This window comes from Cervus elaphus, chromosome 20, assembly GCF_910594005.1.
Source record: "Cervus elaphus chromosome 20, mCerEla1.1, whole genome shotgun sequence".
Classification (NCBI taxonomy): domain Eukaryota; kingdom Metazoa; phylum Chordata; class Mammalia; order Artiodactyla; family Cervidae; genus Cervus; species Cervus elaphus.
Genome location: NC_057834.1, coordinates 123994331 through 125080562, shown reverse-complemented (window position 1 = coordinate 125080562; position 1086232 = coordinate 123994331). Strand labels below are relative to the sequence as shown.

Genomic DNA, 1086232 nt, shown 5'->3' with positions numbered 1-1086232 from the left:
AATCAAAATGATGCAGTGTTTAGAAGAGATTGTTTCATAGAGAAGGAGGAGTTGAATGATGGTTAGGGGAAGTTGGAGGTGGTGGAGGGAGTATTAGGGGAATGGGGCATTGTATGGACAAGGTATAACAAGCTAGGACAGAACACACTGAAGAAATGGCAAGTAGTTTCATATGGCTAGAGCCAAGGGTTCTTATTAGGGAGACACAGTCAAAAAGCTGGACAGCGAGAATGAGGCTTAGCTACAGAGAATCTCAGCTGTCAACTAAGAATCTTGAGAGTGGGTTGGGTAGGGTGAGCAGAGGATAGAGGGGTGGATGGGGCTTGAGGGGTGGTAGGGGCAGATGGGGAGAGCAAAAGTACAGGTTTTGGTTGCTTTTGTCAGGCTCTTGCATTTCTTTGCCCGGAATGCTTCTGCTCAGCCTCTTCTCTGATGTTCTGCGCACCCTATGTCCATAACAAAGCCATCTCTTCCAAAAAGCCTTGCTTTGACCCTCCAAGATGACTATGACCTCTCCCAGTTCTGAGCTCCCCACAGCTTATCATCTGACTCTTTCTGCTGACCTTTGTCACAGCACACCTGCCAGATAGCTATTTTAAACCTATATATATTTTATATCCTACACATATTATATACTTGGTAAACATTTCTAAGTCTGATAGAATTCACTTCCCCTTGAGTGTTTGGCATATAACTTGGGGAAGCAGGATCATGAAACTTGATAAACCTAATATTTCTATAAACATGGTGGACAGACCATAGATTAGAATGCATTTCTGCTAAGGCCAGAGGCTGAGATTCGACAGGACCTCGGAATTCACATTCACCTCATTTTATTAGTGACGCCCAGAGAGGTACAATAACTTGCTCAAAGTTACACAGTGAGTTAATGATCTGAAACAGTGTATGTGAGGGTTTTATCACAGTGCCTAACACAACAACGGGCATTCAGTACTTCCTCTCTAGCCTCTTGAACTTTAATCAAACACCAAGCTACTTGTAATTTTTTTCCATCCTTTATGGAAACTTTATGCTGTTTCTTGCATTTGAGGTTCTGCTTGTACCTGGAGTGAGTGAAAGTTGCTCAGTCATGTCCAACTCTTTGCGACCCTATGGACTATACAGTCCATGGAATTCTCCAGGCCAGAATACTGAAGTGGGTAGCAGTTCCCTTCTCCAGGGGATCTTCCCAAGTCAAGGATCGAACCCAGGTCTCCCACACTGCAGGCGGATTCTTTACCAGCTGAGCATTTCCCTCGCTCCGTTGCATACGTATCCTTTGCATCTGTGTCTGCCTGCCACCTGAAGATCAACTCAGAAGGTTGGAGCTCTCTGTGTATTCTTTGGTACACACTCAGCACCTCACACCATCCCTGGAACATAGCTGTGCTCAGTAGATCTTTAGAGAATGAAAGTGCAGAGAGGGGCCATTCCGGGCCCAGGCCCCAGACTGGAGAGGCAGCCTCCTTATCGTTCTCAGTAACTCACAGGGCCCAGACTGGCTGCTCAGATTCAAATGGTGCAACGGCTTTGCAGAGGAGTGCTGAGCCTCAAACCTCACTGTTTATCTAAGACACTTCTGCTCTTGTTCCTCTTGTAAAATACCAAATAAAAATAGTTCCAGGAAGCTATGTGGCTGAGAAATTCCAGGCTCTGTCTGAGCTCCTAGATAAAGGCTGTTATTGTTAGGAAGTTGGTCATTAATCCAACCTGCATTCTCTCTGTGCTTTAGTTCCACATCCTTCTAAAGGCACTGAATCTTTTTGTCCTCATTTGCCCTTAAGCCTGGTAACTGGAAAAAAACTTAACTTGACAGCAGTTGATGTAAAAATGATCTAAAGGTATCAGTTGGCTACAGGCACACTTTGTGCTCTGGGCTTATGACTTTAACTTACTCTCAAAGTACTTTACCAGATGGCTAGTATCCTCATGTAAAAGATGAGAGAAATAACACCTACCTTGTCAGATTAGTGCAAGAGTGAAAGCAAATAAGATAGGCAGAGGTTCCTGGCACGTGTGCTCAATTGCTTCAGTTGTGTCCGACTCTTTGCGACCCCGTGGACTGTAGCCCACCAGGCTCCTCTGTACATGGATTTCCCAGGCAAGAGTACTGTAGCGGGTTGCTATTTCCTTCTCCAGGGGATCTTCCCAACCTAGGGATCGGACCTGCATCTCTTGCATCTCCTGCATTGGCAGGTGGATTCTTTACCACTAGCGCCACCTGGGTACAATAGCAATGGTTAAAGAAATGTTACATCTTAATCAAAGGTTGTGACCCCCTTACTATGTTATGCTGTGGTCAGACTTCATCTGGGCTATTAAGTTTTGTCGGTGGGGCTCATATTTTTGAAGAGTTTTTTTGACAAATTATCACCCAGAAGCAAACAACCAAGATGATAAGAATCTGGAAATCAGACTTTATGTAAGAAACAGTTGAAGAAGTTGGGAATGTTTAGCCTAGGAAAGAAATAACTAGGGCTAGAATGGCATGGGGCAAGGCTGTAGATGGGTCTTCAAATAATGGAAGAATTAACATTTGGAAACATGAGACAAGGGTTTGATCCCTGGGTTGGGAAGATCCCCTGGATAAGGAAATGGCAACACACTCTAGTATTCTTGCCTGGAGAATCCCACAGACAGAGGGGTCTCACTAACTGCTGTCCATAGGTCACAAAGGGTCGAACACAACTGAAGCGACTTAGCATGCAGGTAACATTTGGAAAAGGGTTATACCTCATTTCTATTCCATAAATATTTATGGAACACCTGTTACATTCCAGGATCTGGGACTGCAAAGAAATGCCATGCCTGCCTCAAGGATCTGGGACTACAAAGGACCATGACAGTGCAAAAGAGGCTGTTTTAAGAGGTGTTCAAGGTGCTGAGAGAAAGTAGAGAAGAACTGATTCTGCAGAGAGGCAAGGGAAGGATTCGCCAAGGAGGTGACACTGGAATGAACGGTAAAAGCAAACTAGGATTTCTTCAGGCAGAGAAAGAGGGGAAGGGCATGCAGGCAGCAAGTGCAGCGTGTGCAAAGACAGGAAGGTTTCCTCCAGGAGAAGCTGGGATGAGCAGGAAGAGGAGAGAGAAGTGGGCCTGTGAAGTCCTCTCAGGGCCAGATTGTCAAGGGCCTTGGATATTAATCTAAAGAGTTTGGACTATTTACCTTAAGTGGGTATTGAAGAACCATCAAAGGCATTTAAGCAGGGGATTTTTAAAAGGAAAGCTCCAGAGTAGTGTGCTGAAAGGGCTTTGCGGAAGAGAGAAGGCAGGGAGATGGGGCATCTCCGCATTCCGGAGAGTTACACACTGGCTTGACTCTTCCACTTATTGTGGGTGAACTTGGGCACTTTTTTTTTCTTATATTGGGATGATCGTATCAATAAGTGCCTTCTCTTTCCCTTAAAGGACAGAGTAGACAGAGAAACAGAATTCTGCTCAATGAACCTTGAAATCATGGCCAAACAATGGAATAAATTCCCTCGGGAGAAATAGATATGTTCCCTGGATATGTCCAGAGGCTATTTCTTTGGTGGAAGGGGAGTTGAACCAGATAAAACTCTAAAATCCCTTTCTACTCTAAGATTCTGTCACCGTCAGAGCTGATGTACTAAGGACTTGGTCCAGAACCTGAGTTTTGACATAACCTTTTAGTATGGAAAGCAGAACGTTGGACCCAAAGGAAACGCGTTTTTGTTGTTGTTGTTGTTGTTGTTTTTTGGCTGTGCTGGGTCTTTGTTCGGTCCCTCTCTAGTTGCGGAGAGGGGGTCTACTCTAGTTGGGGTGCGCGGACTTATTGCGGTGGCTTCTCCTGTTGCAGAGCTCTAGACCGCGCGGACTTCAGTAGTTGAGGCATATGGGCTCAGTAGTTGCAGCTCCCAGGCTCTTGAGCACAGGCTTAGTGCATGGGCTTAGTTGCTCCTCGGTGGTGGGAATCCTCCAGAGCAAGGATCAAACCTGTGTCTCCTTCATTGGCAGGCGGATGTGTCTCCTTCATTTACCACTGAGAGACCAGGGAAGCACCGGAAATGAGTCTTCGAAATGAACATCTATTAACTGAAGTGTGCAGTTTGAAAAGACCCAACCTCAACTGACAACAAAAGGAGTAGGTAGCCATAGGAGAAAGAGAAAGACAAAGTAGGAGAAAGCGCACGGGATATGAACCTTAGAGGTCTAGGTTCCAATATCAGAAATTAAGGCTTTTGCTCTATGGTCCTTAGCAGCTCATTCCCTATGTCTTGGCCTCAGCTTCTTCACCAGGAAGATGTAGAGGTTGAACCTCTTTAGGGGTCTTCTACTACTAACATTCTAGGATTCTTGGAGTCTGAGTTATTAAGGCCGTGAAAATTATGGATATAAAAATATTAAGGGAGTCTAAGGATTCCCACAGCAGCTGTATCACTCACAGGTTATACACATGTCTCAATTTAACAGCATCAAACTCCATAAAAATCTATTCAAAAAAATGTCACATGCACTGGGAGTGAGACTCATTTAACATTCTCCTTGGAATAAGAACTTTGGAATTCAGTGCATTTTAATGCTCGGCATTAACTTAGCTGCAAATTGGATTATTTCATATTTCTGGTTGAGAGAGAAGGCGCATTCACCAGTATGGCACAGAAATATAAACGTCAGTCATCTGTCACAGAAGGAAGAGATTGTTTGATCTCTGTGTTAACTTCAGAGCTCTGACGCAGCCTCATCTGGCAACAGACAAAAATGAAGATCAGGTGCTTGTGTATGTGCCCTTCCCTGACCAGCATATCCTCCTGACCAACCCCTGCTCATCCTGTTTGAAGCTTCCCCTTCCTCCTATTCTGGTCAATAGAACAGGTCCCCTCCCCTCACTATGCTTCCTCCCCCAGCTCCTGGTGTCTGCCGCAGAGGGCATTCATCTCAGCGTATGCTAAGTGTTGCCTGCATGACAGTAGTTGTCTAGGCATGGGGACCAGCCACGTGCCAGTTGTGTACATCCTCTCACATTCCACACAGCAACGTTTATGGAGCAGGCACCGTTATCCCCAGTGTAACTGAGGAAGCGGGGGTCAGAGAAGTTAAATCAGTTTCTCAAGTTCATGCGACTAGGAAGTAACCAAGTCTGGCTTTGAATCGTGCCTTTTTGACTCCAAAGCCCAGGTGCTTTAGATTTGCCGTGCCCTTCCTTGTCTTACTCATCACTGTAGTCTGAACTCTGAGTAGAGGCCCAGCCTTGGGTATACATCAATTGCAATTGTCAAATGACTATCCATCCAATTCTGGTCAATCAGTTGGTAACTATTTACTGAATGGAGCAAAGTGCTGGGGGGCGGGTTTGGGAAGCGGGGGATGGAGCTACAGAGGAGAATGTAATTGGGTGGAACTGAGCTGGCCTTTCCTTGACTTGCTGTGAGCTTCTGGAGACATCTGCTTTGAAATAAATACTCTCATTAGCCTTCGAGGTGTCTCAGCTCAGCAGGAGAGGCCGTGGCAGTCTCTTGACAAGGCCAGCTGGCAGGATAGACCTGTTTAAACCAAATTAGTTTCACATCTTTCTAACAACGCTGCCTTAAGGTCCTAGTGTCATAGGAGAAACAGAACTCAAAAACAACTATTAATATAAGGCATACAAAAAGGGCTTTATGAAAGGCTGTCCAAGATTCTGAGAGAGCAGAATGGAGAACGTGATTAATTCTGCCTGTAAGAATCAAGGGGGCAATGAAAAAACTTCAAAAGAAAGAATGGAGGGTTTTACAGAGAAGATGGCATTTGAGCTGGGACTCAAGGGATAAGTAGCTGTATTTGTTGGTTTATTTATTTTCTAGACACAGAAAGAGAAAGGCATTCTTGATGGAGATTATGCAAAGGAAGGGAGGGACCCCACAGGAAGCTGCAGATGGTTCTCTGGGAGCCGGGTGGGAGTGGCAAGAGGTGAGACAAAAACCTCACCAGGTAGGCAAAGGGTCTTGTTGAGTACCGTGCTAAGGACTTGGATTTATTCTGTATGTATTCTAAGACATTCTAGTGTTCAATGAGCTACATCTTCAGAGTCTCCTTACCTTTTGTCTTTTGACCCCAAAGTTCTGACAATAAGCAGGAAAGCAGAAGTAGAGTATGGTGAAAATTAGGAGTCAGAGGACTTGGAATCTAGTCTGATTCTGCTGTATTCTTACTGGTGACTCAGTCTCTCTGGGCTTCAGTTTTCTCATATATTAAGTAAAATGGCTACAAGATTTTTCAGGGCTCTACTATTCTATGAGTCTGTCAGCCAGTTTCACAAGGAAACTCCTTCACAAAGTTCAAATCAGGTCCTGTGGTGGACAGACGCTTGAGGCCACCTATCATCCTGCTGGTATTCATGGCTTCACATAGCTCTCACCACTTTACTGTGGGCAGGGCCTGTGACTTGCTTCTAACCAACAGAATATATCAAAGATGATCAGATGGATGGAGGCATGTTGTTTCATAAGTGATTACATAGTTACACATGACAAAATGATAGCACCCATCTTCCTGGAGTCTCTCTCTTACTCCCTGATTGGCTTTGAAGAAGTAAGCTGCCCTGATGGGGGATGCCTATCTTGGGGGGCCCACATGACAAAAGGAACTGCAGGCAACTTTTGACAGCTGACAGGCAGCAAGAAAGTGACAGTCCTAGAACTGCAAGGAACTGAATTCTGCTAACAACCTGAGTGAGTGTGGAAACATCCTTTCCCAATTGAACCTCAGATAGGACTCCAGCCCCGGCCAACACTTTGACTGCAATTTTGTGGAACTCTAGGCAGAGGACCTAGCTAAGCTGGGCTTGGGTTCCTGACCCATAGAGTCCATGGGATAATAAATATGTGTTGTTTTCAGCCTCTAAGTTTGTAGTAATTTACTGTGCAGCAGTAGATACAGTTTCCCATTCTTAATGCTTAAAACTCCTGACCTCAGGCCCTGTGATCTATTCACAACTGCATGCCACCTGTCTGTGAGTAATCCCATACCAATATCTATGTGTATTTATGTGTCGGTGGTTTTACCTACCTGTCAATCATACATTCATTTTCAATCACAGACCTTCAGGAAATACTTATTATGTATGAAGCACACACAGAGATGGGTAAGTCCAGGGTTTGCTCTGAGTTGCCCACAGCCTGGTTAGGGAGAACAGTCCATGGTTCTAGAGCTGAGGAGAGTCCACCTGCAAGGGGGTTGGGGGAGGGGTAGAGAGCTCAGAAAATAAATGTGCATCTAGTACTGTATAAATGAATTTGCTTTCCCAGTGTCATCTCATTTGAGTCTTGTAAACTTCTAGGGTAGGTGCCGATTTTACAGAGGAGGCAACTGAACCCCAGAGAAGTTAAAGGACTTACCTTAGGTCACATACGTAATACGGGTCAGACTCAGGACTCTAACCCAGTTCTTCTGACTTCAAATCGTTTGGATAATTAAGCATTAACTACACATTTCCTGGGCCTCCCTCGTGGCTCAGCCGTAAAGATTCCTGTCTGCCCTGCAGGAAACTCAGAGACTCAAGTTTGGCTCAATCCCAGGGCTGGGAAGTTCCCCTGGAAGATGAAATGGTGACCCACTCCAGTATTCTTGCCTGGAGAATTCCATGGACAGAGGAACCTGGCAGGCCACAGTCTATAGGGTCTCAAAGAGTCAGACAGGCCTGAGCACACACACACACATACATTTCCTGTGTGTTACTATATTCCACTGGGATGTCTAGTGGGGGGACTTCCCTAGAACTCTCTGGGAGGTGACATGGTAGAATTCTGTCTGATTCCAATGTTGATAGAGTAGTGAGCTTTCTACCACGGCCTCAGGGATGGAGAAGGAGAACAGAAGCACGCCCAGGCCTGTCACCCACCCCCAGTGAGCACTCAGAGCATTTTCTATAAAGACCTAAATTTGAAAAAAAAAAAAAGACCTAAATTTGGCCTTCTCTGTCTGGAGTCCTTTTGTGGTGATGAGGATGCAGAGCAGTGATGCTCAGGAACCAAAAGAATCTGCGACTTGGTAAAATGCAGATTCTACAGTCCTGCCTCCAGGGATTCTGATTCAGTGGGGCCCAGGAAATATCTTCAACAAGATCCTCCCTGGTGCTGACACAGACACATCACAGAGCACATGGACCTTGACGATAAAATCGCAGCTAAGCCAGAGGGTCTGTTCGCCTGGACTCTGATGGGAGCTGGTCCTGATCATCACCCCACTAATGTTTATAATTTCCTTACAGCAGAGGGGAAGCCCGCGGTGTGCTGGTAAATGTCTTAACCACTAGCTCTCTGGGGAAAAATTTAAATCAAACACACAAAAATTATAGCATTTGCCAATATCTGTGGTGTAAATATTTACGCCGTGGCCGATCTCAAGGACCAAACTGGCAGCACTGGACCCTGAACTGGGAGGAGATACACCCCGCTGGAGATACACACCGCTGACCCTCGCAAAACGGGAGGAGCCCGCTCCAGCAATCACTGGAGGAGGCCCAGAGAGGAGAGGGGACTTGCCTCCGGGGCCCTCAGTTTCCCTACTTAGAAACTGACAACTCATGAAGCTTTTCTGGTCTCTGATGGATTATGCTTTACTCATGACTCAGTTATTAGGCCTTACCTGGAATGCTGGGGCTAGACATGATGAATTCAGGTGGCCAGGTTGCTAAGGCGTGCAAGGATGGAGGGCCGAGAGCAGGCCCAGCTCTGTTCATCCCTTCTTTCCTGGGAGAGTACAAGAGCTCATGGACTGGTGGAAGGAGCATGGGCTTTGGAGTCAGTACTGCTTCAAATACTGGCCCAGACATTTACCCTACCTGTCAGCTGGGGGTAATAATGTTACCTTTACCCCACAGAATGGTGGTGAGGATTAAATGAGGTGAAGTCTGGCACGTGGTTAGATTTCTGTAAACATTCATCCTTTCTCCATTTCTTCCTTGCCCGTGACATTAATTTCTCAAATTTTTCTTGAGCCTAGTTAGACCAAACGGCCAGTTTTGTTCATAAGCAGAATAGTAAGTCACTCATACTATATAATTGAGGGAACGATGCTTCAGACAAAAATTAATATGTAATGATGTAAATGCATGTACATACACATACATATGTGTGCATTCCTCTGTTATTCATTCTGTCTATCATGGGGCTGAAATTTTGTACCATTTAAATCTTGGTCAATGCACCACAGCAGAAGACTGCCAGGAACATACCCGTAGTCAACAGAGTTGGGTTTATTACTTGCTGCACCAAGGCCATGGCCCTCCTTGTGGAAGCCCACGGTGTCTCAGAAAGAGGCCAGCGGGGGGAGGGGCTTGTTATAAACAGGAGTTTGCTCTGGGTTAGGTGCTGTCAGACAGCAGAGGCAATGGGCTGATTGGGTATCTTCACTTTCAATCTGAGAGAGGGCCCGGCCAAGGGCAAAGGCTGTGATTGGTGCAGAGACTCGTCACTCGTGTTGCCCGGGGAGAGGGGGATGTCAGTCGCTTTTATGATTCTGTTTTTGCCTATATTTGAAGGTGGTGGTGTACTTCTTGTCTCACTACATCACTATTATGGCGACCTCATCTGGTGTTGGTGTTCTATGAATTTTATGTTTGTAGGAGGACACGCAGTCTAGCTGTAATGGCCAGGCTAGCTGACAGTTCCCAGGGCTGCTGTTGACTTTATTTATTCACAAAACATTTACTGTTGTCTTTTAGGCACAGTCACAATACTATCTCATTGAAACCTTATAATCCTGTGAGGGATAACGATCTCCATTTTATAAGTAAGAAAACCAAAAAGTGAGTGAGTTTCCAAATTCACCCATTAAAAAAATATATACACAGATGTTTCTGGAGACTTGAATCCAGAACTCTGAACTCTGAATCCAGGAGCTATTAAGCCACTCTGCCAGGAGTGAGTCTCTGGGGAGGCCAAGGTTACCGCAAGACTCCCTTTGCTATCTGGAAGTGGCTGCTGTTCCTGGCAGGACTGGCCTGCCCAGCCCGAGGCCTTGACCACTCAAAGTGAGTGCTGGGCACAGCAGCGGGGCACATGCCTGGATTTCGTAGAGTGGAGAAGGTGGGCACCTGGACTCTTTCCCCCGTGTGACCTCGGATAAGTAACTTCCCCACTCAGGTCCTCGGTTGCCTTATCTAGTAATCTAGATAACAGCCCCGGAGCTCAGGAAGTCTATGAATAAGTGTTTTTGAGTGAACGTGTGGATGAATGAATGAATGAATGAGAGTCTAACCAGAAATGGATCTTCTGCAGTCAGTATTTTGTTGTGTTTTCCCAACTTTCTCCTTTGGTTGGTTCTGTCCCCTGCTTGGTTTCTACCTCTGTTGCTCTCCCAGACCTCCCTCCACTGTTGACGCTCCTTTCCTGCTGGCCCAGCAGTAGCTGCTGACACGACTGCATTTCCCAGCAGCCCCTCAGCCTCAGCGACCTCAGGCCTCAGGTCCAGCTGCTCCAGCCATGGGTCTGTGGCCAACTCCAACCACCATTCCCTGCAGCCCCCTCCAACCCTGCCCAAGTTGCTTAGCCAAGAGTCTAAAGGAGTTGTGGTACCTACACACAATGGAATATTACTCAGCCATAAAAAGGAACACATTTGAGTCAGTTCTAATGAGGTAGATGAACCTAGATCCTATTATATAGAGTGAAGTAAGTCAGAAAGAGAAAGATAAATATCATATACTAATGCAGATATTCAGAATCTAGAAAGATAGTACTGAAGAATTTATTTGCAGGGCAGCAATGGAGAAAACGGACATAGAGAACAGACTTCTGGATACGGAGAGAGAGGGGAGGAGAGGGTGGGATATACGGAGAGAGTAACATGGAAACTTACATTACCATGTGTAAAATAGATAGCCAACGGGAGTGTGCTGTATGTCTCAGGGAACTCAGATAGGGGCTCTGTATCAGTTTAGAGGGGTAGGATGGGGAGGGAGATAGGAGAGAGGTTCAAGAGAGAGGGGACATATGTATGACATACCTATGGCTGATTCATGTTGAGGTTTGATAGAAAACAACAAAATTCTGTAAAGCAATTATCCTTCAATTAAAAAATAACTTAAAAAAGAGAGAGAGTCCTGAGGAGGCTGGGGCCTGCCTTAGATTTGACCCCCTCCAACCCCCTCAGGCCCAGAGAGGGCACACAATTTACCCATAGTCACAGAGCAGCTGAGCATGAGTCCACAGATAGAACCTAGGCATCCTGATCACTAGTTACAGCCCCTTGTCTTCTGGGGCAGTCCTTTTCAATTAAAACATGCAGATCATTGTACATTCAGTACGTTGATTCCACACACCTTTGTTGACTCGTCTCCTGTCGTGGGTTCTGGAGATGGGAAGAAGAAGAAAACACTGTCTGTGCTTCCAAGGAGATCCTAGTCAAGTGGGGAGACAAATAAATAGATAACTGCATCGTAAGCGCTCTGGTAGCTAAGAAGACAGAATGCTGCAGGAAGATGGGGAAGTAACAAGGAACTGTCGGGGATGGACAGAAGCTCACGACATCTGAGTCGGGTCTTGAAGTATATGTAGAAGTTTACCAAGCAGAGAGGGTGAGTGTGGAGTAGAACAGCATGGCAGTCAAGAGCCACCTAACCTGAAGAAAGCATGGGGCCATTGAAGAGCATGGCAGAAGTTACCAAGCATGACTTGGGGGGGAAATGGTCTAGAATAAGAAAGATTTAGGTTCTGGTTTCAGCCCTCCACAGAGTCACTGGATGCCTTTAGGCAGGGATCATTTAGTCTCAGTGTCTCAATCACCTCCTCATTTTGCCAGAACGACACCCATCAAGCCTTGCAGCTGTTGAGCTGCTCTACCCAATATGGTAGCCACTAGCCACAAGACACTATTTAAGCTTTAATTCATTTAAATGAAATGTGATTTAAAATTCAGCACCATGGAGCAGGAAATGGCAACCCACTCCAGTATTCTTGCCTGGAAAAGTCCATGGACAGAGGAGCCTGGCAGGCTGCAGTCCATGGGGTTACATGGCTGAGGAAAAAAAAAAAAAGAAAATTCAGCACCTCAGTTGTACTAGGCACACATCAAGGGCCCAAAAGCTACTGATAAAGTGGCCACCCTGTTGGCTAGCACAGATGTCAAATCCTTCCATTATCTCAGGAAGTTCTTTGGGCCATGGTGCTCCAGCGCCCTGGGGATTCTGACAGGGGAAGGGAAATTATCCTGATCTCTCACACAGCAAGCTCTCGAGCCTCCCCACCAGTCTGTTCAGGAGCTCCCTGAGAAGATGATGGAGAGGACACACCATTCCACTGCCCAGCCCTGGTTCCTGCCTCACAGTGACCTAGTGGGAAAAGATAGGGTCCTTGGTCCCTCTGTCAATACCTGCTATTTTCTTTTTTTAAAATATTGATTTATTTATTTTTCAGTGCTGGATCTTAGTTGTGGCATATGGTATCTTTAGCTGCAGCAATACATGCTATTTTTCTGATTTAGCTACAGGAAAACATATTGCAGCACCTGACTTGTAACTTTGTATATGATCAGCTAGTCTATCCCCACCACCATTCCCTCACAAGGAAACAAGTCCAGAGTAGCCCAGTTTAGGACCCAGGCTATCTGGAATGATGGAACTTACGGTATAATAATGGTCTTTGGGCCTCAGTTCGTCTGAAGCAGTTCAGATTTTAAGTTGTAGCCCACACAATCCTACTAGAAACCAGTGTGTGAGACAAATGACCATTAGTATTGTCTGAATGGTGGCCGCATGTATGATTGTGTCCTGGAGCTCGCAGGAACTAAACAATGGAAAATCTTGTTTGTGATGCACAAGACTGTCATGTGATCTGGTTTAATGGTTTAGCAAAAAACAATTAGGTAGTGGATAGAATGGATAGTGGTTTTAAAAGAACAAGATAATATTAAGTATCCTGTACTAAGCAGTGTTTTGAGAGAGCCTAACAAATAATAACGCTTCGAGGTCGGGAGGTGAGCAGTCTCTTTATCTTCGCTTTACAGACACAGAAACGGGGGCCAGGGTAAGTGGCTCACCCGAGACCCCACGGCTATTGTGTGGCAGAGCTGGGACTCACCTGTACAGTGACTTCAGAGCCTAGAATGTTAGCCCTCACCTAGAGCCCTCTCAGCTTGGCAGCTGTTGAACATCAGGACTCGAGGGAGGCTTTGGGACCATGTCGTCTTATCCTTGTCTTTAATTATGGGGATAACAAAGACCACAGAGGGGCGCTCATCTGCCCAAGGCGACTTGACAAACTTTTCATGGCAGATCTAGAGCCCGCGTGTGGGTCTCCGGACTCCTGTTCAGTGTTCCCTTTGCTTCAGTACTTTAAAAGAGCCTAATAAGTAAAATGACCCCCTGAGCATCTTGTGTGCTGGATGCTGTTGTGGAAAACATTTGCTCTTGCAAAGAGAGGTCCTGGAATCAAATCTTACCCTGATTGTTTACCCTGTGAATTTACGTAAGTCACCTTTAATGTCTTGGCCTCGGGTTCCTCAGATAAAGAATAAGGGTGTAATTGTCTTAAGGATTAAAGCAGAGTGCCTGGCACAAAGTAATTGCTCAAGAAAGAGGAATGGATTCTGAAGACCTAGGTCCTGCCTTCTACCATCTGAATATGGAGGCAGGATTGTCATGCCAGGAGGGATTCAGAGATAACAAAGAGCAGGCTTTGTTGGCCGGTCAGACAATGAATGTTAGGACACTTAATGTGCTGTTGGCTCCATCTGGCAAAGGAGTGTTTAACCTTGAGGTGACTTGATTCACAATCAAGACACCACCCAGGAAAGGCAGGCCTGCAGGAACCAGACTGGACACTAGGTGGCGCTGGCAGCCCGCCTGGGAAACAGCCTGGGGACCTGGGTGAAAAGTAGTTTCATTCTTCTTGCTTCAGTCCTGGGCCCTACAGAGGGAAGACCCTGGGGGACAGAGGGTCAGGGCGCTGTGCGCCAGAAATAAGGGTAAACAGGAATTTCACACTCTGTGCCTCATTACTCATCCTAGCCACCCTTTCAGGTGTTATGTCAGTTCCTCGCACAAGGCATCTTGACTCAGGTTAAATAATTTCCCTGAGGGATGCTATTAAAAAGTGGATCTAAGGGACTTCCCTGGTGATACAGTGAATAAGAATCCACCTACCAATGCAGGGGACACAGGTTCTACCCCTGGTCCAGGAAAATTCCACATGCTGTGGAGCAAGTAAAGCCTGTGCACCACAACTACTGAGGCCTATGCGCCAAGAGCCTGCGCTTCGCAACAAGAGAAGCCACTGCAATGAGAAGTCTGCTCTCTGCAACTAGAGAAAGCCCACACATAGCAACAAAGACCCAGTGTAACAAAAAAAAAAAAAAAAAAATTGTGAATCTAGGATTTAAATGGAGCCCACTGATTCCAAAAGCCCACTGTCTTTCTAGGAAAATCAGTTTCTCCCAGCCAGTGGATTCACTCTATCAACAGAGGTTAACCAGGATGTTAAGGGAGATCACACCAGAAAAATAGAAGAAGAAATTAAAACTGCTTCCTACCGGTGACCTGCAGACCAGCTCCCATCCCCTTTTCACCTCGTCACAGCAATTTCTTCCTAATCTATTTCCCTCCTTCCCTTCTTGCACTGCTAAGGGCTCTTCTCCACACTGATCTTGTTTCAGTGAAACCACATCGCGTTGTTTCCTAGTTCAAAACCCTCTGATGGCTTCCCATTCCAATTAGGGCAAATTTCTCACCATACCGACAAGCTGCGGTGTGCTGGTAAATGCTCGACAATGGGCTCTCAGGGATGTGGACCCCTGATTTGCAACATTTGCTAACTGTGATATATGTTCTCCTTCCATGGCCAATTTCAAGCTTCTAACATGGCATCACTGAACAACAAGCACTCCAGGGCCAGTCTGAGCTGGCTCCACCCAACACTGCACCAAGGCCTCTCTGCCTTGCCTGACTCTGCTGGATCCCTGGCCTTTTCTTGGTTTCTTGAACATAACAAGCACACTTCTACCTCAGGGCCTTTGCACTTGCTCTTTCCTGTTCAGGATGCTCTTCCCCCAGATCTATGCATAACTTGCTATATCTCCTCATTCAATGCTCTGCTCAAATGTTACACAGAAGCCTTCCCTCATCAACTTGCCTAAGATATACAAACCCCACCTATGCAGAGTCCCCCACTTTGACTCCCTTGCTCTGCTTTAGTTTTCTCTAAGGTCACCAACCACTGTCTGATAATAAATGATAGACTTATTTATACTTTAGGAGAAAAGGGCGGCAGGGGGTGAGATGGTTAGATAGCATCGCTGAATCAATGGACACGAACTTGAGCAAACTCCAGGAGGTAGTGGAGGACAGGGAAGCCTGGCCTGTTGCAATCCATGGGGTTGTAAAGAATCAGACACGACTTAGCAACTGAACGGTAACAACAATGTATATGTGGTTGTCTAGGTCATCAGTGTAACCCGTAGGGCAGGCCTGGCTCAAAGAAGGCACTCAATAAATATTTGTTAGATTAGTAAATGAATAGCTATTTATATATATGAGCTCCTCTGTATATGATGAGCCCCATGTGAGGCCAGGGCCAAGCCTCATACGGTTCAGTGAAGGGACATGTGAAACTCCCACCAACATCACAGGATGAGAGCCTTGAGTTATGAGCATCAAACCAGTTCTGGATGGGGTCCCAGGAGTCCAGAGAGGAACCAGCCATCCACTAGGCAGGGTGAGTAGGCAGAGAAAAATTGATCCCACATGAGAAAAGACTACAAGCTAAAATTCTGAAATGCAGGGGAAAACTAGTGAATAAAGTTGAGAGTAACATCCATCTATGAAAAGAGAATAATAAATTACAAATTAAAATAGGCAGAAATGAAACAAAACCATTTAGAAATACTGGCAATGAGAAATAAAGTTATTGAAATAAATTAAAGAGACAGACTACATCTAGACTGGATATGATAGAAGATAGGATGAATTATTTGGAGGAGGGAACTGGGGATTTCACCCAGGATGCAGCAAGAGATAAAGAGATAAATTATGGGAACAAACAGTACAGAAGTTAGAAGGGTTTAACACAACAGACATGTTGCAGACACTGTTGGTGCCTGACCAACACCAGCAGTCACCTGAAAACAGACCTGTGCAAAATAACAGCTCCCTGCATCTCCATTTGAGTGCATTTTCTGGCTGCAGGGGCATGCTGGCACAGGGGCAGGAAGAATTAGCCCTAGAAAAGACCCTCAACCAGAAGGAGACAGTAGTTCAAGGATAAATGCTCCGGCTTCCTTGTTCCTTGGTTGGGTAATTATACAGACTGCTTCACGTAGTTTCCCATAGGTCCCACAGCAGGACAGAGTCTGTAGCTAAAAGGAAGACTGAGAAGTGTAGCTTTCATTCCAAGTGGTCATTGCCTAATTAAAAGCCAGAGATTCTATTACTAGGGAAAAAGGGGAAAACGGACACTGAGAGATAACTGATATTCTATGCCCCAAGCAGTTAAGAGACATGGAATATCAGTTGGCAGACTGCTACACAGGAGTTCCAGGAGCACAGAGGGGATGCGAAAGAAGCAAGATGAAAGAGTAAAAGCTGAGGATTTTCCAGAATTAAAGAGAGATATGAGAGCTCAGATTCAGAGTGCATACTCCATGCTGAACAGAACAAATAAAAGTAAATTCACACCTAGTCATGCTGTAGTGAAACTATAGCATATCAAGGGTAAAGGAAAAAACACAAAAGCTGCTACAAAGGAGCCCCAGACTCCTGGGACCCCATCCAGAACCAGGTTTCATGCTGATGAGTCTGGCTCTCATCCTCGATGCTGATGGGGGTGGTCACACCCAGTCACTGAGTCAGCGTGAACCTTGGTCCTGGCCTCACACAGGCCTCATTTAGCCTGTTCTCTCTGAGGGAGCCAAAGTCCTGACTCCTGACTGCTCCCCCTGCTTCCGTGCCCAGCTTTCATGCTACAGAGGCCTTTGTGTGCCTGTTGCATTTCTTGTCCATAAAGATGTTTATCCTGGTTTGGACATGGTTATTTCTGCCTTGAATCTTTTTATGTCATTTCTCTGGCTTCACAGCAGTGCTTCCCCAGCGGCTCAGTGGTTAAGAACCTGCCTGCAATGTAGGAGCTGCAGGAGACGTGGGTTTGATCCCTGGGTCGGGAAGATTATCTGGAGGAGGGCATGGCAACTCACTCCAGTATCCTTGCCTGGAAAATCCCATGGACAGAGGAGCCTGGCAGACTCCATGGGGTTGCAAAGAGCCGGACATGATTGAAGTGGCTTAGCACGCATGCTCTGAGTTTAGTGCGTGTAGGTGGGATTCAGAACAAAAACCTACTGTACCATCTTGACGAGAAGCTTCTGGGCCCTTTGAGTCCCCGTAGCATGGAGACAGTCTGCTTGTGATAGGAACGTTTTCAGCAGCCAGAAATGCAGATATGGGAAAGGAAGGAACCTGCCTTTCTAGATGCTTCTTTTTTCTTTTCCAAGGAGACACAGGCCCTGGAGGACCCCAAACACCCCTGACTAAGGCACACTGGGCCTCCTGGCCTCCCTGCCTCCTGGTTCACTGCGTCCTGACTCTCCCAAGTCATTCCATCATGGGGCTTCCTGCCAACACTCCACCTCAAAGGTCTCCACTGACGTGGGGCGTGAGGTGTTCACAGCTATATTTGAATTTCAACAAGGGACTCATAAAGATGTTTTCATCTTTGAAACGTACAGGAATGGAATTCAAACGGCGGAATGACAGGCTGTGTGTGGGGTCGATTGGCTGGGTCAGAGACATCACACCTGGCTGGCGGGGAGAGCTTTCTGGCGACAGGAGCTGTCCAACAAGGAGTGGACTGCTGTCACTGAGGGAAGTCAAGCGGGGGACGGCTGACCTTCCACTGGGCACCAGGTGGGGCCCTGGCTGTGGGGAGGATTCTGGGAGAAGCAAAGGCAACAGCTCCACAAACCTCCCCGTGCACTGAGAGGCATCTCTAAAACGTTCTTACTGTTCTAAGCCACACTGCTGCTCAGAAAGCCAGCCTCCCTCCTCATCCTCATGAATTTCCAAAAGCACACCTTCCACCGCCACCTGTGTGCCCTGAGAAGTGGGTGTCTCATTCCCCTTTTGGGGGTCTCATCTGTGGAGGAAAGGGTTGGACTCAACCCTCGCGATTCTTAGAGGCTCCACCAGCAGAGAGAGCTCAGAGTCCAGGCGATGTGGGGCATCCACACGGCTCCCGAGACCTTGGCCTCCTCCTCAGCCTCCTCCTCAGTCACCCCATGCACCCCTCAGGTCTACCCACCTGTGTGACCCATTTTGAACAGGTGACCCCACCTGCCAAAACGACTGCGCTTCAAAACCTGTGCTAACATTAGTGTCTTACAGTTACCATAGCACTGAGATTTGCTTTCTCTTCTTTTATAATTTTAAAGTACTAACAGAATTGCTGTTTTGGTCTGTGTTTTAAAGTCACAGCATTTTCCTCAATGCTACCACACTTGTGATGCCTTTAAATTTTACTCTAAAAGGTAAACAGAATGCCGGAAAGACTTTCTTGGGGGAAGAAATACGCATCCCCCCCCCCCCAATTATGGTGGGGCTCAAAAACTTTTATAGCATGATTGGTAGCATATCAGAGATTTTATTGCATGATTGGTGGCATTTAAGGGACTTTTCTTAAGGGCCTTTTTAGCATTAATCTCCCTTACTGGCCCCAGCAGGTGAAGGCTGGGTTCCTTGCAGGCCAGTGTACTTATGGCTGTTTTGAGAAAGGAAGGGACTTCAAATTTATGGAGCACTATATGCTTCAGGGTGCTATCTTTTGTAATATGTATGGGACCCATTTTACAGATGAGAAATCTAGACCCAGAGAAGTAAAGTGACTTGCTCACAGCCACACAGCTGAAGGGCAGAGAGCACCACCTTCTCAGCCATAGTCTCTCCAAATTCTCTGGTTGGTTTCTATTCAAGCTTCTGTTCTCCAGGAGGATTTCTGCTTATGCAAGAATTTCTATGTGGATTGCAACCCCTAGGTAATTACATAAACTGTAGGTAATGACATATGATTTTCCAGTAGTCATATATGGATGTGAGATTTGGACCATAAAGAAAGCTGAACACTGAAGAATTGATACTTTTGAACTGTGGTGTTGGAGAAGACTCTTGAAAGTCCCTTGGACTGCAAGGAGATTCAACCAGTCAATCCTAAAGGAAATTGACTCTGAATATTCATTGGAAGGACTGATGCTGAAGCTGAAGCTCCAATACGTTGACCACCTGATGTGAAGAACTGACTGATTGGAAAAGACCCTGATGCTGGGAAAGATTGAAGACAGGAGAAGGGATCAACAGAGGATGAGATGGTTGGATGGCATCACCGACTCAATGGGCATGAGTTTGAGTAAACTCTGGGAGTTGGTGATGGACAGGGAAGCCTGGCATGTTGTCATCCATGGGGTCGCAAAGAGTCGGACACGACTGAGCAACTGAACTGACCGAATGACATATTAGGGTTTCCCAGGTGGCTCAGCAGTAAAGAATCCGCCTGCAATGCAGGACACACGGGTTTGATCCCTCGGTCAGAAAGATCCCCTGGAGGAGGGCGTGGCAACCCACTCTAGTATTCTTGCCTGGAGAATCCCATAGACAGAGGAGCCTAGCGGGTTACAGTTCATGGGGTTGTGGAGTCTGACACAACTGAAGTGACAGCATAATGACACTTACCACTTTGAGATAACTTTTCTGACTACAAGAATAATAATATGTGATCTGTTTCTTGCTAACTTTATTTGGGCAACTTTTTATGTCCAAATTATTACAGATTCATAGGAAGTTGCAAAAATCATACAAAGAGGTCACATGGCCCTTCGCCTAGCTTCCCGCAGTGTTGCCATATCAAAGTCAGGACACTAAGAGTGCATGTGTGTAGTCTGTGTCATTTTATCACAGGTCCAGATTTCTGTAAGCACTGCTGCTTTCGAGCCAGAGAACTATTCCAGCACCACAAAGAAATCTCTTCAGCTACTTGTAGAATCACTCCTATCCACTTTCCTCCCATGATCCCTCACCCCAGGCAATTATGACTCTTCTCCCCATTTCCACAACTTTGTCATTTCTAGGGTGTCATATAAATGGAATCATGCAGTATGTAACCTTTGCAGACTGATTTTTTTCACTCAGTGAAATGCCTTGAAATCCATCCAGTTGCTATATGTAGTGATAGTTGGTTCCTTTTTATTGTTAAGTAGTATTCCATCCGTGGTCAGTCTTTTAAAAAAAAAAATTGCAAGTACAGAAAATATGCAAATATTTATACACAAGATATACAAATATATATATAGAAAAAAAACCCCAAACACCCAGATTAGGGTGGGGGTGGGGGAGGTCTCCTGGCTTCCTTTTTGCGCAGGTAACAGCCCCAGAAACCCAGGGCCGACCGTCTGCAGACGCAGAGGCCAAGATGTGGAAGATGAGGCAGGGAGAAGACGAGCCGTCTACCCCGAGCCCTGCTGCTCCCTCTCCTCAGCTCTGTGGGACTCCATCTGGCTGCTGCTGACTCTCCCCTTGCATCTCTGTCTCTTTTCTTTTTTCCCCTCTCTTTCTCCTCGCCCCGTGTGTCTCCATCTGTCTCTGAGTCATTCTCCCTCTTTTTCTCAAACCACGAAACATAGCTAAATGCAATTTCCATTGAGTGCAGAATCTTGTGTCTGTATTTCATTATTCTGTCTGGATTTGTACATGTTTTCAATTGCATAATTCCCCTCCTTCCTCATTTTCTCCCCAAGACTTTCTCCCACATAATATGAGCATTTGGGGGCCAGCTTTTGACAGTTCTGCCTTTGAATGCTGTAAAAAGTAGAGTGAGTGCCTCTTTCAGTCCTGCACCACCAGGGAAGCTTGGTTGGCAAGTTCCCCCGGGGTTCCTGCTGGGCTTTGTCCCTTAGGCCAGTCCTGGGGGAGGGAGGCCCCTTTATCCACTCCTGAGAAGACCAAGGCTTCCGCTGTAGCACTCGCCTTGGAAGAGTTCAAAGAGCATCCTGATGGCCAGCTCCAGAGCTTCCACCTGCCGGCGACCACAACATCAGATTCAAACTCCCCTCTCTGCTCTTTAGAGCTTTTAACATTTGGACTGAACCTATTCATTTATTCTTTCAGCCAGAAAGGCTGGGCAGTATACTAGCTTCTTGTTCCAGTAGCCATCGCAGTTCTGAAACAGGTTGGTAAATAATAACCTAAATATCCAACAAGAAGAGAATAACTCAATATGTTGTAAGATATCCTAGAGGAACAATAATTACAAAATCATTAAAAGTCATAGCTTGGAGAGTTTTCAGAGTGGGACTATACTCATGATATGCTGTGACAGTCCTAATGATGTAAAGATACACAGGCATGGAAAAATGACTTCAAGAAAAGACACCAGAGTGTTAACAGCTCTTATTTCTGGATTGTGGGATTATAGATGACTTTTAAAATTTTTCTTAATGTTTGCAATAAGCACATTTTATCTTTATAATCAGAAACAAATATGCATTATTAATACTACATGAACTCTGTTGGATAAAAAGTCATTTCCACAGCTTTCTGCTCAAGTGTTGGAGGGCTTCCGTGTCTATCCTCCCCAAGAACTCCGAGGGGAGGGCAGACCCCTGTCCAGGCATCTTTTCTCCAGCTCACGCCTCCACTGCTGTGCCAGGGTTGGGGGCGGTGGGAGTGGAGGTGAAGCGCAGTCTGCATTGTAACTGTGTGGCTGCTCTGTCCCCACTCCCAGCTGTGGTTACAAATGGAGTTTGCAGAGTGGGCAGGTCCTGCCTGATGTCTCTGCATCTCTGCATCGCACTTCTGAAGTCAGCTGTTGCCCCACTCCCCGGAGGCAGTGTCCTTGGTCCTCCTCAGAGTGGATTAGACAATCCCCATGGCCCCTGTGTACCCAGCACACACCCTTCAGAAGAGCAGCCATGCAGTCTTGACCTGGCAGCTGGGAGCTGGCAGGGACATGAGTCTTCCAGACGTATATAGGTAGCCCAGAGGTTCCCTGGTTCTAGCTCATTGTACTGGAAAGAACACAGTTCTAGAAACCCATAACTCTGCCATGAACTCCTGCCTGAGAGAAGAGAACCCAAGAGGAGGCTGTCAGTCCTATTTGCCATATGGAAATTTACCTACAGTTGTGTGGGGCACAGTTTTTTGACCATGGGATTTTTGAGTCAGTTCTGAGGGCAAACAACTCTCACCTGTAGTCTGGCCGCCACAGGAATGGCTTGGGGCTGGGCTCCAGAGCCAGTCTGCCTTGGTTCCAATCCTCGCTCCACCACCTTGGGCAAGTTTCTTCCGTGCCTCAGTTTCCCCAACTGAAAAGCGGGGGTAGTGATAGTACCTACTTCCTAGAGTCACTGTCAAGGTTAAGAAGCTGATTCGTGCAAAGGCGGAGAACGGTGCCTGCCTCAGAGTAGGCTGCAGTGAATGTTAGCTATTATTCTTATTATCCCGCCATGCATTCACAGGGCATGGGAATATTTGACATCGGGGCTCTCCCAGGAAGACCCAGATGTAAGTCTCTGTGATGAATGCCAAATGAGGATTACCAACGAAAAGCTCTGCCTCCAATCCATTCCTGAGTGGGGTGGGGTATAAAGAAATACAGGCTGGGCAGGGAGAACGGACCAGGCTTCTTCAGAAATGGTGGAATCCCAGCCAGGGTAGGGAGTCCACGCATGGGGGTGGGACAAGAGATAATTTTCAATTCCTGTCCATTTACAGATGCTGTTTTCTTATACCACCCTGCAGGGCAGATTCCCATTAGGGGAGAAAACTGAGGAGGCTCAGATTGGGCCATGACTTGCTCTGTACCCTGTACCTGGGACGGCTGGAGCTGAGATTTGAATCCAGGGCAGTGCCAGTTTATGTGGACCTTTGCTGGCCCTTGCCTGGGTCAAGGAAGCCTCTGTTCCAGAGTGCGAGTGGGGAGAGCTGAGGTCTGAGAGGGGACACCTGGCGGGGGAAACCCGGCACCAGGAGTGGTGCTGGGCAGTCACAGGGGGAAAGAGCAGAAAGTAGGTCAGTCACACAGGAGACAGAGCGTGAAATTAACAAGCACATGGGGCTGGAGGAGTCACCTTCCAGGAGGGCAAGTAGGAGGAATGCAGTCCCTTGGAGGGCGGGGGGAGGGTCGCTGCAGGGCTGGAGCAGGTGGGGGAAGTAGGTTGCCCTACCAGTATTTTCCTTCCTTGGCCTGACATTGGGGGGCAGGATGGGAAAATGATGGGGGAGTAGGAGGGCAGAGAGTGGCGGGTGGGGTCGCCAGAGACAGGCTTCCTGAGGGCAGGACCATGTTTGCTTTCTTCATGGCTGAAGGATCTTTTTTTTTTTTTTTTGGCTGCACTGGGTCTTGGTTGCAGCACATGGGGTTTTTTTGTTGCATGTGCCAGTTTAGTTGCCCTGCGACATCCTCGACCAGGGATCGAACCTGCATCATCTGCACTGGAAGGTGAATTCTTAACCACTGGACCCCCCCAGGGAGGTCCCCATGGCTGACCAATTCTTGCTGCCTAGGACAGTAGCCACATACAGTGAGCATATCTGAATGAATATCTGTTCAGAAATAGCTCTGCTATGTATATTATCAGTGACTCGGGGAAGTAAGGCCTTTGTTCCTTGTTGGTACTGAGGAGCTTCACCGGAGTTTGGTAGCATTTGCTGAGTACCTGCCAAGTACTAACCCCAAGCTAGGTGTACCAGGAGGTACAAGATACATGTCTTCTCTTACCAACTTCACCATCCAATGGAAAGACAGGTTAGCAAACGATTGTAATACTATGTGCTAAACATGAAGATGCATAGTTGAGACACAGAGAAGAGACAGTTCTGTTGGGGGTGTGCTCAGAGTACAACTTCTTAGAGGAATGACTCAACAGGTGGATTGAAGGTTGAGGACAGGCCCATGTTATGACTTTCATGGGTCCTAGGCACTTTTGTCTTCATGTGCCTCTTCCTACACACACACACACACACACACACACACACTCACTCACTCACTCATGTGCGTGCATGAACAAATGCCAAGTAAACATTATTTTTTAAAACTATTTATTTATTTGGCTTCACAAGGTCTTAGTTGTGGCACACAGGATCTTTGATCTTAGTTGTGGCATGTAGGATCTAGTTCCCCTACCAGGGATTGAACCCAGGTCCCCCACATTGGGAGCACAGAGTCTTAACTAACGCATCACCAGGGAGGTCCCTATATTACTAAAATTAAATAATGCACAAATGATGCCCACACACACACAATTTAAGCAGTGCATTTTGTGACCTTGCCGGCGTAAACACAAATTATTAATGCTACATATTAAAGCATTTTCTTTAACCTAGAAGTTCATTTCTTTCCTTCTCATTTTAAGAGAAATGAAAACATTTCCGTGGATCCCTATAAGTGCTGTCCATATAAGACATGACGGTGCCTGCTGTGCCTAACAGACCAGCTGGTCCAGGTTGAGAAGGAATTGGCTCAGCTCACCAGATGGGCGACACACGCCCAGTAGAAGGAGCAGCTTGTGCTCACAGGGGCGTGAGGGTGCCAGCGCTTTCCAGCAGGGGCACATTGCCCTGTGAGGTGGGACACTGGGTGTTTGAAAAGACTGGCAGGAGCTGGAGTAGGATATGTTGGGTGGCAGCACACAGGCTTGGAGGCCCTGTTGTGTGCATGTTCAGTTCAGGCTTGAAACAGCTGCAGAGGTTCTGGAATAGGGTTCAGAGATCGCTGGTGAGATCGGGAGATTTCTCAACCTGGATTCCAGAATGCCCTGTTGGGAATGGTGATGGGTGCTGGCTGAGGTCTCTCCCAGCTCCAGGGACTCCCCACCTGCACTGGCTAGGGCAAGGCTGAGGGGCTGGGGTGGGACGGGGGGAACAGTGAGAATTCAGCTGGCTCCTAGTTTCTCTCCACAGGGCAATTTGGGGGGCCTTTGGGCTGGAGCGACTTTCTAGAACTGCTTCTGAACCCTGGACAGGAGGGACGCAGGGTGGTTTGGTGGAGAGGCCGTGGGCTCTGATAAGAGGTTGCTGCTGCTGCTGCTGCTAAGTTACTTCAGTCGTGTCCGACTCTTTGCGACCCCATAGACAGCAGCCCACCAGGCTCCCCTGTCCCTGGGATTCTCCAGGCAAGAGGACTGGTGTGGGGTGCCATTGCCTTCTCCGGATAAGAGGTTGACCAGAGCTCAAATCACAGAGATGCCACCTATGAGCCAGGTGATTCTGGACACACGGCTTCACATTGTGAGTCTCACTCGGCTCCTTTGTGAATAGAGGACGTTAACTCCTCGCTGTGGGGCTGTTACAGGGATCCCATGGGGTCTGTCAAGGCTAGGATGGGGCACAGACACAGAGGGGGCTCCTTCAGGAGAGTCAATGAGCACACACTTGTTCTGTCAGTGTTCACAGAAAGCTTCCGGGTGCCAGAGGTTATGGCGAGCACCAGGGATGCGGCAGAAACAGCACAGACGGGCACTGCTCTGCTCCTAAGGAGCTGCTTCTTCACCCTGCACATCTTCTCGAATCATCATGGCCTATTGCTCATCTGGGTCAGATCCTGCTCCTCCAGCATCCCACTGGCTGTAGCCCAACCGGGGCCATGGTTAACAGAGATTTTCCAGAAAGCCGTCCTCGCCAGCAGAGCCCCTGAAACTGAAGACTCTCCAACCAGCCAATCTGTCACCTTCAAGAGGAAGATTGTTCTATGTCTGTCCAGTACTTTACATGTGTTCACAAAAGCCCAGTAGGGGCTGGTCAGGGATTGTGCTCCTGGTTTACAGATGAGGAGAGGGGACATATCCCAGGGTACAAGGAGTGAGTAGAGAGCTAAGACTTGAACCCACGTTGGTCTGATTCTAAAGCCCAGGGCCAGCTCTGATACAGGTGTCATTGTGGTCTTTGGACCAAAGGGAAACGTGGCTCCACAGGTCACAGGTAAAGGTGGTTTGAGCCCCTTCTCCTGGGGCCTTCTGACCTCCAGCCCCATCAGCCCTGCCAGCGAGGAGGAGGGTGGGGCCTGCAGGGTGGAGTCAAGGGTTTTAAATGATACCCTCCCAGAGTCAGGGGGACCCAGAGGTTCCTGGTCTGGTCTTCATCCATCAGCAAACACTTCTGAATGGCCTTCCACGTGCACGGTGGGCCCTGGGTGTGCAGAGGAGAATCTGACACTTCTAACCCCTCCACGAGCTCACAGTTTCCTCACCATGGCACTCTTGACACTTGAGGCTGGATAATTCTCATGGGAGGCTGTGCATCATAGGGTGGGGAGAAGCATCTCTGGTCTCTACTCACTAAATGCCAGTACGTGAGCATGCTCAGCCACTTCAGTCGTGTCTGACTCTTAGTGACCCCACAGACTGTAGCCCACTAGACTCCTCAGTCCATGGGAGTCTCCAGGCAAGAATACTGCAGTGCGTTGCCACACCCTCCTCCAGGGGATCTTCCTGACCCAGGGATCAAACCCGTGTCTCCTGCATTGCAGGCAGATTTGTTACCACTGAGCCACTGGGGAAGCTTCTAACATCCTCCTCATTGTGACACCAAAAATGTCTCTAGGCACTGCCAAATGTCCCGTGGAGGCAAGTTCCCCCTGGTTGAGAACCACTGGCTCAAGGAGAGAGGGAGGCTGACATATCAAGACTGTGTGTTGGCTGCTATGCCAGAGGTGAGTATGAGTGCCTTCTGACCCAGAGATAGGAAAGGCTTCTGGGAAATGGGAGCTGACGGTGGCAAGGCCAAGGTCGTGCAGCAAGCGCCCAGGATCCCTGTGTCCTGCTCTGTGCTTCCCTCCCGCCTCCTCACAGCTCCTCTCCCTCGGGCTCCTCTGACACAAGTGCTTCGGCTCTGGGAAGCAGCCACACTGGTCTGAGCAGTCTGGCTTTCTCGATCCCCACTTGTTCTCATGGTCCTACTGTCGAGTGGGTGCCCCATAAGCTTTCACACATGTTAAGAAAGACTCAACTTGTCCCCTGGGATAGCCCTCCGCAAGCTGACTGGGTGGCCACTTAAGTACTGTGCTTATGCTAAGAACAACCCTTCAACAAGTGCTTCAGCATAAGGACTTCCAGGTCCCTGGCTCCCTGGGAATTGCTGAAACGTGGGAAGGAGAAAGCTCTGCGGCCTGCGAGCTAGCATGGCACATTGGGCTCGCCCAGTTCGTCCCTGGAAGCAGCTGTGTGACCACCCAGACGCAAGCCCTTCCTTCTGCGGAGCTTCTGCTTCTTCATCTACCAGAGCGGGCACAGCCACCTCCCCACCCAGGCTCCTCCCAGTGTTACCTTTGGGGGTAATATTGTTTCCTAGGAAAACCTTTAATAGGAAAGTCTTCTCCATGTTCATTGTTTTCTGAGTTTACCAGAGGCAAGGCAGGGTCAGTGTCCTGGTTTTGTTCTTTCTATTACAAATTGTGATTTGAATAGTCATCCACACATTTAACAGATTTATCGAGCCCTGACTATCCCAAGAACTCAGCAGCGGATGCGTGGAACAGCAGAAAGGCTGAGAGGAGTAAGTCAGGTGTGTTAGGTGGTAACAAAACGGGAGAGGAGAGAAAACAGAATCCTGTGGGGAAGGTGGGGTGGGAGTCGGGGGGGGGGTTGAAATTTTAGGTAGGGAAGACCCCTCTGGGAGGTGAGATTTGAGTAAAAACTCAAAGGCAGTGAGAGCGGGTTATGCCAATGTCATTCCAGACAGAGGGAACAACAGACCCCACACCCAGACGTTCGGAAACAGTGAGGAGACCATCGTGGTTGGGGTGGGGGGCGGGGGAGGGAGGCAGCTGTGTGGACTTTGGCTCTTCCTCCAGGCTGGAGGCCAGTGCTGGGTTCTGGTGCAGAAGCGTCAGGACTGCTCTGAAGGACTTGCTGAGACCAGACCCGCCTGGTATCAGGTGTTTCTCATCCTTTGTTGCTAATTCCCTAAGAACCCAGTTTAAATAGTTCATTCCACCTCACAGGTAGTTCAGAGCTTCTCTCAGACGGGGGGCTTGGGATGGTCCAGCTGAGCCCCTGAAAGAGCCAAGATTTGACCCCCCCCTCTGTCTGAGCCCCCAGGGTTCCTCCAGACCATTCCACAGCCCACGGCCAGACCCCCTCCATTCTAAGGGTCACAGCGATTTAAGACTATTCCTGCCCCACTAAAGAGGGGTTGTTGAAGACTTACTCCTCTCTTAGGTGCTAATGGTCAGGCCATCCAGACCTGCCCTTGGGGGGAAAAAAAGACAAGAAGAGCTCGCTAGAATCAGGAGGCTGGGCCAGAGCTCTGGTTTGGACTCTGCCATATGGTTGCTACTTGATCTTAGTTTCCTGGTCTTGAAAATCCCTGACCTGCCCTCCTCAAGGTAGCAGCGAGGACAGGGAAGACAGATAAGATCAGGAGCAGCTCTGATAGACACACAGGGAACCCCCACATCCGGTCTGCCTCCCTCCGCAAAGCTGCAGTGGAGGCCGAGTGCCCCTAGGTGGCGCAGTTTTCCTAATTTGAGCCTCAGCTGCTGCTGCCAAAGCGGGTAGGAAGATTTGGGGGAGACGGAGGGGCAAAGATGATATTGGAAATCAACGAGGTGGGAGTTGGAGGTAGGATTCTGCAGCTGGTGATCGCTGCTGTTCCTCCAAAAGGCGCCATGGGAGTTAGCGGGCAGGGAGGCCCAGCCAGCCACCCATCCTGCTATGAGAGCCTGGAGGCTGCAGCCCTTGGGGTCGTGGGTCGAAGAGCTAAGGGTGTATGCATCCTTTCTCTTGTCCAGATGAGGAAGCTGAAGGTGGAGAGGAGGGGGCTTGCTTGGTCACCCTGGGAGTCAGGGACAGAGCTGCTGCCAGCAGGCTCCTCTACTGATTAAATGCTCCCTGGTAGGACCTTTGATGAAAGCCTGTGGTGCCACCCTGTGGGGTGGCCTCCACTCCTCCCAGCATTTCTTCCTGGGCTGGCCCTCCTTCCTCTGCCTCCGTGGATGTTCTCAGGAAAGGCTGGGAGAGCAATCATTAGCTCCTCTTATAAAAAGTTTGGTCTCTGGGTAGTAGAAGAACACTGGCCAAGGGGCAGGAGTCTTGGGCAGTAGCTCTGTCGCTGCCTTGGGCGCATGGCTCTTCTCTCTGATTTCTATGCTCGTATCTGTAAAGCGGGGCGGGACGGAGAAAGAAGGCTGGGCTGAATGTGGCCAAGGTCACTCTCTAAGTTCTGCTGGAGGCTTCACTTCTGTCCATCAGGGAACAGTTCGGGGAGAGAAGGGCTCCATCTCTCTCATTTAAGAAATATAGGGGAGTGGACTGGGTGACGGGTCGTCTTGGCTCTGATGTCTGGCTTGGCAAAGTTGAAAGGTCACAGAGACCAGAAGCATGCCCTCAGAGATGCCAACACATACTGACCACCTCCATCCTGGGAAGCCATGCCTTCTTCCCTCAATGGCCTCCTGGAGTAACCCTGCAGACTGGGACTGTGGGCTCCCCAGCAGGACCGCCCTCCTTCAGAGATAGTTCTGGAGGCATGAGGGAGAGAAGCTCTTCCTCCCCTCCACGGGCTTGAAACCCATCTACATATCCAAAGGGTGTTCCTTCTGGAGCTTGATTACTAACTGCCTGGCTCCCTGGTCTGAGACAAGCCTCTCGGTGACCTTGGGCTCTTTCCAAAATCAAATCTTCCTTCAAAGGAAGCAGGAGGTTGGTCACCACTGAAGAAATTCAGAGAATGACAGCTGGAGGGAAGAGTTTGGGGGGAAGTCAAGAAGCACTGATTTATTGTCAGCCAGCCAGGTGAAGGCCTTTTCCCATATATTAGTTAATTTAACTCCGTCAACCACAATGTAAGTATGACAATTCCCTGTTTTCAGATGAAGAACGATTGAGGACATGAGTAATTTTTCCCACAGTTGCACCGTTAGTGAACAGAGGAGTGGGGGTCCGATCCAGGTCTCTGAGTCCACAGCCCACCCTGGTGTCACTCGATCATGTTGAGGGGTAACAGAGCCAGCGTCAGCAGGCTTGGACACTGGCCCCAACTTTTTACAGTTAAGTGACAGCTAACCTTGATAACATTTTATGGTTTCCAAGTGTTAACCATGCAGAGTCTTGTTTGATTCTCAGATCAGCTCACTGTGCAGATGAGGAGGCTGAGACTTGTGTAGGTCTAGTGGCGTACCCGACTGTGTTCACACAGTGGCTGGGCTGGCTTTGAATCAGGTCTTTTGCCCCTTTGGTGTCTGTGCAACTCATAAAGAAAGCTGATTCTTTGACAAGCCAAGCTTCTTCTCTTGGCTTCATTTTTCTAGTCTGTGACAATAAAGGATTGGATCAAATTATTAATAGTAGGCAATCAGTAGTTTCCAGACCCTGTTATTTTTTAAAAAATTGTGGATTCATAGAATTTTGCAACTTAAAATCTTGTCCAATAAGAGTGCTTTAAAAAAGAACATTTTATGTTCAAAAAGCTAAGAAGATATAATCTTACTAGCAGGAAGAGAAAAAATTCCTCTAAGTTAATTCCTCTAAGGAATTAACTAAGTTGTGTTTAGCCTCACACCTTGAGGAGCCACTGGAGTAAGACCCATTAGTTCTCCGGGCCTGCCTAGAGTAGGTTGAGAGGGAAATGGAACCAGAATAATTTACTACAAAAGAGTTGGTTTACAGTCAGCGGTTTGGAAGCCCCATGAGGAGAGGCTGAATGGAGAAGTCTAGACGCCAGAGCAGGGGACTCAAGTTCCAGAGACTACTGCTGACAGTTCCCTGCATGGAAACCAGAGACCGACCAGCGCTCACCAAGGAGGGAGATGTCTAGCACTTGATTTCAAGCAGCAGGTGTCTGGTCTCCTGTGCCAGTCATCCCGCTGATATCCCAGACCTCCCACCAAAGTGGCCTTGCTTAGTTCATGGAACCCTGGCAGTTGAAGGTTAGAGGTCCCCTGGTTAGGGGTCCTTGGAGTCTGGCAGACCTGAGTTTGAGGCCTAGCTCTATCACTTGGCAGTTACACAAATGCTCTCAGCTTCAATTTCCTTTTCTGTGAAATGGATATAATATTCCTGCCGTGGAGGTAGCCATGAGGAGTAAGTGGGACCATGAACTTGGCCTAGTACTTGCTACTCAAGTCCTCAGTAATTAGCCACTAGCTGCTTACTATCATTAACCATGGTTATTTGGATATTTCCAATTTTATTTACTGTTGGAGATTTTTGTTTGGGGAGGGGGTTAGCTTTTGCTGCTCTTCAGTCCAGCCAGGATTAGGCAGGAGTATCAGCTGGAAAAGGGGGGCGGGAGATGGGGTATCACCTTCCGCCCCAGTCCTTCCTGCTTTTTCAAGGCTGAGTGCTCCCTGTGTCTGAGAGTCCGCTCCCTTGGCAATGACAGCATCTCCTCCCAGGGCCGAGCCCAGAGGGCAGGGCTCCTGCCAAGGACAGGCTGAGGGCTGGGGGGGAGAGGCAGAGGAGAGGGGGAGTGAGCAGGAGGAGATACGAAGAGGAAGGAGAGGAGCTTCCAGGACTGACAGTTAATCACAGAGGCGGAGGGCGGGTGTGTGCTTGCACGCGTGCATGAATACGCGACCAGACTCGTGCATCAGGTAGCAGGTGCATGTGGTCGGCGTGTCTGGGCATGACTGTGTTTGAATGAGTGTGCGGACACGTCAAGGTATGAGCATATCATCGTGTGACTTTGCATGTGAGTGGCTGGCAATGTGTGTGTGTGTGTGTGTGTGTGTTGTGTATGAGTAGTTCACATGCACGTGTGCCTCAGGTCAGCGTGGGCAGGCTGGGATAGAGAGTGAGGCTGACTGCGTGACCCCCTTAGTGGGTGTGGGAGGAGGCTCTGTCCTGGAAAAGAACAGGGCTCGGTGTAGGAGGGGCCCTGACACATGGGGATGTCTAGAAGGAGGGACTCTCCTGCGGGAGCCCTGAACTCCCCACTCACCTCACCCCCACAACTGCCTGTGTTCCCCCCTGATCTATACCAGCACCCCCTCTACCCCCACCACACCTCCTGCTGGCTGCTGGCCTCCACGGTGGGGTGGGAGGAGAAAGGGAGGGAGGGAGGAGGAGAGGAGTGACCGGGCCTCCTAGCCCCAACCCTTGGTGCTGCCAGGGAAACATCCTCCTCCCGCCCCCACCCCCCAATCACCGTGAATCCTGCTGTGAGGGAGAGAGGAACCCTCCGTTTCCATGGCAACATAGCAGCCCTGCTTCTCAGCCTGAGCCCAGGCTCCTCTGAGCCATGGAAGAAGTGGGAAGAAAGCCCCTCCTTGGGCTTTTGAGCCCCCACCAAGTGCCTCAGCTCTACATTCCCCACCCGTATATCTGGTGCTCCTGACCCCACTGGGACTCCGGAAGCACCCACCTGCCCCCACCCCCCACCCCCCGCCGCTCTCAGGGTCTGGGGACCTGTCTTGTCTGCACAAACTGGATCTGAGCACCAGCTCTGGAGAGTGACAGGATGGGGCTGAATTCCAGTCTTCGCCTGTAAAATGGTACTCATGTTACTACCTCTCAGGGCTCTTGTGAGGAGCATTTAAAATAGTGCTTGTGGAAGTGCTTTGTGAATTCAGAGCGTGGGGTCAGAGTGGGCCACTGTGGAGTAGAGATTGGCCCAGCCTCTTCGAAGGGACGGCCTTCCCCCTTGCAACTCCACTCTAGTCCGCCTTCCTGTAGAAACGTATGTGCGTGGGCTCTTGGTGCACACGGGGTGGGAGGGGGCCCTGTAATAGTGAAAAATTGGCAACAACCCTTACGTCCATCAGTAGAGAAGTGGTGAAATAAATCGTGGGGTGTCCATGGTCTTACAGCTCTTCAGAAGGGCATCTATGAGTGCTGACGAGGCACAATCCAAAAAAAAAAAAAAATCAAGCTGAAGGATAGGTGTGCTCTGATCCCATCTATTTAGCGATGTTGTTAGTGTGTGAGCAAGTGCTGGTGTGTAAGTGCCTGGAAGGGGCTCCTGTGGTCAGGCCAGACTGTTGGCCATGATTACTTGGAAGACGAGTGGGGAGGGGAGGGGACAGGAAAGGGGAAGTTTGACTTTTGCTTCTTTATCTCTGATCTGTTTGCTGATATGGCAAATATAATTTTAAAAATAGTGTGTCTCTGCTGTTGGAGTTGAAGAGAGAAAACACATACAACATCAGAGCACAGACTCCAGTACTGGAGAAGCTCAGAGGAGAGGGAGAAAGTCAGGAGGGCTTCCAGAAGAAGGTGAGCTGGATTTCAGAGCAAGAGTAGGGCTGAGACTTAGAGCAGAGGGGAGGGCAGCCCAGGCACAGCTGAAAAGAGCAGGAAAGAGGGTGTGTGTTCAGGGGAGAGGTGTCTCAAAACAGGAGAAAGAGCAGGGGAGCTGTCCTCCCCTGATTTCGGGCAATTCCCATCTTGGCCACACCCTGAAGCTACAATCGTGGTTAGTAAGTCACTCTCACTGTTGGTGTCTGTATCGTCATCTGTAAATAGAGGTACTGGTATAGCCTTGCTGGATGGCTGTGAAGTCTGTTTGATCTCAGTATAGGGGAAACTGTAAAGTATTCTACAGATGGGAGTGTCTTGTTGCAGTTTCCTCCAGGGGACAGCGAGAAGGCAGACTAGGTTGTAGTCAGGCTGTTTGTCAGTTCTTGACAAACTCTGGTCGACCCTGAACCAGCCTAGCTTGGTGAAGGCTCACACTCAAGGTGGTAGGCAGTTTGGAGCCAGCACCGATTCTTAAGCAAGGTAAGAAAGGTGAATTCCAAAAATACTACATGTCTTTAGGATTCACATTATGCCAACCATGACTTATGTATTTTAATATATTTATTCAGTCTTCACAAGTACTTTATAAGGTGACCACACCTATTTCTATAGGTGGGGAAACAGAAGTTCTGAGAAGTTCATTCATTTGTTCAGCAAATACTGTTTGAGCAGCTCCTGTGGCTGACACCATTCTACTTACTGAGTAAATGAAAACTCAGTGTCCCTATGGAGCTTACAGCCTGGTAGGGGAGATAGACATTAAAACAAATACATCTATGACATAATGTCAGGTGATAATGAATGCTCTGCAGAAAACAAAGCTGAGTAGATACCAGGTTGCTCTGACTTTTAAGCAGAGATTGGAATGAAGCAATTTTACGAACATTCTGAGCAGACACAATGGCCTGTGTAAAGGCCCTGAGGTGGTAGCATGCTTGCCGTAATCAAGTCGGGGCAAGAAGGCTGATGAGGTCGTGATATGATGGGCAGGTAAGATGAGAGAGAGGATGAGGTTGGAGAGAAATGAGGGACGTGAAGGTGTAGATTGTATGGAGCTTTAGAGGTCAGGCAAGCACTAGGATTTAATTCTATGTGTGTTGCAAAGCCATTGGTTTGACCTGGAAAGTGACGTAACCTCAGATTCATGTTTTAAAAGGACTACTCTGGCCACTGAGTGTAGATGAGACTGTAGGGCCATATGTGGGAGTGACTGTATAAGTCCAGGTGAGAAGACAAAGCCAGTTTGGAACTCAGTGGCAAATGTGGAGGTGGTCAAGAGCAGTCAGATTTGAAATATATTTTAAAAATAGAACCAACTGAGTTTCTATGTTCATGATTGAACATGGGCTTGAAATAACAAGAGGAGCAGAGGCTGACTCCAGGGCTGTAGACCTAAGCAACTGGGTCAATGTTGGTGACATTCACTGGGATGGGGAAGATGGGAGAGGGGCAGGTTTGGGGATAATCAGGACTCATTTAATTTTGAGACGTCATGAGCATCTAATTGGAGATGTCAGGTAGGTAGCAGGATGTATGAGATGGGAGGGAGGATGTCAGGACTGAAGATGTAAATTGGGAAATTGCCAGCATAGAGATGTCTAAAGCTGGGGGATAGGATGAGATCACCCAGAGAGAGAGTGTGTAGATGGAGGAGAGCAAGTGTCCCCGGTTGCTGCAGCGTTTGCAGGGCTGGAAGAGCAGGAGGACTCAGAAGGCTCACCTGGCATCACCCTGGAAAAGCTTCTCCCTTGCCCAAGACGAGAGCACTGTACAGCACAGTGGCTCTCAGAGTCTTTCAGGATTGTTAGCAAGAGTGACCCCCACCCCCTGGGAAGGTGTGGAGTGGTGCCTAAGAATTGCAGTTCTAATAAATTGCCAGGTGACGATGCTGCCCCCACTGCTGCTGGCGTGGAGACCACACTGTGAGGTTCTGCTGGTTAAGGGGAAGGCAGACTTACAACTTACAGTGAAAGCATAGCTTCTGGAGCCAGGCAGAACTGATTTCAAATCCAGGTTCTACCTGTGTGATCTCGGTCAAGACAGTGTCTGTCCCTGAACTTCAGTGTCCTTTTCTGTAAAATGGGTACAATAATACCTATTACTCAGGATGATTGTGAAGGTCCAACAAATTAGCATATGCTCAGCTTCTAGATTTGAGCCTGGACAAGCTGAGGTCCAGGAAGTATTATCTCTACCCTGGGGAAGCCCTGGGACAGGCAGAGTGAGCCAGGCTTCTGGACTCAGACGGCTCCAGGTAGTCTGCTGGAACCAGGGGAGAGACAGCCGGGGTGACAGACTTCTGTGCTTCGATGCTTTGCCTCAGGACGGTCCTGAGATGTGGGTCTCTCGGAAGTGGGCAGTGCGTTGAAGGCCACCTCACCCCCGGACTCCATTGTCCCCCGGGCACTTCCACCATCCCTTCCTCCTGTGCCTCCGGGACACCACCGAGGGGCCCTCACTGCCCTGGTTCTTGGCGAGCTCTTCTTTCCCTTCACCTCCTCCTGTCTCTAGGGACAGTGACCTCTGCTCCTCACTCTCCGCCCTGCTCCCTGGACCTTGTCACTCAGCTTCCCCTGAAAGGGAGTGTGGCTGGCGGATGAAGGCACAGCCATCAGGTCTGGGAGCAAGCTGTCATCTCCACGGCCAGTGAACCGGGGGTGCTGACGCTGTCTGCCAAGGGCTCCTTGGGGACAACAGAAAAGAGCATGGGGAAAGCCCCAGATTCGCATTCTCCTCGCCCGTCCTTCTCTCCACGCTCTCCCCGCCTCGCTCCAAAGCCTCCCTCTTGGGTGGCTTCAGAGCCAGCCCAGGCCTGGCTGTGCTGAGAGGAGGCCGGCTCCCCCCTCGCCGCCCCCCATTGCTATTTAATGCTGTTAACAATGGATTCATTAACTGGGATTAATCTCATATACCAGCTCTCTATCCCCTTGGCTATTAATCACTCACTTCATTAACAGGACAGCATTAGCCAACCTGGCAGCGAGACATGGCGCCCATACCAAGTACCTGTGTCTGCACCTTCTCAGCTCCCCTCCTCACCCAGCTCCTCTCTTCTTGGTACCTTTCAGCTTCTGGCCAGTTTCTGTCTCAGTCAGGCAGAATGCATATGTCTCTGTCCCCCCTCTTATGCACTGTGGCCTTATCTCTGCCCCTGATACCTTCTAAGTGTCCATTTCTCTCTTTTTCCTCCCAATCTGGAGTCTAATGACTCATAGGTTCTCATTACAGGTTGGCTGAACGAAGTGTGGAGAGATACAAATAAGGATATGCCAATTCCAGGAGGCTCATTTTTGAAAATTGTCTTTTCTGTTTACAAAGATAATATATGCTCACTGTACAAAATCCAAACAACACAAGAAAGGAAGAAAGGAAAAGATAAAAATTCCCTGAAATCCCCACCATCTCAACATAATAACCTTTAACGTTTTGGTGAGCATCCTCTCAGATCTTGAGTGATATATATATAATTTTACCTAAATGGGATCCCACTATGCATGCTGTTTTGCAACCTGCTTTTCCACTCCACAATATGTTGTCGAAATCTTTCTGTATCAGTGAATATAAATATACATCATACTTTTTAATGGTTGCATAGCATTCTGTTTTATGGAAGGAACATAATCATCTATTCAACAGATCTCCTACTGATGGACATTTATATTATTCCCATTTTTTTCCTCTGATATGTTTGACAAAGAGAACCACATCCTTGTATATTCATCTTTGTGTACTTGCCTAATTAACTCCTTAAGATTGATTCCCAGGAGTGAAATTTCTGGGACAAATGATTTGTATGATTAGCATTTTTTATCTTGTGTGACAGAGTTTAGGTGCCTAGGATTTAATATCAACGTCAGTTTTGCCCTTCCCCAGTAAAGGTATCTTGGGTAAACTATTTAACCTTTCTGGGCTTCAGTTTCCTCATCTGTAAAATGGGGAGAATAATACAATTTACTTTGCAGGAGTGCTGTTTGGAGGAAATTAGTAATTAAATGCAAAGCACTTAGAATGATGCCTGGTGTGCTGCGCTGAGTCACTCAATCATGTCTGACTCTGTGACCCTATGGATTGTAGCCCACCAGGCTCCTCTGTCCATGGGGTTTTCCTGGCAAGATTACTGGAGTGGGTTGCCATTCCATTCTCCAAGGGATCTTCCCAACCCAGGGATCAAACCCAGGTCTCCTGCTTTCCAGGCAGAATCTTTACTGTCTGAGCCACCAGGAAAGCCCAATGCTTGGTCGTAAGGGCTGTATATATGAGCTACTGCTATGGGTGCATTGTCTCTCTGGCCTCCAGAAACTCTGAAATTGTTCACATCTCTCTTACCAGCAGTGTAGGGGGAACCTCCTTTTCTCACATCACTGCCAATGATAGACACTCTGGTAAGTTTTTTTTTTTTAGATTTTTCTCTCAATTTGAAAATTATGACAAATAGGTGAAATTTATCATCTTTATCATTTTAAGTGTATAGTTCTATGGCATTAAGTACATTCATATTGTTGTACAACCATTACCATCATCCATCTCCACAATGCTTTTGATCTTTAAAACTGAAACTCTATACCCTTTAAACAATAACTCCGACTCCCTCCTTCCCTCAGCTCCAGCAACTACCATTCTACCTTCAATTGTCATAATTTTGACTATTCTAAGTACCTCATATAAGTGCAATCATATAATATTTGTTTTTTTGTGACTGGTTATTTCACTTAGTAGAATGTCCTCACATAGCAGAATTTCCTTTTTTTCAGGCTGAATAATATATTCTGTATGTATATACAACTTTTTGCTTATCATTCATTGGTAAATGAACCCTTGGGTTGCTTCCACATTTTAGGTGGTGTAAATAATGCTGCTGTGAACATGAGTGTACAAATGTCTTTTTGAGATCTTGCTTTCAATTTTTTTGTGTATATACACAGAAGTAAAATTACTGGATCACATGGTAATTCTGTTTTTAGTTTTTTGAGGAACCACCTTACTGTTTTCCACAGTGACTCTACTAGTTTACATTTCTATCAGCTGTGCAAAAGGGTTTCAATTTAGCTACATCCTTGCCAACACTTGTCATTTTCTGCTTTCTTGATTGTGAGGATACTAAAGAGTGTGAGAAAGTATCTCACTGTAGTTTTGACTTGTATTTCCCTAGTGATTTGTGAGATTGAGCCTCTTTTCATGTGCTTATTGGCCATCTGTGTATGTTCCTTAGAGAAATGTCTATTCAAGTCCTTCGTCCATTTTTGAATTGGGCTGTTTGTTTTTCTGTTGTTGAGTTTTAGGAGTCCTCTACATATTCTGGATATTAATCTCTTATCAGATATACAATTGGAAAGTATTTTGTTTTGCATATTCTGTGGATTGCCTTTTTACTCTGTTGACATTGTCTGTTGATGTACAAAATTTTAAAATTTTCATGAAGTCTGAATTATCTATTTTTTCCTTTTTGGGCTATGCCTTTCATGTTATATCCAACAAACCATTGCAATGTCATGAAATGTTGCCCCATGCTTTCTTCTAAGAGTTTTAAAGGTTTTAGATTTTATATTAAGGCCTTTGACCCATGTTGAGTTAATTTTTGTGTATGGTGTTAGGTAAGGGTCTCCCTTCATTCTTCTGCATGTAGATATCCAGTTTTCCCAGCATGATTTGTTGAAAAGACTGTTCTTTCCCCATTAAATCATTTTGGCACCATGGTGGTCATTTGATCTTATCCATGAGGGTTTATTTCTGGTCTGTCTACTCTGTTCCATTGGTCTATCTGTCCGTCTTTATGCCAGTACCATTCTGTTTTCATTACTAAACCTTTGTAGTAACTTTCAAATTCAGGAAGTCTGAGTCCTCCAGTTATGTTCTTTTTTTCTGGATTGTTTTGGCCACTCAGGGTCCCATGAGATTATGATGGCTTTTTCTATTTCTTCAAAAACATCATTTGGAATCTGATTTGGATTACACTGAATCTGTAGATTACTTTGGCTGGTATTGACATCTTAACAATATTAGGTCTTCCAATCCATGAACACAGTGTAAGAGACGGCCTCTTTCCTTACACCCTCTTGTCAGTTCTAAACAAACAAACAAACAAACAAAAACAAATAGAAAACTTTTGCCCACCTTATAGGTGACAGTTCATACCTATTTTTCTTTGGAAAGTCTTTGATCAGTATTAAACTGGAACATATACTTAATTCTTAATGGGCATTCATATTTCTTTTGTGAGTTGTCATTATGTTCTTTGCTTATTTCTCTACTGGAATAGTTATCTTTTTTGTATTGTAGGAGTCTTTATATATATTAGAGATTATATCCCTAATGTTTTTCTACTTCATCGCGACTTTCAATCTTATTTATTTTTTGTCCTTCATAACTACTTGATTTTTATGTGGTTAAATCTACCAGGCTTTTCCTTTATAACTTTAGTATTTTATGTCATGCATAGAGAGGCCACCTTTTCTTTACATAATAAAAATATTCACTTTGCTTTAGTATTTGTGTCATTTCACTTTTTACACTTTATGTTTTTCTCCCTTCGAATTTATTTGTGTGTAAAGAGTGAAGTATGACTCCAACCTCTATTGTTTTCTAAATGGTTGATCAGCTATCCCAGCAAAATTTGATTATTTGATCTTTCTCCCAATAAGGACCCATAAGGGAACAAGGGTAAATAAATAATCTTCCAAGACAGAAAGGGATGCCACTAGGTCAAAAGAGCAGTTCTGACAGGATTCCCCAGAGTCTGCTAGCAGTTAATCCCTGGGGAATCCTCTTCACTGTGGTCCTTCTTGCTCCTTATGGGCAGAGGCAGGCAGGATGTTAGAGGGACAGAGCCAGAGCCTGCACTATTAGAAAGACCTCCTTCTAGAAGGCTCCACATGTGCAAGACAGCCTTGTTCCCAACTCTCAGCAATCAAGGAAGAAAAATCTTTCTTGTTTTGAAGTTAATAGTAAGTTGTCTTATAGCTTCAGATCATTGTCCGCCTCCCCTCCTGTTCCTCTCCCCTCATCATTACCCAGGTCCTCATCACTACCATGTTAATATAGAAGTAATTAATCTGTGTTCTTCATCTATACCGCCACTGCCCTGGCAGTGAGCATCAGCCTCAGGGGTGGCTTAGGAACTGCCTGTCCTCAGGAAGATCGCCCCAGAGCTGGGGCAGTCTGTGTGTATGTGTGTGTGTGTGTTTGTGTGTGTGTTTGGGGCTAGGGAGCAGGGAATGCCGGTGATGGGAGCAGTAGCTTCCAGGTTGCTGGTGTGGCAGGAAGCCTGGATTCTCACCACTGATGCCTATACCCCAGGTTCAGGCTGCTGGGGTCCTCTTTGCCAGTTTGTTAAGGCAGGTAAGATTTGACTCTGGTCTGGGTGAAGAGAGATGTTTGTCCGGGAGCCCCTGGCCAAGTGCTCAGCCTAGGGCATACTGGAAGACACAGAGGTGATAGAAACATCTTCTGGTCCGGGAGACAGAGTTTTTCTGTGACCTCCACTTTCCACACCTCATAGATGCAACTTGGCTCTGGGGCCAGGAGAACAGGCACAGGCAAGCCTGGAGTGTATCAGGCAAAATGCCAGGCTGGGCAGTCACGTTGTGGGCACTGAGGGTGAATTATGGCCCCAGGGCCCACGGAGCAGGCACAAATCATGAGGCTGTCAGGTCCGGGGAAAAGCAGCGGCTGCCCTCCTCCCCTGGCAGGATTGATGGGCACAGGGCCTGGGTCTGGGTTCAAGACGGTTAGACTTTACGATATTCCATTTCTCCAGAATGCTCCTGATGAAACGCTTGTCACCCGAGACCATGTCTGCGTAGTGTGTGCATGTCTTTATCATAACACATGACCTGATGTCACCTCCCAGGAGGGTTTGAGCTTCTGCATAACTCTGTGTGTTCTCTCTTTCTCTTTTTAAAAATATTTATTTATTTGGCTGCATTGGGTCTTAGTCGTGGCACACAGGATCTTGCATAGCAGTGCGGGCTTCTCTCTAGTGGTGTGGGCTCAGTAATTGCCACGCTTAGTCGCAACTAAGTAGGGCTCAGTTGCCCCGCCAAATGTGGGATCTGACTTTCCTGGCCAGGGATCGAACCTTGTCTCCTGCATTGGAAGATGGATTCTCAACCACTAGACCACCAGGGAAGTTCCCCTCTGGGTGTTCTGATTTTATTCTTGAGTGACTGACCGTGCCTCCGGATTTTGTGGGAGTTTTGTGTGATGTGGCTGAGGGACTCTTCACAAGGAGGCAGCTCTCATGGAGCTGTGGGATCTTCGAGTTTGTGTGTGGCTGTCGGATGGTGCTGCTGGGGGACAAGTCAGGGGTCTTGAGTCTCTGAGCCTGGGTGGCTCATGGGGCTGCAGTCCTAGAATGGGGAAACAGGAAGGAAAGTAGGTTGGAAAGGATGGTTTTGGGTGTGATGAGTCTGCGGTCTTGGCAAAACATCAAGGGGAAACCTCTAGAAAAGCAGGACTGAGGCTCAGGGGAGAGTAAAGGGCAGGAGGGCCTTGGCTCAGGCTGTCTTCCAAATATTTTCAGATGACAATGCTTTGGGAAATGTGGCTTTTGGCTAGAATGAGTTGAGTGCACATGCACACACACACACACACACGCACACACACACACACACACACACACATACACACACACCCCTACCTCTCAAGGCCGAAAGGATTAACTGTGTTAATTCCAGCTGGACAGAGTTTAATAGGAAATTTCCAAGGGTCATTGGAATGGCATAAAATGTGCCCAGTGGTGAAAGTCAGGGGAAACACCCTTGTGAAGGAGAATATTCAGTGAAATCATAAGGAAAAGAGAATGCAGATGGAAGAAGATGTTTTGTCTTTAGGGATGGGGCCTAGGGACACATTCTCCAAGACTAGGGGCTGGGACAGCAGACGATTTTGATAACAATGAGCTCCTGGATGGCAGGAGTTGCTGTATATTTATCATGGTATTTCTAGCACCCTGTGTAGGAGTAGGAATGTTGAGTTGACTTGGAGTCAAAGCCTCAACCACTGTATCTAGGGAAAGTCCAAGTAGTTTACTGCAGGGGAATCTACATAAGACACTGGTTGAGGACTGATCGGGCAAAGAGGAGGATGCTAAAGGGGGTGCCCAGCCCTGCCCAACTCTCAACTTGGCAGATCTGCTTACACACCTTGCACTGTTTTTTGTCCAAACAGGCCTCTGAACACCTGCTTCCTCAATGACCTGCCACCTATGCTCTTGATCCTAAGCCACCATCTTTCTTTCCCCTTTCTCACTGCTTCCTGATCATCCCAAGCTCTGACCTGGACTCAGTTTCTTGATTACAGCCTTGCCAGTCTCAACACCTCTAACAGTTTCTGCCTGATCTTTTGCTGAAATAGGCCAGGGGACCAGTTAAAGGGCAGCTCAGCTAGAGAATACCCAGAATATGGGAAGAGCCTTTTAAGCCTCAGTTATAAGGATGTGGATTTAATGCAAAAGGGTACAAGTTATATTTGAGGGGTTCAAGGTCTAGGACAGGGTATAAAGCCTAAAACTGGCTTCCTGGGGCTGGAAGAAAAGAGGGCTATAGTGCCATAACCAGGTTGCCAACAAAGGGGTGTCCTAGTAGGTAAGAAGGGAGCTGCACAGGTGCACATTGACAAGGGTCAGCGTCAGAGACAGAGGGGGTGCCTGTGACCCAAGGTTTAGCATGTTTTGGGGTACTAGTAACAGAAGACCTCAAAGTCAGCAATGATATGAAAACACATTATCTCACATAACAGGAACCCCCTCCAGAAATGGAGGATGAGCTCTTGTTCAGTGGTTCAAGGATTCGGGTTCTTTCTATCTTTTGCTGTTATCCTGAGCATGTTCATTTTGTCCTCAGAATGACTCCCTTCATGGTCACAAAAGGGCTGCCCCAGATCCAGGCCCTTCATCCAGACACCACAATGCCCAGTGGAAGAAGAGACATTCTTCTCCTGGGGGTCTCTGAGTGAGAAACCTTTCCCATCAGGCTCCTCCTTACACATCTGTGCCCAAGCTGATCACTAGCAGGGGAGTGGGATGGCCAAAACTGACTCAGGGCACTCAGGATTCTCCCCTGGGCCTGCGACCAACTTCTCTGAAGCACAGGCCCCATATAAGAAGGGGGATTCCTTGAACACACACAGACTTCTATTAGGAACAAGGGAGTGAATGTTGATCTCAGTTCCAACAGGCCTCCACCAATTCCAGAGGATAATGGGTACCAGATAGAGCTGCAAGTCAGTTGTCAAGGCAAGAGTTCCACATGAGAGGCCAATCTAGGGACCGATTATTTCAGATGACACCTTGTGTCCAAATGGAATTGGCAGACAGGTCAAGCTACTAATGAAAACCTCCTCATCACTATTTCTGCTCTAATACATTCCATGCCTACTTCAAACCCAAAATTCCTCATAAGGTCTGAAAAGTCCTACATGATCTAATCTCTGCCTTTTAAGCCTCATATGGAGTTCGTGTCCTCTTTTTGCATTTACAGTGTTCCTTTCTGCCTCAGGGCCTTTGCACATGCTGCTCTCCCTCCACTTTTCCCCTTCCACTGCCTGCGTCCTTCATCTTACTCTTAGCTTAGGTCATTTCCTTTTTTGTATATTCCCATAACTCCCTACAAACCTCTTTGGTGCCCTTGGGGAGCTTGTCCATCTACACTGCTAAGACTGCAGGCTCCTTATGGCCCAGGAAAGTGTCCATCATATTGTACACTGTGCTTTTTTCCCCAGCACAGTGCTTGGCCCACAAGTAGGTATTTGATAAATATTCATTGGATGTATGAACAAATGAATCCCTACAACTAAGTATTATCCTGAACTTTGGGCAGGGTGGGTGGGTGGAGTACTGATAAGAAGCCTGGTCTACTGGAAACTCCTGATGGTTTCAGAGCACAGAAACAGCAAGATCTCCATGGGCTCAAGGGCAGGGAGGACATTGATGTGCACAGGATGGGTAAGGAGGCCAGTCAGGGCCCTGAGCTCATCATCCTGACACAAGATTCTAGCCACAGTACCACTGTCCAGAGAATTGGTAATGACATTATAGACACAAGAAGGGCTGGAATTGGGGGTTACCGTTCTGAACCATGGTGCCAAAGACCTGGTGCAAAATGAGGAGGGAAATTGTATCTGCTTTACGGGGTTATTAGAAAGGGTGAACAAGATGAGGTGTATCAAGAACTTAGTCTACTGCCAGTCGTTGTTGTTCAGTCTCTAAGTTGTGTCTGACTCTTTGTGACCCCATGGACTGCAGCACACCAGGTTTCCCTGTCCCTTCCTGGAGTGCCAGTAGGTGCTCACTAGATAATTAAGCCTTAACTTTGCCTTTACCAGCTTCTTAAATAATCTATTATCCCCAGTCCCCATTCCAAACCAGTTCTGATTTAGTCCTAGTCCTCTTTCTCATCCCAGCAAGGGGTTCCGCATGAGATGAACCAGAGCTGCGCTCTCTACTACGCTGAACCTTCCTAAGCCTCTGTTTCTTCTTCCGGTTAAATAGGTGTTAATAATGCCCCCTTACCTAGCTATTGTGAGGGTCAAACAAGATAACACATTCAGGGTGCTTTCGAAACCGTAAAGAACTGTGAACATGTAAGGAATTACTATTCTTATTATTTTGTTGGAGTTGGGCTCGTTCCTGGTCCTGGCATCTGCTCTGACTTTCCCAGTTCCTGTTTCTTGCTCAGTCTCCGTTTTCTTGTAGCCACCCACGATTCTGGCACTGAACCTATGGAGATATAAGACGACATCCAGGGAGTTTGAATGTAGAAGGAAAAAGAAGAAAAGCAACAACAACCAGCAGCCCCCTCTCTTGTTTTCTGACTCAAGGATGACCTCACTGCCTTTATCAGACCCCTGTCCGAGCATCATCCATATTTTAGTTAGCTGTTGCTGTGTAACAAACCACTCTAATACTAAATGACTTAAAACAACAATTTACAATGATCTCTCATGGCTCCGAGAGTTGACTCAGGTAGGTAGCTCTAACTTGTGGACTTTGGGAGGATTGTAGTCAGAGGGCAGCAGGAGTGGGAGTCTTCCAAGGCCTGACCAGATGGCACATCTGAGATGGCTTCCTTCACTCACATGTCTGGTGTCTGGGTTGGAAGGGCTGGAATAGCTGGGAAATCAACAGGCCTATCTCTCTTCATGTAGCCTCTCTATCTTGGGCTTTCTCATAGCAGAGTGGTAAAGGTATAGGTAGATTTTTTACATGGCTTTTCCAAGAATGAGTGTTCTAAAGGACCCAGGTGAAGCTTTATGGCTTCTTCTGATCTAGCCACAGAAGTCAGGAGGCTTCACTTTTTGGTTATGGGGGCAGAATGGGTGTGGGAGGGGCATACACAAGGGCCAGGTACTGGGGCAGGGTGTCTTACTGGGGAGACATATTAGCAGGATCCCAGTCCAGGCGGGAACATTGCAACGTGGAGTCCTCTTGAAAGTCAGGGATTGGGAGAGGGGACAAGGGTGGCAGCAGTGAAGGAAACTGAGCCACTAGGATTCCAGGCCCTCAGCTTTAGTATTTCATCTTTATTTGTCATTTAATATTTTGGGATCCAACCAGTCCATCCTAAAGGAGATCAGTCCTGGATGTTCATTGGAAGGACTGATGTTGAAGCTGAAACTCCTATACTTTGGCCACCTGATGCGAAGAGCTGACTCATTTGAAAAGACCCCGATACTGGGAAAGATTGAGGGCAGGAGAAGAAGGGGACAACAGAGAATGAGATGACTGGATGGCATCACCGACTCAATGGACATGAGTTTGGGTGGACTCCATCAGTTGGTGATGGACAGGGAGGCCTGGCATGCTGAGGTTCATGGGGTCACAAAGAGTCGGACACGACTGAGTGACTGAACTGAACTGAATTTTTGCAACTGGACTTTTGCAAACAATTAAATGTAAATTTAAAGTTTTGAGACTCAGTTGCCAAAGAAGAGATATGGATGTTAAATAAGCATAGGGAAATGTGCTAAACAGCATCAATCATTAGGGAAATGCACAATAAAATCACATGAGATATTACGACACACCTATTAAAATGCCTTAAGTAATAATATTTCAAAAAATCTGATAATATCAAGTGCTAACAAGAATGAGACAAGCTGGAATTCACACACTGCTGGTGGGAAAGCAAAATGGTATAGACACTGTGGAAAACAGTTTGGTAGTTTCTTATGAAGTTAAAAGACATTGTTTTGAATCTAGCAGCTTCAATCTCAGGTATTTATCCTAGAAAAATGAAAGGATATATCCACACAAAGACCTGTACATAAATTTTCACAGAAGCTTTATTCATAATAGCCTCAAACCAGGGGAAAAACCCAAACCCAGGTGTCCATCAGCTAGTGATTGAATAAACTAATTGTGGTACATGTGTACAATGGATCTGATAAGACAGAGTGAACTACGGATACACACAACTTGATGGATGAATCTTTAAAAGCATTATGCTGAGTAAAAGAAACTAACCAGAGAGGCTATATACTGTGTGAGTCCACTGTGATAATCTGGAAAAGGCAAAACTAATAGTGACAGAAAGCAGATTAGTGTTGCCAGGGGCTGGCAGTGAGGGAAAGGGATGGAGTACAAAGGGGTACCAGGGAATTTGTTGGTTGATGGAAGTGTTCTAAGACTTGATTGTGGTGGTGGTTACACAACTGTACATATTAGTCAAAATTCATCAACTGCCAACGTAAAAAGTGAATTTTCCTGAACATAAATCTTGCAGGCTAGCAGTTTGAAAATGCAAGACTCCTCTTTCTCTTGCCATCAGTCCCAAGCACTTCCCTGAACCTGTTTTCAGTCACCTGTGCACTCCACCCCGGTCATATCTTCCACCTCTGTGTCTTTTTGTGAACGCTTTTTTCCCTTCTCATGGCCTGGATAACTCTGATGCTTCAGGATTCCCACTAAATCTCACTTTCCCAAAGAGGCTTTTCTCTCTCCCATCAAAATCAAGCATCCTTTTAACCTGCAGATAATGCACTTGCTCTTCTTTCTTTAATAGAAGTTACGCTCTATAAGGACAGGGACAATGTTTTTTTTCCTCTGATGCATAGTTAGAACTTTGTTTGTTTTAAGAATTAATAAACACGAGGAGAATGTGTTCACATCCTAGCTCTGTACTGCACAAATTTATTTTTTCTTTCTTTTTTTTAAAAAAACAATAAACCTTTTTTGTGTCCTCAAATTATTTATTTATTGTTCATTTGACTGTGTCAGGGCTTAGTTGCCGCATGTGGGAGGATGCTTTGTTGAGGGGCACAGGCTCTTCCTTGCCACACTGGCTTCTCTTTAGTTACAGTGTACTGCTTGACTGCCCTGCAGCATGTGGAATTTTAGTTCCCCCATCAGGGACTGAAACCACATCCTCTGCACTGGAAGGCATATTCATAACCCCTGGACCACCAGAGAAGTCCCGATAAATTTGTCTTTTCAAAAGTATGCCCTCCTTTTTTCAGTTTCATGTATTTTTAACCTACTTGTTAAGAATTAATAGAATTTGAAAGTACATAGACTAAAAGGTGGAAGTCTTCCATATACAAAGTTTTTAAAAATAAAAATAAGGTTCTGTTTTTTTCCCTCATTGGAGATGTAAATTGCACTTATTCTTTCTAGTAGCCATATAATACTCCACAATATGATTATACTATTTTAAATATTATTTAATCATCAATGGGCATGTAAAGATTTTCCCTTTTCATATTTCAGTGTTTTCTTATTTAAAACGCTGAATTATACAGCAACACATGTGTGTGAGTATTGCTGGAGGATGGATTCCTAGAAATTTGAGCCATTAGGAGAGAAGTTGTATGCATTTTAGATGTAGGGAATGTCTACCCTGTTCCAAAAAGATGCATGCAAACACGTATTGTCACTACAGTTTATGAGTGAGCCCTTGCCCACATCTGCAACCACCCTGGATAGCATCAACCATGCCAATTTCTACCAGTCAGGTGATAAAATAAATTTTCACATATTGAGGTATGGGGAAGTCATTCTGGCTTATATATGACTTAACTTGAATTTTATTCTCACTAAAACAGCCTGTTTGTGGCCTATCAAACACACATTATACATCTGCTTTAACTATTAAAGAAAAGGGCACATTGACCAGAAGTAATGAATGTCCATGTTAAAAACAAAGATTAGATGCCTCCCTGGGATGCCAGTACTGGTCCTCCTTTTAATGATAAGCCTCCCTTCCCAGGTGCCAAGGCCATAGTGACTCACTGTGTATGTATGTGCTGGTTTTTCTTTTTTTAAACCTTGAAGGAATGTATCCCTGATTTGTTTAATGTTCTTTGTCCTGACAAGATATAAAACTGTGCTGAAAACCAGGCTTCTCTAGAGCAGTTTCACAGAATAATTTGGGAAGCTGGCTTCTGGGCTAATGTCCTTACTTTGGCTCAGATAAAACTCTTCTTATTATTGACTATTTATTAATTATTATTGTCAACACAGATTAACATGCTCTCTCATCACTTAAATGTACATTTCCTGCATCAATACTGAGGTTGTGCATATTTTCATATAATTGTTAGCTATTTGTCTGTTTTGTACTGTGAATTCTTGGTTTCATCCTTTTCTCATTTTTATGGGCTCATATGTTTTTGTCTTATTGGTTTGTAGGAACTCCTTGTGTATGTATGATATGGAGATAATCCGTTTTGAAAGTTATAAATAACTTTGATGGTGATGGATATGTTCATTCTTGATTGTGGTGGTGGTTTCACAGGTGTATACTTATGTCAAAACTCATCAAATTGTACACTTTAAATATGTGCAGTTTATTGTATGTCAATCATACCTCAAAAAAGCTGTTTAAAAAAGAAAGTTATATAATTAGTAATATATTTTCTCCTAGTTGTCCTCTTCCTCTCAACTTTCTTTTCTTGATCATATGTAAGTTTTCAAAAAATATTTATTCATTTATTGGGCTGTGCTGGGTTTTAGTTGAGGCACATGGAATCTACAGTCTTCACTGTGGCATGTGGGATCTAGTTCCCTGACCAGGGATCGAACCTGGGCTCCCTGTAATGGGAACTCAGAGTCTTAGCCACTGGACCACCAGGGAAGTCCCTCTTGGTCATGCATAAGTTTTATGTGTCACTTATTTACATATGGGTCTGGAGTTATCTCAGCTGTGTGACTTAGGCAAATTACCTTGCCTTTCTATAACTTAATTTTCTCATATAAAATGAGGTTAAGAGTACCTACTGCATAAGGTTGTTGTGAGGATTAAATGAATTAACATGTATTAAAGGTTCTTAGAATGGTAACCATCACAGGATATCATGCAATAAATATTAATTATTACCATTGTTTGGAATCTCGTATCTTACTTAGAAAAGCCTTCTTCTTCCCATTATTATAGAAATACTCTATTTTCTTCTAGCAGTTATATAGTTTTTACTGTTAAGGCCTCTTAATCTTTAAAGTTACTTTCCTATATGGTTTAAAGTGAAAGTCGCTCAGTCATGCCCCACTTTCTGCAACTCCAGGGACTGTATGGAATTCTCCAGGCCAGAACACTAGAGTGGGTAGCCATTCCCTTCTCCAGGGGTTCTTCCTAACCCAGGGATCAAACCCAGGTCTCTCACATTGCAGGCGGATTCTTTACCAGCTGAGCCACTAGGGAAGCTAAGAATACTGGAGTGGGTAGACTATCCCTTCTTCAGTGGATCTTCCTGACCCAGGAATCAAACTGGGGTCTCCTGCATTGCAGGCAGATTCTTTACCAATGGAGCTACCAGATGGTAGCTCCTTGCCTCAAATGAAGCAAGGCTAAAATTTTATTTTTCCCCTTACTGGATAGATAGCTATCCCAATACTGCTTATGGCATAACCTATCTTTTCTGCACTAATTTGAAATATCACCTGACTTTAATAGTAAATTCTCATGTACAAACAATTCTGTTTCTCAATTCCAATCAGGCCCTTTGCACTGCAGTTTTATTCCTCTGCTAATACTTTCTACTGATAAATTCTAATAACTCCTCCCCAATTCTAATCCTTGGTGACTTCAACTTTAAATCATTTTTCCAATACATTGGTCTCTCAGTTCCTTGATTTCTGCTATGATCTAGTACTCCACCTACCTCACCCACTCCTGCCTCTGGTCATGCCATACACCTAATCATGATCAACAACTGACATCTCCATAACCCAGCTTAAGTCATTCACCTTTCTGATTACCATTTGTAATGTTTCTAGCTCATACTTCATGTTCTTCTACTTCAACAATTCTACGACTCATCAGGACCTACAATCTTCAGTGTCTTTACTTTCCACCCTGCCCAGCTTCAAGCCTATGGTTCATCATCATTACCCTCTCAACTTCTTGCTCCTCCCTAGGGCAACTCTCAACCCTGACAAACTCCAGTTCTCCTCATGCTCCCTGTTTTCCCTGTGCCACAGATGAGTCTGGAGAAAAACCAAACACATGCTGGCCATTCTCAGTTCAAATTCATGAACACTAAGCTCAAGTGGACTCTGGTGTTGCAGGTGAAAGTGAACATCCTACTCCATTCATTCTCTTTGTCTCCCATTTAACACCTTCTCATTTCTTTTCAAAAGACTTGAATAGCCACTTCATAAAAGAAAATGCCCAGATAACCATTAAATGTATGGAAAGGTGCTCAGTCATATAAGTCATCAAGAGAATGAAGATTACACCTTTGATGGGGCACCATGACATACCCATAAAAATGGCTAAAATTAAAAAGACACGTGACAGTACCAGGTATTGACAAGGATATGTGACAATTGGATTGCCCTACTGGTGGGAGTGAAAACTGATACAATCATTTTGGAAAACTACTTGGCAATATCTACTAAAGCCGCGCATACAGTTTACGCTATGATCCAGCAATTCTCTACCTACTGTGTATACCAGACAGAAATGCTCACACTTGTGCACCAAAAGACATGCCCAAGCATCTTCATAGTAGCATTAATATAATAACACAAACAGTAAACAATCCAAATGCCCACTCATCAAGAATAGAATGGATATAGAAATTGTGAAACTGTCATAAAAGGGCCTATTATATGTCAATAGAAATGAATAGACTGTTGCTACATTCAATATCTTGCAACCATTTGAGTGAAAGAAGTCATACTATGTGATTCTAGTAAATAAGATTCAAAAACAGCAGAACAAATTTATGGTTAGATTAGTGGTTATCTGAGAGAGGAAGGAGTGAGTAATCCCAGGGCATGAGGAACCTTCTGAGGTGCTGGCAGTGTTCTCTTTCCTAATCTGTGGATCAATGAACTTATGAATACCTACTGAGTTTTACACTCATGATTTGTACACCCCTTTTAATGTATGCTATACTTTCACAAAAAGTTGTTATGTATTGTGCATGTGTATGTGTGTGTGTGTGTGTGTGTGTGTGTCTATCTGTATGTGTACAAATGTATATGTATTCTTCCCTTGACCCCACTTTTATCTCCAACTTTTACACAATTTATCTCCTGTACTTCTAGCAAAACTAAAAAAAAAAAAAAAGTTTTTTTTTAATGTTTATTATCTCCAAGTTTTTAACCCCAACATTCTCCTGCAGTTGCACTTGGTAGAGTCACCAATGACATCATATAGCAAAATGCAATGGTCAGTCTTAGACCTCATTGTACTTGACCTGTAGGCAGAATTTGACATCTATGATCCTCCTCTTAGGCACATCTTCTTCAACTCACTTCCAGGACATTGCGCTTCCGGTTCTGTGACCTCTCTGAACACTCAGACTCCTTTGGCAGTCCCTCCTCATCTCCTTCTAAACATTGATGTGCTCCTGGATTTAGTTCATAGAACTCTTCTCTTCTGTATGTAGATTCACTCCACTGGTGTTCATTGATGGGTTTCTCAGCTTTTTCTGCCTATGCTTTGATGATTCCCACATTTATATCTGCCTCTTGTGTCTCTTTCCTGAAAGGCTTCATATATCTAACTGCCAATTTGATATAGTTGCTAGGATGTTTAATGGGCATCTCAAACTTAACACATCCCCCAAACTCCTGTCTCTTCCCATCCCCTCAATCTGCACATTCTAATGAAATGATAATCCTATTCTAGGTGTTCAGATCTAAGACCTCCCAGTAATCTTCAACTGCTCTTTTTCTCTTACTTCCAAATTCCATCTATAAGTAAATTATTTGTCTCTATCGCTTTCCATTTCCTCCAAAACTATTACTCTGGAGAAAGCCCCTTCATTTCTCAACTGAATGATTCCATTAGCCCCCAAACAAGTTTCCTTGTTTCTGTCCTTATCTCCTTCTTTCAGGCAAGATCTACTCAGAACAACAGAAACGACTCTATGAAGAAAGGTGATACTAGAAACTGGCTACACAGGTGATAAAAGAGCTGAGAAGACAGATAGGGCATTGGGAGGCAGCGTTGAGGCTATCAACAGCAGGAAGCTGTGATCACCCATAGACTGTAAGAGATAGCAGGAAATGGTGGTATCTGCACCCAGGGGCCAGAACTGCTCTGAAAGAAGATGCAGCCAAGGTAAGCTTGTTTGTCAGGCGATGGAGGTACAGAGCAGAGGCTAATGATGCCTCCAAAGGTGGGACGAGGACTTGGTTTCTCCCTTCTTCCAGCTCTTTAATCTCCCACCAGACCTCTCATCCCTTAGAAGAAATGGAATAGCCATCATAGTCAACAAAAGAGTCTGAAATGCAGTACTTGGATGCAATATCAAAAACGACAGAATGATCTTTGTTCATTTCCAAGGCAAACCTTTCAATGTCACAGTAATCCAAGTCTGTGCCCCGACCAGTAATGCTGAAGAAGCTGAAGTTGAACGGTTCTATGAAGACCTAGAGACCTTCTAGAGCTAACACCCCAAAATGATGTCCTTTTCATTATAAGGGACTGGAATGCAAAAATAGGAAGTTAAGAAATACCTGGAGTAACAGGCAAATTTGGCCTTGGAGTACAGAATGAAGCAGGGCAAAGGCTAATAGAGATTTGCCAAGAGAACACACGGGTCATAGCAAACACCCTCTTCCAACAACACAAGAGAAGACGCTATACCTGGACATCACCAGATGGTCAATACCAAAATCAGATTGATTATACTCTTTGGAGCCAAAGATGGAGAAGTTCTATGTAGTCAGCAAAAACAAGACTGGGAGCTGACTGTGGCTCAGATCATGAACTCCTTATTGCCAAATTCAGACTTATATTAAAGAAAGTAGGGAAAGCCACTAGACCATTCAGGTACGATCTAAATCAAATCCCTTATGATTATACAGTGGAAGTGAGAAATATGTTTAAGGGACTAGGTCTGATAGACAGAGTGCCTGATGAACTATGGATGGAAGTTCGTGACATTGTATAGGAGGCAGGGATCAAGACCATCCCCAAGGAAAAGAAATGCAGAGTGGCTGTCTGAGGAGGCCTTAAAAATAGCTGTGAACAGAAGAGAAGCGAAAGGTAAAGGAGAAAAGGAAAGATATACCCATTTGAATGCAGAGTTCCAAAGAATAGCAAGGAGAGATAAGAAAGTCTCCACAGCTATCAGTGCAAAGAAAAAGAGGAAAACAATAGAATGGGAAAGGCTAGAGATCTCTTCAAGAAAATTAGAGATAACCAAGGGAAAATTCCATGCAAAGATGGGCTCAATAAAGGACAGAAATGGTATGGACCTAAGAGAAGCAGAAGATATTAAGAAGAGGTGGCAAGAATACACAGAAGAACTATACAAAAAAGATCTTCACAACCCAGATAATCACAATGGTGTGATCAATCACCTAGAGCCAGACATCCTGGAATGTGAAGTCAGGTGGGCCTTAGGAAGCATTACTATGAACAAAGCTGGTGGAGGTGATGGAATTCCAGTTGAGCTATTTCAAATCCTAAAAGATGATGCTGTGGAAGTGCTGCACTCAATATGCCAGCAAATTTGGAAAACTCAGCAGTGGCCACAGGACTGGAAAAGGTCAGTCTTCATTCCAATCCCAAAGAATGCTCAAACTACTGCACAATTGCACTCATCTCACACGCTAGTAAAGTAATGCTCAAAATTCTCCAAGCCAGGCTTCAACAGTACGTGAACCGTGAACTTCCAGATGTTAAAGCTGGATTTAGAAAAGGCAGAGGAACTAGAGATCAAATTGCCAACATCCACTGGATCACGGAAAAAGCAAGAGAGTTCCAGAGAAGCATCTACTTCTGCCTTATTGACTATGCCAAAGCCTTTGACTGCATGGATCACAAGAAACTCTGGAAAATTCTTCAAGAGATGGGAATACTAGACCACCTGACCTGCCTCTTGAGAAATCTGTATGCAGGTCAGAAAGCAACAGTTAGAACTGGACATGGAACAACAGACTGGTTCCAAATAGAAAAAGGTGTACATCAAGGGTGTATATTATCACCCTGCTTATGTAACTTATATGCAGAGTACATCATGAGAAATGCTGGGCTGGATGAAGCACAAGCTGGTATCAAGATTGCCGGGAGAAATATCAATAACCTCAGATATGCATATGACATGACCCTTATGGTGGAAAGCAATGAAGAACTAAAGAACCTCTTGATGAAAGTGAAAGAGGAGAGTGAAAAAGTTGGCTTAAAGCTCAACATTCAGAAAACTAAGGTCATGGCATCCAGTCCCATCACTTCATGGCAAATAGATGGGGAAACAGTGGAAACAGTGGCTGACTTTCTTTTTTTGGGCTCCAAAATCACTGCAGATGGTGATTGCAGCCATGAAATAAAAGATGCTTATGCCTTGGAAGGAAAGTTATGACCAACCTAGACAGCCTGTTAAAAAGCAGAGACATTACTTTGCTAACAAAGGTCCATCTAGTCAAGGCTATGGTTTTTCCAGTAGACATGTATGGATGTGAGAGTTGGACTATAAAGAAAGCTGAGTGCAGAAGAATTGATGCTTTTGAACTGTGGTGTTGGAGAAGACTCTTGAGAGTCCCTTGGACTGCAAAGAGATCCAGCCAGTCCATCCTAAAGGAAATCAGTCCTGAATATTCATTGGAAGGACTGATGCTGAAGCAGAAACTCGAATACTTTGGCCACCTGATGTGAAGAACTGACTCATTTGAAAAGACCCTGATGCTGGGAAAGATTGAGGGCAGGAGGAGAGGGGGACAACAGGAGATGAATTGGTTGGATGGCATCTCCGACTCAATGGACATAAGTTTGAGTGAACTCCAGGAGTTGGTGGTGGACAGGGAGGCCTGGAGTGCTGTAGTCCATGGGGTCACAAAGAGTCGGACACGACTGAGCGACTGAACTGAACTGAACTGAAACCTCTCATAGGCTAGATCCTGCTAGAAGGCAGCTGATGCAGGATCCCTGGAAACAGCCTGTAGGGCTCTTCCTTGCAGAGCAGAGCAGTGGCAAGAAATGGATATAAGACAAAGATGCCAAGGACTAGCATAGGCCTGCCCCCTTTGCCTGCTCACCCCCAGGACAGATCCAGGTCCTGTGGGGCAAAAGGCATTTAGGGGTTTTCATTAAGAAGAAAATTAACAGATGAAATACACTAAATTAGAAATGAGAGTAAATCTTTATTTAAATGGAAAAATTACATTAAAGTATAAATTTTTAAAAGGCAGATAAATACCACAAATATCTGACATAATTCAGAAAACAATAGCAATATGTTTATTAACTAATTGCCTGGCATACTTCTATATTATCTTTTCTGCTATATGTTTTGGCTTCATATTCTTTGTCGTATCTTTTCACATGACAAGATGTTTTCTTTTTTTTTTTTAAGATGTTTTCATAGACAGAATACAGAAGTCTTCTCTACTAAAGTTGATTATTTTTTAAAGTTATCAATAGTTTAGTAAAGCTTCCTCCACTTTCCATAATTTGTTATTGGTAGAGTATATTTTTAGAATTGTTAAATTAGAGAAAGCTCTATAAAATGTCTTTTATATATGAACTCTAAGATTTCTGAGTCTTTCAAATTTTCTTTGTGCAGTGACTAATTTTTAAAAATTCTTTGAGCTGACAATACTCAGTTAGACCTCTAAAGTCAAGATCCTGGTAAGTCAACACAGTGGGTGGTAGTCTGATTCCCAGAAGCCATTTTCACCCCAGGACAGCTGGCAATAACTCCCAGTAATATGAAAAGAACTGTGAAACACACAAACGTATTCTGCTAAGCTCAAACTAAAGGTATTGCCAACACAACTTTCCCTAGCTGGCTCCCCCAAATTCCCATGGTCATTCAAGCACCGAGAATTGATATGTAAAATCAAGAAAGAGATCAAGTGGTCTTAACCATGATTGTGGTTACAGCATCTCACTTATGTAAATTTTGCAAAGCATATGACCCTGTGATGAATTGCTGGGGTCTTGGCAGGGGCCATTGCAAGTATAGAGTTCTAAAGTTTGAGTTTCATTTATGATAAAGCAGATCACCTTGACCACATTCCTGGTCACCAATAGCAGAGAGAGTGCTCATTTTGAACTGTAAGTTGAATCATGACCTCTCTGCTGGCTCAAAGAATAAGTGGTAAAGATGATGAAGAATCTGCCTGCAATGAAGGAGACATGGGTTTGATTCCTGGGTTGGGAAGATCCACTGGAGAAGAAAATGTCTACCCATTCCAGTATTCTTGCTTGGGAAATCCCATGTATCCTGGTGTATCCCATGTATCCTGGTGGGCTACAGCCCATGGCCAACAGTCAGACATGACTTCATGACTAAACAACTGCTCTAGGAACTCAAGAGGGTCTACACCTCAGTCAGAGTAAAAGCTAAAGTCCTTACGATACAAGGCCCAACCACTCCTCACTGACCCATCTCCTAGTCCCCAGCTCTGGTTTCTGCTGCCCAACACACTCTGGCTTTTTGCTGTTCCTTTAGCATTCTACCACAGGGTCTTGGCTCTTGCTTTCCCTCTATTAATTGCTCAGTTCTCAGTTCTCCCAGATCCATGCTTCTTTAACCGCCTCTCTTCCCTCAGATCTGTCAAGTTAAAAAATAGTCACAGCTGAAAGTTGAGAGTTCTGTCTTATTTGGTGGGAATTTTTAAGACTTCAAGCCCAGGAGACAGCATCTCAAGTGACCCCGAGAGAATTGCTCTGAGGAGGCAAGGGGAAGAACCAGGTTATATAGAAGTTTTACAACAAAGGGCAGGTAGTCTTAACAGCAAAAGATTATTGTTAATTCAAGAAAACCAGATATCCCAAGTTAAGGAATTAAGTGCTTTTCTACATATGGGAAGATGCAAGAGTCTGGGCTCACTGAAATCATTCCTTTTATATGTATCTCAGCTATCTGGGGCCAGTATCCTGTGTTGATCACATCCTGAGCTCCACTGGGGCTCACTGTAGGAAGTGGCTGCAGCCCTGATGGCTGCCGGACCACAGCTATTCTTCATCTTCCCAAGTTCCCTTAGGGCTCACCAGCTCACATTGGAGGGCTGGAATCACTGATGACTGTGACATCCTTGTTTACTGATATGGCAGGAAATATTCCAATTCTTACTTGTAAGCATCCTTCTAATTATATTGGACCCACTTGAATAATCCAGAATCATTCCTCCCTCAAGAACCTTAATATAATCACGAAGTCCCTTTTGCTATGTAACCTAACATATTCACAGGTTCAGTTGTTAGGACATGGATATCTTTATGGGAAAAGGGATACTGTTCTGCATATGGCACCATCCCACTAAGACCCTCTCTGATCATCCTTTTAAAATGTTGGACTTAGTGGGCATCTTGTCTTGTCCCTGTTTGAGAAGGAATGTTTCTTGTGGTCCACAGATATGTATGATGTTTGCTGAGGTTAGAAACCTGTATCAGTCAAAGTTCTACCAGAAAAGCAGAACTACCAGGAGATATATACATATGAAGAGATTTATTGCAAAAAATTGGTTTATGTGATTGTGGGAGCTGGCGAGGCAAGGCCAAAGACTAAAGGAAAGGCTGTCAGGAAGGGTAGGCTGGAACTCTTGGACATGATTTGAATGCACACCCGTATGCACAAGTGGAGTTTCTTCTGAAAAGTTTCAGTTCTGCTTTTAAAGACTTTTAAGTAATTGAATCAGTTCCATTCAGATTGTCTAGGACAATCTACCTTAAAGTCACTTTATTATGGACTTTAGTTATCCTGCAAAATACCTTTGCAGCAACACCTAGATTAGTATTGGAATGACCATAGCCTAGCCAATCAGACCAGTAAAACTGACCATTGCAGGATTCTTTATCTGATTAAGGCATCTTATGGTAGCTTACAACAAATTTTTATTATATTATGGAGATGATCATTTAGCTTTCTTTCTTTAATGTACCACTAAAGTGAATTAAAAACTAAAGTTTAATTTGTAATGTTAAAATCTGTGCTTGATTCTTGGGGTAAAACCTATTTGGTCATGATTTATTGCTCTTATAATATATCGGTCTGTAATATATAGCAAGATTAAATTTGTTCCCATTTTCTTTATGAGTTTTACATCATGTAATTGTGGTTGGGCTGGCACTAATACTTGCTTGGGTGGCACTAATGGTAAAGAACCCACCTGCCAATGCAGGAGGCATTGGATCCCTGGGTCAGGAAGATCCCTGCAGGAGGGCATGGCAACTCACTCCAGTATTCTTGCCTGGAGAATCTCATGGACAGAGGAGCCTGGTGGGCTACAGTCCATAGCGTTGCAAAGAGTTGTACAAAACTGTAGCAACTTAGGACTCAGGCACGCATACTTGCTTGGGTCTGTTGTCTTCCTTCACTTTTGGTATGTCAAGATTAATGAGTTCTGCAGAAAATGACAGAAAATTCAACTCTAGCTGATTGAAACACTGGTTCAAAGAGCTGACGGGTACAGGGGGAAGGTGTACCCAAAGGTGTGGCTGCACTCAGGGCTTAAATTTGATAATCAGTGCTTATTTTCTCTCCATCTCTTGGCTCCACTTTCTCCCTGTGTCAGCTTTAATCTCAGGGTCCACATGGCAGGCAAACAGTTGCTCTAGGATCTGCAGCCTTAGCGTCAAGGACAACCTCTTCCCAGAAGTGACTGAAAGTCTCCTGTGTTTCCTTGTCCTTGACTGGGTCACATGGCCATCCCCAAGTCATTCTCAGCCATTCAGTTCAGTTCAGCTCAGTCACTCAGTCGTGTCCGACTATTTGTGTCCCCATGGACTGCAGCACACCAGGCTTCCCTGTCCATCACCAACTCCTGGAGCTTACCCAAACTCATGTACATTGAGTCGGTGATACCATCCAACCATCTCATCCTCTGTCATCCCCTTTTCCTCCTGCCTTCAGTCTTTCCCAGCATCAGGGTCTTTTCCAATGAGTCAGTCTTTGCATCAGGTGGCCAAAGTATTGGAGTTTCAGCTTCAGCATCAGTCCTTCCAATGAATATTCAGGACTGATTTCCTTTAGGATGGACTGGTTGGGTCTCAGCCATTAGGGAGAAACAAAGCTTGATGACTTGTGGGCACAGACCTGGAACTAAGGATGATGTCACCTTCCCCGGAAATACATGGATTTAGAGTAGGGTGGAGAGGGCTCCCTCTGAGGAAAATCAGGATGTGGTTACTAGAAGGATGAATGAACTCTGAGGAGCAAAGTAACAGATGCCTCCTCTATTTGTTGTGCAAACCCAACAAAATGGATTGGGAAGTTTTCCTTCTTTGTTTCATGCTTTATAACCATTTAAATATCAGGAATTATTTGTTCCTTGAAGGTTGGATATAACTCACTGTTAAATCCATTCTGGGCCTGATGCCATTTTTAGAAGTATATCTTTGATGATCTGATTTCATCCATGGGTATTAGCATTTTTACCTCTTCTTGAGCCATTAAGGAAATAAATGAAAGAAGCAGCATTTGGTTTTATTTACTAAGTCTACATTTGTTTCTCATCTCATTAATTTCTGCTTTTATCTCTATTAATTCCTTATTTCTATAGAGGCTTATTTGTTCCTCCTAGTTTTCCTTTTCCCAGCCGCTTGGATTCAATTCTCTTTCCAGTTTTGTGATAAATGTGTTCAAGGCTATACATTTTTCTATTAATACTGCATTGGCCTTGAGAATTTGTTTCATTATATGATGCTCTCAGTGTCATTAATGACTAATCAGTCATTTCAATTTTGAGTTTCTCCTTAACCTAGGAATTATATATAACAGTGTTTTAAAATTTCCAAGTTGCTGAGCTGTTGCTATATTGTTTTGTTATCCTTTTGTCTGTTTCTTGTTTGTTTGTTTTTTTTAACATTGTAGTCAGAAAATGTAGCACAAATGATTTCTGCTTTGTGGAATTAAGATTTTGCTTCTAAGCTAATTTTAAGGGATGGTCGATTTTTGTAAATGTACCACGTGCCTGCGTGTGCACTAAACTGCTTCAGTTGTGTCAGACTCTGCGACCCTATGGACTGTAGCCCACCAGGCTCCTCTGTCCATGGGATTCTCCAGGAAAGAATACTGGAGTGGGTTGCCATGCCCTCCTCCAGGGGATCTGCCTGACTCAGGGATCGAACCAGCGTCTCATTATGTCTCTTGCATTAGCAGGTGGATTCTTTACCACTAGTGCCATCTGGGAAGCCCTAAATATACCACAGATACTAAAAAAGAATGTATAAATGTGTATTCTCAGTTCAGTAAAATTTCTTATATAGCTCTCAAATCAAAATCTCAGTTCAGTAAATTTTCTTATATAGCTCTCAAATCAAAATCTCAGTTCAGTAAATTTTCTTATATAACTCTTAAGCCAAAATTAAATTACAATCTTCAGATTCTCCTATAGCTTTTCTTATTTTTACTTGACCTATCAATTTTTGAACATGCATGTAAAAATCAATTATCATTACAAGTTTGTCAATTTCTCTTTGTAGTTATAAATCTTTTTCTTTTTATATTTTCAAACTCAGCTGTTTAGTACAAAATTTACTTGATTGTCATAGCTTCTTGGTAGATTATAGTTTTTATGAGTACTTTAAACTTCTATTTAATCAGATACTAGTAATTCTGTGGTTTCATTTTTTGTTTTATTAGCATATATTCATTTTCCATTATTTTATTTTTAGTCTTTTTTGCATCATATTTTAAAAATGTGACTCTTTAAAATAATTACATTGTGTGAACACGTGTGTATGTGTATTTATGTATGTTGTTGAGATTTCTTTCACCCGTTCTTAGAGTCTCTGTCATTTAATAGAGCAGTTTAACCCAATCACGTTTACTAATGTGAATTTTGATGTTTGGGTTTCTTCCCTGCTTTCTGTTTGATTGATCAAGTTTCCTTTATTTCTATTTTTTTTCTGTTTTTTTTTGCAAGCTATAAGTACTATTGCTATTATTCTAGTGTTCTAAATTTTTAATAAATTTATTTCAGGACTTTTTCTTCCAATAGTGTCTTAAACCTACTCTTAACTTTTATATTTTGTCAAAACTTTCGTTTCAAGTGTTATTAGTTTATTTCTATATTTTTAAAATAAATCATTTCTTAAAAATTGGATGATGTTTTATAAATTCATTTTCACTTATTCAGACTCTTAGATATTTACTGGTTTCTTTTCTTTAAAATTAAAAAAAAAATTAACTTTTCTTTTTTGAATTCCTTTTTTTGTTCTTTCATGGTATATAGTTATTTCTTCAGAAGGAGTGAATGGGTGGTAAATTCCCTTTGTCCTTTATTGTCAGAAAATATGTTAGGTTTACTTTAATGCTTGATAGTTTAGTTGGTATAGAATTGCAGGTTCTAGATAATCCAGAAGCATAGAGAATTTCTTTTTAATTTTGTAATATTTAGAAATGTCACTAGGATGTGTGTTTTCTTCTTACCACTTGCTGGGTCTTTTATAGTTTGAGGACTCAGCCCTCAATTTTCCTATAATTTAAAATATTTAAAAATCACATCTTTAATGATTAGATCACCTCTAGTCTTTTATCTCAGTCTTAAAATTCTTAGAAGATAAATATAAGGTTTAATATTGTCTCATATTTTTCTTTATCTCTTTGTGTTTTCACTCTAGTTTCTAGGAGATTTCCTTAACTTTATCTTCATGTTTTTAATTTTCAAGGATAATTTCTCTTTATTTGATTGCTTCTTTTCTATAAAATCTACTCTTATTTCATGAATGCAAATTCTTTTGGATATCTCTGAGGATACAATACCTAGAGCCAACAGAGATACAACACCTAGAGCCAGACATCCTGGAATACGAAGTCAAGTGGGTCTTAGGAAGCATCACTATGAACAAAGCTAGTGGAGGTGATGGAAATCCAGTTGAGCTATTTCAAATCCTAAAAGATGATGCTGTGAAAGTGTTGCACTCAATATGCCAGCAAATTTGGAAAACTCAGCAGTGGCTACAGGACTGGAAAAGGTCAGTTTTCATTCCAGTCCCAAAGAAAGGCAATGCCAACGAATGCTCAAACTACCACACAATTGCACTCATCTCACATGCTAGTAAAGTAACGCTCTAAATTCTCCAACCCAGGCTTCAACAGTACCCTAACCAGGAACTTCCAGATGTTCAAGCTGAATTTAGAAAAGGCAGAGGAACCAGAAATCAAATTGCCAACATCCCTTGGATCACTGAAAAAGCAAGAGAGTTTCAGAAAAACATCTACTTCTGCTTTATGGACTATGCCAAAGCCTTTGACTGTGTGCATCACAACAAACTGTGGAAAATTCTTCAAGAGATGGGGATACCAGACCACCTGACCTGCCTCCTGAGAAATCTGTATGCAGGTCAGGAAGCAACAGTTAGAACTGGACATGGAACAACAGACTGGTTCCAAATCAGGAACGGAGTATGTCAAGTCTGTATATTGTCACCCTGCTTATTTAATTTATATGCAGTATACACCATACAAAATGCCAAGTTGGATGAAACAAGCTGGAATCAAGATATCTGGGAGAGATATCAATAATCTCACGTATGCAGATGATACCATCCTTATGGCAGAAAGCGAAGAACTAAAGAGCCTCTGATGAAAGTGAAAGAGGAGAGGGAAAAGTTGGCTTAAAACTCAATATTCAGAAAATTAAGATCATGGCATCTGGTCCCATCACTTCATGGCAAATAGATGGGGAAACAATGGAAACAGTGACAGACATTATTTTGGGGGACTCCAAATTCACTGCAGATGGTGACTGCAGCCGTGAAATTAAAAGATGCTTGTTCCTTGGAAGAAAAGCTATGACCAACCTGGACAGCATATTAAAAAGCCGAGACATTACTTTGCCAACAGAAGTCTGTCTAGTCAAAGCTATGATTTTTCCAGAAGTCATGTATGGATGTGAGAATTGGACCATAAAGAAAGCTGAGTGCCAAAGAATTGATGCTTTTGATCTGTGGTATTGGGGAAGACTCTTGAGAGTCCCTTGGACTGCAAGGAGATCCAGCCAGTCCATCCTAAAGGAAATCAGTCCTGAATATTCATTGGAAGGGCTGATGCTGAAACTGAAGCTCCAATACTTTGGCCATCTGATGGGAAGAACTGACTCATTTGAAAAGATCCTGATGCTGGGAAAGATTGAAGGCCGGAGGAGAAGGGGATGACAGAGGATGAGATGGTTGGATGGCATCAGCTAAGAAATGAGGATACAAGTTGGAATTCTTTTAAAGTTCCCCTCTGTCTCCAACATTATCTCCAATTCCTCCAGGATGAATTATTTTGATTATTCATTTTGTTTCTTCCTCATGCTCTTGGTTTGCCTCAATGGTGATTCATGTTGGTCATTTCAGATTTGTAAATTTAAAATTAGGTTGTCTAATATATTCAGGAAACTGGTATGAATTTCTTTTGGCTGTGTAGTCTTGCTTCCAGGATAGGCCTTCCCTGGAAGGGAGACTCTCTGCAGCTCTGTGTAAGTGAGAGAGTGGGAGGGACTTGCATACTATTGAATTCCTTTTAGGGAGAGCAAGGAGACCATAGACAGGCTGGTGACCATGTGGTTACCAAAGTAAGGAAGACTTTATTCTCCGTGTAAAGTACTTTAACAGACTTTATTGCTGAGCATGGCTGCCTGATTGTCTTCTCTTTCCCCTTCCCATGTTCACTGCAGAGATTTGACTCTGTTCTTCTCTGGTCTCAATATCAACATAGTCATCCTTCCTGTATCAGTTATCTAGTGCCACATAACAAAACACCCCACAACTCAGTGCCTTAAAGCAACAATGATTTGTTAATCCTCATGACTCCATGAGTTGCTTTGGGTCATTCTTCTACTCACATGACATTAGTTGGATCCACTCACATTGCTGCCAGCAGCTAGGCTGTGTGTTGGAAGGCCCGAGAAAGCCTCCCTCTCATGTCTGGGGCCTTGGGGCTGTGTTGCCTGTCTGCTGAAGCACCTAGTTTCTCCACCAGGTGGCCTCTTTCTCTACATGGTTTTTAATTCTCCAGAGCCTCTTTCCAGGAGGATAGGATAGACTTCCTTACAGAATGGTGGCCAGGGTCCAAGAGGGAGCATTCTAAGCAGATGAGCCCCCAAAATTGCATCAGGCTTGCTGATATCCTACTGGTCAAAGCAAGTTATAGTGCCAAGTCCAAAATCGGTGTGTAGGGAACTCCACAAGGATATGACTACTGAGATGGATGCTTCACTGCCACCAAGGTAATAGTTTATCATGCCTCCTAAGGTAGATCTTTCACGTTGTTTCGAAAGCCGTCCACCAAACTTCCTATCAGGGGCAAAATCCACAGCCAATCATTCTATATATGTTGGGAGAGGAAGGGGCTGGCCAGCCATTTGTTAATTCAACAGTTCTTTATCTGATGTTTGCACCATGGCCTGCTCCCTGCCCCCTGTACTTGGAGTCTCTCCAAGGCTCTGCTGGAAAGAACAGTTTACATCTCTTTAGCCAATTTCTTCTCAGCTGATTTAACCACTCTGTTTTTCTCCATAAATCTGATTCTGTCTGCTTTTTATCTTCCAGAAAGTATTCCATTTTTTTTTTTTGATCTCCTGTGATGCCATAATTTCTAGTTTTCTTGCGTTGATATGGATGTATTCTTTTTGCATATCTTTCTACTATTTCAATGGAACTGGAAGAAGAAGGGGAGGATTTGTATGTGCTTCAAAAACCATCTTGGGTCACAAGAACAAGTAAAACCCTGCAAGGTGTATTCATTTTGTAAAAAGGGGAAGAAAGTAGTGAGATTCCTGTCACTATGGGTATGCATTCACATGATAGGAAGAGAAGTGGTGGTTGGAATAAATGACAATTTTGCCTTTTGACAGTTCTGAGATGCTGGAGATACTTCAGCTTTGTCTTCGTCAGGAATCGAGGTTGAAGAGTTAATGCTGATTGTTGTGATTCAAGGCCCTGTTGGGACTAGGACTGAGACCTTGCCACTGGCTTTTTAAATGATATAATTCAGACTGCTGTTTTCCTGTTACAGAAACAAGGCACAGAGATGGGAACAAAAGTCGCCCCACAGTTTAAAAGCAGAACTGGGATTCGAACTTGGGCCCCCAGGCACTTAACCTACAATCATTCCACCACACACTTCCCTGCATCTTGCCCCCATTTATACCTCTGAGCACCCCTAAGAGAAGCCCAGGAGGTCCCTCCACCCCAGAATACCCAGAGATGAAGGATTTGAGCCTAGAGGTGCCCCAAATGAGACAGATGTCTGTCTGACTCCTCCCCCGACCCCACCAAAAGGTGATTATTTGAGCTGGAGCTGACAGCATGTTCGGATCATACATTCTCCATCCCCCTCCAGCACCATCTCTCCCCAACTTGGTTATCTATTTACCTATCTATTTACGTGAGACTTTTTTTTTTTCCCAGTGAATTACGTCTGCAAGGCAGTAAAATGTTATGTATTTGCAAGGCCCATAATCTTTAAAAGCCCAGTGATGCCAGCTCCAGACAGCAGCGAGCTCCCTCCAGTATGTTAATAGATAGTATTAGGGCAATAATGAAAACACTTGAGACAAGTAAGCTCCTATCAAAAGCTGAGTAATAGGGCTTCGCCGAGTGAATCACAATGCAGAAGAGATTAAGACGTCTGCCGTTGTGCAGTGTCTATTCAGACTAACAGCTGCTCCGTTTCTGATTAAAATGGGGTTGGGGAGACCTTTTCGAGCAAGTCCCCTTTTTATCCTGCACTGTCCTCACCCTTCCCACCTTCACCTCATGCAGAGGCACCTTCATTTGCACTTAGCCACGGCCATTCAGACACACACAGGCTAGCAGAAGAGACTCACAGACACACACTGCAGTATCACACACACACACACAGAGCCACAGTCGCACACCAACACACAGCTCCACGGGGGCATCCAGGCACGTACGCACACAACCTCATCCTCACGCACAGGCGCACATGGGACAGTCTCACACACTCATGGCCCCAGTCAGTCTCTCACACACATTAAATTACAATCTGTCACAAACATAGTCTCACATATGCATTAAATTCCAATCTGTCACACACATGCTCTGCACACACACAGTCACAACTACACACTCAGAGACAATTTAACCAGAGCCACGGACCCACCCATACCCGGCTGGACACCTCCACACAGAGCCCTAGCAAGTTCTTCATGTGCAGAATCACACTTGTGATCAGAATCAGTCATACACACATGGGCAATGGCCATGAGCCTTCCTACCCGCATACAGCCGCAGTCAAAATACACGCATTCAGGGGCTTGCACACGACCCTACTCTGGGAACCTAGGAAAGGAGGCTTTTCCTTACCTGCAGATGCAGAGCTGGTCTGCACCCCCGCAAACCCCCAACTGCAAGTGTACAAAGTACAAGTCAAGTATACATCCAGGTACATACTCAGGTGCAGACACTGCTCTGCACGCTCCAGATACTGACCCAAGATGGAAGACTTGAAACAAGCCATGGGCTGCCTCCGGAGCTGGTTCAATGGCCTCCTGAGAAAGAAAGTCCTTAGGGGGCAGGCCCCAGGTTCTGCCTTCTCCAGTCCCTGCAAGGCCGAAGCATGAAGGGAGACATGGAATCATTTCTGTGGCACCTAAGATATAGAGCCCTGACCTTGAGTGGAACTGTGGATTTAGACGTAGGAAAACTCAGAGCTGTCCAAGGATAAATTGACTACTTCAGGAGGTGGTGAGTGCTCTGTCAGTGGAGGTGCCATGTGCAGGCAGGCAAGGATGAGGAGGAGGGACTCCTGCATTGTACCAGGATGAAAAGGATGCTCTGAAGGTCCTGCCCAATCCTGATTCTGTGCCCCAAATTTCTGTGGGTCTTCTTTTCCCAACCCCCGTCCCATCAGTGACTCCCTTCCTCTGCCCCAGCTCTCCAGACAGGACCATCTGCTTCTCTCTCTTGACACGGTTTCTCTTCCAAGATCACCTGTAAGTTGATGATTTCAACCTCTTTCTTTAAACCTCTGAGACCCTGACTTTAGGCTCCAGGAGAGATGCAGGTGCAGTAACGTGGGGAATTACTCAGATACTCAGCCTTCATCTTATCCCAAGGGACCCGGCAGGGCCTTTGAGCCTGACTTGAGTGTCTTTTGGATGGAAGGTGCTGAGTTCACAGAGCAAGGAACACCAGGCCTGGGCAGCTAGGAGGATCTTGGGCAGCTGACCAGCCTCAGGGCAGGCTTTAGAAAAATCAGAGGACTCTCTGCATAATACCGCACTTGGCAGGCTCCAGACTGTAGCTAGTGGCTATAGCCCACTCCCCTTCCCACCTCCTCTTTGGGCACCCATCTCTACCCTGGGTGGCATCTCACTACACCTTTCCCCCTGAGAAGACCTTTCCCTCATGTTGTGTGATTTTGCTCATGCTTAACCCTCTGTCTGGGATGCCTTCTCCCAGACCCTGCAGTGATATCTGCACTTGCCCCAGACCCACCCTCCCAGCCTGAATGTACTGTACTCAAGAAGAGGTCTCAGAAGCCCTGGGCTAGAATCTATTCTGCCACCACTCCATGCTCCTATAGCCACAGTTTTATTCTTGTACCATTTGTCGTCCACCCAAGGGGTGGGGTTAAGTAGAGTACGAATGCTGCTCAAAGAGGTGGGGGCCAGGAAGGCCTCAGAGCTGAGTGGACAGGAAGGAGAATCAGCTCCTCGGTGAACAGACTCAAAGGCCTAGTTAGGAAAACAATGGTCAAATTCAATTATGGTGTGATTGGGGCGGGGGGTGGGGGGGGAGGCTGGGAACTGAGCCTGAAGGGGCTTGGCTAGAGTGGGGTCCAGTAGCTGAAGCTGGCTGAAGTGGAGGAGCTTGTATGTGACCCAGAAAGCCAAGGTTCTGAGCTGCCCCACACAAAGGCAGTATGACTGAGATGGGACTCATGAGTGAGCAGATTCAGAACAAAGCCATTGTGACTGGGAGGCTGGCCAGGAGCTCTGCTGAGGCCTGCAGCCCACCTTTAGGAGCCTGTAGGCATGATGGCCTCAAAAGGTCATGGCTTACACAGACCCTATGGGTCGTATTCAGAGGGTGAGGTCAAAAGCAAGAGAATAAAGAAGTAAAGTTCATCCAAAATCAGAGACTCAAAACCTCGAGGGCTCAGAAAAGCCCTTCAGAAGGAAGATCTTCTTTTCATGGGGCCTGGGTTCTAGGAGCTTGTCTGTGCCCTTAAAGGAGTCATGAAAGATTGGCACTATCTATCATGCACCTGGGTCATCTGTCCACTTGTCTCCCCCATTAGATGGGGGGCATCTCCAGGAAAGACTGTGATTTATGGCTTTGGGTTCTTCCCTCTGTGCTTTGCACAGTGCTTGGCACAGAACACATGCTCAGCAGGGTTTTGTGACATTTGAATTCTGCCTCTGCCTCTGAAACTGTGGTCTAGACTTGACTCTCAGTCCCTGCCTGGCCTCTGAGTCCTCCTCCCTCCATAGCTTCCATCACCTGATTTACCTGCAGTGGTCTCCTCCTGTTTCCCAGAACCAATCCTGCCTGACCTGAGGCTGGAAGGGTTTAGGGCCTCCAGCCTGGATTTTGAAGGCTTGACCCCCAAGCCTCTTTGGCTACTGCTGAATGGCATCATCAACTCCTTCACTCTCCTTGAGGTCAGTCTCTACCTCAGAACCCCATCTAGCACTCTAGTTTATTCCTGATTTATTCATCCAACAAGTATTTATTCTACATCATCATTGGCCAGTTCTCAACCCTCGTCTTACCCTTAATGTAGATGATCACTTTCTCTTCCTTGACACTCTCCTCACTCATCTTCTTGGGCATCATGCGGGCCTGGCTTTCCTCCTTCTAGACTGAGCTCCCCTGCTCAGTCTGCAGTGTTGGTCCCCTTATTCCATCTCCTCAATTTCTTAACATTGCTGTGCTCCAAGTTTAGTCCCCACACCTCTTCTCTTTTCCAGGGGATCTCCTCCAAGAGGATAAATAAAAAGCCTCATGGCTTTATCTATCTTCTGACAGCTCTCAAGTCTCAAGTGTATTTCTTCAGCCCAGATCTCTGCCTTGAACTCCAGGCTTGTGTATCCACCTGCATTGCTCAACCTGGACATCTATTAGGCATCTTCAACTTTAAACAATCTACTCTTTACCACTTTCAACCTTCTCCCCTGACAGCTACTTGAACTTGACAAGTGATAACTCCATCAATGGTCACTTCCAGTTGCTCAGACCAAGGACCTTGGAGTCACCCCTCGACTCCCACTCAAACTCAGTCCAAGTCACCCTCATCTCTTGCCTGGATCACTGCAATGGCTTCAGACTTGCTTCCCTGCTTCTGTCTTTGCTGCCAACTCCCAAGGCTTTGGTCACTTGCTTGGTTACCTACCCCCTCTCCTGACATGCCAATCATACTGCTATGGCCTTGACCCGCCAGTACCTCTCTCTCTCCCTTGTGTCATCCCAACCCCTCATTCCCATCAGCCTGGCTCGGATTCCTCCTGTATCCAACTGCTGGATGGTGACGTCATCTAAGCTGACATGGAACCCTTCTATTCCCACCTGCTCCATCTTTTCTGTCTGCACTCTAGCACTGTGGTCCCAGCCTTTCTGTGCCACACTTAGCAGCCAGAGGAAAGAAAGACCAGGCCTAATCCAGTCCCTTGACCAATAGCTTGAATCCAAGAGCACAGGGGTGGGGGACCCTGAGAGGTTGAAACACTTCTTTTGTGTTAGGCCCTTACATTCCTCTCATTTAATCATCACAGCAATCCCGTGAGGCATGAGTAATTTCCGCTTCCTAGAGGTGAGGAGAGGAGGAAAGAGAACTCACTTGACCACAGCTACACAGCTGGCCCGGATCTAAACTTAAGCTAAACCTGAGTTATCTGACACCGGTGCTCCTTCTTCCTCCCCTCCACGATCCTTAGAGATCAAGTCACCCTTTCCCCTGTCCTTTCAGCCCAGCCCAGCCCATTTGCAGGAGAGGGCATGGAGATTCAGAGGTGGGGAATGTCTTTCCCAAAGTCACAAAGTGACTCAGTGACTGAGCCGGGAGGAGGTCCCAGGTCTCCAGGCTCTGCTGTCCCCAGCGGACCCACAGGAGGGACGGGCAAACACACCAGACTCTCTGCCCATGCGGCTCAGTCCCTGACTCCCAGCCTGAGGTCTAGAGCCCTAAATAGCACAAGCAATGCTATCTCCCTTCTTTGGGAGGGAAGACAGCTGTGGCAGTTGTGGCGGGTGGAAAAAAATTTCCCCTTTCTCTAGATTGGATCAGTCACTCTCAGAATTGATGGCAACGGCTTCATCACGAAGATCTAATGCTTTAATTATGTTGTGACATGACCTGACACGGGGGTGGCATTTGATGGATTCTCTGGTGTCATCAGCATGGCCCTGACATAGGGAAGTGGCAGAAGGCAGGGGATGGCGGGGGAGAGGAAGTGTTCCCAGTGGGAGATCTGTCCTCTCTGGCTGCCTTCACCTCTCCTTGCTCCTCATCGTCCAGGGCAGTTCTAGCCACAGTGGGTGGGGAATCGGGAGAGGAGGGGGAACAGTTTCTGTGCTGAAGACGGTTGATGCACCCTTCTGGGCTGAGCTATATCTGGGGTGGGGGGCCCAGTGGGAATGCATATATGTGAGTGCACACGTGAGCACGTGCCTAGATACAGAGCGACATGTCTGAGCAGGTGAGGGGATTCAGATCCCTGTTATAGAAGCAACAGCTGAATTGCTGTCTGGCCTGCAAAGAAGGTCCAGGAGGTGGGGGTAGGGGTGTGAGGAGGGGCACTGGGTTGGTCTGCAGGTCCTAGGACTGTCATGAGGCAAGAAAAGCAGAGGCATTCATGCAGCTTGGAGGGCAGAGCTGGAACCGAAAGAGGGAATCTCCAGGGAGGTAGGCTTAGCTCAGCATGTGCCAGGGCACAGAACAGGCAGCCTTGTTCTGGGATTCCCTGGAAGTCCAGTGGTTAAGACTCTACACTTTCCCTGTGCCTGTTCAATATCTGGTGGGGGAACTAAGATCCCACAAGCCTCATGGCATAGTCAAAAAGAAAATAAAAGAAGGAAGAAGCGAGCAGCCTGTTCTGGAGGAGGCTGCCAGGGCTGCTAGGGAAAGCATCCCTTTTCTTGGTGGATGCTTCATGGCTCATGAGCTCTGGGGCTTGGCTTCCCTGTTATCTGTGGGTGAGTCAGTGCATGTGTGTATCTCCCTCTCGTTTCCCCCAGCCCGACTGCTTGCTCAGGACTTCACTGCACCCTCAGTGTGGCAAGAATGGGGAGCAAGCTGCTCTGGTCAGCCCCAGTTCTGTTGGGATGCCGGTGTGCACGTCGCCCCCCTGACCACTCTCCCATCTAGTTCTGTGGCCAACCTTGCTCCGTAAGCCAGGCAGGCTCCAGGGAGTCCCACTCATAGTAGAGGCCAGAAAGGCAAAGGGGTGGGGATGCCTGTTGCTGGGGCTCCTCTGGGGCGAGTGCTGTCCCTTCTTATGCATGACCTTGCAGGGTCTTCATGAGTACCTGCAACCAGGAGCAAGCGGTTATCCCGGTCTTACAATGGAAGACAGGACTCAGAGACCCCAAGTTGCCTGCCCAAGGCTACACAGCTAAGAAGGGGTGGAGTGGATTGGTTTTCACAAATGTATGTTAAGTGACTCCTGTATGCCAGATCCTGCATGCTTCAGATCCAAATGGAAATCCCTGCCCTTGAACTTGGTGTGTGCCCACAGCTTTCTCTTTCTCATTCAAACATCACTGCTCTTTCTGCTCTGCCTTTGCCGAGGGCCTGGGGTCACCAGCCTGGAGTGGAGTAAGAACACTTAGAGCAGGTGGTAGGAGATTAGGGTTCTCAGCCACGAGCCCTGGCCCTGGGGCAAAGTAGAGTCCAAGAAACGTGAGACTAGAGGGGGGCTTTGAGCTCTCTTCAACACTTTCCTCCTCATCCCATCCCACCCCATCCACCCTCAGGGTGCAGTAGGAGAAACTGAGGCCTAGAGAGAAAAGACGGGCCCAAGGTGTCTTAGCGTAAGCACCAGAACAAGAATTAGGGACCGGGGGCTCCTGACTCTTGGGTCAAGCCTTGACCATTCCAGGAATGGTCCTAAAAGGCTTTCAGGGGCAGTCTTGAGTTTCTTCTAGAAAGATGAGTTAATTTCCAGCCAGTGAGGAAATTGTCAAAGCCTGCGAGGATTTTCACAGCCCAAAGAAAGCTCTGAAAGTCCATGCCAGCCCTAAACCCACCCAACCGCAGCCTCCATGAAGGATGTAGGAGGCCTGATTGGTTCAGCCTGTGGTTGGTTGCTGCCTGGCCTGTGTGTCAGAGATGTCAAGGTGGGAAAGAGGCAGGAGCCATGGTTTGCTTTTCTCGAAAATTCTGGATGCTCTGAAATTACGCTCGAGGAAGACATGAGAAGAGAAGGACCTCACAGAGAAAGGGGCTGCAGCAACGCATGTCTGGGCATGCGCAGAGATGGGCACTCGCCGTGTGGTCCGGAACCTGCTGTCTGGGGGTGGCGGTAAGACTTTCCAGCAGGCTCGTGGGTATAGGATTGGGGGTCTGCACAGGTAAGGGTTTTTGAATAAGAGCTGGGTCAGAGAGGAGCCATATGTTCTCCCAGAGAAGTCTGTGTCTAGATGTCACTGGTATTCTAGTATGACTGCAGTACCACTATATGCTTGGGTGTGCCCTGCTGGCTGACCACTACCCAGGACTTGGTTGTGGCCAGGTATTTTTAGGTGCCTCTAATAGTGTGTGAAGGTGTTACCTTGCCATATCTTCCTGTCTGAGCACTCATGCATGTAGCATGTAGCAGACACATAGTCAGGCTGTAATTATGTGTTACAAGACCCACCAGGCAGTGTCTTGGCATGCAATATAGAATTGTACCCAGTTGCAGCCTCATTTGCATGGAATTGTGTGCCCCAGTTTGACACTGTCTCTGGGGTAGCCTTAGCCCTGAGGCCTGGGGCTCTGGGCTGCTAGGGTCTGCAGCAGGTGGTCCCCCATCACAAGGGTACCATTCATCTTCCCAAACCTCACCGCCAGCAGGTTTCCACTGTGTGGGCAGGGGAGGCTGGGAACTGGCCCCAAGACTCCCTTGGGCAGGCCCAGCCACTTCTGCCTCTAGGTCCCTGGGAAGTCCCAAGGCTTCTCTTGGAGAGAGGGAAGGGAAAAGATGTCATTAAAATCCTCCCTCTTGAGTTTCATGGGAGGAGCCTATAGCAATATCTCTGCAACAGCTTCATTTGACAGATGGAGAAACTGAGGTTCAGCAGGAAGTAATCTGCCCTGGATCGAATACCAGAATTGCATGCCAATCCTGCAATAAAGTGTGCAAACTACATTTTGCAGTTTTCAATGCAGGCCTTAAAATGCCCATTTGACAGATGGGTATTAACAGTATGTGTTAGAACTGCCCTGGCCTGGGATTCTGGTCATGACTTCATCACTTACCTGATGTGTGACCTTGGGTCATTCACACTTTTCTCTGGGCCTCTTTTTCTCAATTGTAAACTGAGGGAGTTGATGTGTTTGCACTTCAAATGCCCTATTTCAGCATGAAACTTCTCACTGCTGGAGGTTGGAGGTCAGTGCAATCTGGGGGGATCGTGTGCACAAGCTGGGTGAACATTACTCAGGGCTTAATTATATTTGGGTATTAAGTATAGACCAGAGGGTAGAAATGGTGAATTTGAAATCACACAGGGAATTTATGGCAGAGCCAGGATGAGAAGGAAGGTAGGCCTCCTGACCCCTCCCCAGTGGTGTCCCACCCTCTGTCTGCGACTGTAGATGTTAGTGTCTCATGGATACAGCTGGCCCTCCCTGAAGTGGTCTTACCATTTCCTGAGGTTGTGTGCCTCTCATGTCCATGCCAGGCAGATACTATGCTAGAGACTGTCTTCCCCATTCCTTTATTTTGTTCTGCTAGGAGCCCCATTTTACAGATGAGGAAACTGAGTCTCAATGGAGTTAAGAAATAATAATTGCTACTATATTTGAGCTTTCTTTGATTCAATGCAAGATTCCACACTGGACACTCATTGAGGTGAGCAGAAGGTGACTGGTCCAGCCTCCAAAATATCCCCTCAAAGAGTGCCGAGACCTACCAGGGTTCTGCCAGCCTGATTTAGACAGCAATTTGCATACAATTTACCCAGAAAGCTGCACTGTGAAAAATATAATTACTTTTTTAATATTCTCACTCTGATGTGAATGCTTGCCGCCCGGTAATGAATTACTTGCTTAATGAAGATAAACCTGAATTGGAGATGCACTTCGGAGAGCTGCTGGGGCAGCCTAGTTGATGCCATCATTTGCAGCTGTTAATCTCTGAAATTGATGCCCTTGTTGGTAGGATCATAAATCGGTGGGGGGAGGAATCTATGAGCTTCAGCACCTGCAGGAACTTTCTCTGTGGTATGGTAGGACCACAGAGCCTCTCTGTGACTCAGTTTTCTCATCTGCAGCAAGGGCGTGGGCCAAGATAGAATCGTAGAAATGTAGGCATGGACTGGATAGTCGATATTCAGGAATGATTGAGCATCTCCAGTGTGTCAGGTGTAAGTTAGAGGGAGGAAGTGATATTTTCCAAAGACAAACTGAGGAGCTTCTTACCTAGAATGAGTAGACACTTCTTTGATACCAGGGCCTGGATCTGGATTACTTCTTCTAAGGTAGCTGACCCCTCAGCTACCTTCCAGCTGCTAGTGATAGAAGAGGGAGTTAGGCTGGAGTCAGACCTGGGTAGGAGAGAAAAAAAACCCATGGGCAAGAGTAGCCACTGGAAATTACCTGTTCTTATATTTGATGCTGGCCAATCCCAGGGACCAATCAGAGGAGAGGCCAAGATTCTCCAAACCCCCTTTCCAAAAATTTCTCAACACATACACTCAGGTCACGGCTAGGGATTCCAGGACAACAAATCAACAATTTAGTACATGTATTATCTATGACAAGGTGTTCTCTAAGGACACAGGTGTGAATAAGTCCAACAAGGTCACTGCCACAAAAGACCTGAAATTCTACATGGTAGCTATCAGGTAGAAATAATGAGTTAACTAATAATAAAGATAATGTCAGATTGTGATAAATGCTATACATTTTTAATGGATAATATAGAATGATTGAGATTATTTTGATTTGTTGTGCAAAAAGACCTCCCTAAGGAGGTGACCATAAGAGTAGTGTCATCTGCATATCTGAGGTTGTTGATATTTCTCCTGGCAATCTTGATTTTGGCTTGTGCTTCATCCAGACTGGCATTTTGCCTTATATGTACTCTGCATATAAGTTAAATAAGCACGGTGACAATATACATCCTTGACGTACTCCTTTCCCAATTTGGAACCGGTCTGTTGTTTCATGTCCAGTTCATGACCTGCATACAGATTTCTCAGGAGGCAGGTCAGGTGGTCTGGTATGCCCATTTCTTGAAGAATTTTCCACAGTTTGTTGTGATTCACACAATCAAAGGCTTTAGTGTAGTTGATAAAGCAGAAGTAGATGTTTTTCTGGAATTCTCTTGCTTTTTCTATGCCAGCAGATGTTGGTGATTTGATTTCTGGTTCCTCTACCTTTTCTAAATCCAGCTTGAACATCTGGAAGTTCTAGGTATACCACCCTTATGGTAGAAAGCGAAGAGGAACTAAAGAGCCTCTTGATGAAAGTGAAAGAGGAGAGTGAAAAAGCTGGCTTAAAGCTCAACATTCAGAAAATGAAGATCATGGCATCTGGGTCCTGTCACTACATGGCAGATAGATGGGGAACCAATAGAAATGGTGACAAACCTTATTTTCTTGGGCTCCAAAATCACTGCAGCGGTGGCTGCTGCCATGAAATTAAAAGATGCTTACTCCTTGGAAGAAAAGCTATGACCAATCTAGACAGCATATTAAAAAGCAGAGACATTACTTTGCTGACATAGGTCTGTCTAGTCAAAGCTATGTTTTTTTCAGTAGTCATGTATGGATGCGAGAGTTGGACCATAAAGAAACCTGAGTGCCAAAGAACTGATACTTTTGAACTGTGATGTTGGAGAAGACTCTTGAGAGTCCCTTGGACTCCAAGGAGATCAAACCAGTTAATCCTAAAGGAAATCAGTCCTGAATATTCATTGGAAGGACTGATGCTAAAGCTGAAACTCCAATACTTTGGCCACCTGATGTGAAGAGTTAACTCATTTGAAAAGACCCTGATGCTGTGAAGATTGAAGGCAGGAGGAGAAGGGGATGACAGAGGGTGAGATGGTTGGATGGCATCACCAACTCGATGGACATGAGGTTGAGCAAACTCTGGAAATTGGTGATGGACAGGGAGGCCTGGCATGCTGCAGTCCATGGGGTTGCAAAAAGTCAGACACGACCGAGCGACTGAACTACTACTACAAGGAGGTGACACCTGGGCTGAAATCTAAATGATGTTAAGGAATCATCCTAGTAAATATCAGGAATGTGGATCCAGGTGAGATCTGTAAAGCAGGCAGGAACCAGATCCTAAAGAGCCTTATAGATTATGAAAGTGACTTTGGATTTTCTTCTTAGTGCAAGGAGAAGTCATTGGAGGTTTCCATAAGGGAAGTAATATTATTTATTGACATTTAAAATGATCATTCTTTTTAAAGAAAAATCAGAAAACCTGGATACCTCTAAATCTATTAAAGAAATTGAATTCATAACATAAAAAATTTCATAACATAAAAACCTAGATGGTTTCACTGGTAAATTCAATCAAATATTTAAGGACTAAGGGATACCAATTGCACACAAACTCAGAAAATAGTCGGGAACACACTTCTATTCATTTATAAGCCCAGCATAAATGATTCTGCTAGTTATTTATTTCCTTTTTAAAAATATTTATTTTTAGTTATTTATTTGGCTAGTTGCCGCACGTGGTATCTTCAATCTCCAGTATGGCATACAGGATCTTCTGTGAGATCCTGTAGTTGCAGCACATGGAACATTTGGTTGTGGCATGTGAACTCTTTGTTGTGGCATGCAGGATCTAGTTCCCTGACCAGGGACAGGACCAGGGCCCTCTGCATTGGGAGTACAGAGTCTTAACCACTGGACTGCTGGAGAAGTCCCCATTCCTGTTTATTTCCATAGACTGTCTATCTGTCCCAGGCCTAGGGATCACTTGGCCCAAGGATCACAGTTCTTGCACATGACACTTGGAGGTAGAGATGGGAGGAGGGCAAAATCCTTGATTCCCTCCCCTCTCATCCTCCCAGGCCATTGTCAGCCTTGAGAGGGCTCAGGCATAGGGTCTTGGTTCTGGCCTGAGGCGGGAGAGGCCTTGTGAATCAAGGATGGCCCTTCCAAACCTGTGCATCCAGCTTGGGTTGGTCCTGTGGAGGCTCAGTATGCCTCGTGCCATCTCCTACAGCCCCCAGCCCCTGGGTTGCTGTCAGAGGCTGGTCTGGGGCTCCAGACTTCTCACCTGAAAAGCCTGAGGTGAGCCTGGCCCATCTTCCCCATCACCTGCCTCCTCTCCCTCCCCTCCTGCCAGCTTCGGGGCCCCTTCTCCAGGCTTCTCCAGACTCAGGCCTCTGTGATGGGACTGGGCCGTGGGAACAGGCTTCTCCCCAACGCCCTGCAGTGGCCACTTGGCCTCTTGGCTCACACCCAGCAGCCTGCTAGGCTCAGGACAAAAAGAAATTCTGGGTGGGGTGAGGCAGGAGGGTGTGTTTAGATGTGAGTGTGTGCTTGTGTGTGTGTGTGTGTGTGTGTGTGTAGTTGGAAGATGCGGGATGTATCAGAGAGTAAATGGCACACCGGTGTCAGAGCCCCTGAAAGTGCTGAGGGACGAAGTGTGTGCAGGGCAGACTGCGTGTGAAAGGGTGTGGGGAAGGGGTGTGACTACAGGCATTTATCAAGGGCGCAGTGTTAACCAGGCAGGATGCTAAGTGCTTTGCTCAGATTATCTCATTTAATAAGTGTGACAGCGTGTGAGAGAGGGTGAGGGAGGCAGGCACAGAAGGATGGGTGGTCGGGAGGCTGCTGCCTGGAAGCCCTGGTGGCATATCACCTCCCCCGACTCCAGCAGAGGGCCCCCCAGCTTCTCACCCTCCGGAGACTGTTGGAGGTAAGGGGTGTGAAGGTCGGGAGCTATTCCCCAGGTTCTCAGCCCACCTCCCTGCCCTACCCTCGGCACCCAAGAATGAGTAGTCTCCCCAGGTCTTCTCTTTTCTCTTGGCTGCGCTTAGTACAGGGCTGGGCATTCCACGGGTGCCTGATCAGTCCCTGTTCCCCAGAGGACAAGGCAGACCCTAGGAGCCTTTGCTGCATTGGCTCATCTGGTCCTTACTTTGTAAAGCTCCCATGGAGGAAATGAGAGCCCCTGACTTCTGGAGCAGAAGTCAGGCCCCAGAAATGAAGGATGCAGTGTCTGAAGGGGACCGAGCTAAGACTGAGTACATGTGCGGGAAGGGCTTCTGTGCCCCAACCAAGTTTTGGCGGCCCACCTCTGACACTCACTGCTCCCCATCACTGCAGCTTGTCATGGGGTTTCAGGAAAGCAGCTGTGCTTAGAAGTGAGGACTGGGGTTTCTTGTTACCCAGGTGATCACTTTGCAGGACCTGATGGCAAGGATGCCTTGGATTTCTAGAGGAAGAGTGACCAAGGAGGGACAGAAGAGCCAGAGGGAGAGAGGGAGACCGTGGACATGAATGGAGACTCTCTTGTCGCTTGTGTCAGTAACCAACCAGGGCAGAACAGTTACTTGGAGACAAGTTTTTGAAATGTCAGAGGGCCCTGAGCAGCAGCAGTGGGGAGGGCTTCCTAGAGGAGGGAGTGCTTCCTGGAGGAGGCAGGCCTGGGCCCTGAGGCACAGGATTGCCCCAGTGAGGGGGAGGGGAAGCAGCAAGTCTTCCTGGAGGTCAAATGCACATCCAAGAGAGCACATCACCTCCTACACCCTCTCTGTGGTTGTAATGGCAACAGTAGCTACAATTATTGTGAATTTTCAGAAAACACTAATGTTAGATATCATTTATAGAGTATTTTGAGATAAACATCACTGTGATTCCCACACTCCCCAGGTGGCACAGTGGTAAAGAATCCACTTGCCAATGCAGGAGATGCATGAGACTTGAGTTCGATCCCTGGGTCGGGAAGAACCCTGGAGAAGGAAATGGCAATCCACTCCAGTATATCTTGCCTGGAAAATTCCATGGATAGAGGAGCCTGGAGGGCTACAGTTCATGGGGTCACAAAGAGTCAGATATGACTGAGCATGCTTATGCTAGATGATTCCCACATGAGGAAATTGAGGTGCAGAAAGACTAAGGCACTTGCCCAAAGCCCCATGTAGAAGCAGCGCTGGGATTTGAACCCAGGGTTTTGGTTTTCCTCCTCTACCATCCACCACTTCAGGCAGGCACCAGATTCTAAATATCTTTGCTCCTTAGGGATGGAATCAGACCAACCTGGGTCCCAGTTACAGCTTCATCACTTGTTAGCTGTGTGATCTTGGGCAAGTCACTTAACCTCTCTGTGCCTTAGTTTTCTGTACTGTACCAAGGGGCTGATAATAGCTCTTAAAGGATTATAGGGAGAATTCAACTAGTGAATGCATGTAAAGAACTGAGCACAAAGTCTGGCAGAATAGACAGGAAACATGAGCCCTTTTTATTCCACTAAATATATGCTTCCCAGATCAAAGCTGTGTTTCTAACTTAACACTGGAAATTAATTTTCTCACAGTCCCAGAGGCTTGAGGTCCAAGATAAGCACTGGGTGTCAGCAGATTTGATTTCTCCTGAGGCCTCTCCCCTTGGCTTGCAGACGGTCGCCTTCTTTCTGTGTCCTCAAATGGTCTTTCCTCTATGTGTCCACCCATCCCTGCTGCTTCTTTGTGAGTCCAAATTTTCTCTTCTTATAAGAAACCAGTCAGGTCGGATTGGGGCCCATCCTGATGGCTTCATTTTAACTTAATTACTTCGTTAAAAGCCTTGTCTCCAAAATACAGCCACATTCTGAGGTTCTGAGTTTTAAGGCTTCAACATGTAAATTTGGGGGAAACACAATTCAGCTCATAATACTCTCCTCCTACGCTGGTCTTTGCTCATATTGCCTTTCCCTCTGCCTGGAACACTGTTCACATTCTTTCTTCCGCTCACTGAAGACATCCTACTCATCATCTAAAACTCGACCAGAGGATAACCACCTCCAAGAAGTCTTCCTGGTTAGACTGCCGCCTCCTCTGTGCTCCCATAACACACTCTGCCCGCCTACATCATGGCAAGGACCAGACTCTAAGAATTGTCCTTTTATATTGCTTGTCTCCCCTGCTCAGGTGGATGCCTGTTGCTTTGATCTTTACTGTGTCCCTTGCCTCATTTGATAAAAGCATCTTTGAAAAAATGACATTTCCACTGTAACTCCACTCGTTTTTCTGATGGGACATCAAATTGCAGTTCTTGCTTCTTGCCACCAGGATAAGCATGTGACTGAAGCCGAATCAAATAGCGTTCTTTGAGGTTTTTGGCTTTTTATCTAAAAATGCTAGGTGAGAACATGCTTCTATTTTTTCTAGAATCCAGAATGATATAAGCCAGGAACTTTGTGTGGCCATGCCTCACCCTCCTCCCATTTATAAAAGACGTCCATTTGTAGGGAACAGAATGAGGCCTACATCACAAGAAAACACCTGCTAAGGGCCAGATTCTATACTGAAATTTTTAACTTTTTGTATTTCAATCTTTACTGTTTTGTGTAAGCAGCACGTTTAAATGCTTCAAAAGTCAAAATAATTTAGAAAATATACAATAAGTATCAGTTTTATTCCTGTTCCTTTCAACCACATTACCCATCTACCACCATATTAGTAATCACTTAAAAAATTCCTAGTTGATCTTTCCAGTGGTTCTTTATTGCAGTATAAGCTAAGAATATATATATTCTTATTTCTTCCTTTTTCTTTTAAAAAAGAATATATATATATATATATATATATATATATAGTTTATTTTAATTTAACAATATATCCTAGGGTACCGTTCATGAATTACTCTGTGACCCTCTCTTTTTTATAGCTGCATAATATTCCATAATGTGGATGAACGACACTATTCCCCATGATGAATACTGAAGATTATTTCCAAACTGTTACAACAAACAGGTTTTGTATGCATCATTTCATATAAGAGTATCTGTAGGCTTAACAATAAAATGATAACCAAATTTTTAAAATGGGCAAAGTATTTGAATAGGCATTTTTCTAAAGAAGATATACAAATGGTGGATAAGCACATGAAAAGATGTTTACCACTACTAGCCATAAGAGAAATCAAATCAAAATACAATGAGCTATCACTTCACATTCACTAGGATAGTGTAATAAAAAAAAGACAGACAATAACAAGCATTGGTGTTTTAGTCCTTCTGGCTATTTTAACAAAATATCACAGACAAAATATCACAAAATATCATAGACATTATTTCTCAGGGTTCTCGAGGCTGTGAAGTCCAAGATCAAAGTGTTGGGCAATTTGATTTCTGGAGAGCCTCTCTTTCTGGCTTGTAGATAACTGCTGTCTTTTATGTGTGCTCCCATGGACTCTGTACATATGCATAGACATACACACAGAGAAAACGCTGCTGTCTCTTCTAAGAATACTTAGCAGTCTTAAATAATTAGTCTTCTACCCTCTGGCTTCCCTTGTGGCTCAGCTGGTAAAGAATCCGCCTGCAATGTTGAAGACCTGGGTTCAATCCCTGGGTTGAGAAGATCCCCTGGAGAAAGGAACAGCTACCCACTCCAATATCCTGACTTAGAGAATTTCATGGACTGTATAGTCCATGGGGTTGCAAAGAGTTGGACATGACTGACGACTTTCACTTTTTCACTATGACCACATTTAACCTTTCACCTCCTCATAGGACTGTCTCTAAATATAGCCATACTAGGGATGAGGGCCGGAGAAGGCAATGGCACCCCACTCCAGTACTCTTGCCTGGAGAATCCCATGGCCAGAGGAGCCTGGTAGGCTGCAGTCCATGGGATCTCTGAGAGTCGGGCACGACTGAATGACTTCACTTTCTGTTTTCACTTTCATGTGTTGGAGAGGGAAATGGCAACCCACTCCAGTGTTCTTGCCTGGAGAATGCCAGGGATGGCGGAGCCTGGTGGGCTGCTGTCTATGGGGTCGCACAGAGTTAGACACGACTGAAGCAACTTAGCAGCAGCAGCAGCAGCAGCAGGGATTAGGGCTTCAACATATGAACTTGGGAATTGGAGTTGGGCGGGGGTGGGAGACAAATATTCAATCCCTAACAGTTGGTGAAAACGTAGAGAAATTGGACCTCCCATACGTTGTTGGTGGGAAAGTAAAATGGTGCAACCACTTTGGAAAACAGTTTGGAAGGTCTTCAAAGTGCTAGACATGGAATTATCATTTGACGCAGAAATTCTGCTGCTATATGTACTCAGGAGAAATGAAAACATTATGTCCACACAAAAGCTTGTTACATAGACGTTTATAGCAGAATTGTTCTCTTTCTTTTGCTTTTACTTACTTTATTTTGAAATAGTTATTGGAGTAGAGTTGATTTATAGTGCTGAGTTAGTTTCAGGTATACAGCCAAGTGAATCAGTCATCCATATACATATAACCACTCCCTTTTAAGATGGCAAGAGTGAACATTGACATTTTAGGAATCAGTGAGTTAACATGGATGGGAATGGGTGAATTTAATTCAGATGACCATTATATCTACTACTGTGACTAAGACTCCCTTAGAAGAAATGGAGTAGCCTTCACAGTCAACAAAAGAGTCCAAAAGCAGTACTTGGGTGCAGTCTCAAAGATGACAGAATGGTATCAGTTCATTTCAAAGGCAATTCATTCAACATCACAGTAATCCAAGTCAATGCTCCAACCACTAATTTCAACCGAAGAAGCTGAAATTGAACCATTCTGTGAAGACCTACAGGACCTAGAACTAACACCAAAAAAGATGTCCTTTTCATCATAGGGGATTGGAATGCAAAAGTAGGAAGTCAAGAGCTACTTGGAGTAACAGGCAAGTTTGGCCTTGAAGTACAAAATTAAGCAGGGGCAAAGGCTAAGAGAGATTTGCCAAGAGAATGCACTAGTCATAGCAAACATCCTCTTCCAACAGCACAAGAGATGACTTTACACATAGACATCACCAGATGGTCTATACTGAAATCAGATGAATTATATTCTTTGGAGCTGAAGATGAAGAAGCTCTATACAGTCAGCAAAAACAAGACCTGGAGCTGACTGTGGCTCAGATCATCAGATCCTAAATGCAAAATTTAGGCTTAAATTGAAGAAAGTAAGGAAAACCACTAGGCCATTCAGGTATGACATAAATCAAATCCCTAATGATTTTACAGTGGAGGTGATGAGTAGATTGAAGGGATTATATCTGATAGACAGAGTGCCGGAAGAACTATGGATGGAGGTTTGTGACATTGTACAGGAGGCGGTGACCAAAAACATCCCCAAGAAAAAGAAATGCAAGAAGGCAAAGTGGTTGTCTGAGGAGGCCTTGCAAGTAGTTTAGAAAAGGATAGAAGAGAAAGGGAAAAGATACCCAACTGAATGCAGAGTTCCAGAGAACAGCAAGAAGAGAAAAGAAAGCCTTCCTCAGTGATCAGTGCAAAGAAATAGAGGAAAACAATAGAATGGGAAAGACTAGAGATCTCTTCAAGAAAATTGGAGATATGAAGGGGGTACTTCATGCAAAGATGGGCACAATAAAGGATCAAAATTGTAAGGACCTAACAGAGGCAGAAGAAATTAAGAAGTGGCAAGAATACACAGAACTACACAAAAAAGGTTTTAATGACCTAGATAACCATGATGGTGTGACCACTCCACTGGAGCCATACATCCTGGAGTGTGAAGTCAAGTGGGCCTTAGGAAACATTACTGCAAACAAAGGTAGTGGAGGTGATGGAATTCCAGCTGAGCTGTTTCAAATCCTAAAAGATGCTGCTTGTTAAGGTGCTACACTCAGTATGTCAACAAATTTGGAAAACTCCGCAGTGGCCACAAGACTGGTAAAGGTCAGTTTCCATTCCAATCCCAAAGAAGTGCAATGGCAAAGGATGTTCAAACTACCATACAATTGTGTTCATTTCACATACTAGCAAGGTTTTGTTCAAAATCCTTCAAGTTAGGCTTCAGCAGTATGTTAACCAAGAACTTCTAGATGTATAAGCCACATTTCAAAGAGGCAGAGGAACCAGATGTCAAATTGCCAACATTCGTTGGATCATGAAGAAGCAAGGAAATACCAGAAAAACATATACTTCTGCTTCAGTGACTATGCTAAAACCTTTGGCTGTGTAGATCACAACAAACTGTTGAAAGCTCTTGAACAGACCATCTCACCTGTCTCCTGAGAAACCTGTTTGAGGATCAAGAAGCAACATTTAGAACTGGACATATAACAACTGACTGGTTCAAACTTGGAAAGAAGTATGATGAGGCTGCATATTGTCACCCTGCTTATTTAACTTATATGCAGAATACATCATGCAAAATGCTGGGCTGGATGAAGCATAAGCTGGAATCAAGATTGCAGGGAGAAACATCAACAACCTCAGATATTCAGATTATACCACACTAATGGCAGAAAGTGAAGAAGAACTAAAGAGCCTCTTGATGAAGGTGAAAGAGAAGAGTGAAAAACTGGCTTGAAATTCAACATTCAAAAACCTAAGATCATGGCATCCATTCCTATCCCTTCATGGCAAATAGAAGGGGAAGCAGTGGAAACAGTGACAGATTTTACTTTCTTGGTCTCTAAAAGCACCTCGGATGGTGACTGTAGCCATGAAATTAAAAGACGCTTGCTCCTTGGAAGAAAAGCTACAACAAACCTAGACATTACATTAAAAAGCAGAGACATCACTTTGTTAACAAAGGTTCATATTAGTCAAAGCTATGGTTTTTCCAGTAGTCATGTACAGAAGTGAGAGTTAGGCCATAAAGAAGGCTGAGCACCAAAGAATTGATGCTTTTGAACTGTGGTGCTGGAGAAGACTCTTGAGAGTCCCTTGGACTGCAAGGAGATCAAACCAGTCAAACCCAAAGGAAATAAATCCTGAATATTCATTGGAAGGACTAATGCTAAAGCTGAAGCTCCAATACTTTGGCCACCTGATATGAAGAGCCAACTCATTGGAAAAGACCTTGATACTGAGAAAGATTGAAGGCAGGAGGAGAAGGGGATGACAGAGTATGAAATGGTTGAATGGTATCACCGACTCAATGGACATAAATTTGAGTAGGCTGTGGGAGTTGGTGATAGACAGGTAAGCCTGGCATGCTGCAGACCATGAGGTATCAAAGAGCCAGACACAACTTAGCAACTGAACAATAATTCTTTTTTTAAAAGATTTTTTTCCCCATATAGGCCATTACAGAGTAAACATTGTTCTTAATAGCCCCAAAAGAGAAAGAATCCAAATGTCCATCAAGTGATAATGGATAAACATATCATATAGCTACACAATGGAATATTATTCAGCAATAAATAGCAATAAAGTACTGATACATGCTACAACATAGATGAAACATGGAAGTATCATGGTAATTGAAAGAAGCCAGTCACAGAGGCTCACCTATTACATGATTCTACCTATGTGGAATGTCCAGAATAGGAAAATCTATGTATAGAGAAATTAGACTAGTGGTTATCTAGGGCTGAGGGAATTGGTAGGAAATGGGAGTGTCTACTAATAGGCATGGGCTTCCCAGGTGGCACTAGTGGTAAAAATCTGCCTGCCAGTGCAGGAGACCCAAGAGATGCAGGTTCAATCCCTGGCTCAGAAGGATCCCCTGGAGGAGGGCATGGAACCCAGTCCAGTATTCTTGCCTGGGAAATCCCATAGACAGAGGAACCTGGCAGGCCACAGTCCATGGGGTCACAAAGAGATGGACCTAACTGAGCACTGAACACCCTAAGAAGCATAGAGTTTTTTTGGGGGGAGGTAGAAATCTTTCAAAATAAATTGTGGTAATGGTTGCACAACTCTGTGAATAAACTAAGTCATTGAATTTTACATGTTAAATGGTGATTGTGGGATACAGGAATTACATCTCAAAAAACCCATTGAAAAACAGAGTTCCAGAACTGGAATTGTTGGGCAAAAGGATAAATGCATTTAAGTTTTTTATAAATACTGACTAATTTGGCTCTATGAGGTTACAGTTGTCCCTCGGTATCAGCAGGGAATTGATTCTAGGACCCACCTGGAAATCTGAGGATGCTCAAGTCCTATAGTTGGCCCTCCTATCTGCTGGTTCCACATCTGTGTATTCAACCAATCACAGACCATAAACATAAACAGGCTCTGCAGTTTGTTTCATCTGTGGATTGGAAGCTGTGAAGAGCCAACCATATTACATTTTTGACTACCACTAGCAATACAGGCGCACCTTGGAGATATTATGACTTTGGTTCCAGATCACCACAATAAAGTGAATATTGAAATAAAGTAAATCATATGAATTTTTTTTTTTTGGTTTCCCCAGTGCATATGAGTTATTTTTACATTTTACTGTAGTTTATTAAGTATGTAGTTTATTAGCATGTCACAACAATAATGTACATGCCTTAATTTAAAAATATTGCTAAGAAATGCTAACCATTATCTGTTGTTGTTGCTGTTTAGTCACTAAGTCTTATCTGACTCTTTGTGACCCCATGGACTGCAGCATACCAGGCTCCTTTGACCTCCACTCTCTCCTGGAGTTTGCTCGAATTCATGCCCATTGAGTAGGTGATGCTATCTAACCATCTCATTCTCTGCTGTCCCCTTCTCCTCTTGCCTTCAGTGTTTCCCAGCATTGGGTATTTTCCGATGAATTGACTCTTTGCACCATTATCTGAGCCCTCAGCTAATTATGACCTTTTTGTTGGTGGAGGCTTTGAAGTACTGTGAAAATTACCAAAATATGACAGAGACATGCAATGAACAAATGCTGTTGGAAAAATAGTGGCTATGGACTTGCTTGATACAGCACTGCCACAAACCTCGAATTGTAAAGAAAAGTGCAATAATGTAAAGCACAACAAATCAAGGTATACCTAGACATGAAAATGTAAGGCAAGTTCTATTATCTCTTTTATTTTACTCCTCAAGTATATAATACTGTGATATGGGCAATCCCAGATCACATAACTAATAATATCCTAACTGTAGGTGAAATCTGGATTATCAGACTCCAAAGCTTGTGCTCTGTTGTACCCTATTCATCTGGTATTTTTTCAACAATAATTTCAAAAAATGGTCTTCTAAAAACAACAGCTCTTGCTTGTATAGATTTTCTCTATTATTTTTCTGTCTTCTATTTCATTGATTTATGTCTATTCTTTGTTATCCTTTTCTTCTGTTGATTTGGGTTTAATTTACCCTTCTCTTTATCGTTCTTAAGGTAGAAGCTAATGACACTGATTTGAAATCTTTCTCTTTTTCTCATTATAGGTATTTAGTCCTGTAAATTTCCCCCTAACTACTGTTTAACTGTGATTTCACAAAATCTTATATATTGTATTTTCATTTTCATTCAACTCCTGATATGAATGTCCCTTCTAGTTTCCTCTTTGGCTAATGGGTTATTTAGGTATATCTTATGAAGTTTCTATATATTAGGGGGATTTTCTAGATATCACACTGTTGTGCGTGTGTGTGCTCAATTGTGTTTGGCTCTTTGACACCCCATGGCCTGTAGCCTACCAGACTCCTCTGTCCATGGAATTTTCCAGGCAAGAATACTGGAGCAGATTGCCATTTCCTACTCCAGCAGGTCTTCCTCACCCAGGGACTGAACCTGTGTCTCCTGCCTCTCCTATATTAGCAGGCAGATTCTTTACCGTTGCACCACCTGGGAAGCCCCCTTTAATTTCCTCTCTTTAAATGGTTGATGAGAGACATGAGATATTGTAGGAAGGCGCTTCAGAAGGAATCTGGTTAAGCGCTTTTTGCTGTTGTTTAGTCGCTAAGTTGGGTCCAATTCTTTTGCGACCTCATGGACCATAGCCCCCCAGGCTCCTCTGTCCATGGGATTTTCCTAGGCAAAAATACTGGAGTGTGTTGCCATTTCCTGCTCCAGGGAATCTTTCTGACTCAGGGATTGAACCTGTATCTCCTGCATTGGCAGGTGGACTCTTTACCACTGAGCCACCAGGGAAGCCTGATCTTTAAATTAATTCCACTGTGGTCAGAAAACATACTTTGACTAGTAGTAAATTTATTGAAACTTTTTTATGGTCAGAATATGACCTATCTTGATAAATATTTTATATGCACTTTAAAAATATGTATTCTACTATTGTTGGGTGAAGTTTCTATAAATGTCAATTAGGCTAAATTGGTTGTTCTAGTTTACTGTATCCTTACTGATTTTCTGTCTCCTTGTTCTATTGTTTATTGAGAAAGGGATATTGAAATATTCCCAAATATAATTGTGTATTTTCCCAATTTCCCTTGCAATTCTACCAGCTTTTACAGAATTTAAGTTTATATTTTACTTAAATTTATAAATGGGTTTCTGCAGGCAATATATGGTTGGATTTTGCTTTAGATAAAGTCTGATAATCTTGGCCTTTTAATTGTGGTTTTTAGACCACTTACATTTAGTGTGATTATTGATATGATGAATTTAAATCTGTCTTCTAGTATTTGTTTTCTATGTGTCTCAGTGTTCTTCAATCCCTTTTCCTTCTTTTTCTGATTGGGTATTTTTTTAAAAATTTCATTTCATTTCCCTTACTGGATTAATTAGCTGTATTTTTAAAGTGGTTACTTTGGGGTTTATAGTACACATCTTTAACTTATCCTACTCTACCTTCAGTTAATATTATATCACTTCATGTTTGGAATAGGAATCTTATGACAGTATGAGATTTCCCATCTCCCAGCCTTTATGCTATTTTTGTCACACACTTTATTTCTATGTATTTTGGGTTTACGATATAAAAATATCTTTGTTTTAACCATAAATTATATTTATGTATTGGTTTAAATTTAAACCAATAAATTATGTTTTCTTATTTTAAATAAGAAAAGTATTTGATATTTTCCCATATACTCACCATTTACAGAGGTCTTTATTCTTTTGTGTAGATTCATATTTCCATCTGGTATCATTTTCCCTTCTGTTTCAAGGGCTTCCTATAACATTTCTTACAGTGCAGATCTGCTAGTGATTAATTTTTTTCATTTTGTTAAGAGTAGTTTACCATTGTTTTTAGATAAATTTTCACTGGATATGGAATTCTAGATTAATGGATTTGGTTTGATTTTGTTTTTTTACATTCTGTATTATAAAGATATGTACCTCTGTCTTCTGACTCGAATTCTTTCCAATGGGAAGTCTGTTGTCATTCTTATCTTTATTCCCTGGTATATCATGTGTCTTTTTCTTTGACTGCTTTTCAGATTTTCTCTTTGTCATTCGTTTTAGGAAACTCTATTATTATAAAGTTATAATAATAAACTTTCATTAGCAAAGTTTTATTCATGTTTCTTGTGCTTGATTTTCACTGAGATTTTTGAATCCATGATTTATAGCTTTTATCAAATTTGGAAAAATTTAAATTATTTCCTTGGGTGTTCTCCTGCTCCCCTCCTCCTTTGAAAAATGAAAGTGAAAGTCACACAGTTGTGGTCGACTCTTTGTGACCCCGTGGACTATATAGTCCATGGAATTCTCCTGACCAGAATACTGGTGTGGGTAGCCTTTCCCTTTTCTAGGGGATCTTCCCAGCCCAGGGATTGAACCCAGGTCTCCTGCATTGCAGGCAGATTCTTTACCAGCTGAGCCACAAGGGACGCCCAAGAATACTGGAGTGGTAGCCTATCTCTTCTTCAGGGGATCTTCCTGACCCAGGGATTGACCTAGGGTCTCCTGCATTGCAGGCAGATTCTTTACCAAGTGAGCTATCAGGGAACATGTAATGTAACACCTCTTGTGTTACAAATGTGGAGTTGTTCCACAGTTCATTGATAATCTGTCCATTAAAAAGTTTTTTTTTCCTCTCTATGTTTCATTTTAGATACTTTCTATTGCTATATCTACGAATTTACTAATCTTTTTTTTTTTTCCTGTGTGATCAAATTTGCTGTTAATCCCATCCTGCGTATATATTTTTTCAAACATTGTATTTTTTCATCTCTAGAAGTTTGATTTGGGCTGTTCTTCCTAGTGTCTATTTAACATGATCAATCTCTAGCTTCTTGAGCATGTGGGATATAGTTATATTGTTTTAATGTCCTTGTATACTAATTCTATCTCCTGTTATTTGTGGATCTGTTTCTATTGATTAACTTTTCTCCTCATTATAGGTTGCATTTTCCTGCTTTTTGGCATGCATGGTAGTTTTCAGCTGGATGCCAGATGTTGTGAATTTTACCTTGTTGTGTGCTGGCCATTTTAGCATTGTATATTCAGTATTCTTGAGCTTTGTTCTAGGATACAGTGAAGTTACTAAAAAAGAGTTCAATTCTGCTGAGACTTGCTTTTCAACTTTATCAGGCAAGACAATTACCTTTTTTTCCACTACTGAAGCAATACTCTTCTGCGGAATCAACTTGATGCCCCACAATTTATGAGGCTTTCCACTCTGGTTGGTAGGAATACAAACCATTCCAGGTCTTGTGTGTACTTTGGAAATTGTTTGCTTTGCTTCTTTGAGATGTTCTTTCCTCAAACTCGGGTAGTTTCTTCACATACAAGTGCTATTAAGTATTCAGTTGAAGGCTTGAGGGGCACTCTCTTCAGATGGTTGAAGCTCTCTTCTCTGCAGTTCTCTGCCCTGTGGACTCTGGTTGCGTTGGCTTCCCCAGACTCCTTGCTCTGCCTCCTCAAAGCAAGGAGACAGCTGGGACCCTGCTCCCTGTGCTGCAGCCTGGAAACACTCCCCAGGCAGAAGCTGGCAATCGTAGGGCTCACCTCATTAGTTTCTCCTCTCTCAGGGATTGCTATTTTGTGCTGCCTGATGTTCAGTGTCTGAAAACTGTGGTTTTATTTACTTTATCTATCTTTTCAGTTGCTCGAGACAGAGGGTAAATCCACTCCCTGTTGTTTCATCTTCCCAGAAGCCCTATAATTACATTTTCACATTTAATTATCACTATAATGTTATATATTAAGTATGATTATCCCCATTTTACAGATTGAGGAGAATTGGGACTTAAAGAATGAGTTATGGTACAGCTGAGAGATAGAATAATATAATAGATAAAAAGATGGATTATGTAACCAAATTTCTGGCTTTGACTCTCAGATTACCCAGTTATTGGTTGTGTGATATTGGACAAATGATTTAATCTCTCTGTGCCTCAGTTTCCTCACCTGTAACAATGAAAGGATAATAATAAAAACTACCTTATAGCATTGTTATGAGAATTAAATGAGATAAAACTGGCTTATACTTACTATGTAAGTATTATAGCCATTGTTATCAAGTAGAATAGTTAAAAATCTAGAGCTGAGTGACAGACAAACGTTTTGAATTCCAGCTCTATTGCTATGTACTATGGAACCTTTGCCATGTGTATCAGTCAGGATTCAACTAAAGAAGCAGAACCATTAAAAGATTCTAAGCAGGACTGTAGGGGAAAGGGGATTCTGGGAAATGTAGTCCAGCTGAGCCAGGTCGATGCATTGCAAAGCCACCACCTCAAGCTGTTTATTTAACTTCTCTGAGAATCAAGTTCCTCACCTGTGAGATGGGATAATACGCATCATTGCATGAAATGAGAAAATGCACATGCAGCACTGGGCACATTGTCTTTCACAGGGTGGGGTTCAAGGAATGGTTCTTACCATAGCTGCTCAGGACCCCACAGCTATTAATAACTGCCTGAGGCATAATCTATCCCTAAAGACTGTTGCTGTTCAATTTCACCTGTGCTGGACCTGGGGGTGTGGAAATGAGCAGAGTAGTTCCTCCCCACAGTTCAGGAGGGAGTAGGCCAGGGACAGAAAGACGTATAATATGGAGTAGGACAAGGAAAGCAGTCACTATTATTGGGAACTTTCTGTGAGGTTATGTAAGTGCTTGTGGCTCAGATGGTAAAGAGGCTGCCTGCAGTGTGGGAGACCCGGGTTTAATCCCTGGGTTGGGAAGATCCCCTGGAGAAGGAAATGGCAACCCACTCCAGTATCCTTGCCTGGAAAATTCCATGGGCTGAGGAGCCTGGCAGGCTACAGTCCATGGGGTCACAGAGTCAGACATGACCAAGCAACTTAACATCTTAACTTCTGTGAGGTTGGCTCTGAGGTGGATTCCCTATACAGAGAAGAGAGAGGAAGGATCCAGGATTTACTGCGTACCTACTGGGTGCCAGGCAGTCCATGTGATGATCACACTGAAGCACCACAATTGGAAAATGAGCTGGATGTTATTATTACTCCCAAAATACAGATAAAGGAACTGAGACCAAGAGAGATTAGGTCCTCTGCCTTAGGTCACAGAGTGGGCCAATGACAGAGCCCCTGGTGCTTCTGGAGACGGGTAGAATGGTACTGGAAGCTGGGCCTGGGGGTGTGCCCTGGGACCATTCGGAGACGGGACTCCTCTGAGCTCAGAAGCCAGGGCGGGCTGGGAGCCCCTCCCAGGCCCGTCTCTGCGCCTGAGTCTGCCCGTGGGCGGCGGGCTCGGCGGTGGCTGCAGGGCCGGTGGTGGTGGCAGCGGCGGGCGGCAGCAGGGAGACAGTCACACCTCGCTGTTTTGTAAACTGTTTCTCACAGCTTGTTTGTTCCGGGTTAGGGCTGGAGCGGCACCGTATGGAAGTGTGACTCATTGTTTAATGTGGCAGCTCATTAGCAGAGCTTGTTGCTGCCTCCCGGTTTCTCTGCTCTCACTAATTGGAGAGCCCAGTGGGGCCCTGGCTTCCCGTGAACGAGGAGCCAGTCCCCCGGCTCCGCTGGCCCTTGCCCCTCTGGCTCCCCAGGGAGGCCACCCCATGCCTGTGGGCACTGCCGTCAGTCACACCAGGTTCAAATCCCAGCTCGCCCTGGCCGTGTAACCTTGGACAAGGCTCCTGTCCATTCCTCTTCTCTGAGCCTCAGCTTCCCTACCCTCCTAATGGGGCAAGTAGTAGCCACCTCATCAGGGTGGGTGAGAGGGAAAGTAATAACGTGTGTACAGTCCCCTGGTGCATAGTAGATGCTCAATAAGCCGTTATTGTAGTGCTATGTTTATTAGGCTGGAAGCCCAGGAACCCCCCTGTCCTGACTTCCCTGGCACAGCCACCCAGCCCAGAGGTGCTCCAGAGCCTCCAGTTATAAGGACACATTTCTTTGTAGGTCATTGAACATTTCTTCCTTGCATGCTAAATTGCTTCTAGGAAAATCCACCAGGCTCCCTTCATCCTCTGCATCCCTGGCAGAAGCCATCCAGCCCAGTTGAGGATGGTCCTGACCTGTTTGGGAGGAGAAGTCTGTGTTCCTGGAGCTCTTCCTGAGACCTCAGCTCTCCTCTTTCATGCCACACAGAACACATCTGCTCCCTTGGCCCCGTGACTGTCCTTTGCTATTTGGAGACAGGGATCAGGTCCCCTCTCTAAGTCTTCTCTCCAGGTGGAACCAGTCCAGGCCCTTCAACTGTCCCTTCTGTGACATACTTTGTGGGGTCACTGAATATAGCCGCACCAGACTGTGACGTCAACGATGCCCCTGGGGTTGTGCAAAGCTGTGGCCTCCTCCTGTGGCCCCTGCTCTCTCTGGATATGCCCCTCCCTGCCTTCGTGCCTCTTGAAATGTGCAGTCTAGAATTCTGCACAGAGAGAAGCAACCCCATCTCCTCCTACACTAAAGACCTGTGTGGTCCAACATCAGTATAAGGTAGGCAAATTTTCTAGTAGCCACCTTAAAAAAGGAGAGCGTGGGAATTCTCTGGAGGTCCCCTGGTTGTTAGGACTCTGCATCTCCTCACTTCCACTGCTAAAGGGTTCAATCCCTGTTTGGGGAACTAAGATGCCACAAGCCACAAGACCAAATAAAAAAGTAATGTGTATAGGTAACATGAACTTAAAACTATATTTTTTAACCTAATATATTCAAAGTGTTATTTCAACATAAACCATTCAGCATAAAAATCATTAGTGAGATATCTTCGAATTTTTCTTAAAATAAAGAAATCTTCAAAATTTGGTGTTTTCACACTTAGAGCACATCCCATTTGGGAAAAGCCAAGTTTCAAGTACTCAGTAACTGCCTGTGACTAGTGGCTGTGGTGTTAGACAGGTGTGAGGCAGGTCTAGACTTCACCTCTATTAATGTGGTTTGAATGGGTTGGGTGTTGTATCTAACGCATCACCCCCACCCAGGAGGAAAGAATGTCAAGGGCTAGGGCCTCTGGCTGTCAGGAGATCTGGGTTCCAGTCTTGGCTATATCGCCAGCTCACTTGATATGTGACTGTGGACAAGTCACTGCCCCTTTCTGAGCCTCAGTTTCCTCATCTGACAAGTATGAGGTAAGAGGAAGGAGAATCACATGCTCTATGCCAGGAAGTCTCCAGGTGCCTTTTATGTGTTCTCTTACATGGTTCTTGGGAAAACCTTGTGATGTGTGAGTTTTCTTACTTTTATTATTATTATTTTTAAAAGATTTTTTGACGTGGACCATTTTTAAAACCTTTATTGAATTTTTTACAACATTGTTTGTGTTTTGTGTCCTAATTTTTTGGCTGCGATGTGGGATCTCAACTCTCTGACCAGGGATCAAACCTGCACCCTCTGCACTGGAAGGAGAAGTCTTAACCACTGGAGCTCCTGGGAAGTCTCAATGTAGGTTTTCTTATCTCTGTTTCCCTAGTGAGGAAACTGAAGCTCAGAGAGCTCTGACCTCTTCTCCACTCTGGAGAGCTTGTGTATTCACCTGACTGGTGGGCTGGTTGCTCCTGGCTTCCTAGCCACCATAGATACCAGTAGGGCTCAGTCTCAGGCAGGCAGCTCCCAACCCTGCCTCCTTCCTTGTCATGACTCCCTCCCTAAGGAGCAGACGAAGGACAGGTGATGGCAGTGTTTGGAGGTGTGTTTGCAGGTGGCGGTCTGCTAGATGGAAAGCCTCCATCTGCTCTAATGTCTGGTCCGTTTCTGCAAAGCTGTCCCACCAACAGTAGGTTGCTGTGTGGTTGGGTCCCGGCCCCTCCCAGTGCTTATTCCTGCTCCGCCAGGATTTATTAGGGTAAAACCCAGACATCACATCGCCCATGGCTCCCTTCCTTCATCCACTGCCTTCCTAGCTTCTCAAATCCAGCTGGCTCCTCCTTCCTGTCTACAGACTCACCTTCCAATCCTAGAACCATTATCTGTCATTTGCGGAACTTTGAACAAATCACTTTTTTTGGACAGAATTTCGGTTTCCATGTCCCTTCCTCGCGAGTTGGTGGGAGTAATGGCTGAGATAACATATGTAATGTGTCTCTCTCAGTAATAGGTGTAAATGTTAATTGTGACCGAATCTTTACAGGTCATTTTAGGAATGACTTAACTTACTTTCACAAACTTGTCCTCACCTGAGTGCCTCTGTTATACTCTGCATGGCTTTCTTCCCTCTCCCTCAAGCCACTGGGCCTTTTGGCCTGGCCAGGCAGGCTCCCAACTCTTCTCTGAATGGAGAGGTCATATACGGATGGCCACTTCTCTTGGAAGAGCATGGGATGAGGGGGCTGAAGGGGATCTTGGAGGTCATGCCTGGGGTAGCCCATCACCAAGTCTTCAAAACTAAGACAGGTGTGACAGTGTGAATCTTTCTCAAGTATTCCCTGTGTTCTCTAAAAGAGGAGACTTGACTTGAATTTAACTTTTTCTTGATTTGGGATCATTATCAGGGACAGACATTTTTATATTAAAATAAAGAGTGAGAGTACGAACTTATGTTGAGTGGCCACGCTCTACCAAGTCTCTCGTAAAATGATGTCATCCAATTCTTACAACCCTGAATATAAAGTTTGCATATTATTCCCTTTATGCATATGAGGAAATGGAGGCTCATGGCTCTTTAGAGATGTGGTGGGGCCTCATGCAGAGGGATTCAGCCCTCCTATGTCTACACTGTCTCTAGAGGGCCTTTGGGCTCCACTTTGAGGTCCTTGAATGCCTAGGATTTCTTATGTGAGTTTTAGAGGTTAGCCTTGCTCTGGCTGTGGACTGGTGGTGAATGCTGGGAGTAGTTGCTGCCTCGCTTTCTGGCCTGCCCTGGTCTGAAAAAGTATATACTGCAGACATGCTTTAAGTTGGCTTTCTTGACCTGTGTGCTATATCTGCACTGTTTACCAGTTCCTTCTTCTTTAACCTCTCTTTTCTCTTGGTTTTCCAGAGTCCACCATTTCTTAACTCCCTGGCTGCTCCTTCCCAGACTCCTTTGAAGTTCCCGGAATCCTTTGCAGTCTGCCCATGCTCTGCTCCCTGTAATGTGCTAGTGTCCACCATCACCCCCTTGGACTCTCTGCTCTCTTCGCATCTTGCTCCACATCACCCATCACCTCAGGGTCTTAGCCGCTCCCAAAGTTTCTCCATCTTGGTGCCAAGGATTCAAGACCACATTTCCTGTCTACACCTCTTCTCAGAGCCTTTGACTTCATATCAATGTCTGCCAAGCAGATGTCCTCCCTGGCTGTCCTACAGACACCTCCAACTCAATGCCTCCGAACCAAAATCCATCCCTTCCTCTCAAGTGCCCACACCCTCTTGTGATCCCTGGCTCAGTGACCCTCCTCCCTGCTGTGCTATGCTTTATGAAAACATGGGCTTCTGTTTATCAGGGGCTTACAGAGTGTAGGCTCCATGCTAAGTGATTCCATGGCTCTCCTTGATCCTTCATCAACCGAGAGAGGTTGCCATTATTTTATCGTCATCCCCGTTTCACAGGTGAAGATGTAGTAACAGGAGTTTCTGGCACAAAGTAAACACTTGATAAGTGCTGGTTCCTTTTCACGGCTTTTGTTTCTTCAGTCACCTAACTTCATAAACTAAATCAGCTATGCTCAAGCCATGCTGGGGTACACAGCCATTGTTCCCACCTGGGACATCTTCACATGTCCAGCTTGCTCTGTGATTCCAGCTTGGCAAACTGCATGCCTGGGCTTCTTCCTTGTCCTGAAGTATCTCATCCACAGATCCTCCCAGCAAAGCCCCAGACCTTTCTTCAAGAGGAAGCTTTGGTCTGTGAAGAGACTGCATAAGGTTACCCAGGAACCCAATTTTAGCCAGGCAGACCCCAAGCCTGCTCCCTTTCTCACCTCAAGTTACAGCGAAGGCACAGGTGATGGCAATGTTTTCAGGTGTGTTTGCAGGTGATAGTCTGCTTGATGGAAGGGACTCCATTTGCCGGAGTATCTGGTCCACCCCTCCAGAGTGGGTCTATTTAGTGGGTGATTGTGGGGCCAGGTCCCTGTCCTCCCCTATGTCTGCTGTTACTATTGTTGTCATTATCATTCACATGATAACCCTGTGAAGTAGGTATTATTAATGCCTCTTTTGAAAAAACAGTATATAATTGACATATTAGTTTCAAGTGTACAATATAATGATTTGATATCTGTATGTATTGCAAAATGGTTACTGCAAGAAGTTTAGTTACCATCCATACCACTCTAGTTACAATTTTTCTCTTGTGATGAGAAATTTTAAGATCTACTCTCTGTTGTTGTTGTTCAGTTGCTCAGTCATTTTTAACTCTGCAACCTCCTGGACTGCAGCATGCCAGGCCTCGCTGTCCTTCACTATCTCCTGGATTTTGCTCAGACTCATGTCCACTGAGTCAGTGATACCATACAACCATCTCATCCTCTGTCACCCTCTTCTCCTCCTGCCCTCAGTCTTCCCCAGCATCAAGGTCTTTTCCAATCCAAGGTCTCTTCGCATCAGGTGGCCAAAGTATTGGAGCTTCAGCTTCAGCATAAATCCCTCCAATGAATATTCACGGTTGATTTCCTTTAGAGTTGACTGGTTTGATTGCCCTGCTGTCCAAGGGACTCTCAAGGGTCTTCTCCAGCGCTACAGTTTGAAAGCATCAGTTCTTTGGCACTCAGCCTTCTTTATGGTCCAACTCTCACACTTGTACATGACTACTGGAAAAATCATAGCTTTGACTCTATGGACCTTTGTCAGTGAAGTGACATCTCTTTGCTGACAGATTGACTCTTAGCAACTTGCTAAGATCTACTCCTGGCAACTTTAAAATATACAGCAGTAGTATTAGCTATAGTCACCACACTGTACATCACATGTACGGGACTTATTTATCTTATAACTGGAAGTTTGTACCTTTTGAACACCTTTATCCATTTTGCCTACCCTCACCTCCTCTAGCGAACCACCAGTTTGTTCTCTGTATCTGTGATAGGTTTTTTAGATTCCGCACATAAATGAGATCACACAGTATTTGTCTTTATCAGATTTATTTCATTTAGCATAATGCCCTCAAGATCCATCCATGTAGTCACAAATGGTAGGATTTCCTTCTTTTTATGGATAATATTCCACTCTATATGTGTATGTCTCATTTTTTCTTCATCCATTCATCAATCTATGGACACTAAGGTTGTTTCTATGTCTAGGCTACTGTAAATAATACTGCAGTGAACATGGGGGAGCAGAAGTGAAGTGAAGTGAAAGTCGCTCAGTCATGTCTGACTCTTTGCGACCCCATAGACTATAGAGTCCATGGAATTCTCCAGGCCAGAATACTGGAGTGGGTAGCCTTTCCCTTCTCCAGGGGATCTTCCCAACCCAGGGATTGAACCCAAGTCTCCTGCGCTGTAGGTGGATTCTTTACCAGCTGAGCCACAAGGGAAGCCCCGGGAGAGCAGATGTCTTTTCAAAACAGTGCTTTGGTTTCCCTCAGATAAATTCAATGCCTCTTTATAGCTAAGAGATCTGGGACTCAGGGAGATGAAGTGACCTGCCCAAGGCTACAGGGTTAGAGCTAAAATCTAAACCAGGTCCTGGACTCAACATATGTGCTCTTTCTATGTTCAGTTTCAAGGTGATTAGTTGGTTAAGGAGAGTAAGATTGACTTGTTCTTAAAAGGACTTGTTAAATGTAGGTATTAAAAAAGAAAAAGACTGTTAAGATTCAGTCAGTGAAATTTACTCAAAGTAGTGGATAAAGCTCCTTCACATATGTTCACATTTATTGCCTTAGTTGTTACTAAGTTGTCACAAAATTGCCTCAATCTTGTGAGGATGCAGGAATCTCCCCAACCCAAACATGGGAAGAGATTCTGCCAAGCACAGTGATTTGCTCAAAGTCCCACATGTGGGATGACCCAGGCAGGTGATGCTTTGGGTCTGGAAGGAAAGTCTTTGAGACTCCAAGTCCAGCGCTCTGTTCTGGAGACTGTGAGATGGTGGTCAGGAGCGAGGAGCTGGGGAGGAAGCAGATGGAGAGAGGGAGCTTTAGGCAAAGTAGTCTGGAGGTTTACTTTAATATGTTCTGGTAGAGCAGGAACAGGTATACCAATCCATTTGGGGGGATAAGGAAACTGAGGCTTGGAGAAATGCAATAACTTGTTTGAAGTTACACAGCTAAGGTAGTGATGCTGGTATTCAACTCAGATCTGTCTGACTTTTATGGCTTGGCCCTCTGCTCCACTCCACATTGTGGTTGCCAAAGCCACATACCTCCTCTTTCTGATGGTCTCTTCTCCTGGTGATAACCGTGAGGTCCATTAGGAACTCTGGATCCTTTTCTCACAGGTAAAAAGGCCTTGAATGCCTCTATCTTATAACTCCAAAGAGTGCCAGGCACTGTACTAGGTAATTTACCTGTATTATTTCATTGAAACCTGATGATAATCCTGAAAGGTTAGAATTACTGTTATCCTCATTTTTGTGATGAAGAATGTTAGGCCTAGAGAAGCCATATGATTAGAAATGAGGAAAATTGGAATTTGTATCTGCGACTTACTCCAGACCTGAGTTCTTAACTGCTACCTTCCTCCACCTTTTTTTGCCTGGACTGGTGTCAAGTTCACTCTCTGAGATATATAAAGCCACAAGCCCTAAAGACCAGGGTCCAAATCTGCAACTACCCTTGTCCCTATACATAAATTCCCATCTCTTCTTAAAGATACCACTCAGCCTGAATGCCACAGATAAAGTTCTACTAAACTTGGGGGCTAGTTTGTACCAAGTCTTCAATTCTCACAATCACCCTCAGCTTGGTAGTATTGTCTTCATTTTCCTGAGGAGGTGGTTGAGGCTCTAGGGTCTCAAGGGTGGGCATCTAGGTCTAGAACCAGGTTTGCGTGTCTTTCAGACCCATGTTCTTTCTACTCACCATGACCCTCCCACCCAGGAGACTCTGAGGGAGCCTGGAAAATCTCCCACTTCGCATCATGATGTCTGCATTCTGGCCAGCTCTGCCCCTACCCAGATGTCTCACTATGTCTCAGGGACTTGGTTCCCATCCAGTCCCAGACCAATAGGACGAGGCGGCAATGGGCTTGATGATTTCTAAGGCTCTTCCTGGTCTGAGAGCACGGGGTCTTGTCCACATGAGTCCATCTCAAGGCCCACAGAGAGAATGGGGCTCAGCTCCAGCACAGGGTCAGTCCCAATACTCAGGGATCAGAGATGACCCCTATGTCTCCAGAGGGGTCACCAGTCATCCCTCCTCAGTGGAGGCTAAGTCACCTGGTTTTCCTGGTTTCTAGAACCTTTGCCAAGGGTCTCCCCATCAGACTCTGTCTACCTAGGCTGTGCACTCATCAGGCCTATCCTGGGGTGATGGAGACAAAGAGACCAGGTCGCTGGACTGCTTTACTGAGTCACTGAGCTTGTCAGCTGAACTCTTCCCAGGGCACTCATTACTCATGACAGCATTTACCTCTTTTTTCCTTTATTGTTCTTCATTTGTTGTAAAGCTATTCAACAATACAAAATTGTATAAAGTAAAAGAGGAGGCTCTCCCTAACCTTCATTATTAGCTCTTGATTGGAACTAACTAATCTTAACAGTTTGGGGAAATCCTTCATACACACACACACACACGCATATATGTATAGGACTTCTATATACGTGGATCCATACATGCGAATATAATGCACATGTGTAGCATTGACAGAAACAGAATCATATATTATACACAATGCCCAGCATGCTGTAGGCACTACTACTTTTCTGTCACTTCTCTTTTCACTTAATGTTACATCATGGACACCTTTCTGTGTTAGCACACGGTCTATTTACTCTTTTTAAGAGCTGCGTAGTTTTCCTCTGCATGGTTGAGGCATAACATAATCTCCTCCAGGTGGCCTCCAGTGTTTCCCTATTAAAACCATGCCTGTCACTTCAGTGACTGTCACGTGCCTGTCTCTGTAGGAGGCCCTTTAGGTACATGTTTTCTGAATATGTCATTCTTGGAAACCTCGCTTGGCATCTAACAAATGCTCAGGAAGTTATCAGGAGACCCAGATCAAGCATTTCACCTTCGTGAAGCCTCTCTTGCTCTCTTTCCCTACCCCCTCCAGTCCCCCATTCAGGTCCTGTGCAGGATCTGAGATATGAGTGGGATAAAACCCAGTGCTTGAGGACCTCACAGACCAGTAAACAGATGTGGGAACAAATGTTCATAATTACAGCCCAGGGTGAATAGAACAAGAAACAGGCACCAGGAACAGAGAGGAAGGACTGATATGGCTTCAGGGGTCTGGGAGACTTCTCAGAGAAGGGATGCTGGAAGTTTGTCAGGTGTGTGTGTGGATGATGCTCCAGTGCTGTCTTTACCCTTCATGTGACTTACTTCCTGCATCTGTTCTTCTTTCATTCACCATTCATATCACCTTGATTCCAAAAAAGGGACTTGGGGGATATCCCCATATTTATAAAATGGCTCATATGCCAACAACAGCATGATTAATTGAAGAAAAGGAGTAAGAGTTTTGTTATAAAATGGGTGAAGAGATGAACCATAAACCTAGACTGAGGATAGTTAGTTACTGCAATAGAATACAAGGGGTAACTATGCTTCCTGGCAGGCAAAGAGGGCCGTACCTGCTGCAGTGTGGCAACAGGGGACCTGCCCAGCCCCATCAGTAGAGCCCATGTTCCCTCCTCTCCACACCTGACCCTTGGCTGGTTCCCTGTGTTTATGATTCTCTTGTATATTGGGCTGGTCAGGATTTGGGATTGATCTTTAACTCTGACTCATCCACATGACTAAACTGGATGGAGAGGTTGTGGACCAACAGTTTCAGAGTATCTACTATCTGCCACTCCTTTCCAACTACCCCCCTCTGAGACACAAACAAAGCAACTGAGGTGCAGAAAAGTTCAAAGAAACATTGGCAGGGCTGGCCCTGGGACCATGTCTCCTGATCCCAGCACACCCTCTTCACAGGTTCAGCTAAGCTGGCCTGAGAATGGTATACTTCAGAGCAAGACAGCAGCCTGGACATGAAGTTTGCTAAGCAGGAATCACACAGCAAGCTGGACACATATAGATATCCCAACTGGGAACAACGGCTGTGAACCCTGGTATGACTTGAGTGTAGCTGCTTCAGTTTATGAATTTCACCTGTTTAAAAAAAAACACAACGCTGTGAGACAGAGCTAGTACTTGTCAAATGCCTCCTATGTGCCAGAAACTTCTGTTATTACGTCTTCACCTGTGAGATAAGGATGACAATACAAGCAACCTCTCCAGTTGATGAAGGATCAAAGAGAGCCATGGAATCATTTAGCACGGAGCTAGCCCTTGTCAGACCCTTGATAAATATTATTATCTTTGTCATTATTATCACCATTCTCACAGTAGTTCTGTGAAGTAGATGTTGCCAAATTTGCCTTATCCCTGAGGAACTGAGGCTTAGGGAAAAGGACCTGAGGTCACCACGGGGACACTAACCCAGGACTGTGGGGCTCAGCTCTTGTGCTCTTTTCATGCTGAGCTATAAAGGAGAGGCCAGGAGATAAAAACGAAGGCTCAGAAGAAGCACAGAGAAGGCAAGCCAGGCCTGGGGCAAGTGTGTATGGCATTAGGTCCCTCTACTGAGCGAGGAGGCCTCTGAAAGGCAGGTGCAGAGAACATGGATACAGTCAGCTGGCCTGGGCCTATAGCCACAGTTACAGCCACTTCATGCAGGCCATGCTCAGGCCGTGCAGAGTACCCAGAGGACCAGTAGAGACAAAGTTGCAAGGCAGACTGGGGCTGAACCCAGGTCCCAGGGTGCTGGACACGGAACAGCCACGTCACCTGAAGGGCCCATCTCTTGGTACCTGGGTGATGAGAGCTTAGGAAAGCTTTATCATTTGCATGGATCACATTTTTTACTTGTTCTCGCTTACTCTTATCTAAGTATCACATTACAATGATTAAAAAGTAAAAATTAAAGAATTTCCCTGATGATCCAGTGGTTAAGATTTCTGCTACATGGGGCACAGGGTTTGACCCTTCAACAGGGAACTAAGATCCCACATGCTGCATGGAGCATGGCCAAAAAATAAGTAGAAATTAAGGGTGTGGACTGAACACGTTTCACAAAACATGGATGCAGATGATGGCTTATCCCATCTGCTGCCGTGTTAGCCACACTTGGCTTGGGCAGTCTGTACCACCCATGTGACATCACTCACCTATGCAGGCAGCAACCAGGTGAGAGAAAACAGTTGCAGTGGGGAAAGCATCAGCTTTGGGGTTGGAAAACTCTGGCTTAGCTCTTTCCTCTGTGACCTGGGGGAAGTTATTTGACTTCTCTGAGCCTCTGCTGCCCCCTCTAAAATAATGCCCACCTCTTAGGATTAAGTAAGGATCAAGAGAGAACCATGGAATCAATTAGCATAGAGGCTACACTTGATAAATAAGTAAGATAAGGAAGCACTTGATAATAATGATGGTGATGATGAGGGTGATGTTTATTAAATATTATTGTTGTTATCATACTCACAACAACCCCGTAAGTTTTCTCCAGCAGATACTGCCTCAATTTCCTCAGCAGATGCCCTCAGTGTCCCAATCTGTAAAATGGGAATAACACCAATGGCTCCAGAGTGTGGCCATCAGGATGAAATGAGCAGGTGCACATGGCCCAGTGCCTGGCACACAGGAGGCCTTCTGTTACTTAGCTTCCCCCCTCCTCCCATTAACTGGTTGGGACTGGTTGCTCTCACTATTCTAATTTGCTGGGAGTCCATGGCCTTTCTTCCCAGCATGCTTCATTCCAGAGGGGCCTCAGTCTGAGAGTAAGGCTGGGGAGGCAGTGATGGGCCCAGGGGCCCATGGGCCTAGGAGACGAAGGTAAGGCCATGATGAAGGCCAGAGAGACAGACTTCATTACAGTGCCCCAGAGGTTACACAGTTCCTCCTCCAGGTCATCTTCTTTCATTCTCCTGCCCACTCGGGGTAGGTGCATCTCCATTTTGCAGATGGTGAAACTGAGGTAAGGGACCAGGCCCAGGTCACATAGGGAGTCCATGATGGAGCTGGCATTCACTGCTTGTGACCACAGCTCCCTGTCCTCCAAGGCTGGGGCTGGGGCTGCAGCTTAGGTCAGAAGCAGCCAACCCAGGGGGCTCTGGGTGAATGTCTGGGGGCTCCTCACAGGCAGAGGCTCACTGGCTTGGGAACTCTGCTGCCTCCATGGCCTGGTAGGCCTCGGGGGACCTGGTGAGAGGGGGCAGCTGGAAGTTCCTAGAAACCTCATTCCTTTCCCTAGGACTCCTCTGACCAGCCATGGCTCTATAGAATTCCAGACTACTTTAGTATTTTGTGAGGAGATATCAGGGCACTGTGAACATCGGCTTCCAATGGAACCTTCGAGATCATCTGATCCAGGCCTCTCATTTGTTTGATTTGAGGAACAGAGCAGTGATTTAGCAGGGCCAGGAGCAGAACGCTGTCGCCCAGGGATCTGATCGGATCACTGGACCAGGAGGATGACAGGCCAGGTCAGGACAATCCCGGGGAAGGTCACGTGGGCAGGAGGGGCAGGCCCGGGCAGTGAGGCCACGTTAGATGCTGGGGTCTTCTGCTGGGCACTGCTGTCAAGTCCTCACTTCATCTTTTCCTTTCAACATCCCTGGGAGGTCAGAGTTGCTGTCCTCACCCTACATGGTAAGAAACAAGACTCAGAGGAGTCTACAGTCCAGCCTCCTGGTGAAAGAGGCAGAATCTGAAGCCGTTCCTGCAGGTCTCCGAACCCCCCACCTTTTCTAGTACACCTCTTGTAGTGGGTTGAATAGTGCTCCCCACCGCGAAGTTTACGCTCTTCCTGAAATCTTAGCTTTGGATCTTTTTCTTTTTTTTTGGAAACAAAGTCTTTGCAGATGTAATTAGTTAAGATTAGGTCATAGTGGAGTAGGGTGGACCCTAAATCCAGTATGGCTGGTGTCATCGTAAGGAGGAGACAGCCCCAGAGAGGACAACGCCATGTGAAGACGGGGGAGAAGGGACGGAAAAGACTGCTGTGTGAAGACAGAGGCAGAGACTGGAGTGATGTGTCTGTATGACAAGGACTGCCAGGATCACCAGCAAGCCCCGGAAACAGGAAGAGGCGAAGAAGGACTCAACCCCAGAGCATTCAGAGAGAGTGTGGCCCTGCCAGCATCTTGATTTCAGACTGCTAGTCTCCAGAACTGTGAGACAATAAATTCCTGTTCTTTTAAGCTGCTCCAGCACTTTGTTGCAGCATCCCCAGCAAACAAATACACCTCCTTCCTGTTGTACAGGAAGAGGGGAGACTTGCAATCATCATGGGTCCCAGGTGTGGTTGTGTGGAAGTTTAGAATATCAAGGCTAACCCAAGGAGGAGAGGATGAAAGGAGCATATATTTGTCTGACATTTGACTTTACACAGATGGACTTAATCATCCCCAACATGTAAATATAGTCCCATTTCACAGATGAGGAAAATGAGGCTCAGAGAAGGGAAACAATTTGCCTCAAAGCTCATTTTTCCCCTATTTCTAGTGCATGACGAGGAGCAAATCCAGGCTCCAGCTTGAGTTCCAAGGAAGCAGGCTACTCACCTCCCTTCTCTGATTCTCATTTTCTTCATCTAGAAAATGGGAATAACAGTGTCTGCCTCTCAGGTGCTTGTGAGAATAAAATGAGTTTATCCTGTCATTCAACAAATGTTTATTGAAAGCCTCTGTGCCAGCCCCTGCTTTGGGTCCTGGGGGTACAGCCGAGAACAAGATAGGCAGAGCTGTTGCCCTCAAGGATTATCATGCTTGGCAGGGTCTCTGCAGGGGCTGGCACAGAGGCTCATATATATATATACCTATGGATGATTCATGTTGAGGTTTGACAGAAAACAACAAAATTCTATAAAGCAATTATCCTTCAATAAAAAAATAAATTAAAAAAAATTGATGGGGATAAGGATACAGGATTGAAGGGGGACGGTGGGTGGGACAGGTTTGGCCTGTAAGAGTAATTCACTTCAGCACTACTTCTCTGCCACTGTTGGTGGTGGTCCAGCCCCCTGGTCCAGGAGGACACAAGGTCCTCTTGGTTGGAGGCTCATGTTTTGGGGCATTGAGCTGGTCTAAGTTGCCTCCCTAAAGTCAGCAGAACTCTCTGTCCCAGGCCGGCACCGTGGAGGCAACTGCAGGAGCCTCGGTCTTGTCACAAAGCCCCGCCCTGCTGCACTGTCCCCCTCAGCCACACAGCCTCGGCTCAGCCCCACCCACTCTCTGACGCCGTCCCTGGGCCAGGCCCGAGCCTGCCCTGGAGGCTCTCCCAGCTGTCCTGATGTCCCCTCTGGCTTCTGCAGACTCTCCCCCTTCCACCCCTGGAGGCTTCAGCTGGGCACCAGCCCCACCCCCTCTAGAGGCGTCCCCAGACATCACCCCTGTGCTATTCTCTTTTCCTGACAACTGTGGCATCAAATGTCAACCAGGCTCTGCTCAGCACCAGCAGGCGGGGACAGGGGGGCAGTTCTCGATAACTGTGTGGTTTAGGAGGGGGTCCCCCAGGAGGGGCTAGGAAGGGCTGGTTCTGGTCTGGCTCTGCTCCCAACTCCTTCCTCCCCAGACCTCAGCTTCTCTGAACCACGAAGGTGAGGCAGTCTTCTCTGGGCTTTTAAGGATAAAAGGGGACACAGGCAAAATCCTTCAGGGACTGGGAATGTGCTGGGTGAGTGGCAGTGGGTTCCAGAGAGCTGACTGTCTTCTGGGTGGGTTCTGGAAGAGGGTTTCCGGGGGCGCAGAGCAGCTATGCCTGTCAGACCTCAACGAAGCCTGTCCTTCTGTCCTCACTTGCCCCGAGTGAGCCAGGACAGCTGGCACTGCGCTAGGGAAGCAGGCTCCGGCGGGCCCTGACAGCTCAGCAGTGGCAGCGGTGGAGGTGGCGGTAGCCACAGACGCAGGGGCTATTCTGAGAGCTGGGAGGGCATGGGGAGCTGAGACTGGAGGAGGGGAAGCAGCTGGGAAGACACAGTCCTGTGGGGGTGACAGGAGTGTCACTGTGTGGCCTGAGAAGGGGTCTGCCAAGGGCAGTGTGCCTTGGGAGAGCTGGGTAGTACGTGTTCATCGCTGGGAGGGATGGACCCGCTAAGGTACGAGACATGCCCTGGGATTGTTTGGTGTATGTACACAAGTTTTGTGATCCAAGTACAAGCTGACCCGGTAAAGCAGGCGTCTGAGTGTGACTGTGTGTGCACTGGAATGCAAGTGAGTTAAGTCCAAGGGAAGCGGCAAACGTGCCTGTGTGTGGAAGGGGGAGGAGAGCGAGCGTGAGCAAGTGGGGGCTTGTCTGTGAGCAGAAATGAATGTGGGAGTGGTAGGGAAGGTAAATGGGAGCTTGAGAGCAGGTGTGGGGGAGGGGAGGGGAGTGGGAGAGACACCTGGGGTTGGGACCATAGGCACTTGAGGGTCTGTGTAATTTGGACACATGTGTGAGGGACAGAGACAGGTGTGCCTGTGAGCAAGCCCGAGTGTGTGAATGGACATGATCGTGTGTGTGATGACAGCAGGTGGGACAGTGTGACCTGGGACAACCAGGGAGGGAAGGTAACACCAAACAGTAATAAAAAAAATGCTAGGATTATTGAGCACTTACTATGAGCCTAATGCTAACATTCGTGATTTTACTGAATTCTCCAAATAGCCTTTGAAATTTGTGTTATGATGATACTCATTTATAGATTAGGAAATAATCTATTTGGATTTGGGCAGTTAAGGAACTTGTCCATACTTTAATCAGTAATGTTAGACGACCTCACGATGAACATGTGAGCAGGAACCAAGTCGTGAGTAGAGAAAAATGAGTGTCTGTGTGCATGGTGGGGATGTGTGTGTATCATGTGGAGTGGGGACTGAGTGTGCCAGTGTGGGACCCAGACTAGAGTCCAGGCAGAAGTTGTGGACACTGGGCAGGGCAGGGGCCAGAGCAGAGCCTGAGTCAGCCTCTAGGGCATCTCTGCCAACCTGGCTTCCCAGCCCCGCAGCAGCCTGTGCCAGGGCCCCCAGCTAAGGATCCTCCCTGCTCTGGTATGGCCCCCAGCAGGCCCCGTCTCACAGAGCAGGCTAAGCCAGAGCTGAAGACTAGCAGGAGGCCTGCCTGGCTTCCAGGGAACTTGAGGGGGCAGCCCCCAGCATGGGCTCGCCAGGCACGGAGGGCATATGAGAACTGTGGGAGGGAGTCCAGCAGTGATTTCAGGGCCCTTGTGTCTCTAAACTGAACCACCTGGAGGGTGTGTATACGTAAGCAGAAGGGGGGCAGCCAATGGTTCCCATGCCCACCCTTGCCTTCGGAATGTGACTCAGGCAAATGCCACGCCAGGCATTTGCAAGCTGGACCTGCTCCCACCCTGGGGGGGTTGGTGAGGAGGGGCCTCTCCAGTCCCACCCCCATCCTCACCCTTGGCCCTACTCCTTGGGACCTAGGCTGAAAGGAAGGAATTTTGGAGAGGGCTGTCTCCTGTGGCCTGGGCCCAGTCCTGCAGAGAGAACTTTCTGCAAGTTGCAGTGTCCAGCCTCTCCAGGAATGTGGTACTGGCTGGTGAGCCTGAGTCTAATCCTGGCCATTCCATCTGGGCAACTCACTTGCCCACTCTGGACCTCAGTTTCCTGATTGGCAAAAGAGAAATATTGTCCAAGAGGAACACAGAAATTACTGGCAGAGAAGAAAGTGATCTGCGCAAGCAAGGGACAAGGACAGTGCTGGGAGTTGGGTTAAAGAAGGAATCAGGGATGAGTTAAGCTGAGTTTTGAGGGATGCGAGGATCTCTGATGACAGCATCGGAGCAGGGGAAAGGGTGTTTTAGGCAGAGGGGATACACAAAGCAAAGGCTGGCAGGTGGAGTGTTGGCTGGAAACCTAGCCTAGGGCCCTGTGGGATGAGATCATAGGCTGCCCAACTGCTCAGCTGGCCTCTCTTCCTTCTGAGGCCATACAGTGATCTGACAACGTCTGACTTCTCCACAGCCTATGCTGTAGGGACCTCATCTGTCTCCTTTGCTGCTCTTGCCTTAGTATCCGAAACAGTGTACATGCATCAAAGGTGCTCAATAAATATGTTAAGTGAACGAGAAACTTCTCCCCAAACAGGATGAAATTTGAGGCAAGTGTTTGTTCCAACAACCCTGGCAACAGCCTCCAACAGACTCTAAAATAGTGGTTTGCAAAGTGTGGTCCAGGGTGCATCACCTGGGAACTTGTCAGAAATGCAAAGTCTCAAGCCGCAACCCTGACTAACCTGGCTGGGGCCCAGTAAAACGTTTTAACAACCTCTCCAGGTTGATTTTACTACACGTTAAACCAGGCATTCTGAATGCCTACGAAAAACAACTTGCAGATGGAGAAGCCAAAATTGTAGCCAAGCCTGACCCAGAATCCAGGTGTTCTTGACCCTCTCCTTTCCCCCAGCCCAGGGCAGAAAGAAGAGAACAACTCCATCATCCACCCCACCAGGTTTCTGGAACGAAGATTTGGAAATACCAAGGGTCTAGAAACAGAGGGCGGGGCATTCCTCCCGGGAATAGAAGGCGGGGCCATGTGCTCTGAGCCCCGCCTCATTTCTGTTGCCCCGGGAAACCCCGGGTTGTAACAATAACCCGCTGACGCGCTTAGGGGAGGGATCCTGCCGAGTCCGTGGGCGGGACAGCCCTGCTACGGACCAATGAGGGTGCTCGGGCCCCGCCCCCGCGCCCCCTCCCCTAGAGCAAAGCAGGGGGCGGGGTCGCGCCCGCCGCGTCTTCCCTGCTCCGTAGGCGGCGCTGTTGCATGCAGGGGCTGCGGCGGGGTCGCCCCCGGCCGGGAGCCCCGCGCCTCCGCCTCCAGCCCGCGGGCGGGGCACCCGGCCCGCCAGAGGATTCCGCGGCCGCGGGCGGGCACGCCCCGCCCTCTCCCGCGCCGGGCCCGCCCCCCTCCTTGTCCCCCGCCCATCTGAGGTGCAGCCGGCGCTGAGCGCGGCAGGCGCGGGAGCTGGCGCTGGAGCCGGAGCGGCGGCGGCGGCGGCGGCGGCATTCACGGGGCGGCGGCGGCGGCGCGGGCTCCGGCACGGGCTCGGGCTCCGGCATGGTGCAGTCCGGCTTCGTCCCGGGAGAGCGGGGCCCGCGTGCGGGGTCGGCGCCGGGGGAGCGGCGGCAGCGACGGTGGCGGTGGTGGCTGCAGGCACAAGCAGGCGGCAGGTGCTAGAAGCGGGGCTGGGCGAGGTGTGTGCCCGTTGGGCTCCGGGGCCGCCGCTCTCTCACTGCCCCCCTCTTTTCCTCCCTTCGGGCTTCCCAGCGCGTCCAGCCCCCTGTCTCCGCGACCTGGCCCATGGCGCCCCGCGGTTGAGCCGGCGCCGCCAGGGACCCCTCCCGCGGGCCTCCCAGGGGCGCGCAGATCCCGGAGCCGCCCGCCCACCCTCCGCGGAGCCCCCCTCCCCTCCTCGCCCGAGCCGGGCGGGACCATGGCTGCGAAGCTGCGAGCGCATCAGGTGGACGTGGACCCGGACTTCGCGCCGCAGAGCCGGCCGCGCTCGTGTACCTGGCCCCTGCCGCAGCCCGACTTGGTCGGCGACGAGGACGGAGCGCTGGGTTCTGGGGTGGCCGAGGGCGCCGAGGACTGCGGGCCGGAGCGCCGGGCCACGGCCCCGCCGATGGCCCCAGCGCCGCCGCTGGGCGCGGAGGTCGGACCGCTGCGGAAAGCGAAGAGCTCCCGGCGGAACGCGTGGGGGAACCTGTCCTACGCCGACCTCATCACCAAAGCCATCGAGAGCGCTCCGGACAAGCGGCTCACGCTCTCGCAGATCTACGACTGGATGGTCCGTTACGTGCCCTACTTCAAGGATAAAGGCGACAGCAACAGCTCGGCCGGCTGGAAGGTGGGGGCGTCGGGCTGGGGAGGGGTGCTGGAGCCGTCGGCTGGGGCTTCCAAGGGCTGCTAGATGCCTCTGGGCACCCGGTGGGCGGTCTGGAGGGAGACCCTGGGACACCCCCAGGGGTCACAAAGTGTGTGCCCAGGGCGTGGGGCCGGCCGGCAGACAGGCGGGGGCGTGCTGGGAGCAGCTGTGTGCATGCTCTGGATGCAGGGTGGGAGGTCTGGTGGGGTGACAAGGGACTGCCACTTTGAGGCACCCCTGAGGGATACCCTCACCCCATCCCTGGGGGCATAGCAGAAGAACCTGTCCTCAGGCCTCAGACATTGGGGACCCCTCTCTTACCCGCCCCGGTCTGCTTTGTGTTACCCTCTCCACCAGGGCACCCTCCTGAAAGAGCTGAAATAATGACTTGGGGCCAGTGGCTGCTTTCCTCCCAAATCTTTCCCACTGCCCTCCCTGAAGCTGGCCTCAGGGTGAGGAATGCGACCCTAGGCCACAGTTCTTTCTGTAGTGCCAGGAGTTCACCCTAGGGCACCAGCCAGTTTGAGGTGGGGAACTGGTCAGGTGATTTGAGTTCTCCATGGGGCAGCTGCTGTCCCCCCTGGCCTGGATCAGCACGGTAGGCTGGTGATGACCCCTGCTGGTGTGAAGGCAGGGTGTTGAGACCCCGGGATCTGTCTGTGCCCACCCCAGGCTGTTAGTCTCCCACTTCCCTGGTTTTCTGAGCCCAGATGCATTTGGGGGTGGGGGGAGGGGGAGGGGCACCCCAGGGAGGTCTCAGTACCAACCACTGGAAAGGGGGGAGCCATCTTGGGAGAGGACGGGGTCTTGACTGGATTGTGGCCTCCAGACCCTCCCCTGGCTAACTTGTTGGGGAATGGGGATAGTTGATGCCTTTGGAGGAGAGGAGGGGGATGGGGTGGTCGGGCCATGCCTAGGGCCTGTAAGCTTTCAGCAAGAGGGGGTCTTTATGAGGGAGACATGCCTAAATGGAGGTAAGGGGCTGCGATTGGTGGTGGTAGGCAGGGTCAGGGGAAGGAGGTGTGCCGGTGGAGGAGGGGAGGCTTGTGGACATGAACCGCACGAGGTGCCTGGCGGCTGCGTTGTAGGAGCCACAGTGCGTTGACCTGGGAGCCCATGGCTCTCAGGCTTTATGCTGGCAGCTCCTCTGTCTCTCTGGCCACTACTGGGTGGGGACGCAGGCTGGAGTAGCAGACCTGAGTCCTCCTCTGCATCCTTTAGCTGGTCCCCCTGGGCTCAGCCCTCAGCAGAACACTTGTTCCTCCTAAGTGGGTGCTGTGTCTTGCTCCCACCTCCCCCTGCTGAACTGTCCCACCCTTCACTTCTCCTTGTAGATTGTCCCTGCCCTCAAGGGCATAGTGTTCAGACACCTCTTCCGGGAAGCCTTCCCTAACCCCTTTTAGCTAGCTCAGGACTCCCTCATCTCTGGTCCTCTCCCTATCTGTCATAAGTCTTAGTCTTTTGTGTCCTGTCTCATTTCCCTTCCCCACCCCCTTTGGAAAACAGTGGCGGTGTTAGTTCAATCTCTGTGCCCATACCACCAAGCATAGCGCCTGGCACCAGGAGCTACCAGTGCATGTCTGGTAAAAGTAAAGAAGTGAGTGGATGGTGCAGAGGGTGCTGAGACCAGGGAGGATACTGTGAGTAAGAGCAAGCCAGGAGGGCTTCCTGCAGGAGATGGAGCTCCAAATGGGGTTGAAGGGTTAGGGATGATGGGGAAGATGGCAAGTGGGAACATAAGGCTTGAACCCAAGAGAAAACTACAGTGCACTGAGGGTCTCAGGGCCAAGCCCTCTGCCAGGCAGCTTCAGGCATCTGTGCCAGGTGTCACCTTTAATGCCCTCTGCACTGCCTGAGGTGGGTTTTACTGTCACCACTTACAGAACTGGGCACTGAGGCACAGAGTGGAGAAGCAAACTGCCCAAGGTCACAGTCAGTAGATGGGAAAGCTGGATTCCAATCTAGGTGTGTCTCCCTCCAGGGACCCAGAGCCTCTGGAATAGTGTCCTGCTTGCCCTGGGCGTGGGAGGGGGACACTGACAGCTTTCAAACAGGGATGGATCTAAATCCGAGAGTGGGATTGGGAAGGTACTTGGAGATAATATAGTCCCATGAGTTCATTTTGCAGACTGTGAGACTGAGGCCCTGGCAGGGAATGGGACTCTTCCCAGGTCATCAGTGAGCGGCAGGCCCTGGATGATGGCCCAGGCCTCCCGCCTGCCCTTTGGATGCGGTGTCCTCTGCACCACACTGCTGGGGACACACTGCTTCTCCCTGTCCCTGGGCTCAGGAAGGCTTGCCCTGGGCTGGGGCATTGGTGAGGGGTCCTCAGGCATGGGCTCCTCACCTAGACCTGGCAGAGACCCCTGCAGCAGCAGAGGAGGGCTGTTCAGAGAGACCTCTGGCCTTTCCCGTCTCATCCCCTCAATGGCTGTCCTCCTCCTATCCCACCCGCATCCAGCTCCCCGGGGAGCCTCCTCCCCCTCTCATTCCCACCCCTCCCACCACCTGTTCCCCCATTCCCAATCAGTCCCTCCAGGGGCTGGGTGGAGGGGCCATTCCCAACTCTCAGCCACCCTCTGGTTACAGAGCCTGTGGGACACCTCAGGTGCCAGGGTTGGGGCCAGGGACCCATTGTTCCTTCCTCTCTCCCCTCCCCCACATAAGTGTTGCCCTTCAGCCCCTGGGGTGTACTGAACCCTGTGACTGATGGAATGGGGGGACCAGTGGGGGAGGCGTTGGACCTACCTTCAGGATGCATCAGGGTTACCCAAGCCCTGTGTTTTACAGGCAGGAAGGGCTGGGTGGTGGGCAGTGGGGGGGATAGGGGTGTGGTGAAGGTGGGGAGATCCCCTGGGGAGCCAGGCAAGCCCTCCCAGAGAAGATGGCACAGGATCTGGTCTGTCTTCACTGGGTGGGGAGGGCGGGTAGAATTTGGGGGAAAGTCTTCCAAGGGATACTGACTGCGTATGCAAAGGCAGGGAGGTGGAATTCATACGCTGGGTTTGGGAGACTGTTGGGCGTGCCAGGCTGGAACTAAGAGCTCCTGGAGGTGGCGGGGCTGTGTCATGGGAAAGGCCGTGTGGGCCAGATCAGGAAGGGCTTGACCTTTGCCTTGTGGCCCCACCTGGACTGTGGGATGACAGTTCAGAGGTGTTGCAGAGAGGAAGTGGAGGAGGCAAGATCAACAGCAGACGCAGGGCACCCAGCAGGCTGAAGCCCGAAGACAGACTGGGCTTGGTGCCAGAGAGGCTGGAAGAGTTGCTGTCAGGGTGTAGGGTCTCCAGGTCTGGGGTGAGGGCTTGGACAGGAAGTCTCCCTCCCTCTGCAGGGTCCGGAAGTGTGGCTGTCCCACATCCAGGTTGTTACTGCTGCTCAGCCGCTAAGTCATGTTGACTCTTTGCTACCCCCGTGGACTGTAGCGTGCCAGGCCTCCCTGTCCTTCACCATCCAAGTAGGGTCTCCCACTTCCTCTCAGATACTCTTGTCCCTCCTTCCCTAGTGCTGGACTCCTCCAGGAAGCCTTCCAGGCTGCTCTGGATCCTGGTGCTCCTTCCACTTAGCACCCCTGGAGTTGTTCTGCCTGCTTTTGTGTTTCCTGGCTGCCAACTCCCCTGGGAGCTTTCAGGCCAGGCCTGGGTGCCTCCCATTCCTGTCCCCAGGACAGGTGGGGTTGGAGCCCAGTGGAGGGGGACTCCCCTTCTCCCTCAGTGCCTGGAGCAGCTTGGCTGTTGTGGGGTGGGATCAGGAGGGGTGGTGCCCCACCCCATACCACCCAGGCTGGCCAGTAGGTCCTCGGTGGGGTGGGGTCTAGAAGGGAGGGGCTGCTCCTTGAGGCCAGGAGGAGGGTCCTGAGACAGCCCGGCTGAGCAGTGGTTTGCTTGCAGGGCTCCCCCTTCTCTCCTCCCTGCAGCCCGTTCCAGCAGGGCTCCCTCCTCCTTCTTTGTCCTCCGGGGATCCCCAGCCCCGAGGGCTGGTGGGGGTGTGGGAGGAGGCGGTGTGAGCCCGGGTTGGGGGGTGTCCTCACCCCCCGCGCTGCACGAGCGGGGGGCTGGCAGCTGCCCGCCTCCTGGGCACGAGCCCGTGCCAGCCGCTCCTGGCACAGTTGCTGGCACGCCCGGCAGACTCCCACGGCCACCTGCTCACACCCACCCACGAGCGCTGGCGCGCGGCGGGCCCTTCCGGCTTCCCGGGCCTCCCGGCGCCCCTCCCCCGCTACCGCGCCCCCCCCCCCAATCCCCTCCCGGTCCTCTGCTCCACGAAGGCCCCTCACTTCTGCCAGCCGCGTGCGTGGCCCCCCGGCCGCCCCTCCCCAGCAACTTGGGGAGCTTGAGAGGCAGGGCCGCCAGGAGGCCCCGGGGGTAGCTGCACCTCTGCGGCGAGAAGGAGGGGCGGACCCGGAGGCAGACAGACAGACCGACAGACAGGGTGAGGGCCCCCGCCTGCCACCTGGCGCCGCTCCAGCGGGACGATGGCGGGCAGCGCCGTGCCAGGCGGTAATTGCAGACAGACTAATTTAAAGAGATGAGACGGTTATTTTTAACTCCTGTTAAGGTAATGAACGGCGCGGGGAGGGGGGTGTGCAGGTTCGAAAGTTCAGCGCCCCCCCAGCCCCCACTTTCTGCGGGTTGGGGCTCCCCTGTCTGCAGGCCCTGAGGACCCAGCTTCAGGACTGAGGCGTGGAGGGGCTCTGCCAGAGAAGGGGAAGGGCTCAGAGGGCTGGGGAGCAAGCGCCCACCGGTCCAGGCTGGTGTTAGCATCCCACTTTCCCAGCTGGAGAAGTGACTTGTCTTAGGATCACCTCCCTAAGAACTGGCAGACCTGGGAACTGAACCCCCTTATACACCCCAAACTCACGTGTTTCTTCCTGTGCCATTAGGGCTGGGGTGGGGAGGGATTTGGAAAGGGGGCAGGCTTGTTTCTAGCAGCCCACCTTCTCTCATCTTTGAGTGGCAGCTGGCGGTGGCCACTAAACGGGGTCCAAAGAGCTATGGAAGCCCCTCTGTGTCTTGTGAGGAGTGCAGGTGTGGTTGCGGGCTTCGGGCGGGGGTGCGGGCTTCTGGGGTATGGCTGTGGCAGGGAGCACCCCCCTAACTGTCTCCCTTACCTTGCAGCTGACTCCTCAGCACCCCTCCCCTATCTGAGCCTGTGGCCTGCCTGCCATCTTGTGGATGGGTCCCCGAGAAACAGGTTCACGTTGGTGCCTACTCCTTTCACATCCGAGTCTGACTTCCGTCTCCAGGAGAGGCGGGGAGTCATGGAGCCCATCACCTGCTGTCAAGCCTCCTTCCTAGATTACTCCCTTTCTCACACACTCCTAGGTGCCGGAGGCTGCAAGCTCCAGCACTGCCCATTCTGTTGCTAGACAGACCTTTGGGTTGTTAGGCCTTTCTTCCTTCTCTCTGGCCATGACCCATCTCTCTGGAGCATTGCTCCAGGTGTCCTAGTTCAGCCCGTCAGGGTCTGTTGGAGCTACGGAGTTGGGAGTGGGTGAGGGGTGGGGAGAGCCCCTGTAGGGGACCCTGATCTCGAGTGTGTTGAGCAAAGCTCTCCCCCGATCTGGTCCTCTGTGTTCTCCTCCATAGCCAAAGGGCCTTAACTCACCCACTCTCTGGCCCTTTTGGGGGCTGTAACTGGACGAACCCTCTGGTTCTAGGAGCCGTGATGGGTTAGATGGGCCTGGGAGCGCAGAGTGCTGATGGGACTTCTCATGGGTGGAAGTAGGTGAGTAGCAGTGTGGATGCGCTCGAACTGGGGACTCCTGCTTGGGGCTGCCTACCCAGCCCCTGGCGGTACCCAGGTGGCAGACATACTCTGAGCACAGTGAAGGGAGTGCTCATGGCATTCCCAGCTGTCCCCCCAGAGCAGGCAGATGGGGGGTCCAGGGTGTTAGGTGGGCATCAGCAGAGGCTCTGGGGCCTGGGTAGGGCGCTCAGGGGGGACAGCTGGATCTGGAGCGCCCCCCTTCCTCCTGGCACCCTGGTTACCATGGAAACCAACTCCTGTTTGGGAGGGTTTGGCTGTTTGCTGCCTCTCCCCACCCCCCCAACCCATATGTGGAGGTGGGAGGGGGGCCAGGTGGCATGTGGGGGAGGGGCCTCCCACACCCTCCCCCCCCCAGGGCCTCGTCTTTGCAGAGAAACCTTTCTGGTCTCTAAGAGGGTTGCCTCTCGTGGGAAGGGGAACAAGAATTTAGGGAATTAACTCCTGGGTGCTAAGCAGTCAGTTGGGCACTTCACATAAATCTTCCCATTTCTTCCTCTCTGGGTCCTGCCAGGTATGTGATAATAGCCCCATTTTGCAGCTGAGGAAATTGAGGAAAAGACGAAGTCACTTGGCCAAGGCAGCATAGCTAAACGAGGCTGAGCCTGGGTTTAGATGCAGACCTGTCTGTTTCTGCCATGTGTCACCATCTCCCAATGCCAGTGCAGCGTCAGCCCACATCCCAACTAGTCCTCCTGCCCCAGGGCACTCTCATGCTCACTCCAGAACCCTCCAGGGCTACTCAGTTCCCTTGGGAGCCAACCAAGCCCAAACTGCTCTGTTCAAACCCCTGGGCCCTCTGCTGGCCTTGTCCAGGCCCTGCCCTCTCTCCCGTTTTCCCTGCTGCCTCTGATCCCACGCTGCCCTCACGCTGCCATCTTTATGCCTAACACTGGAGTTGTCACCTGCTCGCCAAGACTGCTGTCGACTCTCAGGGGCTGATCCCTGGGGACACCCCTCAGAAACTAGGCGGGTGCTTGGGTAGTTTGAACAAAAACCTACCTACTAGGTGATTCTGAAACCCAATATGTCTTTCTGAGAAATCCTGCCTTAAGTCCTTAGTTGTTGGCAGAGCTGGCTGATGATCTGAGTCACCTAGAAGCTTTTAGGTAGTACGGTCTGCAGCCCCTCTCTCAGACCCTCTGTGTCAGACTGCCAGTGGGTGGGCTTTGAAATCTATATTTTAACAGGTCTGTCTGTTAAAGTTGGGATGTGGGCTGACAGGTCAGATTCTGAATTGATGCCTTAGACGGTATCTTCCTTGACTCCTGCTTGTCCCTCCCGTCTTTTGTTCCCAGGGTGGACCACCTTCTCCTCCAAGCAGGCTGCCCAGATTGAGCCCACACCTCTCTTCCTCACTCTTTCTGGGTCCTCCAGAGAATTGAGCCCCATGCAGTCAGCTTCAAGGGACTGAAACCACTCCCACCCGCCCACCCCGGAATACATTCACCCACCCTCCGTGTCTCACGTGCTCTGCCAACAGAGCGTTTGGCTGCAGGAGAGAGGGGAACGGTCATCGGCATGAATCCTCGGCAGGCCTCTTTGGCGCTGGCCCATGAGGAACTGGAAAGTCGCAGTCCCTGCTCTCTGCTAGCTCTCTGTCTGGTGGGGGAGGTGAGACCACGTGTGCTCTGCTTACAGGGACCAGTCCTGGGGCCTTAACCACTCCAGGTCTTGGCCTCCTGGCCCCAGTCAACCTCTCCAGCCACATCACTCACCCCTCTCGTCTTCTGAACTTTGCTTCCGCCACACACAGAACTCTTCCAGCTGGAGATTCAACCTCCATGTGCCATGACAGGCATGCTCCCATTTAATTTTCACAGCAAACTGTGAAGCTGGTACCGCTACTGTCCTCAATTTGCAAATGAGGAAAGTGAGGCCGAGAGACACCAAGTAGGCTCTCATAATATCCCACTGGCAGTAACAGAAATGAAACTCCCCTGGGCTGTTCCTCCCTAACCCAGTGCTCTGGCCAGGCTAGTGCAGGCTGGCCTCCACCGGCAACATTGTCTCTCTGATTTCCCTTGGAGTTTGGCCCTGAGGCTTCCAGTCTGGGGTGTTGGCTCTGGGATCCTGACTCCCTTTCTCCAACCCAGAGCTCCCAGAGGGAGGGAGCTGACATCGGCCCCCTCTCCATCTGCAGGCCCCAGGGCTGATGGCTACTTCTTCCACTCACTTTAATTCAGGCCTACACCCACTGGGCACCCACTGGGCAGTGCTGCTCAGAGGAACTGGACTGGCTCCCTGCCCTCGAAATGCCTGCAGGTCCAGCTGGGGAAAGAAGATGAGGATAAAAATGACCCAGGGTCATGATGGAGGGACAGATAATGCTCTGTGTGTATTTGGAGGTGAGGAAAGAGAATGAGGCAAAAAAGTTAAACCCTCAGGATTCTTTGGGAGCCTCACAGGGTCTGGCTATGTTAGCCAGAGCCCAGCAGGACTTGAGGCTGGAGAAGCGAGCAGGGGCCGGCTGGTGAGTGGCCTTGAATACCACACCAAGAAGTTGGCACTCCAAACTGTGGGGAATGAGGGATGACATGGGCAGAAAGGATGGTATGGAGGGTTGGGGTCGGAGAAGAGACTGGCTCAGGGGTCCACTGTGGGCCTCATACTGGGATCCAGGAGAGAAGATGAATCTGAGAAAGTAGAGGTTCCAAGACTCCAAGATGCCAGGCCTGAAGTGCCAGGCGGCATCCTTTGGTGCCTTGAGGATCTCAGAGGTGCAGGTAAGAGTCTCGAGGCAAGCAGGGAGGAGCAGTCCTAGTTTTGCCACTCACCCTCTGTGTAGCCTTGAGCATCCAAGCCTCAGTTTCCCTTTCTGCAAAATGGGATAATAATAAGACATGTCCAAGCTTTGCTGTGAGAATTACATCTGAGGAGAGTTACATGTAAAGTCCCCAGTGAAATCTGAGCAAATACCATTATTGTTGTTCATCACTCTGGCAAAGGAAAGGAGATAACTCTCCATGCCCTGTGTAGGGTGGGAGTCCTGGGCCCTGATCCCTGAAAGACATTGACTTGTATGTGTGTTGGGGCTGGGGGCAAGATTTCTAGTCCCTCCCTTTCTGTCCCTGGGGTGTGAGGGAATCAGGAGGTTCCATATGCTGCTCTCTAGCCTACACAGCTTTCCCTGAGGCCTTGAGGGCAAGCAGGTAGGTTTCAGGCCCTGTGTTTTTACAGATGAGGGCAGTGATTTACCCAAGGTCACCTTTGAACTCAGGGCTACCTGCCCCTAGATGCTGGCTCCTCTTTGCCCACTGGCAGGCTGTGTGACCTTGGACATGATACTTCCCTCTCTGGCTCTAAGTCCCATCTAGGGATCCGAGCTCCCCTCCCCCAACACTCTGGGAAGCTGGGAAGCCTCCTCCACCCCTCCTGTCCCCTCCCCCTGTCCTCAGCTGGCCTTGCCTCCTTTTGTAACCTGAGCTGGGGCTGTGGGGGAAGGGGCTTGCCCTCTGCCAGTGGCACCTGCCAGCTGAGCAGATGTGAGGGGATGGAGGCCCCCATCCCCCAGGGGATTGCCTGCTCTTGGCTTGGCAAGGCTGGGGCTGGGCGGGCAGTGCTCAGCACACCCAGCCCTGGCCTCTGGCCTCTGCCCTGAGAACTTACCCCGAGCACTTGTTCATTTTTCGGCAGACATTTGTGCTCCAACATGCCCTGCAAAGACCTCTCAGGCTCCGGGAGAAGACAGATGGCAGATGAGGGCTGGTGCCCCAGTCTGGGTGGGCTGCTCGGGCCTCCTGGAGCCCCTTGGCATGGGGACAGAGGGCCAAGGGCAGCCCCTGGGGGTAAGGCCAGTGTCTGTGCGGGTGGCCATGCCCCTTTGGAGAGCAGATGGTTCTCTTGGCACCATGCCCACTCTTCCTTTCCACCTCCCACCCCCTAGCCAGCCTGCAGGGCTGGGGCACAGCTGCTGAGCCCTCCCCAGAGCCGGGCCCAGGGCAGGGCTGGGTGAGGTCACTGCAGCTGCTCCCAAGGCCTGGGGCAGGGGTGTGGGAGGTGCTGCCAGCAGAGTGAGGGAGGGAATCAGAATGAGGAGGGGCTCAGAGAGGCCTGAATGGCTTGGCAATTGGGGATCCCCTTTAATCCTGGAAGAGAGAGGAGGTCTGTGCAGGGGTTGCTGAGCCAGCGTGGCAGTTCCTGGCGCCCTTTCCCCAGGAGAGTTTCTGTCTGGCCTAGGCTCCTGCCGAGAGGTGTCTTAGGGTAGGTGGAAGAGCACAGACCCTGGTGTGAATTCCTGCCTCAGCACTCACCATCTGGAGCAGGTCAGTTGTCTCCTGAAGCCTCAGTTTCTCCTCTGTAAAATGAGAATAATAAACCAACTCAGAGGTTTGTTACAGATACTCAGTAAGACTTAAACTGTTGAGTGCCAGCATGTGCATGAATGCTTAGCAAATCGTAGTGTCTTTCCTTCTCCACTTGTTGAAGTCTCCGGAGGAGTCAGCAGAGAGAGTAGGGAGGTGGCAGAGGCACCAGGAATTGGAGGAAAAACCAGGAGGAGGAGGAGCCAGTACCCGGAACTTCAGCCTGAGGTTTGGCGGAACAGAAATGGCACACAGTTGCCAGGCCTGAGTGGTTCATGGCTGCTGAAAGTTCCAACCTATGTGTTGACTTACTGTGAGCCAAGGATTGCCCACAAAGTTCAAGTTGGGAGGCAGACTCATCCACAATTACATTCTAGTGCACAGGTGGATTTTTGCAGTAGAAATGGGGAAGGAACAGTTATCTTTGGGGCTTGCAGAGGGGTAAGACGCCACAAAGCTCGCCTTGATGGATCGGGACCCAGTTGCACAGAGAGAGAGAGAAGGGCACAGGGAACAGAGTGTGCGAAGGCAGGAAATGTGAGATATCCAGGGTGGCTGGAGTTCCAGATAGGTGTAAGCAATGGAGGTGACGAGGCTGGAGACATCAGAGGCCCTTGATTGTCAGTCTGGAGCTGGACCCAAGCCCTGGGGGATAAGGAGCCATGGGTCTTTGAGTAGGGGTGAGCTGGGACTTCTGCTGTTGGCTCGTTTGCTGTCCAGGCTGGGTGTGTGGGCTCTGTTGTGTCTGGGGTGGTAGGGGTGGGGGATGCCAGGGTCTGTCTCTTGACCTCCTGCCTTGCTTTGGCTATGTGGTTCCTCCTGGCCCCAGGCTGCCCACTTCTGTTCCACTAATGACTCCAAGCCATTCACCTGTCAACACCTGTGGCTCTGATGCCCCTGCCTGCCCTTCCACCCCTCTTTCCTTGCAGACCCTAGTACCAAGGGTTTGCATGTGGCCTCAGGGCCCTGAGGTCATCTAGGTCACTCCTCCCAGGAAGTCTGTCTGGACTGAGTACTCCAGGCAGCAGAACAAGTGACCCCCCTCCTCGCCTAGGTTCCCCGCACCCGCCCCCCCATTTTGTGGCTCTGTCTGAGTCAGGTGTGTTCCTGGGCCAGAGGTGGGTGGGGGATTTAGGGTGGTACAAGGGTTGCTCCTGGGCCTGAGACAGGGACTCCACAAGCTGTGGGATGTCATGCAGTTCCTGGCCCCACCCCCTTTCCCATGGATGTTGGGATAGTTACTGTCTTTTACAGGAGATGCTCAAGGTCACATGGATGAGGTTGGGATTCCAAGTCTAGCCCTCAGTACTTCTTCATGCAGGAAGGGAGGGAAGGAAGGAAGGAGGGAGAGAGGAAACAGGAGTCACAGAGGGAATCAGAGCACTCCTGCAGCCCCACAGGTGATCTCTGCTCTGGGAGGCACTAAAGGGAGGAGCGGGGTCACCATCCCCATTGAGTAGGTGGGGTCAGCTTCCTGAGGGCGGGGCCAGGCTGAACCTTGGACAGCAATGAAACCTGGAGAGGCATCCATACCTGGTTTTAGGTTGGATGGATGGACACGAGATCCAGGACTGAACTGGGAGGGTCCTGGAATCCCCTCGGTGCTAGAGGCCAGGGGGTAGCACAGGGCTTGTTATGGGTGAGGAGCACAACACTTGGGTCTCCTGTCTTCAATGAAAGCCAGGAAACTTGGGCTTGAGAATCAAGGCAGGGATGGCCACTGAGGTGGGCAGCAGGGCAGCGTTCCCCACCTCATTAGGGATGTGGGTGAGAAGAACCTTGGCTTTGGAATACAGCAGCCCTGAGACCCAGACATAGCTCCATCACTTCCCAGCTTTGTGGTCTCAGGAGTTATTTAACCTACTTGAGCCTTAGTTTGCCCCCCACCCCCACTTTGTAAAATAGGATTACCTACCCACAGTCTGGATGGTTTTTAGAATTCACAGAAGAAATGTATCTAAAGAACCTAGCTTAGGTCTGGCTCGTGGTAGGTGCTGCCCTTCTCCCGCCTTGGTATGTGAGTGTGTGCCAGTGGTGTGCAAGAGTGGGCTTGCACTGGCTCGTGAGAGCTGATCAGGGAGAACTTTTTCCCAGTTCTGCTCTCAGTGACATCATGCTGCCAGCTTAAAATTGGCTACGATGGGAATATCCAGGCCACAGAAATCAGCAAATGCTACAAATCGAATCAGGTGGATTTTTTTCCTTGCTGGAGAGCTGGAAAAAAAAAATTCCATCCTGTGGGTTCTCTTTAGCCATCAAGGGGACCAAACAGGAGGTGGGGGCAATGGTGGAGCACTAGCTGGACCATGCAACCTAGAACTCAAAGTCCAGGGGCCTGGGAAGATTGGATACAGTCATAGTGACAGGCAGCCCTCCATAGGCTGGGAACAGCAAATGGTGGGACCCTTCTTCTTGCTCCAAAGCCCTCCTCTTTTCCCCCCACTCCCCATCCCTGAGATCTGTTGGGCTCTGGCTGGAGAAGTAAGATTGGATGAGGTTGAGCTATCAGGGAATGAAGCTGTGCTGGGAGGAGAAATGAGGCTGAGCTGGAAGATAAACGAGGTTGTACTGTCAGGGAATGAGGTGGTACTTGGAGGCAAGGTGAGGCTGCATTATTAGATAAATGAGGTTGTACTATCAGGGGATGAAGTGTACTTGTAGGAGCGATGACGTCCTGCTGGATCAGGCGGGTTGCACCATCAGAGAACACAGCCACACCACAGGAGGAAGGAGAGCCTCCGACTTGGAGGATAAATGAGGGTGTCCTGCTGGATAAATGAGGGGGCCCGTCAGGTGAATGGAGTGCTGTTAGCAAATGAGGTTGTACTTGCTGGATAAATGGGACTGGTGTGCTGGATAAATGGGGTTGTGTTGTCAGATGAATGCATTACTGCTCGTGGGCGAAGGGTATCCTCGGAATAGATGAGGGTGTCCTGTTGGATGGATGAGCTGCTGCCACCAAACAGCTCAGACCCTGTCCACGGGGGAGGCACCATCAGCAAGGACGAGGTTATTCAGTTCCCCTGGGGGCTCCTGGAGCATCTTCTGGCTCAGATGGTCCAGGCTGCGAGAGACCATGACCGCAGCAAGCCCTGGGTTACCCAAATCTGTCCGGGCAGCAGGAGCGAGCAGCATAGGGGGCCAGGGTGGACAGCTGCCTTGTTCACCCTGGGAGCCCTACTTTCCCTCTCACCGAAGCCCTTCCTCCTCTCTCTGCTTCCTTCTGTGGCCCAGGATGCTCCTGCCTTTCTCCACCCCCTGCTTGCCTCCCATTCTGTTCTGTGTTCTCTCAGTTTGGAGAAGCCCCTATTCTGTGCAAGCCACTCTGCCAATCTCATTCATTCTCCCTGCAAGACTGTGTTACCCTCCTTTGCTGTCTCTCGTTCATTCACTCAACAAACATTTATGAAATGCCCAGCATATACCAAACACATAGGGTCTGGTAAGAAAAAGAAAGGGACAGAAATGCTTCATGTAACTTAGTTTCTAATATAAGGGAACCCAGATAACAAATTAATGAACATAATATAAAGAAATTATACAGTACTTTAGAAAGCGCTAATTGTTTTAGAAAAGCTCAGAGCAGGGTTAGGGAGCCAAGAAATGGCAAGGCAGAGGAACATCTGTTAAGAGCGGGCAGGATAGGTCTCATTACATAGGTGACATCTGAACAGAGACTTGAGGGAGCTGAGAGATGGATGTGGGTATCTGGGCAAGGTGGGATGGTACGCGCAGGTTCCTGGAAGGTTTTGAAGAATGGGAGGGATCAAGCAGGACAGTATCAGGAGAGGAGCCTAGGAGGTCACAGAGGGCCTTGCGGGCTATGGTAAGGCCTTTGTTCTTTACTCTGAGTGAGATGGGGGCACCCGAGTGTCCTGGGCAGGACTGGACCATGATCCGGGTTATTTATAGGATCCCTTGGCTGCTGCCTGGTGGAAGGCTAGAGGGAAACAAGAGTGGAGGCAGGTAACCTGTTTGAGGAGGTGGAAGTTCAAAGCATTCGATTGTGGGTGTCGGCGCCAAGACTGGAATCTGGATCCAACACCAGAGCCCTTGCTCTTTGTCCTGCATCAGCCTCTTCGCCCTGGTGACTGAGGCCCCAGGAGGCTGGCCTCTCACCCAGGTTCTGAGGGACAGTAGGAGGGGCTGGGATGTAACCCCTGTCCCTTCCCCCTCTGCCCCCACCCCCGATGATCTGTCTGAGGCACCAAGTCAGGGAGGTCCCATCTTCCCTGGGAAACTGCCCCAGGCCCGCATGGAGGTGTAGGAGGTGTGAGGCCCCAGAAGCCCAGCTTGGGCACCAGGGGAGCCTGGGCATGCCGGGGCCTTGGCTGTGGTGGCGGGTTGCTAGGCAACTCTGAGAGGGAACCCTGGTTACTGCTACCTGGCAGAGGCGTCTCCCTGCCCTCCCTCCCTCACCTCCTCCGTGGCCTCTGGCCTCCCAGGAGGCCTTGTGGGTGAGATGTGATCAGTGCTTGCCACAGGATCTTGGCCGGGAGCTCTGATGGGTACCAGGTGGCTGGGCCCTGAGGAGCTGAGCTGCAGGGCCTGGCCTGGCCTCCTGGGGCACAGCCCTGGTGCACACCTGGTGAAGAGCCCTGCTCAGCAGACCGAGGCTTAAGTCCTCACCTAGCTCTGGGCCACCTCCCTGGGTGACCTTGGGCAAAGCATGGCACCGTTCTAAGCTTCAACCCCATCCAGGTGGCCTGCAGAATTCCTCGCCAAGGGCCATTTTCTGTGAGCGCCAAGGGAGGGTGCTGAGCAGAAAGGGTTCCAGGTTCACCCCCCCTAGCCCCAGTGGCTTGAGTGTGGAACACTCATGTTTTGTGTTAGATTCCATTTACTAAAAGAGTTCCACTACTTAAAAAAAAAAGTTTGAAACCCCTGGACTGAACAATTCCAAGAACTTTTTGTTGTCAACTGCAAAGGTGCCTAGAGTGCAGTGGCCCATCTTGTCAATTTCTGGGGCGGGAAACAGGCCAGAGAGGAAGAGGGACTGGCCCCAGGTCAGGCTTGCTGGAGGACAGGGAGGAGCATTGAGCTGCAGGTCAGGAGGCCTGGGCTCGAATCCCAGCTCTGCCACCAGGTCCTGGGTGACACAGGGCAAGTCCTTTTTTCTCTCTGGGTCCAACCAGCTGTGGTTTCAGGCTGGGGCTCGGGGGTACCTAGCTGGGCAAAGAACAGAGTGGGGAAAGATAGATAGGCCTGGAACGTGTGTTCTTGACCATGATCTAAAGCATTTTTATTGATATTCAGAAAACTTGGAAGTCTCGTGGAGTACAAGCCAAGATTCCCTTGAATTCTAAAAAGAAAGTGCAAGACTCTTAGGGAATTTTGACCTTTTAACATGCCCCCAGCTTCCCATGCTACCAGCTTCTAGGGTTGATTACATCATGGAAAGTTTGAGAATAAATGGAGGACTGGTTTCCTAAGATTTTTTGGAAATTCTCTGACTCGTTCTCTCTCCCATGGTGGAATATGAAGTCCTTTAGACTCAGAGTGAGTCTAACCTGAAATCAGTGCCTGGCTCTGCCACTTAAACTGTGTGATCTTGACAACTTGCTTAACCTCTCTGAGCCTCAGTCACCTCACCTTGAGATGGCTGGTGCTTTAGTTGTCAAGTTGTGTCTGACTCTTTGCGACCCCATGGACTGTAGCCCACCAGGCTCCTCTGTCCGTGGGATTCTCCAGGCAGGAATACGGGAGTGGGTTGCCATTTCCCTAGAACATCTTGAGATAGGGCTCACAATCCCTGAGTTGTATGAACACTGACAGAATGATCATAAAGTACTGAGAATGAGATCAAATACTCCCAGTGCCAAGGCTGACCTGGCAGGTACTCAGGAGGTGCCCTACTTGGTGATATCCTTCCTTCTTCCCCCGCCCTCCAGCGCTCAGAGCTGGGCTGGCACGTAGTGACTTGGATAAAGAGGTGAGGCCTGACTGACCTCCAGCAGAGGGGCTGGGAGGTGGAGCCTCTGGCTAGGCAGTCAGTCCCACAGGGGTTGAGAACTGAGGCCTCAGAGGCTCCAGAACACAGGTGTGGGGGTGGGGCTGGGGAGCCAGGTGCAGGGGCGGGAGCAGGAAAGGGGGTTTCTACTCCAGGGAGCACCACTCCCTGGGGGTCCGGCTCCCCTCCTCTCAGGGCCCCAGGAGGAGCCAGGTAGGGCAATGCTGGGAGGGGCCTTGGGGCCCCAGCTGTTGTCTCCCAAGACCAGAAAGTGCCAGAGATAAGGAACCTGGGGCCCTGAAGGAGTCAGGTGTGTACCTGGCGCTGGGGGTAAGGGGTGGGTGGGTGCCCTGGGCAGCAGAGAGGACACCTCCTTCTGGTGGGAAGGAGGCAGGAGGGAGAGCCCTCACGGATCAGAGGTTCTGGGGCTGGGGGGATGAGAGCAGGTCCCTATGCTGGGCAGACGTGGAGTGGAACCTGGCATGACTGCCTGTGGGACCATGGGCAAGTTACATCATGCCTCTGGGTCTCCATTCCCTGGTACAGGAGATGGGGTAATGCCAGCTCCCCAGAGTTGTTTGTGCCCAGCGCAGGTACACTCAGGGCCTGATATTAAGGATTGTAGAGAAGGAGTAAGTCTGTGGAGTGATCTAAGAAGTGAGGTCTCCTAGCCAGAGTGAGGGATTTAACCAACATTTATGAACACCTGGTGTGTTCACCAAACACTTAGCACAAACATTATCTCAGGTAATGATCTAATAGCCTTCCGAGGTGGTTACTGTATGTTGCCCATTTTTTTCAGAGCAGCTCACTGAGGCATGCGCTCCTAGAGATTGAGTCAACAGCCATGGTCACATAGCTAAGTGGCTGAAAAGAGCTAGGCATCCTGCCCAGCCCTTCAGATACCCAAACCCCTGCTATTTCCACAACAGTGCCAGAGCCAGGAAGTCCAGGCCACCAGCAGGGAGGCCCCAGAGGTGGGGCGTGGTAGGCTTTGCAGTAGTTCTGGTCCTCTACATTCTCTGTGAGGAGCCAGGTCAGTGGAGCTGTGGACTCCCCTGCCTCCCTCTGTCCCCAGGCCAGGCCTGGCAAAAGCAGGCAGTGATATGGAGCCCAACAGAAATTTACTAGAGGATATGTGTAGGCGTGGCTAAGGTGAAGCCTGTGGAAGGACCAGAGACAGCAGGAGAGCTTTGGGGCCTCAGGCAAGCCACTTCATCTCTCTGAGCCTCAGTCTTCTTGTCTGTAAATGGGCATGATGTCACCTGCTTTGTGAGGATTTTGTGCAGTTTCCACCAGGAAGGGGTTTGAGGGCAACGCTACTTTGCATCAGGTGGGTGGGGAGGGAAAGGAACTGGGCTGACCTGAAGGTGGGTACCGAGCAGCTGTGGGGTGTGAGGTCTCGACGGCCGATGGATGTGCTTTGAGGGGCTTACTGGGATCGGAGGCCTCTGTGGAGTTCGCAGAAGCTCAGAAAATTTGGGAGAAAATCTGGGCCTCTGCCCACCTTGGGGACCCCCAGCCGATTCTGCTTATCCTGGCCAGACCCTCCAAGCAAAGGGTTAACAGTCTTCTCTACCTGCAGTTGCATTTTAAAGACACGAAATTAAAGCAGGTAATTTATTCTCCCCACACACGAAAGAGCAATTAGTTCTAAACAGGGCTTAATCAGTCACCGCGAGATTGATTTCTGGAGCCCTGGGTTTTCGGGCTCCTGGCGCCACGCCAGGCTGGGGCGGGGGGGGGGGGGCGGACAAATGAGCCGCAGCGGCATGAGCCCTTACATAATCTGTTGGGGGGCCCTAGCAGCCTGGCTAGCCCCGGGCGGAGCTTGGCTGAGTTGGAGAGGGGGGATCTTGCTCCCCTGCTGCAGGCGGCTCCTCAAGAGTAGCCTCCCTGGCAAGGATAGACCCAAAGCTCCGGCCCCACCCTACAGACAGTGCCTGTGACGGCTGGGAGCAGGGAGGGTGGGGCGGTTCTGGGGTTGGGGATGGATATTCTGAGTTTGTCCTACCTGCTACTTACACCTGTTCCCCCTTCTTCCCCGCTCTACCCTTTCATCTTCCCTCTTTCCTCCCCTTCTGCTTTTTGGCGTTTCTTCTCGCCTTCTCCTCTCCTCGATTTTCTCCTACTCCTCCTCCCGTCACTTATCCCCTCACTGCCCACTCCCCCACCCCTGTCCTTGTCTCTGGCCACAGAACTCCATCCGGCACAACCTGTCTCTGCACACCCGGTTCATCCGCGTGCAGAACGAGGGCACAGGCAAGAGCTCCTGGTGGATGCTGAACCCCGAGGGCGGAAAGACGGGCAAGACCCCGCGGCGTAGGGCCGTGTCCATGGACAACGGGGCCAAATTCCTGCGCATTAAGGGCAAGGCCAGCAAGAAGAAGCAGCTGCAGGCACCCGAGCGAAGCCCCGACGACAGCCCCCCGGGCGCGCCAGCCCCAGGGCCCATGCCTGCCGCGGCCAAGTGGGCCACGAGCCCAGCCTCGCACGCCAGCGACGACTACGAGGCGTGGGCCGACTTCCGCGGCGGTGGGAGACCCCTGCTCGGGGAGGCAGCTGAACTGGAAGACGACGAGGCCCTGGAGGCCCTGGCGCCGTCGTCGCCGCTTATGTACCCAAGCCCGGCGAGCGCGCTATCGCCCGCGCTGGGTGCCCGCTGCCCGGGGGAGCTGCCCCGCCTGGCCGAGCTGGGGGGCCCGCTGGGCCTGCACGGTGGCGGCGGCGGCAGCGCAGGGCTGCCCGAGGCGCTGCTGGACGGCTCGCAGGACGCGTACGGGCCGCGGGCCCGCGCCGGGACGCCCGCCTACTTCGGCAGCTGCAAGGGCGGCGCTTACGGCGGGGGCGGGGGTTTCGGGCCGCCGGCGCTGGGCGCTCTGCGCCGCCTTCCCATGCAGACCATCCAAGAGAACAAGCAGGCCAGCTTCGCGCCGGCCGCTGCGCCCTACCGCCCGGGGGCGCTGCCCGCGCTGTTGCCGCCGCCGCCACCCGCGCCCAGGCCCGGCCCCTTGCTTGGTGCACCCGGGGAGCTGGCGCTGGCGGGCGCTGCCGCCACCTACCCTGGCAAAGGGGTGGCCCCGTACGCGCCGCCGGCGCCCTCGCGCAGTGCCTTAGCCCACCCCATCAGCCTTATGACGCTGCCCGGCGAGGCGGGCGCGACGGGCCTGGCGCCGCCGGGACACGCGGCCGTCTTCGGGGGCCCCCCCGGCGGCCTCCTGCTGGACGCGCTGCCCGGGCCGTACGCGGCCGCCGCCGCCGGGCCGCTGGGTGCCGCGCCCGACCGCTTCCCGGCCGACCTGGACCTAGATATGTTCAGCGGGAGCCTGGAGTGCGACGTCGAGTCCATCATCCTCAACGACTTCATGGACAGCGACGAAATGGACTTCAACTTCGACTCGGCCCTGCCGCCGCCGCCGCCCGGCCTGGCCGGGGCCCCGCCTCCCAACCAGAGCTGGGTGCCAGGCTGAGGGCCGCCTGCCGCGCGCCCCAGGTGCCCTGCCCCGCCCCCCAGGGGCCTCTGTCTTCCCATCCTGATCCCCGGGTCCCCACTCCCATTCCCGCTCCACGGGGGGATCCAGGAGGCAGCCCCAACCCAGCTAGAGACAGCCCTCAGAAGCTGACCGCTGAGGGAAGTGGTAGCGAGGCGCTGGAGCACCCCACTATTCCTGCCCACCCCCCAGAAGCCCGCTCTGCCTGCTCCCAAAGACGGGAAGCCTGGGGGGTGGAAGCTGGGTTCCCCGCTGGGTGGGAGTGGGGAGGAATGAGGTGGGACGCGCTGGTCTGGGAAGCCGACTGGGAGATGCGACAGGGGGGCGTCTCCGAATCCTCAGTTTCATTGGCAGGGCTCTCGCGTGGCTAATCGCCCACCCAAACTCGGAGCTGATTCCCTATTGACACTTTCCCACTGGTCTTTGCGTCACCCACCCCAAGCCAGGAACCCCTCTCCTGAAAACACACTCACACCTACCTATCGGCTATTCACCTTGAGCTGTCCTTCAAGTCTTGAACCACCCTCCGACCTCCACCCCCACGGTTCAGCCCCTCCCACCCATCCTGCCTGCCCTAGTTTCTCCCCTCCCAGGTGGAAGTCCTTCTCCCCTTCCACCCCTGCCCATCCCACAGTACTGGTTTCAGCCTCTCCAGCTAGCCTCAGCTCTGGATCCACCCCCCAACCCACCACCCCCTTCTCCGTGCCAGTCCTGGCTCCTCTCTCCCATATTTATAAGTGTCCGGTCGGGGCGGGCTGTGGGCGCGGTGTCCCCGGCGCATATCGTAGGCAGTGTACCGTGGCCGTGCCGTCAGCGTGTGCGTGTGCGTGTGTGCCGTGTCGAGGCCGTGTAGAGTGCATTGTACAGCATATTTTCATGAATAAAATTGTTTTAAATATTTCCCGCGCCTTGGGCTAGTAGGAGAGTGGCGGCGGAGGCAGATAATTGGCAAGGATCGCGGAGGCGGGGGTCCCTGTGCCTGAGCCTATTGTGACTGTGTCTGCATCTGTGTCAGCTTTCACGGATGCCTGTCTGCTCAACACACATTGGTTAAGTGCCTACTGAGTTCTGGATGCTGGAGATGCGCCTGTGTGGACTCTGCACCTGTTTCTGTGAACATGTGCCTTGCAGGAAGTTTCTGGTCTAGGGATATTCTGTCCCAAAAAAGCTAGAGTTGGAAGAGAAGGCACAGATATTAACTGAGAGCATGTCTGTGTCAGATCCTGGGTTAGGTGTAATTTTTGTTCCCATTGTACAGATGAGAAAACAGGGTCAGAGCAGGAAAATGGCCTGGCAAGGCAGGCTGGGATGGTGGAAAGGAGGCCCTTGAAGGCACACAGACTTCTGTTTGAATTTATCCCCTACCGTTTTCCAGTCGTGTGACCTTGGGCAAGTTTTCAACCTCTGTAACCTTGCTTTCCTGGCTGGCACACCTCGTGAGCAGTAAATGAGAAGAGATATGTAAAGTGGCAGCACAGATCCTGTGCCCACTCATCCATTCATTCATCCATGGGAGATTTAGTGAGCACCTGCTATGTGCCAGGTCTTATACCAATCACTGGGGCTGCCATAGAGAGCAGCATAGGCACAATCTCTGCTCTGAAGGAACTTAGAGGTTTGAGGGGGACAGAGATGAGTTAATGGGCAATTTTAGATCAGCGATGTAATGAATGGAGGAGAATCGAACGACACAGCTGCACGCATCTTGGGCTTGAGGACTCAGGGAAAGTGCCTGAAGGGGGTGCTGTCTCAGTCAGGCCTTAAAGGGTGAGTTGTCACTGGGAAAGGAAAGAATTCAGACAGAAGGAATGGCTTGATCAGAGATCCAGAGTCAAGAGATCATTTGGGTTCCAGAACAAAAAGCAATTTAGCATGGCCAGAGCTCAGAAACAGAAAGATGACCAAAGATGGGGAGGCAAGTGGACCAGAAGGGGCAACAATAGGAGAGGGCCAGTGGCCAGGCCAGAGGTGCTGGTGGTGACTCACACCAGGAGGAACCGGGGAGGGCAGTGGGGCTGGAGGGGAAAGGATAATTTCACACATGTATTTCGGCTCTCGAGTCATTGAGACTTGGTTGTGGGTTGGACATAGGGAATGAGGATCAAATGATGCCCGATTCTGGTTGGGCACTTGGGCAGACAGGGCTCTTCCCCTGAGAACTCTGACGCAGGAAGAGTCCTGGGGAAGACGGTGTGCTCAGCCTCGTGGGCTGACTTTTCAGTGCGTCCTATGGGACCCCTTGAGATTTGGGGGGGATGTTTGGGAATGTATGTACTGTGTGAATGGCATTCCCTGACATTGGGCAACATGGTGACCCCGTGATGTCCAGCTGGGAAGGTGTGGGCTGGACAGGCAGGTCAGAGAAGCAAGACCATGGAGGCTGTCACAGAGATGTTGGGAGTGGCTTGGGGGATGGTGCAGAGTGGGAGGAGCTCACTGCTCAGATGAACACCTCAGAACACCTTGGCACAGGGAGAGAAATGCACTGGCTGGGTAGGAGCAGCACAGGGAGAGAAGGGAGACCAGGACACTGTGGGCTCCTAGAGTGTGTGAAAGGGCGTGGTCTTAGAAAGGAATGCCCGATGCGCTTACTCTTGGAGCCTCAGTTTCTAGGTCTGGAAGATGGGGCAGTAGCACCTATCTTAGATTTGCTTTCAGGGGCATATGAAATTGGAATTATTCCCTGAGGTCAAACTCCTGGCAAGGGCAGAGCTGCCCAGGCTGTCCTGTGCCCCACCCCCACCCCCCACTGACTGTGGCGGTGGCTGTGAGCAGAGAGTAAAGGAGATCGGAGCCAGCAGAACCTGTACTGGTTCTGGTCTCAGTTCAGGGAGGCAGGACCTCCCTGTGGGGTGTGGTAGGTGTCATCCTTGCTGGGTGGGGACCACAGAGCTCTCTCCAGGGACTGATGCCCCAGCCCCACCCCACACCCAGACTCAGGGACAGCCCAGCTGGGTCTGGGCTCCATATGGGTTGCAAAACTGCCCCCACCCTAGGCTGATGGAGGGTGGGCGGCTGCTGTGGTGTGCAGGTCTGTGTGTGTTCGTGAAGCCCCATATGCATCTGTCGGTGTGGGCCCATGTGTGTGTGTGTGTAAGTGTGCTGGAGAGGGGGTGGGCTGAGTGATGGTTGGGGTCTCCCTATCTGAGTGTGCACATGTCTGAGCATTTGTATGTGTGTGGTAGGAATGAGAGTATTTCCATCTCCGAGTGTGCCCACATGTGTGCCCCGGGTGGTAGAGACCATGCCTGTGTGAGTGGTGTGCGCTGCCCACCTCCCTCTCTGGGTGTGTCTGCCTGTCTCGGCACACCCCTCTCTCCGGGTGGAGGAGAGCTGGTGTCCCCTGCCAGGAGCGTCTTCTGGGCGGCTCTGCGGTGGGAGGGGAGAGGAGCAGAGGGACACTCCCAGCCCTGGGATGGGTTGGACTCCTGCGCGGGGAGCAGCGAGACCACTTCAGAGGAAGGGCTGAGCTCCTCCTGGCTCAGGCCAGTGGTAATTCCAGAGACAGCTCTGTCCTGCTGGGCCCCATGAGGAGAAAGCGGGCAGTACCCCTGTAGCCAGGGGTCTGCAACCGGCCCTTCCCCACCAGCCTCGGAGCCCAGCAGACGCACCCCCCTCCATGCCCACTCCCTGGGAGGCGTCTGACACATGATTTATTCATAAAAAGCCATTATTTGTGCCAAAGAAGAACTGAGCTGCTCGCTTTTTAAGTGCTGATAATGCTCTCAGCCTCCTTGCCTCTCCTCCTCGCCCCTCCCCTCCTCTCTTCTCTCTCCTCTCTTCTCTCTCACCTCCTTGGGACTTCCCATCCTTTCTGCCCCCTTCCCCTTCTGTTCTCCATCCCTTTCTTAGTCTCCCCACACCTCTTCTTCCTCTTCCTCTTCTCATTCCCCTCCTCTTTCCCCACACTCACCTCTTCCCCAACCACCACTCCCCAGTTTGCTGAGGGAGGCAGGGTCACCAGAACCTCAGAATCAGTGGCTCCCAGATTAAGGAGAGCCTGATCCAGCCTTTGGACCCCAGTGTGACCTGCCTTCCCCCTCAGCCCCCACCTCTTCAGGGCCACAGAACGGTTGGGAGGAAGAAGAGCAGGCTGAGAGAGGCTGGGGGCTTTTGGAGGCTGTCAGGATAGCTCCCCATACTAAAGGATATGGCTTTAGCCCCCCATCTTTATTAATACCAGCCCCCCAAATGAACATTCAGTCTAAATAAAAATGGTGTACTGGCTATGCAAATTCAGGTTCAAGTTAAGCTCCCGAGGCCTGCTTTTCCTACCAAATGCCCCATGTAGAAATTATGGAGTCACCAGTATTTAGGTGGTGCCAAGGGAGGCTGCCTTCAAGGAGGCACGTGGGGCCTCATCACAGAGCACCTGCAGAGCAGAGGAGGCAGCAGCATGAGTATCACAGATGTGAGTGTGCACCCAGACACACACAAGGTTCTTAGAAGCAGACAGCACAGATCCACACATGTGTGCCCTTATGCCCACACAGGCGTGCGTGCATGCACTCAAACACACAGTCACGCGCACAACCACACATCTATGCCTACAAATGGAGAGTCATTCCTTCCTTGATCACCTGCAGTGGGGGCTGAAGCTCTTTTCCCATTCAGATGCTTCATTCATTCATTCATTCATTTGCTCCATCAACTTTGCTCTCACAGCCCCTTTGTGCTAACTCTGGTGCTGGCATCGTGGTGGCAGAAATGAACAGGAGTGAGGCACAAGGGGAGGGGACTGCAGCCTTGGACTGGGGGTTAGGCACCCAGCAGGCAAGGGGTTAAGTCATTTGGCATCCAGAGCTGGAGCCATTAGGCCTCCTAATTATGAAATTATCGAGGTCCTCAGGTGACTGCTAATTTCACACACACTGTTCCTCTCACGGCTAATGAACGCCCGCAGAACCCACGCCTTGTCTTTCCTGCTGAACGGTGACCTGCAGTTAATGAGCTCAGGAAGGCAGACAGGCCGCCGGCTGGGTGGGTGGGGCGCCAGGCCTGGGGAGCGGGCCGCTTGGCCCTCCTGCCCCTCCTGGCTCCCTTGTTGGCTGCCAGCCCCCAGTGAGGCCTTCCGGGCCAAAGCCCAGCCCGCAGTTTCTGCAGGACAGGCGAGGCCAGGGGCTCAGGGGAGCAGGGAGGGTTACAGATCTGGGAAAGGCTTCAGGTCAGATGATCCTGGAATAAGCCCCGAGGGTGGGAGGAGAAATGAAATGCAAAGGGTGGCAGAAGACCATTTCTGCTTGGTTTTGGGGCCAAGTCCGAGACACTAATGAAGGGCTGGGGGTAACCACAGCGTAAGGGGTGGGAATTGGTGGTGGGGGCACAGTCATTGATGCTGGAGATGGTGATGGCTCTGGGGGAAGGCAGCGTTAATGACAGAGGCAATGTTGACTGGCAAGGGAGGAGGGCTGCTGCTGCTACTGGTTGTGATTTTTTTTTTTTTTAAGTTTTCATGTTTTTAACATTTAAAAAGTAGCATAAAAAATCACCCTGCAAAATATGAGGGGGGGGAAGTAATACATAGTGGTTGCAGGAGCCCAGATCTAGAGGGCATGTTCCGCAAAATGGGGACACCGTGGACCCAGGGGCTGACCTCCAGGTGGGTTTGAAGGCCTTATGACCTGCCCATGGGAAGGACTTTGCCCCGACCCCTGATTCCCCAGCCTGGTGGGTGCCAGTGAAGGCCGTGTGGTGAAGGAGGAGAGCAAGAGATGGGAACTCTGGCCTGCCTGCTGGGGGCTTCTGTTCTTTTCTGCCCTGTGTCCTTGAGCAAGCTTCTTCCCCTCTCTGTGCCTCAGTGTCTCGGTGAGAAGATGACACAGATCAAACACAACTAGAGCTGGGTTTACATAAGGGACATGGCTGGGCACCTTGGGGGTGGCAGTACTCAGCCTGAGTCCCCAGCAGGGATGCTCCCCCAAGGCAGGCACCCCAGGCTGGGACAGGTAAGGAAACCCCTTTGCTCTGAGTCGTGTGTTGGTGCATAGCATGCACGGATGTGTGTGTTACTCCATCCTTCTGAAGCCACCTCCTCTCCCTTGGAAATGAGGGACGTTCCAGCTTCCTGCAGCTCAGCTGTAGGCTGTCTTCTGACAGCAAGTTCCTGCTCTGCCACCAACTCCCACCTACTTCTGCACCTCAGTTTCCCACCTGTCAAAGGTAGGTAATAGAAGTGTGAAATCACTTTGGATGTGATTAAGATCTCAGAGGTTGTAACTGTTACTATGTGGTCTGGGCCTGGCCATTTCTTTCCCCAAGTGCCCGCAGGGTCTCTCCTGGGCAGTCAACTCCATGTTGAGGCCAGACGGGGTTGTGTGTATGTCTATACACTGTGGGTATCCCCAGTAGTGAGGGAAGATCGGACTAGCCCTCTACGTGTGTTATCTCATTTGATTCTCAGAACAGCAATATGAGATAGATGCTTTTATCATCTCCATTTTGCAGATGAGCAGACTGGTGATTAGAGAGGTTCAGTGGTCATTGCAAAGTCACACAGCTAGAAAATGGCAGAGCTAGGTATCAAACCCAAAGCCTGTGGGCCCTTGACTATTGTATTACACCTTTCCTTCACACAGCGTATGCCCAAACACATGCATGCCCTGTAGACCACCCAACCAGAGATTCCCTCATCCCTGCATCCTACCTCCATACACACAGATGCACGTGTCTACCCTCCCCTGCACTTAGGCATGCAAACCCGTGCACCCATGGATATGTGAACATGTACCTTGTTAGTTAGTCAACTTGCAAAAATTCACATGTACCGGCCTGCCTGCAAGCAGATATCCACACACGAACATGCAAAGCATACGAGTGCATGCATAAACACATACAAGCTCTATTACGTGGGTACACAAACATGCCCAAGGAAATGTACACGCACACAGTCCATACTCCTACATGCACAGATGGTAGTGTTCACCCATGCACGTGCACTGACATACAAGCAAGAAGATACACAAGAGATATTCCAAACGAGTTTTTATACCCATGTGCCCATATATGTGCAGACATGTCCTCCACATATAAAATAAGGCACGCGGGCTCTTTCCCATGTGCACACGGGAGCAGGAGCACCCAGGCTGGGCACCTTGCTGCAGTGAGGTGAACCATCCTCTGTACCAAGGGTGTGATGGATGGACCCATGTCCTAAGTGACTATCAAAGTGTCATGGTGTGTGAGGTGCAAACACCAATTAGTGGGGCCTTTGAAAGCATCAGCTCGTTAGAGAGGAAGCAGGAGAGGCAGGAATTGGCATAAAACACGGAGCTATTTAACTGCTGTGGGGCGGGGGTATGTGTGCTGTGGAAAGGTCTTTGGGCACAGCTCCCCCCTCCACTCAGCTCTTGTTAGTGGAGAAGGACCCTCACGAGGGGCCTTGGCAGGCGGCTTTGATGCTCCTTGAAAGAGGGGGGTGGGGGGGCAGCCTCCTGCCAGCGCTGGGCTGGCACTGAGTGCGCGGGGGCCGCGCCAACTGGCGATCAATTTCATGCACATCGTAAACCTAAGTGCTTTCTGGAGAGTCAGGCAGATTGCACATAAAGTCCCCCTTCTGTCCCTAGCACACGGGTGGGCGGGTGAAAGCAGAGGCTCACCCTAGTAGATAGACCCCTGCCAGGCTGCAGGAGACCTGGATACCCTGGTTCCCAGCAGGAGGTATCCTTGGGGACATGGGGAATTCTCTCAAGAGGACTGGCACTTCTGGGGGCAGCTGGAGATGTGGACATTGTGTGAACCCTGGATCTGCCAGACTCTGCTACATAATGTCCGAATGACTCTGGGCATTCAAGTTCTCTGATGCTTGGTTTCTTCATCTGTGAAATGGGTTGATATAAGAATTAAATGAGTTCCTGTCTGTAGCATGATATGTCAAGCTGAAGGACCTTTGAGAATGTGAGAGGTCACATTTGCATTTATTATTATGCTCAAAGGATTCAGGCTCGGAACTGTCCTGCCCAAACTCCTATTTATGCTCATCTGCCACCCTTCAACATGTGTGGAGAATCTTCCTTTCTGCCCCTCCCATCAATGCCAGGCCAAAGGGGTGGCCTCTGAAAATTTCAGATGCCCTGCCCTTTGGATGCCACAGTGCTTCTGGGGTCTGTACCAAGGCCAAGGTAGCAGGAAGTGGGGGTTACAGGAATGGAAGTGGTGAAGGGGGCTGAGTTCCTTCTCTGCTCTGTGCCTTCTGCCCTGGGCCCCAGAGAACTGTGCAAATGTCTTCTCAAACACCCCCATAAAATCAGTTTCTTTACCGTTTGCCCTCATCCTAACCCTGGAAACTCAAATCCAGGCCAGGTCCTAGGTGGGAAAGGGATTGCACATTATCCTCATTTTAGGAGCCCAAACAGGAGAGGGCTTAAGAGCAATTCTGAAACCAAAATGCCCCAATTCAAATCCTGTGGATGTGTGTTAAGTCACTTAGCAGTCATGTCCAACTCTGTGACCCAATGGACTGCAGCCCACCAAGCTCCTCTGTCCATGGGATTCTCCAGGCAAGAATACTGGAGTGGGTTGCCATGCCCTCCTCCAGGGGATCTTCCCGACCCAGGGATTGAACCCACGTCTTTTATGTCTCCTGCATTGGCAGGCGGGTTCTTTACCACTAGCACCACTTTGGAAGCCCCAGTTCAAATCCTAGCTTTGCTATTTATAAGCCACATGCTGTTGGGTAATTTATCTCTGACTCAATTTCCTCATCTGTAAGATGGAGGATGATGATGTTTATCTCATAGGGCTGCTGTGAGAAATGAATGAATAAATGTAAATGAAAGGCTTGGAGTAGTACCTGGCACATAGCAGCATGATGTGAAATTTTCCTGACATTATTATTTTTTTTAATACTATGAAATTATAAGCATTGTTGCTGTTTCTCCGGTGCCTTTTTCAAGCCCCCTCCCCACCCCCAATTCTTCCTCTTTATAACTACAAAATTAGTGTCAATGTTTATCGGTGATTTAAAACAACACTGTAACTAGGAGTACAACAGGGTTACTACAGTTCACAGCTCCAGGGAGTGACTTCCACATTATCATCTTTGCCAGTGCCCCTCCCCGCTGGGATTGTTCAGTACCCAACCTGAGCAGCTGAATGTAGCTATCTTCTTTCTCTCTGATAAATGGAGCCCTGCTGTCTTAGTCTGCTTGGGCTGCTGTAACAAAATACCATAGACTGGGTGTCTCAAACAACAAACATTTATTTCTCACACATCTGGAGGCTGGGAAGTCCAAGATCAAGGTGCTTACAAATTTGATTTTTGGTGAGAACACTTCCTGGCTTTCAATGGCTTCCTTAAGGTTTCCTTTTCTCATGAGGACACTATCATGGAGGGTTCCACCCTTATGACCGCATATCAACCTAATTATCTCCCAAAAGCCCACCACCTTCAAACACCATAGTAGTGGGTCTCAATATATGAATTTGGGGGGCGGGGGCGGGGGCGGGACACAAACATTCAGTTCATAATGCTTTTCCAACTAGGAGATCTCATAGTCAGGTACTTACACTGAGTCTGACATGCAGCAGGCACTCAGAAGCTGAATGCGGATGTTTTAATCCTTTAATTCTCACTACCACCTTGTAAGGAGCAGAAGGTTATCCTCAGACAAGAGATGGGAAAATAACACTCCAAAAGGGCTATATTAGTCAGGATAGGAAAGGCTATGCTGCGGTAACCAACAACATCTCAATCACAGTGGATGAACACAACAGAAGTTTATTTCTTGCTTATACAAACTCTGCTGCAGGACCAGGTGTCTGAGGGCTGTTGTCCTTCATTAGGGGACTCAGCTGTCCATGCTGCTTTGATCTTGAGGCTCTACCATTTCAAAAGAGGTTGGTTGCTGTAGCAGCTAGAAGATTGCACACTAGCTCTTGTATGCTTTGGCCGGGAAGTGACCATTTCACCTTTATCTATAGCTCATTGGCCAGGAGCAGTCACATGGCCCACTTACCAAGGAGCCTGGGAAATGCAGGAGACCATGTATGTGGGAGGAAGAGCGGAGATGATCCTGTGTGTCCAGGCACCAGACAAGAAGGGTTCAGGAGCTTAGGGTGGGAGAAGCTTCTGCTAGCTGGGGCAGAGGAAAGAGACTTCCTTGCAGGGGGCTAGAGCTAGTCTGTTAAGAAGAGGGGCAAGATGGATTTGGCATGGGTTAAGCAAAGAAGAGAAAGTGGGCATTCCATGTGGGGATAAAGAGTAGTAAACACCTGCAGGTGGAAAAGCGTTAAGATGCCTCCAAGGGAACAATGAGAACATCTTGGCTTGAGCAGGTCTGCCTAGGGAGGATGGGGAAAGTGAGTGTGGACTTTCAGGGCCTTATAGAAGAGAAATATTTTGGAGGCAGACTCTGTCATCTGTTATCACCTGCTGTGTAGAAGTGGTGGGGGAAAAGGGCTCTGGTTTGCCCTCCAGGTTTCTCATTTGGGAAACTGGGAGATGAAAGTGCCAGTCATCCAATTGGGGAACCCAAAAGGAGAAACACGGTTGAAAGGTCAGGGTTTGGGCTGCTCTGGGTTCGGGAGGGCCATGGATCATGCAGGGAGGGGCCAGGAGGCAGTGAATAGTTGCGTCCTAAGCACAGGAGAAAGAGCTGGGCTAGAGCAGAAGGCTAGAGGTGCAGACACACACATGACTGAAGCCTGGGTCGGGGGAGCAGGGCATGGATTAAATTACTTAAGGGCTTGTGTGAAGGATGAACGGAGAAGAGGACCTGGGACAGCTCTGGAGGGCAGATGTGAGGCCAGGGCAGAGGTGGGATCCAAGAAGGGACAGGCCAAAGGGGTGGAGGCAAAGCTCGGAGGCATCTTGGGAATAAGGGAGAGTCAAGAAGAGAGGAGAAGTCAATTGTTCTGACACTGTCCGGGCATCCGATGATGAGAAGGTTGCTGGTGATCTTCCTGAGAACTGTTTCTAGGGCTTGAGGGGAGGTACCAAAGCCAGCTTGGAGGGGGTCAAGAAGCAAGAGTAGATTGCTCTCCCAGAAGCTTCCCTAGAGGGCGAGGAGAGAGAGGAGCTGTGGTAGAAGCAGTGGGGTCATCGGGAGAGTATCTCTTTAAAATGCATTTTATTATTATTATCATTTTTTAAAAGGGAGAGATTTGAATGTGTTGACAGCTAACATGAAGAAGCTAGTAGGGAGGGAGATGTTAGAGATTCAGGGATCCCTGAGGGTGGGGGGCAGTGGGGAGGAAGTCAGGCTGGGGCAGGGAGTTAGAATTTACCTACCAGGTCAGCCTCAGGTGGCCTGGTGGGGCAGGATCAGCCAGGGACAGGGATGAGGAATTACAGATGAGTAGCTGAGGCTAGAGGGTCCCAGGAGACCAAGGACACGATGGGGGTGGGTGGGTGTGGTATAAGATACAGAAAAGGAGAGGCTGGGAATAAAGGAATGAGACTAAGGAAAGAGGTAGAGAGAGGGAAGAGACACAAAAACAGCCAGAGAAAGAAAGACAGAAAGAGAGGAAGCAACACAGAGCAGGGAGGATAAAAGGCCAGGCTGAGGCTCAGGAGAGGACCGCTGGCTTGGAGCCAGCATGGGCGCGCCAGGCGGGGCCAGCGGAAAGAATGTATTCCCTTCTCAGGGGACTCTGAGCTAGCTCAGAGCTCGGACCCTCTACCAGACCTGATGAGGGCCCAGCCCAGGAGTCCACCTGACTGTAGCCACACAGCTACCTCCCTTTGGTGATGGGGAGGGGGTTCTGTCAAGTCCAGGAGCACCAGCCATGCCCCTCAGTTCCTCGGGGCTGCAGGTCCTGGGCAGAGAGAAGCTTGGTCCTCACAGAGGCTGTCCAGGCAGCTGGCCAGCCCGCAGATGTTGGGCCAAGTATGGACAGGCCCCGAGGGAGATGAAGGTGGCAGCCAGGCCCCAGCCCCTCACCCTTCATGGCCCCAGCCCCAGGCCCTGGTCACCCCGTGGGGCCTAGGCCACCCTGACATTCACCTAATTGTCTTCCCGCTTTGATGAGTGGCTCCGCAGAGGCGCCGCCACGGATCAAATTAAATGTGAGCCAAGCAGGCAGTCCTGCTGATGAGACACGGGAAATACCACATTTACATAGCCCAGCACCGGGGCGGGGAGACCCAGGCCCAGAGAGACAAAATCCAGGGACCCAGGGAGAGACAGAGGGAGTCAGAGAGACAGAGACAGAGAGACGGAAAGGGAGCGGGGAGAAGGCGCAGAAGGTGGGCGGGGTCCCAGGCATTGTTGCTGAATGAAGGGCAGGGGGAGGGGGAAAGATACAGGTAGAGGCTCTGGACACCTCCAGGCAGGTGACCTCCACCCTGCCCAGCTGTGCCAGCTGGCCCCAGAGGAAGGAAGGGGGCCTGAGCCAAGAGACAGCTGAGAAGCCCTCCTGCCCCACTCCCAGCTGGGTCTCCAAGCAGCTCCCCTCACCCACTCCAGACCCCACAGCTGGCCTGCAGCTGCCTCCCCAGCTCGGTTCACATGGGGACATTCTGGCCATACCAGGAAGGGTATATGTGTGTGTGTGAGCATGTGAGATGCCCGTACAAGCATGATGGCAAGAGTGTGATCAGGTGTGGCACCTGCATGGGCCCTTCTGTGCGCAGGTGTGTTGACTGTCACCTGGCCTGGGCCCTGAGGACATTAGTGAGCTGGGTGTTCCCTCTGCTCCATGGGGGGTAGGTCCTAAAGGCCCAGGGCAACCCAGAGGCTCCCGCCCTTGGTCCCTGATTCTGTGCAGGACAAGAGTGGGGGGTGGGGGATGGTGTTCTAGTCAGGGCGATTGTGCCTATAGCCCCTCCCGCTACTAAAGCACCTACCAGGAGCAAATTAATGTCACAGCCTCAGAACAACTCCTAGAGGAAGCCACTGCTGTCGTCCCACTTTACAGAAGAGAAAACTGAGGTTCAGAGAGGGGATGTAGACACTGCCTGACTAGCTAGAAAGGGCATAGCCCAGGCACAACCCAGAACTATCTGATCCGTAGGGTGTGTCCTTCTCCGCTTGGTTTTCTGTTCACTTCTCTAAGTGACTAGGCCCCAGAGGAAGGTTGGGTCTGGTGGGCCCAGAACACTCTGCACAGAGCACTGTGTCCAGCCCTGCAGGCCCGGGCTGGCCCCCTTGGATAGTACTTTCACTTTACTGAGCACCTGGCGTGGGGCCAGGTCTGAGGCTCGCCCCCAACGTGGGTGTCACTGAACCTTCATTTCAGCCCAGGCAGGAGGCACCATTTGTAACCTCATTTGAGAGATGTGGAGATGGAGGCTCACAGATCAGGGAGACACACGCTGTTGAGTGAGGCTCTACTTGGGTTCAGACCCCCTTTCCCTGAGTCCCCGCCCTGTATCACACTCAGACCCAGAGCAGCAGAGAGGGTGCAAGGAGAGACCTCTCCAGTGTGTGAGTGTGTGAGCTTGCAAGTCCACAGAGGCCTGTGTGAGTTGTGAGTTGTACTGGGGGCTGCTTCACCTCCTTGACTCCTCACAACAATTCTGCTACTTAGGAACGGTTATTCCCCCATTCTGGAATGAGAAAACTAAGGCTCAAAAAGCGAGAAGTGCCAGGAAGTCCCCTGGCGGCTGGTTCTGAGATCCAAGTGTCCGGAGTCTCTGCCCCTTCCAGCCCCTTCCTGCGTGCCCCGGGGAGCTCCCGTGAGGCTCCCCCACCCCAGGGAGTGGGGCCTACAAAAGAGCCTGTTGGCTCTACCGAGAAGCCCTTCCCCCTCACCCACGGGGTCCGGGGCGGCTTTTACTGGGAAAATAATTAGAAATCTAATTCTTATTTCTCCCACTCCGCTAATTGTCTGTGGACAATTTGATTGTAACAGTCGTCACTGAAGCAGAAAAAGCACCTTATTTCTGCCAGACATCCTCCCTGCAATTAACACCAGCAACTGCCCAGCTCCCCTCTCACCTGCAGAGATTCATGGCCTGAGGGGGCCTCACCTCTCTGCCGCCCTTCTCTGGCAGAGACACACCTGGGGGCCAGGCCCGCCACCAGGGGGTGGGGGACAGGGGCAGATGGGAGGAGCGGCAGGGGTGGGTGCTTAGAGACCTACAGGGCAAGGCAGAGAGAGAGACTGGGGGTGGGGAGAGAAGATGGATATTTGAGCATCTGGGGAAAAGGAGAGAGAGACAGAGACCTGGGCTCAGGGAGAGACAGAGGGGCAGGGAGCCAGACTCAGTGCCCAGAGCAATGTGGGGGAAGGGAAGGCAGAGGAAGGAGAAAATGCCCATTGGGAGCCAGGCTGAGGGGGCAGGAGCCAGGACCCCCAGCCCAGACCAGCTCTCTGCCAAGGCAGGGGACACACCTCTGAGACAAAACCAGACAGTGTTTCTAGGAGGCGGCTGCCAAGGGCTCCCCAGAGAGCTCAGCCTCCTGTGGGATGTGGCTGATTAAGAAAGGAAGGAGGGGATGGGGCAGGAGTGGTAGGGGGATGGGAGGGGTGAAGGACTGGGACCAGACAAGAATGTGGTAGGGGACAGACTGAGCAGGAGACAGCCGTGCAACCAGGACTGACCTGTTGATCAAAGCTGTGAGGGCTCCCATCTCCTACCCACCACCCCACCCAGCCTTCCTCCCCTGAGAGCACAGCCCTGGGGGGAGGAAGGCACCTTCCATGTGTACCCCGTCCCTCCACCCCCACATCTTATCTCCAGAGTCCTCATACCCATCCCTACCCGACACCCCTGCCCCGTCTTCCTCTCTCCCTTCCTGGGCAGGAGCTCTGATCTCACATGGACTGGCCCTTTTTCTGGGGGTGCAGGCAGAAGAGTTCATAGTGACCCCCTTGGTCACACTGAAGCTTGCTGGGGGTGGGGACAGGATGGGCGCCTGTTGGCTGTATTGGCATGGACCCACTCTCAGATGTCCCATCCCAGGGTATCTGCTCCTGGGTGGGTGCCTATGGGTGATTTGCTGGGTGCTCCCTGAGAGGCAGGGGTAGGCAACCCAGCCTCGCCTCCCAGGGAACCTTGGCAGCCTCCTCTGCCATTGCCCCGGGGGCCTTGCCCCAGCCCCTCTCCCTAGGCTGGGCCAGGAGGGAGAGTGCAGGGGGGCTGAGGGGCAGGCAGACACGTGGTAAGGCCTGGGGCCAGCACAGGGGTGGGAGAGAGAGAAAGGGAGAGAGAAAGGGAAGCTTCAGTGAGAGCCTCCTCCGCCTCTTCTTCCCTCCGCCGGTTCTCAGCCCTCCCCACTCCCCTCCTCCCAGGCCCGTCAGGGAAGGATGTGGGGGGGCGCTGGGGGCTCCTGTCAGTCTCGAGCTGGAGAGCTCCCGAGCTTCATTAACATGCAAATTAGCAAGTTCTGACTGGCTGTGGCAGCCACGGGCAGCCACCCCTCCCAGCCCCGTGAGCGGGGTGTGTGTGTGTGTGTGTGTGTGTGTGCCTGCGTGCGTGTCTTGTGCTGCCCGGCTGGAAGAAAGAGGAGCAGCTCTCATTGCCCTGGACTCCACAGACAGCAGTACACATATGTCTACACACACACACACACACACACACACACACACACATCTACACAAATGTAGATGCACACATGCAACTTACACGTAACTACCTATACATACCACACATGCAGATACTCCTGCTCACAGTCAGCCGCCTACTTATCTACAGCTTAGGGACACCCATGGACACACAAGTCACACACATACACCTTCAGCCACAGTGATCAACCCCTAAACCATCTCAGATAGGCATGCCGAGCTCCGCCCTCTTCAAAACACACTATTTCACACGGTCACACACGGTCCCTCACAGAAACAAATCCCCAAACACACCATCCACCACACAGCCACACACATACACACACAGCCCCAGTCAGTTACACGAAGTCACACCCAGACACACAGTCCTGCGGGAGGCAGGCCCTGCGGCTCTGCAGTCTGCAGACTCCTGGCCCGCCCTCATGGCTGAGTTTCTTATACAGTTGCCCCCTCTGCTTGGACCCCTACCCCGAACCCCCCTTCACCCAGCCCACTTGTACTAGCTTCCAGTTGTCACCTGCCCCAACAGCAGGCCTTGGTTTCCCTCCTTGGGTTGGGCCAATCCTGCGCACACTTCCCCTCCACCCCGGGCTTCCCTAGAGAGTGGCCCTGGTCTCCCTGAACTGAGATTGCCTGCTGATGTGTCTGCCTCCACCAGGTGGGGAACTCAAGGAGACAAGGGTGGCAGCAGTCAGTCTGGGGCACCCCTCTGTCCCCAGTGCTTGGCTCACTCTTACCATCCAAGCTACTTCCCAGTGGGGTGGTCCGGGAACCAGCAGAGATGAGAACCTGAATAGCAGATACTTATAGGGCTCTACGGGCTTCCCAGGTGATGCTAGCGGACATAAGAGACGCTGCTTTGATCCCTGGGTTGAGAAGATCCCTGGGTTGGGAAGATCCCTTGGAGGAGGGCATGGCAACCCACTCCAGTGATCTTGCCTGGAGAATTCCACGGATAGAGAAGCCTGGCAGGCTACGGTCCATAGGGTAGCAGAGTTGGACTTGACTGAAGCGACTTAGCACAAGTGCATAGGGCCGGACACAGAAGCAGCACCCCCACGGGGGAGCGCCTATTGTGATCAAGCCCTCTGTTCCAGATGAGGAAGCGGAGGCACTGAGGGGTGAAGGAGCATGACCAGGATCGCCCAGGCTTGAAGACAGCAGCGGAACTGGGATCTGAACTCTGGTTCAAGCTCTGCACAGCGGCACATCCTCTTCTCCAGGCAGAGACTCAGAGGGTTTGGGGGGAGTGGGGGGACAGTCACAGGGGCTAGGGGAAGTGGGGAAGGTGAAGAGCAGGCAGAGGATTTTCCCAGTCCTGAGGAACAGAAGGGGATCTTGACCTCTGAGAGGAGGGTCTGTGATCCCTCATGTCTGTCATGGAGGCTCGGGGCTGTGGGATCCTGGGACGTCAGGGCTGGGGAGATGAATCAGGACACTCACCCGTTTTAGAGAGGGGAGTGACCGAGGCCAGAGAATTGACTCGCATTCCTTCTCTACCTGTGTGCAAAGCACTCTTGCCTGAATGGGTTCCTTTAATCCTCAAGACAGCCCAGTGAGGCTGGCACTCTCAGTAGCTTCATTTTACAGGTCAGAAAAGTGAGGCTCAACCTATATGCACCTGCCCAACCAAGGTCAGCATTGTGGACTTCGGTGGTTTTGTCTTCAGGGAACCATTTCCCGCCCATGCTCACCCTGCTCTGGGAATGGGAGCTGCCATTGTTTATAGATCCCTACTTCTTCCTGGGCATCGCTGATTGGGTTAGTGATGGACTTCTGATTCACATGGGCCAATCGGAGTGCTGTCTGGAGTTTTGAACTTGGGCCCAAGGTAAGTTTTAGAAAGAAGGGAGGCTGACCAATGTGTTAGGGGCAGGGAGGTTGGCAGCCCTGTGGCTTCAGCATGACCTTGATTGCTGGCAGTCTCCTCTCAGGCCTCTCCTGCCTTCCTCCATCATCCCCTGCTTGTCTAGGGTCCACTCATCTTCACCCAGGGGGCTCACAAGTTGTCTAGGGTCCATCTCCACCCAGGTGGCTCACAAGTGTCCTGGGGATAGAAGGCAGGATGGTGCCTTGCCCATTGGTTGACCTAGGGGGCTGTTGAGGCAAAACTCAGGGCACCAACAGCCTCCCTTCTGCTGGACAGTTGCTGGATAAATGGCTGAGGGCCATCACTGAGTGACTCTCATGTCCTCAGCCTCACTCTGCCCAAGGCCAGGGTCCTTGTCACTCGTCCACTGTGCCCAGAACAGTGTCTGGCATACAGAAAGCAGTCACTGTCCATTTGTGAAAGGAATGAATGGATGGATGAATGTGTCTCAGGCCTTGCTGGGCCCAGAGCTCACTCTCCAGTGTCAGGGCTGGGTAGGCAGTCCTCCCTGCTGACTTGTCCTCTCTGGTCCCTTTCGCCACCCTCTTCCAGCCTTTAGAGTCTTTTGTCCAATCCAGGGGGTGGGTGTGGGTGGCTCTCTCCATGTGAGCCGCATCTGAGTTTTTTGGTCTGAACTTAGAACCTGAGTGTCTTTGAATATAAAAAAGGCCAGGAGCACACACCTGTTTCTCTGTGACCCCAGTGCCACCGCATGTGGTGGATCAGGCTATGCAGGGCAGTCCTGAATCGGGTAATGCAGCGGCTCAAACCAAAGCCTGACTGCTGAGGCGGGGCTGGCGGGTGAGGGTGGGGTGGGGAAGAGAGCAGTGGGAATGGTGAAAGACGAAAGACCCTCGGAGGATAAGTAAAGACATTTGGTGAGAGTGGGCGGGAGAAAAAGTGGCCTATTGATTAATCATTCAAAATATCATCAGACCCCATGTCAGCTGTTAAGCCGGAACTTGAACCCAGGAATCCTGACCACCAGGCTCCCAAGGTTGCCTATCCAAATTCCCTGGAGAGAATTCTTAGACTGACTTGCTTCTGATGTTCAAGATATCAGGGCTTCCTGAGTGTGGCCCAAGGCATCCTGCCCTGTCCCCTGGGCCCCTACCCTTTCCTAGATCCAGTGGGGGCCCCAGGGGAGGTTTGGCTGTGACTCACCCTCCCGGCCTGAACCTTCTTCTCAGTGGTGTTTGATTCAGGAGGGGGCCCCAGGTCTCTGGAGAGAAAAGGGCGGGCCAGGCCAGAAGCCCTGAGGATCCTTTGAGCCTGACCCCAGATTCCACCGAGGTTGAATGGAGGTGTCTGTGTTTCTGGCTCTGGTTGCTCAGCTTGGCAGCTGCTGCTAGCACTTGGCACAGACAAGGCAGGAGCCCGGCATCCAGCTGGGGGCCTCAGGGCTGAGTGCGGTCGGCCAGCCGGGGCAGCCCTTCCCGGCCCTGGCAGCGAAGGGTTAACAGGCTGGGGAAGGAGGGAGCAGCAGTCATTTGGCTAAGGAGCCTTGTTAATTGATTCCCTCATTCCCATTTGTTCCTGCTAAAGAGAGACAGATGAGAGGGAGCCCGCCAGGCCCGGCTTGGCACCCGGCGGCTTGGCTGGGCACAGCTGTGCTCCTGGCATGGGTTTCTCTGTGGGGGAGGGGCCGGTCACAGGGGAGGTGTTGGTGGGGGCGCCTCACGGCCAGCCCGGTGCCCCTCTGCTCGCCTCGGCACAGACACAGACCAGCTCCGAGTGCTCGGAGTGCTCCCAGGAGGACAGATCTCCGCTTTCACCTGTGACTCTTTTTTGATCTTCCGGCCGGCACTCTTACCACCCATGGTCTGGGACCTCGGTAGCACGCAGCAAAGGCAGCTCCCTCACCGCAGGCTCACCGCAGGGCACTGTCAGCATGAGGTGCGGGCAGGGTTTCTGCCTGGAAGAAGGTCAGCCCTGGCCTGGCCTGTCCAGTTCTGTGGCTTCAGGAGGCAGGCTGAAGTCCATGTTGCCAAGCTGGCATCCTTGTCATGGCCACAGGCTCTGTCTGAATCCCCTGCTCCTGTCCTTCTTCCAATTCAACTCTTTATTTTCTCCTGCCCCGCCTTCATCTCAGTCAAGTCCTCTGGTGCCTGTTAGATTGGGCCCTTGTGGACTGTGCCAGACAAGGGCCCTTCCCTTGAGAGAATGGAGTTTGCATGTCACAGTGCAGTTGAGTGTGGAGATTCCCCCCGCCCCAAGTTCAAATCCTGCTTCTGCCATGCTTACTAGCAGCATCACTGGGGCAAGACATTTTTACCCTTTTGAGTCTCAATTTTCTCACGTGTGAAATGGCAGTAATACCAGTGCCTATCTGGTATTATACCAGTGGTATACTGCAAAGGAAGGAAAGTGAAAGTTGCTCAGTTGTGTCGGCTCTTTGCGCCCCCATGGACTAAACAGTCCTTGGAATTCTTCAGGCCAGAATACTGGAGTGGGTAGCTTTTCCCTTCTCCAGGACATCTTCCCAACCCAGGGATTGAACTCAGGTCTCCTGCACTGCAGGTGGATTCTTTACCAGCTGAGTCACAAGGGAAGCCTGATACTGCAAGATCAGCCACATTTCTCCACCCCTTTCTGAGCCCACCCAATGCAATCTAACCTTGAAGCTTCTCCCCACCGGCTTGAATCTGGGATGTCCCTGTGACCTGCTCTGGTCAACTGAATGTGGTAGAAGCGCCAGTGCCAGTTTGGAGCCCAAGCCTCAAGAGATCTTGCACACTTTCATATGTCCTCTTGGAACCCTGCCCAGCTGCTCTGTGAAAAAGCTTGGTCTACTTTGCTGGATGAAGAAAGACACATGGCTCAATCATCCCCATCACCCAGATGACAGCCAGGCAACTCCCAGAAGTGGAGCCACTTAACTAGCAGCTGACTGCAGATGTATGAGCAGGCCCAGGCAAGACCATAAGAGCCCAGCTGAATGTCCCAACCATAGAATCATGACCTTTGTAAGGGGTTGCTGTTACAAGTTATGAGTGTGGGGGCGGTTTATTATGCAGCAAAAGCTAACTGATAACACTGTCTCAAGTCATTGCTGATAATGCTCAAAAATGAGATAATAGAGGTAAAGTACCTAGCTGAGTGCCTGGCACTTAGCAGGTAAATCAGAGAGTAAAGTTGCTATTACAATTGCATGGAGTGGAGTCAATGCCAGAAATGAAAGCCTCCTGCTTTGAAACTGTCCTCTAGGAGGCACTCAAAAGTTAATGGAGGGACTTCCCTGGTAATCTGTCTGCCAGTGCAGGGGACAGGGGTTCAATTCCTGGTCGGGGAAGATTCTATATGCCTTGAGGCAACTAAGCCTATGGGCCACAACTACTGAAGCCAGTGTACCCTAGGGTCCTTGATCTGCAATGAGAGAAGCCATTGCAATGAGAAGCCTGCACACCACAACTAGAGAGTAGCCCAGGCTCGTTTCAACTAGAGAAAGCTCACCCACAGCAATAAATAAATATTTTTGAAAAAGTTAACGGAAAGCTCTCAGACCTACCCACTTCACACACCACCTCTTAGCAGTGATGAAAGTATTAGATGATATTATTGAGCACATACTATGTGCCAGGCTCTGTAGCAGGTATTTTCCTTGCATTATATCATCATCTCTTCACTTGACCGTATGAGAGAGGCACTTTCCTTTATACATTATTTAATTTTACACTTTCACCACTTTCTTTATTTTAATTTTTGCACATTCACCATTGAAAATCAGAGCAAATTGAGGCTCAGAGATGTGAAATCTAACTTATCCAAGACTGCATGGCTAGTGAGGGGCTCGAGAGCCTCCCACTCACTAGAAGGCAACTGACTACCTTCCACTTTTGTCTGCTTTGCCAATGCAGGTTCCATCTGCAGGCTCTTTGACTGGCAACGCCAGTCTCTGGGGGGTAGATAAGGGTTTACCACACATTACAGTTGTGCATCATTAGAACCCTACCCAACCAGTTTGAGTCTGGACACTGCTCCTCTGGCTTCTCACACACACAGACAAACTCCATCAGGACAATGATTTTTATCCTCTGCTCTCAGTAGATAGCTTTGAGGGCGTGGGTATTTCTTTGGCTGTCCTTCCTGGAACTCCAAGTAACAACTGCTCAGTTCTCCAAAATTTGCAAATTTTTCCTTGTTCTCATGGTTCCCTTTCATCTCTCTGGCTTGGAATTCTGCTGACCCATACGATGTAAAAGACATTGAAAGCATCATCTACTCATCTCTGTCTCTTGGGCATCATAGCCCTTCCTTAGTGTGAGCTGTGGACATAGTGTGAGCTGTCCTGTGGACATAGTGTGAGCTCTCATGTTCTTATAGAAACCTCCCCCCTGCCCCAGCATAGCTGATTGGCCCAATAGTGGCATGTAATTCAACACTAGCCAATTAAAATTCTCTAAGTTTTTCAACTGGGAATGAGAGTCATTGGAAGTTACAGGATATAAAAATTGGGAGGATGCTTTTACAAATTTTTTCACATTATATTTTTCCTGTTTTAGACTAATTTTACTACTTTTGTATGTGAATCATTTTTAGAAGAGTGAAAGTTTTTACTAAATGTGCTTTTGGAGTAGTATACAAACTACTCCATTTGTGTTGTAGTTTCATTCACAAACTTCATTGTCATATTTCTTAATATTTTTAGACCAAAGGTGATCTATTGAAGAGAAAAACAATTTTTTAAAAAGTTGATTCCTCTTTGTTAAAAATCCTGAGGATTCAGTGCTTCCTGCCTTGGGGAAGAAGTTGGTTTGTGGTTGGGATGGAAGAGCTGGGATGTGGGGAGAGGCAGAGAAGAGGGCAGGCCCAGCTGCTCTCTGGTTCATTCCCATGGGTTAATTCCTTCCATTCTGCAAGCCACTAAATCCTCCTTTGTGCCTATGAAATTCAGAGTTATGTTTCTGTCACTTTCAAAACAGAGTTCTCACTGAGGGCCATGGCCATGTAGCCTCTCCAAACACTTCTTCCAGAAAGGCTGAGGCACTGCCTGGGAACAGTGGAGAGGAAAGTGGCTCATCCTGAAGGTTTCTGCCCTGGAAAGGGGACTTCAGCTCCTTGGACTTGTCTCATGAACATAAGCCCCGTCTTTACAGATGATCTACAAACTAATCAGTTCTCCTGATTTTGGAAATTGATACCGCTAACCACCCACTTTGGACACCTGATGCGAAGAGGCGACTCATTGGAAAAGACCCTGATGCTGGGAAAGATTGAGGGCAGGAGGAGAAGGGGGTGACAGAGAATGAGATGGTTAGATGACATCATTGACTCAATGGGCATGACTTTTAGCAAACTCCAGAAGATAGTGAAGGAGAAGGGAGGCCTGGTGTGCTGCAGTCCATGGGGTCGCAAAGAGTCAGACATAACTTAGCCATTGAACAACAGCAAACAACCCATAAACTCAAACCAGAGGCTCACATGTTATTTTTCTTTCTCTCCTTTCCATTACCTCTCTTATATGGACCAGAAACAAGTCCTGGAGTTTCTATCTCCTAAAATTTTCTTGAAGATGCCTATTTCTCTCCTTCTCTGTAATTACCCGTGGAGTCACAGCATCCTCTTCTGTGCTCTGGACTTCTGCGGTGGGCTTCTTCCTGGGCTGGCTGCAGAAGGCCCATTCTCCACTGGGAAGCTAGAGCTTTTGTAGCATGTACATGGAAATCAAATCACGGTGCTTCTTTACTCAAAGTTCTTTGACTTCACTGTTCGTTGCATTTGGGATAAAATCATCGTTCATACTTAACCTGTCTGCCCCACTGTCTTCACAGTGGTCCTCCTCCTGTACTTCAACCACATCTCAGGATTCTTCTTTTGCTGTCCCTGGCCTGGAACTTTTTCATTTAAGAGTTCAGCCCTTGCTCATCACTTAGGTCTCAGCTGAGATGTCACCTTCTCAGAAAATCCGTCCTGATCATCCTTCCTAAAATAAGCCCTTGGCCCAGTTGCTCTGCAGCCCAGTTCCTTGTCTGTGTTCATCAGAGCCCCATCACAACCTGAGGTATTTTGTTGGTCTGTGTACTTGTTTTGGGTCTGCTTCTCCCATTAGAACACAAGCTCAGTGAGGGCAGGAAATGGGTCTGCCTCATTTACTTTTGTGTCCCTAGGACCTAACTTGGTGCTTGGCACATAAATGGAGTTGATAAATATTAAATGGCTAAGTGAAGAGTTGAATTCAGTGGGGGAGGCACTATTATCCCCATTGTACAGAATAGAAAGTTGGTGCTGGAACGGAACCAGCAAATAGCAGAGGAGGGACTGGAGCTCAAGTCTGGGTGAGAACTGAGCCTTCAAGCTCTCCCAAACATCCATTTGTGTCAGGTTTGAATTTACAAAGCAAATCCCTGCTCATTATTTTATTTGATCTTTATCATCCAATCTATTCTCCCAGTTTTGTAAATGAGGCAATAGGGGCTTGGAGGCAACTCATGGCTGGTTCAAGGGCCAGCCTCACCTTCAGTGGGGACCTCTAGGGTCTCGTGAGCTTCTGGAGCCCCTAAACCTGTCACAGTTGGAGAGATTCTGCCTGAGCTGTCCCTGCCCACAGGGCACCACATCCCTCTGCCTCTGTGCAGGCCACCCGCCTGTGTCTGTCACATCAAGTTCAAGTGATTCATGTGGCAGCGACTCCTGGTCTGCCTGTCGGCACGTCAGCTAGTCCTGGTTACCATGACAACGGGATACAAGGCACCAGGGCATCAGTGGGCTGTGGCTCTTGGAGGGCAGTGCCATAGCGAGGGAGGGGGCTTTTGCTTCCTCCTCCTGTGGGAAACTTGGCAAGGGCTGGAGCCTCCGGGGGCTGGGCAGCCCCTCCCTACCTCCATGCCTTGGCATTTCCTTCCTGCCATCTGTGCTGGAGCTGGGGGAGGGGCTAGAATGCCATCTCTGGTGGGAGGGGTCTGGGAGCAGATGGGTGGGAGGAACAGCCCTTCCCATCTGAGCTGTGCCCCTACCACCCCTAATGCTAAAGACTCTCTTCCAGGGTCCCCTCCTTAACCCCTCAGACTCCCACCTCTGCCTCAGCACTCTGTGGCCTTTCTTTCCTGGACACAAATGGGAATTTCAAGACCCAGTTCTGCCAGAAAATTGGTCTCTGGGTTTGGAATAGAACCCTGGTGTCCTGACTGCAAGGGAGGAGTCCTAAGGGGACTAGCCTGCTTTGTGCCGGTGCTTGACTAGGACCTCATCTGCCTTACCCTTCCTGGCAACCCGCTGGGTTCAGTATTATCATAACCATTTTACAGGGTGGAAAACTGAGTTGCAGAAATATGAGGCAGCTTGCCTCTAATCAGCCAGCTGGAAAGTAGGAGCTCCAGGATTCAAACTCCCAACTTTGGTCTTGTAGGAACCACTGCTGCTGTCAAGGGGGAAAAGGACTCTTCCCTGCCCCAGCCGCTCCATCAGTCAGCTCATCCCTCCTGGAGGCCAAGGGTTGAGCTGGTGGAAGGAGCATTGGCCTGTGAGTCGGCACCCGGGTTTGAGGCCTGGCTCTGCAGCCAGCCTGCTTGGGGCCACAGTCTCCATCCAGGCACTGCAGGATGGCTGGAGCGAATGTGCTTCTCAACAGTGGACATGAGGCTGTAGGGTCCTGCCACAGGGAGAGGGTTGGGGCCAGACCTGGGGTAGGTGACAAGGACAGGGTTGTGGCCAAAGAAGGAGTCAGAACCAGTTGGACGAGCAGGGGCTTGCTTTCATAATAGGCTGTCCCAATGGGACATGACGTACTTGGAGTGCTTGGAGAGTAACTAGTGCCCAGAACTCCCACATTTTAAATGGGGATGTAGATCTCTTTGGGCCTTGCAATGTTGGTGCCCCTAAGTTGGTTCTGTGACCCTCAGTACCCACTTCCATGCTACATAAAGGGAAGTAAGAGTGAGGAGGGGGAGGCGGGGGGAGATGGGCAGTGAGGAGTGTGCCCCGCTACCCTCACCTTGATGGGGTGAGCAGTGGGAGCTTCAGGGGAAACATTTGGAAAAGGTGAGATGTATCCCTAAGCACTGGGTTGGCACAGTGGCCAAGGCCTGACTCTGGCTTGCAAAGAGTCTAGAAGGGGGTGGTGACTTGGAGCTGTCTAGGATGGCGGGGGAGAGTCTGGCAAGCCCAGGCTCTTCTGTGGGTCGGAGCGGCCACAGCAAGGCATGCTGCAGGAAGGGTCTGCCTGTCAAGGCCAGGTGACCTCTTGGAGACTGAGTGGGATGAGCTCCAGAAGCAGGAGCATCGTTGCACATGTTAGGGAATTACTAGCTGAAGGATCCCAGCAAGGGGGACTCCAAAGTCCCACCAAAAATGCTCCACAGAGAGGATCTGGAAGCCCCAATCTCCTGGAGGACCAGGCCTTCCATCCCTTTTGAATGCTTCTTAGCCTGGGTTGGGCCTGAGCTAGAGAGGGAAAGAGCAAATCTTTAGATTGAATGAGAAATTGAAGTTTTGATGCTAGATTAGATTGGAAATTTTAACTCATAAAAATGAGACTGATAGTGCATGAGAGTGTCCAGAAAAATTATGGGATATGCTCAGATATGGTCCAAGAGGAGGGAAACAACAAAGCAAGCTCTAAAAAGAACCTCAGCAATGCTGAGAATCAATTATCCTCTGCTTTAGGCCCTGCCAGGCCCAGCCATCCCAGGCAACCAGTCCCCTTGATTGGTGTCCTGAGGCAGGAATGGGGGGTAGTGGTCTAACTTCAATCCAGGCCCCTTTTCTCTCCTCCCACTCAGATCACTGTTCGCTCCTGCGATGGCTTCCCACTTACTGCCCCCTGCAGACCTCCTGGCTTCCTCCTGGTTCCTGTTAACCTAGCTCCAGAAGCTAGAACCCACAGTTACTCTTCTGCTGGCTCCTGAACTTCCCCTTGTCTGTTTCCTCCCCTTGCCCACTCTAGAGCCGATTCTGGCTTCTTGAAACTGAGCTGATGAAGGGCTGGATCTGGTACACTCAAATGGACCCATACATCCACTTATCTCGTATCCCCTATTATAGACATGAAAACTGGGGTCCAGGAAAGCAAGGGAACTTGCCCGAGGCCACATGGCAACCCCAGCAGGGCCAGATTGGAATCTAGGCCATCAGCGCCCTAGTGGAGCATCTGGGTCTCCCAGGAAGAGGCCAGATCCCACTTGCCACCCCTCCCTGGCTTCCAAAAGTATACCCAGGAGGGTCAGAGAGGATGAAGGGCTAGAACAGTCCCTTTCCAGGGGAGCTCAAGCCCAATTCTGATTGGCAGAGATGTCAACACGTGGCAGCCACTCTCCCTGCCACACCCATCCCTTCAGTGAGCCACCGAGACCCTCAGGGAGCGCGTGGTCACAGCCACTTCTGCCAAGGGCATCTGCAGTGGCTACTGCCGTAGACTCCAGCAGGTGGGGTCGAAAAAGCACCGGTTCTGGATTTAACCTAGGTTCACGGCCTGTCTCTACTAATTAGTAGTTCATCTTTGGACAAGTCACGTGCCCTTTCTGAGCCTCATTCTCTCCTATGTACAACGGGAATAAGGCACCAGGATTCAGAGTGAGGATAATTTGCTAATGCACCCAAGGCACGTATCCCAGTGTCTGGCCTGCCAGGCTGCTTGCCATCCCCCGCCGAGAGCTCTGTCACCTCAGACTTTCCCCTCGAACAATGTGGTCCAGGCCAGGGCAGTGACCCCTTCCATTGCCCCTGCTCACCCTGCAGGAGCCCCAGAGTCACCCCATCTATTTTTACACTTTTTTTCCTCCCTCCGGCCCACCATTTCAACCCTTTCTATCCCCCTCCCCCCTTTTTTAGAAATGACATAATTAGAGGGATTTAATGTTCTGCTGCTGAAATCTTCATTTTCTTGGGGTAATTTCCACTATTTCATCAAGGAATAATTAATTGCATTGTCTTTAATCAATTGTTTTACAAATCCAGCAGCGGGAGGAATTCTCCCACCATCTCCGCAGCTGTTCTCCCCTCCTGGGTGAGGTGCCAGCTCCTGCCCGAGAGAGAGCTTGGCTGCCAGAGCGAAGCTGGGGGCTGACTGTCAGGGAGGGGCCCAGAGTCTCCCCAGCCCCCCATCCTGGGATAGAGGGCAGAAGGTGCAGGCAATTAGGAATCTGTCCTGCAGTGTAGGAGCACCCACCTGCTGCGCGGGGCAGGTCGGGGGAGACTGTGCTCACCAGGGAGCTCCGGGCTCCATTGCCTAGACAGCTGGGGAGGGTTGGTCCTTCCTAGCAGATGTGGAGTCTGAGGAGAGGTGGGGAAAGACTCATGTCTGGCAGGCTCTGGGCCTCAAGAGAGGGAAGATGAAATCCCTGTTGGAGTTGGATCCTGGTGGGGGCCCTTTCCAAGTGGTGCTGTGCTAAAGAATCCACCTGCAAATGCAGAATTGGAGATGCGAGTTGGATCCCTGGGTTGGGAAGATCCCCTGGAGGAGGAAGTGGCAACCCACTCCAGGATTTTTGCCTGGAAAATTTAATGGAAGCCTGCTGGACTACATACAGTCCCTGGGGTAACAAAGAGTAGGACATGATTAAGTGACTACGCACAGCACTACACATGCACATGTTCCCTCCCTCTTGAACCTCCCTCCCGTTTCCCACCCCTCTAGATTGTCACAGAGCACCAGGTAGAGCTTCTTGTGTTATACACCAACTTTCCATTTTACCTAAAGTTCAGTCGTTCAATCATGTCAGACTCTTTGTGACCCCATAAACTGCAGCACACCAGGGTTCCCTGTCCTTCACCATCTCCCAGTGTTTGCTCAAACTCATATCCATCAAGTCAGTGATGCCATCCAACCATCTCATCCTCTGTCATCCCCTTCTCCTCCTGCCTTCAATCTTTCCCAGCAACAGGGTCTGTTCCAATGTGTTGGTTCCTCACATCAGGTGCCCAAAGTATTGGAGCTTCAGCTTCAGCATCAGTCCTCCCAATGAATATTCAGGACTGATTTCCTTTAGGATTGACTGGTTGGATCTCCTTATAGTTCAAGGTACTCTCAAGAGTCTTCTTCAATACTACAGTTCAAAAGCATCAATTCTCTGGCGCTCAGTTTTCTTTTTGGTACACTCTCACATCCGTACTTGACTACTGGAAAAACCATAGCTTTGACTAGATGGACTTATGTCGGCAAAGTAATGTCTCTGCTTCTTAATATGCTGTCTAGGTTGGTCATAGCTTTTCTTCTAAGGAGCAAGCATCTTTTAATTTCATGGCTGCAGTCATCATCTGCAGTGATTTTGGAGCCCAAGAAAATAAAGTCTGTCACTCTTTCCATTGTGTCCCCATCTATTTGCCATGAAGTGATGGGACCGTATGCCGTGATCTTAGTGTTCTGAATGTTGAGTTTTAAGCCAACTTTTCCCCTTTCCTCTTTCACTTTCATCAAGAAGCTCTTTAGTTCTTCCTTGATTTCTGCCATAAGGGTGGTGTCATCTGTGTATATGAGGTTATTGATATTTCTCCCAGCAATCTTGATTCCAGCTTGTGCTTCATCCAGCCTGGCATTTTGCATGATGTACTCTGCATGTAAGTTAAATAAGCAGGGTGAACGTACTTCTTTCCCAATTTGGAACCAGTCTATTGTTCCATGTCCAGTTCTAACTATTGCTTCTTGACCTGCATACAGATTTCTCAGGAGGCAGGTCAGGTGGTCTTATATTCCCATCTCTTGAAGAGTTTTCCACAATTTGTTGTGACCCACATAGACAAAGGCTTTGGAGTAGTTAATAAGGCAGAAGTAGATGTTTTCCTGGAATTCTCTTGCTTTTTCTATGATCCAACGGATGTTGGCAATTTGATCTCTGGTTCCTGTACGTTTTCTAAATCCAGCTTGAACATTTGGAAGTTCACAGTTCACATACTGTTGAAGCCTGGCTTGGAGAATTTTGAGCATTACTTTGCTAGCATGTGAGATGAGTGCAATTGTGTGGTGGTTTGAACATTCTTTGGCATTGCCCTTCCTTGGGATTGGAATGAAAACTGACCTTTTCCAGTGCTATGACCACTGCTGAGTTTTTCAATTGGCATATTGACTGCAGCACTTTCACAGCATCATCTTTTAGGATTTGAAATAACTCAGCTGGAATTCCATCACCTCCACTAGCTTTGTTCGTAGAGATGCTTCCTAAGGCCCACTTGACTTCGAATTCCAGCATGTCTGGCTCTAAGTGAATGATCACACGATGATTGTGGTTATCTGCATCATTAAAATCTTTATTTGTATAGTTCTTCTGTGTATTCTTGCCACCTCATCTTAATATCTTCTGCTTCTGTTAGGTCCGTACCATTTCTGTCCTTTATTGTGCCCATCTTTGCATGAAATATTCCCTTGGTATCTCTAATTTTCTTGAAGAGATCTCTAGCCTTTCCCATTCTATTGTTTTCCTCTATTTCTTTGCATTGATCACTGAGGAAGGCTTTCTTATCGCTCCTTGCTATTCTTTGGAACTCTGCACTGAAATGGGTATATCTGTCCTTTTCTCCTTTGCCTTTAGCTTCTCTTCTTTTCTCAGCTATTTGTAAGATCTCTTCAGACAACCATTTTTCCTTTTTGCAATTTCTTTTTCTTGGAGATGGTCTGGATCACCACTTCCTGTGCAATGTTACGAACCTCTGTCCATAGTTCTTCAGGCACTCTATCAGATCTAATCCCTTGAATCTATTTGTCACTTCTACTGTATAATCATAAGGAATTTGATTTAGATCATACACAAATGTTCTAGTGGTTTTCCCTACTTTCTTCAATTTAAGTGTGAATTTGGCAATAAGGAATTCATGATCTGAGCCACAGTCATTTTACCTATGGTAATGTATATATTTCAATGGTACTCTCTCAGTTCTGTGCCACCCCCCCAACCATGTCCATAAGTCTGCTCTCTGTGTCTGAGTCTCTGTTCCTGTCACTGGCCCTGTTTTAAGCATTTTACCATCACAATAACCCTGGGAGTAGGTCTTTGCATTAACCTCAGCTATTATGGAGAGGAAGCTGAACTTCAGAGAGATCAAGTAACTTGCCCAAGGTCTCGAGCTAGTAGGGGATGAAGCTGGGCTTTGGCCGCAGGCATTCTGGCACCAGGGACTGTTTGTCTTTTATCTACTAAAGGTACTGCTCATCTGCAGCCCCTGTAAGAACATCCCATCTCACTCAGGAAAGGCCAAGGCCTGGCTGACACAGTGGCCATATGGTCTGCTTCCTTCTCTGAATGCCTCTCTCTTTCCAACACTGCTCCTGGCTCATTGCCCCAGCCCCCTGGCCTCCTTGCTCTCCACCTGCCCCAGGACATTAGCTCCTCCCTTGTGTTCCTGGGCTCTTCCTCTGGGATTGGTCCAGATTTTGTTTACATATTTGTTTGAATGTGATCTCCTTGGGAGACCTTTCCCAGACTCCCTCATCCCCAACCACACATCTTTACACTATTTTTTTTTTTCATGGTACTTAGCCAAGACTCTATCCATAATGGGCATTAGTGCTTTCTATCAAATACACTTCACTTACATACATCTTCTGGGTACAGAGTAGGACTGCACTCCCCTACCCCTTGCAGAAGGTGAACGTAACCATGTGACTAGCTGGTGGGAAGTGAAATGGACAGTTGTGTCCTGTGTACTTTCAGGGCTAGGGTCGGGGCTTTTGGACTTTGGTGCTATTTGCCATGTGCCCTTTTGTGGAAGTTCGGGATGGAGCCTCCTTCAGCCTGGGTTCCCAGATGGGGACAGCTTGGAATGGGCTTACAGGGATTTTCTCTAAGAACATGCAGTGTGAGTGAGAAATGACTCTTAGCGGCTTTAAGAATCATTGATGGCAGCATAATTGTTCCCATTCTGACTGAGATACCGCTTAGTACATTATTATTCATTTATGTGTCTCCTGCCCCAGAAAGTCAGCTCCATGGGACCTGGCTTTGTCATGTTCATGGCCACAGCCCCAGTTCCTGGAAAAGCTGGCATGTAGTAGGTGAGCAGTAAGTGTTTGTGCAATGAGTGAATGAAGGCCATGTTTCCCTGGGCAGCACTTTAGAACTAAGTTCTTTTTTTACATTATTCTTTTTTACATTATTTTTGTTAATCCCACTATAACCCCATGATGTAGAGACTATCCACATTTCAGGGCTTCCCTAGTGGCTCAGATGGTAAAGAATCTGCCTGCAATGTGGGAGATGTGGGTATGATCCATGGGTCGGGAAGATCCCTGGAGAAGGGGATGGCTACCCACTGTAGTATTCTTGCCTGGAGAATTCCATGGACAGAGGAGCCTGGTGGGGTATAGTCCATGGGGTGGCATAGAGTTGGACCTGACTAAGCAACTAAAACTTTCACACACATCCCCATTTCACAGATTCTGAAACTGACACCTAGATTGACTAGTTGAGTTGCCCCTTGACATGCATCCAGTTAGTAGTGGAAGCTGGACCAGAATCCTCATCTCTTAGTTCATTGCTCTCCATTCCACCCTCATCTGTTTGCTCGCTGGATAAGGTAAACAGAGCTATTCCCACCTATCCAGTCCCCCTCTCCCCACCCCACCCCAGAGGTCCTGCTTCCTGTTGCGTCTTACACCATGCACTTTGTCTCTGACAGAGGAGTGTGGGAAGGGAGCTTACAGAGCCCAGGGTCCAGGAGCTGCGTCTTTGTCCTCCGCTGTGGATTCATCTGCCTGGGCATGAATTGCCTGCAGGATCTCTTGGTTATGCTGACATTTCCCTCCACCAGAACCACCCCAACCCTTCAGTCTCTCTTCACAACAACTGTCATATCTGGGACACAGCAGAGGCAGGAGGGCCACAGAGTCCCATCATCCCGCCCCACTCCCCCGGGGAGCAGTGCTCCCAGGTCTCAGGCCAGGGCTGTAACTCTTCCTTTCCATGTGATTCCATCAAGTTTGGTTACCTGATCCTCCTGCCTCCTGTGGACCAGAAGTAACAAACTAGAAGGGTGAACTGGGGGACAGGTACACTGGCCTAGTGCTGAAATGGGATGATTTTAAAACATACAGAAACCTCAAAGGACACTCAGTAAAGGGGCCATTGAGTGCCGTGGCAAGGCAAGGGCTTGAAATCCTTCAGCAAAGCAAGGAGGTCACCGTCTTGCAGCCCAGATGTTCATTAACGTTCGTCATGCAAAGTGCTTGGGCAAGTCACTTGATCTTTCCAGACCTGAGGTCCTTCCTCTATTGGATGACCTCCAAGGCTCCTTCTGAAAAACCCTGGGTCTGTATTGACACAAACCACACACTCAAGCAAGGTCCAATCATGTCCCATAAACTAGTTTAAAAAGGTAGGGGAGTCTGTAATACCTTTTAGAGATATTCCCATCCAAAGTGGGTTTTAAATGAGTTGACCTTAAAGTTCAATCTAAAGGTCTTCCATTTTAAGAACTTTATGGATTCTGTATGCTGGGAACTGAGCAAGGTACTAGGAATATAGAGATGAAAAAGACACATCCTGCTTTTGAGGTTGTCACTTTGTGGATGAGTAGACACGTAAATAATTTGTTGTAGTCCAATAAGATACAGTGAGAGACCAGCTCCTCACGGAGAATCAGATGGCTAGGGCTTGACAGATTAGTAGGAATTTTCCAGGTAAAGAAGGGGAGGGGAATCCAGGTGGAGAGAACAGTGTGAGCAAAGGTGTGGAAGCATGAAATTCTTGTGTTCCAAGAATTGCAGGTGGCTCAGTATCAGTGGAACATTGAGACAAAGAAAAACCAGAGATGAGGCTGGAGAGGTAAGGGGTAGGAGCAGATGATAAAAGGCCTTCAAAGACAGGCCAAGGAGTTTGGGCCTTAGGCAACAGGGGAGCCATGGAAGATTAATGAGCAGGTGAGCATCATGATCAGATCTATGTTTTAGGAAGTCCCTCCCTCTAGCGGCCAGTGTGGAGGATGGATGGGTGGTAGGAGCGGCAAGGATGGAGGCAGGGAAAACAGAGAGTGGCTGCTGAGCTGGCAAGAGAGGGTGTGGCCTGAGCTGGGGCAGGGCACCTGAGCTTGGTAAAGAGAGGGAGGATTCTAGAGATGGGCAGGAGATAAAAGAGGCCAGGTTTGTCAGTGGCTGGATGCTGGGGATAAGGAAGGCAATAATGCACACCACAAAGGTCTGTCTAGTCAAAGCTATGGTTTTCCCAGTAGTCATGTATGATTGTGAGAATTGGACCACAGAGAGGGCTGAACAGCGAAGAATTGATGCTTTTGAACTGTGGTGCTGGAGAAGACTCTTGAGAGTCACTTGGACAGCAAGGAGATCAAACCAGTCAATCCTAAAGGAAATCAACCCTGAATATTTATTGGAAGGACTGATGCTGAAGCTGAAGCTCCAATCGTTTGGCCACCTGAAGCAAAGAGCTGATTCGTTAGAAAAGACCTTAAGGCTGGGAAAGACTGAGGGCAAGAGGGGAAGGGGGTGACAGAGGATGAGACAGTTGGGTGGCATCACTGACTCAATGGACATGGGTTTGAGCAAACTCTGGGAGATGGTGAAGGACAGGGAACCGTGGCATGCCGCAGTTTATGGGGTTGCAGAGTCGAACATGACTTAGCGACTGAACAGCAATACACACCACGTGTCTGTCTTTGATTCTAGAGGAAGTCAGTTGGCAATGGCTAATTGTGGAAATAGATAGGGGCGATATGATGAGCTCCTCCCCGAATTTATGAGTTTGACATTGGTGACACCAATCTGGGGCTTTTCTGAAAGACCAGTGATTTAGACCAGAACTTTGGGGTAGGCAGCAGAAGGTGGAGGTATATTCATTACTTTATTCTGTGTAGCCAGTAACCTTAAAACTTTGTGGCTTTGAACAACCAGCATTTATCTCACAGAGCTTCTAGGGATCAGGAGTCTGGGATTGGCTTAGCGGAGTGGTTCAGGCTCAGGGTCTCTTATGTAGCCAAGATCTTGGCTGGGGCTGGGGTCAGGGGCTGGGGTCGGGGTCAGGGGCTGGGGTCATCTGCAGATTTGTCTGGGGATGAAGGATCTGCTTCTAAGGTGCCTAACTCCCTCACCTGGCTGGTTGGTACTGTCTGTTGGTGGGAAGACTCCATTTCTCTCCACTGGGCTGCCTGAGAGTCCTTCCCACATGGCGACTGGGTTCCCCAGATTCTGCCATCAGAGGAGAAGCAGTAGCCTCCCTGTCCTGTGCCTCAGGAGCCCTACTCTCATATTCATGCCGCTCCATCTTTTACACTGATTCTGTCTGTTCAGCAATTACAAAGGGGTGTGAATACCAGGAGGTGACAATTGGAGGCCTCCTTGGAAGCCAGCCAGCCAGAGATCATCCTTTTCAACTCCCCTGCAGTGCAGGTGAGGAAGCTGAGGTGGAGATGGACACGGACTTGCCTGGGGCCACACAGCAAGCAAGGACCCTGGCCTGGAATAGAATCAGAGTCTACATAGGCCCAGGGGAGAGGGGCCTTGTCCCCTGGGGGTGCCCAGAGGAAGGAGGAGAGCCCTCAGGAGGCAGATGCCAGGCATCCAGCCCAGAGCTGGGGGCAGAGGGTGGGGATGTGAGACCAAGCGACCTCTCTGAGAGCTGGTTGGGGGTGTGTGTGTGAACCCCCATCCCCCACCTCCCCCTGGAGGATGAGCAATAAACCAGGGCTGCTTCTGCCAGACTCGGCAGCTCTCCCGACTGCTCCCGAGCTCTACCCCATAGCTCTTCGTTCATGCAGGCATGTAGGAGGAACATCCTGCTCGTTCATCTCTCCACCCTTCATTTATTCACCAACAAGTTACCCTATGTGCCTACTATGTGCCTAGCATCTCTCTGACCCGTGTTGGACATACACGGACATATGGGTTCCCGTGACCTCAGGCAAGAAGCTTCTGCTCTAGTGGGAAGACTTATATGAGGCAAATAAAGACGTAAAGGGCTGTGTTCAGGCAAACTGGGAAATGTGCCTTGGAGATGAATAACAAGGATGCTTAGTTTAGACTGGGAGTCAGAGGAGGTTCTCTGGGGCAGGGACACTGAGATCCAGAACTGAGGGGTCAGGCAGCCTAGAGTTTCTGGAGCAGACATTGCAGGCCCAGGGATCTGGGAGTGATGAGAAGTCAGAAAGAAACCAAGAGCGGTCTGGGTGCCACGAGTGAAGAGAAGGCAGAAGGTGCTGACATGGACAGGGAGGGCGGGGGAGTGTGGGGTGTCGGGGTGATGCCGGCTCTCTGTGCTCCCACTGCAAGAGCAGATGGATGTAGGTCTGACTGCTGTGTAACAAACGAGCTCTGGGGCTCTGGAAAGGCAACACAGGGGACTGGCATGCAGGCTGCACTGATACCCAGGTGGTTCTGAGCAGCACCCGTGGCTCCGAGGGGTGGACGGAGGCAAGGTAGGCCTCCCAAGAGTCAGATTCCAGGAAACCGGGGATGGTGGGTGGAGGCAGGAGGCAAGGAACGGGGACCCCCTTGGGACATTGGGGCTCCAGGAGGAGCTTTCCGTGAGGCCTTAGGTGTGGGAGCGGCCTGAGTTGAGTGAATTCTGCCACTGACCTGCCGTGTGATCTCCAGAAAGGCCCCCCCTCTCTCCAAGGCCTCAATGCCCTTCACCATCAAATGTGCAATTCAAATCCCCACCTCAAAAGAGATTGTTGGGATCAAAAGGGAGCATAGCCAGGAAAGGGCCTTATTGATGGGGAAGTGTCCCTCTCAAGCCCCAGTGAGGATTTGGGGTTCATAGTTACTAATAAACCTGCTGAGGGCCGGCTTGGGAGCCCATGAGCCTTTGCTGTGGTGCCCCCAGGCCAGCTGAGTGTGGGCAGGGGCTGCCTCCACCCAGGGGCCAGGGGGTTCAGTGGGAGCTAAGAGGATTAGAGGGTCCTCGTGAGTGCACAGTGTGATCAGCTCCCACTCACTGCCGCCCAGGACGCTGTCTGGAGAACAGGCAGCTGGGCCTTCTGAGGAAGGAAGGAAGCAGGATGCGGTGGGGGCTGAGGAAGATGGAGGGAGGGAGGAGGCAAGGAATCAAAGCGGAGAAGGACACAGAGGAGCCAGGAAGACCCACCTGCGGTGTCCCCCAACATGTTCCTGCACGCGTACATGTATGTGCTTGCACACACACACGTGTGTACAGAACACACCCAGAGTGTACTCATATGATGTGGATATAAGCATATGTACACATGCGGTATGTCCACACACGTATGTGTGCACACACATGCGTGCAACACATGTGTGCACGTGCACACATGTAAGAGCACACGTGAGCAATGCACACGACACAAGCACACCACACACAAGTGTGCACAGAGACACGTGTGAGAACGTGCACTCACACTTGCATACTCACATCCCTCTTCCCCCAGCTGGCCTGCCCACGGCCTCCCACACTCTCCCACGGTCTCTCACAGACGACCTGAGACCTAGGACCACGCTGGTCTCCAGATCATACCTGCATCTCAGATGCCCCTTTGTCTTACATCAGCCCCAGGCACAGCCCTGTGACTTGCACAATGTCGAATAGCTAGAAGGAGCTGGAGCCAGGCTTTGAGCTCACTTTGGAGGGGGTGCCGGTCTGGGGGCCAGGGAGGCAAAGCAGTGGAAGGTGAATCAGGAGCCCCCTGAGGCCCACATACCAGGGAGCAGGAGGGTGAGCGATGCTGGTTGAAAGTTCACCCAGAAAAAAAAGAAAAAGAAAAAAGAAAGTTCACCCAGGAAGCCATCCAGACACATGGCTGACAACATGTGTCCCCCTACTCCAGGTGGTCCCCCTGTCCCCATCCCACCCAAGGTCCCCTCTGGTTCTCTTTCAGCTCCCAGGACCCATCTTCCGAGGCCCAGGCAAGGCACTTCTGGCCAAGGGCCCAGGGTCCCTGGAAAAGTATCCAGAAGGCTCCTGACCAGCCTGACTCTGTGCACAGTGCCCATGGGGGAGAGGGGGAATGGAAGGGAGCTGGCATCTGTGGATGAGTTCCTGCTGGCAGCCTGGCATGGTGCTGGCCTCTTTCATCTCATTACATTTTTAAGTGAAAGGTCAAGGAGTTTGCAGGGTTCAGGGGGCCAGGGTGGGAGAGGGCTAGCCTCGAATTCAATTGTCTATTTCCACAAAACCATAGGCCTGACTTGGGAGGCCTGAAGCCAGAAATGCTCCCACCCCCTCCAACCCACACACCACCTCAGACCGACACTGCTGAGGCCCGAGGCAATGAAGCAACACAGGCAGAGAACAGGCCCCGGGTCAGGGACTCTGGGCTGGATGCCCCGTGTGTGGGTCCTGGAATCCCAGAATATCCTGGTGAAGCCCCGCCTTAGCTGGGGGCCCAGTTCTTAGACCCCCCCCCCCCCAAGTGGGAGCTCCAGCTGGCTGGGGAAGGGACTCCTCCTGCTGATGTGCTCCAATGCTCCCCGGAGCTGCCCCTGCCGCCTGCCAGGGGCCTGGCCAGCACTGCAGCCTCAGATTTACGACTGAGGTGAGCCACAGCCTGGAGGCAGGCAGTAAATCAAAGCTGGGAGGCCCAAGCTGCAGCCTGGCCTTGAGCTGGCTCTGCCCGCAGCCTTCAGGGCTTCCTCACTGGCCTGGCCCTGGGGCTGGGATGGGGGCATCAGGGGTGAGCCCAAGCCTTCAGCCTTCCCTCTCTTTCCCTGTGGGAAGCCTGACACCAGGGCTGGAAGTTAAGAAATGGGTTCTGGAAGCCACCTACTTGCATCAGCTCCGTCAGACCTGTTGGTGAGAGCTTGGGCAGAAGCAAAACTCTTGCCTCTCTTTCTTCATATGTAAAATGGAGACAATGGTTGGACCTGCCCATGGGCCCTTGGGAGGGTCAATGGGTTTTCTAAGATGCCTGGAACTGGGCCTGGAAGCTAATTTGCTTTTACATGCATGCCTGTTAAGGCGCTTCAGTCATGTCTGACTCTTTGCGACCCTATGGACCGTAGCCTGCCAGGCTTCTCTGTCCATGGTATTCTCCAGGCAAGAATACTAGAGTGGGTTGCCGTGCCCTCCTCCAGGGGATCTTCCCAACCCAGGGATCAAACTCATGTCTCTTATGTCTCTTGCATTGGCAGGTGGGTTCTTTACCACCAGCACCACCTGGGAAGCCCTGAAGTTGCTTTAACCTAAGGCCCCAAAGCAGCACACAGGCCCGAACAACCATGTGGGTGTGGTTTTGCCTGGGCCCCTAGTGTTCATGTCTCCTGGTGTCTGAGTTCCCTGGGAGGACTCTGGGCAGCCCCTTCCCCTGAGGCTGCTGTGAATCAGACTCTAGACTGCTCAAGGAGGTGCAAAGGGGAGCCAGGGACTGCAGGGAGATGTGCCCAGCTGCAGCCCGGGTGGCTCAGGGATGGAGCGTAAAACCGGTCTCCTATCCCGGCCGCCGTGCCCTCATTATGGTGCTTCCTCCTCTAGGGGACCCTATGCAATGGATACTGTTATTATCCTTGTTTAAAGATGAGACTCAGAGGGGGAGAGTGACTTGCCCAGGGGCACACAGCTGGTAAAAGGCAGGCTGAGATTTGAACAACCTCCCTGCCACCTGCACCCAAGCCTGGGAATCCAGTGCATCTCAGGAACACAGCAGGCCCCGGGGCCTTGGGGCAGGAGCCAGGGAGGCCTGGCAACTGGCTGGGTCACCAGGTGTGCCTTCCCTCTGCCAAGAGGATGCAGGGCAGAGGCTGTCCAGGGCCAGGCGGGGTGAAACCTGGGGGGAATCCAGGTCCCAGGTGAGCCCCCAGGTGAGTGTTGAGCCTTGCCCTAGGAGAGGCTTAGGAGACAGGCTGGGGCCCTGGGCTGGATCTCTTAGCAACACGGCCCCAGGGACCCCACCTGTCTGCCTTATGTGCCCTAGGGAACCCGGCTCAACCACCACCCCCAAGAGAGGGTGTCTGTCTGGCAAGCCCTGCTGGGGTAGGGGGTGTAACAGAAATGCAAGGGCGAGAGCTCTGGCTGAGTGCCCTGGAGGAGGGGACGGGGGCTCCAGACCAGAGTGAAGCCGCTTCCGGTGGCCTTGGAGGAGGACGGCTGTCTGCTCCCCTGCCCGCTGTTCTTCCTTCCTGGGTCTCTCTCTCATCTCTCTCTGTCACCCCGACCCCATCCCCATCTCTCTTTTCCTCTATCGCTCTCTCTGCCTCTGCTTCTCTCTTTTCCTTCTCCCTCAGGATTCTGTCTCTGTGTCTCCTTCCCCTGTCTGCCTCTTTCCACCCCATTCACTTTCTCAAATGTCTCTCCTGCATCTCCTGTCTTCCGTGCCCGCCCCACCCTGTTTCACCTCATGTTTCTTTGTCTCTTTCTCTCACCTCCAGCACTTTCTCCAGGCCCCCCATCCTTGAGGTCTCCCCACCATTAGATGTGCTTCTTCCCCTGGTGTCCCTCCTCTGCCCAAGGAGTGTCAGATGGGCAGGGGTGCTGGCTCCCAGCCTTGGTTGTGGGGGTGGGCGTCACACCCGTGGGGTTTAGTGGGGTGTACTAGGAGGTCAGTCTGAGCAGGAAGGCCAGAGTTCATCTCATGACCTGGAGCTGGCCTCTCTCAGGCCTCAGTTTCCCCATCTTTTAAATGGGTCTGACGGCTCTGGAGGGAAGGATTAGGGACCATTTGGGTTGCTGTTGGTCACAGACTGTGCTAGGAATGGGCAGAATATCAAGCCAAGGTGGTGCGGGCATCTCCTGTAGGAAGAACTGCTTGGGTATCCGGGCCCCACCCTCGCCCTCCCAGCTGGCAGGCGTCTGGCTGGCACTGCGCTCAGGATGAATCAGGGAGCCCTCGGCTCGCTGGGCGGCTTTGGCTGCGTCATGGCGCCCTCTGGTGGCACTAGTCAGGCACTGCTGCTACGCTTGGCTCCACCCGCAGGTCGCCGATGTGGACTCTGGAGCCTTGCTGAGGGACAGTGGCGCTGGGGGTACCAACGGGAGCTAAGTTCTCCTGAGCGCTGGTTAAGTGCCAGGCACTCTTCCGGCTGCTTCTGTGCACTACCTCACTTCATCCTCACCCTGCCCTACTGTGATCTGCATCTTACAGATGAGGAAGTCGTGAACCAGGGATTCCAACTCAGGCAGTCTGAATCCAGCTTTCACCACCACTCTTGGAATTCTGCCTCTAAATGGCCTGTAGCTGATGTCTACCATTCCACCATCAATGATGACTCATTCTTTGGGGCTAGTTATTTGTCTAATAAATTTTTATTTACACTAACTGTGGGCAGTGATCTGCAGGAAACAGCAGAGCCAGAAGAGTCCACTGGATCCACATAGCCTGATGGGGCTGTCTTACAGCCGGAGGAGCTGAGGCTTGGAGAGGGGAGGGTGCCCATAGCAGGTCACATGGGGGAGCCTGTGGGCGTGAGGGAGAGCTGACCTCCTGCTAAGAGCTCAGCGCGGAGGCTCTGGGTTGCTGTGGGGGCTGAGGTGGTGCTGGGACAGGGACAGAAGACAGCCTTCTGGGACAAGTGAGGCCACAGTGGGTAGGGGCTGGAGGCACTGGGGAGAGAGTGCAGATCCGGGAATCCTGTGTGCCTGTGATTCCAGGATTCTGGGAGCTGAGGCTTGGGGGTGGGGCAGCAGCCCTGCGGGGAAGAGGTGTCTGAGCATTGACAGAGGCCTGGCCAGGGGAGGTGGGGGTGTTGCACCTGTGTGCCCACGTGTCAGGGGGCTGGAGGCTGAGGGTGTGGTAGACATTGGAGGAAGCTGGAATGGTGAGCCAAGGAGACTTATCACGGCAGCAGCTGGAGCAGGGCTGCAACCTCTAGCCACCTTGTCCTTCCTCCCACAGCCTTTCCCGAACATCTGCTCTGTGCCAACAGGACAGCCCAGCTGCTGTCCTCAAGGAGCTTTCAGTCCAACCGGATGAGCACAGAAGAGCCGCTTAGAAAGAGGCCTCTCCTTCTAATCTGTGGGGCTAGAGGTCTGCTGCGTGGGGCCGGGGAGATGCAGTGAGTGGGGGGGCTTGACTGGGGGCTCTTTGGGGTGAAGGAGATGTTGTGGAGCTTAACAGGGTGGTAGTTACACGGGGTCCACACAGGGCCTGTGCATAGAGCTGTTCACATAAATCCAGCTCTCTTTATGCAGACTTGAGAGGAAGAAAACAAAAAGCAGGCCCCTGCTTTGAGTTCGAGGGAAGCTGGAAGGGCCCGTAGTTGCGGCCTCTCCTGGGTGAAGAGGGCCAGGACGGGGAGAAGCTGGTGGAGAATTCCACGGAGGATTTGCTGATGGGAGCGAAGGCCGGATTCCAGCCCTGGGCAGGGGGAGGGAGTCTGAGGACACTCAAGGGATGAAGCAGTAAAGATTTGGGGAGGCTCAGGGATCCCTGGGCCCCTTGTCTCGAGAAGAACCTCCAGCCCCACCCTCCCATTCCTTCCCCCGCCACCCCTCAGAAGTCAGCAGTGGCAGGAAGACACAGACTTAGGGCACTTGCTAAATCTACAGAACACCCGGCTCCCCATCTGCTGATCTGCTGGGGGTGAAGGGGAGCCTGCGCTTGTACATGGTCACAGGACTCCCCGGGGACCCTGACTTTGTCAGGCTGCAGGCCAGTGTTAGGAAATCACAGCCCCAAGTTCTTTCCAACACTTGGCTTCTGGGATTCCAGATCCCGAGATCTTCTGGGTGGGAAGAGTTGTTTCAGCTCGCAGCTCACCCCTCCTCTGACCTGGAGAAACTGAGTCCCAGAGATGGGAATCACTTGCCCTGGCCTCACAGGCAGCTCGCGGCCTGAGTCATAACCGTGTCTGGATAGCTGGGCCAGGATCCCAGCCCTGAGAGGCTGGCTGGGTCACGCGGCAGGAATTACCAGCTGTCAGGGGCCTCGGGAGAGATGGGTGAGGTCTGTGAGTGGGCACACGGAGGCTGGCAGCTGTGGGTGGGGGCTCCCCCCACCCTCCAGGTGCCCTAGGTCTTGAGGTGGGTTGGAGGTCACCTCAGGTAGGTGGGCTGTTGGCTTCTCAGGGCTCCGGCTCACCTCCTGCCCCTGCAGCCCAGAATGGAGCCCCTGGGTGGGCGGGGTGCTCCTGAACTCCAGGGGAGGGGGCAGGACCCTTGCTCTGGCCCAAGGTGTGGGAGGCTGTCATGTAGATGGGCCACCCCCAAATGTCTGCCTTCAGGGCCTCACCAGGATGTGAGTGATGCAGGTTGAGCTGTCAAGGTCACCAGCCGCCAGAGAACACGATGAAGGTGAGAGTGCCCGCTGCCAGCCCGGGCACTGTGCCCACTGACCCCTGCTGGTTTGGGCCCTCTGCCCCCGGCAGTAGCTTGCTCCTGGTCCCGTCTCTGTCCTGGTAGCCTCCCCCTTTCTCTCCTCCTTCCCTTCTCGCCCTGTCCCTGCCCTGGGGGCTTTGGCTCAGTGACTCCTCTTCCGACTGGTCCCCATAGGGGCAAGGAGACCTGGTTTGAGCCTCAGCTTGTGCCCCCCTCACATCCTCCCCTAACATCACAGCTCCTAAGTTCTGTGACCTTGGACAAGCAGCCAAACCTCTCGGATTCTCTGTTTACCTACCTTCAGAGTGCAAGTCATAGATCCTATCTCCTGAATGGATTGAATGCTGATTGAGCACTTATCCTGTGCCAGGCACCGTGCGGGTGTTTTACACGAATTATCTTAACCATTTGGGGTAGCTACCGTCATCACCCTCATTTTGCTGAGGCTCAGAGGAGGAAACGGAGGCCCAGAGAGAGGGGACCTACTTGTTCCTGATCGTGTACCTACACGTGCAGAGCTGAGCTCTGGGGTTTCAAGATCTGTGTTCTTTGCCGGGCACTAGGGAATTGGGGGAAGGTGTAGGGCCATGGGCAGAGGTGTGACCTCACCAAGCCAGAGGTCAGAGAGACTGGGACCTGGGTCACATGCATACACACAAGTTAAGATACTGTGTTTTGGAGTCAGGCCTGAGTCTCCTAACCTGTGGAATGAGCAAGGGCCTCCCTTGGGGAGGCCGTGATTGGTTAAGGGCAGAGCTTGGGATCAGATCCAGCCTCCCACTCGCTCACCTGCCCCAACCAAGAAGGACTTTGGGGTTGCTTCCTTTGAGATGGGGCACAATCCTGCTTTATGGAACCGGTTGCGTACCCAAGCAAATATTGGCAAATTTAATCCCATTTTTCCTATAACACTATTACAAATCCTGAGATCTCTGCCCAAGGAATGAAACTGTCTGCACACATCATTGGAAGTCCCCACCCCAGGCCCTGAAGTTCCCTCTTCTGAGTCATGCTTCGGAACCCCATCGGAAGAAGCTGCAGCTCAGAGTGGGGCCCCAGCTTGGCCCAGATCACACGGCCCAGGGTGGCCGAGGTCCTGTCCTGTCTTACCCCACACGGCTTTCCCTCTCCCTGGGGCCTGAAGCGAGGGCAAGGCTGGCTCCCCCACCCTGAGCAGCTGCCTTCATTAGCATTCTGGGGTGTAACCACCCAGGTCGCCATGTGTGGCTGAGGAGTTCACCGCTGCAGGTTCTAACTCACCCTAATTGACCCTGCAGAGAATCCTCCCAACTCCAGGGCTTTTCCAGCTTATTGGAGCTTTATTTTGGCTTAAGAAAAATAGTGCATTTATGCCAAACGTGAAGTGTTAAAAATCGATGCTGCTTTGACTAACTGCAAAAAGGCTCTCATGCTGAGTGGCCACGGCTGTATCGCTCTCCTGTGTGGCCAGGCCCTGGGGCCGGACATTCCTCCAATAGTCCCATCTTCTAGAAGCAGCTGAGGTTTGGGCCATGGTGACAACAGCAGCTGGCCTGTACTGGCCACTTACTGTGATTGAGCTCTGGGTTAAGTACTTCGCAGACAGAAAGTAAAATTTCCCACGGTCTAGATGCTTGTTACTGTCCAGTCCAAAGGCCAGCTTGGCCAGGAAGAAGACATTCAGGGCAGAGCCCATGAGCTTGTTCTGTTTATGGTGAATTTGAGGCTCTTTTGGGATCTTCAGAAAGGAGATCTTGGCTCAGAGGCTGATCAGCTGTTCGCCTTGGGCAACTCCCTTATCCTCACTGTGTCTTGGTGCCCCATCTGCAAAATGGGGATAATAATAGTACTTCCCTCATGGGGTTACTGTGTCATGATTAAGTGACTTGGATGGGGTTGACCCACACTGAAGAAGCAGTTGGATCCCTGGGCATGGAGATTGGACTTGGTGAGTTGGGGAGCATTGTTACCTGGGGGTTGGGGTGGTGGGATGATCATTTGGGGCTAGGAGAGAGCTCTGAACTCTGTGGGACAGGATGGCAGAGGCACCTACTGGGGGGGGGGTAAGGAGCAGCCAGGAGGACCTTCACCAGGGCGTGGGGCCATGGACCGGAGCAGGGGGCAGGGAGGAGGGGGAGAGCAGGGCGCAGCTCCCTGGCCCCAGCCTGGGCTGGGAACCCAATGCTCTCAGGATGTAGCTTGAGTGACAGATGAGAAGTGTATTGGTGACTGTGGTGCAGAGGGCAGGGGGCGGAGGAGGCAGAGATGGGCACACACGTAATGACTGAAGAGCTCCATCAGGCTGGGGAGAAGGAATGGGGTCCACTTGGAGCCCTGTGCAGGCCTAAGAGAGTAGCTTGAAAGATCATTATCAAGAGGTGAGTTTGTTTGTTGATGGAAGGAAGAAGTGGGGAGAGACGAGGCAAGGGAGGGGGACCCTTGGGACTGGGGACAGCTGGGATCCTCTAGGAGGAGCGCTGTGGGTCTGCCCCAGGCTGGGCCTTTGCAGAGTGGGGTGGGAGATTTTTGAGGGCCGGTGTGCTCAAGACTCTGGGTGCAGAAAGGTCCCTCGGGGTGTAGGCTGGATAGGGAGGGAGTCCAGGAGGAGGAAAAGGGGGTGAGATGAGGTCAGAGAGCGGGGTCAGGAGAGTGAAGCTGGCCCTACCAGGAAGGGTGGAGGACAGTGGACAGAGAAGCCAGTCCTTGGTTGGAGGGGGGAAATATCAGGGGGCAGTTCTGGGGGCAGACAATGATCAGGGTGGGGATGGCTGGGAGAGTGTGGAGGAGGAGAGGGCTGTTGGTGCTGATGGACCCCAGAACTGAGGGGCAGGGGGTGGCTGGGTCACAGGGGTACGAAGAACGTCACCTGGGTGTCCTTGATCGGGGAGGTCTGATTCTCACCACTGCTGGCACGAATGGGGGGGAGAAGCCTCCTCCACGCCCCCAGGCCCCCTTTGCACCCCACTGTCAGTGGCTGCTGGTGGAGAGAGGCGGCTACCGTGGCCTGAGTCCTGCTTCTAGAACTGCACAAGGGGCCCTGAGAGGCCAGGAGGGTCAGGGGAGCACTGGAGCTGGCCTCTCACTGCCCCATTAGGGGAGGAGGTTCTCAGGGGGGCCCAGTCAGGTCCCCGAGGTGCCCCGAGACACAGGTGCCAGCCCTGCACTGGGCTCCAGGCTGGCGACGCAGAGGGCAGCAGGCTGGGACCCTGGCTGGTGCCCCCAGCCCCTCCACCCAGGCCCTGCTAAGTCTCTGAGCTCTGGGCTCCGGGTGCTGGGTGGGTGGCCCAACGGTCTGCGCCCGGTGTGCCCGGAGGGTGGTGCCCTCGGGACATCTGTCTCTTGTCCCCACAGAATTGAGGAAGTCCTAGGGGGTACCCATCCTGAGAAAAAGGGCGGGAAGGCTTGGCTCCACGAACCCCCATAACCCACCACAACCCAATGGCGATTCCTTGATGACCCCTCCATGACTTTGTGATGACCGGGTGCTGCAGGGTGCTGGGAACCGGCCTGGACTCACCCACAGGGCGCCCACTCCTCCTACCCACACGGGGCCAGTTTCTCCCAACTCACGAGCTCCCCCTGGACCCAGAATGGGAAGCCAGCAAGGGCCACTGTGCTGCATTCTTCCTTGGGACTCAGCTCAGTGGTTACCTCCCCCCAGAAGACCCTGAGGCCCCTGACTGGTTAGGGGCCCTCCTGCCCTGAATGAATCATGTGCATCTTGTCTGTCTCCCCTTGGGGAGGTCAGTCCATGGGGCTGGGCCTGGTGCTAAGTCACCTCTGCCCCAACTGAACAGGTGGGAAAGCTGTTGGGTGAACAGGAGAGGGAAGGAAGTGGCCAGAAGCTCCTTTGGGAAAAACAGTTTCCCCAGGACATAGCGTGGTGAGGGAAGGGTGGATTCTGGGGCCAAAATACTGGAACAAAGCTGTGCGACCTCTGGCAAGTTCTTAACCTCTCTCATGCCTTCCTCCTTCATCTGTAAGTCAGAAGAGGAGGATGCCCCATGGGTGTGCAAAGGGCTCATGGCTGGGCCCTCTTATTATTCACTATTGTGATTGCCCAGAGAAGGGTGGCAGAGGGCGACCTGGAGGAGCCAGAACCAGGCTTGGTCCCTGCCCTGGGGGCTTGAGTGCCGCTAACGCCCTGTGAGTTGATGCCAGGACTCTCCAAAGCTCTGCCAGCACCCAGCACCAGAGGGAATAACTTGCTCCATGCCTACTGCTGTGTGACTTAGGCAAATCACTGAACCTCTCTGAGTCATTCTCTTCATCAGTAAAATACATCATCATTATCATTCAATGAGTGTATTCGTGTGCTTACTCTGCAGACGTATACTGAAGCAGGTAGTGTTGTCGTCAGATGAAAAAAGAGCTAAAGTGTGGGTGGAGCCTTGCCTGGGGATGGACGCAGGGAGCTGCATCCCGCGCCCCGGGATTCAGTTCCAGCTCCCAGGCCCCCTCCCAGGCACAGCCCCGCCGCGGGCCTCAGGCCTTGGCTCCCTGCAAGGTGAAGCTCGGGCGCCCTCTTGTGGCCGCAGACCTCGGAGCGCCGCCCCTCCAGAGGGTCCAGAATCCCTGTTGCTGGGTGTTTTGAGCGGAGGGAGGAGCCCTGGGCACCATCCCCACCTCCCGCCCCGCGTGGACTGCCCAGAAGAGGCATCTGAGGCCCTGGAAGTGCTGCAGCCTGTTCCAGGCCACACTGTGAGCGGAGGGTGGCCCTGGCCTCCTCCAGCCTGGCATCCTCACCCTCCCCTGCCCCTCCCCTGCCCTCCCCTCTGCCCAGACCACCCTCCTAGAGGCTGCCTCTTCCTGGCAGGACACCCCAGGGCAGCCCGGGCCCAGCATACCCGCTAGCTGGTGGGCAGGCCCTGGAAACCAACAGCTGGTGCGAGTGGGTGATCGGCGGCACTGCCAGGCTCAGGCGCTTGCCAGCCGGCAGCCACCACACTCCACACCGCCCCCCACTTCAGGCAGCCCTGCCCGGGGGGTGCTGTGGCCCCCTGGGCTGCTCCCAGCAGTCCCAACTGTCTTAGGCTCAGATGCCTCGTGATGGAGGCAGGACACACACCCTCTTGGAAACTTAGAAAACAGGTCCTGAGCTTTCTTCTTAGGCTCAAGCTGAGCTGGGCTGCACCGAGGGGTGTGTAATGATGAACCAGCCTAGGGGCTCCCTTCTGACCCTCAGCCCATCTGAGCCACAGATGGCTAAGAGGGTGCCATGTGTGTGTCGCGTGCTTCTCCACGTGACCGTGTCCCTCTGTAGACCCTCGTACTGCACTCATTCATTCATCAAGTGTAAATCGAGTCGGTCCCAGGCTCTATTCCTGCTCACAGGTAGAGACAGGCCAGAGAGCAGACAGGTGGAGAGCAAGGTGTTACGGGGCTGTTGAAGCCAGAGGGAGGACCCACTGCCGGGTCAGGCAGCCTGCAGCATCTGAGGCGGGTGTTGAGAGGCGGTGGGAGCTGACCAGTGCCAGTCGGTGCCACATGTTGCGGCTGCTCTGAGCTGGGCGCTCAGCGTGGCCCCACCCTGGTGCCCCATGGGGTCTTCTTGATGAAGGTCATGGCAGCCTTGCTTCCTAGATGAAGAAAGAGCTCAGGGAGGCGGTGTGACTCATTCAAGATCACACAGTCACCAAATGGCCCACCCGGGATGCAGACCCAGACCTGGCTGATCTGGAGGCCAGGGTTTAAGTTGCTCTGTTCCAGCCTCAGTGAGGTGAGTGGGAAAATCCCCCCAGTCTCCAAGGCCAGGTTGGGGAGGGCAATGGGGCTGACCTGGTCAAACTTGAGTTTTGGAAAGATTCCCTTGACAATTCATGGGGCACATGCATATGTGTGTGTGTGAGAGTGGTGTGCAGACCAGGGAAATGGGTGACAAGGACTTGGCAGCGATCCAGAGGGGCAGTGGTGGCCTGGATTGGGGGGATGGAGGACAGGGTTACAGGACAGATAGGTTACAAAGGTTCCGGAGGTGACTTGGGCAGGACTAGGGGATGAGCAGGAGGGAGGCAGCCAGTGTCTGGCTTGGGAACCTGGGTGGTTGATGGAGCGTATTCTCTGAGGTGGGAGCAGCAAGCCGATGGGACCAGTGGTGAGCTCAGCCTTGGAGCAGACACAGGGGGCAGAGCTCCAGCTCACTGGGAGTCCCATGTCCCTCTCTGGGCTGCCGCACACACAGCCATCCCTCGTCTGTGTTCCTGGGGCGGTGCCCAGCCTGGCACTGACAGGGCAGCGTCAGGGTCTGGAGAGCAGTGGCTGTGTGCTGTCTCACCCTGACCGCCCCTGATCACCTCCATGCCTGGGTTCCCAGTGTCCTGGGGGCTGCGGGGAGCAGGGGGTCCTAGGTGCCACCCTATCAGAGACTTGGCTCTGGCCAAGCCCCTCTGCCAGAGGGGCAAGGACCCCCAGCGCTGGGACTCTCAAGGTGGATACCTCTATGCCTCATGCCACCTGCTCTTTCCTTCCAGATTAGGCTCAGGTCTTTTCCTGCAGCCTCAAGTCCCTTCTGATGTCATCTTGGAATCCCTCTGGCTAGACGGCAAGTTGCTGGCACCTTAATTTCTCTCCCTAGGAGACCCCACCAGCTTTTCAAGGGCTGAACTCTCCCCAACCCCAACTAGCATCACCCCACTTTCCAAGTGCCCATCTGCCATGAATACAGCAGAGCGCATCCTGGCCCCCTCTGAGCCTCAGTTTCCTCATCTGTCCAGTGGGCTCAGTTGGCCGGACCTGGCAGAGCCATGGAGGGTGGAGTCCCTGTGATGAGGAAGAGGTACAGTCCACAGAATCGGGGTGCTCTTGTCTTCCTGTCAAGGTCCCTCCCTGCAGTGTGGGGGGCCCTCCTCCTGCTACCCTTCCCCCATCCCATCCCGGCAGGCTGCCAGCAGCTCTTTCAGGCTAATTAAGTTATTTTGGACTGGCTTTGGAGGGTGGATTGACATCTCAGCCTTTGGCTGAGAGCTGTGACGGGTACCAACCCTTGGCCCCCACCCTGGTGCCCAGCAATTCCGGAAATGCCAGCGAGCCCAGGCCTTCCTGTTGGCACTGGGCTGGGACTGCCAGGCTGAGGCCATCCTGGACAGACCTGCTCATCAGGCCAGGTGGGTGTCTGCTGACCCATCCCATGTCCTAGAGGCCTCCCACACCAGCCCTCCTGGTTGAGAAGGGGCACATGGCTCTCCTTATGGGTGAGGTCAAAGCTGAGACATCCCAGTGGGGAAGACGCCAGGCCCCTCTGCAGCCATTCCCATCTCTCTGCTTCGACATTCCTGTGTGTCCGAAATGGCAATAAAAGCCCTGAGTCCTTACCTGCCACAGCCAGCTCCACTCCGAGAGGGATGTGCGCCTGGTGGGGGGGCGGTCTTGCTCCCGTTTGTTTAGTGGGAGCTGAGGCCGCCAGCCTGACAGGGCCAGTGGGGAGGGTGGGCTCACTGACCCACAGGCTGGCCCACAGCAGCGTCGTGGTGAGGGGCTGTGTGTGCCACACTCTGTGACACAGATGGGGCTCAGGGCTCAGCGCTGGCTTGGAAGAATGGTTCTGTCACTTTTGCAGGCCTCAGTTTCCTCTTCTGTAAAATGGGGGTGATGACAACACAGACCTTGGAAGGTGCTGTGAGGTTTCAGTCATAGTAGTTGCCAGGTCGGGAGGAGGTGCCCGTGAAGAGCTTTGCCTAGCAGCTGGGTCCTGGGGTTCCTGACTTTCACCCACACCTGCCTGCTTGGGTCTTGCCTGGGGTCTCCCTGTGGTCCCTGGCCCTGGGGTGTGGGGAGAGCTCCCTGACCACACTCCCAGGGCCCCCCCGGCTCTGGTAAGGTGATAGAGGTAGGGTCAGGAGGCAGGAACAGGCCAAGTCGGGCTCCTTGGGAGGGAGTCTAGGCTGCCTTAAGTCCTTCCGGTCAGTTTCCGGCTTCTGGAAGGGAGCTGTGCAGCCACCACCAAGGGAAGTGTCGGGAGGGGCTTCTCAGGGCCCAGGAAGACACCCGCTCCCATAGATAGGTATGCCCTCCTCCAGAAGCCCACCTCTGCCTCCGCACCCTGACCACACCTGTGCCACAGCCCCCCAGCACCCCTGAAACATTCCTGACTGCATCTGGTTTTATAATTGCACGTGGGTGACTCATTTGAAAAGACCCTGATGCTGGGAAAGATTGAAGGCGGGAGGAGAAGGGGATGACAGAGAACGAGATGGTTGGATGGCATCACCGACTCAATGGACATGAATTTGAGTAAACTCCGGGAGCTGGTGATGGACAGGGAGGCCTGGTGTGCTGCAGTCCATGGGGTCGCAAAGAGTCAGAGCGCTCATGACTGAGCGACTGAACTGGGTGCATATACGCTCACACACACACACACACGCACACACAGGCACACGCGCACACACCACAACTCTCCACTATGAGAGCTCTTGTACAGGGCAGGGCTGTGCGTCCCACCTCCTGCCCACCCCCCTGCGAGCTCTCACCCCAGGCTACACCTTCGTCTTGGGGAAGGGCCTGGACACACCGGCATACGTCTGGGTTCCCGTTTGCTCTCCCCGCTCTGTGGATCCCTAGCCCATCCACACCTCTGACCTTCACAGACCAGCCTGGCCCCCTACTCTGGTCACATCGGGCATGGTGGGCAGAGCACCAGGAAGGTGCCTGGTGAGTTTGGATGCACCCAGGCAGCTGGGAGAAGGGGCCCTCTGGGGAAAGGAAATTTACGTAGAATGAGCACCCACGGGTGCACCGTAGTGCATCTGCTCTGTCCAACAAGTCCACGAGGCAGAATGGGAGCCCCACTTTACAGAGAGGAGGCTGAGGGACAGAATGGCCAGTGGCCATTGGCCAGTGGGAGTGATGAATCCAGGGCTGGACCTCAGTGCTGTGTGAACCCAGATCCTGGGGGCTGGGATGGGAGGTTTCTGTGGAAGTCGGAGCCAGCTGGTTGTGTAGAGCTAGAGACAGGCTTTGTCTTCCTGGAGGAGGAGGCAGTATCACTCAGAGCTGCTCCTGGGGCCCCATCCATAGATAGTGAGTTCCCATCAGAAGATTCCAACAACATGCAAAGTAAATGACTGCCTTGCCCTCTGCAGTTGACAAGGAGTTCCTTCTCATCCCAGCGGGCTCATTTGCTCCCTGGCAACTCTGGGAGGCGGAAATCATCCTCAGTCCCATTTAGCCCTGGAGAAATGAAGACTCGGAGTAGTCAGAGGACCCCTTTCGGACTGAAAGGGCTATGCAGCTAAAGTAGCCATCTGTGGTTCCAACCAACACTTCGTGGGGTCACAAAGAGTCAGACATGACTTAGCGACTGAACAACAATGGTTCCAATGCGTTAACCACTTACAGTGCTGTAGCCAACTCTGGGCTGAAGGCCTTACATACCTCATTTCACTTCATGTGTATAGCCACTCTAGGAAAGTAGGTGCCATTATCATCTCCACTCTTCAGAAGAGAATACAGGCTCAGAGAGGGGAAGTAACTTGCCCAAAGTCACACAGCTAATCAGTGACAGAGACGACAAGACCCCATGTGTCTGACTGTGAACCCCAAGGAGAAATCTCCAGCCGATGGGCTGCTTTTTCATACATGAAGCAAATGTGAACCTGTCTCCTCAGGAGCCTCAGTCTTCTTTCCAGGTCCACTGGTGTGACACCCGCGTCCTTGTGGGCCTTGAGCAGAAGGGAAAGTCTCCCGGGTATGTCCTCTGGCCATTTTGGGGACAAAGAACGTGGAGGGCTCCCAGGTTGGGAGGCGTGGTCTCCTCTCACAGGCTCCAAGAATCGTCCTGTAAAGAGGATCTTTGGATGAAGAGCCTTCATCCAAAGGGGATAGTTCAGAACGTGGGAAGAGCTTCCGGCACACACACAGGCATTCATGGCAGGTGAATTTAGATAGCAGGAGATGGAAGCAACCTTAAGACTATGAACCAGGGCGCGGCCTTTGGGCAGAGGAAGGACTCAGAGCAAGAGGAAAATGCTCACGAAATCTTAACTGTGCTGAGGGAGACAGCAGAGAGTGTTCTAAAGCCCGAGGGCAAAAGAAAGTCACTAGAAGGCAGAAAGTGTTGGGGCAGACAGGGCTGTGTGGTTTCGCTTTGTAGTTGCATTTTCCAAATGTATTCTGTTAACCAGCAATAATTTTATACTGAGGGGGAAATACACCCTCACATACACACACACACCTTCCTGTTTATGCAACTAAAACTGCTCTGGATGCAAACAAGAACCCAGGGCACCACTCTGGCGATAGCACAGGTTTTCCAGCTGCCAAACCCCACTAGGCAGAGAGATATTTAGTCACTGATATTGTCCTTCTCTGAGGCACACTGGACGTCTTGGTGAAACATGAGGACACAGGCTTGCCAGAAATTCCTTCCCCGGCACTTGCGGTCTTACCTCAGGCTTGGCCGTGGGGCATCCTGGCAGTTCTCTTCTGCATCTGACTCTTCCTTGTTCTCTCCCCAAAGTCCTTTTTAATGACAGTACCTTCCCCCTGCTGGATCATCCTGCAGGCTGGAGAAGGAGAGCCGTGGGTCTGGCATTATAGCTGGCTGATTCTGTGCTTTTGTGAAGGCAATCCAGTTTATCTGGTGGCTGGATCGGGGAATTTAATTACAATCTGGGCATCTCAGGTCTGGGAGTCCCTTCCAATTTCAGCTGAGCCTCTGACCTCCCCTGTGGCCAGCGGAATCCAGCAGTGCCAGAGACCAAGACATAAGCCCAGAACAGGCCAGGGAAGACTTCAGCCCACTATGTCTGCCTGCCCAGACAGACGCAGGGTCTCTTGTGTTCCCAGATGCAGAGCTTCCTCAGCTGGAAGGTCTGCTTCAAGGACCTGCAGGAAATCCTGAGGGGAAACTCAAGATACATCAGGAGGGCATCTCAGCTGAGCTCCCGCAGCCTCAGCTCCGGGCAGGGACTATGTTTCTGAGAAGTTATAGCACCCTTCAGCATAGCAGCTTCTTGCCATGTTTGTGTGGGCTAGTCTCATGGATTCTGTGGAGAGGGAAGCGTGGGGGTCAGTCTTTGCGATGGAGCAGGTGGAGGTGAGAAGCAGAGAAAGGCCCAGAATGCTCTGTGTCCGATGCTTAACTCCCCCACCCCCATTTAAGAAGAGGGAACCTGGGGCTTGGTATGAGCCTTGGACCTTGACCTTGCCTGAGGTCATCCAGTCTGCAGCAGTGCCAGGGTTATTAACCAAGACATTAGGCTTCTGATGGAGGGGATCAGGACCCCAGAAGGGTCCTTCACCACTGACAGCTTTCTGTGAACTGAGGACTCTTTTGGTCTCAGATGAGCCCATTATCAAGGAGCAATCAATCTGCCCTGAGGGAGTATGTGCTCTAGAAAGAATATAGGCTTTGAAGTTTGATGGACCTGATTCATACTGTGTGATCTTGTGCAAGTCACTTAACCTCTCTGAGCCTTTCCTTTGCTGTAGCTGGGTACCAATACCAACCTCACAGGGTTAGTTTGTAGCAGAGGAGCTTTCTTTATGAAAGAGAGACAGAAATCATATAGCAAATCATTTAAAGTGTTTCCTGTATTCTACTAGCTGACCCAAGGGTCTATGAGTGAGGCATCTGGGGCTAAGAGGGTAGAAAGGACTCCCTCAGGGGCCCCAGGAATTAAGTAGAAAGCCTGGATGTAAACCAAGCCTTGTCAGCTCCAGAGTCTCTGTGAGCAGCGGCCTTTGCAGGGAAGAGAGCGTGAGAGCAGGAGATGCCCACCTCTGCCTTCAGGCCACTCCCTGACCTCCAGCCTTCAGGAGCCTTTAACCGCTGAGTCACAGGTCATCTTACCTGTGGTGGTAGTGGGGCCTTGTAGGTCAAGTGGCACCCGGATGTGTCCACCTAGTGCTAACCCAGGACAGGCAGAACCCGGCCCCACCTGCCTGGGGTGAGCAGGAGGTGTCACTGCCTGAGTCTGTGTGTCTTCTCTCCTGAAACTTCTGTGCCTGATACAGAGCCTACCAGTGGGCTTATAAATTTGTTGAGCAAATGAAGCAAACCTGGCGAGTGGCCAAGGTCCCAGCTCCATCCCTGGTGCTTTGCCTGGCATTCTGTCCCTGAGGCCCCTTCTTCCTGCACTGAACACCCTATGGCTCTGAAGGAAGTGAGTACCCACCCCAACCTGTATGGGAAGGTACAGGACTCCAGCGGCAAACAGGATTCCAACTCTTCTGTCCTTGCGGACTCCAAAGCCTGAGCTCTTATTCATGACACCATACTGGGCCCCCTGTGCTGTGGTCGTGCCTCAACAGCCAGGCCTGACGAGTGGGTGCCTCTTCATTCCCTGCTCTAGGGTCATGTTCTAGCCTTGGTGACCTCCAGACTGTGTCAAGGCCTGCAGGCTCCTTGCAAACCACCTGCTTGGATTTCTGTTGCATCGGCGCCCCCTGCTGGCCAGAACCCCTTCTGCTCTGTCCTTGTCCCCAGCATCCCCCACACAAATATTTGACCCTCTAAGCTCTGCCCCCTCCTTGCTATCCCTTGGGATCGGCAGGGAAGCAACCGCTTCTGTGCAGTTGGGCCTTCCCACCACATCCCCAAATCACAAGGTTCACAGGACAGGGTTGGCCTTCTCCAGGGCATGGTTTCTCCAGGCTGGGCCAGCAATCACCCTCCCATGGGCCACAGGATTCCTGTTCCCTCCCCACCTGAACTGGATGCTGCTTCTTGGTCTCCATCCCCTTTGTTCAGGTCTCTTCTGAACAAAGGGACCAGAGGGTTCAGCACCGGCTGGACTGCCCCCAAAGACAGGAGGATAACTGAATAGACAGGCGTGATGGAGGGTAGGAAAAGACTTCTGTTAGCTTTCTCCCTTCCACTGCTTGGGCTCAAGAGGCTGCCTGGCCTTGGGGGTAAGGGCAGGTGGAAGAGTGAAGAGATGCTAGTGGGGATGCTCAGATGGCCACAAAGGCTCTCAGAAGCTTCCTGGCAGACTCAATCCCATCCCTTCTCCCCATCCCCTCGGGTCTGCACCGCAGCGTCCCCAGGGCCCACTGAGGGGTTGATAGGGGATAGGAGGGACTGGGTAGCCCTTGAGCCGAGAGCCTCTCACTCTCTGCCTCCCCAAGCTGCTCACTAAACCCCTCCAGTCCTTGGAGAGAGTGAGCTGGGAACCTGGAGCCAGACATCTGTGGCTTATTTCTGCATTCTGCCACGAACTCACCTTGACTATCCTCTCTATGGGCCTCTCTTTCCCCAGCTGTAAAATGGGGGCAGTAGCAATACTTTGGCCATGTGATGCAAAGTGCTGACTCATTAGAAAAGACCTTGATGCTGGGAAAGACAGGAGGCAAAAGAAGAAGAGGGTGGCAGAGGATGAGATGGTTGGATAGCATCACTGATGCAATGGACCTGAACTTTAGCAAACTCTGGGAGATAGTGAAGGACAGGGAAGCCTGGCATACTGCAGTCCATGGGGTCTCAGTTCAGACTGAGCGACTGGACAGCAACAGCACTCCCTCTGGGGTATGAAGGGCCCAGCAGAGTAAGCTTGTGTAACGCACAGGAGGGCCGTGAGATCAGTGGCCTTGACCGTGGGGGGATGGGGCCCTTGCTCATCTCCAGGCTGCCTTCCTAGCCCTTGTCTCGTCTGCAGGGGAAGCTTCCCACCAAGTGCCTGTCAGATGCTTACAAGCTTCCTGTGGCCCCAGCTGCGTATGTGGGAGGCTCAGCTTTCTCCCCTGCGCCAGGTTCAAACCAGAGAGGCATGCTGGGGCAGCTTGAAGTGAGAAAAACTCAGGGAGGGCAGATCTTGGTTCTGCCAGGTCCTCACTGTGGAACTCTGTGTAAACAGTTTTCCAGTCTGAGCCTTAATTTCCTCTCCTGGAAAGTGGGAGCAATGGCACCTGTCATATTAAAGGAGCTACAGAGAAGGTGTGGCTCAGAGTAGCTGCTTCAGGCTTGCATTCACCGCACAATCCAGGGGGCGTCTCTAGTTCCAATGGACTCCAGTCTCTCAAAAGCATCTACAGCTCAGCCTTTTCCCCTCCTCCGACACTGCCCCCAGCTTGGTGGTTAACCCCCATCTCATTGCACAAACCTGAAGCCTGGAGGGGGTTACCTTGACCCCTTCCTCTCCCTCAACTCCTTCCCCAGCTTGTCCCCCATCCCTGTCCTAGCTCTGCCCTGGGAGAGTCCATCCTCAACACATTCCTTTCTCAACACTCCTTTCTTGACTGCCTGCTGGCACAGTGCTGGTCCCTGCCACCATCACCTGGACTATGGAGGAGACTCTTGGCAGGCCCCACTTTCACTGGCTCCCTTCTAACCCTTTCCTCATACTGCAGCTGGTGACATTCCCTATGTACACAGTTCCCTTGCTGAAAACTCTACAGTGGCTTTGCAGTGCTTTTAGGATAAAGATCAAATGCCCAAGCCAGAAGTCTTGCATCACTGGGGCCCTATGGCCTCCCTGCTGGATCTCAGGCTACCTCCTCACTCAGAGCTCCAGCCATTCTGGACTTCCTCCGCTGGACTGTGCCCATGCCAGACACCCTGTCTGGAATGTTCTACCCTGCTCCACTTCATCTAGTTGCTGTCTTCCACTCTCCAGATTGCAGCCCAGGCCCAGCATCTCCAGAGATGCCTGTCCTGGGCCCCAGGTTGGGTTAAAGGTCTTTGTCACAAGGTTTCACCAGCCTGGGGCCTCTTTTATGAACCTTCTTCTTGGCTTATCTTGGAACATACCTCTTGGTGATCCTGTGGAGGGTCCTTGGCTCACAGAGACTGTAAATTCCCTAAAGGCAGGGCCATGTCTGTGTCTGCTGGTCTCAGCATTCCTAGTCCTCAACCCTGAATCCAGAACAATGTAGATGCTGGATAAATGCGATGGGGCTCCTTGACCCTTCTGTGGCCCTCAGTCTGTGTCCTTGGTTTGGTATGTGATGATGCCTGGGTTGGTTATTGGTTAATGAGCTCACAGGGTGGTGTTAAAAAACCTAGTCCTCGATGCAGGGGTCTCAAGTTCTAGTCCTGATTCTGCTGTGTGACCCTGGACCAATCATTGCCCTTTCTGAGTCTGTTTCCTTACTGTAACACAAAGGTGCTGCGTTGTGCGAGCTCAGAGCAATCCCTTTCCATGTGACTGGTCCAGGAAGACTTTTTGGAGAGCAGTCCTTTGCAGGGGCCAATGGAAGGGCAGGATCGAGTGAACGGGAAAGACCTTCACGGTGGGAGGAACAGTTGTGCAAAGATGAGAATGAGTGAATCACATGTGGTTGGACAGAGGTAGGGATGGGACCCAGGGGAGACAGGAGTGGAAACGGAAGGAAGAGTGGGAGACAGAGTTGATACCCCCTGTCAGAGTCAGCTGGGGCCTCCGACTGAGCAGCATCTCCATCCCTTTCCTGAGAACTCTGGCCCAGATTGAAGGCACAGTAATTGCAGGGCCCCTTAATTACCTGCCCCGCCCAGCCCCCCTCCCCCTGTCTCTGGCTGGTGGGTTAATTTCCTGCTCCCTGGAGCTGTCCTGTGAACAGTCTTGCCTTCCTGTAACCGACAGCTCCCTCATCAGATAGCAGGGAGGACGAGTCCTCTGGGGGAACGGGAGGCTCCTGCCTGCCGCCCTCCACTCCCGGGGAGATGGCATCACCGCCCAGGAACGCCGAGCCCAGCCCCCCTCCTCGTTCCCAGCAGCTCTATCTAGTCTGGGATCTCGTGTCTGGCTCTGCCATCTCTGTGCCCTGTGCTGCTCCTGACACCCCCCGCCCCACACACTGTCCCCCCCAGAGCTGGCTTCTCGTTTGGTTTGGGTCTAAAGGGCTGTCCAGCTTGGTGACTGGAGCCCCTTTGGACCAGGCTAGAACCCTGGCTTCTGGGTTGAGGTTGGAGTGGGTGCTGGGGTCTTGACTGGGGGAGGAGGGGCTGAGAGGCTGGGCTGCTTATGCTGGATGCAGCAGGCTGAATTTGCAGAGCTGACTGAGATGGGCAGAGACTCACTGCCAGAATGAAGCAGGATCCTGAAGCAGTGGGGGCTGGGGGCAGGGAGTGAGGGTCTTGCTCTGAACACAGCTGGCCCTGGAGGCCCAGTGTCCAAGCAGAAGGGAGAGATTGGGGCAGGAGAGACCAGCAGAGTACCAGGTGCTCTCCCCCTACTCTTCAACCACACTGGCCTCCTGTGTTTCTTTGTAATTCCAAGTTTGTCCCTGCCTCAGGGCCTTTGCACTTGCTGTTCACTCTATCTAGGACCTTCTTCAGCCTGCTCTTTGCATGACTATCTCTTTGCCGCTTTCAGATCTCAGCTCACATGTCACTTGCTCAGAGAGGTGCTCCCCAACCACCAGTTATTCTCCACTGTGTCACCTGGTTTTTTTAAAGCATGTGGAACCACCTGTAAAGACTGCCCACACTTGTTTGTCTGTTTCTTCTCTGCTCCCCCACTAGATTATAAATTCCATGAAAGTGGGGATTGTGTTTGTCTTATTTGCAGTATCTCTCCAGGTCCTACCCCCGCGTCTGTGCAGAGTCTATGCTCAGTAAATATTGGGGCCCCACATTCTGGCCTTGAAAGTCAAGATGATTTGTCGTTTTGCAAACATGGGGGCTGTTTTCCATCTCTATGCTCCCATATGTGCCATTCCTTCTGTCTTGAATGCCCTTCCTTCAGCTTTTACCTGGAAAAATGGCTTCAAAACCCAGCGCAAATGGACAAGAGAGAAGGTTCGCCTCAAAGTTCTCGCCTAAGTGCAGCTGTGTTACAAAGACAGATCTTTTGTCAGGTCTGTGCCTGTTTCCACCATCGAGGAGTTGATTCCCTACTGAGTTAGCCTGCTCCACCGCCATTAGGAAGGTCTATCTTCTTTTGGGAGTGGTGGCAGGCTTCCTGACTGCCAGCTCTGTAAAATCACACCGTCCTGAGAGAGGGGATGGTGGGAGAGGTGAGGGGTGGGAGTCAGAAACATGAGGACTGAGTGGACTCTGGTTGCTGAAGGAAGTTGGTAACGGAGGAGGCCGTTTCAACAAGTAATGAGCTCCCTGTCAGTGGAGGTATACTTTCCCAAGGGTCTCACTTCCCCTCCCTAGCCCCTCGCTTCTCCCCAGGAGGAAGGAAAGCCTCCCGCCTCCCTCTGTCTCCCCCCTGTAGGACTTAGTAAATAACACTCCTGGGGAAGTTTCTGTTAGGGTCTAATTTTAGTGCATCTTTCTGTGGGTTTAGGTCATTTCTTCAGGCTCTGTCCTCAAGCAAAGACAGAGATTGGTTTTATGATTTTGAAAACAGATAGTCATTCATTCATCCGTTCGTTTCCTAAACCCCCACTGTAGGCTGGGTCTTGGGTCAGGTCCTGAGGTTCCAGACGAGGAGGTGTAACTGCTGCCCTGGAGTAAGTCCCGGAGTGGCTGGAGGGAGGGGTGGGCGGATGACTCCCAGACAGTCCGAGTGCAGTGGGCCCCTGCCGAGGCTGGTGTGCAGGTGATGGCGGGGACTCATGGGGACGCTGGGCAACTTCCCCCGAGTGTGGAGGAAAAGAAGACACAGAGCAGGGGGAGAGAAAGGGGGAGAGCGTCTCAGGCAGAGGGACAGAGAGAGATCGGTGCATTTACTGCACCAAAAAATTATTCTTTGTCCGAATATATATAATTCAAGGGTTATAACAACAGCAATAATAGTGATAATTAAGGTCTCCCTAGGGCTTCCCTGATAGCTCAGTTGGTAAAGAATCCACCTGCAATGCAATAGATATTGTTTCCAGTTCAATTCCTGGGTTGGGAAGATCCACTGGAGAAGGGATAGGCTACCCACTCCAGTATTCTTGGGCTTCCCTTGTGACTCAGCTGGTTAAGAATCCCACTGCAATGCAGGAGACCTGGGTTCTATCTCTGAGTTGGGAAGATCCCCTGGAGAAGGGAAAGGCTACCCACTCCAGCATTCTGGCCTGGATAATTCCATGAACTGTAGTCTATGGGGTCACAAAGAGTTGGACATGGCTGAGCGGCTTTCACTTTCACTTTCAAGGTCTGTCTGGCTCCAAAGCACCAGCACTTACACATGTCAGCCCTTGACGACTTACAAAGCCCCTTCCTGATCCCTTACCTTCTTTAGTCTTTCATTTAAATATTTCTTGGGCCCATGGTACATTTCATGCAATTTTCTAGGTGTTGGGGAAACAGCACTAAGCAGGTAGATGAAGTCTTTGACCTCACAGAGCCTACCGTCTCCTGGAGGAACATTAGCAGTACCTTCACAAATAAATGTCTCATTATACATTGAACTAAGTCCTATCCACGAGAAAAGGAGGGTGTGGGAGCACGACACTTCAGTGAGGCTGGAAGAATGGATATTGTTCCCATTTTTCAGATGATGAAACTGAGGCCCATCCAGAGATGGTCAGAGATTTGCTCAAGATCACACAACTGGGTCAAGTTGATGGTAGAGAAGGGATAGGCATAGGTCACATCTAATTTAGTGCTAATTACCCCACAAATCCCATAGGAGAGCTACTCGCTGGTCCTCCTCTGCTTCCTGCCTGCATGCATGAGCCTGCACACACACACACACACACACACAAACACTCGACTGTCCAACAGAAAGAGTGGCCTAAGGTGCAGCGTCCCTGGGGATCATTGTGGTGGGACAGGATGTTGGTGGCGACAGCCCTGGAGCAGCTCCTGTGGCATCATTCCTGTGGCAAGACCTCGTCTGTGTCTCTCTGGATCCTGCTGGTCTTCCGGCTTCTGCAGTCCTGATGCCTGTGTGATAAGTGTATTTTCAGTGTATGTCAAATAGAATTTCTCTCTGTTGTTTGCAAACAAGTACCCTGATTAGTACAAATCTTGGTGCCATAATTGGGGTGCAGGCAGAGACCCGAGGGAATCCTGCGAATCTGGGATTGGCTCCTGCCCTACTTAGGGCTGAAGGCTGGGAGATAACAGCTAGCACAAAGGGAGGAGACCCAGAAGCCCATGGTCCCCAGTGCTGAAACAGCTAATTAAAGTGTCCCTTGTGGTCATCTAAAATGAAGTGCCCATGGAAGGCAAGGCATCAGGGGTTTGGACGACCTGTGCCACAGAGAAGAATAAAGGGCAGGAGGAATTTGAGGACTGTGGGGCGGAATGTTTGTTTTTAATGACATCGGATAGCTTAAGGAAAGAAAATAATGAACTAAAGTCCCTAGAGCCGTGGTTGAAGGCATGGGCTGAAATTCAGGAACTTTCTATGACTGAGAAAGAGTCTCATCTTTTATTGAGGCAGGGCTGGTCTCTTCTGGTGAAAGTGAAAAGTGTTGGTTGCTCAGTCGTGTCCGACTCTTTGTGACCCCGAGGATTGGAGCCCGCCAGGCTCCGCTGTCCATGGAATTCTCCAGGCAATAATACTGGAGTGAGTGGCCATTCCCTTCTCCAAGGGATCTTCCCGACCTGCAACTTGGGTCTCCTGCATTACAGGCAGATTCTTTATCTTCTGAGCCACCAGGAGCTTCCCCAGTGGCTCAACAGGTAAAGAATCCACCTGCAATGCAGGAGACATAGGAGATGTGGGTTCGATCTCTGGGTAGGGAAGATAACCCTGGAGGAGGGCATGGGAACCCACTCTAGTATTCTTGCTTGGAGAATCCCATGGACAAAGGGGTCTGGTGGGCTATAGTCCATAGGGTTGCAAAGAGTCGGACATGTGTAAAGTGACTGAGAATACACACACCTGGAAAGGTTTGTTCTGGTAGATTCCTGAAGTCTAATGGTTGAATCCTCAACCTTTGCAGGATTCTTCCATAAAACTGAAAAAATTAATCCGAAAAAGGTGAGAATTGAGAATCAAAATGGAGCTAAGCCTGAGAATGACAGACTCAACATCCAGACTCCCAAACCCCGTGAAGTCCACCATGTTGGCCTAAATGGCCCTGCTCCCCAGTAGACAAAACTGTCTGGCCATAGTTAAAGACTCCTTGCCTAAGGGTGTTACTTTACAAAGGGAAACCAACATTCCTCACAGTCCCGCAGGCTTATGACTAGATCAGATTCCAGCATGTTCCTGGGGACAAATTATAAAGGTAAACCTTAGCGGAGAGAGTTTACTCGCTGACAGAATTATAAGACTTTGCTAATTTATCTTGGTAAGTTTCTAGGGAATATATGTGGGGATGAATTCTCAATCTGGATGAATTTCCTAATGTTGCTGAGCTCTGGATCCAATGTTCTGGTTTGAGGAGCAGAAAGAATTTCTTTTTTTTAAATTTATTTATTTATTTATTTATTTAATTTATTTTTTTTTTTCCAGTGGGTTTTGTCATACATTGATATGAATCAGCCATGGATTTACATGTATTCCCAATCCCGATCCCCCCTCCCACCTCCCTCTAAGAATTTCTTGATGTAAGAAATTCAGAAGAAAGAAGAGTCCTCCCACTCCAAACTTTGACTCCTAAGAAAGCCTAGGACTCCCTTTAGCAAGACCTTGGGGAAAAAACACTGATGAAGGAAGTGCCAACCCCTTTGAAAAACTCCTCCAATGACTGTGCTCTGTGAGCTAGGCATCCTGGCAGAGCCTGCCATAGCTGAATGGGTCCCTGGTGTCAATGGAAATGGGAGGATCGTAGTGTGGCAGAGGCCATGTGGTAGCACCTAGAGGTTAGAGGCTGGGTGTGTGGTGACCATCATAATAAGCAGAGCCTCGTGGTAATTAGAATGGTTCAAACAACCAGGCTTTTTTTGTTTTTTGGACATAGTTAATGATCATGGGTTTAAGGCCAGAAGAGGTGGAGAGCCCTAAAAGTCCTATACTGATTCATATAATAAAATAGATGTGCATCTTATGAGTAGAAAATAAGTTGAACTATCACAATGAAAAATTTTCAGAACCTCCCCTAGTCAATAAGCAGAAACAGTCTGTTGTATAAAAGAGGAGGGGACCCCCTTGAAGAAACACTCTGTAATAACATGTTGGATATTAATTTAATTCCTTAAAACTTCTCTTGTCCTTCCCCAAAGGGATATGTGGTCATGTTTCAAGGTAACAGAGTATGGGCAAAGACCCTAGATATTCTGAGAATTAGTAGATACTAGCAAGCAAATTTGGAAAACTCAGCAGTGGCCACAGGACTGGAAAAGGTCAGTTTTCATTCCAATCCAAAAGAATGCTCAAACTACAACACAATTGCACTCATCTCACACACTAGTAAAGTAATGCTCAAAATTCTCCAAGCCAGGCTTTAGCAGTATGTGAACCGAGAACTTCCAGATGTTCAAGCTGGTTTTAGAAAAGGCCGAGGAATCAGAGATCAAATTGCCAATATCTGCTGGATCATCGAAAAAGCAAGAGAGTCCCAGAAAAATATCTATTTCTGCTGTATTGACTATGCCAAAGCCTTCGACTGTGTGGATCACAATAAACTGTGGAAAATTCTGAAGGAGATGGGAATCCCAGACCACCAGACCTGCCTCTTGAGAAACCTATATGCAGGTCAGGAAGCAACAGTTAGAACTGGACATGGGACAACAGACTGGTTCCAAATAGGAAAAGGAGTATGTCAAGGCTGTATATTGTCACCCTACTTATTTAACTTATATGCAAAGTACATCATGAGAAACGCTGGGCTGGAAGAAGCATAAGCTGGATTCAAGATTGCTGGGAGAAATATCAATAACCTCAGATATGCAGATGACAGCACCATTATGGCAGAAAGTGAAGAGGAACTAAAAAGCCTTTTGATGAAAGTGAAAGAGGAGAGTGAAAAAGTTGGCTTAAAGCTCAACATTCAGAAAACTAAGATCATGGCATCTGGTCCCATCACCTCATGGGAAATAGATGGGGAGACAGTGGAAACTGTCAGACTTCATTTTTTTGGGCTCCAAAATCACTGCAGATGGTGACTGCAGCCATGAAATTAAAAGACTCTTACTCCTTGGAAGGAAAGTTATGACCAACCTAGATAGCATATTAAAAAGCAGAGACATTACTTTGCCAACAAAGGTCCGTTTGGTCAAGGCTATGGTTTTTCCAGTGGTCATGTATGGATGTGAGAGTTGGACTGTGAAGAAAGCTGAGCACCGAAAAATGGATGCTTTTGAACTGTGGTGTTGGAGAAGACTCTTGAGAGTCCCTTGAACTGCAAGGAGATCCAACCAGTCCATCCTGAAGGAGATAAGTCCTGGGTGTTCATTGGAAGGACTGATGCTGAAGCTGAAACTCCAATACTTTGGCCACTTCATGTGAAGAGTTGACTCATTGGAAAAGACCCTGATGCTGGGAGGGAATCAGGGGCAGGAGGAGAAGGGGACGACAGAGGATGAGATGGCTGGATGGCATCACCGACTCGATGGGCATGGGTTTGAGTAAACTCCGGGAGTTTGTGATGGACAGGGAGGCCTGTTGTGCTGCGATTCATGGGGTCGCAAAGAGTCAGACACGACTGAGCGACTGAACTGAACTGAACTGAGCCCTGAATGAGTGCTGATTTCTAAAGAAATCAGTTACGCCTGAGACTGACCTGATTAGATTAGGGATTTATTTGGATTAGATGATAAATGGAATGTTGATCTGAGTCTCTTCCATAGCACACAGCAGTACTATCTGTGGTTATTTACCCAGATTCTAAGTGTATTGTTAGAATAGATAACATCAGAATTGTCAGATTTACTACACTGGCTCCCTGACCCATGGAGCCTAAGAGAAAGTCACTGTAGGTTTTCAAACAACATCAAAATAGTAAGTCAGCACAATAACACTTCTTTGGTGGAACCACAAAGCTTAAAGCTAAGATCAAAGAAAGATGCATGGATGGTGATTCCAATTAATTTTCTTGTTTGACCAGTGCAAAAAATAGATATGTCTTAAAAATGAATGTGGAATTATTATCATTAATATATATTGGTAACTCCAATTATAGTTCCATGATGCTTCAAATATGGTTTTGTGGCTATAACGAATTAATGCATACCTAACACTCAGAGAATACTTTCACTCCTCTGTCCTAGTAACCAGAGGACATCAGAAGTCTGTAGACTTCTCACTGCAGGGACAGCAGTACACCTTCCACTTTGCCATGGTACTATGTCAACTCTCTAATTTCATGTCTGGTCCTCTAACAAGTTAGTTCATAGGGACATCGATCATTCGTCATTCCACAGGACATAACACTCATCTAGAACACTGGTGACTTTTTTGGCTGCACAGTGCATCATGTGGGATTTTAGTTCCCTAACCTGGGATGGAACCCATACCCTCTGCAGTGGAAGCATAGAGTCTTAACCACGGGACTGCCAGAGAAGTCCTGGTGATATCTTGTTCATAGGACATGGAGATTATAAGATTGCAAGTATCTTGAAATACAATTGTATTTGGAGGGGCATTGTGAAGGAAAAATAATCTGAGAAAATACAGGGAACTCAATTAAGCTTCTGGGAAAATATCAACCTGGGAGATTCAGAATATCCCCTTCAAATTGAAGAATAGGCTGTGACACTCTACATCTTGGATCACTAAGAAAGGGACTTGTCACTTGGTGGGCTACTTTGATTTTAGAGGCAACATCTACCACACTTGTGTCTACTACTTCAAGCCAGCTCCTGAGTGAGCAAAAAAGCTGTTGGCTTTACATGGGATGTGAGCTGATTAAGACTTCAAGCCAAGTTTTTATAATACACTAGATTCAAAGGTACTGAAAGTTTGTGGCAGATTGAGATGCTGCATGGAGTCTTTTGGCAAGACCAGAGAGCAACATCATGGTTGGAGATGCTTCATTTTTGGAGCAAGACTATGCCTTCTCTGGCAAACATTCACCTTTTGAGAAACAACTCTTGGCTTGCCCCTTGGCACTGACAGAGGCTAACCACCTGACCATGGACTATGATGCAATTGTTCAGTCCAAGAGAACTACCGTGTTATCAGGTCCACCTACCCGTTAAACTGAGCACACCCAACAGTACTCCCTCCTTCAGTGGAGATGGTAAAGTGGTCTGGGCCCAAGCAGGTCCTGAAAACACACGCATGTTGCCCAAGGGGTGGCTCACACTTACTGGATGCTCTATCTTAGCCGACACTTATGCTCTCACAGGAATTCCCTACAGCCAATGTATGGAGGAGAAGAGCATTCTGAGCCTGGCTAACAAATGGCTCTGCATGTTATGCTGGTGGAGTGTGATGCCGTGTGATTACAGCCCTGTTTAGAGGTATCCCTGGAGGACAGAAGAGAGAAATCCCTCCAGTGAGCAGCACTTTGGTGCATCTCACTGTCTTGGCCTGGAAGAACAGAGGTTTACATTCTACAGTGATTTATGGGAAGTGGCTAATGATTTGGTCAGAGGGACAGGGACTGGGAAGAGACAAGATTGAAGGGTCGGTGAAAGAGAAACTTGGGGAAAAGGCATGTGATTGGACCCTCAGAATGGATTCAACATCAAGAGTTTACTTGTGTCCTATAGGAACACTCACTGTAACGAAGCCTGAAGACCCTGGAAGAAAGGGCTTTAAGAAACAGGTGGTCAAGATGACCTCCTTGTGGATGTCTGTTAGTGTCTTTTCCTGGTCACCCCAGTGCTTGCTCAATGGACTCAGTGACAACGCAGCTGTGGATGTCATGTGGTGGTGGGGAGACATCAGATTCTTTCCTTCATGGGAGGAACAGCAATTTTTTTCATTGGAACAGCTACTTACTCTGGATTTGGATTTGCTTCCCCTGCCTGCCATAATTCTTCCAGCAGAACTATCTGCAGACTCTGTGAATACCTCATCCACTGTCTTGATATCCCGTACAGCATTGCTGTAGATCAAGAAATCCATTTTACAGCGAGAGGAGTAAGCCAATGGACTGAAGATAATTGGATCCATTGGTCATCCCGGGTACCCCATTACCAAGAAATCAATGGACCTATAAAATTATGAAATGACCTAATGAAAATCTTGGTTCCAGAGCCAAAGGGAATTAAAAGACACTGTGATGTTGGTGGTGGGGAGGGGGCAGCCTATAAGATGCTATATTCACTCTTAATCAGCTGGCTATCCGTGGTACCATTTCTTCCAGAGCTAGAGCACGTGGCCAGGGGCTGAGGAGCAGAAGCGTCAGTGTCAGTGCTTACAACTCCACTTAATGACCCCCCTGAAACGTGGACTTTAGAAGCTCTGGTACCCAAGGAAGGACTGTTTCCACTAGAGGATGCAAGAATATTTGCATTCAGGTGAAAGTTAAGAATGCCAGCTGGCCATTGAAAACTCCTTATGTTTTTGGGCAAGCAAGTAGAAAAGGGGGTTTCGGTGTGACTGGGGTTACTGATTCTGTCATGGGGAAATCAGCTTTCTGATTCTCAGTGGGGGCAGTGAGTAACAGAGGTGGAAAATGTCTTAGGCTAAAAGTTAACTGAAGACTGCATCACTGATTCAATGGACATGCGTTTGAGTGAACTCCAAGAGATAGTGAAAGACAGGGAAGCCTGACTTACTGAAGGCCATGGGATCACAAAGAGCTGGCCACGACTGAACAGCAACAACTGAAGACTGCAGTAGCCTTAGTTGGGTGGGGCCTCCAAGGTTTCAGATCCTTGGGTGATTTTCGTGGGTAAAGAATTCTGACCAGGGAAGAAGGAAACTGATCCCAACTGATCCCAACTATTATCTCGTGACAAGTAGCAGAAGGAGATCTGTGGCATTTGCCTCTATTCCCTTTGTCCCTCCTTGTCATGTGTATGTTAATGAGAGTTTCTTAATATCTGACGTCCATGCAGATCCTCTAAGGACCTTGTTAAAATGCAGATGCTGACTTAGGAGGTCTTGTTTGAGGCCTGAGTTTCTATATTTCCAAGCAGTCTTTCCTAACCTCTTTATGTAAAGTCAAGTCACTCTCTAATTATCTTGCTTTATTTCCCCTTCATGTAAGTGATCACAATCTGCGATTATTTATTCATTTGTTTATTCCCTCATTTATTGCTTATCTTTTATGCTGCAGGTAAACTACATGAGGAAAGAGACCTTGAATTTCTTACTCTGTATTCTCAGCCCAGAACAACACGTAGCATATAATAGGCAGTCTATAAATATCTGGAATGAATAAATGTGTATGTATAACTTACGTAATCACTTGGACTCCTGTGTATACCTAAAAACACACACACACAAGGGCACACACATATGCATGGGCACATAGAGTTGGAATTAAACCTAGTTAAAAGCAAACACACACAGAGGAGTATACAGATTCACATACACAAACACACAAGCATGTGATTTGCATATATATATATATATATATGTGTGTGTGTGTGTGTACATTGCAGCATAATACAAATGAACATAAATGTGCACTTCTCCTAGGAAACCCAGGCACCTGAGTCCCAGGTGCTGCTGGCCAGCTGTGGTTAGATCCTTCTTGGCCACATTCCAGTCTCTTCTGGGTGGTCAGAGCTTAGCTTAAAGCATGGATCCTCCACCTTCTTTCTGGAGTAGTCTGCTGACCCCTTAACCCCACTGTCTTTCCCTGACCCCAGGTCTGAACCAGTGTGTGTCAGTTGGCGCCCTCCTTCCTGGGTGTCTGGGAGGTGGTGTCAGTGCCTCCTTCTCCCCAGTGCTGGCCAGATACAGAGTGGATGTCCAGTGGGTTCTCAGCTTGCAAATGGGAAGCCTGCAGCCAGAGAAAGGCAAAGCCATCAGCATCATCACAGAGAAAGCTTCTGAGGCCAAAATCTTAGCTGCTCTGAGTGGGACTGGTTCCTTGTATGACTCAGGGCCCTGCTGCCTGCTCCTGCACGCCCCATCCCAGGCCTTTCTCTTATATAAGAGGGGTTTGTAGCTGCTGCCCAGTCCCCAGTCTATTTTGTTTGCAATTATCTGACCAGGAAGCCCAGAAGCTGCTCTGAGCAAGTTTCAGCAGACAGACCCATGTCTCTGCCCAGAGATCCTTGCTCCCGATAATCCCCCAGGAAGCCCTGCAGCTCACCTCCTCCTTGGAGCCCGCCCTCCTCCAACCTGCTTTGCTTTGAGTCCCTGAGCAGCCACCACTCAGGCCTGACAAGCCTGCTTTAGCTGTGGCTGGAGTCCTGCCCAGGTGGGGCAGGAAGGGATAGATGGTCAGGGTGTGCTTGTACAGGGCAGGGAGCGCGCCACCTTGCAAGGGGCTCCATCTCCCCAACCATGGAGAGTCCTGCTTTCCAGCAGCCCCAGTTTTGTGCCTCCCACCCCACCTGCTCCTATAGTTACAGGCCAGCCCTTTAGAATTTGGAGATGGGGTCTTGTGTCTCTCCTGGATTTTCTCCCCTTTCTTATGATCATCTCAACTTTTCATGCCATCCAAAGAGGACATGCTTTCAAGTACCTGTTAACCATCTACTCAATCACTCTTTCAAACAATATGTATTGGGGTCCGCTATGTGCTCGGCACTGTGCTGGGCCCTGGGTCTCAGTGGTGCACATTGCACATTATGTGCTGTCTCGTGGGGCCAATGTTCTCCAGAGAGAAGCAGATCAAGGGAATTTTAAAACTACAAGTAAAAATGAGGTTATGATCATTATGATAACATTCTAAGAAAGGAAAAAATATTGTCCAGATGTATAGATGTCATGGGGGGAAACACACTGTAGGTTCTGCAGCTCAGAGGCCTCTTTGAGGCGGAGATGGTTAAGCTGTAATCGGAAGGATAGGAAAGGTCTGCATGAGAAGGACTGACTCTGGTGTGTCAATCTCATAGGGCACTGAGTAGAGATCATTCCAGTCCCAGGTCCAACACTTCCCAGCTGCGTGAACTTGCATGTATTTTTGACTCCTTGGAACCTCAATTTCCTCATATATTTAATGTGTATAATTATGCCTACTTGTTGAGTTGTTAAAAGGAACCAACGAGATAGTCAAGGTCTATGCTGTAACCAGAACCATGCACTTCACTAGTTTGGGAGGACTGGTCACAAGTCTTTTAATTTTCCAGTTAATTGCTCAAATATCTACCTGTGCAACTTAGTGGACATTCAGTGTCTTCTGACTGAAGCAATTGCTGGCCCTTGTCTGAAAGGACCCAGAAGGTTTCTCTGTCCCAAGAGAAGACTCCTACTTCCAGTGTCAGGAAGAGAGAAACTAGTTCTCACCAGGCCACCAGTGCTAACTTCTGCTGCTAACACATGGGGGCGCTGCAGAAGACATGCTCTGCTCAGCTTCATGGACCCTTGTCCTCCTTTTCAGTGGAGCCTGTGCTCCTGAGATCTCCACACTTTGGGCCCAAGGTCAGAACCTTCTTAGCCATTGGCCTGAAAGCAAACCACCACGCCAGGCCAAGAGAGGCTTCTACTTCACCCACTCGGGAAGCCAGAACCAGCTATCCTACCAATATCCCAGACCTTGTGCCGAGTCAGGTCATCCTTTCAGACCCTCCCCTCCCTCATGGAGAAGGGGCCAGGTATTTGGAGTCTTTTCTAGACAGTGGGTTATCTCAGCTTTTAAGACACAGTACTGATAGTAGAAGGGCTTCCCTGATGGCTCATTGGTAAAGAATCTGCCTGCAAACAGGAGACCTGGGTTTGACCCCTGGGTCAGGAAGATCCCCTGGAGGAGGGCAGGGCAGCACACTCCAGTATTCTTGCCTGGAGAATCCCAAGGACACAGGGGCCTGGCGGGCTGCAGTCCATAGGGTCGCAAAGAGACATGACTGGGCTGCATGCAGGCCCTGATCATGGAAGCTTTTTGGGCCCTGTGCAGATTTGCCCACCGATGCTTCTGAGGCCAGCTCTGTGAGCCAATGGGAGTGGGAGAAGCCTTTGTCAGGCCACGGGGGCCTCCTGGCTTTGTGTTTGGGGAGTTAAGAGGAGCATGCTTCCTCCACCCTGGCCAAGGGACATGTACCTGAACAAGGAAGGTCTGTTCCAATGGGCACCTCTGTTTGTACTTCAGCAGAGAACTAGCTGGCAGTCTCTCTCACCGTGCACCCCTAACACAAGCGCCTTCTTTCCAGGTACTCTGGTGTGGATGTAGCTTCCCACTCCGTCCTCACAAACCACCCAGTGGAGAAGGAGATTTGCCAAGACTGACTGGAATGACGTGATTTGAGCCAAGGAGAGAGGGGCTGCCTACTGGATGGCAAGCCTTCCTGTTTTTGTTTTTCTCCCAGTGCTGTTGGGCCCCCCGTCAGCCCTGAGAGCACACCTCCCTTGAAGATTGCTGGAGACCTGCCTTCTCGCCCCGGTGCAGTGGCCCCTTCCACACCTCCCTGAGCCTCGCCCCCTGCCCAGTGTTCATCCTCCAGATGGACCAGCCAGGTCTTCCCCAGCCTCGGGGAGAGGGAGGGCAGCAGGGAAGAGGCATCTGGGACGGGTGGAAGCGGGCATTCCATCTGGCAGGCAGGTGGGCAGGCGGAGCCCCTGGGCGAGGCTAAGGAGAGGACAGAGTGCTGAACTCAGCTGGAGAAGGGGGAGCAGACAGTGCCTTGCCTCCCAGCTCCAGGCTGTGCCCATAGTGAACCCAGGCCACAGTCCCTTCCTCGAGGATGGATAGCAAGTAGAGGCCATGCTCCACCCTGTAGCACGGTGTCAGCAGTGGCTGGGCCACCCCCAACTGGAGAGGGCCCACTCGTGAAAAAAATGTCCATTTTTTGGGTCATTCTTGGCTTCAAGGCCCCCAGATCTGTGTTCTTCAAGTCAAGGTAGGGGACCATCTCCAAGGCCAGGGGTAAGTAAGCAAACTCCTCTTGGTTCTTTGAAAGATGTCAGGGAAAGTGATAAAGAAAAAAGCACTGATCTGCTGTATGTTTTAGCAAAGTCAGGCCACTTCTGCTGGCTGCAGTGTTCTCTCCTCCCAAATGACCTTTGAGGTTCCTTCTGGATCTTATTTTCAATGGTATTATAATAATAACAACAAAAATCATCGTAATCATAATGATAGCCAACCCTTTGATACCTTGTCTAATTAAATCCTCCTAGTACTAATACTTCCCCCCTCTGAAGGGTAAGTCAGTTGTGCAGCGTCACCCAGTGGGTTAGGGCCAAAGCCAGGAATAAACCTGAGATCCCTGAGTGCAGAGCCCGGCACACCTAACCCTTCTACTATGCCATCAGGTTTGCCTCTGGGACAGTGCTGAGAGGATCTGACCAAAGCTGGCCCATTGCTGGCCTTTTGCCGGGGAGAACTGACCCATCCCTTGCCCTGGTTTTCTGTCCTACGGCTTTAAGAAAACTTTTCCTCTCTTTCTGCTGCAGTTTCTGAAGAAACTGGCTGAGCTGGCTCAGAACCACCAGCCAAAAGAACTCCATGTGTGTAAGTCAAGCAGGCTCTTGCCTAAGAAAGCCGATGTGTGTGTGGAGGGGAGGGACCAGGGAGTAATTAGGGTGATATCTCGGAGGGGGAGACTTCCTTCTTCTTGGGGAATGTGACAGGCCCATCTGTCAACAAGGCCTTCATGACTCCCTGCTCCGGGTTGGGCACCATGGGGGGTACAGGGGTGTCAAGAGCTCAGAGATCCCTCCCAGTGCTGGATGCTCTCACATGAAGACACCTCACCACCTTCCCCCAGCACCACCTCCCCCATACCCTGAAGCTCAAACTCTGTTAGGAGAGATAAGATTTATACACATGAAAGTGAAGAACAATGAGATGATTTGTGCCAAGTGTGTGGTCTATCTATGCATTAATAAGCATTTATTGAGTTTTCTTGGGACCAGGCACTGAGCTAGGCAAAGGAGAAACAGAGATGAAAGGCACCCAGGCTCCCCTCTGAACACAGGACCCATGGGAAGGACAGGTTCTTAACCAATTAGGGCCATGATAGAGGAAAGGAGCTTGGAGCTTCTTGGTGCCAAGTGCTGGGCTAAATACTTCTTGTGGATTTCCTTCTTTAATCCCCACAAAATTCAATGAGGTGGAGACTCTTAATTGTTCCCATCTTACATGTGAGGGAATTGGGGTTTAGCAAAGTACTCGCTCAAGATCCTGAAGTTTGTAAGAAGTGCAAGCAGGGCTTGAATCCAGGAAGGCCAAGAATCCTTTAAAGGCTAAGTCCTCTTGTGCCAGATTCCTCTTGTGTGGCTGGTGGAGATCTGAGAGTGTAGGCTGAAGCCAGATTATGGAGAACCTCAAGCGCCTTGCAATTTCATCCTGAAGCTAGGGAGGATGCCTGTCAATCCAGAAGAAGATGGGCTGTGTGGTCAGGGAACAGAAGCATCATTGGAGAATGGTGAACTTGAGGTTATCACTGGATGAGTATCATTAGAGAAAGAAGGATGAGGGAAAAATGGGGGGAGCAAAGGGAGGAGAGGGTAGGCTCCCCAGTGTGGATGGGGAAGGTACATGTGAGGGGTTCAGGATGGGGAGTTTTGGAAGGGTGAAGCCTTGTATTCCAGCCTGGAGTTGGTCTCTGGGACAGTCAGTGCTGGCTTTGTGGACTGGGGGTAGCTTGGGCAGGTGGGGCTCTGGGATGCTGTGGGCCCGGCGCAGTGTGGCTTTAGGATAAGCAAGACAGACATGGCCCCTGGCCTTCATGATTTGCAGTCCAGGAGCCGAGACAGACATGAATCAAGCAACCACAAGCACCCATGGGTTAGCGCAAACAACCTGGCAGCTGCTGAAATCCTAGAGGCCCTGAGGGAAATGTGGGAAGCAACCCTTGGCCTCATCTCTTAAGGATGGGCTGGTGGGGTGCTGAAGGAAAAACATTCTGGACAGAGAAAACAGAAGAGCAAAGCCTCAGAGGTAGGAAGAAATACAGCAGTTTGAAAGAAAAGCTAAAAAGCCAGAGTGGTTTGTGCTCAGAGAGCTGGCGGAGGGTGGGGGTGGATGGGGATGGTGCGACCAGATGCCAAACATCTGGAGGTTTCACTGGAGAACACTTGGCAGACGGTGATGAGTTTTAAGCAGGGAAATGACATAAAAAGATCTGTGTTCAAGAAAGACCCTTCTGGCAGCTGTGAGAATTCAGTGCAGGGTACTCGTGGCTTTGAGAGACCCGCTAGGACTCTCCACTAGGGGAGAAGTGGGGTGTCTGGGTGGAGGTCGAGGTGGTGGACTCAGGAGGCCTGGAAAGGTTGCACAGACTTCTGGAAGATGGACTAAGCAGGACGTGGTGACAGACTGGGTGTGGGGGTGAGGAAGAGGACACAACAGGGACTCCCAGGTGTTCAACTTCAAAGACAGGGTGGGTGGTGGGGCTAGATGTAGAGATGGGGGCTCAGGAGGGGAGGTGGGTTTCACAAAAGAGGATCATGAGATGATTTGAGACGTGCTCTGTTGGCACTGCCTTAGAGACACCCCGTAGGGACTAAGACTCTGCACTCCCAATGGAGAGTTTGATCCCTGCATTGATCCCTGAATCAATCAATCAATCTAGGTTCGATCCCTGGTCAGGGAACTAGATCCCACATGCTGCAACTATGCGCTCACATGCCTCAACTAGGACCCAATGCAGTCAAATATACAAATAAGTAAACATTAAAAAGACAAGAGACATCCAGTAGAGGCAATAGGGTGCCCAGGCCTGGGGCTCAGGAGACAAGTTTGGGCTGGAGACGGACTCTAGCAATCATTGGCTAGAGATGGAAATTCAACCTATAGGAAGGCCAAGGGAAGGAGCATGGGAAGACAAGAGGACCCAAGACAGAACCTCAAGGTTTGGATGGAGGAGGAGCCAACAAAGGGCATTGAGAAGTTACTGGCAGGGCTGTGGGGAGACAGTGTCAGAAAACCCCCAGCAGAGAGCGCTCAGAGGGGAAACTGAGGCAGACAGATCAGGCAGATTGAAGGCTACCCTGAGCCCAGCAGACCTGGGGGAAATGGAGTCACTGCGGACCCGAACAGGAGACACAGCAGAGGCAGCCCCATGGGTTGGCGAGTGGGAGACGGAGTCAAGGAGATGGAGCCTGGAGATAACAGGTCACCACCAAGAAACGGGGCTAGAAGGAACGGGGCCAGATTGAAGAAGAGGGTGGAAGAAGGTTTGCTTTGTCTGCTCCTTGGTTGTTTTTTAAGATGGGAAGAACTGGGAATAGATAAAGGCTGCTGAGAGGGAGGTTCTGGTTTTCTCTTACAGAGTAGACCCTTGAGGCTAAGAACAACAACACAATCCAGAAAGCGAGAAAAGGCAGTCAGCTTTTTAGCTGAGCAGCAAAAAGGCAAGCCAGCATTTGCCCTTTGGCTCCGCCAGGGAAGGTCAGATAAAGGCCTCTCCAGGGCTGGAGAGGGAAAAGAGGTGGGGAGAAAGAGCAGCTGGAGGAGTGAGCTTTGCCCAGGAGGAGGCGGGGGTGCTCTCTGAAGGTATGTAGGAGTATTCAAGGGGGGACATTAAAAGTGAGAATAAATAATAAAGATTTTATATGGAGCGAAGATTTTTCTTCGTGTATACACTGAGACTATCACAATTAAAGTTTGGCATCTGAACTTGGCTTTTAGTAGTGGCAGCTTGTAGGGAAAGAGTTCTGACTTGGAAATCAGGAGATGTGGCTTCTGGTCTGTTCTGCTGTTAGCTGGGCTTTCGGCCCCTGGGCCTCAGTTTCCTATATGTGAGTTGAGATGGAGGCGAGTGTTTCTAATATTATCTTGTGAAGTTGGTTTGACAGACTTGTGGCCTGCCAGTGGCCTGGTGCTTAGGATGTTTGCTGTGTGGGACTGCATGAAGTAATAACAGCACTAATCCTGATAAGTAATAAAGTGAAAGTGAAAATGAAAGTCACTCAGTTGTGTCCAACTCTTTGCGACCCCATGGATTACATAGTCCATGGAATTCTCCATGGGATCTTCTCCAGGGATCAAACCCAGGTCTCCTGCATTGCAGGTGGATTCTTTACCAGCTGAGCCATAAGGGAAGCCCAAGAAAACTGGAGTGGGTAGTTTACCCCTTCTCCAGCAGATCTTCCTGATCCAGGAATTGAACTGGAGTCTCCTGCATTGCAGGCGGATTTTTTATCAACTGAGCTATCAGGGAATCCAATAATAGCTAAATAATAGCTAATAATAGCTCTGTGATCTGCACTGTGCCCAGATCTTTGAATCCCATGAAGGGATCACCATTCCCACTTTACAGATGAGAAAATCGAGACTCCCTTCCCCAAGGTCACACTTCCAGGAAGTGGTAGGTTTGAGATTCCCCTCTACCATGGCTCCACTGATTGGGGCAGACACATGGGTCACCTACCATTCAGAGGAAAAGCACGCCCACTACCTGGAACTCTTTCCTTGACCACATTGCTAAGGGCAATGACCAAACTGGGCTTTACAGACCAAATCCAGATTGGAATGAGCAGTTCCCATGGCAAGAACATCCCAAGACTGAGAGTCACGGTTGAGGCAGAGAGGAGCAGCAGGGTTTGAGGTCAGAGAGCAGATCACAGAGATGCTGAATGTCAAGTCAAGTAGTCTGAATGGCACCTTGTTGACATGGGGAGCCAGGGAGGGTTTGGGAGGAAGGGTGAGTACAACTGATGGGATGAGGCTGGAGTCCTGCAAGGAAGGAGGGAAGAAAATAAACCCAGAGGGGATTTGTTGATGCATTTGGATGGGGAGGGAATAGAAGAACTGGCCTGAGGAAGGCGTTGGCCTCTCTAGGTCCAAGGTTAAGGTGCCCCTTTCTTGGAAAGGGATGAGGAATCTGAGCAGGCCAGCTCCAGCTCTGAGCCCATCAGAGAGATGAGTTAGGACATGTCTGAGGGTGTTGTGGGATTTTGTTGTCTGTTTACAAACTGATCTCCTGTCTTTGGCTGTAGCTGAGTTTTTGAAAGCTCTTAACCTGCAGATGGCTGTGTCTCTCAGCTTCGCTGCCTCTGGGGTATCTCAGTGGGTCACTTGGCCTCTGCTCTTTCTGCCACACCAGGCCTCAATTCCAAGGATGCTGCGGGCCTCTGTGCCACTGACTCTGCAGAGCCTGAGGTCCCTCAGACCCTGGTGGAGGCTTATCCTGGGCTCAGGCTCCCTGGAGCCCCCAGATGCCACATCTGTATTCCCTGCCACCAGCCTCACCTGCTCAGGAGTCAAAGCTGTGCATCACTGAGGCCATTTAACGCTCTTCCAACCTGGGGAGACTGGCAGCTGAGCCCCAGGCCCTGAGCCCCGTCTTGGGGCTGGTTATTAAGCTGGAACCAGAGGCAGGGCTTCCTCCTGCTGCTCAGGGTGGAGGGACCCTCCAGGGCTGGGCTGGAGAAAGGCCCGAGACACGGGACACTGGGTTCCGATTCTGGCCCTGACATCCCCACCGTGGAACCCTGAGAAAGTCCTTCCTCCCGTGGTGGGGGTGGGGGTGGGGCGGCAGGTGAGGAAAGGTGGATTGGATGATGTTTACATTCTTCTCAGTGCAGAGCCTTTGGGAGAGTGAACCAAGGCCTTTGTCCCGCAAACATCCCTTGGCCCTTCTGTGTGGCCACCTATGGGGCTGGAGCCGTTGTGGCAGACCTGCCCTTAGGGCTGGCATGACCTCTGCGAAAGGCCTGGCCCCCAGTGTATCCAGTCACAGGCCACAAAGAGGGGGCACCCGAAGGTCACCAGGGTTGGTAAAGGGGACTCTGAAAAATGTCAGAGACCCCCTAAGCCCCTCTGTTGACCTCTTCTCCTTCCTCCCTACCCTGTCCCAAGCCTCGTTCTCATCACCTCCCCCCACCATCCACTATGTAAAACCATACTCTTCACCCCTCCTTCTTGGGGTGTGTTCTCCTCTTCTCCTGGTCCTCCCAGCCTTTCCTTCCTTTCCTTCCTCTGCTTTCTCTTCACCAAGGTTCAACATCTCCTTGAGGAGCTGGCAGGGAGGGGAGAGACTGAGGCCACGGGGCAGAGGCAGGCCCCACGCAGAGGTACAAGGGACCCAGAGCAGACGCTGCCTGAGTGACCCTTAGGCCAGGAGCAGGGGCTGTGGTGTTGGGGCTTCCTGACTGAACCTCTGTTTCCCTGCCCCAGGGCCTCTTGTCCTCCTCCAGTACATGAGTCCTCAAGCTCAGACCCACTGTGCCTCCCAGACCAGTATGTGATGAGGGGTCAGCAGGCAGAGCCCCAGCTTGCTTCCTGCACAGGGAAGAACCTGAGACAGCAGTGTTCCTGGCCTCAGAGACCACCAGAACTGGAAACGTCGTCAAGTGTGCCCTTCCCCCATTTTACAGATGGAGAAACTGAGGCCCCGAGAGAACTGAGATGTGTCCTAGCTGAGATTTGCAGCCAGTCCTTCTAACGTTCAGGTGAGGTTTCCTTTCACAGCAGAATGCTGTCCCAGTGGTATCAACTATTAGTAGTAGTATTACCAGTGTTGTCATTGTTATTATTGTTACCACTGCTTACGTGGTGACATCATGTGCAACAATCTTATTCTCATTTTACAGATGAGGAGCCCAGGAGGCTTGGGAATGGTAAATGACTCACCTGCAGTTTCCTAGTCAGTAGGTGGCAGTGTGGGGAAGTGGTCCCAGAGTGTGGAGTCCCCGTTCCTGTGGTCAAACTCCAGTTCTCTGCTTATCAGCTGTGTGGTGCTGGGTCACTTGCTTGCCTTAGCTTCCTTTCTTGTAGAACAGAGCCACCTGGGGTGTGGCTGTGAACAGGCCTGGCCACACCACTCACGCCCTGGCCCATCACTGGCTGTGAGCCCTCAGCCAATCCTTCACACTGAACTTAGAGGCCTCACTCAGGATGCAGAAAGCAACATCCACTTTGCAGGGTTAGGGTGGGGGTTACAGTGGAGTAACTGGCAAGAGCTGGTGCTCAGTAAGCCACAATCTATCTGAAGCTGCCTAATTTCTAAAGTGCCCTGTCGTTGGGCATGCAGATTTCTTCCCGTGATCCACCATATTGTAAATAGGCCCGCTGTGAACAGGTTTTCTGCTCTCTTGGATTATTGCCTATGAGTAAAGTCCTGGGGGTTGAGTGTTGCATGGGTCAAAGGGCAGGGCATTTATGCCTCTTATGAGCTTTTTGTTATGAGCAGAGCTCTGGCATCAGATGGACCTGGGTGTGAATCCCCCGGGGGAGCCATTTCCTAGTGTGTGGCCCTGGGCCAGTGACTTCACCTCCCTAAGCCTCTGATCTCTTATCTGTACATCAGGGATAATAAAATTGCCTGTCTCAAGGGATGACTGCCTGACAGGGAGAATGTGCTCATAAACCTCACCTTTTATTGTGCTACTGAATTGCTCTGATCACTGTTTCCCCAGTTAATCAATAGGAAGGCCAAGGCTGAGGGAGGGGACCGGCTGCCTGACCAAGATCAGAGGGTGCACAGCTGGTGGCACAGACATGTTTGGGGTCTGCTTCGGCCCCTCCCTGGGAGGCTCTCTGGGACTCAAGCCAGGGCTGGAATTGAGAGGAGGTGACGCCTCAGACCCTATGCAGGTGGCAGGTGGTAGGAATTCGGGAAAAGGAAGGGGACACTTAGATAAGAGTGACTCTCCATGTCCTAAACATGCCTGCTGAGTCCTTGCCATTTCCTTTCCCACCTCCACGCTGCTGCCTGCAATTTGTTCCACCCAGAATGGTCTGTGGTGGGTAGAGTCCCCTTCATCTTTTTCTCCATAGGCACCATGCTCCTCAAGGAATGTCAACTGAGTAGAATGAACTTGGGCATTTTGAAGCTGGTCTGGACCCTATCGTTTTCTCTAATGGAGAAATGGAAGCACTGAAAGGAGATGATGCCCAAGGCCCTATAGTCCACACATCCATCTGTTTCTTATTGGCCTACTAAGTGCTCAGTGCAGGTCAAGTGCTTGGCCAGGAAGGATGGAGCTGTGGCAGAGGGAACACAGGTTTGGGGATCAAAAGACTCAAGTTCAAGTCCCTTGTCTATCATTCCTTTGCAGGGCCCTGGGCTTGTGATGGCCCCCTCTGGGCCTCTTCTCCACCTGTAGGGTGGAGGTGATAACCCCACAAACTTCATGAGGCTGCCATGAGGAAGGGGTGGAGACACTGTGCCAGTGTGTGGCACGCATGTGGATGGTGGCCCGGGGGGTGGTGGTGGTGGCTTCTAGGAGACAGGTGCCCAGGTCAAGCCTGGAGGCAAGCAGGGCTGGGCCAAGCCCTAGCTCCTCCACTTTCCAGCTGTGCAACCTTGGAAAAGTCACCTCTCCTCTCTGAGCCCAAGTCCCTCCCCTGTGAGCTGTCACTTCCTTAGAGAGACCTTCCCTGATTCATTTATCCCCAGCCTCCTCCCATCAGCCCCTTCACTTCCTCCAAAGCACTGATCACAATTTGCAGTTACCTTTGTTTGTTTCTTCTTTTGTTGCCTGTCTTCCTCTTCCAGAACTTAAGGTCCACTAGAGCGGGGATTTTTGTCTGCTGTGTTGGCTGCTGCATCTCTGGGATCTAGCACAGCGCTGGCACATAGTAGGTACCCAATAAATAAATACCTGTTGAATGAATGGAGGGATGACTAAGTGGATGCAATGGAGTTAGTCATTCCAGCCTCCCAAGGTGGGGGGGTGGTGGTGGTTATAGATGAAAGAAGACAAGATGTGGAATGTGCCTAGCCCAGCATGTAGTAGGTTCAACCTGTAAGGATGGTTGGAGCTGCCATTATCAAACTGTACATAAACTTGGCAGCTGCCTCCCAGGGAGCTGGGCCCTGGTGGAGGGCAGGGAGGCTCAGCAGCTCTCACAGAGTGGCTTCCACTTCCTGGCTTCAGCCAAGCCCTCTAATTGCTCCCGTCTCCTTGGCAGCCTCGGCAGCTGTCTAATGAGTTTGCACCCAACTGGCCCCTGCCCATCTGCAGGCAGACAAAGGCCCTCTGTCCCTGGGATCTGCCTCCTGCCCGCCCACTGCATCCCTCACAAACCGAAGTCCCGGTTGCTAAGCTCCACGTCTGTGGTGGTGGAGGAGCCCATGACTTCTACATGGATCTGGGGCCCAGAGCAGAGTGGAAGGAGCATCTGCCTGAAGAGGGGGGCTCTGGGTCCAAGCCCAGCTCTGTCCCAGCCACTGGGTGATGTGGGAGACCATGGGATGTCGTGATCAAGAGCACAGCGCTTAAAGCCAGACAATCTGGGTGGAAATCCTGCCTTCACCACCCACCAGCTATGTGACCCTGGGAAAATCACATATGTCTTTAATCCTCATCCTCAAAGCAGGAAGAGATGATGTGAGTGAATGGGGGTAGGTTCTCAGAACAGCTCCTGGCACATATGAAGAGCTATTTGAATTATTGGAGACCACCTTTTGATCCAGCATCCTCACATTCTTAGTCCTCCCACCTGCAAAAGCAGGTTGCTTAACCTCGACACTGGGCTTTCCCAATGGCTCAGTGGTAAAGAGTCTGCCTGCAATGTAGGAGACCTGGTTTGATCCCTGAGTTGGGAAGATCCTTTGGAGGAAGGAATGGCAACCTGCTCCAGTATTCTTCCTTGGAGAATCCCATGGACAGAGGAGCCTGGAGGGTTACAATCCATGGGGTTGCAAAGAGTCGAACACTGTGGCACAATTGATCTTTTAGACCAGGTCATTCTTTGGCGTGAAGGGCTGTCCTGTGCAGTCTAGGATGCTCAGCATCTTTGAATTGGTGGCCTCCACCCATTTGGTTGGGAGGTTTCCTGTCAAATTCTGAAATTCCCTGATTTGCTTCAGAAACCCCAGGGTCTCCCCCATGATCTGAACCATTATAAAACAATCTTGGCTTAAAAACACCCACTTGGAAGTGTTCCCACCAAAGTAACCTCCCTAATTTGGGTGCTCCAAAACCTCACGCTGCTGGTGGTGAGTATTAGGGCTGGGAGGATGATGGTGACTTTGTGGAGAGAAGCCAGAAGCTCAATTACGCAACAGCTATAGCAGGACACAGCCCTGAGCACCCTAGAAACTCCCAGACATGTTCCCCGTAGCTTCCCATCTTTCCTTCTGAAACACACAGCACCGCCAGCCCATAGTCCTTGCCCCACTCTGCTTACAGCCTGCCGCGTCCCCATCCCCGGCTCTGCCAAGCCCAGCCCCTCAACTCCACCACCCAGGCCCTGCGTTCCCCATGGTCCCGGCTCCACCACGCCCTCCCCCTGCACTTCTGCATCTGTGCAGCCGCCGTGCCTTGGCTGGTGCTGGCCCTCCTGCCCTGGGGGCCCTTTCTCCTCCAGGCCTGGCCCTGAGGTCCCTCTTCCTGAGGCCCTCCCAGGCCCCTCCTTCAGGCTCTGCCCTGCTGGCCCAGGCTCCAGAGCCAACCCTGAGCTCACTGCACTGCTGGAACACATGTCTGCCCAGCATGGCATCGGGTTTATTTATGAGGCTGTCTGTCTGCCCTGGGTCCCGGGAGCCCTGGGGCAGTGCCCTGTCTGATTCACAGCCCAGCGCAGGGGCTGGCCAGCATCGGGAGCGTGTGCTGAGCGGTGCTGACGGCAGCTGGCTCTGGGAGGAGGCATCGGGAGGTCTGGTTGGCACGGAGCTCAGGCCCAGGGGTGGCGGGGGCTGGCTGCTGCCAGGGCTGTTGGAACGGACTGAAACCCTCATGGCTCTCTCTCCTTCACAGGCTCACTCCCCCCTCCCCCCAACCCCAAGTCACTGACTCATTCACTCGGTAGCGTCTTCCCTTGCTCATTCATGCATCCGCCTGCTCCTTCACGTATCCCTCACTAACAGCGAGCTCATCCATTCATTTCTCCACTCACTCCTTTGTTCATCTGACAGACGGTTCCCGAGCTCTGAAAGTATACCCAGCCCTGCTCTCTGTCGAAGCCCTGGACACAGAGGCCTGGGCCCCAGCCCAGCTCTGAAGACCTTCTGTTCAGCGGTGGAGGTGGTGGTGGGGGCAGGGGCCACAGACGTATAAACATGTGACTGCAGCGCCCAGTAAGATCATGTGATAGGCAATGTGCCCATGAAGGGATCTGAGCTGGCTTCACAGAGGAGGTGACATTTGAACTGGGCCTTAGAGATTAAGCGGAGAAGGTAATGGCAAGCCACTCCAGCACTCTTGCCTAGAGAATCCCATGGACGGAGGAGCCTGGTAGGCTGCAGTCCATGGGGTTGCTACGAGTCAGACAGGACTGAGTGACTTCACTTTCACTTTTCACTTTCATGCATTGGAGAAAGAAATGGCAACCCACTCCAGTGTTCTTGCCTGGAGAATCCCAGGGACGGGGGGCCTGGTGGGCTGCCATCTATGGGATCACACAGAGTCGGACATGAGTGAAGTGACTTAGCAGCAGCAGCAGTTAGAGATTAAGAAATACCAAGGAAGGTCTGGGGAGGCTGGGTTTAGAGTTTGGGGAGGGCGAGGATGAGAGATGACAGAACAGGAGAAGAGACACATTCTGCAGGCCTTGGAGGTGGTTTTGCTAGGTGACTGATAGGGTAGAAGGAGGGACAAGAATCCAACAACCACATTTAATGCACATCTAGTGAACCCACAAATACACTGTCAGTGCCCAGACAGCATTCCAGGGGCTGGGATGTACGAATGACACAGATACTGCCCTCAAAGAGCTTATACTCCAGTGCCGGGAGCAGATGACTGGAATAGCAAATTGAGCATGTAATGCTAGAGGGCGATAGGGCCGTGGAGCAGGGGTTGCTTGTTAAATCCTGTGAGCAAGGAGGACCTCTCTGAGCGATGCTGCACCTGGCGAGGGCATCTGTACAGACCACTGCTGGGAACTTGACCTGCTTGTTGGGGAAGGGGCTGGCGACCATTCAGTATCACATCCCCAGCTGGCATTGGGCCGAGCAGCTGTGCAACCCATGGCAGTTACTGTGGCCGCTTCCATCTGGGCATTCACCCACCCGCTGTCCTCTGCCCCCAACTGTCCCCAGCAGGGACCTGCCTCATCTCTGAACCTGATGCCCAGCACAGGGCCTGGGGCATAGGGGTCCGACTGGGCAAGAGACTCGGGGTACCTGCGGCCTATCCAGGCAGAGGTTGGAGTGGATACGGAGGATTGGGGCATTTGAGGGTTCTGGATACCCATGGGGAATAGGATGTCTTCTAGTGGGCGCCCAGCCCTTCATGGAGGAGGTGAGCATGGGGGAATCCCAGACCTACCCCAGGCACGTCTGGGCAGGGGAGTGCTGAGGTCCCCTATACTAGCCTTTCTGAGAGTTGAGATTCTAGATTTGAGGCTTGCACTGAGGCTTTTTCTGATCCTGGAGCCACAGGCTTTAGAGAGGGATGGAGTCCAGGGCCCAAGCACAGGGACAAGATCCAGGGAAGAGAGGGTGGTGGACAGGAGTGAGCAGGTGCTGGCAAACTGTCTCTTCTTCAGCTCTTTCATCTTTCTTCCTCCTCTCCCCAGGCTTTGAATCCAGAGCCCAGCCTCTCCAGCTCTTACTGGTGGGTATGGGGTTAGCCCTGGGGTTTCTCCTGGCCAGGGCAGAGGCTCTTTCCACTCACTCTGAGGTTCCTGGCTTCACCAGCTTGGGGGAAATGCCAGACAGGCCAGTTGAGCTTGGACGTTGCATTAGGACTAAGCCGAGAAAAGAACCCCTAGGGAGTGACAGGGACCCTGGGGCAGATCAGGGGGCTCTCGGGGCACTGGGGTCTGGGCTGTGGTCTCTGATCCCCAGAACCTGTAGACCCCTCTGGAGATACTGAAGGTCCTCATCTCTGTCCAAGCAGGATGCGGCATCCTTCTTGCAGGAGGAGCATAAGCCCAGGCTTGGAGTTTGCAAGGAGGCCCTTCAGACTTCAGAGAGGTATGGGCACTTTGTGCCAGAGATTCTGATGGAAGGGCAGGGCCAGGCCTTGGCTGACTCAGAGTTGCAGTCCCTCTCCTGACCCCCGGAGACACCAAAGTCCTGCTAGCTACCACTTGGCAAAGATTTGGCAAGGGTTTCCTGTGGTGGGGAACATTCACTCTGCTAGATCAGTGTAAGTTGTTGAAAACAAAAATTTAAATTGTAAAGAAATATTGTTACTATTCTTCTTAAGTCATTGCTTTGTTCTACAAATAAACTTTCTGCAGGATTGACAGTTGAGCCATAGAAGGCACCTGGGGAATTCTGGATGCCTTGGATGACTCTGATCCTCAGGATTTTAAATTACAAATGTAATACATGCTTACCCTAGAAATTCAAACATTACAGTGATACCAGCCTAGAAAGGGAGACCCATATCCCCCAAGTTCTCTTCAGCTACTCCTGCTCACAGTTTAGAGGTTCTTCCCCCAGGTTTTTTGTGTGAATGTTAGAGTAATGTGGATAATTTCTTTGAAATACAATAATGTGTATTTTTTCTCAAGCTTCCTTATGGGAGATTTTCCTCCTATTGAGCTGGAGGCATACATCTGCCTTAGGGAGGATTAAAAATTGCTAGAATAGTAATATAAGAGGAATAAAGAACAATGCTTAGTTAGCTTTTGACTCCCAAAATAGGATCTCAAAATCCATAACAGACAATAGCCTTAAAAGACTGGTTTTGGCAAGTGATATGTTGGTAAGATGCTTTGGGATGCAGATAACAGTAAGTCTAACACATAGTGGCTTCAACAATGAGATGTATTGGCTCAGGTAACTAGATTCCAGAGATAGGGTGGGCTTCAGGACTGGCTTAGCCCAGCAACTCTGGCCCAGTACTCAGCAATCCCTTGGCTATACTCTGTCTGATGGCTTCATCCATGGGTTGGCTTCCGTCAGAATTGCCAGATAGTTGAGGCACACATTCACCACCAGAACACCAAGGGAAAAGGAGAACATGTCCCTTCTGGTGGATCCTTCTAACAGCAATGAAATGCCTTTTTCCAGCAGCTCTCAGTATATTTCCCCTTGCACCGTGGCTGGTGTTGAATGCCTGTTCCTGTGGCCAGAGATGCGCCCTGCACTGGCACTCAGGCTTGGGTTTCTGGACCACATGGGAGAGATTCCATGACACCAGTTAGAGCAGCCTCCAGAGCTGAGGTTGGGGTTAGCCTCACCTGAAGCACATGGGTGATGTGAGGGCAAGATGGACTCCAGAATCAAAACTGGGACATTTTAAAGAGATGGAGCAGGGAAACAAGATGAGTAGAGAATCAGCAGCACCTACTATAAGAGAGAGAAAGCAGAGTTGTCTGTTCCCAGGACTTCCTGCAGCTGCCAGGAGCAAACTTAGAGTTTGCTTAGATCACAGAGTTTTACTGTAAGGCATGGGTAGAAAGAATTTATGGTGCAGTGCAGGGTGAAATGCCTTCCTGCTTCAGGATAATGTGGGCAGTGCTTCCATTTCTCAGAGGAGCCATTAGAGAACTGGAAAAACAGATTTGTAGGAGGAAAGAGTGATGCCAAGAGGCTGCCTGTGCCTCACCCTTCTTTCTGAAACTCAGCCTGGGAGAGGTTGTAGAAAAGCTAGAAACCCCAGAGGGGACTTCTGCCCACTTCTAGAACTCTGTAGGATGCTGTCTGGAGGGATGTTTGGTCCATGTCCACAGTAGAGTAGAAAGGAGAGCAGGAAATGTGTATGAGTTTCTTGGGTTGCTGTAACAAGTGGTTTGAAACAGTGGAAATTTATTCTTTCACAATTCTGGAGGCAGAAGCCTGAAATCTCAGTACTGGCAGGGCTATGCTCTGGCCCTAGGGGGCAGTCTGTTCCTTGTCTCTTCTGGCTTCTGGTAGTTGTTGGCATTTTGTGTGGCTCCATCACTCCAGTCTTTGCCTCTGTCTTCACATGGTCTTCTCCTCTGCTGAGTCATCTCTTCTATGTCACATCTTCCTTGGACTTTCTTTTGAAAGGCTACTTGCCATTGGGTTTAGAGGCCCCCCCCCCACTACCAATAATTCAGGATGATCTCATCTTGAAAACTAATTTAATTATATCTGCAAAGAAAGTGAAAGTGAAAGTTGCTAGTCCTGCATGACTATTTCCAACCCCGTGAACTATACAGTCCATGGAATTCTCCAGACCAGAATACTGGAGTGGGTAGCCTTGCCTTTCTCCAGGGATCTTCCCAACCAGGGATCGAACCCAGGTCTCCTGCATTGCAGGCGGATTCTTTACCAGCTGAGCCACAAGGGAAGCCCAAGATAGCCTATCCCATCTCCAGCGGATCTTCCCGACCCAAGAATCAAACCAGGATCTCCTGCATTGCAGGTGGATTCTTTACCAACTGAGCTTTCAGGGCAGCCTCATATCTGCAAAGACCCTTTGGCCAGTTCACATTCACAAGTTCTAGGGGTTCGGATGTGGAAGTATCTTCTGAGGGGTCAGCACTCCAGCCACTACAGAGTGTTCAGGCAGAGAGAAGACCAGGAGTGGTGCCTGCCAGTCTCATGCTTGTCTCCTGTGTGATGTGGAAGGGTTGCCTTGGTTTCCCAGCCCCTCAGGGGACACAGAAAGCCTCTTAGAGTTCTGGTGTGTCACTTGCCAGTCAGGACCCTGGACAGGGTCACGATGTCACCAAGTCCTAGCCAGACTGCAGGGATCCTGATCAACCCTCCTCTTCTGCAGCTTCTGCAGTCTTTGCTGGGTTAAAACCAGCCCTGGGCTCTGCATGCTGTACAGGTAATGGAATCTGGGATGAAAACTGAGACTCAGAACCAATAGGATGAGACACTGTTACAAGAGAGATGTGAGGCCAGGGAGGGGCTCTTCCCTGAGGTCCTGAAGACACCACAGCTTCTAGTTCTTAGACCCCAAGTTTGTAGTTCATACACTCCCAAGCTTATACTTCTTTCCTTCTTAGGAAAGAGCTTGTGAAGAGGAAATAGCTCTGATAGGGAATTAAAGTTTGCATGGATTGAATTGCCCAAGGAGAGTGAGTTACTTTAATTGCAAATAGTTTATTTTTCCCTTTCCTTCCTGCCCACCTCCCCCACCTAATCATATTAATGACAAACTTTTGCAAGTTATAGGACTGTCAGGTATTATGGGCATATGTTATACATATTATTCTGCAAATTGATTTTTAAAAAACATTATTGAGGTGTGATTGTGCAAAATGCATTTAACACTTCATACATTAGACATATTTTTATGATGGTATATTTTAGAGCTACCTTACTCCTTTTTAAATCCATGTATTATAATTTATTTAACCAAACCCCTATGGTTAAATACATGTGGGTGGATTGTTGAGCTTCATTGAATTAAACAGATCAAGTTGAGCAATGTGCAATATTGCCCATTCAGGTTGGAGTTGCAAAAATGCACTATTTTCTTCCCTCTCTCCTAAATCTATATAACTCTGACCCCCATATTTCAACAAATGAAAAAGTAATTAATACTGACTGTTGGTCAGCAAAATGCATCTTTTTTTCTGAAAAAAATGCAAAGAAGTGCTCTGGGGAGTCAGGCAGCGGGCAGCTTACCAGCACAGGTCTTCCAGGGGGAGTAGCATTCTGAACTCTTGAATGTAAGCTGCTGGGGGTGTTTACTCCACTTTGAGTCAGTCAGTTTTCATTTGGCAAAGAAGGGCAGCAGGACAGGGATCTTGGCCTCATTGCAACATTCCAATTGCAAAGGCCCTTTTTAAAGAAACTCCATGCATATCTCTGAGATATGAAGGTGCAGAAAGGGCTTGGTTGTGTTCTCACCCAGTATTTTCATTGGATCCTTTCAGACTGCAAGCATCAGAAACCCTGATGAAACATAAACACAGCAGGAAATGTGTTGGCTCATGCAAATAAGTCCAGGAACTTCTGACATGCTGCACCCAAGTGCTTAATTGACACCACAAAGACTCTCTCCATCTCCCAGCTAGGCCTACTTTTTTTTTTTCCTTTCTTTTTTTCTGGGCAGATTTTCTCTATCTTGCAAGCTGTCTACCAACTGTTCCCATCTCTTCTTTACAACTCAGGATCTCAGCAGATGAGAGCGTTTCCAGACATCTCTAGTAAAAGTCTCAGGGGAGACTCCTATTGGCCTGGCTTGGGTCATGTGTTTATCCTTGAGCCAATCACGGCACCTGGGGGTGGGGACATGGTTGGCCAGGCATGGTTCACAAGTACCCCCGCCCGGGGTGTGGGGAGACTGCCCCACCCAAGCCACACAGATTGGATTGGTAGGGGAGACCTGACTTGCCAAAGTATGGCTGGACTGACAAACAGATGCTCATGATGCCTGGCCCTTGTCAGCTTACACTTCTGTAGATGAAATGCCTATTATTTGGATACAGAACTGGATGTGGCTGGACCCCAAACTGACAGCTCTGCAGAGCAGTCAGAGCCTGCTCAGACCTGTCTTAGGTTCCCACTTCCCAGTTCCCCTCAGGTCAAAATGGTGGTTAGGGGGTTCTCATCCAAGCCCACACCCCTGGGCCCCACCTCTCCCTGACCCTCTGCCTTGCTGGTTTAGGCTCTGCAGACAGTGTAAACACTCACAGCTTTTCTGACCTGGGAGGACACTGCAGAGGAGCAGGACAGTCTGAATTCAGGAGGCATGAGGGTAAGTACAAGTGGGCCCTTCTCAGGGCTTCAGGACCCTATACCTTAGCTCAAGGTCCTTTGTTAATGTCAACCTTGAGATCTGCCTTGACTCCTCTGATTCCCATCCTGTGGCCTAGGTCTCTGTTGCCCTGGGAACGCTGGTCCCTTTGTCCTTGCTCCGGCCCTGACCTGGCTTGCAGCCTCTCTGCTGGGAACCTCATCTATGTTTCTGGCTATGGGAGGCATCCTGGCATTCAGTGGTGCTTGCAGTGCATAGTCAGGATTTGGGAGAGTCAGAGGACTGGGGGCCCTGGAAGACCGCATTCTGAGATGGTCTTCAGGACACGGCCCAGCTTGGGTGTCTGAGCAGATATGCATATGGATGGTGCCTCTTCTCACTGGACTTCCAGGGTACAGTCTCTGCTGACCCTGCCTCAGGCTCATCCTCCTCCGCTTCCCCGTAGAGCTGCAGACTAGACAGCAAGGTTTCTCTCTCCAGGCCTTTGTCCACACTGTTCCCTCTGCTGGAATGCCCTCTCCTGCCTGCTCCATCAGTACACATCCTTCAAAACTCAGCTTCAAAAGAGTAACCACTTCACTCAAGTGAGGATTCGACCGTTACTGGCATGTGAGGACGTGCTGTAGCCTGTGGACCCGCAGCTCTGAGCCTCAGGGCTTCTGTGAGCCTGGGAGGCAGCAGGGAGTTAACACCACCACCCCCCCAACCCATACCTTGAAATAGGCCTCCACCAATGACTGAAAGGGGTTGACATATAAATAGGCCTCCACCAATGACTGACAGGAGTCAATGTATGAAAGCCCACCTCCCCGGCACCCTGAGTGGGATAACTCTCGAGGCTGTGGTTCATGTGGTTTCTCAGAATCTCCCCGTGGGATGCCACTCGAGATGCCCAGGGTGGTGACTTGCCTGTGGACACACACTTCTAGAGCCTCCTCCCCTACGCTGTTACTTCTTCACTCCCTTATGAGTTTTCCTAGGATTGCCTGCCGTGATGGACCGAATTGTGTCTCCCTACCTTCCCAAGTGACTGTATTTGGCGATCAGGCCTTTAGGGAGATAATTAAGGTTTAAACCAAGTCATAAGCCTGAGGCCCTAATGGTGTCCTTACATTGAAGGGAAGAGGAAGACACACCAGTAATATTGCTCCCGCTCTCTACACATGCACAGAGAAGCAACCACGTGAGGACTCGGTTAGAAGGTAACCATCTGCAAGGCAGGAAGAGAGGCCTCACCAGAAAGGAACGTGGATGGCACCTTGACCTTGGACTTCCAGCCTCCAGAACCGTGAGAAAATAAAGGTCTGTTGTTTTGACACCAGTCTATGGTATTTTGTTACCGCAGCCTTAGGAGATGAACACACCTGCCAATGAAACTACTTGCTCTCAAAATCTTGTCTCAGGGTTGCCTCCTAGGGAACCCAAACTAAGACAGGTGCTCAACCTCACTAGGCAGCAGGGAAATGCAAATTATTCCACACCTGCCCTAATGGCTAAAAGACAAAGCATGCTTTTGCTGGTGCTAGTGAGAATATGAGGCCATCATATACAGCTGATGGAAGCCCCAAATGGTAAAACATTTTGGAAAATCATTAGGGTCTAATAAAGCTGAAGATGTGTATATCCTATGACTTAGCCATCCCACCCCTAGGTATACCCCCAGCAGAAACATGTACATACGTTCATCAAAACTCAGGTGCAAAAAATGGTCAAAGCAGCACTAATTTATAAGAGCTCCTAGACAGTAAACAACCCACCTTCCACTAACAGTAGAATGGATGAACACACTGTGGTCTATTCAGGTAATAGAATACTACACAGCAGTGAAAAAGAAGAAATCTTGTTACATGTCACAACATGGGTGAATGTCAGAAATGCAATGTTGCACAAAAGAGGCCATACACAGAAGAGGGCATATCACTAAGATCCCAACACAAGATTCAAGGGCATGATATTCATATAGAAAAGTGTACAGATCATAAATGTACTACTTGAAGAATTTTCCCAAAACAAGAACACCCATGCAGCCTGTAGTTAGATCAAGAAATGGAACATGATTGCTACTCCAGAGGCTCCCTCCCCTGTCCCCTCTCAGTCACTGCCTGCCCTCATTCCCCCAAGGGAAACCACCTTGCTGAATTCTGGCACCACTAAAACTGGAGATATATATGGATATAGATATAGACATACGGAAACTTAAAGGATGGAATCTTGTTTTGTACATTTTGTTTGTAAGATCATCCATATGATTTTATTAGTTGTAGTTCAATTTGAAGAAAGAAAGTGTTAGTTGCTCAGCTGTATCCAACTCTTTGTGACCCAAAGGACCCCACCAGGCTCCTCTGTCCATGGAATTCTCCAGGCAAAAAATACTAGTTCGTTGCCATTCCCCTCTCCAGGGGATCTGAACCCAAGTCTCCTGCACTGCAGGCAGATTCTTTACCATCTGAGCCCCCAGGGATCAATTTACTCATTCATTCTACTGTTGCTGCCCTTTTGCATAGTTTCCAGTTTGAGACTATTATAAACAGTGCTGCCATGGACATTCTAGTATATATTCAAATTTTTAAATTTTATATTGGAGTATAGCTAATTATACTTACTTCTAAATAGTTAATTAACTTGTAGTTAAGGGAAAATCCCCTGGAGAAGGGAAAGGCTACCCACTCCAGTATTCTGGCCTGGAGAATTTCATGGACTGTATAGTCCATGGGGTGGCAAACAGTCGGACATGACTGAGCGACTTTCACTTCACTCACTAATTATATTAACTATAGTTAATTATATTAACGAGTTTTCTTCCCTCATAGATAGTTGATAAAGAATCTGACTGCAGTGCAGGAGACTCGGATTCAATTCCTGGGTCGGGAAGATTCCCTGGAGAAGGAAATAGCAACCCACTCCAGTATTCTTGCCTGGAGAATCCAATGGACAGAGGAACCTGGCATGCAAGAGTCAGACACAACTTAGCAACTATATCTACCTACCTATAGTTAGTTAACAATGTTGTGTTAGTTTGAAGTATATAGCGAAGTGATTTAGTTGTCCACATACATGTATCTATTCTTTCTCAAATTCTTTTCTCATTTAGGTTATTACTGTATTGAGCAGAATTCCTTGTGCTATACACTAGGTCCCTGTTGGTTATCTATTTTAAATACAGCAGTGTGTACATGTTGATCTCAAATTCCCCCCACCAGTGACCCTAGTTTGTTCTCTAAGTCTGTGAGTCTGTTTCGGTTTTGCAAATAAGTTCATTTCTATATTTTTTTTCATCAAATAAGTTCATTTTTATCACTTGTATAAGCGATATATGGGGTATTGCTTATACCCTGTATAAGGAATATCATGTATTTGTCTTTCTGTTTGTGACTTACTTCACTTAGTTTGAGACAATTATAAATAGTGCTGCTATGAACAACCTTGTATGTATCTTTAGATGAGCATATCTAGGCATTACTTTGGGGTAAACACCCAGAAGTGCAATTGCCAGTCCATTGCTTGCTTTGAGTCCATTTTTCATCTTCTGCTGACCTGATTCTTATGGAGGATAACCAAGGAGGCCCCTGGTTTCTTTTCCTGGATGAAATCAGTGGCTCTCAGTTTCTCTTTGTGTCTGGGCCATGCCTGCCTTGCCCAGGTGCTATGAGGCTTTAAGAGCTTCCCAGGATAAAGTCCAGGCCCTTTGACTTCTTGGCCCAGTTCCCAGCATTCCTGAGGCCAAAGGTGTTTATCCCAGAGGAATGTTGATACTGAAGACCCAGCCCTGGCTAACCCGTGGGCCAGGTGCGGAAACCGGGCAGTGCGTGAGTCTCGGGTCAGGGCTGGGCCAAACAGGGGAAGGGTGAAATGGACAGGGCACAGCCCAGCCTCAGAGGCCCCTGGCAGGGGGCAGCAGGGTCCTGAATCACTCTGGACCCACCTGAGCAGGAGTTGGCCTCCTTAGTGCCCATTTCCTCATCTCTGGAGTTACTTCCTCACCAGACTGAGGACTGAAGGAGATTGAAGATGCGTACCTGGAGCCAGTGAAAGCGAAAGTTGCTCAGTCGTGTCCAACTCTTTGCAACCACATGAACTGTACAGTCCATGGAATTCTCCAGGTCAGAATACTGGAGTGGGTAGCCTTTCCCTTCTCCAAGGGATCTTCCCAACCCAGGGATTGAACCCAGGTCTCCTGCCAGTGGACCTTGTCAACATATTTCACAGCCAGTGAAGCCAAAGCTCAGGATGAGGGGCTTTTCTGTCTCCAAGGATTTGAGCCCAAGTCTGTCTGGCTCTACAGCCTGTGCTTTTTCTGCTTCCTGATGTCTGAGAGTTGACATGGTATGATTTGAGGGAGGGCCAACTCCTAAAATCAAGCCATGTCTTTTCCAATGCTTGAATTTCCACCATTAGAACCTGATTCCTCTGGTTTAAGTTGTGTGCGTGCATACTAAGTCACTTCAGTTGTGTACGACTCTTTGTGATCCCATGGACTATAGCCCACCAGGCTCCTCTGTCCATGGGATTCTCCAGGCAAGAATACTAGAGTGGGTTGCCATGTCCTCCTCTAGGGGATCTTCCCGACCCAGGGATTGAACCCACATCTCTTACATCTCCTGTATTGGCAGTCAGGTACTTTAACACTAGTTCCACTAGGGAAGCCCACCCTCTTCTGAAAGGCATGGGGAAGCAAGATATGTCACATCTAATGTTCTGTGTGCAAACAATTTCCTGGCAGAGTCAGAGAACAGGGGCCCTCTGAGGTGCTGGGATCCCTCCATTCACTTCCTCAGCCCTACCAGGGCCCAGTGCGTTTTCTTGAATGGGAAGGACGGAGAGGCACAGAGTTGCACAGATTTGCCGTCTAGGACGTCCCCCCGGCAGCCTCCCTGCTCTGCCAGGACCCAGGCCGGAGGTGCTGAGCAGGAGAAGTCCAGCTGGGGGCCCTGGGCTTTTCCAGCCGGGGTCTACCCTAGGGCTTGCCAGGGCACGGGTGTTCCAGGCCCACTTCTGCAGAAGGGAGGGAGGTGTGGGTGTGGTCTTGGGCCCTGAGATAAACCCTGCTCCCATCAGCTGCTATGCTCACACCTATGCCCTCTTTACGCTGCTGCTCCCGCGTCCTCACGCGCCAGCCTGACACCGTGCACCATGCTGGCACTGCAGTCAGGCTGGCCTCCCGCCGGCCCAGGCTCCTCCCACGGGTCTGGACCTGCACGTGTCTCAGGGCCTCTGTGGCCGAGGCCTCTTTGCAAGAAGGTCCTCTTGGCTTTCCAGGACTCACAGTCCCCGTGGCTGCTGCCCCTTGGTCTTGGATTGGGGTCCCCAGAGAAGACCTGAACTAAGATTTGAGGGCCTGGAGTTTATTTTCGAGGTGATTTTAGGAACCCATAAAAGATGTGGAAGGGAGACAGAAAGGGCAGCCAACACAGACAAGTTAATGAGCAGCAGGTGGGAACAGGGCTCAGCCCCTCCAGAGACCTCCGGGAGAGGGTGTGGAAGCAGCCTTGGAGTTGCCCCACCCATGGTGCAAGTGAGCTGGCGTATCTACCCACCACCCCAATCCTTTATGATGAAGGGCTGCTCCTGAGGGAGGCTCTGAGGGCATCTTCCAAGCCCTTGGGACAGAGCTACAGACTCCTAAGTGCCAAGAATGTGGGCAGGGCTTGTGACAGAGAGAAAGAGCTTGCGGGGAGGAGCCTGTAGGAAGTGCTGAGTCAGGAAGGCTGGAGTCCCAGCTCTGCTGCTGATTCACCTTCTCTGAGGGTAAGTTTCTGCATCTATAAAATGGGAATAAAAATACTGCTTACTTCTCAGGTGTGTGGTAGGGATCAAGTGCGTGGCTGATGCTGGCACCAGGTGGAGACTGATAAATGACGCTTTTCCTTCCTCCTCCAGGGCAAGGGTCAGGCTGACTCACCCAGCCTTGGGGCACCCAACGACCTGCCGTGTTTACCAAACATTGCTGCACCCAGGGGTTCTCCCTTCCTTCTCCTCTTATCTCAGCTTCTAAAATCAGATAGTGAGTGATATCTAAGCCGTGCCAGGCTGGGGTGGGCTCTGGGGACCCAAGAATGCCTGAGCCTTCCCTACCCCAGGAGTTCACAGTCCAGCTGGGATGACAATTGTATAGCTGGGTGGTGACACAGGCATGCTTTTCGACAAATGGGTAGAAGATTGTGCGTCAGGCCTGTGGCAAGGAGACAATTGTATAGCTGGGTGGTGACACAGGCATGCTTTTTGACAAATGGGTAGAAGATTGTGCGTCAGGCCTGTGGCAAGGAGGCAGTGCAGGCCAAGAGAGAAGGAGAGGAGCTGGGGGTGGGAGGTAGAAATCGTTCTGGGAGGAGAAGGAGGAAGCAGGTTATATTCTGAGGCTCTCTGAGAAACCCCAGGTAGGTATGACTATCCTAGAGTTATAGACCATGGAAGGGAGACTGAGAAGGGCCTTGCCTTGACTGGTTGCTGTCGGACCTGGTCTGACACCCTCACTCCCTGACTTCCACTCAGGCCAGAGTTGGGGGCCTCTGGGCCCAGAACGATATCTTTCTGGATGGAGGTAGGGATGGAGGTCAGGTGTGGACAGCCTTGGAAACGGAGGCAGGGGCTCTCTGCTCTGGCCTCTCCCTCCCCTGCCTTCCGGGGCCCTGTGCGTACTCGGGATTCAAGCCCTCCCACCCAGATTGGAGTGGAAAATCCTGCACTTTCATGCTTCTTGTTCAGATTCCATATGCATTTTGCATCTATGATATAGCCATTTTTTGTTCTTAAAAGCAGTAAGCTTTATAATGACTTACTAATTACTAAAATAATTAGTCTTCCTATAATTAAAGCAATGACACTGTCCCTCTGTTGGTTCCTCAGGGTGGGTTGAGGGGAAAGGTCCAGGCCAGGTGGGATGGGCCCCCTGGAGGAGAAGTCATGGTTTGCAGTCGCTGAGGTGGCCCCTCCTGGGTGCAAATGCACACACATGTGTATTCACTTCAACAGGGTTACACTGTAATAGTTCCATACATAGGTATGCCCATATGCACACTGAAGCCCTTCTAGACCCATACATGTGGATGCACCCCATCTTCACTAACTCTATGCACGTGTTTCGACAAGTGCACAGACACAAATGCACACATTAGCGTGTGTGCTTGTGTCACTGGTGCACCCACACACCTGTAATCTCTAATCATAGACCTGCGTGCACATCCTGCAGGCTCTCCTGCGCCCTCATGCATGCACACAGATTTAGGCACCTGTGTGCACACACGTCTGGGCTTCCCTGGTGGCTCAGACGGTAAAGAATCCACCTGCAATGCAGGAGACGAGGATTCGATCCCTGGCTCAGGAAGATCCCCTGGATAAGGAAATGGCAACCCACTCTAATATTCTTGCCTGGGAAATCCCATGGACAGAGGAGCCAGGCAGGCTACAGTCCATGGGGTTGCAAACAGTTGGACATGACTGAGCAACTAACACTTTCACACTTTCATGCAGACACATCTAGGCAGCCACAACCAGGTGAAGATTTACAAGCTCAGGGGCACTCAGGCACACGTGCTTGTCTGTGTCGACATGCACAGGAATGTGCACACACATGGATTGTGTACGGACGCTCATCACCTGAGATACAAACCTGAATGCCCGGACTTAAGCAGGAGGATCCCCAGTCAGTATACACGAACACACGTCACATGTCGATGTGCCCTGTGTTTTCACACAGCCTCACATTAGCCAGGCAGGACTCCACTGTGCCAGACTCACCATGTGGCATCAAAGTCGTCCGGAGGGAGCCTCCCTTCTCCTGCCTCCATGCCCCTCCCCTGCCTTCAGCCTGCCAACTTGGGGGTGACTCATGCGCATGGTGTGGCACGTGTGGAGTCTCCAGAGGGAGCAGATTCGGCATCTACCCTGTGAAGGGATTACCCCAGCCTGGCAGCCGGGAGCCCGGAGTCCTGAGAGGACAGTGACCTGCCTGGGTCTACATGGCTAGGCCTGGGCAGAGGCAAGATCAAGATCCAGTCTTTTCCAAAAGGTGAGTTTGGATGGCAGGCTGAGAGGGAACCAGGATGCCCCAGGCTCCCCCATTCAGAACATCTGCAGGTTCAGGTGCCCAGAGTCCCCCCGACAAATGCTTTCCCATGATGACACTGTCCCCAGGAGCGCCTACTCAAAGGCACATCTATTAGGGGAGGCTGGGGTCAACTGAGCAAGAAGACTGGCCAGCCCCTCCTCCATTCTCAGCTCCCTGAGGGCCAACCCCTGAGTAGGACTGAGAGACAGGGGCCTAGAGCCAAACAGAATACTGGAGAACAGTGCTGGAAGTCCCTAGAGGAGTTCTTTGCACCAGGGGACAGAGTGAGACATTGGAGCATCTCCAGGCCCCTCACCCTCCTCATCCTGGGTGACATCAAACATACCTCTTTTGCACATCGTATTCCTTATGAAGAAGTGGCTTTGCTATCAGAGCAGCAAACAATAAGAGACAGATAAAACCCAGTGCTGGAAGGCTTGTGACGAAAGCGGCACTCATACCCAGTGGGGACAGGAATGCGAACTGGAATCTCATTCTTGGCAGAATATTTAAAATGTGCTCATCCTTTGACCTAGAAATTTCACGTCTAAAAATCTGTCCTTTGCAGACAAAGATGTATAAACAAGGTGCTTACTGTAGTGTGCTTATGAAAACAAGAAATGGAAGCCATCCAAAAGGCTTCAGTGGGTGGATGGTCAAGTAACAACTGTCTGTCCATAAGAAGGACCACGTGGAGCTGTTAAAAGTAAGATGGGGGTAGAAGGTTTGTATTGGTCTGGAAAGATGCCTTTGGTGTGAGAAGAAAAGATTGTAAAATAGAGAGACTTACATTGTCATGCATTATTTTAAATACCTCTAAAACTTTAGATAGAAAACATATATCTGAACCCATAGAAAAAGGCTATTTACCCCACTCTCAGAGTAGTTGCTTTGGAGTGGGAGGCCCAGAGGAGACATTTTATTTCAGATGCCCCTATAGCCTTTTCATTATTTTAAAGCCACAAGCCTTTGTGTATATATTGTCCTATTTAAATTGTTTTGTAATTAAAAAAGGAAGTATTAAGGTTTCTTATCTAATTATTTAGTAGATGGAGGCCTGAGGAGGCAAAGACCCTTCAAAGTTCCATGCAGCCTCCACTGCAGCTCTGACCTTGACCTCACCCAAGAATGCTACCTCAGTCAGGGCCTTGGGGCCAGGAGGGGAGCCACGACTTTGTAGGTGGGAGTGGAAGGAGAGATGGGCTCTGGGGTGCAGGCCAGAGATGTGCAGCAGAGGGGTCAGTGCCCATGCCCCCCCTTCCAGGTGTGGAGAGATGTCCCCATTGCTGGAAGAACCACCCGTGTGCTGAGATAGTCACTCTATCACTGGGTGTCCAGACACTCTTGTTCCAGCTTCAGGCCCTGCCTGGCAGACCCTGGCTCTGCCACTGTCAGAAATGCTGCTGAGAAAAGCCACCCTCTGTTAGGTGCCCTGTGGGTGCCACCTTTGGCACAGTTGCTGTGGGTGCTGACCCACACTATCTTACTTTGACTGAAGAGGGAGTAATGCTCAGTGGTTGAGGCCATTGTCTCTGCACCCAGACTTTTGGGTCAAAGCCCACCACTGCCGCTCATTAGCTAAGTGACCTGGCATGGGTTACTTGACCTCTCTGGATGTCAGTCTTGTTGTTTATATGATGATAAGGCAGCACCTCCCCATAGGGTCACTGAAGGCTAAAGTAAAGGGCTTAAGCCAAAAAAGTGGAAACAATGCAGACAAATGTGGTCTGTGTGTGTGTGTGTGTGTGTGTGTGTGTGTGTGTGTGTTCAGTTGCTGAGTCATGTCCATCTCTTTGCAATCCCATGGACTGTAGCCTGCCAGGCTCCTCTGTTCATGAGATTTCCCAGGCAAGAATACTGGAATGGGTTGCCATTTCCTTCTCCAGGGGTCTTTCCCAACCGAGGGATCGAACCTGCATCTCCTGCATCTCCTGCATTGGCTGGTAGATTCTCAACCACTGAGCCTCCTGGGAAGCCTGATCTGTCTCTATAAGGGAATATTATTCAGTCACGGAAAAGCATGAAGTATCGACACCTGCTCCAACATAGACAAACCTTGAGAACACTGTGCTAAGTCAAAGAAGACAGACACAAAAGGCCACATATGTGTGATTCCATTAATATAAAATGTCCAGAACAGGCATATCCATAGTGACGGAAAGTAGATTCATGGTGTACAGAGGCCAGGAAATTGAGATCCGGGGAGCAACTGCTAAAGGGTGAGGTATTTCTTTTTGGGGTAATGGAAATGTTCTGGAATTAGATAGTGGTGACGGTTGTATAACTGTGAATATATTAAAAAAAAAAAAACCACTGAATTGCACAATTTAAAGGAGTGAATTTTATGGGGTGTAAATTATGTCTCAATAAAAAGTATGCAGCAAAAAAGAATTAGAAATGAATATAAAATTTGTGTATAAATGTAGCACAGTGTTTATTGCATTGGAGGGAAATGGGACAAACTAAAATACACACCTACAGAGTAACAGATGCTTATGCTACAGCCTTATGGTGATATGTTATAAAGCCATGAATAAAACCTTGCTTTGGAAAATTTTTAAAAATTAAATAAACTACTTCGGACAGTACCTGACACATGAAGTGGCCATAGTCAGAGCTGTTATTAATGAACTCCAGGACATGACTCTGGGGCTTCTCAGGCGGCACGAGTGGTGGAGAACCTGCCTTCCAATGCAGGAGACGTAAGAAACATATGTTCGATCCCTGGGTTGGGGAGACCCCCTGGAGAAGGAAATGGCAACCCACTCCAGTATTCTTGCCTGAAGTATCCCATGGACTGAAGAGCCTGGTGAGCTACAGTCCACAGGGTCACACAGAGTCAGGCACAACTGAAGCAACTTAGCGTGCGGGAATGCAGGATAAGACTATACAGTTAGTGCTCTTATCCCCACATAACAGATGAGAAACTGAGGCCCAGCGAGGGGATGGGATGTGGCTGCACTGCCCTTCTTCTGGTCTGCTGCTGAGGAAGGGCAGCGTCTGGGCTTCAGGCCAGTCTGAGTGCCCATCTTGTCCTGGGTCTGCCCTTTCTAGCTGGAAGGCCCTGGTACAGCCACCCCTGTACCATTCTGAGCCTCCCTTGGAGGGGATGTCCTCCCATGGAGAGGATGGATGGGGGGCTAGGCAGGAGGAAACTGTGAGAGCGTGTCACCCAGCTGGCTGTGCTATCACAACGCCACTGGGATGAAATGAGCAGAGATCCCAGGGAGACAGGATGTCTTCCTCCAGCCCCATCTGCCTGGAGTAGCGAGTCACATGTCTTTGAGGATGACCTGCGGGCTGAGAGAGGAAAAACCTCTCTCATGAAAAACCTCAGGAAGAGGCAGTTCAAGCAGAGGACAGGGGTGTGGTCTTTCTTCCTGCAGGTACCTACTCTAATCAATGTCCCAGGGCCTGTTTTCAGTCGGCTGTCCCCGGGAAAGGTATCACTCCGCCCTGAGCCTCCGTGTCCACGCTGGGCTGGCTCAGCAGTGCTTATGACAACATGCTTGTGGGGCCCAGGCTGCCTACATCCCAATCCTAGCTTCCCTGCTTATGTTTTTTGATTGCAGGATCCTGGCCAGGGAAATTCACCCATCTGAGCCTCAGTTTCCTCATCTGCAAAATGGAGATCGTAACAGTTCCCCTGTCACTGGTCCTTTGTAATGAATAGATGAGAAGTGAAGGCTTTGCACAGAGTCTGACACACGTTAAGCCCTCAAGGCCTGTTGGTTATTACTATTACTATTATCACACTATTTGTTGTGAAGGGGCTGGAGGACACGTGTGTACCTGGAGGCAAGGGGCTGGCCCCCTGGGCCCCTGTCTCCAGGCTTCCAGCCTGCTGTCCCCGAGCTCTGAGTGATAGACGGGTTGGGCCCGTGGCGTCCTGGCAGGCCTGTCCTGGCAGCTGCTCCCACAAGGCGAGGCCCTCTGAGCTTTGGAGAATTAATTAGGCCACATTCCTCTTCCAGGTTTCCTGGCGGGCCCGCACATGGCCCCCTTCCGAGCTGCTGAGGGCTCTTGGCTCCGATCCCTGGCAGGCGGAGGCAAGGCCCACACTCTGCTGTCTCCTGCGAGGGGCTGAGAGGGCCCCCTTGAGCTGGAAGCACTGGCTGGGGAGGCAGGAAGAGCTGAGGATAAGCCAGCTGCCCAAGGCCAGCTCCTGTCCTGGCTCTCTCCCCTGATCAGCCACCTTCACTGGCTCCCCATCACTCAAGTTCAAATTCCTGGCACTGGATGCTGTTCCCAGCCTGGCCCTTGCCAATCAGGCTTGCTGCCTCTTTTCAGATTCTTCTATGCGCCGGCCCTTTCCCTCATCCCAGCGTGTGCAAGCCCTACTCCTTCCTCAAGCCGTCCCTGTGAACCCACAACGCCATTGGGATGAAATGAGCAGAGATCCCAGGGAGATGGGAAGGGCACACAGCTGGAAGGGCAGCCCATAACCTACCCACCTCCTGTCCCTTCACTTTGCCTTGGCTGTCTTCCTTGCCAGCCTGGGTAAACCCCAAGGGGCGCAAGCATGGTTTGATCCAAAGGTATGTTTCAGGCATGGCAATATTCTCCAGGGGGACATTGTCTGAGGCTGTCTCAGGATTGGGGGAGGGGCGACAGCAGCTGTGGATTTCCCTGCTTGTAGCACCCCCCCCCCACCTCTGCTAGCAGCCCCTCTCCAGCCTTCCCCATGCCCCTCTGTCTTTTGTTCCCTGATAGGGGCTGAGAATGGGCTTCCTGGGTAGCTCAGCTGGTAAAGAATCCACTTGCAGTGCAGGAGACCTGGGTTCAATTGCTGGGTTGGGAAGATCCCCTGGAGGAGGGCATGGCTACCCACTCCAGTATTCTTGCCTGGAGAATCCCATGGACAGAGGAGCCTGACGGACTACAGACCACGAGGTCCCAAATGGTCAGACGGGATTGAATGACTAAGCACAGGGAATAGCCCCCTTCCTACACACTATTCATTCCCCCTGCCTGGACACTCTTGTCCACCCCCTCCTTCACTTGACTCACCGTCACTTCCTCCAGGAAGCCTCTCAGACTCCCCCACCCCAGGGGCTCAATCACACTGTGGATCTACCTGCTTAGAGCAGCAGGACAGCATGCAGACTGAGAGCCTGAGATTTAAATCCCAGCTCAGCCACATGCTAGCCATGAGACTTTGGGTGAGCTGCTTAACCTCTGTTATCTCTTCTCTAAAATGGGAACAGCAATGACACCACCTGCTGCATAAGCTTGCTGCAAGAATCCATGTGCAAGAAGAACTTGATGAGCACTCAATGAATGTCTGCTTTCACTTCTACCTTCATAGGAACAGTGCTTTCCTGAAGGGCTCTCCTCTTGGTCTGTGAGGGCAGGGGCTGTGTCTGTCTTATTTACAGGAGTCTCTGAACGGTGATTGTTCATAATTGTTGAATGCCTGGATGGCCACACTCCAATCATTCATTGCCCTGATAGGCAAATGACTTTTCTCAATTGAAATCCCTGAGGTTCAGAGAGAGAGTGAGACAGCAAGAGTGAAACTATTCCTTGGGGTTCTTTGTTGAGTGAGAGAGTGGAGGGAGAGGCAGTCCGGGGCAGGAAAGGGCCAGTCTGCAGCCTGGATATGCATCAGGCTGCCTAGTCCTGGACATGGGACCCCACTCCCCTCTGCCTCTGCTTCCATGCACGTACATGACCCGAATATATCTGGGTCACCCTGTGCCCCCTTCTGGCCTATCTCTGCCTGGTGTTCCAGTTAAAAGGAACACAAGTTTAACTCAGAAAGCCTTACCAAACCTGTAAGTATTTATGGAAAAGGCAGGAAAAAGGGACAATTTTGTCCCATAAAATCCAGACACGCCTTCTAAAATGTTGACGCCTTTCTTCCCAGGGTTCAGTTTGATTTGGCAACAGTTTTTCATAAATTTTCCTCTGCTTCTTCCAAACTCTATCCCACCTTCCCCCACACTTCTGAGGCCCCGGCTACCAGGAATGTGGTTTAGAAGCAGGCTCAGACTTTAGATTTTCATGACCCCTCACCCTGCAAACTTCACATCTGGGGAGAAAGATATGGCTGGCAGAGGGCTAGAGGGCTAGAGTGGCCCAAACCAGGGGCCCCCATTTCCTGAGAACAAGGATCCTGGGGGTTATGGTCTCACCTGGCCTTTACCTGCCTTCTGGGCCTCTCTCTAATCATCTCTTACTTAATCATTTGGTCGCTGATCTCTGAACTCTGACCGGGCAGTGAATGCCTAATTCCCTGGGCCTCTGACACACCTTCAACATACATTCCTCTACCTGGTCTTGATCACTCCTGCCGTGCTGGGGTTGCCCCACACCACTGCCTAGCCTGACCGTTGGCTGTTGCTTTGGGGGTTCCCTGGGGGCAGGGTTATTTTGAACAGGATGCTGGGGAGTGAGATTCATCTGGAGTCAGACTCAATGAGATTTGAGAGGTATGCCGGAATCCTGGGTAGGAAGTGACTGGGCGGCTCCATCACCAACCCCAGCCACCAGGCTGGATCCCTAAGGACCAGCAGTTGACTTGCTTCCCTGCCTTCTGTCTCCCCATTCAGGCTCCGCCTGTGTGGCCCTCTGGTGGCATTTTTTCAAAGTCTGGCTTTACCAGGTCCCTGCTGCCCACAGACCTTTCGAGGGTCCCCATGGCCCATGAGAGAAAGTCCAGGCTCCCTACTTTGGCCTCCATGGAGTCCTGGTTTCATCTCCTGCTGCTCTCCCTGCACCATGCTCCAGCCACACGGGGTCCTCCATGGGAAATGCCTTTGTTACTCCCATTGCCAATCTTTTACCCTTCCTGTCTGCTCTGTCTGGGGCTCCCTCTTCACTTTCTTTCTACTGATGTGAGTCTCACTCTTCTTTGAGGCCATGGAGTACACCTGAGTCATGCATCTTTCTCTGACCATGTCTCTGCACACGAGCTAGCTCCAGGCTCCCTGAAACTCAGGGCCTGCAGCTTTGTGGCTGTCCTCTTGTTACATCATCACTTCTAATGGCCTGACACTCGGCCTTTGCCTCTCATCAGGCCCAGGACTGAGCCCAGCACCATAACTCATCCATTTAGGGTTCACAACCAGCTCTACAAGGTGGAGACTATTGTTTCCCATTTTATACATTAAAAAAACCGAGGCTCAGACAGAGGAAGATTTGTTCAATGTCATACTACAATGGTGATCCATGAATTCAATCAACAAATACTTAGTGGTATATACAGACATGCGTACTATAGACTCCGAGTTCAAATCCTGATGCTGCCACTTACTTGCTGCGTGACCCCAGGAAAATTAGTTGCCTTCTCTGTGCGTTAGTTTCCTCATCTGTAAAATGGGGATAATAAAAGTACCTATATCATGGGATTGTCATGTCGTGAGGATGAAGGGAGTTTATCTGCGTAAAATGCCAGTAAACAGTAGGAGTCCAATATGCGTCAACACGTTCTTCTCCCAGGAGGGAGTCTGGCTCCACGGACAAGGCAGGCTTAGAGTAGTGTGTAAATAATTATTTTTCAATAACTGGCTCAGGCCACAGCGTACCATTCCCAGCAGAGGCCGGCCAGGGGAAAGGGAACAGCTTGTTCGCAGGGGGATTTGGCAGCAGTGGCGGCTGTCGGTCTCGGGAGCTGCCAGCGGGGGTAGCCCTGGCTTCTGGCTGTCCCTGGGACTCAAGTGAGCAGCTTCCTGGGGCCTTGGCAGGATCGGCCAAGCCAGTGCTAGAGCCCTGGGCTTCTTTAGTGAGAGGAGTGTTGAGCGCCCCCAGCAGGGTCTGTCCAAGTCCAGGGTGAGGGACAAGGACCAGCCTATGACTCCGTCACAACAGCCGTCCCCGGCCAGTAGGGCTGCACACAGCCTTGGGACAGCACACAGCCCTCAGTGGACAGGTTTGCTCTGAATCTCAGGGGTGGCAACTAGAGCAGAAGTGGGTCCTGGCTCCTATGAAACATGCTCTGGGGAAAGGCCTGGCCAACACTTACCGGCCTGATAGAAACTCAGGTCCTGGAACCCTGGATATCAAAGCTGCAAATGGCTGTCCATGCACATGATAGGCAAACGTCCAGAGAGGGTGGGTCAGCAGCCAGCGATGCCCAGCCGGGCACAGGGCTGTGGAGCTCAGGCCTCCACACCTGCCTCAGGCTCTCTTCCCCCCGTTCCTTTGTTCCCTTCACTTCTAAGCAGCCCCTTCCTGAAAAGCGCCTCCCACCTCCTGCTCAACCAAGACCAAATGCTAGAGCACCATTTTGTTGTTTATTACAAACACAAGTTCGCAGGTAAATAATTGAGAGTCTAAAAAAATACGTTAAAATAAATAATCAGAATCATCAAATTTCTTAGAGCAAATAAGTTATATACAGACAGGTGAAGCGGTGCAGGCCCTTCTCACCAAGAGTGTCCCGAGGGTATGAGTGGAGAATAAGGACACTGGAGAGGGAGGGCTGGAGGGGACAGACCGGGGGCGGGGGGTGGGAGGCGGCCGGGACTTCAACCCTGGGAGGGCTTGTTCGGCCTCTGGGGCTGGCTGAGGTGTGAGTGCCCACCACTGCACGCTGTTCCTGGTTCGCAGCCACCAGACAGGACACCTCCAGGTTAGCACATTCCGCATGCCATTCCGTTCAGCAGGGCCTTGGAACTGGAACCAGTGTGGGAGGCCACGCTGCAGCCCGAGGCCTGATAGCTTTCCTGGTGTCACAGAGCTGCCTTGAGGGAGGCCCCCTCCCCAGGGCAAGGAGGCCAGAGCTTGTGCCTGCTCCAGCAGCTGGGTTTTCTGGCCCAGGAAACAGGTCGGAAGGTCTCCCAGCTCTGGGATGCCCCTCTCCTCCTGTATCCACACAGGCTTCCTTCCCAAAGTTCTCCCAGAGTCGAGAGCTATCTCTTCCTCTGCCTGGAGTGTGTAGGTCTGGTCTCCCTCGTCGTCTTCTGCTGTTGCCTAGCAAAGTGGATCTTGGTTGCAGAAATAACCCTGGAATGAAAAGAGGTCAATTGAGCATCTCTGGAGATACAGATCACTTGAGAGTTGCCGTGAGAGGCATCGGTCATAGGGTCTGGATCCCTTATTCATGGCCAGGAGGTCAGAGGGTGGCCACAGCTGACCCTGAAAACAAGGTCTGAACATCAAGGAGAGGCTGGGGCAGTTTAGAAGCTTTTCTGCCCACAAGGAGCTTTGACAAAACTGATGTTCCACATCAAGAGCCACCAGGGTGACTGGACGGCCAAGGGCAGCCCAGTGGCCTTCCCCTGATTGCCCTCTCACTTCCACACCTCTGTCCCTGCAGCTCCTCAGGCTGTTGACCGTCCACTCACTCCATACTCCATGTCCTAATATTCCCATTCTTCAAGGTCCAGATCAAGGTGGTCCAATCCAGATATGTATGGATCCTAGCAGTCCTTTGAATCTGGCTGAGACCCTGGTGGGGACTCTGCCATCGTCTAGGTGGCCTCACTCTGGCTTAAGGCATTCTAGCCTGGGAACTGGGAGGCTGGTTCCCAGCTTTGGGAACTTGGGCAAAGGTCTCAACCTCTCTGAACCCCTTTCTTGGTCTGTAAAATAAACGCAGGCCTGAAATGGTGTGCGGCTGAGGACAGACTGGCAAAAACCCTCTTTGCTGATTATAGAATGTCAAGTACTTGCAAAACCTTACCTTGAATTTTTTCATCTTAAGACATTTCCTGGGCCCCCCTAGTGGCTCAGATGATAAAGAATCTGCCTGCAATGTGGGAGACCTCGGTTTGATCCCTGGGTCGGGAAGATTCCCTGGAGAAGGGATTGGCTACCCACTCCAGTCTTCTTGCCTGGAGAATCCCATGGACAGAGGAGTCTGGTGAGCTATAGTCCATGGGGTCGCAAAGAGTTGGATACAACTGAGTGACTAACACTTTCACTTTATTTATTTATGTTTTTAAGACAGTTCCTCAGTATATCCTGGGTGCTGCCCAGCCCATCATCCTGTCTTTTTGCCTATGTTTCCACCTCCTCACAGAGATGTGGACCTCTGAGGGGCTAGGCTGCACCCCGGCACTGGGCAGCCCTGAGGAACCTTCAGGGACAGAAGTTGGGGATGGCTAAAACCTTCAGAGCTCCCATAGGGCCTGGGCTTTCTTGAGGCTCTTCATGTATGTCAACTGCTCTAACCTATAAGAGCCCGTGAGATGGATAGCACCGTTGTTCCTGCCTCACAGACAGGAACCAGAAGCACAGAGAAGGTCAGTGAGCAGACCAAGGTCACAAAGCTTGCTCGTGGCAGGGCTGGGACTTTCTAGCTCAGACGCTGCCCCTTCAGCCACCCTGCCACATGACTGGCTGTGGGTTTCTGTTCTTAAGTCAGCTTGGCTGGACAAACATTCATGGGCACCTCCTGGGTGCCAAGCCTTGAGATGAGCCATGCTGTAGCTACCAGGGAGACAGTCCGGTCTGGGACCCGGGGAGAGAACAGTCTGGGTAGCATCTGTTTGGACCCCAGCATGTGGGAGATGCTTGATTCAGACACAGCTGGAATGAACACCTGGGGACCTTCCACAGTTGCAAACCCTGAAACCCTTAATAAAAGGCCACTTCCAGGCCTGGCGGTAACAAAGAGCCTAGTGGTTAAGAACACAGGCTCTTGAGTCAGCCAGATGCCGTAGCTTGCTTTGTGACCTTGGGTAAACACCTTCACCTCTCTGAGCTTCTATTGGTTGCCCCATAAGGACCCAAGGCATCATATGGAGAATAAGGGAAATGTGCAAGGCATACAGAAGGCACTCAATCGGTGTAGGCGCCCCTCACCTCAGCCGCTGGAGGAGCTCTCCCGCCGTGGCCCGAGTCTTGCCATCCTGGAACACAGCTGCAGGGGACCCGCTGACTGGGACTGCCACCGCCTCAGTCCTGAGTGAACATCATTAGGGCCCAAGTGAGGGGGCTGTCCAGGGCCCCAAGGCCACCTGGCTGCAGGCCCAACCCAGCCCCCGCCCTGCCCCGCCCTCAGGAGCAGATCCATTTCCACCCTGTGCATCTGGCATCCTTCTTTTCCCAGGTGGGGTGGGGCCTGAGGAAAACTGAGCTACTGGGAATGCGTTCTCAGCCTCAGAAAGAGGCAGCAGGGTGGCTGGCCTCCCAGAATCTAGCCACCTGCAGCCAAGCAGGGCCCTCGGCAGGGAAACTGAGGCAGGGCTGCAGCCACGGCTGGGGTCTCCAGGGAGGAGTTTCTCATACGCCATCATGGGAACGGGAGGTAGGGGAGCATGGCGTCACTGTTTGCCTTCCCAATGCTCCGTGTGGAGGGAGGAAGGTCCGGAGAGCTCAGAGACTGGCAAAGGCTTTGTGACATCTCGGGGATGGTGCCATGGCCTCCTAACTCCAGTTACTGCTTCTCCACTGAGAAAGCTCCAGAGTTCCCCGAGCCTCAGGTCGGAACCCAAAGCCCAGCGACTAAGGCAGAAGGCCCAGTTCTCTGTCTGACTAGCTGTGTAGCCTGATAGGACAAGTCCCGTTTCCTCTCTGGGCCTGTGCTGCCTCAGCCGTCACCTAGGGAGAATTCCTCTTGCTCAGGAATGGGGACACAATGCTTTCAGAAGCCCTCAGAGCTGGGGGTAGTGGCGGGGGGAATGTTCAAGGGTGACTGGCTCCCTGCAGGAAGGGATGCTGCCCCACAATCCAGGGCAGCCTCTGGACCCCCAAGACCCTGCTCCCCTCCCCCTCCTCCACCATTTAGCCACGCCTCTGCTGGCCTCCCAGACACCCTGGAGGAATGGCAATTCACTCCGGTATTCTTGCCTGGAGAATCCCATAGACAGAGGAGCCTGGCAGGCTACAGTCCGTGGGATCACAAAGAGTTGGACACGACCGCGTGACTAACACTACACTACTGCTGGCCTCCCAGACGCCCTGCCCTCCAGAGCAGGTCCAGGCCAGAAGTCACCTCTGGCCCCTTGCAGGCTGGGTGCCCACTTACCAGGGCCTTTGATGGCAGAAGGTGGCACAGGCGGGGTCCCTGGCACTGTAGCATTCACAGCGCCTTGGCAGAGAGCGGCGCCGGCGTCTTGGCGGGTTTCCCAGGCCGTAAGGAGCTGTCTGTCTGTGGGCGGGCCGCCAGCAAGGTAGTGGTGTAGGGTGGAGAGAGACAGAGAGAGGATTAGATAAACCAGGGGCATTGGCAAGCTGGGACTGTCCACACGGCACACTGGGACAGCCATCCATGTCGCCAGGGTGGCAGCAAAAGCAACCAGCTCCTGCCCTCAAGAATTCCCACTGCAGTTTCCTCCTTACGTGCCAGGGAGCCTTGGGCAAGACCCTTACCCTCTCTGGGCCTCTTTCCCTCCCAACCCCCCTAGTCCTGCTCAGTAAGACTCTCAGCATGGGGAGGAGGGGTGGGAGCTGTCCTCCCTGCCCCTCTCCACTCCCAGGCAGCAATTTGAGCTGATGGAGTCAGGCTGGTCCCCCTGTTCTCAAAGAAGACCCCCAGCTAGTCTGGAAGGAAGGGGGAGAGTGCCCTCTCATAGAAGAGAACACTCAGGCTCAGAGCTAAGCTGCCTCCATCCCATCACCGCTTGCCTGGAAGGGTGACACAAGTGTCTCTTGGAGTTTTGACTTTAAAATGGTGAGTGTGCCTGACCTGCACGTGTGCGTGTGTGTATACAGGCCTGTTAGATTGGCTGAGATCGATTTCAGTTTCAGTCTGTCCGAGGCGGGCCAGGCGAAGGGCAGGGCCCCGTGGCCGGTCGGACCAGCACCTCGGACGCCCGAGCTAATTTTAGCCGGTGTGGTTGGAGCTGCAGAGGCTCCAGGTAGACCCAGCACGCAGGGACTGGCAGGGTTCCCGCCCTGAGCCAGTGTTTGGATGCGGATTAGCTCCACACACGTTTACGTGCCGGGCTTCTCTTGTCTTTTGCAATTTGGAGAAGGAAAAAAAAAAATACAAACACACAGAGAAACTTCAACCTGAAGTATGCAGTGGCCCGGAGGCAGTGCGGGTGCAGACAGAACAGACAGCACTGGGACCCCACCCCAGCTCTGCCGGGTGACACGGGGCAGGTTTCTTGTCTGTCATTTGGGGACAGCAGCAGTCCCTGCTTCATCGGGGAGGATGGGGGGTGCGTTCACGAGGTGATAAGGCACCAGCAGTGCTTGGCATAGGGCCTGGCACAGTCAAGACATGGGTGCTGTCATTAATCATATTATTCTTGGGAGATTATGCAGAGGCAGCGTGGCAGAGCCGCTGTGCGCTCTGGCATCTGCAGACCTAGGCTGGATCCTCCTACCTACCACTTACTCCTTCCTGTGTGACCTTGGGAAAGGCACCTAACTTCTCTGAGCCTCAGTTCCCTGATCTGGAAAACGGAGCCAACACTTTCTGACCAGGCTTTTTGTCAGGATTCTCAGGAGACAGCCCTCTGTCTTGCTCAGGCAGCCCCCATGTGGGAACTGAAGCAATAGCTGACTGCTATTGTTATTAGCCCGACACTCCAAGGGAGAACTGCAGTGTGCCAGGGGTTCCTCAGCATGCCAGCATCCCCCATCCCTGCGCCCTGCAACCCCTCTTGGATCCCTCCAGTAGCTCACCCGGGAGTGTTCACCCAGATGATGTCCAGGTGGCAAAAGTAGACGCACTCCTTGTCGAGCCAGGAGCTGCAGGAGCAACGTCGAGTCCGCAGGTGGGAGCCTCGGGCCCGGGGCAAAGGCGCTGGTTGCTCTGGGGTGGGGGTGGTAGCGGCCTGGCTCTTGCCTGCATGCACAGGAGGGAGAGAAAAGTGGAGAGGTGGGTCAGGGCGCCTGGCACAGCTGGGATGGGGGACCCGCCGGGCTCCTCCTCTTGCATAATTGAGGAAGTTGGCATTCTCAGGGCTCAGGAGCCCTGGGCCAGTCTGGGGAAGCCCCAGCAGCTCTGGGTTGGAAGGACCCGTGGCTGCCCTGGGACGGCAGCACTTCTGATAGCACAGCCTCCTGCAGCCCCCAAGCTGCCTGACTCCTGCCCCTGAAGGCTGCCCGGCTGGCTTGGAGGGCACAGAGCCCCAGCAGGAGACACAGACAAACAGCCTCGGGGCTGCTGCAGCTGCTGAGGCCGGGGGGGCTCACCTTCGTGCAGGGCCACGAGCAGGGCTAGAGCGATGGAGCACAAGGCGGTGGGCATGGCGACCATGGCGGTGAGGGAGCGCGCAGGCTGGGCTGGAGTGCGGAGTGTGCCTGTTGCCAGCGTCCTGCTGCCAAGCTGAGCGATAGCTCATTGCCTCGGTGCCCTGGCTGCCTCTTATAACGCCAGGCATGGCTCCGCCCCCTGCCCGTCCAGCCCTGCACCGGTGGGCAGGGAGCCAGGGACACCGCCTCCTCCCAGGGCGCCCGGCCCGCCCCAGCCTCTGTGGTAGGGAGGAGGGCAGGATGAGGGCGGAAAAAGGGGGGAGGATGCTCCCTCTGAGCCTGGAGCACCTCCTGGAGTCCTGAGGCTCCCCTGCTGTCCCCAGGGACCCCTCCCCGTCCCACTGGACCCCCTCAAGTCATCCTCCAAATGCCCGAGCCCCTCCCCCACTCTCTGTGGGTCTTGCCCAGAACTCAGCGTTGGGATGGAGAGGTCCCATGGGCAAAACCCTCCCTTTCCTTGGAGGAGACCCTGCTTTGCTGCCTGCCTACTGCCAACCAGGTGGAGGGTGTCCCTTCTGCTGTGTGGAAGTAAATGACCTATTCAAGGTTGGGCTGACTTGGGAGAGTCAGAGCCTTCTCTGGGCCTGCTTTCCCCAGTGAAGGACACACTTTACCCCTGACCTCTGACCAGCCTGGAGCCTGGAGCCGCCTCCTCCCCCCTCCCCAGGAAGTGCCCTTCTTTCCTTCTTCTTAACCTATGTGGCCCACAGACTTCTTTGATGCTAAGAAGGGGCCTTCAGAGCCCTTTTCAGAAAGGTGGCTTGTGGCCATGTACACCAAAGGCCCCTGGGAAGACCTCCCATCTTGGCCAGGACAGGATGTCTTGGCTTACCTTCTGAAAAAAAGGCATAGTGATGGAGGGGCTCCCTGGGGGCCAGCATCCTGCTCCTCCCCCTCGGCTGGCTCAGAGTCCCTCCTTCTCAGGGACCCTGTCTCCAGGCACAAGAGGAAAGGCCCTCTCATTTCTCGGAACTCCCAGAACCCGTGCTCTCATGCCTGACTCATGACATTGGGCTTATCTCCCCAACAATCTCGAGGTCCAGAACTCCAGAGAAGGCCGGCCCTGGAGCCCATCCGGCACACAGTAGGAGACTCTGAGTGAGTGCTGTCCGAGGGAGGGGGTGGTGAAAGAATGAAGGCCTGGATTTGAACTGGAGAAATTCAGGAGCCCACTAAAGCCCAAGTTTTACCTCCTGTGTTCAGTTGGGATTTTATCATTAGACATTTAGGGAGGGAGGAATAGATGACTGTGAAGAAACAGCATTGTTTCTTCCCAGGGCATGTGTGTGTGTGTGTGTGATCCTTGTAGAGAAGAGAAGAACCAAGGAGGGAGATACTGGTTAGCACCCGCTTCCTTCCCTCTGACTGGCTCAGGCTGCAGTGGAAGCAGGAGAAACATTTCAGAGCATGTGTGTGCAGGGCACCACCATCCTCTCTCCTTCACAACCTCGCACGCAGCTGTTCTCATCTGGGTACCAGCTCCACGGCCCCCAGGAGAAAACAGAGACTCTGACCGGAGGCCAGCTGGGTCAAGGTCACACAGCTGGTGTACGCAAGAGTCCACAGCGGAACTTGGGTCTTGTTCTCTCCAGTAAACCACAGTGACTCCCCGTTCAGTGCTCCCACCCTCCCCCGTGTGGCGCCTCTCTAAGAATTTAGAAGAGTTATTTCTGGAATGAGGTGAGCAATGCTTTCAGTCATTTCTATGAGGCTCCAGGAGAATATAAATATGGAATTAAGCAAGGTTAGGGTTGTGGTGGCGGTGGTGGAGGGGGGAGAAAGAGGATTCAAACTACTGAACTGTGAAGAGATGACAGAGGAAAAGCAGGTCAGCGGGGAGAAGGAGGGGGTCGGGGAGGGGAAGAAAATAAACAGGGAGGCTGATAAAGACAGGTAGGGAGAGAGAGAATAAGGAAGCAGAGTGCAGCGAGAAAGAAAGAACTCGGATTTGAGAAAGTAAAAGAGAAAGACCATCGGAGTGAGAGCGAAGGTTCTAACCTGTCTAATCTTTACACAAATGTAAAGTGCCTGCTGAGGACAATAGGCAACCAGAGGCTCCAAGTCTGGGAAACATAATAGAAGAATTAAAGAGACCAGGAGACAGGATCCCTCTCTGCTGTGAAAGGAGGATGACGACAGGACAGGGGCCGCCGCCCGGCCTCGCAGGGTCAGCTCGGGAGGCTGTGCCCAACTCCAGTGTCCCTCCTTCCTGCCCTCTGCTCGAGCTGGGCAAGCAGGGCTCCTGTGAAATGGAGACGCCGGACCTGGGAACCTGAGCGAGCCCAGGTCTTAGCGGGTGAAAGTGTTCCGGGAACAGCACTACCTCACTGGCAAGATTGGTTTCCAGGTGGAGAAAATTAAGCTGAGTTAAAAACAGCAGTTTTCTTTATTCCCTCTTCCCTTGCCTTTGACATGAGCATGGTTTGTCTGCACAAGCCAACTGCTCCGATACACACATGGATTTCCTTTAGCTCCTGGCCCGTGGGCTTCCTAGATGGCTCAGTGGTAAAGAATCTGCCTGCCAATGCAGGAGACATGGGTTCGATCCCTGGTTTGGGAAGATCTCCTGGAGAAGGAAATGGCAACCCACTCCAGTATTCTTGCCTGGAGAATCCCATGGACAGAGGAGCCTGGCGGGCTTCAGTCCATGGGGTCACAAAAGAGTTGGACATGACTTAGCAACTAAGCAACAACAAGAACAAGAAGAATATCCAGCCCTAGCCTCCTAGGTCTCTTGGCCTGGGCGCCGACAGTCACCTCTATGCCTCCTGGCTGACTTGGCTGGACCCCTCAAGCCCATTGCTCGGGCTCCTACCGGCTGCCCCCGCCAGCTGCTCTGCTGCACTGCTCACCCCACCTGGCCCCGCTCCCTGTCTGGGCTGGTAAAGGCTGCAGACTGAGGGGCAGGGATTCATGGGAGGTCACCCTGTCAGAAGCTGGGGGAATTGTTTTGCACACAAAATAATTTGCTCCACTTATGCTTGGCACCAGCCTAATCCAAGAAGCAGAGATTTGTGGGGAGGGCGGGCTGGCAGAAGAGGACAGTTGGGGTGTATTTTTGGGTGAAGAAATACTCCATGCTAGGAAGTGCCTTCTAGAAATTCTCTCTGGTTTCCACTCCCATTGGGCAGATGAGGTAACTGAGGTCCAAGAGGAGGAGCAACTTGCTCAAGACAGAGCTGGGCTGGACATGCTCTCTGGGCTACTAATCCAGACCTACCCTTTCCTGCACACCAGTGTAGTCCCCAGGGGTCCAAGCTGAGCCCCCTTGGGTCCCTTTGAGAAGGGCTGTCAGGAAGGATCCCACTAGCAAGAAGGCAGGGACACTGGGATGGGCCTAGGCCACCTTCTTGGGGACCCCAAAGCTTCTTTGATCACCCCTGTACGAATGATAAATTTGGTCCCATCGAATAGTTGTCCAGTGGCATGGGATGGAGGAAGCACAAGAGTGAAGATTAAACATCCTTCTGATGACGTCCAACAGGGCAGGAATGGGCTAGAGTAGCTACCTGGTGTTGTAGCAGTGGGCAGCTTTGTCCCCAGCTTTGCTATTCATGTTGTGTGACCTTGGGCAAGGCCTGTCCCTTCCTTGGCTTCCCTGGACAGCTTTTCTCTCTTCCCATCGACTGTGAGGGGCCTGCTCAGCTCAGATAGCCTATGACAGACAGAATCAACCTGCCCTGGGTTTCCAGCTCCCAAAATGCAAGCTCTGCAGACTCTGTGAGTTCATTGCTATCATTCCTGCTCCCAGCCTGGAACCCTTTGCTCTTTCACTTTCCGGAAAACCAGTCACTTCCCTGTTGTCACCTGGCCCCACCGGGTTTCAGGAAGCTCTCTTGTTTGCAGCCCCAATGGAAGGGACACAGAGTCTCAGTTGCAGGCACATACCATGCAGGCAGCATAGCAGAGTGAGCAGCTGGGCAGATGGGGCTGGCCAGGGGGGATGTCTGGACCCTGCAAGGAATAGGGGTCTGGGGAGGGTTTGGCCCTGGAGCCAGCCTGAGTTGGGGATTTCAGGACTGAGGGAGCTTAGACATTCCCATAATGACCTGTTCCCAAGTTATGTCCTCAGGACTATGGGTCAGGACTGCCCCCCCTCAAGCCTAGGGCCACTCAGCCTCAGGGCCTCTTTCTGGTGGGTGGTCTGGGCCTCCTGCCATCGGCCACAGCTTACCCTGAGCCAGCAGGGCCTGCCACCACCCACGGCATCGTCCGCACACTGGGTCTCTGCAAGAGTAGCCTCGGTCCTGTGGGGCCAGCTCTCCTGATCTTCACGGCTTCCCTGGGAGGACACCCCCTTCTAAATTCTCCTCCTCCCTCCAGCTCAGCCCATTGGAAAGATTTGTAGCTCCCACATGAACTACTTTTAAAGGAATAATTCATGTGCCCAGTCTGCTATTAACCTAAGGGTAATCAGAACAGGGTCAGCAAGGCCCATGGAACTGCTGGAATTGCAGCCAAAACCAGACACTGTTCAGTCAAGGCACACTTGTCAAGAAGAATGTGAGTCCCACTGAACTTTTTGAAATAAGAAAACTAATCCAGGGACTGAGCTTTCAAGATGGAGGTCTCTAGACTTGAAGTTTTGGACTTTCCTTCAAAGTGCTAAGGGCCCAATTCTGCACTTGGGTACACATGGATTTAATATATTCTGAGCTCTATGTTAGGTGGTTACATACATTATGTCCATTAATTGTTATAACCTACCTAAGGGGTGGGTACTATAATTCATTCCTATTTTATAAATGGGGAAACTGAGGTTCATGCCTTGTCCAATGTCAGACAGCTAGGAAGTGGCAGAGCCAAGGCTGGAAGGCAGATCTGTGTAACTCCAAAGCCCTAATCCTGAGCCCCGGGTGTCCCCTTGCTGAGCCAGTTCTAATTACCCTAAGATGGATAACAAACAGGACACATCAATTACTCCTTGACAAGTACAGCGTCTGGAGAGCCTCCGCAGCAACGCTTCTGCAGAGGTCACCTCTTTTGCTCCTAACTAGGCAGAGAACTCTGTGCAGCCTGGAGGAAGTGGGAAGCCTAGGAACATACTGCATCCACAGAGGGGCGTCACTCCCACAGCAAAAACACCTCACATTGCCTGTGCCTGCGGGGCCACTGACTGAGGACTAGTCACAACTGTTATGTAGGCATGGGCAGTCCATACCACTTTCACCGGATACCCACAACAGACCTGGGATGCAGGCTGGGCTCATGACTCTCACTTGATTGGTGAGGTCTTTCCAGACAAGATTCTCACTCTACAGCTAAAGAAGTGAATTCTTCAGGGTCACACAATGAACAAGAGGCAGGACTGTAACTTTTCCCTTATACTCATCTGCTGTGGGACCAAGAACCTAAATCACACATTCAATGATTCCTGCCTCCCCCCACCATCTATTCACCTACTCATCCATTCATCCCTCCTTCCATCCATCCATTCAACCTCCCATGTCCACAGCCATCCATCCATCCTTCCATCCATCATTCCTACTATTGGTCCATCCATTTATCCACTATCTGACATTTTGTCCATCCTTCCATCCATACAACCAATCTCTCACCCATCCACCCTCCATCATGACAGATGTGGTTAGAGATATTGGAAAGGTCAAAGAGCTTTGAATGGCATGTTAAACTTGTCCTGGAAACATCTGGTTATTTCCGGTGGAGAGGGGTCTCTCCCCCAAAATGATGAAATCACTGAGATACAGTCTTCTTTGGAATCCCAACTCCAGGGCCTAGCACACAGGCCTGGGCACACGGTCCAGGCCCAAAGCTGGAATGAATGTACAAGATGACTTAATCTCATCAGACAAAACTGCCCTTGCAGGGACACCACTTACGACGAACATTTATGTCCCATTTTCTGCCTGATAACATCTTCATAATGCTCTATTGATGAAGGCTTGGACATAATTTCTAAAAGCAAAAGACAGGCAGCCAGAGAGGGAAAGTCCCTTGGCCTATACCTAGATGAGGAAACTGAGGTCCGGGGAGAAGGAACAGCCCACCAGAGATCCTGGAGATCCAGAATGCCTGCATTCTCCTCTCTGAGGCCCCTGCACTTGGAGGGGCTGGAACCCAAGCCTTCTCCTCCCTCCACTACCACCAGCCAAGACACGCAGCTGGTGATTTTGCAGTCACACCCACCCTGTTGCCTAGAACCCATACTTTCCAGGGCGCACCCAGGGCCCCACCAGGCGGCTGTCTTCCCTCTGGGAAGGGGTGAGCCACCCGGAGGCCGGGCCATGCAGAAATACAGTATTTCATTCTTCATTTAACAGCTAGCCCCAAGTGCCTAGCTGCCTCTGACATCAGGCTGGTGAGGTCCGGGGTTCCCACTGTGACTCTAGGCCTACATTCCTGAGCAGAGGTGTGCCTAGGATACCTCCTTGCCTCAAGGCTTTGGCCCTGCCCGCCCAGCTCCTGGGAATCCTGAGCCATGAAAGACCCAGGAGGGGCCTCGCTGGGCTCTGGCAGGCAGGAGGGCGGCCAGGAACTGAAGCCACTGCCTGGGGCAGGCTCAGGGTGTGGGGGTGAGTCAGGGGCCAGCCCACCCCTGGAATCTCTGAGGCTCCGCTGCTCTGGCTGCCAGCTTCAAAGCCCTGTGACTCAGACTCCAATCCCCCACTTACCCCCAGTGCCCAGCACTGTGTTGGGCCTGATGGAGCTCAGGGCTGGGGCTACCAGTCTGTGTTCTCATTTTGGGGCTCACCAACCATGTGACTAAGGGTATAGCACTGTTTAATTTTCCCGAGTGTCAGAGGTCACATCCCTCCGAGACTCCTAAGAAGAAAAATGCTACTTCATAGCTGCAAGGAGGCTTTGTGGCGGAGCCCATGGAAGGTTCAGCCCATTGCCTGGCATAGGGGTTTCTGTCAGCAAGCCTCTGCTATCCCTCCCTCCCTCACCTCTGGCTGCAGGGTGTGTGTGGGCATCTTGGTGTGGACACACTCCTGCAAAAGAGTGATGTGCGCATGTGTGTGTTGGAGGGATGTTAGTAGAAGCTGTGTGCATCCATACACCATGAGCCAGCTGCACCACGAGCATCCCTTCCACTGCCCTGGGTCACACAGTCCCTCCAAGTGCCCAAGGCCAGCCTGGCTTCTCCACTCACCCACGTTTGCCTTGGCACAGTGCCTGATGCCACAACAGACATGAGGGGTATTGAGACTTGGGTCAATGTTGCCTTCCTATGAAAACCAGGCTTCTGGAGCCAGGACCTGGCCTGGTGTCAGCGTGAAGCATCTCGTTCACTCCAAATGCCCACCCTGGCATCAGGCCTGCTTGGGACCTGACTTGGACCTATCTTTCCTTCCTTTTCCCACCAATGCTGACCAGGGTGCCCACAGCCTACCAGCCCAAGAGGCTTGTCACTTCCTGAATACACTGCACACCTTCTTGCCTCCCAGCTTCTGTGCAAGGCGGGCCTCTCCTCCTCCTCCCATTCTTAGTTGATTTATTTTGCCCAAACTCAAGGCCCATCACAAAGGTTGCCTCCCCCAGGTGCGTGCATGCATGCTCAGTCATGTCTGACTCTTTGCGACCCCGTGGACTGTAGCCAGCCTTCCCAACTCTATCCAAGACATGAACTCTAACTCATCTCTGAACACCCACAATATTCTCATCCATAGCTACCTTTGCAGATGGCACTAGTGGTAAAGAATTCGCCTGCCAATTCAGGAGACATAAGAGATGCAGGTTCGATTCCCTGGGTTGGGAAGATCCCCTAGAGGAGGGCATGGCAACCCACTCCAGTATTCTTGCCTGGAGAATCCCATGGACAGAGGAGTCCATGGTGTCACAAAGAATCGGACACGACTGAAGCAACTTAGCACACACGCACATAATCACCTCTGGCTATGCTTTATTTTATGTCTCTGAGGGTTGGCTAGTAGCTAAGGGCTCTGATTCTGGTGTCAGAATCCCTCTTCCCCATCACACATGCCCTTTCCTCCTTTTTTGAGCTCCAGTTCACTCACCTGTAAAATGGGTATAATCACAGTAACATGGCTGTGTAAGGATTAAATGAGGGAGAGCTCTATCAGTGGTAGCCATCATTATTACTGACTATAACTATTTACAGAGCCTGGGTACACTTTTGCTCTCACTTCATCTTTACAGCATAACCCTTTGAGGCATGTCAATGCGTCTGTTTTCAGATGCGACTTCAGACTCTGAGAAGTTAGAGAGCTTGCCATGTAATGGTTGGGGTTTGAATCCAGGTCTGTTTGACCCCAGGGTCGGGGCTATTTCTATCCCCTCACCCTTCACTTATTCGACCTCCCCCAGCCTCTGTTCCTTCATTCAGATCACATGCTCAACACATCACTGGTTGAAATGGAAATGAGGAGATCACAGAAGTTTTCTCCTGGGTCCACTCCTCATCCACTGGCCCCAGCCCAGGCTTGCTGGGTCCCCATGGCCCAAGGAGCTGCCTCTCAAGCATTACGGGGGAAGACAGAGACAAAGATAAAGAGTCTCCAGTACCCAGACAAGCTCTGAGAATCTCCCAGAGTGCTCTCTGAGACTGGGAGGTGAGGGCATCCCCAGTCCAGGAGGCAGCTCCCAGGCTGGGAAGAGGGGGACGCGGAGGTGCAGGCTTGGGCTCAGCTTCCAGCTGGGTGGCTGCAGACAAGCCCCTTCCCTGTCTGAGCATCAACTTTGTCCTCTGTAAAATGAAGTGCTTCTTGGGTGGCCTGGTAACTGTAAACTGTGAGGCCAGCCCCAGCCAGAAAGACCTCTTCAGAGAGCCTTCTGGACCCACTGAGGGAAGTGGGGTGGTCAGCCTGCAGAGGGGACCCCGGAACTTTCCAACCTGGGAAGCCCTTCCCTGATGCTACTCCATCATCCAACGAAGAGCCAGACCATTGCTCTCCATCGCCCCATCATTCATTAAAACCATCCTGGGATCATTTAACACCTGGCACACTCTTTTTTTTTTTTTTAATTGGGGTATAATTGCTTTACAATGTTGTGCTATTTCTGCTGTACAGTGAAGTGAATCAGCTATACGTATACATACATCCCCTCCTCCTTGGCTCTCCCTCTGCCTGCCCGCTCCATCCCACCATCTAGGTTACCCCAGAGCACTGAGCTGAGCTCCCCATGAGCTATCTGTTATACACAGGTCACTTTAAGATTTAATTACAGCTACTGTTTATCCACATAAACAAACAGTTGATCCATATGTCTTCCCTGGTGGCTCAGAGGTTAAAGTGTCTTCCTGCAATGCGGGACACCTGGGTTTGATCCCTGGGTTGGGAAGATCCCCTGGAGAAGGAAATGGCAACCCACTCCAGTATTATTGCCTGGAGAATCCCATGGACGGAGGAGCCTGGTGGGCTACAGTCCATGGGGTCGCAAAGAGTCAGACACAACTGAGTGACTTGACTTTCACTTTTCACTTTCACTGTTTATCCACATAAACATTTACCCATGTCTGGTCCCCAGGTGCCAGACACGGCTTGACCTTTTACATGTCTTATCACATTTAGTCACCACAGCAGGAAGGCTCTCTTCTTCTTGTTCCCATTTTGCAGGTAAGGAGCCTGAGGCTGAGAGAGGCAAAGTGGCTTATGTGAGGCCATACAACCATTTGAATCTAGAGCCACTTGCATTTTTAAGCAGGATCCTGGCCTCAGTGATGCTGTAGGAAATCTTCATGGGATGAAGCTGGTTTTACTGTTGTCCTCCTTCAGATGGGAAAACTGAGGTACCTTGTCCAAGGTCACCCATCTAACAAGGAAGGAGCTTGAATTGGAGCCCAGGTCAGTCTGAGCCCTTGGCCTGAGGCCTCAATCTCAATTCTAGATTTTCCTGTCAAGGCCAGAGAGTCCCTGAAAGCAAGTTCTGGAGCTCGACCTCAGGGCTTAAGTCTGGGGACAGCAGGAAAAGTGCCCCCATCCCTCAGCCTGGCTCCTGGGCCGTAGGGAGCGGAACCCTGGGAGCTTGGGGGAGGGGAATAGTCTGTTTACACAGTGAGCACTGTGTCAGGTAGTGAGGTGAGCGATGACTCAGGGTGGGAGGCCCTGAGAGGGTGGGCAGGTAGCGGGAGCAGCCCGGCCAGGTCAGACCGTCGCTGGAGTTCCCTGGAGGAGGAGGGTTGGGGAAGGCAAGGCTGAGTCACAGCAGCGAGAGCCGACAGGGAGCGGGGATGGTCCAATGACCTCACGCTTCCATCTGAGCCCGGTAAGGAGCGTCGCGCCCAGGTGGGCCTGGTAGGTCCATCTTGGCAGGATGGGTACCCTTCCTGTTTGGCCACCCATAGCCAGGGGGCGTCTGTGAAACCAGAGGGTTGCCGTACAGGTTCCCTGAGGCCTGGTGTTGCTGGAACCCCGAGCCCCTACCCTCCTGGGGAAGCAGCTGTTACACGGCACAAGGCAGAGGTATGGGAGACGCCACAACTGTGCTGTGGGACCAGGCCAAGCTATTCCAGCTCTCTGAGCTTTGACTTCCTCCTCTGTCTTACATTCATGTGAAGATCTCATAAGCTGGTGACTGTTGTCCAAGCCCTGGCACAGAGCTAGTGTCCTAGGGTATAGGGAAAGAGTGTTAGTAGCTCATTCGTGTCCAACTCTTGTTGTGTTCCATAGATTGTAGCTCACCAGGCTCCTCTGTCATGGAATTTTCCAGGCAAGAATACTGGAGTGGGTAGCCATTTCTGTCTCCAGGGGACCTTCCCCACCCAGGGATTGAACCCAGGTCTGCTGCGTTGCAGGCCGATTCTTTACCCTCTGAGCCACCAGGGAAGGAAAGAGAGAGACAGCCATCACCATCCAGGAGGCCACAGAAGAATGGAGGACTGTAGTAGGGGGGCCCTGAAGACCCTGGTGGCAGAGCTGCATGCCTGTGTCCTGGCTATTGACTGTGCTGCCTTAGTTGAGGGCCTTTTGATCTCTGGGCCTCAGTTTCCTCGTGTGTCAAATAAAAATAATAACTCTAGACTCTAGGGAGGATACTGGGAGTTCCACCACCTTAGGTCAGTATCAGGGAGGGAAAGAACAGGAACCATTCCTCTGGGGCCCAAAGCAGTGGGGGAGTCCCCCCACTAAGCACCTGGAAGACACAGCGGTAGCCTTGTGAGGTCACTGCCTGCCCCCCACCCCAGAACTCCCAAGGCTGGTCCGGAGTGGGTGAGGGTTGCCAAGGTCACACAGAAGCCATCTGAATGGTTCCACCATCCAAGGGGTGGGGGGCCTTTATCTCCCCAGATAAGAGGCCCTGAATGGGCCTGGAAGGCCTTGTGGCCTCAGATTTGGGTGACGCCTGGGGGTAGGAGGAGAGGGCCAGAGCTGGGCTGGCTCAGGCTGACCATAAAGCACCCACTTCTCCCAGTGCCTCCTCAGCCTGAGTCAGCCCAGGGCTGCGGCTGCTTCTGAGTTCATCGCCTGCCTGCCCGCCTGCTGCCCAGCCTTGGAGCCCAGGCCCCAGGCACAAGGCAGGTCCGTAATAATGACTCGGTGATAAGACAGCTGTGTGGGGAGCTGTGCCCACGCGCCAAGCATTCTCTCTGCCTTCATTCATTTGATCTTCCGAACAGGCCTGGGAAGCAGGCAAGGCAGGGCCTGGGAATGGAGAAGTTCAGAGAAGCTGCAGAAGTTGCCCAAGGCCACACAGCCAGAAGCAGAAGAGAAGGGTCTTCAGGCCCCAACGCTGTGTCTGTTGTTGTCATGCAGTGGACAGACTGAGGCTGCTCTGCAAGATTTGGGATGGGTCTGTGGGTCTCTGTCCCAGCTGGAATTTGAGGAGAGGGCCCTTGAAGGCATTTTCTTGGAATAGGGACCTGGGAGTGTCTGTGGGATAAGGGCCAGTGTGTGTTCTGTGTCAGGCTTTGCTTTGGCCAAAAGGGGAGGACAGACAGAGAGCTACAGGACCCCAGAGGAGTGAGTGCCTGCCTCTGCCTGAAAGGTCAGGATGGCTTTCCAGCAGAAGAGGCATCCAAAAGAGGCTATGAAGGTGGAGAAGGCATGCCAGGCCAGAGGTATGGCGTGGGGAAAGGCTGGGAGGCCTGAAAGAGCATGACATGTTCTAGAAGCTGGAGCGAAGCGTGTGAAGGATCCAGAGATGAAAGGAGCTTGGAGGCCAGGGTACAGGCCTTGCACACCCAGCCAGAGCTGACCTCTTCTGAGTTTAAAGTGGGGTCACCTCCTGGCTTCCCAGGTGGTGCAGTGGTAAAGAATCCTCCTGTTAATGCAGGAGATTCAGGAGCCATGGGTTCGATCTCTGGAATGGGAAGATACCCTGGTGTGGGAAATGGCATCCCACTCCAGTATTCTTACCTGGAAAGTTCTGTGGACAGAGGAGCCTGAATGGCTACATATAGTCCATGGGGTTGCAGAGTCGGACACAACTGAGCAACTTAGCACACAAAGGGGAGCCATTTGCATCTGTGCTGTGGTGGCCCCGACCTGCTGGGACTCAACCAGTCCTGGCTCGGGTGGGGGTGGGGGTGTTGAATTCCTTCTAGGGGCTTCTCTGGACTATCAGACAAGCCTCAGATGGCAGACACCACAACTCGGGGAAGAGCTGCCCAGTTTATTTTGGAACCTGAGAACAAAGCCACCTGGTGGCCACCTCATTCCTACACACTCAGGGCAAGCCTCTGACCCTGACACAGGACAGATCCCAAGAACTCCACCTTCCCTGAAATCAGGCTGTTGGGGGAGAGAGGCCAGGCTGGCAAAGGGAACACGGCAGGGACCCTCCTGCTCCCTCACTTTCCCAGGGAGCACAGGCAACTCCGTGCTCCCCAGACCCCTGGGGAGGCCCAGACGAGTGTGGCTAGGCCTGGCTGGTTACCCCAGGCTCTCTGTACTTTGGTAATGGCCTAGATGACCAAGGGTGGTTTGAAGGCTTGTTGAACCAAATCTGCCTTTTCTTCCACAGATCACACTTGAACCTTCAGTGTAATTTCCCTGACAATCCCTTGAGGGCGTCCTTCACAGTCACCCCACCTTACAGGTGAGAGATTAGAGGTTTAGTGAGGTGAAGTGAGGGACCTGGGCTCAACCACCAAGGGTCAGGGCACAGTGAGAACACCCGCTGGGCACCACACATTTCAATCCGCACTTTAGCATATAGGGGATACATGCAGATTCTGGGACCTTACAATTCATATTCATAGCTCTGCAGCTGGCTAGCACTTGTGCCTGGGTGCATGCTCGGTTGTGTCTGACTCTTTGCAACCCCCTGGACTGTAGCCCACCAGGCTCTCTGTCCATGGATTCTCCAGGTGAGAATACTGGAGCGGGTTGCCATGCCCTCCTCCAGAGGATCCTCCCCACCCAGAAACTGAACTCATGTCTCCTGCCTCTCCTGCACCGTGGGCAGATTCTTTACCACCGAGTCCCCAGGGAAGCCCACACCTGACCTCAAGCAAATCAGTGTCTGTGCCTTAGTTTCCCTGCCTGTAAAATGATGATGTATTTCCTCAGTATTTCCTCATAGGGTTGGTGTAAGAATGTGGGAAAAGAACTTATATCAAACGCTTAAAATGGTAACCGGCACATCCCCATTTTGCAGAGGGGGAAACTGAGGCTCAAAGACACGCAATGCCTGCATCTACGCCTTATCCCCAGCCTGCCACCCGTGCCCGATTACGCGCCCACCCCCATGCGGTGGCCCTGGCTATCGCGGGGACCGACGTGTCCCCCAGTGCCTCTTGCTTTCCTGCCTGTTTCGAGAAATCCTGGGACAGGGGGCCCCTGGAGAGCGCGGAGCAGGTGAGTGAGCAGAGGACTGGAGGCGGCCGTGCCTGGCCCGCCCCGCCTCCCGACCAATTTTGGGCAAAGCAGCGGCTGTGGCTGCGGCGCGCTACGTGCAGGCGATGAGTCAGCTCGCAGGAATGCGCAGGACGCTTTGTTCTCTGCTCTGCCGGCTCTGCTAAGGAACGTGCTGGGGCCCGGGTGCGGCGGGCCTGACATCACCGAGCGGGCAGCGCCGCCACGTGCCGCCGGGGACTCAGGTCTTAGCTGCCCGGCTGGGGACCCCAGGAGACCTCAGGGAGGCCAGCCCCCTTCCCAGGTCTCAGCGGCTCTGACTCTAAAAGGTCCTGGCGGCCGGAGCTCCCTATGTGGGGCACAGGGCAGCAACCCCTGGGGGCAGGGTCGGTGGATGGGAGGAGAGGTCGCTTAGCCACAGCGAGACCCCCCAGGGGCCCCTGGGGACGCTACTGGGGTCCAGGGCCTGTTCTCTACGTGAAGCTGGTATGGGAGAAGTCCTGCCTCCTTGTGTGCCTCCCCCAAGTCACTCCCCCTCTCTGGACCTGGGTCTGTCCAGCTGACAAGTGGGGTGATGCTGGCTTCTTGGTTTTTTTCCTCCCCTGAGTCCCGTGCTGGACAATGAGGTCTCAAGTCCAGATGTGCCTTGGGAAGGAGTGCAGAGGCCTTGAGAAATCTTTGGAAACTTCGGGGGGTGCCCGTGAGGCTTTTTGTGCCAGTCGATGCTTTGATCTAAGTGCAATGCCGTCGGATGATGAGAACAGCCTTGAGTGGAAGGAGCTGCTGTTTGAAGAACTGGAGGCGCAGAGAGGCGCAGGCACCTGCCCCAGGGGCAGTGTGACTGGGTCCCTCTTCTTCCTGAGAGTTGGAGGGCAGGCTCGGCTCCCCAGGCCTCTCAAGGTTTCTGACAGGGCAGCCCTGGTGAGTGTGGTGTGACACCTTGAAGGTGCACTTCTGGCTGTCCCAGAAGCAGCAGTGGTGACAGGTCAGAATCCTTCTGCCCTCTGTGACCTTGGGCATGCCACTTGCCTCCTGGTCCTCCCATGACGGCACTATCATCTTCCCATTTTCGCTCCCCAGCAAGTAAATGGCCAAGTCTGTAAACAGAACCTGCAGGGGACAGGCAGCGTGGCCACTGGAGTATAGGGAAGGCCCCCAGATGGATTTGTTTCAAGCTCTGACTCTCTTCTTCCTTCCCTCATCCATGAGGTCCTGAGCACCAGGGCCTAGCCTGCTCCTCCCCAGCAGTTCCACCCAGCAAATAGCTAGAGCTGGAGGGTGAGGGACCTAGTTGGCTCAGGGGCCTTTCACAGGAGGCCACCACTTGTCACCCTGGCCTCAGAGACTCAGGAACTGGAGGCAGGTCTCCGCTGGGGCCCCTGCCAGCCCCTCTTCCTGCTCGGTCTCTTCTGGAACACTTTGGTCTCTGTCCCTCTTAGGCCATGTTTTCTATATGAAGATGGAGAATGACCTCTCTCCACCCCAGGGCTGAACTTGCAGAGGCCGTGTCCCACCTTCATTCCTGCCATTTCTTGGAACCCTGACATGTTCCCCAGCTTCAGTTGGTTCCCCAGGGATGGGTGCTGCCAGAAGAGGCCAAAAGCCTGGATGGCTCTCAGCCTCCCCCTGCCGTCTCTATGTAGCTGTGACCTGGGAGAGCCCTCTCTGCAACCTGGGCTGGAGATCCCTGCATGTGGGACAGTGGTTTTCTTGTGCCAGCAGTGTTTCAGCCTCATTTGCAAACCTCTCCATCAGGGTGTGAGATATGCCCCTCGGCAGAGGCCGCATGGCCCACTGGTTAGGTACTGGTGTCTGGAGTCGGCCAGCTAGGGGACCTGGGTAGGTTACGCCGCTTCTGCTCCTCAGAGTCCCCATCTGTATGTGGGAGCAGGGGCCCTTTTGTAAGCACTCAGGGAGTTGCCAGATGCAAGCGCCTTCCCTAACATACACTGGCTGCTGAGTCAGTATGAGTCCTGCCTGAAGAGTTCTGGTGACTTCTACATTGTCTCCGTCATCTCTGACTTGAGCCAATGATGACACTATGGGCCTAGAGGCTGTCATACAGAGTGAAGTCAGAAAAACAAATATCGTATATTAACACATACGTGTGGAATCAAAAAAAAAAATGGTGTAGGTGATCTCATCTATAAAATAGAAATAGAGACACAGATGTAGAGAACAAAAGATGGACACCAAAAGGGGAAAGAATTGGGGGAAGAATTGGGTGATTGGGATTGACATATATACACTATTGATACTATGTATAAGATAGATAACTAATGCAGAGTACATCATGAGAAATGCTGGGCTGGAGGAAGCACAAGTTGGAATCAAGATTGCCGGGAGAAATATCAATAACCTCAGATATGCAGATGACCCTACCCTTATGGCAGAAAGTGAAGAAGAACTAAAGAGCCTCTTGAAGAAAGTGAAAGAGGAGAGTGAAAAAGTTGGCTTAAAGCTCAACATTCAGAAAACTAAGATCATGGCATCCGGTCCCATCACTTCATGGTAAACAGATGGGGAAACAGTAGAAACAGTGAGAGACTTCTTGGGCTCCAAAATCACTGCAGATGGTGACTGCAGCCATGAAATTAAAAGATGCTTACTCCTTGGAGGGAAAGTTATGACCAACCTAGATAGCATATTAAAAAGCAGAGACATTACTTTGCCAACAAAGGTCTGTCTAGTCAAGGCTATGGTTTTTCCAGTAGTCATGTATGGATGTGAGAGTTGGACTATAAAGAAAGCTGAGCACCGAAGAATTGATGCTTTTGAACTGTGCTGTTGGAGAAGACTCTTGGTAGTCCCTTGGACTGCAAGGAGATCCAATCAGTCCATCCTAAAGGAGATCAGTCTTGGGTGTTCATTGGAAGGACTGATGTTGAAGTTGAGACTCCAGTACTTTGGCCATCTGATGTGAAGAACTGACTCATTGGAAAAGACCCTGATGTTGGGAAAGATTGCAAGCAAGAGAAGAAGAGGACGACAGAGGGTGAGATGGCTGGATGGCATCACTGACTCAATGAACATGGGTTTGAGTAGGCTCTGGGAGTTGGTGACGGACAGGGAGGCCTGGCGTGCTGCAGTCCATGGGGTCGCAAAGAGGAGGACACTACTGAGCGACTGAACTGAACTGAACGGAATGGGAATCTACTCGTCAGTAGGAGGGAGTAGGGAGCCCTACTCAGTGCGCTGTGGTGACCTAAATTGGAAGGAAGTCCAAAAAAGAGGGGATATGTGAATACATATTGCTGATTCACTCTGCTGTACAGAAAAAGTAATACAACATTGTAAAGCAACTATATGTTAATAAAAATTAGGAAAAAAACAAAACAAAACAAAACTCCACTCCTCTCCTGTTGATCTCTGTGGTCATAGATTCCTCTGGGTCATAGATTCTCCTCATAGATTCTTCTGTGGTCATAGATTCTTCCCCAGTGAGGACGAAAGACCCCACGCCAAGAATGACCCCTTCCAGCTGAGACCAGGCCACTGCAGCCCAGAGACCCAGTGCCCTGCCAGGCAGCAAGGCCGTGCAGGTAGAGCCGGCTAGCTGCCTTGGATGGAGAACGGTGGTCTGTGCAACCCTTTGGCCTCTGGGTCCCCGAGGCTGAGGACGCGGGGTGATGAGAGAGGAGACTGGAGCATGTTAGTGTCTGCACGTGCCCCCCTGCACTTCCTGGCACCCTAGGGCTCCACCTCGGCCTGGAACGCCTGCCTGGATTCCTGCCCGTGTGGTTTCCCCTGGGCCTCTCCCTCACGTCTGCTGGCAGAGCATCCCCAGCTGTCTGCATTCCTCTGCTGTGAAGACGGCCACTTCAGGGCCAGGCCGGGCTAGGACACCACTGACTGTGGGAGCGTGCGTGCTGGTAGGTGTGCAAGGTCACACCTGTGGGCACCGGCCTCGCTGAGCTCGCGCATAGCTGTGCCCTGTGTGTCCATGTATGCATGCATGTGTGTGTGCAGGAATGTGGAGAAGGGGCACGGACACCTGTGTGGATATGCATGAGTGCATGAGGAGTTCAGGGGGAACTTGCGGATCCCCGTGGCCTCAGGGACCCATGGGCAGGGACATGAGCTCATGCATGATGTGGGAGTTGGTGTGTGTTTCCCATAAGTGAGAGCCCTTGCATGTGTGAGGGTCATGCACCCAGAAGTGGCCTCTCCTGGGCTCAGCTCATAGCCACTGAGAGAAACTGGAGGAAACAAGAGTAGGGGCTCAGGGTGAGCTCAAGCATAGAGTCCATTAGCCTGGCTGAGCTGAGAGTTCCCCTATTTAACCCACACACCAATCCCAGGAGGGATGAAAGTGGAGTCTGAGGCTTGGAGAGGGCCAGTTACTTGCCCAAGGTCACACAGTCTGTAAGTGGTGGAAAACTGAAAGTCACTCGGTTGTGTCCAACTCTTATAGCCCATGGAATTCTCCAGGCCAGAATGCTGGAGTGGGTAGCCTTTCCCTTCTCCAAGGGATCTCCCCAACCCAGGCTTCAAACCCAGGTCTCCCATATTGCAGGCAGATTCTTTACCACCTGAGCTACAAGGGAAGCCCGTAAGTGGTGGAGCCAACCTTCAAATCCATGTCTGCCTGACTCTTGACGCTTTCAGGCAGAGCAGGGAGGCCAGGGAACTGCTGCAGGGGTCATAGCACAGGAGAGACCAATGCACCGTACAGCTCAGGGCTGAACTCTTCCCTTGGAGGGCAGTAGACTTTGAGACGCCCACCCATGCCTCTTGTACCCAGGCCCCCACCTGCTCCAGTGGCTGAAACATAATAAATATGCACGTGAAGTCATTGCTCTGTGTCAGGCCCTGGGTAAATGCTTTGTACTAATCTCACCTAATCCGCCCCAACACTCTGAGAGGTTGGTATTATTATTAGGCTATTATTACTATAACTGTATGTAAATAATACGATGTGGCTGTGTGCTCAGTCACTAAGTCGTTTCCGACTCTTTGTGACCCTGTGGACTGTAGCTCGCCAGGCTCCACTGTCCATGGGATTATGCCTGGTAAGTCACTTCAGTCGTGTCTGATTCTTTATGACCCTATGGACTATAGCCCACCAGGCTCCTTTGTCCATTGGATTATCCAGCAAGAATACTGGAGTGGGTTGCCATTCCCTCCTCCAGAGCGTCTTCCCCACCCAGGGAACTGAACCTGCATCTCTTATGTCTCTTGCATTGGCAGACAGATTCTTTACCACTAGCGTCACCTGGGAAACCCAAATGTGGGTAGACACACATGTCTATATGTACATACATATAACATCACACTTGTGTTCAACTCTTTGTGACTCCATCGACTATAGTCCACTAGGCTCCTCTGTCCATGGGATTTTAGTATTATAAACAGTATTATTTGGGCTTCCCTGGTTGCTCAGTAGTGCTAAAGAACCCACCTGCCAATGCAGGAAACGCAAGAGACATGATACAATCTCTGGTTCAGGAAGATCCCCTGGAGGAGGAAATGGCAACCCACTCCAGTATTCTTGCCCCCAAAATTCCATGGACAGAGGAGCCTGGTGGACTATAGTCAAAAGGGTTGCAAAGAGTCGGACACAAATGAGCGCCTAAGCACAAGAATACTGGAGTGGGTTGCCATTTCCTTCTCCAGGTGATCTTCCTGACTCGGGGATCGAACTCATGTCTCATGTATTAGCAGGTGGATTCTTTACCATTGAGCCACCCAGGGAAGCTCAAATAATACTGTATATAATATTTATTATATAGAATAATAATTCTTATTATTCTCATACTAGAGGTGAGGAAATTGTGGTGCCAACATGTTAAGAAACTTGCCCCAAATCTCATGGCTGAAAATGGTGGAGGGGGATATTGAGCCCAGGCAATTTGGCTCCAGAGTCCCAGTGCTGAAGCCCTACATGTGTGGCTCGGGCCAGCATTTCCTAGTGTTTGAGCCGCCAGCTTCATCCCCTTTCTGCTGGGTGGTCTCCAACCCTACCCTACATGCAGGCTCAAGGGAGTTGAGGGCCGGGGGTACCAGGTCCCCGTCTCACAAATATGGAAACTGAGTCTGGGCTGGTGTAGTGCCTGGGCCTGATAAATTGACTCCCCCAGTGCCGCCCTAGCGTCACCAGCTCCTAACCTGCTGTGGGATGTGAGGCAGGTGCCCTGCTCTCTCTGGGCCTGTTTCTGCCCCGCCCCCAGAGGGCAGGCAGGAAGGGCTGTCCTGAAGTTTGCAGGCAGGGCGCCCTGGGAACAGGTGGGGCAGGCCTGGCAGCAGACACGGAGGGGGCAGGCGGGTGAAGGTGAGACCGGGCCAGGGCTGAAGTCGAGGTTCGGAGCCGGTTTTCCCAGGCTGTGTCTGAGTAATCCTGTGTCTATATTTATCTCTTCCTTTCTTGGGTGAGCAAACAGAGGCTGATGCCAGCCTGGCCTGCCACCCCCCAGGCCGGCACGTTTCTCTCACCTGCCGGGTGGCCCTGGGGAGTACCGCAGTCTTGGCGTTGAGCTTGGCTTGGCCCACGTAGGACACATAAAGATGTTGGAACCCAGTGACTTCCGTGATGAATCTAATTGACAATGGTGGCCTGGGAAGCTCTGCGGCAGCCACTGCATGCGTGGGCAACCCTGACCAGGGCCTGGGCAATGGCCGTGCACTGGGGGCCTGGGAAAGCCCTACCCAACTCAGGAACAAAGGGCCCCCTTGGACTTCCCTGGTGGTCCAGCGGTTGGGAATCTGCCTGCCAGTGCAGGGGGCACAGGTTGGACCCCTGGTCCGGGAAGATTCTGTATGCTGCAGGGCAACTGGGCCTGGGCACCACAACTACTGAAACTCGTGTGCTCTAGAGCCCATGCTCCACAACAAGAGAAGCCAGCGCAATGAGAAGCCCATGCCCCACAACGAAGAGCAGCCCCCACTCGTCACAACCAGAGAAATCCTGTGCACAGCAACGGAGACCCAATACAGCCAAAAATAAAGAAAGAATAAAAAGATACATATTTTAAAGAAAGGGTCCTCTTATCTCAGACAATGATGTTCTCTCCTCCATTCATACTTCAGTGTAAATGGCAGCCCCTGGTCCCTCCAGGATCTGAAATTTCTAGAGGTCTAGAGTCAGACCATTCTGGGGCTGAATCCTGGCACTCTGATTTCAGACAAATAACCTCTCTGGGACTTGATTTCCTTGCTTGCCAAACAGGGCCAATAGTTTCCACTCCTCAGGGGTCCTGTGAATTCATAACACTCAAGTGTTCTGCACTGGCAGATGGGAGGGGCTCCACGGGGCAGGGGTCACCGGTCCCCACCTGCTTCCATCATCCAAGGCCCAGGTCCATGGCAGTGACAGTGGACCCACAAAAGACCACAAGGGGGGCTGTATGTGCCTGACTCTCACAACATGCACTTGGTCATGGATGCCCCAATTCTGAGAGGTGCACGCAGCCTTAGACCCCAGATGGATTAAATGAGTTGGGACTTGGACCCTGAGAAGACCTCAGAAGGGACCAGATACTCACTGCGCTGAGCCCCGTCTCCACGGCAAATGGGGAAGGACAAGCAGTCAGTCAGGCCAAAGGGATGATGGGAACAGAAGAGCATCTTACGAAGAGATATAGCTCAGCCTGGACCAGACCTGGGCTCCATCCCCGACCCCAGCCAGGATGATGGCCGGCTAGGTCTTTGCCCCGATTCTGGCCTCTGCCCTGGCGGTGCTACCTTCCTGACCTTGGGGAACCCTGGGCCAGGTGCACGTGCACCGCAGCTCTGCCTGCTTCCAGGTTGGATTAGGCAGAGTCCGAGGACGTGCCGGGCTGGCAGGCTCCCGGGCGGGGCGGCTGCCGACGCTGGGGCTGCCCTGTGGTGGCTCGAGATAGGGCTGCAGCAAAGCCTTGTATGGCTCTGGCAGAGTAGCTCAGCGGCAGCACCGATTGGCTGGGCTGGCACTCCCAGCCAGGGCTGCCCGGGCCCCAAACCACGGTAACCAGAGCCGCCGGGAGCTAGTGGATTAGCATGGCCGCCTGCCCACCCGCCTGCCCACCACCAGGGCTGCTCTTTTCCTTTCCTAAAAAGGCAGAGCTGGGCAGGTGAACCTGGGCCTGGGGTAAGCAGGGGTGGGCGGAGTGGTCCAGGTGGCTCAGCTGAGGGTTCGGGAATCCTAGCTCTGGCCTTGGGCCAAGCTCTTCCCGGCTCTGGACATCAGCTTTCTCATTTATAAAAGGGGGAGGTTGGTAGCTGGGTCTCTGTAAAGTGGCTGAGGCTGTGATGGGATTAAAGGATATGTCTGCTGGGGTCCCTCAACCCAGGTTTTAGGATGACAAGGTAGCTGAGAGGCCCAGATACTCTTTCCATAGTACCAACCACTCCCTGAATGTGTGGGCCTGGTTTTAAGTCTCTGCTCTGCCCCTTACCACTGTGGCCTTATGAGCAGCATCACCTGCCTGAGCCCCAGCCTTCCTCCTCTACAAAGTGACGAGGTGATAGGTCTATCCCTGGACCAGATGGCAGTGATGAGCCCCACTCAGGGCGGCCCCGGGCTGCTTCCTTCTCAGTCACCCCCATCCTCGCCTGACTCTTCTTACTTCCTGTTTCTCCCTGCTCAAGCCCATCTCAGGCTGGCCTGCTTTCTGAGGCCATCCTGCCAGCCGTGGTTTGTCCCTGGGAATCTCTAGGAGTAAGCATGGTCCCTAGGTCCTAAGCCCAGAGAGGGTCTAGGCCTAGGGAGAGGGCCCAGCCCCGGATGGGGAGTGGCAAGGCTTGGCCCAAGCCTTCCTGAGGTTCAGCGTCAGTGGCCCTGCCACTTGCCAGGGTGCAGTCTTGGGCTCTACTCTGCTGTGAAGTGGAGGTAGGTGCCCTATCTCCCTCACTCTAAAAGGAAAATTGCCTTGTGAATTCCAGAGAGGCCATGGGAGGCCTGGTGTGAGTGACAGGTGGGCCTGGGCATCAGCAGCAGGCTAGGGAGTCAGTTTCTTCAGGGAATTTTCATGCACTTGGCATGCTCTCAAGCACTGGAATCCCAGCCCCTGTCTCTGACTGTCCATCCCTGTGCCTTCAGCCTCAGACATGGGGGACCCACGGGGCTACCCCAGATGGCTGCTGAGAAGCCAAGCAACTGCTGGAAAGAAGCCTTGGCCTGGGTCTACCTCCTCCCCTGGGTTCCTGGGCAGAAGGAGGTGGAGAGTCTGAGATTCAGGGCTCCCCTGGGGCCAGAGCGCAGGGCGGAGATGAGAGGGATGAACTTGGGGCTCCCAGAGGCGCTGGACTGGAGTCAGACTAGAGTCAGTCTCACATATCCTCTAACCAGCCCTGCATCTTGGGTTGGTGGGGGTCCTTTTGTTTTTAGTATTTCTTTCTTTATTTTTATTCATTTGGCTGCACCAAGTCTTTGTTGTAACTTGGAAAGTGGATCTTTCCAAGATCCACTCAGGATCTTGGATCTTCTTTGCAGCTTGTCGGATCCTTAGTTGTGCCATGTGGAATCTTTAGTTGCGGCATGGAGACTCTCAGCTGGGGCGTGTGGGATCTAGTTCCCTTAACAGGGATCAAATCTGAGACCCCTTGCATTGGGAGCGCAGAGTCTTAGCAACTGGACCACCAGGGACATCCTTGGTGGAGGCTGTTTGGAACTTCCACTTTCTTCTATAAAAATGGGGACCGTAACTCTCATCTCCCTGGGTTGTCGTTAGGGACTATAAATTGTTGTTGTTTAGTCAGTCATGTCTGACTCTTTTGAGACCCCATGGACTGTAGCCCTCCAGGCTCCTGTGTCCATGGGATTTCCCAGGCAAGAACACTGGAGCGGGTTGCCATTTCCTACTCCAAGTGTTCTTCCCAACCCAGGGATTGAACCTATCTCTCCTGCATTGGCAGGTGGCTTCTTTACCACTGAGCCACCAAGGAAGCCCAAGGATGATGAACAGGGCTTGTAAAATGCTGGAGGCAGGGCTTGGCTGCATTCTGTGCTCTTCTTCTTCTGGGCCTGTGTGGGATTCCATTTTCCCACTGGTCTCGACTGAAATTCAGAATCTCCCCAAGGACTCGCTCCTAGACAGCTGCTCCTTGCCTTCCACACCCAATGATCAAAATGCTAGGGGCCATCTTTCCTTCCAGGCCTCCTTCCACACCATTATTTTTTTCACTCCCTGTAAAAACCCAGCACCTTTGAGTCCGATGCCATGAGGCCCTGTCCCTCCCCCCATCCCATCTGCTCAGCCCTTAGGCGTTTCTGACACTGAGAAGTCATATCCTCGTGTGACTGTTACACATATTCCTCATCTCCGTCAGTAGGCACAGCCATATGACTGGCTTTGGCAGGTGAAATTTGAAAGGAGAGATGTCTTTTCCCATGTAGAGCAGTTAGTTGTCAATGCAACATTTCATAGCTCTCTCCTTTTTTCTGCCTCTGAGGTCACAGGAACAGGGGATAAAGCATCCATCAACCTAGGTCTCTAAATGACGAGGATGAGTACAATTCAGCTGCTGACCCACATCGGACATGTGGCAGAAGGGAAAAGTTCAACTTTCACTGTGTTCAGTTCCTGAGTTTCTGGGTTGCTTGTTTCTGCAGTGTGACAGCCCATATCCTGGGTTATAAAGCCTAGCTCACAGCCTGGGTCTCCAGTCCAGCCCTGCAGTCAGTAGAGATGAACATACAGGTCACTGGCTCCAAGGCTATTCACTTCCCAGCCTTTTCATCTCTTGTGCCCAGCACCCACGCCTGTGTGGTCCATGCTGCCTTCATCCACAGCTGTCCTGCCTCTAGAATAATGAACTAGGATAATTTCCGACCTTTTCTTCTCTGTTCTCATCCAAAATTCCCAGTCACTTGACCACTGGCCTTTTTCTGTGTCAGCCACCCCTGTTTGCATCCTTCCTAGCCTGTGAATTCAGGGCTTTCTGTAACCTCACCTCTTCTCTGGCCAGTTCTCTCACTTCCCACACTCCACGCTTCTGTCCCATGATTGGGTAAAACCTCCACCTGCAATGAACCTACATGGCTGCCCTCTTCCTGCCTTTGAGCACTGCTGAACAAACCACACCATTTCGCAGGAGCAGTGCCACGCTGGTGATTCTTTCCCTGGCCAGCTTTCTCCTGCTGGCCCTCTCAGGCCATTCACACTTTCTCAAGTCTTTGGTCCACACCCCTGCCGCCCCCACCCCCCCCCCCCCCCCCATAGTGGAGCTTCCTCTTCCCCTCTCAGCAGGTGACAGAGAAAATTCCTTGGCAGAAACGTTCTCAGCTTCCTGTCTCTGTTGTCACTTGCACCCCTTCCCTTGGGTCACACTGGGAGAAATTTCTGCATCTGGTACTTAACCTTTCCTCCTAATCAAGCAGGCTGGGGTCTCGCCACCTCATTCCCATCTCCCTTCTTCCTGGACTCCTTGCCGCCCTCCAGCTGCTGCCCCAGCTCTCCCCCGCCCTCCCCCCCGGTCCTGGGGAGGATGTCTGCCGTCCCCACTTCCCTCTTCTCCTTCCTCCCCAACCACCACACCCTGCCTCCACAATTCATTCAGCACTGGCAGTGTCTACGAAGGGCCCGCAGGCCAGGCGCTGAACTAGGCCGGCTTTGCCCCAAGTCAGCAATGATCCTCCTGTGGCTGAAACAAGCAGGCCCTCTTAGGTTTTTAGTGCTAAACTTGTGATAGCACTTTACCCCAGCATTTTACCCCGAAGACCTCTCTTGACTGTCCACGTACCTCTTCTTCTGTCTGCTCCTATCATGGTTTCTCCTCCATTCCACCTCCACCTGCACTCCTCCCCACAACCCACCCAGGCTCCAGAGCCCACAGGAGTTTTAGGACTTACTCTGTCCGAGAGCTTTGTTCTCTCCTGTAGCAACAACTATGGCTACTGAGACTGAGGAATTAATGATGCCATTATTTGTTTAAGGATGGCTTCTCCCATTAGAACGAAAGTTCTTTGAGGGCAGGGCTGTCTGTTTTGCTCACTGTTGTATCTGATGATTAGTCCCTCACTGGTGCAGAGCAAGTCATTGTTGCATACAAAAGGTGGGGACTATACCTGTTTTTTTCATCCTTGTAACCACAGCACCCTGTGTGAGGCCTGCTCAGAGAATATTTGTTGAAACCTTGCCATGTTCAAGATTCTGTTAACCATGCAGTATACACACTTCCCAGATGGTGCTAGTGGTAAAGAATCTGCCTGCCAACGCAGGAGACATAAGAGCCGCAGGTTTGATCCCTGGGTCAGGAATATCCCCTGGAGGAGGGCACAGCAACCCACTCCAGTATTCTTTCCTGGAGGATCCCCATGGATAGTGGAGCCTGGTGGGCTACAGTCCATAGGGTTGCACAGGGTTCAGTCATTGGAAACAACTGAAGTGACTTAGCACTTAGCACATAGACTCTCTCATTTAATCCTCACAGGAAACCTTTCACTTTACAGAATAGGAAACAGAAGCCCAGAGAGGTTGTGTAACTTGCCCAGTGTCACACAGGCAGTGAGTAACTGTCACGATCAGATTCCAGGTCTTACCTTGTAGTGAGCTCAGTGGTGGCCCCTCAAAGGTAAGTCCATGTGCTAACCCCTGGAACATGTAAGCGTGACCTCCTTTAGAAAAGGAGTGCTTACAGATATACTTAAGTTAAAGATCTAGAGATGAGATCATACTGAATGAGGGTGTTCCCCAAGTCCAGTGGCGAGGACCCTGAGATGGGACACACAGAGAAGGCAGCGAGAACGAAGGCAGAGGCAGAGATAAGAGTGATGCGACGACAAACCAAAGGCCAAGGATGGCCTGCAGCCACCAGAAGTGAGGACAGAGGTCTGGGACAGATCCTCCCTCAGAGCCTCCCAAGGAACCTTGCTTTCAGACTTCTGGCCTCCAAAAATGTGAGAGAACACATTTCTGCTGTTTTAAGCCATTTCATTTGTTCATTTGTTCCAGCAGCCCTAGGAAATGAATGTAGACCCCAAACCACATGGCCATGTACCCGTGCCTCCTGCCAAGCCTGGAAGGGAGGGGCCCTTGGAATCCCAGGCTGTGTGACTATGGCCTGGCCACTTGCCTTCCCTGGCCCTGATTTCTCTGTAGCAAAAGAAGCACTTGGGGCTCTGAGTGTCCTTCCAGCTCTTCCAACATTCTACAGCCCTAAGTAAAATCATGAGCTGGGCAAGCAGGCCTCTGTTGGGATTTTCAAATTTATTCCAACGTGCTGTTTTTTTTTTTTTTTTTAAAAATATCCTCAGGCTGAACACTCAGCCAGAGCTATAATAAAGGCAATTATTATACTTGTAAAAACTTCTCATTCACAGTACAGATGTAATTTACAACAAAGGTCACACATCAATACTGAGCAGTATTTTCTTTTTGTACATCAGACTCTGTGCTTTAGACCTGTGGGAGTTTGTGTTTTTTTGTTTTTCCTTTTGCACTGATATATATACCATACCGACATTGCAAGATGCAAGTAGAGAAACTGGAGTTTAAATAAAATTACAGGCAAAACTACCCCATCCCAGTGTGGTTGCTGTACATATCTACAGTACGATTTTTGGAATGTATTGCCATATAAGAACATAGAAACTCTCTACAGACAATTTCACATACGGAATACATACACCTTTTAGGGGAAAAAAAAAAAAGGCAAATTTGTATCTTACAGAGAGCATGTTATCTTACATTTGCCTATACATTTCTTTTTTTCTGTTTCTTTTCTCTTCCTTTTTAATCACTAGGCTTAGTAAAGTGATCATAAGTGCCGAAGCGGTTTTCCGATGGAAAGCAGACAGGAGTCGCGACTCAGGAGCAGAATTGGTGGAACAGGTCTTTGGGAACTTTCTCCCCTTGGTCAGTGCTGCAGATCTGTCTCCAAGGACGGCTGCCCAGACAGGACTTTTACTTTGAAGAAGTTTTGTCTGGAGAAAGGACTAGAAAGCAATTCAGCTCAGTTATCTTGCTTATTCTTATTCAAAAGGGTTGGATGAGGATGGAGCAGGGGCTACAGGGATCCAGAAATTAAATCTTTCAGACTTGTTAACACAGAGAGAGGTGGAGGGACTGCTGGGTCTGGAAGCTGGAGGTGATGGAGACGGGGGAGTGGGCAGTTCACTGCTGTTGGCTTCCTGGAGGGTCTTAGTGGTCGGGGCCTTGGGGGGGTGGTGGGGCAGGGGGAGTAGGCTTGTAAAAGGTGCCTTGGAGGGGAACAGGTTAGTTCCCAGAATGACCCTGAGCTTGTCCGGAGGGTGAAGGGCATCCTGGAGGGTAGACCTGGGGGCCGGCTGGCTTGGAATCCCCATGACAAGGGCTGGCTTGGAAACCCCAGCAAGTTGGTCTCTGGCCCACCCCCAAGCCTGCCGACACCCGAAGACCAGAGCCGGCCTGTTACCAGGAATGACTGTCCTGCACATTTCAGCAGAACAAGCGACAGGCATCTGTGCCAATAATTAGCACTGCTTTCTCCACTGTGTCCCTTGTCACAGGCAAGCTGGGAAGGTGCAAGTGGCTGGGAGCAGGGCGGGAGAAGAGGAGGGTGTGACATGAGAGCCTTTCCCTTATCATGCAGGTGTGTGTGCGGGCTGGGAGCTCTGTGTTTGGGGGAGCAGGAGTGGAGTGTGGCAGAGGGGGTGAGAGCCAGGCCCAGGGACACATAGCCCAGGCGGGTGGCATCAATTCCATTTCTCTGGGTGCCTGTGCAGGGCAACAACCTTTTGGCCAGCTTGCTTGGACATTGAGTCTGTCATTGAGAAATGGGTCTCTGGTGACTCCTGGCCCCCATCCCCTCTGCCTATACCTGACTTTTCCACCGGCCATGACTAGGGCTCCAGGAAGGAAACCTTAGTAGTTGGGCTGTCTTGAGTACCTGAGGAATGATGTCAGGGGAGAGCTGTGGGGCAGGGCTTGGAAGCGGGGCCTGGCTACCCCCAAGGTCAGGGGCTACTCTAGCAGAGCCCCCTGTGTGCTGCTCTGTAGGTCTGGAGCTGGAAGATCTTGCCCAGGAAGATTTCAAGCCTGGGCGGAAGCAATGCCCTTTATCCAGCTCCCAGGCCTCGGCCCTTGAAGTCTCCAGTCCTTAGGCAGCCACCTTCCCATGCCCCTCACCTCCGCCCTGGGGTGAGGTTGGAAAGCAAGGGTGAGGAGAAACCCAGCTTCTGGCTTACACTGTGACTGGGGCCCGGGGCTCCTTCCAGCTTTCTGCCAGGCCCCCCCAGTGCCAGCATTAGCCAAGGCTGGGCTTGTTAGCCTTCTTCTAGGGGGACCAAGAGCTTCAGACCCTGGGTCAGGCAGCCAGAAAGTGCTGGCTAACCCCGAGCCCCAGCACCCTGGAGCCCAGCCATCCCCTCTCCCAAAGAAGCCCTTCCCTATTGTTCCCTTTTTGTCTTAGCCAGAGGGAAATGAACCAGGTGGTCTGGCTGGAGGCTGACTGTGGCTAGTTTGTCCTGGCAGCAGAGTCCAAGGAGGGAAAAGTCCTGAACTGGTGGAAGAGGGAATTATGCCCAAGGGAGGAGCCCACAGAGGTGCCTCTGCATGGTGTAGCTCTCTGCACCTTATGGTGTCCTGTCTAAATAACTTCAATAGCCCAGGAGCCCCCTCTGGCCACAGGATTCAAACAGCCTGGCTGAGGAATGGGGACGGGCTAAGGAGGTCCCTGCTCTGCGGCATTAGCACCTAGCCTGGCTGGGCTATGACCATGGTCCTTGTGCTTTCTCCCCCTCGTAGAAACAAAATAAAATAATTTCTGGAGGTTGGGGGAAACCCCACCTATCCCAGGGCTGGGTAAACATGCTAGAGTTCAAGTTCCATATTTCAACTTGGGATTTTAATTTCTAGTCATGTTATTATTATTTATTATTATTTTTTACAAAGCAGGCTTTTGCCCCAGAAAATACAGGGCAGCTTCTTAAAGGAGGAGATGGGGATGAGGAATGAGGCACTAGTTATTCTTGATTGCTTTGGAGAAGAATTGAAATGACCTCGGACAATAGGAGGCTAGGGGAAATATCAAACACCATTCTCTTTCTACATATATATATATATATATATATATATATGTATATGTATATATATACATATATAATTTTATTTTTTAAAAGAGATTTAAGCCAACCAATAGGAGGCCTGGGCAGTTCCCACCAGTCATGGTTCTGGGAACTTCCTGGGGATAGTAGAGGCCTGACAGTGTGTGATACAGAAATAGGAGGACCGATCCTGCTGCAAAGAGGTCCAGAAATGAGTCCTTGGAAACTTCCAGTGCCAAGTACCGGAAAAGCCCAGTCATGGAGGAAATAGAGCCCTTTGTACCCCAGGGACCAAATGTGAAATGAAGCCCAAGCCTGGCCTAGGGAATGGCAAGGCAATGCACCTTGGATCTTGACCCCCAGGGGTTAGGCCTTGTCCCTTCAGCCTTGTGGGTAGTTTCTAGAACAAAGACGCAGCAATGGCTGGGGCCCTGATAGCAAGGCCGAGGTCAGGTGCTCAGGAACGGGGAGATGGGTGGTCAGGGCTCCTTCCCCAGTCCAAAGGTTGAGGGCGGGGTGTGGAGTAGAGGTGCTGGGGTGGAGGGACTTGTCTACGGGTCAGATGCCAGAATGGGATCACAATTCAGACCACCAGGGTGTCTGGGAGCCCTGGGGATCCAACCAGCAACCACCTTCTACCTGCTCCAAATAGTTTGTGTTGAATTCTTAGGAAAATTTACCTTTTTCTTTGGAAAAAGAAAGTTGGAGTTTTCTGGGCCTGCCCATGGAGTCTCCCAGCCTTGTCCCTCTGCCTTGGGCCGCTGACCCTTCTGCTAGCAGCCAGGGGAGGCCACTTAGCTGGGGTGGGATGAAGCAGCAATAAATAGGAACCATAAACATCTGTACATAGGAGTGCTTGCTTTTACATTTACTTATATATTTTTAAAAGTTTTTTTTTTCCTCTGTCTCTCCCTCAGTGCATCCCCTTTCTTTCAGCAACTGACTGCCTCTTGCCAGCTTTGCGGATGGCTGCTGATCGCAGTGGCCCAGGGTGAGGCCCCATCTAAATATCAGCCTCAGTCTCCTCGTGGGTTTTTTTTTTTATGTTTGTGTGTGTGTCGTTTGTTTCAAGCAACAAAAGGTCAAGAAAAAGGCACAGGTAACTGCATACGAGGTGGGAAGATAAGACAGACAGGGGCGCTGAGCAGAAGCTGCTTGGAAAGATCAACAGATGGGACACGGAGCCCGTGACAGCAAGATGATTCGAGGAAGTCGGCTGGAAATGTCTGTTGCCAAACACCAGAAGCCAGATGCTGAAGCGGTCAGGGAGAGGCTAAGTGCTCCGCGGCCCCCGGTCCTCGAGCTGGTGTGGAGGTGCCCCGGGCCCCCCACTTCCCAAGGGCTGGGGGGAGCCCTGACTGGTCCTGGGTTCCCCGGAGAGGTTCCTCCTCCGGGCTGGGAAGCGAGCAGAGGTCTCGGCCAGGCAGCCCACAGAACTGCTGCGGTCCAGTGGCGGGGTGGCGGAGGCCGCAGGGTTGGCCAGCACCCGTGGTGACTCCAGGTGGGGGCTCCGGGACTCTGCCCTGCGGCCCGGGGGTGCCCGGGGTGAGGCCTCGGGTGGGGTGCGGGGGCTGTGCGTCGGCACGGGCTCTGTGGGCACTTGGGCCACATGGGGCTCCCAGTCGGGAGGTCTGCCCAGGCCCCCTCTCGTCCTCCCCCTCTCCTTGGGGTAGTCCCTGGCCTCCAGCTCGGAGGAGAGTGTGAATTTGGAGACCTTGGCCACGGGGGACACAGAGGCCGACGAGCTCTCGGTGGGGCTCCAGCGGCCTCGCTCCTGGGCCTCCCGGGACCCCGTCAGGTCGCTTCCGCCCCCCGAGAAGCCGCTGATCCAGGCCTCGCGGGGCCCGGGCAGCAGGACGGGGTGGGCCCCCGGCCGGGCCTGCACCATCTGGATCCCGCCGATGGGAATCAGGGGGCACGGGGCGCGGGTCAAGCGCTGGGAGTGCAGAGGCAGGTGGCTGAAGATGTTTTCCGTCCGGGCCGGGCTGTGGCCGTGGAAGTCGTAGGGGGCCGAGAAGGGTCGGGAGAAGAGAGGAGGAGCGGGGGCAGGTGAACAGGATGGACTTGGCGACTCGGCCTTCTGCTAGGGTCAGAAAAGAAGACAGAGGAAGGCGACGGTTACCTGCTGGGCACCTGGAGATCCCGAGGACTAGAGTGAGGAGGGGACTCGGCGAGATCACAGAGCAGGTCCTGGCTGAACGAGGCCACCACTGAGTCCCAACCCTTGCCCATGGTGTCGCCCTGGGTGGGTGCCCTCTCTGGAATGGGCCGTCCCCAGCCCTGTAGTGACCACAGGCACACTCAGGAACCAAGGTCCCCACGCTTCCGGCCGGTCTTCAGAGAATGGGGATGCCCTGTCGGCGCTCATGCCTCTGTCGGTTCTGCTGCCTCTCCTGTTCCTCAGACAATACTGACCCAACTTTATTCTTGAACATGAGTTCCCACCCCAGGCTCTAAACCTCCTCCCACCACCAAGAATCCGCCTGCAATGCGGGAGACGTGGGCTTGATCCCTGGGTTGGGAAGATCCCCTGGAGAAGGGAAAGGCTACTCACTCCAGTATTCTGGCCTGGAGAATTCTATACAGTCCATGGGGTCACAAAGAGTCAGATACGACTGAGCGACTTTCACTTTTTCACCACCAGGAATTTTAACTTGAGCCCCAAATTAAAAACCAAGTTAAGAATCCTGGACGGTGCTACCCCTGGAGCTCGAATCTCTGAGTGATGGTGCTGTGCTGCTGGCAGTGAGCAGAGGTGTTGGGTGCCGACAATCCAGCGACAGAGAAGGTGTTGGGAGGGAAAGAGTAAGCCGACGATGATAACGGTGTCAGTGCTGGGGATCGTGACCGTGGTGGTGACAGTGATGTGACAACGGTGATCAAGCTTATGGGGTGGGGCTGGAGTGTACTGATGGCAGATGGCACTGGTGATGCGACAGTGATGGTGCTAATGGTAGGATGGGATGGAGTTGGCTGAAGTGACTCGGAGGGTGCTGGTGGCAGTCATGTTGGCGATGTGGAGATTTTGGTTGGGCTCTGCCATCTGCTCAAAGAATACGTGGACATGGGGTGGGAGGAAGCAGCATGAGTATTTATACCCACATCTAAGGCCACACTGCTCGTAAGTGACAGAACCTGGATTTAATTCTGGGTAGTCCAGAATTAAAAAACCACCGGTTGTCCCTGGTGGCTCAGATGGTAAAGAATCTGCCTGTGATGCCGGAGACCTGGATTCGATCCCAGGGTTGGGAAGATCCCCTGGAGAAGGGCACGGCAACCCATTTCAGTATTCTTGCCTGAAGAATTCCATGGACAGAGGAGCCTGGCCGGCTACAGTCCATAGAGTTGGACATGACTGTGCAACTAACACTTCCACTTGCACTTTCTTTCAGTCCAGCTCCATAGTCCATACTCTGCTGCTTCTGACACATAAGTAACTGGCTTCAGGCACCCAGCACAGTGCCTGGGGTAACACGTGCCCAATGCATGCCTTACTGGTAACTGCTGAACCGGCAGGGGTGCAGCTCCGGGTGTGATGCTCAGGGAGGTGTGAGCTCGCGGCCCCCCACCCATCAGCCACTTGGGGGACAGGAACTCACCCACGTGGAGGTGCAGGTCTCCGCTGGGCTTCTGCCGAGAAGCTTGTGAGGTAGAGGCGCGGGTGGGTAGAGAGCCCGGGGGGCCAGCCCTGAGCCTGGGCCACGCTCGGCCGCCGAGGGGCTGCCCGGCCCCGCCAAGGCCCACTTCCCCGGCAGCGCTGACCGTGGTGGTGACTCGGCCTGGCCTGGAGACCATCTCCTGGTGGGCGAGTGTCTGGGGGGGCCTGGGTCTGCAGCGCCTTTGCGTTCGGGGGGCAGGCGCGCTCGAGGAGGCAGTTCCCTTCCCAGGGGGTGGAGGGCAACAGGAGACAGCTCGAGTCTCGGGGACCCGCAGGGGAGAGGGCCCGCCTGGGGGCCAGGCGGGCTCGGGGCTGAGGCCAGTGGCTCTCGGGCCGGTGAATGTCGCTGGGGAGACGAGTCGCTTTTGGTTAGTGAGTGTTTGGGGATGAGTGGTAGGTGGCTGCCTGCTTCTTTGCTTGGGGACCACGGCCTCCTCGGGGACATGGCCTGGGAGCTCAGGGCCGAGCCTGTGTCCTTCTCCACGGGGCCCCGGGGGGCTGGTGCCAGCCGGGGGAGGCACAGGATGCTTTGGCTGGATGTGGAGCAGCTGCCGGGTGCCGAGAGCTCGGCTTCTGAGACCGAGCTGCCCCGGGTGGCCTCTGTGGGCTGAGGGCCCTGAACAGGTGAGGAGTCTGCCTGCAGCGTGGCTGGCGGGCCAGGCGGGGGCGCCTCCGAGGACGGGCCTGATGGCTCGTCCTGGCTCTCCTCCTCGTCCTCATCCTCGTCTTCGTCCAGGTCCGAGTCCGAGTCCGAGTCGTCCAGGTCTGAAAACTGGTGCTCTGCCACGGCTTCTGCGCCCTCTCGCCCTTCCGAGTCCTGGAATGGGTCATCACTGGTTCCTGAGGGACAGACACAGGAGAGCCGAGGTCATAGCCTCTCCCCCTGCTGCTCAGACCCCGCCGGACAGCCAAGATGGTTGAGGGTATGCGAGCACTTTGTAAATACAGCAAAGATGACCTTGTATCTACCATGTTCAGGTTCAGTTCTAGGGCCTGCCTGTGCGCTAATTCACCTAATCCGCAAGTAATCCTGCCAGGTAGCACTATTCCTATCTTCATGTTACAGACAGGGAACTAAGATGACAGAATTTACCTTACCTTGCCCAGGTAAAGTAAGTAGTAGGGTTGGTATCAAACCACAGCAAACAAGACAGCCCTTTTCTTTCTTTTTCTTTTTGGTTAGTATTCAGTGCTGGCTTCACCATGAGCAAGTTAAGTCACTCTGCTGGGCCTCTGTCTCCGTCTTTGTCAAATGAATATGGCAGTCTCATCTCATAGGGCTTACGGTGAGGAGGAGACACATGCCCGCACACAGCGAGGGCTCAGATATTAATAACTGGAGCCACTCCACGCGTTCATGGAGACATCTATTATTCTGGGACACAGCAGCCATGCTGGCGGGCCCAGCAGCACTGGGCACAGTCAGTTTTACATACACACCTGCCCCTGTGGCCAGGCTGCTGATACCTGATACAACAGCAGGTGTCAGGCCCTGTTCTCTGGGAAGGTTTGGCTAAGCTGACCTCAGCCCGCAGAGAGGGCCTCTTCCCAACCACTCATGTCCAGAGAAAGTGCTTGTAGAACTCCTGGTGCTCCCAGCTGGGGAGGAGAGTGGAGCTCTGAAATACCAGCCTCCTGGTCTGACTTCGGATGGGGCAGCCCCACCAGTGGGGTCAGCTCTAACAGGACACAGGCCTAGTTTGGGCATCTCTGAAGCTGTCAGCAATAAGAACTCTGGGGAGAGCTCTGCTAACATCTGGCCCACCTGGCAGGCTCCTGAGGGTTTGGGTCCTGCTGGCCCAACACTAAGTTCATGTCAGCCCCCCTTGACTACTAAGAGAGATGACTCAGGGCACTGGTACAACCACGCTTCTGGACCCCACTATGCCAAGCTGCACCGGGACCAGAAACCCCAGCATTTGTACTTTCAAACAGCTCAGCGCTCAGCAGTAAGATGCACACAATGGATGACAGTCGGCATTCAAGAAGATGTAGATCAAAAACTACGGGGTGGAGGAGCTGGAGCTGTCAGGTGAAGGGCGGCCAAGGGCATGACCTCCTGGCAGCTGGGAGCAGAATGACCAGAGCGGGGGAAGGGGCTGGGGACCAGAGAGCAGGGGTCGTGAGGGGGGAGCAAAACATACCTTCAAGCTTTCCCCTAAGACTTTAGCCCCAGGAGTTCACCTAGCCTCACCTCTTGTCAATTGTGGGGAAACCCACGCCCAGAGCAGGCAAATGCTTCCCCAAGGTCACCCAGAAAGTAATGGCTGAGTCAGGCCTAAGGTTTATAACCCCTGCATCATTACGCTGCCAGTTTAAAAATGTTTTTATGCACCGAGAAGCAGGAAATGGTCTGGGTTTGAATCTCAGTCCCACCCCTTCCTTACTGTGTAATGTTGAATAATTTACTTTTTCTTTCTGGGTTCAGTTTCCTCGTCTGTAAAATGGCGGGGGGGAGGGGTAAGAGGAATAAAAGCCACCTTATGAAGCTGTTGGGAGGATTGTGAGGGTCTGACACCTAGTAAGTATCCAATAAACCTCAGCTCTTCTCACCCCAAGTACCCCACAACCTCAACACACTGGCAGCACAGCCAGCATCTCATGCTGCAGTTGAAGGTCAGAAGGGTAGTGCTACTAGTCAGGGAGTCAGGATCAGCGGTTCCTCATATTCAGCAGGAAAGATCCTAAAGTCTCTTTGTAACAGACGAAGAAGCTGAGGGACAGAGAGGGCTGGTGCCCTGCCCTAGGCACCCAGCTCAGGAGTGATGGAAGCCAAGAATCCCCTGCCCAGCACAAGGTTCGCCAGGCCCCCCACATCTGGGCTCTTGCAGGGCTCTACGGGAGACCCCTGCCTATCGACCATTCCTAATGCCCCTCACTGTCAATCTCCACAAAGTCCCGCCTCTCTGGGGCCTGGGGCGGGTGGAACGAAGCGCTCCGGGGCGCTGGTGGGGTCTGGCCACACGGTGGCGCTGGTGCTCAACCTCCTCACCCTCAGGGGCGGGGCTGCGGCGCCGGCCTGGCCACCTCCCAACTTCGCGTCTAACAGACAAACTCCTCCCCGAATCTTCATCATCGCGGGAAATGGCAAGACCATCCTTCACGTTTCCTAGGCCATAAACCTCGGAAATCATCCTTGGCTCTTTTATTCTCATGCGTTCACCCTCCACCCTCCGCCCGCCCCCCGCCCTGATGTGTCAGCAAAATCTGACGGCACGTTTCTCCACCTCCCTCCGCCCACCCAGTCCAACACGTGCTCGCCTGCATCAGTGCCTCCAGCCGCGCCCCCTACCGGCCATGCTCTGCATACAGAGTCAGGGCAGTTGCTCCAGCACGCGGCTAAATCCATCCCTTGACCTTCACAGCCACAGCTCTCTCTGACTCTTGCCCTCAGGGGTTCTGCACCTGCTGTTCCACCTGCAGGGAGAGCCCTTCCCCGGGCTCCACATGGCTTCCTGACCCCTGCCTCATCCTCGCGGCTCACATCACCTGAACAGAGAGGCCGCTCCCCACACTTCCTTACCTGTCATGGGTGCTTTGGTTCACACTCAAGGCTCTTGCCCTATCCCACATTTGTTCACTACCCGGCTCCCCTCTAGAATGCAGGCTTCCGGAGGACAGGAACTATATTTCATTCATTGAAGAATCTCTAGCACCTAGAGTAGAACTTAGAATAGGGCTGGTGCTGGCAGGAATTATTTCTAGAACGATTGCACTGATTTCATGCGTTCTCAAATAAGGTCATCTTTTTTGGCCTCATTGGGAACATGAAGCTGAAAGAGGGGCAGAGACAGTTCAGGGTGCCCCAGGCAGGGCTCTGGGCTTGGGTGCAGCTCCCCTGTCCAGCCCACCAGGCACTGGAGTGGCATGGACCCAGGGTTTTTGTCTGACCTCAGGCAAATTCCATAACCTGTTTGAGCTTTACTAAATGTCTTCAATTTAAAAAGGAGTGACACAAGTTTCTACCACAGTTATGAGGACTTAATGAGACATCTGTAAATGGCTTGATGTACTTTCTTGATAAACTTGGTAACCCCACATTCTCATTTTGGAGCCCACAGCTCCGAGTTCACTGTATTCTGTTCAATAAAGCTGATTCATTTAACCTAAAAGGAAATATGATCTAACTTGTTTTTAAGATTGCACATACATTCCCAAATCAGATAAGCAGAAAGAAATAAGACACAGGAACACACACCTCTCTTTTTCACACTCTCTTGACTCTGATTTCAGGGGATCTGGTCAAAGGTTTGCTCACTGCAGAAGGAACATCTCTGGTTGCTTATCTACCCCCCAAAGCTGCTCTGGCCTCCTTCTTGGATGCTGGGGCCTGGCAGGGCCCAGCCAGACATGCTGACTTGGATTCGCCTTCCCCTCTGCCTTGTCTTCACAGAAACTGGCCCTAATATGGCTCTACTCTTGCTACTGGGGGACTGAGGCTGGAGTGCGGTGCTGGGACGTGGGATGGGATTGAGAGGTGACAGGGGGCTGTCAGGTCTGCCTGACTTCAGATCTTTTTAAAGCCCCTAGCTTTAAAAGACCTGGGCATCAAGCCCATGTCCATAGTGTGGAGGTGTGAGTGTGGGTGTGGAGCATATAAGAGTATGTACCTCACTGTGTCATTGTGAAGATTTGCCAAGATAACCACAGCACGTGTCCAGAGTATGCCTGACAGAGTGGGTGCTCAATCAATGTTGACTATAATTACTCATGTATTAATGTAACCACCATACATTCACTGAGTGCCCACTGGGTGCTGGGTGCTCCACTGCGTGACAGACAGCAATGCACAAGTGCTCTGGCTCCAGGCGCGTGCTGTAAGAAGGAGGGGCGTGGGTGCCATCGTTCTGTGAACTTAACCTTTGTCTCTTTGTATTTGGGAAAACTGGAGAAGAGGGTGAGGAAGGAGAGGAAGAGGGGAAGCAGAGGCAAGGAGGACAGAGATGAGGAGGAGGACCAGGGGGCTAGGAGAGGGAGGGGAAGATGGGGGAGGGAGAGGAGGGAGTTGGCAATTCATTACCTTCTTCGGCTTCCAGCTCCTCCAGCACCCCCGTCTCTTGGCACTTTTTGCTGTGGGCCTTCGACTTCATATGCTTAGTCAGATTCCCTGGAAAGGAATGAGAAGACTCAGGCATGGCTGGAGGGCAGGGGGCCAGGGTGGCGCCTGGCGGGGCAGGCGCCAGGGCATCCCTCTGCCCAGGAGCTCAGGTGGGGGGTGCAGCCATGGCCGCCGTGCACGATGGTACAGAGGAGCTGGGTAGGGTGGGTGAGGGGCTGTGAGGGGACAGAGAGTACAATGAGGAAGTGAGATGCTGGTTAAAAAAAACAAAAGGAGATTAAAAGACAAGTCATATGCAATAGTTTTTTCCTGCCTTTTGGACCCAGAAGCTGGTGACAGGATTGCTGACCATCTCAAATTCTGGGATGAGAGCAGGGAGCCAGCCCATGAACTAGCATGGGAGTGGGTGCTGAGGATGCCCTTCTGTCTGCTAGGCCAGCCCACAGGGAGGGATCTTAGGGTTTGGGAGGAGGAACCAGGACAAAGTTACTGCTATTAATAGACATGGAGAAAGGGCAGAAGGCATAGTGAAGTCTGCTAGACAGGGACCTGGGGGCCACAAGGCTGGGGTCCAAGTCCTGACTTTCTTAGAGAATCACGTCCCCTTCCTGGGCCTCCAAGGTCACTGCCATACAGACACGGCCAAGGGCGGTGCACACAGGGAAGGCTGAACAAAGGCGCCATCCTCCCCATGACTTTAGCCCTTGGGGGGTGGCTATTTGTGTCCGCAGTGGACTGAAGGGCAGAGGCAGCAGCTGTGTGGAATCAGGGGAAACACCATGACACTGATTCTCCCATGGCGCTTCACAGGTCACAAAGCCCTACGAGCAGGAGCGCTCACGAAGGACCAGCAGAGGAGCCCCCGCTCGCCGCAGGATGCAGGCCGGGGGCCTCAGGATGTTCCTTTGGGCTCAGCAATCGCCTCCAGCTATGATGTGCTCACTGTTGCTCTGGTGATTGCTATATTTCCATGTGGTCCTTCATATAATAAATCACAAGGCCCTTGAGTCAGGTACTCTGTCTCACTCCTCTTATTAGCAGGTTTGAACAGATGGATGAAAGACAGAAGAATGGACTCCAGGAACAGATGCGGAGAAAGATTGGTGGACAGATATATGGATGGATGGAGCAGTGGGTAAGAGGAAATATAGAGTGACAAACAGGATGAAGAGGAAGGATCCAGACAGATGGGTGGGATACTCAAGCAGATAAGCAGATGGACAGACAGATGGAGGATAAAAATAAATAGAAGGATAGATGGAAAATAGATCACTAAACATATGAGTAGATGAGAATGGGAGAGAAGGAGACCTGGGCAAGTGGGAGAAGGGCTGGTTGGATGGATGGATGGATGCAGCACACATAAATGGGAAGGCAGACAGACAGGAGGATAAAAGAATGGGCAGGTGGATGGAAGGATGGACTGGTGGGAGGACAAATGGGAGAGGGGGAGAAGCAGATGAGAGGGGAGGATGGGAAAACAAATGGATAGGAAGACAAACTCTTAGGATGAGAAGATAGCAGAAATGGATAAATGGGAGGATGGATGGGTGACTAGGGAGAGAGCACCCATGCATGAATGAAAGGGTTTTTCTTAATTATTCTGAGAATTATAAGGAACCTTAGAGTTTTGCTCAGAGGTATCAGGAGCCTTAAGCTGAGATTGCCTGAGGTGTGCAGGTCAAGGGCAGCAGAGATGGATAGAAGCTGTTTCTTTCCCCTTCCCTCCTGCTAGTCCTAGTCTGTGACTCCATCCTTCCCTTAGATTTTCTTCCTTTAACTGGACAGAAACCTGGATCTTCTGCTGCTGCTGCTGCTGCTAAGTCACTTCAGTCGTGTCTGACTCTGTGCGACCCCATAAACGTCAGCCCACCAGGCTCCCCCGTCCCTGGGATTCTCCAGGCAAGAACACTGGAGTGGGTTGCCATTTCCTTCTCCAATGCGTGAAAGTGAAAAGTGAAAACGAAGTCGCTCAGTCGTGTCCGACTCGTAGCGACCCCATGGACTGCAGCCTACCAGGCTCCTCTGTCCACGGGCTTTTGCAGGCAATGGTACTACTCCTGGCCAAATGGGGAGCAGAGTCATAACTTCGAGTCATCCCAGGGCCAGAGGATCCCTAACGTCCCTGTCTAACATCATGGGCCTCTGCCCCCACTGTTGTGAGCAGGCAAAGCCTGAGCAGGATGTCAAGGGGCGGTCAAGGCAGCGGGAGTGTTCCATAGGCCAGAGAGATCAAATGTCCCCTGAGGTTCTGAGACCAGCCTGCCATCCCCTGACTACCCCAGACCCCAGGGGACTAGCCACACTACTCATCTTGGCTATGACATTATTGCTGGACCTGTTCTGTCTGGAAGGGTTGGGTCTCTTACTTAACCAAGTCAGGTGCTGAGCACACTATGGGTGCATAATCACCGTAAGTGGGAAATGTTCTTCTCATCACAGAAGTAAAGTGTTGGGAGGAACCTCACAGACCATGTAACCCACCCCCTACCAGGCCCAGAGTCTTCCTGCTTCTGTTCGGACTCCTGGCCCTGGTGCTATGATGCCACTGGATGAGATAATCATTTGTCTCAGGAGACGGGATGCTCTGGGACAGCTCCTGTTCACCATCACGGAGAACCAAACAGCCAAAGCCACGCGGCCAGTTAGGGCAGAGCCTGTCTGGAGTCAGGTCTCAGGACTGAAGGTGCCTTGTGTGCTCCATACTGGTGAAACAGACCAAGGCATGGCGGAGCTTGGTGGCCTTGGGTCTTAGTCTGGGCTCTGTCGCTTGCTAGCTATGTGTTCTTGGGCAAGTGTCTTAACCTTTTGAGCCCCAGTTTCTGCAACTGTAAAGCTGTACCTACCTCGTGGGGATGCTGGGAGAAGCTGACAAACAAACACAGGTAGAGTGGCCGCAGAGCGTGCCTGGCAGAGAGCAGATGCCACTGCGTGGAACCTCCTTCCTTCCCATACTGTGTGCTCCCCCACCCCCCGCCTCCAACAATCAGTGTTTATTGAGCACCTGGGAGACTGCCACAGCCACACGCTGGTTGTGGAAGAGAGAGAGATGCTGAGATGATGGCTATGATGCAAATGTGTTCACCAGTCTGTCTGGGCTCAGTAACCCCAGGAGAGGGTGCCAGGCAGCCCCTGGATGCCAGCTTCTCCTCTGCCCCTGCCCCGGAGGCTGCAGAGAAGAGCTGGGAGTCTGAGTGGCTGCTGGGGTAGGCCATGGGGACACAGGGGTGGATGTGCAGCCCTGAGTGTTACCCAGAACCCTCCCTGAGTATCCCCTCTGTAGGCCTGCCTGCTCCTCTGTGAATTGAGGGAGGTGAACCAAATGGCCGCAGGTGTCTTTTTTGGTCTGGACACCATTTCCTTGTCAAGGGTCAGAGCTTCAGCTTTCCAAGCAGAGTTCACAGCTTTTTGCCATCATCCCAGCTCCCCCATCCCAAACCTGATAGTCCTGGAATGAAGGAGGAAAGGCAAGCGGATGGAAATGATGGGCGTCTGGAACACAGGTGGATCTTCCACCAAGAGCATCAGCTGAAGACCGTGTCTACCGCATTTGGCTTTGGGCTTTGACCAACCACCCTCCCTCAGCCACCGAGGGCTGCTCCAAACTGCCAGCTCGGTCCGCAGGCGATCGGCGCAAGGGCCTGTACCCAGCACAGCCCTTCTGCTGGCCTTGGGGAACCTTCTCAGAAGAGGACACAGGACCCCAGACCTCCACGGGGACATCCCAGTGGGCCTTCCCTGGCCTCACTCACTGAGACAAGCCGGTGCGAGCACCCAGGGACCGGAGCTGCTGTCACAACGTCTGACACAGAGACGGAGACACAGACAGGCAGACAGAGACGGACAGGAAGGCTCCCTAGCCGGTGCAGCCAGGCAGTGGTGACGGAGGGCCCTGAGGACCGCCGGGCCCAGCTTCATCTCTCGTGCAGCCTGAGCCCAAGGACGAGGGGAGGGAGGAGATGGAGGCAGCTGGATGGAGCCCTGAGAGAAGGCTATCTCCTTTGGTATCTGGGCTGATGGCTGAAGGGTCCGGGGAGTAAGGAGAGCTTCAGTGTCTCATGGCTTCCCTCACGCTCCTGCTTCGTGCAGAGACAGCCAAGAGTGAGCTGGCTCTGCTTCCATCTGTCACCGCCCATACTAGCCGCTCTCTACCTCCCAGAGTCTGAGATTCCACTATCTCAGATGCGCTCACTGCTCTGGCTCTGGAAGGTTTTGTCTTTCAGAAGGTTCTAGGAGCCTTGGCAGAGAGCTCAGCACATGCCCCATCACGGGGTGAGAGGGAATCCTCCTGGGCGGGGCCTTCAGGGCTCCGCCCCCAGGTTTCATCCCAGGCTCCGCCCTCTGGCACTCAGGGGGCCTGCTGACATTCCATGCAGGTTATGTGCTCTGGACCCTCCAAGGCTCAGGGGGACCCAGGAAGGGACTGCAGATAGCTTAGCTGTGTGGCTTCCAATGCAGGAGTCTCCTGGAAAAGGGGTGTTCCTGCCAGGGACCCAGACCTCTCTCAGACTTGGCGGAAAAAGACTAGGCCTTTGCTCTCAATAAAGCCAGAGAGAATTGAAAAGAGATTGCTCTGGGAGACTGCTCTGGCCAGGGACTCGGCTCAGTGGATCTTTCCAGTCTTACATGCAGGATGATGGCTCCCCGAGGTGGTGGGCAGCTCTGCGTGGCCCTGGGCTGGGGGGTGGGGGTGGGGAGGGGGCGCTCTCAGGACTGGGCTCCTAACGCTGAGGATAGGATGGTGTGGTCCCCTGGATGGCCTGGGAGTTGGACCAGCAGAGATCCACTCTGGAGGCCACCTGGTTGGCCACCTGATTTTGCCGGTCCTTCCAGACAAGAAGAAGGTGGTGGGGATTATGCCCCAGAGGCAGGGGTCCTAGCTGATAGCTATAGCTCCAGCTTTAACAGTCATTTCTGGCTTGCGGGGCAGGAAGGGGGGAGACTCATTTTCTTTACTTTCATGGGGGGGCTTGGACAAAAGGTTTTTGGCATTCAGAGTCAAAGACCATTATCTGAATTGTTGGTGAATGGCTATCCAATTATTGAATTTCCATCTCTCTCCTCCAGAAAGTCCCAAATGGCTCCCTAAGGCCAGAGGGGGGCATGTGGGGCATGGAGCCCAGGACTAGAGCCGAGGCCTGCTAGGTGAGTGTCCTGCACACGGCCGGGCTGCAGGCCTATCCGTCCTCTCTGGACCCTCTGGACTGTTGTTGATGAGACACCAAGAAAGAAGAGGGTCAGGGCAAGGAAGGAGGATGGTCGCCTGTATCTGAATCAAAACCTTGGCGGAAAAGTTCGAGCTCCATTTGGGAATGATGGCGCCGAGGACAGAGGAGGACAGGCTGACGGGGTCAGGAGACCAGAGACGAGCACCCAGTCAGAGAGGGGGCCGTGAGCGAGGGGGTGAGATAAACTGCCCCCAACCTAGCGCTGAGAGAAGGGAAGGGATCAGGAGGAGGAAGAAGACTCAAAGTCCAGAGCGGCCTCCTCAGAGCCACCCAGCCTCTCTCTTTGGGAGCAGCTATACCCGCAAGAGGAAGGCTAACGGGCACCAAAGCCGAACCCGCTCTCAAGTTGCATCCACTGAAAAAACATGTGGCCCTGGAGGGAGCTGTCGTGGAGGCCCCCAACTTGCCCGAAGGAGAAGGCAGGACCCTCGTGCCCAAACCCTGAGCCAGAAATCTGCCAAGCACAAGAGGTTGAAGCCACCAGGTTTGCTGAGAGCCCGGGCCTCCCTCTGAGGCACCTTGGTCTGCTCGGTTACCAGGAAAGAAGAAGTGGGTCACGATGCCTTTCCTGCCCTGTAGGAGCAGCCCGTGGAAGGAGCAGAGACTAGCTCGGTCCAAGTCTCGCGGACTCAGCCTCACTGGTTCACGCCTGGGTCCTGGGTGGCTGCAGTGGCCATGGCTGCCCGCATCATCCAACACAGCCCTTTGGATTCATACCCTCACTGGCCAGTCCGCCTTCCTCTCACAGGTGACTGCCAGAGCCTGAGCTGACCCTGAGGTGCTGCGTGGCCAGGGCAGGAATGACAGGGGCTGCCAGTCAGGGTGAGGGGAGAGCCCAGCCCAGTGCTGAGGGCTGCGGAGAAGCTGGGCAGAGCAGGAACACGGTCTGAGTGGTGAGGCGAGGTGGAGGCAAAGTCTGGCATGAGAAGTGACCATGCGAGTGTGTTAAGTGGCTCGGGGTGGAATGGATTTCCAAACTCAAGAGTGGCAGTGACCAGTGTGGATGCTGGAACTCATCAGGTCGGTGGATAAAGGGCTAAGGAGACATGCAAAAGGAAGCGGGGTGATGAGATCAAATACAAAACCAGGAGCTGTGCGCTAGAGTGCCACCGCCTGGCCGTGGTGGGAATCGCATGGGTGGAGGGTGGATGGGGCCAGTGTGGGATCTAAGAGGACAGGCTGGGCAGCCGACGGTGACACTGCCCCGTCTGCAGCGGGCTGCTCTGTAACTGGGGAGCCCGGAAATCAGGGCTGCTCAGGCCCCAGGCAGAGAGGTCCAGGCCCCGGGCTCTGTGCTGGAGCTCCCAGAGGGGAGCTCCCTGCAGCGGGCAGGGCCAGTGCTCCGCTGACCGTCTCTTACCTTTGGTTTTAAAAGCAAAGTGACAGTGCTTGCACACATAGGGCCGGACGTCAGTGTGGGTGCGGATGTGTTTCTTCAGCATGCTGGGCTTCTTGCAGCGAATTCCACACTCCTCACAAACATATTTCCCTCGGCCGCGGCCTCGCACATATACATACTCTTCGTTTGATTTGTACCTATGAGCAACAGGCGTCATGGTAAAGTAACAAAAAAGGAGGAGAGGAGGCAGGTTCCCACCTCAGAAGATGCACGCGCTTCCTGGCCTCATCCAGCTCTTAGGGGCGGGGGGAGAGGGGGACGCGGAGCAGAGAGAACCAGGGGTGGGGGATCCGCCATGGAGCCCGCACCTGCCCTGTCCTCAGACAGGGAGTGGGGGGCGCGCCCCCTCCTGTCCCTCAGAGGCAGCAGGCCCTGGTGTTCCTGGCCAGGAGGGAAGCCACAGGAGCACAGAGGGTCTCTGGCCCATATCCAGCCTCATCATCAGCTTCTGCTTCCAAAGAGCAGCCGCTCTGGGCCACCGTGTAACAGATAGACTATAACAGATGACAACCACAGCTCCGGCAGCCACCACTGAGCCAGTGCTCACCCTGTTGCCGGACACCTGCCCACGCCCAGTCACAACCGCCACGGAGAGCCCGAGGCTTCCACAGCTAGAAAGGGACAGAACTTCTGAATCTGCCTGCCCCAGAGCCTGTCCATCCCCCACGAGGGGCGACCAGCACCAAAACAGTCCGCTCGGAGGCCCGCCAGACGCGCACGTGACGGGAGAGCGGAGGGCGCTTTATTTCCTGGTCCTCAGAGTCAAGACAGCCGGGGCCCGAAGCACTCTCTCCAGTCTTTTCCGTCTTGAGCTGAGCAGGAAGCTCTCAGGACCCAGATTCCAGCCACCTGGCCTCTCTCCAGGGATCACCTGGGGTCCTAGCAGGAAGTACCGTCAGCCTGCAGGAGCCTCCTGGGGCGGCCGGCCTGCCTGCTGGGCCTCAGGGCCACTGCGCTCTTGGCCATGAATCAGAATGCTCTTATTTCCACTTAGAAGGAACACATGAGTTCCACAAGCTCACTCGATACCATCCTCCTCAGAACGCCGTGTTGGCCTAACTCTGTAGATGTGTGAGTGTCTTGACAGGGATGGGAAGGCTGTGGCAGGGCCCTTGGAGGAAATCCTGGCATAATTCCAGGAGAAGAGCTTTCTGATTGTGAGGCCCAGGGTCCAAGGGCATAGGCACCTTAGGAGAGGTGTGGCTTTCTCCTCCTGCAGAGTCTGCCGCCAATGCCCAGCAGAAGGCCTGCCTGTGTCCACACTCACCTGTACATCTCCCTCCCACCCAGGAGGTTTGGCAACTCAGATTCTGGGTGGGGGTTCAGAGAGGCAGGGAGGGGACTTGGGGTAGGGGAAGGTGTAGGAAGTGACAGTGGCTGGGATTCAGTTCTGCTCCACTGGGACCATCAGCTCACAGCTGAGAGAATGCCACCAGGATGGGCCCGCAGGAGGAGACTCTGAGGGAGGGAGCCAGTGGGCAGAGGCACAGTGATCACCAACACTCACGCTCAGATGCACGCACACACCACACCACTTCCACTCTGCCCTGCTCGGAGGTTCCATGACAGCCTCTCCCCTCTCACTTCCAACCACGATGGAGCCTTTGGGTCCCCTGTCTTTCACCCCCTCCCACCCAGGCCTACAGCTGCTCCAATTTCTACCACATTATGTGCCTCCCTCTGTACATAAGACAACTCAGAAGGAGGCAGACAGTCCATCAAACTTGGCTACCCTCAGCCCCTTTGTTCTCCCTCAATAGCGAGTTTAAACCACAGGTGGGTGCCCAAATGGAGACACACACGTACACAGAGAAAGGACTCTGCTCGAGCCTCCAAGGGTGGTGCCGTGATTCAGGGGGTGGGGTGAGAAGGCATATACGAAACCCCGGACACCGCTTTGTCACACTCCATGGAAGGTGCACAACCTGCTGGGGAGCACAAGGGAGGAGCCTGGGTTGAGAGGGGCTAGAGAGGATGCTGAGAGATGGAGGCAAGAACAGAGGACCCCAGGCAGGCACCCCAGCAGCAAAGGCACGAGTGTTAAGATGCCTGGAGAGTTTGGTGGGCAGGGCAGACTGGATCATCATCAGCCTTGAAGGCCATGCCAAAAAGCTGAGACTTGGTTAAAGCTGTCTTAAAGATAAACATAAAGTCTCAACAGAGGATACTTCCTTGGTGCCATGGGGAATGGTCTGCAAGAGGAGAAACAGAATCTGGGTACAAGACACACGTATTGTACGACAGGGATTCAAAGCCTTCTGGATGTAGAATCTATAGGTCCTGGCGGCTGTCTGGATGATACAGGGGGCACCATGCAGGAGTAACAAAGATTTCAACTTAGCTAGCTCAAGTGGTACCAGCCACGGGCTTAGAGAGAAACAGTACAGGATTCTAGTCCTTAACTACTGAATGTGAGATGCTCATGAGAGAACTGAAGAAATGTCCACACACAACCAGAATTCCATGGGACTCAGGATGGGACGTGTAGCTTTTTGAGGAGGCAGGTGACTACTCAAGAGAGTACGAAAACAGAAAAAGGACAGTGAGAGGGCCCAGGAAGCACCCAAAGGTAAGGGTGGGTAGAAAGATGGTGCCAAAAGCCACCCCCAAGCAGAGAGATCCTGATAAAGAACCAGGAAAGAATGTGATTTGGGAGCCAGAGAAAAGAGGTGAGAGGAGGAGGCAATCAGCAGGGTCCAGGTGATGGGGATCAGGGGAAGGGTGGCCCCTGGGGTCCCAGGACTGGGAGAGGGCAGTTCTGGTTGGCCAGCCTGGAGCCTCTGACTTCTCTGCTCCTCAGAGGCCAGTCCTAGGGTCATGCAGCTTGGTGGTTCCCAAAGGACCAAGTCCAGGGACAGGTGTGGGGCAGCTGTCTGGTGTGGGCTGGGCCCTCCTCCCCTTCCCAGCCCAGGCTGTCCCTCCAGTCTGTGCCGGAGGCTGGATGGTCCCTTAGAGGGATCTCCCTGTGAGATCCCACCCCTTCCCAGCAGCTTCAGGCCTCCACCTCTGGACACATCCCACCACTGTGCATGCGAGCTCAGCTCTCCTGGTACCCAGCAGCTGCAGCCCCCGCCCCCCAGACCTCAGCCGGCCCCAGCGACCGCTCCACCTGCTTCCCTCGTCCTGCTGGCAGTCACGCCTCCTCATCGGCCCAGCCCAGCTCCCCTGCCGACTGTTCCTGTCAATGTCACGGGCTGCTAAATCCGAGTGACAGTGGCTTTATCCCGTCAGCCCTGTTGCCTACCATCTGGAGATACCTGCTGGCTTGGTGACCGGGTCTCCTCGGCAAGTTCCTTCTCTGCACCCCCACCCTCCCCACCGGTACCAACCTGCACGCTTCTCCCCTCACACCTGCCTCCAGGTGAGCTCCTCCACACACACCTGACTTTCCCCCTGGATGCTCATGGCTCCTCTGTCTCTCCAGCCCTGACCGCTCTGCTGTACACCCAGCTGCCCTCTCGGCGTCTCCCCGGGGGTCTCCAAGCACCTCACGGCCCACATTCCCAGAACCCTGTTTCCACGCCCCGCACGTGGACCACACTGCCTCCTGGGTCCCTACGTCAGTAAACGGCATGCACACCCGGCAGTGGCCAGGCCAGCGTCCCTGGTGCCTCCACATGCTTCAGTCTTCTCGGTCAGTCCAGCACCACGCCTGTCAACGCCACATGCGACATGCGTTCCAGGGAGGCCCACCTCCCAGCAGCCACAGTCCTCTCTCCTGCACCACTGCATACTTTCTTCTCCAGACAGCCAGAGGGGACTCTCCCCAAACACCGCCCATCCTGCGGCTCCTCCCAGTCCAAGGGTCCACTCAGTGCTCCTCCCGCTGCGCTCCATAAAGCCCCGCCCCTCACTCAGCGGGTGCTGCAGGCTCCGGGCACCTCCGGGTCCAGCTACCCCTCCAACTCTTCCCTTCACGGCGCTTCTCCGCCAACCACACCAAATGTCATCCCTTGCCTCCGAGTCCCTTTCCTCTGGCCTTCCACCTCCCCCTACCCTCCCTCCCCCGCCCCCCGCCCCCACCTGCTACTGTCTGTCTGTCTCCTTCAGGGCTCTGCCAATAGGCCCCTTCCTTCAGAGCCCTCTCTCACACCCCCATGGGCCTGGGGGTCCCACCCACTCCCCCTTCACGGCACCTGTCAAGCTGTGTGTCCTGTCATGGACCCTCACAGGGTAGTCCCTGTTAGTTAGCCCCACAGGGGCGGGGGACACATCTGCCTCATCCACTGGTGCATCCCCCGGGCCTAGCACAGTACTGATGCTCGGTAGGCATTGCTGGACAGACGGGAGCCAAGCCAAGGCCTTCTTTCCTCGTGTCTACTAGAGACCCTCAGTCAAGAAGCTCCCACAACACGAGTCTCTGAGCACAAGTTCAGTCTGACACTGTGGGCTCCCCACGGACGCGGCACATGGGCAGTCCCTCCCAACTATGGTGGACTGGCTGGCAGAACACCCCCTACTTTCTGGTAGGAACCGCTCTGTGCATAGAGAAAGTGAAAGAAAGTGTAGTCGCTCAGTCGTGTCCGACTCTTTGCGACCCTGTGGATTGTAGCCCACCAGGCTCCTCTGTCCATGGGATTCTCCAAGCAAGAATACTGGAGTGGGTTGCCATTTCCGAGGTCAGCATGAGAGCTGAGTCTGAGTCCCGGCTCCCGTGTGAACGTGCTGGGCGACCTTGGTGAAATCACTTCCCTTCCAGCGAAAACAGTCAAACTTTGCCCTTAGATGCACCAGTCACTGCCACAGGCCTGAGGTCATTCAGTCCTCCCACCAGCCCTTGGCCACTGTTCCCATTTATACAAATGTGAACCAAGGCCCAGGGAGTTCAAGTGATGTGACCAAGATCACACCATCAGCATCTTTTCCACTTTGTCCCCTGTCCCTGCACAGACGCTGCCTGGATGATTTTAGGTGATACGGACCAAGGTTTCCTTAGCACCTTCCTTCTCTGGGGTGCCCAGGGGCCTGTAAGACTGCAGACAGAGGAGAACAGCACTGCTCTCCTGCAGCCTTCCTGAAAGGCTGCCAGCTCGGGGTGGGACTGAGGGTGTTGACAGCTGCAGAAAAATGCCCTGCAAAGAGCCAGGGAAGGAAGCCAGAAATGCATGGTGGGGCGCCCAGGGGCATGGTCCTGCTTCCCAGGTCTGCTGGCCTCTCCACCCTCCAGCTGAGGCAGCCCTTCAACCTCAGAGGAAGTGCCTGCCCGACCCCCTGCCTGTGCCTAGCCTGCAAGACAGTTCGCTGCCTGGGTACAGCTGACTCACGGCTGTCTGATCCCTACCACCTGCCTGTCTTCTGCTGCTCTGATGAGCCAGGGATGTCAGCCAGTCTGGAAAATGCTTGGTTTTGTCTTAAAAAAAAAAAAAAAAAAGCTGTTTCTGTGGATTCCAAAATGTCTTAGAGAGACCTTGAGCTTGACTGCCTGAGGCCCAGGGCTGTGGGGGCCTGGGGTCACTACTCAGCACCGGGGCTCCCGAACCCTCGCCTGGAAGCAGCTTTTCTGTTCCACTGCCCTGGGTCAGGAGGGGAGTGGAACTGCCAGAATCTTCTGGGTCTGTTTTCATTCTTATGCTATAGCTCTGAGACTCATGGATTCAAAGGAAAAGAAAGAGAATCTTGCACAGTCCCTTCATCAGGAGAGTCTTATTATTTTCATCTGACAGAGAAGGAAACAGAAACAGAGGCTGTGTGTCTTGCCCAAAGTCACAAAGGCAGCTGGAAAGTGGTGAAGCAGGAACCGGAACCCAGCTCTGACCCCCAGTGCTCTTACAGATGACAGTCTGACCCCCTGCCTTCAGCAGCTTCCCCTCCAGTCCTGCCACTGGAGATGCTGAGCTGCCTGACTCTGGCCATTCAGCATGTGACCCCTTGGGTTGTGGCTCCAGCCTTTTTGGAGGCATTTCTGAAACCTGAAGTTTTCCCCAAGCACTTGGGAACTCAGCGCACAGCTCTGAAAGGAGATGGCATATCCCTTCTGCTCTGGATTCCAGAAGAGGGGGTGTGGAGGAAATTAAATGGCATCTTGGGCAAGGTGATAGGTGAGTTGTTCTTAGACTCTGCATAAGATGAAGACTCAGCAGTGAAGCTGCCCTGTGAGGTGGTGAGGGCCCTGTGACTAGTGCTGTTCACTCAGAAGCCAGGCGGGGAGGCCCTGTAGCAGGAGAGAATGAGTGGTTATGGCAGCTCAGAGACAGAGGGGCTTTCAGGGCTGTAAAATGGGTATATTTACCCTCTGAAAAGAAGCGACAGTCCCTCCGTTGTGTCCAACTCTTTGTGATCCCATGTAGCCTGCCAGGCTCCTCTGTTCATGGGAGTCTCCAGGCAAAAATACTGGAGTGGGTTGCCATTCCCTACTCCAGGGGATCTTCCTGACCCACGGATCGAACCCGGGTCATATGCATTGCAGGCAGATTCGTCACCATCTAAGCCACCAGGGAAGCCCTGTTTATCCTCTAAATTTATCCAATAAACAGAAATACTGATTCCTGACCAAATGGGGGCTCAGGGCACTAGAAGGGTGGGAGTGTGTTGGGGAGGAGCGGTGAGCTGGCCACACGACTGAGTGAAACGGAGGAGGTACAAGGAGGAGGGAGAGGTTGGGGCTGAAGTGAGCTAGAAGGCAGGTCACAGTCTCTCTCTAAAGGGAGAGTGGCTACACCCTTCCAGCCAAGTGTTGTATGAGGCTGTCAGATCTTCTGGGTTTTCAAGAAAACCACAAATCCAGATTAAAAATAATAATAATAATATTAGCATACCCTTAGATAGCTCTTACTGGGTACCGAACACTATTTTAAATGCTTGGCATACCTTTCCTCATTTAAACCACAAGGTAGCCCCATGCCACAGGGAATTTAATCATCATCCATAAGAAAATAGAGTCACAGAGAGGTTCAGTAACCTGCCTGAGGTCACACAGACAGCAAGTTAACAGAATCAGAATTTGAACCAAGGTCACATGTTACAAAGCTCAGGCACTTAATTGCTATGAAATTCTAAGACTTAAAATCTCCTCTTTAAAAAAACAGTTTCAGGCAAGCAAAATAGGAGAGGCAGATTTAGCCCAGAGCTAAACTTGTGGCTCAGAGTAAATTCCCCAAGGTCATGTGGCTAGTAGATACCTGTCTTGACCTTTAAACTCATGACTTCTCTTTCCACCAAACTTCATTTTTCTCTTGAATGAGGGGGATAAACTCAATGACCTCGGTGTGACCTTCCTAATTTGAGCTCTGAGGAGGCTGTTCTGAATGTATATTATTGATGTTTTCATATATTGTTAATAGTTTATCCTAAAAATTCTCAACTCTCCTCCAGATTTGGACATTTTAAAGTCTTGTCAAAATTCTGATTTTATTATGATCTTGTAGCCAAATACACTTTCCCCCAGGGGCACACAGCCTGGGTATAATCATGCAAAAGGAGAGGAAGATGCGAACAGAAATGTGCACACTGTTCCTCTGAGGCAACCCACGCTTGCAGGCAGCCTGTGTCCCATGAAGCGAGGCTCAGGGTTGGTTCCCGGTGGTCACTGGCCCCCCGGAGGTCTGGCCACAGTAAGCCCACCAGCTTGTCTGCAGTGACTTGTTGCTCTCTGGGTGAGGCTCAGAAAGGAAGGGATGTCTGTGGAAAGAGAAGCAAGTGCCAGGTGGCACTGAGCTGTGTATCTGCTAAAAATATTCTGTTGCCAAGAGGTTGGGAACACACCCTTTGGTGACAAGTATACTGGGGAAGCTGAGCTGTGGGTCATGGGGGAAGTTCACATGGTTCTGGACACATTACAGACTCTCATTTTGTCAGGGTTCTGCAGAAATCATGTCACATCACTACATCTGGGGTGGTTGCTGTTTAGTTGCTAAGTCATGTCTGACTCTTCTGCGACCCCATGGACTATAAACTGCCAGGCTCCTCTGTCCATGGGGTTTCCCAGGCAAGAATACTGGAGTGGGTTGTCATTTCCTTCTCCAGGGGATCTTCCTAACCCAGGGATTGATTGAGGGTCTCCTGTATTGGCAGGCGGATCCTTTACCACTGAGCCAGTAGGAGTGGGGGCATTTAACGCAGGGTCTAGGGACAGACCTGCTGTGCCAAGAATTCCTCGGCACATGTGTAACACAAGCATAGGCTCAGAGCCTGACAGCGCAGCGTCTATTTTAAGCAGTATTCCATGTATTTACTCAATAATACTTACAAAGGCCTGGTCTGAGCCTGGCCCAGAAAGGCAAAGCTAAATAAGACTCTGACCTTGGTCTCCAGAATGAATAACAGGCACTTAAAAGACGGTAAAATAAAGACAGAGAACCCATGACACAGACAACTCACAAAGTGCCATGGAGGATCGGGTGGGTCTTAGGTGACTTTTGTGGGTGAATCAGATCTGACTGGGGAGACTCCTGTTTTGGGAGTCCCCATCTGGTGCAGGGTGGGGGATGGAGTGGCCTGGGAGGCCTGGAAGCTGGGGGATGGTTTTGTAATTATATGGAGCCCAAGACAGGGCAGAGGCAAGGGTAAGAGGAAAAAGGGCACAGACTCCAGGAGTCCAGGCTGCCTGACAGAGACAGGAGGGGAGGGCAGGTCAAGAAGCCTTCCTTTACACTTTTCAGAAGCACTCCCATCACGGAGGCCATGACTATTCTGCAGGCTTGCATCTGTGCCATTGGGGCTGTTTTCTCGATTTTTCTGGTGTGATTTCTCATTCTAGGGGGACATCAGCAAACAGCATCAGCTGCCCTGAAGACAGCAGCTCAGGGGTCTGACACACAGCACTCAGGTCTGAAGAGAGGAGGTGGCTTTTATTCTAAAGAAATTAATACGGTAACTTGAGACGCTGTGCGGTGAATGACTGAGTGCAGAAGCCTAAGAACTACCGAGAGCAGGCACCCAGCCCGGGCTGAAACCAGCTCAGGCCCAAAGAATGCAGCCAAGGCCCTGTTTCCGACCAGACGGTGACATTAAGGAAGGAGGCAGGATGCCAGAAGCTGGGCCTGTCGTGTTCAGAGAAGTGAAACTGCCAACAAGGAGTGGACCTCTTAAAGGTGCCCATTTACATGGGGGTGCCCCAGCCTTTAGCAGGCCCTGACTTGCAGGGCCTTTCACACTGTGCTCAGGATTTAAGGAAGGGGAGGCTGAGCAGCAGGGTTCTGGGCCCCCATGTCCCCCATCGCATTCAGCTGTTTTTCAGAATAGGAATCTATATAAACTGAACTTTGTAAAAAAGAGTGCCGTGAATTTAAAATCAATTTGAAAATCACTGTTAAAGCACATTCATGCTGGGAAGGACCTAAAAATCTTCAACTTCCTGGGTGGGAGGGGCCTAGTGCCCCCTCTGATGAGGTCATTCTTAGGGCGGCCCATCCACACCCCCTCTTGGGCATATCCACCTCTGGCACCTGGGGTCTCATGGTGTCCCAGGCAGCACCTTCAGCTCCGGGCAGATCTCCCCTTAATTAAGCTAAAGTTGACCTTGTGTAGTTTGAGCACATTTCAGTGCAAGCCCTCTTGCACATGATGGTCCCTAAAGGATGCTGCTCTGCCCAAGATTCCTCTGCTTCAAGCCTCAAACAGATGTGCTCAAGATGGATTCCAGATTCCTCCCTAGATCTTCCCAACCCTTCCAGGTTGTCCCTCTTAAAATGGGATGCCCCAGAGCACCCAGAGGCCCCCTGTTGTGACTGGAGCCAGTCCAGCCTGATGCAGGACTATGGTTGGCTAGTTCTCCCAGCTTCACTTCCTTGTTCCCCAGACAGGAAACAGGTCAAGAATGGGGAAGTGACCAGATCCTGGAGATTGGATCCATGTTTTACTCTTTACTAAAAAGCACAAAAAGAAAGTCAGCCAGGATCAGAGGTGTTTCTTTTGTCAGGGAAAAAGCAACAACTAGCATTTGTGGAGTGTTTCCTCTGTGGTAGGCATGTATTATAGGAATTATAATCAAGCCTTGGCATGGACAAACCTCAGGGGTCGGTACAGAAGCCTGGCCTGTGTCTTGCAGGCAGAGGGGATGGGGACGGTGTTCTGTTACAGCCGTGCTCTGGAAGCGCCCCCTGAGGCTGGCGTGCAAGGGTGAGTTGAGGGGAGCCTGACCAAGGCAAAGCCATCTGTGATAGCAGCTGATGAAATATGTGTAGACACTGGGTGCCTGATCAGTGCCTATAGGCCAGTGGCTATGAGGCGCTGTGCCACCATACCCTGGGGAACCTCAGGGTTTCCTCAATGCTCAGAGATTCGTATGCCTCAAGATGCAAATAAGAAAAGGCTGTGAACTATGTCAGATTCCCATAATGAATGCCGGGTGTCTCTGTGCTGGGGAACAGCTGTGAGGTAATGACAGCTGTCTATGGGGTCACACAGAGTTGGACACGACTAAAGTGACTTAGCAGCAGCAGCAGCAGCAATGACAGCAAGGTTTTCCCAAATACATGAAGGCACCAGGGTAGCTACTGATTCTTTTCATGAAGGGGCCGGCTGGCATTACTGGCTGCTTCAACCTGCAGAACCCACAAGGAGGCTGTGTGTTCGGGCCCCAGACTTATAGACTCAAATCTTACAGGGCAAGAGAAGAGAGTTCCATTCTAGTTGTCCCATGATGGCAGGCACCTTCTTGGCTCTTGCTCTGAGCAGATCTGCTCTCTACCAGCTGGGAGTAGAGGAGAAGCCAGGCTCATAGAAAATCTGTCCACAGATGCCTCGGGTCACAAGTATAATCAATGCCAGTCTCCTGGGAGGTGGCTCAGTCCACAGGCAAAACCAAGACAGGTAGGAAGATCTGGGCTCATTTTAAAAAAGAATGTTTTAACCGCAGAGCTACAAACTTGGAGCAAAGCAAGCTTGAGTGGTAATGAGCCCCCACCATGGATAGTGTGTAAGCACAGACTAAAAGTCAGGTTTGGGGCAAAATAGATTCCTATGGGAGAGAGGCTGGATTTGAGGTGGGTCTAGTTGGAATCTAAATGGACACAGTACCCAATCTGGTGCTCCAGCCGCAAACAGCCTGCAGGGGGATAGGGTGAGAAAACAGGAAGGAAGGATGTGGTCATGGCTCAGAGGGTGAAAGGACCTGTCTGAGGTTGCACAGTTACAGCGTGGTGAAGTTGGGATCCACTTGCTTAGTTTGGGATGCTGCAGAGTGCAATGGTGAGGCATGGGTTGGGGGGTTGGTAGGGTCAGACTGCTGGGGTTCAAATCCTGCCTCATTCCCACCAGTTGTGTGGCCCTGAGCATGCTCCTGCCCCATGGCAGGGTTGGTGTTGATGACTCAGAGCAGCTCGCTGTGGCTGTGGAATGGCTTTATTATGATACCTCTTGGCTGAACCCCTTAGCTGTGTGATCCTGGGCAGGTTGCTTAACCTCTCTGTGCCTCAGTTGCTTCATCTGTAAAATGAGGATCATGTACTGTTTCTTGACTTGGGGGTAACGGGACATAATTTGTGTAATTATACAAAATTATACATCATTTTGTAATAGCTCATAGACTGTACTTTTATGACTTGAACTGCTTTTGTGTGTATGGTCTGTTTCAATTTTAAAAACTACTGAAAGTAGTAGTATATACTCACAGGGTTATTGTGAGGTTAACTTTGTTAGTTTATGTTATGTGCTTAGAACTGTGCCTAGCACATAGCAGGGGATCAGCCTGTATCTGATCTGCTGTCTAGCACTCTGCCGTGAGAGCGATCATCACAATTAGGTTTAATTTTTAACAATGTAAGGAGGGACTTCCCTGGTGGTCCAGTGCTTAAGACTCTGTGCTGCCAATGCAGGGGGCCTGGGTTTGATCTCTGATCAGGAAACTAAGATCTCACATGCTGTGTGGCACGGACAAAAGATTTTAAAAAAATGTAAGGAAAACAAGTGTCCCCAGTTTTGATAGACTGCGAAGCATGGAGATGTCCTTCCCTCCCAACTCAAAGGGGAAGCCCTGGTTTGGGGCTAAGATGCCAGTGGAATGCCCATCCCTGGCGTATACCGACCAGCTGATACAGGAAGCAAGGGCTGAAGTTCCATCATCCCCTCCTCCTCCCCAGCCACAGGCAAATTTGCAAAGGAATTCAGAACATGCTGATGAGGATGCTGAAGCCCTTGGAAGCCCTCTGAGACCATGGGCAAGGGGATGATGGTGAGGACCAAATTCCAGTGATGAGGATGGAATTGCCGACTTGGAACATGAAGCATTCCAGCATCCACACTTGGATACTGAATACATGGCTGAAGCCATCATTTATTCCTCCTACAACACATGATCCACCAGACAGGGAGTCTGTACCACTTATACTCCAGCAGTCTGTGCAAGACAGCTTTTGAAATGGAAATCAGTGTGATGAAAGATCAAGACCCAATAAAGAAAATGCAGGGTCAATAAAAGCCTCAGTGGAGTTAACCAAACTGTCAGATTTATATCAGAATGATAGAGGTGCGAGATGGCGAACAGTTTTAGAAGAAATTCCGAGTTTAAAAATAAAGAGATTTGGTTATTTGCACTTGAAAAACAGAAAACAAGGCTTCCCTGGAGGCCTGGCAGACTGGACCATGTGAGCTTTATGTTTACAGGCGACCTTTCACCAACCCATCACCTTAAATGACTGACCGAAGCTGTAGCCAAATGAGGGTCCTCACTACTGGAGGATGGGGCTGAGGTCTTCACACAGCCACAAGCAGGAATGGTCCCTGGACGGCTTGAGCTCCTGCTGGCTGATCACATCTCATCCTCTCTTTGGTTAAAAGCTTTGAATGCTTTGGGTAGTTCTTAGCATGATAGAAGAGATGGGCACTTTGCATAGAGGGAGGCAGGGTGAGCGACGTGGCTGTTGAAATCTTCCAGAGCTCATACATTTAGTTCAGACTGTTACCACCACTGGCTCAGTTATCCTTCAGAAATACCATGTCTATGAAATCTTGTCAGAAATTAAAAGATGTGCTGACCAGATAGCAGAGGACATCTCATCTGCCTCCAGTCCAGTGAACCTGGTCATGATCAGGCACTGGACGTGAAAAAGCAAACCCTGAGAATGAACATGAGGTGCTGGCCTCCAGGGACACGGCTCTTTTGGAATCATCTAATGTAAAGGGGAGTAGAAGCTTCTGAACCTCCCTGAAGATATTTTTCAAGGACCGGGAACTACACCCCAAGCACACAATGGGCCATCTCCTTGTGGCCTTCATCATGTTCCACGCTTCTCGGCCCCTCCCAGCCCTCACCTTTGGGAGCCGGTTTCCTCTCTTCTGTTCATTCCAGTGCTCACCCTGGGGATGCAAGTCTCAAAAGATTACAGCTTCTGACACGGCCTCCAAAGAGTCTTCTTTATGAGAGGAGAGAGGATACCTCCCCCTGCCAACTCCACCCTTCACCACGGGCCCTGGGGTAGCACTACCAAGCACCAGCACCAGCATCACCATCATCTCTATCCGCAAACATTCAGTGGGGTCCACTCAGGGCCCAGCCAGGGGCATGTGGAGGGGCAGGGACAGGGTTCAACTGGGATTTGCCATGCAGGTGACTGAGAATCAGAAGATGCAGAAAGCAGGGTCCCCAGTGAGTGGCAGGGGCCTGTGAAGGGAAGAACCCAGGATCTGGAGACACAGAGGTTTGAATCTGAATTGCAGCTCTGTTCCTCACTACCCAAGTGACCACGTCAAGTTCCTTTGCCTCTCTGAGCCTCAACCCCCTCATCTGAAGAATGGGTGTGTGTGTGTGTGTGTGTGTGTACACTATTCAGCAAGGGGTGATGGGATTAGAAATTATATTTGTGAAGGGCTTAGTGCTGAGTTCTGTCCCTGGGGCACAGCAAGCCCTCAATAGGCCACGGGTGCTATTATTGCAGAGGGGGTGGGAGAAGTTGATGGGAGGGTAGGAGGGTGCAGGGGAGGGACAGGATTGCGAGGGGACTGTTGGAGGGGACAGGGCTCAGTCCAGGGGGTCACATGCTGCATTTCAATCAGAGGTCACCAGAGGTCAGTAAGTTGCCTGAGGTCCCCCCCTCAAATTCACACAGGCATTAACAGCAGAGGGCTTCCCAGGTGGCTCAGTGGTAAAGAATCTGCCTGCCAAGCAGGAGACTCAGGAGACAGAGGTTCTATCTCTGGGTCAGGAAGATCCCCCAGAGAAGGAAATGGCAATCCACTCCAGTATTCTTGCCTGGGAAATCCCATGATCAGAGGAACCAGGCAGACTTCAGTCCATGGGGTGGCAAAGAGTTGGACACAACTGAGTGACTAACATTGATGGCGGAGCCAGGACTATGTCGGCCAGAGACTCCCATCTCCAAAGTGGGGCTGGGGCTGACGAGACTGGGTGTGAGCTCCTCAGAAAAGGCTGCTCCATCCCCATGAGTCCACATCTCCCCGCACCAGGCCCTGCGCCGGTAGAGAGCTGAGTCAGCGCACAGCCTCTCCAGGAGGCCTGAGGACAGCTCTCCAGCACACTGGCCCTGGAGCGTCACTTACATCTGCCGTTCACAGCACGTGAAGTGCCTTCCAGAGCAACCGTCGCCAAGAAGGCAACCCTGTGGTTGGAATGACACCCAGATGAGATGTAGAATCAGCTCAGAGCGGCTGGATGAGAACAGAGCCTGCTGAGGTTTCCCACAGCTCTCCGCGGTGTCTGCTGAGCTCGGAGGCAGGCACCGCACGTGTCCTCCAGCATTCTGCTTCACAACAGCCTGGGAGGCAGAGACGGCTGTCTGTGCTCCAGAGATGGAGGAACTGAGCCCAGAGACGCAGAGACCTGCCCTCAGCATGCCAAAGATCATGCTGATCAGCCCACTGCCTACATTGTAAAATGTACAGTTGTGAACTCTAAGTGCATTTTCTGAAAAGGATTTCTCCTGCCCATGGGCTCTAAGGCTGGCCATGAAGGGGAACATGTATTTGTCTGAACCAAACAGAAAATAATGCAAGTCAAGATAAGGTGAGACAACAGGTCTGGGGGCTTCGGAAGAAGAGGTGAAGTATGGCAGGCAGCAGCAGGCTGGGGAAAGGTCTGGGAGGCTCCATGGAACAGGGCCATTTGACCCAAGCTTTGAGGACAGTCCACTGTGGGGATGTGGAGCTAAAGAAGAGGAGAGGTCCATGTGGAGGGAACAGCAAGTTTAAGAGCAGAGGCAGGGAAGCCTGGGATGTCTGGAAGGTTGGGCTGGGGCAGAGAGAGGCACCAAGGGAAGTGATCTGGGGCCACTGGAGTGCTCTCAAACATGGGGTGCTCTGGAGGGGACTGGGGAGCCAGTCAGGGCTCTTGCTGAGCCAGGCTCTCCGGCCAGTTGTCTGGTAGAGTTATAGGAATAACGGGATTTAAAAATAGCCCTAGTGCACGAAGCATCTATAAAATTTAGTTATTTTCATTTGTGTGTTCCCATAAGGAAAAAATTGGGATGAATAATATGGCCTTCTCCATTTAATGGAAAAGTGACAGAGGTCCTTCCCCACCCCCACTGACACCTGTGACCCCATGACCCCATCACAGGCCCCTCCACAGCCTATTCATCTCCCACTCGCTGCAACTCCTGTCCCCCCTCCAGCCTCACCAGCACCACAAGCCTCTAGCCTTGGGCCAGTTTGTTCATCTGGAAGAATCTTCCCTCTCCAGCCCTCTGCCTGTGTTACCTGCCCCTGGTCCTCGGCTCACCGCTGCACCCTCAGAGGTGCTTCCAGCGCACACCCAGCCTCCTGGTCAACAGCTGTGTGTGCAAAGCCAGCCAGGAGGCACCAGGAGCGGAGCAATGGGACTCACCAAGCTGCCATGTTTGTGTGTTCAGTCCTCAGAACAGCCCTTGCTTGTGTCAGCAGAGCTCTCCCCACTCAGCAGATGAGAAAGGGGGCACTGAGGGACTGAGCAACTGCGCCAGGTCACACACCCAGCAGTGATGCAGAAGGACCCGGCCTCAGAGGCCACACTCCTGATTCCTCCCCGCCGCCGCAACCCTGCCTCTCTCCTGCCTGACCAGGGTCCTTCCAGGCATGCCAGACTCCATCTCCAGACACACACTGGTTCTGTGCCACTGGGGCCACGTGATCGAGGCTTTCTCATTTAAGCCTCACCTCAACCCCAGGAAGCGGAGTTCCAGTCACCCCCCAGAAGAGGAGCAGTTGCACAGGTGGGCTAATAGCTGGTCCCAGATCAGACAGCTCATTGGGGCAGAGCCAGGGCTGGCCCTGGGTCTCTCAGACTCCAGGCACGGTGATCTTCCTCGAGACTGTAGACGACAACCCAGACCAGTGTGCCCAGCCTCCCTCCCAATTATGCCCCCACCCCACCCACCCACCGGAAGTGATCTTCCCATGAATTGCATAAAGGCCTGCAGTGATGCTTCTCCGAGCCAGGTGCCTCGGGCCCTCCAGGCATCTGAGCTCAGAAACAGGCTTGCCTGAGCAGAAGCCCAAGGTTCCTGCCCCAAGGGCTCACAGTCACAAAATCACAGGTTTCACATGCTGGTTACGTGGTTACGTCTTCCTAACACACATTAGCATAAAACATGACAAATGTAATAAGAAGCATTTGTGGGAGCCGCCTGACATCACCCCGACGGTTTGTACCACAGCCTGCAGGAGGTTCTCACCGGGTAGGTGCCATGCAGCGGGCCGGAGTGGGTGGGAGCCAAAGGCCCAAGAGTCCAGGGAGGGGACAAGACACATGAAGGATTCTTGGGAGGACAGAAGCAAACTTCCCAGCGTGGTGTGGGTGAAAGCACCCTGATTCTTTGAGAGGAGAGGGACGGCACCCAGGCCCACCCAGCAGGTGGGGTGTAGAGAGGGTTCCCCAAGGTGCATGGCCAGGCCTGTGTGCATAGCCTGCTGGAACCCCAACCTCCTCCTTACTACTTCCTGCAGGAACCCAGTGCTTGACCCCAGCCAGGAGTCTCGTGGTTGTACTAGGGAGAAGGTCCAACACCTGGGGAGCCCAGCTGGCTGCTTTTAGTGTGTTGTCTCCGCTGGGACGGCCCTTCCTGGCACACCGGGCAGAGGAGACCAAAGGAAGAGGGTGAAGGGTGAGGATTCTTTGGTGAGGATTTGAGCAAGCATGATGGATGCCCTGTCCTGCCGGACCCCAGGCGAGGCCCCAGTGCATTCACAATAGCCTCTCCCCCGCCTCAGGTAAGGGCTGGCTGACTAAAGGCACTCTGGCCCCTAGAAGGGGGAAGAAAAAGAGCCTGGACCAGCGTGGGGGCATCCGTGGATCACTGCTGGGCCCTTTCCTGCAGCAACAAGACCCCACGGGCACCCTGCTGGAGTCCAGATGGGGGACGGCCCAGCCTGTATGAATCCACAGCACGCTGGCTCCTTCAGCCTCAGCCGGAGCTCCTGGGTCACCTCTCAGCCTATGGCTGGCTCCCCAGGGACACTCCGTTCCCCTGGTGCAGACCCATCCAAGCCACCACCTCCTCTCAGCCCCTCCACTCCTCCCTCCCGACCCCTGACCACCGAGGAGGAGGAGGACACATGTCCTCGGCTGCCCTCCTCACGGGAAGGGTTTACCACTTGCCGGGGAAATCAAAACCGACAGAGGGCAGACGCTGGGAGGTGACAAAGCTCAGAAAAATCGTGGTTTGTAGAGTCTGGGCCTGAGCTCCTGAGCTAAGCAGTCTCAGACACTTCCGAGAGACAGCCTGACTGCTGCATCTGCTGATGTTTAGAAAGTTGATGGCAACTGGTCTCCTCCTCCCTGCTAGGGGGTGGCTCCCCTTCTTTCTGAATCAGCCTGGGCCCAACTGGACCCGCTGGGTGAAGACATTGTCCCCTTGGGCCCCTAAGGGTCCTGCCTCCCAGCTGAACAGCACAGCCGGCGGACCAGCCTCTCCACCCTCTGCCCTGCTGGCCGTCTCTACTCCTCACAGCCTTCCCCGGGGAAGTGCCCTGTCTGCTCCTGGCTCCAGTTCCCAGAAGCCTGGCCTGGCCCCTGGCTGGCCACCTCCTGGCCCCAGTCTGCCAGCTGCATTGCCAGTGGGTCATAAGGCCTTGCTCACAGCCTGGCTTCTCCCTGACTGCCTTACGTTTGTTTTGCCTCCTGTGTCCATTCTGTCTGCTCTCACCATGTTCCTGGGAACTGGCCTGCCCAACACGCCTGCCCCCTGGTACCCAGGCTCCAGACCAGTCTGCCTTCTGCTGGCTGCTATGCCTCGGGACACACCTCCCACCAGCTGGGCTATCCTTCTTTGGTCTGCAAGCCGCCCATGGTGACAGAGGACACCCATCCACAGCACAGATCCAACATTCTGCTTGGAGTTCAGGCCCTGCTCTTTCTCTGATCTGATGCCTTTAGCTTCCTTTCTTGGCCTTGGCTGATTCTGCTTGTTCGGAGATCTGCCCGGTGGCCCCTGACAGCCTCTGCCCTTTTAAACTCTTTCCTCAATTCCTGGCTTCCCTGGTCTCCTTTCTTCTGAGCCAAACTGGTTCGTTCTCTTTTTTAAGTTTTTATTTTGAAACAATCACAAACATGTTGAAAGTATAATTCTAAAAAAATTCTTTTTTTCCAGAACTATTTAAGAGCAAATTGCCAACCCCATGAACCATCAGCCCTGAATTCTCCAGGGTATGCTGCTTTTATCCAAGGCTACGTCAGGCCTCTCTGGTCGGGCTCTAACTCTCCATGTAGGGTCCACCCGATGGTGGGGGGAGGCCCTCCTTAAACCACTAGGGTGTGGCCCCCAACCAGGCCACCCTGTTAGCTCTTGAACACGAGGGATCCTCTGGAGTCAAACGTCTCTTTTCATGGGAGCTGGAAGTGCGTCAGAATCCCGGCCTGATTCACCACAATGCCACCTCCCTGCCATCAGCATGGCCATGGCAACATGGCACAGATCCTGTGCCCTCATACACACTCAACCACACAGCCTTCCTCCCTTCTTCCCGTCGGCATGTTCTGAGTGAAGCCCAAGAGGCTGGCTTCCATTATTCCTATGCTGCGTTAATGCCTCCCTGGGCTGTGGTTTCCTCATTGGCAAAGTCAGGAATTTGGATCAACTGATTTCTAGGGACCCTTTAGAAATAATGAGAACAGTGGACTTTGATTAAGTACTTACTATGCACCAAGCACTGTCAATTCTTTACATGTGGCATCTTAGTTAAGCCTCATACGAACTCTTTGAGACGTAATTGCTGTTACCGTCTTCATCCTGCAGATGAGGAAGCTGAGGCACAGAGCAATTACCTAACTCACTTATGATCAACTGCTCGCTGTGACAGAGCCAGGGGTCCCACGCAGGGGGTCTGGCTCCAGCGCTCACACTCTACCACAGCGTGCTTGCAGAAGGGGGAGACACCAGCTGACTCCTTACTGGAAGAGGCCGCCATGTAAGTAAACACTGATCATTCATGGCAGACTAAGAGGTCCAACACTATGCTGGGTACCTTATGTACAAACATCATTTCCTTTAAGTCGCAGCTTTGCTCAACAGGTACTATTATTACTCCCATTTTTCAGATGAGAAACCTGAGCCATAGAGATGTTATGTGATTTTCTAATCAGTGGCAGAACCAGGATTTGAACCCAGGTCTGGCTGATGCCAAAGTTATGCTTTTGTCACCATGTTCTGCTCAACTGAGATACAGGGCTCTGCTCAGAGGGTGGGACTGAAAGATGCCACTCATCCCCTTTGATTGGCAGTACAGTGGGAGGGGGTGGGCCAGACCCTGGACAGCTGATTCTATTTAACATTCACGGTGGCACAGAGAAGTACCTCCACTTCCAGGGAGGCACTGAAGAGCATGATTGAAGATACCCAGGTGGGCAGGCACAGGTGGCAGGATGTGGCCTCTGGAGGGTATCCCAGAGGCTGGGCCTTCCCCACTGTGGGTAGCAAGGAGCAGCTGATGCTTCTGGGGGACAGACCACAGCAGGGACCCCTCCTCCAAGAGACTCCGGACCAACTCTGTCTTAATTTTCCTAAGCTCCTCATTTTTCTGGCAGGTCCTAGAGATTTGATATGTCTATTGGCCCCCTCATCTCCTCACCTGTATGTGTCCAGGCAAGCACTATACAACACCCAACTCTGGGCTCCAAGAGGAAATTTTTCCCAACAGACATCTTATCTCAGGCTGGGGCACACTGTCAAGGGCTTCTGCCCAGGCAGGGGCACCCTGCAGATGAGCTCGGCTTAGATTTCCTGACCTTTAGAGAAGGCAGCTTCTCTGAGGGAGGGACAAGGACTTGCAGCAGCCTGCATAGGCCCTTCCCTCAGACCTCTCCCTGTAAACTGTCTCTGAGCAACATCTTCCTCAAGTATTGAGTGCAGAGCTGAAACAGCTCATTGACTGACAAGAGCTGGAAAGATCCCGCACATCACGTCACGAGAGCCAGAGATGGTTGACCCAAGCCACACGGCAACCATTCACGCTACAGATGAGAAAGCCAGGCTCACAAAGAGCAAAGGCCTACCCAAGGCCTCAGCGCTAGTAAAGGCAGAGTCAGGATGCAGCCCCCAGGCCCAGACTCAAGACCCCAGCCCTTTCCCACATCCTCCAATTACCAAGGGAAAGAGTGCAATCCAGAGAGAAAAGATGATTTGCCCAAAGTCTCCAGCTCCAGGACTCACCCCACTTACCTCCCTCCTTGTTGGAGGCCTCATTTCAAACAATGCCCAAAGATGGAAAAGGTAAAATTTCCTATGATTTGCAGATAATAAAATTCAGGTGGACCCATGCTCAACCCCAGTGTCAGACTTTCCATCTGCCCAACCCATGTGTCATTTTTCTTTTTTGATTTCATTTTCACTGTCCACAGATTAGTCTCCAACTCTCACCTTCCTGATATGCTGTTCACACACAGCCGTTAGAGATACCGCCTGGCTTACACCTTCAGCAGCTCTCTAGTGCCTCAGGAGAAAGGCCACTGGAGCCCAGGGAAGATCATAGCCATGCTGGAGAGGGAAGGAAGTGGGAGGAAAGGAAGATGGAAGGAAGGAAAGAACAGTGAAGGGGGAAGGAAGCAAGGAAGGCAGCAGCCCCTTTGCTAAGCACTTCCTACATGCCATAATAAAGAGCCCATAAAATCTTACATTTAGTTCTCACTAAGGAGCCTGCTTTAGGGACTAGCCAGTAATTGCCAGAGGTGGGCCTAGAATCTCATTGTGTCTTAGGCCAATGCCCAAAGATTTCTCAGACTTTCTGGAACACCAACACTTTCCACTGTGCTCCTCTGAGCCCAGAAGTTCAGGGAAGTGCCCTCGGAGCCCCAGGGACCTATGGGGGAGGCGGCAGGGTGACCTTCTCTGAAGAGTTATTTGGAAGAAAGACTTCTGTGCCTAAAACATACTTAAAAACAACCCTACTAGTCGTCTGTTATTAAAGATGGTAGGGAAACCGTCTTTATTTATGGTTCCCTTCCCTTTCCTTCTCTCTCTCGGCATAATAAACACACAAAGAAGAGAAGAGCAGGAGAGGAAACTGGCAATGCAGTTTTGGAGGCTGGAAAGAGATGGATGGCTGAACAAGACTTTGTAGACTCAACAGAACGGAATCTAAGTTGATAGAAGGTTATATGAGAATAAACTCGACTTATTCCACCGGGCCCCTCAAGGACTCTGGAGGTGCATACGGGGAGAACCAAGATAAGGAAAACTAGTGGAAAGCCCTGTTAGAAGCAGTCAGACCTCACCCCTTCCTCAACTCCAGCAGCCAGGAGATCACTCCTGAAAAAGCCTGGAGGTTTATTCTCTGCAAAGGGTGAGATGGACAGCCTTTGAGGGGGACTTCCAGGTGATGGCAGGACAGGGGAATCGCAAACAAATGAAGGGATGGGGTGAATGCATCACTGGAGGCTGAGATTCCCCTTCACCCTTCCTCCCAACTTTTTCCTTTCTGTGGCTCTCAGACTATGGGAAATGAACCCTGCCACCTTCAGGTGGGAGACTGGAGTCTTCACCCAAGAAGACACACATAGACTCTGCCACCGCAGCCTCCCCAGTAGAACAGCCTTGTCTCGGGGAAGCCTTGCTCTCCCACTCAGGTGCCCAGCCATCTTTGAGCCTCCGGCTCTTAACACGCGAAGACACCAGAGGTTATCAAATACCTGAGAGAAGAGACTAAACAAAGACAAGGGTGAAGGGAACATATTGGAAACAGAAATCAAGGGGAAAAGAGCACTAAAGACCAAACAACTAACATTAATAGCCTCCGAGAGGCCTGAAATCAGTCAAATAAGAATAGGATTCTTGGTGCAAATGAACTTATTTACACAATAGAGTCACAGATGTAGAAAACAAATGTATTGCTTCTAAGGTGGCAAAGAGGAAGAGGGATAAATTGGAAGACTGGGACAGACACATGCACATTCCTGTGTATAAAATAGATAACTAACAGGGACCTACTTATAGCACAGGGAACTCTTCTCCATACTCTGTAAAGACCTATATGGGAAACGAATCTAAAAAAGAGTGGATATATGTATACGTATAACTGATTCACTTTGCTGTATGGCAGAAACTAACACAACACTGCAAATCAATTATACTCCAATAAACATTAAAAAAAATAATTCAACTTAAAAAACAGGGAATATTTTAACTAACAAAAGTACATAAATGAAGATATTCTCAATAAAAAAGAATAGGATACTATTAATGTAAGCGGAACATGCAAGGAAAATTAAAAATGTGATAGCAGAAATGAGAACATGAATGGTTGGAAGACAAAATAGAGGTCCCCAGGAAGGAGAGCAAAAATATGAAGAGATGGGCATTCCGGCAGAGAGGTGTAGAAATTAGAGGAACGAGCCAGGATTTATTCAATGCCTGAATAACAGGAGTACCACAGAGAGGAGAGAGAAAACCAGAGGAGAGAAAATCCTCAAGGAAACCATTCAGGAAAGTTTCCTAAAGCAGAAGTCCCTGACTTGCCAGATTGAAAGCATCAGCGAGTGATGAAAACTGCTCCACACCGAGACCCATGCTTGAGAAGTCACCACTCTAAGGAGGAAGAGAAGACCCTTAGACAGTCGCAGAGGATGGAACAAGAATTAGGACCGATCTGGAATTCTTGAGAACAACCCAGAAGCTTGAGGATGAGGGAGCAACACTTTCAAAACTCTTAAGGAAAATGACTTCCAACACAGGAATTTGACACTTGAGTCAACTGAGGAACACAATAAAAACAATTCAGTCAATTCAATCATGCAAAGCATCGCAAAAGCTCACCTCTCACGGGCCCTTTCTCAAGAAGATTGGCTGAAGGATGGTCTCTGTGAAAATGAGGAAGTAAACCAGGAAAAAGGAAGATGTACAGCTATGAGGCGATCCAGCAAAGGAGGCAAGAGAATCTCTAGGGTGAGAGTTGAGGGAGCCCTGGGGTGGCAGCTGTGTTCCAGGCTGAGGGGGCAGCCTGTCCCGCAGGATCCCTCAGGGAGGGACTGTGTCCGCAAGATGATTTACAGAGGGCCCGATGCATCTGAACATCTTCAGGGGAGAGTTGTGAAGTGAGAATTTGGGGGTTGAATTAACAATAAATATATAGAAAACTGGGGCTCCCCTGGTAGTTCAGCTGGTGAAGAATCTGCCTACAATGCAGGAGACCTGGGTCTGATCCCCAGGTTGGCAATATCCCCTGGAGAAGGGCATGGCAACCCACTCCAGTATTCTTGCCTGGAGAATCCCCATGAACAGAGGAGCCCGGCAGGCTACAGGCCATAGGGTTTGCAAAAAGTTGGACATGTCTGAGCGACTAAGCACAGCACAGCATATGGAAAACTAATGAAGTTAACACACATACAACTTTTATTCCTAGAGAAAATAAAAGTTGTATAGGAAAGCAAAAGTACCATATAACATAGCTGTGAAGCATAAATGGTACGACTCTGATGAGAGGATAGGGGATGAGGGGTCACGTGTGGACTGGAGAAAGGCTCGTGAGTCACTAGCTAGCACCTAAAGCTGAAAAGCCCAAGAGTAGCAACCCAGGCACATTATTCAGAAATACAAAGGTCAACCAAGATAATCAACTAGAAGAGATGAAAGTTATTGCTTCTGGGGGTGGGGGTGGGGCAGGGCAGAAATTGTAGGGGAAAGAAGGGTACTATCGTCTTCCATAACAAAATTTATAGAGACGTTTGGCTTTTTCAACTCTGTGCATCTAAAATTTAGATAAAAATAAACACAGTGGCTAAGACTCAGCACTCCCAGTGCAGGGGGTCTGGGTTCGATCTCTGGTCAGGGAACTAGAACCCACATGCTCCAACTAACAGTTTATATGCCACGACAGAAGATCTCTCATGCCACAACTAAAACCTGGCACAGCCAAATAAATACATGAATAAAAATAAATTTTAAAAAATAAATTAAAAAAAAAAACTGAAAGAAAGAGGGAGAGGGTGTGCCACTGTTTGCTAAGAGGCTGCTTCCCCCACAGGAGAGAGGGGATCCCCCAGGACAGGGAGGAGGCAGGTGGAGACTCGGGCAGATGTGGTCCAGGCCCAGGGGATGCCGGGTTCTCAATGCAGCCGCCGGGGGCCATCGCATGCTGGGGTGGGGACTCCACTTCCCCACCCCCACCCCCTCAGCTGGGCCCCTTGCTGCCTTAGACCCTATAGCAACCAGAGGCCAAATCAGCTTGGATTCTCCTTTAAATTTTAATAGGATGCATTTAGGTCTTCCCTGACCATCCTCAAGACTCTGGGGACTCTGGCCTCAGCAGACTCAGACACTCAGTCTGCCCCTTGATCAATATGTCTTTTCTTTTCTATTTTTTTTTTTAAACTGTCAGTGACTTGGGTTTCACAGTGACATAATCAGTTTTGTCTAATGCCTGGAGTGAGTGTTCCCTGGGAAGTCCTTTGAGTGCTCAGTAGAAAGATGCTAGGCCAGCACGGAGAGTTGATCTAACTAGACTGCTTAACGTCTGAGATATCTATTTGGAGGATAATCTTTACAAAGGAATAACTTTCCCAAGAATCTAATTGGTTTCCTAGAAACAGACATTTCCTGTTTGTTTGTTTGTTTTTTCAAAACAGCCATTCCCAGATCTATTGTTGAGACTGTAGGTATCCAGGAACAGTGAGAAGAGGTCTGGATGGGGGCCGAGAGAACCCTCCCCTCTTCCCCCACCCAAACCATCAGTTCTGCCCGCAGTGCGCCAGCATCTGTCTCCCCCTGCCGGGCACCATTACTCTAGGAGAAGCACCCCCTTATCAGGACCCACGCCTTGCACCTCCTCTAGGACTCTGCCTGCACTCAGCCCCTTCTCTCTGGGCATCATCATCTGCCAAGCCCTCCCCCGCCCACCACTACTGTCAATCATTCCTAGCAGCACAAGCCTACTGAGGATCTCTCCTCGTAAATACCGCCTGCTCAGCTTCACACACGTGTCCAGGTCCCGCCCCTCACCTCCTTGTGTTTCCCTCCCTCCCTCCATAACCAGCCTCTTGGGCCAGGTTTACATGTGCCACCTTCAGAACTCCATCTCCCAAAAGAGCTCCCATCAAGGTCACCAGTGACCCTCATGTGGCTCTATCCCATGGACACTTGCCTGGCCTCCCTCTCCTTGGCCTTTAAATGGTCCTCAGCACAGCTGACCTTGAACTCCCTCTGCCCTTGTCTTCCAGGACTTCTCACTCTGCCGGGTCTCTTCTATTCTTTTGGCTTTTCCTTTTCAGACTCTTGAGCTTCATCTCTACCTGTCCTCTGGCATATCCCGGCTCCGTCCTGGATGCCTTATTCTTTTCTCTCCATCTCCCCAAGTGATCCGTCATCCGGTCACATCATCCTAAATAGCATCTATGCACTGAAAAATGTGCATATCTACATATATCTATGCATATCTCAAATGTATCTTTCCTGTCTTCTGAAGGCCAGGTTCAGATATCCAATTGCCACATGACTTCCTGAACACTTGGATGTCCGACTGCCATCTCAAAGTGAACACTGTCCACCAAGCTTTGGTCTCTCCTTCCCCAAACCTCATTCTTACTCTCCTTTCCACCCCTGCCCATCTCTGTAAATGGCAGCTTCAAATATCCTTGAGCCAGAAACCTGGCAGTCTTTCTCCATTCCAAGCTTCTCGTCCTCACCCTTTGTATTCAATTCACCAGACATCCTCTAGCTCCACCCCCATCTCCACCGCCATCTCCCTGGTCTGGGCCATTGAATGTCGCACCTGTACTTTGCAATATCCCACCCTCCTCTGCATCCACAAAAGCCCAGGTCATATTCCCTAGGAGAGATGGAACAACAGGGTTTGGGAGAAATAGAAAGAGAACAAAACCCAGTGTGGGCACATGTGATAGGAGCTGGACAACTTGCTCCTGGCCCACAGGGGCCACACTCAAAGCTGCATATCTACACTCCAGGGAGAAGCCTGAGAATTCAAGAGAGATCAAGGCACTGAGTCAGAAAGAAGACATGGCCCTGATAGCCTGGACTCACCCAGGAAGGACAGCAGCCTGTCTCCAGAGTTGGGTGCCCAGGACCACTCCTCTCTGGCCCCCAGGACACAAGGGATCTACTCAGATCAGGCACTGGCCAAAGAGCTGGTAACCCATGAGCCAGCCCTTTTTGGAATCCTGTTTCGTTTTTACCTGTAACACCTGCAGGGCAGGACAGCAAGCAGACAACCTTGGCTCCCAGCCCCAGGTACTTGCTCCATAGCCGAAGCCACCTGACTTCACCTTCCCAGGCCAAGTCTGACTTCAGGTTGGTGGGTTGGCCCTGACTCTGTCCTTCCTCCTTCCTGAGACCCAGAGCCTCCACTGCTCATGGATTCTAGGAGCTGCTGAGTTCAGGGACACAGCCCCTCACCTGAGGTCTCAGGTAAAGGGAGATTCCTTTAGTTAATAAACATTCACCAGCGCTGCCCTCATGCCAGTCACCATTTTCAGCACTGGGGATACAGCAATGAATAAAGCACGATTCCTGTCCTCTCACAGGATGCGTGTTCTGGAGGGGGAAACGGAAGAAACTAGTGACTGGGGAAAAATAAAGCGGGGAAGGGAAGCTGGATAAGAAATGCTGAAGGAGGGTACACAGGGGAGGATGACCTGGTAAGGCTTCTCTGAAGGGTGACTGAAGGAAGTGAGCGAGCTGTGGGATTCTGAAAAAAGTGTTCAAGGCAGAGGGCACAGCAAGTGCAAAGGCCCTAAGGTAGCAGCATGGCAGGCAGAGAGATCCTTGGCTGGAGCACAGGAAGCAAGGGGTAGGAACCTGCCAATGCAGGGGACACAGGTTCAGTCCCTGGTCTGGGAAGATTCCACATGCTCTGAGGCAACTCAGCCTGTTCGCCACAACTACTGAACCTGTACTCTAGAGCCCGTGAGCCGTAACAAGAGAGGCCACCACAGTGAGAAGCCTATGTACTGCAACTAGAGAGTAGCCCCTGCTTGCTATAACTAGTGAAAGCTCATGTGAAGACCAAGCTCAGTCAATAAATACATAAATAAAAAAATTTTTTAAAGACCTATTTAAAAGAAAAAGGAGAAGCAAGGGGTGGAGGGGCAGGCAGAGGTCAGGGAGGACCTGGGGCTAGCACACACAAGCTATTGGAGGGCTGTGGAGGGTGCGGAGTGGGAGTGGCAGGGTCTTGATGTTAAACGGGATCGCTCTGGCTGCTGGGTTAAGAATACATGATAGTGGGTGAGAATGGAAGGGAGATTCTAGCAGAAGACTGTGATGATCCAGATGAAACTCAGCAGTGGTCTGAGCTGGGACGTGGGAGAAATGGGCAGATTCTGGATACGGATTCACAGGGTGAGTTGACAGGATTTATTAATGGAGGTGAGACAGAGCTGTTTCGGGCCTAAGGATCTGGTTCCCAAGGTGGAAGGAGATGCTGTTGGTGGTAACTGTAGGGCTTGGTCAGCACATACTGAGTTTGAGGTGCCCTAGTCTTCCAGGCAGAGGTGCCCATGAGGCATCAGAAGCAAAGGTCTACAGTTCAGGAGTAAGGTCCTAGCTGGAGATTCAGATTTTGTGCTCTTGGTGCAGGGACGAAGTTTAGCCAAGGAGGCGGACAACACTGGCCAGGGAGACCACTCAAGGCCACAGGAAACTAGTCCGACTGACCAGGTGTATGAGTCACTAGGACACCCCAACTGCCGACTGACTCACCTTTCCTCTCTGCCTGTCCCGATCTCATATACCCTCTAGGCCTAGCCTACCTCCTCCAGGAAGCCCTCTCTGGCTACTCTGGGCCCAAGGGTCCCTGCCTGCTCTGAGCATCTGAACACTGACGGTCCACACCTCAGCACCAGGCCTTCTGCTACCCCTGAGCCAGCCTCCTTGAGAGCAGGATCACAGTTGACCCTCCTGGCTCTGGTTATCTTCTGGTACAGAGCACTCATAAGTTCTGTGACAACCCCAAACTTTCAAGTCCACATTTGCAAACTCTCCTGGAGGTGACACCAGCCCCCAAAGAACCGTAAATATTGAGGGGTCACCAGAAGCGAGGGTGGGAGGTACAGTGGGGGCCCAGATGGGACAGTGGGGCTGTGGGAGAAGGTGACCTGACTGGTGGCATTACATAACCCCATTCCCCCTACCAAAGTGCTGAAATTAGATGTGACAAGTGGAGAGAGTGTGGGTGATGTTCTTCACAGTGGACAGGGTAAGATTATCCTGGAGGGGATCAAAACGATGGACACAAAAATGAAAAAATACTCCAATACCCATTTGTGAGCACCATGAACTGTGCTAGTCTTTACACAGGGCAGCACAGGATCCCCCAGCAACCCACAAAGTATGTAATTATCCCCTTTTACAGATGGGAGGCAGAGCTGGAGAGGTGAGGGGATTGTCCCAGTGGAACTGGTTAGTGGGACAGCCACTCTGGGGCAGGGATGCCGGACCTGGCAAGACAGGGAGATTCTGAACAGAGCAGACAGGACTAACTGATGACCTGGATGGAATCGTGGGGGCGGGTTAGAGTGGAGACCCCTGGCCTGACTGCAGGAAGAGCAGAAGAGGACTCAGACGTGGCCTTCACCTCTCAGCTGAAGGTAGACCGTGTGGCAGAGACTCTGGGAGGCCACTGGAGCTGTGAACTAACTGGGCTGGGGACAGGCTCCTGCCAGCTGCCTTTTCGGGGCTCAGGCTTCCGGGGGAACAAGGGCAGCAGGGAGCTGCCTCGGGGAACCAGATTTCCAGTCTGGGGAATGTTGCCTCTCACGACAGAAGCAAACCCCTTTGTTCACACCAGCTGACATTCAGCCGCCTTTGGGACCCCACAGATGGTCCTTGAAGCTGCGGGGAGAAGGCTGTGACTGATCCACCAATCCTGGGGTGAAGTCTTACGTGGCCTTTGGAGGATCCGATGATGTGTGAACACAGAGACACACGGGGGCGCTCTAACCAAGTAGCAGAAGAGGAAACCCGCCAGTCCCCAGGTGGAAAGGCAGTGTTTTGAAAACCCGCTGGTCTAGTGTTTCTCAATTGGAGCAGTTACGGGAACTCTGGACAAGATATTTCTCCCCTCTGGGGACGCGTCCTTGCCACTGCAGGACGCTTGCCATCCCTGACTCCCCTCCCTATTGCTGTGACAACACAAGTCCCCAAGTTCAGTTTTCAAACACCCCTTCTCCTGGGAGACCCTGCAGGCCAGTACCGAAGGATGCCCTCCAGTGGCCTCGGGAGCTGGGCACTGCCTCCTCTCCCAGTGCTCCAGAGGAACCCGGCACCTCCCACTTTGGCCTTGTGAGTTGGGCACCTGCAAGTGCTGGAGGACTGTAGGCCCCAGTGACATTCCATACTCCTGGGGACACGGGTTCCTGGGGACCCTCCTCCCTGGGAGGCAGGTTTTCCTCCACGCCATTATCCCTCAGGACTGGGTAGGAAGAGGACTTCATTGGTTACACGGGGGACACAGACAAAGGACCCTGAGACAGACACCACGGGACCTGCGTACAGACGCCCACAGCCCAGGGAGTACACACGTGGTCACACAGGACACAGCTCGCACGACACGTCCACAGAGCCGGCCTGGAAGCAGGCACCCTGCTGGGAGCCCCGAGAGCCCCACAGCTGAGAGTTCTGAGACGTTTCAGTCATTAGGTTTACACACACAAAGCACCAAAAGTGAAAATCCAGGAGTGTTACTCTAAATGTTTACCAACTGGTGAGCCCTGGACCTGGCCAGTCCGAGAAGAGACCCAGAGACCGATGAGTGTGGTGCACAATCAACTCTGTAAACAGCCCAGCTGGCAGAGCCCATGGGACACCAGACCTGTCGCCGTGGCTGCTTAGGCAGGACAGAGGTGACTTCTGCAGAACATGCACCAAGGTAGATAGCAGTCTGCATAGGACCCAGGAGGGTCACTATCAACCCCAATGTGGGGTCTAGGAACCCAGCCAGCATCTGAGGCAAGAGGGGCTGGGGGAAAACCCAGACGGCTCCAGTCCCCAGCATACACCTGATGTCCCCCACCCCCCACCAAGGAGCCAATGTTCCTCAACAGAGGTGGACAGCAAGTCCCGCAACAATGGCACTTCCCGGAAGGCGGGAAGCCCAGGGCTCCTGTGGGCACAGCCTTGCCCGATGAGATGCTCACCACCTCTGAACACAGACCACCGTTCTGAACACAGAATGCAGGCACCACCCCCAGCCTGCGGGCAGGCGCGAGCGCTTACTGCATGGAGAGCAGACACTGCAAACCAAACATAATTCTTACCCTCCTTCGAAGATTTTGATCCTCGCCGGCTCCCCTCTCTTGGAGGCGGGAGCGTCCTCCTCCGGCTTCCCTCTCTTCTCCTCTTCTTTCTCCACTCTAGCTATCTCTTTCTGTCCTTCCGGGGAAACCAGCGAAGGGAGGCGAACCTGGCCCACCGCAGGAATGACAAAATCACGGCTGGTTAACACGTCGTCATGGAATGATGCCCACACTTCACCGTGGCTCACTTCATCCTCGCCCTACCCGGTGACAAGGTGCTACTAGCCCCACTTTACATAAGAAGAGAAACGAATCCTCAGAGGTGAAGTCAGAACCGGGACTCTCCCAGGCCTTTCTCAGGGGAAGACCAGGCCTTCCCACAAGAGCTGCGTTTCCTCTCTTTTTTCACACTAGTCTAGGGGCTTCTGGGTACAGGTCCTCATCGTGGTCTCCCGGGTCATGCCAACCTCAGAGGAGGCGTGTGAGGAATGCTGCATACAGAAATGAAGACTTCACCTTTGAAGATTAACTGGCCCAATTCTCCTTTATACATCAGAATGTCAAGGCCACACAGCAAGTCAAGGGCATTTCTAGGGGCAGAAAGCAGGTCTCCTGAAGGCCCTGACCCCACCCCACACTGTTGCCAGAGCTGGACATAGAGAGGCTGCGCTGTCCACTGATGAGCATGTGTCTGGGGGTGGTGAGCATTTTAGGGAACCCATTCTCTCCATGAGCTATAGGCCTTGGTGTTAAGAGCTGGCTGGATAACCTGTCCCCTAGATCCTCTGATGGTGGCAGGGGTGGGTGCACCTTTAATAGGGAGCAGTGATGCTGGGCTGGGGGCTGGAGGCTGGGGCAGGCAGTGATATTCTCATCCTACTTCATGCCATTTCATTAAGGTCAGGAGGAAATGCCCTGTTTATAGCCAGTAGGAGCAGCAACTGTGTCTCCTGGTGCTGGGACAACCTAAGGACTGAAGTCCCTGCTTCAGCCACTACACCTGATCCTACAAGGGGCTGAACAGAAAAGTAGCTGATTGGGAATCAAGGAATCTGAGTTCTAGCATCACGTAGGCCACTGCATGCTGAGCCAAACTTAGGTGGACTACTTCACCTCTCTGAGGCTCAGAGTCAAGATTAGACCATCTTAGAGATTCATTCTAGGGTCAATTTCAATGATTCAGTGACTCCTGACAATCTCTTCAGAATTGGAGATGGGGAGTGGAAACCAAGTGAGGGTATGGTCTGCCGCTTCGGCAGAAGATATCTGCTTTTATGCAATACTCATGGGTTTTCAGAGCATGCTGTTTTAACTTCAATCTCAGCCTGCCATCTGGGCCATCCATGGAATGACCAAGAGGCCTCCCTCAGGTTGATGGATGCCTTCTGTCTTACAACCAGCTGTGATGTCAGAGCCAAGCTGGAGGAGGCTGGTGTTGGTGGCATCAGACACTACCAGGAAACGTGGTTGGAATTGAGCAGGGGACCAGGGATCCACTTTAAGTTTTAAAGATAATAATGTGAGTAACTACAGATAGTGATTATCAAGTGCCAACGTGCCAACCACTGTTCTAAACACACCTTGCATATTTTAACTCATTTAATTATCTCTGCATTCCTATGAGCTAAGTATTTTCTATCTTATAGCTTATTATCTCTGTCTTACTGCTGAGGAAAGCAAGGCACAGAGAGGCTAAGTAACTGACCCAAAGTCAATTAGTAAGTGAGATCAGTTCAGTTCAGTCGCTCAGTCATGTCTGACTCTTTGTGACCCCATGAATCGCAGCACACCAGGCCTCCCTGTCCATCACCAACTCCCAGAGTTTACTCAAACTCATGTCCATCGAGTCGGTCATGCCATCCAAGTCATCTCATCCTCCGTCATTCCCTTCTCCTCCTGCCCCCAATCCCTCCCAGCATCAGGGTCTTTTCCAATGAGTCAACTCTTCGCATGAGGTGGCCAAAGTATTGGAGTTTCAGCTTCAGCATCAGTCCTTCCAATGAACACCCAGGACTGATCTCCTTTAGGATGGACTGGTTGGATTGGGGAACTCAAATTTGGGCAATCTGGCACTTAAGCCCTTGTTCTAAATCTATATTAAGTAGCAACAGTGCATGCAGTTGTCAAAATTTTCTCCAAGGAGAAAAAAGGAAGGAGAAACTTAGGGAATGAAATGTGGCTGCAACGTGAACTCTTGTATAAGCCTGGGATTTTCCATGGCTTAGACATGAAAAAAAAAAAATGTATGTGACCAAACTCAAACCTGATTGGGTGGCCTAGACCTGCATAAAGATGGTTAGGAAGAGCTTTGAAATGCTGATATTGCCCAAAGGGCTTTTCCAGAGCTACTAACAGTGAATGGAAGCTATGGGATGACAAATGTCAGGTCAGTATAATAGGGAACTTTCTTAAAGTACTTTCCAAAGATGGGTTGGGTTGTACTAAGGGGTGGTGAGCACCCCATCACTGGATATATGCAAGCAGAGATCAGAGAGAGGGATGATTGTAGAAAGGCATCAAGCAGTGAGCTATGCAGTTACAGTAATGTACCAGACTGGTGAGCTTCTGGTAGGAAACATGCTAAGTTTAAGTGTTTAAGTGAAAGTCTCCAGTCATGTCTGACTCTTTGTGACCCCATGGACTGTACAGTCTATGTAATTCTCTAGACCAGAATACTGGAGTAGGCTGCCATGCCCTTCTCCAGGGGATCTTCCCAACCCAGGGATCGAACCCAGGTCTCCTACATTGCAGGCGGATTCTTTACCAGCTGATCCAAGTGAACCAAATGATACATTCCAGGAAAAAGTTGCAGCTCATTTTAAGAAAGCAGCATTTTAAACAAATGGTTGTCAAACCCAGTTAAGCCAAATTAATTCTTTGTTTTTCTTACACTACCTTTCAGTGTTCAGTCATTAAAATAGAGGAGCAGTTCAGATCATCCAAAAGAACTTTAGAGTGAGATCTAGTTTTGAATCCAGGCCATTTACTATGTTTGGGACCTTGTGCAAGTTACCTGACTTCTTTATGCTTTGGTCTCTTTATCCATCAAATAATGATATAGAACCCTATCAATGTGGTTGTGAGGAAAAAAGTCATGTTGGGCATAGTACTTGGTACATAGTAGGTGCACTATAAGTTCTAAGTATGAATATAATTACCACAGCATCTTGGGAGTAGCCACAGCCAGTAAGAGACACAGGAGACTGATTAGTCATGATGTTTATAGCAAAAGTGGAAACCTCATTTAAGGATGTCTGTAGACTGACAAGCATATTTAGAGAATAAATTTGGGAAACAGTTTGGTGAAGAATATCCAGGCGAGCTAAGGAGAAAGTCAATGCACAAGCATCACTCAATAAAAGAGGAGGATGCAAATATAGAAGTTAATGAACATAGTTTGTTCATTTATCTACAATAAGGATTTAGTTTAGGGGGATTTATTTGGTCAAAGGATCTGTTCTAAAGACTTACTAACAGAGATCTTTAAATTTGTAGTCACTTTTACAGTCTTCTTTCCTCGAATAATTGAAAGAAGAAAATAGACTCTCTGGAGTCAGACACGTCTGGGTTCAAATTCTGGGTTTGCCAAATACTTGCCATGTGCCCTGGACCTCTCTCACCTTCTGACTCTCAGTTCCCTCATCTACAGAATGGAAATGGTACTGCTACCTCACAGGCGGTGATGAACATCAACTGGATTCAAGTGCCCAGAACAATGCCTGGCACAGTGAGGCTACTCAACCAATAAGACCAACTGTTATTCCACAAATATCAAGTCAGCATAGCACATCATGGCCTGAATCCTTATGCTGGCCTTGTCACCTGACAAGGTGACACCAGGATAGGGAGGTGTCACCAGTCTGAAGCAAACTTGGAATTATCAAATATCAATTTCCCTGAACTTACAGAGATCAAGATTTTATGCCTCATAATGCAGCCTCAAGTCAGAGGCAATGGAGGAGAAAACATGAGCATAGCCAGTGTTGTGCACTACCACCAGCATAGATGAGTCAAGCTGTGGAACTGTCACCTACTGGTAAAGAGGGATACTACAGTTAAGCTCTATTTGCTCTTCTACTCACATAAAAGAAAAGAAGAATATTTCAGGAGTCTTTTTTGTCAAACTCTAGACTCTCTGAGAAAGTCTCAAGTGGCACCAGAGAACAGAAATAGTAGATGTGGAGAATAAGAAAAGCGGGAAAAGACTAACACTATAAGGAAGAAACATGTGTTGGAGTAGCCTAAAATTCTCAAACTGTGGCAGGCATTCCCATCAGCAAGGTTTTTCAACTCAGTCTTTTGGATGAGATTGTTTCTTTGATATTTCAATGGAAGCTAATGGGAACGTGGGTCACTTTAAAGTTCATTTTATTGAAATGCATTTAGTCCAGTGATATGCGGGACACTGACAAAGAAATCCAATAAATAAGGTGGCCAGTCACAGCTGATAGAGAGGAAATCTGCCCACTCAGCTGGCTCTCGTTTTGTAAATGGACCTTGAGGAGAATGTGGCTTTAAAAGCTCAACAAAGGCTTTTACAATCAGTGAGTAGAGGAAAAACAAGACTGAACTCACCTCTGTCATGCGGGGCTTGCGGGAGCTGGATGGCACAAGCCTTCCTGTCTCAGGATGTGGAGCTGTGGCCATGGTGTATGTCTCTTTGCTCACCTTCTGCTTAGACCTCAGGAGGGACAAAGCAGCTTTAGTGGAAACCCCTGGAAGGTTGGGGTTGTACAAACTTATGCACCAACCAGCGTAAACAGAGGACCTCCTATCTGCATGCTGGATGTGATTTGGCTTAATGTAGTTTAAATAGCACCAACTGACATTAGTGGTTGTGTGGAGGCTGGGGAACTGCAGTACCTTCTTTGAGTCCGTACCTTCTTGCAACTTGGCTGGTCTGGGGGGTGTTTCTGACAGAGGTTGTGAGCTGGGAGGTGCCAGTGGAGGGAGGTCAGCTTGTTCCTTGGAATCTTCTTTCTTCACACTCGATGGGAGTAATCCTCTTCGGTGAGGTTTACCAGATGGTTGGGCATATTCCTTCAAAGCCTCTGAGCCTGAGGCTGTTACATGGGGCAATGAAGGCTGAGGAAGGGGAGGAATTTCCTTTGGGTCAGATGGATCTGAGGACAGGCTGGGGAGTGTTTCTAGTTCCCTCCTGCCCTGGCCCTGGCTGCCCAAGTGGGACTTCTCTGATCTCTTGCTATCCTCGGTGCTGCTAAGCACCACACTACATGGTTTCACAAGTTCAAATTTTTCATCTGCCTTAGAAGCCTCCTCTTCCTTCACTCTTTTTTGCTGCTGGGTTTCCATGGTAAGTTCAAGGCTGCCAGCTGGTGAAAGGACACGCTTGCTTCCTCCCACTGTTGATGAACTCCCCTCCAGGCTCAAGACACTTTCTGATGCCAGGGAAGTGCCTTTTCTTTCAGGTAATGTCACAGGCACTCTCAGGAATGGAGTCGGGAAACCTCTGCTCTGCTCTTCACTTACTCCCGCCAGTCTGGGCCCGACCTTGTACACATCTGCCCCACACACAGACGTCCCCTTGCATGACGGCTCCTCGAACTTGGGAAGAGCCACAGTTGCTGAGCTGCCTTGGGACTGGGTAACCAGGATCTGGGAGAGAGTGGTGTACATGGCACTCCCATAGGACGGCATGTTGGTCTGGATGCGGACGGGCACAACTAGAGACACCATGGTGTCTGGACAGGCAGGCAGGGCCAGCGGGGGTGCTGATGTGGGTGCTGAGCAGCTGGACGGGGGAGCCACAGTGGGCAGCTGGATGTCACTGCTGTACTCTGTGCTGGGGGAGAGGCCAGGGGTTCCTGTTGCCAGTGTGGCCAGGCTAGTTTTGATCTGGGGCACGTGGCTTTCCACTTCACCGGGAAGCTGAAGGGTGAACTGGGATTGCAGAGGCAGGAAAAACCCAGAAGAAAGTGCTGAGGAGGCAGGGTAAGGCATGGGGAGAAATGAAGGGGGTTGTCGGAATGGGATGTTGGCTGGGTGAGGCATGAGCTGGGGGACGTGGAGTTGGCCTGGGTGTAGAACAGTAGGTTGGAGAGGAAGTGGGGGGGCTTGAAATAAGGAGGGAGGAAGAGGGGGCATGGAGTATGGTGTGGAGAGCAGGCTGGACATGGCCTGGGTGGGGAAGAACTCTGAAGACTGTCCTGGCTCAGGCTGTAGGAGGTGCTGGAAGGAGAAAAGGGAGACAGGTGGGGGCAGGTAGGGTTTCTCCTGCAACGGGAGCTGAGCAATGGGGTGGGGGAACACCTGCAGTGCTTCTGTGTAGGGTGGAGTGGCCCCCAGCGCTGGTCTGTCCTGCACCTGGCTCTTGCCTCCCGGGTGCCCGCTGTGTGAGGCAGCTGCAGAGGAAACTAGGGGCAATGCGCCTTTGGCCAAAGATTTACTGGATGAGGGTTTTGCTTCCTCACTCTCCGGTCTTCCCTTGGGGGTGGCCTCTGGCTCGGTTTCAGGAGGCCTGCTCAGAGAAGCCTGTCTCACCAAAAAGCATTTTCTTCTCTCTGGTGGGGCTGCTGAGGCCACTGGAGCTGCTGGAGTTGGTGCTGAAGGGCCTGTCAAGGACAAGCTGCCATAGTCGAAGGATTTGCTGCGTGTCTCAGTCATATGGGTGGAGTGGGAGACATTGGGGCTTTGTTCTGAGGCTGACCTCCGCATCTCACGGGCATGCGGGTGGTGGCTGGGGACAGTCAGCATGTGGGTGCCCAAGGGTTTGGAGCGTGTGTCTGACGAGGGCCCGGCGGCTTCAGCTTTTCCATGGTCATCTCTCTCGAAGGAGGCAGAGCGGCTGGACCCGCTCAATGAGACACTGCTCTCCTGGCTCGGGCTGCGAGACAGAGGCACGGAGGACTCAAAACTGGACTCCCCCGATGACTGGGCCATCTCTGCCAGGCGCAGTCTCTTCTTCTTGGGTGGCAGCTTCTCAGCTGGGAGCTGGGCAAGCGTCTGGCTGCGCTGGGGCCACTGGAACTCCTCTGTCTTCTCCGGCTCCTTCGGGGGCGGCTCCGGCTCTGTGTCTGGCCGGTCAGGCTCCTCGGTCACCAGGATTTCGGGAACCTGAATGTTGGGCTGGCGGACCAACCTGGGCTGCAGGGAGTGGGCCGAGCGTCCGTGTGGGGCGGGCGGGGGTGATGAGAAGGGGGCCGCAGACTTGTCTTCCCCTTCCAAACCGCCAGGCTGCTCCAGAGAGTCAGATTTCTCAAAGGAGCTGGTGTGCTGGATGACAGAAATTTCTTTGGAGGTGGTTCTCCTCTCCTTCCCTGATTCTGAACTGGATCCTGGCTTAGGAGTCCTTGGCTGGAAGCCTGCGGATCCCTCCAGGGAGGGCACTGACTTACTCGGCTCTGCTGGTGACTTGCTGGACTCCAAGGGAAGGTTCCGCGCAGCCTCTGAAGGCCCAGGGCCGCCGAACTGACTCTTTGTGGACTCAAAGCCGGGCGGCTCCTCCTCATCCCCGAGGCTCTTCTCTTTCCTCCTTTTCCTCAGTGGAGTGAGTTCCAAGGTGGTCCCCAGTTTGTAATGCATCATCTGGGACCAGGGCTCATGCTCAGCCTGGCTCTTTTCGGCCTCCGGAGACACATGAGCACCCACGGTGACTGGCTTTGCCATCTGAAGCTCTGAGCAGTAGTACTTTTTATGGGCCTCATAGTTGTCCCTTTTCTTGTACCGAGCACCACATATGTTACATTCATAGATCACCCCTTTCGTTTTCAAACCCTTCTTGGTCTTTTTGGTGAGGTCACTTTCCCTGGGTTCCGGTTCATCTACAGGTTTGGAGGCTGTGTCTTTGCTGCTGGGCCCTGCCTCCTCAGAACTGTACTCTCCGCCCAAAGGTAGTTCGATGGCCGGCTGGCGCTTGAGCATCCGGGGGTGGGAGGTAAACAGTTGACTGCTGCGGCTCAGGGCTTCCGAGTCGGCGACGTGGTCGTCGAAGGAGTAGCTGCCTCGGAAGGTGTGGTGGGGGGTACTGAGGGTGCAGGTGGCAGAAGGCATTGAGTGGCTTCTCAGCAGAGGCACAGGGGGGGTGGTGCTGGGTGGGCGCTGGAGGCTCAGCAGTGATTGTTCGGGCTTCGCTTTCTCGCTGTGGGAGGACAGTGGCTCCCGGTAGAGGCTGGATTTGGGTGACTCCATGCTGCTCCGCCGCGACAGCGAGCTCCTCCTGGGCTTCACACTGTCTATCTCGCTGGTGTCCACCACGGCCTCATTGATGGTGATGAGTTTGGTGATATGCTCAATCACCTGCGTCCGGGGCACGGACAGAGGCACCAGGCTGGGCTTGTCTTCGGTGGACAGGGGCAGGAGGGGCTGGGTGGAGGTGGCCGTCAGCATGGCAGTCCGCTGCCCGATTCTCCCGCACTTGCCAAAGATGATCTCGGCGTAGGACCTGGCATTGGTGTTTGGGGGGCTGACCTGCTGTTCGGCACTCTCAGAGCGTGAGAAATACCCAGATTCGGTGCTGCCTTTGCTGCCCGGGCTCAGAAACGCCTGCTCGTCGATCACCTTCTTCCTCTCACTCAAGCGAAGGGCCAGCTTCTGCTTTATCGTGTGGGTGTCTTCAGGTTTATGGCTCAGGGGGTGTTCAGATGAGGGTTCCGCAAAGGGAGCGGGGTCCTCGAGCGATGGGGCCGAGCTGGACTGGGACAAGGAACAGCGTTCGTGGCTGGAGCCCTGGCTACTGGAGCTGTACAAACTGCTGGACAGGAGTGGGTGCTTGGGCCTCGGGGAGAGCTCTGTGGGGTGTGCGGACGTGGTGCCCGTCTCCTCTTCCGAATCGGTGCTTTCTCCCTCGGTGGGCTCCTCAAACTCTTCCCCAGGGATCCTCTCCATCTCCAGCCCTGGGGGATACATCTCACCACCCATTCCCGAGGCCAGGCCGGCTTTGATGCGGTGGGCGTGGGACTTCCTGTGCTTGTAGAGGTTACTCTTGGTCTTGAAGGAGAAGCCACAGGGGCCGCAGGGGTAGGGCCTCTCGCCTGTGTGTGAGCGGATGTGTTTCTGGAGCACGCTGGGCTTGGCACAGGGGCGGCTGCAGTACTGGCATATGTACTTGCCGGGCTTCTGTGGTTTCCTCTCCTTCTTGTGTGCCTCTTCCGTGGGCTTCAGGGAGACCTGGGAGGGACGGGGCACAAAGACTTTGGGGATGCCAGGCAGGTCCTCGGGAGGAATGATGGAAGCATGCGAAGGGAGGAGCTGGCTTTGAGGATGGAGCCCAGGGGTCACAAAAGAGCCTGAGGGTCCAGGTCTCATGGGGTCGACCAGCTGCCATGTGGACCCTTCTAGGAGATGCTCGGGTTTGCCGGGCGACATGAATGCTGGTGTCAGAGGGTGCTGCGGAAGCTGGGAGATGTGGACCGAGGCTTCGAGGGAGGACCTCTTGGGGGGTTTCTGCGGCTGGCCTGTTTTCTCCTGAGAGCCTTCCCTAAGAACCGACGAGGGGCCTGGGAAGGGCTGCGGGGCTAGTAGCTCTTGGAGGGGGCCCTCTTGAGTGGCGGCGGTGCTGCTGCCAGGGTACGGGGCGCTGGATGAGACACTGGTCTGAATGGCCTCTCCTTTGGTCAGCCGCTTCCGGGGACTTCCCTCAGCCTTCTTGGTGCCCTTGACACTTTGTTCAGGATCCATGACCTCCACAGGACTTCAGATGCTATTCAGGGAGGGTCGGAGCAGGCCACATTTATGAATAATCCAAACGTCCCAAGGAGGCGTCTGGCTTGGGTAACATTGGTCAAGAGCTACGGAAGTCAAACCCAAGGTGGTTTGGGGAGTTTTTTAAATTTTTTTTTCCAAGTGTCACTGGCTACAAGTGGACTCAGGTCAGGTCATCAGGGCCCAGACTATTCACATTGGTGAGGCATGGCCCTCTACTTCACAGACAGAAAATGCACCAGCACTTTCTGCCTGAATGTCTGTTGTGGAAACGTCATGAAGGATGTCAGAGTCGCCATCATATTGTTTCAGTTGGCAGTGGCAAGTGGCCCCCCACAAGTTCCCCGTGTGCTATGCGATCCGTGGACGGCTAGAGATGGCCGTGAGCATGGTCCAGGCATCCCTGGTCCCGGCACAAGAGAAGCCACGCTGGATGCCGTGGGCAGCTCCGTTCCAACTCTTCTGCCCTTTCGTCTGGTGTTGGAGATGAATGGTCACGGAGGGGAATTCACGCTCTTCTACTTGACCAAAGCACACACACAGAAATACACACACAAAGAGAAGAGAAGAGAGGGTTACTGCAACTCATCCACAGCTCATGCAGCTCCAGTGAGACCTGGTGTGATCCCTAAAGGTTAACCAGGGAGACGCAACCCAAGCCCACAGCCCCGGACCCTGTGCACCAGAGCACTCTTGGCACCTCCTCTGCCCACATTTCCAGAGGAGCCGGTGACTCTGAATGTCCACTGTGGTTCTGATGACTGTGGCTCTGTGGGGCGTCAGGAGCAGAATAGACTCTGGGAACCATGGGGGCACTTAGGGATGACAGGCTTGGATTCTAGTCTCTGCTCAGAGAGCGACTCTAAATGGGTTTCAGCTCCCTAAGCCTCAGTTGTGTCACCTATGAAATGAAATAATATCTATGAAATAATAGCAATTCCTGGCTCAACTCCATCTCGAGCTGCAGTGCATCCAACATGAAAATGGACATGGATGCCACTGGATGAATGCCAGCTGGTCCCGTGGCCAGTGCAAAAGTTGGAGCTGGTTGGTCATCTGGAGATGAGCTTTCTATGAGAGGGACTGTTCTCAGGTTAGTATTTCTCTCTCTGGCCCTGAGTTCTGAAGGTATCCAGGCTTATGGCTTTGCAAACTGTTGCTAACCTACCTCCCAAGCCTGGTGTTTAATGAAAAAGCTAAAACCACCATCCCTGCGGTGGTTCACAGTCTAACACAGGGTGACCTCCAGAGCCACTAAGCAATACCTGGAAGGTCATTCTGGAAGCTTCCTCCACTTTCCAGCCTTTTTCTGTCCAGTCAGTGGCCCAGGGATACCCTAGAAGGGGCTCAGAATAGAGGTCCTTGTCAAACTGAGGGGCAAAGCTGGTCAGAGGGGAGCCCCAAGTATGTCTGCCCTGCCAGGGTTAGCTGAAAGTTGGGCAGCCAAGGCTTCCTGGGCTCTGAGGGCATTGCAGGGCCCTTTTCCCCAAGAGCACAGACAGAACTTCAAAGCTGGACGTCACTGTGAACTTTGTCTCACCAGCCATCTTACTTTCCAGTGAGTGAAACTAAGGACTGCAGGGGGAGGGTGGCCTGTTAAGGTCCTATGTGCTTAAGAGATAGGGTCTGCACTTGAATCCTGGCTCCCTACTGCCAGATTTTATTCCCCAGCCACCTTGCAGGTATCCATACCCTGGGTGAGGGTCTGAGAGAGTGACCAGTGTCTCTGTAGCCTTCTTCCCTCTCCTGCAGGTGTGCTCTGCCCCTGGCATACTGATCGCAGGCACCCTTCATGACCTCACCTTAATTTTCATTGGGTGTTTGCTGATGCAGTCTTAAAAAGTTCCCACTTTCTACTTTCATAGAATACTCTGAAAGACTCAAATAATGATTGCTCAAATGGCAGGACCTCAGACATATTGACATGCCATGGAAGGGCAGGGAGTTCAACAGCTAGCTAAAAAGTATATTCTATAAAGTTATTCCTTTTTTGTTTCATTTTCATCTTGGTTCTATAAAAACTTCAGTATCACTATAATAAAATTTTATAAATATTTTTAAAAGAATGACAAGCTATAAATCCAGATTAAAAAATCTGTAAATAAGAATGACAAATCAGAACAAAGGAAAGTGTAGATAAGGCAGGAGGTCAGGACTGGTGAGATGGAAAGAGCACTGATACAACAATCACGAGGGCTTACAGTGCTTCCACAGTTCAGCTATACACTGATATCTGAGACTCTGGGCAGCCAAGGAGAAAAGGGAGATAGGGTCCATTGTAGAGTCATTATAACCAGAGAAGAAGAAAATATGTACGTTCCTTACAGGAGGCAAAGCATTACTTGAAAAGAACTTTTTCATGTGGTACTTCAGACAGGGGCAGCGAATGATGCATGAGATCACCTATGTCTTCCAATAACATCCCTCTAGCAAATGCTATGACCAACCTAGACAGCATATTGAAAAGCAGGGACATTACTTTGTCAACAAAGGTCCATCTAGTCAAAGCTATGGTTTTTCCAGTAGTCATGCATGGATGTGAGAGTTGGACTATAAAGAAAGCTGAGCGCTGAAGGATTGATGCTTTTTTTCTCTAACTGTGGTGTTGGAGAAGACTCTTGAGAGTCCCTTGGACTGCAAGGAGAGCAGACCAGTCAATTTTAAAGGAAATCAGTCCTGAATATTCATTGGAAGTACTGACACTGACGCTGAAACTACAATACTTTGGCCACCTGATGTGAAGAACTGGCTCACTGGAAAAGCCCTTGATGCTGGGAAAGATTAAAGGCAAGAGGAGAAGGGGACGACAGAGAATGAGATGGCTGGATGGGGGTCACTGACTTGATGGACATGAGTTTGGTAAGCTCCGGGAGTTGGTGATGGACAGGGAAGCCTGGCGTGCTGTAGTCCATAGGGTCGCAAAGAGTCAGACATGACTGAGCAACTGAACTGAACTGAGCAAATTCAGTGATTGAGTTTCTTCAGTGGAAGGTCACAACTCAGCACAGGCTATTCTTTGAACAGTCAAAGCCTCCTCTGACCTAGGCAGAGAGCATCTTCCCAAAGCAGGATGAAATTGGGAAAGGCAGGGAAACTTCATTTCATCATATTACTGTAAATAGGGTGGCCATGTAAGATGTCCAAACTAGGGCACTTTGGAGAGTGAAAGGGGTACAACTAACCATTCTGGAGGAGCAACATGAATAAACCACGTCATCTCAGGCAAACCAGAACGAATGGTTACTCTTACAATCAATATTTACCTTGTGATCCAAACCAGGCACAAGCACCATATCTGGGAGTCTGGCATAAACTTTGATCTCTGCTATGAGGACCAAACTGACACCGTAGTCTCCTATGGATCCTTAAAGACTGGGCATCTAGTCCCATCCCCTTACTTGACAAATGAGGAGACTGAGGCCTAGAGAAATAAGGTGATTTTCCCTAAAGATTGCAGAGTGATGGTGGCCAAGGCAGACCACCCCGTGCCGCCCGCTCGCTGGTCAGAGTTCATCCCCACCTCTGTGAATAACTGGGCACCACAGCCTATGGTTCTGTGGCACTGCGGGCACCATAGTCTATGGCTCCCTGTTCTGTGAAGGCTCCGGCTTGGCCCCATGGGAGGTGGCTATATCCCCGGCGAGGAGTGACTGTGGTGACCGGAGGCTTAACAGTCAGGGGGCCTTTCAACTTATGTCTTAACCTGGCTGTGGCTGCTGGATGGTAGAAATGGGGAGAAGACTGAGGTTGGGGAGTCCATCCTGGTGGCATTACCCCAGGCCTTGTTTATCCAAGCTAATGTGGGCAGAAGCTCCGAGTCATGGAAAAGTCAGATGAGGCAGCCAGCACCTGCAGTGTAGACAGAGAACTGTGCTCTGGGCTGGTCTGTGACTCCTGGGCTTGGCTGTACCTGTGTGAGGGGAGGAGGCCCCTGGGTGCTGTGGATGGATAATAAAGCATTGACTCTACTTACTATGTCTATTGACCCTTTTATGCAAGGGTCTCAATGTACCCCCAAAATACTAGCTAGTGGTGAGCTTTGCTTCTCCCGATGGACGAATGACTGAGTGGGGAATGATCAGTCTGAGTGACAGTTGGCCAAGGAGGACCCTACATTGTGTTTCTCTCTTCACTGAGCCACAAAGGCGGGTGGGGAAGCGCCCAGAGGCTGGGGCTTGGAGCAATTCCCTGGCCAGGCAGGAGGGCGGGGAGGATGAGGGAGACAGTCAGGTGACTGCTGTGTCATTAGGTGACTCACTGGGCCAGCACCACCTGCCTGGGGTCAGCATCCAGGTTGTACCTGTGAGCAGGGCCCGGCACTCTTCTGGAGAGGGCCCTCCTGCTGGGGCAGCCTCTGGGGCAGGAGCAGGCAGGACATATCAGCACCATCGGCCACCCAGATCATGGAGTCAGGGAGGCCTGAGAGCCGAAAGGCCCACCCCTTCACTCTGCACAGAGGGCCCCTGAGCTGCGGCAGACAATGATGGGCCCAGGCAACACAGGTCCTCGGACTCCTGGGCCAGTGCTCTCTGCTGCCTTGTTCCACACCCCGTGACACATCAGAGGTCCTTAATACAAGAGGCAGTAGGAGGGGGCAGCTGGGACTGGGTGCAGAACTGGGGAGAACCTACAAGAACTAAGAAGGCTTCAGCCTTGGAATAGGTTACAAATCACACTGGCATCAACATTCTTTTACTTAACTCTTTAACCCCTTTAGAAGGACCATTTCCAATCTCTGTGACCAAATGATGCTAAGAAAATGGCTCTTTTCTACATTCTGTACTTCTGAAGGTATGTGTAAAATTTTAATATTAGCTAGAAGTAACAAAAGGAAAAGTTGCCTCTGCAGAGAACTGGTGAGCATACCTGTAAAAATCACCAGTGACACGAGGTCAGAGGCAGGGGGCTTTCCTTACAGGCCCAGAAGCTGGGCCAACAGAAGTCTGAGCCTCAGGCCAGGGAAGAATGGATGTCCTCTGCTGATGGTGGCAGAATGGACCTGGGGTCCACCTTGCCTGCTACTAAAGTCACAGCCCTCAGAGCTCTGGCTTAGAAACCAGCTTTGGAACCATGAGAAGAACCTGAGTTTTAAGAGCCAGCTGGCTAACATATCAGACAACTTGACTCTCACTTCTGGAAGCTTCCATAGGTCTAGCTAGTAGGATATCCCAACACGGAAGAGAGTAGGGTGCTGGGGCTGGAGCCACGAAGGCCTCAGGGGAGGAGGATGAGGGGCAGGCAACAGGGCTGAGGCCTGAAGTTCTGCAACCAACTGGATACCTCTTCTGGATCCAAGGCGTGGGGACAACAAGGCCGTTGCCCAGAGTGGACCCCCACAGAGGGAAGATAGGAGGTGGGCTCTATCAGGTGGTCAGTTTCACTAGTCCTGGCCGGAGGCCAGCCTGAGTCTGCATGAACTCTAGACTAGGGAGCTTGAATCACCAGCCAAGATAGACGAGACTCAGGCAAGACAGGGACAAGGGCCTGGAGTTCCGAGGGCTATTAGGTCAATCCATCCCAGACCTGGAGCATAAAGTTCTTATAATTTAGTTACACGTACCCATGGATGCATGCACACCAATATGCCAAAATCTGGTAAAAATTTTACTGACCGTAAGTAATAAAACACACTGATGTTAAAAATACCAGGAAAGTAAGCCTTTTGCTTATTTCAGAAGCTGAAACCCAGCACAGAAGGCCACAGCCTAGATGGGAGGCAAGTAGTGTTTTCAATTAAGAACCCAGCATGAAACCAGTGGCCTTTCTGAGAATCTGTGTGTATGACACTGTGTCTGTGTGTGTATGATATGGGGCAGAAGTCTTATGCAGCAAACAAAAGTGAAAGTGACTGGGGGCTCAGATGGTGGCAAGAGAGAGTAAGTGTGAAGATGTGGGTCTGGAGCCTAACAGGAGAGGTTGTCAGAGAGCCAGTGAAGGAAGTCTGGACAGAGAGTGGCCAAAGCCACTGGTGGGGCTCTGGCTGGTAATCGGGAACAGGGCAGAGCCTGAAAATATCTCCCACTAGCCACTCCCCATTTTGTTTTAGCAACTGAAGCCGCTGGGCATCAGTTGAGTCTCTTGTCACCCATGTAGGTTGCATCTAGCAGCATCCTTTGCAGCTAGTTCTGGTCAACAGCTGTAGCTTGCAGGTCATGGCCAGAAAGAACAGTGTCTGCCCTCCATGTCCTCATTTGCTCAGGAAGGAACTTGGAGGCAGTAGTGGAGGTGAACCTGACTACATTTCATAAGGCTACAGCTTCCATAGTGATTCCTCTAATGGATCTGGGAAAAGTAAGTTGAAAACCTTCTGGAAAGGATTCACCATTCTAGATGCCATTAAGAACATGTGTGATTCATAGGAAGGGGTCAAAATATCAATAGGAGTTTGGAAGAAGTTAATTCCAATCCTCTTGGATGGCTTAGAGTTTATGGAGAAAGTAACTGCAGATGTGGTAGAAATAGCAAGAGAACTAGAATTAAAAGTGGAGTCTGAAGATGTGACTGAATTGTTGCAATCTCATGATAAAACTTTAATAGATGAGGAGTTGCTTCCTAGGGATGAGCAAAGAAAGTAGTTTCTTGAGATGGAATCTACTTTTGGTGAAGATTTTGTGAAGACTGCTGAAACAACAATAAAAAATTTAGAATATTATATAAACTTAGCTGATAAAGCAGCAGCAGGGTTTGAGGGGACTGACTCCAATTTTGAAATAAGCTCTGTTGAGGGTAAATTCCTTTCAAAGAGCACTGCATGTTACAGAGAAATCGTTTGTGAAAGGAAGCAGTAAATTAATGTGACAAACTGCATTGCTGTCTTACTTTAATAAACTGCCACAGACACCCTATCCTTCAGCAACCACTACCCTGATCAGTTGGCAGCCACCAACATTGAGGCAAGACCCTCCACCAGCAAAAGACTATGAATCACTCACTGAAGGCTCAGAAGAGGGTTGGCATTTTTTTAGCAATAAAGTATATTTTAATCAAGTTATATACATGGATTTTTTTTTTGGCATAATGCTATTGCATACTTAGTAGATTACACTATGTGGTGGTTTAGTCACTAAGTCGTGTCTCACTCTTGGGATCCCATGGACTATAGCCTGCCAGGCTCCTCTGTCCATGGGATTCTCCAGGCAAGAATACTGGAGTGGGTTACCATTTCCTTCTCCAGGGAATCTTTCTGATCCAGGAATCGAACCCAGGTCTCCTGCATTGCAGGAGGATTCTTTACCGACTGAGCTACAAGGGAAGCTACAGATTACACTGTAGTGTAAATATAACTTTTATATGCACTAAGAAACCAAAATATCTGTGACTCACTTTAATTGTGGTGATCTGGAACCAAACCCACATCTTCAAGGTATTCCTCTAACTGGCACATAGCTGATGCTCAAGAAATAAGAACAGATGTTGAATCTAGAGGTCAAAGCAGGGTCTCCAAAGAAGTCAATATGATGCTTCACCACCCAGCTAGTGGTACAGCCTTTCTAACTTCCCCAGACAAAAAATACATTGGTTCCCAATCTGGGCAGGGTAGTGGAGTCAAAAGAATAGTCGAGAGATGCTGCCACTGATGGTGGCAGATTTCAAGGACATGACGATCTGGGACACTTATCAGATTGAACCTTTCATATCAACCTAGGGCTCAAACTAGAACTGAAGACACTCATGAATTAAGTCATTACAATCTTGACACACAGATTGGCTGGTCTATCTCCCTGCTTCTATGCTGCACTAGATGGTTCTCCTGCTGAGGCTGGAGATTTTGGAGGCTCCAGTGTACCTCGTGGTCACTGGTTTCCTGTGAAATGATGACAGGTCAGTGAGGCCCAGGGCAGGGCAGCTCTCAAGGGGCCTGAACCTGGGCTTCCATTACAGTCAAAAGGATGAATTGCATAAGCACATTCTGTCTTCAGACTCACAGCACTTTGTACCCATCATCTTCATTTGCTTCTGGGAGGAAACTGAGGCCCAGAGGAAAGACATGACCTGCTCATGGAGAACCAGCTAGGTGTTCGGGCCAAACTGGAGAAAATTTCTGAACCCTCCAATTTTCCGTTTGGGGCCATGTACCCTGAATGGCAGGGACGGCCTGACACTGATTAAGCTTCCCTGGGAGTTCCGCAGGGGCAGACAGATCTGGGCTGCAGGGAGGATGGCAATTAGGGCACCTGAAGAGAACCAGGGGGCAGAACACCAGGACTCTTCACCATGGCTGGCTTGCTTCCCAAGATACTCCCCACCTGTCTCAGGGTCTGTGAATTCCCTCCAGCAAGGGCAGAAGAAGAGGCCTGAAGTCAATATGCCTGCCATGGAACCCCGTTACTCATAGGGGAAGCCCCTGACACAACTCTGCTGTATGACCCTCAGCATTTTCTTGCCTTGTCCACCTGCGAGAGGTTGCCTGCACTCCTTGGCACCTGGCCCCTTCCATCTTCAAAGTCAGCAGTGGCTGACTGCATCTTTTCACACTGAATAACACTGACTGCCCTGCCTCTCTTTCATCCAAAAGGGCTCTTGTGATTACGTTGGGCTCTGCCTAGATAATCTATAGGGCTTCCCTGATAGCTCAGTTGGTAAAGAATCTGCCTGCAATGCAGGAGACCCTGGTTTGACTCCTGGGTTGGGAAGATCCACTGGAGAAGGGATAGGTTACCCACTCCAGTATTCTTGGGCTTTCTTTGTGACTCAGCTTGTAAAGAATCCACCTGCAATGTGGGAGACCTGGGTTTGATCCCTGGGTTGGGAAGATCCCTTGGAGAAGGGAAAGGCTACCCACTCCAGGATTCTGGCCTGGAGAATTAGATAATCTATAAAAGTCTCACCACCTCCACATCCTTGATTTAATCACATCTACAACATGCCTTTTTTCAAGAAAGGGAACATGTTCATAGGTTCCAGTGGTTAGGATCTGGACATCTTTGGGAATCATTATTCTGCTTACCACAGTGATAGCTCAGTATTTTTAAAATCTGTATTTCTTGTTCTCTAGTGAGGCTTAGAACTTTGCATAAGCTTATTAAGCAATTATTTCATTCAGGGAATTATTTTTCATATCCTTTGCTTATGTTCCTAATGAATTATATATTTATTTCTTTATACAAACTCTTTCAATATTGGGGATATTAATCTTCTCGATATGAACTGCAAATACTTCTATCATTCGTCTTTAACTTTGCTGAACAGGAAAATTTTATTTCTATGTGGTCAAATGCATCATCAATCTTTCCTTTTATGACTTATAGGTTTTGTGTCCAAGATTATTTTTTTAGAATGTCGCCCACTTTTCTTCTAGTCCCTTTATGATTTATTTTTTCTTTCCTCTCTCTCTGTCCCTCCACCCCTCTGTTCCTCTGTTCCTCCCTCCATCCTTCCCTCCCTCCCTTCCTTTCCATTTCTATCGTGGCTCCATCTGGCATTTATTTTTGTGTAAGGAGTGAGTAGAGATAAAGCTTAGTATTTTTTTTTAACATAGCTAACCAGTTGTCCTAAGAGTATTATTGAATAGTCCACCCTCAGTCTGCTGAAATATCCTGGGGCATCTAAAAGCACAGGTTCTAGCCCCATTCAGATCCACTGAAACAGTAATTATGGGAAAAGGGCCCCAGAATCTATATTTTTACAAAACTCCCTATGTAAAAATCTGACATAAGCTTCTCTACAGTCTACTATTTGGGGAAACTGATGGAACTCCTCTAATTATCTCCTCTAACTAATCACCTTGCCTCTAGGTCCTCAATGTTCTTCCACTCCACCCCACCATTTATTGCAGAAAGCGAAATCTCTTTGATTGCCAACCTCACCAGGCCTCTCCCTCTGTCAAGAACTCTCAATAGCTCCCAACCACAGGGAGATGCAGCCAATGGTGTTTCAGCCTCATCACAATCAGGCCCCTCCCAGCCTCCTCTCTCCATCCTGCACTTTGACTTTGCATCACCTCAAACCCACATGCTCTGGACCTCTCTGCCTGATCACATTGTTGTTCCCCAGAGAACAGGCAGAGAAAGGAGCCTAGAAGGCTAATTCCACAGAGGAGTCAGGGAATACTTCCTGAAAGAATCTGTGCTTGAACTGGGCCTTGAAAGATAGGGACAGTGTTGATGGTTAGACTTGAAAGAAAAGGATTCTAGTCTCAGAGGGAGGTACAACACTTGCAGAGCTCAGGAGGCTGGGATGTGGTCACAGGGAATGTTGCATTTGCAGCCTTTCTTCCCTCCCAGGCTTGGGGCTCCATGTGCAGGCAGGGGCCCCACACTATGCTAGAGGTGGGGCTCAGGGTGTGGGCAGAAGTTTTCACAAGTTCCCTCCTAGGCCCTAGAATGACAAGAAAAAGCCTCAAACTCTGGCAGTTTGGTTCTGCCAAACAGATCTTCCAGCTGAGCTGGGGTGAGTGCTGACCCTCAGAAAGCAGGTAGAAGGCACAGTCTGGTCCTATGGGGTGGCCAGGAGCAGGTTGCTGGGCTGGATCAGGCTTCCTGATGACCAGTCCCTCACAATAACTCTCTGGCCTGGATTCACTCATGTAAAAACAGGCACTGCCTCGAGTCTGACGGATTGCCTGTGCTAGGAAGAGAAAGTTTTCCACTAATCCAACAGGTCAAATAGTGCTACTTCCCTGAGAAGCCTGAGACATCTGCCTTGGATCAGACCTGTGTCTAAACCAGTTCATCAGCATCTTCCTGGAAAATTTGTGTCTCTCTGGACTGGGCAAAGGCGGCCTTATTTACTTTTGTATTTCAGTGCTGGGCACTGGACCTGAATAAAATATTTAAAATACTTGAAAAATACTTAAGTGAGTATCTGCTACATGCCTAAGCTATACTAAACATAAACATATTGATCCTCATACAGGTTCCCTTTTGCAGAGGAGAGGCCTAAGGCTCATAGAGATGAAGCTATTTGCTTCAGATGATACAAGAAAGGGCAGAGGTAAGATATGAACCTTGAGTTTAGACCACAGCCTAGAAAACCCCCGAGAGCGCTGACCTTGGTCATAAGGGCCCAGGTGGGTTCTGCCTTCCTTCCCAGCACCCCAGTTCCTCCAGGAAGTCTTCCCAGTTAACCACAGCCATCTCCACTTGCGCCAAAGTCTCCTCCCTATGTGCAATCACTCTGCATGACCCTGTTAACCTCAGGGCTGAGTTTCTTGATACATGCTTTTTATCAGCTATGAGTGGTAGATTATTCACTGTCTGGGCAGCTCCTAAATCATTTCCCTTGGATGATTGTCTGTGTTTCTACTTTTCCTTCTCTTCCTCCCTTCCAACTCCAAGACCCAGACGAGATTTGAAATTTAAGCACACTGGTTGAGAAGCAAATTCTATTTATAGCAAACAGAAACCTAGGTAACTCCAGGTGAGTTACACCTGGCTAATGTTTGTCTTCCTGTTAGAAAGCCCAGGGATTGAGGGGGAATTAACATCATGGGGGAGGCACTGGTCTCCAGAGACATCCCCAGGAGAGGAGAAACAGGTTTGACAGTCAAGACCAAACAACAGTGCAGTCAGAACTCCACTCTGCCAGACCTGAGGAAGCCCAGACTTAGCGCTGATTATTTGTGGTTGTGATAAGTAACACAAAGATGGTCCTAACAAATGCCTTGTATCTAAACCAAACAACTGAACTCTTAATATGTGTCAGGGCCATTCTTAGTGTTTTACACAATAACTCTTATCAGGCAGGGATCATTATCATCTGCATTTTACAGATGAGAAAACTGAGGCACAGAATCACAAAGTTGGTAATGGCAGAACTGGAACCTGAGCCTGGGCCATCAGTGACCTCTGCCATGGAGAACTTCAAGGCAGCTGGGGCCAAGCCAGCCTTGTGGACAGGACTCAAGATTGAATCACTCCTAACACTTCAGGTCACCAGACACTGTTCCCAGCAAGTCCCTCCCATCCTGTGGACTAGCCTTAAGAAGAGCTTTTTTCTTCCCTTTCACTTAAAAAAAGTATCTACTGTGTTTAACTCTTGTTCCCACTGAGACTAAAAATGAACTAAGGTCAGGAACTGTAGCCTGAACTCAACAAGGGCCCAGTGAAATCTAGATGATTGTAGTTAATTAATCTATGGAGATATCTACTGTCAAAAGTCTAGTTATCTATCCACCCACCTATCTTGTTATTTATTTATAACCTCCTTGTTCCAGTAAGGATTAAAAGAGCCTCCTGGACACCTGTGAGAACTTCGTGAGCTTCTGAACTTAACTTGACCTGCTTATCTTAAATGGTCCAGGAAGTACTTATGTGTGAAAGAGCCTGAAATGAAAGCTGGGCACAGTCAGGCAGACTTGCCTTCCAGCCATTCACATCCTGCCAGTCGCTCATGGATGCTGCCTAAGAAACACCTGCACTCCACATTTGTCCCAGTGACTTCTCTCTCATCGGTGGTCAGCAGGTCTAGCTGTTCCTTTGACATCCTCTTGTTTCTACACAAATGTCCATGGTACAAAAGGAACACCTGCCTACAAGCTTCCTAGGTAGTTAAGGTCCTTTGGTTCACTCTAAAGGGTAATATATAGAACACATTACAACACACATAACACACGTTATAGAATAAATTCTATAAGGACAAATGACCAGAGAAACTGGGTGATATACATAGCGTATTCCAAAGTGGACAATGACAAAATAGGGACTACCTATGGTCTCCATCATTCCTGCCCACATGGCAAGATGGCCATAACTGCACTAGTAATGATAAAGCAGTTATAATGATCGCTTTGAAACTCATTTATTCATTATCAAGTATTGCATGGACCTTCTCAATGCCAGGCCAGTAATATGAAAACAGACATAAATTATAGAGCTTACTATCCATATAAAGCTACAGTAATCAAGATAGTGTGGTATCAACACAGGAGAGAGAACAACAACAACACAATCAATGGAAACAACAGAGTAAGAAAACAGACCCCAATATACACAGTTACCTGATTTATAACTAAGGTATGATTGCATTTGCCGAGGGAAATGTTAGTCTTTTCAGTAAATGGTGCTGATGCAATTGGATCTATATGGAAAAGAATAAACCTTGGCTATACCATATACACTTTTCACTTTCATGCATTGGAGAAGGAAATGGCAACCCACTCCAGTGTTCTTGCCTGGAGAATCCCAGGGATGGCGAAGCCTCGTGGGCTGCCGTCTATGGGGTTGCACAGAGTCAGACACGACTGAAGCGACTTAGCAGCAGCAGCATACCATATAAAAAAATTAATGTGAAAAGGATGATTGGCCTGAATACAAAAGATTAAAAAATGAAGCTTGTAGAAGAAAACACAAAACGTATCTTCATGAACTTGAGGCCAGCAAAGATTTCTTGCATAGTTCACAAAAAGCAAACTCATATAATCATAAGAGAAAGGATTGGTAAACTGGGCTTTATTAAAATGAAAAATGTCTGCTCATCAGAAGATAACAAAAACAGAGTAAGAAGACAAGCCAGAGACTGGGAGAAGATATTTGCAATACATATTCAACAAAGGACTCATCCAGAATAAAAAAAAATTCCTAAAAATTAATTTTAAGAAGGCACACAACCCAATTAAAAATGGCCAAAGTTAACCCCAAATGTAAGAGCTAAATGATACAACTCTTAGAAGAAAACATAGGGGAAAATCTTTACAACATTGAATTTACCAACAATTTCTTGGCTATGAGACTAAAGCACAGGCAACCAATGTGAAAATAAACTGGATTTCATCAAAATTTAAAACTTTTGTGCACTAAACTACATAATCCAGAGTGATAAGGCAGTCTACAGAACAGAAGAAAATATTTGCAAATCATATATGTGATAAACGGTTATATTCAGAATATATAAAGAACTCCTACAACTCAAGGAAATAAAAAAACAAACTACCAAATTAAAAAATGAGCAAAAAACTTGAGCTCCTCCAAAGAAGATAAACTAATGTTCAAGAAGCACATGAAAAGATGCTCAGCATCACTAATCATTCAGTTCAGTTCAGTTCAGTTGCTCAGTTGTGTCCGACTCTTTGTGACCCTATGAATCGCAGCATGCCAGGCCTCCCTGTCCATCACCAACTCCCGGAGTTTACTCAAACTCATGCCCATCGAGTCGGTAATGCCATCCAGCCATCTCATCCTCTGTCGTCCCCTTCTCCTCCTGCCCCCAATCCCTCACAGCATCAGGGTCTTTTACAATGAGTCAACTCTTCGCATAAAGTGGCCAAAGTATTGAAGTTTCAGCTTCAGCATCAGTCCTTCCAATGAACACCCAGGACTGATCTCCTTTAGGATGGACTGGTTGGATCTCCTTGCAGTCCAAGGGACTCTCAAGAGTCTTTGCCAACACCACAGTTCAAAAGCATCAATTCTTTGGCACTCAGCTTTCTTCACAGTCCAACTCTCACATCCATACATGACCATTGGAAAAACCATAGCCTTGACTAGACGGACCTTTGTTGGCAAAGTAATGTCTCTGCTTTTTAATATGCTGTCTAGGTTGGTCATAACTTTCCTTCCAAGGAGTAAGGGTCTTTTAATTTCATGGCTGCAATCACCATCTCCAGTGATTTTGGAGCCCCCAAAAATAAAGTCAGCCACTGTTTCCCCATCTATTTCCCATGAAGTGATGGGACCAGATGCCATGATCTTAGTTTTCTGAATGTTGAGCTTTGATCCAACTTTTTCACTCTCCTCTTTCACTTTCATCAAAAGGCTTTTTAGTTCCTCTTCACTTTCTGCCATAAGGGTGGTGTCATCTGCATATCTGAGGTTATTGATATTTCTCCCGGCAATCTTGATTCCAGCTTGTGCTTCTTCCAGCCCAGCGTTTCTCATGATGTACTTTGCATATAAGTTAAATAAGCAGGGTGACAATATACAGCCTTGACGTACTCCTTTTCCTATTTGGAACCAGTCTGTTGTTCCATGTCCAGTTCTAACTGTTGCTTCCTGACCTGTATATAGGTTTCTCAAGAGGTGGGTCAGGTGGTCTGGTATTCCCATCTCTTTCAGAATTTTCCACAGGTTATTGTGATCCACACAGTTGAAGGCTTTGGTGTAGTCAATAAAGCAGAAATAGATGTTTTTCTGGAACTCTCTTGCTTTTTTGATGATCCAGTGGATATTGGCAATTTGATCTCTGGTTCCTCTGTCCTTTCTAAAACCAGCTTGAACATCTGGAAGTTCACGGTTCACGTATTGCTGAAGCCTGGCTTGGAGAATTTTGAGCATTACTTTACTACTATGTGAGATGAGTGCAATTGTGTGGTAGTTTGAGCATTCTTTGGGATTGCCTTTCTTTGGGATTGGAATGAAAACTGACCTTTTCCAGTCCTGTGGCCACTGCTGAGTTTTCCAAATTTGCTGGCATATTGAGTGCAGCATTTTCACAGCATCATATTTCAGGATTTTAAATAATTCAGCTGGAATTCCATCACTTCCACTAGCTTTGTTCGTGGTGATGCTTTCTAAGGCCCAACTGATTTCACATTCCAGGATGTCTGGCTCTAGGTGAGTGATCACACCATTGTGATTATCTGGATTGTGAAGATCTTTTTTGTACAGTTCTTCTGTGTATTCTTGCCACCTCTTCTTAATACCTTCTGCTTCTTTTAGGTCCATATCATTTCTGTCCTTTATGGAGCCCATCTTTGCATGAAATGTTCCCTTGGTATCTCTAATTTTCTTGAAGAGATCTCTAGTCTTTCCCATTCTATTGTTTTCCTCTATTTCTTTCAATTGATTGCTGAGGAAGACTTTCTTATCTCTCCTTGCTATTCTTTGGAACTCTGCATTCAAATGGGAATATCTTTCCTTTTCTCCTTTGCTTTTCACTTCTCTTCTTTTCACAGCTATTTGTAAGGCCTCCTCAGACAACCATTTTGCCTTTTTGCATTTCTTTTCCATGGGGATGGTCTTGATCCCTGTCTCCTGTACAATGTCACGAACCTCCATCCATAGTTCATCAGGCACTCTGTCTTTCAGATCTAGTCCCTCAAATCTATTTCTCACTTCCACTGTATAGTCATAAGGGATTTGATGTAGGTCATACCTGAATGGTCTAGTGGTTTTCCCTACTTTCTTCAATTTAAGTCTGAATTTGGCAATAAGGAGTGCGTGATCTGAGCCACAGCTCCTGGTCTTGTTTTTGCTGACTGTATAGAGCTTCTCCATCTTTGGCTGCAAAGAATATAATCAGTCTGATTTCGGTGTTGACCATCTGGTGATGTCCATGTGTGGAGTCTTCTCTTGCGTTGTTGGAAGAGGGTGTTTGCTTTGACCAGTGCATTTTATTGGCAAAATTCTATTAGCCTTTGCCCTGCTTCATTCTGTACTCCAAGGCCAAATTTGCCTGTAACTCCAGGTGTTTCTTGACTTCCTACTTTTGCATTCCAGTCCCCTATAATGAAAAGGACGTCTTTTTTGGGTGTTAGTTCTAAAAGATCTTGTAGGTCTTCATAGAACCATTCAACTTCAGCTTCTTCAGCATTACTTGTTGGGGCATAGGCTTGGATTACTGTGATATTGAATGGTTTGCCTTGGAAACGAACAGAGATCATTGTATCATTTTTGAGACTGCATCCAAGTACTGAATTTCAGACTCTTTTGTTGACCATGATGGCTATTCCATTTCTTCTAAGGGATTCTTGCCCACAGTAGTAGATGTAAATGCAAGCCAAAATTATGAGATACCACCTCACACACATTAGAAGGGTTACTATAAATTTTAAAAGAAACTCAGAAAATAATAAGTATTGGCAAGGATATAGAGAAACTGGAATCCTTATTCATTGTTGATGGGAATCAAAAATGGTGCGGCCTCTACAGAAAGCAGTCTGGTGGTCCCTCAAAAATTTTTAAAAAATACAATTACCATAATACCCAGCAATTCCACTTCTAGATACATACTCAAAATAGATTTTCAGAAAGATACTTGTACACCTTTGGGCTGTTCACAGTAGCCCAAAGGTAAAATAATCCAAGTGTCCACTGATGAATGAATGGATAAGCAAAATGTGGTATATACATGCATAGACTAAAAGGGAAGGAAATTTTGATCCATGCTACAATATGAATGAATCCTGAGGACATTATGCTAAGTGAAATAAACCAGTCACAAAAAGACAAATAGTAAACAATTCCACTTATATGAAGTACCTAGAAGAGTCAAATTTGTAGAGACAGAAAGAATGGTGGTTATCAGTGGTTGGCAGAGAAAGGGCAATGCAGATTTGTTGTTTAATGAGTATAGAGTTTCAGTTTTGCAAGATGAAAAGAGTTCTCGAGATTCACTGATGTTGCATAACCATGCAAAAATACTTAAAACTACTGAGCTTAGAAAGGGTTGACTGAAAGTTGCTCAGTCATGTCTGACTCTTTGCGATCCCATGGACTATACAGTTCATGGAATTCTCCCGGCAAGAATACTGAAGTGGGTAGCTGTTCCCTTCTCCAGGGGATCTTCCCAACCCAGGGATTGAACCCTGGTCTCCCACATTGCAGGCAGATTCTTTACCAGTTGAGCCACAAGGGAAGCTAAAAAGAGTTAAGATGGTAAATTTTATGTTATGAGTATTTTACCAGAATTTTTTTAAATGGCAAAAGATTTCAACAGGCACTTTTTTTTAAAAGATTTTTTATGTGGGCCACATTTAAAAAAAAATGTCTTTATTGAGTATTTTACAATATTGCTTCTGTTTTATGTATTGTTTTGTTTGTTTGTTTGTTTTTTTGGCCATGAGGCATGTCGGACCTTAGGTTCCTGACCAGGGATCTAACACACACTCCATGCACTGCTAGGCAAAGTCTTAGCCACTGGGCCACCAGGCAAGTTTCTCAACAGGTAATTTACAAAGAGGTTATCTAAATGGTCCACAAGCATATGAAAATGTGATTGACACCATTACTCATTAGGGAAATATACATCAAGTCCACCACACATTCACCAGAATGACTAACAGGAAACAAAATAACACGAAATGTCGGGAAGAATGTGGAGCAAATGGACCTCTTCCCGTACACTGTTGGCGGGAAGGTAAGTAGATGCAGCCATCTGGACAACTGAATGGCAAAATCTTCAATGGCAAACACACACCTACCCCATGACCTAAAAATCCCACTCCTAAGAATATTTCCTACAGAAACGCATATATATATATCTGCTAAAAAAACACAAGAATGCTCATAGTAGCTTTAGGTTATGAAGCAGCAAAAATCTGGAACCAATCCAATGCCAACAACAAACAGAGTAGATAAATAAATTGAGGGATATTTAAACAAGGATTATCACACAGTAATTAAAAAGAATGAAGTACTGCTACAGACAAAAATACAAATGGCTCTCACAGATAAAATAATAAGCAAAGGAGTTCAGATACAATAAACTATATACAGTATGATTCCATTTAACTAAAGAACTGGCAAAATTAATTTTATTGTACTAGAAATCAGAATAGTGATTAGTTCTGGTGGGGCAGGTAAGTATTGATGAGGAAGAGGCACATAGGAGTTTTTGGGGTGATAGAAATGTTCTACATCCTGATTTGGTTATATATACTACATGAGTCAGACCTTTTTCAGCAAAGGTCCATATAGTCAAAGATATGGTTTTTCCAGTAGTCATGTATGGATGTGAGAGTTGTACCATAAAGAAAGCTGAGTGCTGAAGAATTGATGTTTTTTAACTGTGGTGTTGGAGAAGACTCTTAAGAGACACTTGGACTGCAAGGAGATCCAACTAGTCAATCCTAAAGGAAATCAACCCTGAATATTCATTGGAAGGACTGATGTTGAAGCTGAAGCTCCAATACTTTGGCCACCTGATGGAAAGAGCCTACTCACTGGAAAAGATGCTGATGCTGGGAAAGATTGAAAGCAGGAGGAGAAGGGGACGACAGAGGATGAGATGGTTGGATGGCATCACCCAACATGAGTTTGAGCAAGCTCCAGGAGATAGTGAAGGACAGGGAAGCCTGGCATGTTGCAGTCCATGGGGTCGCAAAGAGTCAGACATGGCTTAGCAACTGAACAACAAAAATATATGTAAAATCTATTTGAGTTGTAACCTTGTGATATGTGTTCAGAATTATATTATGTTATGCCTCAATTTAAAAAAGACATGGACTTTTGCTCTTGAAAAATACAAAGCCTATGAAAAGAGAGACACAAATAAAAATAGATGATAAGGTATGGTAGGCGCTGTGATAGAAAGAGTTTCTGAGTATGGGCTGGGGATGGGGAGGAAGGACTCATTGCAGGGAGTCTTTAGAGGAGGTACACTGGGCTCTGAAGGATGCAGGAGATTTCACCAAGCAGAAAAGGGGAGTAGTTGTGAGCAAAGGCAGGACGATGAGAGGGGAACCTTGAGTGTGTGAGAAGGTAGCTCAGTGTGGTTAGAGGGCTGGGGGTGTACAGCATCGTTAGTGGTGGGAGAGGAAGCTGAGGACATGAATCAAGTTAGTCTTCAGATTTGTTTATTTAAACGAGCTCCCCATAAACACTTGCTGAGTGAATGAGTGAATGAATGAGCCTTCCCACAGGCACAGCACATCTGATGCCTGGGGTGGCAGGCATGGCATGTTTGCGTGGCAACAAGTAGTGATGAGATACATCCCCGGCGAGGTTGTGCAGCCCATTTATTCTAAGATTGTTAACTTCCCCGAAGTTCAATATCTTCTAGGTCCCAGAATTAGAAAACATCATCACTCAGTTGATAGTACTGACTCTGCTATGAATGCTGAGGAATTATTTTTTTATGATTTACCTTCTCCACCAACTTTCTTCCACACCATCTCGCCATTTTTGATAATTATATATTTTACGTTGTTTTGGCAGTTGCCTTTAACATCTTCCAACAATATACTTAAATTGCTATTTCCTGGTCTGTCAACTTTTGATAGTATCTATTCATTTCTATGAACAATGAAGAGATTTGTGCATAATCCCTCCTTTCTACCTGCTTTCTTTTGTCCACCTTTAAATTCCTGTTAGTTTAAAATTTATTATTCTTATGTTGTCAAGTTTCATAACATTTACATTCTCTTCTATATTATGATTAAGTCTAGTCTATAGGTTAATTCCTATAGTCCTTCCCTGAATATTCATTGGAAGAACTGATTTTGAAGCTGAAGCTCCAATGCTTTGGCCACCTGATGAGAAGAGCTGACTCATTGGAAAAGACCCTGATGCTGGGAAAGATTGAAGGCAGGAGGAGAAGGGGATGACAGAGGATGAGACAGTTGGATAGCATCACTGACTCAATGGACATGAGTTTGAGTGAACTCTGGGAGATGGTGAAGGACAGCGAAACCTGGCATGCTGCAGTCCATGGGGCAAAGAGTTCGATATGACTAAATGACTCAACAACAACAACAACAATAGGTTAATTCTAAAAATTGAAGCTAATAAACAATACAATTGCAGAGATATTATTTCCTGAGGAACCACTTAGTATGAACAGTCCCCAGAGAAGGAAATGTAATTCCACATGACTAAGACTTTGTCATAAGAAGAAAAGTCTTCCACAAGTTAAGAACAAAGCAATCCTCCTACACAGTAATATATGCCTTCCTTCACTTCTTGAAATCACAACATCATCTTTTTGGATTGCTTTTTTGATTGACAGAAATAACTCCAGCTTTTTTCCTTTCAGTAATACAGGTGACTGAGTGATAAACTTTGTGAACACTTATACATAAAAAGTCTTTATTTTGCTTTCAGAGTTTGAGGAGATAAGATTCTTAGTTCAAAATCATTGTCCTCCAGAATTTTGAAAGCACTGGTAGACTCTCCTTGGGCATTTTTTTTTTTATGAAAAACTCTGATGTAAGTTTTGATTCTCTCTGGAACCTTTTTGTTTTTTCATCCTTGATGTTCTAAAATGTTAAAAAAAGATTGAATGTCTAAATGTTCCTTTTCACTGATTCCTGTACTGAATTCAATGTGATTTTTCCATTTAAAAAATCTGTGCATGTTTCTTCAACCCAGGGAAATTTTCTTTTGTTACATCTTTGTAACATTCTTCTCCCTCTGTCATTGTCTGTCATCTTTGTTTCCAGATTTCCTATTTAGTGGATACCGAACATTCTGGGTCTATACGCCAACTTTTTCTCCTTGATGTTTTGCTCTACATTCTGGGACATTTCCCTAGTTGGAACTTCCAGATTATCAATTTGGTATTCCTCTATATGGGCTTCCCTTGTGGCTCAGCTGGTAAAGAATCCGCCTCCAATGTGGGAGACCTGGGTTCAATCCTGGGTTGGGAAGATTTCCTGGAGAAGGGAAAGGCTACCCACTTCATTATTCTGGCCTGGAGAAGTCCATGGATTGTATAGTACATTCGTCTATATTGATTGAGTCAGTTCACCCACTGTGTTTTTGTAAAAGTCATATTTTAAATTTTCAATAATTATTTCTTTTTCTCTGATTGCTCCATCTTAATAGCAACTGATTCCTTTCTATTAAATGAGATGAGATACCAATGATAATTTATTTTAGGGTTCTCTTACATTTGAAGTCTCTGTTTCCCTTGAAGTGAGCTCTCCTTTTTTTTCTTTTTTCCATTTTCTTCTTGGTTTTCTTCCAAAGATTGGTGACCTTGGTTGTCCATGCTTAGTTGCTCAGTTGGTCTAACTCTTTGCAACCCTATGGACTGTAGACCTCCAGGATTCTCTGACCATTGAATTCTCCAAGCAAGAATTTCCTCCTCCTGGGGTGGGTTGCCATTTCCTCCTCCAGGGGATCTTCCTGATCCAGAGATCAAACCCCTGTCTCCTGTGTCTCCTGAATAGGTAGAAAAATTCTTTACCACTGAACTACCTGAGATATAGATTTATAAATGAAGAACTGTGTTGTGAAGATAGTGTATGTGTTCAGTCAGTCATGTCCGACTCTTTGTGACCCCTTGGACTGCAGACTGCCAGGCTTCCCGTCCATCACCAACTCCTGGAGCTTGCTCAAACTCATGTCCCTCGAGTCAGTGATGCCATCCAACCATCTCATCCTTGGTTGTCCGCTTCTCCTCCTGCCTTCCATCTTTCCTAGCATCAGTGTCTTTTCCAATGAGTCAGTTCTTTGCATCAGGTGGCCAAAGTATTGGAGCTTCAGCATCAGTCCTTCCAATGAATATTCAGGACTGATTTCCTTTAAGATTGACTGGTCTTATCTCCTTGCAGTCCAAGCGTCTCTCAAGAGTCTTCTCCAACACCACAATTCAAAAGCATCAATTCTTTCCGGGTCCCCCTTCTACAAAGTCAGCTACTATATGTGGCATTTCTGGAAAGCTGATTACAAAATTCTTTACACAACAGTTGAGTTCTAACTGTGATTCCATTCTTTTTTCTCTTGCCTTTCTGATAATACCAGAAAGCCCAACCCCCATCCTAGGAAGAGATACCCTATATTAAATGTAAGCTTCAAATTTCCCTTCAGCAGGCTCTTGCCTGCATCTCCAGCCTCTTCTCTTCCTTCTCTCCTTTATGTATTCTGGCTACAGGGAGCTGAAAAGTTCTCAGAACACATGCCTTTTCTGTCAGTCCAAATGCCCTGACCCTTCTAGACATGTGAGAAACTCCTTCAGAGGTCCTCTAAACCCACTGTAGTGGTGCCTTGGCTGGGCCATGGTACCCAGATGTATGGTCAAACATTATTCTAGATGCAGGTCTCTTTTAGATGAGCTTATCATTTAAAGCTGTAGACCTTGAATAAAGCAGGTTACTCTCCATGATGTGGGTGCTGCTGCTGCTGCTAAGTTGCTTCAGTTGTGTCCAACTCTGTGCGACCCCATAGACAGCAGCCCACCAGGCTCCCCTGTCCCTGGGATTCTCCAGGTAAGAACACTGGAGTGGGTTGCCATTTCCTTCTCCAATGCATGAAAGTGAAAAGTGAAAGTGAAGCCACTCAGTCATGTAAGACTCTCAGTGACCCCATGGACTGCAGCCTACCAGGCTCCTCCGTCCATGGGATTTTCCAGGCAAGAGTACTGGAGTGGGGTGCCACTGCCTTCTCCGTAATGTGGGTGAGCCTCATCCAGTCAGTTGAAGGCCAACCAGAACAAAGACTGACCTCCTCCAGCAAGAAGGAACTCTGCCAGCAGACAGTCTTAGGACTCCAACTGCAGCTCCCCTGGGTCTGCACTCGCCCAGCCCACCCTGCAGGTCTGGGACTTGCCAAGCCTCCACAATCATATGAGCTGATTTCTTAAAGTAAACCTCTCTCTATATATGTTTAAGTCCTATTGGTTCTATTTCTCTGGAGAAGCCTGACTAATACATCACCCCAGTCAGCAAATCCTTCAGCAAGCTTTCTGCGACCCTCGTGCATTCAGTCAAACACTTCTGTACTTCTCACACCATGTTGTAATTTATTTATGAGCTTTTCTCCCCCTAAGAGACAGACTTCTTTTAGGCCAAGAGCCTTTCTCATTCACCATTGTATCCCTGGTACCTAGCACAGTGGCAGGCATACAAATAAATAGTTCTTAATAACTATGTTGGGCAAAGTGTGGGTAAATTAGTGAGAACAAGAGAGGGTCAAGGCAGGTGGAAGTCTTACTGGACAAGGGAATCAGGTCAGACTCTTGTAAGATGGGCCAGAGAGGGACAAGATAACTAGTTCCTGAAAACCAGGCTCACAGCACCACTCTTAGATACATCATCATAGGTCATCATGACGGCCTCTATGAGTTTAACCTATGGGAGGACTCTGCATGCCAGTGTACAACCAGCCAAGCTTCTCCAGTCCCAGGGAGCTCAGCTTAATTTAATACTGACAAATTCTAAACTTAATCTCTTGTTAGGAATTCTCACTTTGGGGCCTGATCTGAGTCTTCCTTTTTTTACGACAGCTGAACTCTGCAAGCACAGGTGGAGGGGCGCTGTTGTGTCCTGGAGGGTAACCTTCTCTAACCCCCACCCCTAGATCACTCATGCTCTGTCCTCACCAAGCAAGAAGATGTAGTCAGGTATAATTTTCTGAGACCGCATTACAGAAAAAAAAGGCTCTTGCAATCTATACATCCTTTTCTCCATCTGCACCAGATGATTTTGAAAATTCTACCTGGCAGAAGATCATGGACTGAGGGTGCAAGACAGAGGTGGATTCTTTGGGAATCTGGATTCTGTGCTTCCCAAAAGTCCAAGCACAGGTTGTTGGATCCTCAGTGAATCAGGTGCAAACAAATAAGTGAATGCATAGAACAGACAGATGCTAAATTGAATGGATTATAACATGTCCCAAGTTCCTCCCCATAAAACAAGCTCAGGCCGACAGCATTTAACTCAGGAAAAAGGAAAAGAGACAGAAGAAAAGATAGGTTGGATATCTTATTAAAGGGATTGGTGGTTTAAAAAAGATGAATCAGATCTTGTGACAAAGAGACAAACTGGGGATCAACTGGGATAACTTCAAAAGCTGATGTTACTAAATGCAATGTACCAGGCACTCTGCTAAGCACGTGAAATACACAGTTCCATGAGGTAGGAATGCTTTTAAGTCCATTTGACAGAGGAGGCAAGTAAGAGGCACACATTCAACAAAGGGTGGGCTGGGAGTCCAGGCAGACAGGTGGCTCCCAAGTGTGTGCTCTGCTTATAACCACCTCCAAGTTTCACATGTGGCACCAGCACATTTAATCGAGGAAATAAAGAAAATATAGAATTCTGCTCAGGCCAGGGGATTTAGAGACCTGGCTTTGCCCCATCTCACTGAGCTACCAGAGCAAGTCATCCCAGATCTGTGCTATCTGTTCCCATATTTGAAAAAGAGGATATAGACTATAGTTGGGCTCCGGGACCTTACCCACCCTGATATTCTGGATGCTTCTGCTCCCTAGCCTGGGTCTGCCAGCTGCTTTGAGGCCCACTCTCCCAGAAGGTCTGAGTCTGGTCCTTCCCGAGCCTTCTGACAAGACCTGTGTGGATAGAGACCAGGCCCCACCCTTTCTGGACACTTAGCTTCTTTACAGCACCTGACCTTCCTGCTGGCCATGATGCTCCACCCTGAGCCTTATGTCCTCCACCTCTTCAGCTTCCCAAACCCCTACTTCCACTCCCTCCCGCCTGCGTCCCCCTCCCCCAATGCTTTCTGCCTTCTAGCTGGGGTTCAAGGCCCTCCCTCAGTCCTGCTGGCTGGTTCCCCTTCTTCCCTTCTTTGTCCGGTCAAGTCTTACTTGTCACTGTTGCCAGCTCCTCCCTGGGGTCTCCAGGGTCCCTGACACAACCAAATCCCCCTTCCTCTGAGTTGTGTTTACACCTCTACTTCAGATAATAATATGAATAATACCCCCTTGTATGGGTGCCATGATTATAGCTCAGTAAAGATTTTTATAGTCATTCTGTTTTCTGATTTTACCAGGTTCTTCCTTGCAGAGATGACCTACTGTTTATGCTACCTCTCCCAGCTTAGATTGTAAGCACAATGTCTCAGCATCACATCAGTGATGTGATGCATCACATCACATCAATGGAAAAGCTCCTCAAGAGCGCCCTCTGGTTAGGGCCTTATCATCGCATTTTGCAGATGAGGAGACAGAGGTTAAGTGAGACACCCGGCTGGAAAGTAACCAGGAGGGATCCAGAGCCCAGGCTTCTCCTTTTCAGACCAATGCTTCTCGAGGGTACCTTACTGCCTGATATGCACCCAGGATCTGACTCAGTCCCATATTCCTACCCCATCCCCTTAGCTCTGACAAAGAGCTGGTGTTCTGAACTCAGGAACCAGAAGCAGTATGTTGATGTGAAAAATTAATTCATGAGTGCCTAGAATCACCCCAGAGCCCTATACTGCCAGCCCCACTCCCTCTCTTCTCTTTACACCTTGAGAAGATGGGCAAAGGTGGAACCTTCAGAGTCTGACATCCTGGTCCCTTTTTCCTTCGCCCAGAACTTCAGGAGACCCAGTGGCATTTCTTGTTTGTCATGCAGAAATAGGGTGGCTTCTGTTTGTTGTTCCCTTGAGTCTGGCAGGATTTAGAGTGTGTCCCCTTCCAGGACTCAGGCCGAGAGGCTCTGGGGTGCCTGGAAGGGGGAACTACAGGGATGTCCTGGGGAGGGAGTGGTGGAGGTCAGCCAGGACCGCTGACTGCTGAGTCACCTCCTAGGGTTCCAGGCAAGACAGAGTCCAGCTCACTGGCCTGCCGGGACTCCCCATTCCCTTCCCAAGAACTCCAAGTCCTTTTAACACGCCACAAACCTCTCCAGATGAGTTTCATAATCGGTTTTGGCACAAGTGAGTGATTTCTTTTTCTCAAACAGGATCATACCCCTGTCTCCCTGCCCAGGTCACTCCTAGCTCCCTTCGCCTATGGCAAATACCGCTGCCAATTCTTGATTGCTTACTACGTGCTGGGCTCAAGACAGTTTCTTTGTATCCCTCGCTGTATTGATAGTTTCACATGTCATATCCCCAGCTATAGATTTTAGAGAGCAGAGCTGTGTTTTAATCCCCTTGATGTTCTCTGTGCCTGCCCAATGGTAGATACTTATGGGCGTTCATAAGAGAAAGAATGAATGAATGAAGTTTTAATCATGGAAAACCTTAGCTAATGGATAGTTTACAGAAGTCACTTTGATTCCTTTCTGGAAAAGGGGGTATATTCATTTTCAAGACTAGAGAATATAGTCAGGCCCATCTGTCCATAGGATTCTCCAGGTAAGAATACTGGAGTGGGTTGCCATGCCCTCCTCCAGGGGCCTTCACAACTCAGGGATAGAACCATGTCTCTTATGTCTCCTGCATTGACAGGGGGTTTCTTTATCACTAGCAGCACCTGGGAAGCCCAGAGAATATATTAATCTATTAATAAATAGAATTTTCTAAACTTTGAGTGTCTCTGTCATGAACATGCTCTATTTGGGACTTGCTTTTTGGAACCTACTCTATCAGATGATGTTTAGTATAATTCACATACCGTAAATTTCACCCTTTAACATGTACGATTCAGTGGTTTTTAGTACATGCATGAGATTGTGCAACCATCATTGTGCAATTTCAGAGCATTTTCACCATTCCAAAAAGAAAGCTCATACCCCTTAACAGTTAATCCACATTCTCCTCCCCTCCACTCCCTGGCAACTGCTAATTTATCTACTTTCTGTTTCATATAAATGGAACCATACAGTATGTGGTCATTTGTGTCTGGCTTCTTTCACCAGAATAATGCTTTTAGCCAATTGCTTAAAAAATATTAGTAGTCCATGGTGCTTCTCAGAACACCCTGGCCCCCAGAAGTTCTGAGGCCATAATGCCAGGGAGATTATGAAGTTTGGAGGGGGCACTGGGGACCATCAGGACAGCATGGGGCCTGGCAGCAGATCTATGGAGACGAGAAGTGTGGGAGTGAGACAGGAGATGGTGTCACAGCCTGCACAGTCTGGGGTCAGCAGCAGAACCAGTGGGAAAGAGCCAGGTACACAGGGGGCTCGAAGCCCTGCAGTGTACTCAGGGATGCCTAAGGGAGCAGTTGCCTGCAAACTCCATCCTCTGGTAGGGAGAGAGGGGTGTCCAGCCCTGAGTCTGGAAGGAGAGTCTCACTTCTGAGGTGGCTTCAAAGCTTAACTCCTTAAGGTGTGAATCCCCGGGGCTTGGCTGGTTCAGATCTAGGGGTGCAGGACTGGCAGTGGCCACCGCCTCTGCGTAACCCAGGCATAGCTGGGAAGCAGTGCCTCCTGGCAGGAAATCCCAACAGGCTAGGTAGAGCCAACAGCACTTTGGTCTTAAGCAGTTTGTACAGGAATTGATTAATTCATTAATTAGTTGTTTCATTCAATTTTAACTTGCACCCAGTTTTAACTTGCTTTATTCCACAGAGGACCTGAGGTAGTTTACACAAACAAAACTGGAGCTTAAGTTAAAATTGACACATGGACTAAGGGAAAATGGAATATATAAGGTCTAGAGCAGAAGGGGTGAAGAACACAGATGAGAAACTTAGGAGCCCCACGTGCTGGCTCTGTTTGGGCCCCAGGTCAGGGCAGGGCTTCCTGGCAGTAAAAGAAGTAAGGACAACACAGTGAATTGTACCTTCCCAGTGTCCTGACAATAAGCACAGGAGTTTCTCAGAAAAAGCGCAGCCCTTCTTGGCATTAAGATCTGAAAGGAATTTCTCTCGTGCTGTTTCAAATAGGGAGCCATTCATGGAGTCATTCCTCTAATACTTCTTGGGCTGTGACGCGCCAGCTCCGGGCTGGCTCTGCTGGCCTCTAAAGATGCCAGGTGGGCCCCACCCTTTACATCATTAGCTCTTGTTTGGGAAATTCTGTGCCATTTGGTGTCCACCGTGCCACATTTCGCCAGAAACACATACCATCTGTACTGTTATTTATATAAAACTTTAATTTACATTGACTTGAATCTGACTTGTTAAAACACAGCCTCATCATAGCAATAGGGATCACAGGTATAACTGCCAACTCTAGGTTTTTACTGAACTGTTTTAATAATAGTAAGAAATTACTTTTAAAAATAAGGGATTTCGTGGTGTATGATTTGTCTAATGTGCTGGTGGATTCTGTTTGCTAGTATTTTGTTGAGGATTTTTGCAACTGTGTTTATCAGTACAATTTCTTTTTCTGTGATACCTTTGTTTGGTTTTGGTTTCAGGATGGTGGCCTCATAGGATATGCTTGGGAGTGTTCCTTCCTCTGAACTGTTTTGGAAGAGTTTGAGAAGAGTAGATATTTGCTCTTCTCTAAATGTTTGATAGAATTTGCCTGTGAAGCCATCTGGACCTGGACTTTTGTTTGTTGAAAGATTTTTCTTGGAAAGATTTTTTAATCACAGTTTCAGTTTCATTACTTATTATTGGTCGGTTCATATTTTCTATTTCTTCCTGGTTCAGTCCTGGGAGATTAATAAAAACTGTATGATGATCTCAATAGATGCAGAAAAAGCTTCTGACAAAATTCTACACCCATTAATGATTAAAAACTCCCCAGAAACTGTGCATAGAGGAAACCCACCTCAACATAATACAGTCTATACCCAATAAATGTCAGGAAATATCATTCTCAATGATGAAAAACTAGAAGCACTTCCTCTAAGCTCAGGAACAAGAAGGATGTGCACTCTCATCACTATTATCCAACACAGTTTTGGAAGTCAGGCCACGCAATCAGAAAAGAAAAAGAAATACAAGGACTCCAAATTGAAAAAGAAGTAAAACTGTCACTGTTTACAGATGACATGATACTATACATAGAAAATCCTAAGAATGCTACCAGAAAACTGCTAGAGCTCATTAATGAATTTGGTAAATTCACAGGATACAAAGTTCATACACAGAAATCCCTGGCATTCCTATACACTGACAATGAATGATCAGAAAGAGAAATTAAGAAAAAAATCTTATTTACTATTATATCAAAAAGAATAAAATACCTAAGAATAGATAAACCTACCCAAAGAGGCAAAAGACCCATACAGAGAAAACTATAAGACTCTGATGAGAGAAATCAAAGACAACACAAACAGATGGAGAGATATATCATGTTCTTGTATTGGAAGAATCAATATTGCAAGAATCAAAATGACTATACTGCCCAAAGCAATCTACAGATTCAATGCAATCCTTATCAAATTACCAGTTGCATTTTTCACAATATTAGAACAAAAATTTTTACAATTTGTATGGAAACACAAAAGACCCTGGGTAGCCACAACAATCTTGAGAAAGAAAAAACAGAGCTGGAGGAATCAGGCTCCCTGAGTTTGGACTATATTACAAAGCTACAGTAATCAAAACAGTATGTTACTGGCACAAAGCTACAGTAATGAAAACAGCATGTTACTGGCACAAAACCAGAAATATAGATCAATGGAACAAGATAGATAGAGATAAACCCACACACCTGTGGCCACCTAATCTGTGAAAAATGGAGAAAAGACAGCCTCTTCAATAAAAGGTGTTGGGAAAACTGGAAAGCTATTAACACATGTAAAATTATGAAATTAGAATACTCTCTAACACCATAAACAAAAATAAACTCAAAATGGATTAAAGATCTATTTAGGCAGAATACACTTTGACATAAATCACAGCAAGATCTTTTTTGATCTACCTCCTAGAATAGTGAAAATAAAAACAAAAATAGACAAATGGGATCTAATGAAGCTTAAAAGTCTTGCACAGCAAAGGAAACCATAAACAAAACAAACAGACAACCCTCAGAATGGGAGAAAGTACTGGCAAAGGCAATCAAAAAGGGATTAATCTCCAAGATATAAAAACAGCTCATGCAGTTTAATATGCAAAAATCAAATAACCCAATAAAAAAAATGGACAGAAGATCTAAACAGAAGTTTGTCCAAAGAAGACATACAGATGAGCAAAAAGCACATGAAAAGATGCTCAACATCACTAATTATTAGAGAAATACAAATCAAAACTAGAATGAGGTATTACCTCACACCAGTCAGAATGGCCACCATCAAAAAATCTACAGACAAGAAATGCTGGAGAGGGTGTGGAGAAAAGGAAACCCTCTTACACTGTTGGTGGGAATGTAAACTGGTACAGCCACTATGGAGAACAGTATGGAGGTTTCTTAAAAAACTTAAAATAGAACTACCATGTGACCCAGCAATCCCACTCTTGGATATATACTTGGAGAAAACCATACTTCAAAAAGATACATGCACCCCAATGTTCACTGCAGCATTATTTACAATAGCCAGGAGATGGAAGCAACCTAAATGTCCATCAACAGATGAATAAATAAGGAAAATGTGGTATATATATATACAATGGAATATTAGTAATAAAAAGAACAAAATAATGCCATTTGCAGCAACATGGATGGACCTAGAGATCATCATTCTGAGTGAAGTAAGTCAGACAGAGAAGGACAAATAACATGATACTGCTTATATGTGGAATCTAAAAAAAAGGGTACAAATGAACTTATTTACAAAACAGAAGTAGAGGCACAGATGTAGAAAATAAACTTATGGTTACCAAAGGATGGTGGGGTGGGATACATTGGAAGACTGGGACTGATATATACATATTGCTGCTGCTGCTGCTGCTAAGTCGCTTCAGTTGTTTCTGACTCTGTGCAACCCCACAGACGGCAGCCCTCCAGGCTCCCCCATCCCTGGGACTCTCCAGGCAAGAACACTGGAGTGGGATGCCATTTCCTTCTCCAATGCATGAAAGTGAAAAGTGAAAGTGAAGTTGCTCAGTAGTGTCCAACTCTTAGCGACCCCATGGACTGCAGCCTACGGGGCTCCTCCATCCATGGGATTTTCCAGGCAAAAGTATTGGAGTGGGATGCCATTGCCTTCTCCGATATACATACTACTATACGTAAAATACATAACTAATAAGGACCTGCTGTATAGCACAGGGAACTCCACTCAATACTCTGCAATAACCCATATGGGAAAAGAATCAAAAAAATAAGAGTGGATATATGTATATGTATAACTGATTCACTTTGCTGTATACCAGAAACTAACAGAAACTGACTGTATAGAGCTTCTCCACCTTTGGCTGCAAAGAATAGAATCAATCTGATTTCGGCATTGACCATCTGGTGATGTCCACGTGTAGAGTCTTCTCTTGTGTTGTTGAAAGAGCGTGTTTGCTGTGACCAGTGCATTCTCTTGGCAAAACTCTGTTAGCCTTTGCCCTGCTTCATTTTGTACTCCAAGGCCAAATTTGTCTGTTACGCCAGGTATCTCTTGACTTCTTACTTTTGCATTCCAGTCCCCTATGATGAAAAGGACATCTTTTTTGGTTGTCAGTTCTAGAAGGTCTTATAGGTCTTCATAGAACTGTTCAACTTCAGCTTCTTCAGCATTAGTGGTTGGGGCATAGACTTGGATTATTGTGATATTGAATGGTTTGCCTTGGAAATTAACAGAGATCATTCTGTCATTTTTGAGATTGCACCCAAGAACTGCATTTTGGACTCTTGTTGACTATGAGGGCTGCTCAATTTCTTCGAAGAGATTCTTGCCCTCAGTAGTAGATATAATGGCCATCTGCATTAATTCCAGTCCATTTTAGTTCACTGATTCCTAAAATGTCAATGTTCACTCTTGCCATCTCCTGTTTCACCACTTCTAATTTGCCTTGATTCATGGACCTAATATTCCAGATTCCTATGCAATATTGCTCTTTATAGCATCAGACTTTACTTCCATCACCAGTCACATCCACAACTGGGTGTTTTTTTTGCTTTGGCTCCATGTCTTCATTCCTTCTGGAGCTATTTCTCCACTTTTCTACAGTAGCATATTGGGCACCTACCGAACTGGGGAGTTCATCTTTCAGTGTCATATCTTTTTGCCTTTTCATACTGTTCAGTAGGAACAGTACTGTTCATACTGTTTCATACACCACCCTTATGGCAGGAAGTGAAGAGGAACTGAAGAGCCTCTTGATGAAAGTGAAAGAGGAGAGTGAAAAAGTTGGTTTAAAACTCAACATTCAAAAAACTAAGATCATGGCATCCAGTCCCATCACTTCATGGCAAATAGATGGGGAAACAGTGGAAACAGTGAGAGACTTTATTTTCTTAGGCTCCAAAATCACTGCAGATGGTGACTGCAGCCATGAAATTAAAAGACACTTTGTCCTTGGAAGAAAAGCTATGACCAACCTAGACAGCATATTAGAAAGCAGAGACATTACTTTGCCGACAAAGGACCGTCTAGTCAAAGCTATGGTTTTTCCAATAGTCATGTATGGATGGACTATAAAGAAAGCTGAGTGCTGAAGAATTTATGTTTTTGAACTGTGGTATTGAAGAAGACTCTGGAGAGTCCCTTGGACTGAAAGGAGATCAAACCAGCCAATCCTAAAGGAAATAAGTCCTGAATATTCATTGGAAACACTGATGCTGAAGCTGAAATTCCAGTACTCTGGCCACCTGACACGAATAACTGACTCTTTGGAAAAGACCCTGATGCTGGGAAAGATTGAAGGCAAGAGGAGAAGGGAACGACAGAGGATGAGATGGTTGGATGGCATCACCGACTCAATGGACATGAGTTTGAGCAAGCCCTGGGAGTTGGTGATGGACAGGGAAGCCTGGTGTGCTGCAGTCCATGGGGTTACAAAGGGTTACAAGACTGAGTGACTGAACTGAACTGAACTGAGAAACTAACATAACACTGTAAATCTACTGTACTCCAATAAAAATTTTAAAAAAATAAGGATTCCACATGTGTTTCCCTAAAACCACCTCATGTTCTACTAATGATTTGTGTCCTGCACAAGAGCTCCTCCCCCCTTTACACTCCCAATGCACTGGGGTGCACCCCTTTCATGAAAAGCAAAGCTGCCCATTACCCCCTCTGCCTGCCAGAGTGATGGAGCCAGTCCCCAGGCAGATGTGGTTTAGGTTCCCCCATCACATCCCATAATCATAGAGCTGGAAGGACCCAAGAGTGTAATCCTATTATGAGCCCACGTGTGACAGACAGACATGCAGGGGCCCAGGGAGCAGAAGAGTTGCCCCGGATCACAAGGCTGGTGACAGCAGTTGTCAGGACTTCTTCCAGCCTCGCCTTTATCATTGCCCCAGATGGACAGGTGACCATTTACATAACCAAAGACTGATGCTCACTGAAGGCCTCTGTAAGAGGGACCGGGGTCTCACCCAACTCCACAGCAAGCCCTGTGAGGGTGGGAACTGTGTCTGTTTTGTTCCCCATGGTGAAGTCTGCTGGGCACATAGTAAGTGCTCAGGGAACAACCCTGAGATGTTAACACCAAGGTCTGCATGGTCGTCTCCTCTAGGGGGTTTGGGCAGGGAAGGGTCTGCAATTGCGAAGATGTAGGCAGTACCTTCTGCTGTGTCTGCGGAAGTCTTTTTAAGTGGGATGATGGGTTTACTGCTGTTTTTCCTATTGTGTGCTTTGTTGTTGTTTGAAATATTCTTTAAAAATTAAATATATTTGTTAAATATTGATACATCAATAAATCCAGTACTAAATGGCAGTACTAAATCCAGGACTCCAGTAATCTTGCCTGGAGAATCACATGGACGGAGGAGCCTGGTGGGCTGCAGTCCATGGGGTCACAGAGAGTCGGACACGACTGAAGTGACTTAGCAGCAGCAGCAGCCTTATAGCAAATGTGCCTTCTCTCTGCTAATTTAGTGCTCTGTGCCCACCTCACACCTCTGACCTCTCTTTTCCAAGATGACCCCTGGGATGGTTAATGACAGTCCTCTTTCCCAGTTTTCCCAAGTGTCCCTCTGATCACATGGTTGGTTGTCCCCTATGGCTGGTCCAGATACCTCTTAAAGTGCAGTATCCTCTAGGATGACCTCCTCCCCTCTGAAAACGCAAACACGCAGAGGGGCAGCATTTTTGCTGGTGCGAACAGTGCAGGAGGAGAGATCCAAGTCAGTGGGGGTTCAGAGTTCTTATTTCAGTTTCCCCCAAATCACACACATGCCTTCCTGAGAAAGAGGCCCTTTGTGAAACATTAAAGGACAGACCAATTCTACCCGCACCCAAGGAGAAAATGGACTTATTCTTCGCTTAGAGAAAATGCCAATAATTTTGGAGCCAGATAGAACTTCACATATCTTCCAGCTCAATACCTTATTTTATGAAAGAGCCCTGGAGGGCAATGACCAACCCAGGTTCACACAATGGGTGTGCAAAAGCATCTCTCTGAGCCAGGAACAAGGTCACTGGGGGGCACTTTTCTCTAGCTTGTCTGCCTGCTGGTTCCTAGGAACCGTCTTACTAGAAAGGCGTAGTGTAAATATTTTGCTAAGCAGCCAAGAGAGGAAACTTACCCAGGCTGAGTTGCCCTGCGCTGGGTGCTGGCCATGGACACAATGCTCAATGAGGGCCATTATCTGGGAAGGGAGGCTGTTTGTTCCGCTACGGGTCGGTGCCAGAGCCCGGAGCCACCAGGCTTGCCACTCTGGCTGCCACACAGAAGAGTCTCCTTGCGCTCAGCAGACTCTGCGGTTATGCAATGCCGGGCCAGGAGGTGAACTCTCCCCGGACAGCAGCCAAGCCTTGTTGCTTCCTGCCTGAGTGTATCCATCTGAACAGGCTCAAAATTGAGGGCCTCAGTGTTTGCAGAAAAGGCTAGGGCCCTGAACCTGCTGGTTTATTCCAGAGGGCATAGCTTGCCCATCCCTGTAGCCCTGGCATCCTCCTCACATGGTCCTGGGCCCCAGCACCACTCTCTGGCCTCATGACCATGCCTACTAGTCTGTGCTCTGGTCATTTCCTTTGCCTGGAACTCCCCTCTCCTTTCTCTTTTTCGGTCAGTTGTGTCTAGTCTAAGTCCTCCTTTTAAAGCCCAAGTCCTACCTCACATTCTCAAAGCCTTCCCTGATCACCCTAGCCACCAGTGACTTAAGCTGAAGTTGTGAGTTTTCAAATCAGAAGAGACCTGGAAGTCATCTATCCGATGGCCCCATTTTCCAGATGAGGAAACTGAGGCTTAGAGAAGCCTGAGAGCAGTGTGAGCAAATGTGAGCACCAGCAGGGCTCTCCTGCCTAATTTCCTTTTTTTCACACTACACCTCCCATCTGTTGGTGGATCACGTTGGCTCTGCCTTCAGACTACACGCAGAATCCAACCACTTCCCAAGGCTGCCACCCTGGCCACACTATCACCTCTTGATGATAGCACCAGCCTGCCACGCTACCCTGGCTTCCTGCAGTGTGGTCTTCACACATAGCCAGGTGACCTTTCTAGAATATCCAGCAGGCCAGGCCACTCCAGGGCTTGGACCTCCAGTAGCTTCTCAATTACCTGCACACATTCACCCTCTGCCATCACCTCTCCAGCCTCTGTTCCTCCTCTTCCCCTACCCCTACCCCTCCAGTCACACTGGCCTCCTTGCTGTTCCCACCTGGCAGGTTCCCACCTCTGCCCAGAACACTCTTCCCCAGATGCCCCAGGGCTCACTCCCTCACTCCTTTGCTATTGTTTGTTGTTCAGTCACTAAGTCATGTCCAACTCCTTTGGAACCCCAGGGACTGTAGCCTGCCAGGTTCCTCTATTCATGCCCAGGTCTTTGCTCAGATGCCACTTCTCAGGCAGGTCCATCCTGACCACCTGATTCCTTTCCTGATGGCATCTTGTCATTGCCACCACACACTTTATATAAGTAAAAGATAATATCTTTACACTTCTTATATAGATAATAGATTCTTATCTTTAATATCTCATAAAAGAGTGTGTGATAAGGTGACAACATATTTGTCTATTTTCCCCCTGCAAGAGGCAGGCATTGGTGTACTTTGTCACCTTAAATGGTTGTTGCTGTTGTTCTGGTCCAGTCTCTCAGTAATGTCCAATTCTGTGTGTGTCTTAATGACTTGGTGACTCTTAGTACGTGGCAACTTCTGTCCAGGCAGGGTGGGTTTTAAGTTTGAGATACCCCTGTTAGGGTGGATAACGGTGATGGAGGTCCTGGTGTCCTTATTGCATAGCGTGTGTGAGTGTGTGCGCGTGTTAGGAGTCGGGGGAAGGGATGAGTTTAGGGGCACATGCAGGATCAGCGAAATGAGAGACTCTGAAGGCTCCCGGGAGGCCAGCTGGGAGACTGCCCAGATGCTATATTTACAGGGACTTATGGGGGAAACACCCAGACACCCGGGCCTCAGTGCTTCCCCAACCCAGCCCAGGCAGAGCTGACCCAGAATGGCTCATTCACAGAGGCGGCCACACAGAGGCTGCCCAGACGGGGGTGTGAGGGCCCAGGCACGACTGGCTCCTCCCTGCTTCGAGGCAACTTGAATCTGCAAACCCAGGAAACTTTCTGTTTCTTGAAGCTCTCCAGTGGGCTAGTGGTAGGTCCCACTGGGGTTGGGGGCCTCAGCTAAGATCCCCTGCACAGAGCTCTATTCCCCCAAAGAAAAATCTGTCGAATGAATAAAGAGGGAAGTGGAAGGGAAGGGGAACAGTTAGGCATAGGAGAGGAAGGTGAAGGCTCCGAGCAACAGAGGGATCCCCAGGAAGCATGCCAACCAGAACCGGGCAGAGCCCAAAGGGCAGGGCTTGTCCTGACAGGTGGGACAGGCGGGCCCAGGATTCACTCGCTCGCCCATACCTGCAGCTCTGCTGGCCGGGAGCACAAATCCCAAGCAAACAGAAACTCGTGATTTTGGTTTCATTTGGATTGACATTTTTATTTACCTATGGCACAGTTTCTCTGAGGTTGGCTGGTTTTATTCTAAAGAGGGGCCCAAGCTGAGCTACCCAGGTGATTGACTGTTGAAATCTCTCTTTTCTTTGTCTGTCCTGGCCCATCCTGACTCTGCTCCTGGCCCTCTGAGCACTTCTTCTCTGACTCTTTCACCCGAGCCTTTTCTTCCTGGATGCCTGTGCTCATTGCTCAGGCTTTGGTCCTTAATCCCCTACTTGTCTCTCTCGGCATTTCTCACTTTACCCCACCAGCAGCTTCCACAGCTGAGTAGATCACCAGCCCTCTTCTTGGAACTCCCCAACCCTGCATTTCCAGCCGCCAGCATCTTGGCTTGGTATCCCGCTGACCTCTCAAACTCAATATGCTTAGCACCAAACTCATCTTTTCTCCTCCTCTGCCTCTGGTATTACCATTCTCCTAAACCTCCAGGCTGACAACATCAGAACTACCTCAGAATTCCATTCTCCTCTGCCCCCATATTGTCCATCCATCCATCCGCCCCACCCATACCCTCATTTGTTCAACATCTGGGGGCTTCTGTGGTGGCTCAGACGGTAAAGGATTTGCCTCCAATGCAGGAGACCCAGGTTCAATCCCTGGGTTGGGAAGATCCTCTGGAGAAGGGAATGGTACCTACTCCAGTATTTTTGCCTGGAGAATTTCATGGACAGAGGAGCCTGGCTGGTCCACGGGGTCACATAGAGTGGGGCACAACTGAGTGACTAATACTTTCACTTTCTCACTGACTTGGCACTGGGGACAGCTCCCATGAGTCCTCCTCCCTCTGTAAAACCTCTAGGACCACCCCAGACCATGTCCCAAAACTAGTCAGGCCCATATCTTCAAGTAATTTGCAGTGTGACCTCGGGCAAGTCAATTGCTGTTTCTGAGCTTGGGTGTCCTCCTCTGCTTTGGGAGAAGATAAGAATTCCTACCTTGCCTCTCCTCAGCCTGGTGGTGATACCCGCAGGTGATGTCCATGTGAAGATCATCAGTTTATGACCATCACCCCCAAACATGTTACAGCCTTTTATAGACCCCCCTGTAGCTCATAGACTCCAGTCTGAGACAGAATCCCAGAAGCTGCATTTTAAAAGTAACAGCCCAGGAAATTCTGTTGGAGTAGAGAGAGAGCTGTGGATCACACTTAGGGAAATTCTGGCTCACAGGAGAAAGTCCAAACTCCCTCATGATCCACCCCAGCCCCTGATCAGACCCTCACCCTACTGGTCTGTCCATTCATCACCCTGAACCCAAATCTGGGTCTGATCTCCTGCCATTTCCCCAGCACAGAAAGCCTTCCTGACCTCCCTATCTCTGATAGTCTTTTGTCTACATTGTAGGGTCCGACTCAAATGCCTTCTCCTTCTTCTGATTTGTAATCGGTACCCTGGCTGGCTTTTCACCAGCTCACATTCTAGCTTCTAACCAGCCCGTAAGCTCCCCGAGAGTACCCATCTGTCTCACAGATATTTGTGTTCAAACACAAATGCTTATTGAGCATGTACAAAGCCCAAAGCTTCACTGCTGTGTCATAGGAAGGAGGAAGGCAGAGTCCCTGCCTGGGGATACCCTCTCTAACAGTAAAAACAGCATGGAAGTGAAGACAGGGGGCCACAGAATCCCAGAGCAAAGGTCCCTAATGCGTGGGGGCAGGGTCACCCCGGAGGCAGAGGAGGAAAGCCCAGAAAGAATGTGCAAGGGGTCAAGCATGAGGACTTCCACCAGAGCCGGGGAGGAGGAGTAAGGGGGACGGAGAAGACAGGAACCGCTGGGCTGGGAATGCTGAGCTAAGGAGTTAGACTCGTCCTGTAGGTCAGGGGTTGGCAAATCCAGCCCGCTGCCTGTTTTTGTCCACGAAGTTTTACTGGAATTCAGGCACGCCCATTCTGCTACACATTGTTCATGGCTGCTTTCACGTTACAGTGGCGAAGATGAGTAGCTGCAAAAGGCTATTGTACGGGCGGCCAAGCTTAAAAGATTTACATCTGGCCATTTTGAGAAAGTTCTGCAGATCCCGGCCATAGTGGTTGAAAACTGTGGGTCGATTTTAAGCAAGAGACAGCATGGTCAGATTGGTGCTTCATCTTTGTATTACTCTGGGCCAGCACAGCGATGGGCTGGAGCTGTCAAGCCGGCAGGAAGGGAACACGGCTGGGAGGCTGCTGTAACAAACTGTCCAGGTGAGGGGATAGCTGTCACAATTGCTGTTGCTGATTAGGAGGGTTATTAAGAGTTGCTGCGTGCCCGCCTCAGGTTAAGCCTTTCACATGTACTCCCTCATTTAATCTGCACAGCCACTGCAGGTAGTGTTGTTATCCCCATCTCACAGATGGGACACAGAGAGGTAAAGCAGCTTGCCCAAAGTCACACAGCTGGGAAGCAGCAGAGTTGGGATGCAAAATGCCAAGCTCAAGGTCTCTGGGCTCCAGCCTGTTTGCTTGTTGACGGATCCCTTCAAGCTTAGCTGAGAATTCACGGAACACAAGTCCTCGGCAGGAGAAAATCGATCTGAGTCGAGTCAGGCAGGAAGTGGGAGGCAGGCGTGTGGCTATTTTGGAAGAGCGACATGAAAAACCACGAAACTTCCTACCTGTCCCGTTTTGCTCCCATCTGTCCTCGGAAACAAGGCTGCCCCTCTCTTAGATGAAAAGGTGTTTCTCCCCACACAGTGGCTCTGCCGCTGGTGGTGGGAGGGAGCACTAAGCTTAGCACACGCTGGCTATTTTTAAAGGGCTATATAAACAAACAGGGCTATGTAAATAAGAAAAAAAATGAGGTCATCCTTTTAAAATCTAAAAATGTTCTTTTTCTATGGGGTGAGCAGCAAAACCTCAGAAAGAACTCATGCTTTTTTATCTGTGAGAGGCCTTCTCCAGCCCACAGCCTCCCGAAGCCACCGGCCTGCCCCTCCCTTCTCCAGCCCACCAAGGGAAGGCAGGGGGCCCGGGAGCTGGGACTCCTGGGTTTTATTCCTGGCTGTGTGGGCTTTGCCTCGAATGCCCAAAGCCACTGTCCAGCCCCAGTCACCCCCTCCTTGGGGCCTTGACATCTGTCCCCATTCAGGTCACTGGCAAGTTATCACCCATGCTCGTGCTCCGCCTCCTGCATAAACTGATTTAGTGAGCTGACCCAGAGGACCCCTCTGCCACCCCTTCTCATCTCCCTTGCTCCCTTCCCCTGTCTTGATCTGCTGACTGGCCTCAAAGGTCTTCAGCATGATGATTAGAAGCGATTTGTATGTGCCTTCCCCATCCCCCCCCCCACCATTTTTCAGTATATTTTAATCTTTTGGACCTTTTCTTCCGAGCCTACGGCTGGACGCTGTTAGAGCAGCCCTGGGGAACTGTGTTAGGTCATCAATTGTTAGGAGACACCTCCCAGCTTCAGCAGGGGCTCCTGGGACTTCTCTGTGTTTCCCAAGTACTTTTTCCATTACTGATGCCCCTCCCCTGCCCCATGAGCCTCTCTGCCACTGACAGCATCACCTTGCTTCTGTCCTCTGCCATCTTTCTCTACTTTCTCCTGAGCCTCCCAACCCCAACCCTCAGCATCCTTGGCTCCACTGTTGTCCTTCAGCACAGAAAAGAGAACCACCAATGTTTGCTGAAGGACCGGTTTTCAAATCATGTTCTGCAGAGGTGTTTCAGAGGTTCTTCAAATGTCATGTGAGAATTTTACCCTAAAAATATAGTTTGACTCCTGTTAAAACTGTTAGGAAAAACAGACCTGCACATCCAAAGGTGTTTGATGGCACACTTCACAACGGGTGTGGCCAGCTGTGGTTTGTGCAGATCTTGGTGGATCTGGAACTTCAGGATTGAAATGTGTCTTCAACTAGAAAGATTGGAGCTCTTTACAGGGCATCTTTATATTGTTGTTTTTGAAGTTCAGGACAATACACACTTCTGTAAAACCACACAAACAAGTACATGCTGAAGCTTTCAGTGATATGAGAATGGGTTACATGGATTACCACAAAGATGTCACAAATGACTGTGTGCTTCCTGAGTGCTGTAAGAAGAAGGAATTCAAGCAAATGTTTGATACTGTTAGTGATGCAGACCAGAATCCCCGTCTCCTCCTCCCAAAATGTCCACATAACATTAAACTAAAGGCCCATCCTGGGCTGCACAGTCGGCTGTGAGAAATCTGTTACCAATTCACATCATTTTATTGATACGATTTAGAACTTTCTTAATACCATGCAACCAAGCCAAACAAAACAAAAAAAAAGACAAAGTGATCCTGGATGTTACAGCTGATATACTGATTCAATGACCATCTAGAACAGACACCAGCAAACTTCTTCTATACAGGGCCAAAGAGTAAATATTTTTGGCTTTGTGGGACAGACAGTCTCTGTCACAACTCCTCAACTCTGCCATTAGAGTGGGAAAGTCGCCATAAATAATGTTTAAACGAATGACATGGCGGTGTTCCAAAAAGATTTCATTTACACAGATCAGGCAGCAGCCTGGGTTAGGCCCATAGGCTGTAGTTTGCAGATGCCTGATCTAGACCCTGAGCTTCTAATGTTTTTATGCATCAAAGCTGAATCATTGCTCTGTTAATGGATGCTCATAATAAATAGATGTAAAAATTTTGAACTTAGAAAATAAATGGGTGTTAATAAACTACCACTTTAACTTGGCATTCCATGCAGGATTTTACTTTTTTAAATGGCTCCTAAAACTCTAAAAGCTTGAAAACTACTAGAGAAAGCTTTGCTGTTGAGAAAATGCTTTCATACCCATTTCCAAATTAGATCCACCCTCTAATCACTCATTCAGAAATCACATTTATTCTGGAGAGAGCCTCAGTCCAGGACCATACTAAATGTGAGGGGCCACGACTCCACAAATACATAATCCAACATATTCATTTCCAAGCCTCAAATGGTGCTAATTACCACCCCTCCATAACCCCCACCCCCGCCGCCAGCATGAGGGATTCTGCAAGGCCACTGAAGGCTGGCACATGGTTGGCTCTTGCCTGGCACCCCTGCCAGCCTGGGCCTGAGCCCTCCACCTCACTCAGATGCCAGGTATTCTAGCTTCCCCGCCGGTGACTGGGGGAAGCTGTGCCCGCAGTGGGCCCTGTGAGTCTGGACACTTCAGAAGCGCTGAGTCAGCACCCCATTAGTCACATATGTTTGTATTCCCCAGAGGGAGCACGGGAAGGGGTGGGGACCAGATTTCTCTCTGGAACTGATAGCTCATTTGCCTCTGGGTCAGTCCCATCTCCTAGATTCTTCCATGCAGCTGGCAGGGACTCCATGGACAGAAAAAGAGACTCTGAGAGTAAAGTAAGAGAGGGCTAGTGCCAGGTCTGGGGAGGATTCTCCATCTGATTCCCCACGACAGTGTCCCCAGGTCTCTGCCTTCAACCCTCAGAAGTTTCTATTTCCAGCTTACTTCAGATATCTCCTGTACACCAAGCTGCCTAAACCCAGACCCTGCCCTGATACTGCCAGTGGAGCAGACCATGTACAGCTAACTGTGATGGGTATGAAAGAGATAAAAGCTAAATCAGGGTACCACAAGGTATCCCAGGATGCCGAGGAAGGGGACCCATTCGTATGTATTATGGTACTACTGATTTCTGTTAAAACACAGACATCCCTGGAGCAGGAGTCATCCTTGAAGCTGTTACTGCCCTTCTTCAGGAAGCATGTTAGTGGAGAAGAAAGTACTGGATCTTTTGTAGCCAGAGGCTCAGCTCCTTGTTAGATGTGTGACTGTCTTTAAATTACTGGACCTGTTTGTGCAGTTTTCTTATCTGTACGAAAAAGGCAATAGAACCAGCCTCGCTGGGGTTTCTGCAGGACAAATCTTGTCTGCAGTGTGCCCAGGCCCCATATGCAGCATCGGCCCTTAATTTCGCCCTGACTCTCTCTGAGGAACTCAGGCACTGGGACCAGGCAGCAGAGCCTGGCTGACACATAGGGTGGCAGTGAGGAGGGAGGAGTGGCAGCCGGCCTGCTTGCAGGAGGGCTGCCCATCTTGGGGAGCCCTGGCTAGGTGTCTGGCAACACTCCAGGGCCTCACTGGTACCTCCCCAGCAGCCCTGTGTGGCATGGGCCTCGACTCTCCTATTTTCCAAGCAAGAAACATGAAGCAGAAACCAAGCAACCTGCCTCCCAAACCAGTAAATGCTGAAGCTGGGATTTGAACTTGGGAAGATCCAGAGGCTCTACTATTAAGTTCCACATTTACACATCCCCTGAAACTGAGGTTCAAATGCCAGGGCACCCTTCCTTAGAGTCCAGGGGATGATTCTTCCACCTCTACTGGAGAACCTGATCATAGCCTGGGTCTAGGGGGTCCATGTGGCACTGCTGAGCTGTGCGCAGAGGCCCAGGCCCAGACCCCCCACAGTTCAAGCAGCTACAGAGAGGCTGTCTCTGAGGGTTGCCAGAGGCCCTATCCTCCTCTCTGTAGGTGAGAAAACTTCTGCCCAGAGGAAGAGAAAGAGCACCGTTCATGGCACGCCAGGCTGGGAAGCACCCGCTGAGACTCACAGCTGAGCCCACAGACCCAGATACAGGACAGGCATCTCCAGGGGACCCAGAGAGAGGCCCCAGGCACCCAGACCTCGGCTAGACCAACATAAAAATACAGATCCCTGTGTCCTCAGCCCCCAAGAGCCTGATGCAGAGAGCATGTCTGGGTGGGCCAAGAAATCTATTTTCTTCCTTTTTTTTTTTTTTAAACCCAGGCACTCCCTCCCTCCCTCTCCTTATCCCTGGATGATTCTGATATACTCCATGGCCAGACAAAACATCCGAAGATTTATATTCCTGACCCAAAGAGCTTCTAATGCTACACACCTAAACTGAACCACAGCCTGAACTTATAACCTGAAACCACAACTCATACCTGAAGAGCTAAAAATGAATTAAATGGAGATATATATATATATATATATATATAGAGAGAGAGAGAGAGAGAGAGCGCCTAGCCATACTGGGGCCTTTCCCAGGCCCATTTAGTCAGTCTCTCTGAAGGTGGGGCCCTGCCACTGGAATTTTTAAAAACTCCAGGTGATTCTAATATGCAGGCCAAATCTAGAACCCAATATCCTTTCATTTCTTCACATCCAGGAGGACCCAGAAAGATGCTGCTCTGTTGTGATCCTCTGACTAGGGAGGGGGCTTTTTAGGCAAGACCCATCGCGGGGCAGGGAGCACAGAGAAATGGGCAGAGCTCTGGCCCACAGGAGATACAGTGAGGCTGGTCTGCAGGGAGACTGTGGTCCCTTAAGAAGAGTTGTTGCCAAGGACAAACTGGAAACTGAGGGACTGGAGAGACAAAACTACATCTGAGGGGAGACAGTGTGTGGCAGTAAAAGAGTATTGATTTTCAAGGTTTCTACTGTACTCCCGACCAAGGACGTCCCGAGGAGGTCCAGCTTTCACAGAGGCTCAAGGAAGGCATCATCATCAAACCTCATCACCATCATCATCCATTTTGTTGTCACCATCACCATCATCATCACCATCATCCATTATAAAGAGGAAGGACTCTAGCAAGCTCAGGCAAGAAAGACCACGTGGAGCCCCCAGCAAGCGTATTTGAGGATCACGCATTTCCTACCTGTGTTGAAGGCACCACTTGCGATGACCAAAACTAAAACGCTGTTCTCTTTGAAAACCAGCGTTCATGTCCACTGCTGTGGCAGCTGCCTCCTCTCACACTGTGTTCTTCCCTCTGCAAGGGAGAGCTCGCCTGGCCAGTATCTCTCGAGGCTCCTCCATGAACTAGTTGGAGGCTGCCGGGTTCGTGCTTTCAATCCTGCAGGGGATGGTCAAGAAACGTGATCAGAGAGTTTGCCTGGTCAACTTCTTTACACATAGAACAATGTCTGCTGGTCCCAGATGGCCCAGGCCCCCAGCTCCTTCCAGGCTGCTTGTTTTGGGGCAGGGACAGATTCCCTAGTGGCCTGGGGAGACGGTGTGGTGTGGTGCCCCGGGTGCCTACCATGTTCTACCTTTTATCAGACACCGAACTTCTCTGAGCCTCTATTTCTTTATCAGCAAGCAGGTAGAATTCTAAGATGGTGCTTAGGTTTCCTGTCTCCCTGGTGAACACATCCTGCATGATCCTCAGGACTGTGAATATGATGGATCTTACTCTTAACAATTAGGTTATGTTATAGGCACACTTGACCTTAAAATAGGGAGATTATTCCATGCTGCTGCTGGTGCTGCTAAGTCACATCAGTCGTGTCTGACTCTGTGCGACCCCAAAGACGGCAGCCCACCAGGCTCCCCCGTCCCTTGGATTCTCCAGGCAAGAATACTGGAGTGGTTTGCCATTTCCTTCTCCAGTGCACGAAAGTGAAAAGTGAAAGTGAAGTTGCTCAGTCGTGCCTGACTCTTCACAACCCATGGACTGCAGCCTACCAGGCTCCTCTGTCCATGGGATTTCCCAGGCAAGAGTATTGGAGTGGGCTGCCATTGCCTTGTCTGATTATTCCATGGGCTTGACCTAATTGAGAAAATCCTTTAAAAGCAGAGTTGTCTCTGGTTGGTCACAAAAAGAGGAAGTCATAGGGCTTAGAATCAGGGGAAGGATTCGCCATGCACTTGCTGACTTGCAGATGGAGGAGGCCATCTGGTAAAGACCTGAGGGCAGCCTCTTGGAGCTGAGAACAACCCCCTGCTGAACCCCAGCAACTCCCTAGGACATGGATTCAAACAAGTGAATGAGTCTGGAAAAGTGAAATTTCCCTCTGAGCCTCCAGATGAGAACTCAGGCTACAAATACCCTGATTGCAGCCCTTAGCAGAGAACCCAGCCACTCTGTGCCAGACTTCAGAACTATAGGACTTCGAGCGTACAAAGGAGGCTTGTTTTTGGCCACTGGCTTGGAGGTAATTTGTTACACAGCAAGAGAAAACCAAGACAACCTGCAGAAGTGACTCATAGTGGGGCCTGGGTGAGAATTAAACACAATAATAGACATAAGAGCTCACTGTATTCCCCAAATCACTAAACAAAACAGAGCACTGAGGGCCAAGGGAGGCAACGTTTACTGCATCAGTTTTTAATAACCAACTTACCAGGCTGATTCAAGAATCAAACAAGAACATGCAGAGGAATGTGTTTCATGATCAAGAAAGCCTAGGCCTTCTAGTTGAATCTAGAGTCACCACTCTGTACTCTGGTGTGTCTGCTGGAGGCAATGTGGAGTGGCAACTGAGAATGGGTGTCCTGGCTCCTAGGGCCAGGATACCTGGGTTCTACTTAGGGCCTTCTCCTCATTACCTCTGCTTTGCAAAGTTGCTGAGCCTTGCTGTGCCTGATAAGAGGGGCTAAGAATGACAAATACCTCCCAGGGGTTTAATGATTCCATACACCTAAAAGGTCTGGACCAATGCCTGGCACGTGGCTCGGCCCATGTCATACTATGGATACTGTTTCATTATTCTAGTAATCTAGGTCTGGGGTAACCTGCATGCAGGTCTGGGGCACTGTCACCTTCCTTCTTTCGGGCACCATGTTTTTATTGACCCAGCTTTGGAATAGTTCATGTTTTGGCAACTACATCTTACTGCTGATTCCTATGAAGGCACAGCTAACCAAAGTCCCTCTGCTTTACCCACTGTTCTCAAATCCAGTCAACCCCATCCCACACTCCAGAGCAGCATCACAGCACCACACAGCAGTGTAATGGAACTTGCTCCGTGGCTCCTGTCTATTCTTTCCTGATTCTGTTTTCCAAGTCATCCAAAACTTGTCACAACTTCACATTTTTATACCATCCCCAGATCCAACCTCACACCCTCCAATAGATCTCAAATTATTAATAAAAAGAGTTATCTCTATCCCTCCCAGTATAGAAACACCAAGGTCTCCAAACATGTTATCCTATAAATATAGCCCATGCTTTCCCAACTCTGAACCTTGTTCACATCTACTCCCCTCCCCTATAAGCATGTCTACTTGGCCAAATCCCACACACCTTTCTCAGAAAGCTCAGCCAGCTCACCCCAAACTGGACTCAAGTCCTGCCTCCCCAGAATACCCACAGCACATTTGCTGGCCTCTCAGAATACGTAATAGCACCCTCTATGCCCACAGATTCCAGGAGTCTTAAAGCCTTGGTAGGGCTTCCCAGGCAGCACAGTGGTAAAGAACCTGCCTGCCAATACAGGAGTCACACGAGATGTAGGTTTAATCCTTGGGTCGGGAAGACCCCCTCCTGGAGTGGGGCATGCCAACCCACTCCAGTATTCTTGCCTGAAAAATCCCATGGACAGAGGAGCCTGGCAGACTATAGTCCATGGAGTCAGAGAGTTGGACAGTAAACACACACACACACACACACACACACACACACGCACAGAGCATACACCTGGGGCGGGTCATCAGACTCATCCCCCTACCCCTAGACCTGGCATGGTGTGTCACACACAGTCAGCGCAGAACAATTCTCTTTAGAACCTAACTTGGCTGTTCCTTCATTTAACTGATGTGCATTCGGTGCCTACTTGGGGCCAGGCTGGGGAGCAGATCCTGGAGATTAAAGACAGCAAAGATTCAGTCCCTCCCTTCAAGGGGATCACAGTTGAGGGTGAGGACGTGGGAGGGGCAAGAAGTCAAAGGAATGCGTTATAGCATCCCTGGTTCTAAGCTGCTGTGCGGTAAAGGTGTAAAGGAAGGAGCAGTCAGTTCTGACGGTGTCGAATGTGTGAGAAAGAGAGAGAGCGTTTCAAACACGGGGCGTGCCCCCACACTGACCGAACGTTCGAGAAATTGCACTCTGTCCCTCTGGTTAGAGGTGAGGGGCAGTGATAACTCAGGAGGGGAGAGTTGGGAGGGAAAGAACTTGGTATATGTGATAGTCTGGCCTTGATCTTGTAGGGCAGTGAGGTCACTGAACCCTGTTAGTCAGTGAGGTAATGCAGTCAGGCCCAAGGGTGTGGCTGGAGGAGAAGATGGGAGGAGGTAGGAGGACTGAGCCACAGCTCTCCTCTCTCTCATTCAGCATCACCTCAACGCCACTCTGGCCTCTGGTGGCCGGTGGGAGAGCCAGGTGGACACACCTGCATCCGGGTCACCGGGAATGTCACACACGCCTGAGGTTCTACATGGCAAACCGGGCTCATCCATCTACCTCCTCTCCCTCAAACACCGCTGGGATGAAAAGAGACATGTACAAGAAAGAACAGATCCATAGCAGCATCAGCTGGCCAGCAAGTCTGAGGAAAAGCAGATGAGAAGGAAGCACAGAGAATCTAATCAGAGCTCAGTCAGTCTCACCCAGCATGGACAAGGGACGGCCCACCTGCCGAGCACCCAGGAAACTGGCACAGAGGCAGCGGAGCCAGGACAGGGCAGGAAGGATGGGATTCCTGAGAGCCAAAGGTAATGAGTGAATGCCTCTGGTTGCCAGAAACACCAAAGTTGGGGCACAGGGCAGGGGACAGAAACCACCAGCCCAGACACCTTACTGCCTCCGTGAGCATGATTTACTTCCACGAGACTCCAGCCCTGGCAGATGGATTGACTGTTCATTCCAGAAACGTGCTGAAGGCTCCATCAGCTCTTCTCTGATTCTCTTGCCTCATCTCAAAATTCCTCCTCACTGTTTCCACCGGTCTGGGACTGCTGTAATGTATTCCTTACACGATCCTAGTCAAGCCCTACATTGACATACTTGTTTTAGAGACTTCTAACCATCAACAAATCCAGTACTTGCCTCTTTCCTCCAGACATGCCAAGACGCTATAGAAGTGAAGTTCCCCCTTACTCAGTGAGCGATGAACTCAGCTTCCTCTCTGACAGTGTCTATACAAATTTTGAGAATCAAAGTGACTTTGGGCTTGACATCGACATCATTAACTGCTAGAGGGCAACAGAGCCAAGACTACAGAGATCTGAGGGAAAACAGTTAAAACCCTGAGAACTGTTACTCAGCCGAGTCTCAAAGCCAAACAGAGAAGCACTAAAAATAGTATGCCACCCACTTATCTCTTCTTTAAAAAAAAAAATTACTCAAGGAATTACTCCAACAAAATAAAAACTGTATCAGAATAAGTAATTCAAGAAAGGTCAAGGCAGGATATGCAGGAAACAATGATGAACAGTAAGAGTAGAAAAATGTACAGTTGAATCTAAACAAATGTGGGTAATAATGGTCTCATCTTGTTGGAAATTAGATAACATTTAATTCTTGACATTGACATAGAAACACGGGTTTTAGTTTTTTATTTAAGGGTAACCATTTTTAGAAGGAAGATAAAATACAGACCTTTTTAAACCACTGTGGGGGAGGGGAGATAAATTCAATTAATCCAGCGAGAGTTGGGAAAGGGAAAAGAAAACAAGAAAGGAAAAGTATAATAAACAAAAGATATAAAGTAAGACAAAACATCATAAATACAAGAATGCAAACAAATTAAATTATTTTAAGGCAAGAGATTATGTTGGGTAAAAAAATCTGGCCATATGCTATTTATACAAATTAATAAAGGTTGAAATCAAAGAAATAGCAAAAAGACATCAAGAGGCAAAATAGTAACAAAAAGAATTCAGTTAAGTCAGTATTAATATCTGACAAAACGCAAATATGTTAGAATAAAATGGGGCATTTTATATTGCTAATGAGTCTCCAAGAAGAAACAAAAATCACGAACCTTTACCTTCACCCTGGACAACAGAATCATAAAGTATATGAAATAACACATTCTTAGCACTACAAAGAGAAGGCAAAACAAAAACAAAACAAAACAAGCTCATGACTCAAGATTTAAAGGTACAAGTAACCTTATATAAGAAAATACAGAGGATTTGCAGATAGTAAGCTTAACTTCATATATACTCAAGAAACAAAACACTTTTTTCTTAAATGTTCTTGTACTAGACTACAAGAAAATCTCAAATTCCAAAATAGATATCACAAACTCAGTTCTCAATACAATAGAATTAGAAACTAACAAGAAGCAAATAAAAAAGTAAATTACACAGGACAACTTTAAAATGCTTTGCTAACTAAATCTGAGTCGAAGAGGACAGCAAAACTGAAAGTGCAGAATATTTATAAACATACAAGATTGAGAATCCTACTTAAAAAACCTGTGGAATGTAACCAGAGCTGCATTTAAACCTTAAATACTTTCACAATAAAAGAAGAAAGACTGAAACTAAATGAATCAAGCATCTAATCCAAGAAGCTGAAAAATAATAAAATAAAGCAAAATAATCTAGAAGGAAGAAATGAATAAAGTTGAAAGCAAAAACGAATTTATGAGAAAAGTACAGCAACCACAATGAAAGAAATTGGTTCTCTGACACAAACAACACGGACAAACCACAGGTTAATCTGACTAGCAGTGAACAGTAAATCACAAATAAGCATTAAGAAAGACATTATTAACATGTATATTAACACGGGTTTAAATTTAAGGGAATTTAAGAGAAATTATTTTAAGTTTAAATACACAATTTGATGTCAATGAATTTGAAAACTGGTGACTTTTTAGAAAATTATAAATTGTATAACTAAAGAAGAGGGAGGAAATCTGGAAAGGCCAGTAACAACTGAAGAAACAGGAAAGGCTACCAAAGATGGAATTCCAAATTAGTGAGAAAGAATGGAGTATTTAAATAACAAAATGGTGACAACTGGCTGGTTGTATATTCATTTGGCAAATATTTACTTAGTGCCTACTATATGTTAGGCATTATTCTGGCACCGCAGCATGAACAAAACAATAAAGGTCTCTGCCTTTGGAGGAGCTGAGGGTCTAGCCAGGGAAGATAAGCAGGAAACAAACATGTAGGTAAAATAAAAGGTATGACAATAAAGTGGGATACAGAGTGAGGGAGGACAGAGAATTCGATTTTAAATAGAGTACATGCAGCACACTTACAATAGAATTAAAGATAAAAACAAAATATATAAGCAAATCCATGAAAACACCAAAACTATTAAAATATTTGTATAATTCAGTGTTGGAAAATAACATTCAAAGCCTGAAGCAGATATCAGTGCTCCTAAAGGAAGAGATTAACAGAGTTGACTACACACAAAAAAATTAAGCACCACATATAACAGAGGACCCTGCTGACGGATACCAAGTAAATAACAGACAATGTCTGCAACATATATAAAACAGGGTCAATATCTATAATACATAAAGAGCACCCATAAAACAATAAGATGAACAGCTAGTGAAATGGAGAGAGGAAGTAAACAGATCATTATTCAAGAAATTAAAATGTGTAATAAATATATGCAAAGATGCTTGGCCTCATTAATAATCAAAAGATATATATTAAAAATCAATATCACCTTTTGCCCATTTGACATGCAAAGAGGAAAATGACTGCTACCATCCAGTAGTGATGAAAAGCAGTGATCACAACTTATGTTGATCCAGCAGCTTCACGAGTGCACACACACAAATACACAAATCATCTTACGCAGGTGCACACACGACGGCGGCAGCACCATTTTTATCAGTGAACATGGAAACGACCTTAATATCCATCAGCAAGGAATTGGTCTATAAGTAAATGATGATAAATCCACCCAATGGTATAATAATGGGACAATATTATTTCCTAATTAAAAATAAACACATACTCTGACTGATAATAGAGATTCATCGTGACTTTATGTGTTCAGTATTTATTGGGTGGCCTCCCCTACTTTTCACAGCCTGCTGGATGGAAGGCACTATTGCTGGTCCCACTTTCCACATGAGACTTAGTGAGGAAATGAGACCTGACAGGTGGTGAACCTTGGTTCCTGTCTCACTCCAGAGCCTACACACTTAGCTGCTACACACACTTTCCCTCAATGAGTGTGTGTGTGCGTGCTCAGCCGTGCCCAACTCTTTGTGACCCCATGGACAATAGTTCATCAGACTCCTTTGTCCATTGAATTTTCCAGATGTGAATACTGGAGCTGGTTGCCGTTTCCCACTCCAGGGGATCTTCCCTACCCAGAGACTGAACCTGCATCTCCTATGTCTCCTGCATCATCAGGCAGATTCTTTACGACTGCACCAATGGGATGGTGTGCAAAAAGGGGGAAAGCAGCCTCACAGACACACACATATCTGTGTAGCTGTTAATGCTACAGAGGACCTGCAGGATGAAGTTGTCAGCACATCCTAGGGGTGAGACTGCATGAATGGGGCTCAGAGCATGCATTTTCTTCCTTACATATTCCTATACTCTTTTCCTTTTTTAAAAAAACAAATCACATATCGCTTTTAGAATTTAAAAATTGTAATTTTAAGATGACATAAAACTGTTTTCTTTTTAGAAAGCAGCTGAACAGGGCAGGTCTTACTAGGGCAAGAGGGGCCCATCTGCAAGGTGGCATCCACCCAGGGCAGGAACGACCAGGGCCAGCTCTTCTGCCGGCCCCACCCAAAAACCACAAGGAGGGAGGCCCATCCTCTCCCCTCCCCACCCTCCTTGTGGAACCAAAGCATCAGAGCATGGCCTCTGCTGGCAGGTGGAAGGCGCCCCACATCCGGCCTGGGCACTGGAGGTGCATCCCTGCAGGGGAAGTTCAGCTGATGAAGAGTTAAAGAAAAACCCCGGATGCCCACAGGGGCCAGCCTCACTAGATCACAACAAAGCCACTTTCTAAGGGCTGGCAGGGAAGCCTGGGGGCCTGGAATTCCAGCAAAGGGCCTCAGACCCCAATCCCAGAGGAAGTGGATAAGGCCAGCTCTGAGGCCACAGCTGCCCTCCTGACACACAGCCTGTCCTCCACTATGAATCTGCAGACAGGGCCGGCACATGGATAAGCTGAGTCTGATCTGCTTGGGGCAGGGAACTGCAGAATGGATCTTTCTCATTTTTATTTTTATTTCTGTTATGGTGGTCTATAAATCAATAAGAAAACCCCAAAATCTAGGACACTGGGACACACATGCAGAATCCCATGGAATAATCTTGGGAGATCATGAGGGGCTACTTAGCAACTGGGAGGGGAAATGGAGAGAATTACTGCCTCATTTACCTAACACCAGAGAAGTAGCACAGGAAAAGCCCAGAGATTCAGCCCTGATATCAGAGGAGCTTGGTTTCAGACAGACCCTGGTTTCACTCATTAATAGCTGTGCAACCTCGACTAAATTACTTAACCTCTCTGAGCCTCTTTCCTCATGAGTAAAAAGTTGAAGAACACCCGTTTGCTGTGAAGACTGGACGAGACAAAGTGTGAGAGATCTAGCATGGACCCGGCTTACGAGAGGCACTTGGTTAATGTCTGTGCTCTTCTTCAGTTACAGTGGGGGACCTTCCAAGCCGTCCTCCCTGGTGCCCACCTCTCCTCATTCTGGATCCTGTTTTGGGATGGGCTCTGAGAGCTTTCCTGCCTCCTTCCCTGTGATCAGGCTTCAGGCTCAGCTCCCTTTGCTGAGACGCACGCCTTTGCTTCAAACGCCTGCATTCCAGTCTGAGAACACTGCCACATGCATGGGACCACCCCTGGATCCTTCCTGGTTCCTGACCCCATTCTCCAGACAAGAAGCTTCTCTCTCTCATGGAGTAATGAGGTGACCCCAAACAAGGAAAATGAGCAGAAAGAAAGGCAGGGAGCTCAGAGCCTTTGAGATAGACAGGACATACTTTGAGAAGACCTGGGAAATGTTTTCCAGTAAAAGCAGAGGTTATAAAAATAGAGGATGGTGATATATTTCCACTTGTATTGAGGATAGAAAAAGAGGAACTTCAAGTGCAGGGTAATGGAGTCCGTTTAGTGATAGGTGAGACTATCCGGTCCCACAAACTATACAGGGATTAGGCAGGAGAAACACCCATGGCTTTCAGACACTGCAGGGAATGGGGAGAGAGAGACACTGAATGAATGCACGTGGAGGACACTCAGCTCAGGAGTCTCGGAGAATAAAGAGTGGCAGGAAGAGGAGGTGCAGATGAAACCCCAGGGACTGCACGTGAGGTTGAGGTGTTGAGAGCTACCAGGGGTAGAGGGGTAAAGGACTCGTTTCCTGCCATGCCAGGCCACACCTAGTGGCGGCCCTCTTTCACCGGAAGTCTCCTGCAGCTGGGTACAACAGACAGCCCACTGGACTGGTCCACACTCAAGGGCCAGCTGCATCCAGCCACCTCGGACAAGACACTCCCTGTCACTGGGCTAGACCCTAGGGTGCAAAGGTGAAGAAGGACTGGCCCCTGCCACAGAGTATTCTCCAACCAGTAGGGAAGATGGGCCAGAAAATCAGTGATGACCACCCTTTCTCCCAGGGAGCCCCAAACTCAGGCTGTTTCCCACCCCTTCCCCACCCGGAAGGCCCATCACATACCTCTCGTTTGCAGAGACAGAAAAAAGGGGCAGGGAAGGAAGCTCGCATTTGTTGAATGCCTACCATGGGCCGGCGTTAGTCCTGTTACCTTATCGTCTCACTGATGCTACCATCTGACAGCTGAGGAAACACGGGCATGTGGACAGTCCTGCGCAGCAGAAGGAGAGTCCTAGGCTTTGGTGTTAGATTAAAACCAGGCACCACTGGTCTCTGCTGCTGGGCGGCTTCAGGCAGGTCACCTAACACTTCAAGTCTTAGTGTTCTCATCTCTAAAATGGGGGCAATAGTGCATAGCCCGGGTGGGTGTAAGAGCTGAATAATACCGAGTCAACTTTCCAAAAAATGACCTTCTCTTCTTCCTCTTTCGGTTATTACTGATCTTTTAGCTTTACTTATATTGACAAAACTTTGTGCGCTAAATTAAGATTTCAGATTCCAAGACTATTGCAACTTATTGACAGGGATGGCACAGGAGAGGGAAAAAAAAAAAGCAGGTTGAGGCCCTGGGAGACCTGGGGACTGCAACACCCCAACCACTGGCCCACAGTGGGAAGGCATCACAATCAAGGCCCTCAGGGCAGCAATGAGAACCAGGGGGTGTATTTGGAGGAATTATTGCTTTCTGCATCCACATGGCTGCCTCCTGAGCTAAGAGGGGAAGCCTGATGACCCCAGATCCTCCAGGGATCGGGCCGAGCTTCTGGTCCAGCTCTCCATCTGCCCAGTGTTGCTGATCCCCTCCCCCACCAGCTCAGGAGCTCAGGCCGACAGAAAAGGCTGTGCCAAAGGAAGCTGTTTGCTACAGAGCCCTCTGGGTCTGCTCTGCTCTTCTTCCTTTTTTTGGACTTTGTGGCTGTTTGAGCGGGTACCTTTTTCCATAGAAAGTTTCCATTGCATCAGTTATTTACATTGTCACCACCTATATACGTAGGCTGTTTCGAATCGGTGAACCAAATCACGCCCAAGCCCAGGCTCCGCCCTGCTCCCCACAGAGGGATGGGGAGCACCAGGGTCAGCCCTCAGAGCCCGAGACCCCCACTGGTCTGGGGTTGGGGGCCTGACAGGTGGGAGGACCTGTCTCAGCCCCAGCTGGGCCACCTTTCATGGCTCAGTCCCCTTGGGAAGCTATTTCTAAGGTGGAATTTAAGAGGACAGGCCCCGAGTTCGAATCTCTGTCTCCTCCACTTCCTCGCTGAGTGACCTTCCTAGGGATAGGTTACTTACCTAACATCTCTGAGTCTCAGTGAACTAATGTGTAAAACGGGAAAAACTGTAGCACCTGCATGGCTGGACTAAGGGGAGACTCAGTTTATCCACATAAAGTGCTTAGAACAATGCCCAGCCTAAAGCCTCAATGAAAGTCAATAAATATGGATAGAGTCCTCTTTTTCCATCACCCTGTAAAGACCTCAGTGGTCATCCCCTCCTCTGGACCAATACATAGCAGCTTCTGAACTGTCACCCTCTCCATAAGGTCAGATAAATTGTCCCAACACTCAGCTCTGACCATGCTCTTTCCTGTCCCAAAGTTCTCAGTGGTTCTTCTTATAAAGTCTATACTTGGGATCTCCTCCACTGATAGCCTGGCTGCCCCTGACATCAATGCTCTCCCTGCTCCAGCCAAACTACTATGCTCACAGTTTGCCTGTTTCTGTACAGCGCTGTCTGTCTGGAACGCTCTTCTCCATTTCACTGTGGCCAAATACAACCACAATCACCCAACTGAGCCCAGCGCGTATGCCACCTCCTCCACGGAGCCCTCCATGACCTTCCCTCTCTGACCAGAAATGACTTCTTATTTACAGCAAGTGGTCCCTTTCCTGTGGCCTTTCCCTTTCTTCCCTTGTGTTTGTGGAATATAATACTTATACAAATGTTTGTCAGCATCACACACAAACCACACGACCTTTGGGGACAGGACGAGAATGTGTGTGATTCATCTTTGTATCACACACAGAGCTTTGAGCATCATTCATGAGAATGAATGAGAAGAGATACTCTGAGTTCTCTCACTTGACCGCCCCTGGGTGTAGGTGTGCTGGTGAAGATGAATCAACAGCGCCACAACATCCACGTGTTCTTTTTGAGGGAAACAGCTGACGCACCGTCAGTCAGGACCTCCATGGGCTCACAGCTCCAGCCCAGCCCTAGTTCCACTGCTGAGTCCCAAGTAAGCAGCCCATAGTCCTGGACGGGACCCTGAACCTCGGCACAGGGACCCCACGAGACATCCTGAGAAGTCCAGGAGCCGTGGCTGACTTCTTCCTTTTCCACACCCCCGATTTTCCCCAGGTTCCCAGTGAATTCGCTCCGTAAGAGTCTCTCAAGCCCCTGGGCTCCTGCGCACCCACTGCCCCGGCTCCAGTCTCCACGCCATGCAGAATGGTGTTCCTACATTGCAGAGTAGGTGGGTATCACGGTGTGCCATAACCACTTCTGATGCTTGCTGACCACCCTTAGAAATCCAGATTCCTTAAGAGAGTGTCGGACCCTCTTCTCCATATGGTCACCAGGGCCTTCCAGCCTCACTCATCACATGACACTCTTGCTCACTCCTTACTCTTCAGCTACCTAATACCTGGACATGCCACCTTCTACCCAGGTTCCAAACTCTGTTCAGGAAGGTCCTCCCTCCCCTCTCCGCCAGGCACACTCCCACCCACCCTTTGAAAGCTCAGCCCTGGCAATTCCTCCTTTTCCCCTAGCCCTTCCAACATGCAGGCACTGGGCTGGAACCTCTTTCTCTCTTGCCACTGACCCTCCACCCAGAGCTGTGGTGCAAGACTGACCCCATTATGCTGTGATATTATCTTCATGTGAGTCCGTCTTCCCTGCAGACAGCGAGTGCCTTCAGGGCAAGAACAACGTGTACCATCTGTGTACCTCCGTGCCTGTTAGCACAGTGCTTGGTGTGCGGAGTGAATGAGTGATGAGTAACAGTCAGTAAACAAGCCCTCCTGGCCTGCCTGCCAGGGTGTGGCCCCTGACATCATCACATTCAGGAACTCCCTCTCCAGGACAAGCAACAGGTGACTCTGCCCGAGCGGCAGGCTCGGGGTCCACTGAGACCGAAGGGCTTTCCCAGGGACCCCAACATCCCCGTCTCTGCTGCAGCCCCAGGCCCTGGACAGCCTGAGGCTTGCCTTTGTGGCGGCTGCACATCCTGGGAACCTGGAGATGGGTTGAGGCTTTGGGGCCCTTCCAGGAGGAGAATCTAAAGCGTGTTCTGGCTCTGGCTACTCGGAACCAAGACTTTCCACACTGTTGCGTCCCTCCTGCCCAGCCTGACCACTCCTGTCCAGACTGTGCCCACCTTCTAGTCCTCTTACTCCTCACAGGGGCCATCCCTGCCAGGCTGAGTCTACCTACCCATTCTCTAAACAGCTAAACTCCCAGGATATAGGGGAGGGTGTGGGGCACACAGGAAATGGACAGGACCTCAGCTCTGCCTTTAACTGGCCATGTGACCGAGGAGAAGTCATGTACCCCCCGAGCCCCCAGTTTCCCCTCTGTCAAAGATCAGAACAGGCCCACCTCTGAGGTTCCCTTCTGTTTCAACTCCCTGCCAAGGAGTTGATGTATTTACTAGTCAGAATAACTTTTCCCAATTAAAGGAAAACAAGCAGAGAAAACCATGTGTCTTTCTTTGCTTCTCCTGTAAGCCAGGATGGATCTCTCACTCTGGAAATATGTTATATGGTCTTCTGATTCTTGAAGGAAAGCCCTCACTGGGTGGCAATTTCTATGTCCATATAAACCAGGGATTTATAACGCCCTTGCACACATCGGTCCTTCCCTTTGAATTTAACAGTTTGGTGAGATGGGTCTTTCTCACTCTCATCTAACAGATAAAGTGAGGCTCAGAGAGGTGAGGGGATGGTTAAAGTCCCCCAGCTCGTGTGGGGGAGGAGTGGCACTGGCCCCCGGGACCTCACAGCACGGCTGCCAGGGAGCTGGCCTCGCCCGACAGACAGTCAGGACAGTCTAGAAAAGCAACACCCAGCTGCCCATGCTTTTCCACCTGCTTTCTTCACACACGTGGACACGTTCAAAGATGTGTGGAGTACAAGGCCACGCAGAACGCTGGTGGGAGGGAGACACCGAATGTCTAGAAGCCAGGCTCCTCCCACACCCACTATTCTAGAAAATAGATGATGCTGAGAGCTGGTCAGACAGCTCTTCCAAGTAGAGAAGCCTTTATTTCTGAAGATTCCAGTCCCACCTGCTATCACAGGCCTCCATGCCTTTGAACCTGTCCAGGACAACAGAATCTATGCCCCCCGAGATCGGGCAACACCTCATTCCTCCTGGTCTTCCAGGCCCTCTGGATGCAGGGCTCCTCCCCTGAGACTCCCAGTGAGAGCTTGACTGCATGTGATCTGATTATCAAACAGGGCAGGAGAAAACATGGGGGCCCAGAGTCCTAGGGAAGAAGGAACAAGTGCTGCAGTTCTGGTCCCTTCTTCCAGCCTGTTCCCATTTGTCATCCATGATCTTGCACTGGTGCTTTAAGGATACACTGGTCCGGTCTTCCAAATTATAAACTCCCTATTGGAGGCCCCATGGAAGGACTGCTATGTGCAGTTGTGCAACAGACAACCTGCACAACCGTCCACAGCTCACAACTTCCGATCAGTCCCTGCATAGCATTCATCATCATTATAATTAAAGACCTAACTCCCTCATTACTTATTCTTTCCTCACAGAATATACTTTCTCAGGGAAGGACTAGACTCTGTTTGTCTTGTTCCCAAGTTGAAGCTCAGACCCTAGCATCCTATTAACACAGAATAAGTTCTCCATAGATAGGTATTGGAGTAATAAAGTCACTCAACCACTCGCTGGTACATTTAATTGGAAGAAGAGTAGACCTGCCCTGGAGCTGAAAGTGAGAGAATTGCGTTCGGGTCCCAGCTCTACCACTGGCCCCCATGTGCCCTTGAGTGAGGCCTCAGTTTCCTTGTCTGTTAAGGGAGGGTGGGGTTAGATGTCCCTGCCACATTTGCCCAATACTGAAGGTTAGGATCTCTGGAAATTTCGCACCCTGGGCACCTCACTCGCCTTACCTACGTCCGGACCCTGGTTCTCTATGTTTTGTGCGGGCTCCCCCAGGTCTGGGAGTGCAGGAAATGTCTAAATTTAGGGGACAAGGGCTCCAGGCAGGGTGGAGACGGATGCCACAGTGGGGAGTGGAGCTATTCCCGCTGGACTCTGGCTGGGACAGAAAAGCAACATGGATAGCCACACTCGCCAAGACAGCAGTGTTGTCAAAGGCTTTCCCACCAGCCCTGCTTGCCTGCAGCCCGTCTGTGAGGAAGGAGGGAAGTAATCTGACCAGGACCGACGGTACCAGGCGCCACAACCAGGACTAGACCCCGCGCATCCTGTGTTCAAGTCTGGGCCCTTTCAGCACGTGGCACAGAACACAGCTTCTACCAGTAGGGGGCACAACTGATTTCAACAGGCAGAAGTCACTCCTTTTTTTTTTTTCCAAAACTTTCTATTTTGTATTGGATATAGCTGATGAACACTGTTGTGACAGTTTCTGATAGTTTCAGGTAAACAGCAAAAGGACTCAGCCACACATACACATGGATCCATCCTCCCCCAAACTCCCCTCCCATCCAAGCTGCCACATAACATTGAAACTCGGCTAGAAGTCACTTATTCTTCACCTAGGTTCTAGCGATGCCCTAGGCCTGTGGCTGTCGTGGGGCATGGGGGGTGGCAGGGAGAGGGGAGGGTAGAGTGTGGGAGGGGCAGCAGCCTGCTGGTGGTTAAAACAGACAATGCGAGGTCCTCAAGTGAGTGACATAATTCTAACATGTGTTAGTTGCTCAGTTGTGTCTGACTCTTTGCAACCTCACGGACTGTAGCCTGCCAGGCTCCTCTGTCCTTGGAATTCTCCAGGCAAGAATACTGGAGTGGGTTGCCATTTCCATCTCCAGGGGATTTTCCCGACCCAGGGATTGAACCTGGGTCTCCTGCATTGCATATGGATTCTTTACCATCTGAGCCACCAGGAAAGCCCATGAGTGGCACTAATGTCAGAGGAAGGAGAAGTCAGTTAGAGAAGACAGGATGGGGGCCTTCAGGAACTGGAGGGCTTATAGAGGGACATGGGGGTGGCATTCCAGACTGAACAGATCATCTGCACAGGCTGCTTGCAGGAGACCTTACTCTGGGGTCTAACGAGCTGGGTGCTTACTGAGGGGACAGTCACTTTCCCCTCAGAGAGCAAGCTAGTCAGAGGGGACCTGCATCTAGAGTGAGGCAACAGGCAATGATGAGACCCCAAGAAAACAAAAGATCATGCCTGCAGCTTTCCTCTCTGAGGACCTCTCCCCATGATAGGCTCAGTCAGCTTCCCAGGTCACTGCCTGCAGCCACCATAACACGTGCCCATCAGTGGCTTAAAAAGCGCCAGTGTCTGCTCTTCCAGTTCTGGAGGTCACAAGTCCAAAATGGATCACTGGGCTACAGTCAAGGTGCAAGCAGGGCTCTGTTTCTTTTGGAGCTTCTTGGAAGAGTCCACTTCCTCACCCTTTCCAGCTTCTGGGGTCTGCCTGTACTCCTGGGCTCACAGCCCCCCTCCTCCACCCTCAAAGCCAGCCAGGGCAGTGGAGCCTTCCTCCCATCACATCCCTGACACTGAGCCTCTGGTTTCCCTTTCTACACCTAAAGCTCTTTGTGATAGCACTGGGCTCAGGTGGAGTGTGTGTGTTAGTCACTCAGTCGTGTCCGAATCTTTGCAACCCCATGGACTGTGCCCACCAGGCTCCTCTGCCCATGAAGTTTTCCAGGCAAGAATAGTGGAGTGGGCAGCCATTCGCTTCTCCAGGGGATCTTTCTGACTCAAGGATCGAACCTGGATTCTCCCACATTGCAGGCAGATTCCTTACCATCTGAACTACCAGGGAAGCCAGGATAATCTCTGTACCCAAAATGCAGCTAATTGGCAGTTGTATTTCCATGTGCAATCTTAATTCCTCCTTGTCAGGTAGAGTGATGCATCACAGGTTCTAGGATGAGGACGGGCTTCCCAGGGTGGCTCAGTGGTAAAGAATCCACCTGACAATGCAGGAGCTGCAGAAGATGTGGTTTCGATCCCTGGAAGAGGAAATGGCAACCCATTCCAGTACCCGCTCCAGTATTCTTGCCTGAAGAATCCCATGGACAGAGGGGCCTGGTGGGCTACAGTCCATGGGGTCGCAAAGAGTCGGACACGACTGAGCACACACGTGCACAGAGATGAGGATGTGGACATCCTCTGAAGGCCATTATTCTGTCTACCTATCACGCTGCAAGGAACACATCTCCCCTACACACTGCTCCAGGAGAAAGGCGGCCCCAGCCCGAGAGACCGAGAGAGAAGGAGATGGGGGAGGGGAGAGGCGGGCAGACACACACTCACACCCTGCCAGCAGCGGTGGCGGCAGCTTCCTGGCCGGCTGGTTAGTGTACATCACCCTTGAAAAACTCGTCATGTTTCTACACTGAACCGGGCACGTGCAGTTTCCACAGTGACTGCAGAAGCAGAGCCAGAAATAGCCCCACTGAGATGGAAAACATCCCTTCAGAGCCACTCGCTCTCATACTCACTCCCCACCCTGTGGCACCGTGGGCACAGGAGGTTCCAGCAGGCCCCTCCCTGCAGCGTCCCAATCTCTCCTTCTCTGACCTGTGACCACGAGCCACTGAGCACCCCCTTGGGCCTGAAGCCCACGGCGCTCTGATCTGGTGCCCCGAGATGGGGCTGGGCCCTGCCCCAAGATAGCCGGGTCCACAGAGGCAAGTGGCTACTTACACCAGCCTGGCCTCTGCTCCAGGGCGAGCCCCGCCAGGCTGCTCTGCATTCCTGTCCCGCAACTCCCACCTGGGAATATTGATCGAAACCCAACGCCTCACCCCCCCCCAGGGAGTTTCCCCTCTAAGAAGAGCTCACCCCCTACACGGGCTCAACATTTTTGCTGAAATATATAGACCCACAAATATGCAGGCCTTAGCATCCACACCACTCACTCATACGACATGGTATTTTTAGGGCCCTGGGAAGTCTCGGCCATGCTGGTTAATTTCTCATGTGTTAGGTCCTATCCTGTCAAAGGAAAACAAAAGCCACCAAACCTTCTACCTGCAAGGCATGGTGCTAAGCAATCTGTGTGCACTGGTTCATTTTATCCTCACCTCAACTCAATTACTATCACCCCCACTTTACAGGGAAGCAACTGAGACTCAAAGATGGGAAACAATTTGCCAGGGTCACAAAGCCAGAAAGTGGTAGGGCCCAGTCTGAGCCCAAGGTGTCAGACCTCAAACCTAGGCTGTAGCCACCTGTCATGTCGAGGGGTGGGGTGAGCAGAGGAAGCACCCAGATGATGCATGCTAATGCTACATGAGATGTCCCAGACTGCCTCCTAGAAAGCTCTGAGCCACTCCTGGCACCTCCAGTTTTGTCTCTCTGTACATATTCAATAAGATTTTATTGGGGCCATGAAGAAGTGAGGGTGAGGGAGGTGCCACGGGAAATCACTGACCGTAGCCAACCCAAGGCTCAGGAGCAGCAGCGACTTGCCCAGAAGCAGGGCAGGCCTCCGAACTGAAGCCAGAGAGGTCCTGGGGGGGATCATCCATTTTCTCCCCCTCAGCCCCCTGCCCTCCTGGCACAGAATTTACAACCAGATGTGGTGTGGGTCGTGGCCCCTGCTTTGACAACGTGGCAGACTTGCTGGCTGGGTGGTGAGAGCGTGGTCTCCGTTCCCTCTTCTGGGAAGCAGGGCGTGTGTGGAAGCATGAGGGCAGGCATAGGCCTGCGGTGAACCCGTCATGATGGAGAACAGCAGCTCTTGGCTGCTTCACTTTGAACCAAAAGCCTCAAGCCAAGTCCCAGCTTTGATACTCGCCACTGTGGCTACTGAGCCACCCACACAGAGAAGACGGGCTTTGCTGAGTCTTAACTCTTGGAGACGACAGTGTCTCGGTAAGGGGTCGGTAGGAGTTTGAAATGAGACAACACGTGGTAATGCTGGAGGTACATGCATTCCCTTGGTGGTGGAATGCAGGCCCGTGATGCTGTGGGGCACAGCCCAGGAATATGCATTTCCCTGCCCCCTCCACCCCTACGGTAATTCCACTGCAGGTTTTTCTCCACTGGAGAAATCGGTCTAGAAAGCGCTCAATGTGTGTTTGTAGAAGACAGGAATCTGTGAACATCTGTTGAGCTGCACATGGCTGCTGGAAGACATGGGCTGGAGGAAATAAGTAATTTTCTCCAAATACACTTCCTGTGAAGCCCAAATGATGGGAACTAGGTTGAGGATTCTAGGACTGAGAAGATGACGCAATAACTCCCTTCCCCGAGGAGCAGACTTGAGTGCTTCCTGTCAGACGGGAGAGACCTGGCTGGAGAGTCAGGCTGGGGTGGAGTAGGGGTAGGCGGGGGTGGGGGGGTGCTCAGGGTCAAAGGTAGGGAGGGGTGATCCCGGGGGCCCCCAAGGGACTCATTCCACAGCCCGGTCTCTTCAGCATCTTCATGCAGACAGGAAAGAAAGAACTGAAAATATGCTCATTAAATCTGCATCTGGCACCCAATTTGGCAGGGTTGCCAAAATTCTGTAAGACTAGAATTAAATTAGCAAATTGGAAGTAAAATGATTTTAAGCAGACATGATGGAATTCATCAGAGCCAGGTGGAAGCTAGTGGGGGAAGGGACCCAGGAAAGCCCACACATCCACCTTGGGGTAGGAAAGCCTGGCTGTGAGAGGAAATGGGAAAGAAACAAACCTGGGAGTAGACCTGACTCAGATGATTAGATTCACCCTTGGAATGTGCTCGGCGACAACGCCAGCCCCATCCTGCGAGGTGGTGAGAGGCTCCTTCTAGGAGACAGGAGGTATGGCCGGTAGCAACCAGTGAAGGCAGGCAGCCTTTCACAAGAAGACCAAGAAGAAAGGACCCAGGGAATGGCTAGGAAACGAGACAGGCTGGGTTCCCCAGACCAGGGGTCCCAGGAGGGTAGGCACCGGGGTGGTGCACACAGCACCCTGTGTGCTGTGCAACCTGTGATCACCATTGTGTGTTAACTGAGCTCATGGTTTGCAGAAAACACCAGGATGGACTTGGACAGGCAGGGGTGGCACAGAGTCTATGCAGGGAGGGCCAAGAGGATAGAAGCATTTATTGGGCACTTAGTAAGCATCAGACACCATGTTAGATGTTTGCCAAGCATGACCTCATTTCATCTTCTCAATAATCCTGTGCTATAAAGATTAGTCTTTGCTCTTTATTTTCCTGGGCTTTCTTTTTTGCTCTCTTTGTTCAAAAATAACTTTAAAAAAAATACAGAAGTACATAAAGTAAAACGTGGACCAGTCACCTTTTACCCTCCCAATTTCTCCTCCCCAGATAAAAGTACCACTAAGAGTTCCCTGGTATTTTCCCATGTTGTTTCCATGAACACAGAATCTCGTCTACACATGCACACACATATACAACTGTTTAACAATTTCTGCATCAAAATGGGATCAGGTAACACATATCACGCAGAAAACCCTTTTTCCAGTTAAGAATATATTGTAAACGTCCTCCATGTCAGGACCTACAGATTCACTTCTTTCTTTTTAAATGGCTGAAAAGTATTCCGTGGTGCAAATTCACCATAATTTTCTTAAGCATTGCCAATGCTGGACACAGAGGTCATTTCCAAGTTCTCTCTATTGCAAACAACGTGCAAGGGAACACCCTTTATATGTGTGTGTGTGTATATGTATATACATATATACATATACACATGTGTGCTCAGTCGTGTCTGACTCTTTGTGACCCCATGGACCATAGCCCACCAGACTCTTCCGTCCATGGGATTTTCCAGGCAAGAAGACTGGAGTGGGTTGCCATTGCCTTCTCCAGGGGAACTTCCCAACCCAGGGATCAAACCTGAATACGTGCCTTTATCATTTTCATTGACACCAAATTAGGCTCAAAGTGCCCTTGACCGTTGCCAGCACTAGCTTGTCTCTATTTTTTCACATTTTTGCCATCTCTAACCATTTTAATTTATAATCCTTTGTTTTTTAGTAGGTAGAGCATCAATCATATGTTTATGAGCTATTTTCACTTCTCTGAACTACCTGTTTACATCTTTGCACATTTTTTTTAAACTTGGCTGTATTTTTAGTTGATTGATGGAATTCTCATCATAAGAATAACAACTAACACTTTCTATGCACCCTGCACTGCTCTAGGCTTTCTGCAAGCTTCACAGCATTGAATCAAAACTCCAATAGGGAAGTGGTAGTGTCAGTCCATGTTTACAGCGGGGGAAAGAGAGGCTCGGAGACTTCAAATGATGTCTGAGGTCATGCACGTCCAATGAGGGACAGGCCAGTCTGAGGAACTAGCTGAACCAACCATTTCATCCTCAAACGAGATATTTGAAAAGCTGCTCCCTAACCTACAGAGAAAGAAAATTCCCTCGTTAAATTTTCCCTCTTTCTGTTATTTGTTCTTCACTTTATCTGTGGAATCTAAGTGCATATTGATTTACTTACTATTCCAGGTAGGAAACTGAAGTTCACTTTCTAACAGAGTCAATAACAACATGGAATTGGACCATGTACCTTAAGCGGGACAGGGAAATGTTGAGAACAAGCCTGAAGTGAGGAGCAGGATTTGGGTGGGGTCAGGATTTAAGCATAGGGCTAAGTATCAGCGGACATGGAGGTTGAGGCAGGACCCCCTTCTGTGAAGGGCTCCAAAGGGCAGGCAGGCAGTTTCTGGGACTCTCCCCCAGGGGCAACATAGGGTGAGGAAGTCTGGGACCAGGGAATAGGGTGAGATTAGCTTAGCTAGAACTCATCACCTAATCAAAGGGCGATCTCACCCAGCCCAGCACGGCCAGTGACCTGGCACTCGGAACAGTAAAGATGCTCATATTTCAGGGTGACAGACATATGTGTGTGTGTGGAAGTGCTGGGGATCCCTTGTATGAAACCCACACTTGACAGAGGCAGAATTTTGGGTTTTAGTGGCACTTTTAATGAGGTTCTTTTTTAGCTCCCAAAACACCAGTGTTGCATGTGGGTTTCTGGGTTAGAGACCTACCACCAAGCCGTCACATGGCTCGGCTACCCTCATCTCAGGAACACACGCAATACTTTTGACTTCCTTGGACACAACACATAGTGGAGAGAGAAGGATCATTTGCATGCCATTTGCCATTTTTCTTCTGAGAAAAGAGAAATTAACGAAATAGGAAAAAATGTGGGAAACTGACTTGCTAAAACCAACATGCAGAAACAAGTTTTAGAGGCACAAATTAGCATTCTTTTTTTGTTGTTGTTACTGTTATTCAGCTTTGACCTCAGATAACTTAATCGTTCCCAAAATATTTTTGTATCGAACTCCAGTTCAGCAATCTTATATATGTGTACATCTTCCTTATACTCACACAGATAAAATCTATCCCTTATATGTACTGATATAAGTACATATAAAAAAACCATATATATACTCATATGTATGGGCTTCCCAGGGGGTGCCGTGGTAAAGAATCCACCTGCCAATGCAGGAGATACAAGAGACATGGGTTCAATCCCTGGTTCGGGAAGATGCCCTGGAGTAGGAAATGGCAACCACTCCAGTATTCTTGCCTGGAAAATCCCACAGACGGAGGAGACTGGCGGGCTACTGTCCATGGGGTCACAGTCAGGCATGACTGAACATGCACACACATACTCGTATATATATATGAGCTCTTTGATTAATCAAGCTTGGAAAACTGCACACAATATCTACCTCTACAAACACACATACACACACACACTTTTTGGGAGATTTTCAATGCTCTGTCACATATTAAAGACTCAGAAGTCCTGCAGTATATAAGGGTCTATTGATTTGGCTAGAGCACTTTTATTTCTTTCCATCCATGGCACTTGTGTTCTAGAAAACACACTACAGGAAACGCCAGGCTTTACTTCACAAGATCAGAGCCTGCTTAAAATGAAGAGTCTATCTTGGAGTGACTCCCCTACTCTTTTGAACATTAGATACTTTCTAACAGACTCGTGGTGATGGTTTCCTGTTCATTTGAGCATCTTCTGCCTTTCCTATATTTCAGGGCGACACCAAATGCCCACATGCCAAGGCACAGGCCCTCCAGAAACTGTAAGGAGATCAGGTCACCCAGACAGGCTAAGCTGTGCCTCCCAAGCAGTTGCACAGAGACGCTGGCCCAGTCGCTTGTTCTGGACTCGGTGGTTTTCAGCTGGAGGATCCCCAGAGACTCATCTAAGTTAGGTTGCTTGCTTTGTGAGTGCAAAATCACTGAAAGGAAGCCCTTGACCCTGGTCTCTTTCCTTCATTCCGAAAGACACTGTTCCTTGGCCCTGATGTTTTCTCCCATGAGAGAAAACTGGCTTAGGATTACCCCTTCCCTCTCCAGTTCTATTCTCACTGCTTCACACCACTCCTTCACTGCCATTAGTCACTCCGATTCATAAAATCATGTGCGGTAGCCCTACAAATAAAACTAGGTTTCCATCTGTCTGCTACAGCATCAGTTGAAAATGAGTTAGTGAACTTTCACCACATGTAAAGGGCATACTTGGTAAAGCCTAAAACATATCTTATGTGGTACAGGAGACGTTCACCTGGGAACAGTCTCCAGGGGCGATACCTCCCAGGGAAAATTCCTCCTTCATCATGGTTATTTGCATTGGTTTATAATTTTTCTCCTTCTCACACATGCAACTCTAGGGGTGAGAGTAGCCTTAGGGATTCAATTACCCGATGACCCTTTACGACTCTCCTCATTAACCTTGAGGAGGCCAGCTAGTTGGAGTGTATGTGGATTTACTCACTTATTTTTCTATACATTTTTCACTTTGGAATAATCCTATATTGACCAAAAACTTGCAAAGACAGAGTCCCCATACACCCATCACCCAGCTTCCTTTAACATTCACATCTTACATAACCAATGTAGATTTGTCAAGTGGAAATTGACACTCATAAGTTACTGTTAACTCAACTACAGACTTTATTCATATTTCACCAGTTTTTCGGCTAATGTTCCTTTTCTGTTCCAGGATCCAATCCAGGATCCCATATTGCATTTAGTCATCATATCTTCTTAGTCTATGGATTTGCTTTTGTTTTCAAAAAAACAAATATCATTCTCTACTGCATGCAAGGTGGTATGCTGGGTGCCCAAATGCCCTGTCAGGAGAAACACAGATCTGCCGGGCAGCATTGTCTAGATTTGAGTGCCCACTTTATCCCTCACCTGGGGAATGATCCTGGTCTTGTCACTCCATATACAGAGTTCTCGAACCACAGCTGCAACATGGAGATGGAACCTTTTTCTTGTTAGAAGGCTGACAGTCTATGAGGATAGGCATTTTGAAGGTTTAAAGCCCAATTCACTTAGAGTCCTATCCAGCCTACTGTTGTGATCATTGACAGGGGGATCATGAATTAGGCTTGGTATCCTGTATCTAAAGTAGGATGGTCCAGAGTCTGAGCTGCCTGGCTGAGCTGACCATTTCAGCTACAAATGAGATCTTTCCATAGGCTCTCAGGTACATCATAAAGAAAGACAATTCTGCTTAAATTAGTCTATTCATTTCTATACTTCCTTCACACCTGTGCTCAAATGTCACCGTAGTGATAACTTCTCCAACCATCCTACATACATCCTGGTATCCTTCCCTTGGCATTCTCTTTCTTCTTAACCTATTGGTTTCTCCTTCACGGCACTTATCCTACTTGACATATTACACATTCATGCACTCCTTTGTTCATGGTATGCCTCTCTCTGCTAGTCTATAAGCTCCAGGAGAGCACTGACCATCATCTGTTTTGATCACTGCTTTATCCCTGGTCTGAGGACTTGGGAAGCGTGCGACAGATATTCAGTAAATGACTGGATCTCCAGGGTCACCTTGCAACATTTTGCCTCCATCCCGATCATCTGTAAACAAACTGGTCCCCATCCGAACACACTGTTGAATTCAAATGGGAGAAAAGCTATTTGGGGAGCAGGTGGCTTAGAGCCTTCTGGGTCTTCTTTAAGGGGGAAAAAAAGAAGTAATGCCCTTCCTTTAATATAATTTCATGCCATTAATGTCCCTTCACCTACCTCCCCCTCCATGAGCAGTTCTGCCAATTAGAAACCACAGTCTCTTCCTTGTCCAGAGTCTGTCTGCTGGCTTCTCCACACAATCAATTCCTGTGGAGCCCAGGCTGGAAGAAGCTCGTGAAACCCCCACAGCCCGCTGTGGTGCTCCATTATAGAGGCTATTCAGCATGCACATCAAAGGCCCACAGGCTTGCCAGGGCAGGGAGATGCCAGGGGATCTGGAAGGCTGGGCTCAGTGAAGACAATGAGATTCAGCGAGGAGGGGGGAACTGGAAATTGACACACAGTGTGACCTTGTGGCAGGTTGCAGACAGAAGCCAGGACTCCTGGCTTTGCATCCTGGTCCTGCTTCCTCTTGGGCTGGAACCACCTCCCCAATCACCACGAGGGGCAGGTGCTTATTTCCTTGAGCACCAAGGCTGGCTGTCTGCCTGCCCCTGCCTGACCCTGGGGACCTGATGAGCATGGGCAGCGGTGGGTGGAGGTCATGTTCCAGAAGCAGCAAAGCACAGGACAGTCAACAGCCAGACAGAAAGGAAATGGGGGTCACATTTGCTGAGAGCCAGGTCCTCTTTATCATTGTCTCACCTCATTCTCACAGTGCCCTGCGACAAAAGTGTCATAACCACATGAGATAAGCAGGGAAAAGGAAACAGAGAAGTTGAACAGGGCAGCGAACTGCACAGCAAGCACATGGCAGAACCAGAAGCAGAGTGGAGGTCTTCCTGGTTCTGAAGCCTTGTCCCTCGCCCGCCAGCTCTAGGAGAGACCCTGAAACCTCGACAGCACTCCAGAGAGGGGCAGGACCTCAAAATACCCAGCTATGCCCCTGGTGAAGTAGCCAGAACAATCCCATTCTGGAGATGAGGAAATTGAAATCTGGAGAGGAAATGCAACTTGTCTGCGGCCACGTGGCCAGGGAGTGGTTGGACCAGCTAGACTCTGAGTTTTGGGTGGATGCAGGCACACTCCTAGAGTTTAGGCCTGCGCTGAGCCCATGGAAGGATTCCACCCACTGTCTGTGAATACATGAATGAATGACAGAGTTGGTTAGAAGCACAGCATTCTGTGACTCCCACATGCCATGTGCTTGCCCCTCAACTGTGACCTCAGGAACTCAAGACCAGGCTGATGTAGGCAAGCACCATCTGAACTCAACAATGACTTTCAGACCCCACATACCCCTGTCTGAATCCACGGATCTATCAGAGGCATGGTTAGTGATGCTGGCACTGGTCCCCGTGCCGCCTGCGGCTCCCCACCAGAACTGGAACTGAGCCATAAAGAGGGGCGGGAAGACGGCCGAACTGGTCATTCTTTGGCCCAAGGACTGGTGTTTACAACATGGACTGGACCCTCTTCTCAAAAGTCTGGTATTTGGAGCAAATTGGTCTAATTTTAGTGAAACTTTCTGTTGTTGTTGTTTAGTCGCTGAGTCATGTCCGACTCTTTTTGTGACCCCATGGACTGTAGCCCGCTAGGCTCCTCTGTCCATAGGATTTCCCAAGCAAGAATACTGGAATGGGTTGCCATTTCCTTCTCCAGAGGGTCTTTCCAACCTAAGAATGGAACCTGTGTCTCCTGCATTGGCAGGTGGGTTCTTTACCACCAAGCCACCAGGGAAGTCCAGTGAACCCTTCAGTAGCAACCAATTCACAGATACTGCAATTGTTTTTATTACTATAATTCATTTATCATAATAAAAACTGAGACTATTTCCTGTTCACCTACTATGTGCCAGGCATAGATATCTCATAAGATATCTGACGTAAATGGTCTCCAGTAACCCATTCAGCCACCCTGTAGGGAAGAGTGAGGATTCCCATATTACAGATGAGGACACTGAGGCTTGGGAGAGGTAAAGGAACTTGGCCAAGGTACGTACTAGAAGACAGGAGATGCAAACTCAGGTCTGTGGGGCTCCATAGCAGGTGCTCCCCCTACGTGGCTGATGTGAGCTGGGGACTGGGGGGTTAGAGCCATAGTTGGGGAGGCAGACGCAGGGCCTGCCAGGGCTCCCAGACATACAGCTGGCCAGGCTTCTCATCCCCAGGCTGAACTTCTAGTGCCAGGGGGCTTCTCCATATGCCCAGAAACCACCCCTAGAACCTCTCAATCAGACAGTGCGGGTATAGCTAGGAATTCTTATGTTACAAGCCCTCAGGTGACAGGAAAAGACACCCATAGTTAAACCACTGCTTTCAGTTCTCAGGGGGTCATGCTTTCACATCTACATGCTCTTCCAGAAGGTTCCAACATGTTTCTTAAGATGTTCATTGCATTATTTACAAAGGATTTCATGCCTCAGAACCCAAGACCTTACAATTCTAGAATTCTCAACCAAGTAACAATAATTCTGATCATCCACAGATGGGGTGTGAAGATCTTTGTTAACCATGACAATTATTCCCAAAGAGTGTGATGCTGACAAAAAGGACTTGGGAGCCCAGAGCCTTGAGTTTGAGTCCTAGCTCTGCCCTTTACTGGCCAGGCAGCCTTAGGCAAATCAGCTCAACAAAATAGTTATTCAAGGCTCTGGGCTGAAATAATGAAGACACAGAAGTGGACCAGAAAAGACATAATGCTCTTAGCGCTGAGCTCCTCACCTGTAAAATGGGAACCAACAGCTGCCAAGTGTATATGATGGCGTGCAGGCCCCCACATGCTGATGGGGTCTCACTCACAGCCCCAGGGCCTCAGGAAGCAGGTTGTCCTGTGTCCTGCTCTGCAGGTAAGGAAGCAGGGATTCACGAGCGAAGTGGCTTGGGGTGAGCCTACAGCAGCGTGTGGCGCTATCTGTGGTCTCTCCGCCCACCGCCACCACTGCCCCCCTTCTTAACCATTCTCCACTTGGCAGATGAGTCCACAGAGTGAGTGGATAACAGGAGAGAATGCTCTGCAGTCCATCAGGAACCGCACAGATGTATGACATCATGGTTATTAATAATGGAAGTGGCACAACAAATTCGCCATTCCTGCAGAGGGACCACCTGAGTTGTTGCAAACCTCCCACACACAGAGCATCAGATTCTGTCATGGCAGAGCTGGGAGGGGTCTTAGGAGTCCAATCTTTTCCTCGTTTATAGGGGTGGGGAGTGGGCAAGATGGGAGGGCAGCCCTCTGAGACAGATGAGGCAGCCCCGCATCCCAAAGTCCAGGGTGTTCTGAGTTTGGCTTTTGTGACTGACCACCAAGATAATCTGACACCAGCACTTGACCACTCCAAAGTGTGCGCTGGTAAGTGAATCAGCAGTGGCTGTAAGTGTGGCCTCTCCACTGACCATCAACCCAGCTGCAGGGCCTTTGTACCTGTTGTTCCTCTGCTTGGAGAACTCTTGTCCCAGATCTTGACACGGCTATCACATGTTGATGATTCAGGTCTCAGGATAAAAGTCAGCTCCACAGAGAGGATGCCCTAGACCCTAGCTTTGACTTTCCCAGGTCCTCCCTGACACTCCCCACCACACGGCCTTGTCTTCATGGTGTCTTCACGGTGTGTATCACGGGTGAGTATTATCTTGTCCGTTACTATTCATTCTCTCTTCCCACTGGAATGCAAGCTCCATGAACAGAGGATTCACTCACTTTCATTGTCTTAACGCCCAGAATGGTGCCTAGGTCCCAGCAGGCACTTAGCAAACATGCTCAGCGAGTCCCCCTGGATATCAGCCTGGGTCACGGGCATTCTAGCAGCCAGCAGTCCTTCACTCGCTTGCTCACTCACTCACTCATTCAATAAATGCTTATTGAATGTCTCCTCTGTGCCAGGCATTCTCCTAGGAGCTGGGGATTCCAATCCAGCTGAGACAAAGCCCTTGCCCTAATCAAGCTTTGACAGTTGATTAAAACAATCAACACAATAGAAACCAGAGCTATTTTGGTCACATCATGTGTGACCAGACGACAGTTGACCAAAAGAAAGTTGGGGGAGAAGTATGGCAGAAAACGGGAGAAATGAGAAAACACTGGGGAAATGCAAATAGACTGGCCCTGCCAGGGCCTCCCACATGCTTGATACAGTACTCTTCTTGGGGAGCTGGTGCCAGGCACCCCCCCACCACCCCAGCTCTGGGGACATGAGGACAAGGGCACACGCCCATCTCCACAAGTGCCTCCTGGCTACAGCCTGGAGCACAGCAGGACAGCTAGGCGTGAGAGCACGGACAGGAGTGGGTGTGAGGGAGGTGAGACCAGCGAGTGAGGGTGTGTATGCATGTGTAGGAGTGTGTATTCATGTGCAGCGGCACATGTGTGAGTATATGGGGTCGAGTGTGTAAGTGTGTGGACGGGTTGATGTGGGAGTACACATGCACATGTGTGTGTGTATGCACGCGTGCGTTTGCGTGCGTGTGTGCGTGTATGTGTGTGTGTGTGCGTGTGGACTCTGGGGCCATTACTCTTCAGCACAGCTTCCACATCTGGTAGAACTTTACCTGCTCAAGATCTCCCCTCCACCCCGCAAATGACGCATGGTAGGGACCCGATCATCATCGAATCCATTTGAGTCTTTATGTTTGCCAAATATGTTCCACAGGGTGTCCACATAAAGCCGCAAGACTGGTTTCAGAAGAGAAGAGTCAACATCTGGACGTAACTAAATGGAATGAGAGCACTGGATGAGGAGTCTGGGTTTTGTTCCCTGCTCTGCTGCTAACTCCTGGGTAATCTTGGGTCACTGTTCAGCTGTGATCTCAGGTAAGGCACTCAGCTCCTCTGGGCCTCTGTTTACTCTTCACTCAAGAAGGCAAGTAGAACTCAGCGACTGGATGAAAACACATCATGTCTACTGGTAGCTACTGAAGCACTGCTTCCTGGGAGAGCATGTGTGACCCAAAAAGAGCAACAGGATAAACCAGAGAAATGCTGGGTCTGACAAAGTTAAACAGGTTCTTTTATTGCAGCACTTCTCAGAGCCTTTAACTTGCCAATATGAATTGTGACTGGCTAGAAGGGTTATAGAAACCTTGCAGAATTTGCCAGACTTACCAGCACAGGGAAATCTAACCTGTGGCACAACTTTTAGAACTAATGTTCCACAGAACCTACTTTGGGGGATCTGCTAGTAGGCACATGGGACATTTCTCAATGCACCCTTTCTTGCAGATGACGGAACAGAAATGGTGTTTAGTATCCCTAAATCAGAGAGCACAGCCATGGCAAACATCAGCCCAGAATCATCCAAACCACAGCAACTGGCTTGTACACAAGGCTTCATATCTACAGAACATTTTAACTTATATGATCTCAGTCTTCCTTGACAACATTCTGCTGAGAATCTTCATCCCCATTTTTCAGATGATAAAATGCAGCCCAAAAGAGATTAAGGAATCTGCCCAGAGCCACTAAATGATGGACCCAGTACTTGCCTTTATCAATTTTCCCTATGACCTTAATCAAGCTGTCAATGAATACATTCTCTATTTCATAGGTAAGCAATTGTAGCCACTTTGCGGAGCCCCCTGCCAGAGCACCTGTTCTGCAGCAGCCACCGCTGCTGTCCAGGATCCCGGCCGCGGCCCCGGCTGAGAAGGGAGGGGAGGACGCTCAGAGAAAAGCCCAAGGAGTGAGAGCCGCTCTGGAAACACCCAGGCTGGGAGGCCGGGAGTCACTCCCCGCCGGTGGCCACACCCTCCCGATTGCCAGGTACATTCCCCTCAGGGTTGTACCCCCCGCGCCAGGTGCCACTCTGCAAGAGGGCAAGAAGAGCCAGATCAACGCGAGTTTCACTCACTCCCAATAAGCCGGAGGAGCCCAAGTGAGATCTGCTCTGACAGTCTGAAACTGCCAGCGCCTCCAGGGGGAAGCGTGGCCAGGACGGCCAAAGCCATTCAGCGGTTCACACCGGGGTGCCTTGTCCCGTCTTGTCCGGCAGTGAGACGCCCGAGAGGCGGGGCGGGCTGCGGGGCTGCTCCGGGCAGAGGGGCCGAGTGAGGCTGTGCCAGGCGCTGGTGTGCGAGAGAAGTGTGAACGCGGGAACGCTGGTGTCACCCCGGGTTGGTGACAGAAGTAGCGTCTGGGAAACGCAGGCGGAGAGCGCGTGCACCAGGCAACCCCAGGCTGCGGAGGAGTCCCGGAGGTCCAGGGAGTTGGCCCGACGCGCTCCTGCACGCGCCCGCGCCCAGCCCTCTCTCACCGCTCCTCTCCCGAGGGTGGCCCCGCTGCGGGCCGGTCGGGCTGCTGACGCGCTTGGGGGTGCCCGGCTCCCGGCTGCCAGGCCGCGGCGGGGCGCGGGGCGCGGGCGCTCGCTGCTTACCTGCGGGTGGCCGCGACTCCGCGGCTCCGGGCTGCGCTGCGCTGGGCTGGTCTGGGCTGCGCTGGGCTGCGCGCCCGGCCTCCGCGCGGCTCGGCAGCGCCCGCTCGCTCGGCTCCGCCCGGCTCGGCTCCGCCCGGCGGTGCCCGGGGCTCTCGCTGGCGGCCCACGCGGCGCGGGGTGGGCGCGGGGCGGGCTGGCGGGCGGGCGCCGGCGGCGGGCGCGGCTCTGGGCCGCCCTGCGGCCGCTTGGAAGCTCCTTATTTGGGCAGTGATGTCAGGGGAAGTCGCAGGGGCCGGACCACCCACTTCTTTCCATTCACTCCCCAGAGTTTCCTGTCGCCGAGCTCGGGGGACCCCGGCGCCCGCACCGGGCGCCTCTCCGGCCGGCTTGGCCCTAGCGTACCCGGCTTCGCTGTCGGCCGCTTGGGGGTTCCGGCGTGGCCGGGCCCAGGAGGGCGGTCGGGCAGGCTGCCGTCCGGGAGGGTCTGCGTCTGGGGAATCCCCGGCTCCCGGTGGCCGCGGGGAGGGTCTGTGCAGCGGCCTCCGCGGTGACAGGCCGTGTCACTCCGGGCGCCGCCCCTCCCTCCGCGCCCGCCCCGGCTCCCGCGCTGTCATTTCCTCCCAGGCCCTCCGGGAAGGGCAGTCAGGGAACCCCGGTCGTCGCCGCCGCCGGGGCCGTGCCCCTCGGGGCCCCGTCTCGGCTGCACCCGGCCCGGCGGGCGTCCATTGCCGTCCCCAAAGTGCCAGGTCCCCGCCTTGCTCCCCCGGGTGCCAGCCCCGCTCCGGGAAGCCCGTGCCTCCCAAGGCGGGAATATGCCTTCGCAAGTGCTGGGCGGGGCGGGCCTGGCCGGGCTCCCTGGGCTCTAGCCTGGGGGTGGGGGTGGGGATGAGGGCTCCCCGGGGCTTCCCAGTGGCCTGACTTGGCCAGAAGCTACCGGATCCCAAGGCTCGGGACCTGAGTCACACTGGTCCACCTTTGCGCCAGCGCCCACCAGGGCCCCCGCTGGCCTGCTTCCCGAGGGAGCAGAACGGCCACCAGGATCTGTATTTTACAGCTGCGGCACACTGAGGTTCTGACTTGTCAGGTGACTTGCCGGAGGTTAATTCTGCTGAACCTGGACTGACCCTGGGTTTGGCTGACTCCAGGCCTGGCCTCTGCTTAGCCTCAAAAGGTTGTGGGGCCTGGGACCAAAGTTAGGACAAGAGTCAGGCGAACAGAGTGCCTAGAGCGCCATCTGAAGAGGCACTCCCTCTCCAGGTCACAGAAGTTCAAGGACCCACAGGGTGACTGACAGGCTGACCTTGGGGAAGCTGACCAGGGCTTCCAAAAAGGCCTTGAGGCCCCAGGCTTCCTCTGGCTCCGAAGTGATGGCCTAAATTCAAGACCCTGCCTGTCATAGGGAGTGGGCTTCCTCTATGCCCAGGGGACAAGCTAGTGGCCCTGGGGATTTCTGTGCCTTCTCCATACAACAGCTTTCAGCAGAGTCTCTTCCCTCTCTCCAAAGCCAGGGTAGAGCAAGCAAGCCCCTCCCCGACCACCAGCTTTAACAGAGGAACGGCAGCTTCCACAGGGGAACCTCACTCCTAGGTGCCTGCAGGAGGAAACCACAACTCCATGGCCTGCAGGGGGTGGAGGGAGGTGTGATCACAGCTGGACACTCACTGTGCCTGCGCACTCATGCACACAACTGCACACCGGCTGGCCAGTTGCCAAGGCTCCCAGCTGTTCTGTTGATCACCACCACTTCAGCCGCCACCCCCACCCCCCAATCTTCCAGTAGCGCCCAGAGCTCCATCTCAGCTCCAATTGGGTCATCCTCTTTCTGACAAAGCTCCAAAGGGAAGGGCCACACTCTGATCTGGCACGCAAGGCCCCCTCAACCAGCTGCATCTCCCATGGTTTAACTCTCCATGTCCTTTTCCAACACTCTGTCCAACCTTCCACCAGCATTCACTTTTGGGGGGTCTTTGGATAGATTTTCCATTGTCTGAAATGCCCTCTCTACCCATCCTGTGTCCTTCACACCCTGAATGAAGCCTGCCTTTGACATAGTCTTCCTCTTAATGGGCTTCCCTGGTGACTCAGAGGGTAAAGCATCTGCCTGCAATGAGAGAGACCTGGGTTGGATCCCTGGGTCGGGAAGATACCCTGGAGAAGGAAATGGCAACCCACTCCAGTGTTCTTGCCTGGAGAATCCCATGGTTGGAGGAGCCTGGTAGGCTACAGTCCATAGGGCCACAAAGAGTCGGAAACGACTGAGCAACTTCACTTTCCTCTTAATGAGGGCAAGTGAGACAAGGTACCCCATGGAACAAGACCTTGCCCCTCACTCCACTCCTGTCCTTCCCTCTCTGCCCTGCTTACTGTCCCTGGCTGGGAGCAGCTCCAGGTGGGAACAAGTGGGTGTCTCATTATAATTCATTTGCCTGGAGGGGTGACATTTGGTCACAGGCAGAAAGGCTCAGGTAACAGGCTTGTTCCTACCCCAGGATGAGTACCCTCTCCACCTTTGAGAGATGGCCCTGACCCCACTGCAAGCTCCCAGTGGATTTAGTCAACCTCCTTTGTTGCCACTGGCAGCTCAATGCTTCCTGCCTCTAGAAACATGCCCATCACCCCAAGCTGCAGTCAGCTGAGAGAGACCTCCCCTCTTTCCAGTCTGGAAGCTGCCAGGAACTTTCCATCTTGGGTCTTCTTTCCCACCAAGACTGAGAAGTCTACAAACGTTTGTTAAGTGAATGAATGATCCTGGGGGGCCGAGGGGAGCAAATGGAAAGATAAACTAACCAAAGGAGTGGCAGAATTGATCCAATTCAGAGCTGCAACTGAGGTTCAGGGGCCCTGGCTAGGGGCCTGGGGTGGAAGGTGGGTTCTCAACTGGACTGGATGCTTAGAAAGTGGGCCAGTGGGCCAGCCCTGCAGAGGCTGCCCTGACAAGGCCCTTTCCTTGGACTGCTCCTTTGTTCCAGTTTTCTGTGGCTTGGGATTTGTCTTCCCCCTCCCTTCTCTCAGTAAACTTCTGTGCCACCCCATCAAGGCAGGCTGGGACATTCCCATCCCAACCTTCAAATATATAGTCTAGACTGGCTATAGCAAAGTAGAAAAGAAGGCATGAGAAAGGTGTTTTATTGAGTACTTTCATCGTGCCAGACACAGTCACTCTGGATTTTCTGAAACTCCCCCCAAAGACCCTGCTTTTTACCCCTCAAGTCACACTTCCCAGCTGGTAGCCATCCTCCAGGCCAGGAGTGTCAACCGAGAAGCCTTCACTCAGCTTCTCCTTCAACCAAAGCTCCCAATCTCCTGTCTTGAGATTCAGTTTCCATCCCAGTTCTGGTGCCAGTTCTCACCAAAGGCCAGAAGGTCTTCAAGACTCCAGCCTCAGAGCTCAGGGATATGGGATGCAGGCAGGCAGCCCTGCTTCAAGGTAAGAAGCCTGAGTCCAACTCTGCTCTGTGAGCCACCTCCCCTGCCCTGGGGCCCCAGGCACCTCTCCCACCTTGCAGCTGGATGGGCCCCAGGTGAGAAGGCAGGTGGTGCCAGGTGCCAGTCCCTTCCTATCAGCCCTTCCCCTGCATATAGCTGGGCCAGGTCTTGAGAAATTCCCAGAGCCTGGCCCTGGGGGCTTTCCTACATTCCTTCATTCCTCAAACATGAATCAGGCTCCTTCTCTGTTCTGGGAACGTGCAACACACACACAAACCTGTGTGCTAGGAGCTCCATCCAGGGATGGAGACTAGCAGGTAAACAGATCATCCCAGTACAACTTGCTAAATGCTACAGCGCTGTTTGCCAAGCCTGGGGCAGAGCAGGGGCACATGAGGTGAGAGATAAGATTCATTCTACTTCTGGGGCTACAATTCAGGGAGATTGTGGTCCAGGTGTCCCAGGCTAGATTGCTGAACGCTTGTTTCCATAGAAACAGTACACCACACACACACACACACACACACTGGGCTTGGTTCTGCTGTGAAGCCAATATCACGCTGTAGAGAATTTATAGACTAAAAGAGATTGGAGCAGAGGAGATGGTTGGCATTGGATCTGTCGTCTAAGAGGCTGTCTCTGTGAAATTTTCTTTCCAACTCCTAACAACCAAATTACAGACACAGTTTTGGAACACACCACGATTCCAAAAGGCTGGGGACTGCCATGGTCTTGGGAGAGCTTTCAGGGTGGAGCTAAGCACCCTGCCCAGTAGGCTTTCCAGGTACTGTATGTTTGGGTCTCATACTTACTTACCATCCTCCCCTTCTCCACCTCCTTTCCTCCATGGCTCTGATTCCCTGGACTCGCATGCTTTGTGTTGTTTTACTGTTTGTTGGTGTGTGTGTGTGTTTGCTGGGTGCTCTCTTGATAGATCTGTTACATCAGTCCTCACTTCTCACAGAGGTAGCCATCTCCCTCCTGGGACAGAGGCTGAGGGACTCTTACAGTTTATGGAGATCACCTCCAGGGGTCCCAGAGGACTCAGCCCCAACCTCCCTTCCCAGCCTGAGAGCGGTGTTTCCGGCTTTCTGTCTCAGTCAGGTACTCACTTCATCCTTCATCTGATGCTGTGGGTAACAGCATGGGCCTCGGAGCCACATGGATCTGGCTTCAGCTCCCAGCCACACTTACTGTGTGATCTTGGGCATGTTTACATGATGTCACTGATCTTGACTTCCTTATCCTAAAGAACTGCTGTGAAGATGTGACAAGAAACTGCAATAGGGCCCTTGATGGAGTATCCAGCACCTAGTAGGTGCTCAATAAATGGAAGTAACGGTTGCTTTATATTGTCACTCAGAATCCTGCTCCTTTTTTAATTATTGTTTATCCTCATTAGTGGGGACACCCATCATCCCAAGCCTGAACCAGAATCCCTTCTGCATTCTTGCTGCCCCAGTCCAGGCCACCATCACCTCCCAGTTACAACAGCCTTCTGCCTGGTCCCCCTGCCCATCTCCTGCCCTCCCCCCGCCCCCTGTATCCATTCTCCACATAGGCAGAACTCTCTAAGACAAATTCAAGTGGGTACCTGTTCAGCTAACTTACCCTATTAGTGCCTCTTTTAACAGCTTCAGTTCACCTACCCAAGCCTACCTCTCTCTGCACACCCCCCCCCCCCCATGCTCCCATCATACAGAACTGCTCACTGTTTCTAAACCTGCCAAGTGCATTTTGCGCATTCAGTCCTCAGTAATGTTCCCCTCATTCATATTGCTTGGCTGGCTCCCATCCAGCCTTCCAGGTCAGCTCAGAGGCCACTTCCCTTGTGAAAGCCTCTTGGGTCCCCCAGCTGGCATTGGCTGCTTCCTTCTCCATGAACCTCCAGCATGTGGAACAGATGTTCTGGCTTGTGCCCCACAATATGCAGTCATGTCAATGATGTATCTCTTGCCCCTTTAGTTTCTGCAGCTCCATGCACAACCACTTCTTATTCAGTGTCAGGAACGTCACAGGTATGCAGAGCACACCCAGGATAGACTTATGTGCCACTGGCCGTCCTATCCAGTAGGCAACTACAAGAGGCCACGTGTCCTCCAGGCCACTGACTAGTCTTTCCCAGATGACAAAAATGTCCTCTTTTCCTACACTTCAGACTGAGGCTTTGGCTCAACCTGAATCCCAGGTCTGCCTCATTCTGGCTTTCTACCAGCATTTCCCGGGGACTCCCGCAGGGCCCATTGAATCCCAGGTGGGGAGGGTGGGGCCTTTGGTTCCAGGAAATCAGATTAGTCACTCCTTCTGGCAGCTGTGAGAACAGGTTTTCCCCAAGCCTAGGGGCCGACTTGCAAGATCATCAGTAACAGGTACTATTTGCTCTGAGTATGGCTTCATGTCTGCCAATGGGAGGTTCATCAGGACAGCATCAGCTTCTGAGGCTTGGATTAAGACAGTGTGTGTGCACGTCCTGGCTCTGACACTTACTAGCTGCTTAACTCCCCTGAGTCTCAGTTTTCACAGCTGTATAATGCGGAGGATAACGCATCTCAGGGAAGGATGATGAAGAGCAAATGAGAGCTGATGAAATTAGAGTCAGTGTATTGTGAGTATCAAGCAGCTGGCCTGTAGTAGATGCTCAGTAAAGACAGCCCCCTCCCCCCACCCCCATTCAAGCTCTTTGGAGGGTATCCTGATGCATGAGACTCAGTCATTGACAGTAGCTCATAAAGTGAGGGAAGGGAGGAAATGAGAATTTAATCAGGCCCCATAAACATTAAGGCAAGATAACCCGTAGCAGGTCTGACAAGAAAAAGTTTCAAGAGCAGCAAGAAGAATAGGAAAGTTCTGGGATGGCCATAAAAACATCTCCCCTTGTGTGACTTTTATCCTGCCTATATGGCCAGCAGAATCTGAGGGCCTGGGGATGGGCAGGGGGTGGTCAAGAAGCAGCCCCCAGGCAGGACCAGTGATGGGGCCTGTGCCTCTGCCAGTCTGGTTCCCGAGAGGACTTGCACACTCAGAAAATAATTGCAATAACAGTGAATAAAAGCAATGGATGATGCAGAAGGGATGGGAAAGAGAGATATGTCTGAGAAAGCCTGGGGCCTGTCCTGAAAGCTAATTTTTGTTAGATGAAAGCCTCCATCTAACAACAATAAAGAAATCTAGAAATGGTCTCGCTCCACCCCTGTTCAGGCTCCCTTCCATTGTGGTCTTTCTGCTCTCTCAGCGCAGGTGGTGAGAACCCCAAACCTCCATCCTTTGGTCTTGGAGTCCTCCTACAAGGAGGGCCTGGTCTGATCTAGATCATTCACTAGTTCCCTAAATGCAACAGGAATTTTCACATTCCATGCCTTTGCTCATACTGTTCCCTCTACCTGAAATGCCCTTCCTTCTTCCCTTAGACTGCCATCCACCCTTCCCCTTCAGCTCTCCTATTAACTCTCCTTGACTATTTAGTGAACTCCTCCTATAAAGCCTCCTTCGAATGTTCTATTTTTTAATTTTTTTTCTGATCAGCTCCTACCCTCAGTAGAATTAAAAGATCACCTCCGTCAATGTTCCTGTAACTTGCTTTGCACACATCATCAGAGCATCTATCATGTAATAACAAAGCATTTGTCTCACGTCCCCACTAGGTTGGGAGAGCTCCAGGGGTCTATGCCTGGAAATGCCTGATATATAGAGCACCTGGACGGCTTCCTTCCATACCTTCCAGAACTGGGGAACACAGCAGCATCTTCTATTCTGCCTGGGTGTGTGGACGGAGCCCTGTTGATCCCTTGGGAGCTTCAGACTTTTAAAGCAATCAGCCATGCTCCTGCTAGCCTGAAAACGAGCCCTCTGAGGACTGTCTCCCCCAGGACTTCCTGTTGACTTTGTGCAGTCTGCCCTCAACCCTACCCTGAATCTGACTGGATGAGAATCCCAGAGTATCCTGGGGCACCTAGTGGGTACCACATAGAAGGAGCTGAGTCTGGGGAGTGTGGGAGCGGAGGCAATGTCTTCAAGGGTGGCAGACCAGAAGCACTGGGGACCTGGGGAGGGAAGGGTGGGCACGTGGATTTGGTGGGGTCAACAGCAATCTGGAAGTGGGGAGGATGATGTTATGGTTAATTTTATGTGTTAGATTGGCTGGGCCATCAAATTCTGGGGTGCCCAGAATTTGGCTGAACATCAGGGTGTTTCTATGAGGCTGTTTCTGGATGAGATTATCATTCAATTTGACAGACTGGGTGGAGCAGATTGCCCTCTCCAATGTGGGGGGCCTCATTCAATCCATTGAAAATCTGAATAGAACAAAAAGGCTGAGGAAGAGGGAACTCCTTGGCTGCCTGACTGACTGAACTGGGACACTGGTTTCCTCCAGCCTTTGGACTTAGACTGAAACATCAGCTCTTTTTGAGTCTCCAGCCTAGAGGCTTTCAGACTGAAACTTATACCAGCGGCTCTCCTGGGTCTCCAAGTTGCCAACAGCAGATCTCGGGACTCCTCAGTGTCTGTAATCACATAGTCAATCCTTATAATAAGTCTCAGTCTCTCTCTTGTGTGTGCCTATACTTTATATGAAAGAAAGGTATTCCCTCAGTCGTTTGTGTCCAATTCTTTGTGATCCCATGGACTGTAGCCTGCCAGGCTCCTCTGTTGATGGAACTCTCCAGGCAAAAGTACTGGAGTGGGTTGCCATTTCCTTCTCCAGGCGATCTTCCTGACCCAGGGATTGAACCCGGTCTCCTGCAAAGGAAGGTTCTTTATCCTTTGAACCACACTATTTCTGATATATATATGTGTATATGTGTGTATATCTTATGTTCTGATTCTCTAGAGAACTCTAACTAATACAGAAGGTGAAGGTATAAATTTCCCAAATCTCAGGAGGGTCCCACATTTGCTTCTCTTTGTCCGACAACTCTCTAATAAATGGGCATTTCCTACCTTCCTCACATTGGAGTTGGCCTAATTATCCTAGGAGAGCCTCCTTGCAGCTGGGGACACAAGCTGTCACTCCTCTGGGGACCCCCAGCACTCAGTACGGGCCTAGAGCCCAGTGGGTTCTCCATGTGCTAGCTGAACAAAACAGACACCTTATACTGATTTGAGTCAGTTCAGTTCACTTGCTCAGTCATGTCCAACTCTTTGTGACCCCATGGACTGCAGCACGTCAGGCTTCCCTCCATCACAAACTCCCAGAGCTTGCTCAAACTCATGTCCATCGAGTTGTGATGCCATCAAACCATCTCATCCTCTGTCGTCCCCTTCTCCTCCTGCCTTCAATCTTTCCCAGGATCAGTGTCTGTTGGGTAACTTTTGATTCATTTGGGCACAATCACACCTGTTCCTTCATGTCATCGCCAAGGCTCTACGAGATGCAGGAGAGGGACCATCAATCCCTGTTGCCAGATGAGCAAATGGAGGCCCAAAGAGGGCCTAGAGGTAGCCCCAGTAGTAGAGGGGCCAAGGAAGGATGCAGCCCTGGGTCCAGGTGGGACCTCATCTGAACACAAGCAGCCTCTAACAGATGCTCAGTGAACACCTCATATAGGCGAGGCCCTATTCTGGGGACTTAAGAATAAGTACCTCGGTGAACAAAATGGACGAAAATCCCTGCTCTGTAGAACTTATATTCTAGAAGGAAGAGCCAGACAGTAAAGAAACTGAATAAATAAGTGAGTCATATAACATGTTAGCAGGAAGTATATACTGTGGAAAGTACAAGGTAGAACAGAGTTAGGGAGTCAGGAATGCAGGGGTGGGAGATGGGTCACGGATTTAAATAGGGTAGTTAAAGTAAGCCTCATTGAGATGGTGGCATTTGAGCAATGACTTGAAGCAGGTGAAGACTGAGTCCTGTACACACTGGCGGAAGATCTTTACAGGCAAAGAGAACAGCCAATGCAAAGACCCTGAGGTGAGAGAGTGTCAGGCATATATGAGGCCTGGTAGGCCATTGTGAGAACTGTAGCTTTTGGAGAAATAAAGGCTAGGGCTGGGGGCTGGGCCCCCTCAGCAGGTTTCCAATGGGTACCCCTCTTCCCAGAGAGCAGGACCCAGCTTGGGATGGCAATGAAAGAGTTTGAGGATGTCTGTAAGGAGGAGGGAACAACGAAGAAGAGGCCCAAAGAGGTTTTCCTTGATTATCACCTTCCTCTGCTTCAGCCAGACAACTGGTGACTTTACTTGCATCATTCCTATGGGCCTTGTCTTCTTGCTGCTGGAATTTGATGTTGGGTTCCAGAGCAGCTTGGACCCTCCCTGGTGGGGATGGTACTGGACAGGTTAACCTCCTAGGGGAAGCATTCAGAACCAAAGTCAGAGAGAACCCAGCTTCTGAGGGCTGTCTGCGAGGGGACACAGCCCTCTCAGGGGATGTGTGAGGAGTCAACCCGCGAAGGGGCGGGAAGCACTCCGGGTAGACTTACAATGCTGGCCCCTGGCTGGCTGTCACATCGCCACTCAGCTTCGACAAGGAGGCAGGGGCTCCGCTTTGCCTCCACTACACAATGACAGATGTAAGAAGCAGATCCATGCATGCAGCCTAGATGGGAGTCGCAGTCAGCAGCCTAATTTTAGATGGAGCATCTGCGCTTCGGTCCCGGAGACTCAGCTCTGTCTGGGATTCACTCCGTCTGGAATTGCCAGAGAAACAAATTCTGTTCTATAGGTACAGACATGGGTGGCGTCCAGATCAGAGCTGGCCAATGGGCCCTTGCCATGGGGAGGCCCCAGGAGCTATGCCACACCAGGGCATCTCTGTCCTCCTGCTGGTCTCACATCACATACCGACAGCCGTGGAGTCCTGTGAGTGCCATCTTGGATTTCCAGTCTGCCTCCCAGCAGGTGCATCAAGTGTGGGGTCTGCCGACCTCTTGAGGCCTCCTGGCCATCCTCCACCCCCTGCTCCCAGCCCCCTCAAGAGTTCATCCCAAGTAGGTACAGCCTAGGAAGATCAAGACCAGGAAAAGCACTAAGGAAGGTGCTATTGTTTTGCAAATCTTCCCAGAAAGGCTTCTCAGAGGAGGTGATTTTTGAGTTGGACTTTGAAGAATGGGTAGGTGTTTATCAGGAGAAAAGGCCACCACAACAGGGGAAATAGGTGAAGAAAAAAAGCTCAAAAGAGCATTGAATGTTTGGGAATGACCCAAGGGAGAGAGGGAGGGGAAAGAGGGGATTCCAGGCATGTTGGGGACCCTGGACTGAACTCCAGGCTGAGGAATTGGGCTGGTGCCTGCATGTGGAGCATGTGGAAGAGACTTGGAAGGGGCTTCTGGAGCCTGGGCTCCAACAGATGAGTGTAGTATCTTCCAGGGGGGAAACCCAGGGCCTTCGAATCTGGGAGGGCCACCTTCCTTGTCCCCTTTTGTTATGGCCTATAGGGTCCTCCCCTACTACCTCCCCCCCACACACAGCAAATGCAGGGAATGCTCAGCATGCCTACTCCCCTCCCAGACTCCCACCTGAGCCCTGGGCTGAGCATCTCCAGGCATCATTTACCTCCTCCACTCCCCAGCCACTATGGTCATTGTTCCATCCTTGCCTCTACCCCCAAGTCCCGTGGGCAGGTTCCCCCTTGGCTTCTCTGGACTCAGCTTTGCCACCCAGTGCTGCCATCTGAGATTCCTACAGGACCCTGCGGTCTGACATGGCCTGCTCTAACCTCAGCAATGCGATGTGGCACAGGGGAAGGCAAACCATGCTCTCCAGGCTACGGGCATTGTACATTTCTTTGTCTAAGTCCTCTAACAACCCTTTCAGATGTTTATTACGTATCCCTTTTCGTAGGTGAGGAAGAAAAGCTTTGATGAGGTGAACTAGCAGCTGATCACATAGCCAGGAAGTGGGGGAGGTGGGGACGGATCCCAGTCTGTCCTTCTTCCTTTCCCACCAACCTCCTCCCAGCCCTGAGGGCAGGACCTGGGCAGTCGGTACCCAGAGCATAGGCGGTCACAAGACCTCTGGCCAACTTGGGTGGAGAATGGAAAGCTGGCATTAAAGGAAGCCTCTCTCAGAGATCCTACCTTGATGCCCTTGAGAAAGAAGGAGTTAAGAGCTTATGTAAAGAGATTTGCAAATAGAATCTACAAAACAACATTTGGATGATTTAAGTGTTAAGGAATCAGAACCATATGGATTAAATGTCCCTGACGTTACGTATGGTTTTAAAAATTAGAAGGAAATGTACTAGGAACACACACACACACACACAATATGTAAGGCCAGACCACATTTTTAGCTTTGTGGACCTGGAGGTATTTGAAAAACATTACACAGTGCTCACCTAACAGCTCCCCAGCTGGCCCTCCCCGCCTGCCCTCCCCAGCTTCTGTCTTCCCCGCCACCAAACAGGGCTCAGTCCTGCCCTCGGGTCCCAGCCCGAGAAAGAGGCTTCCCAGAACAGCCAGCCTGTTGCTCTAACCACAGGACAGTTAGTGCCAAACAGCTGGGCCAGGAGCGGCTGGGGTCTCCCAGAGACCAGATGGGTGGTCACAGGTGGCAGGAGGCAGAGGGGTTGCCAGTTTCCCAAGAGAGAAAACTGTAAGTGCTTTCTGAGAAGACGCTGTGAAGCGCCGGGGAGTCAGGCACTCTGAGGTGAGGTTTCCGTTCATAAATGCTTCTGTATCTCACTCAGTTCTCCCACCTCCACTTCACAGGAGGGGAAACTGAGGCTTGGAAGGGCTGGGTGCCCCACGCAGCTGGCAGGCAGGAAACCAGACCGCAGCCTGGAGTTCCTTGTCACACACCCAGGGCTGGTCCCACTGTACCTCGCTGCTTGAAGCAAACCAAAAACGGGTGCCCGGGTCCAGTTTAACTCTGAAAGCAAAAAAAAAAAAAAAAAAAGCAAACCCTGATTGTGTCAGCTGCTTAAAGTTGAAGGGTGTTTTGGGGGACTCCCCAGATACAAATATATCAGGTTTGGTTGTGACTCTAAATTGCACGTGGTGTTGAGCTGGGGGGAGAGGGTCTGTGATGCTCAAGTGGGGAAGAATAAGACCATCAGAAATTGTCAGGTCTGGTTCTAGGGGAGAAGAGAGAGGATGAGAAGGAAAGCCACTGCACACTGTGGTGGATGCCAGGAGCGTGGCACCTCCCTGGGCCCTCACCCTGTCTAGAAGGCAGAGTTGATTTTCTTCCCCAGAGAAGGACACCCAAGTGCAGAGAGTTGAGGTAAGGCTCCAAAGAGTACACCGCTGCATTCCTAACCCAGGCCCCTCCCACAGTAGGCCAATACCCTTGTCCTAAACTCTTCCTCTTACCTCCCCCAATCCAGCCAGGGCTTAACCAGAAGCAGGCTTGCAGGCTTTTCAGGAGAATTAAATGCTACACAGACACAAGCCCGGCCCCGCATCAAGAGGGCTGGCACCAAGTCTGTCTCGTGCACGGCCAGGTCCCATGTGTCCAGGCTTGCTCCTCAGTTCAGTCAGTTCAGTCGCTCAGTCGTGTCCGACTCTTTGCGACCCTATGAATCACAGCACGCCAGGCCTCCCTGTCCATCACCAACTCCCAGAGTTTACTCAAACTCATGCCCATCAAGTCGGTGATGCCATCCAGCCATCTCATCCTCTGTCGGCCCCTTCTCCTCCTGCCCCCAATCCCTCCCAGCAACAGGGTCTTTTCCAATGAGTCAACTCTTCGCATGAGGTGGCCAAAGAACTGTAATTTCAGCTTCAGCATCAGTCCTTCCAGTGAACACCCAGGACTGATCTCCTTTAGGATGGACTGGTTGGATCTCCTTGCAGTCCAAGGGACTCTCAAGAGTCTTCTCCAACACCACAGTTCAAAGGCATCAATTTTTCGGCGCTCAGCTTTCTTCACAGTCCAACTCTCACATCCATACATGACCACTGGAAAAACCATAGCCTTGATTAAACAGACTTTGTTGGCAAAGTAATGTCTCTGCTTTTTAATATGCTGTCTAGGTTGGTCATAACTTTCCTTCCAAGGAGTAAGCATCTTTTAATTTCATGGCTGCAATCACCATCTGCAGTGATTTTGGAGCCCCCCAAAATAAAGTCAGCCACTGTTTCCACTGTCTCCCCATCTATTTCCCATGAGGTGATGGGACCAGATGCCATGATCTTAGTTTTCTGAATGTTGAGCTTTAAGCCAACTTTTTCACTCTCCTCTTTCACTTTCATCAAGAGGCTTTTTAGTTCCTCTTCACTTTCTGCCATAAGGGTGGTGTCATCTGCATATCTGAGGTTATTGATATTTCTCCCGGCAATCTTGATTCCAGCTTGTGCTTCTTCCAGCCCAGCGTTTCTCATGATGTACTCTGCATATAAGTTAAAAATAGCTCCTAATGCTTGTTAAATGAGCATTAAACATATCAGTGGGTGGAGAGGAAGGAGGCATCCTCACCCCTTCTCTTTTCTCCATCCCTCACTCACACCATTGTTATGTGGATGCAGGTGAAGGCCTTCACACCGATGTATTTATTCAGGTGACACTTGAGCCTTGTCAATGGGACACATACTTAACATCCTGTCCAGAGCTCTGGGGGTGCTGATTTTAAGCTTAGGATATTCTAAGGATGTGGAATAAATTCTCAGGGCAGGAAACGGAGAAAACGAGAAAGGGCACATGGATGGGGCAGGGAGGGTATGACTCTCCACTCTGGAGCTTCCTCACTCTCCTATACCCAGCACTCTCTGGAAAGTCTGCAGAAAGGTCTGTTTATTGATGGGTTTCTTATAATGGCCTGTTACCAGGTATCTTTATAACTTGTCTCATCTCAGGCTGACCTGGCCATAGGCCACAAGGGCTGTGTCCTCCTCTTGGGATCAGATCAGTCACCTTCCAAGTACCTCTGGGGACTATCTTTCCCCTCAGCCTTTCTCATGGTCAAATATGTTGGGGAAACATGATAAAACTGATTATTATACAGACCTCCTGGAGATTCCCAGTGTACACCCACTGACAGATGAAAATGCAGAAGGGAACCAGTAAAGAAAACAGCTCATCTTTAATCCACTCTTATTAGAAAAGAACAAAGATTCCTCTTCCCCCTACCAGAGGTTCCATCCTCTGCATCTGATTTTTAAGCACACAGGGTTCTTGCAATTCTGGGCATGAGTTGCCTAGAAGGCCCCTCTGAGATCCATCTTCCCACGGGCATCCCTGTTCTCCCACCAAAACCCCAAATGTTCTCTCTTCCAGGTTTTAATCCACATCCCTCATGGCCCCCAGGCCTGTCCTGCTTAAATCTCAGTGGCTTCCTTTTGCTCTTGAGGTCAAGACTACATTTCTTCCTTCAGGGACCCCGCCTGCCTTTGCTGCCTCATCTCCCCCTTACTTTACTCAAGGCATAGGGGTATTCTTTCAGTCTCCTTTGCCTCAAGGCCTTTGCACACGTCATGTCCATTGCCTGGGATGTTCTTCCTGAACATCCCTTCTTTACCAGTTAACTCCTCTCCAAACTTCCAATCTCACCTTGCACATCAGCTCCCCAGAGAAGCTCTCCCTGACCCTATGTTCGAGTATACACCCTCGTTACAAACTATCACTTCCTGGATCTAGCCATGCCTAATGTTCACCCACTTGTCCATCCAGTACACCTGTATACTCTTATACCCTGCACACACTTGCTCAGCATCACGTGCTTCCTCTTCAGAGCCCAACAAGTATCAACATTTGTAACTTCTTTTTATTCCTGTAAATTTTTGTCTGATGACCAGTTCCCTCTCTGAAATATAAGTGCCATGATTTGGGTGACGTGTGTACTCTGCTTACCACTAAATCCCTAGAACCTGCCCCCGGTAACTGCTGGCCCACAGGTTTTCCCAGCATGACCTGAGGGCAGCAAGGGATGGTGAGAGGGTCACAGTGACCTCAGTCTCCTCCCCAGGCCGGGTGAGGTGGAAGAATAGGGGACCCAGACTCCAGCCTTGAGGTGTCTCAGAAATTCACCATGAGAGAGTGACAAGGTCACAGAATGCTTCTGAGCCTGTTTCCTAATCGGCAAGATTGAAAGGATGTGCCAGTGTGGAATGACTCCCATTTTTGTATCACATTATTAACTCAGCTCTTTCTTCCAGTCCCAGGGGAAGAGGCCCACTGCTGGGTATCTGCCTCTTCCCTTTCTCCTGCTAAGAGCTTCTCAGGGAACTCAGTCTTCCTCAACTTCAGTCGTGATTCTGACAGGGGTCCCCATCACAGGACCCCACCACCCTGTCCATGGCAGGCAGCAACCTACCTACTTGGCCAAACACTATTGTCCGCTAGACCAGGAGTAGCCAGGTGACCCGAGCAGGGCCAGTCAGAGCACATCCCTGGGATTCCTCCACCTGTAATAACCACTTGGAGGAAAGGTCATGTTTCTATCTGGGGTCACCGGCTGGGACAGTGAATGCCAGAAGCCTATCACCCTTCATTGCCTCCCACTGTGTCAAGCTATGTGGAAGAAGAAGCCCAGCGGCAGCAGATATGACTGAGGTCAGCATGAGAAACAGTAAATGTGAGAAACGCAGGGAAAATAGGAGTCTGATGACCTGATGACATTGTAGCACTTCCTGGATCCAGCCATGCCTGACGTCCACCCATTCATCCATCCAGTAAAATGAGACGGTGAGGCAATAACAAATCTCTCTCTCTTTTTTTTTTCCTCCTCTCTCCCAACTCTCTATTTTCTAGGCAGATGGAATTCTGTTTCTATTACATTTGAAAGAACGCTGCCTAATACACCCTGGTCCAAAGTCATCCCATAGTACTAAACAAACACTCTCTGCTAAGGACGGTAGTAGTGAAGACGAGCATGCATGAAGAACCTTGTACCACTCTAACATGCCTCGTGTGTGTCATCCTGTGTAATCTTCACAACAAGCCTACACAATAACAGAGAAACACAACGGTGTGATGGGCATTAGGAACACTAGAACAGGGTGCTAAAGACCTCAGCTCTAATCTTGGCTTTGGCAGGCACTAACTGTGTGATGCTGAGCTGGTTTCTTAAGCTCTCTGAGTTTACCTTTACTCCCCGATAGGTAGCGATGCCTGTGTGAATAGCAGCCGTGAGGAATGATGAGAGACAAAACAAACAAGCAGCCTTTCTGACTAGGAGAGCCTTCATACACATTAGCTGAGCCTGGCAAATCCAGAAGTCGTTTCTAGAAGGATAGTTCTATATGTCTCACTTAAAAGAAATAGTGTTGGTCGTGGGTCAAAGAGGAAAGGAATGTGTGAGACCCTCCCAGCGAGAGTTCAATATCTGGTGAACGTCTGACATTGGCCACTGGCTGTCAGCTGTGTGGGGACACAAGGCTGGCTGATGGGTCTCCTTCCTCACATGCTGGGCGCTCAGATGTGTCCATAGGGGTGGCGGCTCCAGCTGAGAGGGGACCGGTCGCCAAGGCAAGGAGCCTGTTTATGGCTTCCACATGGGTCTAAGCTGCTTCCAGTTTCTCTGGACGGTGGGAAAAGATGGTCCAGGGCTCTGCAAAGGCTGAATTGACCCTGATTCCCCATCTAATGGGTTGTCGGCTTTATTGGAGTGAGGGTAGGGTATATGCCCCTTTGGGCTGGGCTGTCTGGGAAGCTGGACAATCTGTGTCTCCTTCCAAAGAGCAATTCTGAAAACTGCTGCTCAGAATAAATATTTTGGTTGCATTTTGCGATGTGACTGTGGGGGAGATTTCCATTGAATGTGGTTTGCAAGGCAATTCTCTTCAGTTGTTTACTCCCCGAGATCCCCACGGCTGGTTCCTGGCAAGCAGCTGTGTCTGCTGCACTCCTGGGCCGCTGGGACCTGGATACTCCTCCTCACAGAGGCTGTACAGGCCAGTCCTTCCTGGGGGTCAGATTACAAAGATGCCCTAGGCACCAGCCACCAGACCCTCCCCACCTTCCGGTTCCACCTTGCCCTCCTTTGCCAGTGCTGGCCAAGGCTGGTGCTCTCCTAGGAGCCTCGTTCCCACCAACTAGGGGAAAACTGTAATTAGCTGAGCTGCTCTGGGCCAGGGGCTTGGAATTCCTGCGGGCCTAGCGATGTGGCCTCGTCCATTTCCTCTTCCCAGGGTGGCCTCCTGCTCCTGCTCCTCTCCACCCACTCACCTCTTCCCTGGAGCCACAACCACAGAGCAGGCACCGTGCAGTCTGAGCAAGGCCACTGTCTCCCACCCATCCCCCACCCATCCGAAGCCTCTTGAGAGAAAATCCATCCCCAAGGGGCCAGAACATACCATGTCTCTTGGTTACAGTGACTGTGACAACTATCCTACCCCTCCGAGGCCAGGTTCCTAGGGCTGCTGAGACCCTGCATGCCTCGTTTCTGCCAGCTCAGATCACGAAGTCCTCCAGCCAAGAAGTCATCTCTAATTGCAAAGAGGAGGTAAGTAAAAGTGGAGGCATCAGGCCCACTTCTGTGCCAGCTCACCCTAGGGCCTGCTCCCTGCTCCTGCTGGGGCTGGATTTCTGGGGAGAGAGGAATTCGTGGGATCAGCGTCTGGCAATCAAGAGAGAGAGAAACAACAAAAATGGGGGGAAGGGACATTTCCGGGCATGAAGTAAGGTGTTTGCAGTACGCGGGACTCAGGGAGAAGATGCTCCACCAGGGATGGACCGTGAGGATCCTGGTGAGGGGACCTCATGTCAGGACTAGGCATTTGGAATGTTAAAGACCCTTGTGGTGGAGGCATCCTTGAGGCTGGGTGGATATTGTTTTTTCTCCCACTAATTTTTTCACCTCTCCAAAGCCACTCCCCAATTCCTTTGACATGCATCCATTTCTGGACGATCCAAGAGTTATTGTGATATGGACCTTTTGGAACTCCACCTCATTTTGTGATTGAGAAGCTGAAGCTTCCAGAAACCAAAGTTTATGCCCAGGGTCCCAGAGTAGCATGAGGCAGAACTTGGATTTGGACTCATTTATCAGAACCCCTAGACCAGGACTCCTGCCATGGTACTATGGCTGCTGTCAAACAGAGAAAAGACAGAGTCCGTCTCCCCAGCTGGGTGCCTTGGGACTCTTTCGTGCCTGTACTTGCATGAAAGTTGCTGGTCTCTCCCCACCCTCTCCTAGTGGCTCCGAGACTAGCTGCAGGCATTTAGGAAGGGGGCTGGTGGGTTCGGGGGACAGTTTGCACCCCTGGAACAGCAGGGAGCTGACCAGCCCACAGGGCACTGATGCTCCGCTGGCGCTGTGCAGACCAGGAATGTCACTTCTTCCTCGCCAGCACCACTCAGCCCCAGGCTCCGGGCTCAGCACCTGAAGGTCCAGCCCCGCCCCTCGCCGAGCTCATCCTGCCCCAGCCTGGGAGGATGTGGGAAACCCAGTTCCACCGAGGGCTAGAATTAATTTTCTCACCATAAGCCACATGCCCTGTGGGTGCCCTGGGCTTGCCTCGGCTCACCTGTCATGGTCTTTTTTTAGCTCCTTAGGGGTCTGACCTGAGGCTGGTCCTGCTGCCCTCATCACAACTTGAGTCCAGCTCACTTCACGGAGAGGCTGGCACCTGGGCCTCATACTCATGGCGACGAGGTCTGGACGCTGCCGTGAAGGGAGAGGGGCCAGGACTGCTGAGTGCCCTCCTAACAGGCACTGACTCTCACACCCGAAGAACACATACAGCCCTGACAGCCACGGCTGTGACCCCAGCATTTCTCTGCAGGCCATCTTGGGGAGCAGGCCAGAGACCAGGCCACGCCTCTCCTCAGTGTTGAACAGGTCCGCAGTGACAAAGGGGTCACTCTGGCCTTGGCCTTGGCCCCGCACTCTAATTCCCATCTTCCAAACTCTAACTGCAGCAAGGTGTCACTCAGAGCGGCAACTCAGTGGAAACAGTGGGGCACTGAGCTACTCCCAGGCAGGTAATGTACAGGGTCTCAGCCTAGTCACCTGGTCTGGCTCAGCCTATAGATCAAGGCCATGTTCCATCTTATTTCTCTTTGAACTGACTGCTGGGCTGTCTGAGTCCCAGCCTGTCTTTTCTGCTGGTCCAGGAGGTACAACTTGCCCTTCTGCCCAGAAATGGCTTTGTGTAACCTCATTGTTACGTTGGTTACTTACCCCCACCCCAATTTTTTTAAAGCAGTATGTCAGTATGCAGAGTATAAGTCAAAAAGGACAAACCCCTCATGGAAGCTTGCCTTTTATGGAAATAATCACTGCACCAATTAGGGAGCACTTACTATGTGCCAAGCTCCACACCAAAATTTCACCTGTATTGAACCCTCACAATAATAACCCCAGGAAGCAGTACTAATATTATTCCCACTTTACAGGTGAGGAAAACAAAGCTCAGGGTCCATATTTAAAACTGTGAAGTCCTGCCCACCCGCCAGGAGCAAGCACTAACCTGTGTGTTTTATCAATGGCCTTCAGGAGCTGTTTCTTGGAAACCGGGTGGTGATTCAAAGTGATGATGCTAAAGCGTGACATGCTCTCCCCCAGCAAGCAAAGCAGAAGTGCTCAGCCGGCGCGCACCTGCTTCAGGCCTCCTGCCCACCTCACCCTGGGCTCAGGTTAGGAGCCACAGGGGACAGGCGTCCTCGCACTGCCTTCTGCCATGGACACAGCTTACTCAGCACCCATCTTCCGGGCCAGCCTGGTGCTGAGCTGGCCTCTCCCCACCCACTGTTCCCAGAGACCACCCTAATGGGATGGGCAGAGGCTCCAGCTGGCTGGGGCACCTGAGGAAGGATGAACCAAGAGAGAGATCCTGTGTCCCACTCCATGCGAATCCCATTGTCACAACCTGTGGCTGATGTGTACGCTCTTCTTGACATGGTCTGGCTGCCCCAGCTTGCATATTCTGACTATCTGCAAATCTGGTTCATTTATGAATCTGATCCCAGCTCACCTCTGGGAACGGGGGAGCCCTGCTCAGACACATCAGTTTTCCCTCTCAGGCTCTCCCAGACACTATTTCCTGAGCTATTACATAATCAGGGGAGCCCAGCCCCCACCCACCGGGTCTTTAATTGGAAAGCTCTTTCCCAAGGGTGTTGGGGAAACTTGTGCCAGCCCAGGCCTTCCTACCTCTCAACCCCCACTGTGGTCTCTCTTTCTCTCTCACACACAGACACACCCAGGCACCCTGGAGCAGCTGAGGCCACATCTTCTGTCCACGCAATCGGCCATGCCCAGTAGCTAACATGCTTTGTGCTCATGGTGAAATACGATGCGATGCCCTGGGTCATTCAGGCCCACTCGCACCAGGAAGTCCTCTCTGACCACTGGCTCATGGCTGATCTCCTCCTGGCTCCCGTAGCACTATGTGCTCCCCGTGGCTGCATCTGTCTGCCTAAGGAGGCTATGACCTCTCCAGGGAAGGGGCCAAGTCAGATTCCTCCCTGTGCCCAGCACCTGAATCTGGTCCTGAGTGGGCACTGGGAAAGTGGATGAGGGGGTCAGTGAATGAAGAGAAGGATGCCCTGTAGTAGATGGCTTGGGAAGCACTGTAAAAGCAGCCTTACAGACTTCCCAGAAGCACCATATAACGTCTCTAGAGAGACTGAGAAATCAATCTACTTTCAGAAACCGAAGCCCAGATGGGGAAGGGTGCCACCTGTTCGTGGCAGAGCCAGGGACTTGACCCAGCTCTCCCCAGGCTTCTCCGTACGACCATGCTGCCCTTGAACCTTGATAATAGGCTCTAGGGGATTCATCTCCTCAGCAATGAATCCACCATCCTGGGCTCAACCTGGGACACAAACGCCACCAAGACCCAGTCTGGTGCTCAAGTTGCTGCGCAGACATGTACCTAAAGATCTGCAAAGTCAGGTGAAAAGGAAGCAACAGAAATTCATAGAGGGACCACCCAGGGGGATGCAAGAGGTCAGGAGAGACATCTTGGAAGAAGTGACATCCAATTTGAGTTTTAAATGAGAATTTACGAGGAGGACTCAGTTGGAGATGAGAGAGAGGAAAGGAAGTGGTAGTCCAGTGAGAGAGAAATGCGCAAAGACACACAAACACGAAATGATACAGCAGGATGGGGAACTGCGCAAGCCCAGCGGTGAGGCTGAAGTGCTCAGTACAGAGGGAACCTGCGCTTGGAGGCTGGCGCAGAGGTCAAGGCCAAGTCAAGAGGGGCTTGAAAGCCACACTCATCCAACTGGACTCAGTTTGCAGGTAAAAAACCTTATCTCTGGAGTCCATATGCCCCACAATCCCCCTTCCTTTGTCCTTCCACCATCTCCAGTGAGGTAGGATGCTATAACCTTACTCGGTCATTTACCCAAGCAGTCCCTCAGGGCCCTGGAATAAGCTCTTCTCAACTCACAGGCCCTCTTCTTGGCCATGCAAGAGCCTTGCATCTTAGATGCTGGAGGAGCTGTGCTATGCTAAGAATTGCTACTTGGAGAAATGAGTTGACTTCAGAATATGGTGTTCTTAGGGATAAGCCTGTCAGGCTCCCCTGTCCCTGGGATTCTCCAGGCAAGAATACTAGAGTGGTTAGCCATTCTCTTCTCCAGGGGGTCTTCCCAACCCAGGGATTGAACCCAGGTCTCCTGCATTGCAGGCAGATTCTTTACCGTCTGAACCACCAGGGAAGGCTAGGGATAAGCCCTCATCAACAGGTTTGGAACTTTAGCCAAAGCAGCTTCTCTTGGGTCTGAGTGAATGAAAGGGTTACTCCATGGGCCAGAGCTCCAAAGGGATACTGTTTGGAGCTGAGAGAAGGCCCACTTTGGCCATGCATTTCCATACAAGATTGTACCTACACAAGAATCCTGGAGGAACTACTTGGATCTTTACCAGGCTCCAGGACTCAGTAAAAACTCAGAAGCATGAACCAAGGAAGGCTGGCAAGGGATGGAGCTAAGGAAGAAGAGGCTTCGGGAGCTATGTGGCTGGTACCCTGTGTGGCTACCACCATCCCAGCTTTTGGACGGGCTGCCCACTACTGCCCTCCTGGCCCCAGCACCCAATGGTGACACTTGGGACCCATGGCAGAACCCAGCAAATTGTATGCAAACAAAGGGCTGTTTCCATGAGGCCCCATGGCTCCTTTTTCCTTTTTCTATCTTATTTACTTACCTTTAATGTGGGTTATTGTTAAAAAGTCGTTACTGAATTTGTTACAATATCGCTTCTGTTTCATGTTTTGGTTTTTTTTTGGCCATGAGGCATGTGGGATCTTACCTCCTGGACCAAGGCTCGAACTCGCACCCCTGGCTTGAAAGGTGAAGTCTTAACCACTGGACCACCAGGGAAGTTCCTCTTTTTAAAAAATTGAAGTATAGTTGATTTACAATGTTGTGTTAGTTTCAGGCATACAGCAAACTGATTCAGTTATACGCACATATACATCTTTTTTTTTTTTTTTTTTAATCAGACAGTGATTATCCAATCCCTATCCAATCCTTAACTGATCACCAGCTGAGTGACCCTTTGTCCTAAAGGTCTTCCAGGAGGCAATGCCCTCTGAAAAAGCCCTTTTCCTGACTCGGAAGATCCAATCAGGCCTCCTGTGTGACAGATGTGGAAACTGAGCCCGGGCAAGGGGAAGTGGTTGCCTAAGGGTCACGCGGTGAGGCGACTGTGAGGGTGCAGGAGGACCCAGGGCTCCTCACTCTCCACCTCGCCACCCCGACTTCCTGGAGGTGACTCAGCAAGACAGTCGGCACAGGAAGGAAGTGGGAAAGGGAAGCCCAGCCCGCTGGATTCCAGGTCACCACTCTGTTAGTCCAAAGCCACCAACCACCTTGGCCATGTGGCTCTGCCTGGTGTCCGTGACCTTTTAGCCCTTCCTTCCCAAGGCCACAGCTGCTGACCATTTCCTCCAGGGTGAGACTCACTTGACCTCTCTGGGGTCTCCAGGGACTCCCGTGGTGCTTCCCTCTGCTAGGTCAGGGGGTCACTTCCACAGACTTGGCAAGTGGCCGAGCCTGTGTGGGTCAAAGGCTCATGAATGAAATGAAACCAGGAGGAATTACAGCCTCGGGTTTCGTAACTGGAGCTCTGGAGCCAGTATCCTGGGCTCATCGGCTGCTGTCTCTGGGTGCTTTGGTTAACTCAGTTTCTTTGTAAATCAGTTAAGAAAAAGTGATCCCACCTACTTTGTCAGTTTCTTGGAGGATTAGCTGAGATCTTACATATGAAGCCTACCATAAACTAAGCCATTCATGGGAGCCCCTGTCATTGCTGCCTTTGCTAGGTAGATTACCATACATCATCTTATTTAATTCCCATGGCAAGCCTGAGAAGTAGATAAATTATTCTCAGTTAACTGGAGAGACACCCGAAGCTCAGGGAGGAGTGGGCACCTACCTCAAGGCTGGTGGAGATAAAATTTGAATCTGGTGCAATCTGATTCCAGGGCCCGAGTGTTTCCCCACCATGGCTACAGGCTTGTGTGGGCAGGACCTCTGTCCCCTCCCGTAGGACTAGAGTCTTGGCTCTGCCACTTCCTAAGAGTGAGACTGGGAGTCTCTGAGCCTCTGTGGTCCCATCCACTGCCTGGAAATTGGCTCTCTCCTGGCCCTCTTCACAGAGGAGCAAATGAAATGCCCCAAGCTTGCAAACCATGGTGTCTGAACGCACAGTGTTATTCCTGCAACCAGAACAACTACTAGAACTATGATCAGTGCAGCCTGAAGCTGGGGGTTCAGGAAGACCAAGCCTCGAGGAGAGTCTATCTTGGTCACCAACAGAAAATACCACAGCTTCTTTAGCCTGGGGGCTTTCCATGTGCTGAGAACAGGCCTCCGAGAACAAGGAGGAACAGACTGTAGATACATCACAAGTCTCTCTGCTTCACTGGACTAGAAGTTCCCCAAAGGGCAGGACCAGCTCACAGTACAGGCCCTGGATGTTGGATGAAGGACTGTCTGCCCCCAAGCTCCAGCCACATGGGCCACCTGCTGGGTCACCAAGCAGGCCATCACCACCACCTCTAAGATCCCCTGACTCCCCAGGGAGAAGATAGCATCCCCTCCTTTGTGAGCCCCCGTCCCCACCTCAACTGCAGCATATTATCATACCATATGTCCTATTTCAACCTAGAATTCTTGTTGGAGCAAGGGGAGGATTTGAATAAATAAATACACTTAAACTTAATTGTTTTCCATCTGTTTCTCTTGCTGGATTGCAAGTCTCTTGAAGGCTCATTCTGTGTCATATTTATAATTCTCAAAGACCAACACAGGGTGCCTGTGGGGGTTTGTGGTGTGGTTCTCCCTTCATCCACACAGCCTGTGTCCTGTTTCACCATCTTCCCATACCCCCAACTCCCACAGGCTGGGCGTGTATCAGAATGATGAATAAAACAGATACTGATAGATTCCACTACTAGCAAAAGAACTGGCTTATATATATATATCTTGACACATTCTGGGCTTACTTTTGGGTTCTGGGCTATATTTTCAAGGAGCAAAGTCCTTGTTTAAGTAATCTTCTGCAGAAAAGTGAGCTGATATTAAAGATCCATTATGGGATGGCAATAAGGAGTAGGGGCTTCCCTGGTGGCTTAGTGGTAAAGGATCTGCTTGCCATTGCAGGAGATGCAGGTTCAGTCCCTGCATCAGGAAGATACTGGAGAAGGAAATGGCAACCCACTCTAGTACTCTTGCCTGGAGAATCCCATGGACAGAGGAGCCTGGTGGGCTACAGCCCATGGGATCACAAGAGTCAGTCATGACTTAGCAATTAAACAACAAGGAGTAGGGATTCATCAAAAGCCCTATAAAGTTTTCTTTTCTCTTTTATTTTGCTTCTGAGAAGAATGACTGGCCACTTCTAGGACATACCAAACACTGTCTGACCTGCATACAACTGGATTATGAGAGTTTGCTATGGCCTTTTAACCACTGACTGTACCATGCACAGACCCCGCTTCTTGTCTGACTCAAGGAACCCTGGGAAAAGCAGTATCAAAGGCTTCCAGGGGTGGGGGATGGGAAGAGCAAGCAGAGAGCAGGAGTTTCTTAGACCCCAGAGCCAGGAAGTGGTTCCAAGCTTCTAAGAGTCTCTGGTTTTCACCTAGGAAGAGGGAAACTCAAACCCTTCCTGCAGAGTTCCTACAGGACCAGTAGGAGATGATAGGATGTTCAAACAACTAGCTCAGAGCACAGTAAGCATCAATTTAGACATTCCACAAACATTATTTAGCATCTACTATGGGCCAGGTAGGCTTCCCAGATGGTGCTAGTGGTAAAAAACCTGCTTGCCAATGCAGGAAGAAGAGATGCAGGTTTGATCCCTGGGTTGGAAAGATCCCCTGGAGGAGGGCATGGCAACCCACTCCAGTATTATTGCCTGGAGAATCCCATGGACAGAGGAGCCTAGTGGGCTCCATAGGGTAACAAAGAGTCAGATGGGGCTGAAGTGACTTAGCATGCATGCATGGGCTACGTGCTATTCCTGGTACCAGAAATAATATACAGACAATGCCGTTGTGAGTGCATTAAGACAAGCAAAGCAGGGAATAGGATGGGGGCAGCAGGAGGCATGGCCATTTTAAATAGGGGCCAGAGAAGTTTTTACCAAGGACACATTTTAGTAAAGCCCTGAAGGAAATGAGGGAGTGAACCCTGTGCACATTTTTCCCAGCAGAGGACACTGAAAGTGCAAAGGCCCTAAGGCCAGTTTGAAGAGCAGTATAGGGGCCAGAAGATATGGGGTATCTCAAGTTGTTGGTGGCTGCATCACCGGGGCTGTGGAGGCATTTATAAGACCTCTGGCTTTTACTCAGAGAAAGGAAGTCACTGGAGGCTTTCCAGGTTGACACAACCTGACTCTTATAACTGAGCAATACCTTTCTGCCACTCCTTCCCTTCAAAGCCTTATTCAATACTCAGACCTCTGCCACTCCAGCTCATAGGCTTTCTCCTTTCTCACATTCTTCCAGCTTTCTAAATCGACCCGAACCAGGAGGACCTCTGCACGTTCTGCCAAATGTGGGCTGGAAAGGGGCCTTGCAGAGAGACTGTAGGTGGAAAGAGAGAGAAACAGAGAGAAGCCTTCAGCAGGGGATCCTGCTCTCCTTCGGTGCTTGGAAGGCCTCTGGGCCTGGTTTGGCTTCAGTAAGCACACACACTGGGTGCCCAGTGATGCCGGGGACACTGGCGGAATCCCCATTGTCACTTCATCATCTGAGACAGCTCGGCACAGAACTAGGAATTTCATTTAGTACTTCCTTGCCCTGTTTGTTTACCAAAAGGTGAAATCAATTGTTCTAAAATGAAACAATTCCCATCTGTATCAGTAGCTCTTAACCTTTTGTGGGTCACCTGCCCCTTTGAGAATCTGCTGAAAGCTATGCGCTATCTCTTCAGAAAATGAATACAGAATATGCATTCATTCTCTTGTGACTTCAGGACTTTCACAGATCCCTGAAAATTCAGCAATGAAACTAATGTCTGTGCTGACAGGTTCTGTCTGTAGTACCAAGGGAATCAATGAGTGATGCAATGAATGAACAAGTGAAGAATAAAGAATTTGCATGTGCTTGGAGGAACTCAAGGCAGGACAAAGACAGACATGCAGCACCTCTGGACAGCTGGATTCTTGCTGATGGTTCCTATCGGCTTCAAAGAAGCCAACTGAGATGTATTAATAGCATGTGGTGAATTTTTACTGGATAGGTGTCCTCCAGAGAGAGCACCTCATTTCCCTTGTTGTTCAGTCGCTAAGTCGTGTTGTCTGACTCTTTGCAACCCCATGGACTGCAGCATGGACTCTTTTCCTTAAATTTTATCTATCGCTCTCATCCAGCCCTTCTGAGTGACCATCTTTCTCAAAGGTATCACACACTTTCCTTCCACTCCCAGGGTGCCCTACGCAAAGCAGAATCTCTTCTGGGTAACTACAGGGCAACAGGGTAAGCATAAATTCAGACATGTATAGGTAAGCCATTTCTTCTTCCTGACATACAGCTGAGCCAGCTGAGACCTGGAGCCCCAAGTCAGTCCTTCTCCATCATCACCCTCCTGCTGGGACCCTGGCTTCCAGCCTCCCTCTTCATTTTATTTTTCTGATACATGTCCTGAGATGCTGGAATGAACTTTCAACTCATTCTTAAGAGCTGCACCTCTCCATGTCAGGCTTTTAACATAATCTCATTTTCTTCTACTTACTGTACTATGTTATGACCGAGGGAGACCTTCAGATGTGACTGGAGTGGGTAGGGATCTCTGCCCAAACATGCAATAGCCCAGAGAGCTCTTGTGCTAGAGCAGAGTCTCCAAGGCCCCAGAGACAGAGCTCTGAGGCACCTCCCACTTCTTCTCTCATAGGTCTCCCTCTCCGCCCTCCTCTTCCCCCCACCCCACCCCACCCCTGAGCACCAGGCTCTGGCCACCTGAGCTGGGAAGTCCCCAAACAAACCCGCTGTTTCCCAGCTCTCTTCCTTTGCATGTGCGGTGCTTGCCACCTCACACGGAGGCCACCACCTGCTAGTCTTCCAAGAGCTCCCATCCCTCTGCGCAAGCCTCACCTTCCCAACCTCCTCAGAAGATCTGTTTCCTTCCTTTGCAAATCCAGGGTCCTTACCTCACCCGTGGCGCCTGTGACATTGTATTTCTGAACTCAGCCCTTCTAACAATGTCTTTCCAACCTCTGTTTTGAAACTTTTTCAGGGGAAACAAAGGTAGAGCTTAGGTAAACACAACTGTTTACCTGTTCATCCCGTGACCTGTGTCTTATTTATCTTTATTTCCCCAGCAAACAGCACAGGGTACACATTGATGCTTCAGTACATATTTGTTAATAAATGTGTCCTTTGTAGAGTTCTTCTCTCTTTACCCTAAGAGCCGGGTTGTCTGTTGTAATCTCAACCTCCTGCCCGCCCACTGCCTCCATTTCCACTCTGCTGGGAACTTGTTAGAACTGTGTGCAAACCACGAGGAAATAGGTACTAAGGGATTCTCTTAGGGGGAATCTGATGGACTTCTGTCATGGACTTCGGTTATTGTGCCTTAAGTGATGGCCGTTCTGGTGTAGTTGTGCCTTCTGAGACCCAGTGGGTGAGGTCACTGGATGGGAGAACTCCTCCAGTCAGTTGTCATAGTAACCATGACTTTCAATTTCATGCAAGCGAGTTCCTGAGAGGAAAACACACCAAGGGGTGGGGGAGGAATGGTAGGAATCCATCAAAGGCGTCCTAGCATTGTCCTCTCATACCCTTTTCTTTGCTTCTTGCTGGTTTACACGCTCAAGGTAGATGCCATTATGTGTGGGCATCTGAGTAGAAGCCGCTTAAAATAGCCACCCAACTATTTCAGGGAGCAGTTGAATATGCATGAAGCTATTTTAGAAAAGATGTGCCCAGCCCAGCCAATCCAAACCCCATCCTTTCCCTTGGAAATGCCAAGAGGAGCTGAATGGGACCTTTCTTAGTCTTTCCCACCGGGGTGGGGGTTTTTCAGAAGCCGCAGAAACAACACCTGGGCTAATGTTGGTCTAGCAGCCCTGTCAGCTCTGCCTCCCAATCCTGCGGTCACAGAGGCTCCAGGCCAGAGAGCTCAGCCCTCCAGAGTCCTTCAGAGCCTTGGCAGCCTTCAACCACAACCGTGCTACAATCCAGTTGGCCTGTATTTGTTCATTTATTCCTTTAACACACTTTTATGGATAGATGAAATGAGACAAGTTCATTTGAGGGGGTAAATGGACAGGTGAGTGGGGACGACGGCCTTGTGGTTCCTAAACAGAGGGGTGACTGGAAGAAGGAGCCCTCAGTTCTTCCTGATGGCTTGAGGGGGGGGGATGGTTGGATATGGTTCGGGGTGGGAGGGAGGGTGTGCCTGTAAGAAGGCGAGAAAGAAAGGGGAGCAAGACTGTGGGGGCCTGGAGTGCTAAGCTAAAGCATGCCACTGTCTCTGAGACCCCGGCTGGGCCAGGAAGGCTCCCTTCTGAGCCTACAGCGCTGGTGCACCCCTGTTACTGCCCTCAATCCAGACCGGATGTCCCTTGGACAGATTCTCCCGGTCATCTATGCAACCCAGAGCCAGGCTAGGCACTGAGCAAATGCCCAGAATTTTGGTTGAAAGCGTGGATTCTGGAACCAGACTGCGTGGGTTCTGATCTGAACTCTGCTTCTCACTAGCTCTGACCTTGGGCATGCTATCAGCCTCTTTGCCTCAGTTCTCTCACCTAAAAATGAGGATAATAATAATAAGAAAAAATGAGGATAATAACAGTACCTATCTCTTTTGGTGAGAAGTACATGAAATACATAAAGGGCTTAGAATTCTATGGGGTGCCAGGTAAGAAACATCTAAAATTATTAGCTGTTTTTATTATTCTATCGAATCTGGTTTTTATCTTGACAATGGAAAGCCATCAGGGAAGAGGATTTCTTTCCAAAATAAAAATAAGTTTACTGCTTTGCCTGATTTTACCTACACATGTCTACCATAAAAGTTAAAGTGTTATAAGTACAAGGAAGAAAGAGGGAAACTATCTTTCATGCTAACCCGCAGATAACTGTCATTAACATGACTATCTAGGGACTTCCCTGGTGGTCCAGTGGTTGAGAATCCACCTTCCAATGTAGGGGGCTCCGGTTTGATCCCTGATACGGGAACTAAGATCTACATGTCTCAGGCAAGTAAACCACCTGCGACAACTAGATAAAGCCCGAGTATCACAACGAAAGATTCTCATGTGCTGAAACAAAGGCTCCCACATGCTGCACCTAAGACTTGACACAGCCAAATAAATAAATAAGTAAATATTTGCTTAAAACATGACTAACTTTTTAAGATACAGTTGATCGTCATTATTCAAGGACTCTGCATTTGCAAATTCACTGACTCACTGAAGTTGGTTTATAATCTCGAAATCAACACTCACAGTGCCTTTGTGCATTTGCAGACGCACACAGAACAAGACGCACACAGATTTGAGCCTCTCCACGTGCGTGTTCCCAGCTGAGGTCAGAAAGGTTTCAGCTCCCCTATGTCAACAAGTGTCCTTTTTACAGTCTATTTAGTGCCATTTTTGTGCTTTTTGTCAGGGATCTCACTGTGATGTGCCTTACAGAGACAACACGTGTGTTAGACAAGCTTCCTCCAGGCAAGACTTACAGGGCTATTTGCCATGAGTTCAATGTTTATATATATATATATATATATATGTATATATATATATATAGTTGAAATATATATATAAAATAAGATGTATTTGATAGAAATACACATAAAACAAGGTTATGTATTGACAGGTTGACAAAAATGTCCAGAGGCTCCCAGGCACCTAATGTTATATTTCCCCTAGGAGTGATGGTTCAGTGCTCACTGAGCCAGTGTTTGTGGAACTTTATAGAACTTAACAACTGTGAATAACAAGAATCAATAGAACTTTTCTAGATACACAGATGTATACCATTTGGACCATACTTTCCACATTATTTTGACCATCTTAAAAAAAAAGTAGTAATCAGGACATCCCTGGTGATCCAGTGGTGAAGAATCAAATCAACCTGCCAATGCAGGGGACACAGGTTCGATTCCTGGTCTGGGAAGATTCCACATGCTGCAGGGCAACTAAGCCCTCGAGACGCAACTACTGAGCCCACACACCTCAACAATGGAAGCCTGTGTGTTCTAGAGCCTGTGCTCCATAACAAGAGAAGCCACCCCAGTGAGAAGCCCAGGCACTGCAATAGAGAGTAGCCCCACTCGGAGCAACTCGAGAAAGGCTGCATGCAGCAATGAATGCCCAGCATAGCCAAAAATAAACGAATAAAATTTAAAAACCATATCCTGTTATGTGAAAGGCAGCTTTCTGAACCCATAAACACATACAGGTCTCTAGACGGCTGCATCTCCATGGGCATTCTTTTACTTATTAACCTACTGATGGACGAATTGATTGCTTCTGATTATTCACTGTTTTAAGCAACACTATGATAAACAGTCTTATTGGTAATAATAAAATAGCCAACATTTATTCAGTGCTTACTCCGGGCCCAGCACTCTGCTATGAGTTTTATAAATATTATGTCATTGAATTTTCTTTATAATAAGGATACATATAAATTTACATATGCATATATAAATTATATCTATGATTTTTATAAGTATTATCTCATTGAATATTATCTCACAACAAGGCTATGAAGGTGGTATTATTATTATAACCACTTAACAGATAAGGGATCTGATGCTTAGAGAAGTTAAGTAATCTTACAGGATCACAGGGCTTAAAACCAGGTCTCTCTGACCTCTGATGCCTCTTTCTTAACCAGTACGCTCTGCTTCCTTCTTATATGTACGATTCCAGGCACTTTTTGACTGTTTCCTTAGGATACTGTTTAGAAGCGGACTGAATTGAAGTCTATGCACACTTGAAAATGTTGATACGTATTAAGTTCAATTCACAGTCCACCAGCAGTCCTCCAGGGCCCCTGTGTCCTACCGCTCATTTCCCTAGGTGTTCTCACACTTCGAAATAGGCAACCAGAGGTACCTCTTGACTCTTTAATGCACGTCCTTTGACTACGGGTGGCTACCCTTCATATGCTTGCCATGCCCTGTGTTTTGTCTTTTGCAAACTGCTTATTCATATCCTCTGCCCATTTTTCTACTGATCTGTCTTTACCCGATTTATGAGCTCTTCTGTCTTAGTGCTATTAACCCTTCACCCATCATACACACTTTTCTTAGTTCATTATTATTCTCTAACCCTGATTATTGTGGGATTTTTTTTGCCCATGGGTCTTTAATGATTGATATTTTATTTCATGATTTCTGGCTTTATTTTTCTACTTAAGGAGGCATTCTCCATCCCAACAGGGTATAAATATTCCCTCACTGTTTTTCTTCTAATACCTTTCTGGTTTCATGCTTTTTCTTTAGCTTGGAAGTACTTTGATGCAAGGACTGAGATTTGGATCTAGTTTTATTCTTTTATTTTTCTTCTAAAATAGCTAACTTGTTATCTTATAGTATGTTAGGAATCATTTGCCTTCTTGTCTCTAATTTTAAACACCACGCTCACTTACATCTACTTTTGGGTGCTCTGTTCTTGTTCATCGATCCACAAGCCTATTCTTTTACCAACACTGATTTTTTTCTAGGTTATTTATTCTAAGTTTATATTTTCAGATATACTTTATAATCATTTAATGGAAACACTTTATTGGAATTGGAATTTCATTTAACTTATAGACTAATTCACAATGCCTTCCCAAGTTTATTCCTGGAGTTCTGTGTCTTTGGAGACTGGAGTCTTTTCCCTCCATGCTTTTCCCAGCTGGCTCATTCTGATGCCACCTTCTTCAAGGACCCTGTTCCAGCCAACCCTGCAGGAAGGAACCACTCTCTCCCACAACATTTCCCATGTCATTCTTACATTTTCACCCTAAATGACAATTATTAGTGAGACAGCGGGCTCTTGGAAGGCAGGGTCCCTGCATGGCCTGTTTGTGCACCTATCGCCATATGTTGGTAGATGGTCAAGGCCATGGAGATACTTGCAGAATGAGTAAATGAATGAATCAATAAGTGAATGAGGACTCCCCTGGTGGTGCAGTGGACAGGATTCTACCTGCCAATGCAGGGAACACCGGTTTGATCCCTGGTCCAGGAAGATTCTATATTCTGGAGAGCAAGTAAGCCCACATGTCGCAACGACTGAGCCTGTGTGCTGCAACTATTGTGTATCTAGAGCTTTTGCTCTGCAACAAGAGAAGCCACCATAAAGAGAAACCACCGTAATGAGAAGCCTGTGCACGGCAACTAGAGAGTAGCCCCCATTCACCACAACTAGAGAAAAGCCCACACAAAGCAATGAAGACCCCATGCAGCCAAATACAAATAAACAAAATTATTCTTAAAAAAACAAATGAAGGAAAGACATATGCCTAGAAAACTGAAAGTGAAGTAGATTTTCTATCGAAAAAAAATTTACTTTTCCATAGACTTTCATTAAAAAAACAAAAGCTTTGTCTTCAGCTAACTTCCTGAGACCATGCCAGAATCAGAGAAGTGGGGGCTGCTAGGGTGATGTGCCAAGTGCAGCCTGCCCCAGCACCTCTCCCCAGAGACTTCCACCCTTGCCGAGCAGCCTAGCCACTTCTCAGGGAGGCTCTCAAGGCCTTGAGGACTTTCCAGAAGGAGGAGCACAGGCATTCATGAAGTGCCTGTTTGAACTTTCCTGGAAGATACAAAACTTCTGAAAGGTTGGTATCACTAGTCCCATTTTGTGGATGGAGAAACTGAGACTCCGAGAGATGGAGCCCTGATCTAGTAACTGACAAGACTGGCAGGAGATGAAGCTGTGGAACTCTGGCCTGGAAGCCTGGCCTCTCCCACAATAATGTCCAAAGCCCAGAGTCTGAGAGGCTAAGGGGCCCAGAGAAGAGTCCCACATGGAGTTGGAGAGACAGGGTCCTGCCTTCACTTTTTTCCTCCAGAGCAGCAGTGATGCCCATGGGCTGTGCCTGAAGAGCATTGAACTCCAGTCTAAGAGCCAGTGTCCAGGCTGGGGATGTGTTACACCGGCCCTGCTGTCACCCTGGGACTGGGGAGGGGAGCTGGGGTGGAGGTGGAAGATTTGCCACGGGGGAAGGGGCTGGTCTCCAGCTCACATCTGGGGACGCCCTTCCGTTTCCCTCCTCCCAGTCTGCCCAGGGTTGGCGTTTCTCGACTTGGCCCTGCAGGCCCCTCCTGGGAGTCCGGCCAAGCAGCCACTTCCTTATGGGGCTGGCAGCTGCTGGGCCAGTCTCAGCTCACTTCTAAGCCTGGATCAAGGCTCCGGTTTCTCATGAAGGACCGTGGGTTGGGGATCGATACATTCAACTGTCTCGGCACTGTGTCTGACCCCATGTGGGCCCCAGGGACGTGGAGATGAGTAAGCCACTGGCTTCCTCCCTTGTGGCTCCATTCTGCTCACGAGGCAGAGTGTGCGGAAAGTTTCTAGCCCCACCTTGGTGCCACGGTAGAGATACCTAAGTGCTGGGGGAGCCTAGATGGGGAGAGAGTGGGGAGACGGTTCAGCAGGTACCACGCTGTGAAGGTTAGATGTCAGGCTATGGCACGTGAACCTCACCTTGTGGACGAAGGGAGCCGTCCCATGTTTTGAAGCAAGAGCCTCCCACAAACAGGTTTGTGCTTCAGAAACACACCAACCAGGTATGTGTGTGTGTGTGTGCATATATATATGTGTGTGTGTGTGTGTGAGTGTGTAGATTTCTTTTTAACATAAATTACCTATTTTAGATTAAAACAATTATATTTTCTAACAAAACTTTAGAGAGTGGCGTTATTTTATATTTATATATTATTTTATATTTTGGTAATGTCTTAAAGACAGCTGGATTTTTGTATATGCCTCTACACTTGATCTTTATTTTCAACAAACATGTATAGTTTTTAAGGTGAAAATTAAAGCATCTCCATTTTGTAAAAATAATACCAAACCTAAGAGAACACTGAGCAGATGGTTATGAACCCAGATGAACCGGTGACCCATATGGTGCCTGGGAATGGAAAGAACCCTGGACTTACAGTTCACATTCAAGCTCCTGCCGCTGACATGCTGGATTACCTTGAGCAAAATTACTTCCCCATCTCAACCTCAGTTCCTTTGCCTGTAAAATGGGAATTCTCTCACCTCATACACAGGGCTGCCATCAGGACAAAATGGGATGTCAGAGGACATTGTACGTTTGTACACATTTGACAAAGGTAAAACAGTAAGGTGAGGAAGTCTCTCTCTACATGCCCATGGACGTTTCAGATACCCTGCTACAAACTCACCACCATCCATTTCTCGAGAAGTCTCTCTCTCAGCTGTTTCAGCTCAAACTCAAGCCTGTCCTGTGAAAACATGGCCCTGTCCAGAGAAGCAATCGTTCATGTGTTCGGCGGGCCACCTGCCCGCCAGGTCCGGCCTGCTGGGGTGGGAACGTCAACATCGGCCCCTTCCTGGTGAGGGAAGGAACAGGGAGCCGGCTTGTTCTCCGAGAGCAGAAGACTGGCCGGCAAGGAGGAACATTTTAAGGTGGGACGCTTCCTCCTGCACCTTTGGCAGCTGTCTACATAAGGCATCCATTATGTGCTGCCCCTAAGGCCAGTGGGCCCGAGAGGCTAGGCTAAAATTAGTGCAAAAATGCGCACCCGCCAGAGACACAGAACATCCGAAGGTCAGATGCCTGCAGCCAGCCACCTGGGCAGGAGCCAGGGAGCGGGCACGGAACAGCTGTGGCAGCATCGGCCTCGGCTTCCTCTCGGGCATGGGGACGACAGCCCTGCCCAGAGTCCTGGTTCCACAGCTTGGCTTGAGTTGAAAAATAGGATGCAGAGTACAATCCCAAACATGTTTTTGAAAAAAAAAAATTGTGTACATTCATAGGAAAAAAAGGTGAGAGAGGAATTCACTAAATATCCAAGAGGCAGTATCAAATATGGAATAGTGGCTAAATGTTTTTCTTTTCTTGTACCTCCCAAAACATTCTCAACAAATATATACTGCTTTTTCAATCAGAAGAAAACACAACTGGACTTCGCTGGTGGTCCAGTGGTTAGGAATCTACCTGCCAATGCAGGGGACACAGGTTTGATCCCTGGTCCACTAAGCCTGTGCATCACAGCTACTGAAGCCTGTGCACCCCAGAGCTCATGCTCTGCAGCAAGAGAAGCCTCTGCAATAAGAAGCCCGTGCATCACAACTAGAGAGTAGCCCCCACTTGTCACAACTAGAGAAAGCCCACGCACAGCAACGAAGAATGAGTGCAGCCAAAAAATAAATAAATACATAAAATTTTTTAAAAAGAAAACACAATAAAAAATGCCATCCATTATATGTTTATGTTAAATATAATTTTGCATATATCTTAAATTTGTAAAAGTGATTAAATTGTATACATTTATAGTCATATAGCGAGGGCTTCCCTGGTGGCTCAGACTATAAAGAATCTGCCTACAATGAAGGAGACCCGGGTTCAATCCCTGGGTCAGGAAAATCTCCTGGAGAAGCACATGGCAACCCACTCTGGTATTCTTGCCTGGAGAATCCCATGGACAGGGGAACCTGGTGAGCTACAGTTTATGGGTCACAGAGAGTCAGACATGACTGAGTGACTAACACACACACACATAGTCATATAGCATATATGTGTACGTAAATGTGTTTAGATATCTAGTCCACTGATGTTCATCGCTTTGAATTCCAGAATATCAAGCCTGACTGGCATTAAAGAGAAACATTCTCCAAGTCTTCCTTTTATGGAAGAAACTCAGGTCCCAGAAGCAAAGCAGGATGCTGAGAAATTACGTTTCACTGATCTTCATTCTGATAGGAGTTTCCCCAAATCTTGCCCACTTTAATTCTGTTGTTGTTTTTACTCCCACTTTATGGAGAGGGAAACTGAGGCACAGAATTGATTCACCCCACAGCACCCAGCTAGGAAGCCACAGAGTGAAGTTCCAGCCCTGTTTTCTTATCCAGAACCCAGGGAGCTGGAAGGAAGGACCTGTGGAAAACACTGGCTCCCTACTGTAAGTAGAGCTGCAATGAACGCTGGGGTGCATGTGTTTTTTGGAATTATGATTTCCTCCCAGGATTAGGATTGCTGGGTCATACGGTAGCTCTATTTTTAGTTTTTCTTAAAAAAACTTTTTTTTATTGAAGGATAATTGCTTTACAGATTTTTTTTGTTTTTTGTCAAACCTCAACATGAATCAGCAATATAAGTATACATATATATCCCCTCCCTTTTGAACCTCCCTCCCGTCTCCCGCCCCATCCCACCCCGTCTAGATTGATACAGAGCTCTTGTTTGAGTTTCCTGAGCCATACAGCAAATTCCTGTTGGCTATCTATTTTACACACAGTGATGTAAGTTTCCATGTTACTCTTTCCACACATCTCACCCTCTCCTCCCCTTTCCCCATGTCCGTAAGTCTATTCTCTATGCCTGTTTCTCCATATTTTTAGTTTTTTAAGGAACCTCCACACTGTTCTCCATAGTGGCTGGACCAATCTACATTCTCACCAACAGTGTAAGAGGGTTCCCTTTTCTCCACACCCTCTCCAGCATTTATTGTTTGCAGATTTATTGTTGATGGCCATTCTGACCGGTAAGGACATGGAAAGAAGCTTTATGTCCATCATTAGAGGAAGGTGTGGTCGATATATACAATGGAATATTACTCAGCCATAAAAAGGAATGGCATTATGCCATTTGCCAAGATATGGATAGACCCAGAGCCTGTCAGACAGAGTGAAGTAAGTCAGAAAGAGAAAAATAAATATGGTACATTAACGCAACTATGTGGAATCTAGAAAAATGGTACAGATAAATATATTTGCAAAGCAAATATGCATATTTGCATACTTACAGAAGTAGAGAACAAATGTATGGATGCCAAGGGGGAAATGAGGGAGGGTGGGATGAATTGGGAGATTGGGATTGACCTATATACACAACTATGTATAAAACAGATAACTAATGAAAACCTACTGTATAGCACAGGGAGCTCTCCTCAGTGCTCTGTGGTGACCTAAGCGGGAAGGATTTAAGGTCCAAAAAGAGGGGATGTATGTAGACATATAGTTGATTCACTTTGCTGTATCAGTAGAAACTAACACAACATCATAAAGCAACTATACTCCAATAAAAATTAAAAAAAACAAAAAACAAAAAAAACTAGCTCCCTGAAGCCTCAAGTATTCAGTAAGCCATCCCACACAGGAACATGTTTTGACCGTCTTTCCTGAGATCTTTTGGGTGGTGCAGGCCCTCCCTGCCTCTGGGAGCCTTTGAAGGAACAAGTGCAAAGAATGGTGTGGGGACACAAAGGTCACGGTGCCCCCGCTTTCTCCATGTGGATCAGGTTGGGTGGGGAAGGTTTGCAGGGGAAGTCAGGCAGGTGCCAGATCTTCAGAACAGGAAGAATCAGCCAGGGAAGCTGACTCTCAAGCTCTGCCTTCCTTAACTGGCCCCCTCCAGCCTTCCAGTGCTCCAGCTCTGGAAAAATCTTGAAGCCACTGCAAGTGCTAGATTCTGAGCCTTCTGCTCCAGCTACAATGTCTGTCTGCAATGCCTGTCCCTGTCTATATACTGTCCCTGCTCTTTCAGAGCTCAACACATCCCTGCATTTATGCATTCTTGTTAGCAAACACATTTTCACTGAGTGCCTACTGGAAATGGCAACCCACTCCAGTATTCTTGCCTGGAGAATTTCATGGACAGGGGATCCTGGTGGGCTACTGTCCGTGGGCAAAGAGTCGGACACAATTGAGCGACTAACACTGACACTATGCATTAGAGCAAGACAGACAGAGTCCCAATCCTGCCGGTGCCCCGAGTTCTTAGAGAGGGCTTAGCGTTCAGGCTGCACCAGGTCATTCAAGGGAGGGCTCTGAGGTCAGGCTGCCCAGGTTTAGCCTGGCTTGGCCACTTCCCAGCTGTATGTGCCCAAGACAGTCACTCGGCCTCTCAGCATCAGTTCTCATCTGTAAAAGAGGATGATAACTTCCTGCCTCATAGCGCTGTTGTATAGGTGGAGGGTAAATCCATATAAAACTCGTAGAACCTATTATACAGAGTGAAGTAAGTCAGAAAGAGAAACACCAGCACTGTATATTAATGCATGTATATGGAATTTAGAAAGACGGAAATGACAATTCTATATGCAAGGCAGCAAAGGAGACACAGATGTAAAGAACAGACTTTTGGACTCTGTGGGAGAAGGCGAGGGTGGGAAGATTTGAGAGAATGCCACTGAAACGTGTATATTACCATATGTAAAATAAATGACCAGTGCAAGTTCGATGCATCAAGCAGGGCACTCGAAGCTGGTGTTCTGGGACAACCCAGTGGGATGGGACGGGGAGGGAGGTGGGAGAGGGGCTCAGGATGGGGGGACATGTGCACCCGTGGCTGTTTCATGTCAATGAAAAAACCATCACTATATTGTAAAGTAATTATCCTCCAATTAAAATAAATTAATTAATATAAAAAATAAACTTGGATTACCTCTTAAAAATATTCTTAGAGCAGTGCCTGGCACATAGTAAGTGCTCAATAATCATTCATTATTATAATTCTTCTTCTTATTATCAAACATATTTCTCAGATTCCCTCCTTATGATGGCCCCTGCTCCTGCCTTCTAGCTGCCCCTCCTCTTAAGCCCCTGAGAGCATCAGTAGCTATGTGATATGGGCCTTTGAGGACTATTTGTCCTCATATTCCTGTATGTGGTGCAGGGACCATAGTTATTCATCTCTATCCCAGGTCCTGGCACAAACACGGCAACAGTGTCTCCAGGACTACTGTCAAGTTGGTGGGTAACACATGCCCTCAACTCCAACCAAGAAAAGTCTCAGAAGCGCCTCGCTGCCGGGGCCCTAGAGGAGCCGCAGCTGGCCCTATCTCAGAGCTCACTGATGTTCCTCTAACTGTGAAGCCTGACCTGGATCCCACCCTCCTGAGCTGACAAGGGAGCGGGTACCAGGCTTCCTAGAATGCTTCTCTGTGCTGGGGAGCTGGGGAGCTCTGCAGGGCGGGTCATCCCAAACACCAACACAGACGCCCCACCAATCGGGATCTTTCCCATGGCAATGCCTTACCTACCGGTCCCTTTGCCTAGAGCGCACTCTTTGCCTTTCACAGTCCTCCTGATCTGATGAACTCCTACTGATCCTTCACATCCCCTCTTACACAGCGCTTTCCCTTTCTTACAGTATATTGTTATTTGTTTACACATCCCTTCTGGAGAAGGGACCTTCTTATTCCTGTAGGGGCCCCTAGTGTCTGCCAGTGCCTGGAAGAGAGGAGTTGTCAGGAAAGTTCTGCCAACCTAAATTTTCAAACGAAACTCTAGTCCATTGGTCTGACTGCCCATGAAGGCACAGGTGCGAACTGCCACACTTGGACCAAGAAAACCCACAGGCCTTCCCAGGACACTTGCTCCATCGCTGGGACGGGAGCGGGGGGAGCAGCCGGGAACATAAGCGTCCCGTGTGACGGGCAGCGGGCTGGCCTTTCACGGAGCTCTGGCCCCTGATTCTGGAACCACCCGAGGAGGTGGGTATGTGGGAGATGAAGACCCCCAGGCAGAGGCGGTTACACTGCTCCCCGAGGGAGTGACAAGACAGGGCTGGAGTCCAGTGCTCTGGCCCCCAGAGTCTCCTCTCCGTCTGTCCCAGGAGACAACAGATGTGAAGGCGTTTCGAGTCCTGCCAAGAGAGGAAACTGCAAAACTCCACAATTGCAGAGTGTTACCCGCCACACAGAAAACGACTCTGGGGCGGGAGCCACCTGGGTGTGTAGTGGAGGGGGGAGGGCTGAGGAAGAAGGGCTTTAGTAACAGTACTGCATTCTTTCTCTTTTCCTTTCTTTTAAATATTTATTCATTTATTTGGCTGCGTGGGGTTCTTTGTTTTGGCACATGGACTCTCTAGGTGTGGCACGTGGGCTTGGCTACCCCACAGCCTGTGGGATCTTACTGCCTGGACTGGGGATCAAATCCACGTCCCCTGCATTACAAGGCAGATTCTTAACCACTGGACCGCCAGGGAAGTCCCTGAATTCTTTTTTTAAACAAACAGTTCTTTGTCTGCATTTTTAAAATTTTCACTTTTTATATTTTTGGCCACATCGCATGGCATGCGGGATCTTAGTTCCCCAACCAGGGATTGAGCCAGCACCCGTTGGATTGGACTTAGGGAGTCTTAACTATTGGGCCACCAGGGAAGCCCCAACACTGAATTCTTACAGGACTGCTGTCTGGGGGGAGGCGGCCCAGCGTTCTTTAGGGGCGGGGGAGGAAGGGAACCGGGTCGGGTGGGAAGAGGGGTTCTGATGGCAAGTCCAGCAGCCCTCCACCAGAGAGGCCCCCCGGGTGCCTTGTGGCTGCCCTTCACTAGGAGATCTGAAGGGCCCCAGCGGGGCACAGACAGCTCAATGAGGGGTTCCTGCCCTGGGCCTCCCATGACTAATGTTCAAGGTTCTGACACAAGCATCTCCTTGCTGCTCTCAGCCTCTCCCTGGGGCCCAGAGTCTTCTCCTGGCATCCCAGACTGACCATCTGCTTTCCTTCCTCAGTCATATAGGGCCCAACCCAAGCTCCTTAACCTAGCATTCAAAGCCCCACCTGTTTCTCCCAGGCTCACTTCTATCCACTCTTTCTCTGCGCCTACTAATCCTATTTATTCCACCTTTGCACATGCTGTCTTCTTAGCCTAGAAGGCCCTTCTTCCTATTTTGCCCAGTGAACTCCTATTCATCCTTCAAAGCCCAGTTTAAGTTTCACTTTCCAATGGTCTTCCCTCAAACACCCCCACAACCAAACCCAGACAGGATGGACCCCTCCCGCCTTCACAGGTTTCCTCTACTGTGGCTATTTACACATCGCCTCCTCCTTCAGATGGGAAACTTTTTCAGAGCAACAATGTGCTTTATTCTTCTCTGAACCTCAGCGCCCTCTGGTCTCATCTCCTGGGCAGCTCTCCTGGGCTTCCTCGCAGATCAGCCGATAAGCTTTGGCCTTGCACTCACTCCCACACAAAGAAAGGCCCTGCTCTTAGGTTAACCTGCTCTCCCACCCTTTGTTGCCTTTTACCCAGCTAGATCTTCACACCCACACTCTGCTGCGGGCCTGCCCATGCTCTCAGCATGTGTGGGCCACCTTTGCCCTTCCCATCTGGGCACTGCAGTCTACAGTGACCGTGGTGTGCTATGCAGCCATGACAGGGCCATGCAAGGTGACTGTCCATGTTTGAATTCGACTTCAAGCACAGTTGGCTGGAAGGGACACAGGTCCTGGCCCCCAATGCACACATGCACACACAGGGTACACGCAAAGCCCAACCCAGGCTCCCCGTGGACGGGAGGTCCATGGAACCATCAAACAGGAGGTGAGCCCTAGGGCAGTGGCAGACAACTGCTCTGCCCTTGGTCCCTCCTCCCAGCCCAAGGCCTTGATCAGAGCCTGGAAGAGCTGACTTCTGGCCTGCCCCATTCACTGAATCCGATTCCCTCACATTCACACAGAAACAAAGAAAGGCAGGTTCCTGTCTGAGATTTTCCTGAGTAGTGAAGGCTGACATGGTGTCAGAACCGGTTCCCTGGCTCCTCTCCCAGGACACATTCCTAGCGCCATATGCTGCCATGGGTAGAAACGCCAGCTGCAGGACCCTGGACATTTGGCAGCATCTTCCTGAAGTCTTGGTAGAGTGCAGGGCTCCATTCTCCTGCCAAGGCTGGAGGCAGCCCAACCTCCCTCCTGGCCATACACACGCCCATGGTCTTGGGGTTGTGCTGAAATGGCTCCACGTCCCATGTTGGGAGGGAGTGATGGGGAGCTTACCTGCTAAGGGCCAGCCGTGGTCTCATGGTCGAGATATGTCAGAGTTTTTTAAGAGCTTGCAGGGCTGTGCTGGAGGGAGGCCTGTGGGAAGCAGAGAATGTGAGAATATTATACCACCGCCATCTGTCAACTTGCACTTGAGTTTGAAAAACGCACCCCCCACATGGTGAGCACAGCCTCACTGAGAAGAGCCTCACAGCTGAGCTCCAGCCACCACCCCTTTTCCAACAGGGTCATCCCAGGGTCAAGATCAGACTCCCCGGGGGTGCCATCGTAGCCTCCTGACCCCACTCCCAGAGCTGGAAGTCCGGAGTCAACAGCCCCCGCTGGAGCTTCTGTGTTCTATTTCTGCTTCCCAGTGGAGGAACTCTCACTTTCAAGCACTCCTTAAGAAAAACCTCCCCTCACAGGTTCCCAGAGCACGAATCGTTGTAATTCATTCATTCTTTCTTCCATTATCCATTCATTCATGCCAGCATTCCCTAGCCACTTGGGAAATCTCTTAGGTGCTGCCGTCAGGTCTTGTGGAAGCAGTCACGGAAAAGGACAGCTCAGGTCCCTGTATACCCAGGGCAAATGCCACAGCTCCAAATCCCCAGCCTGCTGGGCTCCCCTCTCCAACTGATCTCTGTGCTAGACATTGGGCAAAGCCCTTAACACTCCACAGGATGCTTCCATCAATTTTAGCATGAGGACTCCTTCTCATGCGAAAGTATTCCTCAGAACTGCCCCCCACTGCACACTTAGCAGCTTTTCTTTGAAAAAAATACAAAAGCTACGGGAATGTGCTAAGTTGTTCCAGTCATGTCCGATTCTTTGAGACACTATGGACTGTAGCCTGCCAGGCTTCTCTGTCCATGGGATTCTCCAGTCAAGAATATTGGAGTGGGTTGCTATGTCATCCTCCAGGGTATCTTCCCAACCCAGGGATCAAACCTGCATCTCTTATGTCTCCTGCATTGGCAGGTGGGTTTTTACCACTGGCGCCACCTGGAAAGCCCTACAAGAACATAATGCTTTACAATTAATTTGTATTTTAGTGATCACAGCACCACTACATCTAGTTAAATAATGGTTATACACATTGGACACATTGTTATTTCTGTCTCCCATGTTTAAGGCTTTGACCCCTTGGAGATCCATTCATTCAATATTTGTTCAATGGGTATTTAAGGGGCATCTCTGGGATGCCTGGCCCTGGGGTCACAGGTTAGGGGTCCAGGTAGGGGAAAGAGCAGTGGCTCTGCATGGTGGGGTGCTTAAGCTCCAACCCAGCACAGACTGGAAGGGAGCCCTCAGCAGGCCACTTGGCCTCTCTCTAGCCCAAAATCCTTATGAGTAAAGTGGAGATGACCACCCTGACACTGGAAAGTCATAATAGGATGAAATGAGATAGAAAGCACTCAGGTTAGAGCCTGGCATAACGCAGAAGCTCAACAAATGGGCACCAGAGGACCTTCATCATCACTGACCATCACCCTCATCATCACTATTGTCATTATTATCACCACCACCACCATCGTTGTGAATACCCTCATCGTCAGACCACCCCCACTGCCACCGCCACATCGTTCTTCCCGTCTCTTGCTGAACCCCAAGAGGCCTGTCCCTGCCCCTCCAGTAGGACACACTGTAGTCTCCACCTTAAAATAGAGTCATGTGTATGCACATTTTCTTTCTCAAAGTCATGCCCTGCTCTATAATTTCAGAGCGGTGTGAAACTGGGTAAGGTACTTAACCTGTCTTAATCTGTTTCTGCATGTAAAAATGGGACAAGGTTTAGTAACTCATGGAATTGCTACAATGTAAATGCATATAAAAACTCAACACAATATCTGGGATGTGGTAAATGCTTAATAATTGCTGGTCATTATTACTGTTATTATTACACTTCTCCTATCCTCTGAGCCCCTGAGAGCAGAGACCATGCCAAATTCATCTCAGTCTCCCCACAGAGTCTAGCACAAGGCTTTTCTCCCAACAGACATTAATGAATGTTTGCTAAAACAGTCTTGGAGGCTTACACAAAATCAGATGCAAAATAACTCAAGGGACAGGAGCATGGAACATGGTCAAGGAGAGAGAAGGAGAGAGCCCTGATGAGACTCTGAAAACTTCCAACAGACCTCCTAAAGGGAGCCATTTGTTACCTGGGGAGCCAATCTGCAGATCTGCTAGGACCTTCAGCCATTCATTCATTCATCAAGCTGACCAAAATCTCATTTGGTTCAATAACAAATCCTTGCCCAGTGCCTTTTTCCCCCTATTTTAAATCTTGCTTCCATCTGGCACACCAGTTGGTCTTCACAGAAATGCTTGGAGGCAGTTAGAACAGGTACGAACTATCCATTTTGTAAATAAAGTACTGGAGACTCAGAGAGGTGATGAAACTTGCCAAAGGGCACATAACAGTCAAGGCTATGGTGGAAAGTGGAGGAGGGTCTCGTTCATGACACTGACTCCTTCCCACTGGCCTCATGATGTCAAGCACTTTACAAATCCGGAATCGCTCATTCTCACTGCCCACTTTGCTTTTCAGCCAACAAAACTGAATTAAGTTATTTTGGTGCTATTTTAACATGCCTGTTGGAAAAGAAAGACGAGAAGTTCCATGAGTCAGGGATTATGAGAGCCACAACAGTGTAGGGGCAATTAAATGTATGGGTGCTGACCCCAGATGGCCTGGGTTCAAATCCTGACTCTGATATTCATTAGCTGTGGAACAGTGGGCAGAGCACTTAGGCTCTCTGTGCCTTGATTCCTGCATCTATAAGGAAAACTCATTCCAGCTCTCTGCGGGACTGTGACAGTTAAACGAACTCATTTATCTGCAGTATCTAGAATAGTACCTGGCACATAGAAAGGGTTAGTTGTAATCATTATTATTTTTTTAATACTTTTTATGTTATACAGATTTACATAATAATATTTTAAATTATTTATGTATTTATTTATGATGGCACTGAGTCTTTGTTGCTGTGCACAAGCTTTCTCTAGTTGTGGTGAGTAGGGGCTCCTCTCTAGTTGCAGTGCGTAGGCTTCTCATTGCAGTGGCTTCTCTTGTTGCAGGACACTGGCTCTAGGTGTGTGGGCTTCAGTAGTTGTGGCATGTGGGCTTAGTTGCCTCACAGTATGTAGAATCTTCCCAGCCAAGGATCGAACCCATGTCCCCTGCACTGGCAGGTGGATTCTTAACTACTGTATCACCAGGGGAGTCCTGTAATCATTATTATTTGTGATGCATGCTCTGCACCTCAAACAAGGCCTGGCACAGAGAAGATCCCTAAAAAACATGTGTTGGATGGTTTAATGCATGAAATACTCCCTGGAAAGAGGTTGGCAGCTGTGCCTCCAGTGTAGATTAGTCCGTCACAAAGGCAGCTGGAGTTCTGGTCTCAGAGAACCTAGGGTCCCCGAGTTCCTAGGTCAGACAAAACCAGGAGGGAGGAGATTGGTTTAGGAGGTTTTATGTCCAATGCATGTCAGGCCGCTCATGTGCTATATGCTCAGCTCTTCAGTCGTGTCCAACTCTTTGCGACCCCATGGACTGTAGGCCACCAGGCTCTGCTGTCCATGCAATTTTTCAGGTAAGAATACTGGAGTGGGTTGCCATTTCCTCCTCCAGGGGATCTTTCTGACCCAGGGATTGAACTGGAGTCTCCTGCATTGGCAGGTGGATTCTTTACCACTGCACCACCAGGGAACCTCTTATGAAGAGCAGTAAATATGATGAATAATAGCTAAGAATATGGGCTCTAGAGTCAGAAACTTAAATTCAAGTCCTCACTCTCACTCTGTTACTACTAGCTGTGTATTTACTTCCTAATAGTGCCTCAGTTTCCTTATCTATAAAATGGGGATGTCTACTTTGAAGGAAAGTTCGGTTGATCAGATATCCCATGGAGGAGGTAAAGCCTCCTATACCCAGCCCTGGTTCATAGAAATACTGATGACAAGCCTAACAAGGTCAACAGCAGCTGGCCATGATGGAACTCGTCCCATGGGACAGTTCATCCTATGCCAAGCGCTTTTCTTACCATGCTCTCCCTCATGTGGGCTTTGCGTTCCTCTGCTAAGGCTGTGACATGTTAGAAATGCCTAAGCTGCACCCTTGGCCAAAAGGCTGCTGAGAAAAGGCAAATTCTCTATTTGGCCCCAGCGCAGATTGGACTCCATGGAGGTGACATGGCTCCTTGGGAAATGGTCCCCTGGGAATGGTGGTCTCCAAAGAATCCAACTGGGGCGTCCCTCCCAAGCACCAGTGCAAGCATCTCACAGTCACCATGCAGAAGCCTCCAGAGCAGTCCCAGCCCCTATGGGGGGGTGCAGACCCTGCTGTGCTCAGCTTCCCTGTTCAAGACCCCCAGACTCACCAACTGGCCTGCTTATGGGAAGGAATGAACATTTGTTGAGCCAGAAACTACAATCTTGGTTTCATGTAATCCTCACAGCAAGCCTGCAGGTAGGGACCCAGAGGTCTCCGTGGACCAGCTACAAAACCCTGAACAAACTACTCAATCATCCATGCCTCCATTTCCTCATCTGTGAGCACTAGGTAAATATCCTTATGCAGTAAACCCGTTTTGCAGAGAAGGATGTTGAAGCACTGTGGGAAGGGAGGTGCTCTGTCCAAGGTCATATAACTAACAAGTGATGAAGCTGGAGCAGCATGACTTCACAGTTCCATCCATTCATTCATCAATTCTGTTTTGAAGACCCACCCAGTACTGTGCACTGGATCCAAACTCCCTCTCTTAAACATTCATAGATGGTATTATGATATTATACTGAAACTGTATTTTTAATTTTCTAAAACCACAGTGATTTAACAGAAGTCAATATATTTTTTATCTTTGAATAAAATTATATTGATAGGTTCTAATAATGTTTTTGCTTATTCTTTATTTTGGTTTTTGTAGATTTTTTTTAAGAAATAATAAAATAGAACCATTTAGAGTTTGACTAATATAAATAAGAAATAAAAAATATTCATGATGCAGTGGCACAGAAACAGTAAAATCCCCAAAGACTAAATTATTTACTATCTGGCCCTTTATAAAACAAGTTTGCTGACCTCTGATCTACTTGAAGTGACAAATAGATTCAAGGGATTAGATCTGATAGAGTGCCTGAAGAACTATGGACAGAGGTTCATGACATTGTACAGGAGGCAGTGATCAAATCTATCCCCAAAAAGAAGAAATGCAAAAAGGCAAAATGGTTGTCTGAGGAGGCCTGACAAATAGCTGAGAAAAGAAGAGAAATGAAAGGAAAAGGAGAAAAGGAAGGATATATTCATCTGAATGTGAAGTTTCAAAGAAGAGCTAGGAGAGAGAAGAAAGTCTTCCTAAGTGACAATGCAAAGAAATAGAGGAAAACAATAGAATGGGAAAGACTAGAGATCTATTCAAGAAGATTAGGGATACCAAGGGAACAATTTCATGTAAAGATGGGCACAATAAAGGGCAAAAATAGTATGGACCTAACAGAAGCAGAGACATTATTTTGCCAACAAAGATCCATCTAGTCAAGGCTATGGTTTTTCCAGCAGTCATGTATGGATGTGAGAGTTGGACTGTGAAGAAAGCTGAGAGCCGAAAAATTGATGCTTTTGAACTGTGGTGTTGGAGAAGACTCTTGAGAGTCCCTTGGACTGCAAGGAGATCCAACCAGTCCATCCTAAAGGAGATCAGTCCTGGGTGTTCATTGGAAGGACTGTTGCTGAAGCTGAAACTCCAATACTTTGGCCACCTATGCGAAGAGCTGACTCATTGGAAAAGACCCTGATGCTGGGAGGGATTGAGGGCAGGAGGAGAAGGGGGCGACAGAGGATGAGATGGCTGGATGGCATCACCGACTCGATGGGCATGAGTTTGAGTAAACTCTGGGAGTTTGTGATGGACAGGGAGGCCTGGCGTGCTGCGATTCATGGGGTCGCAAAGAGTCAGACATGACTGAGCAACTGAACTGAACTGAAGTGAGCAGAAGCAGGCAACATGGACCACAGCCTTGTCTAACTTAATGAAACTATGAGCCATACTGTGTAGAGTCACCTGAGATGGCCAGGTCACGGTGGACAGTTATGACAAAACACGGTCCACTGGAGAAGGGAATGGCAAACCACTTCAGTATTCTTGCCTTGAGAACCCCATGAACAGCATGAAAAGGCAAAAAGCTAGGACAATGAAAGATGAACTCCCCAGGTGGGTAGGTGCCCAGTATGCCATGGGAAATCAGTGGAGAAATAACTCCAGAAAGAATGAAGAGATGGAGCCAAAGCAAAATCAACACCCATTTGTGAATGTGACTGGTGATGGAAGTAAAGTCTGATGCTATAAAGAGCAATATTGCATAGGAACCTGGAATCTTAGGTCCATGATTCAAGGCAAATTAGAAGTAGTCAAACAGGAGATGGCAAGAGTGAACACTGACATTTTAGGAATCAGTGAACTAAAATGGACTGGAATGGGTGACTCTAACTCAGATGACCATTATATCTACTACTGTGGACAAGAATCCCTTAGAAGAAATGGAGTAGCCCTCATAGTCAACAAAAGAGTCCGAAATGCAGTACTTAGGTGCAATCTCAAACACGACAGAGTGATTTCTGTTTGTTTCCAAGGCAAACCATTCACTATCACAGTAATCCAAGTTTACGCCCCGACCACTAATGCCAAAGAAGCTGAAGTTGAATGGTTCTATGAAGACCTACAAGACCTTCTAGAACTAACACCCCCAAAAGATGTCTTTTTCATTATAGGGGACTGGAATACAAAAGTAGCAAGTCAAGAGATACCTGGAGTAACAGGTAAATTTGGCCTTGGAGTACAAAAATGAAGCAGGTCAAAGGCTAACAGAGTTTTGCCAAGAGAATTCACTGGTCATAGCAAACATACTCTCCCAGCAACACAAGAGAAGACTCTGCACATGGACATCACCAGATGGTCAATACCAAAATCAGATTGATTATATTCTTTGCAGCCAAAGATGGAGAAGCACTATACAGTCAACAAAAACAAGACTGGGAGCTGACTGTGGCTCAGATTATGAACTCCTTATTGCCAAATTCAGACTTAAATTGAAGAAAGTAGGGGAAATCACTAGACCATTCAGATATGACCTAAATCAAATCCCTTACGATTATACAGTGGAAGTGACAAATAGACTCAAGGGATTAGATCTGATAGACAGAGTGCCTGAAGAACTACAGATGGAGGTTTGTGACATTGTACAATGGGCAGTGATCAAGACCATCCCCAAGAAAAAGAAATGCAAAAAATCAAAATAGTTGTCTGAGGAGACAGCTCTTAAAAAGAGCTGAGAAAAGAAGAGAAGTTAAAGGCAAAGGAGAAAAGGAAAGATATACCCATTTGAATGCAGAGTTCCAAAGAATAGCAAGGAGAAAGCCTTTCTCAGTGATCAATGCAAAGAAATAGAGGAAAATAACAGAATGGGAAAGACCAGAGAGTTCCTCAAGAAAATTAGATACCAAGGGAACATTTTATTCAAAGATGGGCACAATAAAGGACAGAAATGGTATGGACCTAACAGAAGCAGAAGATATTAAGAAAAGGTGGCAAGAATACACAGAAGAATTATACAAATAAGATCTTCAAACCCAGATAACCATGATAGTGTGATCATTCACCTAGAGCCAGACATCCTGGAATGCAAAGGGAAGTGGGCCTTAGGAAGCATCACAACAAACAAAGCTAGTGGAGGTGATGGAATTCCAGCTGAGTTATTTAAAATCCTAAAAGATGATGCTTTGAAAGTACTGCATTCAATATGCAAGAAAATTTGGAAAACTCAGCAGTGGCCACAGGACTGGAAAAGGTCAGTTTTCATTCCAATCCCAAAGAAAGGCAATACCAAAGAATGTTCAAACTATGGCACAACTGTATTCATCTCACACGCTAGCAAAATAATGCTCAAAATTCTCCAAGCTAGGCTTCAACAGTATGTGAACTGAGAACTTCCAGATGCTCAAGCTGGATTTAGAAAAGGCAGAGGAACCAGAGATCAAATTGCCAACAGCCACTGAACAACTGAACTGACCTACTCAATGAAATATTTTGCATCCTTTAAAAACATGATTATCTTTATATTTCAGGTTGATAAAAGCAAGCTACAAAGTTTTATATACTGGATGATTTTGCCTATGTAAAAAGAACCCTATATACAAAACCACATGAAAACTGAACGTAAAAAACTCAGAAAAATAGATGAAGGTATTAACAGTTTACGGGGGGATAGAAACACGGTAATGATTTATGCTTTTTATTTCCTTGTACTTGTCTTTACTTTTAATTCTTAGGAAACATACAAGTATTATACAATTTAAAAATCACATTTTAAAAAGAGAGATGCATAGTTGAACATCTCAGCTCTGGACATCCTAGTAGCCAAGGTAAGGAGTGAAACAAGATGGGTTTTATTGTCAATGGTCAAGAAAGAGGCAGAGAACTACAGAAGCCCAATCCTCCTGGCCCAGATTTCTGAAAGACTTGGTCACCATGGTCTTTGCTTCAAGGGTATCAAAAAACACAGTGCACAAATTTACTCTTTACTAATGTACTGAGGTATTCCATGCATATGTGACTATTCGTCAAGTATTGACCTTCAAATGATGTCAAAGAGAAAATACTAAGTTATGATTCCATAAGACAGTTCTAGTGGCCAGGGTGATATAGGAGTTTATAGCTCAAGGAAAAACCTGTGGAAACTTGTGGGGGAAAAGCATCAATGTATCCAATAAACCCATACACTTTCTGCAGAGAATTTTTTCTCAGAAAACAAAACTTACATTGAAGACCAGTGTGTAAAATAGATAAAGATGAGGTGCCTTGGCAGAAGTTGAGTAGGGCATGTTTTAGGTCACCCTCACAACTTTCTCCAGGACTGCCCCTGAATGGGGTTCTGTGTCACCTCGAGGTGTTCTTGGAGCCCAGCTGGCAAATGGCTCCATTCGACCACCCCTTGGAGACCTATAGAGTCTCTGGTCCGTTGCCAGGTTGAGGGCACTGGTGAGAGCAGCAGAAAGGATGTTCTGTGCTCACAGAAGGCAGAGCCATGTCCTGCAGAAGATACAATATGAGGGCAAAGACAAAGTTTCACTGTGGATGTTGAAAAGTACAGGTTGTAACTGTGCTTTCATGAAGGGCGTTGGGTTGGGTAGGAAAGGACTTGGCATTCTGGAAAGGCGGTTCTGGGGCCATCTGAGGCTCTGAGAAGTGGCAGGCTGATGCCCAAGAGGAGAAGGGCCTTTGGTGGGTGGATAAGCCTAGAGGACAAATATACCAACCAAGATTACAGTCTCATTTCTGTTTGAAGCCTGAAGAACAAGACTTAGTTAGCAATGGGATGTGGGACAGTACAGTGAAGTGGTTAAGAGGGGGCTCTGGATCAGATTTGAATCCTCCTCTGCTACTGACTTGCCCATGGGAAAATCACCAACTGTTCCCCAGTCTCAGTTTCCTCACCTGTAGAAAAGGAAAACGGTAGCCATATGATAGAACAGTTGGGAGGATTAAATGAAATACTGTCTGCCAAGTGCTTACCGCCTTATCTGCCCCATAGTAGATTTTTCATAATGGTTTGCTATTTGGCCCAAGGGACCTGACCAAGCCTATAACCCATCCTTCCCAGGGTATGGTTAACCCGGGCATGGACCTCTGATTCATGCAGTCTTGAGGAAAGCTTCAGGGATGTTTTGGGGCTGTCACCAGTTCACTGTAATTGATGAGTAGAAGAATTTGGAGAGCAGCTGGGAGGAGCCAGGAGCAGCCATCCCTCAGGTGAGTGTCTCAGGTTGCCTCTAGAATGACTTGACAGAATCCTCTGCTTGTCAGTGTGACATCAGAGGGGGCTGCCTTTGTGGGGACCTGACGGGGTGATCATGTGTCTCCTACTCTGAGTGGCCATCCCCATGCAGTTGAGGTCATGCAGCTTTTACTCCATGTGAGGGACATGAAGCACGCCATCTCTGCTTTGGTTTTGGGTCAGGCTTCACGGGCTACTGTGGACATTTGCTCGGTTCTGGCCACTCAACTCCCCCACTCCCTACTTCTGCAATAGCACTGTGATCTCATTTTGGAGGAATGAGCTCTCCCACTGCTGATGGACAGTTAGGCAAGGCTCCCTGCAGCCCAAGGGATGCCATGAGGCTGAGATAGGTATTTTGTATGCTCCTCCCATGCCTCTGAATCTTTCATCTCTGCATCCAGGACAGGACTGCCAGTGATTGGTTCCTGTTTTCTGCTCCTCCAAGGCATCCTGCATCCTTTTCTGAACCTGGTTCTCCAGCCTTCCTACAAATTCTGTGAGAGTCTCATTATCCTTCCAACTTAATCCCTGTTCACTTGAGGTGTTTAAAGTCATCTTCTGTCACTTACACCTAAGAGCCCTAACAGATGCAGAGAGGAGGAAGTCAAAATGACTTCCCTGGCTACAAAGGGCTATGACCAGGGGCTCTGGTACCAAATGCAAACAGGAAAAGTTCAAGTGGAATACAGAGGCCTTTCTTTGGTGGGTTCAGCCCTTCCCCATACCCATGGGGTAAACCATTAGTTCAATCCTGTAATGGCAGTTTCATTTCACTTTCTAGTGACTGGTTTAGGCATAGGCATGTGACAAAGAATGGCAATCCCAAAGAATGCACAAACTACTGCACAATTGCATTCATTTCACATGCTAGTAAAGTAATGCTCAAAATTCTCCAAGCCAGGCTTCAGCAATATGTGAACCAAGAACTTCCAGATGTTCAAGCTGGTTTTAGGAAAGGCAGAGGAACCAGAGATCAAATTGCCAACATCTGCTGGATCATGGAAAAAGCAAGAGAGTTCCAGAAAAACATCTATTTCTGCTTTATTGACTGTGTCAAAGCCTTTGACTGTGTGGATCACAATAAACTGTGGAAAATTCTGAAGGAGATGGGAATGCCAGACCACCTGACCTGCCTCTTGAGAAACATATATGCAGGTCAGGAAGCAACAGTTAGAACTGGACATGGAACAACAGACTGGTTCCAAATAGGAAAAGGAGTACATCAAGGCTGTATATTGTCACCCTGCTTATTTAACTTATATGCAGAGTACATCATGAGAAATGCTGGGCTGGAAGAAGCACAAGCTGGAATCAAGATTGCTGGGAGGAATATCAATAACCTCAGATATGCAGATGACACCACCCTTATGGCAGAAAGTGAAGAGGAACTAAAAAGCCTCTTGATGAAAGTGAAAGAGGAGAGTGAAAAAGTTGGCTTAAACTCAACATTCAGAAAACTAAGATCATGGCATCTGGTCCTATTACTTCATGGGAAATAGATGGGGAAACAGTGGAAACAGTGTCAGACTTTATTTTTGGGGGCTCCAAAATCACTGCAGATGGTGATTGCAGCCATGAAATTAAAAGACGCTTACTCTTTGGAAGGAAAGTTATGACCAACCTAGATAGCATATTAAAAAGCAGAGACATTACTTTGCCAACAAAGATCCATCTAGTCAAGGCTATGGTTTTTCCAGTGGTCATGTATGGATGTGAGAGTTGGACTGTGAAGAAAGCTGAGTGCCGAAGAATTGATGCCTTTGAACTGTGGTGTTGGAGAAGACTCTTGAGAGTCCCTTGGACTGCAAGGAGATCCAACCAGTCCATCCTAAAGTATATCAGTCCTGGGTGTTCATTGGAAGGACTGATGCTGAAGCTGAAACTTCAATACTTTGGCCACCTCATGTGAAGAGTTGACTGATTGGAAGACCCTGATGCTGAGAGGGATTGGGGGCAGGAGGAGAAGGGGACGGCAGAGGATGAGATGGCTGGATGGCATCACCGACTCGATGGACATGAGTCTGAGTAAACTCCGGGAGTTGGTGATGGACAGGGAGGCCTGGCGTGCTGCGATTCATGGGGTCGCAAAGAGTCGGACACGACTGAGCTACTGAACTGAACTGAACTGATGTGACTCAATTCTGGCTAATGGGGCCTTTTATTCCCATTTTATAGCTAAAAGAAGGATCTCTGGGATAAGAAAGAGATTTTGGAAAAGATGATTCTCTTCTGCACCATCCACCATTGTGCCTGCAAATGGCCCCTGGGAACATCTTATGACCTGGGTGAGAGAATGCTGAGTCTGTGGGAAGGTGGGCAGAACAGGAAAAGCTGGAAAAGGATGGGCTCTTGTCATCACTGGGCTGCTGGGTTATTCAAATCTGGAACTGCCCCTTTCTCTAGGCTTCTGGAGTCAATAAATCCCTTTTATTAAGCCAGGGCTTCCCTGGTAGCCACCTGCAGTTGGGTTTCTGTTATCTGCAGCCCAGAGCATCCTTGTACCCAGCCAGAGCTTCAGATCTGGCAGCATGTACCTACCAGAGGGCTGGGGTTGTAGCATCAAGGACCAGTGGCAGGAAGAAGCCTGGAAAAGGGAGTATCCAGAGGGTGAGTAGGTCCAAGGAGGGCCACTCATGGCTAGATTTGGGTAGCCTCTGGCAGTGACAGTCTCTAAAGTTAAAAGAATGGCAGTGCCATTTCCTGGCCGTCTTATTTGTTGAGGGCAAGAACCCAACCAGAAGCTTGAGGACATAATGAATAAGATCCAACCCAACGTATGGTTTGGGTGGAATAGTAAGAACTAGCCAGAATCTCATGGTATGAAGTTCAATATGGGGCTTTGACCCTTGCAGGGAATTGAAGGTTAAGACAGGGAAGCAGAGGCAGAAAAAAAAACACACCCAGTTATGTAGAGTCACCAGCAGGGCAGAGTTTAGTGGAGGCTGAAACTCCACAAATACTCCCCCTTCACTACCTCCACCCACAGGAACGCCAGATGCAGAGCTCAAGGCAACCATGCCAATTCCAGGCCAGCCCCCTGGGCACTCCTACTGGTGTTGGCTCAGGTGTTGGACTGGCACCTTGGAGGGATGGCACCTAGGAGAAGCAGGGGAGTCAGGGACTAACAGAGGCTGAATTCAGGAAGCAACTTCCATCAGGAGCTGGGAGAGCCCCAGCGAGAGGTCCAGCTTATGCCACTCTGCGTCTGACAGTGTGTAAGCAACCCTCGTGCCTCGGAGAGCCAACCCTGCTCTGGTCTGAAGGCCCAGCAGCTGGACCATGCTCCTCCCTCCATCCTGTTCCTCATGCATCAGCCAGGGATCAGGCGCTTCCTCCTGCTGCATCCTCATCTGCTTCTTCAGAGCTCTCACCACCCCGACCCAGCACTGAACAAACCACAGAAAGTCTTTAGGGGCCATTTTCCCGGCTGCAAAGATCCTAAAAAGGTCATCTGGAGTGCCAAAGGGGAAACAGAAGTACAGAGAACAGGGGTGTGCTCTTAACCTGCTCTGTGACCCTGGGTGGTCAACGGCATTGCCAGCCTGCACGTTCCATGGTTCAGCTTCCAAAGGACAAGCACGTGTGAAATAGTAAATTAACTCTTCAGAGTCAGATGGAATGGCCCCTACCTCAGCCCGGAGTGAGGGCTGACTCTCCTCCCCCTCATCTCTCCTCCTCCGACAGCTGGGTCCCCTACAACACCTGAAAGCTCAGTCCCACCCCTTGTTCCACCCCATCATCATCTAAGGAACCCCCGGCTCAGACTTTCCTGCCCTAATACTGTGCACTGTTTCTGAAACTGTCTCCGCCTCGCTCCCAAGACCCGACACACCTTACTTCTCAGCCTTGGCTCAGCTCCCAGCTGCAGCCCCACGAACCCGGGGCGGAAACTGCTCAGCAGGGTGGGGAGACGGCGGTGGCCGGCAGTGGCGGTAAAGCACGTGCTCCCTGCCAGGTGCTCATCTGAGCATTTTGCAGGGATCACTTTATCAAGTCCCCAAAGAGGGCCACGTCTGGCAGTTGCTTTCATTCCTCCCATTTTATAGAAAAGGGAGCTGAAGGCCAGCTTAGCAAACGTCACCTGGCTGGTAAGTGGCAGTGCCCGGATGTCCCCAACAGCCCACGTCGGCGGTTTCTCTGGTCCCTGCTGCGGGCCTGGACTGGGTTTTCCCTCTGCCACCCCCTGGGCTGGTCTTGAGTGCCTGCCTCGCCCTGTGCGTGTGGTTGATCTTGAGTCTCTGGCCTCTCTCTCCCCAGCATTTTAGACTGCTGTCATGTCCTTCAGAGAGGACATGAGATTTCACAGGACCTGGAAGAACACACAGAAAGCATGGAGGTGGGGCGAGAGGTGAGACCAAAAATCAAGTCTGGTTACTTGCAAATGTAGACCCCACGAGTATATCCATGAGCTGGTCCCCTCTCTCACCCACTCACCCACGGTCACTGGGCTATAGCTTCAGGGTGTTGATGGCACCCACCAACCAGGGAAAGCCAAGCAGGACAGTGAAAAAGCTTGACGGCCCTGTGTTCGGACCCCAGTCCTGTCCCTTCGTGTTCTGCGAGCTTGAGGCGCATCCACAGGGAGGGTGCCGCTCTCAGCGTCCGACCCCCGTCTGTGACATGAGGCTGATGACACCGACCTTGTGAGGCCTTCCTGAGAGACGTGAGAGGCCTTCCACAAGCGCCTGGCTCTCAGGGGCGCCCGCTCCTCTTGGCCCTGGCTGTCTGCTGATGCCAGGGGTGGCCTCTCGGGGCTGAGAAGTCCGTGTGGTCCCAGCGATGCCCACCACATGGCTGGCAGGGCCCCGAGAACACTGGGCATGCACGCTGGAGATAAATACAGGGTCCAGGCACCTGTTTCTGAACAAAGGGCTATTCTGGGGTTTTAATTGCTCATCAGGGGGAAGTCAGGCTCTGGCCAGTGACCAACCCTGGAGGGTCAGGACAAGCACTGGGGCAGCAAACACACCCAGGGGCAGGTGCAGAAATGCCAGCCAACAGGTGACAAATCCCAGACTGTCACCAAGGGAGGGCGCTTAAAAGGCCTCTGAGCACCCTCACAGTCTACAAATAGGGAAACTGACGCCTGGGCGGGGGGAAGGCTTCCATTCACCGCTTCCACGAACATTGATCAAGCACCGCTTTTAGGCTTGTCTCTGTGCTCAGCCCCAGGAACCTGACAGCATGGGGGAGACAGAAGGCACACGTGCAAACCCAGTGCCTTGTGACAACTGCGGGAGGAGGCACGGACAGAGACGGCAAAGCAGGAAGATGGGACGCCACCCTGATCACGTGGTCAAGCATTCGTTCATTCATTCACTGCATGCTTGGGGCTTGTCTGCACCAGGCGCTGCTTAGGTGCTGGAGACACAGCCCTGAATAAAGTTCAGTTCCAGCCCTCGTGGGATGTACAGTTTCACAGCAGAGAAAGGTAGCCACAGATAAATGAAGAGGAATATGATAGAATGTCAGGGTGCTACAGAGAAAACAACCCCAGGATAAGGGAGCAGTAGGCACCTGCTGATGTTTCAGGTACAGACAGTCAGACTGATGCTGACCATGAAAAATGAGTTTGAGCACAAGACATACACAGGGTAGTGAACACTCTGCCTTCGGAGTGAAGAGGGGAACCAAGGCCCGGAGATGACCTGCCAGGGGGTCACAGAGGACCAGCCATGGACTCAGAAACTGCCCCAGCTCTCCTCTCCAGGGCATGGCACACACTGTGCCCACAACCGCTTTCCCCACCTCTATCCTCCCCCGGGGCTGGGGAAAGCGCCATGCAGCTCTGCTGGGTGGGGGCCAGGCCCCTCCAGTCGCCACCTCCTGCCTCACCAGTCGCCCACATCTGAGACAATGAAGACTGACAGCCAGACCTTGTCCCTCCCCTGTCACCTCCCACCGATGTCAGTGGTACCTTGGTGTCAGACACTCACGGTGCCTCCCCTTCTGAGTTGCATGACCTTGACAAAGTCAGCAGAGCATCTGTCAAAACTGGCTGTTGTACTGCACTCCCAGAGCAGAGGGGGATTAAATAAAGTGAGGTGCTGAGTGTCCGCAAGAATCTGTGGCCCACAGGGGGCTAGAGAGGGCAGCCACCTTCCCTTCCTACATTTGCCCCCTCACGACCTGTGCCTGGGCTGCATCCCAGAGCACCTCTTCCTCCTCAAGGCTCCCACAACCCTGAAAGCACTCATGGTCTCTTCCTGTGTCTGCTGTTGGTCCCAGCTGGAGAAAAAAAATCTCCGGCACCCGGAGCAGCCTCTGGCTCCTGCATGTCTCCAAGCCACCGGCTGGGGACTCAGCTTAAAGCCACACTCAGCACTGCTCCATAAACACCCCCCACCATGCAGCTTTCAGCTTGGAAAACTGAACTTGAAGAATCATGACGAAGATAGACAAGCAGATTCAGAGTCAGCTTCTTATCAGCCTAATGACACTGGGCAAGTTAACTTTTTTTTTATTACGAATGAGGATAATAATCAGTGCTCAAGGTTCTGCGAAATTATATGGTGATTTTAATATTATTGTTTTCATTATAGGATTATAGGTTGAGGCCAGAGTTTATTCTACTTGTAACCTGGTACTACAATCCTTTCTACGATGTCCTGCCCCCTGGGCAACCTCTTCTAGTTGACCTCTCCAATGATGGGGAACTTACTCCCTGATGGGCAGTCCCTACCACATTTTGACTGCTTCTGAGCATCAGAAACATCGATTCCTGTTGTTCAAAGCCCTGCCATGCTGAGCTCTGGAATACAGAGAGATGAGTGGGTGGTGAGCAAGCCTGGGGGAGGGTCTGGGGAGAGGTTCGAGATGATGGTGGGAGTGAGTCAGGAGTCAAGGGCACCTGGAAATAATACTTCCTGCTACTGGGCCAGGGAGTACTCTCTCATGTAGCCCCTCCACTGGAGGTCAGCTCCCCTTCCCAGGTAACCTCCCACTAACAGTGTCTTACTCTGCCCAAGGCTTCAGAGCCAGCCCGGCCCTTCCATAAGACATCCTGCCTGGGCTGCCTCCTGCCCGGGACTGCTCAGCGGCTGGACCACAGGGCCCCGGGTTCTCAAGCCATGATGTATGATTAATGACTCTGATGAGCTCACCAGCCCACGAAGGGAGGGTCGATCTGAGGGGAAGCCAGAGGAAGGCTGGTTATGGATTTTAACCCTCTGATGTTACTGGCTGGGAATTTAACATCAATAATTCAAAGCAGTGGAGAGTAGCAGTTGAGAAAAATGCAAAAGAGAGAGGGAGGTAAGGACAGAAACAGAGAAAGGAAGAAAAGGGATGGGGGAAGGGAAGGAGAAAGGAAAAGAAGCACAGATGATTTACTGAGTGTCTCCCAGAGCCATTTTCACCTCCTTTAGCTCCTTCTAAGCCCCACTGAAATCTGGGAAGCATATACCATCATCCCCATTACCCAGATCAAGAAACTGAGGCATAAAGAGGAAATGTGAGGGTTTCAGGGGTTGAGGGGCTATAGAAAGAACCTGGGTTCTGTCTGCTACACCTTGACTCTGGAGTGTCACCAGGTGAGGGAACACAGAGTGATGGTCCCTGCCAGCTGGAGGACAGCCAGCCCCAGCTTATACTCTGGGGCTGACATCTGGTGAGATGAGTCTGAAGGACCCTGTCCCAAGGAGAGAAACCAGGCGTCGGCCTTCTGGACAGCACCAGAACTTTGTTTCTAGAGCTGAAAAAATTAACTGCTATATTTAAAAGCATTGTTCGGTTGCTATGGCAACAGAGGGGCTAAGAATAATATAAAAAGAAGATGATATGCCAGGTTGTCACTGGCAACCCAATTTTAAGGGTGTGTGTATGTGTTTTAAAAGAGGGAGGGGGTGGGGAGGAGAGGGGAGACAGCATTTAGACTGTCTTCACCACTCCCTCTGGCACCAGCTGCCCCCATGAGATGTCCAAGATGCAGCCAGGCCTGGGATCTCACTGGTCTGCCCGAGTCAAGGGAGAGCTGGCACGGCCTGGCCCCGAGCCTAAAGATAAAGGTGGTTCTCATTCCCAGATTGCTGTCCCCTTGTGACAGCCCCCCACTGCCTGGGCAGCTTCCCTCAGCTGTGGAACCCCAGCCGGAGGCACCTCTCAAACAGATGGCCCCAAAATAGCTTCTTCCCTCCAACCTGGGAGATAGCAGCCAGCCTGGCAGACTCCCTGGGGACCACCAGGGAGAACAGATGGTCGGGAGAGAAGAGCAAGAGGCGGATTTATTGATCTGCAACACGGATGTCAGGCTTGGGCAGACGTGGGCACAGGGTGGCCCTGGCTCTCTGAGGAGTCCTGCAGAGAAACCTTAGGTCTAACCTTGGTCTGGAGCCTGGGCCCAGGTGACCTGGAGGGTCCCAGAGCAAGCCTGATCAAGGACAGGAAGGTGGATGGGGACTGTGGCCCCTTGTACATCAGCCAGATGCTTGTCAGGGCTGAGATGGACGCGCCCATGGGAGACATGGAGGAACTAGACAGCCCAAATCCCCAGGGCAGTTCATTAACAGTCACGTTTTGGAAAGAGATCTACTATTTTTACCTCTGTCACAATCATGCACTTTGGAGGGAACTGTGAAATCAGTCAACCAGGATCACTGTGCCACATCTGCAGTGTGACCTCGAGCCAGGCCCTCAGCATCTCTGGACCTCAGTCCTGCCGTAGGTAAAAAGACAGTGATTTTTTTTTTTTCAGGACAGCAGGTGGGCCTAAGTAAACTGGAGTTTATACAGCACCAGGCCTGGCTCACAGAATATCTTCAGTGGATCACACCTCCCACCAGGAGAAACTCTTGCTTTAGCACTTCTTTCTTCAAGCCAACTCTGAAGACCATGGAAGCATCTGTGCGAATGAATGAGGAATGAGGCACAGCTGGGGAGGTGCCATCACACGGAGATGGTCACGGAGGCCCTCAGGGTGGCTGGATGTGCCTAAAGGGTCAGGGAATTCTGGAGGAAGGGGATGATCTCATAGAACAAGGAGGAGAGGGAGAAGGAAAGACATTCTGGGCAGAGGGATGACTTGAACAAAGGCAAGGAGGAGGGTCTGAGATCAGGGGACAAGCTCATGGGGCCAGAAGCTACTGGCAAAGAGAGTCACTAGAGAAGGGAAATGATCGGATTGGTGTTCCAGAAGGGCCCCGTGTCTAGCTCAGCAGGGATGCTAGATGGGCCAGGTGAACTGGAGGCAGGGAGGCCCACAGAGATACTGGTGGAAGAGTTAAGGCAAGAGATAAAGGGGCTTGGGCCAAGGTGGGACAGGACTTTACAGTTTACAAGGTGCACCCATGACCTCATTTGATCAAGCCCAGGATGGACAGAGGGAACAAGTCCTTTCCCCTTCCTGCCTATGGGGCTTCCCACAGGGGAGGGGCACCCACCATGTAGGGAATAGCTACATATTGAGTCTCAAGCATTCTCTAGAAGCAAGCAAGTCCAGGAGAGCTGGAGAAGCCCAGACAAGGGATAGGTTTCTGGGTGGGTGTGGTCAGGGAGGGCTTCCTGGAGGAGGAACAGTGGAGAGCATTCTGGGCAGACAATATGGCACAAATAAGTAGAGTTTGGTGAGGGGACTGGTCTAGTGCATTGGGGAAAGTAGCTCTTGGACCCCACTGCAGCTGAGACCTCTCCTAGGAGAGCTGGGAAAAAGTAGATTGGCGATCACGGCAGGGTTAGGTCACAGAGAGCCATAAATTCCAGGTTGAGAGTTTGCATTCTCCTATGGGCAGTGAAGATTTGCGTGGAGCTGAGAAGAGTTGGGGCAGGATGAGAAGATGTGAGCAAAGCAGTTTCAGGAAGACCAGCAGGGTCAGACATATTCCTCCTTATTCTCCTGACTCTCAAATATAGGATCCTCCTTCTTCTCTGGCTATGTGAGCGACAGCAACAGACACCAGACCCCAAGCAACACACCATAAAAAACGGGTATATTTTCCACCCAGGCCTCATGGGAGTTCAGGCTAAGTTAGCCCCTGGGCAGACAGCTGTCCCAAGTGGCTCAGCATCTGGGGACCAGAACTTGGGTAGAGGTCTCAGGGCCAGGGCAACTCCACAAATCTTGGTCTCTGCCTTTTCTCCTTCCCTCAACAAATATTGTTGAGCACCTATTATGTGTCAGGCACTCTTCTAGGCACTGAATCAGGTAAACAAAACCCCTCTTGGAGTCCAATTTCCAATAGGGGAAACAGACAACAGTAAATGAATATGGGGAAGAGTATTTCAGTCAGAGGGAGTGGTACATGCAAAGGTCCTGAGGCAGGAATGAACTTGGTGTGTTTCTCTGACTCTTCGTCTAGACTTCATGGGGGAAAGAGGTGCTTAGAGAGGTTAGGTTACTTGCCTGGAGTCATGTTGCTGGTTAGTGGCCAATCAGGGCTAGAGGGCAAATTTGTTGCCTGCTGGTCCAGAGTTAGTGCATCACTGGTTAACTGGCCACATTTCAGGACATAGGCTCCAGCCAGAGTGTGGGCATGGACCTCTGACCATAGCGGGAGAGAGAAGTGGGGGTGGGTCAGTCATTCAACCAACAAATATTGATTGATGTCAAGTGCTGGCTGTGCTGGACCCTGACTTGTAGCAGGGCATGTATGGATGGACAGAAGTTAGTGTCCTCATGGAACCTATATTCTAACAAACATTGAAGGATACGGGGATTACAGGATTCCAGGATCTTAAAGTCTATGGCCAGAATCCACAAATCACAGAATGAAAATGACTGCATCTTAGCATCAAGAATTCAGAATCAGCTTCTCAGCATGTGACAGTTGGCAGGGCCCTTCAGCAGCATTTGGTGCATTTTAAGGCGGGAGAAACTGAGGCCTGGCGCAGTGAATGTCCCACAGATAGAGACTGGTGGGAAAGCCAGGACCTCACACCTAGGAGTCCAGGCTCCTGAGCCACAGGATTCTTTTGGGCAATGGCGATGAGCACAGACTTGGGGGGCAGACAGACTACTGTGGGTCTGCACCCTTTGCTTGCTGTGGCATGGAATCTTTCTGAACCCTGACTTCCTCATCTGAAAAATCAGACTAACAGGGCACCTACCTCAAATAGACCTTGAAAAAATTAAAATAACACATGTAAAGTGCTTAGCATGGTAAATGCCCTGGATGCTTGCAGCTGTTGTTATAATTATTAGTGAACCTTTAAGGACACTGGTATTTGTCTTTATAGGTGACAGAGATTGGACCCTGCTGGAATCAGAATGGCTGGCCTGCTCCAGCTCGCAGACCTAGCATCCCACAGAGGACCTGCAGGGCGCGTTAGCTGATGGAGAAGAAGAATTGCTTCACTCTCACCTCGAAACAGAAACATGGTGTGTGTGACCTGGCACCAGCCTGCTCCCTGATCCATGTTCCAGTCCCTCCCCTCCCTCTCTTTCCACTCCCTCTTCTGTCTCTGTGTTTCTCTGTATCTCTTTCTCCCCTCCACTCCGCCCCTCACCCCCCCACACACAGATGCATGTGCTGCAATTATAACCATAGACCTTGACCCACCGTAGGGCAGTGGGAGCTGAGACCAATGGGAAGCAAAGAAGCTTCCAGTGGATTCTAGTTAGGGATCTAGGTGCGTGTTCCAACCCTCCCTCTTGACTGTGCTGAAACTAACCTTGATGGTACTAGGACCAACCCGAAGATTGGGAAGGCCAGAGCGTATAACTAACTGAACTGATAAGAAACATACCCTTGGCATGGTGAGAGACCAAGGCCAGACAGCTGCAACAGAGGGCTCAGAATGTGCTGCAGCAGCCATGGAAAGTAGCTGCACAAGGGCAACCAGGCCTAAATCCAGAGGACTTCCTGGAGGAGGAGGAAAAGGAGAAGGCTTTGTTTGAGCTTTAAAGAGTGGGGAGGATTTGGCTAAACAGACTTTCCTGCTCAATATGGAAAACAGTGTCACAAGCAGAGAACAAAATGAAATTAGATAAAAGTACAGAAGCACAGAAGCTGGAAATTTCAGGGCAGAGAACAACAGTGAGGCTCCATTGACAACCTAGACTTTTTCTAAGTTGGAAGTAAAATGTGAGGGGGAAGGTGGAGCAAGAAGACCTTTTGCCCCTAATTTTCACCTTTATCTTGAGTGAACAGTAGTTCTTTCATTCATGTGAGTAACTCACCTACCTAGAAAGAGTTGAGGCAGTCTAAGTGAGTCATAGTTCCTTCCTGTGCCTCCATGTTTCCATCTCCCAAATGGGCATGTCCTTGTCCTGGGAGGGAGACTGCCCCAGGGCACTTGTTCCTGACCAAAGGACGGACCCCACTGGCCCACACTGCTCAGGAGGCCTGCAGCGAAGTCCCTGCTGGAAGTCTTAGCTCATCTGAAAGCCCTGGACTAGCTGGGACATCCATCTTCCTGGAGCAAAAGCCCCAATATCAGAGAAGGATGAGGCAGTGCTCAGACTCAGGGGGACACAGAATCCTTCCTGAGCTTCATCTCAACCTCATGCAGCCCCAGTTGGGACAACGACTTACATTTGTACCACACTGGGGAATGGAATCTTTGAGGAGCTCCATATCTCGCCCGGGTCTTCCACCCGGCTAAGTGGCAGAGTCAGGAACCGAACCCAGGACAATATGACTCCCAGCCCCCAAGTCCTTTCCATCATATCAGGCTGTCTCTTGCCTTAAGCTGCCCAGGTTGGGGGCACCCACCACGTACAGACAGAGTAGCCCCATATCTATACCCAAGCATCCCTTAAAGGAGAAGCTAAGGCAGGAAGCAATTTATTCTGAGTCACACAAGACTGGGACTTTGCAGGCCGACTGGGGCCCAGCCACACCTGCCATGCTGGAGGCCCAGCCTCTCTGAGACGGCGGACTCTGGCCCTGCTTTCAGTCAAGTGTCCTTTCCAAGCCACCGAGACCCTCCTGTGCTGCCCCTGTCCACTCTCATTCATCCTCCCAGACCCTCCTCTATGGCCCAGATGCTGACATGTCTCCAGAGAAGCCAGGAAATTCCATTCCCAGAGCAGCTTGCTAAACCCCATGCTCTCGCAACACCACCTCTGTACAGTCCCCTGGGGCTGCTTCCAGGTTCCAGACAGAAACTCTTGAAGGCCAAGAGGAAGGGAGATGCTGTAGTTTTCTTCACTGGGACCATCCCACAAATAGGATGGTTCATTCATAGGTTGATTCCATCTGGACACACACAGAATAGCTTTGAGTCCATCTAGAAACATTGTGTTCATTCAGTCCTGGCTCACTTCAAGCTCTGAAGTGAGTGCTCAATTCAAGCACTGAATTATTATTATTACTATCCCACCTTTCCAAAGCATATTATGTGCAATTCCTACACCAGGTGTTGAGGGACCTGCAAGCAGAACCAGAATCAGGCTCTGATGCGAAGAAGTTCATCAGTAGGGAAACTGGAACCCTTGTACACTGGTGGTGGGAATGTGAAACGGCATGGCCACTACAGAAAACAGATTGGCGGTTCATGAAAAAAATAAAAATAGAACTACCATATGATCCAGCATTTCCACGTGAGTATTTATCCCAGGAATACTGAAATCAGGATCTCAAAGTGGCATCTCACTCTCATGTTCATTGCAGCATTATTCACAACAGCCAAGATGCAGAAACAACTAAGGGTCCACGGACAGGTGAATGGATAACAAATAGGTGGTATCTATATACGATGGAATAGTATTCAGCCCTAAAAAGAAAGGAAATCCTGCCATATGCAACAACATGGGTGAACATGGAGGACATTATGCTAAGTGAAAAAAGCCAGTCATAAATGGACAAATATTTAGGATTCCACTTCCACAAGGTACTAAAATAGTCAAACTCAGAAGCAGAGAACAGAATGGTGGTTGCCAGGGGGAGGGGGAGGGGAGAAGTGGGGAGCTGCCATTCAACAAGTATAAAGTTTTGGTTCAACAAGGTGAATAAGCTCTAGGGATCTGTTGGACAACATCATGTCTGTAATAAATGATAATGTGTTGCATGCATAAAATTTTGTTAAATGTACTAAATGTTCTTATGAGGACTTCCCAATGGTGCAGTGGTAAAGAATCCAACTCCAATGTAGGGGACACAAGAGAAGCGGGGTTGATCCCTGGGTCAGGAAGATCCCCTAGAAGTGGAAACAGCAATGCACTTCAGTGTTCTTGCTGGAAGATCCCATGGACAGAGGAGCCTGGTGGGCTACAGTCCATGGGGTCACAAAGAGTCAGACTGACTGACTGAGCATATGCATGCAGAGCTCTCACGACAGTGAAAAACAAAGCTCACAAACTAGAACAAGAGATTTATAGGTGCACAGGCTAATTAATAATGCTGGTGGCAAAGATTTATATGATCTGTATCCTGTGCCAGGCATAGTTCTGAGTTGTTATCTGTATTAACTCATTTAACACTGGCAATGATACTATGAAGAATGGATTACTATCATCTCTATTGTACAGATGAGGAAACTGAGGCATCGAGAGGTTGAGGAACACGCCCACCATCACAATTACTCTGCCTTCAGGTGTAGAGCTGGGATTGGAACCCAGGCAGTCGACTCCAAGGTCATGCTCCTAGCCCTACATTGGGCAGTGGCTTGGTAAGCAAGAGTATATTCCCAAACAGGGCTGTGCATTGGGCAGTATAGAGGCACGCATGAATGATTCCATCCAGGGAGTGATGCCTGACCAGGACTCTCAACAGAAACCCATCAGCTCTGAAGACTAATGGAGCCAGCAGAGACACGTGAGTGCAGGAGGAGCCTCTGCTCCCTCAATCCCCACCTTCCCCACCCTGAAGTTGGGTCCCCTTCCTCCAGATGCAAATTCCCAGGGCTTTGGTGTGTGTAGTTTGCAACATGGACACAGTCTGCTTTGCTGTAGCTGTAGGTTTGTCTCAAATCCCTCCAGAGCAGACCCCTTGTCCCACCCCCTTCTCCCTCCTCCAGCACCCAGCACAGACCTGGGATGTAGCTGGTGCTTGTGAACTATAAGTTGAACTGACATGAATTTCTTACAAATGACCAGGCTGGCCCTGACTGGACTGAGATTAGCCAAATAAAGTTGAATTCCTCTTTCTTTTTTCCTTCCTTTCAAGAGGTATTTGTTGAGTATCCGCTACATGAAGCAGCTGGGATATGGCAAGACAGTCCTATTCTCCAGGTACTCACAGTCCAGTGGAGGAGAGAGACCAGCAAAAGACAATGGTAGTGTGACTAGTTCTGGTATGAGGGAGTCCGGAGGGCATAGGAGGACACTGGATGGGCAATGTCAGGTGTTGGGAGGCAGTCAAGCCACTGGGCATCCTAAACTGAGATTCATAGGAATTAGTCTAAGTGCCTGTGTGTGTGCATGTGTGTGTGTGTGTGTGTGTGTATGCACACACACATGCAATGTCTGCCAGATGGGGGGAGTGGTTAAGCCCAGAAATTTCTAGGAAGAGGGAATCATATTTGCAAAAGCCCTGAGACACAGTGGCATCACATTTTGGGTGGGTATAGCACAGAGGTGGAGAGGGAGAGGGAAACAGTGGGATAAGATCCCAAGGGCCCTTGCAAATCACACTAAAAAGGAATCTGGTGTTTAACCCTGGAGGCCACAGGGAGCTACTAAAATATTTTAGGCGTATATTCATTCTTTTTCAGATACTTTTCCCATATAGGCAATTACAGAGTACTGAGTATAGAGTTCCCTGTGCTATACAGTAGGTCCTTGTTGATGATCTATTTTATACATTGTATTAATTTATCTCCCTCCCCTTCCTTCCCCCTTTGGGAACCATAACTTTGTTTTCATAGTTTGTGAATCTGTTTCTATTTTGTAACAGATCACTTGGCTGTATACCTAAAACTAACACAATATTAATAATCAACTATATTCCAAGATAAAATAAAAATTAAATTTAAAAAAAGATTTTATGCAAGGGACAATGTAAGCAGATTGGTGTTTTTGAAAGATTCCCCTGGTGTGCTGTGGAGAAAAGGCTGGAGAGGCACAGAGGTGGTGATAGAAACAGTTACAGAAATCTTGGTAAGACACGGTTGTTAGAAGTAGGCGAGGAAGGGGGGGACAGACCTGAAAGATCTCGAGTCACCAGAGCCTGACAGCCTTGGATGGGGCAGAGAGTGTGTCAGGTGAAGCCCTGAGTTTGGAGTACCCCATCCCTTCTGGGGGCCCCATCTTCTCTTCGCCACTATGTCTATCCTCATCCCGTTGCCCAAACCAGAAGTCATGGAATTCTTGGGGGAACTCCATAAAACACCAAACATGTGCTCCCTCACATGAACTGGGAACAATTTTACCAGCAGAAAATGTACCCACACTGTAAAATCATAACCCACATATGCACATACACCATAAAAATATGCTGTGAAACTCAGCAGAACTGGCTGATTCTGATAATTCCCACTAATATTTGTTTGCTATTTGTACATTTCATTTTACTTCCTGTGAGCACTCATTAGCTGTCAAGCAGGTGCCAGGAGCTTAAGAAAAACCAACAGGAGAAAACCGAAAAATTGAGATAATTCTAAGTAGTAGTTTTGTTCTTTAACACAAACTGGGAAGAGACAGATATCAGTTTACTTTAGTAGTGGAACATCTCAGCACAGTTTTCAGAGCATGAGGTGAAGCCCTCCTATAGGTTTCTCCTGGTCAGCATGGGATAGCAATCTGATTAAGTAGTTCATGCTGAAGAATGAATGACCAGCACGGTACCCAGACCCCTCCTGGAGGTACTAGCAGCTTGGTTAAGGGATGGAGGGCGTAGCTTTCCCCACTTCTTCTAATGCCATCATCGGCCTGTCCACCCAGAGAACACAGCCTTTAGTTTCTCCTGGGATTACAGCACCCTCAGGGCAGCCCCAACATGAACCTTCCTTTCCAAGTTTGCAGGGCTAGCATCAAATAATGTCTTGGGGTGGACTTTCGCTTCCATTCCATCACCACTGTCATCTTCCAAAGTCACTCCAAGAAAGCAAACTGTCTCGGTTCATCCAGACCACTATAACAGAAATCTATAGACCAGGTGGCATATAAACAACAGAAATTTATTTCTCACAGTTCTGGAGACTGGGAAGCCCAAGATGGAAAAGCTTGCAGATTCAGTGTTTGGTGGGGACCTACTTCTTGATTCACAGAAAGCAGTCTTCTTGCTATGTCCTCACATGGTGAAAGGGACAAGTTCTTTGGATCTTTTTTATAAGGGCACTAATCCAACTCATGGGGCTTCCCTGTGGCTCAGCGGTAAAGATTCCTCCTGCCACTGCAGGAGACGCAGGAGACTCATGTTTGATTCCTGGGTTGGGGAAATCCCCTGGAGAGGGAAATAGCAACCCACCCCTGTATTTTTGCCTAGGAAATCCCATGGACAGAGGGGCCTGGAGGGCCTACAGCCCATGGGATTGCAGAGTTAGACACGGCTTAGCAACTAAACAGTAACAATCCTGCTCATGAGGGTTCTACTCTTATGACCTTAGCACTTCCCAAAGGCCCCACCTCCTAATACCATCACATTTATTAGGTTTCAACATATCAATTTGGGGGAACACATTCAACCTATGGAACAAACACAAAATCTAGGTTAAAAAGTGTGCTGACTCTGCAAATGCAGCTTCAAGATAAATCAATATGCTCTCACTTCCACCAGAACACTGCCTGCAAGATCTTCCTCTGAGAACAGCTGCTGGGGCAGGGAGAGACTGGTTCCCCCCCGGGAGAAAGAGGCTGCCTTCACATGTAAGGTCTAGGACTGAATGAACAAAAGAATGGGCTGTTTTTCTTCATGAGGTACAATTGCTGCCAACTAAAGTGAATGAGGTCTTCCCTGGTGGCTCAGAATCTTCCTGCAACGCAGGAGACCCAGGTTCAATCCCTGGGTGGGGAAGATCCCCTGGAGAAGGGAATGGCAACCCACTCCAGTTTTCTTGCCTGGAGAATTCCATGGGCAGAGGAACCTGGTGGGCTACAGTCCATGGGGTCACAAGGAGTGGGACATGACTGAACGACTAACACACAAAGTGAATAAAACTGCCCATTGAAGAACAGTCACTCTGCAGATGGGAGACGATGACCAGAGGACGGAGTCTCACAGCTGTCTCTGGGGCGTAGACATTCACAGTGCCACATGGGTAGCAAGGGGCCATGCTGGGATCTGAACTGGGAGAGCCAGGCTCTAGAGTTCAAGATCTTAACTACGCTACCACACCGTGTGTCAGGCTGGGGCAGGGGGATTTGAGGGCAAGACTGGAGCAGCCCAAGGGCAACATTCAAACATCTGGAACAGTGAGGGGAGAAGGGAGTGGTCTCTTGGGGATGGCCAAAATTGGAGATGGAAGTAAAGGCAGGCAGGTCTCTGCTCACTGGAAGGAAGAACTTTCTAAGAGCAGAGCTGTCTGGCAGTGGATGGGCTGCCCAGGGCAGGACCAAGCTCCTTGCCATAGGCAGTTGGCAAGGAAGGAGGCCTGTGTGCTGGGCAGGGTGGAGGGAATTCCTGAACTGGAAAGAGGGCTGTACTTAGAGGTCAAAACTGATAATACCTCTTCCTTTCCCAGACTTTCCCCTCTGCGCAGGCCTCAGTAGCTCATACAGAAGGCACAGATGGTAATTTCTGCCTCTGGCCAGATGTGGGGCCCCAGTGAAGACGTGTTTGTGGGAGAGATGACCACAGACACAGGGGAGTGAACTCAGAGGCAGACCTTGGAGACACAGAACTGGTATTTACTGAGTTTTTCTAAGTACTAGTTATTTGAGCGTTACATGTGTCACCTCCTTTTCTCCTCACATCTTCCGAGGTTGATATTCTTACTCTCATCACACGGAAGAGGAGCCTGAGGCCCAGGGAGGCTGAGCAGAGAGCCTGGGGGGGCCAGGGCACCCGAGAGCCACCTCGGTGTTCCCACTGGGGATCCCAAGGTGGCAGGAGGGTTGGTGGGGGGGGTTGCCGAGCAGAAAGGATGGATGGGGGTGGAGTGGGGAGACACTGCCAGACGGAAATGAAAGTGGCCTCGAAAAAAAGGAAGGAGGGAAGAAAAGCAGAAACTAAAACAAGTGACAAAGAAAACGAGAGTGTCCAGAGGAAGTGGCCAGGGGGCGTGGCGCCGCCAGAGGAATCCCCCACTGCCTGGTGTTTCCTCTCTTCTCAGAGACTGGGGGTGGGGGGGGCAGCTGGCCAACGGTGCTGTCACCGCGACACCTTGGGTCAGAGGCTGCCAGGCAGCTTTGGAAAGGAAGGCCTCCTCTCGCCAGCCCAGAGACGGGGCAGCGACACCAAGCCCAGAGCCCCAGGCAGGGGCTGGACGGACCACGTCCTGTTGGCTGCTTCTGGGACACTGATTAGACCTCACCGGGCCTGCCTCCTCCCTATAAAGCGGGCACAGCCTCCCAAGCCCACAACACGGCCGGGAGGGCTCACTGAGCCACAGCCCGGAGCAAGGAGAATGGCACCGGGGGGACCCTGCTGACGCCTGGCGGAGACAGGGGTGGCAGGATGTGCATCGGTGCTCCTGGGAGGAGCGTATGGAGGGGGCGCTGTGGAGGGAGGATCCACTGTCTCATTCTTGAACATTTATCTATTGGACGCCTGTGGGTCCTTAATCTCTCTACACGCCGTTGGCCCTGGGAGTAAAAGGCTGAGAAGGGTGAGTCTATTCCCAATACAGGCTCTGCAGAGAGACTCCCAGCTCCTTCTCCTGACTCTGACCCTTGTTAGCTGTGCCACCTCAGGCAAGTGACCTGACCTCTCTGAGCCCCCGTCCTCATCTGTAAAGCAAGAATGAGAAGCCTACCTACCTACCAGGTGGTGAGGATTCAGTGAGACTCTGCAGAAAGCACTTAGTCCAGAGCCAGCCACAAATCCATCAGCCTCAGTGGGGCCATGCCCAGCCCAGTGGGGAGCTGGGTGCTCTACAGGGACAGCACTGTAATGGCAGGTACCATGGAGGGCTGGAGCACTCACGGCTGGGCAGGGATGCGTGGCTCTGTCAAGGTGTCAGAATGGACAGAGATGAGATGGAGCTGGCTGGGCGAAAGGGTCCAGCAAAGGGAACAGCAGAAGCAAAGGCCTGGAGGCCAGGCAGAGGGTGAAGCGTTTGGGCACAGCGGTGATGGATGAGGCTGGGTTTGTCCAAGGTGAGAAGTTCTCTAACCCAAGGCTCTCCAACAGTGCCCAGACCAGCCCCAGAAGTGAAACAGACATGCAGCTGGGGATGCTCTGGTCAGAGAGGCTTCTAGGGCTGGTTCATCCAGCCAGACGTTTGCTCGGGCTGTGACTGCCTCCAGATGGACCCGGGGAATTCCCCAGGGGGTGCACATGGCTCTTGTGAACTGGTCTGGCCTGAGATTCGAGGCCAAGAATGAGGGCAGCTGCTGTGGTGAAGGTGTCACAAGGCTGGGGTCATGGGGAGGAGACGGAGGGGCTTTCTCGGCCATGCCCTTGCTCAGTGCTCCAGGCCTTGTTTGCATAGAGGACAGCTGCCCCTCTGGGGCCACATCACCTGCCTCCATATAACTACATTCTCGCTCTCTGTCACAGCCCCCACCGAGGGCCTGGGGTTACTCAGGCTGCCTTGGCCATGTGGCCTTCCACACAGCCACCCAGGAACAACCAGAAATCAGACCACTGGCTCTTCACCCCTCTGCTCACTTGCCCAAGCATCAGGGTCTCCATCTGTGAGATGGAGATAATAACCAGACCTACCTCCCAGGAGGGTTGTAGGAATGAAAAGAGGTCCTGAAGGAAATCCACTTTGCAGAGAACCCAGAGAGGGGATCAGTCACTGGGGGCCCCCTCCCTTTCTCCCCCATCTACTTCTTCCACCACATTAGAGGGACTGGCCAGACCCAGGCCCATTCTCCCCCTTGCTCCAACTCTGTGACTTGAGACAACTATATATCCACTCTCTATTTATCAGTTTATTCACCTGCAAAGTAGAGAAGAGACTGAACAGCAGGTCCTCAGGCAGAAACAGACAGTTGGAAAGCTCATCCCCTCAACCCCCCCTTCTACTTTCACAGGAACCAGGTGCTTCCCAGGACTCTGATCCCCCTTCCCAAACTTGCTGTTAGAAAAGGACCTAATGTTAGTCACTTACCTTTTAGTCTAAATAAGCCTCCGGTACCTTTTAAATTGGAATGTTTTTAGAAGGACTCTAATCTCCCTCCCAACTCCAGACCCATTTTACAGAAGGAGAAACTGAGAATAGGGGGAGAAAAAAGGCTGTGACTGGGTCAGTGGCTTGTGAATAACAGGTCTGCGCTTGAGACCAAGGCCTCACGAATATTACAGTCCTTGTAGACTCACAGCCACTGTGCCTACTTCTCTTGTTATTTCAGTTCAACTATAAGCCAAATAGCCCAACAGTTGATTCTGCATTGAAAGGTACAAGGCGCTGGAGACCAAGAAAGACAAGATGTGTTCTTGCTTTTCATGTGTAATCGTATGTTACATGAGCCTCCAGTCTCACCACTCCTGAGCCTCACACCAGCCCAAGGAGGGAGGCAGGAATTATTGAGCCCATTTTCCAGATGAGGACACTAAAGCCAAGAGAGGGAGAGTGATTAGGCCAAGGTCCTACAGCCAGTTGGTTTTAACCTTAGAAAATCCAATGGCAGAGTAAGGTGCTTTCATCTTACCTCTTCATATGGAGAGAAGGAAGCCCCCCACCCCTGCCCAAAATTCCCCTTTGTCCACTTGAGGAGGCCTGGTCTAAGGCTCGGAAGTTGACAAGGCTCTGCTCAAGGAAGGCTTAGTGTGGGAAAGGTGCCAGGAAGGTGGCTTCTACCCCCACCTTGCCAGACCTTGGACAGACTGCTTTCCTCCTGGAGCCTCTGCCCTCCTTCCATGCAGAGGTGAGGAGTAGATGAGCTGACCCTTCAACTTGCTCCCCTTGTGGATCTGGATGTGCCAGGCCTGCCCAGGCTGCAATCCCTGGTGTCAATGCTCCCAGCTCCTGCTGCTGCAGGTACCGGGTACCCAGAAAGCTAGTTCCCCCATCAGCACTCACTCCTGGGGCCAATCTAGGAAGGGGGCATCGCTGGACCACCAAAAGGATGCTACCAATGCTGCAAACTAATGCACGGGGGACGCCAGGGTGTAATACATCCACGTGGTTGTCTCTGCTCTCTGCACATTAATAATGCATGCACAGCCGGCGTGGGTCCATCACAGGCCTGAGGTCAGGTGGCATTAGGAGGCTCCTAATGGTCCTGATTATGTGGGGAAGGCTCCCAAGTGGAATGTGGGCAGCATGGGCGGGAAGCCAGGATTCCGGGCACTTAGATCCTACAGGTGGGAGGCGGGGGGGGGGGGGGTGTAAGAGGGCAGCTTCCATAGCCCATAGCTCCATTCAGAAGATCAAAGGGGGTGAGCTGAGGCTTTCCACAGGGGGCTGTTCGTGAAGAGGAGGAAGGACCCCAACCTCTGTGCACAGGTCACAAAGAGAGGGAGGAGTCTTAGAGATCAGGGCTGAGAGCAGCCCTGTCAGAATCTCCCCCTGGGGGCCCCTCTGCCCAGTAGCTCTGCAGCCCGTGCTTGCATACCCCTAGGCCCAGGACACTCACTACCTCCTAGAATGACACATAGCCTATCTCTGAGCAGGTCTGACTGTGGAAACAGAGACAGTTGTACACTTCAGTCCAGGGCACAAGTGCCACTAAATACTGATTGACTGAGCCAGGAAGCTGGATAAAATTTGACAAGAGAGACAGGGGTCCTGAGTCCTATTCCTGAGGGTCCTCTTTGTTCTCAAGAAATTCTAGGCCACCAACCTGGCCAGTTTTCTGGCCGACCGCAGCAGCAAAATCCCTACCAGAAACCCTGAGCCCACGCAGGGCCCCATGAGCCCCTGCGAGCTTTGCAGCCGTGAACAGATGGGTGAGGAGCCGAGGGCTGGGTGGACTTGTCCCCAAGCACACTCTCGCCTGCGGGCTGAACCCTACTTCTCTGCAGGATGCCCACCATTTGTTCCTGCGGAGCTTTATGCCAAAGCTGAACAGACCTCTTCAAGCTCTGCCCACTCCCCATCATCCAGCTGCTGGACCAGGAAGCTCCACCCTCTAGGACTGGCCCCCAGTTCAGGCCTGGTTGCCCCTCAACAGAACCACAAAGCCAGAGACACTGTCCAGAGCCCTGTCTTCACCAAAGGGCCCCTGCTGGGGGGTTAGATGAAGCTAGGTCCTGGGATGGGCAGGAGAGCACAGGAGAGCATAGGACATCCAGGTTTTCAGCCCCCATAGAAAGTCAGAGCGCTCCAGCCGGCCAAGTTCAGGTATGCAGAGCATTCTGGAAATTACAGGAGGAAATGCCGTGGCAATGCATTTTCATGTTGACGCCTGGTGATCCAAGTCTCTTCTGTCATCTCCCCCAGGGACCACTGGTATCTTCCTGGCTGCATGGGGCAACAGGCCATACCGGCCGTGCTGAGACCAAGTGGTGGGGGTGGGAATGTGAAGGATAAGAACACAGCCAAGGAGGAGCCAAGGGATGGGATGTCCTTTGATTCTGAAACCCCAGTACTAACAGCCAGTTGCCTGACACCAAGGTACTAAGTGGTAACTACTGTAAAAAGCCAGGAGCTTGACAGTGAAGAGTGGAGTAGAATGCCTTACTCTGTATCCCCCAGTCCCTGCTTTAACATCACAGGCCTTGTGCTGGTGGGAAGGGCCCTCTGGGCCAGACCACCCAGCTCTCTCTGAACTCAAGAGGAAACTGAGGACCTGCCAGGGCAGAGGCTCTCAAAGATCATGTGAGAATTGGTGGTGGAGCCAGATGTGAAAGCTGGAACTCCTATCTCCTGTCTATCACCCAGCAAACATAGATGGAGCCAGGAACTGGGACCTATGACTCGGCCTCAACCCCGGCATGAAGGCAAGCCTGTGCCCAGAGAGTCTGGCCACTACAGGGTAAGTGATACAGGGCTGGTTGTGCTTGCAGAGAGGGTTGAAGCCCCAATACTTGGGACACCTGATGCAAAAAGCCAACTCATTGGAAAAGACCCTGATGCTGGGAAAGATTGAAGGCAGGAGAAGAAGGGGATGACAGAGGATGAGATGGTTGGATGGCATCACCGACTCGATGGACATGAGTTTGAGCAAACTCCGGGAGTTGGTGATGGACAGGGAAACCTGGAATGCTGCAGTCCATGGGGGTGCAGAGTCAGACGTGGCTGAGCGATTGAGCAACAGCTGGAAGGCTTTCCAAGAGGTGAGTTTATGCAGCCAATGAAAGAAGAAGAAGGACAGTGGCTGTGAGGGATGCTTCACAGAGGACACGGAAGTGGAGAAGGGTGGAGAGACCTCTGTGGCGCCTCACTCTCTTTGTCTCTTTACTATCCTGTCACATCCTACTTGGCCACCAAGCCGGTGTCCCACAAGTACACTTATCCTCATCATCTCCAGCTTCCCCCTCCATCCTGATCCTGGCTCTCGGTGGGTACAGAATCTACAGCCCCCCCTTTCAGCTCATGCCTTCACCCCAACTCCTCCCTGCCTGGCAGCTGGTCATGCATGCATGCAAAGCCACTGTGTCTGACTCTTTGCGACCCTGTGGACCCTAGACCATCAGGCTCCTCTGTCCATGGGGTTCTCCAGGCAAGAATACTGGAGTGGGTTGCCATTTCCTTCTCCAGGAGATCTTCCCAACCCAGGGATCGAACCTGGGCCTCCCACATTGCAGGCAGATTCTTTGCAGCAACGGTACCTGGGCCCCTTGGTCTGGGATGGGATTGGGGTAGCAGAGAGGATAATATCCATTGACCTGGGTGGCTGCAGATACTGCCAGGTGAGATGCAGAATGTAGAAGAAAAGCAAATTGAGGGCTGTGGGCAGCAAAAATGCAATGGTGTGTTTGGCCTTGGGAGTGTTAACAGGATGTTCCTGGGCCATTCAGGGTGAGTTTTGGCCTGCGGGCACAATGTTTGTGACACCAAATAATGCATTCCTTCTCCAGTTCAAGTGACTGTCTCACCAACAGGCTCTAACACCAGTAAATAGTTTGCCAGCTCTCTGACTTCTTTCAAGCATTCTATGTGTTTCAACACATTTTAACCTCCAATAACTCTTTGCCAAAAGCACTATTATTATCTCCATTTGACAGATAAGAAACTCAAGGCCCAGAGAGGTGATGTGATCTTGCCGAATAAGTTACTGACCAAGCAGAAAACTGGAGTCAGTTACAAATAATTTCTACTGAGCACCTACTGTATAGGAAATCCTTTCATTTTATAAGGACTTTAACAGTGCCTGGCACACAGTAGGTGATCTATAAATGCTTGCTATGTTGGGGATGATGATGGTGAAGAAGATGAAGATGATGATGGTGAAGAAGAAGACAGTGCTGATGGGGGAGAGCTGAGAATTCTCTTCTTCCATTTGATTTAATCCTGTGAGGGAGAGGGGTTAGGGTCCCCTAACTATGAGGAAAGAGCAGCAAAGGCATGTGAGATCATGGATGGTGAGGAGGTGAGCTCAGATCACACGGACCAGCATCATCTTTGGGGCTTGCTCCTTGCTCAAAAATAGGAGCATCCCCTCCTACAACCAGCAGCCTGCTCCCACCATGCCCTGCTCCCACCAGGGGCTGCCTGCTGGGGCCCTCTCTTCCCAGCCCCATACCTGGGGACCCAGGCTTTGCCAGAGGATCAAACCCATCTCCCCTTCTCCACCAACACTAGGCAAGCTCCGTGACAGGCGGATGAAGGAAGTCTGCGCGCTCCCCGCCACCCACGTGTTATCTAAATTCACTGCCAGACAAAGCCTTCTCTTTGTCCTGGCGCCTCCCTCCCTCCCTGCCATTCATGCGCTGAGAGATTTCATTTCCAGTAAGTGGAGGCTGGAGAGAGAAGAAAGCAAGCAGGAGAAGGAAGAAGAAGAAAAAAAAATCTAGAAAGGAGGCAGGAGAAAGGCAACAACACTGAATCAGGGCCAAGACTCAGCCCCATTGTCCAAGTGACAACTCATTAAAAATGATTTGTAGGCTGTGCGGGGGAGATGCTGCCTCCAAGGACCTACCTTTCCCTGTTCAATGAGGCAGCACCACAGCCAGTGCCTGCCCAGAGTGTCTGGGAGCCCGTGGTTATCACACCAGCCCCCATGCTCCCATATAGGGGGCAAACCGAGGGTTCCCCCATTCTGTTCCCATCCTGCTTAGAAGTAAGGAGCTCCCAGGCTCAATGCCTTAGAACTGACAGTTCTGGGCTGCCCCCACCCCCACGGTACCCAGAGCCTAGATCTCCTACAGAACCTCAGGAGATGCATCTCCCACGGGTGAGACCAGGCCAAGCTCCCTGGGCAAAGTGCCAGATGCTCAGCTCCTTCTGGAAGGGGTGGGGTCCTGGGATAACAAGGCACCCTGGCTTCAAGAGGAAGAAGGTGGTTCCACCGCTCACTCAGCTCCTCCTCCCCGCCAGGGAAGCAGAGTGACCTCCGGGAACAAACATTCATCTCTCTGGACCCCAGCCTTCTCACCTGTGAAAGGTAAGGGATGAACTACCGACATGCCATCCTTCCATGCCCTGCCACCCCCCCCCACCCCCCAATTTTGTGAGCATTCACCACAGGAAAAGGCAGTGCTGGAAACCACTGCACACACCTGTGGCTTCCTTCAACAAACATTCATTGACTGCCCTGGAGGCGCACGGGTAAGACACGGCGGGGACGACACGTGTGTACTTTAGCAGTTCAGACACAAAAGCCGTCAGAGGTGAGGCCTTGAGGGGAGCAGTGAAGGGCAAGAAGGAGTTCTGGTTCTTTCTCTTTCAGGCCAATGTGGCTGCCTGAGGCCCTCTGTCCCCCCAGGGCCAGCCCCTCCAGTCTGCAGCTACCCTCTGCTTCTCAGACCTCAGGCACCAAGTACCGAGTGAGGCCGTCTTCACATTTTCCTTTATCTGCTGAGAAATCCGAGTCCCTTCTCCCCAGCTCGCAGGGGCCCCCAACCCTGGAGCATCTGTGATCTGAGTGGTCTGCTCTGAAGCCCATTGGAGCCGCTCACAGGCTAGGGGGCCTCAAGCAAGCTGCTTCATGGATCTCAGCCCAGTTTTCTCATCTGCAAATAACTACTGGTGGGTTGTCTGCAGCCCTAACTCAGATGCTGTGTGCATAAGGTAAGAGCTTAGCGCGGTGCCTCAGCTTAATTTCCTCTGTGTCCCTTGTCTGCCGTGTCCCAAAGCCCTGTTTCGGCTGGCTGCCTCCTGCCATCCTACCCATCTCAGAGGAGACCCCATCTCAGCTCTGAAAGGTCTCTGACTCTTCAAGCCTGGTTGGTACATCTCTGTGTCCCCAAAGGGCCCGCGACATACCCCTGGACTTCCTCTCATTGGAGTTCCTGTCCCGGGCTGCAGCAGCCGAGACTCATCCATTGGCCCCTAACCTCTGGGCATCTTGAAAACAGCCTAGTTTATAGTGACTTGTTAGCTCTAGTACCTTCGACTTATGGATGAAGAGGCAGAGGTTAAGAGGAGTGAATGACTTGCCGAGGTCACCTGGTTAATCACAAGGACAGCGGGGCATGGAACTCGGCCCCAGCATTTCTTCATCACAATTGCATTTTAACGAGAGCTGTCCAGGCCTTAACCCAAGGCCTCAGTGACCCCGAGAATCCCAGACTGTTGACAGAACTGGGGAGGGAGATGTTTTTGAAAAAGGGGCTTTTTATGGGGAAAGGGTTTACAGATTTGTGGGACTCTGCAGTCCTAAAATACAATGGGCATCCTAACCTGTCCTGGCACATCCTTCATGCCAGGCCATGATGGGACCTCTCATACCCCTGCTCTCTTCTGCGCCACCGTAATCCTGCGATGAAGGCTCTGGATCGATGTGCATATCTACAGAGGACCAGGAAGTTTGTGCATGTGATTTGCCCAAGGTCATAGCTGGTAGCTCAGACAGTAATGAATATGCCTGCAATGCAGGAGACCAGGGTTTGATCCCTGGGTCAGGAAGATCCCCTGGAGAAGGAAAAGGCTACCCACTCCAGTATTCTTGCCTCGAGATTTCCATGGACAGAGGAGCCTTCTAGGCTACAGTCTATGGGGTCACAAAGAGTCAGTCATGACTGAGCAGCTAATACTACTCCTACCTCAAAACTGCCCACTTCGAGAGGGTCCTCTCCCATCCCACTCTGGCCCAGGCCTGAGTCTGTGCTGCTGATGGCTGGGATGCCCAGTTGAGCAGACCTGCCCCATGCCTTTCCCTCTAGGAGGAGGAGCTGGTCAACCCCAAAGGGAACCTTGGCATTGTGCCCGGAGCATATGATGCATCTCAGAGCACCATGTCGACATGGCCATTTAGCGAAGAAACAAACACAAGATCTTAAAAAATTAAAACAACTCATAAAATCAGGGCAAAAAACACAAAACATGAGAATGCTTATGGGAAAACACAAAACTTCCAAGAAATTCATTTTAACCTTCTCTGTGGAAAAGCTTGAGAAATACTGAGCTACTCCAATCTTCACATGAGACAGAGAAGGAAACCAGAGCCCAGAGATGTCAGGCGACGGGCTCAAAGTCACAGAGCCAGTTCTCTCCCAGCACCTGGATGAGGACCTAAACAACAAGCCCCCACTGAGCCCCGTAGATCTGTGGCTGGAGAGCCCTGGATTCCAGGCAGGGTAATGCTGCTTATGAACTGTCCTGCCTGGGCTTGGTCAATTCTCTCCCCCATGCCTCAGTCTCCTCATCAGTAAAGTGGGGCCACAGGGGCATGTGTGCTAACCCTGTAAGGATTCATAGTCTCGCCACAAACAGCCAGCCTCCCTGCCCTCCTCTGTCCCTGTGAACAATGTAAAGAAACTTGTGAGCAGAAAAGCGCAGGCATCAGCACTCAGATCCCCAAGAAGGTGGATTCCGGCATCTTGCCTCCACTTGTCATGGACTGTGGCACCATCACACCACAGCATCCCGTGTGGGTCCCCAGATACAGCCTCCCTAGGGTGATATTGTGCTCGGAATAATCTCAGAGCCACCGGAAACCCGAGTTCCCTCAGCCGTCTGTCCACTTCTCCTGGTGGGGGAAACAGGAACTTCTGATTACAGTATCCGCAGAGATGCCCCATGTGGCAATACCCAAGGAGTGCTCACGGCCCCTGTGCCATTGGCCCGGCCGACAGGGGGTTTCCGGGGAGCCTGGGGTAGGGTTTCGACATCTTGAGCTGGAGATCACATGAGCAGAGCATCGGTCGTGACCAGGGAACTCCAGAAAACCAGGCTGAGGGAGCACTTTAGCAAGAGCTGAGTGAGGTCAGAAAAGCTCTGCTGTCTGGGTGGTGGTGGCCAGAGAGGCCAGCCCAGGGTCAGCCAGCCGCTCCTTCCAGGACTTCCAGGCAAGCACGACAGGCTGTCCTAGAGACCGCCCTCCTGAGCCCTGGGCACCCGTAAGTCTTGTCAGATGGGAACAAGGAGGCTAGGGGTGCGTGAGTAACGGAACCTCAGGAGTTAACCAGCTCGTGAGGGAAAGAGTCAGGGTTCCCCCTTCCTCCATCTGCCTTTCTCAGAAGGAAGTCCGGCTTCTTCAGACTCTTCCACAACTGTGACCAAATCCAGCTACTATTTTTTTTAATTTTTTTCCAGCTACTATTTTAAAAAGTACTTCTCAACCACAGATGCCCAATCTTATCTCACATGGTTACAGATGACCCTGGGAAGGCAGACAGGGTTATCATGTCCACTTGATAGATGAGAAAACCTGAGGTTCTCAGAGACTCTGTGACTTGCTTAAGGCCAAAATTCAAGTTCGGGCTCTCTAGTCCAGCCACCCAGGTCACTTCAGAAGAGGGGCCACCAGCAACAGCACAATGGCAGCAAAGCCACATTCCCTCATGACCATGACTCAAATGTTTCTAAAGTGTTTTCACAGTCACCCCAACATCTAGTCATGGACGGCCCTTTCTGATCCACAATCCCCGTGTAAGTATGAAATTGTTCCCATATTAAAGATGACAAAAAGGATCAGAGAGTTACAATGACTTGCCTAAGGTCACACAGCTAAAAAGCGATAGGTCTAGTTTTCTTGGGCTCCAAAATCACTGCAGACAGTGACTGCAGCCATGAAGTTAAAAGATACTTGCTGCTTGAAAGTAAAGCTATGACAAACCTAGACAGCATATTAAAAAGCAGAGACGTCACTTTGCCAACAAAAGTCTGTATAGTCAAAGCTATGGTTTTTCCAGCAGTCATGTATGGATGTGAGAGCTGGACCATAAAGAAGGCTGAGTGCTTGAGAATTGATGCTTCAGAATTGTGGTGCTGGGCAAGACTCATGAGAGTCCCTGGACAAGACTCGAGACTGCAAGGAGATCAAACCAGTCAATTCTAAAGGAAATCAACCCTGAATATTCATTGGAAGGACTAATGCTGAAGCTGCAATACTTTGGCCACCTGCTGTGAAGAGCCAACTCATTGGAAAAGACCCTGATGCTGGGAAAGATTGTGGGCAGAAGGAGAAGGGGACGACAGAGAATGAGATGGTTGGATGGCATCGCTAACTCAATGTAAATGAATTTGAGCAAACTCCAGGAGATGGTGAAGGACAGGGAAGCCTGGCATGCTGCAGTTCACAAGGTTGCAGAGTCGGACACAACTTAACAATTGAACTAGGACAACTAGGACTCAAACCTACATCGTCCAGCTCCCCCATCCTCTGTGCACCAAACCATACTCCTGGCCATCTTCATACTAGTGGGATGAGGACATGGACCCTGCTGACAGTGTGGCCCCAGTCCCCTGTTCTCCCAGGCCCCATGGCCTGGACCCGCTATCCCCAAGGCCACCCAGGAAGCAACTTCCGCAAGACCTGTGGAGGCAGGGCAACTAGGGAGCCTGCAAGGACACTCAGGTGGGCAGGACCAACGACAACACTCCCTGTCCTCTGCAGCTTGGTTGTCGCCCGCAGGTAGCCACACCCGGAGAACCGGGAAGAGACTTGCGGATGTTCAACAAGGTTCTGGAGTGACACTGCCCATTTGTCTCTCCATTCCCGCAGGGTGACACCCCAATGGCATTTTAGGGGGCAGGGGGTGGGGAAGGAGAAAACTGACATGGACAGAGAGCTCAGCTCTGGATGAGGCATCCTTTTTATTCATTCATTTATTCTACACATATTAATAAACACCCTGGGCTAGGAGCTCTCACATTTCCTCCTTCATTGATTCCTACAAGCAGCACCAAGGAAACCTTCCACCACACAGAAGCTGAGAAGGCAGAGAGGTGGGAGAACTTGGGAAGTAAGTGCTGCAGGAGGGAGGCATCTGTGGTCCTGGGGCTGGCCTGGCTCTGCCACTCATTGCTAGCTCTGTGATCCACATAAATCTTGTGCCCTCATGGGGCCATGGTCTCATCTCTGAGGCTTCTGGAAGGTTCACTTTCAGAGTGCATGAAGTAGCCCCTTCTCAGATGTCACCTGTCATGACTCGTGGTCTCTGCCCTTGGGTGGGCAGAAGCATCCTTGGTGAAGACAGCCAGGCCCATGAAAAGGAAAGAAGGAACAGGGCCAGCTGGCCGGAGAGAGGGCTCGTTCTCCCCGAGCCCAGCCAAAGACTGGCACTTTTCTCTCTTCATCAGACTCAGCCAGAAAAGGGAGAGGAGAAAGAGGAACCAACTTTTGGGACTACCCTGGGTAGTCAGCCCTAGCCAAGCATTTTCACAGAGTATCTTGTCTAGTTACTAAGATAACCCAGGGAGACCCAAACTGAGGCTCAGAGAGGGAAAGTGACTTGCCCCAGATCACACAGCTAGGACAGGGAGGGGCTGCAGTAGGAATACAGGTCTGTTCGCCTTCAAAGAAAGAAGGTAAGCCGCCTCTTCTCTTTCCTTCTTCCTTGTCCCCCAGCCCTCCCCCTCTTCCCTCTCTAAAGCTAAACTGTGTTAGACAGAATTGGAGGAGCAGGGGAGTAACCAGAAGGGAACCCACCTATCCGCCGCCCCTGCACTCTCCAAGCAGAATCTGGGTCCCCGACTGGCTTTCCGTGGGGGGAGTCTGCTCACCCCCACAGCCCTGACCCCTCCCTACACTCCCACCCACCCCTGCCTCAGTGACTAACCAGCCCTGGGGCTGACAAAGCCACCCTCTCTGGGCTCCCCAGTGGAAACAAACCCAAGCTTCTTCCTTCCTGTTTAATCTTCACCCCCATCTCCTTGACCTCGGGTCTCTGGCAAGGCCCTGCATTGCGCTGGGAGATAACCCACAATACAGGTGAGTCACAAGAGGCTGCAACCACAGGACACGGGTCTGCTGCTTGAAGAAACGTTGCCTTATTTGTCTGCTTTCCTGTGCATGCTGGGGGAGGGGGTGGGGCTGTAGAAATGGACAACCCTGGCTTTGATTTGCAGCTCAACCTGATGGTGTGACCTTGCGTCCATTGCTTGGGCTGTCTGAGCAGCCTCAAACTCCTGATGTATCAAATGTAGGGCTACTTTGAAAAGTAATGGCCACGATGTCTGTTAAATGACAGACACATAGCATGTCCTCAGCAGGTCCTACATCTTTCCTTCAACTGCCTGAGATGTACTAAAAGGACTGTGGGGTCTAGGCGTTCATTTACATTGGCCATCCAAGAAAAGTGATAGAAAATGCTCTCCTTAAGCTTGATTTTATTTGAGAAAAGATAAACAAACACTTTTTAGAACTGATCTATATTTGTAACTTAGCCCTTAATTCTAAATCATCTTGAATTGGTCCCTGAACACATCTGGCCTCTGAAATCAGAAGTTCTGTACAGGCACCAAATTTCATCTATCCAACTGTCTGACCATCAATCTATCTACCTGTCCACACATCCACCCACTTACCCACCCACCCATCCTTCACCCATTCTTACATCTACCCATTTATTTGTCCATCCATCTTCCCATCTGTTTGTCCACCCATCCACCCACCCAACATTTGAATACCTACTACACGCCAGTCACAGTGGAGGCTATAAAAAGGAGCTTCCAAAGCTTCCCCATTACTGTTGGCTCAGACCCACACCATAGGACCGTCAATAATTACTTTTCCACTGATTGGATACGGAGACAGAAAAAGGACTGCCTCCTTTCCCAGAATCTGGCTTGCTCAACATGGCCTTTCTTCTGTTCCACATGTGAGTCTCCTGTTAAGTGTCTTTCACGTGAATAATTATTTCTCAGTGAGCAGGATATTCCCTGTAAGGGAGAGGGTTTCACTAAAGTAAACATCACTATGCATGCACACACACACCACATAAACCTACCAGCTCCCAATTTTCAGTGGTACATCCAGAGCACCTGTGTGCAAAGCACAGTCAGGGGCCCGCCGCTGGTTCTCATTACTCCTCCTTATCGCCCCACTGGGCTAAAATAATGCTTCACAGAGGAAACACTCCATCCTGCTATTATATCATCTTCATTTATTTTCAGCATAGCCTCCCTCCCAGCTTAGGATCTCCAGTTTCTGTGCTTATTTGAGAGGCTAGTGATAGAGTAGTCAAGAGTACGGTTCTGAAGCCAGGCTCCTGGGTCTCGAATCCATCCCTCCAACTGTGTGACCCTGAAGAAGCTGCTGAGCATCCGTGTGCCTCGGTCTCACTACCTGTAAAAATGGGGGTCAGTAACAGCGCTTTCCATGACGTTGTTGTGAGGATGAAATGAGATCATGTCATATTTCCACTGGGGGGCAGGATCACATCCTGATAAGGCATATTTAATTGTGAGTGGGTACTTGGGTGTTCCAATGACTGGAGTGGGGCATGGGAAAGAGTGTCACTGGCAGTAGGGCACAGAACAAGAAATGCTAAAGCTTGCAACATGCTAGTCCGCCTGAACAAATAAACAGCTGCCCTGAAAAGTGCCAGCTGCACCCCCACTGAGAAACTCTGTATGGGAAGTGCATGGTAGCCATCACCACGACGTGAGCTGTGACTTGCTTACTGTCCCCTGCCGTGGAAGCTCCGTGAGAGCAGGAAAGGACCTGGTCTGTCTCCTTCCATGTTGCCAAATCTTCAGCACTTAGGACAGGGCCCAACATATGGCAGACACCGGATGAACGAACGAAGGAATGGTATGTGTTCGATCAATAACTGGTGAGTGGCTGGTTGGTGAAACACATCAATTCCAATCACAATTTGTGTTTTCAGAGCAGCTCCAGACCACAGGAAAAGGGGAGGTGGTGGAGGAACAGCTGCCCCTCCCTGCACATCTCCCAGCCTCCTTCGAGGCCTGAGACTACTGGAGATGGTCCCTGGGGGGCTGGCAGCTGCCTTTCACCAGTGAATACTGTTTGCTCACAAAGGCTCCTGCCTTCTCCCCAACCAGAATGTGGAGTAGGGCCCTCCTTACCTTCCTCTCTGTTCCTGGGCACAGAGGACCTAATCCTAAGTAAGGCTTGGCAGATATCTGAGCATAATCTCCCGGAGCAGTTGCATTTTTCTTCTCTTCCCTGCTTGTGTGCAATCAGGCACCATCACATTAACGTGGACACACCTGATCAAGCAGAGTCCTTAGGAAATGGAAGGGGTAGAGATGAGAGGAGGGAGCCCCTGAATATTCTAAGCAGAGATGGATTAACCAGAAAACTCCCATCAAACATTTTCCCATCCTTAGTCCCCTCTCCTCCTTGGTAACAAATAGATTCCCTCCCTATCGTGTGGAGCTCAGAGGCCAATGAGCTTTTGCTAAGTGCCTGTTGATGCAGTGGAAAGAGGTCCGTGATATTGTAGGTTCCCAGTCTTTAGGGAGACAGCCAGATGCCAAGAAAGCCATGATCTGAATGTGCTGGCCAGACAGGCAGGATGGAGAAGCTCTGGGAGATTATGTCAAATGGGGGCTGAGTCCCTGACACTCCTCGGAAGGTATGCTTTAGGGGTAGAAAGTTTAATAGGCACTTAAGTCCTTGCATTTAGTTGTGTTTTTCGTGTTCATTTTGATTTTGGTTTTCTGCAAATTCTGTTTAATAGATGGTATTGATCAGTAAGATCCTGGCTAATCCTGGTTTTATAAGGTATGCTCATTCAGTGAGTGAACAAGAAGATAGTCCATGCCCTCCAGAGCTCAAATCCCAACACATGCCTACCTAACCTGTCAGGTCCTGCCAAGTGCCAGAAGCAGGCCAGCTCTGTTTGAGGATAATGGGGCAGACGGTAGCGGGGCAGGGTGAAGGGGGAAGGGTGGCCAGGGAGGCCCTCTCTGATCAGGTGCCATGTGAGCAGGGGCCTGAAGGAAAAGAAGGAGCCAGCAGCATAGATCTCAGAAGAGCTTCCACGTCAGCCAGAGTCTCGTGAGTCCTAGTTCTGGGAAGTACTGGGCTGTGGTCAAAAGCTAGGAGCTCCATGGATGCATGCTGCTTGTTAAGTTGCTCCAGTCAAGTCCGACCCTTTGCAACTCCATGAACCAGAGCCCACCAGGCTCCTCTGCCCATGAGACTCTCCAGGCAAGAATACTGGAGTGGGTTGCCATGCTCTTCTCCAGGGGATCTTTCTGACCCAGGGATCGAACCTGTGTCTCTCACATCTTCTGCATTAGCAGGAGGATTCTCTACCTCTAGCGCCCCCTGGGAAGCCTCAGCACCAAAGAAGATGGATATTTTTCCTGTGTCTCCTCTCTGTGGACTTTCAGCCCAAATGAGCCCTAGACATTGATTCCCTTCCATCCTCTCACAAGTCTGGCACTCTCCTTCCATGCTCACCCCAACAAGGAGGTGGAGCACAGGGTCACCATCACCTGAATATCACCCTGGTGAAGTTCTCAAATCTTTCCATCAGAGAAACCCTAAGAAGGGAGGACACCAGCAGGTTTCCCTTGGGGAGGTTCAGTGACATGGGCCAAAGCAGGTCCCACAAGCCAAAATACCTTTAGTCTCTTGTTTATCCTTAAAATGCACATATACAATTCTGCTTCATGACCTATGCGTGTGTGTCTCTCCATGTGATGAAATATGACTGCACCCAATCCTTCTCCTGAAAGATGAGCTAAGTTTACATGTGATTCCCCGGGCCTCGGCATCCCGCATGGACTCCAGGGACATGGGCACCCAGAATTGAGAAGCACAAAGCAGAGGAAGCCTGGCCTCGGGTTCTAATCGTCACTTGCAATGGACACACTGTGCGTCGTTGCTTGAACAAAGAGAGGGGCTGTTGTGGCTCTCGGTTCCACCTTTCCAGGCAGCTCATGACGCCGAGGATCCCAGTGGAGGGAAGCACGAAGTGGATGACCAAAAACCTGAGCTAGAGGTGCGGGTGCAAGAGTGGGGATCTGGGAAGAATGTTCTGGCCAGAGGCTCTCCCCTCTCCACCGGAAGGAACATACCAAACCCCCTAAGAAGGGGGATGTAGAACCTGTGTCAAAGGCCTCCTAGCTGGGGATCAACATCTGCCAGTGGCTTCTAGGAGATCTGGTACCTAGCATAGTCCTTACACATAATAATCCTTAATCAACATTTGTTGAATGGATGGATGAATGAGTGGTGAATGAATGAATAAATAGCTACATCGCAAAGAACTAGGGACTCCCGCCAGCCTAGATGATGCTAATCCTTTCTGGCCCTAAATAGCATATTTGAGGTGGCCATACCACCCCTCCTGTCCCCACTCTAACTAAGTAATTTGATGTACTGCCTGCCGGCCCCATGGTTTCTCTCTGTGGCTAATGCAGTAGTAAAAAGAGCAATAGATTATAAACCACTAATTATATTTAGACAAAAATCACCTTCCATAAAAACAACAGTAATAATGGGTACCAAGTGCCTGGGCCTCTGCTAATCTCCTCACATCCATTATCCAGTTATTTTTCACACCAACCTGTCATCAACACCATTCTGGGGTTAGAAATCAGGGACTTCATGAGGTGGCATGTTTGCTGAGGAAACAGGGACCACAACTGGTGGTGAAGTCCTCAGTCTGTCCTCTGTGGGAAGCAAGGCAATGGAACTGGCTCCCCTTCCCATTCCAGCCTCCTGGTCATGGTCCTCCTGATAAGAAGAGTCTAAGGGACATAGTACTATTTAAGCCCATGAACATGGGGCACAGAAGCTGTCCAAGGAAGCTATGCATGGAAGTGGCAGGTCCTAGTCAGGCTGCACTGGCTCCAGACTCAGGGTACCTGTCCCTAGGTTGCTGTAACCCAGGGATCTCATGTAGGGGGGCCATGTTTCGTGGGGGTGATGCACTGGGCCACACCCACCAGCAGCAGATGCTGTCAGGGCTCTGCCCATCCTACTTGGCCCCCTGGTCATTTCCTTGCACACCAGCCTGACCTCCACAGCCAGCACTGCGCCTCAGTCTCTGGAACTCACTTTCCCACCTGCACTGCGGGCTGAAGGGCCTGGAGCTGGTGCATTCCCACCCAGGGGCCAGCTTCTATCAACTGGCTGATGGATGCAGGGGATAAATACCCTGGCTCCCTCCAGACACTCAGACCAGGTAATGAGAAAGTCAGGCAGGGCCAGCACGTGACCTGGTGCGATGGCATAACCATGGGCCAGGGGCAATGCAGACCAGGATGAGCAGTAAAAGGCAAAGTGCAGACCTCAGGGTTAGCAGGAGGAGAAAAGATTAAGTGAGGAGGAAGACCTGGGCAGCTCCTCAGCTGCCAGCCCTGCTCACAAGAATCAGGGCCAATGACAATCAGGGCCAATCAGGAGGAAACCCTGAGCAGGCAACACGTTTGATCCTAGGACACACAGGGCTAGTCGGGACCCAGAGGGCACTGCAGGGCACCCCCAACCCCAGTCTGAGCTCACGAGCTTCCACCAAGTACCCATGTCGGTACCGCTTACTGAAGACTCATCAGGCAGCTGCCTGCCACCAAGGCCACTGGCAACTCCCACCCATGTAGAAATGGCAAGGGGATGAGGAAAAGGGATGGAATCCATTTTTTCTTAATTATCAAAACAGTACATATTGTATTTCAGAAAGTATAAAAAGAAGATTGAAATGACTTATAATCCTACCCCAGAGATCTGATCACCACAGTTCACACTTGGTGTCCTTCTTGATATACTCTTTTCTATGCCTGGTGCAGTTTGGGTTTACTTTTTGTCTATTAGACTTACCATGTTTTTCATTTATCCATGTCAGTGCCTTTTCAAGTTATTGAATGTCCAACCTGTGTCTTCAATATGTCCACCCCCCCTTCAACAGCTGTGTGTTATCATGTAGATTGATCACATTTAATGCAAATAACCCCTTACTGATAGACTGGGTGTACAGTAAACAACACTGGAACAAACATCTTTAAGATACTGTCTTTCTGGGGGCCAATTAAGAAGGTGGATCAAAACTCTTAAAAAGATATTATTTCCTTTGATCCAATGATTCCACTCAGAAGTGTTTGCTCATCTTAAGGAAGTAATCAGATGAGAGAAGGCTTCTGGCATGGAGAACCCAGAAGACCTGGAAAACCAGGCACATTATCAACACGGGGAGCAATGCAGCAATAGAAGGATATACCATTCTTGAGGATGGGGCCAGAGTAGGAACAGGGCTTCTATGTAAATATCATGTGTATTTTTGCCTTGAGTGCCTGACATAGAGTTGGCACTTAATGGATTCGGAACAAAGTGTGAGATTGGTTTCAAATGCAAGCGAGGCACCTAGTTAAAAGTCTGAGTCTTTGCAAAAGTTCACATAACAGCAAGGCCAAGACATACTGGTCTAAGGTCCCAAGGGGCCTTTAGTCTCAAGGAGAACAGTAAAGGGTCTGGGGGCCAGGCAGGTGACCAGAAGCCCTGGCTTTATGGAAAAATAACAGTAAAACCAAATACATCCTTGTTTTGTCCCTGATCATTGAGAAGTCATTCCCCCTCTCCCTGCCCCACTTCCTTCAACTGCTGAATGGGAAACTGTGGTACACCTACCTACAAAAAGCCATCAGGAAGGTAACATTTGAAGACAGATCTTCCTCAACTTACAGTGGGATTATGTCCTGATAAACCCATTGTAAACTGAAAATACTGTAAATTGAAATGCAATTAATAAGCCCATTCTCCTGAACATCATTCCTTAGCCTAGCCTACCCAAGACATACTCAGAACACTTACATGAGCCTACAGTAAAGTCATGTAACACAAAGCCCGTTATTATAAAATGTTTAATATCTCATGTAATTTACTGAACACTGTATTGAAAGTGAAAAACAGAATGGTCATCGGCAGTGTACCTGCTGTTTGCCCTGGTGATCACATGGCTGACTAGGAGCTGTGGCTGTCCCTGCCCAGCATCATGAGAGAGCATGTGCTATGTATGCTAGCCTGGGAAAAGATCAAAATTCAAAATGAGAAAAACTGTTTTTATTGAATATTTCTTTGTATCACTGTAAAGCCAAAAAATCATTAAGTTGAACTATCCTAAGTCAGGGACCACCTATATAGACTTTAAAGTAACAGAATCAGCCTCATCATCACAGCAACCTTAGTAAAGGCTGTTAACATTTTTGTTTCCCACCAGGTACTGTTCTAAGTGTTTTGGTTATGTTAATCTTCATGCTAGCTCTCTGGCATTGATGCTATTACATGGCATGGATGATGAAGACACGAAGCGAGATGTCACATAGCTGACCCAACAGCCGGTTGGCTGCATCACTGGGGTCTACACCCGGTGTCTGCCAGGGCCACTAATCCGAATGCCACATGCCCTCTGCCACCTACCAGCTGGCTCCTCTGGGCTGTTGATTCAGCCTCTTTGAGACTTAAATTTCTCTATGTGTAATTCATGGATACTGATCCGTGAGGACTCTCTGTGGACTGATGTGCATAGGAGCATCCCAGGCGGGGGTGGGGGGATCACTGCTTAGCCCTCAACCTGCACAGAGCAGGTGGTTCTTCTCCCAGCAGAGAACCCATGATGGGCTCAGTAAAGAGGGCTGCCTGCTTTAGCAAAACCTGATGTTCGTGCGAAGGCGATGTGCTCCAGTCAACACACGTGGCCCTTCTCTCTTCCACTCAGGCCAGAGACGGAATGAGGGTTCTATTTTCAGGCCCGCAGGGCTCCCCTTCCAACCTTCCAACAAGTCTGAGGCAAGGAATGGCATCATCTGGGAGGTGTGGGTGCAAAAACAGGTTTGTTGGAAATGTGACTTTCTACATGGCACTATTAGGTGGTTGGGGTGTTAGCCGCCCTCCGGGACCCACAGCTGGCCCTTCACCCTGTGCCTGTTTGAGCCCCTCTCATGTCCCTCTGCATGGGTTTCAGCGAAGACAAAAACCCCAGATAAAGATTCCTGACCCTAGAGTTCTGGGTTGCTTCTGGGCTTAAGGGGCTCTCTGAACATTCTTACTCTTAAGACATATCTCATGTGTGTGTGTGTGTGAGAGAGAGAGACAGACAGACAGACAGAATAATTCTGGGGGAAGGGCCTGTAGTGGTCAGCATGATCTCATTCAGTTCAGTTCAGTTCAGTCGCTCAGTCATGTCCGACTCTTTGCAACCCCATGAATCGCTGCACGCCAGGCCTCCCTGTCCATCACCAACTCCTGGAGTTTACTCAAACTCATGTCCATCGAGTCAGTGATGCCATCCAACCATCTCATCCTCTGTCGTCCCCTTCTCCTCCTGCCCCCAATCCCTCCCAGCATCAGGGTCTTTTCCAATGAGTCAACTCTTCGCATGGGGTGGCCAAAGTACTGGAGTTTCAGCTTCAGCATCAGTCCTTCCATTGAACACCCAGGACTGATATACTTTAGGATGGACTGGTTGGATCTCCTTGCAGTCCAAGGGACTCTCAAGAGTTTTCTCCAACACCATGGTTCAAAAGCATCAATTTTTCGGCACTCAGCTTTCTTCACAGTCCAACTCTCACATCCATACATGACCACTGGAAAAACCATAGCCTTGACCAGATGGACCTTTGTTGGCAAAGTAATGTCTCTGCTTTTTAATATGCTATCTAGGTTGGTCATAACTTTCCTTCCAAAGAGTAAGCGTCTTTTAATTTCATGGCTGCAGTCACCATGTGCAGTGATTTTGGAGCCCCCAAAAATAAAGTCTGACACTGTTTCCACTGTCTCCCCATCTATTTCCCATGAGGTGATGGGACCAGATGCCATGATCTTAGTTTTCTGAATGTTGAGCTTTAAGCCAACTTTTTCACTCTCCTCTTTCACTTTCATCAAGAGGCTTTTTAGTTCCTCTTCACTCTCTGCCATAAGAGTGGCGTCATCTGCATATCTGCGGTTATTGATATTTCTCCCAGCAATCTTGATTCCAGCTTGTGCTTCTTCCAGCCCAGCATTTCTCATGATGTACTCTGCATAGAAGTTAAATAAGCAGGGTGACAATATGGAGCCTTGATGTACTCCTTTTCCTATTTGAAACCAGTCTGTTGGTCCATGTCCAGTTCTAACTGTTGCTTCCTGACCTGCATACAGGTTTCTCAAGAGGCAGGTCAGGTGGTCTGGTATTCCCATCTCTTTCAGAATTTTCCACAGTTTATTGTGATCCACACAGTTGAAGGCTTTGGCGTAGTCAATAAAGCAGAAATAGATGTTTCTCTGGAACTCTCTTGCTTTTTCAATGATCCAGCAGATGTTGGCAATTTGATCTCTGGTTCCTCGGCCTTTTCTAAAACCAGCTTGAACATCTGGAAGTTCTCGGTTCACGTATTGCTGAAGCCTGGCTTGGAGAATTTTGAGCATTACTTTACTAGCATGTGAGATGAGTGCAATTGTGTGGTAGTTTGAGCATTCTTTGCCATTGCCTTTCTTTAGGATTGGGATGAAAACTGACCTTTTCCAGTCCTGTGGCCACTGCTCAGTTTTCCAAATTTGCTGGCATATTGAGTGCAGCACTTTCACAGCATCATCTTTCAGGATTTGAAATAGCTCAACTGGAATTCCATCACCTCCACTAGCTTTGTTCATAGTGATGCTTTCTAAGGCCCACTTGACTTCACATTCCAGGATGTCTGGCTGTAGGTGAGTATCACACCATTGTGATTATCTGGCTCATGAAGATCTTTTTTGTACAGTTCTGTGTATTCTTGCCACCTCTTCTTTATATCTTCTGCTTCTGTTAGGTCCATACCATTTCTGTCCTTTATCGAACCCATCTTTGCATGAAATGTTCCCTTGGTATCTCTAATTGTCTTCGAGAGATCTCTAGTCTTTCCCATTCTGTTGTTTTCCTCTATTTCTTTGCATTGATCACTAAGGAAGGCTTTCTTATCTCTCCTAGCTATTCTTTGGAACTCTGCATTCAAATGGGACTATCTTCCCTTTTCTCCTTTGCTTTTTGCTTCTCTTCATTTCACAGCTATATGTAAGGCCTCCTCAGACAACCATTATTTTGCCTTTTTGCATTTCTTTTCCATGGGGATGGTCTTGATCCCTGTCTCCTGTACAATATCACGAACCTCCATCCATAGTTCATCAGGCTCTGTCTATCAGATCTAGTCCCTTAAATCTATTTCTCACTTCCACTGTATAGTCATAAGGGATTTGATTTACGTCTAATGATCTCATTAGGGATCCTTAATTTCTAATGCAATTCAGAAATGCTCCAACAGAAGTCAGCCACGTGCTCTCTGAAACAGATTGGCCCTTGGGTGGAACAGAGCTCACCTTTACCCCACCAGGCCCTGACTCACTTTGTCTCCATTAGCTATGCGATTGGACAAGGCATCTTGTCTCTCTTGCTCCTGTTCCTGCATCTACAAAATGAATAAGTTGGGCATGAACAGCTTTCACCCTGCGCTCTGTGGCACTCCAGAGGGCACAGGCAAGGGTGGTGGCCTGGGGGAAGACAGGCATGACTTGGGGGCCACCTCCACCCAAGCAGAGCAGCTCCACCTCTCATAGAACCTGCAGGAGATGTTACTCAAGTAACTGGCTCTGTAGCTTAAAGCCAAAATTCACTGAAAGCCAAACTGATTGCTCAGGTCCTTCCTGACTTTGAATCTGGGCTCTGGCTGGGCCATGCTGCTCTGAGTCTCTTTTAATCCATAGATGTGCAGAGGCCTCTTGGTTAAGAGCCAGATGCCCAAGTGGATACTGGCTCTGCTACCTACTAAGCACCATCAAGCATGTTGCCTAAAGTCTCCTGCCGCCCCTCTACGAACTGTACACACCTACCTCATAGGCCACTGTGATGATTAAATAAACTCATACAAGAGATAACAAGTGTTGATGAGGATGTAGAGAAAAGGAAACCCTTATGCATTGTTGGTGAGGATGTAAATTAGTGCAGCCAGTACGGAAAACAGTACGGAGGTTACTCAAAATATTAAAAATAGACCCTCCATATGATCTAGCAACTCCACTTCTGAGTATTTATTCAATGGCAATGAAAACAATAACTCGAAAAGATAATGCACCCCCATGTTCACTGCAGCATTATTCAAAACAGATAAGACAGGGAAGCAATATAAGTATACATCAATAAATAAATGGATAAAGAAAGTGTGATATATACAATGGAATATTATTCAGAATATTTCAAAGAGAAGGAAATGATGCCATTTTCGACGGCAGGGATGGACCTTGAGAGCATTAGGCAAAGTGAAATAATCCAGACAGAGAAAGACAAATACCATATGATCTCACTTACATGTGGAATCAAAAAGACAGAAAACAACTCAAGTGGTACTAATATATTCAGAAAACAGATCAGTGGTTATCAGAGGCAGGTGATAGAGGGACAGGCAAAATGGGTGAAAGTGGTCAAAAGATACAAACATCCAGTTATAAAATAAATAAGTCATAGGGATATAATGTACAGCAAAGTGACTATAGTTAATGATACTATATTATATTCTTGAAAGTTGCTAAGAGAGTAGATCTTAAGATATTAACGATTTTTGCAGAAACTAATGCCTGTGGCTGGCAATTTGTTATGTAAGTGAATATTGATACATCTCTGATCAATAATGTTCAAGTAACATAAGATGTATTAATATGTCTCTGGTCAATAAGTTGTTAGAATTTCTCATCACAAGAAAAAAAAATTGTAACCATGCGTGATGATGGATGTTAACTAGACTTACTGTGGTGATCATTTTGCAACATATACAAATATTGAATCATGTCTTATGGCTGAAACTAATACAATGTTATGTGTCAATTATATCTCAATTAAAAACAAACAAAAAATCAAAACAGCTCTCCAAACACACAGCAAGTAATCATAAGGGTTAGCAGCTACTCAGGTCTCCTGCACTGCAAGCACATTCTTTATCCTCTGAGCTACTAGGGAAGCCCCCAGATTCTAACACAGGGCCTCAAATGTGGAAGTTAATCAATAGATGGCCCCTGAATAAATGAGACAGTAAAAGAACACATTTCTAGAGTCTGAAAATCCCATGAATTGATTCTTTAAGTGGGCACCACCCAAAGTACTAGGCTAGAGCTTCATAAGCCTAAATACGTACACGAGTCCCCTGGGAACTTTATTAAAATACACAGACTCTGATTCAGCAGGTCTGGGGTCTGAGCTCCTAGGTGAGGCCAGCACTGCGGGGCTACAGCCCGGATTTGAGGAGCAAGGCTTTGGTCCACCCCTGGTCACACTCCAGTGTGCAGGCTTTCCACCCGTAGTTACCAAACTGCTCAGGGCCCTGCGGAACATCTGCAGACTGGGATGCTATTTATCAGCCACTGGACCACCAAGCCCAGAGCACTCTTGAGCTGGGTTCTCAGGAACTGAGAGGGGAGTCAGGGTGAAACCCTGAGTTTACGTCTGGGCTCTGCCGGGCGATGATGTTGGGCAAGTCCCCCGGCCTGTTCATTTGTGAACTGAGATCAGCAACACCCTCCGTGCCCAGCTCTCACAACTGCCAGGAGGGTAAAAAGTGATAACAGATGGGACCATCGAGGGGCGGAGGGCCATGATTAACCGGCAGGCTTCATTGCCAAGTTCTCGTCTTCAGCCCTTGAAGTCCTCCTCAGCGGGAAACTGACAAGCATCGGTGTTTGCATAATGGCTTGTAAGGGGCCAGAAGAGGAAGTCAGGCCTCTAAATTTAGCATGTGCTTACGCCCCCTCACCCGAGGCTCAGCCCACGCATTTCACCATGAGTAGGTGCCTTTCTATATTTAACTTCTGCCTGCACCTTCCACTTGAGCTCTGACACCGAAAACCCCAGGAGGATGTGGTGAGGCGGGAAGGGAAGTTGACAAAATGTGATCGGGGGCTGACATCACATGAGGTCCCATCTGCACCTTCAGGTGTGCGTTCTTCCTGGAAGAAACTGGAAAGGTTCTTCAGCTTCTCCCCTGTCCCCTTCATGGAGCAAAAGACTCACAGGGTCAAAGTGCAGCCAGAGACCACACTGCCCTTTAGAATCACGGCACTGAGCGAGGGTGAGGGGCCTCTGGAAATTCCAACAGAAGTTACTTGAGGCAGGGAAGTCTCAGACACCCTCTATGTGGCAGGTAGAGTGCTAGGTTCATTCACAACAGTCGGCCAAGGCATCACTGGCTTGGCCTCATACTCAGGATACAGGTGAGCAAGTCGAGGCCCAGAGGGCTGCAGGGAGGTGTAAGAAGCCTGTGATGGGTGGGGAACCCTGGCCAGTTTCCAAGTTCATTCTCTGAGTTCAGACCACCCTTCCCTTCCCACCCTACCTCCTCTACAGGGGGCTGTCGGGGAAGTCAGGGGCTCAAGTTTCACTTGTGTTATCACTCAGGATTGTGACCTTGAGTTAGTCGCTCCCCTCTCGGGGTCTTCATGACCTCACTTGTAAAACAAGTCCACTGTCCTCGTTTTCTGTTTCATGTCTGAGTATCTTCTTGATGACATCAGAATCTGACTGTCAGAGGAAGTGAGACGGAATCCTGGGATAATTCTCCAACTGTCGCACCACAGGGGGACCTCCACCCTTCGCCTCTTTACTGACCAGCACACAGGATTCTTACATAATCCTGCAGAGATCACTCGGTCCCTCTTCATTCTTGTGGGGAAATTTCAAGGAGGCCTCTGTGCTGAGAAGTTCAACAAGCCCTGGAGGCTTGTTGAGTTAAAATATGGCCCCCATTCTAGGGTCCATCTCCAAATAGGGGAGAAAGACCCAGGAAAGACCGCATAGCCTTATAATGCGGTCCATGCCATAATGGGGGTGCCATGGGGCTGGTGGTTATCTAGCCCGAAGGGGAAAGAACCAGCAGAAAAAGATAAACTCTAGGCCAGCAATTCTCAAAGTATGGTTCCTAGACTGGCAGCATCAACATCATCTGGGACTTCTTAGAAATGCAAGCTCTTGGGCCTCATCCCAGACCTATTAAATTGGTGGTCTCTGTTTGATGCAGGTGATTCTGAGACTGTCTCAGTTTGAGAACCACTGGTCTGAGGCAGGCCTTTGGAAGAACAACAGAAGCTTGAAGTGTCGGCCCTCTGGGTCCTGTCCAGAGCTTGGCTGGGAAAAGCCACAATTCAGAAAAATGGCACATAAAATATATGCCACCCATCCTCTCCCCCAGACTCCTAAGTGCCCCCTTTACAATGTGTCAGATTCCTGAAAACCTCCGTGTCTGGACAGCTTGTCACGCTTCCACTGGTTACACCTCTTGCCCTTGGCTGATACCAAGGATGGTTACAAGAAACATCCATATGAAGACTGTCTCTGAATTGCTGTAAAAGAGTGGGTTTTGATCCAGTCATACAAAACTCTTTCTTTAAAATTCACACGGAGAATACAGTAGCAAGAAACAACTTGGCAAAGGCTTTCTAAAAATGACAACACCCCATGGTGGTGAGTAGGGGAAGAGGCACACTCACACATTTCTGGTAAGTGTGGAAATGGATACTGCCTCCCTGCAGAAACAACTGCCAAAAGCTTTTACAAATGTACATCCTCCAACCCAGCAATTGGATTTTCGAAATTAATCCTGAGGAAATAATCATGACTGTATGTGAGCATGTTTGGGTGTTTGAGAAACAGCAGGGACACTGTGGTGGTTAAAGCAGAGGGACCCAGCAGAGGTCGTGGAGGGGATGGGGCACGGTGAGCGGGAAGGTCATCTGGAAGCTTTGGCTTTACCCTGGGGGAGAAGAGAGGGTTGACCATAGAAGAGATCTGTATTTTAGACAGCCCTCTGGCTTCTGGGTTGCGAACAGATGCTGGGGGACAAGTGTAGAAGTCAGGACACGGTAGGAAGACTATTGGCAATCGTCCACGCTAGAGATGGCAGCATATGAACCACAGCAGGAATGACGGAGGTGAGACATGGTTAACTTTTTTTTTTGGGGGGGTACTTTATTATTTATTTATTGGCTGATTGATTTTTACTGGGGTTTAGTTGCTTTACAATGTTGTTAGCTTCTGCTCTACAACAATACATGGTCAACTTCTGACTATGGTTTGAAGGAACATTTGGGCTTTTCAGCGGAGGGAGGCCTGCCTGAAGATGAACATGTATGGTTGCCTCAACAGATGATTTCCTCTCCAGAAGTTAGAAGAACAAGAACAAGCTAGGAAGAAGGTGTGAAATGACTTCATCGAAGGAAAAGGCGTCACCAATGGATGCCACACAAACCCGTCTGCTTTCTCTGATGGACATTTCTGAAATCTTCCACATGAAGCTTCACGTCACAAAGATACCAAATGTTTATACCTAAGATCTGGGGGCCCTGGCTGCCTTCCTAGATTGAAAGGTAACCAAAGAAATGCAATTGAAAATAAGGATGTGATATAATTTTTCAGTTATCAGATAGGCCAAGATTTAAAAAGAATGATAACAGCCAGGGCTGGTGTGGGTGTATTCCCCACACTGCTAGCGGAAGTTTAAATGAGCACCACCTTTTGGGGGCACTTGGGCAATATGTTATCAAGGGCCTTCAAAAGTACATGCCAAAGGGGCTAGAACAGCTAAGACAATTTTGAGAAAAGTTATGGTGCGAGAAATCACTCTACCTGATTTTAAGGCTTATTATATAATTAGAGTCATTAAGACTGTGTGATATTGGCAGAACATACATCACTGGAAGAGAGGAGCAAACCTAGAAATAGTTCCACACGAGAACAGACCTTTGATGAAGGATAAAATGTAATTCAGTGAAGAAAGGACAGTCTTTTCAGCAAGTGATATTGGAACAATTGACTAGCCATAGGCAAAAACTGTGGACCTCAACACAAACCATACATTTTATACAAAATTTGACCCAAATGGCTCACAGATTTAAAAATAAATTGTAAAACTATAAATCTTTTAGAGATGGCATAGGAGAAAAATCTTCAAAACCTAGAGCTCAGTGAAGAATTCTTAGATATAACATCAAAAGCATGATCCATAAAAGAAAAAAAATCAATACATTGGACTTCTTCAAATCGAAAAACTTATCTTCTGTAAGAGACTCTATTAGGAAGATGAGAAGACAAGCTACAGACCAGGAGAAAATATTCGCAAACCACATATTTGACAGAGGACTAGAAAACATATAAAGAACTCTCAAAATCCATAGTAAAAACAAATAAATAAACAATCCAATTAAAAACCGGCAAAAGATATGAACGAACATTTCACCAAAGAGGATATACAGAAGGTAAACAAGCACATGAAAAGATACTCAATATCATTATCCATTATCCAGACGCAAAGTAAAACCTCAATGAAATATCCCTACACAACTACTGAGACAGCTAAAATAACAAATAGTGATAATGCCAAATGCTGGCGAGGATGTGGAGAAACAGACATTGCTGGTAGGAATGTAAAATGGAAGACTCACTGTGAAAAAGTTGGGCAGTTTCTAAAAACTAAACATACACTTAACATAGGATCCAACAGTAGTATTCCTGGGCATTTATCTCAGAGAAATGCAAACTTTTAGCCACATAACCTGTATGCAAATATTCGTAGCAGCTTTATTTTTAAAACGCCAACAACTGCTTTTCAATAGGTGAAGAGTTAAAACAGTGGGACATCCGTACAACAGAATGCTACTCAGCAATAAAAAGGAAGAGACTACTGATACACAAAACAACTCGTACGGCTCTCAAGGGCACTATGCCGAGTGAAAAGTTTCTCAAAAGATCATATAATGTATGATTCAATTTACAAAACATTCTCAAAATGACTGAATTAGAGATGGAGAACAAATTAGTGGTTGTCAGCATCTGGGAAGGCTGAAGAGAGAGGGATGAGAATGACTATGAAGGATTAGCATGAGGGAGGACTTTGGGTGATGGAACAGTCTGTAGGGTGATTTGCAGTGATTACAGGAATCAACATGTAATAAAAATCACATAGAACAACATGCACACATTGTCACAATGTAAATTTCTGGTTTTAACATTGTACTATAGTTACGCAAGATGTAACCACTGGGGAAAACTGGGTGAGTGGTACTTGGAACCTCTCTGCACCATCTTTGCAACTTCCTGTGAATTTGTATTTATATTTCAAAATGAAAAGTCTTAACAACTGTCCTGAAAACAGAAAAAGAAGTACATGCCCTTTGACCTCAAAATTCCATTTTTATGAATTTATGCTAAGTAAATAGTAATATCTAATAATGTCTAAAGGCATCAAAGATCATTAGACAAACATGATCATCTCAAAATTGTTTATAACGTGAGAAACCAGACCAAGTCACTTATGTATAATTGGTTAAATATTATAAATATAGCCAAATGGAATAGTGTATGATCATTACAATGATGATATCAATCTACATTCATTGATAAAACATGGAAAGACATTTGCAATATACTATTAAGGGAAAAAAGAGCCCTTAAAAGTTGCATACGGTTCTTTTTTTCTTTTTTAAGTTTAAACAAATGTATATACTGCAAGCTCCTTAAAGGCAGGGATTTTTGTGTGTATCATTTGACCACTATTCTTAGCTCCCAGTACAGTATCTGACAGAGTAGGCAATCCATAAATATTTGTTGAATAAACACATAAAGCACACAGTGACCCACATCCACACACATACACACACATTTGTATAGGAAAAAGTTTAGAAAGTTATACAAGAAGATACTAATAATGGGAGTAGAGGGATTAGGAATAACTAATTAAATCCCCTTTCGCTTATTTATATATTCTTCTCTTTAATAACAATTATGTATTGTTCATGAAATAAATTTTTTTTAAAGTAAACAAAGTGTAGAATGTCCTGTGAGGCCCTCCAGTCTGAAGTGGACAAACCTGGTGTGGATACAGCTGGGCCACCTCCAGCCAGGGCTGCCTGCCCAAGAATGCACAGGCTGTATGTGGCCCCAGGACCATTCCCAAGGACTGGGGGGACGCTGAGTATAAAGTGAGGACCCTCATAAGACATTGGAACAACAGGGAGGACCCTAAGAGCCAGAGAGTTGATAGGATGGCATTCAAAGCGGGACCAATGCTGGATATGGGGCCCACTGGCAAGTCTGCTCCCCAGAAGGCTGAGGGTGGATGCAGGATGGCAACCTGAGAACACATCTCTCCAGCAGCGTCTTGTTCAGGCATGGCGCTGTGCGCTGCAGTGGGCCAGGACGGTGGGTCTCAAATACCCACTGAAAACAGGCTGCACCACAATTTCCAGGAAGCTTCGTAAAACATGGTTTCCTGACCTCAGCCCGCTGAACCCAAGTCTTTGGGAATGAGGCCCAGGGATCTGTCATTTCACAAAATTTCCTTAGTGACTGTGATGCACAGTGGAGTCTGGGAAACTCCAGGCTGGGGGCAGAAATCCAAAACAGAATCACCCTGGACAAATGGTTAGTTGTAATGCCATCTGTGATGAAGTGACCTGGGACCTAATGATTACTGATTTGTAAGAAGCCTTTTCTCTAAAGAGCTCAGGGAATTTTAAGGGCATCCTCTGAGTTGTAGACACCTCTCCTTTAAGAGAACCTGGGCTACTGTCTAAATCACTCCTCTTTGTACTATGACCCTCTGCTTTCTCAGAAAGAAGTCCTTGGTGATTCTAAGAGCTCCCTCTTTGTTTATTGTGGCAAAACACACACAACACACAAGTCTTAACCATTTTAAAGTGTACAGTTCAGTGGCATTAAGTGCACTCATAGTGTTGGGCAAGCATCACCACTATCTAGGTCCCTGTAATCACCAGCAGTCATGCCCTATTCTCCCCTTTGCCCAGTCCCTGTTAACCACCAGTCTGCTTTCTATCTCTATGGATTTACCTGTTCAGGATATTTCATATGGAATATGAATAATATTTCATATGGAATATGAATTCACATGGACTGGAATCATACTATACATAACCTTTTGATGTCTCACTTCTCCCACTGAGTATCATGTATTCAAAGTTCATCCATGCTACATTCATGCTACAACATGTAGCATGTGTCAGAATCCCATCCCTTTTTATGGCTGAATAATATTCCGTTGTAAACCGCTTTTTGTTTATCTGCTCATCTGTTATAACTATTTGGGCTGGTTCTACCTTTTAGCTGCTTTGAATATTGATGTACACATTTTTGTTTGAACACCTGTTTTCCAATACTTGGGGTCTATGTCTAGGAGAGGAAATGCTAGATCACATGATAACTCTATGTTTAACGTATTCACAAACCTCCAAACTCTTTTCCACCCTTACTCTCTCTTATAAGGCACCTGGCATCCTAGCCTGTGCCCTGGCAACCTGGGAGACTGTGACAGAATTTAAAAAGTATGTGGGGGAATTAGGAGACCTGGGGGTAGGTCAGACTGTGACCCCCTAAGAGCTGTGAGACTCTGTGCGGGTCATTCACTTCTTTGTGTACAATCTCATAGGGTGCTCTGAATAGGGTCATCACATTAACTGAGACTGCAGATGAGAGGAGAGGCAATGAGGCAACGTGTCAGAGCAGTGGAGATGAGAGTTACCTGGCCCTGTCACTCAGGGATTGTAGATCCTTGGCAGGATCTACTTAGCCCCTCTGAGCCTCAGTCTCACCATCCAAAAAAATGGGGCAAGTGAATAAGAGTACCTACCTCATAGGACTGTTGTATTAAATTAGTCAATTCAAGTAAAACATTAATTACAAAGCCATACCAGTTTAGCTGCTGTGACAAAATGCTGCCACCACTTAGCAATACTGGTAGGGAGGGGTGTGCGCTCACTTTCTCTGTCTGAACCCATTCATTCTCTCCCCTCTTCCCCTTATTTTCTTCTCTCTCTAGGCGTCTCTGCTGGGACCCTTCTCTCCCAATGGACAGGGTGGTGCACATAGATTAATTAATCCTAGATTAATCCTCCCCCTAACAAACATTGCTACATTCAATGTGAGTGTAGACTCTAGCTTATTCTTTTTGTGCATCTTCTCAAAGGCTTATTATATGGTAGGTACATATCATATGCTTGTTGATTGAATAAAGGAAAGATGTGCTTGTTGATTGAATAAAGGAAAGAATGGATTTCCTTTCCATTGAGGCATTGGCCCCAGGGGCTGGTCACGGCAAGGGGGCCGGAGACTTGGGGGTTCTCTTCCACAGCTGGACCAGGAATGTGCCAGAATCCCCCCACAATGCCTCTCCCCAGTCTCGCAACCTGGCAAACAGCATAGTCAAAGTCATGGACAGAGGACACGCAGAGCAGACCAGTGACAAGGCCGAGCCAACTGTCCCCCTGACCTTCCTCAGCTCTCCTGTGGCTCAGAAGATGGTGAGGAGCAGGCAGGGGCCCTCCTTCCCCACCCTCAGCCCTGCTGCATCTGTCTCCCCAAGTTACCTCCCTTTGACAGGGAAGGTCATGCATTTTGTTGAAGATAAAAGATGCTCTGAGAGGCTGTGTACATACCAGACATAGAGGCACTGAAGCCACTCTGATGGGGGAAGGGACAGGGCAGGGGGCATTATAGGGACACTTGGAAAAAACATTGCTGAAGGTGTAATAATAGAGAGAGGTCCCACCTGGTGTGTGTCTGCGTGTGAGCATGGGTGTGTTTAGGGCCAGGGCATTAGCAGAAGCTGCCTCTTGTTCTCAGAGCCCAACCAGCTCCATTTTGCAGAAGCAGCTTGGTCTGAGCAGCTGGGGCTGCAGGCCTGTCGATGGTGACAGGGGTGCCTCCCCGAGAGTATGAAGGCTAACACACAAACTAGAGGCCAAGTGTGAAGAGAGTTCACACGTCATCAGTGCCACGGTCACCTTGGGCACCTTCCCTTGGGCTCTAGTTTCCTGTCCATCAAATACCATGGGAGTCACATTGTGTTAGCATCTCTGCTTAAAGCTGCCATTGTTGGTTGAGATGCAAGTTTCAAGGGGACACAGTGATGACAGCCTGCTCCATTCCCCTGAGGCCTCTATTCCCCAAGGACATGGCCTGGCATCTAAAGAGAGCCTGGAATTCCCAGGCAGCCACTTTGCCCAGCTGTTGTTCCTCTCCTGCCCGGAGATCCTCTTCATCTGCTTCCAACTGCCACGCTTGGTTGGGTTGCCACGCTTTGCTGAGCCTTTTCCTGGAGCCTGTGGGCAGGAGCAGCCATCCAGAGAGCACCTCTCCTCTCCCAGAACTGCCTGGCTCTCCCACCTGCTTCTCCTCCCCACTGGATGCTTCACCCCATGAACAGCCTCAACTTCATGCCTCTGCAGTCTGAGTCCTTCCCCCACTAGACCGGTGGTCTCCAAAGTGCAGCACACCAGAGTTCTGGGGGCACAGGGAGAAGACACCAGGCTTCTCTATCAACTATTTTTATCACACCCTTCCATAAATTCCTATTCTTATTGTGTTTCAGGTTATACAAAATATATTAGCACAATGGTCCGGTTTATAAATAAATAAAGAATGTACATGTTGGTGTGCGTTCCCAAACTTTTACTAGTGGAGTAAGAAAATCAATAAAGTTTGGAGACTACTTTAGGGGAGGTAATATATACACAATGATATCAACACTGAATATTCATTGGAAGGACAGATGCTGAAGCTGAAGCTCCAATACTTTGGTCACCTGATGCGAAGAGCTGACTCATTAGAAAAGACCTTGATGCTGGGAAAGATTGAGGGCCGGAGGAAAAGGGGACAACAGAGGATGAGATGGTCGGAGGGCATCACCGACTCAGTGGATATGAGTTTTAGAAAATTCCGGGAGATGGTGAAGAACAGAGAAGCCTGGCATGCTGCAGTCCATGGGGTCGCAAAGATTGTCAGACACAACTTAGCGACTGAACAACAACAGCTGTAATTTGGTGTTTGGTGACCAATGTCACAACAAGGGTGAAAGTTAGATGTTGTGGACATTCAGGAGGGATGTGATCACTACCAAGAGAAGGCAGGCAGAGAATCCGGAGGGCTTCTTAGGAGGGGTGGCTCTGGAGCTGAGTGTTGAAGGATAGGATGAAGCCTGTGGCCATGGGAAGGAAGGGCGTGCCCAGCAGAGGACACCGCAGGAACAAAGACCCAGAAGTTGGACAGCACAGAGTGGGCGCTGTGCCCAGACCTCAGTGTCCAGGGAACACACAGGAGAAGCAGTAGGAGATGAGATGGAGGGTGGGCCAGGGTAGATGACAGAGAAGGAACTCGGAATAGGAGGGATGTGCAGGGACTGGGGGAATGTACTGAAATGGAGACAACAGGAGGGAACCCGTGGAAGCTCCAAGAAGAGAAGAGATGCGATCCTACTGGGCTTTGGAATTTGAACGGAAGGGGAATGTAAAGATTGTTTGAGGAGACTAGATAACAACTGGAAGATGTAAGGTGAACATCACACCCGGCCCAGAGGGCCTGAACTAAACTGGGAGAATAGAGATAGGAAAGGAGGCAAGTGTCAGAAATACCAGAGAAGCCAATTCAACTGAACACATAACAAGGTGGGAGTGAAGTGAGGACAGGAAAGGCAAGAGATGACTCAACATTCAGTGCAGAGTAAACCAGAGGGATGACAGTAGGGGGTGCCCTTGAGAGAAAATTCGGGTGCAGGATAGCCTCTGTTGTCTGGGAGGACAATTCTCAGGTTACAAGGTCTGAGTTGGTGGTTTGTATACAGAAGATGAATTCTACAAGGGCTAAAGCTTTCATACGCACCTTTTTGATGGGACTAGGTTTCCATCTTCATTCTACAAATACCTTTGCATCCCTCCTACGGGAACGACCCTGTGCTGGGCAGGAAGGACAGAGAGAGGAAGCAGAAATTCTGTTCCTGTCCTCAAAGATCCCCAGCTCTGTAGGGAGACAACCACATGAAGAAGTCTTTGACAAGCTGTTGGCTGAGGGCTCTAACATGAGGCCAGAAGACGTTGTACAGAGGTGGCCTTTTACACTTGTGTTTGGCTCAGTAGACAGTCATGTCCTGAGAGCAACCTCAGCCTTTCTTCATGACTCAGGGTCATCAGCATAATCAGTTTCTAGACCATCATCACAGGTGTGGGTGGCAGGGGACAGTGACTGAGTTGGCGTGGGTGCTGGGTGCCCATGACCTTGCATTTTCCAGAGGAACCATGATGTCAACTGTGTCACCCTCTGCCAAGCAAGCCAGCCTCAGAGTGTGCAGTGCCATGGCTTTTGGATTTTACAGTCCTCCTCCACTCTTGTCTCTCAGGCTTCTTGGACATCCCTTTGTTTGTTTCTGGATTATGGAGTACCTGGAAATTTCAGGGGAGGAAGATTCCAGGCTTCTAAGGACTGAAAAAGTATGTCTGAGCAGTTTGGCTTGCTTTAATTAATTGATTATTTTCCCTCCCTGGTTCTGCCAGCCTTGTTTCTTTTTTTTTTTTTTTCAGCCTTCCTCATCCTCCCAGATATTTATAAACCCTTCTTCCCTCAGTCTACATCTTTGTTCCTTTCTCACTCTTGAGTTTTCCTGCTGTAAGGTCTCCCCAGAGAGGGAGATCCCCATCATCCAACCCCTGGATCATCCCATGTTGCTTAAACTCTGACAAGTCCTGAAACTTAGCCCTGTGGGAAGGGCCTAAGCTTCTGAGTCAGTTGGATATCGGTCAACACCTGGCTTCTCCACCTGGTAGCTGAGTATCTTTGGGCCGGTCTCTGAGCCTCAGTACCCTTAAGAACAATATGGTTCTCCACCATATTGTTTGCTGGGGAGTTAAAATTTAGTGTTGATTCATTTTGTTATTGAGTCTCAAATGCTATGCCAGTAAATTTTAAGCAACGAGAAAACTGAAATTGAACTTTTAGCACTAGATCTCAAGGCTCTTGCTGACCACCCTATATACTCTCACAACCCCACAGCTCCCCAGTTCCCTTCCCCATCTTCCCTAGGGCTCTTATCTCATATGGCAGGCTGTACATCAGACTCATTTTCTTCCTGGTGCTGTCAGGTTCTCTCCCTAGAATGTAAGCTGCATGAGGGCAGGGAGCTTGTTTCCTGCTGCATCCTCAGCACCTCGGACAGTTCCCTGTGTCCCAGCCATTCAGTAAGCCTTTATTGGTGACTAAATAAATGGGTGTCATGGGGCTATCTGAAAAGTCAGTGAGATAATGCCTGGTACAATGCCTGGCATACAGTGGGTGCTCATAATGACAACTCCTTCCCTCTTTTCATCCCACTGCCTTTCCCCACCTGTTTGGCAGTGAGGACCCATGTTATGGCTTCTCCTTCGGGGGAATGCCCTTGCCTGGGCAGTGCCTGTTGCTTCTTTCTTCCCAAGTGTCTTTCTGAAGCTGCATTGACCCATGGGAGCTGAGATGCACCTCCTGGACTGGTGACAGTTCACTTCTACACTTACCGCTAGTGGGGCGTGGCCACAGCTGCACCCGTGCCTCAGCTTCCCATGTGGCCTCCTGCGATGAGTCCCTCAGCCAGATCAAGGAGACCCTAGGATCTGAGCAATCTTGACCAGGACATGCATGGTCTATACTCACTACTGCAGCCCCATCAGAAAAATACCATGTGTAGACCAGCACCTAGCAGGTCCAGAGTTTGTGTCGTAGTTCCAAACCAGGGATTTTTTTTTTTTTTTTTTTTGCTCCAGACATCAGAAAATCTGATAATGTCTGGAGACATTTTTGATTTTCATAACTGAAATTTGCTGCTGGTATCTAGTGAGTAGAGGCCAGGGATGCTGCTAAACATCTTACAATGCATTGGACATCCCCCACACCAAAGACTTATCTTGCCCAGCACGTCAATAGTGCAAGGCTGGGAAACTGTGGGCAGTGGCAATTTAAAAAACAAGACTTGACATTCATTGAGCACATACTGTGTGTGAGGGGCTGTGCTAAGCACTTTACATGCACTTTCTCATTTACACTCACCACCATCAGGTCAGACAGGCTCGGTGGTTTCCTGTTGCATAGACGAGGAAACAGAGACACCTAAGGTGAAGTCACTTGCATAGCAATTCCCAGCTAGTGAATGGTGCAGCCAGGATTTGAACTGGTCATGCTCTTAAGTGCCAACTTGGGCATACCTGGAGCATTTGTGTCTTGGTGCTCCCAACTCCTTCTCCATTGTATTGGCTCAGAATAGGGTGGGGCAAGACATTTACTCTGGTTTTCCTGCCCAGTCCTGCCAGATCTGCTTAATTGACTCTGAGGAATCTCCATACACCTTCAGCCTTGCTGGGGCCATGTCAGGATGAACAGTCTCTTGGAATTTTTATGGAGCTCCCATCTGCTGACTTTGGGTTACCTGTGGTTTCCCTCCTGCTGCCAAGTTTTTCCCTCAACCAACCCCCCAGATATAAAAGGCTCCCCCAAATCATTCTGACAATGGACACTCTGTACCAACCCACCCACCAGCTTTAATTGTGGCTCAGCTTTTACAGCTGGCTGAGATCCCAGTCTCGGTCCTACTCAGCTCCAGATCCCACCTCCTCCACACCAGCCATCTGGGGTCGATGATGGCTCTCATTCAAGCCCCTCGACCTCTGGCCTGACACCCACACGATATTAAGTGCTTCATCAGGGCATCCTTATATACTCTGATCCCTCTCCTTTTTAAGCTCCTTCCTCCAGACTCAATTTCCTTCCAGATTTTATGCTCAGCTCCACAAAGTTCTACTGAGCCTTCACTAGGAAGGCAGCTGTGTGCTGAGTGTTGAAGACACACACAGACAAAGCAGACATATCCCACCCCCACCCCATGCACACACACAAGAGGCAACAAAGGGACTAGGGAACTGTGAGTCCTTCCCTGCCCTCCTAGAGGGATGGGCGCAGAGAGCAGTGTGGGTCTGTACATAGTACAGGCTTCCCAGAGTGGGGACACTTTACATTTGTTCCCCAAACTGTGAAGAATTGCGGGGAGGGGTGGACCTGCTAGTTCTGATATTGCAGAATTCCATTCCAGGCTCTGTTTCCCTGTCTTTTGTCCAGTGAGCCTGGCTGTCCCTAGACTCGGCCTCAGGACCTGTGGCATCTCAGCCAGTGTTGTCTGCTGACCTTCCCAGAACTGAAGGAATCTCCCTTTCAAATACTGCTTTACTGGCTCCCCTCTCACTTCCTTTATGCAGTTGACACATCTTCATTGAGAGCCTGGTGTGTGTCAGGAACCCAAGAACAGCCAGGATCACAGATTCCCTGAGCTGGTAAGAATTTTGTTCATCCAGTCTCAATTTTCCCAACCTTAGTGAAGTCTCTTTTCACTAAATTATGTTTGTCAGGCAATAAGCAGGAAGCTTCAGACTGAGTTTGCTCAGGATTCATTATTACTTCTTCTTAGCTCAACATATGTTCTTGAATTTCCTCATGAGGGTAAGTCAAGTAGAAAATGGCAAACGCCGCTCCACTTATTCTCACTTTGAAGACAGAGACACTGAGGTCAAAAGACTAAAACAACCTGCCCACTAGGCCCGACTCTGAGCCACGCTTCTCTCTGTCCTCTCACACTGATTTTGTCTCATGTAAATTTCCCACGGAGACCAACTGGGCAATGCTACCAACCTGTACATTGGCAGAATCATAAAACATGGGTGCTGGAATTAATCTTCACAGTCAAATCATCTGTCTTCTTTGATGCACAGACCCTTGTTAATCCAGCTTCCCTTCTTGTGAAGTGGAAAATCCTCTTCTCGGGGATGAGAGGAACTCCTCTGGGGGGTCAGGAGGAAACCCACCAGTTCAGAAGAAGGAACTGTCTTTGTCTCATCTCAGACAAAGAGCTGCTGCTTCTGGTCATCAGACAGGAAGCTGGGTGGGGGTGGCAGGTTCTGTTTACGCCATTACAAACACAACTGAGACAGTTCACTGGAAGTCTAAAACCTCTTCTATTGGCTTTGCTGGGCCTGAGCAAAGAGGTTACAGGGAAACTTGATCTCTGAGAGCAGGGCTTTTCCTTAGGGCTATGGGCCAGTGTCATGGCCAGGTGTCCACCAGATCTCCCCTAAAGACTCTTTGTTCTGGCTCTTACATGAAGAGCAGTCTCGTGATGTTAGGAAGTCCCGTTGACCTCATGTCCATTCTGCTGCTGAAGCACTTGGCCAGGGTGTTGCAATGCCAGCCCTTTCTGATTAGCACCTCTCAGCACCATGACCCCAAGAGTCCAAATAACACAGCAAGCGGTTCCCTTTTGTAGCAAGAATCATTTCTTCTACTTGATATTCAGAGACCTCAGGCCCTGAAACAATGGAGTATCCAAAGCTGACCAGATGTCTCAGCTTTTGCACTTGTTAAGTGTAGTCCACTCTCCAAAGCATGTCACATCCATCAGTCCAACTGGTCAACCCTAGGAGGGACAGTGACTCAGGGTTACTGTTAAATTGGGCAAGGGAGTATGCAGCATACAATTAAGAAGCAACTTCATTTTTCTCTCCCACTGTCCTATCAAACCTGTCCTGAAGAGCTGGTTATTCTTTGACCTTTGAAAGAAATCTAGAGCATATTCCACGATTTTTCTGGTCACTCTTGGGTAATTAAAAGTTTCTAGGGGGATTTTCTTCATGTTCCAGTGGTTAGGAATCTGCCCTGCAACGCAGGGGACATGGATTCGATCCCTGACCGGGGAACTGAGATCCTACATGCTGTGGAGCAACTGGGCCCCGGGACCACAACTGCTGAAGCCCACGTGCGACAACTAGAGAGTCTATGCACCACAATGAAAGATCCCACATGCCACAACTAAGACCTGACAAAGCCAAATAAATAAATAAATAATAAATATATTTTTAAAAAAGTTTCTAGGAACCAGGATTCCTTGGAGAAATGTCTGATGCTAGGGCTGGGGTACAGAAAATACAAGTTGAGCCTGCAACATTTTGTAGTGCCAGAAAGTAAGAAAGTGATTTTTAAAAGAAAGAAAAAAAGGAAGAGGAAGAAAGGAAGGATTGGAGGCATGTCAGAAGGACAGAGGAGCCAAAGTGAAAAAGCTTCCAATGACCAAAGCTAGAACACTATGAATAACAAAACAAATAATGACAGTATTGTATTAAAACTAAAAAAAAAAATATCCAGGAGCCCATGCTAATATAAATAACTTACTGAGTAAACAAATAGAAGGGCTATCTCTTTTTTACAAAAGGATTCCAAATAACAAATGAACAAGTGAGAAAAATAAAAATCACTGTTAGACACCACAGTAATAATTGCTGCAGGCAAGATCTACCTTATGAATGCTAAAACTGGTAGGTAAAACTCAAAGCCTCAAAGAATCTCCCCCCAATTATTTTTAAGTTACTGTGGTGACTTTAAAAGAGGTCCACAGATTCTTTGATATTCCTCCTTCCTTTAAGCTGGGGCTTAAATCCCCTCTCCTTGAGTTTGAGCTGGATTCAGGGACTTGCTTCTCATCAAGGGAGTACGGAAAGCGAAAGGTAAGTTCACAGTGGAGAAAGCTGTCAGACACCACCTCAGCCAAGGGACTGAGGTTAACGAGCAATAAGCTATGTTGCTGTCATGTACCCCCAGTATGATGCAATGAGAAGTGGGCATTCCCCCCATATGGTATTTCCCCAAAAATCCATAACCACAGTCGAATCATGAGAAAACCTTAGACAAACCCAAATTGAGGAAATTCAACAGTATACCAGATCACTACTAATGTTCAAAAGTGTCAAGGTCATGAAAGGCAAGAAAAGCTTGAGATACTGTCTAGAAAAGGTTGAGAATGGAGGAAACTGAAGGAGACACAATGACAAAACGCAATATGGGTCCTGGACGGGATCTTTGATCAGAAAAAGGACTTTTGTGAAAACTGGAGAAATCAAGATATACTCTGTAGTTTAGTTAATGGTGTTGCACCAATGCTAGTCTTGCAGGTTTGACAAACATACTACAGTTACGTAACATACTAACATCAGAGGTGTTGGGTGAAGAGTGTGCTGAAACTCTCCAGACCATGCATTTGCAATGGAAGGAGTGCTCTCAAAAAGTGAAAATTGGTTGTTGTACAGAAAAAAAACTTAGCTATTACCACGGTTGGTGGCCCTCTAAAAGGCACAGCACATACATAGATACGCAACACACCTGTGGTATTAAAATTTCATGAGGGAACAATTACAGAAATGAAGATCTACAAAGGCTCTTGGGGTGGGGTAGGGTGATAATGAAGAAAGAGGTTGAATCTTAAAAGTTCTCATCACAAGAAAAAAAATTGTAACTATGTACAGTGATGGATGCTAACTAGACTTATGGTGGTGATCCTTTCACAAGATATGCACAAGTATTGAACCATTATGTTGTATACCTGAAACTAACATAATGCTATGTGTCCATTGTACCTCAATTCAAAATCTTTTAAAAAAAGAAAAAGAAGGTTGATAAATTCTACTCTAGAGGTACTATCTTTGCAACTCTTCTGTAAATATAAGAGTATTTCAAAATATTTTTTAAATGTTACTAATAGTATGTCTGCGAGGTCCTTACCACGATAGATAGATAGATCATCTATCTAGCCTCTGGTCACTTGTACACATAAAACAGTTTCAATTAGGTAATTAATAAAGCCAATAATAATAAAAATAAATAATTTTTAACCAAATTGGAGCTTCTCCTCTCCCCAGTTCAGGCCTGCTTCAAGATAGCCACGGGTGATGGGCAAGCCATTTGGTTGTCATCTGCTTTCCTCTTTGCCCAGTATGTCTATCTTCCCTCCTTGCTGGGTGTCTCTGGCCCCTTCTTGGTTTGGGTGGGGGTCAGTAGACAAGGTAAGTGGAGGAAAGGTTGTTTGCCCCATGCTCTTAGGAGCTGATGGTGCCTTTCTCTGGGCTTACAGTGTTAGTCACTAAGTTGTGTCTGACTCTTTGCGACCCCATGGACTGTAGCCGGCCAGGTTCCTCTGTCCACAGGATTTTCCAGGCAACAGTACTGGAGTGGGTTGCCCTTTCCTTCTCCAGGGGATCTTCCCAACTCAGAGCTCAAACCCTGGCCTCTCACATTGCAGGCAGACGCTTTACCATCTGAGCTTCTGGGCTTGGCAGATATTTAAGCTGACTCTTCCTCTCTTGGGCTGATTTAGATTCTTCAGAGACCCCCATGTGTTTCCTGCAGCCCCCTGCTATGAGTGATGCCATGTGTGACCACCTGGTTCTCCATGCTCACTCCTCTAGGCCACATTCTTGGGATCTGGCTTGTGCCTTCTTTGTCTGCCAATATCTAGCCACACCTGGAACACTTAATCCTAGTTGCAAAATGGCATCCTCCTTCTTCTAATTATAAGGGCAGTCCTACTGACAGGAGAGGAAAGACTGGAGGAAACAGAGCCTTTCTGACTGTCATGGTCCAACCATGACACCCCTTACTCCCTTCTGTGTAACGTGTCCTATTTCCATGTTAGCAAAGCCAACTAAAGGGGGTTTCTGTTATCTGCAGTCAAACATATCACTGTTATCAAAGCCAGTCTTACTCTGTACAGAAGACATAAAAAGGAAAAGAATAAAAGAAAAGAAAAAGGAAGATGGTAGCCATCAGGAGCAAAAGATATCAGAAATGACAGAGACCAATGGGGATGGTTTCAGCAAACTAGAACAGAGCTCACTGCAACAGAGAATAAAAACAGGATTTCTTTGTGTGCTTACTACATCCAAGGAGCTGTTCTTAACACTTTATAAGCACCGCTCATTTGTCCCATAAATGGACACATTTTATGGTGTTTATAGGAACATGGGTTCACAGAAACAGTGAAGTGGTAGATTCGGGACCCAGATTCAGGTCATGGTCTAATCAGGTTTAGGTGCAGATTCAGACACCTACTTACTGGTGATCCAGCTGCTGTGCCAGGCACATCACTCACACCACCCCAGTCATCCTTAGGCCAACTGTGTCAGGGAGAGATTGTTTCCTATATTCCAGAGAAACTGGGCACATAAGGGTTAAGTAATCTGCCAAGTAACTGGTAGAGTTAAGCTTAGAGCACAGATCTTGTGATTCCTAGTTTAATACTCTTTCTGCATGGCAACCCTGCCTTGCTTCATCTGCAGGAATGTGGAAGAAACATCACAGAGGGCTGACATGCAGCTGAGGTGCACTGAAATGGCTGTGCCAGTTGCTAAAATGCTGACATCCCTCTGCACCAGTTGGTAACCAACCTTGCTCTGAGCATCCCTCAAATGCCACCCCATCTCTTTTTGCCAAGACATATCCCACAATCCAGATTCTAAAGAGTGAAGGGGGGGTCTCTGGGATGCTGCTCTGGTGCCATGGCCTGTATCAGCCTTGACTAATTGTTTCTTTGATGCTCCTTTCTGTCCTAAATACTTCTGTGGTCAATACCTCTGATGTGCAGAGATGAGAAAGCTAAGGCCAGAGAAGGCTGCCTGGCTAATTAAGAGTTGAGCCTAGCCTAAGCCTAAATCCTTGGACTCCTGGTCAAGTTCTTTCTGTGTTATATGGCCTTTAGTCACTCAACTAGAAAATTTTACACTATGTAGAGTTAAATTTTTTAAAAAAATAGATTAAATTAGAAAATGTCACAGATTATAGATGAGTCTTTTTGAAAGAGACTTGTTAGTTAATAAATTCAGTGCTATTGGCAAAGCTTCATTAGGTCTGAGACTTAATTGAAAGATCAAGAACATATTACATACACAAGCAACTGTAGAAGATGCAACTAATATTCCCCACAATGCACTCCCTCCAGGTTTTACATCTCTGCCCATTGCCATGTGACCTGCCTGAGTGTTCTAGAAACATACGTTTCTGCCTCATTGGCTTGGTCCTGTGACATGACTTGTCACCGAGATGATTGGGAATGTGACGTTTTCTGGGACTAAGCAGAAACTTTTCGAATGAGCAGGCCTCTCTGCCCTCTGCAGCAGGAAAACAGGATGTCTCAGGTTCTGCTGTTCCTTCAACTCAGGTCCCAGGATACAAAGATAGGCCCTGAAGGGCCTCAGGGCCCAGGGGTGCCAAGTCTTCATGTAAAGGGAACAAGAAATGAATGCTTATTTTTGTATGTCAATATATTGGGATGCTTGTCACTGCAATATAAACTGACTGATACACTAGGAGAAAGAATGCTTTGAAAATTTTAAGAATAAAAATGAATTGAGTCTTAGATTTAAAGGTCTGTTACTTTCAGTTAAACACCATTTCTGAGAAAGAATTCAGGCACATAATGGACACTTACTTAGCAGCTATTTGGATTTTCCTGAAATATTTTTACATAAAGTTTTCAAAAAGTCTTATAATCGATAAACCATGGACTGTATATGGACTCCAGAGTTTCTGGGTAGATTATTCAGAAATAGGGGGTAAAAAACACTTTTTGCCTAATAAAAGGAATGATTCAATTCAGAGAATGATAAAAGAATATATTTTAGAGATGGGATCTTAGGAGCACTGCATCCAACTCAGATCATGTGTGAATTTTCCCATAGTTAAGTTTCACAATTACTTATTTTTGGTAAATAGAATAACTAAAGCACATTCTGTTTTCAGGTGTTGAAGCATGAAAACTTTGAAACACTCACTCACTGTTTTTCTCTCTCTCTATCCATCCACCCACCCAGTCAGCTAGCCAGCCAGCCAACCATAGTGTTCTTAATACAAGACAAACATCAAACCCCTCTCCTTTTAGTTGTCATTGTGGGAGAAGAAATTTCTGTGGAGCATATAAACCTGAGTTAAGACAGATTGCCATATGAGGAGCTTTAGACATTATATTGTTCTTTCAAGCAGAGTTGTTGGCTTCAGAATCTAAGTTACCAGAAACTGGCACTCTTTCAGATCACTTGAGGACTCCAAGGGAATGAAGGGAGCAATTTTGATACCTGAGCTTCCAACATGGACATTTCACGATTTCATGGATCCACAGTGTGGCAAAATAAGCCACATTGCTCCTGACGTCAAACCACCAGAAGGACCAGCAGGTTACTCTACAAATAACCTGACATCCCCAGACTCTGCCTGCCTGGTTTTGGAGAGCTCCTGGAACTGTCCCAGGAGTTACGTGGGGACACAGTTACATGTATCCCATGTGTCCTGCGCCCAGTGCCAAGTGTTCATTGTCAGTGATGAACAGATCACAGAGGATGTGGTGCAAGGGGAAATCTACATGTTTAGGCTTCTTGCAGTTGCAGTAACAATGATAAAGGGATGAGCCCCTTGGCATTTAAACAAAGTCTTCAGTCAGAATGTGGACAAAAGAAAAGAGGCTGCCCAATCAGGCTCTGCCCACATGGTTCACAAAAGAACAATCTAATGGACTCTAGAGTTTTCTAAGGACAAGAACTGTCCTGTCATTGATGCTGGGGACCCAGAACACCTGCCACATGTCCATGGAGAAAAGGTCAGAGCCTTGAGAGGTGATGAGTTCAGGTGCGCGGACATTTCCTGAGCAGGCCCCTTGTGCTGGGCAACACTGGGCTGTGTCCCCACTTGAGCCAGAGTTGAGGGCAATGGGTGTGCCCACGTGGGTGTGTGAGCACAGGCTGGGGGACCGGCCAGGCTGATCTGGACCAGAGGTAGTCCCCTCCCACTGCTGGCCCTGGGGGACCGGGGCCCGGCTTTGAGTCTTTCTGCCTGTGTGTTTCTGAAAGGTGACCTGTCCTTAGCAGCTGAAGAGATGAGGGTGCAGGTGAGGCTGTGACCGTCATCCAGGTCGGTGCTGGCTTTTCGGTGGCCTTGTCACTTCGCCCAGATTCCATCGCTTCAAGACAGCCTCTAGGGTTGGGGCATGAGGCTGTCATCTGCTTGCATTAGGAAGGTATTTCCGTCTCCATTTCTGACTCTTGTTCATTCAGAGACCATCAGGCACTCACTCTGCCGTCATTCTGGAAAGCCCCCTAGCTGCTTCACATAATTAGGGAGTGCATGCTATTTGTTCCCCTCTTTCTTTCTTAACCAGAAACCTTACTGTGTGTGGCACATACATGAGGGGGCAGATTTGGAACTAAGTCCTTCTCTGAGCTCCAGGGCAGCTCTGGGAGGACACCCAGGGGGCAGAAGGAAGGCCACCCAAGGCCACACGACATTGAGCAGCAGCACAAGGACCAAAGCTGGGGACTCAGACTCCTGGTTCGGGTTCTCTGCCCTGCAGCCACCCCTGAGCCCGCTGGAGGGCTGTGGGAGTGAAGAGGCCCTGACTCAGGCTGGGCAGTCCGGGCTGCTGGTCGCCTGCCAGTCTCGGTGCAAGAGCTGAGCTGGGCTCTCCCGGTGGCTCTCCTTGGCCGGCGAGCAGGAAGCTCTGAATCCTGGGCTGCAGCCCAGAGGGAAAGGAAAGGGGCTTCTCTATGTTTCTGATAGTCCCCATGACCTTCCAGGAACAATGCGGGGCCTCACACTGCCTCCTGCCACCAGCCTCCGCCCAGCTGTTCTGGCCACGCAGCTCCATCTCTGTGGCCTGTCTGCAGGAACACTGGGTGTTTGTCTGCTTGCAGAATCACGGCTGTGTGCCCAGGACTCTCTCCGGCCCCTCACCCCCGGCTCCAGGCCCAGTGGGATGGGCCAACAAAGCCACAAGCCTGCTTGTTAATCCCCAAACCCATCACCAAGGGAAGCCGGATCCCTGGTCCCTGACAGTTCACTATTAATATTATGTAGCCGAACATTCCACTGGGGATTGATCGAGTAAGCTCAAATGACAGGTCACCACTCAAATGTGTGCACTTTCTGGACATGCAGGGGAAAGAGCTTTGGGCTAGAGGTCAATGTAGGTCACTTATAGACCTCACCAAGTTCAATGTCATTATCCTCCAAATGGGAGCAGTAGCTCATCACAAGAGTTAATGTCTGCTGAGGACCCCTCCATGTCAGACATTGTACTACACACCACGTGCATCTTCCCTCACCCTCTGTGAAGAACCCAGAGATGCTGGGCATGGGTAGAAGGTGGCCCCACAAAAGCAGTGGACACCAGGGTTACTGAGAGCCTCATTGAGGACCACGTCACCATTCAACAACCCATTCATTTGACAGGTTCCAGAGCAGCCACTGCATGTCAGTCACTGTACACAGCCCACAGAATCCCTATCTCCCTAAAGCTTACATTCTAGAACATTCAGCAAAGGCTCAGAGATGGCAGGTGATGCTGTCAGTCAGGCAGTGACACAAAAGATGACTTTTCCCTCATCTTCCATAACTAGTACAGTAGAGGAGCCGAGCCAAGGGGGTGCTTGTCATTCCCTGGAGTTTGAGCGGACTGGGGCTGTTCTGCCCCCATAGTGACCAGAGCTCCTCCTGATTGGCCATTCTCAGCCTGCAAGAGAGGAGAACACACTTCCCTTTGGTACTGTTCCAGATACGCAGTGAGGAGCAGGTGGCCTTGCAGGCCCTGTGGGGGGTCCCAGATGCCCACCACCCAGCGTCTTGAGCTCACACTGGCCTGGCTGCTGAGGGTCACTGGTGAAAGCACCTGAAGTGACAGTGTAGCTGAGCCCCCCTGATCCCCAGGTATGGGCTCAGCCTTGCTCCGGGCTCAGGAATCTAACCACATTGCTAGGGGTGAGGCAGGTCAGCTGACAACAGGTCCTGCTCTGACACTCGATCTCAGTTCTAGGGACTTGTCTCATTCACTCATTCATTCGTTCACTCGTACAAGAAATATTGCCCAATTTACTGTACAGCAGAGGGAACTATATTCAATATCTTGTGATAAACTATAATGGAAAAGAATCTGAAAGAAAGAATATAGAGATATACATATGTAGTTTGCCGTACACCTGAAACTAACACAATATTGTAAATCAGAGCCAGAGGTCAAGGCAGGACCTCATTTCCTACATGGGAAGAAGCCTGGCAAATGGCTCTTTTTTCAAAAAAAAGAAAAGAAATATTGCCTGAGCAGGAATAGGAGCTGGGCACTACCCTAGAGACTGGGCATACCCTAGAGGGCAAAATTAGGTCCCTTCCCTTAGAGAGTTTATATTCTAGTGAAAGAGACAAATGAATAAATGTCAACAGGTGGTAAGTGGTGAGAAGATAAATACAACAGGAAAGGGGATGGAACGTGATGGAAGCCCCATGTTAGTGTGGTAAGAAAGACCTCTTGGAGAAGGAGACTCCTGAGAAGACACAGAAAGGGTGAGGGGGAGCAGGCCAGGTGTGTGTCTGGGGGAAGAGCATCACAGGAAGAAGGAACAGGACATGCACGTGGCCCAAGGCAGAAGGGTGCTTGGTCTATCGAGGAATATGCTCATATTGACAGCTGAGCCCGTCAACTCCCACCTGCGTCTCTGTGCCTGGGCCGCCACGCCCTGCTTCAGACTCTCTGACACCAGACGATGCCCACCTGCCAGGGTCACTCTGGTCACAGCCCTGACCCTGCTGCCTGTCTGGCCTTCCTCCCACCCCCACCGGCTGGGATCTTCCCAAAGGGCATCAGTTGCCCAGATGCATCTGACTCTTCCCCACATCCCCATGTCCTCCTAGTGCCAAGGAGAGGGGCTTGCTGGCTTTGGAGTCAGACTGCTTGGATTCGAATTTTAGCTCCACTATTTCCTACCTGGGAAGCCTGGGCAAATGGCTCTTTGTGACTTGGTGTCTTTTACTGGGAAATGGAGATACAGTGGTATCTATCACAGGGGCTGCTGTGACAGCAAATGAATTACACGTGCAAAGAGCACATGGAGTAATGCTCAGCAAGTATTAGTGGAAAATTACTAATGTAAGGAAGTCTTTTCTCCTACTTTCTCCTCTGCTTGCTGCATGGAGAGGAAATGAAAATGGCCCAGGTTCGGGGTCAGATAGATGTAGGTTTGAGCCCCTGCTGGTGCTCTTGGGCAAATGACACAACCTCTCTGAATCTTTTTCCTCATCTTAATATGGAGATAACGGTCTTGGAAAAGAGTAAGTGAAATGACATAGTAGGCCCAGAGACACACTCAGGACAGTTTCCTGATGGAGAACCAGCCTGACTCTGGAGCCAGTGGCAAGGTTTCAGAACCATCAGGACAGAGAGAACCAGACTGCAGAAACAAAAAGAGAAGCAGCAGCTGTGAATCTCGACGGAGGGGCCCAAGGAGACAGCAACCAGCTCACACTGTGCAGAGAGGCTCCCCCGAGAGGCAGAGAGAGCCGGGCCAGTCACAGGACCTGGGGTGACGGGGAGGTGGATGAGGCCAGGCCAGGTCACCGTCTGCCAAGTGGAGGCATGTGCCAAAAGGACCAGGTGCCAAAGGCCAATGCCAAGGGGGAGCAGCGGCCACTAGGAATCCCAGGAAAGAGTCAGGGCACCTACAGAGGGACCCAGACAAGCCACAACTTAGCCAGGTGAGAGTCAAACCAGGTGAGGGCCAGGGGGCCAGGGCAGATCTGAGACTGACTCTGGGGCTCTTCTGTGTCTTTCTTAAAGTAGCCAAATCAGGGGTCAATATAATAGTCTAACAGTCTGTATCAAAGCATGTCCCTTTGATACCCCTGCAGGAAGTGCTGGGGGAAATATGGAGATCTTCCTCCCACCCAAAATCAAACCAGAGCAGAGAGCAGGAGCAGATGCAGAGAGGAGCTGGATTCCTTTATGGGAAAAGAATCTGAAAAAGAATGAATATATGTGAATATATACCTGACTCCGTTCCTTGGAGGAACTCAGCAATAAAGAATCCACCTGCCAATTCAGGAGAAACGAGTTGGATCCCTGGGTCAGGAAGATCTTCTGGAGAAGGAAATGGCAATCCACTCCAGTATTCTTGCCTGGGAAATCCCATGGATGGAAGAGCCTACAGTCCATGGGGTCACAAAGAGTCAGGCATGACTTAGCGACTCAACAACAACATAACTGAATCACTATGTTGTATAGAGGAGGAAAGGGAGGAGAAGGGGATGACAGAAGACGAGATGGTTGAACGGCATCACTGACTCAATGGACATGAGTTTGAGCAAGCTCTGGGAGATGGTGAAGGACAGGGAAGCTTGGCGTGCTACAGTCCATGTGGTTGCAAAGGGTTGGACACGACTGAGCAACTGAACAACAACAATGCTGTATCCCTAAGCTAACACATTGTAAATCAGCTGCGCTATGCTTAGTCGCTCAGTCGTGTCTGACTCTGCGACCCCATGGACTGTAGCACGTCAGGCTCCTCTGTCCATGGGGATTCACCAGGCAAGAATACTGGAGTGAGTTGCCATGCCCTCCTCCGGTGTAAATCAGCTATACTCCAATAAAACTTTAAAATAAACAAAAATAATAATAATAAAAAGAAAGGAACTGGAGGTGCCACTTGACCCCAGAGAGATCAACCTGATCCTGTTGGGTCCCTGGGATCTGAACAGCCTGAATCAACAACCACAGTGCCAGAACACACACCGAGGGCTTCCCATGAGCCAGGAGCAGCTCTGGGTTAAGTAAGGCAGAAAAAGATAGCATGGGGTTGATTCTCAAGACAGAAGCAGGGGCCTTCTCCCCAGAGATAACCAAGGCAAGTGCCTGTGCAAGAAAAGTGTGCTGGCTGGCTGAGCTCCACCAAGGTTTAATGAAGAGCAAGGATAACAAAACTGAGAATTTTAATTACAAGTTCTTGCTTCCCCATTGTTTGTAATTTTGCTAAAGACTTTGGATCTCCCAGGGGTTACTGGCAATAAAAAGCTCTTAAAACAGAAGGGGTGTGTAGTGGAGAGAGCCATTTCATGTGGCTTTAGAGCTAACCTGAGGGAGGAGATGGGCTGGCTGTGCGCATTTGGGTCGATCAGACACCTCTTTGAGCTTTTCTTCTCTTTTTTGTAAAATCAGAACTTGAGCCATACCATGCCTAAGGTCCCTGATAGCCAGGGAGTCCCTGCAACCAGGCAGGGAGAGTTACCCTCATGACAATGGATGATCCAAGTCAGATACCAACTCACTCTCAGTTCCACTCTCCTGCCCATTCCACACTAAACCATAAATGCCATTTCACCCAGCTCAATAAATGCTGTTGACACGAAAGGAGAACCCATCCAATGACTCCTGTTTCCATCTCTTCCTCCTAAAGAGAGACTGCCCCATCCTCCCCACTCAACTGCTTCCATTCCACACTCTTTTTTCTCACCAGACTATGGTAGCAATTTTTTTCTCCAACCTCCGAGGTCTTTTTCACACGAAGGCCATCTTCCACCAGCCACAGGGTGGGCGCTTCCACCTCCTGAGGGCTCCTGACAACCCTCCCGTGGTTTCTCAAGGTCAATGGGACACAGAAAAGTATGCCAGCCCCTAGTGATGGGCCCCCCTTCCACCCACGACCCCAGTCTCCTTTGCTGCTCCCGATTCCTCCTTGCCTGAAGCCAGGCCCCACGACTGACAAGTTTGGAAGAAATCCAGATTTTCTTGCCTCTGAACATTTGCACATGCTCTTCCTTTTGCTGCAATGTCCTTCTGTCTCCCTTTAAATCTCAGTTCTCGGTCTTTTCCTGCTATCATCAGCCTTCCTGCTGTGTTTTAGCTCAGCCCTCTCCTCTGGCCCCATGATGTTCTCTGCTGCAGCCATTTCCTGTTCCATGAGGGTTCAGCCTTCCTCCCCTACCCTGGGAAACCCAACAAGGGCAAAGAATATCTGTGCATCTAGATACACCCAGTATCAAGAAGCATGTGCACAACAGCCAAAAGGTGCAAGCAACCCAAGTGTCCATCGACGGGTGAATAGATAAACAAACTGTGGTAGAGCCATACAACGGAATAGCATACAGCCTTAAAAATGAAGGAAATTCTGAAACCTGCTACAACATGGATAAACCACGAGGCCACTGAGCTAAGTGAAATAAGTCAGTCAAAAAGGACAGATACGGTGTGATTCCACTTATGTGAGATACCTAAAGTCCTACATAGAGGCAGAAAGTAGGATGGTGGATGCCAGGGGCTGAAGGGATGTGGGGGACGGAAAGGCAGTGTTCCATGGGGACAGAGTTTGGTTATGCAAGATGAAAACCATTCCGGAAATGAACAGTGGTGTGGCTGTCCATCAGTGGGAATCTAGTTAATGCCACTGATCTGTACACTTCAGTGTGGTTAAAAGGATACATTTTAGGTTATATATATTTCATCACAATTTAAAAAAAGAGCAATGTGAGCATAGAGAGAAATTTAATGACTGTTTATTGAGTGAATCAGTGAGTGAATGAGTAATTAACCAAGGGAAATCATTGGAGCCCCCACAAAGCACTTAGGGGATTATGTAACCAGATCAGAATGAAAAGCCTAGACAAGGCCCGTGAGGGGCAAGGGTGGCCTCCCTCTCTAACACTGTCCCTTCCAGCAAGGGGTCTTCCCAGTGCCCAGGACACGTTTTTTAAACCTAGACCTCCCAAACCAAGTTGAACTTTTGGGGCTGCAGCTGGATGTGAATCAGTGTTTGTTCTCAGGGACCTGCCACATCCTCCTAGGACCCAGCATAGAATAACACGCAGGGCAGAATCAAGGCAGGAAAACTTAAGCGCTTTGGCAGCGGCTGCCCCAGGCTGGGTGTTTGTGTGGCGTGGGTGCTGGGGTCAGGAGAGCGGAGAGGAGCCTGAGGGGGCAGGCTGCTGGCAGGAAGGGCTCACTCCACACTCATCCCCTGGGTGAGCCGCACGCTTCGGAAGTATCGCATTAAAGAGATGAATCACACACTGACTCAAAGAGAGGAGGCTGCAGGGTTGTAAATCAGAAGAATGGCTTTTATTTGTCAGAATGCTACAATAAATAATATCTCCATGTGCCACACGACAAAAGGAGAGTGGGAAGGAGGGCGGCTGGGCACTGCAGGGTGAGGGGCTTGCAGAGCAATATATGCTGATGGGGGGCAATCCTGCAGCCACCAGGCATGTTCAGGACACTCTCCAGTCACTGTTCTTTAATGCAAAGGGAACAAAAAAATACAGGATCATCTTTCCCCCAAGCTTCCTGAGAGCATGGGGGTCATGAGAATAACAGCATAAGGATGGCTGAGGATGGAGGAGACCCTCAAGGTCGTCGGCTTCAGCCCTGTTTTGTAAAGATAGCAGGCTGCCTTGCTGGAGGTGGTGTTTATGGTTGTTCTTCAGAATGACAGGACCAGAAAATCATCCACTGAGGGCTTCTCAGGTGGTCCAGCGATTAAGAATTCGCCTTGCAATGCAAGGGACACCAGTTCTATCCCTGGTCCGAGAAGATCCCATGTGCCTCGGAGCAACCAAGCCTGTGCATCACAACTAGTGAGCCACGGGGTCCTACTGCTCTAGAACCCTTGAGCCCGCCCATCACAGCCTGTGCTCCACAACAGGAGAAGCCTGTGCACCACAACTAGAGAGTGACCACCTCTCTCCAAAACTAGAGAAAGCCTGAGCACAGCAACAAAGACCCAGAGCAGCCAATAAACACATACATAAAAATTTTTTTAAATGAAAATCATCCATTGAGGACAGAGATCCCTTTAAAATGGGGGGGTGAGGGGATGTAAGTCCCTCCAGAATTGATGACAGTCACTGTCCTTGCATTTGTCAATCAGGTAAATGGGCATGGCCAGAATTATGGAAGGAAGCTCTTTGCAAACAGAGGTGTGGGATGTGGCAAGTAGCCCATTACCTGGGGAAGGGCATAGAACCTGATCCTTTGGCTTCCAGGGCTTATGAGTGAAAAGCTGCCTGGGTCTGCATATTCCTGCAGAGGAAGGATGGGGATTCTGGGTCTGCAGAGGGGCTGAGAGACACGTGATCAAATCAGGCTGAGTTGCCCCGGGCAACCTGAAGCCTGCAGAGGCAGCGGTGCTTCTGGAGAGCATCATTCTATCAGGAAGCCCCGGATCCCACCCCCCCTGCCTGCCCCCCCACCTTGGGCTGCTACTGGGGAGGGTGAACTCCAGGCTGTAGGGCTATGTTGCCTGATATGGAAGCCACAAACCACCTGTGGCTATTGAAACATGGCTGGTCCACATTGCAATTTGCTCTAAAGGTAAAAAACACACTGGCATCTGAAGACATAGTATTAAAAAAAAAAAAAAAAGAATGTCAAATAGCGTATTAACTTTTTAATATTGATGATGTTGAAATAATATCATTTTGGATATGTTGTGTTAAAGAAAATGCATTATTAAAATTGATCTCAACTGTTTCCTTTTACTTTTTTTAATGTGGTGACCAGAAAGCTTTAAATGATACGTGTGATTCCCACTGGGGACTCACATCATGTTTCCATCAATCGGCACCACTCTGGAAGAATCCTTGGACACAGAATAGGCAGAGAGATCACTCCAGACTTACGGCTCTTAACACTGGCTGGGTGGGGGCAGTCTGGGGATGCTGAGGAGTGCAGTAGCAGCACCCCACACTGAGAAAGGCTAGGTTAGGCCAGCTGCTGACATAAATAATGGGACAGAGACCTGAGTGATTCCATGACTTGCTCAAGTAAATTAATCAGATCTTGGCTTACAATTAAGCTTCATAAATTCTAGTGTAGTCTTCTTACCATCACATCCTAGTTTACATAGAAACTGCTCTTGAGAAATTATTAGTCATTTTAAGGAAGGTGTCATGAAACAGCCTCCTGATTAGAGCTCAAGTTTTCACAATTTTGGGGGGGAGAGCTGGTAATTCAATAATCTCTATCAAAGCCCTGTAACTTAAATAAAACTGGATCTGAATGCCCATCCTGGCATGGTGTTCCATCCAAAAGAAGTACAAACTGAGCTCCCCAAGTTTTGACTGATTCTTGACTGAGCTCTCCCAAGAAAGTAGCAAATGGAAATTACCCAGCATGAGTCACAGCCAAGTTTCTTCAACACCTGCAGCCTCCTTCTCTTGTGTGCAAGGATCACTCCATGGGGCAGCCGCTCAGGTGGCTCCCTCCTGTCTCTTACACCTGCCAACTCTTCTTCAGCCCCTCTCCTTCTAGTCGAGCTCTTCTCAGCTCGTCTTTCCTCTAGGACCTCTCTCTTCTTGCCGTACCTCCAGACCCTTCTGCATAAAGAGCAGTTCAGCTCCTTCTGCTGCTTTCTCTTCTCCAGCATGTCATCTGCCATTATCTGATCAGCCCAAGGGGCCCTACAACTGACTGAGGAGGTAAGGAATGACTGAGGAGACGGGGCTCCAGATTCAGAATTTTGCATCCTTTAGGCAATTCCATTCCTAGGAATCTAAAATGGATCAACAGCAGAAGAGATCAACGATTCGGGTTCAAAGACAGAGATCACAGTATTATTTATAACAGCAAAAAACTGGAAACAACCTAAATATCCACCAAGGATGGTTAAGTAAATGATAAAAACTCTACAAACTGGAACACTAGGAGGATGCGAAAACTTCTGTTTTTGAAAATATTTATTGGTGTGGGAAACTGCCCCTGATAACATTAAATGAGACCAAAAACTAGAATATAAAGCTGTATACAAACTGTGCTACCAATTTTGTTTGACTTATATATGTGTATTGAAAAATGCTTCTCTGGTGTCATGTATTCCAGGCTCTTTGTGGCTTCTTTGAATCAGTAAGAATCCAGGAGAAAAGTAACTGAAAAGCATGAAGTCAAGGGACTTTTTCAAGTGGATTATCAAGGTGCGACCTTCCTTTCTTTGGCCCATGATGAGGACAGGAGGTGACAAGGAGCCCAGCCAGCTCCCAATCCCCCAGGGGCTCCCACCAGCATCCAGCACGAGCGGGAAGAGCATCTGACCCCCACCGAAAGACATCACCTTCACCACATGGGCCAGGAATTCAACGCCCTGAACAAGGAGGCATGAAGACCTGGCTTCACAGACAAAAGCATTCCTTGCAAGGAGACACACATCAGAAGGAGTATGGACACCTGGAAGGCAGGTGCCCTAGGACCAAGGGTAGGCTCAGGTACAGATGTGGAGGTCAGGCAAGTTCTGGCCCCCACTCAGTCCCAGGTGCTCATCTGAAATTAGGTTCCTAACACCCACCTCATAAGAGTGTTGGGAAGGACTTCCCTGGTGGCACAGTGGATAAGAATCTGCCTGCCAATGCAGGGGACACACATCCCTGGTCTGGGAAGACCCCACATGCTGCGGAGCAACTAAGCCTGTGCATCACAACTGCTGAGCCCAAGTGCTGCAACTACTGAAGCCTGCATGCCTAGAGACTGTGCTCCACAACAAGAGAAATCACCACAATGAGAAGTCCATGCACCCCAGCCCCTGCTCACCACAACCAGAGAAAGCCCACACTAAGCAACGAAGACCCAATGCAGCCAAAATAAATAAATAATTAAAAAAAAAAAAGAATGTTGGGAGATGCAGTGAGGAAGGGACGCAGCACATAAGAAGCAGGAGAGAGCACAGGCTCTGAGCCAGGCTGCCTGGGCATGCGTCCTGGTGCCTCATCTAGAAAACTAATTATGGTACTGGTAAGAGCTTCTTGATGAGGGTGAAAGAGGAGAGTGAAACAGCTGACTAGAAACTTAACACTAAAAAAAACTAAGACCATGGCATCTAGTCCCATCACTTCATGGCAAAGAGAAGGGGAAAAAGTGGAAGCAGTGACAGATGTTATTTTCTTGGGCTTCAAAATCACTGAGGATGGTGAGTAAAATTAAAAGATGCTTATTCTTTGGAAGGAAAGCTATGACAAACCTAGACAGCATATTTAAAAGCAGAGACATCACTCTGTTCACAAAGGTCTGAGGAGTCAAAGTTATGATTTTTTCAGTAGTCAATTACAGATGTGAGAGTTGGACCATAAAGAAGGCTGAGTGCCAAAGAATTGATGGTTTTGAATTGTGGTGCTGGAGAAGACTCTTGAGAGTCTTGGACAGCAAGGAGATCAACCAGTCAATCCTAAAGGAAATCAATACTGAATATTCATTTGAAGGACTGATGCTGAAGCGTCAATACTTTGGCCACCTGATGTGAAGAGTTGAGTCACTGAAAAAGACCTTGATGTTGAGAAGGACTGAAGGCAAAAGGAGAAGGGGGCAGCAGAGGATAAGATGGTTAGATAGCATTACTGACTTGATGAACATGAATTTGATCAAACTCTGGAAGACACTGGAGGACAGAGGAGCCTGGCATACTGCAGTCCATGGGCTCACAAAGGGTTGGACAAGATTTAGCAACTGAAAACAATAAAAATCCACCCTCCAGTTTTGTTGAGAGGATTAACGTAGTCAATACAAGTAAATATGTGAAAAATGCCCAGCACACGCTCGGCACTCAGCAGCTGAGTTTTCTTTCCCGCATTATCTTTCAGGAGGACTTTTCTTACTCCATCCTCTGCTCAGGGCCTGTCCTTCCTTCTCAGCCCATCCTTTAGGATGCTCCTTTAACCCTTACCAGTTCCAGTTTCACATTTACACTTCACTTCCTATTGCCTACTATGACTCTAGAGCTGGTGTCTGCAGGTGAGAGCCTCCAGGTAAAATTCAACCTGCCACCTACTTTTATAAATAAAGCTTTATTGGAACACAGCTCATTCATTCACTTCTGTATTGTTTATGGCTGCTTTAGCATTACAACGGCAGAGCTGAGTAACTGTGCCAGAGACCAGATGTCCCACAAAGCCCAAAATATTTACTATCTGGCCTTTTATGGGAAAAGCGTGCCAATTTCTGCTCTAGATCCACACTGTCCAATAAAAATACAGTATGAGTGATACAAGTAAATGTCTCATAGACACGTTAAAAAAGGGAAAAGAAACAAGGTGAAACTAATGTTAGTGATATATTTCATTGAACTCACATATCCAAAATATTCTCATTTCATTGAGAAATAAAAAACTGATTAATGAGGCACTAGAAGCAATTCTGGCATCTGACATATGCACTGTACACAATAGTAACATCTTACCGGAGGTTAAAAAGTGAACTGTAATACTTCAAAAATAATAAAGTTGTATTTCACGAGAAAGTGTTCTATGCTGCTTTCTTTTCTTCTTTTCCTTCTCAAATATTTATTTATTTATATATTTTTGGCTGCATTGGGTCTTAGTTGAGGCACACAGGCTCTCTGTTGCAGCTCATGGGCTTAGCTGCCCCTTGGCATGTGGCATCTTAGTTTCCCAACCAGCAATGGAACCAGCATCCCCTGCACTGGAAAGCAGATTCTTAACCACCAGACCATCAGGGAAGTTCCTATGCTGCTTTATTTTCTAAATTCAAATGTAAATGAAAATTTCTTAAAAATCCAGTCCCATGGTTGCACTAGTTACATTTCAAGGGATTACCATACTGGACAGCACAGACCTGGACAATAACCTCTCCCCACATATGCTTAGGACCCTTCCACAGACACAGCACACCACTTTGTGTGAGGTTCCACCCGTATGCAAGGGGATTTTCAAGCTGGGAAAGGAGGATTTGGGGTGAGGATCAGAGCAGAGGTAGTGAGAGAAATAAGTAAGGGGCAGAGTGGATGCCCCTAGGTCCTCTGGCCAGTTCTGAGCTCCTGCAAAGGGAGAGGTCAGAGACAGAAGACAACAGAACTACTCGAGAGAGGTTTCCTGTGACTCTGGGCCCAAGCAACACTACTTTGGGACTCAGGGGATAAAGTGCCACCTCTCTCTCTCCCTAGCCTCTTATCTCTGTCCAATGTCCTGGTTGTCCTGTGTCTGAGGACTGGAGGCCTTGGGACTGTCCAGACCAAGCCCCCTGGCAACATGTGGCCACCACCTGCTAGGTGGAGGCAAGAATGAAGCTTCTCTGAGCAGCTTCAAGGAGGGTAGATGTGCATAAGTGGGAGCCGGAGCAGGAAGGGAGGAAGTCAACAGATGCCTGTGGGGACCACAGCTGATGAGCAGGGTGGGTATATGGGAGACCCCTTGGAGAACGTCTCAAAATCACTAGGAGACTGTTCGGGCTGCTACCAGATGAGCACTGACCCCGAGAGGCAAAGTAACCCAGCCAGTGACCCCTCACAGGTCAGGAGCCAGGGACCCTGTGGGGACGAGGGAGAGAGAAGCCTGAGCGGGACAGCCAGGTGGTTCCCCTTCCCAGCTGGTGACAAAGCGCAGTGGGTCCTGCAGCTCTGATGTGCTCTGGGGCCCGGCCAGGTCCACTTGTTACAGGGAAGCACAGGTGAGTCACCAGGCCTCCTGCTAGCAACGGCGTCCTGGGACGTGGTCCAGGTAATTAGTGCCCTGGGCACAAGGGTTTCTCCATATTATATCTCATCCATGGAAGTGAAATGTGAAAAAGCTGGGAATGGTGTAAATCATTCTGCTAGCAATGGATAGCTAATGGCATAAGGAAAACTCCAAGTAAGTGCCTATAAACTTGCCCATGGAAAGGAGGGCATGTTAATCAGCTGCTTCTCTGTCCTTCATCTCAACTCGCTCAGCAGCTGAGCCCGGCCTTCTTCTCACGTCAGCAGAGTCCCCTATCTTCTGCCAATCCAGTCTTTTCCTCTCAGAGGGACACCAGAGCAAAACCCTGGAGCCACCTCACCTCTCTGCTCCCTGTCCCTCATCATCCTTCCACTCCTTGCCTCTTAAGGTACCACCTCCTTTCCTGGACTGTGGTCACAGAGGGCTAGCTCACTTCACACACACATCACTAATCCCACTGCAGCAAAATCCATTGTAGTATTGTGGCTCCTCAGACAAGCCAGACCTTGCCTTGAGCTTCCTAAGATGGGGATCGGGTACTGTTGGCCAATTATAAGATTATCTGAGGTTGATCTAGCTATGTGATCTTGGGCACATTACACAGTCACTCTGTCTATCAGTTTCCTCATCTGTGAAATGGGACTAAAAAGTTACTGACCTCACAGAGTTATTTTGAAGATAAATTGAAGACAAACTGAGCTCACAGATTACTCTGCTTAGGCAAGTGCAGCTCAACTTTTCTTAGCTGTTATTATTACTATTGGACTTCCCTGGTGACTCAGATGGTAAAGAATCTACCTGAGATTCGGGAGACCCGGGTTCAATCTCTGGATAGGGAAGAACCCCTGGAGAAGGCAATGGTTACTTACTCCAGAATTCTTGCTTGTAAAATTCCGTGGACAGAGGAGTCTTGAGGGCTACAGTCCATGCAGTTGCAAAGAGTCAGATTGTTAGGAAGGCAAACTTTTGTGTTTTATTTATAGTTATGAGTTTATTTTAATGTTACTCAGAGAAAATCAAATCAAAATAAACCCATGATTTTACAGACTCAAAAGAAAAGAGAGAAAGTGAAGTTGCTCAGTCATGTCCAATTCTTTGTGACCCCATGAACTGTAGCCTACCGGGATCCTCCGTCCATGGAATTTTCTAGGCAAGAGTACTAGAGTGAGTTGCCATTTCCTTCTCCAGGGGACGTTCCCAACCCAGGCATCACACCCAGGTCTTCTGCATTGTAGGCAGATGCTTTACTGTCTGAGCTACCAGGGAAGCCCTTTACAGACCCATGTTTAGGTCAAAACTGGATGGAAAAAAAAAAAATCAATGTAAATATATTCAAAGAAGAATTTAAAAAACAGTGTAGGGGACAAGCTAATGCGACATGAATTGTGATGGTGGAAAACACAGACAATTTGGGAAATATTCTTCTAGTCTGAACCCTCTAGTTCACTGGAAAGGACACTCGGAGCAGGAAGCTGGCTCCTAGGCCACCCGTGTAGTCACAGGCTGGGACCAGACTGTCCCCCCCTGTCTTCTAGGTCACACTGCCTCAGCAGGAGACTCATCTGCGCTCACCTGAATAAGCGTATGTAAAGGAAGCTCTGAATACAAGGCTTGTCACCAGATTGGATCACAGATGACATGTGGGTCAAATCCCATGTCATGTAAAACAAAATAACCCTGCAGAGGAAAAGCCACCCGTCCATGACACAGAATCAGGTTCCTCCAGGGTCAGAGGTAAGGCAGAACTGGCTTCTCTGGTTCGGCCACTTCCTAGCTGTGTGACTATGGACTTGTTGCTTAACCTCTCTATGTTTTCATTTGAAGATCTGCCAAAGGAGATAAGAGGCAGTAAGCCTAGTAGAGAGAGTTGTTCAGTCACTCAGTCATGGCTGACTCTTTAGAGACCCCATAGACTGTAGTCCTTCAGGCGCCTCTGTCCATGGGATTTCCCAGGCAAGATTACTAGAGTGAGTTGCCATTTCCTACTCCAGGAGCTCTTCCTGACCCAGTAATCCAACTTATGTCTCCTGCATTGACAGGTGGATTCTTTACCACCAAGTCACCAGGGAAGCCCAGGAGACAGAATACTTGGTAAAAAAAAAAAAAAAAAAAGGGAGTTTCCTTTTTTCTTTCCTCCAAAAGCCAGAGCAAGCACCCCTGCTGAAGACGTGTCCCCACTAGTTGTGGGAAAATCCTCCTCCCAAACCTGTAGTGGCTCCCTGTTGCTTACCACAGCAGGTCTCTGGGCTCGACAACATGGACCCTTCCCTCCAAGCCAGCTTCATTCCCCTGACCCCAGCACCCATCCTAGTTTGTCTCATGCTCCCTCACTGCCCCTTGAATAAGAGGCATGCATTTTGACACCAGTACTCCCATCCCCCGCTTTCTCTCCCTGTCCTGAGTGCTCAGACTGACCTTCCTAAAACCCAAATCTGGTTAACATACCCTCTGAAAGTCTATATGATTTGCCCTTTCCTGCAGAATCAAGTCCAAACTCCCTCCAGTCCCTCATAGTTGCCCTATCCTCCCTCTCAGAACCCCTCCTAATCCTTCCCCACATATATGACACAAATATGTACAGACACACGTGTACATACACATTTTGTGTACACACACACACACAGTCTACCCTCAAGCCGGCCATACCTATTCACTGTCTTCCAAAAGCGTATGCTCCTTTATATGTGCACATCTTTGCACCTGCTGCTGCTTCTTCCTGGAACACCCTATTCCCTTTCTCTGATGGGCAAATTCCTACTGATCTTTGAACACCTTGCTGAAATGAAGTTTTCTGTTCTACAAACTCCCACCTCCCCTCATTTCTTGCAGCTAGATAACTAACCCCTGGCCAATAAGATGTAGGTGCAAATCTCCAAGAAGGTTCTTTGAAAGGAGCACAGATGACTTCATGACCCTCCTGCCTTTCTCTTGTTCCTTTAAATAAAATGGATGTGATGGCTGGCAGTTCAGTAGCCACCTTAGAACATAAGGTGGTCTTCAGGATGGAAGCCAGGCTCTGTGGATGGAAAGCCTGAAAGAGAGGAGCTTGGATTCTGTTTATATTGTGGAATCACCATATGGGAAGCCTAGGCTGGCTACCTTTGGTTCTTTTATGAGAAAGGAAAAATAAACCCTATGTGTTTAAACCACTGTCATTTTAGTTTCTTGTCATTGTCTTATATGCAGAAAATCTAATCCTATTCAATACAACAGCCATACAAGCCATTTCCTGATTTGGCTCCTATTCCTCTCTCCAGGAAGCCCCTCTCTCCAGGCACACACTTCCCTTCCCTGGTGTAAACCTACTTATTTATTTTTAGATTCCTCCAGCATCATGCTCAGGTACCACACCATCTGCCCTGTCTTCAATGCCCCTCCTCCAGCTCCTTGTCCCTCAGCTTTCCAGACCCAGCTCGAGGGACACCTCCTCCAGGAAGCCTGCCGAGAAAAGCTTGCCACACCCTAGCTGGGCAGAAGTACGCACTTCCCCTGTCTGTATGCTCCCAAATCACCACTATGGTACCTCTACCATGTCATCATTTTCTTGTCCATCCCAGGTTCTGGATTGCTTGAAGCAGGAGCCACATCATCTATCTTTGTCTCTGGCATCTAGCCCAGGACCTGGCAACACCAGGCATAAAATGAAGTTGTTCAAGGAACGTTCTCCAAGACAGGATTCATCATTTCAAGCCTGGGGTGGGGGCTCAGGGGCAGAGTTGTGTCCTTGGGGGAGAATGTGGGTCCCTGATGGGCAACAGGGCCAGGTCTCCGGCACAAGACCCCAGAAATGTGTGCTGAGAGGATGAATGAATTTGCAGCTCAACCTCCCTTCCAGCTTCTCTGATGCTCACAGAAACTTTGTCTAGAGCTCTGACTTCTATCCATGGTGGCCCTGCCTGTCACCATCTGCCCCTCCCCCGTTCCTTCTCTGCTGCAGACACTCACCCTCCAAGGCAGGAGGCTCAAGACGTGAAGGGGAAAACACCCAGATTCTTGAAAGCTACCCTCCTGGGGCCACCTACTGCCCAGGAGCACGGAAAAGCAACAGACAGTTTATATTAGTTTTGTATCCTGCAACTTTACTGAATCTGTTCATTAGTTCTAACATTATTACTTTCTTTTTTTTGGTGGAGTCTTTAGGGCTTTTTATGTATAATATCACGTCATTTGCAAAAAGAGAGTTTTACTTCTTCTTTTCCAATTTGATCTTTTATCTCTGATTCTTGCTTAACTGGTCTGACTAGGACTTTCAATTACTATGTTGAAAAAAAGTGGCAAGAGCTGGCATCTTCGTCTCTTCCCTGATCTTAGAGGAAGCACTTTCAACTTTTCACCACTGAGCATGATATCAGCTATGGGCTTGTGGAAGTTTGCACCCTTATAAGTGGTTGGCAACAACGCCCAGGTACCTTGTACCCTACATAGCACTATGAGTGTTTAGGATTTATAACAAAAAATTGGCCAGTGTGACAGATAAAATCTATCTCTCATTATTGTAACTTGCACCTTTTTTATTATTAGGTAAACTCAACTTTTTCTCTGTTTATTGGGCTTTTATATTTCTTTTGGGCACCACCTATTTTATAAGGGAAGAATTTTCAAAACTTATTTTGAAATAATCTTAGATTTACAGGAAAATTACAAAGATGGTACAGAACATTCCCCTATCCCTTTACCCAGCTCTCATTAAAGTTAACATATTCCATAGCTATCTGTTGTCAACACTGAAAAATTAACTTCAATACTATTTATTGAACTCCAGACTCTGTTTGGATTTGACCAGTTTTTTCCACTAATGTCCTTTTGCTGTCCCAATATCTGATACAGAATCCTACATTATAATATAGCTGTCATACCTCCCCATTCATGTGACAAAATCTGTGATGGTTTTTCATGACCATACTATTTTTGAAGAGCACTGGTGTAGTATTTTGTAGATCACAGACCTACACAGACCTCAGTGTAGGTCTGTCTGATGCTTCCTCACGGTTGGATTTGGGTTATAAGCTTTTGAGAGGAATACCACAGAGGCGATGTGCCCTCCTCCTTACATCAGTTCTTGGGTCACGTGATAGCAACATGACTTAGAACTGAGGATGCTAACCTTAGTCACTTGCTTAAGGTGGTGTCTGCCAGGCTCATCAACCGTGAGTTACTATTTTCTCTCTCCACAATCTATTCTTTGGAAATGAGTCACTAAGTCTAGCTTACCCACAAGGGGAAAGGAATTAAGCTCCATCTACTGGAAGGGGAGTAGCATAAATTAATTGAAATTCTCAAAAAGAAGATTTGCACTTTCTTCCCTACTTATTTATTTATTCACTTGTTTATCTGTAACACACGGATTCAAGGACTCTTTTGGTTATAATTTGATACTATTATTATTTATTTTATTGCTTCAATTGCTCGGTTTTGGTCATTGAGAGTTCTTTCTAGTTGGCCTGTAAGTCCTTTAGACATGCTTGTATTTTTTGTTTGGTTTAGTTTTGGTTTTAAGCACTGTCTTTACTTTCTAGAACTATAAGATGTTTCAGGCTCGTGTATTTTCCCTGCCCAACTCCAGAATCAGCCATTTCTCCAAAGAGCTCTGGTTCCTTTCACTGGAGAATGGTACTCAGAAACTAAGCTCTGTTAGTGGAGTGTGCTCATTTCTAACTGGAGTATCATTACTAACGGTCAAAGCTAGGGAAAAAAAAAATGTGTGTCCTGCTGCTGCTGCTGAGTCACGTCAGTCATGTCCGACTCTGTGTGACCCCATAGACGGCAGCCCACCAGGCTCCTCCTTCCCTGGGATTCTCCAGGCAAGAACACTGGAGTGGGTATGTGTGTCCTAACCCAAGCATAAACACACATCTCTATTTATTTCTGTATTTTGTTGTTGTTGTTGTTGTTCAGTCACTAAGTCATGTATAATTCTTTGCGACTCCATGGACTACAGCATGCCAGGCTTCACTGTCCTTCACTATCTCCCAGACTTTGCTCAAATTCATGTCCATTGAGTCGGTGATGACATCTAACCATCTCATCCTTTGCTGCCCCTTTCTCCTTTTGCCTTCAATCTTTCCCAGCATCAGGGGCTTTTCCAATGAGTGGGCTCTTCAATCAGTCCTTCCAATGAATATTCAGGACTGGTTTCCTTTAGGAATGACTGGTTTGATTTCCTTGCTGTCCAAGGGACTCTCAAGAGTCTTCTCCAGCAGCACAGTTTGAAAGCATCAATTCTTCAGCACTCAGCCTTCTACATTAAAAATATATCCCAGGTGGCACAGTGGTAAAGAATTTGCAACCAATGAGGGAAACACAGGAGATGTGATCCCTCAGTCAGGAAGACCCCTTGGAGTAGGAAGTGGTCCCATTCCAGTGGTCCTGCCTGGGAAATCCCATGGACAGAGAAGCTTGGTGGGCTACAGTCCATGGGGTCAAAAAAGAGTCAGACACAACTAAGTACTTACACTCAAAAAAAAAAAAAAAAAGACCCCAGCTCTACCATTAATTTTATATCCTGACAGATTCTTTTCTTGTGAAATTAAATTAGATAACGTTTTCTATGATACACAGAAAGCGCTTGATCACTGGCAGTTGAGTGAAAGAGTGGATTTGGGCACATGCTGTGGCCTCTCCCTGGTTCAAATCCACACTCCATCACTTACATGGGCAGGTGAAATACTCTTTCCAGGTCTCAGCACTTTTGCTGTTTCCTTCCTGGTAATTCTAAATTGTCTAAAACAAACATGTTTTATAAACAATAAGAGAAAACAATTAAACAAACAACAAAATAGCATCTCTCACACTTTTCCCTACAATTAATATTAATAAGCTTTTCAAAGGCTTGCACTGAGGACAGTATGCATGTGTGGATGAAAACACACATGAGCTGCAAGTTCTTGGCATAAAGTAGACATTTAATAGGTGTTGGCTGCCATTTTCTTTCTTATCTTGGCTGATCCTTCCAGATGCTATGTTGTGAAATGGATGAAAAAAGTCTTCCTCTCCTCTTCTCCAGGTTTGAGCAGGGAGGGTCATCATCAAATGAGCCCCTTTCTTCGTCACGTGGAATCCTCCTATCAATGCACTCCCACGGTGGAGGTCTCTGGTAGGAATATTCTAGAGGACATGGAGGGTCCACTCCCAAGGCCCATGCCTGGGTGTCTCCCAGCCCAGCATGAGACCCTGGTTAAAACTCCAGGCTCCTCTGTTCATCTGCAACCAGGGTTCAGCTGCCTCACTCTCCTGAATCAGCACTGGAAGACTATGGGTCACAGGGTTTGCAGCCTCCAAGCAAACACAGCAAAGTACCCAACCCTCGGGTGACATGTCCTTATTTCTCTTTCTACCCTCAGTGAATTCCTCTGGGAAACTTCTCCCTTCCTTTCGTCCAAGAGGAGGGAAGAAAGAGCATTTTAATTTCTGTACCTTTTTTGATTTAAAAAAAAAAATGAAAGAGAACCACCCAAAAGGAGAGGAAATATTCTGAATTTTTAGAACCGAGAATGCAGAGATGTTCAACCAGCAAAGGTTGCAAGTCAAAGAAAATGCATCATTTTCAGCAAAAGCCAAAGGGAACTGAAGGCTTGTCATGAAAACAAATCTGGAAATACTCAGTTCGTTGAAAAAAAAAAAAAAAAGCATTTTGTCAGAGGGCTCACGCTCCACATGAGTTTATCCCTTTCGAATGGATTTACAACCAAGTTCCCCTCTGCTGCCCCTTCCATTTTCAAAAGAATTAAAGTGCTTTGCCCTTGTACCATCCCACAGGACAAGGGTAGGGAGGGAAAAAGGCCTCCTTTCTACTTGTGGACAGAGAGCACTTAGCACTTCTCACCTGGAGCACCACTTCAGCCTCTCAGATGGTCTCCTCCTATGTTTTTGTATTTGTTTTTTTTGTTTGTTTGTTTATTTATTTTTTTTTTTTTACTACAGAACTTCCCAGAGCCTTTAGTATCTTGATGATCAAGCCAAGAGAGAAATATTAACACATAATGATATACAGGTTTCCGAAACTTATGTGCTCATGGAATCCTTTATTCAAGGAGCATCTACTAGCATATCTCAGGTCACTATGGTTCCAGAAATCCAGTGTGGAAAACTCTGGCCTCCAGGATATAATACCAATTCCTTAATAGTTATTAAAGGCCTTCCCTCGTCTGATGACTACCTCCCATTCCAGGCTCATCCTCTGTTTCTATCCTGCCACTCACCCATGAACTACCTGCAAGTCCCTAAATAAGATCACCCTATTTCAAGGTTCAGTGCCTTTGCATATGCTATTCCACCAGCCTGAAATGCTTTTCTTAAATGTTTTTCCTTGCTTGTCCTCTGAGGTTGACACTGCTCATTCTGTGAAATGCCCCCAGCTCCCTCAGGCTGACATAGACATACCAGCCCTGATGTTCCAGCAGCTCTCTGCTGGCCCCCTGTGAGCATGCCCTCAGATTGTATATGTATATTTCCAAACTGACTCATTGGAAAAGACCCTGATGCTGGGACAGACTGAAGGCAGGAGGAGAAGGGGACGACAGAGGATAAAATGGTTGGGTGGCATCACCAACTTAATGGACATGAGTTTGAGCAAGCTCCAGGAGTTGGTGATGGACAGGGAGGCCTGGCATGCTGCAGTCCATGGGGTCACAAAGAGTTGGGCATGAATGAGTGACTGAAGTGAACCTATCAGTCCTCTGCTTTGCTTCTTGCTCTCTCCTGGCCCAATTCTTCAGCCTCTCTCCAACTCCATGAGACCCCATTCCACTTTAATACATCCCCTTTTTTCAATTTAGTGAGAATTAGTTCTGTTGCTTATGATTTAAAAACAAAAAACAAACAAAAAAGCAAAACTAACTTCTATATCCAGGAAGAAGAATTTTAAAATATATTGAGCTCAAGAAACAGATATTGAAAATGGCAAAAAAAAAAAAATTCAGGTCTATTTTCACAGGGGAATTAATGCTCACAGGACTCCAGGGAAAATTCAGCATGATCTGAGTGGTGACTGAGGTCCCCACTGTGACTCTAATCCTGAGAAAGCCCTTTGTCCGGTGCAGGTTGGGGGTGGGGTGGGGGGGATATGCCCTAAGATGCTGCTCCTGTTAATCAAGAAGGTGGGTGCCCACATTCCTTAGAAGCAGCCATCCCCAGCTCCACTATGCAAATAGACTCTTCCAGAGCTTTGCAGCAGGCACAGACCAGAGCATCAGTTCCTAAACCTGCCATGCCATATTCAGAATGCTCCCCTAGAAATCATTTCACAAAGGTTTCCAAAAGGGGGGTTTTATCTTTCAAAGCAAATGAAGCGGGGTACAGTGGATCATTGCTAAACACTCCCCAAGTCTTTGCAATGTGATTTTGCTGCTCCTTTCAGTAAAGGGTGGGTCTATTTCCCCTCCCCTTGAATATGGCCACCCTTGATTTTTGCTTTAACCCAAAGAATGTGGCGGAAGTGCTGTTGCGTCAGTTTTGGCCTAGGCCTTCAGAAGCCTAGCAGCTTTGCCTTCATAACTCTGGGAACCCTGAGGCCATTGCACTGTGAAGAAGCCAGATCTGGCCTCCTGGAGGATGAGAGGCCACATGGAGGAGACCCGCCAGCACCGAGACCCTAAGCATGGGGGTGAGGCTCTCTCGGCCCTCCCTACCCCACCGTGAGCTGAGCGCAGCTACAGGAGTGAGCCCCGCAAAGCCCAGGGGAGAACAGCCCACCCACAGCTGTGAGAATAAGAAATCACTGCCCTGAGCTACTAAGTGTTGGGGTAGTTTGTTAGGCAGCAATAGATAGCAAAAAATGGAAGGAAGGTTCAGGAGGAAGGATGGAGCACAAGTGTGGCCAACCATAGGGGAGAAGATGCAAAAGCAAGGTAGGTGCACCTTTTTCCACAGAATCGAGGTATCAGAAACCCAAATGACAAGATTGCCTCCCCAAACAGAGAGAGGACAGGCCCAGATGTGGAAGAAGGGCTTGACCTTGACCTTGACCTGTCCATCTCTGCCTCTCCCATAATGTTCCAGCCAGAGTTTACCCTGAGGCAAAGGAGGAATGAATTACCTACCTGCCTAAGTGCCCTGCGGCCCTTTTTTCTACATTCTCAGGGTCTGAACCATGATGTGGAGAGAATAAACTCTGATTAGAACACCTTTACATGCAAACAGCTACAATTGCCAAGTGGAGTTAAAGTCACAAATAACTTAAAAGCAAATACAATGAAGGCAGGTCAGAAGAGAGGCAGTATAACCAAAGGCTTAGCAGGATTTGGAGGAAGGAGAAGATACAAGGCGTCTTCCCTCTGCTCTAAGCATGGAAAGAAGAGAAAGCTCAGCAGGAAGAGATGGAGATGAAACAGGAGGGAAGGTGGCAGGGCACAACCTTTAAAAGAATGACACAGCCAGAGGACATGACATAAACTTAATAGAACCAAAAAGGTCCAAGGTGTAGGATGAATCAACTTCCACCAGGTCTTCAGCCTCAGTATATGCTGGAGAAGACTCGTGGGAGTCCCTGGGACAGCAAGGAGATGAAACCAGTCAATCCCAAAAGAAATCAATCCTGAATATTCATTGGAAGGACTGATGCTGAAGCTGAAGCTCCAATACTTTGGCCTCCTGATGCAAAGAGCTGACTCCTTAGAAAAGCCCCTGAAGATTGAGGACAGGAGGAGAAGGGGGCGACAGAGGATGAGATGGTTAGGTGGCATCATTAACTCAATGGACATGAATCTGAGCAAACTCTGGGAGACAGTGAAGTACAGGGAAGTCTGGCGTGCTGCAGTCTATGGGGTTGAAAGAGTCAGACATGACTTAGCGGCCGAACAATGAACACCACCACATCAGCAAGCTAAACGACACACCTACAGGTGCAAAGACAGTTCCACGGCTGAAAATGAAGGTCAAAAAGTGGGCGGTGGCCCATGGAAATCCCTAACCCTTCCCCAAAATAGCTGGAATACTCCTCCCACTCATTAGCCTATGAAATCACCCACCCCTATAAAAACTGACAACCCCATACCCTGTGCCACCCTTGCCTCCTGACATGGCCACACTCTGACTGTGGAGTGTGAAAGTGAAAGCGTTTGTCATTTAGCCGTGTTCAAATTTTTGTGACTCCATGGACTCTAGCCCACCCATCTCCTCTGTCCATTGGATTCTCCAGGCAAGAATACTGGAGTGGGTTGCATTCCCTTCTCCAGAGGATCTTCCCAACCCAAGGATCAAACCCAGGTCTCCTGCAATTGCAGGCAGATTCTTTACCTTCTGAGCCACCAGGGAAGTCCCTATGGGGTGTGCTTCTCTCTAAATAAATCCACTTCTTGCCTATCACTTTGTCTCTCACTGAATTCTTTCTGCGATGAATCATCAAGAACCTGAGCTTCCTGAGACCAGGTGTGTGATCTTAGTTAAAAGTCTCTAGGTTCAAGTCCCAACCTGAGTTACACGGTCTGAGAGACAGGACATTATCCAAGGCAGAGGGAGCGGGAAAAAGGCAGAAAAGTAGGGGACACTGTCAGAAAGCAAAAGCACCCCCCAGGTCATTCGTCCCCCCAAGCTAGTCTCCCTTCTTCCCTCTCCAACACCCCTCAAGGCAATGCCCTCTCGGCTGATGGGTTTTACTCTGCCTCTACCCCACCCTGTGCCCAGCTATGGGCTGAGTTAATCTGGAAAACTAAGCATTTGAGAAGAATCTGAGGTACTGGTACCTCAGGTACTGGTACCAGTACCTGGTACTGCCCCCAGGTACTGGTTCTAGCTTTGGGAATTTAAGAATTCCTGCAAGAAATCAGGGGTAACTGTTAGCATCTGTTGCTTGAGAAAATATACCTGTGAAAATAGATTTCAATCCTCTTTACAATAATGCCCCCAGGAGTCAAGAGTGAGGTTGGAAAAAAAAAAAAAAAACACCAGTAAAAGGAAAATAGCCAGCAAATAAAACAGACCTACACTTTCAAAGGGATTCCCTGGTTGCTCAACAGGTAAAGAATCTGCCTGCAATGCAGGAGACCTGGGTCTGATCCCTGGGTGAGGAAGATTCCCTGGAGAAGGAAACGGCGGCTATCCACTCCAGTATTCTTGCCTGGAGAATCCCATGAACAGAGGAGCCTGATGGGCTACAGTCCATGGGGTCTCAAAGAGTTGGAGACAACTGAGTGACTAACATACACACACACACACACACACACACACACACACACACACACACACTTTTAGAAGGACCATCCTTATTTTACCCCAAAAGACAGCGGCGGAGTTGCAGGGTCTGGGATGACATGTGGGGAGGGGCAGGCAGAAACAGAACCCTATCCCCTCCAGGTCTGTCACCATCAAGCTGCTTTGAGAGGCAATATTCACAAAGGCACCCCTCACACACGCACAGGCTGGTCTGGGTGCCTCGCTAGGAGTTCCAACTCTGTCCCAGGTCAAACTAGCATCATTTCTTTGTCAGTGTAGAAAGTATCTTAGGCAGTCTAGAAAACCAGTAGTCTAGAAATCATGAATTAACTTTATGATTCTGTTACTAACTAGCTATGTGAGTTTCTACCAGGTGTTTTTTGTTGTTGTTGTGTTTTTTTTTTTTTTTTTGCCCCTTGAAACTTCAGTAAGAAGGGATGGGGGAAGGTGGGAATAGGAGAGAATATTGAACTTGCTTCCCAAGGGAGGTCAGACTGCCAGCTTCTGAGTAAGTGACTCTAGTCAACAGAATGTTTCTGAGCCTCAGTCTTCTTACCTACAAATGGGAATCAAATGTAACAAGTGCGAGAGGAGTTGTGAAAATGACAGACTCCTACAATTAAGGTTAGTTTTTCCTCTCTTCTCCCCTGATCCTTCTAATGGTAGCTGCTCTTTCTTCCAAGTCCCACCCTCACACTCTTTCTGAGTCTCTCATTTGACCCTTGAGAATGAACTGCCCCCCTTTTGTAAAACAGAGCTAGTCTTCCCAGAGAGGGACCCTGCAGAACTGAGCGTGGTGACCTCAAACCTCTGGGTGTCCCAGGAAGTAGCTGGCAGGGTGCCCCGGCCCCTTGCCCCCACAATCCTGGGTTCCTCTTTGGCTCCTGCTCAGAAGGTAACTGGCTCGAGGGAGAACGAAGGGCCTCAGTGGGTGAGGCCACCTCCCTCCAGGCCAGGCACAGACAGTGACAACCACCCATTTTGCAACAAACAGGAAACCAGTTTACCAGCCTCAAAAATAGAACAGACAAAAACCCCAAAATATGAGGCTCCGACAGAGGGGCAGCTCAGGTTTCTCACACTGCTTCCTGACAGCCTGCAGTATGTGTTTCTTTCTTTTTTTTAAATTTCATCCGAGAAAAGCCTTGCAATGTCTTTATAAAGGCAGCTAACCTCTGGGGGCCCAAGCCAGGAGGCAGCCCAGGCAATCAGGCTTCTTGCGCCATCGCCAAGGCCCCGCCTTCTGAGTCTCCTACATGATTATAAATGGTCAGACCACAGGGCCAGAGAAGCCCAGATCCTTATCCTGTCCAAGTAGGTCTCCACACTCCAGCAATGCACCTCCTGTGCACCCTCCCATGCAATCCCATCCACCCACTTCTTCCACAGGTACCCGGAGGCCCCACTGGGTCACCCCATCTGAGGACCATGCCGAGAATTGGCCAGAAGACATTCCCTCCAAAGACCCATAAAGCCATGGAGCTGGGCTCACGCTGTTCCCACTGCCAAGAACACTGTTCCCGGCCTGATACACTCCCTCTCAGAAACATTCACATTGGAATTATGACTCGATGCTACAGTAATATCACCAAGGACTGGGCTTCCCAGATGGTTCAGCAGTAAAAAATCTGCCTGCCAACACAGGAGATTTGGGTTCAATCCCTGGGTCAGGAAGATCCCCTGGAGAAGGGAATGGCTCCAGTATTCTTGCCTGGAGAATCCCATGGACAGGGGAGCCTGGCAGACCACAGTCCGTGGGGTTGCAAAGAATCGGACACGACTTAGTGGCTAAACAACAACAATGACATTGTATCACACAGCGTTCCCTTATCCAGTGGTCCTGAGGGAAAAGAGTCTTCGTCCTTGGCCTCTGGAAAGCTGTGCACACCCTGGGCTCTTGATCTGTTTCTATTCTGTGAACACAGTGATTAAGAACTGCCAACCTGATCGTGTTCCTGTTCTGTTTCCATGACTAAGAAGCTTAGTTCCAAATGTGTTAATCACCTCCATCAGTTTTATGTCTTAACCTGCCCCATGGTTTTATTTTAGTTCTTTCTCCTTATTTCCCTTGTACCCTATTTCCTCATTTACCTCATTTTACTCTCATGTAGAGTATCTGTATATCATTTAAAATCTTTATATGGAGTAAGATGTGTGTGCATGCATGCTCAGTTGCTTCAGTCACATCCGACTCCAGGCAAGAATACTGCAGTGGGTTCCATGCCCTCCTCCAGGGGGTCTTCCTGACCCAGGGATCAAACCTGGGTGTCTTGAGTCGTCTGCATTACAGGCAGATTCTTTACTGCTGAGCCACCAGGGAAGTGCTGGAATAAGGTAAAGGATACATAAATAACCAATTAAACAGCTCCTACTTACTTTGCAAAACCCACCTAGAATGTCCCTAACTCTGACTTCTCCCTAACCACTCCATGAAAGTGGGGCTCCCATCTGCAGGGACCCCATAGTCTCTGCGTGGACTTCCCCGGACTGGCACTCAGCCACAGTTCTGTACTTCCTGTTTTCCCCATTCTCACCACCACCAGATTAGAAGATTCTTGGATGTAAAACCTGAGAGCTTACCTTCTGCCAAAACTGGTACCCAGTGCTCCATATACATCAGCTTGTTTACTCCTTAAGACAAACCTGCCAGATAGGGAAGGTTGTGCCCATTCTACAACTGAAGAAACCAAGAGTCAGCAACCTAAGATACTTAGACAAGGCCACCGACTGGCAGAACTGACACCAAACTGTGGTGTTCTAACCTCGTCTTGGGTTCATTTCCCTAAGTTGACCCAACATATGAAGAAGAACTTTACATAAAAGAAAATAAGAAAGAGAAAAAAGAGAAAGAGGGAAGGAAATTAGATTTCCTTAGATTATTAAATAATTTACTATGGACGCCAAACTCATCCACACCACTTGAACCATTTAAAATATGGCTTGGATTATAAAAATCCATTCTCTACAACTGTCTGGAAAATTTTACACGCATTTAATTGTGGTTTCCTCATGCTTACCCTCCCATAGGCTGCTTAGAACAAATAGATTAGAGAATTTAATCACATGCTTGACTGTTTTCGAGCACCCCCATCCTCACTACACCCCTCAAAACATACACACACATTTTTAAATTCTGGGAAGTGGTTACAGAATAAAATGAAACCAGAAGCAAGAGCTAATTCTGCAAGAAGCTTCCAGAAGAAAGTGAGGCCAACTTTCCTGATGAGTAGGTGCACATGAACCATGAGGCCATTCACTCCTCAGCTCTACAGCGGCCAGACTGTAACTAAACTCTATGAAAGAATTTTAAATATTTAATGTTCCAGTTGGGAACCTAATTGGTCTGATGCTTTTAAATTAAAATGCCTACTACATAGACCAGTGCATTTTCATTCAACTTGGGAGGCAGAACGGCAGAAGGCTGCCTGGGTCTGGGTCCAAATGAACCTGTACAACTCCAGGTTCCTCCCTCTAAGCTGCAGGCTCAGATGGTAAAGAATATGCCAGCCATGTTGGAGAACCCGGGCTCGATCCTCGGGTTGGGAAGATCCCCTGGAGAAAGGAATGGCAACCCACTCCAGTATTCTTGCCCGGAGAATTTCATGGACAGAGGATCCTGGCAGGCTACAGTCCATGGGGTCATAGAGTGGACACGACTGAGCAACTAACACTTTCACTTTCAAGGGAATGAGAATAGTACTGCCTCCCAGGGCCAAAGAGAGGATGGGCTAGCACAGTGGGGAATTATCACTGCATTCCAGGCAAAAGATATGCCAGCAAGAATGGGGAGCCTCTTTTCAGACCCTGTGTTCCCTTGTTTTAAAGTGAGAGCAAAGTTGGAAAGAAAAGGGAATACTGCGTATAAGATGTGCATAGACAGGGAGGAAAAGGGTTTCTGAGCCACTTTTTCTGTAGGAGCATTCCAAGTCCCAGTGGAGACTGTCTCTTCCAAGGGTTATGTTTGTTTTTCCCTTGGGCCATTTTATATCATGTGTGTGTGTGTGTGTGTGTGTGTGTGTGTGTGCCCGCGCGCGTGTGTGTAGTGCCTCTGCTATGTGGAACTGTGGACTCTGTGCACCCAGCTGCCATGCCTAATTCACCCAGAGCCCCCCACCCCCACCCCCAGCATCTGGCACGCGGTTGAGATCATTATTCGCTGAGTAAATCGATGAGAGCAGCAGCTATCTCAGAGCTGGGGAAAACCACAAGCCTGGCAGAGTCCAAAAGCTCTAAGGTCAGAGGGGCTCAGTGTGCAGTTTCAGCTCATCCGCCAGGTGCCCTGGGGGTAGCTTACTCACTCTCTCTGACCCTCCAGCTTTTCATCTTAAGTGTGAGCATAAGACACCTGCCTGGCAAGCAAAGCGCCCAGCCTAGTGTCTGGCACAAAGCGGGCCCTTGACAAGTTCAGTCTGGCCTGTGTCCTCCTGCCTCCATCTGCAGGACCCTGGGCCACCCAGCTTCACCTTTTCCTTGGTCAGCACCCAGGAGCGGGGAGCCAGGGGGTGCCACCTGCCCCATTTGAGATGCCCAGATTCCATGTGGTGGGCTGGGCATCAGGTGTAACTGTTGACAAGGCTCTCCATCTGTCATCCTCAAGACAGGATCTCCCAGCCTCCCCATCAGTCCCAGCCCCCATACTTGTCCATCTCCCACACTGACTGCCAGAGTCACTTCTCTGATACCTATCAAGGGTTTATCTCAGTCACTCCTCAGCTTCACACTCCACTGATGCGTGAGCCACGGGATGAACGCTGTGGTGGTTCCCCACTGGCCTCTAACCCTAACCCTCTGCTGCTCCTTCCAGAGGCCCAGCCTGTCTGTCTTCCTCCTCCTCTTTGCCCAGGAGCCGTCCCCACCTCCCAGCAGCTTCTCCATGCTGCCTGGTGAACTACTGCTTGCCATTCAAGATTCAGCTCAAACAGGCACCCTTCTCAGCCATTCCCACATCCTTCCCAGCCCACACCCACCACCCCTCTGCACTACCAGTCCATCTTATACACGTCTGTCTCTGGCAGTGCATCTTGTATTACCCCAATGCTATGGACCATCGCCTGCCTCCCCCACTCCACTGGGCTTCCTCAGGCTGAAACATATCCTGATTTGGGTGCCTGGCTCCCAGCACATAGCTCGGCACATGGCAGGCATCTTCAATAGATGTCAGTTTTCTCTCCTCCCTACCAGATAGGGCCTGGGCACCTGCCCACTCCCCACCTTCCTGAAGGTTCTGGGACCTCGGGCTGCTCCCCTCTGTTTTCTGGGCTAGCTCCCTCACTGCCCCACAGCTGTTTCTCTCAGCCCAGATCAGCTGTACCTCCCACATCTGCCCCGCTCAGTTCAGTTCAGTTCAGTTCAGTCCCTCAGTCATGTCTGCTTTGCGACCCCATGGACTGCAGCATGCCAGGCCTCCCTGTCCATCACCAACTCCTGGAGTTTACTCAAACTCATGCCCACTGAGTCAGTGATGCCATCCAACCATCTCATCGTCTGTTGTCCCCTTCTCCTCCTGCCTTCAAGCTTTCCCAGCATCAGTCTTTTCAAATGAGTCAGCTCTTTGCATCAGATGGCCAAAATATTGGAGTTTCAGCTTCAGCATCAGTCCTTCCAATGAATATTCAGGACTGATCTGCCCCACCCAGGTCTCCCCAATTCTTATTGATAGCCTTGGGTGCCATCCCCTCAGGAAACCCAGCCATGGTGACCAATCTGACCACACGGGAGGACAAATGACCCAGGATCTTCCCGATGTATCCCTTCGTCTGCTCCCCTCATCACTGCCCCGCCCCATCAGTTTCAGAGAGCGTCATGGTGCTTAACTGCGTTGGGGGCCCACAGACTCAGGAATGAGTCCCCACTGTGTCAAGGTCCTTTCAGAACTTGGGCAAATGAGTTCACCCCCGCGAGCCTCTGTTTCCTCACATATTAGGTGGGGCTGGAGGGCCCCTGCCCCCAAGGGTTGTGGTGAGAATGTGAAATGCTTACGCTGCGCCTGGCACACAGCCAAGGCCAGCGCGCGGCGGCTTCCGTCACAGCATGGTTCTGAGTAAAAGCTGAGCAGGAAGGGACACGTCTGGGCTTCCCTTCTGAAGAAGGGGCCGGGCCGGGGCCAGCAGGATGGCTCAGGCCTGACTCAGATGCTGGAGGGAAGGAGAGTCTCGAGGGGAACCCAGGGGTGGGGGACTCCCAGCTCAGTGCCTTTGCTACTGTGCCCAAGAAAGGTCAACCCGACAGAATCTAGGCTGTGATATGCTCACCACCCCCACTCTCAACCCAACTCACACCCCCACACCCCCTACACCCCCAAGAGTTTAGGATGAGTCACCCCCGGGTCACCTGGTGACTGAGCCAGCAGCTCAGGCTACTGGGGCTCAATTTCCTCTCTTCCTCCTGATGTATCAGACCCCCCCCAGCTCCCCTCCCACTCTCAACCCCTGTTCCTTTCCTGTGCTGTGATGTGGGAGGGATCATGCCCATTGAAATGCTTCAAAATTAAAAGTAGAGGGCATTTAATTCTTCCCACTGTAGAGCAAGGCTCAGCCAAGCACAGGGTCCGGGCCTGGCCCCCAGAACTCTCCCCCTACCGCTTGGCCTCTGTTCCCCCCACTCCTCACCCTCACACTGAGGGCCCCCTCCCCACTATTTGATAGCCCAATGCTAGAGAATGAGAGCTTCCCAAATGGCACAGTGGTACAGCATCTGCTTGCCAAAGCAGGAGGCTCAAGAGACACAGGTTTGATGCCTGGGTCGGGAATAGGAAATGGCAACCCAATCCAGTATTCTGCCTGGGAAATTCAGCTACAGTCCATGGTGCCACCAAGAGTCAGACATGACCGGGCACACACATACAAGAGAATGAAGACAAGAAATGAGGGGAGAAGGGAAAAAAATACAAAGATAGTTCACCCCTCATGCTTTAGACCTGGAGATGGATCCCAGAAGCCCAGAGCATAGAAGGGGAAGGATGCTTAGAAACCAGCGTGTGTGGGCTCTTGCTAGGTCAGGGAGACCAAGTTGAGAAGGGAGGGAGGGAAGGGGCTCAGTGATGGTCCAGACACAGTCTCTACACAGCCTGCCAGGTGGCTGCGCCCACCTGCAAAGACACAGGGGTGGGGGGTAGGTAGGTGCCCAGTATCTCACCCCTAACGAGCTGGGAGTCAGAATGCACATCCAGGTCTACTGCCTCCTATGTGGTGGCTGATGGATACACACGAGGAGCCAGATCACTGGGGCAGGAGTGAAGGGGTTCACAGTGCAGGTGAAAGGTGCTCGGAGAGCTTGGAGATGGGTGGACAAGCCCTATGGGGGGAGGCAGAGAACCCGAAGGATTTCATGACAGTCCTGATGTTTGGCCTGGGTCTTGAAGGCTGCATGCCTGGCAAAAGGTCAGGAGATCAAGAGGGCAAACAGCAGAAGCAAAGGCCCAGAGATGTCCAGTAGTGGGGGCTGCAGCCCAGGGCAAGATGGTGGAGGAGGCCTCCAGCGTTCCATGCTGTCTTCCCTGCTCACCTGGAACCCAGAAGCCATTCTGTTTTCAGGTAATTAAAGCTATAACTCCAATAATAATATCAAATATGTACACCATCTGCTAGACACAGTCTTCAGCACTTGATCAACACAACTCAAAGAGGTTAAGTGTGATGATTTTCCCCACTTTACAGATTAAAAAAAAAAAACAAAAAAAAAAACTGGGCCCTGAGACTCCCCTCATGGTCCAGTGGCTAGGACTCCAAGCTCCCAGTGCAGGGGGTCGGGTCCCTGGTGAGGGAACTAGATTCCACATGCTGCCACTAAGAATTCACATACTGCAACTAAAGATCTGCATGCCACAGTGAAGATCAAAGATCCTGCATGCTGCAGCTAAGACCTAGAGCAGTTGGATAAATAAATAAAACTAATTTTTTTTTTTAAAGAAAAGAAACTGAGCCAAAGAGGCTACGTAAGGTCCAAGGCACACGCCCCTGTGAGTGGTGGGGCTGGATCTGAACTGACCAGCAGGCTCCAGCAGGCAGCTCTGCGGACCACGCTGCCTTGCTGCCTCCACAGTCCTGCCCTGCCTTCCCTCTTCCCGACAGGTCCATCTCTGCTAGTCTCATCCACCCAGGTTGCAGGCACCTCTGCAGCGGGCGCTGTGTCTCCTCCTCCCCCTGGCTGTCTCCCCTGACACTGCGCCTGGTCTTCCTAAAGGAATTTGACTGGCATGTCCAGACCTGAAGATTCCAGCAGCAGAAAGCCCTTGTCGCTGTCTGGTTGGGGCTGGGAACCAACAATTTGTTGACTTAATCAGGCAGATGCAGAAAGGTGTTGTCATGGTGGCAAGGTTTCTATTCCAGGAGGCCAGGCCGTAATTAAATGTCCCAACCTGCACACCTCCAATTACTGCGCAAGAGCCGGTTTCCCGGGCCTGTTAACTAGCAATTATAGAACCTTCCGCTGAAATTCCAAATCACTTAGTAAAGGTCATTTCCTTTATTTATTTTTTGGATTTGAGAGTAGCAGTGAAACCAAAGTACAAGTGACATCCATTATTTAAAATAGGTTTATTCAAATAGCCAATCAGGAGCAAATGATATAGTCCAGGGTCCTTACAATTTGTTAGAAGGGCTCCTATTTAAGGAGTACCTACTCTGTGCCAGGAACCACTATAGGTGCTTTAAATATGTTATATGATTTAATTCTTATAATAATAAGATCATAATACAGATTATTTCCTTCTTTGAGAAGAATAAACTGAAAACCAGAAAAGTGGTGTGTGTGTGTGTGTGTGCGTGCTCAGTCCTACCCGACTCCTTGAGATCCCACAGACTGTAGCCCACTAGGCTCCTCTGTCCATGGAATTTTCCAGGCAAGAATACGGGAGTGGGTTGCCATTTCCTATTCCAGGGGATTTCCCAACCCAGGGATTGAACATGCATCTCTTGTGTCTCCTGCATTGGCAGGCAGATTCTTTACCACTGCACCACCTGGGAAGGCCCCAGAAAAGTTAAGTCATCTTTTTAGGGTCATACAGCATACCTGGAACATTCAAGATTTACAGCCAAGTCTGTGTGCTTCCAACCTAAGTGGTCTCTAGGTAAGAATGCAGTTTAGGATTCAGAACAGTGCTGGCTATGTGCTTGGCAATGAGTGCTGAGAAGCTACAAAATATCCCATTCTCTAAGCCTATCTCTGGAGGCTCAGTTGAGACATAAGTCTCTTCCATCCTCTGGTTGTGGTTACACATTAAGGTAATAATTCCTCACCACTGATGACTAAGCCAGCTTTTTTCTGTTGACAAGAGAGACTTGAAACAGCCTGAGAGCAGGAGGACCTTGGAACACAAATGCCTGGTGCCAAAGACAACACCAGAGGCCATATGATGTAGACATCACTAATCAATCATGACCCTCTTTCCCAGAGGCCATATGATGTAGACATCACTAATCAATCATGACCCTCTTCCCCAGTAGAGCTTCAGGCTCCTTCTCAACACAGGTGATCCCTCCAGTGGATTGAACTGACCCAGGAGATGAAACTTATTTTTCCCCGACATATGGTGACCATATTTCCTACATGCAAAATTCGGATGTGTGGTTTGACTAAAGGTTATTTTCCTGATTTATTAATTCACTTATGTTTTACAAAAGCATAAAATGAAATCACATTCAGTTATACACTTAGCAAATCACTTTTAATGAACAGAATGAAAGTACTCATAACCAGAAATGTCCCTGAAAATCTAGGTCATATGGTTGCCACAGGTGACCATGGGTGCATATCTCAGCCTTGTGCAGAAAAGACAATAAATGCCCAGGGAAAAGTGAAGGGGAAACCAACTGAGAAGAGGAAGTGGAGGAACCATGAGGATAAAATCCGTGGACATCACCATCTCACCAGGGTCCACACCTGGCTGTGGACTGAACCTATAAATTATATTTTAACACCTTGTTTCAGAAGAGAAATATCCAAATCGCATGCCCATCTGCACACATACAACAGATGCGTGTGGGTGCATCTTCCCAAACTGCAGTCAGCCAAGCTTTATACCAAACTTAATCAGGCTCCACTGTTCAGGGCCAGCAGTCAATCACAACGTGTGAAAGCTTAGCTCCACCCTGCGTCTCGCAGACAGTCCCGGCCACCCACGAGAAGTGAATGGATTCATTGGAGAAATCCACATATCCATGAGACTGAAACAGCACAGCTGCCGCTGAGCTTGTCCCAGTTCTTTGGTTCTGCCTTCAGGGGGCAACAATCCTTTCAATTTCTTATTTCAAATAACCAAGTCACCTCCATTAGAGGAGAAACGCTACCAGCTGCCTTTAAGCCAGCAAAATGCTACAAACACCTTAGTGACAGGCACTAACAGCTGACCCCAGGATCAGGGCAATGATCTCTCCTGGGAACAGGAAGACTGCAACCAGGAAGAGGGCAGATGCCCAAACTCCATCTTGCTCCCCATCTGCCACCATCCTAGGTCCAGGGTCTCCACCTAGAGAAGCACCAGCCTTCACAAATCAATGCCCACAGTACCTAGGCAGTCCAACAGCAGGGTTCTGCCTCATGCTGAACTAAGTTGTCTTCCTCAGCTATTTGGAACCCCCTTGGAACTCTCCAAGGTACTGACCCTCATTCTTGGCTGGGCCCCTAAAAACCATGCCCTGGTGAACAGTGGTTGTTCAGAGTTTATGTAATATACAGGCACACTTTGGATACATTATGGGTTTGGTTACAGATCACTGCAGTAAAGCAAATATTTCAGTAAAGCAAGTGACGTGAAATTTTGTTTTCCCACTACATATAAAAGTTATGTTTACACTGTAGTCTGTAGAATGTGAAATGAGATTATGTCTAAAAAAAAAGTATATACCTTAATTAAAAATTACTTTATTGCTAAAAAATGCTAACCATCATCTGACAATCCAGGGTTGCCATACACTTTCAATTTGTAAAAATCACAGAATCTGCTAAATGCAATAAGGTGAAGCACAATTAAATGATTATATTATTTTAAAAAGGAATCAATTTAAGATAAATTTAGCTTAATTGCTGTCCTATTTGTGTCTCATGGGCTTCCCAGGTGGTACAGTGGTAAAGAATCCACCTGCCAATGCAGGAGATGTAAGAGATGCAGGTTTGATCCCTGGGTCAGGAAGATCCCCTGGAGTAGGAAAAGGCAACCTGCTCCGCATTCTTGCCTAGAAAATTCCATGGACAGAGGAGTCTGGCATGCTATAGTACATGGGGTCATGAAGAGTCGGACACAACTGGGCACCCACACTTGTGTAGCCTATCCCTTCTCCAGAGGCTCTTCCCAACCCAGGAATTGAACTGGGGTCTCCTGCATTGCAGGTAAATTCTTTACCAGCTGAGCAACCAGGGAAGCCCTGTGTGTTTCATAGTGGGAATAAAAGATATGTTCTTATCACTTTGAGAAGTAGCTTTCTAATTTTTTATCTTCCATTTAAAGTGTGGGTCTTTTTTTGAAGCCAGGAGGCCCGTGTGGCATGTGGACCATGGGTTTGCCTACAATTGCCTTGAGCCTTTGATTTCACCAAGCTTTCACTCTTTTGGATCTTGCCTGTTCTATTATCTTGGCCTTGGCTACTTTGCACCCCCTCCCTAGGAACTCCAAATTCCTAGGATGCTGCTTTCAGCCCTTAAAGGGCACTCCATTTATCTCTTCCACTGGTTTGGGTCTTTCAATGACCAGATGCTGACTCATCCCCACTGTAGGGAGTGCTCCTCAGGATCCTGTTAGTGCTTACTGCCTTATAGACAGACAATGAATAACCTCCTGGCTGTGACCCCATCTCTTAAACCCTTGTCTTGACCTGCTCTCTGTGGCCCATTCTGCTGATCAGACAGCTGGGCTCTCCTGACACAGTGGCCTGTATTGGTCTTGCACTCAGAACAGGCATCACTGTCAACTTCAGGGTCCACGTTTTCTATTTATTTGCTTGTTTGTTTGTTGTATATTCTAGACAAAATGAGGCTGATAGTGACCCGGGGTTACACTTCCCATTTCACCCCATAAGAAGCAGCCACGACAAAATCGCAACAAATGGATGTTTGGAATACTATTCTAAGCACTTTACATGCATTTGTTTATAAGGTGCTGGCGTTATCCACAGCCCCCACCCACGCCGCTTTTTTTAAAAAAGATGATAGAGTAGACACAGAAAGATTATGTGATACACCCAGGTCACCCAGATGGTCAGTGATGGACCCAGACCATACATCCAGGCTGGACCGCTCCAGAGACACTGTCCTTAACCACTGCGCTATGTTGCTTTTCCTGATAAACTCAAAGCATCTTCAGGTTAGGGGGGCGCGAAGCGGCAAACCATCAGGAGGAGGTGAGAAACAGGTAGAAAGTTAGGGAAAGGATGAGTTCTTTTTCTTAGTGTTAGTTGCTCAGGAGTGTCCAACTCTTTGGGACCCCATGGGCTGTAGGCCTCCACACTCCTTTGTACATGGAATTCTCCAGGCAAGAATACTGGAGTGGGGAGCCATACCCATTGAACCCAGTTTTCCTCCATTGCAGGCAAATTCTTTACCATCTGAGCCACCAGGGAAGACTTTTTCTTTTTCTTAGGGTCACAGTAAATTCTAGCAAGAGAAATAATACTCCAAAAAAAATAGCAGCTACTGTAGTTATAAAGGCAGATCCTATCTAACTCCCCAAGCATCATATAATTTAGAGCTAGACAAATTGCCTTATTTCAAAGCTGGGTAAGCAGAGGCCCAGAGAAGCTCCTAAGTGCCAAGTTACAAAGAGAAAGACCCAGAGGCACCTGCTTAAGAAGACAGATAGATACTCAGTCAAACCTGCCTTATGAGGATATAAAGAACCCCCAAGATGATATTTTAATAAACAAAACAACCCAGGTCATAAAAATATCTGCTGCCTTAGGACAGACAACAGTGCAGGGCCAAGACAGTGTGTGAGGCTACGTATCCTAATCGCAGCCAGCTGTCCTCCAGGGGGAGCCAGAGTCAGTTCTTGTCTCTAAATGGAGCCTTCACACACACTTACAAACGTAAGAAACACAAACGGAGAACTGTCTCAGCCTGAAATGGGCAGATGTCTAATAGGATGCCCTGGATTTGGCACAAACAGAGGATAAGGCCAGCTGGGGAAATGTCTCAATTCCAGACGCTGCTCAGCAGCTTTCGAGCATCCCCTCTGTAATAGCTGGGTTACATCTGTATTGTGCTCCCATCTGGACACCTCATTTCAGGAGTGATAGTGATGAGTGTCCCCAGGAAGGGAAATTAGCAAATACCAGGGCTGCTGGGAGGACTTGTGGTTCCTCAGCTCAGAGAAGGCAAACCACTGGCCTAGGAACCCACTGCCCCATCTGAGAATGAGAAGCATCCCTGCCCGCCCCTACGCCCCCACCCCCCAACCTCAGACAGATGAGACAGAACAAGGCTCTCTGCAGTACAGATGCAGCCTGTTAGGATGGGGGCAGAGGAGGAGGGTATCCCCAGCAGCATTTTTCTGGACCTGGATCAGCCTGGCCATGCCCATGAGCCTGTGTTCTGCAGGGCCTCAGAGACTGTTGGAGGAACCACAAGCCTTCAGGGTGTCCAGGTCCTAGTCCAACGTCCTTATTCTAGAGATGAGGACTCTGAGGTCTCAGACCCCACAGACAGTAAGAGACAGAAGTGGGACTGGAATTCAGTCATTGAGACCCCCACCTAGCACTTTCTTAACGTCTGGCCTGTAGCCTCTACCGGCAGGGGCAGCCACTATATGTCAAGCACATTTTGTCTCTCTGGTGACCCAGAAGCAGCACTGCCATGGCATCCCCAAACAGTGACTCACACATCTGCCGGGCAGTCACCACCAGCTGGTCCTCTCCCCAACACCGCGGGCAAGACTCAGTGACCCGGAGGGAGCGTCAGAGACGCTCTCCCAGCTATCTCCCTCTCGCCATGAACCGAGGTGCTATTTCTCTCCCCAGGACCACGGTGAACAGAAACTGCTATGGAAATCTCTTCTTTGCCGCTGACCCTAAAGAACGTATCTTCTAGGCCAAAAGGAGATGGCTTAGAGTTACAGAGCCATCAAATAGGAATGGCTGTCAGAAGTCGGCAAGTGCCCTCCAATTCTGTGCATGATGTCCAACAAGTAATTCTAACACATGAGAGATGATATTAAAACTGGAAAGCTGACATCAGGCCACTTAACACCTTCCCTTTAATTCTATGTCAAAGCAGCAGATCTGCACACTGGGTCTTTCCTAGTCAGCCCCTACCTTTGTCCCGCAGAAGAGGCACAAATAGAAAAGAACCATCAGTATCTGTCTCCCAGATTCCTTAACCATTTGGATGGTGACCTGGGCCTCCCCACTTAAGGGGTGTTTGGGGCTCCTGTGCCTTCCTGCAGCGACCCATGGCAGCCCCCTGCTGACCCCCACTCAGCTCATCCTCCCATGGCGGGGCGGAGTGGGGGGGAGGCGCTTCATTTCTTGACAACCTTGTTCTAAGAAAAATCCCCAGAAGACACAGCAAGAGCCTTCTTGACCTGGATTGTTTTTTCAGCCATGAATAAAATTCATGCCCCAAGATGTCATGTCTATGAGGTTGTGGAAAGCTGGCTTCTGACCTCAGAGGTTAGAGAAGACTGCCCTCAGCCAGCACTCAGCAGACACTTCTCTGGCATGACCTCTGAGCTCACACTGCCAGGGCCAGAGCTGTCCAGAGCAGGGTCATGTGATCACAATCCCTGTTCCCTCCCTATGTTTGTTTCACATGCACCATATCCATCACTTTGTTCAGAATGTCAAATTCTGAATTTGGCAGAAATTCAAATTAGAATGCTCCCATTTCACAGATGAGAAAATATAGGCCCCCAAAGCTGAAGGGAAATGCTCAAAGCCATACAGCTAAGAAGATACAGAAGCAGAACTTCAACTCGGCCCTTCTTCTCTAAGGCCAGTGCCTCCCACCACATTGCAGCCACGGAGCTTATATAACCTGGGTGAAACACTTTCTCAAACTCTATTTCAGAATCAAGAGTTGTCCTAAAATATGCTAGGCTCAAACCCCAGTGCCTCCCACAGCATGCTAATCTGGTAATTATTACTCATTTATGATCACTCTCCATGGTGCTCTCAACCAAAAGCTTTATTAAGCATTAATGTGTTTCAGTTCCACAAATATTTGTTTCAATTCCACAGATATTGATAGGCACTGAAGAAGTTAGTTTCCATATTTTTTAAATGGACAGTTGCTTCTTCTTTCAGTAAGTCTATTTACTCCATCACCCACGCATTCAAATTTTATACATTTATTGAGTGTATAGTGTGTACACAGCACTGTTCTGGGGATATAACAGTGATCAAGACAGATAAGATCCCTGCTCAGGCAGAACTTACATTCTAGCAGAGTAGACAAGTAAATAAATAAATAAGATGATTTCAGGTAATAAGTGCTACAATAAAAACAGGTGACCAAGAGGGCAGCAAGAGATGACATTTGAACTGATAATGGAGAAGAAGCAAATCTTATAAAAATCAGGTGAAAGAAAGTTCTAGGCAGAAGGAACAGTAAGCACAGAATCCCTGAGGCAGCAATGATCTTGGCCAGTGTTAATGGGACTTGGAGAGCTCAGAGAAAGCAGTGGAAGCTGAGGTAGGCTCATTCACATAAGACTATGGGCCAAGGGAAGAGGCTTGGCCTTTCTTTTAGTTAAATGCAGCACGTGCCCCTGGAATTAAGGAATAAAATCATCTTCAGAATTAAACCATAAAACCTGCACATAACTGGTGTAACCAGCCACCTGTTGGTTCCTGGAGTGAGCACCCAAAGAACTGCAGAGCACCCCAAACTAATCAAGGTGGCCTTGGAGGCAGAGTCAGAACTGGTAAATTTAATAGAAAGTGACACACCCATCATCTGACCTCCCATCAGCCTGACTCCAAAGTCTTGAGTCTTTCTCTGCTCCAGGCTCCCACGTAAAGTTTAGACGTGGAACACATGTAAAGATAATAAGGAAAAAGGAATCACAACACTGAATCCAAAGTGTAGTCTTATATAGCACATTCCTTATGTACAGTTGGGGTGGGTACGTGAAAGCAGGCCACCCAAACCTGGTGAGACAGGAGTCCAGCATTTCTCTTACTTCAGACAAACCCTAGAGGCAAATTTTTAGTCAAACAACTAACAACATCCATCCCTACAGCACTTGTTGGCAATACAACATCACCCCTCAGTATCTGTGGGGTCTTGGTTGCAGGACACCCTGAGAATACCCATATCTGCAGATGCTCGAGTCCCCTGCTGACATTCTGGAAAACAACATGAAAATTCTTAGTTTAAGTCAGTGTTTATCTTCCTTGTGACCCAGGGTTCCATAAGAGGTCATCTATGAAGAAATTCCCAAGTATTATTTCTTGTGGCCCGGAATTAAAGGCAGTCTAGGTTCCTGAGACTAAGGGAAAGGGTAGAAGGGAAAGGGTAAGAAGAGGTTGTGGCGGGATCTGGCTCACCACTAAAGTATCACACAGTCATTAGAGGCCCTAACTAGATGCATGGCTGCACAGAGATAACTTGATGAGTAATGCCGATGAAAACAAATACAGTTAGTGGTAGATAACACAGTTATCACCTTTCATAGAAAGGAAGTAGGTGTTCACATCTAGCACACCAGCTGATGCACTGTGGGGATTTAGTAAATACTGGTTCTTTACCTGAACTTCTCTGGTAGTTCAACTAGTAAAGAATCCGCCTGCAATGCAGGAGACCATGGTCCGATTCCTGGGTCAGGAAGTTCCCCTGGAGAAGGAATAGGCTACCCACTCCAGTATTCTTGGGCTTCCTTGGTGGCTCAGATGGTAAAGAATTCGCCTGCAGTGTGGGAGACATGGCTTCGATCCTTGGGTTAGGAAGATCCCCTGGAGGGAGCATGGCAACCCACAGTATTCTTGCCTGGAGAATCCCATGGTCAGAGGAGCCTGGCAGGCTACAGCTCATGGGGTCACAAAAAGTCGGACACGACTGAGCAGCTAAGCTCTTGGCAACTTCCCAGCTCTGGTTCTCCTTCTACAGCCTCCCTTAACAAGCCCTCCCCTTCCTCCCAGGTCAGGTCTAGCACAACAAGAGAACTTCCTAAAGTCTCCAAAGTAGTTTAAACATTCTTGTCTCGAGGTGAGGGAGATGGGTTAAGTGATTCTGGGGCAAGCTTAAGACTAGAGAAAGAGTTTTGAAAATCAATGTCAGTGTAACCTTGGCATGAGATTCCAGCATCTCAAGCAGGGCGTGTGAGCCGATGTTGGGATTATCTCCATTTTACAGACAGGAAACAGGAGAGGATGGAGAGGATTTAAGTAACTTGCCCCAAGGCATTCACTATGAAATTCTAGAACTGGTCTTAAAGCTCAGGCAGTTTGAATCCAGAGCTCCCGCACGCTCTTTGTTTACACATTTTATGTGTGTGCATGTGTATAAGGAAATCTCTCAAACATACAGAAATGTACAGAGACTAATAAAAAGAATACATTGTGCCTATCTCCTGGGTCTATCCAGTCCACAGCCATTTGACTACAAAGAGTTTCATTCTCAATAGTATTTATTTGTTCTTGTCTTCCCCCCCGCCCCCAACTTGGTCTGTCTTACTGAAGGATTCTTTATCTTTTGTTTTCTAATTTACTGGATCTTTTCTATTGGTTCTTTATTTTCTATTTTATTAATTCAGTCTTTAACATTTCCTTTCCTCTTTCTTTGAGTTTGCTCTTCTGTTCTTTTCCTTACTTTTAGACTTGGATTCTTCTTTTCAAATATAAATAATGATAGTTCTACTTTTTCCTCTCAGAATTGTTTCAGCCATTCCCACTCACTTTTGAAACACAGCATTTTCACAATCATTCAGTTTAAACATATAATTTCTATTATGATTTCTTCTTTGATTCACTATTTGGAAAATTTTTGAAAATTTCTAACTTGACAGGGTTGGTTATCTTTTCATTACCAGATTTAATTGTTTTGTAATCAGAGATATATATGATACTGGCTTTTTTCCTGTGGTTAGAGATATATATGCCACTTTTTTATTAGTCAGTATTTGCTACATTATCAATTTTTACAAATGTTCATGCATGCTTGAAAAGAACATGTATTCTTCAATTGTTACAGGCAAAATTTTGTTAAATGCTTTCTATCAGAGGTCAACAAATGTCCGGTAAAGGGCCAGCTAGTAAATATTTTCAGTTTTGCAAATACTGTCGGTCACAGCTATTCGACGCTGCCATTGTAGCACAAAAGCAGCTGTTGTCAATACTAAATAGATGAACAAGGCTTCTTCCAATAAAACTTTATTTATAGAAACAGGCAATGTGCTGAAATTTGCCCAGGGGTCATAATTTGTCAATCTTTACTTTAGATCAAGCTTGTCAGATGTGTGTTAAAATATTCTGTAACCAACTCTAATAAATTTTTTGTCTGTTTACTCTGTCAGTTACAGAGTTATGAGTGATGTTTAAATATCCCTTTATTTATACTGGATCTGTTCATTTCTCCTTGTCATTCTGCAAATTTTTGCTTTAGGTATGCTGAAATTATGTTATTAGGTACAAACAAGTTTAGAATTGTTATAGCTTCATGAACTTTTTAAAAAGTCCTTAACATGCTTTGTTTAGAGACTGTTTTCTGATCATAATATACTTTCTTTGGCAGTATTTGTCTGGTAAATAACCATCCATTAAAATTCAAATGTTTATTTTATATTTACTTACCCCCTCAAATTTCTATTTTGTTGTGGGTAACAGACAGTTTTGTGGTCACTTTAAATCACAACATCAAATATCAATGTTAAAATTTCTAGTCCTAGATATTAATCCATTAAATTGTTAGCTCCATGAAGGAAGATATTTTTATGTATCTTGTTCACTAAGAAATCCCCAGTGTTGAGCAATACCTGGCACAGAATAGGCACTCAATACATATTTATTGCGAGACTGAACTCTTGAATCTCCATTTCAAAGTAAGAGCTCTTCTGTCCCCAGATTGGCCGACTAAAGGTAACTTCTCCCTTCCCTAAACAGGGCCTGTGACAGGTGGGAATTTGGGACCAGGGAAGGAAAGTATGATGAGCTTCTTTTTCCTCTCACCCTCTTGCCCCTAGTCTATTAAGCAGGGCTTTAAGTCTCAGGAGGAGGGTGCCGAGGGGAGAAGTAGGGGCAGTGAATCTCTTACTTGGCTACTAGGTGGTCCGAGAGCCTTGACACTCTCTGAGCCCAGCAGAAGTTACAGCTGGGTTCCCCTGGCTGCAAGTCCCCTGAGGTGGGGGCTGCATCCCATCCCTCTGACTGCCCCACCCCTCTGCCCCCAGGCCTCCAGAGGTCAATGTCATAGGATCTCACTCTGTCTTTTCCAGTGGGTCTTAAATGTTAAGACTCCCATCTCTCTGCATGATCTATATCTCATCCGTGGAAGCCATCCTCAGCCCTGCAGTAGTGTCTTGTGAGTGAAGTCACTCAGTCGTGTCCGACTCTTTGCGACCCCATGGACTGTAGCCAGTCAGGCTCCTCTGTCCATGGGATTCTCCAGGCAAGAGTACTGGAGTGGGTTGCCATTTCCTTCTCCAGGGGATCTTCCCAACCCAGGGATCGAACCCAGGTCTCCTGCATTGCAGGCAGACACTTTATCCTCTAAGCCACCAGGGAAGTTCTTCCCAAATGCAATCCTCTACACTCTCTTCCTTGCCAAACTCCACTTTGGTGTCTCAGTCCAATGTCAGACATCAGAGCAGGTGCCTCCCACCTGCAGGAGACAAAGTCAGGCTCTCTGATTGTCTGGTTGAAGTCTCCGCCCCAACCCCATTCCAGCACCAAAGACACTCAGGTTGAATTGGACCTTAGGGGATGGACTTCAAAACTGCATCACAAGATCTCAGCTTCTAAATCTTCACCCTCTGGGTGAATCCTGGGTCTTGTTCTTGGGTCTCAGAGTCATGGAATGGGGGATCAACGTTTCCACTGGAAATTCTGCAACTGGATCAAGCACCTTGTTTTAAAAGAAGCAGATTATTACATCTTGGTGCCTCTGTCAAAACTTCCATTTAACATTCTATTTGAGTTGTATTTCCTAATGCCTTTTTTTATTGTTTATCTTAAGATTTTTAAAATGTTTTTTTATTGTGGTAAAAGTCACATAATATAAGACATACTATCTTAACCATATTTAACTGTACATTTTAGTGGTTACATTGTTGTGCAACCCTCACCATCATCCATCTCCCAAATTTTTCACTTTCTAAACTGAAACTCTGTCCCCATTAAACTCTAAGTCCCCATCCCACCCACCCTCATCCTGCCATACCAGCCCCTGGCATCTATCAAAGTACTTTCTGAGTTTATGAATTTGAGTATTCTAAGTACCTCATAATAAATTAAGATTTTTTATGCACAAAAAGACTTAAGTTAGCTCTATTCTTCTGCCAGATATTCAAAAGATGGATATTTAAACTGCAACCCAAGATATTAAGTTTTTAGCTTAGATCCAACCAAGCTAATTGCCTGCTAAAACCACCCAACAAACAAATAAAATTGACACACTTTTTGGAAGAATACGGAAGGCCCAAGTCTGTAGAACATTAACAGTGTTTAGGATTCTTGATACTTGTTCAGAATTACCTGATATATGAAAGCAGGAAAAAATGATCCATTTTCAAGAGAAAAGGCAATCAACAAGATCAACATCAAGATAAACAAGATGTTGGAACCAGCAGACAAGAATTTTAAAGCAGCTTTTATAACTACATTTGATAATGTAAAAGAAAATGCAATCACAGTGAAGAATATAGGGAACATCACTGAAGAAACATGAGCAATAAAAGAAGGATAAAATGAAAACTCTAGAATTGTAAAATACAATATCTGCAATAAAAATTCATTGTCTAAACTTGGCAGCATATGGAGATGACAGAAGAGACAGTGAATTCAAAGACAGATCAACAGAAAATATTCAAATCTCAAGAATAAAGAGAAAAATATTTTTTTAATGAATAGAGTGAACTAATAAATGAATTTGGTAAAGTTGTAAGATAAAAATTCAATATACAAAAATCAGATGTGCATTTATACATTACTACCAAACTATCAGAAAGAAAAATTTAAGGAGCAATCCACTTACAATTGCATCAAAAATGAATAAAATATCTAGGAATAAATTTGACCACGGAGCAGAAATACCTGAAAACTCCAAGACACTGATAAAAGAAAATGAAGGTTCAAAGAAATGGAAAGATAGTCATGCCCATGAACTGGGAGAATTAATATCCATACTACCTAAAGCAATTTGCAGATTCAATACAATCCTTATCAAAATGCCAGTGACATTTTTCACAGAAATAGAAAAAATAATCCTAATATTTGTATGGAATCACAGAAGACTTTGAATAGCCAGTGCAGTCTTAGAAAAAGCAACAAAGCTGGAGGCACCATACTACCTGCTTTCAAACTATATTACAAAGCTATAATAATCAAAACAATATGGTACTGGCATCAAAACTGATGCAACAATCAGACACAAAGATTGGTTAGGGATCTCAGAAATAAGCTCATGTACATATGGTCAATTAATTTATGACACAAGAGCCAAAACTATACACTAGGGGAAAGGATAGTATCTTTAATACATAGTAATGGGAAAAAGCAAGAAAGTTCCAGAAAAACATCTATTTCTGCTTTATTGACTATGCCAAAGCCTTTGACTGTGTGGATCATAACAAACTGTGGAAAATTCTAAAAGAGATGGGAATACCAGACCACCTGACCTGCCTCTTGAGAAACCTATATGCAGGTCAGGAAGGAACAGTTAGAACCAGATATGGAACAACAGACTGGTTCCAAATAGGAAAAAGAGTACGTCAAGGCTGTATGTTGTCACCCTGCTTATTTAACTTCTATGCAGAGTACATCATGAGAAACGCTGGGCTGGAAGAAGCACAAGCTGGAATCAAGATTGCTGGGAGGAATTTCAATAACCTCAGATATGCAGATGACACCACCCTTATGGCAGAAAGTGAAGAAGAATTAAAAAGCCTCTTGATGAAAGTGAAAGAGGAGAGTGAAAAAGTTGGCTTAAAGCTCAACATTCAGAAAACTAAGATCATGGTATCTGGTCCCATCATTTCATGGGAAACAGACAGGGAAACAGTGGAAACAGTGTCAGACTTTATTTTTGGGGGCTCCAAAATGACTGCAGATGGTGACTGCAGCCGTGAAATAAAAGACACTTACTCCTTGGAAGGAAAGTTATGACCAACCTGGATAGCATATTAAAAAGCAGAGACATTACTTTGCCAACAAAGGTCCATCTAGTCAAGGCTATGGTTTTTCCAGTGGTCATGTATGGATGTGAGAGTTGGACTGTGAAGAAAGCTGAGCACCAAAGAATTGATGCTTTTGAACTATGGTGTTGGAGAAGACTCTTGAGAGTCCCTTGGACTGCAAGGAGATCCAACCAGTCCATCCTAAAGGAGATCAGTCCTGGGTGTTCATTGGAAGGACTGATGCTGAAGCTGAAATTACAGTACTTTGGCCACCTCATGCGAAGAGTTGACTCATTGGAAAAGACCCTGATGCTGGGAGGGATTGGGGGCAGGAGGAGAAGGGGACAATAGAGGATGAGATGGCTGGATGGCATCACCAACTCGATGGACATGTGTTTGAGTAAACTCTGGGAGTTTGTGAAGGACAGGGAGGCCTGGCGTGCTGTGATTCATGGGGTCACAAAGAGTCAGACACGACTGAGTAACTGAACTGAACTTAATGGGAAAACTGGACAGCTACATGCAAAAAAATTCATCTGGGCTACTCTCTTACATTATACACAAAAATCAAGTGAAAATGAATTAAAGGCTTGAATTAAGAACTTGAAACCATAAAACTCCAAGAAAATTTTAGTGGGTAAGTTCCTTGACATCAGACTTGGCTGTATCTTTTTTTTTTTTTTTTTTTTTGCATTTGATACCGAAAACGAAAGTAAAGCTAAACAAGTAGGACTACATGAAACTAAAATTTTTCTGTAGGGCAAAAAAAAAAATCATCAGCAAAATGAAAAGGTAACCTGCTTAGTGGAAGAAAATATTTATGAGTCATATATCTGATAAGAGGTTAATATCTAAAATATAAAAAGAACTCATACAACACAATAGCAAAAATAAACAATTTGATTTAAAAATAAGTAGAGGATCTGAATAGACATTTCTATAATAAAGACATACAAGTGGCCAACAGGTGCATGAAAAGGTGTGCAGCATCACTAATATTTAGGGAAATGCTAATCAAACCATTATCAAAACATTAAGAACATACCTGAGACTATCACAACATTGTTAAGCAATTATACTTCAATATAAAATAAAAAGTTAAAGCAATGAAATTAAAATATTAAAAAATAACTATGCTATGAGAAATAAATATACTCTATGCAGAGTATGTGACCCTTGATGTGTCTGACTCAGGAGGTAATAGCAATCTCTCTTGGATCCTCAAATATTTCCTATCTGCTTTGTAGGATGGAAAATTTTAAATTGTTTATATATAAGTGCTTTTACATAAGCAGGATATCCACAATGTAAATATGATTGGAAAGTTGGCCCAATAATACACTAAGTTAATGTATATTCCATTGTCAAATATATGCAGCTGAGAAAAAAAAAAAATTGTTCCACAAAGAAAAAAAAAAAAACATTAAGAAATAACAAGTGTTGGTAAAGATGTGGAGACAAGGCAGACTCTGTGCACTGTTGGTGAGGACGCAAACTGGTGCAGCCACTACAGAAAACAGTATGGAGTTTCCTCAGAAAATTAACAATAAAACTATCATATGATCCCACGCTTTAACTTCTGGGTATTTATCCAAAGGACATGAAATCACTGTCTTAAAAAGATATCTGTATCCCATGTTCATTGCAGCATTATTTACAATAGCCAGGACACGGAAGCAACCTAAGTGCTCATTAAAGAATGAGTGGATAAAGAAAATGTGGTAAATATATGCAATGGGATATTATTCAGTCATAGAAAAGATGGAAATCCTGCCATTCACAACAACATGGATAAAAATGGAAGGCATTATGTTAACGGAAATAAGTCAGATTTAGAAAGACAAATACTGTATGACATCACTTACACGTGGAACCTAAAAAAAAAATCAAACTCACAGATAGAATAGATTGGTTTCCATAGGGTGGGGGTGGGGGGTGTGGTGGTGGTGGTGATGAAATGAGTGAAGGTGGTCAAAAAAGTACAAACTTCCAATTATAAGATGAATAAATCCTCAGAATGAAATGTACAGCATGGTAACAATACTCCATTGTTTATCTGAAAGTTGCGAAGAGAGTAGACTTAAAGGTTCTCAACACAAGGGAAAAAATTGTAACTAACTGCTGGCTAACCTTATTGTGATAATTATTTCACAGTGTATACATACAACAAATTATTATGTTGTATGCCTAAAACAAATATAATATGTTAATTAAATCAGCTAAAAAATTCCACCATGGTCAGCTGAAATTTAAAAAAAATTTAATAAAAGAAATGCCAAAAAAGGAGAGCCTCAGGGGCTAGAGGAACAATATGAGAAGGTTTACATATATGTATGTGGAGTCCAGGAAGGACAGAAGTGAAAGAATCAGGGTAGGGAAAAAAATTTTGAAAAATTATTGGCTTAAACACTCCCAAATTTTGTAAAAGACATACATTTTAGACTTAGGAACCTCAAGCAGAACTTCAGGTAGGTAGAATATGAAGGAAATGATGCCTAGTTCATAGAACACCTGCTAAAAACCAAAGATAGAAAATCTTAAAAGGAGCCAGAGAAAAATGGCATATCTCATACAAAGGGTCAAACTTAAAATTTCAGGAACTGTTCATTAGAAAAATGTGAAATGGCAGCCAGACAATGGAACAGCATCCTTAAAATACTGAAGGAAAAAAAAATTAAACTCAGAACTCTGTATTAAGTGAAGATATCCTTTAAGAATGAAAATGACCCAAACACACTATGTTAAGTAAAAGAAGCCAGCCCAGAGAGCATGTACTGTATGCACCCATTTAAACAAAATATTCAAAAAAGGCAGATTTATAGAGCCAGAAAGTAGGTGAGTGGTTGCCTGGGGCTGGGGGTAGGAACAAAGATGGACTGCAAATGGACAGGAGGGGTGTTCATGGGGGCGGGGTAGGGAGGAAATGCTCCCTGACCTGGAGATTTGGCCATCTCCCCAATCTCTCCCTACAATGTGTTTCCAGAGCACCTTGTCTATTTCCCACAGTAACACTCAGTGGGTACTATAATCATGTTTAATATCAACACAATTCATGAAGACAGGCTCTGGCTCCAAATCATTTTTCTCGGTATCCCCTGAGCCCCACACAGTGCTTGGAGCTCCATACATACTTGATGAATGGAATTAAGTTTCTCATTTCCTATTGCCTTTCCCGGTGGCTCAGTGGTACAGAATCCGCTTTCAATGCAGGAGAGCAAGAGATGTGGGTTCAGTCCCCTGGAGGAGGAAATGGGAACCCACTCCAGGATTCTTGCAGGTAAAAGTCCACAGACAGAGGAGCCTGGTGGGGTCCATGGGGTCGCAAAGAGTCGGATACAACTGAGCAATGAGCAGCAGCAGCACAGCAAGCAGCAGCGTTTCCTGCTGATGAGCCCTTTCCACAAACCGTGGGCCCCGGGATTCTCCTCTGTGTGGCCTCTCTCTCTGTGGGGTTTCTTCTCCTCCAGGGCCTTTCTCTCTAGCAAGAGAGCCTGGATTTCTTCACTTTGCAGTTGAGTCCTGAGGAAACAAAGGTAGAAGTTGCCAGGCCTCACTTCTACCACATCCGATTGAGCAAAGCAAGTCACAGGGCCAGTCAGGATTCATAGGACTGGCTTCTGGATGGGAGGAGCAGTGGGTACATGAGGGGCTGGGAGGAAGTGTGGACAGCCAGCTAGAATTAGTGCTGGCCTTCGGCTCATAATCCTTGCTAACTCCTTAGAGATTATTTCCCATCCTTTGCATGGGACAAAGAAAATAATGGTGTGGTTAGAGGTTCACCTGGCCTAGGCCTTAGGATGCTAATATTAACTGGAGGAGGAGCTCCAAGAAGGCTGCTCTGCATTTTTCCCAGTTCAGCTACACCACCAGAGTCCCCATATTTGGGAGTAACAGTGGGGTTTTCTCAAAATTTCTTGCACTTACTTTTCATCACACAAAACTGCTTTTTGTGGAAGAGCAAGCTCTCCATCAACCCAAGCATCTTCCTACTCTTTGGTCCACACTGCTCTGAGCCTGAAAGAGGCCTGCTAATGTTTGCAGAATGCAGTAGAGACTTGTCCTTAGTTCAAGCATTTATATTCTATTCTTTGCCATTTTCACATCCTTTTGATGATTTTGTCCAGTTTCACTTTCCCTGATGCTAAGGACTGATTTATGTCCCTCAAATCAATGTGTTAAAACCCTAACCACTGGGACCTCCCTGGTGGTCCAATGGTTAAGACTTAACCTTTCAATGCAAGGGGTGAAGGTTCAATCCCTGGTTGGGGAACCAAGATCCCACATACGTTGTGGCCAAAAAAACAAAACATAAAACAAAAACAATATTGTCACAAATTCAATAAAGACTTAATAAAATGGTCCACCCACACACAAAAAAAATCATAAAAAAAAATAAAAACAACCCTAACCCCCAATGGGACTGTATATGGAGATAGGGTCTTTAGGAAGTAATTAAGGTTAAATGAGGTCAGACATGCCATGCTTAGTCGTTCACTCGTGTCTGACTCTTTGCAACCCCATGAACTGTATAGCCCACCAGGCTCCTCTGTCCATAGGGATTCCCCAGGCAAGAATACCGGAGTGGGTTGCCGTGCCCTCTTCCAAGAGATCTTCACAACCCAGGGATCGAAAACAGGTCTCCGTGTTACAGCTGGATTCTTTACCGTCTGAGCCACCAGGGAAACCCAGGTCAGAAGGGTGGGGCCCTAATTCAGTAGGACTGGTGGTATTCCTAGGAGAGGAAGTGAAAGAGATCTTTCTCTCTCCATCATGTGAAACAGCTGTCTACCAGCCAGAAAGAGAGCTCACACCAGAATCGACCATGACAGCACGCCAATACTGGACTTCCAGCCTCCCTAACTTTTAGGAAAAAAACATCTGCTGTTTAAGCCACCCAGTCTGTGGTATTTTGTTAAGTCAGCTTGAGCAGACTACAACACTGCATCAATGGCTTAAATCTCCTCACAGGGACCCAACGAGACAGGTATCACATCTCACAGATGAGAAATGAGACCTGGTTTTAACTACTGTAAGTTGACCAAGGTCACCCGGTGAGTGACAGATCAGAACCCAGAAAGCCTGGTCCCAAGACTCAAGCATCACCTTTTTGCCTCCAGTGCATCTCCTGGTAACTTGTAGTTTGGGGAAGGAGGTGGAGTCCTGGACTTGTGCGGCTGGAGGCTGGCTGCTCCTGGCCCTGCCCTCTGCTGCATTCTACCCTCTTCTTAGGCACAGGCCATCCCAGAGTATTGACCCTGGGGGGACAGAGAGAAGAGGAATTCTGCTTGGGCTGCACATTCCTTCCCAGCCTTTGGGGAGGGCAACAAAGAAGCCCAATTAGCACGGAGTATGTAAGTGGGCGGGGAGACAGCGGCTTTTGTCTTCCCTTCTGGGGAAGTACACACACAGCTTCTTTCTAGGTCCTGGTCATTCCAAGAGGGTGCTAGGACATCAGCATACACACTCATGTCAGTGATTCAAAAGCCCTGGAACCAAATATTTTTAAAATCCACTTATTTCTCTTTTGGCACATAAAAGTCTAGTTACTTGCTATTTCAAAGTAGGCAGCAGAAGCAAAGAAGGTGGTTTGTGAGCTCTAGTGATAGATTTAATCTCCAGTAAAAACCACCATTGTACAAGACTTTTCAGTATTCAGGGCATGTTTATACCAACTGAGCTTTATGCTCATATCAGGCATGAGTAGGGTGAGTATTTGAGTATTATGATCCCCATTTCATAGGTGAGGAAATGAAGACATAGGAAGTAAGAAGCTATTAATAGCCCAAGAAAGCACCATAAATCCACCCCAGAGCCTCTCATTCAGAGTGCAACCCTCTTTCCATCTCAGAAGGCTCTAACATCGAGATGGTCATCACCTGTTTCCTAACTACTTCAAATAGAAATCTCTACTACTTCCCACTAATCATCTTCTTGCTTTATTAAAGCCACCACCTACCATCTTATAACCTAATCATCAGTTCAGTTCAGTTTAGTCACTTAGTCGTGTCCTAGTCTTTGCCACCCCATGGACTACTGCACCCCAGACTTCCTTGTCCATCACCAACCCCCAGAGTTTGCTCAAACTCCTGGCCATCAAGTAGGTAATGCCATCCAACCATCTCATCCTCTGTCATCCCCTTTTCCTCCTGCCCTCAATCCTTCCCAGCATCAGGGTCTTTTCCAGTGAGTCAGTTCTTCACATCAGGTAGCCAAAGTACTGGAGCTTCAGCTTCAGCATCAATACTTCCAATGAACATTAAGGACTGATTTCCTTTAGGATTGACTGGTTTGATCTCCTTGCTGTCCAAGGGACTCTCAAGAGTCTTCTCCAACACCACAGTTCAAAAGCATCAATTCCTTGGCACTCAGATTTCTTTATGGTCCAACTCTCACATCCATACATGACTACTGGAAAAAATTTAGCTTTGACTAGACAGACCTTTGTCAGCAAAGTTATGTCTCTGCTTTTTAATACGCTGTCTAGGTTGGTCATAGCTTTTCTTCCAAGGAGCAAGTATCTTTTAATTTCATGGCTGTAGTCACCATCTGCAGTGATTTTGGGGCCCAAGAAAATAAAGTCTGTCAATGTTTCCATAGTTTCTCCATCTATTTGCCATGATGGGATCTGATGCCATGATCTTAGTTTTTTTGAATGCTGAGTTTTACACCAGATTTTTCACTCTCCTCTTTCACTTTCATCAAGAGGCTCCTCAAGTCCTCTTTACTTTCTGCCATAAGGGTGGTGTCATCTGTGTATCTGAGGTTATTGATATTTCTCCTGGCAATCTTGGTTCTGGCTTGGGCTTCATTCAAACTGGCATTTTGCATGATGTACTTTGTATATAAGTTAAATAAGCAGGATGACATTATACAGCCTTGACCTATTCCTTTCCCAATTTGGGACCAGTTCATTGTTCCATGTCCAGTTTTAACTGTTACTTCTTGACCTGCATACAGATTTCTCAGGAGGCAGATAAGGTGGCCTGGTATTCCCATCTCTTGAAGAATTTTCCACAGTTTGTTGTGATCTACACAGTCAAAGGCTTTGGCATAGTCAATAAAGCAAAAGTAATATCCCCTTTTCAACTGAGGCCAAGATCACACAGCTAATGTTATAAGTGGCCTAGACTCTAGTCCTGCCATTTTCCCGTGCAATCCATACAACCCACCTTTCAATTAACCTCAACAACCCCCAACCTTCATTAAAAACCCTCTCATACCTGAGTGAAGTCAGTCAGTCATGTCTGACTCTTTGTGATCTCATGGACTATAGCCTACCAGGCTCCTCTATCCATGGGATTTTCCAGGTAAGAATACTGGAGTGGGTTGCCATTTCCTTCTCCAGGAGATCTTCCTGACCCAGGGATTGAACCCAGGTCTCCCACATTGTAGGCAGACACCTTACCACCAGGGAAGTCCATTCACACCTAACCAACTAGAAAAGACCTTTTGCACCAGTCTATAATGTTTGCAACAAGCTAGTCCTGCTCATGAACATGAGGAACAGTAACTCACACAAATCAGAGTTAACATGCATTGGTGATCACCAGATTCTGTGTCCCCTGTTTCAAATGCTTGACATGTAATAACATTTAAATCTCACTAGTTTTGGTGTGACCTCCAGAGACCCCTTGATCCCATAGCAGTCTCACCTTCCTGAAACCGTAAAAGAGTGATGGACTGTAATGTGAATGATTCACCCTTGTCATGCAGTGCACAGCCTGTACAACTGGACATGATCACCCAGTGGCCTATGCCACTGTTACCCTCCTTGCTCTGGTATAGGGCTTACTTTAGGCCTTCTCTCTCACAAATGAAGCTGCTTCCCTTCTTTCCCAGTCTGTGAGCCATCTGCATATTTTATCATTCATTAATAAATATTTTGTAAAAGCCTTATTTCCCTTTTGCAGTTGCTTTCCCAGGAGTCATCATCACAGCAATGAGGGTACACTCCCCCTGGGAAAGAATGAATGAGGAATTTAGGGACTTGAGGAAATAGGAGATTCTAAACAGAGTGCATGGCCTTGGATGTGTAGCTGCCCTTACTCAGTATGTGTGCACAGGTATGAGTTGTCCTAGGCTTTTAAGGAACACGTAATTACAGTGTGGTTTATCTCACACAATAATTGGGCTGAGCATTAGAGAAGACAGAGGGAGAAGGCACCAGGAGAGGGACTTCACTATCCATGTGCCATTCAAAACTATTCAACACCAAAGGAAACACTGCCTAGTTCATACCACTGTCCACATTTTACAGAGGAGGTAACGTAACTCCAAAAACGGCTCCTCCTTCAAAACCCAGCTCAGAGGTGTGAACTGATGCAACCTTTCTGTTTGGCAACAAATAGTAGGAGTCGTATTTTCCTTTTGACAAGTAATATATTCCTTGCAATTTACTCCAATAAAACAATGAGACTGGCCTAAATATGTAGAGGGAAATTCATTACAACATTAATCATTGATATTGTTATTAACTATAATTGAGAATGGCAAAAAATAAGGAACATCTTAAATGACCACTGGGGAAATGGCCAAGTAAATTACGGTGGATCCAAATAATCATGCGGTCACTAATACTCTGATTTTCCAGATGATTGTGGCATGGGAAAATGTTTGTGATACAAGAATCTAAAACTATTTATAGTAAAAAGTTATTTATATGTATGGATACACACAAGAAACAGTAGAAAGAAATGCACCAAAACATTAATAGCAGCTGTCACTAGGTGGTTAGACAATGGGGAAATTTTTCTTCTTTACTCATGTGTATCTTTTTCAAATATTCTATGGTGAATATGTATCACTTTAGCAAGGAGAAGTGTCACCAGTGAAGGTGCCCCAAAGCTCAGGCGCTGCTGACAGCAAAGATTAGGGAATTCTTCCAGAAATAAGTAAGAGACATGAGCCTGGATGGATGGAGAAGTGCTTTCTTGTCTCAGACAAAATCCACATGACATTCAGCTTTTCCACCAGCTTTTTAAAGAATATTTTATTTATTCATTTATTTGGCTGCCACAGATCTTAGTTGCAACATGTGATCTCTGATCTTCATTGCAGCACACGGAATCTTTTCAGTTGTGCATGCAAACTCTTAGTTGTGGCATCTAGCTCCACGACCAGGGATTAAACCCAGGCTCCCTGCATTGGGAGTGTGGAGTCTTAACCACTGGACCACGAGGGACGTCCCCCACTAGCTTTTTGACTAGGAGCACTTCACTGCATGTCCTCACTGACAACACCTGAAACCTAAGACCAACTCGATTTTTTTTTTTTTTCCCTGAATCAGTGTCCATGCCTTTCCCTCTTGGCCGGCTTTGTGACACCTCTCCCTTGTTGCTGTTGCCAACTTTAAGAATTTACCATCACCTGCAAACAAATACCCACTTTTGCCTAATCCTAGATAAGCCATTTTTTACATTGTTTCAGGGTACCATGCAGGTTCCACATAGGACGCCCAAGGCACCGCTGGGAAGGTATGGACTGGGGACAGTGACACAAGGCCCAGCCTGGGCCTGCTCTCCCCTCCCCCACCCAAGCAGAGCCGCCACTATCCATCTTTGGGAGAATACTGGGCTTTGTTTGCAAAAGGGACCTAAGAGTGATTGGAGGCTACATACAGGTCTAGATCATTAATAGATACAGTAAGCACTCCAGTAATTAAACTATTCCTGTAAAACTAAATCACAGTACAGAACATAAGGATGGTTCTTTTCAAGGCTGCACTTAAACCTCATTGATTCTAATTCACTGGACAATTACAGCAAGGCCTACCTTTTCTAAAGGCTTATTGGGGAAAGTGTGTGTGGGGTAGGAGGGATGGGTGTGTGCGTGCATGTCGTGTCTGATTCTCTGGGACCTCATGGACTGTAGCTCACTAGGCTCCTCTGTCTGTGGAATTTTCCCAGCAAGGATACTGGAGTGGGCTGCCATTTCTTCCTCCGGGGATCTTCCCACCCCAGGGATTGAATCCATATCTTCTATATCTCCTGCAGGTGGATTCTTTACCACTGTGCCACCTGGGAAGCCCATGGGGGATGGCAGGTGAGTAAAACGAGGGGGAGGCTGGAGAGGACCAGGAAGGAGAGAGGAGAAAAGAGGGAGGGGACAGGAGGGAAGTCAGGGGCCTAGGAGAGCTTCTTCAAACACTGCTATCAAAGAGCACTTTTAAGAAGGTCCATAATTTTTATTTGTAATTTCTCAAAAAGCCATGACTCTGGTCTCTCTGCCTTTGTAGGTGCTATTTCCTCTACCTAGAAAGCCCTTTCTACACTGGTTTAGCCTGTAAACTGCTCAGACCTCACCTGGCTCAGATCCTACCTCCCAGCCCCATCCCTAACCCCCTGGGAGCCAGCTCCCCGTGCAAACCCCACTGGAAATGGTCACAGTTAGCTGGATGCCTCCTCCATGCCAGACTGAAGTCCCCTTGAGAACATGAGTCCTCCTTGTCATCTCTGCACTCCAAGCCCAGATCCAGGCCTGACACCTGGCCACACAGCTTTCCTGCAGAGTCAGACAGTCCCGTTTTTGAGTCTGGGCTCAGTTACTCACTGGGTGCGGGACCTTAGAATGTTGCTTAACCCCCCAGGAGCCTCAGCTCCATTACCTATAAAATGGGTATAATGCCACCTATCAGAGGGTGGCTGGGGGGGACTGACTGGCATCCTTACCTTTATTTATCTCCACAGCACCCAACACCATTTGACGAATTATATATGATCTTGTTTCTTTATTGGCTATCTTCCCTCACAAGAAGGCAGGGATGTCATGCAACAGGAACTTGCACCTGGTAGGTGCTCCAAACATGTTGTTGCATGAACGAATGGGTTGAATATATACATGGGCAGCCCCTCAAGTAATGCCTGACCCTGTGCCTGTACTCACAAAGAAGACAGAGAGTGTTCTAGCCAATGACCCTTTGGTTCCCCAGCGCAGGCTGACTGTCACCAGAAGAGTGAAGAGGAAGTTAGTGGAGCAATTAGAAGTGACCCATGTAAAATCAGAAGCCTGCACGCCATCAGTGGGAATGCAAAGTGGTGTGGCTGCTAAGGAAAACAGTATGCAGTTTCCTCAGAAAAATTAAAGATAGAACTACCATATGATCCAGTGATCCTACTTCTGGATATCTATCCTAAAGAACTGAAAACAGGATCTCAAAGAGATATACACATACTCACATTCATAGCAGCATTAATCACAATAGCCAAGAGGTAGAAAGAACCTACATGTCCATCAATGGATGAATAGATAAGCAAAATGTGATACATACACACAGTGGACTACTATTTAGCCTTAAAAAAAGAAAATCCTCCCCTATGCGGCAACATGGGTGAACCTTGAGGACATTTTGCTAAGGGGCAATAAGCCAGTCACAGAAGGACAAACATTACATGATTCCACTTATATGAGACATCTAAAACAGTCAAATTCATAGACTCAAAGGATGGAATGTTGGTTGCCAGGAACTTGGGGAGCGGGGTACAGGGGGTTGTGGTTCAACGGGAACAAAGCTTCAGTGAAGATGAGTAAGCTCTAGGGATCTGCTGCAGAACACTGTATCTATAATCCCCAACACTCTATAGTATACCAAAAAAGCGTTAAAAGGGCAGATCTCATGTTAAGTGTTCTTACCACATTGAAATAAAATTTAAAAAGTGATCTCTGAATTAGAACTCTCACAAATCAATAATTAAAAGAAAAAGAAAGCTTAAAATGTGCAAAACTTTTAAAAAGAAGAGCAATAACAGGAGCTGCTCCAAAAAAAAAAAAAAAAGTGATTCCCACAGGAATAGGGTTTCCCTCCTGGTTCAATGAGTAGAGAATCTACCTGTAATACAAGAGACTGCCTGCAATGCAGGAGATCCCTGGGTCAGGTCAGGAAGATCCCCTAGAGGGGAAATGGCAACCCACTCCAGTATTCTTGCCTGGAGAATCCCATGGACAGAAGAGTCTGGCAGGCTACAGTCCATGGGGTCTCAAAGAGTCGGACACGTCTTCATGACTGAACTGCAGGAATAGCATTCTCCAGATTCACAGTTTCTACAGCCACTCCCATCAAGCCAGTTTGTGTGTCTCAGAAACACTACTGGGCTCTGTGGTCCTCTTGGCAGTAGTGTTGACTGGAAGTGCAGGGGAAAACGGGCAGCTCCATCCTGACAGCAGTTCTGAAGAGGGAATCCTCACTAACATGTGATCCGGCCTGGTCCAACCCAACCATCTGGCAAGACTGCTGAGACCCGGGAGGGGCAGAAGTCCCAGGCTGTAAAGCTAGTGAGAAAGGATGGGAAGCAGGGGGCAAGTGAATGCAGGGGGGTGATCTCTACCCAAAACTCACCCTGTCCGCATAATGCCCTCCTTGAGATCACACTCCCTTTTCATAAAGCTCTTTCCACTTCACAGAATTCCTCTACATCCCAAACCTCTCACCCCACTGTACATAACAGGAAAGAATGCTTTTAATTCTTTCAAGTGCACTCTGGACTCTGATAAAGGCAGCTGGTATGTTCTGGAGCTCAGAGGGTTTTCTGGAGGTCAGGGCACCCACTGGGTGGGCATAGACCATGCTCCCAACTGGACTGGGGGACTCCTCAAGGCCCCTCATTGATGCTCCATCAGGCCTGCAATCCACAGATGCTCACAAAGGTCTCTGGAAGGAACTGTCTTCATCAGAGCTAACTCTTAACCACACCAGGGACTGACTCTCCTTATTTAGAAGAATTCCTAACCCATGTTTTGAAACAATCCAAAGAGTTTTACCAATTTGATGGACTTTTGCCTTTCAACCATTTCCAAAACATGACCTCTACCTAAAAGATATAGAATGGCCTTCCCTGGGGAATTCCAGGAATGAACCATAGACTCTGAAGGCATTTCTGGGAGGTAATTAAGGCAGTGATTCTCCACCTTGGCCACCATTGGCCCAACTGGGAAGATTGGAAAAAAAAAAAAAGTCCAAAATCTTACTCCCAGAGACTCTGGTGTAAGAAATCAGGGGCACTGCGTGATGGAGTATTTTTAATCCCCAGGTGATTCTAATGTGTAGCCAAATTGGGGAACTGCTGCTTAGAACTGGGACTGTAAACACACAAGCAAGGTACCCCACTCTGGGGGCGTTAGATGCCTACTTGCATGTTATGAATTTTTTGAATTTGCAAAGCCCTCATCGTAGAAGCTGATCAAGAATAAATGACTTGCCCAAGATCTCAGAGCTAAATGTGCCAACTGAGGCTACTTCAGGGGTATCTGTTGAGAACCTATACCCTGGTCAATCTCCTAATCCCCAACCAGGATCCAAGCCACGGTACCAGAGTTTATATCCAGTGCACCTGGGCAATCTAGTCTGTGCATCTGTTTTATCTGACATTCACAGGCTTTTATAAAAGTCTGAATTCGTTGGCTCAGAATAAAAAGATTTTACAGTAAAACTCTGGATTTGGGGCCACTGCCATGTAGCACTCCCACAAGGCAGAGCTCATCTGTTGCTGGCTTGCAGGGGCCCTTCCACGGACGCTTCCCCCACTCCTTGAGGCTCTCTGAAGGCTACCCTCTCCCCACCCTGCATGGCCCTTGATTTGACAAGTCTGTTCATGTCACATCCACTTTTGTGACCCCTGCTTGATATCATGAACAGAGGTGACGCTTCACAAAATGGGAAAATATCTTAGATACCTCATGATTTCTGGAAAAATCAGTCTTTGCTCTTACCTAAAGAAATGGGAATGAGACCCGATACATAGAAATGTAGATTATAATGATAGAAGGAAAATACCACACTGACAAGAGTGTTTTATCATTCTCAAACTACTTTCATGCACCTTAACTTACTTGAGTTAGAAAAATCCTTCCCTCTCTGTCTCCATCTAACTCTATTGCTTAACCACATCCTGAAAATGGTCTGGATGTAAATCCAGATCAGTGGCCACTAGACAGTCATAACAGAAACCCATCAGCATAGGAAGCATTGGTCCTATTGCTTTTCAGAATAATCCTCAGAGATGCAGAATTAAAAGAGAAAATGCGATTCCAACATATAATAAGGATATCAAGGGGCAGCATGTAATCTCAAACATACAGATAGAAACCATGAAACATATTCATATACATGCAACAAAAGTCAGAAGGAAATTTGAGGGATCCACATAATTTTAGATTTGTTAATTAGCCTCTCTCAAAAATTTTGCCTTTATGTTCCTAATTAAAAAAAAATAATGACTCAAGCCTGAGTGCCAGTGGGAATCTGTATTCACATTTTACATGTTTTCCATGTAAAATGGAATAAGAACGGTATCTGTTGTGCAGAAATGTTGAGGGAACTGAAGGAGTTAATGCACATGCAACAGAGAAGAGCACTGGGACAGTGTAAAGGACTCAATTACTATCTGCAATTATTACTGTTATTCAGGTATCTAAGGCAACGCAGCTCTCCCTTTTCTCCCTCCTTTGACCAAAAGAAGCTGATCAAATGGGTCTATGGAATGCCCGTGACTTGTGTCCATTAAGTAAAGGTGAACACGTTCAGATGTGGCACACTTTGGGCAAAGTTCTTGTTGAACTCACAGATTTAAATGTTTAAGTGACTATAGTGTCTATTACAGAAGAAGCATTTGTGTACAATTCACTGGTTGGAAGAGCTACATGGAGATACTTGTTTAACTCTCTCTCTGTCTACTTTTCTCTCTCCCCATAAACTCCAGGATGGGAAATGTGCCTAATTCCTTTCTGCACCTTCAGTGTCCAGCCCCATAGCTGGAAGTCATTAAACATCGCCAATGTTGAGATACAGAAACGAACATTCAGACGAGGCAGATATAAATCAAGATAAAGATTCTTTATTTTGGTTTGTGGGATCGTCTTGCCAGCAATAAGTCTTGGCACCTGAGTGACAGGCTGTGACACTGCTCAGATGCCCCTTAAAGATAAAGGTAGTCATTCTCTCAGATGCCAGGAGTGTTGCCAGCTGACAGCTCACAATTGAATCTCTCCCCAGGAACTGCCTTCACCAAAGGGAACTGCATTACCTAAAATGACCCACCACAACCCTCCCCCACGAGCAGCCTGAATCCAGTGACCGGTCAGTTGCACAGGGACAAAGCTTGGCCCCTTGGCCTCCACATGGACCAACTCTGTGAAGTTCCATTTCAGCTCCAGAAGGAACTGTATAGAATTGACCTTTGTTGCAACTGCATCACAGTCTAACTTTTCCCTTGGCCTAACCCTGCTCCCTCACTCCCAGCAAGCCTTCTGCACACAGATCTCCATCTCCAAGTCTGTTTCCTGGGGAGCATGGCCTGTGACAGTTGGTACCAGGGTTAAGAGCTAGGAGGTGGGAGCAGGTTGGCTCTTACTGGAAGTTTCTCATCCCCATACTCACACGACTGACTGCCTCACTTTATTCATGGCTCATCTCAGATGCACCATCTCAGAAAGACTTCTCTGACATCCTGTCTAATGCTCCCCCACTCAAATCAATTGTTAGCACATTATCCCACTTTATCTCCTCTACAGTCATCACATCTGAAATTGCCTTGTTCTTACTCTTTGCTTTCTTACTTGATCATGGTCTTTCCCCTGCTCTCCTGCCAGATGTAAGCTCCAGAGGACAGAAATCTTGCTAGGCTGCTCACCAGTATACGCCCAGCTTCTAAGCTACACCCAGCACAATGTAAACCATTAATAAATATTTGCTGCATGAATGAATGAATGAGAAGATGTATACACAGTCACAGTGGAAAGCACTGGGCTAAGAGTGAGGAGCCCTTACCTCTAGCTCTGTTTCTGCCATTAACCACCTGTGTGACTTTAGTCAAGTGCCTTGACCTCTCTGAAATCCAACAGTCTCATCTGTAGAATGAACTGGCCGAATGTGGTAATCACTAGGGGTTCTGGCAGCTCTAGCATGCTATAATTTTATATGATTATGCAACTTGGAATTACTCTGTCTGTAAACTACATGGGAATCATAGAATGTTTTAGCTGGAAAGGAGCTTCCCAGAGCATTTCACCATATCCGATGACTATGTGCTTTCAAATGCCAATTTCATGATTTTTTAAGTGCTAGAGAAACTTCCATGGGAGACCCTGCATTAAACAATATACTTAACATATGGGTCATCAAAGCATTAAACACCAGGAAATAACTATTTTCCTCTTTCCATAAACACCAGGAAAAGTGTGAAGTCTCTTTCTCAAGTCCTATGAGGCAGTGGCAAAAAGAAAACAGTGCGGGAGGCTGCCTGAGAGCCAGTGGGAATCTGTGCTCACATGAGGCCCTAAGACCAGCGCCTGGCCTGGAGAAAGCCCTCAAGGGATGTTGGCTCTCAAAGGCTAGTTCTCTGAAGGCAAACAACACTCATGCTGAGGCAGGGACTCTTATTAGGCACCCTGGAGTACAGAGCCTGAGCACGGTCAGCCATGTCATACAGCCTATAAGCAGTGGGGCCTGGGTTCGAACCTGGACAGTCTGGGTCCAGAGCTTTGCCATTTAGCACCAGAACAATGATGTCAGCCACAGGAGGCTTATTCTCTTCTTTAATGATGGGAATCCTGACCTGGAGATAAGTCACCACCTGACTCAACTACGGGTAGTGGGTCTGTTCTAGAGACAACTTTCTCAAACATTTATGTGCACACGAATCAGCTGAGTGATCTTCTCAAAAGGAAGGCTCCGATTCAGAAGATTTGGGGACTGAAACCTGCATTCCTAACTGTTTCCAGGTGCCCCTCATGCCACTGGCACCAGACTTTGAGTAGCAAAGGTGTAGAAGAAGGAACTCCTTCTAAAAGTCAGAGACTAGCTGCTAGCCCAGCCCAGGCAAACCCTGGTGATGAGACCATAGCCAGGAAGCACCTCACCTCTCTGGGACTCAGAATCCTTGCGTACAATGTAGAGATGAACTCACCTTTGCACCTACAGCCCAAGATGCTCCTGGTGACCAAAGCATAGGGTGTGTTTGTGTTTGTGTGTGTGTGTGTGTGTAAGCACATCATAAACCAGAAAACTCATAAGAATAAGCTAGGGGCAAGAATGTGCTTGTCCACTAGTCTCTAGTCCCCAAGGACACAGGTCCTTGAGGGATCACCAGCAGAGTGCCTGGCACATAGTAGGTAATTAGCGTTCAAAGAGCCAAGCACTTTAAGAGATTATCTAATTTAATCTCCCCAACCATCTTTGATGCCCATTTTACAGATAAGGAAACAGACATTACTGACCACACCCCAAACCATCCATGCCATCAAATGCTGAAACCTGGATTCAGACTGAGGTCTTCCTGGTTCCTATACCAAGGCGGTTTACACCCTCACTCCTATTACTCCTTTAGCTGAGAGGCTTGGCTGAGCTCTCCCAATGGACCCAGATTTTACTTCTGCACCTGTCAGTCAGATTTTACTTCTGCCGTCTAAGTCACTTGGGCACTTAGAACAAATGAGGACCCTAAACGGTGGGCTCTGGCCTGGGGACAGATCCTATAAATATAAGTTGAGGCTTTTCATTTTAGGGGTTGGAGAAGGCATGGAACAATTATCTGGTTAAAATAAACTCTTTAAGTATTCTGCAATGAGAAACCAAGTCAAAGGCTTCTTATTATCAGGGACCCCAAAAGTCAGTGTCCAGACTGTGAGAGTTTAACAACTTAAATGGTTAAAAGGAGCAAATGCTTGAAACTGTTGTTCTTAAAGTGGGGTCCACCAAGGTCTCCTGATGGGCCCACTGTCCACAATATTTATCCTTGACACTGATATAAAGCTCTGGCTCTGGCAGGAAATGTAGAAGTCACTGAGTCCAGCTTCCCACACAAGACAAGGCCACAAGGGAAGCCTGGTTTTTGAGGCCAATCATCCACTAAACAAATATATTTGAGGCCCAGCGGCTTAAGGGAGGAAGAAAGTAATATGAGAGGATGACATTATCCTTATTTTGTGTGTGTGAAAGTGAAAGTCATTCAGTCACGTCCGGCTCTTTGTGACCCCAAAGACTGTAGCCCACCAGGCTCGTCTGTCTGTGGAAATCTCCAGGCAAGAATACTGGAATGGGCAGCCATTCCCATCCTTATCTTAGAGGCAGGGAATGGATGCTCGGAGAAGCTAAGGAGTTTAGTCCAAAGCATAAAGGAATGAATGGTAGAGGTGAGACTTGAATCCAGGGCCACATGACTCCAAAGTCTATGTCCTTTCCTCTGTCTCCCTCTATCTGTAAAAGAGCAGTAGGACCCCAGAGCCCAGGCAAGAGCTGGGTGGGGCTCTAGAGGCTCCCCCAAACACTGCAGGCTTCAAGCATAATGGTGACCAGTGCCTCATCTTGGCCACAGTGAAAAGGTGCTTCCGTTTTTATGATTCCTTCTGCTGGTGGCCCCCAGCACCTATGGACAATGACTAAACACAAGCTGGCCACAGAGAGAAGTCCAAGACCTGATGAACCCTCAAAGGAAATCACTTCAGAGGAGATGCTGCCAAACCCGTTCAGTGTGGGAGCGTCTAGCGCATGAACCGGTGGGGCCATAAGCCCCAGATGGGGACACAATAGTGGGAGTGGGAAGCAGTGATCTCACCCCAGAAAGAACCCTGCTCCCGGGGGTCTGCTGTCCTCTGTGTCAGAGGTGTGGCCAGCAGGCCCGGCACAATCACAGAATAAGAAAGGTCAAGAGGCTGGAAGGTCATGAGACCAGCTGACCCTGTTCATCTGGGCCTGTGTCTGGACCTTACAAAGAGTGAAAAGTGAAAGTTGCTCAGTCGTGCCAACTCTTTGTGACCCCATGGACTGTAGCCCAACCAGGCTTCTCTGTCCATGGAATTCTCCAGGCTGGAATACTGGAGTGGATAGCTGTTCCCTTCTTCATGTGATCTTCCCAACCCAGGGATCAAACCCAGGTCTCCCACACTGCTGACAGATTCTTTATCATCTGAGCCACCAGGGAAGCCCAAGAATACTGGAGTGGGTAGCCTATCCCTTCTCCAGGGGATCTTCTGGATCCAGGAATCGAACCAGGGTCTCCTGCATTGCAGGTGGATTCTTTACCAGCTGAGCTACCAGGGAAGCCCTAGAACCTTACATAACATGTCCCCTCATTTAACCCTTCTCACAAATGGGTCAGAAAAGCCTGAAGCCATGGAGGACAGGCTGAGTGGTGGCCACCTGGGACCCTGCCAGCCTTCTGATATTATCAGAACCTCTCTTGTTCTACCTAGAACCAGCCGCTCCTTGCTCAGCTCTCGGCAGAGATGGGCACTCTTCACCAACACCCCCACGGCCCTGCACTGAGTCGACAGCTCCCTCGCCCCTTCCCCAGGGGGCCTTGTCACTGCCATTGTTCCGTGGGCTCTGCCTGGCTGCCCCTTACCTCTTTACCCTATAAAATACAGAGAACGAAATGTAGCTTTCATCAGCACTAGTGTATTCATTCTCTGGCACAACAAGTGCTTAGTAAATGCTGGCTCAGTGACAGCAACAGTGTGAAGAGTCTGACTCAGGAGAACAACACTGGGGAAGGAACAGTTCTCCAGTCTTAACAGCACGAGACAATGATGCTGGAGCTCCTTCACAAAGCCAGGCGAGAATTCTATTGGGGGCGTGCAAAGTACTTACTGATCATATACTATGAGCAGGCACTATGTGGGGACTTGGCAACCTACAAAACAGACACCAGTCCTCATCTTCACAGCACTTACATTCTAGTGGAAGAGACAGACAAAGATATTATATAGTGTCAGGTAGTGACAAATGCTCTGAAAAGATAACAAAGGAAGGTAATAAAGGTAATAAAGTGATACTGTGGCTCAGATGGTAAAGAATCCATCTGCAATGCAGGAAACCAGGGTTCAGTCCCTGGGTTGGGAAGATGCCCTGGAGGAGGGCATGGCAACCCACTCTAGTATTCTTGCCTGGAGAATCCCCATGGACAGAGGAACCTGGTAGGCTTCAGTCCATGGGGTCGCAAAGAGTCAGACACAACTGAGTGACTAGGCACACATGAGATAAAGAGTTTTAAGGATGCTATTTGAAATGAGATGGCCAGAGAAGGTATTCCAGGCAGAGAGAAAAGCAAGTGTAAAGGGCCTTGAGGTGGGAATGCTCTTGGAGCCAGAAAGCAGTAATAAAAGTTGAAGGGTCGAGAAGTGAAGCTGGAGCAGCAGGCAGGATTATACTGGCCCTGGTAAGATCTCTGGATTTTACTCTAAGCACCATGGGAGATACTGGAGAACTCTCAGCACAGCACTGATACTACCCAATCCACAAGGTTTGGGGACCAGAATAACTGATCTCCCGTGTGAGTTCCAAGGACATCTAGAGACATTAGAGGAACCCTTGTACAGAAAGCAATTTGTTTTGAAAATAAAATGTCACTGTCTGCTTAGGCTGTCATAACAAAACATAACAGACTGGGTGACTTAAACAACAGAAATTAATTTTTCATGATTCTGGATGTCGAAAGGTCCAAGATCAAGGTGCCAGCCAATTTGGTTTCTGCTGAGAGCAGATGGTGGCCTTCTCACCGTGTCCTCACATGGCCTTTCCTCAGTGCATGCACTCCACGGGGTGAGAGAGAGAGAAAGCAACCTCTCTGGTATTTCTTAAGGATGCTAATCCTATCAGATCGGGGCCCCACCCTTAGAACCTCATTTAACCATAATTACCTCCTAAAGATCCTATTTCCAGTACAGTCACAATGGGAGTTGAGGAGTACACAATTCAGCCCATGGCAACTGTACTCCTAAAGAACTAGAAGGAAAAAAATCCTTTCTGCTCCTTCATGGTTAGCTTCAGAAGAGCTGATGGAGAAAATCAATGCTAAAGTCAGAGTCAGCCAAATACAGAGAGAAAGGAAGCAGATCTCTGCAGTAACCCCAGGGCGGTAGTTCTCTACCTTGGGGTGGTTCTAATTCAGAAGCACAGACAGAGCCCAGGGAAAGTACATGTTAACAAGCACCCTCAATGGACTGATGGATGGCAGATGACTACAACTCTCCCTGGGCCAAAAATAAAGCTAATTCCAAGTCCCTAGAGATAAAGTATGCAAATAAAAGGTGATTTTGTGTCCCTCACACTTTCAACAAAAATGCTTTAACTTAACCTGCCATGTTAACTCCTTCTCATCCACCTGACACTTGTCTCTCTGGATTGTATGTTTGTACATTGGATAATCCATGAGCCAGTGAGTCTACAAACACTGGTGCCTGCATGTCCTCACAGGGTCAGAGCTGGATCTTGGCCCCCACGCTGCCATGTTTCATGTACCATACTCCCCTCTACCCAGGACTCGGCCAAGAATATGTGAAGAAGCCATAGACAATGACCTTCAGGAGAAATTCAAGGACTCCAGCTGCCTGAGCCCTCTGCCCTGCAGACACGCCCTATGGTACACCAGCCAAGCCAAGCAGATGCTCCCAGGAGCCATCGTGTAGAGATGCCCTGGTCTGGAGAGCTGCTGATGGCCCTAGGTGATGAGGAATGTGCTCTAATTCTCCTTGGTGCTCAAGGGGCAGCTGCCAGGATGTTTTCAGTAAACCTCACCATCGTTACAATTAACCCCATCAACAAGACAGTCTGAGTGTGTTCTCTGTTCTCTGCAGCAAGAATGAGCCTAAGAACCGAGACCAGTGAAATTGGTGGCATAGATTCCCACACCACTGCAAACTTACTGAGTCTCAGCTGATCCTCATCTTCCTCCTATGCTGTGCCCTGATGGCAACTCATAAGATCCAGAAGAATATGACCAGGTCCCTGGAGTCCACTGTGTGTGTGACTGGCATAACTAGGAGGTCACCCTGGTGTCTTTTGTTTCCACTCCACCCATGTTCAGACTACCAGGAAAGCTCTGATGGTCTTACTTCCAGAGTATCCTCAAACCGACACCTCTTTCCATTTCCACTGCCAAAGCCCTATCACACAATCACCATCTTGCCTGGACTACTCCAGTAGCATAGCATGTTCTCCTTTTTTCTACTCTTGCTCCTCTGAAATCCATCCCCACGTGGCAGATCATGTCCCTCATATACTTAGAAACTTCCAGGGGCTTCCCAATACCAACCCCTTAGCCCAGCCTACAAGAACCTCAGGATGTGGCCCTTGCCCATCTCTTCAACCTCTTCATTCAGGTCTTCCCTCAAATGTCCCCTCCTCCAAGGAGCCTGCCCTGACCACTCTAGCTAAAGCAGCCCCTCAGTCACTTAGTCACACTTTGCTTTTCCATCTTCCTCAAAGCACCTGTCAGCAGCTGACAAGCTGGATTTACTTTTTCAGTGTTTAGTGCCTGTCTCCCATTCTACAATATAAGAATTACAGAGAGGCACGCTGGTTTTCTTACTGCTGAGTCACCGGCCCTGGAACAGGGCCTGATGCCTCAGAAGGTACTCAGTGAGGGTTTGTTACCTGCCTTACTGGTATTGACCAAACATCCCACCACTGCTGGGGGTTATGAGTGGCCTTCATCACTGTCTTATTCACTTCTTTGGGTCATGACAGCTTCCACTCAGGGGTGGCTCCATTGGCTCTGCAGCACCCAAACCAAAGCTTAATGCCTCTGGTACAGACATGTGAAGACGTCTCTGCTGCAGAACACAATGATCAGGTTTTGCTTCCGAGGCATGAAAGGCATCAGGATTCTGCTCCTTTGACACAGATGGCCCCATAAACTCCTTGCTTTCTTTGTTTCAGGATTTATAGACATTAAAAAAAATAACTTTTATTGGCATATAATTGATTTACAATATTGTATTAGTTTCAGGTGTACAAAAAAGTGAATCATTTATACATATACATATACCCACTCTTTTTTAGATTCTTTCCCTGTGTATGTCATCACAGAGTATTGAGTAGATACATTTTTAATTAAACGTGTTGAGATCAATGTAGATTCACAGGGAGCTTAAAGAAATAACACAAAGAGATCCCACATCTGCTTCACCAAGTTTCCCCCAGTGGTAACATCCTGCAAAACTACGTCATAATATCTCAGTGTCTGGATATTGTCATCAATACTGCACGATACGGAGCCTATCTGTCACCGCACAATCACTCCGGTGGCCCTTTCAGAACACAACCACTGCCCTCTCTGACCCTGACAACCACCGAAGGTCCCTTTTTCTGTAATTTTGTCATTTCACTCCTGGTGTTCTTACCACACTTTCAGACCCCACGTCATTGCTGCTGGATGCTGGCTGTCTCGCATCCGCTTGTGGTCAGCCTCAGGTCTGGCCCCGTCTTCCTCCTGAGTCACACTGTCCAATCTTCACCCTTAAATGGCACTCTGATTTTTTTTTTTAGCAACTTCTTTCTACTGTATTCAGGGTATTTCACATGTATCTCCATCTTCCTGGGTGGACAGTATATCTCTGTATAAAAAGCAGGAACTTTGAATACTGTCTCCACTTCTTTCAGCCTCAGTTTCCCCATCTGTACAATGGGGTCAGTAATACCAACCTCCTTGAACCATGGAGATTAAATGACATAAGGAAGGAACTTCCCATTACCTAGCACACAGTGGGCGTTTAATGCCTGGTAGGTGGGAGGGGCAACCATATGTAATTTACAAATTACACTTACAAATCTCAGCCAGTCTGCAAAACAGAAATAGCAACTATACAAAACACCATTTCCTGATGGGACTAAAGTCAGAAAGGATTGTCCTGGTGCAGAATTCCTACAGTTTACACACCACAGCTGAACACTGGGCTAAGTTATCTTCTCTCAGAAAGGGTATCCAAGATTTTGGAAAGGAATGGGTTATTAGAAATCTACCAATAAAGAACATTCATCACCCAACTTGCTGTGTGCCCTTGTCAAGTTTCTCTACTTTTCTGAACCTCCACTTCTTGGTCTGCCACAGGGGGAAGCCAGCCTTGACCTGTGGTTTCCTCAACCTGTGCTTCAGAGTCCACCGGGGAGGACAAAGCAGGGTCCTACGAAGGACTCTGGCCCCTCCTCCCCTGACCCACCAACCCAAAGCAGCCTTCTATTACCGAACCTATGTATTAGTTCTGCGGAGTTTTCCTCTTTTTTTTTTCTTTTCTCTTTTTTTAATTTTAATTTTTTAAACCTATTATTATTTTTTCTACATTTATTCCTTTGTTTGCTTTTCCTACTGCTCTTTTCTCCTTGCAGTTAATCTTTAACATATATAAATCTCCTTTATCTACCTCTATCTAATTCTGCATATCTGTTTTTTCTTTCTTTTCTTTCTCTCCTTTCCTCTCAACTATTTGTTAGCTCTATTTTCATTGCTTTATTCCCCAGTTGGCACCTTGATTTAGTTTTGTTTTCCAGTTTGTGCTTTAATTAGTTTTACTCTGGTAGATATAATTTTTGGTTTCCTTTGTTCACCAGGTCAATCTATTGTACGTAATTTTTGTTGGATTGTTTTGATTTTGCTTATGAGTGTATATGTATATGTGTATATTCAGTCACACTTTCTATTGTTGTTATAAACCTCTGCCTCTACATTGGGTTTTTGCAGTTCTGTGGAGTTTTCCTTTTCTCCCCCTTTTTTCTTTCTTCTTCTGTTTTTTTCTCTTTTTATATTTTTAATTTTTTAAACCTATTATATTTTTTCCACACCTATTCCTTCATTTGCCTTTCCTACTGTTCTTTTCTCCTTGCAGTTAATCTTTAATGTATATAAATCTTCTTCATCTACCTCTATTTAACTTTCCATATCTATTCTTTCTTTCTTTTCTTTCCTTTCCTCTTAACATATTTGTTAGTTTTGTTTTCAGTGCTCTTTTCCCAACTTGGTACCTTGTCTTAGTTTTGTTTTCCAGTTTGTGCTTAAGTTAGTTTTGTTCTTAACTGGTAAATGTAATTTTTGATTTCCTTTGTTTGCCGGATCAATCTACTGTACTTTATTTTTGTTGGAATGTTTTCACTTTGCTCATGGGTGTATATGTATATGTGCATATTCCATTATTTTAATTATTATTTGCCTGATTTTGTAACTGCCATTGGCCTGGGGTTCATCTTTGATTTCTCGTTTTTGAATATTTGTTTTACTCTCCCTCAATGCCATAACAAACCACTTGTGGAATCTTCATTCCTGACCAGAGATCAAACCCTGAGCCTTTGGAGTGGGAGCACTGACTCCAAGACCCTAGACTGCCAGAGAACTAACCCTAGAGAGTATCCAACAGTGAGCACTCACACAAAGGAAACCACTTGAATATAAGACCTGGCGTCACCCAACCACCAGTAGCACCCTGTGCAGGATGCCTCATCTAAACAACAAACAAAAGAAAAATACAAACCCAATCATCAGCAGACAGAGGTACCACCTCACTCAGCTTTGCCCATCAGAGGGAAAGCAAACAAACAAACAAAAGCTCAGCACAAATCTCACCCTATACAAAGCTCACACAAACCACTGGACCAATCTTAGGAGGGCAGAGACCAAAAGGAAGAAAGAATTCAACCTTCAAGGAAAGAATTCAACTTTCCTTGAAGCCTGGGAAAAGGAGACCTCAAACACAATAACTTAAAAAAGGCAGAGAAATACTAGAAAAATGAAGGAACAAACTAGAAACACAGAAGTCCAAATAAATAAAGAGGAAATAGGAAAATCACTGGAAAAAGAATTCAGAATAATGATAGTAAAGATGATCAAAAACCTTGAAAACAAAATGGAGGAAATGCAAGAATCAATTAACAAAGACCTAGAAGAATTAAAGAATAAGCATACAGAGACAAACAACACAATTACTGAATTAAAAATACTCTAGAAGGACTCAATAGTAGAATATCTGAAGCAGAAGAACAAATTGGTGAGCTGGAAGATTAAGTGGTGGAAATAACTTCTGAAGAGCAGAATAAAGTAAAAAGAATGAAAAGAGTTTAGGATAGTCTCAGAGATCTCTGGGACCATATAAAATGCACCAACATTCGAATTATAGGGATCCCAGAAGAAGAAGAGAAAAAGAAAGGGTATGAGAAATTTTTTTGAAGCGATTATAGTTGAAAATTTCCCCAACATGGAAAAGGAAATAGCCAATCAAGTCCAAAAGGCACAAAGAGTCCCATACAGGATAAACCCAAGGAGAAACATGCCAAGACACATACTAATCAAACTCACAAAGACTAAACACAAAGAGAGAATATTAAAAGCAGCAAGGGAGAAGCAACAAGTAACATACAAAGGAAACCCCATAAGCTTAACAGATGATCTTTCAGCAGAAACTCTGCAAGCCAGAAGGGAATGGCAGGATATATTTAAAGTACTGAAAGGTAAAAATTCTACAACCAAGATTACTGTACCCAGCAAGGATATCATTCAAAATTGATGGAGAAATAAGAAGTTTTTCAGACAAGCAAAAGTTAAGAGAATTCTGTACCACCAAACCAGCTTTACAACAAATGTTAAACAGACTTATATAGTTAACAAATACAACAGAAGAAAAAGATCTACAAAATCAACCCCAAACATTTAGAAAATGGCAATAGGAACATATATATCAATAATTACTTTAAACATAAATGGATTAAATGCTCCAGCCAAAAGACACAGACTGGCTGAATGGATACAAAAACAAGACCCATATATATGCTGTCTACAAGAAACCCACTTCAGACCTCAAGACACATATAGACTGAAAGTGAGAGGATGGAAAAAATATATTCCATGTAAATAGGAAGCAAAAGAAAACTGGAGTAGCAATCCTCATATCAGACAAAATAGACCTTAAAATAAAGATTACAAGAGATAAGGAAGGACACTACATAATGATCAAGGGATCAATCCAAGAGGAAGACATAACAATTGTAAATATCTATGCCCCCAACATAGAAGCTCCTCAATACATAAAACAAACACTAACAGACATAAAAGGAGAAATTGACAGTAACACAAGAATAGTAGGAGGCTTTAACACCTCACTCACATCAATGGACAGATCATCAAAACAGAAAATTAATAAGGAAACACAAGTCTAAAATGATACATTAGATGAGATGGATCTCATCGATATCTTCAGGACATTCCATCCAAATGCAGAAGAATACCTTCTTTTCAAGTGCACATGGAACATTCTCCAGAATAGACCACATCTTGGGTCACAAATCAAACCTCAGTAAATTTAAGAAAATTGAAATCATATCAAGCATCTTCTCCAACCACAACACTATGAGACTAGATATCAACTACAAGAAAAAAACTGTAAGAAACACAAACACATGGAGATTAAACAACACGTTTCTAAATAATTAACAGGTTACTGAAGAAATCAAAAGGGATATCAAAAAATTTCTAGTAACAAATGACAATGAAAACATGACAACTTAAAAACCTATGGGATGCAGCAAAAGCAGTTCTAAGAGGGAAGTTTATAGCAATACAATCCTACCTCAAGAAACAAGAAAAACATTGAATAGACAACCTAACTTTACACCTAAAGCAACTGGAAAAAGAAGAAGGAAAAAAACCCAAAAATTAGTAGAAGGAAAGAAATCATAAATATTCAAGCAGAAATAAATTAAATAGAAATGAAAGAAACAATAGTAAAGATTAATAAAACTAAAAGCTGATTCTTTGAGAAGATAAACAAAATTGACAAACCCTTAGCCAGACTCATCAAGAAAAAGAGAAGAATCAAATCAACAAAATTAGAAATGAAAAAGGAGAGGTTACAACAGACAATGCAGAAATAGAAATGATTATAAGAGACTATTATGAACAACTATATGGCAATAAAATAGATAACCTGGAAGAAATGGACAGATTCTTAGAAAAGTTCAATCTTCCAAGTCTGAACCAGGAAGAAATAGAAATTGTGAACAACTCAATTACAAGCACTGAAATTGAAGCTGTGATAAAAAATCTCCCAAAAAACAAAAGCCCAGGACCAGGTGGCTTCACAGGAGAAATCTATCAAACATTTAGAGAGGAGCTAATGTCTGTGCTTCTAAAACTCTTTCAAAAAATTTCAGAGGAAAGAACACTTCCAAACTCATTCCACAAGGCCACCATCACCCTGATACCAAAATCAGACAAAGACAACACAAAAAAAGAAAACTACAGGCAAATATCACTGATGAACATAGATGCAAAGATCCTCAACAAAATCTTAGCAAACAGAATTCAGCAACACATCAAAAAGCTCATACACCATGATCAAGTTGGGTTTATTCCAGGGATGCAAGGATTCTTCAATACATGCAAATCAATCAATGTGATATGCCATATTAACAAATTGAAAGATAAAAACCATATGATCATCTCAATAGATGCAGAAAAAGCCTTTGACAAAATTCAGCACCCATTTATGATTAAAACTCTTCAAAAAATGGGCACAGAAGGAACCTACCTCAACATAGTAAAGGCCATATATGATAAGCCTACAGCAAACATTTTTCTCAATGGTAAAAAACTGAAAGCTTTCCCCCTAAGATCAGGAACAAGACAAGGGTGTCCATTTTCACCAATATTATTCAACATAGTTCTGGAAGTCCTAGCTACAGCAATCAGAGAAGAAAAAGAAATAAAAGGAATCCAGGTTGGAAAAGAAGAAGTAAAGTTCTTACTGTTTGCAGATGACATGATACTGTACATAGAAAACCCTAAAGATAGTATCAGAAAATTATTCGAGCTAATCGGTGACATTATGTAAAGTTGCAGGGTACAAAATCAATACACAGAAATCACTTACATTTCTATATACTAACAATGAAAAATCAGAAAGAGCAATTAAGGAATCAATCCCATTTACAATTAGAACAAAACGAATTAAATATCTAGGAATGAACTTACCTAAGGAGATGAAAGAACTGTATATAGAAAATTATAAGACACTAATGAAATAAATCAAAGATGAAATAAACAGATGGAGAGAGAGTCCATGTTCCTGGGTAGGAAGAATCAATATTATGAAAATGACTATACTACCAAATGCAATCTACAGATTTAATGAGATCCCTATTAAATTATCAATGGCATTTTTCACAGAACTAGAACAACAAATTTCACAATTCATATGGAAACACAAAAGACCCCTAATAGCCAAATCAGTCTTGAGAAAGAAGAATGGAGCTGGAGGAATCAGCCTTCCTGACTTCAGATTATACTACAAAGCTATGGTCATCAAGACAGTATGGTACTGGCACAAAAAACAGAACTACAGACCAATGGAACAAGATAGAAAGCCCAGAAATAAACCATGCACCTATGGGTACCTTATTTTTTTACAAAGGAGGCAAGAATATACAATGGGGCAAAGACAGCCTCTTCAAAAAATGGTGCTGGGAAAACTGGACAGCTACATGTAAAAGAATGAAATTAGAACACTTCCTAACACCATCACAAAGATAAACCCAAAATGGATTAAAGACCTAAATGTAAGACCAGAAACTACAAAACTCTTAGAGGAAAACATAGGCAGAACACTTGATGACATAAATCAAAGCAAGATCCTCTGTGACCCACCTCCTAGAGTAATGGAAATAAAAACAAAATTAAACAAGTGGGACCTGATTAAACTTAAAAGCTTTTGCACAGCAAAGGAAACTATAAGCAAGGTGAAAAGACAACCCTCAGAATGGGAGAAAATAATAGCAAGTGAAACAACTGAACAAGTATTAATTTCTAAAATATACAATCATCTCATACAACTCAATATCAGAAAAACAAACAACCCAATCAAAAAGTGGGAAAAGGACCTAAACAGACATTTCTCCAAAGAAGACATACAGATGGCTAACAAACACATGAAAAGATGCTCAACATCACTCATTAGTAGAGAAATGCAATTTAAAACTACAATGAGATATCACCTCACACCGGTCAGAATGGCCCTCGTAAAAAAGTCTACAAACAATAATTGCTGGAAAGGGTACAGATAAAAGGGAACACTCTTGCACTGTTGGTGGGAATGTAAATTGATACAGCTACTATGGAAGACGGTGTGGAGATTCCTTAAAAACTAGGAATAAAACCACCATATGACTCAGCAATCCCACTCCTAAGCATATACCCTGACAAAAACAAAATTGAAAGAGACACATGTATCCCATCATTCACTGCAGCACTATTTACAATAGCTAGAACATGGAAGCTTCCTAGATGTCCATCGACAGATAAACGGATAAAGAAGTTGTGGCCACATGCATGGCGATAACTTGCCCACTGGAGCATTCTAGGGGTAGAACTAAGGAATCTCAATGTCCAGAGCCTGAGCACCCCAACAGCAAGGTGATGGGGATGCTCTGTGAGTGTGAATACCCGCGAGGGGCTGACCAGCCCCGACTAATGGCACCACTGGGGGTGAGAGGACCCCACGTGAATTGTAGCATGGCTTACTTGGTGACATAGTCACAGCAGAGGACTTTGTGTGACACCCTTTCCTAATCCAGGGGGGCAAAGAAGAAACAGTCCATCTTGCTCAGCTTTGTAAACACTTGGTAATCATCATCGACGCAAATGACTGCCCAAGTCTGTTAGGGTAGCCACTTGTCATTTTAAATTATTTTAAATTAAATACCATTTAAAATCCAGTTCCCCAGTTGCATTAGGCCTATTTCAATTGTGGCTACCCTAGTAGACAGTTATAGAACATTTCCATCATCACCCAAAGTTCATCTGGACAGTGCCACCTGAGCTCAGCCCTCTCCAAATTTCCTCCTGTGAATCTGTCACCACCATGGTCCCCACATCTTTACCACATGTTCCTAAAGGGCTTGGACTGGGGTGAATGGTGCCCCTCTAAATTCATGTTCACCCAAACTATGACCTTATTCTGGAAGAGGGTCTTTGCAGATGTAACCAGTTAAGATGAGGTCACAGTGGATTAGAATGGGCCCCCAATCCAAGAAGACTTATAAGAAGAAGAGACACAGAGCAGGAGAAGGCCATGTGATGACAGAGGCAGAAACTGCAGGACATATCTACAAGGAAAGCCAAGCATTGCCTGCAGCCACCAGAAGCTAGGAAGAGACTTTGCTTCTCCTGACACCCTTGACCTTGGACTTTCAGCCTCCAGAACTGTGAGAGAATCAACTCCTTGTTTAAAGCCACCCAGTTTGCAGTAATTTATTACGGCAGCCACAGGAAACTAACACAGGACTCTCCCTGGAGACCTCCACATTCTCACACAACTCTCCCTCCTTCCCAGACATCTCAGACCACTGGCTCCTTCGGATATTAACCTCGAGACATGACACCCACAGAGTCAAACATTTCCTCCACCACTCCAGCCAGCCAGTCTCTGCACAAGGTGAGGAAGCCTGGCACTGGAGGGGCGCGGGCTGGTGGGACTGGCAGGGGCTGCCCAAGAAGGATCCAGGAGACTCCTGCAGAGCCTGCAAATCCCACGCACTCACTCTTTTCCATTCTAAAACAATATCACAGGGTTCCCAGAAAGCAAAAAGCCCCAGGCGATCCAGTCGGTGGTTAAACAGTGGAGCCTGATAGCTTACTTTATTAACTTGCTAAATCAAAGGGCTGTTATAGTCTCTGTCCGGTAATAAAACTCAGGAAGGAGCTGAATCACCCACCTATTAGCGTGGGGTTGCCATGGTTAATGGATGTGACCCGACTGGGCTTAGGCCGGACCACAACAAAGCCGGCCTGCATTTCCACCTACAAACCCTCCACCTGCCACAGCCCCCTGCCTGTGAAGGCTGCAGCAGACTCTGTTTGCCTTGGCTTGCTTTTTAAATACACCCAGAATTATCGCTCTCAAATACACTCCCACCCAACTCTTCCACGACCCCAAACAAACACAAAGAAACCAAACATCCAGAAATCCAGGGTTTATTGAATTTATCCTTTAAGGAAGCAGCCAGCCCTAAGTTTTTACAACACATTGTAAACAGGTGCAAGGCCCCCAGAGCCCAATGCTGGGCAGCATGGGTAAGCCGAGCCTTGATCCAGCATCGCCCTCTGACCACACAGGGCCAGGAAACACCCCTGGCTCTTTCTGCCCCTCACCCTACCTTCTTGTGGCTATTCTCTGGAGCACTTTTTCCCACTGCTTTAAAATGGAAAAGAAGGGCCCCGCTCTGAACAGACAGGCCTGGAACCACTGTTTTTCTTCCTGGAGCTTACTAGCACTGCTGCTCTGGATAGCTGATCAAAGGCTTGGTATCTCAGACTCTTCCCATGGAAATGATGACTCCCAAGGGACCTTCCTTCTAGGAATACCTAGGAAGGTAAGTATCTAAAGTGCCTAAGTTTGCTACATCATAAATGCTCCATTAATGTTGCTTGTTAATGATTTTGATGAATAATGTGCCCAGCATACAGTAAGTACTCAGCAAAAACAATAATTACTGTTATTATTTCTAAAGTAACATCTAGCAAAACCAGGCTCCAAGTGCAATAAAAACTCATTATAAAAAGCTCATTATAACAGATTCAACTCAGCAACCATCTAAATTACATCCCTAAAAACGTTCCAAGAATACCCCAAAAAGACTGAGACTGAATCCCCCACTCATGTTAAAAGCAGGACACGCAAAGATTCACAGAGTCCCAGGAAGCCAGGTTTGGCAGATCGCTCCCTACCATCCCATTACTGGCCCCTCATACAGGCCACTTGATTTATTACCACACTAGGACTGAGTTCTTCGACCAGGAGCTCAGGTCCATTACGCTCCATTACTCTCAGCCTCGTTTGCGGGCAGCCTCTGGGGCTTCATCCACTTCCATCAGGAAGTCTTGGTGGGAAGAGTTCCATGCGCCCCCGTGATAATATAATTCTCGATTCCCAAGGCTCAGACCCACTGAGGATCCTGAAGAAGCAACCCAGCATGAGTTCATTCTTCCCAAGAGGAAAGAGAGAAAAAAGAGGATCATTCATTCTTGTCCTTTCCTGAGAGGGTAACGTTCCTTTGCATTTGCTTCTGAGGTCTGCTAACTGAATGGGGATTTTGGCACCATCCTTCTTGCCAGAGCATCAAGAAGGTATTAAGGCCAGTAACCTCTCCTTCACCTGCAATAGGAACTACAGCTGGGATCAGTCCGCCTGGCATTGATCCTGGGTGGTGACCTCAGACCCGATCTCTGTGGCTCTCCAGAATGGGTCTTAGGTGCAAGAAAGCTAAGGCTTTTCTTACACGGGAAAATGATTCGCCCTGGAAATTGTTGCTATGAGAACAGGAAGGGAGGATGCATGCGTTCAGCTACAAAGTCAGGACTCCGTTCTCACTCACAAAGCACCTCAACTTCCTCCCAGACCAAAGAGCTGGTGAAACACTAAGAGTGGGCACACGCGCTACACAGCAAATCCCAAATTTCATGGCATATGTGCCTTTCCAGATGACTGCATGGATACACTCCATAACACATTGTTAAAGTGATAATTAGCGATAGACTTGTTATGAATATTCCAAATAAAATTTCCCTCCACGACAGTTGATAGAGACAAAGGGCATCACAGGAAATGTAAGAAGTGAGAGGGATTTTTGTATTTATGTGTGTGTGTGTATACATACATACATATATATCTTAAACAGGCATTGGGAAAATAGCATAAATCCTAAGTTCAACAATTTAAACAATCTTAGAATCCATCCTCAATGAAAGGCATGTGGGTATTTCTCACACAATGCTGAGGGAACATAGTCCTCCCTCTTAAAAAAAAAATCCAGGTGGCACTAGTAAAGAACCCACCTGCCAATGGGTTTACTAGTGGTAAAGAACCCACCTGCCAATAAGAAATGTGGGTTCAATCCCTGGGTCGGGAAGATCCCCTGGAGGAGGGCATGGCAACCCACTCTAATATCCTTAACTAGAGAATCCCATGGACAGAGGAGCCTGGGATGCTACAGTTCATAGGGTCACAAAGAGTTGGACACAACCGAAGAGACTTAGCGCACACACACACAAGAGAAGAGAAACCCGGTTTTGGAAGCCACTCTTCTGTGGCCCTGTTTAACAGCAGCCAAGGATGCTAATAAAGATGGGTAGTTTAAGAAAAACCACAGGTAGCACTGAAGAATAAGCAAGGAAGGAACTATGACCAAGGTGACTCACATTTTAAGAGTGAAAGAGAAAAGCCTCCTATTCATGTTTAACATTTTTCCTCCTAAGTGAGGAGGAAAGATTGCTCCTTAAGATTGCTAAAGACTCCAGCTCTGCCCCCACAACCTTTAACACGCATTCCCACTTTGAAATTCACAGCGATTTTGCTCCACATGGAACAACGGTGATTTCAATGACACACTCCCTCTCCTCCCCACTGCCTAATTCAGCAGCACAGACGAAAGACTCCAGGCATCCAAACTGGTGAGAGTGAGATGGAGAGGGGACCTCTGAGGTCAGAAAGAACAAAAGAAGGAGCCCCAGATCCTGCCACGGTCACGTCCACTGCAGACGGAGACCCAGTGCAGCTCAGGGGCACGGGGAAAAGCAACCCGTCAAGGGCACAGAGGAAACAAGGAGAGGAATGCAATTAGCAGTGTTGCTGTATCTCCCCTGTTATCATCAGGGATTCTGGACTTGCTCAGATGGAATATTCTATTTTAAGGGTGAAGTTGAGCTCTTCTAGTCCAAGATGGAAAATCGGGTGGCAGCACACATTAGCACATGCACAGAGTCCTCCTCAGGCAGAAGCCCCCACCGCCTCTCCTGCAGTATCACTAGACATCACCTAACACCATTTCCTATCTTAACTGGTTACAGAGTCTGAGGACAGCCCTAAAGCCATCTAAGTATGCCCCTTTCAATTTCTAAATGAGGAAACCGAGGATCAGAGAGAGAGAGAAGTGTGTCCCAAAGGCTTTAAACTATGTGGCAGGATCTGTTTATATAACCTAGGACCCTGGGAGTCTTAACCTTGCTTTTTCTACTACAATGATGCTATTCCCCTTCTTTCTTTATTTGGACTACATTAACACCCAAACCACAGAATTATCTTGAAAGGGGTAAAATTAAACATTAGGATCAAAATTTAGATAAAGGAAAAACTAACATCCAGTATACAATAATCTCAGCGCTGCAGACAGAACCCACAAGTCTGACTTTTGCTTCTTCAGGACCTGAGGGAACCCAGCATCAGGGCCGAGGTCCCCAGGAACAGCCTGGGAGTGAATGCTGCTGACAACTGCCAGGACTCATTCTTCTGCCTCGGGGCCTTTGCACTGCCTCTTCCCTCTACAGGTGCTCCTTCCCTGGATATCCACAGGGCTCACTCTCTTGCCTCCTTCAAAAGCTGCCTTCTCAAGCCCACCCTGACCATTTACTTTTAAATTGTTCCCTGATACTCCCAATCTTCTGAACCCTACTTAATTTTTCGCATAGTAATTTCACATTCTAACCAGGCTATACAATTTATGTATTTATTATGTTTTATTATCTACCACCTTCCATTTTTAATAAATATGCATGAGGAAAAGGAATTTTGTCTTTTGGTTCACTCCTGATTCCCCTGGGTCTAGAATAGTATCTGGCATGTAATAGATGCTCAATAAATACTGGTTGAATAAATGAAAGAATGCTTACTCTTTCCCTCTGCTCCTTGTCCCTTCCCTTTCTCCTTTAGCAACAACCACCTACTCCCCTCACACACACTCTCTCTCTCTCTCTCTCACACACACACACACACACACTCTCACACACACACACACACACACACACACATATAACCCGATCCGCCCCTTTCTCTTCTTTGCCAGCTGTATCTCAGGCCTGCCACTAAGAGCCACAGGATAGTTTAGACTAAATTACAACAGTCAGTAAAGATACTGATATTACCAAGTCCTCCATTAGAAATTCATATTTTATATGGATATATCATTTTGTATGGATGTCCCACTGACTCAGTGGTAAGGAATCTGCCTGTAATGCAGGAAATGTGGGTTTGATCCCTGGGTTGGGAAGATCCCCCTGGAGGAGTAAATGGCAACCCACTCCAGTATCCTTGCCGAGAAAACCCCATGGACAGATGAGCCTGGCAGGCTACAGTCCATAGTGTCACAGAGTCAGACACATCTGAACAACTGAGCACACCCACTCACATGGTTTTATATGCACGAAAAAACTCTAGAAGGATATGTAAGAAACTGATACTCTTGGGTCTCTCCAGGAACCTAGGTGGCTGGGGCATAGACTTATCATTCTCTATACTTCTGTATTATTTGAACTTTAAACTACATGAATATAATTAACTTTTAAACATATTAAATTAAAAGTTAAAATAATAAAAAAGCTAAAAAAAAAACCCCTCACATATTCCTCCACTCTTATCCTCAATACCATCTTAATACACATTTTTCGGGGTGAAGCTGACCCGAACACCACCAGTCATGGGTTAGGATGGTGAGACAGGGTGGAAAGTGGTCCTTTTCTCTAGTTCCCGTATTTTCTTAAATGAGATTGTTACTTTTATAATGAAATATTTGAAAAAGTTTTCATCAACAGAAGGATATGAATTAATGCAAATTTCTCTGCATACATAAAACATTGAGACTCTGTTTCAATTCATGAATCCCTTTACCTTTAATTTCGTTTCCTCCCATTTGGATTTCACATTGAACAGATTTCTGAATAAGTTGTCTAAGATGGTGCCAGAGTCTCTGGAGGTGCAGATGAAGAACAGACAATGCCGTCATGGAGGTTTCACCCAGTGAGGACAATCACAAGCAAGCAAGATTCAAAGGACATGCTTGAAAAGGACAGCTGTCATGAATAGGCCAGTGGATTATGTGCAATTTTCATGTTTTCCCTTTGGGATTTTCAAATTGTTCCAAACGTTCTGCCCTGAGATTTACAATTGAACTTACAACCTTTCTCCCTTACTATACTGTGGAGTGAGAGTGAAAGTGTTAGTCCCTCAATTGTGTCCAACTCTTTGTGGGTGCCATGGATGGTAGCCCACCAGGCTCCTCTATCCATGGAATTCACCAGGCAAGAATACTGGAGAGGGTTGCCATGTCCTTCTTCAGGGGATCTTCCCGACCCAAGGATTGAACCCACATCTCCCACACTGCAAGCAGATTCTTTACCATTTAAGCTTCCCAGGAAAGAGTATACTGTGGAGTAAATATATGTTATTCATCAATGACCTTCTCTAGGCTGTGATCTGAGATGAAAAATAACAACCAAAGTTACTTCTAATTTAAAAAAGAAAAGAACAAGTACCCTGGATCAAGAAAGACACTAAAAGGTGAGAGTACGAGTTAAGAGAAGAACACCGAAACAAGGTCTCTGGGCTGTGACCTTCCTGAGAATGTTTAATTCATCTTTGTGTTCTCAGCCTCCACTTGGCACTTTGCAACAGTGGCTACTCCATAAGTGGATAATGAATGAATGAATGACTATCTCTCAGCACCCAGTGAGGAATTGCAAGATATACCCCAGTACCTAACCTGAAGAGACAATGCCTACTCTCTGTTCACCATCTGTTCACTTTCGCCATCATTCATGGGTGAGTTCTGTTCTGGGCAAGGGAAAGGAGGCCAGAGCTACTCAAGCATGGGTATGTGACATCCTCTAAGAAAGGGTGTGTGCAGCCATTCAGTGGCCCAGCCTTAATGTAATTGGATGCCAAGCAGTTAATGCTGGTTTCATGCTTGGAGGTCTTAGTAACTTTCACTAACTGTCCTTTGATCTCCTTCTGGGCATTCACCTCAAGGAAATAACTATATATAGATTAAACCAGAACCATGTTCATTAAAGAACATTTTAAAACAGAGAAAAGCTGGAAATAACCTAAACATGAAACCATATGAGATTAAGTAAATAAATACTAGGATAACTCTATAATTGAGTACTCTCATGTTACAATTGCTGTAGACTCATATAATTCACAGCCCAAAAACTGGTGGTGTGCATTCTTTGAGCTGTATCTGCTTGGTTTTATTCCCTTATACCAAATGACTTAACAGTCTCATTTTTTTGTAAATTACTTTACATTTTGGCCTACATTTTCTCTTCTGTAATTAAAGGCATTACTTAATCATTTAAAAAAAGTTCATTGACATAGAAATGCTGTTCATGATAAGACATTAAATGGCAATATATATTATTAAAGAATATATGTGGTATCATGATATCACAATATGAGAAGTCATATTGATATATGATATATATTAATATATGTGATACTATACGTCTAAAGAGGGATCTAGAAGGCTCAATGGTTGTCTTTGGGGTAAATAGGATTTGGGCCTGATTTTTCCTTCTTTCATTTGTCTTACATTTCTGATGCCTTCGTAATAAGCATGTGCTGCTTTGCAACAATGAAAAACAACAACCAAAGTCACTTCTAATTGAAAAAAGAAAAGAACAACACCCTGGATTAAGAAAGACACTAAAAGGTGAGAGTAAGAGTTAAGAGGAACATGGAAATAAGAACCAGCCTCACTGAAGCTGCCTTCTCCCAGAGAAAAAGCCCCGCTCCAGTCACCTCCAAATTTACAAAGATATCAGTTCCACCAGACCACACTTGCCCTCATACCTCAAGTCAAAGCACATCTACCACACATGTGGTCCTCACCAAGAGTGGCAGGATCACTTGAGTCTCCCTTGGGACAGGGCCGGGGAGTGGAGAAAGGTACCATGGAACTGACAGGAGACACATTGCCCAGACCAGGCAACATCTGTCAGAAAGGGACCCCTGTTCACAAATGAAACAACTGTGACATGCACTTGGCAACTTCTGAGAAACAGGAATGAATGTCCAGAGGTGCTTCTCACCTAAAATAACCCAGTTTCGGGTAAGAAGACAGTTCAATCCAGAATGTGGAGGGAGGGGAAAAAAAATTAACATTTTCTCATAAAGATGGTTAACCAGAACTACCACAGCTGAAGCAGGAACCGCATGCTTCAGGGTAGATGGGAGATCAAAGTCCATAAGGAAGGGCATCCAGATAGGGTGGAACTGAGTGGTGGGGGGAAGATCTCTTCTCATACTATCCATCCACACAACTGGTTGTAAGTCAATAGATACTTTTCTCGGGGTTATTCTGAAAACTTCTGGACTCCTGCTGCTTCTTCGGCTTCTCTGGCTTTGTTCCAGCTTTTGTGGTTGTAAAGTAAGAGAGAGTCACTACGTGTCCTCCATTCGGTGGGTCCTGGGTAGACAGCCAGGGAACTGTTATGGGTGGCCCTTGGTCATTGCTGGCATCTGTGAACAGGGAGAGTGCTTATCACGATGGGACTCTACCATTCTCCCATTTCCATCACGTCAATGATGCACAGGAGCAGGACAAGGAGGATGGAGTGGGCAGTGGGCAGGGTACAGCAGGAGCCTGGGGAGGGAGCTGGGCAGGGGGTTCACAAGGGTGTCAGGGCTGCCAGGAGGAAGGAAGGACCCCAGGATGGAATGACATGGTCAGAGATGAAAGAATTCAGAAAGAGGGGCAGAAGGCAGGAGGATCAGGAAGAGGGGCAGAAGGCAGGAGGAGAGAGGCAAGGCCAGCTTGGGCTGGAAGGCTCATCATACTCCTTGCCATGCCCTTGTCACCTCCTGCTTTGCCCATCTGCCTCCCATTCCTTGCCTTCTGGTCGGTAGAGGCCATCCCAGTCCCACTCCCAACCCCTACCTGGTACTAACCCTCCTCTATGCCCTACTGGGAAAATAAACTTACTTCTGCCCTTCTTGGGCCTGTGTGCCTCCAGCTCCAGTATCCTTGATGCTCCTCTTGGTGTGGAGGCAATCCCTCCAGGCATCGGTTTCCTTGGCCTCTGGCAGAGCATTGCAATCTGTGCTTTCAAAATCTCCTCTCTTCCCATTCTTCAGGAGGGCGTCAGCACGTTCTGTCCCTCGACAGGACTAGATCCAGCAGGAGTGGGCAACGCGGGGTCAAATCCGAGACACCAGACTGAGAGGACAGGAAGGGGAAACATGGGACAGTCCTGGGTGATCTGGACCATCTGGTCACCCCATTCTAGTTTTACGAGTGGACATTTAGACAAGGAGACTAAGGGGGATCAGCATTCTAGATCCAGTGTACAGCAGTGTACGGGGTCACCCCGTACTTTTTACTTGGCACCCAGACCTTTCATCACCATGGATCTTCACAGGTGCAAGCAGGACAGTTTCATGCTTTAAAACCATGTGAACACGAATGTAATCAACAACCAGCTCAGTTTGAATCAGCCTCCATGGAAGCAGGTCCAGCAGTCCTTCTGCCAAGGCTTCCTCTAGGATGAGCATGCCCCCTTGCCAACACCCTCCTCTTAGCAGGCCCTTGCCTGGAGTAGTGGACAGGACACAATGCCAACAGAAGACCTTGGACCCAAGCCCAGCAAAAGCCATGAGCTTTCCTTCTGCCTTTCAGCCACAGGACTGTTTGCTAAGCCAAGTTGGATAAACATCTTACAAATGCAAGCATTTCCTGTGGCCACCAGAATGACTGAAATATAAGAATCCATCACTGGTAGCTCCCAAATCTTACAGTACACACTTTATACCAGACTTTACCATACATCAGAATCAACTGGAGGCCTTGTTAAATCTAGGTATCGGGGTGACACACCCAGGGTTTCTGATTCAGTAGGTCTGGAGTGGAGGCTGAGAATCTGTATTTCTAACAAATTCCCAGGGGCCGCTGATCCAGGGACGATATTTTGGGAGCCACTGGTCTATACCAAGAGAAGTCAACAGTAGCACCTGGCTTATGTTAAGGAATCACTACCATCACAAATGACTCAGACTTAGTACTCTAACCTCACTCAAAGCAGGGGCACAGAAACGCCTGCGACAAGGAGAAAACTAACTGCTGGTCAATGTATTCATTTTAAGGCATTAAAAGGGAAAGAAGTACCTTAGAGTTCATTTCATCTCTCTCCCTCACTTCATTTAATAGTTCTAAGTTTATGGAGATTAAATGACTCACCCAAAAAACAATAAAACACAGATAATCGATAGCAGAACCCAAAACCCCACAGCACAAGGTCAAATCATAAACATGGAGTCTTAGAAAACCTGGACACAAGGATCAAGAGTTTCTACAATCGGTGAGTTTGGGCTTTCTTCCTGTCCTCTCCAACAAAGCACTCATTCCATGCCATGGTCATTTCTTAGTAAACCTATGATAGAAGCAGTTCCTGGGTCTCCAAGGTCAATGATGAGTTCACTGGCACTTAGACTGGTTTTCTCACAGAAATCCCCTTATTACATGTGTAGGGCCTGGGGATAACTCCTCCCAGTAGGCACAGTATTACTGAACCACAGTGATCTAACACCATGAGGAATGTGATTTCCTTAAAATCTCACTCTGAACTCCCACATGGGCCTTTGCCCTTCCTGGTCCCTCTTCCTGGCCCGCTTTTCTCATGCCCAGCTCCTCCTGTCACCCAAGTCTAGTTTTTATGTTTCTTCTTCAAGAGTCACTCCTGAGAGACTAATCCAAGCAGATATCACTCCCACTCTTCCTATCCCATCACCTTCTCTATTTTCTTTACAGGCCCCAGCATGGTGCGAAACATTGTATTCATCATTCACTAGCATGTGAGCTCCAAGGGGGCGGGGACTTGGCCTGTCCCATTCACCGCTGTGATCCCAGCTCCTGCACCTGTGCCTAGCACAGAGCCAGTTCTTTATACATATCTGTTAAATAAGTGCACAGAGAAAAAAAGACCCTAAAGCGCCAGGAGCATCTTCTTCCCAAGTGGTTCTCAAAGTTGGAATCTGAGATTTTCCTTTTCTCTCCCTTTGTACAGTAGGAGTTGGGCCCCTTGTGCTTCAACAGGATGTAGAAGGAGAAAGTGTCCCCTTAGGCTGGTGTCCTCGATGACAAGAGCAAAAAGACAGGAAACTCCAGGGATCAGAGTGGTACTGAATCACTTCCCAGCGCCGGTGCCCCTTCACATAGAAAGGATGCTGGTGAGTCAGGTCTGTCTGGGCACAGGATTGGGGAGGTAAAAGATGTAACGGAAGGATGAGACGCGTTAGAGTCAAGGGCTTTGGGCTCCAACCCAAGGCAAGTCATTTCAATCTCTCTGAGCTTCATTAGTTTCTTCATCTGTTAAATAGGAATAGTAAAAATACCCAAGACAGGACTTCTTTCAAGGTCCAGTGTTAAGACTTTGTGCTTCCAATGCAGGGAGTGCAGGTTTGATCCCTGGTTGGTGAACTAAGATCCCACATGTCGCGTGGTACAGCCAAAACTTTTTCTCAAACTTTTTAATAAATAAAAAATACCCAAGACATGGGGTACTTGTGAGTTTCAAGGAAATTAGCATAAATAAAACTCTCTGTAAACAGTAAAAGACTATAACTTGCTGTTCGCTAATCAGTCATAAGACCAGGTAGTCTCTGGAGGGATCCAAGCTGATGAAACGTATCAGGGCAGGAATGTCCACTGGTTCCTGCTCTGCCCCCTCATGGTTCTCCCCAGTGCCTCCAGGTCTCAGGCTGCTGGGTGGAAACCCTGGCCCAACAGTAGCCGCCTTGGGGTGCTGGCACAGGCCACTCAAAGCCCTGGTGCAGCTGCCAGCAGCATCACGGCCACAGATGGTGCGGCCAGAAGGAGGCCCAGGAGAAGACCACTGTGGGAAGCCGCAGAGGAGCCTGGGGAAACCGTCAGTGGAACTGAACCAGGGCAAGTGGTAGAAAATAGCCTGAGATCCCTGGCCAAAATCTCTGGATAACCTAGAGTCCCATAGCTGGTGACTTCAGAGTAGCCAAGATTCCCGCTTATCACCCTGATTTTTCGACATCCTTGGTGGAGGGTGGGGTTGGGGGGGTACAGGGTCTACACTCCTTCCCTTCCCCCAACCCTATAGTAACCTGGGTGCTGCATGAACCAATTTCCCATAAGCCAATTTTTTTAAAAAAAATTTTATTGGAAAATAGTTGATTTACAATGTTGTGTTAGCTTCAAGTGTATAGCAGATTGAATCAGTTATACATATACATATATCCACTTTTTTCCTAGATTATTTCCCCATATAGGTCATTACAGAGTCAAATTTTCACACTGCAGGCAAAGAAGTTCTTGGCCACAAGGTGCCCTCACATTACACGTGTCACCTCCTCTGACCCAGTCACTCCCAAATCATTAATCATTCTTCCTCCAGTGATTACCTTAATGACAAATCTGCATGCATGACCCTTCTACCAAGAATACAATTCATGGGGGCAACTGGCTACCAACCACATACAACTGGGCATAGTCGTCACATGGCAGTAAGTACATCTTCGGGAAAACATACACAACAGCCAGCTCCCACCTTAGAGCACTACATGACCTGGTTGGAGGCACAGAATTCATTACCCTCACTGTGAACCCCTATGTTCCTCACCAGGAAAAAACCACACAGGGTGGGGAATAAAGCCAGGGGGTCATCTTCAGTGGCTGAGTTCTCTTCTGACTCTGAAATGCTGCACTGATTGGGTCATCTGTATCACAGGTGAGTTCTTTTATTTCTGGCAATGTTATAAAGTGATTGATGCTGGTGGATCCCAAATCAGAGATGTTCAGGGAGGCATCATGCATCAAGGGGCTTAAAGGAGGAAAGATTTCAACAAGTCAAAAGGGTGAGAAAGGGAGGTCCGGGCAGAGGGAGGTGAGCAAAGCAAAGATGGGGCAAAGAGTGTGCCCAGGGCCAAGTCAGGACTGGGATGTGGAGGGGTGAGAGCTAGTAGAACGAGAGGCTCTTATGAACTCTCTAAGGAGAATCTACAGAAGCTATTGATACAAGTCTCCCCAACCCCTCCCCACTCTAGGTTGAGGATGCCAGCTGGGGAGACACCAGACTACTATAAGTGATGATGAATGTGGGAGTGCCAAGGGAGGACCAGCGGAATGCACGTGTTGAGGATCTCTGGCTTTCAAGGGGTGAGGAGAAAAGGTGCCAGAGAGGGAGGGGACCATGGAGGCTTAGTCAGCCTGTCCACTTCCTGGGCCTGTACCCAGGGCCATCTACCGCCCCTGAGGGTGGAAACAGGCCTGCCTTGTTCTCTCCTTCTCTCCCTCCCCTCCCTGAGTTCTGGTCTGGGGTGGAGAGAAACAGCACGACTCTTACTCCAAATTTTGGCGGGCAGGTTGGGACCTGCTCACAGGTCACCCAGCTATCTGAGACAGGTGCTGGAGGAGGGGTGTCTGCTAGTCAGAAACAGGTGTGAAGGGCCCTGGGGTCTCTGGTTTGGGCTTAGGCAGGGTTGGCTGAGGAGCATCCCACCGGACTTCTATGCCCCTTCATTCTCTGAGCTGCTATACAGACCAATCCTTGTGTCGGGGGGTGGGGGGGGGGGCCCTTCACAGCTACATCTTGGCATACTCTTACTGTGTTTTCTGACTCTTTGTGACCCCATGGATAGTAGCCTACCATGCGCTATCCATGGGATTCTCCAGGCAAGAACACTGGAGTGGTTACCATTCCCTTCTCCAGGGGATCTTCCTGACCCAGAGATCGAAACCAGGTAGGTCTCCTGCACTTCGGGCAGATTCTTTACCATTTGAGGCACCAGGAAAGCCTGAAGTCAGGGTCTAAACTCACTCTCCCCATCAAGTCCCTGACTCTTTTCATCAATAACAATCTTTCCTTTCCACGTTCTCCCAAAGGACACAGTTCTTATAACACTCTTCATCTCCTAAAATTACCTGTGGATCTGTCTATCTCCCCCACTGGACCAGAAAATCCCTCAGATGAGGGTCCACGTCAGATTCAAATGCACAGGCAGCCAGGCAGATCCCATAAATGGGTGATGCAGTTCATTTATGGGACCAGGATGGTATTTATCCTGGTGTGGACCAGAAAATTGGGAGTCTCAGTATCTGTGATGAATAGGGGAGGGGACTTGCCTCACCTAAAGGGGTAGCTGCTCTCCTTGAAAACACTACCATGTGGGAGTGTGGGCATATATTGCCAGAACTTCAGATTTTCAGGGAGAAGAAGGTATCAGCATTCTCATGTGAAATCACCACATCTTTAGTGTCAGCAGTAAATTCAAATTTAAGACACCACATTGTGAGCCAAATGAATGCATCTGCAGGCCAGACTGACTTGAGTGCCACACATTTGCAGCCTCTAGATTTTTTGTATATTGCCAGTGCCTGGCACATCATAGACGCTCAATAAATGCTTGTTGATTGAAACGCAAATGAGCAAACGAATGAATGAATAGAAAAGAAGGAGCAGATGGCTGGGAGAGGGGAAACAGGATGGATGCCCAAGAGTCAAGATGCCAAGTGGCAGGTCGGGCAGTTCAAGGTGACCCCAGTGCCAAGCTGTCAGTGTGAACATCATGGTGGTCTTGCTGGCTGACTGGGGTTGGGGGGCAGGGATGAGAGACTCGGAGCCTGTGAACTCAGAGTCAGCATCCAGCTCTCAGAAGGCACTATGCTAAACACTCTCACTGCACACAAAACACAGACACAGCAGACAAACGTGTGCGCACGCTCACTTGTACAAGGTGTGCAAAAGTGGAGACTCAGGCATGCCACAGATTCCACACTCCCTGAGACGTCCACCCTCTGCCACGGGAAGAAAGAAGAGATGATTCTGCAATTTGAGGGGAGCAAGGCGGAAAGAAAAGAGTCATCCAGCCAGAATTCTGTCTCTAACTCCTTCTCTGCTGCCTGTGGACTGCACTGAAGCCTTGGGTGGGGGTGGCCATGAGTGAGCCTGGCGTGGACCCTCAGCCTCCAGGAACTCTATTAGGAGGGAGTGGTGTGCAAGCTGCCCGGGTGGAATGCCTGGGGCTGCAAAGAAAAGTTATTTCAGGTTCAACTGAGTTATAATTTATTTTTTCTAACCGATCATTACTGCTGCCGGCTCTATAAATAACCACCCAGGGAGGCTGCTTTTCTGCTCCCAAATCCTCCAGAAGCACTGCCAGGTTCTCTGTGGTTTCTGGCCTGCCAAACACACAGCACATTTCTTTTCTGTGCAGCCCTTCAGGGAATCCTTCTGCAGTGCATGCCAAGGAATCTGCTGAGTTCTGCCCAACTCAATCCTCCCCTTCCCGATCCAATTCCTCTCCTCCAAACAGGCCACTCAGCCCCCCACCCCCACTCCACAAGAGGCCTCGCCGCCTGGACACAGGTGGTTTCCAGGCCAAGGTCCCAGCTTCTCCCTGTTTACTCTGCTCAAGCCAGCAGCAGTCCTCCATGCTCAGAAGACAGGAGTTATTTGCCGTACAGAAGCTCAGCTGCTGCAGCATCCAAGCTTCAGCCCAGGAAGGAAAAGAAAGTTAGCCTGATAGCATCACCAGCAAAATATCAAAGGTCAATACAGCCCCAGGAAGGATGGCTGTGGTTTACACGAAGTCAACTTAAATTATTTAAAGAAGAACATATTCAAGCATGACTCAGTTTAATCAAGTACAAAAAGAAAAAAGTATGTTCTTGGTGGTGTTCGGAAGGATGGAGAAGTTCTTTCTAAGTGCATGGCACTTTCTCTTTATACAGAGGAACTAGGAAGGAACTGATATTCAGGGAGATCCACCATGTGCCAAGCACTATGCTGGGTCCTACTTGCTCATTATTCTGTTTGATCTTCACAGCATGGTGTCTCGGAGGCAGGCATCTGTGTGTCCATTTTGTAGATGAGTGACCCAAGAAAAGAGACTTACTTGAAGTCATACAGAAGGAAAGATTCCAGCCCAAGTTTGCCAGACTCCAAAGCCCACATTCTTCCACTGCAATGTCCTGTTGCCTCTCTAACTGGGGGACCAGAGTCTGAAGACATGTTTATTTTTCTATTCTTCAGGTTAATTTTGCAGCTCAGAAAGCAAGGACAACTTGGATATTTAACCACACTCATCCACTGCTATATTTAAACTCCTTGGAAACTACTCGCTCTAGCTAGTCAACTGTGAACCCTTAGGTGGTCACTCTCCCGCCATCTATTAGGAAAATGACCATAAGGGCCACTTGTTGCTCTGCTGCTGTTTAGTCATTCAGTCATGTCTGACTCTGCAACTGACCATGTTGCTTTAATGGTCTAGAACTAAGAGCTTGTGTATTCTTGAATAATTTTAGAAACAATAATTACTGAGACTTCCTCAGTGGTCTAGTGGTTAAGACTTCACCTTCCAATGCAGGTGGTGTGAGTTCAACCCCTGGTTGGGGAGCTAAGATACCACATGCCTTATGGCCAAGTCACCAAAACATAAAACAGAAGCAATATTGTAACAAATTCAATAAAGACTTAAAAACAATCATTACTAATATTAACAAAACAACTTTTGAAAATGTCAAGTATTTACAATTATTCAATCTCCCAAGACAAGTTAGGTAATCCCTCTATATGTTGCCTTGACAACGCCTCATGCTCACACTGTCAAGGAACACTAATAACACCATGCTGTTGTTTAGTTGCTAAGTTGTGACTCACTTTTTTGATGATTCCATGGACTGTAGCCCACCAGGCTCCTCTGTCAACAGGATTCCCCAGGCAAGAATACTAGAGTGGGTTGCCATGTACTATATTGTAATACATGGTATTAAATACATAACATTGATAAATATATTTTAGTAAATAAAATGAGACCTCTCATATCAAAAAAGAAAAAAAAAAAGGATAAGGAGCTTGTTTTCCATGGAGCTTACAATGCAGTCCATGAAACAATGTCAGGTAATGTCAGCTAGTGATAGCTGGCACAAAGAAAATAAAACAAGGTGTTGTGATAGAAAATGATAGTGAATGACTGTGGGAGTGAGAGGGAAGCCACATAGGGACCTCGAGGAAGGTCTCTGCGAGTTGCATGATGAGAAGGCCACCATGCTAAGGTCTACTTGGAGAGTAAGTGCCCTGGGCAGAGAGAATGTCAAGTGCAAGGTCCTAGGGCAGGAAGGAGGCCAGTGTGGCTGGACTATAATGAGTTTGTAGTAGGAGTTCAAAGTATGAGTGTAGTAGGAGAGGCTGGAGAAATTAGAAGCTAAGGGTGGAAAGTCCCTGCCAGAGACAAATCCTAGCCACAATGCCTACTAACTGAGTGAACTTAGAGATTAATGCCACATGCTGCTCAGGGTTATAAAAGGAGTTCTGTAAAAGATAGGCTTCCCTGGTGGCTCAGACCATCAAGAATCTGCCTGCAATGCAGGCAACCCGGGCTCAATCAATCCCTGGGTCAGGAAGATCCTCTAGAGAAGGGAATGGCTACCCACTTCAGTATTCTTGCCTGGAGAATTCCATGGACAGAGGAGCCTGGTGGGCCACAGTCCACAGGTTGCAAAGAGTCAGACATGATTGAGTGGCTAATACACACAGGTAAAAGATGAAAAGAATAAACATATGAAACATCAATATCAATTAGAAGCATGCACAGCACACAGCTTATGTCAATAAATGGCAGTCTTTGGTATCTGTTCACTTGTTTAACATTGATCTCCCCATAGCATGGAAGTTCTGTACCAGTTGGGCACAGTCAGTCTTCTACTCTGCTGATCCAGAGCAGCTGTCATCATGCTTTGCCAATTGAAAGAGCTCAATGAAAATTTAGTAAATGAATGAGTTGAAAAATGGATAAAGGCTATAGAATATCAGACCTTAGCTGAATACAAAAGACAGATTTTAACTAAACTTTTTTCTAATTATAAAAATAACGTCATGTACATTCTGTGAGTCTTTGATATTTGAAACAAATATAGAAGCATATTCTACACACCACTTAAGACGTATTTTCTGCTTCATATGTTGATATGAGAGGTAGTAGATCATATGGGTTAAGAATGTGTGGGCTCTAGAGAGACTGCTGGGATGTACTGTACATCCTGCCCCCATCATTGGCCATCTATATCATTTCACTGAAGTTACTTGCCCTCTTCATGGCTCAGTTATTTTTATCTGTAAAACCGCCTAAATAACCGGCCAACCTTGCAGTAGTATCATGAAAATTGAGTTGATACAAAATGCCTAAGTACTTCTTGGTCTGTGGCACCACTGACTTAACCAATCCCCTCTTGTTAGAAGCATGACTACTTCTCAGGTTTTATAATAAACATCACACTAGAAATATCCTTACAGCTAAACTCTTATAACATAAACAGGATTTCTTTTCTCAAGAGAAAGCACTAGAAATGGCATTACCAAATCAAAGGTTATACAGATTTTCAGGCTTTTAACACAACTGCCAAACTGTCCTCAAAATACAAGTATGGGGACAAATTTCCTCAAATTTTCATCTATGCTAAGTACTAACCTTTAAGAAAATCTTTGCCAATTTGTTGGGGGAAAGAAGGACATTTTATTGTTTTAATTTGCCTTTTTTTAAATTACCAGGAATGTGGAACAGTTTTCATTTGTGTTGCATCTCTTGTGAATTGCCTGCTAATGTTTAAAATGGAAGTCCATTCTATGGAATGGAAGTAATTAGAAGCAGCAAAATAGGTGGCTTAAAGTGAATTCCCTGCTATAGGGAACAGTCACACTGAGCCAGATGGTTGTATACTATGAAAGTTTCACATCTCTTTATCTTGTGGAGAGCCGAACTAGGTGAGCTCTGCAGTCCTCCCTAACCCTGAGATTTAACTCTGGTTCAAACCAGCAAGGGGAGTCACCAAGCCTGATAGGAAAAAAATCCCTGCAAATCAACAGCTGGACTCTAGGCCCCTCTGAGACCAGTGGTCACCATGCTTTCCCAGGATAGATTTAATAGCTAAACCTCCACCAGGAGCCTCTGCATAAGGATGCCCACATTACATCAGAAAGAAAAGTTCAGGTGATGAGGTTATGCCTCGAGCAGATGAGAACACGCCACAGTGGGGAAAACGCCCTAACTCTCCCCCTTGCCAAGATGGAAACCTTTGAGGGCCACAGACCAAACCTTGCTACAACACACACCTTCACACTCCAGGTTGATGGAACATGAGATTTCCAAGGTGTGGCTGTGGCCTGCTTATCTCAAGCCATATCTGTATAATTTTCCTTGTTGCTCTGCATTGGCTTTGGGACAATAATTTGACATAAAACCACCTCCATATCTCACCCCACCAACAGGTATTAATATTTACACAGCAATTTTCTCCTAAGCTGGCCAAAATTCCACCAGACTTGGAGAGTATACTGTGTTTGCAGTAAGCAGACACCTGGACCCAGATTTGCTAGTTGTCTGCTCTTAGAGCATTACTGTTCTTGGATTAGAAATGGGCCTGAAAGTGTCTGACTCCTCCAGCCAGAATTCTGCCCTGTTTTCAGAGGACCATCTTCATTTTCACCAAGGGGACTTTCCTCCTCTAAAACCTCCCCCATTTCTGCTGTCACAGTTGGAGTTTCTTGCTGGGTTTGGCCCCACTGGCCTAATGGCAGTTGGAAACACAACACTCGCATCTCTTAAATGACTGATGCGCAGAAGGAGTCACGTGTGGGGTGAGAACCCTGGCGAATTTTCCTGCGGGCACATGGTAAGCCCACAAACCTGAAAGCTGCAGAGTGGTAAAATCAGCAGCCAACATAAAGCAAAAAGAGGACCATCTTCCAGGAGGGAGGTGGAATCTGATGGAGGCAAAGCCAGGACTAGGTTCTTGGCAACATGAGTGGAACCCCAAACTTGGAGGGGAGTGCTGCTTGCCAGCCTCTTACTTAGCACACCCCTTGGAGGGGGACAGGGTTGGGGGAGCTGGGTGCTGTGCATGTGACCCTCGGAGATGGGCAGACTGACTGATAACCCCCAAAGAAGACCCTTCTCCATCCTCAGTCTGGGATCACATTGTAGCAGAGGATACAGAGTCACTTGGTAGCTTGCTTGAGCAATGCATGAGAATCCACCAAAGCCATATCCGGCGGCGAATGTGCTACACTGGGCCAAGCGCTGGGGTTGATAAGAAATCAAGTCGCTCTAAAGGCTTGTGATTTCACCAAGGAGATGATGTTCATAACAGTAGCTCGCAAGTCAGGTGCCAGAAAGAGATCCCAGCAGTGGGCGCCACTAAACACCCCTGAGGGAAGCTGGCAGACTCAGGAGGAGGCTGCCTGGCTCTTCTGGGAAAGCGGGTGCTTTCACCTTGGACTGCAGGCGGGGTGGAGTTTAGGCCAGCTGATAAGAAGTGAGCTGGTTTGTTGGGGGGAGCACAGACTGGGAGAGCAGCTGAGCACAGGCACAAGCTGCCTGCATTCCCCGCCCTTGGAGGAGGGTTCCTGCAAGGCAGACACAGAGAATTGGATAGGGAGGGAGGAGGCCAGATTTCAGAGAGGTCTGAATCCCACACAGAGAAGTCTGGGGTTTATCCAATAAGCAGTAGGGAGCAGTTGGAGACGTGTGAATAGCAGATTAACACACTTAAAGGAGAATCTTAAAGGCTTCAAGCTTTCTGTGGGGCTGCAGAACAGGCTAGGGTAAGGAGCACGCTAGAAATTTTTTTCACAGTGGCTGTGATAGAGATGGACCATGGGAGAGAAAGAGATCTGAAAGCTACCACAAAGCAAATCTCTAAGGGAGAAGAATCTGGCAAGATGGCTTAAGGATGAGTCAGAGGCAGTTGTGAATTTTGCAACTTGGTAGCTGTGAAGTAGAGGTGGCCTTGTCAAAGGCAAAGAAACAGGTTGCAGCTGAGGAGGTAAGAAGTGATGAGTTCAGCTCTGAGAGTAACAGCCGTCTTACAAGAACTTAAAAAGGCCCAAACATCCAAAAGACAGGCAGCAAAACTGGAAGCAGGAGGCCACAGATCATGCTTTGTAATTTCTGTTCAAGGGAATTAAAAATAAGGACTGAAGTTTTATCCAGTGCCAATGAAAAGGCTGTCTGTCCAAACAAATAACCAGTTGGTATGGATTCTGCACACCTTTTCTGCCTTCCCTGCCTGCAAGCCTCCCCAGACAGTTTCTCAGGCTAGAAGCAGTGATTGGGCTTAGAGAACAGGACCTAGAAAATGCAGAAATCCAGATTTCTAATCCTCTCTTCTGCTGACAAACCCCTCTGAGATCAGTGGTCCCCATGCTTTCCCAGGATAGATTTAATACCTAAACTTCCACCAGAGCCTCTGCATAAGGATGCCACATTACATCAGAAAGAAAAGTTCAGGCTATGCCTCCAGTAGATGAGGACATGCCATATTTTCACACTTAGGCACATGCTTTCAGCTCAATGTGTAAGTACTGAGTCACTTCTTCCTTTTCCCTTCCCCTCTCGGCTCCCTCTTCCCCTCCCACCAGTACCACCACCTCCTCCTCCACCCCCTAAACCACTGCTAATGTCCCGGCACATGGTTTTCTGCGCCACATTGCTATGTGACCCTGTGCACCTCCCATTCCCTCCAAGCTTGTCTTCTCCTTTAGAAACTCTGGGAGTCTAGTAGGAGATGAACTCCAGATTCGACAGGACAGAGAACCGCAGATTTCAACAAAGACAGGCAGCTTGTTGTGAGAAGAGCATTGAGACAAGTCAGGAGACTTGAGTTTGTGGAGTCAAGCAAAGGGAATCAGATAAAGATCCTTAGGGACCAGGGGGCTCACGATGACCCAGCTCTGCTGACGTAGACAAGTTTTCTCACTCCACAGATACAGATGGGGGATAAGCAGCACCCTTTCAGGGAGGTAACCCCAAGCACAGTGCTCACAGCTGCAGTTGCTCTGAATGACACTGGGAGGGAAGGAAACAATGAATGCAAAAAAAGGGCAATGCTTAAGGTGGAATGGATGTGAACAGTCTGAAATGCACACCTCCTCCAGTTCCTGGAAAACAAAGATGAGTCAATCAGAAGCTTAATTTCACAGGCTTTCCTCCTCCGCTCGTCACACACATTCCCAGACACAGACTCATCCGTCCCCAGGTCACCCAGCATCGAGAGCTACCAGCCACCGCCTCCTTGTAAATTCAGCTGGAGGGACAGATCCACTGCCACTGGGCCGTTGAAAACAAACTAGGCCACGTGGGGATGATTCCAGGGACCTGAGGGCAGGTGAGCTGAGCGCAGTAGAAAAAGCAGAGAAGGCTGGTCTGACATTGTTCTGAAGGAGCCAAGCATCACTTGAACTGCACAGCCTGGAACCTGCTGTTATTTCTAGTTTCCTAGACAACTTTGCCTAAACCAGGTAGAAACTGGAACTCCTGCTCAGAGAATAATACAGGTCCTGGGAAAGGGACAAAATAGGAAAGGCAAGAAGATGATGCCACGTGCCACTTCAGGGAATGGGGACAAGCAGAGAGCGGGAGGTTTTCCTAAAGGGAAACTGAATTCCCATCAGGTTCATGCTTTTAGTATTCTTGCATTTGTGGCCAACAGCATGATTCTAATTCTAGTTTGCTGCTGAGGGTGTAGATATCACAGGTGCATAGATTTGTCCAAACAGATCTGTACATTTCACTGTACATTCCATGTTATTGTTGTTCAGTTGCTCAGTCATGTCTGCCTCTTTGCGACCCCATGGACTGCAGCATGCCGGGCTTCCCTCCCTGTCCTTCACCAGCTCCCAGAGCTTGCTCAAACTCACGTCCATTGAGTCGGTGATGCCATCCAACCATCTCGTCCTCTGTCATCCCCTTCTCCTCCTGCCTTCAATCTTTCCCAGCATCAGGGTCTTTTCTTTTTTTTCTTTTTTATTTATTTATTTATTTTTGCATCAGGGTCTTTTCTACATTCCTTAGATACCAGTAAATCTGGCTCTCCCAATTAATTGATTATGTGACCTTGGATGAGTCATTTAACCTGTGATCCAAAGTTCCCCATCTGTCAAACTGAAACTAAGAAGCCAGCATCTAAGTGTCACATGACTGTAAAATTTATAATTGTAAGAGCTGGTTGTGGCAAGAAGTGTGCAGTACATTCAGATTAAGAAGCACCATGATCATCAATCAAAGCTAAGAAGAATTTATGAATGAGATTTGCTGCCTGCAGAAAACTCCTCCAAAATCATCCATCCTGGAACCAAATGTGGATATATGGATAGAGGTGAAGATGCCATCCTCCACATCAAGGAAAGAGGCCAACAATCACTCCCTTTGCAGTATCACCTGCCCCTACAGGCTCTCTTAACCTCTTCCTCCTGAAATTCCCTACTGACCTCAAGATTGGGGCACACAGTTCTCTTCCCTTGCTTCCAAACTCCCTCTGGGTTTGTGATATCCAGGTGCCTGCAGCAGGGCTCGTGCCAGGAGGGGAGGAGAAAAACGATTCATGCTTGGGTGCAGACAGCATCCAGAGAGAACTGGATGGTTGCAAAGACTTTGAGGATGTGAGAACCAGCCAGCCAATATCCCTATCATCCTTCTTATGGATAAGAAAATGAAGACCCAGAAAAGTGGTATCACTTCTTACCAGAAGTGAACAGAACAATGAAGCAGCCTCTGGCTAACCTCAGGCTGGTCCTCTCACAGTGAGTTGCATCTCTTACTCCACAAACGGGTGACCTCTGGACAAAGGGACTGGATCAACCATGAATAGGCGCTGAAGCATATCCAGGTGACTAGGCAGCTCACCTGACTCTCTTCGCAGAAGGACTTTGAGACATGGGAAGAGAGTTCAGATATACAGGATGGAGCAATGGCTTCTGTCAGGATGGAAAGGAATTCCCAGAAGATGTCTTGATAGCAGCTACCCTCGGACATAGCTGAGTGGCAGCTGATCCCTGGAAAAACTCCATATAAGAAAAACTATCAAAGGAGCATCAGATCCAGATTGCAAATTGCTTTAGCAGCTAAAACAGGCATAAAGATAGAGCAACTCACACTAATCCAAGGGGTTTATGCTTCAGTGCTGGCTGCCTCTGACTCTCACCCTTGACCCAGACCATTCATCAGTATTTTGATAAGCAGATTCCCTTCACAGAGCTACTTAATCTGGGTTCCCAGAGAAGTCTTGCAGAGATTAATGAGAGCAGTGTGCCTCCTGCCAGCTCTGGAGGCTGGGGCAGTTAAACAGCAGAAGGGAAAGGATGTGTCATAGGTGCCAAACTTTCTCATCTCTGGACTTGACTCCACGAGAGGTGAGGTCAAGTATCTTTTCCATTTAAACACTTGGATCTATTTTTTAAAATCCACTTTTTCCTTGGTATCCAGGGAAATTAAAGCCCTGGCTCCTACCCTCCTGGACACCAGCTTTTAGTCCAGAGCCATAACAGCATCTGGAGCTAAACAAAGATTAGGAGCCAAGATGGTAGGAAGGACAGTGACAGAGAAGAGATCTGGTGGGACCAAGGGTACAATCAATGAGTTAGACCTGCCTTGCAACCCTCCCGCCAAAAGCTCTCTGGCTATGCCCTCTTAGGCAGTGGTAGTAGGGAAGCTGGGGCTGGAACCCAGGATCCTGTGGCCTCACAGAAGTGCAGCCAGCACCTGTCACCCAGGCCCTGCCCTCAGAGGGCGCTCTGCAGAGTTGCCACACCCCAAACCGCAGGGATGGTCTGCTCTGGGCATTGCCGCTGTCTCCTCCAATTGCCTTTAAAATAGAGCAACTCTGGGTGCTGTGTTCCCTGTTAGAAACGATCCGGGAAAATTTTCTGGATTGTACTCTAGAGAGATGGGAGTTATTTTAAAGCAGAGTCAGACATGACCAGGAAACTTTAGATTCGAATTCAGTTTGTAAATTATTGTATGTGTGCTCAGTCGCTTCAGTTGTCTGACTGCAAACCCATGGACTGTAGCCTGCCAAGCTCCTCTGTCTATGGAATTTTCCAGGAAAGAATACTGGAGTGGGTTGCTGTTTCCTACTCTAGGAGATCTTCCTGACCCAGGGATTGATCCCACATTCCTGTATCTCCTGCATTGCAGGTAGATTCTTTATCACTGTGCCACCTGGGAAGCCCTTGTGGACTATCAGACAGGAGTAAAATCAGTCTTGAGTAGTTGGTAGAACCTTATATTTGCTAGGAGAAAATAGTCTTAAAAATGAAAAGTTACAGCTGGAGCAAGAAGGAGGTGGATGAGCAGAGGCAGCAGCTTTTACTATGGTGACTGCTGATGCTGACAATATCTATCACATGTCACTTCAAGATGTGGGGGAAAACATAACACAGAACTTTGGGCTCACAAATAGGTCTGAAGGAGCTGACAAGTCAACTAACAAAGGCTTCTGTGGTAGAAAAGATAGTCAGAATCTGAGCCCCTCTGTGCCTGCCCTCCTCCCTACTGTGACTGCAGCTGGCATCTCAGCCCTGCTGCCTGTGAACAGACAGGAAGATGGATAACTACCCGGCTCAAAGTTCACCATCAGAGGAAGATACAAGGCCAACTTTCTAGGAATCTTCAGTTCCACTAACACCGACAGTTCTCAGAGTATGGGGTGCAGATGCCCTAAGTCTGTGGACAATGAACTGGAGGAACGGGGGGTGAACATGTCTTGGTCAGGGGAGGGGACGAAGATCCCAGCCCTTCCATCTAGGCCACTGCTCTTCAGAGGCTTGTTTTCTGGCCAGTCCCCAGGGCTGGGGGTCATGGGCATACACCCTGAGAAAACCATAATTCAAAAGACACACGTATCCCAGTGTTCACTGCAGCACTATTTACAATAGCCAGGACATGGAAGCAACCTAAATATCCATCGCCAGAGGAATGGATAAAGAAGATGTGGTACATATATACAATGGAATAGTACCCAGCCATAAAAATGAAATCAGGTCATTTGTAGAGATGTGGATGGATCTAGAGTCTATCCTACAGAGTGACGTTAAGTCAGAAAGAGAAAAACAATATATTAACATATATTAAACATATATAAAACATATATTAACACATACATATGGAAGCTAAAAAAATGGTACAGATGAGCCTACCTGCAGAGCAGGAATAAAGATGTGGACATAGAGAATGCATATGTGGACATGGGGCGGGGAAGGAGAGGGCGGGACAAATTGGGAGAGTAGGATTAACATACACGCACTATCATGTGTAAAATAGATTGCTAGTGGGAACCTGCTGAATAGCACAGGAAGCTCAGTTCTTGCTCTGTGATGACCTAGAGGGGTGGGGTGGGAGGGTGGGATGGAGGCTCCAGAGGGAGGGAATATGGGTATACATATAGCCAGTTCACTTCATTGTACAACAGAAAGTAACACAACCTTGTAAAGCAATTAGACTCCAATAAAAACAAACAAATAGAAACCACTGGTGCCACTGCCTCAGCTGCAGTAGGTGCGAAAGACCCTCCCTTCTCGATCCAGAGCAGGACACCAAAGAGGTCAGGCTGACCTGCAGCTCTGGGTCCAACCCAGACCAACTGCTGCCTGGCCTGCCTCCTGGCCTCTGAAGCACGGCTGGTCCCGATGGCAGGCTACTTGCTGAGGAGTCACTCCTTGTGGGATTCACTGGGTCTGGATCCAGAACCCGTCTGTCTTGCCTGAGGTAGAAGGTCGAGTAGGTTCAACAAGATAACCCCTGTCTCCTAATTTTTCCCTCCCCCACTACCTTTTCAGCTCCAAATCAGCCTTCCTCTCGATCAGTTTCTCTCTGACTTTGACTGACCTCTGGGGTGCTGGGTATTTATTGGAGGAACACAGCTGATGCATAAGGCACTCGGAGAGGCAGGAGGCTGGTCTTCTCCCCCAGCTAACTAACCACCCCTGGACAGCCAGCAGCACAGTGAGTTCCTGATGTGCTAAGGTTCGTTCAGAGGTCACTTGAAGAGCTGGACAAGACTCTAGAAGTCCTCACTCACCATATACATCCTGCCTTAAAGGCAGACTCTCTCTCAAGGGTGATCACTGCTGGGAGACCTATGACAGGAAGGGCAGCCTCTGAGTATTTCAAACACAATGGGCAAAACTGTGACCTGCAGAGTTTCTCCAACACTATCTCCCCCCGGATTAGATTCCTCACAGCCACCCTGACGGACAGCGAGGGCAGGTTTTTCTAATCACTCAGTCTTTTCATTTATTTATTTTTGGATGCACTGGGGTTTCCTTGCTGCTCCTGGGCTTTTTCTAGTTGCAGCTGGGGGGGCTACTCTTCATTGCGGTGCTCGGGGTTTTCGTTGAGGTGGTTTCTCTTGTTGTGGAGCACAAGCTCTAGGGCGCAGGCTTCAGTAGTCATGGCACGAGTTTAGTTGCCCCATGGCGTATGGGATCTTCCTGGACCAGGGATCAAACCTGTGTGCCCTGCATTGGCAGGTGGATTTTTAATCACTGGACCACCAGGGAAGACCCAATCATTCAGTCTTTAAAAGGCTACTGAAGATATTCCCTCTCAGAGAGGCGTGCTCAGCGGAGACCCTGGGGAGCACACTGTTCTGTATTGGGTATTCCTGGACCAGGTGCCCCCCCAGCATCCTGGAACACCATCTTCCTAGAAGCTGCAAGAAGTGGAATGAATGGGGCATTCTTGTCTTGACCCCAGTTTCTCCAAGCCATCATCTGCCTACAACAAGCTTTTCCTGTAAAGGGTCAATAGGAAATGTTTTAGACTTGGCAGGGTCATATGCCACTTCTACTGCATACTCTATTCCTTCAGGGTCTTTAAAAAAAACAACAACTCTTTGAAAAATGTAAGAACCATTCTTAGCTTGAGGGACTGAGCAAAAATGGGCGGTAGGCAGATCTGGCCCACAGGCAGGCTGCAGTTTGTAGACCCCTGGCAAACAGGAGGAAGCTGCAACATTTTTTTTACTGGTCTCCACCCAGCGGCCCCTTGCCAGCTTCCCTCCTTGCCCTGATGTCTCTAGACCCTCCCCCAAGCTGAGGGACTGCCCCTGACACTGCTCCAGCTGCACCTGGCATCTGTGCTCAGACCGAGGGCAGCCTCTCCGCAGCACACATTTCACTGAGAAAGCACACTGTACAGATGCAGACGGTACGCTCTTCTGTCCTCCGTGTGGTTAACCCCAAGATGCTGAAGGCCCAGGCAGCCCCGTCCTGCACTGAGCGGCCTCACCTGATCACCCAGGTACATCCGCCTCCCTGCCACGGTGGTGCTGTCTAGTAAACGACTTAACTTGGGTCCATTCTACTCTTCCTCCTATTCAGTACAGGACAGGCAGACCCAGAGCATGGCAAATCCCACCAGTTCCATCTCGGAACAAGGTCAGGATCCATCACTTTCCTCGTGTCCACTGCTGTTACCTAGGCCACACCACTTCTCCCCAGACCAGGCTTCCATCTAAGCCCACTCCTTCCATCCCTGCCCTTCTCCCTCCCCCTTGCTTAAAGCCTTCAAGGGTTTCCCATCTCTTTCAGAGTAAAAGTGAATGCTTATGAACAATGAAGGTGCTTCCCAGGTGGCACTAGTGTTAAAGAACCTGCTTGCCAGGGCAGGAGACATAAGAGATGTGGGTTCAGTCCTTGGGTCCAGAAGATCCCATGGAGAAGGGCATGGCAGCCCACTGCAGTATTCTTGCCTGGAGAATCCCAAGGACAGAGGAGCCTGGTGGACTACAGTCCACAGGGTCGCAAAGAGTCAGACACGACTGAGGCGACTTAGCTTGCACACATGAACAGTGAAAATAATGCTGAGGTCCTTCCACTGGCCTACTAAGTCCCCTGGGTCTGCGTGGATACCTGCCTGGCCTCACCTCCCATCTCCTCCTGGCTAATGCCAACTCTAACCACGCTGGCCTCCTTCCTTACCCAGGTTTTCTTTTTCCTCTTAGCACTGATCACCAACCGTTTACATAATTTTTCATGTTTTTTTCCCTCTTTGGTCTTACTTTTAGCTTTTCTCACTAGAATATAAGCTCCATCAGTGAGAGGTTTAACTTCTACAATGTGGCACCCTAGGGCAAAGTGCCCAGCCCAGAGTAGGGGCTCCACAAACACACAAATATCTGTAGAATGCATGGGGACAGGTCCGCTGCTGATGGGGGAGAGATGGCAGCATTGCCATGACACTATGTATTCATCTGCACTTGGATACCTTTATGCAAATAAACATCTGGCTCTGAAGTCCCCTTAGGACAAAACAATGAAAACAGATCCACCCCTGGAGCCAGCAGTCTCAAACTGTTTATATTCAATCCTAAAGCAGCAACAAACTCATATTTCAGCCAGACTAACCAACTATCCACAGGAAAAAACAAATGATTGCTTCAAGGTTTAGAACACACCTGCTCGTGGTTCTTCCTCACTCACCACAACCATACAGCAGGCCCAGAAAGAGCAAGGGGAGCTCCGGCTTTGCTGGCAGGTTAGATTTCAAATCCTAGAGTTGCCTGTACAAGTGGTCTGATTCTGGATGCAGTATCAAGCTATCCAGGCCTCAGTTTTCTCATCTGTTAAATGGAGATGTTGTTTTTATCACTGTTCAGTTTCTAAGTCATGTCTGACTCTTTGCAACCCCATGGACTGTGGCATGTCAGGCTCTTCTGTCCTCCACAGTCTCCCGAAGTCTGCTCAAACTCATGTCCATTGAGTCAGCAACGCTTTCCAACCATCTCATCCTCTGTTATTCCCTTCTCCTGCCTTCAATCTTTCCCTACATCAGGGTCTTTTCCAGTGAGTCAGTTCTTTGTACCAGGTAGCCAAAGTATTGGAGCTTCAGCTTCACCATTAGTCCTTCCAATGAATATTCAGGATTGATTTCCTTTAAGATGCACTGTTTGGATCTCCTTGCAGTCCAAGGGACTCTCAAGAGTCTTCTCCAACACCACAGTTCACGAGCATTAGTTCTTTGGCGCTCAGCTTTCTTTATAGTCCAACTCTAGCATTCATACATGACTACTGGAAAAAATTCAACAACCCTACCTATAAAGTAAATTTTTATACTGTACTAGTGCCATGATCATAAATTTGAAAACATGTTCCTTCTGGAGAAAAAGACAATTGGCTTCAGATGTTATGAAAACGTGAATTATTAAGGAATAGACATTTTAGGTAAGGAATTTAGAGAACAATTAATAAGGAGACAGCCCAAACGACATCTAAACAGCTTTGAAAAGCAGAACATGAGTATGGGTGACAGTAAAACAAGAAAGCTTTGCTTCAGATGTGAGTCGGAAGTCCAAATGTGTATGTTTCAACGCTACTCTCTCAAGTCATCCCAGTCTCTCCTTCCCCTGTTGTATCCAAAGTTCATTCTCTATGTCTGTGTCTCTATTCCTGCCCTGCCAATAGGTTCATCGTTACCATTTTCTAGATTTCATATATATATGCTTTAAAATATGAAATTTGGTTCTCTTTTTCTGACTTATTCATTCTGTATAATAGGCTCTGGGCTCATCCACTTAACTAGAACCAACTCAAGTGCAAAAAGTTCCTTTTTATGGCAGAGTAATATTCCGTTGGATATATGTACCACAGCTTCTTTATTCATTCATCTGTTGATAGACATCTGGGTTGCTTCCATGCCCTAGCTATTGTAAATAGTGCTGCTATGAACACTGGGGTATATGTGTCTTTTTCAATTATGGTTTTCTCGGGGTATATGCTCATTTGTGAGATTGCTGGGTCACATGGTAGTTTTATTCCTAATTTCTTAAAGACTCTCCATACTGTGCTCCATAGTGGCTGTATCAATTTGCATTCCCACCAACAGTACAAGAGGGTTCCCTGTTTTTCATATCCTTTCCAGCATTTATTGTTTGTAAATTTTTTGACAATAGCCCTTCTGACCGGAGTGAGGTAATACTTCATTGTAGTTTTGATTCACATTTTTCTAATAATGAATGGATTTCCCTGGTGGCTCAGATGGTAAAGAATCTGTCTGCAGTGTGGGAGAGCCGGGTTCAATCCCTGGGTCAGGAAGATCCCCTGGAGAAGTTCATGGTAACCTACTCTAGTATTCTTACCTGGAGAATCTCATGGACAGAGAAGCCTGGTGTCCAAAGAGTTGGACACGACTGAGTGACTAATACTTTCTACTTTTCTAATAATAAGCAATGTTGAGGATCTTTTCGAGTGTTTGTTGGCCATCTGTATGCCTTCTTTGTAGAAATGTCTGTTTAGGTCTTCTCCCACTTTTTGATTGGATTGTTTGTTTTTCTGGTATTGAGTTGCATGGGCTGCTTACATATTTTGGAGATTAATCCTTTGTCAGTTGTTTCATTTGCAATTATTTTCTCCCATTCTGAGGGTTGTTTTTTCATCTTGTTTATAGTTTCTTTTGCTGTACAAAAGCTTTTCAGTTTGATTAAATCCCACTTATTTATTTTTGTTTTTATTTCCATTACTCTAGGAGGTGGGTCTGGAGAAGGCAATGGCATCCCACTCCAGTACTCTTGCCTGGAAAATCCCATGGATGGAGGAGCCTGGTAGGCTGCAGTCCATGGGGTCACTAGGAGTTGGACATGACTGAGCGACTTCACTTTCTTTTCACTTTCATGCATTGGAAAAGGAAATGGCAACCCACTCCAGTGTTCTTGCCTGGAGAATCCCAGGGATGGGGGAGCCTGGTGGGCTGCCGTCTATGGGGTCGCACAGAGTCGGACACGACTGAAGTGACTTAGCAGCAGCAGCAGCAGGAGGTGGGTCAAAGAGGATATTGCTGTGATTTATGTCAAAGACTGTTTTTGTCTATGTTTTCCTCTTAAGAGTTTTATAGTTTATGGCCTTACATTTAGGTCTTTAATTCATTTTGACTTTATCTTTGTATATGGTGTTAGGAAGTGTTTTAATTTCATTCTTTTACATACAGCTGTCTGGTTTTCTCAGCACCACTTACTGAAGAGACTGTCTTTTCTCCATTGCATATTTTTGCCTCCTTTGTCAAAGATAAGGTGCCCATAGGTGTATGAGTTTATCTCTGGACTTTCATTCCTGCTCCACTGATCCTTATTTCTGGCTTTGTGCCAGTACCATACTGTCTTGATTACTGTAGCTTTGTAGTATAGTCTGAAGTAAGGAACGTTGATTCCTCCAGCTCCATTTTTCTTTCTCAATATTCCTTTGGCTATTTGGGGTCTTCTATGTTTCCATACAGACTGTGAAATTGTTTTTAATTCTATTGTTTTATAATTGTTTTATAATTCTATAAAAATGCCATTGGTAATTTGATGGGGATTACATTGAAACTGTAGATTGCTTTGGGTAGTATAGTCATTTTCACAATATTGATTCTGCCAGTCCAAGAACATGATACATCTCTCCATCTATTTGTGTTGTCTTTAATTTCCTTCATTAGTGTCTTACAGTTTTCTGTATACAGGTCTTTTGTCTCCTTGGGTAGGTTTATACCTAGGTATTTTATTCTTTTTGTTGCAATGGTGAATGGGATTGTTTCCTTAATTTCTCTTTCAGATTTTTCATTGATAGTGTATAGGGATGCCAGGTGTTTCTGTGTATTAATTTTGTATCCTAAAACTTTACTAAACTCATTGATTAACTCTAGTAATTTTCTGGTGGCATCTTTTGGATTTTCTATGTATAGTATCAAGTCACCTGCAAACAGTGAGAATTTCACTGCTTCTTTTCCCATATGGATTCATTTTATTTCTTTTTCTTCTCTGTTGTGGCTAGGATTTACAAAACTATGTTGAATAGTAGTGGTGAGAGTGGGCACCCTTATCTTATTCCTGAACTGAGAAGAAATGCTTTCAGTTTTTCACCATTGAGAATAATGTTTGCTGTGGATTTGTCATATATGGCCTTTATTATATTGAGGTAGGTTCCATCCATGACCATTTTCTGGAGAGATTTTATCATAAATGAATTTTGGCAAGAGCTTTTTCTGCATCTATTGAGATTATCATTTGGTCTTTATCTTTTAATTTGTTTATATGGTATATCACATTATTTGATTTGTGCATATTTAAGAACCTTTGCATCCCAAGGATAAACTCCACTTGGTCATGGTGTGTGATCCTTCTAATGTTTTGTTGGATTCTGTTTACTAGTATTTTGTTAAGGATTTTTGTGTCTATATTCATTGTGATATTGGCCTGTAATTTTCTTTTTTGTGATATCTTTGATTATGGTATCAGATAATAGTGGCCTCATAGAATGTGTTTGGGAGTGTTCCTTCCTCTGCAATTTTTTAGAAGAGTTTGAGGATAGGTGTTAGTTCTTCTCTAAACATTTGATAGAATTCATCTGTGAAGCCATCTGGCCCTGGGCTTTCATTTGTTGGAATATTTTTTATCACAGTTTCAATTTTGCTGTTTGTTCATGATTTCAGTTTCTTCTTGGTTCAGTTTTGGAAGGTTGCACTTTTCTAAAAACTTGTCCATTGCTTCCAGGTTGTCCATTTTATTGGTATAGAGTTGCTCTTAGTAGTCTCTTATGATCCTTTGTATTTCTGTGTTGTCTGTTGTAACTTCTTTATTTTCATTTATAATTTTATTGATTTGTGTCTTCTACCTTTTTTTCTTGATGATTCTGGCTAGTGGTCTGTCACTTTTGTTTATCTTCTGAAAGAATCAGCTTTTAGTTTTATTATCTTTTCTATTGTTTCCTTTATTTCTTTTTCATTTATTTCTGCTCTGATCTTAACAATTTTTTTTCTTTCTACTAATTTTGGGGTTTTTCTTTTGTTATTTTTCTAGTTGTTGTAGGTGTAAGGTTAGGTTGTTTATTTGATGTTTTTCGTCATTTCTTGAGGTAGGTTTGTATTGCTATAAACCTCCCCCTTAGAACTGCTTTTGCAGGACTTAAATTTACTAAAAGAGGTTAATTTATGTATAAATTTAGGAATAAAGGAAAACAATAGGATGTATAGCAACTGGCAGAAGGTTATTTTCCCTGATAGACAGCCCCATGTGAAAGACGAGAGGACAGGACTATGGGTGTTCTCCTGGGATTGGGAGAGGTACTGAAGAATAATGGTTAAGCGGAAGGTGGAAAGAGCCAGACTGCCTGGGATAGGGTCTTGACCCCACCACTGACTAGCTGAATGACTCTGGGCAAGCTATGGAACCTCTCTGTCTTCTAGTTTCCAAACTGGAAATTGGAAATAATAAGAATATTATCTTCAGATAACTGAATTAATAATGAAATGAGTTTGAACATATGAACTGCTTAGAACAGTGCCTTGCACATGCTAGGTACACACAATGTTAGTTACTTTTATGCTTTTGAAGAATGAGCAGAAAGCTAGCTTAAAACCAACGAGTTTGATGTGCTTTCATTAAGTCTGCAAACCACTCAGAACAAATCTCCAAGATACCCTATTACTTAAGTAAGTCAAGGGCAAGTGACGGTTTATTTACTTCAACTTTCCAGCCTCAGTTGCAGTCATAATCAAGCTATCATAATAAAATACCACAGGCTAAGTGGCTTTAACAACAGATGTTTATTTTCTCACAGTTCTGGAAGCTGAAAGTCCAAGATCAAGGTGCAAGCAGGTTTGATTTGTTCTGAAGCCTCTCTCCTCAGCTTGCAGGCAGCCACCTTCTCACTGTGTCCTCGTGTGGCCTTTCCTTTGAGCACTGCAGTCCTGCTGTCCCTTCCTCTTAAGAACACCAATCCTATTTGACTAGTCCCCTCCCCCTCACGACCTAATGTAACCTTAATTACCTCTTTCAAGGCCCTATATCCAAATACGGTCACACAGAGGTTAAGGCTTCAGCACAAGAACTTGAGAGGAGGGCATAATCTAATCCATAACAACTGAAATGGTAAGAATGCCACATGTGTGTCTGTGTGTGCTTAGTCACTCAGTCATGTCCGGCTCTTTGAGACCCTTTGGGTTGGAGCCCACCAGGCTCCTCTGTTCGAGGGATTTTTCAGGCAAGAATACTGGAGAAGATCACCATTTCCTCCTCCAGGGGATCTTCCCAACCCAAGGATTGAAACCATGTCACTTGTGGGCAGATTCTTTACCCACTTAGCCATCGGGGAAGCCCTAAGAATGCTATGCTCATCTAAAATAACAGCTGGACCTACAGACAAAGGATTAATCTCAAAAATATACAAGCATCTCCTGCAGCTCAATTCCAGAAAAATAAATGACCCAATCAAAAAATGGGCCAAAGATCTAAACAGACATTTCTCCAAAGAAGACATACAGATGGCTAACAAACGCATGAAAAGATGCTCAACATCACTCATTATCAGAGAAATGCAAATCAAAACCACAATGAGGTACCATTACACGCCAGTCAGGATGGATGGCTGCTATCCAAAAGTATACAAGCAATAAATGCTGGAGAGGGTGTGGAGTAAAAGGAACCCTCTTACACTGTTGGTGGGAATGCAAACTAGTATAGCCACTACGGAGAACAGTGTGGAGATTTCTTAAAAAACTGGAAATAGAACTGCCATATGACCCAGCAATACCACTTCTGGGCATACATACTGAGGAAACCAGATCTGAAAGAGACACGTGTACCCCAATGTTCATCGCAGCATTGTTTATAATAGCCAGGACATGGAAGCAACCTAGATGCCCATCAGCAGATGAATGGATAAGGAAGCTGTGGTACATATACACAATGGAATATTACTCAGCCATTAAAAAGAATACATTTGAATCAGTTCTAATGAGGTGGATGAAACTGGAGCCCATTATACAGAGTGAAGTAAGCCAGAAAGATGAACACCAATACAGTATACTAACGCATACATATGGAATTTAGAAAGATGGTAACGATAACCCTATATGCAAGACAGAAAAAGAGACACAGATGTATAGAACAGACTTTTGGACTCTATGGGAGAAGGTGAGGGTGGGATGATCTGAGAGAACAGCATCGAAACATGTATATTATCAAGTGTGAAACAGATCGCCAATCCAGGTTGGATGCATGAGACAAGTGCTCGGGGCTGGTGCACTGGGAAGACCCAGAGGGATCGGATGGGGAGGGAGGTGGGAGGGGGGTTCAGGATGGGGAACACATGTAAATCCATGGCTGATTCATGTCAACGTATGGCAAAAACCACTACAATATTGTGAAATAATTAGCCTCCAACTAATAAAAATAAATGAAAAATATTTTTTAAAAAACGTAAAATAAGAGCTGAACCAAATAACCCCCTCAAGGTGTTTTTATACCTAGAGTCTAAGATTTTATTTTGTACATCCCAAGGTGCCCAGTACAATGACAAGCAAATGTTTAAAGTTTAGGAAATGCTCACTGAATTAATTTATAATGAACACTATTTAAGGCTGAGAAAACTGTGTACCTTCCAAAGTCTATACATCTTATTGTTCACCATATATGTATATGTGGCTATGTGTATAGATACACACACACACACACACACACACACTCCCAGGAGAACAAAATGCAGTAGTGAGGAAGAGCTGCTTGATGAAACTGAAGCTAACTATACATAATTATCTCTGAGATCTTCAGACATTAATCCAGTGATGAACACAATCCCACAGAGGACAGCATCAGTCTCACCTTCTGAAATAGCCAGCTTTCAGTGGAATGACTTCACTATTTCTATGAAATATTGTTCTGGAATCTATGCATTATCTGACAACTCAGGCAATAAAATAATAGTCTTATCAATGATTTCAGAACAACTTCAATGGGTTGATAGGAGAAAATATTGCAAACAGACAGGAGAGACTCAAAGTCAAGAAGCTCAAAATCCTCTGCTGCTAATATGGCAAAATCCAGGCAAATCAGTAAACCCAGACTGTCAACAGCAAATCTCTATACACTAAAAAACTTTTAAAGAAAACTTTTATATTATACTTATTGGGTCCTTTCATAAAAATCAACTTTACTGAGGTATAACTTACACATAATACAATCTATATATTTCAAGTGAACAGTTGGATGTTTTTGACAAATGCATACACTGGGGAAACCATTATCTGCAATCAAGAGGCAGCAATTTCCATAATCCCAGAAAGTTCCCTGATACCCCTTCCTGGTGAGCCCCTGGTCCTATCTCCCCCACCCTACACCAGAACAACCATTCTTCCACTTTCCCCTCACAGAGTAGTTTTGACTATTATGAGATTTCATATAAGTAGAATTATGCAATATATACTCTTTTATATCAGCTTTTTAAACAAAAAGAAAACCCATGCCTGTCCTTGCCTGTATCCACAGTTTATTCCTTTTATTACTGAATTGGATTCCTGCATGTGAGTGTATAATAAGTTGTTTATACATTTCTCTAGTTGATGGGTGTTTGGGTTTAGATTACTTCCAATTTTGGATTATTGTGAGTAAAGCTATTATGAACATCCATGTACCAGTCTTTTTGCCAACATAAATTTCTCTTGAGTAAATACCTAGGTGAAAAATTGCTGGGCCATGAGCTGTTAGCTGTTTAACTTCATAGGAAAATGCCAAACTTATCTTGAGTAACAGAAATCATCAATAGATTCACTCTTTTTTTTTTTAAACCTATTGTTTCTTTTTTTCTTTTCCATTTATTTTTATTAGTTGGAAGCTAATTACTTTACAATATTGTAGTGGTTTTTGCCATACATTGACATGAATCAGCCATGGATTTACATGTGTTCCCCATCCTGAACCCCCCTCCCACCTCCCTCCCCATCCGATCCCTCTGGGTCTTCCCAGTGCACCAGCCCCGAGCACTTGTCTCATGCATCCAACCTGGATTGGCGATCTGTTTCACACTTGATAATATACATGTTTCGATGCTGTTCTCTCAGATCATCCCACCCTCACCTTCTCCCATAGAGTCCAAAAGTCTGTTCTATACATCTGTGTCTCTTTTTCTGTCTTGCATATAGGGTTATCGTTACCATCTTTCTAAATTCCATATGTATGCGTTAGTATACTGTATTGGTGTTCATCTTTCTGGCTTACTTCACTCTGTATAATGGGCTCCAGTTTCATCCACCTCATTAGAACTGATTCAAATGTATTCTTTAAAGTTCTAATGAAAGAGATTTTGGAGAAGAGAATGGCTACCCACTCTTGCCTGGAGAATTCCATGGACAGAGGAGCCTGGCAGGCTACAGTTCATGGGATCACAAATAGTTGGACACAAAAAATAAGAGAGGAATCTAGAGTAGGGAAGGCCAAGAAGAGCATCCAGAAACAAATTCAGCTGCTTTACTGGGGGAGCTGGCAAGGTCTTCTCTGGACACCTCTACTGGCCACCTCCCCTGTGCCCACTTCACCCCAGAATAAAGGCTAATTTTGCCCCACTTTCAACAGATGTGTGTTCCCCCTCAGTGTTGTCTCTTCACTGTCTTCAGGGGAACTCCTGATTGGTATGTCAGTGACAGAGTCTTCTAGGAAAGTCAGGTCTTGGAGGGGCCATCAGACCAACTCACCCAGGAACTCCTACCCGGCTCCATTGCTATAATGGCATCAGGCTATGGAGCCATCTCATTAGTCTTAGGCATATGCAAGGGGTATTCCCCCACTTCTCCCCCCTTGAGAGGGGCCAGGCAAAGCTCACAGTGGGGACTCCAGCACTTCCCGCTGCCTGACAGAAACCAGCATGGGCCACCTGTCAGCGAGGACTGCCCACAACCTAGCATGTTCTTGAGAACATGTGGGATCCCAACAACTACTGTCCCTAGTCAGGCCAGAAAATGTCTCATTTAATGTCATGTTACAAAAATTGCATCTGAACTACAAACACCTATACGTTAACAATCAGGTGCCTGTTTTCATTATTTCAGAGGCATTCATTCTTCTATACAAGATAACTTCCCAAGACACCAAACTGAATTTGATAACTAGGTTTTCTATTTGTTCACTGACATATATTTTTCACACAGGCTTTATCTTGTTTTCTAAGAGATAATAAACTCCCCTTAAAATCCTACCAGAATTCCCATCACCTTCAGAAAGGAAGAAAGAAGAGAAAATGATAAGGGGGTGGATTGTAATTTCCCAAAAGCAGGGAGTCTTGGAGCTTTGAAGCTTAAAAAGTCAGGATACTAAGGGATCAAAGAGATCAATTGTGGGTGCAAGGGGAACAAAGACCCCTTGGAATGCAAAGAAGCTTCTCAGAGCTGCTGGCTCTGGAGGCCTCATAGTGGCCTTGTGCTGGGGTCAGGAACCCCATTGCCATCCTCCCCTCCCTTCTGCTACCCCTGCCCCAACTCACCTCCTCCTGACCCTGTACAGGCTCCCCCTGGCTTCACTGAAGCCGATCTTTCTTGCCTTGCTAAGTAACCAGAAATGTAGTTAAGGTGCCTTAAAATTCCCTTGTCCCTGAAATGAGCAGATTGCAAAGTGCCTATTTGCAATTTTCATCTTATTCACTGTTTTTAAAAGGGAGCCAAATATACCCAAAGAAAAACATAATTTGAAAAGATATATGCATCCCAATCTTCACTGCAGCACTGTTTACAATAGCCAAGACAAGGAAGCAACCTAAATGTCCATCAACAGAGAAATGGATAAAGAAGATATGTTACATACATACAATGGAATATTATTCAGCCATAAAAAAGAATGAAATAATGCCATTTGCAGCAACATGGATGGATCTGAAGATTATCACACTAAGTGAAGTAAGACAAAGGAAAGACAAATATCGTATAATATTGCTTATAAGTGGAATCTAAAAAAGGTACAAATGAACTTATTTACAAAATAGAAAGAGAATCACAGACAAAGAAAACAAACTTGTGATTACCAAAGGAGAGGCAGGAGAAGGATAAATTAGGAGTTTGGTATTAAAATATACACACTACTATGTATAAAATAAATAACCAACAAGAACCTAATATATAGCACAGGGAACAATACTCAATGTCTCGTAATAACCCATAATGGAAGAGAGTGTGTGTGTATAATGGAAGAGAATACGCTGTGCTGTCCTCAGTCACTTCAGTTGTGTCCAACTCTTTGTGATCCTATGGACTATAGCCCACCAGGCTCCTCTGTCCATGGGATTCTCCAGGCAAGAATACTGGAGTGGGGTGGGTGCCATGCTCTCCTCCAGGGGATCTTCCCAACCCAGGGATTGAAACTGGGTCTCCTACAATGCAGGCAGATTCTTTACCACTGAGCCACCAGGGAAGCCCATGTAAGATGTTATGAAAAAACCCAAGTGAAATTTTTGGCCAATCCAATACTTGCTGGGATTTCATGAGCTGTTCATTTGGAGAGCAAAATAAAGGCAGAAGATTTCACACTAATTCCCTCTCACTCAGAGAATTCTGCCTGAGTTGGGCTTGGCTGACTTGCACATAATCTGTAACGACAAAAGTCTTTCTTTTCCTTGGCTTGCTGTATTGACCCACGCAGAGCCTCAGAGATGTGGTTTCCACCAGCAGGATGGCCACGCACGGCAACAGACTTGACATGAGGCTTCCCGAGTCAGGCTGCTGCCAAATGCTCTTCTGCTCTGACGGAAAGCCAGGCCCAGACTCCCCATCACTGTCCTCCCTGACCTTTCTCTGGGTGATGGGTAGAGGGTGAGGAGGGCTGGATTCTGGAGACTCAGAGAGACTCCCTATAAGAGAGTCCTTGTAGGGTCCTCTAGGAAGATAGCTGGAAGGACTGTCCAGGTTATTCAGTCCAGTGACTGCTTTTACAGAGGAGAGCTCAGAGCCCTGGAGGGATTCAGCCCTCCATGGGGACAGGACACCTTGACTCCTCCCCCTGACTGCCTTTCCCAATCTTTCCACCGCAGGAGAAGGCTTCCCTCCACCTGCCTGTTCTGACACAGGTCTGGGAGTCGTCTTGGTGCTGGCTACGTCCTGCTTCCCACCAGATCTGCCCTCTACCCTCTCTTCTCTGGTCCTGGCTCACGGGCTGGCATGGGAGGACCACATCAATGGGCAACCTCTGCAGTCTGGCTCGTAGCCAGTGGGGTGGTCCCACAGGAGATCATAGGAGGTGGAGGGAGGTCAGTGGGTTAATTCCCCACCTCCCTGCCTACGAGGGAGAGTCAGACACTGGCCTGGCTTGACCTTCCCCTGACAGCCACTGCTTCCTTCAAGGCAGCCCCTCTTTCAGGGTTCCAGTAATTTCCCCCTCTCCCTGGTCCTTCAGGCCTCCACAGTAACAGTTCCATCCTACCAGCCCAGCATCATCCCTGTGGTTCCCCCACAGTCTTGCCTTTGTAGACAGTCCTTCCTGAACGGTTCTCCTATGAGAAGGCTGTTTCCTGTTCCCACCTAAATGGGACCCCCTCCATGTCCCCATCTAACCGTATTCCAGCCCTGGCCTCTTCAGGCTGGATGGCTACAAAAGCCTCCTGAATAGGCTCCCAGCTTTCCTCCTGGCCCCTCTTCAACTGTTCTCCCCTGGAGCAGCCGAGTTATCAATGAAATGTAAATCAAATCACGTCATACACCTGCAAACCTCGCAATGATTTCCACCATAGCCCCCAGTAGAATCAAATCTCTTCCCCTGACTTTGAAGGGCACACCAGACCCAGGCTGTTCTGAGCAGTCTCCTCATGGAACCTGAGCAGCCACAAGGCTTCCTCTCCTTCCTTCTACTACAGGCGCTTCCCAGCACTAAGACTTAATACCTTCTGGTCCCTCTGCCTGATAGCCTGATATTTGCCACTCTGCCACCCCGCCCCCGCCCCCACTGTCTCCTCATCTCCTGGAAGAGGTCTTCCTTGACAGTGAACATCTTGCATTTTATTCTCTGTCCCTGAGCTGTGCTCACATCCTTCCAGAGCTTAACAAATTCATAAATGCTGGATTATGTAATTTTTTTGCTTACTTTTAAAATGACTAACTCCCCTACCCTAACAACAGAAGTTCCACATGGGTGGGAACTAGGTCGGCCTTTCAAACCCTGCCCCTCACCCAGAAGAGGTACTCCAGGCACATGTGCCAGATGGACAACTCAGTGCATGTTTCAATAAATGGAAGGACTGTCCTTTAAAGTGAGATTGTGTTCTTACTTTGCTGACAGGTTGTTAATATGGTCCTTTCTTTCATGATATGACTATAAAAATATATGACAATTATCAAAAATATTAAATGGCAACCTTATACAAGTTCTCCCAAAATATTTTTGAAATTTTATGAGTCTATGATATCCCATGGACTTCCCAGGTGGCACAGTGGTAAAGAATTTGCCTGCCAATGCAGGAGATGCAGGTTTGATCCCTGAGTCGAGAAGATCCCAGGGAGAAGGAAATATTCAATATTCTTGCCTGTAAAACCCCATGGACAGAGAAACCTGATGGGCCACAGTCCATGGGGTCACAAAAGAGTTGGATATGACTTAACGACTAAACAACAACAACGTATGCTATACCAGATTAAGCAAAGTTTCAAAGGTCACAGTGCTGGGCCCCTGAGAGGTGAACTGAGTGACTGAGAAGAGGTAAGCTCTGCAGTCAGACTCAGGGTTAGAGTTCAAGTCCCCACTCTCGTTTGGTAGCTGTAAAACTGTGAGCAAATTATTTAACCGCTATGTGTTTTGGTTTTCTTTTCTGTACAACAGGGATAATAGAATCTACTTCAGAGGATTTTTGTGAGAATTAAATGAATTAATACTTGTGAAGTTCTTAGAACAGTGCCTGGCACTGGGCTGTTCAATAAATGTTGAACAAAAAATCTGTAGCACAAAAATGTTCAGCAAATATTAGTGCGACCACCATCACCATTATCACCATCATCACCATCACCACCACCATGCTCATTACCACCACCATCATCATTACCACCACCAGCATCATCATCATTATAATCGTCATTACCATCACCATCATCATCACTATCATCACTATCACCACCATCATCACCATCATCACCACCACCAGCATCACCATCATCACCACCACCAGCATCACCATCATCACCACCACCAGCATCATCATCACCATCATCATCACTATCATCACTATCACCACCATCATCACCATCATCACCATCACCATCATCACCATCACCACCACCACCAGCATCATCATCACCATCATCACCATCACCATCATCACCACCACCAGCATCATCATCATTATAATCGTCATTACCATCACCATCATCATCACTATCATCACCATCACCATCATCATCATCACCATCATCACCGTCACCATCACCATCATCACCACCACCACCATGCTCATTACCACCACCATCATCAATACCACCACCAGCAGCATCATCATTACAATCACTACCATCACCATCATCATCACTATCATACCATCATCTCCACCACCATCATCATCACCACCACCATCATCATCACCATCATCATCATCACCCTCACTATCATCACCATCATCATCATCATCAAACCAGGTCTTCTAAATCCCCCACCAGAACTGTTATCTCTTTAAAATGTTATCTCCCAACATTTTCTCTTCAACTGTTATCTGCTGCTGCTAAGTCACTTCAGTCGTGTCTGACTCTGTGCGACCCCATAGATGGCAGCCCACCAGGCTCCGCCGTCCCTGGGATTCTCCAGGCAAGAACACTGGAGTGGGTTGCCATTTCCTTCTCCAATGCATGAAAGTGAAAGTGAAAGTAAAGTTGCTCAGTCATGTCCGACTCTTAGCGACCCCATGGACTGCAGCCCACCAGGCTCCTCTGTCCATGGGATTCTCCAGGCAAGAGTACTGGAGTGGGGTGCCATTGCCCCACTGTTATCTAACCACCCCTAAATGTCAGGTCAAAATTCGGCACTGAGAAAACTACCCTATTCCAGCCAACCAGATTTTCTGGATATCTAAGTGCCCACCCTAATAACACATTTGTAAAACATATTATTCTTTCCTACTTCGTAACCAATTTTGATGAAATGAGCATCATCACAAAAAGGCATGGTGCTACAGATCCCAGAACCACCACAATGAAAACACCACAGGCCTGAGGCTCTGCAGCCCCAGTGGAGCCCTCTGTCCTCACAAAGCACTCACCACGCTGAGCTTCACTCCCCTTGTCTGCTAGTGGGAAGGTCACACGTGCTGAGAGCTCACTGCGGTCCTAACGAGTCAGGTGCACACACTGCAAGCTCCTCAAACACTCCTTTCTTTTTTGGTTAATTATATCATAATGCATCTATATTATAATTCACCTAACACCTTAACGTAGGTCTCCCGACAGATTTGTCTCTTCCTAAAGATCTGTCAAACACTCAAGCCCCTGCCTAGAAGAGTGGGGTTAATATGTCAGGGGGCACCAACTCCTCACACTCCGGGCAGAGGGAATCCCTCTCTGGGGGTATTCACATGACCTACAGGGCAAGTCGCCCGCAGGCTGCTCCTGAGGCCAGGATTAGCTTTTGAAGCTGTGATATTTCTGAATTTAGCCTTGGACAAAGACACCATTCTTCCTCACAGCCATTTACACTCTGACTCAAGCAATTTTAACTGAATTCTATTTCCTTTCAACACAAGGCCATTTGAAGATACGAAAACCATATTTGTGAATGAATTCTAGCATTCGATTTGCAGAGTCAATTCCACTGAATTCTTACTCAGAATTTTGACTTTCTGAGGCTCAGAACCCTTCTCCCCACCCTCAGTAATATCACACACCCACATCCCAAATATGCAAATACACATGGGTATACAGCCAATGCCTCATGTTAAAGAGGGCCTGTATTAAATCAAATAATATTGTTAAGTAGGTATTAATAAGGCTAAGATAAAAGATGAGAAAATAGAAGAGTCTTTGTAATTTTTTAATGGTGTTCATTATATAGAACCTGAAAACCAAATCAATAAATTTTCTGACTAGAGTCAACAAAACTTCCTCATTTCTAAACAAGTCCTGGAGAATACATACAAATAAACAGCACTGCTACAGAGAAGAGATAAAAGCATAAACCAAAGGCAGGAAGCAGAACTGGATACCGAAATAATATTCTTGCATTTGAGATCAAAAGAAATATACATACATCTATAATTTTACAACTCCCACAAAGCCTAATTTCATTTGTAAAATACACCAGGGAATCCAGGCAAGTTCCTGTGGAATCTAGCAACTAGGAGTGTTTTTTAATTAACTGCACATCTAGCAATGCACAAATATGAATTAAGCATCACCAGTTAGTTGGCACTGTGGAGAATTTAGGTCTCTGCCCCCACAGAGCAATCAATTTGTGAAACTTTACCCTACAACACAAGAAAACCGTGGCCCCAACTACCAATTTTAAGGACATTCTATTCTGTAGGGATTCATCTTCATTCTCTCCAAAAGTGCATCAGCGTCCTGCTGTGTTTCAATGGAACCAAAGGATTAAGGCTCTGAAAGACACCATTTCAAAGAACATTACAGCATACTAACACATATATATGGAATTTAGAAAGATGGTAATGATAACCCTATATGCAAAACAGAAAAAGAGACACAAAAATACAGAACAGACTTTTGAACTCTGTGGGAGAATGTGAGGGTGGGATATTTCAAAAGAACTATCTATGGTGAAACAGATCACCAGCCCAGGTGGGATGCATGAGACAAGTGCTCGGGCCTGGTGCACTGGGAAGACCCAGAGGAATCGGGTGGAGAGGGAGGTGGGAGGGGGTATCGGAATGGGGAATACGTGTAAATCTATGGCTGATTCATATCAATGTATGACAAAACCCACTGAAATGTTGTGAAGTAGTTAGCCTCCAACTAATAAAAAAAAAAAAAGAAATGATAAATTATAGCTAGAACATTAATTATGTCATAATCAAAGTGACTAATCAAATGAAACCAATCTAAGTACACAGCACATGAAAAAATTCTGAGTTTTCATAAGAAAACTCAATGACTAAAAGACTTAACAATACCACTATATTAGAGCAGTAATTTTTTTAATATTTATAATTCATGTTTTACAAATTACAAAAGTAAACCATTTTAAAAACTTCAAGTTATATGAAAGCTATAAAACAAAATACTGAAATTTCCCTCTGCCCCCAACAGGGGTAACTATCTTTTAGTGTTTTGTTTTTATTAATCTTTTTATGAGCATGTATTCAAGTGTTACATGAGATATAAAGGGATATTTTACAATGCAATAAAAATGTAAAAAAAAAAAAAAAAGAAGTAAAACGGGTGAGATTACCTCTGAACAATCACTCTATTAGCATAAATTTGAGTGTGTGATAGTGGTCATTTTGTTTTAGTTTACAACCACTTTTGCAAGTGATAAGATTTAAACTGACTGATGGGGAGAGGGTGGGAAAGGAAAACAACACGCATCCATCACAAACACACACATAAGATGCACACACATCACAGGACCCAAATTCAACAGGCAGAGGTGAACACAGAACTGGTCCAAGTTGAATGTGTGCACAAGACTCCCTCCCTCCCTTCTTTCTCTCCTCCCTTCCTTCCTCTGCCTTCATTTCTTCCTCTCTCCCTCCCTCCCTCTTCCTTGCTTCCTTTTTCCCTCCCTCCCCGCCTCCTCCCTCCCTCCCTTCCTTCCTACCTTCAGTCTTTCTTCCCTTTCGTGTCCTACCTTTTCTAGTCCATCAATAAGACCAGGTGACTGTGGAAACACCTCACATTCACCCTGCTTCAAGTAACAAGGGGGTAGATTGTGCGAGAATGCAAGTGATTGAACTTCCAAGGTTGGGAATGCCTCTACCAGCATCTATCCCACTTGAAAGTTTTACTTCCGAGGTTATCCCAAATTTGTAATTCATGCATAACACAAGCCCCTAAGCATTTTTTGAGACCTCCTGGAAATCCAGAGATGAAGAAGGCCCAGACTCTATCTGTTCTCAAGTCCTCAGGGGATGAGCAGCTCAGTGGGAGAAAAAGCACTCTGGGTTCAGTGGGGGATCATAGTTTGCTCACATGCTCTATTCCATGTGCTGGAAGTTTTCTAGGGGAGTCCTCCCCTTTACCAGTTACCCTGGCAAGAAGGGCTGCCTCTCCTAACTGGACAGGATGCACCATTCACCACAGGAAGCCTGGGCATCCCATCGATGGGCCAAGTCTCAAGTAAGATTCTCAAGCCCTGTAAGCCTTGTTTCCCTCTGTCAGGTGAGTGTATGCTCCTCATTTCTTTGTCTCGTCACAACAATGATTTGGAGCAATGGACATTAAAGCCCTCGGCGCGTCACAGCTCTTGGGTCTTGGACAAACCGTGTCATAGCTCTTAGACAAATCAGTGTTACAGCTCTATTTTATTTAGAAGATAGCAGGAGAATCCATCCTGGAAGAAGAGAAGAGAGTGGAGGAGCGCGCCAGGACGTGGGGTGGGGGGCAGGTGAAGAGAGAGAAAGAGAGTATGCATGAGAGAGCATATAAAAGGAGGAGCCAAGTTCTCTCTCTCTCTCTCTCTTTCTCTCCTCGGACCTTTCTTTGACCTTCCTTTGTTCTATTTTCGCGGGCTTTTCCCTTCCTTGTCTTTTAGCCACCACCATTTTGGACTCCTTTTCCCTATTCTAACTACCTAACACCTTCATGGACCACACAATACACAGACCCCAACCCTCCATCACATCTGTTAGCTTGGGGCTGCTTGTTACCCACAACCTTTTCTTCCTCTCTTCCTGTGATAATACCATGGCTTTCTCAATTGAAGTATATGAAAACCAATTCTGTTTTAACATACCCCAGAGCCCTTTACAGCATGCCTTAAATAAAGCACAAACACTCTGGTCTCCAGACCACAGTCTCTCAGACCAATCTCCCTTCATTTCCAGGACTCTGGCAAAGAGTCCCCTCTTGGTCTCCCCAGCCCACTGCTCCCTGTCAAATTCTTGTTTCCCCCAACTTGAAAGAGTACATCTGATATATTTTACATCCTTCAGACCAAGGAGTACCACCATGTGAAATCTCTGCTTCTATTTCCTTTTCTACAGCTTGTATTTGAAGTTTTTAGAAAATTAGGGAAGGTCACAGCCCAAGTAGTTATTTGGTAAAAGTAAAATCAGCTACAACAGCAAATTCTCACATAGCCTTGTTTATGTGCCTGGTAGGGTTCCAAGTGTTTTACATCTACTAACCACTAAAACTCACTGCAGCCATATGAGGCAGTCTTATTTATTAGCCCCATTTTAGAGGTAATGAAAGTGAGACCTCTCAAAGAGGTTATGAGAAATTAACTTGCCTAGAGTCATCCAATTAATAGTTGGTAGAGCCAGGATTTGAACCTCTGTCATCCATCTTGGTGGTGCAGTTCACCAGGAAGGGAATGCTGTTGGCATGACAACAAAGACACTTTTATGCCCCATTAAATGCAGCATTAACTTCTATGAACACCTCACAAGCCCTGTAGATAAGCTACATTTGTATGTATTTAGTTGTCACCTTCAGGAAGAGCAGGGTTTCTCAGGGTGAGAAGCAGGAAGAGACTTCTGCCCTTGAAAGATCCTATTTTAATTAAAAAAAGAAAAAAAACACTGAACAGATCCAGTCCTGGATTTCAAGATCAGTTTTCAAGGTCTCCAGACATGAGGCGGTCATCTGAAAGGGGAAGCATGACAGGAATCTGACCTCTGAGTGGCTTCCTTGCTCTCAAGACGCTGCTTTCAGATCTGACAGAGAATAGGAAAGCTGAGGAGCCAAAATCTTTCTCATCTCGGATCAAGTATCAATGCCATTAGGCTTTGGAAGGTTGTGACAGCTGATGTCACATTGTCGAGTGCTAACATGGTGGCATCTATCTAAATGGATTGATAACCAAGCTAAGACATACAAGGTCAATTAACTATTTCTAGAAGTTCTATCTAAGACTCAGAAACTTGCTTGTTATCCTATCCCAACTTCCTAGAAACACTGAATCATAACATTGTGCAATGCAAGTGCCACAAACCCAGGTCCCTTTGGAGAGAGGAAGTGACTGCAGCAAAGGCCCTGACAGGTGGAGGACGATCATGAAAAAGGTGATGGCAATGATGATGATGGAGAAGACAGTGGCAGCCACAATCACGAGAACCAGCATCAGTGCCACATCTAGTATGTGTCAGAAACTGTGCTGAGGACTCTTCTTGCACTGTCTTAATCTTCACAGCAACCATGAGAGGCAGATACTGTCACAACACCCATTTTAAAGATGAGGAATCAGATGAGAGAGGTCCTAGAAGTCAAGGTGTCATGGTTGGAATCACAATATGAACCTGGGCCAATCTGCCTCTATAATTTCACATTCTTATCTAATGCTTGACTGTCTTTCTACAAAAAAAAAAACTTACTGTAGAAATTTCTGGAAACAGGGTATGCTGATTACTCACATTTTCTGGTAAATATATGTGCAAGCAGTTCTAAATACTCATTTGAAAAATGTTCCACAACATTCATGGTCCTCTTTCCTGCCTTAATGAGTACAGTATACTAAATATAAATGTACTTGTACTTTATGAATAGATACATTCAGGGCTATCTCCTTGCTATTTGCCATAACAACCAGGTCTGATTGTACAGTATTTCAGATATGGGCTTCCCTGGTGGCTCAGACCGTCAAGAATCTGCCTGCAATGCGGGAGACCTGGGTTTGATCCCTGGGTAGGGAAGATCCTCTGAAGACGGGAGTGGCGACCCACTTCAGTAATTCTTGCCTGGAGAAACCCATGGAGAATGGAGCCTGGCAGGCCTCAGTCTTCAGGGTCACAAAGAGTCAGATATGACTGGAGTGACTTAGCACACATGCACGCACATATATTTATATATATGTGTGTATAAATATATGTGCGTGCACATGCATACATAAATATATATGTGTGTGTACATATATATAATACATACACATGGTATCTGACTTATAATGGTTTGACTTACAGTGGTGCAAAAGCAATATGCATTCAGTAGAAACCATAACTCAAAATTTGAATTTTGATCTTTGCCTGGGGCTATGATATGCTGACCAATCCTCTTATGATGCTGGGCAGCGGCAGCTCCCAGTCAGTCATACAATCACAAGGGTAGAAGACCAATACATTAACAACCATTCTGTTTTTTACTTTCAGTACAGTGTTCAATCATTTACATGAGATATTCAACACTTTATGATAAAGTAGATTTTAAGTTAGATGATTGTGCCGAACCATAGACCAATGTGAGGGTTCTAAGCATGTTTAAAATAGGCCAGGCTAAGCTATGATGTTCAGTCAGTTAGGTATATTAAATATATTTTCAAGGTATAATATCTTCACATTATGATGGCTTTATCAAGATGAAACTCCAAGAAAACCCCAAGAAAAGTCTATATAATAGTATATAAAATATATTTTTAAAATATTTTTAATTCACATATTTTTATAATTTATATCATATCTCATTTTTTATAATTTATATTATATCCTATTTTTTAATATCCCACTTTCAGAGCATCCTCATAGCATGTTAAAAAATATATCTAAGAAAACTGATTTCATGATTTGCCTTTCTCTTGTAAAACTTCAGCCCAAATTATTTTGGTTGATCAGTAGAAGTTTCACAACAGTGAACTGTACCAATGATTGCCCCCTCATAATGTGTCTAAAAGAAGTGTTGAGAAGCAGGAGGAGGAGTAAATGAAAACTTACAAACAAAAAAAAGCCAGCATAAAAGCTAAAATGACCAGTCCCCTAATGCTAAGGAAAGTCCAATTTCTCATAAAGAGCAGTCAGTGTATTTTTATCTGTGGCTTAATGTTTTTGCAGACACATTAAATCATAAAAATCCAAGAAACCATATCATACCCCCAAACCACACAATATATTTTAAGGAATGTGTCCCTTTTCTAAGAAACTGCTTGATTCTCAGGAAGTGGCAAAGTGGCAGGTGTGTTCCCAGGATCAGCCAAAGAAACCAAATAAACGTTCCACTGGGCAAACCTGTTTCTCTGTGATAAACAACCGCCTGCTGCCTTACAGGGGGAAAAGGAACCACAGGACTGTCCCTGTGTTTGCCTGGCACTTCTGTTTTTCTGTTTAAACTGAAAAGGAAGAAGGCAGTCTACACCTATGCAGACAGGCCAATCCCAGGACCTGCAGGGGCTGGGGCTTCAACACCCCAACTCTTGATGGAGGCCTCACGGGTCTTCTGTGCTTTAGGTATGCAGGTGAGAGGATGGCTAAACTAGGAGTTGCAGGAGAAGTAGACTTCACTTAGAAAAGAGATCATTGTGCAATTAGCTATATTACACAATAGTCAGGCTCCAGAGTAGTGGGGCTAGAGGGTGGGAAAGAGTGGCCATCTTTACTTGCTCCAAGGCAGCCCATTCTTTCCTTCTCACCATCCTGTAAATAACCACCTGCCTGTCTGTATCCTCAGCAGAAGGTGATCTTCTACAAGTCAGGGACTACCCATCCTGGGCACACAAAGAGCCTCTGTTGCATGCATGCTCAGTCGTGTCCGCCTCTTTGTGACCCCATGGAAAGGGGGTCACAGAGGAGCCCATCAGACTCCTCTGTCATAGAATTTTCCAGGCAAGAATACTGGAGTGAGTTGCCATTTCCTACTCCAGGGCATTTTCCCAATTCAGGGATCAAACCTGAGTCTCCTGCATTGATACACAATACAAGATAATTCTTTTTTTTAACTTTTTATTTTATATTGGAGTATAGCCGATTAACAATAATGTGATCATTTCAGGGAGACAGCAAAGGGATTTAGCCACATATATCCATGTATCCATTCTCCCCCAAACTTTCCTCCCATCCAGGCTACCACATGACACTGAGCGGAGTTCCCTGTTCTATATAGTAGGACCTTGTTGGTTATCCATTTTAAATATAGCGTATACATAATTCTCATTGTTACAGTGTGTCCTCAAGAAATTTCTGTTGAATGACTGAAACAGAGAAGGAATGAAAGAACATGACTTTCCATTTGGAAAGTCTCTTGCTAAATGCTTGGCATTGGATAAGACTCCCTATATTGCAGCTCTGGTTTGTCATGTAAGCAGGGTTAAATAAATAAAAGCAGACTTTGAAAAATACCAAAGAGGAGCAGAGCTGAATTGGCTTGCTGGAAGTTTCTGATTAAAATAAGGAACTGTCTAGGAGAAAGGAGCCAGCTGGCTGCTTAGGGGGCATGGAGGGTAAAGCAAAGTCCTAATGGAGGTGGTCTGAGGGAGACCATCCAAGGAGATCCTGAGCCACACAGACAATAGTAGGGACAGTGTCCAGACCACCTAGGAGCTCTGAGGATGCACAGAGACAGACAGACTAGGATAGGGCCAGAAGGGAGCTGTTGGGTCAGGCTGGGCCAGCTACTTAGTCATCCTGCCAGTAAATATCCTCCAGGAATATTGTGCCTTGTAATGAAGGAGCTGTTGTGAAAATGACCTGGGCAGACAATTTGACCGCAGCACACTATTGACAGGGCTGGGTCCTTCCCCTTGGCTAAGAGGTCTCTGGTACTTCCTTCTCCCAAGCAGATGGCAAATAAGAAAGGATAGACAACGAATGTTCATGACCTCCTGCTATGGACCACTTCCTTCTCCCATGAAATGGCTATGCAGTTGGTGGCATCATTGACTTTACACAAAACTCAGGTGAGAACTGTAACTCACCTACAGGCACACAACTGGGAAGCAGCAGAACCAGAACTCTTCATTTTAGCCAGGATCAAAAGAGAACCTCTGGCCCCACGGGATCCAGCCTGCCCTCCCAGCCTCAGAGGCAGCCTGATGGGGTGCAGAACTTGACAGCAAGATGCTGCTGGCACAGCCTGCTCCTTGGAGAACTTGGCAGGCCTGTCCTGACCTCTGTCCCAGAATCACCTCTATCTGGAGACATCATCTTATTGGAGTCTCAGCTTGATTTACTGGATGTTCAGCTCACCTGCCTGCTTCTAGCTAGATCTCTCCCGACACTTCTGTTAACCCAGTTCCACATAAAGGATGAGTCCCCAGACCAGTGTTCCCCAAAGGGCGGTCTCTGGGATGGTTGTGTAACTGGCAGATTTTGGGCCCCACCCCACACCCACAGAGTCACAATCTCTAGAAGTGGGGCCAGGAACATGCAGCCATAACAAGTTCCCTGAATGATCCTTATGCCAGCTAATGTGGAAGCGGCTCTGTCCTGGGGTCTCCCAACCCCAGCTCCCCATGAACACCTTCCATTCATCCCCCATCTCCAAATTACAAGAGTACATACTTAAGAGAAAAATTGGGGGAAATATTTTTAATTAATTTTTAAAAATTTTTATTTTACCTTGCAGTATAGTTGATTAACAATGTTGTCTTAGTTTTAGGTATACAGCAAAGTGATCCAGTTATGCATATACATGTATCTATTCTTTTTCAAGTTCTTTACCCATCCAGGTTATTTTTTTTTAATGCTACAAAAAGATTTAATATTTTTAAATCAGAGTCCACATCAAATAATTTTTCTTTATTCAACTCTTATCTGAGTTTCCAAATCTGAAAAATCAAGAAATACATTTAAAAATTATAGATAGCTGTAAATATAAAATTTTTTTAAATTAAGTGACTAATCATTTTACCACATAGAGAGAAGCACAGTTAACATTTTGGATTAATTCTTTCTGGCATTTTTCTATGCATATAGACAAAGATATAGTTTTCCTGTAAACAGCCTTACACTGGACTGTTCAGAGGCCTGCTTCTCTCATGCAGCCAAGCACGAACACATATGCCTCTGCCACCTGAAAAGATACACGGGTGTCCCTGCAGGCCATTGACCTACAGTTCTCTGTGGCTGCCACTGACCACCAGAGGATGACAGCAAGTGGCACTGGTACAGAAGGATGGGGAAATGGAGTCAGGGTGCCAAGGATTGAAATGTGTTTCTGCTGATATTAGCCATCTCGCCAACCTCAGAAGCATACCGCCTGGAGGTGGGTCAATTCCAACATACCTGAATATTTTTTAATCCTAAAAGGTTAGCAGAGGAAGAAATTTTAGAGGCTAGCTGGACTAATTTCCTCACTTGTAAATAAGGAAACCAGAGTCAAGACAAATCTGGCCTCAGCTGGATTCTCATGATGCCTCCTCAGCATACTCAGGGTCCCCCAGGCCTGCCATCTGTGCCTGGGTTCTGTTCACCAGCCTCCCTCCCCTCGCGGCCTGCCAGGCTTGACAGAGGGCAGCAGCTACCTAGGGCAGGCCCAGGTGGGGATCAAGGCCCCAGGAAACACCTTTCAAATTTCAAATGTTTCTCGATATCATCACCACAGCTCTTGATCCAACAACCAATTTTTAGATCCAAGGGTATCTAAGTCTGGCCATAGAACTTTGCTGGGGAGTGTCCTGGTCAAGGCTATTGAATTCCAAAAACATCAGGTCCCCACATTGTTGGCCAAACAGCCTTTATACAAAGGAGGCTCTGAACCAGCTAAGAACCATATTCCAGTCTCATGCTGTTTAAGACTGTTCTCCAGCCTTAATGTGATAACCCAGGCACAGTGCCCCTGAACCACAACACATCGAAGAGTTATGAACAGCAAGACTTGGTTGAGGAAAAATCATCAAATTCTGCCCACTTAAAAAATACCTTGAGTATTTCCACTCACAAGAGTTTGGTTTCAGCTTCTGCCTCTCCACTCCCATTTCTGGTTGGAGTGAGGGCTCCCCTAGGACTGCTCAGCAGTCTGGGGCCCACTGTGAATTAAAGCATGCCACTATGGATTCAAGTCAATGTATGGCAAAACCAATGTTGTAAAGTAAAATAAATAAATAATTTAAAAAAATAATAAAGCAGGCCACTAGACTTGCAACAGATGCTAACAAACATTAATTCTGTCATTCATTCATGCATTCATTCATTCTTCCACACTGAACATGTCTTAATGGGTTTTCAAATACAAAAACTCATTTAATACTCAGTATGACTATGAAATGGGCCTCATTCTCCCCATTTTAAAGATGAAAACTTTGTGGCTCAGAGCAATGAACAGATGCAGATTTACTGGGAGGTGAATGAGGAAAGCTTTAGGCCTCTCTTGGATGGGCTTCTTTCAAGAACCTAGCAATGTATTTGCAAAATCATATAATCTTTTTTTTAATTTATAAAATTAAGGTATTTTAGCTGCAATTTATTAGGAGCACTGTCTCTTTCCATTCTGATGTCTCTTCCTGTTGCATTTCCCTTCAAGTCAAGTGATATTAAGGCAGCTAAAGGCACTGGGGATCCAGCCAAGTGGAAGTCGACTTGGGGATAAATTTAGTTTGGGGGCAGTGGGCTTGAGGTCTGCGGTTTAATCACTTTAATACAGGGGCAGGTTATTGCTAGCTGCCTCTGCAGATGTCCCCATGGCTTCCAGGAATCCACCTACTGGGCCCACTCACTGTCATGGAGACTCGAAGGTGCACCATCTGGTACCTGAGATACGTGCGAAGTGGAGGAAAGATGAAGACTGAAATACACAGAGCCAGAAGCTAGTCAGTGGACATTTCTCCCATTCATCAGACATGTGGAATTGTAGGAGAATTTAGTTGTCACTCAGTGATGCCTACTCAAAAAGGGAAGTTTTCTCCTGTCAGAAATACATTTGATAATACATCAAATATGGTTATAAACATGATAGACACTTCTTCCTTTTTGATGGGAATTATGCAAAACAGGTTTTATCAAAATTTATCTACTACAGGACCCAAACCCATAGCTGTACAACAAAAAAAGTGAATCTGTGTACAAAGTCACATTTTATGCAATAAGGCTATCAGTAATAAAAAAAAAAAAAAAATTTCATCAACCATGCCAGAAGAAAATTAAATGATCTTTTCAGCTTCCATTTAGAAAAATTACAAAATCATTATTGCATGAAGAGATGATCAATGAGTTTTCAGCCAAAAGATGTTAAGGGGGAAAAAGTATAGAGGTTTGCTAGACAAATAACTAATAAAAATATTTTATTTTTCTGGATTTTGTAAAATTTGTGACATATATCAGGCTTTTAAGGCTCATGTTGGATGTGATTTCATCTCTCATTTTAAGGAAATTTATGTGATCATATCTAAGTTTGTATTTGTTAATTGCAAATATAAATCTTCCCTACTCAAGGATCGAACCCACTTCATTGCAGGCAGATTCTTTACTGTTGAGCCACTGGGAAACCCTTATTACTGTACCCAATACACAAAGTTTCTACTTCACCTGGGTAGGCAGGCAAGGGCAAGAGGCATTTTCAGGACTTGAGTGTGCAATCTGCAATCTGACTCTTTTAGAACCAAAAACCCAGATTAAGGATAAATAATCCCGAATTCCTACACCGCCTCATTAAACATGATTTGACTCTTCTAGGTGTTGTATTCCCTAGATTTGTACTAAAATGGCAGCCACTAGCCACGTGTGGTTCTTTTAAGTTTAATTAAAATGAAATAGAATAAAAAATCTGCCTTAGTTGCGGTGGCTGCACTTGAAGTACTCAGCAGCCTCACGTGACTAGTGGGGACTGTATTGGACAGTTCAGAGATGGACTGCTTCCATCACCCCCATAAGTCCTACTGTCTGCTCAACTGCTTTAAATCTTCATTACCAAGACAATTTAAGGGCTCCTTCTTAAGCAGAGGGTGTTTTCAGATAAGTGTGGCAGACACGTGAGGAAAGTCTCTTCACAAAGAAAAGCAAAGTGGGGCAGCTTGTCTGCAGAGAAGGGCCAAGGAAGAGCCAGAGAGGAGAGGCAACCCAGAGCAGCTGAGGTGTGCAGACTCAAACAGAGGAATGGCACCGGTAGACACGTGCGCCAGGAAAAGGACTCAAACCGCACCCGAGAAAGAGTAAGAAGTGGAAATTATTATTAGCTCCAGGATCATGGTTATTTTCTCTTTACACACACACACACACACACACACACTTTCTAGAGTGTACTTAGCACAGAGAGTCTTTACTGGGGACTCAGACAGCTTTGTGCAGTTGGAACACCTACAGGCATGAACCGCAGGGTTACTGGCAGGACACCATCCTATGCCCCAGGCCTCTCCTTCCAGTGCCACCCCACTCCCCAAAGAGCTACAGCCAATTCCAGGCCTCGGCAGAGATTTGAGGTGTTAGCACCCCTTTCTCCTGAGGCTGAAGGGATCCCTTACTTCAATTTTTCTGCTGGGTTGGACTCGGAATAAATCCTACGTCCAGTCTCCCATTATTTCTGAGATGAAAGGACAGCTTGGGGGCCCCCACCTCCTCTCACTGGCTGCCAGGGGCACATGTGCAATGAACTCTAGAGCCTGGCAGAGGCCTAGAGGGCCTGGCAGAGTGTGGGACCCACATTTCTCCACTATGTCAGGGTGTGGGGATGGAGACGCAGATAAGTCCTGAGAAGGATGATGATAACAAACTGTGCCCTTGTGAGCAACTCTCAGATGGAACTCTCAAAAGGAAGGAGCTCTCATTTCCATGGTGACACTGTGAAAGCAGCAGCTCGCCACTCCTGGGACACGGTGGCAGCATTTGCTTTCCAGTCATCAGCCCAGTTCCTCCTCATAATATTGCCCAGCCATTCACCTCCCAACAAACAACTCCTAAGAGATAGCTTGCGTGGTGGATTCAAATCCTGGCTCTGCCAATTGCTAGCTGTGTGCTACTAGGCGTGTTATTCATTTACTTCAAAGCTCAGTTTCCTTGTCTGTGAAATGGGAGTCAAAATCGCAGTACTACCTCATGGGTTGCTGTGTGGATCAAGTGTATACATGTAAAGTACAGAGAACTGAGCCTGGAGTGGGATAAGCACCCCTGAAGTGTTTGCTGCCATGTTCCAGGCACTGGCAACATGAAGACAGCTAAACACAGTACTTGCCTTCGAGGAACTTACAGCTTAAGAGAAAGATGAACAAGGACTAGTGGGTAAAGGGTGATTGGGGGCACAAAGGAGGAACCCTGAAGCCAGAAACGGCCTGATTTCTGGGCAAAGCAACAACTCTGTTAAGTGTCAAAGAACTACAGACAGCCACTGTTCCAGGCCCTCTTAATACAGTTTCTCATTGAATACTTGGCCCGTTTGACAAAGAGCGTGAGGCTCAAAGAAGTTAAGGCACTTCCCCACCGTCACCCAGCTGGTCAGTGATGGAACCAGGATTCAAGTCCATGTTCAGTGTGGGGACCAGCCAGGCAGCTGCCTGGAGGATGGTTCTCTAAGGCGCTCTACAGCAGTACAGGGTGGGAGAGGTGATGAGGACTGCGGGGCTGGTTAACGCTGGCTGGTACAAAATGAAATGTCAGTGGGCCCTGTGCCATGCTGTGCTGTGCTTAGTCACTCAGTCGTGTCCGGCCCTTTGCAACCCCATGAACTGTAGCCCACCAGGCTCTTCTGTCCATGGGGATTCTCCAGGCAAGAACACTGGAGTGGGTTGCCATTTCCTTCTCCAATGTGTGAAAGTGAAAAGTGAAAGTGAAGTCACTCAGTCGTGTCCGACTCTTAGCGACCCCATGGACCGATGCCTACCAGGCTCCTCCATCCATGGGATTTTCCAGGCAAGAGTGCTGGAGTGGGGTGCCATTGCCTTCTCCACCCAGTGGTCCTATATGGGCCCAAAAAGCTAGTGCCCTCACCTGGAAATAAATAGTCCACTTTCACACATCTCCTGCTCCTCACTATGTGATTACTGAATAATCTGTAAGGAGGAGGTTTGAATTATTAGCCAGCCTGGAGACCTGTTTCCCACAGCTCTGTTCTAACCAGGGAGTGGGGGAGCCCTGAAAAGAGCAGGCGAGTTGGAAACGTGGGCTGACACGTAGCTTTCTTCACCCGGAGGCTCCAGGCTCCCCAGACTGCCCACCACCCTACCTCACAGCAGCATTTAGCCAGAAGGGCCCCAGCTTTAGACCCAACCTGGTCCTTTTCCAGGAGACTCGCCTGCTATCTGATTTATGTGTTCCAACTTCAACCCTGGGCTAACAGGGACAAGAATTTCAGGAAAGGCTCAGCAATCACAGAGAAAACCAAAGAAACAGTAGGCAGGCCATACACTCAGAGCCCCGAATGTAAATCCCAACCCTGCATTTCACTTTTATTTCTACTCACAGACGAGAGTTTACATTCAAGCAGAGGGACTGAGAGTTTTAATTAAATGTCATCAAAACACAAAACTCATTTCCCCTAACTGTGCATCCCAACCCCCAAATGATGACATCAGGGGGACAGAAACCATGATGCTGTGTGTGCCTACACCGACTGCCTGGCTCTGCCCTCTTCCTGCTCTGGGCACCCACTCCACTTGGATCCCTAGGCCCAGGAGCTCCTGCAAGCTGTCCTGGGTGTGCCCCCAGCACAGTGTCCAGCTGGGACTCAGCAAATATTAGCTGGCAGTCTGACAAATGAGTCTCCCTCCAGGTAGGGAGGGAAGCTCTTGCTCGCAGAACCCTCCAGAAGTCCTTGGTAATTCACTTTCTCTCTCTGTTCTGAGCATCCCTGTGGGCTGGTTTAGCCTACAAGCTCACTCAAAAGGCGCCCCCTCCCCCCAGAGAAGATCAAGGGTTAATTGTGTCTACTGTGGAGCTGTCTTCCACAGTCCAGCCCACAGTGAAGTCTTCCTGCATCCTGATTTCATAGCTTGTAGAAAAAAATGGGTTCCAATGGGAAAAGAGGAGCAGTCAAACTCATAAGAAGCAAGTGTTGGAGAGGGATTTTCATGGGAATGGCACCTCCAGACCTGTCAACGCTTGAGGACTGCCTGCTTCCCAACCGCAATTCAACACAAGGGCAAACATCGTCCTTCTGCTGACAGGTCAAGAGCAGGCTGGGGAGATAGCTTGCATCAAAATGAGGGGCCAGCAAGATCTGGATCAGCACAAAAAATGTTGGCCATCCAAGCTGTGAATACTGATGTAAAACCATCAACCTACAATAACAAGTATTTGAATAGGACCCAGCAGAGTTCTCTTTAAGTGGCCTAAACACTAGAGCTTTACTTAAACAAACAAAAAAAATTATCTGTTCCCCATCTGCCCTCCCCCCAGGCCTCCCCTGCACCAAAAGCCACACACACTGCTAAGTCAGAGTTTTCTAAGAAGCTGGTCAGAGACCCCGAGTGGCTGGCCAACGTATTTCTTGCAAATGAGGCTCAGAGAGCGGAATCGGCAGCTGTGTGCCAAGAACGCGGCAGCCCCACTCACAGCCCGCATCTGCCCTGACGCTCTGAAGCACAGCCCATCCCTGCCACACGTTCAAGTTTGTGAAACTGAAAGAGAAGGGCAGGAGGGGGAGAAAACGACACAGGAAGAAGCACAAGCAAGCAGGAGGCGAGTGGGGTGGCTTCAGGACACGGCAGGAATGGATGTCAGCTCTCCTCTCCTCGTCCGCTGACCCTCTCCCCTCTGGAACCTGCACACGGACTCCAATCAAACCCACCAGCTGTGCTTCCGAGGAGCGCCTGCCTCCAGCAGTCTGGCAGCACAGACACTGGCTCTGACAGCCGCGGAGAGAAACTCAAACCAGCCGCATGGCTCAGCCTACCCTGTGGTCTGGTGAAAACACATATAGCCAAAAGAACAGCAAACGTCTCGAAAACATGCCAGAGAAGCTGCTGGTTGGGCCTGGATGCAGGAGCTTCTTGGCTGCAGTGTGTGTAGACACCAGCCATCAGGGTCCCACGCCTTCTCCCACCACTGGTCTATTTAAAAAAAAAAAAAAATTGATAGCTGGGAATTGGACTTTTAACTGAGAGATCAGACTGTTGCTACCCACTCTGGGGCATTAGACCCTCACACCCAGCACCTCTCAGCCAGGAGTGAATCTGGAGACAGTTCCAGTTGTCATAACTAGGGTCAGGCTCTTGCTACTGGTGTTTAGGGGGCAGACGCCAGAGATGCCGCTATATGCCCTCAGATGCACAGGCCGGCCCCCACAAGAAAGGATCTGGTCCAATATGCTGGGGTTGAGAAGCCTTGCTCTAGGGCCAGTGAGCCCTGGGTTCAAACACCAACTCCACTACTTAGTAGTTCAGAGGTCTTGGACAAGTTGCTTCTCCTCTCAGAGCCCCAGTACCATATATATTTAATAAATCTTATGTAGAAATTTTTAAATGCCAGGCACTATTCAAAGCACTTTGCACATCAGAACTCATTTAATCTTCCTAACCACTCCATGCCACAATACCATCCTTATCCCCATTTTACAGATGAGGAGACTGAGGCCAGGATTACTCAACTAGTTGGTGGAAGAACCAGGATTCACAGTGTGGAGGCACAGCCTACACTCTCACATTACTCCCCTCTGAGGTTGCCTTATAGATTAGAGCTCATGTTTACTATCTAACTTAGTCCCTGGTACAAAGACATGCAGCCACAGGGCTTCTCAGCCCTCCTTCAGCACTTCCTCCATGTTGTTTGTACTGTCTTCAACACTGACACCAAGGATCCTGACACTTGCTTTTTCTCTTTCCCTTCCAGCATCTAAAAAATGGCAAACATTCAAACACTCCCATTTCCCCGACGCCAGCAACACCAAGATGTTTATTCAGAAATGCAAACTGACCTCCAGCCAGGCTGGCATTAGCACACTCCAACACAACATTCCCAAACATTGTCATGGCTCCAGGAGGATCAGCACTGCAGGGTCACTGAGAACGACATCCCAGACACGACACTGCTCTCTGCCAGCCCCCTGGTTCCTCCACACGTTGGCCTTAGAAGGTCCCAAGTGTGCCTCTTTGGAAACACATTGTCAGGTGTCATCTATATTTAACAGACAAGCGGTCCTTCCTAAACAATCTGAAAAACATGCTCTCAGGAGCACACTCTCAGGGCCCCCAGGCCAGCCACGACACAGAAGTGGAAATTCAGCTTGCACCAGCAAGTTGGGACAAAAAAAAACCCAGAACAAGTCTGAGTGTGGCCAGGTCTGGAAGCACAGCAAATGAGTAATTGGCCAAGCCAAACATTGGACAAGTGGATACTTTTATGAGAGGACGGACAGTTTCAGCTGATTCATGTGGGAAAGGAGCACAGGGTCCCCCCGCCCCCACAGACCCCTCCCATGAAGGCTCTCCTCTCCCCAGCTCTAAGCCATGGGAAGGATGCTCCAGGACTCTACCTCCTTCTCCTCCACATCTAGATTTCACTTCCATCTTCTCTTACTCTACCCCCCACACATCCCACATTTGGTCCAAGCCTTCATTCTACCCCCTTTCATTAGAACAATTCCCATACTATTTAGATCCGTAAGGTCCAATCTTAAAAGATGATGCTGTGAAAGTGCTGCACTCAATATGCCAGCAAATTCGGAAAACTCAGCAGTGGCCACAGGACTGGAAAAGGTCAGTTTTATTCCAGTCCCAAAGAAAGGCAATGTCAAAGAATGCTCAAACTACCACACAGTCGCACTCATCTCACATGCTAGTGAAGTAATGCTCAAATTCTCCAAGTCAGCCTTCAGCAATACGTGAACCAAGAACTTCCAGATGTTCAAGCTGGATTTAGAAAAGGCAGAGGAACCAGAGATCAAATTGCCAACATCCACTGGATCATGGAAAAAGCAAGAGAATTCCAGAAAAACAACTACTCTGCTTCACTGACTCTGCTAAAGCCTTTGACTGTGTGGATCACAACAAACTGGAAAATACCAGACCACCTTACCTGCCTCCTAAGAAATCTGTATGCAGGTCAAGAAGCAACAGTTAGGACTGGACATGTAACAATGGACTGGTTCCAAATTGGGAAAGGAGTACATCAAGGCTGTATATTGTCACCCTGCTTATTTAACATATATGCAGAGTACATCATGCAAAATGCCAGGATGGATGAAGCACAAGCTGAAATCAAGATTGCCTGGAGAAACAGTATTAATCAGATATGTAGATGACACCACCCTATGGCAGAAAGCAAAGAGGAACTAAAGAGCCTCTTGGTGAAAGTGAAAGAGGAGAGTGAAAAACCCAACATTCAAAAAAACTAAGATCATGGCATCCGGTCCCATCACTCCATGGCAAATAGATGGGGAAACAATGAAAACAGTGACAGGCTTTATTTTCTTGGGCTCCAAAATCACTGCAGATGGTGACTGCAGCCATGAAATTAAAAGACGCTTGCTCCTTGGAAGAAAAGCTATGACCAACCTAGACAGCATATTAAAAAGCAGAGATTTTACTTTGCCAACAAAGGTCTGCCTAGTCAAAGTTAAATAGTTATGGTTTTTCCAGTGTTATGTATGAATGTGACAGTTGGACCATAAAGAAAGCTGAGTGCCAAAGAATTGATGATTTTGAACTGTAGTGTTGGAGAAGACTCTTGAGAGTCCCTTGGACTGCAACGATATCAAATTAGTCAATCATAAAGGAAATCGGCCCTAAATATTCATTGGAAGGGCTGATGCTGAAGCTGAAGCTCCAATACTTTGGTTACTTGATGTGAAGAACTGATTCACTGGAAAAGACTCTGATGTTGGGAAAGACTGAAAACGGGAGGAGAAGGGGATGACAGAGGATGAGATGGTTGGATGGCATCACCAACTCAATGGACATGAGTTTGAGCAAGCTCTAGGAATTGGTGATGGACAGGGAAAACTGGCATGCTGCAGTCCATGGGGTCGCAAAGAGTATGACACAACTGAGTGACTGAACTGAACGAATTGAAGGTCCAGTAGTTATTCTGAATATTTCACATGGCCCAACCTTCACCTGTGATGAAGATGTTCACAGGAATCAATACTCAGGGTTGGACTGTTGGCAACCACTGCATGCTAGCACAGGCCAGCTCAGGCCAATCAGCAGTGCTGACTGGCAGAAAGGCATATCTCTGATTAAATTAAAATATACCCTTTTTTTTTAATGACTTGGAAGATTGCAATTGGTTTAGAAGTACAACTGGATGAGAATCTTTCATTCTGGGATACAGAAAAGGCTAGAATAACAACGTGGTTCTTGGTGGTTTACAAACTGGGTGAGGGGCTGCTACCCTTGCCCACTGACAAATGACAGTGTCCTGGGATGCTGAAGGGGCCAGCCAGCTGAGTGTGACTGCTGATCCCACCCCCTGGGGGCCTCATGAGCAGCCAGTGGCCTCAAGGCAAGGCTGTTCTGGCCAATGGTAAGGAGGGGGTGGAAGTCAAGGCTGAGGAAGTTCTGGGCATGGGAAATCAGACAGCGGGACGGTGTGGCTGCGACCATCCTCAAGGGACACTGCAAGTGACTGATAAACATGTACTGTGTCTTAGATTAGGATAATGAGGACATGGTGGGCAGGGAAATGGAAGTGCTGGGGCAAGAAAAAGGGTTAAAGATAGACTGGGTTTGGGTAAAATGAGAAAGACAAGAAAGGTAATATGGAACTTTTCTTGCTGTAGCAGATCCTTAGAAAACCACCCGCAATTCTGGAGTGATTTTTCCAGAAGTCAAGGACAGCAACAGGCAACATTCCGAAGGAAAGACTGTTCATTGGTCAAAATGTACCCTTAATTGTTAATATACAGCATACCACTAATCATAGCACTGCCCCAGTGAACATTGACTATATAGTTCATTATACACTGAATGTCAAAAGTTGCTTCCTGTACCTATTAATATATTTGAACATATTTGAAAATAAAGTGTGGCAAAAGAGGAGGCTTGTTCTGGAACCAGGCTTCCTGGATACAAATTCCAACTCTGCAACACTCCAGCTGTGTGACATTTGGCCAGTTCTTCAACCTCTCTGTGCAGCACTTTTGCCCTCTGTAAAATGGAGACAAGAACAATGCCCGTCTCAAAGTGAACTCTCAGTAAACATTAGCTGTTTTGGGGGGCTGTGCTGGGTCTTTGTTGCTGTGAGTGAGCTTTCTCTAATTGCAGTGAGCAGGAGCTACTCTCTAGTTGCTATGTTGACGCTTTCCTTGTTGTAATGCGTGGGCCCTAGGGCAAGCGGGCTTCAGGAGTTGTGGCACACAGGCCTAGTTATTCCTAGGCATGCGGGATCTTCCCGGACCAGGGATCAAACCCATGTCTCCTGCATTGGCAGGCAAATTCTTTATCATTTAGCCATCAGGGAAGTCCATAAATGTTAGCTTTTATTTTTAAAAAGCCTTAGGATTAAAATAGACGAGTGAAAGACGTGGGGTGTCAACCAGTTTATGACGATTCCTTTTCTTCTCAAGTTAGTGCTGAATTAGCTTGTTCTTCGTTGATCATGGTGAGCTTAGGTTACATCCAGAGACACAGCCTTTCCTGTCTGTCTGTCTGTGGAGGCAACCATATCAGTTGCTTGGCTCACTGTTCCTCTGATGTCTATTCCGCTAGACCTGAGTTCCCCTCCAGTCTCACTTTCAAGTCCTCTGAATACTCCTACAAAAGTCAGGCCTCTTAGTTACATTTTACTGTTCTGTCCAAGGTACCTCAAACAGTCTTCAAGAAGAGGTGACCCCACCATGACAGACGATCCTGACAGCACCCTTGTAGGGCTTGTTGGATAAAAACTATTTAATGACACCTGTTAAAGCATAAAAGGCAAACTTTTATTAGAGGGCCATCATGATAGATGTAGGGATCACTATCATGGGGTTTGCAGTAGGTGAGAGAGGTGGGGCTCAACTCTGAATACAATAGAGAAAAGGGGAAAGTTATAACCACAGAGCAAGGCATGGGTTAGTGGATGGAGAATTACTAAGAGGAAACATCAAGGGTTAGGGATGTTCTGACTAAGCCAACCCAACAGGTTCCTGCTGAAGACAGGCTGGGGTGTTATCACCGGGGGAAGGAGATGGAGGAAAAGGAGACTGATCAGATATTGAGGGTAATCAGGCATGCAGAATAGAGGATTCTGACTTAGCAGGGCTGGCTAAAACTGGACAATGCAGAAACAAACACAGAGGCTCGAAAGGCAAAAACTAATTGAAAAAGAAGGGCCTGCCTAAAGTTTGGTCACCAAGAGAATCTTTGTCAGGTCCTGCCTCCAGAACAGTGTGTTTGCGAATGAGGCCCACATTCTTAACAAGATATGAGTCTTTGAATGAGCCACTTTTGTGCTGGGAGAAGGAGGACACAGGGGCTGGGAAGGAGGAGGTGTGGAATAAAGGGGGAGGGCGTGGCCATGGGGGAAGGGGTGTGGCGCTGGGGGGAAAGACCAGCCTAAGTGCTTCCATCAGCAGGGACACAATTTTGCTCTTAACATGGTTCAACTCCTGTATAGGATAAAGCAGTCATTCAGCCTCCCAGCATCCTAAGGCCAGGACGGTTTCATCCTTTGGTTTCATGTTTATTTGTTTCCTTCTTGGTTCACAGGGGCATCAAAGTTTCCATTGTATGGATACCAAACTAATTCAGGCTCTTCTAATCCAACATAAGAAAGAAAAATGTGGTTTCCAGTGAGTTAATGTCGATGGACACAAGCCAAGGGGGCAGAGAAAAGGCCTCTCCTCCCCAGACGGTCTTTCTCTGCAGTGGAGTGGTGCAGGGGATGGGGTGGGGGGAGCGAGAGGAAGGAGTGATCTGGAGTCCCACCCCAGAAATGCTGACACCATGTCAGCAAAACGCATCGCCTTGCACCTGTCTCAGCTTAGTGCCTTTCCACAGCCCTAGAGCAAAGGCTCAGAACTGTCCACAGGATGTCTGACATTCTCCCCACATCCTAGACTGGGCTCAGAGGAGAACCCTCTGGGATTCAGGGATAAGTTGTGTCTTCAGGTCAGCCTGCCCACACAATCAAGCCCACATGCACATATGCACATGCGTACACACACACACACACACACATCTCTGCACGCTGAAGATGCACAAGAGAAGCAACAGAACCACTCTAAGAATTTACAAAGGCACTGGACCACCATCAGCAGGGGTGCACAGAGCTGTGTGTAAGTCTGACTCTGAAAGTAACTGTCTCCACAGGTAAGAAGAGACACAAATGAAGCTGCCTTCTAGCTGGAGCAAACAGAGGCTTTGTTTTCTCACTGGAGTGCTGTAAGAATTGACAGTTTGGGGAAAATAACATAAAATCTAAGAGCCCTGGTTCCCAGGCTGGAAGACAAACCAGATCTATTCATTCAACAAGCATTAAATACCCACTGCTTAATTAATACAGCAACCATGCTCTCTCTGCAGAGACGCAGGGCCGGGCAATCCCGTGGGGTGGCGTCCTCGCCACAGAGACCTCTCAAGAAAGGGACGGTGAGCACACAGCTCCTGTCATTGTGGATGTTTCCTTGTATCACTGGCGAGGGGATACTAATAAAAACTGGGCAAAATCAAACCTCTGCCATGATGTCTTCATTTGCATCAATGAGTTCCTTTTTTAACAGTGCTATGTTCAGGGAACACATCTGTTTACTGATTGTTCCTACAGAAAAGCCCTCTCTCCACCAGGAGACTGCTTCAACCAGAAATCTGCTTGCTTGTTTGATGGGGTTTGTGCATCTTTGGGCATTTTTAGTTCCCTCCTGTCTGTTTCACGACCCCACTGAGGAGGGGGTGTCTTCCCAGGAATATGGATGTTGAAACTCCTCCAGATGACCTCTGTGTGGAAGGAAAACATGTATGTCCCATGTCCCTTACACATCATTTACTCTACCCTGAGCTTGACGTACACAATAGAGTCTAAAATCTAATGAACACAGTGGTAAAGGCTTCACCCTCACTGAGTCATTTGGCTCTCCCAAGAGCTCTATGAAGTAAATTTTATTATTATCCCTATTTTACAGATGAGGAAACTGAGGCTCTAAGAATAGTCTTCCCCAGGTCCTGTAAAGCGGTAGGGCCAGAATTCTAATCCAGCCCAAGTTTCTCCAAATCTAGGGTCTTGTCCCTGCACCAGAAAGCTTCCAGGCCATAGTCATCTCCCCGGTCAACAGAACCTTGGCATCCTGGAATGGCTGGACCATATCAGGAGTGTTTCTGGGTTAGTTCTGAATTACAAAGCCTTTCCCTAGAGCAGATTTCTTGGAAGCGCAGGCCTTGCGAGACCCATGAGAAGAAAGAACAGAACAAGATCAGGAAGCCTACTTTGCATCCGGCGAAACACAGCCACCTGCTTCAGGACCAACTGCCCCTGCTCAGGGCTTCCTCAGAGGGGCCTTTGTCGACTTCGCCTTTTCTGTCTCGGTGTGCCTGCCTTTAAACACACGATCATGCCTGTCCTATAGGGCTGCCATGAAGAGTCAGTGTCTTATGAATCCTTCCACATCTGACAAGATGCCTGGCACATGCTGGTTGGTAAATGATACAATTATTGCTATTATTTCTTGGTGGAGTCCCGGACTTATTTCTAGATCCACCTGAGGGAAGAGGAGAGCAGCCCTCCTCAGTGGGGGAGAGCGTTTTGTCATCAGCACTTTTTAGAATTTCTGGTGCATGGTAAGAGTAAAAAGCAAACAGACTTTTAATGGGTTTTATTATTGCTTTTAAATTCTCTACAGACAATGTACCTCCTTCTTGCCTGAACCTGTGGGAGATTTCCTCCCATCCCCTCCCTCCCTCTCTAAGTTCCTTCCCCACCGGATGCATGCCACAGCCTAGATGGCTTCCAGTTTCCCCAGAGAGGGAATAGAGAGACAGTGGCCATATCCCCTACCCGCCATGGTGATCCTAGCACTTCAGGGATAAAGAGAGCAGATCCTTCATATACATGTGAGCCTGTCCACAGAGGGCCTCCCTGAAATGCTATCCAGGGAGAGGGAGACGCACATGCAAAGCTAAGCTCATCACTGAGAAAGAACATGCTGGTTAGGAAGGCTGGTGGTGGCAGGGTGGGGGAGGTGGGAAAGGAGGGACTGGGCTGGGGAAATAGTCAGTGGTCAATCTTCTAGGGCTATGTAGCTCATATTAAGAATTTTCCATCATCTTTCATTTAGCAAGAAACCACAGACAGGATCAGGGCCAGGACAAAGAACAGTCTGGAAGGATCGAGGTAGGGCTTGGGGGACCAGCTAGGAAGCTTTTGCCAAAGCCAAGCCTGGACAAAGGGGTGGAAGTCAGAATGGACAAGTGGATGGATCCAAACCCATGAAGAGGAATGGAGAGGACGTGGTGACAGGTGTGATAAGCAGTGAAGACGAGAGGAGGAAGTCTGGTTTCTGACTCAAGCGGCTGGAGGTGCACCTTCCTGATAGGGGGATGTCAAAGAGGAGAGACTCAAAGGCTGAGGGTGGGGCTGACAGGGTGGGGGAGTGGGTGTGAGCAGATATTGAGCATACGTGCTGTGCAAACAGAGATGTCAGGAAGACAGTTGTATAGATAGTCAGGTGTTCCAAAGAGTGGTCCAGACGGAATGTACGGAAACTGACCCCAGCGGGGAGTCCACAGGAAGAAGAGGTCCTGGGCTACTTCAGCTCTTAATGGCCAAGCAGAGGGGGTGTGAGCCATGGCAAAAGGGACCAGGCAGAGTGAGCCAGGAAAATGGGACAGAAACCAGGAGGGGATGGTGGCTCAGAAGTCAAGGGCAGAAAAGAAGATGCAGAGTTTTAATGAAACTTAATAAAATACTGCTCAGAAAGTAAGAAAGATGAAGTCTGAACTCCACCGGTCGTGATGGGCGTGCAGGTCAGAGGTCTTCTTATGAGGAGTGGGTGTGATTCACACAGAGGCTGAAGAGGGAGTGTGAGGGGAGACAGGCACTCAGACCTGAGGCAGCTGCCCCCAACATTACCCTTCTTCAGCACCGCTCAGCATCTCCCTCCCAGCCTTGATCTTAATGTGTGATTATCCTGCTTATTGATTTGTTTACTTGCTTGCTGTTTTCTTCCCTCCCAGAAGGGTAAGGTCTGTTAGGACAAGTACTGAGTTTTCTGCACAGTTGTTTCCCCCAATACCTAGCAGAATGCTCGGTGCAAAACAGGAACTCAAGAAATACTTCTTGAATATTGAAAGACTGAGATAGAAACAGACAGTAGTTGATAGTTTGGTAAATAAAAAGTGAGAAGGGGATCTGGAAAATGAGCGGGCTGCAAGCAGAGGCTACTGATGGCATGAGCCTTTGGTGAGGAGAAAAGAGATGGATGGGTGCCCCTGAGATGGCGGGGTACCAGGTGTAGGGAGACAGTGCCTTGCATTCACCCTACATGAGAGTTAAAACAGAGACTGAGAGGTATCTTTTGGGTCTAAATGACATCTAACCCATAGCTCTGGCCTGAGAACATGTTCCCCCAGAGTAGGACAAAGATTCCTGGGCAGGGGATTCATTAAAGAAATGCTCCCAAGAGACTCAGGAAAAGAGTGGGGGGAGAAGCCAAGCCACTCTGACCTCAGGTGAAGTCCCAGCCTCAGCCTGACCCCAGGAGACCCTGGAGTACAAACTTCGCCTCCTCCTGAATCTGCTGCCTCCTCCCCAAGCAGAGGCAGCTGAGTTTCTCATTTCCACACCAGTTAATGCTGGCTAACGAGATACCGAGATGTCAAGACGTCAGTTCTTTAAAGGGGCAGCAAAGGCCATAAAGCTGTGGGGTGGGAGCACAAAACTGGTCAAAGTGACCCCAGGGTGTCCAGGCAGAGCACCAACAATGTCTATTAAATCTGTCCCAATCACCCCAGAAGATCCACCCAACAACCAACTTCATTCCAGGAGGCTGGAGGGCACAGGGCTAGTTACCGGTTAGAATCACTTTTTTCTGGAAAACAATCCTACAAAGAAAGATATAAAGGCTGCTGTTGCTGCTCTTGTTAGTCCTAAGTCATATTCATATCTGACTCTTTGAAACCCCGCCAGACTCCTCGGTCTATGGGATTTCCCAGGCAAGAATACTGGAGTGGATTGCCATTTCCTTCTCCAGGGGATCTTCCTGACCCAAGAATTGAACCCACGTCTCCTGCATTGAAGGTGGATTCTTTACCACTGAGCCACCAAGAAGCCCTTATCAAGGCTGCGAGAGCACACACAAAAGTGCTCTTCTTTAAAAATGATAAGGGCATGAATTAGTCCGGCTACTAATACTGAATGTGATGTGTAATTCTCAAGAAAGTATGTAGACTGTTCAGAAATACTTAAAAGTCGAAAAGGAGGAAACTGGAGAACCTGTATTACAATCCTGGGACATATTTACTATTATCACAGAATGTGATATTGTGGCATCCTCAGAAATAAAATCAATTGAAATAAAATAAGATAAATCAACCAACTAATATTTACTGAACACCTGCTATACATCCAGCTATGTGCCAGAAAAGGTGATGTGGAAAAATGACTTCTCTGCTAGAAGCTCATCATCAGGCCAGGGAGCAGGTGATATTCCTGAAATGAAGACCAAGGCAAGATAGGATCCGTGGGAGGCAATGTAGTTTGATGGTTAAAAGTGGGGCCTCGGAGTCAGACTGCTTGGGATTACTTGAATTTCTGCCTCAGTTTTCCAATCTGCAGAATGGAGTAATAATAGTACTTCCTTCACAAGATTCTACTGAGAATAAAATGAAGTCATTTGTGTAAAGCCCTTAGAGCAAGGCCTTATGCATACAGTAAGCACTCAGTCCTTGGGAGTTTCACTGCTGCAGGCATTATCAGAGGTGAGGAATGGAAAAATTACCCGACTTGTCTTATATCTGGCTCTGTTCAAGAAGGACCCAGACATTTATGCCTGGCTAGGGGCCATACCAGACAAGAAATCAAGAAATGAATGAGGCTCAAGAGGAAGGAGATATATGTATACTTGTGGCTGATTCACATTGTTGCCCTGAAGAAACCAACACAATTGTAAAACAATTATCCTCCAATTAAAAGTAAATTTAAAAATAAATCCATTTCTTGGTGAGGAAGATGGGAGGGAGGTTCAAAAGGGAGGGGATATATGTATACTTGTGGATGATTCACGTTGAGGTTTGACAGAAAGCAACAAAATTCTGTAAAGCAATTATCCTTCAATTAAAAAATAAATTAGTTTAAAAAAAGAAACATCCATCCTTGTTTTCCTGGACACAAGCGAAAACTAAGCAAGGATCAAGAGTTGGGACATGGCATGCACCTCTCCTGGGCTGGCCTGGGGTGGAGGCCAGTGGCTTTCCATCCTGGGAGCCTATCAGACGTGAAACACATACATGCTCATACTCCAGAGAGCGTTGGGTCAGTAAGGTAGCACTGGGAAAGTCATCAGCATCTTTGTATCCTTATCAATGCTTTCCTGCCCAGCACCTGGGAGCCAGTGCTGACAGGTTCCTGATCAGCAACAGAATGGGTCATTCAGGCCCAAGCGATGCAATCACACATGTGTTCCCATCCTGCACCTCCACTCCAGCTGTGTGACCTTGGGCCAGTGACTTTGACCTCTGGAGGCTCGAGTCCCTAGTCCGTAAAATAGTTCCCAGACTTGGCTGCACTTTAAAATCACTGCAGGAGTGTTTAAAAGTCCAAATGCCCAGGACTTACCCCAGACCAATAAAGTCAGAATTCCCAAGATGGAAAACATCGCTGAAGGGCAAATGGTCATCATCTACCCATCGGAATGAATCAACTGAGATTAATCATGGAAATGTTTAATACCATGTTTTACACAGTGTCCGAGCAAAGGTGTTTAACACATCATACCACTCAGAGTTCTCTGCACAGATCCACAGAGGATCATACTCTGGGAGCTTCATTCTTTCCACAGGAAACTTCTGTTCAGATGCCTCACTTTGACAAGTATCAAGGATCAAACCCACATTTTGATATCTCTAGTTCTTTGATCATCCTGGCCCTGAATCATCTTATTCTTCAAGAGAAAAAAAAAAGTCAGACCCAGAAAGAGTTTCTCTGGATGTAAGGTTGTGAAGCTAAGTCCTCATTTCCAATTACGCACTCAATGGCCTCTTGTCCCTCATCCTAATAAGAGAGTCACCATCCAAAGGAAGCCTGAGTCCTTGGCTTACAGGGTGACAGGGCCCAGGGATGGGCATCCACAGCCCTGGCTGCCCTGGAGGCTGCCTGTACAGTTACATCCTTAATAGAGTTGTAGGAAAAACAGTTCTGGGCCTGTGGCTCCCCTGCCATATCATTCATCAACACAAGGACTTCAAACCTTGTAAATGACGATGTATGCAAACCTGGGTGTGAGGATTTCAGAGTGTAGCAGGGGCCTTTCCTTTCCAGGCCGTGTTTCCTACCTTACTGATGTGTCCAGAAAAGGAACTGAGACAAAGCAAACAAGTGGGATCCCTTGCAACTTGTAGTTAACACACTTACGTTTTTTCTGTAATAAACATTTGGGAGAAATGAACAGAGTTCCAATTCAAGGAGTAAAAAAGGGTAGCCAGCATCCTAGCTGGAAGAAGATCCGGTGGGTGACAAGGGAAAACAGTGCTGCCCAATGGTGGAGAGACAGTGTTTGTGGTTCAATGCAAGCTAGGATGCCAGGGTGCCAGGCAATAGAGCTTGATGGAGACTGTTCCAATCTGACCATAAGTTGAAAAAAAAAAGAGAGATCTGATCATGTGTGTCCCAGATTCTGAGATCCCTTTTTGTCAAGCCATTCAACAACACAGTATTTATTTTTTATTTTATTTTATTTGGCCGCATGGTTTGTGGGATCATAGTTTCCCAACCAGGAATCGAACCTCAACCCTCAGTAGTGAAAGCATGGAGTTCAAACCATTGTACCATTGGGGAATTTTGAACACTGTATTTACTATAGGCTAAGCATATCCATGTGAGAAGGCAATGGCAACCCACTCCAGTACTCTTGCCTGGAAAATCCCATGGGCGGAGGAGCCTGGTAGGCTGCAGTCCATGGGGTCACAAAGAGTCGGACACGACTGAGCGACTTCAGTTTCACTTTTCATTTTCATGCACTGGAGAAGGAAATGGCAACCCACTCCAGTGTTCTTGCCTGGAGAATCCCAGGGACGGCAGAACCTGGTGGGCTGCTGTCTATGGGGTTGCACAGAGTCGGACACGAGTGAAGGGACTTAGCAGCAGCAGCAGCAAGCATATCCATCTGTCCATCTATCAATCAACTGGTCAATATTTCACAGCCCCATTCAATAAGTACTCTGATTACCTTACTTTGAAGATGAGGAAACTGAGGCATGTAGAGGTTAAGTAATTTGTCCAAGATCATACAGCTAACATGTGGCAGAGTGAAATATAAACCCTGGAATATGAACCTGGCAGCCGGGCTCCAATGCCTGTGCTCTCAACCCCTATGCCACATTGTTTCTAGCCTAGTAAGGGTGTCAACAGACAAATAGAATAACATGTCTACAGGATATACTAACGATGAGCATAGGTGATGGTGTCCAAAATTCCATTATTTAGTGCTCACTCATAAGAAAGAAAACGGAAGGAGCCACCTGGTGACAGCCTGACAGTCACAAAGGCAGCTGAAATGAACCTTCCAATTGCTGGAGAGATAAAGAAGAAAAGAAACTTGATTCACCCAAGAGAAATGAAAATATATGTACACAAAAAGATCTTAAGTGATTGTTTGCAGCAGTTCTTTTTACAGTAGCCAAAAATTGGAAGCAACATGAGTTTCAATCGAGAGATGAATGGATCAACAATTTGCAGTATATCCATTCAACAGAACACTACTTGGCTACATAGAAGATGAATAGCTGATGCTCCCATCATGAATGAATCTCAAAGCCTTGGGCTGAGGGAACAAAATCAAAAGCAAAAAAAGGGGGGAGGGTTTTATTTTATGATTCCATATAGGGAACAAAACCAAGAGCAAAAAAAATGGCTTTATTTTATGACTCCATCTATATATGGAGTTCTGTGTGTGTTAATCACTCAGTCATGTCCAATTCGTTGTGACCCCATGGACTGTAGCCACCAGGCTCCTCTGTCCATGGAATTTTCCAGGCAAGAATACTGGAGTGGGTTGCCATTCCCATCTCCATTTATGGAGTCCTAGAAAAGGCAAATTCCAGTTTCAGGAAACAGGTCAGTGCTTGCCAATGGCAGACAGGAGGAGGGAAAAAATGAATGAAAGGGGTCCAAGAGAACTTTGGGGAGATGATGAAAATGTTCTATATCTTAATTGTGATGTAGCTACATGGATGTTAAGACATTTTTCAAAACTCATTGAATTGGACACATAAGAGAACAAGTTTTATTATATGTACATTATACTCAATTTTAAAAAGAGATCTGATGTGATACAGCCCCCTCTGAGGTGCTAGGAGTGAGAGCGTATATGTTCTGCTTCCTTCACTTCTTTCTTTTCTTTTCTTTCTTTCCCACTTTCCTTCCTGTCTTCCCTCCTTCCTCCCCCTCCCTTCCTTCCTTCTTCCCTCCCCTTCCCCTTGCCTCTCTCTTTCTCCCCACCCTTCCTTCCTTCCATCCTTCCTCCTCTCCTTCCTTCCTCTCTCTCCTGAAAGCCTACTCTCTAGAGCCCTTTCCAAGCTGAGCCTCAGGCTGCTGAGTTCTGAGCATCCCCAGGGCTGCCATTACAAATTAGAAGTGAGCAGACACCCAGGCAGACTGATTCGCAGCTGACCTCAGAGGGGCAGATGTTCAGCAAAACTGGCCAGTGACCCACAGAGAAGGCTGGCAAGCCCACGAGGCTCTCCTTGGGCTCCTCTGTGACTCTGGCCTCCCAGGTAGAAACTATGCATATATGAGATGAAAAAGAGGAAGCGCCTTTCCAAGATTCACTTGGCCTGGGGAGGGAGGGAGATCATTTGTCTCTGTCCAAGAAAAAATGTTCACTCACCCTTGAATTGTTCTCTCCAGAACATTCAGGGTTGGGGGCAGGGCTGAGGGGATGCAGCAAGGCAGAGGGTCATACTGCTCTGAAGTGGCAACAAGATGAGCTCTTAGCATCCAAAACCCTGAAAAGGATGGAGGCAGAGGAGGAAAGCTGCCCGCACCCCGTTCTCACCTGGCTCCCTAAGTAAGACAGGACCACATCAGGGTGACCCTTCCCCAGGCTGGACGAGAAAGGACCCAAGACATCGACAGCGCAGGCAGGCAGCGGGCATGGGAACAGAACACGAGCCTGGCACGGGTCCCTCCCCGGGGCCCGCAGGAGGCTCGAGGCAGCCGGAACGCCCATCTGCTGTGCCCCGAGACTAGCAACCTCCCAGGAAGGGAAGGGGACAGTGATGACCTGAAAGCCCTTTGCTCAGAAGTCACTCCAGGAAGTGAGAAGCAGGGCCCACCTGCCTAGGGTGAATCACATTGCAATCATCCGTCAGGACTCTCTTGGACGAACCCCTCACAGCAATAGAGAGCTATGAAAGCCAAAAGGCCTGAAAGTTGAGTTCAGCGAAGCACAACCAGCCACACGGGCAGTGGGAGGGGCAGGGGATGCCAGCTGCCATCTGAGCCTTTTGCTGGAAATGGAGCGAGCCAGTCTTAGAGAATAAGATGACAGCATTTTTATTTTTCCCCAAAGAGTGTTGGTCTCCAGGTGGTGAAACCTATCATTCAATAACAAGCTAAGAATAAAGAAATAAGGGTGGCATGAAGGTAGAACTCCAGCCCAGCACATGGGGAAAACACACACACACAAACAGGCATCCAGAGGAGAAGAGGTGAGAGACTCTAGGCACCTAGTTCTTAGTAAATGAAAGAAGGAAGAGACAGTCTCTAACCCTAATTCACTCTGTTCTAGGTTTGGAACAGAACTGGATCTCGGGGAACTGTTCTATCAAAACAGGATTGCCAAGCAACCAAAAACTGGAAAGCAACCAAAAACCCACCAGCTCCCCCAGGTGACCAAGAAAGAAGAACGAAGTCCCTAGTGGCTGATGTGCTTCTGCATTTACAGGACTAATCTGTCATCTCTTCAATATCACTCATTTCTACTTTGCCAGGCTCTTACTGGCAGGTTTAGAATATTCACACTCAGTCCACTAGCACCAACTCATCTTCTACCTTAGAAAAAAAATAATAAAACCTGGAAGAAACCTGTCTAAGTTACACTGCTAAGCACACACCATCCTATCTATGGAATGAATCATGGAATAAACTGAATAAATCATTGCAATAAAGTATTAGTCGCTTAGTCATGTCTGACTCTGTGAACCCATGGACTGTAGCCCACCAGAATCCTCTGTCCATGGGATTCTCCAGGCAAGAATACTGGAATGGGTTACCATTCTCTTCTTCAGGGGGTCTACATGTGTAAATATATACATCCTGTAAAAAGAGTCAGCATTGTCTTTCATAATTAACAAGAGTTAAGGTTTACTGTGGTATCTGAGAAAACTCTGTAGACTTTCATTTTCAGTGCTATGGTGGGTCCAGTATATAGGCAGCTTTACTGAAAACAACTAAGAAAACTAGATACTAGAAAAAAACATATTTTAAAATGACTCACAAGCTGAGAAACTGATAACTTTTTTATCAAGGTGAGATTCACATAACATGATGGAAATTAATTTTCAATTATTCTGGAAGCTTTGAAGATGTCCATAATTGAGACTAGTAATTCTACTCCTGTGTATATTCCCTAAGTCAACTTATATATATGCTCTCCGGGGGAAGTTCACAGCAGTACCATTTACAGCAGCAAAAAACTGGAAATAATAATAATTTGTGTTCACTGATAACAGAATAGAAACATAAACCATACTATATTCATTCCATGGAATTATAGTTCAGCAAAATGAACAAACGAGTTACACCCAACTTTTAGACTCTGTGGGAGAAGGCGAGGGTGGGATGTTCAGAGAGGACATCATTGAAATAAGTATACTATCAAGGGTGAAACATATCACCAGCCCAGGTTGGATGCATGAGACGGGTGCTCAGGGCTGGTGCACTGGGAAGACCCAGAGGGATGGGATGGAGAGGGAGGCGGGAGGGGGGATCGGGATGGGGAACACATGTAAATCCATGGTTGATTCATTCAATGTATGGCAAAAACCACTACAATATTGTAAAGTAATTAGCCTCCAACGAATAAAAATAAATGGAAAAACAAACAAACAAACAAAAAAAAAACAATATGGACAAATCTAGGAGTGAAATATTTAACAGCTAGTTGGCACAGGGATTGATAGTCAGGAGGGACTCCAAACATAGTATTAGAGATGACCAACACCCACTGCTGTGCCATATGTAATCCCTTTAGGAAGGTGAAGGGTCTTGAAGTCTCATGGGAGTCCTCAGGTAAGCAGCAATTCACCACCAACTAACATGGAAATATTTCAGTATTTCTGTTATTTGCCACCCAGTGCAGCCTCTGGTATGCATGGGCTAACCAGAAACACAAGTATATAAGCAGTATGATTCCACTGATGTAATGTTTAAAAACAAATACGACTAAATATCTGGTCTAGAGATGCAAATATAAAGGGTGAGACAATAAAGAAAAGCATGGGGAAAGGATACAAACATGTCCAGAAAATGACTATCCCTAAAAAGGGAGAAGTAGGATGGGATGGAGAAAGGTACCACTCTTCCAATGTAAAAGTAACTGTCTTTTTTTTCTTAAATTGACTGGCAAGGACATGAGTGTTGGTCCTAATATAATATAAAGAATGATTATTCTTTATACCTTTATATATAGTATACAAGTGTTCTTTTGTATTCAGTGGTTATTTCATTAAAATCATTTAAAAGGAATTCATTAGGAAAAATTTAATAAGAAACTCTCATATCATATCTCTATGGTTCCTGCCATAACTCTTCTAGGGGCTTGGCAAAAACGATCTCCTCAATTGTAATTGTAATTGGTGGAACTCTTAAACCCACTGAAAATTCTATGAGCTTCTCCCCAAATCACTCCACAAACATTCTTGTAAGAATCCCTTCAATGAGAAGCAGCAAAGTCCAACCTCCAGAGTACATCCTGCTCTGGCTCTTTTACTTAATATAATCATAAGCATAGTGAGTTTTGTTTTTCTTTTTTTTTAATCTCCTGGAATCTTCTCAAATTTTGAAATCTTTCAAATGAGGGCATGGTGCAAATGACTACATTCTGTCTCTCTTGCTTAGATTTCAAATGGTGATGCTCTCATTTTGTCTTTCACCACACGCTTCAGCTGTGTGATGCCCCAGTTCTCCTCCTGAAATACACTGACAATCAGGGGAAGTTTCTAAGAGTGTATTAAATCTATATCGAGGGCCAAAGAGTATGTTTGGGAGGTTGCAGACATGTGTGATTTTTTAGCAGCTTCAACAGCTGCTTGGCATCTGTAGACTCACCATTCGCTATTTTCAGTTATTTGTGAACCACTCCTAAGAGTCACACCACATGGCAACTCTCTTTTTTCTAAAGCACAAATGTGAACTGTGTAGCAAAACTACATAGCACAAGAGTCAGAGAGAGAGTCTTGTCAAAGCTCCCCTTCCCAACACACCACCAGGGAAACAGAAACTCTCTGGATGTGAAATTACTTCCTTGAGTGCAAGCTGAAAAGGCAAATCATTGGAGGGCTGTGAATAATTATGGGAACCTCTCCTCTCTGGACAGAAACCTGATTCAGAAGGAAGTCAAGAGCCTATGCAAATGTTTCTGCATTTGCAAATTTGGGAATTTGAAAAGGGTCTGAGCTGCATCCATCAAGAATGTCAAGAGTCCACTGCATAGAATCTTGATTGAGGAGGTTTTCAGAATTCTTCTTCTAATAAAATTGTTGGTCCGTTTTAATCAGGGCTCCTCTGATTTAAAGACAGCTTCAGCATCTAACACTGAGCCTGTAAGTCCTGAACAGACCAAGTTTGGTAACAGAGGCTCAGTAGAGCATCCCATGTATTAATAACACTGTTTTTCTTTTTTTCCATCTCTACCATTTGTTTACCAGTTTTTCTTTGGATCCCAGTCATGTATAGTACTCTTTTTTTTTTTTTAATGTTGGCCGTGACCTCCAATTCAAGGACCCATGGACATCCAGAGAGCTCCAAGATTCTTGAGATTGGCTTCTGTAGGCTTTTCCCTAGCTTCGCTACTTGAATCTAAGATGTAGTCTCAGTTCACCTCTACTGAACATCTAGATGTAAAGCTCCACCCTTCTTTTTTTTCAGATGGTGGCCAGCCACACCTGGTATTTTGTAAAAGTAAAAAATAGAGGAATCACATCACTCATGCATGCATGTTTTTCATGGACAGACCAGATCAATAGCCCAAGCCCAATTCCCAAATGTTATCCTCCCAAAGGGGCAGCCCCTTGGAGACAGTGATTCAGTTACCCCACCACCAGCAACCACAATCATCTCCTACCTCCTCTGCCTTTCAAGCCCCTTGGAATTTCAGAGAATAGTCTTTTATCCATCTTTCTACATCAGTATCCTTTTGCTTATATACATAGAAACTTTGGATAGTTCTGAACATTTCTGATCATATTCAAAGGCCTGCTACTGACAGTTTCTTTTAACAAGTTCAAAACTTTTTTCAAACAATTTACCAAAATGATGAATTTCTGTGTATCTAGAAACTGAGCGAGACTCTTCTGGTCCTTTTAATTAGGGTCTTCACATTTTCAACATATGCATTAAACTTTAAAAACAGTACTCGTGTCAGCATTCATTTTCTTCTACTTTTGTTTTTCCTGTTGCCTTTGTCTTGGAACACGTTGTAACTAAGCAAATTGGCAGAGGGTTGGACAAAGCTCAGCACTGCTTGTGTAACTCACACATCCTTCCAGTTTTGAGCACCATGTCTGCATTGAGCCAACACCACAGTTTAACATGACGGTGTTGTCATGCCACCTTAAACTTTTTTAACAGCACACTGGTGGGGGGAGTCCACACTCCCTACACTGACCTAAGAAACACACACCTCGCCTACGTCATCTTTTCCATTATCCAGTCTCTTCCAATTATTTAGCATTAAAGTTGCCAAGTTAGAAGGTTCTAAGTGTGTCTCTGATCACAACAAGACAGGCTGAGGCTCCCATGCCTTCTTCTTAGAATTTTCTACAACTTCATATGTGAGAACATAAGCACTACTAATTCTAGCATAATAGTTCCCTGCCAAATTTCAGCAAAATATCATACAGTTCTCAATTAATTTCAGTGGGGGGGGGGGTGCTTATAGTTATAACATAATTTTGATCAGTAAGTCTTTGGCTGTCCAGAAAACTCAGGTATTCTGTTGTCCTGCATAAATGAAGTTTTTTCTTTTAGCATCATGTTGAAAAAAGTCATTTGGGGTATACTTCAAATTCTTATGCTTTTTGAAACTGGGCACACAAAAAGTCATTTAAATTCCTCTTGGTGCATAAAAGTCACTGTAAGCATCAGTTTTTAAGCTACAAAACAGAGTTCTGAAGACCCATCAAAATGCATAAAATTTCACTGAATTGCTCCCATTAAATACTTATATTAAATTCTATGCTTTGAATTCCCGTGCCTTTTAAATTTTATTTTAAACTTGTTTAGTATTTCTGTCTTACATTACTAACACTTCTTAGTGATATTTTACAAAAGAGCTATATAGGAAACCTTATATACTACTTTATCAATCTTGTCCAATTTGCTGGGTGTATTTGCAAACTAATCACAGAGCCTCTTAGAACTTTGTGTAAATGAATCCTGCAAGAGGGTATGAAATTTTCTGCAATGAAATTTTCCAATGGCTATAACACCTGACCTGAGCTCATGACTTACAATATCTCTCTTGCTTTATCACTTAGGTCCCAACTGGATAAGTGACACTCTGTCAATGTGCATTCCAGATGGTCATGGTATCATCCTAACACCCAGCAACTATAGGAGACATGTTTCTTTTTAGCCCAACTCATTTTCTTCTCAAGATATTTCAGTGCACTTGGTAAAGCTATGATGGTGACATCCACTTTACAGAATGAAGAATGACTTTGGTCAAGGGCTTTGTCTAAGTCTGGTCTGAAAGACCAGTGCTGTCTATTCATATAACCAGTATTTCCTGCCCTGCTTGCCCAGTGTATCTGCTGATTTATAAATATGCTTTGATTTCATCAGAAAGAGAATGAAGAACAACATGTCTGAGCTTCCTTGATGGGCAGCTTGGAGAGCAGAAAAGGACCTGAAAGGCATCAGGGAACTCACAGAGCAAGTTAGAGACAAGTTAAAAGCTATCCAGTTGTCACACAGCTTTCTTAACATTATCTTCCATCAAGTCGGGGCCTGGAATCTGCCAGGATTTCTGCTTGCCGGTATTTTTCACACATTGAGTGCCTCAATGGTTCACTTGGCAAGAACCCAAAGGCAGCACATGCTTCTCCACTCTAAGGAGGGTGGCTGCCACTGAGACAGTGGGTGGAGACAGTTCAATAACAGCGCCCGTGGGGCACATCATCCACTGCCAAATGCACACCCTTTGTCATGGGCCCTTAGAGCAGATACAGCAGGGTGTTGAGGACAGTAAAACCATCTGAGGCTGAAGAGGCCAGTCCGTGTGTGCGTGTGTGTGTGCACACGCTCAGTCATGTCCGACCCTTTGCGACCCCATGGGCTGTAGCCTGCCAGGCTCCTCTGTACATAGAATTTCCCAGGCAAGAATACTGGAGTGGGTTGCCATTTCCTTCCTCCTCCAAAGGCATCTTCCCAACTCAAGGATCAAACCCGAGTCTCCTGCATTGGCAGGTGGATTCTTTACCAACTGTGCCACCTGGGAAGCCCCTGAAGGGACCAGACTTACCGTGAAATTAATGTCTGCCCAGGAGCCCGAGGCTGAGGCACTAAGGGGTGTGATAAAAACTTGCAACAGTTCTGTGTCCTGTGAGTGCTTTAGCTAAACAGATGGAAGGAGAGAGCGCTAAGTGTCATACCCACCTTCCCCCCTTTGCCTGCAGATATCTCTGTGGGACAGGTGTTCTCCTACCTTGCAAAACGTAGTAATAATCCCACAGTATTTAATGCAAGAATGTACAGGGCCTCCAGTGTCTGCAAGTTATCAGAACTTTAAAGAGCATATGTCAAGCAGCTCAGCCAGCATCTGGGTTCTGCTATTCCGCCACACACTGTGGCCCAACCCCAGAGCAAAACTGAAACTCTAAGAGTGGCAGAAACTCTTTCCCTTAGCAGGAAGCATGAGGAACAGCTGGGACCTAAAACAAATGAACCTGGTGGTCACCCTGGATTCGGGATTCCGGTTGTGCATAAAGCTAGTCACCCAGGGTTCTTGCAGGGATGACGGTCAACCTTCTCCCTGGTTCAAGCAGGGGTGAAATGACCACATGAAAGTCCAGACAAGCAATGACTGGCCAAAAGGGATGTGGGAGGATCTTTAGATCAACACCAACCCAAAGCCAATTCCAAGCTCATCCCAATGGACACGTGATTTTTGCCTCCCACCCCACTCCCGTTCCTCACATAAATTGCTCAAATAGTTCTCTCTCTTTCCCACACTCTCCCTGCCCCCTAATACACACAGTTACATAAAAGCATCTTAAACATAGGACCCAGCTTCTTCAGTCTGGGGGAGGACCAGGAGATGGTGGGAGCTGCTGGGGTGCACGGTCTGATCATTAGTTGAAATTACATAATCATGCAAACAAGGGCTAGAGAACTGCTCGGATGGAGATCAGTTCAGCGCACACCTCAGGCGCCCCTCTTCCCCTTCCCCAACAGCCCGAAAGCAAGCAAGTTTTAACATAACCACAACCGAAGCACCAGACACGGCTAGGGGGTGGCGAGCAGCCGACTGCTGAGGTTGCAATTCCAATGGTGGCCCGAAACTTGAGGTGCATAGCAGAAAGAGGGCCCAGGGGCCGCTCACCCAGCAACCAGACCCCGAAGACCCTCCTGCCTGCATCCTCGACCCCCAAAGAAGTCATCCAGACCTGCGAACCTGCAACATGAACCAAAGAAGTTGCGATCAACCAAACCTAAGCCTGGCCCCCAGCGCCTTGCCACGACTTCCTTCCAAGTCCCGGCGAGTTCAGATTGTCTGACACACTCAGGAAAAGAGTCCTCCAGCAGCTCCTACCGTCTCAGCGGGAGCCACTCAGCACCCGCGGTGTTTCTAATTTTGAAGGATGGTAAAATGTGGGACACTATTGGGAGAGGGGGTACTTGCTTTGCTAGCGGTAAGGCAAGACTCCCCAACAGAGGAAGAGTTTGGGTTTGCTTTGCTTTTCTCGGGGTGGGCGCGAGGTTGTGATTTTGCTTTTGGAACATTTGCAGAGGGGCGCTAGGATTTCAGGGACCTGGAGAAGATCTCCCATCTGCCTGGGCACCTAGCATCCTCCGATCGGATTTCATTTTCGGCAACAGAGGGCTCGCGGGGGTCGGTGGGGGGGGGGTGGGGGGGGCGGTGCTGAACAATCCTGGAGCCGCAGCCAGGGCAGCTGAAGAAACTGCAGGTTCTGCGGCGGACTAGGCATCCGCCTGACCGCTGAGGTTCAGAGCAGAGTCAGCCACCAGTGCGCGGGTGCAGCGGGGCCGCCAGGAGCTGGGAGCGCGCGGCGCGCACAGGGTTACTGCCGCCGCTGCCGCCGCCGTGATTGACGCGCGGGGGTCACTTGAGGCTCCAGCCGCTCCCCCGGCACCCGGCCGGGCAGCCCGCTCAGCCCACCGAGGGCAACGCACGCCCCGCGGCCGCCCACCCGGTCGTTCCCCGCGCCTCTGCCCGCGGACACCTCGCCCAAGAAGGACCACGACAACATGGAATCGCAGCTCGCTATTTCACTTGCCCATGGCGGCCGCCGGCAAAAAACAATAAATAAAATGCGAGGCAACCATCAGCCGAATAGAAATCCAGAGTCCCCTACCTTCGGGCCTTGGGATGGCACGCTGGTCCTGTGTTCTCTGACCCACGGATCCAGCCCCTTCTTCATGAATTATTCCGGTCAGTCAGGATTTTGTGCATTTTTTTCCTGAACACCTGTTTCAAGTAAGGGGTAAAGACCTTATTGAAAGAACTGTCCTTAAAAAATAAGCTGTGCACACATATGTCCATCCAGGCATGCATGCGTGTTTGTATACACACATATGCACACGAAATATACATGTACATTGAAGCACCAAACTAGGCAGTTGGATAATGGGAGAGTCGGCTGGTTGTGAGCATGCTCGCGCCGGGAACAGATCCACCCTCTGTTATTCCTCTGAATAAATATAAATCACGATCAGAAACCCAAACAGCAGCATCCCTCTTGAATTCCTGCTGCTGAAAAACACGGAATAAACGCAGCCCGGAGACACGGCATCTAATCAGCAGCTGTTTTCTGAATCCAGAGCCAACCCCTGCCTACCCTGTCTTTTCCACTATGAGTTCAGACCTTTTTTGAAAGGGGTTTTAACCTTTTAAAGATACAGTACACCAATTATCACTTCTGAATAGCTGTCACTCCAAGAGCAGGAAGCCAGTCCCATGCCTAAAGCCACAGGGCAGGCTTGCACGCAGAGATAATGATCTCATTCATCGGTGCCTTTTTACAAACATACAAACATATATATATATATATATATATATATATATATATATATATATATATATATACACACACACACACACACACAGAGAACTAGCAAAGGCAAGCCATAAAACTAGGCACATATTTATTGCAGTGACGAGTTCCTCAGTGACTAATCAGCATGTTATGTAAACACTACCATCCTTCACTTCGGAACACACATGTTCATGGGGTCAGACAATGCCAGGGACACTTGTCAGCATGAGTGTCGCCCCTCAGAAGCCCCTACCTGCTGATAAAGGACTAGGAAGTCTGGCAGGGCAGCTGAAGGAAGTGGGGGGCCCTGCCAGCTCAAAATTAACCACAGGGCATTGCCATGTCCTCAAATTAAAGAATCCTCTAGCACTACTTATAATCTAGAACCAGATCTTGTTCCAACACACTTTTTTTTTTCCAACCAGAATCTGGAATCAAAACTACCACCTGAACCTTCACCATCTCTAACATCCAGACTTAGGTCCTTCTTCTTCAAGATTTTGTTAACAGGGTTTTGTTTGGTTGTTGAGTTTTGTTTCTTCTCCCCCCCCCCACCCCCCACCAGGGCTAGATTAAGAATTAAGGTAGAAAAATGGGGGCTGGGGATTGAGGATAAACAACCCCCACCCTGCCCTAATTTTTTCTTTTTTTTTAATTAAATACTTTAGCCACCCAGCTGGTGTTTATTAGTCCAGTTTTGTTTTGGCTTTTAAAGAAGCAGCACTGAGAAGAAACCAAAACTCCCCACCTCATGTATGTTTGGAAGGAAGGAAAATGCCTTTTACAGTTTCTTTTTTACCCCAAGAACCCCAGGGCTTCAGAATAGCACTGGCTGTTGGTCCCCTGGTTCCCGCCCAGCAGCAAAACACTAGTAGCTTACCTGAAAAGCCACCCCGATGTCCCCACAGCCACTCCTGGGCAGTCCCTCTAGCCCTGGTCTCAGAGCCCACCCTCCCTGGGCAAACCACTAAAACCAATGCACTGTCACCCTCTCACCTCGTCACAGCCACTGCCTGCACTGCCCTCTCCCAGACACACACACACACACACTCCCTTCTCTCCCAGCTTCCAGGGCTCTTTAGCAGAAAATTATCATATTTCATGTGTCATCACCCAAGCTCGCTGGGCCTCTCACTGATTGGCTGGGCACCGGCAGCCGGAAATGTCAACAGCCACACAGCTTGGAACTGACTCTCCCGCGGCCACCCCAGACCTGAGCCCAGGAGGCTCTGTGACAAGGCGAAGACCTGCCTGCCACCGGGAGCTTGTCACTCTCCTCCCTGGTCTGCCTCAGGCCCTCTCCTCCCTGCTGGTCTCCCCACCCCGCCCTGGGGGAGGGGACCGCCAGGGGATGTGGATCCAGTCTCCAGCCAGGCTAGCAGCTGAACTGCCTCCAACTGCAGGGAGGAAGGGAACCACTGAAATTCCTGTTCTTCCCAGCAGGAAGATGTCTCCATTCGGTTTTAAAGATTTGGAGAAAGTGTTCCTGATAGAAAACTCTCTCTCCTCACACTGAAAAATAAAAATTATCAGTAAGGCTCGGGGAAAACAAAATTGTTTATCCTCGGCAGTTTATCTGTTGCTGCTCTTCATCCCCCATCTAATATCACATGCACTAAGGTATCATAACCATAATATCCCAGGGGAAACCGGAAGACAAATTAGTCCATCCTCTTCCCTTAAATAGAACAGCTCTTAACCCTCCAAGAAAACTCACCAGAAAAAGAGGCTTCCTGACTTGGCTACCCAATGCTTTGTGATGCCACCCAAGTGTTTCAGAGTTAACTGGTCTTTGTAGTGACCAACCTGAATCATTTTGACTGTAATTGAAGCATAGTCTCTCTGGCTGTATCTTTAGCAGGTTCAGTGTGACTCACCATTTCAGTCTCACCTCACTCTGTTCTCCTAGCTAAAATTAAACCCCATCTCTCTGGACTGTGGTGTAAAAGTTGTTTCTCAAACCTTTAATTATGCTGCTTTATTCTTTAGACTTCAGAGACAAGCCTCCCAGAGCTGATGTAGTTCAAAGGTTATTCCACTAAGCCATGCATGTGATGCTTCACTCCTGTCGGCTGTTTCTACTCTGGAGTTTTGCGTTTGGGGGAGAGAAAATTGGGCTTAGATATTTACTCCTTCCTTCTCCTCCAAAAAAAAACCCAAAACCAAAACAAAACCCCATATGTACATGACTGAAACAATAGTGGCAGACCCAGAGAAAGACGCCATCAACAAAGCCAAAATTTTGAAGAATGTGGGGAAGATATGAGGTCGATGAGAGATCTGTTAGGAAAGGCTGATTAGTGCTGATAAGTCCACGCATGATTCTCCCTAGGCCCCTTAAGAAGAACGTGCACAGACTGCCAGAAAAGGGTCCTGGAAAACCCCAAGCTCAGAGGATCAAAGGTCACATGAGGGTCACAGACATCAGCTCAGAGGCAAATGAAAGGACATTAGGAACTAGGAAGATTCTCTCCACACAGAACAGCAATTATTCCCTAACATCTTTGGAAAGTGGGAAGTTTGTCCCTAATATAGGAAAAAAAAGTCTGAATAGAGACAGCACCCCATTTTATTTAGGTATCCCACACATACACACGCACACACACACACACACACACACACACACAAAGATGAAGAAGACAGAAAAAAACAGAAGAAGAAAAATATTTACAGTCAAATAAGACACAAGTCATAACAGAGACATCCAGAACAGCCTATATTAGTCTAATAGAAGTACTGGAAGGAGATGACATCATTAAGAAAGGGGAACAGCAACAATCAAGGGAGAAATAGAAGACCATTTCCTCGAGCTGATGAGACTGGAGGCCTTAGATCATATGGGTCTATCGAGTGCTGAGTAGCAGGAATACTGAAAGAATACACAATTCTAGATGCAGTCTCTGACTCCAAGAACAAAAAGAAACAACTACAGGCTTCCTGATAGAGGAGAAAAATCAGGTTGCTTAGAAGGAAAGAAAATCAGACTGACAGCATACCTCACATCTGCAACACGAGGCTAAAAGACAGTGGCACGATTTTTATAAAATTCTCAGGAAATCTTATTGTAACTCAAGAATTCAACCATCTGCCAAATTATAATTTCTCTCACATGTGATGACAAAAGAAAGGCATGTTCAAAGACACAGTAATATCCTTTATTAAATTAAAGAAAAAAAAGATTACTTGAATATCTGTTCCAGCCAATGGAAAAAATAAGCCAGAATAATAAACTCAAGAAAAAAGATATTATATAAGAAAATGTAATGAATAAAGCCAATAAAATGTATGGTTAAGTACAAATACAATTGATAATGTGGTAGTAAAGTTTAATTGTTAACATAAGATAGGTAGAAATAAAGAGAGGACTAGAGAAAGAAATCAAGAAATCTGGAATTAAATTTCCATATGATTTCATCCAAAAAACTGGAAAATCTCAATGGAGATGGGTAAGTAAAATCACACACAAAAAAAAATAGGGTGGGAGGATCATTATGGAAGGCAATTACAACTCCATTTATCACCTCTCTTCCCAAGACCACATTAAAATGTAATCAAGAATTTTTTAAGTTCAAATACACAATGAGAAAGAAAAGAGTAGAAGAGCCATTAGCCAAGAAAATTGAAAAAGAAGAATAGAGAGGAACTGAATTTATCAGCTATGAGTATCTACTTAAATGCTACAATAAATAAAATAATATAGCACAATTGCAGAAACCTAAAAATGGATGATGGAATTGAATAAAGTTAAGAAACAGCTTCAAGTATAGTGTTTGCTATGTGATAGGTGATAAAAACTGAATTTTAAATCAATGGGAGGAAAAAAATGTATTGTTCAATAAACAGTGTCAGTGTGGTGTTCGGTATTGCTTCTAACTTATACCTTATACAAAATATATTCTGTTTCCACACATACACACACACACAATACTGCAAGGAAAAACAGGTGCTATAAATCATATAAATCATAGAATGTTATAAAGTTGCTGGGTTTTTTTTTCCTAATAGTGGAAAGAATAGAAAAATAGTGGTTATTCAATCTATTTAAATACCATTGTGGTAGGCTACATAACGGCCCCCCAAAGACTTTCACTTATGTAAACTGACTATTACCTTATATGGCAAAAGATGTATCTAATTGAAGGCTCCTGAGATGGGAAGGTTATCCTGGATCATCTGGGAAGGTACTAAAAATAATCCGAGTAGCCTTATAAGGGGGAGGCAGAAAAAGGAAACAATAATCAAAACAAAAAGACAACCCACAGATGGGGAAAAAAATGTTTGCAAATGTCATGACCAATAAGCGATTAGTCTCCAAAATCTACAAACAGTTTATGATACTTAACAGCATCAAAACAAACAGCCCACTCAAAAAATGGGCAGAAGAACTGAATAGACATTTCTCCAATGAGGACATATAAATGGCCAATAGACACAAGAGATGTTCAACATTGCTAATTACTAGAGAAATGCAAACCAAAACTACAATGAGATATCACCTCACACCAGTCAGAATAGCTATCATCAAAAAATGCACAACAAAAGCTGGAGAGCATGTGGAGAAAAGGGAATCCTCCTGCACTGTTGGTACAGCCACTATAGAGAACAGTATGGAGGTTCCTTAAAAAAACTAAAATCAGACCTACCATATGACCTTTCAATCCCACTCCTGAGCATATATCCAGAAAAAAGCATGATCAGAAAGGATACATGCACCCCAATATTCATTGCAGCACTCTTTACAATAGCCAAGACCTGAAAGCAACTTAAGTGTCCATCAACAGAGGAATGGATAAAGAAGATGTGGTACATATACACAATGGGATATTACTCAACCGTTAAAAAGGATGAAATAATGCCAACTGCAGCAACATGGATGGACCTACAGAGTGTCATACTGTATGAAGTAAGTCAGGAAGAGAAGGAAAAATATATGACATTCCTTATATATGGAATCTAAAAAGAAATAATACAAATTAACTTACTTGCAAAACAGAAAAGAGACTCACAGACTTAGAAAACGAACTTATGGTTTCCGGGTGGGGAGGATAGTTAGGGAGTTTGGGATGGACATGTACACACTGCTATATTCAAAATGGATAACCCAAAAGGGCCTACTGTATAGCACATGGAACAATGGAACTCTGCTCAATGTTACGGGACAGTCTGGATGGGAGGGGAGTTTGAGGGAGAATGGATACACGTCTATGTATGGCTGAGTTTCTTGGCTGTTCATGTGAAACTACCACAACATTGTTAATTGGCTATACTTCAATATAACATGGGCTTCCTTGGTGGCTCAGACAGTAAAGAATTCACCTGCAATGCAGGAGACCTGGGTTCAATTCCTGGGTTGGGAAGATCCCCTGGAGGAGGGTAGGCCACATACTCCAGCATTCTTGCCTGGAGAATCCCCATGGACAGAGGAGTCTGGTGGGCTACCAGTCCATGGGGTCGCAAAGAGTCAGACACAACTGAGTGACTAAGCGCACACACACACAATATAACATTAAAAGTTTAAAGTTTGAAACATAAATAAAGCACATGAATGATTTAAAAAAAAAAAGAAAAAGAGAGAGGGAGGCAGAAGGCAGAGAGGAGAAGAAATGTGACCACAGGGGCCAAGATTGGCACGATACAGCTACAAACCAAGGAAACCCAGAAGCACCAGAAGCTGAAAGAGGCAAGGAACAGATCCCCTCCTTAGAGGCTCTGGAGGAAGCGCAGCCATGCTGACACCTTGATCTTAGCCCAGTGAAACTGATTTCATATTTCTGGACTCCAGAATTCTAAGGAAATAAAATATTGTTTTAAGCCCCAAAGTCTGTGGTCATTTGTTATAGGAGCGCTAGGAAACTAATACATCTACCATGATGAGAGACAGTACTTCCTAGAGATTAAAATAATTATTATTACCAGCAACAATACTTACTGTGTGCCTGGCATTGTTAAATTATATATAAATCTAATCTCATTTAATTTGCATGCAAGGTGGCAATAGAGAGTTGTAGTTAATATGGCTCCACCACTTAGTAGCAGGTATGCCTGGGAAAGCTATATAACCTTCTAATGCTGCTTTGTCTCATCCATAAAGTAGAGGTGGTACCTAACTGTCAGGGTGGTTGAGGATAAAGTGAAACTATCTATGTAAAGGACTTAGAACACTGCCTGGCAATAAAAACTCCACAAATAATAATTAATAATGAGAAAGTTCTTCCTTATGCCAGGCAGCAGTCTGTCTCCCAGAGCATCTCTCATTGATTCTAGTTCTTCCCTTTGGATACTTATAGAACAAAGGTCTCTCCAAACCACCTGACTATCAATCAAATATCTAAAGATAATGATCATTTCATTAAGAGTCTCAGCTTTGGGAACTTCCCTGGTGGTCCACACTCCCAATGCAGGGGGCCCATGTTCGGTCCATGGTCAGGGAACTAACTAGATCCCACATGCCACAACTAAAAGACCTCACATGCCGCAGCAAAGACTGAAGATCCTGTGTGCCACAACTAAGTCCTGGTACAGCCAAGTAAATAAATTAAAAAAAAAAATTTTTTTAAGAGTCTCAGCTTCTCCAGACTGAAAGTAACTAATGCCTTCAATCACTGCTCTTGTGAATTCATCAAAGTTCCTTTCTCATCCTGACCACCTCCTCTGGACATATTCTTGTATATCTTTAGATAAGATCCCAGACTTATCACCATTCTTGTTCTAGAACAGCAGTTGGCAAACTAGCCCTCCATGTAGGTTATATTTTTTAACAGTCTATGAGCTAAGAATGGTGTTTACATTTTTTAAGGATTGTAAAAAAAAAAGAAGAATTTTCCATATAAACTATATATGGCCTGCAAAGTTGAAAATATTTATTATGTGGCCTTTTTCAGAAAAAGTTTACCAATTCCTGTTCTAAAAGATCCTATACTTCTATCAATACAGTGTAAGATTACCCAAGACATTTGTGCAAACAAAAAAGTCTTTTGCACTCTTGTATCATACCAACTTAACTGTAAGGCTGCTAATTGTTCAGTCAGTACCCATTCTCTCTCCCCTTCTTACCTAGTAATAAAAATCTTAGCTAGGAATATGGCTACCAGTTTAATACTACATTTCCCAGTCTCCCTTGTCATAAGGTGTGGCCAAGAGGCAAAGTTCTAGCCAATGGGATGTAACCAGACATGACTAGTGTAATTTTCTAGTTCTGCTCTTAAAGGGGAGGACCATGCCCTTCCCTTTCCCCTTTGCCATTGGGTGGAAGGTGGATCTGACAGTCCTGTGATTGAAGGGTAGCAGAGCAACAACATAGAAGGATCAAGGGTCTCTGGTGCTACCATTTTACCCAATACTGCTTATTCTCAGTCTGAGAGAGAAATAAACTTGTAGTTTACTTAAGCCATTGTTACTTTAGGTCTTTGTGACAGCAAGTGAATCTATGCCCTAACCAATACAACTATCAATTTTAACTCCCGAGTATTTTTTATATTTGTGGCCACTAAGACACACATCTCCTCCATTCTGCAATCATGCAGTTAATTTTCTGGACACCATCACAAGACCTTGCATTGACCTTGTAAGAATCAGTCTATCATTTCACCCTGACACCTGGGACCCAATTCTGTCATCCAAAGTAGCTACTGTCCCTTCTAATTTCATGTCATTTTTCAAGAAGCACTTTAGGTGTGGCACTCTAACTAAACACAGTGCTTATCAAAGTACCTGATCAATGTTCAGTGTAATATAATGGAGAAGACTGTGACCTCAGTTTGTGGGGAAGAAAATAACAGATTAAACTAAGGTCAAATGAAGGAGAAGGTGTGGAGGATGTAGACAAGCAGCTATGAGGAGCTTACTGTGTTCCAGGCACTCTTCTGTGAACTTCCTCAGTGTTATTTATTAAATATTTCACTGATTCATTCATTCACTCATTCATTTTTAAAGTACTAATTTTAATTTTTTGAAATAGTAACTACTCATACCCCAGTTGGGGCAGAAAACTATTATCCATAAACACTGATGAAAACAGAGCCCATCCAAACCTCTCTTTATCTAAGACCATAGGCACCTACCCTGTCTTTGCACACCTAAAGAGTTTATTGCTGCCTTTCCTTGCAAGATTTAGAGTCAAAGATAAAAATACCCCAAGCACCAAACTCAGGAACTGTTCAGTGTAGAAGAGCGGACAGTATTTTCAGAAACCTCTACCATTTTAAGACAGGTGAGAAGTAAGTACATGTTGACCTTCTGCAAAGCAGGATGGCAGAAAGACAGAGTGTGCGGGCTCTGAGTAATGTCAGACTATATGGATTCAAACCCTCTGGGTTTGAGCCAACTGCTTAATCCTTTCCTGCCTCAGGTTTCCTTATCTGCAAAATAGGGACATGTTATTCTTACCAAACAATCTCCAAGGCAGATTTCCACCCCCTTTTGTGCAGATGATGAATATGATCATGAATATGTCCTTGTCCAAAGGTAATAATCCAGTAAAATGTCAGCATGAGGCTTAAACCTTAGGTCCTTTTGGTTCCCACCTTGTGCCCATATGATCAAAGAGAAAGATAGAAAATAAAGTTACTGAATCATGCTGAAAAAGATGACCTGCCCACCAGAAGGAAGGTCAGAAAACTCTTAATGTGGTACTTGAGATGAGAGACAACTGAGGATAATGGGGGTTTTCTTCTAAATTCCTTCAGAGCTTTCATTGCTTAGAGTGGAATAACACCCTAGAATGGTGTTAAAAAAACAAAGTGCTGGCTCAAGACCCACTCCCTTTTTACAGTCATTCACCTGTCTGGGGATCTTGGTAGGGTGGTTTCCAATACATAAAAAACCAGCCAAGGTCAACATGCATCTTCTTTCTTGCTTCTGGTTACCTAAAAGTGCATTTTTCAGAATCTAAAGGCACACACAGGCAAAACAAACAAAACCTCAGGGCACTGGTTCTTAACCTTTCTTTTACCTCTTACACCTAAGATGTGAGAGGCACTATCTGGGACCTCAGTAACCAGGGAATAATATCGGAAAAGTTTCTAGTGCAAAAGGAGTGTAGTATAGCACAAAACAAACTTCTCAGACCTGGTGAGACCCTACTGCGGGCAGCCAGTAGCAAGGCATCCAGGGGCCCCAAATGGGTACTCTGAGTGCCAACTCAGCACTGAGACAGACCTCACAGCTCCCATTCCCTGTGACCACCTGGCTTCTGTTTGCATCTCCTGGCAACATCAACTCTACGTGTGTGTACAGGGCACAGGGTGGGGGAAAGGCTGTCTTTCAGCAACTCACAGCCCATCTAAGAATGCTGCAAGAACAAACAAGAGAAAGTCATAATAAAAAGCAAGTCAGAGTCTACAACACACAAAGAATCTAACCAACTATAGAAGCAGGATGAGATATTTTGTTTAGACTGGAAAGAACTCTGACTAGCACAGATGGTGAGTAAATACCAGAAATTATATGCAACTTATTACATTCACCTGGGGTGAAAAACTCACATGCCTTCAGGGGCCCAGCAAACAACATAAGTGTGTGAAACAGTGTGGTAATAAGAGATCAGGCTTCCTTGCAAATCTAACTTCAATATAAATAAACAAAGGGCATGTAGGCTAGCATTGACATCAAAAGATGGACTGCTGGTTTGCAGCCCCTCCCCACAATGATCAAGTCAGTAAAAGAAAGAAGAGAAGGAAAAAATTTTCATCCCTCCATAGAAGGATAAAGAAAATTAGCTTTTCTCACAAAGCAGTTTTCTAAAAGAGATTTTTAGGTCATCATCACTTCCAAGACCTAGTTAAGACTGGATAAAAAGCCAAAGCAAGATATAGAAAGAGTTAAAGAACACCCCTCAAAACTGAATGTCTCCAGATGAGTTGAGTTAGATGGTCTGATCAGCAACTCTCAGACTAACAGTTCAGTGAATCACCTGGGGGCCAACATAGCAATGAAAGATGTTCATCTACAAGTCTCATTTACAGTCGAAAGGTGTCTCCACACTGAAACAGAAGGAAAAGGAGCAGGGCACAAGGAACAACATAGCCCAAGGACTATATATGATTAGAACTGATTAGCTATAAACTGATTAGAACAAAATAAGTTCAAGATGGCAGACAAGTCAACTTCCACCAGACCTTGAATCCTCAGGATGCACTCTTCATAAGACATCAGCAAGCTAAATGACACAGCTGCCAGCACCATGACAGTTCCAAGACTGACCATCAAAGACCAAAAGGTGAGTGGGAGCCCAATTCCTGGAAATTTCCACTCCTTCCCACAAAATAGTTGGAATAATCTTCCCACTCATTAGCCTATGAAATTAACCAGTCCATAAAAACTAACCGTGTCATATTTTGGGGCCATACTCACCTTCTGAGCTGACCCACACTCTTGTTTGTGGAATGTATTTCTCTCTAAATAAACCAACTTCTTACCTATCACTTTGTCTCTTATTGAACCCTTTCTGAGATAAGACATTAAGAACCTGAGCTTCACCAAGTCCTGAAACCAGGTGTGTGATCTCAGTTAAAAGACTGTGGGTTCACTACTGTAAAGCAATCATCCTTCAACTAAAAATAAATAAATTTAAAAGAAAAAAAAAGACTATGGGTTCAAGTCCCAATCTGGGTTTTGGCTGGGTTTGAGTCTTGGCCAATGGCTTCAAGTATCAATCTGAGTTACACTGTCTCAATACTACTTTCTTATAACATAAAGGAGCCTTTACTCCTCGGGTTATTTCATCAAAAGCTCTCCCAACTTTTGGTTTTTATTATTTTGAAATAATTTTAGACTTATAGGAGAGCTGTGACAATTACATAAAGAATCCCGACATACCCCTCACCCAGCTTTCCCTGATGTTAACATCTTACATAACCATAGTATCATGATCAAAACCAGAAAATGGATATGATACTATTAACTAGAATGCAGAGTTTTCTCTAATTTTGCCAGTTTTTCCACTAATGCCTATTTTCTGTTCCAGGGTTCAATCCAGGATCTGACACTACATTTGGTTGTCGTTTTGCTTTGATTTCCTTTGATCTGTGACTATTCCTAGTCTTTTCTTGTCTTTCTTTCCCTTGACACTTGAAGAGCACCAATCAGGTATTTTGTAGACTCTCAAAGTAGGTTTGTCTGATGTTTTCTCATGTTTAGACTGGAGTTACAGGGTTTTGGCCAGAGTACCGCAGAAGTGATATGCCTTCTCAGTACATCAGACTGGGGAAAGGAGGCATGATGTCAATATGTCTTATTACCAGTGATGTTAACCATGATCCTTTGGTAAAGCAGCATCTGCCAGGTATCTCCACTGTAAAGTTAATATTTTCCCCTTTGTAGTTAATAAACACAGCAAGAGGATACTTTAAAACTTTGGAAATGGTCTTGCTACTCCTTAAAACTGTCACCCATTAATTTTAGCATCGTTCGGGTGAGGTATCTACAACAGTTATGACTATGGTATCCTAATGTGATTTTCTATTTCTCTCATCCCTCTACACTTAACTGGAATTCTTCTGTAAGGAAGAGTTATCCTTTCTACCTATAAAATAACAAGTTCATTCAACTTTTATTTTCATCAAATATGGACTCATGGATAGTTATTTTATTCTTTTGAGTTATGACCAAATTTTTAAAATTTCTTTCAGCTAAAATTGTCTCACCTTTGGCCATTGGAAGCTGTTTTATGTTGGTTCCTGTATTTGACACAATCCTGCTGTGGGTTATTTTGCTGTTGATTAGCACCACAAGATGCTCCACAATCATCTTGTATTTTGCCTGCTCAGTCCTGGAGTTTATTTTTCCAAGAATTCCTGGTTCCTCTTCTTGGATAATGGCATTTAGAAACCGAGACTTAAGCACTGAGTGTGCTCACTGCTACCAGAATGCACTGTTTCTAGGCCATCTTAGTGGTTGTCAGTCTGGCTAGAGGTTTATTAATTTCATTTATCTTTTCAAAAAACCAGCTTTTGGCTGATTAATAGTTCTGAATTGCTTTTCTGTTTTCAATTCATTGATTGCTGAACTTATTTTTATTATTTCCTTCCTTCTGATGGCTTTAGTTTTAATTTTTTCTTATTTCTCTAGTGTTGCTTTTTTTTAAGACAGATATTTCTATTACTAATTGGAGACCTCTCTTCTTTTCTAATATAAATCACTTAATACTATCATTTCCCACCTAAGCACTGTTTAGCTGCATCTCACAAATTTGACAAATCTGTTTAGCTGCATCTCACAAATTTACTTATATTTTCTTTTCATTCAGTTCAAAATATTTTTAATTCTTCTTCTTTGATACATAGGATATTTAGACCAATGTTGTTTGTTTTTCATATATTTGGGGATTTTCCAGACATATTTATATTTTGATTTCTGGTTTAATTCCACTATGGTTCACAAACATACTTTCTGAAATTACTATTCTTTTAAAGTTGTTGAGGTTTGTTTCATGACCCAAAATATAGTATCCAATGGTGAATACCCCATGTGCGCTACAGAAAGATGTGTTGTTGGGTAGTGTTATATAAATGTCAATTAGGTAAAGTTGCTTGATAATGCTATTCAGATCAATATACTTTTATTGATATTCTTCCCATTTATTCCATAATTAACTAAGGAAAAAAGCACTGAAGTTTTCACGTTTAACTGTGAACTTGTCTAATTTGCTTTTTGATTCTATCAGCTTTTGCATTATGTGTTTCAGAGCTCTGTTGTTAAGTACATGTATATTTAGGGTTACTACTTCTTGGAAAATTGGGGCCTTTACAATTATTTAATGCCCCTTTTTATCCCTGAGAATAGTCCTTGTTCTGAAGTCTATTTTCTGATATTACTGGAACAACTCCAGCTTTATTTTAGTTAGCATTTGCACAGCATCCTGTTCTATACTCTTAATTTTAACCTGTCTTTATATTTGAAGTGAGTTTCTTAGAGACAGTGTATAGTTTGTTCTTGCCTTTTGTATCCAATTCCAGCATTTACATCTGCTCTTTTTCCAGGGGTCAAGAGTTGTTTTCCTGTGCCCTTGCTCCAGAAATGACAAGATTTCATCAGTACCCTAAGGGTAATAGTGTCCATCCCCTTATACACACACACACACCACAATTTAAGGCTTTTGTTCACAGAAAAGAAGGGTCCGGGCAGAGTTTTCTTTCCCTCCCACAGCGGCTTTGTTCCCTGTGCAGCACAAGGGAGACTTTCTGTAGATGTTCCAAATCATTCCAGGGAGCTCATGGTGGGATTCATGGAAAAACACCTATAAGAAGGCATGCCCCCCCTTTATTTGTGACCCTAGATTCATCTTCTCTTGCCAGTGTGCACTCAGCCAGACTCCACCTACTCAACCCTAGCTGAATTCTTACAAGGGTCTAGCTGGTTCTTGTACAGGTAAATCAGGGCTCGTGTCTTATTTCTTACTGCAGATACCTGTCTCTTCCTAAATTCTGGTTTCCCAGCAACCTCAATACTTCAATATGTTCAAGAAAGGATGTGAATCTGCTGTTGGTTTATTTTTTTTTTTTTCATTGTAAGTTTGGAAGTAATTCTCTTTCTAGCTCTCTACATCTTTGAGTAGAAACCATAATCCTGCTTTGTTTAATGAAGTTCTTATGCATCTTCTGCAACAGCAAGCAGGAGAAGATATAGCAGGTAGTCAGGGTAAATCATTATCCTTTTGGTAACTTTCCTAAAGGACTTTAGAAATGGCATATGTCCCAGAAACACTTCCTGTTTTTTGAGAAATGTAAGGTGTAGGAAAATATCCCATAGTGGTTAAGTAAAACACAAATGATGTACTGATTCTTCATGAAGTATAAATTATAGATCAGTCAGCAGTAATCCAGGACAACTGCCTGGCTGAAAGCATCTACCAGTCTGCAATTGTCTGGCAAAGAATATGATGGTATACAACAAACTGCATGGATATCTAAGAATAAAGTAACTCAAAACGATTTCTAGCCCACTAAGCCAATTTCAGAATTTTTCATACATGTCACTATTCAGTGAGAAATATGACAGGTGACTAATTACTCAAAATGAGGCCAATGACAAAAATGTCATGCCTTGTTTATTATTTATTATATTTTCCCCAAAGGTGAGTCATTCCATTAACGATTAACTCCAAATTATTATTATTAACAATGATGGCAATGGAACAATATGATTTAGTGATCACTTATGACAAGCCAGACATATTAAAAACTCTTTCTCATTTCATCATCACAAAAACTCAATGAGAGAAATAGAACTCAGAGGGGTTAAGAAAGTTGTCCATTACACAGGGCTAATATGTGCTAGAACCAGAATTCAAACCCAGGTCAGTCTTCAAAGATCTTGTTTTTAGCTTCTGAGTGAGACTGCCTTAGAAGGGTACGAGTTAAGATTTTGTGTGGCCCATTGAGTATTTCCTTCTCAAGGAAAAGGTTGGAAGAGGTCCACCCTTGCATAAAAACACGAAAGCATCAGAAATGTCATACAGGCTAACAGCAGTTGTCCAATCAGAAGGCTATTCAGTTTCGAAATGGTAATAAAGGACCAGTTGAGAGAAGATGACAACTGACCTTTATGAGGTTAGTTTGAAAGGAAGGTATAACTGTCCTCCACATTTTTTTAATTTCTCTCTGGCCATCTCCTTATTCATGTGTGTGTGTGTGTGTGTGTGTGTGTGTGTGTGTGTGTGTGTGTTGAATATTCTTCTCTTCCACATAACACTGCATTACAATGCTGTCGTCAGTATTTACTTACAGTCTTCTTGAAATTATATTTAGCTATCTCAACCAAAACTATCTCTTAAGAATAAAGAGTTCAAAAACAAATAAAATATACAAAAATTTCAACTAAAAATCAATTGGTTCATTCAATAATAAAAATAAAGAATAAAGTGGCTTCCCTGGTGATCCAGTGGCTAAGAATCCCTCTTGCAAGGCAAGGGACACCCTTTCAATCTCTGGTCTGGGAAGATCCCACATGCTGCAGAGCAACTAAGCCCATGTTCCACAACTACTGAGCCCACACTACAGAGTCTGCAAGCCACAACTACTGAGCCACATGCTGCAACTACTGAAGCCTGCATGCCTGGAGCCTGTGCTCCAAAACAAGAAAAGCCACCACAACAAAAAGCCTGAACACCACAAAGAAGTGTAGCCCCTGCTCACCTCTGGAGAAAGCCTGAATGCAACAATGAAGTCCACCACAGTCAAAAAATAAAATAAGTAGATTATTTTTAAAATGTATAAAAAAATAAAGAATATGGGACATCTACCATCTCTAATGAGGAGGCCTAACATGACATCCTGAACTTATCTTAGACATATGGAGTACAGCAACAGCACAGAAATGAGTTAGTTACAAAGATAATAATGCAAACAGCCACTACTAAATCTTCAGCTGGAAGAAGCAAGCTCCACACAAGCATAGTTCATCTTTACCTAATAAGCTTGTGCAAAACAAGATAGCAAGTGAAATACAAAAAAAAAACAGTAAGAAGTAGTGACAATCACCAGACAAGGAAAGAAGAAGAGTTCCCCTCCAAAAAACAAAGAGCAGTAGCCATCAGGGGAATTTCACCCACGATGGAGAACTTCACCAGGTGGCCCTCCCAGAATCTGAGTGACAACACAAAGCAGTAACTGGCTCTTTCTGACCTTTCACAAGACACACATGGAAAATGAGGCTTCCCAGGTGGTGCTAGTGGTAAAGAATCTGCTTGCCAATTCAGGAGATGTAAGAGACACAGGTTCGATCCCTCAGTTGGGAAGATCCTCTGGAGAAGGGCATGGCAACCCACTCCAGTATTCTTGCCTGGAGAATCCCATGAACAAAGGAGCCTGGAGGGCTACAGTCTGTAGGACTGCAAAGAATCAGACACAACTGAAGCGAATTAGCATGCATGCAGGCATGGAAAATGAGTCTATTTAGACAACACATTGGGCAAACAGCCAGAGGCAACTGATTCAGGGGCCTCTGTCACCCCAAGCTCCACCTGGCTTCCCTGAGAGATGAAGATGGTGGGGGGTGAGGAGGAGATCATATCTCCACATATCTGTAATCCATTCACGACACACCAGTAAGTGGGCTGCCCACCAAGGCAAGCTCTGCAATAACATGTGTCAACAGGTACTCCGATCATGTTTGATTTACTCTATTTAAAAAGTTAGGAGAATATATAACACATCAGAGCAATATTTTCATCAAAAGAGGTTAATGTTCAAGCATTTTTTTCAGTTATGAAAAAAATTAACTCTTGGAATGCGTCCCTCCGTGAGGATGCAGAACCACCAGATATGAATACTTTGCCTTTTATTAAGCTGTCTGTCAAAACAGCCTACTATCTCAAAATATTGTTTTAAAATCTGAATCAACTTTATCAGTACTCACCATGGAGTTAAAGCATTAGATTGAATGACCATATGCTTCAATGCTGGGACCTTTTAGAGGTAAAGAGCGTTCTATTGTAATTACTCTGTAATAACAAGAATAAGCCAGGACTCTCCTAGGCTTCCCAGGTGGCTCAGTGGTAAAGAATCCTCCTGCCAATTCAGGAGACACAGGTTTGATCCCTGGGTTGGTAGGATCCCCTGGAGAAGGAAATGGCAACCCACTCCAGTGTTCTTGCCTGGAAAGTCACATGGATAGAGAAGCCTGGTAGATAACAGTCCATAGGGTTGCAAAAGAGTCAGACATGACTTCGTGACTAAACAACAACAGCTCCTAAGTAACCAAAACACTTGGTCACTCAGGTATGAGACCATATTCCCATATTAGAACAAGGAAACCTAAGTTCACCTATCTTCCTCTTTAAAAATAAAAATAAAATAATAGCAAGAAAGTAAAAACTGAAATATATAAAACAGAAAATAAAAAGTGTGCTCTTTACAACCCCTAGAATCTCATCCTCAGATATAACTTCCACTAACAGTCTGTCTTCCAGTCCTCCTCCACATGCAGAGGACAGAATTCCCAAACACTACTATCTGAGACCAGATGAATGAGTACCAAATGGCCAAAAATAGAAAATGTCTACCCCATACACTGAGTTCAGACAGGACCTACCCCTTTCCTGCACTTCTGGGGTTCAGCATATGATTTGGGTGATTTGAGGTCTAAACCATTGGGTGAATCACTTTTTACCCTGGGCATACAGTTGATTCAACTGTATGGTTCAATATGGTCATAGAATTCTTTTAGAGCCAATGAGGTACAAAGAAACTTTTACCTGGGCTTCGTTGAAGACTCATTCTCTAGCTCACTCTCACATGTATTGAAACTGAAAGAATCTAAGGCCTTGACTTGCATTGTCCAAGATGGTAGCCACTAGGCACATGGAATGACTGAGATTTACATGCACATTACATGTCCAACTAGCCCCTTGGAATGGAACTAGTACAAATTGAGACATGATGTAAGTGTACAAGGCACACTGGACTTCAAAGACAATAGGAAAAAAGAACATAAAATATCTCACTAATAATTTTTGTTGATTACATGGTGAAGTGATGATGCATGTGGCTCATAGTGAACTACTAAACAGTGCTGATCTAAAATATTTGAATTCATGATAAAGCCAGGCCTAGTGGTAACCCTATCCATGGATTTTTCAGCTAAATGAACTAATGCATATTATGTAGCTTAAGTAAGTTTTGATTAGGCTTTCTAGGACTTGCCCTTGAAGGTCTTAACTGATAATGCATAGTCATATGAAGAAACATACTGTACATTCAGGAAACTTCTTTTTTCCATACCACTTGGCCTGTGGGATCCTAGTTCCCCAACCAGGGATTGAACCCATATCCCCTGCACTGGAAGCACAGAGTCTTAAACCACTGGACCAACCCTACTACTTACCCCAGTAGTCTCCAGGATACCACTCTTCACTGAATGAAGATCATGGGCACTTCTGTGCGCAAAGCGTTCCATACGTGGACCAGTCAGCCATTTTTTCTGTGAACACCACTGGATGTGCCCAGTGTATAGCACCAGCTTTCTTTCAGGTCCCTCAGCGTAATGCTCTTTCTTGTCTTGGGCCTTTGCACAAACTTTCCCTTCTGCCTGGAACATGCTGTCCTCTCATTTGCCTGTTCCCTCAGGTTGCAATTTAGTTGCCATCTCCTCAAAGGTAAGTTCCCTGGTCATTCAATTTAGAGAATATACCCTGTTCTTGCCTCTCACAACACCCCACCTTCTCTATATGTGTAGGGAAAAATATACGTTAATTTCTTAGATGTCTGTTTGACATCTACTTTCCCCCTCCCTGTTATACTATAACCTGAATTAGGGCATGTCATGGCTATGTGGTCCTTTTCATCCCTAGCACCTGGACACGTAGTAGGTGCTCAATAAACATTTTCTGACGTCCAGGCATGAATGTTAAAGGGAGCAGGAGAAACAGGAAGGCCAGGTGAAGGTGAAACAATGTGGTAAGGGAGCCTAGATAATCCAGTATAACCAAGCTAAGGAAAGTTTCTTTATGGTTCAGGCTGTCTAGTGGAACCACAAAGAAAGTAAGGATAAGAACCGACAAAGGAACAACAGGTCTGGAAGAATTTCAACAGTTAATAGCTCCCTGGACCTTCCCCTAAGCATAAAAGTAAATGATCAGAGACTCAAAAGGTAAAGTCTTCAGTACAAAGCATTCCTGAACTTCACACAACAAAAATTCTACCTAGGGTTTGTTCTGTTTTAGAGACAATGTGATTCTTAGGCTCCTTTTTATAACCTGACTGCAAAAATATGGAAGGATCTAGGGTCTACTCTAAAAGCTCTCATCTGACTCTGCTCTAAGGACAAGATCACACTCTTGACCTCTGCTTGTGGAACTTCTCATGAGCCTGGTTGAAATGTTGGCCTGGCCATATCCCAACCAGCCTTTTTGGGCCCATAAAAGTAGAAAATATCTGCTCTTTTTCTGTTCACATTCTTGTTCTCCCATGGGATCTACCTTGCTTGGTTTACTCACCTTACTTTACTTGTCAGGGAAGGAGGATGGTTAGTTACTGAAACTCTTTAAGATTGATATATAAGCCTCTTAATTATTCCTTTGGATATGAGATCTCTCTAAATGAGAATGTCTCTTCATTTTGCTTTAATGAGATACATTTTTTTAAATTTACTTTTTATTGAAGGATAATTGCTTTACAGAATTTTGTTGTTTTCTGTCAAACTTCAACATGAATCAGCCATAGGTATACATACGTCCCCTCCCTTTTGAACCTGCCTCCCATTTCCCTTCCCATCCCACCCCTCTAAGTTGCTACACAGTCCCTGTTTGAGTTTCCTGAGCCATATTTTTTTTGAGCCATATTTTTAATGCATTACTTTTATTATGGAAAAGTGACAGACACAACAGAATTCATGTAATCTGTTATGATATAATCACAAGAGAAAAATGACGTTCTTAAACCAAGCACCCAATTTAAGATCTAGACTACTACCTTTGAAGTCCTCTGTATGGCCCTCCCTGGTTTCATATATTTTTTGAAATAATGCAAGCCACTTAATCAGTGAACTGCAAGAACCTCGGCTTAGATTAGAGGGGTGAGAACTTTGGAAGAGACTTGGTGCTGTCCACCCTGTGGGCGCTGATGAGTCTTCAGAAAGGTGGGAGCGCTACCATCTCTCAGAGGGAAAAAGAAGTGTTCCTCTTCTTTCTCTCTTTCTCCTCTCAACTTTTTAAAATCACATACCTCCTTTCTCTGCTGGAAGGACCAGGGAAGTCTACTTATAGAAGAAACAGGTACAAAGCCCTGCAATTCTGTCTCCTCCCCTTTCTACCAGTTGGCTTTCATTAGGGATTACTAGGTATTTTTTCTTAATAAAATCAGATATGCACTAGGAAAGCAAACATCAGGATCATAGAGCTGGTAACCATTTATTTATTACATAAGTATACAGATTTGATAGCTGGAAAATATTTTAAAGATAATTAAATCCAATCTTCTCATTTTATAGCTGAGAAAACCAAGGTACAGGACTTGACAAAGTCATTCAGCTAAACACATGTTTTTAGTCTCCATTATTTTTATTTCCTATTATTCAATTCCCATCATTGATAGATTTTCATTATTAAAAATTTGATCACATTATTGACCATCTTACTTTAGTCTGAGGCACCTTGCCTGAACCAAGTATCAGCATTTTCACTTAGCAATATTAATAAAAAATAACTTTTGGGTGGTATATAAAAAGGGGATATATATTCATGTCAATGCAAAACATTTTATCTTATTCACAACAGGATTTCTGCTTTCAATAAAAAGTCAATGAATATTCTATCATACTTTTTTTACAACCTTACATTCTTCAATCTTATTTCTACTTCAAATAAACCACAAAATTGAGCTGAATCTTCAAAAATAAAGATACTTTAGCATACTTTTATAAGGTGAAGATGATAATCATTAAGTTTTTTGCCACACCAGGAACCTACCTTGCTACTACTTAATTAGTTAACCAAACATTTTGAATGACTATCAGGTGGCCAACACTGTTCCAGACATATATCTTCTTCAGGAAAAAAAATGTTTTCAATTTAAGATTTTTTAAGAATCCCTTTATTTATTCATTTGTTTATTTATCATATTCAACACATAATTTTACTTCTATTATTCTCCAGGCATTTTGGTAGGCACTGTTAAGAATAAAGCAGATACAGAAACAACTCTTAGAGAACATACAATCAACAGATAGAGGGACATGTTTACCTAAATAACTACAATATACAGAAGCCAAGCAGACAACGTAAATGCATGAAACAAGTTGAGTTTAAGGCAACAAGCAGTGAAGAAGAGAATGTTATTCTTTATTTTAGGAGAAAGAGTGAAAAAAGAGAAGATATAGAATGCGAGGATAGGAGGAAGCAGAGAGAGATGAAGTGGTGGGGAGAAGAGTGCGGAGGGAGAGGAGGGGAGAGAAAGGAGAGGAAAGGACCCGGACTGCGCCTTGAGTAACCCCGGAATTTCAACCCTGAGAGGTCACAGGGAGGAGGTAGGTAGAGGGAGACCACTGTGATAGGAGAGAAGCCAGGAAAGCATGGTGTCCCAAAAGCCACAAGGCGAAAATGTTTCAAGATGGAGTAGAAGTTTAACTGTGTCAAATTTTGCTGAAAGCATCTACTGGATCTGACAACATTGAGGTCACTGGTGCCCTTGACAAGAGGAGTTTCAGCACTGTGGTGGAGTTGCAGACCAGGCTGAAACTCTTTGAAAAGCAGATAGAAAACAGAAAAATAGACGTAGCATGAAGGCAACTCTTTTAAGAAGTTTTACTCTGAAGGGAGCAAAGAAATCAGGCAATCATTAAAGTGGGACAAGCAATCAAGTAAGGTGGTTTTTAAAAGACAGTTGATATTAACAAATGCCAATAAACACATGAAATGATGCACAACACCATTAATCATTAGGGAAATGCAAATTAAAAAATACATTGAGGTACTACATCAGACACTTTAGGATGGCTACTATAAAAAAAAAAACAGAAAACAAAAAATGTTGGAAGGGATGTGGTGAAAATGGAACACTTGTGTACCATTGATGGGAATGTAAAATGGATGGTGCAGCCACTATGGAAAACAGAACAGCAGCTCTTCAAAAACTTTAAAATAGAAATATCACATGACTGGCAATTGCACTTCAGTATATATACCCAAAATAAATGAAAGTAAGGTATCTAAGAAATGTTTGTACATCCATATTTCATAGAAGCACTATCCACAATAGTTACAGTGTAGAAGCAACCAGTGTCCATTGATGGATGAATGGATAAGCCAAATGTGGTAAATACCTACAATGCAACATTATTCAGCCTTAAAAAAGGAAGAAAATACTGACCTATTTACCATATGGATGAATCCTGGGCCTATTATGCTAAGTGAAATAAACCAATCACAAAAAGACAAATACAGTATGATTCGAATTATATGAGATACTGAGAGTAGTCAAAACCATAGAGACAAAAAGTAAAACGGCAGTTTCCAGGAGATGGGGGGAGGGAGAATGATGTGCTATTGTTTAATATGGCCAGAGTTTCAGTTTCATAAATACAAAGAGTTATAGAGATGGATGGTGGTGAGAGTTGCACAACATTTTAAACGTATTTAATTCCACTAAACTTCACGCTTAAAATTGTCAAATGGTAAATTTTATGTTATGTACACTTTACCACAATAAAAAATGAAAGACAAAAAGACAGTTGCTATCAGATCAAGTTTGCCTACTGATTGGGATAATCTGGGAAAGATGAAAGTATTGATGGTGCTAGAAAGAGATGGACAAAGAAGGCAAATCGACCAAATCCTAGAGAAGGAGAATGGAATCCAGGCAGAGAGATGGAGAGGGAGTAGGAAAGAGGGAGAGGTGAAGGGAGAGATGGGGAGGAAGAGGCAGGGAGGGGGAGAGAGAGACAAAGGGAAGGAGGAAGAAAGAGAGGAACGGAGGGAGGGAGAGAAGGAGGAAGAAGGGGACAGAAAGTGAGGGAGAAAGAGCGGGGGAGAAAGAGAGAGGGGAAAAGAGAAGGAGGGAGGGGAGAGGGAGAAAGGAAGAAGGAGGGAAGAAAAGAAGGTAGGAAAGAAGAAAGGACGGTGGGATGGAGAGTTGATCTAAAGAGGGACACTTCTTCCATCGCACCATAAACAAGAAGGAAAACATGGTGATAAATGTGGTGGTGGAATAATGAGGGAGTTCCCATTTAACACCTTCTATTTTCTACCTAATATAAGGGAGGACACCATTTGAGAATAAGGAAGGAGGGTGAGTGAGAAACTGGCAGAGGCAGGAATAGATATGAAATAATCCCTTCAGAGAGTGAAAGAAGAAATCCCTCTAGAGAAACATGGTAGGAAGTGCAGAGCATCCAGCTATGATTTGGGATTACAAATTTAAGGCACAATCAGTCAACTCTATTCTTATTTACTCCAGCAAAGTTCAGCTACATGGAGAAGCCAAAAGTCACCTGTGCATTGTGAGATTCTGAGTTGTAGACCCAGGGTAGAGCCTGAGCTTCTGGGTTTCTAACAAGCTTGCAGGTAATGCCCCTACAACTGGATCACCTCACACTTTGAGTAACAAGGGACTACAGCCCATTCCTTTGTCATTTTCTTCTCAAGCACTTAAGTAGAGAGCAGGTCTGTCACCTCTAAGTCTCAAAATAACAAAAAAGTTAAATTAAAATGATAATAATTAAAAAGCAGGGAAGCATGGAGAAGATGGAGGAGCATCTGTACTGGAAATACCTTTTCTTGCCCCTCTTCTCCTCTACATTTCCAGGCTTGGCAACATCATACAATCTCACAGCTACAATCACCATCTTTATGTGGATATGATGACTCCTTTCTTGGCTCCAAAGGCCTAATGGACACATCCATGTAAGTGTCCCACCAGCAATTAAAACAACAAATTGCCCCCAATATTTGCTTCTCCTTGATCTTTCAATGTGTTGATTCTTCTTACTCTCTGGCTTCCACATTTAAGAAGTTGTTAAGACCCATTGATTTATTCCTAAAGTATTAGTAACTTCAGTGAATGCAAATTAGAACTACACCAAGATACTACTTCCCCTTTAGCTGATAGGCAAAAATCCAAAAGTTTGACAACATACTCTGCTAGCATGACTGTTACAGAGACTTACATGCATTGCTGCTGCTGCTGCTGCTAAGTCGCTTCAGTCGTGTCCGACTCTGTGCAACCCCATAGACGGCAGCCCACCAGGTTCCCCATCCCTGGGATTCTGCAGGCAAGAACACTGGCGTGGGTTGCCATTTCCTTCTCCAATGCGTGAAAGTGAAAAGTGAAAGGGAAGTCGCCCAGTCGTGTCCGACTCTTAGCGACCCCATGGACTGCAGCCTACCAGGCTCCTCCGTCCATGGGATTTTCCAGGCAAGAGTACTGGAGTGGGTTGTCATTGCCTTCGCTGACATGCATTACTCGTGAGAATTAAAGATGGCACATCCTTATGGAGTGGATTTTTGCAATAATACAGCACAATTACCTACACCTTGACTTCTGACCTAGGAATCTATCCTAAAGACACATTGGCAACACATAAAATAATATGTACACATGCCCATTCACTGTAGCACGATTTATAATGACCAATGATTCAAAACAACCCTCAATGTCCATCAACAAGGGACTGCTGAATAAGTTACAATATATTCATATGATGGAGTATTATGCAGACATAAAAAGGAATGAGAAAACTCCCTACATACTGATAGGAAAGAATGTATGTAAAAATGCAAAATGCAGAAGAGCATACATAGTATTTGCTTTTTAAATTAAAAAGAGAAAGAATAGTAATACTTATACATATTTCCTTATGTTTTCAAAAAGAAATGTAAGGATAAATCAAAACCTTAAAAAAAAGGATTACCTATAACAGAAAGGAAAGAACAATGAGGAGGGGATAGGCATGGAACTTATGTGCTGTATTTTATAGTTTTTACTTTGAAAGCACTAAAATGTCTTATATAATCAAAACATAAAATTAAATGGAAAAAACTCGAAGCAATCAATAAACATCAAACAATCTGAAATCTTCAGTGGCTTCCCACTACCTACCCACTAGGTCCAAACTCCTCAACCTTGTCTCAGTGCTCTGAGGCTGATCCAGCCAGGCATTCCCATCTTACTTTCTGATGTCTCCCACCCTGCCCCCCACTGGCATCACATACTCACATACGAACCACTAACATCCAAGTACCCAGTTTATTTCCCTAGTTAGATCATACAGCTCTTGAAAATGAAACCCACTTCTGATCCATTTTGGAAACCTTCAGTGTTCAATCTCTAGAATTATCATATGGTAACATAAATTGGTGATAATTCTGGCATCTGAAAGCTACTGGCTGGAAATTTTATATTTATTTTGGAGAACCCAAGGAAGCCACAGCTCCTTGATATTAATAGTATATCAAATATCTGGCTAAAGTGTAACTTTTTAGTTACAAAACAAAGACAATGGAAGCAACCCAACAGTCCTGTGGGTGAATGGATAAAAATGTGGTATATCCATACAAAGGATGATTATTCAGTCTTAGAAAGGAAGGAAATTCTGACACCTCCCACAACACAGAAGGACCTTGAAGACATTATGCTAAGTGAAATAGGTCTCAAAAGGACAACTACAATATGAATTCACATGTAAGAGGTTTCCAGAGTAGTCAAATTCACAGTAACAGAAAGGAGCATGGTAGTTGCCAGAAGCTTGGAGTAGCAGGCAGTAGGGAAATATTATTTAATGGGTGCATAACTTCAATTTTGCAAAAAGGAAAAACTTCTGGAGATGGATAGTGGTGATGGCTGCACAAAGTGAATATACCTAATGCCACTAAACTGTATACTTAAAAATAGCCAAAACAGTAAATTTTATGTTATGTATATTTTATTACAATTAAAAAAAAATTTAAAGCAAAGAAAATGAGCCACGAGAAAACATTTTAATGGTGACCTTTTAATACCTTGTGCATGGGTGCATGCTAAGTCGCTTCAGTCGTGTCTGACTCTTTGCAACCCTACGGACTGTAGTCCACCAGGCTCCTCTGTCCATGGGATTCTCCAGGAAAGAATACTGGAGTGGGTTTCCACGTCCTCCTCCTCCCAGGGATTGAACCCACGTCTCTTATGTCTCCTGCAGTGGCAGGTGGGTTCTTTACCACTAGTGCCATCTGGGAAGCCCTTTAATACCTTATATTAATATAAAACAATTTAACCAAATTTCCTAAAGGAAATCAGCCCTGAATATTCATTGGAAGGACTGATGCTGAAGCTGAAACTCCAATACTCTGGAAACCTGATGCAAAGAACTGATTCGTTTGAAGAGACCCTGATGCTGGGAAAGATTGAAGGAAGGAGGAGAAGGGGATGACAGAGGATGAGATGATTGGATGGCATCACCGACTCAGTGGGCATGAGTTTGAGTAAACTCCGGGAGTTGGTGATAGACAGGGAGGCCTGGCGTGCTGCAGTCCATGGGGCCACAAACAGTCGGACATGACTGAGCGACTGAACTGAACTGAACTAATCTCCTCCAGGGCCATTAAATATTACCCAGGGAAGAGAAAGTTGGCTTTTTGCAACTTTAAACTCGGTACCATGTTCTCCCCTTAGAGGAGTATTTCCAACAGAAACATCCTGCTTGTGGACTGCTTTACCCCCTGGGCTTTGTATAACCAGAAGTTACACATAACCGATTACTTTAAAAGGTGTTTCTAAGACTCTGATAGTTGTTTCTAATCAAAGCTTTGTATTGGCATTGATCCATAACATTTGCTTTGATGCTTCTGAGTAGAGGAATGCTCTATCCTTCCTTTCCATTCCCACAGAAAAAAATCACTGAACAGTGAGTTACTGCTGAGGTTGAGAAATCCCTTGGGAAGAATTTACCTTCACAAGGTAAAACTCTGCATCTTGCACCACACTTATACAAAATACAAATAATAGGGGACATTGTTGGGGGCCGGATAAGAGGTATGTGGGAAGGTTCTGCACTTTTCAATCAATTTTTTGTAAAACTAAAACTGCTCTAAAAAACATAGCCTATTAATTGAAAAACTAGAGCTCTGCATCTTAAGTTCCCTGAGCTTGTTATAGCAAATAATCATATTGATCCATGTAAGTAAAATGATGCTTTCTTAATAAGGAAATGCATTCTCCTTTAATATGCAATATATCTGGCCATAAATTAAGGGATATTTTGCTAGTCAGCCATTTTTTGAAATATATTTGAACATTAGGAGAGGAAAAAAAAGGAAAAGTTGTAAGAATGCAATCCCCAAGTTATAACCCCATAATTTCTGCTCCTGTCTGCACTGGAAACTCCACATTTCCAACTCATGGCTTTCCTTTTCTCTTGCCATTTAGAGAATATAAACAGACAAGTTGAAATCCTTGACTTTAGAGGCAATTAAATACTGGAAGGAATAAGTTATTGAAATGCCCTTCTAAGAGTTATTTAAAATGTAGATAACAAGCTTACACTTTCAGCTATGATGGCGTAACTGGTATCAGACTAATCTTCCTGCTAAGAACATCTATAAAAGCTGGGGGAAATATCACACACACACACACACACACACACACACACACACACCCCAACTGCTTGAAGATAGGGAAGAACAAGTAAAACAGCCAATACTAGACGGACAAAGATCTCAAAGAGCAGAAATGCTCCCTGAAGGGAACCCTTTTGCAGAGCCACATTTTCCCCTCAGGACATTTAATACTATACAGTGCAAAGCATGAAGGTCAGAAATTAGCAGCCTAGAGACTGTGCAGTCTCATTGGGCTGGAAAGATAACACCTGGGATTTATGGACCACTGAGGAGTAAGGGGGTCATTAAACAGTAGGCTTTCAATTGAGACTCTAGAAGAGCCATGACCTATGACTAAGAAAAATCTAGAAATAGACCAGCCTCAACCGGCTCAAGGTGATTTTCCCATGCTCTATCTGGGAAAATTAAACTCCCTCTAAAGAACATATCTTGCTTTCCCCCTGGTGGCTCAGATGGTAAAGCGTCTGCCTACAATGCAGGAGCCCCGGGTTCAGTCCCTGAGTCAGGAAGATCTCCTGGAGAAGGAAATGGCAACCCACTCCAGTATTCTTGCCTGGAAAATCCCATGGACGGAGGAGCCTGGTGGGCTATAGTCAGTCCATGGGGTCACAAAGAGTCGGACACGACTGAGTGACTTCACTTCACTAAGGAAGATGTTATGCAGAGACTCTACAATTTTCATATATAATGTCCAGCAGTCAAAGAAAAATACCAAACATTTCAGTTAAAACAGAACCAAATGACTGAAAACCAAGGGAAAAAATAGACAGAATAAAATGATTGAAAGGTGATCCATATACTGGAGTTACCAGACATGGGTTTTCCACTAACTGCCTAAATACTTAAACCAATACTTCACAAGAAAAAGAGAATACTTTAATGGCCAATAAGTATATGAAAACAAACTCAGTATCATTAGTAATCATGAGATAACACTACAAATCTTCCAGATTTGCTTAAAAAATACATTAAGTATTGATAAGGACATAAATTAATTTGCACTGCAAAAACTGCTGGTGTAAATGTAAATTGATGCAAATACTTGAAATGTTGTTATGTAGAAGTTACAGAAGCTAAACATACATAGACCCTGTGTTCCAGTAATCCATTCCTGGGTATACACATAACAAAAAAATGAGTGTTTATATCAACTGAAAGATAATAGATATGAATATTCATAAACACCTTATTTATAATAGTCTAAATTGCAAATATGGACTTCCTAGGTGGCTCAGTCGTAAAGAACCTGCCTGCAACGCAGGAGACACAGGCTCAATCCCTGGGTCAGGAAGATCCTCTAGAGGAGGAAATGGCAAACTGCTCCAGTATTCTTGCCCAGGAAATCCTATAGACAGAGGAACCTGGTGGGCTACAGTCCCTGGGACTGCAAAGAGTCAGACACAACTTAAGGACTGAGCACGTGTACAAAGTGCAAATGGCCCAAATGTCCACCAAGAGCAGGACGGCCTCTTCCACTACATCCAATGCAATAATAAAAGAAAATGAAAAAGAACAAACTTCATTCACCCAACCCATGATGATAAAGCTTATTAATATAAGGTATAAATATAAATATAAGCACAAGCTGGAATCAAGATTTCCAGGAGAAATATCAATAACCTCAGACACGCAGATGACACCACCCTGATGGCAGAAAGTGAAGAGGAACTAAAAAGTCTCTTGATGAAAGTGAAAGAGAAGAATGAAAAAGTTGGCTTAAAGCTCAACATTCAGAAAACTAAGATCATGGCATCTGGTCCCATCACTTCATGGGAAATAGATGGGGAAACAATGGAAACAGTGTCAGACTTTTTTTTTTGGCGGGGGGTGAGGGGGGGCTCCAAAATCACTGCAGATGGTGATTGCAGCCATGAAATTAAAAGACACTTACTCTTTGGAAGGAAAGTTATGACCAACCTAGATAGCATATTAAAAAGCAGAGACATTACTTTGTCAGCAAAGGTCCATCTAGTCAAGGCTTTGGTTTTTCCAGTGGTCATGTATGGATGTGAGAGTTGGACTGTGAAGAAAGCTGAGTGCAGAAGAATTGATGCTTTTGAACTGTGGTGTTGGAGAAGACTCTTAAGAGTCCCTTGGACTGCAAGGAGATCCAACCAGTCCATCCTAAAGGAGATCAGTCCTGGGTGTTCATTCAAAGGACTGATGCTGAAGGTGAAACTCCAGTACTTTGTCCACCTCATGCAAAGAGTTGACTCATTGGAAAAGACCCTGATGCTGGGAGGGATTGGGGGCAGGAGGAGAAGGGGACAATAGAGGATGAGATGGCTGGATGGCATCACCGACTCGATGGGCATGAGTTTGAGTAAACTCTGGGAGTTGGTGATGGACAGGGAGGCCTGGAGTGCTGCGGTTCATGGGGTCGCAAAGAGGCGGACATGACTAAGCGACTGAACTGAACTGAACTGAACTGAACTGAATATGACCCAGGAGAGTGGTGATATTCAGTGGAAGCAGATAATGACTGAGAGAAGGCACAAGCAAATTTCTGATATCAGAATATTCTAGTCTTCTTTTGGGTGGATAGTGGAGAATTATGTTCATTTTGTGAACTGAGTACTACAAACTGTATACCTAAGATTTGTGTAGGTATAATGCACCTAAATAGAAAGTAACCAAAACACTCACAGTAGTTAGAAAAATAAATTATCTGGACAACTAAACATTCCATCGGAGAAGGCAATGGCACCCCACTCCAGTACTCTTACCTGGAAAATCCCATGGACGGAGGAGCCTGGTAGGCTACAGTCCATGGGGTCGCTAAGAGCCGGACATGACTGAGCAACTTCACTTTCATTTTTCACTTTCATGCATTGGAAAAGGAAATGGCAACCCACTCCAGTATTCTTGCCTGAAGAATCCCAGGGACAGAGGAGCCTGGTGGGCTGCCATCTATGGGGAGACGGACACGACTGAAGTGACTTAGCAGCAAACATCCCATAACAATGAGGCAAAGGGCGCCTGGACTACAAGGCTCTAGAGACAATGTTCAATTGTGATTCACTCATGGCAGCTCCCTTTGGAGCTATCTTATCTCTCTCTCCCTTTGGTCCCTGTCTTCCACATCCAATTTGGATTTGTAGCAAGTGGTTAAATTTTTTAACAATTTAACTCCAAAGTTAACATATTCAAGATTAAACTCTTCACCATTTATCATTTCTTACTTCATGCATTCCTTTCCATAGTCTCTATCACAAATATGAGGATCATCAACTTCCTGCTGATGAAGGATTTGGTTGGTGCAAAAGTAATTGCGATCTTGTATTGTTGACCTTTGTCATTTGAATAAATGAGACCTTACTAACCTCTTGCAAGAAAATAACTGGACATGATGAAACTTTCAGGTAAATGAGATAAAAACTTTTGGATAAAAGCTTTAAAGTAATCATGTTTTAGTCTACTTAAAGTAATCTTTCCAGATGTTTGGTAACTTAAGATTCTAAAGCTGCTCCAATTTAAGCTAAGTGAAGCAAGTTTATTTATATAAAAGATACTAAGACATTAATTACTAGAAAAAAATTAAAAGTATCTGAAAATATTAATGAAAATGCTTGGTATCACCTAAGATGTTCTCTATAAGAAAGTTTCTCTGGTGGCTCAGATGGTAAAGAATCTGCCTACAATGTGGGAGACCTGGGTTCGATCCCTGGGTTGGGAAGATCCCCTGAAGAAGGGAATGGCAACTCACTCCAGTACTCTTGTCTAGAGAATTCCAGGGACAGAGGAGCCTGGTGGCCTACAGTCCCTGGGGTCACGAAGAGTCAGACACAACTGAGCAACTAACACACATTGGAATACATTCTTAAATAAAGATGGTTATGTTACACATAATTTTTAATGCATACTTACTTATTGCTTTATGGTTTTTTTTGCTAATGACTTATTACTTGCTTTTTTTTTTTTTTTTTTTTCGGTTACAGCTCAGAATTTTATTTGGTAAACAAGAGCCAACTCACTGGAAAAGACTCTGATGCTGGGAAAGATTGAGGACAGGAGGAGAAGGGGATGATAGAGGATGAGATGGTTGGATTGCATTATCGACTCAATGGACATAAGCTTGAGCAAACTCTGGGAGATAGTGGAAGACAGAGAAGGCTGGCATGCTGCAGTCTGTGGGATCACAAAGAGTCGGACACAACTGAGGGACTGAACAACAACAACAAAGGACAGTACACCCCCAAGGTGTGAGGGTGGGTTGACTTCAAAGGAGTGGCCTCAACCATCTCGGCTCTCTCTTTTTATGCTTTTTGTCTCCTTCCCCTCCACTCCTCCACCCCGAGCCTGCCCTATGCACATTAAGGCTAGTACCCCTACCCATCATCCATCAGGAAGGAGGCGTGTTTTCTTTTTCTTCCTTTTTTTTTTCACCTGAGGTTCCCATTCTGGCCCTGGGATTTTTCCTTTGTTTCCTTTTCATGGGCTTTTCCCCTTTCTTTGTCTGTCTTTTAGCAGCTGCCATTTTGGACTCCTTTTTCTATTCTGTCTACCTAACATTCCCCCCTCAAGAGATGGGAGGCCCAATTCTTTGGGAATAGGGGCATTGAGGTCTCTCTGGCTACTTCCTGTACTTCCTGGCTACTTCTGAGCTGGGATGGTGAGGGGCATTGGGCCTCCCTCTCTTGCTAGTCTCAAGTCTCAGAGTCTTTATATCAGTGTCAGTCTAAGGGTATATTTATTTTAGACTATGGAAATGATGAAAACTAAGATCATGGCATCCGGGCCCATCACTTCATGGGAAATAGATGGGGAAACAGCAGAAACAGTGGAAACAGTGGCTGACTTTATTTTTTGGCGGGGGCGGGGGGCTCCAAAATCACTGCAGATGGTGATTGCAGCCATGAAATTAAAAGACACTTACTCCTTGGAAGGAAAGTTATGACCAACCTAGACAGCATATTAAAAAGTAGAGACATTACTTTGTCAACGAAGGTCCGTCTAGTCAAGGCTATGGTTTTTCCAGTGGTCATGTATGGATGTGAGAGTTGGACTGTGAAGAAAGCTGAGCGCCAAAGAATTGATGCCTTTGAACTATGGTGTTGGAGAAGACTCTTGAGAGTCCCTTGGACTGCAAGGAGATCCAACCAGTCCATCCTAAAGGAGATCAGTCCCGGGTGTTCATTGGAAGGACTGATGTTCAAGCTGAAACTCCAATACTTTGGCCACCTGATGTGAAGAACTGACTCATCTGAAAAGACCCTGATGCTGGGAAAGATTGAGGACAGGAGGAGAAGGGGACGACAGAGGATGAGATGGTTGGATGGCATCACTGAATCAATGGAAATGGGTTTGGGTATACTCTGGGAGTTGGTGACGGACAAGGAGGCCTGGTGTGCTCCGGTTCATGGGGTCGCAAAGAGGTGGACACAACTGAGCGACTGAACTGAACTGAATGATGTTAGACAAAAAGCAAATTCGAGCAATTTTCTCATTAGAGTTCAAAATGTGTTAAAAAGCAGCAGAGACAACTCACAACATCAACAATGCATTTGGCCCAGAAACTGCTAATGAATGTAGTGCAATGGTGGTTCAAAAAGTTTTGTAAAGGAGACAAGAGTCTTGAAGATGAGGAGCATAGTGGCTGCCCATCAGAAGTTGATGACCAATTGAGAGCAATCATCAAACCTCTTAACAACTACACAAGAAGTTGCTGAAGAACTCAACGTTGACCATTCTACAGTCATTCAGCATTTGAAGCAAATTGTAAAGATGAAAAAGCTTGATAAGTGAGTGCCTTGTAAGCTGACCGCAAGTAAAAAAAATTGTCTTTTTGAAGTGTCATCTTCTCTTATTTTATGCAATGAAAATGAACCATTTCTCCATCAGATTGTGACATGTGACAAAAAGAGGATTTTATATGACAGCTTAGTGCCTGGACTGAGAAGAAGCTCCAAAGCACTTGCCAAAGCCAAACTTGCACCAAAAAGAGTCAGGATCACTGCTTGGCAGTCTGCTGCCAGTCTGATCCTCTATAGCTTTCTTAATTCCAGTGAAACTGTTACCTGTGAGAAGTATGCTCAGCAAATTGACAAGATGCACCAAAAACTGCAATGCCTGCAGACAGCACTGGTCAACAGAAAGGGCCCAGTTCTTCTCCATGACAACACCCAACTGCACATTGCACAACTTCAATGCTTCAAAAGTTGAATGAATTGGGCTACAAAGTTTTGCCTCATCTGCCATGTTCACCTGACCTCTCATCAACTGCTATCATTTCTTCAAGCATCTTGATAACTTTTTCAAGGGAAAATGCTTCCACAACCACCAGCAGGCAGAAAATGCTTTCCAAGAGTTCATTGAATCCTGAAGCACAGATTTTTACACTACAGGAATAAACAAATGTATTTTTGGTGAAAATGTGTTGATTGTAATAGTTCCCATTTTGATTAATAAAGATGTGTTTGAGGCTAGTTATAATTATTTAAAATTTAAGGTCCAAAATTGCAATTATATTTGCACCAACCTAATAGAAGCCTCATCCCCAGGGCAGCATTATGCAGTTTCTAGAGGTTCTCCCTCAGAAGCCTTCCTCAAGTCCATGCCCTCTTCTCCAGCCACATTGCTTTCATTTTTCCTCTTTTGTCCATTCATTCATTCATTGACCTACTGTGTATTTGTGAAATGTGGAGAGCATTCTGGTCCCTTTGAGAGGGGCTGATGATTGTGGAGACAAGTCAGACATGGTCTCCATTAACCAAAGCCCTTGACTTTCTTTTTTCTTAACTTTCTATTTGGTACTGGGATATAGTCACTCAACAAACAATATTGTGATAGTTTCAAGTTAACAGCGAAGGAATTCAGCCATACATACACCTACCTGTATCCACTCTCCCCCAAACTTCCCTCCCATCCAGCCTGTCACATAACATTGAGTGCAGTACAGTAAATCCTTGTTTGTTATCAATTCCAAACATAGCAGTGTGTACATGTCCATCACAAACTCCATAACTATCCCTTCAACCATCCTTCCCCTCTGGCAGTAATCATAAGTTCATTCTCTAAGTTTGTGAGTCTCTTCCTGTTTAGTAAGTTCATTTGTGTCATTTCTATTTAGATTTCACATATTAGGATTTCACAATATTTCTCCTTCTCTGACTGACTTAATTCACTTGGAATGATAATCTCTATATCCATTCATGTTGCTGCAAATGGCATTATTTCATTCTTTTAATTGGCAGAGTAATATTCCATTATATATATATATATATACACAACATCTTCTTTATCCAGTCCTCTGTCCATGGACATTTAGGTTGCTTCCATGTCTTAGCTATTGTAAACACTGTTGCAATGAACATCGGGGTGCATGTATACTTTTGGATCACCTTTTTCTCCAGATATATGTCTAGGAATGGGATTGCAGAGTCATATGACAGCTATATTTTTATTTTAAGGAATATACATACAGTTCTTCATAGTGGCTGTACCAATTTACATTCCCATCAACAGTGTAGGAGAGTTCCTGTCTCTCCACACCCTTTCCAGCATTTATTTTTTGTGGATTTTTTGATGAAAGCCATTCTGGTTGGGTATATTAAAGAAAAGATATTAAGAAAAGGTGGCAAGAATCCACAGAACTATACGAAAAAGATCTTAATGACCCAGATAACCACGATGGTGTGATCACTCACCTAGAACCAGACATCCTGCAGTGTGAAGTCAAGTGGGCCTTAGGAAGCATCACTATGAACAAAGCTAGTGGAGGTTATAGAATTCCAGTTGAGCTATTTCAAATCATAAAAGATGATGCTGCGGAAGAGCTGCACTCAGTACGGCAGCAAATTTGGAAAACTCAGCAGTGGCCACAGGACTGGAAAAGGTCAGTTTTCATTCCAATCCCAAAGAAAGACAATGTCAAAGAATATTCAGACTACCACACAATTGCACTCATCTTACACACTAGCAAAGGAATGCCCAAAATTCTCCAAGCCAGGCTTCAACAGTACGTGAATGGAGAACTTCAAGCTGGATTTAGAAAAGGCAGAGGAACCGGAGATCAAATTGCCAACATCTGTTGGACCATAAAAAAGGCAAGAGAATTCCAGAAAAACATCTACTTCTGCTTCATTGACTACACTAAAGCCTTTGACTGTGTGGATCACAACAAACTGTGGAAAATTCTTCAAGAGATGGGGATACCAGACCACCTTACCCACCTCCTGAGAAATCTGTATGCAGGTCAAGAAGCAACAGTTAGAACCAGACATGGAACAACGGACTGGTTCCAAATTGGGAAAGGAGTATGTCAAGGCTGTATATTGTCACCCTGCTTACTTAACTTATATGCAGAGTACACCATGCAAAATGCCAGGCTGGATGAAGCAAAATCTGGAATCAAGATTGCCAGGAGAAATATTAATAACCTCAGATATACAGATGACACCACCCTTATGGCAGAAAGCGAAGAGGAACTAAAGAGCCTCTTGATGAAAGTGAAACAGGAGAGTAGAAAAGCTAGCTTGAAACTCAACATTCAAAAAATAAAAATCATGACATGCAGTCCCATCACTTCATGGCAAATATAGGGGGAAACAGTAGAAACAGTCACAGGCTTTAATTTCTTGGGCTTCAAAACCACCCCAGATGGTGACTGCAGCCATGAAATAAAAGATGCTTGCTCCTTGGAAGAAAAGCTACGATCAACCCAGACAACATGTTAAAAAGCAGAGACATTACTTGGCCGACAAAGATCCATATAGTCAAAGTTATGGTTTTTCCAGTATTTATGTATGGATGTGAGAGTTGTACCATAAAGAAAGCTGAGCACCGAAGAATTGATGCTTTTGAACTGTGGTGTTGGAGAAGACTCTTGAGAGTCCCTTGGACTACAAGGAGATCCAACCAGTCCATCCTGAAGGAGATCAGTCCTGAATATTCATTGGAAGGACTGATGCTGAAGCTGAAACTCCAATACTTTGGCCACCTGATGCGAAGAACCGACTCATAGGAAAAGACCCTGATGCTGGGAAAAATTGAAGGCAGGAGAAGAAGGGGATGACAGAGGATGAGATGGTTGGATGACATCACCGACTTGATGGACACAAGTCTGAGCAAGCTCCAGGAACTGGTAATAGACAGGGAAGCCTGGCATTCTGCAGCCCATGGGGTGGATACAACTGAATGACTGAACTGACTAACTGATTCTGGCTCGTGTGAGGTGATATCTCATTAAAGTTTTGATTTGCATTTCACTAATAATTAGCAATATTCAACATCTTTTCACATGCATATTGGCCATTTGTATGTTTTCTTTCAGAAGTATCTATTTAGGTTTTCTGCCCATTTGTTGATTTGGTTGTTTGTTTTGATGTTCTTAAGCATCATGAGGTATTTATACATTTTGGAGACTAATCTTTTGTCAATTACATCATATGCAAGTATTTTCTCCCAATCTGTCCGTTGTCATTTTGTTTATTGTTTGCTGTGCAAAAGTTTTTGAGTTTAAGTAGGTTCCATTTGTTTATTTTTATTTCCATTATTCTGGGAGATGAATTGAAAAAGATATCGCTAAAATTTTTGTCAGAGAGTGTCCTGGCCTATGTTTCCCTCTAGGAGTTTTATAGTGTTCAGTCTCACGTTTAGGTCTTTAACCCACTCTGAGCTTATTTTTGTGCATGATGTTAAAGAATGATCTAATTTCATTTTTTACATGTAGCTGTCCAGTTTTCCCAGCACCATTTGTTTTAGAGATTCCTTTCAACCTTGTGTAGTCTTACTTCCTTTGTCATAGATTAATTGTCCATAGATGCATGGGTTTATTTCTGGGTTTCCATCCTGCTCCATTGATCTATATGTCTCTTTTTCTTCCAGTACCATGCTACTTTGATGACTGTAGCTTTGTAGTATAGTATGAAGTCAGGGAGCCTGATTCCTTCAGCTCTGTTTTTCTTTCTCAAGATTGTTTTGCCTATTCAGGGTCTCTTGTGTCTCCACACAAATTTTGAGATTTTTTTGTTCCAGTTCTGTGAAAAATGCCACTGATAATTTGATAGGGATTGCACCGAATCTGTAGATTGGCTTGAGTAGTACAGTCATTTTGACAATACTGAATCTTCCAGTCTACAAACATGGTATATATTTCCATCTGTTTGTGTTTTTTTCAATTTCTTTCATCAACATCTTATAGTTTTCAGAGTACCAGTCTTCTATCTCCTTAGGTAGGTTTATTCCCAGGTGTATATTTTTTTGATGCCATGGTAAATGGAAGTGTTTCTTGAATTTCTCTTTCTGATCTTTTATTGTTAGTGTATATATATGCAACAGATTTCAGTGCATTAATTTTGTAACCTGCAACTTTACCAAATTCACCTGGACTCTTAACTGCTTCCTACATAGATGAGACTTTCTACACAGTCTCATCAACAAGCTTCCTCCTCAATTCAATCTTCCCTCTGCACTGCCACCAACTTACAACACCCTTCTACAATATACATGTAAATTTGGGCACATTGGTAAAATACATACACACTGTTTAAATAAGCAAGAGAAGCTCATTAAAGAAAATTTGGAAAATATATAAAGGAATATCACTCATATTCCATCATTCATATTTTTAATACTCAAAGATTTTTTAATAATGTGACCATTTTATTTATAACTTTTGAAAGAATATATCTCTCTTTAGTACACAAATCTGATCATTTTCCTCTCTTCTTAGAAGGGATCAAGTTATTCCACTCCCTAAGGGACAGCAGTCATGGCCTGTGGATGCAGAAGTTCTGAGCCACCCTGTCTCTGGTCAGCCCAGTCTCTAGTCACACCATTCCCAATGTCCACAGTGCCCTTCCCTCTCCATTCTTAAACACTCCATCCTTAAACACCTTTCAAGGACAGGTTAAAAATCACACTTCTACTAGACTCTACTTATGTGACACCTGTCACAACATGCTGTAACTATGTGGGAAGCAGCATTAATGCTGACTCTGAAGTCAAACTGCCTGAGTTCAAGTCAAGTCTCTGACTTGCCAGGTGTGTAACTTCAGTCAATTATTTAATCTGTCTTTGCCCCAGCCTCAGGGATAAAAGGATAAAAAACTAGAACTCCACTCAGAGTAATTCTAAGAAGACTAAATGAGGTGATCTTGTCACTTAGCTCATGGCATCTGGTCCCATCACTTCATGGGAAATAGATGGGGAAACAGTGGAAACAGTGGCTGACTATTTTTTGGGGCTCTGAAATCACTGCAGATGGTGTTTGCAGCCATGAAATTAAAAGACGCTTACTCCTTGGAAGGAAAGTTATGACCAACCTAGACAGCATATTAAAAAATAGAGACATTACTTTGTCAACAAAGGTCCGTCTAGTCAAGGCTATGGTTTTTCCAGTGGTCATGTATGGATGTGAGAGTTGGACTATGCAGAAAGCTGAGAGCCGAAAAATTGATGCTTTTGAACTATGGTGTTGGAGAAGACTCTTGAGAGTCCCTTGGACTGCAAGGAGATCCAACCAGTCCATCCTAAAGGAGATCAGTCCTGGGTGTTCATTGGAAGGACTGATGCTGAAGCTGAAACTCCAATACTTTGGCCACCTGATGCGAAGAGCTGACTCATTGGAAAAGACCCTGATGCTGGGAGGGATTGGGGGCAGGAGGAGAAGGGGATGACAGAGGATGAGACGGTTGGATGGCATCACCGACTCGATGAACATGGGTTTGGGTGGACTCCGAGAGTTGGTGATGGACAGGGAGGCCTGGTGTGCTCCGGTTCATGGGGTTGCAAAGAGTCAGACACAACTGAGCAACTGAACTGAACTGAACTGTCACTGAGCACAATGCCAGGCACATAATAAGTCCTCAGAATGTTACTTATTATCATTGTCAAATGTCTGTCTCCTCCCCCCTACACCACACACATCCTACAGGAAGGATTTCTTTTTCGTCTTTTTACCTCCTGCCTATGCTCAGTTTGAAGTGATTTATAAATGTATGAGAAATAAACGAATGATCTGTCAAATCTAGCTGACGTATACTCTTGCTATACGTCTTCTCATAGTGAAAAAAAGAGGGGAGGGAAGATGGGGAGAAAAAAGGAAGAGGAAGAAGAGATGAAAAATGAGAAGAAGAAGGAGAGGGAGAGGAGAAGGGAGAGAAGAAGGGGAAGGAAAAAAAGAAGGAAGAAGAGGACGGGAAGGCAGAGGAAGAAGAGGAGGTGAGGAGGAGAAGGGGGATGAGGCAGAGGAAGGGGGGAAAGAAAAAGAAAGAAAGTGGAAAGGAGGAGGAGGAGGAAGAAACAAAGGCGATCAAGGAATTTTAAAATTAATTTATTAATTAATAATCAATCTATTCATTTATTAATGATTTTAATTGGAGGATAATTACTTTACAATACTGTGATGGTTTCTGCCATATGTCGACATGAATTGACACTACTAATGATGGTATTTGAGTTTTGTGTGCACAGAAAACAGGCAGCAGCCATCACAGTACTCCAACTTGCCTCTTGCTGCTAACCCCTTAGAACTCAGGAATACATTGGTCCTTAACCTTAGTACAAAACTCAACATTACATTCTGGACCCTGGGACAACCAAACTGTATAACCAGAACTCTTCCCAGAGAGCGGGCCCTTAGATGGATTCAAGTCTACCATGACTGCACAGCGCCTCCCAAGGAAACTCTGGGCCAGCTGGGGAAGAAGAAGGCACACCAAGCATCCTGTGTAGGGCATACTCTCATCCTCACACGCCCGGGGACGGATGTAGTGCTGTATGTGTGGAATACTTAAAGGTTCCCTTGCGGCAGAAGTATCTTGGCAAAATCTGCTTTTACTGACTCCAGCTATCCTGGCTTCTACTTTGGCCACCTGATGCAAAGAGCTAACTCATTTGAAAAGGCCCTGATGCTGGGAAAGATTGAGGGCAGGAGGAGAAGGGGACGACAGAGGATGAGATGGTTGGATTGCATCACCAACTCAATGGACATGGGTTTGGGTGGACTCCGGCACTTGGTGATGGACAGGGAGGCCTGGCGTGCTGCGGTTCATGAGGTCACAAAGAGTCGGACATGACGGAGCAACTAAACTGAACTGAACTGAACTTCTATTCCAGATTCAGTGATAAATCCCCAAGAACTCATAGGTGTTTTCTAGCACACATAAAAGCACAGAAAGCCTTTGTTTTTCTGATTAGGGAGACTACATAAATTTTTAATTGATTATTAAGAAATAAATGCCAACCTTTGCAGAAAAAATACATTTCTCTCTGTCTCTGACTGAGTATCAAAGAGGCCTTCAGGGCCTTTACCCTGGCTGAGGCCTGATGATTTCATGCCAGGAGTGGGGGCCAGTTCCACCCCAACAGCTGTTCTCAAGGGCAGTTCACTCATCACCAGAGGCCCAGAGTCTCTGAGCCAGGGGTCACAGTCCTTAGGGGTCAAAACCCACAGAAAGAACACATGCCTTCCTGGTGGCTGGCAGCACCACTGGCTTGCAGATTTTTGCAAAACCATTAAGCCTTGGACTTGGAAGGCAGTCAGGCCTGAGTTTGAATTCCAGCTCTACCACTTACTAGCTATGTGGCCCCGGGGCAAGTTGCCTCATCTCTCTAAATCTGAGTTTCCTCATTTGTGAAATGGGGATAATAATAGCATTCACCCTCGAGGGTGGTGGTGAGGATTAAACAGATAATGCATAGAAAGGATGCAGGATAGCACTTGAACACAGGGTACACTCGCTAAATGACACCTATTGTTACTATTATTTAGGAATCATTTTCTCAGCCTCCAGATTTTTTCCTCTAGTGCTTCCACTGAGAGAGAAAGTCAAATCTGAGACTGAGGATGCAGAATGGGAAATGATAATAATAGCAAACCATTAGGAGCATTGACAATGTTCCAGGCACTGTATAGGTGACATTTCCATATTTTCTCTGGGTTAATCCTCACAACAATATATCATCCAAGTACTACCATGGACCCCATTTTATGGAGGGGTGTAAGAGGCCCAAGGGCATAAAATTACTCACCTTGAGGAGAGGGTGAGATAGGAGATAGTTCTCCTGGCTGACTGGTAGTGGGCAGGGAGGTTGGAATGGTTCTTTAAAAAATGGGAGTGGAAAGGAAAGGGAATATTAAGAAGTGCCTCTGTGGGTTATGAATCAGTTCCCTTTAATGTTCTTTCAGAGTCACAAGTTAAGACTGGAATTCCTTTTTAATTAGTGGCTCCATCGTTGTTTTGAGACCACCTAAGTCCAAAGGGCAGAGTTAAGCAGGAGGGAAGGACTTTCACCAAAACTGTAAGCAGACTCCTACCATGGTAAAAACTCAATTTCAAGCCAACCTGACCAATGACCACCCTATAGTTGGTACACTGCCCTGCAGTGCAGAGAACACCCTAGACGGGGAAGAGCTAACTGAGGCCTCCAGAGACTCAGCTACACTCAACTGCAGAGATCCTCCCCAAGTTCTTCCCAGGGCACAGCTCCTTTTCATTCTTTCATTTCCCCACTTCACCCCCTTTTTAATAATGAATGTGTGACTCAGAGGTTTAATGAGTTACCAGGAGAAGTTCACCAGAAGGGAAGCCCATTGAGAAAAGGCATAATTAAAATTATGAATGGACAGAGGAATACAATCATTGCAGGAGACGAGGAGCACACAGGAATGACTCAGGGGTTAGGCTGGTTAGAAAAGGGCCTCTGGGACTTAAATTATTTCTGATGACGATCTGGAAATGAAAGGAAAATTCTGGAACCCTTCCACACTCAAAAGAGACAGAGGAACCACCCAGGACCCCTTCCTTCCCTCCCCAAATGATCTAGATTGGTAGCCAGGAGTCATTTCCTGCAGAAGTTGAAAATAGCAAAGGCTGAATTCACCAAGGGAGTCATCATCCCTTTGGTGCTAACAGCACAAGGCTGTAGCATCAGTTACTTCCCTGGTGTAAATATCCTGCGGGAAATTATAAGTTAGGAGAACGTGAAAAGCTAAGGCAGCATCACACTGGATTTTCTCTCTTGAGCTCAAACCTAGAAATATTCTGTATCTGTGGAGGCCTGGCTGGGGAGAGAGACCAGGCAAGATGACCACGCTCTACCTTTAGGAGAAGGAGGCTGGGCTGTGGTAGTTGGCAGAAGTGTACGCACTAGTCTGCAGCCAAAGATCTATTTCTGTATGGTCAGGATGAGACAGAATAGTCCAGGGGACTATGAGTTCTTAGGAGAAATGTGGGCTGATCCGAAACAAGAACTCTAAGACTCCTTGTGCAGGATCTCTAAAATGAAAGCAACAGAAAGCAGGTTCTGCCTTTGAATCTATTCCAGGAGCTTCTATAACTGCAGCCGCTCCAGGTCGGCTATGCTAATACACCAGTGGTACAAATTCATGCCAAACATCAAACGATCTAAGAATGATATCTTAGTGTCTTGCTCACATCCAAATGTGCTTGGCGATCACAGAGGGCCAAGGCTACCCTATTTTTTCTTCTAGAACACAGAGCAATTGCTTTGGCAAGGTGGAGGGGCAAGAACAACTCAAAAGTATTTCCACTAATGGTAATAAAAAGAGATATGGGCCCAAAAGGTATGTATAGAGTTGGAAGTCATTTTTATTTTTGTTTGATTATAAAGTGACACAGTTTTTAAGTGGTACTGGAAACAAACTGCTAAAGCTATAATGTCAGCTAGGAAGGAAAGGGAAGGTCCTCCTGCTTTTTTGTCTTTTCATTTACATACATTTTCCAAATGGCTTTCTCTGTGTTCAGGTTGATAGGAAGTGAATCCCTCAGATAGTCAAAAAGCCTTACAAGGGGTAGGGAAGGGGCCTGAAATTTTCTTTTAGTCAAAAGAAACCTATATCCATTTTATAAAAGAAAAATAAAACATGTACATATATACATATATATATATATATATATATATATATACACACACATACAGACACATAGATACACTTAGAAGGTAAACTTAATGTGAAATTAATTATATTAGCATGGAAGGATTCAGTGATTTATTTTTCTTTACTCAATAAAGTAAGGGAAATCATTTATGTTTTTACCATCCTTTCTAAAAATTTGCCTCCCAATAATCCGTAAGCCACTATAAACGAAAGTTAAAAAAACAGTCCTACATCCCAAGAAAAAGTAAATTTTTGCCATAAAAATCTTTATGCAGGTAACTAAAAGTCCATTCCATCAAAGCAAGTGGAATACTATCCAAAATTGTACTATACTAATCTTGATCCAATCCCCAAACAGTCGTTAATTCTGTAAAACACTGCTAAACAAGTTGGTAGGAGTTTCTCATCCATAGTTGCCAGTAAATATAAAATATATTTTGCACAGCCCTAGTCTGATACAGCGGAACAAAGGATGGGCTCTGGAGCCAAGCCATTTGGGGTCAAGTCCTGGTTCCCACATACAAACAGCTCAGACAAGTGAATGAACCTCTCTGAGCCAACCATGTCGTTAATGTTCCAGTCCATCTGGAATTACCTGGGAGAACTCACCATTCAAGGACAAACTGGGCAAAGAGAGAAAAGTTCAAGATGCAGTCATCCCTATTGCCTAGATTGGACACAGAAAGAAAACTCAGAAGGGTAGTAGAGGAGAAGGATTTCAGAAGGGCTTGTTCATGGTCCAGATCTATCTTTAGCTAAGGGGTAAGATGAATACCTAAAAGGTTATAATACAATGAAAAAATCCTCCAGATTTAGCCAGCTCATGGTCTGAATCACCCCCTGAGTCAGGGCAGGACACAACACCCGCCCCTGTCCTTGAACAGTACAGTTACCTGAGTCAGAGCCTATTTTGAAAAGCTAAAACTGATCTACATCTGGCATTTCAAGGGCAAGCCAATTTACCCACATGCAATCAACCACAGGTGACTTTTTCTTCTATTCATAGATAGTGTGGAAATCAGTCTGAAAGCACAGAAGAGGCTACACGGTGCAGCAAAAATGGCACCTATAAACTCCTGAACCACCATGCACTGGCTCCGAGACCTTGAAAAATTATTTAACTTCTCTGAACATACATTTCTCATCTGTATAATGGATGGCATAGAAGGCTGCTAGTTTTGAGAGTTGCCCAAGAATGTGCTGGGGCAGTTTCATGAATGGAGCCGCCATGATGACAGGGACATAGGCTACACATGTGTCCAACATATAAGCTCCCACTCTCCAAGCCTTCTCTAGTTACTCTGCTGCTAAATGTTCGACCTGCCAGACATAAAGGGCCCCCAACATGGTACGTCCTTAGAGACCAACTGGCTGGTTGGCAATGAGTTGATTCCCTTCTATCTTGAAAAGGGTAATATTTCAACTATCAGATCATAAAATATTCTAGATATGAACTTATCTTTCCTGCCTGGAGGCCTCAGCCATCACCATCATCCAAGGGCTCATACAGTGTCCAACTGACTGCTACATTGAAAGCCTGATCCTGCATAAATTCACTTTGGACAAAGAAATTTATTCTGCCGCAAAGAAGGTGCACATGGGCACAGGACTGTGTGATCCTCTGGTCCTACTATTAGCAATCCTTCAGAAACTGCTGGCTTGATAGAACACTGCAATAACCTTGAAAGCATAGCTAAGGTGTAAGCTTAGACATTATACCTGCACAAGTGAGACACTATTTTGGGGGAGGCAGCATACGGTGGCAGATTTTATTTTCCTGGGCTCCAAAATCACTGTGGATGTGACAGGAGACATGAAATGAAGAGACACTTGCTCCTTGGAAGAAAAGCTATGACAAACCTAGACACTATATTAAAAAGCAGAGACTTTGCTTGGCCAGCAGAGGTGCATAGAGTCAAAGCTATGGTTTTTCCAGTAGTCATGTATGGTTATGAGAGTTGGACCATAAAGAAGGCTGAGCACTGAAGAATTGATGCTTTTGAATTATGGTGCTGGAGAAGACTCTTGAGAGTCCCTTGGACATCAAGGAGATCAAACCAGTCAATCCTAAAGGAAATCAACCCTGAATATTCATTGAAAGGACTGATGCTGAAGCTGAAGCTTCAATTCTTTGGCCACCTGATGCGAAGAGTCAACTCACTGGAAAAGACTCTGATGCTGGGAAAAATTGAGGGCAGGAGGAGAAGGGGGTGACAGAGGGTGAGATGGTTGGATGGAATCACTGACTCAATGGACATGAGCTTGAGCAAACTCTGGTAGGCAGGGAGGACCGGTGTGCTGCAGTCTACAGGATCGCAAACAGTAGGACACAGCTGAGCAACTGAACAACATACACTTTAAATAAGAGCCATAATATGGGGCTTGTTCCCAATAAACATAATACACAGGTCTGGGAGCCAAGAGAGGTAGAGTGACAGTAACCCTACTCACTAAAACTCCCAGTGGCACTTGTGAAATCTGTTTCTTAGATTTAACAGTTTAGGCTTTGTGGGTCTTACAGATGTTTCCATCACGGGACACAGTTTTTGCTAAAATTAAAGCTATAAACAAAGCTATAGCTGCTGCCTGCCTGGTTACTCTTGCCTATGCATTCCAATAGCAGAGAAAGAAATTGAGTTGTGTTACTGGCAAGGGGGTTTGACCATCATAAGAAAGTGGTAATGCTGCCATATAACAGGACAGAAAGGAATATGGATGAGGTGTTATAGCCTGACAGGTGATCCACAGGGTGTGTCTTGGTACTTCAATGCCCAGCCTTAACTGTACATCATCAAGTACATCAACCACAGCCTGATAAGGGCATGGTAACCAGGGGCTCAGACCCCTCAAGAATGAAAATCTGACTCACTTTACCAGACAAGCCACCTTAATCAGCAGACGTGCTAGCCAAGGGAGGAAATTCTAGAAAGGATAGCAGACAAGGGAGATGATGGGTCCAAGTTATAGTCTCAGGACCCACTACAACAATGGAAGCTGTAGTTTATCCCACTAACCCGAAATTCTGACCAAGAAGAATCCTGAACAAGTTGTGAGACAACAGAGTAAACTTAAAGTTAGAAACCAGTGGATCTGAATGGTACAAGGTACAAGGATCTGAATGGTACAGTGCAGCAGATGCTATTGGTGTTCCACTCAGATCCCCATTCACCAGCAGGTCTACCCATGCTCCTGCTAGTTGGAGCTTATGTTGGCTGCTTATGGCTCACACCTGTACCCCTCTCTAGGGGATTCTTCTTAGCTAATGGGAGATGCCTCTTCTAGAAATGCATTTCCCTGCTCCCCGAAGGGATACCTGTGACTGAATAATACAGGGAAGTAAAAGTTCAACCCGTTTGCCTCAAGGTAGTAAACACGCTATAGTACAATTCACACTCTAGAGCTCCTTCCTCATGGAATTAGGCTGTTAGTTCAGGCTGATATAATAAGCTCCCACAGACTGATAACTTATAAACTACAAAAATTGATTTCTCACATCTCTGGAAGTCCAAGATCAGGGTGCTACATGGTTGTGTTCTGATGAAACACAACTTGTAACTCCCTTACAAGTTATAGACTGCTTTCTTCCTACATCCTCATATGGTGGGACAAAAAGCTAGAATGCTCTCTGAAATCTCATTATAAATGCATCCCCAACCATCATGATGATGGTTAAATTACCCCCCTTCCCAAAGCCCCATTCCTAATATCATCACATTAAGGGTTAGGATTTCAACATATGAACTGGGGGAACACAAACTTTCAGTCCTTAACATAAGCTGAAGCCAGACTTCTTCTAAAACCACCACTAGTTCCTTCCTGTCCTTCACTGCTTCTCTCATCCCATTAGGTGTTTCACAAGAGCAATCCCTCAATAAATCTCTGCACATGCTCCCATCTCACCATGCTTCTGGGTACTCAACCTAGTAGAGCTATCTATCCAGTGTACATTTCTGTGCATCATCCCACATGCTTGCGGGCTTTAGTCACTTTAGTCACTTTAGTCGTGTCCAACTCTCTGTGACCCTATGGACTGCAGCCCTCCAGGCTCCTCTATCCATGGCATTCTCCAGGCGAGAATACTGGAGTGGGTTGCCACGCTGTCCTCCAGAGAATCTTCCCAAGTCAGGGATCGAACCTGCATCTCTTTTGTCTCCTGCATTGGCAGGCAGGTTCTTAACCACTTGTGACACCTGGGAAGCCCTGTGCATTCCACATAAAGTCCTAAAGACATAAGATAGTCTAGGTTTGTGTTTAGCAAATATCTACTCTCCTCTCCTCCACTGTGGGCAGAGAATCCCATCTGCTCTGCTGCAGCAGACCATATTTTCCCAAAATAGCTACAACACTGTCTCCCATCCCTCATGTGCTTCTTACAATGTAACCTTAACACCCCTTGAATCAAGATTTGGGAACTGTGACTCTTACCCTTGAATGTGGGCAGGCTTTTGTGACCATTTTAACCAAACAAGAGTGGCAGAAGTGATGCTATGTGACTTCCAAGGCTGGTCAGAAAGAGCAACGTAGCTTCCACTTGGTTCTCCAGAACAATTGTGCTAGAGTTCTAAGCCTCCTTGTGAGCAGTCTGACAGCCCTTCAGTCACCAAGCTGAGAAAGGCCGAGCTAGCCCATGGAGGAAGATCATGTGGAAAAGCCTAAAAATATTGGCCAGCCCCCTGTTATGCCAACCCCAAGCATCTTGAGACTGCAACTATACTGGTGACCCTGAGCCAGGATCACCCAGTGGAACCCCTCCTGAATTCCTGACCCAGAGGAACCATGAGAAACAATAAAATGATTGTTACTACTTAAGCCCCTAAGGTTTAGGGAAATTTTTTCCATAGCAATAGTAACCAGGATACCTACTGATACTGAGTTTAGTCACATCACTTGTTTTGGCCAATGGGATTTTGCATCTTGTACTTCTGCCATCATCATCAGAAGAGCATGTCTTGGGTGCAAGCAAGCCACAGATACAAGTGAGAGATGTGTGTAGCAGACATAAACAAAACATGCAACCTGGAGCCAGTCCAGATTAGTTTAACTTTAGCCAAACTGTCTTGCAGATGCATGAATGAGAAATAAATGCTTACAGCTCTAGGCCACTGAGATTTTATGGGATTTTTGTTGTTGCTGTCGTTGTTGTTATATAGCATGATGGCAATAACTGATCCAAGAGGAAACAGGAAAGCATTCCCTGTTCCCAAGAACAGGATACTTCATAATTTATAATTAAAGGGGCTTCATGATGATTATCAATATAAAAGTGAAAATGGCAGCATTTTCCAATAACACATTTATCCTGAAATTTCAGTATTCTTCCCCTTTCATTTCAACTAAGCCCAATTAGTGATATAGGTCCCTTTTCTAAGGCCCTAAAGACATGTAACAAATGACCTCATGGGCTTTCATTAATCAGCCTCTATAGAATGAAATGTTGTCAGGTGCCCTGAGTGCCTCAAAAAGAGGACAATGGATAGACAGAAAATCTCCTCAGCAACAATTAACTAGAATGAGAGGCAACAGAAGCCAAGAATTAATTTATAAGTCCCTTGAGATAAGAGATCAGAAATCCCTTCAAAAAGGGACAGATAGTGATCCATCTAAGAAGCATATTATTGTTATAAGTAAAAAGCACCAATGATTCATTTAAGCCAGGAATATAGAAAATAAACCTAAAAGAGAAAGGATTATAGATATTTACCCATACATGATTAGGACCAAAGTGAAGAGCCATGCAAAACAAGAAAAGGAACCAGGGGCCAGGTGTCCAAATGAAAGCAGATGTCAAATCTGGGGCTTATTCAGGGTCAGTCTTGGCCAAAAGGGCTCAGCTTTCCTGGGTCCAGTGATCCAAATGAATATTTGAAGATAATTCACAGTATACAAAGAATAATCATTATCTAATACCTTTTTAAAATGGAATATAAATTGATTGGGAAAGGAAATTTCATATCAAATTATTCAACAACTCATGTGTTGGTGTTAATGTTAGCCTTGTCATTAATCAAAACTGTATTTCCTGAGTATCCCTGGGGCTTCACTGGACCATGAGTATATGAAAGTAATTGTGTATCTTTCTCTAGTCCATAAAGTGGGACCAGATGGGATACTGAAACTCTTACTCATTTTTGAACAACTTTAGACACTGACTCTGGGATACCGACTTGAGTCTACATTCAAACTCACTTCATCACACTAACCAGACTGACAAATGTATTGAGACTATCAGAGTCTCCTAGAAAGTCGGCCTTGAAACATTTCTAAGAGAAGGAATCACCAGAGCCTGATCTAATTCAGATCAAGCATTTTATTACGACCACCCTAGAGGTGGAGGCCCACAAAACCCACCGTTTCAGGATTTCTCAACACCAGCACAACTGACATTCTGGACCAAACAACTCTTCATTGTGGGGGTCTCTCCTGTGCACTGCATGATGTTTATTTGCTAGTATCCTTGGCATCTACCAATCAGACACCGTAGCCCTTCACCCCAGCCACTGGTTGTCACAGCCAAAAATGCCTCCAAACATTGCCAAATATCCCCTGTCAGGCAAAATGTCTCCAGTTGATGACCAATGCCTCAGTGTAGCCTAGCCATAAAGGGCCAGCTTCCCATGGATGAAAGAGAAGCAAAAAGTCTTTAAGATTTAAGGGGATAATCAGTTAGACAGGCTTATATTATTGCACCAGTTCTCAAAATTTTTTGTCTGCCTGAAAGATTCAAATTCACAAGTGTAACACTTTCATGGACATATTCAGATTCTGACACACTATGACTAGGTGAAATGCAAAACTCTACCAGTTTATTCTGACTAAAAAAGAATATTAAAATGCAAATTGGTAAAAAATTTTGTTTCTATGGATTGAACAGTATCCCTCAAAAAAAAAAAAAAAGATAGGTGGATACAGATGGCCAATAGGCACATGAATAGATGCTCAACATCACTAATTATCAGAGAAATGCAAGTCAAAGCTACAATGATGTATCACCTCATACCAGTCAGAATGGCTGTCATCAAAAAACCTGCAAATAATAAATGCTATAAAGGGTGTGGAGAAAGCAGAACCCTTCTACATTGTTAGTGGGAATGTAAATTAGGGTGGCCACTATGGAAAACAGTATGAAGGTTTCTTTAAAAAACTAAAAATAGAGTTGCCATATGATCTATTAACAGCAATTCCACTCCTGGGCATATATGCAGAGGAAACCCTAATTTGAAAAGGTACATACACCTCAATGTTCATATCAGCACTACTGACAATAGCCAAAACAACTTTAATGTCCATCAGCAGGTGAATGGATAAAGGAGATACAGTATACATGGCTTCTCTAGCTGTCTAGTCATTAGGACTTCCTGCTGTCACTGTCAAGGGTGCAGGTTCAATCCCTGGTTAGAGAACTAAAATCCTGCAAGCCACGTGGTATAGTCAAAAAAAAAGAAAGAAAAGATGTGAGAGAGAGATATATATATACACGTACATGCATACATATAACAGAATACAACTCTACAGGTTTCAGAGGGAGCATGACCCTCTCGACACCTTGATTTTGGACTTTTAGCCTCCAGAACTTTGAAACAATACATTTCTGTTGTTCTAAGCCACTCGGTTTGTGATACTTAACCACAGCAGCCCTAGGAAACTAACATGATTTGATCTAGGAAAAATCTTAAACCTGAATTAATTTTTAAAATTTAGTGATTTCCACATGAAAACCTGCACAAAGTTGTTTACAGTAACCTTATTAATAATTGTCAAAATGTGGAAATAACCAAGATGTCTTTTGGTAGGTGAGTGGATACATGGTGGTATAGCCAAACAAAAAAATATTTTTCAGAACTAAAAACAAAAGAGCTATTAAGTCATGAAAAGACATGGAAGAACATTAAATGCATATTGGTAGGTGAGAGAAGCCAATCTGAAAAGGCTACATACTGTATGATTCCAACAATATGACATTCTTCCTAGAAAATGCAAAACTATGGAGACAGTGAAAAGATAAGTGGTTGCCAGGAGTCGAGGGAGGGGAGATGAACAGGCAGAGCAGGGAGGATTCTTAGGGCACTGAAAATACTTTGCATGACAGTATAATGATGAATATATTTCATCATGCGTTTGTCCAAACCCACAGAATGTACAGCAAGAGTGAGCCCTAAGGTACACCATGAACTTTGGGTAATTATGCTGTGTCAGTGTAGGTTCATCCTTGGTAACAAAGGTACCGCTCTGGTGGGGGATGTTGATAAAGGAGGCAAGGAGTATGTGGAAAATCTCTGTACCTTCCTCTCAAGTTTGATGTAAACCTAAAAATGCTCCAGAAAAAATTAAGCCTTTTAAAAAAAAATTATGGCATATTGTGAAAACATCTACAATGTTTTACTCGTTGCAGTAAATTATTGGGTTGGCCAAAAGTTCTGTAACGCTTTCTGGAAAAACCCAAACAAACTTTTTGGCTAACACAATACTTGTGTTAATAATGCACTCATAGCTGATCCAACGCGTCACCACACGAGAGTGAAATTTGCCACAGCTCAGGATTCTGGTGTTGTGCCCCTGAGAATTCAGAGGTAGAACTTATAACAGTTATTCATTTTGGCCACATTAATTTAAAATCTACAACACGTATACAAAGTCTAGGAATAATCTTAAGAAGATTGAGGAGGAGACTGGAAGAGAGAAAGTCCAACTACTACTGTCTCACCACTTCCCACGTTGCAAAACCCAAACTCACGAGCAGAGAATGGACGCACTTTGCAGTCCACCCACAGCCTTTTCTCTAGGCTCGTCTTTGCCAAATCCTATACCCTACCTGCTCTGCTTCATCTGAAGCTGATCCAGTGCCTCCCAAACTTTTCCAGGTCAAGGCACACTCAGAAAATAATAATCTCTGAGGGTACATGGGGATAAATAGACAAAGGTCAATAAGGAGGCAAACCTGTCCCTCTTCAAGGCCCTCCGGGTCACCACAGCTCACATTTTGCTGGGAAGTTCTGTTCTAATACACCAGGATCGTCCCTGCCTTTGTTCTCATGTAGGAAAGCCCTAACTCTCAGTGAATCCACCCTCCTCCACCTCACAAACTGCTGCTTCTACTTCAAAACCCAGCTCAATGACCATTTCATCTCTGATGTCTTTCATACCTCAGCTCTGCCAGCCCCCCGGCCCCCACTGCATCCAGAACCAAGACCTATGTCAAGGCTCTTGCCGTCATGCTGGACTGCCATTGGAGCCGCCCTACCCAGAATGTGATCTTCTGTGGTCCAGGGCAAACGGGGTCAACAGTGATCTAGCCTCCTATGAGAGGCAAGGCATGGGACCAGACAGTTGTAAAGATTCAAGGATGAATGAGGAGAGGGAAGGTCCCTGGCCTTCTGGAGCCCACAGTCCAAGAGGGATGATGGGTATTAAGCTTTCACTCACACAATTACTTATTTAATTACAACAGAGGGGCATGTTTCCAAATCAATGAATGCATCTAACAAGTAGACCTGATCTATTTTGAGAGTCAGAGAAAAGTGCCTTAAGTGGGTGACACATAACTGATGAGATCTAAAAGATAAATAGGAATTAATTAGCTATGAGTTGAATGTGTATGAAAGCAGCACTCCATGTTCTAAACCAAGCTTTCTGGTTCTTGATATCTTCATATCCATAGGACCTGACTCAGGCAGATTCTAAATAAATACTGACTGAATTAAATTTTCAAAAGTGTTCGAGTACCTCTAAGCACTTTGTCTGTGTGTGTATGTGTGTGTGTGTGTGTGTTCAGTCGCTCAGACATGTCCAACTCTTTGTGGCCCCATGAACTATAGCCCACTAACTCCACCCGAGAAGCCCCTTATCTATAAGTGGGTTCTTTCAAATAATAATTGTTACTTTTGAAATCCTTTTCAACAATTAAAATGTAAAGGCATTTACTGAAACATTATGATATGCAAGCATCTAAGTGCCTAAGACATAAAGACAAACAAGAATTTTTCAGGAGAAGAAGACAGATGAAAGCCTTCTAAGTTAAGTCCACAGGAAAATCATGAAGGCAAGAAAGCAAACAGCATGGACTCTACTTCCAAAGATGTATGAGGCCTTGGGAAGGGACAGAGACATTAGAGCATACATTAGTTATCAATTGTTGAATAAGAAATTACCCCCCAATCTGAGAAATTTACAACAATACACATTTATTATTTCTGCTTCTGTGGGTCAAGAATCTAGGGCAGGTTTAGCTGGGTCTTCATTATCAGCTGTAGGGTCTCTTCAGCCTGCAATCAAGGTCCTCGCCCTGGGTCTCTCATAAGGCCACCATCAAGGCATTTGCTGGGGCCCTAGTCTTCTCAAGGCTCAGCCGGGGTGTGATCTGCGTCCAAGTTCACTCAGCAGTTGTTGGCACTCACAGGCTGTTGGCAGGATTCAGCGCCTTGCTGGCTATCGGCCAGAGGTCATCCTCAGTTTCTTGCCACATGGGCCTCTCTAACAGCTGACTTCATCAAAGAAACAAGACAGAGAGAAAGAGAGTCTGCTAGCAAGACAGAAGCTACAGTCTTTTGTAACCTAATAATGGAAGTAACACCCATCACTTTTGCCCTGTTCTATTCATTGGAAGCAAGTCACTAGGTCCAGTCAGCATAGGGAATGAGGAGACGGGGATCACCGGGGGCATCTTATGTCTGTCTGAGATGGCACATACCATGCAGACTCCTGAATACCAGTGAGGGGAACTTGTATTTTACTAGGCAGTGGGGATCCCATGACAGTTTTAGGGGTACAGGGGTGACAGGAGCAAAGTTCCTCTACAGAGAGATTACACAGTACTGTGTGGGAGGGACTGGAAGCAGAGTGTGTTTGGAGTTAGGGAGATCAGTTAGGAAGCAAAGAAAGGGGTAGTGACATTTGCAGGTGTGACTTCTTGGAAGCAGAATTAGAACAGACCAGAGACTGAGTGGTCCTTTAGCTGCCTGTTTCAGGGTGGCATTCTGGAACAAGCAAGCCCATCAAGTCTGGCTATGAATTGGGAGCTCCCAATTGGGTTTCTGGTTTCAAATGCCTCCACCTGAGGCAACTGCTATCCTCTCTGAGCTTTAGATGACTCTTATCTTGGGGGAGGATCTCCTAAACACATAACACATTCCTTTCTGTTGCTCCTCTCCAAGACAGTGTTATTCCATCCCTGAAATCATCTGTTCTAATTCTGTCTCCAAGATGTCACACCTGCAAATGTCACTGCCCCTTTCTCTGCTTCCTAATGTAAATAAGATGTAACTTCCATCTCTTACTATCTTAAAAGTAAGGATGATATAAACATGTAGGAGGCTTATTTACAAGCATATTCTTAGAAACCCTGACTCAGCCTATCTAAAGTTATTTCTCATAGTAAATCGAAACTGCTGTGAATATAGGGTCATTGACAATGTAGTTTGTTAAATTAAGATGAGATTATGCTGGAGCAGAGTAAGCCTCTAATTCAATATGACTGGTGTCCTTATAAAAAAGGAGAAATTTAACTATTTACAATAGCCAAGACATGGAAGCAACCTAAATGGGTATCAACAGATGAATGGATAAAGAAAATGTGAGAGATATATAGAGATAGATAGATAATGGAATATTACTCAACCATAAGTAGAAGAAATAATGCCATTTGCAGCCACAAGAGGGGCTTCCCCAGTTCATGGGGCCACAAACAGTCAGACACAATTAAGTGACTAAACCATCATTCAGGAACATGAATGGACCTAGAGATTATCAAACTAAGTCAATCAGATAGAGAAAGACAAAAATCATATGATATTACTTACATGTGGAGTCCAAAAAAATGGTACAGATGAATTTATTTACAAAACAGAAACAGACTGATAGACATAGAAAACAAACTATGGTTACCAAAGGGGAAAGGTGGGGAGGGGGATAAATTAGGAGTTTGAGATACACATAAACACACTACTATATATAAAATAGATAACCAACAAGGACCTAGTGGATAGCACAAGGAACTATACTCAGTATTTGCAATAAACTATAAGGGAAAAAAATCTGAAAAAAAAATATATAGACTATATAACTGAATCACTTTGACATGCATCTGAAACTAACACAAGATTGTAAACCACTTATACTTGAATTAAAAAAAAATTAAAAAACATTAATAAAGAAGAAATTTGAACACAGACACACACACACACATGCCATGTGAAGACTGGAGTCACACTACCACAAGCCAAGGAATTACAGAAGCTGCGAGAGAGGCCTGAACAGATCCTTCCCGAGTGCTGTCAGTGGGAGAATGGCCCTGCCAACACCTTGATTTCAGACTTCTGAAATCAAGAAATGAGAGACAATCCATTTTTGCTGTTCTACAAAGCTCAGCCACCCCATTTGTGGCCCTTTATTTCAGCAGCTCTAGCAAAAGAATACGACCATAGTACAGAGCGTCAAAGTTACAACTTTAAAACCCTGACGGTGCTCAGAGCTACCTGTTTAGAACTCAAGGATCAAGGAAGCAGGTGAGCTGAAAGCTGGGAAGAGGGAGCTTGGGCAGGTGGAGTCTGTAAAGTAGGGTGAGTTGACTCAAGTGGAAAAGGAGAGAGAAAGAGGCAGGGCAAAAACAGAAATCAAACAGGGGCATTCGGGACAGGGCCTGGCAGGGACAGTATGAGAACGATCATCATCTTTGGCTCCTGCAACTATACAATCCAGAGGCGCCAGCTGGTTCTAGCTGGCACCTGCTGCCACCACCAAGTGAGGGAAATAACCACGCTAGGAGAGCGAAGCGACCCCCAGTTCTCCCACCTCCCAGCTGCCTGCCTGCCTTCCTCTCTTGGCCTCAGGAGGCCCCAATCTGCCAGTCTGGGGAGGAAGCAGGTGCCTGCAAAGAAGTGAGTACTGTCCCTCCTGTAGCTCCCAGATGGATGATGCTCCCACCGGAGCATGAACAAGGGAGGGAGAGCAGGCGGTTCCGGAAACATCAGCCTGTCACCCCAGTGATACCAAAGTCATTAATCATAACATTTGCAAATAAACTAGAGGCCTCCAGTTTAATGGATTTGATAAGAACCTGCAATGTTCAGGGACTATGCTGTAGGGAGACTAGATGCTGAGAGACTCAAAGCTTAAGTGACAAATTCCACATTTCCTCCCTCCACCCAAAGGCAAACAATAAGACTCCCTGCTGTGTCTACCCATCTTCTTTTTTATTTATTTATTTTTTATTAGTTGGAGGCTAATTACTTCACAACATTTCAGTGGGTTTTGTCATACATTGACATGAATCAGCCATGGAGTTACATGTATTCCCCATCCCGATCCCCCCTCCCACCTCCCTCCCCACCCGATTACTCTGGGTCTTCCCAGTGCACCAGGTCCGAGCACTTGTCTCATGCATCCCACCTGGGCTAGTGATCTGTTTCCTCCAGGAAGCCAGCTTTCCCTAACCACATTCAGGGCAAGACACTTCTCCTTAGTGCTTTAGCTCTACAGTCAAATTTTAGAAGCAAAGGAAGATTTGCGGTTGTGAACAACGTGTAGCTGAGGAATCATCTCACAGTCTCATGCTGTATAGTCAAGAAAAATTAATTATACTGCCTATAGGCAATGGCTCTGGAATTTAAAAAATGAGTGGTTTGGGGCTGCCCTGGTGGTCCAGTGGTTAAGAATCCACCTTGCAATGCGGGGACACTGGCTCGGTCCCTGGTTCAGGAAGATCCCACATGCGGGGGGTTCCACAACTACGGAGCCTGAGCCCTGGAGCCCACAAGCTGCAACTACTGAAGCCCATACACCCTAGAACCCATGCTCTGCAACAAGAGAAGCCAGTCCAGCAAGAAATCTGCACATTGCAACAAAGAGTAGCCCCCGCTCTCCACAACTAGAGAAAGCCCATATGCAGCAACAGAGATCCAGTGCAGTCAAAAATAAATAATTTTTTTCAAATGAGTGGTTCCCCACCAAAACTTTGTCGATTGGTACTTTTATTTCTTTTTTTCAATTAGAACCCAAGTTTATGTCTCTACTCAGCGTTTCAGTAAGAAACAAAGGAATCTACTAGATTGGAGGTTCTCAACCTTTATGGAACCTCAAGCTAGAAATATGACTCCTCCAGTCTGCAGCTGTGGTTCATGATGGTATGGACTAACTTCTGTCCCCCTGAAATTCATATGTTGAAGCCCTATCCCCTGATGTGACTGTATTTGGAGAAGTGAAGTGAAAGTTGCTCAGTCGTGTCCAACTGTTTGTGACCCCACAGACTATACAGTCCATGGAATTATCCAGGCCAGAATACTGCAGTGGATAGCCTTTCCCTTCTCCAGGGGATCTTCCCAACCCAGGGATCGAACCCTGGTCTCCCACATTACAGGCTCATTCTTTACGAGCTAAGCCACAGGGAAGCCTTAAAAGAGATAATTAGGTTAAACAGATCATAAGGATGGGGCCCTAATCCAACAGAACTGGTGTCCTTATAAGAAGAGGATGAGACAGCAGTGGTGCACACAGAGGAGAGGCCATGTGAGGACACAGTGGCGACAAAGTGGCTATCTACCAGCCAAGGAGCCAAGCTTCACGAGAAACCAAACTTACTGGCCCCTTGATCTTAGACTTCCAGGCTCCAGAAAGGTGAGAAAATAAATTAATTTCTGCTGCTTGAGCCCCATACTCTGTGGTATTTTGTGACAGCAAGCCTAGTAAACAAACAACAAATGGTAATCCTCAACGTTCATTCATCTATTCAACAAATATTTAAGGAGCACCTACTAGGTGCCAGGCACTCTTCTGATTACCAAAATCCAGCAGGGAACAAAAGAGACAAAGCTATAGGGGATGGAGATGTGGACAGGTGGAGTTTGGAAGGGTCCCCACGAAAGATCTAATATGGACATCAGGAACTACCTTTAATAGTCCTCCCTCCAGCCCCCGAGAATCAAGGCACATAAATAACAAGGACTGACTGCATAGCACAGGGAAACTATATTCAATATCTTATAATAAAGTACAGTGGAAAAACAGAATACAGATATGTACATATATGCATATAACTGAATCACGCTGCAGTATAATGAAACTAACACAATACTGTAAATCAACTATACTCTACTAAAAACTCACAGCACTAGACTGGCAGGTCGAGGACAGGGACTGTGTCTGCCTCCCCTTTTTAAACAGTCTGGGATGCAGAAGGCATCAGGAGGCACCCTCTCCTCCCTGGGAACAGGGACCTGGTTCCCAGCAGCTCCTCCCCTCCGCACCTGTGGCTCTCAAAGCAGCGTGTGCACAGTGACCTCAGCAGCACTGGAAGCTTACTAGAAATGCCCATTTCACCCTGATCGCCTAGATCATAAACACTAGGGGTGCCACCTGAGCCTCCAGGTGATCATTAGGCACATGGAAGTTTGAGAACCCCTGGTCTACACTCCACAGCATTCACCTTGACCCAGAACCCAGCCTTACTGCCTCCTCCGCAGTCCTTTTGCAGCACCCCGAGGGCCAGGCTCTGTGCAAGGCACTCCGTACAGTGGCCCCACGCTGTCAGGGCCCACAAGGTGGATACAGTCACTCCAAGGTCCTGAAGAAGAAACTGGGGTTCAAGGAAGCCTCCTCCTTTCTAGAAGACTCACAGTCAGGGTACCAATGCAAGGGCCAGAATGTAAGCATTTCCTCGGGCCTTTCACCATCCTGTTCTCTCTTCCTATTACTATCAGTAAATTTCTTTCTTCTTTTCCTTTCTTTTTTTAGGCTCTTGCAGCACCCTACAGTCAGATTCCACCTGACCTAAGGAGATTCAGCTCACCTTTCCTTGGTTTAGCCATGTCTGCATTTTGAAAGTAACTCTGATTGATGTCTACACACTCAGAATGCTCATCTAAAATTCAACATGAAAACCTCCTTTCTCATGCACAGTATATTACTAAGTTCACTATACTATTCAGGAAAATAGAATACTCTTCCTTTCTTTACAGGAGAAAAAGGACAGAAAAAAAAAAAACACACTAAACTACCAAAAAAAAAAAAAAAAAAAAAAAAACTAAATAGAATCCACTACTAGTTAGGGAAGCAAGAATAAAAATGTTGGGAATTATCCCTGGCCATTTTAGACTTGCTTTCGGGGAGCAGAAATGCCCAAATGAATAAATCTTTAGTCCAGTGAGGGAACAATGCCCAGAAAAGGAACAGACTGAGTAGCAGGCTTTCAAAATGTGTCTGAGTTTATAACACAAGGGAACATATTGGCAAGGACGGGGAGAAACAGAACCCTTCCTACATTGCTGATAGTAACATAAAATGGTGCAACCACTTGGGAAAACAGTTGGGCGGTTTCTTAAAAGGCTAAACATAAACTTATCCAATGACCCCAGCCACTCCCCCTCTTAAGTATCTACTCAAGAGAAATGAGGACGTGTCCACATAAAGACGTGTACATGAATGTTCACAGCAGCATTATTCACAATTGCCAAAAGATGGAAACAGCCCAAATGTCCATCAGCTGGTGAACGGATAAACAAAACGTCGGCTAGTCATACAGAGGAACACCATTCAGCAATAAAAAGAAACAGACTACCGATACAGGATACAACATGGACAAATTTCAAAAACCACATGCTTATTCAAGGAAGCCAGCTGTAAAAGAATATACACTGTATGATTCCATTTATACGAAATGTCCAGAAAAGGCAGCTCTGCACAGACACAAAGTAGATTATACTTTGTTTGAAACCCGTGAATCTCATGGCATGCAAATTGCATCTTGATAAAGCTGTTTTTACAAAGGGCGCTGTCAATGGGACACTTGAGGTGTGCAGGCATGAGCTGCTGGACTTGGTACAACTAAGGCTTATTAACGCTAACACACAGGTAAGCCCCAGGGAGAGGAAAGGCTGTCATCATTTTCTTCTCTGATAAATGCCTTGAAAGATAACCTGGGGGAGACAGTTCCATGGAGGCAGAAGCTCTGCGGCTGAGCAAATATTCCAGAACAAACACAAGCAAGGTAGGGACGGACCTGCTGGAGTCTCAGTCCAGGGCGAGCCGTGCCCAGTCAGGTAAACACCGCACGACTGAGCTGAGAGAGTCTTGGAGAAGCCTGGGTCAGAAGCACAGCCAGGATCCACTGTCTGGAAAAGGGGAGGCACCCAGTGATCACAACGTGCAGGTGGGCCCTGGCAGGTAGGGCCCAAGAGTGAGGGGAGAAGGGAAGCACTTCCCTCACAGGAGGAGCCGGGAGGGTGGAAAGCAAACAGCAAGTGACAGGAAGCTTGTGGTCCCCAAGGCAGCAAGCTCTTTCCAGGAGCTTGGCACCACCTCAGACTTCTCTTGGGCTGGGTAAGATGTTGAAAAAATACCTGGAGAAAGCTCATGGGAGCCTCATCAGAAAATAAAGTCAAAAGATTGCAGGACCTTGGACTATGGGGAGAGGGGAGGAAGGGGAGAGGAGAAGGCAGAGGCCTGCTGGGCTGGATGTGGAGAGAGGAAACGGGACTCAAACGGCCACCATGAGTCCTCCTACACACCTGACTCATTCTGAGACCTTCCCCAACTTACAGGGCCACTGGGGCCCACCCCCCATCATCTCCTCGGATGTGCAATGGAGATTTTATCCACTACAAAAAGTTTTTGCGAGGATTAACAAGGGAATGTAAGGCACTGAAAGAAAAGGGTATTGTATCTTAAAGAAAATATAGAGTTTTTCACGGTTCCACTGCTGGATTCATCACGCTGCGACTCCCATTCCTCTATATCCCCTTAAAGGTAATGGAAAAGAAAGGAAAAGAGGAAAGAAAATATCATATTTCACATTATGCCCAGATTATCATGAACCAAGATCCAGGAACGGTTGGAAAAGTAAACATGAAGCAAGTGGTCCAGTAACATCAACCACTCTGGAGGAAGAGTCAAGACGTCGCTCTTTCGCCAACAGTCCAGGGAGGGTAAAGCCCACTGTATGGGGCTGCAACACATCTTGAACACTTGGCATTTCTTCAGAGAGTATGCCTATCTCAACTGGCTTAGCACAGTCCCTGGCTACAGAACCCATTCCCTGCTGAGACTGCCTACTTAAAACTTAAACATCTTAATTTTGGAAGACTCCCAAAAGGCCTCTTTACTGTAAACCATGACTTTAATTCCATGTGGGGAATGCATGGAGGTCCAAGATCAACAAAGAGTTCCCTCCCATCTTTAGGGCGTAAACTTCCAGCAATCAGCAGCTGTAGGAGATATGACAAAGGTGCCTCTTACCTAAAATTTAAACGGAGGGAGGAGCAGGTATTTCTGAAAGTCAAGAAATGCTTTGGGGACGAAAGGATAAGGGGATGGGAATTTATTTACTCCTCTTGTGAGTACCCCCACACATACATCAAAGCATGTACCTCCAAAGTGAATCGCCTCATGGTAGTATTTTACAAGCTTTCCTAGTTTGCTTATTTCTAATTAGCAACAAATGAAATTGGAGCCTAATATGTCATTTACGTCAAAGGGGCTGGAAAGGTCAGTATTGACTTGAATGATAACTACTACTAAAGTTTTCAGAATGGAAATTTTAAAAGGAATTCAAAGATAACAAAATCCTCATTATAAACATCAACAGTGAAAGGCATTAGTGGAACTAATTCCTTGCCTGTTATAGCGCTCAAAGTCTGGAAAAAAGGAAAACCGGCTCTTATTTACTTTAATAAACAGCACCAGCTAGAGTGAAAATTAACATAGTCTTGAGAATAAATCTGATGATTCTTGTCCTTCAAGGAGAGAAATTTAGTTAATGCTGAAGGTTTTATCTCTTTTGACCTACCCATTATGAAACTGGGAAACTATAATTTATGTATCTAGTGAACGCAAAATTGATTAACAGGTCAGTGTAAATGTCAGCTTGAGGGAATTTAACAAATGTAGTTCTACAAGGGTCAGTTCTTGCCCAGTACTATTTAACATTTTCATTAATTACTTGCTGACAGAATAGGTGATAGAATTGGAGGTATATCATTAAACATGTCAATTTAGAAAAATAAAATAGTTAAAATAAAAATAGGTGTTAATAAACTGGAAAACAAAGAGGTACCATTTGGTACTTCCAGGGCTCTGCTTGGTATAAAGCAGGTGTCGAATAGATGTTGGTTGAATTGAATAAATGCCAACAAAATAAAAGACCAACATGAGTGACTCCCTGAAGGAGGAAATGATACTCTCTAAGTTTTCATAAATACTACCATGCATTTGTGGCTCACCTGGTAAACAATCCACCTGCAGTGTGAGAGACCTGGGTTCAATCCCTGGGTTGGGAAGGTCCCCTGGAGAAAGGAAAGGCTACCCACTTCAGTATTCTAGCCTAGAGAATTCCATGGACTGTATAGTCCATGGAGTCACAAAGAGGTGGACACAACTGAGTGACTTTCACTTTCACTTTTCACCATGCAGGTATTTAAATTTTTTTTTTTTAACTTTTGGACCATTTTTGAAGTCTTTATTGAATATGTTACAACACTGCTTCTGTTTTATGTTTGGGGTTTTTTTTGCTTTTGTTTTTGTCACAAGGCATGCAGGAACTTTGCTCCCTGACCAAGGATCAAACCTGCACCCCCCGCACTGGAAGGTAAAGTCTTAACCACTAGACCACTACGGAAATCCCCTCAGTTCAGTTCAGTCACTCAGTCGTATCCGACTCTTTGCAACCCCATGGACTTCAGCATGCTAGGCTTCCCTGTCCATCACCAACTCCCTGAGCTTGCTTGAATTCATATCCATTGTGTTGGTGATGCCATCCAACCATCTCATCCTCTGTCATCACCTTCTCCACCTTCAATCTTTTCCAGCATCAGGGTCTTTTCTAATGAGTCAGTTCTTCGAATCAGGTGGCCAAAGTATTGGAACTTTAGTTTCAGCTAAATATTCCAATGAATATTCAGGATTGATTTCCTTTAGGATTGACTGGTTTGATCTCCTTGCAGTTCACGGGGCTCTCAAGAGTCTTCTCCAACACCACAGTTCAAAAGCATCACTTCTTTGGCACTCAGCTTCCTTTATGGTCCAACTCTCACATCCATACATGATTACTGGAAAAAACATACCTTTGAGTAGACAGACCTTTGTCAGGAAAATAAGGTCTTTCCTTTTAATATGCTGTCTAGGTTTGTCATAGCTTTTCTTCCAAGAAGCAAGTGTCTTTTAATTTCATGGCTGCAGTCACCATCTGTAGTGATTTTGCAGCCCAAGAAAATTAAGTATGTCACTGTTTCCATTGCTTCCCCAACTATTTTCCACGAAGTGATGGGACCAGATGCCATGATCTTCATTTTCTGAATGTTGAGTTTTAAGCCAGCTTTTTCACTCTCCTCTTTCACCTTCATCAACAGGCTCTTTAATTCCTCTTCTCTTTCTGCCATAAGGGTGGTATCATCTGCATATCTAAGGTTATTGATATTTCTCCCGGCAATCTTGATTCCAGCTTGTGCTTCATGCAGCCTGGCATTTCACATGAAGTACTCTGCATATAAGTTAAATAAGCAAGCAGCATTATATATACAGTTAAATATACAGCCTTGACATACTCCTTTTCTAATCTGGAACCAGTCTGTTATTCCATGTATGGTTCTAACTGTTGCTTCTTGATCTGACAGATTTCTCAGGAGGCAGGTCAGGTGGTCTGATATTTCCATCTCTTGAAGAATTTTCCACATTTTGTTGTGATCCACACAGTCCAAGGGTTTAGCATAGTCAATGAAGCAGAAGTAGATGTTTTTCTGGAATTCTCTCACTTTTTCTATGATCCAATGGATGTTGGCAATTCAATCTCTGGTTCCTACGCCTTTTCTAAATACAGTTTGAACACCTGGAAGTTCTAGGTTCATGTACTGTTTGAAACCTAGCTTGGAGAATTTTGAGCATTACTTTGCTAGCATGTGAGATGAGTGCAATTGTGCAGTAGTCTGAAAATTCTTTAGCATTGCCCTTCTTTGAGATTGGAATGAAAACTGACCTTTTCCAGTCCTGTGGCCACTGCTGAGTTTTCCAAATTTGCTGCCATACTGAGTGCAGCACTTTCACATCATCATGTTTCAGGATTTTAAATAGCTCAACTGGAATTCCATCACCTCCACTAGCTTTGTTTGTGGTGATGCTTCCTAAGGTCCACTTGACTTCACATTCCAGGATGTCTGGCTCTAGATGAATGATCACACCACAATGGTTGTGTGAGTCATTAAGATCTTTTTTGTATAGTTCATCTGTGTATTCTTGCCACCTCTTCTTAACCTTCTGCTTCTGTTAGGGACGTCCCCTATGATGCATTTAAAACTCAATGTAAAATTTCTTATAACAATGTAACCATAACCCAGCAAAAGCAAGATCTAGACAACAAAAATGTACATGTATCAATAAATTGATACAGTATGCAAATACTGTATAGTAGGGAACACACTCAATAGTTCAAAACTTGGTGCACACTGCTATCCTTTTCCTTAAGTATAGACACATGGATAGATAGATCCACCCCTGTCTGGAAAGTGAATGAGAAGGAGGAAAGGGATGAGAGAATAACCAACAAAAATTAACAGTCTCAGTAGAAAACAGCAACAGCAAACAGAGGTGCAGCTGGGTGGAGAAAAAAATACAGTCACACCAAGCCAAGCCCTGGCAACACAAGTTCCATACTCCTAAGTGGCTAGCTCACCCCCATGCAGGATGGACAGGACACCAGAGCTAAAGAGAATCTCTAGGACATCATGATTCACCTCCCTCTGAGTGACTGGGTAGCTCCTGGAGGTTTTATTTCGTTTAGGGCAGGGGGAGGCTTTATTTTTAACTAGAAAGAGAGAAAAGTAGAAGCATAGTTTACTGATGGTGACTACCCTACCTAAAGGCTCAGCCCTCGACCCACTTTCCATGGGCAGTGGAAGGACTTAACAAAAATATACAGACTCTCACATGTCAAGTAGAGTACTCCAGTATAGCCAGGTAAGGAAGTAGAGGAATCAAGAAAAAAAACTTCAAACTATTTTTCGGACTAAATGGTAGGTCTCGGTAGAATTCTCTTTGGTTAAGTAAAAAAAAAAAGAATAAGCAGACAATAAATAAGGGCTCTTCAGAACTACAAGAAAAAATATAAGAAAGAATTTAAATAATGTTTTGTTCTCTTAAGGAAATTTAAAAGGAGTATCACCTAAGTGGAGAGGCTTCCCAGATGGTGCTAATGATAAAGAACCCACCTGCCAATGCAGGAGACATAAGAACAGCAGGTTTGATCCCTGGGTTGGGAAGATACCCTGGAGGAGGGCATGCAACCCACTCTAGTATTCTTTCCTGGAGAATCCCATGGACAGAGGAGCCAGGAGGGCTACAGTCCATAGAGTCAGAAGTGACCTGGCATGCACACATCTTAGTGGAAAAGAAAAACAAAGATATCAATGCTGTAGAATCAAAGTTGACATGCTAGAGCTAATGAGAAATGAAGGAAAAAGCAATATGAATTCAGAACTGAAAAAATGCTGGAGAAACATCCAGAAGCAGAATTAACATTGCAGAAAATTAAATCTATGGTAAGGAGCCTGGCTCCAGAGGAAAGAAAAAAAAATCACCTGAAAGGCAGAGGAGCTGGATAAAGAGATAAAGGACAGGTAGAGAAACTATAGAGGACAAGATGGCATAGAAGTTTTGTTTATTGTGAAAAAGTATATTCACTCTAACAAATCAATCTGATTTTGCTTCGGGGAAAGTTCCCTGCAAGCCACAGGACAGAGAGGTCAGAGGTAACTCTGAGGTCATTTAATTATATATTCATTCATTCAGTAGGTGTTTACTGGTTGCTTTTTATATGCAAGGAGCCCATAGGCTCTCTAAATCAAACCCAAGAGGTTCCAGTCCTCCTGGGGTACATCATCTAGTAAGGGAGCAGAGAATGAATAAATTCATGAACGAACAATAAAGAAATAAACAAAATGATTACAAACTGTCACAGGTAAGAAACAAACAAGGTGCTGAGACAGAAAACAAACCAAAAAAAAAAGAGCCTGCTTTTGACAGAGCAGCAGGGAGGACCCTTCTAAGGAGACAACTTTAAGCTGGGAAATGAAGGGTGAGAAGGAGCCAGGCCTGGGAAGAATGGAAAGCTAATGCCAGGCTATGAACTATGAAAAGCATGGTGAATTCCAGGAGGAGCTAGATTGTAGTTAGATTGTAGCAGTGTTAAGTTAATATGCAAGAAGTATGCAGGGGCCAGACTTCCCTGGTGGATCAGCGGTAAAGAACTCATCTGCCAATGCAGGATAGTGGGTTCAATCCCTGGGTTGGGAAGATCCCCTGGAGAAGGAAATGGCAACCCACTCCAGTAAACTTGCCTGGGAAATCACACGGACAGAGACTGGCAGGCTACAGTCCATGGGGCAGCAAAGAGTCAGACATGACTTAGTGATGAAACAACAACAGGCAGGGGCCGGGTCGTATGGAATCTTTGGGGGTTTTTTTTTTAGCATTTATTTATTTATTTGGCTGCACCAGGTCTTAACTGTGGCACATGGGATCTTCAATCTTCATTGCACTGTGAGGGATCTTCAGCCGTGGCATGTAGGATCCAGTTCCCTGACCAAGGATCCAACCCAGGCCGACTGCATTGAAAGTACACAGTCTTAACCACTGGACCACCAGGGAAGCCCCAGTCACATAGAATCTTGGAGGCCACTGTAAAGAATTTGAATGATCTCCTTAGTGTCTATTCTGAGAAATGCTGAGTTCCCCCTGCTTGTTGGATCAGGGGGATGAGCAATAGGTAGAAGGAGGGGATTCTGTGCCATCCACCTAGCCACCAAAGATAGTGGCTCAAAGGGACCTGTCTTAGATGTTTGCCCATTTGCCTGTGTTAGACGTAGTCGGCTGCGACTTTGCCTCCTAATAACACTAGCGGCTTCGCTGGTTGCTCAGTTGGTAAAGAATCCACCTGCAACACAGGAGACCCCAGTTCAGTTCCTGGGTCAGGAAGATCCCCTGGAGAAGGGATCAGCTACCCATCCAGTATTCTTGGGCTTCCCTTGTGGCTCAGCTGGTGAAGAATCCGTCTGCAGTGTGGGAGACCTGGGTTCGATTCCTGGGTTGGGAAGATCCCCTGAAGAAGGGAACAGCTATCGACTCCAGTATTCTGGCCTGGAGAATTCCATGAACAGAGGAGCCTGACAGGCTACAGTTCATGGGGTCACAAAGAGTCGGACATGACTGAATGACTTTCACTGTCACATTAGCAAAACGTTCAGCCCAGGGCTAAGGTATCAAATCACTTCTGTGAATACAAAAGTGAATTTAAAAAAGCAATACATTCTGGACCTAGAGACTGTCATACAGAGTAAGTCAGAAAGATAAAACAAATATCATATATTAACACATATATGTGGAATCTAGAAAACTGGTACAGATGAACCTATTTGCAAAGCAGAAATGGAGACAACAGATGTAGAGAACAAATGTATGAACACTGAGGGGGAGAGGAGGGCGGGTGAACTGGGAGATTGGGACTGACACAGAAGATTGAGCCTGACATATATGGGCCTTCCCTGGTGGCTCAGTGGTAAAGAATCCCCCTGCCAATGAAGGAGACGCGAGTTTGATCCCTGGATCAGGAAGATCCCCTGGAGGAGGAAATGGCAACCCACTCCAGTATTCCTGCTTGGGAAACCCCATGGACGGAGGAGCCTGGTGGGCTACAGACCATGGGGTCTCAAGAGTTGGACACAATTTAATGACTAACCCACCGCCAACCATGTATAAAATTGGTAACTAATGAGAACCTACTGTATAGCACAGGGAACTTTATTCAGGGCTCTGTGGTGACCTAATGGGAAAGAAAATCCAACAGAGAGGGGATATATGTATGGCTGATCCACTTTTCTGCATAACAGAAACTAACACAATATTGCAAAGCAACTATACTCCAATAACTACTTTTTTAAATCAATCTATTCATGCTAAACTTGTCACAGACATAGTCTCTCTAGTTCAAAGTTAAGATCTTTATAGAAGAGGAGGCAGCCATAGCAGATGGGAAGTCTGCTGAGCTGAGACCTGGATCCTTATCCCATTCTTGCTCTCTCTTCTCTGTTGCTGGACTATATCATTTCTGTATCTTAATATCCTCTCTTAAGCGTGACCTCGCTCATGTCATACTGCCTATGCCTCAGTTTCCTCATCTGTAAAATCCTGGGGAGAGAGAACAACCTGTTCTCTAAGCCCCCTTTAGAATTTAAAACAGGAAATCTCTGAGATAGGAGAGCCCACTTATATATAAACAGCTTATTGCTGACAGTTCAGAAGTGGAGGATAATTTTAATGCCAAACTGAAGTAATCTGCTCAGGTTTTTCCTTGCACAAGATATCAAATATTATTTTAACAAAAACATTATCATATTAATTTCCACAATAGCAAGTCTTCCATGTATAACATAGAGGTTCTATATTTGTTGAACTAGTGACATAGCTTTCCTATGTTGAATAGGAAAATTTTAGCACAAATATATTTATTAACCATTGTCCATTTAACAAACTATTCTTTAATATATGCACTCAACTTCTGGCAGAGTATTCAATGCAAACTATTCAATTATATTTAAAATGTAATGCTTTAAAAACTGAGTTAGTAGTGGGGAGATAAAGAGGCTTTATTTTTTAACTTAGCAGATCTATAAATGGCAATACATTATTCCACATGCTATTTGATTAAAAAAATCTGTCTGCTGTATTATTTTTTTTTCTGTCTGCTATGTTATGGGCTTCCCCGGGTAGCATCAGTGGTTAAAAAAAAAAAAAAAAAAAAAAAAAACCCACCTGCCCATGCAGGAGACATAAGAGACACGGGTTTGATCCTTGGATCAGGAAGATCCCCTGGAGGCCTGGAGGAAGGCACAGCAACCCACTCCAGTATTCTTGCCTAGAGAATCCCATGGACAGAGGAGTCTGGCAGGCTGTAGTCCATGGGGTTGTGAAGAGCTGGACATGGCTGAAGCGACTTTGCATGCACACAGGCATGCAGTATTATACTAAATCAAGTCTAAAAGATTCTGAATATCTGCATGTTTATTCACTCATACGTGATAGGGAAAGGAGAGTCTCAACAAACACATAAATGAGTAATTCCAAAGCATTCTCTATGGCAAAGAGTACCATGAATAAACTAAGGTGGGATAGAGAGTAGCACTATCCAGGGATAGTATTAGGTTGGTGCAAACGCAACTGCAGTTTTGGACTGTGAATTGTAAATCATTATAACTAGGCTCAAACTCATCTTTATTAATCAAAATAGGAACCATTACAGTCAACAGATTTTTTGCCAATGAGAAATATGTTTGTTTATTCCTGTAACATAAAAATCTGTGCTTCAGAATTCGATGAACTTTTGGAAAGCATTTTCTGCCTCCTGCTGGTTGTGGAAGCGTTTTCCCTACAAAAAGTTGTCGAGATGCTTGAAGAAGTGGTAGTCAGTTGGCAAGAGGTCAGGTGAATGTGGCGGATGAGGCAAAACTTCGTAGCCCAATTCATTCAACTTTTGAAGAGTTGGTTGCACGACGTGTTCAGGTATTGTCATGGAGAAGGATTAGGCCCTCTCTGTTGACTGACGCCTGCTGCAGGTGTAGCAGTTTTCGATGCATCTCATCAATCTGCTGAGCACACTTCTCAGATGTAATGATTTCACTGGGATTCAGGAAGCTATAGTGGATCAAACAGGCAGCAGACCACCAAACAGTGACCATGACCTTTTTTGGGTGCAAGTTTGGCTTTAGAAGGTGTTTTGGAGCTTATTCTCAGTCCAACCGTTGAGATGGTAGTCACTGACTATCATATAAAATCCACTTTTCATCACATGTCACAATCTGATCAAGAAATTGTTCATTGTTGTTGTACAGAATAAGAGAAGATGACACTTCAAAATGACGAATTTTTTGACTTGCGGTCAACTCAGGAGGCACCCTCTTATTGAACTTTCTCACCTTTCCAATTTACTTCAAATGCCAAATAACCATAGAATGATCGACATTGAGTTCTTCAGCAACCTCTTGTGTAATTGTAAGAGGATCAGTTTCTAGAGCCTCTAAATTTGTTGTCAACTTCCAAAGGCCAGCCACTATGTTCCTCATCTTCAAGGCTCTCATCTCTTTGCAAAACTTGAACCAGCACTGAACTGTACATTCGTTAGCAGTTCCGGGGCCAAATGCCTTGTTGATGTTGCAAGTTGCCTCCGCTGCTTTATGACCCATTTTGAACTCGAATAAGAAAGTCGCTTGAATTTGCTTTTTGTCTAACATCATTTCCATAGTCTAAAACAAATATAAGTAATAACTCATTAGCAAAAAAAAATAAAGCAAGAAATGTGCATTAAAATGATATATAACATAACCACATTTATTTCAGAATGTACTCCAATATCAAAGGCAAATTTCAATAATGTAAAAACAGCAATTATTTTTGCACCAACCTAATTTTTTTATATTTTATTATTTTTATTTATTTATTTCATTGCACGGGGCCTTAGTTGCAGCTCATGGGATCTTCAGTCTTCACTGTGACATGTGGGATCTTTAGTTGAGGCATGTGGGATCTAGTTCCCTGACCAGGGATTGAATTGTGGTCCCTTGCCTTGGGAGCATGAAGTCTTAGCCACTGGACCACCAGGGAAGTCCCAAGGATAGTATTTTATATTGAGTGGTTAGGGAAGGCTCCACTGATGTGATATTTGAGCAGAGATCTGTGGAGAGCTAAGAAATGAGTGGAAAGGAGAACTAGAGAAAGAAAAAAAAGCAGTACTTGCAAGAATTCACTGCCCAAATGTATTTCCCCTGTGTAGGACCCTATCCCAAAAAAAATTAAGCTGTAAATTTATTTTAAAATTATATTGGAGCAGGAATAATCCTAGGCACCTGATAGAAACAAACAAACAAACAAACAAATCTCTCTGGAGAAGAGCATCTGCATCTCAAAGAATTCCAACAAACTATTTTTTAAAGGACAATGAGAAATTCCAAAAAAAATCCACCTAAGCACCCTAGTAAATGATATATTATAAGCAGACAACATCAGCAGAAACACATAAGCCAAGACTACCATTATTGTAATTATGAAATGCAAAGTATACAACAATCGTGCTTACTTTGTTTAAAGAAATAAAGCACAAGTCTGACAATATCTGCAGGGAACAAGAATCTGGAAATGACATGAAAGATTTGGAAAATAACCAAAGAGAATCTCCAGAATAAAAAAAAAAAAAGCACAAAAGATCAATGTCTGGGTTTAACAATAGATTAGACATTGTTGGAGAGAGAATTAGTGAAAAAGTCCAAAGAAACTACCCAAAATACTTCAAAGAGAGAAAATACTAGAGCAAATACAGAGAACATATTAAAATATAGAGAGGATACAGTCCCACATGAATTCATTTCAAGTCCCAGGTAGAGAAGAGAGAATGGGGTAAAAGCAATATTTTAAGAGAATCACTGAGAATTTTGCAGAACAAATGAACAATCACAGATTCAAAGGGTTCAGTGAAATACAATCTGAAAAGAAACCCACTACCAGACACATCATAGTGAAACTTCGTAAGAGTAAGACAAAGAAAACATCTTAAATATCAGTTCAGTTCAGTTGCTCAGTCGTGTCCGACTCTTTGTGACCCCATGAATCGCAGCACACCAGGCCTCCCTGTCCATCACAAACTCCCGGAGTTTGCTCAAACACATGTCCATCGAGTCGGTGATGCCATCCAGCCATCTCTTAAATATAACCAGGGGTAAAAAAACAGATTACTTTGAAAGACTGGCAGTTGTCTTCCTAGTAACAACCATGGGGGTCAAAGACAATGGAATGACATCTTCAGTGCATTAAGAGAAAACAATTGCCCATCTAGAAATATAGCCTCATTGAAAACACCTTTTTAAAATAGGAGCGGACTTGCCTAGTGGTACAGTGGATAGGAATCCACCTGCCAATGCAGGGAACATGGGTTCGATCCCTGGCTCTGGGAAGATTCCACACAGAGCAAATAAGCCTGTGTGCCCCAAATGAGCCCATGCTCTAGAGTCTGCTCTGCAACAAGAGAAGCCAGAGCAGTGAGAAGCCCTTGCACCACAACTAGAGAGTAGCACCTGCTCACTGAACTAAAGAAAGCCCATATGCAGCGACAAAGATCCAGCACAGACAAAAATAGATAAATAAGTAAAATAATAAAATGGGAACAAAATAAAGGCATTTTCAAACAAGAACTGAGAGAATTTGCTCTGAAGAATTACTCGCTAAAAGAAATTCTAAATGATGTTTTTTGAGAAGAAAGGTAATCCCAGGTAAAAGATCTGAGCTACAAGAAGGAAGAAAAGCAGAAAAAGTAACAAAGCTGTAAATAAATCTAAATTAATACCATTTGCCTAAAACTAAAAAATTTCTTGTGAGATTTTTTTTTAAGGAAAAAAATGCATAATAACATGATTTATAATCAGGAGGGAGGTAAATGAAATTGAAGGGTTCTGAGGTCAGTGTACCATTCAAGAGAATAAAGAAATTTATTAATCAATTTTAGACTTTGATGAGTGAAACATGTATGTTATAACTTCATGAGGAATCACTAAAAGAATATAAATGGAGTGCCTATATTCAGAACCAGAAAAAAAAAATGGAATGATGTGAAAGTGAAAGTGCTAGTCACTCAGTTGTGTCTGACTCTTTGTGACCCCATGGACTGTAGCCCACCATGCTCCTCTGTCCATGGGATTATCCAGGCAAGAATACCGGCGTGGATTGCCATTCCCTTCTCCAGGTGATATCCCGACCCAGGGATCGCACCTGGGTCTCCTGAACTGGAGACAGATTCTTTATCATCTGAGCCACTAACCAAAATGAGGCAAGAAAGGAAACAAAACAAAATATAGAAATAGGTAGAAAAAACAGCAAGCCCAAATAAGAGATGTAAACCTAAACAGATCTGAGGTAAAATTAAATATGAATGAGCTGAATATTCCAGCTAAAAATCGGACTGTCGGACCGAACACAAAAAAATCCTGCTGTATGTATGCCATTTGCAAAATAATTATTAAGAAACTTGGAAAAGATATATAATAATATATAATTCAAATACCAAATGAAACTTGATATCAATATATAGATATATACACACACAAGAGCAAACATATACATCATTCAAAATATGGAAATATGCTTTATCTTAAGCAAAATGAAGGATGGAGATGGATTTAATGAAAGATGAGAGAGATTATAATTGTTGGGTTATGGTTTCAGAGGTCAGAAGTCCCAAATGGATCTCACTGAGCTAAAACTGAGGTTCTGGCAGAGCTAAATTTCTTCTGAAGACTCTAGGGGAGCATTTATTCCCTTGCCTCTTTCACCTTCTAGAGACCACCTGCACTCCTTGGCCCACGGCCCCTTCCACCATCTTCAAAGCCAGCAGCATAGCATCTTCAGATCTCTTTTTACCTCTAACACTCTTGCCTCCCTCTCATAAGGACCCTTGTGATTACACTGGGTCCACCAGGATAATCGCAAAATCCTTCCTCACATTGACAAAGCCCATTCTGTGACTAAGGCAACATATTCAGAGATTCTAGGGATTAATTAGGACGTGAACATCTACAAAGGGATGGAGGAAGGGCATTATTCTACCTACTACTATACTGCTAAACATTGGAAGTCACACGGTGTCACTCCTGCTCTACCCTAGTAATCAAAGCAGCCGCAGCTGGTTCCGATTCAAGAGGAAGGGGCACAGACCAGCCTCTCAATGGAGAGAGTGCCAATGACTCTATGGCATGTTTTTAACAGCCCACCACCACCCCTGTGTGGCTGCTCCGTGCTTCCTGGGCAGGGAGGAGCTCCATTACCTTCTTCACTCAGCAGCAGCAAAGAGATGGACAATATAAGGATTCCCCATGCATGTGACAGAAGGCAAAAGATACACCGTGCAGTTGCAGTTTTGGCTAATTTTAAACAGCATCATATAAAACAATTAACCCCTCTGCTCTTTATGCACAGTCAACCAAATCCTAGTTTAAATGTATTCCTCTGTGAGAATCAGACTTGAACTGTGTGAGTTTTGAATTATGTGAGTGCTTTCAGAATGCATCCCTTACATAAACTCTGAACACGCTGTACTTGTTTTGATTCTGTGAGGGTTCAAAACATAATATGACACGAAGAAAGAAAACAGAGATGTGAAAATTACAAGCAACTTTCAGCATAAGGATTAAAGAATCACCAAATGATTAACTTCCTTCAAAATACGAGTTTCCCATGCTGTTTGAATTGAAGGAATGTTTTTTGCTGTTGAAATCAAGCATTATTAGTAAACAGCAGTTGTGAGAACTCGAAGTGGCTAAATTGTAGGCTTTGTTGGAAACAGGCCTGAATAGAACATATTAGCATAAATTGTATTTTTTATGGTTAAGCTGCAGTGTTAAATATCAAACTGTGCTAAACAATTGCTCTCCTTACAGCAGTTAAATTGAACTACCTGTTGTATCAGTTTAGTAAATTGTCAAAACTGGAGAAGTCAGCAATTTCAGTGGATGTGTTTGTAAAATATCCTAAGGTCCTCTGGCTTAACTTCAGTGAACAAAATGCTCCTTAGGGTGTTAAAAGCCTGCCTATTAAAAATAAGGATTAGCAATGGGGTAAAATACAAGACTAATGTTTAAAAGGAAAGTCAGTATACCATAAAAAATGAACATAATACATTGTTCACATTTCATATCAAAAAAAATCTTTATTCTGTCTTAATTTTCTCTAAATTAAGTATGGGATTCAATCATTTTTGTCTCACTATTATAGCTTCAGGAGACTGGACACTGAATTTTGCCCCATTAAATGGAGTATCATTGTTTCCTTCTACTTTTGATCCTGGCTATTTCACACAAATGAGAAGGGGAGATCAAGCAAAATGTATACCCTCATGACTTCATGGTTTTTGTTCAATTTTATGTATTCTTTGAGAATGCTAAGTATTGCAAATAGGCCTCTGTCTTCTACCTTAAGTGAATGTTTGTATACTACTCAGCAGATATTAATCATCCTGAGAGTTAAGTAGTTGGTATATGGCTTAGTTCTGTCAAATGTAAAGTTGAGCATCTACATCAGAGAGTGTTAGATGGCAAAGCAAATAGTTGAAAATAAACCCTTGTCTGAGGTCTGACCATTCAAAACCACTCGAAATATTTGAAGTAATCGAGCATTAGTTCATAAATGGTTTTCTTATGACTCCTATAATACAAGAAGATTGCTAGAGGATCAAACAAGCTGTCCTTAGCACTTCCCTCAGGATATTTTGCCACTCTTATTTTGATCTCATCTACATAATTGGGAATCATTTTTCATGTTTTTAATACTCTTGTCTAATTATAAAAGCAACACATGCTCATTGTAGAAAATTTAGAAAACATAAACCAACTAAATAAAAAAGTAAAACTCCTCCATAACAATTTTTAAAGCCCCTGAATTCAAAAGAAATTAGAATTGGAGCAAAAAGGTAAATATAAAAATTAACTCATAAAAGTGCTGGAGGGTGGATTTTTTATGAGTACCTCCCCAGCAATCCCACCCCAAGGATCTTATCAGCATTTCCCCCACATCAGTGGGCATCAAGCCAGTACCATCAGAATCTCAAAGCCAGGAAAATTCCAGAGGACAAATGGGACATGTGAAAAATTCATTAAAACATAATGCAAGTTGAGATAGAGAAAAATTAGAACTCAGAGAAGAAAGAAAAGGGATCTGACTAGCAGGCTCAGAGACTGTGTCAGAAAAGGACATTTGAGTGGACCTGTGAATGATGACCTTAGCTAAGAAGCTAAGAAGTCAAAGGGAATGCACTCCAAAGGATAGGGAACACGATGGAAAGCACAGAGTTAGTTGTGACATTCAGTAAGGATAGTGATCAAGTCACAGAAGAAATGCCTTGGTGACCTACTCTTCAATCGTCAAGGAAGTCAAACCAGACAGCAATTTGATCCATCCTTTTTTTTTTTTTTTTTTCCCCAATGTTTTCTTATGAGTCCATGTCAGGGCACTCTAGAAAATCTAGCATCTTCAAACATTTCTGAACTGTGCTAGATGGGGTTATTTTAAAGGCAGTTAACAGAAATTCAATTCAAACTATCAAAAAATAGGAATTTATTAACTCACATATAGAGAAGTTCAGTGAGCTGACTGGTTCAGGTAAAGCTTGATCTAGGTGCTTATATGATGCTCATGTTTCAGTCTTTCTCTACTCTGCTTGTTTCTGCTTCTCTTTGCAGACTAGCTCCATTCTTTACGGCTGTAAATGAACTCTTCCCATATCACAGGACAGAGAATTTCTAGCAGCCCCAGGCCAACATCCTTACCACTTGCTGGCACAAATGAAGAGAATAGTCTTCCTCCCTATATCTAGGAGAAGAGCCTCGGGGAGGCATCTTTGTGGCCCATCCCTAAAACCACCCACCATGACTGGAAGGATATATAAGACTACAGTCAGCCCAGCCAACTGCAGGTCACATGCCCCACGTGAGAGCAGGAGGCAGTGTATGTCACCTTAATAGTCAGCCCCTCCAGGACCACATGAAGTGAGGGAGCAGCTTCCCAATGGAAGAAGAGAAGGGGAGAGTATGTCTAGCACATAGCAGTTTTAACCATCATTGTCTATCTCCCAGATATTTGGGAGGATTTCTTCTTCCCAAAATCTTCACCATCCCCCCAGACTTGAGTGTGAGTGTGCCTCCCTGAGTGTTACGGCGGCTCTCCCACAATACATGCTACTGAGAGGTATACTAAAGACACACTCAACAAAGTGAAGTCACTCAGTCGTGTTGGACTCTTTGCGACCCCATGGGCTGTAGCCTACCAGGTTCCTCCATTCATGGGATTTTCCAGGCAAGATGACTGGAGTGGGTCGCCATTTCCTTCTCCAGGAGATCTTCCCGACCCAGGAATTGAACCCAGGTCTCCCGCATTGTAGGCACACGCTTTACCGTCTGAACCACCAGGGAAGTCTGGTGAAAGACACACTCAAGCTAGCACCCAAACAACTCCCCTGGCAAAGATTTTCACCAAACACTCAAAACGGAAAGCTTCACTGAACTGCAAATTGGAGACCCAAAGGATCCAATCACTCCCTAACCACACCTCCAAGTATAAGAGATATCTAAGTCCAGCTCTTGTGTCTTAGGTTAGAATATTTAAAATATGGTCATTTAAATCAGATCAGAGATTGAACAAGCATTCATACTGTTACTAACCAGGGTTCCTGGCCTTCCCCAATCAACAGAAATTGATAAGAGGCCAGATAAGAAATCCAGGCAAGGGTTTGTTGGGGCTTCTGCCACAGCAGTGGGGAATGAAAACAAGTAGCAGGTTCTCTTGCTTGCTGGCTCCCTGAGTCAGGGCGAGCTGGTTCCTTAAATGGGGTAAAAGTAGCAGTGCATCAGGGGTCAGGCCAGAGGGCTGGCTTAGGTGACTTGCCCATGCCTATATGGTGTTGAGTGCAGCAGGCATGCATAGACCCCTGCTTTTCCTCCTGACACCCTGGTTTTGCTCCTGGCTCTTCAGAAGTGGCAGCTGAAGTTTTTTTGGTCTTTTTGTAACATGTTGTCCATAATTTGCCCCAACTGCAGGGGCACCCAGTTATTTTTAGTTCCTTATAGTTTCTTTGTGTTTTGTTGCTAGAGGAGACATTTGTCCTGATGCAAGCATTGCAGCACTGCAGGAAAGGGTCCCTGGTCTCAGGTCCCAGCCTGTCTCAATATGTCCCTTCATACGTGCCAGGCCCTGTCCTAAGTGTGTATATACAGTAATACTTTCAGTGATCCATGAGGCAGGATCTATTATTATTTCCATCATGGATGGGGAAGCCAAACCAGAGAGAGGCCACACTCACACACACCTGGATATGAGCCCAGGCAGTCCAGCTCCAGAGTCCGTGCTATTAATCCCAACCCTGGAATCACCCCACTCAAGACAAATCATAAGGTAAAAATGAAGATCCAGGGGACAGAAAAAACAAAACAGTGATGAATACTACACTGAAAGAAGTAATCTACAAGAGAACAAGCAAGCAGATGTAATAACATAATCTAGACACAGAGCTGTCAGCTCCACAGCATGAACCTACGGGCACAGTCCCAGCGCTGGCTAGGACAGCAGGACACTGTCACGAGAAGCTGGAAGCAATCTGCTTTAACTAATCCAGATTAAGGGCTCCTCCTACACCAAAGGCATGAAAACATCCTCTCCCTGCCGCAGATGCTGGGCCCACAGAGGCAGCCTGGCACGTAGGGATAACCTTTATACACAGGACCCAAGGCAGCTCATCCATGTGTAATCGTGCTCCTTAATACTATGGCACCTATTATTAGGAGAATCACAAGGGCAGAGAGACTAGGTTCTGGGATCAAGTATGTATTTACTGAGCACCTACTATGTGCCAGCCATGGACTAGGTTCTGAGGACATAGGACAATGACCAGACAGATACAGCCACACCCTCACAATACTTTCTACCTAGCCCTGATTTGCTTCACATTCTAGCTGAGGTTAACTAGAGTTTCTAGCATCTTTTACAAGCAGACCTGGGATCTGGACAGTATGCACCTGACAGGCATACAGTTGATAAAATACTGAATTTGTTACTGTTGTTTAGTCACTAAGTTGCATCCAACTCTTTGCAACCCCATGGACTGTAGCCCGCCAGGCTCCTCTGTCCATGGGATTTCCCAGGCAAGAATACTGGTGTGGGTTGCCATTTCCTTCTTCAGGGGATCTTCCCCACCCAGGGATTGAACCTGCATCTCCTGAATTGTAGGCAGATTCTTTACCATTGAAGCACTAGGGAAGCCCAGATATTTTTCACTGTTTAGTACATAGCCATTACCTAAATCTCTTAACTGCCCCACCATTGCACACCATAATCTGGCCTCCTTTCCAGGACCCCCTGGAAATATTCTCACAATCCATTAGCTAGAGGACTAACCCAGGCCGGGCAGGGCATCTCCAGGATGCTCTCCAGCACGTGATCTTTATGCAGTGTGATTGGTGGGTACCCATGCCTCTGTTCATATGCACTAAAAACAGCCAAATTGCAAAAAGTGTCTCCCCCATCTATACAAGCTTTAAACTCACACTTTTCTGGTTGACTGCCAGTTCTCTTTAGAAACAGTAGTTCTTTATGCTTAAAAAGAAAAAAAAAAACAAAAAGCATCCGACACACAATGTGACAATCAGCAACTGAGTGCTGCCTGTTGATTCAGAGAACGTCTTGCCAGGATGAGACCAAACTACCTCCTCCGCCCCTGCCGCCCACTGCAGCTCCTCTCAACAGACACCTTCAGAACAGAGACCTCGGTGAGCCAGACCCAGATGGCCCAGCAGTCAAGGTAACCAGAGCGGCCTCTCACAGCTCAGACTCCTCCTGGCTACATCAATCAAAAAGGAATGCAAATCACACCTGTCAGGGAGTTTTACCTGCAGGTTCACACGACAGCCTCACTCACTGGGATATCCCGGTACCCGCCCAGTGCCAGGAAAGATGAAGACTGGCCCTGAGAGAGGTCTGCAAAAGGCAGACGGGTTCCCCGTTATTACTATGCTCTCAGTTCTGACTGCCCCTTAAAATCACCTGTGTTAATGTGTGTTAGTCACTCAGTTGTATGTGACTCTTTGCAACCCCATGTAGCCCTCCAGGCTCCTCTGTCCATGGAATTCTCCAGGCAAGAATACTGGAGTGGGTAGACATTCCCTCTTCCAAGGGATTGAACCCAGGTCTCGTGAATTGCAGGTGGATTCTTTACTGTCTGAGCCATCAGGAAAGTCCATAAAATCAACTAAAGGTGCTTTAAACATAGAGGCCAGGCCACAGCTGGGCACCACCATGTTGACCACCAATCCACTGGGACCTATGGTGGTGTAGGGAGCTCCAGACCTGTGAACTGACTCCATGGATCAGTTATACCCCAAGAATTCCCCTTTCCTACAGACAAGCCTGCAGTCCAGATGGAAAGTGTTCAGATGTCATTCTGGCTGCAGGTCTTCCCCGCCCACCCTGCCATGCACTCATGCAGCAGATTGAGCCATGGGCCATGAGAGGTGCCCTCCTTCTGCCTGGTCAAAGTCTGGAGGCTACCTGATTCTGACATTTTGCTCACACATGGTGGCAGGACAGTGAAAACAAGAGAGACATTTATTCAGATCCTAAGAAGAGAGTGCAAATTTTTTGTGCCACAAATTATTTATCCATCCTAATGTTTATGGAAATTTGGGTGGCTTCCAGTTTGGAGTTACTAAAAATCTTCTTGTACTTATATTTTGTGGAACAGATGTCCACACTTCTGTTGGATATGTATCTAGGGATGTGATTGCTTGGTCATAGAATAATATGCATATGTTAAGTTTTGGTAGATATCACCAAAGGGATTTTCAAAATGGTTATACCAATTTATTATATGCTCCCACCAATGGTATATCAGAGTTCTACATGTACTGCATCTTTGCCAATACTTGCTGTTATTTGTCTTTTAAAAATTTTAAACATTAGTCGGTACATGGGTATTTGAATTTCCTAGATAACTAATACCATTGAGCACCTTTTTTAATGTCTACTGGCCATGGGGACAGCCCTTATTATGAAGTTCTTGTTCAATAATTTTGGCCATATTTCCACTGTTTTCTATCTTTCTATATTGATTTGTAGTTCTTTATATATCCTTGATGCAAATCCTTTGTCAAATATATGTTATCTTCTCCTACTCTGAGGATTATATTTTCATTCTCTTAATGGTATCTTTTAACGAACATATATTTCTTACTCTTAATGAAGTCAACATTTCCTATCATGGTTAGTATATTTTGTGTCCTGTTTACTTATTTTTGCTTACTGTAGGGTCACAAAGATGTTTTCCTTTGCCTTTCATATTTAGATCTGCAATTAATCTGGATTGTCATAGTAGAGATCAACCAGATAGACAGACAGATACCAAGTGGATTGTGAATGACCTAGAACCATTTATTGAAAAAACTGTCATTCCCTACTGCACTTAAGTGTCACCTTTGTCAAAAAGCCAGGTGATCATTTATGCGTCAGTCTAGCTCTGAACTATATTCTGTTTCAATGGTCTATGTGTCTTTTCTAGTGCCATATGACAGCTTTAAAATAGATCCTGATACCTAGCACAGGACTTCACAGGCTGTGCTAGTGGTAAAGACCCCATGTGACAATGTAGAAGACCTAAGAGACGCGGGTTCGATCCAGGGGTTGGGAATATCCCCTGGAGGAGGGCATGTCAACCTACTCCAGTATTCTTGTTTGGAGAATCAATGCCACAGACAGAGGAACCTGGCAGGCTATGGTCTATAGGGTCACAAAGAGTCGGACACAACTGAAACGACTTAGCACGCAGGCATGCACAATATCTAGCACTGTAATTACTCCAATTTTGTTCTTCTTCAAGACTGCCTTGGCTACTTTTATATAAATATTAGAATAAACCTGTCAATTTCTATTAAAAAAAAATCTAGCTCTTTTTAAAAATTATAACTGCACTAAACCTATAGATGGCTTTCCTGGTGACTCAATGGTAAAGAACCCTCCTACCAATGGAGAGAGGTGGGTTCCATCCCTTGGTTGGGAAGCTCCCCTAAAGGAGAAAATGGCAACCCACTCCAGTATTCTTGCCTGGGAGATCCCATGGACAGAGGAGCCTGACAGGCTACAATCCCCAGGGTCGCAAAAGAGTCGGACAGAACTCAGCAACTAAACAACAAACAACAAAAACCTGTAGATCAATGTGGAGTTGACATCTTTAAAACACTGACTTTATAATCTGTGAACATGGTATAACGCCCCCCCATTTATCTAGGTTTTCTTTATTTCAATAATGCTTACAGTAATTTCATATAGAGATTTTGTATATCTTTTATTAGATTTATGGCCAACTACATTATGGTTTTGACACCATTGTAAATGATACTGTTTTTTAAATTCAACTTTTATTTATTTGAGGCTTGCATACAGAAATATAAAATATTATCCTTGTGTCAGTAACTTTGATAAAGGTCTAAAATTCTTTTGAATTATCTAAATATACAATTATTATATTATCTGGAAATAATGGTGGTCTTTATGCTTCCTTTCAATATTCATGCCTTTTAATTCTTTTTCTTTTAACTTTTTTCTTTTTGTTTATTTTATTTTTTGGTGATGCCATGCAGCATATGGGATCTTAATTTCCCAATCAGGGATCCCACCTATGGCCCCTGCATTGCAAGTGCAGGGTCTTAACCACTGGACCATGGGGAGTCCCTAATTCTTTTCCTTGTTTTATTTTACTGGCTAGGCCCTCCAGTAAAATGTTGAAAAGAATTGGTGGATAGCAGGCTTTCTTGTAACATTTCTGATCCCATCACTAAGGAAAATGTTTGCTAGAGGGTTTTAGTAGATACTCTTTACCAGAACAGGAAATTCCCATTTATTGCTAATTGGTTAAGAGATTTTTATCATGGGTACGAGTACGTGCTAAGTCACATCATTTGCGTCCAACTCTTTGTGAGTGGACTGCAGCCTGATAGGCTGCTCTGTCCATGGGATTCTCTAGGCAAGAATACTGGAGTGGCTTGCCATGCCCTCCTCCAGGTGATCTTCCCCACCCAGGGATCAAACCCATGTCTTTTATGTCTCCTGTATTGATAGGCAGACTCTTTACCACCACCACCACCTGGGAAGCCCTTATCATGGGTGAGGAGATTGCAGATTTTAAAGGTATCATTCATTGTTGCCTTCCAGGGATTTGGAGTTTTTTCCCCTAACCACCAACTAATACTTTAATTTTTTAATGTTAGTGACCTATACAGAAATTATAGTTGGCATCTAAACAGGCTTACAGATATAGAGAATAAACTAACCATTAACAATATAGAGAGGGAAGGGGGAGGAGCAAGACAGAGGTAGGAGATTGAGAAGTACCAGCTAGGGACTTCCCTGGTGGTCCAGAGGTTGCGAATCTGCCCGCCAGTGCAGGAGACACAGGTTCAATCCCTGGTCCGGGAAGATCCCACATGCCTCAGGGCAACTATGCCCATGAACCAAGACTACTAAGCTCATGAGCTGCACCTACTGAAGCCCATGCGACCTACAGCCCATGCAAGAGAAGCCACCACAAAGCCTGCACACAGCAACGAAGAGTAGGCCCCACTCACCCTGCAACTAGAGAAAGCCTATGTGCAACAACAAAGACCCAGTGCAGCTAAAAATATTTTTTTTTTAATTGAAGGCAGAAGGAGAAGGGGATGACAGAGGATGAGTTGGTTGGGTGGCATCACCTACTCGATGGACATGAGTCTGAGCAAGCTCTGGGAGTTGGTGATGGACAGGGAAGCCTGGTGTGCTGCAGTCCATGGAGTCGCAAAGAGTCAGACAAGACTGAGCAACTGAACTGAACTGAATAAAAAAAGAAGTGCCAACTAGTATGTATAAAATAAATAAGCTATAAAAATATATTGTACAGCACAGGGAACATAACCAATATTTTATAATAACTACAAACGAAGGATAACCTGTAAAACTTGTAAGCCATTCAGTTGTACACCTGAAACATAATATTGTACATCAACTATACATAATAAAAGTAAATAAATAAATGGTTCCTCAAAGATAATGTGATACAAAAGAGGAGAAAAGAACACATAGTATAAATGAGTCCTCATTGTCTTCTGAGCTCCTCTGCCAAGCACACCGTGCTTAATTCAGCAAAGGGCTCCTTGTTGACACACCCTGATGCCAATGGATCCAGAGAGAGGGCCAAGGCGATGGAAGAGAACCTGCTCTGGGAAGCGAGTCTTTCAGGCACTCCTTCATGGCACAGATCCTGAAATCTTGCCCCTCCCCTGAGGCTGCGCAGATTGGCAGGGAACCAAGCCATGGTGCCCCAGAACCTTCAAAGGTCTCCTTTCTAAAGAAAGATCATGTTTCTTGCTTTGTTGACGAGGAACCTAAGGTTCAAGGAAGCAAAGAGACTGATTCAATGGGCAAATGTCTTTTTAGGGCAAAAAATGTCACCTTCAGCACCTCAAGAGCACAGGAGAGAGAAAAACCTGTTGTGCATTATGCAGACGTGAACTTGAGATTTCAGTTAAATTAAACTGCTGTTTTAGAAAAGGCAGAGGAACCAGAGATCAAATTGCCAACATCCGCTGGATCATCGAAAAAGCAAGGAAGTTCCAGAAAAACATCTATTTCTGCTTTATTGACTATGCCAAAGCCTTTGACTGTGTGGATCACAATAAACTGTGGAAAATTCTGAAAGAGATGGGAATACCAGACCACCTGACCTGCCTCTTGAGAAACCTGTATGCAGGTCAGGAAGCAACAGTTAGAACTGGACATGGAACAACAGACTGGTTCCAAATAGGAAAAGGAGTACGTCAAGGCTATATATTGTCACCCTGCTTATTTAACTTATATGCAGAGTACATCATGAGAAATGCTGGGCTGGAGGAAGCACAAGCTGGAATCAAGATTGCTGGGAGAAATATCAATAACCTCAGATATGCAGATGACACCACCCTTATGGCAGAAAGTGAAGAAGAACTAAAAAGCCTCTTGATGAAAATGAAAGAAGAGAGTGAAAAAGTTGGCTTAAAGCTCAACATTCAGAAAACTAAGATCATGGCATCCAGTCCCATCACTTCATGGCAAATAGATGGGGAAACAGTGGAAACAGTGGCTGACTTTATTTTTGGGGGCTCCAAAATCACTCCAGATGGTGATTGCAGCCATGAAATTAAAAGACACTTACTCCTTAGAAAGAAAGTTATGACCAACCTAGACAGCATATTAAAAAGCAGAGACATTACTTTGTCAACAAAGGTCCGTCTAGTCAAGGCTATGGTTTTTCCAGTGGTCACGTATGGATGTGAGAGTTGGACTATAAAGAAAGCTGAGTGCAGAAGAATTGATGCTTTTGAACTGTGGTGTTTGAGAAGACTCTTGGGAGTCCCTTGGACTGCAAGGAGATCCAACCAGTCCATCCTAAAGGAGATCAGTCCTGGGTGTTCATTGGAAGGACTGATGTTAAAGCTGAAACTCCAATACTTTGGCCACCTGATGCAAAGAGCTGACTCATTTGAAAAGACCCTGATGCTGGGAAAGACTGAAGGCAGGAGAAGAAGGGGACAACAGAGGATGAGATGGTTGGATGGCATCACCAACTCCACGGACATGAGTTTGGGTGGACTCTGGGAGTTGGTGAGGGACAGGGAGGCCTGGCATGCTCGGTTCATGAGGTCACAAAGAGTCAGACATGACTGAGTGACTGAACTGAACTGAGCTGAAACTGCTGTTAAATATGTGATTTTTCTGTCTCACAAATCTTGCCACCCATAAAAGGGACAAATCAATGCCAATATCCCAGGCTGGCCACAAACACTGGGCAGAGTGACAAGGCGTCCTGTGTGGCAGGCTTCCTCTCCATACTGTGAATGCTGACGAGGTCAGTCATAGGATACAGCCTGGCCACCCCTCCTACCTAGAGGACATCCTTCACAGAGAGGACGACAAGCAAGTGAGGGGACAGGTCCCAGGGCGTAACCAAGGAGGAGAGAGAAGTAAACCTAGGAAATGAATCCAAGGACCAAGGGAGAAATCCAGAAGAACGTGAGCTCCAAACAAGCAGAGCCTAAAGTGCATTCCAGGTCTAAAAATGTGGCAAAGAGAAAGCAGGGTTTTCGGAGCTGTGGCTTTCTCTGTTAAAACCAAAATGTGTCCCTTCCCCAACTACAAAGCAAACCTTAAGTAGGTTGCATCTCCTGGTTCTAGAAACAAGGCAGAGGGGGGACTTTAATTTTCATTACTTTTGCATAAGCAACTTCTATCTTAAAACTTAAGTATGTGACTTGGGCAAGCCATAACCTTTCTGGGTCCTGACTGCCTCATTAGTAAAAATGGGGTTGTGGTGTTATCACGCTCAGTTGTGTCCACCTCTTTGCAACCCTATAGACTGTAGTCTGCCAGCCTCCTCTGTCCATGGAATTTTCCAGGCGCAAATACTGGAGTCCCGGTTGCCATTTCTACTCCAGGGGATCTTCCCGACCCAGGGACTGAACTCACGTCTCTTTGCATCTCCTGCACTGGCAGATGGGTTCTTTAACATGTGCCACTTGGGATGCCCTAAAATGGTAAGAATGATTGCCCAAAAGGCAAAATGGTTTGGCCAGATGACCCGTTGAGTTTCACAACATATCACTGTACACACTACTGAGGTATTGACTTTATTCATGTGAAAGATATATCCCTAAACATATCATCAAGAGGTTATACCTAAAACATACTGCAGACTTCACTATTAGAGAAATCCCGTTGTCCATGGAGCAGTGCTTCTCTAAGAACAGTGACCAAAGGAGCAGCACCAGCACACCTAGGAACTTTCCAGAAAGGCAAATTCTGGAGCCCTCCACCCAGACCCACTGGCTCAGAAACCCTGGGATGGAGCCCAGTAGTCTGTGATTCCTGATGCACTGATACAGTGACTCACTTAGCAAACATGTGCACTGCGCTAAGTTGCTTCAGTCACGTCTGACTGTTTGCAACCTTACAGACTGTAGCCCGCAAGGCTCCTCTGTCCATGGAATTCTCCAGGCAAGAATACTGAAGTGGGTTGTCATGCCCTCCTCCAGGGGAATCTTCCCAACCCAGGGATCAAACCTGTGTCTCCCATGTCTCTTGTATTGGCAGACAGGTTCTTTACCACTAGCACCACCTAAGAAACCCGTTTGTTTCAAGTGTTAGCTTTACCTGCAAGCATGTCTGTCATATAGAGCTCTAAAGTCTTTACCTCCAACAGTATCTGTTTTAGGGAGGAAGAGAAACCTCCTCACAACAGTCCTCCTTGCTGTTCTGGATGCTCCCACCTTAGGGCCTTTCTCCTGGCCATTCCCTTTGCCAGAGAACTGCCCTCTCCACCCAACTCCCTACAGGACTTGACTCCAGTGTCACCTTCTCAGTGAGGCCTCCCCTGGACCTCTGATTCTCCTCACCCTGCTCTACTTGTCCCAAAGTTCTTACCTCCTTCCAAAGAATAAAAAATTTCCTTATTACTATATAGGGTTTTCTGTATGTTGTTCAGTTGCTCAGTTGTGTCCATGGACTGCAGCACACCAGTCTTCCCTGTCCTTCATCATCCCCCACAGTTTGCTCAAACTCACGCCCATTGAGTCGGTGATGCCATCCAACCATCCCACCCTCTGTCATCCCTTCTCTTCCCGCCTTCAATCTTTCCTATCATCAGGGTCTTTCCCAATGAGTCAGCTCTTTGCATCAGGTGGCCAAAGTACCAGAGCTTCAGCTTAAGCATCAGTCCTTCCAATGAATATTCAGGCTTGATTTCCTGTAGGATTGACTGGTTTGATCTCCTTGCTGCCCAAGGGACTCTCAAGAGTCTTCTCCACAGTTCAAAGGCATCAGTTTTTCAGTGCTCAGCCTTTTTTATTGTCTAGCTCTCACATCTGTACATGAATACTAGAAAAACCATAGCTTTGACAATACGGACCTTGTAGGCAAAGCAATGTCTCTGCTTTTTTAATACACTCTCTAAAAAGTAAGTTGCATGACTATAGTTTGTTTCATCTATTAGGAGAGCCTGGAATAGTGTCAGGCACATAGTAGACCCTCATATATTTGTTGAATGATAAGTCGAGCAAATCCCAGGACAAACCTTGGGGGTGCACAGCCTTCCTTTATTTTGTAAAGATTCAAGTGAGGGGCTACCTTTATGAATGTAAGAGGTTTCTAATTCCCATGGAAGACTGGAGGACCTCACCTGAGGTCCCAGTGTTGCTGCCACAGTGTATCTTTCTGAAGGTGATCCTTCTGATTTTTCAGCCAATATTAAGAAAGAGTGAATTGTTAGAAGCACACTATGAATCAGTAGTTGAGGTGTTGAGTCTAGAAAGCTTTGCCATCAATTGAATGCACCATGCATCTGACAAAACTTTCTCTCAAAGCATTCTCCAGTGTTTAAAAGTTAAGACTATTAGTTAAATTGCACAATCATCAGAGTTAACTGAAATTCAACGCTCTTGCTTCTAGCTTAAAGTGGGAAATGTGACACAGTGCCAAATGCCTATGATCTCTTCTTGGCTGGTTCAACAGGAATGATTTGGAAGTAGGGTATCGTCTTTCATAACTAACTTATTTTTTATGATTTTTCTAGGAATTTCCAGATCTATAGAAAATAATTTTTCTATAAAATATTCTACTCAGATAGCTTTAAGGTCACCACAGGGTAAAAGTGAAAGTTTACCAACTAGGAAAGGTCATTGGATCATTGCTAGATGTTTCCATAGTCTTTCCATTCCCCATTTGCTTCAAATGATCAAACCATAATAAATAAATTTTCCATAATGTATTTTAGTCTGGAAATCAAGATCTGATGCACTAGTGCATCTCATAGTATTCACAAGCTTCCACTCCCACACTTTTCATAATAGACTCTTCTCTTATGCAGGGTATCCTCCTTCTCCATGTATCCACCAGGGGTACTTCCTGACTGATCTAAATCAATTATGGCTATCCTATTACCTAATGATTAGTTTTAGAATAAGTGTGTGATAAAATTTGGTCAAAACATGAAGGAAAGTCTGTTGGAGCTTCTGAATAAGAAACATTGTCATCTTCCTCTGGAGATTGTTATTTCTGGATGTGATGCTTAGAATGACTGGACATCTTGTCAACAGAGAGGAACCAGCCTGAGCACAAAGCTAACAAGCTGAGGATGACACAGTAGAATGAGAAGAATCAAGAATCATGCACTGGGAAGACCCAGAGGAATCGGGTGGAGAGGGAGGTGGGAGGGGGGATCGGGATGGGGAATACGTGTAAATCTATGGCTGATTCATATCAATGTATGACAAAACCCACTGAAATGTGAAGTAATTAGCCTCCAACTAATAAAAAAAATAAATAAATAAATAAAAATTAAAAAAAAAATAAAAATATAGAAACCAAAAAAAAGAATCTTGATTGTTATTTGCCATTATGAAGCTGATTAATTTACCAACCCTGGTGTTGTCCTATCTCTGAATTTCCTATAATGTAATACAATACATTTCCTTCTTGTTTAAGCCACTCAAGGTTTTCTTTCTGTTCCTTACAGTCAAAAACACCCTGATTAATATAGCTGGGTAGAGAATTTTTGGTTCACTCTCCTTTAGAATTTTGAAAGCATTATTCTCTTATATACTAGCATCTACCATTGATTACTGAAATGATATGCAAATCTGTTTCTCATTTCCTTGTGAATAATCTGATTTTTCCCCTTTCTGGGCTTCTATAGTGTTTGCCTTCATTCTCAGAGAAGTGAAATTTCATCAGAATGTGTCTTGGTTTGGATCTTTTCTCCCTTAATACTCAATGGCCCCTTTTAATTGAAGAATTTGATTCTTCAGAGAACGTTTATTTTTGTACCAATTATATAGATGTTAGACCTTCTCAAACTATAACTATTGTCTTTTTTTCATATCTCTTAATCTTGTCATCTTTTTTTGCTCTAGATTCTGAAAGATTTTCTTAACTTTATCTTCCTGTTCATTCATTTGGAAATTATCAGTGTCCTTTCTATTATTTAGATATTTTTGTTGTGCTTTCAAATTTTCAATAACTATATTTTTAATTTCTGAGAATTTTTTCTTGTCTTCTATGTCATTGTTTTATCTATGTGAAATCCCTGAATTGTTTTTTACAAGTTCATATTCTCTCAGATGACTTGTTTATCTTCATGCTTGTCTTTTATGATGTTGATTTCCCTCAGACATTTGGTGGTCCTTAGTTAACCATTTATATTTACTGGTGAAGGACCTTGTGGGCTAGTGTGAGTAACATGTCTGACTTCCTTTTGTAGTTAAGAAGGTCTGTTTGTTCTGAATGTGAAGGCAGACTGAACCTTTGTGTAGAGAGAGGTCCTTCTTTTCAGTGTATCTCAGTAGGAAACAAGCAGATGGATTTGGAAACCCCAACACTGTCAAAGAAAAGTGGGCACTTAACTGCATTTCCTTCCTCGTCTGAGATGACTTTCTTTTTTAACCTTCTAGCTCTTCCCCAGAATTTCCATTTTATCCCATGGATCTCCTTCAAATATCAGCCTGCCTTGCTGCCTTGTTCCAACTTCATTACTTGGACTGTCCTTTTGCAAATCTTTTACAAGTTCAGAAAACAATTCTTAGAATTCAAATTGTGCTATGCACACCTAAGAAAGAAAGGAGCTACTTAGCCAAAATGTCCTGAGGATATCCTTCTAGTTAACCACCCAGATGCTGCCTCAAAGTTTACTCATCCTCTACATGTAACAATTCTATTAACTCTTTGAAGAAAGGCTCCCACTACAACACAATTTCCCACTTGCGAGCTAGGCCATGGATTCCTATTATACATGGCACACGTGAAATAACAGAATGCAAGCCCATCTCACTTCTGTCTACCAGAAATTTGACGAAATTTCTTATCTACGCTTGGCACACATTCCTATTTTCAGAGCTGTCATGGGTTCATTTTTTTCTACATTTCTTTAATTGTCATTTCAGTGGGTCCTAGAAAGGCAGGGAAAGAAAATGAATGCACTCAAGTCTATCATCTTAAACCAGAACTATTAATATATTTCTATTAACACAAACCAATGTTTTATTCCCATTTCTGACAATGTGAGAGGTTTCAGAGTATCTGGGAAGTCCCTGAAATTGTATGCCAAATTTGATATGTACATGCATATGTGCATTTTTCTAGGGAAAGCACTCAGTTTTCATCACATTCTCAGTGGCCTGTAATCCAAAACAGATTAGGAAACCAAGAGGAAATGGATAAGACAAACAACTGAGTGTTTTTGGTGCTAGTGAAATTTATATAATGTGGGAGGTAACGGGTTAGAAGCAAAATTAATGGTCTGTGTAAAAAAATTTTAATCTAGATTCAAATGTATAAAGCCAAATATGTTTTTCTCAAATAAATTTTAACCAGAATTAATTTGTCTTGAGATACCTCTCTCCTAATTCCCTCCAAAGACAGAAATTTAATCTAGGTAATTTCCAGGTAAACCCAGTCACTTCTGGGTAAAAGTAAGCATTTCAAGCTACAACTTGTCAATTCAAAATATCACACCATAATCATCCTTCTTGCCAGGGTTCTGTCCAGCATGGCTCAAGCATTTGGGAACATGGTGCCTGCTCTGGCCTCCATCACACTGACCTCCTTCCACCTGATCTTTGGGTACTGGTCTCTCTCCTCACCAAATCCTTCACTAATACCTGGTCCTCACGTTAGCCTCTAAGCATCACGTCAGAGGGGTTATCTGTATTCTTTTCATCTCAATCACAAATTTCAGGTTCACCGGTTCACTGGCTCACTCATACTTCATCCACAGCTCTGTTTGCTACTTCAAAACTACCTTGAAGACCAGGAGTTTTGGATGCTATCGTGAGCTACATTCTCATGTCAGACTTAAACATCCCACGCTGGCATTTTGTAACTTGCTGGTTCTGTACCGTGATGATACAAAGAACTTCTCTACAGGGCTTTTACCTGGGAAACAGCCAGAATGGGAAGTGCGGTAGTAATAGTCTTGCTCTTGAATTCACCTCAAGCCACCTTCAAGGCTCAGCCTTACTGCATCAAGGTAGGACACTGGACCTTCTTCCCTGAATCCATGGCAAGATAAGCTCTATCACAGCTCCTCCAACTGATGACATCTTAACTTCAATGAAAGATGAAATTTCCAATCTGTTGCTTCTAGTATAATTATTACATCTCGTGTCTTAGATTGCTAGGGCTCCCGTAAACTGTCCCAAACAACAGTAAGTTATTGCCAACAGTTCTGGAAAAACTGTAGTTTACAGTTCATAGAAAAAGCAAGAGAATTCCAGAAAAACATCCACTTCTGCTTTATTGACTACGCCAAAGGCTTTGACTGTGTGGATCACAACAAACTGTGGAAAAATCTTCAAGAGGTGGGAATACCAGACCACCTTACCTGCCTCCTGAGAAATTTGGATGCAGGTCAAGAAACAACAGTTAGAACCAGACATGGAAAAACAGACTGGTTCCAGATTGGAAAAGCAGTACATCAAGGCTGTATATTGTCACCCGGCTTATTTAACTTATATGCAGAGTACATCATGCGAAATGCCGGGCTGGATGAAGCACAGCTGGAATCAAGATTGCTGGGAGAAATATCAATAACCTCAGATATGTAGATGACACCACCCTTATGGCAGAAAGCAAAGAAGAACTAAAGAGCCTCCTGATGAAAGTGAGAGTGAAAAAAGTTGGCTTAACACTCAATATTCAGAAAATGAAGATCATGGCATCCAGTTCCATCACTTCATGGCAAATAGATAGGGAAACAATGGAAACAATGACAGACTTTATTTTGGGGGACTCCAAAATCACTGCAGATGGTGATTGCAGCCATGAAATTAAAAGACGCTTGCTCCTTGGGGAAAAAACTATGACCAACCTAGATAGCATATTAAAAAGCAAGAGACATTACTTTGCTGACAAAGGTCTGTCTAGTCAAAGCTATGGTTTTTCCAGTAGTCATGTATGGTTGTGAGAGTTGGACTGTAAAGAAAGCTGAGCACCAAAGAATTGATGCTTTTGAACTGTGGTGTTGGAGAAGACTCTTGGGAGTCTCTTGGCCTGCAAGATCAAACCAGCCAATCCTAATGGAAATCAGTCCAAATATTCATTGGAAGAACTGATGCTGAAGCTGAAACTCCAATACTTTGGCCACCTGATGCAAAGAACTGACTCATTGGGAAAGACCCTGATGCTGGGAAAGGTTGAAGGCAGGAGGAGAAGGGGATGACAGAGGATGAGATGGTTGTATGGCATCACTGACTCGATGGACATGAGTTTGAGCAAGCTCAGAGAGTTGGTGATGGACAGGGAAGCCTGGTGTGCTACAGTCCATGGGGTCGCAAAGAGTCAGACACGAATGAGTGACTTAACTGCACAGTTCTGGAAGCTAAAGTTCAAAATTAAGGTATCAATAAGGGGGGGTTCCTTCTGAGGAATTAGGAAGAGATCTGTTTCAGCCTTTCTCTTTGGCTTATAGATGGCTATATCTCTATGTCCCTTCACATCACCTTCCTTCTATGAGCATCTCTGTATCCAAAATTCCCCTTTTATAAAGATACCAGGCTTATTGGGTTAGAGCCAACCCTAAAGATCTCATTTTGACTTGAATACTTCTATAAATACTCTATTTTCAGATAAGGTCATATTCTCAGGTACTTAACTCTAGGAGTTAAGACATATGAATTTTGGAGGGATATAATTTAAACCATAACATCATGATTCCTTCAAAGATTTGCTTTTGATGTTCAAATGCCAACTCTTACAACTCAGAAGTCATTATGAATTTACATTTATTTATTTATAAACCTCAATAGGATCTCTGATTGTCTCTTTATCCTTACATTCCTGCCATAACAATCCAAAGTTAAAGCCATTCAGTCATGTCCAACTCTTTGAGACTCCATGTACTATACAGTTCATGGAATTTTCCAGGTCAGAATACTGGAGTGGGTACCATTTCCCTTCTCCAGGGGATCTTCCCAACCCAAGGATCGAACCCAGGTCTCCCGCATTGCAGGTGGATTCTTTACCAGCTGAGCCACCAGGGAAGCCCAAGAATACTGGAGTGGGTAGCCTATCCCTTCTCCAGGGGATCTTTCCAAGCCAGGAATCAAATCAGGGTCTCCTGCACTGCAGATGAATTCTTTACTAGCTGAGCTACCAGGGAAGCCCCATAACAATTCAAGTGCTCCCCAAACAATAAATTAATAACAGAATAAGCAGGACATAGGAAAACTTTAAGGGGCGGGAAGAAAAGAAATCTCTATTAATATTTCAAAAATTTCCCCAACTTCATTAAATCAGGCCAAGGTGCCAAATTCACTACTGCTACTTCCAGGGACTGCTTTATGTGCTGCTCAAAATTCTTGACAGAAGTCCTTCCTAACAGTAGAGGAGTGGAAAGAGAGCCCCAAGAATCTTCAAGACATAACCCAAAGCAGCTTTCTCAAGCAAGAAATTTTTGTATCTTCAGTTTACTCTTTAAATGCCATTGGAATTTTATGTTGCCCTCCAGAATATTCTTCAACTCATGTGGCAATCGTTTTTATGAGGAAGAAAAATGCAAAACTATTTTCCCTCAAAGTTTCAAGTGACATCCAGGAAGATGTGCCCAGTTTATCCTATGATTCCACATGCCCCTGGCTTAATGCCCCATGTTTGAAAAGCACAGCTTTCAGTGGAGGAAATGGGAAGTTCCACAGATAAAGGGGTTTTGTTTGTTTCCAGGGGAGAAGGAGCTTCATGCTGGTACTGCCAGGAAGCCAGTCCTTTTCCACCAAAGGACAGCATTTCCTGAAGAGCAGATACATGTTTCTCCCCAGCTGGGGGAAGAGTCTGAGAGGTGAAGAGAAAAAGGCCAGCCACAAAATTAACAATGGAGTTGCTCTTGAGCAAGGATGCGTACATCACAGGGAAAGAATGGGACCAACCAGGGGACAGAGGGGCCAGGAGCAAATGGGGTAAGAGTTCAGGAAGGAGAAGAAAAATCAAAGCCCAGCACAAAGCAAAGTCAGCAGAGTGTGCAAAGCACATGCAAGAAGGCAGAAAGGGCCCGGGAAGAAGGGTTGAGTAGATTAGACTTTGTGGCAAAGGTCAGCAAAGTCTGAAATGGTAGTGGGACAGCAGAGCCCAGATACAGCTGAGCCAAGCAAAAACATCCTCGGCCTGAACTCAGAGAGTACCCAGAACTGCTATGAAGAAACAACTTCCTTGGGAATTCCCTAGCAGTCCAGTGGTTAGGACTCCAAGCTTTCACTGCCTGCCAAGGGCATGGGTTCAATCCCCGGTTGGGGAACTAAGATCCCACAAGTTGCAGGGTAGAGTGAGGGACAATTTCCTCTACTGTGTGTCCAGCGGTGCTATTCTGTCTTATTTCCATTAGCTTGTTGTCTTGTGACATCTACTTGAGTGAAGATTCTGGGCACTGATGATGCTGAAGTTGCCAGGTGGTTTCCAAAATTAAATTCTATGAATCAGTGCTAAGTGTAATTCTGAAAATTACTCAACCAACCCTTGAATTAATGTTAAGTCTGTGACAAGCACTGTCCTTCACATTCTCTAAGTTAAGAAATGATTCCTTGTTGGTTTTCATTTGTATCTCCTGAATTATTCAGCAAGCGCTTTGAGTATGTTCCAAGCTGGGTTCCTTTATACACTTGCCCTAAAAAGTCCCATTCCACTGATTTCATCTTTCCCTGATTTGCTCGTGTACAGATGTGACAGAAAAGACATCTGTGACTGTCAAATCAGTGTCGGCCTCCGAAGGTCCATGGCAGCTCCCCTCCACTAAAATCAGCAGATCAGGGCAAAAAGTGAGACAGCCTCCCCAGGCCATACTTAAGGAAATCCCTGGGATCATGGCCAATTACATCAAAACCCAACAGCACCAAAACGAAAGCAAAGAAATAAAACTGAACCTCTTCTATTTATAATGGCGACAATTCTCAGTCCTCAGACTCAGGTGTGTAAGGAATGAAACTTTGCTGTTCTCCAATAATCTGATGTACTTTGAAATTCTCCATTTGGTAATTGTACGCAGTTCAAAGTCTACCCAATCCCATCTTCCTAGGGTAACGTCCAAATTCCATGGCCTTCCTTATTGCATGCCAAGGTGCCAGAGGCAGAGAGGTGCCTGGTCCTGCAACTTATCCCCCACTCCCGTCTGCCTACAGAGGGTGGGATCACTGGTCCTCTCTGGGTACCATGGAGACCTTCTCTCCTAACCACAGGGCTTTCTCTGCCACTATCTAAGCCAACCTCCAAGCCTTCCATGCCCCTTTAGGAGCACTTTCCCTGCACTGAGCAAGGGCCCTGGGAAGTGCTGGGGGACTTCTCTGCCTCCTTAAGATGTGAAGCCATTTCTACTTGAATCCTCCAGGGCCATATTGGTGATGGGAACTGGAGTCATACCTCCTCTCCAGACTTTGCCTAAACACAGGGGCATGGGTTTCCACTGCACTCTGGTTCCCCAAGCTTGTGAGTATCTGGTACTCACTGTCCTTTAGGACTCATCCTAGACACAGGGCACAGCCTGCCTCTTCAAGGGCCATAAACATCGTCCTCTACTCCTTCCTCTCCACCATCCCCACCCCTCACCAAGGGCATAATTAACCCACTAGGAGGGGGGATGTCTGAGGAGCACTTCTCTTACGCATCAGGCATCCTTCGAAATCTGTTGTCTACGTGCTGAGTTCTTTGGTGCCCCCAAGAGGACCAGGCTTTGGAAAAGCAAGAGTCAGGCATTGATTTCTAAATTCCACTATGTCACTTGTCCCCTGAGGCAATGAATGTGAAATGCCCTAGCTGCCTAGGCAGGGGGATGTGCCATGACTAAGAGGAACCAGAGAGACAAAAACCTCAGTGAATAACTTGAAATAGTATCCTGCCACCTTCCCCATCATCCTTCAGCTGTCCACATGGCTAGGGCTCTGTCTGCTTCCCTTTCATGCTTTGTTCTTCTCCCATTCAAAGTCCTTAGTGAAAGCATCAAAATAATTAGGTGTTGTCATTGCTGTTGCACAGGAACTAGAGGAAAAAGGGCAAAGGGGGCATTTGGCTAGTCATGCCCGGGTAAAACAGCAGGAACAGTTCAAGGAACAACAAGCAATAGAACATGGTTAAGAAGTAGAGGGCAAGTATCTCCTTCAGGCTTTAAAGAAAGCCTGTATTTGTACATGGACATACATACGTGAGCAAAGCTACAGAAAAGGATCTTGGGAGGGCAGTGGAATTGGGAAAGGAACTTCCAGGCTTTTTCTCTGTATGCTTTATTTTCTTTACATTATTTCCAAAGAGAAAGAATCTGTGTTCTGTAGAAAAATGAAAAGCCGGATGCATGTGGAAGATGAGTGGCAGATAAAGATGGATAGACAGGCAGGAAAGATGAAAAGAAACTCCTTCACAAGGAGTTGATCATTATTGTGAAGCTGGTAAAATACAGACAGAATTTGATGGCCCTCATTAGTATCTTTTGATTATTAAATTAACACACACTTACTGTAGGGGATTTGGAAAATACAAAGAAATATGAAAATAATTAATAATCTCATTCCCAAGAAATAGCCAATGTTGATTTCATTTTGGTATATTTTCCACCAATTTGAATACATGTACTTGAATATTTTTACTTTTATGGGGTCACTCTGTATAAATAATTATTTTGCTTTTGTGTGATTTTTATTTACATTGTTTACTGATTACAAAAATATTATTCTCATCATTATTAAAAAACTCAAACAGATACCTTAGAAAGTGAAATTTCCCATAATCTCATCATCATAGTTAATAGTTTGGTATAGATTTTCCCAGACTTTTCTCAAACAGGAATACACTGCACAAATGTTCACCAACTTACTCTTTCCATTTCACAATCAGTCTCCCCCAGTTATCTGATTTCTTCAGTTGATAGAGATCAACCTCAGTTTTTCTACCAGACATAGTATGTTTTATTACATGGGATGTATCTTATTTAACTAGTGCCCATTGATAGACATTTAAAACATTTCCAGGTTTAACTATTACAAAAAATGCTTTAGTGAATATTCTTATATGTATGTCTGTGTGTACATATGGATAAATATATATATATATATATATATATATATATATATATATATATATATATATATATAATTCCATGCAGTTATGAAAATATTTCCTAAGATAAAATTCCTAGAAATGAATTGTTAGGTCAAATAGGAAGCACATTTTAAATGCTAAAGGATGTCAAACTCCTCGAAAAATGCTACAGAAATAGACAGTTCCAATAACAGAGAAGGAGAGTACCCTTTAGCCAAATGTCAGCAATACTCGCTATTATCAATCTTTTAATATTTAATATGATTGGCAACACATATTATTATTTTACAAATGCTTTTCTCAGACTGACACTTACTTTTGGTATTATTATAATTTTAATTTTGCTTTACAAAGAAAACTTTAATCGTACGCAGCCCAATTTATGGTTCCAAGATTGTAAAATCGTTCATCTATTTTTAATTGTGTAACTTTTGTTTTATATTTAAATATTGAATCTAGCTACAATTTCCTTCAGTTTAAGAAATGAAGCAAAGATGCAGGTTGCTTTCAGTAAAAATTTTAATGCAATACAAGATACATACAGAGAAGTGTACAACACATAAATGTACACGTTGATGCATTTTTACAAGTAAACTCCCCCATGTACCATACCATCCAGTTCAAGAGACAGAACACAATCCACACCTCAGAAGGCCCCTCATTTCTCTTTCCAGTCATTATCACCTCTGGGTAGCCACTATCCTGGTTTATATACCCAGGTATTAGTTCTGCCTGTTTTGGTGTCTGGCTTCTTTTTCTCAGCATTATACTTGCGAGATTCATCAAGTTTTTCCATGTAGCTTAAATTACTTATTCTCATTTCTACATATATTGCTAGAGTATGAATATACTACTATTTATTTATCCTTTCTATAGTCTTTGGGCATTTGACTTTCTTCTAGTTTGAAGCTATTGTGAATAATATGAATGCTATGAACATTCTTATACATGTTTTTGGTAATCATATATATATATATATATATACACACACACACACACATCTCTGTTGGGTACATAGCTAGGAACGAAATTTAGGGTAGGGTATAGGGTGTTCAGCCTTAGTATATTCTACCAAACAGTTTTCCAAAGTAGTTGTATCAGTTTACACTCCTACCAATAATGTTCCTGTTGTTTGGCTACTAAGTTGTCTCCAACTCTTTGTGACCCCCTTGGCTGCGACGCGCTAGGCTTCCTGTCCTTCACCATCTCCTGGAGCTTGCTCAAATTCATGCCCGTTAAGTCAGTGATGCTGTCTAACTATCTCATTCTCTGCCATACTCTTCATTGTTTGCCTTCAATCTTTCCCAGCATCAGCGTCTTTTCCAGTGAGATGGCTCATTGCATCAGGTGGCCAAAATATTTGAGCTTCAGCATCAGTCCTTCCAATGAATATTCAAGGTTGATTTCCTTTAGGATTGACTGCTTTGATCTCCTAGCTGTGCAAGGCTTTCTCAAGAGTCTTCTCCAGCACCACAGTTCTAAAGCATCAATTCTTCGGCACTCAGTCTTCTTTATGGTCCAACTCTCACATCTGTACATGACCATTGGAAAAACCATAGCTTTGATTATATGGACCTTGGTCAGCAAAGTGAAGTCCTTGCTTTTTAATACACTGTCTAGGTTTGTCATAGTTTTCCTTCCAAGGAGCAAGCATCTTTTAATTTCATGGCTGCAGTCACCATCTGCAGTGATTTTGGAACCCAAGAAAATAAAATCTGTCACTGCTTCCACTTTTCCCCCTTCTATTTGCCATGAAGTGATGGGACAGGCAGCCATGATCTTAGTTTTTGGAATGTTGAGTTTTAAACCAGCCTTTCACTCTCCTCTTTCACCATCATCAAGAGACTCTTTAGTTCCTCTTCACTTTCTGCCATTAGAGTGGAGAAAGGAATAGCAAACCACTCCAGTATTCTTGCCACGAGAACCCCATGAACAGTAGGAAAAGGCACCAACAATACATGAGATTCCAATTGTTCCACATTCTTTTCAACAGTTGGAATTGCCTGACTTTTTAATTTTAGCCATTTTGGTGGATACCAAGAGATACTTATTGTAGCTTTAATTTACATTTCCTTGAGAATTAGTGATGTTGGGTACTTTTTTCTGACTATTTGAACATCTGCTGTGTAAAGGTTTTTGTCCATTTTTCTATTTAGTCTGGATTACTTACCTTTCTCTTATTGATTTGTAGTTCTTCGCAGTATCTTCTACTCTGTTGGAGAAGGCAATGGCACCCCACTCCAGTACTCTTGCCTGGAAAATTCCATGGCCGGAGGAGCCTGGTGGGCTGCAGTCCATGGGGTCGCTAAGAGTTGGACACAACTGAGCAACTTCACTTTCACTTTTCACTTTCATGCATTGGAGAAGGAAATGACAACCCACTCCAGTGTTCTTGTCTAGAGAATCCCAGGGACAGGGGAGCCTGGTGGGCTGCTGTCTATGGGGTCACACAGGGTCAGACACGACTAAAGTGACTTAGCAGCAGCAGCAGCAGCAGCTATTACTCTGTGGCTTGTTCTGTCATTCTCTTAATGATGCTTTTGATGATGAGTTCTTAATTTCAATCTAATCTAGCTTATCAATATTTTCCTTTATAGTTAGTGCTTTGGTGTCTTACCCAGGAGATGTTTGCCCATTCTAAGGCTGCAGACATTTTTTTACATTTCCTTCTAAGAGCTTTATTATCTTACTACCATATTTAGATCTACAATGCGTCTGGAATTGAATTCTATGAATGGTTTGAGGAAGGGTATCAAGATTCATTTTTCCTACATGGCTATTAAATTTGAACCAGCACCAATTTATTGAAAACATATACTTTCTCTACTACATTTCAGCATCAGCTTTGCTGTAAATCAGTGAGCCCATGAGAATTTCTTCCTAAGCCCTCTACCATGTTCCATTGTGCCATTTGTCTACTCTGGTCTATACATCACAGTCTTAATTACTACAGTTTTATAATTAGTCTACATATCTGACAGTTCTCTCAACTTTGTTCTTTTCCTTCATGTTTGTTTTGGCCCCTTTCCTTTCCACACAAATTTTATAATCAGTTTGCCAATGCCCATTTTAAAAGCTTACTGGAATTCTGAATGGTGCATGTAATTCATAGATTGATTTGAAGGAAACTGACATCTTTACAACACTGAGTCATCCATTCCATGAACATGGTATATCTCTACATTTCTTTAAGTCTCATTTAATTTCTCTCAATATGTCTTCTTGTATTCAGTGTAGAGATCTTGTACATCATTATTACATTTATTCCTATAAATGTAATATGTGTGGGGGGATAAGTGGTATCATTTTTTAATTTTCATTTTCTATTTTTGTTACTAAAACATAGAATACAATTGATTGTTATATATTGACCTCATATTCAGCAGCCTTGCTAAACTTACTTATAAATTCTAAGAGTTTATCTTAGGTTTTTCTAAATACACAGTCACGTTACTCCTAATAATCACAGTTTTATTTCTTACTTTCCAATGCCTCTCATTTCTTTCTCCACCCATGCTGCAATAGCTAGGACTTCTAATGCAAAATTAAATAAAAGTGGTGACAGCAGATGTCCCAGGGAGAAAACTTTCAACATTTCACCCTGGCATACTCCAACTTCAGAAACCAGGAAGAGAGGATCTATAACAAAGAAGACAGAGGAGCATCCAGTAGGGTGAAATTCTCATGTGTATTCTGAGCCTTTCTGAATTCTCTACTCTGTTCTCCTGATCTTTTTGTCTGTTCCTGTGTCAGTTTTCATTCTTTTAATTCCAAATGACAGACAACCCAACTCAAATTTATATCAGCAATGAAAGAAAAACCAAGTGTGACTCCAATAATGTCTGCTACACTCTCCCCCATGGGGGCCTCATCCTTGATTTCATGTAATGATGACAGAGCTGGAGTCCCATGAGCAGGAAAAGAGTGAATTCTGCTGGGCACAGAGTCCACAGATGTCCACCACAATTACAATTCCTCTGCCAACACCGAAGGGGTTTACTTACTTTACCTATGGATACACTTTTAATAACTAGTAAAGTTTTTAAGTTAATATCACTGGTTCTTTTAAAAAAAATTTTTCCAGCTATTCACTCATATTTATTCTGAGAGAATCTACACTTCTAATCTGTCTCCTTCCACTCTTGTCATAGGGGCCTGCTTCCCCAAAGCACCTTAAATTTTTTTGCCTACAAGCATGCTTCATCCTCATCCCTCCCTTAGAATACCTTCTCCTTTTCTCTCTTCCTAACCATAAGTTGACCCTCCATTAATACACAGATCAAATCTCCCCCCCTCCATGATATCTTTCTCAATTACCACATCTAAAATTGTTATCTTTGTCTTCCTATGTACTTAATAGCATAAAAAACACTTTTTTAATGATCCAGATTTGTCAAGTAGCTTTTCCTATTTGTCAGTTTCCCAGCTAGACTATAAATTCATCCAGCAGGAAATCCTTATTTTCCCATTTCTATATAGGCTTCTCAGCAATCTGCCCAACCCTAAACACATAGTTTCTACAATGAGTATTTTTAAACCATGGGCTGGTTAAGCTATCACCCCTATTTTTTCTCCTCTTCCTTTAGAAAGAAAGAAAAGCAGTAGAAGAACGTAATAAATAATGCGTGTGGTTTACGATGTGGATTCTGCTCTGCAGGTGGACCTCATCATTTGGGAATGGTTGTAGGTACTTGGTACATAGCACCCTGGATGCTGAAGTTTTGGTTTTAGATACCGTGCAAGGTGCTGGAGTACAGTGATGAATAATATAGACATAGTGCCTGTCCTCATAAAGCTCAAAAATTTCTTTTCCAGTGCTGCAATTAATTATTACATTCTTTTCATAATAGTTTTAATTAAAATAAATTCTTACTTTTAATCTAATCAATTTTCTTAATCTTTTCTTAAATTTAACACTCTTTGCATCTTATTTAAGAAGTCCTTCCCATGCAGAGATTATGAAGGCATTCTCTCGTTTATCAAAATGTTTATAGTTTTTCCTTTCATGTTTGATTTTTTAAATCTCCTTGCAATTTATTTTTACATATCGTATGCAGTGATAGTCAGATTGTGTTTTTCCATATGCATATCCATGGGTCGAATACCATTTATCAGAACATTTAATGCTAACCTGTAATGTGTACTTTGCAATACATAAAAAGTCCATAAATGCACAGTTTTGTTTCCGGGCACCCTACCTTGTGCTAATTGATAAGCTATCTTTGAATCAATTCCACTGTTTTGATATTACTACAGCTTTATAATAAGACTTGATATCCATAGAGCAAGTCCTCTGACCTAGTTCTTCTTCAAAATGTTTTAGTTATGATTGCAGATATTTCTATTGCTCCTTATAGTTCTGTCATCCTTTTCTTTATATATTATGCTATGCTATTACCATATATTTAATATTTCAAACTGATATTTTTCCTGGTAAAAATAACTTTTTATCCCTAGTGATTTTTTTAACCATAATGTCTGGTTCACTTGATACTGTGCTTATTGTTTGACAGTATACATTTTACCATTCTTTCCCTTTCATTCTTTGTATAGTTTTAAGTTACAGATAAGTCTTTCTCAACTAGCTGGGATATCATACACTTTGTTTCTATTCTTTCCCTGGTTATTCTAGAAAATGCAACATACATTATTAACTTATCAGTCTAAGAATAATTATTAATCTTTACTCTCCTTAAAGGAAATACCAGGGCCTTAGAATGCTTTCTTAACTTATATGCCGTTGTTGTCTTATATTCAATTTTCCATATTTTAATGCATAAGATATTAAAATTCTATTTTATATTTAATTTTTCTTATGTTTACTTACATAGTTTACCTCTTTACTATCTCTCATCTTTTACCACTGGAATCACTTCATTCTGCCTAAAGGAAAAAAATCAGTGAAGTTTGCAGAAGGCAAACTCATAAAGTGGTAGCAAAGTACATTTTCTTTACATAGAAATGTCTTTATACTGTCATCTTCTTGAAAGATAGTTTCTCTGTACATAGAATCCTAGGTTATCAGCTACCTCATTGCAGAAAACATTCCACTGCTTGCTTTCTTCCATTGTTGGGAAGTGTGCAAATCACTCTTTTCAAGACAAATTGTCTTTTTCTCTGGATATTTTTAGAATTTTCGCTTTGCCTTTGGTGCTCTTCTTGTGAACTTTTGGTTTGATATATTTTATTAATTCTGGGAAAATGTCAGTCATTATCTCCTCAAATAGTTGCTTCTGATCCATTCACCCTTTCCTTTTGGAACCTCAATTAAAAGTACATTAGAACTCCTCACTTTATCCTCCATGTCTCTTTTTTAATTTTATTGAAGTATAGTTGATCTACCCTCTAGATGTCTTTTAACATCTCTTCCATATTTTCTGTCTTTTTATCTCCCTGTGCAGCATTTTGGGTAATTTCTTATAATGCAGCATCCAATTCACTATCTCTCTTTGCTTTGATCTAATATGTTGTCTAATGGTAATCCACTCAGTTTTTAGATTTCAGTTGTGTATTTCTATTTCTAGAAGTTCAATTTGGTCGTTTTCTAACGTGCTAAGTAACTTTTAACTACTAGTCATTCTCTGCAGACATTTATAAGTTTGCTTTAATTATTATGGACATAATAAGCATAGTAGTTTATTTGTCCCTGATAATTCAATACATAAAAAATTTAGGAGTCTTTTTGTTCACTCATCATGTTTTGTTTCTGACTGTTACTGCTCACTGGCCCTGGAAAACTAGAAAGATTACTTCCTTTAGAGAAGATTCATCTTCTGCCAAATTAGGGGAGTGTAGGGGAAGGGAACACTAGCAACCTGGAACAATCTTAAAGTTAATTCATGGTTTGAAGTTCTCTGAATCAAGGTGATATAAAACCATCCTCAAAATCTGTACAAAGGCTAGCCAATGACTGCAACCTACCTTTTCTTTTTTCTCTCACTCTTCTCAGTACCTGAGCACCTTCCCTGTTGTCACTTAGGATGGGGAAACATGGTTTTACTTCTGGTTCACCTTTAACCTGAATAGTTCTAGCTTTGTTTGGAGACAGTCTCCTATGAGACTATCCACCTTGAGCAACCCCTGAACTTTGAGTGCTAAATTCCTTATCTTCAAGACCGCCAAAACCAAAGCCTATATTTATTAGGATCAAAAAATCTTCTCAGGATCAGTTCAGTTCACTCACTCAGTCGTGTCCAACTCTTTGCAACCCCATGAACCGCAGCACACCAGGCCTCCCTGTCCATCACCAACTCCTGGAGTCCACCCAAAAACATGTCCATCAAGTTGGTGATGTCATCCAACCTTCTCATCCTCTGTCATCCCCTTCTCCTCCTGCCCTCAATCTTTCCCAACATCAGGGTCTTTTCAAATGAGTCAATTCTGCATCAGGTGGCCAAACTATTGGAGTTTCAGCTTCAACATCAGTCCTTCCAATGAACACCCAGGACTAATCTCCTTTAGGATGAACTGGTTGGATCTCCTTGCAGCCCAAGGGACTCTCAAGAGTCTTCTCTAACACCAGAGTTCTAAAGCATCAATTCTTCGGTGCTCAGCTTTCTTCAAAGTCCAACTCTCACATCCATACATGACCACTGGAAAAACCATAGCCTTGACTAGACAGATCTTTGTTGACAAAGTAACGTCTCTGCTTTTTAATATGCTGTCTAGGTTGGTCATAACTTTCCATCCAAGGAGCAAGCGTCTTTTAATTTCATGGCTGTAATCACCATCTACAGTGATTTTGCAGCCCAGAAAAATAAAGTCAGCCACTGTTTCCCCAACTATTTGCCATGAAGTGATGGGCCCGGATGCCATGATCTTACTTTTCTGAATGCTGAGCTTGTTTTTTTTTTTTTTTTTCCCATTTATTTTTATTAGTTGGAGGCTAATTACTTTACAATATTGCAGTGGTTTTAGCCATACATTGACATGAATCAGCTATGGATTTACATGTGTTCCCCATCCTGATCTCCCCTCCCACCTCCCTCCCCATCCCATCCCTCTGGGTCTTCCCAGTGCATCAGCCCTGAGCACTTGTCTCATGCATCCAACCTGGGCTGGTGATCTGTTTCACCCTTGATAGTATACTTGTTTCAGTGCTATTCTCTCAGAACTTCCCACCCTCGCCTTCTCCCATAAAGTCCAAAAGTCTGTTCTGTACATCTGTGTCTCTTTTTCTGTTTTGCATATAGGTTTATCGTTATCATCTTTTAAAATTCCATATATATGTGTTAGTATACTGTATTGGTCTTTATCTTTCTGGCTTACTTCACTCTGTATAATGGGCTCCAGTTTCATCCATCTCATTAGAACTGATTCAAATGTATTCTTTTTAATGGCTGAGTAATATTCCATGGTGTATATGTACCACAGCTTCCTTATCCATTCATCTGCTGATGGGCATCTAGGTTGCTTCCATGTCCTGGCTATTATAAACAGTGCAGTGATGAACATTGGGGTGCACGTGTCTCTTTCAGATCTGGTTTCCTCGGTGTGTATGCCCAGGAGTGGTATTGCTGGGTCATATGGCAGTTCCATTTCCAGTTTTTTAAGAAATCTCCACACTGTTCTCCATAGTGGCTGTACTAGTTTGCATTCCCACCAACAGTGTAAGAGGGTTCCCTTTTCTCCACACCCTCTCCAGCATTTATTGCTTGTAGACTTTTGGATAGCAGCCATCCTGACTGGCATGTAATGGTACCTCATTGTGGTTTTGATTTGCATTTCTCTGATAATGAGTGATGTTGAGCATCTTTTCATGTGTTTGTTAGCCATCTGTATAGCTTCTTTGGAGAAATGTCTGTTTAGTTCTTTGGCCCATTTTTGATTGGGTCATTTATTTTTCTGGAATTGAGCTGCAGGAGTTGCTTGTATATTTTTGAGATTAATCCTTTGTCTGTTTCTTCATTTGCTATTATTTTCTCCCAATCTGAGGGCTGTCTTTTCACCTTGCTTATAGTTTCCTTTGTTGTGCAAAAGCTTTTAAGTTTCATTAGGTCCCATTTGTTTATTTTTGCTTTTATTTCCAATATTCTCGGGGGTGGGTCATAGAGGATCCTGCTGTGATTTATGTCGGAGAATGTTTTGCCTATGTTCTCCTCTAGGACTTTTATAGTTTCTGGTTTTACATTTAGATCTTTAATCCATTTTGAGTTTATTTTTGTGTATGGTGTTAGAAAGTGTTCAAGTTTCATTCTTTTACAAGTGGTTGACAGTTTTCCCAGCACCACTTGTTAAAGAGGTTGTCTTTTTTCCATTGTATATCCTTGCCTCCTTTGTTGAAGATAAGGTGTCCATAGGTATGGGGATTTATCTCTGGGCTTTCTATTGTTCCATTGATCTATATTTCTGTCTTTGTGCCAGTACCATACTGTCTTGATGACTGTGGCTTTGTAGTAGAGCCTGAAGTCAGGCAGGTTGATTCCTCCAGTTCCATTCTTCTTGAATGTTGAGCTTTAAGCCAACTTTTTCACTCTCCTCTTTCACTTTCATCAAGAGGCTCTTTAGTTCTTCTTCACTTTCTGCCATAAGGGTGGTGTCATCTGCATATGTGAGGTTATTGATATTTCTCCCGGCAATCTGGATTCCAGCTTGTGCTTCCTCCGGCCCAGCGTTTCTCATGATGTACTCTGCATATAAGTTAAATAAGCAGGGTGACAATATACAGCCTTGACGTATACCTTTTCCTATTTGGAACCAGTCTGCTGTTCCATGTCCAGTTCTAACTTTTGCTTCCTGATCTGCATACAGGTTTCTCAAGAGGCAGGTCAGGTGGCTGGGATTCCCATCTCTTTCAGAATTTTCCACAGATTATTGTGATCTACATAGTGAAAGGCTTTGGCATAGTCAATAAAGCAGAAATAGATGTTTTTCTGGAACTCTCTTGCTTTTTCAATGATCCAGCAGATGTTGGCAATTTGATCTCTGGTTCCTCTGCCTTTTCTAAAACCAGCTTGAACAAGTGGAAGTTCACGGTTCATGTATTGCTGAAGCCTGGCTTGGAGAATTTTGAGCATTACCTTACTAGCGTGTGAGATGAGTGCAATTGTGCGGTAGTTTGAGCATTCTTTGCCATTGCCTTTCTTAGGGATTAGAATGAAAACTGACCTTTTCCAGTCCTGTGGCCACTGCTCAGTTTTCCAAATTTGCTGACATATTGAGTGCAGCACTTCCACAGCATCATCTTTCAGGATTTAAAATAGCTCAACTGGAATTCCATCACCTCCACTACCTTTGTTCGTAGTGATACTTCCTAACGCCCACTTGACTTCACATTCCAGGATGTCTGGCTCTAGGTGAGTGATCACACCATCGAGATTATCTGGGTCGTGAAGATCTTTCTTGTACAGTTTTTCTGTGTATTCTTGCCTCTTCTTAATATCTTCTGCTTCTGTTAGGTCCCTACTATTTCTGTCGTTTATGGAGCCCATCTTTGCATGAAATGTTCCCTTGGTATCTCTAATTTTCTTGAAGAAATCTCTAGTCTTTCCCATTCTGTTGTTTTCCTCTATTTCTTTGCATTGATCACTGAGGAAGTCTTGCTTATCTCTCCTTACTATTCTTTGGAACTCTGCATTCAAATGGGAATATCTTTCCTTTTCTCCTTTGCTTTTCGCTTCCCTTCTTTTCACAGCTATTTGTAAGGCCTCCTCAGCCAGCCATTTTGCTTTTTTGCATTTCTTTTTCTTGGGGATGGCCTCGATTCCTATCTCGTGTACAATGTCACGAACCTCTGTCCCTAGTTCATCAGGCACTCTGTCTATCAGATCTAGTCCCTTAAATCTATTTCTCACTTCCACTGTATAGTCATAAGGGATTTGATTTAGGTTATACCTGAATGGTCTAGTGGTTTTTCCCACTTTCTTCAATTTCAGTCTGAATGTGGCAATAAGGAGTTCATGATCTGAGCCACAGTCCGCTCCCAGTCTTGTTTTTGCTGACTTTACAGAGCTTCTCCATCTTTGGCTGCAAAGAATACAATCAATCTGATTTTGGTGTTGACCATCTGGTGATGTCCATGTGCAGAGTCTTCTCTTGTGTTGTTGGAAGAAGGTGTTTGCTATGATCAGTGCATTCTCTTGGCAGAACTCTATTAGCCTTTGCCCTGCTTCACTCTGTACTCCAAGGCCAAATTTGCCTGTTACTCCAGGTGTTTCTTGACTTCCTACTTTTGCATTCCATTCCTATAATGAAAAGGACATCTTTTTTGGGTGTTAGTTCTAGAAGGTCTTGTAGGTCTTCATAGAACTGTTCAACTTCTCAGGATAAAAGCTACTTAAGTGCTCTAGTGATTTGTACATCTCTATGATTTCACTTGATCATACATGTTGGCCTGACAGTTCTTTTTTCTCTTCTCAGCTCTTTAGAGTTTTTGTCTTAATTTTAAATTTTAAAAAATATCTCCAACATTTTAATATTTTTCAAAGGGCACTACAGTCCAAATAACCTTACCTATCATTATCAGAAACAAATGCCTACCATTTCCTTTTTTCATGATCACTGAATTCGTTTTCCTTAACAGCTACAGTATTTGCATGAGGCTCCTCTTGGCAGGAGAGGGGAGGACGACCAGGATACCCTTTCAAATTACCTGTTTTCACAACCCAAAGGCTCTCTTCCTCCTTGCTACCACAAAGACAGAATACTTCCTACAGATATGGGTACTTTCCTATGTGATTCTTTAACAATCATTCTTCTTTTTCCTCTTTGAATCAAACTATGTCAGGATACTGCTTCTACCAACTATACATCCAGTTTCCACAAAAATTACTGCAAGCAAGGGATACAGCTTTTACACATCATGGTACACTTTTCACCTTAAAGAATGTGATGTTTATGGTACTTATTAAGATCTGATCTTTGTTGCTGCTCTCTCTCTGTCTCTGTCTCTGTACCGCCTCCCATCACTTCTTCCCACCTGGCTTCCCCCGATCTCATCTATTTGGGACAGTCTTTACACACATTTTGAAGTCTATAGATTAAATTTCTCTCCTAGTTGAGCTGGAAATGGAGTTTCCAAGATTTTCATTATTATTTTTTCACCTTTCTTGTTGTTTTTGAATGTTTTCAAGGGAGACAGGGGAAAACGCTAACTACTGAAATAATTACACTCAAAGGTCAGAATCATCTTGATTCCTGTATCTCATATCTAGTATAAAAATACATCATTAAGTCCTATCAACTCAATCTTTGAGATATATTCATAACTTGTTCCTTTTGACCTCCTCCATCTCTACCCTAGTCCAAGTCACCATTCTATTTTATCTGGTTTATTGCATAGCCTCCTAACTAGCTGTCCTACATACACCTTAGTTGCTTTGCTGTCTATTCTCTATAAGGTATTTACGTTTTTAAATTTTTTAATTGAACTATAGTTGATTCACAATGTTGCATTAGTTTCAGGCATCCATCAAAGTGATTTGGTTATACTGAGAATACATATATGCCCTATTTCAGATTCTTTTTTCATTGTAGGTTATCATAAAATATTGAATTTAGTTGCCTGTGTATACAGTCCTTGCTAACCTATTTTCTATACAGCAGTTTGTATCTGCTAATCCCAAACTCCTAATTTATCCCTCCCCTCATTCTGTTTCCCTTTGGTAACCCTAAGTTTATTTTCTATGTTTATGAGTCTGTTTACGTTTTATAAATAAATTCATGCATATTATTTTTAAACTCCATACATAAGAGATATCATATGATATTCATCTTTCTCTGTCTGACTTCATTCATTTAGTATGATAATCTCTAGGTCCATCCAGGTTGCTGCAAATGGCATTATTTCATTCTTTTTTATGATTAATATTCCATTGTATGTCTATATACCAAATCTTCTTTATCCATTCATCTATCGGACATTTAGATTGCTTCCATGTCTTGGCCACTATAAATAGCAACATTTACATTTTTTAAGACATAAGCCAAATCATGCCACCTATTCTCAAAATCTTCCAATGGCTTCCTATCTCATTAGAATAAAATTCAAAGTATTTAACATAGCCGTGAGGCCCTAATCCCCTCTCTCCTTTCTCTCCTCTCCCATTATTGTTACATTCCAGCCACAATATCCTCCTTGCTGTTCTCCAAACAGGTCAAGCATATACCCACCTCAGGACCTTTGCACTTGCTAAATTACTACAACCTTAGTTCCCTCATGGTTCATTCCTTCTCACTTCTTTCACATCTCTGCTCAAATACAACTTTGTCAGGAGGTCTTCCTTGAACAACTGCTCTCACACATCACTACCCCACACATCCACTCCACGTCTCCTTACCCAGTTTGTTTCTCTTCTTGGCACTTATCACCACCTTATTTTTCTTATACTTACTTGCTTTTTTGTTTGGAGTTGTTTTCTACAGCCAAAATATAAACTCTATGAGAACAGGGCCTCTGTCTGTTTTTGTTCACTAATGTATCACAAGCATGTAAACGGTACCTGGAGCCATAGTAAGCACCCAATAAATGCTAATGCTAATGAATGAATGCTATGCTACCAAGGAACCCAACTGCAAGAAGTACAGTGAAAGCAGAAATTGCACAGCTCCTCCATCTTTGCTGCCACGCTGTCTCTCACTACTTGCCGCCCAGCTTCTCTGCTCATCAGCCACCCCCAACATCCTCACTTTCAGCCTGAGCCTACAAGTCTTTCCCACCTGAGGATCCTCAGCGCAGTGCCTAAATCCCAAATATCTGACTGGTCTGCCTTAGTCCAACAACCCATCCAGAATCCAAGTAGCCACTGTTGAGGGACAGATGGGGGGTGGGGTAGGGGTAGACATGTCTACTCACATGCCAAGTAGAGTCACCTTCTCCAAACTCTCTAAAAATAGGGGAAATGCTGGCAATCTTTAATTCAGATGCAGAACAAGCCTCCACTAACACATCCTTGACACTGGCAGAGAGAATGTATGTGAATTCTATTGATACAAGGGTGCCTCTAACAAGTGTCTTCAGAGTCCTGCGAGTAATATAAGTGAGTAAAGAGGGCAAGGTGGTAAAGATGGCAAACTCAGGAGTCTCTGCTACATCCAGAGAGGTGCAGCTACTAGAACTAACTCCTGCCAAGGAGGAATGTGGGTCTGGAGTTGCCAGATCTTCTGATGGTTCAAGAGAAGCCAAGAAATTTGGAAATTTGGAAATTGTAGTGTGAAATCTCCCACTTTAAAAATGATGACAACTAATCCAATTTTTGAAAAACAAAACACCGTGCAGACCAAATAAAACACATCTGCTGATCAAATTTGGCTCAGGGCTACTCGTGAGCAATTCTGTTTTATACAGTCAGCTCAAAAATAGGACACAGGTAATTTATCACACTCAAGAGCAATGTTTCCCAAGGGGTTCAATGTGAAGATTTCATTAGCTGGAGTAACCAGAACTCTAGGTCCCCTTTTCCAGCACCTGCCCTATCTTCTCTGCCAGTCCTGATACAAATGCCCACTAACTTTTACCCATGAGAGACATGGCTTAGTGGAAAGAATGAGAGCCTTGGAATCAAATAAAGTGGGTTAAAACCCAGTGCTACCTCCTAGCTTTCCTTAACTTTTCTAAAATTTAGTTTTCTCATCTGCAACCTGAGAATACTAATTCCTACCTAGAAGCATTCTAAGGAATGAAATTAATATAAACAAAGTGCCTGGTACATAATAGAGGCACAGAATAGGTAACTTTTATTAATAGAGTTGGAGCCAGTCTTCCCACAGAAAGGCATGATAGCTGAAAATCTACAGTTGTGATACAGGATGTTCACAAGCTCATACCACCTAAATCTTTTTGTGGGGTAAGTAGAAGGAAAAGATACATTTAATAAATAAAATGCAGATGAGAAATACAGTCATGCAAGGGCCCAGGTCTTCACACTAATGGAAATACTGGTGAACCTAGTCCAGAATGAATACATTTGTAGAAACCAGCACTAATTAAAATTCATAGACATCAATTATCTTATTATTCAAGAACTCTCTCAACTTTTGAAGCCAGGTTTTATATGCATTTACAACACAACATTGAGTCAAGTAGATGCACGCCAATTCTCCAACGGCCTAAAAAATTTAATCCTGTAGCTCATGGAGACATAACCAGGAGAAAAAAAAAAACCTGCTGGCCAGGTGTAAAGGGCAGTGCTGACTCCATCTGGTGTGGGCTGCCAGGGGGCTGGAGCGGGACTGTCCAACATCCACCATCAAATGCAGGGGAGCAACTGCTATGGGGGAGAACCCAAGGCCATCAGGAGGAACGCCTCTCTCGTCCACCCTGCCCTGCGCTCTCCAGGAAGGAGCCAGGTGCAGGCTTGAAGGCCGCACAGCGCACACCCAAAGGGTCATAACCCAGGAAAGGGGTCATCCTAAAATGAAACATGTAAATGAAGCTCACTGCAAGAACTGAGCACCCTGGACTGCAGAAATCAGAAACACCTTTCTCCTGGCAGGGGACTCTAAACAGGTTTCCCCCTCCATGAGGTTTAAAAAGAGTTCTGTCTCTGATTGGCTGTGCTTCCCAAGGAAACCTGACCTCCCCCATCCCAGATCGGCCTGGGCCTATTCCTATTCCTCAGGCCCTCATGGCTGTTATAATCATGCACGTCCATTATCAGCTTTCCTCCAGGGAGTACCAAGCACCGGAAAATCACTTCTCTCCTTCACTGTCAAGCCTCCCCTGATAGGCAGCCCATCAGTAATTATTTAAGCTATTTTCTAGATTTAAACGGTGGGGGGTGGGGGGTAGTCTAACATGGGTGGAGTACAGATCAAGATAGACAGGAATTGGCAATTGTTGAAGCTGAGCATTGGGCAAATAGAAGCTCATTATACTCTTTTTTTCTCCATGTTGGGGTATGTTTCAAATCTTCCATAACATAGAAGTTTTGAAACAAAGGTTTCAGGAGAACACAGCTACAACCTGAAAACAAAATCAGGTGCTCAACCCTCCCCATGCAGTGTCTGGACACAGAAGAATCTGGAAAGTGCTCAGATCGACAGCCTCCAGGGTTCCGGCACTCCCAGGACAGAGACCGTATCTTCGAGGCATTACACTCAGTGTCCTCAACAAGCCACCTTTGAAAAATTCCCTAGAACTTTTCAGAATTATTCTGGCAAGACCCAGCTTCCCTTCTTGGCCTATAAACCCTTGTGCCTCCACAAATTACCCTGACAACCTCAACCCACTCCAAGGGCCTCTACTTCCTGTTCCAGACTACCGTGTTGAGCAATCCAGTTATTGAAATAGCTCCTGGTGGCAGACGAGCGCCTGTTAAGCTGGTTCTCCCTCCTGCAAGTCAGAAGCAAGGGTGCTGTTATCACTTTCAAGAAGCCAAGGAACACTTTATATTTTCTTCTTCCTCTTCCTTCTAACTTCAATTTGCTCCTAATAAGAAACTGTTTTCACTATTTAAAGTGGAGTTTTTCAACCCCAACCCTATGAGCATCTCAGCGTTTCCTGTTTGGGGGGCCAGCCTGTGCATTGTGAGGTGTTCAGCAGCTTCCCTGGTCTCTGCCCACTGGATGCCCATAGCATGTACACTGTCACCAGCTGCCACAACCAAAAATGTCTCAAGACATTGCCAAGAGTTCCTTAGGGGGTGAAATCACCACTGGTTGAAAACCACTGGACCAAAAGATAGTGAAAAACCAAGATCAAGAGTGTCCTGGCAAAAAAAAGAGAAAGAAATTGAGATATACAGTTTATTTCCACATACACTATTAGATAACATATTTCAATGTATATATTTATAAATAAGAATACTGAAGAAATATCACATCCCAAGTCAGAAATACATAAAGGAACAAGAGAAAAATGAACTCATAATGCTTGCAACTATTTCTTCTGTCTTTGTGGCTTCCTGTGTAAATCTTATTTGTTTCCTCCAGATTATTCTGTTTTCAAGCCAACGCAGACATCATTTCATGTGTTGGGAGGGGGAACTCCTAATGCCCCTCTGAGCATTCCCTGTGAGGTGTGCTGGCCTTCCAGCACACAGTCCACAGGTGTCACTGGAGAACAGAAGCCCCCAGAGAAGATTTCCCCAAGAAATCAGAAGAAAGTGCCCGGAACACATCCTCCTGGTAGAGCTTCAAATATCAATAGATTGCCATCATGGCCAAGAAGCAAAACAAAAGGCTAAGCAAGCAGCATGCGAGGTGACAACACCCAAGGGGAAATACTATTCTATTTCTTCATTACACAGAGGGAGTTTCCCGTGGTACACTCCCCGCTAAGAAGAAAGAAAATCTGCTCTCTGCTCTCTATTCTGCACAGGTCTTATACTAGTCAGTCTATTATTCAGCTTCGGAGGATTTACATACAAAGCTGTCTCTCCCAGCTCCACTCCCAGTGGCCCCCTGGCCCCACGGAGATGTTAATATGTTCCTCCTCTCTGATGCTATGGACAGGCAGGTGCTGGGCGCAGGGGATACTGTCTTTTGGGCTCCATTCCTCCCGCAATCCCACTTCACTGCCTGTCTCAGCCTGGATCTCCTCAGTCCCAGATTCTGGCCAAGACCTCCTAACTGATCTCCCTGGTTGAGAGTTTCCCTTCAAACCCAGGTTTCACACGGACGATGATCTTTCAAGGGCACAAGCCAGAAGAGGCCAGAATCCTTCTGCCGTTTCTCGCTCCCTATCACTGGATACAATCCCAGCTTCTTTGGCGCACATTTGCGAAGCACAACAAATGGATGGCCCAGGAGGTGTCCAAACAGGAGCAGGATGGGCACTGAGTGAAACAGGTGTGCACCCGTGGGGGATTCATCCACTGGATAGGTGGTGAAGGGAGGAAGGGAAGAGGGTGTTAGATGCAAGGACCTTAAAGTTTCCTTTTAATCCTGACTTGCCATGATGCTGGGAACTCCTGGATCTGCCATTCAGGTCCTGCCATCTGACCCCAAGCCTCCTGTAATGTGATACTAAATGATCATCCATGAATGCTCCTGAAGTAATCCAGCACATGGTACCCCACTTCCATAAGATAACTTCTTCTCTGCTTGTCTTTTTTTTTTTTTTAATTACAAAGGAATGGTTTTGGCGGTAACAGAATAAAACAGTCCTGAAATATTTCAAGATGAAGTGTCTCAACGACTGCACTCCCATGCTGACTACTTCCAAGCGTACGACATGTGCCCTCTACCACCTCTTCTCCATAACACATACACACACAGATACATACCCCACTCGTTTGATACTTGATCTTATAGTGTGCCTTAGGGAGGAAAAGATTTAATTCTTGCATGCATTGACTCATCTCTCTAGCTCCCCAAGAGGTTAAGCCTGGTTAGTTCATCTGCTTCAATTGCAATTATCCCACCAATGAGGAAATGGGAGGCAGGGAGATCAGGTACCTGCCTCAAAATCACAGATTAGTTGGGAACAGAGTTAAGACCAGAATAAGAACTCCTATCCCAGTGTTCATTATTACACTGTAAGTGCTCTTCTCCACACAGCGCAGAGCACGTTCAGGAAGCAAGTAGAAATAAATACTTGGGGAAAAAATAACCTACAGAGGCAGGATAGCACAGTGGTTAAGTACTTGGACTCTGAACTCAGGCTGCTGTCATTAAGAGGTAGCTGTCATCTACTTGGGGCTTCCCTGGGGGCTCAGACAGTGCAGGAGAATGGGAGTTTGATTCCTGGGTCAGGAAGATCCTCTGGAGAAGGGAATGGCAACCCACTCCAGTATTCTTGCCTGGAGAATCCCATGGACAGAGGAGTCTAGCGGGCTACAGTCCACAGGGTTGCAAAATTTACTTAACTATGTGACCTGAGTCAATCAACTGGGCCCCAACTTCATTGTCTGAAACTGGGGTAATGATAGTACCTCCTTTACAGGGTTGTTGTGAGAATTAGATAAGCTAATACCTATAAAGCACCCAAAACAATGCCTGCTACCCATGCTAATAAAATCAGCATTATAGTTCTAATATAGCCCCGAAAATACAGTAAATATCATCCTTCTTAAAATTAAGTCTGGAAAGTCAAAATTAAATCTTGTTTACTTTGTTCCTTGTTCAAAAAGAAATTAGCATGGGGGAAAAACTCACATGCTATTAGTCCACAAAAATTTAAGTGACACAGTGACTGAAATCATTTCTACAAAGAGGAATGACCTCATAATGACCTCATAGATCAAACGCATTGTAATACCTACCGTGCCAAAGAATAAAAAACCTTAACAGCCTCTAGCAGTAATTATCTAAGTAAAGTGGACTGCAAATCTGTTGGAGAATTGTTTTTGCCATGATAATATTTCGAGTAAATTGCTGCTTCTATACTAAAAGTACTGGTGTTGCAGAAGTGGCATACTAATAGAAAGATTATTAAAGAAACACTATTAAAATGAATATGGTATTATTAAAGATTCAACACTACAACAGTGCCTGATTACAAGAGATTTCAAGCTATATTGCTTAATGGGCAGATAAAAGTGCTAATTAAGCCCACTCTTAGAGGATGTCCCTAGGCAGGTCTACAAACCACAGGCAGCAAGGGGACTAAGGAAGATCTCCCCAGAAGATGGGGAGAGATCAGGAAGAGCCAAGGTTTTCTGCACAAGAGAGGTAACCTCGTAAAGCACACAACCATCCAACTTTTTTGAATCTCAGGATTTTTGTTTGTTTTTTAACTGCTTTGTCAGCAACACTTCTAATTGCTCCTTTGCTTAAGTGAAGAGATCCAAATAACCCACCATAGATTGGCGACCCTTAATAAACAGTATAAGCAGGGAGGGGCAGAGAAAGCCTTGCCATGATCACCAAAGCCTTCTCAGGCAACCAGAAGACACTGAAGAGCTCTCACGGCAGCACCTCGGCCAAAAGCATCTCTCACCGCAAACAGCCTAAAGCTCTCGGTGGTTCTTAAAAGAGTTGCTAGACTAAAGGCATTAGCCATGCGTTTCAGGATCTATTTTGCTTTCCCACCTTGTTAATTAACTAATCAGGGATGGCAAAGCGCCTCACAAATATAAAGTGTCAGGGAAATGCTAAGTAAATTCACCTACATGTTCTATCAACGCTCAATTAGGAAAGGGGGAAGAGCTAGAGGCTCAGCTGTCCCCAGAATGCTGCAAGCCAAGGGCCAGCTAACGTGAAGGCGGAGAGACCCGTGTGCCCTGCAGCAGCCTCCAGCCCAGAGCAGGGCCCTCGGCAGGACTTCTGGAAAGGAAATCTGGACCAGGGCCACCCGGGGCAAAGGCAAAGCTGCTGGAGAGGCGCATCCTCGCGGTGCAGCCTCCATCTCCCCGCATCGCTCAGATGTCAACAAACCCGGACCACAAAGTGAAACTTTCCGGGCCCCCGCTGTCGCGCTGGGTGTCTGTCCTTTGCCTGGGAGCGCGGCGCGGGGACAGGTGTGGGGCCGAGGCTCAGGAAGGGACCCCCGCCCCCAGCCCCAGCGATTGTGTAATCGACCTGAGAAGGGGGTTCTCGGGACCAGCCCCACGCCGGGATGCGGAGGCGCGGCCCGGGGACCCGTCTGTAGGCGCGGCGCCGGGAGGTGTGAGGGGGATGGGGAAGACGGTCGTCCCGCCCCCCGGGACCGCCCCCGGGAGGCAAGGGGAGCCGCGGAGCTGACACAGCCCGGAGGGGGCGCCCGCGCGGCGGACCGCTGCCGAGCTTGGGGACGCGATGGCTCGGCAGTGCGGCCGGCCTTACCTGTGCACCGGCCCGGCACGGCGGAAGGCGGTTCGGGATGCCGAGGCGGCGGGCGGCGGACGGCGGTCAGCAGCGCCGGCAGCCACCGGGCCACGGCATGTAAGGAACCGCGGCGGCAGCGGCGGGCGCGGGACTGACAGCCCCAAGCCCCGCCTCCAGGCCCCGGGCCCCGCCCCCTCCGCGGCCGCGCAGCTGGCCCCGCCTTCTCCGCCCACCGCCGGGGTCAAGCTCGGTCCACCGGCCCGGGGGGGCGGGGACTTTCGCTTCCGATTGGTCCGGGAGGTAACCGCCCCGCCCACCCCCCCGCCCCATCCTTGGCGCGAACCGGCGCGTGCGCAGTGGCTACGATGTGCAACGCATAGCGCTGAGTGCTGGCGTAGTTGGTCTCCCACCTCTTGTGCTGGGCATCTTACTTTATCCGGCATGACTAGGAGCCGTGGGTAACCTGAGGAACCAGAAGTCAAGACTCAAGCTCCACGGTGAATTGTCTTTATTCACCTATGAAGGAATCTACGGGAAATAAAACAGAATGGGCCAGGCTCTAACCAAAGGAGACCCCTAAACTAGAAACTGCTGCAAAAAAAACGTACCACCGGCCCGGATGCATCTGCGCCAGGTCCGGGGGTGCTTTATTCACGCGCTGGATTCTATCCCTGGTCAACAAGTATGATGTGTGTGCTGAGGGTCCAGCAGTTGTGAAGCGAGGTTAGGGCATTAAGGTTGTGCCAACAGAGAAAGTGAGGGATGCTGAAGAAAGTAGCCCTTCTCCAGCGCCAGCTTCCTTCTCCCCAGCCCCTCCCTATATCTGTCACCGCTCCCTCTGCGCCACCCTCAGCCTGTAAACAAGACCAAGTCTCTCTCAACAAGAATCAATTTTGACCCAGCCATTCCACTCCTAAGTACTTCTCAAGGGAATTGAAAACTTATATCTACCCAATAACTTGTACAGAAATGCCATAATGACCCAAAAGCATATTCGTAATGACCCAAAAGCATATTCGTAATAACCCAAAAGTCAAACACTCGAACGCCCATTGTTTGATGACTAGATAAACAAATTATGATTTATCCATACAGTAGAATTTCTCTGGGCTATGAAAAGAACTGAAGTACTGATCCCCGCTATAATTTGTAGGAACCTGAAAACGAAGTGAAAGAAGCCGGGCACAAAAGATCAGATTGTATATAAGTCCACTTCTATGAAGTATCCAGAATAGGCAAATCTATAGAGACAGGAAATAGGTTGGTGGTTGCCAAAGGCTGGGGGAAGGGAAAATGGAGAGTGATTGCAAATGGGCATGGAGTTTCTTCTGGGGTAATGAAAATGATCTGGAGTTAAGAGTGATTATGGCACAATTTTGTGAATATATTAAAAACCACTGAATAATACATTTTAAAAGAATGAATGTTATGGTATGTGAATTATCTCGATTTTTTAAAAAGCTGAACTACAGTTAAAAAAAAAAAACAACCCACACCTAACTACCTTGAGGCTGTACGCCTTCCAGTTACCATGCACTTTCCCAGCCTTTCTCATCCAAGATTTGTGCAAGGATGGTCTGCATGTTTTTATTCCTACTTCCTTTTCTCCCATTTATATTAATTCCATAGAATGTGGCTTCTGCCTGCGCTAGAGCTCAAAGCTGCTCTCTCCCTAAATCCTGCAGCTTTCTATGACTCTGAACATTCCCAGTTCTCCCCCTTCTCTCCATTCTATCTTTTGATCTTCCTTTCCTTGGCAAATCTATTTTAAATATTGATGTTTTCCGTGGCTCATCACAAAATCCTTCCTATGTTCTACCATCCACATCCATGAGTTCAGTTGCTGTGCTTCAAATTTGTACATCCACCTGATGTCCCACAGGTTTCTCAAACTCCATGTGTCCTAGTAATTTAGGACAACCCCCAACTCCCAATCCCCCACGCTACTGTCTTTCTAATAGTGATATCTATCACTGCATGCTGGGACCTGGGAATCATCCTGGATTCTTCCCTCATTCTTCTATAGTCAACCACCAGTCTTTATCCAGTAGATGTCCTTAAATCCCACTGTTCTTCTCTGTTGCTATTACCACAGCACTGGTCCACATTCCCTCATAATTTAATTCTCTTCATCTTTTGTCTCCTTCAAATCCAGCTCCCAAACAGCTGTTAAGGTAGTTGCCCACTGCTTTAGCTGACATAGTGAGCATTCCTCTTTCTTACGATGGTGGTTAGTCACTCAGTCGTGTCCAGCTCTTTGCAACCCCATGGACTGTAGCCTGCCAGGCACCTCTGTCCATGGAATTCTCCAGGCAAGTATACTGGAGTGGATTGCCATTCCCTTCTCCAGAGTATCTTACAGACCCAGGGTTCAAACCTGGGCCTCGTCCATTACAGGCAGATTCTTTACCATCTGAGCCACCAGGAAAGCCCTCTTATGATGGTAATACTCTGATTTTGCTTTAAGAACTCACCCTTCCCCTCCCTTGGTGAGACTGCCAATCAAGATGCCAACTTTACCTGGTTCTGGCTGGACGTGCCCTTGAGAATACAGCATCCTTCTTCTAAAATTTGAATAAAATAATAGTAAAAAAAAAATTGAAGGTGTTTGCACCTGATTTTCCCTGACCGAGAAGCCTGCCAGTTGACTCCTAATAATTCTGTCCTGGGAAGTCCTTTCAGAGCCTGGGTGCTGTAGCTTTTCCTTCAGTTTTCTGAATGAATCCCATAGCTCTCCAATGAATTCCATTTTTGGAAGTTAATCAGAGTTGCCTGCAGCCATAGAACCCAAGGTATACAGTAATATGTTTAAGACACAAACCATGCCTTTCCCTACCTAAAACTGTCTAGAGGCATCCTATCCCCATGGGATAGACTCCAAGCTTCTTGACCCAATCCCTGCCTGCCCTTCCCATGTCTTCTTTCTCTGCTCCCTGCCAGACCCTTCTGAATTACTTGGAGTTTCTTGAAAATTTGCTATAAGGCTTCAGGCCTCAACATTTTTTTTTCATTTATTTGTATTAGTTGGAGGCTAATTACTTTACAATATTGTAGTGGGTTTTGTCATACATTGACATGAATCAGCCATGGATTTACATGTATTCCCCATCCCTATCTCCCCTCCCACCTCCCTCTCCACCCGATTCCTCTGGGTCTTCCCAGTGCACCAGGCCTGAGCACTTGTCTCATGCATCCAACCTGGGCTGGTGATCTGTTTCACCATAGATAATATACATGTTTCGATGCTGTTCTCTTGAAACATCCCACCCTCGCCTTCTCCCACAGAGTCCAAAAGTCTGTTCTATACATCTGTGTCTCTTTTTCTGTTTTGCATATAGGGTTATCATTACCATCTTTCTAAATTCCATATGTATGCGTTAGTATACTGTCATGGTCTTTATCTTTCTGGCTTACTTCACTCTGTATAAGGGGCTCCAGTTTCATCCATCTCATTAGAACTGATTCAAATGAATTCTTTTTAATGGCTGAGTAATATTCCATTGTGTATATGTACCACAGCTTCCTTATCCATTCATCTGCTGATGGGCATCTAGGTTGCTTCCATGTCCTGGCTATTATAAACAGTGCTGCGATGAACATTGGGGTGCACGTGTCTCTTTCAGATCTGGTTTCCTCGGTGTGTATGCCCAGAAGTGGGATTGCTGGGTCATATGGCAGTTCTATTTCCAGTTTTTTAGGGAATCTCCACACTGTTCTCCATAATGGCTGTACTAGTTTGCATTCCCACCAACAGTGTAAGAGGGTTCCCTTTTCTCCACACCCTCTCCAGCATTTATTGCTTGTAGACTTTTGGACAGCAGCCATCCTGACTGGCGTGTAATGGTACCTTGGTGGTTTTGATTTGCATTTCTCTGATAATGAGTGATGTTGAGCATCTTTTCATGTGTTTGTTAGCCATCTGTATAGCTTCTTTGGAGAAATGTCTGTTTAGTTCTTTGCAGGCCTCAACATTTTTGAGTGCCCTCTGTAGAAGAGCCTTCCCTATTTTCCCCCAGCTAACTGCAACCATTCTTTAAGGAGTTCTCCTTCAGAAAGCCTTCCCTACTCCCAGTATTCTGCTTCCTCTATGTCCTCAAACACCCTATTCTTCCAGCTGTTACTATACTTAATGCTGTAGTATTTTACTTACCCATTTCTATCTTCCTCTACCACTAAACTTCGCATTCCTAAGGGCTATACCCTTCTCTGTCGTATCCTTAGTGCTTAGCACAGTGCCTGGCATGTGGCAGGTGCTCAGACCTTTCCTTTCTTCTTCTTTGCCTCTGTAATTCCTGAATAAGTGAAATGGATCTTGCTGAGGGACATTAACAAGCATTTTCCCCAGAGACATGAAAAGCAGAAATTCAGGCCTAAAACACCTCATACAGTTGCCCCCAAACTGTATTCCAACTCCAAAAATTTTCCAGAAGATGGCTAAAATATCATTATGGTTAAAGGGTATTTATTTAAATGATACAGCTCTCATCTCTAAAATCTACTCAATTTCTCCTGAAAGCCTTTATGGCTTAATGAGACGCAAAATTAAGTAACTTAGACAATTGTATTCATTATTGTGACTAAATAGCAAGGTGCATTTTTTGTAATCATAGCTGAAGAATAAACCACATGAAAAGCAAATCCATAGTTCTATCTTGATGTCTACTGTGAAACATGTACTACCTTAAGAGGAATTATAGAATCAGCCATATGCAAATGTTGAGTGAGAAGAGCTGGGTTCTAGTTTCAACTTAGCCATGACCATCTACTTGATCTTGGGTAAGTCATTGCTCTTGGCTGCTTGCAGTCAGTCTCTCCAGTATCTATTCCTCCATTGTCCCACCACCAGAACCACAAAATTTCTTTGGAAAATCACTTTTTCTGCATTCAAATCCATATGATCTCACCTAACCTGACCCCAGGCTTCCCTAGTGGCTCAGACGGTAAAGAATCCGCCTGCAATGTGGGAGACGTGGGTTCGATCCCTGAGTTGGGAAGATCCCCTGGAGGAGAGCATGGCAACCCACTCCAGTATTCTTGCCTGGAACATCCCCATGGACAGAGCAGCCTGGCGAGCTACAGTCCATGGGGTTGCAAAGAGTTGGACACGACTAAGGGACTATGCACACACAACCTGACCCCAAACTCCAGGTGTTTAAATCTATCGTTACACATCATTTAGCTACAGAAATTAGTTCAAAGGCAGACATGAAATTCAAAGCAATGAGATTTGAGAAGACCATTTCAAGGACTTCTGAAAAAGAAAAGATTCCTGTCCTGCTGTAGCTCCTATCAATTATATAAGGTCTAGAATTAATGCAACCACATTTGATGACAAGGATAGAGACTAGATTCCCAGACAGTGGATGAGTATTGAGAAATGCATAATGGGAAAATGGAAAATAAACAAAACCTCAACTACATTGTTGAGTAGAGAGCAGCTAGACCAAGCCATACCTGAAACTGTTAGCCCAAACTTTCCAGTTATATGAGTCAATAAATTCCCTACATTGTTGGAGTTTGGTTTTCTGTCTATAACATAAGTTGTCCTAATAATAACACTTAACAACCTCTGTGGGTCTCCACATTCTCATAAATAAAATAAAGGTAATATGAATAATTTCTAGGAATTTGCCAACTCTCACATCCTGAGTCTCCAAAGGGTTAATATATTTATAAAGATGTAAGTGCATTATAATTTCCTAGTAAGCACTAAGGAAATTAAGACTTTCTAATTCAACACAACAAAAGATAGCTGAGACTAAAAACGCAAACAAAAATCCTTAATCTTTAACCTATGCCAAGGGTTACCCTGATCTCCACCCTCTCCCACTATACTTCAGCCACTTCTTCCTATACTCTGAGAATACCTTTGAAGAAGGGGTGATCTGGAAAGAAAGCCCCTAGGTGGCCCTGCTTTACGAGACCTCAGATTCTTGTTGGTGATGCCCACGGCCTGGACCCCTTGTTCAGATTCTAACCTCTTCTACTTGAACTCTTTGACCTGAACCCTTCCATGTGCCTTCTCTCCCTCCCCAGATCTGACCTCTGAGTCATATTTTTCACTTGCCAGCCTTCCCTCACTCCTGCATTCCCAGCCCTGACCACCTTCAATCAGCCGGAAGTGGCGATATATTAACCAACAATTCCAGAGCACAGATTCGTTTATTTGTAGAAACAGGACCTAGAGGAAGGAGACTGGGATGGGATGGTTATTTAATGGAGGAGAGTCACTTAATAAAAGAGATCAAGCACCTTAGAAGCCCAAAGGGTTGAGCAAATTGTTTGGTACAATGCACCAGCAATTATGTGTGAAAGGTTTCACTTACGGGATATGTAGCTCATTTACAATAATGCATTTGGACATGTAATTGTAGTCAACATCCTAATTTGAAAAAGCGTTGTCTGGGTGCTTATTTGGTATGGCACTGGGGCTAAAGGCACTGGGAACCTCAGGAAGAGGCGATGCGGAAAGAATCCAGGTTGTTTTCCTGGAGATGGAAATTAAGAGCATGCTGCTAGTGAAGTTTGTCCTTTGTTCTGGCTTTTCAAGATTCATGGGGAAAGGTCTTCAGCACAATTCTGATTGATTCCTTTAACATTTTATGACCAGATCACCTTTGTATACTGAGACGACTAAGACAATGTTCCTATCCTCCAGGAGCTCAGGAACTCGGGCAGGAAATGGCCACTGGATCAGACATGTTACAGCTCATCTGAACAGAAAACCCATCAGCAAGGGAGTCCAGATGATACAGTTTATAGGGATCAGCCTCCCGGGGAAAGAATAAGCAGAGAAGGTGGATAGTGATATTATTTAGTCACTAAGTCTTGTCTGCTCTTCTGCAACCCCATGGACTGTAGCCCGCCAGGCTCCTCTGTCCATGGGATTTCCCAGGCAAGAATACTGGAGATACTGGAGTGGGTTGCCATTTCCTTCTCCAGGGGATCTTCCTAAGCTAGGGATCAAACCTGCATCTCCTGCATTGGCAGGCAGATTCTTTACCCGTGAGCCACCAAGGAAGCCAAGAGAATGGATATAGCAGCATAAATACAGAATGATCAGTTCACTCTACCCCAATTACCATCCAGCTTCCATTTCTGCTTTTCATTTGAGTGATGAAAATCTCATCCCAAACACAAGGAAACTCAAGTGTCATCAGCCACTGTATTATCATTGGTGATGTAAAGTGTACTCCCACCTGGAATCTAAATTTTGTGGTTAGGTACCACCAGTATTCTTCATATAAAGTAGTTGGGAAGGAGGAAGAGAAAAAAGGAAAAAATTAACATAAATATGACAATTAGAGTCACCACTTTTGTAGTTTGTCTTGAAGCCAGAGCTCATAATAAATCATGACTTTCTTCTTCAATTATCCGTTCTGTGTTCATCTTACCCTCTACCAGCAGCTCATCTGGTAAGGAGACCCAATCTTCATCTCAAAGTAACTGAACCCTTACTAACCCTCTCTGAGCTGGGTTGCCAGGTTCCCCCTGAACTTTATTACTGGAATAGATTCTATAAAGTGACCCCATGAACCCTATGGGTTCCAAGCAGTTTTTTCAGCCCTAGCACATAGCAGAAACCTGATTTCCTCTTGACAGTCAGGACAGTGATCCACTTCTTTTCCTGTTGATTCAGTGGCATGGGGAGTCCCCACATGGTCAGGGGACAAGCTCAGCTTCCAATCTATCAGAACCAAGGCTGCATTCCGTGGTGGGAATACTCTTCTCTTAGAATCAACACCCCAAACCTGTGAAGTCCAAGATCATGGACAAAGAAGTTCTATTAAGGAGAGTGTTCATTTTAATTGTTAGAAGGACCACTCCTAACCCTTCCCTTTTGGTTGCTAGCCCATGTGTTTTTTGTTGCTATGGTGACAGCACCAGCTATTGACTGCTGATTTAAAGCCTACACTGCATCCTACAGGTAAGCTCAAGCCTTGCATGGGATCACATCCTAGATGGCTTACTGGCCCTTCACTACAGACACCTCAGAAGCCCTATATTGAAGATGACAGAGATGCTATCAGTCTTTTTTCCTGTATGACAACATGGAGCAGAGTTGCCTGCGGATTTCAGAATTATAGTATATGAAAGAAATGCATGCCTATGTTCTTTAAGCCATTCTCCTTGTGGGGCAGGGGAGGGAGTGTCACTTTGGCTCTAACTAAAATAGCAATCATGTATGTTAGCATGGCCCCAGCTTGTGCTCTTTTTGATTGCATTTTAGTGGGGGCGGTGATAGGGGGGCAGGTACGGGGCAGGGAGTTTAGAAAGAGGAGGGCCTCTGACACTATAACCCATGTTCAAATCACCTGTTTGCTGTACATTGCCCACAGGGCAATGCTATGCCTCAGCAAACCTCCCCTGGGCTTCAGTTGCAGGCACTGCTGTTGCTCAGGGGTTTCCTCTCAAATTCGGAGGGAAGACTGGGACACTCAGGTGGTGGTAGGACTGCTTGAACCTGCTCTGACTCACTCCTGCCCCATCTGGTCCACTGACTCTCCACTCTCAGCCAGCACTACTGGGGTCCTGCTCTTTCTCTGTCTTGAATAGATGAAGGGGTGGGCAGTAATCTGCCCAGAGAGAGAGAAAGAATTCAACTCAGCTAAAATGCTTTCTCCTCACCTACTCCAGCCTCCTACCTAGCCCTCCTCAGTTCTGTATGGTTGTTAATCCTACAGAGGCACCCAACTAAGTTCTGTCTCCCTAGAGGAGTCTCACCATCTTTCTGATGGTTTCTCAGATACATCATCCTCTCTCTCCCTTCTGTGGCTTTGTCGGGAAAAGCTGAGTAACCAGTGTTGGTTCCCTGTCCTGTGCTGAGATGAGGTTTCAGAGGTAGTGGGGAGACAGGTCATGAAGATCCTGTAGCAGAAGGAGGTGAAGATGAATAGGAAGGTGTTTGCATAGCATATGATTTCATTTATATGCAATTTCCAAAATAGATCAATTTTGGAAAGAGAAAGAATGCCTGCCGACGAACGGTTTCCAGGGGCTCCAGGGAGGCAGGGGTGGGGAGTGACTGCTTCATGGGTGGGAGGGTGGTAAAATGTTCCAGAACTAGACAGCGGTGATAGTTGCACAACATTGTGAGTGTACTAAATGCCACTGAATTGTATACTTTTAAAATGGCTAAAATGGTGCATTTCATGTTATGTGAATTTTATCACAATAAAAATAATAGGCTGCTGGCCTTTAATTGGACAGAGAAGACACTCAAGAGTTCCAGGGTGACTCTGATGGAGATCAAATTAAACAGAGCTGTAAGAGAATTATTTGACCTTGGAGTCCTTCTTGGATCATCTGTTCCCTTGAACATAGGGATGAATGAGAGTTAGGGAGAGAACAGGATGAGTAGAGGATGTTGACTCCAGAAAGGGAAGAAGAGCAGACATCCGGTACCTTTCCTGGATTCTCCTAATGTCATGAATTTTCTGTTGTTTTTGTTCATTTGTTTGTTTCTGATTCCTCAGCATGCTGTCACCTCCTTATCTGCAAAGAATTCAAGCCAAGCAAGCAGGAGGTGGGTGGTGGACTCCTTCGTAAATCTTGGCCAGAGGCAGGGACCTTCCTCCTAGTCCTCAGTCTGAGAAGGCCAGAAACTTTTCCTCTAAGCCCCATACCCCTGCTAACCATGCTGAACCTCGGACGTCTGATTCAGCTCAGTTGACGGGCTATTCCTTCTGGAACTTCAAATCGTGGAGAGTGATGCAAAGACACAAAAGTAGGAGACTCACACCACCAAGCTCAAGGATGAGAATTCACTGGTGGCAGCACTGGGCTGAGTGTGGGGTTTTGGCATTGAAGTCCAGGGGCGTCTGCACCTAGCAGCATCTCCACCACACTGACCTTGAGGATGACCTTGACTGTGGCAGCCACGGCCTGCCCTCTCATCATGGTTATCTTCCAAGATTTGTTTGCCAGCCTCCCTTCAATTCTCAAGCTACCTGACACCCTTCCAATAAATCCTTGACTGCTGCAGTTAGCCAGGACTTGTTTCTGCTACTTGTGACTAAGGACCCTGGAACATGGATGTTGCCTTACTGCCTCCCTCCCAAACTGAAAACATGGTGCATCCCAATTAAATGCAGACGGCTTCTTGCAAAACCGAAGTGCTCTCTGCACCTTGATTGTTGTGTATGTATGTAGGAGTGTGTGTATTTCACTTTAAACATTACAGATATGAAAACAAAATGCATTTCCAGGCCTGTAACTATGGTGATGGGCAGAAAGAGCATTGCTCTAGCAATTAGAAGACCACGCCACACTAGTAACGCATCCTCGGGCTTCTTCTTCTTTTTTTTTTTTTTTTTTTTCGGGCTTCTTCTTTATGCGGGCGGACGTGATTTGTGAGCCCTTCTCCAGTACTTAAGATTCTGTGATTCAGGAAATGCAAAGGAAATCGTTTATATTAGCCATGTGCCTGGGAAAACAAAGTATTCTTTCTCACAAAGAGGTTCCGTCTGAGTCAGTGTCATACAGTGAAGACAACCTCAGTTGTCAATCTTGACTTCATCTATTAAATGAGGCACGGGCTTGCAGACAAGCAATAGAAGTTAACAAAAGTCTCATCTCCCTGTGGGGTAGACCATCTGCAGTATTCGTACTAGTGAGAGTTCTCATGTGGAGCTCTCATTTAATCCCTATGATAACCCCATGGAGGAAATGCTATTTTATAGATAAAGTAGCAGAGGCACAGAGAGGTTAGGTAATTTGCCCAGGGTCCACACAGCTAGTCAGTGACAGAACCAGGATTGAAACTGAAAGCTTCTGGCTCCAGAATCCAACTGCTGTGTGTGTGTGTGTGTTAAAATACACATAACACAAAATTCACCATTTTAGCCATTTCAAGGTGTACAGTTCAATGGCATTTAGTACACTAATAGAATCCGTGCTTTTAATGTGACACTATGTTGCCAAAACTATATATGTCATATTACTAAGCCATAAAAAAAGAGTGAAATAATGCCACTTGTGGCAACATGGATGGACCTAGAGATTATCATATTAAGTGAAGTAAACCAGAGAAAAACAAGTATATGATATCACTTATGTATAGAATCTAAAACAATGATATAAATGAACTCATTTATAAAACAGAAATAGACTCACATTCATAGAAAACAAACTTATGGTTACCAAAGTGGTAAGTGGGGAGGCACAAATTAGGAGCTTGGGATGAACAGATACACATTAATATATACAAAATAGGTAAACAACAAGGATTTACTGTGTAGCCCAGAGAAACAAACTCAAGATCTAGTAATAACCTACAGTAGAAGAGGAGGGATAGACACATATGTGTACATATAACTGAATTGCTTTGCTATACATTTGAAACTAACACAACATTGTAAATTAACTACATTTTAATTTTTAAAAACGATATATGTCATCAAGTAAACAAACCCAATTTGCCTTCAGTTTTAGAGACTGAGAGACTATGAGATGCAGCAGTCGGTGCTTTCATCCACTCCCTAAATTCGATGGTAGCAGTGTAACTTCCCAGTGACAGTTTCAGAGCTGTGGTGTGATTCATGGTGTCAGGTAGCTTCTACTTCTAATCCACTCTGCCTCCACAAAGGCAGCATCTAACCTTTTTTGATAATTTTATTTATCTTTTGGCTGTGCTGGGTCTTCACGGCTGTGTGGGCTTCTCTCTAGTTGCAGTGAGTGGGGGCTGCTCTCTAGATGTCATGTGAGGACTTCTAATAGCAGTGGCCTCTCTTGTTGCTGAGCACCGGCTCCAGGGCGTGCAAGCTTCAATGGCTGGTGCAGTCATTGTGAGTTCCAGGCTCTAGAGCACCGGCTCAATAGTTGTGGCCCACAGGCTCCGTTGCTTCACAGCATATGAGATGGTCCCAGGGATCAAACCCTTACCTCCTGCATTGGCAGGCAGATTCTTTACCACTGAGCCACCAAGGAAACCCCGGCTGCATCTAATCTTAATAAATCTCAAAAGATGAGTTTCCATCACACTTGAACGTTTCAGTGGAGGATCTAGCAAGAGAACACTTCCTCTGAGGGCTGGTCCCACCTTTTAACAACATCCTATCTTCAGAAAGTCCTGACCTACATCCCCTTTCACATTTGGAAACTTTCAACTTTAATCCTGACTTTGGGGACAGAGGGGAAGGTGTTGAAAAAAGATGGTCTCCCTCTGCAGTGATCCTCCATGTTGATGGAATATCTGAATCACCAAGATCTGACCATGTGTGGCTTTAGGCAAATGATCAAGGCTTCTCTAGTCTGTCTGTGACACTCATTCACTCAACAACTATTGATGGCATCTGTTTGTGGAAGCGCTAAGCTGAACCCTGGAAGCAGAGAGGGCTGGAGGGGTCACCGGGAGTGGGGTGGTGATGGGTAGGAGCCAGTGGTTCTCAGCCTTGTTGGGCTAAGAGTCACCTAATGGAGCTTCTCAAAATACAGTGTTCACTCTCATTGGATTCTGATATCTGAGTAGAGGCTGAGATGGTAAGTGAACTTGAGCAACACATGCTTCAAAAACTGTTGCATGAAAGGTATCAACTTCCAGTTACAAGACTAATAAGTACTAGGGATGTGATGTACAACTTGATAAATATAACTAACACTGCTGCATGTTATACATGAAAGTTGTTGAGAGTCAATCCTGAGAGTTCTCATCCCAAGGAAAAAATTTTCTCTATTTCTTTAATCTTGTATCTCTATAAGAGGATGGATGTTCACTAAACTTATTGTGATAATCATTTCATATATATGCAGGTCAAATCATTATGCTGTACATCTTAAATGTATACAGTGCTACATGTCAATGTTATCTCAATAAAACTGGAAGAAAAAAACAATTCAAGTTTTAAAAATTCTCTCCCAAATGTATTTCATCTTCCTTATCCTGCCCCCTTGCCATCCACCACTGCCCAAAATCTCACCCCAAATACATTTATTCTTTCAGAACCATTGGAATTAATGATCTCTGAAACTACTTTGAGCTCAGAGTAAGATTCTGTGGTTCATTCATTAATATACTTCTCAAGTCAACATTTACTGAGTACTTCCTCTGTGCCAAGCACTGGAGACACAGGGTGGATAAGACCTAGGTAGATACTGTCCCTAAGCCCAGGAAGCTCTCCATCTGGTTGGTGCAGACAGACAAGCAAACCAACAGCATCTGTATCACATGAGGGTCCTGGAACACAGAGGGGCATTTTATGAGTTGAATGCCCCTCAAATTTCATGCTCCAGAATAAGTGATTCCTTTGTCTTCTTTTCATAGTTCCTATTTCCTGATGATCAAACTCAATCAGGTAAGAAACATCTGACAAATCCTAACCCTAACGCATCTACCTTCCTTCTGGTTTCAGATACAAGGAATATTCTCCCAAGCATCTTGCACCAGTCACAAATCCTGCATGCTAACACTCCTCTACCCAAAGGCCATTTTAATGAGGAGCTCGGTTCAGGCATCACTATAGAACATTAATATTCATGGTTAGTATTTGTAAAAAGCCTTTATTTCAATCTTTTTTATTCTGTTGAGGGGGGGAGTCTTAAAGTGGCCAGAAATTCCCAATTCCTGTATATCCTCCCTGGGCCTCTATTTTCAGAGGGTGTTTTTTTTTTTTTGGCTTCCATTATTTCATCAGGGTTGGCAAGGAAAGTTAGTTCTGCTCCTGTCCAAATGTTAAATGGATACTCATGTGTCTCTTTGCCACATTGGTATAATTAATTTTATTGCAAATAGGATTTTTCTTTTTTTCCCCTTTGCATGCAAATGTGGTACCCTTTCAGTGTTTGCATAATAGCAGTAATTCTTTCATTTGTACAAAAGGACATGCATTATTTTGGCAGATAGATGGAGCTTTGATGGAGAGATTATTACATTTCCAAAAGCAAAGAGAATAAATCAGAATTTAGCCAGACGCTGACTACACACCCCCTCCCCCCAGCTGCACTTTTCATCCACTAAATGTCTGACACACTACACTTTCCTTCCAAATAATAAACCTTCCAGCCAGCAAGTAGTTCTCCACTCTTTGCCCTGCTCACCTGGGTTTTCCTGCATGCTGGCTTCTGTTTGGGTTTGGCCAATGAGAGGCAGCAGCATGAAAAGGGAGGCTGGGAACAGAGAGAGGCTGGAGTAATTACTCCTCATTTTCCTTCCTTGCTTGCTGGAGCTCAGGCAGTGGCTGTGCTCCCCATAAGACCACAGCCCAGCTCTCACTGGACTTTGGTAAGCCCATTCCTTCTTCTTGCTGCTCCAGGCTAGCCCTGGGAACCTCACTACCCTACCCTGGCTAACCCTGCCCACATCTAAATGATCCTTTTTGCTCAACCCCTTAGAGTGAGCCATCTCCTTGCTTCCAGGACACTGAGAAAATCACCACATTCCTAAGATGTCGCTTAGCTCACTATGAACACACACACACACACACACACACACGCATAGCACAGGGAAGCCCCAAACCACTGAGGTATGGAGGCATCTATATGACTTCCCAGAGTTTTTAGGAATCCCGTCAAGCAGAAGAGGCATTTTCCCTTGAAGTGTCCAGACTCACCAAAGTCATGTAGAAATAGTCAATATCTGTTGTTTTGCCTGCCTGTCACTGGCCCCCTTTCTAGGGTCACAGTCCCCTGATTTTCCTTGAGGAGCCATCTCATCCCTTCTCTTGGTACATGTGATTGGGTGGGGCTGTTCTTACCCTCAGCTCAGAAGAAATAGAGATCCTAGCTTGGCCACTCAGAACATCACCTACCTCAGGCCCCGTTGTTGGTTCAGGGATGGGCATGGGATCTAAGCCAGGCCAATGATAACCACTAGGATGAAATCCTGGGAATTTGCCTGGGGCAGCTAGGGAAAAGGATGCTTTTCTGCCTCTGAGGTTGCTAGGGACATAAACCAAAGCTTTGGTGGCCGTCTGCCATGAGGCGCAGAGCCTGCCTGAGAAGTGAACAATCACAGAGGAAGCACAGCTAGCAAGTGAAGAGAGACAAACTGGGCTCCGAGCACATCATTTGAGCCCTGGATCAAGCTAGCAAAATGTTCTGTTTTTTAATTTACTTAGGCTGAGTTTCTGTCACTTGCAACTGAAAGGATCCCAACAAATACATTAAAGATAGACCTTCTTTATAAACTAGGAACCATTGTGTACTGGGTATAGAGAAGAAAACAGAATTGACTATTTCTGGAGCATCTATTGTGTGCCCTAGAATAGAGCACATATAAGTGTAGGTTAACTTATTTAATTCTCAAAATAACTGTTCAGCTAAGTTGAGGAATTTACCAAGTGCTACACAATTAGCATATGGCAGGGTTACGTTCAAACCAAGGATGGTCTACTTGCAAAGCTGCACATCTACTCTGATGTGACGCCATCATCATCATGATCTTCATCTTCCTCCTCACTAGCATCATCCTCTTCAGGAAGCAAGCTGCCAGGATCTGGACAACAGAACAGGAAGTTGAGTTTCCTGGCCACTAGAAATCACACACCCTGACACATATGTTGTTAGTGTTGTCGTTGTTCAGTTGGTAAGTCGTGTCCGACTCCTTGTGACCCCATGGATTGCAGCACACCAGGCTTCCCTGTCATTCACTATCTCCCAGAATGTGCTCAAACTCATGTCCATTGAGTCGGTGATGCCATCCAACCATCTCATCCTCTACTGCCCCCTTCTCCTCCCGCCTTCAGTCTTTCCCAGCATCAGGGTATTTTCCAATGAGTCAGTTCTTGGCATCAGGTGGCCAAAGTATTGGAGCTTCAGCTTCAGCATCAGTCCTTCCAATGAATATTAATTGTTGATTTCCTTTAGGATTGACTGGTTTGATCTCCTTGCTGTCTAAGGGACTCTCTAGAGCTTTCTCCAGCACCATGATTTGAAAACATCAGTTCTTTGGTGCTCAGCCTTCTTTACGGTCCACCTCTCACATCTATACATGGCTACTGGAAAAACCATAGCTTTGACTATATGGACTTTTGTCAGCAAAATGATGTCTTTTCTTTTTAATACACTGTCTAGGTTTGTCATAGCTTTCCTTGCAAGAAGCAAGCATTTTTCCAGTGATTTTGGAGCCCAAGAAAATAAAATCTGTCACTGTTTCCACTTTCAGTTCAGTTCAGTTCAGTCGCTCAGTCATGTCTGACTCTTTGCAATCCCATGAACAGCAGCATGCCAGGCCTCCCTGTCCATCACCAACTCCCGGAGTCCACCCAACCCACGTCCATTGAGTCGGTGATGCCATCCAACCATCTCATCCTCTGTCGTCCCTTTCTCCTCCTGCCCTCAATCTTCCCAGGATCAGGGTCTTTTCCAACGAGTCAGCTCTTCGCATCAGGTGGCCAAAGTATTGGAGTTTCAGCTTCAACATCAGTCCTTCCAATGAACACCCAGGACTGATCTCCTTTAGGATGGGCTGGTTGGATCTCCTTGCAGTCCAAGGGACTCTCAAGAGTCTTGTCCAACACCACAGTTCAAAAGCATCAATTCTTTGGCGCTTTCCCCTTCTATTTGCAAATAGCGATGGGACAAGTTGCCATGATCTTGGTTTTTTTGAATACGGAGTTTTAAGCCAGCTCTTTCACTCTCCTGATACATATATGTGATGGTACAAATAACTTAACATGAAGGAGACAGAAATCAGTACCAATAAAGAGAAGCAGATATCATATTGAGAAGGATTACTTCTATCCGAGACACTGGGAGACCAACATTTAAAGATGGTGGTAAGAAATCCAAAGATGAGGAAAGAGTCTGAGCAGAGACATCAAGGTTAGGAATGCCAGACCATAAAAAGATTTGTTTTTCACATTTACAAACTTAGGTAAATGTAGTTACCTAACTACCAAACTTAGGTAGTTCTCTAGTTCACCAAGGTTTTCTCTTTGGATCCTTTCTTTATTTTCTCTTATTTTATTTTATTTTTATTTTGGTAAGAATATTTAACATGAGACCTTAACAAATTGAATTGTTAATCCTCTTAACAAGTTTTCGGGTTACAATCCAGTATTGTTGACTTTAGGTCCAGTGCTGTGTAGAAATCTTTAGAACTTATTCATCTTGCTTAACTGAAACTTTGTGTCCTTTGATTAATAACTCTTCCTCCTTCCCTCCCCCAATCCCTGGCAGCCACCGATCCTCTCCTTGACTCTATGAATATGACCATTTTAGATACCTCATACAAGTGGAAGCATGCGGCGTTTGTCCTGTTGTGACTAGTTTATTTCATTTGGAATAATGTCTTCCAGGTTCATCCATGTTGTTGTATATTGCAGAAGTCCATCTTTGATAAGGCTGATGGTGCTCCGTTGTATACACATACACCACATTTTCCTCATCCATTCATCTGTCAATGGACATTCAGCCTGTTTCCTAAATGTCTTTAGCTATTGTACAGTTACAGTGAACATAGGGGTGCTAATATCTCTTCAAGATGCTGATTTTACTTCTTTTGGATAAATACCCAGAAGTGGGATTACTAGATCATTTCATGGTTTTATTTTTAATCTTTTGAGGAGCCTCCATACTGTTATCCATAACACTGTACCATTTTGCCTTCCCATCAACAGTGCATAAGTATTCCAATTTATCCACACTCTCACCAACACTTGTATTTTGGTTCGTGATAATAGCTACCCTGACGTGTGAGGTGCTATTTCATTGTGCTTTAGATTTGCATTTCACTGATGATTAGTGGTGTTAAGCATTTTTTCCATAAAGGAAGTAATCGTCAGAGTGAAAACGCTACTTGTGGAATGAAAGAAAATATTTGAAAACCATACATTTGATTAGGGTTTAATCTCCAAAATATGTAAGTAACTCCTACAACTCAACAGCAAAATAACTAGTAGCCCAATTTTTTAAATGGGCTCAGGACTTGACAAGAATTTCTCCAAAGCAGACATCTAAATGGCCAACAAGTATACCAAAAAAAAAAAAAAAAATTCAACATCTCTAATTTTTCCCTGTTATTCTTCCTTGTTAATAACAAGACCAGAAGGTCAATAACTCCAGTCTCCCATGTACCATGGTGGTTGGTACATTCCTTCCAACTTTAAGCACAAGGAGAGGAGAGTGTGCCTACTCTTCAATGGAGTTCACATTGGAGACACAAGAAACGGTGAACTGGTAACCATGCTGCCAGTTTTAAAGCTGAACCTATATAAGCCTCTGAACATGCCCTTAAAATCCCAGTAAGTCAAGGCTCCTATCCAGGTCCCAGAGAAAGAGGTGTTTTGTGTTCAAACATTGACACTCATTCCAAGTATTGTACTAATTCAGCCCTAGAGACACAACTCTTTTTCTCCTCATCAGAAACCATGCTCTTGACCTCTCCTTTCCCCTACAGTTGTCTCACGCCTCTGCTAACAAGTGACAAGCTTTCACACACGCACCAATGCCTCATTTTAGCATACTTCCCGCTTACATCCATTAACAAAAGGTGTTGTACTGATGCTAAACCAGGCAGACAGACCAACCCCACCCCCAGTCAGTGCGTCTGCCAAGTAAAACACATGAAAATATGGTGTGCTATTTTTAAAAGCAAGTTAAATAAGGTGCCTTTAAAGCTGAGTCTCCTGGGATTGTACTGAGTCCCTAGGTTCTTAGTATTGTGAGCCCGAGAGACCAAGCAGGTTAGCTTTAATTGTTTAACTAGGCCACTTAAGCCACTGAGCCCTTGTCTAATAGGACAATATTTATAGGCATTGCATCATCGCATAGTTGAACTGCTCTTCTCAGACTGAGATCATCCTTCAGTTTGTTGGGATCTTTTTTTGTAACTCAGGAGGGATGAAATAAAGAAGATCTCTTCATTAATAGAAGCTACTGATAAAAACAGAAGAGTAGAAAATTGTTGAGATGCTTAACTTTTTAAATTCTCCCCTGGCAAGGGTTTGATTCAGAGCCATGGAAAATTTGAAAGTGATAGTTTGGTCATTAGAGGCTAGGACATAAATATTTGATTAAAATTACTAGTCTGGAAAACTCAATTTAGTCAAATTTTCTTCCTAAAATTCATTACTATCATTTGATGTAATTTTATTTTTCAAGGGGAGATTGATGTGGTTTTTCACTGTTTGGAATCCAGAATCCACTGTAAAAGAGTGAGCTTATTTTGCTGTTATTTTTTTTCAGGTGAACTTTCCAGTTATGCCCTAGACTCACGATTTGGTTGTTTTATTTCACAAAACTAACTGACACATGTGATTTTATCATGATGATAGCAATGGTTAGCATCTATGGGGCACTGACTATGTGCCAAATGCTGTGTGGAAACACATCACGTGTGTTATGTCATTTGATCCTCAGGAAACAGTTCTATGAGTTTCTATTATTACCAACACGTTGAAGATGAGGAAAAACACTTAAAATGTTCTGTAATCTGCCCAAATCATACATCTAGTAATCACTGGCCAGGACTAAGGGATTCCCAGAGATTCCCAAGGTTCTTAGCCACTACATTAGGCTGACTTCCATCAACAAGTAGATCATGTATTTTCTCCATGTAGTTCTGTGGGAGTCATAGATTTTCTAGACGGTTTAGCTGGGGGAGGTGCCATGCTAATCTGAAGAGCAGAGAAATCCCCATCAAAACAACAGATTTTAAGTTGCTTTATTCTCACTAAAGCAATGAAAGTGCTCATAAATTTGTGAAAATTTTTATAATAAATATAAGTAAAATTATTTAATAAAATGTTACTTCAAGCATGTCATTATACAGCTATAATGTAGCCTTCAGAAACTAAAATCAAATGGATTTTCAAACAAAACAAAGAAGTTTGCAGTGTAGGCTGGCCTCCCAGCCAAGATGAAGCATCCAAAATGAATGCTTTGATCCACCCCCTTTCCTCCAAATACAAAGCAAGAGAGGTGGGGGAAGATAAACATCTCCATTGACCAAACCTGGCAATGAATTACCAAGTGTTGAGTGGGTTTGAAGGCACAGGTCTGTTTTGTTCCAAATCTGCAGGCACATGGTGACAGTCCAAATTTTGGCTCCTTCCATGTAATGCGAACTAAAAGTGCTGCATGCACAATAGTGAATCAAAACCAGGCTCGCCACTCGAAGCCAGAGGCTGAGATGGGGCTCTTCCCTCCACAGAAGTCTACTGAGAGAAAGCAATTATCAGCTCACTTCTTGAGACTACAGTTTCACAGGGAATTCTTGGCTGAGGAAAGCAGGCTGTAGATATAACTTCCTGGGCAGGAAATGAGCCAGCCACCTGCTGCCTCATGCTGTACTGGGGACATGGAGGAGGATTAGATGGAAGCAACTGCAAGTGCCCCAAACTGCTAGACAAACAAGATGAGGGAGACACACACACAGTCACACTCACGTTCAGAATGCGGCTGCCAGAACAAACGAGAGGAGGACACTAAAGAAGAGAGCCTACAAAGACATCAGGATCGTTCGGTGAGGCATGAAATGCCTAGAGATAAAATGAATTTAATGAAATTGTCTCACAAAGACTTTAAAGTAAGTATGCCTAGAATGTTCAAAGACATAAGCAAAGGCATCATGTCCATTAACAATAAGAAATTCTGAAAAAGAAAAGAGATATGTATGAAACAAAACCAGGTATACACACTGGAACTAAAAAAATAAATAAATTGGTTACCAAAATAAGAACTTGAAAGACTAAATAAACTACAGATTAGATCCAAAGAGCAGTAAACTAAGAATGAGTTGTGAGATGGATACACAGAATTTAGTCTTGAGTGACAATGAGATTATTTTTAATATAGTAGCCTGTTAACAGACATGGAAGATACCCAAGAGGCTCCAACCCATACCTGAGAAATATTCCAGAAGAAAAGAATGAAAGGAATGATGGAAGAGTAGTATTTAGAGATTAGAGCTGATAATTTTCATGATTGCAAAAGATATGTGTCCTCTGGTGAAAGGACACTCTGTGGACAGAATCTAGCATGTTGTGTGAAAGTGGAGATCATTCGTGATAAGAAGAAACTCCTAAAAGCTACCAAAGAGAAAAAGCAAGGTACCCAGAAGGTAAGGCTGACAATGACTTATTTTCAGCAACAATTGTGGCCAAAAGACAATGTAGTAACATCCTTAACATGCAAAAGTCAAATAGCTGTCAGTCTAGAATTGAAATTCAGTTAAGTCATTATTTAAGAGTGAGGGCAAAAAAGAGATATTTTCAAAGGCACAAAGACTGAATGAGTCCTCCCACATATATCCCACGTTTACACACTTAGTGAAACATTTATTTCAATACAAAGAAATGTGAAATTACTAAAGAATAGAAGAAACAGTGAAATAATGGTGAGAAAAAATTAATTAAACATATTTTAGGATTAATTAAATATTAATTGTGCATATGCTCTGTTTAGAAGCATAGAAATATAAAAAAAAAACAGTATGCTTGTTAGAATATTTTAAATTCCTACAGGATATGCTAAAAATTTTAGGAAAACCTCTAAAAGAATAGACTTATAGGCAACAGAGGATAAAGTAAAATAACTATGTGAAAAATAATATGCCAATCTAATAAAAGGCCAAAAGGACTGGGATGGAGAGTGAGAAAGAACACAAGGAAAATGCTAACAAAAAGAAATCAGAAAATAAGTTAAAGTATGTCAGTAATCACAATAAATGCAATTGTAGTAAATGAATTTATTACAAAAGAGAGATTAACATACTGGATTGAATGGACTGAAAGTAAAGAGTTGATAAAAGTTGTATCCACATAAAACTAGTAAGGTGCTGTTAATGCAAGAAGTTAATAGGAATTAAGAGGGGAATTACATAACTATAACAGAAACAATCTACCAGGAAGATATAAAAATCATGAATTTATATGCATCTAAAAACATAGCTTCAAAATATGTAAAACAAAATAGAATTACAAGGAAAAGGACAAACTCAAAATTAGACTCCAAAAATTTCAAACACTTATTCACACAGTTAGAATCAGATAAGTCAAGCAGGCAAAACATCAGTAAAGTTAGAGTACATTTGAAGAACAAAATTTTGTCTGTTTGTTTTGGCTGTGCTGTGTGGCATGTGGAATCTTAGTTCCCAACCAGGGATCAAACCTATGACCCCTGCAGCAGAAGCATAGAGTCTTAACCACTGAACCATCAGAGAAGTCCCTTGAATAATAAAATTTTAAACTATGATTATAATACAGAATCTCCAAATTTTTAAAATGTAGTCCCTTTAAGAAATCTATTTTATATAAAAAGTAAATAGACAAATAAATGCACATATATGCACAAAGAGAGGCAGAGAGAATTTTATAAGCAATTTGCCTTTAGTACAAATGATGTATTCTGATACAATTTGTTTCATTCTATTCTATTTCTTTTTTAAAAATGTGAGTTGCAGTCAACTAAATTGACAGATCATGAACTCCTTATTGCAAACTTCAGACTTAAATTGAAGGAAGTAGGGAAAACCACTAGGCCATTCAGGTATGACCTACATCAAATCCCTTACAATGATACAGTGGAAGTGACAAATAGATTCAAGGGATTAGATATGATAGACAGAGTGCCTGAAGAATTATAGACGGAGGTTTGTAATACTGTACAGGAGGCTGTGATCAAAACCATCCCCAAGAAAAAGAAATGCAAAAAGGCAAAATGGTTGTCTGAGGAGACCTTACAAATAGCTGAGAAAAGAAGAGAAGAGAGGGGCAAAGAAATAAGGAAAGATATACCTATCTGAATGCAGAGTTCCAAAGAACAGCAAGGAGAGATAAGAAAGCCTAAGTGAACAATACAAAGAAACAGAGGAAAACAATAGAATGGGAAAGACTAGAGATCTCTTGAAGAAAATTAGAGATACCAAGGGAACTTTTCATGCAAAGATGGGCACAATAAGGGACAGAAAATATATGGACCTAACAAAGCAGAAGATATTAAGAAGAGGTGGCAAGAATACTTAGAAGAGGTATACAAAAAATATCTTTATGACTCAGATAACCATAATGGTGTGATCACTCACCTAGAGCCAGATATGCTGGAGTGCAAAGTCAAGTGGGCCTTAGGAAGCATCATTATGAACAAAGCTAGTGGAGGTGATGGAATTCCAGTTGAGCTATTTCAAATCCTAAAAGATGATGCTGTGAAAGAGCTGCACTCAGTATGTCACCAAATTTGGAAAACTCAGCAGTGGCCATAGGACTGGAAAAGCTTAGTTTTCATTCCAATCCCAAAGAAAGGCAATACCAAAGAATTTTCAAACTACCACATAATTGAACTCATCTCACACACTAGCAAAGTAGTGCTCAAAATCCTCCAAGCTAGGCTTCAATAGTTTGTGAACCATGAACTTCCAGATGTCTAAGCTGGATTTAGAAAAGGCAGAGGAACCAGAGATCAAATTGCCAACATTAGTTGGATCATGGAAAAAGCAAGATAATTCCAAAAAAAATCTACTTTTGCTTCATTGACTACACCAAAGCCTTTGACTGTGTGAATCACAACAAACTGTGGAAAATTCTTCAAGAGATGGAAATACCAGACCACCTGACCTGTCTCCTGAGAGATCTGTATGCGGGTCAAGAAGCAACAGTTAGAACCGGCCATGGAACAACAGACTGGTTCAAAATTAGGAAAGGAGTATGTCAAGGTTGTATATTGTCACCCTGCTTATTTAACTTCTCTGAAGAGTACATCATGCGAAATGCTGGGCTGGATGAAGCACAAGCTGGAATCAAGATTGCTGGGAGAAATACCAATAACCTCAGATATGCAGATGACATCACCCTTAAGGCAGAAAGTGAACAGGAACTAAAGAGCCTCTTGATGAAAGTGAAAGAGGAGAATGAAAAAGCTGGCTTAAAACTCAGCATTCAGAAAACTAAGATCATGGTGTCTGGTTCCATCACTTCATGGCAAATAGATGGGGAAACAGTGGAAACAGTGAGAGACTTCATTTTCTTGGGCTCCGAAATCACTGCAGATGGTAACTGCAGCTATGAAATTAAAAAATACTTGCTCCTTGGAAGAAAAGCTATGACCAACCTAGACAGCATGTTAAAAAGCAGAGACATTATTTTGCCACCAAAGGTCAGTCTAGTCAAAGCTATGGTTTTCCAGTAGTCATGTATGGATGTGAGAGTTGGACCATAAAGAAAGCTGAGCACCAAAGAACTGGTGCTTTTGAACTGTGGTGCTGGAAAAGACTCTTGAGAGTACCTTGGACTGGAAGGAGATCAAACCAGTCAATAAAGGAAGTCAACCCTGAATATATATTGGAAGGACCAACGCTGAAGCTGAAGCTCCAATACTTCAGCCACCTGATGCAAAGAACTGACTCATTAGAAAAGACCCTGATGCTGGGAAAGATTGAAGGTGGGAGGAGAAGGGGACAATAGAGGGCAAGATGGTTGGATGACATCACTGACTCAGTGGACATGAGTTTGAGCAAGCTCTGGTTGATGGTGAAGGACGGGGAAGCCTGGTGTGCTGCAGTCCATGGGGTCACAAAGAGTCAGACACACTGAGTTGACTGAACAACAAACTGACTTCACAACCTAAGAATGGACTGTAACCTACAATTCACAAAGCTCTGATCTTATAAATATATACAGCTCTGTACCCAACAAGTAACAGTTATTCTTTTCAACCTGAAGTAAATAGCATATACAATGGTGAACCACGGAAGCATAAAAATTGTCAACAAGCTAGGATGTTTCTATTCAACAGGTCAAAGTCAATGTACAAGGGAGAAAAGGTATCAGAGGTATATGAATTTAAAGATTGAATATGACAAACTACAACTGATTTATTATTTCCTTAGAACATCTAAGAGAATCACAAATGTTTAGTAGTAATAAGAGAGGTCAACAAGATTCTAAATACAAGAATAACGAACACTAATGATAATTTTCCTGAATACCAATAATGGTCAATTAGAATATGTAATAGAAAAAAGTTATCATTTATAATAGCTACAAAAACATACAGAATCTAGAAGTAAATCTAGCACATTGCATGGTTTTTATGAAGACTATTGCAAAGCATTTTAAAAGATATAAAGAAAGACCACAGTACCTGGAGAGGCATAACATGTTCAAGACTTATGACTACTTGGCATGTTGAAGGTGGCTATTCTCTCCAAAATACTCTGATAGCGAATTCAGTCAAAACCCAAATAGATAAAGATGATCCTGAAATTTGTTTGGAAGAGCAAAGAGAACTTAACAGTTGACATAATTTGGAAAAAGAAGGTAGGAGGACTTACCTGCTAGAAAATTTACGTTTAACTGCAGGCACAGTAACTAAGACGATGTGAAATTGGCTTAGGAATAAACGAATCAATGCAGCAGGTCAGAGAATGCAGGAACAGGCTACCATCGGTATGAAAACATGACATTAATAGATGACAGAGGCAGCATTATAATCAATGCAGCAAAGGTGAGTTGTTTAATGATTTATGCTGTGACATAATCAAAAGGAAAACTTACAATTCAATCCCTAGGGCACAAAGAGTCAATGTTAAATTTAAAATTAAAACCTTAAGGTTTCAAAAGAAAATATAAACTATCGTTAGGGTTATGGAGAAAGAAAAATAAGATTCCTTAAATAAGAAGCAAAAAGTACCAACCACAATGTAAAAGATTGCTATTTTGTTTTTAAAATTAACTTGATATATCCAACAAAAGTTTTCATGAACAAGGTTAAAGATAAGATGCAAACTGAGAGGAAATTTTTTATGATGCAAATGATTGACAAAGGATCGGTATTCATTCAGATAGCATGTCTACAGTTTGATAACAGAATGACAAACAATACAATAAAAAAGTGAAGAAGGGACCTAAACAGACAATTCATAGAAGAGCAAACTTGACTGAACCATAATTCAATGAAAACATATTTGTGCACACTGGAAAATCAGAAAGTTAAAATTATAAACAACATTTTGCAATATCAGATTGTCAAAATTAAAAATTTTGATAACACCAAGCACTGGGTCTGTTTCTAGCTATAAGAACCCTGAACTCTGTATAGAAAGTACAACTTTGTACAACCACTCTGGAAAATAATTTGACCTTATCTTGTAAAGATGAGCTACTCTCCAACCCAGCAATTCCAGTTCTAGGTAGGCACTGCAGAGAAACTCTTACACATGTATGTAAACAGACAAGAATGATGACTGCAGCACTGTAATGAAAGCATAAAATGGGAGCAACCTAAACGTCCATAAATAGAAGAAAGGATAAGTAAACTGTGGCATGCTCCTTCAGTGGACTATTCTACAAAAGTTAGTAGAGAAACAAGTTACATGCATCCAGGTGGATAAATCTTAATACATGATGCTGAATGCAAAAGTAAGTTGCATGATGATGAGGAACTCAGGATGATAATCCTGGCACAATAAAATATGATGAAAATTATCACTAATTTGTGAATACATATAAATGTAGTAATAGTATAAAAATATGCATAGAAATGATGAATCAAAACTATTGATTACCTCTGAGCAAGGAAGAGCAGAAAAAGGATAAGAACAGATTGTCAGGGTCTTCAACTCAATCTTTAATTAATTTTTAATTAGATGCCAAAAAGGAAAATATTAGGTTTTGACAGAACTGGGTTCAGGGTACACAGGTGTTTGCTGTTACTCCCATACTTTTCTGGATTTCATCAGATTTCATCATCACAATTAGCTCTGTCCACTTGCCCTTTTCATTTATTTGTAGATTGTGATGTTATCTGTTTATATCAATTCTGAATTAGCTAATTGAAAATTCTAAGCAAAATAAAATCTACCTGGTATTATCTGTTCTCAAATATTCTTTGCAAAAAATGCTGTTGCTACAAAAACCTGTATTGTCACCTCATTTATGTCACTTCAATTCAGATAATTATCACAGGTTCACAAAAGTGAATTTGTAATCTCATAAGAAATCAAATTTTTAAATTGGTTCTCTCCTTTTAAAAAAAAAAAGTATAGAAGTAATATAACACAATTATAGAAATTTGAAGAAATAAAATTTTTAGTCACTCAAAATCCTCTTCTCCCCAAAACTTCACATAGGACTTAGTCAGGATTTAACAACAAACAACAATTAGGATTTAAGTATATCTCTCACTAGATTCCTTTATCCCTGTGTATTTTACATACATAACTTTGTAGCTTGTGTTATCCTCTCAGATCAATATTGCTGCATAGTCTTCCTACTCTTCCTAAACTTCCTTTATAATATGTACATAATAGTTCATCAAATCTTTCTATGATTATTTAACCTTTGTCCTATTTTTTAATATGTAGATTTCCTTCAATTTCATATTTATGTAAATAAAAGGCTTATGCGCCTTTAAGTGTATTTTATGCATATATTTTGGATTATTTTAGAACTGGAATTTCTAGGTTACAGAACATGATCCTTTCCATAAATTGCTTCCCCAAAGTGACCTTGCTGATTCCATTGCCCTACGGTAATGTTTGAAGGCCCTGAGTGGCTGATGGAGCCCTGGACTCAAGCTGGAATTCTGTGGTTAATTGTTTTTTTCCTAAAAGATTAGCCTTAATCTTTGTCTCTACTGCAAACAGACAAACTGAAAAGTGCCTCTTTCAACCTATCTATAAAATTTTCTAAAAGGTGATCTGGGACAATATCATCTCAAATGCCATCTATGTAATTAGAAATAACTCTTACTTCATGTCATACCCTTAAATCTGCACAGCTTAAAACTATGTTCAAAATTTGGGAAAAAAAAAAAAAAATTGGGGTGGCAAGATGGGAAGGTTTTATTTTTTAATCTGCTGCTAAGTCACTTCAGTCGTGTCTGACTCTGTGCGACCCCACAGACGGCAGCCCACTAAGTTCCCCTGTCCCCAGATCTGCAGGCAAGAACACTGGAGTGGGTTGCCATTTCCTTCTCCAATGCATGAAAGTGAAAAGTGAAAGTGAAGTCGTTCAGTCATGTCCGACCCTTAGCAACCCCATGGACTGCAGCCTACCAGGCTCCTCCATCCATGGGATTTTCCAGTCAAGAGTACTGGAGTGGGTTGCCATTTCAATCTATATTATTATAAATAAACTACTTGAAGATTGACTTTTTAAGGATAACACTGTGCTGGGGGCCCTGTATCTTTCCTTAAGTATAAAAGGAACATGTTGAAAAATAATAAAACATGAGAAATTAAATATAAGATCATGAATATTCAATTCATTTGGGGGTTATTAATTAAATAAAATTTTATTAAAAAATCACAACACATTTTGTTTTTTCTACTAAAGTAGGTTAATTGGGCCATATATTGTAAGTAATTAAGTGGTAGTAACTCTTGCAGGGACATATGTACAAGGATGTTCTTTGCAACACTATAGAGGAAAAAAAATTCTCAAAATAGAGTGAAAGGCTATCATTAGGGACTGGGTGAGTAAGTGTTGTCACACACATGCTATGGAATACGAGCAGCAGATAAAAAATGGGCTGCTTCTCTGCCTACTTCGTTGGAGATTTCCATAAGATACTGCTAAGTGGGAAGCAAGATGGAGGGATTATATAATAAAAACAACAGACAAAAATAGCATGTGTGTATATAATTATAAACAGATCATTAACATGAGTTATCTGTCGGTAGGAGGGGGCAGGAGGAAGTTGGAAGGGAGAAGGAAGAAGGAGCAAGAAAAGGAAAAAGAGTCCATTCTTACAGACAACTTGGGTGATTAAGTTATGAAAGGGCCATTAAGGAAGCAAAAAGACCAAAAAAGGGGGGTAGGGGGAACAAGAAGACATGCCCCCAGAGTGGGAGAAGCTCAGTCCAAAACCTCCTCTGAATGGCCCCCCATATCGCAGCACTTAATGTCACCATGATCGGAGACTGGTATCAGGTTCCATTTCCCATCCTTTCTCTTCGGTTGTACATAAGGTAGTCAATAGAATGGGAAAGACTAGAGATCTCTTCAAGAAAATTAGAGATACCAAGGGGACATTTCATGCAAAGATGGGCTAAATAAAGGACAGAAATGGTATGGACCTAAGAGAAGCAGATAATATTAAGAAGAGGTGGCAAGAAGACACAGAAGAATTGTACAAAAAAGATCTTCACAACCCAGATAATCACAATGGTGTGATCACTCACACTCACCTAGAGCCGGACATTCTGGAATGTGAAGTCAGGTGGGCCTTAGGAAGCATCACTATGAACAAAGCTAGTGGAGGCAATGGAATTCCAGTTGAGCTATTTCAAATTCTAAAAGATGGTGCTGTGAAAGTACTGCACTCAATATGTCACCAAATTTGGAAAACTCAGCAGTGGCCACAGGACTGGAAAAGATCAGTTTTCGTTCCAATCCCAAAGAAAGGTAATGCCAAAGAATGCTCAAACTACCGCACAATTGCACTCATCTCACACGCTAGTAAAATAATGCTTAAAATTCTCCAAGTCAGGCTTCAGCAATATGTGAACCATGAACTTCCAGATGTTCAAGCTGGATTTAGAAAAGGCAGAAGAACCAGAGATCAAATTGCCAACATCTGCTGGATCATCAAAAAAGCAAGGAAGTTCCAGAAAAACATCTATTTCTGCTTTATTAACTATGCCAAATCCTTTGACTGTATGGATCACAATAAACTGTGGAAAATTCTGAAAGAGATGGGAATACCAGACCACCTGACCTGCCTCTTGAGAAACCTGTATACAGGTCAGGAAGCAACAGTTAGAATTGGACATGGAACAACAGACTGGTTCCAAATAGGAAAAGGAGTATGTCAAGGCTGTATATTGTCACCCTGCTTATTTAAATTATATGCAGAGTACATCATGAGAAACGCTGGACTGGATGAAGCACAAGCTGGAATCCAGATTGCCGGGAGAAATATCAATAACCTCAGATATGCAGATGACACCACCCTTATGGCAGAAAGTGAAGAAGAACTAAAGAGCCTCTTGATGAAAGTGAAAGAAGAGAGTGAAAAAGTTGGCTTAAAGCTCAACATTCAGAAAACTAAGATCATGGCATCCGGCCCCATCACTTCATGGCAAATAGACAGGGAAACAGTGGAAATAATGGCTGACTTTATTTTTCTGGGCTGCAAAATCACTGCAGATGGTGATTGCATCCATGAAATTAAAAGCTCCTTGGAAGGAAAGTTTTTCCCAACCTAGACAGCATAAAAAGCAGAGACATTACTTTGTCAACAAAGCTCCATCTAGTCAAGGCTATGGCTTTTGCAGTGGTTATGTATGGATATGAGAGTTGGACTGTGAAGAAAGGTGAGAGCAGAAGAATTGATGCTTTTGAACTGTGGTGTTGGAGAAAACTCTTGAGAGTCCCTTGGACTGCAAGGAGATCCAACCAGTCCATCCTAAAGGAGATCAGTCCTGGGTGTTCATTGGAAGGACTGACGCTGAAGCTGAAAGTCCAATACTTTGGCCACCTAATACGAAGAACTGATTCATTGGAAAAGACCCTGATGCTGGGAAGGTGACCCTGAAGGTGGGAGGAGAAGGGACAACAGAAGATAAAATGGTTGGATGGCATCACCGACTTGATGGGCATGAGTTTGAGTAGGCTCCGGGAGTTGATGATGGACAGGGAGGCCTGCCATGCTGCAGTCCATGGGGTCGCAAAGAGTCGGACACGACTGAGTGACTGAACTGAACTGAAGGTAGTATAGTGGGCTTCCCTGGTGACCCAAATGGTAAAGAATCTGCCTTCAATGGGGGAGACTTGGGTTCGATCCCTGGGTTCGATCCGTGGGTTGGGAAGATCCCCTGGAGGAGGGTACAGCAACCCATTCCAGTATTCTTGCCTGGAGAATCCATGGACAGAGGAGCCTGGCAGGCTACAGTTCATGTTGCTGCAAAGAGTCAGATACGACTGAGCGACTAAGCAGTGAGATAATATAGTAGACAGCATTAAGTTCTCTTTTAAAATAATAAATAAAAACAAACTTTAGAGGATGAAAGTAGACACACTGTATTAGACTTCCCTATAGAAACAGAGCCAATAGGATCTATATCTCTAACTAACATATATATTTTTAGAGAGAAATTTTAAGGAATTGGTTCATGCAGTTGTGGAAGCTGGCTAGTGGTGAGTCCCAAAGCTGAAGGGTAGGACAACAGGCTAAGGCCCAGGTTTGTTTCAGTTTGAGTTTGAAAGCTATCTGGACACAGAATTCCCTCTTCTTTTTGGGAAGTCTTTTTGTCTGAAAGGTTCCAACTGGTTGGATGTGACCTACCCACTTTATGGATGGTCATCTGATTCACTCAGAGTCTATTGATTTAAATGTTCATCTCATTTAAAAAGCAAACAAACAAAAAACCTTTTGTGGCCACAGGCAGCCTGGTATTTGCACAACTATCTGGGTACTGTGGCCTAGCCAAGTTAGCACATGAAATTAACTATCACACAGCACAAACAATATCATTGCAAAAATATCAAACCCACCTCACATACCATTTTTAACTGGGCTAAATGAGACAACCACATTTTCTCTTAAGTTACATTAGAAAGTGCAATCAGAACAATCCCAGCATTCCAGGTTCCTGAAACTCTGGCCCTGATTCCAGTTTCCTTCACTAACTTGGCTGAGTAAATGTCAGTGGGCACATATGTGAGAACTCAATGGTGTGTATATCAGCAAATGTCCTAAGTATGCTGTACAGATTTACTTAGAGTAGAAGCTCTCTGCATGTGCCTTTCTATGGGATCAGTCTTATTTCTCTGACTTACTCTTCTCATTTCTCCTCATGGACTCAAAAATCCCTTGTGCCCTTCAAGGCTCAGCTTAAATATTTTTGCTTCCTAGAGACTGCCCTGTAACCTCTACCTCCTAAATCCTGCTCCCCACCCCAAGTCTGGTGGGGTGCCTTGACGTTCCTGTTGTCCCCATTAAATCCTTCCCTCCCCAGTGTACACCCTTCCATCCTAGCACCTGCCATGCTGTATTTTAATTTCCTGTTTATGCATCTGTTTTACCCCAATAGACTGTGAGTTCCTTGATGGCAGGGATGATATTTTACCCATTACTGTATTCCCAGTGCTTCAGCAGTATTTATTAGGAGGATTAATAATTAAATTCTGAATGCATTATAAAGTTTGTCAGAAAATCTTGCCCAGCTTCTCCAGTCCCATCATAGCTGAAGGCGGTTTTACCTTGAACTTTGAAGGCTCAGGACCGCTTCTTTTAAAGGGTGTCCAGGCAACTTAAAGGCATAGCTACTACTAATGCTATTTGTGAATACTAATACTAATTGTGAATATTTAGAAAGCAGCGTAAGGACTGGGCAGTCTTCTGAGGGAAGATCCTGCTGTGCTATTTTGATTAAAGTGAAGATTGATGTCCCCAAGGCAGCCCTTAATGAGGCCTACAGCACTCTCATAAAATTTCCATCTAAAATAAACATTTTGGGAGTGTTTGGCCCAGCTCCTAATCCCCCATCCCCTTTGTCTTGGAACTGCCTCTGATCCCCCAGGGCAGGCTGCTGGCAGCCCTGTTTGTAGCATGTGACAGGGTAAGACTGAACCAGGGGTGAGCATCTGTCTCTGGGGCAATCCGATTCTCCCTGACCAGCCCAGAAAAACCAGCAGATTAGTCTCAGCCTATAGCTGAAAGTGAATGGAAGAAATAGAGAAAGCTGCTCTCCAGTGATAAATACTAAAACAGAGATGAGGGCTGGGCTGACAGAAACCTGGACTTTCCAGGGCCTGGTTTCAGTTCTCCCTTGAGTGGCTGTGTGCCCACTCAGCAGTTCCTTGAAACCCTCCTCTGTATTTATAATAAAGTCCCCCTTTCCCAGTTATGCTTACTCAACTGGATTTTTATTTTTTCACAACCGAAAGAGCACTACTGAATTTTCCAGTCCATGAAGAGCAAGAGCAGGAAGACTCCAGGTGTCCTGACTTAACTGGGCAAAGGAGTTGGTTACACAGCACCCTCACACTTTCTCCCCTGAGCAACGGGCCAAGGAAGGGAGAAGAGGATGTGAATGGCAGAGCATCCTAGCTCTCCTAGCTTCACTGCAGGGACCCGACGTATATCCCTGTAACCTCATCACGCTTCCATTTTTTTGCACCTGTGCAGCAAGACAGTGTTTGCTGAACCTTCCCCACGTAAGCGATAGAGGCTTAAGTAATAGATGTTTGCTATGCATGTTGGATTTCTCAGATTAAAAAGAAATGGCAAATCATACTCGGTCTGACTTAGAAATTCACCATTCAAGGAAATATATTTTCCAATTACACCTTCCTTGAGCTCTTGGAATGCCCAGCTACATATTTTACCTAAATATGAACTAGGACTCTGGACCTATCTGTGTGACCCCTTGACTTACAATTTGGCCACTGTGAAATTGAGATTTGACACTTGCCATAAACTCTGAATCACCCACGTTCATATCAGGGAGGGGAAAATAATGAATTAGTAGAAGGTACATGCTTTCCAGAGCTTTTGTTTCAGACAGAATCACTGACCTCCTCTCTAGCAAATGCTAGTTTCAGTTTTCCTTCTTCTTCCAGGGAAAGCAGGAAGGGAATAGAAGCCTCTGCTTTAAGAGTGTGGAACAATCCGGGATATGAAGGGCCCACAAGCAAGCTACACCGACAGGAATTCATAGGGGGTCAAAAGGTAGCTCTATTTTTAGTTTTTAAAGGAACCTCCATGCTGTTCTCCATAGCTGTATCAATTTACATTCCCACCAACAGTCTAAGAAGTAGCACAGGTTGTCCAACCCCATACTCTGTGATGATCCAGAGGGGTGGGAAGGGGTGTGTGGGAGGGAGGTCCAAGAGGGAGTGAATATATGTATACATATAGCTGATTCAATCCATTGTACAGCAAACTAACAAAAGATTGCAAAGCAATTATACTCCAATTTAAAAAAAGAATTCATAGAGGGGTCACCGTCCTGGAGTTTCATCACCTAGGGTTAACCAGGAGAAAGTCTGAAAAGACTTGCAATGAGAAAGAAAATCAGCACAAGCTTAGTTACCATAAAGCTGATGAGACTTAAACTTCAAGGTCCCTGATATGGGTAAATCCCCATGAGAGCTGGGAGGTATTGAAAGTGGCAGAGGGTTCCAGAAGCCAGGTGATAATCAGAAACAATTTAAAAGTATTGGTGGTACTGATAGTAAAGAACCTGCCTGCCAATGCAGGAGACACAAGAGACTCGGGTTCGATCCCTGTGTCAAGAAGATCCCCTGGAGAAGGGCACGGCAACCCACTCCAGCATTCTCGCCTGCAGAATCCCACGGGCAGAGGAGTCTGGCAGGCTGCAGTCCCTGGGGTTGCAAAGAGTCTGACGTGACTGAAGCGACTTAGCACACACACAAACCCTGGTCAACTACCTACAGAACTCTTAGAAGAAAGGGACCTAGAACTCCTGGGCCCAGTAATTTCTTGATTTTTGTTTACTTCTAAGAAAATACCTAGCATTTTAAAGTACTTTTAGTACATAATTTGTAAGTCTTTTTTCCTAACGAGGGCATCCTGAAGTTCTACAGCCCAGGCCCCTCCTCCTCCCTGGGTGCTTGGGCTGCTGTGTGCCGTCTTTCCTTCACGTGTACTGAGGATCCACCAGGCGCTGTGTGTGGCTCAGAAAGCCCATCACATGGCCCCTGTGCTCTTAGCCATGACGGCAGGGAGGGAGCTGATCCATCCAGGGTGGAAGGACTAGACAGCCCTCTTGCAGAACTCTTGGAGTTCTGCCTCTTAGAGAATGTAGTCTGAAGTTCCCAGCATCTATTGGTAATACAAGGATTTCATGTTTCTTTTTAGTATATAATGAGCATAGGTATGTAAGTTTTTAGAATTGGTACTAGAAGTTGAGAGGCTTCCCAAGGTGGTACAGTGGTAAAGAATCTGCATGCCAATGCAGGAAATGCAAGAGACACAGGTTTGATCCCTGGGTCTGAAAGATCCCCTGGAGGAGAAAATGGCAACCCACTGCAGTCTTCTTGCCTGGAGAATCCCACGGACAGAGGAGCCTGGTGGGCTACAGTCCATGGGGTTGTAAAGAGTCAGACACGACTGAGAGACTTAGCAGGCACGCCACAAATTCTGGATGTGCAGTGATGGTCCGGACTCACCATAAACAAATGGTGAAGTCCTTCTTCCAACGCTTCCAACCGCTGCCTCCCCACCCACTATCCTGATCGCTAACTGTCCAGACACTGCCAAGGTCAAGCACACCTGACAGTCACATCTCACAGTTCTTTCCATTTCACCTCGTCAAAACGAACCTGTCCTTTCTAGTCCTCTGAGGACCGAGATGGCCCACTTCCTTGTTTCCAAGGTGACATTAGTTTTCTAATAGACTAGAGTTCTGTCAAGGTGGTACAGCCTGAAAAATGGGTTGAAATCGTGAGATATACTAAAGATACAGAGTCTTACCCAATTGAACAAACTTCAGCCGAATTTTTAAAAAAACTTTTTTTAAAAAATACTGTTTATTTCACATTATATAAGTGGCATACTTAATTGAGAAATATTTAATTTAGTAAATACAGAGAGGTTCAAAGAAGATTATAAAAATCACCCTGTAAGAAGAAAAATAAAACAAAGCACCAATAATCTCATTACCCCTTGCTAATCCCTATTAACCTGTTCTTTTGGACTGCTTTCCCCCCAAACATATACAGATGTATAATATATGATTTCTGCAAAAACAGAACCAGAATGTAATTGTATTTGGAAACCTAATTTTTTTCACTTAACAATCTACTGTGAACATTTTCCCTGTCACTAAATACTTGTTTACAGAATCATTGTTAATGCCTGCTCAAAACTCCATTACATCAAGGATCAGCTAAGTTTGAGGATAACCTAGATGAAATTGACAAATTCCTAGAAAGATGTAAACTACCAAAACTTACTCAAGAAGAAACAAAAGGTCTGAATAAACCTATAAATAAAGACATTAAATTAGTAATAATAATTTTTTTAAAAAAAGACAGCTTTCCACAAAGAAAAGCACAGGCCCAACTGATTTTACTGGTTCAGTTCAGTTCAGTTCAGTTCAGTCGCTCAGTTGTGTCCGACTCTTTGCGATCCCATGAATCGCAGCACGCCAGACCTCCCTGTCCATCACAAACTCCCAGAGTTTACTCAAGCTCATGCCCATCGAGTCAGTAATGCCATCCAGCTATCTCATCCTCTGTCTTCCCCTTCTCCTCCTGCCCCCAATCCCTCCCAGCATCAGGGTCTTTTCCAATGAGTCAACTCTTCGCATCAGGTGGCCAAAGTATTGGAGTTTCAGCTTCAGCATCAGTCCTTCCAATGAACACCCAGGACTGATCTCCTTTAGGATGGACTGGTTGGATCTCCTTGCAGTCCAAGGGACTCTCAAGAGTCTTCTCCAACACCGCGGTTCAAAACCATCAATTTTTCGGTGCTCAGCTTTCTTCACAGTCCAACTCTCACATCCATACATGACCACTGGAGAAACCATAGCCTTGACCAGATGGAACTTTGTTGGCAAAGTAATGTCTCTGCTTTTTAATATGCTGTCTAGGTTAGTAAAAACTTTCCTTCCAAGGAGTAAGCGTCTTTTAATTTCATGGCTGCAGTCACCATCTGCAGTGATTTTGGAGCCCCAAAAAATAAAGTCTGACACTGTTTCCACTGTCTCCCCATCTATTTGCCATGAGGTGATGGGAGCAGGTGCCATGATCTTAGTTTTCTGAATGTTAAGCTTTAAGCCAACTTTTTCACTCTCCTCTTTCACTTTCACCAAGAGGCTTTTCAGTTCCTCTTCACTCTCTGCCATAAGGGTGGTGTCATCTGCATATCTGAGGTTATTGATATTTCTCCCGGCAATCTGGATTCCAGCTTGTGCTTCTGCCAGACCCGTTTCTCATGATGTACTCTGCATATAAGTTAAATAAGCAGGGTGACAATATACAGCCTTGACGTACTCCTTTTCCTATTTGGAACCAGTCTGTTGTTCCATGTCCAGTTCTAACTGTTGCTTCCTGACCTGCATACAGGTTTCTCAAGAGGCAGGTCAGGTGGTCTGGTATCCCCATCTCTTTCAGAATTTTCCAGTTTATTGTGATCCACACAGTCGACGGCTTTGGCATAGTCAATAAAGCAGAAATAGATGTTTTTCTGGAACTCTCTTGCTTTTTCAATGATCCAGTAGATATTGGCAATTTGATCTCTGGTTTCTCCGCCTTTTCTAAAACCAGCTTGAACGTTTGGAAGTTCTCGGTTCACATACTGCTGAAGCCTGGCTTGGAGAGTTTTGAGCATTACTTGACGCTAGTATGCTAATGTGAGATGAGTGCAATTGTGTGGTAGTTTGAGCATTCTTTGGTATTGCCTTTCTTAGGGATTGGAATGAAAACTGACCTTTTCCAGTCCTGTGGCCACTGCTGAGTTTTCCAAATTTGGTGACATATTGAGTGCAGCACTTTCACAGCATCATCTTTCAGGATTTGAAATAGCTCAACTGGAATTCTATCACATCCACTAGCTTTGTTCGTAGTAATGCTTTCTAAGGCCCACTTGACTTCACATTCCAGGATGTCTGGCTCTAGGTGAGTGATCACACCATTGTGATTATCTGGGTCGTGAAGATCTTTTTTGTACAATTCTTCTGTGTATTCTTGCCACCTCTTCTTAATATCTTCTGCTTCTGTTAGGTCCCTACCATTTCTGTCTTTTATGGAGCCCATCTTTGCATGAAATGTTCCCTTGGTATCTCTAATTTTCTTGAAGAGATCTCTAGTCTTTCCCATTCTGTTGTTTTCCTCTTTTTCTTTGCATTGATCGCTGAGGAAGGCTTTCTTATCTCTCCTAGCTATTCTTTGGAACTCTGCATTCAAATGGGAATATCTTTCCTTTTCTCCTTTGCTTTTCACTTTGCTTCTTTTCACAGCTATTTGTAAGGCCTCCTCAGACAACCATTTTGCCTTTTTGCATTTCTTTTCCATGGGGATGGTCTTGATGCCTGTCTTCTGTACAATGTCATGAACCTCATCCATAGTTCATCAAGCTCTCTGTCTATCAGGTCTAGTCCCTTAAATCTAGTTCTCACTTCCACTGTATAGTCATAAGGGATTTGATTTAGGCCATACCTGAATGGTCTAGTGGTTTTCCCTACTTTCTTCAATTTCAGTCTGAATTTAGCAATAAGGAGCTCATGATCTGAGCCACAGTCAGCTCCCAGTCTTGTTTTTGCTGACTGTATAGAGCTTCTCCATCTTTGACTGCAAAGAATATAATCAATCTGATTTTGGTGTCGACCATCTGGTGATGTCCCTGTGTAGAGTCTTCTCTTGTGTTGTTGGAAGAGGGTGTTTGCTATGACCAGTGCGTTCTCTTGGCAAAACTCTATTAGCCTTTGCCCTGCTTCATTCTGTACTCCAAGGCCAAATTTGCCTGTTACTCCAGGTGTTTCTTGACTTCCTACTTTTGTATTCCAGTCCCCTATAGTGAAAAGGACATCTTTTTTGGGTGTTAGTTCTAAAAGGTCTTGTAGGTCTTCATAGAACTGTTCAACTTCAGCTTCTTCAGAGTTACTAGTTGGGGCATAGGCTTGGATTACCGTGATATTGAATGGTTTGCCTTGGAAACGAACAGAGATCATTCTGTCATTTTTGAGATTGCATCCAAGTACTGCATTTTGGACTCTTTTGTTGACCATGATGGCTACTCCATTTCTTCTAAGGGATTCCTGCCCACAGTAGTAGATATAATGGTCATCTGAGTTAAATTCACCCATTCCAGTCCATTTCAGTTCGCTGACTCCTAGAATGTCGACATTCACTCTTGCCATCTCCTGTTTGACCACTTCCAATTTGCCTTGATTCATGGACCTAACATTCCAGGTTCCTATGCAATATTGCTCTTTATAGCATCGGACCTTGCTTCTATCACCAGTCCCATCCACAACTGGGTATTGTTTTTGCTTTGGCTCCATCCCTTCATTCTTTCTGGAGTTATTTCTCCACTGATCTCTGGTAGCGTACTGGGCACCTACTGACCTGGGGAGTTCCTCTTTCAGTATCCTATCATTTTGCCTTCTCATACTGTTCATGGGGTTCTCAAGGCAAGAATACTGAAGTGGTTTGCCATTCCCTTCTAGATCACATTCTGTCAGACCTCTCCACCATGACCCGACCATCTTGGGTGACCCCACACGGCATGGCTTAGTTTCATTGAGTTAGACACGACTGTGGTCCTGTGATTAGATTGGCTAAATCCACCTAATGTTTAAAGAGGAATTAATCCCAATCCTCCTCAAACTATTCCCAAAAACATGTGAACTAGAGGAAATAGTTCCCAACTCATTCTATGAAGCCAGCATTACCCTAATACCACAGCCATATAAAGACATTGTAAGAAGAGAAAATTATAGACCAATATCACTTATATGACTGTAGATGCAAGTGTTAGTCATTCAGCCATGTCTGACTCTTTGCGACCCCATTGACTGTACCCTGCTGTGTCTGAGCCATGTAAATATATATACACACATATATATACACATATATATATACACACACATACATATGTATATGTATAGGCATATGGCTCAGCTGTAAAGAATCTGCCTACAATGCAGGAGAACCAGAAAACATGAGTTCAATCCCTGTTTTGGAAAGATCCCCTGAAGGAGGAAATGGCAATCCAATCCAGTACTCTTGCCTGGAAAAGCCCATGGACAGAGGAACCATCAGGCTATAGTCTATGGGGTCCCAAAGAGTCAGACACAACTGAGCAAACGCGCCCGCATATACATACATACATGCACATACACAGTGGAACACTGCTCAGCAAAGAAGAATGAAACCTTGCCACTTGCAGCAACATGGATGGACTTGGAGGGCATCATGCCCCGAGAGTACGATTGTCCAGAGTGTCTCAACAGCTACCTGCAAAAGCAGATAAGGGGCTTGTTTTTTGATATCTTTCTTTTCCTTGCCCCAAAGCCCTCTGAATGTATGGCCTCTTGCTTCCCCAAGTCTGCCTCTTCCAATCCTAAAATCACATATGATTTTCCCCCAGACCATCTGAACTTTTTGGTCCATGTGCCTGAAAAAGCTTCCCACCTCATTGATAAGGAGAGATTATTGCAGATCCCACACCCCATCTCCTAAGCAGATTCATCCTCTGTTTGAATCCCACCTTGATGACTTACTAGCTGGGGTAGTGGCCTTGAGTGAATCACTTAACCTCACAGAAGTTAAGGATTAAAAATAATACCTGCTTTACAGGTTTGTCCCAAGGATAAGAGGTAAGGATAACACTAAGCACAGAGATTTGCACTTTGCTCATAATTTCATTTTTGCCAAAAAGCAAGAGTAGAAACAAAAACACATCCTTTCTAAAACCCTGGGTTTATCCAGGACTTAGTGTTAATTTGTTATTGGGAGGGTGGAAAAGCCATGCCAAAGCTGAGAACATGAAATTAGAAGCAGGGAAGAAACACAGCCACCAACTGCCCAGTCTTCCCAACAAAGTGGAGCCCCTCTGCCAGCCCACCTCGGGGACCACCTGCTTCCATCCTTCTCATCACAAGAAGTTCACCCCTTCCCACTGAAGCCTGCTCTGCTTTATTAATACTCATTGATTCATTCAACAAATATGTATGGAATATGTGGCATACGCCAGACCCTGTACCAGGAGTTAAATATGCAGTAATGAGCAAAACAGGTGTCACCCCTGAGCTCTTGGCAGTTAGGACCCAGGAGCAAAAAGAGCTCTCATTTGTAGAAGGTTCTTTATGTAACAGTGTGTTGAACGAGCAGGATCTGTGTCCAAAGCAACTGAATTTTTGTTTCCACTGTTCCTTTAGATTCTGACCACTCTTAGGTATTACAAGATCCCTCATCAGTAGTGGGTATATATATATATATATATATACACTTTTCACAAAAACGGATCTTTCTATGTATGCTCATCTCAAACCTGCTTTTGTACTTACAAATATACCTTGGACATATTCTGCATCAATACATATTGATCTACTTTATTTTCAGTGATGACATGATACTCTATTATACAGATGCTTCATCATTTTTTTAAACTTGCTCCCTCTTGATGGGTCATTAGTTGTCACCGACACTGTTTCCATGAAGATCCTCATCAATAACTATCGAAGTATGCTGTACAGTGCTTCTGTGGGAGGAGTTTCTGGCAGGGTGATGGCTGGACCACAGAGTACGCCCCTCTGGATGGAATGCTGGATGCTGCCAGTTGCCACCTAAGATGCTTGGGTTACTTTACACTCCTGCCAACAGTGAACAAGGGGCCGGTTGCCCTGCACACGCACCCATATTAGATGATATCACTTTAATTTTAACCACTCTAATTGGTGGTTTTTTTCCAACTTTTGTTTTTGTTAAAGTCAGTGGGGATCAGAGAATGCCAGTTCTTCTCCAGAATCCAATCCCTTTAATCCACTCTTCCAACAATTTCTAGCTGAGCATTTGTTCACCCAACTAAAGAGACAGTCCTTGGAGTCTCTTGAGGCTGAGTGTAGCCATGTCACTGAGATCTGGCCATACATATGACCAGATATAGGCATAAGAGAAGTGTGTGATTTCCACGTGGTGCTCTTAAAGGAAAGGGGCATTCCCTCCCCTTCCCCTTTTGCTAGACTGTTGGACACAGAAGACTGTGCAGCTGATTATGGATGCAATGGCAGGAACTGGGGCAGCCATCCTAGACCATGAGATGGAATCTGAATGCTGAGGATGCAAAAAAATAAGATAGCTGATATCTCACATCCTTGATGCTCCAGAATCACTATACACTAGCTTTGGACTATCCAGCTGTGTTTTTATATGAGAAAGGAAAAAAGTCTCCCCACTGTATTTTAAGACCTCTTTATTTCAACCCCAAAACTTGAGATAGGAATTGGAAAGACTTTTAGAAATGTGCTTACATTGGCTTTTCCCCCCAGAAATCCTGCCAGCCTCTTTTCCCAACTGTGTTTAAGATCCTTGAGAGCAAGACCTTATCTCACTACTTATTTAATGGTTGATTATGAGTGTCCTGCCACTTTTCTAGCCAGTCACAGTGAAAAGAATCTACCTTTACACACTTGCCTTACTCCTGTACCGTGCGTAGTCTTCAGTCCTGTCCAACTTTTTGCCATCCCACAGACTGTAACCTGCCAGGCACTTCTGTCCATGCGGATTCTCCAGGCAAGAATACTGGAGTGGGTAGCTTATCCCTTCTCCAGGGGATCTTCCCCACCCAGAAATAGAACTGGCGTCTCCCACGTTGCAGGCAGATTCTTTACCTGCTGAGCTACCAGGGAAAACCTGTCTTACTTCCAGAGATGATCTGTTGTCCAGATACTATGCAACACTGCACCAAGACCAAAGGAAAAATAGAAAACTGTAACCAAAATGTGCGGCATAACAATCACTGTGCCTTATGCAGTTTAAAAAGTCTCATAGAATTTGTGTGATTTCTCAGAGTTGTATATTGTTTAAGTTAAAGATTCAGTAGACAGTGAGCACCAATACAGTAAAACTTGTATTATCTACATTTGGGCTTGCATATGTTTCCTAAGTAAAGGGGTGGGGAGAGCCAAGGGAGATGATCAACACTAACAACCACATATGTTGATGTCTTAAGTCATTCTTGAGATGATTCTTCTAAACCCTGCTCAACTCTCAGCTGCCAGACAGACAAACCAGCTGTGATAGAAGAATCCACAGAATCTGGGGAAAGTACCTTGGAATCTTCTGGTGCTTAAAAAATTCTAAGTCACAACTCTTGATGGTAAATGCCAGGAAGGTTCAGAGCTGGAATAAGGGTTCAGGGTGAGTTCAGGAAAGGTGATTTACTAAAACTTAGAGGAAAATGAGGGCTGAGTGAGTGAGAGCAGTTAAAAAGTTGATGCAAATTGTTGGGAGGTTGACTTCAGCTCATTCTGAGAGTTTCAGATAATTTACAAGCTGCCCTTGTAATGTGGTGAGTTTGCTGGAAGTTTTTAAGGAGGAACTGGGTGATCATTTTCAAGGAGACCATCAAAGAACTTGCCTCTCTTGCTAATGATCAGGACATGTGATTTCCATAGCCACTTGTAATCATAAAATTCCACATCCCTGTAGAGTCCCTGGGATTGCAAAGAGTCAGACACTACTGAGCTACCAATACTTTCACTTTCACATGCATTACCTAGGGACCTTTAATTTTTTTATTGAAGTATAGTTGATTTACAATATTGTGTTACTTTCTGGTATACAACAAAATGACTCAGATGTGTGTGTGTGTATTCTTTTTTGGATTCTATTGTAGGCCATTATAAGACATTGAGTAAAGTACCCTGTGCTATACAGTAGGACCTTGTTGTTTATCTATTTCATACATAATAATTTTACCTATTAATTTCAAACTCCTAATTTATCCCTCTTCGCTTATGCTTTGGTAAACATAAATCTGTTTTCTATGTCTGTGAGTCTATTTCTGCTTTGTAAATTAGTTCATTTGTATCAGTTTTTAGATTCCACATATAAGCAATACCACATGATATTTGTCTTTCTCTGGTCGACTTATTTCACTTAGTATGATAACCTCTAGGTCCATTCGTGTTGCTGTAAATGACATTATTTCATACTATTCATGACTGAATAGTTTTCCATTGAGTATATATACCCCATCTTGTTTATCTGTTCATCTGTTGGTAGACATTTCGTTTGCTTATCTTGGCTAGCATAAACGGTGTCGCAGTGAACACTGGGGTACATATGTAAGACTCTGGTTTTCTCCAGATATATGCTCTAGAGTGGGATTCCTGGATCACACCACAGCTCTATTTTTAGTTTTTTAAGGGAACTCCATACTGTTCTCCACAGTAACTGCACTGATTTACATTCCCGCCAACAGTGTCAGAGGGTTCAGGGACTCTTACTTTTGACTAAGGACTTATGAAGATCATAAGAAACGCCTTTGTGTGTCATTTGTATTTTTTTCTAAAATGTCTCTAAACCTCCCAGGGCCTTCATGAGCTAACACCCATCATCCACAGGTGCCTCACTGTAAAACAAAGTCTTTTAAAGTTCCTTTGTATTTAGATTGATGAATGATTAAAAATATCAGTGACACCTCTTCCGTCTCTCTTCCCTACATGACTTAGAAATGTCTCCCCTAAACGTATCAAGGTAAATACGCCACCAGCATTATAGAATCAACCATGATCCCCAAAAAGCAGAACTGTACCCTGTGTTGCTTTGAGGCCAATAATAGCTATAACTGGGCTCAGCAGACCCCATGCACAATCTCATAAATTCGGGAAGAAATCCATAACATGGCTGAGACCACATATGGCAGGTAATCATAGTCATTGTAGAATGAGCATGTCTCTTCAAGAGTTAACTGTGGTTAGGGTTTTCGTCTGGAGCCTCCCTCACCCCACCTCCATGCCCCAGGACCCTTTTCTCAAACACTTTAACTTAGACTTTGAATGCACTAAAATACCACAAAATGTAAAAAGTAAGCATACCTAAGGTGGACCCCTGCTCTCAAAGGACAAAATATACTCCCTAGTGGGACAAAATACAAAATATTCCCCTAGGACAAAATACACTGACAGATGTAAACAGAAATGAAGAAATGGCTTCATCAATATGAGGTCTAACTGCCCAAACCCATCAGCTTTTCTCCTCTACCTGGAGGCTGCATGGTTAATCTCCTCCACACCTTGTTGAGTAAAGCCTATCATTGAGTCATTAAATTCCTCCCATTCATGTATCACTTGAGGAAAAGAACCAGCGAGTCTAGGTGATTTTCTATAGCTGCACAGCCCTTACATGGTGGAACAAGGCAGGGAGTTGATCACTGCATCCTTGATCACAGCCTCTCTCTTGTCACCAAATAGGTGCATTTTCTCCGGTGCCTCCACAATCTCTTAGTAAAAGAAGCTAAACCACTCCTGCCAAAGCTTTGGTGAAATGATCTGCAGTAAAGTCTTTAAATGCTGTTATAGCAGTTTAAATATCACACACTTCAATTCCTATTGATTTGACCTTACATGCCTGCATAAACTAAGAATGCATGCTAATAAGAAGAAAATCTGGCAAAGAACTGACCATCAATATGTTAAGTTTACATAACATTGCATCAAAAGCGTGGAAAGAAATATATAGATGTTAAGGAGAAACTCTCAGAAATCAGATCACCCAGGGAGAGCTGGTCAATGTCTTAAGGACAGATGGCAGGGTGGGGGCTGAGGGGAGCAAAGGAGGGCTGGCTCAGAGCAGTTGCTGATTTCTGTGGTGGAAATGCTGCCACCAGGGCTGATTTCAAGTTATTGTGACATCACTGAATGCAAAGACGGGGGAAGTTGTGAATAATGGGCTCCATGAGTAGGTATGAAGCAGCTCCAGCACACACCATAATGAGGTTTCTGCTACCTTATTATTTATTTATTCTTTCTTATATCAAGTGCCTACTATAAGCCAGGGCGTGCATTTGTGCTAGGTCACTTCAGTTGTGTCTGACTCTTTGCGACCGTATGGACTGTAGCCTACTAAGTCCCTCTGTCCATGGGGATTCTCCAGGTGAGAATACTGGAGTGGGTCATCATGCCCTCCTCCTGGGGATCTTCTGAACCCAGGGATCGAACACGTGTCTCCTGCAGCTCCTGCATTGCAGGCAGATTCTTTACCACTGAGCTACTGGGGAAGCCTCACTATAAGCCAGTCATTGTGCTAGATACTGGGGATAAATAGGAAGGAAAAGGAAACTTGGTCCTCATCCTCTTGGAACTCACAGTCTAGTGGTGAGGTAGACATCCAATCATAAAATTATAAGAAGATGTAAAATTATAGCTGTGATGAATGCTAAGGAGGGGCAGTGTATGGTGCCTAGAGATCACACAGCTGGAGTACAGACAGGGTCAGCTTACCTGAGGGAGCGATCACTGGGTGGAAGCATCATCATGTAGAGTGATAGAGATCTGATCAAGCCAGAAGCTGAGGCATGTGCAAAAGGCCTGTGGTGAGAAGTTGCCTATCACATAATAACATCAAGACACAGTTGCCTTTCTTCTTTTCTTATGCATATGTCCTTACCTGTAAAGGTTTCAAAATCAGTCAAAAGCATCTTGGGTTGCTGCAAACATAATTAGGATTTTCATATGAAGAATGCAAAGATAAATATTTAATGTTCTATTTTTCAATTTCTTAAAATAGGCTTCTGTGTTGAACCCCATGTCAGAAATGATAGTTTTGAAAGCCAAAGTTTTGAATTTGATAGAACTAGGTTTCATTGAGAGAGACAAGGAGTATCTCTTTAGACTCCAAAGGAAAAGGATGTCGAATTTAAGCTTTAGTTGCAAAATGGACAGAGGATAAAAGAGATCAAACACACCCTCCCTTGGGCACTGGATGGGGAAATTGGAAGAGGGATCCTCCAGAAAGAAAACTGACAGTGTCCTGGGCAAAGGGAACAGCAAGGAGAGGAGGAGATAAGAGCATGCCTCTCTCCAACAGCAGGAGGCAATGCGGAAGCCATAGCAATGCTCGGAGACCACCATCCAGGGAGCCCCAGGGCTGGAGGGGTCTCCCCAGCTGACGGGTCACATAAGCAGCGCCATCACCACTCTCTGGAGAGGACCTCTCATTGTCAGTTCCTGCAGATCACCCATGATGAACCAGAAAAGTGACACTCTCCCAGACCCAAAGTAGTGCTGCGTCACTGGAGCTGCCCCACGCTCAACAACCCAGGTCACACACAAACTCCCAAACACAGGGAGGTGTTCCTGGCTCCCAGAGAGTCTGGGGCAGGTGTAGAAGGCAGAGCCCACGGCAGCACTGGGATGGGAGCGGGAAATGACCAAACTGTCCCCAGTGCACCCCTTTGAGAAACACAAAGGTGGGGAGTGCCTGGAGGAGTGTGCAGGTTAAGGATGGAGCGATAGAGGACCTCGTAGACTCTTATCAGGAACGTGTCTTTCAATAAAGTAACAGGCCCCTGCAGGATTATAGACAGGAGAGCGCGGGGAGTTGTGGTGTGAAAAAATTAGAGGGGGGGCACTTTCTGTGAGGGCTGGAAGATAGCCAGATGGCCTGCCAGTGCCTCCTCGCTCTCACACCCCCCCTCAAACGCCCTGCCCAGCACTGCCCACATCCCTGCCAAGTCTCCCGAGTCCCCTGAGTGCCCTGATTCTCCTGACCTTAGGCTGATCCCTGAGTCGTAATTCTCTTCCCACAGTAACACACATTATTGGGGACAGTATGAGGAAATGGGCTTTGTCTATATGGTGGCAAAAATCAAAATTTTAAAACTGTATAAAAGCAAAATTTCCATATTTTGGAAGTCTATCGAAATGTATATATCCTGGAAGCAACCTAGATGCCCATCCGCAGATGAATGGATAGGGAAGCTGTGGTACATATACACAATGGAATATTACTCAGCCATTAAAAAGAATTCATTTGAATCAGTTCTAATGAGATGGATGAAACTGGAGCCCATTATACAGAGTGAAGTAAGCCAGAAAGATAAAGACCAATACAGTATACTAACGCATATATATGGAATTTAGAAAGATGGTAACGATAACACTATATGCAAAACAGAAAAAGAGACACAGATGTACAGAACAGAATTTTGGACTCTGTGGGAGAAGGCAAGGGTGGGATGTTTCGAGAGAACAGCATCAAAACATGTATATTATCTGGGGTGAAACAGATCACCAGCCCAGGCTGGATGCATGAGATAAGTGCTCAGGGCTGGTGCACTGGGAAGACCCAGAGGAATGGGGTGGGGAGGGAGTTGGGAGGGGGGATCCGGATGGGGAATACATGTAAATCCATGGCTGATTCATGTCAATGTATGACAAAAATCACTACAATATTGTAAAGTAATTAGCCTCCAACTAATAAAAATAAATGGAAAAAAAAACAAAAATAAAAATAAAAGGAAAAAAAAAAAGAAAAGAAAAAAAAAAAGAAATGTAAATGTCCACTAGTAGGTCAGTTCTTAAAGTATGGTACATTGTACATCTGTATATGGAATATAGTGCAACAGTTAAAATGAGGTTGTACCATTTGTTGGCATAAAAAGATTCTCGAAAGAGACTGTGAAGTATAAATAGCAGATTACAAGATTATACATATAGTATGACTCGTGTGCATGTAAGTGTGTCTAGAGCAAAAACGTGGAGATTTATTTCATGATGATGGTGGCTTTCTTTAGAAGGGAAATTAAGGGGAACTTTCTCTTTTTATGGGGTAAATTTATCAAATATTTGAATCATAATGTGCTATTGTATTTGAAGACATAAAAAACAATAAAAAAAAATTAAGGCAAATTGGATGAAAGGTAAGTTCTGACAAATGACTAAGAGACTGCCTAGGAGAGTGACCACACCCGGATTTACTCTTTCCTCTGACCCTAGACAAGTCTTTACTTCTCTCTGGGCCTCAGTCTCCTTATCTATAAAATACTCAAGGCCAGTATGAGTCTCCTGGGAAAAGCTCAGACCTGCTTTCAAATCCTGATTCTTCCATTCGCTAGAGGAGTAACTTTGGGTAAGTGACCCTCTTTGGACCTCAGTTTTCCTGTATGTGAAATGAACCACCTCACGCCCCTCAAGATGGCCGTGAAAAACTACCCGGCAGCCTTGCACCAACTTGGAGTAGGGTGGGCCTTTATGCAAACTTGGTTCCCTCATCCCCGACATCTTTAGAGCTTCTCTACCTCTGATTCAGTGACTCCATACCTCTGAGTGGTCTTACTTGAAAGCATGACCTCAGTCAAACCATCCCCCTGCTTCAAGAAAGCTTTAACTTATCACCATGTACTCAAGCTACAAAAATTCTTTATGCTCTTATGTGTCCAACTTCAGGAATTCAAGTTAAAATATTAATTTCACCATTCTTTCCTTAAAACAATTTGCAATCTAAGACAGGGTTTGAGAAGGGAAGAAGAACTCTTATTTCATTAACTTAAAGTTGTGAACACTTACTCTATGAGATTACAGAGTTTATTATAATCCTATGGTAATGAAGAGAGTGTGATTGGTACAAGACTAGATAAACCAATGGAAAAGATTAGAGAGCCCACAAATACACATGCCTACAAACATGTGTGTGCACGTGGGCACACACACACACACACACAAGTGACTAATGACAATTACAGCGACAATGATAGAAGAGAATTAGAAAAGGAATCGCTTTTAAGTAAATTAATTGAACATGCATATGGAAAAAATCATCTTGATCCTTACATCGTATTGTATACAAAATAAGTATTACAGGTGGGTTGTGGATCTAAATGCAAAAGGCAACAATAGCACTTTTAGAAGATGATATAAGAGATCTGCATAATATCTGAGTGGAGAAGAGCTTAAGCAACAGGACATAAGAAGGAGTAAATAAAATAAAATATTTATAATTCGGCTACATTTGTTTAGGAACATATTTTCCTTGTTGAGGAGGAAGAAATTTTCCTTTACCCTTTGAGGCTCTTCTGGCTGACCTAAGAATTAAATTTACAAGAGACAGATCAGCAGAAGAAAATCAAACAAAAGTTTAATAACAAGTATACACGGGAAAGATCTAGAAAAACTGAGTAACTTGTCAAAATGTCCAAAACCTTCACTTTAAATACTATCTCCAGCTAAAGACAGAAGAGGATATTTGGGGTAGTGGTTTGGGATGTCATGAAGGAAGAAGGCAGTTAACAGGAAGGTGGAAAAGTAAACGTTTGGTAAATAAATGTTTGCCGGGCCATGCAGAGACAATGGGACGCAGTGGACTCTGATCTCTAAAAATTTTCACCACCACATCTAGCCCATATTCCTGGAGATAAGCAGGTATCTCTGGTTATAACTCTATTCCAGGGCAGGCCCTCTATCTAAATTCCTTTAAGCAGTTATGGGGAAGGTGAAAGTTTCTCCCTGAGTTTTTTGGGTTTTGATTGTTTGTAGCTCAAAATAATCTGCATGCCGAAGAGACATTTTAGGGTGGTAAGTTTTGCTCCCCCGCATCCTCAAAAGACACCATTAGAAAAGTTAAAAGTGCAAACAACAAGATGGGAGAAATTATTTGCAACAGTATCAGTGGCAAAATGGCTTCCATCCAGAACATCTACAAATTAATAAGAAAAAAACTAGAATCAACAAATGGCACCCCCCAAAATTTATCAGGCACATCCCCAAATGGGAAAAAGAGCAATAATATGTGAAACAGTGCTGAACATCATTGATAATCAGGAAAATGCAAATTATTGCAATAAGATGTCCCTACCAGAACTTCCAGATGTTCAAGCTGGTTTTAGAAAAGGCAGAGGAACCAGAGATCAAATTGCCAACAACCGCTGGATCATCGAAAAAGCAAGAGGGTTCCAGAAAAACATCTATTTCTGCTTTATTGACTATGCCAAAGCCTTTGACTGTGTGGATCACAATAAACTGTGGAAAATTCTGAAAGAGATGGGAATACCAGACCACCTGACCTGCCTCTTGAGAAACCTGTATGCAGGTCAGGAAGTAAGTTAGAACTGAACATGGAACAACAGACTGGTTCCAAATAGGAAAAGGAGTATGTCAAGGCTGTATATTGTCCCCCTGCTTATTTAACTTATATGCAGAGTACATCATGAGAAACGCTGGGCTGGAAGAAGCACAAGCTGGAATCAAGATTGCTGGGGAAAATATCAATAACCTCAGATATGCAGATTACACCACCCTTATGGCAGAAAGTGAAGAGGAACTAAAAAGCCTCTTGATGAAAATGAAAGAGGAGAGTGAAAAAGTTGGCTTAAAGCTTAACATTCAGAAAACTAAGATCATGGCATCTGGTCCCATCACCTCATGGCAAATAGATGGGGTAACAGTGGAAACAGTGTCAGGCTTTATTTTTCTGGGCTGCAAAATTACTGCGGATGGTGATGCCACGAAATTAAAAGATGCTTACTCCTTGGACGGAAACTTATGACCAACCTAGATAGCATATTAAAAAGCAGAGACATTACTTTGCCAACAAAGATCTGTCTAGTCAAGGCTATGGTTTTTCCAGTGGTCATGTATGGATGTGAGAGTTGGACTGTGAAGAAAGCTGAGGGCCGAAGAATTGATGCCTTTGAACTGTGGTGTTGGAGAAGACTCTTGAGAGTCCCTTGGACTGCAAGGAGCTCCAACCAGCCCATCCTAAAGGAGATCAGTCTTGGGTGTTCATTGGAAGGACTGATGCTGAAGCTGAAACTCCAATACTTTGGCCACCTGATGCGAAGAGTTGACTCATTGGAAAAGACCCTGATGCTGTGAGGGATTGGGGGCAGGAGGAGAAGGGGACGACAGAGGATGAGATGGCTGGATGGCATCACCGACTCAATGGACATGAGTTTGAGTAAACTCTGGGAGTTGGTGATGGACAGGGAGGCCTGGCATGCTGCGATTCATGGGGTCGCAAAGAGTCAGACATGACTGAGCGACTGAACTGACTGACTGACTGATCAGCCCTGTTACTCAATAAGTTTATTCTGCCTAGATATGTACCCAACAGAAAACATATATGGTTATTATACATTTATATATATTTATATATATATATATATGTATATATATATATAATCAGTGTTCCTGCCAGCTTTACCTGTAATGACCTACAACTGGAAACAACCTAAATTCCATCAACAATAGAATGGATAAATGCATTTGGGGTATAGTCAAGCAATAAAACATTACCCAGTACTGAAAAATGAAAAAAAAAATTACCACTACATACAAGATAGATAATCTCATAAATACAATGCCGAGTGAAAGAAGCTATGACTCAGAGAAAACTTTCTTTTCTTCTATACATTTAAGTTTTTTTTTACTTAGGCAAAACTAACCAACAGTATTTAGAGATATGAGTTTAAGTGGTAAAGTTACAAAGAAACAAAGACACGATTACCATAAAAGTCAAGATAATTGATACCTTTGGTGGAAGGAAAAAGTAAAAGTGTGAAAGTGTTTGTTGCACAGTCATGTCTGACTCTTTGAAAACCCATGGACCGTAGCCCACCAGGCTCCTCTGTCCATGGAATTCTCCAGGCAAGAATACTGCAGTGGGTAGCCATTCCTTCCTCCAGGGGATCTTCCCAACCCAGGGGCTGAACCCAGGTCTCCTGCATTGCAGGCAGTTTCATTACCTGTGAGCCACCAGGGAAGCAGTGAAGGGGTAGCAGCTGGTGGGGGGGGGGCTTGGGGATAGCATGCGGCAGGGGGCACTAGAGGTGTTTTGTTTTCTTGACAAAGCCAGTAGTTACACAAGTGATAAATCTTTACGTTAAATCTCTGAATTCTGTACTTTTTTTTTTCTTGTGCATTATATTCCATACTAAATAATATTAAGTAACTAAAAAAAGAGTAGCATCAGACTTTCCACCAGCAAGTCTGGATACAACAGAGTGATACCTTCAAAATGCTAAGAGATGATTATTTTCAATGCAGATTATTATATTATTACAATCAGACAAGTTATTTATCAAATGTATGGGTATTATAAAAATATTTTCACACATATATGAACAAAAATTGCAGGTAGATGGGGGAACAATGGAAACAGTGACAGACTTTATTTTGGGGGGCTCCAAAATCACTGCAGATGGTGACTACAGCCATGAAATTAAAAGATGCTTGTTCCTTGGAAGAAAAGCTATGACAAACTTAGACAGCATATTAAAAAGCAGAGTCATTACTTTGCCAACAAAGGTCCATCTGGTCAAAGCTATGGTTTTTCCAGTAGTCATGTATGAATGTGAGAGTTAGACTATTAAGAAAGCTGAGCACTGAAGAATTGATGCTTTTGAACTGTGGTGTTGGAGAAGACTCTCGAGAGTCGCTTGGACTGAAAGGAGATCCAACCAGTCCATCCTAAAGGAAATCAGTCCTGAATATTCATTGGAAGGACTGATGTTGAAGCTGAAACTCCAATACTTTGGCCACCTGATACAAAGAACTGACTCATTGGAAAAGACCCTGATACTGGGAAAGATTGAAGGCAGGAGGAGAAGGGATGACCGAGGATGAGACGGTTGGATGGCACCACTGACGTGAGGGACATGAGTTTGAGTAGGCTCCGGGAGTTGTTGATGGACAGGGAGGCCTGCCGTGCTGCAGTCCATGGGGTCACAAAGAGTCGGACATAACTGGGTGACTGAACTGAACTGATAAACAAAAATAAATTCACCTTCTACAACCCTGTCTAGGAAGTTTCTTGAAGAAATGCTTCAGCAAGGTAGGAGTAAAACAAGAAGAAACATTAGTTTCTAGAAATAATGATATAACCCATAAATACAGTGAAGAGAAGTTCAGAATGATATCAGGACAACCACTCTAGAGAAAGGGGACAGAGGTCCCAGAAGAGAATTTTCTAGAGAAACATTTTCCTTGATAGTATGTTTATTATTATAAATAGTTTCAAAAGATAAAGTGAAAGGCAATTTTTAATATTTAAATTCAGGTAAGAAAATTAAAATTATAATACATCAGTTAGCTGTTCTGGTAACAAGGTTGTTGTCATATAGTATAAAGCCTTGATATGTAAACAGTTTGTTGACCTTCAGTAACTAGAATCAACCTAGAGCTAAAGCATTGTTATTATAATCAAAGAACTTTCCATTGACATCAGTGACTTTGACAATATTAACATTAAAGTATATAAATGACAGAACGTGGGGTATGAAAGAGGGAAAGGGGTTGGAGGGATGCGTACAGACCCTGATGTCCTCATCTGACAAAGAAGAGAATCAAAAGGTACTGTCTCTATTTGTTAGAATAGGAAATAAAGATTGTGCCCCTTCATGATCTAGTCCTTGTCTACCTTCTTAATCTAGTTTTAAACCTTCTTGCAGTGCCTCCTGATTTCTTTCAGCACCTCTGTTGTCTTCACTTTCTCTGCTCAAGTGTGAGTCATGGACAACTGGGACACTCTATCTTTCTCTTTGTTCACTTAACAATCTTCATTGTCTAGATCTCACTTCAAGCATCACTTCCTTAGGAAAGCCTTCCTTTGCTCTCCAGACTAGATCAGGTTTTCCTATTCAATATTCCTCTAGTTCACTGTACTAGATGCAAAAAGTTGCAAAAAGATGCAAAAGAAGGTGAAAAATTATTGCTCTGATCATAGCTACTCATGTTTATATCAGTCACCCTTGACACAATAATGCTGCATAACAACCATCACCAAATGTAAGTGGTATTCAACAATAAATACTTGTTCTCTAAAGTCAGTGGCTCTCTCAGGCAGTTCAACTGATGTGTGGTGGGACTCACTCATGTATATGTGGTCAGTGCAAATCAAATACACAAGTAGGCTGATCTTGGCTGGACTCTGTCAAATCTGGTGCCTTGGCTAGGACAGCCTTTCTCCAACAAGATAGCCCAGAATTATTCTTAGCGTCAGCTTTCCAAGAGAATGAGCAGATAGCCATAAGGCCTCTGGAGATCTGGGCTCAGGACCACCACACCATCACTTTTGTCTCACTCTATGAAGCAAATGCAAGGCTAACTAAGAAGTGGGAAATAGACTTCATGTGTTTTGGGAAGAACTGCAAAGTCATATATAAAGAGTTAGATACAGAGAATGATGGGAATTGGGCCCTGATTTTTTAAATTTTGTTAAAATACACATAACATAAAAATTACCATTTAACCATTTAAAAATATACAGTTCAGTGGTGTTAAAGTTTCATTAATGTGTAACCACCATCACCATCCATCCCCCATGACTCCATTCATTTTATAAAACTAAAATTCTATACCTATCAAACAATAACTTCCCCTTCTCCCCTACCCCAGACCCTGGCAACCACCACTATACTTTCTGTCTTTGTGATTCTGACGACTCTAAGTATCTCATATAAATAAAATCATAAAGTGACCTTTTGGTGTGTGACTGACTATTTTACTTACTTTATTTTTTTTTTCCCCATTTATTTTTATTAGTTGGAGGCTAATTACTTCACAACATTGCAGTGGGCATTTTACTTAAAGTCTTCAAGATTCATCCATGTTGTGGCATATTGCATAATTTCCTTCATTTTTTCAGACTTGGTAGTATTCCTTTCTATGTACATACCACATTTTGCTTATCCATTCATCTGTCAGTGGACAAGGGTAGCTATTACGAATAATGTTGCTATGAACAGGGTGTACCAATACCTCTTTGAGATCCTGCTTTCAATTTTTTTGACCATATACCCAGAAATGGAATTGCTGGGTTGTATGGCATTTCTAGTTTTAATTTCTTTAGGAAATTCCATACTGTTTTCCACAACAGCTGTACCATTTCACATTCAAAACTGGGCTCATTTTTGCAATCAATCTACCACAGGACGATTTATTTGATTAATGTCTATCTCACCCAGGAGATTAAAAAGTACTATAAAGGCAGAAATTATGCTTTGTTTGTTCACTATTTTATCCTCAATGCCTAGCACAAGTGCTTGGCGTGTAATAGTTACTTAATAACCATGCTAAATCTGGGTTTGATCATTTTAATATCTGAGCTTCTGTGTTTCTATTTTGTTTTTGGTTTTTTTTCTGATGAATGTCAGTCATGATATTACCAAGTTTACTCTGATGCCTGGTCTCCTTCAGTGTAGAATGTTGCATTCTAAAAATTGTTTGTAAGTATAATATAAGGTTTTGGATGAAGATAACTTCCACTAAGAAGATTTGTGTTTGCTTTCGCCAGGTGCAGGGGTGAGGGAGGAGGGGTACCTGGAATCCAGGACCACCTTATCTCACTTGCAGGAGCTGAGATTGTTGGGGCCTTAGAGATGGACTACAGAACCCAGGCAAGAGCTGGTTTAGCTCTCAGATACAACAGACTAATTATACCTCTAGTTTTTCTTTCTGTCTTCAGCAAGAGGATTGACCCTCTATTACCAGAGGTGAACACTCTCCCTCAATAAATATTTATTCAATGAGACACTGAATAAATTTAATGGTCTTCATTCTTGGCCTTTTTGCAATGTTTAAATATGATGGGAGGAATGAAAACGTTGCAATTTTCAAAGGTGCCTGCAGCTGTTTCTGCATTCTAGTGGTGGCAGCAAAATTCATCTTTGGGAGAAGACTGTTCTTTTGTTTGGGAAAATGCTTTAATGAGCCTCTTGAGTATGCAAAGGTGAGGCCCAGAAATTAACCTGGAAGGAAAGGTCAAGACAAGGAAGAGATAACTGCACTACCAGCAAATGAAAAATATTCCTGGATGCAGAATTTATAATGATGCAAACTAAATATTTCCTTTCTTGTGTGCGAATAAATGGGGATTTGGGGCCCCAGAACTTGGAGAAGGAGGGTCCTGGGTTTAACAGACTCTGCAGTAGGAAAGGGGCTTTCCCAGTAGCTCAGCAGGTAAAGAATCTGCCTGTAATGCAGGAGACACTGGAGATTCACGTTAGGTCTCTGGGTCCAGACAATACCCTGATACCCTGGAGGAAGAAATGGCAACCCACTCCAGTATTCTTGCCTGGAAAATCCCATGGGCAGAGGACTGAGCACAAGGCACAGAGGAAGAGCTTTAGACCCCTAGGTGAGGGCACGCCCAGTCCTGTGCTATAATATCTCTCTGTTACATTCACAGCATTGCTTCTTTGTTATATCTGCAGCCTTCTGTCTGCAACCGTGAGGGAACTGACTGGTCCACAACTGAGACAGCCTCGGGTGTAGCAGTATCTCAGTAGAGGAATGTATCCCCACATTCCACAAGACCAAAACAGCAGTTCAGAGCTGGCAGCTGCAAATGGTGCCCAATTTACAAGCCTCAGTCATCGACAATTCTGGTCACTACTGACCCCACCGTGCAGTATCCAACTGCTCTGCTAATCCTGGTCATTTTACTCCTTAAATAGCTCTTAAATCTTTTGCTCCTTTCCAGCCCACTGCTCCTGCCCTTCAGACCTCACCAATCTGACTTAGACAATTGCAGTAGCCTTAAGCCAGCCTCCAGGTCTTTCTGCCCTTGTTCATCATCACAGCTGCCAAGGTGATTTTTCCAAAGACCAGATCTGGTTGCAAACTCTCCTAAGCAGAATGCTTTGCTAAAGGGTAAGGTTTCAGTTCCAAAATCAGGCAGACAAAGCTCTCCACCACCCAGGCCCAACATATGTGCCAATCACATCTATGGGGCTTCCCTCCACCTCTGTGTCACATGGAGATACGGTGTGGTGGTGAAGAGTACAAACTCAGAGCCAGCCTTCCAGGGTTTGAATCCCAGCTCTGCCACAATAAACACTGATCATGGGTAAGTGACCCAGTCTCACCTGTACCTAAGGCTGTTGTGAGGATGAAGTGAGCCAATAAACCTAAAATCTAACAACAGTGTGAGGATGGGGCTACATAAGTCATAAGTGTGAACTAGCGTTATCATCAGTACGGTTATTCACCAACTCTCCAGCTTACAGATGCTCTATGTTTTTCCCTGCCAGCCACCCCACCCCAATGTCCTTTCTGTTTAATGTTCCTGACAAATTCCTATCCAGCCATGGATGTAGAGAAAAGGGAATTCTCATGCACATTTGTTGGGAATGTAAATTGATGCCTTTACTATAGACAACAGTATGGAAATTCCTTAAAAAATATTACTCTATGATCCAATTGTCTCGATTCTGGGAACTTATCCAGGCTATGACAACACTGATTTGAAAAAAAACATATATGTGTGCCCCTAGCCATAAAAAAGGCTGAGCACCGAAGAATTGATGCTTTCGAATCATGGTGCTGGAAAAGACTCTTGAGAATCCCTCGGACAGCAAGGAGATCAAACCAGTCAATCTTAAAGGAAATCAGTCCTGAATGTTCACTGGAAGGACTGATGCTGAAGCTGAAGCTCCAATACTTTGGCCACCTGATGCAAAGAGCCGACTCATTGGAAAAGACCCTGATGCCGGGAAAGAGTGAAGGCAAAAGAAGGGGATGACAGAGGATGAGATGGTTAGATGGCATCACCAACTCAATAGACATGAATTTGAGCAGTCTCTGGGAGATATTGGAGGACAGAGGAGCCTGGCATGCTGTAGTCCATGGGGTCGCAACTTAGCAACTGAACAGCAACAACCAGGACAAATGAAAACATTGACTTGAAAAAATATGTGTACCCTTAGGTTCACTGAGGTATTGTTTACAATAGCCAAGATATGAAAGCAACCTAAGTAACCATAAAGAAATGAATGAACAAAGACGATGTGGCATATGTGTACAATGGCATTCTCTTCTCATTTGAAATCACAGTTCTCTACTTACATGTCTGTCTCTGCACCAAGTTATAGGCTATAAGTGAATAGCCTTCTCCCATTTTATTCCCTCTGTTTACCTAATGCCTGGCTCATAGTAGATGTGCAATAAATATTTCTCAAGTTCATGTCCATCTCCCATCCAAAATTGTAGGATGCTCAACATAGGACCATGTCTCAGTTGTCTTTACGTTCCTCAGCTCTTAACCCAGCATTGGATATCGTCTTCCATCCCCACCAACACTTTTCAGCTGGCCCTGTGAGAGCCCCAGATCTCCAGCCAGTCTCTGAATAATTCTGAACTTGGACATTGATTCTTGCCTGGTGAAAGTGAATGTCACTCAGTCTTGTCCAACTTTTTGCAACCCCATGGACTATACAGTCCACGGAATTCTTCAGGCCAGAATATTGGAGGTGGTGGCCTTTCCCTTCTCCACAGGATCTTCCCAACCGAGAGATCAAACCCAGGTCTCCCGCATTGCAGGCGGATTCTTTACCAGTTGAGCCACAAGGGAAGCCTTCTTGCCTGGTGAGCACCAGAATAGGTCAGTGCTTGACCTGTCACCCACACTTGCTGTGGAAAAACCCTCTTGTCCTTTGCTGATAGCTTGCAGCCATGACCAGAGAACTCAGAGAGTGTTTCAAGGATTGGCAGGAGAGGAAAATGGGCAGCTTTTGTTGTGACCCCAGTTTCCACAGAATACCAGTATACATATGATTTATTCATATTGGGTCTGGGTTAGCAAGAGTCTGGAGAATTCGGTGGGGGTATGGAAACAGAGCCAAATGGTCATTGTCCACAGAACACTTCATTTCAAAGGAAAACATCTACTTAAATAAAAGATAAAACAAAGCAGCAGGCCAACTTTATAAAGTTGAATGTTTCTTATTTCATTATACATTAGAGTTAAAATACCGTGCATGATCTCAAAAGGATGGTCAAGGATATCTGTTCCAAACACATATTCTCGGTCCTATTGGAAATGAAGAAAGAGATAAGTTCAGTAGACGCTGAAAATAATAATTGCTTTGTCCTGCCAAATGGCCTGACAGTAACATAAATCAACCCCATCCGTGAGCTTGTGGAATGCACGCAAGCCCACCCAATCCCAGAAGATGGCTTATTGTTGGTGAGTGGAATCCATCTGTATATTCTAACATGTAAGATTCAGAGGACAGAGTACCTTGGCTTTTTTGCCCCTTTTTCCAGTTTTTACTCTATTTTTTTTAATTGAGGTAACATTGGTTTATAACATTACATAAATTTCGTATGTATATTTCTATTTCTGTATACCCTGCAGTGTGCTGACCACCAAAAAGTTAGTTTCCATCCTTCACCATAAAGTTGATCCCCCTTTATCCATTTTACTCTCCACCTCTGCCCCTTCCCCTCTGGTAACTACTACTCTGTTCTCTGTATTTACCTGGATTGGCTTGCTCGTTTATTTTGTTTGTTTTTTATATTCCATATATGAGTGAACTCATATAGTATTTGTCTCTTTCTGACTTATGTCACTTAGCGTAATATCCTCAATGCCCATTTATGATGTCACAATTGACAAGATTTCATCTTTTTATAGCTGAGTATTATTCCATTATATACATATGCCACATCTTTATTTATTCATTTCTTTATAGGCACTTAGGTTGCTTCCATATGTTGGCTATTGTAAACAATGCCTCAGTGAACCTAGGAGTACATAAATCTTTTCAAATCAGTGTTGTCATAGTCTGGATAAATTCCCCAAAGCAGGACAGCTGGATCCTATAGTAGTTCTATTAATTTTTTAGGAATTTCCATAGTGTTCTCCATGGTGGCAGCACCAATTTACATTCCCACCAACTGTGCATGAGAATTCTCTTTTCTCCACATCCTCTCCAACACTTGTTATTTCTTGCTCCTTTGATGACAGCCATTCTAATGGGCTTGAGGTGATATTTCATCATGGTTTTGATTTGCATTTCCCTAATAACTAGTGATGTTAAACATCTTTTCATGTGCTTGTTGGCCATCTGTATGTCTTCTTTGGAAAAGTGTATATTCAGCTCCTCTGCCTATGTTGTCATTATACATGGGATTATTTTCTTAATTTTTCTTTCAGCTAGCTCATTGTTAGCCTATAGAAACACAACAGATTTTTACATGTTGATCTTGTACTTTGCAACTTTACTATTTCATTTATTATTTCTAATAGTTTTTTTGTGGACTTGAGAGTTTTCTGGGCTTCACTGTTGGCTCAGATGGTAAGAAATCTGCCTGCAATGCACGAGACCCAGTTTTGATCCCTGGATCAGGAAGATCCCCTAGAGAAGGGAATGTGTCCCACTCCAGTATTCTTTTTTTTATTATTATTAATTTATTTATTTTAATTGGAGGATAATTACTTTACAGTATCGTAGTGGTTTTTGCCGTACATTGACAAGGATCAGCCACGGGTGTACATGTGTCCCCATCCTGCACCCCCTCCCACCGCCCTCCCCATCCCATCCCCCTGGTTGTCCCAGTGCGCCAGCTTTGAGTGCCCTGTTTCATGCATCGAACTTTGACTGGTCATCTATTTCACATATGGTAATACACATATTTCAATGCTATTTTCTCAAATCATCCCACCCTCACCTTCTCCCACAGAGTCCAAAAGTCTGCTCTTTATATCTGTGTCTCTTTTTGCTGTCTCGCATATAAGGTTGTCTTTACCATCTTGCTAGATTCCATACATATTCATTAATTAATATACTGTATTGGTGTTTTTCTTTCTGACTAGCTTCACTCTGTAAATTCTTGCCTGGAGAATCCATGGACAGAGGAGCCTGGTGGACTACAGTCCATGGGGTTGCAGAGATCTGGACATGACTGGGCAACTAACACTTTCACTACTTAAGAGTTTTTAAGTTACTTAGAAACAGAGTTTTCTATAATATAAAATCATGCCTTCCACAAATAGTGACAGTTTTACTTCTTCTTTTCCAATCTGAATGCCTTTTATTTCTTTTTCTTGCCTAGTTGCTCTGACTAGGACTATCTTGGCTTTTTTAAAAACCAATAGCTCAATATTTCAAATGTCTCTTACCTGAATAAAAACTGGATTACAGAGAATTCCAGTGTTTTGAAAAGTTGTTTGTTGAACAGAAGCCAACACCAACAGAGAGGAGAACTTGCTGCTCACAAGAGCTTAAAGGACGTAACAATTTTAAGTGATCACTCCACTCCTGGGTCTTGTCCGCTATTGTGGACACTCTTGCCTGGGCACCAGTCCCAAGGTAGCACTTAGTAAACCAAATCACAAGACCCCAAAATATGGTGCAGAATATCAGTCTGTTTCCCGAGGGGACTATTCTTCCTAGTCATTGACCATGACTTCCCAGAGGTTCTGGAATGCAGGCCTCAGAGAAAGAAGTTGACTCAAGTAAAGGTGGTTCAGTCCAAACTGAGGAGATAATTTAGGATCCCCTCACATTTTGGCAGCACAGTCTTTGGAGCCTCAGAGTAAGTCTCTCCATACTTCTTTATCTATTAAGCACGGCCACTCCATGATATCTCCGCTCCCTTTACCTTAGAATCTTCCCAACCTGCACACATGTGAAACAAGGAGATCCAGGAAGAAAACCTGGGTGTCTAGGGGACAGGGTGGGAGGGGATCTTTCTCTCGTAAACCTTTTATTTAACTTCTTGAACTTTGTGCCATGTGAATATATAGCATACTCCAAAAAATATATAGTTATAAAAAGAATATCCACACCCTTAGCCTTGGGAGCGGTTCTCAGACAGGCACAAGCCCCAGCCAGGCGTTTCATTTCCCAGCATTTCCCAGAGTCCAGGAGAGAGGCACAGTGACCATCTCAGGATGGCCACTCACCAGGGTCATCCTTGTGACCATGCACCCACCATGCAGAGTCCTGCTGGAGTAGGAAGCTGGCCCTGGGGTGTCCTTGGGACTATGTTGGTGCACCTCAATCCAGCCTCCCTTGCACTTTCCAGCACACCAATATTTTCTTCTTTAAAGATAAAGAATTTTTATTCAATAGGACTTCCCTGATTGCACAGTGGATAAGACTCTGCCTGCCAATGCAAGAGACATGGGTTTGATCCCTAGTTCAGGAAGATCCCACATGCCGAGAAACAACTAAGCTCATGCACAACAACTACTAAAGCCCCAGTGCCTAGAGCCTGTGTTCTGCCAACAAGAGACGCCACCACAAAGAGAAAGCCATGCACTGCAATGAAGACTCAGTGTCAGTCAGTCAGTTCAGTTGCTCAGTCATGTCCAACTCTTTGCGACCCCATGGACTGCAGCACGCCAGGCCTCCCTGTCCATCACCAACTCCCAGAGTTTCCCCAGACTCATGTCCATTGAGTCGGTGATGCCATCCAACCATCTCATCCACTGTCGTCCCCTTCTCCTCCTGCCCTCAATCTTTCCCAACATCAGGGTCTTTTTGAAGGAGTCAGCTCTTCACATCAGATGGCCAAAGTATTGGAGTTTCAGCTTCAGCATCAGTCCTTCCAATGGACATCCAGGACTGATCTCCTTTAGGATGGACTAGTTGGATCTCCTTGCAGTCCAAGGGACTCTCAAGAGTCTTCTCCAACACCACAGTTCAAAAGCATCAATTCTTAGACACTCAGCTTTCTTTATAGTCCAACTCTCACATCCATACATGACTACTGGAAAAACCATAGCCTTGACTAGACGGACCTTTGTTGACAAAGGAATGTCTCTGCTTTATAAAAAATGTCTCTGCTGTCTAGATTGTTCATAATTTTCCTTCCAAGGAGGAAGTGTATTTTAATTTCATGGCTGCAATCACCATCTGCAGTGATTTTGGAGCCCAAAAAAGTAAAGTCAGTCACTGTTTCCACTCAGTGTAGCCAAAAATGAATAAATAAAATTAAAATTAAAATAATAAATCAATAAAAAATTTGTTATTAAAAAAATAAGGGCTGGGGAAGATGGATATGAAGAAACTGGGATCTTTGTTGTACACTTTTGGTGGGAATGTAAAATGGTAGAGCCACTATGGAAAATATATGGAGCATCTTCAAAATATTAAAAATAGATCTGCCAGATAATCCAGCAATCCCATTTCTGGGACTGAACTGAAATAGGATCTTGAAGAGGTATCCGCACTCCCACATACATTGCAACCTTATTCACAACAGCCAATAAATGGAAATAACTCAAATAGGCACTAGCAGATGAATGGATATGAAAATTGTGGTATAGTCATACAATGGAATATTATTCTGTCTTAAAAACAGAAAGAGATCCTTCTCTTTTCAACAACACTGAAGACATAAGTGAAATAAGTTGGTCACAGAAAGACGAATACTGCATGATTCCTTTTATATGAGGCATCTAATATAGTCAGATGTATAGAAGTATATGCTATAATGGTGGTACCCAGAGGTGGAGGGGGAAATGGGACATTGTTCAAAGTGTATAAAGCTAGTTATACAAGATGGATAAGTCCCAGAAATGTGCTCTGAAACATGTGCCCAGAGTTAACAATAAAGTATCATGCACTCAAAAAAAAAAAAAAGAATTTGTCTGTATTACAATGTACTGAAGAAATCCTGAGCAGGTATAGAGGGCTATCTGCCCAAACTTTTGGGAGGAATCAACATGAGGAAAATGCATGGTGGAATGGTTAGGAGTTTTGGAGTCAGAGATATCTCAAACTGAATGTTGACCTAATCAATTGCTGAAAGTGAAAGTGAAAGTTGCTCAGTCCTGTCCGACTTTTTGCAACCCCATGGACTATACAGCCCATGGAATTCTCCAGGCCAGAATGCTGGAGTGAGTAAGCCATTTCCTTCTCTAGGGGATCTTCTTAACTCAGGATTCGAACCCAGGTCTCCCGCATTGCAGGCGGATTCTTTACCAGCTGAGCCACCAGGGAAGCCCAAGAAAACTGGAGTGGGTAGCCTATCCCTTCTCCAGCAGATCTTCCTGACCCGGGAATCAGATCAGGATCTCCTGCATTGCAGGAGGATTCTTTACCAGCTGAGCTACCAGCTAGACACAGGATTTGGGCAAATGACTGGACTTTCTAGAATCTCAGATTTTAGATTACAAGTTGGGGCAAATAGTGGTCCCTATCAACTAGAATATTAGCTCCATGAGGGCAGGGACCTGTCTCTCTTGTTACTACTTTATCTCAGGAGCTGGTCAATGCCTGGCACAAGGAGATGCCCAGAACCCAATTTTGTGATGAATGATGAATATCACATAGGGTTGTCATCAGGATTAAACAGGAAAATGCATGTCAAGTGCCTAGTGGAGCATTTGACCCTTGTTGACTGTGAAACAAATGTTGCCTTTTATCTACATTATTGATCTGGGTAGTAACTTGTCAAAATTATTTTGTTTTCTTTTTTTCACACTTTTACTTGTTATTGAAATCTAACATGTATACACAAAAGTACAACATTATTTGAATTAGTTGGCAGCACCCCTACTCCACTTCTGTTTGTCTAAGGACACCTCTGCCACCTGATCCATCCTGCAACATACTATTTCCAACCATCTGTGCCGTGGTCACACCTTAGGTTAATTGGTTCAGTTAGATGGTGGTCTGTTGGTTTCATTTCTCCAACCTAGAAACTGAAGTAGAAAAGCCTTATTCCCTGCAGGTACCTACAAGAGCCTATTGGAGCATCCAGGGTATATGTCAATGCAGACACTTCAATGTCAAGAGCACATTTTAGCTCTGAGGCCTTCTGTGGTTTCTGAGTGCTGCCTGCAAATGAAGCCACAAAGTTAATGGTTTTCTCATCTGCTCTCTTAAATGGGGATCCTGCCTTGCCTAATGATGGTGCCAAGAGCAACTAGACCATAAAATACCAGACAAGGATGAGCTAGGATGTGGTCTTTAGAGTTACTTCCTCATTCTTTGGAGCTTCCCAGGTGGCTCAGCGGTGAAGAATCTGCCTGCCAGGGCAGGAGATGCAGGAGATGCTGTTTGGATCCCTGGGTAGGGAAGATCCCCTGGAGGAGGAAATGGCAACCCACTCCAGTATTCTGGCCTGGATAATCCTATGCACAGAGGAGCCCGGTGGGCTACAGTCCATGAGGGTCACAAAGAGCCAGAGGCAACTGAACGCACATGCATGCTCATTCATTTGTTCATTAATTCATTGCTCACCACTTTGCTCAGTGTAATCACTGAGTTACATGATGACACTAGAGCTGTAAATAGTTATGGTCCCCACCTTGTAGAATTAATGATCAAAAAATAAAAGAATTAATGATCAGGTCAGCTAAATAGATACTGGATTAATAATTACAGATATAATGAGTGTTCTGGAAGGGGAAGTCTGGAGTTCTCTGTAAGTATATAAAAGGAGGAGCTAGACTTCCCTGGTGGCTCAGATGGTCAAGTGTCTGCCTACAATGCAGGAGACCCGGGTTCGATCCCTGGCTTGGGAAGATCTGCTGGAGAAGGGAATGGCAACCCACTCCAGTATTCTTGCCACCCCCCACCCAAAAAGGAGGAGCTAGCTTCACTGAGATGGGCAAAACTTTCCTGAAAGGTCAAAGTTGTCCAAGCAGAGACTAGAGTGTGGGAGACCAGGTGAGGCTGCTCTTAGGCAATTTTTTTTTTAATGGTTGAGATTCTTTTTTCTTTTCTTTCCTTTTTTTTTTTTTTTAAACTGCATTGCATTTGCCTTAGTTGTGGTACTCAGGCTTTTCCTTGCTACATGGGGGATCTTTAGATGTGGCATGCCAACTCTTAGTTTCATCACACGGGGTCTAGTTCCCTGACCGGGGATCAAAGCTAGGCCCCCTGCACTGGGAGTGTGGAGTCTTAGCCACTGGACCACCAAGGAAGCCTCTCAGGCACCTTTCTAAGAACCAAAACTCACTGTCACTGAACCACGTTGGCACCGTACCATGAAAATGCAAGACTTTTCTGGGTATCTCGAAGTTCCCAATGCTGTGAGCGTGGACAGTTGGAAGTCCTGACCTTAAGGGGAAGCCAGGACAGTCACATCTAAAGTCCACCCTGCCTTGCCCGCTCAGCACTAGAAGGAGGTTCCACAGTCCCATGTGGCCAACACTTCCCTCTCTGTAGACCCTTGTTCTTCCCACTTCACAGTGAGTCTTCTAAGCTTTGGATCCTGAGAGGAAATATTTTGCTTCAGATGTTCCAAGAAAATGCCTGCTCTCAGAACTTCCCTGATGGTCCAGTGGCTAAGACTCTACATTCCCAATGCAGGAGGCCCAGGTTTGATCCCTGGTCAGGGAACTAGATCCCACATGCTGCAGCTAAAAAAGATTCCCGCATGCTGCAATGAAGATCGAAGATCCTGAGGGCCGTAACCAAGACCCGGCATAGCCGAATAAATAATTAATTTCAAAAATTAATATATTTTTAAAAATACGTCCTCTTTCCAAACTGTGCCTTTCTAGACGCGAGCTGACAAACTTTTTTCTCCAAAGGACCAGATGGTAAACATTTCAGACTTCCCAGTCCTCATCACTCCACTCCGCTGCTGTAGCGCCAATCAGCCACAGACAGTTTGTACACAAATGAGCACGGCTGTGCTCCAATAAAACTTGACTGAAAACAACCGCCAGATTTGGTCCGAAGGCTGTAGTGTGCCGACTCCTGTCCTAGACTATTGTCTGTCTGTGGATTTAAAAAGTCTAGTTTGAAATTTACAGCTTGCGAGGACTTCTTTGTCCTAGGTAGCATCCTTCCTCCTCTCTCCTGGGGCAATGAACTTGGTCTTCTGGCTCAGCTTTAAGGGCAGTGAGAGAGCAAAGAGTAAATTACGAAGAAGGGGAAATATATCAGGAGGTTTTTCAAAGCATTTTCCTGCAACATATTAAAGCCTTTTTTAAAAAAGTCTTTATAGCAAATAGAATGAAATCCTATCTGACTTGATTCATTGTTACACAAGCTTGGACAGCTTGGAACTAATCTCCTCACTTCTATTCTTGCCTCTTTTCAACCCATTCTCCACTCTCCTGCCAGAGCGTCTTTGAAAAACACAAATCTGATCATGTCACTCCCTTGCTTAAAGCTCTACAATAGCTCCCCATTGCTCTCAGGATAAAGGCTCCGCAGGACAGCTGAGCTCCTCCCCAGCTGCAGCTCAGTTCTTCCTTGCCACCAAGCCCAGCGTGCCTGCCTGGCCCCAGGGCGTGAACCATGGCTGGTCTAAGCCAATCACGGCAACCCTACACCAGTGACTTGGGTGGATTTGTGACACAGTTCCACTAAGACCGAAGGAGAGGTGAGTCAGGGATTTTGGGAAAACTTCCAACATAAGAGAGAGCATGTAAGAGAAAACTAAGTTTTCTTCTACTCAGAACACTTTTGACATCAAATCTGTGGGGATTTCCATACCAAGCAATTCTCCAGTTACAGTTCACAATGGGCACTGATTGGATGCCCTACAACTTAACTCAATTCTGACCCTAAATGCCAGAGATTAGTGCAGACCTCACAGGTTAAGGGCTCAGTCCCACAAGACCACATTCCACTCCTGACTCAATTTCAATCTGCCTGTTCTTCTAACCCAGCTGACAAGTGCTCAGTCATATCCAGCTCTTTGCAACCCCATGGACTATAGCTTGCCAGGCTCCTCTGTCCATAGGATTTTTCCTGGTAAGAATACTAGCGTGGATTGTCACTTCCTTCTCCAGGGGAGCTTCCCAACCCAAGGATAGAACCTGGGTCTCTTGCGTCTTCTGCATTGTAGGCAGTTTCTTTACCATCTGAACCACCAGGGAAGCCAGCTATAAATCAGGAGTTCCCACAACTCCCTCCGTCAGGATCAATAATTTTCTAGAACATCTCACAGAACTTAGAGAAACATTTACTCATGTTTACTGTTTATTATAAAGGATATTGCAAAGGATACAGATGAACAGCCAGATGAAGACGTTCAAAGGACAGTAAATGTGGAATTGAAGTGGAGCTCCCATGCCCTCCCCGGGTACACCACCCTCCCAACCACCTCCATGTATTCATCAACCCAGAAGCTCTCCAAACTCTGTAGTTTAGAAATGTTGATGGAGGCTTCATCATGTAGGTATAATCAATGACTAACTTAACCTGCAGTCCCCCAGCCTCCTTAGAACTTGGGAGATAGGGCTGAAAATTCTAAGCTTCACATCATGACTTGATCTTTCTGGTGACTTCTAAAGCTATCAAGGGACCCTCAGTCACAAGTCATCACCTTAGTGTCCAAAAAGACACTCATCACACTGGAGATTCCAAAGGTATTAGAAGGTCTTATGTCAAGAATCAGGGTCAAAGAGCAAATATTAGAACAAAAGATGCTCCTAGCCTCCCATCACTCAGGTGATTACCAGGGTTTTAGGTGCTCTGTACTAGGAATCAGAGACAGAGACAAATATGTCTCTTACTACATCACAGCAAGCAAGGAGAAGGTTTGCCCATAGCCCCTTCCTTTCTACTTGGTAAGCTGTCATATTGGGGATGTGATGCCTGGAGCTTCAGAAACACACTGGATCATACCACCCCTAGGCTCTACCTTAGAAAGAATGAAGTTGATCTAGAATCCCCTGGGATTCCTGAAGGGCCCAGCGCCCAAGCTTTAACCCAGGGTGAGCTAAGTTCTTAAGAAAACTGGACCAAATTCAGCTCTTAACTGTGTCGGGAGCAGGAAGATGGAAGGCCAAGTCCCAGCCTTCCTGGGTCTTGGCTGCAGGAGCCTCTCTTCCCTGCCTCACTGCACATGGCAAGCACGCCCTCCTCCCAGGAGACAAGTTGAATGAATTGTCATCAAAGCTGTCCACTGATGACAGGTCAGGCTCATGACCCAGCACTGTTAAGAAACTTCAGGTTGAATTAAAAAAAAAAAAAAGAAAGAAACTTCAGGTTGAATTAAAATGTAGAGCTACAGAAGAACTTGGTTTTATTTACCCAGCCCAGTACCCAGATGGATTTTCAAGATTTTTAGCTCCTCTGTATACCTGTCACAACGCCAAAGCTGCTATAAACCTTTGGGTAATTTGCAGCATATCCTAGACCAGTCTTGGCTCCCAGGGGTCACCCTCCGAGGAGGCACTGCTGGGTTCTTGGAAGGTGGTCAAAGAACTCAACAATCAAGGACTTTTCCAAATATGTGCATAAAGTTGTGAAAGCTGTACTTTCTCCCCGCCTTGGCCCAGCAGCTGGGGCTCTCCGAGGGGCAGGAGCCAAGGGAAGCTCACTTTTCTTTTCCTTCCTGATGGGGTAGCACCTCTTTTTCAGACTGACTTTAAAAGGAAGCAACACTGGGAGAAGCTGTAATGGATCCTGCCACTGGAGAGAAGTTGGAATCTTGTGAATGGCATCCTCTTCCTGGGTCTCTTGACAGACTCTCAACTCCTTTCTTCATGTTCTCTGGGCCTTCATGTGTCAAGAACCAGGAAAAGAAGGCAAAAATTCTAACAGCTGAGATTTCCTCCTAACAGCGGAAAAAGGCTCAAGGGAAAGAGAAACATAAAAATACAAGACATGGGAATTCCCTGGCAGTCCAGTGTTTGAGACTCTGAGCTCTCACTGCTGAGGGCACCAGTTTGATCCCTGGTAGGGAAACTAAGACCTTAAAAGCCTTGCAGCCACAAATATATACATATATACTTCAGAGTGGAGATAAAACATCAAAGATGAAGCGAGCTTTTTAAAAAGCAAATCAGATGGTGTCACCCCACTGCTCAAAATCCTTTCCATGGTCTCCCGCTGCCCTAAGGATGGAGACCAGCTCCTCATCCAGCCCACAAAGTCCCGCCCTGTGCTCCGCCATCCTGGCTGCGGGCTGGGTCCAGAGCACAGCGCCGCTCCCTCCACCACAGTGCGCCTTGGTGCTAGCTGTTTCCTCCGCATGAATTGCTTTTTCTCCTCCTGCCCCTCTTTTTTCCTCCCCCTCCCCTCCTCCTCACTCTCCTTCTTCTTTTCCTCCTTTTCTTCCCCTCCTCTTCCCTCCGATCTGCTATCTCACTGCCTCAGGTGAGCCTTTCCTGACCCCTGAGCATCCCCCAATCCATGGTCATCTGCCATGTCTCTTTCCTCATCAGTGCACCCTCACGCCAGCTGAGTGATTCCTTGATTAACATTTGTCCCTTCTCCACACTGGGGCTTCCCTGGTGGCTCAGTGCTAAAGAATCTGCCTGCCAGTGCAGGAGATGTGGGTTCGATCCTTCAGTAGCGAAGATCCACTGAAGAAGGAAAGGGCAACACACTCCAGTATTCTTGCCTGGACAGAGGAGCCTGGTGGGCTGCAGTCCCTGGGGCTGCAAAAGAGTTGGACTCGACTTAGTGACTAAACAACTTCTCCATGCTAACACTGTCTAATAGAAATGGTGGGAGGAGCATGAGTTGTTTCAGATTTTCTCAGAGACACATTTTAAAAAGTAAAAAGGAACTGGTGAAGTTAATTTTAATAATATATTGTATTTTGCGCACTATGTCCAAAATATTATCGTTTGAACATGTAAGCAACACAAAAATCAGTGAGATATGTTACCTCATTTTTGTCCTACTCATGCTATTGTGCTAAGCTGCCTTAGTCGTGTCCAGTTCTTGTGACCCTGTGGATTGTAGCCCGCCAGGCTCCTCTATCTATGGGATTCTCCAGGCAGGAATACTGGAGTAGGTTGCCATGCCCTCCTCCAGGGGATCTTCCTGACCCAGGGATCAAACCTGTGTCTCTTATGTCTCTTGCATTGGCAGGCAGGTTCTTTCCTACTAGCTCCACTAGCACCACCTGAGAAAGCCCTAAATCTTAAAAATTCAGCCTGTGCTTCACAGGCGCAGCACATCTCAAACTAGCCACATTCAAGTATTCAAACCACATGTGACTTGTGACCGCTGCATTGGACAGTTGCAAATCTAGTCCAATCTCCCGCCCTCAGGGAGGTCAAGTGTGGCCATTTCGCAGGTGGTATAACTGAGATCCAAAGTGGCTAGTCCCATGGCTCTCAGCCATGGGTGATTTCTCCCCCAGGGGACAGCCAGGGACAGTCCTGATTGTCATGACTTTCCCAAGGTGGGATATTAGGGTGGAGGCCAGGCATGCTGCCAAATATTCCACAAGGCACAGGGCAGCGCCTCACAATAAAGAACAATTCAGTCAAAGACGACAGTAGCACCCGGGGTGAGGTGAAGGACTCTGCGACGTGTGCATGCGTTATTCACTGGTCATCCTCTCGTTCCCTCCGGAGCCTGTTCCTCCTGCTGTCTACACTCGCAGCTGTGCCTATTTGAGATTTACAGCCTCCATCCCTGGTTAGCCAGCCTTTTCCAACAGTCCAGCAAGTCCTTCCCAGCAGACTGCCAAACCAGGAGAGGAGGGGCTTTCAGACCTGCATCATGGGAGGAGGTGGGGAACCAAGTTGCATTTGCTTTGGGTTTGTGTACACACACACACACACACGCGTGCGCACTCACACCAAGACACTGCGGGTGGGATCCAGCAGTGATTTCCATTCCAAACCATCTCTGAGCATCTTTTAAAATCTTCACTTGAGTCTGTGAAAGGAGAACGAGAGCACCAGACCATGAACAGATGCACCGTCCCTCCCTTTCCTGGTCTGCCTGCCGAGTCTGCCTCCTCAGGAGACAGCTGGAATATGCATGAGACAGATGCTTGAGCATCCCCAGGGCTGTTTCAAAAGGATGAGCATGCAGCCTGGGGCAGAGAAGACACCAGGGCGCTGCCCTCCTCGCCTCACTCAGCTCTGAGCTTGTAGGCTGGTGCTGCCGACTGAGAGCATCCTGGAAACACACCGATCCTTCCTCTCCCTCCCATCATTCTAGGAGGAAGTTTAAGGAACACAGCTCCACAGGGATAGCAGTGAGCCAAGGGGAAAGGTGCCGAGTTCAATGGAAGTACCAGCCCTAAAAGAGCCAAAACCATACATTTGGAAAGTGGAAAGCTGGAAATTTGATGGGATTTCCCCAAGCTTTCCCCTTGTGAGCTCTGAGCAGCCACCCCCACCCCATACCCCTTAGAGGGACACTGGCTGGCATAGGCTCTGACCAGGTCCTGAGAGAACAAAGTGAAAGTGCCTAGCACAGGGTCTGCCCTTCATTGGAGATTTAATTAAAAAAAAAAATTCCCTAGGGAATTCCCTGGTGGTCCAGTGGTTAAGACTTCATGCTACCAATGCAAGGAGGCACAGGTTTGATCCCTGCTCGGGGATCCCCACATGCCTCGCAGGTATGGCCAAAAAAATTTTTTAATTTAAAATTGAAAAAAAAAAGGAATTTCTTAGAAGCATCAGACCCTGAGTTGAGTCAGTCAGGGTATCTAGTAATTCTTCAACCCCTTATTCATCACACTCAGAACTCACTTTCAACAGTTTTATTGAGGTATAAAGTGAAAGTCACTCAGTCATGTCTGACTCTTTGTGATCCCACGGACTATACAGTCCATGAAATTCTCCAGGCCAGAATACTGGAGTGGGTTGCCATTCCCTCCTCCAGGGGATCTTCCCAACCCAGGGATTGAACCTGGGTCTCCCACATTGCAGGCAGATTCTTTAACAGCTGAGCCACCAGGGAAGCCTTATTGAGGTATAATTAACATTAAAACCTGAAGATAGCTAAAGCTTACAATTGGATAGGTTTTGACAAATATATACACCTGTGAAACCACACCCAGACTTGAGATGGCAAATATGTCCACCTCCCTTAAAGTTTCCTCTTTAAGGAAATGAAATCCTCTCACCTGAGGAGGGCCAGGCAGCTGACCTGGTGGCCCCCAAAGTTCCTTCTTGAGCCTATGGGCCTATGTCTTGGGAATATGTCTTCCCAGCTTGGGAATCCACCCCTCTCTCCCCTCACCCCCAGGCAACCACTTGCCTGCTTCCTGTCATTATGGATTCATTTATATTCCCTGGAATTATATAAATGGGACTTTAGAGATCTCCTTGTGTTTTTTACCAGGCTTCTTTCACTCAGCCTAACTATTTTGAGATTCATCCACATTGAATAGCATTTGCTGGAGAGTATTCCATAGCATGCATGTACCAAAGTTGTTGATCCATCATTTGATGAGCTGTTGCAACTAAAGCTGCTGTGAGCATTGAGATACAAGTCTTTCCATAGATTTGTCTTTCCCTTTCTCTTGGATAAATACCTAGGTGTAGTTATCTAGCAGTGGCTGGAATCACAAGGTAGGTGTGAATTTTGCTCTTTGAGAAATTGACAAACTGTTTTCCAAAGGGATTGTACCATTTTACACTCTTCCCGGCAGTGTTTGAGAGTTCCAGTTGCTCCACAACCTTGCAACTATATTGTAGTCAGTCTTTTAAATTCTAGCTATTCTAAGGGGTTGTAAAGTAATATCTCACTGTGGTCCTAATTTGCACTAAAACCATGCCAACTGATGTTAAACATTTTTTTTCATGCGCTTACTTGCCATTTGTTTATCTTCTTTGTTGAAGTATTTGTTCAAATCTTTTGTTCATTGTAAAAAATTGAGCTGTTTTCTTATTATGGCCTTTCACAAGTTGTTTATTTAATCCGGATTCAAATATTTTAACATGTATAGGATTTGCAAATATTTTCTCCCAGTCTGTTACATGTCTTTCATTCTCTTAACAGTGTCTTTCAAAGGACAAGGGTTCTTCATTTGTAACTTAAAAAAATACTCACTTTACTGTGAGGTGGTCTCACAGATATTGGGGATTTCATTAAGACTGTTTTGCTAGGACTTCCCTGGCAGTCCAGTGGTTAAGATTCCCAGTGTCCAACACAGAGGTTTGATCCCTGGTTAGGGAACTGAGATTCCACATGCTGTGTGGTGCAGCCAAAAAAAATATTTTTTAAACATAATAGAGTTTTTAAAAGACTGCTCTGTTAGATGTTAAGAATGGGTTCTCCATCTCAAACCAAACCACCCTCCTGTTGAGCAGCCTGTAGCCTTATGGAACCTCCCCAGAGATTTCCAGGACAGACCTCTTGTGCCTCGATTTCCTTATCTATGAAATGAAGACAATAATAATACTCACTTCATGAAGCTGACATAGGAATTAAATGACTTAATACACTTAGAACTCTTATAGCAGTGTCTGGCACCTAGTCTGTGCCAAACAAATGTTATCAAGATTATTACTTCATGCTAAGGATTTCCACAAAGGCCAAAGACACCACTTTGGGCAAAATACCTGAACAATTCTGGTTGTTTTGGTAAATATTCATCTCTGTGCCAGTCTTGGACTAAACGCATTACTCATTCACCCATCATAACAACTCAGAGAAGGAGATACAATTGTTATCCCCATTTTACACAGGAGGACCAAGTCTCGTTAGGGAACAACTAAGCTAAAATTCAAACTCAGATCTGATGGGCCTCGAACCTGCATTATCAACCAAAGGATTCCTTGCCTAGGAGTAGAGCAGGCTGTTCCTAAACTCATGTGGGTCTCATGTGGGTCTGCCACTGCTGACCTTGCTTACGGGACAGCAAACCAGCTCCAGGACCATTTCAGGGTGAGCAGCCTGCCCCTGTGGGTGCCCCTTCCAGACATGACTCCTTTCTAGAGCGGAAATGGCACAGCTTGAAGGGTCACTTGAAGAATTGATGCTTCTGAACTGTGGTGCTGGAGAAGACTCTTGAGAGTCCCTTGGACTACCAGGAGATCCAACCAGTCCATCCTAAAGGAAATCAGTCCTGAATATTCATTGGAAGGACTGATGCTGAAGCTGAAACTCCAATATGTTAGCGAACTGATGTGAAGAACTGACTCATTTGAATAGACCCTGATGCTGGGAAAGATTGAAGACAGGAGGAGAAGGGGACGACAGAGGATGAGATGGTTGGATGGCATCACTGATGCAATGGACATGAGTTTGAGTAAACTCTGGGAGTTGGTGATAGACAGGGAGGCCTGGCGTGCTGCAGTCCATGGGGTCACAAAGAGTCGGACATGACTGAGCGACTGAACTGAACTGAAATGAAGGGTCACTTGGATACAAGTCAGACATAGGCCCATAGGCTCAGGAAGGAAGGAACTTTGGGGGTCACCAGGTCAGCCACTTGGCCCTGCTCAGGTGAGAGGAAGGCCCCAGCCTCCCAGGAGGCCTTTCACTTCTCCAGCTTCAACTGTTAGACACCTTGCCTACCTCCCTGCAACCTCCTCACACAGGGAAGACACTCAACCAATGTTTCTGGAACAATGGGGTGTCAATGAGTAGGGTTTCTGGTGCAGCATCTGCCCAACCTTTTCAATAAGACACCTGTGGCCCACAGAAGATACCATACCTGCCCCACATGGTACCCTGGAGTTGGATCCTGGCTGTACCAGTTCCTGCTATACCAGCTTGGCACCTGACTTTATCTCCCAGAGCCTCAGTTTCTCCATCTCTAAAGTGGGAGTGGGGCTTCCCAGGTGGCTCAGCAGTAAAGAATCCACCTGCAATGCAGGAAATGTGGGTTCAATCCCTGAGTCAGGAAGATTCCCTGGAGGAAGGCATGGCAACTCACTCCAGTATTCTTGCCTGAAGAATCCCATGGATAGAGGAGCCTGGTGGGCTACAGTCCATGGGGTCGCAAAGAGTCGGACACGACTAAGAGACTAAACAACAACAAAGTGGGAGTGAGCCCTCACAGAGGAGTTGAGAGGATTAAAGGGCTCGCCATTGCCTGCTCAGAGCACGTGACCAGCCCCCGCTGCAGACGATATGATGACAACAATTTCCAGAAGGATTCCATCATCCAGATTTGCTGCCAAGTCTTCTTCCAAATCATGGTGGAAGAGGACCTGGGACAATGTATGCTTCAGTAACATGGTGCATTTTTAAATAAACAGGCCAAAAGCTGTATCGAAGAACACTGCCCCTTCAAGCGTACCACTTCGGACTGGTGTGCTAATCAACGATGCTTGAAAATTTTAGGCAACACTGTCATTCGTGGGCCACTTCTTCAGAAAGCAGTAAGTCTTCAAGGAAAGGAAGGCAGGGACCAAGCTGGGGTGCCACTGAGGTCCACATAAGCTGCAGTGAAACACAGTGAGAACGGTGCTGATTTAAGCCATCTGTGGACCAGGAGCCAACTCAGGATTTAAACAGCCGCTTCTTTTTTTTCAATGTATTTTATTGAAGTAGAGTTGATTTACAATGTTGTGTTAATTTCTGCTGTATGGAAAAATGATTCAGTTATGCAAATATATATATTGTTTTTCATATTCTTTTTCATTACAGTTTATCGGAGGACATTGAATACGGTTCCCTGCGCTGTACAGTAGAGCCTTGTTGAACAGCTGTTTCAGCCTATACATTCTGATCTTTTTTTCCCAATACTATTTTCAAGACTTTCTTTTTTTTATTCATTCATTCAAAAAGCATTTATGGCCTTTTAGCCGGAACCACCATCTTCCAGTAATGAAGGGAAAGAGGAGAGGCAACCACTAAATGTTCTCCAGGCCTTTTAGAAAACAGGAAGCTTTTCCTTCGGCCACGTACACGTGAATCTACAAAGAAGGTGATGTTGTCGACATCCAGGAACAGCACCGTTCCAAAGGGAATGCCGTGTAAGTGTTGCCACAGCAAAACTGGAGGAGTCTATGACATGGGCCTGCATGTTGCTGACATTGTTATAAACAAACAGGTGGAGGACAAGATACTTGCCAAGAGAAGGAGTGAATGTGTTGAATGTAGTAAGCACGCTAAGAGCGAGGATAGAAAGGAGACAAGGAGAAAGGTGCTGGGTTTAGTGGAAGTGCCAGCCTGCTCCAACCAGAGAGGCAGGCTTTGTGAGACCCATGGAGAGGAGCCTGAGCCACCGGAACCCACTTCCTAAGAATTCACGGCATGAAGGGGGCTTCCCAGGTGGCACTAGTGGTACAGAGCCTGCCTGACTGCCAATGTAGATGACATAAGAGATGCTGGTTTGATCCCTGGGTTGGGAAGATCACCTGGAGGAGAAAATGGTAACCCGCTCTAGTATTCTTGCCTGGGAAATCCCGTGGACAGAGGAGCCTGGCAGGCTACAGTCCATAGGGCTACAAAGAGTCAAACACAGCTGAAGCAACTTAGCACACAAGCATGGCATGATGGGGTGAAAAAAAGAAAGAAAAGCAAAATAATTCAGTGAAGACACTCTGTACAGTATCATGACGATGGATGGATGTCATACATTTGTCCAAACCCACAGAATACACAACACCAAGAGTGAACCCTAAGGTAAACTATGGACTTCAGGTGATCAGGATGTGTCAATGTTCATGGGACAGGCTATGCCCATGCGGAGCCAGGGGAAACCTCCTCTTAATTTTGTGGCAAACCTGATTCAAGAAAATAATGAGGGGATTCCCAGAGTGGTTAGGATCCTGTGCTTTCACTGTTTTGGTCCCAGGTCTGATACTGGTTGCTGAACTAAGATCCCACAAGCTGTGAGGCCATTGATTTAACCAATACACCCCACCTTTACAGGGGTTGCTCTAAGTTCACATGACAATAGCTACGGGGAGGGATGAACCGTTAAATGCACTCCACTTACTGGTGCCTAGCCTGAACGTGGGTGATTCAGGGGCTCTGGCTCCTCCCATCCGTGAGCTCATCCCATTGAGCCTTGTCATCACCTGAAACACCACTTAGTAAAAGAGGGAAATCAGGGTGGACAAGGTGCACTGCCTCTTAAGATCCTTGAACCTGTAAGTAGCCCACATTGCCTCCTCTCACATTTTAGTGATGAAAGCCAGTTATGTGACTAAGCCTAATTGCACATCGCAGGCCAGACAGCTGCTTTCCAGCCAGGACTGTGCAGTTCGACAGGGAAGAGGACACTGTGATGGACAGTCCGCCACCTCTGCCACAGGGAGAGGCTCACCACTCTGCTACCCTCCATTCCAAAAGGAATCAAGAGGAAAAGAAACACCTCCCGTATCACAGCACTGTCCCAGGTCAAAGTGATGGCAACCCTCTATTATAACCCAAGTCAACCAGCCACATGTTTCAAAGGGGCATCAGAGAGCAACATATGTATTTGGGCTTCAGCCTACAGGGGTGGCAGCCAAGCAGGTAGCCTTTGCAGATTCCAGGGCAACGGACACATTCCTTTGTCCCTGAGCTGGAGTGACCTTCCTGCAGCCACAGCCAGGCTCCCAGGGGAACCGATGTGAGGGTGTCCTCCTCTCTTGCCGGAGACCACTCTCTCCTACAAAGAGGCACTTGGGACACCCAGCCAACATCAGGCTCCACCGACTCAGCCAAGGGAGCCGAAGACTCCCAGCATGCCTTGCCCACTCCCTCTCCAAACGGTGCCCCCAGGAGCACGTGCCTCCAGACAGCAGCGGGTCGGCTTGTCAAGCCTCTCTCCAGAAAGCTGAGACACAAAGCGAATGCCAATGATCCCCCATACCCGCGAGGAGGGGGAGGCAATTATAGCAAATTCTGCTTACAGTTCAGATTCAATATTTGGAAGGGATAATCCTGAAATAAGAGATTGCCTGATTTCTCTCCCCAGCCCGTGAATGGTTCATTAGCTCCTATTTGACATTTGATGGTGAAGTCTGATTGGCCTTATTGTGAGAGTTGGACTTTAAGAAGTCCCCAAGACAGAGCAATCAAGTTTCACAATGATCCCCAACTGCAAATTTCAAAACATAAATGGCAGCTGTGCCTTGGACATCAATCCCATGAATGCTGCAGGGAATTTGTATTTCATCCTCACTTAATGAAACTCAGTCCTGCTTGGCAAAGCGGGGGCCCCTGACTCAGCAGTTAGGATTTCCTCAGCAGCTCAACCCTGGTGCTGCAAACAAAGAACCCCCAACTGGAGCATCGGTAAAAATGATGTGCCCCGAGCTTATGTGGGGCCACCTGAGCACCGGGTCTCTGAGGAATGTGAGATGAAGGCTGAGCCCTGGAGAGGATGCTGTCTATCTGTGGAGATGGGTCCCTTGCACCCAAACCGGAAACAAGGTAGCAGAAGCTAGATTCCATGGAGGGGCACAAGGACTGCGGGAGTTCCCAAGAAGAAGAGGAAGGACATGGTCTGGGCTGGCTTCCTGGAAGAAGGGTGCTAGGCCGGACATGGGAGAGGACTGGGGAAGCATCCCAGGCCTGAGATGTGAACAAAGGGCTGGAGGGGGCTGATAGCTCCCCCACTTCCTCGTCAGAAGTGGGTGGTTCCTTCCCGGGGTTCCTGCCACCTCCTGAGCCTCCCCACTCCCCACATTTGCCCCACAGTATTGACCTCACCTGTCCTCATCAACCATGATGAGCCTTTTGAGATCAGGGACCATCTTATCCACTTCTGAGCCCTGAAAGTGTGAAAGTGAAAGTGTTAGTCATTCAGTTGTGTCAGACTCTTTGCAACCCCGTGGACTGTAGCCTGCCAGGCTCCTCTGACCATGGAATTCTGCAGGCTAGAATATTGGAGTAGGTAGCCAGCCCTTTCTCTAGGAGGGGATCTTCCCAACCCAGGGCTCAAACCCAAGTCTTCCACATTGTAGGCAGATTCTTTACTGTCTGAGCCAACTGAGGAGCCCCTTATTTCTGAACCCCCAACTGCAGCCCTGGCTTATTTCTGAGCCCTGATGCCCAGCAAAGAACTGAAGCTCAACAAGTGTCAATTGAATGAAAGACTACAGCTAACCATTACATACCAGCATATATAACAATATGTTGCTATTATCACCTTGCTGGTGGTGGGGTTACATGAACCAACATCTGGGTCATTTCTTTGATACATCAGGATTCCACAACTCCCAGAACTTCTGTGAGGTAGCATTCATGAAGAAGACTATTTCCTTCAATTGTTGCCCTGAACTCTTAGGAGGGACAGAGGGTAGAGGGGATGAGGAAACAGCTATCGAGGGTCTACAATGTGCCCAGCACTTTGAGGGATGCCTCATATCCACTCACCGCTCATACAGGTCAGTATAGTGCTTATGACACCAGCTCAGGAACTCTGCCACATACAAGCTGTGTGTTCTCAAGAAAGTTAATAAGCCTCTCTGTGCCTTTGTGTTCTCTGTAAAAGGAGAGTTTTCTACCACCGAAGGTTGTATGAGAAAGCCACATGTTTGTACTTGTAAGACCCTTAGATCAGGGCTGGCTCATCGTCAGCCCCCAGTGAACACTCGTTGGCCTTTCTACACCCTCATCATCCCACTTCTGTCACCAAGCTGTGCTGTTTCCATCTCACTATCAAGAGAACTAGCCTTCAGTGAAGTGAAGCATTTGCCCGGGAGTCCACAGCCATGTGACCTCGGCTCTACCCGACTTCAAAGCCACAATACCCGGGCTTCTGCTGGAGGGAGCTGGGGGAGGTGAAGAAGCGAGAAGAGTCCGATCTGGCTGCCCTGGGCTGGACACCTTCCCGGGTCCTCCATTAGTCCCCCAGCTTCCATGCAGCTGTGTGAAGGCTCCCCCCCAGCCCCGGCCTCCACCCTGAACCCCCACCCCCGGGCCCAGTCCTGCCTCAGATGGGACTCTGGCCACCACCCGGCCCCTGTGCACATCCAAGAAACAGAGGCCTCCCTTCCAGCACCTGGGACACACTTGGACACCCCCACTTACACACAGACATAAGCACACATGCATGCTCACACGCACATGCCTACACGCTTACATCTGCACATGTACCCACACCAACATGCAGATGCCTGCACAGACAACCTACTCATGATCATGTGCTCTCACACACGCATGCACAGGTACATGCACACTCACCTACCACACGTGCACACTCATGCTCCCCTATAGACACAAACAGCACCCACATATACACATGTTCAGAGCTGGCAGGCATGCACACACGTGCTCACACACACCTTTGACCCCAAGGGGAGAAAGGCAGAGATGCCAGCAGAGGCCAAGGTCAGAAGCACACTGTCCCTTCCCAAGAGGGCAAGACCCAAGTCTTCTGTCTGAGCCAGCTTCTGTCTGCAGCTCAGGCAGCACCAGACCCTGGAGGCCCAGGGTCCCCCGCTTCGCTACAGTTCTCTTGCTGCCTCAGGCTGCCCCTTGGCTGCCCTCAATCCTTACTGTCATTACTGGGTCCTGCCTGTGGCCCGAACTTTCTCCTCCCTCTCCGCCCCACTTCAGCCCTCTTGTTCACCTCAGCATCCACTATCTAGAGACCACAGAACTCAGACACCAGCTAGCAAGCAGGGACTTTTTCCTGATGACCTCACAGGCTTCCCCTTCTGTAGACTGTCATAATCATGTTTGCAAGACACTCCTCACGGCCAGGTATAGACACGCCGACTGGGGCTTCCCACTGCTCTTCAAATCAGAGAGTCTGTTTCCTCACCCTTTGCCTCTCAAGGGGTGGCTGAGAGAATGATGCCCTAAGGAACAAGGACAGTGGGCTTCCTCTGCCTGCAGTGTTCCTTGACTATCACCAGGGGGCAGCCCTGATCCACTTATTTGCATTTTTAAAACCAATACCCAACCCCCAGTCCATCTAGACAATGAAGCTGCGGAGAGTACAAAAAGACTTAAAGGGCTGTGTGTGTGGAGGTGGGGAAGAGGTGGAGAAGGGGAGGGGGCGCTGGGCAAGATCAGTACAATATGGGTAGACTGGGGAAATAGATAAATAGATCAAAAGGGAAGCCGCTGGTTGAATGAGCTTCAGTGTCATTACTAATGTTGGGGTACAAACTTACTCTGAGTCTTCTATTGACCAGAGTGAAAAATGAAGCCACTCACTATGTCACCTAATTCTTCAGGAAAAAGCCAACATTTCATTTGGGAAACTGCTGGAAAACCACCACGCCTCGGTTTAAACAATTCACCATACAGGATCTTCTACTAGACCCTATACACTGATTTTTCATTAACTTTGTCATCTCTCCATTTCACGCTTTAATTTAAGGTCAGCGTTAAAAACTCTGGCTCTAGAACCAGACCTCCATTCTCACTGGGTCCGCTTCCTGTCCTCCTCTCCTCTCTCGATCCCACTCCAATCAGGTTTACGTCCACCACTTTCCTGAACTTGACCCTGTCAAGGATCCATTCCACTTTCGTGTTGGAAGCCACTTCCATGTTGTCAAATCCAGTGGCAGTTTTGTCTTCATCTTACCAGAGCTAACCCAGCACTTGACCCCACGGAGCAGGCTCTTGTTCCTGAAACACTTCTTTGTTTGGCTTTGAAGACTGGACTCTGTCTGGGGGCTCCTTCTCCCTCTGCTTTGCTGGTTCCTCATGCTCTGCTTTACCTCCAAATGCCGCAGGACCCTGCCACAGCTCAGCCCTGGGACCTGGCCTCTTCTCCCTCCAGTTCCTCTCTCAGTCCAGTTCCAAGACTCTAAGAATCAGATCCTCCCTGATGACCACAGCGTGCATGTCAGTGGCCCACATCTCTACTCAGAGGTCAAATAGGCATTTCATACTTAACATGTTCAAACTGAACTCTCCAGACCCTCACTGACCTGCTCATCCCTCTCACTTCCCATCTCGGTGAGTGGCAGCCCCATTTGACGTGGGTCAACCTTAGAACCGTCCTTGACTCCTCTCTTCATTCACCCTTCACATTCAAAAGAACAGAAAATCCTGTGGGCTCTGACATCAATGAATATCTAGAATCCAACCTGTTCTCGGCATCTCCATTCTGACCCCCCATCCAAGCAACTGGCACTGCTCTGTGGACCGTGGCTTAGTCTGGTTTGCTGGTGACTGTATCCATTGTGCCTAGAATAGTGCTTGGAACATAATGGGCCACCAGTAACTATGTGCTGGTTGAATTATTATATGCCCTAGAATTTGCAGTGCACATATGACACAAAAAGGATTTAGTTTCTTGATAAACGATTTCACAGCTAAGAACACTAGTTCACAATGTTTTCACATTTTTTGAACAGTCACCAGGCCCCTTGCATATGACAGGAAGATGCTAACAAGATGAATGGGGATCAGAGAAGTAGGACATTTTCCAAGGCCAAACATTTAGTGGTTGGTGGAGTTAATATTTGAATCCTATTCATTTATTCATCTTATTAAGTATTTATTAAGCACCAATTATGTACCAGATATGTGCCAATTATAGACTTCCCTGATAGGTCAGTTGGTAAAGAATCTGCATGCAATGCAGGAGACCCCGGTTCAATTCCTGGGTCTGGAAGATCTGCTGGAGAAGGGATAGGCTACCCACTCCAGTATTCTTGGGCTTCCCTTGTGGCTCAGCTGGTAAAGAATCTGCCTGCAATGCAGGAGACCTGGGTTCGATCCCTGGGTTGGGAAGAGCCCCTGGTGAAGGGAACGGCCACCCAGTCCAGTATTCTGGCCTGGAAAATTCCGTGGACTGTATGGGGTGGCAAAGAGTCAGACATGACTGAGTGACTTTCACTTTCACTTTCATGTGCCAGATATTGTTTGGGGAAAACAGACAAATTCCTTTCTAGTGGCAAGAGAAATACAAGAAATGAAATGTTCATATATGACAGGTGCTACAAAAAAGTAAGGGGACCCAGAGTGATGGGGAGGCTTTCTGAGGTAGGATGGTCAGGAGGGATCCTTTGGGGAAGTGGCATTTGAGCAGATATGGAGGAAGTGACAGGTGAGCCATATAAGTGTTTGGGTGAAGAGCAGATTTCCAAGGTAAGCTACCTTTAGCATGTTTGGGTGACAGCAAGGAAGCTAGTGTGGCTGGAACCCAGAGGGTGAAGGGCAGAATTTTGCAATGAGTTCAAAGATGTGAAGGGGGCCAAAGGGACCTTCAGGGCCAGTGGAAGCCTTTGAATTTTACCTTGAGTAAAATGGAAAATCATTAGTGGGCTCAATGAGCAAGGGAGAGACATGGTCTGACTTAGATTTCAACAGGATCACTGCAGCTGCTGCAAGGAGGCCTGAAGACAGGAAAGAGAACTGTTTGGAGAGCTCTTGGCCAGGTTGTGGTGCCCAGATGTTTGGTCAACCATCAATCTAGATGTTGGTGTGAAGATATTTTTGTCAGATGTGATTAATGTTTACAGTCAGTAGAGTTCAAGTGAATAATGTGTGTGGGCTTCATCTAATCAGCTGAAGACCTTAGAAAGACTGAGTTTTCCTGAAAAAGAAGAAGGAATCCTGCCTCAGGATTGCAACCTGGAAACCCTGCCTGAATTTTCCACCTGCTGGCTTGACCTTCAAAATTTAGACGCACAACTGCATCTGAATTCCCAGCTGCCAACCGGCCCTACAGATTTCAAACTTGCCAGCCTCAGCTGGCAAGTTGAACCAATCTTTTAAAACAAATCTGCACAGTTTTCCTACAAAACAGAAACAGGGTTGCAGGAGTAGAAAACAAACTTACGGTTCGGTTCAGTTCAGTTCGGTTCAGTCACTCAGTCGTGTCCGACTCTTGTGCGACCCCATGAATCGCAGCACGCCAGGCCTCCCTGTCCACCACCAACTCCCAGAGCTCACTCAAACTTATGTCCGTAGAGTCGGTGATGCCATCCAGCCTCTCATCCTCTGTCATCCCCTTTTCCTCCTGCCCCCAGTCCCTCACAGCATCAGGGTCTTTTCCAATGAGTCAATTCTTCGCATGAGGTGGCCAAAGTATTGGAGTTTCAGCTTCAGCATCAGTCCTTCCAATGAACACCCAGGACTGATCTCCTTTAGGATGGACTGGTTGGATCTCCTTGCAGTCCAAGGGACTCTCAAGAGTCTTCTCCAACACCACAGTTCAAAAGCATCAATTTTTCGGCGCTCAGCTTTCTTCACAGTCCAACTCTCACATCCATACATGACCACTGGAAAAACCATAGCCTTGACTAGACAGACCTTTGTTGGCAAAGTAATGTCCCTGCTTTTTAATATGCTATCTAGGCTACCAGGGGGTAAAAGGGAGGGAGGGATAAACTGGGAAATTGGGACTGACATATACACATTGTTGTTGCTGTTTAGTTGCTAAGTTGTTTCTGACTCTTTGCAACCCTGTGGACTATGGCCCACCAGGCCCTTCTGTCTGTGGGATTTCTCAGGCAAGAATACTGGAGTGGGTTGCCATTTTCTTCTCCAGGGGATCTTCCCAACCCAGGGATCGAACCCGAGTCTCCTATGTCTCCTGCATTGACAGGCGAGTTCTTTACTGCTGAGTCACCAGGGAAGTCTAATGTATACACATTACTACATATAAAATAGATAACTAATAAGAACCTGGATGAAAGTCATTCAGTCGTGTCTGACTCTTTGCAACTCCATGGACTCTACAGTCCATGGAATTCTCCAGGCCAGAATACTAGAGTGGGTAGCCATTTTCTTCTCCAGAGGATCTTCCCAACCCAGGGATCGAACCCAGGTCTCCTACATTGCAGGCGGAGTCTTTCCCAGATGAGACATCAGGGAAGTCCGTATAGCACAGGTAACTCTATTCAATACTCTGTAATAACCTTTATGGGGAAAGAATCTAAAAAAGGGTAGATATATGTGTATGTACAACTGACTCATTTTGTTGTACACCTGAAACTAACACAACATTGCAAATCAACCATTCTCCAATGAAATAAAACCTAGACAGGTAGAGATAGAAGATGGAGAAGGAAATGGCAACCCACTCCACTATTCTTGCCTGGAAAATCCAATGCACAGAGGAGCATGGCAGGCTACAGTCCATGGGGTCGCAAGAGAGTCAGGCATGGTGGAGCAACTAAGCAGAGATAGAAGATAGATAAGAAGAGAGAATAGAATATATATAAATATTTAACAGAATTGATTCTGTTTCTCTGGAGAATCCTAATACAAAGCACTTGCAATAATCCATGAGACCAATGATCAAAGATGATACTTTGGACTTTGGCATTAGCAATGGAGATGGTGAGACACGGTTGCGGTCCAGAAACATTTCAAAGATAGAATCAGCTGGATTGGTTAATGAATTGAATTTGGTAAATAAAGCAAAGACAGGCATCAAGGATGATCCCTAGCCTTTTGGCCTAAGCAACCTGATGAATGATAGTACCCTCACCTGTTCTGAGAGATGCTGAGGAGGTAGGAAAATGAGTCTGGAGCTGAGGGGAGAGGTCAGGCTACGGTACTTATGGCATTAAAGTCCTTAAGATTGGAGAAGATCCCCATGGGGGTGATTATAGGCAGAGGACAGTAATCCAAGGACTGAGCTCTGGAGCCTCCGGGGATTCTAAGCTCTAGAGGTCGAGAAGAGAAGGAAAAAACAGCCAAGGAAACTGAGAAGATGGGCCAGTGAAATTGGTAGAAAAAGTGAAGAGCGTGTGTCCTAGAAGCCAAGTCAATAAGATGCTTTATTCCAAGAAAGATGGCGTGGTCAGCTGTGACAGATGCCGCTGGGAAACGGCCAGTCTGGGGGTGTGGAGGACTGTGGCAGTGGGCACTGGGCAGGGAATCCATTGTGGAGGGAGGAGCAGCCCCAAAGCACACAGAGGCAAACTGTCACCCACTTTGTCTCCATGTTCAAGGCTCCCACACAGGGACTGGAGTCCAGGCTGGCCTGACAGTCACGTCCCATGTCCCTCAAGAAGGTATTGCCCTGAGAAACGTCAACACATGCTGGCTGACTGGGGGCAGTGGCAGGGGTGTGCGTCTGTGGCATGATGGATTGGTGAAGATTAGGAAGAACGGGGTTGAAATATGAACGTGAGTCAGACTAGGCAGAGGGGGAAGTTGCACCTTGTTCCCAGGGAAAGAATAACACGTGATGGTCCCTGGCTGGCAGAGCAGGAAGACAGAGAAGGGAAGGAGGCCACGGACACAGGATCCTCTAAACACTACAGGCTTGGCCCTTGTCTCTTGGGGCCAGGCCAGGGAGGCTGAGCTTGCCTGGTGGAGAGAGCGGGGACGGGGGATTCGAAGATCAGATGCGTCGCAGCTGCAGGTTCAAAGGTGGGGCCTGTCAGGGAGGCCGCCATGGGGAAGGAGAGGCAGGCAGGAAAACCACGACTGACAATGTGGTCCCCAAGGGCCATGCACGTTCTGGGGAAACGGAGAGTCATGGCTCCTTTGGGATGGGACTGTCCAGGTTTTCCTCCCAATAGCCACTGGGAGGTGGTCCGTTATTTCCTCCACTTACTGATGAAGACTTGGAGAAGCTGCCCAAGGTCACACAGCTCAGAAGTGCTGGGGTCTGGGTTTGAACGTGGATCTTCTTACCTCCAAGGCCCGTGTTCCTTTTTTCTCCCGTAAGTTGAGCAGAGACAAGAATTCCAGAGAGAAAACGTGCTGCACACACCACATGCTTGAACTCACTGGGCCTGTAAAATGAACTTCATCTGTAAATGGAAGATGACAGTGACACCTGTTGTAACAGATTGAAGGGGATTCTGCTCACAGGACAGCATGGCGCCTGCGTATTTGAGAAGAGAGTTATTGTTTCTGACGGTTATTTCAGTTTACAGATAAGAAGTCATGTAAGAGTCTATCAAATTCTTCGTACTCAGAAGAGTAGGCCAAAGTCTGGATTCAAAGCAAGACAATGGGAATACCAAAGTTCACGCAAGCTTTTTCCGTTTCATCCCAAGATAAGAAAGAAGGAGATGAGCATGCAGGCTGGTGGGGAGCAGCCCCAAAAAGCATGAGAGGGGATTAAGCTTTTGCAAAAAGGATCAGCCTTAGGAAACACAGTGACATCAGATTTCAGTCACAAGCTGGAGAGTGGGCCCGGAATACCCAGATGAGCTATCTAGGCTTCAATTCAGTGTTAAGCATGGAGTACCCACTGCATGCCAGGCTCCGTGCCTAGCAGGGCAGAGCCGTGGGATGGGCGCTGTTGACGGCTATCCCGGCTGGCAGTGGTGATGACGCCCTTGCGGACTTTGACCCAACCTTCAATCACGGAGATGGTAGGTCACACACTGCCTCAAATGGCAACTGTGAGATCAAGGGGACTTCAGTGGCATGCATTATCCCCAGACAAGAACGAGCTCAGGAGGAGCCTCATCACTCTCATGGCAGCCTCATGTGGTGGATCCTGTCACAATGCCTCTGTGATGGAAGGGTAAACTAAGCTTGGTTAGAGTTGATGCGACTTGACAAGTTCACTCAGCTGCAGCAGGATCAGAATTTGAACCCTGGTCAATCTGTTCCCAAGGCAGGTGCTCTTTCCTCCAGGCCGGGTTAGGCTTTTGGCTTCCAAAAGGCATCAACAGGTGAGATGGACGATACCGGGCCTGGGTATACCCATCACTTGGGAGATGGCAGGCAGAGGCAGGATGAGGGGCTGGGCAGGCACTGATCACAAGGATGGCCCTTCAATAAAACTGGGGAGAGGAGAGCGGGAGACACAAGGATCTAGGGACATGGAGAACCCTGAGGCCAGCCTGATATCTGCCCACCTGTCTGCCTGCACCTTTTGACCTGAGAAAAAACCCTAGGCTCACCTGGGTCAGATGCCCGAGTCCCCACTCTACTATCGACTGGCTCCGTTACCTGAGACAAGGTACTCTACCTCTGGAGCCTCGCTCTCCCTGGATGTGAAATGGTCTCCCCCTTCACTCCACCTGCACAATGTCTTGCACACAAGGCAGGTGCTTACCCCAGCATCACGCTCCTGTGTTCTCTGGGCCTCCCTACCCCCACCACCCCCAACCCCCTTCCTGGGAATGGGCTCTGGGCTTGTCAGGGTGCCAGCCAGCTGTCAACCCCGCCCGGGCTGACCAGTTAATGAGTGACCAGGGTGCTGGAGGCCAGCCTATAAAAAGCTGCCAGATGAGGAAGCAGGTGGGAGCCAGGTGGACGGCGGCGGGACACAGAGAGAGCGAGATGGCCAGCAGGGCGGTGTCAGGGTACCTGCTGTGTGCGGTTGCCCTGGTCTTCCTCATGCTGCTGCAGGGCACACAGTCAGTCTACATCCAGGTTTGTCCTGAAGGTCCCCCTGGTGAGAGGCTGGGATGGAGAAAGAATGCTGGGAAACTCACTAAGGACAGTCCAGGACCCAAGGCTCAGCCCAACACTCAATCACACCACAGGGGCCAAAAGAGCAGGTGGGTGGAAGCTGCTGGAACGCCAGTGACAAGGATGATAGTAATGATAACAATAAACGATGGTCATTCTGCATTGCTCTCCTCAAGTGCCCATCCCGGTCAGAGGTCAGAAGGGGAATTAGACATAGTGTCTGCCCTTGAAGAGCCCAGAAGGAGAGGGAGACTTCTTTAATGCTCCCACAACTCTCTGTATTCTCCCACGTGTGGGTGGAGAGGGGATGATGGCCACCAGAGAAGTTTACTCGGAGAGTTAACTCGAGCTGACATTGCAGGATGAGCAGGAGGTATCTAGGCACAGAGACCAGGACTGCTCCAGGCAGACTGCTCCAAAGGAAGGCCCCAGCATACAGAAAGGCCCCAAGAGAAGACAGCAGGCTGTCCAGGTCTCCTCACAGGGCAGCTGTGAAGCTAGAAGGAGTCTGTCGATGGAGGCAAAGCCTGCCTGCTGTGGGGCAAGCTGTCACTGGGCTCCTGGGTAGCACGTTCGACTGGACATCCTTGGGAAGGAATAAGGGAATCTTGAGGTGGGGGGTGTCAGCTTCCCCCTGCAGCCTTGGCCTTGGAGCCCAGCCAGCTAGACTAGGCATTGCCATCATTTTGCCATGTTGGTTCAGGGGCAATCACACAGTTACAGGGGGTGGGGGTGGCCTGGATACCAGGCACCGGGAGGAGTGGAGTTTGACTGTCTCTGTCAGATGAGGTTCAGAGTGGGGAAGAGATGGGCAGCCAGTGGAATTTGAATCAAAGTCCCCACCATCTCCAAAGCCCATGCCTTGAAGCACCATGATCACAGCCTTGCTCAACCTCATCTCCCGGGTAGCCTGTGGCACAGGGGGGTGTGAAGTGTCAGGCACCACCTCCCACCTGCCAGGTGATCTTCCAGGCCTCGACTTTCCAACTCCGTGAGAACAGGGGTGCTCCCTGGTCTCCTGGCAGCACCCTGCCCCCTTCCCTGCTCAGGCTGTGATGCCTGAGGTCTCCTTCCTCCTCCAGTACCAAGGCTTCCAGGTCCAGCTGAAATCGGTGAAGAAGCTGAATGACCTGGTGGGTCAATGGGTGCCCAGCCCCGGCCTGCAAGACCAGAGTCCTCAGCCCTCTGTGTGCCACCACCCGGCCCTGCCGCTGGACCTCCGGCCCATCTGTGCCTCTAAGGATGCAGCTAGCATCTTCCAGGCCTTGAGTGAGTCCCCCTCCCCCACAGAGCCCCCAGCCCTCATGTTCTCCCCTCCCTGCGCCCCAGTCCTCTACCTCGTGTGGTTTGTTAAGCACCTAGTGGCTGAGAATAGGGAGATTCAAGAAACTCAGCCCCTGGCCTTCCTGGCTGGGGCGCTGAAATCAGTCATGCCAGGATCCCCTTCAGTCCCCAGCAGCCTGGCTGGGATAATCTGCCCGCCTACAAGACTTCACAGGTTGGGGGAAAGGGACACTGGAAACAGATCCATAAAAATGACTGCAATACATGGGGTGACCAGAGAGGCACAGCGGGGACACAGGAGAGAGATGGCTCATGTCTGGGCTGGCATAAGGGGATCTGAAAGGCTTCCAAGAAGGGGTGACATCTAAGCTGAAATGTGAGGGATGAAACAGCTGATCAGGAGAATGCAGGAACTGGCTAGCACTTATTTTTCTCTTTCGATTTTATTGGAGTATCATTAATTTATAATGTTGTGTTGGCTTTGGGTATACAACAAAATGATTCAGCTGTACATATACATCTATTCATTCTTTCTTTTCCGGATTCTTTTCTCTGTAACCTTAATCTATAACCTATATCTATATAGGTTAATCTATAACCTCTTAATCTATAACCTATAGATTCTTATATAGGTTATCACAGAATATTGAGTAAAGTTCCTTGTGCTGTACAGTAAGTAGGTCCTCATTGGTTATCTGTCTTATATATAGTGGTGCTCAGCCACAAAGAATCTACCTGCAATGCAGGAGACACAGGGGACATGGGTTCAATCCCTGAGTGGGGAAGATCCCCTGGAGGAGGACATGGCACACTCCCGTATTCTTGCCTGGAGAATCCCATGGACAGAGGAGCCTGTTGGGCTACAGTCCACGGGGTCACAGAGTCAGACACGACTGAGGTGACCGAGCACGCATGCACATGTACTAGTGTGTGTGCGTTCATCGCCGGCTCCTGATTTATCCCTCCCCACATCAGTCCCCCTCTGGTAACTATAAGTTTGTTTTGGGTATCTGTAAGTCTGTTTCTGTTTTGTGAATAAGTTCATTTGTATCATTTTTTAAAATTAGATTCCACATAGAAGTGGTACCCTGTGGTAATTGTCTTTGTCTGATGGCTGCTGTTGTTCCATTGTTTATTCCCTTAGTCCTGTCCAACACTTTGTAACCCCATGGACTGTAGCCCACCAGGGTCCTCTGTCCATGGGGTTTCCCAAGCAAGAATACTGGATTGGATTACCATTTCTTTCTCCAGGGGATCTTCCCAATCCAGGAATTGAGCATTTATCTCCTGCATTGGCAGGGGGATTCTTTACCTCTAAGCCACCAGGGAAGCCTGACTTTCTTCGCTTAGTATGATCATCTCTAGTAGCCATTATTTACTGAGCACTTACTTAGTACCAGGCCCTGGGTCAACCCCTTTGCCTGCCTGCTATCCTCACAACCCCTTGGCCAGGTTGATACTGTCTGTTGAGCAGGCAGGAAAACTCAGGCGGGGTTTGAGTGACTCACCCAGGCACTGCTAGGAGGACAGGACATGGGACTTGAGCCCAAGCCTCTCACTCTGCTTTTAAACTTTCTTGCTCTCAACTTGTGACACAGATATCAGGCCCCTCCCTCAGACCCTCTCAGAGGCAGGCCTTCTCTGGCTGCCTGGTCAATGACTCTCTGGACCACGGATGTTTCAGGTTCATCTGACAGGTGTTTTCCTCCACCCAGGGACCATCGCTAACGATGACTGTGAGCTGTGTGTGAATGTTGCCTGTACCGGCTGCAGCTGAGATGGCCTGGGTGCCCTTAGCTCACCCAGGAACCTTGCCCCCACCAGTACACTGCCTTCAGAGCCCCCATTCCCATCCAGGCTCTGGGGGTCCCCACCACCGCAGTCATCCCCCCTCCTCCAGGGCCCAACAGCTGGAACTGGTGCAAAGCAATTGGACCCACAGTTGGAGAAGAGTTTGGTTCCTGGAACAGCCCTGCTGCTGAATAAAGATTCTCCACCTACACTCGGAGCCAGGCGTCCATTTGTTCATCCCCAGGAGGCTTGAGCAGAGCTTCCCGGGAAGCTGGGTAGGTTGGACCCCTGAGTTAGGCTTTTTCCTGGTTTCCTTGTCTGTGGAGTTGGTTCATTAAGCTCTGTTTCATATCAGAGGAGTGAGGCTGTGAATGGAAATGAGTCGCCTGGGATCACAGAGCTGCGAAGCCACAGAGCACCCAAATTCATCTGACCCCCAAGCTAAGCTCAGGGCCTGGCCCAGCTGCAGAGCCAGAGTCTCTGTGCTCTTGATGGAGTTGGGGGGATGATGAAGGGAGAATAGGGGAGGATGGGAGGAGGAACGGGGGCTCTCTCCTAAAGGTGGAAGTGCGGTGGGACAGGTGGAGAGAAGAGCCACTCAGTGCCCCTTCTGGGCTGATTCTGCCCACCCATCCCCAACCCCCCCGCTGCCTTAGTGCACCCTTGTCCCCCTTCCTGGGCTCCCCAGGACCATCTGGCCAGCTCCAGGTGGGAGACCTTCCTTCCCTCTCTTCACCCTGGTGGCCCTGAGGAATATTAATGATACCAGCATCTGCTACACCCTAGGCACTGCTCTGAACTCTCTGTGGATATTAACTCACTGAGTTCTCACAACAGTCCAGGGCAGCAGATACTTCATCATTACCACGTCCACTTTACAACTGAGGGACCCAGGTACAGAGAGAGCTAGTGAGCCGGGGATCACAGGCTCAGCAAAGTGGCAAAGCAGGCTTCTTCCCAGGAAGTCTGGGCCAGGGTCTCTGCTCTGAACCGCCATGTTACTGCCTCCCTGTGACCTCAGGCCCTGGCCACAGCTGAGGACACCCAAGGCAGGATGCCCTGCAGCCACCGCCTTCCTCCAAGGGCCTTCCAAGCTCTTCTTGAGGCTGGGAATTCCTGGGAGAAGGGCTTCCCAGGATGGCTTCCTCCTCAGCCTCTGTCCCAGGCAACCAGAGAGTGGAAAATCCTTGGGCTGTGCAAAAGGGCCATGCCCTCTGAACACAGATCCCAGGGCCACGGCCATGGTGAATTCCCCAGACCATCTGCCCCTCCTGAGGTCAGAAGCCTCCCAGGCCACACACTCCAGCTCCTTCCTCTGCTGCCCTCACAGGGGCCTTTGCAAGGCCTCCTACATCCCTCTGGGCTCCTCTCATTCCTCTGTCATCACTACCTCCCCACTCCCGCAACCCCTGCCAGGTCAGAGATTCCTTCTTGCCCTGCACCCTGCAGGCTATCTATGCCCACCATGCCAGAGGTACATCACAGCACTGCTCCGACAGTGCCCCTTACCCTTCTGAGGCTCCCCAGTACCATCTCTCAAGTCTAAACTGAGCCCAGCACCATTTGGCCTCATCTCCTACCTGCCTGGGGAGGAGGCAGTTAAAGGAAACTGCCACTGAGGGAGCACCTACTATATGCGAGGCACATGGTGGAGCCATCTGCACAGAAATAATAATAACAACGTCAGCAAAGTGCTCACATTGGGCCCCGGGGACCTCTAAAAGCCTTTCCTCTATTACCCCATTTTAATCTTCACTCAATGCTATACAGTAGGGATTCTTGTCATTCCCATTTTACAGATGAGGAAACTGAGGAAAGAATAGGCTAACTAACCTGCTGAAAGTCATACAACTGGTAAAAAGCAATGCCTGAACTAACAGAGTTTGGCTTCAGAGTGGGAGCTTGAAGTGTTTCTGCCCCACCACCATTCTCATCAAGTGCCTCTGCAACCTTGGGAGGAGGGATCTGTTATTATCTCCATTCTCAGATGAGGAAACCAAGTCTCCAAGAAGGGTACAGAGCCTATCAATGACAAGGTCAGGCTCAAACCCAGCCCTGTGCATCTCCTGGGCTCTATGTCTTCCAGGCTGAACCATTCCAGTGGCTTGGACCTTCCTGATTCTGTGTCTGCATTAAACCCCATCCATTTTCTGAAATGCCTTCTGCCTCTCTCCCTTCACACTGATTTTGAAATTACATCCATCCCAGTGCAAATTCCAAGGGCTAATGCAAACACCCTGCCTCCTATCCCCATTCACAGAGCCTTCCTGACCTCCACCCCCGCCCTGAAGATGCCTCACCCTCTGAATCCTGAAGCCCAGGGAACCCTGCCAGAATCACCCTGGGGCACTTCCTCTTCCTTTCCTAGGAAGGGCCCCATGGCCTCCTTTTCCCTTATTCCCTCTACCTTTCTTTGTTCTTTGTATTTTGTTTTGTTGTTTTGACCATTTATTGAACACTCTCCTGTTTGCATATAATCTGAACTTTACTTGCATTACACACGCATTTACACACACTATTTCACCTTGTCTGGGTGTGTGCTGTGTGTGTGCATGCTAAGTCATTTCAGTCATGTCCAGCTCTTTGCGACTCCATGGACTGTTACCACCAGACTCCTCTGTCCGTCGGATTCTCCAGGCAAGAATACTGGAGTGGGTTGCCATTTCCTTCTCCAGGGGATCTTCCTGACCCAGGGATGGAACCCGAGTCTCTTATGCCGCCTGCACTGGCAGGAGGTTTCTTTACCACTAGCGCCTCCTGGGAAGCCGGTACAATTACAATCTCAGTTTCACAGAGGAGGAGACAAGGCTGAGTGGGAAAGCGACTTTTCAAATATCACGTAGTGCGTGGAAGACCTGAGCAGGACTGCAGGGCTGAAACGGTGTAGCTGTTGTTTGCTCTGCCCAGTTTGTACAGGATCAGCCCCGTGGCGGGCCTCACCTGCCCTGGGGCTCAGAGGAACTTCCCCAGACTCCGAAGCCATTAATCCACAGGGAGACCCAGGGAGCAGCAAGGATGAGGGGGCATAAGGACTTCTCCTGGAAGGGTGAGGAAAGGCTGCCCTCTGAGAGGAGGCACAGGGGTGAGGACTTGGTCCCTGAGCAGGAGTGATGTGGCCAGGAATGTAGAAAGTGGCGCAGAGGACATGGTGAGAACTATGGCTTGGGGTGTGGGCCCTGGGGGCGGGGGTGCAGGCAGGAGGCAGCGCTTAAGTGGTCAACGCAGGGCTAGATCCTGAGGCCCCTTGAACACTCTCCAGCCAGGGGCTGAGGGCATAGCCCCTCCGTGCCTGTGTTGGTCATCCAAAGCAGCTCAAGTGCTCTCGTGTGGTTTAGTGGCCTTGATGACCCGGAGGATGGTGAAAGAATAGCAGAGGTTCCACCTCCCCCATTGATGGATGGTGGATTCAAGTCCTTTCAGCATCTGTGCAGAGGGCAGCCCGAGGGGGCGCTGGCTTAGCAGAAAGAGTGGGGTGCTTGCCCATAGCACACTGAACCCTGAGCTGGTGAGGGCAGGGAAGGCATCCCTAGAGTGTGATGATGAGTAGACTGACGGATAAAAGAAGGAACGAACGCAACAAAGAGGGCTCTGGAATCTGGTTTATTAGCCGCGGGTGGGCATGGATCTTGGGAAGCATCAGCAGCTCCGGTGGGGGCAGGGGCTGGGCACCCCTCAGGCTGCTCTCTCCTCACTCCTGCGTTCGGGGTAGGTTGAGCTGTGAGGAGAAGGAGCGCCCGGCGAGGGAGGGACAGGAGGCAGGGAGTACCATCTGTTCTAGCATCCAGCACAGGCCGCGTAGGCGCAGATCTCACACGTGCTTGGATCCGCCGCGATGGCCCCTGGACCGGCGAGATGAAGCCCGGTGAGAGCAGCTTCCCTTCCCCAAAGCTCCCTCCCTCACCTGAGCCAGAGTTTGGACACCCGCCACCCAGGAGAAAACCAGGCCTGTCCTTTCTGACCAGTGGGGCTTTTCACAACAAACCAGGACACAATTACCACCCAAGCCAGCCAATTAGAAGAGTCTACTCAGACCGGGGCTACAGCTGAGACCAGAAGAACCCAGAAGCCCAACAGAGGGCTTAACAGACCCACCAATCAGAGTAGAGCTCGTCCTAGAATCCCACCAATCAGAACACATCTCTCCCTTGCGCGCTACAAATTCGGAAGTCCATGAGCCCCAGGCTCTTCAGAGAGAGGGTTACTCACCCAGCCTGTCCAGGATCTCCTGGGCGTTGGGCTCCTTGCAAAGAGGCCGGAGTTCTTCGGGAAAATTAGGCAAGCTACAAAGGTTGGGAGTGATGAGCCCACCAGAATTTCTAGGGATCCTAGGCTCCTGGAGCTCCTGGAGGTCCTTGAGCTTCTTCACCGATTCCAGAGAAAAGGAGAAGTCTCCATCCTGAGAGAGACATGTCCGGAGTGTGAGGCCAGGCTGCAGCCTGCTCCCTGATTGCCTCCCCCAGGAGTGACCCCTCTCCCGGCCCAGAGGCACTTAAGCAGTGTTTGCCGTACATGGCCGCCAGGTGCTCCGCTGCGGGGTAATATGAGGTGGTCAGAGTTCAGGCTTTACAGCCAGACACTAGGCTTGTATCCTGGTTTTGCTTTGGAACCATGAACAGGTCATTACAATCCGGGAGCCCAGGTTCTACATGTTATATGAGGAATGGAGAAAACAGACACGAAGTGTCAGGGACACAATAGGTGTCTACTAGTGGGAGCCATGGTGCCCATCTGTGGGGAGAGACCCAGAGCTGGGACCAGATTCAGGCTTCCTGAATCCACGTGGCTGTACCCAGGTTGTCTTCACCTCTGCCTGAGAGAGGTGTGGGCTGATCCCCTGGCCCCCAGCTCCAGCCTGGTGCCTGACTGATGTTTGAGAAGCAATAAAAGACCTCTCGGGGCCTGGCTGTGGAGCCAGAGTGGGGCCCCCAGTGAGTGCCAGGCTGGCCTTTTAGCTGGCATCCACACCAATAGGGACGCCCTCCTGTCAGGACCTTCAGGGTGTCCAGGTGATTTCTGAGATCCAGGTCAGGGCTTTGGCTAAGAAGTAAGGTCTGGAACGAAACTGAGCTCCTTCACTTCCCAACCACGTGCCCATGACAAGTTAAAAACTCTAAGGGTCTGTTTTCCCCCTCTAAGAAATGGGACTAGCAATTCCTTCTTCGCAAAGTGATCCTGGGGCCCCAGTGAGACACCAGTGGAGCCTGGTCACAGAAAGCACTCTGTAAATTGGCTAGTCACTTGCCTTTCCCTAACTGTTTCTCTTCTCTCTTCCTGATCTTTCTATGAGTTTGAAAATGAAAGGTGTAAGAGGTAGGGCTGAGAAGGAGATCCGTGGGGCAGAACCAAGCCTTAGACATACCCCACCCTCAGTCCCCAGGGAGGGGTTACTTTATCAGAGAACAGGCCCTACACCCTGGAGGTAGAGAGCAGTCTGGGCAACAGTGGGGACAGAGAACTTACCTTCACGATGACTCCCTCTGTCAGGGTGGCCCAGGCGCCAAGGAGGCACAGGGCGGACAACAGGAAGGTGTTCATGGTGGCAGCACCCAGGAGAGAGGAGTCACTGGTTCTGGATGCCAGGGGGAAACAGTGGGACTTTTAAAGAGGGCAGGGTTACTGAGTAACTCAGGAGTCTTGATGAGCATCTCAGCTGCTTGATGGTCAATTCAATCCTAATCAGATAAGGCTTAAGACCGCCCTGGCAGATAAGAGATCAGTCCAGGGAACCGTCAGAGCCCCAGCCCCTCCCTGGGCTCCCACTTTAACCCACCACTGGATTGGGTTCTGCATTCATTCACCAACCACTCACACTCAGTGATGGCTCCGGGCCAGGCCATGTGCCAGGGTGGGGCTGCAGACTCCGCCTAGCCCTTATAGAGGGAGGCCCAGGCAGGGGCAGTGCAGGGTTATTAGGGGAGTGGGTGGGCAAGGGGAATGGAGGGGCCATTCACCCAGCCCAGCGGCAGGGAAGTTCAGGAAGTTTTCCCAAAGGAGGTTGTGCCAGCACCCGGTTTTAGAGAGTGAGTGAAAATTTTCTTAGAGAAGGGGCCAAAGGTAGAGGGCCATTTTTTGCAGAGAATGCCACATGTGGGATAGCAGAGAACTAAAATAGGCCTGGTAGAAGCGGGGAAATGTAATTCAGCCTGTGGGGAGGAGGAGATTTCAAGGGGGCTTCAAGTCATGAGAGATGAGATGACCAAGGCGGGTACTAGGTTTGGCCACTGTGACTTTGAGAAAGGACTCAGCTCTGTCATCCATAGGCCTGGATTCAAGCCCCATTTACTGCCCCATTTTGATGTGTGTGAATTTGGGCAAATTGTTTCATCTCTGAACTTCAGAGCTCCTTGTATTTCCTCTGGGGACCAACATGATAATGCATATCTCTTGGGAGTGAGAATTAATGAGGTTAGAAAGATGCTTACCTCAATGCCTGGAACACAGAAAGCATATAGTACAGCCCGCTGAGTTACCATTACTTTGATCAACAACAGCGCAGCTTCTGGTTCCCTTTGGCCCTTCTGGGGATCAACCGCCTGGTCTGAGCCACGGTCTGTTCTCATCCTGCGCTGGGTCTGCTGTCCTGTCCATATAGCAAGTTCAGATCATCCTTGAAAGTTTTTTCTCCTCCTTCCTGCTTCTCTCACTATCTCCCTCTCCCTCCACCGCATCCCTTTCTTTTTTCTGCTCCCCCTCCCGCAACTAACTCAGCCTAATCGCCTCCATCCTGGTCTTTCCTGCCAAGCTCAACTCTGACTTTGAATATGTGGCTCCATTTGCCTTGGAAGGTTTTTTCCTTCCTCGTCATTAGGTGAACTCCTACTTAAACGTTAAGGCCCATATCCAATAACCCCCACTGCATCCTCAGCTAAATAATAACCTCTCTTTGTTCTCACAGAACCAGATAACATTCCCTACCTGGGATCTTGTTGAGTTGGGTTACTTGGGTGTGTGTCTTTGCTCCTCTAGACTCTGACCCCCATGAACTCTATACCCTGGCATAGTGCTTGTTTATTGTGTTGTTTTTGAGCAGAGCCTCCAGGACACAGAGGAAGGGCAGCCCTAGGAGCTGCTTTGTTCCAATCTACAAACCAATCTGACTGGAAGCCAGGGAGGCTCCAAACAAAGAGGTGGGGGTGGAATCCCAGGGTGGGGAGAGTCAACACTGTAGGGGAAATTGGAGGGAACTTCAAAGGGGTTCAACCCCAGGGAGGAGCAAGAAACACTTGGTTATCCTGCCCTCTCAGGCTAATCCTCAGAACCAGACTAAACTTCCCTCCTTTTCTAGTGTGCGTGTGTGTGTGTGTGTGTGTGTGTGTGTGTGTGTGTGTGTGTACACAGAGGTGTGTGTGTAAACTGAAGTGTGTTAGTGTGTGTGAGGGGTACGTATATATGCTGAAGTCTACATATCCAGAACAGCCATGTGGTGGCCTCTGCTAGCTGAGAGTTGGGTGGGAGTGAACACCGGTGGAGGGTTAGGTATGGACAGGGTACAGAAGGATTATGGATGGAGTTTGGGTTGAAGGTAAGGCTAGAATCGGTAGAATTTATTGTGACTGGGATGGAGGTGAGCACAGGTACACACCAGGAGGAGTGCAGCTGAGGTTGCTGCTGCCGTTGGAATTGGGGTTGGGTGGACCTGAGCTGGGCTAGTGGAAGCTGGGTTAAGACCACTCAATAGGTTTCCAATTGGGACTGGAGTTACCTTAGGGCAAGATGAAGTAGCAGAGAGTGATAGGAGTTCAGGTTAGGACTCGAATTCGAGTTTGGGTCAGGATCAGGGTGGAGCTGAGCTTGGGCATGGGGTAAGGGTCAGGGTAAGTGTTAGAATTGGGGGTGCGGCTAGGATTAGGTTGACGTGGGGACTGTCCCTGACATGGAGGTCGGTTGGGGTTAGGTTCAGGTTCTGTGCTTGGTTAAGGTTGGAGTTGAGTCTGCAGTTGAAGATGGAGGAGTGGGTGGGGGTCAGGTCTGTGACTGGGGTTGGATCTGGAGCTGGACTGGGATTCAGTTTAGCATCAAGGATGGGGTTGAATAGGCTGCTGTGAGATGAAGGAGCCCTGTCTCTGGTTCCCTTTGGTTTTTCAGTCTTTTCCCTCTCGAGGCACCATGCGATTGGGGTAAAGGGAAGGGGCTTTCGTTCTTGAAGCCTCTTTCCCCATATCCCCTTAGCCAGGGCTGACCTAGTACACACCAGGGGTGGGGTGGGTGGGGGTCTAGGTGCATGGGAGTGACATAGCTCCACACTGTGGGAAAGAGGAAATGGCTCCCAGGCCTCAGCCCTTTGGGCCTGACCCTCCCCAACCCTGCCTCTGACATCTACCCTGGGAAATGGAAACCAGTACCCTCCCTCTCTCTCCCCGCCAATTCCCTGGCCCAACCTGGGCCCAGGTGTGGATCCAGGCCTCCTACCTCCTCTCCTGCATTGAAGCTGCTGGATCTTGGGGCTCTCTTGGAAGCCTGGGGTTCTGGACCACCCCAGGCCCACACCTGAGTCCTGTGGTCTTGGTTCCCCAGCACCCCGACACCCCTCATCATTCCTTATAGGCAGCAAGTGGGTCGGTCTGGGTGGTTTGGGGCCGCTCACATCCAAGGCCACCTCTTCTGACAAACTCCTGAAGCTCCATAGCCTACCAAGCCATACCACTTCTACCTGCCTCCCCACGTGAAAACCCATCAGTGGCTGCCCAACACCTTCAGAAGGAAGCCCAGACTCTCTGTCAAACCTCGTCATGGTCAGCTCCCTGCTCACTTTTCACGAGGATCCCAAGTCTCCCTAGGAGTGGGCTGGAAAGAAGGAGCCCAGACCTGGGGCCCTGTAGGTCAGTGGTCCCAACATTTTTGGCACCAGGAACTGGTTTCATGAAAGACAGTTTTCTCCACGGACCAGGGTAGGTGGGTGGGGAACGGTTTGGGAATGATTCAAGTGCTTACATTTACTGTGTACTTTATTTCTATTATTATTACATCATCTCCACCTCTGATCATCAGGCATTAGATCCCAGAGGTTGGGGATTTCTGATGTTGGTAGAATAGCTCCAGCTTTAGAGCCAGGCGGCCCTGCAGTAGAGTCCCCACTCATCAATGAATAGTTGTATGCTCTCTCTGAGCCTCAGTTTCTACATCAGAAAAATGGAAACAATGACAAGTATATTGTGGATTTTGAATTGCCTGGAAAACCTTCCTCACTGGCTTCCAGCCCCAACAAGCCTGTATTAAGACCATATCTGTCCCCTGGGCTCCATCAGCTTCCTATTCTTTCCCCTGATAAAACCTACCAATCTGTGCCGCCTGCTCTCTTGCAAACTCCTGAGAGCAGAGCCTGTGTCTTGCTCCGTGGTGGCCCCAGTACCCACACAAGGCTTGGAACTTATCCGCTACCCCTGATCCCGCAGGAGGCCAGAACCAGTGAACCAATGAAATTGCTCAGTCGTGTCCGACTCTTTGCAACCCCATGGAGCGTAGCCCACCAGGCTCCTCCATACATGGAATTTTCCAGGCAAGAGTACTGAGTGGGTTACCATTTCCTTCTCCAGGGGATCTTCCTGACCCAGGGATCGAACCCAGTCTCCTGCATCACAGGCAGACGCTTTACCATCTGAGCCACCAGGGAAGCCTGGAGACCAGACAGGCTGTGGTATTTGGACTAATCACAACATTAACAGTAACAGGAAACGAGGATTAAGCACTTTGTCTGGGTACGTGCTTTACAGGTGTGGAAACCAGACCCCGGCCTGCAGCCCAGCCACCCCTCACCCACTCTGGCAGCTGCCGGGATTCCCCCCTGCTATCGGGGTGCCCTCTGGACTCTGTGAGGTTGCCGACCGCCATTGTTTTGGCCTAGAGGTTGTTGAACTCTTGGGTTGGGGTGACCTCACCATGGTTCCAGTGTGCCTGTTAAAGCTGGGTACCCCGAGGCCCAGTCCTCCCAGGCCTGGTGACTCTGCTTCCCTGAGGGCGGGAGGCCTCAGCTGACCCTAGGAAGGAAGGCCTAGAGCAGAGCCCAGGTGGAAGACTGGAGACTCCCATATTGATCTGTGTGACCATGAGGAGGGTGTGGCCCACAGTTCACAGCCTCCCCATCCCGCTTGTAAACACGTCCTGGACATTCTTCCGAGAGCCCAGAACCGCCTGAGGAAGACATCCCAATGTATGTGAACCTCCTAACAGCTCTGGGAATACATGAAGGGTCACCGTAGAACCCCACTTTATAGGTGTGGACACTGAAGCTCAGAGGCCTGGAGAGGTTAAGACAGCACAACTTTCCTGAGGGTGCGGGCAGATGCTTCGGGCGCAGTTGCCCTGGTGGTGCTCAGCATGAGGGCACCTAGCCAAACAGAGAGGGAGGCGCAGACATGAGCATGGGGCAGGCCGGCTCAGCCTAGAGGAAGGCGCAACTTTTCAGACTCATTGCCAAGGTGGACTTGGCAGCAGCTGTGGTCACAAAGCTATAAATTCCAGAGCAGAGGCCAGTTCTCACAAGTGCCAAAGAAAAGATGAAACTTCTCCTTGGTTCATACCTCCTGCCCTGTCTTCCTGGCCCCCATCTTCGCAGAAGGAGGAGAAGAAAGGTGCAGCCAGAGTCAGACCCTGTTTTACAGCGACGCCCATTTTACAGAGGAGGAAAGTGGACAACTGAGTGGGAATTTGAAGCCTGTTGGCTTGAGCTGAAGTCCAGGTGGGGGTTTAGGGCTCCCTACCCCCCAGGTGCTGGGGTGGGCAGGATCTCTCCCATGATGCTCTGGGGGGGCAGCTGGGGAGTAGACAGAGGGTGTGTCTGGTTGTTTGCTCGGCGCTGTCATCTCATGCCCCAGTGGCCTGGTGAGGATGAGGCACCTGGGGAGCTCCATTCACCATCTGCTCCCCACATGGCAGGCCAGCAGCTGCCTCATGCCCCCAGCAACTACCCGCCCCCCCCCGACCCCAGTCACCTGTGGGCATCGACCACAGAAACAACCCCTGCACCTAAAGGCTGTCAGGGAAGGAAGGAGCTCCTGCCATGTGCCCCAGAGCACAGGCTAGAGGGAAGAGATGACACAGGCACCCCCCTGGGGCTCCTCGGGGAGAAAGGTCCCCCTGGGGCCATGTCTGGGGACACTTACCAGGCCAGGTGGTGTTTGAACGGGGCCTTGATCAATGGGAGGATTTGGACCGACAGAGATGGGGGCTGCACAGCAAAGGCTGGCATCAGAAAGCCCGGAGTAGGAGGATGGGCTGAAGCAGAGAGTGACACCCTCTGGCTGTGGGTGAGCAGTCAGAGGAAGCTCTACACATCAAGCGGAGGCATTTTGCCCTCGACTTGGTGACCCTGGGAAACCAGGGAGGAGAGGAGAGCTGTGATTTAGAAACGCCATCATGGCCCTTGGTGTTGGGAGTGGACCATCTAGGCATGGCTGCTGCACTGGTCTAGGAGAGAAGGGGTGTGTTCCACCCGCATGGTGCCCTGGGAGGGCCAGGGGTGATTAGAAGGATGGTGTCACAGGGGAATGATGGGTCTTGGCCTGTGGAAGAGAAGCAAGGGAAGGGGGCAAGAAGGGAAGGTAGATGGGCCCTTGGGACCTGCAACGTGCCAGGGCCTGGGCTGGCTGCTTCCATCTGACTGCTCATGGATGGTCTCATCAACCCTTTAATCCCATTATACAGATGAGGAAACTGAGGCTCGGAGGGGGCAATGTCTTGCCCAGATGGAATTTTAGGTTCTTCTGACTGCAGAGTCTATGTTGTTTCCATTGTCTCAGGTGTGATTCTGGCCTTTGAGGCCTGCAGGGAACGTGCTGAGGCATAGGCCAGCAGCTCACAGTAGACCAGTTTCTGGTCTGACCAGGAAATTCTGGGGGGTGGGGGGACAAGGAGGAGGGTAGGAGCTGCCCCGGGGCAGGAACAGGTGGTTTAGATAGATCTGGGTAACTGTCCAAAGGGCCACAGCAGGAAGGAGCAGTGACAGGGGCCAGGCCAGGAATATGATGAGAAAGGGGGGAAAATAGATCTGAGAATCCTAACCCCAGCTCTATCCTCAGGCAAGTGTTTCCTGGGGCGGGGGCCGTAGGGGAAGACACGAGTGGCTGATGAGGTCAGGAGCCGTCCGGCCGTCCCTTCCGACAAAATGCTTTCTCTCCTGTCTGCGGTTCGTGGTCACACACGGGCACACCAAGGCACACGGTCACAGTCAGACAGGCAACACACGTACCCGGGCACAGACACACAAGCACACACATATAAGGCCTTGCTCACATGCTCGCAAGGCCACACGAGCACAGTCAGCACCCGTGGTTACCCTGACTTACGGGACCTCCACACACACGCGCCCCCCCCACCCCGACCCCACCCCAGTCACAGCTCACACACTCACACGCTCTCGGAGGACCGTTCCCGGGAAGGCCTCTGCCTATGGACGTCACTCAGGTGTGGGAAGGGTGAGAAGTGTCCTCGGGCGTCTTTATTGCCATTGTTGGGACAGGAAGTTGCCCCTCTGACCTTCTGGGGGCTGCGTCCTGAGATGGGTGGCATTCACCCAGTGACGTCAGCTCAGGCTAGGGTGGGGTGGGTTGGAATGGGGGTGGAGACTGGCCCTGAGAAAGGTCAAGGGCAACCGGGGAGTGTTGTGGAAGAGGTCATAGGCCCTGGTGCCAAGAGCAGACAGGAGTAAGGAGCTCTGGGTTCCCATCCCCTTGCCAACCTCTGACGGTGACCTTGGGCAAATGACTTCACCTCTCTGAATGGCATTGTCCAGCAGTAAAAGGGAGATAAATGACATCAACCTCCAAGGCACTGGGAGTGCTAACTCAGATAACGGCTGTCAAGTGCTGGGCACAGGGCCTGGCAAATAGTGGCAATAATCATAATGTTTGTGATGGCCAAAGGGGTTGATGTGTGAGTGGGGGTGGGGGTGGGGGGCTTGAAGGGAGGGGTGGGAGGACAAGGGTGGATGTACAGTGGCAAGGTTTGTGGCTGGCCTGACCATGGCCCTCCCCACACCTGCCCAAATAATGCATCAACTGAGGTCCCAGAAGAGCAGAGCCTCAGGAAACTCAGCTGGGGTGGATGGGAGCCCAACCTTCCCCACCCTAACCTTGGAGTAGGGGACAGTGGGCTTGACTGTGGCTGGGCCAGGGCAGCAGGCTCAGGTGCTGTTGTTCAGTAGCTAAGTTATGTCCGACTCTTTGCAACCCCATGGATTCCAGCACGCCAGGCTTCCTTGTCCTTCGCTATCTTGCCCAGAGTTTGCTCAAACTCATGTCCTTTGAGTCAGTGATGCTATCCAACCATCTCTGTTGCCCCCTTCTCTTCCTGTCTTCAATCTTTCCAAGCACCAGGGTCTTTTCTAACGAGTCAGCTCTTCACATCAGATGGCTGAAGTACTGGAGCTTCAGCTTCAGCATCAGTCCTTCCAATGAATATTCAGGACCGATTTCCTTTAGGATGGACTGCTTTGATCTCCTTGCTGTCCAAGGGACTCTCAAGAGTCTTCTCCAGCATGCTGCTGGAAAGCATCAATTCTTCAGCACTCAGCCTTCTTTATAGTCCAACTCTCACATCCGCACATGACTACTGGAAAAACCATAGCTTTGACTGGATGGACCTTTGTTGGCAAAGTGATGTCTCTGCTCAGAGGCTGCTCTAGAGTGGGCCCCACTCCAGACTAGAGGGGGCTCCTTGGCTCCCTCCAGCAAGCTCTCATGATGAGTGAACAGATTCTGAGAGCTGGGCTCTGGGGGTCCCTGTCTATCTGGAGGAGCAGCCAGCTCCGTGGGGGTTGCAGAGGAGAGAACACAGCACTTGTGGTAAAGGAAGCCTTCCAAAGGAGGAAGAGGACACAGCTGGTGGCCCTGCGCCCTCTGGTGGCCTCTGCTCCTTACTGCGGCCTCATGGCTTTGTTCTAAGACTCCAGGTCCTTGCCTGGTATGGAATGCCAGAACAGTGCAGTGCAGTGCAGACATTGTGGCTGGACAGCCTGGGTTTGAAATAATATCATCTCAAATCCAGGGCAGGTGACTTAATCACTTTTTGGCTCAGATTCTTTCTTTGCAATAGGTTGATAACAAGAGTATCTACCACACAGTTTAAGGGGAAATCTGATTGCCTGCATTTTCTTGGAGTAAGTAATGTAAAGAAACAAGGAAGACATGGTAACTGCCCTACTCTGACTTCTGGGGTCAGCGTTGCTCAGGGACACAGCTTGAGAGCAGGGCCAAAGCAGCCTTGACCTGGGGTTGGGCTCTGGCTCTGGAGCAGTCACTTACCAAATGTGTGGTTGACTAGTTTATCACATGGAGGAAGACACCAGGAGGTTAAGTCCAAAATCCTCTGGAAAATCATGTTGGCGATAAATAGTGTCTCAGTAAGCCCAACACAGCCATTTTTCCTAATTCTTGGTTACAGTGGAAGTAGCTGACTTGCATCCAAGGGCAATGTTTTACAGAACATGTACCTTTACCCAGTAGAATGACATTCAGTGTTGAGATGCTCAGACAAAAAGGAACCTGAAGTAGACAGGGTTGTACAGGTCAAGTCAGAAGCAGGGACAGGTCTTGGGCAGGATCGTGGGGTTGGTAGGAAGTCCTCCCATTCCTGAGACAGACCATAGCTTCAAGTCTACTTCCCACCAGTATTGTCGGTCTTGCATCAGTGTCATCAAGCACGTTTCCATAATCAGGTTGGGACACCACCACTCATCCCATAGGATCACTGGTGCTTGGCTCTTAACTAGCAATCTGTCACTTCTCTAGCTTCAACTCCACCCCTTCTCCATGCTACTCTAGCTTCCCAGCCTGGCTCAGAATAGTGATATAAATGGAAATGCCTTCCCTGTCCATCAAGGACCCTATGCGGACTCAAAATAGCCCATGCCCACCCAAGGTTTCCCTAAGCCAATGCCCCAGCCTCAGTATGACCTAACTGCTCACCCCCAGAATCTTCCTGCCAGGGTGCACCTTCAGAGTAGCTTCCCCAGGCAGTGTCCCTGCGCTGGCATTTGCTCCCTGTCATGGGAAGTCTGCACCCCGGACAGATGGGAATTGTGGCTTTCTCATCTCTGGATTTCTCAGGGGAAGGCCTGACACTGTGGGCTCCACAGATATTAAGAAACTCCACTTTGACCTCTTGGAAAGAGCTCTCTGGGAAGGCAGTGCTGGGGGCAAGACTAGGGTCTGGGGAAATTCCCCTGAAGTAATGTGGAGGGTGTAAGGGAACACGAGGCTGGAGTCAAGTGATCTGGATTCAAACCTTATGGCTCTACCACTTGTCAACAAAGGATCTGGGGATGCTTTCACACCTCTGTGTGAGTTGTTCCCACAGGTAAGATGATGGTAACAGTATCTACTTAGCATAGCACCTGGCACATACTGAGTACTTTTTATGTGCCGGGTGCTGTCCTAAATGCCTTAATTAATTTAATCCCTCTACAACTGTAGGAGGCAGGTATTATTCTCACTTTATAGGAACTGTAAATGAGGAAAATGAGGCTGAGAGAAAGGAAATAATTTCCCCAAGTTCACAGAGCAAGTGAGATGGTCAGTAAACAGCAGCAATGACTGTTCTGAGGCAGCAATACATGGGACACAATCTCCAAGACTCCAAGGAAGGAAAGACTGCAGGCTTTCTGCTTCTGGACTAGCTCCAATCTTGTTCCCTCAACTGCAGCAAATGACACAGACCAATTGGTGTTGTAAATAGAGTTAACATAATATATTTATTTTAAGTGCCATTCATGCATATCACTTCTGGCAGCAACAATCCTAATGACACTTGGAATATTTCTTTACAGCACTAAACAGTTACAAAGAATGGGTGCCGTTCATCATAGAGGCAAAATATGAAATCGTGCAATAGCAAAACTGTAGAAACATTAAAACACTGACTGGCCAACAGCAGTACAGAGAGCAGATTGTGTTTGCACAAAAAGCCAATGCATTTCATCACATATATACAATATAGATATGTACACATCACCCTCTGAATGAACAATATCAAAATACTCTATTCCATTTGAAATAATCCCCAGATTGATTCCCTCCCACTTCAAAGGACATCTGAAAGACATGTATTTACAAGAACACACATGAATACATTTACATTTCAAAAACTGCCACAAATGCCAGTCGGATTATTCTCCTGGACAGAGTGCCCCCATTTGATTATATGCATTTCATTCTTTTCCCCAAGTCTTCAGTCAATTTAAGCCCAAGACAGAACTTGCTTTGCAATGACAACTACCCACTGAGACAGCCACTAGAGGGATGCGGTGCACCTCGCCAGGTAGCTGTGTCTGGCCGGAACCACCAGGAGGCCTGTCCTGGGCTTCCCACTCATGTGCATTAACTAGAGTGGGATGGTCTGGGTGGAGGCTCTGCCTCCAGGGCCATTCATGGTAAGTTTAAATTGTCACAAAAATATTCATCACTGCAAATCAGTAAATGATTGCTGAATGGGAAATTAGCCTCACACAATTTGTAAAATCTTCATCAGTGGTTTCTACTTGAATCACTCAGTATAAGCTACTGCATTCCAATACTCAAATTGTTTAAAGTGCACACTGCTACCCACACAATTTAAAGTTTCAAAACAGCTATTTTGGTATCTAGAGAACAATGACTTGTGCAGACTAAGAATCACCCTCCCCCCTTTTTTCCCAAGCTTTTTCTCTGCAGGCTGCTATCTCATTTTGCCTCTGATCCATCCAACAGGGGCCTATTGGCTGCCTTTCCAGAATCCCCCGATTTTTACTGATCCAAGGGACTGGAACTGAATTTCCTTTTTCATGCCAAGCAGGGTCCAAACAACAGGAACATAGAGCCCTTCCTTTCTCCCCAACCTCACCAGCCCTTACCATGGCTGGCTTCCCAGTAATTCATTCAAGGCAACACTCCATTAAAAAAATACCCACGGACGTTCACAAACACTCTCACATACACACAGAGAAATAAAGATGTTTTGCTTAGTCCAAGTAGAGATTACTTAATCACAGAATCAGTAAGGGTAATTAAAGTGACTTAAGCATGGCTGACAGACTAGTAATGCTAAAGAGCAACCAGTGAGCAGTTAGTACTCCTTGATTTGATGGAACATTTTATTTTCCCATTAGAACTGAGAAAAAAAAAATCTGTTTTTGGCCTAAAGAACCAATTCAAAATCTATTCATTGAAAAAAGAAATCTCATTTCTCTCAGTTTCATTATAAAACTAAGACAATCAATCCATGCAAAATCACTGTGATATAAAACAAAACAAAACAACAACCAAAAAAACAAACTAATAAAAAATCCTAAGATGCAGGCTGCATTCAAAGAAAGGAACCAAATGGCATGCATACACAGACACACAGGACAACAGAAACAGCAGGCCAGCGACAATAACTGCACTGGAGAGTGAGGCAAATAAAACCCACGTGTGGCTCTACGCGCCTTTCAGTGCTCCCTAAATGGAAAGAGAACGCGGGGGCGGGGAGTTGCTTTACAAGCACTGCCCTGCTGTTCTGTTGCCCAAATGAGCTCAGATTCAAATTCCAGAAAATCTTACTGAGCTAATGTCTCAATCAGCAGGAACGCAAAGATAGAGAATATACTCACAAGGCAGGAATAATGACAAAGAGAAAGACACAATCTCTGATTGTCTTGTCTGTAAACTCTTATCAAGAAAACTAATTCTGTGCTTGCAGACACTGCATTTCTTCTTAATGCCAACAGGAGTTGGGCATTCACAGAAGATAGCAATAAATATTAAAATAACACTTTTGAATAATAAATACGTAAGTGAATGTGGAGACACTGATTTGTTTAAAAAGCCAAGAATGCCCAGATTCTAATCAATCAAACACATTTAGAATTGGCAGACAGTGTAGACTTAGAAAAACAGATGCTGACAAGGTACAACACGAACTCTAGAATCCCCCAGGCATCAAAAAACATCCGGTCAGTCCTTCCTGCTCCTCTGGAACAACATGCCCCTTTAGATTGTTTGGAGAGTATCAAACTCTGGGTTCTCTATGACTTACTAAGGAGAACTCAATACTCACATTTCCAAAAAAGATTTTCAATAAGGGGAACTGGGCTTTGAAAAAAATCTATTTCCTTTCAGTTGCCTACATCAGTTAAAAGCATCCTGCAGAAAATAGCCTAACAAGGAATAAAAACTCACAGTAACTTTCTTCTCAAGACATAATAATCCAATTAGAAAAAAACTGAAGGCTTTTAGTAATTTTTGTACACATATTTATACATATGCATCTATAAACTGCTTGCAGCAAAACAGGCTCTGTCTGAAAAATCAGTCTGGCACTTGTGGTCAACATCAAACTGACACAATATGCAAAAGCTGTTCAAATCACACAACAGTTAGGAGCTACATAGGGCAGCTGGCGGGAGACAAACATGTAGTACTCGTCTGGGTCAGATAAAAGCAGTAAGTCATCCAGCTAAAATCTTCTTGATTGTCTTCAAAAAATTTTTTTATAACATTGGTAAAATGATTAGCAACTTTGTTTTCTCAACTGGATTCTCTTAAACTTTTCCCTTCCACTGCACAGAAAGGTGACTCTGGGTCTGGTGCCTTGAAAAACACGCTCTACACAATGGAATCCCAATCAAAGTCATCCTGGATGTCATCCGGAGGAAGAGAGCGCCGCATCTGGAAGGCTTGGGAAGGCATCATGTGCTGCTGGCTCATGGCTCCGTGATGGCCTGGAAGGAAGGAGGCAACATCAGCAGTGACTTGCGAGGGGAGAAAGGAAGTAGAAACAAACACCTGAACACTTCTTCGTGCCAGGAACTCAACGCACACGCTCTCACTAATCCCCCAGAAGTCTCTACAAGGTTCCCTTATGATCCTCGTTTTATACGTATTCTGCACCCCACCCCTCTCTCTGAAACAGGGAGTTCACTCCCTCCTGAGGTAGCCTCATTCACCGCTGGGAAAGCTAAAAAAGCCTTTCAGTATTAAACTCTGAGCACCAACCCCAACACATCATGCCTCAAATTACCTGCAATTGTTGTTCCTGGAGTGCTGAGTGCCTGTGGGATGTGAGGATAACCAGGGGGCGGCATCACTGAAGGAGGGAGATTTTGCCTGGAGTCTATGTACAGATTTCCTAATCAGATTGAAAAGAACAAAGAAGGAAAACCTATTACCATAAGTAACAAATCAAGCACAAAAATCTTAATAGAATTGTTACCTAAAACTAAATTAAGCAGGTAAAGTGAAGATGAAAACAGAAGGGAGATTCTCTCCTTCTGGATGCTAAAACTCTGCCAGAGGTGATGCTGGATTTTCAGACAGGGTGCCGGGATGGGTGTGAGTACACTGGTGCTAATTCTGGCACCACCTCTAATTCTATGGAAGCATGCAGGCCAGTTATGTCTGTTGTTGTTACATACCTTATCATAGCTCAAAAGCATTTTCATATTCATTAGTTCATCTGAGTCTCCCTGTAGGCCCACAATGAAGGCAAGACAGGGATTATCTCATTTTATGGATGAGGCAACTGATGCTCAGAAGGCTGAGCTGACTTGTCCAAAGACACAGCAATTTGACAGAGGCTACAATTCAGCTCTAACTCATAGGTTCTTTCCAGTAACAGTTGTCTCTACTGCCCTGATGTTCTCATCCTGAAAGCAGACCTCAGTGTGCCCAAGCTGATTAACAAAGTGACTGAAGGCCCAAAATGATAGGAAAGATTTATATAAAGTAAAAGAGCCACCTCAAAAGTGATTAACAATGTATTATTTAGAAGTGTGAAAATGGGAAATATAGATCTTATTTAAATAGCACTTCAGAGGGTTCTTAAATTAATATGCTTTCACTGACAGCAGTCATCAAGTATAACAGCTCCAAAACATCAATTACATTGCATCCTAATGCAAACAGAAAGGGAGGGGAGGAAGCATCACGCAGGCACCCACATTAACTCCTGCGGAAGAACCATCGTCACATCAGTTTTACATTATGAGACATCTGGAATCCTGGAAAGGCTTTCCCCCTAAGGTATGCTAGTGTTTCACAAAGACTACACTTGCACTCTAGGAATACCGTAATCAAACTAGCAAACAGTGATCATTTTCCCAGAGAAAACAGAAAGAGAAGAAAAATCTTCCTTTTGTATTCAAGGTAGGGCACACTATCTTTGGCCACTCCGAGTTTCCACCTGCCACTGGAAAGTTAAGACTGTCCAAGCTTGAGACAGCCTCAGAAATAATCTAACCCAGCCCTACTTCTGTTCATACAGGTGAGGAAGTGAGACAAGAGAAGAAGGGAAAGAACCAGGGAGAGAACCCAAGACTTCTGACTTCCAGCTACTGTCTCCCAAGATGACATGCTTTTTTATAGAAAAGTTTAAAGTCAGAACTGAGGTCTTTGACCAATCTGCCATACGGAAGACTTGAGAAGAAGAGAAAAGTTATACGAAGTTGTAACTCTAGTGTATTTTTGCAGGACAAAAAGTTCTGCCAAGTACTGACCAGCCTTCACATTTGTGGCTCATGTTCTTTCTTAAGGCTGAATCAGGCTACGGGGCTTCACTCCTCTGAGTAAAGGAGGAGACAGGTGAGAATTAGGGAAGAATTATGAAAATAAACAAGATGATGGGCATAAACTGACACCCACATTAAACAAGTGGCCTTAACTTTTTGAAACTGTCACATTCATAACACTTTTATTTTCATGGAGAGATTCTCATTACTTCTCATCCCCCCCTCCACCATGTTCTCATTACAGACTGAACAATGAGCGTGTACTTGGACTTTCTAAGCAAAAAATTAACTTACAAAGCAGTTTACAAAGATTTCTGAGATCCTATAATATTTAGAATGTAGTCATGAGAATTTAAAAATCTACACTGTGCTGCACACCTAAAGCTAATATTGCAAATCAACTATATTTCAACAACAAATCTAATCACAAAACGTATTTCTTAAAAGCAGACTTTTGTTGAATGACCATTCATTCATTTAAGAAGTATTTGTGCTAGTAAGTGTAAATGAAAAATAAAACTCCCAGTCTTTTTGGAACTTGTTTTCAGATTATTGGGAAGGATGAAGATGGGAGGAAGGGAGAAACATAAATTAAATAGCACATTATACACACTATGGAGGAAAATAAGGCAAGGAGGGGGAAAAGGAGTGCTGGACAGTAGGCACTATTTAAGTAGGATGATCAGGGAAGTCATCACTTGAGTAGGTGCTTTTTTAGGGAAAAACTTGAGTCATGTGTCTATCTGGGGAAGTCGCTCAAGACAGAGGAAAGAGCAAGTATGGAGGCCCTGAGGTAGGCGGTGTATGTCTGGAGTGTTCAAGTAACAGCAGGGAGGCCAGCAGTGCAGAAGCAGGGCTGACAGGAGGGGGTGGGAAAGGAGACAAGGCCAGAGAGTAATGGGGGAGCAGACTACGTAGGGCCACAGTATAAGGACTTCGGTCTTTACTGAGAAAAATGGGCACTAATGAAAGGTTTTGGGCAGAGAAGTGATCAGACTTCTCTGTCACAGAGAATCCCACTTAAACTGCGAAGTCCAGCTGAAATGTATCATCTTGTACAAAGCTTTTCTTTCTCCCCAAAACAGGTAAGCCCTTTTCTCTTATTCTCATTGCCCTGTGGCAGAAATGTAGTCCTCATAATACAGTATTTCTTGATAGACTTGTCTCAAATCTTATCAGGCTGTGAGCCCCTTGAGATCAGTGACTATTTGGGAGAGAACTCATTATTCCTAGTTCCCACTATATAGTCAGCCATAGGAAAGCTGTAAACAAACGTTTGCTGAATGAACGCATGCACACCTATTTGTATTTAATGACCTTTAAGTGGAGTATCACATTAAGAACAGCACCACTAGAGGACTTAAACATTACTGGACAAGACAAACTGTAAATACAGGTAAAACAATTTAGGAGTAAGAGGCAATACACTGGTGTGTTACAACATCCTTTACTTCTTTCCCCTTCCACATGAACACATTATAACACTAATTTCTGGCATCTCTAAGAAGCCCAAAGAGGTATTTATCAAAAGGAGAGTCTTGAAAACATACAGGACAGGAAGAGTTTGAATGATATGGAGAGGCTATATTCTGGGAGTCAAGATCTATATCCAAATGAACTTTGCCATCTTAGGCAAATCACTTTCTCTCTTTGGATCACAGTGTCCTTACTTGTTAAATAAAAGGATAAAAATAACAGCTCTCTGAGAAGTCCCTTCTTACACTACATTTCTAAGAAAATGTGGTGAAGAATTATTGGGGGATAGAGATGAGAGAAATGAGATACCTGAATAAATGTGAAATAAAGAGGGATGCAAGGAGGAGAATAAAAGAATGACACAAAATGGCTAGGACTTAAAACAGAAAGCAGCAGGCAGGCATGTAAAAAAAAAACAAAACAAAAGCTGAGTGTCTGTTGAACAGACATCAACAGCCAAGAGGTGACAGATACTTAACACCAGAGTTGATCAACATGGCTTACCAGGCCAGGGCTGGCTAAAGTTCTTTTGACTCAGAAGGAAAAGTCTAAAGTTCGGAGACAAACACTATGGGAAAACTATAGGTCTTCTGCGTCTGGCAGGCTGTGAATGGAATAGCACTAAGAATCAAGAAGGAATTGGGGGACCCTAGCAGGAAGGGAAGTGCTGAGAATAAAAATGAAAGATGGCAGGAAATAATTAAGAAAATCATAGCCACAGGACTGGAAAAGATCAGTTTGCATTTCAATTCCAAAGAAGGGCAATGCCAAAGAATATCCAAACTACCACACAATTGCACTTATCTCACATGCTAGCAAGGTAATGCTCAAAATCCTTCAAGCTAGGCTTCAACAGTACGTGAACCAAGAACTTCCAGTTGTACAAGCTGGATTAGGAAAGGCAGAGGAACCAGAGATCAAATTGCCAACATCTGCTGGGTCGGAGAAAAGGCAAGAGAATTCCAAAAAAATATCTACTTCTGCTTCATTGACTATGCTAAAGCCTTTGACTGTATGGGTCACAACAAACTGTGGAAAGTTCTTAAAGAGATGGGAATACCAGACCACCTCACCTGCCTCCTGAGAAACCTGCATGCAGGCCAAGAAGTAACAGAACCAGAAATGGAACAACAGACTGGTTCAAAATAGAGAAAGGGGTATATCATGTCAAGGCTGTATGTTGTTATCCTGCTTATTTAACTTATATGCAGAGTATAACATGCACAATGTCACGCTAGATGAAGCACAAGCTGGAATCAAGACTGCCGGGAGAAATATCAATAACCTCAGATAAGCAGATGACACCATCCTTATGGTAGAAAGTGAACAGGAACTAAAGAGCCTCTTGATGAAGGTGAAAGAGGAAAGTGAAAAAGCTGACTTAAAACTCAGCACTCAAAAATCTAAGATCATGCCATCCAGTCCCATCACTTCATGGCAAATAGATGGGGAAACAGTGACAGACTTTATTTTCTTGGGCTCCCAAATCACTGCAGATGGTGACTGCAGCCATGAAATTAAAAGATGCTGCTCTTTGGAAGAAAAGCTATGACCAACCTAGACAGCATATTAAAAAGTAGAGACATTACTTTGTCAACAAAGATCCGTCTAGTCAAAGCTATGGTTCTTCCAGTAGTCATGTATGGATGTAAGAGTTGGACACATCTCTAAACAACTCTCTGAAGAAAGCTGAGCACCGAAGAATTGATGCTTTTGAACTGTGGTGCTGGAGAAGACTCTTGAGAGTCCCTTGGACTGCAAGGAGATCAAACCAGTCAATCCTAAAGGAAATCAATCTTGGGTGTTCACTGGAAGGACTGATGCTGAAGTTTCAATACTCTGGCCACCTGATGCAAACAGCCCACTCAAAGACCCTGAGACTGGAAAAGATTCAGGGCAGGAGGAGAAAGGGGTGACAGAGGGTGAGATGATTGGATGGCATCATTGACTCAATGGACATATAAGTCTGAGCAAACTCTGGGAGACAGTGAAGGACAGGAAGTCTAGTGTCCCACAGTCCATGGGGTTGTAAAGAATCAGACACGACTGAGCAACAACAAAAACCAGAACACAATAGTAAAGATCAAGGATCAAAAAGAAATGACCACAGAAGTCTAGGAACAAAGGGCTTTAAGAAAATAATCCAGGATCTCAGTCTAGAGAGAATCCATAAGAGATACCTGGCCACTCTGACAGGACAGCAGAGGATGGGACTTAAGAAGGCCTGAGCAGGCAGAGGAAAACAATCAGCAGGCTTGAAGAGAGGATAGGACAATGAAAATTACTGAGACAGATTAACAGAAAGAAAAAATACTGAAGAAAAGCAGACAGAGCCTAAGGGACCTGTCAGACACTAGCAAGCAGCCCAATTATGCATTCTGGGAGTTCCTGAAAAAAAGAAAGAAAAGGGGTAGAAAGACTATCTGAACACATAGTAGGTGAAAATCTTCCAAATTTGATGGAAGACAGGACTATAAACATCCAGGAAGCTCACTGAACTCCAAGTAAGATGAAGTCAGAGGAACCCACACCAAGACACATTACAAGTATATTTTCAAAAGACAAAGATAAAGAGAGAATTTTGAAAGCAGCAAGAAAGAAGTGACTTGTCACATACAAGGAATCCTCAATTAAGACAATAAGCAGATTTCTCATCAGAAATTTCAGAGGCCAGAAGGTCAATCTATTCAAAGTGCTGAGAGAGAGAGGAAACAAAAAAAACCTGTCAACAAAGAATCCTACAGCTGGTAAAAGTGTCCTTTCAAGAGTGAGGCAGAAATTAAGACATTCCCAGATGAGTAAAAGCTAAGGCAGTTTGTTACTGTTAGACCTGTCCTGGAAGATAATGGTCAAGAGAGTCTTGCAAGAAGAAATCAAAGGACACTAGATAGTAACTTAAAGTCATGAGAAAAAATAAAGATCTCAATAAAGGTAAATACATGTGCAATTATGGAGATAGCATTATCATAACAATGATTTTTAACTCCACTTTTTGTTCTATATATGATTTAACATGCTAATATGTTTTCTAAAAGCTATTAGTATAAAAGTTCATATTACTGTAACTTTGGTTTGCAGCTTCACATGTTTTATATATAATTTAAGAGACTAACACATTTAAAATAACTATCAGTGTATATTTTGGGCACACAATGTAGAATCATGTAATTCTGAGACATCGACAACCAACAGAGGCAGAGGTGAAGACGAAAAGGAACAGAGCTTTCATATGCTATAGAAGTTACACTGATATAAATTCAAATTAGTGTATTGTAATTTTAGAATGTTAAACTCAATTGCCATGGTAACCACAAAGAAACAGCTACAGAATATACAAAGAAATGAGAAAGGAATTTAAACATTTCACTACAAAAAATCAACTAAACACAAAAGACGATAGTAATGCAGGAAATAAGGGACAAAAAAAGCCACAACGAATAGGAAACAAATAGTAAAATATAAAAGTCACTTCTTACCAATAATTCTTTTAAATATAAACGGATCAAACTTATCAAAAGATGGAGATTGGCAGAATGGATAAGAACACATGATCCAACCATATGCTGACTATAAGAGACTCACTTGAGATCCAAAGACACAAACAGATTGAAAGTGAAAGGATGAAAAGATATTCCATGCAAATAGCAACCAAAGGAGAGCAGAGATTGCTGTACTAATAACAGACAAAAGACTTTAAACCAAAAAAGGTTATGAGATATCTTGTAAAGTCTTACTCCCTGTAAAGGATATTATATATCAACAAAAGGGGCAATACAGCAAGACAGAACAATTATAAACATTTATAATTGTTTATGCACATTTATGCACCTAATAATAGACTGCAAAAATCATGAAGCAAAAACAGAATTGAAAAGAGAAATAAACAGCTCTACAATTATAGTTGGAGACTTAAATACCCATTATTTCAATAATGGATAGAACAACCAGACAGAAGATAAGCAAACAGAGGATTTAACATGATAAACCAACTAGATCTAATAGACATATATAGAACATTCTACCCAACAATAACAGCATAAACATTCTTCTCAAGTGCATCAGATATTTTCCGGAATAAACCATGTTAGGCTATAAATCAAGTCTCAACAGATTTCTAAAAAATATTTATTTATTTGGATGAACTGGGTCTTAGCTATTGCATGGAAGATCTTCAATCCTAGTTGTGGCATACGGGTTCCCTGACCAAGGATTCAATTTGGGCCCTCTGTATACCGTGCATGGAGTCTTAGCCACTAGACCACCAGGGAAGTCTCTGACCACAGCGGGACAAATTAATCAAAAAAAGAAGTAAAACAGGAAAATTATCAGATTTGTGGAAATTAACACACTTAACCAATGGATTAAAGAAGTCGCAAGGGAAATCAGAACATACTTGAGAGATAATACAAACAAAAACAGAACATACCAAAACCTATAGGAAACTGCAAAAGCAGTTTTGAGACAGAAATTTATAGCTATAAAGACTTACATTAAAAAACAGACCTACAAAAAGAAGACACCAAACCCAAAGCCAGCAGACAGGAAGAAGTAGTACAGATTAGAGCAGAGATAAATGAAATAGAGAACAGTAAAACATTACAGAAAAATCTGTAATACCAGAAGTTGGTTCTTCAGAAAAAAACAAAGCTGACAATGCTTTAACTAAATAGACTAAGAAAGACAGATCCAAATTACTAACATGAGAACTCAAAATAGTAACATTACTACTAATTCTACAGAAATAAAAAGAATGAGAACTCTTTGAATAACTGTATACCAACAAACTGGACACTCTAGATGAAATAGACAAATTACTAGAAACACAAAATCAACAAAAACTGAATAATGAAAAAAGAAGAAACCTGAACAGACCTATAATGAGTAAGAAGATTCAATACATTAAAAAAAAAAAAAAAAAAAAACCTGTACAAAGAAAATCCCAGGATCTGATGGCTTCATGGGTGAATTCTACCACATATTTGAAGAACTAAAACTGTTAAGTGTAATATAACCAAATTAACAGAATGAAGGGGGGGGAAACCCACACAATCATCTGAACTGATGCAGAAAAAGATTTGACAAAAGTCAACACCTTTCATGATAAAAGCGTGAAGGTGTTAGTTGCTCAGTTGTGTCTGACTCTTTGAAACCCCACGGGATGTAGTCTGCCACACTCCTCTTTACATGGAATTCTCCAGGTCAAGGATACTAGAGTGGGTAGTCATTCCCTTCTCCATGGGATCTTCCCAATCCAGGGATCAAACCCACATCTCCTGCATTGCAGGGAGATTCTTTACTGTCTGAGCCACGAGGGAAGCCCTTTCATGATAAAAACACTCAACAAATTAGGAATAGAAAGAAATCACTTCAACATAATAAAAGCCATGTATGAAAATCCCATAACAAACATCATATTCAATAGTAGAAGACTGAAAGGTTTTCCGCTACGATTAAGACCAAAGCAAAGATGTCCACTTTCACCACTTTTATTCAACACAATCCTGGACATCCCAGCCAGAGTAATTAGGTAAAAAAGAGAAACAAAGGGCATCCAACTGGAAAAGGAAGAAGTAAATTCATCTCTGTTCACAGATATAATTTCATGTGTAAAAATCCCTAAAGATTACACACAAAAAACTGTTATAAGGAATGAATTCAGCAAAGCAGCAGGATACAAAGTCAACATGAAAAATTCAATCACATTCCTATATATGAACAATCTGAAAAGGAAATAACAAAAAATCCCATTTTCAGTGACATCAAAAAGAATAAAATACTTAGGAATAAATTAACTTACTTACAGAGATTAAAAACTTGTACAAGGAAAACTACAACACACTGATGAAAAAAAATTAAAGATGACATAGACACACATGTCATGTTTATGGACTTCAAGACTTAATATGTCAAAGCAATCTACAGATTCAATGTAATCCATATTAAAAAAATCTCAATGACCTTTGTAGAAATAGAAAACGCCATCCTAAAATTCATATGCAATCGCAAGAGACCCTGAACAGTCAAAACTACCCAGAAAAAGAATAAAGCTGGTGGACTACACTTCTTTTTTTGTTTTTGAGCTTTTTATTTTGTATTGCAGTACAGCTGATTAACAATGTTGTGACAGTTTCAGGGGAACAGTGAAGGGACTCAGCCATAATCATACATGTATCCCTTCTCCCCTGAACTCCCCTCCCATCCAGGCTGCCACATAACATTGAGCAGAGTTCCATCACACTTCTTATTTCAAAACTTACTACAAAGATACCATAGTTGGACAATGTACTGGCATAAAGACCAACGAAACAGAATAAAAAATCCAGCAACACATATATATATAGTCGAATGATTTCTGACAAGCTGTTCAAGACCATTCAATGGGGCAAAAGACAGTCTTTTCAACAAATGGTAACAGGAAAACTAGATACACACACACACACAAAAGAATGAAATTGGACTGCTATATAACACCATATACAAAAATTCACTCAAAATGGTTAGACTTATATGTAAGACCTAAAATTTTAAAATTCTTAGAAGAAAATAGAGCTTCATGACATTGAATTTGACAATGATTTCTTGGATATTATACTGAAGGTATACAGAACAAAAGAAAAATAAACAACACTAACAACACAGTAAAAAAGAAAACAAAAGAATGGGAGAAAATATATGTAAATCTTATAATTCATAAGGAGTTAATATTCACAAATAAGGAGAATTCCTAAAACTCAGCAACAAAAAAACAAACTTGATCAAAAAATGGGCAAAGAACATTTCCCAAAGAAGATTTAAAAAAGGCCAATAAGATGAAAAGATGCTCAACATCATTAACCATACAAATCAAAACTATAATGAGACTCTACCACACACCCGCTGAAATAGCTACTATTAAAACAAGAGAAAATAACAAATGTTGGCAAGGATGTAGAGGAATTAGAGCCCTTATGACTGTTAGTGGGAATGTAAAATGGTACAGTTGCTATGAAAAACAGTATGATGGTTTCTCAGAAAATGAAACATAAGAATTAGCATAAAAAAAAGAAAAAAAAAAAAAAGAATTAGCATAGGATCCAGCAATTCCACTTCTGAGTATATACCCAAAATAACTGAAAGCAGGGCCTACAAAATATTTGTACTTTCATGTTACACAACCTTTTTTACAATAGCTAAAACATGGAAGCAACCCAAGTGTTTATTAACAGATGAACAGATAAATGTGATGTGTATAGATACATAAAACCACCATATGACCTAGCAGGCACACTCATAGGCATATACCCTGAGGAAGCCAAAACTGAAAAAGACAAATGTACCGCAATGTTCACTGCAGCACTATTTACAATAGCTAGAACATGGAAGCAACCCAGATGTCCATCAACAGATGAATGGATAAAGAAGTTGTGGTACATATACATGATGGAATATTACTCAGCCATAAAAAGGAACACATCTGAGTCAGTTCTGATGAGGTAGATGAACCTAGAACCTATTATACAGAGTGAAGTAAGTCAGAAAGAGAAAGATAAGTGTCATATACTAACGCATATATATGGAATCTAGAAAAATGGTACTGAAGAATTTATTTACAGGGAAGCAATGGAGAAACAGACATAAAGAACAGACTTCTGCACATAGGGAGAGGGAAGGAGAGGGGGATATGTATGGAGAAAGTAACATGGAAACTTACATTATCATATGTAATATAGATAGCCAATGGGAATTTGCCTGTGTCTTAGGAAACTCAAACAGGGGCTCTGTATCAACCTAGAAGGGTGGGATGGGGAGGGAGATGGGAGGGAGGCTCAAGAGGGAGGGGATGTATGTATGTCTATGGCTGATTCATGTTGAGGTTTGACAGGAAACAACAAAATTCTGTAAATTAATTACCCTTCAATTAAAAAATAAACTAAACAAAAAAAGACACAGAAATGAAGATTCACAAAAAGGACTAGGGCTAGAGCATATGGAAAGATCAAGTATGTGAAATAAGCTAGGATAACAACTGAATGAAGCAACTCAGGATAGAAAAAGAGGGCTTTTCAGCATCAAGTTTTAAAACAAGACAATGAACAGGAAAGAAGTCAACTTGGATATAAAAGGCATCAAGAAATTAAAATGAAGAGAGAAAGAACCTGGATATTAAACTCAGAATATAAACTTTAGAAAACTGTAGGCACTGCAATCTCACAGAATAAATGAGATGGCTATAAAGGGGAAAGAATAAAAGAAGAAAAGTGAGATGAAAAATACAGAGCACAAATTTTGAGTTCAGAGTAAAACTTAAATGAGACTTCCATTATGTATACTCTTTAAATAAATTAACTTTAATTTTAACATTCTTAGAAGATATATAATATGTGTTGATTTTCATTGCAAGTCTATACAAATTTAAACTGGTAACACTTTAAAGCTATGTTCTTATCACAATTAAAATGTACATATCCTTAAGACATTTTCTTGATTGGTAACTTGAAAGGTTAAAGATCACAAACAATAAAATAAGTAAATAAAAAGTTTCTTTTATCTTACTTTTTCTAAGATATACAGTTAAATAAATTACTTGATTTCATTTATTTCTTAGAAATAAAAAGATACAAATGGATCACTTCTATCATTAACAACATATCAAGCTGCCCTAAACAGTTACTGAAGATGAATGAGAAAAAGAGAGAAATTAAAGAAGAAAATTAAAGCCACACCTGTTCCGATGTGTTGGGAAGGTTTTGCTGGATGCATGGCACCATGACAGACATTCTGCTGTACATTACTCTGTGAGTGGATAAGGCCAGTTTGTGTAAAGAACTGATTAAGAGAAGAACAGAGATCAGCAAATTGAACCTGATCTAAAGACCAGTTCTTGAGATCTGCCTGTCTCATACTCTCCATCAAACCTATGAGAAAAACATTAAAAATACTGTTAGCATGGTCCTGCAAACATTGCAAAGAAAACAGCAATTTTTTTCCAGCCCTCAAAATTTCCACTGGTCATCTTTTGCTTGTGATATTTTCTAAATTATTCAGACTGATTCTTATTTCCCTCAGATCTCTTGTCTGTGACCATTCACTACATCAACTGGCCAAAAGACTTAATTAAGAATTTTACAAAGTGTTTTTAAGCATAGTACCAATTGTAAAAGAAACACTATATAAGGAGATGCATATTTCAAAGAAACTTACAGTGTACTCAAAAACACATGATCATGTATATTTGGTTATAAGGCAGAAGGAACCAATACTCACCTTGGAACTGTGAGAGGTCTACATCTGACCAATTAACACTGCTGGCAATTCGACAGCTTTCTTTGAGCATATCAAGTGTTGCATACCAATCATTTGAAACACCTATAAAAATAATACTGACAATATTATAAATCTTGGATAGCAAAAGTTTGAGCTAGCCTTATTCCTGGTATTGGCTGATCCCAATCCAGTTTTATAAATGGATTCAAACCCACCATATCTTGTGTTGGGGCAATCTGTTCTGTGAGACAGGCAGGAAAGGTATTATTTCTCTGCACTTAACAAATAAATGAAATTGAACCTAGAGGTGACATAACTTAACAAGGCCACTGTGTTTTATCCAAGAATTGAACCCAGTTGTATTCTTCAAAATTCCAAGAGGCCCCATTCACCTTGCAGAAGTCTGTGGCGCCCTTTGGAGTTGTGCAATGCAGAGACTGCCTGGTCTGTGAGCAATGTCAGTTAAGCATCTCACCAGAAACCATCAAGACCTATCTTATGAGCAACAGACTTAAAAAAAAAAAAAAATTCAGGGTATGAATCTGTCATTCTAAATGAAACACTTGGCAGGAATATGCAAAGAAAGAAAAAGTGGGAACATTCAACAAAGTACAAGACTTCCATGGTGGCTCAGGCAGTAAAGAATATGCCTGCAGTTCAAGAGATCAGGACTTGATTCCTGGGTTGGGAACATCCCCTGGAGAAGGGAATGGCTACCCGCTCCAGTATTCTTGCCTGGAGAATTCCACAGACAGAGGAACCTGGCAGGCTACAGTCCATAGCATCACAGAGTCGGACATGACTGAGTGACTAAGCAGACACGCCAGACTAGGCATTTTATATTTGTATTTCCAATATGATCCTCATAACAGCACTGTATACTGGTGTTGTTTTATTTTTATAGATAAAAAAATAACAAGACTAAAAGAGTTACTGCACCAAAGATCTAAGAGTCATAATGAGGATTGAAACACATAATGAGGATTGTGTCTTTCAGACACAAATCTATACTCTTTCTTCTATACCATACTGAATCACAATAGATTGCAGACAGACTGTGCATTACATTCTTCTTTAAAATGCTCATTTTCCAGAAGGACAAGGAGTTAAAAACCAAAACCTGCAAGGGTTGCTGAGTTTGCTTATATTAATAAATTGTAATCAAGACAATAATCCAGGTTAATCTATGGATTAAATGACTTACAAACAACTATAGGACTACAGCAAGGAAACATAAAAGACGACAGATTAGAAGAGTACGGACAGAAAACATATATAAGCCCCAGATAAGAGACTGGCATTCACAGCCAAACACAAGTCAGAAGACAAAAACTTACCAGAATTACAGGATACCTGTTGTGGGGGTGGAGGTGCCTGATGTGTCAGCGTCTGATGCGTCTGATGCTGGTGGTTCGGATGGTGCTGTATGTGTTGGTGTGGAGACGGGTGCTGGGGGTGAGGTGACTGGAGCTGGTTGTGTTGCGGTGGGTGTGGTGCTGGGTGCTGGGGACGCTGTGGATGCTGCGGTAAACCATGCGGTCGATGGGACGGATGTGGAGACGGCTGTGTGTGCATCTGGGGATGTGACAGGGAGACCTGTGCAGCCGAATTACTGCCCGTGGTGTTGAGGCCACTGCCGTGACTGTTGGTCAGGCTGCTTTGGTTGCTGTGTGGGTGAGAGCTCACTGTACTGCTGGGAGAGTGCTGATAGGAACAAGAAGTGTGGGACTGCTGGGAAGACTCGGAAGGGATGCTCATCAAGCCTGGAAACAGAGAAAGCAAGATCACTGATGGCCAGATTTCAGTGGTATTTTATGACAAACATTTGCAAAATTATTTACAGAGCAAAAGTATATGCTGTCAGGAAGCAATTCTGGTTCAGTTTAACAAGTGCTGACAGAATATCCACCATACCCTGGGCTTTGGGGTTACCGAGAAGAAACATCATTCTCTGTCCTCAATAGCTCATGGCCGAGGGGAAGAAACAAACACTTGAGGAGATTATGTCCAACATTGTAAGTACTAAAGCAAAAGTAATCAGAGGGAATACAGAAACTCTGCTTCTTCCCTGTTCTACCTAGGAAGGGGCATCGAAATACAAGGAAGCCTTCTTTGAAAAGGCAATAATATCTGGGTTGTCTTGAAAGATGTGCTGTGCTGTCCTTAGTTGCTCAGTCACGTCAGACTCTTTACAACCCCATGGACTGCAGCCTGCTAGGCTCCTCTGTCCATGGGGATTCTCCAGGCAAGAATATTGGAGTGGGTTGCCATGCCCTCCTCCAGGGGATCTTCCTAACCCAGGGATCCAGGTCTCCCACACTGCAGGTGGATTCTTTACCAACTGAACCACCAAGGAAGCCCCTTGAAAGATGACTAAACATTAAGGGAAAAGAGGATGAGGTACTGAGTCACATTCAAGATGGTTCTCTACAGATCTGAACACCTTCGGCAAAAGAGAGTAGAAATAAAGCCCATTTATTTTTGATCTCTTTCTCTTGACTACTTCAAAAACTTTAAATCCAATATGGCAGTTTAAGGGTTAAGATTACATATTTCTTAATGCCAGAAAAGAAGAATTAAAATCTCTGCACTACAGTTTATACACTTGGTAACTCTGGAGAGTTATTAACCTCACCAAGTCACAATCACCTCAATTATAAATAGGGATAACAACAGTACGTGCTTCATAAGAGTTGTGAGGATTACAAGCCACTAAACTGTGTCTGTCTCAAGAATGTTCCATAAAAGTAATGAAACAGAGCACTAGAGATGCCTAGTTGTTTGTTTGTTTGTTTTGCTTAGTCTTAAGGATTCCAGCCATCTTGGGCTCAAACATGAGAAATTGTTACCACTGATATTTCAAAGCCAGTATTTTTGTACTGAGATCAGCAAAGCTGGATCTGCTTAGCAAAGTCTTATATGGGTGGGTTTTTTTTTTTTTTTGGCACTTTTATAGAAAGAAAATTTAATATAAAATTTGAGAAAACACGTGACTCTTACTTTAACCAGAAAACTAACTTCCTATACAAACTACTGATACTCACCAATACATGTAATATTTACGTATAACATTAACTTTCATATTTGTCAGCGATATGTATTAAAATGTAAAGGAAGGGATTTTTTCTATTTTGTCTACTGCTGTGAACAGGTATACTCTCTGACCTGGAATATAGTTAACCTGCCAAACAAAGCAATGCCTCAATATTTGAGTTCCCGACAATTTCTGACTAGTGTTCTATGGGCGAATAACAATGAGACATCTTGATTCTATCCTATGACTCTGATTAAAATTAAACCAGCAGCTGACAGGACAGTAATACATAAATGCACCTGAGAAACCCCAACATAAATGCAAAAATCTAGTATGTGGTTGAAATATAATACTGCATCTCAAACAGTATCTCTTTTAGCGTTAAAGCTGACTTAAGTATGTTGTACAAAATAATGACTAGTAACTACGATGTTTACTTGTATGTGTCACATATGAAATCACAAATTTGGTGCTACCATACTCTAATAGCTATCTCTTTGATAACAGCAGTCAGGACAGAAAAGCAAGGCACATCTACTCTTGTGATGCCACATTTACCACTCAAAACACTTCGCATGCTAGACATCACTAACTGATCATGACAGTCTTTCCCACATGCCACAAATGCAGTGTCAAAATACTTTAACACAGTGCTCCAGGATACCAGTAGTAATCAAATGAAGTAGGCATGCATGACGAGATAGATTTCTTATATATACAGACTACAGTAAAGGCATAAAAGGCATTCAATCCTTATCATGATGGTAATGTTCTAAGATTAAGGAAATATAACAGCGTAATCTGAAAATAATTCTTTAAAAAATTTCAATAAACAATTAACAAAAAAGTATTAAAACTCACCTTGTTGACTAAGTGACTGCTCAAAAACTGACTTATAAAGGCTCCGAAATGAGGCACTGAGATCTTCAAAATTATATTCTGAGAAAAGTAATTGTTTATCTCGTTCTGGAAGGTTGTACTGTGGCTGCTGCTGAGGCGTTAATGACTGAGAAACTTGTTCTGGATGATTTGTCACCTAACAGTAAAAGAAAAAACCTACTCATTTAGTAGCTTTATATCAGAATTGGTTTGTTACATACAATATGTAACTAAAAATACTAGAACTGAAAATAGAACCCAAAGGAATTAACTTCCCTGCCTTTGGCTTTTCTATCATCTATTAAACTGCATACACATAAAAGGCACACCACAAATTGTTAACTTGTCTCTTAAAGAATCACAGATATCTAATCCAATCTCCACATTTCACAGTAGGAGTTAAGTATTCAAAGAAGTTAAAGGAGCTTCCCAAGGTCATAATAAGTGATAAATTAAGCCTGGAACCCTTCCAGTTTCTGTGAAATTTTCATCTCAATTTCCACAGAAGCAATCTCATCTCAAAGACACTATACTCTGAAACTAACATTTCTCATCTGTTTATTCAATTAACCTTTAAGTACTTATATACTATGAGTATTGCTGAGTCAGGTTGCATGACACTGCCCAAAGTAACAAGGAACTTCGATACATCTAACTCATTTGTAGATGAATTTTTCCTTTTTAAATGAAACTTTGGGGAAATGAGAAGTGAAGGATAAAAGACAAAGGAGATGCTGAGAAAAACAGATCAGGGCCTTCAGCTCTGAAAGGGAAAAAGAGTACCTTGAACACCTAAGTAAGAATTACCTCTGAAGACAGCACAACTAGAAATAAAATGAATGAAACATGATCAGCAATATCTCTTAAAGATATTAAGCAGTGACAAACCACCATGTTTTAGTGTTTTGCAAAATTAAATGAGACAGGAGCAGTGACTATAAGTGGGCTTCCCTGGGGGCTCAGATGGCAAAGAATCTGCCTGCAACGCAGGAGACCTGGGTTCCATCCCTGGGTCAGGAAGATCCCCTGAGGAATGGAATGGCTACCCATTCCAGTGTTCTTGCCTGGAGAATCCCATGGACAGAGGAGCCTGGTGGGCTACATACTGTCCATGAGGTCACAAAGAGTCAGATATGGCTGAGCAACTTTCACTTTCAGTGACCATAAGTTTATACAGCCTTTCAAAATGATACTCACAAGGAGTCTACAATGACCTGAAAAAATATGAATTTTGTGTAGGGCAATGGCTTCACTAACTGGCACTCTAGTGACCTTAAACGTCTCCACACAGGCCATGTAAAAAAGTGTCAATGGCAGAATGACCTAGGCCTTTGAAAATACTGTGATTACCCCAGAACAAAGGATGATGAGTGGCCTTACAAGGAGCAAATTATTACCTGATATTTTTCATCCATTTTCCTACTTGAGGGAAAGCAGTCCCTCTCTCTAACTTACAGGAATCTGCCAAGAGATGCTTTCTCGTCTGCCTCCTTTGTTTCCAGTTAGGGAGGGGACTTTCTAAGTTACAGCCTTCGAGTACAGCTGCAAGTTGTGTAACAATTTAGGTACAGAATGGAATTTGCTCCTCCACAACAGGCACCCATCGCTTGTGTAGTCCCTCATCTGATTCCTTTGGTTTAGTGTCATCCTGTGGGACGTAGGGAGCTGACACCATGGTGATCTGGCTTATACAGTATGCATAAGTAGTAAAACTGTCACAATGCATTTAGCCTTACTGTGTCCTTAAAAGCTCAATCTATGGCTACGTGATAAGCCCAACCACACGCTCACACTGTATTGTGCTTTAGGAGCTCTTAATGACTGATTACCTTGTTAGATGAAGGAGAAAAATAAAAGTAGTCCACAGTGTCTAGTTTTTAACAGGGGGGTTTAACTCTCTTACATGCACTGGAATAACAGACATGTCTGCTCCCACTTCTGTCACCTGTTTCTGTAAAGGCTTCTTTTTCCTCTTATATTCTGTAATTTTGAATTCTGTATTCTTTGATTTCATTTCACAATTTTCTACTCTAATTATTTTAAAACAACTTAAAATTACTAAATCTTTGCTGAGTTTGCTTCAGTGCCCCAACTAGTCCTTTTCTATCATGACTTCATCATTACTGGGTAATTTAATTCACCACCCAATCAGCTAAATATGTAATTTTTTTTTCAGAAGGGTGCATGAAAACAGGGGTAGGATGCTTTCCAAACTCTGTATTACCAAAGAATGTTTTTTTTGACTTCACAACTGAATGAAAATTTGGTGGGCATAATATTTATAATTCCAAATCTATTCCCTCAACACTCTGTATAAAAGTGTTCCATTATCTTCTGGCATTTAGTATTATGGAAGAAAAGTATGATTTGTGTTTCTCTGAATGCACCCTATTTCTTTTGCTAGAGTATCTATGATTACTTCTGAAATTTAAAAATTTGTCATGATGTGTCTAGATAGTTTTTTCCATTTATTTTTCTTAGAGCTCATTAACCCTTTTATTCTTTATTTCTTTTGAAAACTGCTCTGTACCAACTATTTGGGGACACCTGTAATTTGCAGTTCTCCATACCTATTGTATTCTTTAACATAACTGTTATTCCTTTATCTGTTTTTTTCTGCGTTCTTGAAAAGTATTTTTCCCCCAGAGCACTGTTAACAGTTTGCAGTCATCTTTTTTTCCTACATTCAATGTGAATTTTAAAAGTTTTTGTTTCCCTCTTTTTATTTCTTAAATTCGGGTCCCCTCTATCCCTTTTACTTTTTCCTTGTGTAAGCTTTTACCTATTTATTCATCTTGGAACAGAGAGTGACTTGATGAGATCAAATTTGTACCATGAACAGTGTGGTTGGTGTGTGACTCTCCTGGGTTCCCTTCTGTCTACTGTGGAAGATAGTTGCAAGATGACTTGAAAAGAAGTATCAGATAACAAGGGTCAGCATAGGAGCAAGAAGACTCATACAGGTCCCTTTATAGCATACCTTTGTTTTCTAGACCCAATCTAAAAATACAAGACTGGTAAGCAACTGGGTACCAGGTCATCCTAACATCTGGGGTTTGTAGAATCCTGTTCTCAGATACACTTCTGGGAAACAAGGTGATATACACATCCTCTAAGCTCTTTTAACCAAGGGCTATAAAATACCATCAAACACAGCTTTAGAAAAGTAAAGTAAAAATTCTTTTCCTATTCCAATTGTTTTTCACTTGGACATGGAACAGATTAAGTAGACCAAAATATATAACATAGTACAACAATATGTTTGTATCTAACTTGCTACGGTATAATAAAAATCTGTTTTACTTATCTAAGCTAATGATCATTAACTGACCAATGAGAAATATACATATTCACTTTTTATTTGCATTTCAATTACACTTGGTTCAGTTTTAAGCACTAAATGAGTACTCAACAAAGGAGTTAACTTCACGAAGACTTACCGGTGTGTAACTATGCACACTTCCAACACTGTTCAAGTTAACGGACGCCAAGCTCTGATCTGAGAGACTGTTGTTAAGGCTACTGCGTGGGCTATCACTGCCATCCTGATCAGTGTTGTACAATGTTACCTACAATGAAAAGAACAGCAACACCTGAATGAGCAATTCCCACTATAAAAATTACATTTTAAACTCTACAACTCTACAAAAATACAACTAACCGGGAATATGGAAGGAAGGCAAAATATTACTGGTCTTTCCTTTCGTGTTTACCTACCCCCAGATCTGTGCTCTACACTCACTAATTCCATGCTCACCACAAAATAATTTACTTTCAAACTGAAGGATATATCCCATCTAGAGGTACATAAATTCAACTTTCTAAATGGTATAATTAGTTCACCAACATTTAATAAGGGGATTATAATAGATTTTTACTGTTAAATATTTCTATAATGCATAAACTTATTTTTACTCGAGCTTCAAGCAAAATTGCTCCTTCCTTCTTCCAAAATCTTAGGCATCAAGAAAAGAATACAAAAACCAGAATTTAGGTATCATGGTGTTTATAATATTGAAAACCAGAAACTTAACCATCCAACATATTTGCAGAATCAATAAATATGTGACCTGACTTTAAAATAATATGCAAACATGTACATTAGATATGAAAGAACTATGTATCAAACTGTTACCGATGGTTAACTGGCAGGTGGCTGGGTATCCCTTAAGACTTTCATCATTGATGGTATATATTTTTACAATGCTTAAGTCTGTATATAATATGCATTATCATTTTTAATTAGAAACAAGAACAAAAAGATATTTTTAAAAGAGGAAATTAGCCCAACTATCCTTTAAAGTTCTATTCATCTGCTACTACTTTCCTTTCTATGCTCCTGCTTTTGTGGGAACAATTAACAATTACTCCTGCACTAGCAGGCAGTAACTCCAGCGCCACCTAGGAAGCACCCATTTGATTTTCTGGTCTAATTAATTTTTGTTAAATGAAAAAAATATTATGTATTTATTTGGCTGCACAGGGTCTCAGCTGCAGTATGTAGGATCTTCAATCTTTAACATGGCATGTGGTATCTAGCTCCCTGATTAGGGACCAAATCTGGGCTCCTGGTATTGGGAGTTCAGAGTCTTAGCCACTGGACCACCAGCGAAGTCCCCAAACTTTTCTCCAATAGTAGACTGTTAGCAACTTGAGTTCCCCCCAAAATAATCATAAGCAGTGTAATGCTTTCTACTCAGTATACAAATAATAATACTTGCAAATTTAATGACCAATTGAGCTATCACCACTCTTCTGTCTGTACTAAAAATGGGATCAAGCCCAGTGCTCATTTGTCCAAAGTTGAAAGTGAAGGTCGTTCAGTCATGTCCGACTCTTTGTGACTGCATGGATTGTAACCTGCCAGGTTCCTCTGTCCCTGGAATTCTCCAGGCAAGAATAGTGGAGTGGGTAGCCGTTCCCTTCTCCATGGTATCTTTCCAACCCAGGGATTGAACCCAGGTCTCCCACAATGCAGGTGGATTCTTTACCTTATGAGCCACGAGGGAAGCCCCCCAAAATTTAAGTGGGTAGCCTATCCCTTCTCCAGGGGATCTTCCCGACCCAGAGATTGAACTAGGGTCTTCTGCATTGCAGGTGGATTCTTTACCAGTTGAGCTACCAGGGAAGCGAGGCATATATGCCTCTATACTTCAGGTAAAACCAAACTGTCTCACCTTCACATCAGCTAGGAATAATTATGTGTCTACGAACTAATGAAAGTGTATAAGGGAAAATGAGAGGAAATAAAATTATGTCAAAGATTTTTCTGGTATTTCCAGTATAAATTTCATTTAAAAAAAATGAACCTTACAGGCTCTTAAACAATAAAATATCAACAAATTACAACCATCCTATCTATAGTCATTCTGTTGGCTGCTCATTCTCTCCTGTCCATGCTGTTACCTATTACTCAAGTCAGAAATAGTCCCCATCATCTTAGACAAATCCTCACAACTAAGGAAGATAACACTGTTACTAAAATGTAACAGAGCAAATATACAAATTATAGTTTGTTAATTAAAAAATGGGCATATTCATGGAATCATACTCATGTAATCAACAGTAGTTCTCAAACTCGGATCTTAGAAGCCTTTTACAGTCTTAAAAATTAAGCAGTCAAGAAGTTTTTTGATATATTTATCAATAAGTGGCATATCAGAAATTAACAATTTTAAGTATTTATTAATCTAAAAATAACAATCACAAACTCAACCATGTAACATAAAAAAATTTTCTTTCAATAAATAAGTAAAATTAGAAGGGTGCCACTGTTTTACATTTTTGTAAATCTCAAACCCTGGCTTAATGGGAAAACAGCTAGATTCTCACATCTGCTTCTATGTTCCACTTGTTGCAATTTGTTGTTCAGGTGGAAGGATAGGAAGAAAACCCAGCATCACACACACACACACATATATATATATGGAAAAGGGAAGAATATTTTAATAGCCTTTTCAGATAATTGTAAATAGTCTTTTTTGATACTACACAAAAATACAAGTGGCAATATTTAAAAGATTAGTTGCAATAGAGAATCTGAAACCACATGAATAAATTATCATACTCTTCTGCATTATAATCCACTTTCCACCTTGTATTTTGAATGCATCATTTATGATTTTATAACACTATACATTGATCATTTGAAAAATACTATTCACTAAGCACTGCAGATCTTCCAAATACTGACGTATTTCATTACACAAAATCAAAACATCACACTTGTTAACATCACCAATAATCTCACTGGAAAAGACTGTGAAGCTATCAGACTCACTGCAGTGGATGTAAGTTTTCCAAACTTATGTGTTTTGCTTAAAAGCTCAAATTTTACCATTGGCTAGAGAGACTGTTAATTGTTTTCCTTGAAGTGAGAGGTTTATTCATTTTCAAGAAAATATCTGCCAAGTACTCAAATCTGAATATTAGTGCCAGTTGGTCTTTCATGTAAAATCCTATCTCCATGAATGGAGCAGCCAGTTCAACACAAATCTTCTTCCTTGAAGTGGCCACACTGTGTTTTACACATACTTCTCATTTCACTGCACACTCTTAAATTAAAAGATGTGTACTCAAAGGTCACAATTTAATAAAATTATTTTTCCTGCATCATCAAGGATATTCTGAGGTAAAACGTATGTACCCCCCCCTCGCCCGCCCAATAATCTGAAGGGTGTGTGGCTGTGAAGAATGCAGCGAGAACTAGCACAGTCAGTACTGCCTTGAGTTGCACTAATGTTTACCTGTATTGCTTCTGCTACAACCGTGAAAACACAAAAACAAAGAAAAAGGCAAATAATATTTTAGTATTATCACGGAATCCCCAAGAGTACTGGTTAGTCAGGTGTCCACAGATCCAGAACCACTGACATAGAGCATACTGGCACACCAAAAGACCTGCTCATAAACTCCCCCAATCATCATTCACCAGTCATTATACATCCACATTATCTCCTGTTACAGGTAACCATTATACAGACAGTTACCATTAATGGTAAGTTTCATACAATGTATGTATCCTTTTCTATCTTTTTGCAGCAAATTTAGCTAAAGGATTACATAAGCTTTGTTTCATACTGCATTAGTATCAGCTCTTAATCTTTATTACTTACTTCATTCCACTTTTTTAAATTTTGGATTTTCTTCACACAATTAAGAACTTTATATTAAGGTCTCTGATCCATCTGAAATTAATTTTGTGAATGAAAAACCTCACTTTACTACTGATTCAGCATCATGTGTTGAAAGACATTGCTGAACTCTGTTCCACAAGTCTGTCTGTCTATTCTTATGCAAATATTACACTTTCAATTATTATAGCTTTACTCTTGATATCTGGAAGTATAAATCCTCTAACTTTTATCTTTTTCTTCAATATTTTCTCCAATTACTGTTTCCCATTTGGAGTCTATATTTCGAAATTAGCTGTTCATTTTCTACTAAATTCCTTTTCCTAAAAAAAAGCATTGCGGAATTTTGACTGGGATATTAAATCTATAGATAAGCTTAGGAAAAACTGACTTCTTTACAATAATCTTCTTTATGAAAACTACATATCTACTAATTCATACCCTTTATTCTCTTAGGAATTCTTTATAGTTTTTTTTGTGTAGAATTAATCTTGCATTCAATCCTAGCTATCTCAGAGATATTGTGGGCTTGGTTTCAGACCACTGCAATAAAGGAAGTATCAAAATAAAGTGAGTCACACAATTTTTTTGGCTTCCTAGTGCATAAAAAAGTCATGTTTACACTGTACTAAGTCTATGAGGTGTGTTATTTAACAGCATTAAGTCTAAAGGAACAATGTACATACCTTAAAAGTACTTTATTAGCTAAAAAAAAAAAAAAAAAAAAAACCAGAAACTAACCATCAGCTGACAACACAGTGTTGCCAGAAAACTTCAGTTTATAAAAAGTGCAGTGTCTGGGTAGGGTAATACAGCAAAGCACAATAAAACAAGGTATCTCTATACTTAATGTTTTTGAATGCTAGTGTAAGTATTCTCTTCTAAATTTCGTTTTCTGTCTATGGCTAATACAAAGAAATATGAATGACTTCCAAAATCCAACACTGATCTAATATTGACAACTCTGTAAATTCATTTTTTAATTCTAAGAGTTTATCTATAGATTCTTTTGAGTCTTCCGTATGAACAATCATGTCATCTGTGAGTGACAGCTTTACTTCTAACTTTGCAAATTTTAAACTTTTCCTCTTATCGTAACTAATTTCTCCTCTCCTTGCCTGAAGACTATGATGGTCATATATTTTACTTTTATGTGTTACAAATCCACAATTTGTTTTTGGAATCTTTGCTTTACAGAGTTATCTCTTAAACAGATTGACCCCGGGTCATAACTTTAGTTAATACTCTGTGTTAATGACTCCAGTCATAATGACTGGACCACCAGGGAGGTCTCCCATCCAGTTTATTTTTCAACTCAAACATAATTTTTATCCCTAAACATAAATTTTATCCCTAAAGATTTTGATTTGGGTTTTAAAATGTCTTCCATGTGTTTATACACAAATTCAACCTGAACTTCCATAAAGTATACTTATAAACAGTTCCCCCTACCTCCTAGCCTCAGGCTTTATTGAGATATAACTGACATATGACATTGTGTAAGTTTAAGGTGTAGTTTGATATATATTGCAAAATCACTACCATCACAGCATTAGCTAATACTTCCATCACCTTACAGGATCATCATTTCTTTTAATGGCAAGAACATTTAAGATCTAATTTCCCAGAAACTTTTCTGTATGTAACAGTGCTGTATTATCATGCATGTAATCACCAAGCCATATATTAGATTCCCAAAACTTAATCATCTTATAACAAAAAACTCCCTGTGACCATATCCCCATTTCTCCCCACCCCTAGGCCCACAGTAACCACCATTCTTTCTGTTTTTCTGAGTTTCACCTTTCAAGATTCCACACATAATTAATATCATCATATAGCATCTGTCTTTCTCTACCTGACTTGTTTCACTTAGCATAAGCCTTCAAGGTCCATCCGTTTGGTCATAAATAGCAGGATTTCTGTCTCATGGCTGAGTATTATTCCATTATAAATTCCATACCACATTTTCTTTATCCATTCATCTGTTGATGGACACTTAGGTTATTCCATATCTTGGCTCATGGTAATTGTTTTAATGTTCTCTTCTACTAGTTCTATCATATGTGTCATTTCTGGGTCAGTTCTGACTGATAATTCTCATTATGGACTGTTTTTTACTGCTTCTTTGACGGCTTGGTAACTTTTTATTGAATGCTGGACTACTGTGAATTTACATTGTTAAGTGCTATATTTTTATATTCCTATTAATGTTCTCGGGCTTTATTCTGGGACACAGTTAAACTACCTGACAACAGGAAGGAAATACTGTTACATGCTATATCATGGATGATCTTTGAAAATGTGTTTAGTGAAAGAAGCTGGACATAAAAGGCCATATATTCTATAATTCCACTTATATGAAAGGTCCAGAGTATGCAAATACAGTTTTAGAAAATATATTAATGGTTACCAGGGGATGGAGGAGATGGGAAATCAATGATAAGGGGTATGGAATTTTCTTTTGGTAGTAATGAAAATGTTCTGGAACTAGATGATAATTAATGATTGTACAACCTTGTGGATATACCAAAAACCACTGAGTGGTAAACTTTAAAAGGGTGAATTTATGGGCTCTGAATTGTATTTGGAAAAAAAATTAATTTGAAAAAGGTTATTACTTTAAAACAGTTTGAGCCTTCTGGGTTTTCCTTTAAAGTATATAGGACCAGATCAGTATTTTAAACTAGGGCCAATTTTGTTCCACTATGAGGGCAAAAGACTGAATTACAAATCATCTCACTGTGGTGGGAACAGTAACTACTTCTGGCCCTATGAATCTCAATGACTGCCGATACCAATCCTTTCAGGTGGTTCTTTCCTCAGTCTCAATAATTACCTTCAAGTACCTAGTTGATAGGGCTTCCCTGGTGGCTCAGACGGTAAAGCATCTGCCCGCAATGTGGGAGACCAGAGTTCAATCCCTGGGTTGGGAAGATCCTCTGGAGAAGGAAATGGCAACCCACTCCAGTACTCTTGCCTGGAAAATTTCCATGGACCATGGAGCCTGGTAGGCTACAGTCCAGAAGACTCAAGAGGAACCCTCTATATGACTCTGTAATTCCTTCTCTGTGCAGCTCTCTCCTCTCTGACATGCCGCCCTGTGAACTCTAGCCACCAAGTTCTCCTGGCTCTACCTCCTCAACTCAGGGAGATCTTTGTGTCCTGGAAACTTTCTCCAGGCAGTAATCTAGTACAACCACAGGACTCACTTTGTTCACCATTTCTCAGGGGATAACTGTTCTTATGGCCCAATCTCTTGAAAACCATTGTTTCATATACATTGGCTGTTTTTTTTCAGTTGTCTGAAGTAACAAATTAAGTCTAGACCCTGCTATTCCACCTTGGCTAGAAACAAATTATCTTAGAAACAAATTATCTACTTTATTAATCTTTTATAAAGAACTGAATTTCTGTTTGTTGACTCAGGCTTCTGTATAGTGCTTTCTATTTCATTGACCTCTATTTTTATGTCCTCCTTTGAATTTATTTTGCTCTTCTTTTTCTAGATGCTTAAATTGTTAATATTCCATCTTTATTGTATTCTACTACATGTGATTAAGGCTAATATTTTGTATTCTACAGGTTTTGATATTTCATATTTCTGTTTTTCATCAATCCAACTATTTTCTAATTTCTGTAATGATTCTTCCTTGATCCACACAATATGGTTGTGTAACCATATTGCTTATTTTGCAAACTTTAGGTGATTTTCCCATTACTTCCTTGCTATTGTTTCTACCTTTAACTCCACTGCATTTGAAAATACTCACCGTATGCTGTTGTTTTCTGAAATTTGCTGAGAATCACTTTAATGTTCTAGCACAAGTCAGTATAACATGATCAATTTTGGTAATTATGCCATGCATACGTTAAAAAAAAAAAGTCTATTCTACAACTGTTGGATAAGACATTCTATGTATTAGTTGAGTCAAATTTCCTAATTTTATAGTTCAATTCCTTTAAATATCTTGAACAGGATTTGTCTGATTTTTGTGTTTTGGTATTGATCTGCTGTTTTATGATTTCTAGAGACATGTTATGGAGAAGGAAATGGCAACCCACTTCAGTACTCTTGCCTGGAAAATCCCACGGATGGAGGAGCCTGGTAGGCTGCAGTCCATGGGGTGCTAAGAGTCGGACACGACTGAGCAACTTCACTTTCGCTTTTCACTTTCATGCATTGGAGAAGGAAATGGTCCAGTATTCTTGCCTGGAGAATCCCAGGGACGGGGTAGCCTGGTGGGCTGCCATCTGTGGGGTCGCACAGAGTTAGACACGACTGAAGCGACTTAGCAGCAGCAGCAGAGACATGTTAAAATCTACCTCACTGATCAAAGATCTGTCCATTTCTTCTTTTAGTCCTGCCAGGTTTTGAGGCTGTTACTAAGCATATGCAAATTTAGTAGTGTTACAGTTAATTACTGAAATGGTCCTTTTCCAAAAATAAATCTTTGTTTTTAGTGACATGTCTTTCTTTTACAATGTATCTTTTCTAAGTAGAACATAGCTTGATTTCTGTATTTCCATCCAGTCTGACAATCTTTAGCATTTTTAAAAAACTGAAGTTATTTGATTATAATGTTGTATTAGTTTCTGGTGTGCAGCAAAGTGATTCAGTTATACACACATACACACATACATGCTTTCTCACATTCTTTTCCATTATATTTTACTACAGGGATTGAATATAGTTCCCTGAGCTGTATAGTAAGATCCTGTTGTTTACCTATTTTATATATAGTAGGGAGTACCTGCTAACCCAAAACTCTTATTTTATCCCTTCCTCACTCCCTTTTCCCTTTGGTAACCATAACTTTGTTTTTCACATCTGTCAGTCTGTTTCAAATACGTTCATTTATGTCATATCTTAGACTCCACATGTAAGTGATGTCATAGGATACTTGTCTAGGACTTTCTGACTTACTTCACTTGGCATGATAACTTCTACACCCACCCATGTTGCTGCAAATGGCATTATCTCATTCTTTTTTATAACTGAGTGGTATTTCACTGTATATACATACCACATCTTCTTTACCCATTCCTCTGTCAAAGGACATTTAGGTTGCTTCCAGGTTTTGGCTATTGTGAACAGTCAATGGACAAACACTGGGGTGCATATATTCTTTTGGATCACATTCTTCTCCAGATATATGCCTAGGAGTGGGATTGCAGGGTCACATGGTAGCTCTATTTTCAGTTTTTAAGGAACCTGCATATTGTTCTCCACAGTAGCTGTACAAATTTACATTCCCACCATCAGTGTACAAGGGTTCCCTTCTCGCTACCCTTCTCCAGCAATTACTGTTTGTGAAATTTTGATGAAAGCCATTCTGGGTGGTATGAAGTGATATCTCATTGCAGTTCTGATTCACATTTCTCTAGTAATTAGCAACACTGAACATCTTTTCATGTGCCTAATGTCCATCTGTATGCCTTCTTTGGAGAAATGTCTACATAGGTCTTCTGTCCATTTCTTGAGTGGATTGTTTTGATGCTGTTGAGTGTCATGAACTCTTTGTAAATTTTGGAGACTAATCTCTTATCTGTCACATCATTTGCAAATATTTTCTCCCAATCTGTGGATTGTCTTTACGGTTTATTTACTGTTTGCTGTGCAAAAGCACCTAAGTGTAAGTAGGTCCCATTTGTTTCCTTTTGTTTTTATTATACTGGGAAATGGAATTAAAAAGATATTGCTGTGATTTATGTCAGAGAGTGTTCTGCCTATGTTTTCCTGTAATTTTATAGTATCTAGTCTTACAAATAGGTTTTTAATCCATTTTGAACTTATTTTTCTGTATGGAGTTAAAGAATGATCTAATTTCATTGTTTTACATGTAGCTGTCCAGTTTTCCCAGCACCATTTGTTGAAGAGACTGTCTTTCCAAAGTTGTATAGTCTTGCCTCCTCTGTCACAGATTAATTGACCACAGGTACAAAGGTTTATTTCTGGGTTTTCTATCCTATTCCATTGATCTATACTTCTATTTTTGTCCCAGTACAATATTATTTTGATTAATTAACTTTGTAGTATAATCTGATGTCAGGGAGCTTGATTCCTCCAGTTCTGTTTTTCTTTCTCAAGATGGAGCAAGCGTCCTCTGATTTCATGGCTGCAGTCACTATCTGCAGTGATTTGGAGTCCCCCAAAATACTATCTGTCACTGCTTTCACTTTTCTGCCATCTGTTTGCCATGAAGTGATGGAACCAGATGCCATGATCTTAGTTTTTTTATTGCTGAGTTTCAAGTGAGTTTTTTTACTCTCCTCTCTCACTCTCATCAAGAGGCTCTTCAGTTCCTCTTCACTTTCTGTCATTACTCAAGAGACTATCTTTTCTCAATTGTGTATTCTTGCCTCCTTAGTCAAGATTAATTGACCATGGTGGGTGGATTTATTTCTGGCCTCTGTATTCTGTTCCATTGATCCATATGTATGTTTTTCTGTCAATATCATGCTGTTTTGAGCACAACAGCTTTGCAGTACTGTCTGAAGTCTGGGAAGGTTATGCTTCTAGCTTTGTTCTTTTTCTTCAGGTTTACTTTGGCAATTCTGCTTCTTTTATGGTTCCATATAAATTTTAGGATTATTCTACTTCTGTGAAAAACATCATGCGTAATTTTATAGGGATCACATTAAGTGTGTAGACTGCTTTGAACAGTATAGCGATTTTAAAAATATAGTGCATATACTGATCCATTCTTGTGACCCTGAGATGTATCCAACTTGATCAGTATCATCCTCAGTCGCTTAGTAATATCCAACTCTTTCACAACCAGGGACTGTAGCCTGCCAGAATCCTCTGTCCATGGAATTATCCTGGCAAGAATATTGGAGTGGGTTGCTATTTCCTCCTCCAGGGGATCTTCCCAATCCAGATAAAAACTCATGTCTCCTGTGGCTCCTGCATTGGCAAGTAGATTCTGTTATCACTGAGCCACCTAAGAATTTTTATGTATTCTTGGATTTGGTTTGCTAATATTTTGTTGAGAATTTTTGCATCTATATGAATCAAAGATATTGTCCTGTAATTTTCTGTTATTGTCTGTGTCTGGTTTTGGTATCACAGTGATAACAGCTTCATAGAATGATGGAAGAGTTCCCCCTTTTCAATCTTTTGGAAGAGTGTAAGAAGGACTGGTATAAATTCTTGGTATGGTTGGTAGATTTCTTCAGGGAAGCCATCTGGTCCAAGACTGTTGTCTGCAGTGATTCTTTCTCTCTTTTTTTTTTAACAGATTCTATTCCACTTCTGGTGTATCATGTATTTCTTCTTGATTCAGTTTTGGTAGGCTGTATTCTTCTAGAAACTTGTCCATTTCTTAGTATAGTTCAAAGTATTCTCTTAGGGGTTTTTGTATTTCTGCAGTATCAGTTATTACTTCTCTTTCATTTCTTACTTTGTTCATTTGGGTCCTCTCTTCTGCTTGGTGAGCCTGGCCAGAAGTTTGTTAATATTGTTTACCTTTTCACAGAAACAGCTCTTGGTTTTATTGGCTTTTTCCCTACTGTTTTTTAAAAATTTTTATTTACTATTTCTTTCCTTCGCTGCCTTTAGGTTTTGTTTATTCTTTTTCTAATTCTTTTAGGTGGTAGGTTGTTTGAGACTTTTATTTTTTTGAGGAAGGCGTGTATCACTATGAACTTCCCTCTAAAAAATGCTTTGCTGCATCTACATCCCATAGATTTTGTATGGTTGTTTGTCATTTGTCTCAAGGTATTTTTAAATTTCTTTTATTTCATTGTGGATGCATTGGTTGTTTAGCCTCCATACAATCTTTTTTTTTTTTTTTTCTCATTTCTCTTTCTACAGTTGATTTCTAGTTTCATGCTGTTGTGGTCAAAAAAGATTCTTTGGCTTTTAAATTGAATATTCAGTGCATTTACACTTAATGTATTTCCTAATGCAGTCAGACTTAAATACTATTTATTTTCCTGTGTTGCCACTTCTTCTCTGTCCATTTTTTCCTCCTTTCTTGGCTACTTGGGATTAATAAAGGATTTATTATTTTTCCTTATTTTGGTAATATTCTTTTACTATTCTTGTAGTAACCTAGAGCAGTGGTTTTTTTAACAAGCATTCCTAGTTATCCTGATATATGCTGAAGTATTAAGAATCAGTACCCTCTATTTTACTATATGTCTTTGAGTTAGTACTTTTACTACTTGCCACACAATGTGAAGATATTAAGTACATGTATTTCCTATCTTACCCTAGTACTGTCATGTACTTTTAAACTTCTGCAAGTATTTTAGACTTCAAATCATTGTGTTATACAACAGCACTGCTATTGTTTTAATCACTCAATGCATATTTATATTTACTGACATATATATTCTTTTGGTCTTCTTCATTCTTTTCTGCACGGGGCAATTTTCCTTCTATGTGAAAAATTAACCTCCTTTCATTTTTTTAGTATGGGTGAACTAGTAACATTCTCTCATATTTTGTTTCTGTAAAAGACTATTTTTTAACCATTTTTCATAGAAATTTTAATTTGAGAATTCTGGGTTAGCAGGTATTTCCTTTCAGCCCTACAAAAATTTCATTCTGGTGCTGTCTTTGATCATTTCTATTCAGAATTCAGTGTGTTTCTTTAAAGTTGCCTGTTATTTTCCTGATTTTAAGTTTTTTTAAAAATCCTTGTTTTTTTGGTAGTCTGATTTTTATTTGCCTAATAATGATTTCTTTTAGTTGGCCTTTCCTGAGTTTCTCAGGACTTCTTCAATCTGTACTGTGTTATCTTTTATCAGTCTTAAAAAATTAAAACACTGTTTCTTCTCTATTCCCCTTTTCTTCTCCTCTGGAACCCTAATGGCAAGTTCGTTAGATCTTTTCCCCATATCCATTTATCTCCTAAACTTTTCTGAATTGTCCAGGATTTTCCTTTGGGCGTCAATCTGCACATTTTCTACTGACCTATCTTCCAGTTCACGGATTCTCTCCTCTGATGGGTCTAATCTCTTAAACCCATCCATTGAATTTCAGTTGTTACACTTTTCAGTTCTCTTGATTCTTCCACACAGAGTCCAATTAAATTTTCTATAATTTGCCTATTTTCTTCAACATATTAGTCACAGTTATTTAAAAATCAGTATCTAGATCACTTGTGGATACTGTGATATCCTTCGTCTTTCCCTCATCTTGGCATTTGATTATTTGGTCTTGTTTCCTGGAATGTCTGACAATTCTTTTCTGAAAATGAGACCTTACTTATGAAAACTTGAAAAAGCTGAGGATATGTTATCTTCCAGAAAGAATTTAGTTTCCTTTTCGCAAGTAGAATATTAGCATACCACCCTAATAACAGTTTGAGACTGGTGTTATTTTGGTTTGCTCTTACTCATAGAATATAATCTTTCTGAATTATCAAACTGAAATACTGGGGTGTTTACCATAGCTCCCTTCTGGAAGAATTACAATTTTTGTCCCCTCTTCTCTATGAGACTGCTGAATCCTGGCTAGTGCAAGCTCTACTTGATTTGCACACACAGGTTCAGTTCAGTTCAATTCAGTCGCTCAGTCATGTCCGAATCTTTGCGACCTCATGAACTGCAGCATGCCAGGCCTCCCTGTCCATCACCAACTCCCGGAGTTTATTCAAACTCATGTCCATCAAGTTGGTGATACCATCCAACCATCTCATCCTCTGTCATCCCCTTCTCCTCCTGCATCCAATCCCTCCCAGCATCAGGGTCTTTTCCGATGAGTCAACTCTTCGCATCAGGTGGCCAAAGTATTGGAGTTTCAGTTTCAGCATCAGCCCTTCCAATGAACACCCAGGACTGATTTCCTTTAGGATGGACTGGTTGGATCTCCTTGCAATCCAAGGGACTCTCAAGAATCTTCTCCAACACCACAGTTCAAAAGCATCAATTCTTTGGCACTCAGCTTTCTTCATAGTCCAACTCTCACATCCACACACAGGTTAGGGGTCAGCAAAAGCCTTAAGTGGATACTGCTTGCTAAAAGTTGAGGTCACTACTGAGATTTCTCGGGATGATGGTCCTCAAGCCCTGGCTCTTTGGCAACCTCAAACTTCAACTTTTACCTCCCTAGCTCAATGACTGCCCAAGTTTGCAGTTTTTTATTCAGCCTCTATGCCATGCACTGAGAAGTGGGAAATGTCCCAAAGGAAAATGTGTATAGTTTATCTCAGTGTGCTTCTCTTTTTACTGAGATTTTCCTTTCTGAAGTCCTATCTTTTTCTCCAATGCCTCTCTTCTCTTTTTAATTGGTAGGCAGGGGGTGGGGGGTGGGGGGGTGGGGATGGAGTGGTAATTTTATATAGATAGGGAGAAGGGTTAATCTGATACTAGCTATTCTATCATATCTGAAAGCAGAAGTCCAAAAACTCCAGCTCCTTTATTTAGTAGCATTATTATTTTTTAATTGTTTCCTAACAGCCACAAATTCCATGTTTAGACCTCAGTATCTCCTACTTGGACTACTGTAAAGAACAGTACTGGATACTTCTGATTCCAGCCCACGCTTTTCACCAGAAATACTCAAGTCTAACTGGGTACCCTTAGGGATGATTTTTAAAAGTACAGATTTCTGGGTCCTCTCCACAAAGATAAAGTAATTGATTTGGTAGGCCCGCAATGGAATCTAGGAATTACTACCCCCACCAAACAAACATACACACTAACATACTCACCCCTCTCCTAAGTGATTCTGGTGGCATCAGCCTGTAAATTGTTATCTGAGAAAAATTATTACTCTTTACCTCAGCTGCCAGTTTCCTATCTAAATTAGAAATCTGACTCTGATTATAACCTATCTTCTGTTAATCCATTAACTTTAACAAATAGAAAGATACTACATATAGCAATTGAGTATGTGTGTTTTTGTTTGTGTATGTGCACAAGAGAGTACAGGAATGAAAGATAAAAAAACAAACAAAGAGCAAGTGAAAACAACGGAGATTAGAGGAGAGGGTGAAAGCAAGACTGAGAGATTATATGAGTACAAGTGTAGGAAACATACATCCTCAAGGTGCCCATCATGGTCCAGTAAAGAGGAAACAAATGCACAGAACTGAGTTACTTCATGAACCTCCCACAGCCTTTATAGGGTTTTGAGATATGAGGTTAAGAAATTACCTTGATTTCAAGTATCTCTTGATACAAAGAGATATTTGTATCCCACTAGGTATACTTAATAAATGAGATGGCACAAAGTTTTGACCCTTGTCTAAAAAAAAAAAAAAAAAAAACTGCAGTAGACTACCTCATATTATTTCTGGGTATGTACCTAGACTTGAATATCATGAAAGATGTTGACCAACACTCAAATCAACTCTAGAAGTTTGCCTGAATTATTTACCTTACTGGATTCAGCTGATGCCCTGGGACTTTGTCAATCTTTTTTTAAATCACATATTTAGAGGGGTAACCAATGATTTTGAAACAAACTGATTCAATAAAATGCTGTACTCAAAAGTTTTTGGGACTGGAAATGTCAAGAATTTATATTTAATATAGAGCTTCCCAGTAAGTATCTTTCAATTTTCCAGAGAATTATTTATTTACTTCTAACTTATGTAAAACTAAAAAGCATTGAGGATTCAGCTTTCAAATTGCCATGTATGGATTCGTCAAACTGATATCTTCTTGAACCTCAACCATAAAGAAACCTGTTGTTACTACAAAAGCAAATAAAATGTATTACTCAATGACATTTCAAAAGTGTTCAAAAAAAGAATTACTTTGTTAGTCACAGTGTTGATTGCCAGAGTTGGAGAGGCACTTCCCGAAATAATACACTCCATTCCCAAAGAATCTGAATCTATGCTATATGGAGTTGAGGCCTAAAATACAAGAACAAAATAAATAATTATTAGCTCATAAAACCACCAACTTTAATACAATTTGAAGTTATTTCATAAAATTCTCCAACATCCAGTTTTGTACTTTGTTTCTGAAAATAAAATCCTCGCTGATTCTCTTCTATTATATTTTAATAGGCTACTACTAACCTGATATGGAGACGGAAATGGCAACCCAATCCAGTATTCTTGCCTGGAGAACCCCATGGACAGAGGAGCCTGGTGGGCTACCGTTCACAGGGTTGCAAAGAGTCAGACACAAATGCAGTGACACAGCACACACCCACTGATCTGATAATCACCATGGGCTATGGAATGAGTTTACAAATATTAGAGATAAACTTCTGTAGCTGATACTGCTAATAGTCCACTAATGCCAATTCCTCCCTCTTCTACCTTTTAGTAATGGATCTCTGTAGTCATTAATTCATCACTGCCCAGCTAAAGACCACCTTTTCCAGCCTCATTTGCAACTACTTGCAGCGATGGGACTAAGGTGTGACAAATGGGATTTGAGCAAGAGTGATGTGTGCAACTTTTGGGTGACATCTTCGGAAAGAATTTGCTTGTCCCCCATTCTCTTTCCCTCTCCCTGCAACCCTGGGACACAGACATGGTGGTAGTGATCTTGTATAATTAGAAAGCTGAAGTTAATACCCTCAAAAACAATCTCAAAAATGAAAGAATGATCTCTGTTCATTTCCAAGGCAAAGCATTCAATACCACAGTAACACAAGTCGATGCCCCAAACACTAAGGCCAAAGCAGCTAAGTTAAATGGTTCTATGAAAACCTACAAGACCTTCTAGAACTAACACCAAAAAAAGATGTCCTTTTCATCATAGGGGACTGGGATGCAAAAGTAGGAAATCAAGAGATACCTGGAGTAACAGACAAATTTAGCCTTGGAGTACAAATTGAAGCAGAGCAAAGGCTAACAGAGTTTTGCCAAGACAATGCATGGGTCATAGCAAACACAATGGGTCTTGCAACAACGTAAGAGCAGACTCTACACATGGACATCACCAGATTGTCAATACTGAAATCAGATTGATTATACTCTTTGCAGTCAAACATGGAGAAGGTCTATACAGTCAGCAAAAACAAGACTGGGAGCTGACTGTGGCTCAGATCATGAACTCCTTGTTGCCAAATTTAGACTTAAATTGAAGAAAAGTAGGAAAAACCAAAAAGCATTCAGGTTATGACCTAAATCAAATCCCTTACAATTACACAGTGGAAGTGCCTAACAGACTGAAGGGATTAGACTTGACAGAGTGCCTGAAGAACTATGGATGGAGGTTCGTGATATCGTACAGGAAACAGGGATCAAGACCATCCTCAAGAAAAAGAAATGCAAAAAGGCAAAATGATTGTCTGAGGAGGCTTTACAAACAGCTGAGAAAAGAAAAAAAAGCTCAAGGCAAAGGAGAAAAGGAAAGATACACCCATTTGAATGCAGAGTTCCAAAGAATAGCCAAGGAGAGATAAGAAAGCCTTCCTCAGTGAGCAATGCAAAGAAATAGAGAAAAACAATAGAATGGGAAAGACTAGAGATCTCTTCAAGAAAATCAGAGATCCCAAGGGAACATTTTATGCAAAGACGGGCACAATAAAGGACAGAAACAGAATGGACCTAACAGAAGCAGAAGATATCATGAAGAGGTGGCAAGAATACACAGAAGAACTGTACAAAAAAGATCTTCATGACCCAGATAATCACGACGGTGTGATCACTCACCTAGAGCCAGACATCCTGGAATGTGAAGTCAAGTGGGCCTTAGAAAGCGTCGCTATGAACAAAGCTAATGGAGGTGATGGAATTCCAGTTGATCTATTTCAAATCCTAAAAGATGATGCTGTGAAAGTGCTGCACTCAATATGCCAGCAAATTTGGAAAACTCAGCAGTGACCACAGGACTGGAAAAGGTCAGTTTTCATTTCAATCCCAAAGGCAATGTCAAAGAATGTTCAAACTACCACACAATTGCACTCATCTCATACGCTAGTGAAGCAACGCTCAAACTTCTCCAAGCCAGGCTTCAATGTATGTGAACCATGAACGTCCAGATGTTCAAGCTGGTTTTAGAAAAGGCAGAGGAACTAGAGATCAAATCGCCAACATCTGCTGGAGCATTGAAAAAGCAAGAGAGTTCCAGAAAAACATATACTTCTATGTATACCAAACGCTTTGTGTGGATCACAACAAACTATGGAAAATTCTTCAAGAGATGGGAATACCAGACCAACTGACTTGCCTCCTATATGCAGGTCAAGAAGTAACAGAACTGTACATGGAATAAGAGACTGGTTCCAAATTGGGAAAGGAGTATGTCAAGGCTGCATATTGTCACCCTAGTTATTTAACTTATATGCAGAGTACCTCATGAGAAATGCCGGGCTGGATGAAGAACAAGCTGGACTCAAGATTGTGGGAGCAATATCAATAACCTCAGACATGCAGGGTGATACCAGCCTTATGGCAGAAACTGAACAGGAACTAAAGAGCCTCTTGATGAAAGTGAAAGAGAAGAGTGAAAAAGTTGGCTTAAAACTCAACATTCAGAACATTAAGATCATGGCATCTGGTCCTATCACTTCATGGCAAATAGATGGGGAAACAGTGGAAACAGTGACAGACTTATTTTTCTTTGACTCCGAAATCACTGCAGATGGTGACTGCAGACATTAAATTAAAAGATGCTTACTCCTTGGAAGAAAAGTTATGACCAACCTAGATAGCATATTAAAAAGTCAAGACATTACTTTGTCAACAAAGGTCCGTCTAGTCAAAGCTATGGTTTTTCCAGTAGTCATGTATGGATGTGAGAGTTGGACTATAAAGGAAGCTGAGTGCCAAAGAATTGATCTTTTGAACTGTGGTGTTGGGAGAAGACTCTTGAGAGTCCCTTGGACTGCAAGATCCAACCAGCACATCCTAAAGGAAATCAGTCCTGCGTGTTCACTGGAAGGACTGATGCTAAAGCTGAAACTCCAATACTTTGGCCACCTGATGCGAAGAGAGTTTGAAGATCCTGATGCCGGGGGAGCTTTAGGCAGGAGAAGGGGACGATAGAGGATGAGATGGTTGGATGGCATCACCGATTCGATGGACATGAGTTTGAGTAAGCTCCAGGAATTGGTGATGGACAGGGAAGCTTGGTGTGCTGCAGTCCATGGGGTCACAAAGAGTCGGACAGGACTGAGCGACTGAACTGAACTGAACTGAGAAAGAAGTAAATGATAAAGATAAAAATAGAAATGAAACAGAAAAGCAACAGAAAAAAAACTTTAAGACAAAACCTGGTTCTTTGAAAAGACTAACATAATTGACAAACCTTTAGCTATTCCAATGAAGAAAAAAGAAAACAAATCATCAATATCAAGAAGGAAAGAGTTATTACTACAGACTCTATATATGTTAAAGTAAGAGAATATTATGATCCACTTTACACTAACAAATATAACCACTTAGATACAAGGGACAAAATTCCTTAAGAACATAATTTACCAAAACTGGAATAAAAAGAGAAGATGTGAACAGTCCCATAACAAAGTAACCATCAAAAGTGAAACTGAAAGGGAAATTTGCTCAGTTGTGTCCAACTCTTTGCCACCCCATGGACTATACTGTCCATTGAAGAATACTGAAGTGGGTAGCCTTTCCCTTCTCCAGAGTATCTTCCCAACCCAGGTCGAACCCAGGTCTTCCCCATTGCAGGCAGATTCTTTACAAGCTGAGCCTCCACACACACAAAAAACATCTTCAGCTTCACGTCCAGATGATTTCACTGATGAATTTTCTCAAATATTCAAGGAAGATATACCAATCTACCAATCAAGAAATTTTTCAGAAAATAGAAGGAATATACCCCTATCAGTTTATGAGGCTAGCATAACCCTAATATCAAAACCTAGCCAATATTACTGTAGACAAGAAAAATGTCACCTGTCAAATCAGTAAACAAAAGATGGTTAAGGCCATCAGGCCATCGGCCACTGCAGCCACCCTCAACTGTGTACCCCGAGGGGATTCAGGATGGAGAAAAACAGGATACTGGCCCTAAATAGTTAAGATGCATATCAAAGGAATGATTTCAATGAGCCCAGACTCTTGCATCTTCCCATACACAGAAAAGTGCTAAATTCATTAACTTGAGAGGTCTAGTTTTCTTGAATATAATCTTTTAATGTTCCGACTACCTGATTTTTGTTGTATCCACATCCCTCATGAACACAGATGCGAAAATCCTTCAGATATTAGCAAAAGGAATCCAATGATACATTAATGGGATAATATATCATGACTCAGTAAGGGTTCATCCAAGGAATACAAGGTCCAACATTTCAAATGCAATCAGTGTAATTTAACACTCAAACAGAATAAAAGAAAAGTCATATAATCACTTCAATAGGAACAAAAAGAGCAGTTAAAAAAATTTACACCCATTCATGATAAAACGCACTAAACTGGGCTTACTAGAGAACTTCCTCAATCTGATAAACAGCATCTACAAAAGCCCTACAGCTTATGTCATACTTAGGATGAAAAACTGGATACTTTCCTCCTAAGAATGGAAATAAGGCTGGATGCCCACTTTCTCATTTCAAGTAAAGACTTGAAAGAATCCAGCCTTATTCTCATTTCAAGTAAAGACTTGAAATGAGAGATTCTCTTCACTGCAGTAAGGTTCTAGGACGAGACAGAAGAGGAGGAAGGAAAGACACAGGAAAACTGTCTATTTGCAGATAATATAATTATAGAAATCCCAAGGCACCTTTAAAAAATACTAGAACTAACAAGATTGCAGGATACAAGTTTAATATACAAATTACATTTTTATTACTAGCAGCAAAAAACTGAAACATATAGCATCCAAATCCAAAATATTCATGATTAAACCTAACTGGAAACATCCAAGTCCTCTACACTGAAAACTGTAAACAGTCCTGAGAGAAATTAACAATGCAATGAATAGAAAGATACCACACTTTCAATTCTCCCCAGATCGGGTTGTCTGGGATAAGAGTGGAGGGAGGAACAAGTTACAAAAGGAAATGAGGAAACTTTTGGGTGTGATAGAAATGTTCATACTGTAAACTAGTAATAACTTCACATGACAAAAATCCTCAAACTGTAAACTTTAAACATTCAATTAGCTGTACATAAACTATCTCCAACAATACTGTTAAAAAACAAAAAAGTAAATCTTACCCATTGATCAAAATAACCCCTTATGAAACATTTTCTAGCCTACAAAAATGAGTAGCATTTCTCAAGAAATTTTATTTCAATGTATCTCATGGAGGCAACATGTAGTACCTCCCACTCAATGTACACTCAGTATGCTGCTGCTGCTGCTAAGTCGCTCCAGTCGTGTCCGACTCTGTGCAACCCCACTGACGGCAGCCCACCAGGCTCCCCTGTCCCTGGGATTCTCCAGGCAAGAACACTGGAGTGGGTTGCCATTTCCTTCTCCAATGCATGGAAGTGAAAAGGGAAAGTGAAGTCGCTCAGTTGAATCGGACTCTTAGCGACCCCATGGACTGCAGCTTACCAAGCTCCTCCGTCCATGGGATTTTCCAGGCAAGAGTACTGGAGTGGGTTACCTTCTCCATACACTTAGTATATGTTTGCCCAATTGAAATGTTTTTCAGTTCTAAGAGTTCTGAGAGTATGTAGACTGCATTCCTTCCTCTGCCCGTATATACCTTTAACTCATTCAGACTCAGCCTCAGAGAAGAAAGGCAAGTGGTAAGAGTTCACTTCAAACAACAAAACCCCTCTCAGGTGGTTCTAAGATCCACAATTCAGGATCTTAGTTTCCCCACCAGGGATCACACCCGTGCCCCTTGAAGCAGAAGTGCGGATTTTAACCACTGAACCAAACAGGTCAGTCCTTGATATTTTACTATTTTCTATGCAAAAAATTATACTTCTGCATCAAATTTCTAAGTCTTACTCCTCTTCCTATAGGCCTTCTCACAGAAGCATTTTCTACTTTGAGTCACTTTAGTTACCACTGCTTGCTCTAACATGTTGCTTAATTACACAGTAATTTGTTGTCATTTGTAATAGTATTTATGACAATTATATATATGTGTGTGTATGCATATATAGATACAGATTAAATGTGGTGGGTTCTCTTAAAATGAAGAGATCTGTTAACTAAAACCAGACAAAGACACTACAAAAAGAGAAAATGACAAGCCAGTATATGATGAATATAGATGCAAAAATACTCAACAAAATATTGGCAAGCCAAATTCAACAACATATAAAGACACACAAAAAAAGCATGTGACAAAACTAAACATTCACTTATGATAAAATCTCTCATCAAAGTTAGTATAGAAAGAATATATCAAACATAATAGAGGCCATGCATGACAAACTAACAGCCAATACTTAATGGTGAAAAGCTGAGAGCCTTTCCTTTATAATCAGGAATAAGCTAAGAATTCACACTCTTGCCACTTCTTATTTAGCACAGTACTGGAAGTCTTAACCACAGCAGTCAGACTGGAAAAAATTGGAAGGCAATAAGTAAAGCTGTCACTATTTGCAGATAACATCATACTATATATAGAAACCCTAAAGTCTGCAGCAAAAAAAAAAAAAAACCTATTAGAACTAGTAAATGAATTCAGTATAGCTGTAAGATATAATTAATATATAGACATCTGTTGTTTTTCTATATACCAATAATGAACTATCAGGAAGAAAAAGCAAGAAAATGCCATTTAAAATTGCATCAAAAACAGTAAAAACACCTAGGAATATACTTAACTAAGGAAGTGAAATACATATACTGTGAAAATTATGAAATGCTGATGAAGAAAACTAAAGATATATACAAAGAAAGGGAAAGATATCCCATGTATTTGGACTGGAAGAACTAATATTGTTAAAATCACGATATTACCCAAAGCAATCTATAGCCCTAATGCAATTCTTATCAAAATACCCATGACATTTTTCACAGAAGTAGAACTAATCCTAAAATTTATACAGAACCACAAAAGATTCTAACTTGCCAAAGCAATCCTGAGAGGGAAAAATAAACAAAACAACGCTGGGAAATCACATGCCCTGGCTCCAAACTACACTACAAAGCTACAGGCATCAGAACAGCATGGCACTGGCACAAAAACAGATATACAGATCGACGGAACAGAACAGAGCCCAGAAATAAACCTATACACCTATGGCCAATTAATTTATGATAAAGGAGGCAAGAATATATTGTACAATAGAGAGAAGAGCCTCCTCAACACACGAAAAACTGGGAAAACTAGACAGCTACATGTAAAAAGAAATAAGAACATTTCCTTACATCATATACAAAACTAAACTCTATTACAAAATAAAACTCTAAATGGATTAAAGGCTAACTCTATGACCAAAAGACATAAATCTCCCAGAAAAGGCCATATGTAGAACATTCACTGACATAAATCATAGCATTATTATTTTGGGTCTGTTTCCGAAGGCAAAAGCAAAAGTAAACAAACAGGACCTATCAACAAAACAAGAAGACAACCTACTAAACGTGGGAAAATACCTGCAAGTGATGTGCTCAATACGGAGTTAATATCCAAAATATACAAACAAGCTCAGACAACTCAACAGCAAAAAAACAAACAACCCAATTAGAAGAATGTGCAAAAGATGTGAACCGACACTTCTCCAGAAAAGATAAACAGATGAACAACAGGCACATGAAACAATGCTCAATGAGTAACCAGTCATCAGAGTATCACAAATCAAAATCACAGTATCACTGCATACCTATAAATATGGCTATCATCAAAAAGTCTACAAATAAATGCTGGCAAGGATGTGGAGAAAAAGGAACCCTAGTATACTGCTGGTGAGACTGTAAATTGGTACAACATTAGAGAAAATAATATGAAAGTTCCTCAAAAAATAAAAAAGAACTACCACATGATCCAGCAATTCCACTCCTGGGTATATACCTGAAGAAAATGAAAACACTAATTTGAAAAGATACATGCACCCCAATGTTCATAGCATCATTATGTACAACAGTCAAGATATGGAAGAAACTTATTAAGTGCCCTTCAACAGATGACTGAATAAAGAAATGAGATATATATATATATATATATATATATATATGTTGTGCGTGTGTGTGTATATGGAAGAATACTAGTCATAAAAAAGAATGAAATTCTGCCATTTGCAGCAATATGGACGAACTCAGAGGGTATTATGCTTAGTGAAATAAGTCAAAGACAAACATTCTATGTCATCACTTATATGCTGAATCTCAAAAACAAACAAAAATAAATTACAAAAGAGAAACAGACTCTTAGATATATAGAGAACAAACTAGTGGTTACCAGTGAGATGAATGAAGAAGGTAAGGGCAAGGTAAAGACATGGGATTAAGAGATAGAAACTACCATGTATAAAATAAATAAGCAACAAGGATATATTGTATAGCACAGGGCAATATAGCCATTATTTTATAACTTTAAATGGAGTATAATCTATAAAAATACTGAATCACTATGTTACATACCTGAAGCTAATATAATGTTGTATATCAACTTACTTAAATTAAAAATACTTTTAAATAGCATTAAAGAAAAAAGTTAGTACTCAGATCCAAAAATAAATAAAGCCCATTATCTCATAATAAGATATGTATAGATGAAAAGAAATCTGAGTGCTCTGATCTTCGGCACAGCAAATACTAGCGGCAGTATAGTGCAATTGTGAACAGCAGACTCTTAAGGCAGACTGAGTTCATAATTCTGGCCTTGGTACTCACTACTGTCCTTTGTACCCTTGGACAACTTAATATCTGTGTCTATCACTTTCATCATTTGGATTTACTATAAAAATTAATAATTTAATATACATAAAATTCTTAAAAAACATCTACCACATAAACTCAATTATATTTTTCTTATGCTATTATCTTAGTTCATATTGCTATAACAAAATACCATAAACTGGTGGCTTATCAAAACAGAAATTTATTTCTCACAGTTCTGGAGGCTGGAAGTCCAAGATCATGGTGCCAGCACGGTCAGGTTCTTGTGAGAGCTCTTTTGCAGGTATCCTCACTGGTATTCTCACATGGCAGGAAAGAGCTAGCCAGCTCTCTGGCCTATTCTTATTAGGGCATTGATCCCATTTATGAGGGCTTCACAGTCCTGATCCAATTATCTACCAAAGGCCTCACCTCCAAATACCATCACACTAGGATTTGGGTTTCAACATATGAATTTAGGGGAACACACTTAGTCCATGGCAGCTGTTAAAAGACTTCTATCCTTTTCCTTTACAGTTGAGGATTCTGAAGCTCAAAGATTCTAACAACTTGCCAAAAGTCACAAAAGATGTAAATAGTAAGGCCAGAAGAAAAACACAGGAATCCTAGTCATGGAGCCCATTCATCTTCACCATGCTAAACTTTATTAGTAATCCTTTTTAGGTAATCAAGTCTGCTTTATGATAAATAAAGAAAACATGGTAAGATGAAAGAAAACAGAAAAAGGAAAATGAAAGGCATTTATTGACACATATTCAAGAATTAAGTAAAGAAGAAAGTAATACCACAATGGACAAAAGAGAACAGAGGTTTATTCAAGTAAATGGAGGGAACAGGAAGACAGTCCAAACAACTGTGTTAAGAATACTAGGCTGGAGATAACAATCAGGCTTTACTTTTCCTTTAAGACATGAAGATACTGTTACGTGCATTTTTAAAAATTGCTTCTTTTACATTAAAAGCTCTTCTTTCTTCAAAAATGTGTGACATACATTAATATTTCACACAGAACTCTGATGTTTACACATGGATGAAGAAATAACATTTCAGAAGTTTAATAAGCTTTCAGGGATGTCAACATCTTTACTATCTACATTTTAAAACTCCTTCAAGTTTCAATCTGTGGGTCATGTTTAGTTTTTGACAAAAAGTTCTAAATGTTTAACAATCATACTATTTGACCATCTTAGGTACTCCCTTAGATAAAACCCAATAACTACTTAAATACAAGTGAAGTTGCTCAGTCGTGTCTGACTCTCTGCGACCCCATGGACTATATATATAACCCACCAGGCTCCTCCGTCCATGGGATTCTACGGGCAGGAATACTGGAGTGGGGTTGCCATGTCCTTCTCCAGGGGATCTTCCCGACCCAGGGATGGAACCCGGGTCTCCCGCATTGCAGGCAGACGCTTTACCCTCTGAGCCACCACAGAAGCCCAAAAAATACAAGTATACTTAAACACAAATTGTGTCCTAATAAAAATACTACCTGCCCCCACCCAAAACCCTCTAAATAAAAAAGTACAGACACATCAGTTTATCAGGACACAAAATTATGTTTTGTAAGAATATTACCTTTCAGAGTATGTGTGAGAGCTTGTACTCTGTATTAAACATCTGTCTCCCTGATTAGACATACTCTACTTACAGCTGTTCTCTTTCTTTAGGCTCCTCTCCTACCATAGCAACCAACACACAGCTCAGGCAACAATAAATATCAGTACGCTATACTAACTGAAAGGCTCTGGTACTGGGTATTTTATGGAACTATACTACAAAGGCAAACTGTTGGAACTTTTAAATGCTTTAAATTTAAAAGATAAAAATATAAACAGCAGAAAATAAATATAGAAAATACATGTTCAAATACACATTCAAGAACATATACTTAGTATACAAAACATAATTCTGTAATCAGAATACTATATTTCCGTAGACTTCCTGACAATATGGTCTTCAGGAAAAAAAAAAAAAAACAACAGAGTACTCTTAGATATAAAGAAGTATTGCTCTAAGAATTATGAAACAACGTAACAGAATACAAGCCAGGCTTCATATCCAAACAGATTGCCCAGTTGTCAATCCAACTACCAATTCAAATTTCCAGAAATACTCAAGTTCCAGGAAATCCAGAAGGAGAGAGCAAACAGTAGAGACCACAATGCTTCAGCCTCAAGATAAAATCATCCGTTCTAACGCTCTGGGTTAAATGATGTGGGCTCTTCTCCCCTTCCTTCAAATTCTGGCAGTAGATGCCAAACACTGTGTTCTCCACATTTTCACACAATAAAAGTCTGTATTGCCCTCTAACTAAAAATAAACTTTAAAAAATAGAATACAAATTTTAAGAAAGATGCAGAAAAAAAAAAGAGTCACATGTTTTAAAAAACAAGAGCTGGACAGCAATAACTGAAGGTCATCCCCTCTCAAACCATTAGGTGCAGAGCTCATCACCGTCTCAGCCTTAAAAGTCCATTACCAGAAGACTATGCCATCAATATAAACCTTTTCAAATTTTGATTTGTATAAAACCAAAAAGGGTTCTGACCTGAGAGTTCACTTTTAATTTTGCAAAGCTTCGTAACTACAGTACTTGAATTCCCTCTGCTGGCACCATAAATTTGCCTAACTCCCATTGCTGCTGTACCTCATGGCTCATCCAATCCCAATTTAAGCCCAGCTTGAGGTTCTTACAGATTTGTGTACAAAATAATTATTACATAATTGGAATCAGGAAAAGACATTTTGAAGATAATCAGGAAAATTCAATATAATCAGACTGATTATCTGCAGTGAAAGGGAACAGTTTTGTTACATAAAACCAGTCCTTGATGATGCAGAGAGGGAAGAGTAGCAAATTAAGAGACCTGGATTTAACCTTCAGTTAGATAACAACTGTGCCCTAACTACAAAACAAATAAACAAACGAAAACCCTTTTACCTGATTGCTAAACTGCCCATCTCACTCAAGAGCTGTCAGGATCAAATAAGTCTCAAAGTGTTTTGAAAAAACAGAAAATGTCACCCAAGTAAAATATTACCTTAATTACAATTATACTTACTGTAATACTGGAAATTACAGTATTATACAGAAATGAATTTTTAAGATCTAGATTTCCAAAATAATAATCCCATCATACTAAACTAGTGATAAAGAGCTTTTTACCCGTTCTACAGATCGTGCTCTCTTCTTTGGCCGAGTAGGCAGCGCATCTTCCTTCGGATTGGTGTCGATTGCCCAATAGGACCCCTAAAGGTAAAGAAATAAATATTAACAGTATATTACAGCAATTCTGTAACATTAAAAATGGACTTTCACAATCTTGTGCTTCAAAAGAAAACATCCTGCAGATGAAATAATGGGAGAGTAGAGTGAGAGGAAACACTAATTTTCAACTAGGAAAAGTAAAAGTTTATGTAAGAAAAGAGTCCATTTATAACTAATTATTAAAGATTAAAAAAATCACAATCTGAAGAAGCCATGCCCAAGAAATGTGTCACAGCCAAATAAAAAAAGGAAAATGACCATCCAAACACATTTAAAATGTAAATATACTGAATCTTATTTGAACATATGTGATCATTACAATAGCATATGACATTCAAGGTAACAGAATGTTTCTTTTAATTTTTTCCCTTAATTTTATTTTTAAATTTGCTATTTTATGGTCTTTTCCTTCCCAGCTTCCTTGCTTTTCCCTGCAGTAATTTTTAAAAATCTTTCTTTCTTTATTTGGCTGCGTCAGGATCTTTTCATTGCAGCGCACAGGCCCCACTGCAGCACAAGCACTCTCTAGTTGTGGCGCACACAGGCACAGCTGCCCCATGGCACGTGGGATCTTAGTTCCTGACAAGGGATCCAACCCACGTCCCAAGCACCGGAAGGAGGATTCTCAACCACCGGACCACCAGGGAGGTCCCCAGAATCTTATGTGTAGTTTCTGCAACCTGGGATCTCACGAAAACTAAACAAGTAAGTGAAACATTTTATAAAACAACTTTCTTGATCACATTTTATACAATAAGTGTACCCTGCGAAGCAATGGTCTATATATATATATCTTTTATTGTTTATTCTAATTTTAACTATTCACTCTCTCTTACTTTTTGATACAAGTTCTCAGACCACTCTTTGAAAAATACATGTTGACGACCTACTGTATTCCAGGCCCTCAAACTGTGACTTCCTCGAAAAGTATCTTGAAAACAAAGATTATACAGTTTGCACATATATGAATGAGGAGATCCAAGTTCAGAAAAATAAGAATCTGAGAGCCAGGACCAGAACCAAGTTTAATCTTGGCCTCTATTATTTAATTAGTCTTCCCAGGTTGCTTTCTCAGGCAATGTTTGACAATGACAATGGAATGACAACATTCCAATCCCAAAGAAAGGCAATTCGAAAGAATGCTCAAACTACCGCACAACTACACTCATCTCACAAGCTAGTAATGCTCAAAATTCTCCAATTCAGGCTTCAGCAATACGTGAACTGTGAACTTCCAGATGTTCAAGCTGCTTTTAGAAAAGGCAGAGGAACCAGAGATCAAATTGCCAACATCTGCTGGATCACTGAAAAAGCAAGCGAGTTTCAGAAAAACATCTATTTCTGCTTTATGGACTATGCCAAAGCCTTTGACTGTGTGGATCACAATAAACTGTGGAAAATTCTGAAAGAGATGGGAATCCCAGACCACCTGACCTGCCTCTTGAGAAACCTATATGCAAGTCAGGAAGCAACAGTTAGAACTGGATATGGAACAACAGACTGGTTCCAAATAGGAAAAGGAGTACGTCAAGGCTGTATATTGTCACCCTGCTTATTTAACTTACATGCATAGGACATTATGAGAAATGCTGGGCTGGAGGAAGCACAAGCTGGAATCAAGATTGCCGGGAGAAATATCAATAACCTCAGATATGCAGATGACACCACACTTATGGCAGAAAGCAAAGAAGAACTAAAGAGCCTCTTGATGAAAGTGAAAGAGGAGAGTGAAAAAGTTGGCTTAAAACTCAGCATTCAGAAAACTAAGATCATGATGGCATCTGGTCCTATCATTTCATGGCAAATAGAAGGGGAAACAGTGGCTGACTATTTTTTTGGGCTCCAAAATCACTGCAGATGGTGATTGCAGCCATGAAATTAAAAGACGCTTACTCCTTGGAAGGAAAGTTATGACCAACCTAGACAGCATATTAAAAAGCAGAGACATTAACTTTGCCAACAAAGGTCCGTCTAGTCAAGGCTATGGTTTTTCCAGTGGTCATGGATGGCTGTGAGAGTTGGACTATAAAGAAAGCTCAGTGCAGAAGAATTGATGCCTTTGAACTGTGGTGTTGGAGAAGACTCTTGAGAGCCCCTTGGACTGCAAGGAGATCCAACCAGTCCATCCTAAAGGAATCAGTCCTGGGTGTTCATTGGAAGGACTGATGTTGAAGCTGAAACTGCAACACTTTGGCCACCTGATGCAAAGAGATGACTCATTTGAAAAGACCCTGATGCTGGGAAAGATTGAGGGTGGGAGGAGAAGAGGACGACAGAGGATGAGATGGCACCACCGACTCAATGGACATGGGTTTGAGTAAACTCTGGGAGTTGGTGATGGACAGGGAGGCCTGGCATGCTGCGGTTCATGGGGTCTCAAAGAGTCAGATACGACTGAGCGACTGAACTGAAACTGAAATTTGACAATGACGGGAAGTGCAGCTTTCATCTATCAATTGTTGTGCCCCACATGAATTATCTGCATGTACCTCCTTAAATACACCATGTTCTTTCATGCATCTGTGCCTGTCCTACATGCTCATCTTGCCTGTAACAGCTACCTTACCACTGACAAACTCATATTCTACCTCCAAATGTTAGCTCAGATGTTAACTAAAGGAATCCTTCTCTGATCCTTTTACAATACTCAAGAATTCATTGCTCTCTCTATAAGATCTCTCTGTACTATTTATGGGGCTTCCCAAGTGGCGCCAGTGGTAAAGAACTACCTACCAATGCAGGAGACATAAGAGACTCAGGTTTGATCCCTGGGTCGGGAAGATCCCCTGGAGGAGGGCATGGCAACCCACTCCAGTATTGCTGCCTGAAGAATCCCATGGACAGAGGAATTTGGCAGGCTACAGTTCCTAGGGTCGCAGAGTCATATACAACTGAAGTGACTTGGAGCACACACACACAAGCACATATAGCACATCCTTTTTAGGCTACAAATTCCTTGAAGTATAGAAAGTCATTTCTATATCCACGGTGCCAGGTACCATATCAGACACAGAGTAAGTACTCAATAAACATGTGTTAAAATGGGGGTAGAGGGAAGGTAATGCACAAATCATGCCGAGTACAGGGTATAACACCAGGCTTCCCCAGACCCTAATCTAGGCAGTATCTCACTTCACACACAGCTATACCGGGGCATTCTCCCATGTTATCTTTTCTAAGTGGTCACTGCATTTCAGCTAATAAGCCTACCAGACCTGATGTAATCTTGCCAAGAACCATGTAAAATGCAAATGCTACAGAAATTAAGCACTAAAAATTAAAAGCAATTTCATAACTATGGTTCAGGCTAGCAGGTCTCAAAATAAGCAAAGCAAGAAAAAGTTCTACACCCAGCTGTTACTGAAGTTGAAAGTGAAGCAGGAAGATAAATACTCAAAATCAATGGACAACAGTTTAAATCACTGTTCATGGAAATGATAAATTTCAGTGTTTAGTTTGTTTTGCATGAGTGTGTATATTTGTATTAATCTGAGAAACCACTTACTGTCCAAACATTACAGTGATTTGTTATTAAACATTTTAATAAAACTACAAAAACAAATATGTATCTGTCCTTCCACACAAAATATGGCTGACTGTAGTTTATCACAAATAGATCAACAAAAGAGAAAACAACTGTTCATCAGCCTAACCCTATCCACTATGTATTTATTAGGTTGGTGCAAATGTAATTGCGGTTTTGCACTGATGAACTTTGCCATTTGATATTGGAATACATTCTTAAACAAATGTGGTTATGTTATACATCATTTTAATGTGCATTTCTCTTTATTTTTTTGGCTAATGATTTATTACTTGCTGTTTATTTTATATTTATTTTAGACAACAGAAATGATGCTAGACAAAAAGCAAATTCAAGTGATTTTTTTTATCCAAGTTCAAAATGGGCCATAAAGCAGCAAAGACAACTTGCAACATCAACAATGCAGTTGGCCCAAGAACTGCTAACATATAGTGCAGTAGTGGTTCAAGAAGTTTTGCAAAGGAGACGAGAGCCTTCAAGATGAAGAGCACAGTGACTGGCCACTGGAAGTTGACAATGACCAACTGCAAGCCTAGACAGCATATTAAAAAGCAGAGACATTACTTTGCCAACAAAGGTCCGTCTAGTCAAGGCTATGGTTTTTCCAGTAGTCATGTGTGGATGTGAGAGCTGGACTATAAAGAAAGCTGAGTGCAGAAGAATTGATGCTTTTGAACTGTGGTGTTGGAGAAGATTCTTAAGAGTCCCTTGGACTGCGAGGAGATCCAACTGGTCCATCCTAAAGGAGATCAGTCCTGGGTGTTCATTAGAAGGACTGATGCTGAAGCTGAAACTGCAACACTTTGGCCACCTGATGGGAAGAGCTGACTCATTTGAAAAGACCCTGATGCTAGAAAAGATTGAAGGTGGGAGTAGGGGATGACAGAGGATGAGATGGTGGGATGGCATCACCGACACAATGGACATGGGTTTGGGTGGACTCCAGGAGTTGATGATGGACAGGGAGGCCTGGCATGCTGTGGTTCATGGGGTCGCAAAGAGTCAGACAGGACTGAGCAACTGAACTGAACTGAATGAACTGCAAGCCATCATCGAAGCTGATCCTCTTAAAGCTACTCAATGTCGACCATTCTACATTTGAAGCAAATTGGTAAAGTGAAAAGGTTCAGTAAGTGGGTGTCTATGAGGTGACTGCAAATAAAAAAAAACCAGTTCTAAAGTGTCATCTTTTCTTATTCTACACAACAACGATGAACCATTTCTCAACTGGATTGTGACATGCAATAAAAAGTGGATTTTATATGACAACCAGCGATGACCTGCTCAGTGACTGGACCAAGAAGAAGCTCCAAAGCACTTCCCAAAGCCAAACTTGTACCAAAACATGTCACTGTCGCTGTTTGGTGGTCTGCTGCCTGTCTGACCACTACAGCTTTCTGAATCTTGGCGAGAAGATGAGAAGCATGCCCAGCAAACTGATGAGATACACCAAAAACTGCAACAAGTGCAGCGAGCACTGGTCAACAGAATGGGCCCAACTCTTCTCCATGATAACGCCTGGAAACATGTTGCACAACCAATGCTTCAAAAGTTGAACTGGGCTGCAAAGTTTTGTTTTGCTTCATCCACCATATTCACCCAACCTCTTGCTAACTGACTACCACTTCTTCAAGCAGTTCAACAAACTTTTCGTAGGGAAAACATTTTCACAACCAGCAGGAAACAGAAAATGCTTTCCAAGAATTCCGTCGAATTCCCAAAACATGGATTTTTACACCATAGGAATAAACAAACTTATTTCTCATTGGCAGAATGTACTGATTATAATGGTTCCTATTTTGACTAAAAAAGATGTGTTTGAGCCTAAGTTATAATAATTTTAAAAATCATGGTCTGAAACTTCAGTTACTTTTTCAAAACTTAAGACAAAATCCTGAATGCCCATATTTCCAGAAAAACAGTCTGAAAAGATACATGCACCCCAAATTTCATAGCACTATTCTCAACAGTCAAGACAGGGAAACGACCTAAATGCCCATTGTTAGATGAATGGATAAAGAGGATGTGGTGTGTATGTCCAATAGAATATTACTCAGCCACACAAAAAAAAGAATGAAATAATGCCATTTGCAGCTACACAGACGGACCCAGAGATTATCATACTAAATGAAGTCAGAAAAACACTGTATGATATCAATTATATGTGGAATCTAAAATATGACACAAATGAACTTATGTACAAAACAGAAACAAACTCACTGACATAGAGAATAGATTTGTGGTTGCCAAAGGGGTGAGGGGGAAAGGAAGAGTTAGACTGAATTTGGGACTAGTGGGTGCAAGCTATGATATATAGAGAATGGGGGCTTCCCAGGTGGGTTAGCGATAAAGAACAGCCAGTCAATGCAGGAGACGTAAGAGACATGGGTTTGATCCCTGGGTCAGGAAGACCTCCTAGAGGAGGGCTTGGCAACCCACTCCAGTAATCTAGCCTGGAGAACCCCACAGACAGAGGAGCCTGGCGGGCTACAGTTCATGGCACTGCAAACAGCGGAACACAGCTGAAGCAACTTCGCACATACAGAGAAGGGGTAAACAACAAGCTCCTACTGGGTAACACAGGGAGCCGTATTCAGTCTTCTGTAATAAACCATAATGAAAAAGTTTAGGCATAACTGAATCACTTTACTGTGTACCAGAAACTAACACAACCTACAATCTTGTAAATCAACTATGCTTAATAAAACCAAAACAAACAAACAAAAAATCCTGAATGCTCAAATGCAAAAACAACTGAAATGATTCACAGAAGAAGTTGCAAAATCTACCTAGTGGCTCTTGCTAACCTATTATCTGAGTTTCATCTATGAAACCATCAGTTTCAATTAAAGGACTGAAAACCCCCCTTTGCAAATCAAAACTGCAAGACACCATCTGACACACATTAGGATATCTATCATCAAAAAACAATATAACGTGTTGGTGGCAATGGGGAGAAACTGGAACCTTTGTACACAGCTAGTGGAAATGTAAAGTGGTACACCTACTGTGGAAAATGGTATGGCAACTGCTCAAAAATTTAAACAAAATTACCATATGATAATCAATTTCACTTCAAGGTTCTATATATACCCAAAGAATCAAAAGCAGGGACATGAACCATCTGTACCATCATGTTCATAGCAAGCTATTCCCAATAGTTAAAACGTGAAAGCAACACAAGTGTCGATGGATAAACATAAATAAGGTATATACATGCAAAGGAACATTATTCACTCTTTAATAAATTCTGATATATGCATGCTATAAGTAAACCTTGAAGACATGCTAAGTGAAATAAATCAGTCAAAAAAAGGAAAATACTGTGTGATTCTACAAACATGAGGTACCTAGGGAAGTCCATATCACATAAACAGAAAGTAGTGGTGGTTGCCAGGAGTTGGGGGGAGGGAAGATACGGAACTACATTTAACAGGTACAGAGATCAGTTTGGGAAGATGATTAACTTCTGGAGATGGATGATGGTGATGGTTGTACAACAATATTAATGGACTTAACGCCACTGAATTATACACTTAAAAAATAACTACAATGGTTAACTTTGCTGTATTTTACCCTACACACACAAAAATACCTTTCAGCTACCTTTAAAAAGCAACTACCTTTTTCTTCCTTATTAAACAATATTTCCACAAAAAATAAATGGCTTAAATATTGCCAATCAACACACATTCCATCAAATGTCTTCCCAGAGCAGGGCCTACTCCTACAGGTTTAAATAGAGCAAGTAAGAAATAAGAACTTTTAGTTTCCTGGTTTTATTTTTAAAATCAAGTTTATTGAAGTATATTTTTTTAAAAATAAAATGCACCTATCTTAAGTATACAGTTAAAGAAGCTTTGACAAATGTATATACATGCACACAACACCAAAATCAAAATAAAGAACATTTTCATCACCCTAAAAAGCTCCTCTATGTGGCTCAACAAGCAATCCCTCTTCCTATGTTCCCACATCTCCATCCCATACAGCTACTCATCTGCTTCATATTATTATAGTTTTGCATTTTCCAAAATTTCACATGAACTCAAATTGTCACACTATTGTCTACTGCTATTATTAGCAATATATGAGTTGAACTGCTCCATGTCTTTGACAATACTTGATAATTAAGTCTTACCAATTACAACCATCTAGGGGATGTGCAGTTGTACCTCAGTGATTTTCATGTGCATTTCCATCATGAATAATGTTGACAGGCATCTCTGCATGTGCTTACTAGCATCTAGGTATCCTTTGCAAAGCAGTCATTCATAAATTTGACCACATGGTTTATTTAGGTTATATAAGACTTTTGATTATTTTTAAGAATTTTTATACTTTTTAAATAACAAGTCTTTTGTCAGAGATAGATATACAGTTAACTTTCTGTGTAAGTGTGAGGGTAAGGATCAATATAAATTTTTCTTCCACCAAGATATAAACATTTCTTGAAAAAAGACTATGTCCTTTCCCCGGTGAATTACACTGGCTTCTACCAAAAATCAACTGGATATATATGTAAGTCTGCTCCTTAACTCTATTCTGTTCCATTGATCTACACATCTATCCCTGTGCTAATACCACTTTGCCTTGATTACTATAGCTATATCGAAAGTCTTGAAATCAAGCACTATAGTCCTACAATCTTCTCCCCCCTCCCCGAAAATTGTTTTGCCAATTCTAGGTCCTTTGCATTTCCATATGACTAAGAGAATCAGACTATCAATTTCTAAAAAAGAAGCCAGCTAGGATTTTTATTGGGATTGCATTAACTCTATAAACCAATTTGGGGACGACGGACGTCTACGAGTCCTCTATTCCACAAATGTGCTACATCTTTCCATTTACTTTGGTCCTGCTTTATTTCTCAGTAGTGTTTTACAATTTTCAATAAATAAGCTGCATGTATTTTGTCACAATGTACCCGTAAAGTATTTCACTATTTTGGATGCTACTGTAAATGGAACTGCTTTTCTTTTACACTTCATTTTCCAACCATTAATTGACAGCATTAAAAAACTAAACTAAAAAAACGGTACTGACTTGTATCTTATGACTTTGCTAAACACACTTATTAGTTCTACCAGCTATTCCATAGACTCTTTAGGATTTTCTACATATGCAATAAAGTCACTTGCAAACATAAGAAAATTTTATTCTTTTTCAACCTGGGTGTCTTTTATTTTTTCCTTTGCCTTACTCCATTGACTTGAACTTTTAACAGAACAATGGTAACAGTGAATACAAGTATTTTTGTTTATTTCTCAATCTCAGAGGAAAAGCATTCAGTGTCTCACTACGAAATATGATATAAATTTTAGGTTTTTTATAGATGTCCTTAAATAAAGGAAATTCCTTTATATACGTAGCTTGCTGAATGAGTATCAGATTTCGTAAAAAATGTTCTGACTTGAGATGTGATTTTCCAGTATTCTTCTGCTCACACGGTGAGTTACATCACTTGGTTTTTTAATTTCAACCTGCAATGCATTCTCGGGACAAATCCTTCGTGCTCATGGTGTATTTTCCCTTTTATATATCAATGAATTTAATTTGCTAATATTGTGTTAAAGATTACTAGGTCTAAGTTCACAAAGATACTGGTCTATAGACCTGTTACTTCTTTGCCATTACAGTGATGCTGACAAAATGAACTGATCCTTCATTCATGTTTTTTTTGGTAAGAATTTGTGTAAGACTGGCATTGTTTCTTCTTGTTTCATTGCTTTTTGTTTATTTTCTATTTATTTATTTACCTTTATTATTTTCTTCCTTCTACTTACTTTGGATTCAACTTGTTCTTATTTTTTAACTTCTTAAGAAACATGCTTAAAGTAATGGATTTTGGACCCGTCTGATTTTTCAAATGAAAGCATTTAAATTTTTATATTTTCTGCTCTCATCACTCAGTTCAAATATTTTCTAATATTCTTATGATTTCTTTGACCCAGAGATACGTTAGAACTACATTAATTTCTAAATGTTTGGAATTTCCTAAGAATTTCCTAAGTATCTTCTTGTTTTTTCTTCCTAATCTAATTCTTCTAGTCAAAAAATATACATCTCGAAGATTTCATCATTTAGAAGGGATTAATATCTAATTTAACAGTTCACACAACATCGCTAACCACCAGGGAAATGCTGATGGGATACCACCTCATACCCAGAATGGTTATCATCAAAAAGACCACAGATAACAAATGCTGGAAAGAATGTGAAAAAAAGGGAACTCCTTTACACTGCTGGTGGGACTGTACAATGGTTGAGTCACTGTGGAAAACAGTATGGAGGTTTTCCAAAAAAATTAAAAATAGAAATAGGATGTGATCCACCAATTCCATTCCTGGGTATATGTGTAAAATAAATAAGCCACAAGGATATATTGTACAGCACAGGGAATATAGTCAATATTTTATAATAACTATAAATATGACCTTTAAAAATTGTGAATCACTATTCTTTATGTGATACACTTGAAACTTATATAATACACTACATCAGCTGCACCATAATTAAAAAATTGTGGATTTGCTGATTTCTCTTCTTAGTTCTGATAATTTTTGTTTGATTTCTTGAAGTTCTATTTTTGGACACATACATTTATAAGTCTCAGATGTTCCTGATCAATTGATCTTTTCTTCTGGTGTATCCAATATTTTGTTAAGGCCATTCATTAAATTACTCATTTAGTTATTGTATTTTCAGCTCTACAATTTTTCTTTGGTTCTTTTTCTAGTTTCCATCTGTAGGCAAATTCCCTCTCCATTCATTAATTATTAGAGTATGTTTTAATTCTTTCAACATATTTATAATGGCTGTTTTGAAATCTGTGTCTGCTAAATCCACACTTGTTTCACCTGATTCAGGAGCTGAGACAACTTCAACTCTTATCAAAGTCACACTGACATCAGTCTCTTTCACTTCCTTCACTGACTGCTAGGCAAGCTCCCTGTAAAATTTTCCCTACGTAATACACCATGTTAGATTCCAACAAAAGTACTATAGGCATACCTCGGCAATATTGCAGGTTCAGTTGCAGACCACTGCAATTTAAAACAAATATCACAATAAAGCAAATCATGAATTTTTTAGTTTCACAGTACATATAAAAGTTATGTTTACACTACACTGTAGTCTATTAAGTGTGCAACAGCATTATGTCTAAAAAAAACAATGTACAACCTTAACTTGAAAATACTTTATTGCTAAAAAATACTAACCATCAATACTGAGCCATCAGGTAGTCATAATCTTTTTGCTGGCAGAGGGAGGGTCTTGCCTCTATGCTGATGGCTGCCGACTATTCAACATAGTAGGTGCTAAAAGTTGAACGGTAGCTGTGTGGCAAATAAGACAACCATGAAGTCTGCCACATCGACTGACTCCTCCTTTCATGAACTATTTCTCTGTAGCATGTAATACTATTTGATAGGATTTGACCCACAGAATTTCTTTTAAAATTAGAATCAATCTTCTCAAATCCTGTTACTGCTTTCTCTACCAAGTTTATGTAATATGCTAAATTCCTCTGCTGTTGTTTCAACAATCTTCACCTTCACCAGGAGTAGATTCCATCTCAAGGAGCCATTTTCTTTGCTCATCCCTAAGGAGCAATTCCTTAACCATTAAAGTTTTGTCAAAAGTTTGCAGCAGTTCAGGCTCCACTTCTGATTCTAGTTCTCTTTCTATTTCCCCTTCACATCTGCAGTTACTTCTCCACTGAAGTCTAGAACCCCTCAAAGCCATCCATGCCGGTTGGAATTAACCTCTATCAAAATCCTGTTAATGTTGATATTTTGACCTCTTCCAATGAATCCGTGTTTCTAATACCATACAGAATGCTGGATTCTTTCCAGAACACTTTCAATTTCCTTTGCCCAGATCCATCAGAGGAATCACTAGATTCTTACGAAACACACTTTGTCAATAGTGGGTTTAACATACTGAGTAAACCACGCTGTCAGACGTACTGTGGTGGTCAAAATGATAAATGAGCACTGGCTTCAACTTAAAGTCACCAGCTACCTTAGCCCCTAACAGGAGAGTCAGTCTGTCCTTGGAAGCTTTGCAGCCAGGCACTGACTTCTCCTCTTTATCTACAAAAGTCCTACATGGCATCATCTTCTAGTAGAAGGTTGTTCTGTCAACACTGAAAATCTGTTGTTTAGTGTTGCCATCACAAAGAATTGTCTTAGCTAGACTAGACTGTGGATAACTTGCTGCAGCTTCTACATCAGCATTTGCTGTTTCACCTTGCACTCTCATGCTATGGAGACAGCTTCATTCCTTAAACCTCATGAACCAATCTCTGCTAGCTTCAAACTTTTCTTCTGCAGCCTCCTCATAGTTCTCAGCCTTCATATAATTGAAGAGAGTTAGGGCCTTGCTCTGGATTAGGCTTTGGCTTAGAGTAAAGTTGTAGCTAGTCTGATCTTCTACCCATACACTAAAACTTTGTCCTTATCAATATTAACACTATTTTGCTTTCTTATCGTTTGTGTTTTCAGTGGAGGAGGACTTTAATTTCCTTCAGGACTTTTCCTTTGCACTCACAACTTGGTTAAATGTTTGGCACAAGAGCTTTCAGTCTATCTCAGCTTTTGACATGCTTTTTTCACTAAGTTTAATCATTTTTCTTTCAATGTGAAACTTTTTAAAATTTTATTTTTGGGCTGTGCTGGCTCAGGATTTTCTCTAGCTGCAGCAAGTGGAGGCTACTCTCTAGTTGCCGTGCATGGGCTTCTCATTGCAGTAGCTTCTCTTTGTTGCTGACCACAGGCTCTAGGGCACACAGGCCTCAGTGCTTGGAGCACAAGGGCTCAGGAGCTGCAGTTCCCAGGCTCCACAGCACAGGCTCAATAGTTGTGGTACAAAAGTCTTAGCTGCTCCGTGGCATGTGGGATCTTCCTGGACCAGGGACTGAACCCATGTCTCCTGCACTGGCAGGAGGATTCTTTTATCACTGAGCCACCAGGGAAACCTTAAGCTTAATCATTTTTAGTTTTTGATTTAAAGTGACAGACATGCAACTCTTCCTTTCACTTGAACACCTGGGAGTCACTGCAGAGTTATTAGTTGGCCTAATTTCAATACTGATGTCTCAGGGAATAGGGGTGCTCAAGAAGAAGAAAAGAAATGAAAATTGGAGGAAAGTCCAAAAAGTTTAACAGAATACAAACAACATTTATCAATTAAGTTTGTGGTCTTATATGAATGTGGTTCATAGTACCCTAAAACAATTGTAACAGTAACATAAAAGATCACCAATCACAAATCACCATCACAAATAAAGTAATAAAATTAAGTTTGAAATACTGCAACAATTACCAAAATGTGACACAGAGACATGAAGTGAGCATATGCTATTGGAAAAATGGTGCCAAATAAACCTGCTTGACACAGGGTTGACACAAATGTCAATTTCTTTAAAATGCAATATCTGCAAAGCACAATAAAATGAGGTATACTTATACAAAATTTAGAAGGTCATGTGATATCCAGAAGAGAAGATCTATCAGCCCACAAACCTGAATTCAAATCCCAGATCTGGTTCAATAATCTTGGACTAATTAACAAACCTTTGATTCCCTTTTCTCATTTCTCTTTCACAGAGTTATCAGGACAATCAGCCCTAAGTATACACCAGGAAAACTAGCCATCAGTATTTACTATCTGTGTTCAATACATACTTCTTGTTTATAGGGAAGTCATTTTGCAAATAATTTACAGAATCAATAATAAAAGGGTAGTGGAGGAAAAAGACACTGGGATATTTCTGTAGGAATTGAAACATAGCAAACCCAAATGTTCTATATTTTATATATACTTAATATATTCAAATTTGTCTGACTTTGAAGGTTATGTAGGTACATGTATCAACTGCTCACTATCTTTTGAATGTAACTAACTGCTTAACTTGTCATGCATGAAACTAAAACACCTATCTTGTAAACACTGATTCCAGATTTGTAATCTCTAAAATCTTCCACTTCATTATTATTTGTGGGTTTTTTCTTATACTTTACTATCAAAAAGCAATGCTTTTGATATTACTAAAACTATCAAAACTTATTCCAGGTAATAAATATGTAAAAAATTCTAGCATATCATCACTTCCTGTTCTTCCTTTATATTTTCAAAATAAAATACATTTGTAATTTTCAATGGCTCAGAATTTTGCTGAAGGCTGGCCATTTCTATTCATAATTGCAAAAAATTTTCATATTTGCTTTATAAATCCCAAATAGAATGATGAATTCAATTTACATTTTCATTTTGTATCAATTTCCTTGTTAACACTTTTGTTTACACATCAAACTTTAGGATCTGTCCACAAATGAACTATAACAAGTGAATTTTGGTGCACAAACATCATAAAAGATGAGAAATACTGTAACATGACTTTCTAGGGGCAAAATGGGATGATTCACATTCTAGTCCCAAAGTGCTGCATGATGAAGACCTTCTCGTTGAAGGATAAATTGGGTGAGAGTAACATATATGCTTCTGTCCTTAAAAATACTGGATTGGCCAAAATGTTCATTCAAGAATGTATTGGAAAACCCAAAGGACCTTCTTAGCCAACCCAATATATCACTAACTCAGAATTTCTTGGGTTTGGGGAACTAATCTATAATATTATCAACTCAATTTCACCATCATGATTAGAGTGCTGCTATCTGTCTTTGTATTCATCTTCTGATTTTACTGATAAAAGCAAACAATTTTCCTCTGTCAGTATGAGCAGAAAAAAAAATACCTAAACTCGCAACTATGTTCAATGAAAACTAAAAGAAAAAAAAAGACTAGACTTAAAATGGCATCTACAGACTTTTATTATATTTTTTTTGAAGATGCAATACTTTGGCCAACACAATAAAACTGAAGGATAATAGTGATATTTCAATACTACATCCTCCTTCTAGGTCATTCAATCATTCCGCTGTATTCTTGCTATTTCAGAGCTTGGGCACTGAATCTACAACCAAGATTACTCTACCAGCAAGGATCTCATTCAAAATTGATGGAGAAACCAGAAGCTTCACAGATTTGCCAAGCAAAAGTTCAGAGAAGTTAGTACCATCAAACCAGCTTTACAACAAATTTTAAAAGGACTTCTATAGGCAGAAAACACAAGAGAAGGAAAAAATCTAAAAAACAAATCCAAAACAATTAAGAAAACACCAATAGGAACATTTATACATAAATAACTACTTTAAATGTAAATGGATTTAATGCTCCACCAAAAGACACAGACTGGCTAAATGGATACAAAAATAAGAAAAAACCCACAAGTAATAATGAAGTAGAAGATTTTAGAGACTACAAATCTGGAATCAGTGTTTACAAGATAGGTGTTTTAGTTTCATGCAAGACAGTATACTGTCTACTAGAGACCCACTTCAGAGCGAGAGACACATACAGACTAAAAGTCAGAGGATGGAAAAAGATACTCCATGCGAATGGAAATCAAAAGAAAACCAGAATAGCACCCTCATATCAGACAAAACAGACCTTAAAATAAAGAATACTATAAGAGATAAGGAAGGGAATTACATAAAGATCAGGGATCCATCCAAGAAGATAAAGCAATTGTAATTATTATGCACCCAATGGAGGAGTGTCTTTTTCCATCCTCTCGCTTTCTTCACAAATGCACATGGAGTGTTCTCCAGGACAGACCACACCTTGGGTTACAAATCAAGCCTCAGTACATTTAAGAAAATCAAAATCACATCAAGCATCTTTTCTCACCAGTATATTCTGCATTTGGATGCAATGTCCTGAAGATATCAATTAGGGCCATCTGGTCTAATATGTCATTTAAGGCTTATGTTTCTTTATTAATTTTCTGTTTTGATGGTCTGTCCATTGGTATAAGTGGGGTGTTAAAGTCTCCTATTATTATTGTGTTACTGTCATTTTCTCCTTTTATGTCTGTTAGTGTTGACCTTATGTATTGTCCGACTCTTTGCGACCCATGGGCTGTAGCCTGTCAGGCTCCACTGTCCATGGGATTCTCCAGCCTAGAATACTGGAGTGGATTGCCATTTCCTCCTCCAGGGGATCTTCCCAACACAAGAATCGAACCAGGGTCTCCTCCACATTTCAGGCAGATTCCTTACCATCTGAGCCACCAGGGAAAAGGAGGAAATTAAAAAATTCCTCTAAGATTCCTTGCTAAATTGTTGCTAAATTCCTTTTAGCAACAAGAAAAGGGTGCCCACTCTTGCCACTATTGTTCAACATAGTTTTGGAAGTCCTAGTCACAGCAAAAAGAGAAGAAAAAGAAATAAAAGGAATCCAGATTGGAAAAGAAGTAAAATTCTCACTGTTTGCAGATGTCATACTACACATAGAAAACCCTAAAGATACTACCAGAAAATTACTGGAGCTAATTAGTGAAATTTCATGAAGTTGCAGGATACAAAATCAGTACACAGAAAATACTTGCATTCCTATACACTAACAATGAGAAATCAGAAAGAGAAATTAAGGAATCAATCCCATTCTCCACTGCAACAAAAAGTATAAAACACCTAGGGATAAACCTACCTAAGGAGACAAAAGAGCTATATACAGAAAACAATAAGAAATCAAAGATGAAAGAAATCAAAGACGACATAAACAGATGGAAGGATATACCATGTTCTTGGATTGGAAGAATCAGTACTGTGAAAACAACTATACTACCCAAAGCAATCTACAGATACAATATGATTCTTATCAAATTACTAATAGCATTATTCATAGAACTAGAACAAAAAAATTCCACAATTCATATGGAAATACAAAAGACCCCTAACAGCCAAAGCATTATGGAGAAAGAAGAATGGAGCTGAAGGAATCAACATTCCTGACTTCAGACTATATTACAAAGCTATTAAATTACAGTCATCAACACAGTATGGTACTGGCACAAAGGCAGAAATAAAGACCAATGGAACAAGAAAGTCCAGAGATAAACCCATGCACCTATGGGCACCTTATCTATGACAAAGGAAATAAGAACATACAATGGAGAAAAGATAGTCTCTTCAGTAAGTGGTGCTGGGAAAACTGGACCACCTATGTGTAAAAGAATGAAATTAGAACATTTCCTAACATCATACACAAAGATAAACTCAAAATGGATTAAAGATCTAAATGCAAAACCAGAAACTAGAATACTCTTAGAGGAAAACACAGGTAGAACCCTCTTTTACATAAATTATAGCAACATCCTTTATGACCCACTTCCTAGAGTAAATAAAAACAAAAATAAACAAATGGGACCTAATTAGAATCTTTTGCACAGCAAAGGAAATCATAAACAAGATGAAAAGACAACCCTCAGAATGGGAGAAAATAACTGCAAATGAACCAACTGACAAAGGATTTATCTCCAAAAAATGCAAGGAGCTCATGCAGCTCAATATCAGAAAAACAAACAACCTAATCAAAAAATGGGCAGAAGACTAAACATACATTTCTCCAAAGAAGACATACAGATGGCTAATAAATACGTGAAAAAATGCTCAACAGCGCTTATTATTCAGTTCAGTTCAGTTCAATTCAGTCGCTCAGTCATGTCCGACTCTTTGTGACCCCATGAATTGCAGCACGCCTGGCCTCCCTGTCCATCACCAACTCCCGGAGTTTACTCAAATTCATGTCCATAGAGTCGGTGATGCCATCCAGCCATCTCATTATTATTAGAGAACTGCAAATCAAAACTTCAATGAGGTATCATCTCACACTGGTCAGAATGGCCATGATAAAAAAAAAAAAAGAAAACCTGCAACCAATAAATGCTAGAGAGGATGTGGAGAAAAAGGAACCCTCTTGTACCATTGGTGGGAATGCAAACGATTTGGCCATGTGGAGAACGGTATGGAGATTTCTTAAAAAACTAGGAAGAGAACTACCACATGACCCAATAATCCCACTACTGGGCATAAACACTGAGAAAACAACCATTCTAAAAGACATATGTACCCCAATGTTCATTGCAGCACTTTACAATAGCCAGGACATGGAAGCAACCTAGATGCTCATCAATAGATGAATGCATAAAGAGGTTGTGATACATATATACAATGGAGTACTACTAAGCTATAAAAAGGAACAAATCTGAGTCAGTTCCAGTGAGGTGGATGAACCTAGAGCCTGTTATACAGAGTGAATAAGTCAGAACATGAAAAACAAGTATCATATACATGGAATCTGAAAAACAAAAACTGGTACTGATGAACCTATATGTAGGACAACAATAGATATGCAAACAGAGAAAACAGACTTGTGGACACAGCAGGGAAGGAGAGGGTGGGACGAACTGCGAGAGCAGCATGAAAACATCTACACTGCCATATATAAAACAGACAGCCAGTGCGAATTTGCTGTATGATGCAGGGGGCTCAACCTGGTGCTCTGTGACAACCTAGATGGGTGGGATGGGGTAGGAGATGGGAGGGAGGTCCAAGAGGAAGGGGTCGTGTGTATACCCATGGCTGATTCATGCTGATGGAGGGCAGAAACCAACACATCGCTGGAAAGCAATTATAACTCCAATTTTAAAAAAACAGCAAGAGAATTAATGTACAATTAGAAAAGTTTCCTTGAGAAGACTAGAACAGCTACTTCTTAGTTAACTAGGAAAAAACAAACATCACTCTTTGCGATAAACATTTATTAATCATCTACTATGCATCAAATATTATGTTAGCTGCTATGGGCCTATGAAAAGGAAAAACACACAAGCCTTGTCAACAAAAAACTCACAACTGGGTGGAGCAGATCAAAATACAGATAGCTACATCATTCAGGAACTGTAATAGTGGTATGTTCAAAGAACTATGGTAATAAAAAGAAAAAAGAGGTGAAAATAGGAAGGGAGGAAAAAAAGAAGGGAAAGAAGAAGGGAAAAGGTGAAACAGAAAAAGGAAGGTTACCTCCTTTCAGATAATGCTGACATCTGAGCTGGGCATTAAAGAATGAGTAAAATAGAAAGACTGCTTAGATACAATGAACAGTATGGGCAAATATGACATCATAAATCCAAGAAAAATGGTGCAGTATGGCATCAGCATAAAGTTCAGGGATAGGAAGCTGAGGGCTAGAATTGAAAATGTGGTTAAGAGGTAGATTTGCATGTTTATTTCTGCACCACACCTTAAAGCAGCAATGTAATAGATGAAGCAAAGGTAAGCAGAGATTAGAAGAAGGAGATCAATTGGAGGTGACACAGTAATCCAGATGATTTATCATTAAAATATTTTTAAAATCTCATTTACTCTAATCATTGGCTTGGCCAAAAAGTGTGTTCAGGTTTCCCTTAAGATGTTACAGAAAAACCCAAATGAACTTTCTGGCCAACTCAATACCTACTTTCATAGAAAAAAACAGGATCTCAAAACATCAAAGATGATGTAAGGAATCAAAAACAGAATGAATTAGATTCAGGGGGTTCCTAAACCCTGTATAGATCAAGACAGTATTACATACCTTCTTAATAAGGGACTTCCCTGGTGGCTCAGATGGTAAAGCATCTGCCTACAATGCGGGACACCCGGGTTCAGTCCCTGGGTTGCGAAGATCTCCGAGAGAAGGAAATGGTAACCCATTCCAATACTCTTGCCTGGAAAATCCCAAAGACAAAGGAGCCTGGTAGGCTACAGTCCATGGGGTCACAAAGAGTCGGACACGACTGAGCAACTTCACTTTCACCTTCTTAATATAAAAATTTACAGTGAAACAAAAGCTCATAGTCATGTTTCATGTCTACAAACTGGCTGGAGACAACACAGAAGCCCTAATAGTCTAGCATCAAAGCAAACGGTTAAACTCATTTCATCAAAAAGGATCAAATGAAAATTCAAGAATCAGAATGTCCATTGATTAAAATGTTCACCAGATATGACAGAATAAAGTCAGTGAGCCAGAGATCTTGAAGACAGATCAGTAAAAATGGCCCAATATAAGGAACAAAAAGGAAAAAAACAAAGGAAAATGAATAAAGAAAGCAATGATCTACAATGGTCTACAAAACAATTGTCAGTCTATCATATTTTAATTGGATACTAAAAGCAAAGGAGAGAAATTGGAACCATGCATTTTTCTTAAAGAAACAATGACCAAAAATACCACAAATTTGAATGAAAACCCTTTATTGACCCAGATTAGCAATCCCAAGCAGAATAAAGAAAACCACACTAAGGCACATCAGTCAGACTATTTAAATCTAAAAAAAAATTCTTAAAAGCTACTACAGAGGAGGTGAAGTTGAGGTAGGGCAAGTTACAGAGATATAAATATATAAATGACAGCTGATTCTTCTCCAGAAACAATGGAGGCCAAGGATAATGGAATGTCTTCAAAGTTCTGGAAGGTGGGGAAAACTACCCCCCAAAAAACTCAATTCCACACTCCAAAAAAGTATGAGAATGAAATAAACGCTTTTCTAGTAAACAAATGTCTACAAAATGTGTTGCCTATGGTTCTATACAAGAAATGTCAACAGATGTTGTTAGGCTAAAGAGGAAAAATACAAGATTGAAAATTGGATTTATAGAAAAGAACATCAGAAAAGATAAATAACTAGGCAAATATCTTCTTCAACATAATTTCCTCAAAACACAACTAACATTACAAAAAATAAAACAAACATTAAGGTGGGATTTATGATGCAAACTGACATACAAGATGTGACAACAGCACAAAGAAAGGAATGGGTAGATAAATGCAATTTAAATGTTGTAAGGTTATTCCATAAACTTGTGAAACGGATGGGAAGAGGTAAGTAGTAAGCGATGTGAAGTATGAGGTGTAAAGTAAAAAGTGGTCTATTACTTCCAAATAGATTTTGATAAGTTAACAGTACATACTGTTAAGCTCTAGAATGACTACTAAAAAATTTAAAAAGAGCATATAGCTAAGCAGTCACTAAACAAAATACAATATTATATTTGATTAGCCAGAAAGATTGCAAAAATGAAGCAACACAGAAACAAAAGAAAAACAGAGCAACTAAACCAGTGATGTATTAACTACAGACTGCATGTGTGCTAAGTTGCTACAGTTGTTGTTTGTAACACCATGGACTGCAATCTGCCAGGCTCCTCTGTCCATGGGATTCTGCCATTTCCTACTCCAGGGAAAGGCAGACTAAGCACTCCAATTAGAAGGCAGAGATTGTTAGACTGAATTTAAGAAGCAAGAGTCAGTATCTACATGCTGTTTATAAGACACACACTTTAAATACAAAGACATTTATAGAATAAAGCAAAATATATACTAGAAAAATAAATACCATGAAGGTGCATAAGAAAGCTGTAGTAATTATATTAATATCAGATGAAGTTTCAAGACAGAATATTTGAAGAAATTAAGAATATTTCATAAAGATAAACAAAAATTCAACAGGAAGATTAAACATTTCATACATAAATATTATTTTGAAATGAATCATATACCTAAATGTTAAAATTAAACATATAAAACCAGCAGAAGACAAAATATTTATGACCTTGGTCGATTTTCTGGACAGAACACACAAGTTGTTAATCATTAAACTAAAAATAAATTAGACTTTATCAATCTAAAACTTCTGCTCTTTCTTAAGACATTATTATGAAAACAAAAAGGCAAACCACAGTTTGAAAAAATGTTTACATAATATAAATCCAGGAAAAGACATATCTAGAATATATATAAAACTCTTTGAACTCTAATAATGACACCCAAATTTTATAAGAAAACATGGAAAAAGTTTTAAAAGAACTTTCAGAGGAGAAGATACACAAATGACAAGTACATAAAAAGATACTCAAAATCAATGGTCATCAGGAAAATTAAAACCATAATGAGACACTATATCTTATCTTCTAAAATGACTAAAACTAAAAAGATAGGGGAAACTCTACTCAACACTTTGTAATGACCTACATGGAAAAATAATCTTAAAAAAGAGTGGATATATGTATATGTATAACTGATTCACTTTGCTGTATAACACAACCCAACACACCACTGTAAATCAACTAAATGCCAATAAAAATTAATTTAAAAAAAAGACAGGTAATACCAACTGTTGGTCAGGATATGGAGCAACTGGAACTCACATGCCTTGCTATTAGGAATGTAAAATACGCAACCACTTTGGAAGATTTGGCAGTTTCTTACCAAGTTAATGCTCCATCTGCCCTTTGACACAACAATTTTTCCATTATTCAAGAAAAACAAAAGACTATGTCCACAGAAAACTTGTATAAAATCTTGCTCAAAGTAATTCCAAACTGAAAACAATCCAGATGTCCACTAACAGATAAACAGACAAAAAAACTATGGTATATTCATACAATGAAATACTACTTAACAATAACAAACAAGCAAAATGACACATGCAATAGCATCCCAGACACTAGGCTGAATGAAGGAAGTCCGACATAAACAAAGTATATACCAAATGATTTCCATTTATGTGATGTTCTATCATGTGAGATTTGTGTGAACTAATCTGTTATGGAAAAATCTACTATGGACTTAAAGATCACTATCTAAAAGTGAGACTCAACTACAAATTTGTTTTAAAGATTAAGATAATGCATGTTAAATTAGTTCTCTCGTCTGTAAAGCAATATACAGATGTAGACATTATTATTTATTTGTTTCAACAATTCTAATACAGAAAGTTAATGGTCTCTTTCCTGGCAGAGAAGACTCCAAGGTCTTAGTCTACAAAATCCCAAAGAAAGATCACAAACTAGAATTGTCCAGCTCTGAACACATCTTCCAAAACTGAATCACTTGCCAAATTCAAGATATCCTAAAACAAAGAATAATTCTAGAGGTAGGGGGGAAAATGTGGTACCCAATTGAAAACTAGCCAACATTCGTCAATAGAAATGATCCAACCAATAATAAATACAGTAGGAAAACTAAGAAAATCAAAGTATAGAAAATTCATCAAAATAAAGATGTGTCAGAGATGAACAATGGACTTAAATGCCTTTATTTTCATTATTACAAAATATTTACCACTTCAAATAACATATATGTTACTTATTCCAATAATTTCTGACTGAAAGTTTATGTCAACAAAGTTCCCTGCTCTATTACACACAGATATGACCATTCTTTAATGGCCCTCAGATTAAAATAGACTAATAACAATGCCATTATCTGATTAAATATAAATAAATACAAGAAGTTAATATTAATCTCATATTCCTGGGGAAAGCAGTCCCTATCATAAATAATAGCCATCCCAAATGGCCAAATCTGTAAGTTCTATGTTTTACTATATTATCATGTAGACATTGCTCACTGGTAAACTGAATCATCACAGACTGTTTTCTGCCCTTCCTCTGCTCTCAGTGCACACCATTTCAAGAGACTCAGACACAGTAATGAACCCTTTTTGTCCCTTTCTTTGCCTCCACACTGTGTGTCTCAGTGTTTTTTCCTATCCCAGTTTAAATTTAACAATCCAATTTTAAAGGGTTTGTTGTTTTTTTTTTAAACTCTCCATCACCCTGGGACGCTGCTCCTGCGCAGCTGCCCACAACACTGGGGCACAGCATCTTCATGTGTCATAGAGACAGGTCCAGGAACAGCCTGCCAGGTTCAGTCTGAGTTTATACCTATTTACTAAGCACAATTAAGAAAAGAAGTTCTTTTTTGGGCAAGAAGTTAAATAACCACTCTACTCAGACAATAAAAATAGGCTATCAACAGTCAAACACACAGCAGACACTCAAAGGCAGAAACCTTGGCTGGCTAACTGGTGGAGTGAATGTATGGACAAAAATTATTCCAATGCCAGCTCAGGCCTCTGGAACATTCTAATTGAACAAATACAGTCTTCTATTGCTTTTACACTGATTATCAAATTATCTAAGTGATGTTCAGAAAAGGTTATTAAGGAATTCACTTTTAACAAATTAAAAATAATATGTAATTAGCACACTGACTGTAGTATAGCAAATGGTTTCTCTAAGTGTTAAGGATACTTAAAACCATATATTCTATTCTTTATTAATAGTCCACTATATCTTGTTTTTAAATCATCAGTTAATCTAAAAGGATTAACCTAATCCTTTTAGAAATTAAGTTGTAGATAAATAAGGTTTTACTATGCCACAATTGATTTCTGAGAGCTCACATGTATTTACATATATACACATATATAAGTCATATAATGCTTCCTGTAACCCACAGAGACTGAGCAGAACTGTGTCTGGGCATCTCCTGTGGAGGTACAGGTCAGCAGTGGACTGCCACAGGGACGGGGGCTGTGGGTGCAGCCGACTTGGGTATGGGATAAGCCCTCTTGGAGGAGATCGCCACTAACCCCACCACAGAGCTGTCAGAACTTGCATAACCTGGGAAATAGACTTTCGGAGGGCACAAACAGAACCTTGTGTGCACCAGAAGCCAGGAAAAAGGAGCAGTGACCCCACAAGAGACTGACCCAGACTTGCCTGTGAGGGTCCAGGAGTCTCCAGTGGAGGCGTGGGTCGGTGGTGGCCTGCTGCAGGGTTCAGGGCCGTGAGAGCAGCAGTGCATGCATGGGATCTTTTGAAGGTCACCATTATCTTCATCACCTCCACCATAGTTTGGCCCCAGGTAAATACAGGGAAGGAACACAGCTCCACCCATCAACAGAAAATTGGCTTAAAGATTTACTGAGCATGGCCCCACCAATCAGAACAAGACCCAGTTTCCCCCCCAGTCAATCTCTCTTTTTTTTTTTTTTTTAATTTTTTTTATTAGTTGGAGGCTAATTACTTCACAACATTTCAGTGGGTTTTGTCATACATTGATATGAATCTCTCTTATCAGGAAGCTTCTATAAGCCTCTTATCCTTCTCCACCAGAGGGCACACAGACTTAAAATCACAATCACAAAAAATAATCACATAGACCACAGCCTTGCCTAACTCAATGAAACTATGAGCCATGCCGAGTAGGGCCACCAAAGACGGATGGGTTATGGTGAGAGTTCTGACAAAATGTGGTCCACTAGAAAAGGGAATGGCAAACCACTTCAGTATTCTTGCCTTGAGAACCCCATGAACAGTATGAAAAGGCAAAAAGTTAGGGCACTGAAAGATGAACTCCCCAGGTCAGTACATGCCCAATTAGCTACTGGAGATCAGTGGAGAAGTAACTCCAGAAAGAATGAAGAGACAGAGCCAAGGCAAAAACAACACCCAGCTGTGGATGTGATTGGCGATGGAAGTAAAGTCCAATGCTGTAAAGAGCAATATTAAATAAGCACCTGGAATGTTAGATCCATGAATCAAGACAAATTGGAAGTGGTCAAACAGGAGATGGCAAGAGTGAATGTCGACATTTTAGGAATCAGCGAACTAAAGTGGACTCGAATGGGTGAATTTAACTCAGATGACCACTATATCTACTACTGTGGGCAAGAATCCCTAGGAAGAAATGGGAGTAGCCCTCATAGTCAACAAAAGAGTCCGAAATGCAGTACTTGAATGCGATCTCAAAAATGACAGAATGATCACTGTTCGTTTCCAAGGCAAACCATTCAATATCACGGTAATCCAAGTCTATGCCCCGACCAGTAATGCTGAAGAAGCTGAAGTTGAACGGTTCTACGAAGACCTACAAGACCTTTTAGAACTAACACCCAAAAAAGATGTCCTTTTCATTATAGGGGACTGGAATGCAAAAGTAGGAAGTCAAGAAACACCTGGAGTAACAGGCAAATGTGGCCTTGGAGTACAGAATAAAGCAGGGCAAAGGCTAATAGAGTTCTGCCAATAGAATGCGCTGGTCACAGCAAACACACTCTTCCAACAACACAAAAGACGACTCTACACATGGACATTATCAGATGGTCAACACTGAAATCAGACTGATTATATTCTTTGCAGCCAAAGATGGAGAAGCTCTATACAGTCAGCAAAAACAAGACCGGGAGCTGTCTGTGGCTCAGATCATGAGCTCCTTATTGCCAAATTCAGACTTAAATTGAAGAAAGTAGGAAAAACCAAAAAGCATTCAGGTTATGACCTAAATCAAATCTCTTACCATTATACAGTGGAAGTGAGAAATAGATTTAAGGGAGCAGATCTGATAGACAGAGTGCCTAATGAACTATGGACGGAGGTTTGTGACATTGTACAGGAGACAGGGATCAAGACCACCCCCAAGGAAAAGAAATGCCAAAAAGCAAAATGAGGAGGCCTTACAAATAGCTGTGAAAAGAAGCGAAGTGAAAAGCAAAGGAGAAAAGGAAAGATATACCCATGTGAATGCAGAGTTTCAAATAGCAAGGAGAGATAAGAAAGCCTTCCTCAGTGATCAGTGCAAAGAAATAGAGGACAACAATAGAATGGGGAAGACCAGAGATCTCTCCAAGAAAATTAGAGATACCAAGGGAACATTTCATGCAAAGATGGGGTCAATAAAGGACAAAAATGGTATGAACCTAACAGAAGCAGAAGATATTAAGAAGAGGTGGCAAGAATACACAGAAGAACTGTACAAAAAAGATCTTCATGACCCAGATAATCACGATGGTGTGATCACTCACCTAGAGCCAGACATCCTGGAATGTGAAGTCAAGTGGGCCTTAGAAAGCATCACTACAAAGCTAGTGGAGGTGATGGAATTCCAGTTGAGCTATTTCAAATTCTAAAGGATGATGCTATAAAAGTGTTGCACTCAATATGCCAGCAAATTTGGAAAACTCGGCAGTGGCCACAGGACTGGAAAAGGTCACTTTTCCTTCCAATCCCAAAGAAAGGCAATGCCAAAGAATGCTCAAACTACTGCACCATTGCACTCATCTCACGTGCTAGTAAAGTAATGCTCAAATTTCTCCCAAGCCAGGCTTCAACAATACGTGAACTGTGAACTTCAGATGGTCAAGCTGGTTTTAGAAAAGGCAGAGGAACCAGAGATCAAATTGCCAACATCTGCTGGATCATCGAAAAAGACAGACAGTTCCAGAAAAACATCTATTTCTGCTTTATTGACTATGCCAAAGCCTTTGACTACGTGGATCACAATAAACTGTGGAAAATTCTGAAAGAGATGGGAATCCCAGACCACCTGACCTGCCTCTTGAGAAATCTGTATGCAGGTCAAGAAGCAACAGTTAGAACTGGACATGGAACAACAGACTGGTTCCAAATAGGAAAAGGAGTACATCAAGGCTGTATACTGTCACCCTGCTTACTTAACTTATATGCAGAGTACATCATGAGAAACACTGGACTGGATAAAGCACAAGCTGTAATCAAGATTGCCGGGAGAAATATCAATAACCTCAGATATGCAGATGACACCACTCTTATGGAAGGAAGTGAACAACTAAAGAGCCTCTTGATGAAAGTGAAAGAGGAGAGTGAAAAAGTTGGCTTAAAGCTCAACATTTAGAAAACTAAGATCATGGCATCCAGTCCCATCACTTCATAGCAAATAGATGGGGAAACAGTGGCAGACACTTTTTGCGGGGGCTCCAGAATCACTGCAGGTGGTGACTGCAGCCATGAAATAAAAAGACGCTTACTCCTTGGAAGAAAAGTTATGACCAACCTAGAAAGCACATTAAAAAGCAGAGACATTACTTTGCCAACAAATGTCCGTCTAGTGAAGGCTATGGTTTTTCCAGGAGTCATGTATGTATATCAGAGTTGGACTATAAAGAAAGCTGAGCACTGAAGAACTGATGCTTTTAAACTGTGGTGCTGCAGAAGACTCTTGGGAGTCTCTTGGACTGCAAGGAGATCCAACCAGTCCTTCCTAAAGGAAGTCAGTCCTAAATATTCACTGCAAGGACTGATGCTAAAGCTGATACTCCAATACTTTGGCCACCTGATGTGAAGAGTTGACTCATTTGAAAAGACCCTGAGGCTGGGAAAGATTGAAGGCAGGAGAAAAGGGGATGATATAGGATGAGATATTTGGATGGCATCACTGACTCAAAGGACATGAGTTTGAGTAAACTCCGGGAGTTGGTGATGGACAGGGAGGCCTGGCGTGCTGCAGTCCATGAGGTCTCAAAGAGTTGGACACAACTGAGCAACTGAACTGAACTGAGTAACTCACATATAATAATATAATTATTACATATACATTACTAGTTCAGGTTAACTTCAACATTGTCTTGTGTCTTAAATTTATCAAGTTAATTACTGTATCTAAGTCTAAAAGAAAACTTCACATTCAAATGAACTTATGACTGGCAATAACCCAGATGTTCTTCAAATGGTGATTGAACTGTGGCAAATCCCTAAGACCGGCTATATGAAACAAAAGAGAACTGCTGATACTCCAAACAACAAAGATGGATCTCGAAAGCATTATGCTAAGTGAAAGAAGCTAGACTCAAAAGGCCTCCTACTGAATGAGTCCTACTTATTTGAATATCTGGAAAAAGCAAAATTATAAGAACAGAAAATAGATCAGTGGTTAGCTGCCAGGGCTTGGGGTGGGGGACAAGGTGGTGCTGACTACCAAGGGGCAATTAAAAAATTAATCTGACGGCAAAACAATTTTTTTTTTAAAAAGTAGATATGGAAAGGAGACCACCACCAACAAAATGCTATATCCTGCTCCTAAGAAGAGAACAGAGAATAATGTATGTGCAAATAAAATGCAGTTCTTAACTAAACTGTTTTGACTCATAGTGTCTTGTCAGCGTTGTATGCCAGCACTTCTGTTTCTGCAGTGCTATCTCTCTGAATCAGACCCTCACCTCTCTATCCCAATCTTTCAAAGCCTCTCTGAATGCCCCTCTCAACGCTTACTCTGGGCTTTCTAACCTTGGTTTGTCTAAGGGACTTTCTCACATTCATAATTCACTTTTGCCTAAACATGCACCCTTGGCACCAATGCATTTTCTTCACTCCTGACTTCATGTTAGTGCTGACATTCAGTTCAGTTCAGTTCAGTCACCCAGTCGTGTCCAACTCTTTGCGACTTACATTAATTCCCTTAATTCCTCATTCTATCTCAACTGTGTTCTGATGGGTCCCTCAGCTAAACCTGATCAAGTCCTGTTCTCAGTCTTCAACTGGTTATCATGAGTTAAAGCTACTATGAAGGTTGATAATTTCTTCTCTCCTTGAGGTGCTTTAAAAGTGGCAAACTCTAAAGCCTTCTTTGGGAACCCTGGTTTGTTTTTTTTTTTCACTCCAATAAACATAACGTCCTTATTTTTGTCCAAAAAAACTTTTGCCTATCTTTAAATTCCACTTCGTGTTTGGTTTTATTCAAAGACACAGATAAGAGGTCAACTTCTTTCTCATAAAAATCATGCATCTATTTTAAGGCTAGTGTAAAAATTATACCATCTTCCTTCTTCAAGGTACATACCTATAATTCTAGCAACACAGTTTATCACTTAAGGCTGTATCTTATGTTCTCTCAAACCTTTCCAGTTTTTCTAAAACATTTTACAAATGAAATGACCCAAACAGAATACCAATAAATAAGAGACAATTTACAAATAAATTACAATACAGTACTAACATGGTCAAAAAGAAAAGAAAACACTTTGAACAAAAGCAATCTGTCAACTATGTTATGGTCTCCTATACTATGACAGAGGATAGGAGTAGAAAATAATCACCATCTCAGAACTTTTAAAAATTAACTCTCTAGTAGTAAGTTTGCTGTTTCTTTACGAACCAGGAGATCCCCAATCTCCACAGCCGTTGAGCATTTTACATCCTCCCCAATCCAGGTAAGAAAAAGCAACCAAAAAACAAAGAACTCTTCTTACAATGAATTCATTGCAATTGTCTCTCCCACGCCAGGCAGGTGGCCTTCATGGGGCCTTAAACTTAATTATCATCTCATTTCTCCTAGAGCCCACTCCTGCTATTAATTATACAATTGCTGAAACTACCTTTTATAATCTTTTATCTCCTTTAAAGTCAAAGTATCATTTTCCTGAGTTAGAGAAGAAGAAACAAGGTTGAGAAAAGATTAGGCTGGAAAGCAAAAAAGAGAACTCTAATTTTTAAAAAAAATTTAGCGGATAGAATTTGTCTTTTCATAATGTGAGCAAAAATACTTATTTCTAAAATAAAGACGCATGTGTCAACTGCAGAATGAGAAGACTTTTGACGAAAAATTAGATTAAAAAACAGACAAAAATACAAAGCTAATGGTAAGCGAGGAGATAAAAGACAGGAATTTAAAAAAAAAAAAGAGATCGATTACAGGATGTAGAAACAGGGCTGTCATCAGGGGAAACAAAACAGAAATCTGTCCCAAAAAAGGCAGCAGAGTTATGGATGCAAAATACAATTTCATTTTGTTTGTATTTCCTTATAAAGAGAGCAATAAAGTAGCTGTTTGCATTTAGTTTCAGGGAACTAAGAAAAATGGATTTCAGACCATTAGGGTATATTGGGAGAGTATCAAATATTAAGGGCTTTTATAACAAAAATTACTAGAAAATAAGGATTGAGTCAGTAATAAATAGTCATATAAAAGCACCTGTAATTCAACAAGAACTTTTCAAGTTGGTCACTATACTGCTCTAGTGATACACTGAACAGTTATACACCACAGAATTATGGGAAAGAAGCTGTATGAGCTACTTCTACCTCGACCTCTTGGACCCATCTGGATCATGACAGCAGCTTGCAAATTCTAAGGGGCTAAAATACACCCACTACCCAAGACCAAAAACTATTCCCACCCCACCTTGGCTCAATGGTTTTCTCCCACTGTGGTGAGGGTGGTTTTGGGAAAGCTCCTCAAATGCCAGGAAACACTGTAATACAAAAAGAAAAAAACAATTCATAAATACCAAAACTTAACTAACATCTTGGCTTCCCTTTCAAGGAAGACTGACTGGTAGAATGGAAAAGGCACCAGTAATAGGAACCAAGAGGGCTTCCCTCGTGGCCCGAAGGGTAAAGCGTCTGCCTGCAGTGCGGGAGACCAGGGTTTGATCCCTGGGTTGGGAAGATTCCCTGGAGGAGGAAATGGCAACCCACTCCAGTATTCTTGCATGGTAAATCCCATAGATGGAGGAGCCTGGTAGGCTACAGTCCACGGGGTCACAAAGAGTCAGACACGACTGAGCGACTTCACTCACTCACTCAGTAGGAACCAAGAAACCAAGTGTATTCTCCTTGTTGGGCATTCATTCTAAGATGTTTGCTGTACCCCAGGGATTTGGTGGGGTGGGCACCAAACACTGCTAAGGGTTACTAAACTAAGTGAATATGTGCCAGAAGCTGCTGACAGCCATCTCTGCCACAAATTTGGCTAAAAATGAAGCCATGAGAGAAGCTAGTAGAACTAACAGATATAAAGAGACATCCCCAGTGATACAACTGAAGAATCTGGCTCCCATTCCAGTCCCTCCTGCAGATATATTCTCCCTTAAGTTAGCCTGTAATAGGTTCCTGTGACTTGCAAGTAAGTCTAGCCAATACACCTGGGTTCTAATTCCACACTGAACTTGGGCGAGTCATTCCTCATTTATGGACCTTAGTTCCTCTTCTACAAAACGGGCTAAATCTAAGGTTTTCAAAACTGTTTTAAGCAACAGAACTTAGTTTAAAAAAAATCTTACTTTGATATTAAAAACTAAAATGATTTTATTCATATAAATGTACTTTATGAGATTTACAACATTTACTTCTGACCAAAATCAATTAAGAACAACTGGTACTTAAATCTCACCTTGAGACTGAAAATAAAAATGACTATTAGTATAAATATACTATCAAATGTATATTTATTGTATCAAATGTATATTTTACTACAATGACTAAAATCAACAAGAACAATGATGTATTTGTGTTAGTTGCTCAGCTGTGTCCGACTCTTTGCAACCCCTGTCCACGGGATTCTCCAGGCAAAAAACTGGAGTGGGTTGCCATTTCCTTCTCCAAATGATGTATTTGATAAAAACAAAACTTTAAAAAGACTACTGCTAAAAGTTAAAAAGTTTTTATTAAACTACCAGGATTCAATTTATTTCTGTACTGTTTTGGTTGCATAATAGTAAGACAATCCTGATTCAAAAAGAACAGTGGCAAAGAATAACATGGTATTACTTAATCACCTGCCATACCCCCAAGATATTATTTAATTAAAAGTGAGTGGAGAAAAGCTTTTAAGTTCTGCACAAAAGAAAAGCTAACAGCGCAAGATTTTATTAAATAAATCTCCAAATGGTTAAAATTTAGTACATAATATAGTTAAGCATTCATGGGTGTTGGTTTTTTATTTTTTAATGATTTAAATCTCATTTAAAATTAAATCTGATTGCAATTACTAGCTTCATAGAACTCTAATAACACAGATAATCTCAAAACTCTATTAAGAAGACTTTTAGTCAGATTCATATACCCTCACTACTCATCAGAAACTGTAATGAAGCAAATAAAAGTAGTAATTCCTCTTCTTTTATAATAAGCCTGCTTCAAAGCTAAGAAAAATTTTACCAATTTTTATTCACAACCTTAGAGAGTTATGAACACAAACAGTAAATTGTGTCAAACAAGACTATTACAATAATTTATTCAATCTCACTGAGAACCAACTAGATGGGGCAGATCATAGAAGATACCATTAAACATTCATTATTTAAGAGTACCTGCTTCATAGTTGTGATGAACAACTCTCCATGTCCTAACCTCAAGAAATCAACAGTCTAGCAGAGGATACAATACAGTTAACGACACAGGTTTGAACTGAACAGGTCCATTTATACACACATTTTTTCAATATTAAGTACAATACTACATAACTGTAGTTGGTTGAATCTGGGAGATGTGAAACTCTGGATTCACAGAAACCATGTATACCAAGGGCTAACTATAAATTATACTTGGCAGAGGGTCAATGCCTCTAACCCATGCATTGTTCAGGGGTCAGCTTTACATTCATTCACTCAACAGGAGCGTCTCCTCAGTGCCACCAGACACTGTGCAAGCAACTGGGGCTAAAAAAGTGAACTATATACAAACTATCCCCATCCTCTTCACATTTAGACTTTAACCTAAAGGCAGTAAATAAACCAATGAAGATTTTTAAACAGACCATATGACCATTTTTGAAAGATGGCTGGCTACTATATACTGGAGATAGTAAGCCCTAGGATAGAGAAATCAGTTAGAAGCTACTATAGTGATGACAAAGTAACAGAAACTCAAAAGGTGGAACAACAAACTCAACTGAAGTATGTGAAAACAAAAAAACTCCACAGGGTAATGTTGCAGCTCAATCTTAAAAAACAAGGAGTATGAAGACAAGTGAGGGAGTTTGTGCAATAGGAGAAAACTATATGAAAGGTATGTCTGGAAAACTTCAAGTAGTCCCTCACAATGGATCTTGAATAAGGTGAAATCATAGCTAGAAAGGAAGATTAAGGAAAAACTAGTAAAGGATATAAGAAACATCTGCAGGACAGTGGAGAGTGCTTTTAAAAACAGTGCGATAACAGATCAGGCTTACATTTTGGAAAAATTCTTTCAGGGACAGTAGCCTGAAGAAGGTGACAAGGAGTCTAACCAACCAAAAAAGAATGTGTGCTTACCAACAGATAGACTACCTCAAAAGTCCTGATCTACCAATTTATCATGACAACGAAAAATGGTCCAAGTACTCTGAGCTTTAGAAACCAAACAACTAGTACCAAGTTCAGGCCACAATTCAGTTGATACAGTTTGAAACAAAAAAAGGAAGTTTCTGCAAATAAAATACTAAAAAATGCAACAATGGCACAAGATAAATGGAATGAAGAGGAAAAAACGGCAACTAAGAAAACAAGGATAAAACAGAGAAAAATTTTACTTCAGGGTAAGAATTACTTCCACTAGCCAATTACATACAGATTCACTTCTTTCCCCCTTGCCCCAAATTCACTTCTTATATGCAACAATAAATTGCAGTTCCAACAAGAAATTCAAAAGTCATGTTTAATTTAAAACATAACGCTTAAAAAAATAACCAAACAAAAACTAGATTAGAAACAGCAACCTGGAACAGACGACCAGCTCTACAGTAGCTAGCTAGCTTCTTACTGCTTAAAAAGAAATCTCTTCCTGTCTGCTGTTTCCTTGAAGCATACAAACTAAAATAGGGTAAGGCGAGGTGAGGTAGAATAGGGAGCACAGGGTAAAGGAGGACTTGCTATTTCACAAAGGTTTCTTATCAATGAACTAGACAAGGTCCTGAAGCTTTCATCCCAATTATTTTTCTTTATATAATAGGTATAACTCAGATTCAAATATGCCAACAGATACAATGAGGAATCCAATTATTTTATCTTAAGAAAATGAATCCTACCTTTCCAGGGTCATCCTTGGATCGAGGCACTTTAAGGAAACATTTGTTCAGGGACAGATTATGTCGGATGGAATTCTGAAATTAAAAAAGAAAAGCTATAGGGTCACTGGAATCCAAAAACCAAAACCCTCCTTTAAAAACAGAATCAGCAACCTAAATATCGCTATATGCTGACATATCATTACAAATGGAATAATCTTTTTAAATGAGCTTCAAATTTAAATCTTTCTGATTTTCAAATTATGAATGCTGCAAAGGGAAACAGTTATTGGAAAAGACAGTTCCAGTGAATCTTACAAAACTCCGAATAATGGAGTATATGTCCCTTTTTAAATGTTTAGTAAGATATTTTAATGATGCAGGAAGATGTCTATGATTAATGTTAAATACCAAATAAAAAATTATACGCATAGTGAATTGTGGTATGTATTTATTAGCTAATTTATTTATTCTTAGAAACAAGGCAGAATGCAAAATGCTAGGAGTTATTCTACACGGAACTATAAGTGAAGATTATTTTCCTCCTTTTGCTTTTCTATCATGTTCAAATGATCTACAAGGCACATATGTTATCACTTTTTTAATGAGTTTAAAAAGTTGTAAATAAAAAAATTCCACTGCTCCAATACAAGAGCATATAAAAGCCAACTAGGTTCTCACTACAATCTGTAAGAAAGAAAACCAAATGGGAAGACATGGGCTACACAAGTCGGCAGGAACATGCAGGTTCCTTAATGCAGCAGGAAAGAAAAACCAACTTGGATAGAAGGAAATGCACTCAGAGGCCTGAAGAATCTGCAAAACAGGTAACCTTTCATGAATAAGCAGGACTATGCCTCAAGTTTTAAAGAAAATACCTACAGGCCATTTCTTCTTAATGAAACACTCCAAAATCTCTAGGAGCCAGTGAAGAACAGGGAAGCCTGGCATACTGCAGCCCGTGAGGTTGCAGAGAGTCGGACCTGACTGAACAGTAACAGCAACAACAATGGGACAAGTGTCAGAAGCTGCCCTGGGGCCAGGATTCTACTCCAATACGCCACACGGAGGTGGAGGCTGACTACAGCTTGCAAAGGGTCGCACAACTACCACTCAAATGTACCTGGACAAACAAAGGTAACTGATCTGGCTGAGGGGGCAAAAACACTGAAAAAGGACACCTCAGCCCCCAAAAGGTCCAAGGGCCTGAGTAAGACTAAGTCTGGATCAAGACCAAAAACAAAAAAACAAAACCACTGGACCCTAGCACAAGCCTAGCAGGACTAACAAGTAGTAATCTACTGATGGAGGAGGGGCAGAAGCATGGAGACCCCATGTGTAGCAAGGTGGGCAGAGACAACTAAAACCTAAAGAGAAAGCAGAACACTGAGAAAACTCTACAGCACCCAAGCCTGTCTCCAAGCACAACGTAACAGGAGCCTACTGCAGGAGGAATGTAAAGTCTGTGGTACACCAAAGGTAAAGGTACCAACAACGAAACTCAAATCCAGCTCAACTACTGGTAAGAGTAATTCAACTCAGACACAAATGACCTGTGGAAAAAGATGATTGTCCATTTACAGTTATAAATACCACTTACCTCTATCTCAACCATTCCTCTACACATGTAGCTAAAACTGTCTAAAGTTGCAAGAGACACGGAAAAGAAGGAAAAAAAAAAACAAAACCCACTGTGAAAAGATAAAAGTAATCAGCAGAAATCCCACTGAGAAATGACGCAGATGTCAGAAACATCAGACAAGAACTTTTAGAAAACTGTATGTTCAAGCAACAAGTAGAAAAAGTACACAACTGCATCAGTGGGGAAGTGATGCACAACTGCAAAAGATGGGGAATTTCAACAGAGATGTGTAAACTCTAAGAAAGGGTCAAATGTAACATGATTTGGTTTCAAAAAACCATGGTCATAGATAAAAAATTCCCTAGATGGCTCATCAGAAGATGGGACACAATTAGGGAAAGGTTCAGATATCTTGAGGATAGATCAGTAGAAATTATCCAGACTAACACACATGCATGCGGGCATGCACACAAGAACAAATACAAAAAAATTCATCCAAGAACTGTGTAACAAAAAGAAAAAAAAGAACTGTGTAACAACACATGTCATTAGGGTCTCAGAAGAAGAAATGAAAAGGAATGGGGCAGAGAAAAATCTGAAGTAGTAACGGTCAAGAATCTTCCAAAAATAATGCAGGACACATCAAATCACAGATGCAAGAATCTCAAAGAACATCAAGCAGAAGGAATTAAAAATCCACACACCTATATTCATTATAGCCCAAATGCTGAAAATAAAAATGAAGTGAACATCTTGAAGGAAGAGGAAAAAAAAAAAAGATTATGCACAGAGAAATAAACATCAGAATTACAGCAGATGTCTCAAAGAACTGTGCAAGTTAGAAGACAACAAAGCGACATCTTTAAAATAATAAAAGAAAAAGTCAATTCTATATGCAATGAAAATATCTCTCAAAAACGAAGGCAAAATAAAGACTTTGCAAGACACAAAAGCTGGAAAAATTCACTTTTTGTACCACCAGTTGGCTGGCAATGTTAGATGGAAGTTCTTCAGGCAGAAGTATGATACCAAATGGAAACTTGAAACTACAAAAAGAAATGAAGAGTTCCAGAAACTGTGAAAAGGAAGGCAAATTTTAAAAAATCGCTTTTTCTTATTTGTAATGCCTTTAAAAGATGACTGTCTAAAGCAAATATAACAGCTTATTATGAGGTTTATAACATGTAAAAGGAAAACATGATAACAACATAAAGGCTGGCTCAGGGGAATCAGAAGTACAGTAGACCCTTGAACAATATGGGTTTGAAATATACTGGTCCACTAAACATACTTTTTTCCCAATAAATACATACTATAGTGGGCTTTCCTGGTGGCTCAGCAGTAAAGAATCCGCCTGCAATGCAGGAGACATGGGTTTGATCCCTGGGTCAGAAAGATCCCCTGAAGAAGAAAATGGCAATCCACTTCAGTATTCTTGCCTGAGAAATCCATGGACAGAGGAGCCTGGCAAGCCACAATCCATGGAGTTGCAGGAGTTAGACATGACTTGGTGACTAAACCACCACCACAATACGCTACAGCACCACACAATCCAAGGCTGGCTGAATGTGCAGATGTGGAGCCACAGAATGGAGAACCAACTGTAAAATCATACATTCGACTGTGGAGGAGTCAGCCTGCACTGCCTGGGCTGTTCAAGGATCAACTGTATAAGGTTTATAAAGTTCTCACTCCATACATAAAATAGTATAATGAAGGTAGAGTGTGATAAGTTAGAGATATGGGTGGTAAACTCTAGAATAATTACTTCCTAAAACAAAATTTAGGAACAGATATAACTAATAATAGTGAAGATAAAATAAAATCACAAAAAGTACTCAGTCCAAATCCAAAAGAAGACAAAGGAAAGAAAGAACTAATCAGAAAAACTACCCATCTAAAAACTTCAAGATGAAAAAAAAAAAAAAAATTCAAGATAAAATCAAAATGGTCATGTTTTCTAAATGGCTTTGGAAGAACACATCTCTACTTGGGTCTTCCTCCTCTATAAAAGGCTTAAAAGTTGGAAATCTTCAAGATTCTGCCACTGTTCTTTTTTCATTTCTACATTTGCTGTCTAGGCAATCTCATCCACAGCCATGGCTTCAATAAATATCTGTTACACTTAAATTTATCTATCCAGATCTCCATACCTTTCTGCTAAATTAACATAAACTTTCAACAATCTAGACATCACCAGAAACTCCAACCCAATATGTTTAAAACTAAACTCAATCTTTATTTCCAATGTGGTCTTCTTTCAGTTTCCTCTTCTCTGCTTATTCATATAACTGCTGCAATCAGACACCTGTCAAGCCTCCTTAACTCCTCCCTTCTCCTTACCATCTAAAACAAATCTGTCACCAAAACTTTTATAAGCCTGCCTTCAATTTACCTTCTTTATTCCATCTCTTCTGTTACCATCTCAGTCTAGGACACCAGTCTCACCAAAAACTAGTGCAGTAGCTTCGTTCCTCTCTTTACCCCTCTCCAACATTCTCCACCCAGCAGGCAGTTACCTCCTTACAAGGCAAATCTGACTTTACTGCTTCAGTAAATTCCCATTGCACTTAGGATAAAATCTAAAATCCTAAAGCCTCCACAAGTCTTCATGACCTCACCCTACCCTGCTATCCATAAATGTATACTATCTGTCCTCTACCCTCATCCTCGCCAATGTTCACTCTCATCTGTAGGCTTTCATTTACTGCAAAAGTTATGGCCTCCAGCCTTCCTTCATTCCCTTCACCTGAGTCTACTCAATCTCCAATTCATTCTTAGTTTAAATGTTAGTTCCTTAAGGAAATCTTTTCTGACTTTCATAGATGATTAGGTCAGGCAAAACGTAGATTTCACATTACACAATCATTTGTTTAATGTTCTTCCTCCTCTATATTGTATTCTCTATCAAAAGAGCAGTCTCCATAAAGGTAAGGATCTCTTCTACCAATTCAGAAAATGGAATATAATGCTTTTCACACGGGAATCATGTATCTTCTGGAAAAAATACCAAACCAAGAGCATATTCAGAAAATAAAAACACCAAGAGAGCTATGAGAGCCATGACATGTATTTACAGCACACAACAGGGAAGAGATCACTTCAGACCTCACAACCTGGAGACACGCTACATCTAACAACGCTAAGAAAAAAGCTCAAAGAGCAGAGGCAGACGTCACTAGGATGGCCGAGTTACAGGTGGAGGAAAATGGCCCAGGTTACATAACTGGTGGTTTTTCCAGCAGTCATGTATAGATGTGAAAGTAGACCACAGAAACCTAAGCACTTAAGAATTGATGCTTTTGAACTGGGGTGTTGGAGAAGACTCTTGAGAGTCCTTTGGACAGGAAGGAGATCAAACCAGTCAATCCTAAAGAAAATCAAACTGGAATATTCATTGGAAGGACTGATGCTAAAGCAGAAGCTCCAATACTTTGGCCACCTGATGTGAAGAGCCAACTCACTGGAAAAGACCCTTGATGCTCAGAAAGACTGAAGGCAGAAGAAGGGGATGACAGAAGATGAGATGGTTGGATGGCATCATCCTCCAGGAGTTGGTAACAGACAAGGAAGCCTGGCATGCTGCAGTCCATGGGGTTGCAAAGAGTCAGACACAACTGAGTGACTGAACTCAACAAAAATAACAGTTAAAGGCAAACTGCTTGGCCCTGAAAACCATGTCTTCAAAAGCAGTTTCTCAAAAGTACAGCCTACTTACCCTAGAATCAGTTGAGATGAATAGTAATGAAGATTACTAGGTTCTTAAGATGACTAATTTAAAATCTCTGGAGTTGTGACCCAGGAATCTGAATTTTAGAAGCACTCTCACTGATTTTTATTTTCAGCTTGAGTTTAATCTGGCATCTCTAATTCAATCAATCACCATGTTCCCACATATATTTCTCTTCTCCCACTGTGAGAGCCAGGACTCCCAAAATACCAATATCTGTAGTCATTTGTTCTATCCTACGACGCACATTGATTACCGAGGAAGACTTTCTTATCTCTCCTTGTTATTCTTTGGAACTTTGCATTCAGATGGGTATATCCTTCCTTTTCTCCTTTGCCTTTACCTTCTCTCCTTTACTCAACTATTTGTAAGACGTCCTCAGACAACCATTTTCCCTTTTTGCATTTCTTTTTTGTGGGGATGGTCTCAATCACTGCCCCTTGTACAATGTCATGAACCTCTGTCCATAGTTCTTCAGGCACTCTGTCTATCAGATCTAATCCCTTGAATCTGTTTGTCACTTCCACTGTGTAATCGTAAGGGATGTGATTTAGGTTATACCTGAATGGTCTAGTGGTTTTCTCTCCTTTCTTCAATTTAAGTCTGAATTTTCCAATAAGGAGTTCATGATCTGAGCCAGTCAGCTCCCAATCTTGTTTTCATTGACTGTATAGAGCTTCTTCATCTTCGGCTGCAAAGATTATAATCAATCTGATTTCAGTGTTGACCATCTGGTGATGTCCATGTGTAGAGTCTTCTCTTGTGTTGTTGCAAGAGGGTGTCTGCTATGACCAGTGCGTTCTCTTGGCAGAACTCTTATTAGCCTTTACCGTGCTTCACTTTGTGCTCCAAGGCCAAACTTGCCTGTTACCCCAGATATCTCCTGACTTCCTACTTTTGCATTCCAGTCCCCTATGTCAAAGAGGATATCTTTTTTTGGTGTTAGTTCTAGAAGGTCCTGTAGATCTTCATAACCGTTCAACTTCAGCTTCTTTGGCATTAGTGGTTGGTGCATAGACTTGGAATACTGTGATACTGAATGGTTTGCCTTGGAAACGAACAGAGATCATTCTGTCATTTTTGAGATTGCAACCAAGTACTGCATCTCAGACTCTTGTCGACTATGAGGGCTACTCCATTTCTTCTAAGAGATTCTTGCCCACAACAGTAGATACAATGGTCACCTGAATTAAATTCGCCCATTCCTGTCCATTTTAGTTCGCTGATTCCTAAAATGTCAATGTTCACATCTTGCCATCTCCTGTTTGATCACTTCCAATTGACTGGTTCCAAGTTAGAAAAGGAGTATGTATATTGTCATCCTGTCACAAAGGAGTAAGGTGTCTATTGTCACCCTGTTTATCTGACTTATATGCAGAATACATCATGTGAAACGCCAGGCTGGATGAAGCACAAGCTGGAATCAAGATTGCCGGGAGAAATATCAATAACTTCAGTTAGGCAGATGACCCCCTTAAGGCAGAAAGCAAAGAGGAATTGAACAGTCTCTTGATGAAAGTGGAATAGGAGAGTGAAAAGGCTGGCTTAAAACTCAGCATTCAAAAAACTAAGATCATGGCATCCGGTTCCATCATTTTATGGCAAATAGATGGAGAAACAATGGAAACAGTGACAGACTTTATTTTCTTGGGCTCCAAAATCACTGCAGATGGTGACTGCAGCCATGAAATTAAAAGACGCTTGCTCCTTGGAAGAAAAGCTATGACCAACTAAGAGCATATTAAAAAGCAGAGACATTACTTTGCTAACAAAGGTTCATCTAGTCTAAGTTATGGTTTTTCCAGTAGTCATATATGGATATGAGGGTTGGACTGTAAAGAAAGCTGGGCACCGAAGAATTGATGCTTTTGAACTGTGGTTTAAAAGGAGACTTGAAGGAGACTCTTGAGAATCCCTTGGACTGCAAGGAGATCAAACCACTCAATCCTAAAGGACACTGACCCTGAATATTCATTGGAAGGACTGAAACTGAAGCAGAAGTTCCAATATTCTGGCCACCTGATGCGAAGAGCTGATTCATCAGAAAAGACCCTGATGTTGGAAAAGACTGAGGGCAGGAGGAGAAGGAGGTTACAGAGGATGAGATGGTTGGACAGCATCATCAACTCAACAGACATGAGTCTGAGCAAACTTCGGGAGATAGGGAAGGACAGGGAAGCCTGGCATGCTGCAGTCCATGGGACTGCACAGTTGAACACAACTGAGCAACTGAACAACAACAACAAAAACCAGAACACAATAATCAAGGTCAAGGATCAAGAAGAGATGACCACAAAAGTCTAGGAACAAAGGATTTTAAAAAAATAACCCAAGATCTCAGTCTAGAGAGAATCCAGAAGACCGACTGCACAACAACTGTATGTATGTGTTGTGTGCTTAAGTCACTCAGCTGTGTCAGGACTGAAGCCCGCCAGGCTCCTCTGTCCATGGGGATCTTCAGGCAAGAACACTGGAATGCACTGCCATGCTCTCCTCCAGGGGCTCTTCCCAACCCAGGGATCGAACCCAGGTCTCCCGAACTGCAGACAGATTCTTTATGGTCTGAGCCACCAGGGAAACCCAAGAATACAGGAGTGGGTAACCTATCCTCAGGGTATCTTCCCAGCCCAGAAATAGAAGCAGGGTCTCCTGCATTGCAGACAGATTACTTACTAGCTGAGTTACAACTACTACTACTTATATTCAGTTTTAAGATTTTCTTTTTTAAACCTTTATTTACTTACATATAGTTTTTGAAATGTGTGAAACACGATGTTTTAAAACTCAAAACTATATAAAAAGGTACACTCAAAATCTCATTCCCTTCTCTCTCTCCTACCTCAATACTATACATACCTATAGATAACTACGTTCACTGTATTTCTAGTTTATTACTCCTAAATTTCTTTTTACAATAAGCAAATACATAATATACTCTTTTTCCTTCACTCAGAAAAGTAGACTATACCCCACATACCAATACCACTCTTTCATATTTTTCTTTTATTAAATTCCAGTAACAGGTTAATTTTCTTCCGTGAGGTGGATAGCACAAAAGTCTAAATTCCTTTTCCTCTAGTTCAGATTATAAAATCATTCAATTATAGAAACTCATATAGTTTTTTGAACTCTCATGGATTATTCAAAGGACTGTTTTTAATCTGTGATCGCCCTTCAATGCCTTGGCACAAAATGAAACAGAGTTCACCTAAATATTGGGCTTCCCTTGTGGCTCAGCTGGTAAAGAATCCGCCTGCAATGTGGGAGACCTGGGTTTGACCCCTGGGTTGGGAAGATCCCCTGGAGAAGGGAAAGGCTACCCACTCCAGTATTCTGGCCTGGAGAATTCCATGGACTATATAGCCCATGGGGTCACAGAGTCAGACAAGTCTAAGCGACTTTCACTTCACCTAAATGTTAAAATTCTATTTGAATCTTTTAAGCAAGCACAGCAACATTTTCTCCTCTGGGTAACTTTAACTGGCTCTACGTTTCTGGAAAGATGGATGACAACTGCTTTAGGATCTTTATTCCACTCTCTTTTCATCCAATACAGGCTAATTTCACAAATTCTACATGACCTTCCATTTTTAGCTAACCCATCTCCTCCTTACCTGAAGAAGAAATAGTAAACAGAAAATTGCACAAGCAATGTTAAACAAACCTAAGGACGATGAATGGGAACTTGTAAACATGAAAAGAGAGATAGGACCTTCGCAAAGGAGAAGATAAATCACTTTCCATGTATCTCCATTTCAAATGTTCAAAATATTACATTTCTATGTTTACAAAACTAAAACTTAAAAGTAATTATGACAAGTTCTAGGCTCCTAAAATTGGATGGAAGAAACTTTTTTTAAAAGAATCATTATGAAATAGCAATCCCTGGAAATATTAAAGGGCTTCCTAAAGCAACAAACTGAACCAGATAATCTCCCTGGCATATCGTTTAGTTCTAAAAAGCAGCATTATTTCTCCACCCATTCCCATTTTTCTCCTTCATTACATTCAAACCATGTATCTTTCAGGTGAACTATCAGTATTTCTAAATCAGTTTCAGACCATAACGTGGGCTGGCCAGCAATAAGAAATACAACAGACCGAATCTGGCACTCACGGGTGGACTAAGACGAAATAAAACCTCTGAACAAAAACCTGTAAGTTCTATAATAGTGTTGTGTGCTAAGTCTCTTAGTCGTGTCCAACTCTTTGTGACCCCATGGACTGCAGCCCGCAAGGCTCCTCTGCCCATGGGATTGATTCTCTTCCAAGCAAGAATACTGGAGTGGGTTGCCATTTCCTCTTCCAGGGGATCATCCCAACCCAGGGATCGAACCCACGTCTCTTGTATCTCCTGCACTGGCAGGCGGGTTCTTTGCCACTGGTGCCACCTGGTAATAGAGTTAATAAAACATACAGAAACACAAAAGATGAATTCTACAGGGAGAAAAGAGGTTACATATGAGCTTAAAGAATAAACAGAATAAAGCTAACAGAAAAAAGGGCAAGAGAGAAAGTCTAAGGACAAGTAAGAGAAAAAAGCAAGAAATCAAAATATCTATATCAAGGACATAATAGGTGGGAACAGATAGAAGAAGAAAGAGTATATGAGAGGGAACTAACAAAAAATAAAGCTAGGAAAGAAAGCTGGGACCAGGATGCTGGCTTTCATTCAAACTGCATTTATTAAGGCTTACTAAATGCAAGTACTATGCTGGGGCATGGAGTAGAGGAAGAGATAAAAAAAAAATCCCTTCCCATAAGGCACTTGGTTATCTGGCACGGTACAGAGCACATCACTGGTACACAGTAATTCAGTAAATGCCTTTTATAAATAGACTCAAACAAAAAAGACAAAGATGTTAAGACAGGAAAGCTTAAGAGAAACAAGTGTAACTACCAGCTGATGGCAGCTCTGTAAACCCCCTTCTTCCACAAGCACATAAACAAATATACACACCTCCATGAAGCACACAAGTGGATAACTCCTACATAAGAATATGAATGCAACACGTGCAGATACAATGGAAAGTTGAGTTATCTGTTGCATAACATAAGTTAGGCAGGTAACTAATCTGAAGGTTCCTGAAAAAGCTTAGGTGAGGAGGTCGGACTTCTTAAAAAGGCAGCTGATTCTAGAGCTGGGGCAGGAAAGGTGTAAGATGAGCCTGGAACATCTCGTGGAGTCACAAAGTTAAGAGGTAAACAAAAGAAATGAACCATGTATCAACAGTTACAGGAGCCAACTTGTTAAGAGCTCCCAATGGCAAAAGCAGCACCAATTTGAGGAACAAATAATAGCAATACAAAATATAAATATCCATGAGTGCCAACTGTCACAAACAATGATTTAATGAATGAATAAATAAATAAAAGGGGAAGAAGGGACAAGCTTTTTTTTTTTTTTACAGAAGAATCCCAATTAATATGGAAGGAATAAAGGAAGAGAGAAAATCACAGCTAGAGAACAAAATCTGCTGTAATGATCTACCAATGAAAGCTGAAATAAATAAAGTTTTAAGGAAAAAATAGGTACTTGCATGCCAAAGTATCTCCCCCAAAACATTTCATAATTTACAAAGTCATAAATAGTAACTTTATAGTGGAGAAACCTGACAGACACCATCTTAACCAAAGAACCAAGGTCAACATTACCAGTAATAAGATAAACTGACATCAAGTTCCCCCTGATACGACTGATATACAGAAAAGGACACATCACTTCTGTATTATCCCTCCCCAAAATGCACTACCCTCAATATAATCAAGAAAATAGCAGATATATCCAAACCGAGGAACATTCTACACAATACCAGACAAGTACTTTCCAAAGTGTCAAGTACTCTTCAAAAGTGTCAAGATCATTATAGGCAAGAAAAGATGAGGAACAGTTATAGATTGGAGAAGCTTAAGGAGACATGACAAATGACAACAAAATGCAATGTGGGATCCTAGACTAGATCCTGAAATGAATCCTGGAACATAAAAAGACATTAGTGGAAAAACTGGTGAAATCTGAATAAAGTCTGTAATTTACTTAGTAGCTAACAGTACTGCTTAGTCAAAAGTATTAATTTCGTTAATGGTTGGTTATATAAGGTGTTAACATGGAGGAACTGGTTGAAGGATATTGATGAACACTTTGTACTATTTACATAACTCTTCTGTAAATCTAGAATTCTTTCAAAATAAAGGTTTTTAAAAAATCTCGGGTCATGAAAACAATACTATTTTCAATACTATGTTGGTTTTTTTGAACCTTAGAGACTCAACTTACCTGAACTGTAGGTACTGTTTTCCAGTGAATGCTACATTTTCCCTACTTCCACTTTATGCTATGTCAGCCCTCTAATATAATAAAGTTCTAACAAATTAATATTCTACCAAAAATAGTTATTCATTGAATTAAAAACATTTCTTTTACATCCTAAAAATTACTAGTAATCAGAATTTCATCTTTAATTACATAAACCTCCACAAAGCTTTACCTTCAGTAGAAGCTAATACTGTTCCTGTTCACAGTATAAAAATAAAAACTTAAATAAAATCCTTACCTTCCAACCACTGCCAGCCTCTCTATAATACGGGAAGTTATCACAAATCCACTGGTAAATCTCACTCAGAGTCATTTTCTTTTTGGGTGAGCTATTAATTGCAAATGTAATGAGGCTGGCATAACTGTATGGAGGTTTCCCATCTTTGTGCTGTTGGACTTCTTCCTGGTCCAGGGTTGTATTTGGGTCAAGGAGTGCATTCTTCTTGGAAATTCCTGTTCCATGTGCATTTTGTGCAGCATCAGATTTTTGGATGGCTGCTCTCATGGTGAGCTGTGGTAACCAGTCCATAGATGTTAGGCTGCTCTCCAGTTCAGATGTCATCCTGAAGGTAAATAGACTCCTTAGTCAATATCAAGGAAAGAACCCCTGCTTCTCAAAATATCCAATATTCACAAATCTAGGAGTTCCAAAGTGAGGGAAAGCCTGAGTTAAATCTGGAGGAAAAAGATTGAGCATATTAATGACCAGACAGAATATTTAAGGGATTAACATTTCCAATCTTTTTTCTTAATTTCTTCCTCTCCAAAACACAACAAATTTGGTTTGAAACTATCCAAGAGATAGAAAAATGCATACACACAAAGCGATTTTTATGTCAGTTTTCTTAAAACAACTCTGTCACTTTGAACAGAGAGACAGGATCACAGTACGAAAAAAAATCTGTCTGCAGTCCAGCTCTTTACTCACCAACACCACAGGCCCTTTTAAAACTTAGGACTACATATCTGGCATTTCTTCTACATAAATTTTAGGGAAATCATATAAAAGAATACCAAAAGTAAAGTGTAGGCAAGAGGTCAGAGCAGTAATTGAGAAAGAGGCACAGGAATTTACATGGAGGAAAGAAGGTATAGCTGAGCAGGTGGGAGGTAGGAACAGCAAAGCAGGGTAGACAAGAATAGCAAGGAGGCAAGCTAGCTGGGGGAGTTGACTGAAAAGAGGAATGCAAACTCAAGGACACCGATGAAATACAGAAATGGAGAATGGGCAGCACCATGCGGTTAAAAAAAAAAAAAAAGTCAAAGAATAAGCTTTAAAAAAACTAAGATCTGGGAGTATAGGATATAAGAGATAAAGTCACATAAATGAAAAGCTGGAAAAGAAGCATTAAAAACTCAAGGACAGCCTTACAAAAACATCCAGTAATCTGGATTCTGTAATCTATTTCTCTCCAAGGCTGAAAAATTTCAAACCATTACCATTCAAAGAAGGAAAAAAGAAAAAACAACACCTGCCAGGTTAACACATATTCTGGAGAGAGAAGGAAGCTGCTCTAAGAATGGAAGATAAAATATAGAAACAAAGCTTGACACTTCACACTAGCATAGCTAACTTTCAACAAAGGGTACAAACTTTCCTACCCTGGGATCAAAGAAGCAGGAAAAGTGAGCCTGACAACAAAGCAGAGAGGCATGAAAGACTTCTAACTGATATGAAAATAAAGGAAAAAAGAAAACAAAATAGGAAACTTAAAATATCTCAGTAAAAAGAAAAAAATTGTGGCAAAGAAAATCCCACATATACCCTTCATTCCAAATGACCACAGGCAAAAAACAACCTACACTTTGTGCTTAGGATCTGAACTTCTGGAAGGCAATGTAGAACTGATAAAGAACACAGATTCTAGAGTCAAGCAGACGAGAACTCAAGTACATAATCTACAAGTTACTATCTGTGAGACTGTGAAAATGTTAGTATCTCTAAACCGCAGCTCATCTGTTAAATGAAACAATAATAGTACCTATGGTTAAAATACTACTTTGAGAATTAAAAATTAAATGGGTAACTTACACTAGGAAGAAACACTCAACAAGTGTTAGTTAATAATATTGCTCTAAGAGTATCTAGGGAGGGTACTAATGAACCATAAAGTAAACAAGATTAAGCAATAGCAGTAAAATCAAGAGACAGCCATGAGGATTCTATCTGCATTACCAGATATTCTTTTTCTTATATTCTGATCAACAGTTTTACATTTTTCATTTTCCATTCCCATCTCTACAAAATGCATTCCTCTGAAACCTGAACTTTAAATTCCTCTATACAGCACCTTCAGAGATCTAAAAAAAACCTAACCCTCCTGTTCTACAATCTCAGCCAGAAATGCCTGTTTCCAGAATGAAAGAAGTTATAGAAACTTGTGGAATAAGGAGCCAAGATAATTTAGAGATCACAGAATGTCAAAGAGTAGGCAAAGTACCCAAAGGTCAGAGAACAGTCGCTTCAATCTAAAGATGAAAAATTAATTCATACAAATAGTTAACAGTAGAACTAAAACCAGAGCTCAGAGCTCCTGATGCCCAATCTAGCAGTTTTTCTACCATACCTATTCATAATATTAGAATAATAGTATCTACCTCTTGCTGATATAAAGTACAGTGACTGGCAAACAATAAACAGGCAATAAATGTTAGCTCTTAGTGGTGGTGATGACAGTATTGATAGTTGCTGCTATTATTATTCACATTTTATTCTACAAGCATTGGCTATTATTAAACCAGGCTGTCATCATATTGGCCTCAATTAAGTCTCTACCAAATAGCTTTATTTTGTTCAAATTCCCCACGCAGCTAGTCACATTTTCAAAGATAATGTAAAAGTACATTGCAAACTGGAATATAACTGATATTGCGGATGCTCCCTATTGAAAACCATCTCTAACTTCTGTTTCCTTCCACCAGTGCCACTGAGACTTTATGAGAATCTCAGTAATAAAACATGAACATACACTAAGTACTTAATACTGTTATAACATTTAACAAGAATTTATAATTACACAAGTGTACAAGATTATCCTAGAGTAAAATTTTATACACACAGCAATTAAGATAAAATTTCTATCCTCCAGGAACCTATACTCCAACTAGGAAAGTCAAATACAAAAAAAGAGTTGAAAAAGAGCTATGGGTTCTGTAATGGTTCAGAAAAAAGTAGAAGACAACATGGGCTGCAGCCTTAAGAAACATAGAAGGAAGAACTTTAGCTAAGACTTGAAGTAGGTTAAGATCTAAATAGGCTGGGAAGAATTTGTGCCTAGTCAAAGACATCATGAGTAAAAAGTATTCCACTGTTGTGCTTATGTTTACTAGCTCTACTGTAATTTGAAGCAGACTATAAAAATCTCTCTTAAATTTAAAATCTGAAAAACTGGGTTTCTGTTTTCTTTGCTGTTTGTTCAATTTTACATATTCTTGTTGGGGAGATAAAAAGTGTCTCCATTGTTGCTGCTTAGGCTGGTTGCTACAGTGGTTCTCCACCGAGAAGACAAAAAAATGACCATTAGATTTGGCCAGATCATCAAGTAACTTTAGAAAGAAACCTCTCAATGGAATGGTGATGACAGAAGTCCACTTGTATAAGAGAACAGATGGTGACAGATTTAAAAACAGCATGAGAGGCTCTGAGGAATCTGGTTATGGAAATCTGGTTAAGAAATGTCAGGCCCTCATTACCTCACCTCATTCCCGAAGCTTCCTAGCTGGCCTCGTAGGCTCTGATTCCTCCCTACTAAGCGCCTCCAGGGTCCATGCATATACTCGAAAAGAAAAGTCAGCAACGTTTTCCTGTCATTGTGCCCAAAAGCTTTCAATGGTTCCTCTTCTCCTATTACACTAATTCTAAATGCCTCATTTTCAACTACTTTAGCTTTCATTAACCTTTTATTAATCCTTCTTGATAAATTCCTAGAGCAATTATAACCTCAGTTTGGCTCGACCATGCTGTTTTTACATGTACAATTACATGATAAGCTTTCTATCCTCACTTCCTTTTCCCCTACCTCCCCCTCCAGAAAGTCTTGTCAATCTACTCTTCTTATTCTCCATCTCCTAAACTGAACTAGATGTTACCCCTATAAATACTTCTATTACAGAACTTACACAGAATTAAGTTATCTTTAACTCTCTCATGAGGCCATGAACTCCTCAGAAGGAACTTTCTAATTCTCTTCTGTTCCTGCAATGCCTAGGAATACAGTAGGTAAAGGGTGCTTAAATGCTCGGAACTGTGACTATCCAATGAAGGTGTGGGTATGCTCCTCCCCAAACAAACAAGATCAAACATGTTTACAAGCTAAAGCAAGAGGTAAAAGAAGAGGACTCAACAGTATGAGGAAGGATAACCACAAGACTGAAGTCCTTTACGAGCTGGAAAAAAAGCATGACTCAGCACAGACTGACAAGTAGCACTATGCAGAAACAGAAAGCTCTACTAGAAGAGTAGGTAAAACGGGGAGATGGAAGCAAAGGTGAGATAATGTTATGTGTAGGATAAAGCAAGGCATGAAGAAATTATGTCCGAAGTTCTTAAATATATAATGGTATCTATTGCTTAAAAGGAGTTGCATGAGCAATTTTCTCTGCATACAATGAAAAGGTGAAGAGTATCAAGATATACCAACTCCACCCTAAGTCATGACACAGGAGGAGGAAGGGGGTTCTGACCCCACTTAATGAAATACTGCCACTGATTCCATCACAAATTCACATTTTAGCTACTTCAGCCTGTTGCTTGGCTTCCCTGTGTAATTTCCCTAATACCTGAGGAGTAACCAAAGCTTACAAAGAAAAAGTTCAAGACTTCAATAGGAATGAAAAAATGCGAAATGGGTAGAGATATTGTTGGCTTTCCTAAATGGACCTAAGAGGAAGATATCAAGGAAAATAAGAATAATGAGGGCTATGATGTTGTGACCTAGATATGCCTGAATCTTCCCCCTCCATTCCTAGCACTTGGCATTTTATCTTAAGACTTGGTATCATGTGAAAAACTGAGCAACTGGGAACTTAAAAGAAATCCTTGTAATTACCACAGCAGTAATTCTGATCACATGCATCTCAGGGGGTCAAAATACATATATATATTTAAACATTTTAAAACATAATTCCTGTTACTGTGTGTCAGCACTCAAGGCAATCAGAAGCAAGGTCGATGGCAGAGACCACTAACTGCCACCTAATACCTGCTGTGGCCTTCTTCCTTAAGACTACAACCCAAATTTTATTCTGGATACTATTACACCTTTTGCCCTATCCTGAATGTGGATACAACTGCTAGAGTGCCAACAGTCATCTTTGGCCATAAAGTGATCTGTGGAAATGGAAGTCATATGCTGAAGACATGGAGCAGAAAGAAGGGATCTGGGTCCCTGATTTTTTGGTGAACCAACTGTGAAGCTGCCATCCTAGTCCTCCTGAACTGCTACCTTCCAGACTTTTTATATGTCTGCTGTTGTTCAGTCGCTAAGTCATGTCCAACTCTTGCGACCCCATGGACTGTAGTCTGCCAGGCTTCTCTGTGCATAGTATTTTCCAGGCAAGAATACTGGAGTGCATTGCCATTTCCTTTAATGCCAAGTGAGGAATCGAACCCATATCTCCTGTACTGCAAGCGGATTCTTTACCACTGAGCTACCAGGGAAGTTTTACGTGTTTAACTACTATAAAAAGAACTCTACCAGCAGGTGAATGCAACTACTAACAAACATGGAATGTAGGACATGGAAGTGAGGTGATACAAGTAATAGGACCTAAAATAAGACACTCTCTTAGAGGAGTTGATGTGGTAAACATTAAGAACTCTAATACTGCAGGATGGAAAATTGGTAACACTTACTAAAGAGTGACGAAGGATTTGGTCAAATTGTCACCCACTGTAACTGGAAAACAGATCATATGCAAACTGAGGCTATATAGCAAGTAGAGAACTACTATAGGAAAAATCGAGAATACTGGCATGTGTTGCCTCCTTCTAGTTAATTAAAACAAAGTCTTAAAAGAGAAATTAACTTCAATTAAGAGTTGCAAGCAGAGATGGAGAAAACGCAGATTTGCTAAGGGAGGTACTCCCTGCCTATGGCCTGCAGTTCAAGCTAAAAGTCCTATAATTTGAAGCCCTACATGGTTGGAAAAAAAAAAAAACAACCACAAACTGCTTCTGAAAGAGCAAACTGAAGTACCTGAGTGACAGCTGGAACACTGCAGCCTTAGCAATAGAGAAGAGTGCTGTCCTGCCACACAAAAGCAATGCTGGGAGGGTGCGGACTTTCTACCCAAGACTATTATTACCTCAATGGCCTCGCCAGAGCCATCATTCCCTCAGGATCTAAAAGAGGCGAAAAGAACCTGGATGGGGGGAAATACAGTCTTTATTTCCACTAACTTGTAACTGAAACTAAGCAATTTCTTTAATTATGAGAAGTAGATAACAAATCACAGTAGCATTAACAGTATCCATGACTCTGCCATCAACAAAAATCACTAATATATTCATATAATGTGATAAATGTTCCAGAATCTCAACTTTCTAAATTCACTACTTCAAATTTATGACCGTGTATTAAGATTTGCCATTAGATTTTTTACTTAATGTGTCAATTCAAAGATACACATATTACTGTTATAAAGTTATTATGTTGCTAATATAATTAATTGGTTTCTTTTATAATCCTAAGTATCTTATTTTATGAATTTTGAGACCTTATTCTGAGAAGGGTCCACAGGTTTCACCAGACTTTGAAGGTATTCCATGGTACCAGGTTAGAAGTTCCTGGGGTAAGTTTGGAGCACAGAGGGCAGAGTCTTCACATTAAAAAAATTCTGCCTAGGCATGTCCTTTGGCTCAAAGTAGCAAAAAGTTTAGAAAATTAAGCTTTTTAAAATAACTGTATGGGGGTAAGGGGGTGCCTAGACTGCAAAAGTCTCTTAGGCATCCAAAATAATACCCAAGCTAATCAGTAAGAAGTGAGCTATAAAGCTGTGCATTTCCCAGAAAGGGTATCTTCGCCCATACCCACCTCAGATGTGGCCACCGGGGATACTACACAAGGTGAGTCCCCTCAGGGGGCACAGGGACAATGCAGAGCCCAAAGAGCGGAATCAAGGAGCTTACTACACTGCCATGGAGTGAGGCTCTACCACTGCTGCCCAGGAGGATTTTATAATCAAGATGGCCTGTGACTATTTTGTGCTTCTCATTATCCCATTTTCTAACTAACAGCTTTTACTGCTTTTGTTCTATTCCTTCTCCTCTACCATAAACCAAGAAGCCACTCTGGGATCTAATCAAAGTGAAAGCACCCAGAGAACTTAGAATTTCAGCTGGATATAATAACTGTAAAAAATTCTAGGTTGTTTCTCTTGGGAAAGAGGGAAGGGAGTTCTATTTATAGGAAGAAGAGTACATGTAGATATTTGGGTACCCAAGGCATATTGCGGCAGAAACCTAAAAAGTAAAAAAATAATCTACCTACAGATTGACCTTATATTTTGGAAGCATGTGACATTAAAAAAAAATTTTTTTTCATGTATAACTGAAGCAATTTAAGTTATTCCAAGCAAAAGTAGCTGCTGTTATTTTTGAAAATTAGTTATCACATACCAGCAAAGCCAAAGTTTCTTAGTTCAATTTCAGCAAAATAACATAGCCAACATCCTACTTTAGAAAAGATATGGTGATTAAGAACACAGGCTCTGTTTTATGACTGAAAGAACTCAGGCTCTGTGACAACCTAGAGGGGTGGGGTGAGGTAGGGGGTGGGAGGGAGTTGCAAGAGGGAGGGAACATACTATACCTATGGCTGATTCATGTTGATGTATGGCAATAACCAACACAATATTGTAAAGCAATTATCCTTCAATTAAAAATAAATTAATTTTTTTAAAAAAAGAACACAGGCTCTGGAGCAAACTGCCTGTACTGAAATCCAAGTTCTTTCACTTTAAGTTATATGACCTTAAACAAGTAAATTAGCCTCACTATGCCTCAGTTTCCTCCTTTGTAAGGTGAGGATAAAAACAGTACCCACCCCCAAAGAACTGTTGTGAGGATTAAATGAGATATATATACAAACCACTAAGAAGACCTCATGCAAAGAGCTGACTCATTTGAAAAGACCCTGATGCTAGGAAAGATTGAGGGCTGGAAGAGAAGGGGGCGAAAGAGGATGAGATGGTTGGATAGCATCACTGACTCAATGGACATGAGTTTGGGTAAACTCTGGGAACTGGTGATGGACAGGGAGGCCTGGAGTGCTGCAGTCCATGGGGTCGCAAAGACTCGGACATGACTGAGCGACTGAACTGACTGAAGAAGAGTTCTGTAAATAAGCATTCAATAAATATTACCGATTTTCATCAAATTCCTACTCTTCAGAATTTTCTAAATTTTAAGTGACTGTCACTCTTACTCAGTGGTTTTAAACTGACATGCCCTAAATCACACAATAATCATTTATCAACCTCAATGGAAATGAGCCCCTCATTCAATTATTTACTCCAAAGAAATGACCCAGAAAGGGTTGCGTTTTTAAATTGTTTGTAGACTGCGTATGAAAACTGAAAATATGCTTTTCCCACAGAAATAAGATTCTATGATGAGGATTCCTGAAACAGCCCACAAAATCTTATTTATTCTATAAAGGAGTTCTAAAAATCCAAAGTTCTAAAAGTATAAAAGCCTCAGCTGGATATTTTGCAGCAGAGAGAAAGAAGTATAACAAGGGAAAAAAAGAAATAAAATTTTCCGTTTTCCTGGCATAGAACCAGTTTGTTCCTGATAAAATTCAATGTACATGGTTTACATCAGGCATACATCTAAATAGCATCTTTATCTTGGCTCTCCCATCTCACACTGACATAAGCCTCCAAAATTCATCCCTGAAGTTGGTATTATAAGCTCCAAAATTAATAACTTGCTCTTCTCTTACAGTAAACACTCTCACCTTTTCAAAGCAGTTGATCTCTGCTCTATTTAGAAGGAAAGTGGACAGCATCAAACTAATCACCACTAAGGCATGAATGACTGAGCCTTTAAACTTCCAATGACTAATGATCTTTTTAAAAGACAAGCTACAAAAATCCTCACTAGTTTGAAGTGAGAATACAGGTGGGAAGAATCATAATTTAGGATAAGAAATCCAATACACAAATAGAACAAGTTCACAAGTCAAAACTCTTGACCTTCACAACTTTTGTTTCACCCCTATAATTCCAAGAATATTCACAACAAAGCTTATGCAAAAACTTGAGGGATTTAGTGAGGCAACTGCCATTTGCAAGCACAATTGTGGTTTCAGAGGTACCTATCATAAAATCAGAGATGAAAAAGAACCTCATTATATTATTTTTAAAAGCCCTGGTTTGGAGACCTGTTTTGGAGACCAACAATATTCTTTATCTCCAAGGGAAGAAAAGTTCACAAAAAGTATGTAGTAATTCACTGTGTTTGAAATAATAATATTTTAACAGGCTAATCTATATCTCCCTCACTACAGAAGAAAATTTCTTTAAAGTCTATCTTGGAATATGAGAACTGGTCAGAATTGTGATGATGACTCTAACCAGTCATCATCACAATGATGCTTCATATTATTTACAGTATTAACACCATTTGGGTTCCTTCTCAAAGTTTAATGTCCAGAACTCCAATAGGATCTGAATTAAGAACCATAATATAGTTACTGCTCTTCTCTAGATTCTCTCCAAATTACTCTATTACTCAAATATATAATCTGAGATTCATAAATTCATACAAGCCATACTCAAAGTTAGAAGTACATCTGAGCTAAAGCTTAGGAATCATACTGTCAAAATACCTTTATGCTATATATGTAATTTTCACCTTAAAAATATTTTACTCTACAATTTAAGGAGGAAAAAACAAATATTTCTGGACATTAACCACTGAACTACATTCTGTCATCATGTAAGTACTGTATTTTGCATTTATATTTCACTCTACATATTAGAATCTCTATGTGTCTTGAGTAGCTGGAAAGCTAATGAACAAGAATCTCTTTGATATAAGAATACTCAAAGGCATCTTTACATGTTACTTAAAAACCAAAACAGAATCTGCTATCACAATAGTTCTTATACTCAGTTTTTTTAAAATACGTGTATATGCAATAATAAGGGCTTCTCTCATAGCTCAGTTGGTAAAGAACCCACCTGCAGTGCAGGAGACCCAGGTTCGATTCCTGGGTCGGGAAGATCCGATGGAGAAGTCTTCCCCTGTGGCTCAGCTGGTAAAGAATCTGCCTGCAATGCGGGAGACTTGGGTTTGATCCCTGGGTTGGGAAGATCTCCTGGAGAAGGGGAAGTCTACCCACTTCAGTATTTTGGCCTGGAGAATTCCATGGGGTCGCAAAGAGTTGGGACACGACTGAGTGACTTTCACTTTCGTGCAATAATAAACGTCCTCTGCTGCTGCCGCTGCTAAGTCGCTTCAGTCGTGTCCGACCCCATAGACGGCAGCCCACCAGGCTCCGCCGTCCCTGGCATTCTCCAGGCAAGAACACTGGAGTGGGTTGCCATTTCCTTCTCCAATGCATGAAAGTGAAAAGTGAAAGTGAAGTCACTCAGTCGTGTCCGACTCTTTGTGACCCCATGGACTGCAGCCTACCAGGCTCCTTCATCCACGGGATTTTCCAGGCAAGAGTACTGGAGTGGGGTGCCACTGCCTTCTCCAAAACGTCCTCTGAGTAACATGTATTTACCCATTTAAGTGTTTATCCTGACCTCTCTGTAACCATACTGCTTCAACTCACCATATACAACATTTACTGGATCTCTCCATACACACTGCCTCCATGACATTATACCAATAATGTGGCATCCATGTTAGCAGAAGGTTAAAAATCATGGAAGGTGAGCCCATTTAATTTTTAAGTGTTAAGTGTGATATACAAAAAATGCTAAAGAAACAGCTTAAGCTGCTACATATGATGTTTATGGCTCAGTGGTCCTCAAGTATAGTCCAAACCCTTTAGGGGGATCTAAAGGATCAAAACAGTTTTCAGAGTAAGATATTATTTGTCTTCTTCATTGTCATCCTCTCAAAAGTGTACAGTGGAGCTGTTCAGATGCTATGTGATGGGTGTTATCAAAAGACACTGAATGAAGAGGCACAGAATATAATCCAGCTATCTCTATGAAGCCCGACATTTTAAAAATTTGCAAAAATGTAAAGCAACACTAATCTTCTAAATTTTTGTTCTGGAAAATACAATGATTTTTCATATTATGTTCTTTATGTTAACATATAGTTAGTTTACTTTATATCTATGTAAATTAATAAATATTTTAATTTTGTTTTAGTTTTAACTTTTCAATACAATCAATTTTGATAGATAAAAGTCACAAATGCATGCTCTTTGAACACTAAATAATTTTTGATACCAAAAAGTTTAAGATGCTACCTATTAACTAATATATAAATAAGACCTTCTTTTCTAACAGCACATCAATCACTATCAATTAATATAATACATTAATACTGATTATCATTCTGTGGTATGAAGAGGTCTGAAGAGGATTAATTTTCATAGAAATCCCATTCAATGTAGGGTGAAACATTTACTAATAACCTGTTCAAATTGCTGCAGCATAGACTCCAGGGGAGAATTATCTCGCTTATTTCACTACTGGCTCATAAGGACCTTATATTCTTTGTTTCTACTTCTTGTTTCTTGCCATCCTCACTTTAAAGACTACCTTTGCTGTCTTTAACACCGACTTTATCTTCTTCTCCTTACAAGAAACGTCTTCCATAACGGCCACCATCTTTCCTCAGCAGAACTATTTCCTCCCAAGTGCTCAAGGAAGCCACAGTTCTTTACCATCTTCTAAAAATTTAACTGGTAATTCATATATATGAGCATCTGTCTTTATCTCAATGTTTAACCCATCACTAAGCAAATACAGGATTATCGACCTCTTTCCTCAACCTGTAAAGCACAAAGTACTTAAGACTCAGATTTCAAGACTTACTGCAAAACCACAGTAATCAAGACAAGTGGTTTTGGTGAAAGAATAGATACATAAATCAACAGAACAGAATCCAAAAATAGACCCAACATATACAGCCAAGTGATTTTCGATAAATGTGCCAAGACAAGTTGGCAGGGAAAGGAAAGACTTCCAAAAATTGGTGCTGAAACAACTGCCTGGCTACTTGTATGGGAAGAAAAGTTAACAATGACCCCTTACCTCACATCATACACAAAAACTTGATAAATGAATCCCAGAACTAAATGTAGAAACTAGAACTATAAAACTTACAGAAGAAATCATAAGAGAAAATCTTTGTAACATTTGGTTAGGCAAACACTTTTTAGATATGACATGAAAAATCACAATTCATAAAACAACTGACAAATTACACTTTATCAAATAAAAAATTTATATTCTTCCAAACACACTGTTAGAACAAATAGACAAGCCACAGACTGGAAGAAAACATTTGCAAAGCATATATCTTAAGAAGAACTTGTATCCAGAATATATAAAGAACTCTCAAAACTCACTGATAAAGAAAATTCAATTTTTAAAAATGGGCAAAAGATTTGAACAGATACTTCAACTAAGAAGGTAAGTATGTTATGGCACAAGAAAAGATACTCAACATCATTGGTTATTAAGGAACTGCAAATTAAACTACACTGAGGTATCACTGCATACCTGCTAGAATGGCTAAAATCAAAAGACTGGCCATACAAAGTACTAACAAGGACATGAAGCAAATGGAACTCTCATACATTGCTGGTGGGAATATAAAATGGTACCATTTCTAAAAGTTTTGACAGTTGCTAAAGTTATACATGCACCCATCAAGTGCTAAGAGTTATTTCACTCCAAGGTACTTATCCAAAATAAATCATATGTCCACACAAAGACATATATACAAATGTTCACAGCATTTCTATTTGTAACAGTTAAAGCTGGAAACAATCTAAAAATCCATCATCAGGTAAATGAATATGCAAATTTCTATATATAAATCCAATGGAACAGAATAAACTATTGATACCTGCAGAGACATACATGAATCTTAAAATAACTGTGCTGAATAAAAGATGCCAGACCAAAAAAGAATACATACCATATGATTCCATTTCTATAAAATTCTAGAAAATACAAACAAAAGCAGATCAACTGCTATCTTGTAGAGAGAGGGATAAGAGGGAAGAATCACAGGGACACCAGGTAACTTCTGAAAATGACTGACATGTTGTGGTAATGATTTTATGGGTATGTATATATGTCAAAGATCAAACTGTACCATGTCAATCATATCTCAATAAAACAAAAAAAAGTTTGCAATTTGGAGTGGCTAAGGTTTTATCCTTGGACAGCAAGAAGATCAAACCAGTCAATCCTAAAGGAAATCAACCCTGAATATTCACTGGAAGGACTGATGCTGAAACTGAAGCTCCAATACTTTGGCCATCTGATGCAAAGAGCTGACTCATTAGAAAAGACCCTGAGGCTGGGAAAGACTGAAGGCAGGAGAAGGGGACAACAGAAGACAAGATGGCTGGATGGCATCACCGACTCAAGACATGAGTTTGAGCAAGCTCCGGGACATGGTGAAGGACAGGGAAGCCTGGCATGCTGCAGTCCATGGGGTCACAAAGACACGACTGAGCAACTGAACAACAACAAGGATTTCTCAGCTAAGACATAAAAACAAAACACTATGAAAGAAAAAATTGGATGCTATCAAAATTTTACTTTTTAACAAAATAATTTGCATCCATAATATCTAAGGAATTCTTACAATGCAATTTAAAGACAAACTATACAGTTTTAAAATGTGCAAAAGACTGGAACAAAGGCATACAAGTAGTCATTAAGTACATTAAAAGATGTTCAACATCATCAGTCATCAGGAAAATCATAATGAGTATACTACTCCATACCCAGTAAAATGTCTAAAACCAATCTGAAAGGCAGTAATAATCTTCCTTCATGAATTTATATCCTTTAGGTTTCTTCTTGGTATCAAAAACAAACATAACTAATCTGTGTTGCAAGGAAATATGAATGATTATCCCCATTTTATATGGCTTCCAAACCAGCATTCCTCTCGTTTTATTACATGGGCTTTTCTTCTTGTTTTTTTTTTGTTGTTGCTGTTGTTGTTTTCAATTTTCTACAGACCTACCTATAATATATTAAGAAGCACTATGTTTATCTCAGTCTCCATTTACTCAAGTAGTATCATCTTTCCATAACCTGCATGGATTGTGCTTTTTTACACAGCTAATCACTTTAAGCTCTCCCCCACTTTAAGCTATGTGGGAGGTGGGAAGGAAGAATGTTAACATACTACAAAGAAATGGGTTCCTCTGCTTAAATCTCTATTTAGAGATATAACCTTCCACAGAGACCTGTCCACAGCACCTATCCCTCAGGTTCTCAAGTAAGCACTACTATGGGCAGACTAACCTTTTTTCCCTGCTTTTGTTGCTTTTATGAGAATCTTGAATACAAATAAGCACATAGTAAGTATTCAATATACATGTCAAACTCTGGACTTCCCAAGCAGTCCAGTGGTTCCAAGACTCCAGGCTTCCACTGCAAGGGGCATGGGCTCAGTTCCTTCAGGGGACTAAGATCTTGCACCCTGAGCAAAAAATATATATGTATGTGTGTCTGTGTGTATATATATATATATATATATATATATATATACAGACATACACAAAATATACATACAAATATATATATCAAATCAAACAAAACTGAAGCAGGAGTCCAATTTCAAATACACAATCCTAAGGATATTCTGTTCTGATATGAAGATAGGAAGATGGGAATTAAGTTTTTCATTCACTACCAACATAACAGTAAGGAAAAGCTCTAAACCCTAAAGACATTCTCTCTTGAAATCCTAACTCTTACCCAACACTGAACACATGTTGCTTTGTATCACAAACTTTCTGTCAAGTTTTGCCTAGCTCACCAAGCCCTTTCTCAGTGTTGGCTCCATTTCCAGGGCCCTAGAAGTCAGTACCACAACAACAAATTAAAGGATCTGTACCTGACCCAAACTGCTTGTCTGAATTTTCTTCTTCAGGAAATTCAGAATCAGGACTGAAACAGTTTGGGCTGGTCTCCTGAATGAACAAGCTATGTATTTGTGAGGTATGGGATGGCCACGTGCCAGAAAAGCAAAGAAAAGCTGGTTTGTAAAAAATGAAGAAATAAGTTACATTCAAGGAAAAGCAAGAGAGAAGAAAATACACTGCCTAGGTTCCTAAGAACCTAAGTTGTATTATGAGATCCAGCTATCTCTGGATTCCATGAAATACTGCAGTATTCACCAAATAAATTCCTTTACTTTTTTTGGATATATATCCAGTGCTGGCTTCCTCTACTTGTAACTAAGCAAAACTTGACTAAAATACATTTTACTAAATCAAATCATAAATTTTTTTTATTTTTCAGTACTATTATTCTATATTCTGTGCACTGTTGGTAGGCACAGATTTTGAGTTTAACTCCTCCTTTATTGTGCCAGTATATTCAGTGATGCTTTGTAGTCTCTATTACCTCTGATATTATTTCCCTCCATGTATATGCATTCAGGACAACTTAAATTTCTCCACCCACCTTTTAAAAAACTGCTGCCTTTCAGGAAAGATTTTTTCAATTTTAGATAATGTGTTTCAAAATTAAATCACTATTTTTCTATCATTTTTCCTTGTTTCCTGCATTGGTATTTCCCCTTTGCATTTACTCTTTAACAGTATCTTCAATTAAGCAGAATATTTTTTAGCATTCCTCATTTAAGAGAACGCCTTGATTATGATACTGACAGCCAAGAAGTAGAATTTAGTGATTAAGAGCATTGGCCCTGGAGCAAGACCTGTGAATGAAACCCAGCTCTGTCCCTTATTCACTGTATGTTTTGAGTTGCTTTTTATCTCAGTTTCCTCATCTGTGAAATGAAAATAATAATCACACAAACCTCAAAGAGTTGTGAGGGGAAGTATAATTAATGTATTTTAAAATGCTTAAATGCCTGGTCTAGTATATTAGTAAGAATACCACAAAGCTAGCTATCAAAGTCAATAATAATTTTTATACATCCTTATGTCAATGAATAGTCAATGGTACTCTCCAATACCTGATGCTCAGAAAAGGAAGCCCTAGAAGTCAGCTTAGATCAAAGATTAAATCACATTTAGGATACTCTAGACCAGCACTATCCAACAGAACTTTCTACAACAATGGAAATGTTTGTGCGTTAGCCAACATGACAGTCAGTGGCCATGTGGCTATCAAGCACTTAAAATGTGGCTAGTGACTGAGGAACTGATATTTTTTAATTAATTTAAACAGCCACATGACGCTACTGGCTACTACATGACATGCAAGCTTTAGAACATACGCCAGAAAGTTCCGAACGTATTTTAGAGAAGTTTCTGTAACGGTCAAAGTTAAGATGGTTTCTCATTACTACCCTTCATTTAACTGGAACATGCCAGAACTAAACACGCAAATTAATGGATTTCAATTCCAAGAAGTTTGATAAATATGACGGGCTATGATAATGCAAGTTATTCCTGCCACTGTGTGGAACTGATTTAAAAACATGAAACTATATTAATTATAAATACAATAAAAATCTAATATTAAATGTCAGCAACATCCTTAGCCTGAGGTCAGTTGCAAACCTGAACACTACTGGTAAATTATTATACTAGAGAATACCAAACTAAGTGAATTAAGCCAGACAGAAAGGCAAATATATGTCATTTATATGTACAATAAAAAAAAAACATATAAAATTTACTTAACAAAACAGAAACAGACTCACAGACATAGAAAACAAACCTTATGGTTACCAGAGGGGAAAAGGTATGGGGGAGGATAAATTAGGAGCTTGAGAATAACAAATACACACTACTAAATATAAAATAGACAACAAGGTCCTACTGTACCAAAGGGAACTATATTCAATATGTTTTGTAATAAACTATAGTGGGAAAAATATCTGAAAAAGCATATACCTATATATGTATGCATTACTAAATCATTTTGCTATACACTAGAAACAACAACACTGAAAATCAACCATCCTTCAATAAAAAAAATTTTTTTTAATTTTTAAGAAATTTTGAAAATAAGAATTTAGGGAAAGGGGGAAATAGAAAGAAGGAGGAAAGAAATTCTCTTCTACCCCATGTTCTTGAGCTGAGAGCAAAGGATACAAATATGTCCTCTTTTGTTCTAAAAATGATGATCCCCTTTGCTTTCTACTACTGAGGGTTTGAATGCCTGCTCAGTCGCTCAGTTGTGTCCAACTCTTTGCAACCCCATTGACTACAGCCTGCCAGGCTCCTCTGTCCATGGAATTTTCCGGACAAGAATACTGGAGTGGGTTGCCATTTCCTTCTCTAGGGGATCTTCCTGACCCGGGCTCGAATCTATGTCTCCTACATTGGTAGGTGGATTCTTTACCACTGCGCCACCTGGGAAGCCCTTTCTACTACTGGAAAACACAAGAGAGGAAAAACTATGCCACATGCTTTATGTACGTATCCCATGAATCCGAACAGGCCAGTGAGGTAAACATTAACAACTCTATTACAAAAAAACTTAGGAAGTGAAGTAACTTACCCAAGATCTTATGAATAATATGTGGCAGAGATCTGAACCTATACCTACCCGATTCTACAACTATATACCAGAGCTGCCTTAACAATACCAAGTCTGCTACTAGAAACCAGGCAGCAAGAAGCCTTAAAATAAATCTACCCTTCTCTGGTCATTCTAAATAGCACAGTTATCAGTATCGAATGGCAATGAGAAAATGGATGGATGGGAAATTCATTTGGGACACTAACACACAAGCTTTTTCTGGTGCTAAAAATCCCTATGTATTCCCTAACATCATAAACAAACAGACTGGATCAATAATAAAAGGCATCTTTAAGGGAGAAGCGTAACAAAAAGGAAAAGGTTTAAGTGTGAACCATAAAAATAGAAAAGATAATGAAAGGAAAAGATCTCAGGCAGAAGGTCAAAAACTACTGATACTTGAAAGTTATTACTGATAACCTAGTGCCCTACGCTGAATGCACATGTGAACCAAAAAGTCAATCCTCATAAATGCTACACAATTCAGATATGCAGAAACGGCCCTATTTTAACAAGTCCAAAGAAATACCCAATTTTATTTTGCTTTAATCATACCAAATTATAAAAAATCTAATGCTACAATATGTAAAAGTAGTATGTTCTATACATATATGTGTTTACCTGTCTACATAAAACAAATGTTCAAGGAAAACTTGCTTTTTCAGTAAGCTTTTGCTATTACTGAGTCTGTACATGGAAATAAAAAGGAGATTCACCTCAGGATTCAAAGCCTCTTACATAAACTCAGTAAGCAAACAGATTCTGCTAAATTTTTAAGATTCTACTGTCTGAAAGAAACTATATCCATCATTACCTGAACTCTCACTCTTGCTATTCAAACCTCAGGACTTAAATAACGTAGATGACTCAGTATTCACTATCCAGACTCCTACTATTCAAACTTAGGGTATGAATGCAGTAGATTCAGACTGCAAGGAATACCTGTGACTCATATATATCACATGATTTATAAAATTAGCACTTTTTTAGCAACATGCAAATAAATACCTTACTAAAATCATATAAACACTGGCTGCAGAACAGAGCTGAGAAAACATTTTTTAACATTGTATTTCTTAGTAGTTTGCCGAAACAAGTTATTAAGTTACTGCCCCTCAGTTTCAAACCCACATTGCTTCTTCCCCATCTGCCTTAATGATGCTGGAAGTGGGACTCTGCCTGCAAACCACATTTCTGCTTTGCCAGCTGATTTCCTATAAGGGTCTGCCAAGAGGGAACACTAAAGATGGACTGCAAGCCTGGAGAAGAAAAAGAGATACTTGTGCTTTCCCATCTCTTCTTTGGGCTTCATAGGAACACTATCCCAGCAACGGTTTCTTCACCCCTACAATAGAAAGTCTTCCCCATAGCAGTAATAAAGTTTGCAGTTTTTCTAACACTTATGAAACTAATTTAATCATACCCTACTCAAAGACCCCAGCACCAGCCAGCACCCTTTCCCCAGATTTCTGGGTTTCAAATCTATGGGATTTCTATTCTGAACTCAACACAAGCACTAGCATGTAGTACCTTTGCCTTGGAGATCTGAACTGCTTCCACAGGACCCTTCCTCTAAGTCTCTAGGTTTCCCTTTTGGTGCCCAAGCCCTTAGGGCTCATAGCTGTTTCTGCAAGTATCTAGCTCCATGACAATTTAAGTCCTTTTATTTTTATCCATTCTGTTATCAAGTTAACAACTTCAAATCTACTCAATGACTCTACTAAAGTCTCTGTTCCTATAACTAGTGCGGTTTCTGCCTCCTGACAGAATCCTAATAAAAAGAAAACAATCTCATTATACTGTAATAGTATATGATGTTATTATAGTAACTTTTGTGAAAATGCAATTTACCTACACTATCAAGTAAAGAACAAAATGTTAGTTAAGCGCAATCTGACTAAAATTGAGTCAATTTAGCTGTAACACAAAATCTTTTCCAACCATTCTTTAAGAGAAAATTTGGGGCACCTTTTTTTAACACACATAGTATCTACTGGAATAAAATTACATGCTAAGACATTATCAACAATGACTATCTCTGTTTTTCCAAATTTTCTACAATAATTGATTTATGATTACTTTTTAATCATAAAAATAGAGTGAGCATAATTTTTAAAAATAATTCTAACATGCTCAATTCAACAAGGATCAAATATCATCTATAGAAAACAATATTTAACTTGCTTACACTAAATATTTAAAGGGCAGAGGAAGAGTTTTAATTCACTTACTAAGTACCTTCTCCTACCAAACAAAATTTTTAGTTGTCACATGATTTCATTCCACCCCCTATCTTTACTTCACAGAAGTAATCCACTCCCACTCTCATCTATGCCTACAACCCTTCCCACCACCTGCTTACCCAATTTGCTCATTCCCAGCCATATGGTGGTTCTTCTCCACCAACTCACATGCTTTCCTATCTTGAAGTTAGTCACTTTCTAGATATATAGGTAGCATACGAAGGTATATACAAGACATAAAGGTAGTATATACAAAGAGAGTTATGGCAAATAAGCAGTGTTTGTCACTGGGTTTGAGTTACTGTAAGACTTCTTACTCTACTTCTGTTGGGACAGTGTAGTTGGGAGGCCATTTCTGGCTTGGGAAAGACTCTGCAAAAGCAGACAATAGTTTATTGTGGTTTTAAGTAATTCAGTTTCTCTTCCCGTCACCAAAAAAATAGTCATTCTTTTCTTCTCCTCCTTATATCAAACCAAAGCTGGCTTTCAGTTAGAAAAATCAATGACAAACAATGGTTGTCTACCCATATATCTGAGAACGTGAATTCTCTGCCTCACAGATGGACTGGACCATACAGAATATTACAAAAAAATGAAAGATTAGGATAGGAGGATCCTAAGTATCTCAACTCAAGTGTCACAGAGCTTCTCAGTTTATTAACTAAATGCTAAATTTATAGCTACATCACATAAAAATTTGATTACAGAGTATTACACACAAGAATTATAACATAATGAGCAAGTTATAAAATAATTCATGGTTTTCTCTTTCATCATCCCTTCCAATATAATTCTATCAAGCAAAAAAAGTTAGGTATCTATTATTCCTAATCCAATGTCATATATAAGCTTCACCTAAACAGAACCATTCAAATAGAGGGATATAAAATCTCAGTAAATGACTTTAATACATGGTTAGCATAACCCACAAACAAGTGTCTTTAAGGAAATCTATGATCAGTGGAAGATCAAAGTCTACAAAAATAACCTGATTTGGTCATATCTAAAGTTTTAAATATTCAAAGAAAGGGTAAAATGATTCTTCCCAACATATTAAGCAGAAATCACTCTTAAGTGAAAGTAGTTCTACAACAGCCCTTTTTAAGTTCTTTTCAAAACTATACAGGTGTCTGTTGTGAGGGTGTGGGGGCATATGGGCTCCAACAAGGTAGAAAAGCATCACTCCACCTATTTCCATTATAAGCTGGAAGATGTATCCTTACGGAAAGGCCAAAACAGCATAGGGTAAAGCTTTCCCACTGAGGAAAAAGGATATCAGCCTTAGTCTGATAAAAATTCAATGATATGAAAACAAAAAAGGCAACTTTTTCTTTTGTGGCATTCTAAACCACCAGAATTTCTTTCAAGCCTGAAGATTCCATGACTCCACATTAACAACCCTTAACAATTTTGTATCCCTCCTCTCTCTCCTGCCCTCCAAAGCCGGTTAATTCCAACTCTCTTCATCACTTGCTCTGTTCCAGCTATAATGACCTCACTATTCTTCCAACATACAAAGTAAGTCTCCTGCCCCAGCACTTCCTGGGTTCCCTCTGCCCAGAATGCTCATCCTCTACTATCCAACGAAAGGTTTGTTCCATCACTCTTTCAAGTCTTTGTTCAAATGTCACCTTTTCAATAAAAGCTTTCCCTAGCTACCCTATCTAAAATAACACGTATCTTTGAATTTCCTAATCCCTTTCTCTGTTTTTCATTTACCTCTTATCACTATCAGTATCTAACAGTTACTTATTTTATTAATTATCCCTTCACCAAAATATAAACCCAATGATTACAGAATTTTTAATCCATTACGTTCACTACTGCAGCCTCAGCATTCAGACAGCTCCTGACACTATACTAGGCGATCAATATGCTGAACAAGTAAATGGGAGCAACAACACATGGTAGCTAGCTGCAACACATGTAACTGGTAGGTGCTGCCATCAACAATTCACATTCCAGTCTGAATATTTTTAATTAACAGGTTAAATTTACGTTATATTTTCAGACTGTGCTCTGCGAACTACAGCAATCCCTCAAGGGCAACTATGGGGGTAGAACATGGAAGTCTAAGCCCAGCATTTATCTATTTTATTCACAGGATTTCACTTAAGATTTAATTTGAAGAAAGTATTTAGCAACTTCAAAAAAATATAAAACCACTGGGTTGAATACAACTTAGTTCCTACTTTTTTACATTTTACTTATTTATTGTAAATGAGGATAATTTAGGTATCCTGTTTATATTATCCTTTAGAAAGGAATTTCAATTACTATCTAATCTTTCTCTGTAAGCAAAAGTATCTCCCTATTTCACAAAACAGCACTACTTCCCAAAACAAACTACAGTGTTTTACTGTGAACCTTACAGTCAAAGTGATTCTAATATGACTCGACCAGCGTAACTTTTAAAATGTTACATGTTCTAATAAAAAAAAAAAAAATCACTCACCTTAATGAAGTTACAGATGGACAAGCCTGTCCATACAAACCCATCTGGCCACAAAGAGAATCTAAAAAGTAAAGAAGAGTTAGTTATCAGATGCTCCAAAATAAATTAAACTGTAAATCAAAATAAACTAAAAATGCTGTTGAGCAATATGATGAACTATCTTAAGGAAGACTGACATACCAGGAAGCACAGGAAAAATAGGCACACTATAACTGTAACATCCAAAGAAGCTAAAAACTCACAAAATTTAACAAATTAAGCTTAGTTACAGATAAAGAGTCCAAACGGTTTAGTAGAGTCTAAGGATTCCAGAGAGGTGCCTAAAGGCTACCAAAGAGCTGAGCATGCAGGTTCCCATCCTCACAGGTTCCCATCTCCCACCGTTCAATCAAAGCAGTGATATCTTTGTTGGTTTCACAGAATGGACTTCACTAAGACTTGATTTGAAGAACAGTTCCACTGCTTAATTAAAAAGTTAAGAATAACATTGAACAGAAAAAGCTTTGTTCAAATTCTAGCTATGACACTATGAGACCTTGAAGAGTTACATATCCTCAGAGAACCTCCATTTTTTCCATCTGTAGCTTGGAGATAGTGTGTTAGTGTGGGTCGCTCAGCCGTGCCCGACTCTTTGCAACCCCATGGACTGCAGCCCATCAGGCTCCTGTGTCCATGAGATTTTCCAGGCAAGGATACTGGAGTGGGTTGCCATTTCCTTCTCCAGCACAGTATCACCTAAAACTTTATCAAGAGATAAACTGCAGGTATGTTATTAGAATTAAATCATTGAACAAATGTGAAACCATCTATTAGCACTACTATCCAGCGCAAGGATCATTCACAGTGTCTACAAGTAATATGAATGAGAGAAGCTGGAATGGGAGGGTATAATATGCATACAATTGTTTGCAACTGAAGAAAACAGGTTCACTCTAAAAGGATCGGCTCCTTTTCCAGTTCTAGCCAACTGCTGCTGAGCATGACTGACAGCCCAATACTGTTCAGTTCAGTTGCTCAACTCTTTGCGACCCCATGAACCACAGCACGCCTGTTCATCACTAACTGCCGGAGTCTACCCAAACCCATGTCCATTGAGTCAGTGATGCCATCCAACCATCTCATCCTCTGTCGTCCCCTTCTCCTCCTGCCCTCACAATCTTTCCCAACATCAGGGTCTTTTCAAATGAGCCAACTCTTCACATCAGGTGGCCAAAATATTGGAGTTTCAGCTTCAGCATCAGTCCTTCCAATGAACACCCAGGACTGATCTGTTTTAGGATGGGCTGGTTGGATCTCCTTGCAGTCCAAGGGACTCTCAAGAGTCTTCTCCAACACCACAGTTCAAAAGCATCAATTTTTCGGCTCTCAGCTTTCTTCACAGTCCAACTCTCACATCCATACATGACTACTGGAAAAACCATAGCCTTGACCAGACGGATCTTTGTTGGCAAAGTAATGTCTCTGCTTTTTAATATGCTGTCTAGGTTGGTCATAACTTTCCTTCCAAGGAGTAAGCGTCTTTTAATTTAATGGCTGCAATCAGCACCTGCAGTGATTTCGGAGTCCAAAAAGTATGGTTAAGAACATCTAATTTTTCAAGAGAAGCAAGATACCCAAAATTTTATTTGAAATCTCCTGATTTTTACTTTCTAAACACTATGTGGGCCAAATAAAACACTGGCAGTTATCCCAAGTTTATAACTTTTATTTTAGAGGCTGACTGCACTCCCTGCATCTATCAATAATTGTCCCTGCTTGCACTGAAAAGAGATGTCTACTTCTGCCAGAACAACGGAATAGATAGCTTGATCAACATGCCCAGTGAAAATAGCAAACACTGGATAATCTTTAACCTTTATATATTAATCAATAACTTGAAAGAAGATAAAGTATGATCAAGACTAAAAACTAAGTGAAAGAGGGAAACTAGAGAAGTATGCAGAGTACTGAAACCAGCTTTCACTCATCTTCAGAGCACTGTGCCAAACCCTGAATTTCAGCTTGCAATTCCACAGTGTGTTGGGGCTCAAGGTACAAGAGGCAAAGTCCAGATGTTATCCAAGAGAATCTCAAGGAAAATTTCTTAACCTTGGCGTTGAGTGTTGGTGAGGGACTGGGGGCTACAAGAACAGTTCAACAGTGTCTTCTCAGATTACAACCAGAAGCTAACCCTCACCTAGATTATGGTTTAAAAAGCTTCATACTCAGAATTTTAGAGTGGTCCTAGAATGGTTATATCTGCCCCCTAACCTTGACAGATGCAAATGCAAATCCTCTCTGGCAATCTGCCTGTGATCTAGGCTTGGAAGACTTCTCAAGGATAAGGTCCCAAGATAAATAAATTCACAATCAAAAATCACAAAACCAGTAGGAAACAAGCTACTCAAGAGTAAGATACAGCTGAAACATCAGGTGGCAGACTCAAAAACTCAGACTTCAGATACGGGAATTGAGACTTTTCCCTACTGTTTTTATTTTATGAATGATTTACCTATTCTTATATTTCAAATGCCTACATGTAGATGAATTTCAAATCCACATCCCTATTAGGGATCAATCTCCTAATCTCTAAACATAACTAACATTCTCTCCAAGAAATTCCAAATTTACTATGTCCAAAGCTGAATTCATCTCCTTTCTTTAAAGTATTTCCTACCTTTAGGGTCTTTTATCTAAGAATGGCTTTCAGGTTTCTAGCCTAACACCTTTCTTTTCCTTGTTAAGAGCTGAACACTTCAACCCTTGATTTCTGAGGAATGACTTCTAAACACCTCTGGGCTCTCGGGCCGTTCCTCACCAAGTGGGCAGAGCTAACTCCAGGACTCCATATCCAGGACTCTGCAAGGTAGTTATCTGAGTATGATGGCCCTACTGACCCTAACAGTGAATCTAGACACCAGGTGAGCTGTCTAGATTGGGTGGGAAGGGACAAGAGAACGTGGAAAGTTAGCCATCACATTTGGCTCTTAAACCTAAACCACATTCTACAATATCAGCTTTATCAAAAACAAAGGTAAATTCTTATAAAAGTTACCATATGACCCAGCAATTCTACCCTTAGAGATATGTGTGTATATATATATATATATAAAAATTATATATACACACAAATATATACATACATGAATATATGTAAAATGCTCTTGGGAATATATAATATACATTCATATGTTTTAAGTTCTCTTGGTGATTTGGAGGAGACTGATTTCACTGTGAATCTTAGCCTTCTTCTGTGAGCATTCCATGTTTCTGGACATTTGCCTGGGTAGGGAGAACTTAAAACATACGTTCACACAAAAACCTGCATACAAATGTTCACAGCAGTATTATTTATAAAGTCAAAAAGTGTAAAGAAACCAAATGTCCATCAACAGATGAACACATACACAAATGTGGCATATCTGCACAGTATCCATATACAATGGAATATTATCCAGCCATAAAAAGGAATGATATACTGTTACATGATACAACGCGAATGAACCTTGAGCATCTTAGCATAAGAAAAAAGTCAGATACAGAACACCACATATTGCATGACTCCACTCATATGAAATGTCCAGAACAGGCAAATCTTAAGAGACAGAAAGTAGATCAGCCAGTAGATAGGAGGATGGGAGGAGGGATGTGGATAGAGAGTGATTGCTAACTGGTTTCTTTCAGGATTGATAAAAATGCTCTGCAATTAGATAGAGGTGAGGGTTTCACAACCTCGTGAATAAAATCCTCTAGTGTAAGATCCCCAAATTTTACACTTTTAAACGGTGAACTTAATCCTTCGAATCTACTGCAGCCTTGATGCCTCAGTTTCAGTTTTCTTCACTCTTTTAACTTAAGATTATTGCTCCTACATGGTGTCTTGAACACCAGTCAGGTTAGTTGAAAGAACAAATACACCAATATTCTTCTCCCTACCCAAGCAAATGTCCAGAAACATGGAATGCTCACAGAAGAAGGCTAAGACTCACAGTGAAATCAGTCACCTCCAAATCACAAACTCACATTTCTGAAGTCAACTATGTTGAACATTATATTAATTCATGCAACTTCATCCAAAATTTATACAGTTTAAGTTGGTGCCAACAGCACCAACTAGTATTTTCTGCAAATCCTTTGAAAATCAACAAACAAGAAACTTCGTGTAGCATGACATAACAAGAGTATGGGGATTAAAAATCAGTCATGCACTGATGCACATGCTCCAATAGAAACTACTGTATTACACGCCATCACTAATAGAAGAATACAGAATTTCTTTTAATACAAGCAGTCATCAAGTGTACATTAAACTGAGCTACAAACTATTCACATCTAGGAAGCAGATGTTCAACAAACTAACAGGTGTATAAAATATATTATTTGAGAGGAGGAGGTGAAATGCAAGTATTTTTATTTATAAAGAACTTCTAACATTCATGACCTTGAGCCAAGACCTTGATTGCAATCCCAACTGTGATTTTGGGTATATTGTTAAAACGGAAAATTCATGCCTCAAGTTACTGTAACGGGAGCTTGAATGAAGCCACCACCATGACATATAAAAGAAGTCTGTTGAAAATAAATTCTAGAGCACTGTAAATCAAGAGAGCATTCCTTTAAAAAAAAAAAAAAAAAACACTTCTGAATTCACCTCTGTCTTTCATAAGACTTGAAAATAAAAATTTACTAGCACTCATGAAGGAACAACCCTGTTGAGTCAGGTTCCTTGACTGAACATTGTGAATTGCTATACCATTACTCACAGGTAATCATTAAAGCAGTCATGGAAATAACCTGTGTCTTAATCATCCTCAACAGGAAAAATCTGCCAGAGGAAGGAGTAAAGGGAAAAGAATCCTGCTGAGTGAGTAGCAATCAGCTGTTCATCGCAGCTCCACTCGAACCTAAAGGCAGTGATGCAGCTATAGCTAAAAATCGAGAACTCAGAGTCACATGCTCTCAGAAAGCAAAATCATGTGAGAATGATCAATTCACCATGGTAATGTTAGAGGGAGAAGAAAGGCCAAAACTTAAATTTGGAGAACTTAGATTTAGAGAAGAGGAACAAGTTTGAAAAACCACCCTTGAGAAAACTGTACTGGAGATAGCAGCAAGTGATTTAATGGGGGAAAAGGCAAGTGTTACACACAGATTAAGATGGACATAAACTGAGAACACAAAACAGGCTTTTAATGAAAGATCATTAATACTATAGAGGGTGGGGTTTGCAGATGAGTGGGAGCAAAAATTAGACTGGAAGGGTGTTAAGAATCAGGAAAGTGTGAAATAAAAATTTAGCTACAAACTACATAAAATGAAAATAAACAGAAAGTGCAATAAGGTCAAAAAGAGCAGAGAGGAACGGATTATCAAGAAAGGTGAAGAACATGTTAGAAAGCTCATCCAGTCACACTATATCCCCATTACCCTGTTTTATTCTTCATAGCTCTTGTCATCTGATACAACTTGATAATGACTTTTGTTTTACTGTCTGCTTCTGTCCCACGAGAACGCAGATTTAAGTTTCTGTTTCAGTCTCTGTTATATCCCCAAATCCCAGTATGTAGTCTGTGGTCATATCTGTTCAAATGAATGAATAAACCAAGTTCTTCTAGATTGGAAAGAGAATAAACCCAAAAGAAGCACAACTAAGATCTAACTGAAAATTCACCAAATCTGTTCAATGTAGTCTTTGTATCCACTAATTCTCTCTGCCTCTGAAGCAAATAATTTAAGACAAATTCAGTTAGAAGAACAAGTTCGGTATCCAAAATACATAAAGGACCCTTACAACTCAACAGAAACAACTCAAGTTAAAAATGCCCAAAGATTTGGAGATAGAGCAAAGGGGTAGAGCATTTAGACTACAAAAGAAGTAAAAATGGGCAGAGACTTGAATACACATTTCTTCAAAGAAGATATTAAAATGTCCGATAAGATGAAAAGATGTTCAAAATCATTAGTTATTTGGGAAATCCAAATCAGAATCACACTACTACTTCATCTAGGTAATCAGATACTAAGTAATCAGATACAACTTCAGCTAGGATGGCTATAATAAAAAAGACAATAACAAAAGTTGCAAAGATTTGAAGAAATTGAAGCTCTCATACACTGGTAGTGGAAATGTCAAACAGTGCAGCCACTTTGGAAAACAGTTTTTGGCAGTTCGTCAAAAAGTTAAACATAGAGTAACCATATGACACAGCCATTTTACAGGGAATATACCCATGAAATGAAAACATACCACCACAGAAAAATCTATACACCAATGTTCACAGCAGCATTAAATAACAATAAAATAGTGGAAACAACCCGACTGCCCAGTAGCTGATGAATGGATAAGATGTTATAATCACACAGCAGAATGTTATTTGCCAATAAAAAGGAATGGTACATGCTACGACATAAATGACCCTTGAAAACATACTAAATCAAAGAAGCTAGTAACTAGACTATATTACACAATTTCATTTATATCAGATGTCCAAATCAGACAAATTTATGTTAAATTAGATTATGGGTTAGTAGTCAGATTAGACTGGAAAAGGTCCGTTTTCATTTCAATCCCTAAGAAAGGCAATCCCAAAGAATGCTCAAACTACTGCACAATTGCACTCATCTCCCGCTAGTAGAGTAATGCTCAAAATTCTCCAAGCCAGGCTTCAGCGGTTCACTGTTCAAGCTAGTTTTAGAAAAGGCAGAGGAACCAGAGATCAAATTGCCAATATCCGCTAGATCATTGGAAAAGCTAGAGAGTTCCAGAAAAACATCTATTTCTGCTTTATTGACTACGCCAAAGCCTTCGACTGTGTGGATCACAATAAACTGTGGAAAATTCTGAAGGAGATGGGAATACCAGACCACCTGACCTGCCTCTTGAGAAACCTGTATGCAGGTCAGGAAGCAACAGTTAGAAGTGGACATGGAACAACAGACTGGTTACAAATAGGAAAAGGAGTACCTCAAGGCTATATATTGTCACCCTGCTTATTTAACTTCTATGCAGAGTACATCATGAGAAACGCTGGACTGGAAGAAGCACAAACTGTAATCAAGATTGCAGGGAGAAATATCAATAACCTCAGATACGCAGGTGACACCACCCTTATGGCAGAAAGTGAAGAGGAACTAAAAAGCCTCTTGATGAAAGTGAAAGAGGAGTGAAAAAGTTGGCTTAAAGCTCAACATTCAGAAAACAAAGATCATGGCATCTGGTCCCATCACCTCGTGGGAAATAGATGAGGAGACAGTGGAAACAGTGTCAGACTTTATTTTGGGGGGCTCCAAAACTACTGCAGATGGTGACTGCAGCCATGAAATTAAAAGACGCTTGCTCCTTGGAAGGAAAGTTATGACCAACCTAGACAGCATATTAAAAAGCAGAGACATTACTTTGCCAACAAAGATCCGTCTGGTCAAGGCTATGGTTTTTCCAGTGGTCATGTATGGATGTGAGAGTTGGACTGTGAAGAAAGCTGAGAGCCGAAAAATTGATGCTTTTGAACTGTGGTGTTGGAGAAGACTCTTGAGAGTCCCTTGGACTGCAAGGAGATCCAACCAGCCCATCCTAAAACAGATCAGTCCTGGGTGTTCATTGGAAGGATTGATGCTGAAGCTGAAACTCCAATACTTTGGCCACCTGATGTGAAGAGTTGACTCATTGGAAAAGGCCCTGATGCTGGGAGGGATTGGGGGCAGGAGGAGAAGGGGACGACAGAGGATGAGATGGCTGGATGGCATCACTGACTCGATGGGCATGAGTTTGAATAAACTCCGGGAGTTTGTGATGGACAGGGAGGCCTGGCGTGCTGCAATTCATGGGGTCGCAGAGTCGGACACGACTGAGCGACTGAGCTGAACTGAACTGAGTTAGATTAGATGAGTAGTTTTGTAGAGCTGGGAGGCAGCTGGGCTTCCCTGGTGGCTCAGATGATAAAGAATCCGTCTTCAACGAGGGAGACCTGGGTTCCATCCCTGGGTTGGGTAGATCCCCTGGAGGAAGGCATGGCAAGCCACTCAGTATCTTGCCTATAGAATCCCCATGGGCAGAGGAGCCTGGTGGGCTACAGTCCACCGGGTCGCAAAGAGTGGGACACAACTGAGTGACCAAGCACAGGGAGGCAGGTGAAGTGGACTTACTGCTAGTAAGTGTGGGGCTTGTTTTAGAGGGAGAGGAAAACACACACAACCCTATGAAAATGCTTAGAAAAAAATTGTATTTTACACTTTAAACAGGTATATTGTATGGTATGTGAATTTTATCTCAATAAAGCTGGTAGGGGGGGCCTTTTTTTTTCCCCTAAGCTTCTTAAACTTGCTCACAAGTTTAAGCACATATTCACACACAAATATTCTCTTGTTCTGTAAGTTCCTGCTTCTTTCCTCACTAGTGCCACAGGAACTTCCCCACCCCCCCACCCTATTCCACAAAATGGAAAGGGGAGAGTAAAAGTAATGACTTCATCAGAAAGCAACTCTATTATAGCAATTACTTTGAAATCTATAACCCCTTCAACCATTAGTGGTTCAGCAAAGTTCGTTTTCTGGTGGGCTCCACCGTTTCCAAACCACACACTAATTAAACATGCTTAACAAAGATACACTTAGGTATACATCTGTATAAACCCTGAAAAAAACGCTATAGGACACCACTCTAACATTACCTATAAAACAACTACTGAGGCTATACCACCTCTTCTCCTAAAAAAAAAAAAAAACAAAAAACAACACTAGGGCAAGGTGTTGTTACTCTCTAATAACAGAAGATGAAAAAAAGCAGGCAAACCAACAATCAGCTTTGGCTTTACAAGACTGGTTTAGAAGTAGGAAGTGTAAATATGAACTGTCTACCCTCTATAGCTTAGGATTAGTGTCAATAAAACAGGTGGTAAATGTGGGGGAGGGGAGCTTCTTGGCTAAACATCACAGAACTATAACTTCTTCCAAACCCTAAATTTATGTAAACAGATCACAGGCCACCCTCTTCAAACCAAATCATAACCCAAGCAAATAACACAGGATTCTATTTCTGGATCTCTTATTAACTCACTGGATAATCTTTGAAACTTCAGTCTCTCTACTTCGCTCAGTAACTTAACCACAATTTCCAGTCCCAAAATCAAATCATGTGGTCTAATAAAGAATGTTTCCCCAATTTGTAGATTTACTTTCATGAAAAATCTGACAAAGGTATATGAAGTTAAATCATATGTTTAAACCATCTTTAAAGAATATACAAGAAATATGAAAAAAATTCTAAAGACCTGTTCACTCCAAAAATGTTGAACTCTTTCATTTTAAACTTCTAAAGGTATTCACTAAATAGAGAAAGAATAAGCTCTCAGAGGGCTGAACAGTTTTGAGGCTTTAAATTTATGCTCAGTTATATTTAGAAAACCAAGATGCCACCTCTCTGGATCCCGTATCTTTATCTCAGGCATTTGATTCATGTGCTTTGCCTGGTATAATTCAAAGCAAGAGATCCACCATACCCCTGCAATGTAAATTGAACACTTTGGAACAATATGATTGTTAAGAGAAATGAGATGCTGTACTACAACTGGGGAAAGATGGGAAGCTATAGTCTCCACTGCTACAGCTTTTTAACAAAATAAGAATTACCTGTCTGGTCCCCAAAGCCAGTCAACAAACCACTGCCAACTTTTAAGAATCATTTCTATCCTATTCCTGGAAATCCTGATTCAAGCGTCTAGGGTGAAACCTAGGGAATCTATTAATTACAAGTATCACACGATTCTGGTTGCACAGCTTAATTCAGGAACTACTGCTTTAGGACTGGGATAGCATAAAGGTTTCATATCACTTGCCAATTATCTTCAATAGGTAGTAACTGCCTGAAGTGCTACACTGAGAAGGTCGTGTCTGAAAAAAAACAAGAAATTAGTAGTTTGCCATGGACATGGTGATCGGGAAGTGACAACATGCAAACCATGTATCTGCCATCTGTGACTCAGATCACTGACTGAAAATGGACTTTTTTTAAGGAGGCTTTTGGTAAGAGATCCAGAACTGGATTATTTACTTCTAACTGGCAGAAGCTTTCTCTGGGAAGGTAGCAGGCAGTAACAGCAGGCCCACCGGCTATGTGCCAGAACTCTTCAAAAGTAATTATTAAGCTTTCCAATATTATATAAAGATTTATGCTTTCAAAATGTCTATAATCTTGCTTGAGAAATGAAAACTTCCACATGACAATATAAACTTGGTCTTTTAAAAAAAAAAAAAAAAAGCTATTTGTGCTTTGAGGAGTTTCACTTTAGGTAAAGGTGAGAATTAGTGGCGCACTGACTGCCAGGCCCGAAACAGTATATTTTAGATTGAATCAAGAGACAAAAATCAACTGCGGGTTTCTGATCAGGACGTGACTCAAGTAATGTCCACTAGCAGCATTTACCAAGAAAATAAATGGGAGGTTATATAATCAAGGTATGCTCCATGTAAAGGCAAATAATCTCTTTCCTATTGTTTCTGTATGTACCTGTCTCTGCCACTGAATTGCAGGCCTCCTAGTAGGCCAGGGACATGTCAAATTAACCATTCTATCTGCCATAATGCTGAGCAGATATTTTGTACCTAATAGTCCAAAACGTTTACTAAATTGGTATAAGTGAAAGAAAACTCTTACAGCTATTTCCAAAGTAATAGTAACAGAATTTAGTACAGAAACATGAAAATCCAAAGAAGTGGATAGAATGAAATTATGCCAAAAAAAAAAGGGGGGCGGGGGGGAACCCAGGTTAAAAGAGACAACAAACAGTAACACTAAATGTAATGTGTAGACCTTGCCTGAATCTTGATTCAATTAAAAACTGTAAAAAGACACAATCAAGGATATTTTTACTATGAACTGACACTGGACAACACTAATAGGAAATACTGTTAATTCTACTAGCTACAATAATAGCATATGGTTATGTAAGAAAATGTCCATATTTTTTAGACATGCATATTAAGCTTTGTAGGGGTGAAAAGACAATGTCTACAATTTTCTTTAAAATACTCAAGCAAAAGAGAAAAAGGAAAAAAGGCAACTGAGGCATATATGGCAAACAGCTTAATAATTATTAAATCTGTAATAGGTATAAAGGGTTTCATTACATTTTATCTAGCTTTGAGTGTACTCGGCAGTACAGCTGGACTTTAATGTTACTCCAGCACTATACAATCAACTCTTTTTCTTTTTTTCCTCACATTTCAGGAAGCTTAAGAATGACTAGTACTTCTGAGAAAACAGCCTAGACTCAATCAGAAAAAAAAAGGAGGGGTGGCATTCATTTGTTAGCTCTACTAATAGGCAATCTCTCTGAATTGACTCAAAGAACTTCTTGTAAATTAATATGAGGACTGAGTGTGAGCCAAGACAGTGACTCAGCTGCTAAAAAGAAAATACAATCTTAGGGTTCATTAGAAGAACAGTATCGAGATCAAGGAGGTAGCAGTTCCATTCACTCTTCACTGGTTAGTTCACAACTAGAGTATTGTGTTCTGTTCTGAGTACCACATTTTAAGAACACTTACAAGCTAGAAAGTTTGCAGGGAGGGTATCAGACTGGCAAGGAGTTTAGAAGCCAAATGGCAAATGGAGAATGACTGAAGAAAACGGGTGTGTCTAGCTTGGCGGGGGGGGGCGGGAAACACTTTCCAGTCTTCCATGTCAGCTCTAGCATAGACACCCCAGTAAAATATTTTCCAGAGGACTTTAAAAATTGTTAACAGGCATTCCATAATCAAGAAAGTGAGTGAAGTACTTTTCTAAGGGACTTACCAAAGAATTCTATATCCTAGAGTGCTTTATGACTCAAGAAATTCTGTATTTACCATATGTAACCATTCATTCAACAAATACTTACTGAGCCCTTATTACCTGCCAACACTTCTCCAAGCCCTGAGAATACAACAACGAACGTTTTCAATACCTTGATATCAGTTTGTGAAACAGCCAGGCTGAGCCTCTTGCTACTAACTTGCATTGCTCCTCCTCACCTCTAGATTTTTGATTATGTGTTCACAGTAGACTACCCTCTCACTATCTTATTTCAAACATTATTGTTTCCAAGAAGCTTTCCAGATCATAAGGAAAACCACTCTTTTCAACAAAACCCTGACTCTTTTTCTACATCAGTTCTTTAGGAAGAGACCATGCCTCTTAACTACCTTTGGATCTCTCACAATGCCCGGAACCATGTCTTGAAAGTGTAGGTGCTGAAAAAATATTTGCTGAATGAATAATCACATTCAAATATTTAAAGAGTTATCTTGTTAAAGAAGGCAAACTAGGTCTCCAATGTTGCACAGAAAATAAGAAGGAAAAAGAGATGAAATTAGAAGCAAATCTTGCCCCAATTAAAGCTAGCAACAAACAAGCTACCTTACAGCTATAGTGACTACAGGTATTCTAAGAGTAGCTGAATGACTGTATCAAGCATTTTAGTGGGATATCTCACTGGCCTGAATGAAAGATTAACTCAAGATGTATGTCTATATTGATATGTATATTAGACAAAAGGTAACTTTTGATACAATATTAAATTCTTAAAATTAAGCTCAAATATGAAATATCCTTTCATTTATTAGTACAGCTGATCCCCAAATAATGCGAAGTTTAACCTGAGTATCTTACAGCTGCCCCTCCGTAGCTGCAGTTCCTCTGCGTCTGTGAACTCAAACCATGGGCCGTGCAGTACTGCAGCACTCACTATTGAAGAGTATTCACTACAAGTGGACCTGTGTAGTTCAAACCCTTACTGCTCAAGGATCACCAGTAGAGAGAAAAAAAGGAGAAAAAAAAAAAAAAAGACACTGTATCCATTCTGGAAAAATCAACACAAGGTTTCTTAATTATGCCCCCAAAGCAGAACAGATACAAACACTTAGGTCATCCACCTCTGTAAGCAAATCTCCTTAGATAAGGAAATTCTTTAGGTCAATGATTTTCAATATTTTGCAGTAAGAAAAAATAATTATGAAGCCATCAGCTTCATCTAACCAAACCACTAAAAGCATTAAGTTCTTCAAAGAAATAAGCTAGTCATGCTGCCTTTCTAGTTAAAAACTAGAAAACAGAAAAAAAATAGATACCTCCGTATGCCTAGGATCTCTCTCTGCTGTCTCTCCCAAACCAAAAGTGGTCGTCTTTGCTGGCAGGGACCCTATCAGCTACTTGTGTCCCAGCTTTTAGTACAGTGCCCAGGACATACTAGATGCTGAATAAATGAGCAAACAAATGAGAAAAACTGAGTCCAATGTTGCTGGATGAAAACAAGTACTTTATAAAGTATCACTAACAGTTTTGTTTTTCTTACCAGAAATCTGCCAAGGAAATGAAAGCAAATGAGTAGATTCTTAAATCTAGTTTTTCACTAAAAAGTGCTATTTTTATGTCACTTATTTAAATGTAAATCCAAGTTCTTGGTTGCTTCTGGGGGACTAAAATTAATTTATTGATCAGCAGAGCTAAATGACAAATTTCTAATGCAAAGAAAAACCTAAAACATTTAATACACCCACAACTTGACCTATAAGATCATAATCAAATAATTTATAAAACTGATTAACATAACTGACCAAAAAGCAAAATACTTTTATAATACCACCAAGTGCTTAAACTATTCTTCAAAAGTGCCACACTTCACGTTTTTCAAATTCTCATTTGAACCATAAAAACCAGGTTTTTTTAGTTAAAAACTAGAAAAGAGAAGATTATAAAAATGATTATCTGCTCATGGTAGAGAACTTAGAAAATATAAACAGGTTCAAAGGAGAAAATAAAGACTACCCAATGCAAAATGGACAGGGAGGCCTGGCGTGCTGCAATTCACGCGGACACGACTGAGCGACTGAACTGAACATAAAAATGCTTTTTCTTTGCCATCTTCTTTTCTGTGGAGCTAGAAATTCTCTATATACTGTCACTCTCCTACACACTGCACAAGAGAAAACAGACTCACACTATGGCAGTTCCCCAAGTGTCTTCGGTGGAATCACGTTCCAGGTACAATTTCTCGATCTCTAAATTTTACAGATGTATACTTTCATAAAAATAAGACCAAATCTGCTATTTAGTAATCCTTTGACGTTTCCCTTCTGATTCCATTTCCTTCTTACCTTCAGAATTCACAAAGAATACAAGCTGAAGTAAAAATACATCCAACTACTGGAAAAGGATCCAAATTTAACAAAGGAAGGCGCTGCTCCCAACAGTTTTTGTCCCTTAGTCTGACATCATCACAAAACAAGTTCTACTCCAAGTAGCCCAGGTCCTTTGAGGTTCTTAAACTTCAATTTCTACCTCAAAAATCCAAGTATGTCCTTCATAAAAATCTTGTCGGCTTTCTACTACAGCATCCAAGACTAAGACAGAATGCAGGGTCCAGGCTACTGTCTCTGTTCTGTATAACTGAGTAACACTGTGTTAGCCTCAGCTTATGTCTCATTTTCTCCATTTGTCAAAACAAGTATTAGTTGACTTACCTACATCGAGGACTGAGTGAGGCTCCAAAATCTAACAGATCAGAGAAAAAGCTTTTCACAAAGTATTATTCAAATTAAGGTGGATATCTTTCCAATACACACATGCCCTATAATAAACATAAAACATGACTTGCCCTGATGCACACAGATGCCGTTCTGACAGTGATTCCTATCTATGTACATACATATGAGACAATACCATCAACAGCTCCTTACACAGGGTAGACAGGTAAAGCATGTCACAAATTCACAGACCCAATCACACTAGCAAAAGCAGATGCGTATATTGTTTTCCTGCCATGACAGTCTGCTCCATCTTCACTCAGAAAAGTCAACCTGCTCATGACTGCAGCATACTTGACTTCCATGTCTGTAATTTCCCAAAGTTGTACAGCCAAGCCACAGAAACATTTTAGTTCCCATATACACACCAGCCAAAATCTAGGATCTCACTGCACCCCACTCCCAAATCTATCTATCTATAAGCAAACAGAATTTGAAATTGTTATTATGGAGTTCTAGCAGTCTTCCTCTGCTCACACATTCTCTCACAAATCTATGTTCCACAGTAAGGCCAGGTCTCAGCCTTAGGAAATAGCCAATTCCAACTTCTGAAATCTTTAATAAGGTCACATTGACTCCACATTTTACCAATCAATCAGAAGATCAATCTTATATCCTTGACACCACTATACCTCTGGGCAGGACTCTGTTTAGTAGAATTCATTTACAGGTTTCAGCTTTGTACTCCAGGTAAAAACTTGAACTAAAACTCAGTTTACTGGGTAAAGTCTCCTTCAGACACACAGTCATCCTAGGATCATCAGTCAACTCTTCAACTGAATCCATGACATACATATTATTTGAAAATAATGAAAAAATAGCCAATGCTATAGCTTAAATATTTGTGTCCCCCACAAAATTTCTATGTTGAAATCCTAACCCCTAAACATGACATTAGGAGGTGGGGTCTTTGGGAGGTGGCCAGGTCATGAAGGCAGAGCCTCCATAAATAGGATTAGCCTCTTATAAGAGAGGCTCCAGGAGGTATCCCTTGCCCTTTCCACACAGCATGAGAGCATCAGTTACGACCCAGGAAGGAGACCCTCACCAGGAGGCACTTCCATCTTGGACTTTTCAGCTTCCTGAACAGCAAGCAATCAATTTCTGTTGTTTGTAAGTTTCCCAGTCTGTGGCATTCTGTTACAGCAGCCCAAACAAAAACAGTCAAATACCAGATTTCTACAGACTCTCTCTAAAAACTTCCACCCAAGGACTTTCTCCATCTCCAAAATTATTAGCATTCAATTCAGAAGAGTTTTCTAGGACTATGTTCTAAGTGATAGTGTCTCTTACTGCATCCCATAACAGACTTCTTTACCTGTGAATAATGGGAAATAAGTCAGACGAGGGCAATGTTAATGTAGGTCTGAATATACCAAAATGAAGTCACTTAGATTACAGTAGAATTCTGAGAGCAACCAGAGTAGTTTCTTAGTCATTAGAAACTTGACAGTGCCAGAGTTCTTACCGAATATGGTCCTAATTATCGTGTATCAAGTTCACATCTACCCTGTATTTTCTCTTCTTACAGTACTAAACACCATATATGAGTCTCATTTGCTCTCCATTTCAGTTGTTTTGTCTCAATTCTATAGAAAACAACCACTTTGAAAGACACTGCATTCTCAGGTTATCAGCTGACATGCCAAGTAAAACAGCAGTCAAACATACCTAACTAAAAAGATTACTTAAAATAAGTAGAATTCCATTGTTATAAATACATCTGGTTCCAAATAACAAAGCTATTTCCATATCCCAGCAGATGGCCCACAGTAATAATGCTTTGCTGATCTAGTTATAACAAATTCTATTAAATCCAAAATCCTGTATAGCAGATGCCTTTTCCAATTTCAGTATAAGTCAATCTCTTTAACCAAAACATTAAGCTTTGGTTCTTGTTATTTGTGCACTAAAGTCCATTTATGCCAATTAAGGTGGTCAAAATTTTTGACAGTTACTATAAAATGCCTCCGTAGTGTTTTCTGAGTTTTGGGGTGGAGGAGGCAAAGAGTACCTCCATTAAGGACTGAAAGGCTAACTGTTCAAAATGAAAAAGATTCATAGCTAAAGGAAGGCTGAGGAGAGTAGTTACAGTAAGCTTCAGCTGTCCTAAGCCAAGGTTTCTGAATAGTGGCAATGTGGAAAGCTAAGTGACTAACAAAGCTCACAGTGAAGAACACCGAAAATACAATTTCTGATTTGAGAGGTTATTAGCAGGGATAAACAGGAAAACACGTACCTGGATGACTAACAACACACATCTCTGTACACTGAAGTGTTAAAGACTGATATTTAAGAGAAGTGTGGATAAAATGTCAACTTGACTTTGCTGTTTATTTCCCCAACCACACTCAAAATCGCATCTTCATATTCTGGTCATACCCTTATTTGAAACATTCAGTTCAGTTCAGTCGCTCAGTCTTGTCTGACTCTTTGCAACCCCATGAATCGCAGCACGCCAGGTCTCCCTGTCCATCACAAACTCCCGGAGTTTACTCAAACTCATGCCCATCGAGTCGGTGATGCCATCCAGTCATCTCATCCTCTGTCGTCCCCTTCTCCTGCCCCCAGTCCCTCCCAGCATCAGGGTCTTATTTGAAACACTACCCTCTGTTAACTCATAACACAGTAACAGCACACTGCAGTGATTAAGAGTCACTGAGTCCTGAGAACAGACTGCAGGGGTTCAAACCCTGGCTGTTTCCCTTCCCAGCCACATACCCTTAGCCAAGTTACCTGCCTCTGTACCTACATCATCTGTAAAATTTTGGTGATAATAAGATTTACCTTCCAGAGTTGTTGTGAGAATTACATGAATAATAAATATAGTCAGAACACTTTGGAGCCCATAGTAAAGCCTCAGAAAAAGTTAGCTATTATTATCACTACCTCTATCATCATCATCATCACATTAATCCTCAGTAAAGTTCTGAAAGGCAGAAATATGAAATGACTTATCTAAATCACAAACAAGTGACAAAATGCAATAAGAAAAATCTCATTTTAAACCCTGAAGTTTAACATTAAAAGTTATTCATTCCCTAAGCAATGGGATTTTCCAACCTCTAATTCTCCAGTAATTCACATGAGGCTCCTTTAAGTTAGAAGAGCAGCATAAAGAAGTGGAAATAGCAACAGATATGCACTAAGATGATATAACTGCTCCATCACTGACTTCATCTTGGGCAAGTCACCTAATCTAAACTTCAAATTGCTCACCTTAAAAAACACTTTGCCTACCTCACAGGGCTGTTGCCTGATAAACAGATAACACATGAGAAAACATATATAAGCCATAAACACACTACATCAATGTTCATGAGCCATGTGATACTCATCTTTATACCCCCAATGCCTAGCAGAATGCACAGCAGAGGTTACAATTTAAAAGAAAGCCATAAAAGGGATGGAGTTGACAGGGTGAGGATTACAATGATAAAAGAGTAAGAAACTCAAATGTCCATCAACTGATAAGTGGAGAAATAAAAGGCAGTAGAGCCAGAAGATGGAATCGTGCTGGTGGTTAGTCGTGCCCAACTCTTTGCAACCCCATGGACTGCAGCCCCCCAGGCTCCTCTGTCCATGGGATTTACAGGCAAGTATCCTGGAATGGGTTACTATTTCCTCCTCCAGGGGATCTTCCTGACCCAGAGATTGAACCCACATCACCTGCATTGGCAGGTGGATTCTTTACCACTGCACCCCCTGCGAAGTTCCATACAACAGAATATTCAACAATAAAAAGGAATGAGATATTGACACATAATACAAAAATGAATAACCTTTGAAACACTACACTAAGTGAAAAAAGTCAAACACAAAAGACTATGAGTTGTATAATCCCATTTAAACAGAATGTTCAGAATAGACACATCTACAGAAATGTTAAGTACATTAGCACTTGCTTAGGACTGGGGAATGAAGGGGAAATGGACAGTGACAGCTAATGGACTCAGACTTTCTCTTTTGGGATGATGTCTGTGATGAAGGCTGCACAATTTGGCGAATACAATAAAATCCACTGAACTGTACACTTCAAATGGGTGAATTGTACAGTATATGAATTATGTCAATAAAACTTTTAAAAAAGAAAAATAAGTTTGAGAGAACCTTTAAAGCATAAAATCACTGGCTTTAGAACTCAACGTTGTTTCTTTTTCAAAGAAAAAAAGTGAGTTTTCTAATATTTGAGCAGCTCTGACATGTGGACAAGAATGAGACTGAAGGAAACATTAGGAGAAAATACTAAGAATTACCACACCAGACCATAACATCTCTACAACACCTTCTGTAGAAAACAAATCTGGAATCTCTTATGCTTTCTTTCAAAATTCTCAGGTTACAAATCACCTCCTGGTCCCAATTCAAAAGTCATCATGATCATTGTTTCTGAACTTTAAGACTGCATTTAATACTGTCTACCATATTACCCTTCCTATCCTTGGCTTCTGTGGCACTGATGTACTTCCTGGTTCTTCTCAGAAATGCTTTATCTATTAGCCTATAATGTCACCCCCAGTTCCAAACCTCAAAGCTCTTTTGCCATCATACTACTAACCTTCCAACACTCATCTATTCACATTTTTTTTTAAATACCAAATACAGCCCTGCTTAATAGACAATCTACATTTCATATCATCTTATAGTGATACACTACAGGATTACTCTATTCAAATCTTGATTATCTTTGCTAAGGTTGGAAAGCAGTGGTATGGCTCAACCAAAATAATTCCCATACGTTTTTTCTTTTGAACAGATCTGTTTTTCTGATTGTTTTGCTTAGACTAATACTAAACTAGCCTACACTTCCAGAGTCAAACCAGCAAGGAGAAAAGACTATCAGGAGTTGAAGGAGGCTAATCTTTTATTGAAAAGTTAATTGTATACAATCTCAGTGCTGACCATTACCCACCCTGGCTCATTTATCTTTATAGTGACACTTTCCTAACTTCCTCATCATTATCAGCCAGTCTCCCCAAATTCTAGCCTTTAATCTTTTAATGTTTAGTTCACCCTCTTTCCTTGGCACACATCCCAGTATCACTAAGTTCAAATTAATTTTTACTCAAACATTCTCTTACATATTCTATAAATTTTTTCACAGGACAGTATAATTTAAAGACTAAATGCATAAGCTCAAAGGCAGAACTGCCTGGATTCAAATTCTGGCTCTGCTCCTTACCCTCTATGGGATTTAGGGCAAATTACTTAACCTTTCTGTAACTCTGTTTCTTCATAGTGATAATAACACCTTATTATAAAGATTTTAGGAGTTAAATACATGTATATAGTTTAAAACACTGTACCTGGCATACAGTACTCTATAAATGCTAGTTACTGTTTTATTCCAAACATCACCATTTTATCTCAGACCCTCATCAGCTTATTCCTAAAATTCTTCAAGAGCCTTCTAGTCAGTCTTCCTACTCCAGAATGCTCAACTAATTATGAAAATCTTCCTCAGGAATAATATACTTCATCTTACTCCCAATCTTTAGAACTCACTGTGGTACTCCATCAAATTAAACTATATATCCTTACTAAGGTCCTCCATCAATACCTACTCTACCAAGCCTAAACTCATTTATTATTATAATTCATCAATAAGATGCTCTATGCCAATCAAGTTGCTCGATATCTTCTGTACTGATACACTGTCGGTGTATGTCTTGGTAAATACCCCTTCACTCTCCTGGAATACATCTCTTGCCTTTTGAAAATTTCAATTTCTCCAAATCACTACCTTTGATTTTGGCTACATTGTTATCCCAACCAGGAGCTTGATGTTGCATGAAATTCTGAATGATGCATGTTATATGTTCTTTCCCCAACAAAAGTGAGAGGAGACCACATATTTTATTTCCTGTGTCTTTTCATACATAGCACAGTATTTTGCAGAAGTACACAAATACTGACTTAATAAATATGCCTCAGAATGTATCAGAACAACACTCTTTTATCTTCCACTGCCCCACCCATACTTAGCATAGTGAAGGCAGATAGAATCTGTCTTTAAGTATTTTTATTTTACATACACAGGAGAATATACTAACAATTGTACCAGATTAAAAAAAAAAAACAACTCAGAGAATCATTGAAATCACCAGACCTCATCCAAAAACATAGCTAATAAAAGCATGAGGAAGCCCTCATATCTTCAGCAACACAAAACCAAAAACAAGATTCATCTTAACTTCAAGAAACACAAAAAGAAAACAGAAACCTAAAAAAAAATTTTAATTCAATCAAATCTCTAGATACTACCCAAACATAAAAATGAAGCGGAGCTCATTGCTCATCTATAAATATCTGCTTATAGCCTAGGAGAAATAAAAGGCTTCCCTCATTGCTACTGTGGCCCGTTCCCTGTTAAGGGAGCAATCTGTGGTCATAAAAGAGCAAAACACGGCAAGATGGAAACCTGAACCTGGAAGAGACATTAAGGAAAGAAATTACTCAAAATACATGTTTCAAAAACCAGAGAGTACAATGATACTCAAGAGAAAGAGAGGGAAAGTGAAATAAAAAAGCACCCACGAAATGAGTGACTCACTGAAACTTATCTAGTGCTGCCTTGCAAGTAAAGAGCTATGCATATAACATCCATGACATGCACACCTGTTTCACTGGCAAACAAAACAGAAAAAATAAACGTCAGAAAAAGACAAGGTAGATGCCCCATCAATCTCTAACTCCCTGGTCAATCCAACTCAGCTCATTCAGGAATCCAACCAGGAACAACAGAGACGTGGATTGCACAATACAGAAAAGAAAAATCTTCGCCAACCACACACAAAAAAGTAGAACGGAGAAGTGAAAACTATACACCTCAACGCATCAGCAGCTAGAGCTTATTATTCTCTTTAGGATTAAACTGTATAGAAAAGAACAAGAGCAGCTCAAGGAGAGGGGAAAATGTCAATGAAACTACGTCCCTTACTGGTCTCAATCTCAGAGAGTGCAAGTGTTGCTTCTTTCAGCTGACCAACCGTCGGCCTCCGCACAGCAAATTGACCCTAACACCTTCCACGCCACCCGGAGGAAATCACAGAGGAAAAAACCAGCCCGCTTTAACCTCCGTCCTCACCAGCTGCAAACTGGAGGGGGGTTGGGGGGGGGGGGGGGAGACACCCTACCACGTGGGCAGGATGCAACACACACAGGACAGCAACACGTCCGCATGGAACTGCTGCCTCTGCCCAATGCCGATAGAGGACACGGCGACAGGATGGGTGGGAACACAGGCCCCCCGCACGGGCCTCCCCACCCCGAAGGGCACCCCCGACGCGCGAGGTGCTGGCCGCTTCGCCGGCCAAAAAGCACCCCGGAGCTTGAAGGGAAGAAGCTACATCGCGCTGGGGAAGCGGGCTAGCCCAGGCCAGGGGCAGATTACGGAGAGAAGACGGAGGCCACTGTCCTCGGACTCGACGCCCCCGGGAATCCCGTCTAGCTCCCTCGGGCCCCGCCTGGGGGAGGGGCGGGAGGCGCGGAGCCGCCGCTTCCCTGCTGAGGGGCAGCAGCAGCTGAGAAGCGCCGCGGGGGAGGGAGGAACCCAGCCCTAGCCGCTCGCCGGGCCTCAGCCTGGGCTCAGGCCCCCTGTCCCGCCTGCCGCCCGCCGCCCGCCCCGCGACGCGGCCGCAGCTGTGAGAACGGAGAGGACGTCTCGCGGAGGGCAGCCCCTGCCTCCGTCCCGGGAGATGCCCCGGCCCCGCCTCCTCGCCCGCCGCCCCGACCCGACCGCCCCGGCGGCGGGCGCTCACCTCAGGCTGCGCAGGCCGGGACGGCCCGGCCGAGCCCCCGGCCGCTGTGTGCGTCTCCGCCCCCCGGGAAACGTCCCAACGGCGCCTGGTGCGAGCCGCTGAGGCCCGGAGCAGCGCCGAGAGCGGCGGCGGCAGCGGGAGCAGCCAACATCCGGGGCCGCGCACCCGGAACTACTTCCCGACCAGCTCCCCCTCCCGCCGCCGCCGCCGCCCCCGCCTCCCGCGACGTCGCTGCGCCACCGGTACGGCGTCGGGGCGTCACTGCCCCTCCGCTGTCACGGCCGCGGCTATGAGCGCGAGATCCTTCCGCTGGGGCAAATAGTACCCTGGGACTCCGGGGGTGGGGGGGGGGGGTCCTCCTTCAGCGAAGCGGGTGTCAGGCAGCCGCAGACAGCTCCGAGCGACTTGTTGAGGCGGGGAGTAGCGGGTTCTCTGTCCCTCAGAGTGGCGGCCAGGGAGTGAGGGCAGTGGGAGCGGCCCTTTAGTTGAGGACAAGAGGGACCTCCGCCTTGAACCCTCCCCAGGGACTCCGGGGCCCTGTGTCCCGGGGGAAGGGCGCCTTGCGACTTTCCCCCAAGCTCCCTTCACCTCACCGTAGCAACAGGTACCTTAGTCTCTTCGGGACACCGATCACCGCGGCTTCTACGGCCCCAGCAAAGGCACCTTGGACCTTCAGGACACCTCTTCTTCCAGAACTCCACACGTCCCGGGTTCTAGACCCATCTCTGCCGGGTCCTCTCCTGTGCCTCGCCTTGGTTTCCTTCTCTTTAAAACAAAGGAGATGAAACGCTCAAGACCCTTCTGATTCTTAAGCAGCTGCCCAGGTTATGGTCCTTGCTATCAACAGGTGGAGCACTTAGAAGAGTAGTTGGGCGACTTGTGAACTTTGGAATTTACTTCTACGTCAGTCTTTACTGATTTTTTCTCTAAAGTATCTGCCCTGTAATTTCACGTTTAATTACATTCATACATCGTATTATTTGCCATTGCTTCCTTCGCGTTAGTCACATACAGCACCAAGTATGCTTCTGAACTCGCAGTAGGTGCTCAATATTTGGAAACTCAGATAACTTGTTAGATGAATACTGGGTTGATTGGATGAGATGAAAAGGAGAGGCCTGAGTGAATTCATCTTGGGAACATCTTTTGACGGACGTAGTCTTGTAGTAATCAGATAAAGACTGCAGGTGAAGAGCTGAGTACCCAATAACTTCAGTAAACATTGAACACCTGCCATTTACCAAGCAGTACTAGGCCCTGAGGATTCAAATTACTCCTATATCCCTTTTATACCTAAGACTGATTAAAAGATTCATTCACTCATCCATCCAACAAATATTTGCTGATCAGGTTGTCAGACCCTATTTTACTGTTTGGGTTGGATCATTGACTAGAAGCAGGAAGGGGGTGGGAATACCGTTCCAACTTGGAGCTATCATCTTAAGTATAGAGAGAAAGATGATCAACAAAACAAGAAAAGATTTGGTATGATAGAAGGTGTTTAGTGCTATGGAGGAAAAAAAATAGACCAGGGTAAGAGGTATGAGTAAGAGGTATGAAAAAAACTGGAGGAGGAAGGAAGAAAAGTGGGATTTTTTTTTTTTAACCTCAACCATTTCTTCATCAATAATTAGTTCATTTACTTCAACTGGACCATGTTAGGTGCTGGGGGGCTTCAGTGAACGATAAGCCAAGGTTCTGCCACTGGTAGAGACCACAGGCCAGGTGCTTTCACTTGCCCTCATTCAGTGTTTTCACCAAGTCCCTTAGTTAGAGCTCCTGTGTTCATCTTTACAGCTGATGAAGTTGAAGCTGAGAACTGGGACTCAAACTCAGTGACTTCTGAGTCCAGCTCCCTTTCCAGCTTCATCTCACTGAGAACTCATATATTTCTGTTTCATGCCTCACCTCTTTCATCAGGTAGACTGATCCATGAGTATAGATGAATGACATTAGATCTGCGTTGGGGCAAAAGGGAGGGAGAAAAGAAAATATTTAGGGGAAAAGAGGGGGGGACATCAAAAAATCTAGACATGTAGAGCAAAGAAAAGGGGTAGCAAAGAAGACTTCAGTTCAGTTGCTCAGTCGTGTCCATCTCTTTGCGACTCCATGGACTGCAGCATGCCAGGCCTCCCTGTCCATCACCAACTCCCGGAGCTAACCCAAACTCATGTCCATTGAGTCAGTGATGCCATCCAACCATCTCATCCTCTGCCATCCCCTTTTCTCCTGCCTTCAATCTTTCCCAGCATCAGGGTCTTTTCTAATGAGTCAGTTCTTTGAATCAGGTGGCCAAAGTATTGGAGTTTCAGCTTCAGCATCAGTCCTTCCAATGAGTATTCAGGACTGATTTCCTTTAGGATGGACTAGTTGGATCTCCCTGCAGTCCAAGGGACTCTCAAGAATCTTCTCCGACACCACAGTTCAAAAGCATCAATTCTTTGGCGCTCAGCTTTCTTTATAGTCCTTTATAGTTTCTTTAAGAAGACTTAGTGGAAGAGAAATGAAGGTAGATTCATAATAGCTTATTCCAATTCCAGTTTTACAGAATGAGATTTTAAATAGAACCATCAGGGAGAACCCAGTTCATAAGGTGACTTTAATGAGAAACTTGAAAGAAGTGAGGAGTGAGTCATGCAATGGATAGTAAAAAGTGTCCTAGGCAGAAGGAACAGCCAGTGGAAAGGCCCTGAAGTGAAAGTATTTGTGGAAATGTTAGAAATAGTGGAGGCCAAGACAACTGGAGCTGGGTAAGCAAATGAAAGAGGAATGGGAGATAAGGTCAGAGAGTGGGGTCTTGTCGGCCACTGTAAGGATCTTGGCTAAAGTGGACACACTACAGGGCTTGGAACAGAGGAGTGATATGATCTGATTCATGCTTTCAGAGGATCACCCTGGCTATGTGCTAAGAGTAGATAGCAAGTTGACATTGATGGACACCAGAGGCTCCATTAGTCAGGTGCAGGATAATAGCTTGGACCAAATTGTTAGCAGTGAGTAGGTTAAAAAAGATACAGTTTCTGTATTTTAAGAACTCACAGTGTAGTGGAAAGCAGATAAGTAATTACAATACACTGTGATAAGGGAAATAGTATCCTGAAGAAGAGGCCACCCTTGCCAGTTTTTCTGACAGAGTAGTCATTCCGTCTTCTACCAAGTTGCCAAGGGAGTTGAAAGTTCTGTGTTCTTTGTTGGATCACTGGGTGGATCCTTGATAACATAGGTAACATTTGTCTTCTTCCCAGCCCTTCAGGACTTGAAGCCCACTATCATCTGAGTGGTGCTATGAGCAGAAAGTTACTAAAGAACAGTCATAGCATTTAAAGAGATGGGCAAAAATGGGATTATCCCTATTTGCCAGAAGAAGAAAACAAGACCAATAGTCAAGGTTTTAACCTGAGACTGGGAATCAAGGTCCTCAAAGTCCCAAACCAGGAATCTCTCTGAGCCACTTGAGTTGAGTCAGCCAGATGATGGAATAAAAGAGTAGAAAGATATTTTGAATAGCTGCCAGAATGGGGTTGGGAGCTTGGGAATCAGCAGCCTTTGAGAAGGAAAGAATCACAAGCCCCAGAATGTCAAAGGCTGAGGACCACCCTATCCCCTACCCCACCCCCGAAAAGTTGTAAGGACCATAGCATGGAGGGGGGTGGTTCTGGAATAGTAGGGGCAGGGTTAGCAGGGGTGGGTAGGAAAAGCTTAAAGCTCAGATTGGGAAGGCAGACTTGGGTTCAACCTCATGTTTTACATCTTACTTCCTATGTGCCTACATCAAGTTACTTAGTTTCTCTTTGTCTCTATTTCCAGGTGTTTTAAATAGGAAAAATAACCATAGCTACATAGGAAAAGAGATCATGCACAAGTTGCCATAAAATAAAGACCCCCAAAGACAGCTACTCCTAGGTACAAGGTCGAGTACAAGGTACAAGGCACAGAAAAGAGTAGTTGATAGTCTTGGGAGATGAGAGTGGCCTGGAAGGGAGAGTGTGGTGCAGGAGAGCCCTCAGAAAGAAAATGGTATCCAACTCAGGGGATGATCCTTAAGAGAAATGAGATAGAGGTTTTATTGTTTTGTGTTGTTTGCAATCTTTTCCCAGCCTCACCTTGATTATAAATTTCCTGAAAGAAAGTCCCAAACTGGACTGCCACAGCCCTACAAAACCTTAATTCAGCACTGGCAGTGTGTCAATAGCAGGGTGTTCAACACTTCACATGACCCACAGCCAATTAGACAAATGAGGCTTTACCTGATCCTTTCTCCCTCTTTATTATAAAACGAAAGTAGAAAATAAGGAATGAATTGGCGGTGCTAGTAGTAAAGAACCCACTTGCCAATGCAGGAGATAAAAGAGGCACAGGTTTGATCCCTGGGTCAGGAAGATCCCTGGAGGAGGGCATGGCAACCCACTCCAGTAGTCTTACCTGGAGAATCCCATGGACAGAGGAGCCTGGCAGGCTACAATCCATAGAGTCACAAAGAGTCAGACATGACCGAAGTGACTTAGCATACACACAAGACCTGCAAAGGGGAGAGAGCCCTTTCCATCATTCCCAGTCCTGGAGGAGCTTTCCAGACTCCCTGGGTATCTTTATATAATACTTTATATTTCACATATTAGATTTCTTAAAAAAAAAAAAAAAAAAAAAAAGCTATACAGAGGCTACTGGGAGGTTTTTAGCACCACTAACTGCTATTTAATGATACTTGGGTGTTTGGTGTTGGTCACTCTGCACACTTAAATAACATTCAATAACCATTTATCAAGCAACTACTCAGGTATTAGGCTGAACACTATGGAGTCAAGAGGGGATAAGTAAATTCTGTACCTTCCGTGGGCTCCCAGGCTTCTGGAAAAACAGACATGTTACCAGTCAATCCCAGTGCAGTTAGTAGACATTTGTACTTGTGCCACAGGAACAAAGGAAAAGCAAGACTTAACTCTGTCAGGTTGGTTGTGGAGGGGAATACCAAGAGAGCTTCACTCTCATAGGTAAGATTAAGGCCAAGTCTGAATAAATAGGTAGGAGTTTGCCACAGAGACAGAAGCAGGGCTGAGGGTAAAGAAAGAAAATTTGCAGTAGAGGAAGAAAGCTTGTGCAAAGTCAAGGGATTGGGTGGATACAAGAAAAGTGGAGGCGACAGAAATTACAGTCTTAAAAGCGGTCATTAAACACTAATGGCTAATGAAAAGAGCTAACTCATGAATCTAGACCATATCGCTCTATGTAAACCATCCATAAATTGAGTTCCTGCCCTCTAGGAGCTTGCTGTTAACCTCAGATTTTATCACTAGGGCAAAATGTGATCCTTCCCAAACACTCTACTGCTTAATCATTCTCACAAGAAAGGAGTAACTTAAACTATATTTCACCAATAGAAAGTGGAAGGCTAGATCTCTTTTCATAGCAATGAATTTATACTAGTGCACGCATACCACCTACCTCCCCCACACCCGCCTTCCAACCATCTTCCTTGTAACCACCTGGTTTAAACCTTGGCTTCCCTCCATTCTCAGAATCAACCGACCTAATTAAAAGCATAGTGAAAGATACAAGGGCACTGAGACAGCTGAACAAACAAGAACAAATGCAAAGATTAAATAAGGTATGTACATTATGTACAAGCAATGGTGAAGATGAAGTTTGGATAATGCTAGAAAGCGTGAGTCAGAAGATGTTCAAGTGGAGTGGGGGCAGAGGAGCCCTCCTCTCTTCGAGTGACTTCGGAGCAACTCTTGGAATCATAGAAGGAAAGGAACCTGGTGAACAGGAAAGAGCAGCCAAGATGTGCAACCCAAAGGATCCTGAAACTCTGGGTACAAACATGGTATTTAGGAAACTATTTGGTTTCAAGTTGTGAGCTTATTTACCTCTCCATGTCTGATGGGCTAAGTAAGAATGATCAAGAAACCCCAATGCTAGAGGGATAGTGGTAGGGAGTGGCTAATATTTATTGTTTCTTGTGTGATTAGGAACGTGATAGACCCTTTGCAAATATTTTCACTTAATCCTTAGAGCAAAACTATGAGCTGGGTCATCCCCATTTTAAAGAAGGGGGAAAACAAATGCTCACTGGTTTCAGAGTGATGGAGTGGGAATTTGAACCCAGGACTGTGGCTCTAAGCTCACCTTCAAAGACCCTCTAACCTGTCAGTTTACATTAATATGAGAAATGTAACCTCCTGGGTGCTAGCCATTGCAGGAGGGTATATTTACATCCAAGTTCCACTTCAGGAAACCTTTCAAACCATATCAGAGACACAGCTGAGGTGGGAACCTCTACACGAAAAATCCCAAAGAATTCACTTCATTTTCCTATTGACACAAACACAGTCCAAATATTCTCTGCTAAGAGAGGGGGCAGGAGGCTGAAAATCTGTTTGTTTTGCAATCAAGAAAGGGTAAAGCGCCCATATTATTGTTCCCAAACATTTCCTGTGTCTCTGTAAGGGTGGATTGTACTTCCCCCATTCCCTCCGCAACAGGTTTGGTTATGTGACTTGCATTAGTCAGTGAAATGTGAGTGACTGGATGAGCCACCTCCAGGTGGAAGCTTTGCGTCAACCTGGAAGCTTTGAGTCAGAGCACTTCACTTTGTTTTCTTTTCCTGCTGCCCTGATGACCAGCAATGTTCAGGATAGAGAGTGATCCGTCTGCCTTCGTCCTAGAGGGAAGATCATGTGCAGCAAAGCTGACCTGGGAATGACACTCAGCCTAAGTGAGGAAACTAACTTTTGCTGATAGGCCATTGAAAACTGGAAGTTGCTCCTGTAGCGTAACAGAGCCTGTCCTGACTAATGCAGAGCCATGTTGTTGTTATTGTTTAGTCAATAAGTCACGTCCAGCTCTTTGTGACTCTATGAACTGCAGCGTCCAGGCTTCCCTGTCCTTTGTTATCTCCCGGAGTTTGCTCAAACTCAGGTCCTTTGAGTCAGTGATGCCATCCAACCATCTCATCCTCTGTCGTCCCCTTATCCTCCTGCCCTTAATCTTTCTCAGTATGAGGGTCTTTTCCAATGAGTCGATTCTTCACATCAGGTGGCCAAAGGATTGGAGCTTTAGCTTCAACATCAATCCCTTCTAATGAATATTCAGGATTGATTTCCTTTAAGATTGACTGGTTTGGTCTCCTTGCAGTCCAAGGGACTCTCAAGAGTCTTCTCCAGCACCACAGTTTGAAAACATCAATTCTCTGGCACTCAGCTTTCTTTATGGTCCAACTCTCACATCCATACACAACTGAAAAGCCATAGCTTTGACTATACAGAACTTTGCCAGCGAAGTGATGTCTCTGCTTTTTAACAGGTTGTCTAGGTTTGTCATAGCTTTTCTTCCAAGGAGTAAGCATCTCTTAATTTCATGGCTACAGTCATTTTGGAGTGACTGTATGTATGAACCACCTCCACAGTGATTTTGGAGCCCAAGAAAATAAAATCTGTTGCTGTTTCCACTTTGACTGGATGCCAAGATCTTAGTTTTTTGAAGACTGAGTTTAAAGCTAGCCTTTTCACACTCCTGTTTCACCCTCATCAAGAGGCTCTTTAGTTTCTCTTCAGTTTCTTCCATTAGAGTGGTATCACTGCATATCTGAGGTAGTTGGTATTTCTTACCACAATCTTGATTCTAGCTTGTGACTCATCCAGCCCAGCATTTCGCATGATGTACTCTGCATGTAAGTTAAATAAACAAGGTGACAGTATACAGCCTTGTTGTACTCCTTCCCCAATTTGGAACCAGTCCGTTGTTCCATGTCCAGTTCTAACTGCTGCTTCTTGACTCACATACAGATTTCTCAGGAGACAGGTAAAGTGGTCTGGTATTCCCATCTCTTGAAGAATTTTCCACGGTTTGTTGTGATCCACACAGTCAAAGGCTTTAGCCTAGTCCATTAAGTAGAAGTAGATGTTTTTCTGGAACTCTCTTGCTTTTTCTATGATCCAACGGATGTCGACAATTTGATCTCTGGTTCCTCTGCCTTTTCCAAATCCAGCCTGCACATCAGGAAGTTCTCAGTCCATGTACTGCTGAAGCCTAGCTTAACGGATTTTGAGCGTTACCTTGCTAGCATATGAAATGAATGCAATTGTATGGTGGTTTGAGTATTCTTTGGCATTGCCTTTCTTTGAGATTGGAATGAAAACAGACCTTTTCCATCACTGTGGCCACTGCTGAGTTTTCCAAATTTGCTGGCATATTGAATGCAGCACTTTCACAGCATCATCTTTTAGGATCTGAAATAGCTCAGCTGGAATTCCATTACCTACATTAGCTTTGTTCACAGTGATGCTTCCTAAGGCCCACTTGACTTCACACTCCAAAATGTCTGGCTCTTGGTGAGTGATCACACCATCGTGATTATCTGGGTTGTGAAGATCTTTTTTGTGTAGTTCTTCTGTGTATTCTTGCCACCTCTTCTTAACATCTCCTGCTTCTGTTAGGTCCATACCATTTCTGTCCTTTATGGTGCCTGTCCTTACATGAAATATTCCTTTGATATCTCCAGTTTTCTTGAAGAGATCTCTAGTCTTTCCCATTCTATTGTTTTCCTGTTTTTCTTTGCTTTGTTCACTTAAGAAGGCTTTCTTATCTCTTCTTGCTATTCTCTGGAACCCTGCATTCTGTTGGGTGTGTCTTTCCCTTCCTCTCTTGCCTTTTGCTTCTCTTCTTTTCTCTGCTATTTGTAAAGCCTCCTCAGACGATGACTTTGCTTTCTTTTATTTCTTTTTCTTTGGTATGGTTTTTGGTCACCATCTCTTGTACAATGTTACAACCTCTGTCCATAGTTCTTCAGGTACTCTGTCTACCAATTCTAATCCCTTGAGTCTATTTGTTACTTCTACTGTATAATCATAAGGGATTTTATTTAGGTCATACCTGAATGGCCTAGTGGCTTTCCCAACTTTTTTTCTTTTGCTGATCCAAATTTCTGGAGTCATCCCCAGGTAAAAGAGTTTGTGTGGGAATTACGTGAAAATAGAGGAAATGGATGGTTGGTGTAACGTTTCTTGATGTTTAGTCACTAAGCAGTGTCTGGCTCTGCAACACCATGGACTGCAGCACGCCAGGCTCATCTATTCTCCAGTATCTCCTGGAGTTTGCTCAGACTCTTGTCCATGGTGTAATATAGTGAAAGGTTTTAAAATACAGGATTTGAAAAAAAAAATAAAATAAAATACAATACAGGATTTGAAGCTCAATCCTGATCTGTGGGCTTAGACAAGCCTTTATAAGATAGGTTCCATGGACCGTGTCACATCCCAGAGGAAATTACAAAGAAGGTTACGGTATAGCCCCTGTTTTGGAGGCAAGAGCCACCTCATTCATTTTTTTTTTTTTTCCACCTCATCCATTTTTAAACCTAGCACCCTACTGGGTACCTGGCACCCACTAGGCATTCAATACATTTTTTTTCATTCAATACATTTTTATAATTTTTTAAAACTAATGCTAAGGAATGATCTGGAAACGTAACTAACGTCTTCTAACTCCCCACAAAGGCTCTTCTATGTTGTAGTGTATTGCCCACTGGGTTAAGGGATCTTGGAGGGGATGGCTGTGGTAATTTTATTAGCCAATTTTTAATATAATACTTTACAAGTGATATGCACCTCATTTATTTGAAATGCCACATAAATGAAAAATAGCTAGGACATTGAGATCTGCAGGGCTGGAGTAAGATAGGCAGTTAAGGCACACAAATCTCCTGGAGGAAATTATGAAGAGTAGAAAACCTTGAAGAAGAGCCCAGCCGACTTGGAAGGAGAAATATAGCTTGAAGTGCACTGTGAATCAAGTTTCTTAACAGGCCTGATTAAGAGAATATACAGGTGACGGTTAAACTCAGGCAAATGAAGGAGCATCTCCAAAGAGTTCAGGACAGTAATTGGAAAACCTTCCATGAAACATCGTTGAAGCAAGCATTGAAGAAAGCCCTGCAAGTGAATTAGGACTAGCCAGATCAGTGCTTCAAAACCAGAAAGAGATTTAAACTGTTACTAACACTCACTTAAATAGTTAAGACACTGCATACATGACATGCAGCTGATTCCAAATTATAACAGCATTGAGCATAATTAGTTTATTCAAAGGACAGACACAAAGCAGAGAAATGAAGAGTGACCCAGTGAACCTGTTAGGGTTAAACTTAACAGGTAAACCAAACTGAGTAACATGTACAAAAAAAAAAATTTTTTTTTTGGTCAAGAATCTACATTGGGGTTTCTTTTGATAAAAATAACAGAAATCCTTGCAACTGAAATACTTAAGGGGAATTGACATGATGACTGAGATTTGCTTTGAAATACTCCAGAAAAAATGTGTGAGAGATCTATGAAGGAAGACAGGCAAAATGCTGATGTCTATAGAAGTTAAGAGGTGGTAATATTTTACCTTACTTAAATCCCCATAATAATCCTAAAAGGTGGAGATCCCTGTCCCCGCTTTACAGGGGGAAAAAAAAAAAAAACTGAGGTCACATTCCTAGCAAATAGCAATGTAAAGACCTAGGCCTTAGGACTTCCCTGATGGTCCAGTGTTTAAGATTCCATGCTTCCAATGCAGGGGACCTGGGTTTAATCCCTGGTCAGGGAACTAGATCCTGTATGCCACAACTAAGATCTGGTGCAGCCAAATCAGTTTAAAAAAAAAAAACAAAAAACTTGAGCCTCAATTCAATGACTTCCAAATTTTTCCTTTTCCTAATATTCCACACTGATTGTCTAAATATATTTTCTCAGATTCTAATATTTTAATGGAAAAGGAGAAGCGTTGTTTTTCTATATAATAGAAACATGTATAATTCATGTATCTTCTTCTCCTTATAGGTTCTCATCTCCATGTTTGAGCAACTATTTTACATACTTCTTGACTCAGGAAGTAGTTTTAATTTTATTTAATCTAAATTCATGCTCTACCTGTGACTTGTTCCCACTATTCAACATAGTGGAAGGAATAGGGAATTTTTCTTTCTGTAATGATTCTCAAAGCAAGAGATGACAAAAGACTTGCATTGCACAAACATAAAGCCTTGGTTCAAGTACCTAAGTACAGTTTTTCCTTTTTAACCACTTAGCAGTTAATTTGTGGCCTACACGCTCACTCCCTTCACCCAATCTCTTCTTATGCCATATTGAGTATAGCCAATCTTAGTCCTTAAAGTGGGATTTCTTGTTCCTTGTTACCTTGAAATATGTCATCCTCCTTGTGCCTATAAATTGCTTCTGGATTTGATTTGTTTCCAAAATGAAATTTTCTACAGATGCTGATCAGATGGCCATCCATTTATTCAGTAAACATTTATTAAATGCTAACTCTAGGTTGAGTAACTGGGCTCAGGGATTGGAGTACAAGGATAAAAGCAGTAGCTAGGGGGCAGTCCAGCACAATAGTGATTGAGTATGTGCTGTGATAAGTGAGTAATGGTGAAAAGTGAGTGAGTATGGGCTCCTTTGTTGGGAATTAAATCGCCCTCACTAGCCCTGCCCCTCACTAGCTCAATGGCTTTAGCTAGGTAAAATTGCTCAGCTTCTCTGAGACTCAGTTTCCTCATGTGGAAATGGGGATAATAGAACCGACTGCAGATGGACATTTAGAGTCCTTAACGCCGTGCCTAGCTCATCATAAATGTTACAAATGTGAGCTCTTCCTATGCCCCTGTATGGTTCATGGAGAAAGAAGTGTGAAGGAAGGAAATGAATCTGACTGGGAATGAATGTTTTAAGGAAGAGTTTGCAGACACAGAAACATTTGAGCTCAGCCTCAAAGGATGAGTTCAAGTTTGTTGGGGCAAGGTAGGCATGAGGGTGATTCCAAGTATGAAGATCTGGCCCCATTGCTCAAAGCGGTACATCTGGAAAGGGCCCTTCCATCTCCTGAGCTCCCAGGGGGTTGGGAGGCTGATTCAGATGAAATCTGCTTGACAACCGTATCACCACCATTCAGCTCCTTCCTCTGCCCTTTCCTCTTTACTTCTCCACTAGGACTGATCACAGAAGCACACCTCTCTCTCTCCCCGCTAAAAAACATCTTGTCCACACATTCCTTCTTAGGGAATTTTTTTTCTAGGAATCTAACCTACAACAACATGAGTGGTACTGACTGTAACTTGAAATAGAAAAATATTATGTGTCCAATGTAGAAATTAAACTTTGGAGGACCAGCTTAAATATACATGAATTTATTCATTAGGCCATAAAAATGCATTTGTCCACCGCTGTACCAAAGAATATTCTGTCTTTTCTTACATTTGAGCATCTTTATTGTGCATGTGCTGTGGGTGCTGTGCTCAGTCGCTCAGTTGTGTCCAACTCTTTGCAGTCCCATGGACTGAAGCCCACGAGGCTCTCTGGGCTTTCCCAGCAAGAATACTGGAGTGGGTTGCCATTTCTTCCTCCAGGGAATCTCCTAACCCAGGGACTGAATCCATGTCTTCTGTGTCTCCTGCACTATAGGCAGATTCTCTACCGCTAAGACACCAGAGAAGCCCTTATTGTGCCTACAATCGTGGATAACTGCACTTAATGTTTTAAATATGATTCCTTAATGTTTTCCAAACATCTTTATTTTCTGTGAAAAACTTCAAGCAGATGTGCAAATAGACAAATAGCACAACGAACCCCCATAGTCATCACTCAGCTTCAACAATTATCAAGTAGTAGCTAATCTTTTTCAATTTTGATTCCTACCCTCACAGTGACATTGTCCCATCAATGTTGTTTTGAAACAAATTGCCAACATCATACTTCATCAATACACATATATTTTCAACCTGTATTTCCAGAATATTTGCTGTTTAGTCGCTCAGTTGTGTCCGACTCTTTGAGACCCCATGTGACCCCATGGCCTGCAGCACACCAGGCTTCCCTGTCCTTCACCATCTCCCAGAGCTCCCTCAAACTCATGTCCATTGAATCGGTGATGCCATCCAACCATCTCGTCCTCTGTCGTCCCCTTCTCCTCCTGCCTTCAATCTTTTCCAACATCGGGGTCTTATTTCTAAAAGATAAGAGCTCTTATTGTACCAAAACATATCATTCTCTTATCTAAAATTAATGAGAATTTCTGAAGTCACTCGTATGAAGATATATCTTGGACCCATCCTGTCAGTATTTAAATTTCCAGTCACCTTATGAATTTTTTAAATGTTTGTTTGAACCAGAGCTCAAGTAACACATGGAAATTAATGATTTGTCTCTTAAATCTTATTAATATATAAGTTCCCTCTCTGCCCCGTTTTTCCCAATGTGTTTGTCGAAGAAACTACATTATTTTTCCTATAGTGTTCCCTACAATTTGAATCTTGCTGATTGCTTCCCTATGGTGGTTTTTAACATGGACTCTGCCCTCTGTGTTCTTCCCAGGTGGCTCAGTGGTAAAGAATCCACCTGCCAAGGCAGGAGACACAGGAGATGCAGGTTCGATCCCTGGGTCAGGAAGATCCCCTAGAGATGGAAATGGCAACCCACCCCAGTATTCTTTTTTTTTTTCACCCCAGTATTCTTGCCTGGAAAATCCCATGTACAGAGGAGCCTGGTGGGCTACATTCCATGGGATTGCAGAAAGTCAGTCACAGCTGAACGTGCACACACCCTGCCCTCTATGTTTCCTGGAAATCAGTAATTAGGTCGAGAGTCTGAATTACATTCATGTGTGATGTTTTGTTTTGTTTTCGACATAACTATTAATAGTTCAGTGGCTGCATGTTCTTCCATCAGGAAGCACATAATATCTGGTTATCTCTTCCCTCCTGTTTTCTAATTAAATACTTTAAATTCTTTTCTCCCAGGATGTTACAACCAGCATAACTTGGGTTGACAGTTAAGACTGTAGCTGTATAGTTGGACTACCATAGGACAGCTGATCTTTAAGAATCCTGAAGATTAAACTTAGTCCTATTGTTATCCTGTCATCTGTCATTATTATCTTATTACTCATCAAGTATTACTAAGTGCTCATCATAACATGGGCTGGACATGATATTACAATAATTAAGACCATTTACCGAGTCCCTACTGTAAGCCAGCTACTTTATGTAGGTTATCTGTAATCATCACAACAATCTCACAGTGCAAGTTTTATTATCCTCATTTTATGGAATAAAATAAAATTTCAAGAAGATGAAATGACTTTCCTAAGGCCATGCGCTTTGCAAATGGCAGAAGCAGAGGTGGTATGTAAACCCACATATGTCTGGCTCCCAAAAGTCTGTCTTTTCTACTAACCCCCAGTCTTTTGAAAACACAAGAATGATCCCTACCTTCAATAGGATTATATCTGTGTAGGAGAAAGAGTTAAATTAATAAACAATTAAGGACTCTCAGATAAGGAAGCACTGTATAAAACATGAACAATGAAAATCTGTGCATTTTACCAGCAATGATTGTTGTAAATGAACAGGAAGGAGGGAGGATATCAATGTTGACTGAAGTTCCTGGGGGAGGTTTCGTCAAACAGTGCAGAAATTATTGCAAATATAAAAGCTTTACCAATGAGCAAAGGGTCCTTTGCACAAGCATCTTCTCCCTTGGGATCCATGTCACACTGACACAAAGATTTTGTCACCATAGCAACTGGTCATTGGACCAATGAAATAATCAGTTGTCATGGCAACATGATCTTCATCTTACTCCCACCAGGCACCTGTTCCAAATCATCACATCCTCCAACCACCTCATACCACCTGAGTGCTCCTTTCTTCTTTCTGCTAGTCACCCTGTTATCCCTAGCCATCTATATCTAAGCTTCTAAATTTATGACTAGATGTATATATATGAGACGATTAAAGGCAGGGAAAAGGAAAATGTAGTGTAAAGCTTCACTACAGACAGGGGGAATACCTCTAAAATGTAAGAGTTGAATGAGCCAGAGCACTGAAGAAAGAAATCATGTGATGCTTTTCCGCCACCACATTTTCCTAAGTAAAAATTCCCTTGGATTTTGAAACATTGCACTACCTCTGTCTATCCTGTCTCTGGTTCCTTTTCCTCCTCCCATCTCCTAAAGGCGAGAGTCTCTCAAGTTTCCACTCTTTGTGCACCTTCTCTAAACTGCACTGTCCAATATTGTATCCACTAGCCGCATGATGGTTTGGGCCCTTGAAATTAATTATAGATGTCCCAAACGGAGATATGTGGTGAGTGTAAAATGCTCACCAGATATTAAAGACTTTAAACCAAGAAAAAGAATGTAAAATGTCTCATTAATAATGTTTATAGTAATTATATGTTGAAATGATAATTTGGATATGTGAGTACAATAAAATATATTATTAAAATTTATTTTTATATGATTTTTTATATGTTTTTAATGTGGTTACTGAACAATTTACATTGCAAATCTGACTCACATTTGTGGCTTATGTTTTATTTCTACTGGGTACCACTGCCCTAAGCTTTCTCCTGAAAGCCATCACAGCCATGCTCTAGATGTCAAGTATCTCCTTAATGAAATGATTCTAGAATCTCAGATCCCAACCTCTTTTCTCAGCTCCAAACCCACATTTCCAACAGCCTTCTGGTCCCTTCACAGATAACCGCCAGCTCCTCGGCTCAGCAACAACAAAGCCAGAAACTTACTCTCAAAACCTGTTCTTTCTCCTGATCAGCTTTATTAACCTTTTGCTGCTGTAACAAATTACCACAAGCTTGGCAGCTTAAAACAAAATGTATGATCTTCTAGTTCTGCAGGTCAGAAGTCTGAAATGGGTTGCACTGGGCTAAAATCACAGTGTCTCGGGGCTATAGTCCTCTAGAGCCTCCAGGACAGAATCCATTTCCTTTCCTTTTCCAGATTCTAGTGGCTGCCAGCATGCTTTGGCTCACGATGACTGGTCAAGTCTTCCTCACGCTGCATCACACTGGCGCTGATTCTTCCACTTCCTCTTTCACTTTAAAGAACCCTTTTGATTACACCGGGCCCATCAGGATAATTCAGGCTAACTTTCCAATCTTGAAATCAGCTGATTAGTAATTTTTTCCATCTTCTGTCTTCATTCTCTGTTGTCCTGTAAGATAACACGGTGGCAGTTTCCAGGGACTAGGGAGTGGACATCTCATCTCAAAGGGCCGGACAGAGAGGGAGAATCTGTGTGCAAGGTCAACAGGAAAAGAAATGGTAATCAGAGCAGATCAGAGGGTAGCTCTGCTTTCAAGGCAACTGCTGATAGGGAGCAGTTAAAGGGGCCAGTTGGTGTGGATATCAAAGGTCCAACTCCTTTCATAGCTCATAGCAGAATCCACCTCCTCTTAGACTCCTTTCCTGATCACTATTTCCTCCCCATTTACTTTACTTACTCCTGTGATAGCTTTTGTACTTCCTTAGACATCTGTCTTCTCTTTCTATCTCTTCATGATGTACATAAGCACTTAGTCTTAACCTTTCTACTAGACTGGGAAATATTTTGTGAACAGGAATGATCCGCTTCACTTTTGTGTGTAACCATGATGCCTACCATGGTACTTAATGTATAGTGATTTCTCATTAACTATTTCTTGAATGTGGTTGGATGGAGACAACTCATGTTGACTTACAGAGCACAAGCTTTGTCACCATGGTCACTGATTTCCTTAAACAGTGAACACTTTGTTAATTGATTTCTACTTAACTGATACTCCCCATTCTGTCTTTTTTTTGCTGTGTTCAGTCTTTGTCACTGCATGGGCTTTTCTCTAGTTGCAGCTAGTGGGGGCTACTCTCCAGTTGTAGTGTGGTAGCTTCTCTTATTGCATAGCATGGTCTAAGGCACACAGGCTTCAGCAGTTGTGGCTCCCAGGCTCTAGAGCACAGGCTCAACAGTTGTGGTGTGTGAATTTAGTTGCTCTACGGCACGTGGAATCACCTTGGATCTGGGATCGAACCCATGTCTCCTGCCTGGCAGGCAGACTCCCCACCATCGAGCCACTGGGAAAGCCCCCCATTCTGTCTTAGAAGAACAATCAGTGTAATACTGCTAGGTAAGGGGCTCTTGTACACTTTTCTGCTCATCCAGGGTAGATGGTATTTTCATAACCTACTGATGCAAAGTGCATTTGATATTCAGTTCAGTTCACTTCAGTCGCTCAGTCGTATCCGACTCTTTGTGACCCCATGAATCACAGCATGCCAGGCCTCCCTGTCCATCACCAACTCCCGGAGTCTACTCAAACTCATGCCCATCAAGTCAGTGATGCCATCCAGCCATCTCATCCTCTGTCGTCCCCTTCTGCTTCTGCCCCCAATCCCTCCAAGCATCAGGGTCTTTTCCAACGAGTCAACTCTTCGCATGAGGTGGCCAAAGTATTGCAGTTCCAGCTTCAGCATCAGTCCTTCCAATGAACACCCAGGACTTATCTCCTTTAGGATGGACTGGTTGGATCTCCTTGCAGTCCAAGAGACTCTCAAGAGTCTTCTCCAACACCACAGTTCAAAAGCATCAATTTTTGGCACTCAGTTTTCTTCACAGTCCAACTCTCACATCCATACATGACCACTGGAAAAACCATAGCCTTGACCAGATGGACCTTTTTTGGCAAAGTAATGTCTCTGCTTTTTAATATGCTGTGTAGGTTGGTCATAACTTTCCTTCCAAGGAGTAAGTGTCTTTTAATTTCATGGCTGCAGTCACCATCTGCAGTGATTTTAGAGTTACATAATTTAAATTAAAACTATGTAAAACAATGTAATATGAATATCAAAAGAACTGTTTCTACAAAGACTAAGTTGATTATCCTGGAAAAAATAGGAAGTGGAGCATCCTAAAATCTACAGAGCATTTAAACAGAGTAAAGGAGAAAAATTTGTCATTCCAATAAATTTCAGTACATCAACAAAATTTAACACCCGTTCATGATTTTTACAAGTCTTTAAAACTGGGATCTGAAGGCCACTGTCCTTATTTACAGATAATATGATTGATTACATACAAATTCCAAAAATAATACACAGAATAGAATCTATTAAAATTAATAAGTTTAAAGTTTGAAAAAAAAAAAAAAACTAATAAGGAAGTTTAGCAAATTTGCCATACTCAAGATCAGTATGAAAAAACCGTATCAGTAAATAATCAGAAATTGTAGGAAGAAGATCCCATTCACAACAGTGACAACAATAACAAGATTCCTAGGAGTTAATCTGTAAGTGTATAAGATCATAATGAAGAAAATTATAAAAACTGAAGAAAACACAAACACACACCTGAATAAATAAAGAGATCTATCAGGTTCATGAATTGGAAGATTCAGTATCATCAGCTCGTATCTGTTCAGTTCAGTTGCTCAGTCATGTCCGACTCAGACCCCATGCACTGCAGCACGCCAGGCCTCCCTGTCCATCACCAACTCCCAGAGCCTACTCAAACTCACGTCCATTGAGTCGGTGATGCCATCCAACCATCTCATCCTCTGTCGTCCCCTTCTCCTCCCACCTTCAGTCTTTCCCAGCATCAGCGTCTTTTCAGATGAGTCAGTTCTTCGCATCAGGTGGCCAAAGAATTGGAGTTTCAGCTTCAACATCAGTCCTTCCAATGAACACCCAGGACTTATCTCCTTCAGGGTGTACTGGTTGGATCTCCTTGCAGTCCAAGGGACTCTCAAGAGTCTTCTCCAACACCACAGTTCAAAAGCATCAATTCTTTGGCACTCAGCTTTCTTCACAGTCCAACTCTCACATCCATACATGACCACTGGAAAAACCATAGCCTTGACTAGACAGACCTTTGTTGGCAAAGTAATGTCTCTGCTTTTTAATTTGCTGTGTAGGTTGGTCATAACTTTCCTTCCAAGGAGTAAGCATCTTTTAATTTCAAGGCTGAAATCACCATCTGCAGTGATTTTGGAGCCCAAAAAAATAAAGTCTGACACTGTTTCCACTGTTTCCCCATCTATTTCCCATGAGGTGATAGGACCAGATGCCATGATCTTAGTTTTCTGAATGTTGAGCTTTAAGCCAACTTTTTCACTCTCCTCTTTCACTTTCATCAAGAGGCTCTTTAGTTCTTCACTTTCTGCCGTAAGGGTGGTGTCATCTGCATATCTGAGGTTATTGATATTTCTCCCAGCAATCTTGATTCCAGCTTGTACCTCATCCAGCCCAACATTTCTCATGATGTACTCTGCATATAAGTTAAATAAGCAGGGTGACAATATACAGCCTTGACATACTCCTTTTCCTATTTGGAACCAGTCTATTGTTCCACGTCCAGTTCTAACTGTTGTTCCCTGACCTGCATACAGATTTCTCAAGAAGCAGGTCTGGTGGTCTGGTATTCCCGTCTCTTTAAGAATTTTCCACAGTTCATTGTGATCCATGCAGTCAAAGGCTTTGGCATAGTCAATAAAGCAGAAATAGATGTTTTTCTGGAACTCTCTTGCTTGTTTTTCTGGAACTCATCATTTCATTAAATTGTTTTTAAACTTAGTGGAATGCTTTGAAAAGATTCAATAAAGACTGTGTTAGTAAAAAAATAAAAGCTACCATTGAAATAAGTGTGGGCAAAACAATTGTAAAAAGTTGGGTAAATAATTCTAAGTAATTCTAAGTCTGAATTTGGCAATAAGGTGTATTGCCAAAGTCACTCAGTAAGTCACTCAGTCGTGTCTGACTCTTTGCGACCCTGAAATGGTCTAGTGGTTTCCCTGAACTGAACTGAATGGTCTAGTGGTTTCCCCTACTTTCTTCAATTTAAGTCTGAATTTGGCAATAAGGTGTATATGATCTGAGCCACAGTCAGTTCCCAGTCTTGTTTTTGCTGACTGTATAGAACTTCTCCATCTTTGGCTGCAAAGAATATAATCAATCTGATTTCGGTGTTGGCCATCTGGTGATGTCCATATGTAGTCTCTCTTGTGTTGTTCGAAGAGGGTGTTTGGTTTGCTATGACCAGTGCATTCTCTTGGCAAAACTGTTAGCCTTTGCCCTGCTTCATTCTGTACTCCAAGGGCCAAACTTGCCTGTTTTACTCCAGGTGTCTCTGATTTCCTACTTTTGCATTGCAGTCCCCTGTGATGAAAATGACATCTTTTTTGGGTGTTAGTTCTAGAAGGTCTTGTAGATCTTCATAGAACCGTTCAACTTCAGCTTCTTCAGCATTACTGGTCAGGGCATAGACTTGGATTACTGTGATACTGAATGGTTTGCCTTGGAAATGAACAGAGATCATTCTGTCATTTTTGAGATTGCACCCAAGTACTGCATTTCAGACTCTTTTGTTAACTATGAGGGCTACTCCATTTCTTCTAAGGAATTATTGCCCACAGTAGTAGATATGATGGTTATCTGAATTTAATTCACCCATTCCAGTCCATTTTAGTTCGCTGATTCCTAAAATGTCGACGTTAACCCTTGCTATCTCCTGTATGACCACTTCCAGTTTGCCTTGATTCATGGACCTACCATTCCAGGTTCCTATGCAATATTGCTCTTTACAACATCAGACTTTATTTCCATCACCAGTCACACCCACAACTGGGTTTTGTTTTTACTTTGGCTCCATCTCTCCATTCTTTCTGGAGTTATTTCTCCGCTGATCTCCAGTAGTATATTGGGCACCTACAGACCTGGGGAGTTCATCTTTCAGTGCCCTAACTTTTGCTTTTTCATACTGTTCATGGGGTTCTCAAGGCAAGAATACTGAAGTGGTTTGCCATTCCCTTCTCCAGTGGACCATGTTTTGTCAGAACTCTCCACCATGACCTGTCCGTCTTGGGTGGCCCTACATGGCATCGCTCATAGTTTCATTGAGTCAGGCAAGGCTCTGGTCCATGTGATCAGATTGATTAGTTTTCTGTGATGTGGTTTTCAGTCTGTCTGCCCTCTGATGGAGAAGGATAAGATGCTTATGGAAGCTTCCTGATGGGAGAGACTGACTAAAGAGGAAACTGGGTCCTGTTCTGATGGGCGGGCTGTGCTCAGTAAATCTTTAATCCAATTTTCTGTTGATGGGTGGGGCTGTGTGCCCTCCCTGTTATTTGACCTGAGGCCAAACTATGGTGGAGGTAATGAAGATAATGGGGACCTCCTTCAAAAGGTCCCATGCATGCACTGCTACACTCAGCGCCCCCAACCCTGCAGTGGACCAAAGCTGACCCATGTCTTTGCCAGAGATTCCTGGACCCTATCAGGCAAGTCTGGGTCAGTCTCTTGTGGGGTCACTGCTCCTTTCTCCTGGGTCCTGGTGGCATTACAGATTAGCTATTAAATAAGTAGAAAATTGGTTGTTAAGGATCCAAATAGTTGACCTGGACCCACTTCCCCACTGGGAGCCCCAGTCACTACTGGTATTTCTTCATCTCCTAATACTTCCAGCTGTCTCAGTGTTACCATAGCGTGAGAGCCTGACTTTGGTGTGGCCTCCACTGCTCCCAAAAGTGTGGAAGACACAACGGCTCTGGTGTTCAGGTCTCACCCTACCAGACTCATGGGGGATATGGCTCTTCCATCACTATCAGTTCAAACAAACCATCAAGTACCACATAAGCGTGCTAGAGACTGGCTTCCCCATTGGGTTGGTATAACAACCCAGAAGTGACTTAACTTCCAATGGAGTAAACTTCAACCATGAAGAGGAAGGAGAAAGGAGGAGCCAGCAGATAAACTGTTACCCCTTCCTCCTCTCTCTGACTGACAGTTCTGAGATGTGGTGTCTCCCCAGAACTTGCTGGGACAATGTCCTGGGTTGACCAAGGCTGGATTTCCTTGGGAAGCCGTGACCAGCTTGGTAACATATCAAGCTTGTATTTGCTTTCTTTTCTCCCACACCTAACTTCTCTTTTCCTTAATTACTGCAGCCCTAGGATTGCCCCTCTCAGTACCTCAGCATGTAGGTGGTACCTCAGGTTCTGTTTTTCAGAGAACCTAGGGTAAGATGACTGTATACACAGAAGAGAAAGAGAGAGAAGGGAAAGATGAAAGGTCCCTATCCCCATACCACACCGAAAACCATATCTAAGTAAAACAAGCACAAATATGAAAAAATAAAGCTTCAAAACATTTTGAAGAGTATGTAAGCAGAATCTTTCAGGTAAGCATTTCCTAAACCTCAAAAGCATAAGCCATGACAGAAAAGACTATTAAATGTGATCAGCTCTATTTTAAAGATATTTATGCAACAAAATATGACATTAACAAAGATAAATTACAAGCTGCAATCTGAGAAAGACATTTGCAATTCATTTAAGTGACAAAGATAGGTATCTAGAATTTAACAAAGCTTCTGCAGATCAGGAATAAAAGATAAATAATGGAGGAATGGGCAAAGGAGAGAAGCAAGCAATTATGAGAAGAGGACATCTAGATTGCCAACAAACGTATGAAAAGATAATTCATCTCATTATAGATAAGCCAAATCCAAATAAAACCACCTGGGATACCATTCCACACTCACCTAAATGGGAAAAGATTGATAACATGAGTGTTGGCTATAGAGCAATGATCGCACTCACTGCTAGTGAAAGCATAAATCATTACAACCATATTAGAAAATAATTTGACAATATGCTTGTGAAGATGTGCATGACCTTTGACCCCAAAATTCCATTTCTTTTTTAATAGATTTTTTAAAATATTTATTTATTCATTTTATTTGGTTGTGCTAGTTGTTTATCTTAGTTTAACTAAGTTTATCTTAGTTGCAGCATGTGAGATCTTTAGTTGCACCATGCAGGATCTTTTAAGTTGCAGCATGTGGAATCTAGTTTCCTGACCAGGGATGGAACCTGAGGCCCCTGCACTGGGAGTGTGGAGTCTCAGCCACTAGGCACCAGGAAAGTCCCCCACATTCCATTTCTTATTATATTTGCTAGGGAAACTTTCATATATATATACAAGGAGATGTATGAAGGAATGATCAGTGCAGTATTTTTTATTGGGGGGAAAAATGGAAATAACCCAAATAGTCAACCAGAGAGAAAATAAATACATTTTGGAATATTTGCAAAATAGAATACAATGCAACAGTTCAAATGAGTAAACCAGAGCTACAAATAGCAGCAAGGATAAATCTCAAACACATATGATGAGAGAAAAATACAGTATGATACAATTTACACATAGATTCAAAACATGTAAAACAAAGCTATATAAATGTATCTATTTATTGGTACATGTATGTACTAAGTATAAAAACACATAAAGGAAAGCTAAACAGTGAATTCAGGATGATTGTTACAGATGGGGAGAGTAAAACAGAAATAAAACCAATGTGGAGTGTGCAGAAGGTTCCAATTCTATCTGTAATATTGATTCCTTTTTGAAAAATCTGAACCAAGTACAGCAAAATGGTAACATTCATACAGTTGAGTGTGGGAACAGGTGTCCTTTCTATTTTTCTTCTGTGTTTGCATCATTTCATTAAATTGTTTTTAAACTTAGTGGAATGCTTTGAAAAGATTCAATAAAGACTGTGTTAGTAAAAAAACAAAAGCTACCATTGAAATAAGTGTGGGCAAAACAATTGTAAGAAGTTGGGTAAATAATTCTAAGTAATTTAAAGTCCTGTACACAGATTTCTTTCCCAGGTGTGTTTAAGTTCTTGCTCCACTTTAAAGAAAGCCAAACTTAAACCATAAAAATGCATGTTGTGAATGTTGTATGTTCAAGAAAGTTAATGCAGGGATTCAATCCTCCTATTCAACCTTGCTTTACATTATAACATTGGTGAATGAATGTACAAATATGCTTGAAGTCAAAAATATTTAATGTAAGTATAGATCACATTTTGTGATTTCTGACTTTAACTGAATTATTCCATTTCCAGTCCTAATTCCTGTTGGATAAGATTCCTACTGCAAAGGAAAAAAAAGAGAGATTTCTTTTCTTTTCTTTTTTTTAGTTTTTTCTCTTTACAGGTTTATTCAACACAAAACAACCTCTTACAACTTCACTGAGGTGGCTGACCACGTCCACGACCAAATCCGCCTCTAAACTGGAATTCAGTTGCTGACCCAGCCCCAGCCTCGGCTTTCTTGCCGGCACCAGGGGGCACAGCACTTGGTCTGTAGGTGTCTCTGTCGGCTTCCCCTCGTGTGAGTCTTGCAGGTCGCTCTCCCTCCAGACTTTTGGGCCGTGGCCGGCCAGTCTCAGGACGGCTGCGGCGCAGGGTGGCGGACACAGTCTCAGGGGGCAGGTGGAGGTAATCGCGGAGATACTGGATGCCCTCGTTGGTGAGGTACCAGTAGAAGTGTCTCCAGGCAAACTGTTCCTTCACGTAGCCTCATGACTTGAGAGACTGCATGGGTTTCATGACATGAAGATTGGGCACATTCTTGTCTGCCAGCTCCGGATGCTTGGGCATGTGGACATCCTTCTTGGCCACCATCACCCCCTCCTTAAAAAGGAGTTCATAAATGGCAATCCAGTTCTTTTTGGGCATCAACATCACGACTGCTGCTGTGTCTGGGGCCGGCTCTGGAAAGGGAAAAAGAGAGATTTCTACTGCAGTCATTCCAGATCTGTTTGTTGCTGCTGTTCAGTCGCTCAGTCACGTCCGATTCTTTGCGACCCCATGGACTGCAGAATGCCAGGCTTCCCTGTCCTTCACCATGTCCCAGAGCTTGCTCAAACTCATGTCCACTGAGTTGGTGATGCCATCCAATCATCTCGTCCTCTGTTGTCCACTTCTCCTCTTGCCTTCAATCTTTCCCAAATCTATTAACACATGTTAAAGGCCTGCAGGCTATGTATCCACTAGGTGCAGATAGTTCCCCGAAGGACTGAGTAAGCCAAAGAAGTGGGGCGCAAACATCTTGAGCAGAGGATAAAATGGGAATTCAGCAAAACATGGGCAGGAAATGGAGCATGGATTTCTCCTACCATTTGTTGGAGGAGGGGAGGGAAAGGTTGGAAAGATAGTTTATGGTAATACTTGAGAAAGTGTTTTGTCTGAATCTCAACTTTAACATACTAGTTTCCAAATTGAGAACATTTTATTCATTGTTGTGTCAGAAAGTAGTCATCTCCAGTTTTCAAAACATTCTGATAAGTTTACGCTTGTATTTTCTAAGAATAATGAATTAAGTGGGATCAGAGTTCTCTCTCTAATCTGCTATAATCATTGGTAAATTGTCATATTTCTTTTTAAATGAATTTTTATTGACACAAAAAATTCATGCACCTTCTGCACACTCCACATCGATTTTATTTCTATTTCACTCTCCCCATCTGTAACAATCATCCTAAATTCATTGTTTAGCTTTCCTTTATGTGTTTTTATACTTAGTACAAAACAAAGACATTACAAATTAGGCCATGGTTGCCTTCAATCATACCCCAATCCCAGTCCTGTTTCCCGCACATAACCAAAGTTAAGACTGATAACTCTTGGAGCTAGAGTGTCCAAGTTTGAATCTGGATTTTGCAACTTATTCATGACTCTGGAGTTATTTAACTCTGAAGTGAGTTATTTAACCTCACTTCACCTTATAGAGTTGTTGTAGGCTTGAATGTGTTAAATGTTACAAAGGGCTTAGAGCAATTTCTTTACTAGAAAACCCTCAATATCATGTTATTTTAAGCAACCATTCGCTATTATTTTCAGTTCAATAGTATCAGACTTTCTCTTATGTTTTAAATAAGATAAACCTGCAGGTAACATTGTTTTATGTGAGTTTGTTTTTACTAAACGTCCCTGGTAGCTCAGTTGGTAAAGAATTTGCCTGCAATATGGGAGACCCAGGTTCAATCCCTGGGTTGGGAAGATCCCCTAGAGAAGGGAAAGGCTACCCACTCCAGTATTCTAGCCTGGAGAATTCCATGGGCAGAGGAGCTTGGCAGGCTACAGTCCATGAGGTTGGAAAGAGTCGGACAGGACTGACTGACTTTCACTTTCATCATATCAAACATTGTTCCCTAGCTTTGTTTTGTCATTCAGTTATAAATCCTGGAGGTCATTCTCTATACAAAGCAATCAACCTTTTCTTTTAAATTTTGCATAGCCAGTCTACTTCTGATAGACTTCAGATTGTTCCCAGTTTGTCCTCTGAAGGCAATGCTACCGTAAACTCCTTTATACAAGTGTTACACTTGGGTAAATGCTTTACTCTGGTAGATACCTAGAGGTGTGTGTGCGTGCTTAGTCACTCAGTCGTGTCTGACTCTTTGTGACCCCATGGACTGCAGCCGACCAGGCTCCTCTGTCCGTGGGGATTCTCCAGGCAAGAATACTGGAGTGGGTTGCCATGCTCTCCTCCAGGGGATATTCCCAACCCAGGGATCAATCCAGGTCTCCCACATTGCAGGCAGATTCTTTACCATCTGAGCCACTAGGAAAGCCCTAGAGGACACACATTTAAAATTTCAGTCTATGCTGCCAGTTTGCCTTCCAAAGAGGCTGCACCAATTTATATTCCTACCTGCAGTATTTTTGAAAATTACCTGTGACCTCTGTGAAAGTCTTTCATATTCTTCCTAACAGTTTTAATAATCTTTTAAATTCCTCAATCTGATGGGTGATATTTTTATTTATTTACTTTTGGCCATGCCATGTAGCTTATGGGATTTTAGTTCCCCAACCAGCAATTGAACCTGGACCTTCAGCAGTGAGAGCGCAGAGTCCTAACCACTGGACCACCAAGAAAGTCCAAAACATTTTTATTTTAAATTTAATTTCCCTGATTCCTAGGAGAGTTGCTCAAATGTATATTTTAGTATGTATATTGGCCACTTGTGTTTTCCCATTTGTAAATTGTTGGTATCCTATTTTCTGTACCTTTTTAAATTAATAACAGCAGTTTTTTATGCATTATTAATCTTAATTCTCAGATACTTAAATCTATTTTCTCTTGGTCTGTTATATATCTTAAGCTCTAGATATCATAAAGGTATTTATTGTTTTAAAGTTTTTATTACTGACATAGTCAAATGTATCACTTTTATACATTTTTTTCTCTTTGAATCTTCTTCTGTAAGATTTTCCTTACTCTTAAGGCCATAAACATTTTTCTACAGTTTTTTTTCCTAGTAAATTCATGACTTAAAAAAATAACATTCTTTTTTTTTTTTTAATTTATTTTTTGGTGGCACCTCGTGGCATACGGGATCTTAGTTCCCAGACCAGGAGTCAAACCTGCACACCCTGCATTGGAAGTGCAGAATCTTAACCCCTGGATCACCAGGGAGCTCCCTCTTAGCATTTTTTATGTTTAGGTTTTTAATTGATCAGAAATGTATATTTTTATGGTATTGGTAAGAATCCAACTTGACTCTTCTATAAAAGGATTTTCAATCATCACCAACAACATTTTTTGGGTATCAGCTTTGTTGAGAGATAATCCACATCTTTATTGAGAGACAATTCACATTTAAAAAGTACAATTCAATGTTTTTTTAGTATATTCACAGAGTAGCACAATCATCACTGTAATAATAATAAATAATAATAAATTAATATTATAAATCAAAAATATTTTATATTATTATAATATATTGTATGTTATAATGTATAATATGTTCTATATTATAATATATTATATAACAATATTATATAAAATATTGTATTTTATTAAATATAATAAATTTGGGGACATTTTTATCACCCCCAAAAGAAACCTCATAACCCTTTTTACCCCAACTCTTCCTGCAGCCTGAAACAACCATTAATCTACTTTTCTGTCACTACAGATTTGCCTGTTCTGGACAATTCATATAAATGGCGTCACACAACATGTGGTCCTATGTAATTGGCTCCTTTCACTTAGCATGATGTTTCAATGATTATCCAGGTTGTAGCATGTATCTGTGTTTTATTCCTTTTTATTATCAAATAATATGCCACTGTATGGCTATACCACATTTTATTTATGCATGCATCAGCTGATGGACATTTCAGTTGTTTCTATTTTGGGGTGATTATGAATAGTGCTATGATGAACATTGTAGCACCCAAGCAATCACTGATCTGGTTCCTGTCACTGTAGTTTGGTATTTCCTTTTTTAGAATTTTATGTAATGAAATCATATAGTATGTATGCTTTTGTGTCTGGCTTTTTTCACTGAGCATATTGTTTTTATGATTCACTCATATTACTGCACCTGTTATTTGTTCCTAATAGCTCACATGCTTTTTTGCTGAATAGCTTTCCATTGTGTAGATACAGACCCCAAATTTTAAATTCTCATGAAATCTAATTTACCAATTTTTTACAAAGTTTATGCTTTTTGGATCTGATTCACAATGTGCCTTTAAATTTTATTCATTGGGGAATCTTTCCTCTCTGTTCCAATAAATCTTGGGCATACACATGACTTTTAGTTAAGAAAAGTTCTCATGGTCCTGACAGTCCAGGCATTAGAATGCCCAATTCTAAATACTGATCAAATTGTCAAGCTTTCTTTAAAGTAAAAACTCCTCTCCTTCCCTAACTTGGACCTTCTGTATGAATATTTATAGCAGGAATGGAAGGAGGTAGGGCCATGGTTATATTCTCATTTTCTGCCTAGAGTATCTATCTCCTTCTCTTCCAGCTGGCTCTCTCAGGTTTGGGAGAGAAACCAAATAAATAGTATTTAAATACTTAAACAGATTCAAGCTCTCTGGGATTGGCAAATATTCAAAGCTGACTCTTTCTCTCCTGAAGTAGCTTTGAGGATTCTGCAAAAGCCCCCAGTAGGAACATTTCTGTTGTTCCTACCACAACGCAGGTGACATGATTTCCCTTTCATTGGCTGCTCCCCACCTCCGCATTTGCTTTTTGGTGGTCCACTCTACAGTGGGTCTTTCTGTGGGGGTCCCATGGCTCCTTCAGACAATTCTCTTGGGCAGGATTGAAAAGGATTTAAACCAGTTCTCCCTCCATGCTGGCCACTTGATTCACTTCCCCTTCAACTTGGTGACAGGATCACCTAGCCAGGCCATCTCTGCCTCTTACACATTCCAGGCATGAGTCAGAGACTGGTCTACTACCTGAAGGAGTTACATCAAGGATAAGTATCCAGATGGTCCCAGTGAAATAGCTCTCCCATGACTTGAGAACAGGAATGAACGCCCTACCCCTACTCACTGAGAGAGGGGAGGAGAGAAATAGCGTAACTCTCTCCAGAAATGTCCTCTTTAAAAGTCCTGCACCAACAGCCTTTACACCTTGAGGGTGAAGGAGTTGGAAACTATGAAACTGGTTTTTGACTCTACTCTGAAATTCTTACACAATAGTATACGGACAACAGTGTTATTTAATATCTATTGCCTCAGGATTTCTGGCTGAAACTTCTAGTTTAAAATCCTTTTACACTTGCATTTGTTGGATGTGATGTATTTTTTTTTTTACTATCTTAATGGATTAAATTTGCCAATGTTATAAGATTATGGAATCCATATTCATAAATGAAATTGACCTATAATAGTGTATTAACCTGGAGTCATCTGCTGCTGCTGCTAAGTCACTTCAGTCGTGTCCGACTCTGTGCGACCCCATAGACGTCAGCCCACCAGACTCCCGCGTCCCTGGGATTCTCCAGGCAAGAACACTGGAGTGAGTTGCCATTTCCTTCTCCAATGCATGAAAGTGAAAAGTGAAAGTGAAGTTGCTCAGTCGTGTCCGACTCTTAGCAACCCTATGGACCGCAGCCTACCAGGCTCCTCCATCCATGGGATTTTCCAGGCAAGAGTACTGGAGTGGGGTGCCATTGCCTCTAGCAGGATAGAAATTTGCATGCCATGACTCAGGTGTGCAAAGGAATATAATCATTGTTGTTGTTCAGTCGCTAAGTTGTGTCAGAATCTTTGTGACCCCAGTTATTTTCCACAACTAATTCTGTCTTAGACTCAAGGCTCTACTCCTGCTAATAGCAGAGAAAACAACATTGTTTATGTCTTTGTAAAAGTTGCTGTCCGACTTTGTAAAAGTCACGGCCGATGCTTTGCAACCCCATGGGCTGTAGCCCGCCAGGCTCCCCTGTCCATGGAATTCTTCAGGCACGAGTACTGGAGTGGGTAGCCATTACCTTCTCCACGGGATCGTCCCAACTGAATTTAAATTAAATTTTTGTCAATTCAGAATTCACACTTCCTGCTGACTGTTCATCCCCCTCATAAGAACAAGGGAAGAAACCCACACTGTCCTGAGGCTCCTTCCCTGATCCCACTTCTGAAGCCTGCCAAGGGAAGGCTGTTTCCACCTTCTCTTTTGGAACATCAGTCTGGTATCTACTACTGATTCATCCTCCATGCATTCTGTCCCTCCCTCATGTCAGCCTCAGGCAGAGAAGCAATCCAAATTGCTAGGAAGGGAAAATGTTTCAGGTAGTTATTTCTAAACATTTTAACTAGCTTACTCACATTTAAATGCAAGACATTTGTTGTTCTTATGCTTTTGTTGCTAAATCAAGATCCAATCGCATGTAATGTGCCTCCATTACACTGGCGCTATATCCTCCCAAGTTCTTTAGTCACCTCTTCAGAACTCTCTTGTGAAACTTGTCAATATCGATCACATATAATAACCACAGCCCAGGTATCTTACGTATATTTCTTTCCTCACAATAACTCAGTGGAGAACATAATTCTATTGCTATTTTACAGAAAAATAAATTGAGGCACAGAAATTACTATTATTAGTTAGGATATAGGCTAAGTTGCTATAACAAAGAAATACCAAAATACAGTGACTTGAGCAAGGTGGAGGCTTATTTCTCTCTCATAAAACACAACATAGTTACATCAAAGGTTCAGGGTAGCAGGTGGCTCTGCCTCACACAGTTATCCAGAAACCCAGTACTTCCTTGCTACTTGATCACTGTCAAGGGTGGTATCCTCAGCTATATCGTAAAAGCTGGCTCACCGCTACCCAGGCATGTCCAAGCCTGTGGGAAGGAGGAAGAGAAAAGTCGCAGGACAGGTAGTTCCTTTTCTCAGGAAACTGCAGACAGACACTTTAGTTCACATGGTCCAGAAAGGTCACAGTCACGTGGTTACAACTAACTGCAAGAGAGGCTGAAAAACATAGCCTCTACTTAGTAGCCCTTGGCCAGGTAAAACCAGTGGTGGGTAGGTATGGTGGTGATTCTATTACTAAAAGAAGAAGGAAATCCTGGGTCTTAGGGATTGTTTAGGCATCTCTGCCACAGAACCCAATGTGATTCTCTTCTTCCAAATTCTGAGCCGTCTGTCCAGTTAAAAAACTATATTTTCCATTGCCCTTGCAGAGAGGAGCAGCCAGATAGACAGAAGCAGAAGTCACTAGGCAGGGCTTCCTGAAACATTTTGTCTGCTCCTTATCCTTCCTGCTGCTTGGAAAGCAGATGAGGTAGCTAGAGCATCAAAGGCCATAGCAGACCACAAGTGACCTAGAATATGGAAGCTGAAGATGGTGGGGCATTCAGAAAGAAAGAACCTAGAAACTTCATGATCAAGGAGACACCACACCAGTCCCAAGCTGCCTAACTCTTCACTTCTCTATTTTGAGGAAGAAATAAGCTGCTTTCATATTTAAGTTGCTTTAATTGTAATCTTCTGCAAATAACCTAACGTAATTCCTAATTCAAATTGTTCAGTTAAGCAATATATTTGAAGTCACGCAGCTGGTAAGATATTCATACTCATATTGACTAGCTCCAAAGCTCATATTCTTGCCTCTCCAAGATTATATTAGTCTTTTACAAGACAGAAATGGCTTCCTTTTGTAAAGCCTCTTCAGTACAACAAAGAAATAGTAGATGGCTCCATCCTATTTAGGGAAAGATATTTATCCTTTACACATAGAGTTCTATACATAAGAAAGCATTTTGGCTAGCAAGATATTTCTATGTATGCAACATAAAATTACAGAAAAGCACCATGCGCTATCCATCCAGACATGATTTGTTATCTCTTATCTCTGAACTTTTCTATTAATATTACTTGGCTTCTTGTTCATTTCTTTTGTTATCAGCTAGCATGTGCCAACAGACAAAGAGTAGGAGGTACCAGTGTTAAGGAAAATTAATGAAAAATACTTAAATGTATAACAATCTATTCATTACTATAACTTTTTTCCGTGGGAAAAACTCCACAATTATTTAACTTTAAGTCTAATATATTGGGTGCATCTTATAGGACATATAGTTGGAAATTCTCTGATCTATATAACTGACTGATGTGGCTTATACTTGCAGTATGGAAAAGATGCAGAAGCAATTAATAGGCTTTGAGAGCCATCATGACCCTATCATCACGTGTAACATGTATACAGTGTGCACACGTGTGTGCGTGTTTACTCAGTCATGTCTGACTCTGTGCAACCCCCTGGACTGTAGCCCACCAGGCTCCTCTGTCTATGGGATTTACCAGGCAAGAATACTAGAGTGGGTTGCCATTTCCTCCTCCAGGAGGTCTTCCTGACCCAGCGATCAAACCTGAGTCTCTTGTGTCTCCTACATTTGGAGGAGGATTCTTTATCACTGCACCTCCTGGGAAACCCCCAAATGAATGTATTTCATCATGTGTAATGACACTGTGCACTTGGATAAAGGCTTTAGCCTTTCTTGTTGAGAGATCATTTGATCAGAGTAAGAAGTCACTCACATAAACTACTTAACCCACATGTTCTAAATTTCTACTGGGGAAAATATCACTGGTATTAGTGAGGAAAACTGTGCTACTCTTTTGGGCAAAACACCAAAAAGTGACATAAGTTTTTAGGAAAGTTTATTAAATAATAATATTAATTATTAATATTATATTAATTATTATAATAATTTAATACATAATAATATTATATTATATACTAATAATAATTAATTATTAATAATAACATTAAACAATATTATTAGCTCTTTGGGGGAAAAGGAGAAATGATTGAAACTGTTGAAAATGTTTAGATTTAGAATATCTTGCATGGCATAAAGGAAACAGCTAAAACTGATTCATCAGCAAATGTTACTTTTTGGTTTTAGGATTCTGTAATAGACAGAATAAAAACCCTCCAAAGATGTTCATTTTTTAATCCTCAGAACCTGTGAATATGTTACCTTATATGGCAGAAGGAACTTTAAAGACTTTAAAATAGGAATATTATTCTAGATAATCTGGGTGGGATCAGTGTTATAACAAGGACCCTTAAAAGATAGAAGAAGAAGGCTAAAGAGAGAGAAAGAGGAGACTGGCTAGAGATTAAGCAGAGTTTAGCGAGATGCCATTGCTGGAAGCGGGCCGTGAGCTAAAGAAAGCAGATACCCATGAAAAGTTGAAAAAGACAAAGAACTGATTCTCCCCTAGAACCTTCAGAATAAACACACCCCTGCCAACATGTAATTTGTTACAGCAGCCATAAGAAATAACATATGTTACAGAAACAATAGGAAACAAATACAGGCTTCAAACTTTGGCAGGGGATTAAGCAAGGTAAAATAGTTAATCAGTAAGAAATAGGGTCCTACCCATTCTGTTTCAAATCTCTCTCACCACTTTCTAATGAGTTTGTTGTAGACGCAAATGTGCAAATCAAGAATGATCTCTAGCTCTGGAAAAATGACTCGTTCTAGGATTGGAAGAGGATACATAAGGTGTGACTGCATCATCTTGTAGTGCCAGAAAGTAAGGAGGTGCTAAAATGTAAAACAAACAAAATAAAACAGAAAAACACAATACGACAAAGATAGGGCTATGTCAAAGAGACCATTGGGAACCATCTGAAAAAGATCCTCAGGGCCAAAGTTGGAACAATTCAAACAACAAAATAATCAAATCAGTATAACCAACATATAAAACAAATATCCATAAGAATCCAATTTGAGTTTCCTCCTTCTAAATTCTAAGCATGCAGCCAGGTGAAAAAGCACACGTAAGGGGACACATGTACACCCATGGCTGATTCCTGGTGATGTATGGCAGAGGCCATCACAATATTATAATTATCCTCCAATTAAAATAAATAAATAAAAAGTTTTTAAAGATACATGTGAGCAAAAGTCACTGAGTGATATAAATAAGTGACTGAAAAAATAAGTAAGTGAGAGAGACGAGACATCTCCTGGGCAAAAATATCCCAAATAATTTATGTAGATACTCTGCCCTCCAGAAGGTGGAGCATAACTTCCCACTCCTTACATGTGAGCTGCACACAGTAACTTCCTTCCAAATAGAAAAACATGGAAAGGGGAGGAGGGGAAGAGTAATTTTACAGCGTAAAAACCTAGCAAATACTACCTCAGCCAAGTGATCAAGGTCAACATCAGTAGTGATAAGTTGTGTTGATGGTATGTACTCATGAAATGATGTGACAAAAAATAGTAACTTACTTCTCTGGTCTTCATCCCAAAAGGCCATAATCCCTGCCTAATCATGAGAAAAACATCAGACAAAGCAGTTGAGAGACATCCCATAAAATACTTGACTAATTCTCCTCAAAACTGTCAAGGTCACCAAAAACAAGGTAAGTTCTGAGAAAGTGGCACAGCCAAGAGGAGCCTAAGGGACTATAACAAGTAAATGTAACGAGGTATCCTGGATGGAATCCTGGAACAGAAAAAGGGCATTTGGCAAAAACTAAATTGAAAGGACCGATGATGAAGCTGAGGCTCCAATACTTTGACCACCTGATGCAAAGAGCAGACTCACTGGAAAAGACCTTGATGCTGGGAAAGACTGAAGGCAAAAGGAGCAGGGAGTGGGAGAGGATGAGATGGTTAGATAGCATCATCAGCTCAATGGACGTGAATTTGAGCAAACTCCGCGAGATAGTGGAGGACAGTGGAGTCTGGTGTGCTATAGTCCATGGGGTGGCAAAGAGTCAGATATAACTTAGTGACTGAACAGCAACAGCAAACAAATCTGATCTCCTCATACCTGTTAGAATGGCCATCATCAAAAAGGCAAGAGATAATAAATGTTGGCATGGATGTGGAGGAAAAGGAACTTTTGTTCACTATTGGTGGGAATGTAAATTGCTGCAAACGCTATGATAAACAGTAT

General features: G+C 45.7%; 6 protein-coding genes and 1 pseudogene across 18 annotated transcripts; 2 read left to right on the top strand and 5 right to left on the bottom strand.

Moving 5' to 3' along the window:
- The first annotated feature begins 111285 nt into the window (after nucleotides 1-111285).
- On the top strand, nucleotides 111286-132125 carry FOXO6 (forkhead box O6). The gene is made up of 2 exons (XM_043878157.1): nucleotides 111286-111699; nucleotides 129933-132125. Exons 1-2 carry the CDS (start codon nucleotides 111286-111288, stop codon nucleotides 131202-131204), a joined length of 1686 nt encoding a protein of 561 aa, XP_043734092.1. The 3' UTR covers nucleotides 131205-132125.
- A 104760-nt stretch (nucleotides 132126-236885) lies between these two features.
- On the bottom strand, nucleotides 236886-264382 carry EDN2 (endothelin 2). 2 transcript variants are annotated; one of them, XM_043877712.1, is made up of 5 exons: nucleotides 242787-243043; nucleotides 242274-242436; nucleotides 240667-240789; nucleotides 239502-239600; nucleotides 236886-237698 (listed from the first exon to the last, which is right to left on the bottom strand). In XM_043877712.1, exons 1-5 carry the CDS (start codon nucleotides 242848-242850, stop codon nucleotides 237605-237607), a joined length of 543 nt encoding a protein of 180 aa, XP_043733647.1. In that variant the 5' UTR covers nucleotides 242851-243043; the 3' UTR covers nucleotides 236886-237604. The 2 variants fall into 2 exon arrangements, with proteins under 2 accessions (XP_043733647.1, XP_043733646.1); XM_043877711.1 differs by lacking the exon at nucleotides 242787-243043 and adding an exon at nucleotides 264046-264382 and having other exon boundaries at nucleotides 236887-237698.
- A 5286-nt stretch (nucleotides 264383-269668) lies between these two features.
- HIVEP3 (HIVEP zinc finger 3) lies at nucleotides 269669-803367 on the bottom strand. Of its 9 annotated transcripts, none has more exons than XM_043877706.1 (11): nucleotides 803222-803367; nucleotides 684375-684487; nucleotides 446480-446560; nucleotides 413700-413906; nucleotides 372756-372953; nucleotides 322965-328567; nucleotides 318411-318556; nucleotides 287810-287985; nucleotides 281183-281269; nucleotides 276104-277002; nucleotides 269669-274587 (listed from the first exon to the last, which is right to left on the bottom strand). In XM_043877706.1, exons 6-11 carry the CDS (start codon nucleotides 328023-328025, stop codon nucleotides 273778-273780), a joined length of 7179 nt encoding a protein of 2392 aa, XP_043733641.1. In that variant the 5' UTR covers nucleotides 328026-328567; nucleotides 372756-372953; nucleotides 413700-413906; nucleotides 446480-446560; nucleotides 684375-684487; nucleotides 803222-803367; the 3' UTR covers nucleotides 269669-273777. The 9 variants fall into 9 exon arrangements, with proteins under 9 accessions (XP_043733641.1, XP_043733643.1, XP_043733637.1 ...); XM_043877708.1 differs by lacking the exon at nucleotides 413700-413906 and adding an exon at nucleotides 368887-369065; XM_043877702.1 differs by lacking the exon at nucleotides 413700-413906.
- Nucleotides 803368-891909: 88542 nt separating this feature from the next.
- GUCA2B (guanylate cyclase activator 2B) lies at nucleotides 891910-895367 on the top strand. The gene is made up of 3 exons (XM_043878252.1): nucleotides 891910-892042; nucleotides 893164-893350; nucleotides 895081-895367. The coding sequence occupies exons 1-3, from the start codon at nucleotides 891950-891952 to the stop codon at nucleotides 895140-895142; spliced, it is 342 nt and encodes a 113-aa protein (XP_043734187.1). The 5' UTR covers nucleotides 891910-891949; the 3' UTR covers nucleotides 895143-895367.
- A 3370-nt stretch (nucleotides 895368-898737) lies between these two features.
- On the bottom strand, nucleotides 898738-900773 carry GUCA2A (guanylate cyclase activator 2A). Its single transcript, XM_043876956.1, has 3 exons — nucleotides 900617-900773; nucleotides 899363-899552; nucleotides 898738-898995 (listed from the first exon to the last, which is right to left on the bottom strand). The coding sequence occupies exons 1-3, from the start codon at nucleotides 900689-900691 to the stop codon at nucleotides 898931-898933; spliced, it is 330 nt and encodes a 109-aa protein (XP_043732891.1). The 5' UTR covers nucleotides 900692-900773; the 3' UTR covers nucleotides 898738-898930.
- A 10049-nt stretch (nucleotides 900774-910822) lies between these two features.
- FOXJ3 (forkhead box J3) lies at nucleotides 910823-1052065 on the bottom strand. 4 transcript variants are annotated; one of them, XM_043875804.1, is made up of 13 exons: nucleotides 1051992-1052065; nucleotides 1029089-1029149; nucleotides 1006959-1007283; nucleotides 995114-995188; nucleotides 961189-961272; nucleotides 949094-949195; nucleotides 933684-933812; nucleotides 930226-930400; nucleotides 927668-928093; nucleotides 926331-926432; nucleotides 925790-925981; nucleotides 914126-914233; nucleotides 910823-913826 (listed from the first exon to the last, which is right to left on the bottom strand). In XM_043875804.1, exons 2-13 carry the CDS (start codon nucleotides 1029130-1029132, stop codon nucleotides 913711-913713), a joined length of 1878 nt encoding a protein of 625 aa, XP_043731739.1. In that variant the 5' UTR covers nucleotides 1029133-1029149; nucleotides 1051992-1052065; the 3' UTR covers nucleotides 910823-913710. The 4 variants fall into 4 exon arrangements, with proteins under 4 accessions (XP_043731739.1, XP_043731738.1, XP_043731740.1 ...); XM_043875803.1 differs by lacking the exon at nucleotides 1051992-1052065 and adding an exon at nucleotides 1051384-1051515; XM_043875805.1 differs by lacking the exon at nucleotides 1051992-1052065 and adding an exon at nucleotides 1050564-1050687.
- Nucleotides 1052066-1075189: 23124 nt separating this feature from the next.
- LOC122677538 lies at nucleotides 1075190-1075749 on the bottom strand (annotated as a pseudogene).
- Nucleotides 1075750-1086232: the final 10483 nt, after the last annotated feature.

Bases quoted from the DNA above. Each gene is read 5' to 3' on its own strand.
- FOXO6 (XM_043878157.1), top strand. From the start codon at position 111,286: ATGGCTGCGAAGCTGCGAGCGCATCAGGTGGACGTGGACCCGGACTTC. The intron at 111,700-129,932 runs GTGGGGGCGTCG...CTCTGGCCACAG, and splicing joins ACAGCTCGGCCGGCTGGAAG to AACTCCATCCGGCACAACCT.
- EDN2 (XM_043877711.1), bottom strand. From the start codon at position 264,127: ATGCTCTTCTGTTCCCATCATCCCTTTGGCCTGACTGACTGCTTGTCC. The intron at 239,601-240,666 runs GTAAGTGGGCAC...ATGTTCACTCAG, and splicing joins TTCTGCCATCAAAGGCCCTG to GACTGAGGCGGTGGCAGTCC. The intron at 237,699-239,501 runs GTGAGGGGCGCC...TTTTCATTCCAG, and splicing joins GAGCTCCTCCAGCGGCTGAG to GGTTATTTCTGCAACCAAGA.
- HIVEP3 (XM_043877706.1), bottom strand. From the start codon at position 328,025: ATGGATCCTGAACAAAGTGTCAAGGGCACCAAGAAGGCTGAGGGAAGT. The intron at 318,557-322,964 runs GTGAGTTCAGTC...GCGGTGGGCCAG, and splicing joins GCAAGCCCCGCATGACAGAG to GTTCGCCTCCCTTCGCTGGT. The intron at 287,986-318,410 runs GTAAGAATTATG...TGTTGCTCATAG, and splicing joins ATCAAAATCTTCGAAGGAGG to GTACAAATCAAACGAAGAGT.
- GUCA2B (XM_043878252.1), top strand. From the start codon at position 891,950: ATGGCCAGCAGGGCGGTGTCAGGGTACCTGCTGTGTGCGGTTGCCCTG. The intron at 892,043-893,163 runs GTTTGTCCTGAA...TTCCTCCTCCAG, and splicing joins CACAGTCAGTCTACATCCAG to TACCAAGGCTTCCAGGTCCA. The intron at 893,351-895,080 runs GTGAGTCCCCCT...TCCTCCACCCAG, and splicing joins TAGCATCTTCCAGGCCTTGA to GGACCATCGCTAACGATGAC.
- GUCA2A (XM_043876956.1), bottom strand. From the start codon at position 900,691: ATGAACACCTTCCTGTTGTCCGCCCTGTGCCTCCTTGGCGCCTGGGCC. The intron at 899,553-900,616 runs GTAAGTTCTCTG...TGTCTCTCTCAG, and splicing joins CAGAGGGAGTCATCGTGAAG to GATGGAGACTTCTCCTTTTC. The intron at 898,996-899,362 runs GTGAGTAACCCT...TCGCCGGTCCAG, and splicing joins GGAGATCCTGGACAGGCTGG to GGGCCATCGCGGCGGATCCA.
- FOXJ3 (XM_043875804.1), bottom strand. From the start codon at position 1,029,132: ATGGGTTTGTATGGACAGGCTTGTCCATCTGTAACTTCATTAAG. The intron at 961,273-995,113 runs GTAGGATTCATT...CTTTACCTTTAG, and splicing joins CCAAGGATGACCCTGGAAAG to GGGTCCTATTGGGCAATCGA. The intron at 914,234-925,789 runs GTGTGGCTTTAA...CAATCTGATTAG, and splicing joins TTCCCAACACATCGGAACAG to GAAATCTGTACATAGACTCC.